Source organism: Podarcis melisellensis (assembly GCF_964234715.1).
Source record: "Podarcis melisellensis genome assembly, chromosome: 15".
Classification (NCBI taxonomy): Eukaryota; Metazoa; Chordata; class Lepidosauria; order Squamata; family Lacertidae; genus Podarcis; species Podarcis melisellensis.
In genome coordinates this window covers 39802421-40938325 of record NC_138532.1, presented here as the reverse complement: position 1 = coordinate 40938325, position 1135905 = coordinate 39802421, and the positions used below count along the sequence as shown (strand labels likewise).

At 44.4% G+C, this 1135905-nt stretch overlaps 19 protein-coding genes and 5 long non-coding RNA genes across 73 annotated transcripts; 14 read left to right on the top strand and 10 right to left on the bottom strand.

Moving 5' to 3' along the window:
• Positions 1–8909: 8909 nt before the first annotated feature.
• Positions 8910–95711, top strand: PPM1E (protein phosphatase, Mg2+/Mn2+ dependent 1E). Its single transcript, XM_081890324.1, has 7 exons — positions 8910–9619; positions 82328–82446; positions 86434–86633; positions 87308–87496; positions 88132–88275; positions 88775–88868; positions 90163–95711. Exons 1-7 carry the CDS (start codon positions 9060–9062, stop codon positions 91224–91226), a joined length of 2370 nt encoding a protein of 789 aa, XP_081746450.1. The 5' UTR covers positions 8910–9059; the 3' UTR covers positions 91227–95711.
• A 589-nt stretch (positions 95712–96300) lies between these two features.
• Positions 96301–136811, bottom strand: TRIM37 (tripartite motif containing 37). Of its 3 annotated transcripts, none has more exons than XR_014163236.1 (26): positions 136563–136811; positions 136367–136460; positions 134532–134633; positions 132725–132765; positions 131198–131314; positions 130158–130245; positions 128130–128252; positions 127127–127250; positions 126078–126145; positions 124735–124859; positions 122850–122900; positions 121713–121794; positions 119152–119228; positions 114913–115092; positions 114137–114251; positions 112767–112979; positions 111263–111399; positions 109823–109917; positions 107877–108077; positions 105574–105879; positions 103930–104061; positions 103229–103415; positions 102143–102261; positions 98483–98648; positions 97484–97571; positions 96301–96983 (listed from the first exon to the last, which is right to left on the bottom strand). XR_014163236.1 is itself a non-coding variant. In XM_081890274.1 (26 exons), exons 2-26 carry the CDS (start codon positions 136385–136387, stop codon positions 96980–96982), a joined length of 2958 nt encoding a protein of 985 aa, XP_081746400.1. In that variant the 5' UTR covers positions 136388–136460; positions 136563–136810; the 3' UTR covers positions 96301–96979. The 3 variants fall into 3 exon arrangements, 1 of the variants encoding a protein (XP_081746400.1); XM_081890274.1 differs by having other exon boundaries at positions 98487–98648; positions 136563–136810; XR_014163237.1 differs by lacking the exon at positions 96301–96983 and having other exon boundaries at positions 98487–98695.
• A 5184-nt stretch (positions 136812–141995) lies between these two features.
• SKA2 (spindle and kinetochore associated complex subunit 2) lies at positions 141996–153213 on the bottom strand. 3 transcript variants are annotated; one of them, XM_081890758.1, is made up of 6 exons: positions 153085–153144; positions 151964–152196; positions 146198–146287; positions 144948–145124; positions 143730–143816; positions 141996–142773 (listed from the first exon to the last, which is right to left on the bottom strand). In XM_081890758.1, the coding sequence occupies exons 2-6, from the start codon at positions 151979–151981 to the stop codon at positions 142744–142746; spliced, it is 402 nt and encodes a 133-aa protein (XP_081746884.1). In that variant the 5' UTR covers positions 151982–152196; positions 153085–153144; the 3' UTR covers positions 141996–142743. The 3 variants fall into 3 exon arrangements, with proteins under 3 accessions (XP_081746884.1, XP_081746882.1, XP_081746883.1); XM_081890756.1 differs by lacking the exon at positions 151964–152196 and having other exon boundaries at positions 153085–153213; XM_081890757.1 differs by lacking the exons at positions 151964–152196; positions 153085–153144 and adding an exon at positions 147021–149226.
• On the top strand, positions 152637–167173 carry PRR11 (proline rich 11). 3 transcript variants are annotated; one of them, XM_081890616.1, is made up of 10 exons: positions 152637–152886; positions 154990–155185; positions 156045–156180; positions 157481–157603; positions 159562–159795; positions 160390–160488; positions 162429–162541; positions 162650–162709; positions 163300–163396; positions 164721–167173. In XM_081890616.1, exons 2-10 carry the CDS (start codon positions 155076–155078, stop codon positions 164787–164789), a joined length of 1041 nt encoding a protein of 346 aa, XP_081746742.1. In that variant the 5' UTR covers positions 152637–152886; positions 154990–155075; the 3' UTR covers positions 164790–167173. The 3 variants fall into 3 exon arrangements, with proteins under 3 accessions (XP_081746742.1, XP_081746744.1, XP_081746743.1); XM_081890618.1 differs by lacking the exon at positions 152637–152886 and adding an exon at positions 153515–153741; XM_081890617.1 differs by lacking the exon at positions 152637–152886 and adding an exon at positions 153516–153790.
• Positions 167174–168818: 1645 nt separating this feature from the next.
• SMG8 (SMG8 nonsense mediated mRNA decay factor) lies at positions 168819–175350 on the top strand. Its single transcript, XM_081890255.1, has 4 exons — positions 168819–170955; positions 171600–171745; positions 172729–173604; positions 174846–175350. Exons 1-4 carry the CDS (start codon positions 169026–169028, stop codon positions 175041–175043), a joined length of 3150 nt encoding a protein of 1049 aa, XP_081746381.1. The 5' UTR covers positions 168819–169025; the 3' UTR covers positions 175044–175350.
• LOC309358019 lies at positions 175351–179408 on the bottom strand. 2 transcript variants are annotated; one of them, XR_014163269.1, is made up of 3 exons: positions 179142–179408; positions 176063–176200; positions 175351–175440 (listed from the first exon to the last, which is right to left on the bottom strand). It is a non-coding gene; the product is annotated as an uncharacterized lncRNA (long non-coding RNA). The 2 variants fall into 2 exon arrangements; XR_014163270.1 differs by lacking the exon at positions 179142–179408 and adding an exon at positions 178879–179127.
• A 42-nt stretch (positions 179409–179450) lies between these two features.
• On the top strand, positions 179451–208222 carry GDPD1 (glycerophosphodiester phosphodiesterase domain containing 1). Its single transcript, XM_081890639.1, has 10 exons — positions 179451–179735; positions 190165–190207; positions 197695–197830; positions 200080–200125; positions 200927–201045; positions 201319–201408; positions 202146–202279; positions 203424–203483; positions 205682–205733; positions 207625–208222. Exons 1-10 carry the CDS (start codon positions 179600–179602, stop codon positions 207769–207771), a joined length of 963 nt encoding a protein of 320 aa, XP_081746765.1. The 5' UTR covers positions 179451–179599; the 3' UTR covers positions 207772–208222.
• Positions 208223–219978: 11756 nt separating this feature from the next.
• Positions 219979–270550, top strand: YPEL2 (yippee like 2). 2 transcript variants are annotated; one of them, XM_081890764.1, is made up of 5 exons: positions 219979–220104; positions 250896–251210; positions 265451–265494; positions 265828–265936; positions 268476–270550. In XM_081890764.1, the coding sequence occupies exons 2-5, from the start codon at positions 251094–251096 to the stop codon at positions 268563–268565; spliced, it is 360 nt and encodes a 119-aa protein (XP_081746890.1). In that variant the 5' UTR covers positions 219979–220104; positions 250896–251093; the 3' UTR covers positions 268566–270550. The 2 variants fall into 2 exon arrangements, with proteins under 2 accessions (XP_081746890.1, XP_081746891.1); XM_081890765.1 differs by lacking the exon at positions 219979–220104 and adding an exon at positions 245490–245763.
• Positions 270551–313155: 42605 nt separating this feature from the next.
• Positions 313156–337597, top strand: DHX40 (DEAH-box helicase 40). 2 transcript variants are annotated; one of them, XM_081890349.1, is made up of 18 exons: positions 313156–313257; positions 314032–314233; positions 314524–314669; positions 315192–315311; positions 316366–316596; positions 318733–318799; positions 319988–320119; positions 320349–320448; positions 322073–322159; positions 323283–323465; positions 323595–323675; positions 325144–325301; positions 327064–327178; positions 328554–328662; positions 331281–331375; positions 332721–332790; positions 334419–334647; positions 336515–337597. In XM_081890349.1, exons 2-18 carry the CDS (start codon positions 314050–314052, stop codon positions 336652–336654), a joined length of 2247 nt encoding a protein of 748 aa, XP_081746475.1. In that variant the 5' UTR covers positions 313156–313257; positions 314032–314049; the 3' UTR covers positions 336655–337597. The 2 variants fall into 2 exon arrangements, with proteins under 2 accessions (XP_081746475.1, XP_081746476.1); XM_081890350.1 differs by lacking the exon at positions 334419–334647.
• A 2892-nt stretch (positions 337598–340489) lies between these two features.
• Positions 340490–414294, top strand: CLTC (clathrin heavy chain). 2 transcript variants are annotated; one of them, XM_081890133.1, is made up of 33 exons: positions 340490–340934; positions 365551–365758; positions 370535–370803; positions 372661–372822; positions 373608–373721; positions 374607–374780; positions 380761–380958; positions 382192–382392; positions 383270–383422; positions 384828–384950; positions 385783–385920; positions 386750–386914; positions 387075–387255; positions 388350–388513; positions 391069–391194; positions 392281–392423; positions 392594–392828; positions 393920–394042; positions 394167–394312; positions 395151–395334; positions 395772–395964; positions 399456–399613; positions 400692–400856; positions 401533–401640; positions 401781–401948; positions 403161–403310; positions 403578–403709; positions 403903–404013; positions 404190–404360; positions 405418–405639; positions 407503–407523; positions 411002–411077; positions 412620–414294. In XM_081890133.1, the coding sequence occupies exons 1-33, from the start codon at positions 340893–340895 to the stop codon at positions 412742–412744; spliced, it is 5049 nt and encodes a 1682-aa protein (XP_081746259.1). In that variant the 5' UTR covers positions 340490–340892; the 3' UTR covers positions 412745–414294. The 2 variants fall into 2 exon arrangements, with proteins under 2 accessions (XP_081746259.1, XP_081746260.1); XM_081890134.1 differs by lacking the exon at positions 407503–407523 and having other exon boundaries at positions 340493–340934.
• Positions 414295–419275: 4981 nt separating this feature from the next.
• PTRH2 (peptidyl-tRNA hydrolase 2) lies at positions 419276–421860 on the bottom strand. Of its 2 annotated transcripts, none has more exons than XM_081890742.1 (2): positions 421768–421860; positions 419276–419953 (listed from the first exon to the last, which is right to left on the bottom strand). In XM_081890742.1, exon 2 carries the CDS (start codon positions 419944–419946, stop codon positions 419428–419430), a length of 519 nt encoding a protein of 172 aa, XP_081746868.1. In that variant the 5' UTR covers positions 419947–419953; positions 421768–421860; the 3' UTR covers positions 419276–419427. The 2 variants fall into 2 exon arrangements, with proteins under 2 accessions (XP_081746868.1, XP_081746867.1); XM_081890741.1 differs by lacking the exon at positions 421768–421860 and adding an exon at positions 421463–421756.
• A 74-nt stretch (positions 421861–421934) lies between these two features.
• VMP1 (vacuole membrane protein 1) lies at positions 421935–529559 on the top strand. 6 transcript variants are annotated; one of them, XM_081890575.1, is made up of 12 exons: positions 421935–422085; positions 438701–438800; positions 440897–441032; positions 441694–441784; positions 443440–443550; positions 460158–460325; positions 470169–470300; positions 491936–492016; positions 502028–502144; positions 505960–506021; positions 525673–525772; positions 528131–529559. In XM_081890575.1, the coding sequence occupies exons 2-12, from the start codon at positions 438731–438733 to the stop codon at positions 528269–528271; spliced, it is 1209 nt and encodes a 402-aa protein (XP_081746701.1). In that variant the 5' UTR covers positions 421935–422085; positions 438701–438730; the 3' UTR covers positions 528272–529559. The 6 variants fall into 6 exon arrangements, with proteins under 6 accessions (XP_081746701.1, XP_081746704.1, XP_081746706.1 ...); XM_081890578.1 differs by having other exon boundaries at positions 421965–422085; positions 438705–438800; XM_081890580.1 differs by lacking the exon at positions 421935–422085 and adding an exon at positions 422602–422620.
• Positions 511187–527839, bottom strand: LOC309358021. Of its 3 annotated transcripts, XR_014163272.1 has the most exons (3): positions 526657–527839; positions 522811–522915; positions 511187–512149 (listed from the first exon to the last, which is right to left on the bottom strand). It is a non-coding gene; the product is annotated as an uncharacterized lncRNA (long non-coding RNA). The 3 variants fall into 3 exon arrangements; XR_014163273.1 differs by lacking the exon at positions 511187–512149 and having other exon boundaries at positions 521817–523002; XR_014163274.1 differs by lacking the exon at positions 511187–512149 and having other exon boundaries at positions 521817–522915.
• A 7694-nt stretch (positions 529560–537253) lies between the features above and the next one.
• LOC309358030 lies at positions 537254–539678 on the top strand. 2 transcript variants are annotated; one of them, XR_014163286.1, is made up of 4 exons: positions 537254–538117; positions 538199–538813; positions 539186–539252; positions 539559–539678. It is a non-coding gene; the product is annotated as an uncharacterized lncRNA (long non-coding RNA). The 2 variants fall into 2 exon arrangements; XR_014163287.1 differs by having other exon boundaries at positions 537254–538813.
• A 3498-nt stretch (positions 539679–543176) lies between these two features.
• Positions 543177–549582, bottom strand: TUBD1 (tubulin delta 1). Of its 2 annotated transcripts, XM_081890541.1 has the most exons (9): positions 549364–549582; positions 548254–548448; positions 546916–547063; positions 546576–546792; positions 545394–545625; positions 544946–545110; positions 544507–544647; positions 544111–544294; positions 543177–543607 (listed from the first exon to the last, which is right to left on the bottom strand). In XM_081890541.1, exons 2-9 carry the CDS (start codon positions 548423–548425, stop codon positions 543505–543507), a joined length of 1362 nt encoding a protein of 453 aa, XP_081746667.1. In that variant the 5' UTR covers positions 548426–548448; positions 549364–549582; the 3' UTR covers positions 543177–543504. The 2 variants fall into 2 exon arrangements, with proteins under 2 accessions (XP_081746667.1, XP_081746668.1); XM_081890542.1 differs by lacking the exons at positions 546576–546792; positions 546916–547063 and having other exon boundaries at positions 549364–549578.
• Positions 549583–549959: 377 nt separating this feature from the next.
• On the top strand, positions 549960–575598 carry RPS6KB1 (ribosomal protein S6 kinase B1). The gene is made up of 15 exons (XM_081890507.1): positions 549960–550188; positions 555819–555868; positions 557063–557183; positions 557426–557494; positions 559577–559724; positions 559877–559934; positions 560981–561081; positions 562279–562369; positions 563597–563687; positions 565027–565134; positions 566029–566091; positions 566669–566746; positions 567429–567536; positions 568623–568735; positions 569451–575598. The coding sequence occupies exons 1-15, from the start codon at positions 550117–550119 to the stop codon at positions 569686–569688; spliced, it is 1509 nt and encodes a 502-aa protein (XP_081746633.1). The 5' UTR covers positions 549960–550116; the 3' UTR covers positions 569689–575598.
• Positions 575599–576310: 712 nt separating this feature from the next.
• On the bottom strand, positions 576311–593674 carry RNFT1 (ring finger protein, transmembrane 1). Of its 2 annotated transcripts, none has more exons than XM_081890565.1 (9): positions 593524–593674; positions 588930–589363; positions 586103–586179; positions 583376–583476; positions 582280–582433; positions 579989–580147; positions 578462–578527; positions 577930–578031; positions 576311–577287 (listed from the first exon to the last, which is right to left on the bottom strand). In XM_081890565.1, exons 1-9 carry the CDS (start codon positions 593550–593552, stop codon positions 577153–577155), a joined length of 1257 nt encoding a protein of 418 aa, XP_081746691.1. In that variant the 5' UTR covers positions 593553–593674; the 3' UTR covers positions 576311–577152. The 2 variants fall into 2 exon arrangements, with proteins under 2 accessions (XP_081746691.1, XP_081746692.1); XM_081890566.1 differs by lacking the exon at positions 593524–593674 and adding an exon at positions 592894–592991.
• Positions 593074–663647, top strand: LOC309357773 (uncharacterized protein). Of its 5 annotated transcripts, none has more exons than XM_081890184.1 (30): positions 593074–593213; positions 595205–595429; positions 596254–596400; positions 598466–598580; positions 601644–601756; positions 603756–603930; positions 606449–606677; positions 608151–608274; positions 609393–609561; positions 610551–610729; positions 614584–614727; positions 616050–616211; positions 618657–618772; positions 619868–619911; positions 620640–620743; positions 621669–621828; positions 625029–625130; positions 626266–626427; positions 628271–628364; positions 630975–631119; positions 631842–632046; positions 635185–635363; positions 635742–635907; positions 636590–636751; positions 637987–638150; positions 642687–642868; positions 656018–656075; positions 658420–658572; positions 661507–661707; positions 663473–663647. In XM_081890184.1, exons 2-30 carry the CDS (start codon positions 595298–595300, stop codon positions 663509–663511), a joined length of 4125 nt encoding a protein of 1374 aa, XP_081746310.1. In that variant the 5' UTR covers positions 593074–593213; positions 595205–595297; the 3' UTR covers positions 663512–663647. The 5 variants fall into 5 exon arrangements, with proteins under 5 accessions (XP_081746310.1, XP_081746309.1, XP_081746308.1 ...); XM_081890183.1 differs by lacking the exon at positions 593074–593213 and adding an exon at positions 593693–593791; XM_081890182.1 differs by lacking the exon at positions 593074–593213 and adding an exon at positions 593801–593933.
• Positions 663648–663798: 151 nt separating this feature from the next.
• Positions 663799–666475, bottom strand: LOC309358024. Its single transcript, XR_014163278.1, has 2 exons — positions 665539–666475; positions 663799–664064 (listed from the first exon to the last, which is right to left on the bottom strand). It is a non-coding gene; the product is annotated as an uncharacterized lncRNA (long non-coding RNA).
• Positions 666476–675332: 8857 nt separating this feature from the next.
• Positions 675333–778286, top strand: MED13 (mediator complex subunit 13). The gene is made up of 30 exons (XM_081890132.1): positions 675333–677604; positions 679486–679720; positions 703792–703960; positions 728232–728377; positions 731518–731715; positions 734436–734618; positions 736152–736314; positions 738872–738982; positions 740258–740941; positions 747673–747880; positions 748778–748844; positions 749358–749485; positions 750511–750601; positions 751927–752141; positions 755148–755344; positions 755668–756581; positions 758041–758208; positions 759577–759800; positions 762720–762909; positions 764087–764537; positions 765624–765840; positions 766346–766537; positions 766773–766996; positions 767454–767596; positions 768493–768651; positions 768744–768932; positions 769649–769800; positions 770527–770700; positions 772108–772208; positions 772868–778286. Exons 1-30 carry the CDS (start codon positions 677539–677541, stop codon positions 772998–773000), a joined length of 6492 nt encoding a protein of 2163 aa, XP_081746258.1. The 5' UTR covers positions 675333–677538; the 3' UTR covers positions 773001–778286.
• A 2254-nt stretch (positions 778287–780540) lies between these two features.
• On the top strand, positions 780541–810275 carry INTS2 (integrator complex subunit 2). Of its 5 annotated transcripts, none has more exons than XM_081890198.1 (25): positions 780541–780618; positions 781942–782474; positions 782708–782846; positions 783919–784021; positions 784419–784532; positions 785841–785971; positions 786791–786964; positions 788208–788434; positions 790027–790152; positions 791385–791456; positions 791602–791716; positions 791849–791917; positions 793139–793273; positions 794700–794876; positions 795813–795921; positions 797332–797436; positions 798723–798887; positions 800499–800700; positions 801293–801418; positions 802226–802415; positions 804479–804781; positions 805198–805305; positions 806165–806270; positions 806815–806991; positions 807591–810275. In XM_081890198.1, exons 2-25 carry the CDS (start codon positions 782182–782184, stop codon positions 807758–807760), a joined length of 3636 nt encoding a protein of 1211 aa, XP_081746324.1. In that variant the 5' UTR covers positions 780541–780618; positions 781942–782181; the 3' UTR covers positions 807761–810275. The 5 variants fall into 5 exon arrangements, with proteins under 5 accessions (XP_081746324.1, XP_081746328.1, XP_081746325.1 ...); XM_081890202.1 differs by having other exon boundaries at positions 780551–780618; positions 781942–782004; XM_081890199.1 differs by lacking the exon at positions 780541–780618 and adding an exon at positions 780623–780673.
• Positions 810276–812331: 2056 nt separating this feature from the next.
• Positions 812332–1008913, top strand: BRIP1 (BRCA1 interacting DNA helicase 1). 13 transcript variants are annotated; one of them, XM_081890172.1, is made up of 25 exons: positions 812332–812747; positions 814510–814637; positions 815771–815882; positions 817641–817829; positions 819969–820099; positions 821953–822078; positions 846438–846734; positions 851531–851752; positions 853052–853251; positions 855649–855781; positions 856281–856435; positions 856541–856706; positions 857104–857244; positions 858541–858702; positions 888215–888374; positions 890126–890247; positions 905992–906104; positions 910077–910159; positions 914385–914708; positions 917789–918589; positions 920552–920626; positions 922350–922428; positions 952707–952806; positions 1008046–1008204; positions 1008786–1008913. In XM_081890172.1, the coding sequence occupies exons 2-24, from the start codon at positions 814545–814547 to the stop codon at positions 1008196–1008198; spliced, it is 4137 nt and encodes a 1378-aa protein (XP_081746298.1). In that variant the 5' UTR covers positions 812332–812747; positions 814510–814544; the 3' UTR covers positions 1008199–1008204; positions 1008786–1008913. The 13 variants fall into 13 exon arrangements, 7 of the variants coding, with proteins under 7 accessions (XP_081746298.1, XP_081746300.1, XP_081746303.1 ...); XR_014163230.1 differs by lacking the exons at positions 1008046–1008204; positions 1008786–1008913 and adding exons at positions 926547–926587; positions 947933–948006 and having other exon boundaries at positions 812334–812747; positions 922350–922402; XR_014163231.1 differs by lacking the exons at positions 1008046–1008204; positions 1008786–1008913 and adding exons at positions 923040–923236; positions 947933–948006 and having other exon boundaries at positions 812334–812747; positions 922350–922402.
• Positions 1003710–1107277, bottom strand: TBX4 (T-box transcription factor 4). 9 transcript variants are annotated; one of them, XM_081890421.1, is made up of 10 exons: positions 1107259–1107277; positions 1105065–1105134; positions 1050919–1051074; positions 1047344–1047438; positions 1036168–1036287; positions 1033389–1033536; positions 1020700–1020852; positions 1010148–1010236; positions 1008797–1009038; positions 1003710–1007258 (listed from the first exon to the last, which is right to left on the bottom strand). In XM_081890421.1, the coding sequence occupies exons 2-10, from the start codon at positions 1105113–1105115 to the stop codon at positions 1006630–1006632; spliced, it is 1683 nt and encodes a 560-aa protein (XP_081746547.1). In that variant the 5' UTR covers positions 1105116–1105134; positions 1107259–1107277; the 3' UTR covers positions 1003710–1006629. The 9 variants fall into 9 exon arrangements, with proteins under 9 accessions (XP_081746547.1, XP_081746546.1, XP_081746549.1 ...); XM_081890420.1 differs by lacking the exon at positions 1107259–1107277 and adding an exon at positions 1106343–1106398; XM_081890423.1 differs by lacking the exon at positions 1107259–1107277 and adding an exon at positions 1069085–1069230 and having other exon boundaries at positions 1105065–1105124.
• Positions 1107278–1116385: 9108 nt separating this feature from the next.
• LOC309358022 lies at positions 1116386–1129373 on the bottom strand. The gene is made up of 4 exons (XR_014163275.1): positions 1129166–1129373; positions 1126484–1126641; positions 1117311–1117424; positions 1116386–1116643 (listed from the first exon to the last, which is right to left on the bottom strand). It is a non-coding gene; the product is annotated as an uncharacterized lncRNA (long non-coding RNA).
• Positions 1129374–1135905: the final 6532 nt, after the last annotated feature.

The following is a 1135905-nucleotide window of genomic DNA, read 5'->3' as shown; positions in this document are numbered from 1 at the left end:
ATCCAGCAAAACAAATATAAAAAGCAGCAACGAAATATTTGTGACTGAAAATGCCTTCACCTGAAACCTAAAAAGGTCATTGTGTAGGCACTAGGTAGACCTTTCTGGGGGTGCCAACACTGGAAAGGCCCACTCTAGTAGCCAACCTCATTTGTTTCATTTTGTTCCACACTCTGTTCTGCATTCGTACATAACAGGCACAATATGTAGTGAACCCAGGCTCACTAAACCTTCCATCATTGTAACTTGAAGAGTCTTTAAGCTGCCACGTTCTTCACCTTGAGAGCTCATTGGAAAGAAAACACAATGCTGTATTGAGCAGCATACATTTAGTTTACCTCACTTAAAAAGACTATTGTATATATAGTTTTGACGGAGTGAAAAACTCATCGGTATGAGCTTTGTTTGTTTGTCTGGTGTTGGGTTCCTAGCCTTACTTTGCAAGACATGGTTCAAAAGGTTTCAGCATCTCTTGATGGAATGAAGTGCAACATATGTTTGGATATAAAAAAGCACACTGACACTCCTTTGAATACGCTTGTGCTGTCTGGATCTGAAAGCGTCAGTCTCTGAAAATAGAAAACCTTTGTCAAACGAGCTTCAAATCTTTTCTTTTTTAACTCTGGCAATCTTCCAGAAGGATCAAGTTTCAGTCCAATGTTGTTCATCCTCATGTTGAACAGTTCTATGTTCAGTCTAATGTTGTTCAGACCCATTGAAATTAATAGGCATGTTTAACGTTGGTCCATTTGGTTTTATTCAATGCTAGCCCTAACTCAGAGCAGACGTATTGAAATAAACATTACCAAGTTGGGCCTTTTCATTTCAGTGGGTCTACTCTGGGTAAAATAGTTGGAAACAACCCATTAATTCCAATGGATGTACTGTGGCTGATGTTAGGTAAGTACATAAAACGAGTCTGCTGGACCAGGCAATAGCCCATTCAGTCCAGAGTAATGTTCTCACACTGGTCAACCAGATGTCTGTGGATCACCCCCCAGCGAGACCCTAGCTAAGTTTGGTGTAGTCCTTGTTTGCCTCAAATGGCACACAGCTCCCATGAATCCAAGCATTTCAGCTTAAATGGATGGTAGATCAGATTGCAAATTTATTTCCATTTGCCATTCCGTAATGAATGTCTCGATACACCACTCAAGCATATTAAAGCACTTCAATATACAGAGAATTTATGAGACACCTTTAGGATAATGCAGTTTTCGTAACCTGGGACAGATTCCTGGGTCTGTTGCAGTACATGGCAAAACTATTGATTTTGACTCCAACCCAGAACTTCTGGATTTGAATGTCAATATAGGCTTTTGATGGTAATAATTCATACATGCAGAACTGGTCATCCTAAATACTGTATTTGCCCAGAGCCCAATGTTTCTTATTTAGTATTTGTTATGCTTAAATGCAATTAGAAATTTGTCAGTGCGGGATAAATTTGCAAAAGGGTATTCTTATTAGATGGAACGTGAAAATCCATTCCGGTTCAGACCGTTGTCCATGGTTCTGAACGATTTGATTTCAGGTTTACAGTACTGGCTAAAAGTGCAGTATGCCACATTTGGAAACTGATCGTGACTTAATATCAGCAACCTACAACTGAAATGGAAAATGCTGGTGACTTGATTGTGTGTTACATCTTAAATGAAATCAGAAAATATTACTTGAAAAATAAGTTGGCAATATACGCCACATACATATTACCACACTGCAATTTATTGTTGTTATTATTACATTTGTATCCTACCTTTAACCAAAAGAACTCAAGGTGGTGTACACCATTTTCTCCCCACAATGGCCCTGTAAGGTAGGCTAGGTTGAGAGAGTGACTTATAAAGAATGGTGATGACAGTGAATTGTAATGGTTGGCAAACCATTGTATGGCAAAGTCAGGTTTTACTAACACACTTTTCATGTGCTGTTGAGGGAAGAAAGAGATGCATAATTTGCTTATAAAAGATGCTTGCATATTGGAAAAGGAATTTTAATGTTGAAAAAACAAAAGAAGAGTTTTAAAAACAAGGTCATGGTGACCTTGAAAACAACTTTAAAATACCACTTCATTTTAGCAACTTTTATATATCCACTTTCTCCAGTTCTTAGAGATCAACATGGAAATCAGTCTTATACCAACTAAGACCACTGGTCCATCAAGTTCAGTAATGTCTACACTGACCGGCAGCAGCTCTCCAGGGTTTTGAGAAGGAGTGTCATCCAGTTCTATCTGGAGTTGCCAGGGATTGAATGTGGGACCTTCTGCATTCAAAGCAGCTGCTCTACCACTAAGCTACACTCCTTCCCCCAACCTTTAGTCTTTTACGTAGAACATTCCACAGAGCTCCTGTCCACAGAGAGTCAAGATCCAGACTCCATGAATAAGCTGGATATTTTGATTTCTGGGGGAAACATAAAATATACCACTATATAGCCTTCATTTTCTATCCTGAAAGACCACTGTATTCTCTCTTACTAAGAGTTATGCCAATGAGTACCACAATTTCAATATCCTTTATTTCAGTATCTTCAGAAAAGGAATCTAATCAAGTTGGAAAACCTTAATTTACCAGAAATCCAACAGATTTTGCAAACCTGATTATGAGTCCAAGCACAAATATTTTCTCCCTACCTTAATAAAGGTATAAAATATGCCTTTATTAATTAATACTCCATCTATAAAATATTAACAACCAAAACAGGGGAAGTACACACAATGGGATCCCCCTCCCCCCCCCCGAAAGTTTGTCTTTTACTTTTTGGATCTGGAAATTGTTAGCACTGTGAGCTCATTATTGGAAGAGAATTGTATAAAAATGGTAATTCAACGACATTTGATGCCTCTGAAATTAAACTACAACTCCTATGCTGACTGGGGATGATGGGAGTTGGCAAAGGTTGCTAGTGGGTGCTATACTGGTTTATGCTTGTCATTGGAAACTGCAGGATACTTTTTTATTCGTTTAATTGAAGACATTCCCATAAATCTCCAAGTGCATTAATGAAATATGCATATACTATGTATTTTGGCCAGTAGTGATGTATGGAAGTGAAAGCTGGACCATCAAGAAGGCTGGTCGCCAAAGAATTGATGCTTTTGAATTATGGTGCTGGAGGAGACTCTTCAGAGTCCCATGGACTGCAAGAAGATCAAACCTCTCCATTCTTAAGGAAATCAGCCCTGAGTGCTCACTGGAAGGACAGATTGTGAAGCTGAGGCTCCAATACTTTGGCCACCTCGTGAGGAGATTCCCTGGAAAAGATCCTGATGTTGGGAAATATGGAGGGCACAAGGAGAAGGGGACGACAGAGGACGAGATGGTTGGATGGTGTTCTAGAAGCTACCAGCATGAGTTTGACCAAACTGCGGGAGGCAGTGGAAGACAGAAGTGCCTGGTGTACTCTGGTCCATGGGGTCACAAAGAGTCGGACACGACTAAACGACTAAACAACAACAACAAAATGTATTTTGGAGGCAAAAAATGCAGTAGTTGCAGATCATTTGTGGGCTACATAGAAAAAGACATGTACTCAGTCTCCATTAATTCTAGAGTAAAATGTCATGAATAGGCCTCACTACTCACTTCTTTGCCACTCAGTATGTCTACTTTACCCCCATTATAGACCCAGGTAACACCCAGTTATGCTCTGTGATCCCAATTGCTAATTCCATGCTGCATCGCAATGTCAGACTGAATCAAATTCAGATTTCTCGGTTGTCTAACTCAACTACACCAGCCACAGTTACCATATGTTACACACAGCAGGTTAATCAAGAGGGTTTTTGCACCTTCCCTCTCAAAAAAGAGATTTTGCCAAATACTAGATATACAACATTGGACTTGAAATGCAAGACACAACCCCCCTCCCAACCAAATGACAAGGGCTCTGTAGCCAAGAAGTCCTGCTCCCGGGCATCACAATTTGATCAAGAGAAAGGGACGGCACCATGGCTGGCATATGGGAGTACACTGGACGGTGTCCACGGCTAAATTTGTTTCATTTATATGTAATTTGCCATGAAATAGAGAGAGGGGGAGAGCAAGGGAGAGGGACTGCAGCCTGTGGACGTGTTGTATTTCCGCATTTCATTTGGGTGATTCCAATTGTCTTGGATTTGGGGGTGGGGAAAGCAATTATTGCTTTTGTGCATCTTGTGGGGTTATCGGGTGTCCTGTGGAGCTTATCATGAACTGAGATGTAAAACATTTTACAAGTCTCCATAAATGGTATAAATCGTATTACCTATTGTCCTTAACCAGGGTGATAATTCCTTCAAGCTCCAACGGCTGTTTCTCTGTGTGAGCTGCATATGTTTAGCTTCATGCCTGGTGTGCCATTAATCTATCAAGAAGCCGCTTTGACATTGGGAAGTCTGACAAGTCCATCCCTGTTTAATAGCTAAGTCTGGGACGGCTAACAAGAACTGTTTAAAAATCACAAGGTCAGGGTAGAGGTCAGGATATCCTAGCTCCAGTATGGTAAACATGACGTCCTTTTACTTTACTAAATTGTCTAAAAGGTAAAGGTACCCCTGCCCGTACGGGCCAGTCTTGACAGACTCTGGGGTTGTGCGCCCATCTCACTTAAGAGGCCAGGGGCCAGCGCTGTCCGGAGACACTTCCGGGTCACGTGGCCAGTGTGACATCGCTGCTCTGGTGAGCCAGAGCCGCACACGGAAACGCCGTTTACCTTCCCGCTGGTAAGCGGTCCCTATTTATCTACTTGCACCCGGAGGTGCTTTCAAACTGCTAGGTTGGCAGGCGCTGGGACCGAGCAGCGGGAGCGCACCCCGCCGCAGGGATTCGAACTGCCGACCTTTTGATCGGCAAGTCCTAGGCGCTGAGGCTTTAACCCACAGCGCCACCTGCGTCCCTACTAAATTGTCTATACCCCCATAATTTTTGTATCTTCCTTCATGAAGACTAGCAGCTTTAAATAGAAGTACAATAAAACTTTAAAGAGAGCACTTTGGGATCAATACATCTGTATATTTGAGGCTGTACGTTGTAGTTTTATCAAATGTAGTCTCCAAGATCATGAGCCAGTCACTATTTGAACATCATCTCAGCCATGAACTCAATAGATGGTTTCAGTAAGGTGTTAGCCCTACTTTTCTCAAGCCCCTTCCACAATATGAGGATGATAATAAGGACTCTGACCTACCTCACAGGGATATTGTACAGATTGCTAATATATGTGAAGTGCTTTAAACACAGAAAATACTCTATATAAATTGCATCTTTTAAGTATGATGAGTATGATCGTTATTTCTAGAAGGCTGGGGGTGTGGTCGTTGTTTCTTAACATTGTGCTAGTGCTGAACACAGCTGGAGCATCCTGTGGCTGTGCAGATGTTGGGGTTTTATTAGCCTTAGCAGGTGTGGCCAATGCTCAGGGATCATAGAAGGTGGAATCCAGCAGCATCTGGAGGGTGGACATATCACAGCCACCAGCTAGGCAAAAACATTCATGTAGAGATTCCTGGAAATATATACACTTCTGACTCATGCGAGCAAGAGGTGACATGACAGAAGTTTATAAAATCATGCATGGCATGGAGAAAGGATATTTCTTTTTTTCCATAAAAGAACTCATGGACATCCACTGAAGCTGAACGTTGGAAGATTTGGGACTGATAAAAGGAAATACTACTTCACACAGCACACACTTAAAATGATGGGATGTTCTCCCATGAGAGACAGCGATGGCCACCAACTTAGATGGCTTTAAAAGAAGATTGGGCAAATTCCTGAAGGATAAGCCTATCCGTGGCTATGCTCTACCTCCACAAATGGAGGCAGTCATGAATATCAGCTGCTGGAAGCTACAGGAAGGGAGGGTGCTCTTGTGCTTGGGTCCGGTTCATGGTTTTCCCACTTGGGCATCTGGTGGGATGCTGGACAAGATGGCTTGTTCATATTCTATTCTATTCAGAGAGGAGTCTGGACTGGAACAGTTAAGAGGAAGAGAGAACAAAAGCAGCACAATATAGTCTATTGTTCCTGACGGCTTTCTTCAGGAAAGGCCTGGGATAACCAATTGTTCTTGGCTAACCCCCACCTTCTCCATTACCCCATCCAGACTGGTGGGTCCCTCCAAACAGGACTGGGGAACCTGTGGCCCTCCAGATGTTGTTGGACTCCAACTCCCATTATCCCTTATCATTAGCCTGGCTGGCAGGCCCTGATGAGTCCAGTAACATCTGAAGGACCACAGTTTCCCCATCTCTGCTCTGGGGGCTTAAAATTGGGCAGGGAAATCTGTATTTCTAAACTCTCTGTTCCTCTTCCATTCTTACTGGTTTCCCTCCAAGATATTTTTTTTAAATTATTCCCCAAAACGCCTTGCTTTGTTCTACTCTTGCACTTTCAACTCAATGAAAATGAAAAAAGGGAACTACTGAAAAAGAATGAGGGTTTGACTCTGATATATTTTCATAAACTCTTAATGTGGACTCTGGATTGTGTCTCTGGGGAGTTCTTCAGTGGCAGGAAAAGCAGAGATAAAATGCAGTTGGGTTTGGGTTTTTTCCCCTTTCCCTTTGCTATTTATCATGAAATGGAAAGGCAAGGAAAAGGAACGAGCTAGCTTGCGGGAAGATGCAATATTTCATCTAATGGCATTAGCGTAATTGTATTGGCAAAGCTCTACACCATTATATAGCTTGTTTGGAAACAACACCAGAAGAGAGAAAAACAGGATGAAAACCAAGAACCTGAATATGTTGCTAAAACAACTAATTTTGTTGGAAGTAGAACACCCAAATTTTGGGAGTGGAAGATAATGTAAATAAAAGGCATGACTTGTGCCTGCGGCTACAGAAAATGGCATTCATTGCCATGGAATATGTGGCTTTTACAGGCAGATTAGTCAGCTACAACCCATTGTTATTTTTAATCAGGGATGGGGAATGGATGCTCCAAACTCTCCAGCTCCAGCTCTCATCAGGCCCAGCCAACATAGCTAACAGGCAATAATAAAAGGATTTATAGAAAACACAGAGCCTAGGACTTGCCGATCAGAAGGTTGGCGGTTTGAATCCCCGTGATGGGGTGAGCTCCCATTGCTCGGTCCCTGCTCCTGCCAACCTAGCAGTTCGAAAGCACGTCAAAGTGCAAGTAGATAAATAGGTACCGCTCCGGCGGGAAGGTAAACGGCATTTCCGTGCGCTGCTCTGGTTCGCCAGAAGCGGCTTAGTCCTGCTGGCCACATGACCCGGAAGCTGTACGCCGGCTCCCTCAGCCAACTGGAAGGCCACAGGTTAGCCACCTGTTTTAATCTTGAAATTTGTATTTCAAGACTTTCTCCAGGGTTTCAGGCAGGAGACATCTGCAGACCTGCCTAGAGATGCTGGGGATTGAACCTGGGACATTCTGCATGCAAAGCAAATACATTTCCTTTGGAAAAAGCCACCCAAGAAACATAAACAGCTCAACAGGTTGAAGGTGGTAGTCAGAGGCACATTCATTTATCATGGGAATAATGTATTTAATGAATTTTTTTGCTTACCCTGTTTAATGATAAATACACCATCACACACACACACCCTCAAAAAGTGGTCTAGAAAAGCCTTTTAATAAACATTGTGAGTTTTTAAAGTTTAGTATAATAGATACACAAACAATATATAAGCATTGCCATGTTTATCGAGATATTGCCATGTTTTAATCTTTCACTCTTAATTTTTTTTGTAATAAAATTTTATTAGTTTTCAATTACAGTCCAATAATAGCCTCATTGTAGCAATACTAATTTATAATACAATTATTAATACCAATCATTCAAATACTGAATTATATAATTTAGTTAAAGTACTCCCCCCCCAGCATGCTAGATTTGATGGTTTTCTTTATTTCTGCGTTCCAAAATCTTATATGTTTCAATTACATTCCAGTCATGATAATAATCCCTTATACAACAACTGCAATATTAATAACTTCTATTCGCGTTGACACAATAAATCATTTATAAAAATGCAAGTGAGGAACTCACAACTATATCCTTGTTCTTCGTGTGTGTGGCAATTATGTCCTCTCACTCTTAATTATAATTATCTTTTAAGACATTTCAACCACTTGTTTTTAACTTTTTTATGCAGTAAATTCAACACTCCTTGCAACCTCCTTGATTTTATGACAAATTAAACAGTATATGAATCTTGCAAGATTAAAATAAGAGAAAAATATCAAAGAGCAAAGCAGATGCCTTTGCTGTACTGTTTTTGGCACTCGCTAAAATCATTTTTCTGCAGGCAAGCCTATCCAGACATGCAGAACTTCGGCATGTGTTTTCATCTGCTCTTTTGCTTATCCTTGCTTTTAATCATTATTAATTTTTTCTGAATGTTCTAAATAGCTGCTTTCAACGGATAATTGGCGGCTTTTCCTGACAAAGGCACGTAACTGATAATTTTATTTTCCTTTTCTTCTTCGAGGTTTCATTACAATCAAGCGGCGTATAAATCTTGCGAAATATATATATATATGCACACACACACACAAATATTAAAAAAACCCAACCGTGGCTTGCCTTGCCTTCAGCCTGCTGGGATATGGTGGGTTTCAGGTGTCGAAAAGAAAGTTGCTCGAGTCTCCCTCAGGGCGCCCTTCGCGCGTGCGCGCGCGCGCACACACAGACATACACGCGCCGGCATTTAAAAAAACCCTCAAGAGGCGAACGGCTAATAACGGCTAATAACGGCAGCGGCGGCGGCGCGCCTTGGTAAACCCCGCCAAAAAAATTATTATTATTATTATTCTTTCCTCCGCGCGCGCTTCCTTCTGCCTTGTGTGTCCGTGAGCGCGCACACGAGGTGGGAGGGGAAGCGCGAGGGAGGGAAGGCGGGAGCGCGCGAGCTCTAACGGACTGAGGGGAGCGCGAGAGACAGCGAAAGGGAGCGAGCCTGCGCGCGCGCGAGCGAGCGAGCGAGGGAGGCGAGAAGGGGCGGGCAGGCCGGTGTTGAGGGAAGCTGTCGCCGCCGCCGCTCTTTTTCTCCTGCTCCTCCTCCTCTTTCGCTTCTGTTCCTCCGCCGCTGCCGCCGGGCATGCGAGGCGATGGCCGCGGGCGGCGCGTGGAGCGTTGAGGAGCGGACCTACCGCCGCTTCCTGGAGCTTTTCCTGGGCGAGTTCCGCGGACCCTTCGGCGCCGAGCCGTCGCCCCCCTCCGGCGGCGGGGCAGAAGGCGACGCGGGGCGGGAAGCTGAGGTCGAAGAAGAAGCCGTGAGGGGAGACGAAGAAGAAGGTGGCGGAGGAGGAGGGGACGGCGAGCCGCCGCCGCCGCCGCCTGAGGAAGAGGGAGGAGGCGAAGAAGAAGCCGACGACGAGGCGCTGGACGAAGGCGACGATGCTGCTGCTGCCGCCGGCGACGACGACGAGGAGGAGGGAGCCGGCGGCGACGGAGACAGCCGCGTCGGGGAAGCGCAGCCCGAGGAGGAGCTGCCCCCGGCTGTGGCCCCGGCGGCAGTGCCCGCTTCGCAGCCGCAGCCTCCCGCCCGCCCGGCCAGCCCGCCGCCGCCGCCGCTGCCCTCGCTGCCCCGGCCGCTCTCGGAGCACATCACCGAGGAGGAGGTGGAGGGCGAGTGCCTGGACCTCTGCCTGCAGCAGCTCTACAAGTAGTGAGTAGGAAGGGAAGGGAGTGGGGGGAGAGAGAGAGGTCAGCCCCCCAGCAGAACCAGCATCCTGGGGGGAACGGTGGCTGCCGTGCATATCGCGCCCCCCCTGCAACCTCCGAAAAGCAGAGCCGTGCTAGAAGAAAGAGATGTTTCTATACCTCTTCACAACCCCCCGAAATGCATAACCTTCATAGGAGAAACTGCTGTTGCTGGACCTATAACCTCCTCAACACCCCCCCCCCCAAAAAAAGCATAAGATTCCAGCAGAAATAGATGTAGAAATAGCAGAAATTCTAGCATAAATAGATGTTTCTATACCTATTGATACTCCTTGCCCCCTGAAAAGCATAACCATTCTAGGGGAAACTGTTGTTACTGTACCTATAAACGCCACCCCCCCCAACCCCGAAAGAGAAGCAGAACCATCCTAAGGGGAAATTGTTGCTGTAGTTTTTACCAGCTGCCCAAGAAACATAACCATCCTAGAAGAAATTGCTGTCGCTGTACATATTATATACCCCCACCCCCCCCAAAAAGCATAACTATTCTTGGATAAATTGTTGTTAGTCCATCTATTACCACTCCCAAAAAAGTAACCACCCTATAATTAATATCATAATCATTGGTGATAATTGCTATTAATATTAACAATTCCTAGGATAGTGGTGTGTGTGCATGTTGTAATAAGTATAGTAACAATTTTACCTGTGATGGTTATGTACGATTTTCTCTCCCCCCCTCCACCAAAAAAAGAAATCAGACACTGAGTTCAGAATAATGCAATTTGAACAGATGGGTTAAACAGATAAAAGAAATCCTATAGTGTTTATTGCCAGGCAAGGTGTCTTGGCATAATAAACTGTAACCAAATGGAATCATTAAAGCCCCTGAACTTATTATCATTATCATTATCACCACTACCATAATTGTTAGCATTATCAGTGTTGCCACTCACGTGTTGGTTATTATAGTTTTAGGTTGGGACCCATTGCAAAAAAAAACCCTCCTAGGAAAAAATATTAGTATATCCATTACAAAAAACTAACATGAAAATATAACCATCCTTGGAGAAAATGTTGTTACTATTCTTATTGTGTATATAAACTCCATATGAACAGACTCAAATCCTGTGATCATCACCTGAGGCCCTTCTTCATGCGCTTCCTCCATGAGAGGTCCAACAGTGGAAAAGTCTCCCTCTGGAGGTGGTGGAATCTCCTTCATTGGAGGTTTTAAAGCAGAGGTTGGATGACCATCTGTCGTGGATGCTTTAATTGAGATCCCTGCATTGCAGAGGGTTGGTCTAGATGACCCTCAGGTCCCTTCCAACTCTACATTTCTATAATTCTATGAATATGAGAAAGGGCCTTTTCTGTAGTGGCTCCCTGTTTGTGGAATGCCTTCTCCAGGAAGTCTTGCCTGGCACCTTCATTACATATCTTTGAACACTAGGTGAAAACGGTTTCCTTTAACTACACTTTTCACTGATTAACATTCTATGTCCTTTTAAATTTGTTTGTGAGAAGGGGGCTAATGATTTGTTTTTGTTTTAATAAAAATGAATGAATGAATAAATAAATAATGGTTACAATCCTATAAAAGATATCCTGGGGGAAATATTACCATTATTGATAATAATTATGATAATTTTTTCTAGGGTGGTTGTGTGCATTTTGTAAAAGTTCTCATGCTAAAACTAGCATAAATAAAATAATAAGTGTTGATAGCTATGGTGGTGGTGATGTTTATCAAAGCTGTCACCCCACTACTTTATTACAGTTGTATGGAATGCATTGCAAGCAAAGACATGCATAATCATAAGAGAAAGTATTCCTATTGTCATGGTTACTGTTTGCCATCCACACTTTCTTATCATTATACTATATTATATATTGCTTATTATTGCCGAGTACAAAAAAAAACCACAGGGCAAATCAGTTGATTTATTTACTGAATGTTGATTTTGCAAGATAGAAATGAGAGCTTACATAATAAAATAACAATGGTATTATTATTCCCCGTACCTCATTTACTATGATTTTCAGAGTGTGTTTATGTTTTAAGAACACATAGCCACCATAAGACAATGAAAGATCAAATGTTATCCAACACACAATAAAAGGTCAACCCTGGATTAAGTGACACAGGTCAGCCACAGACTAGGTGAGTGAATCATAAAAGGTTCCTACCCTCTAGTCCTAGAACTGTATCTTCTTGGAAGACACATTCTTCTTTCCCAGTTCAGCTGTGAAGTAGGTGGACTTACGAGGGAAACAGTACTTTTGAGCATGTATTAAGAACCCCAGGGGCACTTCCTTGGAAGGTGCACCAAGCCCCATGCTCAGCTATGGAATATTCAGGTTGATGACAAGGAGGAGTGCTCTTGAGCATGTGCAGAGAGCCCCAGGATCTTCTCTTTGGAAGAGATGCCACCCTCTTATCACCTCAGCTCTGGATTGCAGATAAGGGGAAGGGGTCCCTAAACCACTGACCAGAGGTATATTGGTTGCCCTCCTGCTCTCCAGAATGTTATTTCCTTTATCCGTTGATCCCTTTTCCAGCTAATGCCTGGAATATGCAGATAAGGAAAAAGATGCCCTAGGAATGCTGAATCTTTCTTCCAACTCCAGGATCTTGTTTTATAAAAAGGAGAGTGTGTGTGCCCCCAAATATGTGCAGAATGTGTCATTTCCCTCAGCCTACTCTACTTTCTCCTCCTCCTCCTCCTCCTCCTACGTCCCTTTCTGTCTCTGGGATTAGAGAACAAGACTTTTGTGTCAAAGAGGGTGACTTTGAGATCTGACAAATGCTCATTTTAGAAACTAGGGGCTGAATTCTGGGGGTCCTGCTGAGCTAATTTGAGCTAGAAACCAATTGCAATATTTTGTTTCTGAGAGGTGCCAGAGCAGCCATGGCATATGTCTGATGAAAAAGAGGGTGAATCCATGTGTGCAGAGTGTCATTTCTCTCCCCTCCATTTCCCCCTCCTAGAACAGTCTTTCCCAACCTGGTGCTCCTGGTTGAGGAAGGCTGCTCTAGGGTTGGAGAACAAAACTTTTGCTTGAGTGTATTTCAGGCTGTCATGAGTCCTTGGAACCATTTCTCTTAGAAATCAAGGGCTTAGGGTTCTTGCTGGGCTGAACCTTGAAATCTTTTTTACTTCCCCTTCATCCATGTTCACTCCACTGGAATTTTGCTTTTGAGGGGCAGCATTGTCTCTACTTAGCTGTGGGATTTAGGAGATACTGCCTGTAAGCATGTGTAGAGTGTTGTTCCCATCCTCTTAATATGCTTCTGAGATTAAAGGACAAGGGTTCTATGTCAGAGATAAAATTGCAGGCAGGTTTGGTCCTCAGCTTCTTATTTCAGAAACTATGGAATGTAGCTCAGAGACCCTACAAGTTTAATTTAAATTGGGGCTCAGGCCCATAATTATTTTGTCCCCATCCCCTCACTTGAAGATACCACCTCAGTTTGAGAATATGCAAATGACTGTCCAAAAAAAAAGAGTGCCACTGTGCATGTGCTGAGTGAACATATCTTTCTCTAACCCACCACATACAAGATCAGTCATTCTTCTTATTGCACATGGACATTTGCAGTTCAAGCTCACCTGGAAGTGTGTCGTGTGTGTATTGGGGGGGGGAGGCTGTCCTTACTTTGTCCTTACTCTTCTACCTGCTTTATTTCAGACTATTCTGTTGCCTATTTTTATTTTGTTAAATCACTAATACTGTAAATGGATTCTTAGAGAAACATAAACAAAAGTTAATTAATTGTGACTAAGGGTATTCTGACTAAGTTCAAAGGTGCTTTGTTTTTTACTATGTCACCTGTTCTTTGGCCATGCATTGGCAATGAAAAGAGGTTCCTGGGTTTGGCTTGTAGGTTTTGAGCTGATCACAGGTGAGCTTTGAGTTGAAGTGGGAAGGACAATTGTTGGGAAACTCAAGGAGACTTCTTTAAAAATATAAAGGGGGAGTTGGCATCAGAAACTGGGGAGGAAGGTTATATTTCAGGGAGCAAGGTAGGAGAGGGCATGGTGTGCATTGTAAATGAAAGGCTGATGGCAGCAAACATTGAAGTGGAGGCTTCTAAGAGAATTGAGAGAATGATTGGCTTGGGTCTCAAGCTGACTGTTAGCAGAAGGGCTACAGAAGGATAGGCAAGGGAGTTAAGCAAAACGGGGTGACATTAAGGGCCAAACAGTTGTGTGATTGGATCTCTTAACTTCCTTTAACTTTTAAACAGGTCAGGGTGCTCCAAATGCTGTGAGACAAATAGGTTTAACCCCTTACAGCATGCCATTTCCAAATATAAATCTCCTTCAAACCTCTCTTAGATTTGTGTGAGGTATGAAGAAGCTAAATAGTGGGACTGATAGAATGTGAAGGAATGCTTTGCTGCAGGAAGGTTTATGATCAGGTGGCTAGACTGCTGGAAAGGGTTATGCAACAGAAGATGTAGGGGGCCTTATGTGGGTGGTTGATTTGATGAGTCATCCTGAGGGTGAGAAATTTGGGAAGGAAGAACTTGGAGTGGGATTGGGTCCTACAGTGAGAGTGCCCTGGATGTTTTCCTCACTTCTAGCTCTCCTGCTGCTTCCATTCTTAAAGGATGGGTAGATAAGGGTAAAACATAAATTTTGGCTGTGTTGTGGAGGGAAGATACCTCATGCCTCTCGTAGAATAGGGATGAGTATTTTAGCAGCTGATTGTTAGTAGGTAATGGGATAGGGGATGTGGAGAAAGAAGCAATATATTTGTCAGCTTGAAAGCATCGCAAGCATGTCTTCAGGATAAGCTATTCCAAGCCTTAGGGGTATTTGAATTGCTGGCTACAGTAGCTAGGAATACTTCATATACTGGGCTGTACAGGATTGTTCTCCGGGTATGCTTTGTACAAGATTTAGAGCACAAAGCAGGAGGCAGATGGGATCTATTCCCAGCATGAAAAGCCTGTAGACTAAAACCTTAAGATCAGTTACCCATGCTTTGTGCTATGCTTCTGCTTTAGCTTTGTAGACTGGAAGTAAGAATGGTTGTTAGTGGCCTTTTCTTCCAAAGAAACCTTTTAAGACAGATAACTGCTGCAGGAGACAAATGAACCTGTGAAAATATGCACAGCACGCAGGGGAGCTTTGTTACTGAGCTGATAATTGTAATAAAAGGTGTTACTCTATTGCCAAAGAAGGGAAAAGGAAATTTTACAATTACGCAGTCTTATTTGTATTCACTTGTGACCTCTGAAATAATAGGGCAGCAGAACTGGAACTTTAGAATAAAATGCTTGTATTTTTGCACATACGCATATCTACCTCTACCCAAACTGCTTTGTAGAAAAAGTATTTTTTCCCCCAGTATGGTAGCAGTTTAGTCACATGAGATCACATTGTCAAAATGCCTTTTTTGTTTTAAAATAACAAATGCAAAAGGTTGCACACTGTGTCTCTCCAATATATTCAAATTTATTTCAGATATTTCTTTAAGATTTTAAAATAAGGTGCTTCTTAACTTTTGCAAAAGGAATACAGAACCTCTGCTCAGACAGCCTGCTTATAAAACTGAAAGGTAGTTTTACTTCTAAACTATGTTACCAGTAGCAGTATGTCATAATTTTAATCCTCTGGAGAGGTGCTGCTCATTTCCATTAATTTTCCAGTTCTTGCAAATCCTGTTTCTGAATTTCATTTATGCTATCCATGTTTTATATAGTTATAGTTCCAGATGTGCTTTTAGTGCTAATCAGGCCACGTCTGGAGTACTCTGTCCAGTTCTAGCTATCCCATGGAGTGTGTCGAGGGCAATTGGGCTGGTGAAGTAGTCTGGAAAGAAAATCCTTTGAGAAACACTAGAGGGAGCTGAGTATGTTTATCCTGAAGAAGAGACAATTTAAGAAGAGACATGGTAGTGGTCCTTAAATAACAGAATGGTTGTCATGGAGAAGATGCTGAACTGTTCTCTGTTGCGCCAGAGGGCAATGCAAACTATAACCAGTGGGTGAAGATTTTGGCTAAACATTAGAAGAAAACTTCCAGTGGTAGGAGCTGCCTGACATTGGAACAGACTGCTTTAGGAGGAGGCTTACCACTCGTTCACTGGAGGTATTTAGCAGGGCTGGGTGACTCTCTGTGAGGGATGCTGGAGTTGTATCCTGTACTTCATATCCTGCATTGAGCAGGAGGTTGGACTAGGTAATCTCCAAGGGCTGTTCCAACATTATGATTCTAGAAGTGTCACACAGTATGTAAAGCAGAAATGGGGAAACTGTGGCCCTCCAGATGATGTTGGACTTCTACTGACCTCAGTCAGCATGGGAAATGGTCAGGGATGATGAGAGTTGCTGAAGGGCCATAGATTCCTCATGCCTGACATTGTTTTATTATTAAGCAATGAAACAGTTAATATCAGTTATATGCATTTGAGGTTGGACTCATACATGCATTTTAAATCATTTAATTATAATGTGAGAATCTTTCCCTGCTTCTGTTAATGAATTTCCCCACCATTCAGAAGGAACATTTTCCTGATTTAGAATATCCCATAAATTAAATATAAACAAACAAAGGGATTGGGCATTCAGGGTGTTGAAGGGGAAGTAATTCAGACAACTAAGAGCATGGAAGAAAATGTAAGTTCTTGTCTTTCTCTATTACATGTATGTGAGCCAAGAAAGCCAAGGCAGGAGAATATGGTGGCTTCTTCTGTGCTCCCTTGCTCTTTGTGTGTTTTCTTCTCCTTCATCTCACTGAATGAAAGAGTTTGGTTCAGAATTGAAGTGTCCTCCCTTTTCTCTTCTTGTTCCTGTTAGTATAGACATTTTTAAAAAGCAATTTAAGTGATGTTTGAAATAGGCCTTTATGTGTGTGTGTGTGTGTGTGTGTGTGTGTGTGTGTGTGTGTGTGAGAGAGAGAGAGAGAGAGAGAGAGAGAGAGAGAGAGAGAGAGAGAGAGAAATTCTTAGCACTGGAAAGCAAAATAAATCAGTTCACATTGGTTGCTAATAGAATACATTTAAACTTTGTCAGCAAAGCTGTTTATGAATTAGAATGTATTAGAATAACTATCATATATTTGAGATTTAAAGTAGCTCCCTGTATAATAAATTAAGGACCATTTTTAACTGGGTGGGGAACTGCATTGGCTCATGTGCAACCTTAACACAGACTGCATGCCAGTGAGGAGTGGGCAAGAGGCAGAGCAAAGAATGTGACCAGCCACTCAGAAGTTTCAGTGTGTACCACCTCTCCACCCAGGCATGCAGGAGGCATTATCACAGTTCAAAGACACATTCTAGCCAGCCAAAAGCACTAGATGATAATACAGAAAGGGCATAGCCTGGGAGAGGGCTCCATTTGACCCTTGAGCCTGAGGTTTGCTGCACTTGACTTGCCAAAATATAGTATAGAAGAAAGTGCTACCAACATCAACAATGTGTTTTTCATGGGCTGCCTAGACTTCCTTCTTTAAAAACAGACAAACAAACAAATGAATGAATGAATGATTTTCACTCAGCTCATTCCTGAAACATTCTGCACATCTTCTAGATGTTACTGTCAACAAAAGCAACAGAACCTTAAGGACAACTTTTTGTTCAAGAAATCTACATATCATTGTGTCCTCTCCCAGAGATCAAGTCATTGAGAAAACAGATGTGTGCTTTGAAGTAAGAGCTCAAATAGATGATATGTCAAGATGTTCTGTCCTTAGATTATAATTTCCTTGTGGGCTGAACTTATCTCCCAAAGTGCCCACTTGTTGTCTGACTTCCTGTCTATAGTCCTAAATAAGCACCTGTGTGAGATGTGTCTTGAAATAAAATTAATAGCTCTGCATGTCAATTACATCTTGCCTGTCTGAACAGTAGATCCGATTCTTTTCCAGTCTTTTCCAACTTTTTGAATTAAAAACCCTGCTAAATGTATGGTAAGAGTAGTTGCTTTGGCTATGCCTACTTAATGAAACAAATGTAGAAATCCTTAGTAACTGGTCAAAAGTATTGTTGCTGTGCTCTCTTCAAGTCATTACAAAGCAAAATGCATGAACACAGTTTTTAATAGGACACTTCATAGGGAAGCAAACAGTGTTATACAATGATAGATATAGAAGAGAGCTGCCCTTCAGTATTTCAGTAATTACTATTGAAGCTGAACAAGTTAGCTAGATTGCATAGTTGCTCTGCTTATATTTGTACTTGATGGAAAACATAGCTGCAGGCAACTAATGACTGAATTGGTCAATGTTTTCAGGCTCTGACTATGTTCATCAGTTTTGAAAGCTGCATGCACTTAGCTTCAATAGCTTATAGATCCTAACCAACTAGGATTAGTGAAATTCTGAATTAAAAGAAATGCAGGCTGTAATTCTGTACACACTTACCTGAGAGTAAATCCCGTTGAACAGTGTGGCTTCCTTCCGGCTAGATATGTATAGGATTTATTTATTATGGGTCCCCCCCTTACATTTATATTCTGCCTGTTCTTCAATCATGGAGCCCAGTATGGTGTACAGTGGTACCTTGGGTTACATACACTTCAGGTTTCATATGCTTCAGGTTACAGACTCCGCTAACCCAGAAATAGTACCTTGGGTTAAGAAATTTGCTTTGGGAGACTGGTTGCTTCTCGAGAACACAGATATTCTAGATTTGGAAGGCTTTAATAATTTTTATGGGTGGCATGCATATTTGTGGTATGACAAGGTCAAGGTTCATAAAGGCTTTAAAAACCATATTGTCAGGAAAGCATTGTTTAATGTTTGGATTAAATACAAAGATTTGTTGGAGAACAAAACTCCAAGGTGGCTGTCACCAATGGAGGCAAAGGCATTGAAAAAAATTAATATGGAGCCTAAATGGCCAAAATACTCTGAAATTCTAGAACAGGAGGGTGACAAGTGGAAGCTACAGAGTTTTGAGAATCTAAAAGATAAAGTGCGAGATTGGCTCCATTATTATCAAATAATGGAGGTTTACAAGCTGGATAGGAAAATTGGTTTCCAGGTGGAGAAGTCAAAATTGGAAACAGAACTGTTAGAATCCAATACTAAGAATTTGTCAAAAATGTATAACTTGCTGTTGAAATGGAATACGCAAGATGAAGAGGTCAAATCAGCTATGATTAAGTGGGCACAAGACATTGGTCATAACATCATGTTTGCGGACAGGGAAAGGTTGTGGACCACCGGTATGAAATTCACAGCATGTAATGCCTTGAGAGAGAATATTATGAAAATGATTTATAGGTGGTACATGACCCCAGTCAAGCTTGCAAAAATTTACCACTTATCAGATAACAAATGTTGGAAATGTAAAGAAAATGAAGGTACATTCTTTCACCTCTGGTGGACATGCCCGAGGATTAAGGCTTTCTGGGAAATAATATATAATGAAATGAAAAAGGTATTTAAGTATACCTTCTTGAAGAAACCAGAGGCCTTTCTCCTGGGTATGGTTAGCCATGTGGTGTTAAAGAAGGATAGAACTTTGTTTCTGTATGCTACAACAGCAGCAAGGATTCTTATTGCAAAGTATTGGAAGACACCAGATCTACCTACCTTGGAAGAATGGCAGATGAAAATGACAGACTATATGGGACTGGCGGAGATGACGGGCAGAATCCGCAACCAGGAGAAGGAGACAGTGGAAGAAGATTGGAAGAAAATCAAAATCTATCTTAATAAATATTATAAGATTGATGAATGTTAGATAGACAGGGGTCTTAAAAATATTGTGGCTTTTTCAGAGACCTTGATTAAGGAAAAGAATGGATTTACCGAAAAATTGTGGGAAATATGGGGATGGATTTGCTGACAGGATAATTAAATTAGAAAACAGAACGGGGAGGTATGAGGAAGTCAGGAAAAAGAGGTTGTGAAAATAAGACTGGAAATTATACTTGTGTTGTTTTTTTTTTTGTCTTTTATTGTAGTTGTTTTGTATTTGTATGTTTATAATGGAAAATTCAATAAATATTATATATATATATATATAAAAGAAATTTGCTTTGGGATAAGAACAGAAATCGTGCGGCGGGGGGAGGTCCCATTAGCCTCAGGTTAAGAACAGTTTCAGGTTTTGAATGGACCTCCAGAACGAATTAAGTTCTGCTACCCAAGGTAGCACTGTACATGTAATTCCCATTTGGTCACCCATAAAGGCACTGACCATACCCAGACTTGCTGAGATATTCAGCAAGGTAGTGGCCTCTTGGGGGTTTTTACTGCACATTAAAATTTACTTTGACTTGTTGAGTTGGCTCCAATGGCATCCTGTTTCACTTGGACTGTGTCTTTTGCTGATGGGAGGGTTGTTTTATACATTGTACTAGTGAATAAGTGAGATTAAACCCAGATGTGTTATCTGGTGGAATGCTTCATTGTATTGAAAGGATAAGATAAATCATGTCAACTAACTGTCTGGAAAAATTATAGTTGAAGATGTTCCAGGGGCTAACATGAAAAATCTGTTTTAAAATTTCGACAGACATTTATATACGGTAGATGGGTTGTTGATGCATAAGAGGTCCCCTCAATCTGCTACAAATATATGACCTCAGTTGGAGAAGATTAGGCAGAGAAGTAGCTACAGGTTTAAATGCAGCTGCCCAGTAGGAGCATAATCTGTGGGTTAACTAAGCATGGAGTCTGAAGAGATTGAGAAGCAACATTATACAAATGCAGCCTTCTGCTTTCCTTTTGACAAAATATTGAACCTCCTCAAATTGCTGCTTACAGATCACTAACTGGTTAAACAGGAAGCTAAAAGAATGGGTGGCTTTCATAATGGAGAGAGTTACTGGAAGGGGAGAGTTGTATAGCAGTGGATTACAAAGTTTGCTTGGCATATAACATCATTACACCTCTTCCTCACAATATAAATTCTGAATTTAAATTGATATTTGCCATATAAGTGCTAATATTGCTACTTGTTCCTATAGCTGATGTAGAAAATGTAGTATTACTTGAAGGACTTGCAGTTGAAGCTGTTATGTAGCCCAGCTATGAATAATTTAAGATTCAGATTTTATATACTCTTAATTAATTAACCCTGCTTTTCCCTATTCTGTCCCCTTTTCCAGCCACTTCTAGGTTGCCATGATGTGCGCGGTTGCACACATATCAAACACGCCTAAATCAGTCATTACCTATACCTCCAGAAACGTTAGATGAATGGATATTTGAAAATTGTTTCTGGGATTAAGGTCCCGCTCTTAGACTCAACCACTCCTTAATGTTTTCATTTACCTTTGTCTCTTCCCCTCTCAAGAGCATTTTATCTCCAGGAGACCCTGATTTGCTTTGTTTTAGAGCTGTAACATTTTTTCTGGCATTTCTCTCTCTGCTTCCCTCCCCCACAAATGTTCTTAGCAGTTAACTGTTATAGAAATTTATTTTTCTTCCCACTTATTAGATGCATTTGGTGTTTAACCCATAATCTGCATTTAACCTATTTCTAAGAGTATGTAATGGAGGGACTTCCTAAGGCGGCACAAATTTCTTACTGAGGTCCAGCGCCGTGGGCTTTCTGGCAGTTCCCTCACTGTAAGAAGCGAAATTACAGGGAACCAGGCAGAGGGCCTTCTTGGTAGTGGCACCCACCCTGTGGAACGCCCTCCCATCAGATGTCAAAGACATAAACAACTATCAGACTTTGAGAAGACATCTGAAGGTAGCCCTGTTTAGGGAAGCTTTTAATATTGGATGAATCATTGTATTTTAATATTATGCTGGAAGCCGCCCAGAATTATTATTATTATTATTATTATTATTATTATTATTATTAACCAGCTACACATGTATTCAGTGGGCTAGAGGTGCTGAATGGTCCTCTACGTATTGTGGCTTAGGTGCTGGAGATTAGGTTTTTTAAACAAAAAGTTTCTGGCATTTTTCTTTCCACAGTCCTTTGCCATGGATCTGCAAAGCATATTGTGACCCCATAATAGCTTTAGGACTCCTTTCAGTTGTGTGTGTGTGTGGGGGGGGGATTTTAGTCCCTTCAGAATCTTGCCAGATGACACCACTTCAGCCACTGTTTCTCTCCCCAGGCCACATACCTCACCAGCTCTACTTTGCACCTTCCTTGAGGGTTTTTGCCTTGGTGGAATATGTCCTTGAACTTTGATAATGCCTCTACTTGCCTGGATGAAGGATAGGGATGTGTGTGTCTAAAATGAGCTTATGGTTCATTGTTTGGCCTAGTTTTGCCTCTGGCCCCAACCACCACAGACGCATGAGTTGTTTGCTAGTTGAGTGGCTAGATTCTCAATTTAGGGAGACCAGTTAGGGTCAGTAGCTTTGCATGCTACCTAGAGATGTTGTTTCTGTAGGGAAATTGATGCACCCGAAGTTAATTTTCTAATCAATGTGTTTTTTTCCAGTTTATAGGCGACATCCATTAATACTGTTTACTGGGAAAGGTTTTGTATGCCTGTAGCACTCCCCAGGTAACTAAATGAGTCTCTGAATGCTTTCTGTAGGAGGACCTTAAACAGATGGATAAACCAGAAGGCCAAACAGAAAAGGGTTTTTTTTTTTAAAAAAAATCTGGGTTACTGAAACATATGATTTAGAACTGTTCATTCAGGTCCAATAGAAGACTTAGAGGCCCTGGTAAAAGAAAATGGCCCTGAGACTTGGAGGAAAGCAACAGCTTTGGCAGATTATCGTCTGGCACAGCTTGTGAGCAGAATGTCCCAAAAGCTTTGCCAGCAATAGAAGCAAACACAAAACCTTTCAGTGGTGTAAACAGGAGCACTGCTAGCTCAGAAATGAGCTATTGTCCAAGAGGTGGTAAATTAGCCACTGCTTGAATAATGAGACTTTTTCTCTCTAAGGAAAGAAAAGGGGGTGCTGTTTTAAAATTGGGATGCAGGTCTGCATGGCCCTCTGTTGAAGGAAATGAAAGCAATTGAAAAGAAAGAAAGGAGATGGGACTGTAGTTGAAGAGGGGACATCTAAAGATGGTGGCATTCTGGGCTTGTTTGAAAGCCAAGGGTGGGTTTAGGGAGGAAAGGAGATTGGGAGAGACGTAAAAGCATATGGGAGAAAGTAGCGAAGTTGGAGACGGGCAGCAAATGAACTAGTTTGGAACAGGAGGCAAGTGGAAAAGGGAAGACTGTAGGGGTAGAGGCAATAGGAAGGGGAAGCAGGAGGGTCCCTCTGTGTGTGTGACGTGTAGGGAAAGACAACTTCCTAAACTCATGCCTCAGCAACACATCATATATCTCCTGTGTATGATAGGGTAAAAAAAAGTTAACAGTAAAAGGTCGAAGCATGCATGTAACAAAGCTGAATTGGGAGTGAAAGTTTCACTGTTGAAAGGGAAACAACTTAATGTTCAGAAAAGAGGAGCCAAAAACAACAGCAAGGGATGACATTTTAAACAACTGTATATAGTGAGACATTGTTCACAAAATAGATACTGGCATGTAGAAAATGTCATTTTTACAGAAATGGAGGAAAGTAATGGAAAACCTAAAGGAGTGGGGATTGCTTTAGAATATCAATCCATGAATAATGATCCACCAGTAAATGAAGAACCAAGTGCATTGACGATAATGAATGTATGTAGCTAAAGGCTGAAAGTCTGATAAAGAAGCTAGGACGATAGGTTCTCAGGTGTTGAAGGCAGTGTAGTGAGAGCTACAAAATTTTTTTAAGTGAAAGTTGTAGAAGTTTAATGTAAGGTAAAGATAGGAAAGATAAAAGGAAAAGCAGTGGAAAAACACAGCTAATATTTTTATTTTGCACTATTTTATTGTAACTTAAAAGAAAATAGGTACATTTTATGACCAAACTACTATTAAGATTAAAGGAAAGCCTCAATCTCAGAACTTGCAAACACATAAGGTTTTGTGTGAATCTTTTATCTTTGATTCAGAAAAGCTGGAATTTGATAGACTTTGGTGTAGACAGTTGTGATGGTCTAACTAGCTTCTCACCTTCATCTGAATGGTTTTCATTGGAAGAATCAACCACAGGGCAGAAATGAGAGTGAAGATAAAACACATTGACACTTTTAGAAGAATAGTAATTACATAAGTGGTAGAAAAGTAACATCTTTTATGAATGGAACATGTTCTTAGAATGTTGGAGAATGTTCCTGGAGAGACAAAGCATCCATTTCACATGTCCTCATCTTTCTCTTCAAACTAAGCACTTTGCAGTTCGGGTGTGGAAAAAGCTTTGATGCTCTAGTAGTAACAGCATCTTTTCTGTAGCAAATTAGATTATCCAGTCTGGGGCTATTTCCTTTAACTTGATACTGCAATGCCAAAAGCACCAATTAACACTGTGAGGAGATGCTGGGAGTGAGAAAATGAAACTGACAAGGATCTTTACTGCCTGAAATAGATTAGCACAGAAATGTTTTGGTTTGGCCAGACTGTTACAGCTAGAATGTTATTAACAAATCTTATTAGGTTATGCCAAAAGCCTGTAAAGATGAGGTTAATGAAAACCAGCATTATTTATTCTTTCAGTTTTCATCCTTTGAAGACACAGATTCTGTTGTCTTCTGTAGTAGAACTTTGGGGTAAAAGCTCAACACTGTGGGTGTTCTAGAGTTTGGTACTCTCTCTCTCTCTCTCACACACACACACACACAGAGAGAGAGAGAGAGAGAGAGAGAATGAATCCTGTTGATGATGGCTCTTCTAAGTACAGTGGTACCTCAGGTTACATACGCTTCAGGTTACAGACTCTGCTAACCCAGAAATAGTACCTCGGGTTAAGAACTTTGCTTCAGGATGAGAACAGAAATCGCGTGGCAGTGCGGCGACAGCAGCAAGAGAAGAGGCCCCATTAGCTAAAGTGGTGCTTCAGGTTAGGAACAGTTTCAGGTTAAGAACGGACCTTCTGAACAAATTAAGTATGTAACCAGAGGTACCACTGTATTCTTGTTGACTAGTATTTGTCTATGTCTTCCACAGATACGACCTATTCAGTTTCTAGAGCTTCTGGGAATGTATTTTCAGTTTACCCAATACTATGTTATGGCATATACTTTGCAATGTAAGTGTTATGCTGTTCAGATTCACTGGAAGTTCTGCCATTCATAAAGCTTTATAGTAAGAAGCAGATCTAAAATTGTGGAACTCTAGATGCTGTTCCTACTTCAGAGACAACTATGCTTACATTTAAGAGGTGATGTTTGGGGTGTGTTTATGCCTTTAGTAAACTTGTGCTGCTTGTAGTCTTTCACCTGAGATTATTTTTTCTGTAAAGCTAGGTCAAAATATAGCAAGCAGCTTCTGGGGCTGTAGTTAGTACAAAATGGGGTGCTCCCAGTGCATACTGCCTTGAGGGCAGGGTACAGGTGTGATAAATGTCTCCCCCTGTTGACTCAGTCTACTCCATGGATGCTTCTCTTTGCTACTGTTCTGACTAGCTGGTAACATAGGAACATAGGAAGCTTCTTTATACAAAGTTAGATCATTGCTTCATCTAGCTTAGTTTTGTTTACTCTTGACTGCCACGACTCTCAATATTCTCAGGAGTCTTTCCTAGCCCTACCTGGAAATGCTGAGGATTGAACCTTCAAAATGAGTTTCATATGTTTTCTAAAATCTGGAATATTCTGCAGAAGGTTAGCTAAGAATTAAAAAGTAATACAAATATTTAAATAGATTCAGGTACTTAAGCCATTTAATTATATTTTTCTCCAGGAGTGTTGTATTTCTGTTAGAAAGATGAAATGAATATCCCCGCTGGGTAGTGACTGAGAGAACACCAAGTGCTATTTTTCCATGAGAAGGACGTACAGATTTGCATTAATTTGTGGAATTCTTGTTGTGTTCAGAATTGAGCATAGAGAAGAATAATTGTTCTCTGACAGAATGACGTTTGCCTTCTGAATTGTTGCCAGAGACAGATGGTTCTGTCTGATGACACACAGACAAAAGTTCCACAGTGGGAAGAATGAAATTGTCTCTCAAGGCAACCTGTCTTAAGCATCCTACCAAGGAGTAGGATGTTTAATAGCTGGCCTTGATAGTCAAATGTTGTTACTTATAAGCACTGAGATGAGGGCTTATTGTTTTTGCTCCATAGAAGCAAAATAAGTGCAACCCTTTGGAGCCTGCTGCTTTATGAAAATGGCTTTATAAGAGAGGAGCCAACATGTGTATTACAACCTGTCCCCTCAGTCTATGATCTAATGCTGTACCCTAGCACAAGAAGTAACCTGGCACCCTCTTGAAGGTTAAGAAAAATTATTTTGTTGCTCTTCTAACAGTATATTTGAAGCTTTCCCAACTAGTTGCCAAAACCAAATTTATGGGGCAGTAGGTATATTGCCTTTTAAACTGTGTGTGTGTAGGGGGTTGTTGTTTGTTTTGTTATTATGTATTTTTGTGTATTTCTACAGTAAATCATACTGTGATCATTGAATGAAGGGTGGTATATGATTTAATAAATATTAATAGTAATTTGAACAAAGTTGAGGCATCTTCTTGAATTTGTGTAAGTTAGGATGGCAACCGTGGTCAGAACCATGTTCAGTTTATGGAATACTAGTTCGTCATTAATTTTACCAAATTTGGAACAATCAGAAAAGATTAGTATGATATCTGTGATATATTTTGGCGATCACATGGAATTAAGTCCAAATAATCTTGATCCAGACCTTATTACCAACTATGCTTGACTGCTACACATTCTTCATACTATGTGTAATTTTATAAAATTACCAGCCCCTTTTGGACAACTTCTTAAAAAAATTGAAAATGCCCCAAATGTATTAGTCTTGCCTCACAGGGAAGTTTTTCCAGCCCCCTTGATCAATATAGTTGCCCTCTTCTGTAACTTTTCAAGTTCTTTAAAAGTTCTAAACCAGAACTTATTTTTTAAATTGTCAAAAATTGTATATTTTAGGAGAAACTTTAGGAAGGATTCATTCTCTCAGTAGGGGCAACTTCAGGTTTTTTGGGGGGTTTTTGTCATTATGTCAGCTTGAAAAGGGGAGATGGTTGTTGTCCATGTTCTTCACATGTTGATGCAACTGAGTAGAGTCTTGTGTGTGAAGCTTGGCTCTTCTGTCAACCACACTGAGGGTCATTGATGTTAGCTTTTATTGTCGCTGATGGACCGAGTTGGAATGTCTGACCAGCAAGGCTCCGACTACTAGGGGTCTAGTGATTGGGTGATTTGAACTAGGAGATTTTGTGGACATTCGTGCCCTGTGATATGACCAGCTGGGGTGAACGTTAACATCCACCTGCCCCTGCACGATCTGGCTGCCCGGGAATGGTGGCAGGACTGTGAGGGGCTGTAACCACCACCCACCCAGAATGGGGTTAAGCTCTGAATCAGCCCCTTTGCCAACTGTTGTTGGCATCTGCCTGCCATAGGGAAATAGCTCATCCTGATTTACAACGCAGTTTGTTAGCAGGGGAAAGCTCTTATCTAGACGTAATTAAAAGTCTATATTTTAATTTGCCATTAACGAGTTGATTGTTTCATTGCATTGGGTAATCGATGAAGACTTTTACTCCTACTTTATAATTTTTCTCATGACTGATGAGATGTAAAGAATATTATAGTTTGAGCATTACTTTTCCTTATTCAGACTTTTAATTACATGTTCTAACACCAGCTTTTATTTAATTGCATGTTACAACTCAAGAAGTATACTTTCTTGCAGGCAGGCTTTTTTAATATATAAAAAGGCAGCTTTTATCAAAAGTGGAAAGTGAAATAGTCTAATGAATATGTGGTAGTTATATGGTTCCCAGCCTCAGAACAAACCAAGTTCTAAACCAGGTTTTGAAGTTAGTTTAGAATCCTAGCTTGTTCTGAAGCTGGTAGCCATAGTTTTCTGAAATCTATGAAGCAAGAAACTGTGGTTAACTGAACAGTTATTTATAGTCAGTTTATTTATATGCCATACTTTCTACAGTGTGCTAAGGCTAATTTTTATTTACTGTATTACAATTGATTTATATTATCTTGTATCCCATGTTGGTCATGCTCAGAGTAGATCCTTTGAAATTAATGGACATAGCTAACAGGTCCATTAATTTCAGTCTGAATAGAACTGAGTTGGGCACAACCTATTATTATTATTATTATTATTATTATTATTATTATTATTATTATCATTACCACTGATACTGCTACCACTGCAACATTTTCAAATACTACTTTTTGGCCCAAAGGCCCCCAAAGATAATAAAACAAAATATGTAATAAAATACAATAACATGTCATAAATGAACACAAGAGCAAAAATGACATTGTTGGAAGGCTAGATAAAAGCCTTTGCAAGCTAGAGAATTAAAGTGTGCTCTCACCAGAAAGGGAAGAGCAAAGGGACTACATGCTTAGGTACAAGTCTTGTTCTGAACTAAACGGAACCTGGGTTCAAGTACTCACCCAGCCATGATTTTCCCTGGATGACCTTGGGGGAGACACCTCTTAGCCTAACTTACAGGATTATTGTAATGGGTGGGAGGGAGAGAACTGTTTGTGTGTTCTTCTGAGGTATCTGCAGGAATAGTAGGCTAAAAATGTAATAAAATAAACAATCATTGTGGCAGAAAGCCATTAGATTGATTTTTTTTAAAGTAACTAGAATTATTATGTTGGGTCTTTATGTGTTTTAGTGGCAAGTTGCAACATCCCTCTCTAGCCTTTGACAAATGTTTCTGAAATTTATCATATTGGGCTCCATGTCATGAAAGAACTAGTTGGGCCCACTTAGCTACTCATAACTGCATGACTCCTACAACTGGTAGATAGCCACAGTTGCTGAGAACACTTGCAAGTGTCAGTTGTACTGTGTGGGTGAAAATTTGCATCCCATGGTGCCCCTTTTCCATTTCTATTGAACTGATTGAAAAGGGAGAAAATGGCACTCTTCATGACTCTTGAAGAATGCTTAGCAACTTTCTGTACCTCCCAAGGAAGGCTTACTGAATGCACTCAGAACCTTGAATCTAGAGCAGGAAGTGAGGGCTGATACACAAAGGGTAAGAATTGGCTGGTGGGTGAAAGGAGTCTTTTCCCTTCTATGTTCCTAAACAATAGCTGAGGAACACAAGTTCCGGCCCTAAAGGGACACACGACCAATCCCTGCTTTTTCCAAATGTATCCCAAGGCAGCATTCATACTTGTTTATTGCTAGGATAAATAATTTAAAAGGTGGGGGGCATGGGCGTAGCCCATGGTGGGGGGGCAGAACCAATGTGATTGGTCAGTTGGGTAAGTATTTCTATTGTTTTACTTGATGGGGGGCAGCTGCACCCCTGCCCTCTCCTTGGCTATGCCCATGTGAGGAGGCATGTCTCATGAACCTCTTTCATGTGTTGATTTCCAGGAGGAGAGATTTTGGGGGATTACATGTGGCACTAGGTATGATCTTGGGTAGTTTCTCACAACTGGGAGTCACACATACAGTGTGGTGCCTATGATCACAGTGAGAGAGGCTGTCATTTGCTGCAGTTAAACTCATCTGCTCAGAGATCCTGGAAAAGGGGTGATTAATGCAGTATTATATTGGTCCAGGCTGAAGCTTCAAGGAATAGGATACTCCTTCCTGTTTTCAGAGCAAGGAAACACATTGATAAAAGACAGGTTTGTGGCCTCTGCTCTTGTTGAGAGTATATAGTAAGGTTTGCCACACAAATAGCAGTTGCACTGCACAATAATTCATGTTACACACTGATTACCAAAGATTATGTATCATGTATCTTTCTCTGGTATGGTGGCCAAATTTAATTAAACTATCAGTGCATGCTGCTGTGGTATGATTCTTCCAAGTTTTGAATTCTTGATAAAATGCTTGTTCTCTTGGTCTCTATGTTGTTGGAGTCTGCTATGCATTGCCTGGGGCTGAGAGCCCAAGATACGTTGTTTTTTGGCATACTTCTGCTTTCCTATTATGGGATTGATATTTATATATGATCTGGCAGTTCTTAATCAGTGAGGTTATCTTCAATACTACATTGAGCAGGTGTAAGAAGTACATATGAACTAAAATTACTAAAATGTCTATCTGGTTTTATTTTGCATGGATGAAATGCTTTAGCGCTTTTATTTTTTTAGGCTTTCATTCCTGATTGATTCAGAATCACCCCATCTTCCTCCTGCATTGTCATTTGCAGGAATGAATAACACTAATATGTGTTTTTTGTTTTGATGTGTTCAGTGTTGATGTTTTTATTTATTGTGTTTATTGTAATTGGTTTTAGTATTTCTAATGTGCTAGTCGCTTTCGATTGTTATTATGAGTAAAGCAACTAGTTATTGTTAATAATAATAGAACTGTTCACCACTGATACTACTCTCTTTCTGAAAAATACTTCTTTGGATTCAAATTGATTGGAGTGATTGATACAGCTGTGCAGAAAACTTCCCCAGACTTGAATTCTAAGGAAAAAATAAATCAGTTATGAATGTGACAGAAGGCATACAAGTAACACGAGTTCATTCTTTTTCATGCTCTGTGCTGAGTAAGTTGCTGTCTCAGATGGCATAAGACAATAGTCCAGGAGTGTGGGACCTTTTTGGCCTATCTTCCCACCCACTCAGGTGGGCAGGACACCTCACCTGTCAATCAGTGTTAGAAACTCAAATATAAAAGCTAATTGCCAAAGGGCTCCTTAAACCAGGGTTACAGTCGCCAAAAGAGAATGCCTAGTTGCCATTTTGGCTCAGGTGGCTTGAAAGTCACATTCTTCAGTACAACTTTTGGTTCCTAAAATTCATCCTAAATATGCAGCTAAAATATAACGGATAAAATTCTACAGGATGTGTTGCTAGTGTTTGAAAACAGTCAAGATCCAAAGATCCCCAGCATTCACCTTCAGATGGTGGAGATGTCAGATGCCATATTGGAACCTGCGCATCTTCATTTGGTCACAAGTGGCCGATAGCCAGGTGCAAAATCTGCTTGGCACCTGGCAAATTTTGAACGCTGCTGTCAATCATCTGATGTCATAATAACACCACATGATTGACACCTGGCAAAGTCCCTTATGCAATGGTTCCCAAGTGCCTGACAACCAGCTGGCATCTTTACCTTCCCCACAAATGATGTCACATGATGACAGGTGAGGCAAAACAGCTTTGTGGGCCAAATGTGGAGGTCTGGTAGGCCAGAGGTGCCCTCAGCCTGCAGTAATAACTTGTCCATGGTTGCTTACAGTGTAATCCTATGAATGTATACTCAGAATGAAGTCTCATTTAGTTCAACAGGACTTATTTTAGGTTGTGTGTAGGATCGCAGCCTCACTGAAACAGTGGGTGATTATGAGTGAAATGTAATGCATGAATATATTCCAGTCGCTGTTCTGTTTACTCACTTTCCAAGTAGTCCCAGTTCCATTTAACTCTTGGGTCACTGTTGTTCCCAAATGGGAAGAAACCCTTGTCAATGTCTTATTTGTAAATCTTTGTTTTGCTTATTTATTAGTTAAATTCATATCTTGCCCATCCTCTGCTAATTTTCAATGGCAGAATCCGTTTAACACTCATGTGCCATTTGTTCTTTATTCATAATATGCAGCATTGTTGTGATTAGTTTGCTGCACAGTGGGATTTTGTTCTATTATGGTGCCTATTGCTATATATGCAGTTTCATTTTGCCTTTATTAGAGTGCCTAACAGGATCTGTACAATATTTCTGTTTGGAAGACCTGTGGCACTAATATTTTTGAGAGATGACAGGTTAGGACAATGTCGTCATTATACAAACAAAGGAGATTGCTTTCGGATCAATGAAAGACTTCCTTTGCCATTGTATTTCAGCTTAGAAATTGCTTTAATGTTTCTTTCTGGTTTTATGAACTGCTGTAACAGCTTCTAAAAACTAAAGGCTGTGTTTTTACTGGTGTTTAAGTTGGTCATGTGAACATATTGTTGTCCTTAACCTTAGGGCTTTTCTGCATCTTTCAGAGTGGTGTGGGGAGTCATAATTCTTTATACCTCATGGGAAAAAGAACTGTATGACATGGAAGAGGTTAATGATTATTCTGCTCTCTACTGCTATTTGGCTTATCTGGTGCACCAGTAGCTTCAAGTAATGATACCATGTCATTCCAATGCTCCCTATGTTAGATGAATACACTAAGCCTTTTCATAGGGCAGCTGGAATCCTCTCTGTCAGGGGTAGTCAACCTGGTCCCTACTGCCCACTAGTGGGAGTTTCAGGATTCCAGGTGGGCAGTAGGGGGTTCTACGGCACACGTTACTGCAGCACTGGTGGGCAGTAAGGAAATTTTACCATCAAGAAAGATGCATTAGTGGGTGGTAGGTATAAAAAGGCTGACTACCCCTGCTGTATTCTTTTCCCCTTTTATAATCTCTCTGGGCAAATTGTGCATTGGTATATTTGAAACTTGCAGTCATTTTCTTGCCTGGAACTAGAGAAATGGACAGGAAAGTGAAGTGCAAAGGAGATTAAAAGGGACATGACGGGTTGCCACAGGCAGCAGTCATATCTGATTCAAAGATTTTCATCCATCGACAGCTTTTAGTGCAGCAAGCTGGATGAAGGTGTGGAATATTTATCATAGTGTAAACTGTATCCATTTCAAACATTGTACCCACATTGGTTCATAGGTCTTTAAAAATCTAAAGTAGGGTATACATCTTTAAATATCAAAACAATACTGTAAACAACCACAGTTTCCTCAAGGTAAAATATCATGGTGGCTCCATTAAAATGAAAAGTGGAAGCTTCCAGTCTTCAAATATGCAGAAGAGGAGGGGAGAGTGGAGTGCACAAGCTCAGGGCTCATCACAGCTTATTTACATAGTGGGAAGCTATGGATTTTTGCAGCATCTAAACTATCTGCAGCTCAAATCTTTGCATCTGAATTAGTTTAAATTGAATTAGTTTAACTAATGAATCCATCCAAATATCTCAATTAAAATGTTGCCTCTAAGACGGTGAGATTTTTTAAAACAACTTTTTGTTTCTGTGCTTTTATATGCCATAGTTTTATTTCTGTAATACCCCTTGGTTGAAGCAGCTGCTAAATAAATATAAACTAAATCTACAAGCAGGACTACTTAGGTTCACTACATGTTTCAAAGCACTGGAAGCAAAAAATGGGACTACAGTGGTACCTCGGGTTAAGTACTTAATTTGTTCCGGAGGTCCGTCCTTAACCTGAAACAGTTCTTAACCTGAAGCACCACTTTAGCTAATGGGGCCTCCTGCTGCTGCCGTGCCGCCGGAGCACAATTTCTGTTCTCATCCTGAAGCAAAGTTCTTAACCCGAGATAATATTTCTGGGTTAGCGGAGTTTGTAACCTGAAGCATATGTAACCTGAAGCGTATGTAATCCGAGGTACCACTGTATTTTGATTCCCGGCATGGATTATCTACCTAAGTCTGGTGCTTATGTTCCCTGCTGAATCAACATGCATTTTGTGGGGGTTGGGATGCAGCAGTGTTTGAAACTCCCATTGTTCTAGGCACATTTTGCGACAGGGAATTTCATTAGTGTGAACAGTTTCTGAGCTCTGGGTGCAGTACTGCACCTAAGATTTCAGATTAAAACTGCAGAGTGGAAGGAAAGGAGGACGTTTTTCTGCTTCCCCACTTCCAGCTGCTCTCTGAAGACTGGAGAAGAGACCCTCTTAAGAATATTAGGGGATGGGCAGGGGAAGGACTAGACCTTGTGAAATGTGCCTCACATTTTTAGGCCCATTGCTTCAGGTTGCTGGTGTTACAGCTATTAAAGGTGGTCTGCCCACCCTCCTTTGGGAAATGCATAGTTTCATAAAAGGTGTGCTGCTAAGTATGTTTGCAATACAAATTGCTGCAGAAGAAATATAGGAGTTACCCAAAAGAATGAGCTTCATATAACCTTGTTGTATCCAATAATTGTACTGGAGTATGTAATGATTATTTCCATTTCTTCTTCAACCCTTTTTAAAAAGGAAGCACACCTGTGTCTTAGGCAAAATGAAGCGTACTCCCTTGACCACAGAAATTATACCTTTCTCGTCACATACTAGACATAATTATTTCTTCTATCTGCATGGGATAGTCAGGGGAGGATGCTTTTGTTTTCCCCAAGGGGTATGCTAAAAGAAGATGGCATTGTTCCCTTTTTCTTTTTTCTTGACAAAGAAGATTCTGAAGGCTGTAAGTAGAGAAAAGAGCTAAGGCAGCACTTTCTTTCACTTCATACACTTTTTGTCCCAAAAAATGTAAAATAGAATAGATTAAAATTTCCTCCATTGTCTTGGGATTTTATAGGAATAAATATTTCATAAATGTTTTCATCATAAGCAGGGCTTTTGTCAGCCAGAACTCACTGGAACCTCTCAGGTGGGGACCATTGCCATTATAAGAGAACAGGGGAGGGGTTCATGGTGAGTTCTGGCACCTCTTTTTCTAGAAAAATATCACTGATCATAAGACATTATCAATCAATGTCTTCTTCGTAGAAGCACACCATCAGTGACAAGAAGCAACTAATATCTTACTGACTACATTCATTCAGTAGGAATTTTCATGATATACTGAAGCTGTGTGCCACAATTTGTGTGTTTCAGGCAGCTCATAAACATTTCCATAGAACACAACTCTGCTATTTTTTTGGTAGTAGTTCATATAAGTTTTTTTTAAATTGAAATAGTATATTTACATTGTATTTCTGTGCGTAGCATAGAAATAAAATATTTGACAGGTTATAAAAAAAATGTAAGTGTAATTAGATAATTTGTTTATAGGTTCTAGTGTCTTAAATCTAAAAGTTTTTTAAAAAGTCTCTAATCATTAGCATTTGGCCATCTGTAAGAATAGGGTATATACTGTAAATATCACAATGCCGTGGACAGTGCTGGTGGGCATGGCGGCATGTTAACTAGACAGATAAAAATGTATTGTCCCTTTCGACCTCACTGCTATCTGCCTTGCATTTTTTTTTGTAAAAGATTATAACATTTTGGCTCTCCAAAGCAGTGTGTATGTTCACATTAGCATTCTGTGACCCAGAGATAGCAGGTGATATTGCGCTGAGTAATGATGCCTGGATCATGACATAACAAAGATCCTTGTTGATTATTTGCCAAGAGATTACTGTGGTTACCCTTGTATGCAATGCCTAGAGACAACGACCATGTTAATCTCTTGATAGGCACAAATCTGCATCTAAGCAGTGGCGCAAGATATGTAGGACTGTTCTGTGATACTGGTGTTACAGTACTTCAGTTTTTGGGTTTTTTTCAAAGGTGTGGCCATGATAATCCATAAAAAGTCTCTACTTTCAGTTGTTGTTACTGCAATAATTGACCCAGGAGCTCACCCCTTTGCGGGGATTCGAACCGCCAACCTTCTGATCGGCAAGCCCTAGGAGTAAATAAATTACAAATACCATAAATGAATAAATAACATCACTTTTTTACACCTCAAATGAATAGGCCCGGCTTTCTTTTTGGTTTCCTAGTTCACTGTGACAGCCCAGAAAATAAGCACTAATCTCATTTCTCTTCTACTTGTAGCACCACCACTCTGTTGGTTTTTATGTGTGCTAAAATAAAAGCAGAACATTTTTACAAAATTCATAACATTCAATTCTACACACATTCTAATTGGTATAATTGCTCTCTGGTAACTCAAAATCAGTACTGAGTGTACACTGCTCAAGAAAAATAATAATTACCATAGCAACAATATGTGCTACCTCCTAAAACATGGTTCATCCTCTTAGAGGCACAGAAACACAACATGCAAACTCTTTACACAGATTTGGTGGAGGAAATAATCTCTCCGTTTTTCTTTCAAATAATTGTTAGAGGCAGGCTGGAGATGTAAAGTAAATATTAATCAATTCTTGCTCCTACATACTGTATTACCTCTCTAGCTATTATAGTCTTTTTTCCTTTTACAGGGAGAAAGCATCCTGAGGAATGTTATTTTGATAGGAAAAATAGTACTCCACTGGTTCTGATGAAATTTACAGCCTTTCAGCTGCTTTTTATTAAAGAAAAGAACTCAGTGTTACAAACCTTTAGAAGACTGTTGCGTATATCTGCCATGTAGTGTGTGTTTGTCACTTCCTTAGTTCAATAGTTGACCTCTTGCTTTAATGTGAAGGGTAACATTCATATCCAGATGTGCATAATCACTACAGGTGTGTGTATATTTGTGTGCTGAAAAATCTCAGGTTAGGGAAGTGGATTATATCTGCAAACTATCAAGTAATTATAGTGATTATTAATTATAATCCACTATAATTACAAATACTACTTCAGACACCAGTGCTGAAATGCTAGAAAGAAGTTAAAGAAAACTGTACAAAAGAATCCTTTTCTACTTCCAACTGTGCTTCAAACTACTGTCTTTATTTCTGTAATACTCTCAGTATTTGGATCAATTGCAAAAGGTTCTGACAATGAGGAGAATAGGAAATTGTCATATTCAAGGTCAGACTCCTTGTCCATTTAGTCCAGTTTTCCCCTAGAGTATTTCCCATTGCCTACTACCTGGTCCCTCTTTAATTGGAGATGCTGGTATTACACCCCATTTTATGATGAAAGAACTGTTTTTCTCAGTTTCTATCCTGCCCATCATTGACGCAATTCAGGCTATATGTATGAAAGCATGGGCAGGTTAATTTAGGGAGAGGGGCTCTTTCAGGTAATTGGATCCCAAGTTGTTCAGAGCTTAAAACCTTGAATAGCAGTATACAAACAACCAGTGCATGCTTTTCAGAACGAGCATTTTATTAGCTTAACTAGATAGATGGGACGTGGGTTGCGCTGTGGTCTAGGGCTTGCTGATTGGAAAGTCGGCGGTTTAAATCCCCGCGACGGGGTGAGCTCCTGTTGCTCGGTCCCAGCACCTGCCAACCTAACAGTTTGAAAGCACGTCAAAGTGCAAGTAGATAAATAGGTACTGCTCCAGCAGGAAGGTAAACAGCGTTTTCGTGCACTGCTCTGGTTTCGCCAGAAGCAGCTTAGTCATGTTGGCCACACGATCTGGAAAAACTGTCTGTGGACAAACGTCAGCCATGTCAGTAAAGCGAGATGAGCGCTGCAACCCCAGAGTTGTTTGCGACTGGACTTAACTGTCAGGGGTCCTTTACCTTTTTAGATAGACCAATCAATACTCTTGCACCAGCTACAGCATCTGAATAGTTTCCAAGAGCAGCAACTGCAGAGGGCATTACAGTAATCTAATCTGGAAGTTAGCTGAGCATGGAACACTGCCCAGGCTACCTCTGTCCAGGAATGTTCATACCTGATAGTAGGCTCACTAACCTGCAGGGCTGATCTAGAAGGATACCATGGTCAATGGTGTGCAAATGACTGAGAGAACCAGGTAGATTCACAGAGTTGCATTTCCCATGTCTCTTCCCAATACAGTGGTACCTCGGGTTACAGACGCTTCAGGTTACAGACTCCGCTAACCCAGAAATAGTACCTTGGGTTAAGAACTTTGCTTCAGGATGAGAGCAGAAATTACACAGCAGCAGGAGGCCCCATTAGCTAAAGTGGTACCTCAGGTTAAGAATGGACCTCCAGAATGAATTAGGTTCTTAACCCGAGGTATCACTGTACAGGTCATCAGCTGGGGCAACCACCTGAAATTTAATACATGATATAGAAATAATATAGAAATTTAATTAACAACAGCAACATATGTTTCAGCGTCAAACTAGGCCTGAAGCCAGATTTGAACAGGTCTGGATAATTTTGTGATTTTTAAAATTGTTTTCTTCCCTTTACCTAGACATAACAAATTATTTTGACACAGTAAATTTATTTCACAAGTTTAAAAGCTATTTTTGAATGTTTGGGGCTTTTCCTTCTTCCAGTATAAACTATTTAACAATACTTTAAACTGTGGTTAAAGTATTGCAATAAACACTACAGTCTGTTGCAACAACATCTTTTTTGTACATTAATAGAAAGATACTGGGATCTGAAGGATTTTTTTCACATTAGATACTTTTCAGTTTGGTGTAGTATTTCATTTTACATGAACATTCATGCATACACAATCTGAAAAAATACCCTAGGTGACTTCTCAAAATATTTGCAGCTTGCATTTTTGCTCCTATTTAACTCCAGCATTTCTGTAGGTGGAAGTTGCTTATTTTCAACTATTGGGTTGAGTAACTGCAATTAAAACATTTCAAAGGGAGGTATGGTGTTCTTTTCTGAAGCACACACATTAGTATTGGTAGAGGCAAAAGCATCCTTTCACTCGCTCTTTCAACTGCTTCTTTGTTCATTTTTTTCTTTTTTGCTGCTTTTGCTGTCTCCATAACAACCAGAAATAACACTGTAAACCCTCCTTTAGTAAATTTCCCCCTTGCGAAGTAGGTTCATTGGACTTGCTTGTCTTTCCTCTTTGTTTTAATATTGAAAAGATTTCAAACTGGAGCAGTTAATGTGAAGCCAAATGCCCTTCCTGCTGCCTATCAAATGGGTTATTTGGCTGGGCTGCAGTACTGAGCAAGGCCTGGAGGGGACCAACTTCGAATGAGAGTCATTCTGCAGGCACAGGTTCCAAGGGGCAAGGTCTGCAGAACCTGGGAAAACTCCCAAAGGAGAACCTTCTTAATTCAGCAGTGTCAAGAGCCTTAACTTAATGGCTGGGATGAAGCAGGTGGATTGGCAAAATATGTAGGCTAAAAATCCAGTGTTAGGAATACATTTAAATACTTCATAGGTGGTACTTGACCTCACAAAGATGTAATAGAATAAACGAGCAGGTCTCATTTCAGTGTTGGAGACATTTTGGCTGCATTGGAACCATGTTTCACATGAGGTAGATATATGACTTAAACCTTTCCGGAAGAGAATTTTTGATCAAATCAGATCAGTAGTTCAAGAAACACAGTATCCCAGAGCTTGCTTTATTAGCTTATCTTGCATTGAGAACAGAAGGATCTCAAACACAAAGATTTGTTTTTTGAGTTTCAGCAAGGCAACTCATATCTCACAAATGGAAAAATCTATGCCACTTACAAATTTATAACTGGAGACAAAAATACATTATTAGGTTGTTTTTGTTATATTGATTATGTATTTTGTGGTTTTTCTTCTGTGAACCGCCCTGAGACCTGTGGGTATAGGGTGGTAAATAAATTCATATACTACTACAGTCATACCTCGGGTTGAATGTGCTTCGGGTTGAGTGTTTTCGAGTTGTGCTCCGCAGCAACCTGGAAGTAACGGAGCGTGTTACTTCCAGGTTTCGCCACATGTGCGGACGCTCAAAATGACGTCACACACATGCACGGAAGCGTCAAAACACGGCACGCGCAGACACACCGTTGCATGTTACGTTTGCTTCAGGATGCGAACGGGGCTCCGGAACGGATCCTGTTCGCATCCTGAGGTACCATTGTACTACTACTACTGCTACAGACAGTTGAATCAATGGAGAAACTTAAAAAAAATAGCTATGTGACAGTTGGAATAACTTGTAGTTTTGTAGAGTACATTTTTAAAAAAATCAAACAGCCAATAAATACTTTTTGAAATAAGAATTAATTTTAGAACCAAAATCAGAGGTTGGGGGAACCACTAGTAAATATTAATGAATAGCATGGCCTCTGCTTCTGTGCAACATGCAGCACTTACTCCTTACATCAATAAATCAAGGAGTTTCAGCAGCCTGCCCCCCCAAAAAGTAGTCTTTAATAGGCTTTTTTTTAGTGAATATTATTACAGTTCAAAGCATTGTGCAATCAATGAGAAAGAAACTATTACAAGTCGAAATATAATTGAGAGTCTTCTCTCTTCTCCCTCCTTTTGTGTTCCTCAGACTGAAGTGTCTTGTGCTAAAGCCGTGGCAATTTACCTGCCTCTGTGTCACATAAGTAATTATTGATCAGCAGACATAAAGTAAGCCATTCTTGTTCTGTTTTTAAAAGTAGTGTGGGTGGAAGATGCATTTATTGTAATTATGTGTATTTACAGCCAGTGTCAGTACCTGGGGGAAAAGAAGTAGAAACTTGCTTGCAAAATGTATCCTCCCCCACAATTCTTGTACATAAATTAAAAAGGAGCATTATTTCAGACTGTCCTAGCAATCATACCACCATTGTTTCTTTGTCCCGGTAGCCCCTCAGTGCACCCTGAATGTGTTTTGTACCTAACCAACACTAATATAATTAAGTCTGCCTAACATCTCCTGAACGGACACGGGTGGTGCTGTGGGTAAAACCTCAGTGCCTAGGACTTGCCGATCGTATGATCGGCGGTTCGAATCCCCGCAGCGGGGTGCGCTCCCGTCGTTCGGTCCCAGCGCCTGCCAACCTAGCAGTTCGAAAGCACCTCCGGGTGCAAGTAGATAAATAGGGACCGCTTACCAGCGGGAAGGTAAACAGTGTTCCGTGTGCTGCGCTGGCTCGCCAGATGCAGCTTGTCACGCTGGCCATGTGACCCGGAAGTGTGCGGACAGCGCTGGCTCCCGGCCTATAGAGTGAGATGGGCGCACAACCCTAGAGTCTGGCAAGACTGGCCCATAGGGGCAGGGGTACCTTTACCTTTACCTTTTAACATCTCCTGAATTCATTCTTTAAAATGTTTTAAACCACAGACTTTCAGCTTTGACAACGTGCCCAACTTCTCTCCCTCTCCTACATTTGCTTATCTAGTCTGAATAACCTGAAACATGTTCATTTTCCTGTGACTTTCTTGTTGATCCTAATATATTCTGGCTTTTAGACCAACATAGCTACCTTTCCCCTTGCCCAACACCTCCTTGTGAATAATTTGTGCTGTGTTGATAAATCCTGTAGGATCTTCTCATCCCATGTTTGATTAAGTTCTAATTAAGCCACATTTACCTTTTGCCAGAGCTTCTTTTCTAGAAAAAGAGGTGCCAGAACTTGTTGAGCTTTTTTTTTAGGGGAGCTCACCCCTCTGCCACATCAATATCCATGTCACACACAGCCTCTGTCGCTCAACACAGCACAGAGCACTGTGCCGCGACACTACAGAGGTTTCGGAGTTCCAGTGAGTTCTGGCTGGGGAAAAAATGCTGCCTTTTGTCCCATTCTTTCCAGGCATGGCTCACGCTTTAAGGCTCAGTTTTTAGTTCCCTCCACTTTTGCTCTGCAGCTTTCCCTACAACAACCTGCTCTTTAAAGCTCAATTGGAGCAAATGTCAATCTGCTCTTCAAATCTGAATTAACCCAAAGTATATACCCATTAGTAATGGTCAGGGATTATGTTAGTTGCATTCTAACAATATGTGGAGGACAGAAGGTTGGATATTACACACACACACACACACACACGGGGTGGGGGACCTTTTTCTGTTGAGGACTACATCCCCTCAAGGGTAATCTATTGGGGACAAGGTACCAACAGTGGGCAGGGCTCTGCTTTCTGTTTCTTCTGGTTCCTTACCTTTCTCTCCTTCCCCCTGTCCTTGCCACCTGCATAAAATTAGACTTAACTCCAAGGTGCTCCCTTTTCTACCTCCTCCTGTGTCATCTCTGAACTGCAATTGTTTTCATTCTATTTACAAAATCACCCAATGTACAACGCTTGCTGGCAAAATCTCCAGATGGGCCTTCTCTGCAGAACTTGTGGCTCTGGGAATTTGATAAAGTATTTGGATCCCAAGTTGTTCAGAGCGTCATATGTCAACAGCAACACCTTGAATTGGACTTGGTAGCATAACGATCAGTGCAACTCTTATAAAACCAGTGTTCCATGATTATGCTAAGCTGCACTGCTTGGCACTTTCAACCTTGCCTAAAACAGATTATCTGTTTTACTAAAATTGTCTTACCAAAATTGTCTCAGTTTATTGGCCTTCATCTAGCCCATTACACCCTTGAGGCACTAACTTCTTTAGCACCTGTATAGCCTTACCTAATTCTGATGACAAGAAGAAACAGAGCTGGCTGTCATCCACATATTGATGATACCATTATCCACATCCCCAACCATATACCGGTTGATATTACTTAGCGAAGTCATGCAGAAGTCCCTCTGTTGGTTAGAGCATGGTGCTGATAATGCCAAGGTTGCATGTTTGGTCGCCATATGGGGCAGTGCGTATTCCTGCATTTCAGGGGTTGGACTAGATGATCCTTAGAGTCCCTTACATCTCTACAATTCTATGATTTTATTCATAGAAACAACCCTGCAGGTAGGAGAAGAACCACTGTGATGCTTTGTGTCCATTTTCCAACCTACCAAACTGATCCTGGAGGGTACTATGGCCAATGGTATTAAAAGCTGCTGAGAGGCCCAAGAAGATGCAACAATATTGCCTTCTCTGTCCCTCTTCTGATATATGTCATCTATCAGGTAAAGGTACCCCTGACCGTTGGGTCCAGTCGCAGACGACTCTGGGGTTGTGCACTCATCTTGCTCTATGGGCGTTTATTCTATAGGGTTTACAAAAAGACTCTTAGGGAGCAATAATCAGTCACCACTGCTTTAATTTTTATTTAAATCTTATTATTTTTGTCTTGATTTTATCCTCTTGTCAATCACAAGAGATCTGTGGCCAGGAAGAAATGTGGTATATAAATATTTTAAACAAAATTTTGGTGCTGTAGATATATAAAGCAAAGGTGCAAGATACTCATCTTGCAGGTTGCAGTCCTACATTTTGGTACAGGACATAGATGTGATTTATCTTACTCCAGTATAAGCCACTGACATTTCTGTTGTAATACTGAGAGAAGAAAAATAAACCACATTTTGTTGTCTTAAGAGTGAAATTCAGGCACATAAATCCAGCTGTTGCATTTAAAAATAGCTGGAGCTGTCCTTGGCAATAAAAGGCTTTTTGCATGTTGTTATAGCAACTGAAAAAACCCAGAACTTAAAGATAAGGAGTATTGTGTGCCTTTCATTTAAAGAGGCACAAGCTCTTTACATAGCTAGGTCTGGGTGTTGATTGCTGTGATCATGGGGAAAATCTGTATCAGATTTCTATCTTGTTTTGATTTATTTCATTGATCACTTTTCTGCAGAGTATGGGGTTTGTAAGTTTGCAGCTCTTAAAGCTACTGTACTACAGTTTGCTAAACAGAGTGGTTTTATAGAGCTAGCCTATGGGTTCATTTCCACAGTTCACCTACTGTCTGCCTGTGATGGATGCATGGCCTTGCCTTACAGAAGTTGGAATGGAAAGTGCTCTTGACCTATCCAGCTGTGTGATTCTAGGCTGATTCACACATGTAAAAATAGCAAAGGGGTCATTACCATCTACTGACAGGTCCTGACTACGTATTTAGAACAGGGTTTCCCAAACTTGAGACTCTAGCTGTTTTTGAACTACAGTTCCTATGGGATTTGTAGTCTAAAAACAACTAGAGACCCAAGTTTGGGAAACCCTGATCTAGAAGTAAGTAGTTCACACCCCCAGTAGCAATGCTACATGAGAACAGCTGTCCCTTCTATCACTAGATTGATTTCTTACCATCAGTGAATAATAGGAAAATAAATAAATTCTAAAAATAGCACTACAATTTAAGTAGTCTAAAATGCCACCCTGGTCCCTGCTTTCGGGTAATTATCCTTGTGTTGCCCAATGTGGAAGTGCATTCATTTAAAAGTCGGAAAGATTCATTTAAATCTATTGTTTTAATCAGAGACAAGTTAGCAAGAAAAACTTGTTTTTTAAAAGCTAACTCAAAACATTTATAAATAGAACATATATTTTCTGTGTCTCAGAATATGATGTTAGAATATTTATATAGGGTGAGTCTTTTAAAAGTGGCCCCGTGGAACATGCGTACAGTACTCTGTATCCACAGGGCCACTTTTAAAGGACTCACCCTGTAGATGGGTTGCAGACCTTCTGATAATTTCCCATTTTGCAATACAGCAGTGTGGCTGCTAGCAATTCCACTACTGTCAAGTAGGAGCCTTGCTACTGAATTGAGTAGATGAGATACAGATTGCCCATAGTTAGTTAGTATAGAGCGTCTTGTTTAGTCGTTTAGTCATGTCCAACTCTTCGTGACCCCATGGACCAGAGCACGCCAGGCACTCCTGTCTTCCACTGCCTCCCACAGTTTGGTCAAACTCATGCTGGTAGCTTCAAGAACACTGTCCAACCATCTCGTCCTCTGCCATCCCCTTCTCCTTGTGCCCTCAATCTTTTCCCAACATCAGGGTCTCTTCCAGGGAGTCTTCTCTTCTCATGAGGTGGCCAAAGTATTAGAATAATTGTCTTCAACTTTTTCAGACCTGGGGTACACCTGGATTCTGAGACCTACTTCTTAATTTTTTACTGTAGTTTTTAACAGTGATATTGCTACTGGGGCAAAGCACCTTATGTCAAGCTGCAACTTGTTAAGAGTCCTGACCAACTAGTTGAAGGCCAGTGGCAGAGGGCGCCTGTGACCCTCTTGATGTGGCTCCAGCCACAGTGGTCCATGATCAAGGACTATGGGATTTGTAGACAGGGCCACAGGTTCCTCATCCCTCATATAGAATATATCTACAGAAATGAGGATCTGAAAAATAACACAATTGCTTGCCATGCGCTCTTCTGCCATCTTGTTGTCACACAGTGCCTGCTGTTCAAACATTTCTACTTGGTATGCATTGGCAGTAGAAACCTGAAATGACGAGATGTCTGGCCTCTAAAGTACCATGCAATTCTACTTGCATTGTGATTCGTACACTTTCACCAGGCTAAACATCTAGCACAGATGGAGTCGTTGCAGACATGTACAGCACAATAACCAAAAGAGGAAAATGAGGGAGCTCAGAACATTGGGAGCAGAAGCAGGGGGAGAAATACAAATGGAGGGTGGTTTTTGTGCAACACATTTTGCAAGTGTTCTACACATTTCCTGTTGCATAAAATTACAATAGGGAGGTGAATCATTTTGTATGAAGGAGGTATATTACAAATGAGTGAGTGAATGTTTGGTGAAAAGTCTGAGTGAATATGTATACTGAAGGTGCCAGGCACCAAAATATCCGTGGTGAGCTCTGCCCGTGGGAAGAGTAAAAGCCTGCAGGTAGCAAATTGCAGAGGATTTTTTGAAGGAAGTTTGAATTGCTTGAAAGCAATTTCACTAGAGAGCATAGTGAGAAATAATATATTTTCAGAGCCATTTAGGGCTTGAATTAGAACACAAATGGATGAGGATAGCTATAGATTTATGCCACTTTTCTACAGTATTGCACTGGTGTACAGAATTTGCTCCTGAAACCTTTAGCTCTCAATTGATTTCTTGAGAAATAGTGGTAGAGAATCATCTGTAAAAGGCATTGAAATAATTGTCTTCTTTTTGAGAAAAGCCTTGAGCCACAAACTAGAAAATGCCCTCATTTTTTCATGGTAGACTTTTGGGACCAATTTCCCTGATGTAGGCAGACCTTTAAAGGATCTTATGCAGGTGGTCTTTGAAATGAATAAAAGGCTTGCCTTCTCTGTGGTCTCTTCACTGCTAGTAGTAATTAGAAATGAAAAGGAAAGTTAATTATTATGCCTTTCAACCAAAGCTTTTGTTTTATTTTCTCTTTACAGCAAATGTGGTGAATTGCAAAGTCTCTCTGCATAGAATCTATTTTAATTATACTAAAGGTTCGTAGTTTTTATTATACAGGCATCTAAACCATAAAGTAGAGCAGTCAAGTTATTTAAAAATATTTGTTTGATTATATGCACAGCATATCTGGCACTCTGATCTAAGACTATTGGAAGCAATGTTGCTCTGGATGCTGCCATTGCCTGAAATGAAGTGGGGGGGGGGGGTGTCGTGAAATAAGTCTTCTCTTCTTTTTGCCTGATCTTAGGGAACTGTCTCATGAGGTCAGAATAGGGGTATAAGAAGGGCATTACTTAGGCAGACCCAGCAGAGTGATATGCTGGGGTAAATTTTGGGTCCATAAGACAAACTTTGAGTATGATCAGACCAAGAAAAGTGGGAAGGAAATAGTAAATCCCCCTTCCACACCTGTTACGATGCCCAATATTATCAACCCTATTTGCATTTTAAAAAACTTATAGTTTGACTGTCTTTGGGATCGTACATAGGAAGCTACCTTATACAGAGTCAGACCATTGGTCTATTTAGCCCAGTATTCTTGACATTGACCAGCAATGGCTCTCTTGGGCTTCAGTGGCGGGGTGGTGGGTGGGACCTGGGACTGTTTTGTTTGCAAAGCATGTATTCCACCACTGAGCTCTGGCTCTTTTTCCTGGGGCCCATGAGGAAGGCCAGGCTTGATGGCGAGATAAGAGCCTAGAATCATATGCAGGGAAGGGTTGGAATTAACCCTAACAGAGCACTATGGACCACAGCCTAGTAGAAACTCAATATTATTTATTTATTTACTTATTTAAAGCACCCTTTAGCCAAAAGGCTCCAAAAGCAGGTTACAAAAATTAGTAATAAGACAATGAGTAGAGTAATAATAGAGTAATTAGTAAAAGCCCTCTGTCTACACGGATTCTGGCTGTCTGGCAGAGGTCTTTGGAAAAACACCACCACTCTTCGAATTAGATCTGGGAGATCAGATGATAATATCCAAGCCAGGAGGATGTTAAGAACTGAACACAAATTTAATGTAACCCACTTGTAAGGAGTTGCACTGGCAATTCCTTTCTTTGTAGTGTCACATTGTGATCTAGTGGTGTGGCAAGTGCTGTGATTCATGTTTGATTATGTTTTTGCTAATCTTTGAAGATTAGTAGATTTGATCGTGAAATAAGTAAAGTTCTTTGGAATCTCTTCAGTAGGTTTACTCATTATTTATTTTATTCATTGTATCTTCTGCCTTCAACCAACTAGCAGAATATAAATGTAGCTATTAACTACATTCAACTTTATCTGAGAAGAAGCCCTGCTGTACCTAGTTTACATTTGAGTTAACATGGGTAAGAGTGCACTTGAACTATATGGTGTTGCCAATACTTCTCATTTTTATGGCTTGTATAAGTCTTCCAGTGAAAAGTTAATGTTCTGCTGTAGCAATTGAAGTCTAGATGAAAATTAATTATGGAAGCACATCACCACATAATCAGAAATCATTAAATACTCATTGTTAGCTGGGCATTGCCATGATGCAGTATATCAAGAAAGATTTAGCAGAGCATTTAAATAAATTGCTATTATAAATTGCTTTCATTTCATGCAGATTTATGAAATAGATTGGTGTTGGATGTCACTATGACTTATACTGAGTTGACTTTTGTCAGCTGAGCAGAAGAAAAATATACTTGGTCATCTATTTGAAAGGAATTTTTAAAGAAAGTTGTTGTTGGCAATCGTCTGTTTCAGGAGACAGTGGAGTACATCTCCAGGGGTGAAATCAAACCACTGGAGAATCACAGCACCTGCTGTGGCTGCAGAAACCGGTAACTCTTAACTGCTGCCTCCTTCATGTTTTTGCTGCATTAGCAGCACTGAATTGACCTTTCTGGGACACAAGCCTTGGCAGTGTGCATGGAGGTCCTGGATGACAAACCCTCCTCAAGGATTCACTGATGTGATCCAAAGGAAAGCAGAGCAATACATTTGGCACCAGCTTGACTGCAGGAGTTGCCAGAAGGAGACATACAAGATGCTATCCAACCATCTTAGAGACCCCCCTCTGGATTTGTGTAGGATTTACTTCTTAGTCTTTTCTTTTCCCGAAAATGTCCTGCAAGGCAATGGGTCCAGATTTTTCCTTGGAGTTTACTCCCGAGGTCTTTCTCACAAATGAGTATAGTTGCAAGGCAACAGAGGCTTAGGATCAGAGTTTTTATTCTCCTAGATTCCTTCTTTCCAGATTAACCCATCCACTCCTCGTTTCCCTCTACAGCACATGCTGTAACCTCCTTCTTGATTGTTAGGCCCACTTGTCTGCTCAGTGTTCTGAAATCTGTCTTCGCATGCAGGGGAAATCTTTAACTCACTGAGGGTTTGAGACCCAACTGCTACTCTCACCTGGTTTAGCCAGCTAGTTGAAGCCATTTCCTGGGGTGCGGCTGCTGTTTCATGCTGATAACCTCTAGGAGCCACAGTTGAGAGCTGAGTGCAGGGTAGGGTCCAATGGTGAACATACCACCCCTCCCCTAACATCCCATATACAGTATACATACAAAAGTAAACCTTGAGAAATGCCTTAAATTAGCCGGCAAAAATGACTTGTCTTAAAGAAAACACTGTTTGCAACATAATAATTCTTTTATGTTGGAAATTTTATGATTTCAGCTAAAAGCATGGGGTGCCTGTGTTGATGGAGTATATGCTAATGGGAAGGACTATAATAGATTTTCCTAATCTCTGTAGGATTCTAATTGCTTGTGCCTCAGTGAGTCTTTTTTTTTACTAGAGGATTATAATAACAAGAAATATGTTTATTCCTTTATTGCCATAAAAGCAGGAAGTTTCTTTTCTTAATAAAAAGAAACGCCATTTATTTTACTATGGCAAATAAAATGCCTGTTAAACTATGCAGAACTAATAAAGTTGAGCTAATGAAGTATTGCCAGTATTTAATGATCTTATTTTCCCTTAGTTCATTTCCATTCTTATTCTCTGTCACCACCATCACAATTTTGTGTTCATTTCCCTGATCCTTAACCTGCATTAAACTGTCCCACAAATAGACATATACTGTACATAAATCTATTATGGTTGGGTGGGTGTTTCCCATATGTACCACTTTCTCTTAATAAACTTGTAGCCTGGGGAGCGTCTCTGGGGCTTATTGGGCCTGCCAGACATTGCTAGATTCTCATCTTTCTAAGACAGCTCTTTTGTGCTTGTTGGTAAAACTCCTACTGCAAAAAGTAATCTCTCCCAACAGGGTGCCCAACATCCTTGATCACCAACACCATAGTCTGTGGGTAATAATGACTTTAGCTGCCCCACAGAATAAACACAATATATATATGCCCAATAGCATGGAGGATAGGGCTGGGCGATATCTGGTTTTCAATATCACAATATATCACCAGCTAAACATTGCGATACCTCAATATATCTTAAAGAAGGCTGGAGTTTATAATAATCTGGGAAAATATTGGGGGGGGATCTAAATTTGATGCATATATTTAAATGAAAATTTACTCAGTGGTAGCATGCTTAACTAAACCCTTAAAGATTTCTGGAGGATTTATAACTATTCTATTAAGGGCTTTATATACCCATAGTAACTGTGATGGCCTGGGAATCCGATTCAGAGGCTGAACCAGAGGAATCCCAGCCTGCACAGGAGTCCCCGCCTCCAGGGCCGGCTGAACTGGGGCAGGGCCTTGATTCTGAAGCACCTGCACCTGTGCCGGATCCTCAGGAGCAGGCACCAGGTGAACCCACTCTGGCTCCAGAGGTGGTTGAGGACTCAGTGCCTACAGGTGAGTCTCCCCCTGGGCCCAGTAACCCTTCGGCCTCTCCTGAACTGCAGAGGCTCAGGGCAGAGAGGCGAAGGGAACTGGTTTCTCCCAGGAGGAGTGTTCGCCTTAAGGCCAGGAGAGGTGGGTCTCCTGGGGGCCGGGACCGCCCGTGGCCTCAGAGAAGATAAAGGCCAGTCAGCCCAGTCCCAGGTTGCGGGAGCAACGTCGTTGTTGAGTACCTGTTTCTGCCCGGACCTGACCCTCCAGTGTTCCTGTCCCCGCCCGGCTTCCTGCTTTGGACCTCGCCCCGCTCCTTGTGAACTGTTTCCAGGCTAGTGACCCAGGACCGGACTTTGACTACGCCAACGGTAACCTTCCCCCCCGGGACCAGCACAGTAACACATTGAACTTGGCCCTGTAGCAAATTGGGAACTGGTGTAGATCAGTGATAGAAAGTCAGGTAAGCAATCTAGGTGCCATATGGTGCCTGAAAATTAGGTTACAGATGGCCATCCAACCTCTGCTTAAAAACCTCCAAAAAAGGAGAGTGTACCACCTACCAAGGGAGTCTTTTTCATTGCTGAACAGCTCTTACTGTCAGAAATTTCTTCCTGTTGTTTAGTCAGAATCTCCTTTCTTGTCACTTGAAGCCATTCATTCGGGTTCTGCCCCCTCCAGAGCAGGAGAAAACATGTTGCCTCCATCTTCCACATGACACCCCTTCAGATTTTTGAAGGTAGCTACCCTATCTCCTCTCAGTCTTCTGTTTTCCAGGCTAAACACACCCAGCTCCCTCAACTGTTCCTCATAAGGCTGGGTTTCCAGACCCTTGATCATCTTGGTTGCCCTCCTCTGTGCATGTTCCAGCTTATTAATATCCTTCTTAAATTGTGGTGCCTAGATTTGGATACAGGACTCCAGGTGTGGTCTGACCAAGGCTGAATAGAGTGGGACTAGAATAGAATAGCATTCACTTTTTTTGCTGCTGCATCACACTGTTGATTCATCTTTAGACTGCATGTATGTAGCTCTGCTTACTACTACTCTATAGTTTAGCATAGGTATGTTTCTTATATATTTTGTGCTTTAAAAAGAACAAATTAAAAAATATGTGTTCTTAATATTGAGCCACACCAATAAGAGATGTCAAATTATGTGTTACTTACTAAATCCTTATAGTGTTTATCCTCCAAAAAACTCAAAATAATGTACATGGATTCCACCCCACTGCCTCTCATATTATTTTATTTATTTATTATGTAATATATTTATATCCTACCAAGTTGGGATTCAAGGTGGCTTACAACATTTAAAAACGTGTCACAGAATAAAGAATAATAAAAACAAACTTGTTAAAAACAATACTTAAAACCAGAAATTAAAATTTGAACTGACAGCAGCCCAGTCATCAGCATCGTCTGCAGTTAGTTTCCAAATGCATAAAGCCTTTACTGCAAAAGTAAATTGTTGCCTCGCCTGAACAGATGCAGGAGGCAAGCCACAATGATCTTATCACAAAGAAACTTTGTTTACTGATCAGAATCTCTGTCCCATAGCGCTGCTGATGAACAAAGATTCCAAAAAGCGAACAAAGTTTCTTTTTCTGCCGATAAGATCCACAGGGCTTTAAGGCACACACCATGTCTCTTGCTAGTAGAGACCCTGATATCATGCTTAGCCTGATATCGTGCTGGGTCTCTATCCTGCCTAGCAAGAGGCACAGTGTGTGCCTTTAAGCCATGTGGATCTTATGGGGGGTGGGACTGTTTGCTGATCGGAATCTCCTTCCCTCAGCAGGGAAGCTGGGACTCTAGTTAAACCTCCATAAAAATGCAAGAGCAAAGCCAAGTAGATCTTATCGTTTGCTGATTGGAATAAGGGAAGCTTATTGTTATGCTGGGTCTGTCTCTAGCCAGAGGCACGGGGCTTGCACCTTGCACATTGTGCAAGCAGAAAGCATCTTTTACTGGAAAGTAAAGCCCTTTACTCTGCAACACCTGCTGAGAGGGACCAGGACCTTATGCCCTGGCAAGATCAGCAGGCAACAAACAGCACTTTACTTTGCAGTAAAGTGCGGCTTCCTGCCTGCTAGGTCTGCAAGGCCAGCTGGGCAGTGCATTCTTGATAGGTTGATGAATTCTCAACACTGATACTGTTTCATATAGGACCTATATATGTACTGCAGACATGTGTCTTTTCTGGCAGGTGTATGAGTAGCAGAGTGCCTTTATCACTACCTGTATTCTGCCTTTCTGGCTGTCAAGCATCCTGAAAACTGCTAGCAACTGTACAGGCAAAGCTTGTGTGGTCTGCAGTATTTTTTGATGTTTTGGGTCATGGGAGATGCCTTGTTTAAAACTTACATGGGCAAGAAGGCAAATGTGGATGGTTGTTCATTGTCTCAAGGAGGGACCATAACAGCAGCCCACTAAACAAAATGACAGCAACAAACACAAGGCAGAAAATAATATAACAAAAGATTCTATTCTTTTATCTCATCTCATTTCTGAGTTATGGAGGTTTGAAATTTCAAAAAAAATTACAATTTTGGCCTAGCCAGACTCCGTAGAAAACTTAAAAGCATAAACTTAGAATTTTAGATTAAAACTTAGTTTTGATCATTCAACAAGTGTACAAAATATTAAGAAATTTGGATGACATGAGGTAAAAAAAAATTGGATCCCTTGATATGGAATGACTCATGTACTTAAATTTTTTTGGATATTTCCCCATGCTGTAATATTTTTCCTCCTTAATGTAGTATATTATTGATAGTTTACAATTTCTCAGAAAAGTGAGGAATGCTTATTCCTTATCAGAGCATGCTATGGATTTCTCCCCTTTCCTTTTCTATTAACTCTGTAAACTGCAGCAAACCTAATGTTATTTCTCTCCCTTCCTTTTGCTAGATGATAATCTAAGGCAATTGATTCTCCCACCTTCCTGATGTATACTGCTGTTCAGGTTGTAGATCTTAATTTCTGGCATGGCTCCTTCAAGCCATTTTGTAACCAGCCACCAAGTCCCTGCATTGCTCATTCTGTGAACAACCCTGAGTTTGTCAATGGCTGTCTGTTAAAACTCAGCCACTTTAAGATTTATGACATTTCAGCAGTTTCATCCTTTAAAAAAGCATGAAAAAATGAGTAACAAATGATGCAGTTTTTGAAAACATTTAGAGGATTCACCTTGCTGGAATAGAAGTCTGAAAGAACCATGTAATGTGCTTGTCGGAGTCTGCTAAATTAAGCTTACGTATTTTCATGATACAATGAGTTGCCAGTGAGTCATTACTACTTGGCTGCAAGATGCTGATGAAGAATAGGAAAGTTCTGATCTCCTCCTTGATAAAGCAGTGCGTAATATAATAAAATTAATATCTAGACTTCCCTGTCATCACTGCCTTTTGGACAAGAGAATAATCAGCATGGCACAAATTTTAGCAGGGGAGTAAGATGGCAGTGGAAGCTGAGCTGCCATTAATCAAGCAGGCATAATAGCCACCATCCTTTCTAAAGCTTCCAAGATACTGTCAGTGTCACTGTCACCTGTTCTTTCAACTCACCTCCTCCCCCAGCATAATAAAACATTGGCATACTCTGAAATGTTTTGCCTTACATACATAAATATGCATATATATATAGAGGCAGGGTGAGCGGGTTATGATTAAAGAGAAGCAAGTTTTATAATTCTCTTTGGCACTAATAAAATATAACACTGAAATGAGTCATTTTTAGAGAAATCTGGCATGGCCTGATTATGTAACTCAAAACCTGATAAGAAAGAACAGACTGAGCATCAGAAAACACAAAAACAGCTTTGCTTAAAAGGATGACATCTTGTTGTCCTATTACTTGTTTTATCGCAGAACCCTTCTGATGTTAGCAACTTGTTTTAATTTCCCCCAACCTCCAAGGAATTTGCTGCCGCCGCCTCTGCATTTCCTCTTGTTTGACCTTGCTGCAGTTTATTAATTTAACTTGGATTGCTTATTCTGAAAGCTTGTGTTCAAATGACTACTGAATCTGCGTACTATCATTATAGATGATGCAGTGGTCCCAGTTATGCCATTCAGAAATAACTCTATTTGACATCATCAGGGTTACTTGTTTGGGGGGTGGGGGAGAACTCTAGTGTAAATGAGGACAGGAGTGGAAATTATGCAAGATGTTTAATTCTAAACACTTTCTGCTCCTCCGAGTGTCTCAAGTCGTCATCAGCATTTCTGTTTCCGATTTTAGATAGTGTTTGTGCTTTCTGAGTTCTACCTTTCTGGGTTTCCCATCAGTTCTGCTTTCCACTCTCTACTACAGTCTGTTTCTTTGTCTAGCTGGCTTTCAATATACTTAGCCCAATGCCCATATGATTGGAACAACTGTTTTTCTATCCCACCTGGGGCTCTAAACTATTCTTAGTCTATAACAGCACCTGACATTTACTGATGGTGTCAGACAGAGGGAAAATGTAGAATCCTGAGTTAACAGTGCAATATGAATACTAGAGATTAGTGGAGAAGATGGGAAGAGTACAATGAACAAAAATGAAATCTAAGTCTCATAGCCTAACCAGTCTTCACATTGTGGTATGATAAAGAGGGAAAACATGGAGGAGCATCATATATATAGGTAAACTATGAGATCAGACTTGCAGCAGTACAGTCTTACTGAAATACTATTTTTCTGTGACAGCAAAGATCCCAAATCTTCTTGTTCCAACAGGCTTTTGGGAATTGACTGCTTTTAATGAAAGGGCTGGTGTCATGCTGTTTTTATTGTAATTATGTGTATGTAATTTAAACAGATTTTATATGTGTATATAGTTTTAATTCTATTAATGTCAATTTGTTTTTTAATTATTGCTTTTTCTACATTTATCTGCAAACTACCTTGAGTCCTATCAAGGAAAAAGGCAGGATATATTTTATATATATATCACAAAAAACTACTGCTACTACTATTGACAATAGAAAGCTTTTAATAGCAGGTCTTTCCCTCTTTGCCATAGACAGATCTGCAAAATCCAATGGCGGCTAGGATGGCCTCCCAATATTCAGTTGCCACAATGTTATAATATTTTGGATCTTGATTGACTGAAATGGAAATAACCTTTAATCAAAAGTGGAAAATATTAGACATACTTACCTGTGTTAATATGTAATACTAAGCAATGGTTTGTTTTAACTGTGGTTTGCTCAACAAATGAGTCATCTCACAGATGAGCAAACAAGTCATGGTTTGTTTTCAGCTATTGTTTTCAGCCTTGTGCCTTTGTAGCTTGATGAGTGTCTGGATAGGTGGCCAAACAAACCATGGTTAGATAAGGTTGTTGGGTTCAGACATAGCATCAAGTCATAGTTTAAACCAGGGGTTTTCAACCTGGTCCCTGCTGCCCACTAGTGGGCGTCTCAGGATTCTAGGTGGGCAGTAGGGGATTCTACAGCAAAAGCTGAATCCTCCTTCCATCGAGCACTGGTGGGTGGTAAGGAAATTTTACCATCAAGAACGATGCATTAGTGGGCGGTAGGTATAAAAAGGTTGACTATCCCTGGTTTAAACAAACCATGTGTCATAATCCAACAATAAACTATGACTTCACATTTGTTGGCAGAAAAATCACACGAGGAAAAATGATGTATGTGAATGAGGTGGCTTGAAGGAAAGGTAGTTTGAAAATATATGAAAACAATCAGAAAAATAGTGGTAGCTAGTAAATGGAACAGTTAAAGATCCGCTGCTTTTTAGAAAGTGGTCGAGAAAATCTGAAGAATGGCAGAAATGGTGAAATTGATGGAATATATTTGCCTGAGAGATAACAATCAGCACATAATCATCTGGTAGTACTTTGTTCCTTTTGTGAAATTAAGATATATAATCTGGATATTAAAATGCTTAAACATTTATCAGTTGATTGTATCCAAATAATATTTACTTAGAGTAGGCCCACTGCAATTAATGAATCCAAGTTAGTTATGTCCATTATTTTCAATAGATCTACTTTGAGGGGGACTAAGTATTGGATATAACCCAATGATTAAAAAATAAATAAATAGCGTACACTTTATCTTGGCTATGTCAACATAAGCATGAGTTTTGCCCAGAAAACCATTTTGATATATGTTCTTGTGGTTGGTTGGTTCAACATCAGTTTCTTTCATGAATCTATTGTCTGTGGGAATGACAGTTAAGTTCTGAAAATATATCATTTTGTGCATGAGAGCTATGAAAGTCCCATATCACTTTGTTTGGGGGATCTTCTTCAACTGGAGGATGTACATATCATAGCACTAAAGGTAAAGGTAAAGGTACCCCTGCCCGTACGGGCCAGTCTTGCCAGACTCTGGGGTTGTGCGCCCATCTCACTCAAGAGGCCAGGGGCCAGCGCTGTCCGAAGACACTTCCGGGTCACGTGGCCAGCGTGACATCGCTGCTCTGGCGAGCCAGAGCTGCACACGGAAACGCCGTTTACCTTCCCGCTAGAAAGCGGTCCCTATTTATCTACTTGCACCCGAGGGTGCTTTCGAACTGCTAGGTTGGCAGGCGCTGGGACCGAAAGACGGGAGCGCACCCCGCTGCGGGGATTCGAACCACCGACCTTTCGATCGGCAAGCCCTAGGCGCTGAGGCTTTTACCCACAGCGCCACCCACGTCCTGGATGGCAAATGTCACATCTTACTGCATCTATGATATCCAATTTTGGAAAAGTAGTAAAATGTATGCATAATGTTTATCTATTCTGAGTCAAAGTGAAGTGCTTGCATGCCACCACACTGAAATAGTGACTGAAGTCTCCTGTTTTACAAATTCTGACGAGGCTTTTTATAAACTCATTGCACCTCATCCAGTCCTTGTATGGTGAATTCTTACTCCTCCTTTTTCCCATCTCTAATAGTACTACCGTAATTCTAATACAGAATTGTGCCATTAAAAGAGATTGTTTTGAAATAATTTCATTTTTATTGAGGTAATGGATATTTTAAAGAATATTTGTTCCTCAAATTAAATGAGATATATTTTTTATGTGCCTTGTTTCTAAGTGTGCCTCATATGAAGCTAGAAAATGTTGTTTCCATTGCCAGTTAATTTTGCTATTTCTATTTCACTTTTTACCATTAACAAAGCCTGAAGTTAATATGATGCCTTGAATTTCCTCTCTTCCCTACTTGCTTTCATTAACATTTGATTGCTGAAATGAACAGCAAATAGGAACAACATTTTGTCTGATTGACATGAGTGTGATTTTGTCTAAAACAGGATACATATAGGTTGCTGAAGACAATTGAAGGTGTTAAAAGAGATACCTTGTAACTTCTGAATTATCCATGGCAAGCTGATGGTCATAGCTGATTTGCATATTCTAGTTTCATGTGGTTGATGTGATTTGCATATCATATCCATTAACATGGCAGATGCCAAAATACAATTTGTTTGCATGTCACACATATTTTACGTCATTTCTGTTATTTCTGTTGTAATCCACTTACTGCGTTTTACAGAGGTCAAAGTAATTACCGGTACTGCATTTTGCATCTAAAGCATTCTTGGTTATAGCATGTTAGGAGTTCTAGATAGTATAATTATTGTTTTCCTTTTTTATAATTACTATTTTCATATTATATTCCTTCTGTTTATACATGTTACTTGTTTTAAGTTAGAGAAGAATGATTTGGGGTTCTATTCTGACAGCTGAATATAATTATGACATCACTGCATTTGAAATAGCCTTGAGTGTAATCATCAATGGGGATGACTCACCTTTTTTTATAGTCTCAACTCACAGAGCTTTAGACAGATTCTGGTGATCTGAAGTTTGCCATATGCTTTGAATATGTTTACTGCTTGATCCAACCTTAACTACCAGATATTACTAGGTTTTGCTTACCATTCATTAAAATAAAGCTAGAAAAATGCATACATTACAGCAAAATTCTGCAAGCTGGATAATTTGTCATACTTTTGCTTGCAAACAGAGATTTGTGGTACAGCTTTGTGGGGGACTTGAAGAGGTGTAGAGGACACTGTAGGCTAGAAGAGAGACTGGCAGGCTGTGGGCTTAGTTAGGGAATCTCTAATTAGCTGCTGAAGCCGTATCTTAATGTGATCCAATAGTTGATCATCTGTGAAATTTGCAAAAATAGGATACTATATCTGAAAATGCAAGCCATAATTTTAACTTTAGCACTTGCTGACTTCATTCAGAAGTGTACCATGAGCCCTAAGTATTTGCATAAAGTTTCACCAACTTAGTCCAATCAATGTAACTGACGAGATAAACAGTTTGCCTGCCAAAATTCGTGTCCAGATAAACAGTTTCAGTTCAAGTATCACAAAGCCAATATCCAAACCTAGTTTTGGTGCTTTGGAGTATCACAATGGACTCCTTGCCTGCCCTTCCTTGGCTTGACAGATGACTTAGTTTGCTAAGACATTCAAATTGAATATAACATTAACCATAGTTTGCTTCCAAACCAGAAAATAAAACTATGGTAACCATGGTTTGCCCAGTTCATTTGGGCAAACTCTGGGTATCTTGAACCACAGAAAGAAGCAGCCCACAGGGGCCCTCACAACTGCCAAACTATGCTGTCTGAATTGTGCTTTTGCTTTAAGATATCACAATAGTTTTTGCCATTTCAGCTCTCCTTGAAAGCTGCTCACAAGTACTAAATAGTATTACGATCCAGAGTAGCCCCACTATTAGTTGCATAATTTGGGTGCCACTAAGGGCAGTAGAGTAAAAGCCAAATTAAACGAAGAATCATAGAACTTTAAGAGCTGGGATCGACCTTGGAGGTCATTTGACCCAAGTCTTCCCCACCTGGTTCCCTTCAGTTTATTTGGGCAATAACTTTGATTGGCCTCAGACAACACAGCCAATGTTCAGGGATGATGGGAGTGAGCTGGAGGCCACCAGGCTGAGCAAGGGTGATCTCATCCAACCACTGCTCAGTGTGCAAGATGCAGCTACAGCATCCCGGCCCAACAGCTGTCATAGCAGGCTATCCCATTGATGAACATGCCTTGCCTACAGGGTGTGGGAGATCCATGCTTTGGTCACCTATGTGTTGTTTTACTTTCTTTTTAAAAATTTATTAATGATTTTCAGGTTTATATATTTCAATGATTTTACAGTCATTTTAACATAACTTCCTTCCACCTCTTTCTGTGGTTCCTTGAATTTATTTTTATTATCTTCTGCATATCCAAATTAACTTAACTTAATTTTAAATATATACCCTTATGAAACTGCAGGTTATTAAAATAATCCTGCCAATGTTCTTACCTGTTTACAATTTGTCTGTAAATATTCAATAAACCATTTCTATTCTTTTATAAAAAGTTTGTTATCTTGATTTCTTATTTTTCTGGTAAGTTTCACCATTTCTGCATATTCCATAAGTTTTTGAATCCATTCTTCCTTTGCTGGGATTTCTACTTCTTTCCATTTTGGGGCAGTTTTACTTTAAGCAGTCCCTATGCAACAGCTTTGAAAATTTTGGTGGAGGGTGTTTAACACTTTCTTTCTTTTTCTTTTTTTCGTCTTTTCTAAATTGCCTCCGCATCTGTACCTTACTTCTTTCCCCTGCATATAGATCCAAGAGCAGCTTTGTGGGAGCTGTTTAGATCTAGGAAAGGGTTAAATACCCTCTTTTAGTGTGCCACTTACCTGATAATCAAAACAGCTGCATGTGATTGCTAATAGGTTTAAAAAGCAGAAAGCTGAACAGCAAAAGATCTTAATCATCATGAGGTAACTGTTACGTGGTTTTGTAGTTGGTTGACTGACTGAACCCAAAGAGTGCTCACTAATGGTTCCTCATCATCCTGGAAAAAAAGTCACAAGTATGGTTCTGCAGAGTTCTGTCCTGGTCCCGTTTTTGTTCAAAGTCTTTATAAACAACTTGGATGAATGATTTGAGGGGATGTTCATCAAATTTGCAGATGACACCAAAACAGCAAGGGTAGCTAATGCTGCAGAAGACAGAATCGGGATTCAAGATGACCTTAACAGATTGGAAAACTGAGCTCAAACTAACAAAATGAATTTCAGTAGGGACAGATGTAAGGTTCTACACTTAGGCAGGAAGAACCAGCTGCACAAGTATAAAATGGAGGACATCTGGCTTGCCAGAAGTACATGTGAAAGGATCTAGGGGGTCTTAACAGATCACAAGCTTAACACTGTGTGATGCAGCAACAACAAAAAGTAATACTATTCTAGACTACATCAACAGAAGTATAGTGTCCCGATCAGTGGAAGCAATAATACCGCTCTATTCTGTCTTGGTCAGAGTATATCTGGAGTACTGTCTCCAGTTCTGGTCATCACAACTTAAGAAGGATATTGACAAACTGGAATGTGTGCAGAGAAGGGCAAGCAAGATGATCAAGGGTCTGGAAACCAATCCTTGTGAGGAATGGTTGAGGGAGCTGGATATTTTTAACCTAGAAAAGAGGAGGCTGAGAGGAGGTATGATAGCCATCTTCAAATATCTGAAGGACTGTCACATGGAAAATAGAGCAAGCTTGTTTCCTCCTGCTGCAGAAGGTAGGATCCTAACCAATGGATTCACCTTTTCAAGAAAGGAGACTCTGACTAAACATCAAGAAGAACTTTCTGGCAGTAAGAGCTGTTCAACAATGGAATGGACTCCCTTTGAAGACGGTAGGCTCTCCTTCCTTGGAGGTTTTTAAGCAGAGGTTGGACAGCCATCTGTCATGGATGCTTGAGCTGAGACTCCTGCATTTCAGGGGGTTGGACTAGATGACCCTCAGGATCCTTTCCAACTAAGATTGAAACCAATATCTGATCCGCCAGGCAGAACCAGGAAGGACTCCTCATTCAAATTAGCAAGTGCTGTGCAGGAGAACTTCCTGGCAGTCTGTGCCCCATATTACTTAACGGGAAGAGGTGCTATTTGAATTTTCCATCTTATGTAACAAGGGGTAGACCTGTGTGTGCAGGCTGCCCTATTAGGAAGCATTGCAGCGGTTTTATAACATATTTCCAAGCTACTAGTTGATATTTCTGCAGCTTTAAATGCAAAAGAAATCCACATTGTGTAACACTCCTCTGTCAGACTTGTTTGAAATCCTCTGCTCATTGAGAATCAATTCGTATAACCTCTGTGCGCAAAATATCTATATATAGAGGCAGTGCTGCAGGCAAGCTAAATGGTTCTGTAGGTCTGGAAGGCAGAGGCGGTGCACTCAGAAACAAAGCCTCATATTTCATCTTTGTTTTGTGCTTTGTCATTTGGTGGCTGACGTCTTCTTTAATAGCTGAGCCTGCTGTCTGGATACGTACCATCGGAATGCAGATTGTGACTAACTCAACTGACAGCAAGGGGTGCTGTGCATATAATTGCAGAGGCAATGTTTTTATTTGTGTAGCAGCTAGCCAGGACATTGTTGCTTAGCATTTCATTAACACTTTTGCATAGGAATCCCAGGCACCCCCAAACCCTAAAACCTTTCCATGAAATATCCTGGACTTTAAAAAACTGTTATTTGCTTACAAAGATGGCAGACTAATGTAGTGAAAATGGATGCCGGTGAAAATGCACTGCCTGGTTTGGCATGGGAAATGTGTTAACTTATCCTGTCTACTGTCATCTTAATTATCCAGAAATCTTGAATTTGAAACATTTGCATTGGGATAAAGTGATTGTAATATCAGATAAGCTTCCCTACAACACTAAAGTCAATGTCAGTTTCAGTGACACAGCATTTGATGTTCCCTTTTATTTGTTAGCGCATCACGCCTGATGTGCTTCATGCACAGTGACTTTTCTGTGTAGAGTTCATCTTCATGTGTGTAATATCCAGTCTCTGTGTGTCACACACACGTCCACTTCGTTGTTGTCCTGCTCTGCAAACAACAGTTTCCAGATGAGAAGCAGGAAGTTAGGGTAGCAGGTCAGTCTAGTCTTTGCTATCTTGATGAATCAGAGAGCAAGTCTGACCCAGAAGCTTTTACTTGGGGATCAGGCCACTTCCTTTGCCAGTTTGTTTACCCTGTTCTTTCCTTCTCTTTGCCAGATTTTGATGATGCCACATTTTATAAGCTTGTAATCCTAGACAAGTCCTCACTACTCAGCCATCTATGCATTTATGTATGAAAACCAAATGAACATATTTTCCCACAACTACACAACTGGAAGGGACGCAGGTGGCGCTGTGGGTTAAACCACAGAGCCTAGGACTCGCCAATCAGAAAGTCGGGGGTTCGAATCCCCATGACGGGGTGAGCTCCCGTTGTTCAGTCCCAGCTTCTGCCAACCTAGCAGTTCAAAAGCATGTCACAGTGCAAGTATATAAATAGGTACCGCTCCGGCGGGAAGGTAAACAGCGTTTCTGTGCGCTGCTCTGGTTTGTCAGAAGCGGCTTAGTCATGCTGGCCACATGACCCGGAAGCTGTCTGCGGACAAACGCCAGCTCCCTCGGCCAATAAAGCGAGATGAGCGCCGCAACCCCAGAGTCGGTCACGACTGGACCTAGGTCAGGGGTCCCTTTACCTTTACCTTTACACAACAGGAACTAGCATCTTGAAGGTTATACTTGTTCACATGCAAATACTACAGAGAAATGTGCAACTTTTATACATGATGTTGTGTGGTACTTCCCATATGGAAATCATTCGGTGGGGGGGGGGCATTGCAAGACATGTCATGACCCTTTATATCTACCCACTGATTACTTTAAGCCCCACCCCTTCCAAGGGGCTCAAGGGAGGCTTATGTGAGTTTTCTGGATCTTTGTCTAAATACTAGCCAATCACAAACCTGCTTAGTTTCACAGATGGAAGTTGAGACCACTGTTCTGTACCATTTAGCTGCTTATAGCAATTTTCTCCTGGAAGTTATTTGAGGCTGTATCAACAGAAGTATAGTGTTCAGATCAAGGGAAATAATAGTACATACAGTGGTACCTCCGGTTACAGACGGGTTCCGTTCTAGAGGTCTGACTGGATCCCAGGATTTTCGCATCCAGAGAGACTGCTTCTGCACACTTGCACGCAGTGGAAGAGCGCTTCTGTGCATGCGCACGCGGCAAAAACCCAGAAATACACTTCCAGGTTTGCTGCTTACGAATCCCGAAGTTTACATAACCAGAGGGATACGTAAGCGGAGGTACAAGTGTACTGCTCTATTCTGCCTTGGTCAGACCACCCCTGGAATACTGTGTCCAGTCGTGGGTGCAACAGTTTAAAAGGATATTGACAAACTGGTACGTGTGCAGAGGTGGGCGACCAAGATAACCAAGGGTCTGGAAACCAAGCCATATGAGGAATGATTGAGGGAGTTGGGTATGTTTAACCTGGATAAGAAGAGACGGAGAGGAAGATGTCACATGGAAGATGGAGCAAGCTTGTTTTCTTCTGCTCTGGAGGGTAGGACACAAACCAATGGATTCATGTTACAAGAAAGGGGATTCTGACTAAGCATCAGTAATAACTTTCTGACAGCAAGAAGTGTTTGACAGTGGAACAAACTCCCTTGGGAGGTTGTGGACTGTCCTTCCTGGGAGGCTTTTAAGCAGAGGTTGGATGGCCATCTCATGGATGCTTGAGTTGAAACTTCTGCGTTTCAGGGGGTTGGACTAGATGACCCTCAGGCTCACTTCCAACTCTGCAATTCTATGATTCTGAATGGGGGCTGTGCCTTGAATAAGGATTTCCCTGATACTTTCCCACTCTACAGTTTCACCCATTGGGGGTTGATTAAAACAAAAGAGTGGGGAGGAGATGAAGATGAATAGAGAGGAACATAGAATTATTATGTTAGAATACTGGGGGAACAGGAACATATTTAAGGCATTTGCTTAGGTTGTTTCTTTTAACAAATTCTGCTTGTGATTTTAACACACACTTTTTTGTTCTCTTATAAACTGTGTATGTGATTAAATCTGTGTCTTTTGGAGAAACATTTGAAGTTAGATTGGGAACTGTGCTGCTTACATCACCAACCCTATAAGAAACAAATCTAAAGGGCGTCTGAAATACTCCCAAAGCCCTCTTCATGTGTTCTTTCAAACACCCCCTTTCTTCTGTGCTATAAATAATTCAGATTCTTTAGTTTTAACTACAACTTGCAACCGTTATTTATTAAAATTTAGTGGAATAACTGTGTGGCTCAGAAGAACAGAATATATTTGGGATTCAGATGTGAAAGTGAGCATCTGAAACATTTTGGTCATACTTTAGATGGTTTTTGAAAGTTTTCTGTCAAGCTTTATGTCAGTTTGGCAGTGATGGCATGGCACTGCGAGACTAGCATATAGATCATCTGGAGTGAGTCCAAATCCAGTCCCACTGTTTCTCTGAGGAACATTAAAAAGTGTATTTGCTCATGTGCACACATACTGGTGAATTATAAATTATTCCTACATACTGCTCTGTGAATTCTCATTATTTGCATTATTGACTCAAACTGATGCAATATTATATAGGCAGGGAGTTCCACAGTTCGGTAGCATGGGCTTTCTAAGATGTTCCCAAGCCATTATCCTTCCGTCTTTGCATCATAGAAGTCTCCTAACTCATGCATGCATAAATATGTTTTTAGCACCTTTACCTGTGTGTTTAATTGTAAAGACTTGCAGTGTTTCCTTTTGTATGCACCTGGTTTTGGCATTGTATTTGGATAATTAGAATAAGAGGTTCTATGTTGGTCGCTTTATAGATTCTCTATATAATAGGTCTCCCTGAAACCTTGGGTGCTTTGAGATAAAAGTTGCCCTGGCCTACTTAGGTCAAATGGTGGGTTTTTTGCCTATGTTTGATTCAGGTGCACTGAGGATTGAATTTGGCAATGCATCCCCAATCTCCACTGGGTACATCGACAGTCCAGTGACCTGAAAACGCACTAGAGGTAATCTGGTGGAGCTCAATGTTTGGGGAAATTCTGGTTGAAGATGCCAGATTAGCAGAAAGCAAGATATATTGATTAGGACCTTCTTGTCATGGAAGGGAGCCTGCAGTAATGGCTTAATCCTGCCAGTTTAGGGTCATGCTTCAGAAGTCTCTCAGGATCTTGCAAAGACACAACCCTATTCAGTATAATGGTCTGTAAGGGGATATATCTTCCACAGGTTGAGCTCACTATTTGTTGGCAGGAAACGCCACACATTGTATTCCTTGATAAGCTATAGGGTAGGCCATAAAGTGCAGGGCCTTACCTGTTTGAGAATGTTGTGGTTTGGGCCTTGCCTAGGCAGCTGCTCTGGAAAGAATTGGAGCTGATGGAGTAGATTGTGTAGATCCAGCATCAAATTTGAGGCACTTGAGCAACCAAGTGTCTGTGATAGTCTCAAGCACTGGATCAAACTCAATATTTATTTTATGTTTGTTTGAAGGAGAAAAGATCTTGGTAAGATGACAGTGTAGATATTCTTTAAAACAACGCATAAAACACCTTTAGGTCCCATGTGTTGTTCATCATAACATCTCATATTTTCACAAATCACAGGCACATTTTTTTCTGGAAAGTATTAATTGCACTATTAAGCTAACACTCTCACCATCTCCTCTACAAAATTGGCCTTATAATTTGTACAAACACAATATATGTAAGGGAGAGAGAATTTAACACATTATCTTTAAGAGGAATGTTTCCACTCAGTTACTTTGATTAGTCTACTTTACATAGTTAAAAATATCAATAGCACAAGAGGGGGAGAAATCATTTCACCAGGTGAGTAGCCCCACCGAAATAAGTGAAATTACGGGGGGGGGGGGCGTAAATGGTTTTCAACTACCTTACCATGAATGAAAATAGAAAACAATGATAGTAAAGAAGAGTGACAGCATGGTTATCCTAATACAAATATCTAAAAACAGGTAATCGAAGGGGTGAAGGACAGCACAAAAGTTCCAGATCTCCTAAGATGGCAGTGCAGGTTGTGTTGGTAGGGGGTGTTTGTTTGTATACAATATAAATTTCCATCAGTGGTAGGAAAAGTAACAGATAGAGATGTGCCCCTCAATGTTCAAAGATGGAATATGTTTTTTCTCCAGAATAGCTACATTCCAAATATTCCTGTACGAAAGTGTAAGATCCAAGACCTGTAATGTTTTCCATTTTTGTACAGTGGAAAAGTGGAGCTACTAGTGAGTAATTCATTTTCATGTCTTTTGACACTTTGACTCATGCAGTGTTGCATTCCATGGGACTGAATTTGTACCTTATAAAGAAGCCATTCATTTTATTTAATGAATTCCTGGTGGGGAGATGATAAAATTTGTCTCTGGGGCTAGAGCAGGTTAAAGTGCAATGAATAAACATAGAAGCTACAGTTCTTCCTCAGAAATCATGGGTGCTCCTTAATCTTTGAATACAATAAATTGCACTCTTCTGCTTCAGCATGTTTTAGATTATTTATGTAAGTGTCACCAGCAGATGCTCGATTGAATGAACTAGATCTCTGCTGAAAAATTACCATCTGATAACCAGACAAAGGAGGAAGGGAAGGTAGCAAAGACAATAAGACAAATGAGATTATTATCAACTACAGCCTCCCAACTCTCTTAGTCAAAAAGAGAATATTTTCTCCACAATGGGAACAATACAAAAGAGTAGTTTAACCTCCACTGAAGTGATTCTGTGAAAAATACAGAATTGCAGTGGTGTACTGCTGTTATTTTCCATCCTCTCCTAAGAAGTGCATGCTGTTGGTGGGTACCAGCTCTGGAAGGAGAATGCCCCTTACAATAGGGCTAGTAGGCAGATGTCTAGTATTACGGTATGTATGTATGTATTTACTTACTTACTTACTTACTTACTTACTTACTTACTTACCAACTGTAGCAGGAACCCCCCCCCCATCATCCAGTTTGTACAAACTTCACACACTCACACACTACATACGCCACATTTCTGTTATAAATTCATAGAAAAATCAACCATACATCGGATTTGCACTGTTCCATTTTTTTTTATTCCATATGACAAGGACTATCAAAAGGGGGTGGCTTGGTTCTGGTCAGCCATAATCCCTTCACCATCTCAGCACATCCACAGGAGCCCTGCCCAGTTGTTATGCCAACCCTGATGATCCCAGACAGAAGACAATCAAGATCACAAAGAACTTGCATATGGGAGTGGATTCAGCATGGACTGAAACAAAGGACAATGATCAGATCTTCCCTCTGGGGGCAGGAAACTGCAAGCTCCCCTTTGTCTCCTGGAAGTGACTCATGGGGAGGGGGGAAAGGAGGAACCAGCCAGGTGACAAGACACTCAGGTTACCACCACAACTCCTCCCTCAACCCCTCCTTTCTGTAATGTATGCATGATGTTTCTGGGGGTGGGCTTGACCTAGAGGAGGGGAATTTCAAAAGTTTTTATAAGACCTTGCACACTATTCTTCTGGGTCTTTTCCTCTCTCTTGCAAGTGAGGGGAACACCCTGTTGCAACAGTTCAATAAAGGCCAAGCCTACAGGCTGCTGTTTTGCTCCAAGTTATCCTGGTTGGTGTCTTTGTTTTGTCCAAGGGAGCCCTCGGATTTTTCCGGTAACACAACCAACCAACCATATTTATAACCAGCCCCAGGACAGGGTACATATAACAATAAAATAGGAAATTAACAATAGCTTCAACTAAAATTTGTTAAAAATTACACAGACATAAAAAGCAGCAGGTGAACAAATAAAACGGACAATATCAGTTCAACATTAAGCATTGTGGTGGTCAAACTAATCCACTGCTAAATAAGGACCCGAGGGTCCTCTCCACACCCAAGCTCTTATTGTGCCCCCCACTTCAGTAGGAGGGTCATCAGCATACAAAATTGGGAGAAAAACCCCTTCCTGGCTTCTTTTGAAAGGAATTCACTAATGGGAGAAACTAGTGTGGGATGAGTGTTGGTCAGTGTTCAAACTATTAGCCACTGTTGAACACAGATGAGATAGTAAGCTACATTTCTCTTTGTTGGTTGCTTTCTTGTTGTTTGGGATAGTTGCTTCTTTATCTGAGAACCCTCCACACTGACAGGAGAAAGAAAGCAGTGGTTCTAAATAAAGCCACCACACAATGTAAATAACGCTTGGTGCTGGCTTTTATTCAAATATAAAATTGAATTAGTCTCTCTCTTTTATATAATAGAGTCGAGAATGAGGGGATGTTTCCTTTTGTTTACTAATGGAGCTATTAGAAAGATATTGAATCATGCTGGCTTTCAGATTGACTGAGAACCAAGCAGAGAGGAATCAATAATACCCTCTTAAAACTTCCTGGAGTGCTTTTTAATACCCCACCCTCATCGAGTGGAATCTGTAATGTGAAGATGAGGGATCTGAAATGGAAATAGTATCTTAAATTGGAATAGTGCTTTTCTGATAGGCAAGCATTCAACAGTTTCCTGCACAGTCTCATTTGCTGTCATAGTGGCACAATACTTGCTAATGCCACTTACATTTGTGCCTTTGAACTGGCAGCCCAGCCTTTGACCTATACAGTGGTACCTCGGGTTAAGTACTTAATTCATTCCAGAGGTCTGTACTTAACCTGAAACTGTTCTTAACCTGAAGCACCACTTTAGCTAATGGGGCCTCCTGCTGCTGCTGCGCCGCCGGAGCACGATTTCTGTTCTCATCCTGAAGCAAAGTTCTTAACATGAAGCACTATTTCTGCGTTAGCGGAGTCTGTAACCTGAAGCATATGTAACCCGAGGTACCACAATAGTGTCCCGATCGAGGAAAGTAATAGTACCGCCTTTGTTAGACCACACCAGGAATACTGCGTCCAGTTCTAGACGCCAAAATTTAAGAAGGATATTGACAAGCTGGAATGTGTGCAGAAGAATGCAACCAAGATGATCAAGGGTTGGGAAACCAAGCCTTATGAGGAACAGTTGAGGGAGCTGAGTACATTTAGGCTGGAAAAGAGGAGACTGAGAGGAGATATGATAGTCATCTTAAAATATCTGAAGGGTTGTCACATGGAAGATGGAGCAAGCTTGTTTTTTCCTGCTTCAGAGTGTAGGACTCGAACCAGTGGCTTAAAGTTACAAGAAAAGAGATTCTGCCTAAACACCAGGAAGAACATTTTGATAGTAAGAGCTGTTCAACTGTTGAATGAACTCAGGAGGTGGTGCATTGTCCTTCCTGGGAGGTTTTTAAACAGAGCTTGGATCTGCCATGGATGCTTGAGTTGAGATTCCTGCATTGCAGGGGCTTGGACTAGATGACCCTCAGGATCCCTTCCAACTCCACAATTCTATGATTATGAAAAACCCAGGTTTGGAGCTGACTGCAAGCCACAAACCTCAACAATTCATTGCTATAAAACTTGGGTTGTGAGGAGCAGGGTGTAAGTTGCTTGGAGTAAGCTGTCCCACGGGGAGGAGAGTTTAACATTAGATATTCTAAGTATGCAGAAGCCTCTGCTTCAGTTTTTAGTGGCCCCATCTTGCTTCCAAACTGATAGGCACAGGACCACCCAAGTTTGAATTTGGAGGGATTAAAGATTAATTCTCCACCTATCTCCACCTTTTCAGGCTGTTGATGTGCTACAAATGACTTACAGGAACCCTGCACTAGCTGACTAGTTGTGGGAGATATGCAGTCAAATCTAACAATGCATATTCTTGCTAGTTAGCATGTGGAAAGGTTAAGACCTTAGAGTTGTATTGCTGATAGGTGGACTCAGAGCATAGTAATGTAATTAGTAGAGAAGGCTCTATGTCATGGGTAGGCAAACTAAGGCCCAGGGGCCGGATCTGGCCCAGTCACCTTCTAAATCCAGCCTGCAGACGGTCCAGGAATCAGTGTGTTTTTACATGAGTAGAATGTGTCCTTTTATTTAAAATGCCTCTCTGGGTTATTTGTGGGGCCTGCCTGGCATTTGTACATGAGTAGAATGTGTGCTTTTATTTAAAATGCATCTCTGGGTTATTTGTGGGGCAGAGGAATTCGTTCATTTTATTTTATTTTTCAAAATATAGTCCAGCCCCCCACAAGGTCTGAGGGACAGTGGACCGACCCCCTGCTGAAAAAGTTTGCTGATCCCTGCTCTATGTGATGTCATTTTCCCTCCTCTGCTGGGAGAAGAAGCAAAAGAAGTATTTCTTGTTCCTTCTCCCCCTCTCTCTCTTCAACCATGCTTTAAACACAAGTATTTTACCCGCATTTATTTTTTAATGTGGTTGCTGCTAAGGATGAATGCATGACTATGTGTAAAATATATGTTTTAAACTTACTTTTCAGTTTGTAGCCTGTTTCTTTGATAAACAGGGTAATGAAAGGACAGCTCAGCCTAACAGCTGATTCTTATTCTTTCAATTAAACTGCATAACTCTATTTAGCCCTGTGCTTTTAAACTTAAGTGGTAAGCTCATCCTTTTGTCTGTTAACCTACTCACGTGGGTCTATAGGGGAATAAAATATAGTTAATTATATTCCATTACCTACTAAATAAAACCTATCACTAGTAAACTTTTTGTGGTCTGCAAATATTCACGGGCTATTTGCCCTGCTCCCAGCAAGGTTGCTTTGACATCACTGTTTCACAACTCCCACAGCAGTTCCTCTTTGTGTGACTTCTTCAGGGGTAGCTTAATGGCCCATGCAGATGCACTAAGCTGCACCTTTTTGTTTTACAAAGAACAAATGACTGAGACTCGAACTTCCTGCAATCTGGAGTGTATACTCAGCTGCCATCCATTTCATGTAGTTTGAGCTCCCACAATTAAAAAGTACCAGGTGTTCGCTTTTTGGATTGAACGCTGTTCCTCTCTAACAACATCTGGCGTAATTTCAACATTGCTAAGATTTCTTCCAAGGGTATTGTAGTGACAGATGTCTGGCGATGCTTGTGGCAGGTATGGAACTGAAGGGTCTAGAAATTGAATTGAGCAAAGGGAGTTGCAGAATGAGGACATGGTACATGATTCATGTTACAGAACAATCTCGTTTCAGAAGGGTCAGAAAGGGGATAAGCACCAACAAAGTAACCCATATTAGGCAGCCCATAATTATGTACATTATTCCTCAACAGATGCAGTGTCTTTCTGTCGTATAACTTAGGAGCTAATTATTGATCCCAGAAGGAGTTTGAGTGAGGGGTACCACCTCCTAAATCTCCAGCAGTCACTAATAAGGCCAGCAGTTTTTGAAACGCCATGTTTGAATGAGGTCTAGCTCTAGCTAGCCAAACTTATGATTACATTTTGATGTGTTAATTTTTTTGATACATGGTCAGGCAAAGGAATCAATGACATAAGCTTTTATTATAGTATTAATGTATCTTATGTGGACAGCAAACAAAAAGCACCATACTTCTGTTTTGTTTCTGGTTTTTTAAAGGCATTTGAACTTTTTCAGATTACAGGATAATTTACTCCACTATTCATTTTTGTTTTATAATTTTTCGGTCATCTTCTTCCTGCTTGGTAAGATGAAGCCTTCTTGCAGGCCCACGTTACTTCTGAATTCTTAAATGAGATATTTCCTTGATGTTTTCTAGGCATTACATTAAATGTTGTTTATTGGGGGGGGGGGGAGTGTAAGGCAAGACACGATGTGGCCTTCTTCCACCCGAAACTCCATATACCTCTTTTACGCCTAACAAACAAAATGGATGTTTAGATCACAAGTGAAATAATATGTCTACTGGACCAGCTAATAGAAGTTGGATGTTGCTGGACCACTCCTCCTCCCATCATCTCCGGGTGTGGAGGTCAAGTTAAATGATGGGGGGAAGAATACTTTTGGTGTAGATCACTGGATTTTTATATTAGATTTTGTATTTCTGGTGATAATTTCCCTTGAAAAATAGTGTTATGCTTAGAAGCTGGAACATGTTGGGATCCTTCTATGTTTTTTAGACATTGTGACTGTCCAACCCTGTTTTGGCTGGGCTGTGCTATATAGAGACTATAAAAGTTTTAAGTTTTTTTAATTGTTTTACCTATAATTTTGTTTTATTTGTTTTGTAAACCACTTTGAGGGTTTTGGGGGAGGGTTTACAGTAAAGCAGTGTAAATATTTTATGAAAAAATAATTTATGCTGCAAACCACCTGTAATCTTCAGATGAAGGACAGTTTATAAATTCAATAAATCAAGCAAGCAAGCAAGCATGCACTTGTGAAGCAATTGGGGTGTGGAGTCACGGTAGTATGAGAATCTTCATCTCATGTTATAGCATTCTTTGAGGGAGAATGTTTCACAAACTTATTTTAAGGCATTTCTTCATTTTCATCAAGTAGGGAGCCTGTGATTGCCAGGAATTTTATAACCTCATTTATGCCATCTCGCAAAATGGAAAAAGAAAAAGAAATGAAAATCTGATAGCTGCTTGTGAAGGACACACGCTGTTCCTATAAAAGAGCACTCTTATCCGCTACATTTAACTGTAGAGTTATTGGACTATCTTCCCAGATCACAGCCTCTATGAATGTTCTATCAAACAAAGGGAAGAGTCTGATGGCACAAAACAAACACATTTCTGTCCACAGTCTGATGCACACAATTGGCTGCTTCATTGCAGTTACTGAAAACAATACAGTGGTACCTCGGGTTAAGAACTTAATTCATTCTGGAGGTCCGTTCTTAACCTGAAATTGTTCTTAACCTGAGGGACCACTTTAGCTAATGGGACTTCCCGCTGCCGCCGCACAATTTCTGTTTTCATCCTGAAGCAAAGTTCTTAACCCGAGGTACTATTTCTGGGTTAGCAGAGTCTATAACCTGAAGCGTCTGTAACTTGAAGCTTCTGTAACCCAAGGTACCACTGTATTATCTAAGAGAGGGTGATTGGCTGGGAATTGCACTGTCACAAAAAGCAGCTCCACCCATCCCTGGAGTGGACTATCATCTCTCTTTAAATGAAGTTTAAATGAAGTTGTGACAAATAAGCATTTAAGTGAATGAAATTAAGTTATGCTTGAAAATATACTTTTAAAAAGGTAGAAAGCCATCTAAAGTTTGTGGGGGAGCATGACGGGATTTTCAGATGAGTGCTTGAATCTCTGATAAATATGTCAGATGCATTGTAAAGCTGTGGGGAAGTTATGGAAGAAGAAACAGTAGCAAGTCATGTGAATGCAGCTACTGCTTTCTCTTCTTTGTAACGGGGTTGTTTTTTTTCATTTTCACATTTAAGCTGTTTAACATAGTTGCATTAAGATATATTAGAGCATATATGCAATAATTACATAAAATTAAAAACATAAATAAAACAATAGACACTCTGATAATGATTTATGAATATATGAACAAAGTTGTGTCAAAGTGTACCAAATTTATTACAGTTATATCAGATATGAAATGATTTATAGTAATGTGTATTGCTTAGATAAATAGGTACCACTCCGGTGGGAAGGTAAACAGCGTTTCCGTGCGCTGCTCTGGTTTGTCAGAAGCGACTTAGTCATGCTGGACACATGACCTGGAAGCTGTCTGTGGACAAATGCCGGCTCCCTCGGCCAATAAAGCGAAATGAGCGCCGCAACCCCAGAGTCAGCCACGACTGGACCTAATGGTCAGGGGTCCTTTTACCTTTTTATAGGAAGGGGGAGAAGGAAAATATGTACTTCACACACACCAGACTGTGCTGTAAACTATGGGTACATTTCTACCATATGCCTTGTGACTTTATTGATAACACAAATAACACCAGACTGCATAAAAAATGTCATGTTTCTATTGGCCTCTTGCTACTTTTAGGTTTTGTGTCATTTTTTCCAATAATGGTGTTTGCCAAATTGCATTAGCCACCTGTTTTCTAATGTCAGGGCATTTTGTAGAATGGAAGTTCCAATCCTAACCACTGAGGTTTACTGATAAACATGTGTGTTAAAAATCTCAGGACATTTTACACTCAACACTAGACATTGATTGATTGATTGATTGATTGATTGATTGATTGAATTTACACTGGTGCATATGTGCATACAGTTTTTTAGAAATCCTATTTTACTAAATTTCTAGATCATCCATCAGGGCAGTTTACAATATTCAGATAAAATAAATAAACCAATGAGTACAACAAAACAATTAAAACGATAATGCCTTCAGAAGAGACCTTGATTCAAGTGGCCCTACCTTGTAAAATTACACTATTTAGTTTTATGTGGCTGTGTTTTGTTTTTATTGTGTTGTATGTTTTAATTATTTGTAACCCAACCCCCCACCACCACCATTGAAAGTCCATTTATAGGCACATATGTGCAAAGACTGTAAATATTATAAGCTAATAAGAAGCCATGTAACATTCAGTGGTTTTATATTAGATAAGTTTCCTGCAGCAATTGCTGAAAAGACAGATTAATATTGCATTTTAACTGGGCACTCTCTATTCCATTAACACTTTAAGGACACTTTGTTTCCCTGAAACACATTTTATTTGCCATCCTTTTGCTGTCTAAACACTGTCTGTTCAAATGGAGTTACACAACATTTAAAAAGACAAATCTGCTTTCTTTTTCTCCTCTATGTGTGCAGTAGCTCTGATTTCACCGTGTGTCAGAAATAAGCACACTCTGATTTTGCCAGCACTTTGGGGCGTAAAAATAACAACCAGAGCCTTCACCTGCTGTGGAAAAACCACTAGCCAGCCATGGGTTAGAGCAGATCAGTGTGCTAGCAAGCGGGGGAAGGTGGTGTGTGCAGATTGAGAGGAGAATCTTCAGTGACACCTCCGCCAAGAATAGCACACTCTTGGCATCCCTTATGTGCACCAGTAATCCGTTCAAAGCTCCACAGGCTGCTTATCAAGGATGGATGCTCCTCTCTCTGGCCGTCTCTGTGCCAAGCATCTTTGAATAACACAACCTCTAGCACTAAGGAAAGACCCAAAATCCTCACTGGTACTTAAATGCTAGAACTGTGGACAGTCATTTTTATTACTTGATTTTTCTTCTCTAGCTTTATTAAATGGACTTGCATCTTAACAGAATCACAATAAAGTTGCATTTTCTGAGGTATGGAAGGAATTTCAGTAACCTACAACGTAATAAGAGCTCCTGCTTGTTGGGAGGAACATCCATCTTTAATATTTTATTGTGTTTTGTATATACGGAAGAGGAAATGTCATGGGTTGAGGTGCAGCCGAAACTGAGAAGCTTTCAGCAGTTCTGAGTTTTTCTTACTAATTTTTAAAGTTTTATTAATGTGCTCAACAACAAAAACGACACACCCTTACACACACACAAAATATGTGTGAGAAAAAAATACAAAAACAATATAATAAGGACCACTTCATACCTCTTGAACTTGTCACAACTATAATGTTTACATTATCCTTACTTACACACTTAATAACTTATCTATCTATATTTGTATCTCTCTATATATATATCTACACATGCACACATACACACACTCTTAAAGAATATATTACGTCCTATGGTAAAAACCTTATAAAAATCAAAGTTGTCAAATCATTCAGTTGCAGAGATGAATCACAGGAAATACCTTTATTCAAAACATTGCTTCATTGTTGTTTTAATCTCCATATTTTCAGGATAGTAGGGGATGCTGAGGATGGTAGATTTTGCGTATCTTTCTCATAAAGTGTATTCTGCACTCTATTATTTATCTATTTCTTAGAAGTGATTGGTTTGTAATCAGAGCAAGATAGATAGATAGATGATTGATAGATGATAGATAGATAGATAGATAGATAGATAGATAGATAGATAGATAGAATCAGTCCTATATAGTAGCTCTTGAAAAATAGTTAAGATGGTACAGGGAATATTAGAAGCACTGAAATATGTAAAGTACATAAAAGGTAACAAAAGCAAATATTGAATTTACTGGTAGCTGCAAGACCAGGTATGGGAAAGCCGAATCTGCTCCATGAAAGCATGAATGCTTGCAGAAAGTTTGGTACTTAAATTGTCAAACCTTATAAACTTATCACAAATCACTAGTTAAGTTTTTAACTCTTTTGATTATTTAATTTCTATATTATTTAATATATTCAAAATATCTTTAAGCAGTGTACAAAAAACTGAAGCAGCAACAGATAACTTAAACAAAGTATTACAAAAATACACAGGTACGTCCACCCAATCCAAATAACTTTATTGTACTAGCCATTGATCATGACAAATCTGAATCAAAAATAAATACAAGCAAAAGGGGTGTCGTGCTATTTAGCTCTCTGCATCTCCCTTTCAGTCCACTGCTATATTGTCAAGGGTCTTCTTTCTGATCTTTTTGGTCTCCAAAGCATAAAAGGGCAACTTTATGAGTCACTGAAACGTTTACATCACTAAGAAGCCATAGGACCTTCTCTGCCGGGGAGAGACATCTTTCCCGTACGGATGGTAAGGTGAGAAATCACCTCCTGCAGTTGCCCACATATTCTTCGTATGGTACCCTTTTATATCGTCCATCTAGGACGGTGGAGGGCATAGCTTGAAAATGCAGCTCAGTAAAAGGAAATCTTAAGTGAGACTGGCTGGAGATTCAACAGGTAACTGGCTCTAAAATGGACCGTTTTTAGAAGGGAGAACCAAGGAGAGAATTTAGAGGATTTGACTGCTTGCAGATCACATAGTGATTCTGTCCAGTGGCACCAATCCCTTAACTGGCGTTTGTCTGTGGATATAATCTCCTCTAGTTTATGGAAATAATAAGAGTTCAAATAATGTTGGGTGTTAGATTTCCACCATTGGCTGTTCTCCAATTCCACATAGCACAGGGCTGGCGAGCGCTTGCAAGGCATGGAGGACAGTCTTTTCAGGTAATTAAATCTGGGGCAATCAGCTCTTGCGGTTAACATTGGCCATCCAGCTTCTGTGCGTAAGAGTGCAGCTGCCATTTCCTTGGGTAGGGAAAACAGTCTCTTGAGAAATTGGTTTTGCACCATCTCTAACCCTTTAATAGCACTCTCATCCTTGCCCCAGATTTCAACTCCATAAAGCATTTGAGAGATCACTTTACTGCCAAATATTTTTCTGCTCCTTGTGAAGTCAAACTTCATCAGAGCTCCCATCTCTCTCTTCCATATAAAATGTGAAATAAAAATGTTACATTAATACAAAATTACTAATACATATAAATCAATATCAGCTCATTTTCCTTCAGACACACCCTTGCACCAGCCTCCGGGTTCTCACCCAGGGTCCAAACAAACTCTCAGCTCACCTACAGAAGTCTCACAATGAGAAGAGTTTTTAAAACAGCAGACATCACTCTAGTCCCTCACTCTAGACTTGCTTTTTATTGGCAGGCCCAAGGTGGATGGTACTTGCTCAGGCTGCCCACAGCTGCGTCCCATTTAGCTGCACTTTTCACATCCATTTCCAGGTACAGCAGGTTTGTTGAGTTTCCCAAGGGGTCCAAATGATGGGGAAAGGGCCCCCCTCTACTCACAACTCTTTCTTCATCCTCTGTCCTTCATCCTCCTCAAGCTGCTTTTGAGACCATAGGAGTTCACTCGTGTTTAAATGTAATGAATCAGCTCAATATCAAATAGATAATTGTTTTAACTTGTTGTATTAGGTGCCATAAATAAGTCACACTCAGACTCCAGCACCTGCCCTTCATGCAGAAGTCGGCTGGCTTTTGATTAAAAGAAAGGCTACATGTGGCACTGGAATTTATTATATGGTATCAGATGAATGGCTGGGAAACAGGCATATATTCCCTCAAGTAGAATGGAAAACCAAAGTGGCATTTACAGATAGGTAGCCGTGTTGGTCTGCCATAGTCAAAACAAAACAAAATTCTTTCCAGTAGCACCTTAAAGACCAACTAAGTTAGTTCTTGGTATGAGCTTTCGTGTGCATGCACACTTCTTCAGATACACTGAAACAGAAGTTTCCAGACCCTTCTATATAGTGAGAAGGTGGGGAGGGGTATTACTCAGAACGGTAGTGGGAATGGGTGATTGGCAGATAGCTGTGATGAGCCTGTTGACGACTCTTTTATATATACATGACAAAGCCATTTTTCACCTTCTCACCCCTTGCTTTTTCCTGTAAGACCTATTGCAGTCGTTAAGAGTTGTCAACAGGCTCATCACAGCTATCTGCCAATCACCCATTCCCACCACCCTTCTGAGTAATACCCCTCCCCACCTTCTCACTATATAGAAGGGTCTGGTAACTTCTGTTTCAGTGTATCTGAAGAAGTGTGCATGCACACGAAAGCTCATACCAAGAACTAACTTAGTTGGTCTTTAAGGTGCTACTGGAAAGATTTTTTTTTGTTTTTTCAAAGTGGCATTATTTATTAACACAGGTGTGCCATCTACCCATACTACTGTTGGGTAGTAAAATAACTAAGGGGCAAATTATATGAAGGCTAAACTGGAGAATATATAGGTACAGCAGCAACAATTTAAATTTTCTCATAGCTATTGCCTTTTTTAAAAAAAACCAAGGTTAAATTAACCAAAGTTAGTTTTCCAACCCAGTAACACTGCAAGACATGTTAAACTTGTACTTTGGAAACTGTACATCACTGAGGACTAATTTTACACCTGACATTTTGCTTTAGTTTAAGAAATAAAGCATGGACAACATTGTATGGGGATTATGCTTGTGTCTATTTTTACATTGTGTTGAGGAGCATCACACAGACTGAAACAATGAAAATACGTTCCCTGGTACTAGTTTGAAGTTAACTGGTATGAAGTCCAGAATAGTACTGGAGGTACTGAATTGCATGGTTGTATTTCAGAGTAATAGAGTGACATCTCCTCCACTGTTTAGCAGTCAGATTCTTGTCTAGTCTTGGCTGGCAGCGCACAGCAATCCAGTTAAGGTTCCTTAACAAAAGCCTCTGGAAAGAGATTCCGATGGTTCCTATTCAGAAGCAGAGGGACGGCCCCAGCTGATCACTTCCCTGCTTGCACTGCAGTCCTGGAAAGCCTCTCTAAGAAGATTTGCAATGTACAGATGTCAAAGGCAATTAATTCTGTGGCCGTCTGTTGGTATTATTAGAAGAGCATATCCTGATGCAGGAAGGGGAGCTTTCCTGGAGATTTCCCCCCCTTATCTTGCCTATCAAAATTGTTGAATGACTGTTTTATGAATTTGGTGGCTTGGTAACTTTTGTATTAAATTTAGAACAGAAATAGAACTGTATAGAATAAGTGTTTTTTATAGAGATCTCTACCTTCCCCTCTGACTGGCTCTCTGATGTTACATGGAGCCATTAGCCCAGACAAATGTAGTAAAGTGACATGAGCCTATTTCAGACTGTTTCCCTCTAAAGTTAATTGATGGAAGCTGCCTGCCTTCCAGTTCAGTGGCGTTATTCCCAGGAGTACAGGAGTGCAGCTGTGGGTGTTGTGCCAAGTGCTTGCATTGCCAAAGAGTCAGAAGAATATACTTCCAAAACCATCTAATTTATCTAATAACGCCCTGAGTAGCTTTTGTTGAAGCCAGCGTTGTCAGGGTATTAACTCGATATTTTGGCTAGATACAAGTGTGCAAGCTTCACAGGTGTGGCCTAAGCAGACCCACATAGGTAGCTGTTGGCAAAACCCAGTCACTTGCATCTCAATGGTTATTTTCTGGTAATGCTAATGGAAAAGTTACATTTTAAAAATCGTGGGAGGATTTCAATTTCATTTTTGTGATAGGGTGAAAAACTATAACTCATTAGTAGAGAAAATGTTTGCATGAAGAAAGTCCCTAGTCTCTGCAACCTCCAGTTTTATAAAGGGTTCAGATTGGAAGAATCTCTACCAGAGTCCCGGGAAAGCAGCTGCCAGTCAGAGGAGACAGTACCAGTGTAGAAGAACAGCAGTTTGGTCTCCTATAAGGCAGCTTCCTACCCTTGGCATACCTTGCTCTATCCTGATCCTCAGTTTGCTTTCCATAATGACCTGAACTGTGACTGTTCTCAAATAGCATATATTCTTTGCCAAAACATTTATTTTTGATGCCACTGGCAAGGGACAACTTGCAGCTTTAGGAGCATGTGACTCAGTAGGAATTGGTGTATTGCCTTCCCCACCCACCACCACCACTGCCGGTCGACAGGCAAATGAGGAGAAAATGGCATTTGTGGCACCTGAAGGGTCTTTTGAGAAAAGAACAAGGATAAATGACTACGCCTTGTTCTTTTCTCAAAAGACCCTTCAGGTCTTCTACCTGTATGAACAGGGCTCTGCACTTTTTATTATTTTTAGTATTCCACTATATATGGTAAGTATAAGGCCAGTCTGCTTCCAAACACGCTTACAATCAAAGGTTTGCCAGAAAGGAGAGAACAGAGGGACAGGCAAGAGCAAGCAGGGATGAATGAGAGAAAGTGTAGCATGTTTAGTTTTTGTTGCAGTTGAAGATAGCTAGCTGTGGGTGTAATCAAGGGATATTACAAAAGTTGGGGTTTTGTGGGCTGCTTTGAAGGAACAGAGACTAATAGAGAAGACTTCACACAAGAGGGAATGGGATCAGGGAATTAAAACCTTGTTCCTTTTTGTATTTTTAATAATCAGGTTTTGTTACTTTAGTATGAAAGCTACCCAGGATATATGTGTGTGTATGTGCGCGCACACACACACACACACAAAACACACACAATGCTTAATTTATGCATTCAGATTTTATAATTTGGTTTGCCTTTACATCAGATTTGTGGATGGGTGGCTACATATATTTATTTGTTGACTTTTGTTGATTTATTTGTAGCCCTTTTCTCAAGAGCCTCCTGAGTCTATCACAGTTCTTAACACAGCATGCATGAGATGAAATAGCAACAAATTGTGATAGTTTTCAGGGACACAGGAGTTCATTGTAAATATGCACACACAGATACACCTCAGCTAAATAAAGCAATTCATTTTATAAATCTGTGATTGCATTTTGAGCATGCTGGAAATGAGCTGGGAAGAGCATGTCAGAGTGCATTCATTTTTGCTGATGGATGTGGAGAGCCAGCATCTTGCTGCGTGCTAAATGGTATCCAAGGATTTGCCTAGTGCCAGGAAAAACCAACCCAAAGACTCTGTAATATCCCATGCTAGTCGTGCTTCATTAGTGTGCGTATTACTGAGCTTTGAAGTCACTGCGTGGGTAGTCGGCACAACTGCTGATGCTGAGAAAGGGCTCGTGTTGATGGCATTTAAGTTAAAGGGCTAGAACTTGACTCTTGACAGGATATCATTTGGTGGATATTGTTGGTATTTTATTTTTAACCCTCTGTTTAAGTCCCGTATTTTTCCATGTATAAGACGAGTTTTTTTGCTAAATAAAAAAAAGTAAAAAATTGGGGGTCGTCTTGTACGCAGAACATGGGCATCCAGGGGGATTTTAAAAATATTTAAGCATATGTCCAGGATTTTGGCTTGGGTGGGCTGAGGTTCCTCCTGCTGCCGTCCCCCTTCTCCTCCCCCTCCGGGCTGCATGCTGGCGACTGGCTCCTGAAGCCTCCGCTGGTTCGACCACTGGAGCAAGAGCAGCTGCCACCTCTGCTGCTGAGAGCTGCCTCAGCTACCTGTCCTTGCCCTTCTTTCCTCCCTCCCCCCTCTTCCCCTCTCACACTCCCACCCTGCCCCCAGCCCGCTCTCCACCTTCCTCAGCTCAGTTTGCTCCATGGCATGGCCTGGCGCATAGTGGGTGCTGCCTTCCCCCGGCTCTCCTGCCTGGGAGCCTCCTTCGCCTCGCTTCCCCGCAGCAGCAGCTGCCACTGAGGGAGAGCATGCTGTGCCCCAGCTGCTACCTTGGCTTCTGCACCACAGTGCACTGCATGCACCCCATGCTGGAAACTTTGAAGGCGATTGCCCCGAAAAAGGTTAACTTGCCACCGCAGATCATCCAGATTTTCACTTCTATTTTAGGGTTTTGTTTTCTTAATTTTGGGTTCAAAAAAACAAGGGTAGTGTTATACATGGGAAAATACGGTAACTTACATAAACATGAAATGCTAAAAATTGAAATAGCCAGGAGATTTAGCATATGCACTTAAGTTATAAATCTCTTTATGTAATGACACTCCAGATTTACAGTTTCAAAAGGCTGCTTGTTGGCAAAGGCAATCATCTGGGAAGCACTGATTAAAGTGGCTTTATAATGGGACTAAGAAGGGCTGTAGCTCAATGGTAGTGCACCTACATTGTGCCAGATTCCCAGATTCAATCCTCAGCATCTCCAAGTAGGGCTGGGAAAGACTTCCTGTCCAAATTCCTGGAGACCTGCTGCCAGTCAGTGTCATCAGCACTGAGCGAAATGGACCAATGACCTGATTCTGCATATGGCAGCTTCAAATGTTCCTAATGGGTGCAAAGCCAAGGTTGTTACTACTCAAGAGTGTAAGGTGTCAGGGTAGGGGTGGGTTACTGAGCTCTAAGACATTTGGACAGAGAATTTTTTCTATCTTCCCATAACCCCTGTTTCAATTTCCATGTTGTTGCTACTAGGGAAAAGTTGTGTTTAGGCTGCAAAGTGTTATACACCATAATAAATAAGATATGTACTTCGTGCAGATTTGTGCAGAGTTGTACTTGTGGCCATGTTGGGATCTTTCTAGTAGGTCCACGTCTACCTCTAAGCAGATTGGAACATATGGCAGATATTACTCCAAGGGAAAGATTGCAGTAAATAAATGTGCATACGCTGAGGATAACATTTGATGCTTCGAATCAGTAGTGTTCAGATTGCCCCACATTTATTATTACAGCCTTAAACCTTATTATAACCCTGTTAATTCAGTATTGAAATTAGTAGTAGTAACCAAATACTTGCAAACGGGATTGCTGAAAGAATAGTGGTTTGCCTAGTGGCTACCCTAGTGCATTAAAAGCAACTGAGTTTTGCATTGTGGAGTTGCTGGTTCACATCTGAGAGTCTTGGACACTCTTCTCCATTAGATCTCATTTGAACGTGCCAGTAACACCAAAAAGAAAAAAGTGTGCTAGTGATCTAGCTCTGCAGTGGGTTGTGTGGCAATTTTGGGGGAGGGTAACCAAGATAGCGGGACGCAGGTGGCGCTGTGGGTAAAAGCCTCAGCGCCTAGGACTTGCCGATCAAAAGGTCTGCGGTTCGAATCCCTGCGGCGGGGTGCGCTCCCGCTGCTCGGTCCCAGCGCCTGCCAACCTAGCAGTTCGAAAGCACCTCCGGGTGCAAGTAGATAAATAGGGACCGCTTACCAGCGGGAAGGTAAACGGCGTTTCCGTGTGCGGCTCTGGCTCGCCAGATGCAGCTTTGTTACACTGGCCACGTGACCCGGAAGTGTCTCCGGACAGCGCTGGCCCCTGGCCTCTTAAGTGAGATGGGCGCACAACCCCAGAGTCTGTCAAGACTGGCCCGTACGGGCAGGGGTACCTTTACCTTTACTAACCAAGATAGCAAGCTGAACAATACAGCCTTTCAAAAGAAAAAGACCAGCCCTTAAGGTCCAGCTTTTTCTTTCAAAGTTCTTCTTAGGAAAGATGAGACAAAGGACTAGTGCTATTTGTTTTCGGTTTGGGCAAAATTCACCTTATTTTAGTTATTGTCCTGTGTGATTCTGTGTTGTGGAACTTGCCAATTACCTTATTAGCAGAAAAATGATTTTTCCAATTCTACTTTCTCTTCCAGTAATTGCCCTTCATTTTTGGCGGCTGCTTTAGCCCGTGCGACCGCTGATGAAGTCCTCCAGAGTGATCTTTCGGCACATTACTTGCCCAAGCACGAGGATAGTCCCGATGGGATCATACGTAAGTGCCTTATATACAGTATCTTTTTGTAAAGCACTTTAAGGTTTTTGCAGTCAAGTAGTGTATAAATGTTATGAAATAAATAAAATCCCAGAACATGATGAAATGTCAGTCCATCTGCTTACTGTATTTTTCGCTCTATAGGACGCACTTTTTCCCCTTCAAAAATGAAGGGGAAATGTGTGGGCGTCCTATGGAGCGAAGACACCATAGCCCCGCGACCCTCTCCCGGCTGGAGAGGTGACGCGCGGCTATGGCAGGAGCCTCCATAGCCGCGCGTCACCTCTCTAGCCGGGAGAGTGCGCACGGAGCTAAAGCAGCCCCCCGCGACCCTCTCCCGGCTGGAGAGGTGACGTGCGGCTCTTGCAGAAGCCTCCATAGCCGTGCGTCACTTCTCCAGCCGGGAGAGCGCGTACGGGGCTAAAGAAGCCATAGCCCCGCGATCCATTCCCAGCTGGAGAAGTGACGCGTGACTATGGCAGCAGCCTCTCCGCTGCCCCTTTCCGCTGCTCCCAGACCTGCTCTTTGGGGCTGGTGGTGGGCTTCCCCCCGCCAGCCCCAAAGAGCAGGTCGAAAGGAACCTGAAGCCAGGAGAGCGAGAGGGGTCGGTGCGCACTGACCCCTCTCGCTCTCCAAGCTTCCAAGGTAGCCGCCTGAACGCACCTTAAACGGCACCTTGTTTTAGAGCGGGAAAACAAGAGGGGGGAAATTCTCCAACTCTCTGCGCAGCGCTTCCTGCCGCTTCGCTGAAGGGGCGCTGGGCAGAGAGCGGAAGAATTTTTTTCCCTTGTTCTCCCCCCTCTAAAACAACATGCGTCCTATTGTCCGGTGCGTCCTATGGTGCGAAAAATACGGTAATTATCAACCCTAAGTCTCTCCACTCCTTTTGGCTTTGATGCCATGGAGCATGATGCTTAACTTGCCCCCGCTCCCCCAGCAAAGAACAGGAACAGCATTGCAAGCGGAATCCTCTGATTTGCATCTTACCTTTGGACAGTTGTTTATGGGGTGGACATCCATTGTCCTAGGTTGTTCTAAGGGATATTGTGTTTCTTCATTTTCCACACATTACTCTCCTCTCAGAAAATTCAGGAGAATTTCAGAGGGATCATTGTTGTTTTGGCATTTGCAGCACAATGTCTTTCTTTTTTAAGGCAATCTTTTAAAAAGCAAAAGAAACTTTCCCTTTTTACTTGTTTGTATTTATGATGCAGCGAAACTTTCCATCCTCCAGCCATATGCTGTAATTCATTCTGGGTTGTGCTGACTAAGCTCCCTCTGCAGGCTCCCCAGAACGCTTGTTACAATGAAAGATAGCCTCTCATAGGAGAAGCTGACAGGGTGTTTGTTGTTCAGCCTGGAAAATATATTGTCATCCTTCCCTCCTTTGCATTTGCTTAAAATATAAAAAATTAAGTTCATGTGTTATTTACAGCAGAGGCTAAGACTGCCTATACTTTGCCCTCATTTGTAGGTCTTTCTGCCTTTCCCAATCCTGTGCAGGTGAATGAAGCAGATTTGTCATTGTTCTGGCTGAGCAGCCCTCATTAGTTCCAAATTGAGATCTGTTAAAACTTGCATAAATATTTGACAGTCTCCAAGGAAATGTTGACATTTTTCAAACTAATCATTCTACACAGAGTATTTGAGAGAGCTGGAAATTCCTTGCAGCTGCCCTATTTAGAATGTCTTTAAACTTGTAATGTACAGAGCCCAACACACTAATATATCAGTTAGCAGAATGAGAACATGGGTCAGCACCAGTGACTCTGTGGCAGAATCATATGCAGACGGCAGTGGCTCAGATACAGGGTTGAGCAGGCAGGGATTTCATATCCCCATTGGCATACAGCTTCTCGGTGACTTAAGGCAAGCTGTGAGCCTTAATTTCCAATTTGTATGTTGGAAATAAGTCCTGCTTTGTTTTGAGAAGAGGAACTCAGAAGCATTTCCGCATTATAAATGTATGGTGATTCCATAAATTACTTAAGCTAGTTGCTAAAATACAAAAAGGATTTTTAAAGAATGAGAGGTTCTTAGGAGGACTTCCCAAAGTGAGCTGCCATGTGGTTTCTTCTGAAAGCCTTGACCTTTCTCTCCTTCTTTGATGGCTTTAGGAATGAACCTGAAAGTTATACAAGTCTCACCTGAATTAATGATGGCATAATCCCAATCCTTGTTTCATATTGATTTTTATACTTTGTATTATATTTATATTGAGCTCAAGGGATATTCAGCTAGCATAATGAACTCATCAGCTTTCAGTTGCAAACAGCCGCATAAGCACCCCAGCAGCTTTGAATTTTGGTATCTCAAAAGAATATGCAAATCTACCATTGGAAATGGGTCACAAATTTGCTTTTCTTCCTTCACATGTCCCGTTTTGCAGCAGTTGTCAGCTAGCCAATTGCCATTGTTGGGTAAAATGGCTGGGCCGGGTCTCCCACTGTAACTGATGCAATTAAGCAGCACTTCCAGCCCTGATGGTTCCCAGGCAGCAGGGGGAAGATGAAATGGTGCATGACATAGGCAGGATGACAGCTGACTCAGCCCTAGCTTGGCACTGCAACATTAACGATTGATGAGTAATTTTCAGCTGCACGGGGGTGGATAGCCTGTTGAGGGCTCTTTTTTTAAAAAAATATCTGAAGCAGTAATTATTGATGATGCTAACACCGTGTGTGCTATCCACAGGGGGCTGCGTTTAAAGTTTCAGCACAGCAAATGGGCACCTTCCTTCAGAGGGGTTTTCTGAAATGTGCAAAGCTGCAGGAAAGACAGTGCCTTTCTCCAGGGTATTGGGTGGGGAAGCTCTGCAACCAATGTGGTGTTTCACTTGTGGGACTGGCAACTGCCTAGACTAGAGGAGCGGGCAAATCACCATGTGGTTTGCTCTGATGATTTTGATGTTAGAATATTCGCTATCTGCTGCCAGGAAACCCCATTGGGGTTGGTGCTAGAAAATGAGGAGAATGGAAATGAGCAACTGGTTCCTCAGTGGTGACTACATTAGAGATGTATCAGGCTGGAGAGCTGCCAAGGAAGTGTGCCTGATTAACTATTTGCTTCAGGATTGGCAGACACCAGACAGCCGGTTCTGGTCAGTGTTTTGCAGCTGAGATGCAACCCAAAAGACATATTGCTAATCCTAGAAGTTCAGAATTATGTAGCAGCTGGTTAAAATGAGATTGGAAAATAAATTTGGATAAATGAACTAAGTGGCTAGAAGCAGACTTGAATCATAGTGTTTGGTTTGATAGCTCATGTTCTGACCCATCCATCACACCAAATTGTTCATTACCCCAGCGTTGTATTTGAGAGCTCACCTGGTCCATAGCTAACAAGGAATTATATGCAGGCAAATAAGCATGCTGGCAGCGGGATGGACTCTGTCCTCCTCTGTAGCCACCATGGAAACATGTAATCCCCTCCCCCCTGCTGCCCAGACTACTACTTTTTTGGACTTATTTACAAAGTTAGATTAGAGGTTATTTCTGTCCAGTGACAAAGGCATGCAGTTTCCCCTGGCTACTTTTGGTGGATAAATCATGCCTACTTAAGGTTCATTTTAAGATCGTGAAAGCACAAAAGAAGGTAGACTGTGCAAATACTACTGGGGACCTCACTAGTTGTGTAAAGGGATCTCTGCATACGATCTGCAGTGGGACTGGAAATTAGTATGTAGTTTTGTTTGCTACAAGCACCTGACATAGTGTTGATACATTTGAAAATTTCAATAAAACATAGACAGAAAAGAGCTTATCTGTTTAGGGGTGAGGAACCTGGGGTCCTCCAGATGTTGCTGGACTAAGTTTCCCTCCTGCTGACCCTGGAGCCATGCTGCTGGGAGTCCATCAATATCTGGGGCAGGGTGAGACACAGGTTTCCCACCCCCACACTGGAAGTTCCTGGTCAGCACAATGATGCTTCTTATTTCAGCAGAGACCACATGTCCACTCTTCTCTTCTCTTGTATCCGGTCTCTTAGAGGTAGAAACAGTGAAGCTGGCTCGTACAGTGTTCAGCAAACTCCATGAGGTTTGCAGCAGCTGGGTAAAGGACTTTCCCCTCCAGCCGAAGCCCCACCGTTACTACGAAACATCCATTCATGCCATTAAGAACATGCGCCGCAAGATGGAAGACAAACACGTCTGCATTCCAGACTTCAACACCCTCTTCAACCTTGAGGTAAAGAGCTTTTTGAGGAAAGGAGAATGGACGGGAGGCAGCTAGGACACAGTTATCAAACCTCAAGTGGGACAAGAGCCAACAGATCCCTGGTGTGTTCTGAGACAGAGAGAAATTGGCACTTGCTGTACCCACAGATAAGCTTACTGATGTCGATGTAGCTAATGACTGTCCAATCAGAGAACAGAGAAACATCACCAAACCAGCAACCCAGTTGCAACCACTTAATCAGTTGTTGTCGGCTGCAGAATAGTCGTCACCTAGCTCTTTATTGAGTGTGGCTCTTTTGTCCCCCAACCCCAGTTAAAATGCCAGCAGCTGAAGCTGTTTGCCTGTGCTATTTGATGAATATAAGAAGAGCCTACTGGATAAGGCCAGTAGCCCATCTAGTCCAGCATCCTGTTCTCACAGCAGCCAGCCAGATGCCAGTGGGAAACCAGCAAGCAGGATTCAAGCACAAGAGCACTCTCCCCGTTTGTGGTTTCCAGCAACTGGTATTCAGAAACATTGCTTCCTCCAACTGTGGGTGCAGAGCATGGCCATCATGGCTAGCAGCCGTTGATAGCCCTTTTCTCTATGAATTTGTCTAATCCTCTTTGAAAACTATCCAGGTTGGTGGCCTTTCTCAGCCTCGTTCTCAGGGGTTCATCATATCAATGCCCTTCTCTTGGCAGGATCAAGAGGAGCAGGCCTATTTTGCAGTATTTGATGGCCACGGAGGAGTGGATGCTGCCATCTATGCTTCCATCCACCTCCACGTGAACCTGGTGCACCAAGAGATGTTCCAGCATGACCCTGCAGAGGCACTGTGCAAAGCCTTCCAAGTGACGGATGAACGCTTTGTGCAGAAGGCAGCCAGAGAGGTGAATGAGCAACATTAATTCGGGTGAGGGTGGAGGTTAATTCTGAAAAATCTGCTCAACAGTTATTTGAGCCTATCTAAATGGCCTTCCCTGAGGAGTGGGGATTAAAGGGGTTTGGACAAAGATTTCTTTCTGGGGCAGCTGTTTGTGCCATGAGATCTGCAACAGGGAGCACTTCTGCAGCCAGCCACAGAATAAACAGTTCTTACCTGGAGCAACTTGTGGTACAGGTTAATCTTCCAAATCTTCTGAAGGCTGTGTGTTTCAGTGGAAGGGTGGTTCAAGCTGGGGGCAAGAGTCCTCAGAGAATTACTTCCACTTTATTGGGGCTATTTCACATTCTCTGCAGTGTTTTGATTAATGTGCCAGCATATGCAGAGGCACAACTCAGAACCGCACATTGATGCATTAGAGCAACTTGGTAAAATCTTTGCTTGTTACTCCATAGGCTTCAAGTATACAATAATAATAATTTTATTTATATGCTGCCCATCCGACAGTAAATAGTCCATCAATCCAAACACCTGCTTAGTTCACAGTCTAGCTGCAGTTGAGATGTGTGTTTGAAAATGCCTGAAGCAGCCAGGCAGCTTCTGCCTGTCTATAGCAAGACTAAGGCTCTGTTTTCTCCCTAGAGCTTGCGGTGTGGGACCACAGGTGTTGTGACGTTCATCCGAGGGAACATGCTGTATGTGGCCTGGCTGGGAGACTCCCAGGTGATGCTTGTCAGGGGGGGCCAAGCAGTGGAGCTGATGAAACCTCATAAACCGGATCGTGAGGTGAGCCTTGCCTGGGATAATGGCAGAGTGGATGGTTTTCTAGCCCCACAGGAAGGGAAACAGGTGTGGTGGTCACTGCACCATTTATATAAAAGCATTTCTAAGCAACTTTGGAACAAATACAACATCATAAGATAAACAGTAAAACAGTATTAGAAAAAAAAACCAAAACCAAATGATAGTCAAATGGTTCAGCTTTTTGTGCCAGAAAAAAACAGAAGAAAAAGATGTGTCTTTTGAAGCAACTGATGGATGGTGGCAGTCCCTCTGTACTTCTGATTTGGGCTCTGTCAGACCCTCACTGTCCAGTTGCCTACTAGCTAGTGTAGTTAGCCATTAATTTAGGGCCAACATATTTCTACTTCAGAGGGAATTGGATGAAAATTGCCACAGCAAGTAAATTGTAGTGTATGAGTGTGAGAGAAAGCATGCACTGAAATATTTAGGAGAATCCCCAGCATCAGCCTTTGACCAGCTTATGTGTTCCCTTCTGGTTTAGGATGAGAAGAAGCGCATTGAGGCCCTCGGCGGCTGCGTGGTCTGGTTTGGGGCTTGGCGAGTCAATGGGAGTCTGTCTGTCTCCAGAGCCATTGGTAGGAAACTGAAATCCTGTCTTCTGGTCTATTTTATTTTTCCTTCTTCATTTTCTTTCCTTATTAGCCCCTATGAGTTTTAGTGACTAAATATAGTTTCTAAATTGGTTGCGACTACCCAGCCAAGGGATACTGTAATCACAGTGAAAGATCCAGTGAAAACGTCTTCTCAGAGTGCTGTAGTAGCTAACAAGGCAAATTCAGCACTGGGAAAGGGATGTTACAGTGTTGCTTTGAAAATCTGTCTTCAGATCTAGGTGACTGAACACCTCATCTCAGAATATTGTAGAGCTGGAGGAAGTACAGAAGAAGGAACACCTGTAACAAAGAGGTTGGCGCTTTTCAGTTCAGAAAGCTGGGAAGAGAAAGATATGCCTTTATAAAACACTAGGCAGATGCATGGTGGAAAATATCATCAGCTGTTAGCTGTATTAGTTAAAGTGGAAGCTTTCAGGATGAGTATACCTGATGAGGGGAGAAGCAGCTCCAACTTCAGAATTCCCTTGCCAAATCAATGTGTCCATCTTGAAGTCTAGTAGTCATAATTGAGGTGTTTATTGGATTAACAGCACAAGATTATTGCACTTCCAATTAAACCAGAGTGTGACCAGATGGCTCTATAAGTAGAGAAGCAGATGCGTTTTGCCAGTTGTCTCTTGAGTGGGGCACTCTCTGACTGCACCAGAGAGCATGGTGCAGGGCTCACTTGTTGTGATAAGCAGGGGCATGTCCAATGCAGGAGTTACTTATCTTTCCACTGTCCTGGAAAGGCAGTGCTACAGCAACATCCCAGAACGCGGGGAGCTGTTGCTTAGGAGAGCTGTGCTTTATGAGTAGAGTATGGGAGAAAGACAGCATGCTAAACTCAACACAAGACAAAATGGGCTTTTTATACTCAGGAATCCCCATTGAATTTGCAAGGTCCAATTTGATTTACAGCTTTCCTCTCATCCCCATAAAGCAGTGCAAATCCAAAAGTGGGCCTCTTACCAAACCTGAGGTCTAAACACCCATGAGCCAGTAGCTTAGAAAAGATGGCATTCTGAATCATCAGTCGATTCCTAGGCCTTTTAAATTTGCTCCACCTCTTCTCATGTTTTCTGGCTTTCATGCCAAATGAGAGCGAGAAGTGAGTCCCCACCCAAGAGGTTTCAAGCCCTTGTCTCCCAGCCAGTGAGCATTCTGCCTTCACTATTCCACTGCCTTAAGCCAAGAGGTAAAGAGAATTCACTGATCTATCCTGACTTCACAGCTGCCTAAATCTTCTCTGGATCTCTTTACCCACCTACTCCAGGTGATGCAGAACACAAGCCATACATCTGTGGGGACGCGGACTCGGGCTCCACAGTTCTGGATGGATCGGAAGACTACCTCATTTTAGCCTGCGACGGCTTCTATGACACGGTGAACCCTGATGAAGCAGTGAAAGTGGTGGCTGACCACCTGAAGGAGAACAATGGGGATAGCAGCATGGTGGCCCACAAGTTAGTGGCTTCAGCTCGAGATGCTGGCTCCAGCGACAACATCACTGTCATTGTGGTCTTTCTCAGGGACATGAGTACGGCCGTAAACATCAGTGAGGAGTCAGAGTGGACAGAGAACTCTTTCCAAGGTGGGCAAGAAGACAACGGCGACAATAAAGAAAACCACGGGGATTGCAAGAGACCGTGGCCTCAGCACCAGGTCTCCGCACCTGCTGATCTAGGGTACGATGGGAGAGTGGATTCTTTCACAGACAGAACTACCTTGAGTGCAGGTTCCAGGATCAACGTGTTGGAAGACCCAGGCTATATTGACCTGAGGAAAATAGAAGCTAGCAAACTTCAGAGTGCAAAACGCCTGTCCTCAGATCAATGGTTCAGCACTTGTGAACCAAAGAGGGCAACCTTGGGTCAGGGTGTGTCAGCAGAGAACGAGACAGTGGCCGACCCTGCGCCTCCTGCAGGCGGGCAGAGCAGTCTCCAGGAGCAGCTAGCCTCTCTTCCTTCTGGCTCCACAAGCCCCCGCGAGTACAGCATCTCCAGCAGGCTCGAAGGTGAGCACTTCAAATCTTGGGGAGGAAGAGCTTCCATTTTCTCTCCCCTTCACTTCTGTGATGCAAAGCGGTGGCAGCGACTAGCCAGACTCAAGCCCAAGCTCCACATGCTTCTCTTTGAGAACAGGCTGCTTTCCCCCACAGAAGAGTTAGCTCTGGCCTCACCTTGCAGTGTGAACAGCCGTAGAAATAAGTTGATAAGAAGCCGTCTCTGGCAGGGCTTCTCTAGTTGTTGCCGGGGTCATGGCAAGAGTATTCACCTGCTGCAAAGGCAGAGCCACTGTATAGCAGACCCTGGGCTCCTCCGGAGGTGTACAAAGTAGCATGCTCCTTTGTATTCCCCTCTCCTGCCCCCCCTCCCCCAAATAGTTTAGGTTAGGCATTCACAGAATGAGGAGTAAATTTAAAAGAGTGAGCATTTCAGAACCATGTGATTGTGGAATGCACCACTCATGTAAATAGATCCTAGGAATGTGTGTTTCAGTCTAAAAAAAATAAAATAATGGCTGGTGTGCCAGTCTCTCTCTCTCTCTAAGCAATGTCACATACACATTCTCTCTCTTACCCACAAACACGTATCTATAGCTTCATTTTGCTCATGGCAACTAGATACTGACAGTGACACGATGGAATAAATAGGAGAGATTCTTTCAAAAGAGAGATTGCCAAAAAAAAGTGTTACCTGTTTGAGATGAGTCTGTGGAGCAATATTTTTTGAAGGATCTCGTTTTTAAAACCTGCCAGTTTTTGTAGGTGCGGTGGAGGGAAGGGAAGAGGAAGACAGAATTAGTCCAGGTTGTAGTTGGTGGGGTGGTTCTTTGAGGTTAACAGCCATTGTGGAAGCAGCAGGCCTTTGCAGGTACATTATTAAAAGCCATAGGGGGTTTGAATCTAGCACTTGAGCACTCCTAGCCCCTGTTGTATATCCAGTTAAGACTAATCTTATCTATGCCCCCATGTAACATATAAAAAAGAGGGAATGCTAATTTTTGTAGTTTTTAAAGAACATTTCCTGTGGCTAAAGTTGAAACTATATTGAAATTTCAATAGCTTGGAGTATTTTGGGGTGCTTAGTGACATTTTAGTCTTTTAAACTAAAAAAGTAATAATGTTAAAACTGTTTGCATCTAATAATAGTAGTGGTTAAATCTTTCCACCACTGTGTCCTCCCCAATCCCTAATTTATCTCAGGTGTCAAAACTGATATAAAGCTAGTTCAGATTCAAATATGTTGTCCTGTGAACTGATGGAGCCAGCAACTTGCTTGTCAGACTTTTTGGTCATCAGTTCTCCCTTCCCCATTCAGAGGGGGCAGTAATATGGCAGTTTAGTGTTTGGCTCAGCTATCAGTCTGGTCCTTGCAAGAGACCTTCAGAGTATGAAGGGACTGGGGAAAAGCTAGAGGAAGGCAGCTTGCTATAGCAGTTGTAAAATGAGAGCGACTAGATGAACTCTAATTGTCAGTTGCTCAGGAAGGGTTTGATGATTGCCTGTCTCCATCCATACTAAAGAGCAAAACACTTCTCTCTATATATATATAAATAAAATCAGTTTTAGCATTAAATAGCTGAAATGCAGAATAATCAGGGACAGTATGTTAGAAGAGGTCTCTTGGTTGCTAACATTCGCTTGAATGATCTAAAATACTAAGGCATTAAATGTACACAGATCTGAATATGTTACATTACATAATTCCATGGGGATTAAGTTTTAGCTCAACAGAATCACTGCCCAATGCAGTTTGACATTAGTGTATAGGAACACAGAAAGCTGCCTTATACTGAGTCAGACCAGTGGTCTGTCTAGCTCAGTACTGTCTACACTGACTAGCAGCAGCTCTCCATGATGAAGATATTTCCAGCCCTAGGATTGAACCCAGCACCTTCAGTATGCAAAGCGGGTGCTTTGCCCCTGAGCTGTCACCCCTCCCCAAACTGATAATTTTCCTAAGGACTGGGGAGAATTAGGTAATTATTCTGAATGACTTTTTATTGATTAACTCAATTTCTTCAAGAAACTTGATGAAATGGTTAGAAATCAAGTGCAGAAAGCTAAAAGGTCTTGGCTTTTACCCACCGGGGGTGGGGGTGGGGAATAACCAAAATTAAGGAGCAATAGCACTTTCCCACTTATCTGCAAGCCTTAGGTGCGTTGTGTTACAAATCAAGTGTTACCAATGAAATGAGGAGCTGCAGCTGAGCAGGCTGTTTCTGCTGCCATGCTTGAGGACATAGCAGGGGAGAAGGTAGACTGCAATGCCCTTCTGCTCAATTAGTTATGCTTCTATGGGAAAAGTGCAGTTATTTGAAGACATGTCAAAATTCTAAAATGTTGCAAATGTGTTTTGACCTCTTCCCAACATGCAGTCATAATTGGAAAGTACTAGCCTCAGAGTGTGCTCTCACGTTTTTTATAAAAGAAGTGTAACTCCATATGTGTGGATTCATACATGGATTATCTGCTGCTCATCCTGTTCATCCTACAGGAGAGAATCTGCCATCCATTCCTAGTGTGGTCCAGTACAAAATATTGTTACAACTAGAAAGTGTTCATCTTTCATTACATAGTGGTAGAGTATGTAGGATCCATTTGTGAGGCAAGTCTTCAACCATGGTAGAATACATATTTAAAAGTAGTAGTTCTTGGTCCAATATAAGCTGCTCAATTCTACACACTAGGCAAAAAAAAAAAAAGCAGTGCTTTGTGATATGCTGTGTGTTTTTCTCTTAATGCCACTGGTGATAGGACGTAGTTCTCTTCAGTTCAAACTCCTGTGCCCTTATTTGCTGCTTGCTGACGTAAGCAATAAGCTCCCCTTTTTAATTAATGATATTCTCAGTGTTCTGTATCTTGTACTTTGATCCTTTAGCTGGTGAGAATGTACAAAAAATATAGGTATCTAACTGTATTTATTAACTGTTAGTGTTGGTTGTCTGTAAAGTGTTTTGTAAATCTGTGTATTTTAATAGTGGTGACATTTGCATAATGAGACCTTTCCAATAAAGAGCTGAAGCAGCCCTCAAGTTCTCATAATCTGCATCAGCTACATGAGTTGTGTAGGAACACTAGTAGTAGTGGTGGTAGTTGGTGAGGACAGGAGACTCCAGGCTGCCTCTCCCCTGAGGCTGTTCAAAACCTGCTGGTGAGCTTATTCACTGTGAGTTTCAAAGGGATTCATTTAATCCCTCGCCTAATGTCTCCTGTCTCCAGCTTTAACAGAGTGGTGAGGAATGCCTCCGATTGCAAGAAATGGAATAGCAGCAGAGCAGCAAGCCATTAATCCATTTCACTTGCACTAACAAGTTGTAGAAGTAAAATATTTATATTTTGAAGTGCCATCAATTGTCCTTGTCTGTTTGGAAGCCAGGGAGGCACACACCCGCCTACTCCATGTGACTCAGCCCTCCTCCCCCCAACAGAAGGAAGCAGACTCCTGTGGTTCCCCTGCTAAGCACTCCCTTCTTTGTCCCCTCACTTCCTGGCTCAGAAAAGCAAGGGAGGACATATGAGGAAGAGAATATCCATCCTTTATTTTGGCAGAGCCTGTTCCTGCTTCTTGTGGCTTTTAGCAGCCGACACTCCTAAGTAGCAGCTGCCACTTGCTAATGCCTTTTAAATTTAGAACCTTCCATCTCATCGAGTATAACATTACCTTTTGCCTTCTGTTCATAGTGGTCCATTGTCATTTATGCAGAGGCACAGTGCTCTTTTCCCTAGAACATTCAATTAAAGCAACTATGCAGATTTCATTCAAGCAGTCCTTTCCGTTACGTATAAATTTCGTTACAGAACCTGAACAGCCGGCTCCGCCAAAATGTAGCTCATTCTCATGCAAAAAAGAGAAGCAAGGCGAGGCTACTGTAGCTTTGCGTATGCCTATGAGTTAGGCTGTGCAGCATAAAAACCTTCAACTGGAGGAGGTTACAGTCTTGCACCAATGGCCCAGTTTGCACATCAAAGTAAGCCACAGTTAATGGCTTACCAAGAAAGCACCTTTTGATGCTGTTTTGTCTCAGCCCCGCTTATGCTGAAAGGAAACCCATCATGACCCCCCTCCCAGCTTAGTCTTATGTTTGAACCGGGGATCATGTTTTGCTTCAATAGAGCATGATCAGTACGTCAAGAGCAAATCTTGGCTACAGGTTGCTGGGAGCAAAATAATTCATGACCCCTGACGAAGCAGGGATCAGGATTTGTTTCCTGCTAGCGTAAGTTGAGAGGAGCAAGGTGGGCACAATCCACTCATGTACAGTAAGACATGGTGGTTTATGAGCTTACCACACCATGTGAATGTGCCCACTGTCAAGAATACATTCAAGTGACAAAGTCACTTTTAACATTACATTAAACACTAATCTATAACTTCCAGTATTCAACAGCACCGTATTATACAAGTATCAGAAGGTTTGGTTTATAAATATAAACAGATTTGTTTTACTTACCCTTCTTGGCTGTTGCTTTTTTGTTTCTAGAAGTAGGGAGAGTCTAAACCAAGCTAGGTTGGGGAAAGCCAGCTGAGATTCACCCTTATTACTAAAAACATTACCATGGCACATTCCTAGGAATGCCAAGTGTATTACTGAGTTCCTGTTGAAATATACTTATGCTGTCATGAAAACTAATGAAGTGGGTTGGTTTAATAGAAATGACTTTACTACTCTGTTGGGACCTGTTGACAACTTTGTTCCTATAGCTCACAAGTTCAGTAGGAATCATGTATTAGCCATATTTTATTTATTAAAGCTGTTCACAAAAGGTAAGGACTATGTTCAACTTCTACCAATATCTTAATAAAACAGCAAACATTATGCTCTTGTGTACTTATTTCAAGGGAAATAACCACATTTTTGAAGAGGGGGAAACAGTCACTTTTTAAAAGAAACTGAATTGGGGGGGGGGATCTTACGTCAGGCAACAACAGGACTTCAATTCTGCTGCAAGGCACAGTCTTGCTGTTCTAACTGAAAATATCACCAGAGGAACTTGCAAATGGCTTGACATTTTGGAGTATTGGAACTGACCTTACCCAGTGCAAGCTACACTTTCAAGAGAAAATGTTACCTCTTTGTGCCTAACGTAGGCACTAAGAAGTGTGGGTTGGGAGATTTCAGCAATCAAGCTATGACCAATAAAGCAAGTGGTATATCAACTGGCAGAGGGATGTGGCCAAGTTTACCCACTGGATCAGATCCAACCTTAAACACCTTCATCACTGCTGCTGCATTGATATGAAATCCTAAGGATATACATCATTCTCTGCTTTAGGCACTCTCCCTTCACAAGGCTTGTAACAATCAGGGCATTTTAACAGCTATTTCTTGCATACAATCTGCAATCCCCATACCACACACAATATCCCTTTCAGTCCAAGGTCTGTGGTTTAAACTGCACAAGCACTGTCATTTCCATGTTCATTTTATTAATTAAAAGTGCAAACCATTTTCATCTGAACTATATGAATTTTTACAGCAGTTAAACGACAAGAATAAATCCTTCCATTAAGTACAACATTCAGGAGGACGCAACAAACATTTATACAGTAACTCATGCTTAAAAGAAAACAGCCAATGCAGCTTAGCTTCACAGAACACCTTTAGCAGCTCAAATGCAATGCACAGTGGCAAAAGAGTTTGGCAACAAGTGTTTTCAACTGGCCAAAAATGGACTAATGGGGAAAGAGGAGAGACTCATGGATAGAGGCATTTCACTGTAAGTAGCTCAGGAATCAGAAGTGTAACGGCTTTAGTGTCAGTTCAGTTCACTTAAAAATAAAGGTGGGGTGGGCATTCCCTTCCCCTTCTCCCTCTCCCATCCCAAACTCCTCAGCCATCAAGAGCAAGGCTGAGGCTCCAGCACCTTTTAAAGGCACGCAGGGTGCAGGATGACACCAAGCAGGATCAGAAAAGCGAGTACAGCTAGATTTTCAGTAGGAAAAGGACCGGAAGGAGCAAGGAAATGTGCACAAGGCATTACCAGAAACAATGCAGGTGAATTAAGAAGGACCCAGTGATGCTTCATCCAGCCACCGGCTAATGAATGCTAATCCAACTTCAGGAAGCCCCTGCTACCTCATGCTCTACCTGGGCCAGAGAGAGAAAGAAATTTATTATCAGAAGTAGCCCAAGTCAACATTCGGGGGGGGGGGGAGCAAAGAGAAGGGATACCCCTGAAGTATTTTTTCCCAGCCTGGTTTAAAGAACCCAAACCTAGAATTATGAACAAAAAAGGAGAAAGCAAAGCAAGTAGCTCTCAGAGCAGCCTAATGTCTCCTGCAATAACAATGCAAATAGACAACTATGTACTGCAATGCTTCAGCAGGCTCTCCTCCTCCTGGAAAGACAGTTTTTGACAGAAACATAAAGAGTGAGGAAACCTATCAAGTCTTAAGATGTTACAGTATCACCCAGGCAGAAAGTTACTTGTGCCAGAATGGCAGTTTTCTCTGGTAGCTGCCTCACTCCACAGATCCCAAATCCTCATAAAAGTTAATGTATCAAGGATGACTGAAGTCAGTTGCCAGAATGAGACTTTCAAGTCACACAGAAACCAGTAGCCCAACAGCAGTTCCTTTGCCATTTACCTTGTGCTGCCGTCCTTTCCGGTGGTAAAAGGGAGGTCTTCAGGGCCTGTTTGGTCACCCTCAGGAAAAACTGAGCATAGCTCAAAGGCTGAACACACAAACAACCGGGATTTAGAACACAACACACCAAAAGCAGTTTAAAATAATTTTATATAATGCAGCCCATATAATGCAAGATGGGTGGCTGCTTCTCACACAGCTTTCCCCTAAACATATGATGATGGAAAATACCTGTACTATAACACTGCCACACTGAGCAATGTGCCCACTATACTGCGCTTGCATTGAGTTGCTCATTTTCCAAGATCCCTACGCAATATGGGTAGGGGATGTTTGTCCTACTTGCAAGACACTCAAGTGAAGGTCCTCCTACACCATGCAAGAGGCAGCCTTCGTAACCATGTGCCCATCCAGGCTGCATCACCAATGTGGTCCTTTCAGTGAAAGAAGAGAGAGTGGTGATGCATGAAGCCTATGCAGTTGCTAAGGCAACCATACTGCAATAAGAAGGCCCACACAAATCAAAAGAACTGCCGTTGCCTCTTTGGGGGAGTCCTCTCGGCTTCATAACTAGGAACACTGAGGAGGTCAGAGTTTAAATATTGGCATCTTCAGGATCCAATGGTGTAACTACGATGTGTGTGTGTGTGTGTGTGTGTGTGTGAGAGAGAGAGAGAGAGAGAGAGAGAGAGAGAGTGAGTGAGTGAGTGTGAGTGGCAGATGCCAATATTGGGAGTCACACTAGATAAGAACCATCAGTACAAAATCAGAAGCTCACAGAACTAGGAAAAGCAAAAGTATTTGCAACATATAGGCCAGCCACCCTTGGCCTGTGCCCTTCCGATGTTTTGAACAATAACTTCCATCGGCCCCAACCAGCACTGGCTGGGGCTGATGGGAGTTGTAGTCTGAAACATCTGGAAGGTCCCAGGTGGGAGACAGTTGACCTAGATGCTGAGTTTTCCCCCAGCCCTGATCCCTGTCCGACAGCCTCCTTACCTACCATCACTTGAAGGCTGGGACTGGAAAGCCTGGCTGAAGACATCTGGAGCGGCACTGGCAGCTTCCCCATCCTCCTGCTCTTCATTCTCTGTGTCGCATTCAATGTCACTGTCACTGCTCATGCCTGGCAGGAGGTGAAGGATGTGCTTCTGGCAAAGCCCAGCTGCACACAGGAAGGAGGAGGAGAGATTGCTGAGGCTCTAGAAACTGCTCTCAAAAAAAGCACCAACAGCTTCAGTCTCTTCCCTGAGAACTGCAACCTAGATCTAAAAAACACTCAAGCTTCCCAGCCTTGTTGGCCCAGAAAGCAACATGGAGCCTTGGAAAGAGAATAAAATCATTCTCTCAGAGGTTAACACCTCCTATGGAGTGATGTGGTGGGGGGAGACTTGCTGAACAGGAAGAACCAGCATCACAGGAAATTATCGAAGAGCTGAAGCACCACAGTTCGTTTACACTATTTGATTGAGACAATACAATTATCAAAAGTTCCACATTTTAATGGGCACTAGCTGAAATCTTGCAAGTGTGGCTACTCTTTTTCAGCAAGATTCCCAAACTGGCCACCCAGAATGGTGAGAACTGAGTGAGCAGAGTTAGGCAGTCAAGTCAAAATGACGCTGCAGCAAACCCGCTGCCTCAGTTCCTCATCCTCAAGCAGAGCAGGATATTCAGATTCAGCCTGGATAAGGCCCAAGTTTTTGTTTGGGTACTTCTCTTTAGCAATGGAAACCTATTTCCTCTCAAGGTCTGCATTCCCATGGGGGTAAACTGGGAGACGGGGATGCATCAGCCCTTTGAGCCACAAGTTCTATGACCCTAGGAAGGCCAACCTAGTTAAAACCTTAGAAAGGACTCTTTGTGACAGATGTTACTGTCTCACTTCTAGTTATATTTCAACACTTTTTTGAAAATAAGTTTTTAAAGCTCTGCTCCCTGTCCTATGGCGCCCGGATGGGGTCGGCAAGGTTTACCTCACCTGGGCCAGTTCACTCCCGCAGAGATCGCTCTGTGGACCGGATTGCGTCTGCGCGGGCGTGATTTCTGGCATCTGTGCATGTGCAGACGCAATTTCCAGTGCTATGGAAGCAAGTCCCTGCTCCGCTGGTTTAGCGCAGCGGGTGGGGACTTGCTGAGCAGACAGCTCGGTTCGGGGGCGACTCGTGGTCCGTTTAAATGACCCCCGTGGGCCGCTTGTGGCCCATGGGCCACAAGTTGTCAACCCCTGGTTTACAGAGTTCAAACAAATAATACAATAATAATACTAAATGCAGCTTTGAATTATATAAGAAGGGTTTCTAGTAAGGTTTGGTTTGAGTGTAGCAATTCTAGGACCTATTAGGATGCTCAACTCCTGGATGCCTGAATGCTCTGAAGGATTTTTCAGCATCAATACCTGAGTGCTACCCATGGTGTGTATTTTCTCAGGAGTAGGACTTCCAAATATGAGCAGATCATTTCCCCAGTAGAAATTTTGAAATTTTGAAGTCTCCATGTCCTGACTCCACTGGTCAATGGGAGCAGCACCCATCACTAGATAGATGCCTGGTCCATCTGAACAGAAGAAACCTTAGTGTCCAGTGTTCTCCATTTTGCTTCCTTCCTAGTTTCCAATTCTGAGTCATTTTTGTTACCAACTTTCAAACATATACGGGCAACTACGTATTATCTCTAGTTTTTTGTGTTTTTTAATGAAAGCTAGAATTTTAACAAGAATTCCTCATGGCCTGGACTGGCTGACAGGTTATATATATTTCTTTTCCACTATATGTTAAGCTTCCATGTCTGCTACAAACAATCCTCAGTGCACTAAAAAGTAAAACCCACTGACATCAATTTAACTTGTTCTGAAGTTCACATGTCGAGGACTGGACTGTTAGCCACATGTTGTTTTCACTGCAGACCAACGTAATCTCTTTTTTACTCTTTCTTCAGTAAATCCACCTAATGATAGTCTTTGCTTCCACTATTTAAGCTGCTTTTTGCAGTTGGTAGCCAGCCAGCCAGCATGCCCTCTTGCCACCAGCAGCACATCAGTGAATCACTGTTTTTCTAAAAGCTCCAAAGTCAAAACGTTATCTATATTTAGCAGCTGAAGGCAGTGCCGTAACCTCCTTAAGCAGGTTCACACCACCCAGCTTCTCCAAGTGCTACCCTGCAAATCAGGACACTTTTCCAGATCACAGAGAAGCTGTAAAGCACACCTGGGGAGTTTCAATAGAAGGGCCAAGGTGCTGTAGGGCTTCTGCCAAGCAGCTCCATTTAGGAAGGCACTCCCCGTTTCACATACAAAGAGAACCTAAACGTCAGAGTGAGGTTTCCCCAGCTCAGAGCTTCACACTACAACATCGGGCTCCCAATTAACTTTGTCCTTGAGTATTAACAGAGAACTGCCAACATTCTCCGTCTCCATGGCTACAAAAAGCCAAACCAAAAGGGTTCTGCTGCTTCCAATTCCCTTAACAAAAGGAAATAAGAAGGAACGGGGTTTTCCATAATGCAGGTTTTAAAAAACCCAATAAATTAGTGTGTCTGCCTTCTTCCTGCTGCCTCCTACGACAGCCAAACTGCCAAGCAGAGTGACTAAGAAGGAATTTCAGCCTGATGTCAGACACGCCTCCTGCAACACCTACGCAAGACTGCCCTGCGCAGATAACGGTGGTGGCTGCTGGCACCTTAGTGCCGTCACACATTGAAATTCAAATGCCTGCAGGGGTAGAAGGCAGAGCTTTGCAAGAAAAGTGTGAGTGGCAGGGGGTGGGTGGGGAGACCTTCTAAATGAACAACCTACTCCCTGCCCCAGGGTGCCCTCCTGTTTCCATAGGGAAAAGCAAAGTCTTCCCCACTGCTGCTAAGCTTGCTTTAGATCACATTCTAAAGATGCATAAGAACCCCAACTAAGCCACAATCATTGCCAAGAGGACCTCACAGCAACCTCAGCCCACTGCTCAAGAGAGATAAACAGCCCCTTTGCTCATTAGCACAACCTCCTTCTGTGAGGCAAGCCACTTATTCCAGTTTCACAGATGGAAGAGCCGAGGTGAGAGATGGAAAATGTTTCCCAGAGGCAGCCCACTGACTGCATGGCCACAGCAGAGACTTGTTCTGCATTCTGTTGAGGTACACACCTGACCTTCAAAGCACTGCTCTGGGTACTCCTGTTGCTGAATGGTTAGACCCACCTGGTGCCCTCCAGATGTCATTGGACTACAACTCCTACAGTTTACTCAGACAGGAAGAAGGTCCTCCAAGGATCCAAGAACAGGGGCAGATTGAACCAGGAGCCTCCTGGATATAGAAGGTATGCTAATACAGGCTCTCTTTGCGCTGACTAAAAACACATTAGAGCCCTGCATGGAAGGTAAGTAACCAAGTCCCTCTGCACCTCAGACCACTAACTTAAGTCCAACCCCAAGCAAGCTACCAAGTACAGCTTGGCTTTCCAGCTAGTGATTTGCAAGATTCCAAACGTGTGGAATGGTAAGAGAAGGAAGTTCATTAGAAGGCTCTTTGTACCGACAACCACAGCTGCTTCTTTAGATTCACAATACTTGAACCTGCAAGATTACTGAGTCCTTAATGCATGTGAAGAGACATTCCTGCTTTTTTAGTTATTGGGCCCGTTTCCCTGCAAAACCGAAACAGCCTGGGGTTTACCTTCTTCTGCCCCTGCTGAGGCTCCCTCAGAGAGCACCACCTGCAGCTCTCCAGCCTCCGTGTTGTTTTCTAAGTCAGCAGGCTCTGTTGTTTCCACGCGGCATCTATTTGAATTGGGTCTAAGAGGAAGAGGCAGGGCAGGTTTTACAAAGCAGCCAAGGACATTCAGTGCTAAGCTAGTACTGCCAAGAAGCTCAAGCTTTTGTTATTTAAAAAGGCACTTGGTTGCTGGGGTTAAACTGAAATCATGCAGACAACAACTACCAAGTCTAGAAGGTCAAGTCTCCATGCCCAAACTTTTACGTAAGAAAGTAAGGAGAACAGAAGAACTCTGCCAGGTCAGGCAAATGGCCCATCCAGCATCCTGTTTGCACAGAGGCCAAGTGGATGCCTGTGGAAAGGCTGCAAACAGGACCTGAGTGCAACAACACTTTCCCAGCTTGTGATTCCAGCAACTGGGACTCCAGCCTGGAGGCACATTTGGAAGTTGTAAGAAACCTTCATAGGCACCCCAAAATATCAATTTCACAGAATAAAAAGTGGCTATGTTCAGAACCCCCCACTCCAAACAGGTAACCCACCTAAATAAACCCCCCAAAAAGATAAAAAAGCAGTCACCCGTGCAATCTGAACAAACAATAAAAAATTGGGAGGGGCAGGGGACCCTGCCAGGCACCAAAGGAGCGCCTGAGGGTGCCATGGTACCTACAGACAACAATTTGAGGCCCCAAAGCCTTACATGGCTATCAGTCTTTTACAAAGGATCACCCACCATATTGCCCCTCTGCAAATACTCCCCTGTCAAGCACACTACGTCAGCCAACATTTTCAATGAATAGAAGGTAAAGCAGGCACATGCTAGAGAAAACATGGGCTACTTTCAATATATGGTGGTTTTCTGAGTGCAGGTAAATTTATTATATATGTAGCATTAACTACTGAGCATCTCCCAAGAGTGAAAAGCAGAGGATGGGAAAGAGAGGGACCCCAAGGTGAGAAATATGCTACAAAAGCCACAAGATGAGACTGAAATGATGTTCCTTTCTTTGAAGCCACAAACAGGCTAACTGAGCAACACAAACTTACCCCACAGCAGTTATTTTCCTGGCCTTTTCCACAGGCATTATGCCATTTAAGCCACATGCACCAACATCAGAATCTGAGACTTCACATTGCCTGTCTTCGGGCTTAGACAATGGCTCTGAGGCACAGCCGTTGGTCAAGGACCTGGGGGAGCCATGCCTACTGCTGGGCTTTGGGTTTCCCAGGCAACCTATGGAAAGGCAAGGCAAGTGTGTCACACGGCCACCCAGGCTATCACAATGGGATCCCAATGTTGCAGCACACAATCCATGCTTTGGAAAGTACTGTATATTGTCAAGCCTGGATTCTTTGAGTGGTTTGGTTTATGAACAACTTTCTATCGCATGGGTAGACATTGGGGTCTCCTACATACATCACTGGACTTCAACACCCATCAGCCCCAGGCAGCATGGCCAATGGTCAGGGATGATGGAGTCTGGAGGACACCATGTTGGCTACCCATGCTCAACTGTAAGGTCTATTAACAGCAATTTGGAATCTCAATATGCAGTAGTTACCAGGAAAACCTTCCTTCCTTCCTTCCTTCCTTCCTTCCTTCCTTCCTTCCTTCCTTCCTTCCTTCCTTTCTTTCTTTCTTTCTTTCTTTCTTTCTTTCTTTCCTCTCTCTCTCTCTCTCTCTCTCTCTCTCTCTCTCTCTCTCTCTCTCACACACACACACACACACACACACAACCTGTTTATACCTTCAGAGGAAATCTGACAATCTCCCTTCAAGTGAAGATTTCCATCACCACAATCCATTGCTCTTCGCAGAGACAGACTCCCTGCTGCTCCACTTCGACTAGCTTTGCTTGAATGAATTTTCTTATTTGTGGCTGCAAGATTTAGAAAAGGAAACCTACATTTAAAATAACCAGCATTAAAAAACAAAAAAATAACAAAGATATGCCAACTAATGTTACCATTATCACACCTTTCAGTAATGACTCTGAAAATGAGGGTGACATCCCACTTGCCCCCCAGGGAGATGGGACATTCCCTTTCTTAGGGTAAACCTCCCCACATGCCTTTCTCACTCTGCAAGTTTAATTACTCTCCATCATTGAAAACTGCTGCTACAACGGAAGTTATTTAGTATCTAAACCAGAGCACCTCAAAGCACATCTGTCACCTAAACTGATTAAAAGCTTCGTAATTCCAGTTCTGGGGATGGGAGATCACAGAGCATCTAGTGGGGGCACAGCTCAGTGTGAGCACGTGCATTGAATGCAGAAGGTTCAGTTTCTGGTGTCTAGCTAAAAGCATATTCTGGAAGCACAGATAGGAAAGACCTGTCTCTGCTGGAGACCCTGGAGAACTACTGTTAGAGTAGATAATATTCATCTATTGAGATGAGGGGCCTGACCCAGGGTAAGGAAGCAGCCTATGATCCTTGGGTACATGAAGAGGCTCCTACGTAATTGTTATTAAGAACTCTCTACCCAGTAGACCCGCTGAAATCCTGTTATCTTGCTGTGTAAGCGATGATTCTTCATACATTAGTTAAATTATCTCTATCCTCAATACAAATGAGAAAGCAGAGAGTAAAGGAAGAAGTCCCTTTCGGCTCCTCTGTCTGTTCTCTTATTATGTAAATGAACCTGTTTGCATCAACTTTTATTGGTCTGTGACTGTAATAAATCAAATCAATCTATTGAAGGTTTTGCTTCATTTAAATTCTAATGAATGATTTCTACACCAGGCCTGCCTGCTGCAGTCTATCAAGCAGAACACAGCTTCCCGGCAGCTTAATAACCCGCCTGATCTTTCAACCTACACAGGACTGCAACATCATGGAATGCGCCTGGAGAACACCACAATAGGCTCAGGCATGTGCCGGGCTTGGTAGATCAAGTTATGCAGGCCTGCTCTGCTCTGTGTGAAGTACCAGAAACACACCACATGAGGAACCTCATCTGAAAGTCTTTTTTCGGATTGTTTCAACACTTGCATGTTTCAATACTCCCCAGGGCTGGAATTCTTAGAATCCCAGGAGGCCACTAACTTGAGTAAAAACAACCCTCAAGAGAACCACCATCATGGTGGCTGCTTTGGCAAGAGCTGTTTAACATTCACAGTACAGGCGCAGTTGGTTTGAAATTGGATCAGAAAACTATATAGGCTTCCAAGCTGCTGGACATGTAAATCCACAAATCAAAATGTCTGGCTGGAAAGGTTTATTTAAAACCATTCCAATGGAACCATGAGTGCGTGCTATCAGCTTCTTTTGCCACCTTCAGAGTAGGCGCACTCACGGCTAAGCTATAGAAAGGCTGCATACTTCTGTTCTCAGGCAGACAGACCCCATTCTGCAAAAAAGGGACACTTAAGCCCCCTTCCCCACTTACAATTCCGTATGTAGCAGCTAGAGAGGGATGATTTTGTCAGCAGCTCCCTCCCAAGTTCTTGCAGCTTGTTGTAGCTCTCCGTCCCACAAGTAGCCAAGGTTCCCTGGTCACCAGGAAACGAGTAAGCGGTTGGCCCATCAGAAGCATTGCTGCTCCGGACCTCCGACAGCTGGTTCTTCACATCTGACATTTTACTGCGGACTTCAGCCATCTGGCTTTTCAACCTCTTCAGCATCTTCAAGTCTGGCGGAACACGCCACATGGCCTGGTGCCTCCGCTGATCCCTCTCTTTGAGAGAATAGGATGCTTGACAGAGAGGAAATGGAGGGAAAAAGTTAGAAGCCCAGCAAGACAATGTCTATAGACAGAGAGCAAATACCTGGGCCTTGCGCCGCGGAAGACGCCTTTTCTGCTCCCCAGCTAGTTTCACAATCACAGAGCTCATGATTTCATTCTGTTGGCTGTTCTGTGTACACCATACATGATGGCAACTACAGAACCAGCACAAACCATGCAGTCTGCACAGCAAAAGTGAATGCGGTTGGAAACCAATCAGATGTGGCCATGCGGGCACATCAGTGAAGGCAAACTGAAGCTGCACTGCCTTTGCTCTGAAGCTCTGGGTTCTGCTCAGAATGTGCATCTGGATATACATCAGAATGCTCATTTAAGTCCTTAAATTTGCTGTAGTTATCCCAGCTGCATTCCAACAAGACACGATATAATCAGATCTCTTCCTCTGCCCACTCAAAGAATCACAACACATGTACCACGAAACATGGTGATGGAAACGGCAGTAAAGTTCACTCCCCATCACCTCACTCCTAGCTGAAATTTAGAGCTCCCTTGTCAGTGGCCACCTTGTCATTATCCCCCTGCCTACGAATCTGGATAACTTCACAAGCCACTTAGCCACCTCTCTTTCTACTGATAACATGAAGCCTGCTTAATTTTGCCAGACTGCAGCAGCCAAGTTCTGTTCCAGCCTCTCTCTCTCTCTCTTTTCCTATCTTTAGAGCTGACAGTACAAGAGGTGTTGCTATGGAAAGAAGAAAAAGTGTGTGTGTGTGTGTGTGTGTGTGTGCGTGCGCGTGCGCGTGTGTTTGTGTGTGTGTGTACCAGATGGATCATCATTTTATCCTCTGCTCTCTAAAGTCAACAAAATGGTTGCTTCAAAGTGACCTGAAACCAGGTATCAGTGGCTCCAGGCCAATTAACTCCAAACAAAATAAAAACATTAAAGTTTGACCTTCACTGGTTTGTAGCAACAAAAGGACGTGTATGGTTAGGTCACCTTTCCTCTGGCACGTGCCCAGTTAAGGCTAAGATACATCTCCAGTGTTTGAAAGACAGATGAAAATATGGCAAACATGGCTGGTTTGCCCTGAGATCATGCCTGCCTCTCTAAGAGCTCAGATGGACTGCAGGCAACTCAAACAACACCAAGGAGAAGCATCTGCAGCAGCAAGTATGCTACTAAAGGAAAACAGAACTGGAATGTATTAGAGAATTCTTAAGCTGGACAACAGTAAGTTATGTGGACAACACTGGATAAAATCCCTAAGAGATCTGGTTTAAGCCAAATGCCTACACCCAACCTCATGCACACCCCCTTGGTTGTCTTCAGGGTTCAGGTTCGGGTTCAGCTTTCTCCAACCCGGTGCCCTCCAAATATTTTAAACTCCAACTCCCATCATCCCTGACCATTGCCCATGATGGCTGAAGCTGATGGAAGTTATGGTCTAAAACATCTTAGGAGATGAGGATGGGCAGAACTGAGGTTGGGGAAAACAAGTGCAGACTATAAATCCTTCCCAGAAAGAGACCCTATGTGACAGACACTAACCTAGCATTGCACAGCTTTAGCAGCCAATTCCAAGACACACAAAGGTTTTGACTTAAACACACAACTGAATGACTGAAGTACATTCTGTTGTTTCACATTAAAAACCATTCCAAGTACAGTGGTACCTCAGGTTACATACGCTTCAGGTTACATACGCTTCAGGTTATAGACTCCGCTAACCCAGAAATCGTGCTTCAGGTTAAGAACTTTTGCTTCAGGATGAGAACAGAAATCGTGCTCCGGCAGAGCGGCAGCAGCAGGAGGCCCCATTAGCTAAAGTGGTGCTTCAGGTTAAGAACAGTTTCAGATTAAGAACGGACCTCTGGAACAAATTAAGTACTTAACCCGAGGTACCACTGTATAGCAAAGCAATTTGAACAGGAACCCATTCAGAAAGCTCCATCCTGTTAATGCTGTTGATTGGATGGCGGGGGAGGGGGAGGTTCCATCCACTCACCTCTGTTCTGCAGCAGTGAAGCAGGAGGGCGCGGCTGCAGGCCCCACAGGTTTTCCATCCCATTCCTGTCCTTCAGGTCCAACAGGTGAATTAAAATCAAAGGGTCTATGTCAAGTAAGCTGCTACTGGCTGAAGAGCCTAGTGCGCTCCCTCCCCTCCTGGACATGCGGCTGCTTGCAGTGGGATAGCCGTGGCTCCCACCTGGAAGGAGGAGAAGAATGCTTAGTGTTTCTATAATGCTTTAAGAATGTCCAAAGCACTTCACATTCAGAAGTGGAGGCCTTCTCAAGTCAGGGGTGGCTGCCACCCATTGGGACTGGTGAGATGGAAGGCAGAGAGACCAACAGGAGAAGAGTAGTAGAAGAAGAGGAGTTTGGATCTGATATCCCGCTTTATCACTACCCGAAGGAGTCTCAAAGCGGCTCACATTCTCCTTTCTCATCTTCCCCACCACAACAAACACTCTGTCAGGTGAGTGAGGCTGAGAGACTTCAGAGAGAAGTGTGACTAGCCCAAGGTTACCCAGCAGCTGCATGTGGAGGAGCGGAGATGCGAACCCAGTTTACCAGATTACGAGTCCACTGCTCTTAACCACTACACCACACTGGCTCTAATAGTTCTAATTTTGTTCCCACCTTTCTCCCTACTGAGTTGTACAAGGGCAACACTAAGGAGGAGGAAGCCGACAGGCAGCACCGCTCCCTGGATTGGTTGTAAGTAAGAAGGCAGGCAGGCAGAGGCTGGCTGAAGGCAGGTTGAGGATGGTGGGGCAGTGCCCCGTCCGCTGCAGTTGCCAAGCTCCACTCTCCCAAATAGCGGATTCAGTATGTGTGTCTGACAGGATTGTAGCCAAACTACTCTTGGTGCAAAAGTCTGTGCAGGGAAACAGTGTATCTACTTGCCAGCTGTAAGTTAGTTGAATGGGGAAAATAAACACCCATATAAAAAGCCACTAAGGGGCTCTGGCAAAGCAGGTGATTAAGAACGCGCAATTAGCAAAATTGGAGATTCCTCAGAATTGAGTGGGTTACAGACAGACACCAGTGAGGGAGGATTTTACAGACAGCAAACACTTTTAAAAAGAGAAGGCTAGGGAACACAATCAATCACTTAGTTCTGCAGACATTATGCCTCCACCTCTGTTCCTGTAAAGGGGGTGGTATTAATCAGCTAAATATGAATTAATTTCCTGGCTCAGAAGGAATTCTAACAGAGGTATAATTTAACTGTCGTATGCCTGTGATTGCTATCTGAGCCACAATAGGATTTAGACAGTTATAAGGAGAACTGCAATACAACACCATCAACGCTTCCCTCCCAGCAGGATAATTGACAGATCTTTGCTAGAACTGGTATCTTAAGTGCTTATTTAAAAAGAAACCTTCCAAGAGCTTTCAAAATCCCAGCCGCAGATGAAGAATCTGTGTCTGAATTAGTCAAATGTATAGGCACTAATCCCTTGGACTCCTCTCCACTTGATACTTAAGAGGTTCATACATTTCATCCCTTCCTCACCCCAGTAAGGAAGCTTATGCAGTAAGATCACACTGTTTAAGATAAAGTGCCAACACTCCCAAGGGAAAAGGAAAATGAGTAAAAGGCAAAAGAGGAAATCAACCACTGGCTCTACTTAAGAGTACTTTTTTTCTTTTCTTTTTAAAAAAGAAGACTGGGAAGCGTCAGCACTCCATTGATGCATTTTTTTAAAGCCCTTAAGGAAATTCAGCTGCAAACCTCCCATGACTGTGAGCCAATGGGAAGACTGCCCTACATTGCAATAATCTCCACATACGGTACATGATGCAGCAGTTCCAAAAATAGAAAATCCTGCAGAATACACAGCTCTGCGCTGCCTCTGACGTGGCAGTGAGAGAACAAGGAGAAGGGTGGAAAGCAGGCTCCGTATACTAAGATGCAGTTTAATGGAAAAAGGGTCCCATTCATACCCGAGGCACCTGCTGCGGCAGAAGCTGCCTCCTCGACAATATCTCCTTCCTCCAGCTCCATGTTGTGATTGTATTCCACATCATTTTCCCCAGACCTAAGAAACAAATTGAACAAAAACAAAGAGCTCCTTTGAAGCCTTTGTTCTGAAAAATCACTTGTGCTTAAAAGAATTTCATAGATTTTAAACTGCACAGATTAGCAAATTCATTGTTATGGGATAAAAACACTCTTTCACGCATGTACTTACAACACTCAAGTACTGCATCTAAGGCTCAGTCTATATATGCAGCAGAATGAAGCAGCAGAGTCCCAGGATGCTGGAATGGATTCTACCCCTTCAGCTACTTCAATACTCCCTACAAGGTAGGTATCCAAAAGGTTCTAGCTTTGCTAGTTTTCTCCTTGCAGAAAGACTTGTTTTTTCTACCCTTTAACATTTCCATTTCCACAACAGAATTCCCCCATCCTCTCCCCCTGCACCCTCCCCAAATCTGTTCTAGATAGCTTGGGGAACCCCCAGAACAGATTTTAGGGGGCACATAGGGAGAGGAGACGGAGGGCAAGTTCGATTGCATGGCCACAAGTGTGTTAAATATCCACTTCATCTCCCACTTACACTCTGAAGTGGTACAGTTCATTCTGCTATCTCAATCAATCAATGAATCAATCATTTTATTTGCATGCTACCTTTCCAAAGTTAAAACCATGCTCAAGGCGGATTGCAACATATAAAAAATACAAGCTTAACAACATCAAAAAGTACACAACCAGACTGAACAATTTCCACATAAATCATTAGATCCAAAATAAAAGATATTAAAAATTAATAGCAACAACCCCAACAAAACTCATAAACAATACCCCAGTGCTAAAAATGCTCATTCATCACAATTCTCAGCCCTTGAACCCTCATTCTATTAAAAGCAAAGACCACTGGAATAAACATCACATTTGAAATGTACAGGCATGTAGTCTTAGAAAGAAGCCAAATATTTGTAAGTGCAAACTGCTTCAATGTTACAGGTGCCACACAATACTTATTCTGCACCTCTGTGCTGCCTCTCCAGACATTTTTCTTTAGGCAAGCCTTTCTAGACATGTAGAACTGGACATGAATTTTAATCTCTTTTTAGCTTGTTGATTTTCATTATCTTCTGAATGTTTTTCAATACCTGTCCTTTTATTGATAATTACGTTGGGGTTTTTTTTGCAAACTGCTTACAGGTTTTATTGCAGCCATGCGCTGTCTGAATTTTGTTAAATAAATAAAATAGATAAAAAAATTATTACAGTGTTTCATTTTTCCTTATGCTTTGTTAGCTGCCTTGGGAGCAACAATAATGTAGGGTAGGAGTTCCCCTCCCACCCCGCCTCCAAATGGAAGGGGCTTCCATTTCAACAGACAACAAAGATGGCAGAACAAGAACAGGGTCTCTTACATGGTCTCTTCATCAATATCATTTTCTTCTGTGTTGCTGGTCGCTGTGGAACTAGCTGAAGAGCTGCTGCCGTCAAGGTGGTTTGCCTCGTCCTCCCCAACAAGATCGACATCAAGGTCCCCATCTGAGAGTTCATGCTGCAGTTAAGAGTAGGCAAAAATGGCTCTGAAATAATGCTTCTGTGTGCAGTGCGGAGCAGAGGCAGCCAACATGCTGCTCTCCAGTTGGTAGCCCAAGAACCTCCATCAGCCCCGGCCAGCGTGGCCAACAGTCAGGGGATTATGGAGTCCACACCACTAGGAGAGGACCATGTTGGTTATCCTGGTACAGAGAAAGCAGTGACACTAATGTTTAGCTGGTTAACTGGAAAGAAGGAACTCTGGAAGCAGGTTTCTCACAGGCATCTGGCTGAACCCTGTGGGAACAGGATTCTAGACTAGATGGCCCATTGGTCTGATCCAGCAGACACTTCTTATATTCCTATGTAAGCCAGGAACACACAGGACTCTGCCCATACCCCCAGAATTCCAGAGGGTAGCTGGCCCTATTCCAGAATCAGAGATCTGCTGATGCCTGGAGCATGGCAGAACAGGACTTTCCTCTCACAGCATGGAATGAACAAGAGTAATGTCTACTGGCTTGCTAACTGTAAGTAAGTGGGACAGAGTACCTAAGAACATCCTCATTCTTGGAAGGAAGGCATGGTATTAGGTACAGAACTGAGCTCCCTGAGAATTTCTACTTTGATTAAAAAACAATTTTTCTAGGTCTTATTGATTAAAAACAGATACTGTCTGTCTGAAACTGCCTTCTGAAATCTCCAAAGCCAAGGTAGTGGTCAATGAATAAGGTTTCTACGACTACCAAAAACAGAATACATTATACATTATGCAAGATAGTAGAATTCAGCAACACTAAACACTGATTTGCATGCTCTGGGCACAGACATTGAAAGGGTGTGTGTTTCAGCACTGATAAAAGGCTCCTTTACCAGATGTCCCTCAGTACCACCCAGCATGTAATCTGTTTTGAAATTCAAACAACACAGCAACAGTTAGCAAAACAGGTTGGCTACTTATTTTCAGATGTGTACCTGTGATCTACCCTTTCCTGCTTCCCAAGCACAACCCCTCTCCATTAGCACAGGCTGATCTATATGCATCGGGATTTGCTCCCACAATAAATAGTGATGGTCAACAACTTGGATGGCTTTGAAAGAGACTCAGACAAATTCATGGAGAAGAAGGCTATCAGTGGCCAATAACCACATGGGCCGTGTTCTCCCCTTCACCATCGGAGGCAGTGTGCCTCTGAATACCAGTTGCTGGGATTCACAAATGAGGAGTGTTGTTGTTGTTGTGCTCTGCGTCTTCTTCTGGGCTTCTCAGAAGAGGCATCTAGTAGGCCACTGTGAAAGCAGGATGCTGGACTAAAGGGCCATTGACATGATCTCATGTTTGGTCATTACTGCAAATTCACCAGGGCAGGAGAGGAGGATTCTTACATTGAAGTCTTCATACTGTATTTTCTCTTCCTCGTCATCCTTTGCTTCTCTAGCAGATGCTGTGCTGGCCACAGCCTCAAGATGCACTTCAGAGTTTGATCCTGACTTCTTAGGTCTTGCTTCTGGACCATCATCACTTTGTGGGCTGAGGTGAGTATCAGGGGGAGACATGCCATGGGATTTCTGGGTACGAGAAAGCTCGATTGCAAGCCTCTGTCATTTAAAAAAGAAAAAGAAAATAAAGCATACACATATGGAAAACAGAAGGCATAGGTTTAATGTAGCCAACATTCTTTATATAGTCGTACCTTGGAAGTCGAACGGAATCTGTTCCAGAAGTACATTTGACTTCCAAAACGTTCAGAAACCAAAGTGTGGCTTCTAATTCCTGCAACCAATCAGAAGCTGAGGACATTTGGCTTCCAAAAATTGTTTGAAAACCGGAACACTCACTTCCAGGTTTTGATTGTTCGGGAGCCAATTTGTTCGGGAGCCAAGACATTTGAGATCCAAGGTACAACTGTGATACTAAACCAGTTGTTCGCAAACCACATGGTGACTGACAGCAAGAGCTGTAATGCCCAAGTTACGTACCCAAAGAGATTACCCCACCACATCTACTCCTGATTCACTTTTCTCTTTCCAATTAGCCTCTCCTGGAGACAGATAGCTCTGACACATCTCTACATTGGATGTGATTGGATCAATCACTCCAGATGCAGCAGCGTTACCTGCTTGAGAAAGCACACCCAGATCAGTGACTCATGCAGAAATTCAGAGGTAGGTCCTTCTAAAGGCAAACAGCTCTTGCACATCTGGAAAGATGCTGCAGCACAAAGGGTAGAGCGGGCTTCCTCAACCTCGGCCCTCCAGATGTTTTTGGCCTACAACTCCCATGATCCCTAGCTAGCAGGACCAGTGGTCAGGGATGATGGGAATTGTAGTCTCAAAACATCTGGAGGGCCGAGGTTGAGGAAGCCTGGGGTAGAGCACATGCTTTGCATGCAAAAGGGTTCTATGTTCAATCCCCAGTGGCATCTCCAGGTAGTAATGGGAATGCCCCATCTGAAACTACTGCTGCCTCTCAATGTGGACAGTACTGAGCTAGATGGACCAATGTTATTACTCAACGTAAGAAAACTTCCCATGGACCCAAGTGTAAATTGAAACATGCTTCCAATTTCAAAATACAGAAAATAAGAAAGGTTCCTCAGCCCTCAGCAGTCTGGGAAACAAGCACAACACACTAACGTTCATGATTTCATTGTTCAAATTAGCCCAATACACTTGCCCCCCAAAATATCAGTCACCCACTATAGTTAATGGCATTGTCCCTCAATTTAGCATTCATGTGTCACAATGCTGCTCACCTCTTTAAGGTTATTTATCTGTTGGACATAGCTTGTCTGAGCAGCTTCCAGCTGAGAAATGTACCAGTGCTGATCCCGACATTTCTGGAAGAAAGTGGGTGACCGCACCTGGAACCTTGTGGGGGGCAGAAGGAGGGGAAGACTTCACAATGCTTACAAAAGTCCCATACAAGAATAATGCATGTTCTATTAGCAGTTGGGTTCTCTACAAAGCTGCGACAGCAACCTTGTGTCACCATCGTTAAAGAAGAATCTGAAAGGAGGGACAGAGCCATCTAGCTTCATCCCATTTGCTGCTAAAAATTTAGGCTGCTAATTTAAATCAGTGAATTAAATCAGCTAAAGCTTAAAGGTTACACTTTGCTTACTGATGCTTATTTTGCTTCTGAAGTGCTACTGTAACAGAGATCAAAATTATATTAGAGAATACCCTTCCCTGTAACAGTGACAGGTAGCTTGCATCTATTAAGCTGCAAAGTCCTCATACATCAAAAGGCACCAACTTGGAGGTCGAGCCAATATTCACATTTATTGGGCAATGATTACTCAATTAAAATTCTTGAGAACCTTTTAAGAGACAGGCTTACTAAACAAGTTAAATTGAACTCCTCTCACCATTATGACACTACATACAGTAATAGAGTGAGGCAAGGGCTGCTCCCCCACCATATAGGATGTAGTGCCAAGAGGTTCCTTTTCCTACTCTTCACCCTCAAAAAGCCATCTGTGGTCATCTTGCACCCTTACAGCACTTGCGCAGTAGGCCTCTCCCGTACCTTAAGATGACGGTGTCATTCTGCCTGTTTAAGTAGCCTTCATTAGCAAGCAAGTCCAGTCGAAAGAACCTGTTGTAACCCCAGCACTCGCCAACTTCAAAATCAGATGCAAACTCTCGAATGATATTTTTAGCAGGATCATTAGTGGACTGGTGGACCATTTCCACACGGTATTCATACCTACAAAACAAAAATGCCACAGGTAAACGGAAGATAAATCACCCAGTGCTAGACTTGACCTTATGTGGAACCATACATTAACATCTATTAATTTTATAGTGCCACCCATGTATATGGCATTTTGCAAAGAATGAAAGGACAGGGCCCGACCCCCCAGGGGCTTACATTCTGTATATTCACACAGGAGGAAGTGGAAGGGGAATGAGGCAGTGGCAAAAAGGGGGAGAACATGTAGTTACTTCAGCTATGTAGTTACATCTTTATGCGCCCCCTCGCCCAGCTTGTCCGGAGTTTTGGGTTGGGCTGCCATCAGTATGCCGATGACACCCAACTCTATCTGTTGATGGATGGCCATCCTGACTCGGCCCCAGACACACTGATCAGATGTTTGGAAGCTGTGGCTGGATGGTTACGTGGGAGCCGGTTGAAGTTAAATCCTTTGAAGACAGAGATCCTTTGGCTGGGTCGGGACAATATGGGATTGGGGGGGGCAACTCCCATCTCTTGCGGGGGCGCAATTAGTGCCAGACCGTCCGTTAAGAGTTTGGGTGTAATCTTCGACACCTCCCTCTCCATGGAGGCGCAGATTGCAACTATAACAAAGGCGGCATTTTTCATCTCTGCCAAGCTAAGCAGTTGGCTCCTTACCTCTCTCGCCCTGACCTAGCCACTGTGATTCACGCGACGGTCACCTCCAGACTGCATTATTGTAACTCGCTCTTCGTGGGGCTGCCCTTGAGACTGACTCAGAAACTCCAGCGGGTGCAGAATGCCGCAGCGAGACTCCTGACTGGGTCCTCGCTGCGAGATCACATTCACCCGGTGTTATACCAGCTGCACTGGCTCCCGGTGGCGTACAGGATCAGGTTTAAGGTGCTGGTTTTAACCTTTAAAGCCCTATACGGCCTAGGACCCTCGTACCTATGGGACCGCCTCTCCTGGTATGTCCCACAGAGGAATTTATGATCTTCAAACAAAAACATCTTGGAGGTCCCAGGCCACAGAGAGGTTAGGCTGGCCTCAACCAGAGCCAGGGCTTTGTCGGCTGTGGCTCCGATCTGGTGGAACGCTCTGCCACAAGAGATTAGGGCCCTGCGGGATTTGACATCTTTCCGCAGGGCCTGCAAGACAGAGCTGTTCTGCCAAGCCTTTGGCCAGGGCACAGCCTGACCCCCTCCTTTGGCAATTTTCTCAGAACTCTACCCACTGGTTGCCTTCAATTTGATTTGAAGTAATTTTTTATTTATTATTATTATTATTTAATGAAATGATTTTAAAATGTTGTCTTATTTTATTGTTGTTAGCCACCCTGAGCCCGGCGTCTGCTGGGGAGGGCGGGATATAAATAAAAAATTATTATTATTATTATTATATTATAATTGTTGAGCTTTGTTACAGTAATTGTTGGTTCTATCCTAAGTTACATTTCACTAATTAATAAATTTCAATCAAATAGCAAGCATGTCATCTTTCTACCAGCTTTTAGTTTTGTTTAAAAAAACAAAAAACAAACCTGCATTTCAATGCATGGCTGCCCTCACAGGGCAACCTATAAGTCACATGACAATACAACTAAATAAAAAACCACAACAGCAGCACTACTATTCAGCCAAACACAGACTTGAATAAGTGTGTCTTCAGCCTTTTTTCAAAGACTAGCAACAGTGAGGCCATAGATATCTCCCTGGGATGTTTAAAAAATGCTGATGTGATGGGTGCATGGATAAGGGTATACACTAAGGCAACAACCAATGCCAGACAGCCATGGTGGCCCACTGTAACCTTCGCCAGCCAGAAGCTGATGGGTTGTTGAGAGTCCAGCATCTTATCTGGAGGGCACACCTGACACAAGAGGGTAAGAACAACCGGTGCAACCATGGCTACAACTGTCTACAACCAAAAATGTTCAGCTTCTGAGACAAAGTTTGCAAACTGGAACACCTACTTTCGGGTTTGCAGCTTTCGAGTTCCTAGTTGTTCATGAACTAAGCTGTTCAAAACCAAGGTACAACTGTACCATCAAAATGATTTAAAATATGAAGCGACAAACCCATAACCAACCTTCCCATCTTATTTCACAGACCTTTTCAAAAAAAGCACATTTATTAGCTGTATCTTACCTCCCAAAACTCAAGCAATCTAAATGGAAAAACTAGGATTGGGGACCAGGGTTTCTATTCAGATCAGGGTCGGGAAAACTTTGGCCCTCCAGATGCTATTGGACTCCAATTCCCATGAGGCATAGCCTGCATAGCTAATTGTTAGATATGATGGGAACTGTAGTTCAGCAACATGTTGGGAGGGCCACAGGTCTCTTAGCTCAGATTCAGACTGACGGGAGTGGCAGGCTTGGTTCCTTGTCAAGGACACAATCTGGCTGTGGATGTTTTGAAGCCTTTGAATCAGCTGTGCTTAAAAAGCTGCTTAGGACCTAGCATCTATGGTAATTTTTTGGCAGGTAACCTCTAGCTCACCTGAAAGACAGGCTGGCCAGCCACTTGGCTGCATTTGAAATCGATTTCCCACAGCAATTAACAGAGCTCTTCAGACCAAATTCAGCACAACACCTCTGTCAAATATTCCCTTCTTGCCAAATATAACCATGAAACTACATTACTTAAGCCACTTTCCCCACAAGCAGAGGGCATTTAAGCCAAAAGTCGCACACACTCAAAATGTCCAATAAAATATTTAGCAGCCCTTGCTAGAGCCAGCTGTCCCAGTGTGAAGCCTGGAAGGAGGACATAAGGACAACGTAAGGTAGACGGGGAGCAGCATTCTCCCCACCTGCGATTCCCAGCAACTGGTATTCAGACGCATTCTGCCTCCAACAATGGAGGGGAAATAGCTATCATGGCGAATAGTAGCCATTGATGGTCTTATCCTTTGCAGGAAATGCCTAGTGAATTTTCAGAAAATGAAGGTGGCTGAAAAAGATTCTGAGATGTACAACTCTCTTTCTCCCCCCTCTCCATCACCCCCATGACTAGCTAAATCAGAGATATGCAAATGTGCTGAATTTGCATGACTGATACAGTATAGGCAATAGATGGATGCCCAGGCATATAATTTTGGCCACAGAATCCACAGAGTTTTGGAAAAATGTAACATGGCTCATTCAGATGAGTGGGGTTTAAATACTACTACTACTACTACTACTACTACTACTATTATTATTATTATTATTATTATTATTATTATTATTATTATTAAAGGGCAGTCTAGAAAAGTGCTGATATTCTGCAACTCTTAACATAACTGGCTTATATCTGCCCTTCCATAAACAAAATAACTCCTTATATTTGTAGAACCTTTATATCCCAGCTTGATCACCAAGATCATCTGTAGGATTTGCTGGTAGTTCTGAGCTGGGTGAGGCTCATTTGACATCAGCACAAAACTGAGCTTCAGTGTTATTAGCCCTTTCTTGAAGACTGGAGACTTGGAAGGGCTTCTATACTAACCTTCAAAAATTTGCTGAAATATTTTCTTTGCCACCAGGCTTATTTATGCAGACAATAAGACAAATGTTTTCCATTGAACAGTCAGCTGGTGATCCATTTGAATTTTTGTGTATACAAATATTTGTATAAATAAGGTAAATAAACAAGCTCTGATCCAAGGGAAAGTTTCCTCAACATAAATGTGGCAGGCAATTTTCAACAATTCTGCTTTGCCTTAGCATACGCAAAGACTCGCTCCAGAAGATTGGGGACCATTCAGAGCAGAATAGGAAGTGTTGTGGGAGGGGGGCTCAGGGGGAACTGGAAAAACTGCCGCGCCATTTCCATTCATAGAAAACTCTTCTGGACCAAAGCCCTTTCCACACAAAAAAGGACTTTTTGGATTGAGCACAGTTTTTGGTGAAGACCCCTAAAAGTTTGGACTAAGTAATACTGCCTAGGTTCTTTACTACAGAATCACATGGTTTGAGCATACATTTCATGTTTGGTCAGACACATAATTTAACTAGACTCCCTGCTTCCTCCTGCCAACATTACCACAGACACAGAGTGCAACCCTATTCCAAACTCAGGGGGAAACAGTGATTGTTCTTACTTGGATGTTTCTGGCAATCCAGCCGACAGCTCGAGAAACACAGATAAATAATAGCCTCGCACCACTCCGTTTCCATCCTTTAAAAAACGTTAAAATCAAAGTTAGTTTCTTACAACATGCCTACTACCTGCCAAATGAGATTTCAAAGTTCATAATACAGCTTCCTGCAATTATTGAAAATACAGCTGAAGTGGGCTTTTACCTGATGCCCCGTTCCGGAGAGTCTAAACTGAGAGAGAATGCTCCCCCCTCTGCCACCACCAATGCTTAAATACCATCAACGAATTGGTGATCTGTTTGAGGGGGCTTTACGTCACAGAAACCACTTGTGCACTGAAGCCCCAAATGTCTTATGGTACTTTGGCCTCAAAAGACAAGCATTGCACCATAGCGCCGGAGGCACTAGCCCCTCCTATGGGTGCAGCTTGGTGCATGTTCAAATAAACAGAACTTGGGTGTTTCTCCTCCTTATGGTAACCTCTTCTCACATTTGTTAATTTTGTGTGTGTGTATGTGTGTGTGTAACAATTTTTCATATAAACCAGTAAGAACAAGAGACAACCAAGGAAAAGGTGTGGGAGGAAAAGAAGAGGGGATGAGTAAACCCTGTTAGCATACTACCCTGTCTTACAAGATGCTGTTTGTATACCACTTCCCACACAGCCTGACTGGGCTTTAGAAGGTGTCTCTGGAATAGATTAGAAGAATCCCAGCATATTATCCTTGGGGGACTTCAATCTCTATGTCAGGGCTGCCTTGTCATGTCAGATCAGGACTTTATGGCCACCACGACAAGCATGGGGCTGTCTTACTACTTCGTTGGTCCAAGCATAGAGTTGGTTATATGTTCAGCCTGGCTCCCATGACAAGGTGGAGTCGGCGTGATCCAGGAGAGAAAAAGAAAATGTGTCTTCCCCAGCACTTTCCAACGGAGACTTTGCCATCACTGGAAGAGGTCCAGCTTGTTCCTCCTTCAGTACTGGTGGTGAGGAAGATATTTATACAAGACAGGGCACCCTCGAGGCCAGCACTATGAAACACCCTCACAGGTGCAATCAGCTATGTTCACACACAATTGGATAACTCATCAGGCTTTTGAGGTATGCTTGGTGTTGGGGAGGTATTATCTGTTAAGCATTTATTGATAAGCAGCCATTTGATGTTTTCCATGTTTTTATGATTGATCTGTTGCTTTATGTCATTAGCTGTCCTGTGCTCTCTTTTTGGAGGAAGACAGAAAAATGTCAGATAAATAAAAGATAGTATAAAGTCACACAGTGCTGCTTCATGCAAATAGATTGGCGTAAGGAACCCAAATGACTAGATATTTTCCTTCCTGTTGCCTCTGCCAGAAGGCTGCCCTTTCATTTGCTGCCAAAAGGCATAAGCCTTCAGTCTGTTGCACAACCAGTGGCAGATATTTTTCTTCCAGCCTTGGAGTACTAACTTATTTGCCACCGTGAAGAAGCGCCCTCAACAGCCAAACATGTTGCCCCTCCTCAGTGAGGCCCCTTACAATCGGAATGTGGTTCAACAAAACGTTTATACCCACAAACTGGAAAGATTTCCTCAGTGTTGTGGTAATGCAATATTATAATGTGAAAAACATCTTGCATTTTTAAAAGCGGAATATTTCCTCTAGGCCTCACTGCTTGGAAATAATATCAGCAGCATATAAAGGTCCAAAACCTAGAAAACTAAAATGGTGTGCATGGCCTCCCTCTTACGGTTTTTCTGTTCTTTGCCACTTTGTTCTATCCACCAGGCAGCCACAACTGCAAGGTTTTTCCTTTCCTCCATTTTACCATATTATTTGAAAACAGAAGCTGCATAAACGCTATTGGCAAAGTTCCTAACCTGCATAATACATCCTAAGCACAGATTTTTGGCTTTTCTACAGAGGCAATTTTAAGGGTTTTGTCTTAGCAAAATTGTAAGCTTTCAGAATAACCAGTGAGCATGTGATGTGTCATGCAATAAATAAGCAATTATTTACATTGCCTGCCAATGCAAGACCACTTTTATTTATTTATTTTGCCTTATTCCTGTGGCCATTACATGCTTGCTTTACATATTCACCCTGTACTAAATATGTATTCACCCATGCAGTGAATAGGGCAAACATGAAACTGGGTAAGTGCTGCTGTAGAGAAAAAAAATAACATTAAAAAGTATACCAGAGGTGATTGGCTTAAAAAATAAGGGGCTTGTGATCCATCTGTAGTACTGAACAGAAACTGCTTGCAATATCCAAGCTGCTTTTTAGAAAATGGTCCTACTAAGAGGTATTTTAGCTTTTCTTCTGGTGCATCCATGGTATATTAAATCATGAGGGTTCTTTTTTCAAGACTCCCCCCCATTATGTTTTCCCCACATTTTTTTAAATATTAGTTACAGGTAATTAACCCAGAGACTGACATTTTTGGTTTCTGAAATTTATAACTCGGGACTACTCATAAGAATAGAACACTGCAGGGCAAGTTATGGATCGCAATGCACCAGGAGTGAGGTTATGACCGAGATTTCAGTAGCTGTTTGTTAACAGTATCAGCCACACTCACTGGATAAACTTTGAGCCTCCAGCAAAGCCCAGAAACTTGAAGAGGTGGACTGTAAACTGGATCTGCCCGCTGGCGTAAAGTGCTGTTGAGAGAAATAAATATTTAGTGCAAAGGTTAAAGTAAATCTTTCAACACAAACGGGAGGGTCGTCATCTCTAGAGCAAGCATTCCTTAATGTGTATTTTCAAACCTAAGGAGATATAAAATAATTATTCACTAGGATCCATTCTTTCAATAAACACCATTAGAATTTTCTTTAGCAGCCATTCAATTATGCAAAAATATTTCCGTGTTCTGTTCTATGCCTCACTCCTCTTTATTCTTTTCCAAGGTTTTTATTATAAACTCCCTTATAGTTCTCTCTTTCACACCTCAAAAGCAAATTTTATGCTTCCTTATATTTGTACACACCCTCCTATCTTGTAGAAGACAGTAGGACGGGGTAGCCAATGTGTGCCCTCCAGGTGATGTTGCACTGTAACTCATATCAAACACAATCACCGGCCATGGTGGCTGGGACTGATGGGAGTGGGACTCCAACAACTTCTGGGGAAGATCATGTTGGTACCCATATATAGCAACACAAAAGCCTGACCCCACTCATTCTAAATGGATTGTGGCTATTTGATGCTGGTGAAATGCACTCTGCATGTGCTCAGAAGCACTCTCTAGCGAGGAAGGTGATAAATACAGTCCCTGCAAACATAAGATATGGGAAACGCTGACTTCAGAGTTTGACACTTGCTACTGAAAAACAGATTTTGGGTCCCCAGTTACCACAGAGAACAAATTAAGCATTGCGTTCAGTTCTTTTGTTCCAGCTGGGAAAGTGAGCTGGTTGCATAAACCAATCTGGAGGATAATTCATGCTCTTCTGATGGGGAATAATCTGATGAACAGATAGATTCTGTTCAATATTTCAATATGTCGCTGCAAGAGGAATAACAACAGGAGGAGGAGCTAGCAAGGGATAAAAGATCCTCCTCCCTTAGTCAGAGGTCTGCGCACAGAACACAATAAAATACAATTGAATTGAAACCCTGCCAGTGGCAACAGGCTTAGCCCAACTTCTGATTAAACTCCAGCATCGCACCCAAGCTAGCTAGAATCCCACTTCTTGGTAAGTCATGTCCCTACCTGAAGTTCTCCAAGACAAAGGTAGTTGAATCATATGCAGGAACCAACTCACTACAAGAAGGAAAATAACAGGTAAGACTAGAAAGTGCAAGGTAAGAGAAAGATTTACATACCAAGAACATGACTGGCATACAAATGACTTTCCAAATGCCCCTAAAAAACTGCAGGAAGTTTCCAAAGTTCACTCACAACATTACTAAAAAGGATGGTAACAACTTGTTAGGTAATCAGTCTTGTGGCAGTAGAGATTGTACCCTTAGCTTTATGCAGTCATATTGAACAAACTTGGGCTATTACTCTGGCGGTCTGAGACACACCAAAGTCAAATAAGCATTGTTGGTCCCACTTCAGGTGTTCACTCTTACCAACACTGAGGGAAGTGGAGCCTGCAGCTCACTCCTGAACTCTCGGGTGGATAAAAGTTTCATAGGGGAAGCAGGCTATAGGTCTGGCATCCCAGCGCCATACACTACTGATCATTTTTATCATCCGCTTTACACAAAACGTGAGGCTGCCTCACTCGCAGAAATCTGTCACTGGGCCAAACTAAAAGCATGATTAACACATGGTATCATGGCTAGAGCGTCAGACTAGGATCTGGGAGACCAGAGATCAAATCCCCATTCAGCCATAAAGAGTTGTGGGGAGCCAGATCCCTCTTCCCCACTGGGCCATCTTCACCTAGGACTTAATGTCTGCTTAGAATCTATGTATGCAGATCAGAACCCTAAAACAATCCCTTTCCCTGCAATTGTCAGGTGTAATGATACAGTGGTGCCTCGCAAGATGAAATTAATTCGTTCCGCAAGTTTTTTCATCTTGCGAGTTTTTTGTCTTGCGAAGCACGGTTTCCCATAGGAATGCATTGAAAATCAATCAATGCGTTCCTATGGAAACCGCCTTCAGACCAGGTCCGGGGACAGTCTGTCCCCCGACCTCTTCTGAAGGCTGGGGGGGGGGACAAGGGCTTTTTTCCCACCCCCAGCATTTTAAAAAACCCCGGGACAGCAGAGGACTTCTCCGCTGTCCCAGGGTTTTTTAAAATGCTGGCGGGCGGCAGCACTGTCCCAGGGCGATTTTAAAGCCCCCGGGAAGGCAGAGGACTTCTCCGCTGTCCCAGGGCAATTTTAAAGCCCCCGGGAAGGCAGGCGGGGGGAGCAAAGACTTTCGCCCCCCGCCAGCCTTCAGAAGAGGTCCAGGACCTCTTCTGAAGGCCGGCGGGGGGCGAAAGTCTTTGCTCCCCCCCGCCTGCCTTCAAAAGCCGTCCGGGATAGCGGAGAAACGCGCTGCGTTTCTCCGCTCTCCCGGGAAGGCAGGCAGGGGGGAGCAAAGACATTTGCCCCCCGCCGGCCTTCAGAAGAGGTCCAGGACCTCTTCTGAAGGCCGGCGGGGGGCAAAAGTTTTTGCTCCCTCCCGTCTGCCTTCAAAATCCGTCCGGGATAGCGGGAAGCGCTTCCCTGCTATCCCGGACTGCTTTTAAAATGCTGGCGGTGGAGAGCAAAGCCTTTCGGCCCCCGCCGGCCTTCCTGGACCTCTTCTGAAGGCCGGAGGGGGGGGGAAAGGCTTTGCTCCCCACCGCCAGCATTTAAAAGAGGTCCCCAGAGATTTCCCTATGGGCTTTCTTCTTGCGAAGCAAGCCCATAGGGAAATTCATCTTGCGAAGCAACTCGCAAACAGAAAACCCTTTCGTCTTGCGGGTTTTCCGTCTTGCGAGGCATTCGTCTTGCGGGGCACCACTGTAATGAGGATTTCACCAATGCCTATTGACTGTAGAATATGACATCCTGTGTGTACATGTACACCTTGGGAAGCTTGCATGAATAAGGATCAAATGCCTTTTACAACATCAAATCTGCAAACTTAAAACTAGTAGAGTCTGGAGTACCTTGTGAAGTCTGGAGGGACAGGTGTAGTGACAAAAGAGGCCATGGGTTTCCGATGCACCTGCTGAAACATCATCAATATCTCTGAGCTTTTTGATATCAGTTCACTTTTACTGCATGACCGTAGCTGCAAAAAGAGGAAATGGGGAACAAATGCATGCCTATGTCAATAAATCCACCAAGTGAGGTAGCATTTTTAATTGGTTTAATATATTAAAAGTGTCTGTGCTAAACTTAAGCTGCAGCAGCAATGCCCAGACAGAGGACTAAGGCTATCTAGCATAGCAATGTTTAAACAATAAACTTCAAACTTCTAGGAAAGCCAAATCAAGTAAAATAATTCAAATTTGTTGAATGAGGAAGACTAATACTTCTGCTACATCCAAGGTTTAAAACAGAATGGATGCATGTAGCCATCTGTTATTACAAACACACACACAAAATGTGTTCCTAAGAGCAATTCTCTAAATGCTAATCATTGTTGGCATCTGTCTGCTTCAAGAGACAATGCAGTGTGCCTCCAGGGATGAAGTCAAACTGCTGTGGTAGCAACACTAAAGTGACCTCCCCAGGGTGCAAGCCTGGGCAGTGTTCATGGAGGTCCTGGGCTACCCACTGATGTGGTCAAAAGGAAAGCAGAGCAATACATTTCGCACCAGCTTGGCTGAAGGAGTTGCTGAAAGGGTTTCAACCATCCGATTCCACTCCGGATTTGTGCAGGGTTTACTCCTGAGCCTTTTCTTTTCTTGTATACCACAAGGCAACGGAGGCTGAGGATCAGAGTTTTCCTTCTCCTAGATGGGCTACCTTCCCAGGTTGTCAAGCCCCTACTGCCCCTTACTTCCCTCTACAGCATGTGCAGAAACTGCCTTCTTGATCTTTGGACCCAATTTTGGTCTTGTCCATTCAATTCACCGGAGCTTGTCTTCACATGTAGAGGAAATCCCTAACTCACTGAGGGATTGAGAACTATCAGCTACCCTCAGCTGGTTTAGCCAGCCAGTCAAAGCGGGGGTGGGGGGTGGGGTGCTGACACATGCTGATAGCTTCTAGGATCCACAGGTGAGAACTGAGTGCAGTGGGGACCAAAGGTGGACATACTACCCCAGAAGGACCACAATGTGTCCCCCACTGCAGATACTACCCCTCCCCTAACAACTCATATACCCCACTAATAATACAGAATATATATTTATCCAAAACTCGGGTACTGTTTGCAGAATTTACATATGACACATATAAATTCAATTCCAAATAAGAAACCCATACTATTTGCTAGTGAGAATTGACGGATAAAAATAAATCAAACTTCCTCAAAGGGATTCAAACCAGCTGCTTCCATCACCTGATGCTCTACTTCTTGTAACAGGGATTCCAGGAGTTCAGTTTCTTGGGTGAGGGATGTCTTCTGACCTATTTAATTTAAGCCAGACAAGAAAGCCATAGTCAAGTAATGATAGGCTTTTAAGTAAACTGTCCTGGTGCTTTAATGCTAATCCAAACAGCATTTAAGGGATAATACAAAATTTGGAGGGCCAGTTCCTAAAACATACATTACATACATGCACTTATTTATTTAACCACTCTAATGCTTAATTACAGCTGTCTCCAAGGGGTGTACAGAAGGCTCAATGCAGTAAAACTAAAATGAATTAACCTTAATCAGTAACACTATAAAACAGGTAACAGACGAGGTAACAAATCAACCTATAAAATCAGTAACACTATAAAACAGGTAGCAGACGAGGTAACAAATCATAGGTAACAAATAATACAATTAAGATGCTTCATATGCAGTAATATGATTCCATGTCACTGTATTTTTGTTAACATTTCCCCTTTTTAGTTAAGAGCATGAATTTGAGGTTTAATGCAAAGTTAAATCATGGACTTACAGCGTAGCTTGTGGGCTACACCTCCTTGTATATTACAATTTATTTTTATTGTATATTACAAATATGTATAGCTGGCTCGTCATCAGCTAACATCAGGTCAGAGTAAAATATAAAATAAGTTTTAACAGCCATCAGTAAAACAAATTCCTAAAACAACCAGCAAAGCTAAGCACAGCAGTGAAGGTGAAAGTCACTCCTTACAAGACCTAAAAAGTCTGAGTAAACAGGTATATCTTCACTTGGTGGCAAAATACCAACTATGTCAAACCTGACATGCCTGAAAAAGAGCACCCACCAGCCATATCACTGTACCGTTTAATTAGTCTAATATAACTTATTTTGGGCATCAATATATTTGCTTTCTCTGTCTAATTGTTACCAACCTTTTGGAACAGAGCAAGCTATAGTTCTATGGATCACTCTTATCTCAAGTGGGCAACAGTTTTGCCAAAATCAAGATGCCTGCCCCAAAACCCAACAAAACAAAAGGCAAGCCTACCCATTAGTGTTATAAGCTTGTTCTTCAGCTGAGTGTCTAGCCTGGCAATCATCATCTCTACTGCATTCCTGATTTCCCGAACACGCTCGTCTTTCGCACTGCGTACTGCTTCTACATTCCTTTCCTGGAAGACACACAAGACATTAGTTTACCACCAGCTGGAAAATTCACAAACCAGTTAAAAGTAAGTCACCTTGCAGCTGTAAAAGTTTTTTTGACCAATTTACTTTTAAGATGTTGGTTCAATCAGCACCATCATGATCCGTTGAACACAGCATAAGCTAGCTATAATGAAAACATGATCTGTTATACAAAGCTATTGTCTAGACCAGTGTTTCCCAACCTTGTGCCTCCAGATGTTTTTGGCCTACAACTCCCATCATCCCTAGCTAGCAAGACCAGTGGTCAGGGATGATGGGAATTGTAGTTCAAAAACAGCTGGAGGCACAAGGTTGGGAAACACTGGTCTAGACACATCCATCATAACAATCCCCAAAAGTAAGTAGCTTGAATACTTCTTTTTTATAGTGCAAGTGCATTTCGTTTTGTTTGTGTTCTAAAGAGCGCCCTCTGGTGACTTCAAGAGAACTGGTGCCTGAGCTTGCTCCCCACCTGCCCCAACTCTTCTTTCCTTGTTGTGTTGTGTCTTTTAGATGGCAAGATTTGAGGGCAAGGACTGTCTTTTCTTATTTATCAATAGTAAGTCATTCTGGGAGGCTTTTCAGCTAATGAGCAGCAAGTGCCAGAATGCTTTAATGAATGAATTAAAGAGCAGAGTATGAAACAGAATACATTACCCAATGTGTCAAGTTTCTAAGTCTACAGATTGCAACCCAGCACAAAGGATGAATGAAGCAAAATTGCCCATTACAGGCATGATATTTTTCCAGTGTATATTTCCTTTGCAGAAGGTGCACAATATAAATTTAATAAATAAATAAAATCCTAAGAACATCATTGTAATGATGTGTTGATCCAAAATGTGTATGAAGATTGCCCTTACCACTTCTTGCACCAAACTGATCAACTCCATCAGTCTTCGGCGAAGCTTTGCCACCTCTTCATTTACTTTCGTGACATGCTGTTCATAAATTTCAGCTAACGGTTTGAACGTATGTCCTCCATGCTGTTAAAAAGACACAGAGGCTTCAGCTTCATTGCACTAGGACAGGTTACTTCCCCACCTCCTTCTTAAGAGACTGTCCCATAGAATATTATCTTGCCTTTAATGTGTTAACAAGCCTTGGATCTGGCTTCTGTTCCAGTCACACACTTCCTGAAGGAATCTATTCTGAGTCCAAAGTGAGTGCCTGAAATGAGGTTCTGTATTCACTGTGCATCTCTTCAGCCAATTAATTTGAAACTGGCTTGACACTCTGAACATGTATATACCATTTCAGGAAAAGGCTAAATTAGCTCCCAGACGCACCTCTTATGGGAAGACTAATTCAAGGTTTAGGGGACTTAAAGGACCTACTTTGACAAAGCCGAGCTTCCTCCATTAAAGGTAGATTTATTTATTTTTTTAAATACCTAGACATTTAAAGAATATTGTTCCAACAAAGCAGTTCAAATCAGAGGTTTCATTGAGCAGTGGGAGGTAGTTAGGCTGCTATTTGGTAGTTCTACCAAACTTGAGAGAAAACTATCACATTAATATAATCCTCACATTAAGTCTATAAGCCTACAGGGATCTGCAGCAAAACAGACGGAAGCATTCCTTTATGGTGCAGCCCACTTAGAAGACTAACACTGCACTGCTCTGTCTTAAGGGCCCTTCATTTTTCTAAAGCTATAAAATGTATTTTAAACAAGGACCATTTTCAAGTGCCAACACCTACCATGAGACAAATGAATAAACATGAAATTCTAAAGAAACAACACTGTTGGAATCTTAAAAGTGTGAGATCTGCATGTAGAAAGAGGCATCTTGAACCAGAAAGGTAAACAAAAACAGCAAATCTATTTCTGAGTTGCCTTAAACAAAAAAAGCCTCTAGATGATTTATTTAAATGTTATACATGTCCAATATAGCAAATATAATCAATAAAACCCTAGCTAAAAATCAGCACTAGCCAAATTCCCCCCACCAAACAGCATAAATACATCAATCTGCAAAAACAACAGTGCACAACCCCCTCCCATCACAGCCTTAACTAACACTATTAGTCAATAAATGATTTTAACAGCTGAAAATGAAAAAAACATATTTAAAAGTTTCAGGATAAGAGGAACATCTTTACCTGCCACCCAAAAGATGGTAAAATCAGCACCAAGCAAGCTACCCTAGGCAGACCACTCCAAGAGGGAGCCTCTGCTGAACAGGCCCTTCCTCTCATCAGCACCCTCTGAATCTCAGCCAGAGGGGCTACTCTAGAGGACCTCCATAGAAGAACTTAGGTCCTCAGTGGGCACATATAGGAAAAGGTGCTATTGAATACAACAGAAGTATAAAAATGATTTCCCAATGTGTTTTGAGTAAGGATGTTCTTCATCTTGAAATGTCAAAAATCTGTGATACAAAAAGATATGCCTCCACGGTACTTCAGCTTATATAGCAGCTGGCTGTCTTAATCAGATTTTCATAGTTAACACATTTTTAAAAATTTTTTGAAAACCCTCAAAGTTCTCTGCTAGAAATTCTCAATATTCAGGATTTTTGTGATGGATCAATAATCTGCATAACTTAACTGCTTGAGAGAAAAGGGATCTGAGTAATTGAAAGTTACTTATATCCTAAAATGAATCAGTTAAATGTTTCAATGAAGTAGTTTTATATTTGGTGAAGGATGGCTTTATTCTTTTTAAGAAGGCACAAGCAATTTTCTTCTGTAATGATAGAAACAAGCTATGAAAAAGAAAAAAGAAAAACCATTCAGGATCATAATCATATATACAAGATTAATTTAAATAAAGCAAAATTATACCATCCTTTCTGAGCTCTTGGCTGCACTCCTGTATTAAAAAGCAAGGACTGAGTTAGAAGCGCCTTGCTCCAGCTGTACACAGAGAAAACTATTCTGCCACTTACCATTCCACCCCAAAGAGCACACTGGTGGCAGATACATTTCTTACATGTCCAACAAAACACACTGAGCTTTTCATGATGATTCTCACACCTATGGAGAGGGAGGAAGTAAAGAAGAGAGTTTGCAAAACACACACAAACATGTCTTTTGCAAGACTGTTTCTCAGTCATTCTTAAAATTTAGTGTCACTAATGAGAAGTTCATTTTCACTTGCCATTATCAGGCTCTGGAATCAGACTAGTTTAGCCACATTTCTGATTCACTAAATTAGAAATGGAATTACTTTAAGGTTGGTGTGTGATGAATTCTTCACTAATTTGGGCATGGTCACAACCAAATGCTGGTAATCTCTCATCTCTTCTGCACACCACTTTTGAGAACTTATCCCAATAATATTACCCTCTTAAAATAATACACAGTGACCAGTGTCTATCATGGCTATATAGGGCGAAGTATAGAGGCAGAACAGACCTCTTAACATTATCCCCATAGCCTATTTCTTGATATTTTTCATTTATCCACTGTCCTCTATATTTGAACTTGTTTCTTTTGTGCTTGTCCTACCGGCACTCCCCCATTCCTATAGTAAAATATTTTTTAACAGAATGGAGCAAAGAAATTACTAAAATTCTTTGGGGGGAAAAGATACATCCTGAGAAAGGCAACCTGAACATCTTGAGAGTTTTCCTATGTTCTCCATGCCATTCAAGAGACCCAAGATACAATTTCTCAATGAAATGAAAAGGTTGGTTACATCAGAGTCAGTGTAGACCTTGGATTTGGTTACACTTGGAAAGAAGAGCAAGGTGCTTAAAAAAAAACAAAAAACCTATGGACCCTTAATTTAGACTGTTGTTAAATAGTTGCACTGTAGAAGAGATCGAAACTCTCTGGCATCTTACTTAACACAACTGTCAATCCAGCCCGTGACACGATGGCAACAAATTTTACACAGACAGAATACTTTATTTCCCAATTCTGAGCAGAATTAAACCAGTCTTTAGGCAAGGCACATCGAAACTCACAGTCTAATCTCACTTACTTGTCCTTTTCATTTTCTTCATGCTTGTTCAAATTGCACAGCTGAAGCGTGTCAAGCTGCTGGGTGACCTCCTCAGCCCAACGACAGTTGACAAGTTCTCGCAGCTGGAGTGGGGCCCTGCAAGTAATTAGTTTTCCCAAGTAAGAATGCAAGGAATTTAGTTTAGCAATTAGGAACCAATTCCTACTCTCTAGGAAAGTAAGAACACAGGGAAAGACTGGCTGCTGAATCAAACCAAAACCCCATCGAGTACAGCATTCTGTTCTTAGAGGGGCCACACAGATGACTATGGGAAGCCCCCAAGGCCAGCCTGAGTGCAACAGCCCTCTCCCCAATTGCATTCAGAGGTATACTGCCTCCAATACTGAAGGAAGAACAAAACCATCATAGCTAATAGCCACTGATAGCCTTATCCTCCATAAATATTCAAGCAAACATTATTATTAGGAGGCTGGCATGTATGCAGTTAAAGGTAAAAAGGTAAAGGGACCCCTGACCATTGGCTCCAGTCGTGACCGACTCTGGGGTTGTGGTGCTCATCTCGCTTTATTGGCCGAGGAAGCCGGCGTACAGCTTCCGGGTCATGTGGCCAGCATGACTAAGCCGCTTCTGGCGAACCAGAGCAGCGCACGGAAACGCCATCTACCTTCCTGCCAGAGCGGTACCTATTTATCTACTTGCACTTTGACGTGCTTTCGAACTGCTAGGTTGGCAGGAGCAGGGACTGAGCAACAGGAGCTCACCCCGTGGCAGGGATTTGAACCGCCGACCTTCTGATCGGCAAGTCCTAGGCTCTGTGGTTTAACCCACAGCGCCACCTGCGTCCCACAGTTAAAGGTAAATCACTAAAATAGATACGAATTAATTTTCATCATTTCCCCCAGCCTTTGAGACATTGAATGGGTTGACTGAACACAGCTGAGAGTTTGAAGGGGAGGGACCATTAGTGAGGCCCTGACTGAGGGAGGAAACTGGAATTTGCCTTCTGACCTCACACATTTTCATATGAAATAAATTCATGAGGAACTGCAAAATGTTTTAATGCTCCTTCGGGAAGCCTTGTAAATAATTTAATCCTCCTTGAAAATCCTGGAACCTAAAAACAAAAAAATTCTTCATGAGCAGTCAGGCTCTACACCAGCCATCCTCAACTTGGTTACCTCCAGATGTTGTAGACTACAACTGTCATCAGTCCCCGCCAGAATGGCCAGGTGCATCTAGACAATGAAGGATGCTCTACATAGGCATGCTAAAAAGGTGCTTGGCCACAGAACCGAAAGAGAGATGCAACAGCAAGGTGGTAGAATCTCTCACACAATTTTTGAAAACGCTTTTCTTTTCCACAATTGTAGGACATGTTTTTACCATAGCCTGATTTGGTAACGCCACTATGGGTCAAATAACATTGCTTCATAGATCAAATCAGGCCTACAGGCTACCTGCCATTCATCTTCACCTTAAGTAAACAGTGCAGCAAAAATAAGTGTCCCCAACTAAAACAAAATAGAGCTTTAGAGGTAAGCTTACCGACAATGAGGGCACTGAGCTCTTTGTTCTGTCAGCCAGCGCTGTCAAAACAATGATAGACGTATCATAAGAGACTGGAGAATTTCAGAAGTGTTAGAAGATAAGATGTCACAGATTTCTCCAGATTTGGACTTATTTCTCAGAAGTAAGTTATCACTCGGGGGCTGTATCCGATGCTCTCTGTGCAGGAACTGAATAGACTTCTATGCATACAAGGGGTCTTCACCCTCCTACAGCCCTCTGTGAACCGTAAAACTTTTCTCCAGAGGGTTGGGGGACACTCAAACAGGTTTGGAGGTGTGCAGGAGGGAGGAAACGACGGCAAACCTGCTGCACAAGCAGAATTCCACTCAAAAAAAATTGGATTTTGGAACACTCCTAGAACACTTTTTCACACACATAAAGACACAAGCTGAGGAAATCTGAGAGATAACTTACTGAGTCTGGGAATGGTTAACTTGGGGGAGTTTATGGAAGGAAAGTTATCCACCACCAACACCCAGCTGACAGCCTTCACTGGCCTCTGAAAAGCCTCTCCAGGGGTCGCACTTGTTCAGAAGAGCCCCAAACTCTCCAGAGAGGCTTTTCAGCGGTGCAGGAGGTTGCAGGGGGAAGGAAGGGATTATAAACTTTCCCTCCGTCAATATTCTTAAGTTAACTTATGTAAGGGTCCAAGCCACTGGGACATTTAGAAAGCATACGTAATAGTCATCAAACTATGAATGCCAGAAGACATAATACACACACTAACAAGACTACCCTTCTGGAAATCTTCAAACTTCATGTTTAGGAAACTCTAGGGTTCCCCCTGAAGATCATTGGGGATTTCTCTATTAACAATTGTATGTTCTTTTCCCACAACACACAGTAACACTCCATGGAGTAACAGCTCCATGGTATACCTAAGGGTGTACTGTGAGTTCAAACAGGGCAACAATTAAGGTCCAATAGCCTGGCCAGTGCTGCATATTACCTGAGTGTAACATTCCTGAAAATATGCTCCACTACCTTCTGCGGTGCAAAGACGTTCCATGCCTAACAAAAATTACCTCCAAATAACTGGCCAGAAATGCCTCACAACTGTTAATTACCCCTCACCACCTCTTTGGTGGTCTGGTAACATAGTCAAAATGTAGTGCTAGCCATTTTAGTTGACTTATCTGAAAAGACTGAGAGCTAGTAACTTTCTGGTGTCTTTGAAAGTATGTGTTATACACGTACTTTTCAGATTCATCAAGTGGTTTAGAGCAATTCTACCTACCCTTCAGTTGCTACAGCAGTGGCGTAAGAAAATGCAGTGTTTGTGGTAAGGAGGAAAAAATATCCAGCAAAAATGTATAAATTAGCAAAGTTTCTTTCTTTCAATTGCAGCAGCATTTCACACGTTCACATACAAAAGCTGAAAGGGGAAAGGGTCAAACAACATGGGAGATGTAAAAGAAGTTGCTGGGGTGGGGGTGTTGAACAAGATTACCACTATGGTCCAAAATGGGTAGGTCACCACCTTGGACTGACGACCTAACATTTTCTCTGCATGGAGTTTCAAAGTCTTTCCCCCTCCCTGAATCAGTTATTAGTTATAGTAGGTAAAAAAAGATAGCTGCCAGTCTTTTCCCCCACTGCCACTACTAGCAGTTGGGGAGGGCAGGTTTTTAAAACATGGAAATGGCACAGAGAGAAAACAACTCCTCTCACCCAGAGTCACCACCAATCCCAGACCCTCCATGATGCTTTGAAGTATTTTTTAAATAAGCCAATCACAAATCTCCCACATAATATATAGTTTGACCCAAAGTTCACAGCTTACCCGAATGCAACTGAAGCAACACAGCTTGGAGCAGTGTGGACAGAGGCGCGCATCACGCAACTTTTCCATACAAATGAAACATCGGAACACTTCAGCAATGCTCTGCAAAGAAAAAATATAAAGTACTTCAGTCATGGACAAGACAAATGTCTATGTATCAATCATGTATGTTAGCCACGTACACCCACTCAGTTCTTACAGACTCAAGGAACTGTGGAACTCTTAATACACACATAGTCTAAAATTTTGACAATTATTTAAAATTTTTATTTAAAAAATCATTTTAAATAAGACCAAGCCAAAACAGGTTTATTTAAAAAAACAACCATAAAAAGCTCTTCCAGAGCAGTTAGGCCATTTTGGTTTTGTAGTTCTGTGCCACTATACAATAATCAAAGGGCAAAAGATGAACAGCTAGTTTATTACTCATTCAAATGAAAGATGAACCCAAGAAAGAGGCCTAGTACATCCACAAGGAGCACAGCACCTAGTCAAAAGGCAGCCAATGCAGCACCCCAAGACAGTATTTATTAACTTCATTTTATTAAACATACTTGCATGCTGCTTTTCAGGGAAATTCAGACTGGCTTATAAAACAAACAAATGCAACAAAGAAGTGGTGTTCCAACAACAAAAATAAGCCAACAATATGATATATCAACAGAGAAGGCTAGGAATCGCCAAGTAGAACTTGGTCGGGGGGCAACTTTGATATAAGGACTTCCAGGACATTCCCCCAACCACTCAGAGGAGAAGAAAAAAGAATGGTGGTTGTGCCCAGTTAGGAAGTTGCTTTGGGGGTCCAACCAAAAGGGACACCCCCCCCAAAGAAGAGCAGCAACACCCTCAAGAAACATACATGTGATGGAAGTTGCAAATGAAAGGCTCAAGCATGCTAATATTATGACACCCCTCCCTACACACCAACTTCGTAACAACCACCAATTCGCAGCACTGCCACCTTGTGAAAGCCGTAGCCTTTGGAAGGGTGCTTAGAATTATCTGAAATAAATTAATTCACTTGCCTGTGAGGAAATGGGGCGGGGACTCAGAAATCTTGATTCCAAAGTAGCCCCACCAACACACTTTAGGAAGGCAAGGCGAAGAAGAGGAGACCAAGGAAAGGACCCAGGAGTCCTAGCCCCCATATTAACCTCTGAACTACTGTCGCCACCCGCTCCACTAACCCCTGATAATGAAGAACCCAGGAGGCCTAGCTCCAAACTAAACTAACTAACTAACTAACTAACACATACATACACTTTAGGAAGGAATAGGAAAGGAAACCAAAAAGGGACTCTGGAGTCCTGACCCCCCCCAAAAAAACCTAGTATTACCACCCCCTCCAGTGACCAAGAGCAGGAAGTAAATCCCAGGAATCCTGGTTCCAATTTAACACATACACAGAGCAAGAAGATATGGGGAAGGAGACCAAGGAAAGGACTCAGGCCTCCTGTCCCAGGCCCTGCCCTCTGAACGAATAATAATAATAATTTTATTATTTCTAGCCCACCCATCTGGCTGGGCTTCTGCAGCCACTCCGGGCGGCTTCCTCTACTACTATTCCCTCTACAAATCCATGATAGCGAAGAACCCAGGAGTCCTGGCTGCAAAACAACACACACACACACACACACACACACTCCAGGAAGGGACCCAGGAGTCCTGCCCAGCCTAGCATTCATCCCTCCCAACCCGAGCGGGGAGGAGGACCCAGGAGTCCTGGCTCCAATAAGCCCCCCCGACCCACTTTCTGAGGGAGATGCGAGGGGTTTTTAAGGCCCCTCCATCCCCTCAGCAGGTGGATCCCCCGCCTGTTTATTTTATTTTTTTACCTCAACACTTTGCTCGTCCATGACTCAAAACAGCGTCTCCCCCTCGGGAGGGGCGGGAGGGAAAGGAAGCGAGAGGGACCTCCGGCGCCGTCACCTGAGGGAAAAGAAAAATATTTTACTATATTATATGTATGAATGTATGTATTAATGAAACACATTGCAATGTGGAGGGAGGGGGTCGCCGGTTTTTGGGCACCTCACGCCGCAACCGCCCGGTGACCAGCCATTTTCCTCTCAGGCGAAATAGGAGGGGCGAAGCCGGGGGGGCAAGTGGCGGTGGTGGGAGAATAAATAACAGGAATAACAAGGCAAATAACACGAGAATCGTTAACGGCGCCTCCTCCTCCTCCCGCCTTGCGGCTGAAGGCGGAGAGCCGACGAGGCTCCTTCTGCCTCACTGCGCATGCGCCGCCATGCTCCCCTCAGAAAGGCCGAAGCGCCCGCATTACAACCGGCGGAGTAGAGCGAGCGAGGCAGCCTGCAACCGCGCATGCGTCTCTCTCTTCCCCGCCCTCCAAGGGAAATTGCTTGGGCTCGCCGGTGCTTTTCTCTCTCCCTTGGGCGAGAGGGAGGGAATGCCCCGCGGCACATGCGCAGTACGGGCTCTTTGGCTCTGGAGGCTGCCGCATTCAGTGGAGGGGGATGAGCGCGGGTTTGTTTGGATGGCGGAAAAATAAGGCGCAGCCTTATAAATCCCTCCAGGGTGAACTGGGGAGAGGATTTTGGCTGAAACGCTGGGGAGCTGCTGCCAGTCAGTGTAGACAGTACTGAGCTAGATCATGGGGCAGTGATCTGACTTCCTGTGTTTCCAAATAAGCTCAACGTAGCTTATTAGCGTAGCTTGCATAGCTAAAGCTTACACTGCCACTTTTTTTTGGGGGGGGGGGGAAATAACTACAAAAACCTCTGCTTTTTCACCGACCAAAATGAAAGCTTGTGAGCAAGATTTTGAGTATGCCAGAACTCTTTATTATTATCAGGGTTGCATGGGTGTGGCCAAGCGGGGCAGAGGAGGGCAACTGCACCCCCCTAAATCCAAGTAAATCAATAACTGAGGTTCTGCCCCCCCCCCAACATAAATCCAGGCTACACCCATGCAAGCTATTTATTTATAAAAATATTTATAGACCACCATATCATAAAAATATCGGCAGTGTACAATATTAAAACTTAAAGTAGTTTATCAACATATAAAAATATCATCATCAAAGTGTCTGGCTAACCAAAAATAAAAATTAAATAGCTACAAAGGCCCACCTACTATTATAGATGCCTGAAGGTCAAAAGCTTGAGGCCAGTCTTAACACTGGGGACTGAAAAAAATGACAATTAAGCCAGGAATGAGGCACCTGTGGCTCTCCAGATCTTGAACTCCCATCAGCCCCAGAGGTCAGGAATGATGGGAATTGTAGTCCAAAACATGGAGGACACCAAGTTGGGGAAGGTTTCATTGGATCCAAGCAAAGCTGGTGCTAAGAGTTCAGCTCCTTGGCCAGCTAGTGCGACAGTAATTAATAGAGCAGCCTATGTTCTGTAAACCTATTAGAATGTATATCCTGTTTGTAGTAGTGGTTAGACCAGTGCTTCCCAAACTTGGGTCTCCAGCTGTTTTTGGACTACAGCTCCCATCATCCCTAGCTAGCAGGACCGGTGGTCAGGGATGATGGGAATTGTAGTCCAAAAACAGCTGGAGACCCAAGTCTGGGAAACCCTGGGTTATATTATTGGACTAGGACCTAGGAGGCCAGGGGTCAAATCTCCACTTGGCTATAAGCTCAGAGTGTGTGACCCTGGGCCAGTCACCCCCATCTCTTGGCCAAACCAAGGGTTGTTGTAGAGATTAAATGTGGCAGGGAAAAATCATGTATTCCACCTTGAGCTCCTTAGGAGGAAAGGTGGGATGTAAATACAATTAAAAATAATATACACACAAGTCTTAGTTTCTGGTATTTATGCTACTTTTTTTATATATAACAAAAATGTCACTCGCTATAACCCTAACAGCCACACATTTTAATCTGTTTTCCCCCTGCATTAATTACAGCAAAACTCTGATCGCCAAGTCAGTACTGTATTTGTGATCAATGTTGCTCCGGTTTTCCTAAGAATGCTGACACAGTTTACATAACCCTGTACATGTAGTTTAGCAGCTCCACTGCCACCCGCTTCGCTGGGCACCACTCAATGAAGGTGTTAGCACACTGCAGCTTGCAGTTTATGCCACAAAGAAACTGATTATACAGCGAGGGGGAAACAGGCCAGCTGAACAAGCAGATTCTGCTTATTATCCTATTATTTCCTCAGAGAGAACCTATTTCCCCAACACATTAGGAGTCCTAATACTTACTCAGCTGTACATTACTTTTAAATTAAGTGGGACTTCATTTCTGTGCCAGAATGAATAGGACTAAACTGCACGTAATTTATGGGGAAGGGGCCCCAGCTCAGTAGCAGCATATCCGCTTTGCATGCAGAATGTTGCAGGTTCAATTGGTAGCACATCCAGGTAGGGCTGGGAATGTCCCCTGCCTGAAACCCTGGGAGCCGTTACCAGTCAGTGTAGACCAGGGTTTCCCAAATTTGGGTCTCCAGCTGTTATCTAGCAGGACCAGTGGTCAGAGATGATGGGAGCTGGAGACCCAAGTTTGGGAAACAGTAGATAGTACTGAGCTGTATGCACCAATGGTCCACCTCAGTATAAAAACAGCTTTCTATGTTCATTCCTAGCCATATTTACCTGGAGGTTTATTGTCAGCCTTCCTCTGGACAAGTATAAAGAGCTGTTAGCCAGCATATAGGATTGAGGTTTCTTCTTAAACAGGTTACGATCTACCAGGGATGGGGACTCCAGATGTTAAACTCCAACTCCCATCGTCCCTAGTCAGCATGGCCAGTGGTCAGGGATGATGTGAGGTTGGTTTAGGATTTTGAATTGGGAAGGCGTGAGCAGCTGAGGAACAGATAAGGCAAAGAGCCAGTAATTGACTTCTTCCGGTCAGTGAAACTTGCAGTGCGCTTGGGCATGCTTCAGCCAAATATATCTCAGGGGTAGTGCAATAACATTATTATTATTATCATAGGTAAAGGGACCTCTGACCAATTGGTCCAGTCATGACCGACTCTGGGGTTGCGGCGCTCATCTCGCTTTATTGGCCGAGGGAGCCGGCGTACAGCTTCCAGGTCATGTGGCCAGCATGACTAAGCCGCTTCTGGCAAACCAGAGCAGTGCATGGAAACGCAGTTTACCTTCCCGCTGGAGCGGTATCTATCTACTTGCACTTTGACGTGCTATCGAACTGCTAGGTTGGCAGGAGCAGAGACCGAGCAACAGGAGCTCTCCCCGTTGCGGGGATTCGAACCGTCAACCTTCTGATCGGCAAGTCCTAGGCTCTGTGGTTTAACCCACAGCACCACCCGTTGCTTGTTACACAAAGGCCTCCCTGCATGCCATCCTTGACCTCTTGGAACTGATGCCAAGGTACAAGAGCCTAGCGGCTGGATCAAACTAAAGGCCTATCTAGTCAAGCATCCTTTTCACAGTGGCTGCCCACAAGCAGGACTCTTGAAGCTAAACCCACTGACAGCTCCCCATCTCTTACATCCAGCATCTCCCGAAAAAGGTTTGTAGCCTTCTGTGAATCACTTGCACTAGAAGGCCATCACACAGGAAGAAATCAGTTTGATCTGTTCAACCTGCATTAGCATTATGTCATGAAAAAACAAATGATATCTTAAAGAGGGGTGGGGGTATTTCTTTTTAAGATAATGTTGGCCACTTGCACCCACTAATTAAGAATTAGCAACCTTGTTCCCAGCGTTGGTCTAGAATTCTAAGAAACCCAAAAGTCAGGGCAGTTTTGAAAGGTTCGGTCCATTTTGAACCAAAATGGTGTGCAATCATATCCAAATAGAGACAAAAACCTGCTCCTTGGTCCCTGGAAACATCGTGCAAGATTTGGTTATGATATCTTAAGAGGTGTCGAAAAAATAGCAAACAGAAAAATAAAAATATAGTAGCCTGCTACTTCATCAGGAACCCCTTAAAAAAAATAGAGAGAGAGAGAGGGGTATTCTCCCCCCCCCATGTCAATTATTCAGCTCAGGCTGCAACCCTAAACTCTTTACTATATCAACTAAATCTTACTGAGTACAGCAACACATATTTCAGATATATAGTATTAGACTGTACACAGTTGAACCCCAAATTGTGCCAATTAAATGTCATCATGAACAAAAATGAAACCCAGAAGAAGAAACAACTGGATTAGTAAGCAGTCAAAATAACTCAGTTATATTACTAAATAAGACTATTCCCGTAAGAGCTCTCAGCTTCCCTTTATAAAACATGAACCTTGACAGACAGTATTCCAATAAGTAATCTTAGGATGCTATGGTACCTTCCAAGAAATTCAAATCCAAGTGGAACTTTGGTTCGTAGGCACCTAGGCGACATTTCGTCTTATTGCATCCTTGAGACTCATCAAGGCAAGGCCATATCCATGTGAACAATGCTTTTGTCTTGGGATGTTTGAAGCTTGGTTGTCCAGAGCTACAAGAGGCTCCCAGCAACAAGAGTTTGACCAAGTTCACAGCAAGAAAGTGAGCTGCCTCTTGGCTCTTGTAAGTGAAAGGAACTTGCCAAAGGTCGCTCGCCATTTCTGGCTGAGACACAACTGGTTGATCACTGGGTCCACTTGGGGAAATCTGGTGCCATTTCTTAATGCCAGCCTACTCGCTTGCCCTTCATGCCCCACCTGTGCTGCCACTGCTAGGCTTAACAAATTTTATGAATTGAATTGCTTTGCCATTTGTTGCTCTACAGAGGAAGTCGTTCAAAGGCATATTTAAGACAGACTTTCCCCAAACTGTAGGCCTGACAAATCATTCAAATTTTAAGGATATGGAACAAGCCATTTAATTTTTTTTCTTACATTATAAACATGCCTACAGGTTTACCCTCTAGGGCACAACCATTCAAAGTTAAGCTTATTTCAACAAGCAAGCAAGATTTAAGCTTTTACACTGAAATTGACAGGATTGAAAAGTACTTACTTTGACTGGATAAAGCAGGCATCCCCAACCTTCAGCCCTCCAGATGTTTTGGACTACAATTCCCGTCATCCCTGACACTGGTCCTGTTAGCTAGGGATCATGGGAATTGTAGGCCAAAACATCTGGAGGGCTGCAGGTTGGGGATGTCTGGGCTAGAGTCAATGCCCAGGAGGAAAAAGAGGTAACCTAACTGTGTGTGTGTGTGTGTGTGTGTGTGTGTGTGTGTGTGTGTGTAGTCACATCTGAGACACAAGTATAATATTCTCTGCTCCCACAATAACTGCAGGAAGCTACTCAAGAATTTTACAGACACACACACACACACACACAGAGAGAGAGAGAGAGAGAGAGAGAGAGAGAGAGAGAGAGGTGGGGGGGAGAGAGAGAGAAAAGTTATCTCCCGAGCTGTCACTCCAGGTTTACTAACTGAAGATTCACACAGCCATTAAGATTTGGCTTATTCTAGCCACAAATCAGATTAGCCAAAGGCACAATAGTTCTGGAGTTAACTGAAGGTGAAAGACACACTAGGAAAAAAAGGTGAATAAACCACAAGATTTAAAAAGGAAGCCAACTCTTTGTGTTGTCATACATTTATCTTTATTGTTTCTAAGTTTTTTAAAAAAAAAAAACCAACACAATAAAACTTTAAGCACAATGTATCCATTGGCTACTGTTTCAAAGGTACAGCTATGGCTTTGAATCAGGCTTCCTCAAACTTGGCCCTCCAGATGTTTTTGGCCTACAACTCCCATAATCCCTAGCTAGCAGGACCAGTGGTCAAGGATGATGGGAACTGTAGTCTCAAACAAAACATATGGAGGGCCGCGTTTGAGGAAGCCTGGCTTTGAATATACAGTACAAGTAGATCCACATTAAGGAGAAAGGTACTGTACAATGTATCAAAAACAGCTTCCATTCATTGTATAGTGTAAGCAGCAGACTGAATTAACCCAGAGCAAGACTAGCCAACAGGATGTTTGCCAGATGTTATAGGACTCCAACTCCCGGCAGCCAGCATGGCCAGTGGTGAGGGATGATTGGAGTTAGAGTCCAGTAGCATCCAGAGGACCACAAGCTCTGGTTGAAAGCACCTTTGGAACATTACAATATCAACCCCATCACAACACCAACAACAACAACATCACCACCACAAAATGTTCAAGTCATTGTTCACCTGACAACAATTTAGGAAGTATGTACAGGAAACTTGGGTACCAATATTAAAAAGAAAACACAAGCAATCTAGACATTTAAGGTGTAGCCTCAGTTTTCAACTTCCAACTCTGATGAGTGCAAGCTATTTTTGGAATTTTTGTCTGGGATCAGTGGGTTTCATGCTCTTTGGGACAATTCTGTAGAAAAGAAGAACAGCATTTTTAAAAACACAAATCATATTCTGTCCTCAAAGGGGAAGGGGGGGAAAGGAACTACTTTTCATTTGTAAGACATTGCTCTAAACTACAGAAGTCAAGAATCACAGACTGCCATATTTTGCTGCCATATTTCTTATGAATTGTGTTAACTTTTGCAGCAGTATCACATATCACCGCCTATCTGAATTCACACACCCATGCCCACTAGACAAGAGCAAGATTAAACTGGTGCTCATACACAGGAGACCTGCCACTACAGATAATAAAGATACAGATGGAACTTTCAATGCCTCAGTACTTCAGGAATGATTGTGGAAGTCTTATTCCACCCAAGCAAGAGCCCAAAATATGTTTTGTAGTTAGGTTTCAAAGCATATCTGTGAAAATATTTAAAGGGAGCCGAAAGTGTGAGCCCATTCTTTAGCGCTTCTCAAATTTGAGCAAGTGGTCAAGTAACGATTTCTACAGGCAAAAAGGTGGGAGAGGAGGTATTGCCTTGTTTCTATTATTACTTGTTAAATTGTGGAGTAGGAGAGGAACATAAGACACTTTTCCGCCACCGTGGCGTGTTTTTATTTATTTTTCTGCTGCTGGGTGAATCGGGGTCTCCTGGGCAGCGCAGTAGCAGAAGACGTAGCAGCAGCAAAAAACAAAGACGTGACTTTTGCTGCTGCACTGTTGAATAAATCAGCTGTTTGGCAGGGTAGGGTGATAGCAAAAGACTTGCCTTTTGCTGCCGTGCTACCCTGGAGACCAGACCCCCTGAATCACCCGGCCAGGCAGGTGGAGATGCTGGGCGCCAAAAGTGGCACCTGGACATCGCCATCAAGTCGCAAAAGGCCAGTTGCAAAATGCAACTGGCACCCGTTAATTTCGAACCCTGTCTGGAGCTACTCAGTAAAAACACAGACAAGATCCCCAGGGTTCAGAATTACCTGTTTTTCTGGGGTATCTGATACTTGAAGAGTCTGGTACATTAAGTGCTGCATTGCAAGTTCTTCTTCTTCAGATAGAGGTGAGATCTGGGGACAAGAAAGAGGAACATCTTAAGCAGCGCTGTTTACATTCTGCAATAATTGTCCTCAAGAACCTCATCAAATCTTGTCTCTAACCCAGACCCACTGTAATGTTTTGTAATTTCTTTTGTTAAAGGTCATTTGTTCACATTCCTAGCCATATTTTAGATCATCAAACTAAATTGGCAGAGGGTTCCAACTTCCAATCAAATATGAAGGAAACAAATATATATGTGCCATGGCAGGCCTTATGCTAATAGCTTCTATGTCAACTTCAGATGTTCCTCACTTGTGAAATTCATTGGTTGCCTTTGCCAGGTCTTTGAGAAGTTATGCTGGGTGGTTTTTAAAACCCCCAGTTTGTAGAGATTTAAAATCTGTAGGTTTTAGTAATTTAGTAATATGTAGGATATTCCAAGGCTGGGGCAACCCAGCCAGATGGGCAGGGTATAAATAATAAAACTACTACTACTACTATTATGCAGGGTAAGCCAACCTGTTGCCCTCCAGAAGTCATAGGGACTCCAACTACCATCATCCACAGCACAGCTAAGGGCTAGGGAGAATGGGAGTTGTGGTCCAATGCATCAGCTACCCTTGTCCCAGGATATGTCTCACGAAGAGTGATAGAATATTGGCTCTGCCCCCTAGCCAACACTTTGCAACAGGCTCCACAGCCCCCAACCCTCTGACTCCAGCCAGTGGATCCCAGGAATGTTGCATAATAGATCCTACAACTCTGTAATCTTCCAGATCTTGTTCTAAGATATGCCGTGCGACTGATCCTGGAGCTCACATAGCTTGTGATGGGAAATGCCAAGGCCCAACTGAGTCAAACTGAAACCCAGAATATGCTCTATGAGCCTTGCTGGATCAGGCCAGTGGCCCATTTAGTCCAGGATCCTGTTCTCACAGCGGCCAACCAGATGCCCCAGTGGGAAACTCAAAAGCACGAGCTGAATACCAGCAGGTGTACATTTCAGACCAATTACTCGCAGATGCACACTTCAGGCAACTTGTCTTCTTTCCTGGCGTTCCTATATGCTGATGGAGGAAAGTCCAATACTCTCTGTCTCTCCCTATACCTATACACGTGCACACACACGTCCCTCAAGCCAGGCAACTCAAGAGCGCTACCTCCATTCCAGTGTGGTGCTGTATTTCCTGAACCAGCTTCATTGTTTTGGCCAGAGTAGCACGAATCGACCGCATGGACTCCCGCCGCTCGGTAGAAATCCTTTCTAGCTGCTCACACAACATTTTGTAGCGAGACTTCACCAGTGACAGCTGCTGTATGACAACCAGAGGATTCTCCTGTTGCCAAAGCAAGGAAGATGCACATAGTTGGAGGAGAATCAGAAACGGGGGGGGGGGGGGAGAGAGAGAGAAGGACCCTCATAACACAACACAAATGGGAGGCCTACGCAATCAGATTCAGCTAACTGGAGGGTTAAAAGTCACAGCCACACCATACACTTAAAGAATCATGGGAACCATAGTTTCTACCCACAGAGCTACCATTCACAGAACCCTTAAACTAAAGTATCCATGATTCTTGGGGAAAGCCATGTGCTGGAAGCATATGGTGTGGATGTGACCATAGAACTTGCACAGTGCAGCACGGACATGGTGATGTTTTTCAGGCAATTCTCCTTGGCAAGTATGTGAGTCAGTATACCATGGGTTGCTAAAATTAAATTAATTAGAGCGCCTGATTCAGACATCTGTGATTTCCCCACCACCACCCATAAATTTCAGCAAATTAAAGCATGTACATCCCTATGAGCATCGCTGTGTAATATTTAAGCCATGTTTAATTCCACTGTCCACCACCACAAATTCAAATGTTTGTGGACAAAAATTTAACACGGGATACTTTTTTAAAAAGCTTTGTTTACTGAATACAAATAAAATAAACAAGCTGAATTAGATTACTCTCTGGGGCAGTGGCAACCAAGATGGTGCCCCCAGGGATGTTGTGGGACCGCATCACCCATCATTCCTAGCCATTAGCCATGATGGCTGTGGGTTGATGGGAGTTTCAGTCCAATGACATCTGGAGAGCACCAAGTCAATTAAATGTGCTCTAGGACACCAGAAAATTTTCTGATGCAAATTTCCCTATGTAAATCTGGCTAATTTGCATATAGAAAGTGAATTCCAACATTTTCCAGAAAACTCACACCACTACTTTCAGCACAATCCTAGATAGGGCTACTCAGAAGTAACCCCACGTGGTTCAGTGGAGCTTACTCCCAGGTAAGTGGACAAAGGAATGCAGCCTTAAGCAAAGTTGTTGTTGTTGTTGTTGTTATTCATTTCATTTCTATAGCTTTATAGGGGCTGGGGACTCAGTGGTTTACAACCTACATTAAAAGATTCAGTACCTCTTTAGACAGTCCATCAGCATGCCCTTTCACCATTTCAAACTCCAACATTGCCTGAATGTAATTCAGGTCGGATTCGGCTTTCTGGAACTAAAACACCCAAATGGTCAATCACAATTCTGTTATATAAATTGGAAACCAAACACCCCTACTGTTCCAGTACACACATAAGCGCAGGGGATGTGGAGAGAAAAGGTGCACTAGGGCTGGGCAATGTCAGCTTTTCAACTTCACAATGTATCTGCCGATACATCCCGATGTTGAAACCTGGCCGAGGGATGCCCTTTGCTCCCAGTGCTCAGCAGCAGCAGTATCAGGCAGCCTTGGCACCGCTCACCATTCCACAAGGTGTGGGGTGCAATCCATGCTTTGTGGAGTAGGGCAGTCTGATGTTGTCAAGCACTGGGTCTGGCAGGAGCATCAGGCAGCATCCACAGCCAGGCAAAGCCTCATGCATTTGTCTGTCTTTCCCTTTGCCCCAGCAGGCAGGCGGGCTGCCTCTTCCTCCCGATCCACCAAGGCAGTGATAGATGAAGCAATTGCACACAAAATTTCACCAGTGGAACAAGCACACTGCCAATAGCACTACACTGGATACAACACATAGGCTTCGATAGTTCCTGTTTTGTGTTTTCAAAACTTTGACAGCAGAGGCACATTTCCCCTCACCCTGAATTGAAACTGGAGGTTGAGTCCGCTCTTTTATCTGAAAAAGGTTTAGTTTAATTGTGTTCAAGAACTGGCCTATTGCCCAGGAAAGAGACCTTGCCCTTGGGTTTCTTCACAAGTCACATTCTGGACTTCCTACATTGCAAAGAATCACCTTCAAAGGCAGGTAGTTCTCCTTCATCCAACCATTTCCATCTCTATATCAGAAGGGAACAAATGGCACCTATGGCACCTTCCCCTCGATCCAGCACAGGGCCACCTTCCCTGGCACAAAAATACAAGACTAGGTGCTGTAAGCCAGCTTGAGCTTGGCTTAACTGTGAAACGGCAGCATGCAAATGATGGGATGGAGTAATGGACCGACTCAACGGAAGATAATTTTCAATGTTCTTAGCTGCCCTGAAGGTATACAAAGAGGCAAGTTTTTATTATCACATTTCTACCCCACCTTTCCTCCAAGGAGCTCAAGGTGGCATACATGGTTCTCTTCTTTCCCACTGCCCCCCCACAACAACCCTCTGAGGTAGAGTAGGTTGAGAGACTGTAACTGCCCCAAGGTCACCCAGTGTTTCATGGCTGAGCAGGGATATGAACACTGATGTCCTGGGCCACCACACTGACCCTCTCTTTTTTGAGAAGGAGTTTGAGAGAACGAAGTATGATCATTTCATTCATTGGGCCAAAAGGAGTTCTCATACAAACCACATGCAAGGTATAATATGCAATGGTACCTTGGTTCTCAAATTTAATCCATTTCTGACTCCCAAAACGGTTTGAAAACCAAGGCGCAGCTTCCGATTGACTACAGGAGCTTCCTGAACTCAAGCAGAAGCTGCGTCGGACATTTGGCTTCCGAAAAACGTTCGCAAACTGAAACACTCACTTCCGGGCTTGCGGCGTTTGGGAGTCAATTTGTTTGGAAGCCAAGCTGTTCAACTACCAAGGTACCACTGTACTAGCATGAGCTCTGTACACAAAGGGAGATCTGCTTATGGGCTGCCAAATCTGGGTTATGTAGTCTCTCTCCCACATAATTACCCTACAAAACTCATCCTCTTGATAGCTCCTCTTGCCCGGCATTTGATAAACAAGGCTGATGAAGAGATAATCAAGCTTACAATGTTACCATTCCCCTCTATTCATGACTACTGAGCCGCCAGGGAACTGAGTAAGACAGTGGGATGACAGGGGCATCACTTAATTAACGGTAATCAGTTCCTTAAAGGAGCTATTAAAGACTTATGGGAATCGCAGCTGCACACCCAGTTCAGAGAAACAGCCCAAGGAATGTGTTCAGGGGAAACATCGCTTTGGGAAGGGACTTTATTATTTGCCAGATTTAGCCACCCAGATCTTGGAAATGTTATCTTGCCATACGGATTGGCCTCCATATTAAAAGTTGGGCCTAGCTAGTAATTAAAGGCTTCCTACTTAGAGGCCAACAGGTGCCTACATATTTTAACATGCTAAAAGAAAAAAGATTTAAACCAAAAGAACAAACCCCCCTGCAGGACAGAAGGCTGGAGGAGGGATGTCTAACAGACAAAGATCTGTGTTTCCTGACTTTGGGCACAAGAGGGCAGCACACCATGCATTCACCCTCAAAGGAGACTATGCAGTTATAGGGCATCAGATCCCTTGGCAAAGCCATCTCCACTGGGGTCCCCCTCAACTGCCCTCAGCTGTCACCTGGAAGCAGCCCACTCCAGCAGGCTGCCTTAATGGAGGAGATGGGGAGCAGAAGCCCCATTCCCAGGCAGCTCTGCTGCAAAACTAGCCCCACCAGGCACCTCCTGCCCTTGCTGGCCATTGCGAGAACTACAATTTAACTTGAGGAAATCATGCCCGACTTTGCCTCCCCCACCCCCGTTCCGGAGGGTGTTTTTTTAGCTCATCAAAACCGTTATTGTGATCACAAGAACCCAAAATACAAAGCACATGCAACAGTTTGTAAAAGAATGCAAAAAGAGACAGGCTGTTGGATCAGACCTGTGGCCCATCCAGCATTCTGTTCTCATGGTGGCCAACCAGAGGCCCTAAGTGGGAATCCTGAAAACAGGACCAGAGTGCAAACAGCACTGTCTCTGCTTGTGATTCCCAACAACTGGTACTCAGAGGCATATTGCCACTGGCAGTAAACATAGCCATCCTGGCTAGTAGCCAGTGATAGCTTTATCTTCCATGAACTTGTCTAATCCTCTTTTAAAGCCCTCCAAGTCAGTGGCCATCACAACTTCTTATAGAAGTGAATTCCATGTGTAAAGAAGTACTTGGCTTTCTGTTTTCCTGCCACCTATCCAATTAGGGATTGCAGGCAAGGAACTCACAACATTAAAGCTTGGATATGCCTGATGCCCAAAAGGTTGCATCTGAAAATTATAAGCATGCCCTGCTATGTACCCAGATTTCCAGATTTCAATTCCATTGAAAGGAATTACATGGTCATGCTGGGAGCTGCTCTATCAGAAAACTAGCGGTCCATTCCAAATTTCCAGCAAGCTACACATAATAAGAGAAAAGAAGCCTCTTTCCAGCAGCAAAATAAATAAAACTAGTGTCATTTCTCAGTGATCACAAGCTTGTTGTATCATGCAACAGGCAGGCTGACCTCACAAAGTGATACCTAGTTACCAGGGCTGTCAACAAATTAAAGAGGAAAAATGATAGGTCATTAAAAAAAATAATCTTTAAATAAAATGTGCATCTTGCCAGCAGCTCCAGCTTTGAGATGCTGAAAGACGTGCAAGGAAACTGGCAATTTAACAAGCAAAAGCTGCAGTTTCAACTATCAAAAGGTGCCACTCCTAATTAAAAGGAAATTAAAGGCATCCAATATTCTTCTATATCTTCTATTACGGCAACATGCCAGAATCAATATAGACTTTTTTAAAACTCTCAAAGATAGTTGTATCCTTAACCCACAGCTCCATCAATTAGCCAGAGAGTCAGTTTTAAGGAGGTAATAGGAACACAGGAAGCTTCCTTATACCGTCAGACTGTTGATCCGTGTGGCTCAGTATTGTCTACACTGACTGGCAGCACCTCTCAAGGACTTCGGTCAGGATTCTCTCCCACCCCTACCTAGCAGTGGCAGGGATTGAACCTGGGACCTTTTGCATGCAAAGCAGATGCTCTACTAGTGAACTGTGTCTCCTTCCCTATCGAGTGACTGGCAAAACACACCGGACTAAAACAAATCCCACCAACCCAACCTAACCAAGGTGTGAATAAGCTGAATTTATGGTTACTGGACAACACCCCATTTTGGTGGTGGTTGATCATTCCTCCATTGCCTTCTCAAAGCAGCCCTCCAGCAAATCAACTTGCTAGCCTGAGCCTTTGTTCACTAAATCTCCGGCTAATGTTTGCAGGCCTGCTGTACAGTCATAAAAGCAAACACAAGATCTTCCCAGCCCCCTCTGCACAATTCACTTACACGGGCTTTGAAGAAACAGAGATAAGCCACAAGGCCACTGCTGAGGGTCCTGCCGACAAGTGCTTTGACAATACTATTGCACTGCTCATTGGGAAGTACAGTAGTGCAATGAAGTCAGAGCCCTTGTCAGCAGCAAGGTGCTTTGGAGAGATGTTCTGCACGAGACACATTGCAAGAAGCCTTCAGAACAATGCATAGGCTACTGAACTTTGAATTTATAAATGAACTTCACAATAAGATAAAGGTACACAGCTTCTCCTCCTTTTAAAAAGGGCTGGGGAAGCCTCCAAACTAAATCATAACTCCCGACACACACATAACTCTTTCCAGCAGGCTGTTTGCAACTCATCCACAGTCCATGTTAGTTTGATCTCACCTCATTTTGAGTGGAACAAGGAAGAAAGAATTTGGCTCTCTTCTGACTGGGTGCTGATGCACCATTGAAGAACTGCAGTGGAAAGCTAGTAACTGCATAAGGCTGTTATTTATGCACATGTTATAGCTGGGTGCACATACCAGTACACCAATTTTAAAATTCCAGCTATATAGAGGAGTCCCCCACCCCTGTTTCAGACAGACACACAGACATACAAAAGACTAAATACTTCCCTTCAAGTTGTCACTTTAGCTGACTGAGCATCGCTGGCCAATGCCCTTTTAACATTGCACTGCTTTTTGTGCACGTTCACTAGTAGTACAACATAAAAAGGGCAGTGGACAGACACCTCTCGCCATCCACAAGGAAGCAGAATCGAACAGGCTCAGAAGGGCGTTCTTTGGTTCCAAAAGAAAGAATAGATCCTGAAAATGGAAATGGCTTGCAAGAAAAGAAAAGCTTACAAAACATTTCAGCAACAAGAACTTACTCTTTGAAATGCACCATCACTTTTGGTTTAAATAAAGAAAAAAGCAAGCCAGATCTTTGGGGGTGTCTGTTTCTCCTTGGGAACAAAAGTTACTTTCAGTATTTTCATTTAAATGTGTGTGTGTGTGTATATCCACACAAATCCATCTTTAGAGGAGGATGGTGTTCTTGTCAGCTTCCACCTCCAAGAAATATAAAGGTAAAGGTAAAGGTACCCCTGCCCGTACGGGCCAGTCTTGACAGACTCTGAGGTTGTGCGCCCATCTCACTTAAGAGGCCAGGGGCCAGTGCTGTCCGGAGACACTTCCGGGTCACGTGGCCAGCGTGACATCGCTGCTCTGGCGAGCCAGAGCCGCACACGGAAACGCCGTTTACCTTCCCGCTGGTAAGCGGTCCCTATTTATCTACTTGCACCCGGAGGTGCTTTCAAACTGCTAGGTTGGCAGGCGCTGGGACCGAGCAGCGGGAGCGCACCCCGCCGCAGGGATTCGAACCGCCGACCTTTCGATCGGCAAGTCCTAGGCACTGAGGCTTTAACCCACAGCGCCACCTGCGTCCCAAGAAATATGCCAACTATCAAAGAAAGGAACAAGAAGTGTTCTCATCCAGCCAGCTGACCTCCTTCAACCCTTGACTCAGGATCATGGGTCTGAAGTCTCACTGTCCCCTCTCTCAAATCCACCAGAAATGGAGAGAGGATTCTTTGAACCCCTCTCTCTGGATAGTGATACGGTCTCATACTCCAGATCTGGGAGTGCCCTCTGAGAAATTTTGAAAGATGAGTCTGAATTATGACCATGTATTGCACCTGCATTTCACATGTTGTTTGTTCTCTTTAAGACCCTTCCCTTGGCAGGGAAGACAAGATACACAATTGGAGGCCTTTCTCCCAACAGCGTGCAAGTTAAGCTGGAGTGTGCTACATTTCTTGCAGCTTCTTCCTAAAGGATGGATTTCTGACCACTGTCAGGCCCCTTGCTTGGATTGACACAAAGCAAGCTGTAGAGTCTGTCAGATCAGCTGCAATTCCTGGGACGTAGAAAATTGCAACAGCTACAGGTCAAATGTTACTTGAGCCCAAACATTATATATTAATAATATAAAATAGAAACCAAAGTTCAAGCTCACCTAGATGGTGCTATATCATACAAATTCTGCTTAAATAAATAAATACTGCTTTGCATATGTTTATTAATGGCAACTGCTACACCCTACAGCTGGTGGATCTACGTACATGGGTGGCAGTTTATAAAGAAATCAAGTCATATATTGGTAATATAAAAGCGAAACCCAGGTTCAAGTGGACATAGATAATATGTGAATTATTGGTTCAAATGGGCATAAAAATTATTTTGGTAATTAGAGTTGTTGCTTAGTAGTGGCACCAGCCTGAACTCTATTTTCCCTCCCATGGAACCCTTCTACACAGCCTTATCTTGTTCCACCTTCTCTCAAAGAAAAAGGACCTTTGATGAATGATGGGTGGGGAAATGGACCAATCCGACGGGCCACGCCCCCTCGAAGCTCTGGCCACGCCCCGTAAATAGCAGGCTTTTCAGAGAATGGGTTAGGCCGGAGGGCCACGCCCACACAGACGAGCCACGCCCCCAACAGCGAGCCTCCAAAGAGAAATGGACCAAAACCAGCACGCCCCTTTTTGTCCTCCCCTCAGAAGATAGTGGATTCGCCTAACGGAATCTTCTCCGAAGCCTCTCCGCGGTGTGTGGTTGGGTCCAAAACGGCGGGGGGGGGATGGGACTATCCCCTCACATTTCCCCCTTCCTCAAGTGTTCCTTCCCCCTCCCGGTTTTTTTTTCTTTCTTTCTCCCATTCGTTGGTCCCGCATTTTCAACGGTCGGCCCCTACCCTCAAGAAAACCGCGGCCACATTCGTCGCGACGGCAGCCCCGGGACTCACCATGGTCTCGAGCGTAGTAACCGCCGTCTCCATGTTGAATAGTTGACATTCCTCAGGCGGTGGCATTCCACCCCTCTCCCCTCCCTTTCGTTATAAGAGGAAGGGACGGCGCCTCTGATTGGGCAGCTGTCACCACGTCCTCTGTTTCAATGGCTCCTCTCAAATACAACCCCGCACCTATTGGAGAACAAAGCGTACAGCCCCGCGGCATGAGACAGCGACTCCTATTGGATAGGCTCGAGACTGTGGCGGCTCTGATTGGTTTGTTAAGAGAAAACTGTAGGGGGCGATAACTGGGCTGGACCGAGAGACTCCATTGGTCAAAAGGCTCAACACCCGGTGCTTCATTGGTCCCATTTTTTTCTAAGGCGGGTTGACATTTTGGCCACCCTTTTATCGTCCCTCCCCTCTCCCTTTCTCTTATTGGCCCCTTTTTTCCAGACCTTTAATCTGGTTGGCTATTGTTTCCTGATTGGCTGGATTCGCAACCAATCGTGGGATGCAGGATGCCAATAGGGTTTTTGTCTCAATAGAACACTGGCTGCAGCACGGGGAACTGTGATTGGCTGTGGCGCAGGCTGCTATCAGTTTGAAATGTTGGGCGTGGCAGGGAAATGTTGGCATGTGTCAAGAAGGGCGGAGTTTGGGTTTTTTAAGGTAGGGATTTTGTTTAAGATATGAATTGGAGGATGGAATGAGAGCGCTCGTAAGTATTCTGCTTTGCGGAAACCACCTGCTTCTTTCTGGCTTTATTGGGTGGGGAGTCAGGTGTGTTTCCCGTCTGGTGATGAACATTGCCATTTTTTCTTCTGTGAAATGGGTACTTCTGTGCCCCCTATGACAGTTTCGTAGATTTCCATATGCGCCCGCAGCCTCAGCAAGAGTGGGGAGGACCCCATATTTCAGCTGAGCTTCTGCTTGTTTTTTTGTTGTTGTTTAGTCGTTTAATCGTGTCTGACTCTTCGTGACCCCATGGATCAGAGCACGCCAGGCACTTCTGTCTTCCACTGCCTCCCGCAGTTTGGTCAGACTCATGTTGGTAGCTTTGAGAACACTGTCCAACCATCTCGTCCTCTGTCGTCCCCTTCTCCTTGTGCCCTCCATCTTTCCCAACATCAGGGTCTTTTCCAGGGAGTCTTCTCTTCTCATGAGGTGGCCAAAGTATTGGAGCCTCAGCTTCACGATCTGGCCTTCCAGTGAGCACTCAGGGCTGATTTCCTTCAGAATGGATCGGTTTGCTCTTCTTGCAGTCCATGGGACTCTCAATAGTCTCCTCCAGCACCATAATTCAAAAACATCCATTCTTTGCCGATCAGCCTTCTTGATGGTTCAGCTCTCACTTCCATACATCACTATTGGGAAAACAATAGCTTTAAGTATCCGGGCCTTTGTTGGCAAGGTGATGTCTCTGCTTTTTAAGATGCTGTCTATGTTTCTCATCACTTTTCTTTCTTTCTGCTTGTTTACTGTGCTTAATTTATATGTTGCCTTTCTGCAATATGCCCAAGACAGTTTACAGTTTTAAGATGCTCAGTCAGATGAAATACAACGTAAAGTTGGCCCTGTGGGTGTGGAGAGGATAGATCAACTGGAGCAGGATGTGATTTTGGCCGCCTTGCCTGCTTGGCTTGCTTCATCTTTTCCACAGGGTGTGTAAAATGAATGCAGATATTACAAGAGGTCAGTACGCCTCCAGTGACCATATTCCAAAGGAAATCAAAATCTGTTTCAGCGTGCTGAATCCCTGAAAACTCAACACTTGGACAATGGCAATATTTACATCTGTGGTGGGTGGGTGTTTGTTTGTATGGGTGCTTCTTGGGCATGATGTTCCAGCTGGCAACACCTACATTTTTAAAATCTACACTTGGTCTTTTTTAAAAAGCTGTCTTTTTTTTTTTAAAGGGTATGGCAGGATTCCTGTTATTTATTTGTCCCCTTCAAACAAAGCTTCAGGGATATGATTTAGCCTGAAGTTTAAGTTAGAGAAAATGGGCAAGGACAGTCAACGGCGTCGAAAACTGAGAGCCAGAGCAAAACGTTTGGCAAACAGGAAGGAAGTTATCGTTCAGCCTCCGTGTTCAAGTTCTCTCCCTCCAAAGTAAGCACCTCTGATCTTTTCATTTTTCTGTTCAGTGTTCTTTCTATGACTAGTCATCACAGTTGCCTTGTTTTCAAAGCATTGAAAGTGACCGAGACCATTTATGTAGCAAGAAAGTAATAAACTGCATATAAAATTGTTGTGAAAGTTGGGTGCTTTCCCTCTCTCTGCCAAGTGGTGGCAAGAGCCCATGGGGTTGCAGGAACTCACCCAGGGTATGTGGAGACTGTGGTAGCTTTAAGAAATATGGTTTATTCACCTATTTACACCTTCAGTCTGCATGGAGGGAGTCCAGATCTTACAGCATAGCCATTTCAAGAGGGGCTTGTACCCCACAGCAGTGCAGCCCTGGAGTCAAAGGCATCTCTCCCAGTCAACCCTGCAGCCTGCCTGCCCAAGATGGATCCCAGTCCGTCTTCCATCATCTTCTTTTCCTCAGCAACCCTTGCTCAAGACTTTTTTTCCCCTGTCACCTCACACCCTGTTACCCTGGCAACCTACCAAACCCCCATCTCTGTTCACACCTCAGGGCAAGGGGGGAGGACAGTTATCTTGCATGGCCAATGGCCCTATATTGTTTCTCGGCCAGGTCATTTTGCATAGGCTTGCACAGGCATTCATCTGCAGCTTGTATTTCTCCCTTCATAGCCCAAATAATGAAAATCCTACCATTTATTAATTTCTAGGGTTTGGGGGGCCCCCCTCCCAAATCTATAACAATATCATTGTAATGCTCATGCACTGCTTGTTCTACTATGGAAGCCTATGGGAATGAGGAGGTTTGCTGTGCCAAAGACAACAGGAACCATCCATGAAGGTCACCTTTTAAAGATTTTGATTTGGTGTTTGTCTTTGGTAGGCTTCCGGTTTCACCCTGCAGCTGGAGCAAACCTCTTTACTCATGGCCCTTGACATTTCTGAGCATTGCAGTAGTGAAGGCTTTACAGACCGCAGGGTTGTGTCTGTACAGGTGGTGCCATAAAAGTGTTGGACGGGTAAGTTTTTGTTCATGTAACCTTTTTATTTAGGATACTGAAAACTGCAGCGGCACCAACTTTGTCTGTTTGAGCTGGTGGGCACACGTGGAATTAGGAGAGTGTATGATGAGTGACCGTAACGAAATGGAGGTGTAGCATGAGATAGAATGGCTGCCACATCTAAAAGAACAGAAAAAGTGACAAAGGCAAGAATTGTGCAAGGATGCCCCACCTATCAATGTGGGGGACTTTACCTCCATCAGCCCCCATTGCACTGGCTCGCAAAGAGACATTCTTTGAACCCCTACTCAGTGCAGAATGGAAGAGAGCGAGAGTGTCTAATCTTGGCACCCAGTTTAATGTGGATGTTTTGGGAGGAGGGTGTTCAGCCTAGGAGGGGCTGAGCCACCCCATGCTCGCTGGTGGATCCCAGGCTTCACATGAGTAAAAGTACTGGGTTCAATCTCTGACGCCACCAGCTCAAGGGATCCTGAATAGCAGCGCTAGTAAGGATGACTCCTCATTGCTATTCAGAATCTACAGTAACAAACTTAGACACAGGGACTGCAGCTTAGTGGGAGAGCATCGGTTTGCAAACGACTCCCACTTTTGATCCTCAACACATCCAGGAAGGACTGGGGTAAGACTCCTGTTGGCAGGACTTCAGGTGTGGGGCTGTTGGACCAGACAAAGATCTTGATCGATCAAGGAGGTGTCTTCTTAAGGTGTCTGGGCGGGCTCTGGGGTTCACTTCACCTGTCACCCTTTCTTTCCTGGGATCCTGGTCACAGGTTTTAAAATCCAGCGTGATGATTGATTGTAGCAAGAATTTTAGGCTCCCTTTTTCTCTTTGGAAATGGCTTTTCATTTCAAGCAACCGCTAGGATGTTGGCAGTCAAAGGCCCATTTCCTGCTTTTGAGGCCCAACCGCAGCCAAAATGAAAAAATAACGACCCACCATTGGAACGGATATATTTTTATTTATGTTAATGAACATTTTAAACTCTGTATAGCTTAAGAAAAATGATGTCTCATCAAATCATGTCTCTTACCTGCTCAAATCTGCAGCACTAAGCTGAGAGTCGCATTTGAGTTGGGTGCACATCGAAACAAATTGCCCCCAAAAGTTAAATGTGAAAAAACTAAATCTGAGCCCCCTTTTGAACGTAGGACCCAAGGAAAGTGGCCCTCTTGTGTCCTCTCCCCCCACTGCATTGGTCCGGAGTATGAGCTGTTTTTCTGCTGCCAAGTGTGCATATACATCGGGCTTATGCCTAGCTCTGTAGAAAATCAGTTTCTCTTGCTTCTTTTCTCCCAGTTCTTTCAAGCCGTCAAAAAAATTGTATCTCCATCAAACACGCGTCTGCAGGAGTTGGCTGCACTCGGGGAACGGTTAGAAAAGCTGGAAACTGAATTTGCCAGCCTACAGTTGCTGGTCAAGGTAAGTCGTACTTTTTACAAAGTTTGTAGCAATCCAATCTGCCACCTCCGGGCAGCTTCTGTTATTATTGTAATGAATTGATTTGCTTCCTGACATTCCTACTTTGGAAACAGGATCCTGGAAGCCCAAACCATTGGCAAGACTTTTACCTGTGTGGAGGGGTAGGAACTTCGTCTTAAATGTTATTTCTTTGCCGCAGGCAAATACAGTGGTACCTCGGGTTAAGTACTTAATTTGTTCCGGAGGTCCGTTATTAACCTGAAACTGTTCTTAACCTGAAGCACCACTTTAGCTAATGGGGCCTCCTGCTGCCGCTGCGCCGCCGCTGCACGATTTCTGTTCTCATCCTGAAGCATAGTTCTTAACCCGAGGTACTATTTCTGGGTTAGCGGAGTCTGTAACCTGAAGCGTATGTAACCCGAGTTACCACTGTAGCTGTGGACGAGTCCAATTTGTTGTGGTTTGTAGAATGTAGATAATAATTACTTTAAGATTAATCTATGTACTGCTTAATTCCATAATAGGCTTCCAGGTAGCTTGCGGGTATAAAACCCAGCTATTTCAGTTATTTATATATACCGCTTAATATTCAGACGTGTTATACAAGCATTAAAATATAAGTATCCAAAATTCTATTGTGTAATAGAAACTGCTTTAATGTTATTTTTGTTGTTGTTTTTTCACAATCATGCGGCATAGACATTTTATGAAATAAATAAGAGGAAACATATGTTGTAACTGGGAGTTTGGGGGGGTGTTGGGGGTGTGCATGCTAATGTGGTTTAGTAAACTTTCAAAATGAAAAGTTGATGCATAAGAGCTTGCATCCCATAATTGAGTTGACAACCTGGCCGCTCTGGTGCCTTACTGCCAGATTAACACTTCCTGCTAGAAAAATGCAACCTGTGTAGTACGACTCATGCAACACATTGGTGACTAATATAGAAACAATAATTGCCAAAATAATTATACATTCTTTATCAATCTTCTGAGCAAAATACAAAACCTTGTGTAAAGCCACAGAGACTTATGAACTACCCCACCTAAGATGAACTTATTGTTAAGTTGTGGGTGAACATATCAGACGACACAGCGATTCTTCAGACAGCTCTTGTTTATTCACAGGCCTGAACTGAACTGAACTGAAGGGTTCAGCCAGCCTGCTTATATAGAGCTCCACTACAATGTAACAGTAACAACTTTCTGTAACTATCCAATCACTGAATGTCACTTTCAATTCCTTATTTGCATATGTGGACCTGAGTGAAAACTATCTACAGTATCCCCCTGCTGGCCCAGGGTGAGAACTTCAGTACATAACACTTATAATGTCTGGTTTCAATGCTAGGGCGAAACATGTGCAAAACACCGGCACGTTGTCTACAACTTCATTAACATCCATCTGCAACTTCACTAGCATCTCTCAGTATTGTGAACAACACCGAACTTACCCTTTGCTGGTATCTTCACGAACTCACCTAAAAGTTAAAGAAAACAAAAGAGTTAAGCATTTGAAAAATCCATTGAAATCAGACATTATACCGTATTTTTTGCTCTATAAGACGCACCAGACCACAAGATGCACCTAGTTTTGGGAGGAGGAAAACAAGGAAAAAATATTCTGAATCTCAGAAGCCAGAACAACAAGAGGGATCGCTGCGCAGCGAAAGCAGCAATCCCTCTTGCTGTTCTGGCTTCTGGGATAGCTGCGCAGCCTGCATTCGCTCCATAAGACGCACACACATTTCCCCTTACTTTTTAGGAGGGAAAAAGTTAGTCTTATAGAGCAAAAAATACAGTAAGTTCATCTTAAGTTGGGTAGTTCATAAGTCTCTGTGGCTTTACACAAGGTTTTGGATTACACAAGGTTTTGGATTAACATTTCCAGCTGATGAGACTTCAGATTTCTCTATGTGCTGAATTGAATCCCCCTCGCTGATTTCTCCCTCTTTCAACAGAATGGAACTGTTGTGCCTTTCTCGGAAAAGCCGCCGTGCCAGATGCAGTTGGAGAATCCGGAGCCAACTTTTCCCGTGCATGCGCAGCTGGGCCTTCCAGCATCTTTGCCTCCACAGCCCTTGGTTCCCCCACCTCCACCCCCACCCCCTCCTCCACCTCCACCCCCACCCCCTCCGCCCCAGCCTCTACCTGCACCTCTCCGTCTCAGAAGAGCTGGTGGCAGTAAGACGCCGGTAATGTGTATGGCAGTGAGAGTTCCTCTTAACTCCTCTAATTGGGGTCAGGTTTTTCCTCTTGTCCGTTTCAGTTTCTAGCCTGCTAGAAGCATATGGGTTGGTGGGAGCAATCCAGGGATGGGAAACCCATTTTCAGCCTGGGGGCCGCATTCCTGCCTGGGCAGCCTCCCAGGGGCCACTTGCCAATGGTAGGCGGAGCTAGAGGTGAGCAAAGGTAAATGATTCCAAGCTTATGCAGACAATTAAGAACCTATGTTCATCATAATACAGTAGTTAGCTGATCTCTGATTCTCAGTTTTTACATCTTTTTTTTATTGTACGTACAATTGCTGTAGATAGCTTGGTTTATTTTTTTAATGAATATTACAGTACAGAAATCTAACTATGTAAGTATTTTATTTTATTTTTATGTAGCATTTCACTGCTCCCCACCTTGAGCCCCTTTAGACAGAAGAGTGGGGTAGAAATTTAATTCCTGTAGGATTTCAGAAGGAGCTGAAGGATGTTGTGTCGGAGACTTTGTTGGTCAGTGTCGTTGAAAGAGCTGTGGATTCTGAACCTCTTTTCTGTCCATTTCCTTCTTTGATCCAGGCAGCCGCCTTAAAAAAAGATGTACCCATGCAGATAACACTCCAGGACCTCCTAAATGTGAAACTAAAGAAGGCCCAAAGCGGCATGGGGATAGACAAGGTAAATTCAGAAAGGCGTATTAAATGTGCTTCACATTTTGTGTTAAATGCTCTGAGCTGAGCTGTTTGGGACCTGCTGTCTGATGATCGGCCTCTGTATCAGAATGGTATTGTGAAGGACTCCTAGGCTAGGGTAACCTGGACAGGTGTGGTGTTGTGATGGTGTCAGTAACAAACAAGCAAAAATATCTGCAGAAAACGGTCCACTTTCAAACACTGATTAATAGCATAATGAATGGGACCCGGGTGAAATTGGGCCAAGCGGAAGGGAATACAATATTGGCCAAAACTACTGTATTTTTCGCTCTATAAGATGCACCAGACCATAAGACGCACCTAGTTTTTGGAGGAGGAAAACAAAAACAAAAAAATTCTGAATCTCAGAAGCCAGAACAACAAGAGAGATCGCTGTGCAGCGAAAGCAGCGATCCCTCTTGCTGTTCTGGCTTCTGGGATAGCTCCGCAGCCTGCATTCGCTCCATAAGACGCACACACATTTCCCCTTACTTTTTAGGAGGGAAAAAGTGAGTCTTATACTGTAGAACAAAAAATACGGTAAATAAATCAGTGTCCAGGTTGATTCATACGGAGAAAAGTGGCCCTTGGTGTATTGGGGAACTGAGCTACATAAGGCTTTATAGGTCAAAACCAGCCATTTGATTAGTAACAAAGGGAATTCTTTGAGCTCAAAATGAAGGTTTATTGTACAGTTGTTTGTTGTTTTATAAATCTGAGAGTTTGAATCAGGTTTCTGTAGTTAGCTATGCATTTGTGTAGTTACTTTTTCCAAATTCAATTTTTATTGATTTTCATTGATTTTCTATTACAAAATAAGTTTCAAAAGCATTGGCTAACATCTTTAAACAAAATTTTAAAAATTCAAAGATCCAGTTTATCTTGGGAGAGTGTAATAAAAACAATATGATAGTGGGTTAGACCAGACAAATAGATTTTAGATTGTCAGCAATAACTTAATTATGTTTGTGCACTTTTGAGTCATTTCTATGAGTTACAAAAGCTATCTTTGTAGTCACATAAAACCATTTTGATTATTTATATGATTTGTAAAAAGACATACATCTTTAACATCATTTGCTCTTCGGCTGTAACCAAAAATGCAGCAGCTTGTATGATTCTTTACTATACTTAGGTTAAAATAAAAATAAAGCTTTGAAAATACCAAAACACATAAAGCACCACTTTCAATTGAGCCCGAAAACTAATTGGTAGCTGATGCAATTGGGCCAGGGCTGGCGTTTCAGCCTCAGACTGCCTTGCCCTGGTCAACGGTCAGGACCCTGAATTTGGCCTCACTGCAGTTTCTGGACAGTCTTCAAAGGCAGTAATCTAACCTAGAGGTTACCATGGCATGAAGAACAGAGGTTTGGCTATCCCTGTCCAGGTAGGGGAATAAATTCTTTTGAATGGCAAGTAAGAAATAAAATAAAAACCTGAAGCATGGGAAGTCCCAATAAAAAATTTATAATTTAGGCCGAATATTTGGACTATTTGATATGTATTTGTATAATTTGGAACATTCAATGTGATTTGATTGGATTGTTAAAATGGGAAACTTAATAAAAATGATTTTTTAAAAAAGAAATAAAATAACATCCCCAGACTTCAACAAGCAGTTAATTTCATACTGTCCTGAAGTCACCAGAAGTTTAAGGTGTTTAATGTTATGTCCGAACTTCAAGGGAATGGGGGTTGGGGGGAGTTATTGGTTGGGTTTATTTAGAGCAGAGGGATCTCCGCAGGACCGATCCGGCCCAGGCAAGATAAACCTTGCCGACCCCGATTTAGAGGATAAAAACAAGAATAATGGAGAAGGGAAAGGGCCAAGAAAAACTTTCCCCCTGATAAAATTCCTCTCAAAGGCCCTGTGTTGAAGCTTCTTTCAAAAGGTATGGTGCAGTAACAAGTCTTTCTTTTCTTCAGAGGAGATCGCCGTTTGAGAGGCGCAAGGCATTAATTACCCTCTCTGACTTGCAAAGCATCAATCTGAAATCCAAAGCCCCAGGGCCACAAGCTCGGGTTACCAGTCACCTGATGTAAGGCACCTCTGACCTTTCTACAGATTTTATGCGCAGCGTTAACGTTGGTCCACTTAGGAAATCTGTATTTTAATTTTCCTGTTTGCTCTTCTTTTCCCCCTCCAGCACTCCTAGCAGAAGCAGCTTAGATTTCCGGAAACACTTGAGAAAAGTCGCTATTGAGAGGTAACCGTCCATATAGGGAAGTGGGGGTCATTCTCCCCCTTTTTGCTTTCTTTTAGCTCACCGTATGATGCTGCCCAGACCCCAAGGTCATCATTTGAGGGAGTTCCGGGGTGAGGACAATGAGAGAACAGGGCCTTCTCTGTGGTAGCCCCCATTTTGTAGCATGGTCTCCCCAGGGAGACCCACCTGTTGCCAACCTTGTCATCACATCAGCACCAGGCAAAGGCATTATTTCTTTCCTCAGGCATTTGGGCAGAACCGATAATTTTAATCTTGTTTTTAAGTTGTATTTATTCAACTTGGTTTTTTTTATTGTTTGTTAGCCGCCCTGAGCCCAGCCTTGCCTGGGGAGGGCGGGGTATAAAAATAAATAAGTAAATAAATAAATAAATGGAGGCTTTCCCTCTGTGTCTTGAATGCATTGGCATATTTTTATGAAAGCGTTTTAGTATTCATGTAAGTTGCTTTGGGATATGTTGCTCTGAGAAGCGAAACATAAATCCAGTTAACCAAACCTACTAGGGAAAAAACACAAGTTTATGACTCCCAGCATAGACTGTGTACCCTTTTTTCCCCTTCCCCCGCCCCAGGAGCCCAGGTGGAACCCCGTTAAGCAACAAAGAGAACATGGAGACTGGCACAGGACTGACACCCATCATGACCCAGGCTCTACGGCGCAAGTTTCAGGCAAGGCTCTCTAGGGATCTCTGTTGGCTTGGCAAAGCAAGTGTTGAAAGGGGGCTTCGAACGCACAGTCCCATCTTCCCAAGTCAGAGGTGGGGAACCTCGTCCCCACAAGGGCCACATTGCTCTTGCAGGGGAAACCTACCGCAGGCCATGTGCTGGGATGGGTGGGGCTAGGGGCAAAATTGGGAGGAGCAATGGAGGTGTGACTTGTACTTTCGTACACTAGTCTACATTCCAACTGCAGAAGACAGAGGCTTTTTGCACATCTGTATGTGTTTGTTTGTTTGTTTGTGTGTGTGTGTGTGTCTGTATGCTTGTGTGTATGCACACACACACACACACACACACACACACAGGCAACCCCCATTTGCGCAGGGGTTATGTGCCGAGGCACCCCATGTTTAAGTGAATACCGTATTTTTCTTTCCATAAGATGCACTTTTTTTTCCTCCTAAAAAGTAATGGGAAATGTGTGTGCGTCTTATGGAGTGAAAGCAGGCTGCGCAGCTACCGCAGAATCCAGCAGAGCTTTGCTGGGAAGCCAGCAGACCAAGAGGCGCTGCACAGCTCTCCCTCTTGCTCTGCTGGGTTCAGTGGAGCAGCACAGCACCTCTTCAGCAAAGCGGGAGGAGGAAAGGAAGGGGCTCCGTAAGGGCTCCCTTCCGTTCCTCATCCCACTTCGCTGGGAAACCAGCAGAATAAGAGCCGCTGTGCAGCTATCGCTCTTGCTCTGCTGGCTTCAGCGATAGCTGCGCAGCTTGCTCTGGCTTTTCAGGGGGATGGGAGAAGGGACGGAGGGCAGCCCATCTGTCCCTTCTCCCACCTCCCAGAAAAGCCAGCAAGAGCCGCTCTATCTTTAAAGAGCCGCGCCGAGCGAGCGTGTCTGCTGGCTTTTCTTGTTTTCCTCCTCTAAAAACTAGGTGCGTCTTATGGTCGGGTGCATCTTATAGAGCGGAAAATACGATATTTGAAACGGCATTGAAAAAGCCTGCAAGTAGCGCTTCCCCCCACCCCACCCCTTCCCGTTCCACTCCTTTTTGTGACGTTTTCAGGTCACTTCTGGGTTCGGCATAATGCACGCTCAAATATTGAATGCGTGTAAATGCGGGGTTGCCTGTGCACACTCACACCCCTCTCCATCCTCCCCTAGCCCAAGCAAGAGGTGTTGCTACCATTAACATGCATTCTGCATCTGTACAAAAGAACTTGAGGGAGGGGGTGAGGTGAGGAAGTGGCTTTAGGAAGCATGGGCAGAACGGCGCAAAAACTGAAGTTGCAGCCAGAAGGAAAAGTTGAAACCTCTCTCTCTCTCTTTTCTTGACAGTTGGCTCACCCAAAGAGTCCTTCTCCATCCCTGTTGCCTAAAGGAAGCAGCTTTGAGGAGCAAAGTTAGCATCTCCTGCCTACCTGCAGTTCCCCGTGCTGGTTTTCTGGCCTCTGCTGATGGGCACTACCAATGTGGAAGGAATTTATTTTTCAATAAAATACACTGAGAGCAGGGAGGGGAGAAGAAAGGATGATCTTCATCGTCCTTTAGAGCAGAGTTCACTATCCCCAGGTAAAACGCACAAAGGAGAGACAATACAATTATTTTTTTCCCCCAGCCTACAAGCTGATTTTTATTCCTTTATGGCAGAGATAGAGAAGTTGTGGCCCTCTGGATTTGTTGAACTACAATTCCCAGCAGCATCCAGAGAGCATCCCTCCTTGCTTAACACCATACTGGCAAATATGAGGTTATCACTATAAAGCACCTTTAGGATATAAAATACCTGCATGGGGAAGTGGGCATTCCTAACCTTGTTTTATTTGTAACTTACCTGAAACGTTTGTATATATATTTTAAAGTATTTACTATTTTAAAAAAGATTTGGGGAGAGAAACATTTTAAAAAACTCCCAAGTTCTTAAAACTCAGAAGGGTGGCAGTCAATCTTGGAAATTTCATCTAAAGTGTATGTGTACACATGAATTTGTGTATGTTTTCTCCATAATGAATATCTTTTTACCTTCTCTTAGAGGGGTAAGAATATGTTTTTCTCAATAAGGGAAAATGCCCCTTTCTCTGAGGGGGAAAAGTGAATTGCAGAGGAAGTCTAACATGCCTTTGTACCGGAAGAGGCTGTATGTTCAGCAAACCTCAAATGAGGTTTTTGCTTCTGCTTTGAGATCCTGATGCATGTTGAGTCGTTCCTGAGAGGCAATGGGGTTCTGCCATGATGGAAGAGGTTGGAATCATTGGCTGGTCATTCAAACACTCCTTAAACAATGTGAGTAGCACCTAAAGCTATTTACAGAGTGTGCCATTATGTACAGATTGTATCTGTAAGATGGAGACTAGGTTCTGGTTGAAGATGACAGCTATTGTTTTCAAAGTGCTGATGATGCTGTGAAAGCTGCTTGTCTGCGGGGGTACAGGCTTCTCATTGGTCCTGCTCTCTTCAGTCAGACTGGGTTTTAAAGAACCCCAGAAACTTGTTTAACTGGAGATTCATCAAACAGAGGAAAGCTGGTGAAAAAGCCACAGCAGCTCACCTAAAAAGCTGTATCGGCAATCTGAAGAATTTAGTCTTTGCCTCGAGTCTGCTTGCAAGTGCATTAAAAGGCAAAGTAAATTTGCAGGACCCGGAAAAGAAGCTTCAGCTCATTAGTTTCCCAGGGCTGTTGAGATGCTGCTTTTGCATCAAGCCTATGAGCAGCTCAAAAGGGCACCAGCATCAAATTGCCTTGGCGGTGCAATGGAAGGAAATGCCTTCAGTTAGATAGCAATCCTTTCAATTCAGACACTGTGGTAACCAACTCTTGGGCACATAACTCTTGTTAACGTTTATTTCTCCTTTAGATGCAGTTGGGTTAGATCTACACTATACATGTAAAGCACAGTTTTCCCCCACCCGAAAAACACAAAGAATTCTGGGAATTGTAGTTTACCCCCACAGAGCTATTGTTACCAGTAGTACACTTCCCAAGATTATTTGTGAGAAGCAATGTGTTTTAAATGTATGGTGTAGAATGTGGCCTTAGCATTTTGAAGGGATATTGTGAGCATATGCGCACAAGTGGCGCCAGTTTTCTCCTGATATGCCTATGACACATTCTTGTGTAGCTTGGAATATTGGAGATTGTTCATCTGTGCAAGGACAGGGGCCTCTTAAGAGCATCCTCACAAAAGTTCCCAGGGAGAAGCTTTAAAATAAATTGGGGTGTATGTGTGTGAAGCTTTGTAGAACAAGGATCTGGACCCTGTGGTCCTGCCAGACAGTGTTGGACTACAACACCCATCATTCCAGACCATTGGTTAAGCTGCCTGTGGATGAAGGGATTTTGAGTCTAGTGATACCTGGAGGACCATAGGCTCCCCAGCTTTGCTGCAGAGTAAACAGACACCCTTCAGTCTGTCCATCTGAAACATGGAGCATTCCAGAAAAAAAAGATTGAACCTTTAATGCTAAGGTAGAGATGGCCAGTAGGCTAAAGTTTTCCTAAATGTACACGTCTACATATGCATGCTGCATTATACAGCTGTAACCCAGCTCACCTAGTTACAGTACAATTATTTACAAGTTTACACTGTGTTTCTGCATCCGTTTCTTACCCATTACTCATTTTATTGCTGTTTGTTGCGCGTGTCAATTCAGTCGCTTTGCTGCCTACCTCCTGCACATTTCAAAGACAAATAGCTTCTGTAGCTACCTGTGGCACAATTTGGAGCAACTTGAAACTAAATATTGTAAAGCAGTGTGGACTGAAATCAGTTCAATAAAAAAAGAATATGGCACTCTGCTGGCTTTCTTGTTCTGCTCCTCATTCATGTTCTCCTTGGAAAATAGTGTTTTATTATTGTTCAAGATGATGGGTCTCATCAGAAATGTATTAAGTGGTAGCCAACGACACTTGGTAGTCCATTTACATGGTTGATGTATGCTTCAAGAAATGGCTGTAGCTCGGTGGTAGACCAATCTGCTTTGCAATGCAGAAGGTCCCATGTTCAATCCCCAGCATCTCCAGACAGAGATTTGGGGGGCAGGGGGAGGAAAACAGTGGTACCTCAGGTTACAGACGCTTCAGGTTACAGACTCCACTAACCCAGAAATAGTACCTCAGGTTAAGAACTTTGCTTCAGGATCAGAACAGAAATTGCGCAGTGGCAGCGGGAGCCCCCATTAGCTAAAGTGGTGCTTCAGGTTAAGAACAGTTTCAGGTTAAGAACGGACCTCCAGAACAAATTAAGTACATAACCAGAGGTACCACTGTATTGGTCTCAAACCTGGAGAGCTGCTGCCAGTCAGTGAAGAGGATGCTGAGTTGGCCAACTAATGTGTGGTCAGAGTCAGCAGGAGGCAACTTCCTATGTGCTAAACCCAAATCGTGGATAATGGGCTGCTGCCTTATCAGAGGTAAGCAAACCTTTAGATTCGTGGGATCCGCTAAGCAAAGCTACATGTAAATTGATGGCTTGGCTCAGGTGAGCGTTGGTTATCTGTTATCCATTGGCATAACATGCATGCCTCTGTGCCAGACATCACCAAACTCGGCCCTCCAGATGTTTTGGGACTACCATTCCCATAATCCCTGACCACTGGTCCTGTGGTCAGGACCTGCGTGGGGAGAAATAAGTGGGGAATTCATGGAATTTAGATCATATGTTGCTAGCATCTGAAAAGCTGCACAAAGCTATACACGTGTGCAATGCTTAAGGGCCCAATCCTGTGCACGTTGATTTAGAAGGGCGCGCGCTTACGGCAACACCCTGCCTGTAGCAGGTCACGTGCTCCATTCGGAGGCTCGCAGAAAGAGGAAGGGCAGTTCCAAGACGCAGCGGCTTCATAGTGATGTCTGAGCATGTGCAAGGAAAGAATCCTTCGTCTCCCTGCCCTCACTTGTTTCAAACATAGACTTTAAAAGCAGACTCTCACAACGTTTCCACCTTCTGGCTTGACTTTGCAGACAATTTTTTTCCCTTTGTCTCCTGCCTGCTGGATTGGCAGCAGGATTTGGGAGGGTGCTTGGGGACGGAATCCTGGGTCCCCGTCCTCACCCCGCGAAAACCAAGACGTGCAAGCGAATATTGCTGTTATTTATTTATTTTAACCAAAATGCAGGCTAGACAGATTTCAATAAAAGGTAGCTGGGCTGCAGCCTACATCAACCACGCGTGGCAAGGGGGTTGGACCAGATGACCCTTTGGGTCCCTTCCATTTATTATTATTATTATTATTATTATTATTATTATTATTATTATTATTATTCCATTAACCCGTGTCAACACGTCCAGTGGTGTGGAATGATGCAGTCTAGATACCTTACTAGATACCTAGTAAGCCTGCCTAGGGGCAACCTAACAAAACGAAGGGGTGGGGTGTGGAAGAAACGGGGAAACCTCGCCTTCCGTCGCTGGAAGTGTGTCACTCTTCACTTTTTCCCATCTCTACGTTCGCAGAAGGCCATTTCTTTCCAGCCGCGGCAGCTTATTGGCTGCTGCTTCGACACATAGCGCGTTCTTTTTCCTCCCCGCGCCTGCGCTGTTTCTTCCTTCGTGCTTCCCCGGGCTTCGGACGGCGGCTGCTCCCGGGGGGCGACAAAACAGCCCAGCAAGGAGGAGGCTCGCGGTCCCGCTGCAAAAGGCGAGGATGGTGGGCGCGACGGCGGTGCAAGGCCCCGTGGGCTTGCATGAGTTGCTGCTGGCTGGAGCGGAGAGGGGAAGCAGCAGCAGCGCTGGCATTGCTGCCGCCACCCCTGCTGCCAGCACTGCAGCCGCTGCTCCTGCTGCCGCTGCCGCCCCCGCTGCTCCTACCACCAGCACCACCACCACCAGCAGCGTCGCCCCCGGGGTAGTTACCCCGGGGGAGGAAGAGGAGGTCTGCGTGGTGGGGATCTTCGGGAAGACCGCCTTGCAGCTCAGCTCGGAGAAGGCGGCCTTGGTGAACACGGTGTGCGACAGGCAAGTCTTCCCCCTCTTCCAGCGCGGCGGAGGCGAGGCCAGATCTTCCGCTGGAGGAACTGATAGTGGAGGAGGGGAAGGTGGTGGTGGTGGCGGCGGCGGCGGCGGCGCAGACCCAGGAACCGTTTCCCCCTCGGCTTCTTCCTCCGCTTCCTCTTCCTCCGCCTCCTCTTCTTCCGCCGCCTCCTCTTCCCAGGGCGACTACAACCTTCTGGAAGCCTATTACAGCCAGGATTGCAAGGTGCTCTACCTGGTCCTCACGTCCATCTGCGACAGCCACCAGCTTCTGCAAGCCTGCAAGGACCTGGATGCCATGGGGGATGCCCGAGGGCCTGGCAGCTTGGGGGCTCACCTCCTAGCCCCAGGCAGCTCCCAGCTGCCCCACGCCGAGGCCCACGAGTTCTGGAAGCACCAGGAGAAGCTCCACTGCCTCAGCCTCCTCTACCTCTTCTCCGTCTGCCACATCCTGCTCATGGTCCACCCCACCTGCTCCTTCGACATCACCTACGACCGGGTCTTCCGAGCCTTGGACGGCTTGCGGCAGAAGGTGCTGCCCTCTCTGAAGGCCGCTATCAAGGACTGCCCCGTTGGCAAGGACTGGAAGCTCAACTGCAGGCCTTGCCCGCCCCGTCTCCTCTTCCTCTTCCAGCTCAACGGAGCCCTGAAGGTGGAGCCCGCGCCCGGCAGGGGGCAGGAGTTCTGTGGGCACCTGGAGAAGCCCCCCGCGAAGAAGCACTCTCCCAAGCGGCGACTCCAGCATGCCTTGGAGGACCAGATCTACCGCATCTTCCGCAAGAGCCGGGTCTTGACCAACCAGAGCATCAACTGCCTCTTCACCGTCCCGGCCAACCAGGCTTTTGTTTACATCGTGGCCGGCAGGGCACAAGAGGGTGACGACCCCATTGCTGTCTTGCTGGACCAGCTGCGGAACAACTGCACCACCCGGGAGGCGGAGGCCTCGCTGGCGCCTGCCTTGGCTGGGCCTCGGAGGTACCAGGCCATGCGGCACGGGAGGCAGCAGCTGTCTTTCCACGTGGAGAGCAGCAGCAGCAGTTCCAGCTCCTCGGGGCAGCTGGTGGACTGCACCTTGAAGGAGTTCCTCTTCCAGCACGTGGAGCTGGTCCTGGGCAAGAAGGGCTTTGACGACAGTGTAGGGAGGAACCCACAGCCTTCCCACTTTGAGCTGCCCACCTACCAGAAGTGGGTGGCCACAGCCCTGAAGCTGTACGAAGTGGCCATTGAAGGCAAGGACAGCGACCCATCTTCGGCCATCGGGGAGCTGACCTCCAAAATCATGGGGAGCATCAAGGTTTTGGAAGGCTACCTGGACATTGACACCAAGTTCTCAGAGAACCGCTGCCAGAAGGCCCTCCCCATGGCCCACAGTGCCTACCAGTCCAACCTGCCCCACAACTATACCATGACTGTCCACAAGAACCAGCTGGCCCAGGCCTTGCGGGTCTACAGCCAGCACGCCCGGGGACCAGCCTTTCACAAGTACGCCCTGCAGCTGCATGAAGACTGCTACAAGTTCTGGAGCAACGGGCACCAGCTGTGCGAGGAGAGGAGCTTGACTGACCAGCATTGCGTGCATAAATTTCACTTGCTTCCAAAATCGGGTAAATTCAGGTCATTCGGGGTTTAGAAGCTCATGGTCTGGACTGTCTTCCTTCCTCTGCTCCCAACTTTAGATTTGTTTGCATATGCATCTCACTTAATATATGCTCACATAAGTTTGGAAATGGGCCCTGCCAGATCACACTAGGCAGGAAGGCAAAGTCTTTTTGCAAATCTTTTAGGTTTCTAGTCCTCATTGTCCTTCACAATATTGTTCAATCATTTCCTGCTACGTGTTCAACTTCCAGAGTGGGGTATCCCTAATTGAAAGGTGAAACTTTCAGCATGTCACATTTTTCTATATACACATATATGCATGGATGGAGATACACACACACACACACACACACACACACACACATTTTAGACTTAGGGGTCTTTAATCTGTCCTATCTGCATTAAAAGCAAGTACAACATATTTAGTATAATGACAAGCACCCTTTTGAATAAAATCTGTGGCAACAAATGTTTTCTGGGATAAAAAGGGCTTGCATCACTTCCAAAATGCATGGTTTTTTTGGAATGAAAAAAGTGGGGTTATGATTCTCAAGTTTCTGGATTATGTGTTGTTCAAAGCTTTTAAAGAAGCAAATAAGTCAAAGGAACCAACTGATAGAAGTTTTCCTTCTGTGGCTCTCTTTTTTAGGGGAGAAACCTGAACCAGACAGGAACCCACCTGTGCTGTACCATAACAGCCGAGCTCGCTCCACTGGCACCTGCAACTGTGGGAGGAAACAAGCACCCCGGGATGACCCATTCGACATCAAAGCAGCAAATTACGATTTCTATCAGGTAATTATTTGTCACCTTCCCCTTGCAATACAGTTCTTAGATAGATGGGTAAATTAACAGTTGAAGACTTGTCATTGTGTGGGCCTTTTCATCCCTCTTTAGGGCCACACTCCTTCTGGGGTAATCTGTCAGGGGCTGCCTTCCGCAGTTGGAATCTGGGCTGCAAGTGGGCAGCTTCCTGCCTTTCCCTGCTCCTTCTGCCCACCCGCCCCTGTGCTTTTCCTGCTTCCTTCTTCATCTCCCCCCAGCAAGTTGCAAGGAAAGGGTTAGATTGCTCTTGCCCAAAGCTCTAAGCCAATTGCTTACAGAGGGCTTTTGTACTTAGGCCAGGGGCAGTAGATTTCCCACCCCTTTTTGAACTAAAGAGTGGGGCCAGGTGCATCTTCCCTTTGCTGCTCATGAGGGAGGGGGGCACAACCTCCCAGCAGCCTTTGGATACCCAGCTTCCAGGCCTTGGGCTTTTACACAGCATGTTCCTGGAGGCATCTTTATCGCAAAGGTGGCGAATCTCTGGCCCCAGGCGTGGCTCTCTGTGCCCCTCAGGACTCTCCCCAAGCCACCTCTGTCTCTTAGGCCACATTTTCATTAGTTGCTTTTGCCTGACTTGAATGCATCATTGCGACAATTGTTATTATAACTGGGGCAGTTCACAGAATAAAATACAAGATAAAACACCAGTAAATAATTAAACCAACCCCTGGTTGAAGGGGAACAATGGGCCTTGCTCACCTAGAAGGATGGGGGGGGTGTCTGTGTGCAGATATGGCTGCCTTATGCATGACTGGGCTGTGGCCTGTGTTGCAAAGATAGGAATCTCATCTATTGCTCCACCTGCTTTTGCATCTGTTTTGCATCCACTACTGTTATGCAGCCCCGCAGAAGGTTACCTACAAGGAAACACGACCCTCAAGCTGAAAAATGTTCCCCACCCGGCTCTAGGTTGCAAACCTTCTCATTACTGCCCCTTTCTTTTGCTTTCCTAGCTGCTGGAAGAGAAATGCTGCGGGAAACTGGACCACATCAACTTCCCCATCTTCCAGCCAAGCACTCCAGATCCAGCACCGGCAAAGAATGAGACGTCGCCCAGCCCTCCAGAGGGCGAAGCCGAAAAGCTGAAGGAGAAGGAGCCACAGACTCAGGGGGAGAGCACCAGCCTGAGCTTAGCACTCAGTCTGGGTCAGTCCACGGACAGCCTGGGGACCTACCCAGCCGACCCTCAGGGCGGAGGGAACAACACGGAGTCTCACGGGCAGGCAGCTGACTCCAAAGGAGAGAAGAGGCCCAGCTTGATTGACCGCCAAGCCTCGACGGTTGAGTATCTGCCAGGGATGCTCCACTCCAATTGCCCCAAGGGCCTCCTGCCCAAGTTTTCCAGCTGGTCGCTGGTAAAACTCGGCCCTGCCAAGGCTTACAACTTCCACACCGGCTTAGACCAGCAGGGTTTCATCCTGGGAACGAATTACCTAATGCCTTGGGACATTGTCATCCGGACACGGACGGAAGAGGAGGGGGAGCTGGACACGAATTCCTGGCCAGCTCCTAACAAGGCTGTCCTTGGGAAAAGGAGCGCAGTCGTCATGGGCAGAGGGAGGCGGCGGGACGACGTGGCCCGGGCCTTTGTGGGGTTCGAGTACGAGGATGCCCGCGGCCGGAGGTTCATGTGCTCGGGCCCCGAGAAAGTCATGAAGGTGATGGGAGGGGGGCCAAAGGAATCAGCTCTCAAGGCTCTCAACTCCGACATGCCCCTGTACATCCTGTCGTCCAACCCGGGGCGGGGGCTGAAGCCACACTATGCTCAGCTGATGAGACTTTTTGTTGTGGTGCCTGATGCTCCGCTGCAGATAGTACTGACTCCACAGGTGAGAAGATTACGGAAAAGCTGGAGTGTATTACGCTCAGGTCCTGCTGGTGGGTTTCTGGCGTATGTGAGAACAGGGTGCTGGACTAGATGGGCCATTGGCTGTTCTTAGCACACATGGCAGGGTCTGGTTTTATAGGTCAGGGGAAGGTTGCGCAATATAATAAGTCTTCACAGGATAACTGCAGCAACTGACGTTAGAGAGAAATGTATCAGTGTTTCAACCTGTGTTTTAGTGAATGCTCTTAGAACATGAGTAGTGGCAATCCATAGCAGCAGCAGAATGCTAGGCCTATACTAAATGCATTTCTTAGATTTACACTCTACCTTTCCAAGGCTTGTGGTCATAGTTTCCCTGCAGTTTTTATCTTTGCACAAAATCGGCTAAGGGGGGGGGGGGTGACTGGCCCAGGGAGTAGGGCAGTTCTTTTGAAGAGGAGGGCAGATCAAATAGCTTTGTGGATTTTGCCTGTTTGGAGGCACTGATAGGCTTGCCATTTCAGTATCATACATCATGGCTGGGTGTGGGAAACTTCAGGTCCTGATGTGGACCTAAGTCCTCCAGCTCTTACTCTCTCTGTGGCCTTTGGGGTTCTCACTCCAGGCCCCACACCCTTTGAAGTGCTTTTGCCTGACTGGAATGTGTCCTGGGAGAGTGGCAATACCTCTTGTTTGACTGGATAGAGTGGGCTTATGTAGAAGCCCCTGACTTTTGCATGGCTAGAGTGTAGCCTGAGATTCACATCCATAGATCACTCACTTTTGCCTGTGACCCCACCCACGACTCACATGTGGCCCCTCAGAAGGTTCCCCACAAATGAATGTGGCCCTTGGGGTGGAAATGCTTCCTCACCCCTGGTTTATGTCATGTTACCTTTATTTGTATTCAGGGTGCCATGAGACCACTACACTTGATCTAAGCCACAAGGCTGAGAAGTGGATGGCTTTAAAAGAGGACTGGGCAAATTCATGGAGGATAAGGCTATCAATGAATGGCTACGAGCCATGATGGCTATGCTCTGCCTCTACAGCTGGAGCAAGTAGTATGCTTCTGAATACCAGTTGTGCGAAACCACAGGAGGGAGAGTTGATCCTGTGCTTGAATCCTGGTTTCCCATAGGTATCTGGGTAGCCATGAGCTACTGGCCTGATCCAGTAGGCTTTTCGTATGAGAGACCTGTCATTTTGCTACAGCTGCCTGTCTGGAGATTTTGTTTATGTTTGTTTCTCTTTCATTCCTAGGTTCAGCCAGGGCCACCTCCTTGCCCTGTGTTTTACCCGGAGAAACAAGAGATAAAACTTCCTTCTGATGGACTGTGGGTTCTTCGGTTTCCTTACGCCTATGTGACGGAACGTGGACCGTCCTTCCCTCCAAAGGAAAACCAGCAGCTCATGAGTTACAAGGTGCTTCGAGGAATATTAAAAGCTGTGATACAATAGGACTTACTTGACCACACAAGTTGAATTGGCTTTGGAATTTAGTATTTTCTTTCCCTCCCCCCCACCTCACCCCATTCTAAATGACGGATTTTGATTAACAACAGCTGGAATTCACACAGCAATCACTGCTTTGATTTTATTGCACTTAAAAAGTCCCGGTGTTGAAACCATATGTATGTGCCAAGTCCTATCAGAGACCCTGGACTGGTGGGGTATATTAATGCAGGAGCCAAATTAAGTTCTAGTATGTAAAGGTCTGTGGATCAAGATGAAGAAAGGAAAAATAAAACATAAGACCTGTGCTTAAGTCATTACTGTTTTATATTGTATTCAAGTGGCTGCAATAACATATTGAAGTATATCCTCACTCTGCTGGCTGGGGCTGATGGAATTTGCTCTTAAGAGGAGGGGGATACAAAGAGAGATGATATGAAAAATCAGCTAAAAAGTGCTGCATTAAAGGACGTTCTGGATGCTATTTATTATTATTATTATTTAATGTTTATATCCCACTCTTTTACCAATAAATACTCAGAGCTGCTTAAAAAGAAGTTGGCACAATGATGCGATAAAGAACAAATAAAGCACTTTAAAAAGGATTAGACGCAACTAACCATAAAAGGCAGCAGTTAAAAACAACAGCAGAGCTAGATGGCAAATGCCTATTTGCATAATTTCTGTTTCTTTCCAGAAAATTTCAGGGTCAGGCAAGTCACCATAGGGAGGGCATTTCAAACCATCGGCACCACTACTGAAAAGGCCCTGTCTCTTGTGTTTAGTCACTTTGATCATTCATGCAGGGAGCGGGGCTTCCAAAATAGATCTTAAAATGTGGACAGCTTTATATAAGAATCCTTGTGGGTAATCATTGGATCTAGCACAAGTCTAGAATTATATGCTCCAGTCATCAGGTGCCCCTAGTAATTCTGGTCACCTCCCTTTGGACCAACTGAAGTTTCCAAATCCTCTATCCAGTTTTCTGGGAATAAATGCCACTGAATTCAGTGAAACTTACGTACTTCCGAGTAGACAGCCAAAGGATTGTACTGAAGTGTGGACGTCATGTCGATCTTCTATAAAAGGTGATTCAATCAAAGCTGCCAAAAGGCAATCTTGGCTGAAGCTGGTAAAACATACATCTGGCAGCTAATTGTCTCCTGCTTGACAAAAGGGGAAGGGGTGAGAAGGAAAAACACAGACCATTAAGAAACTGATATTTTATGTGGACATATGTTTTTATATATAAAAAAGCAGAACTTTAACTAAAAACTTCTTAAACATCAGCGATTCTTTTAAAGTGTTGCAACAACAAAAGGCACTGGTGGTTTTTTTGTTGTTGTTGCTGCTGTGTGGTTTGGACTTCCAGCTAATTCTAGATGTGGAATAGCATATTACAATTATTCAAACATGATTGGGAAATACTCTGGCCTGGTCAGATGTTGTTTGCTTTTTGTTTAATCTATGCACATTCCTGGCCTTGAACCTTTGCCTTTAAAAGAGGAGCAAGGCCTGCCAGTGACCTTTTGGACTATGCAAGTCCTTGTTCAAATTGAGCTATCCTTTTCTCCCTCTCTGCACTGTGGCTCCACCTGCTGCTCCTGCAGAAAACAGCCAAAGGCTTTGGTGCACTCTTGCAAATAATCCCACAATGTTTGTTCAGTTTTATGGCCCACCTGCAGATATGAGCCTGTGTTTAGTCATTTAGGACCTTAAAAAAACACAGTAATCTAACCTGCCCACCTAGTGACCAGGATGGGATCTACACAGGTAACCAAGTGAGGGATTGTCAGCAATTGGAAACCTTGAGCCTTCAGGCCTAATTTGGCTTTCCTGCTCTCCCTGTTTGGCCCACAAGGCTGTTCTGCTCAAGCCATACCCACTTGTCTATAACCTGCCATGAGATGACATTGGGTATAGGGCAGATTAAGTCACAGCTGCAAAGGAACATTCATTTTTTTTTACTGTGCCTTGAATTCAACACCTTACCCTGCTGTTCTGTTTTGTTAAGGGACTGAATATGCTCTGAGACCCCCCCCCCCCCGATCGCTGCTATGTGTATCCAATCCCTGCTGAAAGCAACACAACAGGGAAGGTGCCAAATTCAAGCAGCATAGCTGCAGCTATAAAGGAACAACCTATGAGTTCCAGAAAAACATCTACTTCTGCTTCATTGACTATGCAAAAGCATTTGACTGTGTCGACCACAGCAAACTATGGCAAGTTCTTAAAGACTTTTGCCTTTGTAATGTATGCTACATTATAGCCTTGAAAATGTCAGAGGTTTCTACACATACATTTCACCAACCAGGCAAGCAAGAAACATTATCACAGTTCAAGGACACATTCCAGCTAGGCAAAGGCACTCAAAGATGTGGCCTGTGGAGAGCCGTAAAGGGCCGCAATTAGCCCCCAGGCCTAAGGTTTCCTCCCGCTGCTGTGCATCCAGTATTTGAGATTTGGCTGAACATGCAAGGGCAGTTTATGAAGGGATTTGTAATCCTATGGAATAATGCCTGTCATTCACATCTGAGGCTCGCTTGTGGAAGCCCTTGCATTTCAGGGAACCACACGGTTGCAATTGCGTGAGCTAGCCCACTAGGGGGCTCCCAGCACAATTAAAGTTGGGAATGAAGGTATTTCAGCTTCCCTAAAGAATAATCTTCAATTAACTGCAAGTTATGGAACATCAGTGTTTCATTTTGAACAGAAATATGTTGGAAGTGCTGCAGATATCCTTGGCCTCTTTGGGAAAACCAAATCAGATTGATTGTTTCTTTAAGTTATTGTTAAGCTGGTGTCAGTTTGCATGGTGGTTTGGAACACAGTTCAGGAGGAAAGGTCTCTGTCCCAAGGAGGTTACAAACTAGAATCTGTCCACAAGTGAAACAGAGGAAAGGAAACAATTTATGATTGTATCTGTTATACAGGACAATGCTTTGTTACAGGGGAGCAGTGGTATCCAAGATGGTGCCCTCCAGATGCTGCTGGACTACAACTCCCATCATCCCTGACCATTGGCCAATGCTGCATAGGGCTGATGGGAGTTGTAGTCCAAGGATACCCGAAGGGCACTTTAAGCTGCACCTGCAGTAGAGTTTGGGAAGCAGGGGGTTGTGTTGAAGTGTTAATGGAAAAGGTAGGTTTTGAGGAAGGGCTGGCAGGAATAAAGAGCAAAGGCATTGTACAGCTGTTCTCAGAAGCTTCTGCTCACATAGATCATCATAGAATTGTAGAGTTGTATGGGACCACGTGCGTCATCTAGTCCAACCCCCGCCATGCAGAAATTTTCTGCCCAACCTGGGGCTCGAACCTGCAACCCTGAGATTAAGAGTCTCATGCTCTACTGACTGAGCTATTGAGCCAGAACATGATCACTAAAAATAAAATCCCCCCCCCCCAAATGTTAACTTAGAATTACCATACTAATCACAGCCTCTTTTGCATCCTGGACTAAATAATAGCTGCAACTAACAGAGTGACTGCTTAGTGTCTGTGTTGGTCAGTTTTAGTTTATTAAAACCTTATTATGGAGTTAAAGGTTTGGGCATGTGTCTATGTAGCATAAGCAAATGGGGGTGTCTTAGTCAGGATGAATTAATACAATAATTGCCGTATGCAAGTCTGTTGAATATATTTTGTATATGACACTGCCCAAAAGTAGAAACCTTAGTGTGGCCTTAATTAAGTAGCATTTTTTAAAATAATAAAGAATGGCTAGGAAGATACTTTATAGACTCCTGCAACTCCACCCTGGCACCTTATGGTGAAGGGCGGGGAAGAATTTGAAATAACATCAATAATAGTAATGGGTCGTATCCATCTAAGTTCTACTCACGAGTAGCCCCATTGAAACTGATGGACTTAAATCAAAGTCATGCTCCTTCTTTTCCATGGTTCTTGTCTGAGCGAGACGGACACTGAATACTACCCAATTGCTTGGCCATTATATTATTATTATTGTCATTATTATCTTAGAAATACTAAGCTTTATTGTCACTACTGTTTTAACGTGTTGTTAATTGTTATTCCGTAAACGTTGGTGGCGTTTCTCATTCTAAAGCGCGAGGAGGGGAAGAGTGACCGTTATTTCAGATTTACCTCACGCACTGGATTGGCCGCGGTGGGCGGGGCTTCTGCGACCTAGCGACGGTCCGTGACGTCACAGCGGAGCCATCACCACCGCCAGCAGCAATCCCTTTCTCTCCGCCGCCAACATTCTTCGCCGCTCCGCGCTAAAATCGTTATTGTCGGACCGCGCGCTTCGCCAACCAATCAGCGCGCCGAGCGCGCTCGCGCCTACTCTCCCATCTCCCTCACCGTTATCCTTATCATCATCATCACCCCCCCTACCAACCGCAACTGGGACTGGCGCATGCGCTGCCGGAGTGGGCGGAGCTCCCTGGCGGTCCGGAGAAAAGACAAGGGAGCGGTGGCCGGTCGCCTCAGACCCCCGCTCAGGAGGGAGCGGGCGGTACTAGGCGGGAGGGGCTGCGTTTCTGCAGCTCTCGGCGCCTGCCGTCTTCCATTCCTCCTCGGCCGCCTGAGGAGGAGCGACCATGTCGGTCGTCTTCTACCTCCTCTCCACGCTGGGCGGCTACCTCTTCACCTCGGCGCTGCTGCTGAAGTACCCGGGCTTGCTCCACCGACCCAAGCGCCACCGTTTCCGATGCCGGCACATCTCCCACCGCGGCGGTGAGGGCGGCCGCTGGGCGTCGTTGTATTCATGTATATGCATATATATAGTCAAATCGAGAGGCAGGATTTTTTTCTTTTTCTTTTGTGAAGGGGCGCAGCTTTATTTTGGGGGGTGGGCGTAGCAATCGAGAGAGAGAAAAGCGGGGTGTTCTCTGGTGGAGAGGATTTTTTGGGGGGGTGTTGCCCACCTTACCATTTGTAATTATTAAATACGGGTTTTTTTTAATATTGAGGCTATCCCGAAGAATATGGGAGGGAAGCTGTTACAAATTAAATCATACAATAATGGTAATTGGGGGCGGGGGTCTTGCCTTACTAATAATATTAGCCGCAGTATTTATATCCCTCTCTTAACTAGACATTTTCAATCCCAGAGCAGGGAACAAACTGATAAAATGAACAGAGGAAAAACAATATACAAAAAATGCAAAATCATATAAACGGGGGGGCGGGGTGTCCTAGCATATTATTTATTTGTAATTATTGAATGCGCTGTTTTTAATGTTATTTGTTAGTCACCCAGGGAATATGAGAGGGAAGCTGTATGAATTTAATAATATAATAATGGTAATTTTGTGGGGGAGGGAGATTTGTCCAAATATAAGTGTCCGAATGGCTATTTATTGATGGGAGGGAAGCTGTATACATTCAACAATATAATATTGGTAATGAATGTTCTTGGGGAAGTGCAGATTTTTGGGTGGGGGACAGATATTTTGCGGGGAGGCAAAAACTGGAGAGAAAACTATTACTGGGAATGTAGAGCATTTTGCGGGTGATGAGTTGGGAGAAAATATTCGGGGGGCAACAAATGGAGATAAATCTTCTGAGGAGGGGTGGGAGGGGGGCTACAAAGAACTACAGGGGCAACAGATTGTCATAGAAAAATAATACAGTCTTCTTGGGCAGGAACTGAATGGGGGGGTATGGTAGAGGAGAGCGAAGACCCACTAGCCCTCCACCCTTGGGGGTGACGAAAAATGTGTATATGTACAAGGTCACACCCCCACCCCAGCCCCTGAAAATCTCCGGGTGAAGCAATTGATTGTCCTAGGGACTTCAGCGGAAATTTAAAGAGAAGAAAGGGAGAACGTTGGCGGTGATGCTGGCCTTGCTCGCTCACACTCTTCCTCTCTCAAAAAAGCTGACCTTGAAATCTGTGCCCCCTCCTTGCTCCCCCGCCCCTAAGAAAAGGGGTGGAGATTGCTACCTTTCTTTCCTGCCTAGCCTCCCCCCCCCCAAAAAAATAAAACACTTCTTCAGACATCAGCAAGCAAATTTTACTGTGATGATAATGTCCGAATGTTGAAATGGAGATTCTATTCTGTTTTTGTATGTTACACTGTTGTTTTTCATCATCGTCTCTCTCAGGGCTGCTTCTCACCCCCTCCACACAATGGCAAGTTTCCTTTCCTCTCTCTCCCTATCTATCCTCTTTATAGAGAGGATCTGCCTTTTCCAACATCCCCCAAATCTGGCCAGCTTTGTTTTCTAAAGTTCCCACACACACTCCTTTATGCAGTCCTCCCCTCCAGTATCCCTTTCATTCTTCCTCCCCAAGCCCTCCCTTTTGTCAGACATTTCTCTGCTTCGGATTTCAGAAGTATCATTTAGATTTTTCCAACCTCTCCCTCCCCCTTCTGCAACTTGTCTGCTTCCTAAATTTCAACTCCTTCCACCTTTTTGCATCCTTCTGAATTCCTTTTTTGTACATCCCCCTCCCTATGCCCTGTTATCTTGCCAGCCATCTGTCAAACTTTAAATAGGCAATTTCAGAATACTCTTTTTTTTAGAGATGTTGCAAAATCTGTCTTGTTTAGACAGGCTGCAGCCCTGAGAGGGCAGCAGGGTCAGGGTTAAGCTGGGAGTAGGTGGGTTTCAGGGCAGCTAATGGACAGCATGCTTTTAAATCTTGTTTTGTTTTAAAAGCAGTCTTTTAACTGGGTCTGTCCCAAGTTCATATGGAGATAGGGCTTTTTAAAAAAAATCAATGCACTATAATCCTGTGCCTGTCTTTTTGGGAGGCATTATTACTATTATTATTATTAATATTATTAACAATGTTTCTATACTGCCTTTCGTCCGAGGATCACAGGGTTTACAGGTTTACAGTATAAAAACACAACAATACATACCATATGCATGCTAGACCTTTATTGAGCAACCTGTGCTTAAATTGTGTTGGACGCTTTGTAACTTTGTGAGCACACATCTCGCCGTAGTTATTCCCTACCCCTTTATGATAGGAAGGTCTATCCTCCCCATCCCAAATCTGTTACCTCTCACCATTTGATACCAGCTTCCTTAGAGTTGAGTGTCAAATACATGTGCTGAAAAGGAAGTAATAAAAAGGTAAGAGGTACCAGCACCTATGTGTTCATTAGCATTATAATAAATAAGAAGAACATAAGAAGAGCCTCTTGGATCAGGCCAAAGTGAGCCCATCTAGCTCAGCATCCTCTTCTCACAGTAGAGGTAGGAGGTAAAATGCTCATCATGCTCCTTTTTTGCAAGAAAGGTTTCTGAATCCTTTAATGGTGTATTTCACAACCCTACACTTTATCTTAGTAATTGCTCAGCTAGGTCATTTCAGCAGCCAATGGCAATTAAAATGTCATTTTTCCTCAAGGGATTTCACGTGACTCACTTTCAATCTGTTTAGCCTGTGCTATTGGGTGACAGAGAGAAGGCGGAACTGCACAACACCTACTTTGCCTCTGTCTTCATCCAAAAGGAAAGTGGCGCATAACCTGGTAAATCATGCAACACAATAAATAACACTATAAATCATGCAAGGAGGGAGATTAAGCCCAAGATAGGAAAAGAGCCCAAGATAGGAAAGGGAACACCTAGCTGCTTTAAATGAACTCCCATCTCCAGGACCTGATGAGCTGCACCCAAGGGTACTAAAGGAGCTTGCAGATATCATCTCAGAGCATCTGTTTATAAACTTTGTGAACTCTTGGAGAGCAGGTGAGGTCCCTGCAGACTGGAGGCGGACAAATGTTGTTTCCATCTTTGAAAGGGGTGTGGGAGAACAACAAAAAGTTCAGTGGTTCTCAGTGTGTGTGGCATACCCAAACTAACAAAATGAATTTCAGCAGGGACAAATGTAAGGTTCTACACTTAGGAAGGAATAAGAAGCTGTGCAAATATAAGATGGGGGACACCTGTGAACTGGATCTAGGGGTCTTAATAGACCACAAGCTGAACATGTCAGCAGAGTGATGCAGCAGCAAAAAAAAGCTAATGCTATTTTAGGCTGCATCAGCAGAAGTATGGTGTCCCCATCATACTAGTCCTGTTCTGTTCTGCCTTGTTCCATTCTGCCTTGGAGTCTGTCGAATTCTAGGCACTACAATTTAATAAGGACATTTACAATCTGGAATGTCTGCAGGGGAGGGTGTCCATGATAATAATGGGTCTGGAAACGAAGACTTATGAGGAATGGTTGATGGAACTGGGTATGTTTGGTAAAGAGGACACTGAGATATGATAGCCATCTTCAAATATCGTAAGGGGCTATCACATGGAAGGTGGATCAAACTTGTTTTCTTCTGCTCTGGACCCAAACCAATGGATTCATGTTACAAGAAAAGAGATTCTGACTAAACACCAGGAAGAATTTATTGACAGTGGAACAGACTCCCACAAGAGGGGTGGACTCTCCTTCCTTGAAGGTTTTAAAGCAGAGGTTGAATTCATGTGTGATCTAGTGGAGATACCTGCATTGCAGGCAGTTGGATTAGATGACCCTCAGAGTTCCTTCCAATGCTACAATTCTATGCTTCTAATCCAGAAGCTTTTAAATGAATGGATGAGGGCATATAAGCAGTCACAGAACCTGCAGTCCAGTCCTGAGCTGTTAATACCTGCCTTGCACTCTGAACTGAGGCTGCTCTCTGCGTGATGAAGCTTCCCAAGAGTAAACCTCCATCAGCGCATTCCATGAAGATTATCCTGCAAAGCTAATGCCTTCCACTCCTATTGTGCAAAAGTAAGATGTGTGACCAAACAAAGTTGGGACCTTCAGTTGAAGTGGGATACTTGCCTTGTTTGATACGGTTCTTGTATTGTCCCTGAAGAGGCTGGCCAGACCAAGGCTGTTTTCTGCAGGAATTAGCTTTAAGTACAGATGTTTGAGTACAGCTGTGTGCAAGGATGATCAGGGTTTTTCAGCTCCATCAAAAGAATTTAGGCATCTGGATGACAAGATCCTTGTCACCTTTTCTTTGCTCCATTCACCTGCTTATACTACTTCCATTTGCTGCCTTCCATGCATCCCCTAAGGGACGCGGGTGGCGCTGTGGGTTAAACCACAGAGCCTAGGACTTGCCGATCAGAAGGTCGGCGGTTCGAATCCCCGCGATGGAGTGAGCTCCCACTGCTTGGTCCCTGCTCCTGCCAACCTAGCAGTTCGAAAGCACGTCAAAGTGCAAGTAGATAAATAGGTACTGCTCCGGCAGGAAGGTAAATGGCATTTCCGTGCGCTGCTGTGGTTCGCCAGAAGCAGCTCAGTCATGCTGGCCACGTGACCCGGAAGCTGTACGCCTGCTTCCTCGGCCAATAAAGCGAGATGAGCGCCGCAACCCCAGAGTCGGCCACGACTGGACCTAATGTTCAGGGGTCCCTTTACCTTTTACCTATGTATCCCCTAGACCTGGAATATAACTAGAACTCAACAGGTTAAGACTCTCTCTTTCTCTGTTGCATCCTTGTATTCATTTGCTGGTTGTAATCACAGAAGAATTGACCCTTTCCTCACCTCTGCTCCTCCATCAAGCTGTAATCTCTCCTTTCGTTTTTGTCTTCCATTATTTAGATTTTTAATGCTCTCTGGGCAGGGATACTGGTTCTTCACAGGGGCAGGGAGAAAAGGGAGGCTTTCTTATTTGTGTTGGGTCAGTGCCTTCTGTCCTGATGAATGTGATGTGCCTTGTTTTAAGGCCTTTTAATCTTTCTAGCTGCTAGCTGTACTGTTACCTGCCATATAAAAGCCACCTTGTTTGCTGCCTCCCATCTAATTCAGAAATCAAACTCTGCCTCATCCTGAGCATCAACATGAATGCTTCAAGTTGTCTCAGTTTACAAGCCTTCATAGAACTTCCTCATCTATTATTAGTGGACAGACCTGCATTAAGAAACTGCTTGTTCTGGAAGATGAGTAACTGAGCTCTCAGATACTCTTATTCCAGAGCCCTGAATCTCCCATCCCTGAGTGGATGAGCTTTATTTTTTTACTTGTGCTACACAATATGCTTTCTACTGAGTAGATTTGAATGAACGATGCTTGCAGAGGTTCAGTACCAGAGCTGCCAAACATGCAAATATGAGGCCTTTGTTTGGCCTGTTGAAAAGTGGGCTTGTTTAATCAGGAATGGTTTTATTCTTATTCTTATTGCTGTAATATTTATTTGATGTTTTACCTGCCTTTTTACTATCAGGTCCCACGGCAGGTTACAAGTGATCAAAAAGTCAGTAATATATAAAATTAAAAAGACTTTAAAACAAATTGCACTTAACAGGCATAGGTTGGGTACCAAAAATATATATCTTAGATGTCAAAGGCCAATGTAAAGAAGTGTGTTTTCAGAATACAGCAGAAACTGTATAATGAAAGTGTCAGGCGCACCTCTGTGGGTAAGGAATTCCACAATGTAGGAGTTGCCTCTTCTGGGCCACCACCATTCCAAACTTCTGAGGGGGGTTGAACGTCCAAGATCTGCTGATGTTAACATCCAAGAGGGTCTGTAGGGAAAGAGGCAGTCTTTCAAATATTTGGGGCCTAAGTCATTTAAAGCTTTGAACACTAATGTGAGCACCTTGGATTGGGCCTGGATTGGGCCTTGAACTGGCAACCAACTATATTAGCCCTATTGGGCATCTACATGCATCTGTGTTTTCAAGTGGTGGATACAGTAAGCTCTTTGGCCCCTGTTCATGTTGAACCGTAAGGCTGTTCCATTTGCTCAAGATACAGGTCATAGATAAGTAGTGATGGCTCTCTTCCACATTGGGTTGTTAAGAGTTGGTTTAAGATGCCAAGTTGAAATTAGATCAGATCTAAAACCACTCATTGCACACTTTCATTGACTTGCATAGGATTTGCCCCCATGCGGCACATATTGTGGTATAGTCATTCTTTTACATTTCCCCTTCTAGGGAACCTTTTCTAAAGACCTTCTGTCCCAGGATAACAAAGCGATATAGGCTTGCCTTGAGAGTGTCTGGCACTTATCTAGGTCACATTTCATCAGAGTTAAATTACATAGAGGTAAGAAGATCAGGCACTAATGCACCTGAATCTTCTGCAAGCTGGGCTGGTCCTCTGACTTAAACTCACTCTGTAATGTGGGATTCCAGGTTCCATCCTCAGCTGGCTGATCAACTCAGTTCTCTGACATGTGGAAATAAAAAGCCAACTTTGTGCATGTTTGTTCCCCAAACATGTGCTTTTTATTTCTTACAAAGGGCTAATGTGACAAAGTGACTTAAGAGACACTGCTAAGAACCTAAGAAACCATGAACTGTAAAAGAATCTGCCTCGTGCTTCTTTTCCACCTAGCCCAGTTTCACACACACACACACACACCCCGACTGGCACAGGATTCTCTGGGTTTCTGGGAGAAAGTGATTTTTCTTATCACTTACTACTGAGCCCTGCAGGCAGAACTAGGGTGGGCATGTAGAGAATTGCAATCTTCTCTGAATATGTACTAGTATGTCTAATCAGCCTTGTACAATGTGGTTATAATGGTTCCTTTATTGCATTCTTCCCCAACCTCTGTCCCTTCATATCAGCCTCACTTTGCATGGCCAACGGTCAGGGGAGATTTTCTTTCTTTCTGAAAATAATGATGTACCACTATTGATAAAATAAAATCAAGAGTAGTTTGCTAAAACCACACAGTAAAAAAACGTGGAAAATGTTAAAATCAAAAACCAACCAACTAATATGGAAAGATGTACAGTTCTCTGAATTGCCTGTGTAAGCCTGATGCATGCATTAGAAAAGTTTGCAGCAGGTGCTGAAAAGCAGACACAACGCCTGCTGAATCTCTGTTGGCAAAGTATTCCACAACACTGGACCGATGATACTAAGGACTCTGGTACAGTGGTACCTTTGGTTTCAAACTTAATTTGTTCCAGAGGTCCATTCTTAACCTGAAACTGTTCTTAACCTGAGGTACCACTTTAGCTATTGGGCCTCCCGCTGCTGCTGTGCCGCCACCACGCAATTTTTGTTCTCATCCTGAGGTAAAGTCCTTAACCCCAGGTACTACTTCCGGGTTAGCGGAGTTTGTAACCCGAAGTGTTTGTAACCCGAGGTGTTTGTAACCCGAGGTACCACTGTACTTGTAGGTATCAATTGAGCCTTTCCAACTCAACTGATTATCTCAGTGATCAAGCTGGGATATTAGGGGTTCAGCCAACCCCTGAGGTACCCTGAACATAAGTTGTTCAGGACTTTAATACAAAGACCTTGAGCCTGGCTTGGTAGCAGACAGCCAGCCAGGGCAGGTGCTTTAACAAGGGTGTCACATGTTTTCAGCCAAATAGCAGCCTGGTATCCCGAATTCTTCACCAGCTGGAACTTCCAAACCAGACCCAAGAGGAGCCCTCCATGGTGGGAGCTGTAGTTCAACAACATATGGAACACAAAAGGTTGTGGGAGACTGATCTCATAGATGAAGTACTGTGCTAAGTTGTGTCTCTTACCTTGCAAAAGTACATTGGGCAGTTGGTACATGTTTTGTCCAGCTGTTTTGTAGTCCAACTTTCTGTTTCCAAAAGTGGTTGACTACGATCACTTATTGCTTGCCCTCATCATCTGAAAACTGGAGGAATATGGAGGCTTTATGATGTACTAGTTTGACTAACACTTTTTAAAAGCCATCTAAGGCAGAAGCAATCATTACCTCTTCTAGTAAAGATTTCCATATTTTAATTAGAGAGAAGTTTGCCTCACTCCACACCCAACCAAGGGCTTTAATGTGGATCAGATCTCAGAGTCAATGGTTGCTTAATTCTGGTGCTCAGATCATATAGCTGAAAACATAACTACACAATCAAGTATGTAGAGTCTTCTGTTTATTTTTCCATTGTAATTTTGCTAATTCCTCCATTGCACTGTGTGAGCATGGCAAAGGTAGAAATAGTAATTAGTAAGGGGAAAACATGACTGTTCCGTAGAAGTTGAGTGTGGTGATATTTATGTGTGAGCCACTTAACAAGATGTGTTAATATAGTAATTAGATGAACAACTAAGTGGGCAGGTGGCCATGCTAATATGTTGCAGCAGAAACCTTGATGGTGCATTGAAGACACAGATCCCCTCCAACCCAGGTGGATTAGAGTGCATTTCATCAAATCCATTCATTTTTATTTAAGATATTTATATCTGGCCTTTCAGGGCAAAACCCTCCAAAGGCAGCTTATAAAATTTAATTAGCTACATATACCAAACAGGTATATGCACATTCAAATAATTTTGCAGTATAATCTTCCTTTTATGCACCTATCTGTGATCCATACTTCCCCTGTCCAACAAAATTGTCCCCATGCCATATACCAAGGACAGTCAGCATGGTGCCCTCCACATGCTTTGGACTTGAACTCCCATCAGCCCCAGGCGGCATGGCCAGTGGTCAGGGATTATGGGAGTTGTTGTCCACAACATTTGGAAGGGCATCATGTTGCGTACGCCTTCCTTATGTCTCTCCACCCTGCGCACCAACCCATCCCACCTTGGACGGTCTGAAGTCTTAGTCTGTACAACTTTCATTCTAATAATAGAAAGGTTTCAGAATTACAAGCAGTACATCATGTCAGGTGTGGTTGTCATCTTTTGTTCTCCAAAGCTTTTCACATCTATGTGGCGGGCTGTCATTCAGCAGGTGTGGATCTGTACCTAGGCGTGACGGAGAGGTACCTGGCTTTTTCCTTTCTTGTTAATGAGCCCAGACTTCCTCTTCCTCGCCCTGTTCTGCCTTTATAGAATAAGCAGGAAGAAGGAAGGTGGCAAACCCAGAATTGGCCACTTAATATGGGGCTCCCTACCTTCCACCCTGCGGTTCCCAATGGGTACCAGCCACCAGTGTTTAAAGAATGAGAACAGGGATTGTTACGATGGGGTTTTCTTGCAGAACTTGCCTGGTAACATCAGAGTTCGTAGCTTATAATTTCTCTTTCTCTGTTGAGGAGGTGGAGCTGATGCATTTGCTTCCTGATTTAACAGGCGTTTGGTATGTTTAAGCTGAGCGTGACCTATGAACTGTAGCCTTAAGGAGGAAGGGCAGTGAGCACATGCGTTAATGAGTGGGTGAGGGTAAATAATCTTTGAATCTCCTTACGGTTCTAAATGTTAGGGGACCATGGTTAAATTGTACTTTTTTCACTTTTCAAGTGCCTCTGAAGAGTGGTTATGCTTGACACATACGCCGGAAGATATCTCAGTAGATTAGACTTTTTGAGAGAGGAAGAGGAAGGATGGGATGGCAAATGTGTGCTAAAGCCTGTTCCTTAACCCATTGCAGTGTCTGTTTGCAGACAGTTTCGCACACAATACATTTTATCTAGGATCTCTATTGAAAACAGCTGGTGCACAGCTGTATGTTGTATTAACAAACATTGTACGTTCAAGATGTTGGAGGTAAGAGTTCTGAGTTGCTGCATGGAGTGCATCTTAAGTGGCTTTAAACTGGCATCGACCCCACACAGCTTTGCACCCACATTCACTCACTTACCGCAGTCCTTGGCAAGAATCTGTGTCAGACTCATGCCTCTCAACTTGGCACTTGCTGTGCAGTGAAACTGGGTCCTTAAGGATAAAGAAGGAAAGACAAAGAACTGTTTGTTGGAGCAGAGTAGTATAGGCGATTGAGTTTGTTGCAAGTGCTACTTAGATGTCTGGCCAGTTTTGAGAGCATTAAATCCATTTAGCAATGGCAGATGGAAGCAGCTTTCTCAAACTTGCACCATTTCTGTCACTGGTTTTAAGTCTGTGTTATGCATCCCTGTATATATATATATATATATATTCACCTTTGAGGTGAAACTAGGCACTATTCTCCCTTTTTGTGAGCCAAGCAAACCATAAAATTCATGAAATGCCTTTAAAATATTATTTTATTATTTTATATGCCACTTGATGCCAAAATAGGCTTTCTGTGATTTGCAAAATATGAAGAATTGTTCCACTAATATTAAAATATAAACATCCATTCAGTACAAACCTCAAAATGCACAATGAAACAATCCAGCCACTAAAACAGGAGCATCTTCAAAACAGGTGCAAAGAGGTCCTGTTTAGTAGTTTCTGAATTCACAAAATTCGCCTAGCTCCCTTGCAGCTCCTAAAACATGCAGCCCTGATTATAAGCCAAGTGGTTGCTATTTCCTTTAAAATGCTGTTTTTTCCCTACAGGAGCTGGAGAGAATCTGGAAAACACCATGGCAGCCTTTCGCCAGTGAGTATCACAATTTTTATCATCAGTATTTGCTTACACAGACAGTTGGCACATGTGCATCTCTAGCGGCACAGTGGACCTGGCTGTTAACCAGAACATTGGTGGTTTGAGTCCACCCAGGGATGGCTGTGGGCAGGGTTCCTGCATTGCACAGGGTGGGACTAGATGACCCTTGGGTCTCTTCCAACTCTACAGTTCTATGATTCTATGACTTGCTTACACAGCCAGTTGTTCTTGGACAATAGCACTCGGATTAGCTTCAGTCCAATCTGTTCCAGTGTTTGAGAGCTAATCAGCAGAGACCCCCTGAGGCTTTTGTCTTGCTTATAAATTATCTCAGTAAAAATGTTCAGGTTAGGCAATAGGCTTATTCATTTGACCTTTCCCTGAGCTACAGAGATGTGGGTGGCATTCCTCATTTCCTGCAGGTGGCATTCCACATTCCCTGCATGCATTCGGTTTCCTTTGAAGGATCTGTGTGTCTGAAATACTTTAGCGTTTCCTTTCATGTGTAAACAAGAGCTGCTGTTTGCAGAGGACATAATGTCATCCTCCCTTCTATTAACTTCTCTTGAGAAAGGAAGCCATCCAGCACGTGGGGTTGGCTTTTCCAGGTCAGGGAGGCAGGTTTAAGCTGGAGGAGAAGCTTCTCCCTTCAACTCCCCACCTACCTTCCAAGGTATCTTTTCACTTTTGTAGTGGCAGACAGATGTCTTATGGGCTCTGTGTTGTCAAGGTGTCTCCTTCCTTCCACAAGCAAAACAGATGAGAGAGAGGATTCTCTTGGTTTCCTGGCCAGTTTCCATCTGTAGTGGGATGGCCCTCAAAAAAAAAGAGTAATAGCTGTAAATCTAGGAACCCCTAGAACAGATTTAGAGGGCATGCAGGGAAAGAGGAAGACCAGTTGCACAAACAAGAACCTTTGCATCGACGGAACACATTAATTGAACTCCAGCCAATGGATTTTCTCTTAATATTTTGGAAAGTAATATGTGGTGGAGGAAATACTGGTGTGCAAGTTGTGGCTTGCCCAAGATTGCTTGCTTAAGAATAACAAATTTGAGAGTAGAACCCAGGAGAAAAGTTTCTGTTTCCTTCAAACCAAAACATAAAACTGCCTTCCGTTGCCGGCTTTTCAACAGAGCTGAAGCCCTGAACACAGAAGGTCACTGTTGTGAAAGTTAGATAGTTTAATACGTTTGTGTTACTTCTTGGCCTTGAGGCTGGGAATGCCGTGCAGAAGTTTACTGTGTTCTTTAAAAGCTTTCCTACATGGGCCTCCTTGCCACATGGATACACATTGGAAAAAAGCTACAGCAGAGGGCAGTGAGAAGAGGCACCTGTTCAGTGGGCTAAAGTTATCAGATGTTCCTCACAGTCTGCTGCAAGGGTCACAGAGAAATAAAGGTCAATGTATTTCCTATTTGCCACTGAGAGCTTTGGCTTCTGAAACAAAATAAATCCAGGGTGGGTGGGTGTATATCTGCACCTGCAATTAAAGATATGAATGTCAAAGCTTGTATTTCATAGACAATATCCCTGGATTAATTAACCTTTTAGTAAGAGGACACCCAGCCTTTCAACAGAGGTGCCACAAGTGGCTGCAGTCTGGGGCAGGGGAAAGTGATCCATGCAGGCTTGATTGTGGCAGAGTCAGACCTGCGTGGCAACCAGCCCTCTCCCTAGTACTGGGCTAATGGTTGCCTAATATCCCAATACTTTTAGAGGCAAAACACACAGGGCACACAGACTGCATGTGTTCTATAGCACATACTAATCAGATGATGGGGATAGACTGCTGCCAGCAGATCAGTGTGGTGTGTGTCCTGATTTGAGCAAGGGCTGAAGAATCAGCAGAATTGGCGCTGTGATGTGGAATCCCTAGAGGTACGAAGTGATTAAAAAAATATTCGTCTATGCAGATCAGGGACTCAGGTGCACGTCTCCAGGGACTATAACCTCCTTTTGCCAAGAAGAACAGATGCCACGAAAAGCAAACACATTCAGTTATCACATGTGAAAGAGGTGTACTGAAATCAAGCATTTGGAACCGCAGTGGGTCTTGCGGCAGCTGGAAGGCTAGCAAATATATTGCGGCATAAGCTGTAGTGGGCCATAGTCCCCTTCAGCAGATGAATTAAGTGTAAGCCTGAATTGCCATGGTGCACCTGTAGGGGCAAAACCGGATGCAGTTAAACCTGCAGTTAAACATAACTCTCCCATATCAGTCTCTACAGCCACAGCAGGCGCTGTAACTCTCCAGCAGTTTGACTTCACCCCCGAAGGCACACTCTTCCATTGTCTCCAAAGACAGATGGGTGCCAGCAACAACAAAGACAGATGGGTGCCAGCTGCACTAAGTCTTGGGTAACCAGGGTTCATGTACCCACTCAGTGGGTGACCTTGGGACAGTCAGTCAAGCTCAGCCTAGCCTACCTCACAGGGTTGTTGTAAGGAGAATAGGAGAGGGTGAGTATATATTCCACCTGGAATTCATTGAGATGTGGTTGGCGCTGTGGTCTAAACCCCTCTTGGGCTTGCCGATCAGAATGTCAGCAGTTCAAATCTGCACTACAGGGTGAGCTCCCATTGCTCTGTCCCACCTTCTGCCAACCTAGCAGTTCGAAAGCATACCAGTGCAAGTAGATAAATAGGTACCACTGCAGCGGGAAGGTAAATGGCATTTATATGAGCTCTGGGACTCGTCACGGTCCTCTGTATGCCAGTACATTGGTACCTCGGGTTAAGTACTTAATTCGTTCCGGAGGTCCTTACTTAACCTGAAACTGTTCTTAACCTGAAGCTCCACTTTAGCTAATGGGGCCTCCTGCTGCTGCTGCGCCGCCAGAGCCCAATTTCTGTTCTTATCCTGAAGCAAAGTTCTTAACCTGAAGCACTATTTCTAGATTAGCGGAGTGTGTAACCTGAAGCGTATGTAACCTGAAGTGTATGTAACCCGAGGTACCACTGTAGTAGTTTAGTCATGCTGGCCACATGACCTGGAAAGCTGTCTGTGGACAAACGCCGTCTCCCTCGGCCTGAAAAGCAAGTTGAGCTCTGCACCCCATAATCTCCTTGGCCTGGACTTAACCATCCAGGGTCCTTTACCATTTGAGGAAACGCAGGATGGAAATGTGATAAATGAAATAAACTCCAGTGCTTAAAAACTTGCACCAACTGCCCATATGTTGCCAGGTCAGATTCAGTGTCCTTGTATAGTGGAACCTTGGTTTTGAACATAATCCGTCCCAGAAGCCCATTTGACTTCCGAAACGTTCAAAAACCGAGGATCAAAGGGCTTTCAGCAAGTTCAGCGGGGAAAAATGAGAAATGCTTGGCAGCCGAGACATGCGAAAACCAAGGTTTGACTGTGTATTAGTTTATAAGGCCCATAATAGGTCCAGGATATCTTATGGGCCATCTGGATCCTTGACATTCCTGTTGGTCATCCCTCATGGCTCAGATGCATGGCTCTTAAATGCTAGAAGTCCCAGGGCTGTTTTGCAACCTACCCACTCTCCAGTAAATTCATTAAAGCTGCTAGGTATTACTTCAAGACTACCTTGAAATGTGTGGGCTGTGGATTTCAGCATTAATTTCAGAATCAATGACATGTTGGAGTTGCCTCCCCCTCCCCCGTATCCAATTACTCTTTGCAAAATGGCAAATTACTACAGATTTCTCAGTGGGGAACCAGAAGGAACCACACATGCCCGATTCTTTGTGAGGGAGTTGTGATTATAACCTAGGAATTGATTCAGGTTTTTTAAGTCTTCGTACTTAGTAGTATTATCACAGCTAGTACTGTACGCTTTCTTCCAAAGTGCTAGGCATTGTTAGAATTTTCCTAGCTTGAACAAGGCTGTTGAAAAGGGCCACAGGCAATTCTAATCTCCATGGCAGCTAAACGTGATGGTTTTAACACAACAAAGTTTCCCCTCTTCTCTTCTTTAGCTCGGAGGGAGGTTCTTCAGATTTTATAAAGATTGTGGTGAAGATTGGCTTTATTTAAATAATGAAGTGTCAGGGTGTGCCTTGCTAATTGCTTGCCAACTCTCCTGCTTTTGGTAAACTTGTTGGCTATTCTTTTTGGCATTTCAGTTCCCTCTGAACCTCTTCATTCCATATGCATTTATTAGTATTAGTAGTATTAATTGCATTTACAGGCCACCTTTCCCCCAAAAAGATCAAGGTGGCGTACCTGCTTCTCCCCCTCATTTAATCCCCACAACAACCCTGTGAGGTAGGTTAGGCCAAGAGGCAGTAACTGGCTCAAGGTCACCCAGTGAGTTTGGTGGCAGATTGGGGATTGTCAGCCCTTGTCTCCCAGGTCCTAGTCCAGCACTCAAGCCACTGTACCACACTGGTTGGCCAACTCAGAATTACACTCAATGGATTGTGGGCCCGTAAAAGTTTATGCCATAATAAATTTGTTAGCCTTTAAGGTGCCACAAGGCTCTTTGTGGTTTTATCATGTGGACTTTTCTCACATGCAATAGCAACTGTGCTTCCTTTTCTTTGGGTCTGTTCTTCCTTGGAGAAGGAGGTTGCTGTCACTGGATCTGTGTCCCTGAACCTCATAGATGAAACTGGGGAGAATATTCTTTATTACTTTCTACCTCTAGGGATTCCGCAGCACAGAACCAATTTTTGTAGCTCTTCAGCCCTCGTTCAAATCAGAACATGCTCCCTGCGAAGCCACCAGCCGAGATAAGCATTTAGAGTCTTCCATAGCTTCATTGTGTTGTGTTTGGGCCCTGAATGCAAGAGTTTAACATTACACAACAACTTCGTTTAATTAAGCACTCAACCAAGGCAGTCAAGAGAGCTGTCGTCTTCTTGGGCTGGGTGGCTTCAGTGCTCCCTCTACGGTGCTGAGGCAGGAGCTCATTAGTGCCTTTATTGGGGCCTGTGGGAAACAAAATGAAGATGTTGGTCAGTCGGATGTTTTGCACAAACACAGTGTCTCGGATGAAGGCGAGACTCCAGGGTGCAAAGTTTTCCCTGTTGCATATTTTATCTGACGTGGGTAGAACATTGTATTGTCGATGCTTATCAGCCACTTCACCATACCACACTGGTTACCAGAGTGGTTTAGCAGCATTTTTTTTTTTTTAAAAGGAAAGGTTTGTCAGCATTTTTAAAAGCAGCTCTATCACACCAAGCATGTATGGGTCTGATTTCAACCAGCTAGCCAGCGCATTGACCCTTTTAGCTTACTTCTTGCACTTTTATCCCGCCTTCTAAGCAGCTCAGAGGGGCATGCTTGGGGTTTATCCCATACATCCTCACAGCAGCCCTGTGGGGGTAGGCTAGGTTGAACGGGAAGATAGTGCGACTGCCTTAGGGTCACCCAGCAAGGAGGGATTTAGCCTTGATCTAGCACTCCTGATCACTGATGCCAAGCAGGGCATCTTGTATGCCTTATTTATAGGTGGAAAATAAACTATTCTGAACCCTTGTTTCAAGTCCTTGGAGAACCAGAATGTAAATGGTCAGTAGCTATTGGTGCATCACATTTTCCTACTAATTCCGAGGCTGGTGTGAAAAAAGTTTTTCCCACCCCTTCACTAGCATGCAATCTACAGTGGTACCTCAGGTTACAGATGCTTCAGGTTACAGACACTTCATGTTACAGACTCCACTAACCCAGAAATAGTACCTCGGGTTAAGAACTTTGCTTCAGGATGAGAACAGAAATCACGCTCCGGCTGCGCGATGGCAGCAGGAGGCCCCATTGGCTAAAGTGGTACCTCAGGTTTCAGGTTAAGAACAGTTTCAGGTTAAGAATGGACCTCCAAAACGAATTAAGTTCTTAACCTGAGGTACCACTGTAATGTCAAGAAGTGGGGCACAGTGACTATATATATATATATATATATATATATTCCTGGAGGCTTAAAAAAAGCTTTTGCATTCTGCTTTTCTCTACCTTTCAGAATTGTCAGAAATATCAAAGTGTGTGTCATTATGTTAAAATCCACCCACCGAAACCATTTTTTTTAAAAAAATGTGGCGGAATCAGCAGGGCTTCTGGAGAGGCTGGAGGAACATCTTTGATTTCAAACAACATCAGCACGCTGCATTGCAGATCCTTCATCATTCACAGGCCACGGATAGAGAGAGAAATACTGTCTGCTGAATTAATTCTAATGCACAGGACTGTTGGAGAATAATGGATAAAAAGTTAGGTTACTGTGGCCCCTGGTGGCAGAAAGATGTACCGCAGCCTGAATAAAAATGTCCCATGATGTGCTAAGCCAGGGCTCAATGACATTTCATTTTCAGCCAGATCTGGAAATTTTAAGCAAGTGCTGTAGGCATCACCCCCTCTGGCTATTTCTCTATCCCTGAGACAGCCCCCTGCTACGAGGGAAGCATGTGCCCATACACACTTTTGCTTTCTCTAGGGATCTGGATAAAAGTGAGATCCAGTGGAATTAAACAGACCCTGGAAAAAAACATGGAGGTGAGAGAGGAAGTGGGAAAGAGCGTCACTCTTTCAGCCTCCTCTCAGCTCCATGTACTTTTTGAGGGAGGAAAAGGTCGTGGTCCTCACTACATCATGACCGAGGGGGCAGTGGGCGGGAGGCGTGGAGGCTTTGCAGGTACCACTGCACCCATGGGTGTTTCGCTGACAACCCCTGGGTTATGAAAATGTCTAGAGAACGGAAGCAGTTTCCCTCTTTAGGAAAGTTTTTTTTAATAGTTTATGTTTTATTATGGTTTTATATAAGTTGCAAGCCCCCCAGAGTGGCTGGGGTAACCCATTTAGATGGGTGGGACACAAATAATCAATCACCCATCTGTGTCTATCTCAACATTCAATTTGTGCAGGTGGCCTAAGAGTTGCGGTTGTACATTTTGAGGCTGAAAAGCTCCCTGCACTGTGGTTTATAAGGAGAAAGGAAAGGACTCATTTGGATGGATTTCCTCCTAAATTGATTTTTGAATTCTGAAGTTATTGTTATTCACGTTTTATACTGTATTTTAAGCTGTTTTTTGTTGCATCAATTAAGTGTTTTAAATTTGTTGTTAGCCGCCCTGAGCCCTGTTTTCTGAACTGGGAAGGGTGGGGTATAAAATTATTATTATTATTATTCATAATTATTCATAATTATTATTATTTCCACTCTCTGGTAGCACTTGTGCGGTATATAGCAATAAAATGCTCGCATTGTACTCTGCAAGACTTGTAGAGCTATATAGCATAGAGATGGGGGCAGGGAGAGAAAGGAGATATTTATCTTCTCTTTCTCTCACCTCTCCTGAAATGCCTCCTTTGCCTGTCAGGCCTGAATGGGACCTCGGGGTTCCTGCTCCAGTCTGGCTGGAGCTCTGTTCTGCCTCAGAACTGCAGGCGACATGGACCTACGGTGGGGCTGAAACCTAAGCTGCATATTTTTTTAATGTTCGGGATACTTCTCTCTATGCTGCCACCCCCCCCCCAAAAAATAAAGAAGCTCAAGTTTGCTTTCTGCCTTCAGTGCAGTTGACGTTGGGACCGATATGCTGGAACTTGACTGCCACCTGACGAAGGATGAGCAAGTCGTCGTGTCTCATGACGAGAATCTGAAACGGTCGACTGGGGTCGATGTCAATATATCAGACCTCGAATACTCGGTAAGTTGAAATAAGCACCCTCTTCTTTCCTCCAACGCTTAATTTCCCAACCAGGTGCACTCCATAGGTCATCAGACTCCAACTCCCTGCAGTTTGTTTACATGATTTATATGCTACTGAATTGACGGCAAAACTCGATGCTGTTTGCATACAAATCATGGGACTCATAGTACAAAAGGTCTAGAAAGCTGTCTGTAAGGCTTAGAAAACAGTTAATAATGTGCTTAAGTATTCTAAATATAGAAAAATGGTGCAGAAGGTCACATCCACAGTCCTGCAGATCTCCCCTGCTGAGGTTTGCAGCTTGCTGAAGTAGCTAAGAAGGCTGGTAATGGAAACGCCCATTTGAGAAACTCACATCAGGCTCTGATATTATAAAACGCAACACAGTGGTGGGGAACCTCTGGCCCAGGGGTCAAATGTGACCCTCTAGCTCCCTCTGTCTAGCCTTCTGAACTCTCCATACCCCTTCCCTGGCCTTGCTCTGCACCTCGGATATTTTTGCCTGGCTGCAATGTTGATCATAAGGGACGCAGGTGGCGCTGTGGGTTAAACCACAGAGCCTAGGACTTGCCAATCAGAAGGTCAGCAGTTCGAATCCCCGTGACAGGGTGAGCTCCTGTTGCTCGGTCCCTGCTCCTGCCAACCTAGCAGTTTGAAAGCACGTCAGAGTGCAAGTAGATAAATAGGTACTGCTCCGGCGGGAAGGTAAACAGCGTTTCCGTGCGCTGCTGTGGCTCGCCAGAAGCGGCTTAGTCCTGCTGGCCACATGACCCAGAAGCTGCATGCCGGCTCCCTTGGCCAATAAAGCGAGATGAGCGCCGCAACCCCAGAGTTGGTCACGACGGGACCTAATGGTCAGGGGTCCCTTTACCCTTTACCTTTAATGTTGATCATGCCTCTTGCTTTTCTGGATGGAGCGTAGAAAGGGGTGTGTGAAAATGTGCGTAGAAAACTAGCCTACTGTACAAAAGTAAGATCTGCGTTAGTTGCTCTGCTCACTTTTGCCTCTGGCTGCACCAGCAGTTGGCATGTGGTCCTTGGAAGGCTCCCTGAAGGAAATGTGGCCCTCAGGCTATGAAAGGTTCCCTACCCCTGATTTAATGGGAAAGCAAATGTGGGATTCCTTCAGTGGTGAAAATGGATTGTATGTTTTTCTGGAGCTCCATAACAGTAACACTGGTATTTCTTGCTCCCTGGGTGCTCTGCAGTGGTCTCCTTGTTTCAGGATCTTTCTGTTGTGCTTCCTCTTAAACTGATCAGCTGAGGCGCAGAGGTCTCCCAGCATTCAGCTGAGCAAGCCCCCAAACCACTCCGGTAGCTCTTCCTCTAGGAAAAAAGCACTGTATTGAACTGATTAGTTCTTCTATTTAAAAGTCAATTTCTAGCCTAATCTTCCTCGGCAAATTTGTTTGTGCGTGTTTAATAACATTTCCCCCCTCATCCTCACATTCACCCGGTGCTATACCAGCTGCGCTGGCTCCCGGTGGCATACAGGATCAGGTTTAAGGTGCTGGTTTTAACCTTTAAAGCCCTACATGGCCTAGGACCCTCGTACCTACAGGATTGCCTCTCCTGGTGTGTCCCACGGAGAAACTTACAGTCTTCAAACAAAAACACCTTGGAGGTCCTGGGCCACAGGGAGGTTAGGCTGGCCTCAACCAGAGGCAGGGCTTTTTCGGCTGTGGCCCTGATGTGGTGGAAGGCTCTGTCACAAGAGACTAGGGCCCTGCGGGACTTGACATCTTTCTGCAGGGCCTGCAAGACAGAGCTGCTCCACCAGGCCTTTGGCCAGGGCACAGCCTGACCCCCTCCTTTGGTAATCCTCACAGAACTCTAGCCCAATGGTTGCCATTAATTTGATTTTGAACTGATTTTAGAATGAATTGATTTTACAATGCTGTGTTACTTTTATTGTTGTTAGCCACTCTGAGCCCGGCTTCAGCTGGGGAGGGCAGGATATAAATAAAATTGTATTTATTTTTATTTTTATTATTTACTTCCTTCACAATAAGACCAAATGTTCTTTCTCTGCAAAGATTACTCTTGTTCCTGTGACTTAAAAAGAAATTTCAGATAACTCTTCCCTAGATATTTCTTTCCAGAGCACCTGATGTGTAAGGTCTGAGAGGCTGAAACAAGGCTGTCTCTGGATGATGATGATGATGATGCTCGATCAGTTTGTGTAAATCGGCATCTGTGTGGAGTTAACGCATCCATGTCTTATTTATTTATTTTTTTATTTGAAGGAACTCCCACCGTACCTCTGCAGATTGGATGTAACATTCCAGAAAGGTAATATTTGGAAGACCTTACCACTTTAGAAATGTTATTTTTGTTGCTGTTCATGGCATTGTTGGCTTTCTGTATCCTGAGCTTTCTGTCACTGGGAGTTGCTGCCAACCAGTGTAGGCAGTTCTGAGCTGGGTGGACCTAGTGGTGTGACAGCAGCTTCATATCTTAACCCAGCACCAAATCAGCTTTGTTGCCATGTAACATGTGAAACAACTCTAGCTCTCCCCGTTACAAAGGATGGCAGCTTGTGAGTGACCCCAGCAGCAACCAAATTCTGCTTGTGTCCATCAGAGTGCCATTTATGTATGCTACAACAGCAGCAAGAATACTCATCACAAAGTATTGGAAGACACAAGATCTACCCACCTTGGAAGAATGGCAGATGAAGGTGATAGACTACATGGGACTGGCAGAAATGACTGGCAGAATCCGAGACCAGGGGAGAGAGACAGCGGAAGAAGATTGGAAGAAATTTAAGGACTATCTTAAGAAACATTGCAAAATTAATGAATGTTAGAATGACGTTGGTTTAGAAATTATGTGGTTTCCAGCCGTAATGGATAAGTAAAAAGAAAAGAAAGGCCAAAAATTAAATGAAAATTAAGGGGAAGGATTTGCTGAATTAATAAAATAGAAATTGGAATACAGAGAGGGGAGGTATGAGGAAGTCGGGGAAGTAAGTTATAAGGGAAAAAAGGGATTGAAATTATACTTTTCTTTTCTTTTTGTCTGTTTTTATTATTGTTTTGTTTTTATACAACTTTTGAAAACTTAATAAAAATCTTTTAAAAAAAACAGCAGAGTGCCATTGCGAAGGTGAAGACAAGCGCATCCCTCTCCTGAAAGAGGTCTTTGAGGACTTCCCCCACACTCCTGTCAACATAGACATCAAGGTGAACAATGACGTACTGATTAAAAAGGTGAGACCCCACGCCAGTCTGGTTCCTCTCAAAAGCCCATTTTTATATATCATCAAACTGGGAGAACATTGACTGACCACTGGTCCTGCTAGCTAGGGATGATGGGAGTTGTAGTCCAGTAACAGCTGGAGACCCAAGTTTGGGAAAACCCTGATCTAGAGAAATAATACAATGACTTGAGGACTCGGAAATAACATTAAAGAAACTCTGCCCCATTGTGTAACTGCCACAAACAAAAAAACAGCAGCTCCTCTGTGTTCATATTGATCTCAGGTCTCAGAGTTGGTGAGCCTTTACAAGCGAGAACATCTGACGGTTTGGGGCAACGTCAGTCATGAGATAGTTGAAAAGTGTCACAAAGAGGTAAGCGGCCAGCATTCCATCCTGATAAATTTTCTCCTGTCAACGTTTTTCTCCTGTCCTTCCTCAGGGCCACGTACAGAGTTATTCCTCCTCATCGTTGCATTTTATCCTCACAACAACCCTGTGAGGTAGGGTGGGCTGAGAGAGATTGTGAGTGCCCCAAGATCGCCCACTGAAATCCGTGGCTGAAAGGGGATTTAAAACTAGGACTCCTGCTCAGATGCTCTAGCAACTTTTAATACTATACATGTCCCCCACCTTGGGGCCGTGTGGTAAAGGCTGGGTTGTAAATGCACCTAACGTACTGGCCTTAAAGGTAAAGGGACCCCTGACCATTAGGTCCAGTTGTGACCGACTCTGGGGTTGCGGCACTCATCTCGCTTTATTGGCCGAGGGAGCCAGTGTACAGCTTCCGGGTCATGTGGCCAGCAGGACTAAGCCGCTTCTGGCGAACCAAAGCAGCGCATGGAAACGCCATTTACCTTCCCACTGGAGCAGTACCTATTTATCTACTTGTACTTTGATGTGCTTTCGAACTGCTAGGTTGGCAGGAGCAGGGACTGAGCAATGGGAGCTCACCCCATCGCGGGGATTCGAACTGCCGACCTTCTGATCAGCAAGTCCTAGGCTCTGTGGTTTAACCCACAGTGCCACCTGCGTCCTTGTACTGGCCTTAGTTGTGCATTAAACCTGCTGTGTTTGTGCCTTATTTTATCTCTCACTTTCTATTTCTCCAGAACGCCCACATCCCTATCCTCTTCTGCTTGCGACGTGTCCTGCTCCTCCTCGGCCTGTTCTATACTGGCCTCCTGCCTTTCTTTCCCATCCTGGAGGAGTTCTTGGAGATTCCTATGCCTTCCATCATTCTCAAGTAAGTTGCTTGTTTTGCGGTGCTGCTAGCAGCACAGTGGAGCGAAGCTCACCTGGTTCCTCAAAGCTCTCGCAAAAACACAAGGAAGCTGCCTTAAAACAAGTCAAATGATTTGTCTTCTCTAGGCCAGTGTTCCCTACTCTGAAGAAAAGGTTGTGGAGTTTAGGACTTTTTAGTTTAGAGAAAAGGCAGGTAAGAGGAATTTTATGAAATTCCTACCCTTGTTCTGTGGTGTCACTCAGAAGTCTTTGGTTGCTTTTTTCTTTAATAAGAAAAAGAAATTCTGAATTCTTATGATCTGTGCATAAATCAAGCACATTTATTTCTGCTGCTTTTACAGAATTACACCATTCATTTCTTAATGCTTGAGTTATTTAGTTTTTCTACTTGTAAACTGTTTAAAGGCCTATATTTGCTTACGAGTTACATAAAGTAATGAACTGCATTACTAGCCAGTGTGGTGTAGTGGTTAAGAGCGGTGGACTCGTAGTCTGGTGAACCGGGTTCGCTTCCCCGCTCCTCCACATGCAGCTGCTGAGTGACCTTGGGCCAGTCACACTTCTCTGAAGTCTCTCAGCCCCACTCACCTCACAGAGTGTTTGTTGTGGGGGAGGAGGGGAAAAGGAGATTGTTAGCCACTTTGAGACTCCTTAGAGTAGTGATAAAGTGGAATATCAAATCCAAATCCAAACTCTTCTATTACTCTGCATAAGCTAATTTCTTGCTAAGCACAGAAGGGGCAAGAACGTAGACACAAAGGTTTGCCCCCAGCTTTTGGGGGAAAATCTCATTCATCCACCCTTGACTTCTGAGAGAGAAGGGCTAAAAAACCGTATAGGGCTGTGGGTGGGCTCCTTGCACCAGCAGGGATGATAGTAAAATGGATCCGGGCTTCTCTGTATGTTTTTGAAAGGGTGGTGCTTACATTCCAATTTCCTACATTTTTCATGTTGAAACTGTGTTGCAACAGGGCCTTGTGGCCTTTCTCAGGCTCTGAGTGCACCTTCCAGCTGCTTGGCATTAAAGCCCAACCAGCTCGATATATGTGCTACACTCAGTGATCCCTTTTCTGTTTTCCCAGTTGCTAACAGCATGTATTAAAATGGCAGTCCTGTAAACACGAGTTCTTCTCTTCTCTTCTTAGGTTGAAAGAATCAGAGAAGATCTCAAGGAGCCAGCGGTTTACCATATGGCTTACTGACGCGTAAGGCTACCTTTCCTCCTCAGCCCTTTGCCATAGTGCCATCATTCTCCTCTAGAGCAGAAGCCTCACCCCTCTCCCCGAATGCAGTGCTTCAGAAGGAGTAACACCTCTTAGGACCTGTTTTCAAATGTTATCTCCAACTCTTCCCCTGATCCCACTACTCTTGCTGTTTGGGCTTCCCAGTGCTTCCCTGATCCACAACTCTATATCCCAAGTGGTCAGGATCTTTGCATTAATATAATATAACATACATAACATAACATAACATAACATAACATAACATAATAATAATTTATTATTTGTACCCCACCCATCTGGCTGGGTTTCCCCAGCCACTCTGGGCGGCTTCCAACAAAGATTAAAAATACAGTGGTACCTCAGGTTACATACGCTTCAGGTTACAGACTCCACTAACCCAGAAATAGTGCTTCAGGTTAAGAACTTTGCTTCAGGAAGAGAACAGAAATCGGGCTCTGGCAGCACGGTAGCAGCAGGAGGCCCTATTAGCTAAAGTGGTGCTTCAGGTTAAGAACAGTTTCAGGTTAAATACGGACCTCTGGAACGAATTAAGTACTTAACCTGAGGTACCACTGTACATTAAAATGTCACACATTAAAAACTTCCCAGAACAGGGCTGCCTTCAGATGTCTTCTAAACGTCAGGTAGCTGTTTATTTTCTTGACATCTGATGGGAGGGCGTTCCACAGGGCAGGTGCCAGTACCGAGAAGGCCCTTTGCCTGGTTCCCTGTAGCTTTGCTTCTCGGCGCTGGACCTCATATTGGGCATTAGGCATATTCAAGTCTCCTGTGAGCCCAAAACACCCACCTCTGAATGTTTCAGTGCCTCCCTCCAACTAGCCTCCACTGGTGGGTTATTCTTTCTTTTTGCTGTATCTCGGAATCCTCCGGTACCGGTGCAGGGGTGCTATAGAATTACTTGACCCCTCCTTTCCCAAGGAGGTTGCCTGTTCGGTGCTCTAGCCTTGCCACCTCCCGGTTAGCAGGCACAGCCAGAGATGCCACAGAGGCATATCCTGCTGATAATGTACAAAGTGCTGCTTTGGGGAGGAGCCAAAACTCAGAGGCAGAGGACATGTTTTCCAGGCAGAGAATCTCAGTTCCACCCACTTAGAAGGATCAGGAAGCAGGTGTGAGAAAATTGTTGCTTTGCCTGATGAACCTCTCCCAGTCAGAGAAGACAAAGCTGGGCTTAAACACACCCGAGGCCTGGTAGAAAATACAGCCCACCCTGTTTACCCATACTTTTAAAATCATCAGATTATGGCTGCGTTCAGACAACACTTTATTCCGTCTTCCCAGTGTTTCCTTACTGGTCAATTTCTACCTTCTATGCGATCTTTCACACATTGCAAAAACCGCTTCAGGAAATCTAGTGGAATCTAACGGAGGCTTGGCACTCATTTCTGTATTAATTTTTGAGGGGGGGGGTTCTGTTTGCAACCTCATAAACTTGAGAATTCATGTTGTAATTTTACATGCTGACATTTGGAGCAGTATTCCGGCTGCATGCAATTCCAGCATGCAGTTCTCTCCCGCCGTTTAAAATTTAGCAGAACGTGGCAATTTTATCAATCAAAGAGCCACAGTTCCATAACTCAATAGGCGCCTCGGTGTGAAGGGAACGTTAGAAGACATGACAGAAGTGCTAGCGTAATAACCAGTAAAACTAACACAATAAACCACACGTCTAAGTGCAGCTTGTTTTGCATTAATTTGTCAGATGCCTGGAGTGCTAGTTAAGTGGAAAGGGAGGTATAGCTACACACACACACACACACACACACACACACACACACACACACACTGGTACCTTGATTTAAGTACTTAATTCGTTCCGGAGGTCTGTTCTTAACCTGAAACTATTCTTAACCTGAAGCACCATTTTAGCTAATGGAGCTTCCTGCTGCTGCCGCTGTGCCACTGGAGCACGATTTCTGTTCTCATCCTGAAGCAAAGTTCTTAACCTGAAACACTATTTCTGGGTTAGCGGAGTGTGTAACCTGAAGCGTATGTAACCTGAAGCGTATGTAACCCGAGGTACCACTGTGTGTGTGTATGTATGTATATATGTATAGATGTATGTGTATATATATATATGTATATGTATATATGTATGTATATGTATATATCACACCTTTGATAGACATGTCAATGATCTTACTATCCTGTTGTTGCAGATTGTTAATGAGGAAAGCATTATTTAACCACCTCACTGCTCGAGGAATTCAGGTACGGTGTAACAGATATTCTGAAATTTTGTGTGGGAGCTGCTCTGTTCTGTTCCCATCTCCAACTAACCTCAGAAAAGTGTGACATAAACAACACATTAAAGAACTTGGCATGTGTTAAGGGGATCCCACATAGTTCACTCAAGCGCTACATTGACTCCCACCTCCGTTCAACCTGTAGCCAGGGTGGGAAGCCTTTTGCCTCCTTGGGCCAGATCCATATCGGGATCAGCCTTCAGGGCTGAATTTGACAGCTGGGTGGCGCCCTCCACCTGTCAGTCACTTGATGTCACATTGGAACTTCAAAGCACCTTGCAAAGTGCTGCTAAGGGGAAGTTTTTTCCTCCCATTTTAGCAGAAGATTCTGTGCGAACCCCTTCCTTACTGGGTCTGGTCTGCATGGAATCCTGCCAAACTGAGCACAATTTAACCCCTGCTCATCAGCTGAGAGGCAGAAGTTGAGTCCTCTTCAGTTTGGCTGTGCACCCCTATTCCCTGTTATAGGTGCACAGCTGATGCAGGATTTAACCCCACTTTCCCACCCATCAGATGATTTCACAAGCAGGTAGGCATGGGGGACATGGCCTGGCAGGCCCAAAAATTGACCTCTGCTGGCCAGAGGTCTTCCACCCCTGCTTTCTGGGATTCTAAAGAAAGCCAGTATGAACATCCTTTTTCTGATGCTTCGAAAGTGACTTATCTGATGCCAAAAAATACTTAACTCCTTCTGACTGACCTAGAACCTGAGCAAGTGACTTCCAGCTCACATTATACTAGCTTTGATCAGCCTGTATGCACAGCCACCACGGAGCATGCCTGTACACTGGAGATCATGCTTCTGGTCCTCATGACAGCAGGGTTGGCTGTTGTTTTTCAGCTCACGGGAAATGTGGATGGGCAGTGTTGCTTGACCTTCTCACCTCTGGACAAGCTTTATGCTTCATGCTCTTGTCTTGATCCTCCGGTCTTTCTTCTTCTTCCCTCCCTCCCCACCCAAAAGCCGAGGGCAAGGGGAAAGAAGCTTGTAGAAATCAACATGCTTTTTTATTCCCCAGCTTGGGGCTAGGAAATGTCGCCTCCCAGGAGAGCTGCATCAACTCAGTGTGGACAATACTGAAGTAGTTGGAACATAGGGCTGGCTCAGCAGAAAGCAGTTCTCTGTGTTTTTACCTTATTATAAATGTTAACTATATTTGAGTTGTTTTTAATGCTCCTTTTCCACTGTCTTTTATTGGGGTGTGTGTGTATGTGTGTGTGTGTGTGTGTGTGTGTGTGAGAGAGAGAGAGAGAGAGAGAGAGAGAGAGAAAGAAAGAAAGAAAGAAAGAAAGAAAGAAAGAGAGGAGAGAGAACCACTTAGAGGTTTACAATCAGGCAGTATACGAATTCTGTTAAATAAAAATTGAAAAGTGGGTGACCAGACTAATGAAGGATGAATGTTAGCAAATGCCAGCATTCCTGCTTAGGTTCAGTTTCAGTTGAGGCCTTAGCCCATGGATAGGCAAATTAGGGGCCAGATCCGGACCAATCGCCTCCTAAATCTGGCCCGCGGACAGTCTGGGAATCAGCGTGTTTTGACATGAGTAGAATGTGTCCTTTTATTTAAAAAGCATCTCTGGCTTATTTGTGGGGCCTGCCTGGTGTTTTTACATGAGTAGAATGTGTGCTTTTATTTAAAATGCATCTCTGGGTTATTTGTGGGGCACAGGAATTCGTTCATTATTATTTTTTTAAATCTAGTCCGGCCCCCCACAAGGTCTGGGGGACAGTGGACCGGCTCCCTGCTGAAAAAGTTTGCTGACCCCTGCGACTTAGCCAAAAACAGCCATACGCAAAAGTTGTATTGGGAGGCATTATCAGCCACACATCCATTGTGTGCCTTCTCTCCCTCCAGGTGTATATCTGGGTCCTCAACGAAGACGAAGAGTACCAGCGAGCGTTCGATTTGGGCGCCACGGGCGTGATGACGGATTACCCCACGAAGCTGAAGAACTTTTTGCACACCTACACGCCTGGGCAGCAGAAAGACAAGGAAGGGTAGTTCTTGCAAAGAGGAAGGGGGGGAGAGTACACGATCCCCGGACAGCACCAAGCCAAGGAGGAGCAGCAGCAGCACCCCCCCCCCCCCGACACACTGGCACCCTCCTGCCTGAACTTTTCAGTGACATGCGCTCACCCGACAATGAGACGTAGATGCAGCTGGGTTTTATTACCTCATTCTTAAGTCATTACACCTCTTAGAGATTGCACACAGCTATATTTATTTTAAAATGTAAGCGGCATAGTTGTTATGTAAATAGCTTGATGGGCAGGCATTGTACCTGGGTCCGACGAGGCGTCTCTAGGAAGGAACCTGCCGACAGGGCGATTCCTAGAGGTGGTAGGTGTAACTTAACCGCATTCGTTGCTAGCTCAGATTCCACCAAGTTTGCACATGGAAAACATTCCAGCCGGACACTTTTTTAAAAATAATAATAATAACAATAATTTTACTTTGTTGCCTACTCTGTGTAAAATGTTCTTAGTGGCCTGGCTGACGCAGCCATAATTGTCACATTTTCTTAGTGAGGCAGAAAGTGGAAAAGAAGCAAGAGCTGTAAAAACGGACAAGCTGGACCTTTCTCTCTGCTAAAAGCCCCTGTCTGACATCCATGTTTTATTTGCTGAGGACAACTTTGAAGTGGGGTTGATGAACTGTTCCCCGATGGCTACTCCCCCACCACCCAAATCCGGTAGGCTGCTTCAAGCGCTGTTTGACGGCAGACACTGTTTGCTCCGTGCACCATTCCTGCCTCTTGAGCAGGCTATCTGGCCACAGCAAACCTTGGCCAGGGAACTCATGACGGCCAGTAGTCCTCTAGCATAACTCATGAAAGTTAGCCTTCTTTTATGGTGTGTGTGTGTGTGTGTGTGTGTGACCAACAGCGAACCCTAAAACTAGCAATAGTGCTGTTTGTATCAATGTAGGGGTGTCTTGGCCAGTTTGTTGTACGTACTGCCATGTTTTTTTATCCTGAAGCATTTTTTTGGGAAGGGCTCGCACTGCAGTCATTGACTCCGAGTGGGAGCAGAAGACATATAACAGTAAGATGCGACACCACTTTTCAGGGGCTGATGGTATCAAAAGCTGCAACCTTTTTTCCCACCTGGCCTGAATTCAGAATGTAGAAGCTACCGTTCTTGTAGATTCCAGGCTCGCCGGCCTCGATAGTCATAAGCCTAGTAGCACATGCCGCATTTTGAACCAAGAGGCTGAAATTCCCAAAACAGAGGTCTCTGCACTTTGTACCACTGTTGGAACACTGTTGCCTCCCCAGGAGAGGTCTGGTTTAAGAATTCCTGGAGCAAGTGCTGGCTGCAAGGAAAGGTCTTAACTTCACCTCTGCAAGTGCACTTTGGTTAACTGAGCTGGTCTCCACTCCCATGCAGAAGGATGTCTTCTAACCTACTGACACCTGGAGAAAATAGCATCACGTTTACTTTAAAATAAGTCAATAAGTTTTAAATATAAGGGGGTGGCAAGCCACAGAAGAAAGGTATGGAAAACCAGTGCAGTTCAAGACATAGACCTAGGTTCAAATATCCGCTTGATTAAAATAAAAAATAGCTGGGATAGTGTAGAGCAGTCACAATCTCTCAGCCTAACCTACCTCACAGGGCAGTTATGAGGATAACAGGGTATTTTTTAAAGAAAAACAATGGCACTGTAGACCACCCTGAATTCTTTGGAGGGATTTGATACAAACTGTGACTTTAAAAGGCCTTTCAAGTGTAAGAGTTGAAACTGTAGCATGTATATTCCGAAGTACACTTCTGTGTCGCCTCTCCTAAATTTAGCTTAAACTGTACTGTGAGGGACGTAGCGGTCTCTGGATCAGCGAATTAAAAAAAAGAAAACGCACCTCTCTGAGCCATGTCTGTGATGAAACTGTTTCCCTCATTAACCTGAAAATGGTTTTCAGATTGAAAGGGCGCTCCACCACCGCTCTGCTATTGCAAACCAGCCACGCCTGTGCACCTTGGTGGCCTGGCTCTTGAAAGCATTTTAATTCCACTTCAGATCTCGTTCGCGTCACCTCTTCCAGTGCACGTGGTAGTTCTTGCCTGCCTGCTACCCTGCATGAAGCACTTGCCTAGGGAGGGAATCGCAGACATGATATGTAGACATTCTTGACCGAAAGCCCGTTGCTGCCTCAGCTCTGTTGCCTTCCCCTCTTCCAGCCCCACACGGCACGCAGTGGCGTAGCGTGGGGGGTGCAGGGGGGCCGGCCGCACCGGGCGCAACATCTGGGGGTTAGGGTTAGGGGGCGCAAATCCACGGGTTAGGGGCGCAAATCCATGGGTTAGGGATCACAAATTACTTGCCTTGCCCCGGGTGCTGACAATCCACGCTACGCCACTGACGGCACGTTATCCTTGCTCAGTTCCTTGGGGCAGAGAGCATGTGCTTTCTTATGCTACTCTGTAAACCCTCCATGTACTCTCATGCTCACTTCTTGGCAGCGGATGTCGCCCATTAGGGCGAATGAGCCCCACCAACCTCGGTCTACCTTCAGCCCAGCCCCTCCTCATCTGCCTGCCTGCCTTTCTTACAGTAACGGAGCGGCACTGTCGCTGTCAACTCTTCCAAGTCTCAGTGTTGCCTTCGTGGAACTCGGCAAGGAGTCTCTCCGATTTCTGCCCTACCGGTCCCACCGGGCGCCAAACAGCACTGGGAAGAAAGCTTTTATGAATTGAATCAAAAGAAAAAGTGTCATTTCAATTCCACTTGACTCCTCAGCCAGAATCAAACAAAGCAGTACAGTCTGGTCGTACTTCTATGCGAGGGACGTTTGTGTTACAGATTGTTAGTCTGAATTCACCAAAATGTGGAATTCCCCCAAAATTGGTAGCCGCTTACATTCTGAGATAGTTTTATTTATTTGCTTTCTCAGCTGCACTCTGCCAATGTGGATTCAAGCTTTCAAGCTTAATAAGTAAATAAATTGCACACTAGGGGAGAGGGAGGGGGGAGGGGGAAACTTGGGCACCAATTTTTGAAACAGTTGTTATAATGGCCAGCTTTCATATTTCAGGGATAGCCAAAGCTGATGGAACAAGCCCTGTTTCCCATAACTCGGCCTCCACAGGCTGTGGTTTAATGCTTCAAACCAACAGGTTGCTCTGAACTGTGCTACACATACACACCCTTCTAACCTTTGAGTCATCTTGCCTTAATGCCACTAGAAAGACACAGCTACCTCTTTTCCACTCTGCAGGTGAATATTTTCCCTGGCTTAGCACATCCTGGGCCATGTTTATTTAAGCTGTGGTACCTCTCTCTGCCAAGGGACGCAGGTGGCGCTGTGGGTTAAAGCCTCAGTGCCTAGGACTTGCCGATCGAAAGGTCGGCGGTTCGAATCCCTGTGGCGGGGTGCGCTCCCGCTGCTCGGTCCCAGCGCCTGCCAACCTAGCAGTTCGAAAGCACCTCCGGGTGCAAGTAGATAAATAGGGACCGCTTACCAGCGGGAAGGTAAACGGCGTTTCCGTGTGCGGCTCTGGCTCGCCAGATGCAGCTTTGTCACGCTGGCCACGTGACCCGGAAGTGTCTCCGGACAGCGCTGGCCCCTGGCCTCTTGAGTGAGATGGGCGCACAACCCCAGAGTCTGTCAAGACTGGCCCGTACGGGCAGGGGTACCTTTACCTTTACCTTTTACCTCTCTCTGCCACCAGGGGTCACAGTAACTCAGCGTTTTCTCCATTACTCTCTAATAGTCTTGTGCATTAGAATTAATTCAGCTGAGAGTATTTCTCTCTCTCTCTCTCTCTCTGGCCTGTGAATGATGCAGGATCTGCAATGCAGCGGGCTGATGTTGTTTGAAACCAAAGATGCTCCTCCAGCCTCTCAGAAATCCTGTTACTTTTTGCCACATTTTTTTTAATGGTTTAAGTGGGTGGGCTTTAACATATGGCTTGAGATTTCTGACAATTTTAAAAGGTAGAATAGCAGGATGCCAAAGTTTTTTTGTTTTCATTTTACAAAGCCTCCTTACAAGAAAAGTTGAAACAACATTATCCCAATTTTTCTGGAGGCCTGTTCTGCGGGGCTATGGTCTTCCAAGATGTATGTGTGTTCTTCTTCCTGGGGAAACATGCAGAAGGAAGGTTAATATAAAGAGATTACAGCAGAAGCAGATTCTCTGTAAGGCCTGCTTGGAATTAAATTTCACAAGGCAAAGAAAGCTTCCAGGTGCCCCAAGACCAGAGGCAAGGGTGAGTGACCCAACAAACGTGAATTTTCCTCTTCTTCAGCAGACTGGTTTCTGCATGCAAACAAACACCCACACAGCTCTCTGGCTCCCCCATCCAGAAAAGCAGAAGATAGGACCAGAGTTCAAAGACGCATCTCAGCCAGGCAAACACTCAAAAGAAGGTGCAAAGCAGGTCAAGTGAGGGTGGGTGTTCTGGAGAGAGTTCTGAGGGCCAGACCCAGAGGGCAGCATTTGATACCCCTGGTCTGAAGACCCCCTCTCCCAATAAACTGTAATTGGATCAATGCAGAAATAAGAGATTTTGGTCTACACTTCTCAGGCTCAGAGGGTTGCATGCATGAAGCTATTCTTGTTCTCTCCCCTTCCCTGGATAAGAAGTCCTAAGCTACATTCCAGGTATCAAGACGAAACATCTCCCCTTATCTGTGATGTCTCGTGCCTTGTTGACGGAGGGGTGCTGCAAGATGCAGTAAGCTTCTTTGTGCAGAGTACAGCCACACATGCAGACTCAGCCGTGGTGGGGGGAATGTTTGTCCAGCCCAGGTGAGTGGCAGAACCAATGCAGAAGTTCCGGGACTCAACCCCCAGCATCTCCAGGTAAGGCTAGGAAAAACTCCCTGGAAAGCTACTGCCAGCCAGCGATGGCAACATTTGAGTTAGGCAGATCAATGGTCATCTCCAACAGGAGATGATTCCCAGTGAGGATGACACTGATACGGCTTGCAGGGTCGTCGTATGCCTTGCAGAGATGATACATGCACAACTGTCCATTCAAAAAGCCTTCGGTAAATCTCAACGGTTGTCAGGATTAGCTGGGCTGGATACCCAAATGGGGGAGCACCAGCAAGATTACTATCTAGCTCAATCTGACATTCATGCAGGGTGGGGTTGAATTGTCCAAACAAGCCATCTGCCAGTTGTTTTCAAAATGGTGCTGGTTGGCTGCTTTCCCGTTGTTACAACATGTGGTTTTTCCTGGGAATTCCTTCTCAGGCTAGCTGAAATGTTGATGCATTAGATGTGTTCTTTCTTGCTTCGCTGGCACGTTCCGTTGTGCTTGCAAACTTTGAAGAGCCAACAGATTCGGGGAAAGCAAATGATCTTAACACATCCTGGGAGCTGGGCCAGTGTTCTGAACTGTGGTGTTAGATCTCCGGTAGCTCAAGTGGCGTTGGCAGTCCAGGCTGCTGAACTCCCTCCAATCTACTGACAGTGATGTTTAAAAAGGTTACTTGCTGGTGGGCATGTGGCGAGATCTCGTGGAAGCGGCCCCTTCATTTCAAGAGGTGCAAGTAGATAAATAGGTACCGCTCCGGCAGGAAGGAAAACGGCGTTTCCGTGTGCTGCTCTGGTTCGCTAGAAGCGGCTTAGTCATGCTGGCCACATGACCCGGAAGCTGTACGCCTGCTCCCTCGGCCAATAAAGCGAGATGAGTGCTGCAACCCCAGAGTCGGCCACGACTGGACCTAATGGTCAGGGGTCCCTTTACCTTTACCTTTAGTTCAGGCCGGAGACAGAACTCTCAGGAAACTGGATTGTCATGATGATGATGATGATGATAGTATTTATACCCTGCCCATCTGGCTGGGTTTCCCCAGCTGACTCAAAGCATTTGTCCATCTAACTACTGTTGACACAGAGCAGCAGTGCCTCTCCAGGGTCTAAATCTAAAGAGGACCCTGTGACCCTTCTGCTGCTGTTGGACTCCTTATCCCATCAGCCCTGGCTAGCTCAGCCAATGGTCAGGGATGATGGGAGCTGTAGTCCAACTGTGACTTTAAATCACCACCTTAACCACCCCTGGCCCAGAAGTCACTGGTGTGTACACTCACCCTTTCACCTCTGATAAGCAAGGGAAACAGGTTACTGGTTCCAAAACCTGATTGACTAGAAATAGAGTGTGTGTTTGTGTGCTTAAGGATGGGGGGAAAGTTTGGTTCAGTCCACATTTTGATGCAACCAGCCCCTCACCTAAAGGGCACGTTCCAGAACAGGATTGGAACCGAAACACTGCTATTCTTTTTTTGAAACGCGTAGTTCTCCAAATTTTACAATGTGGTTCTCCCACCAAAAACATGCATATTTGGGGGAAGGTGCTTAAAAGGGGGAAAAAACAACAGTGAGAATTACATTTAAAATGCACACTCTAGGAGTGTGCTGCATTAAAAAAAATGTATATAGAAGGAGAAAGGGAGACTGAGGTGGTGGTGTTGTTTTTTTTAAAAGGTCCCACAATTAAAAAACAACAACACACAAATGGAGCAAACGAGGAATGGAGCAAACTGGGAACAGCAGATTAGAAAAGTCAGAAACTGAAATGGACATTCATTCATTTAACCGCACTATACCTGCAGCTCTCACAACATAAAAATCACAGTATAAAAAACACAAAATACATAATAACAACAAAAACAACCTACATCACAGGGGGTTAAATGAGGAGGGGAAGAAGAACCATGTTCACGTCACTCTGAGCTCCTTGGGGAAAAGGTGGGATATAAATGCAATGCAATCAATCAATCAATCAAGCTTGTGTGTTTTATTTATTTCATAAAATTCATATACTGTCTGATTACACAAAAACCCTGTATGCCATTTTCAAAAGGGAAAAAAAGTTATAAATAAAAAACAGCTATTTGAAATTTTAAAAAATAGTTAAGCACAATCATAAGATAAAGCAGTTTAAAACCTGTTTCCCCTCCCCTCTCTGAAGGGAAAACCATCTTCCATTGCATTCTGCTCCCTTTCAAAGCCTCCCCTGCCTGCCTCCAGGCCCCCCCCCCCGTTGTTTCCAGAGCGTTTGACTGGGGAGGGCTGCATATAAAACAAGAGTCAGGCCCCTCTCTCTGCCTCATTGTCTTTCTCTGCATGGAAACCTTGCCTAGATGATCCTGCTTCTTCTGGCACCCAGTGGTGTAGCGTGGGGGGTGCAGGGGGGGCCGGGCGCACCGGGCGCAACATCTGGGGGTTAGGGTTAGGGGGCACAAATCCATGGGTTAGGGGGCGCAAACCCACGGGTTAGGGACACAAATTACTTGCCTTGCCCCGGGTGCTGACAACCCACGCTACGCCACTGCCGGCACCCAAAGAATCTTGGGCACAAAGGGAGCTGTCCGTTGGTCATGTGTGCAATGCAATCCCTTCATTCATTTGCTGCACAAACTATGATCAGAGCTGTTTTAAAACGGTGGGGGGCGGCACTGGCTGCCTGAAGCTGGTCCTGGGTTCAATCCCAGGCACTTCCAGGTAGGGCTGGGAGAAACCCCTGCCTGAAATCCTGCAAGAACTTCTGCCAGGCGGTGTAGACCAGGGTTGATGAACCATTGACTCTCCAGATGTCACCGGACTCCAACTCCCATTATCCCTAACCACTAGCCATGGTGCTCAGGGCTGATGGGAGTTGGAGTCCAATAACATCTGGAAGGTGCTAGTTAGACAAAGGCTGTGTGTGATGTGCTCAGTTATTTCTCTTCTGCTGTCTTTACTGCCTTGCCGTTATTGCATGCTAAACACCCATCAGTCTCAAGGTTTTGTTTTGACAAAGATAAAGGGCTATAAATTTTTAAAACAGCATAAAAATGAAATGTTAAAAGTATCTGTCTAGCGGGGGTTGGAAACAGCAGACTTGAAACAACAGGGGCCTGGTCAAGCTCCAACACAGTAAGAAAGAGAAAAGTCTTGCGGGACCTGCAAAGTCCAACAGATTCATTTCATTTCATTTTTTCCCCCCATTATGTTTTATTAATTTTCAACATACACAATAAATACACAATTTCATCTTTTCTCTTATCTTTGTCAACTTCCCACCCCGTTTTCCATAGAGTTTCTCCTCTTTTGCTGCACCCTGTCTTCTATCTATTAAATCATAACCACAATACTATAATCTAATCATTTCTGTCGCTCATAGCTCAAATCCTGCTCATGAGTTCATCCTACTATAATATTTCTTTAAATAGTCTAAAAAAGGCATCCATTCTTCCATAAAACCCTTGCCGTTAGATCCTCTTAGTTTTGCTGTTAATTTTTCCAGTTCTGCATAGTCGCATTATCTTACTTATCCATTCTTCAGTCCAACTGACTTATTTATGGCATCACCTTTGTGGACTAGAGTCCTGTTCGTCAGATGCGTGAAGCCTTGTACTTGGTGGGTAGCTGTGATGCCTATAGGGTCTGGTAGGGCGGAAAGCAAGGAGCCCAACACTAGGTGGCGCTAGAACCCTTATTGGCAGAGCCAGGACTTCCTTTTATTTGTCCTAAGTTTCCAAACACTCAGTCTTCTAGTGTTATGAGCAAGGGAGAAAAACCTTTCTCTGCCCACTCTCTTCATGCCATGCATAATTTTATAAACTTCTCTCGTGACACCTGTTATGCTGTTGCTGGTGAATTGCTGTTTTGGGTTCGGAGGTGATCTGCAAGGAATCGCAAGTCCCAAGGCCAGTGAGAGGGGAGTATAATTATCCAGATTCTGGATGCTAGTGTCATAGGCTGAGCTGGATGGCTCATTTTGAGTTGCACAGCACGTAAGAACAGCTTGCTGTATCAGGCCAAAGGCCCAGCTAATTGAGCATCCTGATTTTACAGTAGCCAACCAGACACTTGGGAAACCTCAAGAGGGACCGCAGCCCAAGAGCACTCTCCCCACTGCCTGCCCCGCATTTTCCAGCAACAGGTATTCAGAAGCATTATGGCTTCTGCCAACTCTGGAGGCAGGGAATAGTCATCATGGCTAGTACAGTCGTACCTTGGAGGCCGAACGCCTTGAGAGTCAAGCGTTTTGGCTCCTGAACATTGCAAACGTTCCGGTTTGCGAACATTCTTTGGAACCCGAACGTCAGGTGCAGCTTCTGCACCTTCCGATTGGCTGCAGGAGATCCCTGCAGCCAATCGGAAGCCACGCCTTGGTTTCCAAACATTTTGGAAGTCGAATGGACTTCCTGAACGGATTCCATTTGACTTCCAAGGTACGACTATAGCTGTTGATCGTGGAACCTCTAAACGTTGTTGTGTTGGCATCCTTCTGTCTTGGGAGACAGTGGAGAAGTGCATCTTGGGGGGGCAAAGTCAAACTGTTGGAGAGTTACAGTGCCTGCTGTGGCTGTAGAAACCGATGCGGGAGAGACATGTTTTGTTGCAGTTGGGGCAGAGGAAGGCGTCTGGCTGTGCTGATGCAGGTTTATTCTCTCTGCGCTCATCTTGGCTGTCATTCCTCCTTTGGTTAAGCCAAGCGCAATTCTGACTCCCACAACCTTAACAAGTAAGTTCGAATGATGCAATTCAAATTGTTCTAGGATTGGGGTTGGGCTGGGGGTCTCTTCCAACCCTGTGGTTTTTACAGCTGTGTAAGGTTTGAGTCTGCAGAAGAGGATAGTTTTATTTTATTGTATTTTATTATTTTATGGTCAAGCTAGTGTCTCATGTCAAACAGATAGTGTGGCACACAGATAGTCTGGGACATTCTCTTTTGTTGGAACCTTTGCATAACTAAAGAGTTGGCTGGGCACAAGTGATTTGTTGCCATAGGAGCTAATAGCTGGAGACCCTTCTGGAAGGTGAGCTGGAGAGAGCCTGTTTTTCTTTCTCCCCTCTCCCCTGGAGGTGATGTTATTGCTAGAACAGGGAGGCTAGAAACAGAGGAAACTGCCTTCTTCTGAGTCAAACAACTGGTCCACAGAGCTCAGTATTGTCTACACTGACTGGCAGCAGCAGCTCTGCAGTGTTTCAGGCAGGGGGCATTCCGAGTCCTACCTGGAGGTGCCAGGGACTGAACTAGGCACTCTGCCCACCTGGGATTCCCAACAACTGGTCATAACCTGCATCAGCCCCAGTCAGCATGGCCAACGGTCAAGAATGATGGAGGCTGTAAGCCACAACATATGGAAGGTTTGGGAAAGCTGTCCTAAGCAAAAGAATAAAGGTAAAGGGACCCCTGACCATTAGGTCTAGTCGTGGCCGACTCTGGGGTTGCGGCGCTCATCTCACTCTATTGGCCGAGGGAGCCGGTGTACAGCTTCTGGGTCATGTGGCCAGCATGACTAAGCCGCTTCTGGCGAACCAGAGCAGCGCACGGAAACGCCGTTTACCTTCCCGCCAGAGCGGTACCTATTTATCTACTTGCACTCTGACATGCTTTCAAACTGCTAGGTTGGCAGGAGCAGGGACCGAGAAACGGGACTTCACCCCGTTGCGGGGATTTGAACCGCCGACCTTCTGATATGCAAGTCCTAGGCTCTGTGGTTTAACCTACAGCGCCACCCGCGTCCTAAGCAAATGAATAAAAGGACACAAATCTTACCTCAGAAATGGCAGCATTCCGAAAGGAGTAGGAGCACATTTCAAGGTGTCAGGGCATTCCCCACTGATGTTAGAATGGCCAGGCTTGAAGGATGGAATTTCAAAGGAAGGCTCATGAGTGAAGCTGCTACATTGCAAATACTGGAGACATCCAATGCAATTCATTTGGGACTTAATAGAGACAATGGTTTGCAGTTGTAAATTCACTCAGCACTACCAAGTCAGTTTGTTTCATAGCCTATCAACTGCTTCCCTAAAGAGTCTCTGCTCATCCTGCCTGCATTGTAGCTCTAATCTGAATGGTCACTACCTGCGTTTCTGGCATTTCTGTTTTCCTCTGACCCCACTGCATACAACTCTCCTTCTACTGCTATGAACGTGTGAGTGTGCGTCTGTGTATACACCCCTGTAACTGAGAATCACCGCCATATATGGGGATGAAGTAGACTCTAGTTCAGCACAACTTGGGGCGGAATAACAAATGTGTGCTCCTTCAACGTGCCACAAGACTCTTTGGGGTTTGTTGTTCTTGTTTTGCAGTAAACAACGGCAAGCGGAATTCTCCTGATTCTTATCTCCTGGCCAAGCCTACAATCCTAAACCCAATTAACTGGGGTGGCGGTGGTGGAAATAAGCACCATTTAATCCAATGCAATTTACTTCTAAGTAATAGACATCACCTTGCCATCAAAGGTCCCTATAGTTAAAGCTATGGTCTTCCCGGTAGTGATGTATGGAAGTGAGAGCTGGACCATCAAGAAGGCTGATTGCCAAAGAATGGATGCCCATGGAGTGCAAGAAGAGCAAACCTCTCCATTCTGAAGGAAATCAGCCCTGAGTGCTCACTGGAAGGGCAGATCCTGAAGCCGAGGCTCCAATACTTTGGCCACCTCATGAGAAGAGAAGACTCCCTGGAAAAGACCCTGATGTTGGGAAAGATGGAGGGCACAAGGAGAAGGGCACGACAGAGGAGGAGATGGTGGGACAGTGTTCTCGAAGCTACCAGCATGAGTTTGACCAAACTGCGGGAGGCAGTGGAAGACAGGAGTGCCTGGCGTGCTCTGGTCCAGGGGGTCACGAAGAGTCCGACACGACTAAACGACTAAACAACAACAAATCCAATGCAATTTACTTCTGAGTAATAGTCATAGGGGTCCATGGGGTCACGAAGAGTCGGACACGACTAAACAACAATAGCCACAGGACTGCAGATCGGCAACTTGGGACACCCGCGCCTCGCACGATTCCAAGCCGTTACCTGGGAGCAAGCCCCATGGAGGTGAATGGGACTTGCGCCCGAGGAAGCCCCGCTCCTCCGCCTTGGCTCGGGATGCTGCACCCCGCGGCCCCTTTAAGGCGCGCTGCGTTCGGTTTGTTATCTTCCCTCCCACCTCCCATGCTGGCGGGGCCTCCGCGCTTGCCATTGGCTGCCTGGCCGCCCAGCTGTTGTCTGCGCCTCTCAGCTCCCTCTTCCTCCGAGCTGGGGGGGGACAGCCCCGGGAACCCAACCCGCCGCCGCTTCCCATTGGCCCCTCGGAAAAAAGGGGGCTGCGGCCGCCGGCAGCCAACCGGCTGGGTGTTGCTAGGTGCCAGGGCGCGCCTATTGGCTGGCTTGGGTGGCCATCAGAGGAGCAGGGGGAGGGCCCTCGCCTGCCCTTTATATAGGGGAGGGGGGTTCGCCAGCGGGGGTTGGAAATCAGGGGCGCCTTCGGGGAAAGGGGAGGGAGCTGCAGAGCTGGAGGAGGCTGGATCTCTCCAGGGGGGCCCTGCTCCTTCTGCGCGCCGCTTGCGTTGCGGGACGCTGGAGAGGCTCCAGCGCCGGGCAGGTGCGGGTGAGTGCAGAATTGGTCCCGATCGATCTGTGTGCTGCTGCTTTTTTATAATATCAAAATGTGGTTTATATATATGTATATATATTGCGGGGATCCAACCTCCAGAAAGCGGGGTGGTCGGGGAGTGGAGGCGCGCCAAGCACTTGGAAATCCAGGGATCCCGGAGTTCTAAATTACGCACGGTGCGGGGCGCAGAAGGAAAACAACCGCCGCCGTGCGTAATGAAGAACAACTCCGGGATCCCGGGATTATTTTGGGAAAGCGGGCGGGGAGGGCGATCCTTCTGGCCAGATCCGACTCTTTCCCGCCGCCGCCGTCCTCCCTCCCCCCCCCGCCTCCGCCACTCAGTCCAGGAGGGAGATCGGGGGCTGGATCGGCGCCCAGAGGCCAAATCGCCTGGGAAGCTGGGGATGGCGCGCGCCGAGCGAACCGCAGGAGACGTGACGGCCCTGTCTGGAGCTGTGTTCCAGCCTCGCCAAGGGTCACTACTTAATACCCGGTGTTATTACGCTTTTAATCTCCTGCTGCTCTCCTCCTTCTCCCTCTCCCTCTCTCTCTCTCTCTCTCTCTCTGTCCCGACTCTCCCCCCAAAAAGAGCATCTCTAGGGCTCCCTGGATTCCTGCTTGTTTTCATTTATTTCCTCTCCTGCCCACTTTTTGAATTGGGAAGCTGGGTTGGGAGGAACCCCCATTCTGTTGGCACAATGCAATGGCAGGCAAGTCTACTCGGAAGTAAGCCCCCTTGGACGCCGGTGGAGCTTGCACTCCCATGGGTTGTGCCCCGCGTCAGGCGCACTGGGATGGACCCATTGAAATAAAACGAGCGTGGCTCTTACAGACCCATTAATTCCAATGGGTCTACTCTCGAGTAGAACTTCGCCGGTTGTCATTCCTCGTAACTGCGTGTTGCAGCCAGTACTGGATCTGCTCAGAGTAGGTCCATTGACTACAATGGTCCGCGGCTGAGCCTCTTCCGCTTGAGGCGCATGTGTTTGAGACCCAACTTACTTACGTGATAATAAGTTGCTGTAAACTGATTTTAATGTTGTGCTTCGATTGTTGTAAGGACCTTTAGGGTGAAGGGCCGGGTATAAACGGCCCCCATTAATTTAAATAGGTCTACTCCGAGTAAAAGGTAGTTGACTGCATCCCTGTGTTTAGAGGTGCAGCATTTTTACTGAAGGAAGCCTAGATCTAGCAGCTCCCCCCCCTTCATTTTTTTCCAGGTTTTGAAATGGTTTATTTGCTGCTGTTTAAGCTTTTCCACAGGTCAACGTGGAATCAATGCGGAGCCTGGGCAGAGGGCTGGCTTTCTCTTGTTTTGATTCCGGTTTGCGTCAATCTCCAGGGCTTGATTTATCAATGGTACTGTGCAATTCGAAAAAGGATTTGGAGAGGGTGCAATATACCAGAGTCCTGAGGACCCGGAGTGAGGCTGCTTTTCAGAAAGTCTCTCTCTCTCTCTCTCTCTCTCTCTCTCTCTCTCTCTCTCTCTCTCTCTCTCTTTCTCTCTCTCTCTCTCTCTCTCTCTCTCTCTCTCTCTCTCTGTAGCTTGTGGGGTGAGCTGTTCACAATTATGGCTGGGTACCTATTTCCCCATTTATAATTTCCATGATTACAAAACTGACTAGGGAATGCATTTAGGGCGGAATAATCCGCCGCAGCGTTAAGCCGCAACAGTGTTTTAAATACGTTTCAATCTCTGCAACATCTTGCAACATTTCAGCCCTTGCTTCCTTTCTCCTTTTGCCACAGACCCATAAGTATCAGGTTGCTCTTATGCCCATTTTACACATGTGGAAGACTGAGCAGGGGAGCCAGTGTGTGGCGTGGCCAATTTGGCCAGAACTCCTGGCTGTTTCCCAGATCCAAAAACCCTGGAACAGATCTCTGTGTTTGGATCAAAGTTTCTTGGCAGTGGATTGGCACCTGGTTTGTGTGTGTTTGGTTTCAGGAAGGACAGAGGTGCCTTTTGCAAGACGTGTGTCCTAACGTGCGGGGGCGGGAACTGACTGAAGACTTATTTCCTTGGCAGGGCACTGCACAGACACAAAGGCACTATATTTCAGGGCAAGCCTCTTTTCAAGCTTGACCAACATTGTAACCCTAGCATGCATTAAATAATAAAAGTGAGACAGTGACTGTATCGCAGATAGCCCACACACCTGTGGCGAGTGAGTGTTAGCTCTAGGTAACCAAGCTAGGAACATGGTTGGGGCAGGAGTCAGTACTTTTCCCCCTGCACCCCAGGGACTGATGTACTGCAAATGAATAACTTTGACCTGTGGGGGCAAAACAGGCCACTAAATGGATTTTGTGGAACAGAAACATTGCTTGTGAACTTTGCAAGGCTGGGATTGAAGTAGCAGGAAGTTGCATCCATCCATTCACCCCCCCCCCCACCTTGCATCTTCTCTCTCTCTCTCTCTCTCTCTCTCTCTCTCTCTCTCTACTTGGATCACATGGGACTTAATAGCCCAGGATGAGATTTTCCTCCATTTAAGGCCAAGAAAAGCAATCAAGCCTTCAAGACTTTCTGCAATTCAGGAAAGTCTACCCAGCGATTTAGATGGAAGCTGTGGGGTGGGGTAGTTGACACCCTTCCTCACAGTGTAGTTCATGGGTAGGCAAACTAAGGCCTGGGTCTGGATCCAGCCCAATAGCCTTCTCAGTCCAGCCTGCAGACTGTCTGGGAATCAGCATGTTTTTACATGAGTAGAATGTGTCCTTTTATTTAAAATGCATCTCTGGTTTATTTGTGGTGCATAGGAATTCGTCCCCCCCCCAAAAAAAAATAGTCCGCCCCCCCCACAAGGTCTGAGGAACAATGGACCGGCCCCCTGCTGAAGAAGTTTGCTGACCCCTGTTGTTCACACCCTGCAGAAGTTAAGCTGCTAACTTCTGTCCTCCTCTCTTCCTCCTCTCCCCATCTGCACCCCCACGTGATTCTGTTTCTATTTATTTACCAACGTTGCTGCTGCTGTTGCTCTCTGGTCTGGTGCTGCAAAGGGCTTAAGGGTGCTACGCAAAAGAGGGAGGTGCTATTTTTATGTACGAAATTTCCTCTGCTGTGCAAGGAAGGGGGGTGTTCCCATGTTTTAACAGAATGGTGCCTTTCCTTTTGTGCATCTTGTCCTTAAAACAAGAGGGGGAACCCCCCCCCCAATTTCACCCTGCAGAGGAGATAAGGATATAGGAAGCTGCCTTATATATCAGATCAGCCCTTTGCTCCATCTAGCTCAGATGCTCATCCACTGAGCCCCAGCTCTTTCCCTAAAAATAAAATAAAAAAAACCAAGATCCCAGTCCTCATGGCTTTGAGTTCAGAACAGTTCTAATAGGAACATAGGAAGTTGCTTTGTACTGAGTTAGGTCTCTGATCCATCTCAGTATTGTCAACAGTGGCTGGCAAGGAGTCTCTCCCACCCAGCCTTGCCTGGCGAAGCAAAGGAATGAACCTGGGACCTTCTGCATGCAGGGCAGATGTTCTTCCACAGAGTTATGGCCCCTTCCATGCATTGACCCACAGTCTTCCAGTCCACATTTATCAGAGCTGGGTATGAAGAGATCCTGCTCTTATAAAGACAAATGCTGTTCTTTCGGATTCAAATGTATGTCAAAAGTAGGGGGCGAAGGTGAGATGGGGGGGGAATCAGAACCCTATGCCAAAAGAAGCTGGGTTTTTCAATGTCTGTACACCATACAACCTTTTCTTTTCATCATTCATTTTCTTTACATGATTTTCCTTCTGTCCATCATGGGGGGAGACAGTGGGTCCCTTTCCCCTTAGAAACTCTACTCAGCCATCGCTAGCTCCTGAGACTCCACCTACCGATCTGCTTTCAAGCATCCCTTTCCATGAGGACAATAAACTCTCTTAAAAGTTCACAATTTTTAATTTTTTTTAAAAAAATGTTATTCCCATAAAAGTTTGCTTCTCTTTGCCCTGTACTGCAAATAAATCCCCTTTGGCACAGAATCACAGCAGTCATGTGCCCCCGCCCTCATTTCAGACTCTGCTTCCAGCAGGGCAGATGAAATTAAGAGCCTGGTGAAGCCCTAGGGATTTTATTTTATTTTTTAAAACATGCAGATGCAGTCGCTGGCTTTATCTCTCCCGTGGGGGCCGAGGGAGACAGCAAATGTTCTGTCTCTGAGTGCATGTCTTGAAGGCAGTGGTTTCTGAGATACAGACAGAAGGGGGAAATCCTCAGGCGGGGAAATAAAATAGCCAACAAACTCCTCTGAATTGCCCTCAGAAACAGGCCTTGCTGCAGTGACAAAGAGGATGGTTGCTTGATCGTGCACTTTCATACATACAGTGCAACCACAGAAGGGAGCTTGGTTAGTGGAAACTCTGCTAGGATAAAAATAGCACCCTGATGGGGATGGATTTGACTAGAGGGACTCAGGTTCAAATTGTGTTGGGCAAGTTGCTGCATCTCAGCCTAGCCTACCTTGAAGGGTGGTTGTGGGTTTTGAACAAGCCTAAGTGTGCTACCAGGGACGCAGGTGGCGCTGTGGGTTAAACCACAGAGCCTAGAACTTGCTGATCAGAAGGTCGGCGGTTCGAATCCCCGCCACTGGGTGAGCTCCCGTTGCTTGGCCCCTGCTCCTACCAACCTAGCAGTTTGAAAGCACGTCAAAGTGCAAGTAGATAAATAGGTACCGCTCCGGCGGGAAGGTAAATAGCGTTTCCGTGCGCTGCTCTGGTTCGCCAGAAGCGGCTTAGTCATGCTGGTCACATGAACCGGAAGCTGTACGCTGGCTCCCTCGGCCAATAAAGCGAGATGAGTGCCGCAACCCCAGAGTCGGTCACGACTGGACCTAATGGTCAGGGGTCCCTTTACTTTTACCTTTTTAAATGTGCTACCATAGCTTCTGTTTAAAGCAGCCTTTCTCAAGCTGTTGGTCCCCAGATGTTGTTGAACTACAACTCCCATCACCCCTAGCTAGCAAGGCCAGAGCTCAGGGATGATGGGAGTTGTAGTCCAACAACATCTAGGGACCCACAGGTTGAGAACCGCTGGTTTAAAGCTATTTTTTTAACATAACAGCTTGCTCTGTTTAAGAAAAGATCTCCTTTTCTTTTTTAGAACCTCAATGTGGTAATCAAACTGCACATCAAGGATCCGGGGCTCTTGGGGTTTGGAGCTCAAATACTAGCTTACTATTATAGAACGTTTTACATCAAGTTTGGGCTCACAGAAGCAGCAGAATGAAGTGATAGCATCTGGAAGAGGAGTAGCTAATGAGACGCCTGCAGAACCTTGTTGGAGGACTACAACTCTCATCAGTCCCAGCTGGCTCGGCCAATGGTCAGGGATGATGGGAGTTGTAGTCCAGCAACTTCTTGAGGTCACTCCATTGGTTACCCCTCATATGGACTATACCACTTCAGACTTGTTGGGGGATTTGGTTTTTAAATAGGGAGCGGGGAACCTTCTATAGTGGTACCTCGGGTTAAGTACTTACCGTATTTTTTGCACCATAACACTCACTTTTTTCCTCCTAAAAAGTAAGGGGAAATGTCTGTGCGTGTTATGGAGGGAATGCCTACAGGTGGCATGCCTACGGATTTTCCTCCTCTAAAAACTACGTGCGTGTTATGGTCGGGTGCGTGTTATAGAGCGAAAAATGGGGCCTTCTGCTGCCGCTGTGCCGCCAGAGCACGATTTCTGTTCTCATCCTGAAGCAAAGTTCTTAACCTGAAGCACTATTTCTGGGTTAGCAGAGTCTGTAACCTGAAGAGTATGTAACCTGAAGTGTGTATAACCTGAGGTACCACTGTATCTTGTGATGAAGGGTGGAACAGTATATAATTTGTTGTTGTAGTTCTTCCAGTTGATGGGCAGGGCCAAATTTGGAAGTGGATAAGGCCACACACAGACACACACTGTACCTTTGAAACACATTCAAAGCACATTTCTCCCTCCCCTTAAAGAATTCTGGGCAATGTAGTTTGTCAAGGGGTACCCAGAATTCTTTGAGGGGAAAGAAAGTGCTTTTCAGGTATTGTGGCCCTAGACAAACATAGTCAGGCATGCATGTTAGGGGTTCTCCACACTGTGCATTTAATGCATGTGGCTCCCCCCACCCCAGTAATCCTGGGAACTGCAAGTGCTGGGAATTATAGACCCATAATGGGGGATCTAAATTTCCCAGGATCCTCTGGGGGAAGCAGTATCCTTCAAATAGATGTGCCCAGAGATACACACAGGTGTCACAATACATATAGGGTAGAGTTACCTCTTTCTAACTGCAACACCCCCACCCCACCCCCTAGAACAGCCCCCTGCCTCCTGAAGTTAGGTTCGAGAACAAGCTCTTGTTTGTTTTTCCAAGACTGGTTAGAGTCTGGGGGTGAAGAGAGGGGAGTCTGTGGGCCTCATCTGTGCTGGCACCTACTGGCCTCTGATTTAAGTGATTCCCCTGTGTGTAAGCCCCCCCCCCCAAAAAAAAAATATCATTGCAAGAACTGAGGTGAGGGAACATCTCCTTAATGTTCAAGACCTGCCATTTCAAGTTCCTGCCACCTCCTCCTTGCTAATCTTCGGTAGTAGTAATAATAATAATAATAATTTTTTATTTATACCCGACCCATCTGGCTGGGTTTCCCCAGCCACTCTGGGCGGCTTCCAACAGAACACTAAAATGCAATAACCTATTAAACATTAAAAGCTTCCCTAAACAGGGCTGCCTTCAGATGTCTTCTAAATGTCAGGTAATTGTTTATCTCTTTGACATCTGGTGGGAGGGCGTTCCACAGGGCGGGCGCCACTACCGAGAAGGCCCTCTGCCTGGTTCCCTGTAACTTGGCTTCTTGTAGCGAGGGAACTGCCAGAAGGCCCTTGGCACTGGAGCTCAGTGTCCGGGCAGAACAATGGAGGTGGAGACCGGACCAAGGCCATGTAGGGCTTTAAAGGTCAGTACCAACACTTTGAACTGTGCTCGGAAACGTACTGGTAGGCCTGTGGTCACTGTTTTGAAGATTGTGGGGCGAGTGGTCTGGGCTTGTGGGAAATATGTGCCTTGCCTCAGTCCCCCTAGTGCATTGGGGACCTGACATGTGCTCTTGAGGGCAGGGGGTGAGCTTCCTGGCTTGCAGTCTGGACTTGCAGGCAGGGGTGATGTTTTTTTCCATACCCTGCATGTGATCTCTCAGCTAGCCTTGAGCTGTCCTCCATTGGAAGCAGATTGCTGGGCAAGGTAGATTTAAAATCCTGACCTGACACCGCCATTCTTATTTTCTTAAAAGAACAAAAGCCATGCTCCCAGGCCTCTCTGTCTGGTTTTTGGCACCCTCGCCAGCCCCACAGCCCTCACTACCATTTGCTTCACACCCCTTGCGAGTGTCTCTGGCAGGCTGGAGTCTGTCCCTGACGTGTAGTATTTAGTTATGCTCCATCTTTTGTTAAATGGGACTCAAGGCAGCTCTGTCCTTATTGCGTTTATATCTCACCTTTCCTCCAGTTAGATCAAGGTGGATTACGTGGTTCTCCCCCCACCCCCCAGATTTGGTCCTCACAACAACCCTGTGAGGTAGATTCGGACTAGCTCAATGTCTCCTTCATATCTGAAGCTGGAATTTGAACCCTGGTTCTCCTAGGTCCTAGTCTGACACACTTACTACACACCAGATGTCGTCTTTTTGCTTGCCTGGATGGCAATGTGGAATGTGGCCCTCAGAATATTAGAATGTGGCCCTCTGGCTGAAAAAGATGCCCCACCCCTGGCTGAAAGCATCTTTCCTGTTCCTTATCCAGGTGTCATGTGTGCGAATCACTGTGCTCCTGAGTCTCTGTCAAGGTGGAGGCGGGTGTGTGTGTGTGTGTGTGTGTGTGTGTGTGTGGAATGAACTTGTCTAACAACCCCAGGGCAGCACTGGAGACGGCTGGCTAGGGGCTGGGTTCCTCTTGCGTTGAGGCTGAGGCAGCAGTCTTCCTACCTGCAGATTCTGCGTCTCTCTTGGCTCCAGATTACCCGCTGTCCCTGGCAACCCATTTAATTAATTAGCTCATCAGGCTGATGAGGATCCTGGCCCAGGGTGGGTGGCTTCAGCAGCAGAAAAGGGGCGGCAGCTGGTGGGAGGTTGACCCTGCAATCTTGGCATGTTTTGCACCCAAGACCTGGCAGCAGGGCGTCTTGCTTTGAGCCAGAGTACTGGCTAAACCACAGAGCCTAGGGCTTGCCAATCAGGTCAGTGGTTCGAATCCCCACAACGGGGTGAGCTCCTGTTGCTCTGTCCCAGCTCCTGCCAATCTAGCAGTTCGAAAGCACATCAAGTGCAAGTAGATAAATAGGTACCACTCTGGCGGGAAGGTAAACGGCGTTTCCATGCGCTGCTCTGGTTTCGCCCGAAGCGGCTTAGTCATGCTGGCCACATGACCCGGAAAAACTGTCTGCGGAAGCGGACAAACGCTGGTTCCCTTGGCCTTCTGGAAGAGTAACAAGAGCACATGCAAAGTGTTTTGCCACTTCATCCTAGCCCCATACAGTTGGGGCTGGGGTTGACTGTGGGGTTTTGAGTCTCACTTGACTCAAAAGTGAGAAGCCAGAAGGTTTCCATTTTAGAAAGTTAACGTCTGGTGGGATATTCTTCTGCGATATTTCTCTTAACTTTCTATAAAAAGCTCAGAAAAGTTTTCATTGGGGTTGGTCAGTCTCTCTCCCCCCCCCCCCCACTGCTGGAGGATCTGCATTTTCTGGTGGGAGGTGATCTTTTGGGAAAAGGTAAAGCTTCCGGGTCATGTGGCCAGCATAACTAAGCCGCTTCTGGCAAACCAGAGCAGCACACGGAAACACCGTTTACCTTCCCACTGGAGCGGTACCTATTTATCTACTTGCACTTTGATGTGCTTTCAAACTGCTAGGTTGGCAGGAGCAGGGACCAAGCAACGGGAGCTCAGCCCGTTGTGGGGATTCGAACCGCCGACCTTCTGATCGGCAAGTCCTAGGCTCTGTGGTTTAACCCACAGCGCCACCCGCGTCCCTGATAATCAGTATAATTTGACTTAATTCGACTTTTATGGCGGTGATTTCACTCTCCATTAAATCACTTTCAAAGTATGATCTGCTCGTTACAAATGTTTCCCCCTGCCCCACGTGGTGTTAGTGTTACGGTTCTTCCCCAAACCACCACAACCACCCTTCCTCCTGGCCTATCTAGGGTCAGGGAGTTCCACAGGTCAACGGCATCTATGCCAGCTGCGACTCAATGAATGATATACGACAGTGATTCTGCAGGGAGCGCAGAGATAAAAACTTGGTTGTGCTTCAACCACGGGGATGGGGGTTGGGTGGCCGGGAGAGGGAGGGAACCACCAGGCCCTGATCACTGTGATCACTTGAATTTAATCGGGATCTCTGCTGCAGAGGCTTAGTGAGCTATATGGGCTAATGAGGTTACAGTGTGGTTTACGTGTAACGCAGTCTGTCCCACTAACAGTGCATCGAAAAGTAATTTCGTCTCTTCCACGCAGGCACCCTTTTTTGTGTTCTCTCATTCAGTAGTATTGTGGGTCTCCTCCCCTCCCCCCCCCACAACCATTGCTGTGATTTGGGAGTTAATAGCTGGTAAGTGGAATCATATAACTGTAGGGACCCCCAATGGTCATCTAGTTAAACCCCGTGCAGGAAAGTTATGGATCAGAGTTGATATTCCCTTTTCTTGTTGTTTAGTCGTGTCCGACTCTTCGTGACTCCATGGACCAGAGCATACCAGGCACTCCTGTCTTCCACTGCCTTCAGTTTGGTCAGACTCATGTTTGTAGCTTTGAGAACACTGTCCAACCATCTCGTCCTCTGTCGTCCCCTTCTCCTTGTGCCCTCCATCTTTCCCAGCATCAGGGTCTTTTCCAGGGAGTCTTCTCTTCTCATGAGGTGGCCAAAGTCTTGGAGCCTCAGCTTCAGGATCTGTCCTTCCAGTGAGCACTCTGGGCTGATTTCCTTCAGAATGGAGAGGTTTGATCTTCTTGCAGTCCATGGGACTCTCAAGAGTCTCCTCCAGCACCATAATTCAAAAGCATCCATTCTTCGGCGACCAGCCTTCTTGATGGTCCAGCTCTCACTTCCATACATCACTACTGGGGAAACCATGGCTTTAACTATACGGACCTTTGTTGGCAAGGTGATGTCTCTGCGTTTTAAGATGCTGTCTATATTCCCTTATTCTCACAAATAAAAGATGCCTTCCATAGTTCCAGTTACAGATAGGTAGCCGTGTTGGTCTGCCATAGTCAAAACAAAAAAAATTCCTTCCAGTAGCACCTTAAAGACCAACTAAGTTAGTTCTTGGTATGAGCTTTCGTGTGCATGCACACGAAAGCTCATACCAAGAACTAACTTAGTTGGTCTTTAAGGTGCTACTGGAAGGAATTTTTTTTGTTTTAAATAAAAGATGGGGTGTGTTAACCAGTTCCTGGGCTGATCCATTCCAGACAGTAGATAAGGAATGGCAGCATTAAATGTTTCCTCCTCCCGGTCAATTAAAAAATAATCCCTGCACTTAGAAAGCTAGCATGTTGGAGAGAAGAGTTCTAGACACTGATGATTATTTTATGAATGATTGCTAAGGATGGAGTTATTCTCCTTTTTAGGGGAGAATGTGTACCCAGCAGCTTGCAAAGCTTTGAATGCGCAGTAAAACAGGAACCGTAAAATAAAATAACACTTGATACAAAATGCATGTAAAATAGCAATGAAAGTTAAGTGGTTTTAAGGAGCACCCAGCATTAAAATCAGGGAACCACAGGCTGGTAAACCCTAAAATCAAGCATATGTTAATAGATAGGTATTCATTCAGCAGCTGGCTGGAGAGTAAAATAAAAGGGGCTTGGCGGATCTCCCTGGATAAGATAACTCTGTGGTCTTGGTGCCAACACTAAGAAGGTCATGCCTTGGTCACCGACCTGTCTGATCTCGTGTAGGGGTACCAGGGCCTTTGATACTGATCTCAACCGGCAGACAGATTCATATTTTTATTTATTTCAAAAAATGCTTACAGCTGCTAAATTTGCTTAAGTGAGCTTGATGGCCGTTTTGTTGCAAGGGCTTTGCAAGCATTTGTTATCTTGGTTTCTCCTCCAGGAAGCCCCCTCTTTACTTCTGAGTATCTCTGTATCAGTAACATAATATCAATAATGCACAGCCTGCGACAGACCTGAATGGATTGAGCAGGTATCTGGAAAGTCCCGGTGATTGTGGGGTTCAGGTAACTGAAAGACTTAAATTTATCAGCCCTCTTAAGTTCATTATTATGCAGACAGTCTGCATAATAAGTAGCAAGGCATCCAGAATATTTTATATTGAACTTGACTCTGAACAGACTTGCTCTGTCTTTGTCTTGCCTGACAAACTGATCTGCTTCAATTTGTGTTTTCTTTGGGGAGGGGGAATTCATGGTGCAGAATTTAAGTCTGCACAGAGACTGGGGTTTTGAGCTCTTGCCTCCCCCCACCCAAAAAAACCCCCCAAGGTATTGCATTATTCTGTGGCAAGCGGGAAGTATTTTGTACATGCTCAGAGGTGTTCATGCTATGCTCCGTGCTGGGGTGCAGGGGTCAAATAAGGTGCATTATGTGGCCTCTGTGGATCATAGGAGCAAATTGGCTTAATTTGCATATGTGACTGTTCTTCCTAATGTATTCTTTTGCCAGCCAAGGTGGAAAACTGTCTCTTTATCCCACCCCAGATCCTGCTCTGAATTCTGACAATCTTGAAATTGTGTTGCTTACCTTGAAACCCCCTTGTCTATAGTCGCCAATGGTGAGAACAGCTACATGCAAGTGAGTGGAAAAAAGAAAAATACCCCTTTTCTGTATATTGGAAGAGAGTTGGCTTTCCTTTGCCCTTTCATGAAGTCAGTCACAAATGACATGGCAGATTGTTGCAGATGGCTAGGGCAGTGGCATAGCGTGGGGGGTGCAGGGGGGGCCGGCCGCACCGGGCGCAACATCTGGGGGTTAGGGTTAGGGGGCGCAAATCCACAGGTTAGGGGGTGCAAATTACTTGCCTTGCCCCGGGTGCTGACAACCCACGCTACGCCACTGGGCTAGGGTACTTTTAGGAAAACAGGATAACAAGAGCTATTACCTGACAGAAAGAAATCTTACCATAGCGAATAAGACATGTGAGTTTTAATTGATTGATCAAACAATTAAAATTTATGTATGGAGGGGGCGAAGGATAGCTATCAAGCAAGGAGAATAACTTTTTAGGTGTGTCTGTGTCTTCAAGTAGGCAGGGTCTTAGAGCAGGGGTTCCCAAAGTTTGGTCCACAGACTACCAATGGACCACAAGTTTCATTCAGCTGGTCCTCAGTGGATCCGCATTCAATATTAATATTATTATTATTTTTTTAAAATGTGTTTGTAATACATCTTTTATTTCCTGTCTAGTACTACAGTTTGAATTCTGTGAAATTCAGAATAGTAATACTGTACAATAAAATGCAATATATAAGAAGCAATAAATATAATTTTATAAAACGTACAGCATCTAGCACAGTGTCTTACGATTGCTGCAAGAGGCAGAAACATTACGTGGACTGTCTGTGATTTTCAAGTGGTCTGTAGAAGAAGCCCTAGGACCTAGAGGGATTTTCTTGAGCGAGAGTAAAGATATAATACTTTCTTTAAAAAAAGTTTGTGCTTCCCATCCATCCTAAGTTTCTATATAGACATGCTCAAGAGGATGCCACCTGCATTACTTTCCCCCGGCAGTCAGGAGGACTAGACACTTTGTGACTTGTTTTTCTTCTTCTTTTAATGGAGACAGGATTACTTTACTAGTGACCCAGCGTTTAATACATGAAAATATGTATTTTGAATCTGATGCTCAGATTAGTCAGGGGAACGGCTTGTACCAATCGGCTGACTTGCTTGAATACTGGAACCATATGATTAACCTCTGCAGACTTAACCTGTTAGGCTGCCTCCAAGGCCAGAAACCTGCTGTAAAAAAAACAACAAAGCAGAATGATAGGATCTGAACCTGCATGTTGCCAATGCATAATATATCATGGATAATTATTGTTCTTTATATCATCATTTATTACTGGGGGTTTGGGGGGGAATGTATGTACAGCACTTCCTAGGATAAACCCTGAATATACAGCCTTTTCCTGGGATCAGGCGTTCTGCATCCCAGCTATCCCAAACATAATTCTTGTGTTTTGTAAGTGGAAAGGAAAGGGCAGGTGTAACCTTGGCTGCCGTGTCACCAAAGCAGACAGGAAACAGGAGGGTAATGATAATATTTAGCTCACCCACACCTTCCGCATGACAGTGTCCAAAGTCATTTGGCAAGCCTTAATTAGTCTCCTTTTTCCCATCCCAACTAAATTTGTGACTGCCGTTCTAGGCTCAACAAGTGGGCGATGTGTTTGTGTGTCCAAAACACCAGGACTTTGGGTGCCCACTGGAGCACGCTGGATCCATAGTAAAGTAATCCTGTTAGAAGAAGAAGAAGAAAAACAAGTCGCAAAGTTGTCTAGTCCTCATGACTTCAGGGGGAAAAGTAATGCAGGTGGCATCCTCTGGAGCATGAAATCAAAGACGCTGAGCCAGCAGAGCTTCTGGAGGGCAAGGTTTGAAGAAAGAGGATAGAGGAGTTTCCAGGCAAGGCATCTTCCGATGTTATACAGGTGGGAAAAGGCTGCTAGACCTGACCATCCTTTGGTTCAGCCCATGACTTTCATCTATGTTGTAGATCAAAATATTGTACACTGCCATCCGTTACAAAAAAGTTGTTTATAACATTTGTGCATGCCATACACACACAAAAAACTGGGTTAAAAAAAATTAAAACCAGAGGTCAACTAACCTATTGCAGAAAGGTAATAATGGTCACTTAGCGAAGGATCTGAAATATTTTCCTTGAAGCTTGAATTCGTTTTGTTCTGGATTGTTTTATTTGATGTTTTAAAGTGTTGTCAACTGCTCTGAGATTTTTCTCTCTAAAATATAAAGCAGTATAGAAATGTAATGAATACTATTACTACATAAATTTCACTGGGGTGGGAGGAGGAGGCACCTAGACCTTCCGTCATGGCAACTGCGACCTGGGTTTAAGGTGCCATTTGGCAACTAGCTTATACAGTGGTACCTTGGTTTTTGAACGTAATCTGTTCCGGAAGACCGTTCGGCTTCTCAAATGTTCGAAAAGCCTGAGACACAAAGGGCGGTCTGCAAATTTACAGCGAAAGTTGAGAAAAAAACAGTGGTACATCAGTGGATGCTGATCGACTTCTGAGGCGCATTCGAAAACGGAAGCATTTACTTCTGGGTTTATGGCGTTCGAGTGCCGAATCATTCGTCAATGGAGACGTTTGACAGCCGAGGTACCACTGTATATCTGAGTTTCTAACAATGACATTCCATTGATAGGTGATTTTTCTGCTCCCACCCCCGGCCTGCACTCCCAATGGAGGCCGGTTTCACCAACCTCTGGGTATGCCTCTGGGTACATGTTGGTACAGTGGTACCTCGGGTTACATACACTTCAGGTTACAGACTCCACTAACCCAGAAATAGTACCTCAGGTTAAGAACTTTGCTTCAGGATAAGAACAGAAATCACGCGGCTGCAGCGGGAGGCCCCATTAGCTAAAGTGGTACCTCAGATTAAGAACAATTTCAGGTTAAGAACGGACCTCCAGAACGAATTAAGTTCTTAACCCAAGGTACCACTGTACACAGAACTCAGTGGTAGGCAGAGCCAGAAACACAGGGCCAACAGATTATACAGTAGTACCTCGGGTTACATACGCTTCAGGTTACATATGCTTCAGGTTACAGACTCCGCTAACCCAGAAATAGTACCTCAGGTTAAGAACTTTGCTTCAGGATGAGAACAGAAATCACGCGGCCGCAGCGGGAGGCCCCATTAGCTAAAGTGGTACCTCAGATTAAGAACAGTTTCAGGTTAAGAACGGACCTCTGGAACGAATTAAGTACTTAACCCGAGGTACCACTGTAGTTTTGTCTCCATCCTGAGTTCTGCAGGAGATTCAGGAGGAAGAGGAAGGGGTCCAGAAGGTGCCCTGTAAACTGGTTGCTAGGCAGACAGGGACAGGCTGAAGTTGGTGGGTCCCTAATGTACCAGCTTTGCCAGGTATGAAACTCATCTTTCTAAGAACAACAGAAGCAGCCACCTCCTTTTCCTGGTTCTGGCAACCCAGGCTGGCGTTATTGCTGGCGAGCAGAAAAATAAAGCAAATCTGTGCTCCCAGTGACACCAGAGCAGGGCAGCTGCCTCCGGTAGGCATGTCTGTTTCCTGGCTCCTGGGCCCCCCACCGATCAGATAATGGTTGCAGACAGATGCAGACAGATATTGGAGTTGGGATGCCAGACTGCCAGGGCAGAGGTGGGGGAGTGAGAAACTGAGCAGGCAGGCAGGCAGGAAAATATAAAACAACCAGTGATTTGGTCTGCAGGGCGAGAAAAGAGAGAGAGGGAAAATTGCAAGCTGAACTGATTTAGAAGACAAAAGGGGATCTGTTTTCTCTTTACATTTAAATGAGGCGGGTGGGGGTGGAAAACCAGCTCAGCAGTCTCAGTTGGTAACATGATATGCCAAGCCTTAAACTGAATGGACTAAATATATATCTAGCTCTCGTAGGGCAAAACATAAAATAAATTGGAAATGGATGGCAATACAGAGTTGGTTCCCTGCATATCCACCCCCCCCGCCCAATCCTAGGAAAGGTGATGTTGTTTCACCTGTCTTTACAGGTGTCTGAAGGATGAAGATGAAGCTCAATGTCCTTCCATTGTTATATTTGGAGATCTGTTAAAGATCGCTGTCCTATTGTTGTTTATCTGAATCATAGGGGGCCTGGTCCAGTAGGACAAGCTGTACATTGGCCCACCAACATTGGCCTCCCTCCAGGGCTTTCTTAAGCATATGCGGCACCGGGGTGCAAACATCTGTCCACCCCACCCCCCAGTTGCCCAGTCTCAGGCATGCAGGAGGGCAGATCCGGCCGGCTGCCTCAGCGTCTCACTGGCTCGGTCACCCCCGAACTCACAACACAGAGCCGCCCGCAGCCGAAGAGCCTGTCACAGCACTCCAACCAACTGGTGGGCTCTTCGCTGGACTCAACTCTCGGGCCCCGGACTCTCGGCCTGGCGCCCCTGAGAGCCCGGTGCCCAGTGCCCCGCACCCCTAGCACCTATGGGTAAGATAGCCCTGCCTCCCTCCCTCCCCCCAAAAACACTTGTTGGGTCTTCTTACTTGCTTACTTAGTCATTGGCTCTGGCGCCACCTGCTGTTGGCCTCCATGCCTTCCACCCTGCAAGTCCTAATGGGCACCAGGCACTGCTGCCAAGAGGGTTGGGTTCCTCAGTTAAACACATGATCTACACACCTAGCTGAATTCTCTCTCTCTCTCTCTCTCTCTCTCTCTCTCTCTCTCTCTCTCTCTCTCACCCCAATCTGAATGGGGATAGTCTGGCTTCAGTGGCCCATGCTCTGGTAACCTTGAGTTCACCTAGTCTTCCACCTCCTTGAGGCTGTCTGTTCCACTGTCACACAGCTTGTACCATTGGGAAGCTTCTCCTGATGCTTAGTCAGAATTGGAGAACAAGTCCCTCTTCTGTGTTACAGCCCGTCAGACATTTGAATACTGCTTTGGTGCATTTATTTCAATTGTCTCTTCTCTGCAGGCCTCCAGCTCTGCCTAACATCTTCTGCCACTCCTATGCTGTGGTTTGCTTAACAAACCATGAGTTGTCCCACAGACAGTCCGACAAACCATGGCTTGTTTGCCATCTTTGTAATGTGGAGAGCATCTGGGCTGCTCCAAAAAAACCATGGTTAAGGACGGGGTGGTGGGTTTCACACATAACTGCAAACCATAGTTAAAACAGGTCAGGGTTCATAAGACAACAACAAACCCATGGTTCAGTCCCAGTGGGGCTTTTGAGGGTTGTAGGCCGAAACCTCTGGAGGTTGCCATGTTGCGGCAGGCTGTCTTAGGAGTAAACAAAGGAGGTCCTCTGGTTGGTGGTTGGATAGCAATTTGCTTTTCGTGGCTGTAAATGGATATATGCCACACCTCAGTGACTGCTTTTAAAACACTGTCAAGTAATTATACAACTTTGTGTTAGACCTGTCTTTTGGTGTTTTACTAGAGGTGTGTGTGTGTTTCAATATACATTGATCTAAGCTCTTGCAATTCACATTGCCTTGTTTTTGTTTTTAAAAAGACAGGTTAATGAAGTAGTAATCAATTGCTAATCTGTACCAGATCAACAGGTTCTGAGCCTCTGTGCTCCTTGTAGCTGAAGGTTTACGGCCTACCTCAAAGAGTGACCTTAATTTAAAGACTGGCCTCTTTAATCACTTAAGGTTGCCTTTCTTTGGATAGATAACGCAGTCCAAGTTTTTATGGCCAGCATATGTTGGATCAAAGCAAAAAGAGCTTTGAGAAATGAGAACCTTCAGGTTGAAGGGAAGGGAAATGGACTGTCTGTTCAATGGTGCAGAAAAGAGGCAGGGTGCATTTCTTCCTGGACTGATCCTTGGATTGCCACTTTGCCAGAGCAAAACCCTCCAGAGGAGCAGCAGCAGCAGCAGCCCAAACTAGCAAATGGCAGCTTTTCACAACACAGGATCATTTGCTGATGGGGGCTGTTAAAGTAGGGTAGCCATATATATTTTTTAGGGAACCCCCAAATTTGTGGAGCGTTTTTCTTAGGGAAACCCGGAAAACAAGTTGCAGAGTATCTTTTTTCAGACAAACCCCTAAAACAAAAAAAACCTTAAACACCCCATAATTTTTCAATTGACTTGCCTAAGATCCTAGGACATGGGTAGGCAAACTAAGGCCCGGGGGCCGGATCTGGCCCAATCTCCTTCTGAATGCAGCCCGTGGGCGGTCCGGGAATCAATGTGTTTTGACATGAGTAGAATGTGTGCTTTTATTTAAAATGCATCTCTGGGTTATTTGTGGGGCATAGGAATTTGTTCATTCCCCCCCCTCAAAATATAGTCCTGTCCCCCCCCAAGGTCTGAGGGGCAGTGGACTGGCCCCCTGCTGAAAAAAGTTTGCTGGCTCCTAATCTAGGACTAAGTGCTGCCTTTTGGAAATTCCCCCATATATCACTTCCGTCAATACCAGGAAAACATGGACATATGGCATAGAAGCAGAAACCGTTTAAAAAGGTGGCAACGCTTAACTGTACCATTGCTAGATTAGGGGTTGTGTATGTTATAATACTGGAACCCAATAGGCCCATCCAAGTTGGCAGCCATCCCTACATCTTTGGGGGAGCAAATTATAATAAATAATAAATACATAATAAAAAAATAAACATTAAAAAAACCTTACATATACAGTGCTTCCTTTAGATGTATTCTAAAGGTTGTATAGTTACTTATCTCCTTGGCTCGGGGTCACATAATTCCATACCTTTTTCTGATGAAAATAGGGACGTCCTAAAGAAAACCGGGACATTCTGGGATCAAATCAGAAACCATGATGGTTTCTGTAAATCCAGGACTGTCCCGCTTGGAGGGTCTTGTTACTACATCCAGTCATGGAGGCAGAGCAATCGTGGCTAGTAGCCATTGATAGCCTTTCTCCATGAACTTGTCCGATCCTCTTTTAAAGCTATCGAAGGTGTTGGCCATCACTGGCTCCTGCAGGAATGAGTTCCACAGTTTAGCTGTTTGTGGAGCACTTCTTTTTGTTCGTCCTCAAACATGTAGCTCCATTGGATGGTCCTGCTTGGGTTCTAGTGTTTTTTGAGAGAGAGATTTCCCCCAGAACTTGTTGGGTTCCCAACTCCCATCAGCCCCCACCCACCTCTGCCCAAGGATCAGGAATGTAATGTAATTAAGCAAAAACAGGGGGTCACAAGGTTGACTATTGTGGAATTAAAGGCAGCCTTGTCAAATAGATAGATGTCTATTCTGGAAAACGTCTCTGCGTGCAAAGCATCTATTTTGCCCTGCTGGGGAGTGTGATTAATCGCAAGGGTTTCCTCTTTTTTTTGTATTGATGAGTTCTTGGCAAAATAGTGATCACTCGTTGTATTTCTCTGTGATTTGCCAGGGGATGACTTGGGACAACAGCAGGTACATATAATATACCTCGGCGCATCGGCTTGCCTCGATGCCTTTAATTGCTACTTCCCCAAATCCTGCAAAGCCAGCCAATGGTGCAAGCTCTCTAAAGCTGGTAACCATTTCGTTACGTGGAACACCCATTGGTTTGGACATATTTCATCATATATATTTTTTAAGTGTTTGTCACATGGGAAAGAGAGAGAAATTGCTGTTGTTGGCCATAGACACTCAACGCCTCTGGTGTAGGAGGCTATCCAAATCACGCCATGTCCTGGGAGGGTTGCACTGTGCTAATCACCATTTGGCTATTAGCTCATATATCTGAGTTTCTGATACTGCTAAACCTGTGCTTGGCCCAGCTGTTGTTGAATTTGATACTGGTCCCTGCCAGGGATCAGGGGTGGCGGGGATGGAATTTTGGCAGCCTCTGGGGAACTGCGAGTCGGCCACCCCTTTAAGGCTCAACCTTTGGCCATTGGGTGCCCTTCCAGGTGTTTTGGAATATTATTATTATTATTATTATTATTATTATTATTATTATTATTATTATTATTAATTTATTTATATCCCACCCTCCCCATCCAAAGCCGGGCTCAGAGCGGCTAACAACAATAAAAATAACACAATTTACATAAAATCACAATCAATTAATTGAAATGCATTCTAAAATCGATTCATGCTAAAATCAATTCAGAGTCAAATTCAACCTGGTTGAATTGGCTAGGGAAGATGGGAGTTGTTGGTCAGGCTGCCGAAGGCTGCAGCCAACCTACACCTTTAGCAGTGCAAGACCTGCACACATCTCCATTAAAAAAAATAATAATAATAATTTTGCCACCAATGTTTTGGAAAAGCTCTGGTCACCACTCCGGAGGGTGAAGATGCGCACACACATGTTCTGGAGATGCTGTGTTCTTGCGTTGCTGACCATCTAAGCTCCGATTAGCTGTTTGAACTTGATCGTTTGGAAGAGAAGCACTGTGGCGGGGGGGGGGGAGGAGAGCAAGAGAATATATTTGTTCGAGCAGCTCTTGGCCGGCTGCCAAAATGTGCTCAGCAAAACATCTGTTGCTCCACATGGAGCAATGCCAGGAGGTGGCGATTATGTGGCACGATCCAGAAAAAGCAAGGGCAAATGGACATTTATTTTTATATGCATAGCACTGTAGGCTTGGGAGGGGCCCAAGTGGGGTCATCTAGTCCAGCCCCTCCACAATGCAGGGGTAAGAAATAAATATTTCTCCTTTCGGAAAGGCGCTCACGGCTCTCTCGGTCCTGCGGGTTTGAGGGCTGCCCTGCCCTCTGCTCTGCCACCGTGGGATGGGTGCCAATCCTGATGGTGGGTGGGGAAGCTGGTTGCAACCCAAGACTGAAACTGCTGTTTGGCGAAGCAGGGAGAGAGATCCTGCCTGGAGGGGGTGGGTGGGGAATCTGATGGATCCAGCCAACGTTTGCACACCATCTGCACCTTACATTTGCAGCAGTATTATGCCACTTTATAAACAGTCAAGTATTCCTTCCCCCGCAAAAAGAAGAAGAGAGAATCTTGGGAACTCTAGTTTGTTAAGGGTGCTGAAAGGCATTAGGAGACACCTTGCAGGGCTACAAATTCCAGAGCCGTGCAGCAATGGGTCCCACTTCCCAGGGAAGCTGCAGTTCCCAAGGTGCTTTGGAGGAAACCATGACAGTTTGAAGTGGTATGTGGCTGCTTTAAAGTGTAAAGGTAAAGAGACCCCTGACCATTAGGTCCAGTTGTGACCGACTCTGGGGTTGCGGCGCTCATCTCGCTTTATTGGCTGAGGGAGCCGGCGTACAGCTTCCGGGTCATGTGGCCAGCATGACTAAGCCGTTTCTGGCGAACCAGAGCAGTGCACAGAAATGCCGTTTACCTTCCCATTGGAGCAGTACCTATTTATCTACTTGCACTTTGACGGGCTTTCGAACTGCTAGGTTGGCAGGAGCAGGGACCGAGCAATGGGAGCTCACCCCGTCATGGGGATTCGAACCGCCGACCTTCTGATCGGCAAGTCCTAGGCTCTGTGGTTTAACCCACAGCGCCACCCGTGTCCCTGTCGCTTTAAAGTGTAGATGGAGCCTAAAAGTTGCTGTGCTACCCAGGAAATGGCAGGACAGAGTCTCAAAGTTGTGCTCTCCCAAGCCCGCATTCCCAACATGTTTGCGGTCCTGTCTCAGGGACTCTCTACGCTGGCTCGGTCATGTTCGCAGAATGGAAGATAGCAGGATCCCCAAGGACATTCTTCAGGCACCAGGCAAATGTGGCATGAAGATTGGCTATATCAACCTTGCTGAGTGGTAATGGCTTCTGAGAGGAGCCTGAACACAGTGCTTGAAGGATGGTGTGGCGTTTGCCCTCCTAGGTGGGTCATAAGGAAAGGGTTAAATGAGTGTGAAGTGATTGGCCAGTGGGAACCCAAGGGGAGGAGTTAGTTAGATTTGGAGTTATTTGGAAGTCAGTTGAGAGTTGGGAGTTGGAGAAGGAATAAGTCTGTGGGTTGGTCGAGTTTTGATGTGAGAGAGTGAGAGAAACTGATAGGAGTCAGATAGACAGTTGGGATAATCAGTTAGCAGTTATTAGGAAGGTATAGGCCGGTAAAGAAACTTAAGATTAAGAAACCGACAAGAGAAATTATCTGAAACCATACACTTGTTAATGCTTATAAAATAAACTTCTTTATTTGGATTAATGTTAACAATTGTCTGGACTCTGTGTGTACCTGAGAGAAACGGGTTGGTGGCCGCGGGGAGGCAATCACAGTGGTGGCACAGGGATCAATAGACCATCAAACGTCCGGGGACCCTGTGTGATCACCACAGATGGATAGTCAGTTTGTGCATCCAAAACAGTGACCAGAGGAGGAATGCCCTCTGGGAGGAGCGCAGAGAGAAGAAACACCATAGTGAATCTGCTGCAGCTCAGCACAACCAAACATCTTCCTCTGCCCCAACTGCAACAAAACATGGCTCTCCCATATCGGTCTCTACAGCCACAGCAGGCGCTGTAACTCCCCAGTGGTTTGTCTTGCAAGAGAGTTAGATACCAACAATCCAGGCAAACATGGGATTGTGGGTTCAATCTCTTACCTGGTTGTGTTACGGCAGGGCTCGGCCAGTGGGACAAATGCGGACCCCAAGCTTCTCTGTGTGGCCCTCTGGACTCTCACCAGCCCAGTTCTACACCTTCATTGTTTACCCTGGCTAGAGAGTGTCTGTTCATTCTGATAATGCCCAAATATGTGACTAGCCAAAATTCACACCTGCCCACTTTTGCCTTTGGCCCTGCCCACCTGTCGCATGTGGCCCTTGGAAGGTTGCCCATCACTGGGTGTGGCCCTAGAGCTGAAGAAATTTCCCAAGTACAGTGGTACCTCGGGTTAAGAACTTAATTCGTTCTGGAGGTCTGTTCTTAACCTGAAACTGTTCTTAACCTGAAGCACCACTTTAGCTAATGGGCCCTCCAGCTGCCGTCGCGCCGCGGAGCACAATTTCTGTTCTCATCCTGAACCAAAGTTCTTAACCCGAGGTACTATTTCTGGGTTAGCAGAGTCTGTAACCTGAAGCGTATGTAACCCAAGGTACCACTGTATATGTCTCCAGCTTTCAAAAAGAGAAAGGTGGAGTTCTTATCAGCATCACTTCAGTTTTGGATTTCCAGTTTAAAGGATCTCTGATCTATTCTGTGGCCATGAATGAAGTCGAGTCGCTTATTTGGCGCATGGCTGCCCGACCATGCTGAAATAGAAAAATAAAGTTTATGTGTCCCTGCAAACCCAAATAATGTGATGCTTCCTAACCTACAACATGCTCTCCTTTCCAAAGCCCTAGCTTCGGGGGGGGGGGTGTAGAACATCTGCTTTGCATCTAGAAGGTCCAAGGTCCAATGTCAGTGTCATCTCCTGGTAGGGCTCTGAAATACCCACTTCCTGAAAATCTGGAGTGACGCTGCTGGTCAGTGTCAACGATACTGAGCTCGATGGATGTATGGTGTGACTCAGCATAAGGCAGCCACCTGTGTTTGTGGAACATATATATATTTAATGGGAAAGTAGGATACAGCTTCTGTCTCACCATAAAACGGCACAGCAGAGTGATGTGCGACACTGGCATGAGTCACGATTCTGCCAGTTTCTCTCACTGAGGTCCCTCGCTGCACAAATGTGTGAAGTGTCTCATTTCTTCAAGAGAGGGGCTGGCATTGAGGAAGGGAGGAAGTTCGGTGGAAGAGGTTTGTGGGATGTTATTTTTTTCTTTTAAGGACTGGGATTTTTAAATTTTGCTTTAGCAAGCCTAGAGCAGGGGCAGGGAACTTTTCTGCCCAAGAGGTCAGGTCCTTCCCTGCCCTCGCTGTGACATCAGATGCGGCTGCGCTTTGTAGCCCCGACCGTCAGGACGTCAAAGAGCAGCATGGGCCGGTTTGAAAGCCCTTTTGCAAAAGGTCCAGCGCTGTTTTTTAAACCTCTGGGAGTTTTGAAGAGCAGTCCAGAGCTGGGTGGAAAGCAGCTTTCAGACAGCAGCATGCTGCGTGCATCTGTTCTGCAGGTAGCATAGGATCCAACCCTGAACCTGCATCCATTAGCTGATGTTGCTCCCAACAGAGCGATGGCAGCTGGGTGGAAGGTGGATATGGGTTTTGAAACAACATCTTGCGGGCCTCGATTGGCCTGCAAGTCAGACTGCTCTCTGCCTGCCCACCCGCCCTCCTTTGACCTCCCTGTGTCCTCCTTTGAGCTTGGCCCTGTGGCCGTGGGTGCCCTGAGGCCTTGGGTACCACGCAGTGCGCATGGCCCTGGCACAGAAATTTGTGGGTGCCCAGCCCTTTCATGGGGAATTTTGTGGGTGCTCGGACACCCAGGGCCCCAGGGGGTTGGCACCTATGTCAGATCTTGTGAGAGGAGTGCAGTCTAAAATGCACATCAAGCAGTAGTAAGAGAGGAATTTGCCCCTGAGCATACACAGAGTGCAGAATGTCCAACAAGAAGGCATAGTCACTCCATACTTGGAAAAGAGTTGTGTATATATGGGGAAGAGACCATTGCTCAGTGAATAGAACATATGCTTTGCCTCAAATTTCATCCCCAGCATCTCCAGTTAGAAAGAACCCGAGGTAGCTGGCAAGAGCTGCTGCCAGTCAGAGCAGACAATATTGGGCTCAATGAGCAAATGATCTGGCCTAAGATTTGTAGATTCTTACAGGATAAGGTAAGGTGAGGAAGTGTTTTCAGTTCAAGGGCCACGCTCCTTTCTGTTTGTGAATTTTGTGGCTTTTTCATACAGTAGGTAGGGTTGCCATATAACCAGAATTTCACAAACATAGCTGAGATTCTGTCACCATAAACAGCGTCCGGGCGGGAATCGTTGAAACGTCCGGGGAAATCCAGGCGTATCACAGCTCATGACGGAAGTGTAGCTCCAACAACTTTGTTGTGTCCAGATTTTCAGTTTTTGACAGTAGGCTACACACGCACTCACACAAGCCACTCTCGTCATCTAGGGCAAGCAAGAGACACTTATCAGAGTTCAAGGACACATTCCAGCTGGTCACAATCATTCACACTTGTCAGCAAGTTTACACTTATCTACAGCTCAGTGGGGTTTGCCAACTGATCTCATACTGTCTGGCTCTTCTGCCCATAATAGCCAGCTGATTGGCCGAGAGTGGCAGGGGAAACCTTTTCATGGGTGTGTGTGTGAGAGAGAGAGAGAATGAGAGGGAAAGGGCATGTGGGGCAGAGCAGACCTTGCCACCCAGGCAAAGGCTCCCTCAAAAAAACACACGACTCATTCCCAACAAAGAGAGGGCGCAGCTTTAAACCGCTGGAGGGGGCGTTGATTTGAGGGAAGCCCCTATTTAAGGAGCAGGGAGTGGAAGTCAAACACTCCCTAATCTTGAAATACTCCAGCAGGAATGGAAACAGAAGGCTCTGGGCTTTAAATAGCTCAAAAAGGCCTTTTCCATCCAGCCAGAAGCTGGTCGAAGCATAAAAGAAGGGGCCGTGGGAAGCTGCAACTGGTTTTATTTATATATTTTTATGTGATCAACAATGGCTACGTGTGGGCATATTCACACCGGCTCTTTACACTGGAAGTTGGATCTGCAGGTTGGCAGCCCATTTTCTCTGGAAATTACCTTAATTCTGAGTAGGGCTCTTGGCCCATCAAGCTCAGTACAGTATTGCCTACACCATGGGTAGGCAAATTAAGGCCCGGGGGCCGGATCCAGCCCAATTGCCTTCTAAATCCGGCCTGCAGACGGTCTGGGAATCAGCATGTTTTAACACAAGTAGAATGTGTGCTTTTATATAAAATGCATCTCTGGGTTATTTGTGGAGCATAGAAATTCGTTCATTCCCCCCCCCCCCAAAATCTAGTCCAGCCCCCCACAAGGTCTGAGGGAAAGTGGACTGGCCCCCTGCTGAAAAAGTTTGCTGACCCCTGCCCTACACTGACTGGCAGCAGCTCTCCAGCCAAGCAGGTCTTTGTCCACCCTGCTTGGATCTGCTGGGGCAAAGCTGAGGCTCTTCCACTGAAACACAACAATCTCCCAGTCCTCACGATTCTGGATTAAGGGTTGGTTTCATTAGAACCCCTTGCTGATTTGGAGGCCTCCGAAAATAGCATCGCCCAGTGTGTCACGAGGGTCCCCGAGGTGGAGGAAGCAGTCTTCATCTGTGTTTGGAAACCAGATGCCATGCTTAATCAAGATGGCAGACCAGTGAACCTTAATTGGACATTAGCACACAGGCACAAATGGATTTGGGGCTGGGTCAGGCAGGAGCCCTGGGTTGGTTGTGCCCTAAAACTCACAAAGGCACTATCCATATAAAAAACCACAATGTTTTTGGGTTTCCTTGGCGGTGCCAGGAAGTCCCCGCTAGTAAACAAATAGACCAAGATGCCCCAATGCGAGGGCCAGAAAGTAGGACCTGAGCGCCACAAAAACGCTCCCTCCACTTCTGAGTGGAGGCTGAATTCAGCCATTGTGGCTGGTAGCCCACCTGCGTTCCAAGCCAGCCTCACCTTCCGGAATCCGAGAGGTTTGGCAAGCGGCAGGCAAGCTCAGCATCTTGAGGGCTTCCCTCCCTTTTCCCCCCCTGCTGAAAAGCCGATCTACTCAGTTGGCAGTTCTGCAAAGTGTTGCATTCCCTTTCTCTCTCTTTTTTTAGGCTTAAAAGCGCTGAGTTTACTGTGATGGTGATGGCAGAGAGCCCTTGCTCAGCAGTTTACGAGACAAGTGAGGCGTTCGTGCCTTTCATTGCCCTCCTGGGGCAGAGCGGAACAGGGATCCGCGGTGGCTGGCTGGGGAGAAAACCGTCAGCTAGGGACATTTTGGAGTGTCTGACGTTAGAATCGCAAAGTTGGCAGGGACTCCAAGGGTCATCTAGTCCAACCCCCCCACAACACTGGCCTTAAGGTAAAGATAAAGGTAAAGGGACCCCTGACCATTAGGTCCAGTCGTGGCCGACTCTGGGGTTGCGGCGCTCATCTCGCTTTACTGGCCAAGGGAGCCAGCGTACAGCTTCTGGGTCATGTGACCAGCAGGACTAAGCCGCTTCTGGCAAACCAGAGCCGCGCATGGAAACACCGTTTACCTTTCCGCCAGAGTGGTACCTATTTATCTACTTGCACTTTGATGTGCTTTCAAACTGCTAGGTTGGCAGGAGCTGGGACCGAGCAACGGGAGCTCACGCCGTTGCGGGGATTCCAACCACCAACTTTCTGATCAGCAAGTCCTAGGCTCTGTGGTTTAACCCACAGCGTCACCCGGGTCCCTGGCCTTATAGTAGCTGTGAGCTATTTCATTTAATACTCCACCTTCCCAGGGAACTCTGGGAATTGTAGCTCTGTGAAGGGAATAGGGGCCTTCTCGCTACTCTACTGTTCCCAGAATTCCTTGGTATGACCCCACTTTTCATGTATGGTGTATATGGGGTCTGGGGCCTTCTCTTCCTGTGGGGCAATGGTCCCCCATACCCTCCAACATTTCTCTGATGAAAATAGCGATGTCCCATTCCACATTTTACTCTTTATACCACACAAATCTTATCGGGTTGCCCCAGCCACTCTGGGCAGCTTCCAACATATATGAAAACATAATAAAACATTAAACTTTTTTTAAAAAAAACTTCCCTATACAGGGTTGCCTTCAGAAGGCTCAGGGGTCAGATACAGTGGTGCCTCGGGTTACATACACTTCAGGTTACAGACTCCGCTAACCCAGAAATAGTGCTTCAGGTTAAGAACATTGCTTCAGGATGAGAACAGAAATCGTGCTCCGGCGGTGCGGCGGCAGCAGGAGGCCTCATTAGCTAAAGTGGTGCTTCAGATTAAGAACAGTTTCAGGTTAAGTACAGACCTCCGGAACGAATTAAGTACTTCACCCGAGGTACCACTTTAACTCCATACCCTCCAACATTCCTCCAATTAAAATAGGGACATCCTAAGGAAAAGTGGGACATTCTGGGTTCAAATCAGAAACTGGGATGGCTTTTCTAAATCAGGGACATCCCTGGAAAATAGGGACACTTGGAGGGTTTGGTACTCTAGCGCACAGTTTGGGTGTCTTTCTGCTTCACATCCTCTAAACACCCCAGGGGTTTCTGTGGGGGACGAAGTCTATGGTTGAAACTTCCCTTCTGCCTAGTGAGCCAGGCAGCTGGATCGATTGGGATCTCTTCTGCTCTCCTAGTGTCTCCATCCACTGTGGTATCTCTCAAATCCCCCTGAGTGATCAGCAGTGCTGCCTCTGCTGAGCTGGGGCCACGCCGTCGTTGTGTTGAGATTTGGGGTTTGGGGTCTTTTTGTTAGGGAGATGGTTTTCAGCAGGACAGAAATAGTTGGAGGTCACCTTTTGGGAGATCAGTTCTTCTGCTTTTGGCAAGTTACTTCAGCCAGCTTAGAGAAAACTTTTTCTGCTTTCCCCCTTTCATTTTGACTGCTGGGGAGTTTCCCCTCCAAGTTAACCAGATAATAAAGTGATTTTTTTAAAAATTTAAAAAGCCCCTAGGTAATACAATGGATGGGGGAAGTGTGTTCACATCAAAAAGAATGAATACCCTATGGTTTTAGCAGAAAGGCTGTGTTCCGTCAAATATAGGTGAAATGCTTAATATGTGGAAGGATTGTTTAAACTGGCCACTTCTAAATTGGAGGAAGAACAGCTGGGGCCAGAATGCAGATCAGGGATTTTCCAGCGACAATGCTATCCATGTGCTTTTTGGCTCCCAAAGATGCTCTTTTCTGAAAACTTTTATCTTCAGCTGCTGGAGAGAGATGATTTTCAGCATGGACCTGGCATGTGGACCCCAGTCTCGATCGGGGCACATTCCTGACCAAATGGGGGCTGCTGCTTTTTATCTCCTCTTCAGAATAAAAACAGCCAGTTTCTGTGTATGAAAAATATTCTGTGTCATTTGGTCCTCAGTTGATCGATTGCCTGAGTTTTTAATATATTTGAAACCTGCATCAAATCAGCATATGCCCAAAACTATATATCTATCTATATTTATATGAAAATGGTGCATCTTGCTGCTTGAAGCTTGTTTTTTTTTAAGTACCTGTATATATATATATATTTTAAAGAATCTGCCTTGCCTAACGATAAGCACCGTTTAAGCCAATAAAAATAGTAGCCCAATAACAGCAGACACTTGCTAAGTAGGTCCTGTAGAACGCAGTAGGATTAACTTCCTACATCTGAGAAAACATGCAAAGGACCTATTTCGTTCAATATTTTTTCAACTCCTACCACCCCTAATTGCTGTCAGTATAGGGTTGTAAACCATAAACCCATATTGGCCAGCCTGGCACCTTCTAGATTTTTGGAACTACAATTCCCATCAGCCCCAGGCAACTCTGGTGGGAGTTCTAGCCCCACATATACATGGCAATTTATTCAATAAGTAAAAGCAGTTCCTTGACAATTACCCCATCCATTGACCATCTCTATAAGTAAAAGGGCTAGACACATGATCAGGCTTCCCCAAACTCGGCCCTCCAGACTACAACTCCCATCAACCCTTGCTAACAGGACCAGTGGTCAGGGATGATGGGAACTGTAGTCCCAGAACATCTGGAGGGCTGAGAATATATCTTGAATTGAGGGAGGGCCAATCATTGTTTCTCAACTAGGAGGGTATACCTCTCCCAGGGGGGTGCTTATGGAGATATGGGGAGGGGCGGGTGAGTATTTTCAAAAAACACCAGCAGCCTAAGTTAAAAAATGTGAAAGTCCCAAAATTTTGTTGCAAACAAAATAATCAGGCGAGCCATGTTTGAAGGGGAAGCGTAGGATTTTTAGCTAAAAGGGGAGCTAAAAACGTTGAGAAATTCTGCCCCAGATGTTGTTGGATTCCCATCAACCCTGACCATGCTGCCTGGGGCTGGTGGGAGTTCACCAACATCTGGAAAGCTACAGTTTCTCCTCCGCCTGCCTGCCCTGGGTAAAAGAATATAGGCCTGTCTGGGAAGTGACCTGGGTCTCTATTGAGAACATAGGAACCAGCCTTATACTGAATCAGACTTTTGGTCCATTTAGCCCAGTATTGTCTGCACTGACTGGCAGCCTCTCTGCAAGGTTGCAGGCAGGCGTGCCTCCCAGCCCTACCTGGAGCTGCCAGAGATTAAACCCTGCGACCTTCTGCATGCAGAGCAAGTGCTCTCTCCATTGAGCTGCAGGCAGCCCTTCCTCATACTTGAAATACTTAGGTGCTAAGACTACAAATCCTGCACACACTTTCCTGGGATTTAAGTCCCATTGAGCTTAATGGAGCTTATATTTTTTAGTCAACATATAGATAAGATTGCACTGTAAAAACTGGCAGTTTTAGCCCCACAAATGCACCCCTGGAGGCGTCGTTTTGTTGATTTAAAAATAAAGAGACAGAGGGCTAGAAACTTGAAAACTGGTCAGGAAGCAAACAGGCCGAACCTGTTTTGTATTCTGTGTTGTGAAAGCACAACTGTGTTTCTGGAGAAGTTCTTTTCTCCACCTCTATTTTTTATCTCCTTTTTTTAAAAAAAGGAATTTTCTAGTGTTCGCATCTCTACCAAAGACACCTTTCGAGAGATCTGGTGTTGGAGACGTCGGCATGCTTGCTAAATTTTTCATTGGCTTTGCCCGGACTAACTTCTGAGTAAACCCACCTAAGGTTGTGCTGTAAGGAAAGCCGTTTCTAGGAGCTGAGGGAAAAACCTGGGCATATTTCAAATTGCATTTTCTTTTCGGCAAATAATTGGGGACTAGGAGTTGACAGATTCCAGGTGTGTGTTGATGTGTGAACCGGGACAGGTTTTTAATTTATTTGTTTCCCCATTGCAAAATGACTGGGGCTACTCATGCAAGAAACAGACTTGAGATGTTTTAGGCGTGTGTGCATCTGCAAACACAGGTTCGTCATTCACAACTGGAACTTGAGCTATTATAGATGTTTCTGCATGTGTGCGTGCATTTGTGTGTGTGCGTGCGTGTGTAAGCCCAGGCTTAAATTCAATTTTCTTATTGGAAAACCTGGTGTTTCTCATTTAGAACGGGAACTTTCAGGGGTGTCTGCATGCAGATTCAGCTTTCTGCTTGGAAGAATATCAGGGTTGCTCCTTCAGAACTGGAACCTGGGAAATTTCAGGTGTCTGCCTGTGCGGCTTTTTATCTGTTTAAACCCTTCGTTTCACTTCCTTGTTTTTCCTTCTTCCGCCCTCCGCAGGTCCGAGCGGGTCGTCGACCGGCCCCTGCGCCAGGTTCTCTTCCCCCGAAGCCGTCGCCAGCGTGTGGAGCCTGCCCCACACCTGCCCCCTGCCAAGCCACGGCCTTCACCTGCGTGTTCCAGTGTTTCCCCTGCGACCCGTCTTGTGGGAGCGCCTCCTGGGCCACCCCCGAGTTCACCCAGCGCTCCGTGGCTCCAATGGTGAAGATGACCCGATCCAAGACGTTCCAAGCTTACCTGCCTTCGTGCCACAGAACCTACAGCTGCATCCACTGCCGAGCCCACCTGGCAAACCACGACGAACTCATTTCCAAGGTACGCCTTGGGAGCGCCCGACCCCAGTGCTTACGAGCAGGGAGAAGGGGCAGTTGCCTCCCCGTCCCGCTTGTGGGCTTCCCAGAGGCGTCGGGGTTGGCCCCGGGATGCTGGGCTGAATCGGCCTTGGGCTTGGTCCAGCAGAGCTCTTCCTCTTATGGGGATTTTGGAACACCTCGTTGCCTTGGATAATAAGGACCCGTGTGGAAAGCTTTAGGCCAACGAGCCGCCACAAGATGGCCACCAGGTTTTATGGAATTGTGTTGCCCCCTCCTCCAAAGGCATATAAGGTTCTTCTTAGGTAAAGGTAAAGGGACCCCTGACCGTTAGGTCCAATCGTGGCCGACTCTGGGGTTGCGGCGCTCATCTCGCTTTATTGGCCGAGGGAGCCGGCGTACAGCTTCCGGGTCATGTGGCCAGCATGACTGAGCCGCTTCTGGCAAACCGGAGCAGCACACAGAAACGCCGTTTATCTTCCCGCCGGAGCGGTACCTATTTATCTACTTGCACTGGTGTGCTTTCGAACTGCTAGGTTGGCAGGAAAGGTTCTTCTTAATCCTCACTAATAACCCTTCGAGGTAGGCGAGGCTGCAAGTGGCTGCCCAGGGTCACCCAGCGAGCTTCATGGCTGAATGGAGATGTGCGAACTGTGGCCTCTTTCCCGGCCTCCCCCGCTACTGCCCTCCTAGTCTGAAACCTTAACCACTGCACCACACTGCCTCTCTGTTCCTATTCCTGTAGACTCATAGAATTGTAGAGTTGGAAGGGACCCCAAGGCTCATCTAGTCCACCCCCCCCCCCCGCAATGCAGGACTCTCGGCTAAAGCAGTGATGACAGATGACCATACAATCTTTTTTTAAAAAAAAATATTCATTTTCGTTCATTACATACATCTCAAATTCTTAGCATTTACTATATATTCCTCCCTCCCTCCCCTCCAACAATTCTCGCAACTTGCGTTTCTGGTTTGTTTCTATTTTCACCCGCTTTGCTATCTCTCAACAGAAAAAGTTATTAATAACATAACATCAAACCTTAAAAACATAAAAATAACATTAAATACATCATCTTATTTCACTAGCTTCCAAACATTTTCTGGTGCTAATAATGTGGATGTTTATTTAAATCCTGCCATCAAGTCTATTGTCTTTCTTTGTTTCTGCAAATATAATAGGAATGGTTCCCAGTCTTTTTCAAAGTCTCTGTTGTCTTTTCCTCTTAGACAGATGGCCACACAATCTTAAAAACCTCCTAGGAAGGAGAGCGCACAACCTTCTGAGGGAGACCGTTCCACTTCCCAAACAGCTCTTTCTATCAGAAAGTTCTTCCTGGTGTTTAGATGGACTCTCCTGTCCCAAAGCACTGATGTATTTTGCCTCTTTTACACTCCTTCAGAGAGGCCTTCCTCACCTGCCTCCTTGACTTTTCAGATGACTGCAGGGTTAGGCTTGTGATAAAATGCCGTGCATTTATTTATCCCCTATCTATCTACCTTCTTCTGTGTAGGTTTCCACCACCCCTAGTTTTATCCTGCCAACAAGCCTGTGGGGTAGGCCAGGCTGAGATACGTTTACAGTGTTACCTCGGGTTAAGTACTTAATTTGTTCCAGAGGTCTGTTCTTAACCTGAAGCACCACTTTAGCTAATGGGGCCTCCTGCTGCCGCCGCGCCACAGCTGCACGATTTCTATTCTCATCCTGAAGGAAAGTTCTTAACCTGAAGCACTATTTCTGGGTTAGCAGAGTCTGTAACCTGAAGCGTATGTAAGCTGAGGTACCACTGTATTGGCCTTCAAAGCGGCATGGAAAGGACCATTCTCAGGAACCTGCCTTGAGCTCTTTTGCCAGCTGCAGGCTTCTTGAAAAGTCACTTTGGCTGTGGGTCAGAGAAGGGCACAGCTTTTCATCTGACCATCCTTCCAAGGACCGCATACTGTTGGTGGGCAGGACCAGAGGAAAAAGTGGGTGGATCAGCGAATTAGCATTTTACCTTTGGACAGGAGGCTCATTTCTGTAACTGCTCTCAGCCCTCCATGCAGCCAAGCAAGAGGCATTATCAGAGTCCGAGAACACATTTCTGCCAGGCAAAAACATGCAAGGAGGTTGTGCAAGGGGTGAGGCTGGAGGAGGGGGTGTGGTCTGGGGAGAGTCCCGAGGGCCAGTGGAGAGGTGCAAAGGGCCCATAAATGGCCCTCGGTCTGGAAACCCCCCGCCCTTTCCTTTCACCTTTTCTGTTTCCACTTTTTATTTGTGTTCTACCTTTCTATATTAGAACACAAATATTCTACCTTTCTATATTGGGACGCAGGTGGCGCTGTGGGTTAAAGCCTCAGCGCCTAGGACTTGCCTGATCGAAAGGTCGGCGGTTCGAATCCCTGCGGCGGGGTGCGCTCCCGCTGCTCGGTCCCAGCGCCTGCCAACCTAGCAGTTCGAAAGCACCTCCGGGTGCAAGTAGATAAATAGGGACCGCTTACCAGCGGGAAGGTAAACGGCGTTTCCGTGTGCGGCTCTGGCTCGCCAGATGCAGCTTTGTCACGCTGGCCACGTGACCCGGAAGTGTCTCCGGACAGCGCTGGCCCCTGGCCTCTTAAGTGAGATGGGCGCACAACCCCAGAGTCTGTCAAGACTGGCCCGTACGGGCAGGGGTACCTTTACCTTTTTACCTTTCTATATTACACCATACACAAGGCGGTTTACAAACTGAAGAAACAACAAAATAGACAAATCACACACCTAATAACAATCTGACCCCATACAAAAAAAGTCACAATAAAAACATTACTTTAAAACTAACAACATATTGAATAAAGCAACAGTCAGTAATCCGTTAGAACGTAATTGTTGTTGTTTAGTCGTTGTGTCCGCCTCTTCGTGACCCCCTGGACCAGAGCACGCCAGGCACTCCTGTCTTCCACTGCCTCCCGCAGTTTGGTCAGACTCATGCTGGTAGCTTCGAGAACACTGTCCAACCATCTCGTCCTCTGTCGTCCCCTTCTCCTTGTGCCCTCCATCTTTCCCGACATCGGAGTCTTTTCCAGGGAGTCTTCTCTTCTCATGAGGTGGCCAAAGCCTTGGAGCCTCAGCTTCAGGATCTGTCCTTCCAGTGAGCACTCTGGGCTGATTTCCTTCAGAATGGATAGGTTTGATCTTCTTGCAGTCCATGGGACTCCTCCAGCACCATAATTCAAAAGCATCAATTCTTCAGCGATCAGCCTTCTTTATGGTAATAGCAAAGCGTAAAATTAAATGTCAGCAAATAATAATTAAACTTTTTACACTTAGGAATTACAATAAAGAATTACTAAACTATAATCAATGGAAATAATGGAAAGTCACATTGCATAAAAGACCACAAAACGTACAAACCCATGTAAAAGGATCAAATTGAAAAACAAGGACACCAGGACCCTTTCTCTTGCCCTCCACCAAATATCTCTCCCTCTCTCTCTCTCTCTTTCTCTCTCAGAAACATTTCGGCACATAGACGTGTTGCTTTCCAAAGGAAAATGTGGTCCTTAATCAGCAGATTCTATTTGGGGAGGCACATTGATCACCCAGTGCTTTTAAGCAGGCTCCTTAAATCCATTCCGGGAAGTAAACATATGGAAACTCATTTTTTGCTTTCTCATTGGGTGGTTTAGTGGGTCTCCCTCCCCCACCCCACCCCGCCCCCCCAGTCTTTGGCAGGTGTGATGGTGAAAGGGTTTTGTTTCAGCTGCATTGTATCTCATCTGTAAGAAGAGCTACGTGGTGGCTTTGTAGTCCGGCCAAGATAGTTCTTAGGAGGTTTAAGCGAAAGCAGAGTGGCGACGGGCAGATGCGGCTCAGTTTATTTCTGTGGATTCTTGTATCCCACTTGCTTTCACAAATGTCTTAGCGTCGTGGGTGTGGTCAGTGGGTTTGGCAGCAACCAAGTGCACCTTTGCCCTGCCCAGTGGGTTTTTAGAACCCAGAGCCTCCCGGCCTTTGGGCAGACTCAAAACAAAGCCACAGAGCAAAGTCCGGTGGGGGGCATTATGCAGAATGTATGTAACCTCTTTACTCACTGAACCATCCTGCTACCTGCTGCTACTGGTCTTAATAATAATAATAATAATAATAATAATAATAATAATAACAACAACAATAAATTTACAGTGGTGCCCCGCAAGACGAACGCCTCGCAAGACAGAAAACCCGCTAGACGAAAGGGTTTTCCGTTTTGGAGGCGCTTCACAAAACAAATTTCCCTATGGGGTTGCTTCGCAAGACGAAAAAATCTTGCGAGTCCCCGCGTTTGTTTGTTTTTTGCTTCCCCCCCCCTTTTCCTAAGCCGCTAAGCCACTTAACAGCTGATCCACTGATAAGCCGCTTAACAGCTGATCGCTAGAAGCCGCTAGACCGCTGTAGGGCTAATCCGCTAAGCTGTCAATGGGCTTGCTTCGCAAGACGAAAAAACCGCTAGACGAAGAGAATCGCGGAATGGATTCTTTTCGTCTTGCGAGGCACCACTGTATTATTTATACCTCACCCATCTGGCTGCATTTCCCCAGCCACTCTTGGTGGCTCCCAACAGATTAAAAACAGAATCAAACATAAAAAACTTTCCTAAACAGGGCTATCTTCAGATGTCTTCTAAAAGCCAGATACAGTTGTATCTCCACTTTCATATCCCTCTAGATACATAAACTTTGGGGTGCGAACGCGGCAAAGCTGGAAGTATTTTTCCAGGTTTCGTTCGCTTGCGTATGTGCAGAAGTGGTCCTCTGATTGTGAATTCCTCGGGATGCAGCTGGACCTCTGGAACGGATCTCGTTCACACCCGGAAGTACCACTTAGCTGTTTATTTCCTTGACATCTGATGGGAGGGCGTTCCACAGGGTGGGTGCCACTACTGAGAAGGCCCTCTGCCTGGTTCTCTGTTACTTTGCTTCTCGCAGTGAGGCAACTGCCAGAAGGCCCTTGGAGCTGGACCTCAGTGTCCGGGTAGAATGATGGGGGTGGAGATGCTCCTTCAGGTCTACTGGGCCGAGGCAATTTAGGGCTTGAAACAACAAGCACCAACACTTTGAATTGTGCTCAGAAAGCCAATGTAGGTCTCTCTGGACTGGTGTTATATGGTCTTTCTCCCACAATGAGACCTAGAAACTTGGGTTGTCTCATATGAAAAGGAAAACAGGTGCTACTGAGGCAGCTCAGTTTGGGGCACTTTGAGTGGCTGTAGCCACGCAAGATTAAGTCCCCTTCCTTTGAGCCATGAAGCGGCTGTTTTTGTCTGTAGCGTGGGAGTTCAGGCAACTTTAGCGAGTCGCTTTCTTCTCACTTTATCCTCAGAGCTGGCTCCAGGGGTAGTCCTTGTCAGGCTCCTGCTAAAGCCCAGGCCCCACTGCTGTCAGTGGGGGCTGATCTGTCCCACCAACCTCTGCTTCCTCCTTCTGGCGCTCTCCTTGTAGAGGGGGCCCAGAGAAAGAAAATGCAAGCGAATGGGTCTGAGGAAGGACAGTGGTGGGGAAATTAACTCTTTATTTGACTACACCAAAACAGTGCAAGCCTAGTGATCCCAGCAGTGATACCCAGTAGGTCTTGCCCCCAATGAGGCAGTTGCAAGAACTGAAATTCCCCACCTTCCCACAGCTGCATAAATCCTTCTCCTCTCCTCATGCAATCAGAGACTATGTCTGCAGACAACCCACCTCTGCTCTGCTCTTTTCATTTTTCTGCGTGTTCTGGGAGATCAGGGAGGAGGAAGATCAGGGGAAGATTCCCTGATCTTGGCCTCTCCCCTGCCCCCCCCCCCCAGCCTCCACTTCTGCCGCTGATTCTGGACTGCTCTCTGCCACAGCTTTTCCCTGCTCACTAAAGCCCGTTGCCTCTTCCATCTTCCAGCATCTCCTCCTCCCAGGCTGCTCCCTCTTCTCCCTCTGACCTCTCACCGTCGTCCCACCACCACATCCTGGGCTCTGAGCTTTCATCTGTTGGGGGTTTCAACCTCTGCCTCTGCATCCAATCAGTCCATGACAGAGAACCACTTCTCCAGTTAGAAGCCAACCACCATTGGCTCCCGAGGCCCTCAGCCAGGGACACGGAACCTTTTCCTGCTTGAGGGCCACATTCTGTTCTAAGCAGCCTTCCAAGGGCCACGTGGTAGGCGGAGCCAGAGGCGAAGCTGGGTGGAGAAATAATAATACTAATAATAATTTAATTATTTATTATTATTTGTACCCCGCCCATCTGGCTGGGTTTCCCCAGCCACTCTGGGCGGCTTCCACAAAGACCACCTGGTCCTTCAGGGGCACAGTTACCCCATTCAGGACCAGGGAGTCCTCCACACCAGCCCGCCCCCTGTCCCCCAGGAAACAAAGGTAAATGTGCTGCCAGCTAATTTCTGCACCCACTCATACAGGCCTCTCTGCCTATCCTCCGTCCTTGCAAGCAGAGATCAAAAACACCTTTCAGCTAAGCCCACTTAGGATGTGCAGCAAGTCCAGTGAAGGGCATGGCCTGGGGAAAGAGGGTGTGGCCTCAAGAGAGTTCCAAGGGCCAGAGAGAGAGGCCTGGGGGCCACATCTGGCCCCCCGACTTGAGATTCTACCCAAGCCTGCCCTAAAAGAGGGAAATTGGGCGTTTTTGTGACACATTGCAGCTCTCTCAAACACATGCATGCTGTCCTAACAATAAGTTGCTTTTTCTGACTTGGATGCCGCCATCTGTCTCTCTTTTTTAAAAAAAGAAGAAGAAATAACCCAACAGTGATGTGCTTGATTATGGAAATATGTAGGGAATGCTTCGCCGGCCTTCCCACACCTCCTTTTTCCTTCTCCTCTTCAAATGGGCTCTCCCAATCCAAGCACTCAGACTACTCTCTTGGAGACGTCTGTAGGGCTTTGAGCTGCCCTTTCAATAATTCCACCCCCACCATAAATCTCTTCCCTTTTAGGAATCCTTTTCTGGGCACAGCTGCAAACCTCCTGGAGGGAAATCAAAGCAAATAATAATAATAAAAACACAGGACAGTAAAGCCCAAACTGTGTGGCATGGCCTGAGACTGCCTGCGGAGGAGGGTGCCCGGTGCGTCTCTGTGTGATCCATAGCTCCATCTTCTGAGCACTTTCCAGTTGGACTCCTTGCGGGGAATTTCGATTGAGTCATTCAGTCCTTTCTGTGACCGAGACACATTCAGGTGGTTTGTGTTTTACTTGTAAAAATACAATTTTTTAAAAAATAATATTTATTAAAGTTTTAAAGGTTACAAAAAGAAAAAATAGGAAACACCATATTAAACAGAAACAAAACAACACATCACAATAAGGAAAAAGAAAAAAAAGAAAAAGAAAAAAACCAGAAAAATACAAACAATTAAAAAACACAGCGAATCTTCCCATAACTTATCTTTCATTTGCTTGTTTCCTTGAGCTCCTCACACCTCCCCTTTTTGTATTCTAGTTAGGTTAGCTATTTCAGAAAATCCTTTCCATCTTTTCCAATTTTTGTCCTGTAATTTATCTTAAACTAATGTAACTTTACTTTCCCTCCTTTCACCAATTAACAATCTATTTTTTCTTAATCCTTTATAACATTTCTGCTAAAACCACATAACTTCATTCCAACATCCTTCTAACATTCCTTAATTTTACAATGTTTCTGTAAGTAAACTTTAAATTTCTTCCAATCTTCTTCCACCGACTCTTCTCCCTGGTCTCGGATTCTGCCAGTCATTTCCGCCAGTTCCATGTAGTCAATCAGCTTCATCTGCCTACAATTTAAAACCATACAGCACCTGGCACAGCTCGTTACAATTCCTACGAAAGGAATACAGTGGTGCCTCGCAAGACAAAATTAATTCGTTCCGCAAGTTTTTTCTTCTTGCGAGTTTTTCGTCTTGCGAAGCACGGTTTCCCATAGGAATGCATTGAAGATCAATCAATGCGTTCCTATGGAAACCGCCTTCAGACCAGGTCCGGGGACAGTCTGTCCCCCGACCTCTTCTGAAGGCGGGGGGGGGGGGGGGACAAGGGCTTTTTTTCCCACCGTCAGCCTTCAGAAGGCTGTTCTGAAGGCTGGCGGTGGGAAGAAAAGCCCTTCTCCCCACCTCCCGTCCCGCAAGCTCCGGGGACAGGAGGGCTTTGCTACTGACCGCCAGCATTTTAAAAGCCCCCGGGACAGCGGAGACTTCTCTGCTGTTTCTCCGCTATCCCGGCGGCTTTTGAAGGCAGGCGGGGGGGGGGAGCAAAGACCTTCGCCCACCACCGGCCTTCAGAAGAGGTCCAGGAAGGCCGGCGGTGGGCGAAAGTCTTTGCTCCCCCCCGTCTGCCTTCAAAAGCCGTCAGGATAGCGGAGAAACGCACTGCGCTTCTCCGCTATCCCGGGAAGGCAGGCGGAGGGGAGCAAAGACTTTTGCCCCCCACCGGCCTTCAGAAGAGGTCGAGGACCTCTTCTGAAGGCCGGCGGTGGGCGAAAGTCTTTGCTCCCGACGGCCAGCAATTTAAAAGTGGTCCGGGATAGCGGGAAAGCGCAGCGCAATTCCCTGCTATCCCGGACCGCTTTTAAAATGCTGGTGGTGGGGAGCAAAGCCTTTCGGCTCCCGCCGGCCTTCCTGGACCTCTTCTGAAGGCCGGAGGGGGGCGAAAGGCTTTGCTCCCCACCACCAGCGTTTAAAAGAGGTCCCCGGAGATTTCCCTATGGTCTTTCTTCTGGCGAAGCAAGCCCATAGGGAAATTCGTCTTGCGGAACGACTCAAAAACGGAAAACTCTTTCGTCTTGCGAGTTTTTCGTTTTGCGAGGCATTCGTCTTGCGGGGCACCACTGTAATAATAATAATAATAATAATAATAATAATAATTTTTTTTAAAAAAATGTAAGTATACCTCACCCCTCTGGCTGGGTTTTCCCAGCAACTCTGGGTGGCTCCCAGCACATAATAAAACATCAAATATTACAAACTTCCCAATACAGAGCTGCCTTCAGATGTCTTCTAAAAGTTGTACAGTGGTACCTCAGGTTAAGTACTTAATTCATTCCAGAGGTCCGTTCTTAACCTGAAACTGTTCTTAACCTGAAGCACCACTTTAGCTAATGGGGCCCCTGCTGCTGCTGCGCCGCCGGAGCACGATTTCTGTTCTCATCCTGAAGCAAAGTTCTTAACCTGAAGCACTATTTCTGGGTTAGCAGAGTCTGTAACCTGAAGTGTATGTAACCTGAGGTACCACTGTATAGTTATTTATCTCCTTGACATCTGATGGGAGGGCGTCCCATTAAGTGGTCCACCAAGACCCTCAGCAATTTTCAAATGGTCTGAGATAGAGGGAGAAGTTGGAGGACCATTGCTCAACATTGTCTCTTTGCCCCTTCTCCTAATCTTCCCCTCACTCGGAGACAGTATACTGGGAACCAGAAGTGTTTCTCTCAGTTCCTGTTTTCAGGCTTTCCATAAGCGTCTGGTTTGCCCCTGTGAGATCATGGCACTGAACTGGTTTAGCCTGAACTAGCAGGTTATTCTTCCTGTTCCTGCCTCCAGGCTAAACATATTCTGCCTTTCCCAAACAGGGCTTGGTCTCCAACCCCCCCCCCCACCATTTTTATCTCCTTGCCCCGGGGAACATTCCAGAACATTGCCATTACTTCTCAGTATTTGGTCACTTCGCCTTTTTGTTTGTTATTGATGCTGCCTAGAATTGCATTAGCCCTTTTAGATGCTGCGTCACGCTTCTGGCTCATGTTTTCCTCTCACCCGCATTTCCGTTCATTTCCAGATTAATATTTCAGATAAAAACCACACAGATCCCGTTTATCATCTCATAATTCATGTCAGGGCCGCGAATCCTCTGGGCTTTTTATTGGGCCAAGGCAGTCTACTTGCTTAAATTATTATTATTTTTCCCCCAGTAGTAAATCTGGATGATTTAACATGTTGGGTTTCTCCACCACTTGTCAGTCTTGAGGGAATAAATTGCCGTTCTCCTGTTTTCTGATCGTTCAGAAGTAGGATTCTTTTGTTTGTAAGGCTGTTTCCCAGCGAGATAAGAGAGAACTGGAAGGGTAGTATTATGTAAAAAGAATTAGCATTTATATAGAGCTCCGGATGTTCAGTGTTCCCTGTGAATATTAACACCGCAGTCTTCCCAACAGGTATGTGAAAGAAAGCTGCGTTATTATCTCCCACATTGCATTATGGGTGGCTGCAGGTTGACGTCGTACAGCAGCTGCATTAAGACATTTGAGAAAGGACCAGGAGTGCCACCACCTCCAGTGACATCTCTTCCCGCCTCCATCAAATCACTCCCTCTCTTGACACCCAGGAAGACAAATCTGGGCAAAAATTAGTATGAACCCCTTGAAAAGCACATACAGTCATACCTTGGATCCCGAACGCCTTGTGAGTCAAACGCGCTGGCTCCTGAACTCCGCAAACTTGGAATAATAATAATATTCCAGCTCCCAATCGAGTGTTAAAAACAATACAGCAACAAATATAAAAAACCTCCCTAAACAGGGCTGCCTTCAGATGTCTTTTAAAAATAAGATAGCTGCTTATTTCCTTGACATCTGATGGGAGGGCATTCCACAGGGCGGGCGCCACCACCGAGAAGGCCCTCTGCCTGGTTCCCTGTAACCTCACTTCTCGCAATGAGGGAACTGCTAGATCAGAGCTGGATCTCAGTGAGTGTTCTGGTTTGTGAACGTTCTTTGGAACCCAAACGTCTGACGCGGCTTCCGATTGGCTGCATGTATATTAGCTTTGTATCTTCCAGAGCGAGCCCAGGATTCCCAAGGTGCAGAGGAACTTACGCCCTGCCATAGCAGGACAGCAGGAGGGGGGATGCACATATTTATATGCTAATGCAGTGCCCAATTTAGGGCCGCCCCCCAAGGGTGCCGAGCCGAGGGGGCACAAAATTGAGAAGACACATTTGGGAGTGCCAGATTTGGGCCTTGCACAGGACTCCGTAGTACGAAAGATTACCAAAGTCCGCCCCTATACTAATGTGTGCTCATCATAATTGAGGGGGGGCAAAGTTACCTTTCCTCTTGATTAAAGGTAAAGGGTAAAGGGACCCTTGACAATTAAGTCCAGTTGTGAACAATTCTGGGGTTGTGGCGCTCATCTCTCTTTAAAGGCTGAGGGACCCGGCGTTTGTCCGCTTCCGCTGACAGTTTTTCCGGGTCGTGTGGCCAGCATGACTAAGCCGCTTCTGGTGAAACCAAAGCAGCGCACGGAAACACCATTTACTTTCCCGCCATAGCAGTACCTATTTATCTGGTTGCACTGGCATGCTTTCGAACTGGTAGGTTGGCAGGAGCAGGGACCAAGCAACGGGAGCTCACTCTGTTGCGGGGATTCGAACCGCTGACCTTTCGATCAGCAAGCTCAAGCAGCACGGCGGTTTAACCCACAGCGCCACCCACGTCCTTTCCTCTTGATTTTGTTGTTGTTTAGTCGTGTCCGACTCTTCGTGACCACATGGACCAGAGCACGCCAGGCACTTCTGCCTTCCACTGCTTCCCGCAGTTTGGTCAAACTCATGCTGGTAGCTTCGGGAACACTGTCCAACCATCTTGCCCTCTGTCGTCCCCTTCTCCTTGTGCCCTCAATCTTTCCCAACATCAGGGTCTTTTCCAGGGAGTCTTCTCTTCTCATGAGGTGGCCAAAGTCTTGGAGCCTCAGCTTCAGGATCTGTCCTTCCAGTGAGCACTCAGGGCTGATTTCCTTCAGAATGGATCGGTTGGATCTTCTTGCAGTCCATGGGACTCTCAAGAGTCTCCTCCAGCACCATAATTCAAAAGCATCCATTCTTTGGCGATCAGCCTTCTTTATGGTCCAGCTCTCACTTCCATACATCACTACTGGGAAAACCATAGCTTTAACTATACGGACCTTTGTTGGCAAGGTGATGTCTTTGCTTCCTCTTGATTACCTGTCCCCATAGAAACCTGCCGTATACAGAGTCAGACCATTGATCCATATAGCTCAGTATTGTCCACAGGCCTCCAGAATTTCAGGTAAGGGAGTCTTTTCCCAGCCTCTACCTAGAGATGCCATTGGGGCCTTCTGTACTTCAAGCAGATGTCCTACCACTGAGTTACGGCTCCCTCCCACTCTGTGGTTCGGCCTCCTTTTCCTCCTTCAACTAATTTAAAGTCCATCCCCCAATCTCCATCCCCTTGCACGCTCCAGAGGTATCTTGTGGCCTGTTTCTTTGGGGTTTTGGTGAGGTGCTTTGTTTATTTTATTTTTAAGCCTCTGGTGGAGATTTCTGAACTGGTGGGCTGGAAGGGAAATGTAGTGGGTGTATGAGCTGCGACTGCTGATTAAAAATAGATCTGAATCATTCCATCTGACCTGAGGGGGATCAACAGCTTCGGCGTTGACCTTTCGGATCTGAAATCTGCTAAGTATTTCTATGGTAATTGGGTCCCTCTCTGGGGCTAATCAAAGATTTTTTTTAAGCCGGATGAAAACCCTGCAGAGAGAGTGTGTGTGTGAGAGAAAGAATGAATTATTCCTGCAGTCCCTTGTTTACGATTCCTAACGTCTCTAGTGCAGAGACACGAGCAAGGACCTTGTCTTAAGCAGCCATGAAATCAGTTGGATTTGGTTGAAAGACTGGGGTCAGTAGCTTTCAAATTAATTCATACCTATCTTGTGCATCTGGGTGGCTAAACAGTTCCCGTTTTGTGCTAGGTAGATCAGCCTTGCAGTTCTGGGGGAGGTGATTTATGCTTAGTCTCCTGTGACGAGTCAGAGTTTTCCTCTAGGTGATCAGGCAGTCAAGGTTTCTTCTTCAAATCAGAGAGTAGTTCTTTCTCTCTTTTTTGCCCTTGGCCATGAAACAGCTCACCCATCCCTAGTTTATTAGAAATTCTGTCTGGGCAGGCAGGGTAGCAGGAATGTCTGTGGGCCAGAAACTTTGGTTGCTGCAAGGCAGAATTAATATGCTGATGTGTCTTTCACCAGACTTTGAAGAAAACAATTGTTCTGTTGGAAGATGAGAGTGTCTGCCTTAAAGTTAGCAGTGCAGGAACTATTCTTGGCTGGTTTTGATGAGAAACTCAAAAACCAACCCTACCTATTTCTTTGAGCTGGGATGGGGAACACACACAAACACACACACACAGACACACACACACACACACACACACACACACACACACACAGTCTTTTTGTTTTCTTTTCCATAGTCTGGCTTACAGTGTTCTCTGTTCTTCACAAAAGGGTGTGTGGCTCTTTGAAACCTTTGCATGAGATGGAAAAGTTTCCTTGCCACATATTTAATTCAAACCAAATGGTGTTGTGTGTGTTTTTTTGTGTGTGTGTGTTTTTGCAAACATCCCGAGAGGTTGGAGGGGAGGGGAAACGGTCTGTGTTCCACTCTGCAAAACTCAGATGGGGTGGGGGGTAGCCCTTTAAATGGAGGTAGAGTCTGTTTATTCTTCTTGTGGGCGGGCCATTTCATGTAATTGAGCCAGCCGTCAGGGGACCAATCAAAAGGTGTCTGGTACACTTGTGTGTTTGAAGGGGGGGATGAGGCCAGAGGAGAGCTGGTTGCTAATGTCACTTGAGGACACCGAGTCAGAGGTGCCATAAACCTCTGGCTGAAGTGGGGAGGGGGCGGTCCTGCAATCTGGAGATCCGGCATTTGGTATGTCAACATAGGACCCTGGGATCAGAAGGTCTGGGGTTTGTTATGCCAGTTAACTATGTTCCAAAGTCTGAAAATATTGCAAGCCCTTTTTATTTTTGTAATCTAGATGCTACCATCCAGGGTCAATAAAGCCCATTTTACTCTCTTAAAACAAGAATCTGAGCTTCTCTCTCCCTCTACCCAACCCCCCCCCCAACCTACAACCTTGTTCTCTCATCCTCTTAAACATCTCCTCCTACACTGCTACTTTTCTGACCTGCAGACTGCAAGAATCCAAGGTTCCTTGAACAGACACTTCTGGGTCTTTTCTTTCTCCCCATAACTGCTCCAGAAGGTGTGAGGTCAGGGATTTGCATCAGCAACCTATAGCAGGCTGTAGAGTTGGGTTGTTGTTGTTTTTTTGCTTTGCAGAGAGGATCCACAAGGATGGAGCGAATTAATCTCCACCAGCCTCTTCTGGATTAAAGGGAAGCTCTATCCCCCCACCCACCCAGGTGCAAAATCGTGCTGCTGAAACTGAGATCACTGCTAATAATTCATCAGGGACTGATTTTTATTTTTTGGTTGTTGACAGGGTGTGACTTTCATCATGACAAACACTATTTTTATTTTGCCTTACAGTCTTTTCAAGGAAGCCAGGGCCGGGCCTATCTCTTCAATTCAGTGTAAGTGTCGGGTTCCACCCCCCTCTCCGTTGTCTCTGTTGTCCTCAGAAAGGGAGAGGCGGAGCCTTCCGCCCTCCAGATGTTGCTGGAATACAACTCCCATCATCCTTTTGCGTCGGCCCATGCTGGCTGAGGCTGATGGGAGTCTGAGTCCAGCAGTGTCTAGAGAGCCACGGGTTTCCCCATCCCTCCCCTTGGCTGCTTGAAGTGTCATGATCCTGATTTATGCATATAAGAACAGAGGTGTGCTTAGTGAGGAGCACAGCTGCTGCAGCGAAATGGACCAGGATCTGCAAATCAAAACTTCTCTCTTCCTTCTTCCCACATTTGCAGAGTTAATGTGGGCTGCGGCCCTGCGGAAGAACGGGTTTTGCTAACAGGACTGCATGCGGTGGCAGACATTTACTGTGAAAACTGCAAAACCACGCTGGGCTGGAAATACGTGAGTGTTGTTGTTTCTTAAAATCTTGTCCCCTTTGGCCCTTCGTTCAATGCGCTCTACTGCAATGCGCTCTACGTGGGGCTACCTTTGAAGGTGACCCGGAAACTACAACTAATGCAGAATGCGGCAGCTAGACTGGTGACTGGGAGCGGCCACCGAGACCACATAACACCGGTCTTGTAACACCTACATTGGCTCCCAGTACATTTCTGAGCACAATTCAAAGTGTTGGTGCTGACCTTTAAAGCCCTAAACGGCCTCGGGTCCAGTATACCTGAAGGAGCGTCTCCCCCCCCCCATTGTTCTGCCCGGACACTGAGGTCCAGCACCGAGGTCCTTCTGGTGGTTCCCTCGCTGTGAGAAGCCAAGTTACAGGGAACCAGGCAGAGGGCCTTCTCGGTAGTGGCACCCGCCCTGTGGAACGCCCTCCCTTCAGATGTCAAAGAGAAAAACAACTACCAGACTTTTAGATGACATCTGAAGGCAGCCCTGTTTAGGGAAGCTTTTAATGTTTAATAGGTTATTGTATTTCAGTGTTTTGTTGGAAGCCGCCCAGAGTGGCTGGGGAAACCCAACCAGATGGGCAGAGTATAAATAATAAATTATTATTATTATTATTATTATTATTATTATTATTATTATTATTACTGGAATCTCCTTTTATTTTTAGAGGGCGAGCTGTAGCTCAGTGGCAAAGCCCTTGCTTTGTATGCAGGAAAGTTCAATTCCCTGGCATCTCCAGATAGGGCTGGGAATGTCCCCTCCCTGCCCGAAACCTAGGGGAGAGCTGCTGCCGGCCAGTGTAGACAGTACTGAGCTAGATGCACCAACGCTCTGATTCTGCATAAAACACATGCTTTATTCTTGGGACATGGTCTCTTTCTGAATACCAGCTAGCTGATCCTTTTGACGGTGTGGCTGTTGTAAATAAAAATTGCCCTTTTCCCTTATGGGGTATCCAAGAGCCCATATAGAGTCCTTACGTAGGTTCCCTATTGGTAGGAGAGAATAACAGAGGCCAACCAGAGAATATTGAGAAGCAAAGCAGCTAGGAAGCTTGATCTTTATTGATCTGTTGCAACAGGGTGCTCCCCTCACCCGCAGGAAAGGAGGAGGAACCCAGAAAAATGGCGCACAAGGCCGTATAAAGACTTTTGAAATTGCCACCCTGTAGCTCAAGACCACCCACAGAAACATCATACATCCATCACAGAAGGGGTGTAACCTAAGACCACCCCTCAGATACATCACGCCTACATCACAGAAAAGGTGGTCTAAAACAGAAATTTGAATGTTGTTTCTCTCCTGTCTGGCAGGTTACTTGATTGGCTTGCCTGGGGAGCCTGGCCAGTCTTTTGTAATGATAAATACTTAGTTCTTGGGCCAGGTCACAGGCTCACAGCCTATTCATATCTTAAATGTGCCCTTAAGACAGGATTTGTGAGGAAAGAGACAATGGGGAGTTTTTCCCACTTTGACCTTGCGGAGAAAACATTTGCTCAGTTTATGAATCAAAATGGTTTCAGGTCGGTCTTTCTGTGCTGATCTATGTACGTGCTTGGTTGGTACACTTATGAACATTACCATATATCTAAGACCTCAAAATTCCCATCACATGGTGAAGCCTGCTCTGGCTTTGAGCTGTGCAAAAGACCTGAGAGAGGTGCCCTCTTCCTCAGCGAGGCTGGAGTTGGGGTTGGCTGCTGAACAGCTGGGGAAGTTAGCAACATTTCAGCCTCTGGGATAAATCCGTGAACTTGATCCTGTTGCAAAAGGGACCTTGGGAGTTCACGCCAGCCAGGCGCTAAAACCCTCAGTCCTTTGAACAATCGGATTATGTTTCCAAAACACGGTTGGGCAGTTCAGGAACCAAAAAGAAAAAGAAAAAGTGAGCCTCTGTAAATTTCCTTCCAAACCTCTGCTAATACACAATGTTTAGAAAAGGCCCACAACTTGTGCACACTTCAGCTGGGTTTTAAAAGAAGCTGAGCTCCTGTTTGTGGTGACTGTCCATTTCACACTGGAGCTGTACTGTCAGATGATGATCACATTTACCACAGTAACACAAGAGGTGTGGGAAATCTCCATGGCCCACCTGACCTCCTTCCCTAACCTGGTGCTGTCCAGATTCCTTCCTGAAGAGCTGTAGCTCAGTAGAGTTTGAGTTTGGACTTGATATCCCGCCTTTCACTACCCTTTAAGGAGTCTCAAAGCAGCTAACAATCTCCTTTTCCCTTCCTCCCCCACAACAAACACTCTGTGAGGTGAATGGGTCTGAGAGCCTTCAGATAAGTGTGAGTAGCCCAAGGTCACCCAGCAGCTGCATGTGGAGGAGCGGGGAATCGAACCCAGTTCATCAGATTACGAGTCCACCGCTCTTAACCACTACACCACACTGGCTCTCAGAGTGTAGTACAGTATCTTCTTTGCATGCGGAAGGTACTCGATTCGGTTTCCGGACATCGCAGTCCCTTGACTGAGACCCAGGAGGAACTTCGCTCCTTTCCCTTGTTTTGATTCTGTCTCTTTCCCTTTCCAGGAACACGCGTTCGAAAGCAGTCAAAAGTATAAGGAAGGCAAATATATCATTGAATTAGCTCACATGATCAAGGACAACGGCTGGGATTGAATGGCGAGGAGACGCACGCCAAACACGGGCGAGAGAGAGAGGGAGTTTGTCATCCTACCGAACATTTTATCTCCCGGAAAACCCCACCCATATATATATGAGCGAGTGACTGACAACCGTTTGGTTCCGTGCGTTTGGGGGCTTGTCGTCGTCGTCATCGTGTTGAGATGCTTCCTCACAGAACCCTTAGCGGTGACCGGCCTCCATAACTTCTGTCTCTCTTTGCTTTTGTCTCTTGTTTGTGAGTTGACTTCTGGTCCCCTTCCTCCTCCCTCACTCCCCTGCCCAGCTCCCTTACTCCTCTGTGTTCTGGCATTGGGGGTGTGTACAGATGTAAGGAGGACTCGAACTCGGTGCCCCTCAAAACCGTTTCCTAAGTGACATTGTCTCAGTACAAACTGAAGGTTGGTTTTGGGGTGGTGTGTGTGTGTGTGTTTTTTAATCCAAGGGTCCCGGCACGAGGGAAGGAGTGCTGGGTCTTCAGACGTCGGGCGCACGGGAGAGTTGCATCGCCCCTACCCCTTTCCCCGCTTGGCCTTTTAAAAAAATTCCTGGTCAACCATGGCTTGAAACTTGTGGACCGCAGAAAAAAAATATATATACCTCATGGCTGTATCCTCTGCTTCTCAAAGACTGTAGCCTAAAAACTTGTCGCTAGTGGCATCCCCAGACTGGTCTGTGTTCCTCGTTTGATTGCTTGTTTCTTTTTAAGTGATCTCTTTGGATTTTTTGTCTTTTTTGTACTAATGTTTGATTTGAGAGGAGGGGGGGTGTAAACACAGGTCCCGGGCCTAGCCCTCCCTGGCCTCCTGTTCCCCAGTGAGCAAGCCCACCCAAACACTGCGGTGCTGATGTTGGAAAACCCTCGCCATTTGCTTCCCACAACGTTGACACTTCAAGTGCAGGAAGCATGTCCCGCTTCAAAACTGAATGGAGCAAATACATTTGAGGCGGGCGGGGGAGCAAGGAGAACAAGGAGGTGGTGATCTACATCCTTCACAAAATTGCTGGCAGTTTTGCAGCCTCCTGACTGCTTGATTTTTTTTTTTTGCGGGGGGAGGGGGGGCTGACTGGTCTCCCTAGGATGATGGAAACAAGCCTGGATCGCTTCTGCAGATGATAAGTTGGACGACCTGCACTTGTGCTGTTAAGTGTGACTCTTAAAAAGAACACAACAGGGGTGATGGACTCAGGCAGTAACAAATGTTTCAGAGCCTAAGTGTGTGTTAAGTTCTGGCTCAGCAGTGGGGGGGGGGGTGAGTGTTTTGAACAGAAGCAGCTCCGAAAGAAGCAGAGGACTCTTAAAAACCTCCGGGTGGAGAACCCTGCAGCCTCCCCAGGTGTCGTTGGACTCCAGTTCCCAGCAGCCAGCATGGCCCAAGGGTCAAGGATGATGGGAGTTGTAGTCTAGTGGCATATGGAGGGCCACAGTTTCCCCCTACTCTGTTAAGTAGAGATAGAGGAACGGCTCTATATAGAAGAGGGGAGAGTTCACAAACGATGGCGGGCCATTTTAGCCTGCCCAAATCTGGAGCTACTGCCAAAATTGCCCTTCCCAATTAGGAAGGAGTGATGCTGTCTTACTCCTGATGTTGCACCATGGTTCAGTAGCCATCAGAAAGCAGCCAGGCCTCAGTTTCCCAATGCAAGGCCCGTGAGAATCCTTGTCTGCCTCTCCCTCCCCACTATATTAGAAGAAATTGCTGTCTCCATTGAATCTGGCTAAACATGTTAACTGTCTGTTAAGATTTGCAGGGTGTGTGTGGAATATTACTTGCCAGTGTTCTATGTCGGGCCAGGGTTTTGCATGGCAGAGGGGTAGCCTTCTTTTGAATCACTCCTGTTTTGCTTTCAGACCTCCCTCTGGTCTTTTTTTTTTGCGGGGAGGACACAGGGGGCTGCAAGGGGAGAGCTTTGAGAGCCCCCCTGGTTTTTTTGCATTTCAATGCATTGTCAATGACACTGTGAATTTGCATTCTGCATCAAAGTGAAGTCAGGCTAAATTTGTACACATCTAAATGAATTCCTTTCCATCCTTTCCCCCCGCCTCTCTCTTTTTCTCATTCGCCCCCCTTGCTTTATTGGTGGAAATCTTCTCATGTAGGTTAATCTGCTCTGCAAATCTGTCGCAATCTGCTGGCAAGAAAGAGATCCAGTATAGCCCATGGTGTGGATTTTTGTTTTTGTTTGTTTTGGTTGGGGCAGGTGTTGAGAACCATCCGGTTTTCATGGCCTCCTGTTGGGATTCCTTTTTCTGCGGCAGAAACTCAGGTTAGCAGCTGGGGGAGAGATGCCCGCTTGAGAGTAATAAACAAAGAGAAATTTTGGGGTGAGGAGGAAGGAATTAGGTTCAATCACTAATGTTTGCTGATTAACTGGCTCTGATGGTGCAAGAGAGTCACCCCCATAATCTTTGTAGCAAAAAGCTGCATTTCAGGGCACAGATCTGTCTGTGGGGCAAGACCCACGAATTGCTGCCTTTGCAGATGAAAGGATAAGCAGGAGTCTTGATACATCTCCACACCACCTGTTTACATGCTAGTCCTAATAACAGTGCAATACCCAGCTTGGACCTGGGAAGTCCAGTCTCTCAAAATCCAAGCCTGTTCCACTACAAGCGCCTGTTGTTTACCTGACAGGACACCCCATTCTTACCAAGTGTGGCTGCAGCCCATGCGCCTCTCTAAACCATTTGATATCGGAAGCACCCTTTTGGGCTGTCCCTTCTGAGATCTAGTTTCAGTCTTCCTGCTCTGCTAAAACATTAACCTCAAGTGCTTCTTAACGTTTGCTAGATTTTGCTGCTAAATCACCCATCACCTGCTCTTAGAGTACAGACTCATGTGACAGCGTTTTGTGTTTGGTAATGGAAGGGGGAAAGCAAAAGTAGATGCCCTAAACTACTTGTGGGGAAACTGAGGCCCTCTTGGACGTTGTTGGACTCCATCGTCCCTCACCATTGGCCATGCTGGCCGCTGGGGCTGCTGGGAGTTCGAAGCCCATCAGCATCCTGATGCCCCCCCCCCCCCGTGATTTTGAGTTTATGCTCAAAAACACTGTTCTGAATCAATGGCTTTTGGAAATTTGATTTCTCTCTCTTTACAGCATGACCAAAGAACTTGGCTAATTTTTTTTGTGTCCCCAAGTTAGTTGATAGGTACCATCTTTTTCTGATGGGTAGCAGACTGCAGAGGTCAGCCATTGTCTCTGGGGAGGGGGCAGGGATTAAAAATGAGCATTAAGCAATGAGAGTTGAAGTTATCTCCTGATCATGAGGACTAGAACCATGGCCATTCCCCCCCCCCCGAATCCTACAGGTTGTAGGTGGAAACACCGTCTCTGTCTCATAGTGAGTTCCCCTTGGCTGATAGAAAGAATAGATCTTGAATTATATCCCTCTGACTTGCAGAATTTGATAGGGTTATTCCTCCCCTTGCCCATTCCACTTTGTTCTTCTCTTTCGTTCCTGGATCATATGAAAATGACACCCTGATTATAATATTTACATACCATACAAGGCAGTAGCATATGTACTTTTTATGTTAATAATGTTGAATTAAAAAAAATAACATATATGTGGTGCTTTTACACCCCGCCGGCCCCCCCCACCAAACCAAGTTTGCGTGTTACAGTTTTGAATTTTCCTAAACTTTTATTCTCTCTCTGTCTTGCAAACTATTATTTAAAGGGAAATAATGCAGATGTTAGGCAGATGTTTGTTAGCAGGGAGTTGCGTTCAAATCAAACAAGACCTTAAGAAATGCAGGGCAGGGAGGAAACTAAAATACAGCCAGTTTCGTGGTTAATGAGAAGCCCATTGGAACGTCTGGAGGCAAGGATTCATTTTTAAGTATATAAATAAATTCAGGGACGCGCGGTAATTCACACTCTTGAATGTAGACAGTGACAGATGTTGAAATAATTCCTTGTCTCGGGACTTCCATTTGAGTGTATATAGGTTGCTCCTGATAATCTCAGTGAGTGCCGTTCAATGGCTTAAGCTATGCTGCTAACTTTTGCATGATGTTGTTTTAAATCTTGTGCCTTTTCGTCTTTTCAAAGTCTCTGTCTTTGGAGCACGCTCATCGTTGTCCCAGAGAGAAGTGTGGAAAACATGTTTGTATGATGTAGTAATTGGTGTGTTCAGGTTTGAATCAGGGGAACATGTTTTCAAATCGGACTCTCGAGTCTCAAAAGAGCTCCCTGAATATCTTCAGGAAAGGCCATTTTCAGCGTGGTTGTTAGGATAAAATAGGAGCTGACCCTCATATATATTTGTCAAGGCAGGGCCAAATGAAGTGTCAGAAGAAAGAGATTGAAGATATAATTGTAACTCCATTAACATAAGCTGGACTTTCATTGATTTCAGTTGGGACGTGACTTGTACCTACATCTGAAGGGGGTGGCATTTGTCACGGCTAAAGCGCAAGGTAGGCAAAAACAGATGTTGAGCTATACTTAGAAGCAAGGAAGTTTAGGTTGTGGTTTGGAAGGATTTAAATAGCACCAGGCTGTCTACTCTTTTGTGTCCGGGGTTGATAACAGCGGGGTGTTAGAGGGAAGCCTCGGTTTGGGAAATCTCTCAAGACTTACTGGGTTTGTCTGCTTCCTTAAAGTAGATTCCCAAGCCACTCTATGACTGCTTTCTAGTTTCTGAACTGCCTGATCTTCTTGTCAAGGGACACCCTAGGAACACCTCAGCCGCTGCAAACCTGTGGCCTGGGCCTTAGGCCATATCTGCACCATACATTTAAAGCTCTATGGTACCACTTTACGCAGTCATGGCTCCCCCCAATGAATTCTGGGAGCCTTAGTTTGTCATGGGTACTGAGAGCAGTTAGGAGACCCCCTATTCCCCACTCAGAACTACAGTTCCCAGAGTTCCCTGGGAAGAGGGATTGGTTGACATATTTCAAAAAGTAAAATTCCTGACACTCGCAAAGTTGTGAGCTTTTTTTGGGGGGGGGACAAAAATTGCACAGCATATGTTTTGGGCACCGCGTGAAATTGCAACCCCCCCAAGAAAACACATTTTGCGGGAGAAATCATGCCGCGAGATCACAGCAACCCAAAAGGCCACTGTTCTCTTGCGATAAGAAACAGGGTGTCCTTTTTTCCCCTCCCAGGACACTTGAGGGGTATGTTAAAATGTTGTAACACTGCTTTTAAATGTTGGGTGCGGATGTGGCCTTGGCCTAGCTGAGACCTGGGAACAGTTCTTGAAAGACGCTGTCTTCTTTCCTCCTTTCTGGCCTTGTAGGCTGACATGAGCAGTTCTCTATCCAAACAGGAGTGGATTAGTTCCCTTCAGCCTGATTGACAGCCTAGGGAACATCAATGGCTCTCCGGACGTGGCTAGTGGTGTTGGGAGTGAAGGGAGTTTTTGTCCATCAACATCTCTCTCCCCTGTGTCCCTGCCGTCAGTGGGAGCAGCCACAACCAGTGAAACCACCCTCTCCACTGCCCCAGAGAAGACCATCTCTTGTGTGTCTCTGCATGAGTCCGCATTCAGCATGTGCCTCCCCTACTGCAAGAGAGGTGCAACAGGCACCCCATTCATTGGATTCGCCGGGTCTTAATTTCTCGCACTGCCCCAGACTTTCCCTCTGGACGCATTAGCTAGGTTCCGCTGCACGATGCAGGAATGATTTCGTATCGAAACATGTCTATTGATTTATTTATTTGTTATATGTTTACCGTGGAGGGGCGGGAGGGAGGTACCATGTAGATTTTCTTGCCTTAGGCACCACCAAATGTATTGGGCCACCTCTGTCTATATGTCTGTATGTAGATACTTCCTCTGAACCAGACCAAAGAATCAATTTCAGAGCTTGTTCATTGCCTCCCGAGTCACTATAGCACTAGCAATGGCCGTGCTCTGTTCACAACAAGAAGTAGCTCGTGAATCTCTGCTGCCGGATTTCTGTAAATCTCTGTTTTACCAGGTGAACCATCTAATTCTGTAAGCCGAATAATATGGAAACAGTCTTCTAGAATGAGGCTTCAAGTGGCAGGCAGCATAGCAAGGCAAGTGAGTTGGAAACAGATTGTCCTTTTTTAAAATAATAATATCTCCAAACAGCATAAGCTGCTTCCTGTCCTGTTCTTTAGCCACCGGTCTCTGTATTGTACGCAGGCCTCCTGTTTTAGGTTTTTGAGGTGTGTGGCAGCAGATATTGTCTAGGGTTGCCACCTTTTGTTAACAGCACCCTCACACACAAGTTTGCAAGCAGAGCAAAATTTCTCAGCATGGGGAGGAACTAGTCGGGGGGGGGGTCTATTTAGCTGTTATTTCAAGGCGCAGGAGCAGGGTCAGAAAGAAAAGGTGGCAACCTCTGATTCTATCCGTTTAGGCCCTCTAGCTGTTTTGGGACTACAACTCCCATCATCCCTAGCTAACAGGACCAGTGGTCAAGGATGATGGGAATTGTAGTCCCAAAACAGCTGGAGGGCCAAGTTTGGCCATCACTGTTCTAGATTCTGGCGACGTGTTTACATCTCTGGCGTTAATGGGTCTCTATTTTTTTTCCGTCGCTGTTAAGTCTTTCCTTTTACCCCAGTTTTGATTGCTCTATAAATCTCCCAAGTGGACCAACAGCACAAATGATTGGATTGCGCTTTGGCAATATGACTCTTTGATCAATGCTGCATGTGCTTCAGTTCTCCACACGCCCTGCCCCTTCCCATAAAACTTTCTGGTGCACACACATTTTAAATGACAAAACAAGCAGGTGAAATCTCTTGTTCCTCATGTTCGCATATTGGTTTGTTTGTTTTTTATTCCTGTGTGTATGTCTGTGTTTTCGGACTGAGATAATTATGTATTAAATATACATTTCATAGTATCATTTCAAGGGTGAGGAAGAATCACACTTCCCACCACACACAACCCCAGCTTTGCGTCGCTCATGATGAAAGAAATGAATAAGTAGCTGAAGAAATGCTTTACCTGTCTGAGAGAAAACTGGGGAGTGGAATGTTCTGGAATATTTGTTTGTGTGTTGACTTTCAGGAATCTTTTTTTTAAAAGAAAAAAGAAAAAGGAAGTTGAATGCTGGAAAACGGTTGAAGAAGGAGAAAACAAATGGTTTTTAACTTTAAATTTAAAAAAAACCCTGCACACTTAACTGTGAGCAGAATAGCATTATGGGTAAGTTACAATGGGCACCTTAATGCTTTCTTTAAATGAAGCAACTATCTTTCCAATACCAGCCTGTCGTGTTGACGCCCTTGTGTTTACAAACTGTGTGTACATATTTCTTGGGTTTTTGTTTTATTTGTATTTTATTTTTATTGTTTGGCATATTCTTCAGGTCGTTTTTTTGCTTCAGTAATAAATGTTTTTAATTGTTTTGGGGTTTTCTTCTTTTGGGAGGGGGGTCTTCACCTCGTCATGTCCTTTGTATAATTGTACATAGTACTTCAGTATTAGAAGGAAGGAAGCATTTGTTGACCTATTTACGATATGTGTTGGTGCTCATTTGGAAGAGAAAAAAAATAAAATAAAAGTTTTCCAATATTAAAAAGCCACAGCTCTGTGGTAGTGGTGTTTTCCAGCCTCTCTCTTATTTGTTGCTTAAAAAAAACAAAACCTACAGTTTCTGAACGTATGCATTAAATCAAATGTCTCAAGGTGGGGGGGGGGGATCAAAAGAGATTCTAAGAAAGCATACCTGAGATTTGTAATGCTGATTGCTCCACCCATTTTTACTTCTGGCCCCGCCTACTCCTGGCATGTGGCCCCCAGAAAGTTACCTAGAAGTGAACATAGCCCTTGGTGAAAAATCCCTGCCTCTGAGTTAGGATGTGATGATCTCTGCCTCCTTTGTGACAGGCATACGCCCAGGTCCAGGACCTTTTTGAGCTCACCTGGCAAACCTCCCAAGTTCATAGCTGTCAACATTTCCCCTTTTTTAAGGGAAATTCCCTTATTCCGAATAGGATTCCTCGCAAGAAAAGGTAAAAGTTGACAGCTATGTCCAGGTTTTAAGGCTTGAAGAGGTGCCAGCCCTTCGTGGACCACAGGCTTAACATGAGTCCATTGTGTGATGCTGCAGCAAAAAAAGCTAATGCTATTCTAGGCTGCATCAACAGAAGAAATCTAGTGTCCAGATCAAGGGAAGGAATAGTCTGACTCTATTCTGCTTTGGTCAGACCACACCTGGAAGACTGTGTCCAGTTCTGGGCGCCCCAATTTAAGAAGGATGTTGGCAAGCTGGAAAGTGTGCAGAGGAGGGCAACCAAGATGATCTACGGTTGGGAAACAAAGCCTGATGAGGAGTGGTTGAAGGAGCTGGGTATGTTTAGCCTGGAAAAGAGGAGACTGAGAGGAGATATGATAGCCATCTTCAAATATCTGAAGGAAGATGGAGCAAGCTTGTTTTCTCCTGCTCTGGGGGGGAGGACCCGAACCAATGGCTTCAAGTTACAAGAAAGGGGATTCCGAGACAACATCAGGAAGACAGCAAGAGCTGTTTGACAGTGGAACAGTCTCCCTCAGGAGGTTGTGGACCTGCCTTCATTGCAGGCTTTCAAGCAGAGGTTGGGTGGTTGTCTGTCATGGATGCTTTAGTTGATATTCCTGCATCGCTGTGATTCTATGGTTCTATGATTCTACCTTTGGACAAAGTGAGAGGCAGGTGGAGGAGCAGGCCATTAAAACAAGACTGAACAGCTGTTGGTGTCTACATCTCATCATCGCCCTCAGACAGGAAACTCCCTTTGGGCCTGGTTTATTTTGAAGTGGCCAGAAGTTATACCCCAAATCCAGACAGCTTGACCTCCCCCCCCTCTTTTATTCCTGCAGAGAATCTTCCTTCTCACTCATCCTGCTCTGTAGCTTTGTGTTTCCATGACAGCGCCATGGAAGAGCCCACTGTTTCCATGGTGACAGATGATACCCTGGTACTGGGTTTCACCTCTTCTAGCCTCTTGGTGTTGTGTTGCCGAAATGTGAAGATGGGTTCGGGCGGGTGGCAAAGAGAGCTCAAACGCTCCATTGTAATGTGAGCTGCTGCTGCTTTGTGGCTGAATGGAGATTTGAACCTGGGTCTTTCCCGGTCTTACTCCAAAATGAATGGCTACATCAGCTTTTAAATGTGTCCTCCATGCTACAACATCTACTTTTCAAGCAGATAGAGTAAGGCCCTTACTGAAGAGCTGCTGTAAGTCAGTGCAGGCAATACTAGCCTAGGTAGAATAACGATCTTCCTCAGTATTTGAAGGCAGCTCCCGCAGTTTCCAATTAAATTGCCCTTAATTCAGAACCATGAGGACTGGAATCTTGCTTCATTTTTAGCGGGAGGCCTCAGGCTCAGTCCCCACCCTCTCCAGGCACGGCTGGAAGAGACTCCTTGGCTGAGACCCTGAAAAGCTGCTGCCAATGTAGAAAATACTGAACTGGATGGACATATGGCAAGACACCATATAAGGCAAAACATAGCCTTGTGTTGCTGTCCTCCCCCTGGGCGATTTGCAACGGTCCTCCTTCCGTAGGATTGTTGTGATCAGGGAGCAGATTTGCAGATAAAACACCCACCCTGTCTATGAATCACCATTTCGTTTGCATCTTGGAACAGCAGCTCGGCTAATAGTCCGTAATGGCCGCATGGAACCAAGAGCAAGGCTTGGCATCTGTTTGTCCTGTCACAGCCAAGCTGCTAGCCGGGTCATTAAGGACGGGGGTGTTAATTGTTTTCTTCTGTGTATGAAACTGCTTGATACCGAATCAGACCCAGTTCTGGCTTACTCTGTCTGGCCGCTGCTCTCCGGGCTATTATACGGCAGAGAGAAGAGGCTCTTTTCCCCATCCTTTGCTCTGCCTAACATCCTTTTAACAGGATGTAGCAATGGGAGAGAAATCAGGTTCAGTTCACATGAAAAGGTAGAAGCCCGCCTAATCCTAGCCAAAACACACCTGTCTTTTTCTGGGTTTTGTAGGGCACTTACCCAGCCAAGTAATGGGTACAAAGCAAATGCATATACTGGGGTAAAGTGTTCATAAAAGTGCGTATAAGCGTGAAAATGACATGCAAAAGTGGATTATAATATATTGTTACATTTATATCCCACCTTTTCTCCAGGTGGAATGCATGGGTTCTCGTCCTGTTTTACCCTCCTCACAACCCTGTGAAGTAGGCGGAGAGGCTGTGACTGGCCTGAGGCAAGCCAGTGAACTTCATGGCCAAGAGGGGATTTGAACCCTGCTGTCTCCCTAGTCCTAGTACAGTGGTACCTCAGGTTACATATGCTTCAGGTTACATACGCTTCAGGTTACAGACTCCACTAACCCAGAAATAGTGCTTCAGGTTAAGAAGGTCCGTTAAGTACTTAACCCAAGGTACCACTGCAGTAGTTGTTCTCTTTGACATCTGGTGAGAGGGCGTTCCACAGGGCGGGTGCCACCACCGAGAAGTCCCTCTGCATGGTTCCCTGTAACTTGGCTTCTCGCAGCGAGGGAACTGCCAGAAGGCCCTCAGCACTGGACCTCAGTGTCCGGGCAGGACGATGGGGGTGGAGCCGCTCCTTCAGAGCATCATCCCTGACCACTGGTCTTGCTAGCTAGGGATGGTGGGAGTTGTGGTCTGAAAATAGCTGGAGACCCAAGTTTGGGAAACTTTGTTTCAGACAGATGTCTTCTCCAGGCCTACCTGAGGATGCAAGGACCTCCATCTGTCACCTTCTGCATACAAAGCAGCTGCTCTAAGCTGGTGGTGGCTGGGAGGCAAGAGAGCCCAACAGTAGGGGAGGCCAGAGTCAATGAGAGGTAGATTCTGCTAAATTCTGCTGGGACTATGAAGAGGAGAAGGGATGCGGGTGGCGCTGTGGGTTAAATCACAGAGCCTAGGACTTGCATATCAGAAGGTCAGCAGTTCGAATCCCCACGACGGGGTGAGCTCCCATTGTTTGGTCCCTGCTCCTGCAAACCTAGCAGTTCGAAGGCACGTCAAAGTGCAAGTAGATAAATAGGTACCACTCCGGCGGGAAGGTAAACGGCGTTTCCGTGCACTGCTCTGGTTCGCCAGAAGCAGCTTGGTCATCCTAGCCACATGACCTGGAATCTGTACGCCGGCTCCCTCAGCCAGTAAAGCGAGATGAGTGCTGCAACCCCAGAGTCGGCCACGACTGGACCTAATGGTCAGGGGTCCCTTTACCTTTATGAAGAGGAGAAGGAACAAGGAGAAGGCCGGCAGGGACAAGCCCTGAACTGGTTGTAAGTAAGGAGGACAGGCGAGTAGGGGCTGGCTGAGAGGGCCGACAGAGGTTGATGAGGCAGTGCCCCATTTGCCCTAATAAACACACCTCCACTGGCAGACTCTCCAACATTTATCCAATGAAAACAGGGACATCTTCATCCATAAACAACAACAACAACAGTTTTACTATTATCATGCAGCTTCCAGCAGATTTTTAAAAATAAGAAAACATTAAGCATTAAAAAAAATACTTCCTTATTCAGTGGTACCTCAGGTTACACATGCTTCAGGTTACATACGCTTCAGGCTACAGACTCCGCTAACCCAGAAATATTACCTCAAGTTAAGAACTTTGCTTCAGGATGAGAACAGAAATTGTGCTCCAACGGCACGGCAGCAGCAGGAGGCCCCATTAGCTAAAGTGGTGCTTCAGGTTAAGAACAATTTCAGGTTAAGTACGGACCTCCAGAACGAATTAAGTACTTAACCTGAGGTACCACTGTACAGGGCTATTTTCAGGTGGCTTGGGGGTCGGATAACTCCATACCCTCCAACATTTATCTGATGAAAATAGGGACATCCTAAGGAACAGCGGGACATTCCAGGATCAAATCAGAAACCGGAATGACTTCTGTAAATAGGGACACTTAGAGGGTCTGCACTGGTTCCCCCGAACCCCAGGTTACTGCTCTGACCCTTAACAACAATTAGAAACTGACCTGCCATCAGTTTGAAATGTAGGGCGAGAAGCCAAGTTACAGGGAACCAGGCAGAGGGCCTTCTTGGTGGTGGCACCCGCCCTGTGGAACGCCCTCCCACCAGATGTCAAAGAGAACAACAACTACCAGACTTTTAGGAGACATCTAAAGGCAGCCCTGTTTAGGGAAGCTTTTAATGTTTAACAGACCACTTTATTTTAATACTTTGTTGGAAGCCGCGCAGGGTGGCTGGGGAGACCCAGCCAGATGGGTGGGGTATAAATAATATTATATTATTATTATTATTATTATTATTATTATTATTATTAGGTGTAGGCATCTTTGCAAATGCATAGCTCCAGGCACCTTGGTGCAGAATTTGGAGTGATGTGGGAGGAGGCAGAGGAAGCAGGTAGGTGCTTGAAAACGGTGGCCAAACCTCCTCCATTTCCTTAGAGATCTTTTGGCACCAATCCTGTGAACAGCGGGAGATGATGACCTCTAGGTGACCTCTCCCCCCCGCCTTGCAGCTGCTTTCTGCAAGGCATTTAATCTAGCTATGCCCTGTCCCAGGAAAAGAATAACCCACTGTGCTATTTATACCCCCAAAGCGTACATCTTGAACAGAAATAGCCCCCCAGGCGTCAGAACGTGCTCTCCAGCTTCAGGGCCCATTAGAAAATCTGCTGTCACCAGAAGCAGAAAACCTACGCCATCCACAATGCTACCTAAATATGTCACAGGCAGGGCTGAAGCAAAGAAAACAAGCCCCACTCCACTCAGCAGTCATTGAGGTTTCCAGAACCACAAGGCCCCGCAAGCTCAGGGTCAGGACACCTGCTTGGAATGCAGAAGGCCCCCAGTTCAAATTCAATATATTTAGTTTGGCTTGCCACGTCACTTTGCAAATTTGCACGAAAATTCATCAAACCTTTAATGCTGCAATAGACACATTTCTCTAAGCAATTTTGCCTAATAGGAACTCTTGCAAAGCAATTTCCCTTACTATAATGGTGTAGTGGTTAGAGTCATGTACAGTGGTATCTCAGGTTAAGTTCTTAATTCGTTCCGGAGGTCCGTTCTTAACCTGAAACTGTTCTTAACCTGAAGCACCACTTTAGCTAATGGGGCCTCCTGCTGCTGCTGCACTACCACTGCACAATTTCTGTTCTCATCCTGAAGCAAAGTTCTTAACCCAAGGTTAGCAGAGTCTGTAACCTGAAGCGTATGTAACCTGAAACGTATGTAACCTGAGGTACCACTGTACCAGACTTTTAGAAGACATCTGAAGACAGCCCTGTTAAGGGAAGCTTTTAATGTTTGATGCATTACTGTATTTTAATGTTTTGTTGGAAGCTGCCGCCCAGAGTTGCTGGGGAAGCCCAGCCAGATGGGTGGGGTATAAATACAGTGGTGCCCCGCAAGACGAACGCCTCGCAAGACGAAAAACCCGCTAGACGAAAGGGTTTTCCGTTTTGGAGGCGCTTCGCAAAACGAATTCCCCTATGGGGTTGCTTCACAAGACGAAAAAAATCTTGCATCCCCCCCGCGGGTTTTTTTTGCTTTTTTCGCCCTTTTCTTAAGCCGCTAAGCCGCTTATCAGCTGTTCCGCTGATAAGCCGCTTAACAGCTGATCGCTGGAAGCCGCTTGACAGCTGTAGCGCTAATCCGCTAAGCTGTCAATGGGCTTGCTTCGCAAGACGAAAAAACCGCTATACGAAGAGCCTCACGGAACGGATTAATTTCGTCTTGCGAGGCACCACTGTAAATAATTATTATTATTATTATTATTATTATTATTATTATTATTATTATTATATTTTATTATTTTATTATTATAGTTCAAAAGCAGCTGGAGCTCACCAAGTCAGCTTCACAGCGCAGAGGGGAATTGAACCCTGCTGTCTCAGTTCCTAGACCAACACTCAAACCACTACACCACACTGCCTCCCCCCATGGGTGATAAATTAGCAGAGTATAGCTGAAGAACACTATTATTGCCACTTAGCTGTTGAAAACGGTCGCTACGCTTAACCTTTCATGCATTTCAGTTTTGCGTCTTGTCTTTGACGACCTCTTTTATTACCATTTTTATTAAATGTTCTGCTTTACAATTTTGAATACTCATTTAAACATCCTTAAAATATCAATGACTTCCCTTCTTCTCTTTCCATGGTTCATTTTGCATACCATAAATCCCTGCATATTTTACATAAACTCAACCATTCAGTATTCCATTATTACATCCATCAAAACTTATTTACGCTGTTGAATTTATCTTAATGCTGCCAACGTTTTCAAGTGTACACAATTTCCCCCCATATATTCAATAAACATTTTCCAATCTTCTCTAAACATATGTTCTTCTTGTTCTCTTATTCTATATGTTAGGTCTGCAAGCTGCGCATATTCCATCGGCTTAACTGACCATTCTTCTTTAGCTGGGACTTCGCTCGTTTTCCATTTTCGGCTAACGAAACACGGGCCACAGTAGTTTGGATCTGCTCTTCATGCCTGACAAAGTGAAGCTGAGACCACGACAGCTTATGCCCGCACTAAATCTGTTAGTCTTTAAAATGCCGCAAGTTTTTTTATTGAAGCAAGAGGCTTTTAAAAAATTAAGACATATACTTCTCTTCCTGTCAAGCAAATCTTCCTTGACACACGACCCTCTTCTTCCCAAAGAGCCGTGTATGACCCACGAGCAGCTTAGCCGGTCAATTTCTTGCACCTGTTCCAGTCACAAGGTGCTATTTCAGATCCAAAAGGGAGGTTGTTTCCCATTCAGTGGCCCCACTTCCCCAAAGGCTTTGCACAGTCTGTTGGCGCATTTTGAACCCTGCGTAGATTAGTACATATTTCCAAGTCCTCGGATCCTGTTACAGGCCCCTGCTGGCAGGAAGTTTATATTTTGGGGTCTGGCAGTCAGTGCAATCCTATATGCCTCTATTCAGAAGTAAGTCCCATTCAGTTCAACAAGACTCGCTCCTAGGTTATTTTACAGTCATGGGGAAAAGAAAATGCACTGCCTTTGAATCATGTGGTTTTACATATCAGGACATAATAGCAATCATTTGTTCCTTAAAGGTAAAGGTAAAGGGACCCCTGACCATTAGGTCCAGTCGTGGCCGACTCTGGGGTTGCGGCGCTCATCTCGCTTTATTGGCTGAGGGAGCCGGCGTACAGCTTCCGGGTCATGTGGCCAGAAGGACTAAGCCGCTTCTGGCGAACCAGAGCAGCACATGGAAACGCCGTTTACCTTCCCGCCAGAGCGGTGCCTATTTATCTACTTGCACTTTGACGTGCTTTCAAACTGCTAGGTGGGCAGGAGCAGGGACCGAGCAACGGGAGCTCACCCTGTCGTGGGGATTCGAACCGCCGACCTTCTGATCGGCAAGTCCTAGGCTCTGTGGTTTAACCCACAGTGCCACCCGCGTCCCATTTGTTCCTTAGCAGGTCTTAAAATGAAGTAAATGCAACCTCAGATGAACAACACATGACATATGACTCTGTGTCATGATTTATTTAACAGAAATAAAGACAGGATGGAGTAATCATGTGTGAAAAACTAAGTACACCTTAGGATTCAATAGCTTGTAGCAATCCCATTATAACACCCATACCGCTTCCACAGGAATTAAGAGGCTAAGTAACAGACAAGCAGTGCAAATCAAATCAACAGCAAGTGTGCCTATCTCTAGAAAAGCCAAAGATTTAGCAGTTTGCCGGTCTGGAGCATTCGGGTGTGCTTTAACACAATGCCAAGGAGGAAGGTAAAGGTAAAGGACCCCTAGACGGTTAAGTCCAGTCAAAGGTGACTATGGGGTTGCGGCGCTCATCTTGCTTCCAGGCCAAGGGAGCCAGCATTTGTCCACAGACAGCTTTCCGGGTCATGTGACCAACATGACTAAACTGCTTCTGGCGCAATGGGACACTGTGATGGGAACCAGAGCACACGGAAATGCCATTTACCTTCCTGCTGCTGTGGTACATATTTATCTACTTGCACTGGTGTGCTTTCGAACTGCTAGGTTGGCAGAAGGTTGGACAGAGCAATGGGAGCTCACCCCATCGCAGGGATTTGAACCGCCGACCTTCTGATCGGCAAGGCCAAGAGGCTCAGTTGTTTAGACCACAGCGCCACCCGCGTCCCTCAAGGAGGAAAGACGACACAATGCTCTCAGAGAAGCAAGTGCTGCTGCCTATGAAACTGGAAGGGGTTCTAAGGCCATCTCCAACCAATTTTAAGTCCATCATTCTACAGTGAGAAAGATTATTCAAAAGTGGAAAACATTCAAGACAGTTGCCAGTCTTCTCGGGAGTGGACATCCCAGCTAATTCACCCCAAGTCAGACCGTGCAATGCTCACAAGAAATTGCAGGAAACCCAAGAGTTACATCTCAGGCTCTACAGGCCTCAGTTAGCAGGTTAAATGTTAAAATTCATGACAGTACGATTAGAAAAAGACTAAACGAGTATGGTTTGTTCGGAAGGGTTTCCAGGAGAAAGCCTTGCCTTTCTAAAAAGAACATGGAAGCATGGTTTTGGTTTGAAGAGTTGCATCTGACCAAACCATGAGATTTATGGAACAATGTCCTTTGGACAGATGAGACCAAAGTGGAGATGTTTGCCATAGTTTAGCAAAAACCCAACATAGCATATCAGCACTAGCACTTCATACTAACCGTCAAGCACAGTGGTGGTGGGGTGATGATTTGGGCTTGTTTTGCAGACGCAGGGCCTGGGGACCTTGCAGTCATTGAGTGGACCATGAACTCCTCTATATACCAAAATATTCTACAGTCAAATGTGTGGCCATATGCCCAGCAGCTCAAGTTTGGCTGAAATTGGGTCATGTTTAGGGAAGCTTTTAAGACTATTGTATTTTAATATTTTGTTGAAAGCCGCCCAGCCAGATGGGTGGGGTATAAATAATAAATCATTATTATCATTATTATCATGCAACAGGAGAAGGATCCCAGGCACACCAGCAAATCTGCAACAGAATGCCTGAAAAAAAGGAACAGAATCAAGATGTTGCAATGGCCCAGTCGAAATCCAGACCTCAACCCAGTTGAAATGCCATGCGGGACCTTAAGAGAGCTGTTCATCAACAAATGCCAGCAAACCTCCAAGACCTGAAGGAACCTTGTAAAGAAGAATGGGCTAAAATTCTTCCATAACTGAGAGACTGATATCCTACAGAAAACAACTGGTTCATGTTATTGCTGCCAAAGGTGGTTCTACAAGCTACTGTATCCTAAGGTGTGCTGTACTTAGTTTTTCACACACGGCTTTTCCATTTTGGCTTTAGTGTCATAATTGTTGTTCATCTGAGGTTGTATTTACCTAATTTGAAGACCTGCTAAGGAACAGATGATTGTTATTATGTCTTCATATGCAAAAGAATATGCACAGAATTCAAATTTATTTCCCCCATGACTGGATTTCATTTCATTATATATATCTCTACTGCTTGTTTCTTTCTTTCTTTGTTTTTCAAACCACACACAATCAAAGCTATTTGTTTTTGGCATCCATCTGACTTGAGAGACAATGGAGTGTGTCTCCAGGGGTGAAGTCAAACTGCATCAAAGTGAGCTCCCTGGGGCACAAGCCTGGGCAGTGTGTCGGGAGGTCCTGCGCTGCCGAGATAACAAGACACACACACACACCTTGGCCTCACTGATGTGGTCCAAAGGAAAGCAGAGCAAGACATTTGGCACCAGCTGAGCTGCAGGAGTTGCTGGAAGGAGGTGTACCAGGTGTCATCCAAATACCTTAGGGACTCCATTCCAGATTTGTGTTAGGGTTTACTCTTTAGCGTTTTCTTCTGAAGATATCCTGCAGGGCAGAGGAGGTTTAGGACCAGAGTTTTTCTTCTAGATGAGCTACGTTCTCAGGTGGATTAGCCCCACCTGCCCCTCACAGCATGCGCAAAAACTCTCTTTCTTGACCGTTTGGATACACAATTAGTCTCATCTGTTCAATCCACCAGAGCCTGTCTTTGCATGCAGGGGAAGTTTCCAAAGCTGTTTCCAAAACGATAACGTTAGAGGTTAAAAAGCAGTTAAAAACAGCTACTTAAAACATTTATTATTATTATTATTATTATTATTATTTATTACCTTCGTTCCAGAGGTCCGTTCTTAACCTGAAACTGTTCTTAACCTGAAGCACCATTTTAGCTAATGAGGCCGCCGCGCTGCCGGAGCACGATTTCTGTTCTCATCCTGAATCAAAGTTCTTAACCCGAGGTATTATTTCTGGGTTAGCAGAGTTTGTAACCTGAAGCACCTGTAACCTGAAGTTTATGTAACCCGAGGTACCACTGTATTATTATTATTTAGTGATCATTTGTAGCCTAGTAAGATTGTCTTCCATAAACACAGTTTTAACAATGAGTCCGTAAGTGACTGCGGACCATTAGGTCCACTTGTGGCCAACTCTGGGGTTGCAGCGCTCATCTCGCTTTATTGGCTGAGGGAGCCGGCATACAGCTTCTGGGTCATGTGGCCAGCATGACTAAGCCACTTCTGGTGAACCAGAGCAGCGCACGGAAACACCGTTTACCTTTCCGCCAGAGCAGTACCTATTTATCTACTTGCACTTTGATGTGCTTTCGAACAGCTAGGTTGGCAGGAGCAGGGACCGAGCAACGGGAGCTCACCCCGTCGTGGGGATTTGAACCGCCAACCTTCTGATCGGCAAGTCCTAGGCTCTGTGGTTTAACCCACAGTGCCACCCGCGTCCCACTTACCTGGATAGGTTTGCCTAAATAAAAATGTTTTTAGCAGGCACAGAAAAGAGTTCAGTGAAGACACCTCCCTGGTGTCAAGTGGCAGGGAGTTCCAAAGTGTAGGTGCTGCCACACTTAAATGTTAATACATAAAGCAGGGATAGCGGATAATGTGTGGCCTTCCCCAGGTTGCTGGACTACAGCTTCCATCATCTCTGGTTCTTGGTTTCTCTGGTGGGGGCTGATGGGAGATAGAGTCCAAGAGTATCTACAGGGCCAGAAATTTCATTCATTCATTAATTCATTCATTCAGAGCATGTGTACCCTGCTCTGAATGAATGAAAGTCTTCCAGTGGGGCTGACATAGTGTTAAGCACTTCCTTTTGTCTGTTCTGAATCCTGCAACATGGGATGCCCATGGAGTTCTACTGCTTTGGGAGAGGGAAGGGAACTTTTCTCTGCATGATTCTTGTTGCCTCTCGGTCGCCAGAGATGGCAAGAATGCCAAGTCGTTTTGAAAGAAGGATCGTCGCATCGAGGCTGGATCTGTGAAACAGCCAAACGCAGCAGTCACAAACATCACCTGGGAGAAGAAAGGCAGGTGAAGAGCCCCGAGGGATGCACAAGGTGGTTCTTTTGGGAGCAGAGCACAGAGGTGAGCAGATGGAGTCCGTTTCTTGGTGCCTGTTCTCTGGTCTGAGCAGATATCATTTCTTTTCTGTCTAGAAAGCGGGCCAGGACTGGCTAATGCTTTGCTGAGCTACTGGTGCATAAAGTGAGCTCTGGAGAGAAGATTGAATTGTGTATTTGTGCATATGTGTGTTTTCCTCCAGGGTTTCAGACAGAGTGTCTTTCGCAGCCCTACTTGGATATTTATTTTTATTTTATTTATTAAATTTGTGTACCGCCCTATACTTGTAGATCTTAGGGCAGTTCACAACATAAAATCACAATATTTATGGGACTGCCTTTCCTGGTACACCCCACAGAGGACCTTAAGCTCCATGAATAATCATAGTTTAGAGGTCCTGGGCCCTAATGAAATCAGATTAGCCTCCACCAGTGCCAGGGCCTTCTCAGTGATGGCTCCAACCTGGTGGAATGCTCTGTTCACATGAGACCAGGGCCCTGCATGTTTTAACTTCCTTACGCAGGGCCTGTAAGACAGAGCTATTCTGACTGGCTTTCAATCTGAACTTAGCCTGATCTTTTATTACCTTTCCTTCCCTCCTCCCCTTTTTATGAAGATTACACACTCTGGGATCCCACAGTTAATTCTCCCCTGGTCTCCACGCTGGCCCAAATAGGACTAATTTAGCCAGCTAGCCCTGGTGATCATCCAATGTTTATCGGATGGATTTCCCCCCTAAATTGATTTTTGAATTCTGAATATATTGTTATTCACGTTTTATACTGTTTTTTATTCTTTTTTTGTTGCATCAATTAAAGGTTTTAAATTTGTTATTAGCCGCCCCGAGCCCGGTTTTCTGAACCGGGAAGGGCGGTGTATAAATAACAATTTATTATTATTATTATTATTATTATTATTATTGAATATAAAATGCCAGAGACTGGATCTGGGAGCTTCTACAATCCAAGGCAAGGCTCCTTTCCTACAAATATACCGAAGCTCCAGTCCTCATGATACTTAATTTAGGCTACAATGGCTACTAGCCATGAAGGCTGTTCTCTGCCTCCACAGTTAGAGGCAGTAATGTTTCTGAATACCAGTTGTTGGTTATTGTGGGAGGGGAGAGTGCTCTTGGGTTCGAATCCTGCTTCCAGCTTTCCCACAGTCATCTTGGCAGCCAGTGTGAGACTGGGATGTTGGACTAGAGGAGCTATGGGCCTGATCCTAATTCCCAGAGTTCCTTAGGAAGAGGGATTAACTAATAAACCACCCTGGGAATTGTAGTTCTTTGAGGAGAACAAGCACCTCATAACTACTCCAGCACAGCTACATTTCCCAGAGTTCCCTGAGAAGAGGGACGGACTGTTAAACTACTCTGGGAATTGCAGCTTTGGAAAGAGAACCAGGTCTCCTCTAACAACAATCAGACCCTTTTGTGGTTGTTGAGTAGTCGTTTAGTCGTGTCCGACTCTTGGTGACCCCCTGGACCAGAGCACGCCAGGCACTTCTGTCTTCCACTGCCTCCCGCCGTTTGGTCAAACTCATGCTGGTAGCTTCGAGAACACTGTCCAACCATCTCGTCCTCTGTCGTCCCCTTTTCCTTGTGCCCTCCATCTTTCCCAACATCAGGGTCTTTTCCAGGGAGTCTTCTCTTCTCATGAGGTGGCCAAAGTCTTGGAGCCTCAGCTTCAGGATCTGTCCTTCCAGCGAGCACTCAGGGCAGATATCCTTCAGAATGGATCGGTTGGATCTTCTTGCAGTCCTTGGGACTCTCAAGAGTCTCCTCCAGCACCATAATTCAAAAGCATCAATTCTTCGGCGATCAGCCTTCTTGATGGTCCAGCTCTCACTTCCATATATCACTACTGGGAAAACCAGAGCTTTTACTATACGGAGCTACATTTCCCATGGTTCTTCGGGTGGGGGGGGGGAGGGAAGCCATGGCTGTTAAAAGTGGCACGATAGTGCTTTAAATATATACTGAAGACGGGTCATTTGTTTCAGCTGAGACAAAGCTTGCCGTTTTTTGCAACCGCTTTGCTGCCCCAACGGAAAATATACACAGCACATCCTCTCGCCAGACTGTTCCATGCGGAGTCTTGAACCCTTTTCAAAAATAATACAATATAGGAGTGTGTGCGGCTATGTATGTTTGAACAGCATTCCATGCTTCCTTTAGAAAGTTAGACTGATGTTTTCTTTTCCACTGGGTGATGGGAGTCGGGGGGGGGGTCTTTCCCCATCATGGAGCTATTTTTATTCAGCCTTTGTAAGTAAAACAGCAAATGCTTACAGCCGGGGAAGAAAGAGTCTTGGATTTATGGGCCTGCAAAGAGAGGTTTGAAGAGGACGGTGTTCCTTTTTTTAAAAAAGAAGTCTGTCTTTGCTGGAGCAGTAGCCAGAGCAGACAGAGAATCATAGACTGATGAGTTAAGCGCTGATAGAGCCAGATTTTTGCTGGATCAGAGTCTCAGACGGAATGCTGGCAGGCAACTTAGCAGAATCAGATACACTAAGAGAGAGAGAGAGAGAGAGAGAGAGAGAGAGAGAGAGAGAGAGAGAGTAAAATGCAATGCAAATCTGCTTCAATGCAGTGATGAGCGAAGTCTGACCTGTTGAATTTCTGCCATCCAGGCAGCTACTCAAGCCACAGAGCCCCTACCCTAGAGGGAACTGCAACAACATGTTTATTGTGCATAAATGCTAGAACTTGTGGCCATGCAGCGAAGCTGAATGCTGAACGGTTCAGGGCAGTCAAAAGGAAGGAAGTACCGTATTTTCCGGCGTATAAGAAGCCCCCCAACTTTTCCAGTTAAAATATAGAGTTTGGGATATACTCGCCGTATAAGACTACCACTCTTCCAACGCACACCAAATAAAAATTTTAAAAACCAGTCAAGCCGACCTGAGCCTACTCCGCGGTGGCTAGCACTCTAAGAGAGCAGGTGATTGTGGGGGCTTCTGGGGCCAATTTTCAAGCGTATTTCTGCTTCATCTAGAGAGCTCGGTGTCCTCTGATTTAATTTGCTGTTGTTTTGTCCTTTGGTGGGGAGTTGCTGCAGGAGCTGCTGCTGTAGCCGGCGTATAAGTCGACCCCCGATTTTTGAGAAGATTTTCCCGGGTTAAAAAGTAGTCTTATATGCCAGAAAATACAGTACTTCTCCACACATACAGCACATCGCTAAAACTTTGGAACTCCCTCCCACGAGAAAAGGGATGGCCACCAATTTGGACAACTTTAAGAGAGAATTAGTCAATTTGGCCACTGTGAGAGCAGGATACTGCCCTAGATGGGTCCCCCTCTAGCCTCATCCAGCAACCAGGCTCTCATGTTCTTAAGACCATGTGTCCTGATTCATTTGCACAGAGTTTCCAGGAAGATATGACGTTAGCTGTTTAATGAGCATGTCTTTTGATTTGTCTGTGGGTCATTATGTGAGGTTGCGTCAAGCCATGGTGACGTCCCCGCACTTCCTGGGATGTTTTCCTGGCACTTTTCTCACTGCAGAGAGTGTCTGATGTGTGTGTGCAGAGGCGTGTTGGTTGCGCCAGGGCGCCAAAAGGCACTTTAGTTGTGCAAACCTAAATTTGTGCCGTTGTGCAACCGACTCCCTAAACACAGAGTAGCAGCAGCGGCGTAGGAGCTCCCTGACTTTCAAAGCTTCTTGACCTATTTCCCCCGGGGTGGGGAGGGCGGACGGACGGACAGATGAGGGAGTAACATTTAAGCTCTACATCCGTACTGAGAACATCTTCCAAAGGAGGTGTGTGTAAAAATAAATCTCAGCAGCCGGCCAGCAGAGGAGATGTTTCGCGCCGCTTACAGCTGTGCTCTGTTGGGTGAGGAATTACAGTTTGACACACCAGACTCCTGAGCTGCCTTCTGCAACAATTCCTTCTGCTCCGAACAACTTCAGACCGTGTGGCTGAAAGCAGACTGGGGCCCTCTCCAGCTGTGCTCCAAAACATCAGGCCAGATTCACACAATAGCACTACCTTTAAGGCGCCAGGGGTGCCCAAACTTTTTAAAAGAGGGCCAGATTTGATGAACATGCATGAGGTTGAAGTCGCTGAGCTTTCTTTAGAATTTTACCCCAGGACATATACTGCCACGGGGGCCGGATTAAATCGACTGGTGGGCCAGATTAGGCCCCCAAAACGGACTTTTGACATGCCTGGATTAAGCAGTCAGGGCTTCCCCTCCCAAAAAATTCTGGGAGATGTAGTTCATTAAGGGTGCTGAGGCAGAGCTGTCAAGTTTCAGATTTGAAAATAAGGGATCAGCAGCCTCAAAAATAAGGGATCAGCAGTCTCACCTGTTCCGGGGACAGTCTACGGGATATCTAACAATCCGAGATAGCAGTGGGAAGCAGCAGGAAAAGGCACTGGAATAAGGAAATTTACCACAAAAAAAGGGAAGGTTGACAGCTATGTGCTGCGGACTCCTAGGAGACCCCTATTTTCCAGGGACAGTCCTGGATTTACAAAAGCCATCCCACTTTCTCCTTTGATCCCAGAATGCCCCTCTTTTCCTTAGGATGTCCCTATTTCCATCAGAAGGTATGGAGTTTTATGACTCGTGAACTAAGGAGATAAATAATTCTATAACCTTTAGAAGACAACATCTGAAAGCATTCCTGTTTAGGGAAGTTAAATGTTTTGTTATGTGTTTATATATGTTGGAAGCTGCCTTGAGTGGCTGGGGCAACTCAGTCAGATGAGTGGGGTATAAATAATAAAATTGTTGTTGTTATTATTTTTACTGACTTCCCTATTTTCATCGGAGAAAAGTTGGAGGGGTGGTGGCGGGAACCAATGGCTAAGGCCAAGTTATGTGCTGTTGCGAATTCGAATCCTGGCCTGCTCCTCCCCTACTTCAAACTTCCAACGTCGCCTCTCTTCCCTGCCCCCCCACCCCCATTCTGAGAGCTTTGGGGTCATATCCCGCCTCTGTGGGAAATATATATAATGACATCAGTGTTCAAAATCCTGGCTTGAAGGTCTGGAGCCTTTACGATGCTTCGGGGAGCAGTAGTACTTCCACTCAAGTTGCATAAAGGTCTTCGAGCTCGCCTCCCCCCCCCCGCCCCTCTTGTGGAGCTGAAAGGCACTCAGTTCAGGCGAAACAGAACAAGCCCACACAGATGGAATGATCCAGGGGGCGGGAGTGGGGGGAACCAAAGCGGTTTGGCCGAGAGCATGGAAATGGATAATACGCTACAGAAAAGGCCTCTGTGCTTTCCCGATAGGGATGCAGATGGGGTGGGCAAGTGGCAAGGACTTTGCCCGCCCCCATCCTACCCTACATTTCCCCAGGACGCTTCACTGAATGCTCAGCTTTATATTTTAAAGTATTCTAAACGCTTCCGTAAAATATCCATATCTCATTTCTCCGGCTATACACACCCACACATCGATACATTGAATGCACACGTCTTCCCCCCAAGGATTGTGGGAACTGTACCTTGCTCCTCAAAGTGCTACAATTCCCAGCACCCCTAACACACTACAGTTTCCAGGATTCATTGGGGAAGCCATGTGTTTTAAATGTGTGGTGTGTGTGCATCCCCTCTTTCTCTCTTTTGCTGTCTATATATCTGTTGAGATCGGATATAGATATATCTATTGATTGATTGATTGATTGATTGATTGAATGACTGAGTGAACAATCCACACACATACTTGTGCATCGTAGTTTCCATTTGATCTCCTCTCGTGTCTTTAAAATCAGCCTGGAACTTTTCCACTGTTACCGGAAAAATCTGAGGGCTCCCTTGGACAAAAAGTAAAGACACCAACCAGAGTAAATTGGAGCAAATCAGCAGCCTGTAGGCTTGGCCTTTATTGAACTGTTGCAACAGGGTGTTCCCCTCACTTGCAGGAGAGAAGAAAGACACAGAAAAATGGTGTGCAAGGCCTTATAAAAACTTCTGAAATTCCCATCCTGTAGGTCAAGCCCACCCCCATAAACATCATGCATACATCACAGAAAGGAGGGGTTGAGGGAGGGGTGGTGGTGGTTACCTGAGTGTCCTGTCACTTGGCTGGTTCCCTTCTCTCCCTCCCCAAGAGTCATTTTCAGAAGAGAAAAGGTAGTCGCAGTTTCCTGCCCCCTGAGGGGGAATCCAATCACTGTTCTTTTGCTCCAGTCCATGCTGAATCCACTCCCATATGGAAGTTCTTTGTGATCTTGATTGTCTTCTGTCTAGGGCCATCAGGGTTGGCATAGCAACTGGGCAGGGCTCCTGTGGATGTGCTGGGATGTTCAAGGGATTATGGCTTAAATGCTTACAAATACACACAGATAGCCCATATGAGCGTTAGGGGGGAAATAGCAAAGAAATAGAAAGTTGGGATAAAGGATTGAATGGAGTACTGAGAGGCCGAGCAAGGTTGGCTGGCTGGCATTCTGAACAGGAACAAGTATGTGCATGTTTGGTTGTCAATTTCCCCCTTATCTCTTTGTCCGTTATCTTAATAGCACATGTAGTCACATAGCCTGAACATAAGCTAGCAGGCATCCGATCAGCCTCACGACATTTCTTCTGCTGTTTAAATTACGCAACTGGATATGTTGATGCTGCACTTGAGAGGCAATCCAACAGACCTCCCCACCACCACCAATATCTCCTAATTTCTCCAATGAACTTGCCCTTTCTTCTCCAAGCTTAATCAGATGTGTCAATTTCGACAGTGGTATGATCGTCCAGAGATTTTGCTTGACCATGAGCCGCATTTCGGTAAGCTTCACTGATTCCATTTGGGAACTGTTAAGTTGTGGGCGAATATATCAGACAACACAGCGATTCTCCAAACAGCTCTTGTTTATTCACAGGTCAGAACAGAACTGAACTGAAGGGTTCAGCCAGCCTGCTTATATAGAGCTCCAGTACAACATAACTGTAACAACTTTCTGTAATTATCCAATCACTGAACGTCACTTTTGATCCCTTATTTGCATATGTAGACCTGAACTGTCTACAGTATCCCCCTGCTGGCCCAGCGTGAGAACTTCAGTACATAACAGGAACCACTTTTAAAGAAAAGTACAGTGATGCCTCGGGTTACAAACACTTTGGGTTAAGAACTTTACGTCAGGATGAGAACAGATATTGCGCGGCAGTGGGAGGCCCCATTAGCTAAAGTGGTACCTCAGGTTAAGAATGGTTTCAGGTTAAGAACGGACCTCCGGGACGAATTAAGTTCTTAACCTGAGGTACCACTGTACACCATAGCTGTCAACTTTTCCCTTTTCTTGCGAGGAATCCTATTCGAAATAAGGGAATTTCCCTTTTAAAAAGGGAAATGTTGACAGCTGTGCTGTACACAGAAGAAGTGCACTATGCAAATCTGCAGCCATGGCTTCCCCCAAAGAATTCTGGGAGCTGTAGTTTGTTAAGGGTACGGAGAGCTGTTACCAGGCACCCTATTCTCCTCCCAGAACTACAACCCCCAGCGCTCTCCAGGAAGAGGGACTGATTGCAAAACCACTCTGGAAATTGTAGCTCTGTGAGGGAACAGGGGTCTCTTACCAAGAGTCTCAGCACCCTTGACAAACTACAGCTCCCAGAATTCTTTGGGGAAGCCATGGCTGTTTAAAGTGGTACGATAGAGAGAGAGAATAAGTCCACTCAGTCCAGAAACTAAAATTACCTAACTGTTGGTGGCACCGCTTTTAGATAGAGCTGGGCCCTAGGTGGGGGGCTGGAAGGGTTCCAGGCCCCCAACCCATTTCTGGAGAACACAGCTGGTTTTTGAGAATACAGGAGTGAGCCATCCACAGTTAGCACTTCAAGCCAAACATCGCCCCATCTCCCCTTCACCCCCACTCCAGCCTCTTCTGTTTTCTTAAGGAACTGCTAAAATAATGTATTGATAAAGACAGCTGAACTTTGCTCCTCAGCTGAGTAAATATTAAGTTAGGAAGGAGGAAATTCGGTCCTGTCTAGTTTCTTTTGCGAGGAGCTGAGAGGTAAACACAATATAAATTTCCTTTTGGGTAAAAAATAATATTGACTTACCTCTCTGGTCCCTCTTGGCCCTAAAAGCATCTCAAACAGTATTTGGCTTTGACTGGGCAGAAGTGGATTTTTAGGAAGGCAACTTTTTATTTATTTTTTTGCAAGGAACTATCTAGCAGAAGAAGACCACAGAAAGTCTTGGACCAACACATTTTATTTATTTATTGCATTTATATCCCACCTTTTCCCCTCTAGGAGCTCAAGGTAGCCTACATGGTTTTCCTTATTGAATCCCCACAACAACCCTGTGAGGTAGGTTAGGCTGAAAGGCGGAGACTGGCCCAAGGTCACCCACTGAGCTTCAAGGCCGAGTGTTGATTTGAAGCCTGGCATTGCAAATTTGGAAGAAGAGTGGATTTTGAAACTGTGGTTCAGTTATGGATTGTTTCACAAAGTGTGAATCTGGTATGCTTGCCTATACAGTACAGTCATACCTCATGTTACGTTTGCTTTAGGTCGAGCGTTTTCAGGTTGCGTCCCGCGTGACCCGGAAGTACTGGAAAGGGTTACGTCCGGGTTTCGCCACTTGTGCATGCGTGCAAAATGATAACACGCGCATGCGCAGAAGCGGCGAATCGTGACCCGCGCAGATGCTGGTTGCGTTCCTTTCAGGTTGCGAATGGGACTCTGGAATGGATCCCGTTTGCAACCAGAGGTACCACTGTAAAGGCAAAGGGAATCAAATTAATCCCTTGTTGGCATCTGTCTATCATGGGAGACAATGGAGGAGTGAAGCCTTTGGGGGTGAAATCAAACCGTTGGAGAATTACAGCGCCTGCTGTGGCCGTAGAGACTGATGTGGGAGAGACATGTTTTGTTGCAGCCAGGGCTGAGGAAGGCGTCTGGCTGTGCTGATGCAGATGCGCCATGGCGTTTCTCCTCTCTGCGCTCCTCCCAGAGGTAAGTCCTCCTCTGGCCACTGCTGTGGATACACAACCTGACTGTCCGCAGGCAAGGCAGTCGTCTGCAAGGGATTCCCACACAGCAGGGTTGACGTTGTCAGCCTTCATGTCACGTTTGCAGAAATCTTTATATAGAATCCTTGAATTGTAGAGTTGGCAGGGGCCCAACGGGCCTGGTGCCTGAAGCCAGCTCCTCACAGAGCACGTCCTTGGGGATCCTGCCATCTTCCATCTACCAAGCCAGTCCTTGAGACAGGACTGCAGGCATGCTGGGAATGTGTGTTTTAAGTTAACACAATAATCTTAGCAGGGCAGGGAGTATTTCCCAGCCTTGCTCAGAGAAGCTGAGGAAGGAGACCTTTTTCATGCAAGGCAGATGTTCTGTCACTGAGCTACAGCCCTCCACTTAAAAACAAAGCAAGATTCTAGTCCTCATGGATGCCCATGATAGCATCGGTCTGTCTCAGAAGAAGTGGAGGACTGTGTCTTTTGGGGTGAAGGGCTGATTGAATAGGAACTCCGGAAGCTGCCTTATTTGGAGGCAGACAATTTGTGCATTTAGCATTGTCTACAGTACACTGAAGGGACGCGGGTGGCGCTGTGGGTTAAACCACAGAGCCTAGGACTTGCCGATCAGAAGGTCGGCGGTTCGAATCCCTGTGGCGGGGTGAGCTCCCATTGCTCGGTCCCTGCTCCTGCCAACCTAGCAGTTCGAAAGCACGTCAAAGTGCAAGTAGATAAATAGGTATCGCTCCGGTGGGAAGGTAAACGGCGTTTCCGTGCACTGCTCTGGTTCACCAGAAGCAGCTTAGTCCTGCTGGCCACATGACCTGGAAGCTGTACGCCGGCTCCCTCGGCCAGTGAAGCGAGATGAGCGCCACAACCCCAGAGTCGGTCACGACTGGACCTAATGGTCAGGGGTCCCTTACCTTTACCTTTACAGTACACTGACAGGCAACTCTCCAGGGCTTTACGCAGGGAAATTTCCCCCCTTCCTACCCGAAGACACCAGGGACTGCACCTATCACCTTTTCACATAAAAACTATGTGTTGCACCACTAGGCTACGTAGCCCATGCAAAACATGTTTTAAAAACAAAAATCCAGCCTGCTTTGTGTCATTCTTGCCCCGTGGGTCTGAACAAAGTGAGCTATAAGCAACTTTTTCCTCCCCCACTTCCAGATTTAGATTCCAGGCTGCCTCTATGAAAAACGAAACTAAAGCTGATTCCTCAGCAGCCGGTGCCTGCCCTGGGAATTGAGCGGAGTTTATTTAAGGCCTTCTGGAAAAAGAAAAGAAAAGAAAGAAAAAAAAACTTAAGGCTGCCTGCACACGACTGCAATCGAGTAAATGTTTTTGCAATAATTCTCCCGGGGAACCGAAAACTCACCCTCCTGACTCAGGCTATGGAAATAGCAACATGGAAAAAGTAGCTATGGAAATAGGAATAGCATACGGACATTCATTTTGTGCCTATGTTTATGGGCAGTGCTGTGGGTGACATCCAAGGAAGTCACATTCAGGGAGGGAACAATGGTCCAATTCAACATATGGTAGGCGTCCGTTTTGTGGTGCGTTCATGATGGTTTGTGCTCATGACATAGTGGAAGGCTCAGTTGGTTAGAGCATGGCGCTGATAACGCCAAGGTTGCAGGTTCGATTCCCGTATGGGGCAGCAGCATATTGCAGGGGGTTGGACTGGATATTCCTCAGGGTCCCTATGATTCTATGATGGATATTTATAAGGGGGAAATCCTATGGCAAGACCCGGCAGGGTGAGCAGTTTAGGATTCAGTGGGTCTCCAGCTCAGCTGGCCTTAAGTCCCCAACCCCGGTTCTGCCAAAGATCCATTGTCATAACTTTATTTATATATTAATTGCGTTTGTGTCTCACCTTTCCCCCCACCAAGGATCTCAAGGTGGTGTATATAGTTCTCCCCCTCCTCATTTAATACCCACAGCAACCCTGTGAGGTACATTAGGCTCTGAGCTGAGGCTGATCTAAGTCCCTCAAAAAGGGGCGTTCTGGGGGCAGGGCAGTGGCGTAGCGTGGGGGGTGCAGGGGGGGCCGGCCGCTCCGGGCACAACATCTGGGGGTTAGGGTTAGGGGGCGCAAATCTACGGGTTAGGGGGCGCAAATCCATGGGTTAGGGGGCACAAATTACTTGCCTTGCCGCGGGTGCTGACAACCCACGCTACGCCACTGGGGCAGGGGTACCAACTTGGATAAAATTTGGGGGGGGGTGAGAGGCTTACACATAATTGATCACATGCCACAGTGCATGCACACCATTTGAATGGGAATGCCCATCAACTTTGGAGGTCCCAGCCCCCTCAGATATTTTACTGGGGGGGCCAAAGCCCCCTTGGTCCTAGGCGTTGACTCCTATGTCTGGGGCCAGGAGCATCTGGGCGCTGGGAAGGAGAGGGTGTGCTGGAAAGAAAATGAATTGATGTTGATTTACAGTGGTACCTCAGGATACAGATGCTTCAGGTTACAGACTCTGCCAACCCAGAAATAGTACCTCGAGTTAAGAACTTTGCTTCAGGTTGAGAACAGAAATTGTGTGGTGGCGGCAGCGGGAGGCCCCATTAGCTAAAGTGGTACCTCAGGTTAAGAACGGTTTCAGGTTAAGAACGGACCTCCAGAACGAATTAAGTCCTTAACCTGAGGTACCACTGTATATGTATGTTAGTAACTCTGTATTAATGTAACATTTTAATATGTAACTGTGTATTGTCGCAATGTTTTGTTTAAACTGGCACTATGAACTTCCTTCGAGCTGCTTTTATAGCATCACTTGTGATATATTGTTGAGGACTGACATGTTTTATTGCTGTTGCTTATTTCCTTTATGAGTCATTTCCAATCAAGCATATCAAAGTGATTTCACAGTACAATATTGAATGCAAACTGCTATTAGCTATAGATAGATAGCAGATAGATAGCTAGAAAGAGTGGTATATAAATAAGTTAACTTTGACAGTGATAATATATTTGCTAATTCAACCATGGCCAATAAATGACCTTTAGACAATCCCTCCTGCAAAACGTCTCCAGCCAATTCTGCCTGTTCCAGCACTGAATATTGCAAGAGACAGTCATCATTCTCCCTTGGCTGCCTTTGGACCAATAAATGAAACAACGGATGAAGCGCTATATTTAAAAAAGGAAAAGGGGGGGGGGGAGAAACCACTTAAAAGAAACGAAATCAATTTAAGGCAACCCCTCTCACGGATTCATAAATAATTTTATTTTAAATATGATTCCCCACTTTTGGAAGATCAAAGAGGATGGGAAATGGAATACTTCACAGTTGGTAAGATCAAAGGAGTAAATACTTAATGTAATTATACCACAATACTGTAGGAGTCAAATATTTGTGCCTACTGATGGCCTACTTTCATCTTGCTTAGGATACGGGCCTTTATATACAAACTACCTCAGTCGAGTAAAATGAGGGGGTGCAGGAACTCTCCTCCAAAATGGAGGCTCTCTTGGCAAGACAAAAATAATAACTTCATTTACGAATCACTTCCTGTGAAGCATATCAAACTGATTTCACAAGAGAATTAAAAACACATGGAACAATTGCATGCACAACAATTCCCATGCAACCATTTTAACTGTTTATATGATTACTAGTAATGAAGGCAGTTAAACAATTGCACACCTCGTTTTATTTATCTAATTTATACTCTGCTCTTCCTCGCCACAAGGAGCCCAGGGCGGCAAAGAGATATATGATGTTAAAAAACAAAAACCAAAACAAAGCAAAAACATTTTAAAACAGATTTAAACAGCCTCAAAGCAATTACAATGAAAAACGACTGAAAGCAGTTAAAAAGATTATTCCACTCAATGATCATGGGGTTGCCAGGAATAATGTCCTTCGGCCACCAAATGCCTGGGTAAGCAGCAATGTTTTCAAATTCCTCCTGAAAGTTAATAATGATGCAGACAGGCGCACCTCACTAGGTAGGGCATTCCACAGCTGCGGAGCCACCACTAGCAAGGCCCTGGTGTGAGTCAACACAACCGGAGCAACCACCAACAAGACCTCTCAACTGCTGATTGTCGAGTCCCAGACCCGAGACGCCAGCTTCTCCAGATGATTCAGGGGATCTGATGTGACGTCCTGACGTCATGCATGCAATGTCGAGAGGAGCCGGGGGGCAGAGCCAAATGCCCTCTGAACAATGAGGGGTCCTGGCCCCTAAAAAACCAACAACAGGGATGGGGGGGGGCAAAGTGCCTTGGCTTCCAGGAGCTGTTCCAATATGGTTAGCATTGGGGAAGGTGCACTTTAGAAGACTATTTCAAATGTCTTTGCTTTTCAAGATGCTGTCTAGGTTTGTCATTGCTTTTCTCCCAAGAAGCAGGCATCTTTTAATTTCGTGGCTGCTGTCACCATCTGCAGTGATCATGGAGCCTGAGAAAGTAAAATCTCTCACTGCCTCCATTTCTTGCCCTTCTATTTGCCAGGAGGTGATGGGCCCAGTGGCCATGATCTTCGTTTTTTTGATGTTGAGCTTCAGACCATATTTTGCGCTCTCCTCTTTCACCCTCATTAAAAGGTTCTTTAATTCCTCCTCACTTTCTGCCATCAGGGTTGTGTCATCTGCATATCTGAGGTTGTTGATATTTCAGTCCTAGTAAAAACGGTCAAATGATTCCAGTGGAAAACCATCAGACCAATCGCCACAGCCTCTGCTACTCCTTCTCTCTACAGAGCAGCTTTGTCCCTCCAGATGTTGCTAAACTACAACTCCCATCCTCAGCTTTTGGTCACGCTTGCAACATCCTGGGGACCAACGGATCCTAACACGTACTATAGGGAGGCAGTGAGGTGTAGTTCAGTGGCAGATCACCTGTTTTGGATGCAGAAGGCCTCATGTTACAGTGTCAGGGTTGGACCGGGGAGATACGGGTTCAAATCCCCCACTCAGCTATGCCACTCTCAATAGGTCAGTGATGGTCAAACTTGGCCCTCCAACTGTTTTGGGACTACATTTCCCATCATCCCTGACCACTGGTCCTGTTAGCTAGGGATGATGGGAGTTGTAGTCCCAAAACAGCTGGAGGCCAAGTTTGGAGTTTGGCCATCACGGCACTAGGTGATTGTGAGCCAGATGTTTTCTCTCAGCCTAGCCTACCTCACAGGGTCATTGTCAGAAGATGGCAGGAGGGGAATAAGTCACATCAGCACCATACATTTAAAGCAAACCCCCCCTGAATTATGGGAACTGTAGTTTGTTAGGAGTGCCTTGTAAGTACACGAGGGGGAAACTACAATTCCCAGTAATTTTGTGGGAGCAAGGTAGTTTAAACGTGACCTGAGTCATGTCTGCTACCTTGAGCTCCTAGGGTGAGATATAAATAAAATAAAATGGATATATTTGGCCTCTTAACAGCAGCTGGCTTGGGAACAAATAACAAGCAAACCTCTCCCTTCCCTTCTCTCTCCCGACTTTTGATTTAAATGCTTTTAACAGGGTTTTCTAAAGCAGGAACAAAAAGCAAAGGTTAATATTTAATTAGGCGGCTTTTTAATACATATATATTTCCTGCCTGCTTTCTTTGCCTGAGAGAAAACCTGACAAGGAGGTTGTTCTAAAAGCAGATCAGAGAGAGATATTTATACATCCCGGCGTGTCAAGTCAGGGAGGCTTCAGCTTTTTGTAGCCGTTGTGACAGATGAACACAGAGAGAGTGCTTTTGTGTTGTGTACAAGGTTGTAAGTGTGTCAATCCTTCACACGCACACACAAACCCTGTCAGAAAAGGGGCATTGCTCACTGACAGAACATCTGCTCTGGGTTCAATTACCTGGTAGGCCTGGCAAAGGCTCAGTGTAGGTCAAAGACTCTCAGGATCAGGGGCCTGATTTACATCTTTGTCTGGCCCTCAGGACTCTCTCCTTGCCATATCCTTCCTCTTCCCAAGTCACACCCCTCACCTGTCCTGATCAGTACCCTGCATGAGTTGGAACACAGCATTAAACCCTTGCTTCCCAGGATGCAGGAATGAGAGGATGTGTGAAGGCAGCCCTGTATGGGGACATTTTGAATGTTTGATGTTTTGCTGTAGTTTTATCCATTGTTGGAAGCGGTCCAGAGTGGCTAGGGCAACCCAGGAAGATGGACAGCGTATTATTACAGTGGTACCTCAGGTTACATATGCTTCAGGTTACATACACTTCAGGTTACAGACTCTGCTAACCCAGAAATAGTACCTCGGGTTAAGAACTTTGCTTCAGGATGAGAACAGAAATCGTGCTCTGGCGGCGTGGCGGCAGCAGGAGGCCCCATTAGCTAAAGTGGTGCTTCAGGTTAAGAACAGTTTCAGGTTAAGAACGGACCTCCGGGACGAATTAAGTACTTAACCTGAGGTACCACTGTATTATTATTATTATTATTATTATTATTATTATTATTATTATTATTATTCCTGCTGCACAACGGTGACATTTACTTCTTTTGCTCTGGCATGTTTGATCTTTGATCCTGGAAGGGAACATGACCCCCCCAGGCTACAAAAGGTCCCCCTTCCTAGGCAGGGTTCCCAGACCTCTCTGAAATCTTGCCTGGCCCCCTCCTGGTGGCAGGTATGGGCCTGTGTGAGTCTGTAGGCAGGTGAGAGTGCCTTGAATAATAATAATAATAATAATAATATTAAGACTGTATATGCAGCTGGCAAGCTTTAGCCCAGCAGGAGCTAGCTGGAAATTACAACATAAGACATTCAGCAGGGTCTGTCCTCCTGTGCTCTCCTCTCCCAATTAACCTCCATCTCCAGGCTCAGCTGTCCCCATGGCATCACCAGAGGCAGCCCCTAGGTCTCAGCTTTGGACCCTGAAATCGCAGGGTGCTGCTGATCTGGCAACAATATCCCCAAATGTAGACAATACCAAGCTGCATGGGCTGAGAATCTGACTCAGATCAAGGGAATTTCCTATGGACCATATTAGGGGAGGGGCTGTAGTTCATTGGTAGAGTGCCCACTTTGAATGTAGAAGGTCCCCAGCATCTCACAAGTGGGGCTGGGGAAGATTTCCTCTCCGAAACCCTGAAGAGTCACTGCCACCCAGAAGACTATCACCTAGAAGACTATACTGAGCTAGGTGATACAATAGCCTGACTGCTATAAGCCAGCTTCTTGTGTTCCTGTTAAAACCAGCCCTTAATTCAAAGCTAGCATCTTGCTTTGCTTGTAGGGAAAGGGCCGTTGCTCAGCAGCAGAGCACCTGGTTCGCATGCAGATGTCCCAGGCTCAATCCCTGGTATTCCCAGGTAGGGCTGCAAAGGGCCATCTGAAACACAGGACAGTCTCTGCCAGTCAGTGTAGACAGTATGGAGTTAGTGTAAGTCAGCTCTGAAGTATTCTAATTCCATGTTTCTTGCTGACACAGGACCTCAGCCCCTCACAAATTCAAGGTGTGCCTTCAAGACAACCAAGAATTTAGTAGGTGTTTTAGGACACACAGCTCCAGATCTCAGCTTCCTGTTCCTTGCTCCCTTTTTGAAACAAGCCCTCTGCCCAGATGTGGTTGCTGACCAGGATTTCATGGGTTCCAAAGCAAAGACAGGAACAGCTGTGAATGGAAGATGGGAATGACTTCGTGCCAACTCCAGTAACTTCTCAGACGGGTTCCCCACCCTCCTGGGCCCCAGCACGGTATTTTGATTAAACTCTTAATGGGCACGGTAATTAAGAAAATCCATTAGAGTTAAGGAAAGTCATTTGGAAACCGTTAATTGAACTTGTTGGTTGGGAGGGTTTGGATCCGCCGGCGAGCAAAACGAGAACGACTGTGTCAGCTGCTTCTAAATTGCGGCTAGTTGGTTTGTTTGTTCTCAGCAGATCCTTGATCAGAGAGTTGGAGGGGGCACCTCAGAGGCCATCTAGTGCAACCCGCTGCTTGATGCGGGAAGAGGGGTGGCCAGTGGGTAGAGCTGCCCAGGAGAGCACCTGGCCTCCTGTCAGCCATGGTGCTATGCTTACTGGCAGGTGGAGAGGTGGGGTGGCAGTGCTGGTGTCGGCGCGGTGCAGACAGTGATGGGAGCATCGCTGCGCTGACATCCTCATTGCTTCACTCCTCCCTCTCTTGGAGAGAACATAGGAATGGCCGGCTGGATCAGGCCAGAAGGGGCCCATCTAGTCCAGCATCCTGTTCTCACAGTGGCCAGCCAGATGGCCCCATAGAAAAGCCCTCAAGGACAAGAACGCTCCCCACTTGTGATTCCCAGCAATTGAGATTCAGAGGCATTTCCTGCCTGTGACAGCGGAGGGAGAACACATCCCCTATGGCTAGTAGCCTGGTCCTATGTGAATGTGTCTAATCCTCTTTAAAAGTCATCCAAGTTTGTGTCTACTGCTGCCTCTTGTGGGAACGCATTTTGTTGTTTAACCATGTGCTGTCAGGTATGTCCAGAGGGGAGGAATCAACTATTTATTATCAAAAGTACACTTACAAGTTAAGAAAAGGCATGTCCATCATTCATTTTAAGAAAATAAATAAAATTTTAATTAGTTTTTCAACATATCATTTCCAGCAATAATTAAACATACTTTCATATCTTATACCATTTTTCTTACTCCCATCAATCACATCTGAAAATTTTCCAATCTATTCACTAAATATACATATCTTACTTCCACAATTACATTTAACTCCTAACTAATATCTCTATTCTTTCTCTACTTTGCAGTGCTTCATACATTTCTCCATCAGTCCTACGTCTCTCAGCTACCTCGCATGAGGCAGTTGCCGCAACAGAGCCTCCAAACTCGGCTTATGTATCTCCCCCACCCGAGCTGCGTGCGAGCAGACGAAGACTACGCCTGTAGCCTACTTCTGCTCCTCCCTCTTCGGCCCTCTTTTGGTTCTGGGAGCAGGAGAGGTGGAGGTGTGGAAGCCCTTGACTCTCCACCAGCCTGACCCATCTCTCTCCCTCTTCCTACCCCTGTTCTTCCCTCTCCAATCCTGTACCATCTCCTGACTCTCATCTCCCAGCTATTACAAGCTCCCCCAGATCCCCTTCTTCCACGTCAGTCCCCAGCCCTCTTTCTTCCGGTGCCCCCTCATCTGTATTCAGACAGTCCCTGACCTCGCCATAGCTAGCTGTAAACCAGAAGCAGCCAACGTGGCTCCCTCCAGATGACATGGACTACAACTTCCCTTGGTTATGATGGCTGGAGCTGATGGGAATTGTAGTCCAAAACATCTAGAAGGCATTATGTTGGCAATCCCTGCTGTGGACAGAGGGCCAAAAACACCATGAAATTGACAGCAGATTCATCTGCATGACTTCCCATCCCGTTCTCATGAACTCATTTATAAGAATGGCAGCCAAAATGACCAAGGAACCGTTCATGTAGGTCAGCCTACCAATACGACCCATTGTTTACTCTAAAGTAAGTGCCCGTTGTGGGATGTGGGTGGTGCTGTGGGTTAAACCACAGAGTCTAGGACTTGCCGATCAGAAGGTCGGCGGTTCGAATCCCCGTGACGGGGTGAGTTCCCATTGCTTGGTCCCTGCTCCTGCCAACCTAGCAGTTTGAAAGCACATCAAAGTGCAAGTAGATAAATAGGTACCACTCCGGCGGGAAGGTAAACGGCGTTTCCGTGCGCTGCTATGGTTCACCAGAAGCAGCTTAGTCATGCTGGCCACATGACCCGGAAGCTGTACGCCGGCTCCTTCGGCCAATAAAGCGAGATGAGCGCCTTGGACCTAATGGTCAGGGGTCCCTTTACCTTAAGTGCCCGTTGAGTAAATGAGACCATAACATTTGGCATATATATATATATATATATATATATATATATTTGCTTTCGTATATATATATACATATATATATATATAAATAATTTGCTTTCTGAGTCTGAGCAGTGAGGCCTAGTAGCATGTTTTCTGTTCCTTGACCAAAACGGAGCTTTCCCCATTTTTATTCAAAATACCCAGGGATGACACAGAATGAGTCACAGGCGGACAGAAGGCCGCCCAATTTGTTCTGATTTCTAATAGTGAGGCACTGAAGAGAGGCAATTGCTCATCTTCACCACTTCAAATCTCCTCGATCTCTTTGACTAGCCCACATATTATCGAACACAGGAATGATTCATGAGCACATCGCACACTCCTTGCAAACATGTTTGTGAACCTCCTGTTGCTTCCACCTATTGCTTCCGCCTACAGTTGGAAGGCAAACAGAATCGACAACAAAAAGTCTTACAGCACCTTAGAAACAGAGACCTCTATCTGCACTGTATGTTTAAAGCAGTATGATAACACTTTTACTGCTACAGTTTCTCCCAAAGTATCCTGGGAGCTGTTCTTTGTTACGAGTGGTTAGAAGATCCCTATCACCTTGCCAACAAAGGTCCGTATAGTTAAAGCTATGGTTTTCCCAGTAGTGATGTATGGAATGAGAGCTGGACCATGAAGAAGGCTGATCACCAAAGAATTGATGCTTTTGAATTCTGGTGCTGGAGGAGACTCTTGAGAGTCCCATGGACTGCAAGAAGATCAAACCTATCCATTCTGAAGGAAATCAGCCCTGAGTCCTGTCTGGAAGGACAGATCCTGAAGCTGAGGCTCCAAGACTTTGGCCACCTCATGAGAAGACTCCCTGGAAAAGACCCTGATGTTGGGAAAGATGGAGGGCACAAGGAGAAGGGGACGACAGAGGACGAGATGGTGGGACAGTCTTCTCGAAGCTACCAGCATGAGTTTGACCAAACTGCAGGAGGCAGTGGAAGACAGGAGTGCCTGGCATGCTCTGGTCCAGGGGGTCACAAAGAGTCGGACACGACTAAACGACTAAACAACAACATTCCCTTCCCTGAGCTATAATTCTCAGTGGGTTTAACAATCGATACTTCTTCCCAGGGAACTCTGGGAAATGTAGTTCTGGGAGGCGAACAGGGGCCTGTTTCCGAAGAACTCTCAGCAAACCCAGACTCTCAGCTCCCAAGATTCTTTGGAGGAACCCCAGTGCATCCCCGTGCTTTAAATGTTTGGTGCTGATACAGCTTAATACATTCATCACGGGAAAATATAGTAAGCTAACGAGCCTGCTTCATCAGATGCATTAAGTCTCGTGGGCAGCATAGCCTAGTGGTTAGAGCATGCAAAACACCCCAGGCTCAACCCCCAACATCTCCAAGCAGGGCTGGGATACAAGCCTGTCTGAAACCTTGGAGAGCCACTGCTAGCCAATATTAAACAGGGATAGTCAAGGCGGCGGACTCATCATGCTGCTCCAACTCCCATCGTTTGGACATCAGGCAGCTCACCTAAAATCAGAATCACAGGAAACGCCTGCATTCACCTTTCAGAGTTGCAATTATGATTATTTCAGGTGCCAGCCGGCATGAGTTATCTGGGCTTCAATCCCACTGGTTGTTGTTTTTTTAGCAAGATAAAAGCTCCACATAACCATACTGAATGGCAGCCTTGATTCATCTGCATCTTGCAAAGAATAGCTAATTGTACGAGTTTATTTTCATGTGATAATTAAACTCCCACAGCAGATGCTCCCGTTCAGGCTTCAGGTTATTTCTCCAGTGTGTTTGTGCCACCTTAAAATATGCATGATTTGATGAATCTGGGCATTAAACAATTTCGTCTAATTAATGAGAGAATCAGACGCGCAGCTGTTTCCAAGGCCCTCCTGTGCAAAAGGAACCAGGTGCAAACTGCGAAGGGAAAGGTCGCTGGGTTGCAATGCGGACTCAGCTTTTTCCTGCCTCTGCCTGCGCCTCTCTCCCTTCTGCTAAAATTGCAGAATTCTAGTGGGAAGTTCTGGTGATTTGGTACAGATGATTAAACACACACACCCATACATATGTCACAGAGGTGGAGTTTGAAAGCTAAGAGCCTTCTGGAACAGGCCAATGGTCGATCTATTTGAGCATTTTGTTCCCACAGGGACTAACCAGGTGATTGTAGGAAACCCACCACAAATGCACTATTATTGTATCAACAAGTTGTTGCAGAATCCATACACCAAAAAGTCTCTGAAAGGGCCCTATTTGTCAAATGCCATGCAGATATTGCCACCAGGGGATTTTTCTACCTGACTGGGCCTATAAGCACAGTAAGCACCCAGAGATTTGGCAGGCTACACTACTGCAGATCCTGATGTTGCGCAGCCCCAATATGAGTTCACCATGTCAGTGAGGACTAGAGACCTGGAACTTCTTGTTAAAACCTAGTCCTATGATCTCAGGCAGAGATGTTATGTATTCCCAAGTGCCCACATTTACTAAGGACCCTGGATTAGAAGACATACAGGTATATAAACATACACACAGTGTGAGAGCCAGTGTGGTGCAGTGGTTAGTGTGTTGGACTAGGACCTGGGAGACCAGGGTTCAAATCCCCCACTCAGCTACAAAGCTCACCGGGTGACCTTGGGCCTGTCACTGCATCTCAGCCAAACCTGTTCAGGGAAATTTTTAATATTTAACGCTGTCCTGTTTTTAACACTTGATTGGGAGCCGCCCAGAGTGGCTGGGGAAACTCAGCCAGATGGGTGGGGTATAAATAATAAATTATTATTATTATCATTATAAACCTGTCTTGCAGGGTTGTTGTGAGGATAAAATGGGAAGGAGGAGAACCTTATCACATTTATAAAATTTAAATTTATTGTTGTACATTGTTTTAATTGTTTGTTTTCCTTCTGGGACTGTACCCCCAAGTGTGTTTTATAAGCTGGTCTCTGACCGTAATAAATTATGTATCTATCTGTCTATCTATCTATCTAGCTATATCCCTGATACAGTGGTACCTCGGGTTAAGTACTTAATTCGTTCCAGAGGTCCGTTCTTAACCTGAAACTGTTCTTAACCTGAAGCACCACTTTAGCTAATGGGGCCTCCTCCTGCTGCTGTGCTGCCGGAGCACAATTTCTGTTCTCATCCTGAAGTAAAGTTCTTAACCCGAGGTACTATTTCTGGGTTAGCGGAGCCTGTAACCTGAAGCGTATGTAACCTGAAACGTCTGTAACCAGCAGTACCACCGTATATATTTTTGTGGCGGCACAAATGAGGCAACATGCATTTTGAAGGTGCTCCTCTCCACCCCTCTGTGTGCGTGTGTGTGTGTGTGTGGCTTATGTTATTCAGCAAAAGACCCCATATGCTGACAGAGCTTTGAACAAGCCCTTCTTTTCCCTGCCACCGAAGCCACTGCTTTTTCTGGCATGCCATCCTCTGCTTCCTAAACTGGCTTGACAGCTCAGATTGTGCTGATGTTAACGGGGCCCTCTGTCAACTTCATGCTTCCCTGCTCGGGGCTCTCTGTATTTTATTGAGACAGAAAACAGCCCTCTCCTTTAGGCCTTCTCAAAATAGCAGCAGCAGCAGTCTAGGGAGGCAACGATTTGTGAAGCAAAGTGCTCTTGTTTTCTTTCTTTTTTAGGGGGGGGGATGGTTTATGTTGTTTTTTTTGTCTCCGAGTTGAGTTGAAAACCACCCCTCCTTCAATCTAGTCCTCCAAGGTATGGCCCACGGATCTCCTGTGCCTTTAAGATCAGCTTGATAAACATAAATCTTCTGCAGGTAGAGGGTAAACAAGGACCTGCTCCTGCTAACATCTGCAGACCAAGGGCGCTTCCAGAACGTCTGTGCTCTGCAGGAGTGATTCAGCCGCAGACCTGAACGTCAGCTTTGCCTGCTTAAAGTGCATTAAGGCCTAGGGTGCCCTTAGGCACCCACCTTGGCACCCTCCAAGGCCTACTAGTTTTGTATTTTAAATTTTCATACAACCAGAGAATTGTACAGTTGGAAGGAATCACCAGGGTCATCTATTCCAACCCCCTGTAATGCAGGAATCTTTTGCCCGACCCAGGTTTCGAACCCCCGAACCCCTGACCCTGCGATTAAGAGTCCCACGCTTTGCCAACTGAGCTATTCCATCAATATCTGAGCTTTGCCAGTTTTCTTCTTGTGCGATGGGCATTTTGTGCGGTGCCAACAATACTTTCTTAGATTTCCCAAATGTGCCCCTGGGCCCAAGGAGGTTGGAATTCCCTGATCTAATCCAGTGTTTTGCTCAATGTAGGATCGCAGGATAGAAAGTAACTACAGACTCCCTGATTGGTGGCTCTCCAGCTTCTAGGAACATTGGAAGCTGCCTTAAACTGAGTCACACCATTGGTCCATCTAGTTCAGTATTCTCTACACTGAGTGGCAGCGGCAGCAGCTGTGCAGGGTTTCATGCAGGGTTCTCTCCCAGCGGCCGGGGGTTAAACCCGGGACCTTCTGCATGCAAAGCAGGTGCTCTGCTGCTGAGCTATGGCTGTTCCTCTAAGAAAAAAGCAAGATTCCAGTCCTCATGGTTTGGATTTAAACAAGAACAGAAGATGCACCTTCTTCTTTCATTCGAACAGATCTGCAGCCTGCCCAGTCCTGACCTAAAGGAGTGAGATCTGTTACGGGCAGGGATGGTTCGTGGGGAGAGGTCCCACTGCACACCTGAGGATCTTCCTTCAGCTATGGGACTGTGCTTACCTTTGTGCTTTACAGACACAAAAAAGTGGGGCGTGGCATGCACTGCTTAACAGCGTGCATAGTTAAACTACATCCATCGTTCTGAGGTCCAGTGCCAAGGGCCTTGTGGCGGTTCCCTCGCTGCGAGAATCCAAGTTGCAGGGAACCAGGCAGAGGGCCTTCTTGGTGGTGGCACCCGCCCTGTGGAACGCCCTCCCTCCAGATGCCAAAGAGAAAAACAACTACCAGACTTTTAGAAGACATCTGAAGGGAGCCCTGTTTAGGGAAGCTTTTAATGTTTAATAGGTTATTGTATTTTGGTGTCCTGTTGGAAACCGCCCAGAGTGGCTGGGGAAGCCCGGCCAGATGGGCGGGGTATAAATAATAAATTATTATTATTATTATTATTATCACAGTGGTACCTCGGGTTAAGTACTTAATTCGTTCCGGAGGTCTGTTCTTAACCTGAAACTGTTCTTAACCTGAAGCACCACCTTAGCTAATGGGGCCTCCTGCTGCCGCCATGCCGCTGGAGCCCGATTTCTGTTCTCATCCTGAAGCAAAGTTCTTAACCCGAAGCACTATTTCTGGGTTACCGGAGTCTGTAACCTGAAGCGTATGTAACCCAAGGTACCACTGTATTATTATTACTACAGAACTCATCCCCAAAGGAGGCAATGATGGCTACCAAGTTAGCAGGCTTTAAAAGAGGATTAGACAAATTCGTGGAGTTGCTGGGAATTGCAACTGGGGAGAGCTCTGTTTTGGGCTTCCCATCGTGGCACCTGGTGGGCTATTGCGGGAAGAGGACGCTGTGCTAATTGGGTCACAGGCCTGATCCAGCTGCAGGTCTCTTGTGATGCTCTGTCCTGTTACCTCACCCCCTCTGTGTTTCATATTGTTAGTCTGCCACCTTCGGGTAATCCCTGGAATCGCTGCACAGCAATAACTGCCTGGCAATCTCCTACCTGCAGATGCTGGGATTGATCCCAGGACCTTCTGCATACAAAAGGCTGCACACTTCCTCTCCCTTAGAAATAAAAGAGGGTTCCAGTCTTCATAGGATCATAGTACTGAAGGGGCCACAAAGGTCCTCTAGTCCAAACCCCTTCAATGCAGGAATCCTTTGCCCAACGGTGGGGCTCAAAACCACGACCCTGAAATTCAGAGTCTCATGCTCTACCGACTGAGCGGTTCTGCATTAAAAGCTGATTTAAACAGGAACACAGGAAGCTCCTTTAAACCGAGTTACATCATCATGACATCCATCTAGCTCAATATTGTCTACGCTATCTGGCAGCACCTCTCTCCAGGCTGCCCGGGATTAAGGCAGCTTGGAGAATTTGGGAGGACCCAATTTAATAGCATCATGATAAGTAAGACTTCGTCCTCATGTTTACCTATTCAATGGAAGTAGAACCTCGCTGAAAATTTAGCATTGATGAAAATATTGTTGATAAATTTGTAACTTTTAATAAGTTTACAAAAGTAAACAGAGCATTCAGAGGGGAATAATAGCTATGTAAAACATTCTGTTTTCTAATAATAATAATAATAATTTGGCAAGAGATTATAATGAGGCCCTGGGATGCAAACCACTCGGCCCGTATGTAAATCCGGCACAGTCTCCAGACTGGGGGCATCTCAACCCCAGCCTGATGATGCCGGTGGGGTTGAACCGGGCATCTTCTGCGTGCAAAGCAGATCCTAGTAAGGGCAGAGGATATTCAAAATCCCAACGGGATATTACGGGTTGCCTGGCCATTCTTGCAAAGCAAGTGCAATTGCCGAGCACGCAAGAGCCGCTGCATCGCTAACGTCCCAGCAGCAAGATGCAAGAAAATGAAGCGGTGGGCGTGGCTTGGAACGGTGGGCGTGGCTTGTGCAGGGAGGACGGCAACGTCATAGGCGCGCGCCGCTTCCCTGCTGCTTTTGAGTTGGGAGAGGAAAAACAAGGGGTAAAGAGTCGCCTCCAGCCGGGCCACGTGGTTTTCTACCTGCAGAAGGTGTGTGTGCTCAGGGAAGGAGAAGGTTGGGGGGGGGCTCCTGTTTCTCCCCCCTTCAATGGTATGGGAAGGGGTGGCTTTTGCTAAATATAGAACACTGGAGATGTTCTATATTTAGGAGCCACCTTTTGTGATTTAAAAGTGTTGTCAATATTGTGTAATCCGCCCTGGGACCTTAGGGTGAAGGGCGGGTTATTGCAATTATTAAAAGTCCCAGGTTCAGTATCTGCCTTTTTTTAAAAAAACGGATCAGGTCGGACGTGGCTGGGACAGACTTTCTCGAGCTGAGACTCTTAAGGGAACCGCTGCCAGTCAGAGCAGGCGTGAGGAAGCTGCGGTGCTCCAGATGTTGCTGGACTCCAGCTCCCATCAGCCTCAGCCAGCATGGTCAGTGGCCGAGGGAAAAAGGAATTGTAGCCCAGTAAGATCTGGAGGGTTGTCAGTTCCTCATTGCTTCTGGTGAACTATTTGTATCAGGCCACTTCCTGCTAGAGGTTGTGTGTAGGGCTGCCTCCCTTTTTTCCTTTTTACTGAGCTGATTCTGAGCTTGTTGACAAACACATCTAGCAGGTGCCACTTCCCCACTCAGCATGCTTGAGCTCTGTGAAGGAAAGGTGGGATATAAATGTAATAAACAAGAAACAAACAAACAGCTCTCAGTACTCCTGTGCTCAGTGGGACTTACTCTCAAATAAGTCTATTTAGAATTGTGGCCTTCAGGTGACATCTGGTGTTGCATCGTTGATCATGGCGTGTTTATATCTCTCCCTTTAGCCCTGCTGTGTTGTACAGATGAAGCGAAAATCCAAATTGCACCAAGGAGAAAGGAGAGATGATCTGGGCTTTGCCTCTCTGCCAATCTGCAGATACCGGAAGAAATTAGTTGAGGCCGTTCGAGATAACTCATTTATTGTAGTGACGGGCGAAACAGGCAGTGGTAAAACCACCCAGCTTCCAAAATACTTATTTGAAGAAGGTAACCATATATTTTTCTATATGGTAAAAGCAGTGACTATATTTTCCTTTATTCCATTTTGGAATATGAATCCCATTAGCCCCAGGCAGCATGGCTGTGGCTCCTGGAACCAATGGGAGTTATAGAGCAAAATATATGGATTACACATGTCTCTCTGTCCAGAGGGGTCTGTGTCCTTTATCCAGACAATCCCAAATAAATTCATGAACTGCTGCTTTTTCTTTTTAAAAGGGTTGTTAGTCCAGTCAGTTCCTGTGCAACTTCATAAGTCCTTCTGCTCCCTTTCGTAGGTTTTGCCAAGCATGGGGCGATTGGTGTGACACAACCACGGCGAGTGGCTGCCACGTCCGTGGCTCAGAGGGTGGCGGAGGAGATGGACTGCCCTTTAGGGAGCATCGTGGGGTATCAGGTTCGCTTTGATGAATGTGTCTCGGAGGTACGAGTCGGAATCAGTCTTATCAAACTTTATCTCGTATCTTCCGCCGCCTCTGAGTCAAAGGGGGAGGGGAGCTCAAGGCAGAGCGATCAGGAAGCTGTTGTGAAGCTGCTGCAGTGTCTGTCCACTTCTTCAGATTCTGAGCTCCAAGTGTGTCCCCTCTGCACCCAGTCTTGTCCTTGGAGGGCTCCCTGTGGCTGGCTCTTCTTCAAACCTCCTGTGTCTTCCAACCTCTAGTTTTCTCCCTCTTCTGATCTTTCTTCTGTGTCCCACCACCACTCCTCTGGGTCTGGGCCTTCTTCCTCTGTGGCTTCGCTAGGGGGTCCCTTAACTGGAGCCTTCCACCATGCTTTGGCATCCAGCCAGGCCCTGACAACAGTGTACATTGGTTGCTCCGCCCACTTTTGCCTCTGGCCCTGCCCTCCACTGGCATGCGGCGCCCCCAGAAGCGATGCGGCTCTCGGGTTGAGAAAGGTTCTTCATATGTGCTCTAACCAAATGCCTGATCTTGAAACCGCACAGGATACTTCCATCCGATACATGACGGACGGCTGCTTCTTGCGGCAGATACTGGCAGATCCACATCTCACCAAATACAGCATTGTCATTCTTGATGAAGCTCACGAGCGGAGTCTGAGCACGGTGGGTAACTAAGCCAGAAGGGGCTTATAAAGAGATGCTTGCTTGGTTGCCTAGAAATCGCCTTCAGGGGAAGCAAGTGTACACTTTGGGACACTGTGTACAGCTCTGGATGCTTCACCTCAAAAAAAAAGGACATTGTAGAGTTGGGAACGGGCCTGGAAATGGCACCCAAAATGATCCAAGGGAGGGAGCAACTCCCCTAGGGAGAAAGGTGAAAGCATTTGGGGCTTTTTAGATTGGGGAAAAGGCCAGCATGATAGGCGTTTGCAAAATTATGCATGGAGAGTGTGGCTAGAGAAAAGTTTTTCTCCCTAACAGTAGTAGTAGTAATAATAATAATAATAATTTATTATTTATACCCCGCCCATCTGGCTGGGCTTCCCCAGCCACTCTGGGCGGTTTCCAACAAAGTATTAAAATACAATAGTCTGTTAAACATTAAAAGCTTCCCTAAACAGGGCTGCCTTCAGATGTCTTCTAAAAGTCTGGTAGTGGTTGTTTTCTTTGACATCTGGTGGGAGGGTGTTCCACAGGGCAGGTGCCACCACCGAGAAGGCCCTCTGCCTGGTTCCCTGTAGAACTCGTGGACATCCAATGCAGAAGAAAGATTCAGGATAGAGGAAAATAAATTGCTTCTTTACGTAGCGCTCAGTTAAACTGTGGAACTCACTTCCCCAGGAGACAGTGATGTCCACCAACTTGTACGGTTATAAAAGACGACTGGACAAATTCACGGAGGCAAAAGCTATCGGTGGCTACTAGCCACAATAGCTATGTTCTGCCTCTACGGCTGGAGGCAGCAGTGCTTCCAAATGCCACTTACTGGAGCCCACAGGAAGGGAGAGAGTGCTGTTGTGCTCAAATCCTGCTTAAGGGTTCCCTGTGGGCAACTGGTTGACCACTGTAAGAACAGGATGCTGGACTAGATGGGCCATTGGCCTGATGCAGCAGGCTGTGGGTTTTTTGTGTGTCTGGGTGGAAGAAGGCTTGGAAGACCCTCTTATTTCACCCCTGGGAATTTAATGATGACTAGATGCTTGGATTCCACTTCCAGGATATCCTGTTTGGCCTGCTGAAGCAAATGTTTCAAGGGAAGAAGCCGCCGGAGAGAAAAAAGCCCTTGAAAGTGGTGGTGATGTCGGCCACTCTGGACACGGACAAGTTCTCTGAATTCTTCAGTCACTGCCCGGTGGTGGACATTCCTGGAAGGAACTATCCGGTGGAGGAGAGGTTCTGTGGTCTGGTGGGCCCGAGGGATGCTGACGGCTCTGCATATGTTACAGAGGTAACGTATTTTCTCCCTCTCTGCTGAAGCCAGGAGAGTCTTGCTTTCCCAAGTTCAGCAAAAGGAACCCGAAGCCTTTGGAGCGCAGCGCAAGTTCCCGCTGCGCTCCAAAGGCTTCAGGCAGCTATCCCTGAAGCCTGGAGAGCGAGAGGGGTTGGTGTGCACCGACCCCTCTCGCTCTCCAGGCTTCAGCGAAAGCAACGCTTAGCCTCCGGAGCGCGGAGGGAGCACTCCCTCTGCGCTTTGGAGGCTTCGCGTTGCTATTGCTGAAGCCAAGGAGCCTGCATTCGCTCCATAGGACGGACACACATTTCCCCTTAATTTGTGGAGGGGGAAAAGTTCGTCCTATAGAGCGAAAAATACGGTACTTGCTAGTAGCATTGGGAAGGGGTGTGGATTAGCGGTAAGCAACGCCGGCGTCGCTTGCAGAAAGGTCCCAAGTTCAACCCCAGCATCTCCAGATAGGGGCTGGGAACGTCCTGCTGTCTGAAAGCCTGGAGGGCTGCTGGCAGGCAGTGTAGACAACCTGGAGCAAAATGGAGAAGTTTTCTGACCTGGTTCGGCTGTTTCCTGTGTTCAGTTCTGGTGAGGAAAGCACCTTTCCAATGCCTTAACAACCTCTGGCTGCTCCCACCTTGCCTGTTAATCTTTTCTGGAAGTGGATTAAAATCACATATAACCATCATTTTCTTCATTATGGGCCTCTGGACTTCCAGCCAAGGTGGTGTCGAGAAAGGTCGTTCTTGGCTGAGCTCCGCAGGCTCTTTTAATGGTTTAACTGGGGTTTGTTTGTTTTTCTTCCTGTGTGATAGTGGTGGTGTTGGTTCAGCAGCTATCTAATTTATCAGGGGGCAAGGCCCATTTTAGTGTCGTTTTATTCTCTGGGGACCCAAGAATTGTAAATCAGTTTCAAAGGGAACTCAACAGCCGTTCTCAGTGTTTACTTATGCAGGTTTTAATCTTTATTCTAAGGATTTTTAAAACCTTTTTTTTTAACCTTTTAAACTTTTCAGTGTTTTACCACTGCATTATGGTCCTCCACGGGGTCACCTACAAAGGCTTATCGACATCTCCTGCACTGACTTAGTATATCTAAAACACTGTGATACCACTTTAAAGAGTCATGGCTTCTCCTAAAGAATTCTGGAAGCTGTAGTTTGCTAAGAGTGCTGGGAGTTGTTAGGAGGCTCTTTATGCCCCTCACAGAGCTACAATTCCCAGAGTTCTCTCTGAAGAGGGATTGGTTGTTAAACCACTCTGGGAACTTAATAAATAATGATAATCTCTCAGACCCTTAACAAATTACAGCTCCCAAAATTATTTGGGGAAAGCTATAACTCTTGGGACGCAGGTGGCGCTGTGGTCTAAACCACAGAGCCTTGGGCTTGCCGATCAGAAGGTTGGCGGTTTGAATCCCCGCGACGGGGTGAGCTCCCGTTGCTCGGTCCCTGCTCCTGCCAACCTAGCAGTTTGAAAGCATGTCAAAGTGCAAGTAGATAAATAGGTACCTCTCTGGCGGGAACGCTGCTCTGGTTCGCCAGAAGCGGCTTAGTCATGTTGGTCACATGACCCGGAAGCTGTACGCCGGCTCCCTCAGCCAATAAAGCGAGATGAGCGCCGCAACCCCAGAGTCGTCTGCGACTGGACCTAACAATCAGGGGTCCCTTTACCTTGACCTTTTTAAAGTGATACTGTAGAGCTGTAGATGTGTGGATGTGGCTTTGGTGAATGCAGTATGCATCCCAGGACTTCTGAAGTGTCAATGAATGCCTTATTTCTCCTCTTCTAAGTTATGATGGGCTGTGACTGAAAAATAGAATTTGGGGGTGGGGCTATGCAGATCAAGGGGTGGAGCTTATATGGCTAGGAACAGGTTTTGAATTCTCAGCAGCTCCTGTTGGGTCTGTGGGCTCCCCCAGGCTGCTGGAGAGCATTTCTGAGCCTGTGAAGGAAGTGTGGGTTGCCCACAGCCTGAACCCCCAGGTGGCAAAGCGTAGCTTTCCCCACATTGTTTTTTACAGCAGAGGAAGTCCGTGAGTACATGTGTGTGTGAAGGGAAACGGCTTCCAACGCTTTTCATGAAAAGGGGGATCTATTTTCAGCCAGTCCTAATCTTATTAATGTTGCTTGTTTCAGACTGTAAAAGTCACCTTGGATATCCACTTGAGCGGCTCAGCCGGAGACATCCTGGTTTTTCTAACAGGTGAGCATTTCCCATACAGAATAACCACTTTTGATGGTGAAATTATTATTACGATATTAATAAAAACACACCTGGGTGCTAGCAGGCTCTCGTCAGACGTTGAGTGCGTTGGATTCTCTTGAGTGACCTGGGATTTGCACTCTGCAGCAGAGTATTATAATTTTATTATTTATATTACTGCGTTGTAGCCGACTTAAGTTTTTCTCGGAGTAGACTCATGGAAGCAGATTTTCCTCCATTAGTCAATCAGTTTCAATGGGTCTCCTCTTGAGATTGATTAGTGTGGAATACAGCCCATTATTTATTAGCATGCACAGCTTAATGCAGAAAAAGACTAAAAATAAGCAGCTTGCAACATGCAAAAAAACCCCCAAATAAACCCCATTACACAGGCATTCAAATATAAACATCCATATTTAAAATACACAATAAAATTATTCTGTAAAAAACAGCACAGCAATTAAAACAGGTGACTCCAGGTTGGGGGATCAAGGGGAGTGTCTGCTTAATCAAGTGCATCTTCAGAAGCCGGCGGGGTGCCAATGCATATGGAGCCCCTTGTGTTTCAGCAGTGAGTGTATATAATAGTAATAGTAATAGTAGTAATAATAATAAATTTATTTATACCCTGCCCATCTGGCTGGGTTTCCCCAGCCACTCTGGGCAGCTCCCAATTAAATATTAAAAACACAATACAGAATTAAACATTAAACTTCCCTAAACATGGCTGCCTTCAGATGTCTTTTAAAAGTAGGATACAGTGGTACCTCGGGTTACAGACGCTTCAGGTTACAGACTCCGTTAACCCAGAAATAGTACCTTGGGTTAAGAACTTTGCTTCAGGATGAGAACAGAAATCTTGCTCCGGTGGCGCAGCAGCAGGAGGCTCCATTAGCTAAAGTGGTGCTTCAGGTTAAGAACAGTTTCTGGTTAAGAACAGACCTCCGGAACGAATTAAGTACTTAACCCGAGGTACCACTGTAGTTGCTTATTTCCTTGACATCTGATAGGGCGTTCCACAGGGCGGGCACCACTACCGAGAAGGCCTTCTGCCTGGTTCCCTGTAGCTCCAAATGCAGAGCAGAATCTGGCTAAAGCTGGACAATTTTTTAGAAAACAGGCTTGCAATTTGGGAGCCTTCCCTCTGCCCCCCCCCAAAGAACTCCTTGTTTCTCTTTTTGTTTTTAGGCCAGTCCGAGATTGAGAAAACCTGTGAGTTGCTTTTCCAAAAGGCAGAGTCTATCGATTACCAATTTGATGTAAGGGATCACTCCGTTGAAGGCTTGCTCATATTGCCATTATATGGCTCCATGCCAACAGGTGAGTCTGAGTTCTGCTTTGTGAGAACCTCAACTTTCATTACAAACCAGCCAGCGAACCAACCAAGTTGCTAGTCCTTAGGACTCGGAGCTGTCCAGGCAGTGCCTTGCTGAAACTCAGGTTGACGGGGCAAAAAGGCACAGCCTCATTTCTCCTCCCCATGGCCCCGTTTGAAGAACTCATGACAGACGTCTGTTTCAAGGTCTCTACAGCTCTCTTTCCCCCCCAGATCAACAAAGGAGAATATTCCTCCCTCCTCCTCCAGGAATCCGAAAGTGTGTGGTGGCCACAAATATTGCAGCAACTTCTCTGACAATTGATGGAATCAGGTATTTTTTGACCAGGAGAATGAGGCAGAGGCCTGAGAACAGAGGGATGGGTGACTTGGATTGGCCAAAATTAATACCGCCCCCTTGTGAGGTCACATGCTTCTTCCTTCACCATTTTATTCACATAACAACCCTGTGAGGTAGGTTATTGTGAGAGACCATGACTGGCCCAAGTTCTCTCAGTGAAATTCATGGCTAAGTGAGGATTCAGACCCCTAGCCCAAGACTCTTAACAACTATGCTACACTGGGTTATAAATTTGCAAGTAAATAAATAAAGAGTTCCCAGGGAAGAGGGGTTGTTTCTTAAACCACTCTGGGATGGAGTCTCCTAACAACACTTGGCACCCTCAACAAACTACAGCTCCCAGGATTCTTTGGGGGAAGAAGCCATGGCAGTTTAAAGTGGCAGGATACCGCTTTAGATGTACAGTGGTGCCCCGCAAGACGAATGCCTCGCAAGACGAAAAACCCGCAAGACGAAAGGGTTTTTCGGTTTTTGCGACGCTTCGCTAGACGATTTTCCCTATGGGCTTGCTTCGCAAGACGAAAGCCCATAGGGAAATCTCCGGGGACCTCTTTTAAATGCTGGCGGTGGGGAGCAAAGCCTTTCCGCCCCCCTCCGGACTTCAGAAGAGGTCCAGGAAGGCCGGCGGGGGCGAAAGGCTTTGCTCCCCACCGCCAGCATTTTAAAAGCGGTCCGGGATAGCAGGTCCTGGACCTCTTCTGAAGGCTGGCGGGGGGCAAAAGTCTTTGGTCCCCCCCCGCCTGCCTTCAGAAGCCGTCCGGGTGCTTTTAAATCGCCCCGGACAGTCCCGGGGCGATTTAAAAGCCCCCGGTTAGGCAGGCAGGGGGGACAAAGACTTTTGCCCCCTGCCCGCCTTCTGAAGAGGTCCTGGACCTCTTCTGAAGGCTGGCGGGGGGCAAAAGTCTTCGCTCCCTCCCGCCTGCCTTCAAAAGCCGTCCGGGGGCTTTAAAATCGCCCTGGACAGTCCCGGGGCGATTTAAAAGCCCCCGGTTAGGCAGGCAGGGGGGACAAAGACTTTTGCCCCCCGCCCGCCTTTGGAAGAGGTCCTGGACCTCTTCTGAAGGCGGGCGGGGGGCAAAAGTCTTTGCTCCCCCCTGCCTGCCTTCCCGGGAGAGCGGGAAGGCAGCGCTGCTTCTCTGCTCTCCCGGGAAGGCAGGCGGGGGGAAGCAAAGACTTTCGCCCCCCGCCGGCCTACAGAAGAGGTCGGGGGACAGACTGTCCCCGGACCTGGTCTGAAGGCGGTTTCCATAGGAACGCATTAATTGATTTTTAATGCATTCCTATGGGAAACCGTGATTCGCAAGACGAAAAACTCGCAAGACGAAAAGACTTGCGGAATGAATTAATTTCATCTTGCGAGGCACCACTGTATATGGTACAGATAGGTCCCTACTGCACAGAATTAAGAGTCGCTTCTGTTTCTCAGCTTGCCTCTGACTCCACCCACTAGTGACATGTGGCCCCACACCCAAAAGCAGGCCCACGAGGGAATGCGAGCTTCAGGCTGCAAAAGATGCCCCACTACTGGTTTAAGGGGCCAAAATTAGGCCTGCTGTGATGGTGGAATGCATGGATCACATTTGAGCTTCTCTTTAAGGTACGTGGTGGACAGCGGGTTTGTGAAGCAGTTAAACCACAACCCGAGAGTGGGCTTGGACACGCTGGAGGTTGTCCCCATTTCCAAGTAAGTTTGAGGTTCTGTGGGGTTTGTCGTCCCCCCCCACCACATTTAGAGGAAACAGCATTTCTTATAGAACCTGTAATTTCTCCACAGGCTGCTACAACAAATAATAATTTGTTATAATTCTGCTCTTCAGCCAAAAGGAAGGCTCCCAGAGCCATCTTTTTTAAGATAGCCCCTGCCAGCAGGCTTACAATCTAAACAGGCACGACACAAAAGGAAAATGGGCTGGGAGGGCGGAGGAAATAAGCAAATACAGGTTCAGGTTTTGGGTTAGTAAGGTAAAGGTAAAGGTACCCCTGCCCGTACGGGCCAGTCTTGACAGACTCTGGGGTTGTGCGCCCATCTCACTTAAGAGGCCAGGGGCCAGCGCTGTCCGGAGACACTTCCGGGTCACGTGGCCAGCGTGACATCGCTGCTCTGGCGAGCCAGAGCCGCACACGGAAACGCCGTTTACCTTCCCGCTGGTAAGCGGTCCCTATTTATCTACTTGCACCCGGAGGTGCTTTCGAACTGCTAGGTTGGCAAGCGCTGGGACCGAGCAGCGGGAGCGCACCCCGCCGCAGGGATTCGAACCGCCGACCTTTCGATCGGCAAGTCCTAGGCGCTGAGGCTTTAACCCACAGCGCCACCTGCGTCCCTTTTGGGTTAGTAGTAACTATTATTATGGGATGTGGGTGGCGCTGTGGTCTAAACCACAGAGCCTCTTGGGCTTGCCGATCAGAAGGTCGGTGGTTCGAATCCCTGCAACGGGGTGAGCTCCCGTTGCTCGGTCCCTGCTCCTGCCCACCTAGCAGTTCAAATCTGCCTTTGAACTGCTAGGTGGGCAGGACCTGGGACCGAGCTACGGGAGCTCACCCCGTCGCGGGGATTCGAACTGCCGACCTTCTGATCGGCAAGTCCTAGGCTCAGTGGTTTAACCCACAGCGCCACCTGCGTCCCCCAGCTGTGCGTTAACTGTAGACAAAACAATAATTTTCTCTTGCTGCCAAGAGGCCCCCTGTGCTGAGCTTAACACTTGAGAGGGCCTGTGGGGAAGGAGGTGATCTTTCACATATTTGAAGCCTAAGTTATTTAGTTAGCCACCAATATATTGATAATCATTAGTTCATGATCCTCTTTTCAGGAGCGAAGCATTGCAGCGAGCTGGCCGAGCTGGCCGGACATCTTCTGGGAGGTGCTACCGGGTGTACAGCAAGGAATTCTGGGAGCAGTGTATGCCCGACCACATGGTTCCAGAGATCAGGCGAACCAGCTTGACGTCTGTCGTCCTGACCTTGAAGTGCCTTGCTATCCACGATGTCATCAGGTGCCCATCCTGCCCAATGAGCTGAACGGGGAGTCACGAAAGGAAGAGGGTTGGCGATCTTGTTGCTTCACTTCTTTTTAAGGAATCCCGCAACCTTTGGTGACTCGATTCCCCCCATTTTCTGTTTAGGTTTCCTTATTTGGATCGCCCGGAAGAGAGACGTATTCTGGAAGCTCTCAAGGAGCTTTATCAATGCGGCGCTATTGACCGGTAAGTTTAAGCACCTGTGTACACACTGTACATTTATTTTCCCTGTAATTTTCATAAATTATGTTTACCTCCCATGCACCTAACAAAAGAGTAAAAACAAGAGATTGCCGGTTTTTACTCTCCATTGACACATGGAACTTTTACTGGAACATCTCATATTATAGCCATCCACTGATATTTTCTTCTTCTTTTTGAAAAAAACTACTAAGCTCTTATTCCCTGTGTTGCTTGAAATTAAAAATCAATAAAAATATTTATCTGTTGGGAGCCGCCCAGAGTGGCTGGGGAAACCCAACCAGATGGGCGGGGTATAAATTATAAATTATTATTATTATTATTATTATTGAAACAACAACAGCAGATTAAAGCAGAGCATATTTTGTACAGGGGCCTCCTGGATGGTGCAATAGCACCTGTGAACTCTTCCTCTGCCACCCAGGAAGCCTCTGGGCACCCCCACCCTGCTCAGGTGTCCCTTTAGTTGTGGGGTGGTGAGTGTGGTTCCTTTTTTCCTCTTTTGAATAGTTCATAGAGCTGAAGGAGGAAGTTGGAAGAGTGACTCTCTTTCCCACTTCCTCTTTCAGCTCCAATGCACTTTTCACAGCTCGGTTTCGTTTTGCTGAATCTGACTGTTAGCCAGATCTCTTGGTGAAGCGAATTGTGTGTGTGTTGGGATGCGGGTGGGCTGATCTGGAGGAGTGGGGGGTGAGAAATGACCAGAGGGAGTGGTAAAGGTAAAGGGACCCCTGACCATTAGGTCCATTCGTGACCGACTCTGGGGTTGCGGCGCTCATCTCGCTTTATTGGCCGAGGGAGCCGGCGTACAGCTTCCGGGTCATGAGGTCAGCATGACTAAGCCGCTTCTGGTAAACCAGAGCAGCGCACGGAAACGCCGTTTACCTTCCCGCCGGAGCGGTACCTATTTATCTACTTGCACTTTGACGTGCTTTCGAACTGCTAGGTTGGCAGGAGCAGGGACTGAGCAATGGGAGCTCACCCCGTCGTGGGGATTTGAACCGCCGACCTTCTGATCGGCAAGCCCTAGGCTCTGTGGTTTAACCCACAGCACCACCCACATCCCTCAAGGGAGTGGTACACTTGCTCAAAAATACAAATGTGCTCTCAGGCCTAAAAAGGTAGGAGGCCCTGATGTGTCTGTTTCCAGACTTAAAAGTTCTTTCTGCTACTAATTTCTTCTGCTTCCAAGAATATGGTGGGAGGGGGGTTGCAACTCAGTAGTAGAGTAAATAAATAAAATTACGATTGGGGCAGAAGTGGGCGGAGCCTTGACTTCTCTGATGTCATTTTGCTACTTTATGCAGTGGGTCATGTGACGCCTCTGATGTCACTTTGTGGAATGGTGTCACATGCCTAGGGCTTAATGTTTGGCTAACGGAAGGATAATTTCCAGATTAACCCTCATTCCTTATTCCCCGCCACTTATATTCTCTCTCTTCCCAAAATTTAGGAGAGGCTATGTGACCAAACTGGGGGAGTTCATGGTGCGGTTCCCCCTGCCTCCGAACCTGACTTGTGCTGTCATAAAGGCTGCCTCTCTAGGCTGCGAAGACTTGATGCTTCCAATCGCAGCCATGCTGTCAGTAGAAAAAGTGTTCATTCGACCAGGTAGGACGGGAGAAGGGGTGGCCGCAGTTGGCAGCTGTGGAGCCAGAGAACACACATTTCCTCCCCTGAAGACTGTTCTTTTAGGGTAGGATCATTCCTTGTGGAGGCCTTAGCCGAGGTTGTTGTGCTCTGGATTGTGATGATGATAGGTTTGTGCATCTAGGTAACCCACATCATTTTGCATCAAGAAAACGTGACTTCTATCTAGCCTTGCAAATTTAAAAATTTAAAAAGGCACCCTCCTAATAGCAAACTTGTGTGTTGGGTGCCAACAGCAGTTGAGAACAAGAGGGTTTCTCAAGAGACCATATAGCACTGGTCCTGAAAGACCTACATTGGATCCCAATACGTTTCTGAACACAATTCAAAGTGTTGGTGCTGACCTCTGAAGCCCTAAACGACCTCGGCCCAGTAGACCTGAAGGAGTGTCTCCACCCTGTCACTCAGCCCGGACACTGAAGTCCAGCTCCAAGGGCCTTCTGGCGGTTCCCTCACTGCGAGAAGTGAAGCTATAGGGAACCAAGCAGAGGGCCTTCTTGGTAGTGGCACCCGCCCTGTGGAAAGCCCTCCCATCAGATGTCAAGGAAATAAACAACTATCTGACTTTTAGAAGACACCTGAAGGCAGCCCTGTTTAGGGAAGTTTTTAATAATAATAATAATAATAGTGTGCTCAGGGAAATTCTTGGGATTATGGAAGTGCAAAAGGCTATTATTAAAACAAAAGACAAGGAGCCCCCACCCCAAAATCCTAGCCCAATCTGAGCATCTTTAGTAGGCATGGAATTTTAAGTATCAGATGGAGAAAGAAAACAGAAAAGGGGTGTGTCTGTGTGTCTGTGAGAGTGGAAGGTCCTGCTTGAGTCAACAACACCTGATAGCTCAAGGTGGCATCCGTGTTTCCCTCCTTATTTAGTCCCCACAACAACCCTGTGAGGTAGGTTAGACTGAGAAACCCTGAGGGAAATAGCTGTTTTCTGTGCTATGGCAGAGGCCTGTAACGGCTGTGGAAACGAAGAAAATAGGCAAAGGGCTGGGCTGGGGAGTGATGCTTGAATAGGAATGATTGTTGTCAGAGGACAAAGGTCCTTTGATGGTCCTCCCCACATTCGCTGGTGGTGCTGGGTAATCTTTGTAACACATTAACTTTGAGTTTCTTTGGTTCAGCAGTCAAAAGCGGTGCATGCTAGCGGTGCCTTTGAAAAGGATCTGCTGCGGATGGGGGGCTACTTAATCATTTATCTGTGCCCACTTTAAAAAACCAAACTTGAAAACCTGCCCTGTGCCTCCACAGCTAGCCCCTTTCCCTAGCCACAAGCTGGGCTGTAGCAACTGAACAGTGACTGGGAAATCACTCTGCCTATGCCCAGAGGCACAGTTTTCCCCACTGCTAATTCACGTGACAGGTTCTGCTAAGCTTTTGTCTCAGACCTTTTTTGGATGAATAATAATAATAATAAACACTTCCTGGGTTACTCAACCATTGTTTCCTGTTGCACCTGACCCAGGAAATGATGATAGAATAAAAGGAATTGATGCCCAACTTCATCCAACTTCTCAAATTTTCAAAGCTTTATTGGCATATAAACAAGGTTACAATAAGGTTCTGTACAATGAAATCAGCAAAATCTGCATCTAACACTCGTATAACACTCAGGAATCCTCACTGCATGCTGCAGAAACCTGGCTGCCATCTCAATCTTATTCCCATCCTGGATAAACATAAGAAAGACTACCTTACATTCGTCAATGTATTTCCTTAGGTGACCCTGAGGCTCAGAAAGAAGCTGAGCTCCGACACCAAGAGCTGTCTTTGCAAGCGGGCGGAAGCAACGACTTTGCGACTCTCCTGAATGTCTTCGAACAGTGCAAAGCAAGGTACCCAGTGTTATAAACAAAAAATTGCCCTTTTCCCTTATGGGGTACCCAAGAGCCCGTATAGAGTCCTTACGTAGGTTCCCTATTGGTAGGAGAGAATAACAGAGGCCAACCAGAGAATATTGAGAAGCAAAGCAGCTAGTAAGCTCGATCTTTATTGATCTGTTGCAACACTGTGCTCCCCTCACCTGCAGGAGAGAGGAGGGACCCAGAACAATGGTGCGCAAGGCCTTATAAAGACTTTTGAAATTGCCACCCTGTAGATCAAGACCACCCCCAGAAACATCATGCATACATCACAGAAGGGGTGTAACCTAAGACCACCCCTCAGATACATCACACCTACATCACAGAGAAGGCGGTCTAAAACAGAAATTTGAATGTTGTTTTTATCCTGTCCTTGTTCATCTCCTGTCTGGCAGGTTACTTGATTGGATTGCCTGGGGAGCCTGGCCAGTCTTTTGTAGTGATAAATACTTAGTTCCTGGGCCAGGTCACAGGCTCACACCCTATTCAAACACAGGCATACCCTTAAGACAGCATTTGTGAGGAAAGAGACAATGGGGAGGTTTCCCACTTTGACCTTGCAGAGAAAACATGTGCTCAGTTTAGGAATCAAAATGGCTTCAGGTCGGTCTTCCTGTGCTGATCTATGTATGTGCTTGGTTGGTACGCTTATGAACATTACCATATATCCAAGACCTTAAAATTCCTATCACACCAGCCAACAAGGGGTTGGCTGCAAAACGGGCAGAATGTCAGATTGGTAGGAAGCAGGGATGTTTAGCCCGGTTTCCAGGTCACCACCTCCAAGGTGGTGCCTTCCAGGTGTTGTCAGACTACAACTCCCATCAGCCCCTGTCGGTGCGACTATTGGGTCCAGGACGATGGGTGTTGTAGTCCATCAATATCTGGAAGAATTTTCCTCTTGTGCTTCAGTGCCAGAATAGCGGATGGACAGAGGGTTGTAAGTAGGGTTGAGTTCAAGGTTTTTTGGGGTAGATATTAGGGGTGTGGGGCCTTTGCCCAACCTGGGGGGCACATTCCCTTCTGAGCAACATTGCAGGGGCCAGATGTCAGCAGTGGACAGGGCCAGAAGAAAAAGAGGGTGAAGGAACACATGTTAATTTCTTCGCACACGTTACTACATCTTCTATCCAGGAAAACATCCTGGCACCTGGTAGGGAAGAGACTGCCAGTCAGCGTAGACAGTACTGAGCTAGATAAACTTTGTATAAGGCGGCTTCCTATCTTATTAAACCAGCCTTTAATTGAGAACCTTGAGGACTCAAATCTTGCTTTTCAGAAAGCAGCTTCCCATGTTCCGTTTAAAACAACAGCTTTTGTTGATCTCGCTTATTTCCCTCTGGCTTAGCAAGTCCCCTTCTGTTTGGTGCCGGGATAACTGGGTCCACTGGAGAGCACTGAAGATGGCGTTCAGTGTGGAAGGGCAGCTCTGGGAGATCACCAGCAAACTGAAGCAGGTGGGTCTACCTTGGGCGGTGGGGGTCTTGGGACGGGGGTGGGGGGGCAGTGTCACTCAGGGGTCCTTGAGAGGTTTCCCAAAGGAGCTGCGCACAGTTAGCACTGTGGAAATCGATCCCACAATAGGCAGCGATGGCTCCCAACTTGGATGCCTTTAATAATAATAATAAATTTTTATTTATATCCCGCCCTCCCCAGCCAAGACCGGGCTCAGAGTGGCTAACAACCAATAGTAAAAACAAGTTGATTAAAATACAATTTAAAAGATTAAGATACAACATTAAAACAATTAGGGAGCAATCTCATCATAGGAAAAGAAAGGAAAAAGAAAAAGGGGGAGGGAATCAAACTGATTCTGAGCCAAAGGTCAGGCGGAACAACTCTGTCTTACAGGCCCTGCGGAAAGAGATCAGATCCTGCAGGGCCCTGGTCTCATGAGACAGAGCGTTCCACCAGGCCGGAGCCAGTGTTGAGAAGGCCCTGGCTCTGGTTGAGGCTAATCTAACTTCCTTAGGGCCTGGGACCTCTAGGGTGGTGCTGTTTATGGACCTTAAGGTCCTCCGTGGGGCATACCGGGAGAGGCGGTCCCGTAGGTACAAGGGTTCTAGGCCGTGAAGGGCTTTAAAAGTCAAAACCAGCACCTTAACTCTGACCTTGTACTCCACCGGGAGCCAATGCAGCTGGAAAAGCACTGGGTGAATATGCTCCCATGGCAGGGTTAGACAAATTCATGGAGGCTCTCAGCGGCTGCTGTCAGTTCCTGCTTGCAGATTTCCCCTAGGCATCTGGTTGTGCACAGTGAGAAGAGTGTGTCGGACCAGATGGGCGTTTGGCCTGATCCTGCACGACTCTTACACTTCTTAAAGCTGTAATAAACGAAAATCTGCCCTTAATCCCTTATGGGGGACACAAGAGTCCTTATAGAGTCCTTTGCAGGCTCTCCATCGGTTGGAGATAAGAACAGAGGCCAACCAGAGAATATTGAGAAGCAAAGCAGCTCGTAAGCCTGATCTTTATTGAACTGTTGCAACAGGATGCCCCCTTCACACGCAGGAGAAGGAGGAGGACCCCGAACCAAGGTGTTCCTGCCCTTATATAGACATTTTAAATTGCCCACCCTGGAGTCCAAGATCACCGCCAGAAACACCATACATACATCACAGAAGGGGTGTAGCTCAAGACCACCCCCCAGACACATCATACCTACATCACAGAAAGGGCGGTCTACAACAGAAATCTGAGTGTGTTGTTTACCTCGTGTCTGACAGGTTACCTGTTAATGCTTACTTGATTGGATACCCTGGGGAGCCTGGCCAGTCTTTTGTAATGATAAATATTTCATTCCTGAGCCAGGTCACAGGCTCACCCTATTCATACACAGACATACCCTTAAGACAGGATTTGTGAATGAATAGACAATGGGGAGGCTTTTCCATTTTCCTTGACCTTGCAGAGAAATCGTTTGGTCAGTTTGGGAGTCAAAATGGTTTCAGGGCCGTTTTCCTGTGCTGCTTCAGACATGTGGTGTTTATATATTTATGTACGTGTTTGCTTGGTACATTTATGAACGTTTATTATAGATATATATGAGACCTTAAATTTTTTATTTCAAAGCTTATGCTTGGCACCCTTCCCTGACATAATAAACTCCTGATTGTCTTTGGTTTTGCCTGCTGAAACAGTCATTCCAAAATACAAATTTACTGTTTCACGCACCAGAGATTTCAGAGCTGTCGTTTAGGTTCCCCGCTCCGGACTTTCAAGAGCTGCTAATGCAAGCCTCATTGAACTTAGACCTTATTATTTTATTTTACTATCTCTTGTACTTTTTACTTACTGTCAAAACTGGCCCGTGGACGGCGGACTGAGGAATCTGGCTGGCACCAGTTTGCAGTTACCTGGTTTGGGTATACTAAGCCCTGCACAGCTTGAGGTCAGGATACCTGCAAGATTGTCTCGTCCCCTTATATGCCCTGTCAATGACTGCGCTCTATAGGTGAGGGTCTCCTGAAAATACCATCCCATCAGGAGATTCACTCTGCACAAAATATGAAGCAGGCCTTTGGTGTTCTTTTAGAGTTTCCTCCCCTTTAAATATTAGACAGACGCCATCTCTGTTGTCTTTTTGGTGCCAGCTGAAGACTTTCCTCTTCCAACACGGCTTTTAAGCAGAGATCTTTCCCAGTCTGCATGTGCCTTGGAATTGTTTGGGGGATGTTTTAAAGATGGCTTAGCTTTCTTGTGGGTTTGCCACCTGGGATGCCTTTGGGTGGAAGGGGGAGATATAAACTTCATAAATAAATAAATAAATAAAAATAAATAATAGAGGGTTGACCTGGAACAAGTGTAGCAAACGTGGCACCCTCCAGCTGCTGATGGACTACAGCTCCCATGATCCCATGCGGTTGACCAGGCTGGCCGGGGCTGATGGGAGTTGGAGGACTCCATGTTGGCTCACCATGGAGTAGAAAGACCTTCCATTGGATTGAGTAAGGCAGTTTTTGGTTCTCTCTCTCTCTCTTTCTCTCTCTCTCCTCTAGGGTTCCTTTTAACAAAAAAATGTATTTTATCTATGGATTCTCTCTCTCTCTCTCTCTCTCTCTCTTGCTGTCTTTAGCTGCCAGACTTTCCAAGAGAACATTTTGACGGCTCCAGGAATGAGATCCTGAGAAGATGTCTCTGTGCAGGTTATTTTGCCAATATCGCCAGGAGGTAAGGAGTTCAACAATCAATCTACTTATTATGGTAAATTACCAATATCCATAAGTAAATTATGTACAACTGCAGAAAATAATAGCAAGCAGAACTATAGCCATAAAATTATTAATCTGTATAGTACTATAGCCATAAAATTATTAATCTGTATAGTAGTATAGGATGCCAGGCTTCGAAAATGAGATTTTAAGTTTGCTGAAATTAGTCCTTGTTGAATTTTGCATACAGCTGCACAATGTTTCACTCCCCCTGGGTACGTTCTTATCCAAAAGGAGCAAAAAAGTAGAAAACGCTCATGATCATCCTGGGAATTTCCGTAAAAGAGGATTTTCAGTAAAAATCTTACCTGTGTCATGATAAAAAGAACGACACACAAGGACATGAGTTACCATTTCTGCCTCTCTAGATTCACAAAGACATTTACATTAATGGGGAAAAGGAGTGGCGCTGTGGTCTAAACCACTGAGCCTCTCGGGCTTGCCGATCAGAAGGTCGGCATTTTGAATCTGTGCGATGGGGTGAGCTCCCGTTGCTAAGTCCCAGCTCCTGAAGTTCGAAAGCATACCAGCGTGAGTAGATAAATAGGTGTCGCTGCGGCGGGAAGGTAAACGGCATTTCCGTGTGCTCTGGCACTTGTCAATGTGTTCCGTGCACCAGAAGCGGTTTCATCATGCTGGCCACATGACTCAGAAAAGCTGTCTGTCAGTGGAGATGAGCGCTGTACCCCATAGTCGAATTTGACTGGACTTTAACCGTCTAGGGTTTCTTTACCTTATGTTGATGACAGGGACGTTCTTGGGGAACCTCCCCTCCAGAACTGCTGAGGGAAGGACATTTAAACATACCAGAGTAAAGGCTCTGGGATGTTTTTGAGTGGAGACTGTGTAAAGGGAGTTCACTTGCTTATAGGGCTGCAGTGCTCTGCCAATATGCATGTTATTGGAGGTTAAGACTATAAGCTCATAGAGTCGTGGAATTGTAGAGTTGGAAGGGATGATTCTATGAGCTTACAGAATATGCCGCTGTCCCATACGGGGATCAAACCGGCAACCTTGGCATTATTAGCACCATGCTCTAACCAGCTGAGCATTGCAGCGGGTTGGACTAGATGATCCTCAGGGTCCCTTCCAACTCTGTGATTCATTTTGTAGTGTAAATAAAACAGATAGAACAATTATAACAGCAGGTGGAAAATTAAAAGAGGGGAAAACAAAGCTATATAAAATTTGTAGAATGAGTACAGTTGTGCAGGGGTTAAAATGACAAAAGTCCCAAGTCAAAGACTATCGGGCTGGTTTTTGGAAAGTCTGCTTCAACCTCTTCTTGCGTTTTTTGCCCTTAGATCCATAGGCAAGTCGTTCTGTACCATGGACGGCCACGGAAGCACCGTCTACATTCACCCTTCGTCCGCCGTAAGATCCCCCCTTCTGTTAATAATTGCTGGGGAGTGGGGGGATGGAATGGTTGAACCTTTCTATAGATAAAGAAGAAAGCCCAGCCAAGCAGATTCTCTGCATTCCTGGCTTTATTTGATGGTATAGGTAAATAGTCTTTTTAAGAGAAAGGTCCCAGGTTCAGTCCCCAATTGCATCCCTTGGTAGGGCTGGGAATGTTTTCCTGCCTGAAACCCCCGGAGAGCCACTGCCAGTCAAGGGAGACAATACTGAGCTGGGTGGACCAGTGGTCTGACGTGGCACGAGGCAACTTACACCTTATAACCTGTATTTAAAATTGGTTTTTTCCTTTTTCTTTTCCCCTATTATGTTTTTACTATAATTTTACTCTTGTTAGCTGCCCTGAGCCTGGCTCTGGCTGGGGAGGGTGTGGTATAAATTATTATTATTATTATTATTATTATTATTATTATTATTATTATTATTATTATTATTATTTAGCTTTTCACTGAGTCAGAGCTGACCGGCAGCAAACTCTCCAGGATTTCAGACAAGGGGTCTCTTGCCCACCTAGCTTGGGGGCACCAGGGATTGAACCTGGAACCTTCTGCAGGCAAAGCAGGTGTTCTTCCACTGAGCTATGGCAGTGTCGTTCACCATGCAGGCAGGGGTCCTCTGGCCTCTGGCCAGACGCACAGGGGTTATTTGATAGCTAGGTGGATATAACAGGAAGTCGGGAAGCTGTCAGTGCAGTATATGCTTAACTCTGCAGTTTTTACCGGGGTGTACCTTTCTTTAAAGAGGGACACGGGTGGCACTGTGGGTTAAACCACAGAGCCTAGGACTTGCCGATCAGAAGGTTGGCGGTTTGAATCCCCGCAACGGGGTGAGCTCCCGTTGCCCAGTCCCTGCTCCTGCCCACCTAGCAGTTCGAAACGGCAGTTCGAAAGCACGTCAAAGTGCAAGTAGATAAATCGGTACCGCTCCAGTGGGAAGGTAAATGGCGTTTCTGTGTGCTGCTCTGGTTCAACAGAAGCGGCTTAGTCCTGCTGGCCACATGACCTGGAAGCTGTAAGCCGGCTCCCTCCGCCAGTAAAGCGAGATGAGCGCCACAAGCCCAGAGTCGGCCACGACTGGACCTAATGGTCAGGGGTCCCTTTACCTTTAATTTTCTTTAAGAACATGAGATGAGCCTTCTGATGGGAAGGCGTTCCACAGGGCAGGTGCCACTACCAAGAAGGCCCTCTGCCTGTTCCCTGTAACTTGGCTTCTCGCCAGAAGGCTCTCGGTGCTGGACCTCAGTGTCCAGGTAGAACGATGGGGATGGAGATGCTCCTTCAGGTATGTGAAGAACTGCTTCCTTTTGCCTTCCTGAAACTTCAGGAATTCAGATGGCCCTGTTTGGGTTCTGTTATTTTGAGAGGGGGAGAAAGGCTTCCCCCAGAACTTGCTGCATTCCAGCTCCTATCAGCCCCAGCCAGTGGCGTCAGGGATCAGGAATGATGGGCAATATAGCTCAGGAGGAACTGGAGGCAGAGCATAGCCATCATAGCTACTGGCCATCGATAGCCGTCTCCTTCCTGAAAGGAAGCTGCTCTTGTACGAAGCATTTCTGATAACTTGGAAAGCACACATGTCTCCCACAGCTCCGTGATCAGGAAGCCCAGCTGGAATGGATCCTCTTCCATGATGTCCTCGTGACCTCCAAGGTTTACGTCAGGATGGTGTGTCCGGTCCGCTATGAGTGGGTTCAGGACCTGCTGCCCCGGCTGCACAAGATTGACGCTTACGAGCTGAGCAGCATGGCCCGGGAGGAGGTGACGGAGGAGGAGATGGCCAAATGGAGGAACAAGGAGGACCTCGAGAAGCGGAATGGTGAGCTCAAAGAAGGCCTCCTCTGTGGTGGCCCCAGGCAGTGGAGTGGAATGGCATCCTCTCCAAAGTTGCATCTTGTGCAGTTGGTATCAGAGTATCTGGCTTGCAAGCAGAAGGCATGAGGTGGGGCCAGGGAGAGACCACTGATTGATACTGCAGAGAGCAACTGCTAGTCAGTGTAGACATTATTGAGCTGGATGGACCAAGGTCTGACTCGGTATAAGTTCGCTTCTTGTTTTCCTGTGCCTTTCGATGATTGGTTACAATGCACCCTTTTAGTCAGACATTTGGCTGAGTGGCTCTTCTTCCTCCCATTGCAATGATGTTCTGTGATGCTGTTTTGTTTAAATCTTATTGGCTACTTCATGTATTTATTAGATAGATATCCCTTCCTTACAAAGGTGCCCAAAGCTGGCATTTTGGATTTTAATATAATAGTAATAATAATTTTTATTTATGCCCCGCCCTCCCCAGCCAAGGCTGGGCTCAGGGCGGCTAACAAGCAATAATAAAAACAAGTTGAATGAATAACTTACAAACAATATTAAAATACAACATTAAAATATTGAAGCATTAAAATATTAAAATGCAGCCTCATCACAGGAGGAGAAAGGAAAATGATAAAAGAAAGAGGGGAAGGGAATCAAATTGGCTCCAAGCCAAAGGCTAGGCAGAAAAACTCTGTCTTACAGGCCCTGCGGAAAGAAATCAGATCCTGCAGGGCCCTGGTCTCATGAGGCAGAGCGTTCCACCAGGCTGGAGCCAGTGTTGAAAAGGCCCTGGCTCTGGTTGAAGCCAATCTAACTTCCTTAGTGCCTGGGACCTCTAGGATGTTGCTATTTATGGACCTTGAGGTTTTCTGTGGGGCATACCGGAAGAGGCAGTCCTGTAGGTACGAGGGTCCTAGGCTGTGAAGGGCTTTAAAGATCAAAACGAGCACCTTAAATATGACCCTGTACTCTAATGGGAACCAGTGCAGCTGGAAAAGCACTGGGTGAATACGCTCCCATGGCAGAAACCCCGTGAGGAGCCTCATTGCAGCATTCTGCACCCGCTGGAGTTTCTGGGACAGCTTCAAGGGCAGCGCTGCGTAGAGCAAATTACAGTAGTCAAGCCTGGAGGTGACCATCGCATGGATCACTGTGGCCAGGTCGGGGAAACTGGATTGAATTTTGAAACTGGACTGGATAAACAATCTTTCATCTGTTGTGCCTGTGGTTTGTTGCATGGTTCACGGTAACCAAAGCTGGAGAGAAAGTTGTCCCCAGGCAGAAATAACCAATCACCCCTTTTCGTTGGTAGTTTTATTTTATGATTTTAATTTGGGAAAGGCTGAAGTGCATGGACAGAGCATCTCCCAAAAGGGAATGTGACTCTTGGGCTGAGAAATGTTCTCTATCCCTGTTAGTTCTGCCTTGGCCTTATGATTATCAGCTTGTAGTAACAGACAGGCGTGTTTTTTCCACCGGTGTTGTGAAATGCCCTCCCTGCTGGCATATGAGTGGCCCTATCATTAATGGCATTCCGCCGGATCATCAAAACACACCTGTTTAAGTGAGCTCCTGAATTTGTTGTTTTAATTTTTACTTTTTTTAACATGGCCACAGTGATCCATGCGATGGTCACCTCCAGGCTTGACTACATATACAAAAAGAATCATTTTTTAATTTAGGATGTTTTAATGTTATTGTGCAGTTTAATTATGGAATGATTTTATAGTGGTAAACAGCACAGAAGCCATATTGGCACATAATCAGTATGTAAATTTATAAATGATAGTAGCAGTAGCAATAATAATAATAATAATAGAAATCCTGCATTTTGCAATATTGATTTCTAGTGTGTGGTTTCCCCCTTTCCCTTTTAGAAAAAGCGACAGACAAGTCTGCAAAGAACATGGAGAAGAGGAATGATAACCAGTCGATAAGTGATGCTAGGGCACGGTTCTTAGAAAGGAAGCAGCAGAGAATGCAGGAATTAAATACCTCTTCCAAGGAAACAAGCTAACCTAGAAACTGCGGCTTACTTGAATCGGCAGCACTCCTCCGTCCCTGCCACCCACAATGTACCCTTGTTTCACCTGAATTTTCACAGCTAGAGCTGGGGGAATGGAGACGGTGGGAAGGTAGGACCCAGGGGAGCCCAAGCTGTCACCTGATACCTCAGGTGGGTGGAGCTACATCACTGTGTATATAAGGACCAGCTGCAAAGGGACAGCTCTAGTTAGAGAGTCCCAGCAGGTTGCCGTGGAGGCTGAGAGGATGCCATGTCTGCTTGTAGCTCAGAAAAGCCTGCAAGCGTGCTGTGGTGGTGGCCGTGTCATGGGCGAGACCCCTCTGAAGGTGTTGAGGCCAAATCTTTATCTTTTAAAGAGGCAACTACACTACAAACTACACTTCAAACAGGCCCCCGACTTCTCTTGTCTTTCCTACACCACACACAAACCTTCCTCTCTCATACAGAGACTCTCACACTTCCCTCTCTCATACGCCCTCCTCCTCTTGTCTCTTTTGCGAGGACTTTCCCCCCCGCAAAAGCCACTTTACAGTTTTCCATATCAAGATTGATCAAACTGTTTGGCGTTGTTCTGCGATCAGAAGAGAAGGCCACTTGACAAAACCCTGGCGGGGAGCCACCTTTTAAAAACGAGTGCATTAAAAATATTTATTGTTCTTACCTATGCTGCTTCCAAGCACTGTTCATCTATTGGCTTGGAAAGTGGCCTATGACATTGCAACCTTTTTCTAAAAATGCACACTCACATTGGGTGAACTGCTCAAGCAAGAAGTTATAACGCTTTTATTAAGCCTTTTAAAGAATATATTCATTGTGATATTGTATATACTGGTGGGTGGGTGTGTGTATTCTTGGTTGTAAAATATCCACCCCTTTTGTTGAATAAGAAATGTTTTTTGTACCTTTGTTATAAAGCTCTGACAGCTTAAATTGAGCTTTTTGAGTGTATCAGTCTTGGATGGATCTGCTTTTCCTCCTTTTGAGATGAGACCTTCAAGTTGAGTTAAAGATACTGGTCCCCATTGTCTCCCATTTTTCTGCAGGGTTACCTATAGCAAGGGTGTGTGTTTCTGCAGCCCACCATTGTGGTTAGTTTGTGCCATTCCTTTGTGTGGCCTTTCTAAGAACATAAGAAGAGGCTCTGCTAGATGAGCCCAGCATCCTTGGGGAAATGACGGGCTGTATTCCTTGCTGCACAATCTTCCGAGGGCCAGATGCGAGAATTCTGCAGGGCCAGAAGCCAAAGTGGGTGGAGCAACAAATGCAAACTTTTGTACAATAGCAGGCCAGTTTCTTCAATCCTCCAGGCAAGGAAGAGCCATTGCCACAGTTCAGAAACATTCTAGCCAGGCAAGAACACTCAAGGAGGATGAAAAGCAGGGACTGGCCAGGAATGTGGCTTGGGGAGTCTCCCAAGGGCCAGAAAGAGAGATGTGGAGGACCACATTTGGCCCCCAGGCCCAGGGTTCTTCATCCCTGCTGCTCTATACTACCGTATATACGATGCACTAGGACGCGGGTGGTGCTGTGGGTTAAACCACAGAGCCTAAGGCTTGCCGATCAGAAGGTCGGCGGTTCGAATCCCCGCAACGGGGTGAGCTCCCGTTGCTTGGTCCCTGCTCCTGCCAACCTAGCAGTTCAAAAGCACGTTAAAGTGCAAGTAGATAAATAGGTACCGCTCCGGCGGGAAGGTAATCGGTGTTTCCGTGGGCTGCTCTGGTTCGCCAGAAGTGGCTTAGTCATGCTGGCCACATGACCTGGAAGCTGTACACCAGCTCCCTCGGCCAATAAAGCGAGATGAGCGCCGCAACCTCAGAGTTGGTCATGACTGGACCTAATGGTCAGGGGTCCCTTTACCTTTACGCACTAGGCTCCTGCAGGGGGCGGGGTGTATGCGTGCTGCATTGGATAGGAGGGATTTGCAGAAATCAACACTGACCTCCATTGCACCTGCAGAGCAGCTTCTATTAGCCCAAAGCTACCATTGGACCCAGTCCTAACAAACACACCTGGAGGAGGCTGGTTCATTAAGCTTCTGCCTGAATAAAGTTATTTTTAAAAAATCCAGGCTGTAATGTTATTTATTTACTGAATTTGTGCCTGCTGCCTAGCTCTGGCATGTTCTCATTCAGTAGGAAACATCAGATGGGGGAGCCTTGATCCAAAGCGCCCCACATTGCAGCAGTTTGTTACAGCACAGGTCCACACTTGTAATGCTTAAACATTTGCAGCTTAGTAGTCGTGATTCAATGTATCTATCTAATTGCACCCCCCCAAATCCCTGGTAAATTCTTTGAAGGGGTTCATACAGTTTAGGAGATTTATGCTGGCTTTGCGGGGGGGCAGGCGAGAACAGAGCAATTCCACCTCCCGGTTCATCTATTTTCATCCACAGTTTTCTATTTTTACAATGGCATGCCATTGGATTAAAGAAGATAAGGCTATCATGGAAGTCTTTTGAGAAATGGCTCCCCTCTCACATTGCTTGTTTAGGAGCAATGCCTTGGAAGGCAACAGGAAGCCTCAAAAACATCCTAGGCCCAACCATGGGTGGGCAAAACCTTGGGGATTGCAATAGTCATTTCCTAATTGCCTGGAGTCAAGGTGTATCTCTTTCAGCTAATTGGGTGGCTGACATTTACAAAATGGGACAAATCCTAGGGAGGGGAGAAATTTGTTTGCTTCACATTGTATCACCTACCCACCCGATTTCCATTCCCTGAACCAAATAGGTGAACAGTTTCGTTCTAGATCTCTTCTTTGAATTTTGCAATTCATTTTTGTCCAAATCCTACATATATTAGGGGGAAAGTGCACCCTCAAATGCTTCATGTTAGTGAAAAAACTCCCCCAAATGCAGTATATCAGGGGAAATTCATTGCAAAGTAATGTATGTAGTAGCGCTTTTTCCCTGCAAGTTTAAGAATACTGTACAGCCCAAAGTGGGATAGCAATGGGGTGAACTGAATTCACAGTTGGAAAAATTTGAAAAACAGAAAGTAAAATTGGTAGAACTTCAAGGTGCAGGTAGGTCAGAGGTCAATTTGCATTTGTTGCTCCACCCATTAGTGCCATGTGGCCCCCACAAGAAAATGTGGCCCTCGGGCTGAATATTCTCCCTTTGTTTCATACATGATATATTTACTTACATTGTTCATTTTTTTTAAGATTAATTTTTATTTACATTTTTACAACGTAGCCTGCCCAGAGACCTATTCTGATATAGCTGACAGTTGATTTTATTAAGTACTTGCACAGCCTCAAGCCTCTTTCTCCCGCTCTCTATGCATTAACCTGTGGAACAAGGTTACCAGTCCAAGGTCATCTCACTCTGCGTGCCAAGGCCGGGATTCGAACCCGCGGAAAACCGTAAGCAGCTCTTTTCCGCGCAGGCGCCGTAACCACCTACGCTATGGAGCGTTCTAAGCATCCCCTCTCACCAGGGACTATTTTAATCCCCGAGAAAGAGAACGCGGAGGAGAACAAGGTGAACTTCCTCCTCCTCCTCTGCCTAGAAGGTCTACCGAGAGAGAGAGAGAGAAGCACCTTCCTCCCCCCAATCATGTGATCACGGGGCAAGAATCCCAGGTGGTAATGACTGTGGGGCGCGAGAACGGAAGTGACGTCACCCCTCCGCCCAGGTCGCATGATGTGGCAAAAAAAAGGGGGGGGAGAGACGTAGCGCCGAAGTAGGCGGGGCTCAGGAGAGAGCGAGAGGGAGGGGGGCGAAAGCTTGGCCAGAGAAAGACATATCGAGAGAGAGAGGGAAAGAAAAAAGTCCCTTCCGGTTTCGCGTATCCTTCCGCGCTTCTCATTGATTCCTTTGCGTGGGCGGCGTTCCGATCCTTCCGCCGCTGCGCTAATTGGCGGCAGGTGAGGAGGAGGATAAGGCGGAGGGAGCCGCCGCCGCCGCCGTGACTGTTCCTGCGCCGCCCGGCCGTTGCTCTCCCTTCCCTTGAGGAGGAAAGTGGTGTGTCCTTCCGCCCAGCGAGCGGCGGCTGTTTCCGGATCGCTCGCGGCGGCCTCCCACCGTCTTCTCCCTCTCTGCTTTCCCCGCCATTGAGAGCCGCCCTTGCCCCCTTCCCGGGTCCTTGGCTCGCCTCGCCGTCGGCTTCTTTTCTCTCACCCCCCTCCTCCTCCCGTGCTTCTCGTTTTTCCTGTGGAGAGACTAGGTCCCCCGCCCAAACGCCGGGCTGGAGCCCCAAAACCCCAACAACGCCTCGGGCGCCATGGCTCAAATCCTGCCCATCCGCTTCCAGGAGCACCTGCAGGTGAGTCTCCAGAAAAAACCCCGTGGGGGGTGCGCGGAAGGGGGTCGTGTCTGTGGGGAATGCCTGACGCGGGAGGGTCAGGAAGGCCTGGGGTTGGAAGCGGGGCCGAGAGAGAGAGGGGAGGGGGCCCTCCGTGTGTGACAGTTTTAGGCCTTGGGGGGCAGGGGAAAGGGGGCAGCTGGAGGAATGGGGGCGAAGGGAGGTGGGTCCTGGGTTAGGAGCTGGGGCAGGTGGGAAAGGGGTCAGGTGGAGGACTGGGGGAAAGGGAGGGAGCTCCTGGGCTTGAGGAGAAGGGGGGGAGAAGAGAGATTTGTGTGTTGGAAGAGAGATTTGTGTGTTTTTTAACATATTAAAAACGCCTCTTGTGGTCCGCAGAAACTGGAAGCATCAGCAGGCAACTTGAACAAAATATTACAAAAATGCACAGTTGCATATTTTTAAAAAACGTTACATTAATGCGGAGTTAACTGGTATGTGTAAATCAACATGCTTCCAAATACCAGTTGAGAGAGAGAGAGAGAGGGCTGCTGGGAGGTGAGTGTGGGAGAAGTTAAGATTAAAGGACGTTTCTGGAAGGGCTGGCAAGCTAGTTGTTTGTATTATATATGTAATTCAAATTATATATGTAATTTATATATATATGGGGGAGGTGTCTGTGTGATAGTGGAAGGGGATGGAAGTGGGGGTGAAGCTAGAGTTAAAGGGAGTTCATTGGAGCCATTGGGAGGGGAGGCAAGTGTCTTTTTTGTGTGTGTGATATGAATGAAGTTTGGTCTTTGATATAAGGGTAGGGAGAGGTAGCTGAGGAAATAGGACTAAAGGAAGTTCATTGAAGGAATTTGGGGTGGGTGTAAAGCAGGAGTTGTACTGGCAAGGTGTATTTATGTATGAAGGAGGGAGGGGACATCTCTGTGATAGCTGAGAGGGAGGACTGGTAGGAGGAGGCAGGAGAAGCTATGGTTAAACTGGGTTTCCTGAATAATGGCTGGGTGGAGGGGCAGAGGCCCGAGCTGCCTGATTGTCTGAGATAAATATGAAGGGGGGAGTCGTCTGTGATGGTTGAGAGAGGGCTGGTAGAAGTAGGCAGGGGAAACTATGGTTAAAGGGGTTCCTTGGGGGAGGGGAGGCATGTGTGTACATAATACATGTATGAAGGAAGGTTTTAACTCTTCCCTTTCTAGAGTACCCATCTGTGTGACAGCTGAGATGAGTGGAAGGGAGGCCCTGACTGAGATTAAAAGGGAGTATTTGAAGAATTTAAGGGAAAGCAAGTGAGGTGGGTGGGTGTTACACTGAAGGTCAGGATCATCAATGGGGAAAATAATGTGTGTGTGAAAGGGCTGCTGGAATTGGGGAGGGGCTGAGATTAAAGGGGATATTTGGAAGAGTGGAGGAAATACATGCGAGTTTGTGTAATGTATGCACACACGTGTGTTGTAGGGTCTTAGGTTTGGCTACTCTGAGGCTAGGAAGCCACCTGGCAGGCATAGTAAGGCTGCTGGGAGTGGGGAGCTGAGACGGCAGGTGACTGGGATTAAAGGGGAGCATTAGAGGAGGGTGGAAGCAAGAGGGGTGTGTGCCTAACTTTGCACAGGGATGGAAGGTCATGAGGTTATCTGGAAGTGTGTGTAGGAAGCAATTTGTGTGGTAGTTTCATCCTGTAAAGAGGGCGTGCTGAGAGTGAGGCAGCGGTAAAATGGCTCCGTTTAAAAGGCTAGGGGTTCTCCAGAGAAGGTTAGGGAAAAACAAGTGTCAATATGTAGAGAGTAAGGATAAGAGGAGGCGGTTCTGTGATCTTCCAGGAGGAGGAAGGAGTGATGCCATCTGTATGACAGTGTGGGGTAGGAAGTGTTGGGAGTGATTCCTTTGGGAGAGGAGGAAAGCCGGTTCTGCTATATGAATGAAGGGAGTGAGTGAGGAGTTGAGGTGGTGAATGAGACCGAAATGGGAGCAGGGGCTTTAGAGGAGCTGGGAGGCAGGATGAGGGCCTGAGGCATGTAGGTGGAGAACTGAAAGTGACTGGGTGTTTAGAGGCTTGCAGGTAGGGAGGAGAGAAGGCGGTCCTCAGATAATGAAGTAGGAGAGAGGGAACTGAATGAAGGTGGCTGGGGCTGTTTGTGTAGCATTTGGAGGAATTGTGGGGTGGGACAAAACCTTTCGGAGTAACAGGTGTTTCTGTATGGCACGGCAGGAAGGAAGATGATCCTGGAGTAACTTTGAAAGGGAGGGGAGGCCTGACTGTGAGTGGGATTATAAAGGCATTCTAGGTAATGTGGAGGAGATGGGGCTCCAGAGTAGCAACAGTAAGGTTTAAATAATGGAGGAGAGAAGAAGTAAAGGCAGTTGGGATTAAAGTGTGTGTGGAGAGGGGCAGTCCTGTTTGGAGACTAAGAGGGTGGGGTGGGTGAAACTTAGGGAGGTTCTTCAAAGTGGCTGGCATTAATGTTTGGGCATATAGTGTGGGTGGAAGTAGCCCTGGACTAATTTGAAGGGGTAGATGCACCTGTGTGAGAGGGAGGTGGCTGTTTCTCCATGTGATGGATTTGGCAGGGTTAGAGAAAAGAAAAAGCCAAGAGGAATTATTCTGATGCTTAATTGGGTGTGGTATACATGCCTTAATGTAGATTAACATGCTAGGCTAATGCAGGGGCTTAATGGCAGCAAGAACCTGACCTGTAGCGATAGGTCAGGGGGTTGATTGGTTTCTGGTTAATGATTTGTGTGACTGCTGACTGCAGAGTTGTTCTGGAAGAATTATGCGACTAGAACCAGATAGGAGATGATGTGAGTGAGTGATGATGTAGATTTTAGGGGGAGAGAGATCTGTATAGTGGGTCAAGATATAGTGGGTAATGTTGCAAATAACTCTGCAGGGGAAGCCCAAAAGGAATGTTGGGTATGCATGGACAGTTGAAGTGAGAGTGAGCCGATAATGGCACGTGTTTCTTATGTTTTTCAAGCTCTATCCCATGTTTCCCTTGGGTAGGGATCATGTCTCAGCTGATGGTGAGAAACTGTAGGGAGGGAGTGGGAAGAAATGATGTGATGTTGTTCCAGGGAGGTCAAATAGCATCAGTGCTAGGGCAGTTGGGTTTGGTTGACTTCCGGAGGTGGGTGTTAGGTTAGGCTGAACTTAATAACAAAGTATTTGGAACTAAAGGAATTCTGTGGTATAATGTGATGGGCAATCCAAGGTCAGAGGTCATAGTGGGACCAGGTGTGCAATATCCAGTCACTTTGAGGTGTGCATAAAAGGTAGAGACAAATGTTGGTGCGGCTTGTGGCAGGTAAATAGAAGTGCAGGAGTGGAATCCAGGCGATTGGCGCTAGATTGGTCAGATGCATTTGAGGATTCCTTCTCTTTGTGATGAAGGTTGAGAAAGGCAGTACTCATCTTTCTGTGGGTGGAGCTGTAGTAGTGACTGTGCAGGTATCTGCCTACAAAGTTCACCCCAATCACTCCAGGAAATGGCCCTTTGAGTTCCTGAAGTGGAAGGAACAAACATACTGCTACTCTTGAATCACAGCTTTCCTAACTGTTGAAATAGCATTGCCTGTTAGGGGAAAGGTTATCCACTTTTACAGCAACATTCCCCAGCTTTACTCAAGGAATCTGCTGCCTTCAGTGTCTGTAGAGAAGTTGGGTGTGTGTGAGCAAGTAAGGGTTGCATTCCCTTGATGTGTAGATGCTGTCATCCGACACATTCATATGTGTGCAAAGATGGCTCAGTGATGGTGAATTTTCCCCTGTACCTTGGTCGTTCACTTCCCTCCAAGCAGGCACTTCAAATTGCTTGTGCTCAATGCTCAATTATCTTAAAATCAGAACTTCCTGTATTCACACTATTGCTTTATTGGGCTGGTTTCCCTCTGCCTTCTTGCCCGCCATTCAGATGTCAGCCTGACCTAAGATCTGACACATTCAAACTTTGCATTGTGAAAGGGGAGCTTAGCTAAGTGGTTTCTGCTGCAATTCCTACTGTTGCCACTTCACAAGAATAATATAATCCTTATTGTGTGGGAGGCACTGGATCTCTGCCTCCAGTAGTGCCTACTGGGAAGTATGTGTGGCATTGTAGGAGGGGGGTGAGAGAGAGGAAGCTGTTTCTGCCATGCTTTGTTCCTTGTTTGCCTGCAAATAATTTGGTTGAACAAAATGGGGTGGGGGGATCACCTTGAAAACGAAAGAAAATAAGAAATTTGACAAGTGTTACTCATAGTACAGTGGTACCTTGGTTCTTAAACTTAATCCGTTCCGGAAGTCTGTTCCAAAATCAAAGTGTTCCTAAACCAAGGCACACTTTCCCATAGAAAGTACTGTAATGCAAAATGATTAATCTGTTCCGGACTTTTAAAAACAACATCTAAAACAGCAATTTAACATGAATTTTACTATCTAACGAGACCATTGAGCCATAAAATGAAAGCAATAATCAATGTACTGTACTATAAAATAAATAGTATTGTAGATGATAAAAATTAATTTCCCCCCCCTTACCTGCACTGATTATAGTCATTGTTTGGATGGGGGGCTTTTATCCATCTCCGCAGTCACTCAATCAGTCAGTAGCTGAACAGGGATCCACAAAGTCACAAAAACAAATTAACTGAAAAAGCCTCAAAACAAAAAACGCAAAATAAATAGCAAAAAAAAGCACCAAATATAAGCTCCAAATATTACCTTAGGACACTGCAATCGGAAATGGAAGGCTTGAATTACAATGGGGGAACCACATTAGCTGTGCAACAGGAAACACAGGGGGACTCAAAACAGAGCATGTTCGGCTTCTGAAAAAAAGTTCGAAAACCAGAACGCCTACTTCCAGTTTTGCACTGTTCAGATTCCAAGTTGTTTGTGAACTAAGCTGTTCGAAAACCGAGGTACCACTGTACTTGCAACTGGTTTTCAGATGTTGCATGTCTATTGTGAACATGTCTCTGAACTTAGTGGCAGCAAGAACAGATCTCTGATGTGAGTAGCTGTACTGTAAAAAAGAAAATTCCTAATCTTGCTTCCTGTTGAGCATTGGCTTCTAGCCTCTTGTGTCAGGAAGAACCAGGCAAAGAAGCGATCACAAGTCACGCTCCTGCAGGCGTCCTTGCTGCACAGACTTTTGGCAGCGCAACCTGGGAGAGAGCCTTTGCACTGTTCCTCTTTGGAATTTTTGCCGAAAATGCACACCCTGCAGATTTCTGTGACTCTTGCTTATATTGTACTGATAGATTGCTTGATTTGCAATTTGGCATCTTTAGAAAATCTGCGCTTGCAGCATAGGGCAGAATAGACACTTGGATATTCTCCCAAGAATATTGATCCTGCTTCTATGCAAGTTTCCCCGTATTTTCTGCCCCGCTGTGATGGGATCCTGAAACATGAGCTGCTGTGCAGCAGAGGAGAGTAATTCTTAATGGGTGGCACAACACCAGAGGCAACCTTCGAATCACCTCTTTACTGTTCTCCTGTACATAAATGGTTACCATCCCCTCCTTTGGGGAAAAGATAGAAGCATGACACTTAAGGAGAATGTTGTAGCAAGGGCAAAAACTGCCTTCCTGCATCCTTTTTGATCATGCTAGTCCTTTCTGATGGGGATCTTGCCAGTCTCCTTGCCATTTACTTTTCAGGCATTCCTTCTGTCATAATGAGGGGCTCTTAGTAGTCTTGGGGGCTAGACCACCCTGGTCCCCAATGAATTTTGGAGACCTGGTTGAAAACTCAATTGGAGTGACCTGGAGTTCGCGCATAAGTTTTGCCTAAGCAGCACCCTAGAAATTTGCCTTAAATTTCAGTTTGTTGATGGGCTGTAAGCTGCAGTGCTTTGATGTCATTATGGCTGTGGGAGAAAGCCGCTGGGTATTTCTCTCTTCAGGGCTCCCTCCTTTTAAACCTGGCTGGTCCTGGTTAATGTATGCAAGCAACTGTTTCTGGAAAATGCTTTCTGTGTTGTGCCAAAGTTATTGCCAAGGAGACTGCATAGGATGATAAGGCAAAATGTAGATGAAGTTGGCGAGAGGCAGTGCTCTTGCTCTGCTCAAAGTTATCGCAGCTGTTTTCTTTTGTTTGGAGGCCCTTCAGAAACCTGAGGTGGGGTTCCCCTTCAGGGGGATTTTCCTGAAATAGGGTGTAACTTTGCTTCAATCCTTTGAATGCTAAAAAGATGATAGAGAAGGAAGCTTGGTATATGCACTCCTTTTTTCCCAAGACAGCTGACTTCAGCTTGTAATAATTTAATTTGTTTGGCATTGACAAAAAAGTGGAGGGCAATTTTTGCAACCATTTCTTTACAAGTGGTCAAAAGGGTGCAAAATGTTATTGGGGCACCACATACTGTGGAGGCTCCTTTGCTTGTACAGTGGTACCTCGGGTTACATATGCTTCAGGTTACATACGCTTCAGGTTACAGACTCCGCTAACCCAGAAATAGTGTTTCAGGTTAAGAACTTTGCTTCAGGATGAGAACAGAAATTGTTCTCCAGCAGCAGCAGGAGGCCCCATTAGCTAAAGTGGTGCTTCAGGTTAAGAACAGTTTCAGGTTAAGAACGGACCTCTGGAACGAATTAAGTACTTAACCCGAGGTACCACTGTACTGCATGCCTCTTGCTATGCTGAGGTTGATGCAGCACAATAAACTGGTGTGGTTTTATTACTCCATTTACACCCCACTTTTCTTCCAAGGAACTCCTAGATGGGGGTGCATGGTGTTTTAAGGTGCATGGTCTTCCCATCCAGGCATTGCCTAGACTGGACTTGGTTGGCTGAAACAGTCCTGCCTTAGCCTCCATCAACCATGCAATGGGGAAGTGTTCTTCTCCCTCACCTGTTCTGAGTGGGGCAAAGTGGTTGGTTATGCGTGCTGTGATGTCACATCCACTATGTGATCTCCGATAGGCTGGAAGCTAAAACAGAAAGTGACACTGAAACAGCAGCAAAGAGGGGAAACATGGATGTTCAGAAACTTCTGAACATCCATGAAAAAGAGATGGGATTCAAGGGCTTTGTGTTGCTTTGCATGTTTGGAAGGCATTTCTGATGAAATTAAACTTTATGGCACAGAATTTAGGCTTAGTTCCTAGTATGTGGAAATGGTAATTTGGAAGGATGATGGGGTTCGAGGAAAAGGAATAGAAGCCATCAAGTAACATTTAGTGTCCTCAGGTGGGTGGGAATTTGCGTTAATTTTTTTTTAAAAAAATACATTACATGACAATTCAGTGCAAGTTCATTAGTTGAACCTCAAGAAAAACAATGAAGGCTCTGAATTCTTAACATGCTGAGACTTCAGTTCTGTTAACACTTAGCTGGAAGTAGATCTCAAGTAAGTCGAGTTTCATTTTGGATAGATTTCCATAGAAGTGCACTATAATTTTAGCATGTCCAAAGCTCTGTGCATTAAATACATAGGCATTGCCTAAGTTTAATAATATTGGGGGGGGGGGATTGCACACCACAGCTTCTAAAACTACCCAGTTATATAGGATGTTCATTGTTGCTAATGTGGAATGATTCATTTTTGGAAATAAAACATTTCTACTGAAAAATATAGGCTGGAAATCTTTCTGCCCCATGTCACTGATCAGCAGTGCTATGACTGGTATCTGGCAATAACACAGTTTAGCTCAGCTTGGTGTTTGATCTCGAACTTATTAGCTTAGTGGAAGCCTTTGGGCACCGGTTTGTTTGCTGAGATTGTACAGCATGTCTTCTGCGGAACACCCATAGGCTGCAGAGGATTCTGGGCCATATTCTAGCTATACACTTGGTTTGTGTTGGCCAGTTTTGTTGAGCCGTACTGTTGCTCTGTATGGCTTGGGTGGGAAAAACTGTGGCCCTCCAGATATGTTGTACTAAAATTCCCATCTGACCTGACCATTGGCCAGTCTGCTCCAGCAAAGGCTGCAGGTTCCCCAACCTTCTTGTACAGGCTGCGGGCCTTCCAAACACTTATTTGTTGTTACACATTGCAGAAGAAAGCTACAGTGGTACCTTGGGTTACAAACGCTTTGGGTTACAAACTCTGCTAACCCGAAAGTAGTACCTCGGGTTAAGAACTTTGCCCCAGGATGAGAACAGAAATCACGCACCTGCGGCATGGCGGGAGGCCCCATTAGCGAAAGCACGCCTCAGGTTAAGAATGGTTTCGGGTTAAGAACGGACCTCTGGAACGAATTAAATTCGTAACCCGAGGTACCACTGTAGTTTGTTGTGAATCTTGTCCACCATCATTAATCTTTTCCCAGAAGAATCCCGGGAATATTGGAGTTCTCTGGAAACATAAATGCTTCTTCATGTGGGAGAGCAGTCAGTAAACCCTCCTGTATTTAAATTCTGCCCTCTGTTGCTTTGAATTAAATGTTTTTGGATTCCCACAGAGATGTCAGCATTGGTATCTGGGTTATTTCAAGCAAGGTATTGTCAGGTGCTGCAGGTAGGGTCGCCTCCATTTGCTGGATATCTCGGCCTCTGTTAGCTGACTGGTGATGCATTATTCAAGATGCAGGCTATGCGTGTCTGCCTCCTTTGAGCCTCAAAGTGACAAATGAAACCTGCATCCCTGCTCACTTTCAGCATGGGCCGTTGGCTTTGGTAACCGTCTGTTGCTCTGGCAATGAAACGGTCTGTCTAAAAGAAAACTGACCTCTTTTCCGCAGTGTACCTGCTGTGGAAAAACTTCTCCATCTGCATGTATATTTGGTACCTTCCTGTACATCTGCCTCCTTGTGTGGAGGAATATGTTGTTCATGTTCTGCAGAGTCTGTCCAGAACGGTTGTAGAAGTGGTTTGGAGATTATCGTGTTGAACTTGAAGCTGTTTTCACTTTGCAACTAGAAATCTGAGAAGACAAGCCATTTATCTGGTTGCCTCTGACAAATTACTCCAAAAACCCTACCTACAGGTGGATCAGGCAGGAAGCTCTTTTAATTTGTCTCCAGAGGATCCAATAAAATATTATAATGTTCCATCCAAGTCACAGTCCAGTAGCCTCTTTTTAGCCACATTCATTACAAAATTTCTCACACATCTAGTTATGAGGCAGAAAATTGTCTGTAAATGGGAAGCTCACAGACTTTGTGTACCACAAATGACTGACACTGACATGTACAAGCAGGTAAACTAGATAAAAATTTAGTAGTTCAGTAGGTGACTGAATACTGTAATCTTAACGGAGTTGGTTTATGCAGCAGGGAGCTTTAGGCTTACGTTAATACAGTGGAGAGTTATTAATGACTCTTGAAACATAAGCAGTTATGGATTAAAGATATAAAAACTAGGCTTCTAGAATGTATTTTTGTTTTCTGCATATGCAAACAACTCTGCACATCAGCAGAACAAAACATAACATATCAAGGAAAACAATATCCAGGGTTAATATTTGAGTTAATGATGAGTTAATATTTGAACTTCTATTCTTTGACAGTCTTGCAAGGCTGTTATGAGTAAATAGAAGAATCATGACAATGTCTAAAGGTCCAGTCAAATATAAAACACATTACCACTCTTGATCCATTTCCCAAGACTTGAAGTCCTTTTCTTTGGTGTGAGTCTATAAGAACACTGCCTACCTTTGCCCTCTCCCAAAGCCTTTGCAAGGCGGGTGCAAGTACCATGTCCAAGCATGGTCGCTTGTTGGAAATCTAGGCTCTTTGAAGCCATGGGAGGGGAAAGCTAAAATACCTGCAGTACTTCATTAAATTGTGTTGTTTTAAATTGTTTACGTATTTTATATTGTCCTTTGGTAAATACTCTGAGGGGACCTTATATGTATTTCATGCTTCAAGAACATGAAATACAACTTACTGTTGTATTTGACATATGCAAACCATATGTCAAACCAATTACACGCAGTACTGGAAGGAAAACTACTAGTTCCTGCCCCCTTTAGATTCCAAATTATAGCCACTTAGAATTTTGTTTACTATTTTGTTACTATTTTTATATTTATATACTGGCATTAAGCAGTATATAAATAACTAATGGTTTTGCAGTAGTGTGAATTTATTGTAACAATATTTTTAAAACAATACTTCTGAAACATAACTCTGATTATTCTAAAACTTCATGAGTTTTTGTCTGTTTTACAAGCCCTCACCCTTTCCCCATTCATCCCTCAGTAAAAACCAGGGTTCGAAATTAGCGGGCGCCCTTTGCAATTTGCAACTGGCAACCAGCCTTTTGTAACTGGTGGAGATATCCAGGCACCACTTGCCTGGCTGGGTCATTCAGGGGGGTCTTCAGGGTAGTGCAACAGCAAAATACCCAGGTTCCAGGAATCACATGGCCCCTGGCATTCCTATCCCAGTTTCTGACACTGGGGAAAACCTCCCACCCCATGGATTTTTCTAGTTTTCCTTCCCATATTTCTTAAAATATGGGCTTATGTGCAGCAGATTGCAACCTAGCTGTTCCAGAACCTGTCTTTAAAATGTGGATGAAGTCTTGTCTGTGGAACTATTTGGGGTCAAAGGCTTTATGGGTTGTAGCCTTTATATTGGGGAGGAGGGCTGTGGGTTGGTCTTACCCTAGCTTGCCAAGGCCATTCTTGACAATATAGAGACAAATCTCTATTCTGTCACTTGGCACAGAAAAGTTCACATTTTATTCACTTGATCTCGTTGTTCATCCCCCGAGTAATTCACAAGGACATATGTCTTATTTTATGAGATCCTTTTATCCAAAAAGGCGCTCGCAAGAAGAGCTATGGAAAGTGAAAGGTACTAGCAGCAGGATCATCTGCCATCTAAGATCTCCACTTGTTGTGTGGTGGAACACAGACAGGCATGTTCAGCGCCTTTCTTACTTCCAGAGATCATCTAAACTCTTCCTGACTGTTCTCTTACCTTCATATTATGACTCCCTATATTAATGACAGCCTTGTGGCACCTTAAATGAACAACAGATACTGTAGTATAAGCCTCCCTGGTCTACTTCATCAGATGCATCACTTAACATCCTCTATTGGTGGGAATGAAAATATACATGTATGGGTATAAAGTGCAGAGATGTTATTCATCTGAAGTGAGTTTCAGTACAGGAAAGCTTATTTTACATAAAGTGTGTCCTCTAGAGCCACATTTCCTAACTTGGGATGGCCTTTAGATGCTGTTGGACTACAACAGCCTTTTCCAACCTACTGTTATCCAGATATTTTGGACTCCAACTCTCATCAGCTGCAGCCAGCATGCTGTGCTGACTGAGGCGGATGGGAGTTGGGAGTACAAAATATCTGGAGGGTAGCAGGTGGACAGAGGCTGGACTTTACCTGCCCTGATTATTGGAGGTGATGGGACTCGACCAACCTCTGGAGATTTCCAGGTTGGGGAAGGGTGGCTTGCAGACTTAGGGCTACGAAGTGAATTAAGTAAACCTTGTTAGCTTCCAAAACGCTGCAGCACTCTTTGTATCTGTTCTTCCAATAGCTATCTCTGCAGAAGTCATCAACTACAGTGGACACTTGGGTTGCGAATGTGCTCCGTGCGGGAGGCACGTTTGCAACCCACAGCGTTTGCAACCCACAGTGGTGCGTCAGCATTCGTAACCCGCATTGGCGCGTCTGCACATGTGCGGGTTGCGATTTGGCGCTTCTGTGCATGCGCAAAGTGCGATTTAGTGCTTCTGCACATGTGCGAGCACCAAAACCCGAAAGTAACCCGTTCTGGTACTTCCGGGTTTCGGTGTGTCTGTAACCCAAAAACGCGCAACCCGAAGCATCTGTAACCCAAGGTATGACTGTATATTAGTGGTGCAAGTTGTTCACTGGGTCCAGTAATGCTTCTGAAGGCAAGTTGCTGGAAGCTACTGGAGAGGAGTGTGCTCTTGCACTTGGGTCCTGTTTGCTAGTTGCAAGCTGGTGGCCCCTTTGAGAACAGGATCCTGGACTGGATGGGCCATTGGCCTGATCCAGCAAGCGCTTCTGGTGTTCTTATGCAAGCCACAGAAGTTAACAGTTACACGAAGCCAAAACGCATGTTGAGCTTTCCTAACGAAACAGAAGGTGAAGAGGAAGTGTGAAGTCAGGTGAGACCTGAACGCAGGCCAAAGTGGGGGCAGGCAGAACAGCAGGTGTGCAGAAAGGAGCAGAAGCAGGAATGAGAATGGGCAAAGAGAGAGGTTCAGAAAGAGGCTCTTTCGAAAGGCAAGGAAGGTGGGAGCCCTTGTATGGTTCGGAAATCTATACCTTTTCCTGCAGAAGGTGAATTAAGTATTAAAAGAACTACGTTGTCAAAAAAAGATAGGCAGTGCCATCCTCCTTTGGGAGGGAGTTAAAATGCATTTGTTGCAGCTTACACACAGAAGGGAATACAGGAATGCTTACACAATGTACCTTATATGGCGCAGTGTGAAACAAAAAAAAATCCCTGCTCCACCTCTCTGACAGCGGCCAAGAGGAGGGTGGGGCATTGACGGGGCCCGTCCTGCAGTTAGGAGGTTCCTGCTTGTTCTGAGAATGGAGTTAAAAAATCTGGATTTTAACTGCCTTGTTCTCTTCCAGGAAGAAAGTGCCCCAGGTTCCAAAAGTATGGAACATAGTAGGTTTAGGGGAAACTTTGAGCGTGCAAAAAATGTGCCTACTGTGCAGTCTTTGGAAGACAAACATGTTGCAGGAGGACGGGGCCCAGTTTTCTCTCCAGTAACAGAACAATGGCCAGCATCCGGTTGTGTGCTATGAAATCTGGCGAAAAATGCTGAGAATGCAGCATTGTCACTTCCTCCTGGAAGGTGACAGCTCAGAGGCTTTTCTAGCAAAATACGCCAACTTTTCTCCTGGAAGAAACCCAGTGGCTTGCTGTTGTCAGCATCTTTTGTTCCTTAATTGTCATTTGCGGGGGTTAATTGATAGAAATGCTTTCCTTATACATTGGTCTTCATAATTCACTCTTGCCATAGCACTTCTAATGGCGTTTGAGGGAAATGGTCCCGGGCTCTTTAGCTTACATTATAGCAGGTATAAAGCTTGGTGCTCCCAGGCTGGTTGCATAGTGTTAAGCAAGGTGTTGCTCAAGAGTAAAGGTAAATGGAATGTAATTATCCAAATAGCAGAGTAGGTACAAAATGGCCTCCTGGGAGATTAGGGAAACCTTTCTGGCTTTTAATGCATACTTAACACACAGCAAAACAAGTGTGTGTGTGTGTGTGTGTGTGTATTACACACATTTGTACAGAACTTGCATCCTTCACCTTTTATAAAATATATATCCACAAGCATTAAGAACAAAAACCTTGATGCATCACTAGAATGAAGAACCATAAAATATTTTTTGTTACATAGTGGACACTAAACACATTTTGGCCATGCTGCCTGCAATAACAGAACTATAGGACAGATCCACACCATAAATTTAGACCACAGGGCTTTCTCCTAAATAATCCTGGGAACGGTAGTTTGTTCAGGGTGCTGGGAATTATAGCTTTGTAAGGAGAAAATGTAATTTCCGGGATTATTTTGGAGGGGGAGGCATGTGGTTTAAATGTACCTGTGTGGTATAGACCTGCCCATGGTATGGAAGTGGTGTCACCACTTGAAAGCCTGACACACTCAAGTGCTGGTGGAATGCTGTCTTTGTTGTCATCTTCTTGCATGGGACTGTCATCATACAAATACTTCTATTTTTGTCCTCTATATGGATATGGGTAATACCAGGCTTAAGTGATGACAGCCACTGATTCACCAGGCGGAATAGGCTTATTCTTATTCTACTTCTGTGGGAAGTAGTAATTGTGATAAAGGTAAAGGACCCATGATAGTTAAGTCCAGTCGCAGATGACTCTGGGGTTGCAGCACTCATCTCGCTTTACAGGCCGAGGCAGCTGGCGTTTGTCTGCAGACAATTTTTCAGCGCACTGAAACGTCGTTTACCTTCCCACCGGAGCGTTACCTATTTATCTACTTGCACTTTGATGTGCTTTTGAACTGCTAGGTTGGCAGGAGCAGGGACCGAGCAACAGGAGCTCACCCCATCATGGGGATTCAAACTGCCGACCTTCTGATCAGCAAGCCGAAGAGGCTCAGTGGTTTAGACCACAGCTAAAGACAAATTCATGGTCACAACCTGTTTGGTGTATGTTAATGTGCAAAATACCATGGGTTTTTTTTTAAAAAAAGAAAGTATATTAAGGAACAAGATAGCCAGATTGGTATTAGCCTGCAGTTTGTAATTATGGGTGCAGTTGATAGCATTTTTCAAAAACCCTTTATGGTTAAAAGAAATAAATGGTTTGAGATTTTCAGGGAGCTGAAGAGACAGATGAGGAAAATGCTTGGGTGCTGTAATAATAGCAGCTGCCCTTCAGTTCCCCTTTGTTATGGGATGTGTGGAGGGGGGTGGGGACAGTACAGTACACTTGGTTCCCGAATGGCTTGGCTCCTGAACAAATGGGCTCCTGAATGCTGCAAACCCAGAAATGAGTGTTCTGGTTTGCAAACGTTTTTCAGAAGCCATATGTCCGACATGGCTTCCGCGGTTTCCGATTGAGTGCAGGAAGCTTCTGCAGCCAATCGGAAGCTGCACTTTGGTTTTCGAACTGTTTCGGGAGTCGAATGGATTAAGTTCAAGAGCCAAGGTACCACTGAACTGAGCTAGATGGACCAACGTGATTTGGTATAAAGCAGTATCCTCTGTTCCAAAAAGAAAAAAGAGAGAACCAGGGAGCATTTGGGACATAGTCTCTTAAGATGGTGAGGAGATCAGCAGCTGCTCTTGATAGACATACTGCTGTGACCAAATGAGAAAGCCATGAGGCATATAGTCAGTTATCTTGATCACCAAGGATATTGTTTCCCTGGCTTGGGACCCATGATTCTTAAGATCTGCTTGTGCAGAGCTTGCAGGCATTTGATAGAATCCTGAGTGTTCTTTGTTTCTCACCCTTAATTTGGAGGAAAAGTGTTTTTATTGATGGAACTTCAGCTTGCTCACCTGCGTGATGGATTGCAGTCACTGCCTGCAGCTGTTTGTCCCAACACCATTGACCAAGGGTGTCTCCTGACATTGGTTTTGCAAAAAAATGACAGGATTGCTTATTCTAGCAGATGGCTATAATTAAGGTAAATCTGCCTTGCTTTGTTGCTTAAGTGCTGTGGCTAAACTAGGTCTTTGCTCAGATAACTGTTACCATCTGCCACACTTTGGCCTGTTATAAGTAGCCAATGAGATTAATAAAACATGGATTTCCATAAATTTGTGTAGCCAGTTCAGCCTTTAAAAGGCTGGGAAAGAGAATAGAAGAAATGGGAGACAGGTGCAGATGAGATCTCTTTAATAATGTTATTTGTATTCCACACTTGCAACAAACCCCAGATAAATTGACTTGTGTGAAGCTAACAAAGTGTATACACCAAACTTAAAAAAAAAAAAAAAGGTGGTGCAGGAATCATACTCTTTTCCTTCAGAACAAGTGCAGGGAACATTTATCCTTCTAGATGTTGCTGAACTACAACTCCCATCATTCCTGTCCATTGATTGTGCCCTGCTAGGGCTGATGGGAGTTAAAGTTCAGCAACCTCTGGGAAGACTAAATGCTCCCCACACACCTGTTTCAGCCTAAAGAACCATTGTGTGCGTCTATAGAAAGTAGTACTCCTGGCAGATATTGTACCCCGCCCTGTGAGCCAAAACGGCTCTTAGAGCAGCTTACAAAAAAGAAAAAACCCAGTTCTGAGATGGTCCATGTCCTAAGGTCTCAGTCACACAAGGAAAAAAGAACAGGAGGAAGAAGGGAAATGCAAGTTCAGGCAACAGTTCAAGTTACATTCACAGCCTGTGTGAGTGGCGTTTCTGACTGCTTTGCCCTTGCTAAAGAGCAGTCCTGCCCCAGAAGCACTTCTGCCACCAGACCACATTCAACAGCAGATCTGATGAATCCCAGGACAGGGCAGTTTCTGCAACACAGTACTTTCCTCAGACAAGTCCTTGGCCAAGTGGAGCCTGCCAGTCAGTCATTGAAGCACGTTGAAAGTATGAGCGAGAATATAAAAAAGCGAAAGACGGTTAAGGCAGTGTTGCATTTCAAGGCAGCATATTTCATTTGAGCCTGGATAGCAATGCTGGTTTGGCACGGTCGATTTAGTGAAGGGAGTGGTGCATTACTAATAGCTTGTGAATGGTTACTCGCAGAGGTGTGGCTTTACAACAGAACTTGACGGCGCAGTTGTAGACAAGACGCTTGTGGGGAGCTGAAATGGAAGATAAGGCGTAGCAGTGCATGAATTAGTTTCCCTTCTCTCTGTGTTATATCAAAGTGGGCAGCCTACCCTACTGCTCCTGAAGCATGATCTTTGAGGCTGCTCTCAGATTCTTAAGAAGCCTTGCTTTAAAAAAGTAAATAAATCAACCAACATGCTTCTAGTTCAGGGGTAGGCAACCTAAGGCCCGTGGGCCACAAGCCGCCCATGGGGGTCATTTAACCAGCCCACGAGCCGCCGCATGCTGCACTAAAGAGGTGCAGCACAGTGCGGGGACTTGCTTCCGTGGAGCCAAAAATTGCGCCTGCGCATGTGCGGGTGCCAGAAATTGCAGGTGCACACACACACACGCAATCCAGCCCACGGAGGGATCTCTGCTGGAGTGAACTGGCCCAGGCGAGGTAAACCTTGCCGACCCCTGTTCTAGTTGATGTGGTGACTCGTATTGGCTCTGCTTAGGTCTGGTAGACCCATGTTTGAGCTGGTGCAAGACTATGTATGAAGCTCACTGATGCGGCCTCTTAGAGGGACTTGCCTAATTCTCAGTGGAATACAGTGGATGCTCAGGTTGCAAACATGATCCGTGCGGGATGCACATTCACAACCTGCAGCGTTTGCAACCCGTGTCTGTCTGTCTGTGCGCGCATGGGTTGTGAATTGGCACTTCTGCGCATGCGGGACTGCTGAAAACCGGAAGTAGCCCGTTCAGGTACTTCCAGGTTTCGGTGGTCTGCAACCCAAAAAAACGCAACCTGAAGCGTCTGTAACCCGAGGTATGACTGTACAAAGTATAATTGTTTACCCCTTTAGCTACTGTAGTGTCTGACAATGTGGTGGTGTTTTATTAAGCACTTAATCTTTCACTTGGTTTTATTATTGTTGTTTTGCAGTCAGCTTTTGTTTGTTTGTGAACCCGCCTCAGTATATATGTTCTTGAAGTGAAAGGTGGTGTATAAATTGCTGTAATAACAGAACAATCTAAACCTCTAAACCGGTTTACATAAAGACGTGAAATGAGCAATCTGAATGAAACTGTGTTTAAAGTGTCTTAATTTGGGGGCTGACGAGAATTGCTGCGTGAACTGAGGAAAAGGTGGTGTAGAGTTAGAGGCTGGGAAGGAGTCTTCTGGTTGGGCGTTGGACTGGGGGCACGGAAAACCTGGGAAGCTCACTGGATGGCTTGGTGTCTTCTGTCTGTCAGCCTCGCCTACCTTACAGGTTGTGAGACTTGGCTGGAGGGAGGCACACCATGTGTGCTGCCTTGACCATGGGAGACGAACACTATATCAATGCAGTAAATCTGCCCTTCATCTTTCAACCTGGCAGATCCGAAACCACAGCAAATGTGGCGTGTAAGTCGCATTCACTTTGACCTTCCCTCTCACTCGGATGTGTTTTCTGATGCAGCTTTTAGCGCCTGCCCCTGTTATAGGTGACCTGCTTCAGAGATATGGTGCTCCTGCACCGGAAACACCCTGTCTATTAAAAAGCTGATAATGGGCTTGATATCCTTGAAGCACAGCAGATGATTATCCCTGTGATGCAGATCTGAGATGGGTTTGTCTTGTCGTTGCCATACATTCGGTCCCCCCCCCCCCGACGATAGTCCTTGTTCTATATAAAAACCATACTTCCACGCCAGAGGCAATGAATGTTCTTGAATTTCTCCCCCAGATAGCAGAACAAATACAGCTCTTGTTTTGTTAAACAGCTATTTGTACTGCAGTATAAACCCATCAGAGTTTTATGTGGTGTAGCTTTGAATAGAACAGTCACCATTGGACAGAATTGAGCTATTGCCATTTCTGTGCTAGGGTCTACCCACTTACATCTAGGGAGAAATTTCAACCCAGTAAGCCTTAGAAATGTGTGCATTGTGGTAGAGCTGAGGTTTGGCGACCCTTTACAGTCTTGGGGCCCCCAATTCCCTTTAGACAACCCTCTAAAGGGTAGAAGTGGCACTGGAGACAAAGTGGATGGGGCTAGAATTGGGGCTCTTACCTTTGCACAGTGGGTAACATTCCAGCTAGGCAAAGGCCAGAGATGTTGACACCCCCTACACACAGGCGCACACTCCTCCCTGTCCTCCATACAGGCAAGCAGGAAGCATTGCCACAGTTCAAGGACACATTCAAACCAGAGAAATATAGTCATCCTGGAGGATGCAGATGCAGAGTACGACTGGGGTGGTGTTGGCCTGATGAGGGGATGTGACATAGGGAGAGTCCTTGGGGGCCACATAGAGAAGCGTAGAGGGCCAAATTCGACCTCCTGACCCAGAGGTTCCCTGTATCTGTTGTAAGGATGAAAGTAACAGGACGGCTTTGTGGGGCATGAGGGTCTTTGGTGTGTAGCCTCACATGGGACTCCTACGGCTCCACAATGTAACTTTGCAGCCATTACAGAAGAGAAGCACAGGAGGGGCACACCCTGTCTTTATCGGAGGCTACAAGGAAGGACAGAGCTGAATTGGGAAGGTGGAGCCTTTATTGTGGCGGATGAAATGCCACTGATAATAAGGCAGGGCGGCACATAAGGAATTCACACCCTCTTGATGTTCCATGAGGTTTTCACAGGAACGATTGTGAAGATTGTGAAAAGCGTCTTCTCCCCCCCCCCCCCGCCCCCAAGAGCTAACCTTAAGGAGCATAAGGAGCAGAATAGAGAACTTTTATACTTCTGAAGGTGTCTGTGAAAATGGCTGGCTCTTGCAAAACTCTTGCTTCCAGTCTTTGCCCCCCCCCCCCCTTATCTGGCTGTTGTGAATGAATCATTCTTTCTTGGTAGTTTACTACACTGTTGCACAAGTGAGGAACCGAAAGTGCACAGAGTCCTTGGGAAGAGCTCTGCAGAAGAGCTGTCCTTTCAAAAAAGAGAGGAGCTAGGCTCTCTTGCTGGCTAAACATGGCTGTCTCTCATTTCCTCCCAAGGAGCTCAGAATGATCTTCATTTGCTTTCCCATACCCAGCTGCACTCCAGCTGCTGCAGGGCTCCTCCAGCTCCCATCACCCCAATCATTGGTCATGGTGGCTAGAGCTTATGAGAGTTGAAGTCCAACAGCACCTAGAGGACATCAGGCTGGGGCAGTCTGATCCACTGCTCAAGAGCTGGCCTGCTGTAGTGACTAAGACTGAAGTACAAATCTGCTTTGAATTACCGCCTCTACCATAGGGTAGCTACCTAGGCAGAAATTGAGATATGAATGTTAGGAGCTGTGGCACCTTAAACCTAGGTTATGGGTGCAACAAGAATACATAGCTGAAAATGAATGAACTGCAGCTAAAATATGTTCATTTTTCACATGGTCTAGCCCTAGCCCTAATATTCTTAAGAGGGTCTTGTCTCTTCAGTCTTCAGAGAGTAGCTGGAAGTGGGGACGCAGGAAAAGGTCTTCCTTTCCTTCCACTCTACAGTTTTAATCTGAAATCTTAGGTGCAGTACTGCGCCCAGAGCTCAAAAACCGTTCACGCTAATGAAATTCCCTGACGCAAAATGCGCCTGGAACAATGGGAGTTTCAAACGCTGTACCCAGGTGGCCTTAGTGCAGGTGTGTGGAACCTTTGGCCCATCAGAAGTTGCTGGGCTGCAGCTCCCATCATTCCTGGCCACTGGCCATGCTTGTGAGGGCTGATGGGAGTAGAAGTTCAGCAGCATCTGGAGGACCAAGAGTTCCCCATTCCTGCCTTCAGGGGTCTGAGGCCAAGAGTATGGCTTCCCATCTAAGAACATAAGAGCCTGCTGGATCAAGCCAAAAGCACATCTCATCTACCACCCCGGTCTCACAGGGGTCAGATAGGTGCCCTAATGAGAAGTGCACAGGCTTGTGTTTCCCAGCAGCTGGCATTCAGAGGGGTGCCACATCTGTATTATGGGGATAATACTAATTTACTTTCCAGGGCTCTTGAAGCATTTTTAATTCTTTGGATCCTTGTGTGTACTATACAAATGTTAAGTATATATGCATCCTCTCTAGAACTCCTGAGCTAGAGAGGGCAGAGTGTGACCTGCTCAGGGTTACCCGTGAGCTTCCCAGCTGGTTAAACAGGGATTTGACTCAGTCCCTCCGTTATAAGACCTAACAGTGCGACTCAAACATGTTGCTTTTGAAAACGAAGCGTAGTTGTGTGTGACACACACACAGCCTCCTTAAATTTCCCTGTAACACTCTGCAGAAGTGAAAATCAAGTCGAAACAGGAAAATGCGGTTTGCTTAGTAACTGCTGCTTAAATGGCTTTGCTTGAGCTCTGCCCATCCCTTGTGCAATGTTGTTAGTGTTAACTTGGTCTCTTCGGCTTGGAGTAGTGGTTAGAGTGCTGGAGCAGGACTTGGGAAACCAGGGTTCAAATCCCCACTCAGCCATAGAACTGAGTGGATGGCCATGAGCCAGTCACTCCCTCTCAACTAACGTACCTCGAAGAATTGTTGTGAGGATTAAATGAGGAGGAGAACCATGTATGCTACTTGGAGCTCCTTGGAGAAAAAGTTGGGGAATAAATGCATTCCTACTTTCAGGGGACCATTTCCACATGGGCTTACCTGTTGGGGAAGCAGTCCATGTTAGAGGGTGTGTGTTTGTGTTAGGTTACACATACATTGGATGCAGTGGGAAAACTTGTTCTTATTGTCTGGGAGGGGCCGCCGAGACCATATAACGCTGGTCCTGAAAGATCTTCATTGGCTCCCAGTACGTTTCCAAGCACAATTCAAAGTTGGTGCTGACCTTTAAAGCCCTAAACGGCCTCGGTCTTGTATACCTGAAGGAGTGTCTCCACCCCCATCGTCCAGCCTGGACACTGAGGTCCAGCACCCAGGGCCCTTCTGGCAGTTCCCTCGCTGCGTGAAGTGAGGTTACAGGGAACCAGGCAGAGGGCCTTCTCGGTAGTGGCGCCTGCCCTGTGGAACGCCCTCCCAGCAGATGTCAAGGCAATAAGCAACTATTTTACTTTTAAAATAGTTTAATGTTTGATGCTGTATTGTTTTTAATATTTGGTTGGAAGCTGCCCAGAGTGGCTGGGGTATAAAAATTATTATTATTATTATTATTATTATTATTATTATTATTATTATTATTATTATTATTCAGAGTTTAAGGGTGGCATTCAACTAAGTTTTGCCCATTGAAATTAATGCACGTGACCAAGAGTCAGTGTGGCATAGTGGATAGAGTGTTGGATTAGGACCTGGGAGCTCAGGGTTCAAATCCCTTCTCTGCCATAAAACTCACTGGGTGACCTTGGGCCAATCACAGCCTCTCAGCCTAACCCACATCTCAGAATTATTGTGAGAAGAAAATGGGGAGGAAGAGAACCATGTATGCCCTCTTAAGCTCCTCGAAGGAAAGGGGAAATAAATGCAATAAGTAATATGCAAGTTAGTTCCATTGATTTTAGTAATCACCCAAAGCCTTTGCGCTTAGTTCCTGTTGTTGCAGAGGCGATTTAATTACGTTTGAATAGCATTGTGTCAGTACTGCCACTTTTTACACCCTGGAGCAGAAGGCCTTTTGGGACTTGCCATTTACTTTCCCAGGTACCTTGGGCTCTCAACACTCTGGACCAGCAATTATATTTCCTATCCTGGTTTTGTTCCACAGCAACCATGCTTCACTGAATGATTGTGCCCCACCCCCCAATTCCAAAACCATGCAGGAGAAACATTTACCCGCAGGAATGAAAAACTAGGAAGGAAGCTTCTGTAGAACTTCCTTTGGCAATCTTGCTGGCCTTGAACTACATCACAATTATTGGGTTTCAAGACTTTTTTTTAAAAAAAAGATTCCTACAGTTCAGTGCTGACCTTGAAACTCGTTCACGTGCATAATGCTCTGTTTCTCTCTAGCTAATTGGAGACCCTGCATTCTTTGTAGATGGGACCTGGGCAAATAAAAAGCAACAAACTAATTGGCCAGGGTGGTTGCCCAGTTTGCATTAGGCACATGAGGCTTCTGTTGGGCAACCCTTTTTAGCTCTCCCTGCAAATCCCACTTGCCATAGGGCCAATTGCTGGTGCAACACACTAGTGCAAACATCATGGCCAAACACATCCCTCAAAGAATCGGTTAATACCCACTGAAGAAGAAGCCTCAGTGTCGTAACCCCTGCAGTGTTTCCTCCGGCTGTTCAACAAGTGTTGCTGCAATGCCCACTTCTGCATCCAGCCTTCCCTTAAAACCCTTCCATGTTGGCCTAGCTTTCTAGGCACTAATTTGCATTCTTTGTTCATGCCTTTGAAGAAAAACTGGCTTGCTGTCATCTTAAGACCTTGGGACCTGGCAGCTGTTTTCATGAGCTGAATAGAAATGGCTGTTTGGTCGTATTCTGGTGTGTGGAAGTGGAGCACTATGGTCTAGACCAGGCTTGGGCAGATGTTTTGGACTACAATTCCCATCATCCCTGACCACAGTTAGCTAAGGATCATGGGAGCTGTAGGCCAAAACATCTGGAGGGCCGAAGGTTGACTATGCCTGGTCTAGACCAACCTTCTCCCAACCTGATGCTGTTGGTTTCCAACAACTCCCATCAGCCCCAGCCAGCAATGGCCCATAGTCAGGGAGGATGAGAGTTTGAAGTTCAAAACATCTGGGCAGCACTAGGGCTGGGAGGAAACTCTTTTAGATGCCGTTGCACTATAAAACCCTCCTCATCTTTGTGTTCATTGGAGGTTGCTCCTGACCAGGTGTGCACTGGATTACAGGTTTACCTGCACAGTACATAAGGGATGCAATTTGAACTGGGGAATGTGCCCTGGAGCACAGCAAAGCCTCTTTTGTGGCTGTGTATTTAGAAGGGGAGATAGGATTATTTTATTTTTAGTGTTGCTTATTAAATTTGTATCCAGCCCTACCTCCAAAGGGGCCATGGGCAGATTAGATTTATATTTTGCCTAGTGATGTGGGCTTTCTGGGAATCCCCCCCCCCTTCCATCCCCAGTGTCCTAGATATGGGGTGTGTTTGACATTCAGTACAACAAACAAACATCAAAGTTATTTTGGTGTTGGTTAAATGCTATATTCAGCACTTTACCTGGAAATTGTTTTTAATGGAATACTTGTTAGGAGATTACAGATCTTAAATAGATGAAGAAATGGTTAATTTATGGTTTTTAGCATGTCTTTGCTCCCCCCCGCCTGCCTTCAAAAGCCGTCCGGGATAGCGGAGAAACACGCTGCGTTTCTCCGCTCTCCCGGGAAGGCAGGCAGGGGGGAGCAAAGACTTTCGCCCCCCGCTGGCCTTCAGAAGAGGTCCAGGAAGGCCGGCGGGGGGCAAAAGTCTTTGCTCCCCCCGGCTGCCTTCAAAAGCCGTCCGGGATAGCGGGAAGCGCTTCCCTGCTATCCCGGACTGCTTTTAAAATGCTGGCGGTGGGGAGCAAAGCCTTTCGGCCCCCGCCGGCCTTCCTGGACCTCCTCTGAAGGCCGGAGGGGGGGGGGGAAAGGCTTTGCTCCCCACCGCCAGCATTTAAAAGAGGTCCCCAGAGATTTCCCTATGGGCTTTCTTCATGCGAAGCAAGCCCATAGGGAAATTCGTCTTGCAAAGCAACTCGCAAACGGAAAACCCTTTCGTCTTGCGGGTTTTCCATCTTGCGAGGCATTCGTCTTGCGGGGCACCACTGTATCTCCAGGTTCCCTAGGCCTGTTCAGATATTCTTTACAAGGTTGGGTTAGCCAACATGGTGCCCTCCAGATGCTTCTGCTTATAACTCCTACCAGCCCCTGTCAGTGGCGGGTCACTGGTGGTCTCTTAAGTAGCTTGGTCTTCAGCTGTAAAATAGGGACTTAATATGTTTGTATCTCTGAGCTGTAATAGGGACTTATATGTTAGTACCAACACAGCTGAATTTGCAGATGGCAGCCAGTGAAATCTTGCAAGCAGGGTGTTATATGCTGGTGGTAGTCAGCCTCTGGAACCGACCTGGTATCTTCGTTCTGTGGGTGATGCAAATTGTGGTCCAGCATCTTGCAGGTACCGCACTGGCTACTCCTACAGTAGCTTGTGCTGGTTCTGACCAAAGTTCCTTTTGATAGAAACAGGTGTACAGTGTAGTAAGCAAAAGAGTTAGGGAGTGGTACCCATGACTTTAACTTAAATTGTGAGTTCCATTGATGGCTTTAGGTTTTATAGTGTTGAGGCATATCTGTGCCTGCATACTGGGACGGGTGGCAGTTGCAGTAACAATGGAAGGCTGTCTGAAAGAGCCCAACATATTGCTATGGACTATTCATTGCCATAGGTGGCTTTGGGGTACATTCCATAGACGTCTGAAGTTTTCGTCAACGTCTGAAGGGGATACAGGATGGAGCTCTTAGTGGCTCCCTGTAATGGGCCAAATGGAAGTGCTTGGAATCCCAGAGTATTATTGAGTTTTTATGAGATGTTGGCTATTGTAAAGGGACTATGAATAATTGAATGACTTTGAACTCTCTTGTGTGTTTGTCTTCCAGCTCCAGAACCTGGGCATTAACCCGGCCAACATTGGTTTCAGTACTCTGACCATGGAGTCTGACAAGTTCATCTGCATACGAGAGAAAGTTGGTGAGCAGGCCCAGGTGGTCATCATTGACATGAATGACCCCAGCAATCCCATTCGCCGGCCAATTTCAGCTGACAGTGCAATCATGAACCCTGCCAGCAAGGTCATTGCCCTGAAAGGTACAGGAAATCTTTCTCAACATATTTCTGAATTGGAGTTGAGCTTTTTAGAAACGTGTTTTAAGTTTCAAAAGGTGTACTGATTTTTGTTGCCCTTACTATTTTGTCATTACTACTTTTTCTATTCTTACAACTATGAGAAGCTGTGGGTTACTAAACATATACAGTATTTATTGCAAACTAGCAGGGTTGATGAGCTAGTGAAATCCTTGATGGCTTTTTCCAATATAAGGCTGGTTTGCGGTATGGCTTCCATCAAAAGCTCTGTTTAAACTAAACAAGCCTTGTTACTAAGCCCCCAAAGTTTCTAGTCAGTAAAAAAGAAAAAAAATAGTTGCATGCTTCTTAGTTTACTTACAGGGCTTTTTTGCTTTTTAACAAAAGAAGGGCTCCCAGAACAACTTAGAGAGATAAGTAATAGAACAGCCCTGGAACTCGTTTATGATTTAAACAAGAGTGGCTAACCCATGGGCTGTCCCCAGCTCCCTGAAAGTTTTTTGTTTGATTTATGAACCCCCCCAGTTTGTCATTAAAAATAAGAGGGTTTAAATTACTGCCACTTCTGTGATTCCCCTGGTAAGCTGCCATTGTTCCAAAAGGGTTTTAAGCCCCCCTTAAACTTTTTTTTTTAAAATGTTGAGTTGAATAATGAACTTATAAGATTTAAAATTGAGTAGAGTAGCTAGTGGGTAGTCTTTTGGAAGGCAGCCTTGAGAGCTGCATTTCTCACCACACTAATTGGAGGTATGGCTTCCAGAAGGTTGACCATGGGTCAGTGTTGGGGAAAGGGGCTTCCCTTACTCCACAGCCAGGATAGACACTGGGAAGGTTAACAAAGGGAGGAAGAGACTGCCATTTGCTCCAGCCTGCTCATTCTCCTGGAAAGGAATTTCATGTGCTCGTCTGTCTGGAATTCCTGATCTCCCATGGTGCCTATGCTAGTGGTTATGTGGAAAACTGGCGTGATCGGTGCTTGTGTTCATTTCCAGAGCACTGTAAGACCAAAGTTTTGAAGAGAGCTTACAATAATTAGCAACTGGGAAATAAGAGGGAAGAGAATGGCATAGTTAAAATGCATCCCACCTCATTATTGGTGGTGATTACCCCTGTGATTTCATCCAGGGTCCAGTTGTTACCATGAGTCACCTGGCTTGCATGACACGGTACCGCTCACCAGGAATGTGCAAATGTGAGCTCCTTCCTGGAGAGGAGCTCGCAGCTGATTTGCGCTTCCTTGGCCCATTTGCTCTTGTGATGAGCAGATCTAAGCCCAAGGTTTGGCTTAGTGTGTCATTCAAACCAGGAGTCACTATCACTTTTTATTTTTTAAAGAAAACCTTGCAATCATTTTTTAAAAAAATCAGAGTAAGAATATTAGCATAGGGACCCCATTTGTTCTCTTAAGCAAGTTAATAAGGAACATAGGAAGCTACCTTCTGTTGTCAGACCATTGGTCTGTCTAGGTCAGTATCCTCAATGCTGACTTACTGCCAGTTTTCCAAGGTTTCAGGCAGGGAGCCTTTTCCAGCCTAGCTGTAGATTCTGGGGATAAAGCCTGGGACCTTCTGCAGGCAAAGCTGATGATCTACCACTCAGCCGTGGTCCTTCACCTCCTCCTTCTAACAGGCAGCACCAATTTCCTTGCCCGTTTCCCACGTTCCAGCTCTCCTGTGGCATAGTTTTCAAAGACAGGGCAAAACAATGTTATAGTATCCTCCTTCTTACACAAGAAATTGGTAAATAGAACTTACCTAGGTTTACAAGTCCCAACTTGAACAAGCCTTTGTGCCGGATGCGAACTGCCTAGTCACCTTTGCTCAAAACGGTCAAAGTTTTATTTTTTATTTTTTTTTAAAAGCACTGCTCATCTGCCCTCCCCAAAAGACAGCGTATTGCCTCATTTCTTTTATTTGCTGGAGAAACGTAAGCTCTCAACTGTCTCATTACAATAGCTTCCTCTTTTTTTCTTCTGATGGCTTTAATGTTGTATCACTATTTTTGTCACACTTTCTAATGCTTTCTTGTGTGTGCAGATGGTGAGTTACCTCCGTTTCAGATTGTATTTGTGTTTGTCCTGTTTTATGAAAAGAGAATGCAAAAGGCTTACCAGCTTAAAGGCTTAACGGGGGCACATCTCTGAATAATTAAGGTGGAGGAGTAGACAAGGACCTATATATTCTGTCTGCTGTGGAGTCTTGTTCTCAGAGCTCCTCTTTCTTTGAAAAAAACCAAAAACCAAAACCCTATTCCCGCAATGCTTGTACCTGCAGCATCTTTACTTGGAGCTGTAGAGATGTACTTGCTTGGAAGCAGTAAACTTAGATATGCATAAAGCTTTTTATAAACAGGACTGAGACTCTTACAATTCCATATCTGGCTGTATAATTTTTTGCTTTTCATGTGCTCCGTGTGGGGCGAAACTGAAGCCGTAGCCTGGCTGTCAAATAGATGTTATCTTGGATTACCCACCCCAACCTCTAAATCCAAGTTTGCATAGTGAAAGGAATACTGACTGAACTAGTCCTGGTTCTGTCCCCTCACCCATCCTTGCCACTTATTTTTTCCCTACCCTGAGGAAACAAGCCTAACCTGTTGTCTTGAAGACATCAACCCAAGCCCAGCTCAGAGCAGATGGGTGACCCTTGGTGGATGGTTGACTCATATCCTTCAGCCCTGAAACGTAGTTCTTTAATGGCTTTGAAAGTCTGGCCTGCATAGCTTCTGTGCTTTTGTGTTCCTCTGGATTGTTGTAAAAAAAACCCACACACAACCTTAGGAGGGAAATACACACAGCTTTCTCCCCATGCTGTTTAAATGGAATAACGCCCCCCCCCCCATGTCTTTGCTTCTAATGACACCCATGAATCTCTTCTGCCTGGCACAATTCTAGTTCTCAAAGCAGGAGGTGTGAAACAATTGCGTTGTCATGGCTGGGCTGGGAGATAATACTACACTAGCTTTTCCTCTCTACTGCCCAACCTTGGTCAACGTCTTGATAGTAAGCTGTACTCCTGGCAGTGGTTAGTACCCAAAGGAAAGTTGTATTGGCTTCCTTCCACAGTGTCCCACAGCCCTCTTTCCTTGGCCCTCTCTAGAGCTTGCTCTGTGGCTCTTTGCCTGCTCTCCTCCCCTTTTCTGTCACATTAGGGACATAGGAAGCTGCCTCCTACCAAGGCAGCCCATTGGTCAGTTTTTTGTCTAACACTAACTGGGAGTGGCTCTGCAGGGTTTCAGGCAGGAGTCTCTCCTGACCCTACCTAGAGATGCCAAGGATTGAACCTGGGACCTTTGACATGCAATGTGGGTGTTCTATCCCTAAGCTGTTGGACCTTTACAACAGCACTAGTCTGAGAGCCACACGTATGGAAGCTATTCCATGGTATACTGCTTATTTTATTTATATGCACAGTACAAAATTAGTTATATGCCCCCTGTTTCAAGCCATCTCAAAACTTGGTCCAGGTCCATATGATACAACCAGAGTGGCTGGGGAAGTCCAGCCACTTGGGTGGAGTATAAATAATAAAATTATTAATATTATTATTAACCAGTAAAACCACTTGCTGTAAATAACTGCAACCGATAACCCAAAGGGCACAGTTAGGAATAAACATTAAAACACCAGAAAGGCTTGGTTGCCTAGGTATGTCAAGTGTGCCAAAAGCATCATGGGCACTGGGCGCTTTCCAGAGCCCTTAGGGGAGGCAATTCCATAGGAAAGGTGCCACCACAGAGAAGGCCCTTCCCCCTTGGTTTCCACTACCTGAGGTTGCAGCAAAGCGTGTTGCTGGGAACTGAAGGCATTGCTGCTTCATTCCCATCTGCCCCAAGGAGCTCAGGGCAGTATCCATGTAGTACTTCCCAATGTTGCCCTCCCAACAGCCCTGCGGGGTGGGTGTGGGAAAGACCACGCAGAGAGCTTGGTGGCCCAAGCCGCCCTGCTCCAGATTACCAGCACTTAAGTCAGCTGTGACGCACTGATTCCTTACTCGTGGTAAGAATGCCGGAGGTGGTGGCATGATCCAGCGTTGACATGTGAACATTCACCCCCTTTTCCACTCCTCCTGAGACTTGAAGCACCCCCTCCGCCAAAGCCTGCCTGGTTGTCATTGTGTGAGCTCATCTTCTCCCTCCCACCCCTCTGTGTGTAGTGCACGTATCTTTCCCCATACCCAAATAATCTGCAGTACACAACAGTAAAGAAACTTTGTTAAGGGTTTTGGTTCGGTTAAAACCAAACTTGCAGCTGACCTAACAAAGTGTCCGCTTTGTGACTGCCTATTCACGTGGAAAACCTGTCTTGTGTTCCTCCTGTACTTGTCCTCGATGCGGACATAAATGTGTGTGTAGCACTGCCCGTTGTATGCTGTGGTGTACTTTTTATCTCTCAAGTGAGAAGTCTTTTTTAAAAATCCGCCTCTTGGGTTAAGGATGAGTTTAACCTAGCATGAGAATCAAAACATCTCGACTTCAGTATGAACGAGACTCATGTTTGCAATACCCGGCTGTGAAGCCGTAACCAATTAATTCAACAATTGGTTCTATGATAGTAACTTGTGTGTAAGAGTAGTAGATGTGGCTTTAGAAATGTTGGTGTCTGTTTTTTATTTTAAAAAGCAGCAGCCCACTGAGAATTATTATTATTTTTCACAACTAAATGCAGTGCATGAAACTTCCTGATGGGTCAGGTGGTGTGTGCAGATGTTTTAAGCCCTCACCTTGGCCCTCCAGCTCTGCCTCTGCTTCAGCTAATTTCCCTGTAAATTGTGTCCCTAGCTGGGAAGACCCTCCAGATCTTTAATATTGAAATGAAAAGCAAAATGAAAGCTCACACCATGACGGACGACGTCACCTTTTGGAAGTGGATTTCTCTGAACACGGTTGCGCTGGTCACCGACAGCGCTGTGTACCACTGGAGCATGGAAGGGGAGTCTCAGCCGGTCAAGATGTTTGATCGCCATTCTAGCCTCGCCGGCTGCCAGATCATCAACTACCGTACGGATGCGAAGCAGAAATGGTTGCTTTTGACTGGTATATCTGCACAGGTAAGGCATCGGTATAAGTGGATGTATGCACATCCAAATATGTGGAAATTGTGGCTTTAGCTAGAATCTGTGCTAAACTGCATGGGCAGAGTGGTTCCCGCACTCTAGGGAACATCAGAAGAGTCCTGTTGGATCAGGACAAATGCCCATCTAGTCCTGGGCTCTGTTCTCACAGTGGCCATCCAGATGTTCATGGGAAGCCCGCAGGTACGACCTGAGCGCAACAGCAGCACTCTCCCTACCTGCGATACCCAGCAGCTGGTATTCAAATGCATATTACCTCAACCACAGGTTGCCACCCTCTCCATTTTACTAATGGGCAAGCACACGACCTTTGAATTTTTTCATGGCTATACGGGGACTCTGTGTGTCTGCATTCTGTGGAGAGCTGGCACCCTTTCCTTCCACCCCCTATGCATACCATGTTATATTCTGGTCATTGTCCCAGCATAAACTCACAGTATTTAATCTACCCCGATGAAATAGTGTGACCAGATGCCACTCTGCAAAGACGTCTTGATAAAATGTGACAAAATCCAGACCGCAAGCCTGAACCTGACCAGGGCCAATGAGATTGGGGGGAGTATTCCTAATATTGCATTCTCATTAAAAATAACCTTGGTGTTCCTGGGTTTTGTTTTTTGTAAGCTATTGTCCCTTTCAGTGGTGCCTGTAGAGTTTGTTAAATAGAAACTTGTTATAATGCAGTTCAGCTGAAGTCTGTTATCCTGTGGCTAAAACAATACATCAGCTTTTCCTGGGCAAATTCTTGCCTTCATAGCCTGGCGAAAAGGAGGCTGTGGGTGACAGTGACTTGTAGGAGTGTAATGGGGGGAGGGTTCATCACTGCTGCCCTTTTGGCCTGCTGTTTTGACCAGGCCACACCCACCTGCTCTGCGTCAGACTTCATATGATGTCAGGCGGAAGGCAGGTAAAGATACCACAGGGCTAAAAGGGGGCATGTAGGCACTGTTGAACTGATAGATGACACCTACCAAATCTCTTGCACAGTGCTCTGCAAACCCCAGTGATCAGCAAAGGGCAGTCTTTTTATCTTCAAATTGTGTGTGCAGAAATAGGTCACCTGATGTCAGGTAATTGACAGGTTGGCACTCCACCCACCTGCCAAATATTGCCAGTGGGAGGTGGAGGAAATCAGGGTCCAGCCCTCCAGCCAGATCCAGTTCCTCATCCCCACGCTACAGGAGGAAACTAGAGGAGCCAAATGCAAGTTTCCATTTTGTTTAACTCAATGCCCCTTTTCTACCAAAGCAACCTGGGCAATTTGCAGTTTGGAATAATGCCTTAGATAGAAAGCATTTTACAAAAAGAGTGGGGGGGGAGAGAAGCAAATCTAGGTCCTGGATACCAGCTCTTCTCATACTGTTGAGTAGTGGGCAGTTAGAATGATCACCGCAGGAAACAGTTCTTCAGAGAAAAGGGTTTAACTGCAGTTCATTCCATTCAGACCAATGACCTCACTTTCAAGTTGGTCAGGTGGAGTGAGAGTTCTGCGAAGTCACCAGTGGGCAACCTGTAGCCCTCCTGTTGTTGCTGGCCTGCAACTCCTGTCATCCCTGACATTTGGCCTGGATGTTGCAAGTGTAACAGAATCCAAGGGACCCCCACTACCCCTGCTGTAGATTATGCCATTAACCAAACTTTTAAACCAGACTTTCTGCCCCTCTACAAATGTACAAGTAAAAAAACTTCCTGTGTCTATAAAGGCTATGCCTAGGCTTGCATAAATATGCCTAGCTGGTGTGTTAAGCCAGTTAATTAGAGTTTATGGTTATCATAATGTTACAGAGTTGAATATTCATGTGTGTGCTCTTCTCTTTTCTTTTTTTAATAAAGCAAAACCGTGTAGTAGGAGCCATGCAGCTTTATTCCGTAGATAGGAAAGTGTCACAGCCCATTGAGGGTCACGCGGCCAGCTTTGCGCAGTTCAAGATGGAAGGCAATGCGGAAGAATCCACCCTTTTCTGTTTTGCAGTGAGAGGACAAGCAGGAGGCAAGGTAAAAGGCAGGGGACACAAATACAGGGTTCTGGGTATGGTATGTAATAAGCCTAATTGGCAGATATGAGAAAAGGGAAGCAATAGTGGAACAGTGGGGAGCCTCAGGCCTTGAGGTTGTGGCCCTCCAGACTTCCCTATCTGGCCCTCAGGTCTCTTCCTAGGTTACAGCTCATGCTCAGTCCAGCCCTAAACCCATCTTGATTGTATTTCCCTGGCTGAAATGTGTCTTTCAACTGTGATGATGCCTCTTGCTTCTTTGGGGGGAAGGGGTGTGTAGAAACCTCTTGACATTTACACAACCAGGGTGTAGCTACAGTGCATAGTTAAGATTTGCATTCCTTTCCATTCCTACTTTTGCCTCTGGACCTGATATGCGGCCCCTGCAAGAGCACTCACAAGAGAAAATGTGGCCTGAAAAAATTCCTGTTCCCTGCTGCAGTCATTTTCAGAAGGACACTTCCAGAGAACATTGGATGGACGCTGGAGCAAGGAGACTTCTAGCAAAAGACACACACCACATTGGCCTTGCTGTAGCAAGCATATCTTGGCTGATCTTTCGCACAGTTCAGTGGCCTCAGTCTAGTGTCAACGGGGCTTATAGCCTGGTCCCTTTTAAATTAGAGCGTTCACCCTTTAGTTGATAAAGGAAGAGAGTATTGGAAAGTATTTGCGCCCACCGTGGCTGCTGCCGTGTAAGATAGCAGGCCTGAATGATGGAAATGCTTGAGGAACTTTCCAAGGAAGCTTGGAGATGCAATTCAATCCTCTTTCTCTCCCGTGCAGTTGCATATCATTGAAGTTGGCACCCCTCCCACAGGAAACCAGCCTTTCCCCAAGAAAGCTGTGGATGTCTTCTTCCCACCTGAAGCACAGAATGACTTCCCAGTAGCAATGCAGGTATTACCAAGGGACAATTTTTGCTTTCTTACTCGACATACCTTTTTTTTTTTTTTTTTTTGAAGTGGTGGTGGGGAATCATCTGTAAATAAGTCATTTCAAAATGCTGATGAATGGCGAAGCTTAATACCACCAACTTCCAAGCCTTGGATTTAGCTGTGTAAGCTGCCTTTAATTGCTGCTTAGCCTTCCCTTTTATAGAACGAAAGTTCAGGTATTTTTGGCTTTTGTAAGTGCTTGTCAGGCAGCTCGTTACTTAGCGAAGCTCGCTCTGCTCTTTGGCACTTGGACAGTTCATACTTGATGGATTCAACTTATTTCGTAGCCGGTACTAAACTACAGCCAGGTCTGTGCTTGTGTAGCATGGATATGTGGGAGAACAATATGGGTGAATATGGTTGCAGAGTTCAGTATCCCGAGAATCTCAGCTTTCAGGAAGAAGTATGGAGTAGACCAGGAGTAGACCCATTGAAATTAATTGACATGACTTAGACTTAACCTTGACATGTAACTTACTTGAATACAAGCCTAATCTTATAGTCTCTATTGCTGCAAAGAAGCACTTAAACCCCTCTAGGCAATTCCTGCTAAAATCTGGGAAACCAGAGGGTGGGTGAATATATCTCGTTGTTGGGCTAGAGGACATTGTGTTCTCACCACGACTAGTGGAAGGCTTTGAATTCTATGCAAAAGGGGTCAGCTTGCTAACTTGCTCAATTTGCATTATGTATATCTTCAAATTCCCTTAGCACATAGCTTTAATTTCGCTTCCTACTGAAGCTCTGTGCCTTGGTGGAGAGTGTATACAATTGATCACAACACATGGTGGAGCACCTTAAAAGGACTGTCTCTGTTCATTTTTGCCCCCCACCTTTCTCCTTGTAGATAAGCGAAAAGCACGACGTGGTTTTCTTGATCACAAAATACGGCTACATCCACCTGTATGACCTCGAAACGGGCACCTGCATCTACATGAACAGAATCAGTGGGGAGACCATCTTTGTCACCGCCCCCCATGAAGCTACCGCTGGAATCATTGGCGTCAACAGAAAAGGACAAGTAAAGAAATCTTAATTCTCTTTATTTATTTGTATTGTGTTCACATCCTGCCCTTCCTCTAAAAAGGAGCTCAGGTCAGACTCAGGTTGTAGGGATGGGGAGACCCTGCAGCCCTTCAGATGCTGTTGGATTTCAACTCCCACCAACCAGGGATGATGGGCGTTGTAGTCCGTGAACATCTGGATGACCATGGTTTTCATTAAGCCCATTGCACAGACTTTGAAGCTGGCTTTACTAGGCCAGGTGGGCAAATGTAACGTGGATGCTGTGCTTGCTTTTCTCTCTCTCTCTCTCTCTCTCTCTCTCTCTCTCTCTCTCTCTCTCTCTCTCCAACCTTCATATATGCTCTTTAACATATGAGTCTTGGTGCAGTATTCTGAGCAGGCATTCAAAACTCCCACCTGCCACCCCTTCCATAAAGCAGGTCAAAGTGTTGCATTTGAGCGTTAGTAGGTGAAAGTTCAGAGTTTGCCGCCTGAGCAGTCTCTTGGAAATGTTTAACGCTGCTGACCTTAAAGATCTTTGGCATACCACTGATATTTGCTTTGAGTTCCCTACGTGCTGTCTGCAGCGGGATGTCACTTTTCAGCCAGCAACCGTGACTTCCCAGTCAGTCCTATATCAGGTGCTTGAGGATCTAGTGCAGGGAGAATTGACCCCCCCCAGGTCAAGCATGGGAGGACCAGTGACCCTCCAGATGTTATTGGACCACATCTCCCATCATCCCTGACCATTGACCATGCTGGCTGGGACTGATGGGAGTCTGGAGGTCCACAGATTTCCCACCTCTGGCCCTGGACTTAAAGGGTCTTGTCCCACTAAAGACCTGCTGAAATGAATGGGATCAAGTCAGTTGCACCCATTATTTTGAATGGCTCTTCTCTGAGTAGGACTAGCATTTGCTACAAACCACAGAAGTGTAGCCTGGGACTCCACACCCCTCTGACCCAGAAGCCACACCTTTTCCTCTGGTTGTCCTTCTGGAAGAACACACACACACCTGGCATTCTCTTTGTTGTGTTAATCTGTTGCCACTCTGTGATTGTAATGGCCAAGGCAGGCTACCCTACCCTAGCATTCCTCGGCTTCATTTCAATGGCAAACCTTGTGATCAGGGTACAGACCCCATTTTTAAGCAGCCAGGAGTTAATAAAAGCACGGGGAAGCAAGAGATCTGGGCTTCCTTTGGGAACTTCATGATTGTACTCCTGCAAGGGATCTGGGAGGACTTCAAAGTGCTAAAATGTGAAAGGTACTATCTTACGTATCATTGTTCCACTTCTCCTCCCGTTCCCATGCTTCTCTGCCTTTTAATTCTGCTTCTTAACCCAATAGAGGGTTGCAGTCTTTAATTGCCCTAGACGGATTAGCCTACCCAAGTTTTAATTGGGCTTTGAACAAATGGGACACTGTAGGAGCCGCATGACTTCTGGGGTGTTCATGTAGTAGTCATCCATCTCCACTTTCATTCCCTTACAATGAGTGGTAGACCTTCTTTGCTGAAATGCCGTGGTTTCTCTGAAGATAATCCTACACGCAGCTTTTTGGCACCGTGCAAATTCTAAATGGATTGGAAAGCCACATCGCAATCCTCTACCTAATTGGACAGCTCTGTCGAAAGCTCTAAAGTGTGGCCACCCTGCTAGCTCTTGGCCCACCAACACAGTTCTGGTTTGAAAGTATGGAGAGCAAAAGGAACGTAGGAAGCTGCCTTGTGCTGAGTCAGACCATTGGTCCACCTGGCTCAGTGTTGTCTACACTGACTGGCAGTGGCTGTCCAGGATTTCAGACGGGAACATTCCCAGCCTTACCTGGAGATGCCATTGAGGATTGCATGCAGGGCAGGTGCTCTACTACTGCCCTTTATTTAAAACTTAATTCCTTTTATCTCTAGAGCCTCTGCTGGTTTTTTGGTTTCTCTCTCCCTGTCTCCCCCTCCTCCCCTCTCTCTCCTCATCCCCCCCTCCGGAAATTAAACTGCTCGCCTTTTGGCCTAGGTAGCAGTGAGCTGTCCTTCAGTCTTCTCCCCTCTTTTGTCTTTAATGGTCAAAAGTCTATCTGGCTTGAATCATTTCTTGCAATTGGGGAAGGTTGCGGCTAGTGGGGAGCCAGGGGGTGTGGTAGTAGCAATTAATAAATGCAAGTAGATGGCACTTAACACAAGGATTTGTTCATGCATTTAACGCTTTCTTGAAAAAAACAACACCCCTCCATATATGCACCAAATGACAGTGTTAAGGTGAAACTCGTCTTAAGTTCCTTCTTGGGTATGGTTCGAATGGCAAAGGCTACTTGGACTGGTTTGCTGTCGGGGTTGCTTTAATCTTAGAATTCCAGCAGCTTTCTCAAAGAGCTAGCATCCCCCTTCTCCTCGGATTGCGTTAATCTGCCACTAAGCTGCTATGGCCCTGAAAAAGCCTTTCCCTGGCAGCTGGGAAGCAGCAGCTTTGCCATCTCCTCTGTGTATTAGATCCTGAGTTGCATCGGAATCTGCCTTACGCTGGGCTACGTGCCCAGCCCCCTCAGTATTCCCCCACTGACTGGCAGTGGCTCTCTAGGGCAGAATCCTACCTGTCACCAGCCGCTGATTGTCCTGGTGCCAGGAATTCAAACTGGGGCCACCTGCCTGCAGCGCAGGACTTCTGTTGTTGGACTATGGGCCGTGTTAAGTTGATTCAGGTAATGTTAAGTTTCCCAGCTTCTCAACTGTGCGCTTGCTCCCTCCCTCCCTCTCTCTCTCTCTCTCTCTCTCTCTCACATAACCTAGACCAGGATGCAAAGGACCACCCAGCTAGTTCAGCACACGTAACGAAAACAGCTGTTTGCCATGCCAAAATGCTGCTCTGAAGCAGAAGATACTTGTCCAAAGCAGCCTGATGGGGTTCTGCTGTCTAGCCACCCCACTTGGGTGTTCTTGAGCTGCTGTATTAAGTATTAAGGGTCCTCACAAATTGTGCCTTGGTGGCTAAAAACTTGTGAACCCAAGCCCTTCTCTCGCTTGGGGGATGTTGGTTAGAGCCCTCTTTGTGGAGGAGAGTAAGTAGATGGTGAGGAACCGTGGCTCTCACCAACTTCTCCTTTTCTCCCAGTTGGGTTGGGCCCTTTCTGGGAATTTGTGGGAATTTTTCAAATCCAGCTGCCTTCTGAGGAAAAGGAACTGGACAACTTGCTCTGGTACTGGTGGTTTTGGCTTGGCTCCTGTGAGCCTCCCTGCCAGGGCAGGAGGGACAGGTTCCAGCTAGGCCCTACCTTGTAAGGTCAACAGATACTGGTTGCATTTCAGCCACTTTAGGAAGGTTGGGTTGCCAGGCTATCTCTAAGGGGCCACCGCTTCCTGTTTTTCTAACTGAACAGCCTTTTTTCATCCAAATGAGTTGTTGTAAGAACTTAGGAACATTGAGATTTTAGTTCCTAGTTTAGTTCTAGTTTGCTCCCTACCCCCACTTCCTCCCCATTCCTCTTTCCTTTTGTGTTGCTTCTTTGTAAGCCATAGGGCAGGGACTGTGAGGTATAAATGTTTCAGGCAAATGACGAAATCTAGTCTGGGGATGTTCCTGGTACACTGTCCCTTGGAAGCAAGTTCTGAAAGATCAGTGTTTTTTCAGTGGTGGCACTTTTCTATCTTAACTAAAGTGAACGGGTAGTCGGCAAGGCTGCATCCCCATACCTTTTATTTTTTAAAAAAAGAATCTTGCAGGGAGATGCCAGACCTAGGCTCTAGGGGCTATGCACTTCTGAATCTTTCTGCTTGTTTTTCTCCGTGAGGGTGGGTGGGGGACGACCCTTAGGAAGCTTGTCGGAATTCAAATCTCTTAAAATACAAGGTTTCCCAAGTTGGTTGAAATTAAAGGTTGATTCAATCCAGTGCTCAGTCTCCCACAGCAAAGGGATATACCTGCAGGAACGTCATGAAATTTTCCTGTATCGTCTCTTCGGTGGGATACTAAATGCAATCCCCATATTTGACTGCTGTGGCTAAGTAGCTATTGATGGAGAAATCTGGAAACAATCTGTATTTTTTAAATGGCAATCCCCATACCAGCTTGCATAACATTAGCAAACTGTGCTGCCTGCGCACTGGCTCTGGGGGCAGCCGGGAGTGCTGAGTTGCAGCCCTGACCAGCTGTCACATTGTGAATGCTCTAGTCTGCAGAGTGCGTTTTTTGCATGCTTACTGAGGTTTGGAATGCTATGCAAATCTGATCTGACCCGGATGTCAGGCCTCCATCTGGGATCCCAATGCCCCTTGGTAAACCATGTAAATAAATGCATGTATATATAAATAATGGCGTCCAGATTTGTGGCATGATGTCCTTCTGAGCTGACTGGGAGTATATGATTCATTGCTGTTGGCAGAAGAGTCTTTGCTCTTCTCTTCTTCCCTTTGGGCCTCGAAAGCCTAAAAGGCCAGTGACTCATTCCCTTCACACAGGGGAAGAAGGAGCCCTTTCCCAACTCAGAGCAGCTCTATATATACGCACAGAAGAAGCAGTGCAATTCTGAACTGCACCATTTCAGAGAGCAAGTGAAGAAGGCATTGGTTTGAATGCTTCCTGTATGAAGTGAAATACCTATCAGGGAGAGAGATTCTTCTCCCCACCCTTGCCTCTCCTTCCTGCTAGCTTTCTGGGCTTGCCGATCAGAAGGTCGGCAGTTCGAATCCACGTGACGGGGTGAGCTCCCATTGCTCTGTCCCAGCTTCTGCCAACCTAGCAGTTCAAAAGCATAGCAGTAGATAAATAGGTACCTCTGTGACAGGAAGGTAAACAGTGTTTCCATGCGCTCTGGCTTCCTTCATGGTGTCCCGTTATGCCAGAATTGGCTTAGTCATGTTGGCCACATGACCTGGAAAGCTGTCTGCGGACAAACACCAGCTCCCTTGGCTTGAAGCGAGATGAGCTCCGCACCCCATAGTCACCTTTGACTGGACTTAACCGTCCAGGGGTCCTTTACCTTTACCTTTTACCATGTTAAAGGGTCTAGAAATCTAGTAGTTGAGGGCGCTGGGAATGTTCAGCCTAGAGAAGTGGGAACTCAGAGGGGGTAAGAGAGCCATCTTCAAATATCTTAAATGCTGCAACATGGAAGATTGAGCAAGGGTGTTATCTCCTGCTCCGGAGGGTAGACCTGAAGCAATGACTCCAAGAAAGGAGATGGTGGAATAACTTCCAGGCGGCAGTTGGATAGTGGAACAGACTTCCTTGGAAGATGGTGGAATTTTCTTTATTGGAGGTTTTTAAGCATGTTTTGGATGGCCATCTGTCAGGGATTCTTACCTGCAATTCCTGCATTGCTTGTCAATATCCTACTTAAAATTGGTGCTCAGAACTGGACACAGTACCCCAGGTATGCTCTAACCAAGGCGGAATGGAGTGGTTCTATTACTTTCCTTGATCCGGACACTACTGTTGATGCAGCCTAGAATAGCATTAGCTTTTTTTGCTGCTGCATCACACTGTTGACTCGTGCTAAGCTGTTAAGACCCTCATATACCTTTTGCATGTAGCTGTCAATCCTGGTGTCCTATATCTTATATTTGTGTAGCTGATTATTCTTGCCTATGTATAGGAACTTAACATTTGTCCGTATTGAAATTAATTTTGTTAGTTTGGGCCCAGTTCTCCAAAAGGTGGTCTTGAATTCTGATTCTGTCTTCTGCAGTATTAGCTACCTTTTCCAGTTTGGTGCCATCTGCAAATTTAATGAGCATCCCCTCAATTCCTTCATCAAAGCCATTTTTAAAGATGTCTAACAACAGTGGGTCCAGGACAGAACCCTGTGGCACCCCACTTCCCACTGCCCCCCCCAGGAGAAGGAACCATTAGTGAGCACTCTTTGGGTTTGGTCAGTCAACCAGCTACAAACTCACCTAGCAGTTACATCATCCAGCCCATATTTTACTAGCTTCTGTGTGAAATTGTCACGGGGGACTTTGTCGAAAGCCTTACTGAAATCTCTCTATCTTATATTTCCAACGCAGGTTCTGTCTGTGTGCGTGGAAGAAGAGAACATCATCCCATATATCACCAACGTGCTGCAGAACCCTGACCTGGCTCTCCGAATGGCCGTTCGTAACAACCTTGCTGGTGCCGAAGAGCTCTTTGCCCGGAAATTCAATGCGCTTTTTGCCCAGGGGAGCTACTCGGAAGCAGCGAAGGTGGCAGCAAACGCCCCAAAGGTATAGAGAAATGGCTTTTAAGCCACCCAGGCTTTGGGGCCCCTTGAGCACAGAATCACTCACACAGGGTGTGATGCTGTGGTCGCAGCTGGCTGCATGCTTTCTTCACATTGGCTTGTCTCCCAACCCCTGGAGGTGCTCTATTAGATATCAGCTTGAGTTATTCCGGGCTGCCACTTCGGGATTTAGGATGACAGACCACACCCTTTCTATTATACACCAGCAGGTAGGAGTCACGCTCCTCTAGCAATTGGGGGTAAATCTGTGCAGCTGAATGAAGTTGCAGAGGAACACGGCTAGCCCATCCTAAACAGAATCACAATAGTCCAGATGTCTTCGGTTTACAACTCCCATCATGCATCTCTGTTGGCAGATGCAGGGGCTGATGGGAGTTGAGGTCTAGCAAAAAAAAACCTGCCTACAACCCTGGGCTACTGAGTCCACCTGCATGAATGCCACCTCTTCCTTTGCTTTTCTGTGAATCCTTTGGCAAAACTCTCCCATTCACTTGCTGTACTGTAACCTGAGGCAACCACACACAGCCCTGTCTCAACACCCTTCCCCATCCTCTTGTTTCCCTAGTGGATGCTCTTCGGGGCACAGATCTGTCCTCCTCTTCTTTTAAAAGTGCTGTGCAAATAGTAACTTTTTTAAAAAAAAACCTTGTGTACTCTGCCTATTTTTCAGAAGAAATTAAAGGTGGATAACAATCAAAAGCAGTAAACAATATTTTTTGTAAAAAAATACAAAAACCCAACCACAATTCATCTGAGCTATAAATGGAAAGTAGCTATAAACAGACGTGTGTTTTTTTCCTTTTTGTTCTAACTGGAGAAAGTTATAAGCGTGGGGTCTGCTCATTCTGTAAAGAGCTAGCTATATAACTACCTTTGTGTTCATAATCTAAATGTCCAGTTGGGGGAACTGGGACTGTGAGGTAGTATGAATCTGTGTGGCAATAACTCACTGTTTGTGGGATTTTATGAACAGCACGTTTTCTGGGAACGATTCCCATTTACCATTGCAAAAACCCAAAATGAAAAGCCAGCTGGAATAGCAAGTTCCACTAACTAGATTGTGCCTGGTTCACTAGAGCAGTTCTGTATCTGCTGATAGGTTGGAAAATGAGGGCACATGTCCATAACTTCAATCTTAAGGTCAGGGAAAATAGTGAAAAATTACACCCCCTAAAGGACAAGTGATGCATTTTATTTACCCCTCTCTCTTCCAAAGGGGATCTTGCGTACCCCAGACACCATCCGCCGCTTCCAGAGTGTCCCAGCACAGGCAGGTCAGACCTCTCCGCTGCTCCAGTATTTTGGTATCCTGCTAGACCAAGGCCAGCTGAACAAGTACGAGTCGCTCGAACTTTGCCGGCCGGTGCTCCAGCAAGGACGCAAGCAGCTCCTGGAGAAATGGCTGAAGGAAGACAAGGTAAAGCACGTCTTTTTGAAGGACTTGGGGGGGGGGGCGGTGTGACTTAGGAGGTTACCAGTCACCAAATCCATCATTTCTGCAGACTGAATTCGGTGGCTCTGTTGTGCATTGAGCCCAAATAGCAGCTGCCCGTAAATGAGGGCGTTGAGGTTGCTCTTAAGGGGCTGGTGAGCTACAGATCCATGCTGTGGCAAATAACAAAATTAATAGTGCCACATTGCATATAAAGCAACCTTGTCTTCAGATTGCTGGTTACAGAAAACTGTGTTCATTTGCCAGGACCTTCCCAGATAAACTCAGGGCACTGGATTCTCTACCCCTTCATTTCCCCAAAGCCTTCTGGATCTGTGCCCTATAGAACTGTTTGACCTCTACCGGCTCTTTTGTCTCCAGTTATAAGCTGTGTATTTTGGTTTGCTTCCTTTAGAAGGAGGTGTGGAGCCTTCTTCGCTCGTTATTTTAAATACTTATAAACTGCTTACTTAAAAAAAATCCTGTTAATATCTAGTTGTTTTGATTTATTACCTGCTCTTCACCCTAAGTTCTCCAGGCAGGCCACAACAATTTAAAATGTGACATCCTTTTCTCACAGTGGTAATTGGTTGTAACCCATTTGGAGTCGGGAACCCCAATTGGTCCCCCACTACCCTTTACCCACCCCTGTTTCGTATGACTCACAGGACCCAAGGTGGCTGGCAGGCAGTGGTGTGTGTGTGTGTGTGTGTGTGTGTGTGTGGTCATAGGTGCGCAAGAGACCCTCTGAGTTTCTTCTCCAGCCATTCCATCTCGCACATTTCGCAGCTCTGCCCTTGTCATTTTGCTTCTCTTTTCTAACCTGTTTAAATGTTCGTTTTTGTTTCTGCGGGGGAAACAGCTGGAATGCTCTGAAGAACTGGGGGACCTGGTGAAATCTGTGGACCCAACACTGGCTCTGAGCGTCTACCTAAGGGCTAACGTTCCCAGCAAAGTGATCCAGTGTTTTGCTGAAACGGGACAAGTTCAGAAGATTGTGCTGTATGCAAAGAAGGTGATTTGCTGTTGGGCTGGAACCAGGGGGGCACTGGAGTTCATGTTGGGTGCTCGCTTTGCCAACCCTGCTTGGGCTCTGCTGACTGGCAGCAGCGACCAGTGGGGTGAGCTTCCCTGGTGATTCCCTTTGGCCATTCCCAGCACCCTCAGAGCTTAGGTGGATTTCCACCTTGGATAGGACTACTTTAGTGTCGCCCCAGTGATAGGATGCTGTCCTCAGGGTGGCCTATCTAGCAGAGAAATTATTTATCCTTGCCCCAGACAGTTTAGTCTTGTGAGCCTTTTATTTCAACAACTCTTCATTTTATGGCATAGTGCTGCTGGTTAATTTTTATTTCAACTACTGTGAACTGTTTCAAAGTGTCTGTGTCCATTTTTCAATAGCTAAAAACTGAGTAACTTTTATTGCCTTGGAAAGAGAGAAGGAGTGGGTTCTGATACAGCGGAGGTGCCCAGAGCCTCACGCTGCTCAGAAAACTTCAGAGAGGTTTTTCTGCGCTTCAACAATGTCAGCGGCTAAACAGGAAGTCTGATGATGAAGTGAACATTCATGAGAGCCCACCAAAGTTGTTGTTGAGCTTTTTTACCCCAGGACATATTCTTCTGACTTTGGACAAACCTGTGATACAGCATGCACGAGAGATCAGAAGCTAGCTGTGGAAGTCAGAACCACAAGATGAACCGGCAACACCAGCAGAGCCTGCCTGTTTGGGTGGCTGTAGTGATTTAATAGTGGAAGTTATCTTACACCAATCAGATTACTGGTCCAGCTAACTCAGTATTGTCTATGCTAACTTGGCAATGGCTCTCCAGGGTTTCAGGCAGAGTACCGGGAGATGCCACTGGGGTTTAAGCCAGGGACCTACTGCATGCAGAGCACTCCTGAGCTACGGACCTTCCTCGTGGAACTTGGCTGAAGCCCTTTCCAGGAGGTGCGCCAGAGGAGACGAGCCCTTCTGATGTAGAAGCTTAGGCTGAGTGGTTTGCTTTCTAGTTTATGTATCAAATGTATTAGGTCGTTTCCTTTCTTTTGGAAAAAAGCACAAAGCACATATTGCAAAAAAGGCAAAAGCAAACAGTAAGGAACAAAGCAGCGTCCGGAATCAATAAATAAGACCTTTAAAGCCTAAAATGGGATTGGTGACATTCCTATAAAAGACCAGCTGTGCTGGAAATAGTCCTTTGCAAATCAGAAAATAGCAGTAGGAGGCTGGTCTAGAGGGTCTTCCCTGCACCTCTGAGGCTCAGTTTTGGGGTAGCATTTCAGGGGTATGTAATAGAACTTGAGCTTCCAGCAATAGATCTGTAGATCTTAAGAACTGGTTGGAAGTTGCCAGGATAGCTGGCTCTTTAAAAGTTCACAAAATATCTCTCTGTATGTATGTGTGTGTGTGTGTGTGTAGGTTGGCTACACTCCTGACTGGATCTTCCTCCTGAGGAATGTGATGCGCATCAGCCCAGACCAAGGACAGCAGTTTGCCCAAATGCTGGTTCAGGATGAGGAACCTCTTGCAGATATCACCCAAGTAAGTAAAACTTGAACATGAAGAAAAAAGGAGACCCCACTTTTTTTTTTGCTTCTAGAGACCTGAAAATACCGATTGCCCTCCAGAAAGGTGTTTGCGTCAATTTTTAAATGAAAGGCATTGGAGTAAGAAATTCAAGGAATAACTTGGTTTGTCATTTTAAGAAGTGATTCTATGGCCAAAGCTTGTTTCCCTCAAGCATAATTCGAGATAAATCAAGGCTGTTGCGAAGATACCAAAGACTGCATCTACAAATGAAGACTGGAAACTGGGTGGTTCTCCAGGTCTGATTGCAGCAATAGTTTATATACTTGGTGCTATAGTGTATATTAGCTCTTGTGGGAAAGTGGTCTTTAAACATGCCAAAGGTTTTAAAAAAATGGAGTAAGTTCCTCAGTCCCTCCAGAACATTTTTTTTTTTTTTGCAATGACTTTGAGGTGGTATTTGTGGCTTCTAGGATCAGATAAGAGACCCTGCCACAGCCTATGTGGCTTTCCCAATGCTGCTGGCCTTCAAATCCCATCATTCCCAGCCAGCATGGCTGATGGTCAGGGATGATGGGAATTGTAGTCCCAACAGCTGGAGTACCATTCGTTCCAGCCCACCCTTTGCCAAGGCCCTTGAGTAACAGCAGATTTGTGCTACATCAGTGTTAATGACTGGAAGCAGCTCCTTGAGAGCCTTGGGATATGGACAGCTTCTTCTGATTGAGATAATGCATACAGTTAGTTAGGATTTTGCAGGGAACAAATTGTACAGTGCTTTATTCCCTACCTCAGGGCAGTTTTAAGTAGTGTGAGCTCTACAGCGAACCTTCTCTTCCCCCTCCAGATAGTGGATGTGTTCATGGAGTACAACCTGATTCAGCAATGCACAGCCTTTTTATTGGATGCCCTGAAGAACAACCGCCCATCGGAGGGACCTTTGCAAACCCGCTTGCTTGAAATGAACCTCATGCATGCCCCTCAGGTAGGTACTTTTGGGGGGGGGTATGGAAACTTTGCAACCAGGTGGGTGTTCTGGACTAAAGCTCAGTAGCTCTGGGGCTGGCACCCTTGTTTCTGTGATTATATTCCCCATGTTGCGGTTCTGAAATGCAGCAGGAACAACCCAAACGGGGATTGAACTTGCGCTTTATCCAGTAGTTGGTGGGTTGCTTCAAAGCAACCGCACCATCTAGATCAGGTGCGGGGAACTGTTGGGCCTCTGGGTGTTCCTGAACTACAACTCCCATCAGCCACAGCAAGCGTGGTCAGTAGCAAGGGATGAAGAGAGTTAAGACTCTAGAAACCTTGTCTAAATACTCATCCCTTTCTTGATTTGTGGAATGGATATTTCTGCACCATGTATACCATTCTTGAGCCTCAATATGTGTTAACAATAGAAACTCAAAACAGTTCTTCAGTCCGGCGCTCTGATTTGTAAACAAAACATTAAGAAATATCAGAGGTGGCTGCATCAATTTGGTAAGACACAAAACGCAGTCCTCTGAAAATGGGGACTGTGGTTGTGGTGTTGTTCTAAAGCTGTGAATGGGCAGCCTTGGTGAGCCTTCTTAAGTGAGAAATTCAGAGCAGACGCCACATAGAAATGCCTGGAATATCCCTACTTCTCCAAGCAGGCTGCTTTTACGCCTGACGACGGATGCTCTGAGCACATGGGAGGAAATATATTTGAGGCTTGCTGTACCACGTCACTGGCTTTCCTTATAGCCTCTTAAAAGTTTACACCTGGTGGCAAAGCCGTAGGCGTAGAACGAAGCCTCCCTTTTGACTACCAAATCTCCCTTTCCTTCCAGGTTGCTGATGCCATCCTAGGAAACCAGATGTTCACCCACTACGACCGAGCCCACATTGCCCAGCTGTGCGAGAAAGCTGGCCTCCTCCAGAGAGCCCTGGAACACTTCACCGACTTGTATGACATCAAGCGGGCCGTCGTCCACACTCACCTTCTCAACCCCGAGGTACGGTGTCCCAAACCAGCTGTATTTTGAAATGAGTCTTTCCATCACTGATTCCTCCAGTTCAAGTCCTCTGCTTTGGGTGCTTGCTGTGTGCAAATGGGACTTAGAACACCACCATGGGTTAGATCATTTTTTTTGACTGCCTGCTTTTAACCTGCAGTGGTTGGTGAACTACTTTGGCTCCCTCTCGGTGGAAGACTCCCTCGAATGCCTCCGAGCGATGCTCTCGGCCAACATCCGCCAGAACTTGCAGATATGCGTCCAGGTGGCTTCCAAGTACCACGAACAGCTTTCGACCCAGTCCCTCATTGAACTCTTCGAATCTTTCAAGAGTTTTGAAGGTAAGGCAACAGGGCCACCTCAGGCTCTTCGCCACAGGGATGAGGAACCTGTTTCAGCCTGGGGGGGGGGGCTGTATCCCCTCCTGGGGGGCCACTTCCTTGGTGGTGTCCAGGGCCAGAGGCAAAAGTGCACGGAGGAATGAATGTAAAGGTTTCCTTTAGTACAGTAAGGTGTGCCAATGTGGTGCTGTGATCGGGGTGTCTGACTAGGAGCTGGGAGAGGAGGCTTCGTGTCCCTGCTCAGCCGTGAAACTCACCAGGCGATGGGCCAATCACTCCATCTCAGCCTAACTAACTTCCCTCACAGAGTTGTTAAGAGGATAAAATTGGGAGGGAGAGAATCGGGTACACCACATTGAGCTGCTTGGAGGAAAAGTTGGGATATGAATGTAATAAATAAAACAACAACACATATACACACCTCTATCCTCCAACTGACTGAGTAAATATAATAAAAAAAATTATTTATACCCCGCCCTCCCCAGCCAAGACTGGGCTCAGGGCGTATTGAAAAGGCCCTGCTCTGGTTGAGGCTAATCTGACTTCCTTAGGGCCCGGGACCTCTAGCGTGTTGCTATTTATGGACCTTAAGGTCCTCCGTGGGGCATACCGGGAGAGGCGGTCCTGTAGGTACGAGGGTCCTAGGCCGTGAAGGGCTTTGAAGGTCAAAAGCAGCACCAGTAAGAGGCACTCTCAGAGTTCAAGGGCAGGCTAAGTTCACTTGAGGGTGCAAAGCAGAGCTGGTGAAGAATGTGAGGGGGTGTGGCTGGAGTGAAATGGGGCTTGGAGCCTAAGGACAGACGGGGCGTGTGGGTCTGCAGAAATGAGCCTAGTGCACAAAGGTAAAACTTAGGATGCTTGCTCTGCCCACCCCTGGCATGTGGCCCAGATGAGAATGTGGTGCTCAGTCTGAAAGGTTCCTTCTCCCTTGCCCTACACGGAAGTCTGCAAGAACTTTCCTTGTACACAGAGACTAGTCTTCCCACAGTCCTGCAAGAACTTGTATTACACAGACTGGTCGTACAATTGCTCCACTTGATTCCCAAGGTGTTGACATTTAATTTTAAAGTGTCTTCTTCACTTCCCCCACTTAGGTCTCTTTTATTTCCTGGGCTCCATCGTCAACTTCAGCCAGGACCCAGACGTGCACTTCAAATACATCCAGGCTGCTTGCAAGACCGGCCAGATTAAAGAGGTGGAAAGAATTTGCAGGGAAAGCAACTGCTATGACCCAGAGCGGGTGAAGAACTTCCTCAAGGTAAGAAAAGGATAGGAGAATCCTCTGCGCTCCCACCTCAGCTCCCCATAGCGAGGCCAGCTTATCATCGGCTTGTGGTTTTTAATTCTAATTTTGGAGGCCATTGGAAATAACAGCACAGCTCAGGTCATTGATAAATCTCTTGGAATATAAGCGGTCTTTGATTCCTTAAAAGAAAATGTGCATTTTGTTAAAAACATTCCTGCATTGCAGGTGGTTGGACTGGGTAACCCTCGGGGATCCCTTCCAGCCACAGTTCTGTGATTCTACGATATTGCCACCACCTGAAGGTACAGCTAAGTATTGATTTTGGCAATTTGGCAGAGCAAAGGGCTAAATCACAGGCGAAGGAGCTGTTGAACAGTGGAACAGTCTCAGGAGGTTGTGGACTCCCTCCTTGAAGGTTTTTAAGCAGAGCTTGGCTGGCCGTCTGTCACAGATACTTGAGTTCATTACAGCGGGTTGGACTAGATGACACTTGGGGTCCCTTCCAGCTCTGCAATTCTGTGGTTCCATGACCTGTGGCCCTCCAGTTGTTGCTGGTGCAGAACTCCCATCAGCCCCTGTCAGTAGGGTCATTGATCCAGGGTGATGGGATTTGGGAGTCCAGTAACACCTGGAGGGCCAGAGGTTCCCCGCTCCTGGCCCTAAACCAAAGTTGCTCAACACTTTTGGCAGCTCTGGTTAGCCATATCCATCCGCTTCAATAGGTCTCCTCTGAATAGGGCTAACATGGGGGACAGCCCTTAGGGAGGAATAGATCTTGTTAGTGGGGATGGTGTGGGGAGCTAGATCAAAGGAAGAGGCTTTGGGACCCTTGTAAAGTAATCTAGCAGTTTCTTTGGAGTTAGTTTATAAGCAGCGGTTTTGAGTTGCGTGTATGTGTTTGTGAGTCAACCATTTCCTGATCAGTCTGTTGTCTTTTGTGCTGATCCTTGTGTCTGTGGGATGTTCAGGACATGTACCAGGTAAACCTTCCAGTATAGAAGTCTCCCCGATCTGTTAACTCCTTCAGTGTCCACTTTTAGTGTAGAGGCTTGTATCCTGGGATTAGCAGCCTTGGAAAAACTGTGTGTGTGTGGTGGCTTAATTTTCCTTTTAGAACACAATCCTTTCTTGTGCGTGCGTGTGTGACCTTGACACCTTGCTTTCAAATGTCATTCACAGAGAAGAACGCTACCTATCATTTCATTACTAGGAGTCAGAGTTGGATTCAACAAAATCCTGCGCAGGGTGGACCCATTGAAATTAACGAATCAAGCTAGACGTTCCTATTAACGTCAGTGGGTCTACTCCCGTGGTTTCCAACGTGGGGCAATTTAATTTTTAAGGGGGGCAATTTGGAAGCTTGTTTAGACCAAGTTAATGGCCTTTTAGGCTTCCTCCACGTGAATAGGAGTTCACTTTTTGAATAATAAGAATTATATGTCACTGGGTGGGGGGTGGGTGGCAATCAGGATTTTAGAGATGCTTAGGGCATGGCCAAAGAAAAAAAGGTTGGGAACCACTGGTCTACTCTGAGGAGGGGTAGCATTTCATACCCACACATAACAAATTGCAACAGCTGCGTAGGGTTTCTTGAGCTGGGGCGATAGCGACTCTTGTAAGTTGGCCACTTTTCCCAAGTTGCTTCCGCTGTGTATTTGGGTTGCATGTTGTCCTTGGATTGCTTCCCTCATCCTCAGCTGGGGAAGAGTTGCTAAGGTCCCCACAAGGGGTCTAGTTCAAGAGGACTGTTGCCCTTGTAAAACTCGGCAAGGAAGAGGATGGGGACAGAACTAGAATGAGGTGGCTGTTGTTGGCTCTGGCGCCACCTGCTGTTAGTCTTCCCACCAGTCCCAATGGGAACAGCAGATCCTGTTTTAAGAGACTGGATTAGAAGACACTGCGTTCAGATCAAGGTGTTCTTTCAATACATGCTGATGGGCCCAAACAGGAGGATGGAGGCGAGCAAGAATCCAGTCTCTCCAATTTGCAAGAGCTTCCTCCATTTGGCTACCCGGAAATTATTCACTTGCCTGAGGGGATCAGGCAGACATGACTTGGAAGTGCAAGGTGAAAGGGCTCAAGTACTCTAAGCACGCCACCCTTCGGTATTAACGCAAGCCTTAATCTGTATTAGCAGCCGCAATCTGAGTTGATCCTGCGCACTGTGTAACTTGTAGCAGTTGGCAAATGCTGAGGCCTAGTCTAGGCTTGTAATCCTTTTGGCGCCTTGTGCATTTTGTAAAACTGCCTGCAAAGCGTGAAGCTGTGGCTGTAATTTTGATGACTTTTTTTAAAAAAAAAAAAACAACCACAAAAATAATAAATTGGGAGCTTGGACCAGGATAAGACCTTGGGACATGTATGGTTGTAAAGAAGAACCAAGTCTGTAAATAAACTCATTAGATTAAATTTGGATAGAAACCTGTCTGTCCCTAGGGTGTATAGATGCCTTCATCTCGCCAAACTTGCTTTTCACAGCACAGTTACAGCCCTCTTCAGGAAAGCAGTGGGGGGAGGAGTTCATTCAAACCTTGATTTCTCTCCCACCCACCCCCTTTTTTTTGCAGGAAGCAAAACTGACAGACCAGCTCCCACTGATCATCGTTTGCGACCGCTTTGACTTTGTGCACGATCTAGTGCTGTACTTGTACAGGAACAACCTCCAAAAATACATTGAGATCTATGTGCAGAAGGTAAGGAGCAGGTGGTTATAAGTCCTGAAAAGGGGAACCATCAGACCTTCCGGGATAAGCCACCTTGGCTCACTGGCTGCTTTTTGTCACAAACTGACGCAGTCAAGAAATGGTAGTGCTCACATAAACTTCAGCTCAGTCAATGAGATCATCTAGCTCATCGGTCGCTCCCTGAGTTGATGAGGCTTATCTGATTGAAAACCAGAAATGGAGTCTTTAGTGTCATCAGCCCAGTTCTATGGAATACAGTGGTACCTCGGGTTACATACGCTTCAGGTTAAATATGCTTCATGTTACAGACTCCGCTAACCCAGAAATAGTGCTTTAGGTTAACAGTTTCAGGTTAAGAACGGACCTCCGGAACGAATTAAGTACTTAACCCGAGGTACCACCTGCTGAAAACTTTCCCATATGCAGACAATTAAGAATATTATTTATTTCATTCATTACATTGATACCCCACTTTTCCTCCAAAGAGCTCAAGGTAGTTCTCCCCCTCCCCATTTCCCCCCCGGCAACCAGGCCATAGTCCAGCACAATAACCATGCCAGTGCATGCATCTTTCCACAATAATTAACTGATGCCTTAATACGGCTTTTATTGTATGTTTTTGAATGTATCATTGCCATAGGCCCCTTTGATGCATATTTTTAAAACGAAATAACAGTATGTATTTCTTTAAATAAACAAACAGCGCTCTGGCTTTAATCCCATTGGGCTGCTGTCTTGGATTTCTAGTCTGTACAGAATTTAACCTTGAAAACTTGTAGTTAACTGGCTTCAAACCCCTCTTATATAGTGACCCGCATTGTCAAAAGTGTGCCTAATGAAAGGCACTCAAAGGTTGGGGGTGGTTTCCCTGTTGGCTTCCTATGCCAATAGAGCCAAAGCACCCCAGAACAAAGGACACCTTCTGGCAGGGTCTGGTTGCTTAACTGCCCTCCAGCGTTGCATCCTTCGCTGTCCCGCTACGGGAGCTCGAGCTTCTTTTGGGCAGTAACGTGAGGGTGGAGTCTGAGGTTTGGAGCCTGTTGCGTCTAATTGTGGTTTTGCTGCTTTAATGACATCTTGGTGCTGCTGCTGCAGGTGAACCCGAGTCGCCTCCCTGTGGTCATCGGGGGCTTGCTTGACGTGGACTGCTCCGAAGACGTCATAAAGAGCCTGATCCTGGTTGTGAGAGGGCAGTTCTCCACGGATGAGCTTGTTGCCGAAGTAGAAAAAAGAAATAGGTAAACCTCACACGGCTTGTGGGAATAGTGTTCTCTTTTGCGGGGGCATCAACATTCCCTGGTATTGCTAACCAGGAATGTTGAACCTGTTTTTTGAGTTGTGGCTCTGTTCTTTTGTGTTGTTAGTTTATTACCAATTGACTCTTTTTTTTCCTTTTCCCTTTTTAAAGGTTGAAACTCCTCCTTCCCTGGCTGGAAGCCCGAATTCACGAGGGCTGCGAGGAACCAGCCACCCACAACGCACTGGCTAAAATCTACATTGACAGTAACAACAACCCCGAGAGGTTCCTTCGCGAGAACCCCTACTACGACAGCCGGGTGGTGGGGAAGTATTGCGAGAAGAGAGACCCGCATCTGGCCTGTGTCGCTTATGAGCGTGGGCAGTGTGACCAGGAGTTAATTAATGTGAGTATCCAACACACTGAGTCTCTCTTAGCTAGAAAGATGCTCTTGTAGTGTCTTTCAGAGTCAGGAAATGATGCTGGATATGATAATGAAAAAATAGGACACGTATCAAAGCAGTTCTCAAGATTGTATATACTCAGAAGCAGCAGAACTTAAATTGGCTGGCAAAATGGAACACTCGATTTGAAGAGACTGTTAAAACAGCAGGTTGTAAGTTTCAGTGTATTCCTCAACTAGTGTTGCTGTCTGTATTTGAAAATCAAAAGGCCAGTTTTCCTTAAAAGGACTGAGTTGTATTCTCTATGGCGGCGGCTCATCAGCTGGTAAGGAAACACTGGAAAACTGTTCTAGGATTAACATTATGGAGGTGGTAGGCAAACATTTGGCAGATTGCTTTAGCTGAAAAGTTAAAAAGAGGTGACTTCAACACAGTTTGGCTTGGTTTTATTTTATTTCATACTAGTTAGTTTTTTGCTGCTCCAAAGGAAAGGACCCAAACTAATGACTTCAAGTTACAAGAAACTAAACATCAGGAAGAACTGATAGTAAGAGCCGTTTGGCAGTGGAATGGTCTCCCTCAGAAGGTGCTGGGCGCTCCTTCATTGGAGATTTTTAAGCAGAGGTTCAGTGACCATCTGTCAGAGGTGCTTTAGCTGTAATTCCTACATCCCAGGGGGGTTTGTCTCCATGACCCTTGGAGACCCTTTCAACTCTCTGATTCTGTTATTCCTCCATCTACCCATGGAGACCTACGGAGAGACTGCTTAAGCTAATCTACCAAACTTTACATTGAACACCATTGCAGCTTGTTGTTTGTATGTTCAGAAATCCATTCAATAAAAACACATGAACAAAAAAGAGAGAGCAAAGAGCGGTAGCCAGAAACCGACATCCCCAGGCAGGACTGCTCTGTTCCAACCCATGTTCTACTCCAGACCCTCCCAAATGACTAAAGGCTGTGCACTGGCTGAGAACTTTTTACCTCTGTAAAATCCAGGCTCAGAACTCTTGACGCTTTCTCTCTCTTCCTCCCCCTCACACTAGAACACCTTGGTTTCCCTGCCTGAATATATTATTCTTTCGCATTCCAGGTTTGCAATGAGAACTCCCTCTTCAAGAGCCTGTCGCGTTACTTGGTGCGCCGCAAGGACCCTGAGCTGTGGGCCAGTGTACTGCTGGAGAGCAACCCTTACCGGAGACCCCTGATTGACCAGGTACTTTGCGCTCCCCTCTGTTCCCCTTTGCTTGTGCTGTGTGTACACTTAAGAAAGTGAGCAGTAGGCAAGCAAGTTGCCAGCTGTGGGTACCCATTGCTCAGATCCCTCCTTCTCTCATCAGGTCGTGCAGACAGCTCTCTCTGAAACTCAGGACCCTGAAGAAGTATCTGTCACAGTCAAGGCTTTCATGACCGCCGACCTTCCCAATGAACTCATTGAGTTGCTGGAGAAAATTGTTCTTGACAATTCCGTGTTCAGTGAACATAGGTCAGTACTCTTGTGTTTGTCTGTCGTACCCTTACCCTCACACCTCAAATAATATTTGGGGGAGATGCTTGGAAATTTGTGAGAAAACCTCAAAAGCTCAGGCAGCTTGCTGAATAAGATTTTTAGCAGTGTAAGGGGCTGTTTTTAGCAGGTGCCAAAATAAGAGTACAGTGGTACCTCAGGTTACATACGCTTCAGGTTACAGACTCTGCTAACCCAGAAATAGTGCTTCAGGTTAAGAACTTTGCTTCAGGATGAGAACAGAAATCGGGCTCCGGCGGTGCGGCAGCAGCAGGAGGCCCCATTAGCTAAAGTGGTGCTTCAGGTTAAGAACAGTTTCAGGTTAAGAACAGACCTCCGGAACGAATTAAGTACTTAACCTGAGGTACCACTGTACGATGAAGACATCTGCCTAATCTCAATGGACAGGGAGTTCCAGAGTGGAAGGCTTGATTCCTTATAATTGCTGAATGAATATTAAGTGGCACTTCATTATTATACCAAGTCACACTATTTGCATATGTAGCCCAGGTTTGGAAGCCTTTGTGCCCCAGATGATGCAGAACTGCAACTCCCACCAGCCCTAGCAAGCATGACCAGAGATTATGGGAGTTGTAGTTCAGCAACATCTGGGGCACAAAGGCTCCTCACACCTGATCGAGCCCCTTTCTGTCAGCAACTGCCAGGTACACTTCTAAGGTCCTCGGGCCAAAAACCCTTCTCAGAGATCTGGGGCTGAACCTGTGAACTCACTCTAAACCTTTATTATGTCATTTTGAATGATGGCTGCTGATGCCTTAATTCCTTGCTTTACTATTGCTTCCTTTTTCCTGTAAAGGAATCTGCAGAACCTCCTCATTCTGACGGCTATCAAGGCCGACCGGACCCGAGTGATGGAATACATCAACCGCCTGGACAACTATGATGCTCCCGATATTGCCAACATCGCGATCAGCAACGAACTCTTTGAAGAGGCCTTCTCCATCTTCAGGAAGTTTGATGTCAACACCTCTGCAGTGCAGGTAATGCTGGGTGTCCATGTATCTGAATTCTGGGTATGGTTCTCTTCACAGAGCTGAGTCTTGGTTTGTGTCCCCAATCTGCTCCATGTATTTGTGTTGAAGGCACAACTTCCGTGTCAAGGGAATCCAGCCCAAGTTTCAAGTGTTCCAGTTCACCACAGTCTGCATGGGTTCTAGCCCAGGTTTTACATACAGCTCAGGTGCCCTAGATACTAATTAGACCCTTGGGGGGAAGCTGCAAAGATTTATAGCGGGCTTTTCCCATGCCTCATGTTAAGAGTTCCTGATAAAGTGGCTTGTGTGAAGGCTTTTGGAGGCCTAACTAGGCACATGCTAGGCTTAATTCTGGCCAAGCTACTCTTGCACTGGCAAATTCCTAGCACAAGCACGCTATTAGTTTTTGTTTTTTAAATGGCAGCCGTCTCCCCACTTTCTAGGTTTTGATCGAACACATTGGCAACTTGGACCGTGCCTACGAGTTCGCTGAGCGCTGCAATGAGCCAGCCGTGTGGAGCCAGCTTGCCAAAGCTCAGCTTCAGAAAGGGATGGTTAAGGAAGCGATAGACTCCTACATCAAAGCGGACGATCCTTCTTCATACATGGAAGTGGTTCAGGCTGCGAATGCCAGCGGTAAGGCTTGGGAACCCCCACATAAAGTATGGTTTTCAGTAGCCTGCCTTCTGGGAGCTTTCAGAACAGGCAGCACCCAGGTGGGATTGCAGTAACTTAAGCACTTCTGTGATTGTAAAAAAGCTTGACGCATCCCGGAAGTCGTAATTTACCGTATTTTTCGCTCTATAGGACGCACTTTTTCCCCTTCAAAAATGAAGGGGAAATGTGTGTGCGTCCTATGGAGCGAAGACACCATAGCCCCGCGACCCTCTCCCGGTTGGAGAGGTGACGCGCGGCTCAGGCAGGAGCCTCCATAACCGCGCGTCACCTCTCCAGCCCGGAGAGGGTCGCGAGGGGCTGTTTTAGCGCCGCACGCGCTCTCCCGGCTGGAGAGGCGACGCGCGGCTATGGCAGGAGCCTCCATAGCCGCGCGTCACCTCTCCAGCCGGGAGAGCGCGCGCGGAGCTAAAGCAGCCCCCCGCGACCCTCTCCCGGCTGGAGAGGTGACGCGCGGCTATGGCAGCAGCCTCTCCGCTGCGCCTTTCCGCTGCTCCCAGACCTGCTCTTTGGGGCTGGTGGTGGGCTTCCCCCCGCCAGCCCCAAAGAGCAGGTCGAAAGGAACCTGAAGCCAGGAGAGCGAGAGGGGTCGGTGCGCACTGACCCCTCTAGCTCTCCAGGCTTCCAAGGTAGCCACCTGAACGCACCTTAAATGGCACCTTGTTTTAGAGCGGGAAAACAAGGGGAAAATTCTCCCACTCTCTGCGCATCGCTTCCTGCCGCTTTGCTGAAGGGGCGCTGGTCAGAGAGCGGAAGAATTTTTTCCCCTTGTTCTCCCCCCTCTAAAACAAGGTGCGTCCTATTGTCCGGTGCGTCCTATGGTGCGAAAAATACGGTAAATGCATTGGGTGACCTTCCTTTCTTTCAAGAATTCATTCATTCCTTCTGCTTCTCATCTCACATTCTCAGTCCAGCATTGCTCTTAATGTGGCTTGCAGTAAGCACAGTTATAATTATGGCAGCTGGAAGAAAATGGACAAGGATGGCAGTACCGTGATGGGAAAACTGTGGCTCCCATCACCGTTTTGGCCTGCTTGTTGGGACTAGTGGGAACTGGAATCCCACACCTAGAGGGCTGCCGGTTCCTCATCCTTGTTGCAAAATGTTGCCAAGGTTTGATTCCCCCTTCCCTTTCCAATCAACTCTCCACTTCTCCTGCTCCAACACAGGGTGGGGAGCCTCTGACCTGTGGGCCTAATTAGGTCCACCACACCATTTTGGCCTACTCAAGCCCTTTTGCCCTATACCCAGTACTACTTTTTCTAGAAGCCGGAACTCACCATGAACGCCTTCCTTGTTCTCTTGTAATGACAATGGCGCCCGCCTGAGAGGTGCTGGAACTGAGTTCCGGCTGGAGAAGAAAGCCCTGCCCATACCTCACCTCACAACGTCAGATGAGGGGCAGTTAAAGCTGCAGCTGGGATCAAAAGGGGTCTGCAGGCACATCCAGTCAGCTGACAGTTGGTGGCTGCAAGGTGCTTTGAAGTCCCACCAGCCAATTGTTGGGGCTTCAAAGCGCAGGGCAGGTCTCTGCAGGCATATTCCTTAATGAGAGCCCTGCATTGCCAAAGTCCCGCCACTCGGCTGGTATTGACTACCTTAGGGAGTTCCACTTTGGGAACTCCCTAGTTCAGCTCAGTGGGCTGGAGGAAGCCATTTGGGTTCAATGCACTTTGAATACAAACTGCTTGCTCAGGGCAGGGGGAGCACTTCCTTAATTGAAGCATTTTTTTCCTCTCTTTCCAGAGGAAGCAGCTTATCTCTAACAAAGCTTTACTCAAGAGTTGAAATAAATGGACCCAAGTTAGTCATGTCCATTATTTCCATTGGTTTTATTCTGAGTAGCATTGGCTACAACACGTTGCATTCAAAGCACTGAAAGAAGCGCTTTAAATGCAATCAGTTTTCTGGTTGTTGTTTTTTAAAAGGAGCGCTTCTCCCTCCAGACTTGAAAGGGGCTCCCTGTGACCAATTCTCAGCTGGTTGTCCCAGGGGGAGCCCCTTTGAAGGGGCACCCCTAGCCTTCGGAGGAGGCTGCTGTAACCTGCTGATCCTCTGGAGGTTACCAAAACCTCCTTTGGACTTTGACAGGTTTCAGTCACCTGTCACTCTTATGATGTTGGGTGAGTGGTCCTTCCCACATGCGGAGTCACCCTGCGGGGTGGTTGGAAGATCAAGACCTGTCCTGGCAGCTATATCTGGTTCCACCCCCCATGCTCCACCATGACAACCCAGAAACACAAGAGAGTGATTAAAGAGCTGGCTATTGCACATGGGAATCTGATCTGAGTTTGTTCCACAGCATAGGGCCCTTGAGAGAGGGGTCTGTTTTTGCTTTCCTTCAAGTTTCTCTAGAATGGCAGGATCAGGCAGGGTTGGCATTGCAGCCAGTCGCACGTGAAACTTTCCCCCTCAGCCCTCCTCTTCCTTTCTGAAAACATTTTAAGCAGAACTTGATTGGATGAGAAATTCCTAGTTACGAGACAGTGGCCTGGCTCATATGTCACGTTACACCAGTTTCTTTGCCTTTTTTATTTTTTTGAGTTTCAAAGATTTTTGACAATTTAACTTCAAATTTAAAATAATTATAAGGTGCCTTCCTCCTGGGTGTTCCCATTCCCGCTCCCTCTTGCTGCATTAAGTCTTCCTCTTCCTTGTTGCAGGAAGCAGCTATTCGAAGCATAGTTATCCTGCAACATTGACTTTCTTTCTGTTAAAGGAGCCTCTTTGCTTTCTTCTCTCTACTCCCCAGTTTTTGTCACCTTCTTTCAGGGTGACCAGGCTGAGAAGGGCCCCTCTCCAGGATTCTTGCAATCACACGAAGACTTCTTTGTACCAACATAACAATTGGTTGTCCCCCATTTAACTCCCCTCCCATAACTGCAAGAGGGGTCTATTCCCCCCCACCCTTTCGGGTCCCACTTTTTGAAACCCATAGCAGAGGAAAAGATGAGGATCTGCCTCCCTCCCTAATGGCAAGATACCCAAGTGGTTGGCAAAGTACATTTATCCTCTACCAGATGCGTTGAACAGACTTGCTCAGTATAAGGGGCGGATGACAAAGAAGTGGATTGTTTGGCTGACCCGATTTTTTTTTCCTCCCCTCTTCCCTAGTTTTGGGAAGCTTGTGTTCTGTCCAGCAAGAATGAGCGACTGTGTTTTGCTCTAATAGCTCAGCACGCAGCTCAAGTCTAAGTACGAATTAATCAGTGTTCTGGGGGGGGCTCATCCTGTTTTTGCTTTTTGCCAGTGTCGCACATGCCGTGATGTTGTCCACCCCTCCCTTTCCTAATAAGTGACGTTCTTCGTCGAGTGAGACTGCGGTCGAGTAATAAGTACGAAGTGAAGGATCTCTGCCTTTCAGCCTAACTGGGCAATGCTGCTGATTGTCAGCATGATGTGACCTTGAACTTTTTTTTCTTTCTTTCTCTCCTCTCCGCCCCCCAACTTAGGAAACTGGGAGGAGCTGGTGAAATACTTGCAGATGGCCCGCAGGAAGGCCCGGGAATCCTATGTGGAGACGGAACTCATTTTTGCACTTGCTAAAACAAACCGTTTGGCCGAGCTGGAAGAATTCATCAACGGGCCAAACAATGCCCACATTCAACAAGTGAGTCCTTCCGTCAGCCTTTTAAATGCGAATTTCAAGTGTGGGGTGTTTTGTTTTGTTTTGAGTTTGGTTAGTTCAGCTCCTCCTGTCTCTTTGCAAGGTTTGGGTTTACACTCTTAGATACAATGATTTTTGGGGGGAGGAGACCTCAAGTATCAAAATGATTTTTATATGGGATCTGAGAAGTTTTCTTTGGAGTGGTTAGCGTGTTGAAGGCTCGGAGGACCTGGTTAGAATCTCCACTCAGCCCTAAAACTGCCCTGGGGGTGGCCTTAAGACAGTCACCACCTCACAGCCCACCCTACTTCAAAGGGCTGTTGGGGGGGTAAAGTGTGTAGGAGCCATGTAAACTGCTCTTTGGAGAAAGAATGGAACAGAAACAGAACAAATGGGCTTCTGAAATAATGGAACTAAACTTGGGCATGTGTTTTTGTAAAAGGAAAGCCAGGCTTTTTGGTTAAACTGGTCCAGTAGCGTTTTTTTGCTTTGTTTTATTGGCGTTAAGTCACAAATGAACAAAAGTGTACAGTGACCTATGTGTGGAGCAGTGAAAGCTTATACAGGCAGTCAGGAGTTTCCAAATTTCCAGAACTTGTGAAATGTAATTCAAACTGTGTTACGTGTGAGGGCATATCACTGAGATCGAGCCAGCGAGAATGTAGCTGTGCCATACTGTGGTGTGGGTCTCTATTCCCATTCACAAAACTGGCAAACTGGAACCACACTTTGTCAAATTGATCGGTCCAGCATTCATATATCATTGGAACTGTTCATCCCACTCAGAAAGCTTAGATAAATGCTTTCGTATGGTCAAATGATTCAGATAGTTTAGCCTCGTCTTGTCATTGCTTTGCAGGGTGGGGTGGACAGATGGTGCCTAAATAACGAGAAGTTGAAAATAGAGAAAAAATGTGTGCGGGGGGGGGGGTGTAATCAGAGAAAAGGTATTCAGATAATTGAGAACAAGTAGTAAGGGGAGATGTGACCTCAATTTTAAGAGAGGATGCTTGAGTACGGAATGAGCATGGTTGGATGGATGAAATCAAGCACTTTTTCTCTTCACCGTTTTCCTCTCTAGGTTGGCGACCGTTGCTATGATGAGAAGATGTATGACGCAGCCAAGCTTCTCTATAACAATGTCTCCAACTTTGGGCGCTTGGCTTCCACGCTGGTCCACCTCGGCGAATATCAGGCAGCCGTGGACGGGGCCCGGAAAGCAAACAGCACTCGGACTTGGAAGGAGGTGAGCCCTTTGCTTCATGCAGTATGCAAAGCTTGTTCCTGTTGGCTTTGATAGGTAGCATTAAAAGAGGGCGGGGGCAAGTAGAGAGATTCATGGAAGAGGAGAGGGCTGATCAGACGTGACAGTGTCAGGGAAGAGTCCCCAGCTCCAATCCCTGGCATCTCCAGGTAGGGCTGGGAATGTCCTCTGTCTTAAACGCTGGAGAGCCGCTGCCAGTCAGTGTAGAAAGTACTGAACTAGATGGACCAATGGTCAGGTTCTGTATAAAGCAGCTTCCTCTGTTCCTGTTTAAATCAGCCTTTGATTCAGAACCCTGAGGACTGGAGCCTTGCTTTGGTTTTAAAGGAAGAGCTGTAGCTCAGTGGTAGAGCACCTGCTTTGCATGCAGAAAGGTTCAAGCCTTGGCATCTCCAGGTAGGACTGGGAAGGCCTGAAAAAGGCCTGGAGAGCTGCTGCCAGTCAGTACAGTCAATGCTGGGCTAGATGGGTCCATCATCCTTGGCCTCACCAGCCTGAGCCTAATGGGAATTAGAGTCTAGCATCATCTGGAGAACGATGCTGGCTCAGTGCAACAGTGGAGAAAGGGGTTTCTAGAGAGGAGGACTTTGCTGCTCCCCCCAGTTCCTCTGAGAGAGAAGGTAACTGAAGCTCGGTCTTTGACGTTTCCCCCCTCCAGGTCTGCTTTGCGTGCGTGGATGGGAAAGAGTTCCGCCTGGCCCAGATGTGCGGCCTTCACATTGTTGTGCATGCAGATGAACTGGAGGAGCTCATCAACTATTACCAGGTAATGGGGAGGTGGGGAAAAAAAACGTGGGTGTGCCAGTACTGATGGTACTGCAGAGCTCTGCCTTCGTAAAGGGGTGCTCAAGGAGGAGGCGGCTGCTGAGCATTAACTCATTACTCTTTCTCCCCCACCACCCCCAGGACCGTGGCTACTTTGAGGAGCTGATCACCATGTTGGAATCAGCTCTGGGGCTGGAGCGGGCCCATATGGGAATGTTCACGGAGCTGGCCATCCTCTACTCCAAATTCAAGCCACAGAAAATGAGGGAACACCTGGAGCTCTTTTGGTCGCGAGTCAACATTCCTAAGGTAACTCTGTCCCCGAGATTGCAAACTGTATGAGGAATAGAAAACAGGTGGGGGTGGCTGTGTAAGAGGAAGATCACAGGTTAAAAAGTAAAAATCCAGAACCTTGCAGAGTGATTGTGGCTGAACATTTTGGTGAGTTAATAATAATAAAATATTTTTTTTATTTATACCCCGCCCATCCCGGTATAAAAACCGGGCTCAGGGCGGCTAACAGCAAATATAAAACATTGATTAAAATGCAACTTAAAAACAGCATAAAAGAGCATAAAAGACAACATAAAATGCAGCATCAATACCAAAAAAAATCAGGGGTCATTTTTTTTGGGGGGGGAACTATGTTAAACTAGGAACAGGGAGGTCCTGGCTCAAATTTGGGGAGGGACCCCTCCTTGCTTAGAGCCCATGGGGAGCGGCTACAAATTGAGCAAAAGATCTTGTCTGAACTGGTGGTAGTGCAGCTTCGTAATATGTCCCCATTCAGCTATAGGGTGGCCTTGGGCCATTGCTGCCTGTTAGCCTAACCTACCTCACAGGCGTCATCAAGGTGGAGGAGAATTCGCTCATACGCTTCCTCTTTCTCAAGGCAATTTGGGTGGCACTGCAGCATGTTTTCAAGGAGCAAATGCTGTCACCATTCTGGCTCAGACATTGAAGTTCAGTAGCACCAGCGGCAACAGTGGCTCCAACAGTGCACACTTGTGGCAGGGCAGCGCTCTCCATGGGCCTGTCAGACAAACTGAATGGGCAGGAGACCTGTTGATGGCTATTAGACATAATAATGGCCAAGTAGCTCTGGGCATTGGGAGGCAGGGTTTGCTTTCCTGTGAATTCCAGTTGGTCGGGAGCAACTGAGGAAGACTGCCATTGGAGCTTCCCAGAGGCATCTGGTTGGTTATTGTTGAACACAGATGCTGTGCTAGTCTAAGCTAGGAAGGCTCTCAGCCTGTTCTAGACTGGTTCTAATACTCTAAACCAGTGGTTTACCCTCCATGGATCACCTAAAAGTTGTTCAGGGTCCTGGTGGACCACTTAATGATTTTTCTGCCTTTTGTAGCAATTGTGATGCACTGCTCTAGATGCTGTGAGATTTCTATATTGTATTACAATTTGAATTCCATACAATTCAAGGCTCTAAAGTGTTCTTCACAGACGCTGTGGGTGACCTGACAGACTCCTGCAGACCATAGTCTAAACCATTTTCATTTCTTGAAGGTGTTGAGGGCAGCTGAACAAGCCCATCTTTGGGCCGAGTTAGTCTTCCTGTACGACAAATACGAAGAATACGATAACGCCATCATTACCATGATGAACCACCCGACAGATGCTTGGAAGGAAGGGCAGTTCAAAGACATCATCACTAAGGTACTGTCCTGTTTCTCAGTGAATTCCCCTTGGTAGGTTTTATATCTTGTGTGGGTATTTTGATTTGGCCATTGGAACAGGAAGCACCTGCATGATCCTGTCCCACTGGTGTGTTGGATGAGCAAGTGGCTTTCTGTTGGGAACTGTGCCAAAGCGAAGGAGGCGTTGTGCCGGGGATAGCCAGAATTGCGCCTTTGTGACCTTAAGCTTTCCCTGCCACCCTTGCAAATGTTTGGGAGCCAGTTAACCCGCCTTTGCTTCCCTCAGGTGGCCAACGTGGAGCTGTATTACAAAGCGATCCAGTTTTACTTGGAGTTCAAACCTCTGCTGCTCAACGACTTGCTGATGGTGCTGTCTCCCCGACTGGACCACACGCGTGCGGTCAACTTCTTCAGCAAGGTAGGGTCATCCCTCTCTGGAGGAAACTTCCATCTGCATCCCCTCCTTAATTTGGAAGTGGCCTTGCCACAGATCAGAGCACAGCCACTTGGCCAAGATCCCCCCCCCCAACTTTAAGGTAGTTAAAAAAATGATTAAATAGCCCCTGGCTGCTTGGTTGGGTCATGCAGTAACCTCCTACCCCTGTTCACAGGTTAAACAGCTTCCACTGGTGAAGCCCTACTTGCGCTCCGTTCAGAACCACAATAACAAATCGGTGAACGAATCTCTGAACAACCTCTTCATTATAGAAGAAGACTATCAGGTAGGAACGGTTTCAGGGTGTCACATGTTCTCAGGATGCTAAAACTCATCTTCAGTTCTGTGCATCAGAAACTACATCCTCTGTTTCTCTGAAATATTATTTTATTATATTTATACCTATACCCTGCCTTCATTGGCCCGAAAGCGCCATTTTAAAACCTCCTTCCCCGCATCCAGGCTCTCAGGACCTCGATAGATGCCTATGACAACTTTGACAACATCTCCCTTGCTCAGCGCCTGGAGAAGCACGAGCTGATTGAGTTCAGGAGAATCGCTGCGTATCTCTTCAAAGGCAACAACCGCTGGAAGCAGAGTGTGGAGCTGTGCAAGAAAGACAGGCTATACAAGGTGACAGGGCTGGTGGGGTGAGCGCTGCCTGTCTGTATCGGGAGGGTGGCCAGCAGGAGGCAGCGATGAGGGCAAAGCAGCTTTGCTTGCAGAAGAGTTTCCAAGGCCCTTCGATTTGTGCTTGCAACCCTCCATGACATGGTGTTTGTCCTCTCCTTCTTGTCTTCAAAATTGTATGGTTTATTCAGATTCACATAATTGGATCTGCTCACCCAGCTGTTGGAAAACAAGTGTTCTTAAAGAAGCAGACTACACATCCATGTGAAATACGTCTGTTCAAGCGCTTTGTAGACTACCCTTCACCAATAGGTTCCAGAGCAGCTTCTCATCACTAGACATCTAAATCGGACACAATAGAGTTAAGATATGATAGGTTCCGCAACTGCAATGCGCGAAGAAAGGGGGCATCGTCAAACAACTCATCAGTCCCATATTCATGTAAAAGTAGCTCAAGTTTGGAATACATAAAGCTGATACCCATCTAAAACTGCATGTGACATGAAACAAATTTAGGCTTCTGAACCTCTCTGGGAAATCACAGCATTCTACTTTGGGGGAAGAATAAAAAAGCGTTTCCTGTCCTTAACATTTAAAAAGGCATTTTTCATAAACGTGGATATATTTAAAAAGAGCCCGAGTAAAAGAAAAGTGTGAAGAACATTCTGAAGATCCCTAGTAACCTCATTCCTTTTGAAAATGTTGCCCTGGTAGCAGCTACTGCAGATGGAAAACACACAGTGGAGAGGCCAGCCTTTCCCCCACTCTGATATTTTGGATTATAGCTCCCAACACAGCTGATGGGATTTGTAGTCCAAAACATTGCTGGGGCTGATGGGATTTGTAGTCCAAAACATTGCTGGGGCTGATGGGATTTGTAGTCCAAAACATTGCTGGGGCTGATGGGATTTGTAGTCCCAAACATGAAGTTGGGGTAGGTGGGCAACGGCTAGGCCGCTCTTGAGCAGTAGGGCAGTTACACATCATTGCTTGACACATTCTTCTCTTTTCCTCTTTTTTGGCACATTTTCTGATTTTTGTCACCTGCTTCCCCTGCCAGGATGCCATGCAGTACGCTTCGGAGTCCAAAGACACTGAGCTGGCGGAAGAGTTGTTGCAGTGGTTCCTGCAGGAGGGCAAGAGGGAGTGTTTTGGGGCCTGCCTCTTCACCTGCTATGACCTCCTCCGGCCAGATGTTGTCCTGGAGACAGCCTGGAGGCACAATATCATGGATTTTGCCATGCCTTACTTCATCCAGGTCATGAAGGAGTATTTGAGCAAGGTAAGGAGGGCCTCAGAGCCCGCCCACCCCAATAAATCAGAGGCCTCCCTGCTGGTTGCTTGCCGTGCTGTTTCCCCATGAACACAATCAGTTGTGTGTTATGTGTGCGACTAACCCCTGCGTTGTGCTTCTTGGAGTGTCAGTCTCTGTCCTCGTTGGCACTTGTTCTTCTTGAGACTTTCCCCCCCGATCAGTAAGACATGGCACAAGAGGAAAAGGGAATGGGAGGGAGGAGGGGAAAGCAAGCTTGAGCACAAGTTTTTCAAGTCACCGTTTTTATAACATAGTTAAATAGGTTCTGGCTGTGTTGATAAAGAGCAGTCCCTCCCAGGAAGCAGCCCTAGATCAGGTCCAGGACCAGAGCAGGTGATACCGTGTAATCAGCCACAACTTCTACCATTGCTGAGCTTGGAGGATGTGCCTGGAATTGGAGCCCCCTGATCAGTCTAGCATTGGTCTCGCAAGACCAATTCCTGCAGGTTGGAAGCCACTTTTGCGGGTAATCAAGAGTGGTTCATCCGTAAGACTTAAATCCACAAAGGATTGAATGCTGTGTTTCCCGCATATGCTGGCATTTTCAATTACTGTGATGCAACCAGACCTTTGCAATTCCTCCTTACGTGAGCTGACATCCCGGTGCAGAAGTATGTAGCAAGCCAGAAAGGGTCTGTTTCTATCATCCACTGTGGATCTTCTTCAGGGGTGGTTGGAAGCTTTGCCCACTCAGGAACAATCTGTCCAGCAACAAGTGCTGCAGTCCCTGCTAGGTGATTTGCTCTTTGCCATACTGACCACCTCCCTTGTTGGTCAAGCTGTGAAAATGGGTTTCTGGTCTCCTCGACTCAGCCCAAGTGATGCTTTCAAAGAGGTATCTCTTGAGCGGCTGGCTTTCCACTTGCTTGTTGCAGCACCAGCTTAAAACTTGAGTGTTTCAGGGGTTCCAAAAGGTTTTGGGCGATCTCAGCAATCCTTTCGCTGAAAGAATGGTGCCTCAATGACCCCAGCCAGCTCATGCTCCCAGAAGTTGCCTTCCTAGATCTAGGAAGTCTGAATTCTCTCTCCACCCCCCAACCCCCAAGCAGCACTCCTGTGTTTATGGAAAGGTGCATTTGATTTATCCAGAACCTTGTAGTGCTTGCCGCAATAGCTCTCGATTAAAAACAGTGAAAGTTGCTCAGTAGCCGTATAATCGTTTAAATGGGAGTATTTTATTTTAGTTACTGAATTTATATCCCACACTTTCCTCCAAAGGAGTCCAGGGCGGCAAATGTATCAATGCTAAAACAATAAACCTCTTTAAAAACAGTTTACAATAACCTTCCGAAAACAGTCAAAACTCCTAAAAGCGTACTCCTGCTGCTCCTGAAAGTGTGAGAAAACTGGGTGACCAAGGCTGAGATTAGGTGGTTCTGTGCATGCTGGGATGTGAACTATTTAGACTGGATCCCAGCCCTAGCCCACAAGGCTCTGTTCCTTTCAGAAACACAGGGTCACAGGTCAAAAAAGGACTTGAACCCAGCATGCAGGAGTTAAGGAAGAAATAATTTTGGTGGCGGCAGCAGTAACCTTGTTCCTTTAACCTGGGGGCAGCAATCTCAGCATAGCAACATCCTAGTCCAGAAAGCCTGCACTCAGTTTCACAACGTACATTGTGTATAACCTGGCCTGGCCTTGGAATCGGAAGCCCAACTTGGCTTTCAGTAGCAGATAACTTCCAATATGTTTTTGGTTTTTTTAAAAGGTTTTAATACCCCCCCCACCCTTCTTTGCTCTTTGCTTAATCTACCTTTAAAAGAAAAAGAAATGCTCTATTATGGAGTGAGTTTTTTTCCTCTAAGCTGCACCTTCTGAATTCCTTTGCAGGTTGATACAATAAAGGAAAAGGTGAAAGTTGATTCTTTTCCATCTTTAAGTCTGGAGGCCTAAGTCTAAGGATATATATCTGCATGAGTTTTCTCCCTCTTCCCCTCCTTCCTACCTTTACTACACTGCTGCTACTGCTTTCTGCCCGCCAGCCCCTTGAACAGAAATCTCACTAAAGCCTCTGCAAATTAAAACCATAGTCATTAGCTGTAGGACCAACCAGTAGACACTAATTGGCTAATAGACTCTCCCAGGAAGGTTGGATGCACTCAGTTGGATCACAGTTTGAAGAGCGACCACAAGGCCCTGGGAACCTGGTCCCCAAGAAACATTTCAAAATAAATTGCCCTGCTGGTGGCGGCAAATCATTTTAGTGGTGCCACCCTCTCCCCCCACCCCCAGAGAGTATCAGGGTGGCAATCTGGGTTCCTCTCCCTCATTTAATGCAATATCTTTTTTGCCTTGTTGGAAAGGACTGTGATCCAACACCTGATCCTCGAGTCTTACTAATGTGTCTCGTTGAAAGTAGGCAAAACCAAAGAATGCTCCAGCTAGCTGCTTAAAGACTGGGGTTTTTTTTCACCTCCAACTCGGTGTCCAGTTTTCCCACTTCCAGCCGGCTCTCCTTCCAGCCCAAGGCTCGTTCCCTGAGCCAGAGCCCTCTTGGTTTAAACCCTTCTCACCTTTACAAAAAAACCCCCCAATCCCTCCCAGACGTTCTCAGCATTTCCTTTAAACCAGAACTGATGCTCAAAGAACTTCCTTTCCCAGGAGTTAAACCCCTTTCTGTTTGGCTGGTGGGTTCGAGGGAATGCTAAAAGGCCATTTCCAAAAAGTCTGCAAATCAGACATTGATTTAAAGCTGCCGCCTCTTCCTTTTTTGAGCAGCCCCTTGCAGCAGCTTCTGAAACCTGTTGCAGATCTGTGCCTTAAAACGCTCTCCCTAAAAGTCCTTCAGCAGCTAGCAAGTCGAGTCGGTTGGAAAAAAACAAAAGAAAAGAAAAGTGTGGTGTGAAAAAAGGTTAATGAACTGCAGTGTTTTGCTTTCTTGAACTGAGCATGTTCAACAGTCATTGTGATGTTACATCTCACTTTCCCCTGAAGCTGCAAAGCGCATTGCTGTGGGTGATGGGGAGGGGCGGGGGTGGGGTGCTGCGTGCCGTGAACTTTTTTGGGGAGGTGGGGGTGGGAAAGGGAGCCTTGTCTGGCCGCCATCTTTCCAACCTCACTCCCCTGCTTCAGTTCTTTTGCCTTTTTTCCATGAATCACACACATGGCACCAAAAATATATAGATAAATATATATATATAAAACATTGACCGCATGTGATTTATTTTTTTTATTTTTTACTCTTTCTCCCCCCTCTGCAGCTTTATCGCAGTCTCCGTGGAAAAGCCTTTCTTTTTTAAAAAAATGCAGTTCTGTGCACTTAACGAAATCTATCAGCAGGGAGTGTCCAATAGTTTGGTTTTTTGTGTAAAGAGCAGCTTCTGTCCCCCCCCCCCTTTTTTAAACAAGCTTGCAGAGTATATTCTAAACCCTTGTGTTTAGTAAGAGCCACCTGAGTAGAGTTTAAAATTTATTTTTAATGGACAGGTTTTTTTGTGTTGTTTTTTTTTAATGGTCTGGTCCGGAAACTGGCCTGGGCCCTGTGGAGACTCTGCCTCTTCTGCTTAGCTTGCACATTTCTCTGTCTGGATCTTTGCTTCGGTAACCTCACACAATCCCAAGCTTATTCTGGTTCTTCCTCATCGCCGCAGGCTTCCCAGCAGGAGCAGTGTTGACTTTTGTAGGGGTAACACGATCTGCCCAGAGAGCAGGCTATGAAGCTTGAGAAAGGTTGACTGGATGCTCTCGTTTGCCTCTCTGCCCCCCCATGTGTCCCCCCTGCCCCCTTGTGTGTTCTCCTAACCTCCCTTGTGTTTCGTCGGGAAGCCAACCAGGGGGTGTGGGGGAAACTGAATTCCTGACCCTATTACTCTAGAGGTGGATTCCAGCCCAGCGATAGTAGCTCTGCCCTGCCTCCACGGCTGGAGGTAGCCATGATTCTGAATATCACTTGCTGAGAACTGCAGGAAGGGAGAGGGCTCTTGTTCTTGAATCCTGCTTGCGGCTTTCCCACTGGCGTCTGGTCGGCCGCAATGAGAACAAGATGCTGAACTAGGCTGGCCATTAGCTTGACCCAGTAGGGCCTAAGTTCTTAGCAGTCTTACTAAACAGTAAGGAGAGGGTCGTAGCTCAGTAGCAAATCGCTTGCTTGGCATGTAGAACCTGTTCCCAGCATTCCCCATTAAAAAGGGAAACCAGAAAGGATCAGGTAGTGACAGGTGAGGATAAGATCTCTCCGGCTAAGGCCTTCGAAAGCTTCTGCCGGTCAGAGGAGACAATGTGTGCTCAGATGGACATTCAGTTTGACCCGATAGAAGGCATCTTCCTCAGCTCCAAGGGTAACTTCCAGATCATAGAAGTTAGTCTTGTAATTTGTGGCATTGGAGTTAGGATCCACCCATTATAATCCTCCTGCAATCCACCTACAACACACTGACCTGTGGGAGGTTCTGCTGTGATCCTTTGGATGCTGAACAAAAAATCTCTCCATCCTGGGCACTTCATTCAGGTTGGGGGTGAGGTGGGAGGGCGCTGAACCTTCCTCCAACCTGCCACAGTTCCAGTGCTCTGCTGTGTCTCCCCCCACACTTCTGAAGAGTATAAAGGTTGTTTTCTCCTGTATATGATGAGCCTCTGCCAGCCTGAGTGGCCACCAGGTGTTTTGAACTCCCAACTCGCATCCTGCTGGCCGGGTCTGGTAGGAGTTGTAGTCCCTTAGAACCCAAGGAGCACCACGTTGTCAAAGGCAGCCATAGGTTATGGAGAAGCAAGAAGCTTGGATGGCAGACAAACGTCCTCCAGTCTTGCTTTGTAACAAATGGTTGCAACCCTGTTCTTTTTAAAGAGATGCGCCTGTGCTTCGCAGGTCACCCAAACCTGTGTCTCAGTAGGTCCAGGTGGGGCCTGTAGAGGCTAAATAGACAGGTATCGCAGGTCACGTTGCAAGCTGCGGATGTGGCAAATCTTTTGGATGGCAGTGTGACAAATTGCCTAGAAACCTATTATTGGATGTGGTCATTTGATCCCCCAAGTGCAGCCTCTAGAGACAATGAGCCTGACAGGTCCAGGCTAGGCTTGGGGAATGAATAACTGGAAAAACCACTTGGCGGTAGGCTTTCCCCTCAGTTCTGAAGGTTTATCGGCAGAACCTCCTTGACGTCTTTTCTCCAAACAGCTGTCCAATGTAGTTGAGGCGGCCTTTGTAACAGTCCCAACGTTAACTCCACGCCCCCCAGCCCCCGAAACCTCATTTTGGGAGCGACCTCGTTTCTCTGACTGTGTTCCACGCCCCTTGAAGGCTTTTCCACTTCTCTGCCAGAAAACAAAACGGGAGTTGAGATTCTGCAGCTCAGCCTTGCCTGATTTCTTTGGGGTTCTTCTGTCTTCCTAGGTGGACAAACTGGACGCCTCAGAGTCTCTGAGGAAAGAGGAAGAGCAGGCAACGGAAACACAGCCCATTGTTTATGGTAACGACCTGCAGCTTAATGTGCAGTTGGGTGGATAAAATGGGCACGCTTTGCAGCAGCTAGTTCTAAAACAGGACTTAAGGAAGTTTGGCAGCTGGCAGCCAGAGGCCATATTCTTTTGGCCCCTGGGCCTGAAGTTCCCTGCCCTGGTACAGTGTGTTTCTGGAAGATACCTAGAGCTGCCATGTTGAGTTTGTTCATTGTAGGGTACTGAGCAGATTTAAATTTAAAACTTTTCTATTGATGAAGCAGTCTTACAAGATTGCAGGAAAGAGGGGCAATTTTCAGGAGAGGCATCTCCTCTCTGAAGGTGCTAGGGCTGGGCAAAGCTTGGCTTTCAACATTGTGATACATCAGCAGCTAAATACCAATACAGTGGTACCTCGGTTTTTGAATGCAATCCGTTCCAGAAGACTTTCAAAACATTCAAAAACCAAGGCGCAAAGGGTGGTCTGCCAATTCAGTAGAGAAAATTGTGAAAAACAACAGATACACACAGCGGAAGCCATTCCAACTTCCGAGGTGTGTTTGAAAACGGGAGCATTTACTCCTGGGTTTCCGGCGTTCGAAATCCGAAACGTACAGAGACGTCCAAAAGCCAAGGTTCCACCGTATATGCTGATAATTCACGATGGCTGGAATTGATGGCAGCTTCCTTGAAGGGCTGCCTTGCCCCAAATGTGCCCACTCAGCCCTTTCACAAGCGCCACTTTGAGAGAAAAAAACCCTTTCAGTCTGGCAGCATCTCTGTTGTGGAACTCCTTGCCTATCTACATTAGGCAAGGCGCCCTCACTAGGCATAATACACAATACAGTGGTGCCCCGCAAGACAAATACCTCGCAGGACGGAAAACCCGCAAGACAAAAGGGTTTTCCGTTTGCGAGTTGCTTCGCAAGACGAATTTCCCTATGGGCTTGCTTCCCGGACGGCTTTTGAAGGCAGGCGGGGGGGAGCAAAGACTTTCGCCCCCCGCCGGCCTTCAGAAGAGGTCCTGGACCTCCCCTCCGCCTGCATTCCCGGGGGCTTTAAAATCGCCCCGGGACAGCGGAGAAGTCCTCTGATGTCCCGGGGTTTTTTAAAATGCTGGGGGTGGGAAGAAAAGCCCTTGTCCCCCCCCCCCAGCCTTCAGAAGAGGTCGGGGGACAGACTGTCCCCGGACCTGGTCTGAAGGCGGTTTCCATAGGAACGCATTGATTGATTTTCAATGCATTCCTATGGGAAACCGTGCTTCGCAAGACAAAAAACTCGCAAGACGAAAAAACTTGCGGAACGAATTAATTTCGTCTTGCGAGGCACCACTGTACTGTATATGAAGCCTTCTATTTCAGCAAGTCTACACAGACATATAATTTAGAAGCCAGGAATGCTGCTTCTTCAGAGCAGTGCTTGCTTGCTTTTTGTAAACTGTTTTGAGTTGGTAGTTCTGATTAAACAAATGAAATAAAAATTAATCGTAGGGGTTCTCATGCTGTCCCCTTTTATGAACATGGATTGAATGGAGCACTGATTCTTTAGCTAACCCTTCTTCCTTTCCCCCCTAGGCCAGCCCCAGCTGATGTTGACGGCTGGGCCCAGCGTTGCAGTCCCCCCACAAGCACCTTTTGGCTACGGCTACACTGCCCCTCCCTATGGGCAGCCTCAGCCCGGTTTCGGATACACCATGTAAGAAAAGCAAGTCTGTTTGGAGCTAGCATCGATTTGCTGTTGAAACTCCACCGTCCCACTTCAGCTCGACAGGGAAAAAGCTTTGTGCCCCTTATAACCTTTACTTTATGAAGGACTGTATTTTTGTTTCTCTCCCCGTCCCCAGCGCAAACCTTTTCAGTCCCACTTAAGCATAATCCTTCTTTTTTCCACATTCCATGTCACTTAGAAAGGACTCTTGTTTTTTTTCTTTCCAAATGGGAATATTTGAGTGGGCTTCCCCCCCCCCCTTTTTTTGCAAGACTTGCTTCTTGACATTAAACCCCGGTCTCTTTGTGACTCTTCCAATTTGCACTCTGTAAACGTTTAAACTCTACTATCGAATCTAAAGTTCAGTGTATGTGAGCAGCTTTACAAATATGTACCGTCTTATCTAAGGGGAAAAAAATCCATTTAAAAGTCTCGTCGTATATTCTGAAGAGGGGGGGTGGCGGCAGAAAAGCTTAAACCAAGAGAAGGATTTGTATTTGGGAGTTGAAACACTAAACCGGCATCTCCTACCCCGCTTGGATTGCTTAGCTCTTTAAAAATAAAAGACATGAGTACAGACAACCTTTCCTGAATTCAAAAAACAACAGCGGCAAACCTAGTAGAGTTCCCCCCCTTTTTAACCTATGCAGGTTTCCAGTTTAGTCTTAGAGAAAAAGCTAGTGTGTGTTCACTCCATACGTAAACGGATGATGACCCTTCTGTCGTGCTACTGTATACCCTGTGCTTTTCTTGTGGGGACCATTTTTTTATTATTTTCCATTGAGGAACAAGGAGGGAGCACCATGAATCCAAGTGTGCGTGTACTTGACCTAACCCTGCCCTGCGGTTCGTGTATGTTGGATATTGTGGTGTTCAAGATCAATATTTTTTTCCTGAGTGTACAGAAGAGAGAAGGGGGGAAAAGAGAGAGAGAGAGAAAATTCAAACAGAAGAGCAGGAGGGGGGAAAAGAAAACCAATTGCTGTTCAATTTTTTTGTTTGTGCAATTTAAAAATGACTCGAATTGGAAAAATAATAATAAATTACTGGACTGTGGACATGCTCTATGGTAGTTTTTCAGTATGCATCTCTCTTCTTCAAGCTCCTTTTTACGATGTATGGGCTCGGTTGAAAAGCAAAACATGGAAAGGTTGGTGCTTTTCAAGGTCAGACGGGAGAGGGGACCAGCAACTTAGCAAAAATACCAAATTGTTACTATGGAGACCAGACTATATTGGCAGGTGACTTTGCACTGAAGAGATTATGTGTGAGAGAGAGACAGAGATGTGTGTGAGGCAGATGTTTGGGGACTATATACTGGAATAAGGGGAGAGATGATAGCACTTTTCAACAGGTGGCTGCAGCTGGGCCAACGACAGCGTCTTTTAACCAGGTGATGAAAACCTCTTTAGGGTTGTAGTTTTTGAGTGTTTCCAGTTAAATCTGACAAAAAATTAAAAAAAATAAAAAGATCATGTTATAGGTATGTTAAGTTGCCTTAATATATTTAGCTTCAAAATAAAATTGACTTCAATGTTCAAACACTCTTCGAATTACTGTCATGTTTGCATGTACAAAATGATGAACCCAGCCGCTGGAAGACTAGACTTGCTTGGCAAGGCTGGCTGGCTTGGCCTGCCCATGGTGGGGTGGTGCATGTGGCCAAACCACCTAGCAACTCGCTGGGCTGTCCTGGATTGGGTCTTCTCTAGGTCCTGGAGCAGACGTTTAGGAGGAGTGGGTGCTGACGAGAATCAAAGCAACACGTGTCTGGTTTACTGCAATATAGGTAACGATCTGGCTTTTGCCATTTTAAAGGCGACAAGAGTAAATAAAGCCAGATACAGCCACTTACAAAATGCCTACAGGGTTCTCAGTGCAGCGACTACGAGAACAGACTATGAAAAATAAGCTGCCTGTATCTTATATTTTCCCTGCAACAAATCCATTTTGGTGATCTTAACCAGTATCAAACCACGCAAACTCCTCCTGTCTGTACCAGAGCTGCAAGCCTGCCTTTTTGTTGTAAAAGGTCACTTGAGTGTGCCTTGATGACTCTTAAAAAACAACACCTTGCCATAGGTATGTTTTCAACTAAGTTCTAAGACCCATTGAAGTTAACAGGCATGGTTAACCTCCCTCCATTACTTTCTATCGCTCTACTCAGCAGAACTTAAGGCAGGTACAACTGGCCAGATCCAGTTCCTTACCCTGCTCTACTCAGAAGTAGACATATCAAGATTATTTGCTGGCTGGCAACTGTTCTACACAACAACCATGTTGATGTTGTCATGTTAATACAGCTTCCCTCCAAGAAGTGGCTGAAGTAGACAATCCTTTGCACACACACACACACACTGCAATTCTCAGGTTCTCCAGCAAGCAAAGATTAAGTCAGTCTCTGTTCTGTATGAATAGAACCACACATAATTTTTGGAAGCATGTTTTGCTGAGCGTCTCCTCCTATATTAAAATGTACAAAGCAGCAACGTCCCCCCTCAAAAGAACAATTGCCCACCACCTTGAACTCCACCATAAACAATACAAATCCATCATATCCTTAATAGATTTTGTGCTTAAAATAAGACACTTCTCCCATACTGTGCCATAAGAGTGGTGTCTGAGCTTCCCTCACTTGAAGCTTAGAGTGTGCCTTGGCTGATTTAAGTATTAAGACCAGCAGTTTCTGGACTCTAGGTCCCATTAACCCGAACTAGAGTGACCAATGGTTAGAAAAAGTGGGAGTTGAGAATCCAACATCTGGTGAACCACAAGTTCTCCGCCTCTGCTAGACCAGTGATGGTAGGAATCTACCATCTTTGTCTATCTCTGCTTTAAGCAACCCACATAAAATATGTGTCAGATGGCACTAAAAACAGACATAATAAAGTTATGAAAATATATTTGACATCAGAGGGTTTAAAAACAGTTGCACATAATTATGCAATTTGCATACTGCTCTGCAAATAAAGTATGCTGGGGATTTTTAACAAGGAATGAAATTAAAATTCTGCAACACACTTGTTTTGGACTGTTGGATGAAATGTCCACCAGAGGGCAGCACCTGCTCAGGTTTCTCCATCATTTTATAAACAGGCATTGAACACAGGCTGTGAAGGTGCAATCACAACATGCCACTTACATGCTGTTGCATCACTTGCGCTCTTGCATAGATATTTCAAGGAGCGGCAGTTGCTAACCGAACAGCTCTTTGTTTTTGAAGTTGATCTGCTTATTCCCCCATGTGCACCTGAAAGGCTGCAGCCTAGAGGCATTTAAATGCAGGTAGTCTATATCAGACCTGCGGCCTTTCCCTTAGAAACAAAGCAAGATTCTAGTCCTCATGGTTCCATATAAAAAGGCTTGAATTCTGAACCTGCGTCAGATCATTGGCCCTCTAGCCATGGATGTCAACGAGAGAGCAGGGATGGATAAGGGGGCTGTGTCCGCTCTTCCCATGCATAGACCACAATCCCAAGATTCCCAGCTTTTTCTTTTTTTAAAAAAAAGCAAGTTTATAGCATTTGTAGAACCTGAGATATAAGGCAAAATGTACAGGCACTATTCTCATTTGGGAATGGAGAAGGGTTAGGGTTAGAAGCTACCCTCCCCATCCTTCCAGGGCTCTTAATTTACACACACACACACACACACACACACACACACACACACACACACACACGGCAGTATTGTCTAGTATGCTGACATGTAGTGACTCTCCATGATTTCAAACTGATTGATAGTGAAACTGTCTACTCTCAAGCGGCTGCCATCCAATGGAAGTGGCAAGATGGAATAATTAAGAGTTTGGATTTTGTGGGTACTTTTTAAATCAAAGGCTAACAAACTTATTTTGACACAAATTTCATCATGGACTAAACCCCATTTTGTCAGATGCATGAAGTGAAATCTCAGTTGGAAGGTATTATAAAAGGGGGCAAATGTAAGGTGGGAGTTGAGTGGCAATGAAACGCAGACATTGCAGTTAAGTGATAATTAGAGCTAAGTGTTCGTGAAATTGGTGCAGCATTCTTACAGCAGCACATTGCTGATCACGTACTCAGCACTGCTGAGATGGTGTTTGTTTTTTTAAAAGGTAGAACTTTAATTGATTTCCAATAATACAATGAGGCAGAGTCAGTTGCAAGAAACTATCACAGCAAAGTTATCCTGGCCTTTGTGGCTAATTAACTCGTTAGGGTGTCCCTGGAGATAACAAAGATACAGTTTTGGATTCACAGTTGTAGTGACTCGTATTTTCCCAAGTTAACAGCTGTACATTTAACTGCAAAGGGTGGGGGGCGGAGTTGCACTGCTACATCCAACCCTACTGCCAGTTCAAAGGCTAACTCCACCCTTGATTCAGCTCTTTGCCTACATGGTTGAATAAATCTTCTTCCATGCCAAAAAGCAACTTGCTTTTCTGGCTTGAGCACATGAGCCGGACAAGTACGGTGACTTAATGTGCTTTATGTGTTAACTCTTAATGTTCCTCTTCTGGGCATAGATTAGCATAGATGTGTCTGACAAGGCCTTTTCTAGAGTGGCACCCCACATCTAAAACAACCCCACTAATTCCAGCTGACACTATATTAGCCAGTGAAAACCTGCCTGTTTGTCCAGATGTTTGAGTGTTCCTGCTTGATCTCTGTATTTTTTATATATAAATTTTGGTTTTAGGTTAAAATGGTTTTTACTGTATTGGATATCAGTGAGGAGATTTCACCCCTCCCATATCCAAGAATCTCCTGATCATCTCTGCTGACTCTCCAGAGAGGAGGAGCAGTGTTCTGCTCTCTACTTATTCTACTCCAGCACCAAGTCAGTCAGTGTGTCGGAGAGAGAGAGACTGAGTGTTAGAGATCGTGTGTAGAGATAAGGTTGCTGCTAAGAGCAGCTGCAGACACTCAGTGTAGTGTAGCATTCTTTATGCTTAGAGAACCCATTAAGCTCTGTATATAGTTGTATAGTAGTTGTAGATAGAATAAAGAAGATATTCTACAGAGCTGCTCTCCAAGTCGTTTATATACTCTGCTAGACTCTGCTGTGTGACGACTGTCTACTTGTGGAAGCGAATCCGGTGCTCACAACTCTAAGCTGTGAGTCCACAGCACTTTGACCTGTTCCTGTGCAGAAGGTGGTCTCTGGAAGTGCTACCCAGCTCGCCTAGCCCAGTCGGGGCTGAAGTGCATGAGTTCAGTTGGTGGTACTGGCTCAAGGGCGATGCTAACAACCAGATAGTGATTGCTTGGGTGTCAGAGAAAGAACTAAGCTGAAATCCCCTTGTGGGAAAGCATGTGGCCCCTGGAAGCCTCCCTAAGAGGGAATGTGGCCCTTAGGCTGGAAAAGCCCCCACCAGCATGGCCTTAGGGCTGCCAGTTCCCAAATCATGCCACAATGGGATCAGTCAGGCCTTGAAAACTTATTCCACCATGCTGTTTGAGTCTACTGCTCTGGCAGAGTACACACTATGGATTTAAAGTACAGTTTCCTCCAAAGAATCTTGGGAACTATAGCTTACCCCTCTCAGAGCTACAATTCCTAGGATCATTAACAGTCCCCAGGATTTGGAGGTAGGTCCAGTTGGACATCATTGAGGTTTCTTCCATGAAAATATGCAAAGGTTTGCTCTGTTACTATACGAAGAGCCCACAGCTGTGGAGGAGGAAGTGTGCTTTGTTTCTTCTAGGAGAAGATGAAGACAAGTGTAGAAATGACTGTAAAAATGGTTAAGAACCTGCAGTTTTCCTTTGCCTGCATTTTACTAATTCAAAGGGCTGTTCTAATGGGTGAAAAAAGGCAAGTTAAAAAACTTGTCCAGCTACAAGCAGCAGGGGTGCTGCTACTGCTTCATTGCTGCCCTAGTCATTGAAATCGAAGACTGAGCTAACAGATGGATTTTGTTTTGTCATGAAGGCAAGATACACTGCTGCAAATATCAGGATGCTGTTGCTAGACAGCAACAATAAATGCGGCCCTTCAGGCCTCTCCATCTGGCTCTTGGAACTCTTCCCCAGACCACAGACAAAGTTTTTGCTCAGCTGGAATATCCTTTAACTCTTTTCAGATCATACTTATGCATATGTGAATGACAACAAAGAACTCTGTAGGATGCCCACCTTTACATTCCTCACCTCAGAATTGAGTCTTTAAAACAAGGATGGTCTGGCTACCTGTGGCTGACCAGAGGTTCCTACGCTACAACTCCCATCATCCCAAACCACGGGTTGTGCTGGCTGAGGCGGATGGGAGTCTGAGTCCAGCAACACCTAAGGAGTGACAAGTTCCTCATCCCAGGAACAATGTCCATATTCCTAAAAACTGTCCCTTCAGACTGACCATTTTCAAAGAGCCAATTCTCTATTTTAAAAATAAATAAATCCACAAAGCCTGCCCCAGAGAACCAGGTTTCACCCTGTACTTACTATACATGTCCTTATTTTTTTCCTCCTATCAACAATTTCCTAGGACAGTAAGTTCAAGGATCATGTTTAACCAGCAGACAACAAAGAAGCAGAGCGTGGACAGATAACCTGTTGCATTTTATGTATTCCAAATACTGAAAGGCAATGAAAAATAAACTATGATCCTGCTCAATAATCATTGTTTTTAAGGGGTTGTTTGCTTTAAATCTGTACAGTTGATATCATTATCTCTGGGCTAGATGCTCCGTATTTAGTAAAGTTTTAAATGGCCAGAGACTTTGTCCACAACCTCCACTGGTCCTGGTCCGATGCCGAGGACAGTCCGCGAACCTGGGGCTATCTGCGTACGGCCCGCATCTTGGATTAAGCTCACTGTCAGGCCCAGCGTTTTGGCCTCGCCCAGGAGCTGAAGCAGCGTTTCCTCGTCAGGAGCTTTGAGGACCACCTTGGGCTGTCCGCAATACTCCCACTGCTTCAGGAGTTCAGGGTTTCGGCGCTGGATTTGTTTGTAGGCTGAGACAGCCGCATGGGAGCACTGGGCTGCCACTTTGCCCTTCTGCATCTTCAGGTCGTTCCGGACAACAATCACCATCTTGAATTCGCCGCTTTCGCCCATGACAGTGGCTTCGTTGCCCAGTTCATTGGCAAGCTGGGTCATTCTGGCTTTGGATGGTCGCAAGAACCGGGCTCGAATGCTCCAGCCCAGGCATACCCCACAGGCAACACCAGCAATTATACTGAAGAGACCGGGCTTGGAAAGGTAATCCATAGTACATCTAGCGATCAAAGACAAGAGGAATGTTAGGAGGACCTAAGGAGTGCTCAGGAAAATGGAAATTGCAGCCTTCACGACAACAAAGCCATGCAGAAGGTACCAAGTTCAAAGCTGGGCAACTGCCAGCTGCATCTGGGAAACACTGAAAGCTTAGAGAGTGTTGGTGTAAACCAGCCTTCACCTACCTGGCGAAGATGATGCAGGCTCCCACTCACACCATCCCTTGCCATGGGTCATGTGGGGTGCTGGGAGTTGTAGTTCAAAGCTGTTCAGTTTCTGTTAATTGATTCTCATGAAAACTTACAGATTCTGGCTTCACACAATTAACTCAAGGCAGTGTCAATTTACTTTTGGCAGAAAGCCAAGGTCTGCTTGACCTAGAAACTACTTACTCTGATTGGTTAACGACCAGCACTCAACTGTTATTTAGGAATGCTAGCACAGTTTGTGTTGGGTGTGTTAGGAGTAGGAGTGCTGTGTATGGTTAAGAGAGAGAGAGAGAGAGAGAGAGAGAGGATTTATTTTGCTTTGTTTTTGTATGCAGAAACTCTGCTGGTTTTATTTTTTCCTTTTAATAAATCCTGTAAATAGTTATTCTGAGTCTAGCTGACTAGTCATTTCCACCTCAACTAGCTTCTTCGCTGTGCAGGAAAACTCTGCTACGTTTGGGCTAAAGCCATTAGAGCTATGCCTGACACTTCAAAGTTCCACAAGAGAGAACAGGATATTTTCAGGGGCGGTGGGGGGAGGGGAGGCAATGGGTTTGTAGGCCAAGGGTCCTCAACTCATAGGCTAACTCTTACATACAGTATTGAAATTGTGCCAAATGATACTTAATTCTGTATTTTCCTGTTGTTGCGAGCTACCCTAGCACCTTATAGGGGACAAAGGGGTGGAATAAATCAAATGGGTTGTACCCAACTAGGAAGCTGAACCCACCAAAATGAATGGATCCAAGTTAGTAATTTCCATTCCTTTTCAATGGGTCTGCGTTTTCATTTCTTCCTATGAATCCGCAACCTGATTGGCCTACAGGAGAATCCCGGAATTAGCCAATCACGTGGGGCCCATTGTGTAAATAATGTATATAAAGCAGACATTCTGGGGGAACTTCCATTCCTCCTCACCACTATGAGCTGAATAAAGAGCATGACATCCACTCTCGACTCCAAGTATATTTCAGTTGTAACCGTCGTTTTGTCTTTGGGTGAAGGGCGATATGGAAAATTAATTAAAAATAGTAAAAATAATACTAATAAACTAATAAATAATCGGCCAGAGTTTTCATTTAAGGACCCCATCTTTGGCGGCCAGCTTCACAGTAAATTTACACATGCGAGTGAGTTTTCTTTTTTTTTAAGGCGGAGAGGCCTAAGAGTCCGAACTGACTTCTTTGGCTTCCCCACTATATTTGCATAAATCTGCATATCTTCACCTGAGTCACAGGCGCGCTCCTTGGGACCCTCCCCACCCTTTCTCTCCCCTTCCCGCCGCCTCCGCGTCTCCTCACCAGCCACTCGTCGCCTCCTCGCGCCGCCGACCAGCCTCAGAGCAGGAGCCACGATGCGAGCCGGCAGTCGACGTCACAAACACGGCTAGCCAATCGCAACACCGCGCGTGCCTTTATCGAAGGCTGCCCCGCCCCCTCCTCCCAACGGCCTGTGGGCGACGTCAAATGACGGCCGGCCAATCGCCTCGCCCTTTTGCGTGACGCCACACGCACACCGACCAATCGGAAAGCGCGCTTGCCAACTGAAATAGTTGTATTTTTTCTCTCTTCCCAGCCCCCTCCCGCCTTTTTTTTATTTTTTAAACCTTTCCTTTCCCTGTAATGAAGCTGAGAAGAGAAAGACGAGATCCGAAAAAGGAAGGCACGTGAGGAGACGCCGACGCCGCCAACCGGCGCCGCGCAGGAAATGACATCACCGCGCCCGGAAGCGACGGGGAAGAGACCGGCTTTCCGGTCGGTGGGCGGGGCCGAGCGGAGAGCCCTCCCCCGACTTCCGGGTTGGCCCGAAGCCCGGAGGTAACATCAAGAGCGGCAGGAGGAGGAGGAGGCGGAGACGGAGGAGGAGAGGAAGAAGCCGGACGGAGCCGGGGCTGCCGCGCGCCTGTGGGAAGAGAGCGAGCGAAGTAAGCGGCGGGGGCCTGAGGGGGGGCGGCCTCCGCTGCCTACGGGTCCCCCGGAGGGACACGGGGCAGGCGAGGCGAGCGCGGAGTCTCTCCCCCCGCGCCCCCGTTCCTGCGCTTTTATTATCCTGTCAGGAAAGGCAGCGAGAGACCCCGGCGGTGGTCTCGGGGTGGGGAGGTTCCCCCTCTCCAACGGTTCTCCCTCCTTCGGTTTCAGAGCTGCCTGTGGGCTGTGACTAACCAAGTTCTCCTCAGAGTAGACCCATTGGAACCAGCGGGGTCTCAGTCCGCCCTCTCCCCTTGATTTCAATGGGTCTACCCTGAGAAAGGTCAGCGCCGGATACAACCCGATGGAGCTGAGTTAGTGATAGAATTGTGGAGCTGGAAGGGACCACCAGGGTCATCTAGTCCAACCCCCTGCAAGGCAGGGATCTTGCGCCCAATGCGAGGCTCGAACCCACGACCCTGAAATTAAGAGCCTCATGCTCGACCAACTGAGCTAGTCGTGTCCTTTGATTTCAGTGGGTCTTCTCTGAAGGTAGGCGGGAGCTGGGCAGCAGCTGTTGTTTGGGGGATGGGGGGTGGGCTTCTCTTTCTTCATCTAGCTCTCTTCTTCAGTTGGGGGCAAGGACCCTTCTTGTGACTCCAGTGTGAGGGCAGTGGTTGGATGGTTGGGTGAGAGAAAGAAATAATGGGCTAGGTTCAAATTCTGCCTTGGAACCCAACTATCTCTGTCTGTTAGTTCTGCTCAGAGTAGACGCAGTGAAATGAATGGATGCACGTTGGGCATGTCCATTGATCTCAATGTGCTTGATCCAAGCATGGCTAAGATTGGATGCAGTCTTATTATATAAATAAAAAATAAATAAAGACCAGCTTTCTATTAACTTGTCTTTGAAATCTGAGAAACTACTTAGGCTTGTATCTGACTTAAGTCTGCAATCTTATACACACTTGGCAGTAAGTCTCATTGAGGACAGTGGAACTTCTTACTGTACAGCATAGATTTGTACTGCAAGTCATCTCCTTGAAAATGAATGGGTCTGCCCTGAGTATGATTCACAGTACAAACTTATGCTTGCTTACTCAGTATGCCCCATAGAGTTGAGTGGGACTTACCCCTGGGTAGCCGAGTCTCTACTCAGTTACAGCATCAGTTTTTTCTTTAATTTGGTTTATTTTATATACATTTGATTATCTTCTCAATGTCCATGGGCTCTTCATAGAAGCTCTTATTTATTTAATCTTCTGTATTTTGCAGTATGTAGATATTTTAAAGGGGACGGGTCTTTGCCCCAAGGAGCTTACAGACTAAACACTGAGAGCATTAGAGACACATTAACAGCAGGGATTGAAATATTGGCACATGTGTTTGTGTATACGTTTCTGTTTGGTATGAAGAATTGAGTGTGGAGCAGGAAGGATTTCAATTATTGATTACTTAACGGAAATGAATGTTTTGGACTTGCGTGTTAGTAGGGCAGCCAAACCCAGTTGCAGTTGTCATCTAACAGATGGAAAGAAGAGCTTTTCTTTGGTTCAACTTGTGGCAGAGTGTCATCAAGGAGAGAACAGCCTTTCCAATTATTAAAGATCTAAAATTTTGGACAACTGGTTTTCTTGTATGCTGAAAGTATGAATGCACTTTGGAAGACAATTCCACTTATTTTCCCGTCACATGGGGGGGAAAGCCATAAGGCCATGGGGTGCTAGTGGGGCAAGAGGGACAGCAATCCCATCCCATGAACCAGGCTCACTGCTTTCATTTCTATCCCAGGCTCACCACTTTCTTTCTTTTTTAAAAAAAGAGTAAGCTTCTGGCATTCATAGAACCTGAGATGCAAGGCAAAATATACAGTACCGTGTGTAAGAGAGGCCAGCCTCCTCCCTGGGTTTCAGTGTTTTACTCCCCACAACCTCAAAAAATTCCTGCAGACACTCGTACAAAGACTGTGGGCCATGAGGCACAGGGAGAGAGCAGCTGGATAGCTGCTGTGTTGTTATTTTTAAGTAAGTATTTCTGCTGCCATGGCTTGTCATGCCACAATACTGTAAGGATTCGAAAATGTGCACCTGCTGAAATTCCCTCTTTTGGCCACCTGAGAGCTCTTGTGAAGTTGAAACATGATAATGGCAGTTTCCTCTTAGGAGTCTTACAAAAGTGATTCATAGATTTGTAGAGTTGGATGGGACCAATAGGGTCATTTGGCTAACCCCCTGAAATCTGGAATCCTGCCCACAGCCGTCCCTGGGTGGGCTCGAACCACCAACCTTCTGGTTAACAGCCAGATGGGATAGTGATGATGCTACTACCCTCTCTATCTTCTTCTTTGCCCCCAGTTTACTGAACAAAATATTCAACTTGTTTCTGGAGTGTGTCCCACACATGCTCGCACGCACACATTCCCATTGACACAACATTACCACAGGAATGTTGATTTCCTCACTTCACTGAGGTGGCAACAGCTTATTGCCCTGTTAAGAGCAGCTGGGCTAATGCCCTTTCTACCCACTCACCTTAGATAATACTTTGGGTGCCTCCTCATGACCTCATGTCATTCTGACTTGCTTGCAGGGAGGCTAGACAATGTTGTTTCAAAGCAAGCATTACCCCCACATTTTCCCATCACTTTCCTTATTGCAAAAAGCCCCGAATTTTTGGGAAGCAGATTTGTTGCTCAAGACCTCCCGGGTCGGCTTCAGTTGCGCAACCTGGACTTGCCTGTTTGCACTTGAACCCCAACCAAAAATAGCAACAGGCCAGAAGTGCCCTTCAGACTCAGTTTCTGGTAGTAATAAAAGAGATCAGTTTTCTTTTTGGCTTTCCCCTGATCCCAGCCCTGGCTGACAGTGTTTGGATAGTGTCTCGCAAGCTAGCAGTGAAACTTTAGAACGAGGAAATTGGTGGTTAGATTCTTTTTTTATTGTTGTTGTTTTCAAATTGAGGCTCGACTGCAGCCCTCTTTTTTTTCAAAAGGTCAGTTTGAGGCAGAATCTCTCTTCAAGACCTTCACACCAGAACAGTCCCTCTCCTCGTTCCCGTTGCTCCCTCTGGTGTCTGAATCTCACATCATTCTCATCTAGCCTCTTGATTTAGCCTGCTTTTGAAGAAAGGAGTCCTGTGAACTTAACACAATTCAGATCAAGCTGTAATGCTGATTTATGGAAGATGTTTCTGATGGGTATTGTAGAGGCAGGAAGCTGGCACACTTTTGCAGAAAACATGTGAGGTTTTTGGCATTGATGATTGAGCAACTTAGCATTCGTGTATAGATTCAGTCAAGATGCTAACTGGGCTCATCCTATATCAGCCAACCTGGTCCCTTCCAGATGCTTTGGACTACAACTCCCATCAGCCCCAGCCAGCACATGGAGTTGTCGTCCAAAATTGGCGAAGTCTGTCTTATACAGTGGTACCTCAGGTTAAGTACTTAATTCGTTCCGGAGGTCCGTACTTAACCTGAAACCGTTCTTAACCTGAAGCACCACTTTAGCTAATGGGGCCTCCTGCTGCTGCCGCGCTGCCAGAGCACAATTTCTGTTCTCATCCTGAAGCAAAGTTCTTAACCCGAGATACTATTTCTGGGTTAGCAGAGTCTGTATCCTGAAGCGTATGTAACCTGAAGCGTATGTAACCTGAAGCGTATGTATCCCGAGGTACCACTGTACTGTAATTTTTTTAGGTATAATATCCCAGTTTATCTCAGTGCTTTCTCTACACTTGGGAAACTGAGATGAATTCTTTGTTTTTGATTGTCAGGCTCCAACCCTGAAGTCACAGAAAATATAGCCGAGTTCCTCACTTTAGCCATCAAAACAGGGTCAAAATTATTGAAAGGAAGATAAGTTCAAAGTCAAAATCTCCTGTATTTTTAAACTGTTTCCAGCTGTTTATTTTGTTTCACAAGATTTATATGCAGCTTAATTGTAATAAAGCCTTACAAAATGAAGAAAGCAATAAAATTATCAGTATAAAGCAGATAAAACCTACGTTATTTAAATTATTTTAAAAGTAATTAAAACAAACTGTAACCTGATTAACACACACACCAACATTCCATATGTCTGGAAAGGCTTGCCTAATCAAAAATATTTTTGTAGGCACTAGAAGAAGTACGGTGAAGTCTGCCTGTTTCAATAGGCAAGGAATTCCAAGATCACTTTCTGTTTATGAGTTTTGTTGTCTATTTATTTTAAAAGCTACAATTTGTGGGTGTATACCCTGTTTCCAGACCCCCTGCTGCTGTTGTCTCAATATCCCTGTAGTGCCATTATTTCAGTCTTTGATCAGTTTGTAAAATCTAAAAAGCAGCCCTGAAAGTTAGTTAGCTTTCTTCTTCCCAGTATGTGGATGAAGAATTGGAGCTGAGAGTGTTCTGTTGCAAAGGCAAGATTTGAATGGGACAGACCTCTGCTTTTGTGGCTATGTGCTTCTGTCCACAACACTGACCTCTTAATGCTTTGCAAATTATACTTCTGTGAGTGTGTGTATAAGTGGAAAAACGCTTTGGGAGTTTTGCCAGGAAGTGGCATTTAAAAATGTGAGAAATCGACTATAAGCCACTGCTTACGTTTGTGTGTGCTGTAGATCTCTCTCATTGATCTTGTTATCTTTGTTAATTGACAGGCTGGCTTTGTCCATCTGAAATACACTGCCGCCCATGAGAGGATATAATTGTAAAAAGCAGTTGCTCAAAGTTGGTACAAAGTCTCTCTCAAGACAGAGTCCAAAAGGCTTAATATTGGATCTTTGTGTGGTTTTTCACAAAGAACAAGGTTCACTTTGAATCCTTTAAGACTCAAAGGTTTCAAAGATAACCTGGTTCTGTCTGTTCTTTCTCAATAACTAGGCCTTTGGCTGAGTGAATATTCGGTGGCCTTCTAAATGTGTTTGTGGGTAGGTGGGGATTATTGCTTTTATTGTTATTATTATTAATTTTGTGTTCTCGTTTGATATTTTTATGCTGTGAGCTTCAGATGAAATGTGGTATGCAAATTTAATTAATACCACTACTACTAATGATGTATCTTGCTATCTGTTAACTCCTTCATCCTTGCCATTTCCCTCCTGCACGCTTTCTGTGTTTATTAAAAATATTGTGGTGATGAGTGTGAGCTAAGAGCCGGTTCAGATTTCTCCTCAGGTAGGAACTTGCCAAAGTCACCAAGAGCTGATTCACACTGTATAGTCAAAGCACATTCAACACACATTTAAAGCATGTGACATCAACAAAAGTATACTGGGAGCTGTAGTAGGTGAAGGGTGCTGGGAATTGTAGTTTTGTGAGGTGGAACTGCATTTCCCACAATTCTTTGGAGGAAGTAATGTGCTTTAAACGTGCGTTGGGTGTGCTTTAAATATATGATGTGGATCTGTTCTGGGTGTTTTTAGGCAAGGGAGCCTCTATGTTCCTCAGATTCAGTCCTATCTGCATTATTGCGGCGTATTAGTGTAATTTATATCCTGCACTTTCACTATAAGTGTGTGTTGTCCGGGGGCTAACAAATCATTTACAGAACAGTAATGCTGCTCCAGTAGGCCTCTTATGTTATTCTTCCTGCTTTTTGTAAGATTCGGAAATGGTGTCCCAAACTTTGTCATTTTTAATAATATTTTTTATTAAATTTTCTACTTTACAATTTCAAATAAATATTTTGCAAAATTTAAAATATCCAGTGACTTCTTCTCTTTCCGTGGTTCATTTTACCATGGTTCATCCCTGCATATTTTACAATAGCCATTCAAATCATTTTTCTACTCTGCTGAATGTTGAATTTATCTTAATGCTGCCAGCATTTTCAGCTGTACAGTTATTTTCCATACACTCAATAAACATTTTCCATTCTTCTTTAAAGACATGTTCTTCTTGCTCTCTTATTCTATATGTTAAATCTGCAAGTTATGCATATTCTGTCAACTTGAGTTCCCAATTCTCTTTAGTTGGGACCTTGCTCACTTTCCATTTTTGGGCTAACAAAACATGGGCCGCAGTTGTTGCATACATGAATAACTTTTTCTGACACCTGGGGATTTCAGTCTGGGTTATCCCCAGCAGAAAGGACTATGGGTTTTTTGAGGGGAAAGTAATTTAAACATTTTTTTCAGTTCATTATAAATAATTTCCCAATACTCTTTCCTTTTTGCATGTCCACCATATGTGAAAGAACATTCCCTCCACATCTTTACACTTCCAACACTTACCGTATTTTTCGCCCTATAGGACGCACTTTTCCCCCTCCAAAAATGAAGGGGATATGTGTTCGTCCTATGGGGCGAATGCAGGCTTTCGCTGAAGCCTGTAGAGCGAGAGGCATCGGTGCGCACCGACCCCTCTTGCTCTCCAGGCTTCAGGAAGCTATCCGCAAGCCTTCCCGCCGGACTCCCAAGGCTTGCGGACAGCAGCCTGCAGCCCGAAACCCGGGGAGCGCAGCGGAGTGCACCTCAGGCTTCGGGCAGCTCTCCACAAGCCTGGGGAGACCGGCGGGAGTTGCCGCCAGACTCCCCAGGCTTGTGGTTAGCAGCCTGCAGCCCGAAGCCTGGGCCGCGCTGAGTAGCGCGCCCCGGGCTTCGGACAGAGTTCCCGTCGGGCTCCCAAGGCTTGCAGATAGTCTGTTCTGGGGTCGGGGGAAGCTCGGGCTTCCCCCGCCCTGCTCCTGGGGGGGGGAAATATTTTTTTTCTTAATCCCCCCCAAAAAACCTAGGTGCGCCCTATAGGGCGAAAAATACGGTATCTGATTCTGTCTTGTAAATCTTAGCCAACCTATTCAGAATTAAGTACCATCTATGAATCATTTTCAAATAGTTCCCTTTCAAAGAATAACATGCTGTAAATTTCAAGTCGCTTTTCCAAAGTTCCTCCCAGAGGTGAAGATCTATATTGTGTCCTATATCTATTGCCCAGTGCGTCATTGAAGCTTTAAGTAGGTCGTCTTTTGTTTCCCATTCTAATAATATCTTTGCCATTTATACACTTATTCCAGTTCCTCCCACCCCCAAACACCCCCCCCCCCAAATCCATTCATAATAAGGGGAAAGCTTATTCAGTCAGTCTTTAAAGTTGATTGATGTAGTGAGGATGTCTTCACTTCATTTCAAACTCATTTATGAGAGTGAGAATCAAAGCTGGAGGAGACCTTGCGTTTCCTAACACCAGTGTGTGTGTGTGTGTGTGTGTGTTCTTTCTCCCTTTGCTGAGGCACCATGTTCATTCATGAGCAGCTGTGTTGCCATAGGATTGGCGGGGAGAATTGCTGGGGGTTGAAGAAGGGGGAAGTGTGATGGATTTTAAAGCGTCTGACTTGCGAGGAGCAGAATTCGTGATCTAAATATAGCCACCTCTGAGTTGGAGGGTTAGAGATGAAGCGAGAGACTAGCCCCTTGGTTTTGAAGCTGGGTTTCACTGGCTTTCGATCGCTGAGGCCCTCATTTTTCCTTCTGTGGTTTAAAACTGGGGGCTGCGTTTAGAGTATTGATTGGAAAGAGTTAAGCACAAAACAGTGAGATCTGGGGTGCATTTGCACCTTGCGCTAAGCCATGGTTAATGGTTTCCTCTGAACGTGCTGATCAATTCTACATCGTTTCCCCCTCCTCCCCTTACAACATGAGAGCAGCAAACCAAAATCCTCAGCCTCACATTAGGTCCAAACTGAGATGCGGTTTCTTTTACAAACCACCATTGGTAAGCTATGACTTTTCAGCCTAGTTTGGAGCAAAGCAAATCAGATTTATGGGACGCAGGTGGGGCTGTGGGTTAAACCACAGAGCCTAGGACTTGCTGATCAGAAGGTCGGCGGTTCAAATCCCTGTGACGGGGTGAGCTCCCATTGCTGGGTCCCTGCTCCTGCCAACCTAGCAGTTCGAAAGCACGTCAAAGTGCAAGTAGATAAATACCTTCCGGCGGGAAGGTAAACAGCGTTTCCATGCACTGCTCTGGTTCACCAGAAGCGGCTTAGTCATGCTGGCCACATGACCCAGAAGCTGTACACCGGCTCCCTCAGCCAATAAAGCGAGATGAGTGCCACAACCCCAGAGTCGGCCATGACTAGACCTAACAATCAGGGGTCCCTTTACTTTACCTTTAAATCAGATTTGATGTCATGCTGGACTAAGGATTCTAAGAATTGGGGTTTGTTGCTCTGAGTCACTAGCAAGGAGGAGCAGGACAGAAGCAATCGGCACGTTCCCAGTAAATCATTAACCATCGCTTTCATAACCCACAACTGTAGCCGGTAGGGATAACAGCAGGCATTCTCTTCAGGGTTGGCTATATTTCTCTATCAGAAGCGATTGAATGATCTGATCACAGCCAGTGCAGGGACAGAATGGAATTGGGCAACATCCTCAGCCCAGTTGAGTCCAATTGCTCATGCGTCGCCTCCTTCCCGTGACTCATGCAGAGACACAACGGACAGCCTCCTGCTCACGGCTGGCAGTTCTGCAGCCCTGCTGCATTGAGAGCAGTTGTCAAATCCAGTTGATGTAGCGATGGGGCAGAATTTTCCACTATGAATGGAAGGAGGTAAGGCCAGGGCAGAAAGTCATTTGGAGATTAGCGATATCTTGATGCGTGCTTGTGAGTCCTGGGACATGATTTAAGTGTGACTCATTTGGACCATGGCCCCATCAGGTGGACATCTCAGCATGGAAAAGAGCCATTCTTACTGATAGATCATCTGCTTGCATATAGTAGGTCTCAAATCCAATTTCTGGTGTTTCCAAAGAGGGGGCTGGGAAAATATTTTTGCCTGAAATCCTGCATGCCAACCAGTCATGCCTAGGAATAGAGGAAGTTGCCTGAGATACTTTTGTCCATCGAGCCCAGTATTGTCTACATGGGCTGGCAGTCTCTCTCAGCCTTACGTGGAGGTGCCCAAAGACCTAGGAGTGTAGAACAGTGCTGCTTCATGACCTCCTTGAGTGTTTTTCTTTGGCTAGAATGTGTCTGTGATCGTTCCACTTGCTTGCCTGGAAAGCAGTGTGTGTGCTGAAACTAGCTTACTGGACAAAAGGTAAAGCTTACGCTTCTGGAATGTGGCCCCCAGAAGGTTCCCTAGAAAGGAATGTGGCCCTTGACCCGAAGAAGGTTCTCTACAATCCTGGGGTAGACAGTGTTGAGCTAGGTGGAACAATGGTCTGACTACAAATGACGCATAGCACTGCCTGTTGAATGAAGCATTTGCTGTGTAATCTTCTAACAGCCTCTGGAACGGAGGAATCTCACCACTACTGAGTCTGGAAGGGAAAATAAATCCATGAAAGAGAGCCGTCACTGATAATGATACAGCAGGCCATTATTTTTTCACCCCTTGTTAGTTTTCCAGGTCATTCTTGTTCAGCCAAGTAAGGACAGAGTATAGTACTCAGGCCGGCAGCGCCCCTGGTTTTATATTCTATTTTTTGACAGCAGCTGGTTCCAAACTGGGATTTCCCAAAGCTTGGGAGTGGAGGCGGGGAAAGAAGGGGAGGGGGGACAGGTTGGGAGGATTGATGGGACGGCTTGGCAACCCCCCAAGCCCACGGGGGGGGGGAGACGTATCTGTTGACCCTTTGCTAAGTCATAGGAGGCTTGTCAATGGGCAGCCAGGCAGCTGGGAAGGGGCATCATAGCTGTGCTATGCTATGCATGCAAAAGAGCCTTGGCATTTCCAGCTGAAAGGAGCTCAGGAGGAAGTGGAACCTGGAAATAAGTTTTTCCTGGGACCTTAAGGAGACTCTGCCACAGAGAATAGACAGCCCTCCCCACCCCCACATGCTTTGGACCAGGCATCCCCCAACTCGGCCCTCCAGTTGTTTTGGGACTACAACTCCCGTCATCCCTAGCTAACAGGACCAGTGGTCAGGGATGATGTGAATTGTAGTTTCCAAAAAGTTTGGGGGTGCCTGCTTTGGACTATGTCAGCTTCGGCTAGCATGCCCAGCAACCAGGGATGATGGGAGTTGTATTTCCAGCAACACTTGTGGAGGGCATCAGATTGGGTGTGAAAGACTGGACATGGTGAACTTTCGGTCTGATCTGGCTGGGCTTTTCAACACAATCCTGAAAGCTGAGCTGAGAGCCAATGTTTTCAAAAAAAGGAGTTAGACTGAGTGTGGGCATGAATCCACCCTTGAGGCCGTTTCTCCATTGTCTCCGTCTCCAGCCTGATGCCATGTGCAGTGTCAGACAGGGGGCATGTAAGTTGTTCCTTTCCAAGCAGGGCTTGCTGATTGGTGCAGAAGGCCAGCCCTTCTCAGATCAGCTGTACCAGTGTAGCTGGGGCGGCTCACTGTCAGCACGGACCAGCTGTTCAGCTTCATCCCTTTTGAAGGTGCGTGAGCCCTGCTTTGCCCACTCGCAGGTCCAGTCTGAACCAATCTGCACCTGCAAACAAACATCCAAGTTGCTAACTGCTTGGTGGTTTTGGCAAACCGCTTTGGAATTGTCACCTGATCTCGTAATTTGGCCCAGGGGAAGTTGGCTGAGGGTAGGATCTGGTCGGCCTTGTGGATCTGGGTCATAATGCTTGGGGGGGTTATGTCCATCAACAGGTGTGTTACATGACAGCTCAATGGACTTCCCATAAGCATCTCTCTGGCCACTGTAGGAACTACAAGGCCCATTGGCCTAATCTGGAAAGATCTTCTCGAGGTCTTAAACACGGTGTCTTGAGAGAACTGGGGAAAGTGAACTTCTGAGTTGGAGATGCGCTGAAGAGAACCATCTATGACACCAACTACCTGAAGAATAATGTGAGGCCAGAGGGTCCGTCACATCTAACATGTTGTTCCTTTGCCAGGCTTAAAGTTGCATCCCGTTTCTCTGAGACAGGGGACGTGTGGTCCTCCAGTTGACTATAGCTCCCCTCATTTGTGATGGTTGGCCATGTGGGGAATGGAATGGAGTATCTTGGGAAAGGGTGTGACTGGCTTGCTGGAAGGCCGAACAGGAGCACTCCATGGCACAGTGTTTTGTTTGGGTTCATCTTTAAAGTCCAGTTCAAGTTTCCTAGCCTGCCAGTCCCCGTGTATCTATGTAACATTGGTCACAGCAAAAGGTCCAAAGTGGGAAGGAAGCGGCCCTCTTCAGTTTACAAAAGCTTGCTTACCTGGTCACCCGAGGTGAACTTTATTTCATCCCAGGCGAATAGCTTTTGCCAAATCCCTTTGGAAACAAACCAACCTTTCCTTCTCTTTCTGACCTCCTTGTCTCCTGCCAGAGCTGGATCCCATTCTCTCAGGCCCACCCATGCAACCGCCAGCTTCAGACCTGATAAAAAAACAAAAACAAAAAGTAGGACACCCCATTTGGCCCAGATTAATCAGGCGCCGCCCAGGGAATGTGTCCTGTTGTGCAATCGGTGCTTGTACAATGAGCTAATGATTGTGGGTCCTCTTGCTTTTCCAGTAACTAAAATATAATGTAATGTTTAAACTATGTTGCCGTGTCTCTTGGTTGTGTTGGGGGGAAATGAACATAGCAGGACATGAGCCCGTCAGTTGCTAAACATCTCTGCCAGTTGATCTTGGGCCCAGACGACCACCTGTTCTCTCTCCCTAAAGGTCCCCTAAGGACATCTGACTCCCCTGAGGCCCTTTCAAAGTGTTACATAGCTTAAGGGGATTGGATTTTACATTCTTCAAGGGAGACGGCTCCGTCACTATTTTCAAGAGGACTCTCTGGGTGTTTGGGGAGAATCCCCCCCCCCCCGTCCCCTGCCTTAAGGAAGTGCATAGATTTGTTTATAGCAGCGGGCATTAACCTCTGGCGTTTCTGGGACTACCAGAAGATCCACACCACACACTTAAAAGCACAGCCTGGATAGCTCAGCTGGTTAGAGCACTGTGCCGATGAAGGCAAGATTGCAGGTTCGATCCCTGTATGGGACAGCTGCATAGTCCTGCTATTGCAGGGGGTGGGACTGGATGATCCTCAGGGTCCCTTCCAACTCTACAGTTGTGTGATCCAGTGCACATTCAAAGCACATAGCTTCTCCCCTCCCCCCCAAAAAAACCCCCAAGAATACTGTTCTAATTTGTTCAGGATGCTGGGAATTGCACTCTATGAGGGGGAAACCCAAGATTCTTCGAGGGGTGTCCCATGCTTTAAATGGGGATTGTATGTGCTTTAAGAACATGGTGCAGCTCCTTGACCATTGAGTTGATGGGATTTGGAGTCCAAAAACATTCGAGAGGCATTACAATTCTCACTTTTGTTTGATGGGTTCAGCTATTCAGCCAAACCAGAGAGAGAGAGAGAGAGAGAGAGAGAGAGAGAGAGAGAGAGAGAGAGAGAGCCCTTCTGCTCCCTTTGCTGCAAAGTAACTTCTCCGTTAAGTTGTGCTGTGCCAGTTTTGGGTGCCTTTCAAGGATGTCCTAATTTTTTGTCCTAAATTTTTTGTCCTAATTGAATGTTTCCTTTGGGGTGTTCATAGTGCTAAAAATATACAAGGATTTTTTAAAATAAATTTTAAAAAAACCCTTTCACACCACCCTAATAGTTTGTCTGAAGAAACTTATTGTCTCAACCTTGTAAAACTGGTGTTCATTCTACACTGCCTCCTGGGTGGGCTCTCGTTTCTCTCTCTGGAACTCGTAGAACTTTCCTTCAGCACTTAACAGACCCTGGGCTGTTTCGTTCCTTTGAGAGCAAGACGGCAAAGGCACAAAGAGGTATATTAACGCTCCGTTGGGAAAATTGGTTTATTCGGTTTTGGGTTGAATTTATCTGGTGTTATATTTATAATGCAGCAATTATATTTTAAAAACGTCTGCCTGTTTACTCCAGGGGCAGAAAGGATGGGAGGAGACCTCAGTTGCCTGGTCAGCCAGACACCTAAAAACATGCCTAGGAATTTTAAGCGTTAGGGATCATTCTGCTCGGGTCTTGCCACTGAAAATGCTGAAATGTTCCTCCGTTTGCTGGGAGTGTGGGGGAGAAGGGAGTATGTTGTTGGGGTGCTAGTGGTTTGTTTGTTTGCTTGCTTGCTTGCTTGCTTGGTTTGTTTCTCTTAATGAACTTGTATTTCAGCTTGTTTTAAAGTGTGGCTTTGGTGATAAACATGGATTTAGTGATAAGACGGTTTGTTTCCTAAGAAAATCCTGCTTTTTAAGTTGCTGTAAATCACTTGGTTCTTTCAACTTTGCTTTGATAACCTTGCTATAAAAGAAGATCAACGTTGGTGGAACAGATGGCATGGGAGATAACGTGCTTGCTGGTGGTGGTCTGTGCAGAGCCAAAGGGAAGTCGTACTAGTGGAGCCTGTTCTACTCCTGTGGGGGGGGACCTGTGGACTCTATTAGCCCCCGCCAGCAGAGCCAGTGATCAGGGATGATAGGAGTTTTAGTCCAGCAACATCTGGAGGGCCACAGGTTCCCCACACCTCCCCTGGAATTTTCCCTGTAATCCCCTGCAGTGTGGAAAAGGGGTTCCCTGGTGGATGAGTCCATGCATATTCCCTGAAAGACAGGGTGTTTATTTTTTTTTTTTTTAAAAAAATGCTATAGAATTAAATACAGGCGGTCATTTACCCTCGCAAGATTCAACGTGCTGCCATCTGCCTTATTGCAGGGCAGATTCGAGGGTAAACCATATGTGGAACGCGTCTGCCCCTGTGGCTTGATGGAGGTAGAAACTGTCTCTCATGTCTTGTTACGCTGCTGTTTCTACGGGGATATACGCTCGCTATTTATCACTCCTGTTATACAAAAATCTCTAAATGGGTCCGAACTTCAACGTCTAAAACTCCTGGTAGAGGACAAGGATCTAGAGATCACGTTAAGGGTGGCCAAATTCTGTGCCACCTCCATAAAACTTAGGGAACAAGCTACGCTACCAAAATCATTAAGGTTTTAAATAATAATTGTAGGTTATATTTTAGTGATCAAGATTTAATATATATTTTTAACTTCCGCTATATCTGAATTGTCTCTGTTATACCCAATTGCAATTCAATGTATTCCTGTTGTGTTTTATGATTTTCCTGATATTGTAAGTGAGCCAGAACTGGTCTGTGACCGTAATAATAAAATTATATTAATCATATAGAATTATGCTTACAAGTAAGCCCCGCCCCCCTCTGCTGAGTCTTTGCCCTGAATATGGGTTACTCATGGAAAGATATTATCCTCTTGCCGCTCTCTGCTTTTAGTGGTTTCCGTTGATAGCAAGTAACACTCGAAGCACAGAAGGGATTTGGAAGGCAAAGCTGAAAAGTCAGGAGATGTTTGATGCAGAAAGGGATGCTTGTTTCCAGGCAAACCTGCCTGTTTGCCTATCGTTGAGGTCAGGAAATGACTCTCCTCTGGGTATCCTCATCACCCGAGACACTCTTTCAGGGCAGCCTCGTTTGTGGAACTCCCCACCACCACCCAACAGGTCCACGGTGGGGATTTCAACCTCGGATTCCCTGCACACCAATATAGCACATCTTGGCTGTTGAATAAAGCCAGCTGTCGGTGTACCAGAAAGTTGCTCGTTAATTGGCACCCGCAAAATTAGGACTTTGATTTAGAGAGGTCGCGGGTGGCGCTGTGGGTTAAACCACAGAGCCTAGGACCTGCTGATCAGAAGGTCGGCGGTTCGAATCCCCGCGACGGGGTAAGCTCCTGTTGCTCGGTCCCTGCTCCTGCCAACCTAGCAGTTCGAAAGCACGTCAAAGTGCAAGTAGATAAATAGGTACCGCTCCAGTGGGAAGGTAAATGGCGTTTCCATGCACTGCTCTGGTTCGCCAGAAGCAGCTTAGTCATGCTGGCCACGTGACCCAGAAGCTGTACGCTGGCTCCCTCGGCCAGTAAAACAAGATGAGCGCCACAACCCCAGAGTTGGCCATGACTGGACCTAATGGTCAAGGGTCCCTTTACCTAAGGTCATGGTTGGAGTAAGACGTTTGATTTGGGAAGTTTGATCTGGTGGTTTTTTCTGGTGTATATGACGATATTTTGTAGAAAGTAGTTGGTTTGCGTGACTTTCTGCTCTCAGAAAGTCTCCACCAGCTTCTGCATTCCTTTGGGTGCAACTCCCATCAGAGTGCATGAGCTGGGGAATTTGAAGTTTAGACCAGGGGTCAGCAACCTTTCTCAGCTGTGGGCCGGTTCACCATCCCTCAGATCATGTGGTGGGCCGGACTATATTTTTGGGGGGGCATGGGGAATGAATGAATTCCTATGCCCCACAAATAACCCAGAGATGCATTTTAAATAAAAGGACACATTCTACTCATGTCAAAGCACACTGATTCCCAGACCGTCTGTGGGCCGGATTGAGAAGTTGATTGGGCCAGATCCGGCCCCCTGGCCTTAGTTTGCCTACCCATGTCCTAAAGTAAAAGGTAAAGGTACCCCTGCCCGTACGGGCCAGTCTTGCCAGACTCTGGGGTTGTGCGCCCATCTCACTCAAGAGGCCAGGGGCCAGCACTGTCTGAAGACACTTCCGGGTCACGTGGCCAGCGTGACATCGCTGCTCTGGCAAGCCAGAGCTGCACACGGAAACGCTGTTTACCTTCCCGCTAGAAAGCGGTCCCTATTTATCTACTTGCACCCGAGGGTGCTTTCGAACTGCTAGGTTGGCAGGCGCTGGGACCGAGCAACGGGAGCGCACCCCGCCGCGGGGATTCGAACCGCCGACCTTTCGATCGGCAAGCCCTAGGCGCTGAGGCTTTTACCCACAGCGCCACCCGCGTCCCCGAGACCCATGTCCTAGATCTAGTCAATTGAAAAATCAGGGGGTGTTTGCAACTTGTTTTCCGGGTTTCCCTAAGAAAAACCCTCCACAATTTTGGGGGATCCCTAAAAAGAATACATGGCAACCCTACTTTAACAGCCCCCATCAGCAAATGATCCTGTGTTGTGAAAAGCTGCAATTTGCTAGTTTGGGCTGCTGCTGCTGCTCTGGAGGGTTTTGCTCTGGCAAAGTGGCAATCCAAGGATCAGTCCAGGAAGAAATGCACCCTGCCTCTTTTCTGCACCATTGAACAGACAGTCCATTTCCCTTCCCTTAAACCTGAAGGTTCTCATTTCTCAAAGCTCTTTTTGCTTTGATCCAACCTAAACCAGGTTGCCTTCCCCTGGTTTAGACACTGCATGAGTTGGGAAAACATAGTGAACTTTGGCCCTATATTTACTTCTCCAGGTGGCCTTGTGCATGAGGACTATTGTATCTCACCTTTGCGCTGATCCTTTTTAGATGAGACTTGGGATATTTGATCATACAATACTATATATGGATAAGGGCTCCCTCTGGTGGTTACCACGCATAACACATAGCCCAACTGAACATGCAGAAGAAGCCGGTCCTCATGGATCTGAATTAAGGGCTGATTTAAATCAGAACATAGGAAGTCACCTTATACAGGCCACTGATCCACCGACCCCAGTATTGTCTACACTGACTGGCAGTGTCTTGCCAGGGTTTCAAGCTGCGGAAATTCCCAGTCCTGTGTGGAGATTTTGGATATTGAATCAGAGACCTTTTGAACGCAGAGCAAATGTTCCCCCACTGAGCTACATTCCTTGCTCTGGAGAGGGCGTCAAGTGGAAATGTGGACTCCTGGCCGAATCATCTCATACTAAAGTCTTGTTTTTGCTATCGGGCAACTTTTGGCTTAACAGCTTTGTGAGTTTTGCGTCTTGTTTCTTTTGAAGGTAGGTCCCCATAAGTGACTGATCTATGAAATGGCAGAGAATGGAACAGACCTGAGGCGCATGGCAATGAGCAAAGAACAGCACAATGGAAACTTCACAGGTGAGACAGTGAGCTGGGATAATGCCTCTTGCTTGCTTGCTTGGGGAAGTGCATATTGAGGGAGGGGGTATAAAAACCATAGTTTAGTTTAGTTTTTGCATAATTGGATTGTAGCCTACTTTGCAAATATAAGAGTCTCATCTGCTGTTCTGCCCCGGTTTTTTTATTTTTTATTATTATTATTATTATTATTATTATTATTATTATTATTATTATTATTATTCTGGCCTCACCCACCACGGCCATGACACTAAAGGAAATTGGGATGTGGCAGAAGGAAGAAATTTCTCAGATCTTAAACGTCAGTAAATATCTGTATTAGCTTAGATACTTTTAGTTGAGAGGATCTGAAGACTATTGAGGTGACAGTTGAGTTACCGTATTTTTCGCTCTATAGGACGCACTTTTCCCCCTCCAAAAATGAAGGGAAAATGTGTGTGCGTCCTGTGGAGCGAATGCAGGCTCCTTGGCTTCAGCAATAGCAACGGGAAGCCTCTGAAGCGCAGAGGGAGCTCTCCCTCCGCGCTCTGGAGGCTTCACGTTGCTTTCGCTGACCGACCCCTCTCGCTCTCCAGGCTTCAGGCAGCTTTCCGCAAGCCTTCGGAGCGCAGCAGGAGTTCCCGCGGCGCTCCGAAGGCTTGTGGATAGCAGCCTGAAGCCTGGGGAGCACAGCGCCAACTCCCACTGCACTCCCCGGGCTTCAGGCAGCTATCCGCAAGCCTTAGGAGCGCGCCTCCAGGCCCGCAAGCTCCGGGAGCAGCGGCAAGGCTGCGTGCAACCTTGCCACCGCTCCTGGACCTGTTCTGGGGTCGGGGGAAGTTCGGGCTCCCCCCCCCCCCAGGCCCGCGGCTAAAAATTAAGCCAAGACAGCCAGCAGGATGGATCCCACTCGCTGTCTTGGCTTCTTTGCTCTTTGGGGCCTGGGGGGGGGGAAATAATGTTTTTTCTTTATTTCCCCCCCTAAAAACTAGGTGCGCTCTATGGTCTGGTGTGCCCTATGGAGCGAAAAATACGGTACTTCATTCTGATTGCTTGTGTTAGATCTACTTTTATTTATTTAGGTAATTTATATACTACTTAACTACAGAGACGCAATGCAAGAAATCATTAAAACTATAAAATCAAACTTCAGGTAGGTTCCCCACCCCTGATTTAGCTCAGTACTGTCCTGCTGTACTTGATAGCAGTTGTTGGGGTCTTTGATGCTATCTCATCCTCTGAGGCTGATGTGAGCTGGAGTCCAGCAACATGGGAAACTGACTGACACAGATTCAGGCCATTGGGTTGATTCTAGCTCAGCTCTGTCTACACAGATGTCAAGCAGAGGTCTTTCCAGCCCTACCTGGAGATGCCGGCAATTAAACCTGCATGCAACGCAGATGCTCCTCCACTGAGCTATAGCCCCCCCCTTTCTTCCTTACCCGTTTTGCAATAAAATGCAAATCGAGCCACAAACCTATTTTGAAAACGCATTTGAAAAGGCTTTCAGGACCAGGCTGTGTCTACTCGGTGCTACAGGCTATGAAGTCACATAACACTTTGTGCCCAAAAAAGCTGAACGCTGCAACCTGTTTTCGTTATATAAGCTGAAGAAGTTCTGCTTAGCCAGTCTTCTTTTGCGCAATGCGTTCTCTCCTTGCAAATACCAGGCTTTTCTATACCCACCCGCTCCCACAAACACCTCTCTCTATGGCCCATCCAGGCAGGCAAGAAGCATGATCAGAGTTCAAGGGCACATTCCAGCCAGGCAAAAAACATTCAAGGAGGGCTGAGAGCAAGACCATTTGGGGGTGTGCTTTTGAGAGAGTTCCAAGGGGCCAGGCAGAATGATCTGGAGGTTAGCATTTGACCCCCAAGACCTGCACTTCTCCGCCCTTGTATTAGCCCTTTTGCTTTTTAGAACAAGCAACCAGCTGAGCAACCATCTGGTGGGTGATGAATCCCCCAGGGCTGTCGATGGCCTCACATTGGGTTCATACCCAGAAGAGAATTTCCTCGTTTCACTCGGAGGGTGAAATCATTCACAAGGCTGGCGATGCTTGCCGTTTCTCATAGCTCTTCTCTCCTAATTCTCCCCTTTTCCTTCCTCTTTGCAGAGCCTTCTCCGTCAAGCGAACAGAAGAAGAGAGAACGCGAAGAGCGCCTGGATATCGTCCTCTGGAAGAAGCCACTCATTACCTTGCAGTATTTTTTCCTGGAAACATTATTAAACTTGAAAGAATTGACCATAAAGTAAAGGCCTACTTCTCCTTAACTTTTTACTCTTGAACCACGGGGTCCCAAAATGGGGTATCTCCTCCCTCCCAAATGGGGCTGGGTCCAGTTGAAAGGCACTCACTAGCCGCCCGTCCCCCAGCTCCACTCCCCTCTGACTCTACTTCCTTTATCAAAGCCTAGATTTTATTGTGTCCTGATTTAGTCCAAGAGGTCGAAGATTTTTTCTCTCCCTTCCCCTGACGCTAGAATGTGGTGCACCTAATGGAATGGGGTAGGATCCGACCCATGGCGAAGGAACTGCACCTTTGCCACGGTACATAATTGATGGGGGTGGTCTCTTCTGCAAATTCCAAAGATCTCAGGAGCCTGTTCTGGAATCTTGTGTTATAATTCTTAGGAAGAACTTGTCTGGATCAATACAAGCCAGCTTCCTACATTCCTATGGGCTTGCTAGAGCGGGGCGGGGGGAGAGCGTTATCAGGTTCAGCTGCCCAGAGTGGCTGGGGTATCTCATTCAGATGGGTGGAGTATTAATAATAATAAAAATAATAATTGTTGTTGTGGCTGAAATATGAATATGAATGGGGCAGGGAGGGGGGTACCAGTGCGTGTCAGTGTGGTCCTTCTCTGTTTTTTTGATTCTAACAGCAGTTTATTTATTTTTCCCCCTCCCAAGATTGTGGCATCGCCGAAGGATCGTGGTGTCTCTCTTACTGCTGCTGGCACTGCTTACATCCGCGTATTATATCGAAGGCGCACATCAACAGGTAACACTACATATCAAACGGGGCCTAGCGCTTTCGGGACGTGCAGAGGGCTTGCATGCATTCTCTCGGTAGGCCAGCGAGCTAAAAAAAGAAAGAAAGAAATGCCCGAAATTGGACAACGAGCCTCAGTAGAAGAGACGGTCGCTTCATATTCTCCAAATAAGGAATTTCTTCTCTGTCTAAGTGATAGTGCTCACAGTTAAAGCTATGGAATCTGCTCCCACCAAATTCACAATGGCTGTGTTTTACTTCTCCCGAAGGCCACTTTCTAGGAATCACGAGTAGGGAGACGGTTGTTTTGCTCAATTCCTGTTAGCGGGTTTCGTTTAGGCATGGCTGGCCACTATGAGAACAGGATTCTGTACTAGGTAGTTGACTGGCCTGGTCCAGCAACCAGACTCCTGACAATAACAATAATTTTATTATTTATACCCTGTTCATCTGACTGGGTTTCCCCAGCCATTCTGGGCCACTTCCAACACATATGAAAACATAATAAAACCTCAGACTTTGAAAAATGTTCCATTAGGGACTTAGGTAACTAACAGTTGCATTCTGATGGTATGTATGCTGAAATGGAAGCCTGTTGGGCAATTTTTGATATAGAAATAAGGTAAAATAATTTCTTTTTCTAGCAACCTATGTGAGGTTCACCTCTCTGTGTGCTGGCCTTTGGCTTTTTGGTTCTTCCTCCAGATCTGGCTCTCTAGAAGCAGATTTCAGCACCTGAAGTGGGGGGTTAGGGGACCTGTGGCTCTCCAGATGTTGCCAGACTGCAATCTCTATCATCCCTGACCTTTTGCCACGTTGGGAGTAATGGGAAGTGGAGTCAGCAATGTCTGGAGGGGCCCACAGCTTCCCCACCCCTGCCTTAAGAGGTTTCCAGCCCAGGACTCAAATTCTGCACCAGCACCAAATGGTAAAACATTGTGCTCTGCAGGTTTTTTAATTTGCTACTGTCCTTTGAACTGCACAGAATTCTACTTTATTTTTGATGTGTGCTATTGTCTCACAATAAGAGCTCCCCATCCCCTTTAAGGTAAGCTCTCGGGTGGCGCTGTGGGTAAAACCTCAGTGCCTAGGACTTGCTGATCGAAAGGTCAGCGGTTCAAATCCCTGCGGCGGGGTGAGCTCCCGTCTTTCGGTCCCTGCTCCTGCCAACCTAGCAGTTCGAAAGCACCTCAAAGTACAAGTAGATAAATAGGTACCGCTTTATAGCGGGAAGGTAAACGGCGTTTCCATGTGCTGCTGTGGTGCCGGTTCACCGGAGCAGCTTGTCACGCTTGCCACGTGACCCGGAAGTGTCTCCGGACAGCGCTGGCCCCCAGCCTCTTAAGTGAGATGGGCACACAACCCTAGAGTCGGACACAACTGGCCCGTACAGGCAGGGGTACCTTTACCTTTACCTCCCCAGGGAGACCCACCCAGCACTGACCTTTGGGTGCCATGGAAATGGTTGTCTTTCTCAAGTGTTCAGGCAGCACCAGTGATACGACACATCCTTAAAACTGGTTTCATGGTAATTTTTCGAAACGTCTGTGTGTTTTTACTTGCTTTTCAGTGGCATGCTGTAGAAGGATTTGATAAGCATTGCACCTTCTTGTGAAAGTGTAACCTTTTATTCTCTCTCCCCCCCCCACCCTCTTTTCTCTTAGTATGTGCATTATTTGGAGAAGAAGCTCTTATGGTGTGCCTACTGGGTAGGCTTAGGCATTCTGTCCTCAGTGGGACTTGGAACGGGTCTTCACACCTTTCTGCTCTACTTGGTAAGCGAGAGAGAGAGAGAGAGAGAGAGAACACGTATGACTTATGAGTGACTCCACGGGTGGGTGTAATAATAATAATAATAATAGTAATAATAATAATAATAATAATTTATTATTTATACCCTGCCCATCTGGCTGAATTTCCCCAGCAACTCTGGGTGGCTCCCAATCGAGTGTTAAAAACAATACAGCATTAAATATTAAAAACTTCCCTAAACAGGGCTGCCTTCAGATGTCTTTTAAAAATAAGATAGCTGCTAATTTCCTTAACATCTGATGGGAGGGCGTTCTACAGGGCGGGTGCCACTACCGAGAAGGCCCTCTGTCTGGTTCCCTGTAACCTCACTTCTTGCAGTGAGGGAACCGCCAGAAGGCCCTCTTTGGAGCTGGACCTCAGCGTCCACACTGAGTGATGGGGGTGGAGACGCTCCTTCAGGTACAGAGGACCGAGGCCGTTTAGGGCTTTAAAGGTCAGCACCAACACTGAATTGTGCTCGGAAATGTACTGGGAGCCAATGAAGATCTCTCAGGACCGGTGTTATGTGGTCCCGGCAGCCACTCCCAGTGTACTTTCAGGTTTGTTTTCTATCTCTATGTCAGTGATTTTCGACCAGTGTGCTGTGGCACCCTGGGGTGCCTTGAATGATGGTCAGGGGTTCTGCGAGCAACCCTGGCCTCTGTCCCTCTTTCCTCCCCTCCCTCCTCTGATGCCCTCTCACATCTCTGCCTCCTCAGGGCTTGTGAAGCTGTTTGCCTCACGTTCACCTTTGGCCAGTCTCCATTGGGCCACCAAGGCTGGGGGCATCCTCTTCCCAGGCCCCTGTGTGGTGACCTGAGGAGGCACCTTTCTTTGGGGCAGGGGGGAGCAGCTCAGAGACCAGCGGCCGCCCAGAGAACTCCCAAGGAGAAGGGAGAGGAGAGGAGGCTGAGGGAACACTCCATAAGGGAGGGCATTTGAAAAAGGGTGCGGGGCTGCCAGCTCGGCAGGCAAGGGGGACATAACTGGGCTCCTGAGCCACACAGGGGTGCTGCAGAAAGAATGTAGTTGGTCAAGGGAGCTGTGGACTCAAAAGAGTTGAATACCTGCAGCATGTAATAAAAATGTAAGAATGTCACTGCACGGCCATTGGAGGATTTGTAGTGTCTCATCTCCGTGGTAGATATGGATGAAGTCAGGGCAGGATAAGGGAGCATAAATGAAGATTTATTGCACAATAGCAGGGCTGTGGCATAGAAGCGAGAAGAGAAAGACAGACAGGGAGGGCGGGCGGTGGTTTGAAACAAAAAGTTTGCGCAAAGATGCTAAAAATTGAAGGGGAAATGGCAGTGTTAAACAACAACAGAAGTTTGAGTGAAATAGGGAATAATTGAGGACTCCACGTCCTTTGGAATATTTGAGAGTTCTGCACCTCTTTCACATGAGGCAGCCAAGGAATGGAATAGTAAGAGTATATTGAGAAGGGGGAGACACTAAAGGGGGGAAAGTTTGAATAAAACAGGGATGGAGAGAGAGTGAGAGGGAAAATGGCTGTTTGAAACAACAGCAGAGGTTTGAATAAAGCCGGGATGAAGAAACTGGCTGAGATCAAACAGGCCTCCACCTCTGCGTTGAACCTTATTTTCTCCCCCACAGCAGGCATATTAAGTCACATTGTGCCTATTTTGTTTTGTTTTTTACGTGTGGTTTTTAATTGTTTTATATATCATGTTATTGGACTGATGGAATGGTTTTGTTGACAGTTCTGTCAGCAGCTTTGTGACCCATTTATGCTGAACAGCGGTCTTAGGAATAAACGAAATAAATAAATTCTGCAACTACAGTTAGGCTCAATGAAATCAACAGACCTCTTATCCATGCCTGGCTGGGCTGAGCAATGTCTGGTTTTCAATATCGTGATATATCACCTTCTAAACCTCGCGATATACCAATATATCACGATGTCTAAAATAAGTCTGGAACTATGTAGAGGCGAACGGCTTAATGTTCCAGCAACTGCTACTACTTAGGGGTCTAAAACTTATAAGATTTTATTTACCTTTAACATACTGTTACAACTGTTATTTTGTAGTACAGAGCAACAGGGGCGGCAGGAATCATGAGAGAAGCAACGACTGGCTTCACAGTTTCCCCCACAAATCTTGATTTTTTTTTTACATAGCACACACAAACACATTGTGATTTGCGATATATTGCCATGTCAAATACTGAGAAACCATTAGCACAATGTGGACTTCAAAGCAATTTTGGACGATGTCTTGATACATTGTCCCACCCTAATGCCAAGTGATTACAATGGGTCTTCTCCGAGTGTATCTTACATCAAGTCAACCCATTGGTCCACATAGTACATCATTGTCTGCACTGACTAGCAGTAGCTCTCCAGGGTCCCAGCCCTCCTTGGAAATGTGAGGATTATACTGGGGACCTTCTGCCTGCAGAGCGTGTGGCCTGCCCCTAAGCTACGGAATCCTTATTCCGTAATGGTTGCTAGATACTACATGTGGAAGAAAATCCAGCATTCACACTGTGATTAAAGTAAAGGTCTGTCCAATACTCTGCTTATTAAGGCAAGGCAATGGCACTGGAAAAGACCCCATCAACCAGAACCTGTTCTGAACTGATCAACGTAGCTTTTTATTGCGATCAGGAAGTTGTTGCAGCCCGGTTAATAAGAAACCACAAGGAAGTGACTGCACAGGAGAAAACACGGTAAAAGCAACATTGCTGAAATCAAAGCCTCCAACATTCCATGCTCCTTTAATTCTTCCACCTTCCTGCTAGCTTTATTTTTTGCGCTCTAAGAGAGACGTGGCCTTATGAATAAACTCAGATCTGTTGCAGACTGAGGTCCTTGCAGGTCCCAAATTCTGCTTCCGTGTACAGGAGACAAAGTGGCTTGGTGGGCTGCTAGCTGTTCATCCCCCACCCTGAAGTTTCACGTCCCCTTTAATTCTTGCTGTTCCACTTAACAGAGATGGTTTTCTGGGATAGCTCAGCCGGTAAAGCTGCTCCTCATGGTCCCTGCCAACTCTGACTTTCAAATACAAGGATGTCTCCGAAACTATTTCCCCCCGGTTTGCAATCAAATTTCCTGCGTTTTTTCTGAACACAATCTCTTTATTTTGTATACTACCCTTCATCCGTAGATCTCAGGGCCCTTCACAACATAAAAATACAAGTCCATATCTACTTCCAGGAACTGAATTATCAAAATGAGGTGAAACAATAACCTATTTTGGGGCTTCTCTTTTTGGTGGAAGTGGACTGCTAGCTTCAGACATGTGGGGGGGGGGAAATGGTTGGAAATGAAGAGTTCTGTGTTGGGCAAAAAACCCAAACCAGCTGCTTACTGATTGTGGTTTAGTAAAACCGCTCCTCTTTGCCTGTTAGTTGCTTTCGTGGCTTTTGGTTCTGCATGGAAGAGTTCTGCCCAAACCCACCGCTTGGGGGCTCTTTGAGCACACTAAGATTTGAAAGGGTCCTGCTTTAAAAGAAAAAAGAACCCACATGAAGTTGGATTACAATTTTCCAACAAATCTTTGTTCTTGCTGTGTTGTTTAAAGCAGACACTAGATGGCACCATTGTCCTGGTCATCGGTGACAAAAAAAACCCTCCCTCACGCTTTGCTCTCTCGTAGTTTAGCTTTTGATTTGCTTCTTAGCATACGAACTCCGCAAGCAACATGTTGAATCATAGAATCATGGAGGCTGATTTTCCCTGAAACGGACAACTCATGGCCTGCGAACGAGGAAGGCGAGACTTGCCTCTTTCCCCTGGTATGTGGGGGGCACTCTTCACACTTAACGGTGCTGGAAGTGCGCTCTGCATGTGCTCAGGGGCACTTTCACCATCTCTTGCTTCATGTGTTCTAGAGAGGAGGCCCAGAAATTGAAAACATAAGAACAAAGGAAGCTGCCTTATATTGAACCAGACCCCTGGTCCATCTAGCTCAATATTGTCCATGCAGACTTGCAGCGAGTTTCCAGGTATTCAGACAGGGGCTTCCTCAGTCCTGGGGCCTTTTGCATGCAAAGCAGGTGCTCTGTGGCTGAGCCAGGTCTCTTGCTCAGCCTTGGTCTGCTCACCCACATTTCGGGTTTAATATTTCTGTGTCTTAACATGACTGGGCTAGTGTAAGGAATTACAGTGGTACCTCGCAAGACGAAATTAATTCGTTCCGCGAGTCTTTTCGTCTTGCGAGTCTTTTCGTCTTACGAAGCACGGTCAAGTCGCAACTGCACCTCTTCAAGCGGTTTTAAGAAAAAGGAAACAAACTCGCAAGACGTTTTCGTCTTGCGAAGCAAGCCCATAGGGAAATTCGTCTTGCGAAGCAACTCAAAAAACGAAAAACTCTTTCTTCTTGCGAGTTTTTCGTCTTCCGAGGCATTCGTCTTGCGAGGTACCACTGTACTGAGATGAACTATGAGAAATATTCCAAGTCAATAGTACTGTACAGTGGTACCTCTGGTTACATACTTAATTCATTCTGGAGGTCTGTTCTTAACCTGAAGCACCACTTTAGCTAATGGGGCCTCCTGCTGCTGCCACGCCACCGCCGTGTGATTTCTGTTCTCATCCTGAAGCAAAGTTCTTAACCCGAGGTACTATTTCTGGGTTAGCGGAGTCTTTAACATGAAGCGTATGTAACCCGGGGTACCACTGTACTGAGCTGCTGAGTGGGATTTTATGCATTATTATAATATATAACAAGCGCTCTTGCATTTCCCTTTGCAGCCTGCTTTTGTTGGCTTGGAGTGAGAGGCTGCAGCAGTCGCGAAAACCCCTCCAGCTTTATGCCAGCCTCCTTTGTACCACGAGCTCCTTTTGCATCACGTTCCCTGTTTGAAACGTGCGGGGGAGCCCTCCGTTTCCTGCCTGTTCCGGGTGGCTTCCGGCATATCGAAAACCAAAAAAAGAAGCAGCTTTCTGGAGAGCATGCTTTTTAAGATGCACATCTGCAACTGGGTGTCTTGGCTGTGACAACCAACAGCACAGATTGTGCCTGCCCTAATACCACGCTGGTAAATCCCCACATCTTAGCAGCTGCAGCCCAGCGGAATCAAACCTCGCCTTTGCCAGATTCGTGACACCCGTGCCTCCGTCACGGGCGCCTTCCTCGAGTGATCACCAGCTCCACCCCTTGGCTGCCCAACTCCCCAGCCTTGCCCAGAAGCCTCTTGCGAGAGATTCTGCTGGCATTGCAACCATTTGAAATCAGATTGCCTGGCTGAATTAAGCTGTGGCTTTGCTGCTTTTCCTAGAGTTCGGTCTTATGTGTTTATTTTTAGTTTTTGCTCGTGGTGTGCAGCAGCACTGGCCGACGGAGATAGGCTCCCGAGCCACTGCTAATTCACAACTGATATGGCCGCAGAGCCATTGTGGTAGCCAGACAATTTCCATGCCACCTGAAGGGGTTATGCCAAAAAAAACCAAAACGAGGGCAATGAAGAGACAAACGCCCACTGTAGCGGAAGAGCCTGTCTCTAATGCCAGGGTGCAAGCAGAACGGACACTGCCTTGTTTTTAGAAATCAAAGTACTTCAGAGCTAGGGACAACTGAACATGCGCAGAGGGACATTCCCTAGGAGTAACAAGGGGGAAGATAGTATGATTTTTTAAAAAAAGGTCCATGTGCAAAGTGCTTTTCTCATCTTGGAGTCAAAAGTAGAGGCGATGAGTTTCTGATGGGGACAGGGATGTAGCTCAGTGGTAAAGAGCAAGACTTGCCTCATTCCCCAGGTATGTGCAGGCCAAAGGTCCCAAGTTCAGTCCCCAGCATCTCCACGTAGGGCTGGGATTGTCCCTGGCCTGAAACCCTGGAGAGACACTGCCAGTCAGTATAGACAGTACTGAGCTAGATGGACCAATAGCCTGACTCGGTAGAAGGCAGGTTTTGTGCACTGGATAAGTTCCCCCGTCAAAGCGCACCGACCCGTTTCATGCTCTGCATTCTGCTAAACTCCTTTCAGGGTTTGTGCCAATCGAGTTGCGCAATTGTTTTGCGGGCCGTTTCCTCTTTTCTCGGGAATCGGTTTTGCTTTCCTAATTCTTTGGAAGAGGAGTCAGGAGGGGCGGCAGAAAGCCCCAGAGGACACGGTGACCTCGGGAGTGCTGCTCTTGGTTTCACGAAACAATGTGCTTCTCTCTTCCAAGTGTCCCATCGCACCTTACTGAACCCCACCCATTCCCAACTGTAAAAAATAAAAATAAATCTCAAAGCAAAGCAGGTGCAATCCATAGTATTGTTGTTATTGTTCTTTTAAAAAATATGGATGTGGCTTGCACCCAATAACAAAAAAATATAAAGTGTAACAAAACGTAATTCTATTTTTTTAAAAAATATATTTATTAAAATTTTCAAGAAAATCCAGAAAAAAGAAAAGAAAAAAATAGAAAAAAAATTAAAAGCACTCACCGTTTACAATCCTTATTTTCAATAACCTATTTCCACGACTTCCCCGCGTCTCCCCTTCTTGTATTCCATTTCCAATTGTTAGTTCAACAAGTTCTTATCCCCAATTTTAAACCTTATTATATTTAATTCATTATCATATTTAATTCATTTTATATATCCAATTTTAACTTATATACATTAGTCTTTGTACATCAGTACTCCTTCTTAAAACCTTTTTTCTAAGGTCGACCCAAATTCCCTTCCACGAATTCCCCATTTTTATTCTAATAACAAAACAAAATAAAAAGAATCAGAATATAATTGTACACCCTTTGGATTCCCAAACTCCACCCTCCCTTTCCCGGTTTCGACCCCCCAACCAATGTCCATCAGTCCATCTGCTATCAGATGGACAAAACGTAATTCTAAACGCTGAGGTTGTGTGTTTACCAGACATCTGCATTGAGTTGCACGTCTGTGCCTCTATCGTGGGTGTTGTCTGATCTCCTAAAGCATTCCTCCTGTTAATAAGGGCTAGGAGAAGGGCCAGGGCAGCGCCCCCAAAATATGTGGAAGACCACAGCTGTGAGGGTGTAGCACCAATTCATCCCCTCTTAAAAAATAATAATAGAATAAACCCCATAGTGTTCTGTCAGCTGAGTGGGAGATCGAGAGGAGTTGGATTGAATTATTTTGCTAACCCATTTAACAAGATGCTTAGGAAGAGAACGATCACTGGTGAATTGTGGGTTCAAGAGGCCCTGGATCAGTACCACTGGGCTACTCCAGTGAATGGTGGGGAATTCCTGGCAAAAAATAAAAGCACCCTTATACACAAGCAGAGATTGGATGGCCCTCTGTCACTGATGCTTTAGCTGAGATTCCTGCATTGTAGGATGTTGGACTAGATGATTCTCATAGTCCCTTCCAACACTAGGTAAAGGTAAAGGGACCCCTGACCCTTAGGTCCAGTCGTGGTCAACTCTGTGGTTGCGGCCCTCATCTCGCTTTATTGGCCAAGGGAGCCGGCGTACAGCTTCCGGGTCATGTGGCCAGCAGGACTAAGCCGCTTCTGGCGAACCAGAGCAGCACACAGAAACGCCATTTACCTTCCCACTGGAGTGGTACCTATTTATCTACTTGCACTTTGACGTGCTTTCGAACTGCTAGGTTGGCAGGAGCAGGGCCCGAGCAACAGGAGCTCACCCCGTCACAGGGATTCGAACCGCCAACCTTATGATTGTCAAGCACTGCAATTCTAAGCTTTAGCCCGTATTAAGCATCAGGGACACATCTTTCATTCTTGCTGTCTCTCTGTGTGTGCTTTTCCTCTCTTTTCTCAAGCATGTTCTGCAGTGACTTAGAGTTACTGTCCTGCATGCTGGATCTTGTTCTTAACTTCGCACATCTGCGTTGCAAAACTGGCTTGTGCTAATCGCTGGCATTGTCCGTTGCTGAGGTCGGGTTACTGACGAGAGGGGTTGGAGTGAGAATGGCTTGGACGGAGAGAGAGGATCCGGAACATGATTTAAAAGTCTTGAAACCTAGCCTCTTCCCCCCCCCCTCTCTCTCTCTTGGTATGTGAATTGTTTTTGCGACTTCCATCTGTCTCGTGGGCTTCCTCCGTGATTTTTCAGCCACTTCCTCTCTCTAGTTGTCGCACTGTTCACAATAGGCTGAGGCTTCCTGGAGCGCTCCACGCCGGCATGGAAAGCTCGGAAATCACTTCCGCCCCGTCTGTGATAGTGACCTAGTGCCCGCGGGGTCTCTTGTTCCCAGAAGTGCTGGCGGTGCTTAGACGGAACCTCTGGGGGCTGTGCAAACAGGAACTCTGGGGAGGCACTGAATTAAACCAGATTTTGCTCCGGGGAGATCTCTGCAGAAGCCAAAAGATTTTGCCAATTATTATTATATTTTTAATGCATGTTTGCTTTCGTCCCATAAGTCATTCCAACTTTTTACCCAAGCAATCATGCACATCTGCTTCCTGTGCATAATTTTAAACAGTCAGGATAAATGATCCAAAGATATCAAACATGCATAATTTTGAGGGGGAAGTAATTCTGCTGTCCAGGGGAGAAAGATGGTGTCACTATCATTAATATCACAGTTATAATTATAATTACAATTGCAAGTTATTAATAATTAGCAGTAACGATCACCAAGAGTCCCCACACCCTCAGTGGCTCTACCGGTGGCAGCCTGAGAGAGAGAACTCTCTGGGGCAGCCCCTAAGTTGTGGAATTTCCTACCTACCGAGGTTCCTCTGGCACCTTCATTGGGAAGTTTCCATCGTTCGATGGCAGAAGCACCTCTTTCCCCTGGTCTTTTGACACCTGAGAGAGATATTTTTAAGACCCACCCTAGCCTCTCCGCTGTCATTTCTTTTAAATCGAGTTTCATGCTGTGTGTTTAAACAGCTGCAACCTGCCCCAAGCAGCTAAGAATATCAGAAGAGGCCGGCTTGGACCAACGGCCCACCTAAGTCATCATTTTGTTCTCACAATAGCCAACCAGTGCCCCTAGGTGAAGTCTAGGACCTGAGCACATGAGCAACTCTCCCCACTTGGGGTTTTCAGCAATGGGCATGCAGAGGCTTACTTCCATCAGGTAGAACATAGCCTCTTGGGCTAGTAGCCATTGACAGCTTTGTCCTCTAATTTTGACCTGCTAATTGGTAGCCGGGACGTGGGTGGCGCTGTGGGTTAAACTACTGAGCCTAGGACTTGCCGATCAGAAGGTCGGCGGTTTGAATCCCCGCGATGGGGTGAGCTCCCGTTGCTCTGTCCCTGCTCCTGCCAACCTAGCAGTTTGAAAGCACGTCAAAGTGCAAGTAGATAAATAGGTACCACTCTGGCGGGAAGGTAAACGGAGTTTCTGTGCGTTCCTCTGGTTCACCAGAAGCGGCTTAGTCATGCTGGCCACATGACCTGGAAGCTGTACACCGGCTCCCTCAGCCAATAAAGCGAGATGAGTGCCGCAACCCCCAGAGTCGGCCACAACTGGACCTAATGGTCAGGGATCCCTTTACCTTTAATTGGCAGCCACTGAGGTTACATTGGTTCAGTGAGGCCTGCCTCTGAGAAATTTCGGCTTAGGCCTGCAGGGAGTGGGGTGGGCAGTGGGACAGGATCCGAACCGCACCCCCCCCTTTCCTCACATCTCAACAGTTGCCTGTATGTTGACTCCTTGCCCATCCTATATTTAAAACGCTCCCTCACGGTCTCGCTCGGCTTTTGAGTAAGGACGGTGATGAGCAAGGGGGACGGGATGAGTCGCTGTTTGTGGTGAGGCAAGCAGGCCGATTTTCCCATGAGAAAATAGCTCTTGTTTCTCTTCATCAAAATGGAATGACACATTCTCCCCCCCGTCCCCGAGAACTTGTACTGAAAGTTTTAAAATCCCACATTGCTGAAAGGAAACACCATATTTCAAGAATGTTTGATGGCAAGCAGAGAGGAGGGATCTTTTTTCTCCCATCGCCACCATCGCACTCGTCTCCAGCTGCTTCGCTTTTCCATCCTCTTGGTATTTGAAATCTTTTTTAGAAACTGCATAACCATTTTTGAATCCCCTGTTACGGTAACTCATCAGAATGGGGGGGGGGAGGAAACCTTAACGAGCAAAAGAATGTTGCCCTTCAATTAACACCACCCAGGCCAGAATTGCCCCTCCCCACTCAGATTAAATTCTGGGTTAAATGAACTCATTCTTTAGCCAATTCTTTGGACGATTGATCTTGTGGTTGAACTTAAAAGAGACCATTTCAATCTTGGGCACCTTTTATTTTTTCCTGTCTGCCTCTTAGGAAACTAATATTCAAATCTTTTAATGTTGTTAGTCAGCACTTTTGAGAGATCGCTCCCACTAACTCTGTCCAAGGGATGCAGACTCACAAAGAAGTTGGAAAGTGATGTGTGGGTCCCTCTCCCCCATCTTTTTGAAATGAAAAAAAGCTTTGCCAAAGTCTTTGAATGAACCTCGTTCGAAAGCTTTAACCCATCAGAGTTTTGATTTTTTTTTATTTAAATAAAGCATGTTCCTTTAAGTTTAAGATACATTAAAAGAAACCCACAACAGGTCTTCCGTAGAGAGAGGGGCTACCATATTACCTCTTTAAAAAATGGCTGAGGGGAAATTGGGATGTAGGGTGAATGGGGGGGGCAAGAAACTTCATCTTCTGATGACCAGCCTCTCATGTCATTTTGATTTATGGTTCACCCTCCGATTCCCAACAATTTGAATTCCAGTCTCTAACCACAGGCTCCTGAGGGTCCCTCTGTCAAAATTGTGTGGCAGCCAAATGCTTTGCACCCAAGTCATCAAAGGAGATTCCTAATAGGGTTTTTCTCCCCTCTCCCTCTCTTGTCAGAACCCGCCCTGGCAATTAATAACACACACACACACCCCAGTTAGCTGAGGCGGGGAGAAAAATTAATGATTAGGCTGTGGCTCATCTCTTAAGCACCTTTTCAACCCTCCTCATACAATTCCCTTCTTGCTGTTTGTCTTCCCTGAACGTACAAAGGAATTATCTGTACAAAGGAATTGACTGTGAATCCAGGGCAGCGTCCAAAATCTTATCTTCCATCTTAATCCTTAAACTTTTTTTTTTTTAAAGTTCCTACTCCTTACGGTCACATCTCATTTATCTGTTTTTTGTTATTTAAACTCTGCCAATGGCAATAAATGATCAGGGCCACTTCCACAGTTCAGAACGCCGTTAGCAGTTAGGGTGTGTGACTTGAAAGTTTGAGAGGCAGAAGCTGGACGAAATTTCCAGTGCAGGATTTTAGTGTCATGCTTTGCTCCCTCCCTCCCGCCTCCGGCCAAAATAAATGGCAAAACCAAAGTCATCGCAAATATTCTGATTATTAGCAGTGATAGCTCTATGGTGTTCCCACTTATAGAGGTAGGATCAATCATTTCCCCCCCTAGACACTCAGTTTGTGAAGCTTAGCTACATATCTCAGGGTGAACCCAAGGGGTTTTTTTGGGGGGGGAGGGTAATAAAATTTAAAAAGAAGAAACCCCAGGTGTGCAGGAAAGAACCAGACCAAGGTCTAAGAATGGAAAACCAACATGTTCTGTTGAAGGGGCCGCCAGCCTTTTTTGAACCCGTGGGACCTTTGGATTTTTAGACTGTGTAGGGGGCGGGGTGCCCATCGCAAAACAGCTGAGGAGGTGGAACATAGCACAGAATGGCTGTCATGGGGAGCAAGGCCTGGCACAAAAGCCACCCCCAACAAACTGGAGTCATAGAATGGTACGGTGGGAAGGGACCTCAAAGGTCTTTTGATTCAAGGCCCTGTAATCACAGCTAAAGAATACCTGACAAAGGAGAGTTCTTATGCTTGCCATTGGAAGGCAGCCATGTCCTGCTGCTCCTGATTGCGGAGATCATACAATATTGATTTTATACACGTGCACAGGGAGTGAGGGAGTAGATGCTGTAATGGCCTAATAGCACCAGGCAGCTATTCTTCAGGACCAGGAAAAACATGCAAGATGGCCACACCATATTCATTCTCATTTCACAAAAGTTGCTCAGTTAATCGCACATTTCGTCCTGTAACTTCCTAGGAGGACTAAGAGACTATTTCCTTCTAGGTTTGCCATGTGCCTTCTTTTTCTAGGACACATCCTCTCTTTCAGGGGTAAAATTTCTGTCTGGGTGATTTTTTAAAAATGTGCCAGAGTGTATCTCTTTATGCTTTCTGGAAGAGACGTAGAAATAACTGGTGGCCAAAGACTTGCTTTCCTCTTCTTTCCTCCTGCCCCCCTCAGCAATATATCACAGTTTCTATAGCCAACATATAGTAGAGGTGTTTAAAATGAGAGTCGTCAAAGCGCTCTTTTTTTTTTTCCTCTTTGAAATATGGCAAACCTATAAAAGCTCAGAACCTGAGGCACCTGCCCAGAGGCAGCAGTGAAGACTTTGCAACTGCCAGGCTGGTACTCCCTGCTCTATGGGGTTTTTAACCATAGAGATACATCTAGCCCTGACTTGTCCCATTTAGGGAGCCCAACCTGTGCATTCTGGTGGGACGTGGGTGGCGCTGTGGGTTAAACCACAGAGCCTAGGACTTGCCGATCAGAAGGTCGGTGGTTCGAATCCCCGCGACGGGGTGAGCTCCCGTTGTTCAGTCCCAGCTCCTGCCAACCTAGCAGTTCGAAAGCACGTCAAATTGCAAGTAGATAAATAGGTACCGCTCCGGCGGGAAGGTAAAAGGCGTTTTCGTGTGCTGCTCTGGTTCGCCAGAAGCGGCTTAGTCATGCTGGCCACATGACCCGGAAGCTGTACGCCGGCTCCCTCGGCCAATAAAGCGAGATGAGCGCCACAACCCCAGAGTCGGCCACGACTGGACCTAATGGTCAGGGGTCCCTTTACCTTTACTTACCTGTGCATTCTAGTTCCTCAAACTTTAATGTGCATGCAGTTGCCCACAGTGGAATATTTTTGGACCTGGATAATTGCTAAACTTCTTTGCTTCAGAGCACACGAGCCTCAAGGTTTGGTCACGTTAACACCGAGCCCATTGTCTGGGGGCTGCGTCTGAACCGAAAAGTATATTTATACTTTTTGAACCACTGGAATATCAAAGAGGAGACTGTCTACTAGGTACCATGGAAATAGTCACGGCAGCCTAATTCCCCATTCCCTGTGCATATAACATGAACGTCATAAATTTGAGCTCACAGAGGAATCTTGTGCGCTTGGGCCAAACCATGATCCAGGGCCCAGTTGTCTTTGGAAGAGATCGATCCATAAGAGAGAAGGATACAGACCCCAGATTCCTTCCCTCTGAACACTCCATACTTCAATTATCTTTATAAATGCCCTTTTTACATCTTACTTTTCATTCCCATCGTCGTGTGGTTTCTGTGGGTTCCCGAATGCCAGCCTTCCCCCAATCTCCCATTATAAAATTGTTTGTATTTCAGGCGAACAGCGCTCCTAAATAGGGCCAGTCTTCAGGTGCGTTGACGGATATTTACAGCAGCTCAGTGCATTGCGACCTTGTCTCCTCCCTGCTTGTTAGAAGGTTCAGAGGGAATGGCGGTGGGACAACAATGAGTTGTCAGAGGGAAAAGAGGGAGCAGACTGTGAGGAGAAAGTGTCAGAAGCTGAAGAGGGTTAGTGAGCAGGAAGAGGCTGTGGCAGAGGCAGAAGTGGAGGGTGGAGAGGAGGGGGCTGAGAGGGAGAGTGGAGGCAGGCTTCTGAAGAAGCCAGGGGGGTCTCCCCCTCCTGCTGTGACCAGCTCCCCTGCCCTCTCGTCCCCCAGGAGCAGAAGAGGTATGAAGAGGGTGGAGCAACGAGAGGCAAGAAGGCAAAGGAGCCTTAGGCTGCTGGGAAGGAACTGGGTAAAGAGCATTAGAGAGTGGTGGGAAGGTGGGGACCTTCAGTCCTCACAACTGCCTCACTGGGGCAAGAGCTACTGGGAAGAGTTGCTGTGATCACTAGGCCTGCGCTGTTTCAGTTCTGTCAGGGAACTGCCGTCAGCTCAGAGACGAGAGATGGAAGGGCAGTTGTGTTATAGGGAGCCTCGGAAAATCTTGCAAAGCAGTTCCTCTTCCGGCGAGGAGGGAAGCCCCACCTCCAGTGGAGAAGAAGCGCAGGGGCAAGGGGATGCTAGGGAGAGCCTTAACACTGAGCCTGAGCAAGTCAGAGAGGCGGGAAGCACGCCCTTGCCAGTGCCCATTCTGCGCCGTAGTCTTCGGCGCAGGGAGGGGCGGGAAAGGCTGGGGGTGATGTGACTTTTATGCTGGGGGAGGTACAAAAACCGACCACTCCCAGATCCTGCTAGCGACTGAGACAGACATGAACTTACAACGCTCTTCACTGTAAATAGTTTGCACCAAGAATAAAGCCTGTAAAAGACAGGTCGGAGTCCTGCCTGGTTTCTCTCGAGCAACCACCACAGCCATCTGACAAGTTCCTTTGAATAAAGAGTTAACCCCGGTGACACCGGCTGGCCTGACTCCTGCTGCTAACACCCACCGACAGCCCATCCTCTCTGGAGCTGGGCACCCAGTTTGGATCAGAATCTTGAAGGCATCCTTGCCCGCCCTCTACCAAGAGTCCATATGGCAAACAAAGTTTGAAACAGAGGGTCCTTTTAAGAACTCTTGGAGACGGAGGATGTGGGAGCCTGTTCTCTGGAAGAGGAAGTCGTTAGTTGGAGCTGCGCTTCCTTGGCTTGAATATTTTCACTGGCGCTAACGGCGACAATCCGTTAGCAGTTCTGTTTGATGCCCTAATCAGTTCCACATACAGCCCTTTCTTTGGCGTTCGGTTTTGTCTGCGTTCTCCTGCGTGCGCGCCAACGAATAGATCCGGTGTGCAGGGGCCGTGGCTTGCCGTATATTGCCATGCTCTCAGCATCCCCTGCTGGCAGCATGGTCCAGGGGGGCTGGGGGCTGGGACCCAGTACCCCCACACTCGAGAGCTGTGGAATTCCCCATCCACAGAGTCAGCCTTGGCCACCAACTTGGGTGGTTTTAGAAGAGGACTTGACAAATTCATGGAGGATATATGGCTGCCAGTAGCTACTAGCAATGATGGCGAAGCTCAGCGCTGGGAAGTTGGCTACTGTGAGAACAAGATGCTGGGAAAAGATGGGTCTCTGGCCTGATCCAGCATAGGCACATTCCTAGTGCATAGTTTTCATCATATGCTGACAACACGCCCCCTTTACCCTGGCCTTTGGATACCTGAAATGTATTTTTTAGGTCTCGCCTTTGGGGCTGTGTGGCCCTCAGTGGGTTACCCTTGAGGCAGTGTGGCCCCCAACACATTACTCTTGTGGCTATGTGGCCCTTGGTGGAAAAAAGGCTTTCTCACCATTGGTCCCCCTAGCTTGGCACTGTCTACACCAGTCGTCTGACTTGCTGTAAGGCAAACTTCCTGTGCCCCTTCCTGGCTCAGAAACCTGGAGGTGTGAGTCACTCAGCTCCTTTATCTTCCGGCCCTTTCTCCATACAGAAGGCCTTGGCTTTGGCCTTTTGCCAGGACCCCCTGCTGTCCATGAATCATTCTCAAGGGAGACTGGGGAGTTGCGGGTGGGGAGGAAACATCACTGTGAAAATTTGTTCTCCAGAGGTAATGACCGAATTGCACATTGATAACTGAGGGGCGGAGCTGCAAAGTCTGTCATTCTAATGCTGTGGTCGGGATCCAGCAAATTCTGCCTTTGCATGTGGCTTTGGTTTCTTCGCTAGTTGCTCCCCACACCGCACCACTGCTCTTGAAACCGAAAATGGTCTCAGAAGCAGTCTCTGTGTGAGGAACATTCCTTTGAAGGGTAAAAATTCCAGAGGAAATAGTGAGAGGTATGTTTGAGCCCACAGTGCGCCCCCCCCCCCGATTCATTCATAGACTCAAAGAATTGTAGAGTTGGAAGGGACTGTGGGGGTCATTTGGTCCAACCCCTTACGATTCAGGAATCTTTTGCCCAATGTGGGGCTCAGACTCAAAACCCTGAGATTAAGGGTCTCATGTTCTACCGTCTGAGCTATTCAGACACACTGTTAGCTGGGTTGCAGCCATTTCATGTGTATAAGCTGCCAGTCAGTGCAGACAGCACTGAGCTAGATGGACTAATGGCCTGACTTGGCATGGCAGCTTGCTGTGTCCTTCCCCCTATTCTTGCTACACTCCTGGTTAGCTTCTCCCAGCTTCTTCTCCTTGCAGAGGTGCTTTCCTTGCCTCTTTGATTAACTATAATGGGGGCTGACATGTGTCAACAAATGGGACTCCCTTCCTGGTCATAGAGCGCCTGCGTCCAGAATTCTTGAGGGCCCGAAAGGTAAATACTGGAATATAAAAGAAGCCAACAAATCTTGTACAGTCATACCTCGGATCCCAAATACCTTGCAAGTCGAACGTTTTGGCTCCTGAACGCGCCAAACCCGAAAGTGAGTGTTCCGGTTTGCGAACATTCTTTTGGAACCAGAATGTGTGACGTGGGTTCCGTGGGTTCTGATTGGCTGCAGGACCTTCCTGCAACCAATCGGAAGCAGCGCCTTGGTTTCCGAACGCTTTTGTGGTCTTAACGGTCTTCCGGAACAGATTCCATTTGACTTCCAGGGTACGACTATTAGAATCATAACCGTGTTTTGTTTCGGAAGCATCATCGTATGCTGATTATTCACTGCAATCCTTGCATATTTGCCGCCGCCACTAACCTGCTTCTCTTTCCTCTCTCCAGGGTCCACACATAGCTTCGGTGACGCTTGCTGCTTACGAATGTAACTCTGTCAATTTCCCCGAACCGCCCTACCCTGACCAAATTATCTGCCCTGATGTAGAAGGGGTGGAAGGATCAATTTCTTTATGGACCATCATCTCGAAAGTCAGGCTGGAAGCCTGCATGTGGGTAAGAAACTAATCAAGCCTAGCAATGTATGTTTTTCAAAATTTAGTAGGTTAGAGAGCAGCCTTGTAAATAAAATTCAAAACAGATACTAATCAGAAGTTTTTAGCAGCTCACCCAAGTAGGCAGGACACCCCCTTTCTCTCTTTCAGCCACCCCGTCTCTCTTTCTCTATCTCTCTCCTTCTTGCTTGCAGTGATTCACACCCCCTCTAGAAATTTTGATTTTATATGCAAGTGTGTGCAGATTAAGATGTTTAAAAAATCAATTAAGGTCTCCTTTGTATCAGCGCACTGATGTCCTTCTAACCTGCCTTATTTGCATTTTCAAAGTGTATCCCTTGTTGTTGTTTTATTCTTCTTTATATAGATAATCCACTTGCATTACAAATAACAGCTTTGACAGTTCCCTGCCCCAATGTGCTTGCTTGCAGTTTTAAAATAGGCACAGGGAAAGAAAAGAAAATGGGAAATAGTGAAATTATTTCACCTACATCTAGGATTGACTTAGTGACAATAAAGCAGCCTTCCCCAGGCAGGTACTCTCTAGAGGCTGACAGCTTCTTAGCTCCCCTCAGCCCCAGGCAGGATGGCCAGTGGTCAGGTTTATGAGGGGAGCTGAGAAGGCTGCAGTAAGAGCATGTGTTTATATGTGTGTGTAGCATGACAATGAACAGGAATTAGATGGGAGGGTGAGTGTGTGACACGATGTTTGAAACAGGAGTCTTGGGCAGAACCAAGAGCCCACGCACGTTGCTAATTCCATTTCCTTTATGAATCACTTTCTACGTTGCATCTTGAAGGAATCTAACAACAGAAACATCAGCTGGAAAAACACATGTAGAACAACTTAGTATGTAAAACCAGTTAAAAGGATTTACTCTCTCTCTCTCTATATATATATATATTTATACAGTTTCAAATCCATTCACAGATAAATAACTGGACATCAGGCCTGTAATGTTGGTTGGTGGTGTTTATGGTCCTGAAAAAAGATAGATAGATAGATAGATAGATAGATAGATAGATAGATAGATAGATAGATAGATAGATAGATAGAAAGAAAGAAAGAATAATCCAGGACAGATACAGACTGGGGTTAAAACCTCCACTTGTTGAGAACAGGAGGTCTTCATAGGTCTTCATTAGAGACGGGGACCTGTTTCGGTACATAATGGGAGGGAGGTCCACAGGGCCAATACTGCCACACTCAAGGCCCAATTCATCACATGGAACAGATCTCCTAATGAGAGATGGCATACGCAGGAGTCCCTGTCCTGCAGAGCACAGTGATCCCATTGGGTAGATAAGGAGTGGGCTAGTTGTCTCGCAGCAGCAGGAAGAGCCACAGACACATTAAGCCAGAGATTGGGCACTGCTTAACTGATGGGGAGCCACTGCCAAGATGGGTGTGATGCCCGTAACAGCTGACATGCTTTGCGGCGCCCCCTGCCTTGCCTGCATCCTCTTCCAAGGCCTCCTGGCTAAAGGATGCGCCCGAGAAAAAGCGGCTGCAGGGTATCCTGGCAGTTGCTGCTGCTGACGACGACACAGGGTGTCATGCGACTCTTTGTCTTCCCCTGGAGGGGAGGCTTGCTGTTAGCTGATTTCACAACATGTTTTCCCCTCCCCTTGCCCTCGCTTGTGTGAGTGCGCAGGCACTGCCTCTTGATTTCCTGTAAACTAAACGATGCTGGCAGCTGTATCTCTGTATGGGCATCTCAAAATGCCACCCCCTTTGTCCCAATTGGAAGGAGGACCAGAGCAGAGGCCAGCGGGCACGTGCTCACAGAGTGCAGCGGCTTCCGTTTCTTTCCGATCGCAGACTGTACCTGCTCTTCCCATAACACATCGCTGGTTAACGCTTCCACGTGTTTTTATAACAAGGATGGGGGGAATTGGGGAAGGTCTGAACTCTCACTGTCACTTAACACTGCCCACCCGTCCCCCATCTCCCACTGTTAAGAACCCCTTCCTTAAAAACAGTCAGTCCCCCCAATCCTGCCTGAATAAAACAGTTTTCACCTACCAAAGGAAAGGCAACAAGGAGGGAGGGGGTCTAGTCTCTCAGGAAGGAAGTTCCAAAACCTGGGAGCCACCACCAAGAAGGCCCTGCCCTGCATCCCTGCCAAATGTGACTTTGAGGGTGGCGGGGCTGAGAGAAGGGCCTCCACTCAAGATCTCAGAGCCTGGGCAGGTTCATATTGGAGAATACGGTGCTTCAGATAGATAGCCTGGGCCGAAGCCCTATAAAGCCCTGTGAATCATGCCCGGAAAGAGACCAGTAGCCAGTGAGCTGTTGTAAGAAGGGTGTTATATGCTCCTTATAACCAGTCCTGGTCAACAGTGAATAGACCAGCACAGCTGAGGCGCAACCCCAAAGGAGACTTGGGATTGTGATGAGGGAGGTGCCCTGCTTCAAGTTGTGGGTTTGGGGGGAAGAGAGTTAGGAAGAGTCCCTTGTGTGGGTTGAGGGGCACTCCTTGATGAGAGGAAGGCACGCTGGGGTGGAAGACAGCAATCCCAATTGCAGTCGGGAACCGTGCATCCGTGTGATTGATGGGTGACCATTCGTTCTGGTGTTTTTATGCTCTTCTGTCAGCGAATGGCCTGCTTCTTTTGTCGCAGAGGGGAGGGAGTGATGCCTGACAGGCATTTGGTGATGGAGATGGGATACATTGGAGTGGCTGAGGGGATAATACGTGTGTGTTTGTGTATTTGTGGATGTGTGGGAGGTGTGGGAGTAGAGTGGGTTGGGTGATATTGGATGAGTAGAAGAAAGTGCATGATTTATGTACATGTAAGACAGAATTTTGGTGTGATGCATATGTGTTAGTGGGACGAAGGTTGTCTATTGCGTGTCAGGCTCTGCCTTGGCAAGAGGGAAGAGGGAAGGAGCTCTTGACTCTAGAGCTGTTTTCAAAATATGCTCCTGCATGTTTGATTTTGTGTGGTGGGAGGATTTTATTGTTTTATATTTTATTTTACTTTTTGCTAGTTTTTCAGTTTCATTGTATTTATTTTGTAAATCACTTATTATTATTATTATTATTATTATTATTAATTATTTATTGCATTTGTATCCCTCCTTTTCCTCCAAGGAGCTCAAAGTGGTGTATATATTTCTCCCCCTCATTTAATCCCCCCTGTGAGGTAGGTTAGGCCGAGAGGCAGTGACTGGTCACCCAGCGAGAGCTTCATGGCTGAGTGAGGACTGGAACCCTGGTCTCCTGAGCCAGCACCGCTTAGAGAATGTCCTAGTATTAAGCAGTATAGAAACAGATAAAAGAATAAAATAAAGAAACAAACTATAATGAAAAATAAAGCGATCATGCCTCCACCCTGGAAAAAAACCAAACCCATTCTCTTTTCTTCCATTGAGAAACACAAATCAGGGCTGCAATCCTAGCCCCGCTTTCCTTAGGAGTAACTCCCATTGAATTCTCAGTAGAGACTGTTAGGATTGCACCGTAAGGCCGGTGCTATTTTGCTTTTGTGAAATTCCTGGGATTCTTTTTTAAAGGTGTGCATGCACAGAAATATTTGCTCACATGCCCAGAGCGGAAGGAGATAGCAGAGGGCAGAAGAAGCGTGATGGGGACAGACAGAAACATCCCTGAGATGCATCCCATCAGTCTATGCCCACTGGCGTGGACATCAAGGGACAAAACAGCATTGAGCTCCCATGTTTAGAAAATATAAAATAAGGGAAGGTGTAGAAGCCATTGTGCCAGACCTGCACAGTCTGGCCTTTATGATCCGTTTGCGATATACTGTACAACCCCTTTCTGGAAGCACTTTATGCATGAGTTTCTTAGAAAGTTTCTCATGAAACGGTTGGGATTGAGACCAGGTCTAAAAATGTAGCGGAAGTAAGTAAAAAAAAAAAATCCGCTTGCAAGCGGAATATTAGCACATTATATTCCCCCATAGAGCTGAAGGAGGAAGTGGGAAAGAGTGTCACTCTTCCCACTTCCTCTGTCGTCTTTTTGAAGGAGAAGAAGGGAAGTTACTTTCGCCACCTTGTGGTGACGACGGCAGTGAGTGAAGGACTTGTGGTTCCTGGACACCCAGTTGGCAACCCCTCGATTAGGGTTTCAGGGTTGCAGTTTTAACAAATGGTTTGATCTTACAGATCTTTTTGTCTACCGCCCTGGAGGCACTGAAACCCAAAAGACAAGTTAGCAATCTTTTAACTAGAATAATAAAAAATAATTGACATTGGAGAGGCATAACACTATGCACCCCTCAGTCCTTCCACCTCATTCTGCTGCTTTTTGCAGAAACAGATGTAATTTCCAAGTAAACTGGCTTTTGGTCCGGATGTTTGGGGTATGAGGGGAAAGCTGGCATGGGGAATAGATATACAAGGGCAGCCATTCCCGTGGATCATGGAGGAGGCTGCCCACTGCACCTCTGCATGAGTCCATGCTCTTGGCATGCCGCGTCCCAATCAGCCTCTGGGAGCAAGCAATTTGCTCCTGTGTTTCTTCCACGGGGAGTGACTGGACTGCACAGATTGCAGAGATGCCACAGAGATGCCTATCCTCCAGGGGCCAGAGTGGTTACTTGTACAGGTGGGTTCAGGGGGTGGGGGTCTCACTCTTAAAAGTAGGAGTGAGAAGGGTCTTCAGTTTAAGGTGGGGAGGGAGTGCTTAAGCTCTCAGAAGTTTGGGAAATGCTGAAATAGGGGGATCTGTTCTATGGGCTCATATGATCGCTGTGCTCATCTGAGTTGTTTTGCAACTCTCGGCATGTGACCCAGCTAATTCAGGGAAAGTTCACTTCCAGTACGTGCAAGGCAATCTCCCCCCCCCCCCTTCGGTTAGCAACACAAAGCCCAAACAAAGTGGCATGCTTTCTTTCTTTTTTCAGTGGAGCAACATGGTTTTTATTTTTTATTTTTTGCCATTTGCATCATCACCCCGAGAGAATTTTAAAAACTTTTTTTCCAAACGGATTGTTTGGATGGGGAGGGAGTGGAAATAGCTGCCACTTGTTTTCAGGCTCACGCTTTGAATCGGCAGCAGCGAACTGGAAGATTACAGCATTGTCCACAGCGAACCCGTTTAACGGCTCCTTTTGTTCTCCCCAAAGGGCGGAATGCAAAGTTATTCTTCCCACTCGGGAACAGCTCTTTCCTCTCTCTGTGGGCACACTTCCCCGGGGTGTGGGGGTGCGATAAATAGGAAGGTGTGTAAGGGGGGTTGTGGGGCACAGGGCTGCAGGTTTTGATAGTAGCCTTCTGTAATTTGCATTGTCCAGATCTGTAGTTAGAGAGAGGAGTTAAATAGAGGAAGCCGTTAGCATGGTTTTTATAATTTGTTTTGCACAGTTAAAGCTGCATGCCTGTCTGCTCAGTTGGAGTTTTCACTAGGGCTCACCCCACCCTGGCAGCTGAGTATTATTCCATCTGCATCGGTTACTGATTTACAAACATTGGGAGCTGCCTCTGTGTCTGTTCTAGGATTGGGGAACCTCAGGCCCTCCAGACCTCTCTCTTCGGCCCTCAGAACTCGCCACAAGTCTCACTGGTTCTGCTTGACACCCCTAGTGGTTTCCCCCTCCCTTAATTTACGTTAGTTGTCCCACCCACCTTTGCTTCTGGTCCACCCACTCATGGCATGTGGCCCTCAGAAGGTTGAGCAGAAGGAAATGTGGCCCTCGGGCTGGGAAAAGTTTTCCCTCCCCGATCTAGTGAGGAGTACGTACATGCCTAGGCTGGTATTGTTTACTCTGACTGGCAGAGGATGGCGGTTTTTATTTTGGCGCAACAGGGCCAAACTACCATCATTTAGGCACCTCGGAAGATACTGTTGCCCCCTTGAGAAGAATGTTGCCCAATTTGGCACAGTGGATCCAACCTGCGCCATTTTAGATGCCTCTCAAGATACTGTCCCCAAACTTGGCACAAGGTTTCCTGAGGCGGAGGCAGCAGTCTTTGTCTACATTTGGACGCCGGGCGCCATTTTGAATCAGTGGCAGACCGAATTAACCCTAATTAAACATTAGCTGCCCCCTCATAAAAACTGATTTGGGTGTGCAGCCCTAAATTGGGTGTGCAGCCCCAAAACTCACAGATTACACTGTCCATTCAAACATCACAAATTTGGGGTGTTTTTTTGAATTTCCAGGCATTCCTAGGCACTCCATGCTAACTTATTTTATATAAATATTTATATACTGCTATTCTTTAAATATATATATATAGAGAGAGAGTTGTTTACTACAGTTATATGGGCGGAATAAACCCCCCTTGCGAAAGTGGTGGGTCATTTTGTGTGTGTGTGGTTTCTCTTTTGTCACCTCCCTGGTGTGTAACCTGGCTGGCTGGCTTTGAGTCATTTGCAGCCAGCTTCCTCTAAGGTGGGGAGCTGGGGGCTTTCTGTGGTTCTTCTGCTCCCTGCCCGTGGGTTGTGTGGCTGAACCTGAGAAGGTCTCCTTGAACAAATAGTGTTGCATTTGGAGGCAGGTGGTGTTTTGCCCCTCCCTTGATCTCTTAATTCGTGTAGATGGCGGGTATGTAATCTGCACTTCCCATATGCATTTCTTGTGCAGGGTTTTATTTAGAAATTCATTTAGGGCTGGTTCACACATTGTCCAGTTATCGGAGAGTCATGTCAACACCTCTCACTTCCTCATTCAAAGGATGATGGTGATGTTTGGCCTAAGGTCCAAATCCGACCCTCCGGAACTTTCTATCCGGCCCATGAAATTCTCTTCAGCCACCTGGCCCAGCCCCGCTTTGCATACTGAGTTCTTTTTTGGCTGACTAGACTGTGCCTTTGAACTCTGATAATACCTCATGCTGGTCTGGATAGAGCATAGAAAGGGATCTGTAAGAAACTAACCAACTGAAATCCACATTCATTGCTCTGGATTAATTTCTCATTGCATACCCTCCAACACTTTGAAGCCAGTGTCCAGGACACCATCTTCCTGGATGCCATCTTCTCATTTTTCTATTGTGAGAGAATGGCGGCCATTTTGGTTACCATGATCTCGTGCAATTTCATGCTGTGGTTTCCTCCCCACAAAAGCAGGGGGGTGCTGTGCCAAAATGGGCACCATTTTCTAGCAGTAAAAAATGGGGTGTCACAGTTTTTCGGGACACTTGTGGCGTATGTTATTTCCCTTTTGCTTCAGGCTCCACCCACTTGTGGCCCTTGTAAGATTGCCCTGAATAGAAGGTGGTCCTCTGGTTGTAACAACATTCCCGTTTCTGATATTCATCCCATATATATCTGGGAATGAATACACACACACACACACACGTATGAATGAATCAAGGATTATATGGTTCAAGAGTGTACATGTGACCACATTGCTTGCTACGTATATATTCTGATGAGAGTCCCTCACCCCCCAAAAAACCATTGCAGGATCATCAGCTAGGAGGCAATCGAGAACCATTCTCCTCGGCATGTATAGTGTCCAAAATCAACCCCAAAACCCTGTCCTGCATGCCTAAGAGACAGATTGGAATATCGGACGGCTCACAAAACCTGCTCCCCTCCCCTCTGTCCGCAGTGCAAATGATCTGCATCTGGATAATAATGGGAAAATTAAAATAAAACAAACCACGAGAGCCATGTGGGTGGGTGGGTGGGTGGGTGGTGTATTGCTTTGTGTGTGTTTTCCTTCCTTAACAGGACACAGGCCTTAGACTTAACCGCTAAGGTTTTAAAAAGTAGAATTCTTTTTTTGAAAATGTTTTTCTTTCAAACCAACCTGATGATATTTTGCTAAGTGTACACAAAGCAGCTGCGACTCACTCTGTGTCCCCACCGCCACCAGCAGCAGCAGCAGCTGCCTGTGGGAGGGGAACAAAGGAGGCCAAACAACTATAGAGTTTTGCTTGAAAAGGAGCCCTATAAAAGCGTTTGTCACTCAGCGGCGGCTCCGAGCAAAGACATCTGCCTCTGTGGCTGAGGTGGACCCCTCCTCCCGCCAGCTGTCCGATTCTTCTCCTCCCTACCTTCCCTGCCTTTCTGAGCCACTGCTTGAATCAGATCCAAGCTTCCTCTTCCGTTAACCTTTGATTAGCCAGATGGCCTGTGCGGGGCTCTTGCGTGCGTGGAAACCCACCTCTCCCCCCCACACACACAAACACACACAAAAAGAGAGAGGTGTGCTTTTTAACCGCCAGGGTGAAGCAATCTGTTTGCTGTTGGTGCTTTTGTCCTGAGAAAACAAATTACCTGCTTCTCCTTTGTGGCAGAACTTCTAAAAAAGTCGGCCGTGGTTATTTCCTGTTAATGGCTGCGAGGCCATAAAAGGTGGGGGGATGTAAAGTCTTGAGGGATTCTCCAGTTCATTGGATGGTGTGCTTCTGGCCCTCCATTCGTTGTTGGACTACAACTCCCATCAGCCCCTGCCAGCTTACCCCAATGGTCAGAATGATGGGAGTTGTAGTTATAGAATCATGGAATTGTAGAGTTGTGAGGTACCCTCAACTAGCCTCCTATCCCTGCAACCTCTGGGGATGAGAACTTGGGGAAGCTGCCTGAGAGATGCAAAAGGCACCCACTATTGTTCGCAAGAGCACGACGTCAGCCTCTTCCAGGTCGCAGGGCACGCAGTTGGCCCACACGTCCCACTCGGGCTTCCAGTAAAATAGGAGGAGGAGGACTCCGCAGGACAGGACATACCCAGCGATGCACAGGGCCCTTCGGCACCCTTTAGTCTTGTAGCCAAATATATCCTGGGGAGGGGGGAGATAGTTGTATATCAGTATCGATGTCTGCATCATCAGAACTGCAGGTGGAGGAAATGGACAGAGAGAAGTGTTTCTCCCTCTCGCATAATCAGTGCCAGATTTACGTATAAGCTAAACAAGGTACAGCTCAGGGCCCCACTCTCTTGGGGGGTCCCAAAATATGTACAGGGAAAAAACCACTGGATGTACATTTCCAAAATAGAAGATAAAAAACTAATAAAATAAAACCTACATGCAACCCCCCCCCAAAAAAAAACCCCTAGCCTCCCATCCACACATCCCACCAAATGGAGTGCTTGTCATGTGTGCTTTTGCGCATGGCGAAAGTAGACAGAGATATGTTTTCTTCCCTCTGTCATAACACTAGAACTCACGAGTCTCCAGTGAAGCTGAATGTTGGACCAAGAAAGGAAAGGCCACCACCCAGGGCATAATTAACCTATGGAACTCACTCCCACAGGAGGCAGTGATGGCCACAAACTTTCACAGGTTTAAAAGACAACTGGATGAATTCACGGAGGATGAGGCTCTCAGTGGTTACTAACTGTGGTGGCGCTTGCTCTGCCTCCATGGTCAGGAACAGTAATGTTCCTGAAGACCAACTGCTGGAAAACGCGGGAGGGGAGAGGGCTCTTGTGCTCAGGTGCTGCTTGCAGGCTTGCCACAGTCACCTGGGTGGCCAATGTGGGAACAGGATGCTGGACTAGTTGGCTTGTCTTATTCTTATATTCTTTTGTGTGTGTTCTATTTGATGGTGGAATGGAGAATGTGCAATGGCACCATTGCTTTGGGACTTTGGGGCAGAAGCCTAGGGTACCACTCAGCAGAATGTGCAAGCCCTCCCCCTTAAGACAAGTGTTGTTGTTGTTGTTGTTGTTGTTGTTAATATCCTGCCCTTCTAAAGAGGGTCCCCCATAAATCCATTAAGACCAGAGTCTAAAATGACTTAACTGCACCACTGAAGATGTGCTGGAATAGGAAGATACAGGCTTGGGTTCCCCATGAAATCTGCTGGATGGCATTGTACAAATTGTGCCACCTTCCAGCACAATTTGCTTGAGTGGAGGGAAATGCTCATCCCTTTGTTGCTGTTGTTTTCTCCCCTTCCTCCACCCCCCCCCCATCCAGGGTGCCGGCACAGCCATTGGGGAGCTGCCTCCGTACTTCATGGCCAGAGCAGCCCGTCTCTCTGGAGAGGAGCCTGACGATGAGGAGTATCAGGAATTTGAGGAGATGCTAGAACATGCTCAGACCGCACAGGTAGGGTCAGGGGCGGAGAGAAAGACAACCCAGGTTGCGTCTAAAGGTGAACCTACCTAATTCACATGCTCCAAAAACGGTAACAGGAGCCAAAGCACAGCCACCTTTTTAAATTTGCCCTTCTCTGACCTTTTCAGGGAAGCTGTCCAGCCAAGTGACGTTTGCAAGAATGCATATACTGGGGTAAAGGGTGCATTTAAAAGGCATATGTCAGTAAAAATAACATACAAAACTGCATTGGGTTGGGGAAAATTGCTTTGCAAAAAGTTCCATATTGGGCAAAATCGCAGACAAATGTGTCTGTTAGGATAAATTTGTACTAAAGTGCTGGTGCTGGGCGCATTTTTATTATCACCAACTGATGTGGAAAACTTAATATTGGAAAAATGAGAAACTGCAAAAGACCAAAACGGGCAGGTACACACACAGGGAAAGGCACCCAAGAGCATTATTTTGCCACAGGCAAAGTGTTGCAACTGTCTTAAGTCCTACTCACAGTAGACCCACTGACGTCATCGCTAACTAAAGCTGGATGCAGGTAGGTAGCCATGTTGGTCTGACGCAGTCAAAATAAAAATAAAAATAAACTGTCCAGTAGCGCCTTATAGATCAACTAAGTTTGTTCTGGTATAAGCTTTCATGTGCATGCACACTTATGGATGCTGGGTGCTGACTGTTGACTTCTTTGCATACGGTGAGAAGAAGCATGGGACACGCATTCAAGTATACAGTCTAGAAATGGCTGTCTTTAGGGAAGTTACTGTGGAACAAAGAGGTAGGCCAAGGCTACTTCCAGGGGTTGTTGGACTCCCATTAGCCACAGCCAGTCAGGGGATGATGGGATCAGGAGTCCAGCGACATCTAGAAAGCCGCAGGTTTCCCCCATCCCTGAACTTAGCGCCAGCATTTCCTGCCACTTGCATGCGAGAGGTGGAAGAAAGCCTCTGTTCAGAAGCCACATCCCATCCTGAGAGAGGGAACCGCTGCTCCTTAGATCAGTGGTAAGGAACCAGATGCTGCTAGGCTCCAGTTCTCAGCAGCCCCAGCACGGCCAGCAGTCAGGGATGATGGGAGTTGTAGTTCAGCAACACCCAATCCCTGAGATAGAGGAATGGAGGAAGAGTCAAAGAATTGTAGAGTTGGAAGAGGAGGTGTTGGCATTGATTTAGCAGGGGGAGTTGAGATGTGAGGACTGGAGTGAGGGGAGGGAGGGAGGGAGGGAGAGAGAGAGAGAGAGAGAGAGGGAGAGGGAGAGGGAGAGAGAGAGAATGAATGGTAGTTTAATTTGCTTGTCTGGGTTGCTAGTGTAGAAATGTATTCACAAGGTAACTTTGGAACAGACCAGGCCAATGTGCTTTTTAGGCCCGAATCACTGAAAAATGGTTACTCTCTCCTCTCCCACCTCCAATTTTTACAATGGTGCGTTAGTGGACTCAAAATGTGGCCCAATGGGGCAGGAGGAAGAGCCTAGGAAGATTCGTGCTGGCTGAAGGCTGCCCAACACATGTTGGAAGGCCCCACCAGACCATCAGGGTTCCTTTGCCCCTCTTTAGCTCTAAACCCTGCCTATCCTCAGGAAGTTCATGTTCTGCATCTCAATCCCTGATCTCAATCCCTCGCATGTCCATTTAAAACAATCAGGTGCCTAGTGATGTGAAAAGGTCCTTATCTCCTTGATAGTCAGGGAGAGCCGGACTTCCGGGATAGCGCGATCTGGTAATGGCGGATTCCCTCCGAGCTCCGGAGGGAATCGGCTCCGCTGAGGACGGGTCTTGCCGTGCCGGCGACACGGGGACCCTTAAAAACCGCAGGCGCTGAAGCCTGCGGACTTGGTGACTCGGTGGGCACCTTAAACGCCCTCCCCGACCCGCGAAGAGCCTTTTTAAAGGCTGCGGAGTGGACTGGGGTGCGGCGCGGTGCTGAGAGTCCATCGCTACCTCGGCGGAGCGAAGCCGCGAGCCATGGCCGGAGAGCGCTGTCTTCCTTCCTGAAATTCGGACTGAAATAAAGAACCCGTGAGTAGAATGGAAATCTGATATTAAAATTTTACCTTGGATTGGAGTACGACCGGGGGATGTGCTAAAAGGAAGTCCACACTCCCCCCCCCCCACAAAAAAAGATTTAAGCAAGGAGAAGAGCACTGAGGTGGAAAGACTTTTGTGCTTAGAAAAACAACTTGCACGAATTGGATTAAAAAGCTATTGTGCTGGAGAGGAGAGAGGAACTTTAGAAGTTTTTGTGTAATTTCCCCCCCCCTCATTCTGGACCCGGGAGGGTCCTGTGTGTGAGCCCGAGGAAAAGGAGAAAGAAAGTTTGACAGCTGTCAAAAGAGCTGTCAGACGGGCAACTAAAGGCTGGAATTGAGAGACTTAGAAAATTTCTTTTGGATTAAAGGGGACATATTGTATCTGAACTGATTGGAAACAAAATATTTGTGAATAACAAAATAACGAACTGTTGGGAAGGAACGATTGGACTGGCAATCCCCCTGGAGGGAACAAAAGATACTGCAATGGCTGCAGAAGGAAAATTACTGGCAGAGATTGAAAGGATGTTTTTTCTCGTGGGAATTCTACAAGAACAGACTGCAGATATGAGCAAACAACTTGTGACCTTGAATCTGAAACTGTGTAACTCTGCTGATGACAAAAAGCTGGAAAATAACCTGGCAGCCGGAACAGAAGAGATAGTTTTGGAAATAGGGGGAAAGGAAGAAGAAGAAGGAGAGGACATTCAGATGGAAAGTATCAACCAAAAGCCTGCAGCTTCAGAAAATAAAGGACTTGATGAACAGGACCAGTGTACCGTAAATTTGCAAAAGGAGAGAAGGACAAAGGAAGAAGCCCCTGGAACATCGGAAATACTGGAATATAAAAGAATAAACAAGCATGATTGGGACTTCTTCCTCAAGTTCGAGTATGGGAGACTGGCAGACCCTTGGCAGCAATTGCTATGGACTGATTCGGTGGAAGGAAAGAACAAGTATGACTGGGACCCTTTCTTTGAGTTTGAGCATGGGAGATTGGCAGATCCTTGGCAGCAACTGCTATTGACTTTGGCGGAAGGAAAGAAAAGGGAGCTTGGGATACAACTCCTTCGAGAATTGAAGGCCAACAAGCAACAAAATAGACGGAGAGAGACTAACTGGGGCCTGAGGGCCTCGGATGTGAGAAATCCGGGCTGAAACTGATTTTCAGAATAGAAATGTGGAAAGGGACAGAAACTGGGCCAGGGAGGGAGGGGGAGAGTAGAATAGTAAGAATTTTTGAGTTATGATTTTTTAATTTGGAAATGTTTTGTTTAAAATGGGAGGATTCGTGTGAGAGAAGATAGGTCGACCTTAGAGAAAGGAGTTAATGTGTAATAACTTATAAGTAAATTTGAGCCTAATAAGAGATGCTAAATATTAAGAATAGAGGATAACAATATAATAGAGAGAAGAGGAAATAACTTGCTGAATTAACTATTAAAATTGGAATGTGGGAAGGAGAGAAGTGGGGAAGTCAAGGAAAGAGGGTAATGAAAATTATATATGTATTGTTTTTGTGTTTGGTGTTTGTGTGTGTGTTTGTTTATAAAAAATTTGAAAACTCAATAAAAATTTATTAAAAAAAAAAAGATAGTCAGGGAGAGCCGCTGCCATTCAGAGTAGACAACACAGGGCTGTGCGGACAAATAGTCCAATGTGATATGAGGTCAGCCTGTTTTCCATGTCCCTGTGACTTCATAGCAGAAGCAGTTGCTGGACTCCCCTCATTCCGGACTGATGCTGGATGAGATCAGCCTTGAGTCTAATCCACTTAGGGCAGCAGTGAGTTTCCTTCCTTTGCCCCTGCGAGCTACACACACAGTATCACAAGACATCGTAAGAACAGCAGAAGGGCGCCTGCTGGATCAGGCCAAAGGCTTGGATCTAGCCCATCATCCTGTTCTCACAGTGGCCAACCAGATGCCCCCATGAGAAGCCTGCAGGCAGGATCTGAGCGCAGCATCTCTCCTCTCCCTGCTTGGCATTCAGAGACATGCTGCCTCTAACAATGGAGGGAAGATCACAGCCATCATAGCTGGTAGCCATAGATTGCCTTGTCCTACAGGAATTTGTCTTTTAAGGCCATCCAGATTATTTGTACCCAACTAAGTTTTACCCAGTGGGATGCGGGTGGCGCTGTGGGTTAAACCACAAAGCCTAGGACTTGCTGATCAGAAGGTCGGCAGTTCAAATCCCCGCGACGGGGTGAGCTCCCGTTGCTCGGTCCCTGCTTTTGCTAACCTAGCAGTTCAAAAGCACAAAGTGCAAGTAGATAAATCGGTACTGCTCCGGTGGAAAGGTAAACGGCGTTTCCGTGCGCTGCTCTGGTTCTCCAGAAGTGGCTTAGTCATGCTGGCCACATGACCCGGAAGCTGTACGCCGGCTCCCTCGGCCAATAAAGCGAGATGAGCGCCACAACCCCAGAGTCGGCCACGACTGCACCTAATGGTCAGGGGTCCCTTTACCTTTACCTTAAGTTTTACCCAGAGTCAACCCTTTGAAATGGACAGATCTGAGTTAGCCATGTCCATCTCTGAGTAAGACTAATGTTGGATACAAACCATGCATTTATTTATTTATTGAAAAGGATTATTCCTTTGCCGCCTCTGGGCAACGCAGCACCTACCTGGCTGCCTCGACCGCCTTGCGCCTGACGGGTCTGTTAGGCAACCAGCCCACATGCCTTAAATCACCCATTCACTGAACAAGCTTTTGCTTATCTGCTCTGTTTTTTACGCATACAAAAAGCTCGCAGCTCTTTCCTCAAGGCTGCAAAACGTAGCGTGAGAAGCCACCCCAGAGTGACCGAGTAGCTTTTGGGCTTGCCAGTTACGCACGCAGCCGTTCCAGCTCTTCCTGCTGTTCCATTTGCTGCCCTCCCATCCCATAAAATTAAAAAATATTTGGCAGTTGCCTTGTGCTACTATCAGTGGCCTGCTGTTTTGTTTACTCTCCCCAACCCCTTCCCCCCCCCTCTCTCTCTCGAAATAACAAACTTAAGAGAGGGATTATGGCAACATAAACCTCAGAGAGCTTAAGGCAGGGCTGGGTGGTTAGGAATTATGGAGTGTCAGTTGTTACTAGGACCCAGGGCTGAGTTTTTCTTTTCTTTTTTTCCCTTTTCTTCCTTTGACTCCTCTGAACCTTTTGCTGGTTGTGGTTTGTCTGGCCCATCACATGATTTCTCAGCAAATTCCCCCTCCCCTCCATTTCCAGTAAACTGTTTGAGCAGGGATGAGTCAGGGTGAAACCAGTTTCCCTGTAACCACAGGACTTGTTTAAAGAATTTGTCAACGTGGACTCCAGAGGGCTGGGGTGGGTGGGGGTGTATCTCTTTCATTTTATTTTTCGTGCTTAGGTTTGTCACTCTTGGGGTTAATGTTGCGTCACGAGTCTCCCACCCGGGACAGGCAACTTCCTGTCCAGGGGAGAACGAGATGGACGGAGCCTTTGCAAGGAGTTAAAAACGATGAACTCGGGAGCTCAGTAGGACCATCATGGAGGCCCTCCCTTCTAAGCTCTCGAAGCATTTCTTAGAGCTCTTGTGGGAACTGGCTTCCCTCCTCCATCTTTCTGCGGGGAGTTCCTCTTCTCCTCTTTGTTTCCTGCGACAGAAAGTACAAAGTGCGCTTGCCTCGCCCTTGCACCTTCACTTTTGAGAACTTGGAAGGGTGCAGTAGGTGAACGGGCGCAAAGCTATTTTATAATTGCCTATCAGCAGGTGTAGCTGAAGCAGACTAGTTTTCTGGCTACCTTGTTTATGAATTTCCTTTTTTAAAAAAAAAGTTCCATTCATTAGATCTTAGCAGTGTCAATAGCAAGCCCCTGACACAGCTTATGATTTGTTCATTCATTGCATTCATGTCCAGCCTTTTCCTCCAGGGAGCTCAGGGCCGCTGTGTCCATGGTTCTCTCCTTCCTCATTTCGCCTCCCACAACAACCCTGTGAGGTAGGTGAGGCTGGGAGGCCATGATTGGCCCACGGTCACCCAATGAAGAGCTTCGCAGCTGGGTTGGGATTCGAACCCTGGTTATCCCAGCCTTATCCTCCAGCCACTGCACCACACTAGCTTATAGCCATGAGGTTCATTGGGAGACCACAGACCAATCACCATCTTTCTCAGCCTAACCTACCTCGCAGGGATGTTGTGGGGATAAAATGGAAAGGGAGAGAACCACGTATGCTGTTCTGAGCACTTTGGAGGACAAGGTGGGGTTTAAATAACAAATGAATGAATAATAGTAGGGAAATGAAAGCTAGGTTAACGCTTTCCCTTTTCCAACACACTTTCTGACGTCCCTAGAAGGCTTCCTCTGAGACTGGGACCAAGGAACTAGTTAGAATAGTCTTTTGCATACACTCAGTGAGATTTTTTCTTTCTTTCTTTCAAACTTCGGTTTTCTTTGCAGAGTTAAAGTTCCCATCCAGCGCTGCTTCGCAAACCGCCTTGGAAACTCCCTTTTGTTTCCAAAGTGGCTTACTGTGTCGCTTTGTGTGTGTGTGTGTATCTGTGTGCTATTCAACTAAATACACATTCGGAGCCCACGAGACTAGTAACATGATTTTTTAAATCTTGGCTCGAGAACTTCCTTGTGTCTACTCCCCCCCCCCCCAAAAAAAAAATGCTGGCCGTTTCTCTTGCTCTACGTAATTCCTCCCCGTAGCCAAGCTTCTGTTTATTAGCTAGCATACGAGTCTGCTCCAGTTGGCTTCTGAATTCTCTCCTCTCCCTCTTTCTTAAAAGGATCCTCCGGTTGCCAGACAAGGATGACTGTCGCTGCGACTTCTTCATTATCGCCCAGCAAATGGGCATGCTTAAAAATAGTCCATGAGCTGGTTTCACAAAAGAGGGAATTTGGGAAGACGATGGGAGGCTACCATGTTTGAGACAGAGGAAATATTGATATTTTTTCCCCTTCTGTTCCTCCCCACCCTGAAACGCAGGGGTTTGGATCCAACTCCAAAAGCCAACCCTTGTCTGCCTCTCGGATCTTTCCCATCAGCCCTCTTTCCCACCCTCCTCCTCAAATCAGCTTCCTTCCTTTATTAATTGTTCTTTTGCATCTGGCCTGTATTTCCTCAATGGGTGGCCACCGCGAGATCTGTCTGTGTGTTGTACATTCCAGGACCTTGAGGCATTCGTTTTGCTAAGGCACGGAGGAGTGGGTCTGTCTTAACCCTTTTTGCCCTTTGGGCCAAAGCTCTGCACGAGACAAGCAGGCTTAGCTCTTCCTCAGCGCCCCAGATTCAAAGCCCACTTGCCCCTTTAGACACGTTCAGTCTTATCGGGGTGGGGTCTCATGCACCTGCTTTTAATGTATCAAGTACCAACAACTCGAGGAGTTTTTGGTGTCTACTCCAGGGGTCAGCAAACGTTTTCAGCAGGGGGCCGGTCCGCTGTCCCTCAGACCTTGTGGGGAGCCAGACTATATTTTTTGGGGGGGAGGAGAAATGAACGAATTCCTATTCCCCAAAATTACCCAGAGATGCATTTTAAATATAAGCACACATTCTACTCATGTAAAAACACCAGGCAGGCCCCACAAATAACCCAGAGATGCATTTTAAATAAAAGGATACATTCTACTCAAGTAAAAACACACTGATTCCCGGACCGTCCGTAGGCCAGATTTAGAAGGCGATTGGGCCGGATCTGACCCCCGGCCCTTAGTTTGCCTACCCATGGTCTACTCCCAGTCTCCAAAACACCTTGCTGTTGGCATTCTGAGCACCACCATCACCTTCCAGAAACGATGCAAAACTATTTTTATTTCTTCAGGAGCACAGGGGCTAAGCATATATAATGTTGCTTTTGCTAGGGAAGAGTTTTGGCTTGCTGGTTCCCCCACCCCCTACATATTTGCCTCCTCCACCCCCTCACTGGTTAACTTATCACACTTCACTTTGAACCCACCTTGAGCTACTCGCTCTGTGAATCACTAGTATTGGAAAGTTGGCGTAAAACACATATTAAAGTCAATGTTTTAATAATCAACTCCTTCCCTCAAACTGAAGGATAGGATTTGCGGGAGCTGATCTCCCGTGGGGCAGGGGAAGAGGGGCTTGAAGACTCTGGGGAGCAAGAAGGTCAGTGCAGTGGCAGAATATGATGAATACAAGGCAGGGAAGAAAGAAGGTCCTGATTGAAATGGCTGGACTGTTGGCCACATTCACACCATACATTTAAAGCACTGTGATGCCACTTTAAACAGTCGTGGTTTCCCCCTAAAAAATCCCAGGAGCCGTAGTTTACAAAGGTTGCTGACAGGAGACAAGGCCCAGAGCCTTCTTGGTAGTGACACCCGCCCTGTGGAACACCCTCCCATCAAATGTCAGGGAGATAAGTAACTATGCAACCTTTAGAAGACATCTGAAGGCAGCCATGTATTGAGAAGTTTTTAATGTTTTATTATGTTTTTGTATATGTTAGCAGCCACCCAGGGTGGCTGGGGAAAACCAGTCAAGTGGGCAGGGTAGAATAATAATAATAATAATAATAATAATAATAATAATAATAATAATAGCTTTAAATGTACATTGCAGAGGGGGCCTAAGTCAGAACAGGCCTGAAGTTGTAGAGTTATAGCCATGTGCTCAAGGTCTTAGGGAGTGGGGAGGGAGAGAGAGAGAGAGAAATGCAGATGGCAATTAAAAGTTAAGAAAACCCATCATGTGCTCAGCAAGGATTTTCCACGTCATTCTTTTTTTATAAATATATATAAAAAAACCAGCCCAACAAAGGTAACCTAACACCAGCTGGCCGTTTTATCTTTCCTTTCTCTCGCTCAAGACTGGTCAACAGGTGTGCGAGAGTTAACTGAACACGACCAGCTCAGGAACACTCCGTTCTTTTGCAGATTAGCCAAAGGAGTCTAGGAAGGAAAGGGGAGAAGGGGGGGTTACACACTCATTACTCAGCAGTTCTGCCGACAGCCGTCTCGCCTGTTAACTCGTCACTTGCCTGTTTAAACTTGGGAGAGCCGGGTGGGTTGGGTGGGTGGGGGAAACAGCTGCTAGCTTCTAAATGCGACTCATCCCCCCAAAAATAATAAATCAAGGTCACAGCCTCGCACCTCCTAAAATGGCCCTTTCAAAACGGAAAAAAAGAGGGAAGATGTGAGTGGTGGCTGTTTCATGAGCAAAATGAGAACTAGTTTAGGGTAGTGGCAACAGAGAATTTTGAGTAGTTGAGCCATGAAGTCCATGCATGGAATCTCAACCCCGGCCACTGCCCATGCCAACACTCAGTAAGGTAAGGCAGCTAATGGTGGTCTGATAAGTTTAGGAAAAGAAGAAGCTGCCTTAGACTCAGATCAACAAGTCCACCTCACTCGGTATTTTTTAAACCTGTGTTTCTCAAACTTTTAAAACCAATGCCCTTTTTTAGCTAACATGGAAATCGCATTCATCCCTTCAAACCCTGATTATTCGAATTTTCAAACGGATTGAAATTTCGTGACCTTGAGTTATATTGTACATATTTTTTGGAAACACTCAACCCCAGCTGCACCCCTGTTGAGAAACGCTGATTGGCCACAGCTCTCCAGGTTTGTAGACAGTGGTTATCTCCCAGCCCTGCCTGGAGAGGCCAGGGATTGAACCTGGGTCTGCAAAGCAAGCTTCCTATCATAGCAGAGGTCTGGTTTAAATATTCACATTGAATGGGACCTTTGTTGCCACATTGCACCAGATCCCACCAGCTGCCTGTTACCTGGTGGCGATGCCTCTGTACTGACTGGGCGATGTCTTATCTGCTGTGGCAAGGATCTCAAAGAACCAGGTGGCTCACTCCTTCCACCCAGGCTGGCCTGAAGCTTGTAGTTTGCAACCAGCAGTCTCTATTTGATACTGGGCCAGTAGAGCTCCCAAGAGCAATTCATAGCAAGGAGGTGCTGGGATAACCTGCTATCTAATTTCCAGGAACGAGAGCAGGAGTCTGTCCATATGGGCCAGTCCTTGGGCATAGCCAAAGTCACTCTTTGGTTGCACATGCTGGTTTTAAGCAGGGAGGGCGCACAGGACCTGAACCAGGGGGTGGCGGAGAGCTGGAAAATGTGGGGTGGGATAGTCACAGATGCAGCCACGATAAAAAGGCTGGGTCCAGAAAACCCTTTTCCTCTCTTCTTTGCCCCACGCTTCCTTTCATTGTCTCTCGGTTTGGTCTGTGTAATTCGTCATTTTTGTCAATCAGACTCTTTTTTGACTCGCCTCGAGTGCCAGGCCTTGTGGCCCTGGGCGGGACGGGGCACCAAGCAGGCATCAGTTGAAGGGGGAGTGGGCCTTGCTTGTTGGTTCCATCGTTTTTTGAGGAGTTTAAGGGAAGCTCCTTTTTGACTCTGGCCATCACTGCTGCAATTGCTGCCATAGGAACATAGGAATCTGCCTAACTAATCCAGGGTCAGACTGTTCGCCCCTTTAGCTCAGTATTTGCCCGCACAGACTGGCAGCGGCTCTCCTGGGTTTCAAGCAGGGCTCTCTCCTTACTTGGCGATGCTGGGGATTGAACCCCGGACCTTCTGTACTCAAAGCAGGTGCTCTGCCATTGAGCCACAGTCCTTCCCCATCAGACACCCCCATCAGCTGCCTTTTTCTCCATCTCTACTGCTTCCCTGGAAAGGCCCCCCGCCAATGCATAGTTGAAATGATATTTTCACAGTCTTTCTTTCTTTCATATTCCCTACTCCTATTCTTGAATCTGTTTTGGTGGAACCGTTTCCAAAATAAAAAGATCCAATGAGGGAGGAATCGTGCTTGGAAAATTTAAACAGACTTTTATTACACCGCTTTATTCATACGTTGGGAATTGACATTTCTGTTTGAAACACTGTAACCCATTCATTATAATCCTCGTTGCCAGTTTATACAATGGGGGCACAATGACACCCATAGCAGGGGATGGGAGCTGAGAACTATATTGGGTTGTTTCCCTGCCCTTAAAGGAAAGGGAACGAGATTGCAATCCTCTGTTAGCCTTACTTGGGAGTAAGCCTCACTGAAATCAGAGGGGGGTTACTTCTGGAGAAGGCGTGTATGTGACGCAGCACACATACATGTGAAACAGCTGTAACCCAGCGTGTCCAAATAGCTCAGTCGGTAAAGCATTAGACCCTTAATCTCAAGGTCGTGAGTTCGAGCCCTGCGTGGGGCAAAAGATTCCTGCATCTTAAATTCTATGATTCGAGACAATGCCCAACTGCATTTCTCACCATGTGGATGGAGAGATTTAGATGGCTTTGAGTGGACAAATTCAGGGAGGAGAAGGCCATCTGAGGCCCCCAGCCGTACTGCCTGCGTTCTCCCTTCACTGCCTCTGAATGGCATCTCCTGGGAATTGCAGGTACGTATGGAGAGCGCTGTTGCGCTCAAGTCCCGCTTGCAGGCTTCTGACAGGCATCCGGGTGTCTATTGTGAGGCCAGGATGCTAGACTAGACGGGCCGTTGGCTCGATTCATCAGGCTGTTCTTACATTCCTGTCCTAGAGCCATGTGATCCAGATATTCGTGGGTAAAACCAGAAGATGCTTCTTCGGCTGGGTCAATCATGGAGCATCCTTTTGTTATTTTCATTATCGCAATAATCACCGTGCAGAGGGGTTCTTCTTGTTCTTTTAATGAAGCAACATGTTCTGTTTATAGAGTTGGGCTGGGTGTGTTAACTCTGTGGGCAAAACATTTGCCAGCAGCTGCTGCCTTCGCCTCCCAATCTATGCCCACATGAACGGGCTTGCCTTGAATGACAGGCCTGTTTGCACCCGGTCCAGGTGATATAGCTGGGGGGTGCGAAGGCAGACAGGAAGTCAAAAGCAAACCTTTAAAATGCTGCCGCTGGAAAGTTGGGTGATGCGCAGAGCATGTTACATAAGGGATCAGGATCCAGTCCCTAGCATGGCTGCCATGGAACTCCTGTCCGTACGGTCGGATGACATGGGCTGGGCTGCTGGATTGGCTCGTCTTCTGTGAACTGTGTGTGCCCCATAATGTCCCCCACCCACCTCAAGCTCCACTGCCGATTTCAATAAAAGCACAGGTTGCACGAGGGCAAAGCTCTCTCTTTGGGGGAAAGAGGACATTGTTCAGCGGGAGACCTCCTGCTTTTCATACAGACGGGTTCCCCTGTTTGATCGCTGGCTTCCCCAGTTTAAAAGGATCAGAAAAACAAGGTCCTTCTTTATCTGCACAGTAATGGGGTAGGCTGGATCCTTGGCTCAACGTGGCACAAAATAACTTCCTGTGTTCCTAGTTTTCGTTGGGCGGGGGTCTTTTTAAGCCAATCTTCCTCCAAAGGAACTCCAGGTTATGTACAACAAACATCCAAACACATAGCTCAGGGAGTAGAGCATGTGCTTTGTGTGCAGAAGGTCCCAGGCTTAATCCGCAATGGCATCTCCAGGTGAAGCTGGGAATGTCCTTTCTGAATCCCTGCTGCCAGGGATGGACCAATGGTGTAACTCGGTATAAAGGCAACTCCGTATGTCGTCTTATTGAGAAATCCCCTGATAAGGTTGTGAGGAGCACCAGTTTTTTCACAGAACACCATTCAAAGATTCCCAACTCAGCTCTTTTCAGGGTGAGCAAGCTGATGTGTTTAGCAGTGTACCCCCCCTTTCCCCTATTTGTTCAAAGCACCTTAACAGGTGTGGGGGGTGTTTAAGGCTTCAAATACTCACTAAATAAATGGAAACACAACATAATCATTTCACGTTGATTTTTGTTTTTTTAAGACCACATTTGGAGAACCACGATGCGGAGGAGAAAATGCATCACTGTGGTTCTGCGAAGTCTTGCTCAAGAGCTAGCAGAGGAGCTCTTGTTGTCTACGCAGGAACGAAAAGTGGTGAATAAGAAAAAATACAGGCTGTAGCATATAAATTCCACTCGGCCGTGCGAAGGTCTTAAGGGGGGGAGAGCTTGTGGGAATGGAAGAACCTTCTCTGGCTGGTGGGAGGGTAGGGTGTCTTTTTTCTTGCATGGCGCTCTTCTCAATCGGCAGCTCCCCCACCTGTGAACAAAAAGCTTCTTGCGCAGCGGCACTGCAGACGCTGACCCCCATAGTACACAGTGCCCAGGTAGAAGTAAGAACTGGGACTCCTGAAATCCTTTTTTTTTTTTTAAATAGATATTTATTGGAGTTTTTAGAAAAGAAATACAATAATAATAAACAGTGTTGCTTTGTTTTTACAAAATTTCATAACATCCTTAGACTTCCTCACGTCTCCCGCTCCCACTTGCATCGTTAATAAATTTTTGTCAAGCAAATTATCATCTTATTTCCAAATTTATAACCACTTATTTAAGTACAATAAAAAAAATTCTCCTACAAATTTTGTTTCTCTTAATCTCTTTTATCATCAAATCTTCTTATATATTTGATGATAATTTGATGGGACTCCTGAAATCCAGACTCAGTAACTCCTTCTCCTGCAAATCTGCTTCCACCTATTCTTCTCTCCAACTTTTACTCATACCCAGCTTTTTCCTCAACTGTCCGGGATGGGGAGCCTATGGCCCTCCAGATGTTGTTGGACTACAACTCCCATTATCCCTGAGCGTTGTTCAGGCTGGCTAGAGCTGATAGGATTGGGAGTCCCTATGTCATATGGCCAGCATGGTGTAGTAGTTAAGAACAGTGGACTCGTAATCTGGTGAACCGTGTTCGCTTCCCCGCTCTTCCACCTGCAGCTGCTGGGTGACCTTGGGCCAGTCAGACTTCTCTGAAGTCTCTCAGCCTCACTCACCTTACAGAGTGTTTGTTGTGAGGGAGGAAGGGAAAGGAGATTGTTAGCCACGTTGAGACTCCTTAGGGTAGTGATAAAGCGGGATATCAAGTCCAAACTTTTCTTGTTGTTGTTCTTCTTCTTCTTCCACTTCTCCCCCCCCCCTTTTGAGATAGATCAGGCATCCCCAAACTCGGCCCTCCATATGTTTTTGGACTACAGTTCCCATCATCCCTGACCAGCTAGGGATGATGAGAGTTGTAGTCCCAAAACATCTGGAGGGCCGAGTTTGGGGATGCTTGAGACAGGCAGGCAGGCAGGCAGGCAGTGTTGAGCTCCGTGGACCCGATGGTCTGACTCAATTTAAGCCAGCATCCTTTATTCTTACCGAAGGGTCCTTCCTCCTCTTCAAAGACAGCACTTTTAGAAACCACATTTTGTTAAGGAATCAATGTGATTGTTCCACCACGGTCCCCAATTTTTGAGCACTTGATGATTTAGTTTTGATCCCGTTAATTGAAAGCCTTGGTGTGGGAAAACAGCTAGACTAGGGAAAAAGAGAAGCCTTTCATACTTTGTAAATGTGAACTTGTGAATCGGCCCTTATTTCAACATCCTTTTTTTTTTTTTTATACAGTATTTTGAGGGTGCCTATTCCCAGCACAGCTCTTGTGATCTGATGATTAATCCAATGAAGTAATAACTAATCATTTAACTATTCCCGGCCGGTTCATGCTTAGTGGCAGGAAGCCCTTTTCTAAGCCGACGAACAGTCATCCTTTTGCTAGGAATAAGGTTGAGCAAATAAGTTTATTTTTAAAAAATCATTACAATAGAGAAAATTAATCGCAGTAATCAGGAGGAAAGGAGAAGAAAGTCTAAATTCTTTAAAATGGGGGAAATAATGTTTTGCCCGTAAGTAACTTTAAAATCTCATATATAAGATATATTTATGTCTTTTAAAATCTGTCAGGGATTACTAAAGTGTTACTGGATTGTTGCTTTCTTTAAAAAAAACAACTTTCCCAAAGTGAATCTTCTTTTAACCTCTTTGCCTTTTTTGAAAATGGGATAAAAGTTGTGAAACTGACTGTTTATAACATCTGAGAAATGAAACTGTGAAAACTCTTTTTGATTACTGCAGGTGAGATTTTGGCTTGTGTCTTTAAGCCAAATAAAAATTTCTCATTAAGGAAATCAAAGCTAGAAAATCCCAAAAAATCAATGTTCCAAATAATTTCAAAAGGTCTTTACTTCTGAAGCTCTATTTATTCACCTAATGTTTTCTACTCTAGTACTAATTAGAATCTCTGAATCTTCAGACCTTAACATGTTAGTAGTACTGCAGTAGTGATTATATATATATATGTTTAAAGTTCATAAACAAAAAAATGCAGAATGAAATAGAGACAATCTCTGAGTGTTTGATAAACGAAATAATTACTATTAATGCATAACCATTATTTGATTTATTTTATTTTAGCCCTCTTGTTCACAGACTTTAAAAACTCTTAGCTGTTGCTTAGAATTTGATATAGGTTGTGTGCTCTTCCTAGAATATTTGAAAACTTTAAAAAAGTAAGACTAACAAAACAAAACATAGAAAACAGTTTAAATTTTGCTAAGAACTGGTGTTCGGATTCACTAGGGCAAACTTGATTTTCTTTTTAACTAAGCGTTTTTGATCCCTTTTATAAATGAGGAACTTGGAAATAAAAATCATATGCCCTTTTAATTCATTCTTTGATGTGTAGATAGCTGTCCATTACCTTTATCTTGAACATGTTTCCATGGGACTAATTCACCTTAAAAGCCATGGTTCTTAGCACCTTAGAAAATGCTTTTAGGATTGAGGTACCCTTTATCATAGGCTTTTCTCCAAATGTGGAAAACTTAGAAGTGCAATTCTTTTTTAAACAATCTCATTTCTTTTGCACATCCTCAGACTATTTTTTTTTAGGTCTTTACCAGTGTAGTTCCCCAAATAACTTTGTCCCCTTTGCCAAAAAGGTTATAACATGAGTTGTGTGGAAGTCAAACAGAAATCCAGCCTGATTTTACTGTACTGTAGCTCATACCTGTTTGGGTTTAATATCCAATAAATGTGGCGTTTTATTGTACAACCAAACCGGGGGGGAAACTCTTCAGGAACCACCTCCCCCCCACAAAAAATATATTATTATTTTGCAAATGTTTCAGTAACGCAATGTGCTTTGTGCAATCGTTGGGGCAAAATGGGAACTGAAAACTTAATGCTCAGATCTACCATGGTAGCACAAACAGAATAGGGAGACTTCTTATGAAATCGCAGTGCAGATGGACATACTCTTCTTAGTTCACTTCTCCTTTATTTTCTTTTTCTCCTTCCCCCAACCCCACCCCACCTCCCCTTCCTTTATATATATATAAAAAATATATGCTTCCAAGTCAGCAAAGGGGTAATAATACGCATGGAAGCCCCTCTCTCCCCAGTCGCACATAACCTGTGTGTGAAAAGAAAGACAAGCTGCAGTTTCCCACATCTAGCAGCTATGGTGGTGGCCCGAATCCAGAAGATTCAGATCTCCTAAATGCAGAAATCTTCCACCTTCCTGCTAGGAAGGGGCTTTCCCTGTCTTCGTTCCCAGCGATTTAATAATGGGGGGCTGTACCTGCTGCTTTGTGCCTTAATTATAAACTGGGGTTTAAAACACTTTTTTTTTTAAGAGGGCACTGAATAGAGTATCTCGCTTTGAATCATGGATCTCTACCTGTCCCCCGTCCCCGAAACTGGCATTTTTTAGGCAATTAGAAGTGGCTTTCCCCCTCCCAAGACACACTCTGGATCTTTGCTTCCACCAGCTAATGTATATATTATCAATTAATCACTCTCAGCAATGGCTGTTTGAGTGGTCCCTTCTAAATGGTACCAAGTTTTGCCAAAAGGGATACGTAAACACTCACACACCTTATAATTTTTAGCCAGAAGGGCAGAACACGTAATTAATCTTTGTTGTTGCTGCTGCTGCTGCTCAAAATAATTCATAACTTCGAGCTAAATTTGGTTGACAGCTAATTCTTTTAAAGCATGCAATTAATTTCCCCCTTCTTTAGCACGTTTTCACAATGCGTTATGAAATCAACAAATCATCTCCCCACCCCACCCCTTGAAAATTTCTTGCCAGCAAAATCTAGCCGTTGAAAACCATTAATATATAAATGCACAACTTGAGGGATGAATGCACCATTCATGCACAAAATGCTAAAAGTCTTTGTCCTCAGATTGCACTGATGCAAGTATATTCCATATTGGCATCTGTAGATAATAGACACTGAAAATGCCTTCCTGGAACAAACTGAAATTTTATTAGTACCCAGGTCTTTTCTATTAAAAGAAATAAATTAAAATGTACTGTGTAATAAAACTGCTAATTCCTGAAAGTTTTCCAGCTTTTGGGGGGGGAAAGTGATTTGCTGACAAGGCTGTCTTTCAAACCTAATAAACACATTTTATTTTATTTTATAATACTGGCCCTTATCTATATCTTTATATCTAGGACCCGCAAAATTTCTGTGAATTTGTTTTACACAGTTTTCATATTGGGTTTTAATTGTTGTACCCATGGGATTTTAGAATGAAGCGCAGATAATAAATTATAATCATTATCGATCTATAATCTTAAACCAAGCACTCATGAAGACTAGGTAAATTGAAGCAAGGTTTACATCTATGGTTCATTTAATAAGAAAATTCCATTTTTTAGAGTCAACTTACAAGGAATATATGACAGCTGGTTTATCTTCAATCTAAAGCTGATAGAAACGGTAGTATGTATGTGTAACATATTCCCTTTAGTTCTACTGAGCTGTAAATAAGCTTTGAACAGGCAGAAATGTTTGAGCTTTGTGCAAAAACTCCATTTTCTTTTTATTAGGACCTATTTTTGCTTTTGAATTTTTATGTTAAAAAATGCAAGCATTTGAACTGCACTGAATTATATATGAATCAGGGGAAAGGCTGTTGTTTTCTGTATATATTATTTTATTCCTTCATTTACTGTATTTACAATCATATTTATGAACTGCCAACTAATATTTTTTATGTTCAGAATAATCATTAAATTATAATTCATAAAATAGATCTCAGTATGGGTGAATATATATATATATATATATATATATATATATATATATATATATGCTTTCGTAGATTTTCACGGGTACAGGAATGCAGGTTTTGGTGTCCTCGGGTGTCTTCCCGTGTAAAAGTTGGGGTGTCTAGGCGACGTTTCGACGAGGTCTCACTCGTCATCTTCAGGCTGGTGCTTTCGGCTTCTTGTTACTGGAACAGAGCAGGATCTCAGTGTTTGAGTTCCTATAAATACTGTTGAGGGGGTGTGGTGTATAGCCTCCAATGTTCTGGGCAGAGAGGAAGTTCCCAGGCTAGTGTGCCTTTTCTTCTTTTGTTCCTTAATTACTTGAGGGATATCTTGAGTGATTTCTTGAGTGATATCCTGAGTACCACTTAGGTGGGTCATTAGGTGTGGATTAGTTGCTAAAGTCTTTGTGTCTTGACCTCTTGAACTTTGTGAAGAGTTTTTCTGAGAAGATGGCTGTACTGCACTTAGTTGTGCTCTGGCTTGGCTTCGTGTATAGGGGCGAGCTTTATATATATAAAGGAGTTAAATGTGTTCTCATAATTACCTTCCCTATAAAGTTTATCTTATCAGGCCTTTAAAAAAAAAGTCTTGAAATTAGCAGGCAAAACCTCTTTTTTTAAACCATTTTAGAGAATGCATTTAAAATGTTGCCTAAAAGTAATAATTTAAACTGCTGTTTAATTAGCTAAAAAAACCTGTTATCTAGTATTTTTTTATATTGCATCAGTGGTGGAGCATCTGTGCCCCAGGAAAGTTCACAATGTTTGGGGTGTTTTAAATTAGGGACGTGGGTGGCACTGTGGGTTAAACCACAGAGCCTAGGACTTGCTGATCAGAAGGTCAGCGGTTCGAATCCCCATGACGGGGTGAGCTCCCGTTGCTCAGTCCCAGCTCCTGCCAACCTAGCAGTTCGAAAGCACCTCAAAGTGCAAGTAGATAAATAGGTACCGCTCCGGCGGGAAGGTAAACGGCGTTTCCGTGCGCTGCTTTGGTTCTCCAGAAGCGGCTTAGTCATGCTGGCCACATGACCCGGAAGCTGTCTGCGGACAAACGCCGGCTCCCTTGGCCTATAGAGCGAGATGAGCGCCGCAACCCCAGAGTCGGCCACAACTGGACCTAATGGTCAGGGGTCCCTTTACTCTTTACCTTTTTAGCAATCCTGAGACCAGGTCTGCCCTTGGGTGTGACTCAGGAGCGTCATTGGGTGGGGACATCTGGCCGGCAACATGTGGCGCCATTGTTCAAACATCTGCCCTGGCTCCCCACCCGTGACTGAGTCAGACTCTGAAAGTGCTTGTATAATTTTACAATGCCCCTGAGCAACTTGGGCCAAGGGAACCTCAGGGACCAGCTGAGCCCTTTATATCTCAGCTTGATCACTGAGATCCTCTGCAGGCGTGTCATTGGCTGTCCCCAGAGCTGAGGTGTAGTTCATTTGACATCAGCATGAAACAGAGATTTCGGTATCATCGACCCAGGCCTGCCAACAGAGACTCAGCAGGTTCCATTCTGTTTCAGCTATGAAATGCCTACTGAAAACTTTCCTATTCTGCCAGGCTTATTCAGGCAATTAAGAGTACAGTGGTACCTCGGGTTACATACGCTTCAGGTTACATACGCTTCAGGTTACAGACTCCGCTAACCCAGAAATAGTACCTTGGGTTAAGAACTTTGCTTCAGGATGAGAACAGAAATCGTGCAGCGGAAGCGGGAGGCCCCATTAGCTAAAGTGGTGCTTCAGGTTAAGAACAGTTTCAGGTTAAGTACGGACCTCCGGAACGAATTAAGTTCTTAACCCAAGGTACCACTATACATCTTTCCATAATAGTAAACCTGTGTGTGTGTGTGTGTGTGTGTGTGTGTGTGTGTACATATACATATACAGTGGACGTTCGGGTTGCGAACGTGATCCGTGCGGGAGACACGTTCGCAACCTGCAGCGGTGCATCTGTGCACGCACAGGTTGTGATTTGGTGCTTCTGCGCATGCGCGACTGCCAAAACCCAGAAGTAACCCGTCAGTGAAAAATGAGTTTAAACCTTCTTCTGTATCACCAGTCGTTGGTTACCCTTCTGCTGCTGTGTTGCTGGCTGGTTGTACTTTTTAGTGGGTTTTATTTGCTTGTTTAAACATGAAGTTGTTTTATCCAAATTTATGACCGTTCTAATTGCTTTTAAGTGACTTGATGACTTTAAGCGACTTGCGCTCCTGTCAGCTGTCCTTCCATTGGTTATAAAGGCAATAACATAAGTTACATATTTGCATCTTCCAGAGGCCATGTTTCAAAAAAAAATGTTCTGTTTGGGATTAATAAGGGTTTCTTTTCATTCCACATTTGTTAAAAATTGTGTGTGTGTTACATATTTATTTAATATCATGGCAAAAATACAGCTTACATAAGTTATTTTTTATTGTCATGTTATTTGCAGTAATGTGATGTCTTCAGCCCAGATCTTGAGCCCTTTTATTTGAATCAGGTGGCCTTTCTTTCTTGCTCTGTTAAAATCTGCCAACATGAGATTCCACGTTGCGCATTTGTAAGAAATCAGTCTTTTAGTGTGGCAGCCCCAACACTGTGCAACTCACTGTCTATTGACATCAGGCAGGATCTCATCATCACCTGCTGAAAACACTTTTGTTTCTGTAACCTATCCAGACATGTAGGCATGTGTTTCAATCTCGTGGTTAGCTCATCGTTGATTTAAATTATTTTAGTTAATTGTAGGTAGCCGTGTGGGTCTGCCGTAGTTGAAACAAAATAAAAAAAATCCTTCCAGTAGCACCTTAGAGACCAACTAAGTTTGTTAAAGCTCATACCAATAACAAACTTAGTTGGTCTCTAAGGTGGTACTGGAAGGAATTTTTTAAATTTTGTTTAAATTATTTTGTGTGTGTTTTAAATAACTTTCCCCCTGATTGTTGCATTGTTTTATTCTTTCTGTAAACTGCTTCAATGTTTTGTTTACAATTAAATGGTATATACATTTTATGATATATTTTTTAAAAAAAGGGTGGGGGGAACCCAGCTCATTGCTATTTCCTCTGACGATGGCTCCCCAATATTTTGGGCAGGTCCATTTTTTCCTGTCCTTGGTACTTAACATTCCTTTAACCAGAAAGTGCCAAGGGATAATAAAAGCTGGTCCTTTCTGCGTGCCAAGCGTATGTCCTGCCACCAAACCACAGCCAGGAGTTATTAGCGTTTTGAGTGGGGCTGTGGCGGGCTTTTTTATGGAAAAATCCTGGCTTGTAACCCTTCCCTTCCGGAAAAGAAAGCCATGTTCACACCTTTGCTAATTGTAGTTAATTGTGTTTTTATGATTCTCTAAAGACTTAATGGCCGTGATGCCAACTCCAGCTCAGGTGTGTGTGGAGGGGAGAGATCCCAAGGGAGGTATTCCCCCCCCCCTTGAGTGATGAACGTTACCTGTCTGTGTCACAAAAGTTTGAAAGGGTCACTCTAGCAGGAAGAGCTGCAAATGAGCATCTGGGATTGTTCAGCGTTTTCAATCTGAATCAGCCCGCCGGATGTCTGGTTCACCAGTGTGTCAGTTTTATGTCCTCTTTCTTGCTTAATAAAGGCTTTTTTATAATTATTAAACACACTTGCACAATGCAGGGTGGGAAGGGAGATGTGAGAAAGGCTGTGCAATCCTGTGGGGTTGGAAAAATAAACTCCCCAGCCCTGGTTGGTTATTTCCTCCCCCTTTCCCCATCTCTGGTTACTTAATTTGTTGTTTTCTTCGTTCACAGGACTTTGCCTCCCGTGCTAAGCTGGCAGTCCAGAACCTTGTGCAGAAAGTTGGCTTTTTTGGAATCCTGGCATGTGCTTCAGTAAGTCCTTACTCCTTCTCTCCAATAAATGTATGGATGGGTTGAAATTGTCCCGTTCCACCTTCCACGCCCAACTTTCACTACCCGTTCCACCTTTCCCAGCAAGGAACTCACAGCTGTCTATGTGCTTTTCTTCATTATTCATCAAATCGTCATATTCTAATCCTTCTTTTCAGACAAAGATTGCCCTTCAAAGTGGGTCTTAACAATTTTAAAAAATCAAAATAAGGAGATGAAGGGCAGAATCTGAGATTTTAAAACTTAATAAAAAGAGAACACACACACACACTTGACGAGGAGAGTCAAGGCAGGATCAAGGCAGAGAAGGGTGGTTGGTTTGATGATGCCCAAGCAATAGGCCAAGCTGAAAGCAAGCATTTTATATTAAACCCCTGAGGTTGCACAGAGATGTGCAGGCAGTGGATAAAGACCATGGGCTTGAAAGGACTTGCAGATGGAAAATGTGATTACAAGGTGAAAAAAATAATAATTAGGAAATATGAGCCTCAGTAATAATGAGCATGTACAGAGTGCACCTCCCCTGCCAGTGAGGAACTGCTGTATTTAATGAGATGTTATTTTTACATTTTATACTTCCTGGTCATGGTGATTGATGGGGAATAAATGTTGGTTACATTTTGATATTTCTTGACTCTTGTTTTCATTTACGTTCCGAAGAGTTTGGGTTGGGGTCGATGACAGCTCATGGAGGGACCAATGAACTCGGGAGTTTGGGGAACCCTGAGTTAAGGCCATTGCTGGTGCGTCTTAGACAGAGGTGTTGCAATGGGCCTGAAGCCCTTGTCCCTCAGCCAGGCGTTAAAGGCTAGATTGTGCCTCCCTTCCTTTCCTTTCCAGAGCCTGGTGGCAATTGCTAGTTGGAATCAGAGCATCCTTTTTCCCTGGGAAGGGCCTCCTCTATTTCTTTTCGACAATTATTCCCTTTTCTCATAGGCTATCATTGGCTGCTTACCACAACGGCTATATTCTGCCTCTTCGGTTGGAAGCAACCTACCGCTGAGAGTCACAAATGGGAATAAATGTCGCAGCCTGCAAGCTTCCCCGAAGAAGCATTTGGTTGGCCACTGTGAGAACAGAAAGCTAGACTAGATGGGCCATCTTACCTGGTCCAGCAGCCAGAACATCTTCTGATGTTCTTACCTTTTTCATGCTCTAGCAGGTTGCTCCTGGGTGCCAATCTGGCCTTGTTGAGCCAAGGCTTCCCTTCCCCACTTTGTTGGGTGGGCTACCGCAATCAAGGAATGCCCCCTGTGATTTGTTTAGTTGCAAGTTTTAGTCCAAGTCCGAACAGACGTGTTGCATTGTCGGACTTGACTGTATACAGCCAGTAGATTTTGTGGTGGTCTGGACTGACAGTGCGGAGAAAGTTATGAAAGTCCTGGTGAGACGTCACGTCCTGTCTAGGAGTCCAAATGAAAAAGAGGTGTTAACAGTGTTATCTCAGATAAAAAGAGAAGCTTTTGGGGAGCGTTGTAGTTGAGAAAGCTTCATTCTAAGTGAGCCATGATGATGTTGGCATAATTTGCAGCCCATAGCAGTACACTGATCTGAACGTCCATGCTCTTCCCCAAAACTAAAGTAATTGTGGGTAGTTTTGAGGTTCTTATATTAATTTACTAGGTGCTGAACAGCTTGAGTCCAGGATAACTTAAGGATTGCTTATATCCCTGCCCAGTCACTGGGGTCTTCAGGGAAGTGACTGTTAGTGGTCTCTTGCGGCTCAGAAAACACGTTTCATATTTGTTGTTGTTGTTACTCAGACACACATTTCTATTTATTTATATTGAATGTGTAAACTGCCCAGCTGAGATCGGACGTTAAGTAGTTTTCTCAGAACTTCTGTGGTGTCCTGTAGGTAACTTGGTTTGGGAAATGGGGTCTATATAGCCAAATATGTTAAAAACAATACCTCATATCTTCACACAGCAGACAATGCTGTTAAATTAGAATTAAAATGGCACCACCCATGCTTAGTATTTTGTCAAAAGAACCAGTTATTTGTCCTTAATTGCTCTATTCCCAAGATGGTCTTTAGAGCGGTTTACAGCTTTCTTGGTTATGGATGCATACGGTATCAGGTTAACCGAATTAGTTGCAAAGTTTGTGTTCCGAGCTATAAAAGAGACATAAGCAACTTTTACAGAATTGTTAAAAGTGTACTGGTTTTGATTTTGTCCTAACCGTGTTTAAATTCTTAACAATTAAGCCTGTAACTGTTGGTGAACTGCCTTGTATTTCTGAGTTTCTTTCCCCAACATTGTTTGGAGTTACATATTTATTTAATTTTTTTTTAAAAAAAATTTGGGCTGCCTGTGGATTGTCAATAAGCAAGGACTTCATCTCGGTCCTGGTCCTGAAATCATCCCCAAAGGGCACAGTCTTGCAGGTCCAGTTGGCAATTGCTTGCTGCGTGTATATCTTGTTAGTGCACTTCATTGCGACATCTACCCAACCAGAAGGTTTTTTGGTTTTTTTATGACATTACACAAATGCATGAAACAACCAGTGGTGAGGAACTTGTGTCTCTCTAGATGTTACTAAACTATGACTCCCAGCATCCCTGCCCATGGCCCATTCTTGGTGGGGCTGGGGGGGGGGAGCTGCAGTTCGGTAACCCTCTAAAGGGCCAAAGGCACCCCCCTCAAAAAAAACCTGACTTAAATAAACTTGTCCCAAGACGTAGAGGACTTTGTATATCATTAGTAACACCTTGGATCAGTACACCCCGAGCGTAAATTCTTGATTTCCTAATAAAACAGCAGGATGAGGAAGTCAATTCATTTGTAAATTAACCTTACGACTTTTTATAACATTGGGTCGTGATAAAATAATCTCTGTTCAGGGTTATGATAGAAATAGTTGGAGGGCAAAAAACAGAAACCTTTCCATGCTTGTTTTGGTCTTTCAGCTGGCTAAACCCGTTTTATTTTTATTTTACTTAATTTATGTTTCTGTGTTTTCTGTTTCACTTTAAGATCTCTTTGTTTTATTTTTGGGAACCGTGCCATTCAGATTCCCAGGATGACACCGACTTAACAGCATTTTGGAGCAGATTTGGAAGCATGCACATTAAAGCCTACAGAAATGTACTTTAGAAAGCTTTTCGGCCTGATCCATGTCTAGCAGCTCATTTAAGTCACTCAGTTCAGGCCTTCATTGCATTAGAGATGCTGGATCTGACTCACCAGCTTTCAGTCACCCTGGCATGAGGCATCTTTGAATAAGCTGACTTGAGCTGAAGTAAACTCAATATAACTGGAAATCATGGGGTGGGAGGGAGAGAAAGAGATTTAAATTGCCCTTGTCTGCCTCCATTTTTACTTTTTTTCTGTGTGCTTGTTAAATTATCTGCTAACTCATGGCCTGCTTTGGTAAAAAAAAATCCCCCCTTCATTATGACATTATGTTGCCCCTGTTGGCTTTTAAAAGTTTAATGTGCCGTAAGATGTTTTATAGGAAGCTATTAATAGATGGAACAAAATAAATAAATGTAGTAATTAAGCAGCAGCTATTTCCCCCCTTTTTTTGTGAGATGCCTTTTGTGTGGAAGGGCACCTAAGCAGTTCAATTGTATTGCTTTGCTTTTTTTGTGAAGGAAAGTGAGTCAGACTTTGCGCTTTCGTGAAATTCTCATTTTCAAAATATTATTATTTCTCATTATTGTTATTGCTGCATTAGTTTATATCCCCTTCTTCCTCTGAGGGCCTCAGCGGTAGCCTTCTCTCTCTCCTCATCATCATTTTATCCTAACAACAAACCTGTGAGGTAGGTTAGTCTGAAAGATAGCTGTGGGCATAAGTTCACCCAGCGAGACAAGAGTGGGGATTTATTTAATTGTGCATTTGAAATAAACATTCTGCATCTGTTTCGAAGCAAATGCACTGGTTCTAGCAAAATTTAGTTCATTTCCATCGAGGCAACTTATATAGGGGTTTCTGGCCTGGATCCCGTTAAAACTCTGGGCAGACCTCAGCTTCATCAAGCAAGATGTGCCCTCAGACCAGCAAATATCAAAAATGTTACAATTTAGGGCAAAACTATATTAACATTTTTAAAATGCGTGCTTTCTCATGCTCTTGTCCTCATTGTAAACAATCACGCATTAATAAACTTGAACTGAACAGGGAACAACATTTAAACAGATGTAGGTGAGGGGGGAAATTGTGACGTCCTTCATCACACATAGGCCCAGACCACATCCACATTGTACGGTTAAAGCACTCTTATTTCACTTTTAAAATCATGGCTCTCCGATGCTCAAGGAATCCCGGGAACTGCAGTTTGTTAAGGGTCTCCTGGCGCCGCTTAGCTCTTTTAACAAACTACAGTTCCCAGAATGCTTTGGGTGTAATCCGTGACTCTAAAAGTGGAAAAGGGGTGCTTTAAATGTACTGTCCGCTCAGAGCTCTAACCAGCTCACCTGAAATTTGGCAGTCGGGTAAAGTTGAGCCCAGGTTAGCTCCAGACTGCCTCTCACCCCTCTCCAGCTATAGGTGAAGTTTTCTGTTTGTGACGACCGCCCTGCAAGGCGGGACCAAGGTTTACCTGGAAAAGGATGCACACCATTTCTGGTGAATGTGATGGGTTTTCCCCCCTCCCCCTTCGTAGGTTGTGCAATGTTGGTGCACGTTTTAATTTGGAAAAATGTGATTTGTCTTTTGAATCCGCCTTCCTCCTTACCCTGTACATTACGACATCCACAGCTTAATCTCCAGAACATTTTGTTCTCCTTACCGAGACAAGTAAACACATCTCCTCTGGGTTCTGCTCGTAGTAGCAGTGAATCAGTCACCAGATTCTTTCCTGCCAGTGGCACCAGCGCCATTGCGTTAATCGCACAGATAAATAGAAGGAAATCGGATATTTAAAGGGTTCTGAAAGGGACGACGTCTTCTCCAGGGTCTCAAGAGTTTTAATTGGTTTACTCTGCAAAGTTCTTCTATAGTCAAATTTAACTCTGCCTTTGGTAACAAGTTTATATGATACACCCCCATGCTGAATACCGCAGGAGGGTTGGAACCAGAACCAGCAAAACGAACGCAGAAACATTTGTTCTTATAACTCAATATGGGGATAGCCAACATGGTTTCCCCTCCCCCCCCCCATCGTTTTGGACTACAACTCCCATCATCCCCAGCCAACAATCAGGGATAATGGGTGTTGTAGTCCAAATCATCTGTAGGGTGCCACGTTAGCTAACTTTGGCCTAGACTGCCTGACCCCAGCTGTCTGGGACCTTGTTAGGGACTGGGGATTGTATTGGCTATTTAAAATGTTTTCATTTTATTCTCATTTTAGCACATACAGCGCCTTTATTGATTTTGAAAGACAAGTATAACGTGTCCCAAATGAAAAGTTGCAAGCCACCCACCCTGTTTCACTGTCCAGTTTGCAAGACAAAAGTAGAGAGATACATTTGCCAACTTGGAAAAAACTGCACTATTATTATTATTATTATTATTGAAATTATATCTGTTGTGATCTCACTGTGAGTGCAGTAATTGCAGAAAAGAAGGATAAATGAACCAGACTCGAGTTTTCTTATTTGCTCATGCCCCTCTCTCATTTTAAAGAAGGGAGTGGGAGGGAGGAAGGAAGCCCCTTTTAGCCAGAGTAGGTACTGACAGGACTCTGGATGAATTTATCTTCTTCAAGGAGAGCTGTGTTAATCTGGGCCAAATCCAGGCTGTTGCATTTCTCTTGCATACCTTGTCTAGACTGGGGATAAAGAGTCACATTTTCAATGTGCTGTATAATGCGTCTGAACACTTAGCGCATCAGCGTGGCAGGTCGGATATTTTTACGATCCCTTTAAGCAAAGGTTGACCATTTAGCTGGGGCAATAACAGCAATAATACTTAGAATGAGCATTTTAGATGGCTCAAAGCTATCACAGGTACATTCTCTCTCAGTAGGCCTTACGCTACAACAAGCTAGTAAGGTAGTCCATTGCTGTTATTTCCATGTTTGGACATCCATTGCGGGGGGGTGGGGGGACGACATTTAGGCCTCCAGGTACATTTGCTGGACTATTTTTATTAATTATACTTACTGAACTAAGTTCCTATACTTCTTGATTGTAGTAAGTAAAACTTCTAAGTAGTTGACAAATATTAAAACTACTAATAAAAGCCAGCTAGTTTTTAAAATAATAATTAAAATTAACAGTAAAAAAAGAGATTAAAACACAGCAGCAGCTATGTGTCTGGGTAGAGTTGCCCAAACTACCTGTATCAAGTGGTTTCTTAAATAAGTACTGCCTGATGTCAAGCAGGGAGTTCCAAAGGGCAGATGCTGCCACATCCATAAGATTGATTTCTTACAAATGTGGAACAGGTATTTTTGTGGAACCTGTAACAATGCCAGTGGTTGGACTACAGTTCCCATCATCCCTTGCCCTTGTCCATGCTGATTGGGGCTGATGAGGGTTGGGAGTCCCACAACATCTGGAGGGCCACAGGTTCGTCAGCCCTGATACATCACCTCTCATCCCAGCAACCTTCAATTGGACAAGGCCCTGTTCCGTGTTTAGACTATGCGTGAGGTGCTGGACTATTATGGGCTGCCACAGCAATTGTCCCAAAGCCGTGGAATGTCCACGTCCGCCCCCCCCAAAAATACACAGTACCTCTCTGCAGGGGCGATTGCAAAGAGACAAGATCAGAGCAATAGATCTTTCGGAGACTTGGCAGGAAGCCTGTGATGTAGATTTTGGTACATTCGGTTTTTTTACTCACTTACTCCGCAGAATCAGTGAGCCTTGCCCAGGAACCATGCATGGTTGGGGGGTTTGTGCACCCGAGGGGTTTGTGGGGTTTTCCTGAAGGAGTGTCTCCACCCCCATCATTCACTGAGGTCCAGCTCCAAGGAGGGCCTTCTGGCGGTTCCCTCCCTGCGAGAAGTGAGGTTATAGGGAACCAGGCAGAGGGCCTTTTCGGTGGTGGCACCCGTCCTGTGGAACGCCCTTCCACCAGATGTCAAGGAAATAAACAACTACCTGACTTTTAGAAGACATCTGAAGGCAGCCCTGTTTAGGGAAGCTTTTAATGTCCAATGTTTTATTGGGCTTTTTATTCTGTCGAGAGCCGCCCAGAGTGGCTGGGGAAACCCAGCCAGATGGGTGGGGTATAAATAATAAATAATAATTCTTCTTCTTCTTCTTCTTCTTCTTCTTCTTCTTCTTCTTCTTCTTCTTCTTCTTCTTCTTCTTCTTCTTCTTCTTCTTCCTTATCACATAGCAGCCCTCCCTCACCCCCAGACCAACACTGCAAGCTGCTTTTTGAAACGGGAGGGAGTTTTCAAAAGCAGCACTTGACAGGGAATGAGAGTCTGCTTTCCGTGAAAGTGAGTGGATTGGGGCCCAAGATCCACGCAAACTCTTGGGGGTGGCTTGTAGCTGTTTGGGTCTTGGTATCCCCAGCCAACACTGGGAAGAGCTGTACTGCAGTGGTAGAGCATATCTGAAGGAGCATCTCCACCCCCCATCGTTCTACCCGGACACTGAGGTCCAGCACCGAGGGCCTTCTGGCGGTTCCCTCGCTGCGAGAAGCTAAGTTACAGGGAACGAGGCAGAGGGCCTTCTTGGTAGTGGCACCCGCCCTGTGGAACGCCCTCCCACCAGATGTCAAAGAGAACAACAACTACCAGACTTTTAGAAGACATCTGAAGGGAGCCCTGTTTAGGGAAGCTTTTAATGTTTTATGTATTACAGTATTTTAATATTTTTTTGGAAGCTGCCCAGAGTGGCTGAGGAAGCCCGGCCAGATGGGCGGGGTATAAATATATTATTATTATTATTATTATTATTATTATTATTATTATTATTATTATTATTATTATTACCATGCATGCATAAGGTTCCTGGTATCTCCTGGTAGGACTGGGAATATATCCCGCCTGAAGCATGACTGCTAGTCAGTGTAGACAGTGCCAAGCCAAATGGACCAGTAGGTCTAACTCCATATCAGCTTGCGTCCCTGGTACCCCAAGACAGAAATTAACAAAAAATCCCAAAAGGGTGGTGTGCACCCGGCACTGCTAGCAAAATGTTACAATCATGATAGGCTTCCTAACCTACCACACAGGGTTGTTGTGAGGATAAAATGGAGAAACGGAAACCTGGAGCTCTGTGGAGGAAAGATGGCGTGTACAATAATAATATACCCCACAAGTGTCCCAGGGAAAAATGAGACATCCTGTTTAATTGCGCAAGAGCACGGCGGCCATTTTGGGCGCCATGATTTCCCCCCAAATCTCACCCTGAAAAAGCTCTTCCTACACCCTGAAAAAGCACTTTGGGGGGGCCCAAACTCACGCAGCACCCCAAAAAGCGTGTGCAAGCATGGCCCCCAACAGAACACATCTTTGGGGCTCCGTGATCTCATGCAGGTCACATGACTCATGTAGGAGCAGGGCGAGAAGACGCACAACCCGGTTTTGGTGGAACAAACCTTTTTTTGGCTTCATCTTTCTCTCAGCAGCACACACGCACAGCAATAAATACCAAGGTTGATTTTATTTTGTTTTTCCCCCTTCTGTCTTTTGTTTCAGATGCAATTCATGAGGGATCAGTCTCAGAGACTGACTCATCGGGCCAAGTACACTTGTTTGGGGGGCTGAAGGGGGAGCCTTTTTTTAATGTATGGCTTTTAAATGGCTGGCTGTGGTTTTGTGCATTTCTTACAAAAGACGTCTGCGAGCTGTTTCTAATCTGGGGCTAGCAAGAGAGAATCGGGGCAGGGTCTGTTGTTTGTCTGGGACATTGTCTAGCTGAGGTCTCCCCAGTTTTTGGGAAATTTATGTGCTGTAACACTAACATTCTTGGGCACGAGCCTTTTTTAAATTAGGAGAAAATGAGAGCTCGCATATTTTGTGTTGTTTTTCCAAAGGATTAAGGACTTCATAAGGAGACGTGAGGCTCATCTACTGCAGTAGTCTTCAAGCTTTCCAGACCCTGGACCCACCATTAACCCAAACATGCATTTGAAGGCTTGCAGGGTGGCAATGCTGTATTTGCAACCCACCTTGGTCTCTTAGAGGGTCCTGACCGACCACTGGAAGATGAAGGATCCAGTTTGGCCTTCCTCAACATGGTATCTTCCAGATATTGTTGGACTGCAGCTCCCATCATCCTCAGCCATTGGTCAAGCTGGCTGGGGGTTGATGGGAATTGGAGGCCAAAACATCTGGAGGGCTCCAGGTAACAGAAGGCGGATCTAAAACCCAACATCCCTATTTTCCACAGTGGCTATCCACATACCACTGGGAACATAGGAGCCTTCAGGATCAGGCCACTGGCCTTTCTAGTCCAGAGTCTTGTTCTTCTCAAGGTGGACTCCCAGAAGCCCACAAGCACAGCATCACAGCAAAAGCTCTCCTCCACTATCCCCCCCCCACACGCCTTCAGCAACTAATCTTCCTAATACTGTTTGCTGTATTTTCTTCCCTTTGTTGCTTAATTTTTAATTGATCTTCGGCTGTTTGAGTAGTTTAAGTTGCTTTGAGGCACTTTTTGTAGAACATGACGAATAAATGCCAAAGTTAATGATGATGAAAGATGTATAGACTGCCCCTAAACATGGAGGTTCTGTTTACGGCTGAGAACTGTTACTAGGCCTGTGATTCTCCATGGACTTGTCCAGTTTCCCAGTGGCTGTTTGGCATTACAGTGGTACCTTGGGTTAAGTACTTAATTCGTTCTGGAGGTCCGTTCTTAACCTGAAACTGTTCTTAACCTGAAGCACCACTTTAGCTAATGGGGCCTCCTGCTGCCGCCGTGCCACTGGAGCACAATTTCTGTTCGCAAAGTTCTGAAGCAAAGTTCTTAACCCGAGGTAATATTTCTGGGTTAGCGGAGTCTGTAACCTGAAGCGTATGTAACCTGAAGCGTATGTAACCTGAAGCGTATGTAACCCGAGGTACCAGTGTAATCAAGTTATGGGGAAATTCTCCATCTTATCTCACTCCTTTTCCTCTCTCTTAACTTTACAGATTCCAAACCCTCTTTTTGACCTGGCTGGGATAACATGTGGACATTTCCTCGTTCCCTTTTGGACGTTCTTTGGCGCCACCCTGATTGGAAAAGCAATAATCAAGATGCACATTCAGGTAATGGCGCTGGCCTCTCTTGCAGAAATACTGTGCTTCCATCTGGGACTTTTCACACACTTCCAATCTCAATCGTAATTGCTGTTTCCAGGCAGTCTCTGACACTGGCTGTGTTAATGTTGAGCACTGATTGGAATGTGCCAGTGATGTCACTATCAGACCTACCGTTATTCTTTTCCCACCCACCACCCACCCCTCCTCCTGGGGCAGCCTAATGACTAAAAGCACAAAATATGTGAACCTGCTTTGCATTTTGCATCTGCCATGAAAGCATTAAGTGGCTCAACCTTCTTCCCACCACCCCACTTCCCCATCTGCAATAAAGGAAACAATAATATTAGTCATAGTCAGTTTATTTATATGCCACATTTTCCACAAATACTTTGTGCCCTGAATGGTTTGCAGAAAACGAACAATTGAAAGTCTAATAATTAGCACAGCCCCCATAACTTTTAATAAAAAGTATTACGTCTTGTGGACCTGTGTCTTGTAGGGAGACAATCCTCTCTTTACTACATGCAGTACGTATAAATATTGATTGTAAATTGGAGTAAAATCTGAGTCCCCTAATTTGTAGTACCGGTTGGCCAAAGTTTGGGATATAGCCTGTAGGGTTAAACTGACTAATATAATCCAGGTCAGAGAGGGTAGGCAAATTGATAACCTTTGAAAAATAACCTCTTGAAAATCATGTTCTGGTGTAACAAGGTACAAGAAAATTTGAATGCTTATCCTCTATTGAGATTAAGACCTTTAATTATGTACTCCATGAATATTAGCTGCTGTTTTTTCGCTTAATTCAAAGAAACATGATTTGATAACATTTAGCTATCGTATGCATGTTGCATCCTGTTAAAGAAAAAGGTCATATTGGGGGATTATAATACCTCTACAAGGATAGTTCAACCCTTTCATAACATCAAAAGTGTGAAAATGACAGAGGTGGCCAACATCTTGCCTTCCAGATGTTAGGCTACATGTGCCATCAATCCCGGCCCACACTGCCCAGACAATCGGGGAGAATGAGTTCACTATTAGTCAGTTGGATAACTAAACATCTATAGGCTTCCCTGAGGATAAATAGTCTGGGAGCTGGGGGGAAAACTTTGCTCTGGTGAGATAAGTTTTAGAGGACGTGCTGTTCCATAGTTGTTGTTTCAGAATGTCATTTATAATGATCTACACCCACATGTGGTTTTGGGGTGATGGCGGGAGTGGATTTCCCAGACTATTCAACATTGGGTAAACCCTGCATCTGTCATAAAAGTGTGTGATCTCCCCCTTCTTGCTCCCAGCTTTCAGCCAGCGTGGAACTATTATCTCATTGTGTCTGTTTATCCACACGCATTGCGGTACAGAGCCCTAAACTTCTCTTGTGTGTGTGTTTATTTTTTTCTGATGTATCTGAGGATTTTAGGAAATGTAGCTGTCACAGAAGATTTACGGTGTAATCCCCTGCCCTCCATGCCAAACAGGAAGCTTCTGGGCTCGGCCCAGCAGCTCGTTTTACTGTTGCGTTTAATTGGCCTTTAAATCCGCACCGCAAAATGGAGTCCCGTGTACTAATGGCGAGCTGATTCTCAGAGTACGGGTCCTTTATGGGGCCAAATTGGATCCCCTCACATGCGTGAGGCAGGTGGCTCAGGGATGCCGAAAGGTTTGCAGAACCAGCGGCCTTTGCGGTTTTGATGGGCTCCCATCAGCCCTATCTAGCGAGGCCGATGGACAGGAGTAACAAAATATGTGGAGAGGGCCACATTTAATGGGTGCTTTGCACCTGAACGGGCTTAAGTTCAAACACAAGTTTAAGTTCAAACTTGTGACTTGTGAGACCCTCCTAATTTCTTGACTTTTAGCCACACCGCTCTCCTTATGGGGTGTGGACTGCGCCCAAGTATGTGTGCATGCAAGTGATCTGTAGTAGAAAGAGCCACTCACCCCCGATTTAGTGAAAGGGAGGCAGAGGTGGAGAGATCTGGAGGTGGCCCAAACCACAAAATGCTCCCTTCATCCTTGATTTATGGAGTCTGGTGCCCTTGCGGTTGTATCTGTCACTGACACACAATTTCCCCATTATTTTGTTTTATTTTTAAAGTTGTTTTTCTCTGAATTCCTTGAGCAAACAATCTGTTAAGAAACAAAACAAAACTTGGATACCTATTTTAAGAGGACAGATACCTCGTCAAGTGATAAGCTTGCTTCTGGATGGCACCAGTCCTGTCTGCCAGTTGGGTTAAAGTATTTTAAATTCTCCATTTTGGAGGGGGGGGAATGTACTCTGCACTTTAAAAGAAACACACGCACAAATTCCTTGTCTTTATGGATTTGTTTTTGATATGGAGGGATAATTTTCCCTCAATTGCTTTCCCATGGTCTGATATGGTACAGTCCAAGCATACTTTTACCACGTAATGAGCTTTTAGTGCAAAGAGCATCTTATTTTCCTGGCCATGGCAGATTTTGATCCGCCCAACGGCCAATAAATTAAAGACTTTAAAGCGCGAATGGGAACAATCTGTGGCCCTGCAGGTGTGTGTTTCAACGCCAGCTCTGTTCAGGCCCAGCCAGAGTGATGATCCGGTCAGGAATGATGAAAATTGTAGTCCTGATATATTACAAGTTCCCTGTCCCTTCTTTAAAAGCTGCTTACATTTCATTTGCACAGCCTTGAATTTTGCTTCTGTATTTTGCAAAACAGCAGTTTTTGCATCCCTTGCCATAGGCCATGCTGGCTGAAGCTGATAGCAGTTCAGCAACATTGGGGGGGGGGTCATACAAGAAGAGGGGGCAGCATTGGAAATACTTCACATTCTCCCGGTGGCCCATTTCACACACTACGCAAGCCTGAGGGGTACTCACAGTAAAAGTCACAGCCATTTCGCTTCTCCCTTGGTCATCCTGCTGCTGCACTAATCCATGGTTTGGCTTAGCACTGCGTTCATGCTTTGTCTCAAGCCAGACAAAGCACAAAGGGTAGCCAAGGTTTGTTCTTAGATTACTGCTTGGGGTTTGTCTGGAGGTAAGGCAAACCTTGCACCCCCCCCCCCAGGTTCGGACGCAATGCTAGACCAAATCATCATTTAAAAGGTAAAGGGACTCCTAACCATTACGTCCAGTCGTGGCTGACTCTGGGGTTGCGGCGCTCATCTCGCTTTATTGGCCGAGGGAGCCGACGTACAGCTTCTGGGTCATGTGGCCAGCATGACTAAGCCGCTTCTGGCGAACCAGAGCAGCACACGGAAATACCGTTTACCTTCCCGCCGGAGCGGTACCTATTTATCTACTTGCACTTTGACGTGCTTTGGAACTGCTAGGTTGGCAGGAGCAGGGACTGAGCAACGGGAGCTCACCCCGTTGCAGGGATTCGAACTGCCACCTGCGTCCCTCCAAATCATCATTTAGCTGCAGGTATTTAGCTCCATCATGTAGCAGCCGTGACTTTAACTGTGTGTCCCTTCCCACTTTCTCCTTTGTGCTTGGCTACGGTTTGGCTTAGCACTGCCTGTCAACCAGACCATTGTGTTAACAAATGTATCTGGTCCCCACTTTAAAGTGATGAGGACATTGAGACACAATGGGTAAAACATTGTGGGATCTGGGGAGAAGAGAGACACAAAGCTGCCTTTTCCAGCCAAAGTTGTGTGCCTAGTTTAAGGCCTAGATGACCTTCACACTGGAAGAAATGTCAAGGCAAAGGGGTAGCAAAATAACAGGAGAGGATGATTAATTGCATTGGAGGACGGGCTGTAATGTTGAATTGTTTTGGCTTCCCCTTCAGTTGAATATGCCTCTGACGGATGTTTTCCCTCTTTCAGAAACTTTTTGTCATTATCACATTCAGCAAACATATAGTGGAACAGATGGTGGCCTTAATTGGGTGAGTAACTTTATAGCTGCCTACTGCCTCACCTTGTTGGGAAGTGTTGCTGTTTTGAACCCTTTGCAGCCTTGGGGGCAGACATCAGGTTGCCCTCTCAGATGAGGTTTGGCTACGCCATTGCCCATGCTGCCCGCAAGGGCTGATGGGAGTTGGAGTCTGGCAACAGATGGAGGGTGCCTTATGGACTTAACCCCTGCTCTGCTGCCTAAGAAGGAACAGAGGAGGGAGCCTGGGAAGAGAACGGAACTACTGCTCTTGGTTTGTTAACATTATATCCTGGGCTTTTTTGTCTTAATTTCAAAAGTGGTTCACACTTAAAAAAAGAAAAACCCAACCACAATGAAACACCTACAAAATGGTGCATACAGCAATTAAAATTGCAGCGAGAGGAAGAACAGAAGCCAACATTTACCATATTTTTTGCTCTATAAGATTCACTTTTTCCCTCCTAAAAAGTAAGGGGAAATGTGTGTGCGTCTTATGGAGCAAATGCAGGCTGCGCAGCTATCACAGAAGCCAGAACATCAAGAGGGATTGCTGCTTTCACTGCGCAGCAATCCCTCTTGCTGTTCTGGCTTCTGAGATTCAGAATATTTTTTTTCTTGTTTTCCTTCTCCAAAAACTAGGTGCGTCTTGTGGTCTGGTGCATCTTATAGAGCGAAAAATACGGTATATCAGGGCCAGTACCATTTCAGCGGGTTGTCTCGAGTAAAACTAAGCTTTTCCTGCTTAGAGAAGACCTATGGAAGTGAAACTATTAAGACAGTGTGTAGACCCACTGAAACGAACGAACCTAAGTTAGGCATGTCCGTTAATTTCCATAGGTCTTCTCTAAGCAGGAAAAGCATTGGAGACAGCCCAGTAGAATTTACAGCCCAGTATAGGACTGTAGCCATAGTCTGCTAGTTTTGTTGTCCAGTTGTGGTGCCCTCCAGATGTTGCTGGACTACAACTCCCATCACCCCTGATAATTGGCTCTGTTGTGTGGGGCTCATTGGAGTTAGAGTCCTGCCATGCATGGTCCACCTCAACAAGATGCTTTTCATGTGTCCTGGGTACTTTATCAGCCTAAATGCCTGGCAGTGTGCTTGGTTGTATTGAGAGATATATATGCTAAATGCTAAATACACACTCACACACACCACTTAACACCTTAGATTCTGAGTGGTGTACGGTAAGGTTAAAAATGATACAATAAAGAGAGAACCAACCATAAATCAGTAAGCTTACTTAAAGTGCTTGCAAAAGTGAAGATATTAAACAACCTTCAATGTAAACAGTATATTTCTGAAGTACAACGCTCCTCTTCAGAAGTGCCTTGGTACTAGAATGTGGAGTATGTTTCGAAATGTCAAAGGAGAAAACAATGATTCTGGGGGTATTAGCAGCATGTTGTTTCATTAGAAAAGCTTGCTCACTTTTCATAGTGTTTTAGAAAATACATGAATTCCCTATGTTTCCACACACCCCTTCCCAAATGAGTGTCCAACTGTCTTAGGAAGTGATTCAGACTTGTTTTAAAACGAAGAATTTATTGACTCTTACGGGCAGGAAATAGAGCAAGGCTGTAGATAACAAGCATGCAATTATTTTATATTTTTAAATATCTGTTGGCTTGTATCCTGTCTGCCCTGTCCCATGTTAAAAGGGACAATAGCAGAGTTTTTAAAAAGAAAAAAATGAATGTCCATTTATAAAGGCATTGACGAATTGATGTTGTGCCCATTCCCTTCCATGCTGCTCCACATGACCCGCAACTGCTGAATAAATTTGGTATTGCACACATTTTTAATACAAATTCCACAAATACATGCAAAGGTATTGAAATCTCCACTCCCCATGAATGCAATTTACAGAAATCACTTGAAAGTCACACAGAAATTGGGTTAACCCTGGTGCAGAATCTTGTTTTTTTTTGTGTGGGTTTTTGGTGTGTGTTTTTTTTGGGAAGCTACAGAAAACATCGTGCGCGCGCGCGCACACTCTCTCTCTCTCTATATATATATATGTAAAAAAAAGGTAAAGGACCCCCGGACAATTATAGTTTGTGTCCCATCCCCCCAATTTTATCAGCTCTGGCCAGCATGGCCAATTGTCAGGGCACAGTTGCAGTTCAGAATATCTAGTGGGCATCAGGTTGAGGAATTATACTTGGTCTTCAGCCTTTTCATTTTTGGGCCCAGCATTAACCCCCCCCCCCAATGCTATGTGGGACCCACTTTTATTTTGTACTGTATTCATTTTTTTTTCCTTTGCTTTCTCTCCCTCCTTGCATTTCCTCCTGATTTCATGATATCTCTACCCCTTCCCCATCCTAGGTTGAGACTTGATCCGTGTGTGTATGTGTGTGTTGTGTTGTGTGTACAGTTGATAGAGCTAATATCCACGATCCTTAGTATTTTCTTGCGTGTATTTTGCTTGGTGTGTGTGGATTTGTCTCGAAGATACTTTTCAGAATCGCAGTGTCTTGAAGTAATTGCTCTGGAAGTATGTAAACTAGTCATGGGTAGCATTATGCAGAGGAGCTGGAGCATCCAAAGTTACATTCTTGAACAATTCAGTGCTGGAACAAATCTGTTTTTTATAACTTCCGGAGCTTCCAAATGCATTGTCGTTGTTTACAAAATAAAAGTCTATTAGTGCACATTTATCATTGTAATGACCATTCTCAAAGGCAATCTGAAAGGTGGTGCAGTACAGATTTTCGCTGTGAATTAGGATCGCCCCCCCCCCATCTCCTAAACTACTGGAACACTTAATTGTACAAAGTAGAAGAGATTCAGGGAAGATCTGTGTGCTAGTTCAGCTATTATTGTACGTCACTTTGTGAAAACTTTTTGCCTTGAAAAACAGGGTATAAATAGCTTTTTAAGAAACCTGCTCTGCATTCAGATCCAGGTTTTTATTATTATTTATTACATTTACCGTATATTTCCATGTATAAGACACCCCCATGTATAAGACGCCCCCTACTTTGGGGGACCCCAAGTTTAGAAAAAGGGCATATGCACTATCCGTGTATAAGACGCCCCCAGATTTTTAACCTTATTTTAAAGTAAAGAAACCTAGTCTTATACATTGAAAAGTATGGTATACAGTATGAAAGCTGATGTTCTGAAGTGAGGTCTCTTCAAAAACACCCATAAATCTTCAGACCAAAACTAGTAGCGTTTTTCGTCCTCGCTCATCAACTTTCAAGAGAGTTTCTATCTCTCCCCCCCTTACATTGCTTAATATCTTTGCAAAAGCTTCTATCAGATTCCAAGCTTTGTTGGGTGGTTCACCTCAGGCTTCAAAAATGTTCTCGGGAGATGGGAAGACTTCTGGAATGTCCTGATATCGTTTGGCTTTTATTATTATTATTTCTATCTCTCAAACATGACCTCATCTGTGTCTCCCCAGAGTAGCGTATATAAAACCATGTGCAAAAACCACAGCAGGAACCAGAATTTCTTAATCATTATCGGACACAAAGTGTAGCTCACCCTTTTGCGGTGCACAATGTAAACTTGCTAGGCATGTTCTTCTTCCTGGTGGATTAAATTGAAGGCAGACGGAGCCAAATCTAGGCTGCAGATTTTTTTGCACCATTACCTGGGAGCAAATCCCATCTGAACCAGTGAGGTTTGCTTTCTATGTAAACAGATCCCATTGGGCTTCTTGAATATCCACGCCCAATTCCAGGCATGGGCTGCAAAATTTTCCTATTATCGCCAGACGCTGTACTTGTGGCAACCTATATTTCTAAAATCAAATGTGTGCTGTAATGGTTATATGGGGTTGCTCGTGCGTAAGTTGCCGCCACTCCTGGCTAGGTGGCCTGGTTAAACCTTTCCTGGCTGGACAGCCCCTCACTTTGTGGCTGTTCAGTCGCTGGCAGAATCCGACAGTGGGCGTTTCTTAAACCTTTTCCAACATAAAAGTTGTTTGACGCCCAGTCTCCTCCTACTCTCCCTGCGCGGAAGTCTTCTGCGCAGGGAGGGCGTGGGTAGCGGAGGACCTGTGCTCTCCCCGCTGGTGTCCAGTGAAGAGTCTCTGAGCCTGCTCTCTGCTTCCCCCATTGGCCCCCCTCCATCTCTGGTGTTGCGCTGATTTTCTTCCCCAACAGGAGACCTGCCTCTCTCCCTACTTGGCCCCTCTCCAGCATCGTCGTGGAGCCTCGCCTCCTCCTCTCCTTCCAATGGCAGTTCCCTGACACGTGCACACAATCTTTTACTTTATATTTTGGGCAAGGGGGTGTGTAGTGAGAGATTTTCATAGCCGTTCTGTACTGTATATATTCTTTGAAAGATACACAGTCAAGTGTATTTATTTCCAGCCACTTAAAAACTAAATGTTGCAACCTTCCTTGTTTTCTGGCTGCCTTCCCTACCCCTCCCACTCGAAGTAAGAAGAACTCTGTCACACGATTATGATGTATAGCATATTTATTTATTTATTTGCTCTGTGGTGTTTTTCTTTTATCCAAGCAGATTTAATTAATTTCACTGCAAAGAATATTATTTTTGTTTGTTTGGTTTTTTGGTATCTTTTTCTTGCTTTTTCTTTTTGAGACTGTCAGCTAAATGACTATGTATGAAATCATAAAGACCCTTTCAATGTGGGTTGAGGGATTCCCAGCCATTTATTTCTTTTAAGAGCTGTTTCTGCAAACTGAACATGGTTTGGCAGACCATACCCCTGTCAAAGGAAGCCAGCCCCCATCCTCCTTTTCACTCCCTCCGCCCTCCTGCGATTTAATAAATTGCTTTGCTATCAAGAGGGAGAGCGTTCTCCTCTTGTTTTAAGCTGCCCGGTGGGGAATTTCCAAGCCGTTCCCAACTTCTGCAAAGTGTTACGTGACGCTAGGCAGGAGAGTGGGGTAGTGCCACAGAAAGTAGCTCTACAAAAAAAGGGGGGGAGGAGAAAGTACCGTATTTTTTGCTCTATAAGACTCACTTTTTCCCTCCTAAAAAGTAAGGGGAAATGTGTGTGCGTCTTATGGAGCGAATGCAGGCTGCGCAGCTATCACAGAAGCCAGAACATCAAGAGGGATTGCTGCTTTCACTGCGCAGCGATCCCTCTTGCTGTTCTGGCTTCTGAGATTCAGAATATTTTTTTTCTTGTTTTCCTCCTCCAAAAACTAGGTGCGTCTTGTGGCCTGGTGCGTCTTATAGAGTGGAAAATACGGTAGCTCTACACTGGAACTTTAAAAATAAAAATAAATTACGACAATGCTTTGCGGTGCATTTCTGTGTAGTTGTCATGGATACGGGCAAGCATGACCCACCTGTCCCCAAAGCAGACCACAAAAGTACTGGGCTCCTCATGAACAGCAGACGACTAGAAATACATCAATAAAACCATTTGCTAAAGCTGCAGGTACGAAACCTGAAACCAGGTTGCCAGATGGGTCTGTAGGTACCTTTATATATTTCCCTACTGAACACGATGCTGTTTTAATCCGAGCATCCAATGTGCTTCAGCTTAAACAGCATTGCACCAGTGGGTTAAAATTGGGGGGGTGGGGGTGGAGAGCATGTGGCCCTCCAGATGTCACTGGACTCCAACTCCCATCTTCCCCACCCCAGCCATGGGCTGATGGGAGCTGGAGTCCCGCAACAAGCCTTTCAAGTTCAGAACTTTCCCCATCTGCTTGTGTATTGGAATTGCCTTTCCATATGTTTTCAATCGCTTGCCATTTGCTGCCCCGGGCTCCTTCTGGGATGTCAATTGAATGAATGAAAAGCAAATAAACACCTAGAGGGCCACAGGCTCCCCACCACCACCTCTGCTGCGGCTTTTCTGAAGCTTTTGTGGCAGCCAACTGGACACAGAGAGCATCCAAACCCCTCCTCCAGGTGGGAAGAAGAACCCAAGCTCAGTATCTAATAGGGAACAAGTCGGAGTTTCCAAGCTCTTCGAAGCAAAGAAACTGAAGGGTTGCACTGGCTTTGTCATAATGCTTTTGGTTAGGAAAAGATGCTGAAGCCAAGAAGATGTGTAACTGTCTCGGAAGTTTCTCAGTCATGGCATTGGGATCTCTCGTTTTCTCTGCGTGTGCTGTAAGCGACCTCTTCCCACCAAATTCATCCAATTGGGTTGAAAACATGCTTTACTCAGCCCAGTACGCAAGTTGGGCAACTCTGAAACAGAAGGGGGAAGGGAGAAAGTTCCATTTATTATTTTGAAAAGGAGGCGCAGATGTGAAGGAAATTCTAGACACGTAAGGTCTTTAAACCCTTTTTAAATGGATCGCAGCAGCAGCACACTAATTGTGGGGTTGGGAGGAGGGTGTGTGTGTGTGAGAGAGAAAAAAGAGCTACAGGGATTTAACCCAGCAGCCGAAAGCCAGTAAGTGAGTGAGTGTGCGATCAGGAGCTGTGGTCAGTAGGATTGTATTCGAATCTGCAAAGGTCATTGGCCCCAGCCAGCCAGGAGGGCAATGAACGCAAGAGTATTCGAAAACGGTGACTTGGACCTCCGGGTGTACCATACTAAAACCTGGAATTATTGGAGAAGGAAGGTATTAAGATGATATATGAATGTTCGCCATGAACGGAAAGAGGAAGAGTAGGTTTCAGCCCTTAAGATCTCCTGAAACAGCTCTATGAGACAGGAACAATCCTCTTCCCGTTCACTCAGAGGGAAGGTCCCCTGTGGGACTTATCCCTGAATAAGTGTGTGTAGGATTGCAGCCTTAAAACTATCGTATTTTTCACTCCATAAGACGCACTTGTTTCCTCTTAAAATCTAAGGGGAAATGTATGTGCGTCTTATGGAGCGAATGTGTGGTCCCTGGGGCTGGGGGGGGGACCCGGGCTTCGCGGGGCTATCCCTGGCTTTTGCGGGAGGTGGGGGAAGGGACAGAGCGAGGCTCTCTCACTTCCCCCACCTCCCGCAAAAGCCCCCAAGAGCCGCATTATTTCTTTTCTTGAATTCCCCCCAAAAAAGTAGGTGTGCCTTATGGTCAGGTGCATCCTATAGAGTGAAAAATACGGTAATATAAAGCCAACAAGATCTGCTTGAACCAAACTTCAGAAATCTCATCACTTCCTTTTGCCAGTGCTGCTGGCAACTATATATAGCAAGTATTTTTTTTAATATATATATATATAAATATATACACACACTTTTTAATGCCGAAATGAAAGCATATCTCCAGAAAGCAGACTCTCCAAGTCTTCTTGTGAGCGACCTTGGTTTGGAGTGGCAAGCTCGCTTCTGGAGCTGATCCAGAGTTTCTGCTGCAGTGTGATCTTTTACAACTGAGTCAAGCTCCTCAAAGTTCTGGGTTTGTTCTGAATCGCCTTGCATCTTGCCTTGGTATTGGCTGAGCGCGGGGGAAAACGGATGGCTTTTCTTTTTTTAAAAAAGGCTGCGAGAACCTTTTATCATTACAGGAAATGACAAATCATTTAAAAAAAATCTAACCGTTAAAAGCCGTTTATATCACCGTCTGGAGGTGGGGGAGTGTCTGTGTGCGGAATTAAATGAGCCATTTCAAGGTTCAGATAAACCAGGTGGAAGTAGCCTGGGTGCGGCAGGGAGCGGGGAATGAGATGCGGATCTTGGAGAACGGATTAGCAACCCCTGCAACAGAGAATGCTTTAGCAGGGTCTCCTATTCCCCCCTCCCAAAAAAATCTCTTCTTTTGCTTCTCTGCATTTATATAAGCATCTTCTCCTCCCGAGACTTGTCCCAGATTATTTTTCTTCTTTAAAATGGGAATGTAGCAAGGTTCCTTACAGATCCTTCCCCCCCCCCCAGTTCAGTACTGTCTGCACTGACAGGCAGCAGCTCTTCAAGATTTCAGGAGGGAGAGGTTCTTCTCGTAGCCCTGCCTGAAGATGCCGAAGGAGGGGTTGAACTAGAACCCTTCTGCATGAAAAGTAGGTGCTTTAAAACTGGAACTACAGCCTTCTGCTTCATATTAAGAGTTGGGAACATAGGAAGCTGCCTTAAAGGTAAAGGGACCCTGACTGTTAGGTTCAGTCGGGACAACTCTGGGGTTGCGGCGCTCATCTCACTTTATTGGCCGAGGGAGTCGGCGTACAGCTACTAGGTCATGTGGCCAGCATGACTAAGCCGCTTCTGGAGAACCAGAGCAGCGCATGGAAACGCCGTTTACCTTCCCGCCGGAGCGGTACCTACTTATCTACTTGCACTTTGATGTGCTTTCGAACTGCTAGGTTGGCAGGAGCTGGGACCGAGCAACGGGAGCTCACCCCGTTGCGGGGATTCGAACCGCCGACCTTCTGATCGCCAAGTCCTAGGCTCTGTGGTTTAACCCACAGCGCCACCCACGTCCCAGGAAGCTGCCTTAGGCTGCATCAAACCATTGGCACGTCTAGCTCAGTATTGCCTGCACTGACTAGACGCTTCAGTTGAGCATCCTGCATTGCAGGGGGGTTGGACTAGATGACCCTGGGGTCCCTTCCGACTTTCTGAGTCTGTGACTAGCGGCAGCTCTCCAGGGATTCAGGCTGGGGTCTCTCCTAAAAGATGTTCTTCTACTGAGCAACGGTCCTTCCCTAAAAAACGAGTGCCAAAGGTTCTTGAGTGGCAATTTGGTGGCAGGGGCTGATCTGCAGACTCTTCCATGGGAGGGAATTGCCTGTGGTAAAGAGGAGCAGTGTGGTGTAACAGTGCTTAGAGTGTTGGGCCAGGATGTGAGAGACCAGGGTTCGAATCCCGACTCAGGACTCAGCCATGAAGCCCACTGGGTGATCTTGGGCCAGTCGCTACCTCTCAGCCTGGCCTACCTCACAGGGGTTGTCATGAGGAGAAGATGTGGAAAGGCAGGAAACCGTGTACACTAATTTGAGCTTCTGGGTGGAAAGTTGAGCTATATAGCTGCAACACATAATAAACAAACAGCTCCTCTTTTTAAAAAATAAAAACTCCAGCCACCGCTCCCCCCAAGAAAGTACAAAGCCACAAAGAGATGTTGTTCAGCGTTTCGGCCTTGAACAGCTGTTTTTATTCCGGACTCTCCTCTTTCTTTTTTTAATAAGAGTCTGGTGCAGAGTTATTAAAACAGTACCCATACAGTTGTTTGGAACAACTTTGACCCCAAACATAGAGACCCTGGAAACTTTTAAGCAAAACGTTAGGCTCTGTTTCCTATGATGCAAGATGGGCTGGAAGCAGAGGTTATGGCAGGCGTGAGGTTGCTGCCCCAAAACCACCCCTGTGCGTGTGTCTCTCCCTCCCTCTCTCCATCGTCATGTCCTAGTGATGCTCAGAGTACAGTGGTACCTCAGGTTGAGTACTTAATTCGTTCTGGAGGTCCGTTCTTAACCTGAAACTGTTCTTAACCTGAAGCACCACTTTATCTAATGGGGCTTCCTGCTGCTGCCGCACCGCCAGAGCCCGATTTCTGTTCTTATCCTGAAGCAAAGTTCTTAATCTGAAGCACTATTTCTGGGTTAGCGGAGTCTGTAAGCTGAAGCGTATGTAACCTGAAGTGTATGTAACCCAAGGTACCACTGTAACTGCATTGAGCATGGGCAGTGGAGGCTGGGCCATTTAGGGCAAATGGGGCACTGCCCTACCAGCCTCAGCCAGCCCCTTCTGCATGCTGTCCTACTTGGGTGGGGTATGGATGGTCACTGCTTCCCCTATGGGGGGGGCAGCGGCAGCAGAAAATGCCAGTTTTGGGATCACCACCCTAAGACATTCTGCAGGGTGCTGCTCCCCAAGCATAATTTCTCCAGGCGAGCCAAGTGATCTTTGCAGAGCCAGGTTATGTGGCCCCATGGGGAAGAAGAAGGCTTTCCAATCACCTCCATAGTTTTTAACTGGGGGTGCTGGGGATTGAACTGGGGTCCTTCTGTGTTGCAAAGCAGGTGCCCTGCACCAAGCTGCGTTCCGTCCCCTAAAAATAAATTATGATTCTAGTCCTCATGGTTCCAAGTGAAAAGTTGGAACATGCCTTCTGCCTTCAGCCGAGTCAGGTCATTGGTCCATCCAGCTCATTTATCATTTACAGCGGGTGGGGAAATTTTATTTATTGATTGGTTTTACCTTGTGGGCTTATAGCCGAATAAAGTATTATCTATCTATCTGTGAGCCTGATGCAGCCAATGGATTCACCCCCCCCCCAACAGTCTCACTTACAGGCAGCAGATTTCTGGGATCAGTCAGACAGTCTTTCCTACTCTTACCTGGAGATACTAGGGATTGGATCTTCTGCTTGCAAAGCAGGCTTGCCACTTTCAGCAAGAATGTCCCCTCCGGCATTCCCATCACAGCAATTCTTTAAGCGAAGGATGTGTACCCACCATATGCTTCAAACCCCTGGCTTTCCCCCACCAAAAAATAAAATCCTGGGAACTGTATTGTAAGGGTGCTGGGAATCGTAGCTCTGTAAGGTGTGAACTACGGTTCCCAGGAAGCCAAATACCAATTGCTGGAAACCACAGGAGGGGAGAGTAGCGGTCGAATCCTGCTTGCTGATTTCCCACAGGCATCTGGCTGACTAATGTGAGATCAAGGTGCTGGACTAGATGCTTTAAATGTAGATGTGAATGTACACAGCCAAGAGCATCACTAGGGCATTTAGCAAGCCTGCACAGACACCCCTTCTTACTCCTCATGTCTTTGTTTCTCCTTCCAGAGCAGGGTTGTGAGATGAGATGGAGATGTGACTCATTCTTAAGTCACCCATCAATGTGCATCTTGCTGTGTATAGTTTGCATGATGTACATCACCTTACGGCGCCTTCCTTCCTTCGAGGTAACACGTTTCAATGATCTGCTTCTGTGATACAATTTCAAAGGGAGCAGAGTCCGCTGGCCACATCTGACGCCTGCAGTCCTGACTCACTCAGGTTGTCAAAGGGAGAGCCAGGAAGGAGCCTTAGGGCTGCGAGGTCAAATTCCCTGGCACCACCATGGCAAAAACTAATAGGCCTGGGGCCGGGAATATGATAGCTGCTTTCTGCTGCCCGCTGGCACTCAGGTTTCTAGTCCTCGTGGTTTTGCAGAATTAAGTGGGGAACTGCTGGCTAAAAGAGGTATTGGGAGGAATGGCAGAGCTGGGTGTTGACTGCATACTTTGTATTGCATATCTTCAGGCAATCTTTAAAAGTACAGTGGTACCTCAGGTTGCATACACTTCAGGTTACATACGCTTCAGGTTACAGACTCCGCTAACCCAGAAATAGTACCTCGGGTTAAGAACTTTGCTTCAGGATCAGAACAGAAATCGTGCTCCAGCGGCACAGCAGCAGCAGCAGCAGGCCCCATTAGCTAAAGTGGTGCTTCAGGTTAAGAAGTTTCAGGTTAAGAACGGACCTCCGGAACGAATTAAGTACTTAACCTGAGGTACCACTGTACCTCGTTGGATGAGACCTAGGGGTGGGGGACCTGTGGAGGTCTGAGCCCAAGGTCTTTTGCAGTGTGCCCCAATCATCTTCTCTTTATTTAAAAAAATAGCTTGCAGGCACCTTTTTCCTTTGGTTCCCTAAATTTGCATTGATGCGCATGCAAACCATATGCAAACGTGTGCCTTGAAAGACCCTGCCTGGGAATAAAAACCGCTGCCAAGTAGAATCGGCTGTTCAGTGCCCGATGGGCCAGCGGTCTGCTTAAGAGTGAGGTATTTCCTTTTGTATCAGAAACAAAGGGGCAAGCAAAGAGCCAAGATGCCAATCTAACTCGCTTTCACACACACCTCCTTCTCTGTGGTTGTATGGGAGGAGGGTGATAATCCATTCGTGGCTGATGTACTGCTAGATTTCATGCTTTCGCCCATCTCCAACCTCGCCACTGCCCTGACCTGTCCAGGTAAGCTGGTTTCAGGAGGGTGGCTCTGCAGCTCTGCATTATCACATCAGCCACTACTGGAAAGGAGACCCTTCATTCATCATCTCCAGCCTCTGCCATTCTGTTCACTTCCAAATCTGTTCTGTGTGAACAGAGGGGAAAGCAGCTACAGTGGTACCTCGGATTAAGTACTTAATTCGTTCCAGAGGCCCGTTCTTAACCTGAAACTGTTCTTAACCTGAAGCACCACTTTAGCTAATGGGGCCTCCTGCTGCTGCCGCACCACCGGAGCACGATCTCTGTTCTCATCCTGAAGCAAAGTTCTTAACCCGAGGTACTATTTCTGGGTTAGCAGAGTCTGTAACCTGAAGCGTCTGTTACCAGAGGTACCACTGTACTAATCACCTACTTAACTCCCCTAGTTGAAATCTTCTAGCACCTCTTTCCCAATGGATATGGGGACAGGAGCTCAATATTTGTCTGCTGTAGGTTAGTTACCTTCTTTTAAAACTTTCAGAATTGGTAGATGAACTGTTGTTTGAACAGAATGCTTTTCAGTGCACACTTTTGTAAGTGGTTTTAGGAACTGTGAACCATGGCTGATGGAGAAAAAGAGGAGACTAGAAAGTGTTAGGTTGATGGATAGAGGCAGCCAAGGTGAGCGAGAGGGGAGGATGGAACAGAGTGGAGAAAATGGCGAGAAATTGTCGGAACAGGAGAGGAAACAATAGACAGAAGACAGAGGGAGAGAGTCAGTCCTGTGTTGCTGCGTGGAGTTTAAAAAACTGATCCAGAGTCTTGACAACCACTCCTTTAGAGCATGAGAATTTTCTGAAGTAGGAGCACAAGGGTTTGTGCTGCCACAGAATGCCACAGAAAAATCCCACCCAATTACTGGAATGGCAAACCAACCACTGCTTTTTACTCTGAAGCTTTCAAATATGCCATCGCCATCTCCTTAAGCTTTCCTTCCTCATGAGGGCTAGTTACTTTCCCTCTTTTTTTAAACAACAACCAAAAACAACAGCAACCTGAAGCTCTCAGAAGTGCATTTGACCAGCTGCTTGAAAGATGTTCAGCATCCTTAAATGCAACATGTGCTTCCTTGTCTGTGAAAGCTGGCAAGAAATGTCCAAAAGCGTTAGTCCGGAGTACAATGAATTCTGGGCAGGACAGGCCATCTGGCTTGTAAAAGAAAAGACCGAGGAGCTTAACTATATTTAGCACTTAGGATTGGGCTATTAAACAATTTGGAACCGGTTTCTGTCTGTTGCTTATTAAGAAAAGGGACACCGGGCAATGTAAGATCGTTGACCCATTTGGCTGTTAGAATAAAGAACAGGGTCCAATTTCTAGCCAAACAGACACCAGTTCCAAATTCTTAATAGAGAAGTGTTGTTTTTCCCCAAAGCATAGCAGAGATTTGTAATACACATAATTGGCTGTTTAAAAGTTATCTTGTGTACTTCTGCAGTTGAAATTTTGATGATGCTTCCATATTCCTGCAATACCGTGTACTATGCAAACTTTAAGGGACGCAGATTGGCAGGTTGGCGGTTCAAATCCCCGCGACGGGGTGAGCTCCCGTTGCTCGGCCCCTGCTCCTGCCAACCTAGCAGTTCGAAAGCGCCTCAAACTGCAAGTAGATAAATAGGTACCACTCCGGCAGGAAGGTAAACGGCGTTTCCGTGCGCTGCTCTGGTTTCGCCAGAAGCGGCTTAGTCATGCTGGCCACATGACCCGGAAGCTGTACGCCTGCTCCCTTATGTGAGATGAGCACACAACCCCAGAGTTGTCCGCAACTGGACCTAACAGTCAGGGTACCTTTACCTTTTTGCAAACTTTGGAACTTGGGGCACAGGGTTCCCCAATGCAGATGGGATTTTGATTTTATAAGTGCAAGGGGAGAAATAGGCAGAGGGGATTGCCTCGGGACGTTGTCAAAATGTGGAATATCGAACCAGCAAGCAAAGGGGTGGTGATCCCACTAGGGTGGGGTGTCAGTTGTAATAGTGCTTTATTTGTTCAGAGGAGGGTTTGATGGAAGGGCATATTTCTCTGCACAGTGTGTGGCTAGAAACCTGGGCTGTGGGATATCTGGATCAGGATCTCTGCTCAGCCATGAAGTTTCCGTGCCACTGCCAGACTGACTCTCTCAGCCTAACCTACCGTGCAGGGTTATTGTGAGATTAATGAAGAGATGATGTATGCTTTCTTGAGCTCCTTGGGAGAAGGGTGGATATCAATGTAATAAAGGCAATAATGATTATGGCATGATTCCACCGAGTTTCAATCCCACTGATTTTAATGGAATAAAGCATGTTTTTAACTGTCACACTGAAATCCACACATCATGCAAAATGTTTAACTTTCAGCATAGTGGCTTTTTAGTTTTGACAGCTGTGAAGGTGATATTAACAAATCGTCTTCAAAGACTGGAGACTGTAAATAATATTTTTCCATTTCTGATCTGCCCAGCTATTTATGAAACTGTTTTAATTGCATGCAAAATTGGATACTTAGTGCCAAAAGGCAGTACTGTATAAGCAATTTCAAATAAAATTTGTTGCGATGATGGACAAAACAGTTTTTAGATACAGTACTAAATACACTACCAATGTTTTCAGTCTTTTTGATAGAAATGTGTCCTTTTGGTCAGATGACAGTAATCAGAACAGATTTTTTTTCCCCTCCAAGGGCACATTTTGGGTGATGGTAGCTAGCCTGAAAACAGATTATAATTTAAAATCATAACCACCATCACTGGCACATTGTTACGTTTCACAATATGAAATGTTTTGTAAGCCAAAATATACATTTTCCATTTTTTTATTTGGTCATTTAACTGGGTTTAGTACTTGTAGTACCCTTGAAACACAAACACAAAAAAGTACAAGAAATTAAACTGCAAATTGTATTTTATTTATATTCCCATCTGTCTTCATAAAATCAGGGTTGCTAAAGGTATTTTTAAAATCTAGGTTTTATTAAGCTTTTAGCAAACAGTGGCCACGATCCAGTACCTTCAGACATGCCTATTGATTTCAGAGGTTTCGGCATTGAGTGGTGACTAGGTATGTCATATCACTTGAGTGTAACAGAAATAAATTAAGCTGAGGCACAATCCAGTTAAGTTCCATCAAATTGAAAGGTAAAATTAGGGTTGCCCACTCTGTTCCGTGGGGATCAGAAGTACTTAGATGAATCACACACTCTTGGTTTTCTTAGAAAAAGGAAATCGAGGCTGTAATCCTTGAGTTCCTTTTTCTAAGAAAGTGTTGCATGTAGAATTAGTCCCGTTGGCCTCAATTTACGTACAGGATTGCATTGTAAAACAGTTAACAGTCATTGTAGTACTTCATTTAATTGCATAAATTTTATTCCAATTCATCATTCAAAATTTAAAAAAAAAGTCCAGTGAGGAGCATACTTTACAAACACTTATTGTAGTAAAGAAGAATACTTTTTTAAAAATCTACCTTACACATTTATAGCCAGTTGTCACTCAGTTTCTTCTAAAGCGAAATTTAAGGTGAGTTTGGAACATCCTTCTCAAGAAACACCATAATTTTTACTTCCTTTTTTTCCCTTTTTGCTTTTTAGATATAAATTTGCCTTTGTTGTTAGTAGCTGACCTGGGTCATTCTTTATATATAAATCCAGTAACTGACTCCTAGCTAATTCATTAATAATTCTAGGGATGTTTAAAATTTTGATCATAAGAATTTCTCAGGGCTTGTGGCTGTTCATATCCACCATCAGGGTTGTAATAACACATCGGCTACTCTGACAGTATGACCCTACTACTCAGAAATAAGTCCCATTGAATTAAATCGGGCTCATTCCCAGGGAAGTAGGTATAGGACTGGCACTTCAGTAACCTATATGGACAACACCCCCCACATTTTAATTTTTATTTTGCTTTTAAGATAAGCTACTATTTTAAAAGTAAAATCTGCAGAAGTTGAGATTTATTTATTTTTACACTGCATGGATAATAGCCTTGCTGTACAGTATTTTTAAATTTTTATTATTATTATTATTTTGCATCTAGAAAGCCAGAACTATGTTACTACTCTGCAGTTTTGCCCAACGAAAGGCGCAGTGTAGTAACACATTGACACCGCTGCGGTCATTGTCCGTGCCAGGCAAAGGCAGATTTCTTGAAATAATACCTGAAATATCTGTCACTGACTGAAGCAGTAGCTGAAGCAAGGACGTATGTTCTTCCACTCTATAAAGCGTAATGCACATGGATGGTGGAATAATGGTAATAATAGTAAGGGCATCACTTTGATATATATTGGTCTAATGCACATTTTGGAGGACACATCTTTCAGATCCTCTGTTGACTGACCTTAATAAAACCCATGCCATCTAGAAAGTTTTTACTCAAATTCCATAATGTGTTTTTCTGTTCCCTTTTAATTGGATAATGGGAAAATCATTTCAGCTGTTCTCAGTTTCGGTTTCTAATCCTTTTGGCATTCTGAAAGAGTCTTACATAAATGAAGAATAAGTATGCAAAATGCTAATTAATAAACCAAACTTAATTGCAGAGGTTTTTTTTTAAAAAAATCAAACTGAGTGAGCAGAAGCTATAGCCTTTTAACATTTAAAATAAATAAAAATTCTCCTCTGTATTAAAAACGCATGGTGTACATTTCCTGGACAAGCTGTAAATTTTCAGTAGATAACACTCAGTTGTGTAATTTCATAAACAGCTCCCGAAAGACCACAGAATAACTTAATAAAATTTATACTGTGCAATGGATTTACAAGGTTGTCATTCTGCACCGTTTTCTGTTACGGGAAAAGGGATATAAAAAAGAGAGAATAAAACTGAGCATCAGGAAGAAAATGTACCCACCCAATCCTGAACAATGCGAACTTTGCTCAGCAAATAACTTTTGATGGCAAATGGATATCGGCTCTTGCAATTAAAAAGACCTGAATAATTTCTTTTGCCAGTCATTCAACTCTCACCATCTAAATATTTCCTACCTAATGCAGGTTTGTTCAAGCAAAAGCATTACCTTTTCAAAAGCTCTTTTCTCTGTTGGACTTCTGTGTCATCTGAAATCTTAACCCAAGTGTGATTTTTGAGAATACGGTGACTCGTTTTTGCTGGACGAGTCATTCTGCACAATCATAGCGGGGAGATGAGTCTTCACTTTGGTTTTGCAGACTTTCCTAAGCTGACATAATTTTTACCTTAATCACATTACCTTGGGGAGAAAATGTTTTTTAATTATAAAGGAAAATATACCACTACCAAACCTGGTTCCCAATTTGAACTGTGTTCACTGTCCAGTCCTTGAAAATATATATATATTTAAATCAAGTACTTTACTGTATGGTGAAATTTAAAAATCATGGGTTGCATCCAATTTTCTTTGAATGGGATTAACATGGACATAGCCATAGCTCGATTTTTAAGGACTGATGAAGAATGCAGTATAAATTCAGGGGAACAGCAGCTTTGGCAAGGATAATTTTTATTTAAAAAAGATTTAACCCCTAAAGGAAAATACATGTATGTGCATTAAGATAAGAGTTGCTTGAAACTTTCCAAAAGGATCAGTAGATCCAAACTGGAGAAATGTATATAAATTATATAGGTGATATCAAATTAAGTCAGAATACATCAGTTGAAATTAATGGAACTTGAGATGCTGTTAGATATACGGAGTATGACTAGCATTGTCTATCGCTTTTCATATTTCCCATGAAAAGAGCAATGAAAAAATATTCAATTTTTAGTTGGCTTTAAAAAAAAAACTTGTCTCCAAGGAAAACGAAGAAGGGCTAGGTCCCACTTTTGGGGCACATTACATTGACCGCATTCTGTGGCACCTCTTAGCTAGAATTTGTTAAAAGGGGCTTTTTCCTTTGATTTATTTTTTGTTTCACTTTTCAAGGGAGGGGGAAGATCGCTTTAGCATGGCCTGTGAGACACAGTGAGGGGACTTCCCCCCTAAATGTGGGAGGGAGGCAGCTGTGCCCCCACAACTAGACTTCTGCCCTCAGCTATGATGGAGCATGCTATCCTGTGGCCAGCGTTGAAGCAAGTTTTAACTACTAGCCCAGCTGGCTTTTGTATGTGGAGTTATGGTCATTGTGCCTAATGGCAGAGCCGGCCCTCTTAAAGCACTGTGCTGCCTTTAGTGTCTTAATTGCATTCAAAAGAACAAAGCAACAGAGCTTCTCAATTCATTTCCTGATTACATTTTTACATCCTGCCACTTTTCCAGGAGGCTCAGTTAGTTGCCTGGGTGCAGGGGCTCCTGCCATCTGCTTCCCCCTCGGTTTCATCCTCCTCGACAGCCCTATGAGGTAGGATGAGCTTGAGAGACTGAGCATTGCGGCGGAGTCAGGATTTGAACCTGCCTCCCCCACCCCTGCCCAAACCCACCTGCTCTCAACTGGGAGCTTAACATCCTAATCCTAGACAACACATGCAAGCCCTTCTGATTTCAGTGGCACATACAGTACTTGCAGGGAGGGGAGAGGCTGGGGAATTTATCTAATCATATGGAACTTATCACCCTCTGAGGGCATCTCCTTGTTCTGGCAAAACTGCCCTTGGCTGCCTTCCTTTCTCTCTCCCCACCTTTCAAGCTATTCTTCACCACTCTCTACTCAGGTGATGGAGGGACACCTTTCCCCTCCATCCATACCTATATCCCTGTAAACATATTGCCTCGATGATCTTCAGTTGCCACTTTCAGAGGCAAATAGCTATTTCTGCACTGAGAGCTAGCCTTTCCACCATGCCGTACCCTGTTGGGAAACCAGAGATATCTGGGAAAGCGTGTGTTTTTTTAATCAGTTTTCCTTATTCCTCCCAAGGTAAGGTGTGTTCCGTAACTATCATTTGCCTGCAGAGTCATTGGCCATAAAGTATGAAATGATTCAGAAGAAGGAAAAGTTCACAGCTTTTCCTTTGTTCCTTGTTAATCAGCCACTTTTTTTTTTCTTTCTCCTTTTATTGCCTGGCTTCTTTCTCTCTCTCCCCCCCCCCTTTTTTTTTTGGTGGGAGGTGCCTTTTGGAATTGGCTAATGCATTTATTTTATTTTTTTGGACCAGGGAGTGTGTGAAGGGGGGGGTGGAGAGAATGGATGGATAGATGGATGACGCAGGAATTGTCCTAATAAGGACTTGGTTGGAGCAAAGGCCCGCCTCCTTTTGAGCCGATGGGGGCAAGTCACCGAGGTGGGAGGAGGGGGGGCGGGCAGTTTCTTTTTTAAACTGGGGCGAATGACACAAGCCCAAGTCATTTCCTTGCTAATCGGTTCAAACCAGTTCTTACAGGAACCCTTGGTGATAAATGGTTGGGACTTCTCAGAAGTCACTCCATTTGAACTCCTGGCACTGCGCTGATGCATTGAGCTCGCTCTCAGGCTTGGCTTTCAGGAAGAACAGTTAGCAATATAACCTCAGACCTCCTGCTTCTCTCTGGTGCCTCCGATCTAGCTAACCGGCATTTGGCTGCCAAAAAACATTTGCTATTTGGGCTTTTTTCCCTTCCTCTTTCCTTTCTCTTTCTCTGTCTCTTCCTTCCTCTCTCTATCTTTAATTTTATTTTTTTTGCGAGGGGAGAGTTTTCTATGCTTCCAAACCATCAGGAAAGCCGATAACCACGTGCTATTTCTTTTATTAAAAAACCCCCCAAAGACCCGTGGTTCTTCCACGTGCCTCCGGTTTGATCGCCCCCACTTCCTTAAGCTGTGATTTTGAATTTTGGCGGTAAGTTTTTCCCCACCCCAGCTAAATAATATTTTTTTCTTCCTCTTGTGCTCTTTTCTTCCATCCTCTCTTTCCCACCCCCCTAAACCCGGCTTTACCCTTTCCGCATGTTCTGCCTGAAATGCTCTTTTTGGGGGACCCGACCTAGCGCCGTCCCCAGTGTAGGCCCTTCTCTCCAGAAGCCCTTTCAGCAATATTTGGAAACTCAGCGGCTGAAGCTTCACCACAAAGCGGAAGGAGCACCCCAGGTAAGAAATCTCCAGCCTTGTTATTTCTGTTTTCCTGACTTCACCCCCCCCCCACCTTCTCCCCGGACCTGCTTCCTGTATTCTGGGATTAGCTTCAGGGTTTGAATTTAAAGATCCTCTTAGGGACAGCAGCCTAGTCTGTCACATTGCAGCTTTAAAAAAAATAATCGCCTGAATGATGGGTCTTCGCACTGTTGAGGAGAGTTGCTGTAGCACTCAGGTCCTGGCGGGGGGGGGGGGCTTCCCATTGGAGCGCCTGGGTGTCCCCTGTGATGACCAGATCCAGTTCTTTTGATGTTCTTACAATTGGCTTTTAAAAAGAGACAGGGTGGGGTGAAGAGCTGGTCAGCAGTCCTTAAAACTGAACCTTTTAAAATGATGGTTAGAATGACTGTCCCAGAGGTCTGTTTTAGGAAGCAAGCCAACCCTGAGGAGGGGGGGCACTATTATATGACCCTAAATGAGTTGTCGCCAACTCATTTTGACTCAGGGTGGGTAGACCCATTAAAGCGAATGGGCCTTTTTTTGTCATGTGCATGGTTTTCAGTGGGTCTACTCTTGAGCCAGGACTACCACGGGTTAAATTTGTGCCCTTCCGTGTTGGAATACTCCAAAAGCAAACAAACGTAGGAGGGCGATGATCCGGCAAGATCAAGATTCCTCCCAAAAGGGATACCCTGGTGATTCGTATTTTCTCTGCCGGAACCTAAAACGAGCATGGGGGCTGCAACTCCCTATCAGCCCCAGGTAGCGCTGCCCAATGGTCGGAGGTGACTGCAGCAGCGGCCCAACAACGCTGGTCTGGCCGGGGGGGAGGTTGCCACAAGCTCACCCTCCCTTCCCTAACCCTAAACCAAGTGTGTCACAGAGCATCCAGCACTCACGGGCATCTGGAGTCTTGTCCCACCTGGGAAAGTCAGGCAGCCTTCAGGTACCAGGAAGCCGATATCAGGGGGAATTATGTGAATGACCCATTCTGAAAATGCTGCTGCTCGCTGCTGCCCTCTCTTGACCCCGAAGGGGAACGCCCAGGCTTCTCCCCTCTCCAGCCCTCTTTCCGGCAAATGTTTTAATAGCAGTTCTTTTCTGCTGCGTCAGTCGTGGGTTGCACAACCCCGATGCCAACCGGAACAGGCTGCAAACAAAACAAAAGCGAGGGGTGGCCTTTCGCGGAACTCCGCTGCCAGCCAATGGCTGCACTGCGCACGGGGCGCGGCAGATTCTTTCTATTTCTTTATTGTCCCGAGTGTGAACTCTCTGGATCCAGGCAGGGAGAGGGGCGGGGGACGCGATCGCCCTTAGTTAACCCCTTGGAGGCGCCTGCGCTCAAGCGCCCAAAAAGCAGGGGCAAAGAGCAGCCAGGGAGATCTGTAGCTCTGTGGGGTAGGCGATCTGCCTTGCATGCAGAAGAGATCCCAGGTTCAATCCCCAGCGTTTCCAATTACCCCTCCCAAAACCCCAGAGAGCTGCTGCCAGTCAGTGTAGCCAGTCCTGAGCTTAGATGGGCCATTGGTCTGTCTTGATGGAAGGTTGCCCTGGGTGGTTTCGCATTAGCTTCTGTTACAGCGTGTTTCTCATTCATTGTGCCAGTAGCTTTCTGCAGAGGCTTGGCATTTGCATGCAGTAAAGTCCAGGGTCCCCACCCAGTTCAAAGCATGGAGTGATGCGATTGCCTTCCCCCTGCAGGCAGTGCTCAGCTAGATAGATTAAAAATCGTCTGAGCCAGCATCGGGCTGCTTTAAACCAGAGTTGGATCTTTGTTCCACCTAGCTCAGTATTCTGGCCAACAACAGCGACTCACTAGAGGCTTTCAGGCAGGAGTGTTTCCGAGCCTTGCCTGGAGGTACCAGGAATTGAATCTGGGTCCTTCGGTGTGCAAAGCAAATTGCAGCCCTTCCTCAGAAGCTCTTTGGGCCTTCTTCAGTTAGCTTCCCCTGAAGGACTTACTACTTTTGCTGATCTACCCCTGCAGTGTGGGACTCAAGTCTTGTAGGGAACTTAGGAAGCAGCCTTAGACCAGGTCAGGCTTTTTAACTACCCTACCTGGCAGTGACTTGCCCTCCTTCCCTGAGCTATATAGGGCCAATTCTAGATTTCCCCTGGGGCAACAGAGAAGACCCAGCAAATTTGGCCTGTGTCTGCATGTAGTATCCCCCAGAACTCTTATCGGGCTCTATGGCAAATAAGTCACAATCTTGAAAGCCCTTAAGTGAGCTAGGTGGGCATTTTTGGAAGTGGGGGAGAAGTTAACCATTCCCTGTCAGTCCAAGGAATTTTTTGTCTGTGTATTCTAACCTGGATTCTCTCCTCTCTCTCCTCTCTCTCTCTCTCTCTCTCTCCTTTTTCCTTCATCTGCAGAGCGAAAACTGGCTGTCGTGGATGTTTGAAAAGTTGGTTATCGTCATGGTGTGCTATTTCATCCTGTCCATTATAAACTCGATGGCTCAGAGCTATGCTAAGCGTCTCCAGCAGATGTCCTCTGAGGAGAAAACCAAATGAGCTCCGGGGAAGAGGGAGATGGACCCCAAATTTAATTGGGATGACCAGCCTCACATTAAAAAACAAAAACAAAATCGGCATTATTTGAAATTGGAGGGTGGGTGAGAGGGTTGTGGGGTGTTTTTTATTATCATTATTTTTCAAAGTAACTCTGCCGATTAGTAAACATTTCTCATTGATTGCCATTTGTAAAGGTAATGTACATGCTTCTGTTTATTTCATCCAAGTTGGAATATAAGGGGAGAACATTACCTCCTATTTTAAATTTATATTTCCAGTGGATTATATCCAACATTCATACTCAGAGTAGACACACTGGGTGGTATTCCATGCTAGTCCTACTCATACTCAGTGAAATGAATGACCAGGACTTTGGACTTAGTTCAGTACAGCCCATTGAACTTATTAACATGGATCCATTAACTTCAATGGACCTAACTGAGTAAAACTTACTTGAATACAGCCCAATATCACAGATTTTTCTTTTTTTAACAGGCAGCACAACTCCGGACTATAACTTATAGACCCAGCTTGCCACTAAGTTTTTTCTAAAAAAATATATTTAAAAGTCCAAAGTTGGTAGCTCCACCTTCTCCCCTGAGATGGTCACATGTCCATCCCAGTCTTAACATTGAATAAATAGTCTTAGATTGGCTAGCAGACTTGCATGACCCTCGTGCTAACATCTGGGTTCTTCAATGGTTCTCCATTACATGTTGGGTGGGGTGGGTGGAATCTCAGATTTTTTTAACTTCATAATGGTTCTGAGCAGAGACACTGGTGCCATCTGCTGCTGGAGTTCTTTTCTTTTTTCCATTAAAAAGAAAAAAAAATCTGTATATTTAGAATGACGTTAAGATGATAACAGAAGAAATATATATAAAATCACCTTGGATCATTCCAGACCTTCTTGTCTTGGTCTTTTAAAGCTCTTCCTCCTCCTCCTCCTCTTTAACCTTTGTATTCCTATTTTCACCTTCATTTTATTTTGCAAAGTTTTATCTCCCTCCGGGGTCTCTCTGATCCTCCGGAGCTCTTTGTTCTTTGATTTCTCCCCTCCCTCAAGAACTTCTCACTCAAGGAAATAGAAAAGTGTTGGGACCTTGACACGGTTTGGTTAATTTTATTTATTTAACTGACAAGTAGCCCGTTGTGTTGGGTTTGTTTGTGTTTCTTTTTTAAAAACGGTTAACTTGCGATGTTTTGCATAGCATCGTTAGGAAATGCACAGGAAGGTGTCTTGCAAGGTGCAAGAAGGGTGACTGGAATAAACAACCATTCAAATATCTTTTTAAATGCCTTTTTCTTAAACAGCAAGTGTGTATATTGTGTTTTGCTTTTGCTTTAACGCCTGCAGAAAATGCAACACTTTTTGCCACAACCCAATAAATCGCCAGAATGATGGGAGTTGCTAGTTCAGCAAAATCTGGAGGGCCACAGGTCTCCTGTCCCCGTTTTAGACAGTCCTAAGCTAGGTGGGCCAAGGGTCTTGTGCAATATAAGGCAGCTTCCTCAGTTTCCTGTAAAGCCGGAGACATTGATAGTTCCCCTAAATATCAGGTGGGGCCCCTTAAAGAGGTATCCCCCTCCTAGATGACTGCCCACCCTATTTTGGCTTGCATGCAGAGCTAATGCGCCTCCCCTTTCCCAACATTGCAAGGCAGAGACAGGCCTCTGATTGTTCCGTGTGCCTTCAGTTTCATTTATTTTTCAAGCTTCCCCAGGGCCCTTAATTCATACATTTTCTCTTCTCTTGGAGGAAGGACCATATAGCTCTGTGGTAGAACATGCTTTTGGCATGCAGAAGGCCCTGGGTTCAATCCCTGGCATTTCCAGGAGAAAAATATCCATGTAAAATGCTGGAGAACCAGTAGACAATACGACTCTAAATTGACCCAATGGTCTAGCTCGGTAGAAATTCCTGTGATGTGGAATAAGACAGAAAAGCCTATCACTGGTTTGCCTTAACAATTAAGAGGGTTTCCTGGGACAAAATAGAAGACCTTGTATGTTATTTCTCAAACCATGCCAGGAAACCTGTTTTCCCTTTTCAGGGTGTCATCACTAGGTTTCAGAGTGACCGTCCTATTATGGTTGAATTAAGTTGGCTCTCTTTGGGACAAAGGCCGTACCTGTGCAATCACCTTTGAATACCAGCTTGTTCTTCTTGCACATCTGCGTTTAACCGTTTTTGTCAAGGTGTGGATTGTGCTTGGTGTATGTGTGTCATGTGTTGTGATCACTCCCGCTCGTCTGCCTACCGTCGTGATACCTCCATGGCCTTGTACCTTTCTGTTGGATAGCTTATCAGACTGATGTTGACTGTTGGATGTCATGGCAACAACAGTCGGTAGGCTGTCTGACATTTTGGTATCTTTCATCTTGACTGTATTCATCCATCTCCAAGCTCTTTGTCAAACAAATACCCACCGGTGTCTTTTTGTCTTTCCTTATTGAAGTGTCTGAGGTTTTCTAAAGGATAGATTTAAATGAAAGGTGTACTTTGAATCTGCCAAATGTTTTGGAGAGTACTTTGTTCACTCTGCATTTGGATCCCTCTTAAGATACTGTGAACAAATTTTACATGATGGTTCCTAAGATCAAGGAGCAGGTTTTTGTGTGCTTTGATACAACTGAACACCATTTTGAATCAAGGTGGCAGACTGAACCTTTCTAAACTTCACTGATGTTAACCACTGATTTCAAAACTTCACTGGGTTTTTGTTTTTGTTTTTTGCTTTCGTCAAGTTCCCAAGCAACACCAAGCTTCTAGTAACGAATAAAAACCTTCCTCTTCCAAGGTAGTCACCGGTATCCTGGGACATGTTTGGGACAAGGTGGGTTTTTTGCAGGTATGTTTTCAGAGTAGTCAAAGAGCTGGGATGACTGGTGGGTGTGGTACGATTTCCCAAAGGCTTTTTAGCAAAGTGGGAGGGGGAGAGAGAAACCCTTTCTCCGCTCAAAGGCATGGGAGGCATTTCATGCTCAATTGAATTCAGCCAGAAGGATTATGGACCTGACTTCCACTTTGTGAATGAAATGGAGCTCTGCTAACATAACAAGATCACTCCTCAGGAATTGTAAATATTGTTTAAGTAAACATGTGAGATTGAGGCAGTAGATATCACGCTAGCTCTCCTCCACGTCACTGTTCTTTTTGCCTTCCAACTCCTCGGAGAGCTAACTTCTGAAGCAAGGAACCTCCCAAACTTGAAGAGCCATTCAGAAATCAAAATGTTAAAAAGCACAGGGAGCCTCTGATGAGTAAAGGAGGCTCCATTCCCTCCAAAATAAAGAGGTTGCATGTTTGCTTAATTCATATTTAGAATGCTTGAAGAGGGCTCAGAACTCTTTCCCCTCCCCCCAATTGTCTTCCCAATTACCAGTCCCACCACACTCCCTGAAAAATGCAGACAATGGGGATCCAGAACAGATCATGACATGGGGAAGTGTGCATTTCTGTGTGCCACCACATTTTGGATCTAAGCTGCTGGTTTAAGGTTTGTTTGCAAAGAGATGCAGCTTTCTGTATTCCTCTGGGGGTTGGCTGTTGAGAACTATGCAATCAGTGCTGCAGAAATGGCATTAGCTACGAGGATGGCCTCATTTACCACCAGGCTCATGAGGAAACACTTTGGCTTTCTACCTTGTCTTGGTTGAAATGCCACCCAGCCTTGTTCTAAGACCACCACCCTAAATCCAGCAGTCATTTTCTTTAAGAAACGCCATTCAATCCATTTGGCCTGTGTTCAACGTGTGCTAGTAATAGTTAACAGCATGTAGTGATATTATTTTCATACCATGCCTATTTTGAAGGAAATCTTAATATGGTGATTTTGATGTGTTGGTTTTTATCTGTCTTATTTCATGCCTTGGTTCTTTCAATAAACCAGACTTTAAAACCAAAACAAAAGGACAATGAATACCTTTAAACGCCTCATTGCTTTAATGCATTTTGTTTTACGTCTTTGGTACTTTTGAGGCCAGAACTAGATGTTATGCCAAAACACACGGAATCTCAGCCTCTTATATGCCAAATAACAGCAGGGGGAAAGCGATAGATTTAAAGCTTCTTAGAGCACACACACACACACCAGTCTGATTTCTGCCCACCTCAGGGAGGGAAAATGCCTGGATAGGAGGAATTTGCATGAAGGGAAAACAGCTAACAGCAGATACATGAATCTTGTCCCTTCCTGCTCTGCTGCCAATCTAGAGATGGGGGTCCTGTGACCCTACAGAAATTGCTGGACTTCAACTTCCAGCAGACTGCACGATCCTGGGGTCAGGAATGATGGGAGATGTAGTCCAACAAATGGAGGGCCACAGGCTCTCCCCATCTGTGCCATTGTTCAGGAAGACATTGTTTGCTTGGCATAATTTGTCATTCTGGCCTGGGTCAGGAAATTGCAGCGGGTTGAGTAGCTTTTACGTGGTCATTTTGCACCGTCTTGCATTTCCCACATGTCCCATTCTCAGGTTTGCTTACTCTTTGAGTTTATTATACCTGGATTGCCTTGAGCTGTCAGTTTTGATCACGTAGCAGGATTTCCACCACCCCCCTTATTTAAAGAGTGAAACCACATATAACTCAGGAATCACATAGGATCAGCTAACTTTAGAGGAGGAACAGCACCTTGGCACATGGTCTCATGAAGCAGTGGTTGATGGCACAGAACAAAGCGGTGAAAGAAATCATGGGACTAAGATAATTACCGGTAACTCAGATAAGCCATTTCAAAGTTTGGCTTCACTTATATTGTTAGCAACAATAAATTCCTGCAGACCTTCCCTTCCCCTTTTACAGCTCATAATATAGCAAGCCTCCAGGAAAATTCTTGTATACCATTATTTATCCAAGCTCTTTACAGAGTCCAGCACCTTCTAGAATAACCAGTATAACATTTGTATATTTGTGTGCAGATAACATAGATAGTTCTGCTAGATTCTGCAAAATGTATATCTTATTTGATGCTATATTAGGTTATTGTGCCTCTTTCTGATTGAGGGTTGGGTGGGCGAAGGATGCTTCTCCGATACTTAATGACCCAGTAAAAACATGAAATATTTTCAAAACTTCTTAAATGCAAATAAATGCTTTGCTGGTTGGTCAAATAAAAAAGAGAGAAAATCTAATTTTTAGTGGTAAGATTGATTCATTTCAAGCACATTTAGATTGTGGATCTGTAAATTGAGAATCTTTGTGTGTCTGCCGTATGCTTGTTTATTCAGGCAGCTACCCAACACTTACTACATTTATAGCATATCCCTATCCTAGGTGGTCAAGGCGTAAGAATGTATGAATACCAAATTAATGTGTGTGTGTGAGAGAGAGTGATCTGCTTTTTGTGCATAAATTGAGAGTTCCTGGTAATTGTGAATCATAAGGAAACTTGTATTTGGCACCAGCTTGATTTTTACTAGATAATACGTTGAAATCCACAGGACCCAAAGCTAGTGTAACATGGATTGGATTGAACTGTGTGACTGGTTGTTTTTTTAAGCAATTACCATTTTGTTCAAGGCTTATATTGGGGCAGGCAACCTAAGGCCCGTGGGCAATATGCAGTCCAATCGCCTTCTCGATCCGGCCCGCGGACTCAGCGTGTTTTTACATGAGTAGATTGTCTCCTTTTATTTAAAACGCATCTCTGAGTTATTTGTGGGGCCTGCCTGGTGTTTTTACATGAGTAGAATGTGTGCTTTTATTTAAAATGCATCTCTGGGTTATTTGTGGGGCATAGGAATTCGTTCATTTTTATTTATTTTCCCCCAAAATTTTGTCCGGCCCAGCACATGGTCTGAGGGATGGTGGACTGGTCCACAGCTGAAAAAAGTTGCTGACCCCTGGCTTAAATGGTATCACAATGGCAAAGCTTAGTCCTGGAACCATGTGGAATTTTAAAAGATAATGAAAATGCTCCGGGGCATTTGAAAAATACATTTCCTTCACTGTGTAAGTGCAAATTTCCACCCTCCAAGACTGGGGTCTAAGGGCTTCCAAAGGAAATGTAAAGCACCCCATTTTTAACAGCTCACTCTGGTACAATATGAACCTGTGGGATAAGCTGAAATTGATTCAAACAACTGAGGGGGGAAATGGAGATGGTCCCACGCCTGAGGTTTCTCCTGAAGACACTTGTGTCCCCTCCTCCAAGAGCCCTGAAGGCAATAGCTGTGTTCAGTCTGTCCTAATTTATTTTCTTGGTTACATTTCCCTCCTTATATGATGGCAGGGGCTTGCTTCCAGATATAGGTTTAAGGCTAAGATACGTCCTCATCCTAGGTCCACCATACTTTGGGAGATGACTCCAATTGAATATGATCTGCATCCATGTGCGTGTGATTTCCCCCCCCCCCTCAAAAAAAGAAATATATATATATTTGTATGTGGAGCATTGCAGAATTTGTTTTGCCCCAGCAAGCAATCAAAAAATCCATGTGTTGAACAGACGGGTAGGTCCCTGTCTGCAAGCAGCTTACCGTCTAAATCAGGGCAGCAGAAGAAAGGGTAAAAGAGAAATAATCAAATTAAGCAAGGCTTAAATCGGAGTAGACACATGCAGGTTTGCACTGCTAGTCAGAAGTTTGAGTTTTGTGCAGGAAGGGCTTTTCTTCAGGCTGTTTTGAAACCGCTACTGATAAGAAGAACTAGAAGCACAGTTTTACCTCAGAAAATTCCCCTCTTCTCGTCCTGGCAAAATTTCCCACCATCCATGAATGTGTTTAGGACTTGGTCACCTGTGGGCTTGAGAAAGATATTCTTATAGCCTGCATTTATGCTCATTTGTGGCAAACCGTGTAGCTTATGTCTAGAAAAGTTCACATTTTGGTGCTGGTCTTTTGAACTGCTTGAATGTGTGTGATATATATCCCATATTTTCCCCCTCAACAAGGGTCATAAAGTGACTACCGTCGCCCACCAGAATCCCTTGCAAGCCATGAAGCCAGTGTGGCCTTTGTGTTAGAACGTAAAATCACATCAGATTTCCTTCTTATAAAAGTTCTGTGGTGAAAAGAAGCACCATGGTGTACAAACTGATGTGCTCAGTTCTGGAGTAAAGACATATATTTCTTTAAACACAAGTGTTCATTAATTTATTCATTTATAACATTTACATGCACTTTCCTCTGAGGAACACACTTTCCTCTGAGGAACTTAAAGTCATATCTGAAGGGTGTGTTTTTAAAAAATAAATAAGCAGCTTGTAAATGATTTTAAAAACATAGACAGGTACCTCTCCCACACACACAGATATAGATAAGGTTTAAAAAAAACCCAAGGTGCTAGTACTCATATTTTACTCAAAGTGTCATGGGTTCCAGAACAAAATGGCTGCCATTGATTACTCCATATTGGCAAGTACAGTCACACAAAAAGCACTGTATATACATAAAGTGCATACACACATTTTATCCTCAGAGAAACCTTTTGTGTGGGGGTTTTGCTTTTCCCAAACCTTTTTTAAAAATGAGAATGGAGTTAGATATTGATGGAAACAAGGGCTCTGATTCAAGATCTTGTAGCCTAACAGTACCCAATTTTATAGATATTTACTGTTATAAGGACTGTCAAGAGAACGCTCCTCAATTTGAAGATCTGCGGATTCAAATGAGTAGATGTACTTTAAAAAAAAATAAAATCCTCTCCACACTTGACTGACAACTTTCAACTGAGGCAAAAAAATAATTAATGATGCTGTGGCAGGAGGAGAATGTTGTTTCCAATAGGCACACACTTGCACAACATTCCCCTTCAGTCGCAGCCGACATTGCCTGGCGATCACTGTTTTTGCAGCTCTCTGGGGCACCAAACACATGTATAAACTGGGAATGCTCCCAAACACTTAAACACAAGGGGTTTGGTGAGAGGGTGGGCTAACAATGTAAGCAAATTTGTAGGGATCGAGATGACAAAACGGTCAGGCAGGCCATGTCTTTCAACGCAAACAGTGACCTTTGCACGAATCGATGGCCCATTTCTAAATGCCTTGAGTTACGTTCTTCGCTCTGCTCCAAAGGTCACCATCCCTCTTCCGAGAACGTCACTTTCCCGCCCTGTTTAGACGTTAAGAGCCGTTCCCTTGCGTAAGAGATCTGGCTTTTCTCGCTCTCCCCCCCTCCCCTCCCCCGATCTCTTGAGGAATATAACTGTGTGCTTTTTCCCCTCTTTCCCCAACAACCCACTATCTCTAGGGTGATAAACTGAGAATGTTCCCTTTGGGGCTGAAAGGAGACAGAGAAAGGTGAAACTTGTTCACTCCATGATGCTTTCGTAATTGCCCTCAGGAGACACACCTCAGAGTTGGGGAATTGTCAGGTGAGAAGGAATATTTTATGCCCCCCCAGGGCGTTTCTGAAAGAACAGGCTTTGATCACAAAATATAGGGCCTGGCATCAATTAAAGTGTTGCAGCCAGCACGCCTAATTTCTAAGCAACAAAAGCCTGAACTCTATGACCTGTATAATTCAAGCAAATTTGCATCAATTTTTTTATTTTTCCAATAATTTTGCCTGTTGGTTGTTTTTAAAGCAATTTATTATTTTTTCCCCCGATTACTTTGGAGCCTGGGAGCAATTATATCATAGAGAAGAGGCAACTACTTGAACCTCTGTTGCACTTAATCTGTGTGGATCTTGTTTAGCCACCTTTCTGGCTTCTGATACATCGACTGATAACGGGCATGTCGTGTCCCATACATTTCCAAGCATATCTTTGCAGCCAATGAAGACTTAGGAACTTGCTGTTGTAAAGTTGGGAAATATTCAGAAAATGGTAACCAACATTATCACGAGTATGGAGCAACTCCACAATGAGGAAAGCTTGCAGCATTCATAGAATCATAGAATCAGAGAGTTGGAAGAGACCACAAGGGCCATCGAGTCCAACCCCCTGCCAAGCAGGAAACACCATCAGAGCACTCCTGACATATGGTTGTCAAGCCTCTGCTTAAAGACCTCCAAAGAAGGAGACTCCATTCCGGACCTTTTTAGCAAGTGAGAGGTGATCTGATAGAAGTTTATAAAATTATGCATGGCATGCCACGGAGAAAGTGGGTAGAGAAAAGCTCTCCCTCTCCAAGGCTCAGTTCCGGCGCCTCTCAGCTGGGCTCCATTGCCATTGTAAGAGAAAGAGGGAGGTGTTGCTGGTGAGTTCTGGCACCTCTTTTTCTAGAAAAATAGCACTGTCTCTCATAACACTCATGAAAATCCAATGGAGCTAAAGATTTAGGACAGTTAAAAGAAAGTCTTCATGCTTGTTGGCATCTGTCTTTCTCTGGAGACAATGGATGGGTGTTCCTTTGGAGGTGAAGAAAATCATTGGAGAGTTACAGTGCCTGCTGTGGCTGTAGCGACTGATACAGGAACACATGAGCTCCACTGGGAAGTTTTTGGGCATCACATGGCAGGACAGAGTCTCAAACAAATATGCACTCTCCCAAACTCACATACCCAGCATGGACTGTGCAGTCCTGTCCCAGCGACATCTGCACTGCCTTGGAGATGTCTACGTGCATTGGCAGATCAACCCTGCATTACAAGGAAGTTTTCAAATGTGACTTGAAAGCTGGTGCCATTGACTTTTACAGGAATCCCTTGACCGCAGTGCCTGGAGACCATCAATCAGGTTGCGTATCCACAGCAGTGACCAGAGGAGGAATAGCTGCTGGGAGGGGAGCAGAGAGAGGAAACGTGCATAGTTAAACACTTCTGCAAAAGGACTGGACAAATTTGTGGAGGATAAGCTCTCAGTGCCTACCAGCCAAGATGGTCATGCTCTGCCTCTATGGTTGGAGGCAGTGAGGCATCTGGTTGCTCACTGTGAGAAACAGGATGCTGGACTAGGTGGGCCATTGACCCAATCACTTCTTATGCATTCTTGGTTGTTTGCATATGAACCAGTTTCTCTCTCTTTTCTTTCTTTAGTTTCCTTCATCAGCCCAGGCCTGTGCCCCCCTCATGTAGAAAGAACTGGGGAGAGGCAGTCATGAGCAGGAGAAACTCTAGGTGGGGAATGAGTCACAGGAAGAGATAATTCACAGAGAGAAAACAGAGGCCGGTTTTTATGCAAATTTCTGAGCAATAAAAAAAGCAACAAAACTCCAGGTCAGTGCTAATCTGAGGCGAGGCTGTTTTTCCCCTTTTGAGTAACAGGTGCTGATTTGGAATGGTTCACAGTGACCTTGCAGGTGTTTTTATAGGCCTCTCTAGTGACAACAGGAATATTGCTTGAGATACAAGAGTGGCCTACCGGCTTAAATTTTTCGTGTGGGTGGGCATGCAGGTTTCCTGCACCTTTTAACAGCCGTGGGGCAGGTGGGTGTTAAACTGGGGTAGATTTTTATTGCCTTGTAGTTAAGATAAATATTTTTTAAAACTTTTTTTTTTAAGAATTCAGTCAGCTTTCTAGTGCTTTTTGTGGCTGTTTAAAAACCATTAATCTGCGGAGTGTTGGTTGTTTTTACTGCTAGTTTAAATTGTTGGATTTCAATGTGTTTTATTTATTTGACATCGGGAAGGGTATACCCCCTCAAAAGGTAGGTTTAAAGGTAAAGGTACCCCTTCCCGTACGGGCCAGTCTTGACAGACTCTGGGGTTGTGCGCCCATCTCACTTAAGAGGCCAGGGGCCAGCGCTGTCCGGAGACACTTCCGGGTCACGTGGCCAGTGTAACAAAGCTGCATCTGGCGAGCCAGAGCCGCACACGGAAACGCCGTTTACCTTCCCGCTGGTAAGCGGTCCCTATTTATCTACTTGCACCCGGGGGTGCTTTCGAACTGCTAGGTTGGCAGGCGCTGGGACCGAGCAGCGGGAGCACACCCCGCCACAGGGATTCGAACTGCCGACCTTTCGATCGGCAAGTCCTAGGCGCTGAGGCTTTAACCCACAGCGCCACCTGCGTCCCAAAAGGTAGGTTTAGAGTCCATTAAATAAATAAAAATGTGTGGCTTTATGGAGCTGCAGTATAACTATAATCAGCAGTTAATCAGAGCCAGTGTGGTGTAGTGGTTAAGAGCGGTAGTCTCGTAATCTGGGGAACCGGGTTTGTGTCTCTGCTCCTCCACCTGCAGCTGCTGGGTGACCTTGGGTCAGTCACACTTCCCTGAAGTCTCTCAGCCCCACTCATCTCACAGAGTGTTTGTTGTGGGGGAGGAAGGGAAAGGAGAATGTTAGCCGCTTTGAGTCTCCTTAGGGTAGTGATAAAGTGGGATATCAAATCCAAACTCTTCTTCTTCTTCTTCTACATGAGGAGGGCCACAGGTACCCCATCCATGCCTGGGATGAAGGGCTGTAGGTCAGTGGCAGAGCATCTGCTTTGCAAGCAGAAGGTCCCAAGTTCCATCCCATGCATCTCCTGGAGAGCCACTGCCATTGTTGACCAGGTGTGGGGAACCTTTGGCCCTCCCAATACATTTTTAGCATCTGTGCATGCGCGAGCGGCAAAACCCGGAAGTAATGCGCTCCGTTACTTCCAGGTTGCGCGAGCGGCAAAACCCGGAAGTAATGCGCTCCGTTACTTCCAGGTTGCCGTGGAACGCAACCCAAAAGTGCTCAATCTGAAGCACATTAAACCCAAAGTATGACTGTATACAGAATCATAGAATTCTATTCTATGAATTCTAGATTCATAGAATCTAGTCCAACCATCTGCTTTGTGTACAAAACTTCCCATTTTCAATCCCTAGTATAACCAAGTACCTTGAAACCCTGAAAAGCCACATTGCATCTCAGTGTAAATAGTAATGAACTAGATGCCCCAAGGGTCTGACTCAGTAAAAGGGTCACTGCATGGTTCTGTGGAGCTCACATATCTTCCCTATAGTGATTCCACCATGCTATTCCAAAGGCTCTGTGTCACGGTTCCACCAAAGTTGTTACTATCTTGCATTCATCTCTTAAGAGATTTTTGCTTCCCATCCCATATTTTTTGATTAAATTCAGGTACTGCTGCCTATCCAGCTCCCCTCCCTCCCGCCCTCAGGTCATTTTCCTAATGGCATAATAAGTTCGTCATTTGGCTCTGTGACTCAGCAGAACGGAGGTACCCTTTCCCCCAGAAGAGTAAACAGCTGCTCCCAGGGCGCGGCTTTCATCAGTCAAAGTGCCAGGCTACTTGGAAAAGAGACGGAAGAGAACACGAAACAGCGGTTCTTAACCACACACACTTTTACCCCTTGGTCGCTGTCCTGTGTTTTACTTTGGAAGTAGATTGGGATGGTCTACCAGTACATCTCTGGGTGCTTTGAGGGCAGATCCACACCCTACATTTAAAGTGCATTCAATGCATGTTTAAATCATAGGGTTTCCCCAAAGACTCCTGGAAACTGTAGTCCCCACTACAAGGCTTCCACTCCAAACTACAGTTCCCAGGGTTGTTTGGGAGAAGCCATGTGCTTTCAATGTGAGTTGAACAATAGCCACATCATTATTTTTCCCACCTAATTTAGGCTACTGAAATGAAGAGAGGATTTTTCTTTGTGTGAAAAAATCTGGAGGACTTCCACTATTTAAACAAACAAAAAAGGTCGGGTCTTTCCTGATGTATACACAACTATAGCAGTGGTGAGGAACTTGTGGCCCTCCAGACCACAACTCTCACCATTCCTCAGCATTAGCAATGTTGGCTGAGGCTACCGGGAGTTGGAGTTCAACAGCACCTGGAGGGCCACTGGACATCCCTACCACACACATGCTCTGTAGCCACATTGAAGTATACACATGGTTGATTCCATTTAAGAAATGTTTAGATCCTTAAAGTGTTAAATGATCTTTAGGTTTGCTCGCAAGGATAATTAACTGGAGGTGAGAACACCTCCAGTTATTTTCCTAAAGCAAGCACAAAACTTCATTCCTTAGCTGTAAGGTAAAGGGACCCCTGACCATTAGATCCAGTCGTGGCTGACTCTGGGGTTGTGGCTCTCATCTCACTTTATTGGCCGAGGGAGCCGGCGTACAGCTTCCGGATCATGTGGCCAGCATGACTAAGCCGCTTCTGGCGAACCAGAGCAGTGCACCGAAACGCCGTTTACCTTCCCGCTGGAGTGGTACCTATTTATCTACTTGCACTCTGACGTGCTTTCAAACTGCTAGGTTGGCAAGAGCAGGGACCGAGCAACAGGAGCTCACCCCGTCACGGGGATTCGAACTGCCGACCTTCTAATCGGCAAGTCCTAAGCTCTGTGGTTTAACCCACAGCGCCACCCGCATCCCCTGTACATTTAAAGTGCTATGATTCAACTTGGAACATTGTAGCTCAAATGAAGGTGCACAATTTTCAGAGTTCCCTATGAAGGACTGATTCTTAAACAGCTCTGGGGGCGAATAAAGGTCTCTTAACAACTCTCAGCACCCTTAACAAACCGCAGCTCCCAGAATTCTTTGGGGGAAGCCATGGCAGTTTAAGGTGGTATCATAGTACTTTAAAAATATGGTGTGTGAATGTGGCCTAAGACCCATCACTCTTCCTTCAAATCCCTCCTTGAAATCCTTATTTTCCCCAAAGCTTTCACCTTAAGTCCTCAGTCTACCCACCACTCCCCATAAACACCCAACTGCATTTGTGCACATTAACACCCTTTTCTGCCAGGCTTTTTTCTTCTTGCACTCTCCTGCTGCCTTTACCTCCTCTGGTTGAAATGTGTATTGTAAACTCCTCGGGGCAAGGACCTTTTACAAGGCATTGCTCTTCAAAGTGCCAGAAAAATACTGATGGGTACCTACTGTATCAGCATTCGGCAACATCTGGAGGGCACCAGGTTGGCAAACTACCACTCCCGTCAGCGTGGTCAGTGATCAGGAATGATTTGGAGTTGCTGTCCAGAACACCTGGAGCACCACATAGTGGAGAAAGCGCTGCTGTGCAAATATTCAGCAGGCACCAAACGTAGCAACAGGGTGGAATCACTTCCTGGAGTGGCCAGGAACCTGAAACCCTTCAGATACTGCTGGACACCACTGCAGAGGCTGATGGTAGTTGTAGTCCTAGCAGCACCTGGAGGACCAATTTCCCCACCCAGACTTCTAGGGTTGCCATGTGTCCTCTTTTTCTAGGACACATCCTCTTTTTCATGGGTATGTAAACTGAGTGTCGTCATAGCGATCCATAGTTAAAAGTAGAAGTCGGCAAATCGGTTCTTTTTTTTGCTCTTCAAAATATGGCAACCCTAACTTCCACCGTGGTGGGCAAGTCCTGACCCTTCAGATGTTGGCCTCCTAGGCCCCTTCAGCCTAAGTCAGCAGAGCCAACGGTTATCCAAGATGGGAGTTGGGAATCCAATGTCACCTGGACAGCCACAGCTTGCTTGCTTCCTGTATGAGATGGGAAATGTTAAGATTCCTAGACTCAATCAGTGCCCAGTGGGCTGCACAACAGCACCATCTTGTGGTTTATTTTTAAACGCATAGCCTACAAACTTTCCTGCGTACAGAGTTATTGCACACAACGTCTGATCAGGTAAGGACAAGGTATGTAATTAATGTACCACTGTGGACATCACTTGTAGTGCTGTGTGTTCAAATGTTGCAAACTCTTTGAGGAGTGTGTGTGTGAAAACATCCACAAGTGTGTATGGAGGTCCTTTTCACACAGAAGTCAGCAGGATCTCCTTATCCCCAACCTGTCTCTCTATCACAACTAGTAACTTAAACAAACAGACGCACAAACCAAAATCTGGCCCTCGCACATCTTGAGATCTAATGCGGGTGTAGTGGAGGTGTTAAACTTGCACAGAGGACAAGCATTAAGATTCCAACTTCAGCCACAAAGCAAGGTCAGTTGTCACCTCTCAACCTATGCTACCCCATGTGGCTGCTGGAGGGATAAAATGACACAGCCTCTTGTAAGGTGCCAGGGCAACTTACAGAACGTGAGGTACAAAGAATGAGTACACAGCATACAGACAATATCATCAGAAAATAAAATTACTTTATATACAAAACACATGCAATTTAGGTTGTACAAAGTCTTTATGCAGGTAAAGGGATGAAATGAATATGCGTTATCAATCTACATCCCCCACTGAAAGCTAGAGCTCCCTCAGAAGCATTGTTTGCATGGAAAGCTCCCGTCTTTGAAAGATGGCTGGAGTGATGCACTTGCCTGGGACGGAATGTAAAGAGTCCTCCTGCTACATTCAATTCTTCACAAGATTTCCCAGTTTTAAGGGCTCTTGCCAGGATTTTAGATCTGCACTGTTAATGCTGTCCCCTCCTGGTGAAGGATGAATTTGAAAATCAGAGGTTGGTGTAGCTAGCAATGACTTGTTCCAGAGTTGTGAAACAGTCCATAAAGTCTTCCTCTTCAATCCCAAACTTTGTATACTGGTGCACATAAGCCCTGTGTGTGGAATGAACAAGAGGTTTTGGTGAGCAAGGGGCACCAATCCAGCTAAAATCAGCTGCGACAAAATTGCATTGAAAGCAGCAGAAGTTCAGTTAGTCAAGACTAACTTTGCTCTACAGATTTCAACTACCTATAGCATTTTTACCAAACTCTTCAGCCGAATGTACACCTAGAGCAGCATATGAATCACTTAAAAAGTAATTACAAATCAATAAAAAAGTACTTACTTTAAGCTTACTATCTAAAAAACTTAACACAAAAAGAAAAAAGAGGAGAGGGAAGAGAAAAACAAGAACTTTCCAAGTTCTTATAATGGCCAGTTGGGATGGAAACGGTTCAGGGAGAGAAGGAACCAAAATAGGTTCCTTTCTCAAACAGAACTGAAGGAGGAAGTACTCCTGCTTCCCATCTCTCCCTCTGGTTTATTTACTTCCATTTACTCCATGCCCTGTGCACACGGCAAAGTCTGAGATGACAACCTGTCCTCTCCCACTTACTTTGAAGCAAACATTTTCCAGGCCTTCCCCACTACACTGTCCACAGGCTTCAGCAAAAACTGGCTGTTGCTGACCAAAGATGCTGACTTCTCGTATTTATTAAAAGCTCTTGGTGTCTTCCAGATGGTCAAGGCATCTTGAGCGTTTAGCCAGGAAGTATACAAGGCAGGCTCTTGGAATCCTCCTGCAATAATCAACAAGGTGTTAAAAAAAAAAAAAAAACCAGTCACTATCTTATTCCACTTCTGTCCCATCCCATTCAAGAAGCTCAGGAGCAGTGATGTACTGTACACTGTGCATTCAGGCAAATGTAAGAAATAGGACATTCTTTGTGGTTATCGTAAAACTCCCTCCCGGTGTCACTACCTAAAAGAGGAATCTGCAACTATTTCTCACCTAGATCCGTGCTTTGTACATCTTTTCCTCGCAAGGTAACCAGATTGGCGATGGAGGTGTTAAAACGAGCTGTCCTGTTTAGAGACTGTTTTTCTGATGCAGGGAGTCCAGGCACCGGAGGCCTCACTTGCCAATCAATCCCTGCAAACAGAAAAGTGAACAGGAATGTCTCAACACTTGGGAGTCCAGCCAGACGGCACACAGCAGGGCTGGTGAGGAGTGTGCCCTGTGTGGAGGAGTATGGTCCCACAGTCCTGAGATTATAGCAGGGAAGGCAATTTTAGGCCAGAATCGCCTCCCCAAAAAACCCCAATTCTGTTTAATTCCTGGCAGCCCTACTGAATTTTAGTCAAGACCTGGTCTTAAGGACCACCTCCTGCCCATATGCGACTCTAGATATACATTGTTCAACCTGCTTCCGTTCACCTGCAGTTCCTACCTTCCTCCATTTTGGCATTCGCAATGAGCATCTGCCTCAGGTGCTTCAGAAGCCCGGGCCACGCAAAAGTGCTGTAGGCAAGGGAGTTTTCGGACATTTGAGGAATGTTCCGGAGACCTAGCATCTTGAACTCAGGGTGGGGGACTAGAGCTTCCATGAGATCTCCTGAGGAGACAAGACAGAAATGAAGGTTTAACGTGTGCCAGAGAGAGAACTGCATTTGCTCATGCTGAACATCTACTTTGTTTTTCTCTGGAAAGATAAGGTCTCTGGTCTGATGAGTTTACAAAATGTCCTTTCCATTTATCTTAGCATGTATGCATGGATGGATACTTGACAGACTAATGAGAATGTTTGTAGGCTAGTAACTTATATGGACTACTTTGCAATCCAGTGAAAACCTCAAGAGCTGGAGGACAGTGCTAGAACTTCAGTTAACACCAGATACCTAGGGGGCTTCTGCTGTAGTGAGTGGCACTTTCAGAGGAGTAAGCTGGCTGGAAGACGCTCCCCAGCTGATGGGCGATGACTCGGTTTACATCCTGAAAAGATATCTGCTTTATGTTCATTAGCTGAGCACAGATCTTGTGGATGGCATCGTTCTCATGAACCAGGAGGGCATCCGAAGACTGATACAAGTGTGAGAGGGTCAGGACAGAGTTGTAGTTTTGAACAATAACCTGGAAATGCAAGGGGGAAACAGGGAGTGGATGTTACAGTTTTCCACATGGAGATGATCTCACCAGAGGGGATTTGCTGTCCGTGGGGCAACTGAGGTTGGTCTATTAGGGCAAACGGGGCACTGCCCCACAAACTTGAGTCTAAACTCAGCCAGTTCCCACCTGCTTGCCTTCTTACTTGCCTCCAGCTCAGGGAGTGGCACTGGCTGCCATCTTCCTCCTCCCTAGTCTCATTATTGCCTTTGTAGAGCTCAGCAGTGAGGTCAAAACTAGAGTGGAAACTTGGTTCTCAAACGCCTTGGTACTCAAACATTTCGGCTCCCGAACGCCGAAAACCCAGAAGTCTTCCAGTTTTCAAATGCTTTTCAGAAGCTGAACATCCGATGCGGCTGTCGGCTATTGTTTCCGGGGCACCTGCACCAATTGGAAGCTGCACCTTGGTTTTCGAATGTTTTGGAAGTCGAACGGACTTCCAGAACTGATGACATTCGAGAACCAAGGTACCACTGTAGTTGGCATTGGCTCTGGCTCCATCTACTATTGACTTCTCTGCCTTTTGCCCTACCATTCCAATGGGCACCAACCACCACTGCTTTGTAAGCAGAGCGAATGACATGCATACAGGAGGCTGCAGGAAACTGCAGTGAACAGTGCTCCTAGGATGCCAACACCCTACATTCCTCTTCACCAACAGTTTCTCCACCTATATAGCTCAATGGTAGAGCAATTGCTCTGCATTAAGATGGTCGCAAGTTCAATCTCCAGCATCATTCTACAGGTAGGAATGGGAGAGGCCCCTTATTTGAAACCCTAGGGAGCTGCTGCCAGTCAATCCACACAATACTGAGCCAGATGACACAGTATAAGGCAGCATCTGATGTCCCTATGAAAGAGCACATGCTTCAAATCCAGGTTCAACCCCCCCACCATCATAGAGCTACGGCATTCACCTCTCCAGTTCTGTAGGGCCAGATAACGTGGTTTAACAGGAATGAGGTGGGATAGGTGTCTTTCAGGCTTTCTGTCACAAACGTCCCCAGACCGGATCCTGTTCCACCCGCCATGCTCATAACCGTCAGGAATCCACTCAGCCGGTCACATTTCTCAGCCTCCTTCTGTACCAAGTTCATGATCGTTTCTTTGTGCTTGGGCCCATGAACGCAGTAGCTGTGGCACAAATTGGGGTGGGGAAGAGAACAAAAAGGAGCTTCGAGCATTTTGTAGCTGGATTATAAATGTTAGCAATCCAGAGATACATTTCTTTGGCACCACTGATAAAACCAAACATACCCATTTGCCCAGTTGTTTCCCGAACCTTGCTTTTGACAAAAGTGGGACCTATGGTCATAGTTCCAGGTACCAGACCTTGAAGCCGTTGATAAAGTCTGACCAATCACTTTAGGTTCCATGTCAACCAGGACAGCCCGGGCAGCCAGCACTAATGAGGAAGAAAATAAAAGTCAAATGATGTAGACTTGGGATCCCTCAAGGTGGCACCCAAATAATGTACCCATTGTTATTGATGGAAGGCGGCTGTGTGAATGCCACTGACACCTACTGAACAACTTCAGCGATGTCAAGGACAAGCAACACAATTCCCCAGGTGCTAATTTGTGACTTAAATAAAGGAACACAGGAAGCTGCCTTTTACCGAATCAGACTGCTGGTCCATCTTGCTCAGTATTGTCTACACTTTCCGGTAGCAGCTCTCTAGGCTTACAGGCTAGGGTCTCTCCCTGCCAGGAGAAGCCAGGGATTCAACCTGACTCTTTCCACAATCAAAGCTGTTGCTCTGCTATTAAGCTATTAATCCCAATGTTATTCATTTTTGCAATACAATGGTACCTCTGGATACGCACACCTCTGATTGCGTATCCTTCGGGTTACACACGCGGCAAACCCAGAAGTATTTTTCCAGGTTTTGCTGCATGTGCAAAAGCGCTCTACTGCGCCATGCAGAACAGGCACCTCCACTTGTGAATTCCTCAGGATCTGACCGGAGCTCCAGAATGGATCCCATGCGCAACCGGAGGTACCACTGTAGTGCAGAGGCTAGCTTTCACCCCTGATGGTCCACTCTTTACCAAAATTGCTCCTCCAGGCTTCTTCATTTTTTGTTTTAAGTGTGGAATGGCAGCAAGGGTGCAACCTTTCACCTGGAGGAACACCCTGAGATATTACAATATCCAATCACATGCAGAATTCCACACATGCAAAGTGGATGCATTTCTGGTTGTTGATTTCCCTCTTGATTGGTGTGGGGCGAGAAGGATTTGCATATTCTGTGTCAGACAGTCTTGGCTGAGAGTCCTGGAAGACCTGCTCCCTGCCTTGAATGCCTTTTCCACCTGGCCTGGGAGGGTGGGGCCCAGACTGACTCCAGCTACAAAAAAAGCTGAGGTTGCTGAACATACTCTTGGGCTAGGGCTTTTTGCTGGTGTGGAAAGTTGTTGCTGTTGATTTTTGTATCTTTATTTTAGTTACTTGGACATTTATGTGGAAACTGTTCAGTTTGGTTGTGTATTTTTTAATGTTTTGTTTATTGTTTATGACTATTTTTGCTATGTTGTGGTTATGTATTCTTTTCATGCTGTAAGCTGCCTTGAACATTGTATGTAGGTGTCATACCTCTGGATTTCTCCTCGCTGAAGAACCGCTCTTTGCAGGCTGCCTGGAAAGACTCATTTTCCTTTTTGGAGCACAAGCCATGCGTACTGCGGAAGTCTGTGCAGATGGTATCAAACACCTCGCGACCGATCTGGTTGCCGCACTGACCAAGTTGTATTGTGATGATAGACATTCTCCTCTAGTTTAGCCTCAATCCTACAAACAAATCATGTCCCGCTGTTAAGACTGTAATCCTACATTCATATCCCTGGGAGGAAGCCCCATTAAACTCAGTAGGACTGACATTTGAGTAGCCACATTTGGAAGTGCACTGCTAGGCTGCAATTCAATGTACACTCGCTCGTGCGTTAACTCCCACTGAAATCAAGGATGCGCAGCACTTGTAGCCTTGCCATAAGTCTACCAAAGTTAAAAAGTATTCAAATATTGTACACAACCATACATGTAAATAACATAGTATGTTAATAATGCTGGAAATTATAGCTCTGTGGGGGTGCAGAACTACAGTTCCCATGATTCTGTTGGGGAAAGCCATATGCCTGAAAGGCATGGTGTATACCATGCAAATATTAAGGCTGCAATCCTAAAGATACCTACAATGGAGAATGCCCTACTGCAGGCATAGGCAAACTCAGACCTTCAAATGTTTCGGGACTACAACTCCCATGATCCCTAGCTAACAGGACCAGTGGTCAGGGATGATGGGAGTTGTAGTCCCAAAACATTTATGCCTCCCCTACTGAGTTCAGTGGCACCTACTTCTGAGTAAAGATGCATCAGATTGTGCTGTGCCACATAGAGGCTAAATATTGAAACTAGTAATATTAACAGATCAAGGTACTGATATATTAAAAACACCTTCAGGATGTTTCATAGGAATAAGAAATAAAATAAAACTAAAAATATAGAATATTTTTAAAACAGCAAATTAATGAACATGGTTTTATACATATGTAGTTACATGCAAATACACACAAGCATTTTTTAAAAAAAAATCTATAAATTCAATCTGTGTGCGCGTTTCACCTCATAATGTCCCGCCTTTCCCCATTTATCCCCCTCCCCCATTTAACACCTTCTCTCCCTCAAGGCGCACGTGCGTAGCCTCACCCTTCCACAGCTGCACCTCATCCATTGACCACCTGTACCAACTGTCAACAGCATCTTCGACCCCGTCCTGCCAGCATTTCTGCGCATGCTCCCCTTCCGTCGCTGGCTCAGGCGGGAAAATTGGTGCTGGAAAGGAGACAAAACGGTAAAGGAGGGCACAACAGCTGCATCAGCGCGCGTGCGCCGGCTTCCGGACCGTACGCATGCGCGGCGTCCGCGTGGTGTGGACCACGACGTGCTGTGCGCATGCTCGCTACAAAGAAAAAAGGGGGGGAATAGCAAAGACGTAGAGAACTGTCGAGTTATATCTAGCCTGAGAATAGAAGTAACATTTCTACCACGGTGCGTGCGGGCCGACAGATGGCGCTACGCCGCTTGCGCCGTTTTACGGGTGGCGAGTGACGTCACCGCGCGCGAGAGAGAGCAACGGCCCCTTTCGGAAAGCGCCGCCGCGTGCTCTTGGCGCTTGCGCATTGGCTCCGCGAGCCCAGGTGCCCCTGGCCACCCGCTTCCCCGGCGCCGCCCCACGCTTGCGCAGTCCCTCCGGAGGGGAAGAGCCGCGCAGGCGCGCTGAGCGGGCGGGGGAAGGTCTCCGGCTAGCCTGGGCGATGGCGGCCGTCATGGCGGCGCTCGGGGTTGCCGCTGCGGGCCCATGAGGCGGCCCTCCGGCCCTCACCCGCGCGCTCTCGCCACTAGGCAGCGAAGGGCGGCTCCGGCTGTGCCGCCGCCGCCGCCGCTCGCGTTTCCCAGGCCATGGCGGGCGTCTTCGACATCGACCTGGACCAGCCCGAAGAGGCGGCCTCGGACGAGGAGCTGGAGGAGGGGGTGAGGCAGGCCCGGCCGGGAGGAGGCGCCTCGGGGGAGCCCGGCTCAGGCCTCGGGGGCGGGGAGGGCGAGGCGGCGGAGGCCCCGGTCGGAGGGAGGGAGGGAGGGAGGCGGGCGGGCCGAGCGAGGCCGCCTTCGGGGAAGGACTTGGCCGAGGGTGGGAGGCGGGCGGGCGGGCGGCTCTTGGGGGCTGCGAGGATGGTTCCGTTATAACTGACTTGCTATTCCTGCATTGTACTGCCTTTGGCATGAGCAGTAGGAAGAATAGCGAGAGTAGTAATAAATGCATACAAATCCGTGGCCGTGTTTTTGCATTGGGATTGACACGTGTTCTTACTATTTTTTAGGTTCCTGCATTGTGCATTTTATTATGATGATTATTATTACTACAGTTAAGATCTAGTAATAATGCAATATTAAATTATTGTTTCTGCATTGCGTCCGACAGGTTTTTTTAAAAAATTCAGGATTATGATGATCCAGCGGTAATAAATTAATGATTATGTCACAGGTTATTCTCATGATTATTAGGCAGTTACTGAGCTAGGTGAACCAACAGCTTGACTCTGTATATTACAGCTTCCTATGTTCCTAGTGGCCATTAATACATTTTGTGGTAGCAAAAGGCACTTATTCCCTGCCTTTTTTTACAGAAAGCACAGAAGCAACTTGCATTAAGAACTCAGTAGTGATAAAGGTCCTGTGGCACCTTTCAAAACTTAACTGGTTTATTGCAGCATCCTCTTTGGTAGGGCTGGAGCTCACTTTGTCAGGTAATAGTTGCATTTCAATGAATCTGAGTGAGATGTAGTGGGCACAAGTCCATGAAAGCTGATGCTGCAATAAATCTGATGCAGTTCGATCTTTTCCACATCTCCTCAGAAGAAAGTCCTTTTGAGGTCAATGGGGTTTACTCTTAGATAGGCTAAAATCCTATAAGCACTTTATGGCACCATCCTAATCATGTCTATTCAGAAGTAAGTTCTGCTGAATTTAATGGGGCTTATTCCCAGGTAGGTGTGGTTAGGATTGCAGCCTTGGTCTTTAGAGTATCACAAGACTTTCTACTGTTCTTGCTGCAACAACACATCTTCTCCTGTGGAATTTATTGCTAATGATAACAGTGCTTTAATAAGTGAACTAGTGCACTTATTGTTAACGATCCAGTTAATCTTAATAGATGCTGCTTAGTCATGGGAGTGAGGAAATACGGGTTGGTATTCAACTAAGTTATTCCGAGTAGACTTATTTAAATTAATGAATGTGACTAAGCTAGGGCCATTAATTTTAGTAGGTCTGGTAGTAGACTGCCCATTATTTTGCCTTTTGCTTATAATCATTTTTGTGGAGTGAATTTTAAGAAGCTGCTCTATTTTGACTTAATGTATTAAGGGGAGGCAAAAGATAGTATGTGGTGATAAGAACATGCAGATACTGCCATATCCAGGGAAAGGGTTGTCTAGGAAATGAATGTGGCTCTGCCTGATTAGAGCAGCCTTGTAACTTTTGAGGGGCACACTTAATATCCTGTAATAATTTTACCCATAAGAGGGACTGTTGAAGACAAGCAGAGCACTGCCTGCCCCTCTTTTATGAGTTAAAAGCAGGTAAGTAAAAACATTTTGCAGGCTAGAAATCAGTGTTCCTTGTGCCTCTTCTGCTTAGCCTGTTTGGTTGTACAGGAAGAAACTTTGTCTCCTGTTCATCCAGTGAGGCAGTGCAGCGGATTGGCAATGGAGGGATGAAGTTATATATGCTGCCAGCTCACATGGTTTCTATGCTGGAGTAATAGAATGGGGCTTCCTGTGTGTCAACTCAGCAGGCTTGTGACAGAGACCTATGTCCCTTTGCAGTGCTTCTCTGTTAGGCACACATGAGCTAAAGCCCTGTCATGCACATCCAGCATAGAAAGGAAGTGGCTGAGTGGGAGAAAGCATGCCTTGATCTGTCCATTGCCCATCAGCATACTGGGTTGGTGGGCTGAATGTTGACCTGCTGCTTGTCTACCATAGATACATAGCTGGCTGACAGCAAGAGGGAAGGAGAGCTTTGTCATTCGTCCTCTTGGTTCCTATGCTGAATACGTTGGAAGGCACATCACCTCTTGCACGTACAGTATGGAAATGCTTGAGGAGTGACAAAGCACTCTTAAGCTTCCACAGCCTGCTTGGTTTCAGCACTGGGCAGGAAGGAAGCAAACGTACTCTGGAAAGGAGGCGGAGCCCAGGTTAACATTCCTAGTTGCCTGTGGTAAGCCAAGTGAGTGGGTTTCAAGCAAGGCTGGGCTTGGGGTCCCCTTGCTCCAACGGGGCTACTGCTTTTGTGTTTGATAAATGGGTGCAGAAGCACAAGTGAACACAAAATAATATTCAGGTGTACTCATTCCCTGCAATACACTCTGGATAAGGGCAAAGAATACTTGCTGTGTCCCATTTGGGTTTTAAAAAACTTTTTCTTTTAAATTTTAAACCTTAAAGAACAAAAAAGTCCCGCTAAAAGTATACACGTCATTAAAAGAATACAAAGGATTACAAAAGCACAAATCACAAAAAATGTCAGAAATTTCAATCTAATCTCTCCAGAGTCCTCCATGTGTTTGGGGTTAAATGGGTCCAATTTCTCTTAGCAGCACATAGTTGACACATCAGTTTTTCTGCTGGTGCAACTGTCTAAACATGAGTGTGCCAAGAGACAGACTCCCTCCAGAATGCCAGTTTATTAGATAATTCTGTTATTTGCCAAGTCTTGTTTAGAGTGCTTGGGACTGTAGTCTAATGCATACATACATTGGGGATACATTCCATTGGATGTAGTTCTGCATAAACGTACGTAGGATCAGGCTGTGAGTGTTCTAGGCTGTGGAACGGTGTTGCTGCTAGTTTGCTGGCCGCAAGTAGTTGTCTTAGGACAGTGCATGAGTACTGGCTGTAATTGAGCACAGCTTCCATGCTAAAGATCCAGCTTCCTTGAAACCTGACAAATATTGCAAGTTCCTAGGGTTAGGAGAAGGCCATAGCTCATTGGCAGAGCATTGGCATCTCCAGGTAGAGCTGGAAGAGGGAATCATCTGAAATCCCAAACATCTGCTATCTATTGATGTAGAGTAGAGCTAGACAGAGCTCTACTCTAGACAGAACTAGACAGAACAGTGGTGTGATCCAGTACAGTGGTACCTCGAGTTAAGAACTTAATTCGTTCTGGAGGTCTGTTCTTAACCTGAAACTGTTCTTATCCTGAGGTACCACTTTAGCTAATGGAGCCTCCTGCCGCCACCGCACGATTTCTGTTCTCATCCTGAAGCAAAGTTCTTAACCCAAGGTAATATTTCTGGATTAGCGGAGTCTGTAACCTGAAGCGTCTGCATCCTGAGGTACCACTGTATAAGGTAGCTTCCAGTTTTTCTAGGGCTATTCTGCAGAAGAAAACTGCATCAATACAGTGAGGGGTGACCTCATTTAACCTTGTGAAGGTCTGCAAATATTGATGCTGTTTTGTGGTGCTGCAAGCTAGCGTCCAAATTGAAGGTAAATGTTATTCAAAAGAAAATGCTTATATAACGCATCTTATATAAAGGTATGTATACACACACACACACACACTGACTAGGCTTTTAATTAGTGTTTTACCTGAAAATAAAGAATATCTGCTGTTACTTGTGCCACTATACACTCAAAATGGTATTTTAAAGCTTTTAAGTAGTGTTCTGATTTTGTAGATCAAAACCCATGTGCTCTGAGGTTCATTTTGATCCTGCCATTGTTGCATGACAGGTGGTTTTATGCTCATCAGCCTGTCCCATTTTTTGTGTGTGTGTGCACGCTATTGTAGAATCATCTGTTCTGTCTGTGCATGGTGGTATATCTTTTCAAACTTGCCTGGATGAAATAGTCTTTTCATCTCCTAGGTCTTCATATCCACAACCAGTTTGTTATTATGCCACCAATGCTGTACACAAGTAATTTATTCCTATCTGGGGTGGATATAGGACCAATGCTCTGCTTACTAACAGTAGCCTTAGGTGCAAATTGTTTTGCAAAACATTGGGCCCAGCAAGGTTTTGCTAGAAACCTGCTTCCTGACCCCTCCCTTTATCCAGGAGTCGATCACCAGTCCACACACACCCTCCCTTAAATGCTTGGATTTTTGTACTCCTGACATTAGTTGTAACTGCTGGTGATAAGGCAGTAGAAGGATGCGAAGAAAGACAGTCATACCTTGGTTCAATCTGTTCCGGAAGTCCGTTCAACTTCCAAAAACTTTCGAAAACCAAGGTGTGGCTTCTGATCGGAAGGTCAGCCGCATCGGACATTCGGCTTCCAAAAAAAGTTCGCAAACTGAAACACTCACTTTCAGGTTTGCAGCTTTCGGGAGCCAAAACGTTCAAGTCACAAGGCGTTCAAAACCAAGGTATGACTGCATTTTAGTTTTTGAGAGGACTGGAAACAGTCCTGTTGCCCTTGGTGAAGTGGTGGTGATGTCTAGCTTCAGATTCTGTAAATGAATAAAATCAATCCCATGTGAGCTACGCCAAGCATGGATTGTGGTGGTTGTGGGCAAATAATATTAGTAGTTTTTTAAGGCTAACTTTTCCTATGGTCTCTCCTTCATATGTGACACAGGTTTAGTTTTCACAAACAGCAGATTATAAACTTGTTTGGAGTATAGAACGTCAGGCTGAAAAGATGCTTCTCCATGCAATTTAAAAGAAAAATAGGCTGCAGTTATAGAAACATAGAATTGTATAGTTGCAAAAGACCCTGAGGGTCATTTAGTCCAACCCCTGCTATGCGGGGATCTCAGCAAAAGCAGCCATGACAGATGGCCTTCCAACCTCTGCTTAAAATCCTCTAATGAAGGCCAGCCCACCACCATCCAAGGGAGTCTGTTCCACTGTTGAACTGCTCTTACCATCAGGATCCAGTTCATCCTGATGTTTAGTTGGAACCTCCTTTCTTGTAACTTGAAGCCATTGGTTTGTGTCCTACCCTCTGGAGCCAGAGAAAACAAGCTTGCTCCATCCTCCATGCAATATTTCTATAAACTCTCTAAGCTGAGCTTCAGGGAGCCGAACAAGTGGACGTTTTGAGGGGAGAGGGCTGCAGTGGGGATGAGAGGGCAGTTGCCTGGATAGAGTTCTGTTTGCATAACTCTGGCTCCAACCCATTAAGTCTGCAGCAGCCCAGGTGTCGGGGACCTAGGCGTTGTCTTCATTTTGTATAGTAAAACAGATCCTGCTTTTCCCCAATGCAGTAAGTTCTCAGTGGTAAAAACAGTTCTGATCTGTAGTGTCCAGAAAAGACCCATGTTTTAAGAGCTAAATTAGTGACTGTCAGCGTTGTACGAAATTGGGTAGCAGTGTAGTTGGGTAAAGAGTGCTGAGTCCCTGTGCTGTGCTTCGGAGGATTTGGCAGCGCTCCTGTCGAACTCTGTGGATGTTCCACAAAAACCCAGCATAGGAATTACCATACCCTGCTGCTGACTGTGCTTATGTAAGAGCTGAATGCAGTCTTGCAGTGCTCTCAGTCCTAAATCCTGGGTTAATGTTTAAGCAAAAATTCATAGTTCTTTCTAAACAATCACTGTTTACTTTTCTGATTCTCTCTTTCTCCTCCCCGCTTATCTTGTTTTAGGGTCACTTAAGTGAAAGCATGGACCATGGGGGAGTCGTCCCATATGAGCTGTAAGTTTTTAACTGGAAATGGATCCTTGTCAATGGAAGAGTTGGGGAGGAAACTGTCCTGTCCTATGTCAGTGCTAGAGTCTAGGTGGCAATGCGATCATGTTTAATTAGCTGTTCCTGCCTATGAAATTGCTCCTTGTGCTGTCAGGAGCTCGAGAGTGAACCATGCAATATTCTGAGGGCCCTTGAAACAGCTTTTGGTCTCAGTCTGCTTGTTTCTGTGCCTATATTCGGTTTCAACAGTTATATCTCCCAGCTTGTTGGAAGGAGATCTCCCCCTCCAAGAGACAGAATGAGAAAAAGCACACACACACACACACACACACACACACACACACAGATCTTCCAAGGAATCTGGTTAAAAGTTGAACCCGGTAGTATTAAACTAAAGCTTGAAAAAGGAAGTTGGAAAGAGTGTCATTCTGTCAATTTCCTCCTTCAGCTCTATTTACTTTTTAAGAGAGCAAATGTTGCCCACTCTCACTACTTAACGATCAGGGAGACTCAAAGGCTTTGTGGGCACAGGGGAAGACCTCAAAGCTGCCTTGCAGCCGCAGACACCACATTGTCAATCCCTGGAGTAGGCTGTAAACCTAAACAGGCCAGTATCAATAATTTATTGTCTTAATCCAGCAAAAGCTGTTTCAGATGCAAAAAGAGGTTTCCTGTATTGTGTCCTACTTGCTGCAATTGCAATGTGGAAACAGCCTTTGTGGGCAGGGGGCTGTAGGGGTCTCCCTTCCGTTGTATATGAAGGTATTCTATCCTCTGCAGTTGGCATTGGCCTCTAGTAGTTTGCTTATCTCTCTTTCCCCTTTCAAACTAGTGCTTTCAGAGCACTCTGCTTAGGCCCATGTGTGCATCCTGTTCAAGCATATAAGGAAATCTGGGTTGATGCACATGTGTTAGAATGGTTTCATTTGCCTGACTTCAGAAACGTTTCATGTTGTTGTTTTTTAAAAAAATTACTGTGCTTTGAAAAAATGTATTTCTTAAATTAAACATTTCAAATTATTTAGAACTCATATTTGCAGTAGTCAGAGTTTGTATTCCAGTTTGTATTCTAAATAATACTTTCTCCCCCATCCCTTGCTGAGCACCTCACAGGGAGGCTTTTAGTTATATACAGAATAGTTATTGTACTTAGTATTGTTTTAAAGGCTACCCTAATTTTGAAACTTTTTTGTTTGTTAGTGGCATGGAGCATTGCGAAAAATTTGAGATTTCGGAAACTAGTGTGAACAGAGGCCCTGAAAAGATCCGCCCAGAGTGCTTTGAGCTGCTACGTGTCCTTGGAAAAGGTGGCTATGGAAAGGTAAGAAGTATGAGATGTGTGAGCTTGGTGAGAGATGCTATAAATACTGGAAAAAATAACAAATAAATATATGCATGTTATCTATAAGATGATCTAAAACAGAAGTTTTCTGGCTGGTTTGAAGTCAAAAGACTTCTCTCTACCGCTCCCTGGTAGTGGAAGAGCTTCAAACAGCAGACCTTGCAGTGTCTGCTAACTCTCTTTTAAAAAGGCATCTAATTAATCTCCATTGTTTTGGACAGGTTTTCCAAGTTCGAAAAGTAACGGGAGCCAATACTGGTAAGATATTTGCCATGAAGGTGCTTAAAAAGGTGAGTTGGCTTTTGACATTTAGCTATTAAATAAGAGGGGCTGTCTTGAGGGGAAGAGATCATAGTTCAGCAACAAGAGCTCATGTCACTGGCAGAGAGTCCTGGTTTTAACCCCTGGCATTTCCAGGTTTTGTTCTGTTTTTCTTTTTTAAAAAACAGACCAGAGAGAGGCTGATGAGACGGAAGAAGAGTCTGCTGGATCAGGCCAGTGGCCCTTCTAGTCCAGCATCCTGTTCTCACTTAATGCCTGTGGGAAACCCACAAGGAGGACCTGACCACAAGATCACTCTCCCCTCCTGTGGTTTCCAGCAACTGTTATTCACAAGCATTGCTGCCTCAGTGTGGAGGCAGAGCATAGCTGTTCTTTCTTAGTCCGAAATTCTGAGACCAGAGAGCCTCCACTGGTCAGAGTAGACAATATCAACAACTACAGTGGTGCCCCACAAGACGAATGCCTTGCAAGACGGAAAACTCGCTAGACGAAATAGTTTTCCGTTTTGGAGGTGCTTCGCAAAACAAATTTCCTATGGGCTTGCTTCGCAAGACGATAATGTCTTGCGAGTTCCTGCGGGTTTTTTCCCCTCCCCCCCCCTTTTTCTAAGCCGCTTATCCGATAAGCCACTAAAAGCCGCTAATAGCGCTAATCCGCTAAGCCGTCAATGGGCTTGCTTCGCAAGACGAAAAAACTGCTAGATGAAGAGACTCGCAGAACGGATTCTTTTCATCTTGCGAGGCACCACTGTAGTCCGAAATGGTGTAAGGCAGCTTCCTATAATCAAAACTGCTGCACTCGCTTCTAGAATAGAAACCAGTAACTAGTGTGCCAGTTCCTGGGAACTGCAGGGGTGTGGGGAGTTCTGTTGTTCTCAAGTCTCACTTGTGGGAACATGGACCACTATGAGAATAGGATGTTGGCCATGTCCTGATCCAGCAGGCTCTTTTTATGTTCTTATTTGTTAATGCCAAGGTTGGCAACATGGTGCGTCTGGGTATCTATATCTATCATCTATCTATCTATTTTTGCTGGCCTACAATTCCCATCATTCCTGACTATTGGCCATTGGTGGTGGTTGCAGTCCAAAATGTCTCGAGGCCACCACATTGGCTACCACTTGTTTTATGAATTGGAATCGACTGTTTCTTTAATGACTCCGAAATTCTTTATAGGTTTGCACACAAACTTTTGGACCTCTGTTTTGTTTTGAGAGCAAGTCACGCAAGGGGAGGTCCGTTAGATATATTTTGCAAGCCAGTATTCTTATTTATGGCTTATCGCAGTATATTAGCATAGCATACTTTGCACAGCCCTTTGACTTACATTTTTTAAAAGGTTGCCGAGTGCATATTGCTCTGTTGAAACCTAAATTACTCTGGACATGATCCAGCTGAGGCATACCACTTAGTCCCTTATATTTGAGGTAGAAGAAATTCAGATGCACTTTTAACTGTGTGAGGAATCATTGATCTCATCACAGCATATTTCTTGTAACAATGAATGCAAAGTCCAGCTAAATGAGAGAACAATTGGAAGAGCAAGAAGAGGTGTCCAGTGTGTTGTCAAGTACCAGTGAGAAGACGCTAGCGCTTTTTATTAAGAGCTGACGTTGACTTGCTGGTGGCAACCCTTGGCCCAGAAGCTTACTCTCTTGGCTCAGCTCAAGCGTTATACCCAAGCCAAGACTCCTGATGACACACTTGCATTTGTTTGTATAAGTCTACGGTTTAATGTTAACCCCATGTAAACAAGAACCGGAAACCCACTTCAAACCATGATTTGAAGGCACATTTGTTAGTGCTTATGGTAGCTTGCTTGATTGGTTTGAATATAGTGGGAAACTTTGGCTTGTGGTGAATCAGGGATTGAATCAAAGCCGCGGGGCGGGGCGGGGCAGGGGCAGAGTGTGTGAGCCCAAGGCTTGCTCTCCCCTCTTCAAACCATGGTTTGAGAGTTATGTGCGAATAAGTCATGTTCCATCATGATGCCAGCAATCGGTGGTTGTGTATCATGGGATTGCTGACAGCTGGTTTCTCTGGTGTAGTCTTTAGAACATTGTCTTTACTGTTGAAGTCTCTGTTCTCTAGGCAATGATTGTGCGAAATGCAAAAGATACAGCTCACACGAAAGCAGAGCGGAACATCTTGGAGGAAGTCAAGCATTCGTTCATTGTAGACTTGATTTATGCCTTTCAGACTGGTGGAAAACTCTACCTCATCCTTGAGTATCTTAGTGGTAAGGATGCAACTGATGGTCAGAATGTGAATTCTGGTATTGTAGCCAGCCAGCAGTGTGGGGTGGAAGCTTTTTCACGTACTGTATATAGCAGAAAGATGACTTATTGTTTCTTACCTTTCTCCCTCCACCCCATGCCCATTTCATTGCAGGAGGAGAACTGTTCATGCAGTTGGAGAGAGAGGGGATATTTATGGAAGACACAGCTTGGTAAGACAAACAAGTTCCAATTTCCAAGCCTCAACAACCAGGCAGCTTCCTGTGTTCCTACGTAAGGAAGTTTCTGGGAAAGTGTTAACCTTTGCAGAGTTGAATAATTGTTGCCCATTTTGAACAAACTGGCAAGTCTGGGTATTCTATATGAACCTATGTTCCTGTGGAAAATACCCAGATTTAACAAAACAGTGCATGGATCCCATGTTTGGAACTGTGGAATAGTAAGTACCGTAACACCTATAAGATGCACCAGACGCACCTAGTTTTTGGAGAATGAAAACAAGAAAAAAAAATCTGAATCCCAGAAGCCAGAACAGCAAGAGGGATCACTGCGCAGTGAAAGCAACAATCCCTCTTGCTGTTCTGGCTTCTGGGATACCTGTGCAGCCTGCATTTGCTCCATAAGACGCACACACATTTCCCCTTACTTTTTAAGAGGGGAAAGGTGTGTCTTATAGAGCAAAAAATACGGTATTTTCTGTGTACACTCTGGGATGCTGGGAGAATCCGCCAGAATGCACTTGTTTCGGCCAGGAGGGAAGTGAAGTAAAGAGATTCAATTCTTCAGCTTAGTAGCTTGAGTACTCACCCTCCAGCTCCTGAGGAGCAGAACTAACTTACGCTGGCAGTGAAATTGCAGGCTTATCTCAAAACTATGGTTTGGTGTGACGTCTGAATTTAAAAACCATTGTTTGTCACATCTGACAAGGCAGAACTGGAAATGGTGTTTGAATCGAGTGTGCAGGCTGTGGTTTGTACTGAGTGTGGTTTGGTGTGATGTCTGAATTGACGAACCATATGGCTGTTTCTCCCCCTCTGAAGGCTGTCCCACCTAGGGCCTGGGGTAGGAAGTGGATGGAGAAATAAACCATTTAGGTATCTTGGCTAGCCTGATCTTGGATTGGTTCACATTCTAAAATTATGATTAGTGCAAACCACAGTTTGGTGCGGTATCATAATATTCAGCCACAGAATTTTTGTACTCAGATATGACGTGTTGCTATTGGCATTTATTTGTTAATGAAATTCTTGCATTTCAGCTTCTACTTGGCTGAAATTTCAATGGCTTTGGGGCACCTGCATCAGAAGGGGATCATCTATCGAGATCTAAAGCCAGAAAACATCATGCTCAACCACCAAGGTTAGTGGTACAACAGTGAGCTCGTGTGTTGGCACGTGCCATAGCTTTATAGTTCTGAAAGAAGGGTGGGAAACCCTCAGGCCCAGTGGCCAAACGCTGGTCTCTCTGCCTGGCCTTTGGGATTCTCCCCCATCATACATCTTTTCCAGCCACATCCCTCCCTGGCCCTCCTCTGCAGCCTCACTGAGCGTTTTTGGCAGGCTGGGGTGTGTCCTTGAACATGGATCATGCCTCTTGGTTGCCTGAATCAAGGATAGAGAGGGGTCACAATTGGTGCTCTGCCCATTTTTGCCTACCAAAGGCATGTGGCCCTCAAAGGTTGCCACCTTTCCCCATCAGCCCTAGCTAGGCTGGCAGTTGCAGTCCAAAGTCATCTGAAGGGTGGCAGGTTGGTGAGGATGATTTAAAGCATTTCTCTCCAGCCAGAAAAAGCTTGGATCTCTGCGCTAAGACTGTTCCTGCCTCCAGGCTTCAAATCTAAAAAAAAAAAAAACGCATAAGAGAAATGGAAAAGGGATTGGGTGTCTTTGACGCGCTTCTCTTGTTTGAGCTGTCCCTCCCTGCCCCATTTTCTCAGGCTGAATCCAGCCAGTTGTGAAGTCTGTTTTGTTTATTTAGAACATGTTACTCTGCTGCTCAGCCAGAAAGGCTCCCAGAGTGGCTTAATGCTTCCCCTATGTTCTCCTGAGGCAGTCGGAAATCTAGATTATCTGTTAGGGCAAAAAAGGACACTGCTATTCACGCCACCCTCAAGATACTGCATGGTTATATATGTTATTTCAATTTTTTGAAAGCAAGCTGTATGCCACCAAGCATTTGAAGTCTCCAGAGTAATACCCTGTTAAGTCTTTCTCTGAGAAAGTCTGTTGATTTCAGTGGACTTAACACTTCTTAGTCCATTGATTTCAGTGAGTACGTTTTGAGTTATGACTAATGTTGGATCTCAACCTGTGGGGCATATGGAGTGGAGCTTGTGTGCTTTTCCTGTTGGGAATCAGTATAGTTCCTAAGGTTACAGCTTTTTAATTGACTTACTTTATCTGCCTTGAGGGGCTTTTGCTGAAAAACAGTTTATAAATTAAGTACTGTATGTTAAAATTAAAAAATGCCCAAGCTGGGGTTTTGGTCTCAGATACGACTTGTTAGAATGACATGTTAGTGTTCCTTCCCCACTATTTTTTCCCTGTTTCCTTTTAGGTCATGTTAAGCTGACAGATTTTGGACTGTGTAAAGAATCCATTCATGATGGAACTGTCACGCATACATTCTGTGGAACAATAGAATACATGTGAGCCCGCATGATGAAACAGAAAAGTATTTCTCTGGTCTGGGGGTAATGGCTAAATTTTACCTTTTAAAAACTTAGCTCAATATATGATGGGCTTTTCTTGGGTGAGGGACAAGGGGCTAGGCTGTCTATAGAGCTCAGGACTACTTCCATAAATATTTGAGACACTGTATGTAGAGAAGTCTCCCTGCCAGCCTGCAGTCCCCTTCATCCCTGACGAGTGAATTTTGTTGGTGTGGCTGATGGGAGCTGGAGTCCAGTAGCATGCAGAGGGACACAGGTTCCCCACCACAGCCAAAGGGCTTTATCTAAACCATGTCTATTTGAAAGAAGCTAGATTTTATACGTAACTTTGTAAATCAACCTAAAACTTTTTACTGAGTTTGCCCTTAAAACTCGTTTCTAGCTTAGCCACCTGCATATTCTTAAGTTAGTAAAATTATGCTGCTTTGGTGGTGTGGTAACTTGCAGCTGAGCTCAGATCATTGACAGTTGCTTGTTAGGAATCATGAATTTTGGAATCTGGAATCGCTGGGGATTCATGTACCATTGTAAGGTTGTACCATTGTAAGGCTGAACCACGTTTATGAGCATTACACTCTTCACGCCCAGTGGATCAAAAGATGGCTGATAAACATTTATGACCCACAAAACAAAGCTCCGTATATTTCAGAAACTTCCCTTGATCTGATTTTGTGATATGAGGTGCGTACATCCCACTATACTACACAGCCAAGCAGTAACAGCTATCTTTTAATTTATGGGGCACAAAGCATGTAGCAACTATGTGCTGATCCACATGTCATGAAAAGTGTGACATTCGTCTATCTGCTACAAGCTTACAATGATATGGTGACTCCAAATCCCTAGATTCTAGCCAAGTACCAGGTTTTCATTTACTTGAAGTCAGTTGCAGGTTATTTTAGCAACAGGTCAGTTCTATATTATAGGAGAGGCTTGTAGTAAATGTGGATCCATACCCAGCAGTGAAAAAGAACTTTCTTGTCTGGTTGCCTGGAGGCTGTTTTTACTCACCGCAGGTGAGTGGCTATTTACAAGCCTTTCTGGATAGGGTTTGGGGGGGCAGGGGTGTGTAAGAATTGTACAGCAATACAACGTAAGCCGTATATGGGGCATCTTTGCATTTTCATTATGTTTCTTTGAGGGCAGGCTAGTGCTATCTGCCTGTTCAAAACTTTTTTGCTTTGATTTTTCTTGTCTTTCTAGGGCTCCTGAAATCTTGATGCGGAGTGGGCACAACCGTGCTGTGGACTGGTGGAGTTTGGGGGCATTAATGTATGACATGCTGACTGGAGCAGTAGGTGCACATTTATCAACTGCATGCATTTTTTTTCATTTCATAGAGCAGGGTTTTCCAAACCTCTGAGTTCACTAGCCTCTCTTGATGAGCTTATAAGCAGCATTTATCGATCACCATTGCTAAGAACCAGAAAACGTAAAGAAAGAAGTAAAGCAAATGAAAGCAATGATACCATCTCTAATGAGATGGATGGGCTTTTAAGTGTTCATAGAATTGTAAAACTGGAAGGGATCCCAAGGATCATCTAGTCCAATGCAGGAATTGCAGTGTTGCATGGTGGAATCATCGTATTAAATACAGAGGTTCTTCACTCACTGGCAATGCTTTTATGTCTGAAACTCCCACTGAGCAATGCTGCTGTCACATCTTTGCAGGATGGAATGGTGGGTCAATTTACGCTTGGACTTGGAGGCTCACTTGTGGTATCTCATAAAAGTGATGGAAGTGGCAAGAGGAAAAGGGAAGGCCGTATAGCTCAATGACCGAACATTGCAGAGGGTGCCAGGTTCAGACCCCAGTGGCATCTCCAGGAAGGGCTGGGAGAGGCTGCCTTCCCAGGAGTGCCGCTGCTGCCAAGTCAGCTAGGTGGACTAGGGGCTGGCCAGCTTCCTTACGGGCCGTATCCAGCCCTAGTCATACTCAGAACAGACCCGCTGACATTAGCAAACATTAATTAGGTCCATTAGTTCAGTGGGGCTGCTCTGAGTAGGACTTACTTGGATATGGCCTTGTGTTCCTATGATAATCTTTTTATTTGCTGGGAGAGGGTTGGACTGTAGATCTTTCACTTTTACGGCCTTATAAAAAATCCAGAGCTAGCTTTAATGGTGAGGTTAGATCTTTAGTTGTTATTCGCTTGCAAACTGCTTCATGCCCTCCTTACTGAATACACCAGCTCAGTGTGTGCTGTCTGCTCATCCCAGCCATTTTATTAAATAGCATATGCGACATCATCACTCCTGGTTCTCCCCTGCCCCAGTTCCCCTTCATTGGCTGCTTCAACTTGAGTGGCATGTAAATGATCCACCCAGAGCTACCATTTAGCCTTGGGTTGCTTACGTTAAAAACCAAACCACACCCAGTGGTCTTCCCATTGTTTTTGCAGCCCAGGAATTGGGACTGGTTTTCTTGCTGAACTTCCAAAGCTTTAGGCTTTCTTCAGAATAGCATTGTGTGGAAATTGCTTTAATTTGTGTGTGTTTGCTTTTCAAGATAAAAATACGTTCAAGCAGGAGTATCTATTTTTCTATGGAATTGCATAATTGTGGTGCATAGTTCCTTATGGCCTCCTCTCTCTCTTTTCTACCTCCTCTCCTCTGTCTCCCACATTCCCTAGCCCCCATTCACTGGGGAGAATCGAAAGAAAACCATTGACAAGATTCTCAAGTGTAAACTCAACTTGCCTCCCTACCTCACGCAAGAAGCCAGAGATCTGCTTAAAAAGGTGGGGATCTTAGCAGGGAAATTTGGGGGTTTTATATTAAAGCGAGTCACAGACCAGCGCTTCCCCAATTAAATGACTTTGGGTTGCGTCCAACTAGAACCTTTCTTAAGTAGACCCATTGCAATTAATGGCTGTAAGTTAGTCATGTACTTTTGAGTACAGAGGGCCTGCCACTTATGCGAGGATTTGGTTCTGAAGGTCTGCATGCAAAGCCAGGAACCCCTGGAACCACACCCCTGCAAGGCAGAGGGCTGCTTACCTGCATCTGGGAACGTTGCAGGAGGGCCATGGGCAACCTTCCCAAACCCTGGTCAGCGAAGAAGCACTTTCTTTACTGGCTTCTGGGATGCTCCCAGAACCCTCGCACCTTATCAGGAAGGAAGGCGTCCCCATACCTGCTGCGCCTCCTTCCCAAAGCTAGTCACCTGGGTTACCTGGCCATGTGAGGGTTCTGGGACGCTGTCAGAGCCCTCCCACTCCCTCCTCAAAGCCCTGTAAGTGAGGTGGGGGTAAATAAATGGAGAGTGGAAAGCAGTGAGTTTCCTTGGCTTTCCGTTTATCTGCTTATTTTACTCCCACCCACGTAAGGTTGCAATCATGTAAGTAAAGCAAACATAAGTTGTGGTTTTCCTGTATGACTAACCCTGGATGCTGCTTGTTGCATTTAAGTCACAAGTCCTTTAAAAGAAAGGATAGCTGAAGGAAATGCTTGCAGTCTATTTTCTTAGGAAGGAGGTACTTCAGTAAGGAGCTGGAATGTTGCGAGTGAGTTAGGTCCGTAGATGATCCAATGTTCTGCCTTTGGCATCTTTAGTTCCAGCAGTCTGCTTCAGTATGCAACCCAGGCTTTCAGGATCCCTCACTTTTTCTTAAACATATTTCCCCTTTCCTAAGCTGCTAAAGAGAAATGCTGCCTCACGTCTAGGAGCTGGTCCTGGAGATGCTGGAGAAGTTCAGGTAATTTTTGCTTAATGCTTTTGCTGAACTGGAACACAAGGCTAGACTTTCTCCTGGGTTCTTTTTTCCTTTTTTCTTTTTTTTAAGGACATCTGTGTTGTGATCTGGAGCATGTTCCATAGAGACAGTGTTTTTATACTATTTGAAATTTGTATACTATTTGAAAGAAACGGTGGGCATCTCTTACTTTTTAAATTACAATCCAAATTGTTTTGAGCTGGTTTGCCATCCTGGCTTCCTTCAAGGAGTTTGGGAAACTAGTGGTTTAGGGCTATGTGTGAGAGGGGGAGAGGGAGAAAATGCTGGCTGCCTCTCAGAGCAATTCTAGGGTCAGTGGGATGTATAACAGCTAAAGAGAGCCCTATTATTTCATTGCCAGTTGTAAGCACGACTTGAATCCAAACTGAGGAAAGAAACGAACATGGCTTTCCTCCTTGCCTGTATTCATTCTCATCACCTTCAGCACACCAGACAAGTTGTCCCCTTTTAGGTTTGTGTATAGCTTAGGAAGCTTCCACTTTGAGATCTTTTTCTCTTCCGGGTCGGATTCTGACTGTTGTCTAATAATGGTCCTTAGGCTCATCCTTTCTTCAGACACATCAACTGGGAAGAGCTGTTGGCTCGGAAGGTGGAACCCCCATTTAAACCGTTATTGGTATGTATTGGTATTGCTTCCTTTGGTGCTGGATAATATTTCACATATAAACTTCGTATTTGCTTTGTGGTTTGTGGATCCCAAAGTGCCCAGGCTTTCCCCCTAAATAATTATTCAGAGGCACACCCCATTTCTCCTCTAAGTATTTATACCTAGCTCTTCATTGAATATTTCAAGAGCAGGGAATGCTGACATAAAAATAAAATGAAAAATGCACAGGGGGGGAAAGATAGTATACAAAAAATACAGACTCAGTAAAAGCAAGTCTATTAAATAACAAACAAATTCAACAGCTCCAGCACTAATCAAAGCAAAGGTAAGCTGTAGTGAGCACAACAATTAGAATTTCCATTTAAACCAAATTCCTGGATAAAGAAAACAGGACACATGACAACTGAAACAACCAAATGGTCTAGCAGCAGTTCCCACTCCATCTCTCGCCTGGGGCTGCTCACTCCAGACCTTTGGAGACACTGAAGTAGTGACCCCAAAGGGGTGAAAAGAGTGCTGTCAATGGACTGCCCCAGAAGGGGTGACCTCTTCAAATAGTGATTTGTCATCAGGGAGTTTTCCTGCAGTTTCTTTTATCTGCCATTCTGACGATTTCAGTCCTTACCTGCTATTAAAGGTCTTTTGCTTGATAATCTGTTGACCTTCACCCAAATATATTTATTTTGCAAAGCAATCCGAAGAGGATGTGAGCCAGTTTGATGCAAAATTTACCCGTCAGACTCCTGTCGACAGCCCCGACGACTCGACTCTCAGTGAAAGTGCCAACCAGGTCTTTGTGGTAAGTAGGAGTGGGGCAAAGTGCTGGATTGTTGAAAACCATCAGAATCTTTGTCTTCAGGCTGCAGGGAATGTCAGAAGGCCTGTTGAGGGGTGCAGACATTCTGGAAGATAAGATGCTCTCTGCCACTGCCAGGCCTCCTTTCTGAAGCTTGGGCACGCTCTGCATCTCCCTTAACTACTTAGTTGGCTCAGTTTCCCATTGCTCCTTGTACCTTATTCTGGTCTGCAGCTGGTTTTATGTAGTGGCATAGTCCAGTGATAAGGAGCCTGTGGATGGTGTTGGACTCCTTCCATCATTCTTGACCGTTGGCCATGCTGGCTGCAGGAGCTGATGGGAGTTGAAATTAATACAGGGATTTGGGCAACAGCTGTCTGAGAGCTTCTGCAAGTTCACATAGGCACAGTGGAGCAAATGCTCTGACCCAGAGGTTTTCAATCTTTTTGAGTCCATGGCTCTCTTAGTCACCTACATTCTTTCTGCGGGGCTCAGGTACCCAGTTATGTCACCCCTTGTCTGCAGAACTGGCAGCCTGTCACCCTTTTTCGGACACCCTCTTGTGGAGTGTTTCCTCAGCTTTCTCTCCCCTCTCCTTGGGAGTCCTCCAGGCAGCTGCTGCCCCCCCCAGCCTCTGAGCTGCCCCCTGCCCGCCCGCCCCAAAGAGAGGTGCCTCCCAGAGGCATCATTCCCCTGCAGAGTTTATCGCCAGGGCTGCTGCAATAAACAGCTGTGCGAGCCTTTGGGAGGCAGAGACGTGAGAGTGCATCAGAGAAGGGAGGGAAGGAGGGAAGGAAAGAGGGACAGAGGCCAGGGTTGCCCATGGCACCCCTGAGCCTCCATCAAGGCACCCCTGGGGGCCATGGCACACTGGTTGAAAACCACTGCTCTGACCAAAGGCAGTTTTGATGTTCATTCATGTTCCTGTTAACAACCCACATATTGGCTCTATCTAGATGGCTAGGATTTTTTGTGGGGGGGGGGTACTGGTTCTTTCAAGTTTTGCTCCTGTCATAATACAGAACATTCATTCGAATTCTTTGGGTGGGGGTGGGCTGGACTTGGCAACAATTATTTCCCACCATCTAGGGTTTCACATACGTGGCTCCATCTGTACTTGAAAGTGTGAAGGAGAAGTTTTCCTTTGAACCAAAAATCCGATCACCTCGCAGATTCATTGGCAGCCCACGGACACCCGTCAGGTATTTCACTTTCCCTTCCCCCATCCCTAGTTTTGGTGAGTAGCAGCAAGAGGGTCATTGAGGTGTTGAGGGTCTGGGCCTTTCCAGGGTGGTGAGAGAGAATATAAATGGTTAATTTTACCATTTATAGTGCTCTGTCTCACTAGGGAAGGGGCATAGCTCAGTGGTAGACCATTTGTTTTGCATGCAGAAGGTCAAGACTTCAGTTTTTGATGCCTCCATGTTAGGGTGGGAAAGGTTCCCTGCCTGGAACCCAGGAGAGCTGCTGCCCCCCCAGCCTCTGAGCTAAAATGGTGCCCTCTAGATGTTGTGGACTGCATTTCTCTCTGAGAATTGGCTGTGCGGCTCATGGCTCTCTTCTGCCTCCACTGTCGGAGGCCTCTGAATGCCCATTGCTGAGAATAGCAAGTGTGGTGGGTGCTGTTGCATTCTGGTTCTCGCTGGCTTCCTAGGGGCACCTAGCTCTCAGAACAGGATGCTTTCTTGGCCTTTGTCCTGACCCAGCAGGGTTCTTGCATGATCTGAAAGGCACAAGGCTCGGAAATCCCTTGAAGTTACCTGGAAGTTGCTGTGGAGTTCCAAAGTCAGAAACAGTAGCCCAATTAAACCTGTCGAATCGGGTGCTTCTGCTAGGTGTAGTGCAACAGCTAGCATGTTTCTGTGTGCTTTTTCCGCAAAACTTCTTTCAACCAACGTTTCTTCTCTCTCTTTAAAGCCCTATCAAGTTCTCTCCTGGGGATTACTGGGGGCGAGGTACTTCCTCTGGCGTGGGAAACGCTCAGGCGCCCATGGAGTACCCAATGCAGACAGGTGGGATAGAGCAAATGGACGTGTCGGTCTGTGGGGAGGCCTCAGCTCCACTCCCTATCCGGCAGCCAAACACCGGGCCCTACAAGAAACAAGCCTTCCCTATGATCTCCAAGCGGCCAGAGCACTTGCGCATGAATCTATGATGAAATCAGCGGCAATCATTTCCAAAAACTTGCTTCTGGGTAGCAGCAACCGAACACGAAGGATGAACCTCCTGCTCCTCCTCCTCTGAGGGGCATCCCCTCTCATCACGCTGTAAACGAGGGCTCCTGCGGCTTCTTTCTCAGCGACAGTATCCAAGTCGGCCATCGCACGGAATGAACTGGGAAAGAAGAGGGCAAAAAAAACACCCGTGGATCCTTCTCTCCTCCTCCTCCTCCTTGCCCCCTTTTGCCTCTCCTCCGAATCAATGGTGCATTAAGAGAGGACTTGAGCAAAATAGTATTGTGTGACTCTTAAAGCACAGCCGTGCAGCGTGTCCTGTGGGCACGTGCCATTCTTTCAGCTCTCTTATCAAGGATTTTTCAGGTCAGCTTCAGGCCGGACAGTATTGAGGGTAGGGTGTGGCTTCTGCGCCACACAGTCTGAAGGGTTAGCCCGGGTCACTGAGCCAAACATGTGCAGAGTGTCACCTCTCGGGCTTGACCTCCCTCCCCGCCCCCATGGATTCGTTTGCCTGTAGGCGTATTTCAGGTGGCTTCCTGCGGTTGTGTGAAATTGGGGATCCGAAACAAACTCCAACCCTTGGTTGTTCCATCTGCAAAAAAAAACCAACAACTTTTTTTTAAAAGTATAAATATAAATATATATATTTTTCAAATAGAGTCCCTCCCCCACCTTTTCCCCCAAGATGGTTCATTATGGAAAGTATCCCGGACTTTGAATTATATTCAGAATTATTGGTTAGATGGAGCTGAAGTCGGAGGGGGAAGAAGGCTTAAGAATTTGTTTGCTCTCCTAGTGAAATAATGGAACTGGTTTGGTTTTTTTTTTATATAAAAAAGATGAAATTGAAATCACTGTTGTTATTGGAATGGGGTGGGTGAGAGAGTTCTCCCTGCCTTGTCTTATTTAAAATGCCTCTTTCTACAGGATCAGATCAGGTGCCCCCCCCCCTTGCGTAAAACCCTAGGGGGCATGGGAGGCGTGACCTCCAACTCAGCCCCTCTGTTTGCATTGGGTTGTCTCCAGTGCTAAGCCTACTCTAGAGTAGATTCATTGACATTAAAGGGCGTGACAGACTTGGGTCTCTTCGTTTCAGTGGTTCTGCTCTTAGCTGAATTTAGTTTGGTACAACCCATACAGATCCATGCAAGTGTGGAGGGGGGGTCTCTCCCTGCCAGTACAGAGAGCTCTGCACGTCCATCAAAGGTGTCACCCACCCACCCCCTTCTTTGCCGTGGGTTTATAGTACTGTCCTCCATCATTCTAAGCAGGAACCTGCTGGCTAAAGTTTCACCTCTATAATTTGTTTTAAGAGATACCAGGAATATGTTAAGATCGTTTAAGCCATCAAAAAAAGAGAGAAAAGTAAAGGGTGTTAGAAAGGAATACAACCACAGTATCTTTTTATTTTTTTTATTTTTTTACAATTTACATTTATGCTGGCCTTGCAGCTTAAGTGGTAATACTTTGGAGAGATGGTTTTCTGCCATCTTTGCTCCATTTCTCATTTCCATTATGAATTACAAAAAAAACCTTGTTTTTTTTCCTTTGTGCTGAGGCGATCTATCTACTGATTGTATTGAAGAAAACCACACACAGACACAAAGCAAAACACAACAAGTATTATTAAGATGGCCTTCAACGAATGTCTTCCAGAGAACTTTTGCAACTTAATTTTAGGAAACGTTCAAAAGGTTTACTATTTATGTTTTCTGCGATTGTTGTTGAAAAAATAAAATCTGTACAAAAGTGACTTTACAGGTACAAAGAATTAAATAAAGGTATCTTCACCTTAAATTAATACTTCCTGCCTTAAATAAAACATTTCCATGTACGTAGCTGGCGAAAGGGGGTGAATAATGGTCTGCAGAGCTTTACGCTAGTGTAGAGAGTGGGTGGGTATGCGTGAGTAGGTGTGTGTGGATTTTGTGTAATGGTGCGGTTTCTAACTTTCTCTGCAAATTCTGCCATTGTAGGAACTAGATCTCTCTTTTTTGCTTTATTTTGATTCTTCTCTTGAGCCATAGGATCCAAGCCATAACTCTTCCAAAAAAGAAAAATAACTGAATCCGGTCAGAGGATCCATCTTTTGCAGTACAGTATAGCATGGAGCGAAACAATGGCTGCTCCTAAGCCCTAGTGGATTAGATCCTGTTTTGGATCTCCACCATCTGTGGATTCCACACACCCTGCCAGCTTACAGCCCCTGCTTTCTCTCTCCGGTGCTATTCCAGAGGGTCCTTGGATGGTTTCACAGGGCGCAGGCTACATGTGGCTGCAATGGAACAGCGGGAGAAGTCTGTGTGTGGGTGCTGCCTGCAGTTGTCTGGCTTCAAGCCGTCACCAGTGGTGGGGCCTTGGTGGCCCTCTGGACATTGCTCCCATGAGCCCCTACAGCCAACATGGCAGTGGTCAGGAATGTTGGGGGCTGAAGTCCCTCTTCTTTGGAGCAGCAAAATTCAAGTAGTAGAGTAGTATTGAACAGTGGTTTAAAAACCCCTACGAATTTCAGTGGGACTTTGGGGGGGGGGATGAAGTCTTGAGGGGCGTAGCTTCCTCCCAAGGCCCAGAGTCACTCCATTCCACTAAATGTTCACATCTTTGAAGCATGGAGGTGGGGAGATGGAATTGCTCTGGGTTGAGCCCACTGCCCTTCCACACGTGGACACTCTTTTAACTCCATCTCTTGCGAAAATACAGGTATTAACTTCAAAGCAGAGTTGAGCCCGGCTTAAGGTTAGACGCCATTTTTCTGTGGCGGATGCAGGTTGCCCAGGAAACGTGTGATTCTAGCAACGCCATGCTGCCGGAAGTGCGAGAGCTTCGTTTATGTAATCTTCGTATCGGGGAAACTAATTGCACGTTTGAGAGCGGCAGCGGGGAGGGTCCTATGTGGTGCCTGCGTCACAGGTAACTGGTGGAAGGTGGGAAGTGCTTGGCTTTTTGTCAGGATGTTCTCTACCTGCATCAACGTCTCAACCAGGTCTTGGGCACGACTTGGCAGTTCCTGGGTGCTTTTACTGGCTTTGAAGAGCTATTAGGGCTGACCTGTTTTTCCACATTTTGGTTTTGCAAGGAAATCTGGCTAAGGCAGGGGGTGGTGGCCCTCCAGCTGTTTTTGGATTCCCAACTTCCATCAGCCAAAGCCAGCGTGGCCAGTCAGGGATGATGGGAGTCGGAGTCTAGAATCTGAAGGGCCAGAGTTGCCCCACTTCTGCGTCAAGGCAACTTCCGTGACTCTATAGACAACTGAATGTTTATCGCTTCTCTAGTACCAGTGAAGCCGACTTTGCCGTTCACTCACGTTTTATGTATTGGAGGTAGTATAGTTGTGGATGATGACTTGTGCTTTGTGAAAGCCAGAAATCAGTTGTGCTAGAATCCCGTGTGCCATTGCCTCAGGGTATGTCCTGTTGAACTCATTGGACTTACGTCTGAGTAGTAGGAGTGTTCTGTTAGGCACAATTCCCTGGGGTGTGACAGATTATGTTGAGTAGCCAAACATGGTTCCACCCAGATGTTGTGTACCACAGCTTCCCCTTTGGCCATTCTGGCTTAAGGCTGATGGAAATTTAGCCCTCCAACATCTGGAAACCATGACGTTGGCAGGCCCCACGGAAATGGCCAGGAGTCATACGAGAGCCGAATTTAGAATGAGCGAGCCCCATTTGGTAGGGGGTTAGCCCTACCTCTTCTCTAAAATGAGAGATCTCTGGTGATCTTGTGTGTGGTCCTGCTCTGGGTAAATATAACCATCAGGTTGGCTAATAGGGTCAGCAGAAGGTGGCAAAAGTGTTTTGAATCTGTTTTTCAGTTTAATCATTTCACTTAAGTCGACTTCCTAAACTGTGTTCATCATCTTTGAACTGTGAAACTCTTGAATCTTGACTTGGGACAGCAAGCACACACTATGCAATATGGGATTATCCTGTATTTATTTGTATAAATAGATATCCAAACCTTGATTTCTCTCTCTCTCTGTCTCTCTCTTTGTATATAGCTGTTATAGTATCAATATTATATTAGTCACAAGACTTTGAAAAGGAGTGGGATTCTTACTCCTGTATGACTTCAGAAAGAATGCTAGTGTGTGAAATGCCGTGACTGTCAGAGAACTTAAGTGCTTTCTTTTTTTAAAAAAAAGTCTTAAAAGTTTTCATTGAGGTATAGGAATTAAGATTTATTTTGTACAAGATGTGCTTTTTTAATTATAATCTTGGGATTTTGCTATAATTTGATTTTTATAGATTTTTGTACCATTATATTATTAAAAAAATGGGATTAATACCTGCTGAGACTAACCACATATTTAAGCATTAAACTTGAACCATGTATTATTTCCACTAGAGATCCATGATAGTGAAATGTAAGCAGTGCTCGTTGTATTCCACTGTTCACTTTGAGGAACAGAGAAGTGAATAGGTCAGCTGGCCTGAGAGCCCTCCCATCCCAAGAGATCTATGGGTGGGTGTGTTAAAATCTCAACTGTTGCCATTCCCTGTTGAATACGTGGTGCATTTGAATTTTTGCAACCCATGGGAATTGGGGGTGAGATTAGACAGCATTTGAGTGTTTGACTCTCATTACAACCCCTGTGCTCTAACCTAGTTGATGTAAGGACATCTTTTCTAGAGCTTGTGTGGGTAACCTTTAGCTCTCCAGGTGTTGCTGGACTACAACTCCCATCGGCGTTAGCAAACACAGCCAAAGGCCAAGCATGATGCAACTTGTGGTGCAGCAACATCTGGAGGGCCAACAGTTGCCCACACCGGGTCTAGAGTGTTGTGTCCGGTGGAGTCACCCTTTCCCATTTCCTGCTCCTGTTCTTGTTTATGAAAGTGAAGGTTCCCAGAATTGCCAAGAAATAGTAGCTAGTTGTGATCTGTATGCCGTTTAATGGGCAACAGGGTTTGCATTCTCCTAATTGCATAAGGCCCACATTGATAACACTCAGCCGGCCAAAGTGGGCTTGTGTGGCTTATCACCCCTCCCCCCATCACGTAGATGGTCTGGGTGCTATGCACCGTCGGCCCAATTTTATGTGTAGTTCCCATTATCACGGAAGGGAAGTGTGTTAAGAATCCTTGCCCAGGTTTATGCATGAACTGGTTCCTCTTTTCTTACTGTTTTGGGAGTCTTAAGACAGGGTTGGCGACACTTGTGGCTCTCCACATGCTGGCTGAGATTGCTGGGAGACCAGCAGCCTTTGGAGTGCCACTGCTTCCCCACTCTTGGGTATGTATATCGGAAGAGGAAAGGTGGTCTGAACCTGGAAGGGAAAAAGAAAACCCCAGCTGCCATATTATTACCTTGTCCTCTCTGGCAAGAGGATGCTAATGAACCCACCAAACATTGCTGAGCCACACGCATCTGCTCAGCAAACTCTTCTGAGCCCTACTGATATGAATCAAATCTGGGCCGCAGCAATGCTAGAGTGATCCCTGGTCTCTTCTCAAAGACAGCTTAGTAGATTTGATGGTGTGAGCAGCTGTCCCTAAGCTCTTGGAAGAGGAGCAAATGGGGATCTAGGTTTCATCACCTCTGGTGTCTCGAACTGTGCAGGCATCTTCAGAAATTAACATGTTTACATCATGGTGTCTATGAGCCTTTGGGGAAGGGAAGGAGGCGGGAAAAAGTGCATAAGGGCTTCAAGGTTTGGTGGTTTTGAATTTTCATCTGTATGCTTTAAGGAAGTGTTCATTCTGCTAGACATTAGCTGGCTTTGTAAACCATCTGTTAAGAATCAGATTCTACAGCTGCCTTACTAAGAATGGTATGAGGGGTCGAAACTCCCTCCCTGCATTTCATTCTGTATTATTTACTGTAATAATATACTTTATTTCAAAACAAATGGATGTAAATAGCAATTAAATGCAACTTTGAATGAATGTATGAATATTGATTATTTATTTATTGTGCACCCTCTTTGAGAATCTCGGCTTGCAGTTCCTGTTGCTACGAAGTTTGCAGGTCAAGGGGCAGTTGATGGGCTAAAAGAAACAACGTACACACCGCTTCTACAGCATAACTTCACTATACAGTGAAATAACTGCTCAATGACACAGAAGTCAGTCACAACTCTTCAATCAACAGGGATAGTCATGACTTGGATCTAGTTCCAAGTTAACAGACTTGTTTTTCAGAAAACATGTATTGATGTGCTGTCGAGCCAAGTGTTGTGCTTATACCTTAATTTCTTAACTTAAGATAGATGGGCAACTTGTGGCCCGCTAGTGGCCGAGAATGATGACAGTTGGGAATCCAACATCTAGCGCCATGTTTCTACCTTGGCTTGTAGGCCTTTTTGTTACAGACACGGTGACCATTTTGCACACATCCAATTGATGTGTGACCACTGATGCACAGGTCCTTTTGGACCTGGACAAAGGCAGAATGGGGGTGGAATGGGCTTCTGCAAACTCTGCAGATGTATGTGGGGGCCAGGAACAGAACCCCCGGGCGAAATTGTCACCGTCTGAGAATTGAACTGTTGTTTTTTAATTTTTGCAAGCTTTACTGGTTACATTTATAAGCAGCTTCACTGATGATATGTTGGAAAACGTATACGTGCAGAAGAGGTAGTAAGAAATCCCAGACCAATAGATTAAAACTGCTTTTATTCTCACCAATCTTTAGGTATACCACAGGTTGTTGTCTTAAGTATCACTAAAATAGATCTCTTCCCCTTTGTAATAAAATGTAGTTGTTTATGACAAAATATAGTATAAGATTTTGCTTTTTAAAAATCCAGGCTTACAAAAGTAGAAAAATTATGTGTGCATAATTGAAGCAAAAAGGTCATTCCTGACTTTCTTGCATGAATATAAGTAGCTACTGCTGTAATGGCAGGAGGGATAAGGAACCAGCAGCTTCTACAGGAGCCAAGTGGCATAAAAGTGGTAACTCTCATAGAATCTCAAGATTTGTGCAAACTGGATTTTTAGCATATCACATGCAATACTGATCCTATTTATGCTCTGGTAACAGGCTGGTTTAGACATCTGCATGGAACCGAATTTGAGGCTATTGCTCCTGCAGCATTGCGAAAAGTTTTGAGCATGTCTCAACCAATGTTATTCAGCCTTGGTTCCCCTCATGAAATTGGACTACAAGACTACATCTCTCAGCAGCCCCTGCCAGTAATGGTCAGGGATGATGGGCATTCTGGTGCAAAGGCACCAGGGGAACCAAGGTTGAAGAACAGAGCTCTGGCGTATTTTACACACAACCAGCAACTGAAGGGTGACTTCAACATGAAAAAGCAGCTTTCAAGCAAGTTGCTTTGTGTCTGAATGGACCCAAGTCCTGCAGCAGCTGAGAGATGGACGTATGTAGACTTAACCCCCTGAGTACCTTTTTCTTCTAACGCCTCCTTTCCACCCAACTCCCTTAAACGGTAAAGACCAGCATTCAAACTGTAGCTCTTGTGTCCGACAGGGTTTTTAATAGACCTGTAGTTGTGCGGAAGTTGCCCCATCTTTCCACTTGTTGATGTGGTCCGAGATGATGGTTCTGCACAGGGGGCACGTTCTCTCTCTGTTGAACCACAGGGCTATGCATTCTTCACAAAATATGTGCTGAAACGAGAAAGGCTGCTTTGAGCACAATGGGGTGCAAAGGAGCTCAGCAACTCAATAACATTCAGCATACTTTTAAATCCCTTAACTGGTGTAGGGCTCAGCTCAAGGGCAGCATTCCCTCTCTTGTGCTTTTATTCTGTATTTTTATCTTGTGAACCGCTCTTGAGATCTTCAGATGAAGGGTGGTATATAAATTTAATAATAATAATAATGAGGCCAGAGGCAAAAGTGGGTGGAGCAACGAATGTAAAGTACACCTTTGCACACAAACACACCCCTCCATCATTGATCCAGGCAAGCTAGAGGCATGATCAGAGTTTAAGGATGTATGCCAGCCAGGCAAAAACTCAAGCGCCAAGCAGGGCTGGTGAGGGGTGTCCCAAGGGCCAAACAGGTGTGGAGAGTTCCATTTGGCCTCCAGGCCTGAAACTCCCCATCCCTGGTAGAGGGCAATGAGTTGCAGACTTTCTTCACTCCAGGAAAGAGCAGTGAAGGTGGGTGTTAGGTCGTCTTATCAAAGAACCTTGTCCACCATTGCTGATCTATGCACTGAGGAACTCTGGGTAAGTGTCTAAGGAATTGTTTGGCTGTTCAGAACAATGTTGGGACAGCGGGAAGAGAATAACACTGGTGAGTTACCTGGCAGATGAGAAGAACAGGCTTCTGAAATTCAGCTTGGCAGATGGAGCAAATGTCTTCCGCTTCCGCACACTGCCTCTTGCTGGCTGCGACGCCGAAGTTCTGCAAAGAGAGAGAACAGGCTCAAATACTTGGTTTCTAGCAAGGAAGATAGTGGCACCAGATACACAGGTATGTACAGTTTAAATAATCATTGCAGCAGTCCCCTCTGATAGAGTAGTAGTGCTATCCATATATTGCAGACAAGGTGTCTAGTGTATTTATGACACCGGTGTGGACTTCCTGGTTCACAGGCTGCTTCTATATGAAAGTACATCAGCCTTCACCCTAGTGTTCTCCAGATGTCCAACTACAGCTCCTGCCATCCTCACCATTGGCCATGCTAGCTGTGGTCCAACAACAACAGTATGGACAGATCTTTGCCTCCCCTGTTTTGTTTTTTAAATCACAGCTCCAAATTTGAATGTCACAGGGAACTGTGGTTTGTTTAAACAGAAAAGAAAAATGCTCTTAAGAGGGTACAAATACTCACTGGTCGTGCATAAAATATCCGCAAGACTCGTCTGAAATTTTTCAGATGTCCAAAGAAGCTCAAAAGCTGAAAAGATAACATGAGAGGAAATAGATGTAAACTAGCTTTTAACAGTAATGTAGCTTTAAAAAAACAACACTGTAGGGGTCTTAAGTGTCATATAACAACAATTTAAAGTTGTGGGCTTTCTCCTATAAGCCTAGAGCAGATAGAACAAAGCTAAAGTCAAAATAAGAGATGCTCACAAAAAAGACAAAAAGTTAAAACAGTAGAGGCTGAGAAAACAAACCCCAAAAGACACTGCTGCTATCCTAACCATGCTTACTCAGAAGTAAGCCTTCCTGAATTCAGGGAGGCTTCCTCTCAGCCAAGTCAGGTTAGAACTGCAAGCTAACACAATCAAGACTTGTTTTATTTCAAAAGATTTCTACCCTGATTTCCTGTCAAGGGGTAGTCAGGTCAGTTTACAGTAAATACAATGTATTAAGACAGGCACAACAGCATACCGCCCGCCATGTATCTATGGGGTGGTGGGGCAGTGAGGAGGGTCTCCCTTGAATACCAATCTTGGAAATTTGATAGGTTCTTAAGGTATACTGGGATACGGGTGGTGCTGTGGGTTAAACCACAGAGCCTAGGACTTGCCGATCAGAAGGTCGGTGGTTCGAATCCCCGCAACAGGGTGAGCTCCTGTTGCTCAGTCCCTGCTCCTGCCAACCTAGCAGTTCGAAAGCACGTCAAAGTGCAAGTAGATATATAGGTACCGCTCTGGCGGGAAGGTAAACGGCGTTTCCATGCGCTGGTCTGCTTCACCAGAAGCGGCTTAGTCATGCTGGCCACATGACCCGGAAGCCATACGCTGGCTCCCTCGGCCAGTAAAGCAAGATGAGCGCCACAACCCCAGAGTCGGCCACGACTGGACCTAATGTTCAGGGGTACCTTTACCTTAAGGTATACTGGTCCCAGAATCGCCATCTTGTTCAGTGATTTACAACCTATAACTTAGTCAAAGGCTATTCTTGCTCTGTGTGCCGGCCAGCTATGCCCCCCACATCCTGGCTTTTCATTCATCTTTTCCAAGTTACACTCAGCATTCAATAGCTACTAAGCTGGATGTGGGTGGGTGTGTGCGCAACACACACACACACACACACGGTTCCCCAGAGCATGCCAACACTCCTGCTTGGTGGCTCTATACTGGCTGTTTGTCACGACTTACCATCCACGTTCTCTATTGGAGGGAGAGATGGGAGGTTCCTGTGCAGGGAAACTGATATTAAGGAACCCAGCTGGGTACCTTGCCCCAGCCAAGCATAGCTCTAGCTGGTTAACACAGAAAAGGTTAACACAGGTTAACACAGAAAAATAGTTTTCGCCATTTGTTAGCTGAAGAAACAGATGCCTAGAAAGACAAGGTGCATGCGATCTCACATACACGGCAATGTGTTGCTGCTGTGTTTACACCCAGGCTGCCTCTTGCCACGCTGTTTTTAAGAAAAGAGGCTTTAGCAGCAGATCGGAGTTTACCTTTAGGATGAGGTAGAGCAGGGCCATCAAGACTCCGAGACTCCACCCCAATGCGCTGTCCAGCTCCCTCAAGCCAACAAAGTACCGGAACCAGACTGGCACAGGGACGATCTTGCGGTAAAACTGGCAGAGCTCTTCCAAGAGCATGTACCAATAACCCTGGTTTACAACATACAAAGAAGATTGTTGATACTTATTTCTTACCCGCCCATCACTCCAAGCTTCCATAAACACTGCTACCATGCCATTCTCCAAGGAGCTTGTGATGGCATACATGAATTCATTCCTTCCCAACCCCCCAACCCCCATTTTATCCTCACAACAGCCCTCTGAGGTAGGCTAGGTAGTGACTACTCCAAGGTCACCCAGTGAGCTTTGTTTTCATTCTCACTGGGGTTCTTACCCATGCCAAAAGCAAGTCCTATTTTGGACAGAGAAGCCACGTCTTTAACCTGCCACCTGATGCCAGGGGCAGGGCGGGTAGGCAAGGCTTGTGAGCCAAATGGGGTAGGGCCTGGCAGCTCAGACCCAGGGTCCAGAGCTTCCCCACTGTTGCTCTTGCAGATCATGCTTAATGCCAGAAGCCTGGACCAAATATAAGGTTGTAGCCAGCTAGGTTCTACTCAAGAGTGGACCCACTGAAATCAACAGACCTATGTAAATCATATCCATTTATTTCCATGGGCCTTCCGTGACTAACACTAACCCTACATGACTAACACTGGACACAACCCATGGGGTTAACGGCTGCGGAAGCCTGTGAAGAGGTATATCTATTTTTTTGTAATTTAAAAAACCCATCATACAAATGGACACAGGCAGCTCTTAGGAGTTCAGCTTTCTAGCATAATAAATAAAATTGCAGCAGTGCCAGGAATCTCTGCTTGGCAAAGCTTCCCAGACATTCTTTTTACCAAATCAATAACTCAGATCCCTGCTGAACTGGCAGGATTTTCATTATTCACCTCTAACAAGATAATATTTAATGATTTATTTTTGTCCAGTTGCCCATGTCTGAAAGCAAACCAGATTTTATTCAGTCATTAAGCCCTTCTCCTCTCACCTAAACAGTTTAAGCCAGATGAAGTGCCTGCTGTTCTTTCATCGTACATCAAAGTGTTATGAGAAGTCAGCATTAATGTTGAGACATCATTACTTTGTCAAGTACCTTCCACCACTAATTACTATATATATGCATTTTAGGGTGTGCATTTTTCTTTTTAAAGGGTAACGCTTAACTTCTTGCTAGTGACGGTTCAAGACCACTTCGGCCAATGCAAGCTGCCATTCATTAATAAGACAGGTGTTAGTCCCACTTCACTTCAATGTTTTTATTCTCATGCTATGAAAACTATTTAAGCAGAGCTGACTCAAGACTTCTTCACCCTACTTTCCTTTGTGGCTGTTCACAGCCACTGCTTTCCCCACGTCTGCTGATGGCTCAAACTTCACTCCCCTTGAGTGATCCCAGTCGGATTTGGCTATGTGCTAAGGGCACTAAGGGAAAAGGATGCCTCTCTAGCACAAGTGGAATGGCTTGCTGAACTAGTCACATAGGCACTTAAGCAATCAGGGACCTCTATTTTTTATTTATTTTTTATTTTAAAGCAATCGGGGACCTCTAAGCATCCAACACTTTGCAGCAATCCCTGAAATGTGTGGAAAAGGAGGCGTTTTTTCCTGACCCTGCCCTGTGGAAACTTTCCTGACCCTTCACCCCGGAAACTTGACTAGTTGAACTATGGAACTCACTGCCACAGGAGCCAGTGATGGCTGCCAACCTGGATGGCTTTAAAAGAGGATTAAGCTTACCCTCCACGAATTTGCCCATCAATGGTTACTAGCCAGGATAGCTAAGCTCTGCCTCCACAATTGGAGGCAGGGATGCTTCTGAATACTAATTACTGGAAGCCACAGGAGGGGAGAGGGCTATTGCGCTCAAGATGTCTTGCGGGTTTCCCACAGGCATCTGATTGGCCACTGTGAGAAAAGGATGTTGGACTAGATAGGCCACCGGCTGGTCCAGCAGGGCTCTGCTCATGTTCTTATGACAAATGCCTTCCCTTCCAGTTCAGCCCTTCTGAAAGCTCAACCTTCTTGCTCTGATGGGAAGGAAGCCTTTCCTCGGAATTAGCAAACCTAAGTGCTTCTCTCGTTGCAATGAAATACGCTAAGTTTTACCATCACAAGCTGAAGTTAAGCGTGTGACAGTGATACAACTGGGTATTTCTAACTCATATTAAAAATAAGTTTTTTAAAAAACAGCAACAACGACAACAAAGTTTTCTTACCTTGGACTTAAAAGACATGATAAAAGAAGGCAGCAAGAGAACGATGCATTTGAAGCCCATGAAGAGAAACTTCAGAATGAAGTCTGTGATCCCCACGATCCAAAGTACCTCCCAGAAATTTGTGTAATCCACAGAAGGACTTAAAAGGATCAAGCTTTTAAAAAACAAAGGCAAAAGAGATGGTAAGTTGAAGACATTTTTTCACAGAAAGTATTTTAGCACCCTTGAAATGGAAATGCAAAAACACTTTCTTATTTCAAGCAGAATGCTACAGCCAAGAAATCACCTTTTTAGTTTATTTTATTTTTATTTAAATCACAAATTTATTTTTCCTATGGGGCGTTCACAGTAGCAAGCAAAAACCAGGCCAGTCGTTCACTTTTTATATGACTAATTCTTCAATAGGACTTTTCAAGACTGGATTATAATTTCCTTCCTTCCATCCATCCAAGTATGTTATCCAACATATAAAAAGCCCTCCTGGAAGGAACCACCCAGACCAGTATCCTGTTTCCAACCATGAACAGGAAAATGCTCTGAAGAAGCCCACAATCAAGATGTAAAGGGATGTGACACCTGCAGTTTGGTCCCCTGGTAACTGGTTCACCACAGCTGGTAACAACTTAAATCTGGAATTCTGAGTAAGCTTTTCTGATTTTATAGTTCATTTTAACCCATTTTATCTCAGTTGTATCTTTTTTTGGGGGGGGTAACTTTATTGCACACTGCTTAGAAGCAACAGTATTGAGCAGGATACAAGCTGTTGAAATAAACGGTAGTGAAATAAAGAAATTACCCGCCCATTTTTTAAAGGCACTTTGTGTCCATTATCAGCACGTTTGGGGAGTAAGGCCACACCCACACCATGCATTTAAAGCATTGTTCCCCAAAAAAGAATCCTGGGAACTATAGTTTAACCTTCAAAGACCTATAATTCCCAGCACCCTTAACAAAAACCTGTTCCCATTATTCCTTGCGGGGGAAGTCATGTGCTCTAAATGTATGGTACAGATGTGGTCTGGATGCATTACACATCAAGGAAGACTGTTTTTACTGCCGTTCAGAAGGGAAAAAATTCTAACCTGCACTGAATTACCTGTAATGAAGAGACTGAGGGTAGAACGTATAATACAGAAGGAGAGAGGATCCTGTTAGGAATGCCAATAACCAGACACACTCCAGTCTGGAACACCTTTCCTGCAAGAGTAAGAGTTTTCAAATGGTTAATTCAAATGACTGCATTTTCTAGTTACAAGATGCTAGGCTGCTGTGATTTTGCCATTCATTCTCCATTTAAGAGGCTGCTGAGCTCAGAGGGCTTTGTAAGCGAGTTTTTGGCGTACAGGCCTGGGGATGGGACTCCAAATAAACCAGACCCAGACAGTAGGGCCATTGATTAGGGGTGACGGAGATGAAGTTCAAAAAGTGGCAGAGGCAATGTGCCCTCCACTTAATTAGCCGGACTGCTGCTTCTGCAATCTAAGGCTACGGTCCTAATACCATTTACCTGGCATTAAGCCCCACTGAATTCAATGGGAAGGGTTTTAAAGATTCTTAGCAACGCCACAGGGAGCCATATCCTTATGGACCTGTGGGGATGACATTCCTCCTAATGGCCCTGCCAAACACCTTTAGAAGCTGCAGGAAAGCAGAGAAATTCCACATTTCTTTTCAGGGGGGATTTCGTATGCAAAATGCAAATGTACATATTTGTATGTGATGCTACGCTGGAGCCTATGTTACTAAGAAGCCCCTACTGTTAACTGGCCCCAACTTGATTACAAAGCTGACAGCCCACCCTGAACCACCCTTGGAATGAGACAGTGACTCTGAAGAACTAAAGCAGTCCACCCCTGCCCACCCCCAAAAGAGGATCAAGAACAGCTGTAGACTGTTCAAGAAGGACACTGACAAACTGGAACGTGTCCAGAGGAGAGCAACCAAAATGGTCAAAGGCCTGGAAACGATGCCTTATGAGGAACGGCTAAGGGAGCTGGGCATGTTTAGCCTGGAGAAGAGGAGGTTAAGGGGTGATATGATAGCCATGTTCAAATATATAAAAGGATGTCACATAGAGGAGGGAGCAAGGTTGTTTTCTGCTGCTCCAGAGAAGCGGACACGGAGCAATGGATCCAAACTACAAGAAAGAAGATTCCACCTAAACATTAGGAAGAGCTTCCTGACAGTAAGAGCTGTTCGACAGTGGAATTTGCTGCCAAGGAGTGTGGTGGAGTCTCCTTCTTTGGAGGTCTTTAAGCAGAGGCTTGACAACCATATGTCAGGAGTGCTCTGATGGTGTTTCCTGCTTGGCAGGGGGTTGGACTCGATGGCCCTTGTGGTCTCTTCCAACTCTATGATTCTATGATTCTAAATACACAAAAAGACAGCCACATGGGTAGTCATTACCCCAACACTTTGAGCGGTTTATCCCACTGAACCAGGTGTGGGGAACGTCAGTCTCTTCAGATGCTGCTGAACTACAATTCCCATCATCCCTTGGCACTGGCCATGCTTGCTGAGGCTGTTGGGGGTTGTAGTTCAACAACATCTGGAGGGCCAAAGATTCCCCACATCTGCTTTAAACAGCAGATTTACAGTGCTAGGCGAGGAGTAAGAGAAGATGCCACATACAGTCTTTCAAAGAAACAAAATATTCTGCAGGAAATCCCTTGATAAAGGGACTGATTTCTCAAAACAAGTTGCGATCATAACTACTTGGTTTGTGGTTCTCAAGAGCCTTAAGGGAAACTGCCTCTTCAGAACAACCATACTCAGGATTCTTGTTTTCAACCTCTATTCAAAGATGGAAAGATGACTACTTTTATTACAACATGACAAGCTGTTTGCACACAGTATTTATACTTTGCCTTTCAAACAAGTAGGATGAGGTATGGCTTATAACCCAAATCAAAGCAATGCCAATAAAATATAATGGGAGAAAAATAATGCCACAAATAGCAGCAAGGGAAGATGTAAAGACCTACATACTAAGAGCAGACCCATTATCTGACTGCGTGGATTCCTGTGTAACCAGAACAGTGCCATCCATGCACCAAATGGGATGTCTCAGAAGGCTTAGGAAGATCTCACAATTTGCACAAGTACAAACCTGCCCCTGCAAACAGGCAGGGACCCAAAAAGAGCTTAGTGAGAACTGAGCATGCTCAATGGATATGGAATGCTGACTGACTGCAGGGAATGGCGGAGTAGGGGAAACGAGAGGGGAATGGAATGGAGTATCCTGTGAAAGGGCACGACTGGCTGGCATTCAGAAAAGGAGCATTTCACACTGCAATATTTTTGTTGCAAGTTCTGATGGTCAATCACTTCATCCCCCGCAAAAAGCCCTAGTTTAAGAGAAAGGCCTTTGCTAGCTGGCAAAAATATTAAGATAGCTGAGCCAGACTGAAGACAATTATCTATAATGGCAGCTACAATGAGATCAGCACAGCCACAAAGTAGCGAGCTAGTTTGCGAGTTTCACAGAATTTTTCCCCAGGCTAGACTTGGAGGGAGGGAGGGAAAAGTATGGCGGAGGCCTGTGTGCAACTTTAAGTAGTGAGTCAGTTTGTGCTGAGCGCAGCAGAAATGTTCAGGTTGCATCAAAGGAGGCGGGAAAAAATATTATGTAAATGGTTCATTATAACTATATTCTATTTTTGCAGCTGTTCTTAAATCAACCTTTTTTATTTTAAGCGATGGAATGTGTGTGTTGTCAAATTAACACTCTTTTCCACGTTTCTGTCAAGAACGCATCTATCTCCTGGGTAAAGTGAAGCTTTAAAAAAATACTTACAACCTCGCCGGAGAGGTCAATACTTACTCTTAGGAAAACCTGATTTACAATGCTTTTGTTTGCATACATATAAGTTGTTAGCAGCCCAACTCCCAGAGAAATGCCTATTAGGAAAAAAGGGTAAATTACAAAACGGAAAAAAAGAAAAAGAAAAAGAACCAAAAAATGCATCAAACTAATTTTTGTTTTTTAAAACAAAGCAGCAAAATCAAAAAGGGCATTGCATAGTATATCTTGTAACTGTTTTAGACAACAAAACAAAAATAATTAGCCACTATATACTCAGGGGCACTGCTGTACTGCACGGCTCTGACTGCACCCTAAACAAATCATCAGATCAGTGAGAATTCCAATGAATTAAATAGTAATGAGCATGCTTCTAGCTCTCATCGCTGAAGGGAGAGGTCTAAACACGGCACAGCAGTACCTGCGAAAGGCCAAAATTTGAGGGGCTTCCACTAGCTGGAAAAATGTTCTTGTAGTAGACCTTCTCTCACCTTTACTGCCATTCCTCCTGCTTCCCTGCTCATCGATATTCCACCCCATCCTCCTCGCTATTATACAATTAGGGCATAGTGCTGGCTGGCTGGAAAAATCTCAAGCTATTTACCACACTGGGGAGAGTTTGCATCTAATAAATCAAGCTGGAATAAATTAGATCAAACAAACAACACTTGCATCGTTGTTTACATTTGCATTAACTCGGCAGCACCTTGAGGTCTTTTTATATATGTTTGCACCAGGCCAATAAACACCCACTCACCTGGTCACTTGTTGCAGTGGCAGCTGGCCTATTAGTACAAATGGGGCACAGCCCCATAAAACTCAGTCTAACCTCAACCAGCCACTACCCGTCTGCCTCTTACAACCAGTCTAGCAGGTGGCCTTGGCTGTCAGCTTTGTCTTCCTTAGTCTCAATGTTGCCCCTTGCATAACACAGCAAGGAGAAGAATGGGGGCAAAGCTAATCATTGGCTGTAGATGGGCCAGACATTTGCTCTGGCTCCACCTACTGTTGGGTTCCCTGCCTTACACCCTATCAGTCCCAATGGGAAACAGCCACAGCCATTGTGAATAAAAATCACTTCCAAATGACTAAGGCAGGAGGATTATGTCAACTGGGTCTTTTATTCAGGATAAATTCCAAGGACTGCATCCTGTGTGCCACAGATGGCTAGCCCAGATCTGTTGGCTAGTCATTTTGATGGGCCAGTAACGTTTCAGGACTTGTAAGACAAGTTGGCACTTTTAAAACCATTCTGTTGCTTAGATGTCTTTAGCCATCGTGGAACCTTTCTCCAGTGATGGAAAAAAGAATGGGTACATTTCAGGAATATTTTTAATCTGGCTGAAGGGAGCTGCAGATTTTGACACCTGGTGTTTCAAAATTTTAGTTTTGCAGTAAGCCAAGGGTCCCTGAGTATATGACCACAAAAGAATAAACTGAAAAAGCTAAAATGCATTTTAGCAGCTTCTCAGCAGCAGAAATTTCAGAAAGCAGGAAAGGAGAATGGAAAGCCCCAAGAGAAGAGGGGGGGGGAGGACTCTCAGGAAGATATTGGGAACAGTACGGTGATAACTAACTCTGTACATAAGGCCATAGTAGTACAGGGGCTTATGATCAGGGATTCTCAATTTTTGCCAAGCCTTGGTAGCCAAGCTAAGAGGGGCGGCATCCTACCTACTCAGAATAGTCCCAGTGAAATTAACAAAACCACGAACATACAAATATAAATAAGATATTGTGTTTGATAAGCATGTTGTGCTTGCAAGCTTATAGACAGCTGTTGATTTTAAGTAATGGTTCTGAATTGCAATTTGTTATATTGACTGTGTTCCTTAAAAGTGTCGTAAAGATTTGTTGAATAAATAAATAATTTTAATCCGTTATTTCATTTACAGGAGGGATGAGGAAGCTGTGGCCCTGCGGATGTTCTTGGACTACAGATCCCATCAGCCTCAGCCAGCATGGTCAATGATTAGGGATGATGGGAGTCGTAGTCCAACAGCATCTGCAGGGCCACAAGTTCCCTAGCCCGAGTTTAAACCAAATGGTGTAATGCTGTTGAATCTGAAGCACATTGGACACTCCTTGTGTCGTTGTTGTTTTTGTTTTACAGTGGAACTGAAGAAGGCAAGGCAATGAAATGCACAGGACAGCTGTAATTTTTCCAACAAACTTTTCAATTTCAAGCAGCATCCTGAGGTTCTTCCTCCCCCTTTTTGGGCATGAAACTTAAAAGCACATGATATATCTGCAGGACCCTGTGAGCAGGGTGCGATTGCCTGGAGGGCCACATTTGTCCCCCAGGCTTGAGGTTCCCCACTCCTAATTTCAACCTGTAAAAAGGATAAGGAGGAATAAAGCTGCCCGTTTTCAATTTAAAATCCCAAAGGAGAGGCAGAAATAAGTCTTCATCCTGGGTATTGTGGGTAGTAAAAGCAGCAACAGGTTTAAAGCCAGCCTGAATTGTGTTTCAGTTCCAGAAGCACAGATAACGCACATAATATGTGGCACTGAGGGCAAAATTCTACCACCCTTTGAAAATTTCAGCTTTAACTGTTTTTCTTTTTTTAAAAAAAAAAAACCACCACCACCTTCTAGTCCTTATTATTGCAAATCATGGAATCATACAGGTGGTGTCTGGTGAAATCTCAGAAGCCAGAAACTGGCCAAGAAGGTTTTCCAGTGATCAAGGCTAATAGGGAAACCAGAAATAGGCAAATTAGTTTTCAAGATGGCGCTAAAACTGTTTAAGTCCCCCGGCCTGGAAGCACAACCTGCTGCTTCTCTTTCAACCTCAAACCCAGATAAATGCAGTTGTCTCCAGAGCGCGCAATGGCGTGTACTCTACCCATTATGTGCTGCATGAGGAGTTTGAGGGACAGGATCAAGATGTACGGGAGACTCTTGTGTAGCCAGTGGAGGAGATATCTGAGCTCGGAAAGGGAGCTGCCGCTCTGCTCCTCCAAATCCGAGCCGCCATCTTGAGGCCCTCGAGCTTCGCTGTGGGAGTGGGAGCGGGAATGGCTCTGAGTCCCGGACGGCAGGTGCTGCCTGGAGCCAGCGTCTTCGCCAGCCTCTCCCAGAACAGAGCTCAGCTGGATGTGGATGTCCCCTCCATGCTGGCAAGATCCTTCTCCTGGTGACCGTGCTCCATGAGTGCACTGAGAGGCTGAGGTACCATTGCTGTTTCCTGCCGCGCCATGGCGATTATTTGAGTGGGGCTGCATGGCAGCACGTTGGAGGTGATCTGCTCCAAATTGCTCGGTTTTGACGAGATGATTCCTAAGGAGGAACAAAGAAGAAATTTTAAAATGGTTTCTAATTGAACCAGCCCTTGTTTTAGAACCATGAGGACCGGAATCTTGATCTGTTTTTAGGGGAAGTGCTGTAGCTTAGCAGTAGAGCATACGCTTTGCATGAAGAAAGTTCCAGATTTAACCCCAAGTAGGGCTTGGGAGAAAGGCGATGACAAACCTAGACAGCATCTTAAAAAGCAGAGACATCACCTTGCCAACAAAGGTCCGTCTAGTTAAAGCCATGGTTTTCCCAGTAGTGATGTATGGAAGTGAGAGCTGTACCATAAAGCATCCATTCTTCGGCTGATCACCGAAGAATGGATGCTTTTGAATTATGGTGCTGGAGGAGACTCTTGAGAGTCCCATCGACTGCAAGAAGATCAAACCTCTCCATTCTGAAGGAAATCAGCCCTGAGTGCTCACTGGAAGGACAGATCCTGAAGCTGAGGCTCTAAGACTTTTGCCACCTCATGAGAAGAGAAGACTCCCTGGAAAAGAACCTGATGCTGGGAAAGATGGAGGGCCCAAGGAGAAGGGGACGACAGAGGACGAGATGGCTGGATAGTGTTCTCGAAGCTACAAACATGAGTCTGACCAAACTGCGGGAGGCAGTGGAAGACAGGAGTGCCTGGCGTGCTCTGGTCCAGGGGGTCACGAAGAGTCGGACACGACTAAACGACTAAACAACAACAACAACAAGGGCTGGGTTAGACCTCTATCTGAAACCCTGGAAAGCCCCTGCCAGTCAACGTAGACCATGGGTCATAGTCCCTCTGCCACCGCCACCAGCCTCTGCTGCTCACAAGGCACAGGTAAGCAGCCACCGGGGCTCGTCTGGTGCTGTGGAGAAGGGAGGGGAGAGTCGTGGGGGGTTCAAAATATAGTCCAGCCCCCCACAAGGTATGAGGGACAGTGGACTGGCCCCCTGAGGAAAAAGTTTGTTGACCCCCTGACATAGACAATACAGACCTAGATGGACTACTAGTCTGTATACAGCAGCTTCTGATAGATCTTCAGCTATTTGCTGAGTCTGGGCATATAGGGGTCCATTAGAACCTTAGCCAGCCAGAAGCTGGCCCTGTGTGGTTCTCAAACACAGATTAAATGACTCTGTCTGTGGTATGTGCAGCCTTCAAAAGAATTGCGAGGCAGGTGTAGGTTTGTGAAAGCTGAAGGAACTGCATGGAGGTGGTTAAAATTTTACACTTATTCAGGAACATTTGCACAGAATAGCCCTTAAAAGTCCCCAGCCCAAGCGCTGCAAATATCTGTTATTAAAGTCATCTCACAAAGTACACAGGAAATGACAGATGGCAACTCTGTCAGCAAGAGAATCCTTGTAATTCTCCAATTTGAATGGTCACAAGGGATCGTCCTCTTAGATCCCTTGAATCATAACTATTCATTTGGAGATCAAATTCTGGAAACTAACTCAAAAAAACCTTTAAATTGCAGTTAAATAATATTTAGGCAGGGGCGCGGGTGGCGCTGTGGGTAAAACCTCAGCGCCTAGGACTTGCCGATCGCATGGTCGGCAGTTCGAATCCCCGCGGCAGGGTGCGCTCCCGGCGTTCGGTCCCAGCACCTGCCAACCTAGCAGTTTGAAAGCACCCCCGGGTGCAAGTAGATAAATAGGGACCGCTTACCAGCGGGAAGGTAAACGGCGTTCTGTGTGCTGTGCTGGCTCGCCAGATGCAGCTTGTCACGCTGGCCACGTGACCCGGAAGTGTGGGGGTGCAGTGGCCAAGAAAGGGCATTCACTGTGGCAGCCCCAAATCTGTAGAAATACCTCCCCAGGGAGGTTTGACCTTCAATCTGTAACTTTCATTGAATGTGGCAAATGCACCTCTTTAGCATGGCATTTGATGTCCAAGATATATATATTTTAGAACCCACCATATTGGAATATTTATTTAGAACCCACCAGTTGGAACAAATAGTTCCAACTGATTTTAATCTTGTCTTTTAAAATTGTTTCAACCAACCCTGAGACCTTATGATGAAGGCTGGTTAAGAAATCCAATTAAAAATAATAACAACCTGGGTAACCTTGGGCCAGTCACTACTTGTCGGCCTAGCCCTGTCGCAAGGATAAAAGGGGGGTGCAAAAAGGGGGGGGGAATACAACAGTGGTTCCCAATTAGTTATGTATAGCAGACTCCATACTTTTGAAAATCTTGATATTTCTATGGTAGTTTTTGTTGTGTGAGTGGTGCTGTGGACCCCCTGGGTGAGTTGTGCTGACTCCCTGGGGTCTGCGGACCACCTATTGGGAATCACTTATGTATATGACATTGTAAGCTCCTTGGAGGAAGGGAGGGATAACAGAGTGTCAGATAAAAAATAGAGGCCAGTAGTAAAGGAATGGGTTCCTTGACCCCAGACTGTTTTCTGGTGGATAGCAGAAAGCCCTCAAGTTGGTCAACTGCGTCAGACCAACACAGCTATCTACCTGAATCTAGAGCCCTCAAGCAGTGGCACCTGGTTCACTCAGGTGATCAAGGCACAACCCCACCTACCTCAGTCTACCCTCAACCACCTGTTAGCCTGACTCTGGCTGCCATTGCTTCCAGACACCACCTGCAGTTGGTTTCCCCACCTTTTCCCCCTACCAGTTGCAGTGGGCCCCAGGTACAACTGCCCCTCCAGGTGGAGAGGAGGGAGTTGTCTAAATGGTCACTGCCCATCCAAATGGGTCCCAGAACCCATTCTAAACCACAGCATATTTGAAGGGAGGAGCATTTGGGTCCTGCTTGCAAGCACCATTCAGTACTGCAGGATTTGCTTCTTAAGCAAACACGCACAGGGGTTTGCCAAAATGGCAAAAATGACTGGAAGAATTAAGAATTGGGAAGGCCAAAATTTTAATAAGGAATGGGGAAAATACGTTTCCGAGCACAATTCAAAGTATTGGTGCTGACCTTTAAAGCCCTAAACGGCCTTGGCCCAGTACATCTGAAGGAGCGTCTCCACCCCCATCATTCTGGCAGGACACTGAGGTCCAGCGCCAAGGGCCTTCTGGCTGTTCCCTCACTGTGAGAAGTCAAGTTACAGGGAACCAGGCAGAGGGACTTCTCAGTGATGGCGCCTGCCCTATGGAACGCCCTCCCACCAGATGTCAAAGAGAACAACTACCAGACTTTTAGAAGACATCTGAAGGCAGCCCTGTTTAGGGAAGCTTTTAATGTTTGATGCATTACGGTATTTTAATATTTTGTTGGAAGCCGCCCAGAGTGGCTGGGGAAGCCCAGCCAGATGGGCGGGATATAAATATAATAATAATAATAATAATAATAATAATAATAATAAATCATTGCAAACAATTAAAATTATTCGTAGGATTGGAACGATACTTGTAGTTGGACTACGGTTGTACTGTAATGGAGATTTAATAGAATTGGACTAATAGAGAAGATGTGGGAGGAAACATGGGAATTTATGGAATTCTCTTTTTATTTTGATCGTTTGTAAATTTCAAAATTTGGAAAATTAAATAATAATAATTAAAAAACACGCCTGTTAAGAGGAGGAAATCAAACCGAGCCTTCCAGTCCTGTTAAATACTGTTATCAGCATCAACAGAAGGGCAACAGAATGATCCTGGAGCCCAGCCCAGCTCAGCCCCCGTGTGAAGCTATTATAACCCCAGGGTCTCTGAGCAGCTACAGAGGGCATGGGGGGGGGGAGCTTACAACCAAAGCTCTTATCTCCAACCCCCACCTGCAGCCTGAGTGAAGGGGCCTTGCAGGAAAGCTGAAACCACCACAACTTCTTACAAGAAGTTGAGAAAGTGAAAGCTGGGGGGGGGGGGGGAGGTGTCCCAGAAAATAAAAAAGGTAGCTTCGTCGGCCTGTAGGGAAAAAACAAACAAACCCCAAACCCGTAACATTAGGGCGATACTTGGGTCAAGGGACACGGAAACCAGCTTTCAAAGCCAACATTAAGTCTCCCCCCTTCGCTCTGCTTTGGTTGGCCTAATAAATGATATTATATAGAGGGGGGAGGCGGCGAAAGAGTTTATATACCGTGGGGTTACAGTAAAGGGAAGGAAGGGGGAAAGGGAGCGAGAGGCGGCGAGTCAAGGGGAAGGGATCCGCTCGGGTTTCTTCGGGGTCCGCGGCAGAGTCTCTCTCCTCATCCACCTACCTCTCATAGCGCGGCGGCCGGTGCTTCATGGCGAGCGCCGCTCTTGAGGCCGCGGCCTCCCGTCAGCCTCCATCCCCGCCGGCGAGTAAACAGGCAGGCTCCGAGGGGGGGGGGGCGGCCGGGCAGGTTCCAACTACCGGCCCGGGGAGGAAGAGGAGTGGCCGGAGGAGGAGGGAGGAGGAGAGCTAGGCCCGGAGGGCCCGGTCGCCATGGCAACGGGAGAGCCGGGCCTGCGAGGCGGAGGAGAAGCTGAGCGCGGCTTCCTTGAGCCCCCGTAAGGTGGCTATTCAATAATAAGGATAATAATAGCAATAATTCTATTTTGTTGTTCGCACCTAAGTTCCTCTCAGAGCAAGCCCACTGAAATCAGTAAACCTAAGTTCCATTGCCTTCCGTGGGTCTGCTCTTGAGTACGGCCAACACCATTATTCGCCCTTTATTGTTATTATAATGCCCATTATTTTGCTGTTTTTATTCCTGTTGCACATTTCTATTATCACTTGTTGCCTTTCGTTGCTGTTATCGTAGCTGCTGATCTATTACTGTATTGTCATTGTCCGCTTCATTTTTTGTTGTATTACCACCGTCAACATTGTTATTGTTTTGTTTGTATTAATTAATATTCTCACTGCCATTATTGATTTAGGGTTGTATCCGACTAAGTTTTAACTCAAGAGTAGACCCATTTAAATGAATGGGACCAACTTGGTCATGTCCGCTTATTTCAGTGGGTCTGCTCTGAGCTTGACTGATGTTGGACACTAAACCTTATTGATTATTCTACAACCCGGGGCATACATTTAAAGTACTGTACTCTTTACTGATTCAACAGCCATGGAAAGTTCTGGGAAGTGTAGTTTGCTAAGGGTGCTGGGAATTGTAGCTCTGGTAGCTCAGCACCCTAAACAAACTACACTTCTCAGCATTCTTTGTGGGATGATCTATGGCTGTTGGAAGTACTATATGAGTGCTTTCCATGTATGGAGTGGATGTGAAATTAGTTACAGTACAGTATTGGGGTACTGCAGTCAACATCCTGTAGAAAACAAGTCAGGTTTAATGCACATCCTGTCCGAAGCAATCTCTGGTGATGGTTCCTAGATTTGCTGTATGTGCCACTGCTTATGCACATGGACCCTCTTAGTTGCATTGGTGTCCATCTTCATAACATACACCAAGGGTTCCCCCCCCACACACACCTTTCTGGAGCCCAAAAGGCACATTTGGAAGACTAAGAAACTGGCCTAGGTGCCACCAAACACCCATTTAATGGAAGAAGAACTGCTGGTGTTCAGAACCCCCTTCCAAACAGGTTGTTGTTGTTTAGTCGTGTCCGACTCTTCGTGACCCCATGGACCAGAGCATGCCAGGCAAACAGGTACCTCCCCCCAAATAACCCAGAATTAAGTAAGCAGACATCCCTCCAAAAAAAATAAACAGGTAACATTCCTAATGAAACAATATAGCCAAAATCTCAATTAAAAGTTTTTTAAAATTGGTACGGGTGCTATGAATGTGTCTGAAGCACCATGGTGTTTGAAAGTGCTACATTGAAAGTCTTCAAATGCATCTTTACACCTGTGTGTTAACTTTTTTTTTCACCTGGCAAAGTCCTTTTTATCCAGTGCTTGGGATTGTGCTTGTAATAATTTGGACCTCAGCTCTCTTGTCTGTGTTGCAGCTTTCCCCCTCCAGTGTCATGTCATGAAGACCTTCTAACTGGAAAACTAGAAGTGATTGCATATCACTTGGGGGAGGGGGAATACTGCATGAAATGGAGAAAGAAACTGGAGAAATATCTGGACACCCAAGAACAAAATTAGACAACCATAACCAGACTTGCAGCATCTCTTGGTTCAGTGCCTGCCTACAGGAAACGCTATTGCCTGGAAAGCCATGGCATAAGGTACTAATCTTTGCTGTAAAGCTTGCACCCTCTTATTTTTCTTCCTTTGCTCCTCCTTTCCTCCTCCAACTACAGCAATACCACTTACCATTTATATGGCACCTAGGATGTTCCAAAATACGTTTCTTAGCCTTTATTTTAGGTCCAGTTTCAAATTTCTGCAGGGGCCTCATTATTATAATTGTTGTTATTATTATTGTTACATTTATATCCTAGGATATTTATATTCTAGGATATTTCCTCCAAGAAGCTCAAGGAACATGGTTCTCCCCATCCTTATGAGGTTCATTAGGCTGTAAGAAAGTAACTGGCCCAAAGTCACCTAGTGAACTTCATGGGTGAGTGAGGATTTGAATGCTGGTCACCCAAGTCTTTGTCCAACACTCACCACAATATCACACACTGAAGGTCGCTGGGTCTTCACCCCTCAGCTGAACTTAATTTGCTAGGCCCAATCACCGCCTGTCAGCCAAACTAACCTCGCAGGGTTGTTGTGACAACTGCATGGACTATCCTTAGCTTCAGAGTTTGTTAATTAGTGACATTTTTTCCTCTTGCCTTTCCTTTCAATGAATTTATGCTCATAATAGCCCATAGTTGAGGGGAAGACTAGCCCAAGGTCATTCAATCGGCTTTACCACTGAATGAGGGTTGGGATGGGAGCAGGGAGAGAGCTGGCCCTTGTTTGACACTTGAACCACTAAACTTCACTGGAGCTCAATATAGGCAAATGGAAATAATAAATTGGAATGCAAGTAATTCCTAATAACTATTGTGTCTGTGTGGTGTCGGTGCACATGCAAAATAACTGATGATTTTTCTAGGTTTTAGAGAGATTGGAAACTGCCTTCGCCGATGAAATAAAGGACAAGATAAGAGACCCAAAGCAAAGAAAAATGGTTTTCAATCTCCTTGGCCAGACCTTTGTCAAAAGATATTTCAGTGACTGCCCTGTTCAGCCTGATTCACTCGTAAGTGTGGTATAAAAACTAAAGGCTAATAAGGTCACATTAAAACAATGACTTATTGGTATAGATTCTAGTCATGGTTAGTGTGCTGGGCCAGAACTGCAGAGCTGCCCTCCTGATATCAGTGTTGCCACAGCTTACCAATTTCTGGCCAATGCAAGGCAGTGACAAGGTCAGGACTATGCAGTCACACCAGCAAAGCCACTGTGGGCAACTGCCCAGCCACAACTTCACTGCTGCTTTACCAAACCCAGCCCCCTCCAGGGTCAGAAGGGCAACTCTGCATCTCTGCCCCACCACACCAAGAGCCAGAATGAGAGCCTCCAGGGCTCCAGAGCCTACCCAGGGTTTGTTCTTGGAATGAAAGTCCCTGGAATCTCTGGTGTCTTGAGGATATTTGGTTATATTTACACATATAAGTAAACTGAAGATGGAAGGGCTCGCAGCATTTACATTCCAACATAGTTTGCTTCCCCATTACTGCAGGTTTTTGAGGAGGGTTCCCCATCACATGGGACACGGGTGGCACTGTGGGTTAAACCATAGAGCCTAGGACTTGCCGATCAGAAGGTCGGCGGTTCAAATCCCCGCGACGGGGTGAGCTCCTGTTGCTCAGTTCCTACTCCTGCCAACCTAGCAGTTCAAAAGCACATCAAAGTGCAAGTAGATAAATACGTACTGCTCCGGTGGGAAGGTAAACGGCTTTTCCGTGCGCTGCTCTGGTTCGTCAGAAGCGGCTTAGTCATGCTGGCCACACAACCCGGAAGCTGTACACCAGCTCCCTCAGCCAATAAAGCGAGATGAGCACCGCAACCCCAGAGTCGGCCACGACTGGACCTAATAGTCAGGGGTCCCTTTACCTTTACCTTACCCCAACACATCTGTACTTGGTCAACTCCTTAGACATGTAAATAGTGTGCTGAACAGGCTCAGCTGCGGCCATTGAGTTCTGACAGTAAGATCTGTTCTACAGTGGAACTTTCTCTCTTGGGAGGTTGTGGACTCTCTTCTTTTAGGTTTTTAAGCAGACGTTGGATTGCCCATCCTTCAATTCCTGCATTGCAGGAGCTTGGACTACATGACCTTTTCCAACTCTAAATTCTAGGTTTGGCCACTTCCTCAATCCCTTCTACTACCAACTCCCATCTTACAAATACAAAACCACATGGTTGGAGGGGACCCACAACATCCAAACCAACCCATCAATCCGATAACATTACATTTGTTGCCTCTGGCCACACCCACCACTGTCATGTGACCCTTGGAATTTTGTCCAGAAGGAAATGCAGTTCTTGGGCTGAAAAATGTTCCCCAACCCTGGTTTAATGGAACACATGAAACTGCTTTATACCAGAACAGGCACCGTTAGTCTGTCTAGCAGCTTCCTTCTAAGCCAGGCATAGGCAAACTTGGCCCTCCAGATGTTTTGAGACTACAATTCCCATCATCCCTGACCACTGGTTCTGTTAGCTAGGGATCATGGGAGTTGTAGGCCAAAAACTTCTGGAGGGCCAAGTTTGCCTATGCCTGTTCTAAGACCTGAAATGGAGGTCTTCCCCATCACATGCCAATTTCTCCTTTTACCCGGAGGTGCTGGTGACTGAATTTCTGCATGTAAAGCAGGGTCTACACTACTGAGCTGTGTCCCCTCCCCTGGTGACCAAATGGCTAAATTGAGCCCAAATCTATTTAACTAGAAAGAACTGAAATTTTACTACTGAGAAAACTTGGATATTTACTGCATCTATGCTGAAAAAACTCAGTTTTCTTTTCTGGGAAACACCTCTTGATAATTAAGCTAATAATTCCTTTGGTTCCACTCTATAGAGTGGAGCATAGCTCAGTGGCAGACCATCTGCTTTGCATGCAGGATGTCCTGATTTCAATCCCTGACAACTCCAAATAGGGTTGGGGAGAGCCTTCTCTGAACCCCTGGAGAGCTGCTGCCAAATGTTGACAGTTCTGAGCTAGGAGGATCCAGTGGCCTGACTTGGTTTTAAGGCAGTTTCCTTTGTTCCTGTGAGTTGCAACAGAAAGCTAATTGTTAAAAACAACTATCTCCACTTAGTCCTCCACAACCATAAGTGAGATCAACAGCACAAAGCTGGAAGAAGCTACAAGAGTCTGGCTACACAATCAGTGTTTGAAAGCGGCAGAAAGTATTCATTGTCATTTTCATTCAGGTGAGTCAAGATGTTCTTTCAGAGCCTGCACACAAACTAAGGCAGTAGAAACAATCACCAAGAGAATGGATAAAACTCAGTCTTTTCCAAGCCCACTTAAGGGTCGCCTTTCAAAATATAAAGCAAAACCATGTTATCTACTGTTTGGTTCTAGGCAGAAACCTACCTTTACTTTCTTGGCATTCTTTCTTTTCTATGGGCTCTGTCCTTCCATGAACCTCATGACTTTATAAGAAATGTTAAAAAGTTGGCTTAACTATCATTGTGACCCTTGATCCCACCTAGCTCAGTATTGTCTGCATTGATTGACAGCAGCTATCCAAGGATTCAGGACAGGGGTTTCTCCCAGCCCTGCCTGGAGATGCTGAGGATTGAACCCAGGGCCTTCTGTGTGCAAGGCAGATGCTCTACCACTGAGCTACACCCCCCCCCGAAAGAGCATAGGAACCTAGGGAGCTATCTTACACAGAGCCTGCCCATTGATTGACATGGCTCTCCTGGGTTTCAGATAGAGAGTCCTTTACCTTGCCCATTTTGCAACTGATAAGACATGGCACTTGTGAGAAACAACTAAACCTTTATCTTGTTTGTTTCCTGAATCCTGAGTTTACTCTCAAAGGACAATTCGGTTTTCTTTGCAGAACCCCTACAGGAGGCAATAATTTAAGCTTGCTGAAAGCGTCGTATTATTGTGCTCATCTTTACATCAAGGCAAGGTTAAAATAGTTAATTGTGGGGGTACACTTCATATCAAGTAAGGCCAACTTTATTGATGCCGTGATCTACAGAAATAAACCATAGAAAAAGTCCAGATTGGCAAACACTTCCACAGTGGGGCTTCATCCATATTCAGTGTCACTTAGTAGAGACCGTGGCCTTGATTTTCCCACCCCTATACACAGCACACCAGGGCTGCATGCCTCCTGGCCAGAGAATTGTCAGTCATCCTGATCAGCTGTTTGGTGGGAGAGAAGTGAAGAGGGAATTAAATCTAGCCCATTGCTCCCCTTCTGAAACAGCTGATTAGCATGATTGCCTATTATGTGGCATGGGCTTTTCATGCAGTTCCTAATCCAGCTAGGTGTTTGTGAGTGGAATCTTGATTTTGAGTGCTATCCTATCCATGTCTATTCCAAAGTTAGTCCCCCCCATTGAGCTCAATGTGGCATACTCCCAAATAACTAGGTGTGTAGGACTGCAGCCTTAGGCATTGAACTCAGCATGGTTAGGATTGTGCTGTGAGTGTCTGTATGCCTCCTGCCTGGCATACAGGCAACTGGGCATGTGTGTGTGTGTGTGTACACATATTATTTCCCACTCTATACCTAGGGCTCAGGATGAGTTATAAATGTGCTTTACTCAGAGAGCCATCAAGCCAATATCCTTTATGAGGAGTGATTTTGAACCCAGCCTGTTACGACTGCTGTCTTCCCGCAAATTCTTTTCCCTCGTGGCAATGTTATTGTGTGGTTTAATTTTTAAAAATGAGTCAATGAAAGGGGGCCGGGGGGGGCGGGAAATGGACAGGGAAACCTATTTGACTTGCAATATCCTTGCTGCGTGAGCTTTGAAGTAATTACAATTTGTACTGGAAGAAGTCCCGCTGCTTCCAAATTGACTTTGCATTGTGGGAAACCTGAAAAATATTGCGCCGTCTAGTTCTGCCAGAGAGCAAAAAAATAGAATAAAAAAATTAGATGATTGCACAGCCCGTCGTCTTTTTTATTATTATTTTTTCAGCGTATCGCCTCAGATTAGTTTGCATGTGAAAAAGACATCTGTTTCCTTTCATGTTAATAATATCGCTGTTTTCAAAGGAGGTGGGGGGAATGCTTTAAAAAAAGTTGAAAGATCAGTTCTGTATTCTTGACACACAGAAAACTTCCCATTTGCTTTACTGGGAGTTCCAAAAGGAGCCTTGGAAGGATTAAAAAGGCAGGGTGGGTCAATACCAAAATTGTAAATGCCTTCCCCCCCCCACCTCCTTGAGCAATTGGAAGCTAGGGGGTCAGTGTCTTTTGAAAGAGAGAGAACAGGAGACTTGTGACATGTGTGTTTCGTATGTGTCTTGATTTACAGCAATACTGGGAAACCCTTTTTCAGTCCAAGGTGAAAACTACGGGGGCCCAGTGGGAACATTCCATCATTGGGTGGAGCCCAAAAGTGGGCAGGGCCAGACCCCAAAGTAAGTGTGGCCCAACAAGCCGTTGGGCTCCATGCTTTCCATTCCACTAGCCAACCATATCTGAGGGAGAGGGTATCACATAGTCAGGGTGCTGGAATGAAGAATACCCTCTCCTGAGTAGCTGCAATTATACACCCTGAACGCACAAACACAATGACACAAAACACTTAACATCCCCTTAACACACAGTCCCATGTGTGCAATCATTTGCAAATGCCACAAATTGCAACAGGATGAGGAACAGAGAGCGAGTGGACATGCAGGTGGTGCGAAATCAGCATCAAGTCAGCCAAAAAGCAAGCCATTTGCTCTTGGAGCAGGCTCCTCGATGGCTTCTCATTCTCATCCACCTGCCAAACCCAGGCAGTTCTGCTTTATTCGCTTGCCTGCATTCAGATCAGCCAGCCTGTTCCTGTCAAATGGTGCCCAAGCAGCTGAGGTGTGTCCCTGTCCCAGATTTTTGCAGCTAGTAGCCACCAGCCATGAAAGGCAAGTGCCTCCACTTCTTTCTAAAGCAGGAGGGGTAGGGAATCTGTGGTTGTCTAGATCAGTGTTTCCCAACCTTGTGCCTCCAGCTGTTTTTGAACTACAATTCCCATCATCCCTGACCACTGGTCTTGCTAGCTAGGGATGATGGGAGTTGTAGGCCAAAAACATCTGGAGGCACAAGGTTGGGAAACACTGGTCTAGATGTTTGGGTGCTCCAGTTCCCACCAGCCCCCGACAGCATTGCCCAATGGTCTGGGTAATGGGATGTGGAACCACAGGTTGCCCCACTTGTGTTCTACAACAAGCAGGTAAGCTGGATGGAAGGAGGTTATCACAGTCACACCCCCTGTTTCATAAATGAGTAGAGATTTTAACTTTCTGTGGAGCAGGTGCTGAGGCAGCCAGTCTGGCTCCTGAGATGGTTCATTTTCTTGATGACGTCTACAGTGTTGTAATAGCCGAGATGGAGTTGCTGTTGGCCACCTGTGGAGCCTGTCGCAAGGTAATAAATGCATTGTCCCTGTTCTGCTGATGATACTGCTTTTAAAACGTATGAAGCATTGCTAAAATCCCAGAGTTATGACAAGAGGGGTATTTGTGAAAGGAGGGGCTTGTATCTCATGAGAAAATTACAATGTTCTCCACCACCCAGGGCTGTTTATCAGTAAGGGCTGGGCCACCCTGGGTCATTGCTGGTGGGGCACGTTTGCCCCCTATTGCCCTGTGGTCTCCAGTTGCTGCACCCCTCCACTTCTGTGGAAGAAAGTAAGCTCCAATAGAACCTAAATAGAAATAGATATATCTGACTGATTCCTCTGCTCTCAGCTTCTCATTTCTCCAAGCTTCTGTTCATGTTATTATTATAAGACCTTGCAAAAAATCATTTGTATTGTAGCACAAATTTCTCCTGTATGAAATGTTGCCCAACACACACGTTTTTCTTGGCAAGCAACTTCCCTTGATGTAACACATTTTATTCATTACTTTCACTAATATATGCATTTTTATTCTTTCCCCTCATGCAGCCTTTCTTTTTCTTTTTTTTTTTTTTGGTACACATTGGTTGCAGAATTGAATCACAAAATTCAGGAAAATGTGAATTTTGAAAGATAGCTCTCTTTTGGTCCTCATATTGTTTTGGAGAGTGAGAATTATTTTTGATTGATTGAATTTACATCCTGCCCTTCCTCTCCAAGGAGGAAGAGATATAGAAATAAAAAAACAATAAGCAGAAAGATTCTAAAGCAGGTTAAGATGATCCAAAAACGATTACAATTGAAAGCATTATTCCATCCAGTGATCTTGAGGTTGCTGGGAACAATATTCTCTAACCACCAAATGCCTGGTTTAGCAGGAATGCTTTCAAACTCCTCCTGAAAGTTAATAGAGATGGAGATAAGTGTACCTCATTAAGGAAGGCCTTCCACAACCAATGAACCACCACTGAAAAGGCCCTGCCATGCGTCAGCATCAACTGGGCAGCCTCTGATGGCGGCAGCATCAACTAGGCCTCACCTGCCAGTCGTACTGTCCAAAACATTTGGTATTGAGGAAGGCACTCTTTTGGGTACTTGGGTCTCAAGCCATTTAGGGCTTTATATGCTAGTACTAATTTAGCCCAGGAGCATAGCCAGGCCAGTGCTTTCAGGACCGGTGTCACATGGTCCCATGGGATTGCCCCATTTATCCCAAGGTAGGTTCTCATTAAAATCCTAACTGAGCTTATTCCCACCCCCACCCCCCCAAAAAACCCCTAGCTCCCTTTACCTAGCTTTAAGTGTGCTTAATGATCCTATGAAAACAAAGAAATAATAGTAACCTTGGCCTGTTAATAAACATTCTTTCCATAATGGTGTAGTTCATTTTTAGCCCAGTTTTCTAATAAAAGAATAAAGTGGCTTGCGATAAAAATAAATGATGATGAGCTATAAAGCAATAGATCATTAAAAGTAAAAGTAAAACATTAATACACAGAGCAGATGAAAGAGGTTGGCTTGACTCATCACAATGACAGTGTGTGTCATCAGTGATACTTGGTGGGGGGAAATCTCTTTTTCTGGAAAACTTCCAATTTTTTTCTGTGGAAAATATTCTGTTTTATAAGTTATTTAATAACAATGAATGGGTGTCAACTGCAAATACAGTGGTACCTCGGGTTACATACGCTTCAGGTTACATGCTTCAGGTTACAGACTCCGCTAACCCAGAAATAGTGCTTCAGGTTAAGAACTTTGCTTCAGGATGAGAACAGAAATCGTGCTGTGGTGGCGCGGCACCAGCAGGCGGCCCCATTAGCTAAAGTGGTGCTTCAGGTTAAGAACAGTTTCAGGCTAAGAACGGACCTCCGGAACGAATTGAGTACTTAACCCGAGGTATCACTGTAAATACTAGGCATGTTTGACAGTTTTTAAAAAGTCTGCTTTAACTGTTTGGCATGGCTACAGCCTTAGTTAGTAGCCTCACCAAACTACAATGATTGACAGCAAATTCTATCTTCATAGGCACATCTCGAAGGAAGTGCGCAAGGAGGTGAAGCTTTATGGAAACTGCCCCAGTCATCAAGGGTCTCGGGAGAAACTTCCGTGGTTCTGCAGAGGCCTAAATCCATTGAGAGTAAAGACATTTGTCTAGTCGTATCTAAAAGACCAGCTTCTCAAGTCAATGGAAATGGAAAAGGTACCAGCTTTGCATTGGAAATTCTAAAAGTGAGGCTTAAACCTGTGTATGAAAAATTTGTTCAGCCCAACATGCTTCATTAAAAATCTCTGGAAGCTGCCTTGTATCAAGTCATATCAACATCAGTCCATCTAGCTGACAAGCAATAACACTCCAGTATTTCCATCTCCTCCCAGGAGATGCCAGGGATTGAATTTGGGACATTTCACGTAGTATAAAGAATGGTCGCATCCATACCATACATTTAAAGCACACTGCCCCCCCCATTTAATCCTGGCAACTGTGATTTCTTAAGGGTAACTGGGAGTTGTAGTTTATGCCTCACACAGCTACATTTCCCAGGATTCTCTGGGGGAAGCTATGAGCCTTAAATCCAATTTAGACGTATGGTGTAGATGGGATCATAATGTGAAAACAAGGGCCAGATCAGGTGAGATGATGGAGATCTGCGATTTGATCTCCTTTTTAAAAAAATGTAGGTGGGGAACAGCCACCACCAGTGACTTGGGCTATATAGCAGGGGGAAAGATTTGGTTTGGGACCACAGCATTGGGGCGTTAACCCTTTCTCCACTGGTGCTATTTTCCTGATGAAAATTCCCCCTCCAGCTCTGGGGTCCCCATCCAAATCGGGGGCGGGGGTAGGTCACTAGTGCTTTCCCCACAAAATGTAGAGGAATGGGAGAGCCGGGCATTATGGGTCCCTATCATTTTTAGTAGTTTGGTCATTGTACACACGTTACATGTGTTAACTTCAAAACCATTAGGTGTACACACCTAAAAACTCTGAATGAGTGAGTCATCTCCAAATCGGATATCATTGATTAATTCACACAACATCTGCTGTGTGTGTGCGTTTGTTTGTCTTCCCTTCCACTGAAAGAAAGACGCTAGATCCGCTTTGAAGGGTTTGTTCCCCCCCCCCTTTACAGAAACATAAGAAACATAAAAAGCTCTCCACTTCAAAGGCACCCACAAGTGTTTGCTTTCATAGCACTAAGAGCTAATAGAGGTTATTCCCCTCCTCCCTTCAGCTGATACAGAGTGTCTTCATCTTTTATCCATTCAGACTAAAAGCAATTCGGTACACTGGTGCACCCACCCAAGCGCGCTGTAAGCGAGGCTTAATTTACTGTGGCGTATGTGTCACTTTCCAAAATAATGCCACTCTGCCAGCTTGTTTTCAGCATAGTCCCATGAGCCTTTTTAGCTCCACGGCGCTGGAGTATTTTAAATATTTTGAATTGGAAGCCGGATAGTTCAGTTGTGAAGTATGCACAAGTTGTATTAAAAACTGGGAGAAAGCGGCTGAGCAGGGTGGCTGGGTTGGTGGGAGAACAGGTAACAAATAAGCACCTAAGAAAACAGAAAGCTCTCCAAAGTCTCTTGCATTGGAAAAATAATTTCAACATCCTAATGGAATGCCTGCAATTCAGAGAGCCACTTCTGATGTGCTAGCAGCCAGTGGGCATTTTGACTTTCTTCTTCCCTCTCTTGACGTGCCTTCTCTCCAACATGTTCCAAACCACTTTTGATACTTCATGCAGTTTCAGAAGTGGTTTGCTGTGTGGTATCATGCGGCTGCTCTGACTCGGTTCTTTAGATCCTGGCTGACACACAGATATACGGGTATACAGCTATCAGAGCAAAACATAAGAACATAAGCAGAGCCTGGCTGCTGGATCAAGCCAAGGGTACTCTCCCTACTTGTGATTCCCAGCAACTGGTTCCCACACAGCCCCCAACACTGGAGGCGTTACATAGAGTCATGTGACACATTAAAGAACAGAGTCATGTGACACTTTAAAGACGGACGCATTTTTAGAATCCTGGACTCGCGACAAAATTTAGTCCATCATTTGTATGTGCGATCTTGGTGGATCCAAATAAATAAGGCTCTTGGGTCCTTATTGGCATGCATTGATTTCCAGACATGTTTAAACTGTAGGTCCAAAATCAATGCCTTTTTTTTGTTCAGTTTATCTCTTTGGTTTTGTGTTTATTATTTATTTATAGCAGTTGTAACCCTGCTCTTCAGCCAAAAGCAGTCTTGGAGCGACTTGCATACCAGCCAAACAAGACAGTCCCTACAGTCAATAGAGGGATAGATACACAAGGGAGAAGGGACAGGGAGAGGGAAGTGGAAAACCAGAACCAAAACTCAGGCACCATTTTGTAAACTGTTTGTTTCTATAATGACCAGCTGGCCCAGATCAGGGGCAGGAGGTGTCTGACGGAGCTGAATGGAATGTGTCCTGATGTAGACCTGATGGAATGTGTCCTATGGCTTCCCATCTCTCCCACGGAGGCAGCCTGATGGAATAGCTGCCCCTGGGTGACAGCTGAGAGGAGGGGAGGCCTGGTGGGGCAGGCCTACCACAGTAGAGCAGATCTCTGCCTCCCGCTCCCCGACTTGCTGGAGTGGCTGCTCCCAAATGATGAGCTGGGGTGGAAGGTTTCCTTTCCTTTCCTTGACTGCTTAGGAGTCACTTTTTAAAAATTACGTCTGTTCTTTTCAGACTTGCAGTTGCATATCAGACCTGAGCTACACCCCCCTGTTCTTAGCTGCCCAGAGAGCGATTTATTAGGCGATTTGCTCTGTGCCATAGTCTCTCGAGGTTCCGAGAACATGTCAGCGGCGTGTGAAAGTCTTAGTGGGAAACTGCTTCCAAGGACACTCCGGCAGTTCATTTGGATTGATAAACTCCTGAGAGCCAGCTCTGGAAGCCCGCAAACCAAAGAACTCATGTAAGTATCTCTGGGAGTGCAGCTGAAGAGGGGGAAGACAAGTTCCTGACCGCTCCCCTCCCTATGTTGATGAAGCAGGGACCGTAATTCAGCAGCGGAGCACGTGCTTAGCGTGTAGAATGCCCCAGACACAATCCTCACCAAAGGAGCCTGGGTATTAGGCTAGGAAAGACGTCTGTGTCCCGGAATGGCTCCTGGCTGCAAACGCTCTCAGCAGGGGCTGTGAGGAGAACCATCCATGGCGGTGACCAAACCTGTGAGACAAGGCTTGTCACAGCAGTAGAGTCGGCCATTGCTGGTGCTGGTTCTGTGAAGGCATAGATGTCTTCTGGTCTGATGCAAGATCCCATGGGGGGGGGGAGCAGGAAGTCTGGATGAATTCTGCAGGACCATGGACAGCTCTGAGTGACCAACTTGCTCCAACAGAGACAGGCAGCAGGCTTAGGCCTTTTGTGCCTCTACCTCCCCAGACTGCCTCTTCCAGTCTCCACAGCCTTGAGAGAGTGTCATCTTAAAGAGCCAATCCTCTAGCCTGAAGGTGGGCACCCTTTCTTTCCACAGCCTTCCTCCTGGTGCTCTGTTGCCTCTGTCAGACTGGTGATGTGCAAGGGGAAGCGCCTAGTTCTTTATGTTCAGGGTAAGGTGTCCATGAGGGCCCAGACTCTCGCCCTACAAGCCCTAGTGGTCAGGGAGGTTCCTCTGGGAGTTGGAAGAATCATAGAGTTGGAAGGGACATCGAGGGTCATTTAGTACAACCCCCTCCAACGCAGGAATCTCAGCTAAAGTTTCTGTCAGGTGTGCGTGCAGGAGCCAGGCCCTGTGACCAATAGGACTTTGCAGGACTGGGACCTTCCTAAGTTAGTTCTGAAGAGGCAAGTCACAGCCCCACAGGAGAGGCCAATTGGTAACTCACAGCACCTGGTGGCAAGAGCTGGGAAGGGTTATAAGGTCAGCATTTCCCTTCGGGTCTTTGCCACAGCAACACATTTCCTGCCTTGCTGCATTTGGCTTCTTGCTTCCTGATCCTTGAACCTCGGCTTCTTGATCCTCGGACCCTTGGCTTCTTGACTCCCGGCTCTATGACCCTTGGACTCTTGGCTTCCTGACTCCTGGCTTCTGGACCCCCGTTCCTCCTCCCACCCCGCCATCTTGATCCAGGGCCTGACGTCCCCTGCCGGGACTTTGATTGCCACTGACAGTTTCCATGACAGATGGCCACCCAACCTCTTCAACTTAAAGGCCTCCAAGGAAGAAGCGCCCACAACCTCCTGAGGGAGTCCATTCCACTGTCAAACAGCTCTAACTGTCAGAAAGTTCTTCCTGTTGGTAGGGTTGAATAATCTGTCTTGAAGATTTGGTCATTGCTTCTGCTTTCTGGCACTTTGAACTCCGCTTCTGGCTCCTTTCAATTAAAAAAAAATTAGTCCTGAGACCTATTTTTAAAAGCCCTCAAAACTATAAAATCCATCCTAGGGCTACTGAGAGAGATGCCAGGGAGGACTTTGGGCAAACTGTAGCATGGCGGATGGCGGAACTGAATCTCCGAAGTGCCACACGGTCACCTCTTTCAGGTCTTATTGAAAATGCAGTTGTTGAGGTGAGTTGAAGGACCCCGACAGTTACAGGCAGGCACTTCCTAATATTTCAAAAAACGTCGGGTTGTGGTGAGGAGGAAGAGGGTACGGAGCAGCAACCCAGTTCCCTCAACTTCCATGACTCAATGGGAAGCTGTGGGGTGGGGGTGGGAGGAAGCAGACAGAGAGAGATGCAGGCAGAATAAAAAGGCTGGAATGGACTTGCAGTTTCTGCCTACACCTGTCTCTGGAAGTAGAAGTGTTTCCAGCAGTAGCCCGACCTGGTGCTACTATTCGTATATAGAGCTCATAATGGCTTGGGACCAGTTTACCTGCAAGATCACCATACCCCATATGTGCCCATTTAACTACTTCAGTCTGTTGATATCAGGGTGCCATTATATTCATTCTGTACTTGTTAAGAAGTCAGTCTTTTAGTGTTGCAGGACACTCACTTTGGAACCCCCTGCCTATCAGACAGCCATCTTCTCCATTGTCCTTTTGATGCCTGCTTAAGGCATTTTTTGTTTAGGCAAAGCCTATCCAGACATGTAGAATGTTGGTATGGTTTTTTTTTAATCTGGTTGTCATTTACTGTTGATTTTAAATATTATTTTTTGGAATGTTTCAAGTAACTGTTTTAAACTGTTTATACTTTTATTCTTTTTTGCTTTGATGCTTTTTTTTTAATTGGCAAGTGGCATATAAATTTTGTAAAGTAAATACCTTGACATTCTGGGGATAACTAATTGATTTAAAAACACTGAAAAACCACACACACACACACACACACACACACACACATATATGTTGTGTACATCCTGGCATAAATGAACCTAGCATCTTCTGCATATGAAATCTGTGCTCTGCCATGGAGTTGCTGTCGTTATTATTAATATATTTACTCAAGGTGGCTTACGTATAAAGCAACAACTGCTAAAATCATAGTTATGGCCCCTTAGTTCCTGCTATGGGCTTATTTAGAAGGACTGTGTTACAACACCAAGCACACTTTCAGCTGTTAAAACTGAAGTTCTGTCCTATATTAACTTGAGTATTTTCACTCCCATGCTGTTCTCACTGCTACATGCCAAAAATACAGCATTTCTCCCCCTGCCACCCACCTAATTTCTTCCAACAGAAATATAGAAGCGTTCCCTGCATGCGTCCTTTTGCTACAAACGAGCAGGTGATTTTGGAGACCAGCAAAAGCTTAAACGTCTTGTATGTTTTCAACGGCACCTATGACCCCTACCTCATCTACTGGCTTTTCCCTCTGCAAATGGCATTTAAGCAAACAGCGCCAAGAGGTAAATCATTTACTGCCCAAAATGACTGCAGGATTTCTGTTGTTCCTCCATGTGCAGGTGTTATGCCTTCATCTGTTGGTAGGTCAATTGGGTGATTTGAAGTGTTACATTATTAAATTTATATCCCACTCTTCCTCCCAAGGAAGTCCAGGGTGGCAAACAACAAGAGATAAAATTTTAAACAAAAAAATCTTAAATACAATTGTGATGCAGATGCAGACTTGGAAAGATCCCCAAAAGGCCTGTTGAAAGAGGAAGGTCTTCAGTAGGCGCCAGAAGGACAACAGGGATGTTGCCTGTCTGATATTCAAGGGGATTCAAGTAGATCAGGGAGGATCCCAAAAGTTTAGCAATGGCAACAACAACATGAATGTCCTCTAAAATTATAGTCCTGAAATGAAGAAAGCCATGGCGTTGGAATCTGGGAGGTTGAGTATTTCTGGGGTAGGTTTTCGTATGGAAGGATTGTGATCTCAGTTCAGTTTTGGTACTCAGAACTATTTCCTGGGCTTGGAAGTATTTAATTCTATTTTAATATTTTTAGCACCTAGGTGAGGCTGACATCGAATGGCTAGGTAATACAAGAATTACAGAAACCTGCTAGACCAGGAATTGGGGAATATTTTTCCTGTTGGCAGGTGGGGGGGTAGAGTTGGTGGTAGTTGGGACACAAGCCAGAAGTGGGAGCGCTTTTCCTTTTCTCCCTCTTTGTGCCACCCCTTTTTCATACATTTTGACACCCATTCTCTGTCTCTGTCTGTCTCTCTCTCTCTCTCTCCCTGCCAACCCCCTTTTCACATTCTCTTTTCTGACACTACCTTTCTCTGTCTCGCTCATCTCTTTCGGCCACCCCTTTTCTCTATCTGCCACAGCCTTTTCGCTCCCACCCAACTTGGTGATTGAAATGAGCTACCATGTAGGCGGGGTGGGGGGGGAAAGTATCTTATAATATATAAAGATTGACATGATTGCTTTGATTTTAATTGTAGCAGAACACCCCTATGAATTAGCCATGTACCTGCATTCTCTACACCAAAACCTATTTCCAACTTGGGGGGAACTCTTTGTAACAGCGGAGTCAGTGATGAGCCTTCTGGAGAGAGAAGATGCTGAATTCTTTGCTCACCTTCATCGCGCTTTCAAAAAGAATGTCACAGTTGACCCTAAGGTATCTATTTATTTATTTAAGATATTTATTTGCTGCCCTTCATCAAAAGATTCCAGAGCAATGTACAATAGCATGAATAAAATTAGATAAAAATACAGTTTTGAAGTAAGGCTTGCCGATCGGAAGGTCGGCGGTTCAAATCCCCGCAACAGAATGAGCTCCTGTTGCTTGGTCCCTGCTCCTGCCAACCTAGCACTTCAAAAGCACATCAAAGTGCAAGTAGATAAATAGGTACTGCTCCGGCGGGAAGGTAAACGGCGTTTCCGTGCACTGCTCTGGTTCACCAGAAGTGGCTTAGTCATGCTGGCCACATGACCCAGAAAAACTGTCTGTGGACAAATGCTGGCTCCCTCGGCCAGTAAAGTGAAATGAGTGCTGCAACCCCAGAGTCGTCCGCCACTGGACTTAACTGTCAGGGGTTCTTTACCTTTCCCCCCCCCCCCTACAGTTTTGAACCGACATGTAAATAGAACAAAACACGACGAGACAAAAAATGTAAAAAAGCTCTTCCCTTGGCATTTAAAAGCTTGTAATGTCAGTGCCAATCATGCCTTTTCAAAGAGGGCAACCCATTCTTCTGTTTGATAGAACATCCCTTGCAGGCATTTGGCTCTGTTGTTGGTTGGGGATTCTCAAGAGTCCTGCTGGTGGTAGAAACAGGGAGTACAGTGGTACCTTGGGTTACATGCGCTTCAGGTTACATACACCTCAGGTTACAGACTCCGCTAACCCAGAAATATTGCTTCAGGTTAAGAACTTTGCTTCAGGATGAGAACAGAAATTGTGCTCTGGCAGCGCGGCGGCAGCAGGAGGCCCCATTAGCTAAAGTGGTGCTTCAGGTTAAGAACAGTTTCAGGTTAAGTACGGACCTCCAGAATGAATTAAGTACTTAACCCGAGGTATCACTGTACAGGAATGAAGCACTCTCTCTTGTGTCTCTTTGACCTCAGCCCTACCCCCCGACATCCTTTCTATTGATAATTTGTGCTCATGATGTTATCAGGGTGGCTATATGTAATCCTGCTTTCAATGTGATTTTCACCTGCATAAGTTTTGAGGTGAACATACTGCTCCATTTCCAATCAGTGCATGCATTTTATCAGTAGTAGTAGTAGTAATAATAATAATAATAATTTTTTATTCATACCCCGCCCTCCCCAGCCAAGGCCGGGCTCAGAGCGGCTTACAAGCAATAATAAAAACAAATAAGTAGTAGCATTACTGTTGTAGCATTACAGCATTACTGTAGTTTACTTGCCCTTCGGCCTGAGATCTCATGGCTGGTTATGATTAAAGCACAATATAAAAAAAAAAACCCAGTTTAAAACAACTTACAATCACAGAAATAAGGTTGGCCCTAAAATATACATTTCAAGTGTCAAAAGTCAAGGGTAATTGCAATGGAAATTTATGTTACTTTTTTGCGGTTTATGGATGTTTTTGATATTATTGATTTGTTTACTTTTGGTTACTTAAACGAATATTAATAAAAAGATTTTTTATAAAAAAGTCAAGGGTAAAGAGGTGCAGAAATCCTGCTGGGTTGGGGTATTTTTACCGCAAATGTTCTGCGGTGGTGGGCTGGCTTGGCCCACTCCTGTTGCTCTATAGTTCAAAAGTCCATCCCCTGATGCAATAATGCAGTAGCATTGAGGAAGCATTGCAAAACAGCAAATAAAGCAGAATAATGTGTGGACAATCCAGTATAAATCCACCACTAATGCAGAATATACCTATAAAAGAACACCGTCAGCCTAGAGGAGCTCCCATACGGCCCCTACTCTTTGGGGTGCTTTGTCCTAAGTGCGAATGGAACCACCGTAAGGTAGTTGGCCATTTGCTGGTGGTGGGAGCCACCTCTGCCATTGGCCTTTGGTGATCATGTTGGGACCTACCCATGTTGGGAGGGCTGCTGCAGTGCACCTGTTCTCCCGTCAGTCTTGTTAATTAGAGGGCATAGAGCAGGGATCAGCAACCTTTTTCATCTGCTGGCCGGTCCACTATCCCTCAGACCATGTGGTGGGCTGGACTATATTTTGGGGGGTGGGATGAATGAATTCTTTATTGGCAAAACCTATTTGGTGTTTCACAACTTTCTGACTAGTTGCAGGACCTTAGCCAGACCTATCAGAGTAAACGCAGAATCCACGGAAGCAATAGGCAACTTGGCTGCAGACAGGAAGCATGAACTAGGAACTTGTAGTTAGGTGTTTATTATATACAGTGGACTATTTACAGGAACAGAACACGGATTTTATGCTAGCACTCTCTGACACGACTCACAACTCCTACACTGACACACTGAACCACGAACTCTAAACTACCAGTTAGTAGGCCATTAATTATCAGTCCCTTGAGAGAGCTTGACCAGTCAGGGAGCTGTCTCCATGCCTCTGTTATCACCAGGCAGACTTACTCCTTCAGATTGCCTTCTGGCTGTCTGCCAAACCTTAATTGACTCTGTGTGAGTAGCTGCACGTACACAGTTTCCCAACATTCTTATGCCCCACAGATAACCCAGAGATGAATTTTAAATAAAAGGACACATTCTACTCATGTAAAAACACACTGATTCCCAGACCGTCCGTGGGCTGGATTGAGAAGGTGATTGGGCCGCATCTGGGCCACGGGCCTTAGGTTGCCTACCCCTGGCATAGAAGTTGGTGTGGGGGGATGCAGCAGCAGGAGCAACGGATTTGTCTGCTGCTGTGCCTGCACCACACCAGCCTTCCTGCTGCCTTGCCCTTCTCCCTCCTGGTAAGCACAGTGCTTCCAGAGGCAAGTGTTGGCAGGCTGGTTGATACCAGTCTTCCCTTTGTACAGTAGGCTACATTCCAGGCATTCAAAAGCCGTCGTCGTCGTCATCATCATTATTTTATTTGTATGCCACCTTTCCACAGTTAAAAACAATGCTCAAGTCGGCTTACAGCATGACAAGATTTCCATAATTACAAAAGTCATAAACAATAAATAAACCACATCAAAAAAATACACTACCAAATGGAAAACAATTTCCACATAAATCAAAAGATTACAGCATAAATATCACAGTTTAAAATGACATGGGACGCAGGTGGCGCTGTGGGTTAAACCACAGAGCCTAGGACTTGCCAATCAGAAGGTTGGCGGTTCGAATCCCCGCGATAGGGTGAGCTCCCGTTGCTCAGTCCCTGCCCTGCTCCTGCTAACCCAGCAGGAGCACGTCAAAGTGCAAGTAGATAAATAAGTACCGCTCTGGTGGGAAGGTAAACGGCGTTTCCGTGCACTGCTCTAGTTTGCCAGAAGCGGCTTAGTCATGCTGGCCACATGACCCGGAAGCTCTACTCCGGCTCCCTCTGCCAATAAAGCGAGATGAGCGCCGCAACCCCCGGGTCGGTCACGACTGGACCTAATGGTCAGGGGTCCCTTAAAATGACATAGCTAAAAAATAACAGCAATTAAAAAAACACACAACCAAAAACGGAGCCCTCTTTGCTCAGCAGCAGCGGCAGCAGCAGTCCTTTAATGGAGCCTGTCAGGCCCCGGCCTAGGCCAGGTGGTGAGTGGCAGGACTGGGGCCCCCAGGCACTCAGCAGGGGAGACCTGGGCCCATCAGGTAAGAAAGGGGTTGGGTATCACAGTTCAAGGACACATCCTACTGAAGAAGAACAAAAGAAAGAACAGGCCCAGTGTGGTCTAAGAAGGGCCAGACAGGGAATCCCGGAGGGCCTTAGGTTCTCCATTCCTATATTATGCCTCAGATTCAACAGGCAAATTGGAATGGAAAGTTCTCCATGCTTGTAGGAAGTGAAGAATGGGGAGGACCTGTTATTATTCCACCACAAATGCTATGGTTCCTCCCCCCCTTTTTTTAGGATTTCCTGGTGGATTTGATACTTCAGGAAAGAGGGAGAGCTCAAGGGATCTGCACGTTTGAAAATGGATTCCAATCAAGACAAAACGGGACCAAAGAAATACTGGCAAGCCCAGTGGTTTTCCTTAGGAAGTGGATGGGAGAGGTAAAAACGAAGAAGCCAGCAAATCCTTTTTTGGTAGAGTGGTGAGCTTGTCAAATAAAATGTTTGCCTTTACAACTGAAAGCTTTACTGAGGTGATCAGAATATGTCGCAGAATCCTGTTAGCCACCAGATTTTAGACCCCGTGGAGGAGATTTCTCATGAAGTTGTGTAATGTTTCTGGAGTGTGTCTGCAGCACCAGCTTGCAGCCACAAGGGGGCTGTCCTGCAGCTACAGTGTGGCTACAGCTACAGCCACACTGCTGTGTCCAATGTGTGCTCTGGCTCAGTGGATTCCAAATTCCCCTTCTTCAGCTAGTGTTATGGGAGAAGAGGGGAGAAACTCCTTCCCACCTTGACCAGCTTGTCAAGGAGCCCCTAGCTACAGAAAGGACAGATTCTATGGCAGCGATTTCCATTGTGCTTACAGAAAGTGGCTATTGTGTCGTGAAAAATGAAATAAATCATTAAAGGCTCCTGTGAGGCTCCTCCACCAGAGGGAGGCTGCTCGCTGTGTCTCTGCATGATTCACTGCTCTGGCAAGGTAAGATGTTCAAGCTGGAGCCTCACAGGGGCAGGGTTCAAATGTTGCTTCAGCACCAGACTGTGCCTTAAATAGAACCGCAGCTCAGTTTGGGTGGCTCTCTCTACCTGCAGTGAGATAAGCCTCTCTTGTTAAAGCCTAGCTTGTCTCAGCAGCTGTTGACTCATGCTAGTGGCCACTGCTGAGGAACGGCTAATCCTGCTACCTCTCAGCATTTTGTGTCATTGGATCAGCGAGTCACTCCTCATACACAAACACAGAAGAAATTACCCAGCTGCAGAGGGGTCTTCCCAGTGCATCTCTGCGTGATTCATTCCTCTAGCCTCCCCTCCTTCCAATTTGCCTTTGTTAGGTGCAGGTAACTGTGCCCTGACTTTGCATCAGTTGTGATTGGATCACAGGACAGCAGAATTACTTGCCTTTTGAAGAAGCTGCCTGTTGTGTCTCTGTAAGAATCACCGCTCTGGTTCCCAATCAGCTTCCGCTGGAATTATGTGATTCCATCCTATCTTAACATCATATGCAACTTGGAGCGTTAATGTCCATCTTGCTCTTGCAGAGAAGCAGGGGAGTTAATTGCCTTTGGAGTGGAGAATGACTTACGCAGAGTGGGATTGCCTCCTGTTCGGATGGGTCATTCTTGTGCTCACACATTCTGAAAAGAAACCTCTTTTGCAATGCCCTCCTCCAATGTAGCTTTAGAAAGAAAATGGTGCCTTAGCTATCACGCATTGGGGAGACACTGGTACCAACTTAAAACTGGCTTTCCTGTTTCGCATAGGGGTTTGTCGGTGTTCTGAACTTGCCTGCTGTCTTGTTGATCTGGGACCAGTTATTCATGAAAGACTGGAGCCTCGATGTGATGCAGAATTTCTGTGTCTCCATCCTTCTGTTATTAAAGGAGTCGTTCATGGCAGCTGATGACTACCCAGCAGTTCGACAAGTGTGTATTAGCTTGCTTTCTATTTGGGGGCTGCAGTTGGATTGGAGAGGGAGGGAAAGAATCTGGAATTTTGATTTCTTGCTCATATTCTTCCTCTTACTGGTTCACTTCTCCCTGCCCTCCCCTTCCTTTCTTCTCTCTATACATTGCAATAATAAAAAAACAAAAGCACAGCCAATGGACCATTTGGTCCAGCCTCCTGCTCTCACAGTGGCCCCCCAGATGCCCGTGGGAAACCCAGAAACAGGATCTGAGTGCAAGACCACTGCCCTCTCTTGAGACTTCCAGCAACTGATATTCAGAAGCATCACGGCCTTCAGCCACGGAGGAAGAACATAGCCATCATGGCCCGTAGCCACTGATAGGTGCTGCATGGAGAAGTAGTCTCTTTTATCCATGTGCCACAACCTCAAGCATCAGCCAGGACTCGGGTCTGACACAGAGGCGGTGCACCATCCAGGCAGGTCTTTGGAGCAGAAGTCTTGTGCTCAGGTCCTACTTGCACTTGGGGCTTCTGGTTGGCCCCTGTGAGTACAAGGATGCTGGACTAGATGGGCCACAAGCTCTTCCTGTGTTATTAAGCTACAGAGGTGCTGAGAACAGGCCCCCAAATTGGGAGCCCTTGGAGACAGAGACCTCAAACTAGGATGCCATAAGGCAGCAACACTTCATGAGCCAGATTTTTAATGGGACCGCCTCTCCTGGTCTGCCCCGCAGAGGACCTTAAGGTCCATGAATAACCATAGTTTAGAGGTCCCCGGGCCCTAAGGAAGTCAGACTATCCTCCACCAGGGCCGGGGCCTTTTCGGTGATGGCTCCGACCTGGTGGAATGCTCTGTCCCATGAGACTAGGGCCCTTCAGGATTTAACCTCTTTCCATCGGGCCGGTAAAGCAGAGCTATTCTGCCTGGCCTTTAATCTGAATTCAGCCCAATCTTTTATTTCCTTTCTCTTCCGTCCCCCTCCCCTTTTATGAAGATTACCCGCTCTGAGAACCCACAGCTAATTCTCCTCTGGCTTCCTCACTGGCCCAAGTAGGACTAATTCAGCCAGCTAGCCCTGGGGATTATCTAATGCTTATTTCTCCTAAATTGATTTATGAATTTTATTGTTATTCATGTTTTTATACTGTATTTTATGCTGCTTTTACAAGCAATTGTTTTAAATTTGTTGTTAGCCACCCTGAGCCCGGTTTTTGAACTGGGAAGGGCGGGGTATAAATAAAAAATTATTATTATTATACCTCCAAAGAGCTACCCCCTCTACACCAGGGGTCTTGGGCTCCCCGGTGCCTGCTCCTCATTGCTGGCAATGCACAAAGTGGAAATGGATGGGGAGGCAAGGGGGTGCTAAGTTCTGGGCCAGAGACACTTCCTCAAGGAGAGTGGAGCTTAAGAGGGGTAGTCTGGCTCAAAGGAGACAAAAGGTCTTCCTTGGAGCCAGTTGCCAACTTGGAGCTGTCTGAGGTCCTGAAGGCTCCAGTGCGATTCGGCTGGATCTGCCAGCCTCATGGGCTCCTGCTGGAGTTACAGCCCTGGGGAAGGGCTGTCACCCATAGAATCATAGAACTGTAGAGTTGGAAGGGACCAAGGCAATCATTTGGCCAACTTCCTGCAATGCACAAATGTTTCATCCAATGTGGGGCTTGAACCCAGGACTCCAAGATTTAAGTGTCTCATGCTTTACCGACTGAGTTGCCGCTCAATGGCAGATCATATGCTTTGCATGCAGAAGGTTACAAGTTCAATCCCCGACATCTCCAGGCAGGGCTGGCTGAAACCCCCGAAAACTGCTGCCTGTTCTAGGTGAACCCAATGGTCTGACTTATTATAAGGCAGTTTCCTATGTTTCTGTGTTGTTCCTGTGTCAGATGAGGATTTGGGAGACCTGGGTTCAAATCACAGTTTGGACTGGAAGCTCACTGGATAGCCTTGGGCCAGTCTCTCTCCCTTGCCTCTCTCTCTCTTTCTGGCTAACTTACCTTCACACAGAGCATTTGTGGATAAAATGAGGTTTATTTCATTTCATTTCATTTTTAATTTAAGCAACTGCCTTTTTATACACAAAGCAGTTTAGAATCCATAGAAATGACAAAATATACAACAAGTATCACACCTATTATAACAATCCGATCCAGTGATGATAATGTCATCATGAGCTTGATAGCATCATTTATGTTAAAAAGAATAAGAAATAAACCTATTAGGAAATAAACCCATAGACAAAAACAATTCAGCCTTTCATAATGAATATTGCGGGGGGGGGGGAGGGAGCGGAACAATAAGGTGAGTTTGCAGAAACAAATCATATTTTTCAGGTGTCCTTTTAAGGGAGAGGGGAAATGCCTTTATTTCCAGCAGAAAGTGGCCTTGATGTCTATGAAATACTGATGATCCAATCTGTATCATGCAGAGTGTTGAATTCCTGTCTCCCTCTCCCTCTCAGGTGTTTCTGTCTTCAGCCTCCCAGCTTCTCACAGCTGACATTCAAAGGGCTTGGATTCACTTACAGCAAGGGGGCTTGCCTGCTGATGTTCCTGGGCTTAATAGACTGAATCAAAGGTAGAGTACCACACCCTGGCTCAAAAATACCTACAAGGCTGGTTGGCAACTAAATAACAGTTGTACCTTGGATCCCAAACGCCTTGCAAGTTGAACAGTTTGGCTCCTGAACGCTGTAAACCCGGAAGTGAGTGTTCCAGTTTGCAAACGTTCTTTGGGACCTGAACGTCCAACGTGACTTCCGCAGCTTCTGATTGGCCACAGGATCTTCCTGCAGCCAATCGGAAGCCATGCCTTGGTTTCCGAACATTTTGGAAGTCAAACGGACTTCTGGAACGGATTCTGTTTGACTTCCGAGGTACGACTGTACACCAGGGATGGGGAACTCCTGTTCCCATCAACCCTAGCCATGATTGTTGCTGCTGCTGTTGTTGTTATAGTTTATTCTACTCAGAGTAGACCCGCAGAAATTAATCAACTTCTGTTAGTCATGTCTATTAATTTCAGTGGGTCTACTCTGAGTAGGGCTAAAATAAAGTGAACCCATAGGCATTTAGCGACTTCCATCTACGAAAATGGATGCAATTGATACCGCCCATTGCATCATAGTCACGGGTGGCTCTTCCTGCGTTAAAGGACACTGGCTTGGACTAGATGACTTCTGGAGTCGCACACTCCTAATTTTGGCATTCCAGTTACTGTGCTGGCTGCAGCCCTCTTAAGCCACACTTTCTGCCCACTCGATCTTCCTCCTCTTGCTGAGAAAACGCTGCGGTGCAGCCATTCTCTCATTTGACTTATAAATTAAGGAGAGCAATTCTAAATCCTTCAGCCACAATGAATATTTTATACTGGGAAATTATGCATGCCTGTCTGTGCTGTGTGCAGAAATAGTTTTGCGATGCTCATGTGTGTAGTTGTGGTTTTTGGTTGTTGTTTTCAAGTACAAATGCCGGACTCTGTTGTTCCAGCTTTTGTTTTTCTGGGATGTGTGTGTTTTTCACAGCAGACTGCAGAATAACTTTAATGAGCAAAAGTAATTAAAATGAGAATTTAGCTCTGATTGTTGCCTACTGCTCCCTCCTCTTCCTCTGTGTACTGAGAGGAGGAACTAAATTATGAAAACCCACTAATTAGCACTATTTGCATGTGCAGGCCGCTTGTGGATCTGTCTCCTCCGAGGCATGGCTCAGCAGAAGGTACGTAACTCCCCCTCACAACCCGCCCTGTTCTAGGTTGATGCTAATACTGAAGAACACAAAAGAGAGAGCGTAAAGGTTAAAAGTCCCTGCAGATCACAATAGCTGGCATGTCTTAGCAGAGATCTCAACTACCACAACAATCATGACTTACTCTACTGTGTATTGAGCCTTTCTAAAGCACTCCGCAATCATTATTAGATTTCCTCTGAAAAAAGGGGTTTAGACTCATTCAAGAAACTGCGGTGCCTGGTAAAATAAGCCATGCTTTTTGTGACAGTGGGTGCCGGCTTCTTCTCACCCCCTCCAGGAGTGATATTCTGCAATTACTGGGCCAGGCTGGTGGGCTGTTGTTGTTGCTTGTGGGTCACGGGTGCAACAGTTGTCTTGTGAATCACCTTGAGATCTTTTGACGAAGGGCCACAAAAGTGGGAGAACCGGCCCTGCCGCCCCAGAACATGCATGTTATAAAAAGTTACAGGAAGTTATGGAACATGCACCAATTGGAAACAGAGCGATATATCTGCCCCAGAACACAAACAGCATCTCAAGCGGGATTGCAGATAACCATCCGATATCCTCATGAATGTAAATCAACATGAATGGACAATGAAAAGGGCGTGGGGGGAAGGGGCTTTTGTTTTTAAGGTGCCAAAACACACTTTATTGCTTTTGCTGCCCCTCTGGAAATTGGTTAATGATGATCTTTTGACAATTTGTTTTCGCAGCTGGAAAAATGTGTCTGGACCCTGGGGAAATCTCGCCAACTGGCGTGAAGGATATTTTATTGACGGTAGTTTTACCAGTTCCTCGGGCTGAGACTCGCCACAGTGTAAGTAGTAAATTAATTATATGGGCATGGCAATAATCTTTAATTTACCAAAGAGAGAAGTCAAGTGAAGAGAGATGTGGGTGTAGATAACTTGTTTTGAGCAAAACCCATGGCAGGGGTGAGGGACCTGGGGCCCGCCTTGATGTTGTTGAACTCCAAATCCCATCAGCCCCAGTCAGGGATGATGGGAGATGGAGTCCTACCACATCTGGAGCCCCACCCGGATGAAATCACATTACTCGTTACTCTGCAATTACTATCTTTTAATGTTTCTAGTTCATTCAATTATTTTTGTTTCAATTTTTATTCATTTTAATATAAACCCAAACAATAGCACCATGACTCAATATAAAGCATAAAATGCAGAACTGAAAAAGGGAGTACACAAAAGCAGTGCCATGATACAGATTAAGAAATGCATTTATATCCAGTATCAAAGGACTACCATTCTTAAATCGTGTCCTCATTCCCCTAGGGGAAGGGATAGAAAGCATAGCATGATTTTGCAAAATGCTATACCTGTTGTCTGAACCAGATCCATTTGTAGTGCAGGTGGAAGAGAGAGCCCATAAGTTGTATGCTGCCACCCCAGAGCCCCTCCCTGCTAACCTTGCCCCACATCACCACTCCACCCTCCCACATGCCACTGAAACAGGGTTTGAAAGCCACTGCTCTATTATAATGGATCACGCCAGTTATGACCAGTGATGTATTTTCCTTTGTTTGCTGACTGTATCGTACATTATAGCAGGATAGACTGAAGACTTGTGCCCTTTCAGTAATACAATCACAGGTAGGCACTGGAAAAGTAATGTTTTCCCCCTGCGATTAATTAAATTGATCTGCACAGTGACTCATTCGTTGTAATGTAGAATAATATGTCTTGTTCCTTTTTTTCAATCCCCGCCCCGCTCCCTTCTCATAGGAGTCTCTCTTAAAAAAATTTGATCCTTCTGCTGTGAAGTTAACAGTTTCGGTGTTTTGTGGCCCTGAAATGCTGCGTTCCAAGACAAGCTCTTTCAGCTCCTCCCTTCTGCGGAAAACCCAAGGAAAAACAGAAACTGGATTTACTCTTCAGTTCAGTGGTATGAAAACGAACCAGTTGGTTGCTGAGTATTTTTAATGCTGGAAGGTCATTATCAGCAGAAACACAATAAATAGCTTGCCCTTCCTCAAGCTGGTGCTCAGCCAGGGAACATCAGCTCTCCAGTGGATGGTGGTCGACAGGTTGAGAATGAACTCTGTTTTGGGGAGAAAGTGGGTGGCCAGGTGTGAGGGATCCCCTGGTCCTGAACCAGGTAAAAGTAAAGGGACCCCTGACCGTTAGGTCCAGTCGTGACCAACTCTGGGGTTGCGGTGCTCATCTCGCTTTATTGGCCGAGGGAGCTCGCGTACAGCTCCCGGGTCATGTGGCCAGCAGGACTAAGCCACTTCTGGTGAACCAGAGCAGCACACAGAAACGCCATTTACCTTCCCACTGGAGCGGTACCTATTTATCTACTTGCACTTTGACGTGCTTTCGAACTGCTAGGTTGGCAGGAGCAGGGACCAAGCAATGGGAGCTCACCCCATTGTGGGGATTTGAACCGGCGAGCTTCTGATCGGCAGGTCCTAGGCTCTATGGTTTAACCCACAGAGCCACCTGTGTCCCCCTGAAACAGGTAACTGTGCCCATAAAAGACCAGTTGTACAGCCCGGGAGTCATTTCGGACTCACAGCTGTCCATGGAAGCACATGCAGGTCAAACCTGTGTCCCGGGCGGCTGTCTACCAGCTCCATCTGGTATGCTAACTGAGACCGTACCTGTCCACACACTGTCTTGCCAGAGTGGTACATGCTCTGGTTATCTCCTGCTTGGAGAGGAGGTTATTGTTTTAATTTTATTATGTATTTTGTGTTCTCATTCTGTTGTGAACCGCCCTGCGGTCTTCGGATGAAGGTCAGCATACAAATTTAATAAATAATTAAAAACACTAATGACGATGGGAGTTGCAGTCTGTCATGCTTGGCAGCAGTCCCGTGTTCTTTCTGACATGTAGGTCCGCCCCAAAAGAATTAAGTTATCCCCAGAAAATCTGTCTGCTGAATAAATTATGAGCTAATTTCTCCCTGCTTTTTGTAATATACTGTGCAGAACAATAAGTTGCTGCTGAGATTGACTAATGGCTGGAAACAAATTGAGAGGTTTAATTAAAACTCAAAAGCTATTTATTGTGAGAATACTGCAAATCAATAGAGAGTACTGCTGTTATACAACCAGGCAGTACATAAAATATCTTTTTTCCCCTCCTTCCCCCTTCCCTCCCAAGCTAGTCCTGCTGAGGAATTGGAAATGTTACGCCGTTTGCAGTTTTTGTCGGTAGGAAGTACTTAAGATGAGAAACTGACTAAAGGAAGGTCACAGCCAACTTAGAACTGAAGCCCAATGTGGGAGCTAAGCTGTAGGCCAGGGATGCAGACATTGTTGGACTACAACTCCCATCATCCCTGACTGTTAGCCATGCTGACTTGGTCTGATGGGAGCTGGAGTCCAGCCAACATCTGGAGGGCCACTGGTTCTCCAGTTTCTGGAGTGGGAAGTTTTTACCCCTGAAGTATGTTTTTGACCAAGCAAAGGTTCTTAGTATTTATATAACAGGCTAATCCAGAACTTAGGAAGCTGCCTTTATGCTATCTCAAGCCATTGCTTTACCTAGTCCAGTATTGTCTGAGAGGCAGTAGCTCTTCAAGGTCTCAAGCAGAGGGTCTTTCAAATCACCTGCTGCCTTCTAACTTGAAATGCCAGAAACAGAGACTTTCTGCATGCAAAGCAGGCCACAAAGCAGGCTGACTTTGGTCCCCATCATTCTTCACAGAAGAGTTGGGAGGGACGTCAAGGATCATCTAGTCCAATCCCCTGCCCTCTTCCTCTGCATAATTTATTCAGTGCCTTCCAGGAGACATTTCCAGGTGATGTACAATAAGAACAACTTAAAAACAGTGGCGTAGCGTGGGGGTGCAGGGGGGGCCGGCCACACCGGGTGCAACATCTGGGAGTTAGGGTTAGGGGGCGCAAATCCACGGGTTAGGGGGCGCAAATTACTTGCCTTGCCCCGGGTGCTGACATCCCACGCTACGCCACTGCTTAAAAGCAACAGCAAAACCCAGCAGATAGATAGATAGATAGATAGATAGATAGATAGATAGATAGATAGATAGATAGATAGCAAAATAGACACCGATGGCAGAGACCCATTTTTTCTGGAAAGTGCAGGTAGAGGGTGCCTGTCATATCTCGAACAGCGGCTCCTACACAAGGAAAGCCCTGCTCCTGGTTCTGGTGGGGCAAGCAGGCTTCTGATATCTTTGGATTTTTCAGGAGAAGCTCTCTCATGGGCCTCAGGGACCTTCTGGGTATATAAGGGCAAAGGTTGTTTCTCAAGTTACAAATAAGCTATAAACCATCAGAAATCTCCAAGAAGCTTCATTGCTTTCCAAGTGTTTCCTTGCTCAGCACAGTACCAGGGAGAGCCCTTTCTGCTGTCCTGTGCTTCTGAAGTCAGTGTGGCCTTAGGGAGAATCCATGAATTTCTCTAGGTGCTGAATGAGGATTGGGAGAGGTCCAGGGCCCCACTCAGCAGCTCCCCACACCACCCCCAGAAATGCAGCAGGGTTGGCTTACCACACTTGAATTAAATAATGCATATGACCATCTAAAGACGTGGGGGTTAGTAAAACCATTAAGTCCGGCTTCTGAAACAGGGGTGACTAACCTGCGGCTCACCATATGTTGTTGAACTACAATTCCCATAGGTTCCAGGTTCAATTCCTTGCATCTCCAGGTAGGGTTGGGGAAATTTTTATTTATTTTATTCAAAATTAAAACAAAACATATTATCCAGAAACATATCATCCTTATTTTTTCTCCCTCCCCCTTCCCCCCGACTTCCAGTCTTTGGTTTCTCTAAAAGTGCTGTTTTCTGCATGTTACAAAGTTGTATAGATCATCAAACTATTTAGCTGATTATTATCAATAAAAAGTTTGTGAATGTTTATTCAAAGGGGGGGGGGTTGTTGCCTGAAACCCTGGAGAGCTGCTGCCAGCCAGTGTTGGTAATACTGCGCTAGATGGTCTGACTTGGTATATATTCCAGTGAATTCTGTCCCTCCAAAATTAGCTACCGTAATTCCTGGACTGGAAAAAAAAATCTCTTTCTTTGCTACGAAAACTGCAAATCGTTTCTAAAACAAAGTAACACAACGATCAAATAACTGTCCCTTGTCTTTTGTTGTTCTTGTTGTCAAGAATCATTTGCATTTGATTCCCTGGACCCAACAGCATTCGTAGGCGTGCAAGACGCAAAACCTTACATCTTGTTGAAGGTCACGTACAGTCCTAAAGGAACAGGTAACGTCTTCTTTGGTGGGCGCAGTTCGCATTCTCTCCACACACGGTATCTGAACAGAGGATTGTTTGTGGCAGCCCCTGAGCCGTGGAACTCCCTCTCCACAATGCTGCATCTGGCACCTTCATTGTATAGCCTTCATAGAATCATACAGTTGGAAGGGACACAAGGGTCATCTAGTCCAACCCCCTGCAATGCAGAAATCTCAGCTAAAGCATCCATGGTTGATGGCCATTCAATCTCTGCTAAAAAAAAAACCTCCAAGGAAGGGAGAGTGCACCACTGAATACAAAACTCTTTTACTCTCATCGTTGATATCTAAATTTCAGGACCCACCTTATTTCTGTGATTTTATCTTGTTTTGGACTGTTGCATTTTAACAGTTGTAACCCTGGGATCTTAGTGTGAAGGGCAAGTTTATTGTTGTTGCTGTTGTTGTTGTTAATTCTGAGTAGTTGTGAGCATCAGCAGTGCCACCTCCTCGGTTGGTTGGCTGTAAGTAAGGAGACAGGTAAGGTGGGGTCTGGCTGAGGGCAGAGTGAGGCTGATGGGTTAGCACCCTGTTATGTACTGAGTTGAATAGGATCCAAACTGCAGCAGTCTGATTGGTCCTAGAACAATAGGATCCAAAATGCAGCAGTCTGATTGGTCCTAGAACAATAGGATTCAGAATGCAGCAGTCTGATTGGTCCTAGAACAATGCAGCAGTATGATTGGTTGGCAGGAACCACCCAATCATGCTCCAGATAGAAGTGAATCCACAACCTGATTGGCTTACAGTAGAATTCTGGAATTAGCCAATCATGTGCAGCCCATTGTGTAAATAATGTATATAAAGCAGATACTTTGAGGAGACTTTCATTCATTCCTCCTCACCGCTATGAGCTGAATAAAGAGCATGAAATCACTTTGCGACTCTGAGTATATTTCACACCCCTTTCCCCCCAGTGCACCAGTCTTCACTATCATCACACTTGCACACAATAGCCCACAAAAGAATTGCATTTAGCCCTTGGTTGAGAAAAGGACACTTGCCCTCTCTGGGATTCCTGTCTTCAGAGCTGCTGCTGCTGTCTGGTTTGGTTACCCCCAAAAGGGATGTAAACCGACTAAGAACCTCGTTTTCCTGCTTTACAGATTCACTGGCTCTTGGGTGGCAGAAAGTGGATGTGTTCCAGCAAGAAACTACAGGTTCTGGAATGATCTGGGCCCCTCGGGAATTCTCACCTTGCGTGCCTCTGAATCCTGGGGAAGTGCCTGAAGCTATAATGGGGTGTCCTTTCAGAGAGCTTCCCAAAGGTAACAGAGTCGTAGGTAATGGGTGAAGCTATGGTTTATAAACCACACTTTTTAGCTAACCATAGTTAAAACTGATCATACAAACCTGGCCTCATGGGTTCGTATAATAATTTTGGTATAATCTATATACCAATAATATATATATAATATATAATATAATAACCAACAATAATGTTGGTGTTGGGGCTGCAACCATAAATCCAAAACATCCAAATGTGGTGGGGGCCCTGTTCCCTACCACTTCTTTTATTTCTCCTTATATGGGCAATGACATCATCTTGGCATCAGAGCTGAGGATGTGTAGGAATTTGCCCAGCAACAATGCAGTCAGGTCTGAGGGATTCCCTGTTGGCCATACTTCTGCCTCTAGCCACTATTGGCCTGGACAACTAGGGTTGGGATTATGGAAATGAATGAAAGGGCCAGGGGGTGGACAGTTGCAGAGCGCTGGTTTGGTTGACCTGACCAGCACATTCCATCACACTATAGAGAGATGTTGCTAAGAAGGTGCTATTTGAAAGAAACCCCATCAAACCTGGTGGGACTTAACTTCTGAGTGGACCTATAGGATTGGTAATTCTAATCTGATGGGAGCAAAGTAAACATTGAAGCAGGGTAGTCTTATTCTGGATTATTTAATCCAGAACTTTCTTGTATCTGGCTCCAGTATGTGACCCCTAGCAGATTACCTCTAAGGGAATGTGGTGTTTGGGGCCAGCCCTTTCATTGGGCAGAGTGAAGCAGTTGCCTCAGGTGGCAGGTGCTGGGGGCACAGGAAATGATGAGGTGTTTGTGCTAACAGCCTACCCTGTACCTCCTAAAATAACCTGCTACCGGTGCAGTGGAGGGTGTTGTTCTCATGCCAGTATCAAAGCAAGGTCATTTCCCGACTGTCAATATTTACAGGTAGGATTCAGCCATATACTGGAAAATCCAGGTTGCACAATTGCAGATGGTTGGGAGTTCTTGTGCAATAAATTCACTTCTCTCCAAAGGTCAAACCTTTTTTGCAAATGCATGGGGAAGTGTGGGACAACACTTGCCCTGACACAATGGTCATCTGACCTCCCCTCAAACAAATCAAAATGAATGCTCATTCAATAGCCACCTGATCTCCCTGAAAGCAAATCAGGTTCAATGCTAAATAAAAACAGGTTGTCCAGGTGTGATCTACGATTTGGCTGCCGATCTAGTTGGCTTCTGTATGTGGCTGGGGAAACCCAGCCAGATAGGCGGGGTACAAATAATAAATTGTTGTTGTTGTTATGTGGAATAGAAGCAGGGGGAAGGCATATATTGAACTTGACTTCAGGCAACAAAATGTCTTGGGCTGGCCCTGGGTGCCCTCAAGACGGGGCAGAAGTTTGCCCACTCTTGCAGTGTAGTGTTCTATGCCTGACACCCAGAGGACACCTATACTGCAGAGTGTTCCCACACTTTTAAATCTGGGATTGAACCCATCTAGGTAGAGCCCCTTGTTGCATGCTAGGTCTGAGTCTCAGTACAATCATGACAGCCACACACTTTGCTCTGGAGTCTCAGCCAATAAATGCCCCTCTGGGTCTCTTTCCAGAGAACGGATAATTCCTTTGAGGCAGCTGCCAAAGGGTCTGTAAAGGGGGAGCCAATTTCTCACTTAGAGAAGAATAGGTTTTCATTTAATTTTCTTAATTGATCTTGTGCTGCTGCCGTCTATTTAAATTTGCCTGAGTGATAACTGTAGCTGTGCCGGACTTGACCTTCTGACAATAATTCTTTTTCTGTGTGAAGAGTACAGTGTGTGTGTGTGTTTAATTGTACTAGAAAGTAGAGGTGCATTGCAGTAAATCACATATGTTTCCAGATTTTGCGGAGAGCCGTTCAACGATCCAGCTGACAGTGTATGATGTTGCCAACGAAAGACGGAGACTGCAAAGCCACCGCTTGAGGGAAGAAAGGTAACCACTGAAACTTGGGGGGGAACATGGCTTGGATGGGAAAATACTGGCTGCATTTTATTTTTCTAGAAGGCTCCTACCCAGTGTTGCTCTGGAATTCTAAGAAACAAAAAAAATCAGTGCAGTTTTGAAATCAGTGGTTCAAATCTGTGCAGTTTTTAAAAGTTCTGTCTGCCATCTTGATTCAAAACTATTGTATCCATACATAGATGAAAACCTGCACCTTGATCTCACGAACCAGCCTGCAAAATTTGATTGCCTATGGTATCTCAAGAGCTGTCAAAATGCAAAGCAAGCAAACAAATTTCCAAAATATTTAATATATTATTAATGCGAGACAATACTGCTTTTTATTTGACAAGCTTCTGTGCTGCAAGCAGCAATCCCTTTTTAAAGCCACCTTCTGGTTTCTAAAAAGCAAAAGAACCCCAAACTAGTTCCCTGTTTCTGCCCTAAGATCCTTGTTCTTTCCTACCGAAACCATATCTTGCCATGCATTGTTATATTTATGACTCATATTGGGATTTACGGGGCCTCTCTTGATATATTTCTCATCTAACTAGCTAAATAGCTCACAGCCGACACACACAACTCTCCCTCGTTGAACATTTTCTCTCCTGTCATTTCTGCCAATTTATCTGCAGATTTACGGCCCCCCTGACTTTCACAGGTTTGAAAATTAACGCCAAAATCAATACGGCGTATAAAACGTAAGATGATTTTACTGTAAATTATTTTTCAAGACGTTGTGTCTGGCACGGGGCCTGCCTTGAAAAGGGGCGCTAACATGTATAAATGAAAATACAAAAGCGAGTGTTTCAGGCACAGAAACCGCCTCGTTCTCCAAAGCCCTGGCAGCTTTGAAGTGGGAAGCCAAGGCGGCGCTTTTACAGCACATACCAGCAAGGGGGGGGGGGACTGTGCAGCTTGGGAGCCTCAAAAGTGAAGCCAGCAGCTGCACGAAGTTTTATTTTTATTTTATTTGCCAGTGTCAGTCAGTCGTCTGCAAGCAAAACAGATTGGCAGGAGGAAATGGTTGCTGCCGCACCACATGCTATAAATGGAAAAGTTGGTAAAGTTTAACGGCTGAGAAAATTAGCAAGTTTCCTATCTCTTGGGCCCAAACTGGAAACTGCACCTTTGCAGCAGGGGACAGTGGCTCAGTGGTGGAGAGCACACCCCTTTCATCAATGGGGTGACAGATGTCTCAGCCAGATTGCCCTCACATCCCACTCCTTTCATTCAGGAGGTCCCAGGTTCAATCCAGTTGCAGGATTCTGGGGAGTGGTGCCAGAAAAGACTGTGTATAATAATAATAATAATAATAATAATAATAATAATAATAATAATAATAATAAATTATTATTTATTTATTTATTTATACCCTACCCATCTGGCTGGGTTTCCCTAGCCACTCTGGGCGGCTCCCAACAGAATTAAACAGGGCTGCCTTCCTATGTCTTCTAAAAGTTGTTTACAGTGTTACCTCGGGTTGCAGACGCTTCAGGTTGCAGACGCTTCAGGTTACAGACTCCGCTAACCCAGAAATAGTACCTCGGGTTAAGAACTTTGCTTCAGGATGAGAACAGAAATCGTGCAGTGGTGGTGGCAGTGGCACAGCGGCAGCAGGAGGTCCCATTAGCTAAAGTGGTACCTCAGGTTAAGAACAGTTTCCTTGGCATCTGATGGGAGGGTATTTCACAGGGGTGGCTTGGATGATGGTCAGGGGTGCCTCGAGCAACATTGGCCTCTGTCACTCTTTCCTTCCCTTCTCTGGTATCCACTCATGTCTCTGCCTCCCAAAGGCTTGCAGAGCTCTTTGTTGCAGCAGCCCTGGCTATCAGCTCCCCAGGCGAATGGTGCCTCTGGGGCTGACCAGGGGGTGTTTCGCAGGCCCCTGTGGGGCAATGGGAGGAGGCACCTCTCTTTGGGGCAGGAGGGCAGCTAATAGACCAAGTGTGGCAGCTGCCCAGAGGACTCCCAAGGAGAGGGGAGAGGGGAGAAGAGAGGAGGCTGAGGGAAAACTCGACAGGGAGGGCGTTTGAAAAGGGGCGAGGGCCTGCCAGCTCTGCAGGCAAGGGGTGACATAACTGGGCTCCTGAGCCCCACAGGGGTGCCGCAGAAAGACGGTAGTTGGTCAAGGAAGCCATGGACTCAAAAAGATTGAAAGCCTCTGATGTAAACCATTTAACCATTTAGGGACACGGGTGGCGCTGTGGGTTAAACCACAGAGCCTAGGACTTGCCGATCAGAAGGTTGGTGGTTCAAATCCCTGCGATGGGGTGAGCTCCTGTTGCTTGGTCCCTGATCCTGTCAACTTAGCAGTTCGAAAGAACGTCAAAGTGCAAGTAGATAAATAGGTACCACTCTGGCAGGAAGGTAAACGGCGTTTCCGTGTGCTGCTCTGGTTCGCCAGAAGCAGCTTAGTCATGCTGGGCACATGACCTGGAAGCTGTACACCAGCTCCCTCGGCCAATAAAGTGAGATGAGCACCGCAACCCCAGAGTTGGCCACGACTGGACCTAATGGTCAGGGGTCCCTTTACCCTTTACCTTTAAACCATTTAAACATGCTTGATTTATATTTCCTGTGCTTGTTTGTATCGATCAGGCTCCAAGGACCCTCTTTTCTCTATGCTCCTTGGGTCCCGCATGATCCCAGCATCATGCTACCAAATCCTCCGAGGATCAGCCAGCCATTTGATCTGTATATAGATGCTCTTCATTATATACCTGATAATGCAACCATCACAAAGGTAAGCTTCAGAATACTCCTGCGGCTCCCCACTTCAGTCAATGTGCCCTTATTAGCATTCCATATTGCGTAGCTGCTGGGGTGGTCTGGGAAAAGGGCGGTGGGCTGCTATGCCCGGCAGGGAGGCTTCTGCTGTGAGCTGCTTGCTTAACGTAAAGAGAGAAAGCTGTCATATACAGATTCACCCATCCTTGTCTTTGTCCGAGTCTCTCTTTTCAGAAAGGAAACTCTGCATTGGCCCTTAAATCTGCTTTCCGAGACCAGTTTTGCTGGAAATTATTTATCCCAGTAGGTCATGTTGGCTGATGTAAAAACAACAACAACCCCATATACAAGAATCCAGTTGGACTCCTTTTTTTTCTCATGGTGCCTTCTGCATACAGAAAAACACACTTATCTGTAAATGATACGTGGCTGAATTTTGGGTATATTATTTATTATCGTGCACACGATGTTGTTCTACCTTCGTGACAACTTTGCATTGAAAAGTGAGAGTGGGGAGGAAAGGGCGATTGGACTCCCTTCGCTGTCTGATTTAGGCTAGAAGGAAGCATAAATCAATGGGAAAGTCATGGAGGTCTAGGAAGGCGTAGTCAATATTGCTTTTTGCCCCAAGAACACAGAACAAAAAAGGTCTGGAACAGAGATGAATAAATCTCTACAACTCTGTGTATGTGTGCATATGTAAAATAATATATAAATTAATGTTCTCTACCTCATTAGGTAACAGGTCATTTCAGGAATACGGGCTTCAGCAATCTGCACCCTTTTGTAGCATTTCCTGTTCTCGAGAGCCCCTCTCGAAATCCAGAATTCCAGTACCGAGCAGCAATAGATGAAGGCATTTCAAGTGGGATGGATATCAACACTTGGCTTCTGTTTCAAGTTCATACAGTTGACATGGATTCTGGAGACCTCGTTCTGCTAGGTAACGGGACCTAGAAGCCATTTCCCCCCTTTTAAAAAAATTATCCATTTCTGAAACATTGCATTTCCTTCTGACAGTGTTGTAGCTGAGTCACTTCTTTACAGATCTAGCTCATGTGCAGACATTACGAGAAGGAGAAAAATCTTAGGCACTGAAGCCAGCGAGTAAACCAAATCCGCAAGCTTTTATCGAGAGCAGGGAGTATCACCTGACTTGCCCTACCCTATTGCTATTAAGAAGCTTCCTTATTGGTGGGCTGAAATCCCTGGCACTCCCTCTTTTGGCAAGAGCTCAGTAGCAGCACAGAATGCCCACCTGACATCCCGTAGACCAGTGGTGGCGAACCTATGGCACACATGCTAGAGGGGGCACTCCAAGCCCTCTCTGCAGGCACGGACAGCAGACAAAGTTTCCACACACACCCCACACCAGTGCATGTGGGAAACACTCCCTAGAGTGGTGGTGTTTGGGGGAGTTGCATGCCCACCAAGCAGCTGGCAGTCTGCTGTTGGTGAGCTGGCAAGCGCATGTTGGTTGCAGTGACGCAAGCGATTTTCAGCGTTTCTCAGTGGGGTTAGTGATTTTCTGTAGGCTGTGCATAGAAGCTGAACAACTTTGCTCTACCCTCTCCAAAAAAAAGCTGAATGACTCTGGGCCATCTCTCCCCATTCTCTTAAATTTGAGTTCCCCAAAATAGGGGGTGTCATATACCTGTTGTTGTTGTTTAGTTGTTTAGTCGTGTCCGCCTCTTCATGACCCCATGGGCCAGAGCATGCCAGGCACTCCTGTCTTCCACTGCCTCCCGCAGTTTGGTCAAACTCATGCTGGTAGCTTCGAGAATACTGTCCAACCACCTTGTCCTCTGTCGTCCCCTTTTCCTTGTGCCCTCCATCTTTCCCAACATCAGGGTATTTTCCAGGGAGCCTTCTCTTCTCATGAGGTGGCCAAAGGATTGGAGCCTCAGCTTCAGGATCTGATTTCCTTCAGAATGGATCGGTTTGATCTTCTTGCAGTCCATGGGACTCTCAAGAGTCTCCTCCAGCACCATAATTCAAAAGCATCTATTCTTCGGCGATCAGCTTCTTTATGGTCCAGCTCTCACTTCCATACATCGTGTCTTATACACAGGGGCACGGGGGCGCAAATTGCTGTGTTGGCACTTTCCGATATAGGCAGGTTTTGGGTTGCAGTTTGGGCACTCAGTCTCTAAAAGGTTCGCCACCACTGCCTTAGAGCAGTTTGCTTGAAGAATAGCCTTACCCCACATGTGATCACTCCGTCAGTCTGCTGAACTGGCATTTCTTCAAGCACTGTATAATGTTCTGCATTTGTGAGGAATAAGCCTCTTAGTGTGGCAACCCGTTAGTGCAGAACTCCCTGCCTATTGATATTAGGCCGGTACTACCATTGTACTGTTTTTCAACGCCTGATAAAAACCTCTTTTGCTTAGGCAAGGCTGCCCAGACATTTAATTTCATCATGTATGTTTTTAAAGCTATTGATTTTATCTCTTCTCATATTTTTATTATGCCTGCTTGTTTAGGAAGTCTGATGATTTTTATCGGCGTTTTCTAGCAAATACTATTTTCTGCGAACCGTTTAGGCAATTTTATTATTATTAAGTGATGTCTAAGCGCTGTTAGTTAAATAAATAATTACGTAATAGATTCCGTCTTGGGCAGCTGCCGAGATCTTAGATGAGTCCAGTTCGCCTCACACGTGGGAGAACATTACATCGCGTTGTTGTTGGTATTTTTAAGCCATTCATCTGCAACAGGCTCAGCCCAAACATCCCGGGCAGCGAACTGCAGATGAACATTTGAATGTGAAAGCATCGTAGATCTGCGATTCTACATTTTTACTTTGCCATTGGATGGGGGGGGGGGAAAGGAGTTGGAATCGTTTTAGACACAAATTGGACTGGCAGATGGCAAATGCAGTTTTAACTTAGGCACATAAACAAGGCACTCCGGCTAGGGAATACGTGATAGAGGGAGTCATCATCCAGTTTACTGATCAAGAAGAGAAGCATTTTTCAAGGCCGTTGTGTGGAAGAAGTAATTGAAACCATCAGTCTAGAATACAGCAGCAGGTTTCTTTGGGGGTTTTTTAAAAAAGGAAGAATGAGCAAGACATAAAATACTAGAATGCCAACAAGATGGAGCACACCGATCCCCACAAGAGGGGACCCGCCGATTCTGGGGACCAAGAGATGACTCAGGCCAGCCTGCTTCTTGAACCTGGGGCCTTCCAGATGTTGTTGAGCTACAACTCCTGTCACCTTAACACCCATATATGCCCTCTCATCCACTTTGATCTGTGGACCTGGCACTGCTAAGTGTGCTACACAATACTCGTTCCCCATTAGCACGAAAATTATTTTTTGTGTGTGGCAGCAATGGTTCTTTGCAACGCCCTACCTATTGACATCAGGCTGTTCTCTTTTTTGGGGGGGGACACGGGTGACGCTGTGGGTTAAACCACAGAGCCTAGGACTTGCCGATCAGAAGGTTGGCGGTTCGAATCCCCGCGACGGGGTGAGCTCCCTTTGCTCGGACCCTGCTCCTGCCAACCTAGCAGTTCGAAAGCACGTCAAAGTGCAAGTAGATAAATAGGTACCACTCCAGCGGGAAGGTAAACAGTGTTTCCATGCAGTGCTCTGGTTCACCAGAAGCTGCTTAGTCATGCTGGCCACATGACCCGGAAGCTGTACGCCGGCTCCCTTGGCAAATAAAGCGAGATGAGCGCCGCAACCCCAGAGTCGTTCACGACTGGGCCTAATGGTCAGGGGTCCCTTTACCTTTACTAAAAACATTTTTGATTAGGCAGGCCTATCCAGACATGTAGGTTGCCATGTGTTTCAATCTGGTCTTTTTACCCTATCATTGGTTTTAACTTGTTAAAAAAAATTTTAAATAGTTGTTTTTAACTGTTCTCACTGATTAATTTATCGTGTTGTTCTTTTTGTGAACCACTTTGAGGTTTGCTTGTTTGTTTACAATCAGGTGGTATATGAAATTTAATAAATAAATGAATAAATTAGGCATGCCGGCTAAGGCAGTTGGGAATCCAGCAAGGTCTGGATTGGGAGTTTTTTTTAAATCAAATAATAACTTGCCCCTTTGTGGATGACTGTAGGAAGCTGTGTCATCCACATCTTTAATGCTGAAGGAGAATTAAATGTGGGAGGGTTTCAACTGAAACTGAGAGCTGGCTTGCTGGAAGACGGACCCTCACCTCTTACCCCGTCTTCGCTGAATCACCATGCAGTTATTCCTTGCTGTACTCTCCTTATTCGACTCTTACCACATGCTCAGGCAAGTCTCTTTGTTATTTTTTGTATAAATATTTGCAGTTCTATTCAAGTTCAGCCCTTCTCCAGACCTTGTTTTCTTCAGCTTCACTGCAGATAACAATTATGAGGAATTCTCAATAGAAAATATACCAGTCCTTTGCAGCATTATCAATAACGTCAACCAGAGCTCCTTAAAGACAGCTCTGTGCTGAGAGATGAACTTCATTTGGCCGCCTTGTTTTCATGAACTGTCTCAGTTCAAGCTATTTATAATAATCTTGTAATATTAAGAAGTTGAGGCAGGAGCTGGTTTGTTTTCCTCTGCCCTCCTCGTCCCTTTTCCCTTTTGTACTCTGTCTTCTAGATTGTGGGCCTGTGTTCTTATTTTTCTTCCCTTTAGGTTCCAGTGCCTCCCCCAAGTTACTTGGCAGGATACTATTTCACCGATGGAGCAAAACCCAACAGTTCAGAGCTGGAGATCATCTCAAGCTTTCAGAAGGACAGCAGCTTCCCAAACCTTGTGCTGGACATGGCACTGCAGTTAATGAACAAGGAGCAATGCAGAGGTATGGAAATGGTTGGCTAGATCACAAAAGCTTCCTCTTTGTTCACTAAAGCTTATTTCAGTCACTTGTTGTCTTGAGAGACATTGGAGTGCGCCTTGAATAACACTAGTGCATTTGAAACACAGCAGACACTAGTGCAAGAACCTGGTTCGCCCCAATGCTGTGGACTCCCAACTCCCATATTTGCTGGCCATTGGCGATGCTAGTGGGAGCTGATGGGAGTTGTAGTCCAGCATTGTCGGAGGTCCACAGTGCTTCCCCACTCTTGGGGTATTCTAAGTTGGGATGTGAGAGGAGGAGGAGGAGGCTGTTTCCGCCCTGTGTTCATCGCAATCAGCGCTGTTTCCATTCTGCTACAGTTCGGCTTCTGCAAAAACCCATGTTGTTCATCTTGCTATCTGCTGTAGCCGAAAGCAGTTTCATAATTCACTCCAGTGCATTTCAGTGCAAGGTAAACGTTAAAAGGTTCCACGCAGAAGATAACCTAGTGATTTCCATGATGTTTGCAGGCAACAAATACCATTCACATTCTCTTGTGTGGTTTGCGCACTGTGGGAATTTCTGCTCCCGTTTCTGTTTCTGGCAGAATTCTCCGAGATCCTAATCTTAAGCATTGCCAAGTGGTGCTCATCCCCCTGGTGCTGCTACTGCTTCCCATATCCTAATTCCTTGTCTCATGCAGTACTGCCCGATCAGCTGAAAGCCTGGTGTGTCGAAAAGTTAAGCGAGAGAGGACATTTGTCACCACAGCATCCTCTGAAGTGCATCGACATACATCGTGCGGTCCGTTATCGGCAGGAAGCTGGAGTCCGTGTCCGAATCAAGCAAGCGTTTGGGCTTAAAGGTAGCTGAAAGAACATTATTTGTGTTTCCCTCCCTGAAGTATACTAAGCAATTTCAGAGTTTGGCCTGAAGATTTGTGATGCAGCAATCCAGTTGAAGCTAAGCAGGCCAGTTCTCTATCTACGCCCAGCTTGAGTCCCATGGCAGAAAGGCAGGATGCAAGCATAATAAGCAAATAAAATAAATAAATACTAGCGGACCCTGCAGCAAAATTTTGCAGTGTTGAGTGTTCCTGTTCACTGTTCTGCCTCCTTGATATTCCATTCCATTTGATTCCCTTTCTATTCTGGTTTTCTCATTTTTCTTCCTCCAATAGCATTCACTATCCACTGAGCATGCTCATTGGGCTGTTTCTCCCCCCCCCAAACATTTTAAGGGTGTTATTCTAATTCTTTTTTCATAGTTTCGCCAACTGTGGGGTTCCTTCAAGCCTGGGTGGTGTTTTTATTGGTCTACAGCAGTAATAAACAGCAGCAGTGGCATGGGTGGTGCCGTTTTGGCTACATAAGCAGCGGCACTCATGCCTGAACGAAATAGAGGGATTTGTTGCTGCTGCTTCTTTACAGTCTCTGACAATGATAGAAACTAGGTTGATTATTTCAGGCGTTTCTTGCAGCTTAGCCCATGTAAGACACGTGTCAGCCAAACTCTTGGTTGCTTAGATAAAGACATACACAGTCTCTGCGGGGAGAAGGAAGTCTTGAAGAAGACTCTGGTTGTTGGCAGAAAGATGGTTATCTTCGTTTTATGAGCGAGAGAAATCTTGCTCATACATTTGTTTTTATTCATTTAGATCATTTCTATGCCACTTAATGCGCGCGCGCGCACACACACACACATATATAATCTCTAAGTGGTGAACAGAAAACTAAAACAAATGTTACAGAAATACAGAATATATATACACAAATGTTATGTCAATAAAAATGATGGCTGTAATGATGACAATAGACAGGCATCAGTTCTTTCTTTAACACATAGAAGAGACTGTCCATCAACAGGGAAAGCTGTGGCCTCTCTCTGAGCTGGAGATGGGCACTCTTGCACTTGCACTTAGGGGAGCACAAGAGGTAACCAATATCCCAAAGGAGTAAGGTGAGCAGCGCATGTTCATTCCCCTTTCCCTGCTCTGTACAATATATAGTTGTAGGTAGAAAGGCCTTTCCCAGTTATTTTTGTTAGCAAACCCTTAAATATGTATAATTTTTACTGATTTGTGTTTTCTTCCCCTTTCAGCTGATGGTTGCTACGTGAATGCACTGGCCAGAATCCTTAAGGGGGCTGCAAGCATGCAGTTGCCTGAGTTGCTTCAACGCTGGGGAGGAGAAGAAACATTCCTGGTGCAACAACTTGATTTTTCAAGCCTGCAGAGATCACCCAAGTGGATTGATCCATCTGTGGTACGGAGTCGCCGAACTGCCATCTTGCAGTAGTGGCAGATGGCCATTGGGACTGGTAGGGTGGAAGGCAGGGAGCCGAACAGTAGGTGGTGCCAGGGCCAATGACAGGCAAAACTAACTACAGTGGTGCCCCACAAGACGAACGCCTCGCAAGACGGAAAACCCGCTAGACGAAAGGGTTTTCCGTTTTGGAGGCGCTTCGCAAAACGAATTTCCCTATGGGCTTCCTTCGCAAGACGAAAGCCCATAGGGAAATCTCCGGGACAGCGGGGAAGTGCAGCGCGTCTTCCCCACTGTCCTCGGACCTCCTCCGAAGGCTGGCGGTGGGGCGGAGAGCCCTTCTCCCCACGCCAGCCTTCGGAAGGCTGCTTCGAAGGCTGGCGGTGGGGTGGAGAGCCCTTCTCCCCGCACCAGCCTTCGGATGGCTGTCCTGAAGACTTGTGGTGGGAGGAGGGTTTTTCCTTCCCACCGCCAACATTCAGAATGCTGTTCTGAATGTTGGCGGTGGGGAGGAAAAACCCTCCTCCCACCGCAAGCCCCAGGAACAGAGGAGAAGCGCTGTGCGCCTTCCCCTCTGTTCCCGTACCTGTCCTGAAGGCTTGCGGTGGGGAGAAAAGCCCTTCTCCGCACCGCCAGCCTGGCAAGCGGTCTCCATAGGAATGCATTAATTGATTTTTAATGCATTCCTATGGGAAACCGTGCTTTGCAAGACGAAAAACTCGCAAGAAGAAAAAACTTGCGGAACGAATTAATTTCGTCTTGCGAGGCACCACTGTAATTCCAGTTTCATCCCCACCCTCTTCCTCCCTGCCGAGTTATACAAAGACAGGCCTGTCATTAAGGAGGAGGAAGCTGACAGGCAGTGTAGCCCAGGCATAGGCAAATTTGGCCCTCCAGATGTTTTGGGACTACAACTCTCATCATCCCTAGCTAACAGGGCCATTGGTCAGGGATGATGGGAGTTGTAGTCCCAAAACATCTAGAGGGCCAAAATTGCCTATGCCTGTAGTCACTGAATGTAAGTCAGAAGGTAGGCAGGTGAAGGCAGACTGAGCTTGGTGGGGAACTGCCCCATTCAGCCTAATGGACCAGCCTCCACTATCTGCTTGCTTTCACTATATGTGTGAAGTGACAATTAGGATAATAGACTTGTAGACTTGGAAGGTACCCCAAGAGTCTAGACTGCAATAGAACAGCTATAGAATCCCTAACAGGTGTCCACTTAGCCTCTGTTTAAAAGTCTCCAGGGAAGGAGAGTCCGTCACCTTCTGTAGAAGTCCATTCCACTGCTGAAGAGCTCTTGCCGTCAGAAAGTCTTCCCAACGTGTAGTCAGAATCTCCTTTCTTGCCATGTGAATCCATTGGAGCAACTATTTTAACTGTTTCACTGTGATAAGAAACATCTAAGCCTGCCATTGCTGGTCTCTCCAAGGTGTGGGGCCTGCTATTTCATGCCACTATTTCAGTTGGATTAAGCAGTTTCTCCAAAGGAAGAAGGCCTTTTGTCTCGTTTGGCTGGCTAGCTGTCTGAAATGAATATAGATCAGAGGTGGGGAGCCTGTTCTGTTGAGGGCTGCAATCTCTTGGGGTGCTTAGGGGCCAGGAAGTCTGTTGAGTAGCACATTCTGACAGTGAACAGAGCCAGAAGTGAGCAAGGCACCTCTGTGCACATTCTCTCTCTCCGTCTCCCCCAAGCCCTTTCCCTGTTTTCCCCATCCTTGCAGCCCACAGGAAAATTTAACCAAGGGCCACATGAAACATTAGCAAGGACCACATGTTGCCAAACCCATTATAATACAGATTTCCCCCCCCCCGCCGAAAATCACATGGAAGGGACATCAGGTATGTCCTGGGCAGGAAAAGTTAGTGGATTCTGAAGGGAAAGGCTTGGTGTGGTCTGGACTGTGGATTTACATTGGTTCTATTTCACTGATCATCCCAGCTGCCGTTCCTTACTGTTCCCAATTAAGGAACCTTTTAAAAAACGAAGATTCCACTAGACTTCAATGAAAACAGATCTTGCAATGTCTAGAACTTCTTCCTAGATAGAGAAGGAAATGTATGACAGTACATAATTTCCTCCTGCGCCTGCCATGTGACAGGGTAAAGTAAAGGTAACGGGACCCCTGACCATTAGGTCCAGTTGTGACCGACTCTGGGGTTGCACGCTCATCTCATCTATAGGCCGAGGGAGCCGGCGTACAGCTTCTGGGTCATGTGGCTAGCATGACTAAGCCGCTTCTGGCAAACCAGAGCAGCGCATGGAAAAGCCGTTTACCTTCCCTGGAGCGCGGAGCGGTCCCTATTTATCTATTTGCACTTTGACGTGCTTTCAAACTGCTAGGTTGGCAGGAGCAGGGACCAAGCAACGGGAGCTCACCCCGGCGCGGGGATTCAAACCGCCGACCTTCTGATCGGCAAATCCTAGGCTCTGTGGTTTAACCCACAGCGCCACCTGCATCCCTCTTGTGACAGGCTAATGTCCCATAAATGCCTGTGCAAAGGGATTGGACTTTGCCTGGCACCGTTATCACAGAAGGATTGGTGCCAGCCTACTTCTCATTGTAGCCTAGCAAACATGTCATTAGCCCTACCTTGCTCGTTTGGCTTGTACTACATGAATTCTTTTCCATTTTTTGTCCATTGTGCCACAAAGCAGCCACAGGCTGGCTTGTTAATAGGGCAGCAAGTCTTTATGTGTTCCATTCCGTTCCATTTCTATGTATTAGTTACACACAACATTGTTTCCATTCTGCTGCAGTTCATTTTCTTCCCAAAACGATGTTGTTCATCTCGCTGTCCACTCTGGCAAAATGGCATATTTACACAACTAATTACATAAAACACATCATTAAGTTGTCATTACATTGTTTCACCCAATCAATTTCATTGCAAAGGAAACACATTGCAAATGGAGGGAGAACATAATGAATTACGTAATGTTTGTGGATTCATTTCTGTTTGTGGATTCATTTGATGGATTCATTTCTGTTCCGGACATGGGATGAGAAAGCGAACATTGGCAGTTTTTGGTTTCGTTAGAATTCCCTAACATCCCTCTTTGTTAGGTAGTCCTTTTAGCCTGCGCACTTCGGAAGCCTAGCATTTTTATATGAACTCGTGGCCAAGGAAAAGTTCCTCCAGACATTTTCCCACAGGAACCTAAAAAAAAAAAACCACGTTCGCAAAATGAGCGTTTAAACTGAGATCAGCTTTCTGAAATGTACTGCACAGTTCCTGCTATTTACGATTCTCCTGAAACATCCAAACATCTGTTGTGCACAGAAATGAAATCTTGGTTAACTGCTGAGAACTGCTCCCTTCAACGCAGGAGAATCAAATTGCCCATCAGTTGCCTTACACAGATTTAGCTGTGAAGTGATGATATGAAGAGGCGGTTTAAAGTATCTCTTTGTGCATTTAGCAACTCTGGAAATGTGCTGTCTCAGTCGGATCCCTCCTCTCCCCTCTCTTCACCTCAAAATGAAAATAAAATATCGCACCATAACCCAATCATAATCTTCAGCTGATGTTCTTATACTGCAAGGATGCTGATCTTCTTAAGTCTCACTATTACCCCAGGACAGGGAATATTTTATATTTGCTTTTCAGAATTGTTAATATTTTTTCCCTTTTGACTTGAGATTCATTTTCCCTATTCAAGACATGCCTCAACATCCAGCTATGGAGCTTAGAATTAGAGGATCGTGACATTCTTAGAGCAGTGGGGCCGGTTTGGAAGTGCCGTCATCTTGCTCATTCCAAACGTAACTATTCTTCTCTAGGGGCCAGTTCTGAAAAAATCAGTTCTGCAGACTTTAAAGTCAACTGCTGAAAGTCAAGGGTGCCACTTGGCTGGGATTGACTGCAGAAGGTGCTGATTGGTTGGTACTGGCTAAGGGTGCTGATTGGCTAGTGCCTGTGATAGCACCGACAGCCACCCGACATGTCCTTAGAGCAATGTAATTGTTTTTTTTAAAAAAATTTATGCAGGCTTTTCTTACTATTATTCTGCCTCCAGAGGCTCTTTTTTAAACCACGAGAAGGATAGCTGAATGTATAAACCAATAAGCACACACCTGCTGTCAAAAAAGCAAAATAATAATAATAATAAATAATAATAATACCTTGCCCATCTGACTGGGTTTCCCCAGCCACTCTGGGTGGCTTCCAGCAAAATCTTAGAATACAATAATTCATCAAATATTAAAAGAGGGCTGCCTTGTCTTCTAAAAGTCAGATAGTTGTTTATTTCTTTGACATCTGATGGGAAGGTGTTCCACAGGGCGGGCGCCACTACCAAGAAGGCCCTATTTACAGGAGACGGCCTGCCTGAGAGGGGGGAAGAGTTAAGAAGCCTGTTAAATATTTCTGCCTGGAGGGGGGAAATGAAATGAGATGCTTGGAATTTTATATTTCTGAAACCCCTCTTGGCTTCCCACATTCTCATGCCATTGTGTTCAGTCTTTTAAAACATTCCTTGGATCTTGTATCAGCTCTTTGCCATGCGTCTAAATTTCCTCTGCCTTATTGTAGGTTTTGCATCCTTATCTTGATGATCACAGCGTTCTGCTAGTCCAGATATATGGCTTGGATGCTATTTACACCCCAGATCCGAGTGGACAAAGACCAGGCACAGTAGCACCACGTTCTGGCCAGAACATCGAGCTCAATGAACAATCCCAGCTGGGGTGGACGGTTCTTCCACTCTTCAACAGGTGAATCTAAAAGTACCATATTTTTCCCTCCTAAAAAGTAAGGGGAAATGTGTGTGCGTCTTATGGAGCCAATGCAGGCTGCACAGCTATTCCAGAGGCCAGAACAGCAAGAGGGATCGCTGCACAACTAAAGCAGTGATCCCTCTTGCTGTTCTGGCTTCTGGGATTCAGAATATTTTTTTCCTTGTTTTCCTCCTCCAAAAACTAGGTGCGTCTTATGGTCTGGTGCGTCTTATAGAGCGAAAAATACGGTAGATGCTTCTGTGTTTGGGTTTTTAGACTTACAGCAGAGCCTTGAGCATATTTACTGGAATGTAAGCCCTGTTGTGTTGTATCAAATGTTATTCATACTCTGAGTAGACCCATTGAAATTGATGCACCTGACTATGATCACAGCCACCTAATACGTTGAAAGTGTATTTAAGGCACATGGCTTTCTCCAGAGAATCCTGGGAAGTGTTGTTTAGTGTCGCTGTGACCCAAGACATGGGTTCCGGTCATGGCAGTGGCTGTTTTGGGAATGCTTGGTGCCATCCTGATCAGTGAGAGCCATAAACCCTGCTGTTATAGGAACCAAACCATCGGTAGTAAAAATGACTGGTGGCTCCAAATCCCATTTAAAGTGGGAGAAAGGGAGATGAAATCTAGATCAGTGCCAAAATCTGGGTGGGTTATCGCCGCATCTGCAACTGAAGGATAAGCAAGCTATCTTGGGAGAGAAGGGAGGTATATTTACTGTTCAGCTTCCCAGTTTTCGGAGTGCAAAATGCCAGCATTTATATCTGGAGCGGATCCCTTAACTGCCCTCCCAGAGACAGAATTACCCCCTAGATGAAATGGAAGCAGAGAAGGCGGAAGGCAGCTGCAAAAGCTGCTGCTTGCCTTGAGAATGGACAAGGTGATGAGATGCCACCTGCCCGTTCCTTCAATATACTTGCAAGGAGAATGGACAGCACTGGTTCTGTTCACACCATAGCAACAAGACCATAGCTTGCTAGAAGAGCATCTGTCCAGCATGCAGAAGGTCCTGGGTTCTGATCCCGGCGTCTCCTGGTAGGGCTGGGAATGTCTCCTATCTGGAGAGCTGCTGCCAGTAAGTGTAGACAATACTGAGCTTGATGGACCAATGGATCTAACTCAGTATAAGGCAACTCCTTGTGCTCCTACAAATGAGCTCTCAGCTGGGAGGTCCCTACCTGAAATCTCAGCTCAGCATTGCCCTGAATGGCTTTAAACAAACCATTTTACTCTCTGTGTCAACCACAGACACCCCTTCCCCAAGTCTATAGCATGGGGATGATAGTGCAGGCCTATCTTCTCAAGGCTGTTGTAGGAATAGCAGCTAAAAGGCTTTTGAGGACTTAGGAAAAGTGCTTTAGAAATACGAAGTGCGACTGTTTTCAAGGGCGGAATCATTACTGCTCCCTTTCAGTGGCATAGCTAAGTGGAGGTGGTCTGTAGAGCAGGGTTAGGGAACCTGCAGCCCTCCAGCTGTGGTTGGACTCCAGCTGGAGGGCTACAGGTTCCCCCAGACCTGCTGCAGCATATCCGCAAGTCTCCCTTATCAGCATCAATGGAGGAGCAACTGCTGTATCCGCACGCTCTGGACCAAATGGAAGGGATGTGAAGCAACTTGTACAGGCTCAATAATAATAATAATAATAATAATAATAATAATAATAATAATAATAATAATAATAATTGTTTATTTATACCCCACCCTCCCCAGCCAAGGCCGGGCTCAGATCGGCTTACAAGCAATAATAAAAACAAGATGAATGATTACAACTTAAAAACAAAAATAAAATACAACATTAAAATAATGGAACATTAAAATATTAAAATGTAGCCTCATCACAGGAGGAGAAGGAAAAGAAAAAAGAAAGAGAGGGAGGGAATCAAATTGGCTCCAAGCCAAAGGCCAGGCGGAACAACTCTGTCTTATAGGCCCTGCGGAAAGAAATCAGATCCTGCAGGGCCCTGGTCTCATGAGGCAGAGCGTTCCAACAGGCTGGAGCCAGAGTTGAAAAGGCCCTGGCTCTGGTTGAAGCCAATCTAACTTCCTTAGGGCCTGGGACCACTAGGGTGTTGTTATTTATGGACCTTGAGGCTCTCCGTGGAGCATACCAGGAGAGGCGGTCCCGTAGGTACGAGGGTCCTAAGCCGTGAAGGGCTTTAAAGGTCAAAAGCAGCACCTTAAATCTGACCCTGTACTCCACCGGGAGCCAGTGTAGCTTGAAAAGCACTGGGTGAATATGCTCCCATGGCAGGGACCCCGTGAGGAGCCTCGCTGCAGCATTCTGTACCCGCTGGAGTTTCTGGGCCAGCTTCAAGGGCATCCCCACATAGAGCGAATTACAGTAGTCAAGCCTGGAGATGACCGTCGCATGGATCACTGTGGCCAGGTCGGGGCGGGAAAGGTAAGGGACCAACTGCTTGATGTGGCGAAGGTGGAAAAATGTTGCTTTGGCTGTTGCTGTAACTTGCACCTCCATGGAAAGGGAGGTGTCAAGGATTACACCCAAACTCTTAACGGAAGGCAATGGCACTAATTGGGCCCCCGCAAGAGAAGGGAGTTGGTCCCTCATCCCCATGCCATCCTGACCTAACCATATGACCTCTGTCTTTGAAGGATTTAGTTTCAATCGGCTCCCACAAAACCCCATCCAGCTACAGCTTCCAAGCATCTGGTCAGTGTGTTTGGGGCTGAGTTGGTGTGGCTATCCATCAGCAGATAGAGCTGAGTGTCATCAGCATATTGGTGACAGCCCAGCCCAAAGCTCCGGATAATCTGGGCAAGGGGGCACATAAAGATGTTTAAAAGCAACGGGGAGAGAATTGCGCCCTGCGGCACTCCACACACCAAGGAGTGGCGCGACGACATTTCCCTCCCTAGTGCCACCCTCTGTCCCCGACCAGAGATAAAAGAGCACAACCAGTTACGGGCTATGCCCTGTATCCCCACGTCTGCGAGACGGTGGTCCAGAAGATCATGATCGACCATGTCAAAGGCTGCTGACAAATCTAAAAGGATCAGCAGTCCTGACCCACCTCGATCCAGTTGTCTATGGAGATCATCTGTTAGGGCAACCAGAGCCGTCTCCATCCCAAAACCAGGACGGAAACCGGACTGAAATGGATCTAATGCCGATGTTTCCTCCAGAAACCTACCAAGCTGTTCAGCAACCCCTCTCTCAGTTACCTTACCCAGGTATGGAAGATTTGAAACTGGACGGTAATTGGATAGGTCTAAGGGATCTGATGAAGTTTTATTTAAGAGTGGACACACCACTGCTTCCTTCAGTTCCCCTGGGAATGTCCCCGTGTCAAGGGACAAATTGATAATTTCAACCAGGGGGGTCTGCGCAACATCTGGACACTCCCTAATCAGCCAAGACGGGCACGGATCAAGGAGACAGGTGGTGGGCCTACCAACTTGGAGGAATCTATCCACATCAGTAGGGAGTATCCGATCGAAATGGTCCAACACTGGACCTGAAGTCAGTTGAGGGGCCTCCAGTTCAGTCACTGTATCTAAATTGGCAGGGAGGTCACGGTGGAGCAACAGGACTTTCTCCGCAAAAAAGCTCGCGAATGCCTCACAGCTGTGGGTCGAATTTGTGCTTAAATTTGGTTGTCCTCCTAAGGACGTTATTGACCTAATTATTCTAAAAAGTTGTGCCGGGCAAGAGCTAGCGGATGCAATGGAAGCTTCAAAGTAAGATTTCTTAGCAGCTTTCATAGCCATCTCATAGGCTTTCATAAGCATCCTATAAGATGTTATTGAGGCTCCGTCATGAGTCCGTCGCCATACTCGCTCTAGCCGTCTGAGATCCCGCTTCATTTTCCGGAGCTCCTCAGTAAACCAAGGGGCCCGGTTTCGACGGGGTCGCACAGGGCGCTTAGGCGCGATCTCATCAATGGCTGCCAAGAGCCGGTTATTCCAGTCCTCAACAAGGTCATCTAATGAGTCGCCAGGAGGAGCAGGGTTCCGCAAGGCTTGTCGGAATCTATCAGGATCCATCAGTTTTTGCGGACGAGCCCAAATAGGTTCGCCACCCGAGCCGGGGAGGAGCGGGAAGTCAATCTTGGCTTTCAGAGCGTAGTGATCAGACCATGGCATTTCCACAGCGGGGAGCATGATCACATCTATGCCAGCCCCAAAGATCAGATCTAGCGTGTGGCCTGCTTGATGAGTGGGGCCCAAAACAAACTGGGAGAGCCCTAGTGTTGCCATGGAAGTCACTAGGTCCAGAGCCTGTGAGGAGGGAGCGGCATCGGCATGGACGTTGAAGTCTCCCAAAACCAGTAGGTTTGGGAACTCCAAGGCCCAGCCCGCCACCACCTCCAGCAGGTCTGACAGGGTGGCTGCAGGTGTGCTGGGTGGTCGGTACACCAGCCAGACAGCCAAGCTCTCCTTGGTGCCCCACACGAGACCAACACATTCAATGCCGGAGATCGCCGGAGATGGCAGAGCTCTGAAAGAGCAATCCTCCCAGAATAACAACGCTACTCCTCCCCCCCGACCCACAGTCCGCGATTGACGGAGGACAGAGAAACCTGGGGGTGTTATCTCATGTAGGGAGACTACTTCGCCTTCCCGTACCCAGGTCTCCGTCACACAAGCCAGGTCAATCCCCTGTGAGACAAAAAAGTCACGCATGGTGGCAGTTTTGTTGCCTATGGACCTGGCATTGCACAGCACCAATGACGGAGGTGTGTAATCCTTGCTCTCCCTACCCTCATCCCTTGGGATGGGGCATAGATTGGAAGGGGTTCGAGGATCACTGCATCTCAAAACCCTTTGCTGATAGAGATATTTAGCCCCACCGCCATTCCTCCCTAGCCCTTCAATTGTGGAAATCCCAGATCCCATACTAGCTTCCCCAATAGATGGGTAACATCCCCTCAATAGCAAGTCATCCTTGGGCCAGGACTCCTGGGTCAAAATGGTATGGGAAAGAGGTAGAGGTCTGATAGGGTAAGTATCCCTAGAAGATAAAACCCAACCAACCGCACCCCAAGCGGGGGAGACAGTCCCATGGTGTTTCATTAACTGTCAATCTTCCTCTACCTCCTGGGTTAATTGGAGGATTGTTGGTTCTATCTGTGGCTGTGGAAGTATTAATGAGGTATGTGTTATAAAATGTGGATCACTGGCCAACAAAGAGCCAGATTTGAATTCGGAAGATCTGTCCATCCTGTCTCGCCAGGAGTACAGTAGAGAAGGCTGATCATTCTGATAAGTTTTTGGAACATTAGGCAAAGGTCCAGATGTAGATTTGGTGCTGGATCTCTCCAGATTGTCAGCAACATAGAGTTATTTAGGTGTTGTTGCCATAGAAATGTCGGAGGGGCCAAATTCCTCATCTAATTTGGTGTCGTTTGAAAAGGGAACAGGGAGTTGCACCGATGTCTTTCTATGGGATAAAGAGCTGTTGGACGTCTTTAAATATTGTGCTCTAGGCTCTACTCTGTCCTTATATTTTGGGTAGAAATCTCAGTCTTTATACTCATTAGCCTCTTCTTCAGGTCTTGTAATTCTAGGCTTACAAAGTTATTTTCTTCCTTCGGGCAATTAGTATTTCTAGTGTTGAGCTTGGTTTCCTTTATCCGCATTAGCTTTGACTCTATGCAAGGGACCAATTGCCTCCTAGTTTCGTCCTTAAATGCCCTCACTGGGCGGAGAGAATGGAACCACCATAGGGTATCCTTTATCTCCATGAGTCGAGATGGGAGGGTTGATGACCTAAAGGTCATAAATAGGCGCATGGTGTTTCTCAAGGTAGGCAGGAAGTGGAAATTTTCTAGATCTACATTTCGGTAATGGAAATTCAGGAGCTGAGACAAGGACATAGTAATTTGTCTGCGGTTCATCCACCTATGAGTGTATCGGTGAATCTCAAGCATTATCTGGTTCGTTTGCAAGACTTGACAGGACCTTACTTCATCCATAGTTTGAGTTGGTGAGTTGTTAACAGAGTCATTTCTTATCATCCTTTTAAGCCCTTGGGCATTTAAAGGGGAGGAACTAGTATCCAATTGTTTCTCAATGTTAACTATTCTAGTGAGGATTTCATCCAGTCTTTGGAGAACCAGAACCATAGTTTCTGCAGACAACATGCAAATCTCTTGGTAGTGCCCCTCCTGCAAAGCAGTCAATCAGACCTTGATCTGGGACTATCTGCCTGACTATCCAGTCAGCTGGATGTCAGATCAGATAGCAGTGGTCTAAGGTGCTGGTCAATCCTTCCAAATCTCTCTAAGGCCAATGCTTGAGATCTGAGCAGAGTTTCAGGCTAGGTCAGGTGCAGGTTGGAGGTTCTCTTGAGTTTTGAGGGCTAAATACCACCCTACATAAATGGAATAATCTAGAGGTAAGATTTTAACAATGGGTAATCTTTTTTAAAAAAATCTCTTAAATTTTGGTTAGGTTAGGAAAAATCCACTTATCTCCAACAGCCTTTGTAAATTATACCTGTTGTGTTTTTTCTATTGTGATAAAAAACGAGAAATGAAATAATTGGCTGAAGCTTTTAAATGTAGTCTGAGAATCCCTTCCTTTTCTCAAATATTCTGTAGCTTTTTATTTTATTTTGAAAAGTTTTTGCCTTTTTTTGGTTGGGGGGGCTGGATCTTTTCAAGCATTCAAAAAAGAATAGTAAATTCGTATGCATGAAACTGACTGCAAAGAGCAATTAGTCCTTCATTAATATGCAAATTTGGTCCAATGCAAATTCATCTATGTATGCGGTTTTAAATATGCAAGCCGGTCTTGCTGTGCTAGAAAACCCAGATGCTTTTATTAACTTTGAAATTGAGGGATTTGGTTAATGATATTGTTGACAAGAAAAACTTGAATAAATTTGACGACTTGCCGTCTTCCATATTAGCAGAGGCTCATAGGAAGGGGGAAAAAATCCAAGCCAAATGCCAATTTTATCTGGTAATTTTCCTATTACCAAACTAGGATTAAATGTCAGATATGAAGTAATAAGAGCTGGAAATCCTAATGTAGCTGTCCCAAGACCTGAAAACACTCCCCAAAGATCCAGCCATTTTATACCCAGAGGGTAAAGCCATCTGTATCGGCTCTGTGAACAATATTCCGCTTGGAGGTTTAATATTGGGGAGTTAGATTGTTTTTGTTTGGGAAGAAATAGATGCGCCATGGAATTTTAAAAAGCTAACACTTTCACAGGTGGCTGTTATCACCAGTTGCTTCCACACTTGGCTCTTGTTCTGGAATTGCTATCCTTTCTCCTCTACTTTAATGGAGAATCACAGCAATGTTGACAAATGGGTGCAGCCCACGCTCCTCTGTGCTGTCCTGCCTCAAGGATGGAGAAACTGTTGCCCTCTAGATGTTGCTGGACTCCCATCATCCCTAGCCATTGTGCCTGCTGGTCTGTGCCAAGCTCCAGGAGGGGTGCCCTCAGGAAGCTGGGGTCTCAGTCCAAGCTTTTACCAGAACACTTACCCAAGAGAGCAAGGTTCAAAAGTGCAGCATTGTCCCTAGAAGCCAAGGTCAAGGGATGGGGAAATGTAAGTGTTATGTATGCCAGCATGGTTGCTCAAGAGTGAACAGGCAAGACCCCCACTGGTCTTTTCAAGGCTTTAATATCAGTGCAAAAACATTCACAGTGCAGAACGTCTCAGTTCCATGTCTTGCTCAGTCACTAGCAGAATCTGGGAGTGGGCGGTCTTTAAACTTTCCCCAGCAGAGCAGTCTTTTGACCCCCATCCTATGCCTCCCCTCTCTGTGCGTAAACTGCGCAGAGAGGACGTGGGCAAAGGGGGACCTGCCTCCCTCCCCCTTTGCTCAGGCTCGGTGTTGTGGCGCTCCCTTGCAACCTCCGAGCCCTGCATCCCTTCCCCACTGGAGACGTGGCTTCCCTCCTCCCCGGAGGAAGAACTGCTTCTCACGATCTTCTCCTGTAACCCAACTGCCCTTCCACCTCTCGCCTCTGAGTTGATGGCAGTTCCCTGACAGTAAGGAATGTAGGAAAGGGCCTTATATCAAGTGAAACCATTGGTCCTTCAAGTCCAGGGTTGTCTACACTGCTGAGCAGCAACAACTTTTGGGGGTTTTCAGCAGGAGTCTTCTGCATGCAGAGCAGGTGCTCTGCCACTGAGTTACAGCCCTTCGGATGTCTCTGGACTGCAACTCCTATCGTCCCTAACCATTGGCCATGCTGGTTGGGGCAGATGGGAGCTGGAGTTCAACAAAATCTGGAGGGCCGTGGCTTCTCTGTTGCTGGTTTTTGTTTTTAGTACCAGCCTGTTCAGTGGAAAATATGCCACCTTGTACCAGGTCTGACCATCTTGCCCAGCTACTCTGACTGGCAGCCGCTCTTCATGGTGTCGAGTCTTTCCCACCACTTGCTGCCTGGTCTTTCAAACTGGAGATGCTGGGGACTGAACAGGGCACCTTCTGTGCGCAAACATACACTGAGCTAGAGGTCAGCGTTAAAGCTATGGTTTTTCCAGTAGTGATGTATGGAAGTGAGAGCTGGACCATAAAGAAGGCTGATCACCGAAGAATTGATGCTTTTGAATTCTGGTGCTGGAGGAGACTCTTGAGAGTCCTATGGACTGCAAGAAGATCAAACCTATCCATTCTGAAGGAAATCAGCCCAGAGTGCTCACTGGAAGGACAGACCCTGAAGCTGAGGCTCCAATACTTTGGCCACCTCATGAGAAGAGAAGACTCCCTGGAAAAGACTCTGATGTTGGGAAAGATGGAGGACGCAAGGAGAAGGGGACGACAGAGGATGAGATGGCTGGATAGTGTTCTCGAAGCTACCAGCATGAGTTAGACCAAACTGCGGGAGGCAGTGGAAGACAGGAGGGCCTGGCGTGCTCTGGTCCATGGGGTCACGAAGAGTTGGACACAACTAAACAACAACATCAGAGGTCAGCAGGTACCCCCTGATACAGCACCCAAAGTAATGTCTATAGAAGACCACATAGAAAGCTGCCTTATATTGAGTCAGACTATTGGTCCACCTTGCTTAGTACTGCCTACACTGACGGGCAGCCGCTCTCCTGGGTTTCAGACAGAAATCTCTCCCATTTCTACCTGGCATGGGGAACCGAACAGGGGACCTTCTGACTGCAGAGCACACGCTTTGTCCCTGAGCTGTGGCCCTTCCCCAAACCTCTTGGGACAAATTCACATTGGACCTGAGGCTCCTTTGCCTGAGAACACAATAGCCCAAGAGTTGCCTCTGAAGTGGTGCGTTTGAGTGCACCGTGCAGTTATTTGCAAAGCTGCTGAAATCAAAACGACCTGAGAAGTTAATAGATTATGGTGCTCCCCAAATAGCTGTTTGATTCCCATGGCTTTCCTGGCACAGCTGTTTGGTATATAAATCCTGACAGTCAGAAATGGTTAGTTTCTAAATCCTTGATGTGCTACGCTCGGCAAAGAACCATTGGAACAGTTAAGGCAGCCCGGGTGGCAAAGGCAGTGAGAGTGGGGGCGGAAAACGTAACAGGGTCTGCAGCAGGCTTGGCTCTCGGTGCTACGGTATTTAAAGTTGCAGATGTCAGCGGCATTGTGGGCCAGAGCTGTGCATGCTCCAAACTTGGAAGTTAAAAAGGGATATCTGCAGCAAAAGAAATGTGAATTCTGCAAAGGAGGTGACCCAAGTACGCAAGTCATTTGTGGGGCAGCAGGAGTTTTTGTGGTGCCAATGGAGCAGTGTTAGGCATCATCAGCCGCAAAAAAAAATTAGTCTGTCATGTCCCCCGCAACTCAGAGATCTCGCAAAAGAGGGTATTTGAGTTGCCATGCCCAAGGAAGACTCTCCAGGGTCCACCTTTGGGCCCTGCCAGCTGGAGGACATAGACTTATGCCTCTCCCTCAGTTTGCATACCCAGAGGATAAGGGCCCCAATCACAGAGCCCTGTCCTCGGCACTGCAAATGGTCACAAATACGAAATTGGACAAGGTCCCTCTAAGGAGGACTGCCAGCTCTTCTCAGAGGGTGGGGCCAATCACAGAACACACCTTGCCTGCCTTTATAGTGGTATCAGTTGACTTCCACTCCTTTCTAGTTTGGAGACTGCCAGGGCTGTCTTAAGCATATGCGGTGCCGGGGTGCAAAGATCCGCTCGGCGCACCCCCCAAGTTGCCCAATCCCAGGCACGCAGGAGGGCGGAGCCAGCCAGCTGCCTCAGCATCTTGCTGGCTCGGTTGCCCCCAAACTCATGGTGCAGAGCCGCCCACAGCAGAAGAGCCCGCTGCAGCGCTCCATCCAACGGGCGGGTTCTTCCCCGGGCTCAACTCTCGGGCCCCAGACTCTCGGCCTGGCACCCAGGTGCCCCGCACCGCTTGCGCCTATAGGTAAGACGGCCCCGGAGACTGCTCCTGGGATAAGACTCCCTGGGACAGTTTGTGAAGAATTTGAGACTCTATGAAAGGCTGTAGCTGCAACATGATCGCATTGTCACCAGTAGGTGGTGGTAATGTGGTCTTTCCTTGGCCTTTCTATACACCATTAAACCCAAGTAGGAGAAGGAGCTTCTTGCTGTGGCAACATCTCCCCGTGTTGCCTGGTTAAGGAAAGAAATCCCGGTCCATGGAGACTTGCTGGAAGCTTTCCAAGGTGCTGATCTGGCTTGCCAAAGTGGTACACCCTGTGATTTAGCCCCGATGAGCCTCTGCCTACTGAAAGAACCCCGAATGTGATGCCGAAAGCCAAGCTTTCCCCAAAGCAAGTCCCAGACGCGTGCAAAAGAGGAGGTGCCTGAGGTGGAGAGTCTCAGTGACATTGCTCCTCTCTGCTATTTTTTTGTTGGCATCCGTCTGTCTCAGGAAAGAATGGAGGAGTTTGCCTTTGGGGGCGAGGTCAAACTGTTGGAAGGTTACAGCGCCTGCTGTGGCTGTAGAGACCAAGGTGGGAGAGACATGTTTTGTTGCAGTCGGGGCAGAGGAAGGCGCCCGGTTGTGCTGCTCAAATGTGCCATGGCGTTTCTTCTCTTTGCGCTCCTCCCAGTGGTCATTATCACAGGGGAAAAGGGAGTGCCACTGGTGTTGTGCAGATCCCATTCGTTTTGGTGAGGGTTGTGCAGGAGTGTGGTCAGATCAGCCTGACCTTCAGCCAAAACTGAATTCTCCAGGCAAAATGCCACCTGGGTGGGAAGCTCTTAATGACCTCCCTGTTGAGAAGAGCCAATGGCCAGCCTGAGTGGGCAGAAGGCACTTTCACTACCATGGACCAGAGCTGGTCTGAACCCCAGCAGCGTCTGTCGGTCTCCCTCAATGGTGCTTGAAAACCTTTGGCTGCCGTGGAAATGTGGAGAAGTAGATGGCGACTTCTACCACATGTGGTGGTTATGCAGTAAAGTGAAAGGCTTCTGGGAATTAATTTACAATGAACTCAAAAAGATTTTCAAGTATACCTTTCCCAAAAGGCCCGAAGCTTTTCTGTTAGGAATGACGGGGAAAGAAATTAAGAAAGAAGATAAGATCTTATTCCTATATGCTACTACAGCCGCTAGAACTATGTTGGCACAAACTGGAAAACGGAAGTTATACCTAATATAAATGATTGGCAGGTTAAAATGATAAATTATGCCGAGCTCGCTAGAATATCAGGAAGAATAAGGGACCAAGATGAAAAGAAATTTCACGACAATTGGAATAAATATTGGACATATATTGGAACTAATACGTAGGTCACTGGCGGGGATGGATCAATTCTAACAGTAAGGAGTTATTATGTAAGATCAAAGATAAAATACGAGATGATAGAATCGATTTGACACTTACCAAAGGGGTGGAGGGAAGTCCAAGGCTCGATAGAGCCTAAAATACTGTTTTCTGTTTTTGTTGTTTTTTTATATACTTCTTATGTTCTTTTCGTCTGATTTGGGGGTAACATGTGTTAATTATATAATTGAACTTCTTTTATGTGTTTGTATTATTACTTGTGCAACATCAATAAAAATGTATTGGGGGGAAAAAGAAAACCTTTGGCTGCCGCTGGGGCGCCAGCAACCTCTGCGATGCACTAAAGAATCCTGGGGGTTGAACTGAATTGGATTATGTGGTGCAGCCATGTTGGAGTGGCAAAATGCCACGGCTTGGCCTTGACTATGCACACTGAAATGCATTATGCAAGGGCTTTTTTAAAAAAGAAACAATATATGCTTGCTTTTCATTATGCGGTTCTTGAAGCCCGTGGGAGAGAGATGAGCCTGACAGCAATGTGTGGTTATATAACAAATGCAACATAACTCTCCCCCCCCTCCTGAGCCCAATCTAGTACACATTGTTAAACTTTGGAACTCACTGCCACAGGAGGCAGGGATGCCCACCATCTTGGATGGCTTTAAAAGCAGATTGGACATGTCTATAACTCTGCCTCCATCTCTCAAAGTTCTTAGTGTGTCCAGTTTTGTGTCTGCCTGACTTTGAGCCTGCAGGGCTAAGCCTTTCCCCACCCAAGGGGTGGGGCCAAGTTTGATAAGTGGGCGGGGCCACCCCTTTGTCAGTCACCTGACACCGGGTGCCCCCTTTTCCTTTCCCGCGTGGCTTGAAATCAAACTCTGCAGACCAATGCTTGATATACTTTAGTCATTTAAGTACTGGTTTATCATTACCGTTTCTAAGCAGCAGTATGATGTACAGAAATGAGATTCGCACTGAAATGGTGAAGAATTTCCATAAGGACCTTAAAAACAAACCAACAAGCTGGTGTGGAAACATGGGCAGCTGAATTTAAGATGGGGAAACTGAGAGAAACTGAAGCTGACAGATTTTTCCCATTTCTACCCCAAATCCAGCTCCCTGCAGACCTTTCGTTCACCTGGGCCTGAGGAAAAACATTCAATGTTTCACCCATGTTATTGAATCAATAGTTGTCCACGTATAGCAGTAATAACTTGAGGGGGCTCTTCTTGCTAAGTTTGTGTGTGTGTGTTTTTTCAGGAGATTAATAACCACTCCTTCTGTCTTGGAGTTTATTAGCTCGAGGAGTATTTATTACCTCATAAGCACAAAACCCCTCTGGTTAGCATCTAATTAAACTCCAATTCAGTGCTTGCAGTATTAGGGGGAATTGTATTAATAGTAAATTTCAGAGGAAAAGACAGGGAACAGAGATTACCTGTTGGATTAATCTGCCCTCTCTTTTGCAGAAACTGCGTAGGAAGTGGGGTGCACAACACGCCTTTATTTCAAGGGGTGCCGAGTCCTGTGAGTACTGAACAAAATTACCTTATTGTTTTAGATGAGGAACTGGATGGAAAATATACACTGGGGGGAAGCTTCTGAGTGATTTCATTTTTGAGAATGGCCCGTGTTTAGGTGGGAGAGTGGGGTTCTTGTTAGAAGCTCTCTTGGGAAGGGGAGGTTGGTCAAAGTCCTAGCCTGAGGATCTTCATTAAAGGCAAAATACAGATGTGAAAAATAAGTACTGAGCTAGACAAGTGGGACTTTAGGCTCTGGTGGTTAATCAACCAAAGCTTTTGTTGATTGACCTCCAGGGCCAAAAGCCTAGAGGCATGGGGGATCTTTTTCAGAATTCAAGGGCACATTCTAGCCAGGCAAAAACACTTGAGGGTGTGAAGGAGGGCGTGGCCTGGGCAGAGAGGGTGTGGCTGGGGAGGGTGTGTGATGGGGGTGGGGAGTCCTGAGAGCCAGATAGAGATGATTGGAGGGCTGCATTTGGCCTGAAGTACCAGTGGAGCCAGAATCTTTAACTAGTCGATCTAGCCATTGAACTAATCAAAACTTGGAGCCGTTAGTTACTAGGTCAGTTTTTAATGTGATTTGCAGAATTAATTTGGTGCTTCTGTTTCTTTGGCTTGGAGGCAGACTAGCATCCCTGTCCGAACCCTTTTTGTTAAAATCTCCCCACACCATTTATTTGGGGGGGGGGGAGGAGAAAGAAAGAGAGAGAGAGAGAGAGAGAGAGAGAGAGAGAGAGAGAGAGAGAGATGTCCTCTCTGCCTCTTTTGGCACTGGTTCCTCGTAGAGCTGACAGAACTAATTTTATTCTCTTTTGTCCTTTTCTCCGTGATGTAATCCTGCAGTTGGCATTTGCAGGATCCATATGTCAAATTGTGGAATGCTCCTATCCGCGATTGGCTTGCTTTGTTTTTTTCTCTTCCTTTGTGTGTGTGTGTGTGTGTGTGTGCACGACCTCCTGGCTGTTGATGGCAGAAACAGGATATTGTAACTGCAATATTGCAGTTTTCCAGTTGTCTGCCTTTAAACCTCCCTGGGTTCACGTTAGCCTTTTATTATTATTTTTTTCACGGACAAAGAGAGCAGAGAGAGGTGGTTCTTTTACACAACCAAAATGACTGTCGTTATGACAGGGGCTGTGTGGGGAGGTGAGAGAGCCTGCACACTTCAGGGATCCCTGTGTGGACTGAGTCTCTGTGTCTGTGAAATGGGCACATTGCCATGCTACCTGTCATCAGTAATAGGTGGGATTTGGCCGTGGTCACCCTTTAATAGTGCTTTGCTTTCCACCAATAGAAGTGAATATCAATTACTCACCTAGGCTGCACTCCTAACTGTACAGCAGATTCATGCCATTCATTTCAAGCACATTCAACGCACATGTAAAGCACAGAGTTTCTCCCCAAGCCATCCTGGGAAGTGTAGTTAGTTAAGGGTGCTGGAAGTTGTAGCTCTGGGAGGGGGAGATGACAGTTCACAGAATTATTTAGCGGTGGGGAGTCATCTGCTTTAAATGTGTATTGAATATGTTGGTTGGCAAGAAGAAATAGGGATATAAAAGGAGAATTCCCTGGATGCCAAGATCCAGGTTTGGGGCAAGAATGTGCTTGAAATGTATGGATCTGCCCCTTGTGTGGGGTTTAAAAACAAAACAAAGGCACACAGTATCAGCAAAGCAGCTTTTTAAAAAAATTGTTGTTGTCGTATTTATTCATTTATTCATAAAAATCTAAATACCACTTGATTGTAAAAAAGATGCTTCAAGGCAGTTTACAAAAGATAAAACAGTAAAATCGAGAAAAACTTGCAGCCATACCTCAAAACATACAATTACTAACATTGATTAAAATTACCTCTACTTTCGAAGTTTCCGGGCAGGTTTGTCTAAACAAGAACGTCTTTAGCAGGTGCCGAAAAGAGTACAGTGGAGAAGACACCTACTTGATATCACCCAAAATGGAGGCGATCTGGCCTGAAATCAGTGCCAATGGTGGCAGCACTTTGCCGCCACAGAGATGCCACCGCAGGGGCTTCTGCTGCCTGAGGCAGCAGCCTCACTTTGCCTAATAACTGGGCTGGATCTCTCTCTCTCTCTCTCTCTCTCTCTCTCTCTCTGTCTTCAAGAATAGAATAGAAACTAGGAAAGAGAGGACAGGAATGGTGTAGCTGGAGAAGCTGTGATGTAAATACATCTCTTGGTGGGAATGTGGTGTTGATGTGCAATCTGGTTATCAAGGCCTGTGAATCATAACAATGCAGATTATCTCAAAATATCCCCCCCCCCTTCTTAATGAGTGTTTGGGTTGTCCTTCTGGAAGACATAATGTTTTTGATACTATGTGTTCGCAAGGAATTTCTACAGGGCATAACCACCCGACCTGTGAAGGATGTCATGTCTGAAGGTTTGCAGAAAAAGAGGCTCCGGCTTCTAGACACGTACGGCAGTCTTGTTACCGAGGTGTGGGATGGCCATTACTTTGACGATGACCGGCAAGAGTTGCTGGTAAGTTGAACGCTCATGTAATTATAAATCCATAACAGACATTCCTTTCACTGTGTAGCTTCTCATAGATCCTCCATCTGTCCCTTATGTGTAGGTATTTATTTAGTTTCCATTGTTTTAGAGCAATTTTCTATCCCAACCTTCAGCAAGACGTTGTTGTTGTTTGTTTGTTTATGATCCACCTTTCCCCCTAAGATCCCAGTGCAGATAACAACATTAAAGCATAATATTAAAAACAATTGCTCTCGGGATGGCGAAAAACCCTTTATCCTCACAACAGCTCTGTGAGGTAAGTTAAGCTGAGAGGTAACAATTTGTCCCAAGGTCACCCAGTGAGCTTTGTGGCTGAATGGAGACCACAGTTTTCATCTCCGGGGTCCTAGTCCAACACCCTAACCCAGCCTGTCCCAATCTGGTGCGCTCCAGAGATTTGGGACTCCATCTTCCATCAGCCCAAGAATTTTTTTCATTACAACTCTTATCATTCCCAACTAGCATGCCCAACAGTCAGGGATGATGGGAACTGAATGAAAAGGAGGCGCATTGCCTTGTTAAGTAGGGTTGTGTGAAAGGGGCAAGATTTGGACCAATCAGTCAAACAAAGTCATCTGTCTGATAAAGGTAAAGGTAAAGGGACCCCTGACCATTAGGTCCAGTCATGACTGACGCTGGGGTTGTGGCTCTCATTCTCGCTTTATTGGCCGAGGGAGCCGGTGTCCAGCTTCCAGATCATGTGGCCTGCATGACTAAGCCGCTTCTGGCGAACCAGAGCAGCGCACAGAAACGCCGTTTACCTTCCTGCTGGAGCGGAACCTATTTATCTACTTGCACTTGGACGTGCTTTTGAACTGCTAGGTTGGCAAGAGCAGGGACTAAGCAACAGGAGCTCACCCCGTCAAGGGGATTCAAACCGCCGACCTTCTGATTGGCAAGTCCTAGGCTCTGTGGTTTAACCCATAGCGATAGGTATTGCCAAATAAAGTCATGCTTCCCTGGGGCTGCACCCATACATTAAAAGCTCTGTTATACCACCTTAAGAGACATGGCTTCCCCCCATTGTGTGAACTGTGGTTTGTTAAGGGTGCTGAGTTAGGAGGCCCCCTTTTGTTAGGAGACCCCTCATTCCCCACAAAAAAGCTACACTTCCCAATGTTCCCTGGGAAGAAGAGGAAGTGATTCTTAAACTAGTCTGAGAATTGTAGCTATGTAAGGGGGAATAGGGACCTCCTAACAACTCTTAGCACCCTTAACAAACTACAACTCCCAGGATTCTTTGGGGGAAGAAGCCATGACTGTTTAAAGTGGTATGATACTACTTTCAATTTGAAGTGCAGATGGGGGAAATGAGTGGCTTGATACAATGTTTATTCATGTATCACAAACATACTCTAAATGGCAACAATGGCAACAAAATCCATTGGTTTAGCAGTCCCCTTAGTGCTTAAGAGCATCTTGTTGGATATTTTTTAATGCAACACTCTTCAGATCTGGCCCCAACAGCCCCAACCATTAGGCCCAATGGTCAGGGACCCTGGGAATTGTAGTCCAAAAAAATTGGAGGGCACCATGTTGAGGAAGGTCGCTCTGACCACTACCCTTTTCTGGTTTTCAGAGAAGAGATGTGTAGAGGTTCTTACAAGCCAAGCTTAATTACACAAGAAGTTCAGGACACGACTGGGAATGGAGTGGAGTGGTGGATTTAAAAAAAAGACAAACCCTTATTGGGCTCAAGGGTCCAAGAAAGTGGCTTTTGGATTAGAGAAAATCTAGGCTACTTAGTATGTAAGAGTTCGATTTCTTTTTGTAGATGGTGCTTTTGGGTGTCTTAAAAAGGATGCTTAAATTGAGCGGCTTCTGGCATCCGGCAAGGGTTGTTTGACTGCACCAGCAGCCAGCAAACCCTCACACTTTGGTACTTAACTTATTGCCAGTCCACAGAGGATAGAGGGGGAGTTGTTGGGGTCGTTGTTTTGCCTCTCCCCACCCACCCGCTCAGGCACCCCAGCTTCAAATTAAAGCCTGTGAATTACTATAACAAAACGGTGTGCAGTTAAGTGTTTGCCAGTTAAACTGGAGGCCTCTGAAAACTCCTCCTTTATAATATATGGGGCACTGAGACCCTGGGCAAATTAACTGCAGTCGCATGCAGCAGGAAAAACAAATGCTATTAACGAATTGCTTAAGGAGCGGGATCTTTTTGTTCCCTATTGGAATAACAAAAATAAACATAAGAATCTTAGGAAGTTGCCATATACTGAGATGCTTGGTCCATTGAGCTCAGCATTGCCTATTGCGGAAGATTAAGGGCTTCCTGCCCGCCTTCCTGTTTCTGCAGGAATCAGTGGTCCAGTCGTGCTTCCTCTGAGGTGCGGTAATTTCTACTGCCTCTCTAGATCCAGTCTGTAGATCCGATTGATCCAGTCGCAGTCTGTGTAGACATATGGCATGAGCAGCTGCCCTCAGCAGAGGCTGAATGGAAGGAGCAAGCTGAAGGCAGTGACTCATGAAGAAATTCAGCAGTCAGCCTCCTCTGTGCTCAGGTAAACCTACTGAGTCGTGAATGATTCACACACACACCTGGTATAAAGACTCAGCAGGATTATGCACCCTCGGAGGAGGTGATTTGAAGGAAGCAAGGTCAGAGCAGTGACTCAGGCAGGGACACAACAGGTAGCTCTCTTTCTTTTCCATCACTTGGGAGTGACCAAATGGTCCGAAGGCACCAGGTGCATTCACACGGCAAGACTGCCTGTCCTCAGTGGACGCTGATTGAAAGAAGATGTAAGCTCAGAGCTCTGAAGATCAGTTAATCTTACAGATATTTGGAAAGCATCCTCCCTTGGGGGTTGGTTATTTGGGCTTCAGGGCCTTTTGAATTTAGTTTCTCGCAACCCTCTCATGAAGTTTTGTCTTTGAAAAATCGCTTTAATGTAGGTTCTCAATGACCTCCTATCTGTCGACAAAACAAGGAAATTTTTGGCAGCTCGAGCCAGCAAGAGGGGCAAGGAAATGTCACAGCTTGTTCTGAAAACCCTGGATAAAAAAACAAAAAAACTGGGTTGCACCAGCCTTGAATATCTGCAGCAAGAGCATTTTTACAAGCAAACAATGGGGGCCGTTTTTTACAATGTTGTGGTAAGTGCAGAAATGTAAAATGTAAAAAGCATATAATACAGTGCAAAGCATTCAACACTTGTTTTATATATAGCATATGGAGATGTTTCAGCAGCTCTGGAGGTCTTAGGGGTTCAAACAACAAAATAAATATTTGGACTCATCCACTACAAACATTCAAAGGACATTTCATGCACGTGGTTTCTCCCAAAGGTTCCTGGGAACTGTCCTTCATTGGGGTGCTGGGAGGGGTAAACTACAGTTCCCAGGATCCTTTGGGAGAAGCCATGTGCTATAAATGTGGAAGTGATGTGTGGTGTGTGTCATGCAAATAGGGCTGATCATTATCTGGATCACAGCTGAAAAGGTGACAGAGTGTAACACTTTCCTCTGTTGCAGTCTTGTGGGAAAGTTGGCCCACTCAGGAAGTTTGCATTTGAGGGAGGAAAGCCCCCCCCCATTCATGCCAGGGGAGGATTTTGCTCTTAACACAGCTCCAGAGTTAGGATTTTATTCGGGACTGCATGGGGGCGGAAAGGGTTAACTCCCCCCTCCCCACAATGCCTTGCCTTCAGCCAAAGTGAGCCTATATTCTGCAGTCATTTGGGGCTGCTGCATCACAGTTCTGCTCCCAAATGTTACCCACATTTTGAGGAGCCTTTTTCTCCCTCACTCCCATTTCTTTGGGGGTTGCAGTTATTTAGTAGCTCCCAGGGATGACTGTGTGGATGTGTAAAGCTTTGGCTTTTAGGTGGCTGTGTTATAAGAATTTGAAGGTCATATATAAAATAAATAAATGTTCATAACTGTATATATAAACCACATGTCTGAAACCCCATAGAAAAGGTCCTGAACAAATTGACCTCAAATATTTATCTGCAAGGTCAAAGTGGGAAACCTCCCCACTGTCTCTTTCCTCACAAACTCTGTCTTAAGGGCACATTCAAGATATGAACTTGGTGTAAGCCTGTGACCAGTGACCTAGATTCAGGAATTCAGTAGTTATAATAACAAAAGAGTGGCCAAAACCCAAATAATGCAATTAGGTAACTTGCCAGACAGGAGATAAACAACGCACTCAGATTTCTGTTGTAGACCACCTTTTCTGTGATGTAGGTATGATCTTTCTGGGGGTGGTCTTGGACACCAGGGTGGGCAATTAAAAATATCTATATAAGGGCTTGCACGCATGGCTCGGGGTCCTCCTCTCTCCTGCATGTGGGGGAGCACCCTGTTGCAACAGTTAATAAAGATCAGGCTTACTAACTGCTTTGCTTCTCAATATTCTCTGGTTGGTCTCTGTTATTTTCTCCTACCAATAGCAAACGTACAAAAGGACTCTGTATGGGCTCTTGGGGTACCCTATAAGGGAAAAGGAGTAGGTTTTTTCTTATATCAGCTGGAATGTAGCCGGCTGCCTAAGGGTCACACATGGACCCACATTTGCCTCTTGCCCCGCCCACCTTCGGAATTTGGCCCCCATAAGGTTTCCCATTATGGCATGTGGCCCCCTGGGACTGAGTAAGCTTCCCTTGCCTTAGGTGCCCTTTCAATGCATCTGATTCTGATCCCCCTGGGCTAGGGCTGCCTAGTCCTGATGCTTCTTTCATTTCTTCTGGTGGTAGCCAATATGTGATCCCTTCTAGATGTTTGCTGGGCTCCAGCCCCTGACATCTCTGACCGTTGGCCACGCTGACTGGGGCCGATAGGAGTTTTAAGCAACTTCTGGAGGGCTGCTGGTTCTGCATCTCTGGACAAAATGAACACGGTGTCCATTGCATTGCAGGAAACAGCACTCATGAATGCAGGATATGGTCCACTGTGACTCATCATCTTCAACAGCGTCCATGAAGGAAAGAGGAGTATGGGAAGCTTAATTCTGTGCGGCGGAACTGTGAATCCAGGAATGTGAGGAAGAAGAGAAAATTTCCATAGTGGTTGTTCACCCTCAAAATTCCAGCAACCTTTGAACATGCTTTACATGTAATGTGTGGCTCTGTGTAAACACACACACGTCTCAGATTCGCAATCTGTGCAATTTGTAAAAGATTGCAAGATGCAACAGAATCCTTTGCATGTCTGCCCATAAATAAGTCCCAACAAGTCCACTGGAACTGACTCCCATATATAAGTGTGTATGGGATTGTGGCTTTAATGTAGCAGTAATGGTCTCCAGCGGCAAAAGCAATTCTTTCTGCCTCCTTAACTCCCCATACTTAAAACCAGCGTGCTTCATTTACTAATGGTTCAACATGTTCCTTTGTTACATTTCTGATGATAAATGGGAGGTCTCTGGTTTCAGCAGGGGTGGTGGGAGAAGCTATCTCATTTAATCAATTGAAGTCAATCTTGTAACCACGTTCTATCCATTGGGAAATCTTAAAGGGGGGGAGTGGGGGGGGGAGAGAGAAGTAGGTTATTCAGACAAGAAGGCTTGTGTCACAGTTTTGCTTCTGCACCTCCTGAAGTGATCAGAGGAAGGAGTGATAAAAGTCTGTGTGAGGGGGGGGGGATAAAGACTGCTGCAGCTGTTTATCTGAATACAATGGTACCTTGGGTTAAGTACTTAATTCATTCCAGAGGTCCGTTCTTAACCTGAAACTGTTCTTATCCTGAAGCACCACTTTAGCTAACGGGGCCTCCCGCTGCTGCTGTGCCACTGCCGCGCGATTTCTGTTCTCATCCTGAAGCAAAGTTCTTAATCCGAGTTACTATTTCTGGGTTAGCAGAGTCTGTAACCTGAAGCGTATGTAGCCCGAGGTACCACTGTACAGTCATACCTCGGGTTGAATGCGCTTCGGGTTGAGCACGTTCGAGTTGAGCTCCGCGGCAACCTAGAAGTAATGGAGCGCATTACTTCCGAGTTTTGCCGCATGCGCAGATGCTCAAAATGACATCGTGCGCATGCGCAGAAGTGACGACAAACGACACATGCATGCGCAGACATGCCGTCGCTGGTTATGTTTGCTTCTGGATGTGAACAGGGCTCCGGAACAGATCCCGTTCGTATCCAGAGGTACCACTGTATGTCTAATCCCGGCATTTCCATCCTTTTGGGGGTTTGTGACTCTTATCCCTTCTGGTCACTTCTATCTTTCCCCCCCTCCATATTAGACCCCCCCCTGTGCCCCCCCCGCACAAGAGAGAGAGAGAGAGAGAGAGAGCATATTTCACTTTTCCAACATGGTTGAGTAAAAGTAGGAACTGGATGAATTAATCTAAGCTCTGAAAGAGCTGAAAAAACCCAGGAGGGAGAGAGTCACACTTCCAGCTTTCTCTTTTAGCCCTGCATACTTTTCAAGGGAGAAAAAAAGTAGCCACTCTCCCCACCACAGGGCAGGCAAGGCAGTGAGTCCATTCCTCCCTTTGCTTCCCTGACTTGGTGCTTCCCACAGTCTACTTCTGCCACTCATGTCCCTCATATTCCTACCAGTGGCAGGGTGGTAGCGGAGATCAAAGGCTTTGTGAACACCAGGAGAACACCTGAAGGGCGCCATGTTGGCAACCCCTGGTCTGATCTTATCTGCCATGAGCAGGGCCTGAGCATGGAACAGCAGGGGAGGCAATGCTTTATCTGGGTCTGGAGGCTGACCTACTTTACAAGGCTGTTGTGAAAGGTGTCTGATAACATGTATTTGTGTTTAGCACTTTGTGCACTGAAAAAGTGAGAGACCTCCTCCTTGTGCCCTGAAATCATCTGGGGAGACCCTCTGTTAGGCATCCCTTATTTATGTACTACCATTTTCACCACAGTAACAGCTTAGTTCTACTGCTTGTGCTTTCTGAGTGATGTATGGAAAGCACATGAACCTGGCCTTTGGAGGGTTTGTAAGTAAACCATTTTTAACTTACCAAATGTGTGCTCTTTTCTATGCTAAGGGAAGAGGGAAGTTTTGAAACTCGCAAGGACATATTTTAAAGGTCTGTGCTTGACTTTGCTGCGTATTTTGTGATTTTAATTCTCTACTGGGGTTCTCTCTCCAAATGGCCCCAAAACTGGATCTTGGCATTCAGGAATCCTCCTTTTTATATAGCTTCCCCTCCCCCTTGCCACCAAGGAAATGTCCATAAGCTTTTCTCTATCCACTTTCTCCATGCCATACATTCCGTGCACTTCTATCATGTCGCCTCAAACCCGCCTTTCCTCTAAACAAAAAAGTCCCAAACACTGCAACTTTTCCTTCCATCCGCTCGATCATTTGGGTTGCCCTTTTCTGAATCTTTCCCCTTTGAAGTGATGTAGAAATGTGGGGAACTGAACTGAAGACTGAAAAATAAAGGAGAAGCTGAAGACAAACCAAAACTGTCAAGTTTCCCCATCTTTACAGGCAGCTAGAGCAGCAGGAACCTCTCCTGGAATCTTTCCCTCAGGGCAGTTGGTGGTAGAATGGCCAGGGGTGGGAATGGCAGTTAGATCTGGCCCTCAGGTGATCACCCTCACCTGCCTGCCAGACCCGCCTTCAGTCCTCCGCCGCAGGGCCATTGATAACAATAATTTCCCTGTGGTGGTCAGAAACTCAGCTGGGATTTATGGAGGTTATGCGATGATTGAGTTTTCTTCATGAAGTCTGGCCCCGACTCTGGAACGGCCTTCTGAGTGCGGACACACCTGCCAGTGACCCTTAGCCCTCAGGTAAAGAAACAGGCTCAAATGGAGTTTTTCTTAAATTTGTGATTGTTTTTTAAAGTTTTAGTGTTTTCAGTGGATTGTTATTTTAGCTTCCTCTGGCTACTATGTTTTTCTTTTCTTTTCACTCCTTTGGATTCCCCCCCCCCTTGGTTTTAAAGGTAAAGGTAAAGGGACCCCTGACCATTAGGTCCAGTCATGACTGACTCTGGGGTTGTGGTGGTCATCTCACTTTATTGGCCAAGGGAGCCGGCGTACAGCTTCCGGGTCAAGTGGCCAGCATGACTAAGCCTCTTCTGGCAAACCAGAGCAGCGCACGGAAACGCCGTTTACCTTTCCGCCGGAGCGGTACCTATTTATTTACTTGCACTTTGACTTGCTTTTGAACTGCTAGGTTGGCAGGAGCAGGGACTGAGCAGTTTGCCTGTGGTTCATTGTTTTTATCGGTGGTGTTGATGTGTAAACTTCCCTTGATTTTTTAATAAGATGAGGTATAAATATATTACATGAATATGTTGCTGTACGAATTGGGGATGGGGAAATCTATCCCTTTTGGTTCCTCTCATTTTTCTGTCAGTTTATTTTTCTAGGACCCCCTAAAGCACTGTTATGGGACCTTGTATGTGTGGCAGGGTTTTCTGGGATATTCCATATTAGTTAATATGGAAGAGGACCATCTCTTCCATATTAACTAATTTCATCACCCTCATTTCTTCATTATTGTCCCCCCAAAAAAGACGTCTAATTACATCTCTTATTTATTTCATTTCATTTCTATCCTACCTTTCAGCCAAGAAGCAAATGTGGTATACATCTAAAGTTTATTGGATGGATTTCCCCCCTAAATTGATTTTTGAATTCTGAATTTATTGTTATTCACATTTTATACTGTATTTTATGCTGTTTTTTGTTGCATCAATTGTTTTAATTTTGTTGTTAGCCACCCTGAGCCCGGTTTTCTGAACCAGGAAGGGCGGGGTATAAATAAAAAAATATTATTATTACATAGTTCTCTTCCCATTTTTTCCTCACAACAACCCTGTGTGGTAGGCTTGGCTGAGAGATTGAGACTTTCCCAAGGTCACACTGTGAGTTTTATGGCCGAGTGGGGATTTGAACCTAGTCCAGCACACTAACCACTACACCACAGTGGCTGTCATTCCATTACAGTCTTTGGGAGAGACTACTGTGCTTTGAGCCAGACGTACGAATGTTGCTTTCTAATGTAGTGATGTGATGGCTTGGAATAATATTTTAAAGTAATATTAAGGTTTATTTTAAAAGGAAATATACATAGAAAGTATTGTTTTCACTGTATATTTGTAAACTGACCCAGGATGTTAACTAAGGAAAGGCATATTAAAAGTTGAACAAATGAATGAATTCTAAATGCGCTGACCAGCAGCCATGCCAACAACATCTGGAGGGAAAACAATTTGGGAAAGGCTGTTCTTTGAAACCTGCCTGCCATCATCCTTCAGAACCAACATCAGAGGTGGGGAGGGGGTGAGGAGAAATTTGTCTTCATATAACAGATCAGCGCTGCCAATTGTTTAATCCCCTCCGCAACCTTTCCTCCTGCTACTAGAACATTTGACTCACCGGAGACATTCCAGGCTTGCAGAATCACAAATGTATTGTCTGCCAGTCTGCATTCCCTTCCTACAAGGCCATCTGCTGCACCTCAAATATTAAATGTGTGTTGTTGTCTTTTCTGAAAAAAGGAAAAATCTTTTGCGTCAAACAAATCAACATTGTTGTCTGATGGTGGGGCAAGGAAGATGCTGGTATATGAGCTTGTAGGTAATTCTCTAGTTGCCTGGAAGGACATATTTGGACAGCAATATCTTGGGGGCCACAGGTCCCCAGCCCTAGCGTAAGCACTGCTTGCCCTTCCTGAGAGGATGACTGGATAGCTCAGTTGGTTAGAGTGTGGTGCTGATGACACCAAGGTTGCAGGTTCGATCCCCGTATGGGACAGCTGCATATTGCTGCAGGGGGGCGGATTAGATGATCCTCAGGGTCCCTTGCATTATATTTTTCTACTATTCTATATGAACTGCATGTTGGGGTGTGATGGGGTTATCAACAAAAAAATCCATTGTGATGTGGACATGTGTTCCAGTTTTCAGTACTCTGTGTGAGAGAGTGAACATGGGTTGATTTTTCAGTTGGACAGAAATCTTCACCAGGCAGATCAGAAAAGTAAGCAACAAAAATGCAAACTTTTGAGTAATATGCCTGGCTCTCCTCCTCCTCCTCCTCCTTCTGAGGACATGTGAAACTTGAAAGGTTATATACCTTTATGCAAATAGGAACCACCCCTATATAATGACCTCATCAGTTCTGAATATAGTAGGTTATCTGCCTCATAGTTAATGAGTTTATGTTGCTTGCCATTATTTTGTGCCATTTCCAAAGTTCTCAAGCACAGAGTCCCTATGAATGCCGGCTGCTGGGAGTCACAAATGGGAAGAGTGCTGCTGTTCTCATGTCCTGCCGTGGGGCACCCCTTTGGGGCATCCGGGGGGCCACTGTTTAAATAGCATGCTAGACTAGATGGATCTCCTTTAGCCTGACCCAGCCGTGTTCATCTGATGTCCTTTCCTTCTACAATCTCAGTTAATTGATCTGTGTCAAGTGGAGAACTCAGTATGTGAATACTTTTCTGTACCTTGCAGACGCTTCTGCAGTACAGGAAACATTTTGCCAATTTTGCACAGCTTACAGTAGCACGGGGAACCTTTTTCAGCCTGAGAGCCAGGTAAAGAACTGGCCCATCCTCTGTGGGCCATCCTTGACAGTTGGTGCAGGTGCTTACCTGTCAGTAATGGGACATCATTATGATGTCAGGTAACAACTTCAGAGGGACTTGCTGTTGTCACCGATCATAAGAAAATAAGACGATATGCTCATGGATATGTTAAAACGAGTGGCTAATCTGTGGCCTTCCATATGCTGTCAGAACTATAACTCCCGTAATCTTTGACCGCTGGCCACACAAACTGGTGCAGATTAGAGCTATACTTAGACAAAAATATCCACAGGGGCACAGCTTCACCATTCCTGCATTAAATATTAAATTGCAATAGAGCTGTGCATTGTAAGAACAGTTGATAGATTTATGCATGTATTTATTTGCTGTGTTTATTAGTTAGTCAATAACTAACATCCTCTGGTGACGTAAAGCATAAAATACATAAAACAACAACAAAAGAATTCTAAATAGTGTTGAAGCCATAAATGTAAAACAGGACAAACCCTATCCAAACCTTATAATCATGGCTCAGAAACAGGGATAGGGAATCTGCATCCCTTCAGAAGTTGCTGGACTCCAACTCCCATCAACTTTAACCGTGGGCAATGCTGGCTGGGGCTGATGGGAGCTGTAGTTCAGGGGGCCACAGGTTCCCCATGCCGGGCACAAAACATTTCAGGTTCAAAAGGGTCAGATTTGAAAGGCCTGTGAGAATTAAAAAGGGGTTTGCTTGACGTGGAAACTTCGTAATAGAGGTGTGTGTGTGTGTGTGTGTGTGTGTGTGTGTGTGTGTGTGTATCTACATCTATTTATTGTTGTTTAGTCATTTAGTCATGTCCCCATGGACCAGAGCACGCCAGGCATTCCTGTCTTCATCTATATCTACATCATCTACATCTACATCTACATCTACATCTACATCTACATCATCTATCTATCTTAATAGTTATAATGGTTATAGGCAGTTGTGACTATCCATTAGGGTAAGTGGGGCATTGCCCATCAACCTCAATCTGCCTCAGCCAACCCCCCATTACTCTGTCTTTCTGCATACAGCTAATGGTTTGTGGGAGGGTATGGATCTGCCTGCTATGACCTCTGGCTCCATCTGCTGTTGGTCTCCCTGCCTTTTGCCCTACCAGTCCCAATGGGCATCAGTCACATTGTTTATCAGACAAGTACCCCCCCCCCCGTTATAGAAGAAGGATTTGTGCCTCAAGCAGGCATGCCCAGGGCCCTTTCTGATTGTAGTCACGACATGTTAATTGCTCAGAAATATAGGTGCATGTGAGGAATAAAAGAAACACGTGTCTGTTCGTGGATTATACTCCGGTTTATTTAGTTGCATCAGCGGGCAAAGGATACCATCGCTTTTCTGCCTGTAGTATCACAATGTCATTGTCAGCCTGAATGCCACCAAAATCGTTGGCATGAAAGAACTCTTGCGATGAAAATTCACCCATCCAGATTTTTGGGCCTGCGGGTTTGTTTCAGCTCCACCATCTTTCCAAGTGCTATGCTCTGTGACTTTTTTATTTATTTTTATTTTTTGGTAATAGGAAAATCATCCCACCGGCATTCTCGCTGAAGTCGGCTGCTTTTGGCGATCTCTTTGCAAAAGTGTTGAATTTCTCCTCGGGGACGTGGGACTTAATAACACTGCAAACAAGTCTTTATCTCAGTGCAGGGAGATAATTACTCTTAACGACCAAAGTGCCACAATGGAAACTTTGGGATGCCTTGTGTGAGTGTGTGTGCGGCTGTCCGCGCTTGCGCATCAGAGTCCTCAAAGCCGTCGCTCTGGAGAACTGGCTGCTGCAGAATATCCCCTGCTAGCTGTGTGTCCTCATTTTGGTCACCATGGAGAAAACCATCTGCTTCAAGTTTCTTGGAAAGGAGCTTGTGTTCCAAACCCCCTCCCCCTTCCACAACACCCCATCTCCATCCCCAGATGCCATACAGAGACAAGCAATTAAGGAATCCATCTCTCAGGTTAAAAATAAAATAAAACAAAAACACCATGCTCTAAATTCATTTCTAATTAGGACACACATGGATTTTTTTTTACTTTTTTTACTTGGGTGTATATATATCAGGGCAGGCCCTACCGTTAGACAGAGTGAGATAGTGGCCTCAGGAACACAGGAAGCTGCCTTGCACCAAGCCAGACCTTTGGTGGTCAATTTAGCTCAGTATTGGCTGCATTGATTAGCAGCAGCTCTCCAGAATTTCAGGCAGGGAGCATTTCCAAGCCATACCTTGAGATGCCAGGGACTGGACCTGCATGCAAAGCAGGTGCTCTACCAGGGAGCTATAGTTCCCAAATCATATGTGATCTGAAACACAGGGTGGGGTGTGTGTGGTTGCATGTGAAAAATGTACACAAATCAACATAATGGGCCTGTGCTCTAAGTTCTAATCATATCCCTGTCCTCAGGAAGCTGTTCTCCAGCAGCCACCTTGAAACCACTTGGAATTTCACCAGTCTGTCTTGCTCTCACCTTTTCAAAGTTGTGTGTTGTAAGCTGTTCTGGAAATCTTCCCTCGAAGATCAGGGTCCCAAATATCTAAATAAGTAAATATTTTGGGTTGTATTCAACTAAGGGCTCGTCCACACTTTGGCTTGTCCCTAGCTTCAGACCGGTCTGAGCATTTTCTGTTTTACCCAGGAAAACCCACTGTTTAGTGTTGAGTCGGAGCAGAGAAAACCCAATTGACATCTGTTCTGATTCAGCAGATCAGGGGGAAGCTGGGGGACAAGTGGAAGTTTGCTTACACCAAGTTATGCTGTAAGAAAGAGCCATTGGAATTAGTGGGCCTAACTTTGTCATGCCCATTCATGCAAATGGGTCTCCTCCGAGTAGGAATAGCATTGGTTACAACCTCCTTATGCCCTCTTTATGTTGACGTTATGACATACTCACAGGGTTGAGTAAAGATTATGAAAAGAAGCCCTAGTCTAACTTTCTAACCACTGCACCACACTGGCTGTCTAAATGGGATTTAAGTGGAACTAAATGGGCCCTGATCCACAGAAGTCACTGACACAATACAGCAATTGTATGCCCGTCTGCTCAGATGTAAGACCTTTAGAGAGCTATGAAACTTACTCCCAGGCAAACATGGATAGGATCGCAGCCGAAATATGCTTTTGATCGTGCCACACGATTCTTTGCTGTGTTTGCTACAACAGATTTAACAGGGCTGCCCCTTATGGAATAGAGTGAAATGATTATTAAAAATATCCATAATTAACTTTATTTAATGGGCTCGCGGGGGTGGCAGGGAACAGCAATGAGCAACATATCCAGCAGACATGATCTAAATAAAAACCCTAACAGCCAGCCTTTTTTTTAATTTGGGCTCCTGTGCCTTCCATAGTTCAGTAGATGAGGAAAGGTTGGTAGGTGCAACTTTTAACACACACCCCAACCACAGTGCTGAGATTTATTTTAGACAAGTTAATGATACAGAAACCCAAACAGTCAGAGCAACTGTTTCCTTTCCTAAGCTCCACTGGACACTGTTTCTTTTAAAATATTACCACTAATGATTCCTTCTAATAGCAAACTTGGGTGATGGAGTGTCACCAGCATTGTTGCTAAAACTGAGAACAAGAGGGAACTAGCTGCATGCTTGCTACGTTTAATGTTACACTTCTGTTGGAGGTGAGGGGATAGAATGGAATGGAACGGAAACCTGACAAAGGGCATGCGTGGCTGGCTGAAACCTCAAACGGGAATATTCCACACATTTGTTGCAGGTCCTGTTTGAAATATTAAAATGCCGCCACCACCACCAAATAATAATAGCAACAATAAAATCCAGTGAAGATTTTCAATCAGAGCAGGTAGGCAAGAATGAAGATAAAATGAGAGCTTTTTAAATATGATTATTTTTTATTGAAAGCTGGTTCCCATTTCTTATTGATTATTGTTGTTGTTGTTGTTTAGTCGTGTCCGACTCTTCGTGACCCCCTGGACCAGAGCACGCCAGGCCCTCCTGTCTTCCACTGCCTCCCGCAGTTTGGTCAAACTCATGCTGGTAGCTTCGAGAACACTGTCCAGCCATCTCGTCCTCTGTCATCCCCTTCTCCTTGTGCCCTCCATCTTCCCCAACATCAGGGTCTTTTCCAGAGAGTCTTCTCTTCTCATGAGGTGGCCAAAGTATTGGAGCCTCAGCTTCAGGATCTGTCCTTCCAGTGAGCACTCAGGGCTGATTTCCTTAAGAATGGATAGGTTTGATCTTCTTGCAGTCCATGGGACTCTCAAGAGTCTCCTCCAGCACCAGAATTCAAAAACATCCATTCTTCGGCGATCAGCCTTCTTTATGGTCTAGCTCTCACTTCCATCATCATCATCATCATCATTATTATTATTATTTATTAAATTTGTATACCACCCTTCATCTGCACATCTCAGGTTCACAACATAAATTGATGTCAGTGGGGGGACATCAACATAAATCTGATGCACTCACCTGAGCAGTTGGGAATGGGTCACAATTCAAGGTGTTAAATACTAGCACGCAAAGCCCTAAATGGCTAGGGGCCCAAATGCCTAAAATATAACCTCCCTCAATATCAACCATGTTGGGTCCTGTTGCCCCCCTCTTCCTGTTTTGCTGCAACTGTGTCCCTCACAACTGCTGTTTTGTTGCCCCTGGACCAGCTTGGAAGTACAGGATAAAAATAAAATAAACAACAAGATTGTCAGTCACAAAAAACGAGTCACCTGTGGTGGGCTATGCCCCGAAAGCTGGGATATAAATGATAGAATTATAAAAAAATGATTACTTGTGCTTATTTAGATAAAATGCATACTTGGTGAAGTCTGGATTGCTCAGTGTTTACTGTTAACACGTAAGCAAATTTAGTTATATGATGTTGGTGTGGATGACAATAATATAAGAAAGTGTTTATCATGCTGACGACAATAATGATGGGAGGAGCAGGGAAAATGTAAAAGTAGTAATACTATTGCTGCTGCTAATAAGAGCAGTCTCGCTCAATTCCTATCTGTAATCATGATGATTATACCATTACGACAAGAATGTTAATAATAATGGACAGTGCAGGGGACGTGCAGTAGTAATAACAGCAACAGAGGGGGACAAACAGCATCCGATCAGTTTTTATGGTTTCCATTTCCAACTTTCCTAAAGACTTCTCTTGACATTTCACGACCTCCACCTTCCCTCACTGGGTTTGGGAGGGGCGGGAGCGGACAGTTGCCTGACTTCATTTGCTCATCTGATTTTAATGCTTACCGCTTCTTTGCAGTCATAAGCTGCGACAATTACGCGTGGGAGATCTGTAACTGTTTGTTTTGCTGTGCGATTTGAAAAGCCAAAAAAAACCAAATCCCCGAAACGCCAATACTGTATTCCCAGCCGTTTTGCTCGAGCCTCCCCTTGCAGTGTCTCCACCGCATCACTAGGTGGCGCCTGCTCAACAGCCACCCTCCGCCCGAAACTTTTCGGTTCCTCTCCGCTTCTCCACCCGCCGCGTCTTCCCTACCCCGCCTCCGTCTGCTCTCTGGCGCCTCTAGCGGCCGGACGCCGCCTCGTCTCTTCTTTTTCTCTCACTCCGCTTCCGACCAATCCCCTTCCTCCTCTTCCTCCGGCTCCTTCCACCGCCCGGGGTTTCTCGCCCAGGAGCCAGTGGCTGCTGGGCCGCAGCCGGGGAGCCCCTCCACGTGACGCGCTGGCGGCCAATCAGCGGCGGCGGACTGGGGTTGAAAAAAGAAAAAGGAAAAGTGGGCGGCCAATGGCGGCGGGAGCCAGAGGAGGAGGAGGAGGAGAGCGAGAGGGGCAGGTTCCTACCCTCCCGACGCTGCTCGTCTGCTGCGGCCGCCATTAGAGAAGCGAGGGAAGAGGGAGGGAGGGAGAATAGAACCCAAAGGCGCCGAGGGGAAGGAGAAGCGGCGTCGCGCCTCGGTTTCTGGAGCAGCGGCGGCGGCGGCGGCGTCATGGGCTCCGAGAGCAGCTGAGGAGGCGAGCGGAGACGGAGGAGGAAGAAGAGGAGGAAGGCGGCGGCGCGGGGACTCCAGCCCTCAGGATGCCGCGGCTGGGCAGCCGCCGACAGAGACACCGCTGAGGGAAGGGAGACCAGGGCGAGGAGGAGGAGGAGAGAGGCCGGCATCGCCGAGGGGGCTGCTCGTGGCGCGCCGACCCTTCTTCCCCGTGAGGCAGCAGCCGACCCCGCCGCCGCCTCCAGCCCTTCTTCGGCCGCCTTCACCTGTCACCGTCTCCTGAGGGGAGGTGGGGGCCCCAAGAAGAAAAGAAGCGGAAATTCCCTCACGGCAAAAATTGGAAGGGGGGAAGGAAAAAAAAGGAAGGGAAGGAAGAGAGTTTTGGTTTCTCTCCATCTAACGTGGCGACGCTATATATTTATATTTAAAAGGATTTTGGGGGGTTTTTAAAAAAAGAAAGTTTCGCCTCCCTCCAGACACTTCGTTCTATATATATATATTCTGAGAAGAAAGTCATTTCTTCTCCTCTCTCCAGTTTCTTCGAAGACGTGGAAGAAGAAGAGACTCGGTTCTTTATGAGGGAGGGAAAAAATATTTCAGTTCACTTCTCATCCCATAGACACTTTTTACTACCTTTTTCTTAAAAGGAAAAGCTCTTCCGTCAACTTCATCATCTCCTTTCTCCAGTGTCTGAAGAAGGAAAAGGGGACACTCTTCTTGCCCAAAGGAAAGAAGGGAGAAAAAGTCTTTTCAGTTGCTGCTTACCATAAAGAAAAAAAACTTATCCTCTCTGCAAATATTTGTGGCCTAGAAGATTAACCTGAGGAATAACTCTCCCTTCATTTTTTTTGGAAAGGGGACTTTTCAGTTCTTAATACCCTCAACCCGTCACAGATAATTCAATTGTTTTTTTAAAAAATCATAATTACTTTTGGAGGAGTAGCCCTGGTTTTTCTCTGCCCTTTCCCCTTTCAGTGGCTGAAAAAGAGGTTCCTTATACCTGTTTGAAGGTGGGGAAAAGGTTTGCTACTTTACTCCCTTAAAAACCAACCAATCAACCGCCATCCGCAGATATTCCTGGCACGAAGGATTGACCTGAGGAATTAATTTTGTTTTTTAAAAGGGCTTTTCGGAGGGGGGCACAAGGAGGTCATCCATTCCTTTCCCTCTCTTTTTACCCATCAGCAGCAAAAAGGACACTTCAGTGCACTTGAGTGCTTGGATGAAGATTTTTCTTTTTGGAGGCAGGCAGTTTGGAAAAGGGTTTTGCTCACTCAGCTCTAAGTGGTTCCTGCTTGGAACCTCTCTGTGCGTAAGAAATAAAAGGGTGTTTGGGAGAGGGCTTTTTGGGGTGTGTGTGTGTGGATGAGTTCACCTTGAAGTTCATCTCATCACCTCCTAAAGTGTGCTTGTTTTTCACCCATATCTTTGGGGAAGAAAAAAAAATAGGGAAGAAGATATATATATATCCACCCTCCATTATCAACATCACTCCTGGCCTCTTCCAAAAAAATCAAATTTAGCAACTGGAAATCCCATCTGGAAGAAAATACGCATCTGGGTTTCCCTCCACTTTGATGCTGAGAATTTTAGAGGAGGATCCTCGGAGCTCTTGAGGGAACTTGGAAGACTCCGCTTAAACTCTTTCCCCCCTCCCTTTCCCCCCACCTCCAGCAGGAAGAAGGGAAAAATTGTATTTGGGGAAGGGGAGTTTGGCCAGTCAAGGATAACACCACCTTCTTGGGACAAACCACCACCTCCTGGAGACCAGAAAGTTTCCCTTCCTCCTCCCCTTCCAATGGCTTGATTTTTTATTATTATTTCTGGAGTGGAAATAGAAGCAAAAACGACCTTTTTGCATCTCCAACTCTTGAGAAGAAACGAGGAAAGGACTTCGCACCGTCTCTTCTCTATCTCCGCCCCCCCCCCCCCGGTCTTTTCTTCACTCTATAAATCCGGTGTGACGAGGCGGGGGGGGACAAGGCGCAAGAGAAATTCCTGGATTATTTCCCACACACCCTACAGCCACTGGATTATTTGTGTATCTTCCTTCTGCCCCCACCCCACCCGCGTTTGCAGATTGAAGATCGTAAATCTTTCTATTTTTGCAATCCCTTTGGATCAAGTACCCCCAATCTTTCTCCCCCGCCGCCGCCTTTTGCCCAGGAGGCTGTGAAAACTGATCCCTCTCCACGAAGATTTTTCTTTTGCACTTTTTTTTTAAAAAAATTGCCTCTTCCTTTTAACCTCCCCGGGTTATTTATTCCTTTGCCTTACTTGTGCGCTCTCCCTCCCCTTGATATCTCCTCTCCCCGCAATGTGTGTGTGATTCTTTTTTTTAAAGGGGGGAGGGAAAAGGGCCGTTTTCCCTCGGTTGTGTTTCTCCCTCCCCTCTCGGTCGGCGTGTGTGTGTCTCTCGCTCGCTCGCTCTGTCTGTCTCTTTTCTTTCTTGTCGGAGGCTGTGGGATAATGGCGTGTGGGTTGTGGCTGTGAGGATGAGTTCCTGCTTCGTGCCGAACGGGGCCAGCCTTGAGGATTGCCATTCCAACCTATTCTGTTTGGTAAGTGGCTACTTTTTTTTTTTAGGGGGGGGGCGGTGTGCAGATCGCCGGAGATAATCATGCAAGGAAAGGTTGGAGGGGGGAGGGAGACGAGATCGCCAGGAGAGGGGAGGGAAGAGGAAAGGAAAGTGGGGGGGGGAGGGAAGAAGAGAGAGGAATGGAAGCAAAGCAGCCATTTTTAGCATTGCATCTGCTAGAGGAGTCTTCTGGAGCAGGCCTTGCCAGGAATCAACTAGCTCTCCTGTATATATATTCCCCTCTCTGTCTCCCTCCCTTCCTCCAAAGACTTTATGCCTACGACTCCCCTGCTCCAGCTTGCTTTTTCTCCAAATCATTCTTCACCCTCTTTTGTTTTTCTTCCTCTGATTCTCCACTAACTTTCGATTTCTCTCTAATCTGTTGTTGTAGGTGACATGATTACTTATGCCTATTTTATTGCAGTTCAATTTCAGCCTAGTTTTAGCTTAGCTCTTCTCTCTCCCACCCTCCTTTTTCTGCTTCCCAAGCTAACTTTGGTGAAATCCTCCCCTCACTCTCCCCCCAGTTCCCTAAAAGTGTCACCCTACTAAAACTGGCAACAAAAGTCCGGTTGGAGGAAGCTCCACTCTATTGCTATTCGCAGGTTACACATTATTTGTTTATTTTTTAAAGTGTGTGTGTGTAAACGGATCCCTCCACAGTTTTGTAACCTTGCCTTATTTAATTGCTGCCGTGGAATTCAGTTAAACCTTCATTCAGTTAAGATCCCAGCGTGGGTTTTGCTGACCACTTTCTCACTCTGGATTTATTTCAATGCAAATTGGCAGCAGACTCGACCAGCTGGTGTTATTTAATCCTGAAAGTTAAAAAAAATAAAAAAAATCTATGCCAAAGCTATTGTGCTGATGCGTAGTTGGGTGTAAGGAATCCAAGCAGTCTATCTCTGCAGGATCACAGGTTACTGGCTGAGCTGGCCTGCTGCTCATGAGTGCCAGTGTCTCTTTAAAGCATGTCTTCCCTCTTCTCCATTTCTCTTTCCAAGATCACCAACTGTTGCAAATTCTGTCACTTGACAGAGGTGCTGGAACCTTCCTTGTTGGAATTAAATAGGCCAGGAGAACCTTTATTGTATCTATATACTGGGGAAGCAAGTGAATTTTGTGTTGAGTGGAAAGAGCACCCTCTTTATCAACAGCTGGAAAGTGAACCCTGTGTCAGTGTCTACCATTTCTCTTAGCCCCCCCTTCAGCTGCTGTTGAAACACTGGTCATTAAAAAAAACCTCTTTCTCGGAATAGGAGTGGAGAAAGAACTGTTGAAAGTTTCCTTGAATTGTAGTGGAATCCATTAAAAGTTCGGAATGTTTTTTTTTCTTTGTTGGTCCCCCCCCATGGGGATAGTCAGTATTTTCAGTAAAGCCTCTGCCTTTCAAAATGATTAGGTTGTTTTGTTGCAGTGCTTCTAGTGCTAAGTGGCTAAGGAGAGGGTTATTAGTGAGGTGTTTATTTGCATTTGTAACAGATGTAGATTCTCTCTCAGGAAAGGGAGTTCTCTATATTTGGAGATTCAGCAGGATTTGCAAAAGTGATGGTATAGTTCAAAACAAGCACTTGATTTTATGATATTCTGACATCCTAGGATGCTCTGTTTGAATAACAAAACTCCCACTGATTTGAACGGAGCAGGGATTGAAGTCATTGCCACTGGCTTATTGACCGAAAGTTGTCATAAGGAGGTGGTAGGGAAAATGCATTTTTTAAGTCCAAAATGCATATGTGCTTAGTGAAATGGGAGAAAGACCTGCTGGGAAGTGAATAGAAATATGTCTTTGGTAACTGCTGCAATTTTAGAATGAAACCTTCCTGTTCCCTCTAGTCTAATTTCTGTTACAATTTTCTTTCAGGCCGATTTAACAGGAATTAAATGGAAACGCTACGTATGGCAGGGTCCAACATCTGCACCAATCCTGTTCCCGGTTACCGAAGAAGACCCTATCCTAAGCAGCTACAGTCGTTGCCTCAAAGCTGACGTCTTGAGTGTGTGGCGGCGAGACCAGAGGCCTGGGCGCAGAGAATTGTGGATATTCTGGTGGGGCGATGACCCGAATTTTACTGACCTAATTCATCATGACCTAACAGGTAAGGCAGAGAAGGCTTGGACACTGTGTGTGGTGGTATCTTTCAGATATACAATTTTATTTTCCTAGTTTGCTGCTCTAATAAGCTTGGATTTATTGAGAATTGAGAGATGAAGTACACATTATTGCAATTATTCACCTTACTTTTTTTACTCTGCTGTTCAGAAATAATTATTATATTGGAACCTCCTTTGGTCAGGGACTTCTCTCCAGCTAATGTTACTCCATAAAATGTCATGTGCCCTTGGGGTGCCAAATAAATAGCAAATACATAGAAGTGCAAACTGGTCTTCTGATTGTGTGGGAGAAATCTTGGAGAACATCTTGTGGGATTGCTTTGTTTTTCTCTCTCTAAAGATATGTTAACACATTTGAAAAAGTGGGTGGAATATAAGTTTGAATGTATAGAACACAAGTATTTGTGTTGAATGTAAACATCTGTGATAGTGAGGCAGGTGTGGAGTCATGTGCTTCTATAAGTCATTCTGTGTCTAGGTAATTTTGTTCTGTAAGGTATATTTTTTGTTAGGTATGTTGCTAAAGCCAGAGGTACAGCTGGCTTTTGTTAGGAAAAGGAGGCTTAGATGTGGAGGCTGCATTGGCTGTTTTAAACCACCATCTTGAAGTATAGGTGATGGGGCGGGACTATAGTTCAGCGGCAGAACACATGCTTTGCATGTAGAAGGTCCCAAGTTGAATCCTTGGCATCTCCAGTTAAAATATCAACTTGTAGTCGAGGACTTCTAGAGATTTTGGAGAACCACTTCCAGTCAAAATACACAGTATTGGGCTAGATGGGCCTGACCTGATATAAGGCAGCATGTTATAAGGCAGTTGTGTATAATTAAACTGGTGGTTTCAGAATCGGCAGCATATGATAGACCCCACAGGTGTCACTTAGGCTGTGTACACACTATACATTTAAAGCAACTCCCCCCCCTAAAAAATTATGAGCACTGTCCTCACAGAGTTAAAATTCCCAGCAACCATTCACAAGTGAAAAAATGTGTTTCAGATGTGCTTTAAAGATATGGTGTGTGTGCAGCCTTATTCTTGCGCATTGGCTGCTGTGTGATGCTTATTTGTCAGCTGTTTTGAGTGTTCATGCAGAGCATGGCGAGAGATGCTGCTCCAAGCCGGGGGGGGGGGTGTATGTAAAATAACAGCAGTTTTGTGGTTTGGGGTTTTTTTGAAAGTTGAGACTGGAGTAGCTTTGTAGAAGTAGATCTTGAGGAAAGGTTTAAAGTTGGGGAGGAAGCTGGCAAATCTGAATTACCTGTTACATGCTGTTATTGATTCTGACCCACATTGTCTTCTCACCAGTTATGACCTGCTATTGTGACTTAGCTGTATAAAGCAGCCTGATGCTTTTTTAGTATGAATTGACACTAGAAATTTGAGTACATGTTGATTGCAGTAGGATCATCTATATAAAACTATTTCAAGTTTGGACTGTTTTCTCTCTCCGCTCTGCCTTGGCAGCAATCTGGTTTTATGAGCCTGAAGATGCACTTAAATCTTTAAATGTCCTATTTAAACACTATAATCTCTTACTCTTATGTACACCTAGCACACTCTCTGTGCTATATTGAAAATTCCTAAATGCTTAATAGTCATTCAGGTACATTAAGCAGCCTTTCTGTCACACTACTACTTCCTGTTTAAATTCTGTGTAGTGTGGTTTCTAGGACATTTGAGCTGTGAATCAGAAGTCCCCGATCATGACTCAGCCATGAACTCGCTAGGTGGCCTCAGACAAGCTTCTTTCTCAAGTCTGTGAACATCTGAGTAGTATAAAAATACAGTTGTTTTTCTTAAATCAGATCATAGGAATAATAGCAGTGTCCTTCCTGAAAGGGCTGTTGTAAAGATGACTGTGAGAGTACACATGAGGCCATTTTGAACGCTTGAAATATGTGAGATCGCATGGCAGGTCATGTTTAAACTGTCTGCAGGCAGAGATAGTCACTAAATATAGACATGGTACTGTTGTAGTCTTGGCAATAACTCTTCAGTAGGTAGTTGCCCATATTACTCCTTTCCCCCCTAGCTTCATGGTGATGCTTCTGACACTTTGCTCTCCCATCTGTCTGGCATTCTTGTCCCAACACACGACGGGCAGCGAGGGTGAAGCTGCAGGAGCGGCCTCTATGTAGTGCTACGTGATTTCCTCCATGCTAGATGGGGAGGAAGGAGATCTTTATGATTGCAGCTGATCTGTATGAAACTGTGTCACTAACAATGCTTAATGGATGGTGCTGACTTCAAATGCCAGTGATCTCTATGGCAGCAATGGGACGTTTGGGTCATCTGGGAGCCATTGTCTTACCTGTTGCAGGTAACCAGGCAAGTGCCAAATTATAAAGCTGTGTTGGCAATTTCTTTTTTATTATGTATTTTTATCTTAAGCTTGCTTTTGAGCTCTAAAGCATAACCCAGAGGAAACTGAGTACCTCTGGGACACTGAAGATTTAGATTGGAGCATTTTTGTGGTTATGGCACCCATTGTGGAACTTGGTGCCCAGAAAAAAGTGCCATTTCCTTCCTTACACTCGTAATTTGCCTGTTTGTGTATTGGGGAATGGAGAGTGTTTTTATTAAGGAATGCCTCTTAAGATTGTAGTGCTTGGTGGCTGCACCGAGGCTGATATTTAATATTTAATATTAAACATACAAAATTGGAAAAATACTAAACATGTGATATAAATAATGATATAACAATGTAATCATGTACTGTACTGCTCTATTACAAGACATACAGAAAATATGCTATGAAAGGGATAATTGCTTCTGGTTCTAAATTGCACCTGGTCTAAAATATTTTGCCTGTTTATGGAGTGTTCTACAGGGAACTAGCAACCATGACAAATATTTTAAAGTCCTATTGATTCAGTGGGTTCCTTCAACATGCACTTGAGAAGCCTCAACGTTGGCTGGCTCATGTTGGCAGTAAAGAGTTACAGTCCCCTATGTTGTAAAAAGAATACAGACCTCTAGCTCTAGCCTATATCCACTTTCGCAAATATCTTTTTATTTCAGGTGATTATGGTAATTAACACTTGCTTAAAGCACTTGTGTACAGCATTTCAGTCGTCTCTGCAGCAGCCCTGCAATGTAGTTAATCTCTTCATGTGGCTGAGACTGAGTGTGTGTGTCAGAATGCAAGAAGCTGCTTTTTACCATTTCATGTTTTTTGTCCATTTTACCTAGTGTCACCTACTCTGGCTAGCAGCAGCTCTCCAGCTTCTCATGCAGAAGGTCTTTACCATCCCTTGCTCCCTGCTCCTTTTTAAGTTGAGGCACCAGGGATTGGTCCTGGCATCTCCTGGGTGCAAACAGACGGTTCATCTGGGATAACTCAGTTGGTAGAGCATGAGACTCTTAATCTCAGGGTTGTGGGTTTGAGCCCCACGTTGGGCAGAAGATTCCTGCATTGCAGGGGGTTGGAGTAGATGACCCTTGTGGTCATTTCCAACTCTACAATTCTATGTGTATCAGCTCTATGATTAACTCTAAACTTAAGTGGCTTGCCTAAGGCAAAGAGGAGATCTGAAGAGGGAGATTCCTCATTTGTACCTCTGTTTGCTAGCATTTACACTACATATAGTTTTCTGTGTACATTATAAATAGGGGAAGCAGTTATCGTTGCCATGGTGCCAGTCGACTTGAAACAATTGCACTAGTTTTATTAGCATAATCTTATTGAATCTCCATATGTACCACTCTTCTATAGGAATACTTAACCCAACAGTGGCATATTATATACTAGAGAAGGGTTTTATTGTTAAAATCGCAGATGTGTTTTAAGTACTTGAGTTAGTGGGAGCAGGACGTGGTTAAAGCCAGTAGTCCTAGAACGGAGAGGCTTTTGCAAAAAAAGGAGTCACTTGCAGATCAGATACTTGGGCATTCTGGTAGTACATCTATAGCTTCCTTATTTTGCCCTGTGAGTTACCTCAGTCATAACTTGCACAGCCTGTCTTCTGTAAAGCTGAGCTGTAACTTAGACCATAAACCTATTTTTGTCCTGGGCTGCTTCTGAGCAAAGGCCAGTAGATTTGCAGGAGTATCTGTTTAAGCTTGGTGCATTAAGGCATTCAAGATGGGAAAGGGAGATGTCTTTCTTACCGGGACACTTTTTGTATTTTGGGGATATTCAGATTTTCATTTTACTCAGAACACCATCTGAAAGAATGGAAAGGCAGCAAAACAAACAAATCTGATTTAATATATTTATGTGATAGATGTACGCACACAAGAGGCTGTTTGCAAGGTTGCATAGGAATGCAAACACTGATAGTAATCTAAGCTTTTAGCATTCAGTTGTAGGAATGTGTGACTGCATCAGCCTGTTTTGTCCATGCAACTAGACATGCTAGGGATTTTGGTTTGGGACCTTTTGCATATGAAGGCTGTCCTCTACCACCAACCCTTCATTGATTTGGAATGGGTGACACAGACGTGAGCTTGCATACCTGGCTGAGGGATCTATGGTAATTTCCTTCCTGGAAGCAGCAGCTTAGCCCTTATGGAATGCTGTTCCAGAGGGTCCAGCTTCCTGCTGGAATTGGCCCTTCAAAAAGGGGAATGTGGTAAAAACTGAAAAACCATCCCCGCATGCATGTATGCATGCATGCATGCGTGGTAGGTAGTGCACAGACCTTTGGATACTGGTCATAACATCTCATCGAGCCGGAAATCTATTTCAGCCTTTTGAAACAAAGCTTGTAAATTGTCCTATTCCTAGAATCACAGTGGAACCATTGTTGTGTGTATCCACGAGTTATGGAAGCTTTTAATAAAAATGGAGCAATAGCTTTCAAGTTTGATTTACTGCAGGGGTCAATGTAGCCTTGCAAATGAACCTTCAAAAGTATGGTACAATTTAAGTTGAAATAGGACATTATTGCCAGAGAATAATGACCATAGTCTTGCTTGCAATATCTTGCAGCAGTAGTCTAAATCAGGGTTCAGCAAACTTTTTCAGCAGGGGGCCGGTCCACTGTCCCTCAGACCTTGTGGGGGGCTGGACTATATTTTGAAAAATATAAATACCCTGCAAGCCGGTCCTGCAGCTGCCTCTGAAGATGGAGGGGGAACGCACTCTGCACGCGCTCAGGAGCGCGTCTCGGCAGTGACTGCTCACCGGTGTTGTTGAGGAGCAGCCGCCGCTCCATCGGCCCATCCCCGCAGAGCTAACAGGCGGCTTGCACCATGCGCTGTGGCCCATTGTCCAAGGCTGGCGGGCAGGCCGCGCACACGGAGTGTCAGGCAGGCGATGCGCAGCTCGCCCTCCAGCTGCTCCAGTGTGGCCGCCGAGCGCGCCACCAGCAGCAGCGCCAAGCCAGCTGCCAGGCACGGGGCTAGCAGGTGTACCAAACTGGCTGAAGCCCTGCGGTGCGCCCGTCACGAGGCCCATGGTGTAGCCCAGACCCACTGCTCTCCTGCCGTCTTCTCCATCCATGGCCGCACTGGTTTTACCTTAGCCGCAGGCAGCAAGGCTTCCTGCAGCCAATCTGAAGCCGCACCAGCACCCGCAGCGCGTGGGGACTGACCGAGCGGGCATCAGGGTCTGCTGGCTGGATTTACGAGCCTGGGGTCCGCATCCGGCTCCTGGGCCTTATTTTGCCTGGGCCTTAGTTTGTCTAAATGCTTTCTTTTTATATTTTGTTCTTTTTACATAAATGTTCCATCTTGTCAGTGCATTCCATTGCAGGAATACAATGCACTTATTTGTACTGGTTTCCCCACATTGTCCACAACTCTTAAATCTTGTGACTTTTGACTTTGTATTCAGGAATACCTGACCTGCAGCTTAGTGAAAAGTTGTTGTTGGCTGTTAGCTTCAATGGGCTTTTTCATAGTTTTCTACATTAATGCATTCAGAAGGGGTTATGCAATACCATTTTCTAAGAAGGCACCTGGGATATATCTGAAAGAGAGAAACTGCTTTCAGACCCTTATATATGCTTGTTTATCTTGGAGTGCCACTTTTAAGAGTGGAGTAAAAAGTGAGGTCCAAGGTTCTGTAGCCTCAGATTTGTTGTTCCCAGTAGGTACTGTAGAGGGGAAAAGTTGGGCTGGGTTGCTCAAGTAGCTGACCCTTCTTATAGCTGAACATGCAATTATATGGGATTTAACTGAGCTTATGCTTCAGATATAGATCAACACTGCATACTGTGGTTTAGCCTTTGTTACATGTTTTGCACACTTGATAAGGCATAAGAGAATTTTTCTGCTGATCCTTTTTTCTTGTGCCACCTTGGTAGTATGAGCCTTTGCTGTTTATTAAGGCTCAGTTAACTTGCTGAATGTTTTGATTTACATGTTCATTTTTTTTTAAAAAAAGTTCACTACCAATTCTGTTATTTCGCTGGCGAGTTTTTATTATCACATTTCCTTTTATGTGTAATATACTGAAACTTCCTAAAATTAATTGACTAGGTTTTGTGCTTCATTTAGCTGGAAAGCTTTGACTGTGGATGGATTATATATAATGCATTTTTTCTGAATTCTGAAACTTCTGTGCTATGTCTCTCTGGCTGAAAACAACTGTGAGCAGTATAATGTAGTATTGGGCATCTTATCACGAGAGGGAGGAGAATGACTTGAGTGAAAATTCTTAGAAAGTTGTGCAATGATATTGGGCAAGCTTATGAAAAGGAATGATTATACGTTCTCAGACCTTCTTGGACACTTACTGGGTTCTGGCTTTGCTTCGGAGCATGAAATGGTGTTTCTGCGGCTGCAGGTCCTTGGATGCATTAAGAGTTTTTGGCAGTGGCCCTTTGTGCAAGTCTATTGGCTGGAGCTTTTTAGTAATTGATTTAAAGCAGCAGTTTTCAAGCTTTCTACCTCCAGGGAACCATTTCCACATTGGCTTTTCTGCCACAGAACACCTTTGTGTTATGCAGAAGATCCTGAGGGCACATAGCCAGTTTGCATGTAGTGCTAGGTAGGCAGTCCATTTGGGCCTTGTTGTCGTTCTGTGGGAACTGAAAGTGCACCCTAAAATATACCTGGCATTTGTTTGTGGTTGCACGTAGCAGAACATCGCACTTGTGGACAGGTTGTCTTTCACAGAAGCTTGTCTACTGCAACTTATTTTTCTCTTCGATAAACCACTGAAAAGCAGGGTTTGATGGAGCATAGTTTAAAAATCACCAGATTGAAGGATACTACTTGGATCTGGAAGTATTCTGCCTTGCATAGCGCCGCTGAAGGAACTGAATGCAGGCTCCTTCAAGAGGCTTCTCATCATTTTGTTGGTTTTCTTGGATCTTCCTTAAACCAAACAGTACAGAATTGGTGATGTTTTCTGCCATCTAGCTGTATGCTTCCTTGTTCTTCAGGCCCGGACCTTGTTATTTTGCCTGGAAGGGAATGCTTGGATGCCTCTGCCAGCTGGCTGCATTGGCTATCGGCATCAAGCCTGGGATAACTGCTGCTCTTTTCTCTCTTTTTTCCCTGCTCTCCACAGAGCCTTCTTCCTGCATTGGCTTGAAGGGATTTGTTTCTGAAGCCAGGGTATTGGGTGAAGAATCTTGATACCATTTACCAGATGTAATATGAAAATTACCCCTTCAGCTGTGCAGCCAGCTCTTGGCTGTGGTATTATTTTTATCTTATGACAGCCTCACAACAGTGACACATGTCCCCAGTGACAATAGAAGCTCGATTATTGTAATTCCTCCCCTGCAGGGCTTAAAGTAGGACATCTCCATTGCTTGCAGCTTGCTAGGAAAGCAACAGTCTGTCCTGATAGGAGCAATAGTGGTTGTGTCTGCCTCTCTCTTTCTCTCCCCCCCACCCAAACAGATAAACAGGACTGTGCATATTCTGTGCTAGTGATAAACCATGGAAATAGAATTGTGTGTCCATGTATAATGTAGTTGAATTCCTGGATTTTGGAAATGGTTTAGGCCAGGGGTCAACAAACTTTTTCAGCAGGGGGGCAGTCCACTGTCCCTCAGACCTTGGGGGGGGGGCAGACTATATTTTGGAAAAAATAATAATGAATGAATTCCTATGCCCCACAAATAACCCAGAGATGCATTTTAAATAAAAGGACACATTCTACTCATGTAAAAACACGCTGATTCCCGGACTGTCCGTGGGCCAGATTTAGAAGGCGATCGGACTGGATCCAGCCCCCGGGCCTTAGCTTGCCTACCCATGGTTTAGGCATTCTTTCAATGGGTGGAATAGCAAGTGATGAAGGACAGGGAGAAGTGGAAGCCTATGCTGCTTATTAGGGTTGGGCGATACCTTGTTACCTGCGTTGTGTTATATCATCAGCTAAATATCACAATATACAGATTAGGGCTGGGCGATATTAGGTCTTGAGCATCGCAGTATATCACCAGCCAGACATGGCAGTTTGGCGATATACAAAGAGCTGCATTGGCCCCAGCCTGCGAGGCCCTGGGTGATACTGCTTCAGCTCTCACTGCGTGGGAACTGAGGTGCTTTCACCCCAGCACCTCACAGGTCGTGGCCAATGCAGCAGGCCCCAGCCTGCTGCTCAGACGGAGGGAGCCCTGTGACGAAGTGTGACAGGCTCTGTTTGCACGGCTCCCTTCTCTGGCAAGGTAGAAGGGGTGGGCAAGTGGCCTCCTTTTCTTGGGAGAAAGATGCTGCTTGCTTGTCTCCCCACCACCACCAGTGGAGACGGAGGGATCCCTGAGAATGGAGACTGACAGCTGCAATCACAGGGATCCTTCACCTTCCCTGTCAAGGGGTGAGGGGCGAGGAAACAGCCTCCTTTTCCTAGAAGAAAGAGGTTAATTGCTCCCCCAACCCCTTGCTGGCAAATACAGAGGGATCCCTGCAAACAGAGCCTGACAGGTTCTTTCGCCAGGGCTCCCTTTGCTGGCATGGCCCTCTCAGCCGGGCAGCGCAAAGCCTCCCACACCCTAGCTGAGGGAGCCCAAATCCTTTTCCTGCTGGCAGGAGAAAGATTGGGGCTGCTCAGCTGGGAGTGTGAAGCCTTATTTCTCAGCCTCTTGAATCTGTTTAGAAAAAAACAAAAAGTTAATGGTATCGTGTTCTTTGGCAACCTTTTGGATACATGTGGAGACATGTTCTGTTCATCGGAATGGTTCCTTTTCAAAGCAATTGCCTCAGTGCCTTTTGCGCAACCTCTCAGTGTGTTTCTTCATTTGCGGTTTTTATCTTGGTACTTGATATGCGTAAAAGCTGGAAAGGTTTAATCAACAGCACCTTCCAGGCCTTTGCTGTGCCAGCAATAACTTGTCCGTGGTTCATATCTCCACAGAAGGGGGCGGTGAATGGGTGCAAGATGGCAAACATGGACTTCGGGCTTGACAATCTTGTTGCCAATGCAAGATGGCTTAATAAGGGGGGGGTGTGTGTGCACGCGTTTCCTCGAGCCTCTTCCCTAAGTACTGGTACATGTGAACAGTGTTACATGTGTGTATGTAAATAGAGGCTTTGGCTGACAAAATATTCTGTAAAGATTTTACTCTGCTCATGTATAATTTGCTAGACAAAAACGCATGTTAGGCTGGAACCGCTTTACAACTCTTTTTTTTATTTCAATGGGTGCTTGCTTCTGAGCAGTGTTAGAAACTGAGATAGAAAAGCTAGAAGCCAAATGGCTCCTGCGACCCCTGGGTTGTGAGCATCAAAACAGAATGTCTAGACACCTTTTGGGTGGGGGGTGTCAGCAACACTTTTTATTTATTAATAAGAATGAACTAATACACAATTCACATAAATGACACATTGTTAATATCGTATTTTTAGCAGAAATTGTTAACACATGTTTCATTTGGTGTTTATAATAATAATATTGGTACCATACTTCAGTTTTCAAAGCACTCAACCCTTTATTGTTAAACTTCTTAACATATAGTCTATCCTTAACATATACCGTATTTTTCGCACCATAGGGCGCACCGGACCATAGGGCGCACCCATTTTTTGGGGGGGAAATAAAGGGGAAAAAATTATTTCCCCCCCCCCAGGCGCGGGGCTGGGGCGGGGGAAGCTCGAGCTTCCCCCGACCCCAGCCCGCAAACAGGCAGCTCTCTGCAAGCCGTGGGAGCACTCCCGCTGCTTGTGGAGAGGTCCGCGAAGCCTGGGCGCGCTGAACTCAGCGCGCGCAGGCTTCGGCATGCTGGCAACTCTCCGCAAGGAGCCGGAGCGCTCCAGCTCCTTGCGGAGAGGTCCGCGAAGCCTGGGCGCGCTGAGCTCAGTGCGCGCAGGCTTCACCATGCTGGCAACTCTCCGCAAGGAGCCGGAGCGCTCCGGCTCCTTGCGGAGAGGTCCGCGAAGCCTGGAGAGCGTGAGGGGTCGGTGCGCACCGACCCCTCTCACTCTCCAGGCTTCAGCGAAAGCCTGCATTCGCACCATTCCCCTTCATTTTTGGAGGGGAAAAAGTGCGTCCTATGGTGCGAAAAATACGGTACTTTGAGGCTTCAAAGCACATACATTTCAGTAATCCTTGAGTGTCAGCCAGGTGGAAAAATGGAACCCGACTTCTTGAGGTGCTCACAAATGGATAATCTTTAGGCACAAAATGCACCTGGCACCCTGCTAATTTCAAACCCTGCTTCTGAGTAAACATACTTAAGACTGCACTGGCTGGCATGTGCCCCTTTTGGCCGCTTCTTTTGGAATTATGCTCCTATGGGAAGCTTGAGCCTGTGTGTCTTTTGGGAGCAGAGTGAGGCACGATTTCTGCCCCCACCCCGCAAACTTGCTTTTGATGGCTATATGGTAAGTTAGACACATTGCTTTCCGTATCCAAAAGGCTCAAGGGATGAGACAAGTCCAGTAAAGTGTAATGGATATATTTTCTCCCCAGGAACTTGTCCTGAGATCCCTTGGTTATTTATGTGCAATTTAATTTTCTAGATCACTTTTTTTTTAAAAAAAGAAAATTTAACTGTGCACAAATTCTGAGGCTAGATGAGGTTGAATGCACACTGCTTTTTGCTGCTCATGGCAAGAATAGGGTCAGTGCAATGCTGGAGCTTGAGAAGTGAGGCTTGATCTTCTCCGTCATGAAACTGAACTTAATGTCTGTTTTCACCGCCATCACTTTAACTTGGTCGCTTTCCAACAGCTTTGCATTTAACACTTTCAAAACTGCCTTTGGAAAGTAAGTGGTAGCTGCTGTAGTGTCAGGATCGCAGAACAGGTTCCTTCCTGGAATAATATTTTGTATATAGGCTCATTCTTAGGGAGGGAGTTACAACATCTGAATATTCAGCAAGGAGATGGTTTAAGGAACCATTTTCCACACACCCCTCCTCTTCACATACAGTAAAAATATTAGTTAATGTTAATTATTTCCAAATAGACTTTTTGGCTCAAGAGTCATGGTTACACAGATTTTCCTACATCATGTGGCTTGGTTAATAATTACCATTTTCCACAATAAACAAATGGCATTCTTCTATCATTTCTCTAATCAAAAGTGTCTTTCAGTTTCTAGGCTTCAGAAATCTTAACACTCCCCCTTCCCCAAGGTAAACTAATTTTGCTACCTCAGTAAGCTAATCACATTACCTCAGGTGGTACATGTCTTTAAATTAATGTATCTTTAATGAAAGGAAAGAACTTATACTACACACTCTTAGGACATGGTTTTTAACTGATGCACTTAGTGTCTGCATCATGTCACAGCCTTTGCTCTATTTCAGCAATGTTTAAGAGATTGGAAGCACCTTCCAAGCTTGTATGCTACTTCTCTCTTCGTGTTCTCTCACGAGTTCAACTTTGCCTTTTGTTCTTTAAAGTAGTCAGTGTCTGCACTGGTGTGTGTTCTTAGCCTGGTTAATTGTAAACTGTAGTTTGCTGTTATGGCTCAAGTACAGTCTTGAGCTAGCAATGGTCCGTGAGAATGGCAGTGCAGATGTGCAGCCAATGGAAACAAAAGCAGGTTTTTTTTTAGTGGGGGGGGGGAGATACAATAATGTAGGGAGATGGAGCGCTCAAGCCTCTGAGTTGTTCTTTATTTCCCAATGGTGGTTTGGAAATGGAGCAACTTTTATATGTATACCAGGTTTGTGTTATACATAATGGCAACTGCATAGCCATTATGCTGGAACAGTTTATCAATCCACCCTTCCAAAAAGGGAAGGTTCCAGTTCATAAACAATAAAAGTGATGAAATAAGAACCTGGATTTATATCTCATTCTTGATTTGTTATCAAATGAGAGTTTCCAGCTGTGTAAGTTTGGAGAAGCTGATAGGTTTAAATCTCTTCAGAGATAACTCCGTGTGCTGTTGTAGGATGTGGAAGTTAGAGTACAAAGTGCAGTTTGGACTTTGCCATCTTTTAATGTGTGTGTTTGCTGTTGCTCAAAACACTTGGACTATGTTTGGAAGTCTGTTGAAAATGGCATAATTTCCCTCCCACCCCTGAACATTTATTTGTTTATTACTCCTTTCTAGGTTAATCATACAGCTATGGTTTTTATGCTTTATCTGATGTTAAAGAAATTTGAAGGAAAGAAATTGTCATATTTCTTGGAAACATTTCCTTGTTTGATGCCATCTTCTATGAAGTAATAAGTTTGGAGCTCAATATTTGACTTGAGCTTGTTAAGCAGAGTTTTTTGTTTTTGATCAGCTACTCTAGTTTTGTAATTTTTCTTGTAATGCTTGGCAAGGTGCTGCTACATGCAAGTGGCTTGTAGCATTTATAGTAATTTTCAAACTATTTAAAAGGCATGTTTCACTTGGTTTCAATCATATTCCCTTTGTCTTCACCCAAATAACAAAACCACCACTGCAACTTTCCCCTGCTTTGGCAGCCACAAGCAAATGGTGAGTACATTCTAGGTATACCCTGAATTCATGAAGCCTCAGTAGGCCTGGTCAGTGCACTGACTGCACACCATATAGATACATATGTTACAGCATTTTTAAAAATTCAGAGCCTGCCCAGGACATTTGCTGCCTAAGGTGAAGAAGATTCAAAGCATGGAAGATGAATGACAATACTGTCAGTGGGATGGTTTCATCCACTGCAACTCAGAGCAGCAGGTTAGCTTTGGTGGTGCAGGAGTCAGACCGCATGGCATTTGTAGCTTCATTCTCCATATAAGGCTAGGGTACTCAGGAAGAGCAGCTGTGGAGCTCTCACTACTGCCCCCCCTTCCAAGTACCTACCATCTGAGGCAGTTGTCTCACTCTGTCTCATATTGGGACCGGCCCTGTTTTTAAAACATGGAACTTCTGGGCCAACAGGTCATTGTGGAATGGGTTCAATCAAGTTAGAAAGTTTGAACGCCACTGCTTTAACTCCTAAGTAAATTACAGTATACATGGTGTAAAGAATAATGAGAAGGAGATTGCAAAAAAGCAAAAAATAAAAACAAGTGAGCCCATAACCTGGTTAGGTTATGGTGTGTGGTTTATAGTGGGGGAGAGATACAGTATGTGTGCCTATATGTCAGGTAATGCTAACTATGCACAGGGCTGGAGGGCTGTGTGGGAAATTGGGCACCAGGGTTTTCGGCATCAAAATTTTAAGACATCTGGGATTTTCCTAGCCCTAACTTTTTAAACCTTTCCTGTCAGTCCAGTTCGATCACATGAAACCATGTGGTCTGCCTAGGATAGGATGACCTACTCTGACAGGCAGCAATTTTTCAGGAATGTCAGGCTGACATTGTTCTATTTTTGTTACCTGAGGTCCTTTTGAGTGGAGAATTGAGTCTTAAACCTTTTATCCATAAATCATCCACTGAACTGCAGTATTGATACTGTACATCCTGTAAGTTACCACATTTCCCCTCTCTATGATCTAGTGAAGAAAGCACTCAACAGTCCTTGCAGCAATTTGAGTACTGTGGGATGCTGTTGGAGCATTTGAAGTGAGATCTTTATGTAATTCTCTTTGGTTATTATAATAAGCTGTATGTCTCTTATTTCTCAGAGTTACATACGTTGAGTATTTGCAGGAGCCATAATAGGAAGGCAGGAGAAATGTTACCTCCTCCTCTTCCCTATTAAGAGTTTACAGCATTTTTTTTTAAAAAAAACAACCTCTATACAGTACGTTTTACTGCTGCAAATTCTCCTGTAGAATCAGTTTTCTTCACATTCAGCAGAAAAATCAGATCGTTGGCTGCAGAATGTCTGGAATACTGAAGCAGGTATTAGCATGCTAGAAGTGTGTCTTTGTATGTGGGCAATAATAAACATCAAGAGGCTCCTTTTTAAACACACATTTCACTCTCTTCTTTATCAAATGTTCTTTGCTTGTGCTTGTTACTGTACCTGCTGCTGCTAAACAAAACAATGGCCAATATTACATTTGGTAATAAAATGTTTTCATCTCTTTTCTGCCTTCCCATTTTACTGGAATATTAGTAAAATATCTGTCTGACATTATGATAGATGCCAGTAGAAGGAAGAACCCTTGAATGGTCTCTTGGAACAGCTGTGTTTGTGTGTGTGTGTGTGTGTGTGTGTGTGTGTGTGTGTACACACACACACAAACTGCATTTCCTCATCAGCCTCGTATTGGTATAGGCTACATTACTCAAGAGAGTGAGGTTCGGTGGGCAGGTTTTGCCTGCCTCATAATGGCGTTCTCAAGTTTTTCTCATTAGGGTGAATATATTAGCAAACTACTCTTATGTGGAAAAAGTAGAAGACGAACTTTTGCCTTATAAGCCCAAGGTCTGGCATAGCAGGTAAGTTTCTTACCCTTCAGCTTCATTCCAGCTTTTCCTTGTATTTCTCTCAGATGGATTCATTAAGGGATGAGTCTGCATTCAGTTTCTTGGTCACACAAATACGTGTCAAAGAGAAGCCAGGAACAGGCTTAAATTCATTATTTATTTAAGCAAAACCCTCCCAAGATCAGGAATATTCTCTATTTATCATGCTACAACCTTAGCCAGTGTTTGGACAACCAATATGTCAATCACTGTGTCATGAGATCCACATGGAACTGAGTTGCATGAAGGGATCTGGCAGGCTTTTGCCTGCTGGGCTCTTTGCCAGTAACTCTTGATGCAAAACATGTTGTCTCTTATTCTGAGCTCTGTTGGCCCCTTTCTTTTAGACACTAGTTTATGATGGAGTACCAGGGGCTTCTATTTACTTAAGAGCTTGTCCAACTGCCATAAGCCTTCCCTAAGCTGAGGAGAATGGTTTGAGCCTTCCTGGGTTGTAGCTAAAAATGTTGACTGGCAAGTTGTAGCACTGTCAATCAACCCCACTAAGGAACTGAGCACTTCCTGATGCAGCGATCTTGGTCCCAGTTATTTGATTGGTTGTTGCCAGCCCAGCAAAGATATCAGCAAGATCTGGTTGGGGGATAAGTGAAACAGGAGAAAAATGTGTGCTTCTCTCTTGTTGCACCTGTCTATGTAAGCTAAGAATCTTGGGTATATAGTTCTCCATTCTTTTTTGCAGCTTAAAGGAGCTGCATTTAAGGCTTCCTATTTACTTCCACCCACCCCTGTATATTTCTTTGGGATCTGATTTCCAGGAACTGTTGCCTGCCACATTTTGACTAGAAGTTGCTGCAGACACATCATAACAGAACTTGTGCCTGCACCTGTAACCCAACAGAGAGAGGAGATGGAGATAGAGCTGGGTATAGAATAGGCCACAGCTTTATTGCATTGAAACTTCTGAATGTTAGTGTAAAGAAGGCAGGATGAAGTGGTTGATGTTGACAAGATGAGCTGCCCAGGCCAACCCCTGAGTAACCCTTGGAGAAAGGATGGGCTTGTGGCTATAGGTTATATGGACTGATCCTACAACCGTATTCTTCACCCCCCCAAAAAAGAAACCCCAAATTTGAATGCAGAGGTAACTAATCATATCTGCAGTGGAACTGGCTTTTGCCCAAAGCTCTGACTCCCTTGTGTGGAAGTGTTGTGTGGAGCCCCACTCTGTGCCACCATGGCACAGCCTCAGCTCATTGTCAAAGCACCACTGAAGGCGAGCAGTTCCTTCTGCTTACCCAGTACAGTTTTGGGCAGCTGTGTAATGTTGATGGCCCTACTACCCAAGGTAAGCACAAAGCATATGCCATATTCATGGGAGTCCTCCACATACCGTATTTTTCCATGTATAAGATGCCCCCTACTTTTGGGGACCCCAAATTTAGAAAATGGGCATATGCACTATTCGTGTATAAGAGGCCCCCAGATTTTTAACCTTATTTTAAAGTTAAAAAAACCTAGTCTTATACACGGAAAAGTACAGTACCTTGAATGAAGTCAGCACGCCATGCCATTCTTGCTAGTTGAGTGGTTCCAACCAGCTGAGCTTGACACCCAGAACTGCTGCATATGCTTCTTCAAGGCCTCTCATGCTGCACAGACTAGGTCAGTCATCTTGTTATCCTTGCAGAGCTGGATTGCAATAACTGGGGACTGTTCAGGCATTTATCAAGTAGTAGGTTCCTTGCCACTGTCACAGCTTATTGGCCCACCAAGTGTCTAGAATCCTTTGCAAATATATCTGAATTGAATGGGATTGTAGCATGTTAACAGTTTAAAAAAGTATGCCATGTCAATGTGGCTTGCTGCGTTTCCAAAAGTGGTCTGAAAGGGTGAGCTCAGAAAATAAAAATGCTTGTGTGAATTTCTCCTTATTGGACTGTTCTTGATAGTGTGTGAGTGTGTGCACATGCATAAACACACAAGAGCAGTATTGAACTCTAGTTTTGTAGCAAATTTTTGTGTGGCTTGGTTTTTTAATGAGATGTAAGCTTTTAAGGGGTACAATACCCCTTGTATGTGTTAGTGGGCTTTCACGTGTATGTGCCCATGTGGAGCTCTGAGCTGTTGCTACTTTGACATCTTTAGAATTTTTTTCTCCCCTGTGTGATTACAGGCAATTGAGATCCCGAGGAAGAGATTGTCTGTGTGTTGACATCGCCAAGGGCAAGCACGTTAAGTCCTCCCACTGCTCTCATTTTCAGTGGGTTTTTAGGGAAGGAAATAGGTTTCTGTTGTTTGGGCAAATGGGCAGTATTCCTTGTCTTGCTGTGTTGTGCTTGATGTGATACAATCGTCAAAAACAGTGTCTGCATTGAAAAACATGACCCTATGTCAATTTGTTTTAAATAGTGTTAAACACTAAAGAATTTGTAACAGTATCAATAGTACTGACTCCTTTTTTTTTTAATTAGGAAAAAAATAATCTCTTGGCAACAGGAATTCAATATTCTGCCACCTATTGAAAAAAATATGATAATGAACAAGTTGTCACTTGATTTCCATTTAGCAACCCTTGTCTTTATCCAGAATCTCAAGGTACTCTGTTAAATACTATTTTATAGCATGTCCTGACAACCAGTCTTGACAGTAATAAATAAAGGCTGTAACTTCTAAGAACAGGTATGTGTGTATGTGTTTCATTCTTCTGGATTAGGGAGTGGAGAAAAAGCCTTCTGGAACATACCTAAAGCCTCTGCAATCGCTTGTCCAGAAAACATATATTAAATGTTCTAATCTCTTTCCAGAAAACATGAGTTTTGCAAAGCTATGTTCTCATATACACATGTGTGCACCACAAGGGAACTTGGCACAATTTTTTCAAACATGTGGCACCCTCTCTTCCCAACTAATGGTGTATTAAATCATTCCTGAAGGCGCTTCTGAAGGTTCATTTCAGCTTAATCTCATTAGATCTATTCTGTGCCTTGAAGGTGAAGTAATTCTCTTTTTTTATTTTGCAAGATGGGTACTTCTTCCATCTGATCATTATCTTGTAGTTACGTTTTGAGTCTGTCTCCTGATTCTTTAATGGCGAGGAGTTTGTGTTCCCTTTGTGTATGTTGCTCTCCGTTATTATGGAGAGCTGTGTACTCATCAGGGGCTGAATAGACTCCCACAGAAAGCATCAAGTTTTGCTTGTGTCCTCCAGATAATTATAGTTCTGCAGTGGTTTGCTGAAAAGCATGTTCCTACGGACAGCTAGTTAGGGCAGATAAAGAGCTTATGTAGGGCTGACTGCACTGCTTTCTCATGAAGGACGCCTTTCTCTTGAAGACTAACTGAACCCTTTTTAGGGTGAATGGTGGTCAAAGACAGCAACTGGATTAATGATTTAGTACTCCAGGATATGCTTTCATGATTTCAGGTTGACACATTTTAAACTTGTGGTGTCACAATCATGTTTATCCCTGTGATGTCCCTGCTTGGTAGGTTGCAATTATCACCAGGGAGTGTCTTGCCTAGTAAGTCCACTTGAATTGCTCAAGACCACATTCTAAACATGAATTCTAAATAGGAAGCATCTCCTGCTGAGTTCAATGCAATTTACTTTCTGCTAAATATGTTTACGTAGAATTGATCCTTTAATCCAACTTGTGTTTTGGATCGTTACAAATTTTGCTGTTAATCTCATGCATTCCTTTTATGGTTTTTTTTTGGGGGGGGGCTGCTAGTTCTGTTTTATCTCTCCATGCAGTGAGAAGTCTGCAGTGTAAACTTCCTGGCTGTGTGTAAGAAGTGAATATGTGATTTTACCTTTTACTTGAATGCAGAGTCTCCCTTGACAACAAATCTCTTGTTTGGCACAGAAGCCATACAGTATTTGTTATCTCTGTTGACTCTGACTCTGAAGATGCCAGATGACTTGTGTGTGTGTGTGTGAGAGAGAGAGAGGGGGGGGGAGAGGTTGAGCTCCAGAATAGGCAGTATTAGTTTAGTTCTCTTCTTCTTTGGCCTGCTGCAGAACTCAGCACTACAGAAAGTAGACTCTGTTCCTCTGTTCAAAAAAAGCAGAACCTGTGCCTGCTCTGAAGCTTGATATGAGATGAGGATCTCATTTTGTTTTCTGCTTTCTTTATTTTTTTGGAGGAGGAGCATCTGTGTGCTGTTTGGAGTTTTGCATCACTGGGGTATTTGTCCTCACATTTGGAGCTATGGAGAATCCGCACAAGGGTCTTTGACCCTGAATGCTAAATGGTCAAATGGCCTCTTGATGCCCTATGGCTGAGGTTGTCTTAGAGGTCTACTATGAGAAGTTTTAAGGCATTGTTAATAATAACAATAATAATTTATTTATATCCCACCCTCCCCAGCCGAAGCCGGGCTCAGGGCGGCTAACAACACTAATAGTGCAACATTCTAAAAACATTATAAAAATTAATTAAAATCAAAATTGATGGCAACCATAAACTAAAGTTCTGTAAAGATTGCCAAAGGAGGGGGTCAGGCTGCGCCCTGACCAAAGGCCTGGTGGAACAGCTGTCTTGCAGGCCCTGTGGAAAGATGTCAAGTCCTGCAGGGCCCTAGTCTCTTGTGACAGAGCGTTCCACCAGATTGGAACCGCAGCTGAAAAAGCCCTGGCTGTAGTTGAGGCCAGCCTAACCTCTCTGTGGCCTGGGACCTTCAAGATGTTTTTATTTGAAGACCATAAGTTCCTCTGTGGGACATACCAGGAGAGGCAGTCCCATAGGTACGAGGGTCCTAGGCCGTATAGGGCTTTGAAGGTTTAAACCAGCACCTTAAACCTGATCCTGTACTCCACTGGGAGCCAGTGCAGCTGGTATAGCACTGGGTGAATGTGATCTCGCAGCGAGGACCCCGTAAGGAGTCTCGCCGCGGCATTCTGCACCCGCTGGAGTTTCTGGGTCAGTCTCAAGGGCAGCCCCATGTAGAGCGAGTTACAATAATCCGGTCTGGAGGTGACCGTCGCGTGGATCACAGTGGCTAGGTCAGGGCGAGGGAGGTAAGGAGCCAACTGCTTAGCTTGGCGGAGATGAAAAAATGTCGCCTTTGTTATAGCTGCAATCTGCGCCTCCATGGAGAGGGAGGTATCAAAGATTGTGGATCTTCAAATCATTTGCAGCTGTTCTTGAAGGAAGAAGACAAAACAGGTGTCTTAAGTATCAATGGAAAACAAACAGCTAAGACCGGAGGAACATCTCCAGGGATCCTGCCCATATTGTACATCTCTTTCATCCTTGGAAAGTTAAGCCTGTATTATAATTGGGCTTTGTGAGCTCATGGTTTTGTTTGTTTGTTGTCTGGTTTATAGTACTGCCCCATAATCAAATGGAACCACTATAGCTTCAGAAATCTTAGGACACAGTATCTGTTGGTTTGCATGCCTTTATTATTTGAGCCTTAATGATGTTGCAGAGGCACACCACTTTAGCTCTTTGTGGTCACTTCCTGAACATATTTAAAACGTGAGTCAGAACAGAGACAAGTCAGGAGTAGCCCTATTATAAAAATGGACTATGCTGGCAGGTGACTGGGCTGTACAACCTGCATTGAAAATTATATGAAAGCAGAATCTTGCGCAAGAAGAGCTCTGTTGGGTCAGACCGATAGTTATGTGTCAGGGATGGAAACCCTTTTTCAGCCCGAGGGCCACAGGACCAGAGGCAAAAGTGGGTGGAGCAATGGATATGACTCTTTCCTTTGTACTGTAGGCTACATTCCAGCCACACCCATATTCTGCTTCATTTTCCATCCAGGCAAGGAAGAGGCATTATCATAATTTAAAAACACATTCCAGTCAAGCAAAAGCACTCAAAGAAGTTGCAGAGCATAGAATGGCTGCTGGGGGGTGTGGGCTGGGAAGGAGGCATGGTCGAGGAAGAATCCAGAGAGCAAGAAAGACCTGGAGGGCTGCATTTGGTTCCTGGGCCTGAGGTTCCCCACCTCTAGCCTATCTAGTCCAACATCTTATCTCTTTGTAGTGGTGAACAGATTCTCATTAGTAAGGCTTGAAGGCAGTATACCTCCTCCATTAGTGATTCCCAGGAGCTGCCTCCCTGTATTATTTTCTGTGCACCTTCTGAATTGGGGCATACAACCCTGCATGGGACTGAGTGACGAATCAGGATTTTATTCTGAAGAAACCTTTTGAAAACTGGCTGACATTTTGTGTGAGTGTGTGTTTAGGTGTTTGTATGATGATCCTGTGCTCTCTTAATAACCTCATGTGAGCTTAGGTAAAGGTAAAGGGACCCCTGGCCATTAGGTCCAGTCGTGACTGACTCTGGGGTTGCAGCGCTCATCTCGCTTTATTGGCCGAGGGAGCCGGCGTACAGCTTCCGAGTCATGTGGCCAGCATGACTAAGCCACTTCTGGTGAACCAGAGCAGCGCACGGAAACGCTGTTTACTTTCCCGCCAGAGCAGTACCTATTTATCTACTTGCACATTGACGTGCTTTTGAACTGCTAGGTTGGCAGGAGCCAGGGACCGAGCAACGGGAGCTCACTCCGTCGCGGGGATTCAAACCGCTGACCTTCTGATCAGCAAGTCCTAGGCTCTGTGGTTTAACCCACAGCTCCACCCCATATAAATCTGACAGGCTTCATTATTGGATTCTGGTAGTACTTATCAGTGTTGCCAAGTTCAACCCACTCCTTGGTACATCTAAGTGTTGATCAACATGGATAGAAAAATTTGAAGCTTCAGTATCTTTTCCCAAAGAAGTGCTAGACCCTTTTTGAGGTAAGAGCTTGGAAACTGGTTAAACAAGCACTGTCTTTAGTGACCTTTATTATTCAACCTGGAGGCAATAAAATGGGTAGAAAGAAATCTTGATTGACTTATCGTTTGCCTTTTCAGCCAGACATCCGCCTTCTAAAGTTGGTGCTGGTAAACTCATGTAATAGACATTGAGCTCAAAATTCTTCAGATGGCAGCCAGCCACCTTTTTAAAGTGGTTATGTGGTACATACTCCTGCCTGGGAAAAGGAACAAGGCATTTAACTGTAGTGCTGCAATCTGACTGAAAGAAGTCTGTTAACATGGAAACAATATCTGATGTGCATGATAAAAACACACTGTGAAAGTTTCTGTCAGGTTAAACTTTTTTTTTTTTTTGTCTGGGGAATACATCAGATGGATTCAAATTTGGCATTATGTGTTCTGGGGAAATGCAAGTTTTGCTTCTGTCTAGAGATTCTAGAAAGTCCATGCCATTTGCTCCTAAACGTAGATCTTGATGTGGGCACCTGTACTCCTGGAAACCTTAGGACAGACACTTCTTCCCTGTTGTCTGAGTGGACATGTGGAAACATTACAGAGACTTCAGCTGATGTCATTGTCTACTCTTGGTGAAAGCTGAGTTTGTGTAGGTATATTGGAATGAACTGGACAGTAATGACTGACGACAACTCTCAAACTTCTAGTGTTTTGATGCCTATCTCATTTGTATTTCTGGCTGTAGCAAAGGTTCACCATGCTTGTGTGTCATGCCCCACAATTCTCTATAATTCCTGCAATTACTGGGTTGCTTGGGGTTGAGCTGGGTCAGGTTGTGACCTCTCCTCACCACTGTTCCCCAGCGCAGTAGTTTTCCCCCCAAGGCTGACATTTATGTGTTTCTGGATACAGACTTGTAGGCTTAACTGGGTCAGAACCACATTCTGTCTAGTCATCTTATTTATTACTGTAAATTATTGGGAGTGGAAGAAGCTTGCATATCATATGGACTATTGGAGTGGGTGGGGGGAGCACGACTGCTGCTGCAGCAGTGCAGTCAGTTCAGTGAGGATCAAGTCAGGGTGTGTTAGGTTGTGACCTCACCTCAAAACTATTCCCAAGGGCAGTACAGTAGTACCTCAGGTTACATACGCTTCAGGTTACATACACTTCAGGTTACAGACTCCGCTAACCCAGAAATAGTGCTTCAGGTTAAGAACTTTGCTTCAGGATGAGAACAGAAATCGTGCTCCAGCAGCGCGGCGGCAGCAGGAGGCCCCATTAGCTAAAGTGGTGCTTCAGGTTAAGAACAGTTTCAGGTTAAGTACGGACTTCCGGAACGAATTAAGTACTTAACCCGAGGTACCACTGTACTTTTACTCATAAGAGTGTATAGCAACCATTCATTCCTATGAAAGAAAGCCAAACAGGCATTATTGGAAGTGTTATGGCAAGGATGTGCTGTCAAACTCTGTCCCCCAATTGTATTTCTTGGTCATCGTGGCAGAAGAGTGAATGGAATAGAATGATTGTCAATAGGGGAGTGGAGTAGAATGTGAGGAAGTGAGTGTTGGAAATTATCACTGAAGAAGAGAGTGGTTGAAAGGATGGAAAGAAAGAAGGAATTAGATGAGCAGGATAATAAAAACATATGTAAAATAGTTTGCATATTTATTAAGGGGTGTTAGGATAGAACTCTTGTAAGATGCCCAGAGTGGCTAGGGAAACCCAGCCAGATGGACGGGATGATAATAATAATTAATAATAATAATAATGATAATAATAATAAATGTATGAAATGGCTTCTTGTTCTTAATGTAATGTTCCTTAATTAAATGTGGGTTAATGTTTCAACTGCCTGTGTTCTGATCTGGGTAGATTCTAAAAGTTAATTTTCCACCCCCCCCCCCACTCCTACCTACCTTGTGTGAATGAATATATGAAGAGAGCTTTGTTCCTCTTAAGTAAGTAGCTACCAGAAGCAGGTATTTTAAGGGAAGTCAGGCTTCAGTGGAGTATCTGAGGAAGTGACCTAGTGACTACCGGGGCCAGGCCTTTTTAAGGGATTCCTGGAACATCACAGTCATGTTCTAGTGTAACAGGACCCACTTCTTTAGTTTATATGGGGCCTGAGCCTGTGTGTGGCAAATACGTCTAAGCCTCTGGTTGAGTTTGATGGGAGTGTTGTGTATGTTCCATTAAAACCAAAGTACCCAGCTTGGGCTAGATGGTGCCTGTAATAATAAAAATTAAGAAGATATGTCCTTTCCCCAAAGATAATGCATTCTAAACTTCGACAGCAGGAGCGCTCTTAGAGTTCATTGACAGAGCAAATGACTGGCGTGCAGAAAAACCCAGGTCCTGTCCCTGGCATCTGTGGTTAAATAGAAAGGTCTTTTAAGAGCAGCATGAGACCTCTGTCTGAGACAACAGAGAGCTCCTAATTGGGTGGCCTGTATTTGGCTTGATGGGCCATTTTCTGTCTTTCTGTAAGACTCTTCAATATGTTTATGTTGAAGAAGCCTATGGGGTACTCTTAAATGTAATGTATGAAGTGACCTTTTAGTCAGCACTAATGTTATTGCTGTTATTGTTGGTGGCGTTCTTTTTCTTTGCACCTCCACTGAAAGCTGGCTGTTAACTTTTTTTTCTCCCTCCCATGCTTGCAGATGAGGAAGACGGTGTATGGGAGAATGGGCTTTCCTATGAATGTCGCACTCTGCTATTCAAAGCAATTCACAACCTGGTGGAAAGATGTCTAATGAACCGGAACTTTGTGCGCATCGGGAAATGGTTTGTGAAGCCTTACGAGAAAGATGAGAAACCTATAAATAAAAGGTAGGATACCTTGTGCATTTTCCTTCCCCCTTTTCCTTCCCAGTGTGTTTTTTACTTGCAGCTTCAGGATAATGGTTATTTGTTTTGTACTACAAATAGAGAATGGTGAACTGATTCTTCATGCAAGTGCAGATCTCATGTGGTGATGGAATAGACTTCCATATGTTTGTAATTTTCTAAAATAGAATCTTCCTCTGCAGCTATCCTTGTGCTTCTATCATTCCTTTTTATATTTGCTTGTTCTGATACTGATGGAGCCAGGATTTTACTTCAGTTGTTTCTTGTCCAGGCTGCTGTTGGCAGTATAAAAATACGAGGTAAAACCCCATGTAGAAGAGCTACAAAGATATTTGGTAAATTACTCTTTCAGAATATAGACAATGATGGAGTAGCCATTAAAAATATCCCCAGTGGTATAAAACACTTCATTAAGGCCAACTAAAAGTCACAAAATTGGAAGCTTTAGAGTTCTACAGCACTCTTAAAACTAGATATTAATGCCTTGAAACATCCCTCGTCTTCTCCAGAAGACAATTTTGAAGGAACATGGGGGAAAGAACTGGAAAGCTTATTGGCTGCTTTGTGATGATTTAGTTCACTCTAATAAAAGGTGATAGATCACCTTTTTAGGAATGCACAACAGTGTTGTCCTCTTCTGCAGCATATTGTGTGAATTTTGTTGTTGACTGACAAAATGGTGAGCTGCAGCAAGGCTTGAAGAATGCATATTGGAATACTTCATTATCTTTTTTTGTTTGTTTCCAGAGACATATTATTTCAAAACTGTAGTTGTTTTGCATCCCTACACCATTCTTCTTGTAAGAATCCCTTCAAGGGTTGCTTTATGTATTTCCTATAGGAAACCATAAAGTGGAACGGCAGGCGCGTGTTTCTAAAGATGCAGGGTATGCTTGCCAAGGAATCCCATTTGGCCATGGCTCCTTGGCCCATCTGCATTGTTTAGAAACAGCATCTGTCATTCACACCATATGCCTGCTAGGGGGAGAATTTAAGTAGTTGCAATGAACATGGTTGCTTTTGCAATGCCCTCTTCATGGAGATCCACCTGGCATTCTCTCATAATTTAGGCACCAAGCAAAATCACTTCCGTTTCCCCATGCTTTTAAGGACCGCTAATGTCAGCTCATTTTAACTCGGAGCAGTTTTATTTTAGTGCTTCGTTTAACCATTTGTTGCTGTTTTAATTCATGTTGGTTTGTATACTTTATTTACTTATTTATTTATTTCTGTTGCACTTTTATTCTTATCCTCCCAGGGAGTACAGTCGTACTTTGGTTTTTGAACAGCTTAGTTCACAAACAACTTGGAACTCAAACATCGGAAACCTAGAAGTAGGTATTCCAGTTTGCGAACTTTGCCTTGGAAGCTGAACGTCCCGCGCAGTTTCTGATTCGCTGAAGGATGTTCCTGCAGCCAATCAGAAGCCGTGCCTTCGTTTCTGAATGTTTCGGAAGTCGAATGGACTTCTGGAACGCATTCTGTTTGAAAACCAAGGTACGACCATATAAATTTGCTGAAGGTGTGGGATGTAAATACAATAAGTTTGAAGCAGCTTTCACTTGTATGTGTTCAAACTCCTTTTTAACCCCTGAATATTATTTTAATCCCTGTATTCTGTTCTGGTGAAAGTTCTACTGTAGCCTGTGCCAGTTTTAGTCTGACAAAGAACAACCCAAACAATAATGTGTTTCTTTACTAATAAATTCATGGAGGATTAGGCTGACAATGTCTACTAGTCATGATGGTTATTTTACCCAGTGTTGGTGGCACTGTGCCTCTGAATATCAGTTGCTGAGGATCACAGGAGTGAGCTATTGTGTTTATGTCCACTTGTGGAATTACAAAGCCCACTGTGAGAAATTACTGTTCGACAAGCATTCTCAGTTTGGTTTAAGTTGGCAGTGTGGTGTGCTGCTTGCAGCCAGAACTCTTGGTTACGATTTTGTCTGTATGTGTGGCTTTTTTAGTTGATGAAGCAGAATCTATGCATTTAAGAAGCAAATAGAGTTTTAATACTGAAATCAAATGTGGTTCTTACAGCTGCTATAATATGTTATAGTCCCAGCATTTTGAACTATTCAAATTATCTTTAAAAATGACATTGCCATCTACATTTTGATAGACATCTTTAGAATTGCTAATTCTTGAAGGATGGCACCTGTTAGCAGCTCTTCAGAAATGCTTTGTCAAATTTGTGTCTTAGAAGTTTGTGAAAAGCAAATTTGTTTTGCCACAACCAGCCAGATACGATACAAATTATAAATGTACAGCTCTGTTGGCAAATACTGAGTAATAGTTTTTTTCAAAATAAGTGCTAAATCTTATGAATACCGTTATATCTATTCTTTGCCCCAGATATTTAGCTAATGATTAATAAATGTCTGGAATTTTCACTTTTCAAAGACACCTAAGCAACTTGTGTTAGATTCAGATATCATAACATAGGACACCAGTTGCTTTTGAGTTTGGGGTTCATAATTCCTGCATTGAAGGGGTTTGGACTATATGACCCTTTGGGTCCCTTCTGACTCTACAATTCTGTGATTTTAATTTTTCCCTCAAGTAGCTGTAGTATCTGGAGCACTGGTGCTTGGATGGGATATAATTTTCTAATAAGCTTATTGGGCATAACTAGCACCATCATAGTGAGATGTGCAAGAGCAAGGCAGGCTCTTGCCAAACATATTGACTAGAATTCTCAAACACTGACATTGGAAAGGGAAACAATCAATTCAGATCTGGGACCAATCCCCCACTCCAGAACACCAGACCGCACAGGAGAGATATCCCCATGATGTTCTCTGAAAGAGAAGCATGTTTAATTGGAACAGAACAAGAAGAGGGACTGCCTTAAACCACAGTGCAGATTCTAATCAGTGCTAGCAGTAAGCTCAGTTCCATCTCTCATCTCTCAAATGGAAGATGTAACAGTGGCAATAAGGTCAAACAAAGCACAGGAAGACCACCCCAATGCGGACCTTCTGTTATTGATTTTATGGACCTCACTGTCCCTTTTATCCACCAGATCCTTATCAAATGTGCACTGGTGCTACCAAAGTAATTTTTTAAAAATAGCAACTCCAGCAGCTCCCCTCACAGCATAGGGATACTTCTGACGCTGAGAACAGAAGAGAAGCTATTTTGATTATTCTGCTCCTTTTGCCAGTCAGCCCTTCTCTCCTGGACTGAGGCCATTTGTTATGAAACCAAATACTTCAGATGTGTATGCAAGTACTTATCTGAACACACACCTTTTTATTCCAGATTCCTCTGTCATAATTATAGTTAACTAGTATAGGCTATTTATTTTTAAAACATTTATATCCTGCCTTTTCACCATATAGACCTTCAAGGTGGCTTACAACCATTAAAAAAAATAAAAATCGTAGTTTAACATCCAACAGCAGTGAAGGGCATATTGATTGCTGTTACAGGCTTGAGTGAATAGGACACACTTAGCATGGTGCCTAAAAGATAATGTTAAAAGGTAAAGGTAAAGGTACCCCTGCCCGTACGGGCCAGTCTTGACAGACTCTAGGGTTGTGCGCCCATCTCACTCAAGAGGCCGGGGGCCAGCGCTGTCTGGAGACACTTCCGGGTCACGTGGCCAGCGTGACATCGCTGCTCTGGCGAGCCAGAGCCGCACACGGAAACGCCGTTTACCTTCCCGCTAGTAAGCAGTCCCTATTTACTTGCACCCGGGGGTGCTTTCGAACTGCTAGGTTGGCAGGCGCTGGGACCGAACGACGGGAGCGCACCCCGCCGCGGGGATTCGAACCGCCAACCTTTCGATCGGCAAGCCCTAGGCGCTGAGGCTTTTACCCACAGCGCCACCCGCGTCCCCAAAAGATAATGTTAGCACCAGCCAAATGTGTTTGGGAAGGGGTTTCTATATCTGGGACACTATAACAGGAGAGCCCTATTTCTAGTAGCCACCCACCTAAACTTTGAAGGTGGGAGCATCTAAGGAAAAGGCCATGGTCACTGGTTGGGCAAGAGATTCTTTGGATACTCTGGTTCCAGACTGATTAGGATTTTGTAAGTTAATAGTCCCCACACTGTAAGCTTTCTTTGAAAAAACGGGGGCAGGGGGATGTAAGAAGCTGCCTTAAGTGAAACTCTCTGCCCATATAGCCAATACCTAGGCATGCAGTGACACTCCAGGGTCTCTGGGGAAGGCTTTTTACAACCATCTGCTGCCTGAATCTTTTGGAACTGGGGGTGCTAGGGATTTAACTAGGGACCTTCTGCATGCAAAGCGGGTGCTTAACCACTGAGTTGTTTTTGTAGTTACTGCTCTTAGTTTTCTCTAGAACTGGGTGGTCCAACATGCAGCCTGAGGGCCATATGCTGCCCTTAGTGCCTTTTTTGGCAGCCATCACACTGTCTTCCCAAAGTGGGGTAAGTGAGACTGGGCTTTGGGAAGGGGAAGTGATGGCTCTGACAGGGTCCTAGAGTAAGGTTACCAGACGTCCCCGTTTCCCGGGGACAGCCCCCAAATTTACAAAGTAGTCCCCGTACAAAGTCCATTGAAGTTGAAAAGTGTCCCCGAATTCATTGAAAAAATCTGTTAACCTTATCCTAGAGCCCATCTGTCCCTTTCTCAAAGCCATATTAGTGCTTTCCTAGCTTCAGGAAGGAGGTGAGAGGGCTTCAGGACCCTTCCAGCAGTGGCAGACCTTGGGGTCTCAAATTTCAGCAGTGCCCTGTGTGACACCCAAATTTGGCACCCTCCACCTTTCTTCTCCCATTCTACATAATGGTTGCAGATCCCTCTGCGGTGCCCCTGAGGCTCCGCACTCAGTGCGACTGAACTGGTCATGCTCCCCAAATGACACAAAAAACCAGAAACCAAAAAAATACAAAGTTGATTAGTGATTGGAACAAATTTATGGTATACATTGAAGGGAATTATAGAAACTTAAAAACTATAGCAGGTTTGATATACCTTACGATGTGTAAACCATTAACAATTATCAGCTGCAGGAAAAAGAAAGTATTTATATTAAGAAGCCTGAAATCGGGAGGGATGGAGGTCAATAGGTGTGTGGAGGAAAGATTTAAATATTCAAAGATATAAAGACTTAAGTGTGAAGACAAAGAACTGTAACGGAAGCTGATGTTATATTTATGTTATGTTTGGATATTCTTTTTGAAATGGTTGATTTGTTTTCTCTTTTGGTTACCTAAGTGAAATTCAATAAAAAGAAATGGAAAAAAAAGAACTGGTCATGCTCCCCATAATCCATCTCTGCCTTCTTCCCAAAATCCAGTGCCTCGCTTAGCTAACATTTGGAAGGCAGCATGAGGGCTGTGTGTGTCAAATTTTGGCCTCGCTCCCTACCCTCTGCAACAAGTAGCGTGCAGGCTGCAGGTTCTGTGTTGAAGTACTCTTGCAGCCCACTTGGTATGAAAAGTTGGCCTGCCCTGCTCTAGAAGTATGAGTGTGTGTTTAACATGAAATTGCTTTCCATTGAGTGGTCTTTGCTTCAAGTGGTGGCCTTTGGCTTTCAGCTAGATTTACACCTCTTGAGGATATGAACATGCAACTGTCTCTTCCTCCTTCTACACTTGGTGCAGGAGTTTGGAGACCTGAAGGCTTCAGGTACTTGCAAGTACATAGAACATTAAAACACACACACAACAACAACAACCCACAGAGCTCTATAGCTGCTCTTGTCTGAATATATGTTTTTAAAGTACATGAGGGTTTTGTGTGTGCATTTTCCTCTCACTCTGTGGTTTAATACCGTTAACTGTCACTTTTTTATTATTAAGGCCTTACTTAAAAGGCAGAATCAGCTTTATATGTGTCAGCCCCTTAAGGTCAAATGGTTATAATTTCACCAATTCCGATGAGCACCTGATAAAGGAAATAACAATTGCCAGCACCTACGCTCCCTGTGTGAAATGATAGAATATGATGACCTGACCTCTAAAATGAATAAATGTATTGAAGGCTGCAAAGACTGCTTTCTTTCTTTTTTATTAGGTAAAACTTTTAATGAATAATTCACTTATCACTGAAAGGGCAGAAATAATTAGCCTTTTAAGTATCTCTGCACTTAGTCTGCACCCTTCACATTTTCCCATTGACATGGCCTGAGGACATTCTTGAAGGAAATTCCATAGTGGGAGTCAGACAGCTTTTCTTAAGTGTTTCGCTTGTGGTTTAATTTCAGCCACTTCTTTATTGCAACAGCTCCAGCTGAGGAATAGTGTACTTCTGCTGCTTGCAGGCAGGCCTCTCTCTCTCTGTGTGTGTGTGTGTGTGTGTGTGTTGTTTCCCAGGAAAAAACAGTCATATGAAGGCTTTTTTTTTAAAGGGGAAAAATGTAAAATGTGTGCAGACTCGTTTTATGGGGAAAAAAATACTTTGCAGAGGGGAGAGATCAAGACATGTCTATTTATTTAGTACTTAATTAGATATTAAATCCACCCCACCCTGGGGGGAAACTACAGCTGCCTTTCCGGACTGAGCTGCTGCGCGCCACCTTATGGGCTTTCCCCATTAGGAAATTATTTTAGTACTATTTTATTCTATTAATGTGAAGCTGTTAATTTATTTTAGTGCAGTTTACTGTGTACAGAACAATCACTTTGCATGGAAGGAAAAACAAAGAGTCTTGTGGTACCTTAGAGACTAAGAAATTTATTAAGGCATAAGCTTTCATGGGCTGCAGTCCACTTCATCATATGCTTGAAGCGTTATCCTGATTCACAAGTGTTTGTGTTTGTGTGTCTGTGTGTGTAGTACACACACAGAGTCACCCCCCCTCCATATATCAAGCTCCAGCACATATATTAGGGGGTGGGTTAGTAAAGAGATTAGAGGGAAATGAAATGCTGTTCACACTGTTCACATTCAATCTCTCAACTATGCACATATATCTGTAACTCATTAATGCTTCATACATTGTAGACTGTAGTGCACAAAAGCTTATGCCCTGATAAATTTCTCAGTCTGCCACAATACTTGTTGTTTTTGCTGTAAATGAGAGTTTCAAGTTCATGGCTCTCTTATTAATTTGAAAGAGTTTGTTAGAATAAACACTCATGTGGTAGGGATAAATACAAATAAAATGTAGGGAACACAAGTTGTTGTATCTCAGTGAAGTTTTCGGGGCACCCTACACATAGCCCCATTGAAAGTAATGGAGGTTGCTTCTTTTTGATCCTGAAGTTAAATATTAGATTAGAAAACTCAATTCCAAAACTTGCATAATTGGATTGTATGTGCTATACTTGGAGAGAATTTAGTAGCTATTTTGTATGGATATGGAGGAATAATGTTCTTGCTTATTCTTTGCTCTGGCTTTAGTTTGAGGGTGGGGCTCATTAGTTCTTACAGGTTAAATGATCTCTGGCAAATGTTTTTTTTTTTCCTTGTGCAGGCTTTCCATAGCAAAAAAATAGTATCTAGTGTACTCTGGAATATTTAGGGATAGTTTGTGATTTGTTTGTAGATTACAGAAGGAGAGTCTCTTTGATTAGGAAATGAAAGTTAAATCAGATGTTTATCATGGCCAATGGAGTAGGTGTAAAGAATGGGTCATCTGCAGATCGCCCTAGCTCTTCCCTCCCTGCTTCGTAAAATGCATATTTTCATGGAACTGCAACAGTAATAGGAGATATATATATATGTATATAAATTACTATATTTTTTCTGCAAATTATTTTCTTTTAGAAATGTCTTGTTGCATAAAATTAAATAGTAACATAAGGAATGAGCACAGCATGTGTTATGCATTTATAATTGATACAATACTAGCCTAGTCAAATGTTAAAAACTTTTTTTCTGCTAACTCTCCCTAATCAGCACTGTGTTTATGGGCAGAGCACTTTGGGCATTATAAAATTATAAAACAATTCCTCCTTCCCAGTGTCTTAATACTGCCTCCCAAAAATGATCTAATGTGAGGAAAGAGTGTTCTATTGAGTTGTCATGCCTTTCAAGCAGCAAGTAAAGCTTTGTGTTTGTTTGAACATAACGTTTTAAGCCACAATGACAGAACAATCCTACTCTAGGTGAGTGTGTGTAGGATTGCACCTGAGTGGATTTCATTATGCCTCCCCCACCATAATTTCAGCTACTTTTGGCTATAGGAAAAACCTTTTCAGCTATTTGCACACTAAATAAAATTAACATGCAGTTAGTCAACAAAAGGGGAAAAAAGGCATGTTTAAGCATGCTGAATCTGCCTGGGAAATGTCAAATTGACAATATGGTACGTTGACATTTTGCTTTTATTCTGTATGATTCTCAAATTGATGCCTTACAACATGACATTCTGTGGTTGGTCCCTTGAATTTTTTTTATGTGACTTTAAAGTCCATACAGTAGTTGAAAGTAGTGAATTTGAACCAATCACAATCATTTTAGCATCAAATTTTTGAGGTTTTCTGCAGTCAGGAGATTTAGAAACAACAACAACAACAACCGCAAGCTATAGCCTTGAGGTCTGCACATTGCTCATCTCTTTGTTTAAAATACTTTTGACCCGAGTACGGGACCCCAAACACATTTTCCCTTCATGACTTCAAAATATTATTATTTTTAGTTGCAAAGAATCATTCAATGGGGAGTTCAAAAGTCAATTTTATTTGAAACTTATTGTTGTCACCCCAACCCCCCACAAAGGGATCCTAAATCTAGGATTGTTTCATAATTGCATGGTAGAAAATTGAGGTGCCAGGGGCTAAGCTTGTGACTTTATGGAGGAAAAGATATTGAAGGTCCTCCCCAAAACTTTTTGCATATCTTTCTTCTTATTGAAACTGTGGTCCCAAACACACCCTCTGTTGTAGATGAAGTTGCAGGTTGCTGCACCCTAGGGCACCCAAGTTAGGTTTTGTTTGTTTACTTACAGTGTTTATCTGAGTCAATTTTTATCTGAGTCACCCAATTACATTGTTCTCCAGAGAACATGAAATAATAATATACTATATTAATATAGCATATCATACAGTATAACAATTGTAGCATACAACCTGGGGAGAAAGATAAAAACAGTTTTGCAGCATGGCTGAAAATATGTTGCGTAAACAGTGGGTTGCCATTCAGAACTGTTAAGATCATAGATTTTTAAATGCCTGGGAGAATCAGAAAGCATTGGGGGAGAGCGAAGCTTTGTCAATTTGAGGGAAATGGGAGCAAAAGTCGAAGGTTGAAGCCAACATTTGTAGTAAACAAAAGGAAAGTTTATTACCTGGGCTTGGAAACAACATATAGGCCTTGGCGTTATGATCCAGAAATGGAAACTAAACACCCCACCATCATCAACATGTCATAGTAACTGCAGATATATGAAACTAGACATGCTTATTTATTAGATTTCTCTTCTTCATTCTAGTAAATATTAAACCTGAAAGTTCCATTTTCTCCAATGGGGGTTGTTAAGAACAGCAGCCCCCTGCTCCAGTGCCTACCTGGTAAAGTAACTCACTTGCAATGGATGACCTCCTACACTTCTCTTCTCTTGTCTAGCCTCCCCCACTTATTTGTCACCTTCTAGGGCTGGGGATGTGGCATTCCCACTGTCTTAAAGTGATCTATTCTATTCTGTAGCAAGGGGGTATCCCGCTAAATTCAAAGGCTGCTTCCTGACAACTTCAGCCATCACCCCCCTGATAACTCCCAGGCATGTTAAATAGGTAGCATAGCCCAGGCTGTCTAAGCATTGTGGACAAGCAGCCTTTGAGTGTGTCCAAAAACCAATACACACCAGAAATCCAATTAAGCAGTTTATTTGATATTAAAGAAAAGGGGAAAGTGTGAAAAATGATGCAGGTGCAATCAAAAGGAAAATAAAATACTACACCAGAATATTGATCTAATGCTATATGAGGCAGACTGTAATGGGGGGGGGGGGAATCTCGCTTGGTAATCTCTGCTGTTGGTAATCTCTGGAATTGGTTGTAGGATGACGAACAAAAGAATGCAGGGAACATGTTGATATTTATGGTTTCAATGATGATGATGTAAATGTGTATATCACCCTTCGTCCAAAGTTCGCAGTTCAAATCATACAAATGTAAAATGAAAACACAGAATACATAATAAAACAAAAGCAAAACTAAGCAATAAACCTGTCTCCCACAGATACATTTAAATGTTAATCAATGCCTGGTTGAAGGGGAAAGTTTTCATCTGGTGCCTAAAGATAGTAACAAAGGACCAGGCGAGGCTTCTTTGGTTGAGCAATTCCACAAATGGGGAGCCACCACAGAAAAGGCCTTGTTCCCATGTTGACACCCTCCAGATCTCTCATGGGGAGGCACCCAAAGATCTTTAACTGAGCTTCATGGACTCCAGAAATGGGAATTTTTCTGAAAATTGAAAAAGCTACTCAACTCTTTCATGTGCCAGTTCGTTACTTCATTTATACTCACTTGTGTTCGACTGTCATCAGTTTCTCTCTCTTGACGCAAAAGATAGAGAGAGAGCAAATGGGTCAGAATATTGATCCTGCCACATTTCTTCTCGCCTTCTTCAAAAAAAGGGCTTGACACTGTGTTACAGGAGCAGTGTGTTTGGCAAACTCCCAGGTTGAGTATCTTCAGGTATTTGGTGTGGGAGAGAATTCTGGGAGTTTGCCAGGCATTTGCTCTTGCAACACAGTGTCAAGTCCCTTATCTGAAGCAAGGCTGCGTAAAAGCCTTATTACTGCCATGTTGCAGGAGCAATACTTCTGGCCATCTCCCAGATTGCTCTCCTACGCCAAATATCTGAGGATACAAGAATGTCAAACACAGCAGCGGTACTGTAAGCACCTTTTAAATCTTAGTTCTAAAGCTAACCGTAATGTGGATCGGCTCTATAATTATGATTTTAATGTTGTCTGAAATGAAATTTATTTTCTTTCAGAATGATAACCTAAGTTTTTATCTCGGTATACTGCACATTTCCCATCTTCCCCATTCCACCTGACCTGGATGTTTTAAGGCTTTGATAGAGGAAGGCAGCAAGCATTGCCCATTTCTTCCCTCCCCCAGACTTTCACACCTCTGGAACATACATCTAGAAGGGTATATAAAGTCCATTCTGTACCTTCTGTAGTTCATAAAATATAGTTAACTGTGACTCTCTGAGCATAGTAGTAATTTAATGTTTGTCAGTTTCGTTTCTTTTCCTACATGTCCAAATTTGCCTTTAAATATGTTTGTCTCGCTTACACACAATGATTAAAAATAAATAAATCCTAGTTTACTTACATATTGTATGACAGGACCCTCCAGAGCTGGGTCTGAGTTAGAAAAAAATATATATATTTAAAATTCCAAAGAACCAGCATCAAATATTTAGGAAGCAGTCATGGTCAAAGCTAAAAAATGAGTTTGATTTCTATGCAAAAGGCTCAGTTTTAGGAGTGTGGCTTACTTGTTACTTAATATTTTTTTGTCTCTGGGTACTATACAATATGGTTTACATGGAGGCCATAGTTTAGCATTATGTGCCGAAAAAGCCTTTGTCACCTTTATATAGGGGAGGGGAGGTTAGTTAGGGCTTAGGTTAATTGCTTCCAACCTCACAGCAATGTGACTTGAAGGAAAAGTAGATAGTTAAGCCAGAGTGTTTGAATTTAAGTTTATGTTTGTGTGAGTTCATTGATTTAATTCTGTGGACTTTATGCTAACCAGTTTGATTCCTGCGTTTCTAACTTGTAAATGGCTACATTAGGATTGAGAGTTGATCACTTAATACCGATAGTTCACCCTATAGTTTCACTAGTTGGTTGAGCCTGTGTTTCTAGTTAATTCAAATGGTGCTTTCTCTCTCATATTTTTAAACTTGCAGTTTTCCTCTTTTTCTCCCTGCTTCAGTAATGTCAAGCTATTTTTTTTAAAAAAATATCAATTCAGATGAGCCTGAAGTGGGACCATGTACTGCAGGAGACCAGGTGATGATTTTTCTTTTCTGCTGTAGACAGCTGGAATTGAAAGCTGCTGTAAGTAGGACAGTGCAGGATAAACAGCAGGAGCTAAGAGCATTGATCACATGATTGTCTCTTTGGAATATTGGGTTGCTACAGAGACCACTAAGAGACAAATTTAGCACTTTACATCAGGATGACGTTTTCCCTTGTCTGTCTGATTAGAATGTGCAGTGATTGTGGATTTGCCTGGAAAGCTTGAGAATGAGAGAGAGCTTTAGTGATCTGGGTCCCTCCCACCAGGCTTTGGTGTATACTTTCAAAGAAAAGTGTGCTCATTTCTAGCTTCAAATGAAATCACTATAGACTTACTGGGAAGATTTTACTCGAGGAAAGATTTGAGTGGAAGACTGTTACTTAGATCATTTGTATGTATGCATCTCATTTTATATTCTGCAAGGAGCTCATGGTGGCATTTGCAGTTATCCCATTTTATCCCCAGCAGGCCTGTTTGGTAGACTAAAGGTAATTTGCCAAAGGCCTCCTTATGAGTTCCTTGACTGAGCAAGGATTGGGTCTCCCTGGTCCAAGGCTAGCACTTTCTGTTTCACTTACAATATAGTGAATATAGTGGCTCTTACTGTTTAGCATTTAATTTTATTTAGTATTTTCCCACATAAAAATTAACAATCTGCTAATGTAGGATAAGAAGCTGGCTTATACTGGGTCAGACCATTAGTCTATCTAGCTCAATATTTTCTACACTGACTAGCAGTGGCTCTCCAGGGTTTCTTGCAGGCGTGTCTCTCAGCCCCACCTGGAGATGCTGGGAATTGAATCTGGACCTTCTGCGTGCAAGCAGATGTTCTGCTGCTGAGCTATGGCCCTTTCCCAAATGTTTTCAGAGTGAGGTTGGAGAGTAAACAATTGTGCGTTTGTCATTCTGTAGTTGAATAATAATCAGTGACTATTACTTGCAGAAACAAGATAGGAAGCCATAGCAGAAGCAAAAGTTAGCCCTGGACACCATTTTTAAATATTTCATCTATGTTATATATGAAAAATGGTCCATCAAGATTACCCAAAACTAATGACACTTCATTATTTTTTAAAAGTACTTTCACAGACAAAAGCATGCTTTCTTTGTGCTACAGCTTGCAGCTGCTACAATTTTAAGTCTTGTATTAGAGGACAGAGGGCGGAAGCTTTGCTTTCAGTCTCTCTTTCTCTCTCCTCCCCCCAACCCACCACATTGAGATGGACACTTTGGATGGCATTGTGAATGTTTTACGTTACTGAGTATGAGAATTCTCTGCTTATGGTGAGTTGTCTGTGTTTGCACTTATTGCTAAACCACAGACCGGTGCTATGATGATGAACTCTTCCCACTACAGTACAGCTGTGAGAAGGAGCTTGAAAGCTTTCCCATCCATTTTAGATGAACCACAGCTTGTTGTGATGTCCGAACCTGGCCAAACTATAGTTTCATGAACCTCAAACTGTAATTTATGAAACAGCCTTGTTTCAACAACCATATATAAGATTAAGTAAAGTTAATTTAAAATGGAAGTGGAAGCTTCCAATCTCCTGGCCAGGCTAGAGGATAAGAGAAGGTGGAAGCTTGTGAATGATACTTTTATACTTTTAATAGTAAAATAATGCAGCTTTTGTGCAGTCGCTAAGTGCAAAGTGGATTGGAAGTCCTTGGTTCAAACAGCACCTCTGCCATGGGCTCATTTGGGTGGACTTGAATAAATCAGTGCTCTCTATATTTCTACAAGGGAAATATTTTATTATTTGTAGCTTTATCATCAGAAGCTTTAAATTCTCTTCTTTAGTAAGTGAGGACTTTGTCATGGACGGCAGATACCTCAGCAAGGGCAAATGCATGTTGATGAAATGAGGATTGTGCTGTGACACACAATTGTACCTGGTGATGCTCAGTTATTTCAAACTGTGTTATCCAGCATGGTATGATTACAGAGGTGAAACACTTGTGCAAAGTGCAGTTTTCTTATCATGATTTCCTAGTGAGTTTTCCCCCCTCTGTGAAAGCATGGCCTTGTGAGATCAGTACATTGACTGCTGCTTCTTTCTCTCTCTCCCTACCTGAAATGATAAACCCCTGCATCTGACATTAGAACTGTTTAGTCCCACCACCACCACCTGCAACTGCTTGTAGGAAGTTATGTCGTAGAGCATAGGTAGGCAGACTGGGGCCTGGGGGCCAGATCCGGCCCAATCGCCTTCTAAATCTGGCCCGCAGACGGTCTGGGAATCAGCGTATTTTTACATGAGTAGAATGTGTCCTTTTATTTAAAACACATCTCTGAGTTATTTGTGGGGCATAGGAATTCGTTCATTCCCCCCCTCCCAAAATATAGTCCGGCCCCCCACAAGGTCTGAGGGACAGTGGACCGGCCCCCTGCTGAAAAAGTTTGCTGACCCCCTGTTGTAGAGAGCGATGTGCTGGGCTTGGCCAGTGCACTGTGTTACCCCCAAGCCCCTATAAAGTTGGAGATCATACCCTTTCTGCAAGAAGGTGAAGGGAGAGTAGTGAAAGAGAAAAAGGGTTTCTTTTATCATGCCTGTCTCTGCCACATGATTACTGCAGGAGTCATGTGACTGGAAAGGCTATTATGAGAATCTGCCATACTGATGATGTCACTGTTATTAGGGGCAGGGGTGGGAGGAATCCTTCAGCAGGCAACCTCTGAGAGATGCATATTTTGACATAAATACATTCCAATGGAAAGTAGAAGGGCTACACCTAGAGTTTTTTTAGAAATACAGCAAGTAGCTCGTCTCTCCGTGTTGAAATACACCCCTTTTTATATCCTGCAGTTGACAAATTGATAATTCATGAGACTTTTCAGTGTGCTGTTCAAGAGCATTGGGTAATCCTTAAAATTACGGCATTTAATCTGAGAATAGAGCTGTTGACTGCAGACTGTCAAATTAAGCTAAGCTAGTTAAAGCCACTCAAACTGTTTAACAAGTATTTGAATAAATACCCAATCACAAGTGGAAAACTATGTTTGGATATCAGCAGAATGGATTTTTTTAAAAAAAGAAAATGTGCATTTAGCCTATGGAATATAAATCTGTTTAAAGTAGCAAGGTTACACGAAGGCTATCTGATCCATAAGAGTAGAGATGATAAGTGTTCTGTAACACTTTGCAGTTTGTTTGTTTTTTAAACTGATATTTTCTCCATTATAGAAACAAAATGCCATTGTAAATTGCAAATTACTGTGTGTGTTTTAAAGAAAACTGCCCAGGAATTGCTTTCAAAACACCATGAAGTCAGCAATGGTTCTGAAAGTGTTCTCCCTCACTTTTGAAACAGGGATGGGGATTCTGTATCCTCCAGATACACTTAACTGTAACTTTCATCATCCCTCACTGTTGGCTATCAAACATTAAAATTTATTATCCAGATTTTTCCCAGTATATATTAAAGCCAAATTAATTTTCTTAGGTCTGACATCTTTTGAAGTTTCAATTTGTAGCCCACCAAAAAATCAAAAGCATTTAGAAGTATTGAATCTTCTAACTTGCTTATTTTATTTGTCCAAATCAATTTAACCTTGGAACATATCCGCCAGCAACACATAAATACAGCATTTACAGTACCACATTTCCAGCAACCCAGATTAAAATTATTAATATTGTTCAGCCTTGAGGGTGTAAAGTACCTTATGTAAAATACTTTGAAATACCATGCTGTGAAGTGGTATCAATCATGACTAGGAGACATGGTGGGCTTCTCCACATGATCAGTTATCTGGCTGGTGTGTAGCGCCCAGAGTATAATCTTGTTTCCATCTTTTAAAAAAGTAAACAAAAGAACAATTTGTTAAAGGTCTATACATATGTTTTGGAACTTTTTTATAATGGTAAGATTAGTTAAAATCTTTTTCTTTGGCGATGACTCGTAGCTGGGCAAGATTGTCTACCATTAACATGGTCTTAGTGGTATGTCCGTAGGTGACTGTGGAGGCCAATTCTGGATCCACACATTCTTCCACAGTGAGGACATAGTTTCTGGGCAGGAGTTGATCATGGTGAGGGTTTGCCAAATGTGTCTTCCTTTTAGCTCCTTTCTCCCTTTCATCCAGAGTGTTTTCAAAGTTCATGACACTATGGTAAAGGCTGTTCTCTAATTGGAGTACTTGCAGGCCAGTGTTTCCCAATTGTTGGTGTTTATCCTACATTTTTTTTAGATTTGCCTTGACAGATTCTTTAAACCTCTTTTGTTGACCACCAGCATTACACTTTCCATTTTTAAGTTTGGAATAGAGTAGTTGCTTTGGAAGACAATAATCAGGCATCCGAACAACATGACCAGTCCAATGAAGTTGATGTTGAAGAATCATTGCTTCAACACTGATGTTCTTTGCTTCTTCTAGTACACTGGCATTAGTTTGCCCCCTCATTTTTCTTGACTATGTTTAGGGCATCTTTTCTAGCCCCTAAATATTAGCTAATTGTTTCTTCTTCTTCTTCTTCTTCTTTTTCTTCTTCTTCTTCTTCTTCTTCTTCTTCTTCTTCTTCTTCTTCTTCTTCTTCTTCTTCTTCTTCTTCATTTCAATTGTCTAGAAGATTACATATTATATCTTGCTTATTCCAATAATAAAAGCATTCTAAAATAGTATGAATACCCCCCTCCAAATATCTGTAATGGTTATATTGTGAAAACTCTGACATAAAATATGAAATAGGTTAGGATGCAGATTCCTCTGTAATGATCTATAATTGCTCTTGAGTGTCCCCCATAAATTCCCAATAACGCAACTAATGTTATTGCCTTGTAATAAAACTTGCATCCCTATTGTTTCTGTAAGATTTTGTGAAATTCTTAATTACTTCCCCAAGCACCATGAAATTTATTATCGGTTTTCTGCCAACTGGATAATATTGATTGCTTACTAAAAGTAGTTAACTATTTAGTAGGGTGGATGGAACACATTTAATGTGGCTTAAATGTTATAAAATTCCAATTTTTACTTTGAAATGATTTTTATTGAAATTTTTTGAATATTTTAAGGCATGGCAGTTGAAAAGCATGCATTTCTATTTCATAGTTTTAGGCACTGAGAATCTACTAAATGTTTAACATGCTCAAAGAGGTATGCATGATATATATCTTGTCATACTTCCTAAGTATAGTCATTTGAAAGAAGTGAATTACAACATTGAAACTGTTTTATTTAGCTCTTATGTTACCCATTATGTCACTTGAGTTATGCAACAATGCATTTTAGAATCTGAGCTCTGTTGGGAGCATTTGGTTGTGATGGAATTAGAGGTGAGCTGTGCGAGTACATTTAGCACAAGACTTTTGCTTGCTTGTTTTGTAAATGAAGCTTGTTAGCACAACTTGCCTATGCATACTTAGAGTATATGTTTTATGCAGATAGGACAATACTTCTGCACATTCATGTAGTGTCTATTTATCTTATGAAATGAAGCTGCAAATTATAAATTGAAGGAAGCATATATAATATTGTGGTAGTGGGGCGCCCCAGATTCCATACTTCTCCCAGCTTCCATTATATCGTAACATTATCTTAACACCATGTGACTGTGCCACACCATGGTAAATGACTTTGACTAGCTGACTAAACTAGGGTTTCCATATTTTAAAAAGTGATAAAATTGTGGAGCTTTTTCCCCCGGGGGTGCTAGAAAGTTCCACCCGGACGCCATTGTTGGAGGGCAAATCCCGCCTATGTCCAGGAAATTCAGGACAGCCCTAACTAAACAAGATGAGGGTAGCCAAAGTGTCTCAAATCTTTGGTGATTTAGGAACATCTACTGCATGTGAAGGCAGGCTCTGGCAGATTGAGGTCAATCATGGGTCCAATGGTCAAGAAGGCGGTTTCTGTATGTGCTGTAGAGGGAAATCAGGGGCAGATGGGGCTTATCAACCTAGGAAGGTAGCCCATCTAGGAGAAGGAAAACTCAACCTAAACCTCCCCTGTCTTTTGGATATCTTCAGGAGAAGCAAATGCTAAGGAGTAAACCCTGCACAAATCCAGAGTGGAGTCCCTAAGATGGTTGAATGATGCCTTGTACACCTCTTTCCTCCCACAACTAATGCAGTCAAGCAGGTGCTCTGCTTTCCTTTGGACCAGTGCGGCTGAGAGGGAGGTCTGGTTGTCCAGGCAGCCCTGGACCTCCCCATACATACTGTGTATATGTATGACCAGTGCACTGGGAAAGTCACTTAGGTGCTGCTAATGCAGTGGTTTGACTTTATCCCCAGAGGCGTGCTCCATTGCCTCCCAAGACAGACAAATGCAAAGAACAACATATGGCTCCTTTTAGTTTGACATATTCTATGTGGTTGGCCTTTGAGATTGCAAGGAGATAACAGAGTCTATTGTGAAATTAATAGGATCACAGGTCAAAGAAATAATTTAGGTTTCTAGAATGGCTTTATTGAGTGTGTTTAAAGAGATCCAGCAGTAGAACTCCATGCTCTTTTCTGGAAAAATTCTGAGAATGGAAAGTTCCAGTCTATGGTCTGCTGGTACCAGTGGGTTAAGGAAGATGGGCATATGAAATCATTAGTATATCAGATAAAGCTAGCAAGTGGTCTTGTGAAAACAAACTTTTAATACAATGTTGTGTTTTTTCTTGTCTGTCAACAAGGGGTTCTCCACAATCATCAAAGCATGTGTATCCTTTAAGATTTGCTTAATTACTACAAGATAGAGAAAATTCCTCTGTTTTATATCTGTGAACCCCTACAGATTGTCCTGTGCAGATCTTAATACTGCTACAATAACACTGCAGACCTATACAAGTCCTGTAAATTCCTATACAATAATACTGTAACCCTATACAGGTCTGCTCAGCCATAAGCCACTTTAAGTTCCATAGGACTTGTATAGGACAGCAACTTTAGTGACCGTTTCTAGTACTAGTTTGTTAGCTTTTCGTCCTTTGCTACATTCCTTAAAATAATTCCTGTCAAACATATAAATACTATAGTTATGAAAAAAATCATGCATATTTATCTGTTAACTATTTCCTAGGTAACATTTTAATATTTTGTGTAGAAGGACATGCTTCTCCTTAAGCTTTGTTTCCATGTTGCAGTTTGGATATGTTGTGTATACCAAATCAGACTACTGGTTTGTCTTGCTCAGTGCACGTAAAAAATACCGCAGGTCTCAGCAAACCACTTGATAAACCATTTCCCCCTTCAGTACTGGCATCATAATCACAACCAGTACTGTATTATGAAAGTCATGAGCCTTAGGTCAGGTGAGGTCATGGAGAAGGGCTCCTTTAACTGGCAATTTTTGAGGGAAAAATGAGCAGACTGCACTGGTCTGTATTACGAAAATTGCATTAGGCTAGTGTTAGCCTGTTTGCTAAATCCAGCCCTGGTTAAAATGCCCTTGATTTTTGCAGGGAAAAAAGATGAATCAAGTGCAGCCCAAGCACATATATTATTGACTGCTCTGCAGCTGGTCTGTTGGCTGCCTGTGGATTGCTAGGTTTGTACTGACTGGCACCAGCACAGCTAGTGGAGGTGCTAGGGATTGAACTTCGGAACCTTCCGCATGCAAGGCAGGAGCTCACTTCTGGAACTTCTTCAATAACTCTACAGTCACCTCTCTTTTATAATTTAAGAAAACATAAGAACTTTTATGCTTTTTTCCCTGGTGGCAACCGTGTGTTTCTCATTGTTCTTTATTTTGTTAAGCAAAATGGTTACTGAATTGAAACAGGCAACCTGAAACAGGTAACCAAAATTCATCTTCTTGATTGCAGAAATGTGTGATAGCTACTGAGTGATATTTCTTCTCTTAACATGACACACTGCTTGGATTTTTTTTAATAAAAAAAAATTAAAGATATGGAAGACCCAATTAAAGAATTTGCTGCGATGCTAATAAGACAGTGAATGTTGGAAGTTCAGTTGCTGCACACACCTGCTCAAAAGTACTTCTGTGCTCCACTGCCGTCAGTAGAAGTATTTAGCAGCTGCTTTAATCTCTCCCATTGAAATTATTGGGACTTCAAAGTACTTTAATTTGGATTATACCCATTAGGTGACATCCAGCTATGTAATACAGAGAGCAGACCATTGATTTCAATGAGTATGACTAACATTGAGTGCCACCCATGGTGAATAAGCTAAGCCTGCTAAACTGTGAACCTCGTCTTGTGTGTGTGATTCTGCCCTCGCTTAGATGTAGGAAATATCGGTAAATATAGTACGCTTGATGGAAGTTGCTGGCACACTAATAACTGAATACCTGCTACTGAGATTACAAACAGGAGAATACTGCTGTGCTCTGCTTGGCCACAGTGAGAACAGTATGCTGAACTTGATAGGCATTTTTTCCTTCTGATCCAGCAGGGCTCGTATATTCTTATGATCTTGTTTTCATTCTGATGATCTCCTGTGAATGCCTGTCTGGTAGCACAGAGTGCATTCCTTTGGGGCTATGCTTCCCACTTTTAATTATTTTTTAGGCTGTTTCTCTTCAAAAACAGTTCTGTCATACCTTACCGAGGTAGCACCTGCCTCTTAGATTTGCAGCTTTCTCAAAAGAGCTAGGTAACCTCCCTAATTGCTGGGGTTTTTGCTTGTTTGTTTGCTTGCTTTTTTTTTAGTGCTGATAAATCTGCTCAGTTTAGTTTTTTCAGTTGTCTGAGCTAAACTGTGAAAGTTGTTTGATGCAGCTGCATAAGAACTGGCACACGCCCAGCTGAAAATGAGTGCTGGAAGTGTTCTGAGCTAGTGCTGGAAGATCCAGCACAGACTGCCCCTGACGTAAGGACAACATCTTGACTATGCAGTGATTTCTCTGCTTTTGTCAGTGTTTGGGGTATCCCCCCCCCCGAGTTTAATACTATAAGGGATAATGATAAACCATTATTGACGTGACAGTTGAGAGCTGTAGCATATGAATGGCACAGAAGGGAAGTACCCAACACAAAACATAAAACAGTAGCTTTTATGTTTGACTGGTGATTTGAACACACTCCTCTTTTCTGATGTCTTTGATTTAGAGGTGGGGTTTCATGTGATATCTCTTTCCATGATAGATGTGAAACCGCTTGCACAGTGTGTGTGTGTGTGTGTACGCGCACGCGCACGTGCGCTTGAGGAACTAGCATGGCTTTTAGAATTTTGGTCAAATAAGCATCATTGCAACCCAAACACAAATTAGGTACATTACCTGCTGCAATTGCAAGGAAATGGGTACTGTTGAATCTTAGCCCTTGCCTACTGAGCTTAATTTCCTAATTGAATATGCCATCTTCTCCTGCTTTTGCTAGGTGAGAGAGAAGAGAAATCAAGGTTTCAGTTTCAAGCTGTCATTGGATGGAGCAATAGCTCCAGGGTCTGAGCTGTGTGGGTGAAAGTGATTTGGAACTGACTAAAATTCAGCTCTCCCATATAGCTTTGATTTTTCTTATATTTTTTGTGTTAGTTCTATAAATATAGGGTTTGTACCATTTACTGAGAGGCTTTATTGAGAGGGTATGGAAATGCCATTTTTTTATCTCTCAATTTTTAGATCTCTGAATGCTAATTGTAAATCACCAAAATCCTTCCTTTGTAGTACTGGTACTTGTGATCCCTCTGCCCTGCCACCAAGCAAGAAGGATGTGTGAGAGAGAAAGAAATTAATGTTTTCTCTGTCTCTCTCTGTGTATAAATGTGTAGTTTCATTACTTGTTAGGAGAACCCTTGATCTAGGTAAAGAAGGAGAGTGAGTTCTGGTCATAGCACTCACACAAAACTTTTCCCCCCTGTGAAAACCAGTAAAGATCTGGAACAAAAATAGTGTTACTTTTTTAAAGTTGTAAGTCTTTAAGACACTCTGGCTGGTGATTCCCCCTCCCCTCCATTCAGGATGTTTTTAATTCCAGTTTCAAAAACAAAACATTTCCCCTAGTTCTTGTGTGCACATTTCCATTTCCAGGGCATTACATTTCAGATTTGAGAACAAAGCTCTTTTGTTTTGACTTTCTCATCAACACACTTGGTGTACACAGTGATTTATGATCCTCACTTTCTGATGCTTCTCATTTACCTCTGTAGAGAAGTCCCTATTGCCATTTTATAGATAGGTAACTGATACCAAGAGCACATGTATGTAACAAGCGGCAGTCCTATGCATGCATACTTGAGAATAAATATTCTGTTACATAGAACCACAGGGAGTTGTTTGGTATGAGATCAGACCGTTTGCCTATTTAGCCCAGTAATGTATGCTCTGTCTGGGAGCAGCTCTCCAGGGTCTTAGCCAAAGATGAGTCTTTCCCCTCAGCTGCTATCTGGTCCTTTTTAACTGGATTGAACCTGGGACCTTCTACATCCAAAGCATGTGCTCTGTCATTGTGCTGTAGTCCCTCCCCATTGAATTCAATGTAGCTGTCTTCCAGGTAAGCATATATAGAATTGCACCATTAAATTGATATAACAATCATTATATTCATACGATAATCATTCCTGCTCCCCTGGGAATGTTACTTGTACAAGGCCAGAGGTAGGGTAAGGAGGTCTAATGAAGAAGTCTCAGCATCCTTTGTTAATTGCAATCCTCAGGATTCTTTGTGGGAAGCCATATTAGCCATATTAACAGAGCATTAATTAAGTTTCTACTATATATATGTCCACAGATAGGGGCTTCCTCCAGTTTGGTTATGTTTTTAGGTTCCTACTGAATATGATTTGTTATTATTGATGACTGTTTTAATTTACTTCAAAAACATAATGTGTAAAGCTTCCCCCAGCCATATAAAGTGTGAAGCATCTAAAATGAACTGTGTACTTGCTCCGCAGTTGTGAATGTCTGCTGCCTCTTGGCAGAGAGTATCTTTGGTTACCAACATCTTTGTAATATGTGAAATGGTCTTGAGAAGATAGTTAAACCTTTGTCCCTGGTATATCTAGGTTTCCCATGTTAAGCCTATTTATCATGTAGGCAGTACCAACATGATCTTTCTTTATTAAATTGTTCCTTTCAGTCAACTATACAAGTGTGTATGTGGAGGTGGCGGCAGCTGTACAAGTGGATTTAAAGTTCCTGATGCATGTGCTGAATTTTCCAGGCTTTTGTTTACTTAAGGACAGTTAAGAATGAGTTACTTTGCAGGTTTTTGTTTGAAGATTGCCAAGGATGCCTTGGAGCATATGCATTAAGTCTCTTACAACTTAATTGAAGAGAAGAGTGTCTGAATCCTTAGTCAAGACCTTTTGTTTTCTGAAATGCTCATTAGTCATTGAAGATAATGGAGTGTAAACAAATAGATTAATTTTAAACAGCCTGGTTAAATATACCTTTCCCCAAAGTGTTGTAGTTTATATTCTTCCACTTTCTGAGGTGCTGTTGCACTCATTTTCTTGTTAGCTCTGAAATTTTTAAGACTAAAGACACAATTGGTGGTCTTAAACAACTTAATCCCTTTTACAAATGGGAACTGTGGACCTTTTTAAATCTTGAAAGAAATTTATCTCAAATGTTTCTGCAAAGTCTATTGGCTAAGGACACAAGGTACCAGCTGCACTTAGTCCTTTCTGTGCTAGCTTGTGGTGATAACGTATCATGCTGTATGAACAAGTGTGTTGCATTGCCTCAGTCAGTAACTAACTGTGCTCAGCTGGTGCCTATGAAATGGACCCAGCAAAGTCCGGTTGCTCTAGCCACTGGTAAACTGCTTCTCCACACATTCTTCTGGTCTGTGATTTTTTTAACTGGGAAGTGAGGACTGATATTAAGAGGGCTTGATTTGGTCCTGGGGCCTCCAGTTTCTGCTCTGTGCAGTAGAGGATGGGAATGTCTACATCAGGGATGGGGAACCTACGATCCTCCAGATGTTGTTGGACTCCAGGAACCAGCAATCCCAACTGGTGTGACCAGTGGCTATGGATGATGGGAGTTGTAGGCCAACAACAGCTAGAGAACAATAGGTTCTTTATCTCTGGTCTGCATCAAAAGGTGTGATCTTGCTCATCACTTGATGTGTATGGTGTGGAATGCTGATGGTACTGGTTTGACTAAGGGATTCCTGACCACTCGCTTGGGGCAGGACAAAAATATAGTCCCCCCATTTTGAGTAGGGAATGTATTCCTCCTCCCCCCAAAAATCTTTTCTTTTCTACATTCAAATAAACTTTTGAAGGGCCTCTCAATTTTTATATCTGTATTTTAACTTCAGTGATGTGAATGAGGGATTCTTTTTATACTGTATTTATGTGTTAAGGTTTCTGTCTTTTTCTTTCTTACTGTAAGCTGCACAGAGAACTTAGGCAGTTCATAAAGAAATATTGCACTTTTCATTTTCTTGGGATGCCTGCTTGGACCAATCACCTTGATTTCCTTCTGCTTCTTTCTTAGTGAACATTTGTCCTGCTCCTTCACCTTCTTCTTGCACGGGGACAGCAATGTTTGTACCAGCGTGGAAATCAACCAGCACCAACCTGTGTACTTTGTTAGTGAAGAACATCTCACCCTGGCCCAGCAGTCTAACAGCCCTTTTCAAGGTAGGTTTCTTTGATTGACTCCAGAGATTAATTGTGTCCTTTTTGGACAGACTGTTTTCTGTTATCTAAATGAAGGCTTCGTAGCAAGAGGGAGTTGAACAGGGGCAGGCAACCTAAGGCCCGGGGGCCGGATGCAGCCCAATCGCCTTTTCAATCCGGTCTGGGAATCAGCGTGTTTTTACATGAGTAGAACGTGTCCTTTTATTTAAAATGCATCTCTGGGTTTTTGTGGGGCATAGGAATTCTTTCATTCCCCCCCCCCAAAATAGTCTGGCCCCCAACAAGGTCTGAGGGATGGTGGAGCGGCCCACCGCTGAAAAAGGTTGCTGACCCCTGGAGTAGAGGTTAATCACAAGACTGATGAAAATGTCTTAATAAGTTTGCAGATTCTCTCTTGGGTTTTAGTTTTCTTTTTTATTAGTTATTCTGAACACTCAGCTTTGTCAGGAATAGCTGTCTTGAAAGATCCATTTTGAACTTCCAACAAAATATGAGAATCTTCAATTCAGTATTCCCTAACCTGGTCCCCTCTAGATGTTTTAGATTCCAACTCTCATCAGTTCCAACCAGCGTGGTCACATATCTGAGAGGATGGGAGTTGTAGTTCAGAACATCAGGAAGGCATGAGGTTTGGGGAGGCTGCTGTAAACAATAGGCAAAATGTGGTTTTTAATCTACGTGTCATTTCACATAGTACATTAATGCCAGTTGAAGCAAATATGTATTGTACAGGTACTCTTGCCAAGAAACACTGATTAGCTATAGCTTTTGGGATGTACACCTGATGGCCTTGCCTGTGTTTGCCTCTTATCAATGTGTGAAATGGCACTGGAGCTTCCTGTAGTGCAAACTAATAAGCTATTCTTGTTAAGGATGCGTTGAGATTCTTCAGTGTTGATGCCTATATGTTGCACTAAAACCCAAAACTTCTTGATGGCAGTAAATGGATCTCATATGTTTTATTCCTGGAATGACCCTGAACTTATTTTTTGACTGGTTCCTCTACATGCAAGTTTAAAAAAACACTCATGTTCAGCAGTTTTTCAGCTGTCTGTCGGCTGCTGCCAACTGTTGAAGGGTAACTTTCCTAACATAGACCAGTTTATGACGCTTTTAGAGATCATCCTTCTCTTGTTACCAGGTTTCCCCTATTATTAAAAAAGAAAAGAAAATAATTTTAGCCTAACCTGTACGTAGCAGCTTGCAATCTGTGTTTCAGTAGATGTTACTGGTGTTTCTTTAAAAAATAATAATAATCCATTCACCTCTCCTGTATTGGAGAAAATTGTTCCCTACTGCTGATCTCTTACAATGCGTTTCTATATCAGACGTTTGGATGAATTTCTATCTGCTGTTATGGTACACTGATTCTTACATAACTCACCCTGTTTCAGTACACATACATTTTAATGAGGGACAATAAGTCCTTGTCCTGAGATCGTCAGGTGAGGATGGCTCCTTGCTGCCATGCAGCACAGTAGAGCACGGTCTACCCTGCTAATTAAAGCACAGAATTGTTTCTGAGATTTAAAACGGTGCTTTTAAGTGGAGATTTCAAACTTTGTCAGAGTTAAGAGGCTATTCATAATGCTGAACTATGTGTTGAGATTAGAAGCCTCCTGCTCCTTTGTCATTCTTTCTGAACCCTGAAAAATGATTTGTGCAAACTGGTTTGTTCACAAATTGTGATTTCAAGCTGTAGTCTGAAGATGATTGACATTCCTTGTTTCCTAGGAAACTATGGTTTACACTTACTACAAACCAAGATGGAAAGCCTGTGTAGGAGAAGCGGGAAGGGAGCAAAAAAGCACAAGATTTTTGCCCACTCTTTTCTTGTAATATGCCTGAATAGCCTCCTAAGTCATAAAAAACCAAGCCTTTAGTGCAGGGGTCAGCAAAGTTTTTGTAACTTGGGCCGGTTCACAGTCCCGCAGATGCTGCAGTGGGCCGGAGTGTGCACGCATACACACATGCACAAACACTATTTCTGGCTGCTTCCGGCGTGGAGGAGGCGTGCGTGCATGGCTTCCCATTGGCTGCAGGAGCTTTCTGCAGCCAATGGGAAGCCGGCCAGCGTTGTGGAAGGCGGTCCCTGCTCTGTTCCACGCTGGTTTAGCGTGGCGCATGGGAGCCAACTGAGCGGGTGGCGAGGGTCCATGGGCTGGTTAAACGACCCCCATGGGCCGCTTGTGGCCCATGGGCTTTAGGTTGCCTACCCCTGCTTTAGTGTTATGAGTCCAGTATTATGGAATACTCTGCCAATAGGGATTGAGCAGGAACCTTCTGTTCGAACTTTTAAACACCTGCTGAAAACCTACATTCTTTCTGTCCTATCCAGGCAAATAAGACTATACCTTTCCATAAAACTTAGCTGATTTCTGGTTTTAACTTTATAAATATATATATATTTGCATTGCATTATATATAATTTTTGTAAACCATACTGATATTCTCCATTAATAGTGTTACGTAAACATTTTTTTATAAAAAATAAAAAGGAAAGATAGTGGAACTTCCCTTAATATGAAGCAATATTCAGCTTTTAGCCTTAATTGGAAATTTCCAAAGAAAAATGAGCATAGAACAGTGCTGGGGAACCTCAGACCCAGGTGCGTGGGTGAACCTGGCTCCTGGAATTTGCTCAAGGCCACACCCCTACTAGTCTAGTCCTGCTTCATAGCCTTCTTGAATGTTTTTGCCTGACTGGAATGTGTCCTTGAATTGCCCTTGGATTAAATCAGCGAGAGGATTGGAGCTACCCATGGCATCCCATGCTATTGACTAATTACACTGGCTATTTTTTATTCTGCCCTGCCTTGCAGGCTTTGGTAATGATTCTTGTAAATATTCTGAACTGGAATGTTCACCCTAAAGCTTCTAATAGCTGCTTAACTTTAGCCACTGAAACTGATCCCAAATAAGAGTCTTCATGGGGGCAGTGATGGTATACAGGCTTTGGCTAGCCATCCAGCAAAAGAGATGTTCTAGTGGAATCCTTGAAAAAATTTAACTTCCTTTGCAAATTTACTGCACATGGAAGCTTAGCCCCTTGACACACCAACAGCCCTTGAGTATACATCATAGATCTTTTTGGGGTGGTGCTGGTGAATGATGAATGTCCTTGTTCTTTGTATTTGTAGTTATTCTAAGTCCCTTTGGATTAAATGGTACACTCACTGGACAGTCGTTCAAGTTGTCTGATTCAGCTACGAAAAAACTGATTGGGGAATGGAAACAGTTCTATCCTATCACATCCAACCTGAAGGAGGGATTGGAGGAAAAGCAAGAAGAAATGGATTGGGAGGATGACTCTCTCGCTGCTGTGGAAGTCCTTGTTGGTATGAAAGCTTTTTAAATCCCTAAACCAGTGGTGGGAGGGACTGTAGCCCTCCAGATACTGTTGGATTCCCAGCTCCCATCAGCCTCAACCAGCATAGCCATTGGTGATGAGTTGTCTAGTCCAGCAACACCTGGAGGGTCACAAGTTCCTCACCTGCCTCCAACAAATGAAATTGCTTTATTTAATTACTATTTTTGAAGTTCCTAATGCAGTTCTCCGCTCTCTGATAAATGTCTTGTCACCAGACAGTCAAGGTGGTCTTCACTTGTGAAAACTTACTTAGTTCATATGTAGTGTGGATTTAGTAGTAACAATCCCCCCCAAATTCTTATTGGTCACCTTTGTGTAAATTGGAACAGACACTAGGGGTTGGAGATGTAAAAAAAATGGGCTGTTGCCTTGTTTAAAACAAACATTCTTTTAATCAGACTATGTCTTTAAATCAACTAAATGATTCTATAAGTGTTGCAGTGTTATTAAAAATATTGCCGATGAGCTATCTTTATCAGGAATGGGACAGGAGAGCACCAATTTAGGAGCTGTTAATTGCCTGTTTTAAAAAAGGTCTTGCTGCTAAAGTTAAAATTGGTGACTCCTGTTTCTTCCTTCTAAGCAAGAGCTAGGCACAACGGTAATGTCTAATAAATAATTGTCATAGTTCTGATATCTCACTAGCTTTTGTTTAAATGGGAACTAGTATAGTTTGAGATAATCGTGAGGTTAAGAGGACTCAAAAGCTTTGCTGAAAAACTGAACACTAAAACTATGAGAAAGTTATTACATAGAATGTCAAGGTAAAATAGAGCAAATGGAGGGAAAGAAAGTGTAAAAACAACAAACACCAAGAGCATGGATTGTAGTGGGGGCACAAGATGTCAGACAGATCTGATCATGGAACATTTTAAAACAAAGGAAACAGTTTGTAGTTGGTAATGCAAAGGGAAAGGAAGGCTTAGAGGAAGGTAGGTGCATCATTCATACACCCACACCCACATCTCTATATATTTGGTGCCCACCAAAGTTTCTATAATCTCTGACCATTGGCCATGGGGCTGGTGGGAGCTGGGAGTCCTACAAGGCTATAATACATTGGCTACCCAAGTCTTCTTGCATAGCAGTCACCCATTGTGCTGGTCACTATATCTCTTGGCCTGATAAACTTCACAATGTCATTACAAGGTAAATTGATGGATGAGAACCATGTGTACTATCTTGAGGTTATTAGATGAAAGAAAGGGAAATATTGTAAGCAGTCATAAGAAATTGTGCTTCTTTTAGCATTAAGGTTAGTTGCCAAAATTTACAAAACTGACCTCCTAGAGTGAAAACAATTGAGAATTCGATTTGCTTTAAGAGTGTCAGAGGAATTATAAGTCACAATGAAGCGTATGTCGTTATTTAACTTTAAAAAGAAGAAGAATGGCGGTAGGATGGATTGAAATTTAAAGCATTTTCACTGAGAAGAGTGGCACTATTATAAGACAAACTAGAGTAGGATTTATGAGGAAGATGACAAGGCGTCTTACTGCTTTTAGTGGAGAAAAAGAAAAGGTAGATAAATTATATTGCATCACTGACAAGTAACATGCTTTTAGCCCAGCATTGGACAGAAGAATAATTGAGGCATGGGCAAAATGATTGGGGCCATCAAGGATTTATATGCAACAGCGGAAATAGTTTCAGATTTCATAGTTGAAGAGAACCGTAAGCCATGTGTTACAGGGCTTAGTGGAGATGCTAGTAATTTTCTGAGTCATTCATTGGGATGTCTGTGAAAGGGGAGATGTTGGCAATTTTCAGGTTATATTAAACAGTTTTCCTGCAGCTTGTCATAAGGCAGGGGTGGGCAACTTGCACCCCAACCTAATTTTCATGAGGCTCTCAACCTAATTTCAAAAGCCTTCTGCAGGCTCTTGGTTCAGATATTGGCCAAGAGCAATCTGTTCTCTCCTCTCCTCCCACCCCTACTCCCAAGTCTGCCTGCTGAAGCCTTTGGGGTGAGGAGGGAGACAGGGAAGGCAGTTGCAGAGGTTGGGGGGGGGGTTAGAAAATGGGATGTTCGTTCCCATTCTTGGCTCTGGCCACATCCACTGCTAACACTCCCTGACAGATTTGCCCCTTAAGGAATGTTGACCCTCTTGTAAACAGTTACTTACTGCATCATATGTTATTATTAATAAGCAGTTGCTGAAATTGATACTGCTTAGTGTAGTGGAGTGTGGTAGCTTTCAAACTTTGCTAAAGAGCCCCCATATGTGATGTAAAAAAACCTGCACTTTTTCAAAAATTCTGGGTCAAGTCCCAAGTGCAGTTAGTTCACTCTCCAGGCTTGTTTGGCCCTTTTTTCACTCTTCTTGAACCAAGAATATACTCCAAACTCTCTCCTACAGCTGCCTTTCAGAGAAGCTACTTCTGGGTTTCCTTGATGAGAGGATCAGTCATGATGTAAACAACTTGTGTAGTGGGAAGACCTTTTCTCTGCCAGGAAACTCATTGGGTGATGCTGATCCAGTTTGTGGCCGTTCAGCCCAACCTCTCTCACATATGAGGATAAAATGAGGGTGGAGAATTCAAATTGTCTGCCTGTCAGATTTTTTGTTTGTTTGTTTGTTTGTTTCAAGCAAGGCTTAAAAACCAGTTTGTGTTACAGTGGGTAGTGATGTACTTTGTGCCTGGGTTGGACTGTGTAATAAACTTTTTTTGTTTATTTATTTTTAGCTGGTGTACGGATGGTCTACCCGGCATGCTTTGTTTTAGTTCCTCAGACAGACATTCCTGTTCCTAGCACTGCTGGGTCAAGCAACTGCTTGGGTGTCCATCAAGTGCCTGCTTCCACAAGAGATCCCGCCATGTCCTCGGTCACTCTGACTCCACCTACGTCCCCAGAAGAGGTTCAAACAGGTAGAGTATAACTCCTTCCCCATCCATCAGCTTTGTCATACTTAAAATCTACAAAGGCGAGGTACTGTTTTGACATGTTCTCCCTGCTCAAATAGCCTCTCATCAGCAAGACATAAAGCATGGGTAGGTAAACTAAGGCCCGGGGGCAGGATCCGGCCCAATTGCCTTCTAAATCCAGCCTGCAGACGGTCTGGGAATTAGCGTGTCCTTTTATTTAAAATGCATCTTTGGGTTATTTGTGGGACATAGGAATTTGTTCATTTTTATTTTTATTTTTCAAAATATAGTCTGGCCCCCCCCCAAGGTCTGAGGGACAGTGGACCGGCCCCCTGCTGAAAAAGTTTGCTGACCCCTGACATAAAGTAATGGTTAATACCATGATTATTTTTTGACATTTATATCCTGCCTTTCTTCCATCATGGAACCAAAGGGGCAGCTGATGTGATTCCCAAGGCACTGACTAAACCCAGGTCTGCTCATCTTGAGCAAGGTGTGCTTTCAAACCCCTACCCTTAGACAATGAAATCCAAAGGATACCTTCTGAGTGCATGCTGCTGTCCATTCTCAGTTCCTGGTGCTTTGATGAGGTTTTCCATGGTAAATTGGAGAGTAGAAAGCAGGAATGTGCGGGAGAGATAGATGAGATTGCACTCCATGCAATCTGTCATGATAAAAACTACAGACTTCTGAGCACAAGTGTCTGTAGGTTTGACCATTCACGGTGGGTGTGCATGCTTCAAAACTGGATAGAACCTAGTTACCGTCTCTTACTTTTGTTCCATACTTTGAAACTTGTGTTTCTTCAGTATACTTCAAAATACTTCAGTATTTGAAGTATTACTTCAATTTTTTTCTATTTTTAAGTATATTGCATGATCTTATGTTTTTATTGCCATAAAATTCTTTGAGAGAGAGAGAGATGAATGAAACTGTTGTTGTTTAGTCGTCTTAGTCGTGTTCGACTCTCCGTGACCCCACGAAGCAGAGCATGCCTTGGAAACTCTCACTTTCTTCTCAAAGCTTCTCCTTTTTTATGCCCATGGAGTTTTCTTGGCAAAATACTGGAGTGGTTTGTCAGTTCCTTCTCCAGGTGGATCACATTTAGTCTAAACTCTCGGCTATGACCTGTCTGTCTTGGGTGCCCCTGCACGGCATAGCTCATAGCTTTTTGGAGTTATTCAAGCCCCTTCGCCATGACAAGGCAGTGATCTATGAAGGGGATGAATGAAATAGTGGTATACAAACAAACAAATAACTTGAGCATAATTTGTGTAATGCTCTGTAATTTGTATATGAGAAATAGACAAAGCCTAATTTAATGTGACACTTTTAGTGCCTTTTTATCTGCTATGTCCTAGAGTAAGTAATTAAAAGGAAGACAATGTTGTTGTTTAAAAAAACAACTACCTGGTGCCTACAAAATGCTGTGGCTGCCTCTGCTTCTGCGCTCTGATTTTTTTTTTTAAGCAGATAGGATGGATAAAGTCTAACAGTCTAGTTAACTCTTGTGTTGCCTTCCCTCTTTCTCTTCAGTTGATACTCGTTCAGCCCAGAAGTGGGTGAAGCTCCCTTCTATTTCTGACATATTCAGCTCCGAAAGCATTAGTCACCATGGGGGCAAAATCCCTCGGAAGCTGGCCAATCAAGTGGTTGACAGAGTCTGGCAAGAATGCAATATGAATAGAGCGCTGACCAAGTATGTATGAGGTTTTTGTGTGCATATGGAGACATTGTAAAATCTGTACTTAAAAGTGGAACACAGTTGTTTTCAAATGAGTTCAACCAAAGCTGCACATGTTCCTTAATTGCTTGGTACATTTTAGTGTTTTTAATTTGTTGCTCACCCAAGTCTGAAGACATCAGAGGCATGTAAAGGAGATGGATGGGGATGTGTAAAACACTTTTATCGATTGCTGTATTGGCCAGCTTTCTCTCCCTTCCCATCTCTCCCTTGGCTATGACCCAAGAAAGTGCCACCTCCCATCCTAGAGAAACTAATGTATGTTCCCTAACCTATACTTCCTTTACCCTTCTATCCTAGAAGAAAGTGTGTCAACTTGCTACTCACTAGTAAGAAACTACTTAGGCCCTGGGCAGCAACATGCTTGGAAACTCTCTGTCCAGAGAGTTTTACCCTGAATCTATCTTTGCCCAGCCTATCTCCTCAATTTCCTTCTCCAAATAGCAGGCACACTAGATAAATTAATGTATTCCAGCATTTTTAGGAATAATATTTGATCAAGGCACTAAGAAAGAATACTTCCTTGCTTTCCCCCCTCCATGCTGCCAGGTTAGTCTATTGGATTTGGACTTTGTGTCCTAGCCTAGGAGTTAGATTGGGAAGACTAGGCAGCAAGTGGGAACAATAGGAAAGCCAGAACAGGTGGTGTATTTAGGTTTTTATTTTATTTTATTTTATTTTTTAAAGCTATTTTTATTAAAGCTTGAGCAGCAAACAAAGACAAAACAATATACAAAAGTCAACATCAAATGCCAAGCAGATAACAGGGTGTATTTAGTGGGCAGATAAATCACTCTTTAATGAGAACTGGCAGGCTCTTGGAAGAGGGAGGGAGGAAGATAATGGCCTGTAATGAAGGCTGTTTTCTTTGTATCTGGAGCAGCAGCAAACCTGCACAGATGGTGTGGGGACCTGTGGAAGGAGCCATTTCTCTGTTGAGATTCCTAGTTCTAGGTGGTGCAGTTAAGCTGTTAAGCTGTGCAGTTAAGCCATTCCCTTGCTGGAATTTGGACCAGCATTTTAGTTTCCAGCATTGGCCACCCATATGCTTTGGGGTACGCACAAGGAAGGTCTTATGGTAGTGGTTGCCCTTCCTTATCTAGAAGTCAAAAGCAGATTGCCTTTCAATGTGGGAGACTCCATTTAGCTGCCGTGGGCTAACGGTTGCTGATAGGCCTACCCCCTTTCTGCTAATCTAATATTGCACAAAGTTGTGGGTATTGCCACACATCTTGTGGCACTGAATTTCTTAAGTTCGTTATGCATAGTGTTAAAAGCTCCTTCTTTTTTCTTTCTTTTTTGTAAATCCCGAAGCAGCTGCCAGTCAACCTCATTTGTGTGAGACTTATATGAGAGGGAGGGAAACTTCACGTGAATCATAATTTTATAGATAGCTATGAAGTCCCCCTCATAGTCACACTTTTTCCTAATTAGTTAGTGTCAACATTAAAAACTGAAACAATATATAGAAATGGCCCTCTCAATTGTAGCAGTTTAAATACAGTACAGTGGACGCTCGGGTTGCGAACGTGATCCGTGCAGGAGGCCATTTTGCAACCTGCAGCGCCACATCTGCACATGTGTGGGTCATGATTTAGCACTTTTGCACATGCACAAAGCGTGATTTAGCCCTTCTGTGCATGCGCAAGCGCCGAAACCCGGAAGTAATCTGTTCCGGTACTTCCGGGTTCGGCGCGGTGTGCAACCCAAAATCGCGCAAACTGAAGTGTCTGTAACCCAAGATATGACTCTACTACACTGGATTGATATGGTAAATGTTGTCTGCGTTTCCCTGAAAGTTTTCATGTGTGTGTGTACACACACACGTTGTAAGTCCACAAAAGGTACTAACTTGAAAGGTATTTTGCTGCCTGGCAAAACACGTGTTGTTGTTGTTTAGTCGTGTCTGACTCTTCGTGACCCCATGGACCAGAGCACGCCAGGCACTTCAGTCTTCCACTGTCTCCCGCAGTTTGGTCAGCTTCAAGAACACTGTCCAACCATCTCGTCCTCTGTCGTCCCCTTCTCCTTGTGCCCTCCATCTTTCCCAACATCAGGGTCTTTTCCAGGGAGTCTTCTCTTCTCTTGAGGTGGCCAAAGTATTGGAGCCTCAGTTTCAGGATCTGTCTTTCCAGTGAGCACTCAGGGCTGATTTCCTTCAGAATGGATGTGTTTGATCTTCTTGCAGTCCATGGGACTCTCAAGAGTCTCCTCCAGGACCATAATTCAAAAGCATCAATTCTTCGGCGATCAGCCTTCTTTATGGTCCAGCTCTCACTTCCATACATCGCTACTGGGAAAGCAAAACACATACCTGTTAGTCATTTGTGGTACAACATCAGCTTCAAAGAGAGAAAAATCCAGCTTGTCCAAATATGATTCTTTCTAGACACAGGTGAACCAGGAAAATATATAGATTCAGTAATTATATGATCCACCACAGATTCATGTTTTCTCCACAATTTTCATCAGTTTACTTAAAAGAAGAATTTCTCTCCCAAATGCAATGCAGGAGGAAGTATTCTGCTACATCAAATGGCGTATGTGAAGATGAGACAGTTGACAAAATGTCATTTTGGGAGTTTGTTGAAGCCACGCAGAGGACAAATTGCACTTGCTCAAGGTAAAGTTTGCAGAACATTCAGTTGTAGTGTGTAAAACTATGCAGGAATCTTTCAGGATCCATTTTATAAAAATTATAAAACAGTAAGAAGGTAACATGTTGGTTGATACGGTAAGCTAACAGACTAGGTGTAAAGGCTCTTTGGAACTTTATTTTATTTAGTGCATTGGTCTTTAACTGGTGAGCTGGGATCCACTAACAGGGTTTTGAACTAAGATGAGGCACAACAGCACTACCACCATACAAATATATGGTAAAAAGATAGAAAGAAATTGTTCTCCAAATGCATTAAGGATGGATTAAATGCACTGGATTAAAGATGGGTCTTGGGTCTAAAAGAGTTGAAGATGACTGATTTAGTGGATTTGTAGCCTGCTTTTTGACTGCAAGTCAAATGGGTAATGGGTATATTAAATGGGCAATGGGTACATTAAAAACCATATGCTTAAGACAAAGGAAATCTGGCCCAGCTAGAGCAAGCATAGGTAGCTGGTGTTTTCTCTGACTGCTTGTTTTTCCTTCTTTTGGGACTTTCCCTGAGGGCAGTTGGTAATAGGTGGGCCAGAGGACAGTCTAGGTCAGGCATAGGCAAACTCGGCCCTCCAGATGTTTTGGGACTACAACTCCCATCATCCCTAGCTAACAGGACCAGTGGTCAGGGATGATGGGTATTGTAGTCCCAAAACATCTGGAGTGTCGAGTTATGCCTGGTCTAGGTGGAACAGCAGCAGCATCTTGATATGTTATCCTGCCTGCTTCTCTGTCCTCTCTTTTTACTTGGTTGTAAATGCTTCATTAAGGCATATACATTTGCCAGTAGCTGTAGGAGGAATGTGTTCCCCTGTGGCAACATAATGCTTAACCATTATTAAGCATTGCATCTGAATGCCTAAACCACAGTTAAGGACTGATGGAAATCAGGATGGGAAGCCACAGTTGGAAGTGGGTTTGCAAACAATGACTTCCGCTAACTGTGGGTAAGCACCGCGTGTGCACTGAGAAAACTGTGGTTAAGGCAGTTTTGCCGCCTCTTCATGCCCTCTGCTACTAAGGTGACTAGTTGGTGTCTCCGTGTTCATAAGCTGCAAAGGTAAGGCTTAACTCACTGAGCTAAACCACAAAGCAGTATAGTAATCATGGACAAGCGTTACATCTGCATATCAACATATTTAGCTGAATTCACTTTTGTGTAATGGTTGCCGAAATGTGAAATGCTACCGGCAGTTAACAGTACAGATGATTCCCACCCCAATTCTCTCTCCTGTCCCTCTTTAGGTACAAAAGTCTCAAGCCAAGACTTGCGATTCAGCAGGGGCCAGTGCCGCCTGTGGGCCAGCAACAGCAAGCAGCTCCAAAGCACAAGGCAAATGAGAAGCAAGAGAAAGGAGATAAGCCCCAGAAACGTCCTTTGACCCCATTTCACCATCGTGTTTCCATCACTGATGACATTGCCATGGAGGCGGACTCGGCCAATCAGAGGCTTGTGATTACCACGTCCGATAACCAAGTGAGGTTTTCAAATCTCAGAACTAATGATGTAGCAAAGACTCCTCAGATGCATGGCACTGAAATGGCAAATTCTCCCCAGCCACCTCCCCTTAGTCCTCACCCGTGTGATGTTGCTGATGAAGGGGCAACTAAAACTCCTTCCACTCCCCAGAGCCAGCATTTCTATCAGATGCCAACTCCAGATCCTTTAGTTCCTTCAAAAACAATGGAAGACAGGATAGAGGGCTTGTCTCAGACTTTCCCAGCTCAATTCCCAGAAGTTATAGAGCCCACAATGTATGTTGGTGCAGCGGTGAACTTGGAAGAAGAAGATGCAGATTCCACGTGGAAGTATTACAAGGTTCCCAAGAAAAAGGACGTGAATTTCTTGCCCCCACAGCTCCCAAGTGAAAAGTTCAAGGATGACCCTATGGGATTTGCAGGGTCAGACAACTTACCTTCAGCTACAGAGTAAGCATACCTTATGTTTTAACTTCTAAAAGCAGAATTTGCATCTAATCCAAAAACCTTTTAGTTCTTATGGGAAGATAATTTTGTTTTCCTTTGTATTATCATGGTTCAGAAAGAGCGGAACTTGAGGTTCTGCTGTGGGCATTTTAATTGTGAATGTCCAGGATAAAAATGCAGAAGTATTCACTCAATTGTGTATATGTATGAGTACTAGAAAATTCAAATTCTCATTCAGAGTGTGAGAGGTCCTGTATTCAAATCCTAGAGGGATTGGATGATTGTACCATTTGAATTTGGTGGGAGGGGCACAGCATGGGGCTGGAGTATGTGGTTTGCATGCAGAAGTTCATAGGTTTTATTCCCTGGCATTTCCAAGTTCAAAGGATCTCAAGTAACAAGTGCTGGGAAAGAAATCTGAGACCTTGGAAGTTACTGCTTGTCAAAAGATAATACTGGGCTAGATGGCTTAAATTATATGTTCAACTAATTTTTGCAGTTTTCCCCTGCGTGGAGATTTTTATTCTCTTTATAAAAAGCCACTTGAGTGATAGCCCAGGTCTGCTATAGAGCCAACCTGGTCCAAGAACTCCACTGATGCTATTAAGATTTGGAAGCTTTTGTATTTCCTTCAGAGAGGACTATGTAACTAGGAGTGTGTCAAATTCTTGAAAGTGGACCTACCATTTAATTGAATACCTCTTGGTGTTCGCTGCTAAAAGAGCTATTATTTATAAATGAAATACCAGTTTTAAAATGCAGCTTATGCTGTGGACTTAAAACCACAAAATATTTGAATTGGTCTGCCTTTGTTTCCCTTGTTCTCTGTGGCTGATGAATCTCCTTTATGTGTTATGAATAAAAAGCTCTGTTTCAGCTAGATGATTTATCATAGTTTCCATTCTAGATTTTTGTTTTCACTTCAGTCAAAAGCAAAATCCCTTTGTGGGTTTCCCAGCTTCTAAGCTTGTAACTAACTCTGCAATACATTGGAATCTGTGGAATGAAAAGGGAAATCATGTCCTCTGATTTTTAAAGGGAACATGACTGAAGTTAACTTCTTTTTGAGCTTTCTCACCTATCTCTAGCCCCATGTCTGTTGGATCTGTTGGAGAGTGTTTTCTTTGATATCAGAGTATCAGCAAGATTTATATCTTGTTCCTATCCTGTGTGCTCAGAGCAGCTAACTTGAGTTTGAAATTATAGAAATGGCTCTTTAATTGACTTGCAATAGAAACTAATCACAGAAATGGAACCTGGAAAGGGGAGTGGGAAAAGAAGGGGATGGGGTGGGGGTGCAGTCTTAAGACTTTGCTTTGAAAGACTAGCTTTCAAAGCTGCTTTTAAAAAGTTTCTGTGTGAGGAATCATTTTTGAATGGGGTTGGGTTGCAGGAGGGATGGTTCTGTGCTGTTCTGGTGCCTTTGTTTGGCTCTCCTCTAGCCCCTGTTCTCAGGGCAGTTGCTCAACATCACCACTTCTTACCTTTCACAGTTGGAACCAGAGGTCTGTGGCCTGTGCAAAGATGGCACCTTTCACTTGCCCTTATCTCTTGTCACTTTTTGACTCATCTCATCTCATGTTTGCTTAATGCTAGGCCAGCGGTCAGCAACCTTTTTCAGCCGTGGGCCCACCATCCCTCAGACCTTGTGGGAGGCCAGACTATATTTTGAAAAAAATATGAACAAATTCCTATACTCCACAAATAACCCAGACATGCATCATTTTAAATAAAAGTACACATTCCACTCATGTAAAAACACCAGGCAGGCCCCATAAATAACCCAGAGATACATTTTAAATAAAAGGACACATTCTACTCATGTAAAAGCACGCTGATCCCTGGACCGCCCGCAGGCAGGATTGAGGCGGCGATTGGGCCGCATGCGGCCCACTGGCCTTAGGTTGCCTACCCCTGTTCTAGGCTTTGTCACATATAACCTGGCAGCAAACCTTGGGTTTATCCCTAAAAGTACATTGGCTATAGCTACCTACTGAAACTTGGCACAGTAATGAGTTTATCTGCATGAGACACGTGCTTATCAACTCATGTTTATCCACACTTTTGAAGTTTTCAAGTATGTGCTTAAAACATTTTAGTTGTATACTTGTAAACATCAGTGCCCAACGTCCTATGAGTGCTAGTTAAGTGGCAGCAGGGAGAGTTTTTTGAGGGGTCGTATTCTGGTTCCTGTATGTCTAGAAGGGGATCATTTCTTTCTTTCTTTTTTGTTTTTTCATTGTGCAAAGGCTTCATAGCAACCTTTTTTGTAATTCATCCTCCTTTCTAACCAACAGTGAACTTAATTGTCCTTGATTACTGCTGAATCTCAAAAGAGCTGTTATGTTCCTGAAATAATCCTGGCATAAGGAACTTGCAACTCGTGTGTCTGAAGTATTCTAAGACAATCGTAGGAGATGTGTACAGCTGCTGTTGAGACATGAAAATAGAGGGAGATGAAAGGGACACAAAGCTGGATTGCCTCTGAATGAGCTAATGAAAATAAAGGCAGAGCCCACCTGTAATTGTTGGATTTAAGTGGGCATTTAAATCTAGAACTAGAAGTTTGAAAATACATTCATTGATTTTATCCTGAGACTGGAAGCAGCCCACCAACACTTAACAGTTCCTTTTCCCTCCATATTGGTGGAGGAAAAATTAGTAAGCTTCTCATTTATTTATTTTTTATTTATTAAATTTGTATACCTCCCTTAATCCATAAATCTCAAGGATTTTCAACATAAAAATACAAGATAAAAAACACAAAATACGTAATAAAAACAAAAAATCCCCCACAAACCAATAAGCTCTACAGTTTTGTAAAAGCTGAGTGTGCTGCTTGCAACTGTCGCTCATCCTTTGTGCATCAGCTGTTAGCTGCTTGGTAACATTTTCAAACTCTGAATAATATTCAGCTGTTCTTTTGCTCTTGTTCAAGGGTAAGGAAACATGCATTTCCTTTTCGATCTCATTTTGGTATAGTTTGTGAGCTTATTCTGAAGGCAGGTGCCAATTTAACAAAACAATGCTGTCAGCAGGTTTCCTGTGCTGTTGTCTTTCCAAAAAGTTGTTTTGCTTCTGGACAAGATAGTTTTTAAAAATAGAAATAAATCTGAATAGTGCCTTACAAATGGTGTTCCGAGGAACTTTGTTGTTCATGAATGAGAAGATCAGTAAAATTGTCTGTTACCGTTCTTTCCCTCTTGAGTATATTCTGTGGCCTGATCTCTGCACAAGAAATGGCTTAGGATCAGGATATCGAAAGAAATGCTCCTGTTGGAGACCTAGAAGAGTCACTGCCTAACAATATATATATAGGCAGTGCTGAGCTAGAGATGGGCCAATGGTCTGTTTTTGGTATATCCTATATTCCTGCTGGGCAGAAGATGTTTCATGTCTCACTGCTCCCTGAAGTGCAGTTGGTGGGAATACACATGACAGGACCTTATCTGTTGCCTCACCTAGGTTGTAGAACATCCTGCCTTGGGAAATCCATTTTGTTCCCTCTTGGTAGCAGTTTGCTTGAAGCTGATGGTTCTGAGCCAGGAGGCCTTTGAATTAGATACTGGTTTTTCTCCTCTCCACTGTGAAGTCATGTTATCTGCAGCCCGTTAAGTATTTTTTTACTGTTCCAAATTCCAGTGTTCATAGACGGCTTTTTTTTTTAATATGTAAACCACCTTGGCTGTCTCTATTTGGGGCAGAGATGCAGGATATAAATATCTAGAATAACAGTGAAGGCCAGCATCCCTGCAACAGCAAACAACTTGACATGGGAAGGTAAAAAGTATTGAAATCGCTGGTGTGTGGTGTTGCCAAGGGTCATGAGAGCATCCCAGCTGCTTCCAGATAGAAATGCCAGCTGTCTTTAATGCTCAGTTGCAGCCAGTTTGTTGCCCACCTGAGAGGCGGTTTAGGAAAAGGACTTGATCAAATGTGTCTCTGTGGCCAGGGAGGGCAGGCTGAAGCTCCTCTTAGTTGGAAAATCCACTGTGCAAAGTTATTCTCAAGTTACTTGAGGCCTGGGAAGAGCATGCTCCAAATGGTCATGCTTGAAACAGATTGATTATATTTTCATCTACCACAGTAGTTTGAGGATGTGTAAAGCACCGAAAAGTGTGTTCTTGTTTTCACTTCCTGGGCTTGAGGTTGTTTATCTCTTTAAACGTGCCTGTGGCCTAGTTCTCACAGTAGTGGTAAACCTTTGTCTGCTGTAGCATTGCAAGTCTGCAGGTGGGGGCTTGCATGACTGAGTTAAGAGGAGCATTCACTCATGGAGGCCCCCACCTGCAGCCCAGACAGAGGGTTACCACCACCATGAGAAACAGGCTTAGTTTGCAGAGAATCTTCTGGTTCATTTTAAGCTCTTGCTCAGCAGCTTGCTTTTCTGGAGGGACACTTTAAGGTGGTAAAGAAGGCGATGGACCAGCACCTCAACCATCCTCCTCCTGTTTTGGTGTGCAGGTTGGGTCAGCTGACCCGGTGCCTTTCGCTCCACACCTCCTTTGTCTCTCGCTCTGCAGTGGGAGGACCTGGTTTGCAGATCTTAGGAGAAGATTTGGTCAGGGCTCCCTGGGTGCTGACCCATATATTAGACCTTGGGTTCCAGTTCAATCTGCTCTGCTGACAGCCTTTCAGTTCAGAGTCTACTTCTTATAAGCGTCTTGCAAGTAATTTCATAAAGCAACAGTGCTTTTTAAAATTATTATTAGCCTACTAGATGCCTGCATTAGCCAGTTATGGCTTAACTGAACTACCTAATGTAAAGTTTCTTTGTCTGAATAGCCTTCCAGTGGTCTTACTGGCTATGAGCGACTGCAAAACTTTGAGCCTTAAAAAAAAAAAAAAAAAAAAGGTTTGCTAATGTGTTTCTAAATGGATACAACTGGTTATTATTCTGATTGCAAATGTTTAACCCAAGGATGGGTTGACTTCACTTGCTGTGTTTAAATTTTATGAAAACCCATTCAGCTGCTGAAGCTCCTCACATGTAAAAAACACTCAAGAGGAAGTGAAGATGTGCTGCCAAGACCTGCCCCATTGCCGTGGAATCACTAAACAAGTGCTTCCCGAACTCCGTCCTCCCTCTGACCACTTGAAATTTGCTGGTTGTCTTGGCAGGCCACTTAGCTGTTTTTCCATCGGTTATAGCAATTGCAATGTGCTGTGATAGATGCTCTATATTTTTAATTGTATTTTTTACTGTTTCCTTTGTTTGTTACATTGTATTTTATTGCAGTCCAATTTGTACTCCATATAATTCAAATTGCAACACAGAAACATAAAGCGTAAGAAATAAAAGCAGCAGTAAAAACACAGTTAAAAAATAAAATGAATATTTAATGTGGGCTTGCCTCGAACCACCTGAATGAAGCTTTGGTGGTCCACTGAGCTCAGTTTGGGAACCTCAGCTCTACAGAATGAAACCCTCCATGAGTTTGAGGATGACAGTCTGAAGCAGAGAGTCTCTTCTGCACATGGAGGCCTGCCTGTGCATTTTAAACCCTAAGGAGATTAAATAGATTGAATGGAGATGATCACAGTTAAGGCATGGTCCCAGTGCATGATCTGAAGATACCTGATGCAGCTAGCTAACTGAAGCTAATAAATCTAGGTCTGATCTTCATAACTGCCTTGCTAGATCAGATCAAATTTCCCTAACTCCTGCAAACTTTGCAGAGAGTCCCAGCTGATCTAGTAGAAGCTGGTCAGTGGTCTCCCAGGATACCACAGTCTCTCTCTCCCGCTCTAGTCTAAACCATCCATTATCTACAACTGTACTGCTTTATGTTCCCGTGAAGCATATTTCTCTGGTCTTGGTGCACAAAAGGCCTTCATTGCAGAGAATAATGTGAATTCTGGGCAGTGAGAGAAGTGGTTTTTGCTTCATTCATTAGCAAAATATGAATTTTAAGAGAAGAAATCCCTCCTGGAATAATGTCCAGAATAAAATTATGGCATAAGCTTTTGTGAGGTAAAGGCTCTTCAATCATGTATCTGATTGTATATTATTTTAACTGATTTTAATACTGTATTTTTATGTTGTTCAAACTCACCCAGGGACCTTGTGGTGAAAGGCATGTAAGAAAATAATAATAATAATAATAATAATAATAATAATAATAATAATAATAATAATCTGTACTTTCCAGTATGGCAGTTACTGAAATGATAATTGGTTTGATACTGATAAACATAAGCAAAAGCTGAGGTGAATAGTGCTGTCGTTTTTAAAGACCTCATTGTAAGACCCCATTGCTGGGAAAGAAGAGCTGACGTAAGCCATGTACTAATTAGGAATGGACATCAAGACTTTTAAAATACCAAATTGATAATAACTCATATGAAAAAATCAGGAAGAAGAAATCCACTGTTGTCTAGAGTAGTTGTGGGACTCTAGTGAAATTTATAATTTTGTGTGCGCGGGGCGGGGGTTGGATTCCACTATGTGTGTGGTGTTGGGGAAAAACTTGTAAGGTATGGTGCTTAAATGTGTTAAGATTTGGACAGCAGACAGCTGAGCTCCCTGCACAGCCATGAAACTCACTGGGTGATCTTTGCTTTGGTTGAACTGTGCTGACCAGCCCACCTCTCCCAGGGTAATAAATGCTGTCTTGAGCACATTGGAGGAAAGATGGGTTACAATTTGAGAAGCGATTAAAGGTTTTAATCACTGGAATGGTTTTGGCATATGGTTTCTATTAATTGTAACCTCGTCTTTTTCCTGTGTACAGGTTAATGGTGCAATGTAGAAAACCTTTAAAAGTCTCTGATGAATTGGTGCAGCAGTACCAGAGCAAGAACCAGTATCTAGCGGCAATAGTAGCTGACCAGGAACCTGAAATGGATCCGTATGCATTTGTTGATGGAGATGAAGAATTCCCTTTTCCTGATAAAAAGGACAGGCAGAACAGCGAGCGAGAAGCTGGGAAAAAGCACAAGGTGAGTGAAAGGTCTGGGTGAAGCCCAGCACAGGGAATGAGGGACCAGGAGCATATGCAGAAACAGTAAGTGAGGAGCACACATGAACCAAGAGGATGTAGAGCCTTGCAACTAGTTCTGTGACCCCAAAGGGATTGCAGAGTAATAGAATTGTAGAGTTGGAAGGTACCCCGAGGGTCATCTAGTACAACCCCTGGCACTGCAGAAATCTCAGCTAAAGCATGCATGTGTGTCCTTGTGTTTCTCAAAAAGCAGTCTCAGTGCCTTGCCCCATGTCACACGGTCACCTGTTTATGATAAATGATAGGGCATAGGGAAGAAGAAGAGGAGTTTGGATTTGATATCCCACTTTATCACTACCTGAAGGAGTCTCAAAGCAGCTAACATTCCCTTCCTCCCCCACAACAAACACTCTTGTGAGGTGAGTGGGGCTGAGAGACTTCAGAGAGAAGTGTGACTAGCCCAAGGTCACCCAGCAGCTGCAGGTGGAGGAGTGGAGACACGAACCCAGTTCACCAGATTGCGAGTCTATTGCTCTTAACCACTACACCACACTGGCTCTGGTAGCAAGCGATGGGGAAGAACTTTGCCCAAGAACAAGTGCCTGTAAGAGTAGGCAATATCAGGCAGAAGGGACAACTAATACTCTTGTATCTGAAAGGCTCTTGGACTTCTACTTGAAGAGCTACTGCCAGTTGAAATTGACCAATTTTCACTAAATTGGTGCCTTTGAACTGTTTTGGACAACAATTCCCATTGGCCCCGACTGGCACATCCGAAAAGTGCCTAGTTGGTGAAAACTGCCTGACTCTGTATAAGGCAGCTTTATATGTTAAATAACTCATGTGGTGCAGTTACATACTCATGCGGCCTGCTGACCCCTTTTGTTGTTTGCAGGCTGAAGATGGGACACCTAATGTTGGAGAGGATGCGATGTCACTGTTTAGCCCCTCTGTCAAACAAGGTAACACTGCTGTTTTGAAACACATGCTGTTTGTTTTAAAAACTGGATAGAACAACAAGTATACATTGGTTTATTTGATAGTAAAGGTAAAGGGACCCCTGACCTTAGGTCCCGTCGACTCTGGGGTTGCGGCGCTCTAGGGTTGCGGCTGAGGGAGCCGGCGTACAGCTTCCCGGTCATGTGGCCAGCATGACTAAGCCACTTCTGGCGAACCAGAGCAGTGCACGGAAACACCATTTACCTTCCCACCGGAGTGGTTCCTATTTATCTACTTGCACTTTGACGTGCTTTCAAACTGCTAGATTGGCAGGAGCGGTGACCGAGCAACGGAAGCTCACCCTGTCGCGGGGATTCGAACCGCTGACCTTCTGATCAGCAAGTCCTAGGCTCTGTGGTTTAACCCACAGCGCCACCCATGTCCCCCTATTTGATAGTAGGTTCTCTAATTAAACTATATTGTCTAAACTGCTAGAACAGAGTCCATTGCTGAGCCTTTGATCTCTCTCCTTTCAGCAATAGATGCCCAGCGTATTCCCCCTCACAATCGCACGGCGTCAACTAGTTTGTTTCATGAAAATGACCTGGTTGTCTCTTACACTGACCTTGACAATCTCTTCAACTCTGATGAAGATGAGCTAACAGTAAGTGGCTTGATAAGATATGTTTCATAGCTTCATATTGTTGTGGGGGTCAAGAAGCACCACATGACAGCGAGCGCAGTGTTGAACTAAAAACAAGAAAAAAATTGAACCTGTTTTCCTATTTGCAGTTTCTGAGCCATTCTGATAACTCTCCAATTGAGCTGGATCTGTTTGTATAATCTTAAGCCTTTCCCTATAACTGTTGTCTGTAAAGTGAGTTATGCGTTTTTGGGTTATTTGTTGACTTGAATGTGCAAAGCAGCTGAAGCAGAGTCAGTACCTTAGTAAGGGAACTGCTCAAATAGTATAGATTGAAGGAGGCAGTTTGCATAATAAGTCTTAGCCGAGAGTTGCTGAATGACAGACATGCATTGTGCAAATGGGCTCTTGCTTCACACTTCATCTTTATCAGCCTCCTAAGTGAGGTCAGTGAGGCTGCTGACGGAAACAGCTTGCTTAGATGATCCATTGCCTGGATGATATGGGGCCCAGAGTTGCGTAGGAAAGTCTTCTAAATAAGTGCAATGTTTGTTTCTGTGTGCAACATTTCCTCAAATTTCAGTGGCTATGTTGAAATTTTAACTTAAATCCCCCTCTTTTTAACTCTGCAAATAATGTTTATCCTGCAGCATGATTTGGAGCAGATTCTGTTTATTTACTTGGCTGTTTGGTTGTAAAATTTGTCAACCTTGTTGTTACTGTCTGGTGCTGTGATTTGGATGTTTAAAGTTGCTTCGCATATACATTTTCTGGAAAAGTGAACTAAAATGGCTGGCATCCTAAGAGGTAATTTAGGCACACCCAAGGGCTTGAGCAGACATTGTGAGCTTTCTGCCTGCTTTGAATCACAGGGCACATCCAATATAAACTGCTTTTGAAACTCCTGCCTGTTTCTGAATTTACCCATGACATGGCACGGTTTTTAAAGCTGCAAAGTCATTGCTATTGATGAAGCTGTGCAAGACCTTATTTTTATCCAGCGATACCTGTGGAGTCAGTTTCTTTTATTCCTCTTCCCTCCCTAGCCTGGATCTAAAAGAATGCTGAATGGAGCAGATGACAAATCCAACTGCAAAGAGTCAAAAGCAGGAAACCTGGACCCTTTGTCATGCATAAGTAAGCTGCTTTCTTTTTCCTCTCCTTTCATGGCCCCCCAAACACACATACTTTGGGGGAACTTCTGGCTAGCCGCCCACGCCTGTTGTCATATTTGGGATGCGGCTGGATTGGTTGCTTGTGCAGTTGATCCCTTCAGAAAACAGGATTGAACTCCTGACATGTTGACAAATGCCCAGGGAGTTTAATCCTGCTTGGTTCAGGTGCACAGGAGATTTCCCTGCAGAGAATCTGCTCTCATTTACTCGATCCCTGCAGAAAGGTCACCATCTCTCACTGCCTCCCTGGCCAACTTTGATAGTTGGGCAGGACCACCCACCAGTCATCTTACCTTATGACGTTATGATATCCGATGATTGACAGGCAGGTGTGTCCAAGTCTGTCCACATGGTAGGGAGAGAGAAAGATCTGGCCTGCTGGGCCAAAAAAGGTTCCCCACTCCCTGCCCCTACTCTTAGCCCCAGCTAGTTCAAATTGACATGTCTGAGTGTACTACTTCACAAACTAGCTTTTTTTAATTGTGTGGCTGCTGCTGCTGCTGCTGCTGCTGCTACAGTTAGCAAGCACCAGTAACATAGAAATGCTTTTTTAAAAAAAATTATTACGGTCAAAGACTAGTTCAAGACATTGGAATGCTTTATTTGCATTCTGTGACAAAAATGTAAAATACAACATTCATAAGCCAGTGGGGAAGCAGTTTGGCTGTCTTGGGTTGTTGAAAATCTCTAGAAAATTTACTGTTGTGGAATTCAAACTTGGTAGAAGCTGGGTGTGCCTAGCTCACTCCAGAAAACAAGTATCACATTTCAGACGTTGGTTGATAACTGTCCATCTTCCTATGCTCATTTAGCCCCACTGGCTGCTTGTTGATAGTGAGTCACACACATGTTGGGTTGTATCTTTACCTATGATGCACCTACAGCTATCTTTCGCATCTCTTGGTCTTCTGTTCCTGCTGCACAGATATCCCCCCCTCCCCGCAATTCTGTACCCTTGTATGTAAACTACCTACTTGGGAGACCACTTCATGCAATATATTTTGAAGGGCCAAGCTTACACCAAACAGGTAGGATGAATCATATGGGAACTTCCCACACTAGGGTTCACAGTCCCAATTTGGGGATTGGGGCACAGGGAAAGAGAACACTAGTGAGGGAAATATTAATGGAGTGTACATTTTATGCTAATGATATAGTTTGGGAATGTGCTGCAGGCAAGCATTTGAAGACACGATAAACTTGCGATAAATGAGAATAGCTGTGATGTCTGAGCATCCCAACATCTCTCTCTTTCTCTCTCTCAAAATCCTTTTAAATCTAAACCAGGCACTGCAGATCTTCATAAAATGTACCCAACACCACCATCCTTGGAGCAACACATTATGGGGTTTTCTCCCATGAATATGAACAACAAGGAATATGGCAGCATGGACACCACACCTGGAGGGACTGTCTTAGAAGGAAATGGCGCTACTGCTGGTGTTCAGTTCAGGATTGAAGTAGATGAGGGATTCTGTAGCCCCAAACCCTCAGAAATAAAGGTACGTTAAGTTGTCTTTATTACTGTTACTGCTATTATTTAATAGATTCTTAATTTCAGGTAACAAAACATACCTATACAAAGAAAACAGGGCTTAGTAGTTGTACAGAAAAATAGCAGCTGATGTCTGTAGTTTTAGACATTCCAAGAAAGGGAACCAAAGAAAGTGTCTCCTAAAGTTGATAAAGGGATACCATACTTACAGAACAACCAGTGAGAATGTTAACTTTGACCGTTTTTTGAGCTTAGTTGTTAAATCTATCAGGAAAGTAAAGTTTTTTTCTAGTTTAGATAGATTCTTAGGTGTATACAGAGTTTCAGTCCACTTATTTTGTGCCAATGAAGTTGTAGGTTTGGCAGGGTGTGTATACGCATCAGCTCAGATTTGGTGAAGTTAACAATGAGCCCAGATATTTTGCCATTTGTAGCAAGTTGGTGCATAACAGCAGGTAATTAGATTTCAGGATCAGAAAGGAATATGTTCATCATCTACGAGCATATTGATAAGATGCTTTCCCCCCAAATAATTCAAAACCTTTACATCATCATCTGCTTTCAATGCCAAAGCTAAGGGGTTCCATGTTGTCTGTTCTCCTATATAATTAATCTTTTTTTAAAAAATCAGGAATCTCTTTAAGGAGTTTCTCAATAGAAAAAAAAATAAAGTTTATATCCAGGGGTCGAATTTCCATTAGAAAGGTTTAGGTTTGAATATTCCTCATTGTATTCTGGTGATAACAGGGGCATGGTCTAAGATATTAAGAAGCTGAGAGATAAGGCCTTCTGTGATTAATAAATAATCCAATCTGGTACAATTTTTGCACCTTGCGGACATATGTATAGTTTCTTAGTTCTGCATTGGCTATGCACCAAGCATCAAAGTAGCTGTGTTTATGTAAAATGTTGTAGAGGGATGTTTTAAACGAAGGCAGTTTCCACGGGTTTTGTGATAGATGAGAAGTTCTGCTGTTATCAAAATAATCATTAAGTACAAGATTTAAGTCACCACCTATTACCACTTCACCTTGTATAAATGAGTGCAGTATTGGAAATGTTACATCCAGAAATTGTTATTGTTGGGTATCAGGTACATAAATAGAGCATAATGTCAGCCAGGAGTTCTCTAACAGACCCTTGAGGAAAATAAATCTTCCAGTGGGATCACTTAGTATGTCTTTTAAATAAAAATCAAGTTTGGGAGAAATCCAGATTGCTGACCCCCTACTTTTGGAAGAACCTTTTGAGGGGTACCAATTTCCACCTCCACTTGGGAGGAAGGTTTTTATACCAGTATTGTGTTTCTTTTTTATGTGTCTCTTGTAAAAAAATTAAGGTCTGGGTTATCTCACTTTAAAGCAGACCATACCCTTCTTCATTTAATTGGTGTGCCCAGGTCATTTACATTCAGAGTTATTGCAGTTAAGTGTGGCATTATAAGGTTAATTTAAAATTATGCAGCATATACCAGAGATGATACTACTGAAAGTGCCAAGATTGTTTCAGGGTATTTAGCCAAGATCTTTAAAGCTAAATCTAAAGCTGCCTGATTTATTCAATGGTGGCTATCTATGTTATATATTGTATGTGTTTGGATTATCAATGTATTTGGATGGCTTTGTATGATTTTATGGTTTTACTGTTTTAACTTAATGCCAGTAGAGCAGGGGTAGTCAACCTTTTTATACCTACCGCCCACTAATGCATCTTTCTTGATGGTAAAATTTCCTTACCGCCCACCAGTGCTCGATGGAAGGAGGATTCAACTTGTGCCGTAGAACCCCCTACTGCCCACCTACAATCCTGAAACGCTCACTAGTGGGCAGCAGGGACCAGGTTGACGGCCCCTGCACTAAAGGCTAGTTTAAAAAACCAACCAGCCAGGCAATAGATGTATTATGCATCATAGTAATTTCAGTGTTACTACCATATTCCATCAGCAAAAAATACAGATGCTCTGAATTTCAAAAGGAATTAACTTCAACATTCAGACTCCCGCCTCCCCCTCCCTAATCCCTCCAACCTTCCCAACATAATAATCCCTACACCTGTGGTTGGGAGCGGAATAGTTCCTCTTTCGTTCATGAGCCAAATGCTTAGGTGAAATTGGGGAAACGTAAACATTAACCCCCCCTCCCCCCAGAAACAGAACATGTTTTACATGGTTATATTACAGACAAAAATAAAAGAATAATAGCCCAGTTCGTGCCCATTTTGGTAACAGAGCTCATGACTCTTGGTCAAATTTACAGTTGATTGTTTCAGTGGCAGAGAAGAAGCCCTCAGTATGTTGTTTTTGCCTTTTTTGCAGGGGGTTTTTTTTTTTTACTTTTTCTCTCCCCCCTCCCTTTTTTTTCATCTGCTGCCAGCCTCCTCCTTTGAGTTCTGTGTCTTCCTCTCCACTGCCTGCTTTTCTCAGTTGTTTGTCTTCATTTGGTTGCAGTCCTGGTTGATTTAATACTTTTTTAGCTTGCAGTTGTGTGAAGGTAGCTTTAGTTATGCCTTCATAAGTTATTAGGTGTTTGAATGGGTAACCCCACCAGTACCTTATGCCTGCTTCACAGAGTGCTGTACTGTAAATTTTAAATAGCTAACCAGGACAATTCTGTCCTGAACCCCAGCTGATAAGAATCTGCAATACCTGTATCAAACCTTTCAGATCATGGTTTGTTTGGAGCAAAGGAAAAACCAATCCACAGTCTGGATATAATGCTAAATCAAGGATTGTAGTTTGTTTTTCCTGCTAGCTAGGGAGAGGAACAAAGTGGGAACAATCTGCACGTTCACGGCTAAACCATTAACTGTGCCATATTGTGATGTGCAAACACACCCAGTATAGACTCAAAATGAGCTTCTAAGCCCAGATCTGGCCCATGTATTATTCTACTTGAACTCAAGCCATCTCCCCTGATTCATAGCCCAGAGGCAGCAAACCAAAGGGACAACTGGCTTTTCTTTTTCCGACTATGCATGTTAGCTCTTCATTTACGCTTTTTCTTTTTGCTTCTAGGATTATTCCTACGTTTATAAGCCTGAGAACAGCCAAGCTTTTGTGGGGTGTTCCATGTTTGCACCATTGAAGACTCTACCAAGCCAGTGTCTCCAGCCCATCAAGCTGCCGGAGGAGTGTGTTTACCGGCAGAGCTGGACTGTTGGCAAGCTGGAATTGCTTCCTCCGGGGCCTGCAATGCCATTCATCAAAGAAGGGTATGTGCTTGTGTGTGATGTTTTGTACTGCAACTCCCATCATCCCTGGCAACTGGTTGCTCTGGAAGGGGCTGATGGGAGTTGGAGTCCAGCAGCATCTGCAGCACTCTACGTTGGAAAAGCTGGTGTAATGTAACCTCTTAAGTGGGTTGTCCTATGTTACCTCTCTAAACTTGTTGCCATGTGCCGCTGTATCTTCATTGTTTTGTCCTATTACTGGCAGTGATTCCCACTATTTGTCTGCTCAGATCCTTTAAAAAAAATATTCTAGAGAATGTACTACTTAAAAGCCTGGGGTAAAAATATTTCTCTTTTTCCCCTAGTGATGGGAGCACTATTGATCAAGAATACGGCCCTGCCTACACTCCACAAACACATACGCCCTTTGGAATGCCACCCAGCAGTGCCCCACCCAGTAACAGTGGGCCTGGCATTCTCCCTTCGCCTTCCACCCCCCGTTTCCCAACTCCTCGGACACCAAGGACTCCAAGGACTCCCCGTGGGGCTGGTGGGCCAGCCAGTGCTCAAGGCTCAGTCAAATATGAGAATTCGGACTTGTATTCACCAGCCTCAACGCCATCAACCTGCAGACCGCTAAATTCTGTTGAGCCTCCCACTGTTCCTTCTATCCCTGAGGCCCACAGTCTCTACGTAAACCTCATCCTCTCTGAATCGGTGATGAACCTCTTCAAAGACTGTAACTTTGACAGCTGTTGCATCTGCGTCTGCAACACAAACATCAAAGGTGCCGATGTTGGAGTTTACATTCCAGATCCAACACAAGAAGCCCAGTACAGGTGTACCTGTGGCTTCAGCGCAGTGATGAACAGGAAGTTTGGCAACAACTCTGGATTATTCCTAGAAGATGAGTTGGACATCCTAGGCCGCAGCTCGGAATGTGGCAAAGATGTGGAGAAGCGCTTTGAGGCCCTTCGCACGGGCTCCACTGAGCATGGCGGGGGATCGAAGGAGGCTGCCAGGCTGCCTGATGAGCTGATACTCTTGCTGCAAGACCAGTGCACCAACCTGTTCTCGCCATTTGGAGCGGCTGACCACGACCCCTTGCCAAAAGCTGGAGCCATCGGCAACCTGCTACGCGCTGAAGAAAGGGATTGTTGTAATGACTGCTACCTTGCGCTGGAACATGGGCGCCAGTTTATGGACAACATGTCGGGAGGGAAAGTTGATGAAGCACTTGTGAAGAGTACTTGCTTGCACCATTGGTCAAAACAAAATGGTAAGTGTTTGCAGTTGTCCCCCCCGCCCATAATGTTTTCAATTTCTCACCCTATATAAAAAGCGGACTTAAAAGGGATCACTTAGTTGATTTACCATAAATTGCAAAGAATGGGTAGCTTGCTTGGGTGCACTAATTATACCTAAAATATCTGGAATGCCAATTTATAATTCTCTGGAACAGGGGTGGAGAACCTGTGGCTCTCCAGAAGTTGCTGGACTACAGTTCCCAATGTACCTGACCACTGGCCACGCTGGCTGGGACTGATGGGAGGTATAGTCCAGCAGCATCTGGAAGCCACAGTTCCCCATGCCTACCCTGGAAGATTCAAAGTTTTGGCTGCTTGAGAAATGTCTGTCTATCTCTTTGATGTAGGCCGCTAAACATACACATGATTGTTTGGCAGTATGTTGTATTGCAGTTGCGATCAATTAGGGCCTCTTCATGGTGAACATGAGGGAATTCTGGATACTCTGATTTTTAAGGAAACTGAGAAATACTTTCTAAATTAGAGCAGGGAGAGATCTGCCCCTGGGCTGCAGGAATAACTTTTCCAGGATGGTAGATAAGATTATCATTCAGAGATCAACCATCCATCAGAACATGCCTTCAGAACCTATTTATGTGCCCATCCAAACATATCACCTAAAAGCATAAAAGGCCCATACCAGACCTAATTGAACCATCCATATCTTTTAAGTTATACTCATGTGAAGCATATTGATTTGTAATTAGAAAAAGAGGTATATAAAGGTGCAAAATAAAAATATGAATTAGGTGGGACATTTCAAGTTGACCTAGCTATGGCTGTGCTATATTTCCTGCCTACTTTGCAAGTTTAGTGTCCATAGGATGTATTTACTTTGCTGTATAGCATATTTTAAGGAATCTTTCTGTGCAGGTATCTGTTCAGGATGTTGGGTAACAAACACTCTGAAGCAAGCATAAACTCCTTAGCTTTAGGGGGAAATTCCAAATATTTTGAAAGTTAAGCACCCCATGTGCTTTACTTGGTTTTTGGAAGACTGAAATTGACAAGCCATATGCTGCTTTTAAGTAGAGTTGTCAACCAGTTGAAGAATTTTTAATCTGTTAATCATTTTCTTTGAATGGGTTGGTTGATTTAAAAATTAAATGCAAATGGTGTTTTTACTAAGATGCCTTTAGAGGTGGATAAGTGAATGCACCTAAAAAATAAATAAATTGTGGCCTTAACTTGTAGTTCATCAACCAAAACTGCTTAAAGTTTGCATCCCTCATTTTAAACTAAACCAACCAAAGCAGTGTACAATAAAATAGAAAGTTTCATAGCAGCGATGTGGGTTGTGTTCTCTGAGCACAGATAACTTCATGCATTTAATGTACAACACCTGGAGCTTAGAAATGTGTTGTTGATATGTATAGATTGTGACTAGGACACTACTTTGCAACCTCTTTGAACTAACTTTGGTTGTTTCAGTTGGAGACGTGAGCATGCAGTGTTCTCAGGACATCCTTCGCATGCTGCTCTCACTTCAGCCTGTCCTCCAGGATGCAATTCAGAAAAAACGAACCGTTCGCTCTTGGGGAGTGCAGGGTCCTCTCACGTGGCAGCAGTTTCACAAAATGGCTGGCCGAGGCACTTATGGTAAATGTTGTCCACAGATCAGTTTCTTTCATTTATTTCTGTGTGGAGAGGGGATCATTTTTAAACTTTCCTATCCTTTCCTAGTGCATGGGTGGAGGGAATTCAGGAAGTAGTAGTATGTTGAAATCTCAGTTTATGCTCTGTGGTTTTGGGAGGTTATGGTGCACTCTTCTTTGGGTTGAATTTTGGTCATGAGTTGCTTATTTTGGAACTCATGATAGGCTGGAAGGATAGGAGAGTATGAAGGAACATTTATAGAGATGCTAGACATCAAGACCAGAGAACTTTAAAATTGTATCCTATCCTTTCAGTACAATATAATCAACCATACAGCCACAATCCAGATGTTGTACAGTGGTACCTCTAGTTACAAACTTACTTCATTCCGGAGGTCCATTATTAACCTGAAACTGTTCTTAACTAGAGGCGTGCTTTTGCCAATAGGGCCTCTTGCTGCCGCTGCACCGCCGGCACACAATTTCCGTTCTCATCCTGGGGCAAAGTTCTCAACTCGAGGTAACTCTTCCAGGTTAGCGGAGTTTGTAACCTGAAGCGTTTGTAACCTGAGGCGTTCGTAACTCGAGGTACCGCTGTATTCTGTCCCTCCTTCCGTGTTTCCAAATAAGAAGAAACTCCTAGGTAGAAGTGGATTTCCATTTCAGATTTGGAAGAAAAGTATGGTTACACCCAGTTTGCCCAGGTAGGGCAAAATGGGCAACTATGATTAAGGAAAACTTCTAAGTAAAGGAGGGAATTGGTGTATAGAAGGGAAGGATGTGGGGTGTGTGAACCCATAGTGTATTTCTGATGGTGATATGGCAGTGATGTCTGAATTGAGCTATGGAGTCCTACTGTGAATCTTCGTTTGTGAGTCCCTCATTAGATCCTTTTGTTCCTACCGAGGCCTTCATGAGTTCTCCCAAGATGTAGGAAGCAAACTTTCGTCCTTCAGCCCAGTACTTTGGATTTGTTTGTATGAGGGAAGCCACACTTGCTGCTTGATTTGTTTACATGCCAGCCCCCAATTTTGCACTAGAAATGTTTGGAGAGTATTTTACAGATCACTACTTAAGACCTCCGGCTTTAGACTAATTTGCAGGATTTTGCATATTGGTATCTTTGTTTAACTCCGTGGACTTCCAGCTTTTGTTTTCAGGGAACAGACTAGTAAAAAAGGTAGATCGGATGGGACAGAGTGGACCAATTCTGTTTTGATGGCAGTACTAGGAATGACTAACTTGCTCCAGAAGACACCTGGCATCTCATTTTTCTCTCGGCAGTTGCTTCCCTTGAATCTGGAAGGGGGTGCACTGTTGCGCTCCAGTTCCATTCTAATATATGGAAAAAAATGTCCCTTTCCTTGTCCAGGAACTGATGAGTCTCCAGAACCACTGCCCATTCCAACTTTTTTGTTGGGATACGATTACGACTTCCTGGTGCTGTCCCCATTTGCCTTACCGTACTGGGAGAGGCTGATGTTGGAACCCTATGGATCTCAGAGAGACATTGCTTACGTTGTGGTGTGTCCAGAGAATGAAGCGCTGCTGAACGGAGCAAAGACCTTCTTTCGGGATCTCACGGCAATATATGAGGTAAGGGAATATGAGAAGGAGGCCCTGCGTGGAGTGCTCCAGAAGGAATCCTACCCCCCCCCCCCCGCTTAATGGTGCCATTTATCAACTTTGCATTCCAGCTGACACTTAAAACCTCCTGCAGACCTTATCTCAACAAATCAGCTAAAATGGATGATAGAAAGAGATAAAAGGCTCATCTCCTTTTAGCAGGGCTTCATTTAAGTAGCAGTTTCCTTATCATGCAGATGCCATCAAGTGGTTAAATTATGTACTGCCCTCCTGCATTTAAAGCTACAAACAGTGTTAACTCCAGGTTACTGAATCTTCCCTGTGCTCCTGCAAGGTGCTGTCTGGCCATTATTCCAAGGCATTGCCAGTCTTACCCTGCATTTAACAGAAGCCAAATAAAAGAGGATGTCGGTATATTTGAATCCGTTGAATCTCTGATTAGCAACTAGCGTTATGGCAAGGCTTCTCTGAATACTCTGGCAAGCCAAAATTACCTTATTTTTTGCTCTGTAAGACTCACTTTTTCCCTCCTAAAAAGTAAGGGGAAATGTGTGTGCGTTTTATGGAGTGAATGCAGGCTGCGCAGCTATCCCAGAAGCCAGAACAGCAAGAGAGATCGTTGCTTTCGCTGCACAGCGACCCCTCTTGCTGTTCTGGCTTCTGAGATTCAGATTTTTTTTTCTTGTTTTCCTCCTCCAAAAACTAGGTGTGTCTTGTGGTCTGGTGCATCTTATACAGCGAAAAATACGGTACTTTATTTGAGTGCATGCGTGTGTGCGTGCACACCCACCCCCGGCCCAGCTCAAGGATTTATAACATTTTTTTAAAAAAAGCTTACTTAATGTAACAGGGCAGCCACACTGTATTTTTGGACTAAATCTTGTTAGGATAAGAGGGTGGCCTTTTGACACCCAAAAGGTGTGTTTCCAGAACCAACCCTATTCCGGCGATTATAATACTTTTTAGCTGTTTTTAAGTTGTTGTAACCCACCCTGAGGCCTGCTGGTGAAGGGCAGGCAATAAATGTAATAATAGCAATAATAATTGTTAAAATTAGTATGTTCTGCCACGTTGATGCTTTCAGGAAAGAAGAATAGTACTAGTCTGTCTCTCCTCATCCCAGAGTATTATTATTAGGGCGTTTTGCAAAGACCAGGCCATTACTTTGCAGAGAAGAAAAGAAAAGAAATAAAATCCCATTAAAAAAGCAAAGAGTCAGAGTCGGTGTGAGTAGTTCTCTCTTTCACTGGCGGTTCAGTAACAGATTTGAAACATTTGCTGAAAGTATGGCCACTTTCAAAAGGAGACTCCAGGGTCAAGCCTGCTGAGTTGAAGTACATTGACAGATTTCACACCATCCAACTCGGGCTCAGTAGAGGTTAGGAGCGGCTCAATCACTTCTTTTGGTGTGTGTTTTCATCTTCAATTGCCAATTCCTTACCAGTTGGGACTTAGTCACACCTGCACTGATTGGATCATTCATTCTTTTGATTTAGTCTTGTTTTATTGATTTTATTTGATTTAGTCTTGTTTCAGGAACATGCAGTTCCTGAAAGGATCATGCTTAAAAAAAACAACCTAGGTCTTCTGACTTAATTTTGTGACAACTCTCCCCTCCTTCTATCTATAGTTGGGGAAAACTTTGTATGCATCATGCAAAGTGTACTCTGGTCCACTAATTTGCTGTTCTTTGGTTGCCATGAGGCTACTTTTAAAAAACTCGTAATCCACTGTTTTTGTGGGTTAACCTGCAACCAAAATGCTTGAAATTATTAAACTTTATGGAGACACTTGAATAAACTGTAGGGCAAACATATAAGGGTACTGAATCACGTCTTTCATAAGAAAAATGTCCAAAACAACAGTCTTTAGATTTTGCTGCATCCTTCTAACATGGCAGCCTCCCTGGAAGAACAGTAGAGGCATCTTTTTGTGGCAAGCTTCATGGCGTTATGCCTTGTAGCTTACTTTATACCATGGGTTGCTAATCTGCAGCATAGGCAGCAGCAGGGAGCTGTGGTACTTACTCCTCAGGTCCAAGTTTATTTGCCTTGGCTGCGAGCCAGAACAAAACTCAAGATGATAAAAAGACATTAAAATAACCTCAATGTGTACAGATTGCAGATTCACACAAGAAGCCGGGAAACAATTTTCTCTGTTACGATCATAACAGAAAACGATGACTGACCTCAGGGGGTCAACTCTGCAGTCTCTTGCTTGAGGATCTTAGAATTGTAGAGTTGGAGGGAACCCCAAAGGCCTTTTAGTCCAACCCCCTGCAATGCAGGACTTGCAACTATAGGTGTAGCTGGGGGGGGGGGCAGGGAGACAGCTGCCCTCCCTAAATCAAGTAAGTAAATAAAAATACTTAACTAACTGACCAGTCATGTCACAAACAGCTCAGTCCCCCCCCCCCAAATAAATCCTGGCTGCGCTCATGATCTCAACTAAAGCATCCATGACATATGACCATCCAGCCTCTGCTTAAAAACCTCCAAGGAAGGAGAGTCCACAACCTCCTGAGACCGTTCCACTGTTGAACAGCTTGAAAGTTCTGGGGGAGATTCAGCAGCTGCATCAAAGCAAAAAGCTGCAATGTTTAGTCGAAGCTCTTTGCTTCTATTTGTCAACAAAGATTTCAGTTTTGGGCACTTTCGTGACAGGAGCAGTGAATGCCATGGATCTGGAAAAGGCATACTGATGCAAAACTACACTGGCAAAACTACATTGAGATATATTGTCTTCTAAATGATGTGCAAAATTAATAAAGAGCATTTAAAAACCCAAAAAATGCATGGAGGTGCTGTGGGCTTCGTGGTGTTCTGCCCAGTGCATTAAAGCGACACTGTCCCATATGTTAGACTTGCGTTCCACTTGTCAAAATATTTGTCCACTCACCATGTTTGGTTCCTGCTTCTTCTTTTGCAGTCCTGCAGGCTCGGCCAGCATCGACCCATCTGTAAACTGTTGCCTGACGGGATCATGAGAGTCGGATCTGCTGCTTCAACCAAACTTTCTGAGAAGTCTGTCGCTGAGTGGTTCTCCCAGGCAGCTCACGCCAACAGTGAATCATTTTCTAGACTCAAACTGTACGCTCAAGTCTGCAGATATGATTTGGGTACGTTTCCCCCACTTCCTTCCCCTAATGCAAGGATAGCCGACATCGTGCCATCCAGGTATTGTTGGACTCGCCCCCCATCAATTGTAGTCCACATAGTCCCCGGTCCAGGATATTGGGAGATACAGTCCAGTGACATCTGGAGTGCCCTAGGTTGGCTATCCCTGCCCTAAAGCCGTCACTTGTAAAAATATTTCACTGTGGTTATACAATACATATGTGGTTGGAACAGAGTTGCTGATGAGATGCTGGCATGCAAAAAATGCAGCTCCCGTGCTTGAAGTTACCCATGCTGTAATTCCGATCTGGTACAGTGCAAGTTGTCCATGTTCCTTGACCCATATAATTTGCATATTAGCGGTGGGTTGCTAAATCAGACAGAGAAAGCTATGTTTTCTTCTAGGGTTCAGAATGTTCTGTGCAGCTACAGGAGTTGGAAATCTAATTTGATCTTGTTAGTGCAAAGTTACATTAAGTGAACCATAAGTAGTTGTTGGGGCTTTCAGGCAATCATATTTCAGCAGCCAAAAACATGAAGCAGTCGCCTTGGCATCTGACTCTTAACTTTCTACTCTTGGGGAACTCTTTCCACATCTATTTCTTTTCTTGCTCCACCCCCAAACCCTCCAGCACCCAGACCTATGCCAAGCATTTGTGGTCATGTTCAGTGCTATTTTTCTAGAAAAAGAGGTGCCAGAACTCACCATGAATCTTGTTCTCACATAATGGCAATGGCGCCCACCTGAGAGGTGCTGGAACTGAGTTCTGGCTGAAAAAAAAAGCCCTGGTCATGTTTATGGATGCAAAGTCAGTTTGTGGGCACTGCTGAGTTTGACAGGTGCTCTGTGTGAACTGAGAATTCAACCTAGAAAATCTTTGGCGCTCTGGTGCACTTTTGTGTTTTAAAGGAAGATTGGTAGACCGCCTTTGGTTTGGTTGTAAATCATTTTGGCTTATACTGGACAAGATAAAGTGACTTAACAAATCAAATAATAATTTCAGGGAAGGTTATCATCCCCCATGAAATAGGTATCTCTTCTCTTTCCCCTGTGTAGTAAACTGTGAAGGACCTACAGTTTGGCTGGTTCTCTTTCTAAATGAATATGATGCTCTGTCAAGTTTCATTAACGCAGAAGCAGAAAGTTTGGTTAATTCCTTCTCCTTTTTCTGTTTTAAGGTCCTTACCTTGCTACACAGCCATTGGACAATTCCTTGCTTTCTCAGTCCAGCCTAGTTCCTCCCACCAGCCATCCTGCATCAGTCCCGCCTCAGGTTGGAGGCAGCTCTACTCCATCATCCACCCCTTCGTCTGCTCCCAGTAATGCTGTCCCAATGAACTCAAACAGTGCCATCACCTCTGCCACTACCACGGCCAGTTCCACCATGACCACGACTGCCACTTCATCCTCCTCTTCCAGTTCAGGCGGTGGGATTTCAGCGAACAAACCATCATCTTTTCCACCTTTTGGCAGCATGAACAACACTACTACTCCTTCCTCCCTCTCCACGCAGTCTGCAGCAGTCCAGAATGGGCAGGCGGGGACGCAGCAGCAACAGCTGCCATCCGCAGCAATCCCGGGGGAAGCCCCGTCAGTCCCTCCGCAGCCGCACTCAGAAGTTTCAGAGAGGTAACATGGCAAAGAATGATTTATCAGTTAATGTGTACTCACTTCCATTTGTATCCTGCCTTTCTTCCAAGTTGCTCAAGGTGGCACACGTGGTTCTCCCCCTCATTTTTTTTTTTAAAATCCTCACAACTATCCTGTGAGGTAGGTTTAGGCTGGGAGATGGTGACTGGCCCAAAGTAACCCGGGTGAGCCTCATAGTTGGATAGATATTTGAACTTGAACTTGGGTCTCTGAGGTCTCATTCTTACACTCTTGACCTCTGCACCATGCTGGGTTCTTATCCTTAAAGCAAAATGGGGCGATTGGGGACTTTGCTGGAACTTCCCTTCCAAGTAAGATGAGAGGAAATATGCCACCAGTTTGGCATCCCTTTTGAAGGAATCTAGAAGTAAGGCAGTTGCCTGAGCTTCAACTTGTAGCTAGCAGCATTTTGGCCCAAACAGATCAAAGTGTATCCTTCCTTCTGTGCTATGACAGTCTCCAATATCAACCAAGGACTGTATGTGAGCTGCTAAATTTTGAAAGTATTCCAGTGCCTTAGATTGTAAGCTCCTTGGAGCAAGGCCTGTGCTCTTCTGCTTTGCAAAGTACCACACACACTAATTTTTGCAATGTGGAATTTGCAAAGATTGAATTCCCTAGGCTTCCTTCTACTTCCAGGTCAAGTGTTCCAACTCTTGTTAAATCCAGCAAACTTCTGATCAAAATTGAGGAAATACAGTGTGAGTAATTGTACCAATGGTTACTCATCTCTGAAGGATGCCTGCATTAATTTTTTACCCTTTGGTGCCAGGAGTGCCTAGTACCTTTGTGCCCCTTTTGTTAGTGAGTAATGTGTTTGCTGTGCTCTGATAAGCCTGAGATAATTGATGGGGAACGTATATTAGCTGCAGATGCCACAAAGGTACTGATGGCTCCCAAAAGCCGCAAAGACGGCTTCCCCTTAAAATACTGTGTAGGGGAGATGGGAGTCTTTCTCTGCTGGGTGAAAAGAAGTCAGTTAATTTGTGAACACATAACACAGTCTTAACACTTACAAGGAAGAAGCTTTCTGTTTTCTCATGTTTGCTTGCTTTCTGCTTACAGCACTATGGACCGCGACAAAGTGGGAGTCCCCACTGACGGCGATTCCCACGCAGTCACCTACCCACCTGCCATCGTAGTTTACATTATTGACCCTTTCTCGTATGAGAAGAAGGAGGAGGGCAACTCCTCCAGCGTGTGGACTCTGGGTCTTCTCCGTTGCTTTCTTGAAATGATCCAAAATCTCCCTACTAACATCAGAAACATTGTTTCTGTTCAGGTAAGCTGATTCTGTGATGTGGGAAGCCAAAGGCAGCCTGTTGCTTAATGTGTTTGCCCACAGTAGTTCTTGGAAGCCTTGTTACCTTCTGATGGCTGGACATACAACCTGCTCTAGCTCTACAGTGGCTTTGGGTGGTTTGTGTGATTCTTTAAGGTTCCTAACTCAAATGCTGTTCAGGTCAGAACAGGAGAATTAAATAAATTTCTTTGGCTGCTTAGCTCTTTTTGAAAGTACCAACATGTCATTGATGTTGACCTCATCTTGTGAGCTATACTCTATGATACTATGATTCCATGCACATGGCTGTGTCCTGGTTTATTATATTGATTTATTATTGGTTGCACAGGATATTGTGATAGGATGTTGCCCAGAGTCAAAACTGGTGCAAATGCTACTTTTTCTTTGGCATGAAGGCTGTTCCTGTCTTAATGCTTCTATATACTGGTATCAGATTGGGCAGTGTATACTTACTTACCTTTTCCTCCCTCTTTGACCTTCTTAGCTTGTTCCTTGTCAATATCTGTTACAACCAGTCAAGAACGAAGACAGGCAGATCTACACTCAGCATCTAAAATCGCTGGCATTCTCCGCCTTCACGCAATGCCGGAGGCCACTCCCAACCTCGACCAATGTGAAAACATTAACTGGGTTTGGCCCAGGTTTGGCAATGGAGATGGCACTCAGGAGTCCAGAAGTAAGTGAGAACCATGAGTTGGTTGGCATGAAATCTGGTAAACCTCTGAAAAACACTGGCAGAATGAGATACGTATCAATAGTGTGAGTGTGTGAGTGAGCGCCTATCCCTCAGGCAAAACTGATGCTGTGTGCATGCGCACAATTCTGTTTCATTTGTTTATATGGGGATCTGCTATTCTGTGGGACAAGTAATCCTGTGGTTTTAAGTGTTCTGTTTTGTGTGTGTTTTGCAGAGACCAGAGTGTATTAAGCTGTATGCCCCTCCTTTCATATTGGCTCCTGTCAAAGATAAACAGACAGAGCTGGGAGAAACCTTTGGAGAGGCTGGGCAGAAATACAATGTGCTTTTCGTGGGCTACTGTCTCTCTCATGATCAAAGGTGGCTTCTTGCATCGTGCACAGATTTATATGGAGAACTATTGGAAACCTGCATTATCAACATTGATGTACCTAACAGGTAAGGGCTGTGAAATTCATAAAGTCATTTCCTGTATTTAGATAAGTTTAGAAAAACTTTCTTTCCTGGAAACCTTTTTATGATTCATTTAATGGTTCGTGGATTTTTATGCTGATAGTGTTTTTACTGCATGTTTGAAGGGTGTTTGATTTTACACACACACACACACACACACACACACACACACGTGCCTACTCTTACTTTTTAAAGCTTTTTTAGAAGCATCTCATTTTCAAAAATAGGGTATAAGTAATTAAATAAAGAAGGAGTAGATGCATTGATTTACTGCTCAGATCTTGCACCTTTTGAACATGTACAGAATCTTCCCCCCGTCTTGATCCTGGCTGCCCAAATATTGAAGTGTAACAGTGTCAAAATGTTCTTTGGGAGCAGTCTTAAAACAGCTGGAAGGTATGTTCACGAATTTGTTTACTAGTAAATCTTTATTTCCTACCAGGGCTCGTAGGAAAAAGGGGTCTGCTCGCAGACTTGGTCTTCAGAAACTCTGGGAATGGTGCCTGGGGCTCGTGCAGATGAGTTCGTTGCCTTGGAGAGTTGTAATAGGACGTCTTGGAAGAATAGGCCACGGGGAGCTAAAAGGTAATATGGAAACATCTCTGAAGATATTTGTCACCCATGGAGATGCAACGTTCTGTGCAAGTTTGTCCCCTCTCTAGCAAAATTGCTTGATATGGAACAAAAATGGCACATTTAATAATGTACATAACACACACACACATTTGGGATAGAATCTATAAATGTGACTAGGCATGCATGCTCTAGAACTGTGAAGCCCTTACTGCCACAGAAAATTGTTGCAAGCAATGCAGGGGTCACAAAATGAACTTTTGCGGAGACTACTCCTTACTCCAGGATCATTGGTCTGGAGAACAGAGTGGCCCCTGAGATCAAAGAATTATATACATATGGAAGTAATCTCCTTTTGGGGTGGAGTGTTTATGCCATGGGGAAAGGGGGCTTTCTGTCATCTAAACTGCAACCTATTCAGTTTCAGCCAGTGGCGTAGCGTGGGGGGTGCAGGGGGGGCCAGCCGCACCGGGCGCAACATCTGGGGGGGGCGTGCTCACACTCGCAGCTCTCTGCCCCTACTAAAATCCACGGGTTAGGGGGCGCAAATTACTTGCCTTGCCCCAGGTGCTGGCAACCCACGCTACGCCACTGGTTTCAGCAGAGAATTTGGATTTAGCCCCTGCTGGCAATTTTAACCCCTGAAATAGGAAAAACCTTGTGAACAGTCACTAACTGATGAAAGAAAATAATTTCCAAAGCAGTTTGCTTGCCAGGTAGCTTAGCTTTCTTTTCCTTTCTGTTCCACTTGGAAAAGAGGTCGGAATAGCTTAAGAAAGAAGCTTGCATACAGTGGTCCATCCAGTTTTTAATGTACCCATTTTGTGGTCTAAACATGACAGCAGCTAGCCATCATTTACATTTAAAATCATTTCCTTGGTAGCCAATCGCTCTGCTTTCATCTTTAGACTGGAGTTGTTTGCTGAGTCGCCGAAATCTGCAATCACTTAGCAAGAGGCTGAAAGACATGTGCAGGATGTGTGGCATCTCCACTGCCGATTCTCCCAGCATTCTCAGCGCCTGCTTAGTGGCAGTCGAACCGCAGGGATCCTTTGTCATCATGCCAGGTATTTGTGAAATGCTTCTCACTTGTTGCTTCTATGAAAGCAAACATACTGGCTGTACTATTTAGTGAAATATCTCTCTCTCTTTCTTTAAGATTCTGTATCAACTGGCTCAGTGTTTGGGCGCAGCACCACCCTAAATATGCAGACGTCCCAACTGAACACCCCACAGGATACGTCGTGCACTCATATACTTGTGTTTCCCACGTCTGCATCTGTGCAAGTAGCATCATCAACTTATACCACTGAAACTGGTTTGGATCTGGCCTTTAATACAAACAATGGTGTGTGTGTGTTTGTATGTATGTGTTTGTGTGTCTTCAAATACTTTCATATAAAAATGTTTCCTTGATAGATATGAAAAATGAGGCCTGTAGATGATAGAAATTGAGCCCTCCCAACAAAACACAGATTTCTCTATCTCTAGACCACAAGTGGGGCTTTCCCCATCCTCCTTGGCACCTGTGGCTTCTTTAGTTGACCCCAATTTCTTAAGCACCCTTCCCCCAGAACACACAAGTCTGTCTTTCCTAGGCATAAGGTTTTTCACTGCAGCCACACCAGCCTTTTGCTTCCTTTCCAGTATCTGCACTGCTGTCCCACCCCCACCCCCCGACTTAGGCCTTCACTGTCCTCTGATAGAGTGCTTATGAGCAGCCTATTAGATCTCAACCCCATGATTACAGGGAACAGGCAAAATGGGCAGTGGCCAATTGTTTGTGTGCATGTGTGTCTTGGCATGCATATGCAGTGTCAGTTGAAGCAAGAGCTGTCTGGGACCAGCCAAATTTACAATGTCACTGAATGTATTTCATGGGTGCCCAGGGATTTGAATGCAGCCCTTTGTTTCAAACCCAGTATTCCAACCACAATGTCATGCTAGCTGTGGGTAAATAATTTCTTCATAACATTGTGTACTCTCCTTTTTTTATGTAAATCATAATGATAGCAACTCTCTGTTAACAGACTCTTTGTTGTTGTATTTGTTGCTTTTCTCAAGATGGAGCAGATGGAATGGGGCTCTTTGATTTGTTAGACACTGGAGATCCTGATATTGATCCTGATATTATAAACATCCTCCCTGCATCCCCTACCGGGTCCCCTGTGCACTCACCAAGTTCCCACTTCACCCATGGAGGTGACATGGGCAAGGTAAGGTTTTATGGCAAGAAACCATATTTAAGAACTCAACCATGTGTTTGCCTCAGTGCTGATCTGGATGGCCAGGGGTTGTCAAGTACCCCATTTCAGTATTGTGGCAACCAAATATAAAAGGAACCCATCCTTGGCATACAGTGCTGCCTTCTGCATTCCTCATATCAAAAAGGATATTGTAGAGCTGGAAAAGGGCTAGAAAAGGACAACCAAAATGATTAGAATGAAGCAACTCCCTTATGAGGAAGAGTTGCCATGTTTTGGGCTTTTTTGTTTTCAAAGGGGAGGGGGGGAGAGATGATAGAGGTTTACAGCATTAAGTATGGTGAGGATAGAGAGAAGATTTTCTCTCTCTCTTAAAATTAGAACGTGTTATCCAATGTAGCTGAATAGTGGGGTATTTAGGGGCATAGTTAATCTGTTCAATTCACTGTTTGAAGATGTGATGGTGGTCACCAGCAGATGGCTTTAAAAAGGGATTTGGCAAATGTCTGAGGGATTAAGGCTCCTTCCTCCAGGACCAGAGGCAGCCACCCTCTGATTGCCAGTTGTTGAGGACCATGAGCAGCTGTGGCCTACTTTACTCCTGCCCTGCTTGTGTAGGCATGCTGTTGGCTGTGGCAGGAAACAGGATTCTGGGCTAGATGGGCCTTTGGTCTGACCCAGCAAGGCTTTCCTTGTGCGCTCTTTGCCAATTTCCCGCCTTCTGTTTTGTCGCACCAGGGTCAAGGTACAGATCGCTTGCTCTCAACGGAGTCTCACGACGAAGTCACCAACATCCTACAGCAACCGCTGGCCCTTGGTTACTTTGTCTCAACTGCCAAAGCAGGTCCGTTGCCTGACTGGTTTTGGTCGGCGTGTCCTCAAGCACAAAATCAGTGTCCCCTGTTTCTTAAGGTAACAAACCTTCAGCAAAGTCTGGGAGGTGTGGGGATTGGTATTGTTGAGAGAGTGCTTCAAAAGACATACACTGCGTATCATTATGTAAGTTTCAGGAGAGCTTTTCGGGGTGAGTGGGGGAGTAGCGGCAACGTGGGCTTGTAGGCGGGCATTCGGTATGTACCAAGTCAGCTGGAAAGACTTCTGTCTGCACTTAACAGCCAACTACTTTGTTCAAAGCAGCAGGGTGCTCATGCCTGCCTGATCAAGGAAGTGGCAGGTACAGCATTGAGGAGTCACTGGTGGACAAAGACTTTCAGAGACGTGTCCCACTAAGGTGTGAGCTGTAGCGGTAGCGTAGCAAGGGGGATGTGGGCTGCCCCGGGTGTCATCACTGAGGGGGGTGACCGCAGGGCCTGGCCTGCAGTGTGTTCGAGCCACACAGCTCTCCTGGGGAGTGACGTGGTGACTTGGGCACCTGCAGGCTCCACGCTGCCCAAAATGACAATGTTGGGCTTGTGGACTCTGTGGAGGTTCTGTGCAACGTGCTCTGCCCTGGCTTGCCCCGCCCCCGGGTGCAGGTCATTTGCAAAGTCCCGGACGCCCAAGCAGCTTGCTATTCCGCTGAGCTGTAGAGAGGGAAAGATGCTCTTTCTCCTTTCAGCCAAGCATTCCGGCACTGCCCTTTCGAACCCAGATTCAGGATTTGCTCAAGACTTCTTCTGATCCTTGGCTCTGAGTGCAGCAATGAGCAGGTGCTTCTCCAGTCAAGTCTGGGGACCAGCTGAAGGTTGTGCCCTGGCTCCAAACTGAGTAGTGGGCGGCTTTGCTAAAACTAGAGAGAGCACCCAATTTCTGCCCCAGGAGGCAAGGATGAGCAACTGCACTTTGCCCTCTGCTGGGGGGGGGATTGCCTGGGAGCAGGGGGAAGTTGTTGTGTTCAAGAATGTGGAGGAGGAGTTTAGGGGGACCCTTACCCACTACTTTCCCACAAGTTATTCACTGGCTCATTTCTTTGTACTCTGCCTTCCCTGGCTAATTGTCTGTGGCCATCCATCCTATTTTGTAAATGTAGTGAGTGATAGTATAAACTTGGTTACAATTGCATTCCTTGGTTTTTCCCCTGAGAATTTGGGGAGGGGGGGTTGTTTGGATTTCTCTGCATTTGGTTGAAGAGGATGAGATGGAAACAAAACCCAGAAAAGACTCACTGTGTGTGTGTGTGTGTGTGTGTGTGTGTGTGTGTGTGTTCAGGGTTATAGAGGGGACCTTTACTGTGGGGGACAGTCACTGGTAGGAGGGCCTCCCACAGAGCTATGCTCTAAACTCTGTCCCTATAGAGGAATTATTATTTGATTATTAGCTCTCTCTCTCTTTTAAAGCATTGTAATAAACACTTACTGTATGTTCTGACTTCCTTTAAAGGCTTCTCTGCACCTCCATGTGCCTTCAGTGCAATCGGACGAGCTACTTCACAGTAAACACTCCCACCCTCTTGACTCGAATCAAACTTCCGATGTCCTCAGGTATGATCATCAGTTGTGTGTGAGGGCATACAGGATTTGTTGTTTTAAAGGAGCAATTCTGCTATTGTAGCCATGCAGTTTGCTACAATCTGCCGGTGGTTTTCTCTTGCTTATACACTCATTTACACGGCATAGTACGTTGAATTTATTTTAATACATCCTTCAGCACTGAGAAATTCTCAGGTTGTCTTATGAAGCTGTTCTCATAATTTATCTTACTAATGGACCAAGACCAATAGGGCAGGTAATGTGTGTGTGTGTGTGTGTGTGTATTGTGCAGACACATATATCTTTATATCTCAAAACATTAAAGACTCCCACATTCATTCATTTCACTGGGTCTATTTCTGAGTAGGATTTAGTTGAATAAAACCTACAGCTGTGCACACTTCTTGTGAGTAGGCCCCTTTAGTTCAAGAAGGCTTCCTTGTACCACTTGGGTTGAGTGAGGTTGTGTCTACTCTATCCCCTGGCCGACTTCGAACCTTCCCATGCATGCAGCTCCTCCCTGCTATATACACCTGGTAGCTGTAAGCTCCTCTGCTAACAGAAATGTGGGTTAATAAATTATATCCTAGTGACCTGTGCTGAAAAAACTGCAAAGCCTTCCCAATAATGACTTCCTGGCTGGTCCTTGTTCCCTTCTTTCCTTCTCCCAGGTTTGTGTTGGAACAGTACAACGCACTTTCCTGGCTAACCTGTGATCCTGCGACCCAGGACCGGCGGTCGTGTCTCCCAGTTCACTTTGTGGTGCTGAATCAGTTGTATAACTTTATCATGAATATGCTGTGATCTTTATCTGAACTGGGCAAGGAGAAGAAAAACACAACAACCAGAGCAACAACAAAAAGGGAAAGGATTATTTCGCTGCAGGACTAAGTTAATTATTCTCTGTGCAAGTCATTTTTTTGTGATTTGAGGGAGGGGAATGTCATTTTTGGTCACTTCCAGCAACTATTTGGTTTTGACTTGCGGTGGGGACTGCATAACCCAGGTGTTTAATTCTCCATCTGCCCCCTGCTTTTGTTGGTGTTTTGCCTATACCAGACTGATTGGAGTGATGAATTGATCAGTCGAAATGTATTATAACACATCTTTTTAGTAGCAAAGTAACCATTCTCTCTCTCCCCCAACCCCATCCCGTCACAGTATTTGTGAAGAGTATATGAGCCATAGGCCCCAGCCATGTTTAATGAATATTTTAAAAAGTATGAGCATGGAGACAATAAGAAGACAAACGAGGAAGGGAAAAAAACCAGAATTTGTCGAATGCTTTTGGAACACTGCAATGTTCTTGTATCGGATTATAGTACCTAGTATTCAAAAAAAAATGCCTGCATCTCTTATTTATTGTAAGTTTTTAAATGTATAAATTGTCTTATATTTCTTAACCTCTTTTATAAAAAAAATTTTCCTAGAAGGTTTATACCGCCTTCTTGCTTTAAAGCAATTGGTCTAAAAATATATATGTAATCGTCTTAATTGAAAGTTGCGGTAGGTTTGCTTTTAGAGTATTATTTTTTTGTAAGGGGGGGTTGAGGGTATGGGGACAGTAAAATTTGTATTTGGTCTTGATGTACAGTTTAATGGGGGAATATAGGAGTTGGGGCGGGAGGGATATAAATGTCCATGCCATTGTGTGTGGGAGATTTACAGCTAAGCTGTAGTTGCAGATTATACGTGTACAGTAATGAAGTTCACTGTGTTTATATAAAATCGAAGAGAGAAAAAAAGGTACCGGGTCTTACAGCAATTTTATATCACACCTTTGCAGAGTTAACATAATGGCAATATATTAAAAGAAGTGATATTGTTAGGTGGTTTAACTTGTAGTGAGAATTTTAAAAAAGAATAATAATAATATTAATAATAATAATAATAAATTGTTTTAATTTTTTTTGTATTTTTGTTGAGGGCCGAGACTAGTTTTTTCAGGCCTCTTCCCATTTTTCAAGCAAGGAGGGTGTGCTTGCTGCAAGGACCTCCTGCTCTTCCACCTGTGCGTTTTAGCCAAGAGAGAATCTGTGTCACCCGATGAAATCGCGACACTTTCTTCTTCTTCTTCTTCTTCCTTTTAAAAATGCCCTTCCCTTCAGTGAAGCTGTGTCACTTTCATCTTCCAAGTATTTTGGGGTTCATCATTAGGATCCCATTCAACCTTCTCCGTGTTTGGATTAAATTACCATGAAACTGCAGCCACTGCTACCCTTGCTGTCCTCCTTTTATGGTTTGGAATTTTAGCCCAACTTTAGCTACTTTATACATACTACTATATAAAATAAAAACACAATAAGGAAAACCCAATCAGTTTTGATTCTAAGCTTTGATGTGCATATGAATTGGAATATGGTGTAAATAGGTTCTCAGTGAATTCTGGTGTTTGAACTTGATTCCACTAATGAGAGAACAACCTCCTTTCTTTTGCTCTCTCTCCTCTTTCCCACTCCCCCTTTCTCAGGCCTCTTGATCTAATCTTCTTATTGGTTTTGACACTCTGTAATGGAAGTTTCAGGCTCCCCTTTTGAAATAAACATCCAGGTTCCAGCATGGTAAAACGCCAAGGGAACGGGCATGAACTGCGCCACTCCCACCTCTTCCTCCCTTCTGCCTGTGAACCCGGTGGCTTCGTCTTCCTCCTCCACCCATGTATCCAGTCTTGAGTTGCTTCCTTGCCTTCCTGGAGGCAACACTTTGATCCCTCCCCTTTTCATATCTGCACGCTGCCGCTTTCAGAATTACTGTGCCCATCCAATTGAAGGTCTTCCGCCGTGCAAGGTTGGCCCTGAGGCTGTGTTTCCATCCACAAATATTGAATCTGGACGTTATTTTGCAGGTTGTGTTAGGGCACCATATTCCACCTGAGTGGAAGCACTCGTGGAAACAGCAGCGGCAGCCACGTCGGCGGGTAAGTGGGACCCTTAGGAAAGTTGTTCCCACCACCAGCCACCTGCTGCTGCTCAGCTTCGCTTTTTGAGGTTTGGTGAGCAGTGGTGCAGACTTGTTGAGGAAGCCTTGTTAATAGCAAAGGTCACCAACTTGTCAGGCAAAATGGCTCACGGACCCTGTTTTATAGTGCAGGCCTAACCATGTCTACTCAGAAGTAAGTCCTATTGAATTCAGTGAGGCTTACTCACAGGTAAGGGGGTTAGGATTGCAGCTCTAGTATCCCAAGTCTTCAACCCCCCTCATAATAACCAGTTACTTTCTTTCCAAAGTACTGCAATTGCAAGTATTCAGGATATTTTTGAAATCATGTGAAGTATGTACAACCTATTTAGACCTGAAAGCATTTCTTTTTCTGTGAAAAAACAAAACTTTGAATTTCTTAATAGAATATATCAGTGGTGACGGCAGCAAGCACTAGTAGCAACTTTTCTTGGTGTGCAACTTAAGTTGAATTGATGAAGATTTCCTGTTCCTCTTAAAATTTTACAGAGTGCTGACTGAAAAACCACCTATTTTGTTGCAAGATGAGAGTGATTAACATTTAAATGTGCTCATAATACTATATGATGATGTAAGTGCAGGTATTAAAATGATCTGCATCTCTTTTATCCCTGGGGTGAGCTTTTTGAAGTAAAACTTGGCCCCCTAAATTAGGGATTGATGTTTAAAGTAAGTGCAACATAGTCACATACAAATTTTAAATATTTGGGGTTGCATTTTACATTTCTGCTGTTTATTGCATTGCATTTTCTCTCTGTGTACACCTGTCTTTGATATTCAAGTATCTGCTAACGGCAGATACTCTCCAGATGTTTCCATCTCCCTAAAGAGTGGTGCTAAAATTATTTGCCTATAGCAGAAAATGAGTCAGCCAGCATTAAGTACTTTCCAAGCCTCATGGGACTTCATTCGGAGAGCTTTAAATGTGTGCTTAATCTTCCCCACTTAAACCAGTGGAACTTAAATGCACTTTGGCTGGACCATGACTTTGGGTGTAGCACTGAGATTGCACAGAAGTCCTCAAAACTCCAGAATGGACTGTGTGCTGTTGACTAGGAAGCTAACTTCATAGTAGGTCCATTTCAGGAAGATAAGGTTGCCCAGAGATTCTGCCATTTACCTGTTTAAATGATCATCGCACGGTGGTGGGACAATTGGCCTTAGGGAATAAGATGCCAGTAGGAATCAGATTTAAATTAATTGCCATGGAAGCATGCAAGGGATGTTGGGGTTAGGGTTAGCTGTTGACGGACCTGTCTGGACTCAAGTAAATGGCAGAGGAAAGAAGTTTGAACAGCTGGAAACAGTTGAATCGTGAAGAAATCCCCAGCACATTTCAGGTTAAAACTATCAAAGCACAACCCCACGTGGCATTATCTTGTACCTATGGAAAGGTTATTTAACTTTATTCTCATTGAGCTATAGTATTGCTTCGTAATAAATAGTTCTTCCTTATAAGCCATCCAAAGGCTTCTGCCTCAATTTTCTGTTTGTCCCATACAGACTACACAATGCTTTGAGGATTTCTGTGTGAATCCATTTGAAATGCTGAGATTTCTGTGTCATTTTGTTAAGGCTCACAACTGGTGTTCCGGCTTGCAAAACACTAAATAGCAGAATTGCCAAATCACCTTGGTGTAGGACTACCCCGATTTTGGATGCTGCTCAGAGTAGGATGTCTGTCTTATCTTGCAAATGAAAACAAGACTTGGGTCAGAGTGCCACCTGCCAGAGCTCTAAAACACAGTTTCTGTCTCTGTCTCTTTCTGTGTCTCTGTCTCTCCCCCCCCCCCCCCTAGACAGAAAAGAGAAAATTCATTTTGAGCTAAAACATAGAAAGGATTAGAATGTTTTTCAAAAAGGCTAGGAAGTTGAAACATGGGCATCTATCTTTCGATTTGTGGACAGCTTTAAATTGATGAAATGGCCAAGGTTGGGAAAGCCTTGCAGGCCTCATTGACTTCTTAATTCATTAGTAGTGCTGATTTATCAATTCACAGGGCATGTGCATACTTCACATGGATGGTCAGAAGGCAGCTGAGGTGGTAGCATTTCTGCAAATACCTAGCCAGCGTGAGCTATAACTTATGTTCAAACTGCTTGGTTTCCACAGTTGTGGCCTTAGATGCACACCCTTTTCTGTAAGTGTTTATTAAACCTCTCATCTTACACATCCATCTATATGGCACAGTTAACTTACTCCTTTTTTTGTATTTGCCTGCTCTTGGTAACTTCTTTTCCAAAGCCCTGCATTATTACAGAAAGCTCACAGGTGTGTTTAATGAAGCATATTTTGTCTTTACTGCAATATCAAAATGTGTTACTGGAAAACACTCTGATTTTGATCCTATTCAAACTGCCCTTGTGCCCTGCAGCTAGCTTTGGCACAGACTATTATTTTGTTAATTCTTAGCCATGTATGCAGACAGCATTGCTTTGGGCTGGGTTTTCCTTCTTGTCAGCTTGCTTTGTCAATTAGGCCAATTCTGCTACTAGCTGTCCTGACACAAAATAAATATATAATAATAATATTAATAAATAAATTTCTCGAGATGACAAAATGTTATCACCTTTGAAAATAATTTCAGTCTAAGGATCCCAAATCACATATAGAAAATACCCTTTTCTTTGCATCTGTTTCTAAAGGAGTAAAATTTCACTTTGAAAAAGTTAATCCTCAGGGTCAAACTTTTCAGGAAAGTTTTAATGTATAATTAGTAGGTTTTCCAAATAAACTGGATTTGAGAACCTTGGAAACACTTACTTGCGTTTTAAAAGTTGTGGCATCGTTACTGGACATGTTGGTTTCATAAATGTTCTTTTAAAAAGCTGGGTCACTTTAACAGGGGGAGGAAGAGGAGATTTCTTAAGTTCGTATTCAGCAGTGACATTTAATGGTCCAAGTCTCTCTCTCTCTCTCTCTCTCTCTCTCTCTCTCTCTCTCTCTCTCTCTCTCTCTCTCTCTCTATTTAACATTATGATAACAAAAAATACAATAAAAATAAGGAACAAACACTATTGTTGCAGAATGCCATGAACACTGAGTTGTACAAATTGTGATTGAGGAAATGGAAAAAGGTTTATACTTTTTAAAAAAAAATTCAAATGGAATAAATTATTCATGAAGCCTTCCTTCATTGTGACGTTTCTTTGTTTTTTTAAAAACAACAGCTCCACATGACCTTAAAAGTGACAGTTGTCTGTATGGGTTGGTTCCTGAATCAGAACTTCTCCCCCTCATTTCTTTCCTTTTTTTATCCAATCTTCGTTCCACTAGGCTCATTCTAGGCAGTATTCGTACTTGATCCCTTGCTCACTTTATCCTCACAACTTCCCCATGAGGTAGGTTAGGCTAAGAGAGCTAGCGGCTGGTCCAAAGCCAGTCAGCGGCCTTTGCAGCCTGAGAGTTGAGATCTCCCTAGTCTTATTTGGACACTCTTAAGCAGGGGTCAGCAAACTTTTTTAGCAGGGGGCCGATCCACTGTCCCTCAGACCTTGTGGGGGGCCAGACTGTATTTTTTTGGGGGGGGGAATGAATGAATTCCTATGCCCCACAAGTAACCCAGAGATGCATTTTAAATAAAAGCACACATTCTGCTCATGTAAAAACACGTTGATTCCCGATGAGGTGGTGATTGGGCCAGATCTGGCCCCCAGGCCATGCTCTTAAGCAGCACACCACACTGACACCATAATACTCGCCACTGGGACCTAGTGACCGTAAAAGAAGCCCTGCTGGGTAGGAACAAAGGTCCACCTCGCCCAGCATTCTGTTCTCACAGTGGCTAACATACCTATAGGAATCCCACAAGCAGAATAGAAACTTGTTCTCAGAAGTACACTGCCTCTGATGATTGGGGGGGTAAGACACAGCCTTCATAGCTAGTAGATATAGATAGCTTTAGCCTCAGTGGAGGTAGAACATGGTCAGCCCTGCACTTCTTAAAAGCCACCAGGTAAGAAGTAGCCAGCCACACATGTGAGATCAGATGGCACAGAATCCTGCTTAGTTCTTTTTAAAAGCCCAGAGCCCTTTTCGGTTACATGTTCCTGAAATGCTTGGTGGAGCCTCAGAATTGTAGGTGAATAAAATTTCCCAAAAGGCAGAGATTCAGTTCTCTTTCCCCCGATTGTAACTAGCAACAGCAGAATAAAACACACTGATTTATGCAAAGCTGTTCATGTATCTTTCTCTCCTGTCATTGCTCAGACATGAAAGACGTATGGTGACAGAAAGTTAAGAAAGAGGATCCCATAAACTAACATAGCTTGTTGGACCACATTGTGACTTCTGCATCCTCTCTCTTACGCAAGGTGGACAGAAGGCAGCCACCACCCTAAACACAAAGGGCTACTCAAAATATTAGTGTGGCAATGTAGATTGTATTTTTAATTTTAGCAGCAATGAGTAAAACAGGGATAGGAAACCTTCGGCTGTCAAGATGTTGTTGACCTTCAGTTTCCATCATCCCTGCTCAGTGGCCATACTGCTTGGGATGGATAGGAGCTGGAGGGCAATTCAATTCAATTCAATTCAATTCGAGGGCAACAGTTCCACCATAACTGGGCTAAAATATGTCTTCACTATGTCCATACATAAAGTACTTTTAAGTTCCTGATGGCCTGAAAGGAGGACAAAAATATCAGCTACTTTTAGGCTTAGGCACCCACGATCCCTTGAGATGTTCGTTCCTGCAGTGTCTTGCTACTTGAAATTTAGCCATCGCATGGAAAGAACCTGTGTGGCTCCTTTATCCTTAGGAACATTCTATAATCTCCGGAATAAACTGGAAATGGAGTGATATCTCATATTTACAACTACCACTCTCCACACTCCTCACCCTGGACTGCTGCCCATCTCATTTAGCATTACATTTACACAGATTATAAGGCACAGAATAAACGTGTAAAATAAATTGTATTAATAACATAAAATGACTCAATTTTAAATGATGACAAGCTGTTGTCCGCATCTACTTCTGATTTTTTATTTGCTTCTTTTTTATTAGCTTTGTTACATTTAGAGTGGGATCGTATCCAACTTAAAAGTCATACCCACTGAAATGCAGGAAGCAACGTAAGTCCGGTCCTGTTAATTTAAATGGGTCTACTCTTTACTCTTGAGTATGCTAGACGTTGGCTGTAGCCCAGAATCATTTCTCCCTTCTAAGTCACCTTGGGACAGTTCTCGTTTTTGCATAAACGCTTTAAAATGACCATTAATAAACAACAAGGGCTAGCCCCTTGCTGCTGTCTTACAGGCGGGCAAAGCACCGAACTACGGGCGGAAATAGAGGAGAGCGTGATTGAAGTCACTTCCGCCCTCACGAAGGCGGGTCTTTTTGTCGTCATTCTGCTCCGCGCCGGAAGTTGGGCGCTGCCCGGCTTGCTTGGCGCCGGCTACTGTTGGGAGGAAATGACGCTACGCTAACGGAAGTAGTGTCTCATAAGGTTGTGTACGAAGGTGTGTGGTTGTTTCTGGGTCGGGGTGGGCAGGTGGGTCTGCTTCTCTTTCCTAGGTAGGGCTTGGACACCTGGGTTCCCATTTCCCCCTTTCCCCATTTACCTGAGACTCCTGGGTTCTTTCCTTAGGCACAGCCCGTTTCCTCTATCGCTCTCCTGCGTTTGCTCCTTCAGTGCCATTTATTTATCAGTTTATTATATTCTATGGATACCTCGCATTTCCTCTGGAAGCCTACATGGCTCTTTTCCTCCCCGTTTTATCTCCCTAACAGCCCTGTGAGGTAGGTCAGGTTGGCACAACGGCTGGCTTGGCTATGACCAGCCAACGGAATCCATGGCAGGGTGAGGATTTTAAAACGTGGCTCTTCCCAGTCCGACACTTTTAACTCGGCCTGCCCCATCCTGGTGCCTTTCAGGTGTTGTTGGACTCCAGCTCCCATCAGCCACTGTATGGCCAGTGGTCAGGGATTATGGGAGTTGTAGTTCAGCAACGTCTGGAGGAGCACCAGGTTGGGGAAGGCACCTTCTAACCACTGTGCGACACTACCTCTCAGCCTTTGCCTAATTTCCCCACCTCCTTTTTTTGCACCCCTAACTGAAGGAGGGAGGGGATTGCCCTTTGCATGCTCATTTAAAATGCTGTTGTAAAATAACTTTTCATTGATAAAGCTCCATCCGGGTGCTTTGCAAAGTATGAGAGGAGCGTTAACAATCTACGGATGGGCACATGAGAGACAAATGGGAGGGAAACAGTGACTGGGATAAATAGGGGAAGAATATGAGGTTTTTGTAATTAGTCCAGACTTTGGCTGCAGTCCTAACCCTATTTATCTGGGAGTATGCCCCATGGAACTCAGTGCACCTTCTGAATCAACATGGGTAGGGTTGCATTATTATTACCAGTTACAATAAGACTTGGGCTAGAGAGAATGTAGCACTGACCTTCCAAGGGAAACTTTTAGCATAAATGATACTGTTATTAGCTTTGTCAGGGAAATGTAGAAGGCTTTGGAGTTCTGCAGAATGCTTCAGGGAGGAAGCATTTAGTGTAGCTTGAAAACTTGCTTAGTCCCCCACCCCCTTGCATCAGCATCTCAGTTTCAGAGGAATCCAGTAAATCACCCTAAACAAACCATCTTTACCACAACAATTAGAGAAAGATTATTCTAGGGCCTTAAAAAATTAGGATAATTGGACAAAGTATATTTTGTTCCTCAGGTGGTTGCTGTTTACTCATGACATAAACTAATGAGAGAGCGTTCTGCAGTCCTGTGTTTCTTTTGCACATTGTATTCTTATTGTCTTGATTTGTTTTATCCTACAGGGAATTGCAGCCTGTGTTTAGAGATGAAACTAGCCGTTTCTTTGTCTGTGTGCATCTGTTGAGGTAGGCCGCTGCCTCTGAAAACTCCTCCTGCCCTAAAGCTGCTAGTCCCTAAGATTTAACCGTATACTAGCACCTGCTGACTAACAGTTAATTTCCTGGAATTTTGGATCTTCATCCGACTGCCACCTGACCCAGCTTAGCTTCCTGCGGTATTGTGGTTTCAGGACACCTGGGGAAATGGCGGACTGCTCGGCACTGCAGTTCGTCAGCCCTTATGCTTTTGAAGCCATGCAGAAAGTAGACGTCGTGCGCTTAGCGGCCCTGAGTGATCCAGAGCTCCGGTTGTTGCTGCCTTGCTTGGTGCGGATGGCCTTGTGTGCCCCGGCAGATCAGAGTCAGGGCTGGGCCCAGGACAAAAAGCTGATCCTTCGCTTGCTTTCTGGAGTGGAAGCTGTCAACTCCATCGTAGCCTTGCTGTCTGTGGACTTTCACGCTTTGGAACAGGATGCCAACAAGGAACAACAGCTTAGGTAACTAAAAGGAGCAAGCCTGGGATTGGGAACCTGAGGGGGCTTCCAGATATTGTGTGCACTCTGTCTCCCATCAGCCCCAGCCAGCACAGCCCAATAATCAGAGATAATGGGAGTTGTAGCCCAGCAGTGTTTGGAGGGCCACAAGTTTCTAGCCCTGGGTGAGGCATTTCTGGAGGGGGATGTGCTCCTTCAGTCTGTTTGAGCAGCTGTGTGTTCTGTCTTCTTGCTAGGCATAAGCTTGGAGGGGGTAGTGGTGAGAGCATCTTGGTGTCTCAGCTACAACATGGCCTCACCCTGGAGTTTGAACACAGTGATTCTCCACGGCGCCTCCGTCTTGTGCTTAGTGAACTGCTGGCAATTATGAACAAGGTGAGTTTCTTCCCTCCCCCGCCTTAAGGAACTTCTTAATTTGTACAAGATTCTTTTTCTTTCCTTTTTAAAGAATTGATTGGCAGGTGCCCAGACTGATTTGAAGTACTTTGGCAGGGGTTTTCGCCTGTTGTTTTTTTACAGTGGCAATGACAGGATCCTCCCCCTGCTAGCACAAAAACACAAAATTTCAGCGTACCGCTGAAATGAATAAAGTTGGGGTGGGTAAAATAACCATCAGTGGATTTTTGCGTGAAGGGGTTGTGAGCTCAGTTCAGGTTTGGTGGTCTCACAGATTTCAAGTAATGAGAGGTCCAGGAATGACAGAGGTCCAAGTAATGGTTTGACCAAACTGCAAGAGGCAGTGGAAGACAGGAGTGCCTGGTGTGCTCTGGTCCATGGGGTCACGAAGAGTCGGACACGACTAAACAACAACAAACAAAATGAGAGGTCCAATAATTTTTTTGGCAAACTGGGATTTGTTTGTTGGTTTTATAAATAGGAGTGAATCTGGTAGAACCGTTCCAGCTACATATAAAACGGTGTGGTCTTTTTAAGGGTAAGCAGGATCAACTGAAGAAGCATTAGATAAACTGAAACTTTTTTTTTTATTTGTTAAAGAAAAACTTAATAAAAATTTATATATATATATATATATATATATATATAAAATAGATAAACTGAAACATGGATCTCATTACTGGAGTTATGTATATGTATTATAGCAGGTCAAACAGAAGATTCTTTATTTATGTTTGTATAATTCATCGTGCTGTAAATAAATGTAATATGAATTCTGAAGTGGGGGTTATTTACATTTATAATACAGTTCGGTGTGAGGATTTTTAAAAATGGTAGTTAGAATAAATTTCCTGGACTCAGAATTATTTAATATTCAGCCTATATCTTTTGCACCAGCCTTCAGTTGGTTGGTGGATTTTGGGCTACCAGTAAAACGAAGAAAGAAGATCCCGCAAGCCTGAACGTCTGCCCTCCCTGGGTGTTCTCAGGCCTCACAACTGGTGTGTGTTCTGTTTTAAAGAGCCTCTCTAAATACAACTTTTCTTTGCAGGTGGCTGAGGCCAACTGTGAGTTTTTTTTCAAGTCGTCGGAGCTGTTTGAGAGCCCTGTTTATTTGGAGGAAGCCGCTGATGTCCTCTGCATCCTCCAAGCTGGTGTGTGCTCTTTGAAGTCGTAACTGCTTCCTAAAAATCGATTGAGTCCAAATAAATGACTTGTTCCCAAGCTGTGTGAGTGGGCCACCTTGTGCTCCTTGGAGCAAAGGTGGGATATAAATGTAATGATGATAATGATAATAATGATAATAATGATAATAATGATAATAATGATAATAATGATAATAATAATAATAATAATAATAATAATAATAATAATAATAATAATATTGTGGCACAGAAAGAAATTTCCTCTCCACTGGGAGGAAATCCACAATTGCTGCCAGTGAGAGGTTCCTTCTCTCCCGAAGTATTCACAAATGCTCTCCCGATTTGACTCTCAGGACTGAAAGTTGTCGGTGGCTGTTGCTAATATTTTAAAACTATTTCAATTCAGAACTCCCATCGCTCTTGCCTATTGTGGACGTGGCTGAAGCTTTGCTGCATGTGAAGAACGGCGCTTGGTTCCTCTGTCTCTTAGTAGCCAATGTTCCCGACAGCTTTAACGAAGGTAACCTACACAATTCATACCAAACTCATTCTCTGAATGCGGTTCCTTTTGTGTAGCCAAAACAGCACCATCCAAGCACAGGTGGGGAGGACTCGGCAGATTTGGGGGGACCCCAGGGGCATACGGGAAGCTCAGAAACCGCCCAACACATACTCATTATGCTCAGTGGGCGTGGAAATGCTGATAGACTCAGGGTGAGGGGAGTGGGTCGAAACGGAGTTGGCTGGAGCCCTGAGTAGGGGGAACACTGTGCACTACAACAGATTCACTTGTATACTGTAACTTACAGCTTTCTTTTACTTCAAATCACACAAAGACACAAACACTATCTATTACCAGTGCCAGCTACCTGGGGTAGAAGTTCTGGCCAGTTGCTGGCAGCTGCTGTTTTATAGATGACAGTGAGGCACATAAATTGCCATTAGCAATTTGCAGCTTCCTCTTCCTTTACAAGCCATATTTCTGTTATTGACTTTCTCCACTGTGTGTCTTCCGGAAGTTTTCTGGACTACATCTCAGATCAGCCCCAGCCAGCACAACTGTACTAAATCCAGACATTCACATACGCCTTTGGTACCCAACACTCCTGAGTGCCAGGTTTGTGCATAAAATAAAATTAGACCAAATGGCAAAGGAGCAATTTGGCTTCTGAACACATTTAGCTTAGGTGAGATTCCCCCCCCCCCCCGTGAAGAGAAATTTGCCGAGTCTTGGAATAACCAATAGCCGCTAGGAAATTTTGACGTGGCGTCGTAATGTTTTAAAATAGACAGGGTTTTGCAAAGGGGAAGCAATTTATGTCCGATGTTGAGGGGTTGTCAGATGGCAGAGGTGGTTGCTCACAAGTAACCAGGCAGGACTCCGACCTGTCTTTTACAGGCTTTATTAGGTTAGGTGCAAAAACTATTTACAGTGCAGAACCCCAAAGTTCATGTCTGCCTCAATCGCTAGCAGAATCCGGGAGTGCTTGTTTCCGAGACGTCCCCCAACATAAAAGTCTTGTTACGCTCAGCCTTTTCCTTCCTTCTTTGCGCTTTAGACCTCTGCGCAGGGTGGGCGACGGAAGGGGCATGCTTCCCTCCTGGCCTGGGGAGCGGTGCTGAGGCTCCCCCCAGCATCCTTTCATGTCTTCCCCACTGGAGGTGGGGCTTTCCTCATCACCAAAAAGGAACTGCTTCGCAAGATTTTCAGAGGCTCCCTGTAACACAACTGCCCCTCTGTTTCCTGCCCCTGTTCAATGGCAGTTTCCTGACAGGGGTCATAACCAATCACACACAGTAACCCCCCTCTCCCTTTGGCTGGTTTCAGTGTGCAGGGGCTTGATCAAGAACGGCGAGCGGCAGGACGAGGAAAGCTTTGGAGGCCGCCGCAGGACAGAGGCTCTCCGCCAACTCTGCAAGATGAACCCTGCCCAGGCACTGAGAGTCCGAGGCATGGTGGTAAGTCTTTGCAGAAGAGTTGGGTGGGCCGACTGAAAGTCAGCTTTGGGTTGCTGGTGGGGTGTTCGTAATGGCTGGGAGACCTGCAGGCTGTTCAGGAAGGAGCAGGGCTTGGAGGGAGGGAGATCCAGTGGCTTTCTTGGATGCAAGTAGTGGCTCAGTGCTGTATTTTTAACAGGCAAAACGACATCAACGCTGTGCTACAACTACTATCGTCAGCTGTCTAAGCAAAGGGACTGCATTGGCAGGGCCTGCAGATTGCCACCTGCTGATTCCTAGATATGATATTTGGGTGGGTGAAGGGGTCTTAAGAGGGCTTCCAGGACTGCTCCTCATCCAGGGCAAGGCAGCCACAATTGCCACAGACATCTGCTGCAACTTGAAGAATTTATGCTTGAGCTTTGTTTTCCCCTACTCGCTCCCCTTTCCGTTTCCTCACTCGTTGTGTCTTTTTTATTATGTGCCTGCGGGCAGGGATGGCCAGAGAACCAATTTTTATAAGTTGCTCTAAGAGCCTTTTTGGCTTAAACTGGGACAGGGTATAAATGCTGTAGATAAAGGATGTCATTGGTTCCTGTCCCTTTTGTGTCTACACGTCTGCTTGGGGGAATCGCCTTCCAAATTAAATATTTTTTATTTATGTATTACATTCATTTACTGCCCTTTGAGGATCACAAGGAGGTTTGCAAGTATAAAAACACAAAAGATACATAGCCTGATCACGAGAAAGACAATACCATCCTGCGCCCAGATGTAAAAGACCAAATAAACACCTGAGCATGTGTGGCTTTTTCCACTTTCTGTTTCCTTTTGGGTCAGGTGGAAGAGTGCCACTTACCTGGACTTGGTGTTGGTTTAACTCTGGACCACACCAAAAACGAGTCTTCGGAGGACAGTGTCAGTGATCTCGTCTGCTTTGTCAGTGGTTTGTTGCTGGGGACCAATGCTAAAGTCCGGACTTGGTTTGGGACTTTTATCCGGAATGGGCAGCAGGTGAGTGTTGCTGACACTTCCTTTCCTTGGGGTCCTGCTGCTTTAATTAGCTACGTCTGTGAGAACGTCTGTGAATTCTGAAGGTTCTCATGCTGCTTTGGAAAAGTGGAATTTTGTGGATTTGGCTCGAAATGCAAACTGAATCGGAATTTCTGCTCCATCCCTGATTCTGACTCACATGGGAACCTAAAGCCTTGCTGTTTTCCCAAAGAGAGGGTATGGTGTAATAGGTAGAGTGTTGGACTAGGACCTGGGAGACCAGGGTTCAAATCCCCACCCAGCATGAAGCTCACTGGGTCACCTTGGAGTCAGTCCTTGTCTCTCAGCCTAAGCTGCCTCACGGGGTTGTTGTGAGGATAAAATGTGGAAGGGAGGATAATATGCACTACCTTGAGCTCTTTGAAGGAAAAAGTAGTATATAAAAGTAGGAAATATAAAGTTATATATAACTTTTATATATGTAAAAGTTGTGTGTGTGTGTGAGAGAGAGAGAGAGGGAATTGTGTTTTATATGAATTTGCCAATGTTTTATAGATAGTATATAAATCTAAGAATTAAAAAGAACTATACGGTATGTGTTTGTTTGTTTGTGTGTGTGAGCGTGTATGAATTTGACAATGTTTCACTGAAATTTGTTAATGGTATAAGGTATTTATGTTTTTAAACGCGAGTCCCTTGAACTGTAACAAACAGCTAGCAAGTCTAGCAATAGCAATAATATCTGTTTTGAAAACAGAGCTTTAGAGCACATTTGAGCTTTTTAAAAGGACCCCTGACAGTTAAGTCCAGTAGCGAATGGCTCTGGGGTTGCAGTGCTCATCTCGCTTTCCTGGCCAAGGAAGCCGGCGTACAGCTTCCGGGTCATGTGGCCAGCATGACTAAGCCGCTTCTGGCGGACCAAAGCAGTGCACAGAAACGCCGTTTACTTTCCCGCCGGAGCGGTACCTATTTATCTACTTGCACTTTGTGCTTTCGAACTGCTAGGTTGGCAGGAACAGGGACCGAGCAACGGGAGCTCACCCCGTCATAGGCATTCGAACCGCTGACCTTCCGATCGGCAAGCCCAAGAGACTCAGTGGTTTAGACCACAGCGCCACCCATGTGGCGCTTTTTGAGCTTTTAAGGGAAGCTAAAGGGTGGGGGGAATGAGTGTGAATCGGAAGCTGGTAAGGCCCTTTCCAAGGATTGTGCTGTTTTTGCTGGGATTGCCGTCTTGTGACGTTTCCTCCTTTCTCCTGTGCAGAGGAAGAGGGAGACGGTCAGCTCGGTGCTCTGGCAGATGCGTCGTCAGCTGCTCCTGGAGCTGATGGGGATCCTGCCCACCGTCCGCAGCATGCATGTGCCGGAAGAGGCAGAGGCGGACATGGAGCCCAACGTCTCCGTATACTCTGGGCTTAAGGAGGAGCACGTGGTCAAAGCCAGCGCCCTCCTGCGTCTCTACTGCGCTCTGATGGGCATCGCGGGGCTGAAGTAAGCACTTTGGGGCGTTCTTTTGTCGGCTTGTGCGTACAGAAGCACACGCAATAAATAGCACTTGTCAGGGATGATAATTCACCAAGACATTCTGGTGGCATAATAATAATAATTTATTATTTATACCCCGCCCATCTGGCTGGGCTTCCCCAGCCACTCTGGGCGGCTTCCAACCAAATATTAAAATACAGTAATACATCAAACATTAAAAGCTTTTCTAAAAAGGGCTGCTTTCAGATGTCTTCTAAAAGTTTGGTAGTTGTTCTCTTTGACATCTGGTGGGAGGGAGTTCCACAGGGCGGGTGCCAGTACCAAGAAGGCCCTCTGCTGGTTCCCTGTAACTTGGCTTCTCGCAGTGAGGGAACCGCCAGAAGGCCCTCAGTGTCGGGGTAGAATGATGTGGGTGGAGACGCTCCTTCAGATATACTGGACCGAGGCCATTTAGGGCTTTAAAGGTCAGCACCAACACTTTGAATTGTTCTCAGAAATGTACTTGGAGCCAATGTAAGTCTTTCAAGACCGGTGTTATGTGGTCTTGGCGGCCGCTCCCAGTCACCAGTCTATCTGCCGCATTCTGGATTAATTGCAGTTTCTGGGTCACCTTCAAAGGTAGCCCCATGTAGAGCGCGTTGCAGTAGTCTAAGCGGGAGATAACCAGAGCATGCACTACTCTGGTGAGACTGTCTGCGGGCAGATCGGGTCTCAGCCTGCATACCAGATGGAGCTGGTAAACAGCTGCCCTGGACACAGATTTGACCTGTGCCTCCATGGACAGCTGTGAGTCCAAAATGACTCCCAGGCTGCGCACCTGGTCCTTCAGGGGCACAGTTACCCCATTCAGGACCAGGGAATCCTCCACACCCGCCCGCCTCCTGTCCCCCAAAAACAGTACATAACAGTTGCAATCATTACTAAAGTACCCGGAATGAGGGCAATGCAGTTCCTCCCAAATCACCCTTGTTATTTGCAGGTTTGGGCCCCGTTTGCCTTACAGTTTTGGGCTGACCCATCCACAATACACATTTAAAACTCTTTATCATACCACTTTAAACACAAATGGTGTCCCCCAAGGAATTCTGGGACCTGTAGTCTGTTAATGTTCCTGAGAGTTGTTAGGAGACCCCTGTTCCCCTCACTGGCCTACAAGTCCCAGAGTTCCCTGGGATGAGGGATTGATTGGTAAACCTCTCTGGGAATTATAGCTCTCTGAAGGGGAAATTTGGGTCTCTCTCACCTGCCTCTGATCAAGGAGGCAGAGCATAGCCATTGTAGCTAGTAGCCATCAGTAGCCTTTTCCTCTGCGGATATGCCCAATTCCTCTCTAAAAGCCATCCAAGTTGGTGGCCGTCGCTCTTCTTCTTGTGGGAGGGAGTTCCACAGTTGCAACGAATCGCTGAGTGACAGAAATTTGTTTTGTTCCTCCTGAATCTTCCAAGAAAAGAACCTTCGGCAGGCTGATAACTTTTATTGAGGGCTTGTGACTCACGTAAATATTTGTGCCTGCCCCACAACCCCCTGCATCTGTGAAGAAAATGCTTTCCTTTCCTGACGAGATGGTGGGGCTCTCTCTTTGTCTTGTTGGTGTCCAGGCCGACGGACGAGGAGGCTGAGCAGCTGCTCCAGCTCATGACCAGCCGCCCCCCGGCCACTCCAGCCGGGGTCCGCTTTGTCTCGCTCTCCTTCTGCATGCTGCTGGCCTTCTCCACACTTGTCAGGTAACCTTTCGATGGCAGGCGGAGGAACCCTTTTGTCACGGGGGGGGGGGAGGAGAAAATGTGAGGGGACAACATTGGCCAAGCATTGTTTCAAAGCTCTCCCATTCCCACCTGCAGAAGACGTTAGACCATGGGTAGGCAAACTAAGGCCCAGGGGCCGGATCTGGCCCAATCGCCTTCTAAATCCGGCAGACGGTCTGGGAATCAGTGTGTTTTTACATGAGTAGAATGTGTGCTTTTATTTAAAATGCATCTCTGGGTAATTTGTGGGGCATAGGAATTCATTCATTATTATTTTTCCAAATAATAGTCTGCCCCCCCAAGGTCTGAGGGACAGTAGACCGGCCCCCTGCTGAAAAAGTCTGCTGACCCCTGTTAGACGTCCTGCCTTGCAGAAGCCTTTAGGACTTGTTGACCCTTTAATAACATGCAGCATTTTCCCAGGGGTGGAAGTTTGGGTGGAAGAGGCAGTTGGTTTTATTGCAGAGTTATCGCCGTGTGCAGGATTGTGGGTGATGGGGTGAAGCTGCAGGTATTCCCTTATGTCACAGAGGGGCAAGGTAGTAGTAAAAGTAGGAGTAATAATAATAATAATGAATTATTATTTATACCCTGCCCATCTGACTGGGTTTCCCCAGCCACTCTGGGTGGCTCCCAACAGAATATTAATAATAATAATAAAGGAGGCAAGGAGAAGAGTCCCTTCCATTGGCTGAGCTCCCCTGGTGTCAGAGAGGCAGGGCCTAGTCTGTTCTAGATTCCTCTGCTATCTGAGGCTAGGGAGGCAGAAGAGGCAGATGATAGTGCTTTTGGGGTAAGCAAGAGTGATTGGTTGTAGTGCCTCGCTATGAAACGCCTTCCCTGCATCAGTCAGTCAACCATCACCTACCCTTTTTAATATTTGGGATCAAGTGGGGGAGGGGAAGTCACTGCCCTTCTAGTTTCCTACCTAGGTTTTTATTGTATTATTATAATTAATACCCCACCCCATCTGACTGGGTTTCCCCAGCTGCTCTGCGTGGCTTCTAAGACGTATTAAAACATAATAAAACGTCAGACATTAAAAACTTCCCAATACCAGGACCGGCTTCAGATGTCTTCTGAAAGTTGTGTAGTTCTTTATCTCCTGGACATCTGATGGGATGGCCTGGCTCGGTATAATAACATAAAACAATGGGGACTAGTTGACTCTTTCATCTGCATCTATAACGGGAGCATCTTCTTTTATGTAGCACTCCTGAACAGGAGCAGCTGATGGTGATGTGGCTGAGCTGGATGATCAAAGAAGAAGCCTATTTTGAAAGGTGAGGAGAGAGCGGGCCTTTTTCTGCTTTCCCTGGGAAAAATTATGCAGCCCCTGAAGTGTTTTCAAAATAATAATAATGATAATGATGATGATGAAGTCCTCGTTGTCAACTCTTCTCCTCCTCCCGTCTTCTGTTCCAACAGCACTTCTGGGGTATCAGCATCCTTTGGCGAGATGCTGCTCTTGGTTGCCATGTATTTCCATAGCAACCAGCTCAGCGCTATCATCGACTTGGTCTGCTCTACTCTGGGGATGAAGGTAAGCACTCCTGCCTTGTGCAGTGGCCTCCATCTTTGCTTTCTCCTCCTGCAGAAGGCTGGACGTAATGGGCCGTTGGCCTGATCCAGCAAGCTCTTCTATGTTCTTACACATGTAACCCTTTTGTTTCAGATTGTTATTAAGCCGAGTTCTCTGAGCCGCATGAAGACCATCTTCACGCAGGAGATCTTCACGGAACAGGTGACCCGGCCCATTCCACGCTCAGCCTGTGTGGCTGTGTTGCAAAACGCCTTTGAAAAGCTGCCCTGCTGTTTTTCTGTCTATTCAGACCTCTCCTTCCTTTCCTTTACTCCCACCCTACCCCGGCTCTTCCAGCTACTTTCCCTTCTCATCCTGCACCTCCCTCCTCTCTTGTTTCTTCCTCTTTACTTCCGGGGAAGTAAATGACAGGGCTCCATTGCAGCAGCAGCAGCAACAACAATTGTATTATATATCCCCCGCCCATCTGGCTGGGTTTCCCCAGCCACTCTGGGCAGCTTACAGCTCATAAATTTTTAAAAGACATTAGACATTAAAAACTTCCCTAAACAGGGCTGCCCTCAGATGTCTTAGAAGACAAGTCAGAGAGTTGTTTATTTCCTTGACATCTGATGGGAGGGCGCTCCACAGGGCAGGTGCCACCACCAAGAAGGCCCTCTGCATGGTTCCCTGTAACCTCACTTCTCAGAGGGAGGGAACTGCCAGAAGGTCCTCGGCGCTGGACCTCAGTGTCCGGGCTGAACGATGGGGGGAAGAGACACTCCTTCAGGTATACTGGGCTGAGGCTGTTGCAACATCTTTTGAGCAGTCCAGGATGATAAATTCAGTTCGGGAACGTGGTATGGGCAGGTGAGCAATATCTCACTGGGTCAGTAATGAAATTGAAGGGTTGTATCTGACTGAATTTATTTTATTTCATAACATTTATGAAATGAATGCTTGATTGTAAAAACAAAAAAACACCAGCCCCTTCAAAGTGGTTTACAGAAGAATAAAATGGTGAAATGATCAGTAGAAACACTTTTAAACATTAAAAAAAACAAGTAAAATCAACAATAAGCTAAAAAACTGATTAAAACTCATGTCAACATTTCACCTGTCTCGATGGGCTTTCCTGACGTCAATAGGCAGGGAGTTTCAAAGTGCAGGTGCTTCCATGAGTATTATGGGGCAGCTGTAACAGGGCCAGTTCTGCACATTGAAGCGGCTGAGGGGGAAGGGGATCTCACAGGTAAACTAGTCCCAACTTGCTGAGTTCTGCTCCGAGTAGGCCCACTGAAAACCATGAACCTAAATTGATTTCCTGGCGCTCGTAGACACAGTTGAATGGCGCTCTGCTCCACGCTTCCTTCCTTCCCTGTTGGCGCTTCTGCTGTTCCGTTTCTGAAAGGTTAATGAAGTCAAGGCCTCTCTCCGTCCCAGGTGGTCACAGCTCACGCAGTCCGTGTGGCTGTCACGGGAAACCTCAGTGCCAACATCACCGGATTCCTGCCCATCCACTGCATCTACCAGCTTCTCCGGAGCCGCTCTTTCACTAAGCACAAAGTCTCCATCAAGGTGGGTGGCTGCGTCTGCGGGACCAAACTCTCTTGCATCACGAAGGGACAAAGGGGCTTGCAGAGCCCTCGCTTTCCTCCTGCAGAAGGTCCCAGGTTCAGTCCCCGGAAAAAATCTCCCCTGTCTGGAATCCTGGAGAGCTGCTGCCAGTCAGTGTAGACAGCACTGAGTTAGAGGAACCAAGATGTCTGACTTGCTATAAGGCAGCTTCCTATGTTCCTGTTTAAACCAGTCCTCAATTCAGAACCCTTAAGACTGGGATATTGCTTTATTTTTCAAGGCAGTAGGACTCAGAAAGAGCCCTTTCTGAAAACCCCAGAGAGCCGCCTTTTAAGAGCAGACAGTGCTGAGCTGTGATGGACCTAATAACCTGACACGGTTTAATAGTAAGAATAATAATTTATCATTTATACTCCGCCCATCTGGCTGTGTTTCCCCTGCCACTCCGGGTGGCTTTCAACAGAATAATAAAAACACAATCAAACATCAAACATTAAAAACTTCCCTAAACAGGGTTGCCTTCAGATGTCTTCTAAAAGTCAGATAGTTGTTTATTTCCTTGACATCTGATGGGAGGGTGTTCCACAGGGTGGGTGCCACTACCGAGAAGGCCCTCTGCCTGGTTCCCTGTAACTTTGCTTCTCGCAGTGAGGGAACTGCCAGAAGGCCCTCAGAGCTGGACCTCGGTGTCCGGGCTGGATGATGGGGGTGGAGGCACTCCTTCAGGTATACAGGACTGAGGCCGTTTAGGGCTTTAAAGGCCAGCACCAACACTTTGAATTGTGCCCGGAAACGTATTGGGAGCCAATGTAGGTCTTTCAGGACCTGTGTTATATGGTCTCGGCAGCCTGTAGCTCAAAATGTAGAGCATTCTTTTTTATTACTTACTGCAATTATTTTTATACCTTGCCTTTCAGGATATAAATCCTATCAAGGTGCCACATTGAATGGCATATTTTAAAAACACAACACAATTTTTAACCTAGCACAAACACATTATAATGCGTCCCACGTGACCATTGATGGTAGATCACCCAGTGGTGAGGAGGTAGTCCAACTGGAGCAGGCCCTGAGGTGGTCTTCACCTGCCTTCCTCTTGCATGCAGAAGGTCCTGGGTTCAAATTCCTGGCTTCACCAGAGTCTTGAGCAGACTCCTGGAGTTCTGCTGGCAGTTAGAGGGAACTGTATTGGGCTGCGGTGGACAAATGACCTCAGGTGAGATAAAGCAGAGCTGAATGGTTGAGCACACAATTTGTACGCCAAAAGTTGTGGGTTCGAACCCCAGAATCTCTAGTTCAGAGACCTTGGGGGTTGCAGGGCAAACTAGCTATTCATGAAGTACGAAAGGAGTTGGGTTCATTTTCCTCTTTACTCAGCCAAGACTTGAAATACTAAGTTTACTCTCCTTTTTTTGGTTTTTTGAAGGACTGGATTTATAGGCAGCTGTGTGAAACCACCACTCCGCTCCATCCTCAGTTACTCCCCCTGATTGATGTCTACATCAACTCTGTCCTCACACCGGCATCAAAATCCAACCCGGAAGCCACAAATCAGCCAATCACAGAGCAGGAGATCTTGAATGTTTTCGAAGGACTAATGGGGGTATAGCTAATCTCTCTCTCTCTCTCTCTCTCTCTCTCTCTCTCTCTGTGTGTGTGTGTGTGTGTGATGTTGTATCTGGCTTTATAATTTCACTTTATTTGGTCTACGGACTGTAAACATCAAATACAGTTTAGGGTTCTCACAAATAACCATGGAGGAGCAGGTGGGGTGGGGGAACACAGTTCCTTTTAAAAATAGTATAGCAAATTGGAAATAGTTTTTAAAATGATAATTTTGACTTAGAATGCATCTTAAATTATTAAATGAGGAGGCAGAGAAGCACCTACACCACCTTGAGCTCCTTGGAGAGAAAGGCAGGGCAAAAAAGGCAAGAAATAAAATAACGATAACAACAATATCCTTCTCTCTAACAGTTCTGACCCCCGTTTAGTAACAATTCCGATGGCTTATATTTTTCTGTGACCTTAAGTCTGGAGTCTGCATGAAAACTGAGATGCTGAGTTCATTTGCATTCCCCAAGTGCAGAGGAAAAAAAATCTGAGATCCTCCGTCCCTATAAAGTGTGCCGTGTAGAAGAGAATGGGTTGTCGTGCCAACTGAGCCGTTTTCGGCACTCGCCAAGGCAGCCTGGTGAATCTGCCTTCCGTAGCAGCTGATGGCAAAGGGCAGAACGTGCCCTCCTGTATCTAGGATTATTTATGGTACTGAATTCCTAGCAGGCTAATACTCGCTCCTCAGTTGTAGGCCCGAGCCACAGTACTATGCAAACTCAGGGGTCTGGCTTTAAGTTTAATGCAAGGTTGGGGTGGGACCTTTGGCCCTGCAGATATTTCTGGGCCTCCCAGCTCCCATCCCCGTCCCACCAGCATGGCCAGTGGTGGCCTGGGATGATGGGAGTTGTAGTCCAACAAGACATCACCCTGTGCTCTCCTATATGAATGCGCCTTGTGTCTTCTGTGCCTTTTTCATACGTAGGGAGAGAACGCTCGCCTGAATCAGCGTTACGGAATCACAGCCCAACTTCTCGTCCTGTATTACATTCTGTCTTACGAAGAGGCAATCCTAGCCAGCTCCAAGACCCTGGGTACGTGTTGGGATGTAATGTTTGCCGGACAGCGTGAGTTTTCAGCAGGCTCTAAGTAGCTGAGAATATATGAGCAAATGTCTCCAGTCAGATCGTTTCGTAACTTAGGTTGTTTCCTTTTTTATTTTATAATAGTTCAGTTGTTTTTATTTTGTACTTTGTGTTTTTATATTCTGATTTTTACCTGTGAACTGTCCTGATACCTGCAGGTATAGGTGACATATAAATTCTAATAATAGTAATAATAGTAATAATAAAATGAAATGAAATAGAATAAAATAAAAGTAAAAAGAGAATAAAGAGGGGAAGGTATATCACTATATATTCAAACAATTGCACCTCCATATAACTTGGGTTGTTTCAAAACCCTAAAATGTATTTTATATAATTGACTTTTTATTTCTTTTCTTTGTATATCATATTTGTTGTTTTATTGCTGTGGTCGATGGCTGACGCAAATAAAGATTCATTCATTCATTCATTTCCTAACCTAACCATACATGGCCCTCTGGTTCGGTCAGCTCCTTCATGCAGGGGCAGAGAACCTATGGCCCTCTAGATGTGGCTGTCCTGGCTCCCACCCAACACTCACATGAAGATTTGAAGTAGGAAAGAGACCTTCATTCAGGCAGCTAATGGTACAGGCCCAGCAGCAGACACACAGGGCTCAGGAGTTTGGGAGCAAGGCAAGCAGTTCTGCGCTGCACCCACCACCAAGGTTTTAAAGACAAGGCGTTGGGCATTCAATTTCAAGACTCTCTCGCCTTTTGGGGATGTCAGGATTATAAGCGCACACTCCATCCGGGCTGGTGGGCTGGTGGGCCGGCTCCCATCTGCAAACGTGGCACTTCTTGCTTCCCCTTCCAAAGCGTAAGGGAGAGGTCGCTCTGCTCCATCCCATGTCCAATTCCCAGAATTCCCTAGGAAGAGATGGATTGTTAAAGCACTCTGGGAATTGTCGCTCTCAGTGGGGAGTGGAGAGGTCTAGCAATTCCCAGAATCCTTAAAAGTCATTTATTTACTTAATACTCCCCCCACCCCAATCTTTTCTCCAAAGAACTCAAGGTACAGTTCCCAGGATTTTTTAGCTGTTTCATGTGGTATGACACCGTTTTAAATCTGAAGCTTGCTTTTAACTTTTTTTTGCTTTTGTTTGTAACCCTTGTAATGCTTTTATTGGTACGGTTTTTGTCTTTTTAATGTTGCAAACCGCTTTGATATTTTTTCTGATTTAACAGTATATAATTACTTTCATAAATGAAGTAAAGTAAATAAAGTAAAGTAAAGTATCAGGGCAGATAAAGTGGCTAGAATCCTGAATGGCTGTAACATTTTGTCTTGAATGATTGCCATTTGATCAGCTGTAGTTCTTGACTGACCAGCAGGCGACTTTCCTTGTCTCTTTCACAGCTGCCATGCAGAGGAAACCCAAGTCTTACTCCCCGGCGTTGATGGACCAGATCCCGATCAAGTATCTCATCCGGCAGGCCCAAGGGCTGCAGCAAGAGTTGGGAGGTTTGTCTGTCTTGAAAGTTTGTGGAAGTTGTGTGTGCAGGAGAAACAAGCCTCTGTCTGGGATCTAATGTGGTGTAGTGGTTCAGAGCGGTAGTCTCCTTATCTGGGGAACCGGGTTTGCGTCTCTGCTCCTCCACATGCAGCTGCTGGGTGACTTGGGCCAGTCACACTTCTCTGAAGTCTCTCAGCCCCACTCACCTCACAGAGTGTTTGTTGTGGGGGAGGAAGGGAAAGGAGAATGTTAGCCGCTTTGAGACTCCTGAAGGGGAGTGAAAGGCGGGATATCAAATCCAAACTCTTCTTCTTCTTCTAAATAATAATGATAAAGCTCATAAGGACGCTGAAATGGAGAGAGTCTGAAAATGGCTAATGTCATTAGCAATAAAATATGACACGAATGAAACTGCATATTGTGGAATGCAACAGGTATTATTTGTCCTGTTGAGTATGCTGGATAAATTTGTATGCTGGATAAATGGACAGCAGTCCATCACAGAAGTCTCTCAGGGTTTCTTTTGCCCTCTAGCCGCACAAAGTTTTTTTGAAAGTGCCATCTCCCAGATTACGTTTTGCCATTTTTGTACTTTAATTTAATGTTATTTAATGTTATTATTTTATTTTATTTAAATTTTCTTTGATATTTCCAATACAAAGTTATAAAAATCCAAATATATAACCATATACTGTACAGAGATTTCTCTGAATCTCAGGACTTCCCCACCCCTTCCATGGAGTCCCATTTTAAACATTTAAAACTGCATCTTCTTCCAAACTCTTAACTTTTATATTAATCCATATTGTTCATGGTAATTGTTACACTACAAGTGAAATCAGAATCCTGCCAATATTTCCATCTGCTTACAGTGGTCTCTTAGATACGTTATAAATTTTCCCCATTCTTTCATAAAGCTTTTATCCTCTTGAGTTTTCCAGTCAGCTTTGCCATTTTGGCATAGTCCATCTGATTTTGCAACTCCCCATTTTTGTACATTTAAACCAAGCATAGGCAAACTTGGCCCTCCAGAAGTTTTGGGACTACAACTCCCATCATCCCTAGCAAACAGGACCAGTGGTCAGGGATGATGGGAACTGTAGTCTCAAAACATCTGGAAGGTTGAGTTTGCCTATGCCTGATTTAAACCCTTTGCTTCTTTCCCATTTCTGGCTATTGATATTCTCACTGCCATTAATAAATAACCAATGAAATGTTTAAATAAGTTGTCACACTTGTCATTTTTCTTTCCCCCCCCAACCTTAAAACACTCTGTCTCTCTCCTCTCTTGAAGGCTTACATTCGGCCCTCCTCCGCCTCCTGGCGACCAACTATCCCCACCTTTCCATCGTGGATGACTGGATTTGTGAGGAGCACATCACGGGGACGGATGCTTTGTTGCGCAGGATGCTGCTGACGGACGCGGCCAAGAAACACTCCCCCAAGCAGCTTCAGGAGGGTAAGGTGCCTCCCCCATGAAACCGCATTTGGCCAGTCTTCTGTGGGGTTTTCTGGACCCCCACAATCCTCTCTACCCAGCACAGCCCCGTTGTCTGACAGTCAGATTTTATATATTTTGGAGCCAGTGGCCATTAAAATATGAAATCACTAAAACCAAACAGGACCACCCCAAGAGTAAGTCAAAAACAGGTACCTTTTTCAGAACTGCAAAGGATTCAGTTGTTAAGCTGTTTGTTTGCACAAACTTTTTACTTTGGTACACCATCTTCGTTTATTGTTAACGAAGCCCAGAGCGGCTGACAAAGATCAGTAGCCAGCTAGTCCCAAAAAGACATGACACAAAAGGAAAAAGGGAGGAGGAGGGAGAAGGGAAAAAATGCAAGCTTAGGCACCATTTATTAAACATTACAGTTCTTATTGGAACCAGCTAGATTGGAAAAGGTTCATGCAGCTCAATATATTTTATCTAGCTGAGTCGGTAGAGTATGAGACTCTCAGGGTTGTGGGTCAAACCCCACGTTGGGCGAAAGGATCATTGCAGGGGGTTGGACTAGATCAGGGGTCAGCAACCTTTTTCAGCAGGGGGCCGGTCCACCATCCCTCAGACCATGTGGGGGGCCGGACTGTATTTTGGAAAAGAAAATGAACCAATTCCTATGCTCCACAGATAACCCAGAGATGCATTTTAAATAGAAGGACACATTCTACTCATGTGAAAACACGCTGATTCCCGGACCATCCGTGGGCCAGATTTAGAAGGCAATTGGGCTGGATCCGGCCCCCGGGTCTTAGGTTGCCTACCGCTGCTCTAAACATGAGAAACAGTACAATGGTGGTACCGGCATAATGTCAATAGGCAGAGAGTTCTGCACTAACGGGTTGCCACACTAAGAGGCTGATTCCTCACAAATGCAGAACATTATACAGTGCTTGAAGAAATGCCAGTTCAGCAGACTGACGGGGCTGAGTGATCACATGTGGGGTAAGGCTATTCTTCAAGCAAAGTGGTCTAAGGCAGTGGTAGCAAACCTTTTAGAGACCAAGTGCCCAAACTGCAACCCCAAACCCACCTATTTATCACAAAGTGCCAACATGGCAATTTACGCCCTCGTGTATAAGACGCAGGTGGCGCTGTGGGTTAAACCACAGAGCCTAGGACTTGCCGATCAGAAGGTCGGCGGTTCGAATCCCTGCTACGGGGTGAGCTCCTGTTGCTCGGTCCCTGCTCCTGCCAACCTACCTGTTCGAAAGCACGTCAAAGTGCAAGTAGATAAATAGGTACCGCTCCGGCGGAAAGGTAAACGGCATTTCCGTGCGCTGCTCTGGTTTGCCAGAAGTGGCTTAGTCATGCTGGCCACATGACCTGGAAGCTGTATGCCGGCTCCCTCGGCCAGTAAAGCGAGATGAGCGCCGCAACCCCAGAGTCAGCCACGACTGGACCTAATGGTCAGGGGTCCCTTTAGCCTTTACCTTTTTATTTTGGGGGACTCTGCGATTCTGTGTTTTAAATTCTGAATTTTAAATCGTTGCAATCCACTGGGACTTGCTGATGAAGGGCAGGTAATAAATTTGATGATGATGATGATAGGTGAAACTTAATTTCGTTCAGCATTTTCAGCGCTGCAAGCAAATCACACGCAAGTGCTGCAGATTCTGGAGCATTTGACGCTCCTCTCGGCCGGAGAGCTGATCCCTTACGCGGAGGCACTGACGTCCAACATGAACCAGCTGCTCTACCCGGGAATCCCTCGTCGAATCCTTCAGACCGTCAACAGGCTTTGGATGGCCTTGAACACTGTCATGCCTCGGAGGTAGGAGGAGGCCCTGGTCCTGCTCTTGGGGGCCACTCTAGTCTCATCTTGCATGTCTCCATGTGCAGCTCCCTCATGTGGTGAGCCACCAAAACTGCAAGTAGTGGTGACCTCAGTGAAATGCCTTCTAGCCCTTGGCTGACTCAGCCCACCCAGTCCATTGGGTCCTTTTGGAAAGGAAGCATTCAGGGATTCCAGATGAGCCTTGCTTGGCCCACAAGGCCTTCCTGATCTCCGGTGTGTTTCTCTATTCTTGATTATGCTCTGATCTTAACTTTGGACTTGCTCCTCAGACCCCTTCTGCACTATACATTTAAAGCAGTATCGCACCACTTTATAAACAGTCCTGGCTTCCCCGAGAGAATCCTGGGAAATGTAGTTTACCATAGAGCTCCAATTCCTAGAGGGGTTGGTGGTATCTCTGTACTACACTTCCCAAGATTCTTTGGGGGAAAGCCACGGCTGTTCAGAAGCATCACCATACCACTTTAATGTTGGGCTTTGATGGGGTAAAATTTGACTCTCCCAGCTTGCCTCACATGGCTTTTGCTTCCAGCTCCGCTTAGACTTCACAGCCCTTATTTTCCCGTAGGTTGTGGGTGATGACGGCGAACGCCTTGCAGCCATCCAATAACGTAGTCAGACAACAGAAATACACTCAGAAGGACCTGATGATTGACCCGTTGATTGTGTTAAGATGTGACCAGAGAGTCCACAGGTAAGCAGTCCTCCTCCAGCCCCACTCTTGGCTTTTTTCACTGAGGGCTGGTTTGCATGGAACACTGTTGTTGTTTAGTCGTTTAGTCGTGTCCGACTCTTCGTGACCCCCTGGACCAGAGCACGCCAGGCCCTCCTGGCTTCCACTGCCTCCCGCAGTTTGGTCAAACTCATGCTGGTAGCTTTGAGAACACTGTCCCACCATCTCATCCTCTGTCGTCCCCTTCTCCTTGTGCCCTCCATCTTTCCCAACATCAGGGTCTTTTCCAGGGAGTCTTCTCTTCCCATGAAGTGGCTAAAGTATTAGAGCCTCAGCTTCACGATCTGTCCTTCCAGTGAGCACTCAGGGCTGATTTCCTTCAGAATGGATCGGTTTGATCTTCTTGCAGACCATGGGACTCTCAAGAGTCTCCTCCAGCCCCATAATTCAAAAGCATCAATTCTTCGGCAACCAGCCTTCTTGATGGTCCAGCTCTCACTTCCATACATCACTACTGGGAAAACCATAGCTTTTACCATACGGACCTTTGTTGGCAAGGTGATGTCTCTGCTTTTTAAGATGCTGTCTAGGGTTGTCATTGCTTTCCTCCCAAGAAGCAGGCCCATATAGGTAAAGCTATGGTTTTCCCAGGAGTGGCATGTGGCCCCTGGAAGGTTTCCCAGCAAGGAATGTGGCCCCCCAGAGTGAAAAATTCTCCCCACCCTGCAGAGATTTTAAGTTCCTTTTTACTTTTCTTTTTAAATCTAGCTTCTTTCCCCCAACATCATCTCTCTCTCTCTCTCTCTCCACCTGGCTTCATGCCCGTAGGTGCCCCCCTCTAATGGATATCACTCTCCACATGCTGAATGGCTACCTTCTTGCGTCAAAAGCGTTCCTGAGCGCCCATCTCAAGGAAACGGCGGATCAGGACATCAGGCCATCCCAAAACAACTTGATGGGCTTGGAGGCCCCAGAAGTCACCCGGGAAGAACTGAAAAATGCCCTGCTGGCTGCCCAGGTAATTCTGCAACTGCTCCTCATCTGTGATCTGTAATCTTGCCTGAGCAAAAAAAAGAAGAGAGAGGAAAAACCACCACCACCAAGTTAGGTGGTTTTTATGCCTTGCACTTGAAGATCCCCCCTTTTCCAAGCATTTTTGCAAGACAGCGCTTTGCCAGGGGCTCAAGCAAGGGCTGGTGGTCCAACCTGGGTAGCTCCATCGGTTAGACTTAGTGCGTGGTGCTGATAACGCCAAGGTTGCAGGTTTGATCTCCATATGGCACAGCTGCATATTCCTGCATTGCAGGGAGTTGGACTAGATGAACCTCATAGTCCCTTCTGCCTCTGTCAATCCAACCCAGTTCTTAGACATTTACGCAAGGAGATCGGGATTATTATTATTTTAATTAATTAAATGTGTATATCACTGTATACTAGCAGGTCTCTGGGCGGTTCACAAGATAATCAGTCCACAAACTTGAAAACTTCATTTTTTTTGTATTCTGCGAAAGGTCACCTCCTTGTGAGCTGCCAGCTGAGTCACATCTTCTGTCCATTGTGCAGCTGGGGAAGGGCAGGCTTCTCCTTCCAGAGTAGCCCTTTTCTCTCCGCTGACCTCCCTTTGTTCTCACTCCACCTCCTTCTTGCCACCCCTTGTGAGTGTTGTTTTACCCTCTGTGACACCCGGGGCAAGAGAGCATGAAGGAATGCAAAGGGAGGTCTCCTTGCTGCACCATTCCTTGGAATGCCACTCACCAAAAGCAGCAGGTATCTCTCTCTCCCTCCAAGAGAGAGGAAGAACGGTCAATTATGCCACTTCGCTGGCTCAGCAGAGTCCTGCTTGTCCCTGCTGCCTTCCTTTTGACTAGTTCCCCTCCAGTTTTCTTACTTTCTCTCCCCCTCCACACTCTTAACTGCTTCCCACTTTCCTCCAGCTGCGGCAAGAGGACTGAGCAATCAGCTTTGCAAACTGCAGCCTTTTGATGAGCCAACAAAAGGAAGCTGGCAGGGGGCATTGCCAGTCGGTCTCTGTCTCTTCTGAGTTCTGCCTGCTTGCAAAGCTGGGTGTAAACTGCATCAGAGCCCCCCACAATCCTCACTTGTTCAGTTGAGCAAAGGATGCTGAATCGATAGTTAGCAGCAGTAGCTGGAACAAGTGATTTTGAAGACGGTTACGTTTCTATCCCACAGTGCTCAGTTCAAAAGTGTTGCAAATGTCTGCCTAGACCAGGGAACTTGTGGGCCTCCAGATATTGCCGGACTACAACTCCTGTCCCCCCTGTCCATCGAGTACACTGACTGGGGCCGATGGGAGATGAAGTCCAACAGCTTCTGAAGGCTCAGAGGTTTCTCACCCCTTGTTTATTGTTTTTGGGATTTCCAGCGGCTGTGGGTGGGCCTTCGGTGATCTCCATTGCTCTTTGCTTTGATGCAGAATAAAAATGGGGGGGGGGGACTAGGGGAATGATGCAGAGTTTTGCATAATTGATTCAGATTGCGGAATCCAGCCTTTTCTTGCAGCAGAATTTGGGTCGCCTAATTTCCCCTTCCCCACTTCTGTTTGCAACATCCTGCTTTTATCATCCTGCTTGCCCTCAACTTGCACAACGGCCAATTTAAGCAAACCAGTTAGGGTCTGCAGCAAAATGTGGCAGAGTGTGGAGTACATCTGGCTGGTTTGAACCCACCCTACACAGGGCTGCCTTCAGATGTCTTCTAAATGTTTGGTAGTTATTTTTCTCTTTGACATCTTGTGGGAGGGCATTCCACAGGGCAGGTGCCACTACCAAGAAGGCTCTCTGCCTGGTTCCCTGTAACTTGGCTTCTTGCAGTGAGGGAACCACCAGAAGGCCCTCGGCGCTGGGCCTCAGTGTCCGGGCAGAACTATGGAGGTAGAGACGTTCCTTCAGGTATACTGGACCGAGGCCTTTTAGGGCTTTAACGGTCAGCACCAACACTTTGACTTGTGCTCGGAAACATACTGGGAGCCAGTGTAGGTCTTTCAAGACCTGTATACTACCTCTTCCTGTGGGTCCTTGTGGGTTGCCATTTGTCCTTTGCCTCCTCTTGCTTGCTGTCCAGGATAGCGCCGCGGTCCAGATTCTTCTGGAGATCTGCTTGCCTATGGAAGAGGAGAAGCCCCTGATCAACAACAGCTGCGGCCGGCAGCAGAAGGGCATCCCAGGAGCTGCCAACTCCAGCCCTCGGAAGAAGAAACTGAAAGAAGAGGTGGAGGAGGAGGAGGAGATGGAGGTGGAGGTAAATGGGGAGAAGGAAGAGAAGAGTCTCCTCTGCAACCTGCGGGAGGTCCAGTGCCTCATCTGCTGCCTCCTGCACCAGATGTTCATTGCCGACCCCAACATCGCCAAGCTAGTTCACTTCCAGGTGTGTGGCTGCTCTTCCTGCCTCATTCACAGGGTGTGTCGTCTGTTGTGTTCTGGTCCAATGCTGGAACCGGCAGCAAGATCAGTGGACCACAGGCAGCTCTGAGTGGGCAAAGGTCGGGAGCAGACCGAGGCCTCTTCTGCCTCCAGTCATGCTTCAGAGTACCAGTTGCTGGAGATCTCAGAAGGGGAAGGTGCTCTTGTGCTTGCGGGTTTCCCACCAGGCATCCGATGGACCACTGTGAGGATGCTGGCGCAGAAGGGCCACTAGCCTGATACAGTAAACTCTTCTTGCTCATACTAAAATGTGGGGCAAGATTACACACCGTAGTTGGAACCAGGTGGCTTCTTTCCAACTCCTTGATTAATCTTCTCATTTTGCAACCCTGATACCTTCTCCCTCTTTTGCTCAAACAGGGGTATCCGTATGAGCTGCTTGGTCTGACAGTGGCGGGCATCCCATCCATGCACATCTGCTTGGACTTCATACCTGAACTGATTGCTCAGCCTGAACTGGAGAAACAGGTAGAGTGTGTGTGTGTGTGTGTGTGTGTGTGTGTGAGAGAGAGAGAGAGAGAGAGAGAGAGAGCTGCTCCCTCCCCAACCCATCCTGCTCCCTGTCATTGGAAGGACAGATCCCGTATTCAGCCCTGGTTCAAAGCATCCAAGCACTGCCCCTGATGCGTGCTTCCTTTAGGTCTAACGGTGGTAGTTATTTTCCTTTGCTAGGAAAATGCCAGATGGGTTTTGTATATTGTGGTAACATGGAGGCAGGCTATTTCACCCGTGGCACCTGTGTTGGTGAATGCCCGCCCTGCTGAAATAGGAGAGGCCCCATCAGTATCGGCATTCCGCCGGCCCCTGAAGACACCTGTATGGGCAACCCTTCCCTTGCTCCAAACTTCTAATTTTATTGTTTATCTGGTTTTTTAAAAACTTAATAGTTTGTTTTACTGTTTGTTTTAATTTAGGATGTTTTAATGCCCCAGTGGATTTGTTGCTGTTCATTTTAATAGCATACTGATTTAATAGTTGTAAATCACTTAGAAGCCATTTTGGCACATATGCTGCAGAAATACATAGCATAGAAGCAGCAAGTAAGTAGACAAACAAACAAACGAATATTGTGAGCACCCCTTGGGTCTTCTGTGTGCAGCTGCTGATTGTACCCCACATGGGTTTCTCCTACCTATGGGGTTATAGATAAAAATTATATATAAACAAATGTTTACATATGTTAATGTCTGTGTAGGAGTGTAGGGTACTTCTGATTTTAATGCACAATAAAACTTCACACAGGATAGTCTTACTTTAGAAACAAAACAAAACAAAACAAAACCCTACTGCTTCTTTTATATCCTTTCCATGCTTCCTTGTCTTCCAGATTTTTGCCATCCAGTTACTTTCTTACTTATGTATTCAGTACGCTCTGCCGAAATCCCTCAGTGTGGCCCGTTTAGCTATCAATGTCATGGGGACGCTGCTAACAGGTAATTGTTGAATGTATGGAAAGCCTAGATATTTTTTATTATTATTAAATTTTATTTATACCCCGCCCTCCCCAGCCGAAGCTGGGCTCAGGGCGGCTAACAACAATCAAAATAATGCAACATTCTAAAAACCTTTCATTATAAAAATTAATTAAAATCAAATTGATGGCAACCATTAAGCAAAATTCTGTGCATATTGCCAGAGGAGGGGGTCAGGCTGCGCCCTGACCAAAGGCCTGGTGGAACAGCTGTGTCTTACAGGCCCTGCGGAAAGATGTCAGGTCCCGCAGGACTTTCACTTTATTCACTTTATGTGCATTAAGCCAGTGGTTGCTTGCCCATGTATGCGAGTCGTCACTTTGCAATTATATAGAAGAGGGCACAGAATGTGTGGATTCCCCAAAATGTTGGCAGGGTTGCTTTGAAGTTCTGCGTATGAAATGCAGTCTGTGTGTGTGTGTTTAAATTGTGTGCCTGTTTAAATGGTGGCTCTCATTGTTTGGATCTGTCCTGTTTTTAAAAGCGCATCCTTTTGTCTCTCCAGTTTTAACCGAGGCAAAGCGCTACACCTTTTTCGTCCCCACCCTGCCCTGCCTGGTCTCGTTCTGCCAAGCCTTCCCTCCCCTCTATGAGGATATCATGTCCCTGCTCATCCAGATCGGGCAGGTTTGTGCTTCGGACGTCGCCACAGAGACAAGGGATTTTGACCCAATCATTACACGTAAGTATTTGTGCTGGACAGACGTGATTGGTGTGCTGATTGCTCCTTAGATCAGCTCCTTTGAATGCTGAAAATTCAGCAACACGTCCATTTGCAGCGAATAAGGTACACTTAGAAACACACAAACGTCGTGTGGCTAAAATCTCGGCCATCAGAGGAGTGCCGTTGATTAAGGTTTGCATGGTCTGGGATGAGGTTTCATGGCCTGTTCTGAACATCTCCTTGTACCTGCCCACAATGAGAGAAGTCATGCAGATCTACTTTGTAAGTCTATTTGCCCATCTACTCTGTCTGCTCTGGCTGGTAGCAGCTCTGCAGGGTCCAAGGCAAAATACATATCTTCCTCATCTCCTGCTTCCTGGTGCCTTTTAAACTGGAGATTCCAGAAGTAAAACCTGGACCCTTTTGTTTACTCTGCATGAGTCACTTTGAGACTTTTTTTTGTAAAATAAGAATGATAATTGGCACTGCCACCGAGTTTCTACCCTTTCCTTTGAATCAAAGGATTCCTTTGAATCAAAGGAAATATTTGATTTTGATTTTGATTTTTTTTACCTTAAGTGCCACTTCACTTTGCAACGCCTTGACTTGTCCCCCAGGTCTCCAGCAACTGAAGGAGAAACCGTACGAGCGAACAAGACTTCACAAAGAGCCGGGTCATAAAACTGGACCGGGAGACACCAGCAGCTTGGACCCCAACGTCCAGCTATGCCAGTGTATCGAAAATACTTTCATCGAAATAATTAACATGAGTGTCGGCGGAGTTTAAGGTGTGCCCGAAATGGAAAGGGCCGTTGCTGGGTACTTGGTGGCGGATGCTGACTTCTGGTTGGTAAATTCCAAACTGAAGCTTTCCAGGCCAAAGTGAAGCTACGAATTGGCTTGGAAGGAAACTGTATATTTTTCATTAGCTTTGGCTTTAATGCAAAGTTGTGGATGCAGCAGACAAACGCCGCTTTCAGTGAAAGCATCTTAAGGTTTTTGCAGTGGTCTCCGTGTCAACTCCTTCCGGAATCCATATTTGGTGGTTTTTCGAGGTGAGAGGCTTGCAGAAGCTGACCTAGTGTTCGTGAAATGGAGAAATTACTACCCTGCCATTTTCTACTTCTTCAGTGTCTCAGATGGTTCTCTTCCGCCCTGTGTCCTGAGTTAAAGCCGAACCACAGTCTGAAATCTGTGGGACAACTTCCATTCAAGCAGATGCTCCAGAGGTGAAGGCTGGTTTGTGAAATGAACAAGGAGAGTTTGAAAGGAACTGGAGAGAGAGAAAGAGAGAGATGCAACTTTTTTGATGGTTTAATAAAAGTATGCATGTAGTGGTAGGCCCCACTGGGTCAGTTTTGGTGGGGATTTCTTTCCTTTTGCCCCTATTTGCTTGCTCAGAGCCAGCTGAGGTTTGAAAGTCCCAGAGTGGCCAGCAGGGGTATTTTTTTTTAGGAAAGAGGGCAGTAGGAAACTCTCGATCAATGCAACAAACAGAATTTTGGCGTCACCTGAAGTGGCTATGTGGTGGTTGGCTGGGACTGCGAAGTTCTTCTTAGCCATTAGGAGGGGCAGCAGGTGAGTTGATGGGTCAGCTGGCAATTTTCCATTTCTCAGATTTTGCACCCAGGTCCCCAGCTGTCTATGACTCCCTCACAACTAATTCTTTTTTCCCTAGTCAAATTTCCAGTTTTAAGTACCAACATTTTATAGTATCTTTGGCAAAGTGACTTTTGCTGCAGATTTTTCTGGGGGAGGGGGGAACAAACCCTAAAATTATGTTTTTAAAAGCACTGTGTGAACTTGGCTGTTCAGTATGTTTAGAGATGCCTGCGTGGGGGAAAGTACCAAAAGCAGTTTTATGGAAATGCATTTTTATTGTTGTGATGTTGCTGTGTCAAAAATAAGTTCTGATAAGTGTTCAGGTAGCACAGAGCTAAGCTCAGTGTGTTTTGGGGGTTTTTAAAATCTCAGTACGGCTTTTAAGGAAAGATGTGGGGTGTCTTGACTCTCTTATGGTGTGCTAATTCTCAGAGTGTAAAAAATGGACATACGAAGCCTGAAGCAATGTTCATGTTTTTCCTCGCCATGAAAGGGGAGCAAATATTTCTGAAGTGATCCTTTTGTAAGTCAAGAACCCTCAAGTTTTTAATCCTGGTTGGTTTAGGTAAAAAGAATTGCATCTCAGATGGCTGTTTCAGTGGTCCAGTTAGGAAGTCCTTCACATATCCTGCTTATTATTATTGCTTAGAAGTTACCATTTTAGTAGCGAAATGCCTCTCCCTGATAATCAGGTGCAATCTTCCAAGTACATATGCAGACCTCTACCGTTTTCTGTGTGTGTTTTTGCGCAATGGCTTGGTTTGGCCGTCACATTTAAACTCTTGTTAAAAATAAACTCTGGCATAATGTTAAGGAGCAGCATCCTGGGGCACCTTGCTCCAAAGTCATTGCCTTTCTCCATCCTGCTCCTGCTGCACCAGGAAAGAAAGAAACCAGAGACTGGCTTCACGTCATGTGCTAACCAGCGCTTATGGTTTTTCCTCTCCAAGCTTAAGTTTTGTTCTTGGCATACTGTTTGCGGTTTGTTTGAGGGAAACAAGGCTGCGAGTGCTGGTTTCCTCCCTGATGGAGGAACAGAATGGAGACTTTTGAGCAGAGCACATACCACCACACTCATTGTTCATGTGAAATGGTTTACTTTTAACCATGGTTTAGTGGGACATCCAAGGCAGTCATTGAATGCAGAAGAGCCTTCATGGTTCATGCACACAAAAGGGGTTGGATGTTGCAATTTTATGGTATAGAGATCAGTCAGTGTAGGTCCAAGTGTCAAAACTGCCTCTTCAAAGATGGACAGTTGCCTCCTGTTTGATTTTAAAATTCTTCATCACTGTTGTTTGATTCTTCAGTGAAACCACCAGGTTGATCCTGACAGTGCTGTTCTGAAACCTCCTTAGGCTGCATTTTCGGCTGAGGTTATATTGTATCCAACTAAATCCTACTCAGAGTAGACCCACTGAAATTAATGAACCTAAGTCATGTCTATTAAGTGGGTCTACTCTGCATTGGATAAAACCCAATTCTATATCCCTGTATTACCTTCTTAAAATACAGTTTTTAAATATTTTAGCCGGCTGTAAGAGAGTGATTTCTTAGACTGTTGTAAAATATGTACATATGTTTTCATGTCTTCTGGTTTTCTTAAGCTTGTAATATTTTTATATACCATTGGGAGCATTTTATTTCAATGAAGACCCAGTGGACATTGTGCATTTCTTATAAACATTTGTATTGTTCCAGCGCGTTGTCTGTCTTTATATATATATACTGTATATCATCATGTATATGTCTTATATAATAATAGCAAGCTTATTGTCTGAGCATGCATCCATAAGGAGTCCAAATGGAGCCACCCATACACAAAAAGGGGGGAGCATCAAGAGACTTGTGAGGACACAAAGGTTTGCAAAAGTACAGCAAATGGGGGACTGACTGTTAGAAAGGGTGGGGAAATGGGGGTGGGAAATTGAATAGAAAATTATTGGAAATCGGTACAGGAATACATCATGCTGCAACATTCTGTTGCATATCACACTTGTTTTCTGTAATGATAACTTGTATGCAACTTGTGGCATCAGCTGTGTCTTGCCTATTGAATCTTCATGCATATTCTGGGTTCTGAAAGGGTTGCTCACAGTTCAAGTCAGAGGAGGTGGATAATTCTTTAGGAGAGTGGTAACCTTATGTGAATTTGGGTATGAAAGTGATGCAGAGTGGTGTCTGGCTGCATTTTACATATGGAATCAACACTTTCTATACATTTCTCAGATGCAAACTTCTGCAATAAAAATGAAGAAAATGGCATCTCCTAGATGCAGAAGACCACGGCTTACCTGTGTAACAAGTGAAGCGTTGTGAACTGAGATTTTTGCTTAATAAAACTCTGGAACATTACAACCAGCTACAGGTTCAAATGGGGATCTTCCCAAGGAGCTACAACTTAAGAGAGGAGTGGTAGCTGGGAACAGATCTCATTGGGTTGAGAACTGTCTGCATGCAGATGGTCCCAGGTTCAATCCCTGGCATACTCCGTTAAGAAGGATAAGAGGCTAGTAAAAAACAGTAGTACATAAAACACACAATCCATTACCAGCACTAGGGCAACGTTGTTTTGGCTGTACCTCTGGTTAAGTACTTAATTCGTTCCGGAGGTCTGTTCTTAACCTGAAACTGTTCTTAACCTGAAACACCACTTTAGCTAATGGGGTCTCCAACTGCCGCCGCGCTGCCAGAGCACAATTTCTGTTCTCATCCTGAAGCAAAGTTCTTAACCTGAAGCGCTATTTCTGGGTTAGCGGAGTCTGTAACCTGAAGCGTATGTAACCCGAGGTACCACTGTACTAGAAACAAAGCAAAAAATCGGCAGAAGCAATGCAGTGTTCTAAAAAATGAAAAACTCGTGCCAACCACAAGATGTCCCTGTAAGCTAATTGATGACAACCTCTGTGCCAAAAATACCCATCAAAAGTCCTCTCTAAAGAGGAAAGTGAAGGAACCTATATTGCACATTGTGATAGAATGAATTTACCAGATTTTTTTCAATGAATCCGGGGACACTTTTCAACTTCCTACTAAATAGATGTATTTTGTCAGGGGACTGATTTGTAAATCTGGGGACTGTCCTGGGAAATGGGGACATCTGGTAACCTTATGATAGAAAGTGACACCTTTAAGCATGTAGCTGTGATTTTAATATAGGAGTGACCACCGCCTCTCTCTTGTGACCTTCCTAACCAAATTTAGTAAGCTACAGTGCATTTTTTCTTATCATTGAGATGCCTGGCACTTGAGAAACTGCCTTTCTTCCCATTGATTTTATGAGTATTTAAGTGCAAGTTAATTGATTTTAAGAGTCAGTATGGTGTAATGCATGGGTAGGCAAAATAAGGCCCGGGGGCCGGATCTGGCCTAATCGCCTTCTAAATCTGGGCCATGGACGGTCCAGGAATCAGCGTGTTTTTACATGAGTAGGTGTCCATTTATTTAAAATGCATCTCTGGGTGATTTGTGGGGCCTGCCTGGTGTTTTTACACGAGTAGAATGTGTGCTTTTATTTAAAATGCATCTCTGGGTTATTTGTGGGGCATAGGAATTCTTTTTTTCCTTTTTTTTTAAAAATATAGTTCGGCCCCTCACATGGTCTGAGGGACAGTGGACCGGACCCCTGCTGAAAAAGTCTCCTGACCCCTGGTGTAATGGGTAGAGTGTCCCCATCAAGTAAATCAATAAAAATAACTGATGTACTGCCCCCCCCCCCAAATCCTGTCTATGCCTATGATTGCAGGGGGCTGGACCAGATGACCCTGGGGTCCCTGCCAATCCTACGATTCGATTAAGATGATTTATGGGGTTTTTGTCACGAAACATGGCACACACATCCTTCAAAAATGTGGTAAGCGATGGCCAGAGAATCTCCACCTTGGGAAATTTAGGGGAGGGGGCAGAGACGCCTGAAATTCAGGTAGGCCGCACTATCCTTGCGGCTACCTAGGCAACAGCAGGAACCCGGAAGACACGCCAAGCGTTGAGTTCCGATTAGAATAATCCCAGGACGTTTGGATTGGACGCGCTCGCGGCTCTCGATTGGCCGGCGGCAGCCCGTGTCTCGCCAGTGATTGGCTGAGGTGCCGGGTGGAGACGGGCGCCGTGGGATGAGGAAAAACAGGCGGGAAGGAGGGCTTGTCTAAACCGAAGAGAACCCGATTCCTGAGGTAAAAAGTGTGGCTCTTCTGTGCGCGCGGCCCTGGGCTTGAGACGCGCGTGCTGGGCGAGTCCAACTCGCAAGAGGAGGGGGGGAGGATTAATTAGCTTTTCCATCCTTTTTTTTGGGGGGGGGGCGTATGTTGACCGTTAATTTCTGCCCGATTATATATAGTACATAAATCTCTCTGTGTATATTTATGTATATAAACCCTCGTAAGTTTAGGAGGAAAGAAAAGCGGCGTTTCTCTCCCCCCCCCCCGCTATTTATAAATCAGAATTCAAAATAACATGAATTCTGAGGTGGCGATCAAAACCCACAAAACAGTTGTCCTAAGAACATTTCACACTGGGTCTCCTCCAGCTATGGCTGAGTGGGACAAAATTTGCTTTCTTCCCCTGCTTTTCTTTCCACACACAAGTTGGTTGCTGTTACTTATTAAATGGCGATTTGAATCCAACTAAGTTCTAGTTTTGAGTGTGGGCCTATTGAAATCGATGGACCTAAGTTAGTCAGGCACATTACTTTCCATGGCTTATTTAGGAGTAGGACTAACTTTGGCTACTACGGCGATACTGAGCATTTCACAAGCCATTAAAAATAAAAACCAGACACGTGAGTGTTTTGATTCTTGATTTAAAAAAACAACCCCAAACATTTCTGTAAGACAGATTTTTTAAAAAACCACCAACCTCTTGTTATTACCCTTATGTACAAATATGGCCTGAAATATTTTATGGGCACTTTGGGGTATGCAGTTGTGAAGCGACATGAACATTTGTTTTATTATTGTGTTGCTGGTTGGTCTAGACTCCTTTGAGAGGAAGGGTGGAATAGAAATTTAATCTCCTCTGGCACAAAGTTTCCTTCAGTTTTGAGCCTCACCCCCTGCCAGCCTCATCCAACCCAAAACTCTGGGAGAATACGGTAAATCTTAGGGCATGAGGTACAACAACATCCATTTGGGCACATTTTGGAAAACATCCCTCTATCTTTTTTTTAGTACACAGACACACAAAAGCCAGAAACTCATAGCTACAATCGAACACATTAGGAACTAGTGGGTTTTTTAAAAAGTGTTCTTGGTTTTTTTGTGTGGTTACTCTTGCGTACAGTGGTTTTGTTGAAATAATTGATTACTTTCCATTATTACTGCTGTTTTGCATTTTAGCTTCTTGTGTATCATCCTAAGAGGAAGGTTGATACATAAATTTGATTACCATCTATTATATTTTAACATAATTTGTATACCATTTCATTGTAAATAAAGGTTTAAAGTGGGTTACAAAGAAGGAAGATTGTGAAAGATATTTAACTGAAATCCTGGAGAACTGCCGCCAGTCAATGTAGATAATACAGAGCTACACGGACTGATGGTCTTACTGGGTTGGGTGTAAAGCAGCTTCCTATGTAATTCAGCCCTTTATCCAGAGGCATGAGGACACAAACTTTATTTTTAGGTGGGGGACAAAAGCTCAGTGTTCGAGCACATGCTTCACAGGAAAAGAAAGGTCCAAGTTCAGTCACTGGAATCTCCAGGTCAGCCTTGGAGAGAGCCAGGGTCTGAAATCCTAGAGAACTACTGCCAGTCATTTTAGACAGTACTGAGCTAGATGGACCAATGGTCTAACTTCATGTAAGACTGAATGAAATGTCTTACTAGTCGCAAGCAGTTTGCATTTATTTTTCTCTCATTCTTTGTGGCTTTTGCCATGTTCCTACAGCATCCTATGCATCATTTAGAACAGCTTTGCTTTTTTTTAATCTTGCAGATTTTAATCAAGAATTCTGAAAACTCAATGTGGTTATGGCTTCATCAGCGTCAGAATACACCATTGGAGGTGTGAAAATTCTCTTCCCTTGCAAGGCATACCCTTCACAGCTTGCTATGATGAATGCAGTAAGTTTATTCATTGAAGTTACAGCCAAGCAAATCAGATATCTCAACCTTTTCTAGTAGTCTTCATTTTAAAATGTTTTCTAAAATTTCTGTTTTATGGTTGAGTTTTGTTTTTGGGTTTGTTGGTTTGCTTGCTTGCTTTTCAAATGCAAACCTCAAACCCAAAACAATGCTCATATCTTGGTCTGGTTTGGACATAGCTCTAAACTGGGGCAGACTGAATCCAGACTTCTCCTAATGCCTTTGGGCCACTTTGACAGGTGGGTGGGGACTTCCCACCTCTCCATCCCCTGACATCAGGTAAAGCCTTTGCCCTATGAAATCAAATTGCGCTGTTAAAAGAAACAGAATTTGCACCTGCTGCAAACCCTGCTTCTTTGTCCCCACATAGTTTAAAATCATGCTGCAGGCAAAGAAAGTGTTTCCCTGTGGGGTGTGTTCTAATAATAATAATATTTATTTATAACCCACCCTCCCCAGCCAAGTCCGGGCTCAGGGCGGCTAACAACCAACCAATAATAAAAACAAGTTGATTGAAATACAACTTAAAAAACAAGATTAAAATACAACATTAAAATGCAGCCTCATCACAGGAGGAGAAAGGAAAAAGCACTGATCAGCACTTACAGTAAGCCTTGCCCATCTATAAGGCTCCCGATTGTTTCTTTGCAGCCATGTCTTCATTTGTCCCACACTTATGAGGTCAGGTGAGGGACAGGTGAGCAAGGTTGGGGAAAATGGGCGAATTGTGGGCGAATTGGGACATCTGTTGGTTCTGATTTGACCTGCAGGCTACAGGTTCTCCAATCCTACTCTGAAACAGGGTGTGAAAAAGCTGCTGGAGTTTTGGGTTCCTCACTCCTCTCTGCTCCTTAGTGTCCTAGCAAATTGACCGCAGTTGTTAACATCACTACTGGGAACTGCAGTTTGAACTATGGTTTATTGAAGCAACTATCAGAACCTACAAAACATACCCCTCTGCAACCTAATAGTTTCCTCCAGGATGAGCAAATACTTTCTTAGGCTGTGCTGGGTATTTCAGATGATATTATTTAAAAAAAAACGTTACGGCACTAATATTCACTCAAGATGGTTTACAATCCCCTGTGCTTATTATATTTATTTACTCACAGATTGTGAAGGGGCTCAACTCCAAGCAGCACTGCCTGTTGGAGAGTCCTACTGGAAGCGGGAAAAGCCTGGCGTTGCTTTGCTCTGCATTGTCATGGCAACAGTCACTTTACGGTAAGCCATTTACTAGAGTCTCAGCTTTGGAGTCTTTCCCCTAGAGAGGCCCGTCTGCACGGCTGTGCTTATTTTAGAAAAGCGACAGTATTTGATAATCAGGGCATTTGAAGGTGTTTGAGGGCAAGGGAGGATGGGGCTTTTTTTATCCCTGTGTAACAGCTCATGCTGAAAATTCCTCTTTTACTCAAAGGTACAGGAGCCATCCTGGCGTTTTTTGGAGGGGAAGAGCCATAGAGCATCTGCTATGCATGTGGGAGATCCCATGTTCAATCCCTGGAATCTCCAGATAGGGCTGGGAGAGACTCCCTGCCTGAAATCCTGGAGAGCTGCTGCCAGTCAGTGTAGACAATACCAAGCTAGATGGGCCAATGGTCTGAATCTGCATTGGGATCTCCCCATGTTCCTTTGCCTCTGGTCACCCTGTGCATAGGAAATGCATAGTCGGCTGCCTGAAATTATGTGGCCCAGTTGGCTGGAAGATGTCTTTTTTTCCTGGGTCTGTAAATTATTCAAGTAGCTGTTGACTGTCATTTATTCATTATTGAGTTCTGCTGCAATGTTTAGCATACAATTCAGGAGGACAGTGGGGTCCCTGGGCACAAAAGGAATTACGATCCGAGGGAAAAGCAGCTCCACCTTCCAAGGATGAGGAGGTTGAGTAAGGTCTGAGCTCACCGCAGTGCATGACTCTGGTCCAGTCTGGGCATGTTACCTTACCGGATTCTCAACGCTTGATAACTAGAGCTGCCACCCAATTCATCTTCGATTGTTTCGAATTTGAGCTCACTGATGGGCAGAGCCCAGGTATGCTGGGGTGGGGTGAAATGTGAGCCTAAGAAGAGCCTGCTGGATCAAGCCAGTGGCTCATCTAGACCAGCATCTGGTTTTCACAGCGGCAAACCAGCTACCTGTGGGAAGCCTGCAACCAGGATCCAAGTGTTTTCCAGTTACTGGTATTCGGAAACTTTACTGCTTCTGACCATGAAGGCAGAGCATAACCATGATGGCTAGTAGCCATTTATAGCCATGGATTGGTCCAGTCCTCTTTTAAAACCCTCCAAGCTGGTGGCTGCCACTGCCTACTGTGGGAGCACATTCCATAATTTAACTATGTTGCTGCAAAAAGAAGCACTTTCTTTTATCTGTCCTGATGTAGTAGATGCATTGTTGCTGCACCAGCAGAATGGCCGCCTTATCCTATATCCGCTCAACTTGAGAACCTTAAAACACACTTTATTTATTTATATACTGAGCTTAATTTTAAATTTAAAAATCCCACAGGGGTTTGCAAATCAAAGCATTCCTGGATACACTCCCCAAACCCACCAATGTGCTGATAATGATGGCCACATCAGTGATTTAGAGCGGATTTTTTTTCATTGCTTCATTTTTTCTGCTGGGAAAAGAAAATCCTTTTCATGAGATCATTAGTAACAATGAATGCTTGCCAATAACAAATACTGTATTAGGCCAGCTTGGTAGTTTTGAATTTGAAGTTCATATTTTTCAGGGGATTTATCGCTGCTCTGTGGCATTGGAAACTTTTCTGATGTAAACTGTTCCCAACACACACCTCTCTGTGTCACGGCATGCAAATGACACCATGAGCCCTCTCTCCTGGAACACTTCTTGGTGGGTGACTCTTGTTGTGGGGGGAAGTCCAGCTGGATCAGGTCCCAGGTTATCTTCACTGGGCTCCCTCTTTCTTGGAGTTTTGTAAAGAAGGTGAATAATATTCCCCTATTTGCTCTTCAGACAAACCGCTTGATGACTTGCCATGTTCAAAGGAATGCAAGAAGCCAGAGACCTTGATGCCATGTGGCTGTCGCTGTCATGCAGCTCAGGCCCAGAACAGTGTAGCGGTGAGTCAAGACGCATCTTGTTCCTTCACCAACAGCGGAACGGTGACACCCGTGAAAAGTGGAACCAAGTCAAGAAACAAAGGTAATTTTCAAGCCACTTCTTGGAAGGTTTCTTAAACTTCTTTGAAGGGCACGTGCAGCACTGATGTCCTTCAAGGGTGAGCTTGCAAAGACCCATTGTAAGATATAGCCTCCAGGCAATTAGGTCAGGAAGCTTTACAATAGTTGGTGGCCTTAAAAGGAAAAGTTGGGATTATTGGTCAGATGTGTTAGTAACACGACATATGGGTTAGCATCTTCTGAGGTTCAATTCACAGTTTCGTGCGAGGGGGGATAGTAATCAGGGCACCATGATCTTTTGAACCGTGTGTGTGTGTGTGTGTGTGTGTGTGTGTGTGTGTTATTGTTTTCATTTATTACTAGGTTATCAACTTTTGTGTTTTTATATTGTAAGCTGCCCTGTGATCCTCAGATGAAGGGCGGTAATATCAGAACTGTTGCATTAGGACCCCTGTAAGGAACCACTTTTGGCTGGAGGATTGGATTTGAAAATAACCCAACCCTCTGCAGGCTGCATTGACAGGTGGGCAGGGCAGACCCCCCTGCCAGTCACCTGAAGTCAGGTGTAGGAAAAATAAATTAGCACAGAAACTGTTGGAAGTGTTCCTTTTGCAATTGACACCTTTCCTTGTCACTGTTTTTGGAAGGAATCTGAGACACTCAGAAACTCCTAAATATCTTCAGTTCATTCCAAAAGCTGCATGATAGGGAGAGAACCAAAGGTAAAGCTGGGGCTGCAAAGAAGAATGGCTCTTTTTAAGCCATTACTTGTGTTTGTTTATTAAATAAATAAATAAATATACCTTTATTAGAACATGAGACATTTAAGAAGTTTAAAATAAACAGTCTGTTGAAATTACATGTGGCTAGACTTACTGGAACAAAAGAGTTTTTAGCAGGCACAAAAAAATACATCAAGGTGACTACCTAATATCAATGGGCAGGGAGTTTCAAAGTGTAGGACCTATTTCTTGAAAGTGCAGAATGACTCTGATCTGGAACTTGTAGAAGTTCCATACTTTTATTTGGCACTGTTTGCAGCTGTGACTTTGCCTGTCCCATACCTGATGTTAGGTCAGGGTTTCCCAAACATGGGTCTCCAGCTGTTTTTGGACTACAGCTCCCATCATCCCTAGCTAGCAGAACCAGCGGTCAGGGTTGATGGGAATTGTAGTCCAAAAACAGCTGGAGACCCAAGTTTGGGAAACCCTGTGATAGGTGGTAGTTGGGTGTGGCTTGGCCCTGTGGCCAAATGGGATGGAGGAGCTTGGTGAGCCTAATTGGACCTATGGGCCAGAGATTCCCCACTGCACCATTAGGAGCTGCAAATGTTACAGCAGAGACGTGAAAAATGTTGGATTGAAGGGTTGTTTTATCTTTTATTTTGGCTTCCAGATTTTGTTGGAAAAGGTTTTTAGAAGATTCAATAGATTTCTATTTTATATTTTATTATCTATTTATCTATTTTATAAGATTTCAATAGATTTCTCTAGCATCTATTCAGTGATAATAGGACAAATGAGAAGGATCCCTTTGGAGCAGCACTAGTGTCAATATGGTCAGCCAGCTGTGGAAACCTTGGAACACGCAGTGCTGCAGCAGAGTCGGTGTATACTGCCCAAGACAGAGGCCTCATCTGCACTACAAATTTAAAGCAGCATCATACCTTTTTAAACATCCATGGCTTCCCCAAAGAAGCCTGGGAACTATAACTTGTTAAGGGTGCTGAGAGTTGTTAGGAGGCTCCAATTCCTCTCACAGAGCTACAGTTCACACCTTCTCTGAGATGAGGGATTGACTATTAAACCACTCTGCAAATGGTAGCTCTACGAGGTGTCTTAGGGGTCTGATAGTGGTATGATTCTGCTTTAAATGTATTGTGCAGATGGAGCTAGAAATTCATAACAAAGCAGTTGTGGAAGGGGAGGTCATACTGATCTTTCTGCTGACCAGCAGAGGAGTTTGCTAGCTTTGGGTTATAATATTGAGTTCAATTATAAATGTTAGCATTTCACTTCTTTTCTAATGTGCTGTTGTGTGCTAGTTTTGTTATAATGTGGGCAGCTGGCGGTGCTGTTTCATTCTTGCCATGTTCGTCGTGATTTCTTTTTTTCTACAGTGGCTAAATAATAGGGATTTTCTACTTTATATGTTACCATAGCAGATGAGAGCTCAAGAACCACACTCGCTTCCAAACTATCTGCAAAGAAGCAGGCGTCTTCACATGAAGATGGAGATGATGATTTTATAGTAGATAGGAAAAGGATTCGTTCATTAGAAACAGACCAGCAGGTGAGTAAAGTTTGCTGCTAGCAAAATTAATTCAGGTTTCCATCAGTCCAATTATGGATCAGCACGTCAATTAAAAATGTACAGATTAGTAGGACTGAGTCACAACCCAAACCAGACTGTTGATTTTCCTCTCCCCCCGTTTCTCCCACAGAAGGCTGTTATTAGCTCAGCCTTGTATTTAAGCAGTAGTCTGGTTGCTTGCAGTGACCCGGAATTGCATGCAGATGAATGAGCAGGTTTGCGGAGGATGGATGAGGCATACAGGGTTCATCCATACTTACGCTTGTCCCATCACTTTCCTCCAGGAAAACACGGGTCTTTTTGACGCTTGCTCCAATTCGGTGCTAAATACTGGGTTTCCCCCAGCAAAGCAGTCGGGCAAACAGAAAACTGCTGGAAACTGTGTCCAAAAAGCATGGGATAAGCAGAAAACCACTTGAACCCATGCTTCCTAGTGGAAGTCCAGATGGGCCCTCAGTTTCCCCTTTGCACCTTTCATAGAAATGAGGAGAGAAGCTGCCTCTTATGTTCTCAGCGTTTAAATTCAATTCTATGTTCTTCCCCTGTCAGTGCCCAATGGGCTAATAATTGGGTTTTTAAAAAATAGGCTGTTAACTTTTGGGAACATTTACAGGCATATCTTAAAATTGAAGTGCTTTATTTGAGGGCTGTCCGCTGATTTTTTAAAAAAGTGTTTGCATTCATTTATTGTCTGCCTTTTAATTAACTGACTACATGTAAAGACAAATGCATATCACTGAAACTTTCTGAGATACTGGAGAAAGTGTGAAATAACTGGACATAAAATGAATGAAACATGCTAGTCATCTTGGAAGGACAGGCCATCTTTATTACGTTTTTCATGCCTTGTTACAACACCAGAGCTAAAATGGTTTTAAAATGTTGTTCCATTTAACTCGCAACAATTAGAATTCCTGTTAATCTAAAATTCAGTTGATGTAAAAATTTCCCCTCCAGATACTGCTGAGCTACAACTCTCATTATCCCTGACTATTTTCCCTCTTTGCTGGGGGTGAAGGGAATTGTAACTCAGCAACATTTGGAGGGCCACAGAAATTCCTCATCCCTGATCTTACTGGTTAAAGCATACAGCTTTTCTATTCCCCAAACATCTTAAATTATAGCTGTGTTAGAATGTATGTTCATCATATCTAGGACAGAGTTGGCAAAAAACTGGGGCACTTTGTGGGCACTTTATTGAGGATGGAAAGGAACAGAGGCCGAAACTGATGGGGCAAGATGAATTTTCTTGCAGAGTAGATGACATTCCAGCCACTCAAAGCTTTTTTTACAAATACAGCCATCCATGCAAATATGAAGCATGATCACAGATAAAGGACATGTTCCAGCCAGGCAAAAAGGACACAATAACAGGGCTGGGGAGTGTTATGGTCTGGGAGAGGGGTGTGTGGCTTCAGGAGAGTCCCAAGGGCTAGATAGAGAAGCCTGAAGTGTGCATTTGGCCCCCATGCCCAAGTTCCCCACACCTGCAATAGTTGGGTCCTAGCTCAGCAACTTAAGACCCAAATGGCAGAGACAATAGCAAACTAGACACGTCTGACTCATGTCTTCCTCATTATGGAGTTTCAGTTACATTCTAGGGTGGATTCTTCTGATACAGGACCATGCTAACATCCAGCTGGCCTGGCCACTTTCCTAGGTGAACTCTTTGTCCTCTAGCAAATGCCTAGAATACTTTGCAGTGTCCATGACAGACTGGTTGTGGGGAAAGGAATCCCATCAATGTAGGAACTTTTGAAAAGCCACTGGGTTAAAAGGAGACATTGTGCCTCCTACCTGAGTTTTACAGGCATCTTGGGTGTTCCTTACAGGCAAGGAAACGGCACCGGCTGTCCCACGGAACCCAATTAGTTGACGCTCTGGAGGTTTACCGGCAGCAGAAAAATGGGGAATTGACTGTGTGCTCTGAAAAATCGGTCCCTTTCTCTCTCAAAACAGTAAGTATGGCTGCTCTGGATTCAAGAAGCAAAGACCAATTATGTTGTTGCAGAAGAGTTGAGCATGGAAACGCAGGTGTTCTAGCTGGCCCATCTGTAGCTCCCTTTTCACCTGCTTCTTCACCTTTTGGTGCTTTAACATTAAGAGGCTCTTTCTCCAACAATGACCTTGGCAGGCTTGGTATTCAAGGCATTCCCTGCTTGAGAGTTTGCATCTCTCCTATGCTCTTTTATTTCAGTTTTTCTGGCCTTTGATGCTTATAGTATGTACAGTTTTGTTTTAAAGAAAGTATCCTTTTTCTTTCTAGTATTTCATAGTAGACATTTCTTATTGTGGAGGTTATATAGTGATGTTTATCACCAGAATGTTATTTGATAACCGTTTTATATTGAATGAATATAATGGGAGAGAATTGCTACTTTTTTTGCCGTGTTTCTTTCATACACTGAACCACTTGCTGTTGTTGTTCACTTACCACAGTGTCGCCCAGTCTTCTAATAGTGGAAACACGGTTTGGCTCAAAAATAAAAGTGGATGGATACTTTGCTCTTGTAACCCCAGGAGGTTTACTTTAAGAACATTCTCCCCCTAGAGCTGTGTCTGTCTCCCATGCTGCTGGCTTTCGAACATCAATTGGACACCTTTTTATTTACCCAGGCTTTTGCAGTCTGATAATAGCTGCTCAGGAGTAAACTTTCTATCTGTTTTAATGATTTGTTATAATGTTTTTAGTTTGCTGTATTTTGATAGACATCCCCTTGAGCTCTTTTGAGGAAGGGAAATCTATAAATATTATTTTAAAAAATAAATAAATAAGAGCAGTTATGAGTAAGTGATTGCCAACTCTGAAAAATGCCCAACCTCTTTCTGTGAATCAGTCTGTGTGCGCCTCCTACTTGGAAGAAGGCAATCCCAGTGCAGTGACTCATGCAGAGATACAATAGGCAGCCTTTTCTGATGTCAAGTGATTCTTAGGTGCACTGTACTGAGAGAGAAATTCAGTATTTCAGTTGCTCCTGCTGTAGAGATGGGAGGGAGTAGCTTACCCCCTGAAAAGACTATTGGATAGATGTAGAGCAAAAATGCTGGCTCAGGCAAAGATTTAGTGAGCAGCCTATTTTTTCAGTGGGTAATAGACTCACAGAACCTCTCAGTTTTATTTATTTATGTATTGGGGCGCTTGAGGCATTCACTGTGGACAGTTCAGAATTTCCTGGCTTATTTTTGCCAGGTTTTTTTGCTATGCCAAAACTCAATTCACAGCACTTGTAAAATGCTGCCTCTGAACACATTCTTCATGCTGTCTCTTTTTTAAAAAAGTATGGTTCAAAAAGGTGGCCCAGGGATTTTTGTACCCCAGGCATGTGGCTAGTTTGGTTCTTTGCCTGAGCTGGCTCGTTTTACGACTCCTCTTGAAGGGATGATAGGAACAGCTAAACAAGCGCATGGACTATTACTGACACGAGTAAGTGCTTACTTTTTGTGTGTGCTGTGAGTTAATGACCTCAGCTGCCACAATGACTTAATAAGTTGGGCAACTTGTATTGATTTTCATTGTTGCTGTTGTAAGTGTCTAACTGAAAATCAGTGACTGCACAATTAAGTTGCTTCTATAGTTAGCGTCCTTCTTTAGTGGAGTTGAGGGTTATGGGAAATCAATAGGGATTCCTTCAGCAAAATTGCTTCACAAGTAGTGACTTCAGATAAACCCTGTCCCCTTGGAATGTACAACAGCCCAGGCTCTCATCCAAGCTTTGAAGTGAAACAAAAAATTCAATTATTTCTTTTTTTAAAAAATCTTCTTGTTCAGACAAAATGGCAAACCATAGTTTGCCTCACAGCAGGAAAGGAGGGAGGGAATCACATGCGAATAAAGGATGAGGTGTACAAGTGCATGTGTCGCTGAGGCTTGGGTAAATCGCACCAAACCATGGAGAACACTGAAGGCCCAACTCTTGTCTGCTGAGAATCTTGCCCAGGAGCCACACTGGCTTCTACCAGGCATTAGCTGCACACAGAATAGGTTTGGATATCCTACTAAACTGTGGTTTAAACAGACGTAAACAAGGCTAGACTTCTCCAAGGTTTGCATTCTCTCCCCTCCATCTTTCTCCAGCAAGTTTGGGCTGCGAGTTTTGCTTATAGTTTTTGGCCAATAGCAGCTTGCCAAAACTATTAACTATGGTTCCTTTAAATGTGCCAGCGTCAAAAACCACTATTTGAAGTTGGCTTGCTTGACACCAGCCACGGCTGACGCGCAAACTACAGAAAAACGCAACTAACTGGTTAATGAAAAGTAATGTGAAAGTGGGGGGGAGCCCAATAAGAGGCTGGACTCATTCACACCCTGCTGACTGTAGTTCAGTGTCACATCTGCATGCAGTCAATTTTTCAAACATATATTCTCAGTCGTAAGGGCAAAAAAAGAAGTTTTTTATCCAGTCAAAGCTGAGATTCTCAGGAAGCTGAATTCTATAAGCTGTGGTTCAATGTTATGTTTGGACTACCTCAGATTCTTTGAAAGGTTGTCTCTACAGGTGTGGAACCCAAAACAATGAGTTGTTTTTGAAACTGTGAAGGCCAGTTCACGCATGTTTCTCTGTCTTTGACACTAAGTGGTGCCTCGTATGTGGGGATAAGCAGTTGCAGGTATGAAAGCACAGATAAAACCTCCATCTTGTGTCTGGTCCAGAAGATGCAGCTAGTGCAGAATGCAGCAGCCAGACTGCTCACAGGACCAGGCTACTGGCAGCATGCCACTCTGCTGCCAGTGGTTACCAGTTTGCTACTGGACCAAGTTCAAAGTTCTTGTGTTACTTCACAAAGCCCTGAACAACTTGGGCCCAAAGAACCTTAAGGACCACTTGGTTCCTTATGCTCCACCTTGATTTCTGAGATCTTCTAATGGGACATTTTTGGTCGTCCTGTTGACTCCCACATGCCAACAGATATTTGTCAGAAGCTACCACTGCTCCTTATTAGATGCCTACCATTCAGACAGGCCTTTCAAACCAGAGATTCTTTGTCCAACTAACTTTTACTGATGTGCTCATATATATTTATATATTTCATATGAAAATGTGGTTTATAAATCTTTAAATAAAGAATTGAAAGTATCATCTAGAATCCTAAAATCAGCTGGGGCACATAATACTGGAGACAGCTCAGGTGTTTGGCCGAGAGTCACCAAAACGTTGGTGACCAAATTACATGACTTGGGTGTGTAAATGCTGCCTGTGGCCTTGGATGTTATGGAAAGCAATGGAAGGGGCCTTTCTTTTACATTACTGTGTAATATTCATACTCGTTTCAGTGGAATCTTGTAAGCTTTTAAAACCAGTTGGGGACAGGAGATCTTTTAAACAATTTTAAGTGATTTATTAATCAGAGCTCAAATAGCATTCCAAGTTAAAGCCGTTTCTTTAAGTACTGAATAATTTTGAAATTCCATTAAATGCAAATGGGTCAGATTGTCTGCCAAGGTAACTCCATTGATTTTCCCCCCTTCACTGAAAGCATGTCAGCAGAAAAATCTGGCCCTGTGAATCAATGTATGAACTTTTAATAATATATGACACACCTACTGAACTCTCACTTGCGTAAATCTGTTTTGTTTAACACAGTGTAGGTGTATTGATTGGAATGCAGAGCATTCTGGGAAGGCGGAATGAGTGGCTCCTGAACTGTCTGTCTGTCTGTCTGTCTGTCTATCTATCTATCTATCTATCTATCTATCTATCTATCTATCTATCTATCTTGTTTCCTCCAATAAGTCACAGTGATGTAAAACCCTGTGAGGTAGGTTAGGCTAAGAGATAGCTCCTGGCCCAAATTCTTCCAGTGAGAGCTTCATGACTGAGTCAGAATTTGACCCCTGGTCCCCCCCCCCCCCCGTCTTAGTCCAACACTATACAACACCTCGGCTCTTCTCTCTCCCTCCCTGGCTTCTTTAACCTTTAAAGTGCTGGTTTTATGCTTTAAAGCCTTAATTGATTAGGAACCAAGCTACTAAAGACTGCTGCACCTATATCAGTCTTCCCGTTTTTTAAGATCAGAAATGGAGGCCCACCTCACCTGCCTGCTGTGCCAGCAGTTTGATTGGTGGGCGCTAGGAGATTGGAGATGGCCTTATTTGTAGTAGCTCCATGTCTCTGGAATGCTTTAGCATCTGGGGTCTGGCAGCCCCATTATTAGCAGCACATTCAAAAGGCTCTGAAGACACACCTGTTTTTCTTTGAGGAGTACAGTACTTGTTGGATTAATGTTTTTTGTTGTATCTTGTTACTGGATTTTAACATTTTTAGGCTTCCTCTTCTGTTGAGCATTGCTGGTTTTATTTATTGTTTTGTTGTGCTCTGATTTATCTTCTAAGCCTCTCTAAGATGACTTTTGCTCTTAGAGGTGACTTTAAAATATTTGCAGGGAATCATTTTTTTAAAACTGTAAAGTGGTTCAGTCCATTCTACCACCTCACTGCACTGCATGGGTGGGTATGTGTGTACATGTACACACACAGATGGAATAACAACCATTCCCATTGTAGCTTTACTAGACAAATGGTTGCTATTCAACCAGATTTACTCAGAATTACCGTATTTTTTGCCCCATAGGGCGCACCGGCCCATAGGACGCACCTAGTTTTTTGGGGGGGGAAATAAAGAAAAAAAACTTTTATTTCCCCCCCAGGCGTGGGGCTGGGGCGGGGGAAGCCTGAGCTTCCCCCCGACCCCAGCCCCCAGAACAGGCAGCTCTCCGCAAGCCTTGGGAGACCGGTGCGACTTCCCGCCAGGCTCCCACGCCTTGCGGATATCTGCCTGAAGCCCAAACCAGGTCGGGGAACAGCGGGATGGCGGCGCTGCGCCTCTCCGCTGTCCCCCAGCTTGTGGGACTGGCGGCGGGGAGAAGTGTGCTTCTCCCCGCTGCCAGCCTCCAAACCAGGTCAGGAAACCGAAGCCAGGGGTGCACTGTGCAGTGCACCCCAGGCTTTGAGATGCAGGCTGCTATCTGCAAGCCTAGGGAGCTCGACGGGAACTGCTGCGGGCTCCCAAGGCTTGCGGAGAGCTTCCTGAAGCCTGGAGAGCGAGAGGGGTCAGTGCACACCGACCCCTCTTGTTCTCCAGGCTTCAGCGAAAGCCTGCATTCGCCCCGTAGGACGCACACACATTTCCCCTTCATTTTTGGAGGGGAAAAAGTGCGTCCTATAGGGCAAAAAATACGGTAGATCCATTGAAATTAATGTACCTAACATTCATCCTCATTAATTTCAGTGGATTTAAAATTTATATTGCACTCATCACTAACAAAAAAAAAGTTTTTTTGCTAAAAAGAAGAGGATCTATACCTGTTTTAGCGCGCAATAATTTTTTATTAGTGTACAGAAAAGCTTTGTAGAATTTAAAATCTGCCAAACTCTGTGGTATTTCATTGTCAAGAACTCTGGAGCTCAGCAGGGGGCACTGTTGGTTTTCAGATGCAAACGCTTAAAAAGAACCTGAACAACATCAAACTTCAAGTTCTCTTCTGAATTATAACAGAAATCCATGATTGCTGAGCCAACTACAGGTTTCTTTCTCTCTCTCTCTCTATATATATATATATATGCGCGAGACAATAAACCACAACTTAGTGATATTTATGTATGCAGCACTTTAGCCTGTTAAAATGAGCTTGTGGATTATAGAGCAAGAGTAAAGGAAAATTGCCACCTGTGGCAGAAAGCGGTTTCTGCTTTGAAGTGGAAGTTTTATTAGGGCAGTTTCCATTCATGAACCTGACTGTAACAATTTATTAGGTAAATTGAACTTTTGAAATTGTAGAGGGGCTGGACTTGTGTGTGGCTGTGCTTTTTTGGATCATTCAGAACTCTTATTTTTTAAAATTGGTGTGAAGAAGAATGGGCCTCTTGTCTATTTGATTTGATTTTTTACCTGCCCTCCACTATGAAGTCAGAGGGTGGGTTTGAACAATATGATACATAATATCATACACTAAAAAACAACTAAAACAGTTTATGCAAGCAGTTCCCAAAACGCCCTCCTCACACAACATGAAAATTGCTGAGGGGGAGCCTTGGCAGCCCAGTTCATGATTTTTCTGCCAGTTGTTGCAATTGTGCTAGATGCTGTATGTTTTTTTTTTTAAATTACATTACATTTCTTCTTTTTATATATTGTATTTTCTATTGATTTCTAATTGTGATGTAATAAAATACAGTACATTTGGGTTTTTTACAGTTTACAATATCCGTGGTTTATGCAATTATAAAAATAAAACAATTCCAGACAGAAGCAGCAATAATATAGGTCAGGGGTGGCCAACTCCCAAGAGACTGTGATCTACACACAGAGTTAAAAACTGGCAGACATCTACCCCCTTTTTAGGGGTTCAGGTCAAAGTTGTTGAGTTTTTTTAGGGAGAAGGGAGGCACCATTTTTATGGGCTGCAGGCTAAAATGTTGAGCTTTTTTTAGTGGAGCCAAAGCTGTTGAGCTTCTGGGGGGAGCAGTGATCTACCGCAGACATCCAGTGATCTACTAGTAGATCATGATCTACTTGATCTACCTGTTGGACGTGCCTGATATAGGTTAAATGAAACAGAAGAGATGTGTCCCACAAAAATACCTGAACTTATGCACCAAGGCCAGGATAAATAGGTGTATCTTCTGCTTCTTGCAAAATGTTGGTGCTAGACACACTTTGGTAGGGAAGGAGTTCCACAGTTTTTAGGGGCTGCCACAGAGAAAGTGCTCTCTTGGCATCTGAACTCTCTTGTTCTGACTCACAGAGAAGTACAGTCATACCTCGGGTTGCGAGTACTGCAGGTTGTGCGTTTTCGGGTTATGGACCGCGCTGAACCCGGAAATCCTGGAACACTAAATGTCATCAGGCGCGTGCGTAGTCGAGGCGCTGCAGGTTGCAAACGTGCCTCCTGCATGGATCACGTTCGCAAACTGAGGTATGACTGTATAAATAAGGGTTGGAGGAGTGTGGGGGTGCCTGCTTTGCAAACCTTATAATTGTGTGATTAGTGTCCCTCTCCAGTTTGGTGAACACCTTGCTCTGTTACACTTGTACCATATCTTCCTGTATAATGTCAGAATTTGAGGCCACTGTCTTCCTTTGCAGATTCTGTATTGTGAACCTTATATGTCCAAAATATGCGCATAATAAGCTAGTCGCGTTGTCTGCTCAAAATGTGAAAGTTCACAAGACTCAGGTTTCAAAATCTGTTTAAAGTGACTCTTGAACTAATGAAAAAGTTAATTATAATCCAGTTCTTAATCATCTTTTTAGATAAAGGGCTTGATTATTTCAGGTTGGTACTACAGAGCCAGAAGAGGAAAAAAACTGACTGCACTTAATTAGGTGGATAGATTTTTGATAATGAAACTCAGCACCAAACCATATTAAATCTGTAGGGTAGGCAGGGCCTAAAGCTTGATCCTTCAAAACTATTTCAGTGCCTTAAAGCCCAAAAGTTGGTTTTCTTTTTAAAAAATTAATTTTGTAAAAGACAGGGCTACAAATCATAAATAAACAACAGATGAGAGGTAGGTAAAAATAAATAACTTATAAAACTAAGTTTGACATTTAATCTGCTTATTTTGTCTTTCTTAACAAGTTTCATAATGTACAGCACAGAGTTACCAAGAGACTGGTCACTGATCTTCAATGTCCAGTCCTAGCAGCAAAAAAATTGGTGGGTGCATACTTTGCTAGTGTATTTAGGGCCTCTGTGTCTAATTTATTTATATTTGTAATAAAGCAATACCAGACTGGATTAAAGGTGCCTCTTTTTGATATCCCTCTGTCTGGAGCCCAGGTGAGCCACCGCTAGTCGGTTTAGATAGTACTGAGCTAGATGGACCAACTGTCTGACTAATAATAATAATAATAATAATAATAAGAGAGCCAGTGTGGTGTGAGAGCCAGTGTGGTGTAGTGGTTAAGAGCGGTAGTCTCGTAATCTGGAGAACCGGGTTCGAGTCTCCGCTCCTCCACATGCAGCTGCTGGGTGACCTTGGGCCAGTCACACTTCTCTAAAGTCTCTCAGCCCCACTCACCTCACAGAGTGTTTGTTGTGGGGGAGGAAGGGAAAGGAGAATGTTAGCCGCTTTGAGACTCCTTAGGGTAGTGATAAAGCGGGATATCAAATCCAAACTCTTCTTCTTCTAATAATAATAATAATAATAATAATAATTTATTTATACCCTGCCTATCTGGCTGGGCTTCCCCAGCCACTCTGGGCGGCTTCCAACCAAATATTAAAATACAGTAATGCATCAAACATTAAAAGGTTCCCTAAACAGGGCTGCCTTCAGATGTCTTCTAAATTTTTGGTAGTTGTTGTTCTCTTTGACATCTGGTGGGAGGGCGTTCCACAGGGCGGGCGCCACTACCGAGAAGGCCTTCTGCGTGCTTCCCTGTAACTTGGCCTCTTGCAGTGAGGGAACCGCCAGAAGGCCCTTGGCGCTGGACCTCAGTGTCTGGGTAGAACAATGGGGGTGGAGACGCTCCTACAGATATACTGGGCCAAGGCTGTTTAGGGCTTTAAAGGTCAGCACCAACACTTCGAATTGTCCTCGGAAACGTACTGGCAGACAGTGTAGGTCTTTCAAGAGCGGTGTTATGTGGTCTTGGCAGTTTCATGTGTTTCTGTGTCCCTATCATGGACTTCAGATACTACAAGTGTGAAGTCTACCCACTGCTACTCTAAACCAGGGCTGGGCAGAAGGTAGATCTCTGAATGATTGGCAGTAGATCAGCAAGGATTCCCAACTCCCAATGGTTTAAAATTAGCAATAACCTCAGCTCCACCTCAAAATTAGTGGTGTTGCTGGGGCAGGAGAAATCAGGAGTCGGTCTTTTGTGAAAGGGCTGAGAGTTCAGTTTTTCAGACACTGAAAACAAATTCATGGGCTGGAATACACTTGAAGGTGCCTTGCTTAAAGGACATGCCTAGCTTGCTTACTAAGCCCTATTTTGTACTTGGCTCTAATGTGTAGACCTTGGGAGTTCTAGGAAAAAACAAAGTAGCTCTTACAAGCTTGAAGTCTGCTCACCCCTGCTCTACACGACTAACATTTGCGATTGAGAAGTTCTTTGTAAGGAATGCTTCACCCTATTAGGGCAGAATTCAGCTGGTGTGATATTGGGTACTCGCATCCCTCGGAAGTGCAGGAAGGGAACATTGCAGGCATGGAGAAAGAAAAGGAGATGGTCTGAATAATCCCTGTACCCCTAAATTTTCTGTTCATAAAATGGGTAATGTGTTAGCAATCACATGCATCATGCAGGCATGCTTGTCAGGCAGCTGTGTCCTGTGACTGGGATCCTATAATGAATTTCTTTTGTAATGTGTGAAACTGCCCTTAGTCACAACATTTACTTTATTTTTGCATGTTGACTCACGTTCTCATGGAATATCCCGAAGGCATTCCAAAGCTGCTGGGCTCTTCTTAAAACGGGAGAATAGAATGGAATGACAAAAAGAAAAGAAAAGAGTAAACAACCATTTCACATTTATTCCCTCCCTCACTGCTTCAATAAAATGTAGGAAAAATCTGAAGCTGCCTTATACTGAGTCAAACAATTGGTTCATCTAACTCAGCCTTATTTACACTGACTGACAGGGGCTGCTCCAAGATTTCAGAAAAGGTCTTTCCCCAGCACTACCTGGAGATGCCAGATTGAACCTGGGATCTCCTGCATGAAAAACAGAGGCCCTGCCGCGGAACTATGAGCCTTCACCCTCAAGTCCAGTATTGTCTACACCAGGTTAATGGAAGATAATGGACTACATGTCCGCCAATGTCTGGAGGTGTTGCAGGTTTCCCAGCCCTGGTCTATGCTACCGGGCATTGTCTTCAGATGGGAGTATTTCCCAGCTTGATCTGGAGAGTGCCAGGGATTGAACCTGGGGCCTTGCACGTGCAGCAAGTGTTCTGCTGCTCACAGCAGGGACAGGAAACCTGATACGCCCAAGGTGATGTTCGGTTTCAGCTTCCATCAACCCCAGCAAGTGTGGCCAATTGGTGATGGATGATTGGAGTGCAGTCCAACAGCACACAAAGCCACAGCTTTCCCCTCCCTGATTTATGGTATTCACTCAGACACTGCACCAAGTGACATAGTGCAATTTTTTTCTAGACATTTTGAGGGATCCCCCCTCCCCCCTTTACATCTTTCAGCGACCTGCTCACCTCATTCTGCCCTTTCTGTTGAAATGAGCTTCTGGCAGTGACTCTACAGTATGGTTTGCAGCTCAGGGAAAGGAGACAAAAGCAAGAGCCATGATAAAGGTAGCCTGGGTAAATTTTTGCTCTTATTACCTTTTGATCATGCACAGTGGGTGAGCATTGTGCCTGCTGTGGTGTTCACTGACAATATGCCCTTTTAACGGATGTTTTTCTTTCCCTTCTGCTAACAACACATTACAGAAGCAAGGCCCTTGCATAGAGGCCTTTGAATATACATATGTGTTGGTTTTGGAGATCCTACTTAGTCCTTAACCCAGAGGGCATGTATTTCCAATGGAATAATTAAAGCATATTTGTTCAGTTGAAAGAAGCCATGGGTTGCATAAGAAGGGGGGGGAATGGAGTGGGGGAATCTTTTTGAAAAGAATTGCATTTATATTTAACAGTAAAAGGGCACTGAGCTTTTTGTTTGGGCCTGACCTTTTATCTTAAAAGGGTGGTTTTTGTTTTTTTGTTTTGTTTTGTTTTCTTTTTAAAAAAGGGAGAGACCTTTGTGTGTAACTGATGACTGGCAGCTTAGTAAAAGCAAGACTTCAAACACAATTGGTGTAGTTCAGTAAACACAGCTCAGCTGCACATCTTTATATATTTAAACTATGGCAGCCCTGCAGATGAAAGCAAAATAAGTTGCTTGCCGACATTTCACCCTGTGCTGTCTCACTTACCCACATACACTTGTGTTAGTTGGTTGCAGCACATCCATGGAAAATAAAGAACTAGCATGCCCGATCACCTAGAGATGTTTTTAATTGCTGCAGGTGAACAGGTAAAAATGCCTGTTAAGAGGCTTGAACTGTGGTCCTTTGTACCAGGGCTTTTTCACTGTTCTGTTCCTATTGGAGTGCACTCTGTTGCATTTGAGGTCAATCCTGAGAATCTACCTGTCTTTTGGAGGTCATGTATTGATGCTGTGGGAAATTATTAAGCCCTAGAACTCTGGTTCATTCCCTACATGTTTTCCTCACCTCCCTGCCTCCCTTGCTGTTGTTCCAGGAGTTCAGGAGCTCCTATAAATCTGGTCTGAGTAAAATAGCATCTTAGTTTGTGGGGTACCTGTTCACTTCCTATTGATTATTTGATGTCTTCTCCCTTTATTGGCTGTCATGCCAACTTTGGTCATTTAATTAGACCCTGCCTTGTCTTCCTGTTCCAGAGAGTGGGTTGGTTTTTTTGTTTGTGGTTGCTGCTGTTGGGTTTTTGTACAGTGGTACCTCGGGTTAAGTACTTAATTCGTTCCGGAGGTCTGTTCTTAACCTGAAACTGTTCTTAACCTGAAGCACCACTTTAGCTAATGGGGCCTCCTTTCTGTTCTCATCCTGAAGCAAAGTTCTTAACCTGAAGCACTATTTCTGGGTTAGCGGAGTCTGTAACCTGAAGTGTATGTAACCTGAAGCGTATGTAACCTGAGGTATCACTGTATCTGTATTTTAGATCTTATGATTTATGTGGGAATTGTTCAGCTTGGTTGTGTATTTTTTGATGTTTTATTTAATGTTTATGACTTCTTTTTACGTTGCAGTTGTGTGTGTTTTTTCATGTCATAAGCCGCCTTGAACATGATTTTAACTTTGGAAAGGCATCACGCAAATAAAATTATGTCTTTATGTATGTATGAAAATTTAACATATTTATTGAATTTATACCCCACCCTTTCTCCCTAAGGAGCTCAGGGAGATAAACAGATACACAGTCTTAAAACAAAAAGGAAGCATTTTAAAAACAGTTAAAGCATTCTAAAAGCAATTACAAATAAAAACATCTAAAAGCAGTTTCAGTTGAAAGTATTATAAAAGAAATTACAGTTTAAAGCATTATTTCATCCAGTGATAACAGGATCACCTGGAATAGCAATTAAATGTCTGGGTGAACAGGAATGTTTCCAAACTCCTCTTGAAAGTTGACAATGATGGAGACACGCGCACCACACACTGAAAAAGCTCTCTTGTAGGCCAGCACAACTGGGTGCAAGGCCATTTACATCAGTTGCCTCAAAACTATGGAAAGGTGTCTACTTAGAGGTAGACCATTCATCTCTTCTGGCCCTTTACAGGTGATTTCAAAGTGCATTCATTTGACCTTTGTTACTGCTGGGGAGTATTCAGGGATGCCTCCCCCCCCCCCCCGGAACACTTTGTTAGCTCTTTAATTTTATGTTTTGTTTTAACTTACATTTTTGTACACTTCCTTGAGCTTTGGAAAGGCAGCACAGACATGTTGAATAAAGAAATAAATGTGATTTCTTTATTTTCAGTGACCAGAGACTTTATTATCGGTGACCAGTCTGTAGTAGCATTTCGTTTTTGCCCTTCATAGTCCTTTTTGCATTTTCCATAGAAATATTATTTTATATTTTGGTGTGTAATGGGCCTCTGCTCAGAAACCTATATGCCACTTACATACCCAAAATGGCTCCTATGAGGTTTCCCAGTATGAAATCCATACACAATTAAGATACACAGTGAAACAGTTACATCAAATATCTACAATTAAAATCTACAACAAAATAATCCCATTAAAAGCGTGGCAATTAAAACAGTTAAAAGAGCAAGTAAAACAATTAGTTCAGAGTGTTCGTACTAGTGGGAATGCTTGCATAAACAATTGTGTCTTAAAGAGGTGGTGGGATGTGAATACTAATCGGGTGTCTCATGTTTCATCACTGGTGCCACCACTGAAAAAACCCACCACTGTGTTACCACAAGCCAATCATCATCAAGCTGTGGCAATATAAAACATAACATAAGAACATAAGGCCAGTCTAGTCCAGCGCCTATTCTTAGAGTGGCCAGCCAGATGCTTATAAGAAGCCTGAAAGGCAACAACCCTTTCCCCGCTTGCGAGTTCCTGCTCCTGCTATTTAGAGGTACACTGCCTCTGATAGTGAAGGTAGAACAGCCTTTGTTGCTAGCATCCACTGATAGCCTAACTCTATATGGAGCTGCCTGGTCTCCTCTTAAAGCCATCCATATTGGTGGCCATCACTACCTCTTGTGGGAGCGAATTCCAGAGTTTAACTATGTGCTTTGTGCAGAATTACTTTTCTTTTGTCTGTCCTGAATCGTCCAACGTCCTTGGGTTCTAGTATTATTGGAGAGGTAGAAAAAAGCTTCTCCGTCTACTTTCACTACACTATGCATAATTTTATATACCTCTAGCTGGCACATGGGACCTTTCCCAACTTGATGTTGGTGTTGGACTCTCATCTCTCATCAGTGCCCCTCAAAAATTGTCTATCTGGTGGTTTGACACATTCGTCATATGCAATCACTGGAAGGTAAAGCTTCCATTGTTGCAGAAGCATTGGGTCTGCTGAAGCACAGACTCTTGTTGGTTTTTAAATTTTTTATTTAATTTTATTGAGATCATGGGGCGGCTGCGTTAAGGAATCCCCACTTACACTCAGGCAAGAAAGTAAACAGTAAATGGAGAGTAGTGTAACAAACACTTGGAGTATCAAGAAACAGCTGTGAAAAGGATCTGTCTTAATGTGCTAGCCCATTGCAGTTTAACATATTGCTTACAACCTCCACAATGGGGTCCGAGTGACTTCGGTTACACATTCCAGGAGACTGGCAGTCTGTTACAATCAGAGCGTGGGCTCTCCAGCGGGGCTAGCTTACGGCGGATGGGATGAAGAAAGTTGTGGATTTGTATTACACACTCTCACCTGACACAGTATCCGATCCCTTACCCTCGCTGATTGACGTCCTGAATGAGCTCTTTGAAGCAAGCTCCAGCTTAATTAAAACGTTTGCTTGGTTAGCGGTGATCTGTGAAAGCCGGTGATAAATATTGAATCGGGTTCACCTGCTGGTTACTGCGAGTGGATAAACAGCTGCTTTGTGCAGTTTAATCAAGAAGCTGAAGACTACGCCTTCTAAAAAGAAGGTTTTCTTTTTAAGAGAAGCTTTAATAATGCCACTCCAGTTATCTTAGTAGGGTGTCCTTGTGTGAGATTTCGCACACTGGGCATTCACCACCAGGCAGGTTTTGTTTCCTATGATATGCAGATGGGGAATATCAAGGAAGCGCTTACAGCTACTGATGTCAAGGATCATAACCCCACTGTTTTGTTTAGCCTTAGTTTGCATGCGATTTTGATTTCTGTTTCTGATGTTTTCATTCTTTGCCTTTATAACTGCTGACCTTCTAAACTGGCTTATCCTGGGTACCGCTGTCCCCCCAGAACAGGAGAGCCATGGTAATGGTTTGGCCATTAAATCTATCTGCTCGTTTGTTTTTCGTTCTGACTGTGTTTAGTCTTGGCTTGCTTTGGAGGCTTATGCAGGGGGGACGGCACCTCCACTAGTTAGCTAGATAGTAACTATCCCCCGCTGCATATGTTAATATTTTTCAGGACTTAAAGAGATTGGGTTAAATTCTGACCATTTCATTTCCTCCCCCATGGTATTGACTTTCAAAAACATAAAAATACAGTGGTACCTCGGGTTAAGAACTTAATTTGTTCTGGAGGTCTGTTCTTAATCTGAAACTGTTCTTAACCTGAGGTATCACTTTAGCTAATGGGGCCTCCCCCTGCTGTGCGATTTCTGTTCTCATCCTGAATCAAAGTTCTTAACCCAAGGTAATATTTCTGGGTTAGCGGAGTCTGTAACCTGAAGCGTCTGTAACCTGAGGTACCACTGTAGCCTGCTGAATCAGGCCAATGGCTAATCTAGTCCAGCATCCTGTTGTCACAATGGCCAACCAGATGCCTGTGGGAGACTTGTAAGCAGGACCCATGCACAAGAGCCCTGTCCCTCCTGTGATTTCCAGCAACTGATATAATAATAATAATAATAATAATAATAATAATAATAATAATAATAATAATAATAATTTTTTATTTATACCCCGCCCTCCCCAGCCAAGGCCAGGCTCAGAGCGGCTTACAAGCAATAATAAAAACAAGTTGAATGATTACAACTTAAAAACAAAATTAAAATACAACATTAAAATATTACAACATCAAGATAAAATGTAGCCTCAACGCAGGAGGAGAAGGAAAGAAAAAAAGAAAGAGAGGGAGGGAATCAAATTGGCTCCAAGCCAAAGGCCAGGCGGAACAACTCTGTCTTACAGGCCCTGCGGAAAGAAAGCAGATCCTGCAGGGCCCTGGTCTCATGAGGCAGAGCGTTCCACCAGGCCGGAGCCAGAGTTGATATTGAGAAGCATTTCCAGGTTGGATCTGATGCATGCTGCTTCTGACCTGATTACACCCCACATAAAGAAAGAGCCACAAGGGCAAGGCATGGACATTAGCTGGTCAACCCTTTACTGGGCTGGACCTAGCGATCCACAGTTCCACTTGTCATAGTGAGTATCTCATGCCTCCTCTTGTAAGTGTGGCAAGTGTTGGGCTTCCTCCCTACCTTAGACCCAGGGAGGAGGCAATAAATTTCTTCCAAGTATTTCATAAATGCATCATAACATGCACAGGCTTCTCTCAATCTCAAAGCTGGAGAACATAGAGAGCTGCCTTATATAGCTGATGACACCACATTGTTCCATGTGGTAAGAACAAAAAGGGATTATAAGGCGCTCCAATGGGATTCTCCAAAGTGGGTGAATGGATGTTAAAATGGCAAGTGCATTTTACTGTAAGCAAGTGTCAAGTGGTGCACATTGAGGCAAAACAAATCATAGCTGCATATATTCTTATGGTATGGATGCCAACTTTTTGGGACCCATGGACACATTTGCAAACTGGAGAAACTGTCAGGGGCACAACCTATTGCATCAGCTTTAATTGAATGCTTTTTACAAGCCTTATTTCATTGGGAAGGGAACTTTCAGGCACCTGTTTTGGCAACCCCTGGCTTATGGCAGGCTTGCTCAACCTCGGCCTTCCAGATGTTTTTGGCCTACAACTCCCATGAGCCCTTAGCTAGCAGGACCAGTGGTCAGGAATGATGGGAATTGTAGTCTCAAAAGATCTGGAGGGCCGAGGTTGAGGAAGCCTGGCTTATGGGATCTGAACTGGTGGTGACTGACCAGGAAGGAGATCTCAAAATTGTGCTGGATAGCTCAATCAAAATATTGAATCAGTGTGCAGCAGCACTGTAAAAGGCAAAGTCCACAAATAGGAATTGTTAGGAAATGAATTGAAAACAGAACAGCCAGTGTTATAATGCCATTTTTACAGATTTGTGGTGTGATCACACTTGGAATACAAATCTGGTCACTGTTCAAAAACGATATTAGAGCTGGAAAAGATTCAGAAAAGGGCAAGTGAAATGATCATGGAGCTGGAACACCTCTTCTGTGAGGAAGCCTTAAAACAATGTGAGGCTTTTGAGTTTGGAGAACTATGGCCAGTGGAGAGAACTACAGTGAGGCCAACCAGACCCCCCCCAACACACCAGAAGGCAAGAGGGCTTCATGGTACAAATGCCAGATGTCTTGAGAAGTACAGCAAAGACGGGCCCAATAATTATTTGCTGCAGAAAGTTGGTACTTGGAACGTTATAGCAAACACGGGTATGGACTAGGGCACTAACAGAGAAGCTGAGCAGACAGTTGACAGCATTGAAAGGACAACCAGAAGATGATGGCTTTATTAACGTTTGGTTTTGCCTTATTCAATATGTAAAAAATAACACCTTAAATCCTCCGACTCAGCATGGAAGGCTGTGGAGGGACCTTTTAGGAGGAAACTCCAGGATTCTTGAGGGGATGGCATTTTTGAGTGCTTCTGTGGTTTTTTTTTGGGGGGGGGGGTCTTCTAGTTTGTACTTTCTGACGGTTGTATCCAACACCAGTCCTACCAAGAGTGAGACCTATTAATAATGAGCATGGCTAGCTCGGGTTCATTAATTTCAGTGGGTCTACTCTAACAAACTTTGTTAGATGCAACCCTGACAATTCAATAAAATATAAATTAATTAAAAATCAATGTCCTTTAAACAGGATTGCAGAGTTTTCTGTGGGAGGTGGGCTCCATATGTTACCTGGTAGTAAGGCTGCCCAGGACTCTTCTTCTCCCGCCTTGGCTTTGTCTGCTTTGTGTAACAGTCCCTTCTGAGTCCCCAGGAGCCACTGTGCCCTGGCAAGAGAGAGAAGCTTAGGGATAAGTTACTAGGGGATTTGAAACCACTGCCTGTTGTCCTCCATATGTTTCTGCCCACCAATGCTAGCATATTTCTTTTATTGCAACAATAAAGTGGGTGCATAAGCCAAGTACTTTGTAGGTTATTGTTTTTATTACTTAGGCTGAAGGTAGAACCACATTCTGCATTAAATTTGCTAGGCGACTTCATAAAAATTCTGTTGGTGAACATATTTGGGAAATGGTGACTTCTAAGTGTTATTTTCTTTACTCTTCAAATAATGTATTGGGTTCTTTCTCTAAAAGTGGGGCAGCTATGAAGTGGTGCATAAGGTATTTTTAATATTTGAATTCCCAATTCTTCACATATAGGAGTTTTTTTAAAAAAAAATCTGAGTAAAGATATAATTAGAATTGTGTTAAGAAAAAAAGAAGGAAAGAAAGGCAAATGTCTTTCCAATGTTACATTCCTATATGGTTATTGTTTGCTTTAACTTAACCTACATCAAGTATGAAGAAAGGACTTGGGGTGGGCTATTGCATTTGAGGGGATATTTTCTCATCAAACACTTGAATGGGGCTGCTATTTTTTGAGCTTGAGTAATGTTGCTTTGAATTAATTAGTAAACGTGTGAGTTGGAAAACAGGCCGGGATTCCTCAAACTGCTGCAAGAGAAACCGCTAGTGTACTGTCAGGAATGCATTTATTTATTTATTTAACAAAATTTAGATACTGCTTGATTGTTAAAAATAACAACAACAACCCCTAAGCTGTTTACAAATATATAGGCTTAAAAATTAAAATCATTATTGAAAACAGGCATTTAAAAATGTTCAAAAGATCACTAAAAATCAACAGTAGCCAAAGCGAAATGATACGTGTAACTTTTACATGCCTGGATAGGTTCACTTCAGGAAAAGTGTCTTAAGTAGGCTCTGAAAGGAGTACAGCAAAGGCCTGTGCTGATTGTCAAGAGGCAGGGAGTTCAAAAGTGTAGGTGCTGAAACACGAAATGACTGGATTTCTGAATTGTTGTGGGGTTTTTTTTTAAAAAAAGACTGGAATAAATCTATGGGGAAAGGCCATGATGATTAGGACTGGATTTTTTTTAAAGTTGACAAAAAAACGAGAGGTTTATAAAATGATGAATGGCATGGAGAAAGTGGATAGATAAGTTTTTCTTCCTAAATCTTCTAGTACAGTAATCCTGCAACTTGCATGCATTTAACTTGTGCATATTCAACTTTACATGTGTGGCAAAAAAATTTAAATTAAAAACGGGGTGGAATTCTTGGGGAAATGACCTCTGCACTCGCCATCAAACCCAATGGGTTTTGACCATACATACTTGTGGCTTTAGGCTCGAGCCCTGCAATATAACCCCCACTTAAGTTTTGGGCCTGCCATACTGGAACTCAGAATCGTCCAGCGAAATCTATTGTCAGAGCATACAAAAATAAGGCTTCCTTTAAACAGTTTGTAAAACTAGGGAATTTGCAATATCATAGTTCTGATGATGGCCATTAGCACAGATGTCTTTAGAAGAAGATTAGACAGCATCATTGAAAGACAGTGGCTTTATGTTAATGGCTGCATGCATGTGAACCTCCAGGTTCAGTTGAAGTATACCTCTGAGCACCAGGTGCTAAGGAATAAGAGCAGGAGAGGACTGTTGCCTCCATGACCTGGTTTTGGGCTTCCCAGCATTTCTGTGCCCCCTGGGAAAGACTGGATGATCTGGCAGGGCAATTTCAATAACTAATGTGGTGATGAGAACAAAAGAAGAATGCTATAAATTACATTTTACTACACTAAGGCACCTTTAATAGTTTACTTAAATAAGCTGGGTGTATTTTTCTTCACTGCCCCCCCTTTTGCCAGTGCCTTTTGTTCAGACTAGACATTCAGTAACTGAAGTTTGCCCCAGACACGTTATCATGCCTTCCTAGAAAATGTGGGAGTGGGTGAAACTGTCCATAATCAGCTTGCTACATATTATGGATGCAGCTCACAAAATCAGAACAGTCTATAAAAATTGCAAATGGGTGGCAACTCTATGCTTCAGTTACTTTTTAAACATACTAGGCTTTTATTTTAACAGACCTTATTTTAAAGTGCATAACTTCATCCCCGAAGACTTGTCTTTTTTTTTTAAACCAAAAAAAAAAAAATCTGCAAGAAGAGTGTTTAAAGGGGAGAAATTCCTTTTCAGAAAGACAAATAAAGCGAAGACCTCCGTTGCTAAAATTATAATTGTAACATACATACATATTCCTCCTCTCCGCCCCAAAAAGTTAGCCAGGCACCTTCTTAAAGGTTTTATTTTTTGGCTGATGGCGTCTGTGGCTTGCAGAAATGTTATGACTACTGCAAAGCAGTTCTATACAATTTTACTGGTGACTATAAAATCAGACCAAGTTTACTACTTTCCTGATGTTGGTTTTTTAAAGTAAAAGGTAACATTTTAACGCCGCAGTAGAGGGCGAAGAGCTTATTAAAGGCAGTATTATGCCAATTTCAAACCTTTTATGAAAAACCTTTAAGGCCACCTGTAAAATAATGTTATTTTTTCTTCAACTCTTCACAGATTTTGCTGTCTTTATGCCTTTATATATATGCTAAAAAAAAAAAAACTTCATGCCAAGTACATTTTAATTCCCCCGCTCCCTAATAAAAGCTGCAGCAGAAGGCATTCATGTTTTTATTGAAAGTCAATTAAAATTTCCGATCATCTTGATTTGCATTACAGCATCATTGCTCATATTTCTCTATTATGGGATATTCTATACTTGACTCCCAGAGGGGTAGCTATATTAGCTTGTTGTGGCAAAAACAACAAGGAGTCTTGTGGCATCTTAAAGAGTAACAAATACACTATGGCATAAGTTTTTATGCTTCTGATGAAGTCAACTGTGATCACCGAAACCTTATGCGATCTATAAATTGGCTAATCTGTAAGGTGCCACAGGGTTCCAATGTTTATACCTGACGTATTGTCAAGATACAGATTGGCAGCTGGATTCCCCAGAGGCAAAAACTGCTTCTGTCGTCAGTTCTTCAGTTGTTAGCACAGAGGCAAAAGAGTAGTTGATCAGGGCTATCCAACGTGGTGGACTACAGAAATCGTTGGATTATAGCTCCCATTTCCCCTTACCGTTGGACGTGCTAGCTAGAACTGATGAGAGTTGTTGTCCCAATAACCTCTGGAGGTCACTAGATTGGCTGCTTCTGGTTCTCATGGCTCTGAGTTAAGATCTGATTTAAATAGGAACGTAGGAAGCTGCCTTATATCAGATCAGACCATTAGTCCATCTAGCTCAGTTATGTCGATGCTGCCAGCAGCTCTTCAGGTTATCAAGTAGAAGACTTTCCCAGCCATATCTAGAAACACCGGGGATTGCACCTACCTGAGACCTTCCTGTATGCAGAACTTACTTGATTGATTGTATTGACTGTATTTATATCCCACCTTTTGCCCAAGTTGGCATTCATAGGTTGCTCACCAGGCTTTAGCATTTCTTTTCTCTAATATTCCTCCTTGGGGAAAATAGGAACAGAAAGAAGCTGCATTACACTGAGTAGCTCAGTATTATCTACTGGCAGCAGTTCTTCAAGACTTCACATATTCCCAGCCCTAGCTGGAGGTGCCATGGTTTGAACCCAGGTCCTTCTGCGTGAAAAGCAGGTGCTTCTACCCCTGATCTATGGCCCTGACCCTCTAAAACAGAAGAATTCATCCACCAGTGTGTTGGAGGGGTACTCATTTGAGAGCATGTCTGCAATGGACCTACTAAACTCTTGTTCCACTTCACCATATTGACATCGTTGTTCTTGTTGTTGTTGTTATCTGCGTGCTTTCTTTTCCGAAGAGCAAACCAGAGCCCAGGCAGAAATACCACTCAACATAATTTGAATTTCGCTTTTCTCTGCCTGGCTGTACAGCGGAGGCCAGCATGGCCACGTATGTAACGTACACTGCCCATCAGCTGTTTCCTCCTTTATCGCTGACAAGGGTCCCATTCATAACTCTTCCTTTTATCCTTTTTGGTGAATAAGTAATTATTCAATATAGAGAAGGCAGGATATTTGGAACGGGCTATTTAACGTGGCAGCACACCCGTAATGAAATCTGCTGTTACTGGCAACCTGAGAGAGGAATGTAACAATTCTAGCACGGCCGGTAACTCTACCCGCTTTGACGGCCTGTTTATTTGGCACGTCAGCGGACCTTTTATCCCAGTGAGTGACAGCTTCAGAAGGGTTGCATTTACTTCCATTCTATCGTGTATTGTAATATTTAATGGTGGACAAGCTTGAGTGGGACTGAGGGTAATTTGAACCTGCCTTTCCACAGAGCGGAGGCCAAGAGATAGTTGATCCCTGCTATTGTGGCGTAACGCGCACAGTGACTTTGCATTTGCTTATGGAGGATAATCTTACTGATTACAATTAAGAGGAGGGTGAAAGAAAGAACAAGAAATGGTGAAGCTGGCAAGAAAATAGTGTTTGGCTTCCTGTTCTCATAGTGTCATTTTTTGCACCAATAATCTTTCATGCAGCTTTAGAGCATAAGCATATTTTATTCCAAGTAGCTATTTCTGCAGTGTTCTGTCACCCCCCTTGAAAGATATACGTTCCTCTTTATTAAAATCTTATAACGGCCTTCTAAGTAAGTGTGCAAGTGAGGAGGGTTCCTAAGTGGCAACGTAATTAGAGTGGAACAAAGCAGCTGAGCTATCATGCTACCTACATACCCAGCTTTATCCAGGATTTTTTGTTTATATACGGTAATAAGCTACAAGTGGAGCCTACAGCAAAATGTTGCAGTGCTATCATCAATTCTTGTCTAGAGTGCCGCTTCTTCAGGGTTCTAGCCTGCCAGCCCAAGCCCTTCTCCAGGATACTCCATTTCATCCTCCCATCCCCCTGTTTTCCTTTTCCAACTGACACCATTCTATGGCTTCTGAGCATGCTAAGACTTCATTGGGCTGTTTTGGGGTTGTTGTTTTTTGTTTGCCCTTGTTTTGTTTTTGTTTTGTTTGTAGTTTTGTAAACCTCACGGTTTCTGCAATCATGCAGATGCCTTTCTCTTGTTCATGGGTAGGCAAACTAAGGCCTGAGGGCCAGATGTGGCCCAATCACCTTCTAAATCCGGCCCGCAAACGGTCTAGGAATCAGTGTGTTTTTACATGAGTAGAATGTGTCCTTTTATTTAAAATGCATCTCTGGGTTATTTGTGGGGCATAGGAATTCGTTCATCCCCCCCATATAGTCCGGCCCACCACATGGTCTGAGGGACAGTGGATCGGCCCCCTGCTGAAAAAGTTTGCTTATCCCTGCTCTTGTTTCTCAGTGTCCCAGTTTTTCATAGTTTCGGCAATCACCAACTGAATTTGTTGTTTGCGGGAGGGAGTGGGGAGGGGGAAGCGCATGGATACAACTCTGGGAAGTGGAGGGGGAAATATTTGCTTGGCATTTTTTTGCTGCAGCAGGCTAACACGGCTCCAGAATCCAGAATAAATATAAATTCATGGTATTTTTCAATAATAGCATGGGTTTAATTAAGTGCAGCTTGACTTGTGGAAAAAGCAAGAAGAGAAATCTGGTATCAAAATGTTAATATGCTGTACTCAGTTTTCCCTGGTTTGGTTGTATATATAATTTATTGAGCAAGTTAACTAAGCTCTATAGACAACATTCAAGAAAAACATTTCAGCAAGTGCTTCAATACATGCAGGTGAAAAGTATTGTTAGCATCACCTGAAGCTATCAGGTATAAATTTGACTGCTTCAGATTTTTTAAGAGCACTTTGGATGCCATTGCATGCATGTCTGCTCAGAGGTAGGGTTTGGGGGAGAAAATCTATTCAATTTGCATTTGAAGGCAATCCTACTTAAACTGCTCTTTCCAAAGCAATGTGTGAACTGAAATACAGCCATCCTTGGAAAATCTCCAAATTTTGCAGTGCAATTACCACTGGGGTAAAGTGTGCATATAAATGCATACATTAGTGAAAACACATTTTATCATGGAAAATTGCTCTGTAAAAATGTATATATTAGGTAATTGCATACAAATGTATATATTAAGAGAAATTCGTACTAAAATGCTGCTGAATTTTCATGAAGACTTCAAAATAATTCAAAAAGTGTAGTGGAAATGTTGAGAACTGAACTTCAGAATGGAAAAATGAAAAGCTGAGAGAACTTGAAATTGACAGATCCCTCTATCCCTACTCAGAAATAAGTCATCCTGTGTTCAGTGGGGCTTATTCCCAGGGTAGTATGAATAAGATTGCAATCTTATTGGGATCAGGTTTGTCGTGAAAAGAGTTGCTTATTTCAGCCTTGGGCTTGTTTGTACAACTCTTGGTTATTACTTGTGTGAATTGCCCACAGTTGTTTTAAAAATTAAAATCTTCATTTTATTTATCTGCAAATTTATATCCCAGATCTCAGCCATTACTCTCATACCTCTTCTTTGGTAGCTTAGTTTTACTTGTGAAAAAATGGTGGCAGATTTGAGCTCTATAATTTGGACGTTAGTGGAGTCTGGCTGCCTCTAGACTGCTGAACTTACGGTAAATAAATTCCTTTTGTAATGTTCTGGCCAAGGTAGCCTTTTTAGCTCCTGTTTTACCAAGTCTTCGACTTATTCATGACCTTTGTTTCTAGAACTGGATGTAAAAAGTGCAGCCTAATTCTCAATATGCAAAAGAAGCTCCTTTAAGTACTTTTTTGGTAACTTATCGTAATTTGTGTCTGAAGCGGTCAGGTATCCAGTGTTATGATGACTGCTGTTTAATAGACAGCTCTGGTTAAAATGAGAGAGTCTACTTTATTTTACCTGAAGTCAGGCTCTTTTTAACAGGTGTTAAATGGGTGGGAAGCATAGAAAGATTATTACAGCCATTTAAATGCTTTGTTTCCAAGAATAGTTGTTGATGACCCAATTTTCTTGTGTGTAGACATTAATAAACGCTTTTAGAGAGAGAAAATAATATATTTTTTCCTGTTCTAATGTCCGTAAAGAGATTTCTCTGCCCTTCAGTTACAGCCTTCCAGTGCCTGCATTGAGTGCTCCTGTTCTTCGGTCGAAGCAAAAGTCAAAGAAGCAACTGATAAAAAGAAGAAAGAAAATGGAGGAAAGGCATTTGTCCCCAAAATATTTTTTGGAACTCGTACCCACAAACAAATTGCTCAGATTACCAGGGAGATGCGGAGGACGGCATATTCAGATGTCCCCATGACTATTCTTTCTAGCAGGGACCACACTTGTGTCCATCCAACAGTGTCCAGCTGCAGCAGCAAGAATGAAAAATGTGTAGAGTTGCTGGAAGCCAAAAATGTGAGTTGTTTTGTTTCTTTACCATTTCCTGAAGAAAATAATATTCTCTGCTTTTAACATTTTCTTGTGCCGTTCATGTAGTACAGTGGTACCTCTGGTTGTGAACGGGATCCATTCCGGAGGCCCGTTCGCTACATGAGCAGAACGCAATCTGCGCATGCGCGGGTCGTGATTTGCCGCTTCTGCGCATGCGCGAGTGGCAAAACCCGGAAGTAACCCTTTCCAATACTTCCGGGTCTCAACCTGAAAACGCTCAACCTGAAGCAAACGTAACATGAAGTATGACTGTATTCAGAAGTGGAATGCTCTCCCCTCTTCCTTATTTAGGGGTTTGAAAAATTGAGTTCAGTGTCTAGTTTAAAACATTAGAAAAATGCAAATTTGACTTCTTCTGTACATATATAGGAATAATAGGTTCTTCCTAGTAACCTCTCCCCTTAATACCAGGATTTGTTTCGTTTACGTGTTTGTAACATGTTTTGTTTTGTCATATAGTCTGCCAAACTGTGGTGCTTAAATCTCATCAGGCCTCTGCGTTCCTGGAAAGTATGTTGTGTGGCTCTGTGGTAGAGAAGATTTGTCTGCACTCTTGAATCTTTTAAACAACTTTAAAATTTCTATTCTTAATTTGTTGCCTTTCATTTCCCTACATAATAACTCCCAGCGCTGAAAGGCCAGGCATTTTTAGAAACAAAGCAAAACACTGCTATTACATAGTATAGAATCTGGTGTGACTCTGGAGATCATGGGCAAAAGGGTTAAATCTAAATTAAATAACTGGGTTGCAGATTGTGTGCTAAATGTTGCAAATGGATGGTCACTATCCATATTCATGCTCCTGTGACATGGGAAGACTTGTGCCAGATATAGTGTACATATATTTTAGTTATTTTTATTTTTATCCATATCATAATTTTATCCTGCTTTTTGCCCCTAAAGGGTTCAGTGCAAAGTGCAATATAATAAAAACGATGATATGAACAAAGAGTTAAAAACCAGAACCGGCTAAAACACAATTCCTCAACAGGAGCCAAAACACATTCCAAAAGCTTGGCAAGGCAGAAAAGTCTTTTCCAGGCGCTGAAAAGTTAATGAGGAGCATGCCAGCGAGATAGCGAGTCCTGGAGTCACGGAGCTTGGACACATGTTCATTATTATGATATGATATTAAGATTAATAGCTCTTTAAGTAGCACTTTAAGCCTGCAATCACATACTTAGCTTTCTGAGAAAAAGCCCCACTGAACTTAGTGGGACTTAATTTTCAGTAAACATTTATAGGATTGTGCTGTGGGGAACAATTTGGATACATTTATCCCTGTTCAGTCAGAAAGTTCATTGGGTTGTCTTCAGCTAATCACTATCTCTTGGGGTAACCCACCTAAGAACCTCAGAAGAGCCTACTGGTTTAGACCAAAGGCCCGCCTAGCCCAGCATCCTATTCTCACAATAGCTAACCAGTTAATTCTGGAAAACCTGAGCCCAGCAGCACTCTTCCCATCTGTATTCCACAGTACCTTGTATTCAGAGGCCATATGGCTTCCAGTACTGCAGGTGGAACACGGCCGTTGTGGCTAGCAGTCAGTGATACCCATATCTTCCATGAATTTGTCTAACCTTTTAAAACCATCCAAACCATTAGCCATCATTACAAGTTGTGCTAGCAGATTCCATTCTTTGATGATGAGCTTTGTGAAGAAGTACTTCAATTCACCTATCCTGAATCTTCCCACATATTCCAACTACTTTGGATGACTTTTTGTTCTGTTATTATATGAGAAGGAGAAAAACCTCCCACTGAGGATAAGGACAGGGGTGGGGAACGGGAGGGGAGGAAGGAATTCTTTTGGAGGAACCTTATATTCGTAGCTCTGTAAAATAAATCAGCACTATTAGCCCACCTAGTGAATCCATGGTAGAGATAAGATCTGATGAGGACGTTCCTGTTCATGTGTGTGTCTCATGTACAGTCTGGTTGTTGAAGCCTTTTCCCTGTTAGGTCTTAATAGCATATATTTTAGGAATGCTTGCATATCATATAAGCATGAAAATAATTTTATTAATGACTGGTGTGTTTGCTGCATACAGAGGTTATGGTAACTTCAGCCTCGTGTGAGGCAGTTTAGGCCAAACATGTCTGAGTAGCCCATGCCACCAAATGAGCTTTGTGACTTAGTATGGATTCAAGCCCCGGTCTCCTTGGTTGTAGTCCAAAACTCAGCCCACTACTTTGCATGGATGAGGTTGTGGTCCAAAGCCAGTAGGCACCTTATTTATAAGCCACCAATGCTTTCTGAAGAAAGGCTGGTACCCACTGAGAGTGGTACCCAACAAATATCTGCATCCTTCTCCTGGCAAGGGCAACATTGAGATTAAGGAGGAGAAAGCTGACGGGCAGTGCTCTCTGTAAGAAGACTGACAGGTAGGAGTTGATGTTGGCAGAGCATAGCCCTCTTTGCTTTTACAGACCATAGGTAAAGGTAAAGGGACCCCTGACCATTAGGTCCAGTCGTGGATGACTCTGGGGTTGCAGTGCTCATCTCGCTTTATTGGCCGAGGGAGCCAGCATACAGCTTCTGGGTCATGTGGCCAGCATGACTAAGCCGCTTCTGGCGAACCAGAGCAGCACACAGAAACGCCGTTTACCTTCCCGCCAGAGCAGTACCTATTTATCTACTTCCACTTTGACATGCTTTCGAACTGCTAGGTTGGCAGGAGCAGGGACCAAGCAACGGGAGCTCACTCCGTTGCGGGGGTTCGAACTGCCGACCTTCTGATTGGCAAGCCCTAGGCTCTGTGGTTTAACCCACAGTGCCACCAGTGTCCCTTTTACAGACCCGTGTCCCTTTTACAGACCATACTTGACTGCTAAAGAGAATGCCGACACATTATGCCTAGTGTTGGTAAACTCCCCCCTCCTTTTCTTTCTCCTCTTGTTTTCAAGAGACTTTGGTATTTGACAAGTGTAAACAAGGTGTTAAGTCTTTATACCCTCTTTACCCCACAGGCCCTAAGGGTGAGCTGTTGTGGTAATGAGGACCAATTAACTCTGTCACTTTAGTTGTCTTTGTTTTATCCTAAGACCATATTGCAAAAGTCATTTGATAAACGGATAACTGACAATTTGCTGAGCTAAGAGGCCGCAAGTGCGATAACACTTCCACTGCCAACCTTCCCTTAGGGTTGTGTTACAGGCTTAACATGGATGAGCGTCTCTCGGCCAGCCTTCATTTGTTGAAGACGCTTTAGAGAGCTTAAAAAGGATATGATTTCAGGGACTCATTTAGGTCTTTCTGCCTCAGTTTTGCATTTAAGTAGCCATTGTGGGAAATACCAAATTGTTTTATTACTTAAAAACACACACACAAACAGCTATAAATGAACAGGCTAGGTCACAAAAGGAGAATATGCCAAATGCTAGTGCAGTAATTAACAAGAATCTCCTTTCTGCAGAATTCAGCCCTTTTAGATGCGTGAAAATGATTCTAGATTCATAGGCACTAGCATTACACCCCTACCTAGGACACCTCTTGTGTGGTGAGATCAGAAGCATTCACTTTTAAACAAAGCACAGTTCCCTGTGAATATCCAAAGTTAGATAACTGTGGTCTATTTAAACTTTTCAAGCCAGTACCTGAGTCCACGGTTTAATCCTGGCTTGTTCTCACTAACAAGAGTTTAAACAACTTCCATTCCCCAAGTTTGGATGTAATGGAGAATGGTGGTTTGTGTAAAAGTGGATGTTTCCTACCCTGAAGCCACAAATGAGGGGATGATAAACCTATGACTTGTCAGTTTGTCTGTATAACAAGAAATCAAGATTTCCCATTGCATTTGAACTCCACCAATATGCTGCATTTCACCAGCTCTGCTTGAACTGATTATTATTATTTATACCCCGCCCATCTGGCTGTGTTTCCCCAGGAACTCTGCGAGGCTCACAGCATATATCAGAACATACTAAAACACCAAACATTGAAAGCTTCCTGATATAGGGCTGCCTTCAGATGTCTTCTAAATGTCAGATGGTTGTTTAGTTCCTTTACATCTGAAGGGAGGGTGTTCCACAGGGAGGGTGCCACTACTGAGAAGGTCCGCTGCCTGGTTCTCTGTAACCTCGCTTTTCACAGTGAGGGAACCAGCAGAAGAGAATCAGGGGAGGACCTCAGTGTCCAGGCTGAATGATGGGAAAGGAGATGCTCCTTCAGGTATACTGGGCTGAGCCCATTTAGGGCTTTAAGGTCAGTACCAACACTTTTAATTGTGCTCAGAAACGCACTGGGAGCCAATGAAGATCCTTTAGGACCGGTGTTATACCGTCCCGGCGGCCACTCTCAAGTCACCAGTCTAGCTGCCGCATTCTGGATAAGTTTTAGTTTCCGGGTCACCTTCAAAGGTAGCCCCAAGTAGAGCGCATTGCAGTAGTCCAAGCAGGAGATGACCAGAGAATGCACCATTCTGGTGAGACAGTCTGCAGGCAGGTAGGGCCTCAGCCAGCGTACCTGGTGGAGCTGGTAGACAGCTGTCCTGGACACAGAATTGACCTGTGCCTCCATAGACAGCTGTGAGTCCAAAATGACTCCCAGGCTGCACACCTGCTCCTTCAGGGACACAGTTACCCCATTCAGGACCAGGGAGTCCCCCATACCTGCCTGCCCCCTGTCCCCCCAAAACAGTACTACTGAATACTACTGATACTACTGAAATACACTTCTGCAAAACTAACTACACTGAGGTGCATCGTTATTCTTAGCAGTGCATATTTGAATCTTGAATTTTTAAATCATTTACTTCTAGGGCACATCTTGTTCTTACTACCATGGAGTCCATAAGCTTAGTGAACATCACGCCTTAAAATCTGCACGTAAGAAATACCAGGCTTGGGACATCGAAGACCTAGTGAGCCTCGGGAAGAAGCTACGTGCCTGTGCCTATTTCGCAGCTCGAGAGCTTATGGCGGAGGCTAGGATTGTGTTTTGTCCTTACAACTATCTTCTAGACTCACAAATAAGAGAGAGTGTAAGTATATTTGCAAGCACGTGTTTTAGCATTTTATTTATTTATTTATTTATTTATTTATAATTGTCTTAAGAAATAATATTAGTGAAGGTCAACCTGACGGAAATTTCATATGTTGCTGTGTAAAAGATCTTCCTATTGTCACAAAAAGGAAGAGATTGTGATTTGCATCCAATGAGCTGTGAACAGAGGGAGAAAATATATTAGTGATGTTCCATGAACACTTGGTGCCCAGTAGCAAGCAAAAGATTTCTCACACTTCCCTTCATCTAAAGATCACAGGGCTTTATGAGTCAAAACCAACACTTAAATAGAGCCTGGAAACTAATTGGCAGATGGGCCACAATCAGTGTAATATGCCCCAGTGAGCAACCTAGTCGCCAAATTCTGCACCAGCTGAAGTTTCTGAACCATCTACAAAGGCAGCCCCATGTATAAGACTGTTGCAGTAATCTAACCTAGAGGTAACCTCTCATCTATCTGGTCTAGAGAACCCCCACTAGCAGTGCCTTTGTCTTACCTGGATTGAGCTTCAGTTGGTTGGCTCGGCTCTCATTCAGTCCATTACCGAGGCAAGACAACAGTCCAGCACATCCATTGCCACACATGCAGTTGTAAAGGTAAAGTACAGCTGTATGTCATCAGCATGTTGCTGACAACATACTCTAAAACTCCAGATAACACCACCCAGTGGTTTCATGTAGATGTTAAACAGCAAAGGGGATTAAACTGAACCATGAGGAATGCCACATTGAACATTAAATGGGGCTGAAGAGCACTCTCCAAGCATCACCCACTGGAAACAACCGTCCAAGTAGGACTGTTACCATCGCAAAGCAGTGTCGCCCACCTCTAACCCAGACAGCCATTCCAGAGTGATACCATGGTTTGCTGCCAGAAAGCAAACCATGGTTACTCTGCTGGGCTGAGTTCCTAGATGTGTGAAGCAGGCCAGTGACTGGCCCAAGACTATTCAGTAAGCTTTGTCTCCTGTTTTGTTTATTGTTGTTTTGACCATCATTGTCACATTAGCTACATGACTATAGATACGTTCACTAATACAATATTGAGGGGTAAGCTTTGTCACTGAGTGGAGATTTGAACCCCGGTCAAACACTTTAGCCATTATCCACAACTGACATCCTCCTTCCTGCAGGTTTTTGTGTTTTTTTTTTTTTTTAAAAAGGAAAATCCATAGCCTGGTAAAGCAAAATTTGCAGTTTCACGGCTAGCAGAAGAAATCATGTGAATTTACTGGATACTTAATTTTAGTTTTTGTTGGTTTTCATGCTTTTGCAGATGGAGATTGACTTGAAAGACCAGGTGATCATTTTAGATGAAGCTCATAATATTGAGGATTGTGCACGGGAATCGGCCAGCTACAGCGTGACAGACACTCAACTCAAATTGGCCCGAGAGGAGCTGGACACCATGGTGAATAACAACATTAGGAGGAAGGATCACGAACCATTGCGTGCTGTATGTTGCAGTCTGACAAAGTAAGAGGAAGCTAATTTACCAGAGATAGCTTTCGGTGTTGTGAACCCAACCGTCTTGGGTTGGGGTGGCAGTTCCTGCCAGAGAAAGATGGATGCCAGTAGCAAGGAGCGAGATGAGAGAAAGGGTGCCCCCTTCCTCCTTTGCCTTTAGGAGCTGGGGAGGTGGAGGCATTTTGCCTGGCTCCCATGTCTTGCCCTATCTACAGAGTGGAGATATTCCCTAGCAGCAGGGGAGGAAGCCAACCAGCCAAGAGGGGAGACTGGGCAGCTGAGAGCAGGGGAGCCAGATGGGCTGAGCCAGAAGTTCTCTTCCTGTCGATGAGAACTTGGCACCACCTACACTGTTGGGAGCAGGCCCACGGTGGATAAGTGTGTGCCTCAAAGCACACCAGTCTTATAGGGAGACACATCTTGCTTTTTAAAGCTGGCATGAGAGGCATGACCATTTGTTGAAACATCTTTGCAAATTTTTTCTGGTCTTGGGCCCCCTGGTGCTATTCTCAGACTTTCTAGTTGTGCCTGTAGCCTGGCCTGTATGGCTGCAAGCCTTAAATAAAGCTCTCTTTCCTACCCACACCTTCTGTTTTAGTGTTCAGGAGTCCTACAACATTCAGTTAAATTGAACTGTGACTATAGTCCTCTTGTGTTTTACTATTGCCATGGCTATTTAAAGCCTCTAGAAGAGGTAAGTCAAGGCATAGGAATAAAAGCTTTATACCAAATCAGACCATTGGTCCCATCTAATTTATTGTCTACACCAGCCTTTCTCAACCTTGTGTCCACAGATAATTGTTATACTGCAACTTCAATCTTTTCTAGTTAGCAGAACCAGTGGTTAGGGATGATGGGAGTTTTAGTCCAACAACATGTGGGGACCCAAGGTTGAGAAAGGCTGGTCTACACACTAATGGGCAGTGGTCTTCCCCAGTCCTACTGGGAATCAAACCTGGAACCTTTTGTATGCAAAGCATGTTCTGCATCACTAAACTGCAGCCCTTCTCCCTGTCTGTTAAATAATTAAGATAATAATGATGGGGGAAATCTTACTGATTGACAGCTGAGTAATATGCGCAATAGGCATATGATGGATCTGTTGCTGGCCTGTTCTACTTCAGTCTGTATCAGGAGTACTGAGGACTCGTCCCATATAGAAGCTACCCGTAGATACAGAAACCTGTGTACCATTTCTTCCTAACATGGCCAGTTTGTGTGTATTTTGTTTATTTGTTTGTTTGTTTTAATATGTGTGAGCATCCAAAAATTCAGTCACTCCCCCCCCTTCCAACCTGAAAATTTTCCATCCACCAGTAGAACAATTTACATGAGTCTGTTGGTCGGGTAGCTCAGCATAGATTCTGTGAGTTTATGTCTTCTGGAGCAGTGTCAACTCCAGACCAAATTGGTTTTCAGAACAGATCTGTTTGTTAATTTTACTCATTCTAAACTTGGTGCCTTCCCACTACCTCTTCTGTTCTATGAAGGTTCAAGGGGCGGGAAGTGGAGGCGGTTGCTACTGAAACAGAGATGGTGAATTTTTTCATGGTGGCTTTTCAGATCTTAAAAATGTTTTGCATCGTATGAAAGGAACATAGTTGAAGACTCGAAATGCCTGAAGTCTTTTAACCTTATCAGGAAAACTCAGGTTGATCTCGCTGTCAAGTCTGCCAACAGAAGTGCAGGCAGCAGGCGGAAAGCAATAGATGAGACATAAAGCGGCCAACAATTAAGACTCTGTTGATAGATAAAGTGGTGGGGCTGCCAGCTAAGAAATCCAGTTTTATAACAGTCTTGTACTAGTTACCGTGCAATACATTTTTTAGAGCTTTTGCTTATCATGCCTGTTGGTGGCCTGAATCACAGTGTGGGTAACCAGGGCCATGCACCACACTAAGCTAAGCCGTGGTTTCGCTTAATGTATCATCTAATTCCAGGCTTGCAGTTAGGCTCTGCTCCTTGTAACCATAAGCTGCAGCCAAGGTTTGTTATTGGCTAGAGCTTGTGGTTAGCGAGGAGAGAGTTTAAGCACATGCCCATGTTCAGAGAACATGCACATGGGAGTAAAAAGGATTGGAGAGGCAGAATGGTTGCGAGCCCCATCTTGGGGAGTCTGCACATTTTCCTGGTCTTGGCAAGTCAGTAGCTTGGTCTAGCTTGGTCTTGTGCCAGCCAAGCCCATGTCTTTAAAAGTAGTTCCAGTCTTGTGAAACTACCAGGGTTAGAGCCAAACCAGCCTCCTGGAGCAGGACGTTGCATGACACGGATGCTACCCCAGAGGGGGCTTTCTATTTGTGTGCATTAAAGCATTTGATTACTTCTGTTGTGTATGTGTAGAATGGAAGGTCTAATGCCCAAATGTTCACAAAAATTCTGCTTCTTCTGGGTTTTATTTATTTACAGTTGGTTGAGAGAAACTATTGGTCAGCTTGTGGAGAGAAATTATGAGACCTCTAGTAAGGTTTGGAGTGGAAAACAAATGGTGGCATTCCTGCATGATATGGGAATAACCAACGCCACGTTTCCCATCTTACAGGTAGGGATGTGTAATAATTCATATTTTTTCTCTCTTGTGTGTGGGTGTTGAAGGTTTCCATTCCAAGTATAGCAGCAAACCATAGTTGGGCCATTTTGTTTAAATCCAGGAAAGTATGATACCATGCAGTCTAAATTAATAATCGTTTAATATTCCTGAGAACTGCAGACCAGGTGACGCATTTATCATCTTGCTTTATCTTAGGGAATGTGTTAGTTTGCTTCTTCAGGTATTTTTAAAGGTTTTTAAAATTGAACTTCAATATTGAGCAACAGTTTGAGCAACTCTTGATTTCTTGAGTTTCTGCCTGCTGAAGATTCTGTTCTTTAGCATGACTGTTACTGTCATGGAGAACATCAAAGTTTATTGATGTAGGTGAACATTTATTGATGTAGGTGAACCTTTTCCAACCTTCCAACATTTGGAAGTAACCAGGTTGGGAGGAAGCTGGAGTTTGGCTTGCTTACTGTGTTAATTTATTGTTTTTGGTCTTCTGCAGAAACATTTTGCTGCTGTTCTTGAAAAGGAGGAAAAAGTAAATCTGTTCAATGGAGGAGAAGAGCTTGTTTCGGTTCCAATTATAAGCCCTTCGACTCAGATTATGCTGAAGGGGTTATTCATGGTCCTGGGGTATCTTTTTAAAGAGAATCACAGGTCAGTGAGGCTCTGAAAGCAATCCTTTCCCCCCAGCTGTTAATATTTCAAAGTTAAACATGCAAACTGTAGGTATTTTCAGGGTTTTATGTCATTTTTGTTTAGGTTTGCTGATGACTACAGAGTTGCATTGCAGCAAGCCTACGTTTGGACTAATGAAAATCCAGTTGATACTCCAGATGAGAATGGTTTCTTTGCACGATCAAAAAGAAGATCGCGACAAAAAACAGCAGTGCATACACTCAGTTTCTGGTGCTTGAATCCAGCTGTGGTAAGACACTTTTGGGTGTGTGCATGCGGGAGAGAACCTAGGGACAAGTAACAGGGAAGCTACCTTATACCAGGTCAGATTATTTGCCCAACTAGTCCAGGATTGCTTTTTTGGTAGTGGTTCTCCTGTGCCTCCCAACGGAGAAGGATCTCCTTTTAGCTGGAGATTCTGGGAACTGAGCCTGGAACCTTCTGGGATTGGAAAGACTCAGGTTCACCTACCTACTTAGCCACTAAGCTCCTTGGGTGACCTTGGTCAAGTCACTGTCTCTCAACTTCCCTCACAGGGTCATCGTGAGGATAAAATGTGGGAAGGGAGAGAAACCGTATACACTGTCTTGAACTCACTGGGGGGAAAGGTAGGATATAAATGTAATAAATAAAATTCTTCTCTCAAGGCCTTCTCAGACATGTGTGGCAATGTTAGATCAGTCGTGTTGACCTCAGGAACGCTCTCTCCGATGGATTCCTTTTCTTCTGAGCTTGGTGTGAAGTTTTCCATTCAACTTGAAGCAAACCATGTTATTAGGAATTCCCAGGTATGTTCATTGCATCTGGGCTTGGGTTCACCCTTATGTTAATATGCTGTAGGGACCATGCTGTAGTGTAGTTTACTTGCGGCATTCCATATGATGTATACATTTTGCCTGGTTCCCATACAAGAGTTTCTTTTCCTCACCATGCAAAATGTTGTGCCTGTTGGGTTAGCGCAAGCAGTGTGACAACTGCATCAGGTTCTCAGTTGTGAGGAATTGTTGAGCCAAAAATTGAATGCTCACTAGTATCCAAAACACTGGCATTCACATTTTGACTGTACTGTATCAACATATTAGTCAAGTCCATTAATTTCAGTGAATAGAACTACATTGGAGACAGCACATTGTGGCAGGCACCAAATATGTAATATGATTGCATGTCATACAACAAAGAGTGTTAGGTACCAACTGCCAAATATTAAGTACTGGAATAGATTCTTGCCAGATAAATACATATATACGTGCGCGCGCACACACACACACGTGTGTGCAGTGACATAGCTGTGCATTTAGCTGTGCATTTAGTTGGAGAACAGCCAATATCAATGTTTTCAGAAGAGTGGGTTTTTTTTGAGCAAATTTGTTGTCAGCTCTGATGCCTAGTATACACATGTAGCAGAAAGAGGCAGGTGGTTTTTTTTGCTGATCCCTCACCCCCCTGCACTCCCCTGTACCCTCTGAAAAGCTGCCCTGGTGGTTTTTTGGGCCTACAGGAACAGCGTGGGAGGTCGTCGTGGGGGCTGCAGCAGAAATAATGCAAACACACAAATTTACAGGTCCCCCAGTAAGTAAACCCCATGAGTAGAACTCCACCCACTGGAATAAAATAAGCAAAATTTTATTTGCTAAAAAGTTATGAGAGTAATAAATCCCAATGCATTTTGTGGAATTTGCACTTTTGGATATATGCTTGGAATACATATTTGAGCATATCTGTTCTTCAGCATTCCCAGTGAACACATAGACACAATTACCAATCTGCCCATCTTCCAGCACCTGTATGTCAAGGGGCAGTCTGAGCAATGAGTCTGACAGCCTATTCGCCTGAAAGGAATTGCTGCTTGCTCCAGGCAGGCATGCAGGTAGCTCTGTGCATCGTAAATGTCTTGATTTATTTTGCCATTGGATTTTAAAAGTAAACATTTCCAATAATCCTACTTGCCCTGATCAGTTTTGTCTCAGTCTCTTGAATCCATGGCCACAAGTTTTTTTCACAGTGCAGTTCCATCCTGCAGTCTCATAGTGGAATGTATTTTGTTACCGATATGTATGTCAGCAATGAAATGTTTCCCCCAACAGGTGTGGGTTGGTACTGTTGGAGCTGGCCCTAAAGGCAGGTCGTTATGTGCTACGTTCCAGCACACTGAGACCTTTGATTTCCAGGATGAAGTTGGGGAGCTTCTGCTCTCAGTTTGTCAGACCATCGGCCAAGGGGTTTTGTGCTTTGTGCCATCTTACAAGGTGAGATGCCAATCGAACATTTTCAATCTTCTTTCAAGCGACATGGGGGTTATATCAGTTATTTGTATATGTGTACCAACACTTCCACACATCAAGGGTGTGGTGGCCAGTTTCATAGAATCATAGAGTTGTAAGGGACCCTAAGGGTGATCGGTGCAGGAATCACAGCTAAAGAATCCCTGACAGATGGCCATCCAACCTCTGTTTAAAAACCTCCCGCGAAGGAGAGCCCACCACCTTCCTAGGTAGTCCATTCTCCTGTCAGACAACTCTTACCATCAGCAAGTTATTGCCAGAGGTTGTCACATAAGAATAAAGCAGGCCATCCCTTATCCCTTACCAGAAAGATAAAAATTATTTTAAAATACGTACAATAAATCAATAAAACATAGTAAAGCAGCAACCGAAACCACACCTCAGCCCACAGTAGGAGAAATTTAAGTGGCCTAGCAAAGTCATAAGATCTTTGCCTGGTGTTGAAATAGGTGCTAGGCAAGATTCTTTGAGGAAGGGCATTCCATAGCTAGAACGATACCGCCAAAATTACCCTTCCCTCAGTAGGTACCTGCTGCATCTTTTCCCCAGTGGGGGATCTGAAGAAAGTCATTTGGGGAAAAGATCTGGACGGGTCCATATGGAAATAGGTGGTCCTTCGGGTACCCTCGTCTCAAGCAACAAAGGTCTTCCAAGCTTAAGAAGTCACACAGTGAATTGGGCTTGGAAACAGATGGGGATCCAGTGAAGCTGGCAAACCAGCAGCATGAGGGGGCTTCTTCATGAGAGGCACAGGCAGTTACTAGCATTTTGTATTCCTCTCTCAATGTGCTTTGTGTTCATATTTTGAATGGGCTATAATGGTTTGTATTCTTCTAGTTTATAGTTTGATGGTCCTGGGAAGCCCATAGGTTTCTTCTTTTAATTCCATGTTGTAAGCTTAAAAACACACACCCCTCTGTGATCAGATGTGGGCCATTCTCCACCCCTTTTCTTTTAACCCAACTTGTTCCTAAACCTGGGAAGAGATTTGAAATGCTAATAACTGAGCCAGTCTTCTTTGCTTTGCCTTTGTTAAATTTTTGTGATGTTCAAACACTTCTTGCAAGATGTCGGGAAATTCCCAGGGACAGGATTTGAGAAGCTCTGGCTTGAACTGATGACTGGTGATATTTCATGATAGAAGTACCATGATGGTGCTTTTAAAAATGATGAGTTGTATCTAATGTTAGGCATACTCAGAGCACACCCACTGAAAGTGAGGAACCTCACTAACCTTGGCCCTTTAAATTTAATGAGTCTACTCTATGGTTAACATTAGATACAATCTAGTGTGTGTAATGAATTCTCAGATAATTATATTTGGCTTCTGATATCTGGCCAGCAATGTTAGCGTTGGTTTCTCCTCAACAGCTGCTTCTGCTTTCCTTGTTGGAAGAATTGAAACATTCTTCACGTAAACCCAGAAACATTTTGCACATGAGCATTAATTCTGTGAAGTTATTTCATGTTTCCTTTTGAATTTTTGAGTGGTTCTGTCTGTGATCATTGGAGCTCACACCGTGCCAACTTGAAAGGAACTGGTGTTTTTAAGGACTCTTAGTCCCTCATTCCATCAAGACCACGCAACAACAAAACACATATCAATCACTCAGATCAGAGCAGCCAGGATGCAGCCCTCTGACCTCATTTCGGTTCATCACATCAGGTTATGTCAGAGATAGCACTGAAAGAAGCAGTTTAGGAGGCAAAAAATATGTTTTCCTGCACTGGCTGGCACTTGTGGCCATATGTGCCTTCTACTTGTGATGCTCTAGAATATTTTTGCTAATATTTGGGATTCTGGAAAAAAATGTAACAAAAAAAATATATGGAAATGCAGATAAAAAGGATAAAAGGTTTGTCCTGCATGTTTTCCAGTTCCCAATGTTTGCTTGCTGTCAGGAGGCTACACATTCTTAATTTTGCCTGCTCTCTAGGGACAGCAGTAATCAAAGGAGGTCTTGCAGTTACTGAAAATAACCAATAGGTGACCACATTGGACTGTAAAACCAACTGCTAAGGAAAAAAGGAGTCCACTTGAATATGTGACTCCTTTCGCATTAATACTTGCCAGAGCCATGTGTGCAGACATGCAAACATAACACGTCTCATAAAATACCTTGCATTTATCTGACGCCTCTGAATTTGAGCCTGGGATCTGTTCCAGGTTTTTTTGCATTCACACTAGTCGCTTTAAATCTGCATGGCTACATTTCAACAACATTTCAATTGTAAATAGTCCAATAACAATAACACCATTTATATCATGCTGTATTCTCCTGCTTGAATCATATAATTGGTGGTGCTGATAGCTGATTCCCATACTTACAACACATTCACTCTAATGCAGGCCTGTCCATTCTAGTACTTTCTCATTAGTTTTGGACTACAGCTACTACCATCCCTGGCCATTGGTTATACTGGCTGGGGCTGATGGGAGTTGTTGTCCAAAAAATGGTGGGCATCAGGTTGGGAAAGGCTGCTATACTGGTAGACAAATGGCTGTGAATGAACTGCTTTGCAGCTCTTGTCTGCTGAAGATTAGGGCTAGGTGACCAGGAAAATATGCAACTAGTTGTTAACCAGAGTAGCACAGTACAGGGGAGGGAATTTTATTGGAGTGGTGCAGGAAGAGAAAGAATTGTGGTTGAGGGATGAGTTGCCTTGTGGCATACATCCCCTACCCCACCTCCAATCCTATTTCCACACTCCCATTCCAGGATACTCCATGCTTTTTTTAAGGGCCCTTCCCAGGTGAAAGTGACTGGAGTGTATATATGCAAATAATTAGAATGCTACAGAGCACTTTTTTCTTGGATACTAATATTTCCCTCTACCTCCCAATTCTTCGTCCAGCATGAACCACTATGCAACACTAGCACCACACAATGCCTGTTGTAGATAAGCAACCTGTTTCTTGTCGGCTTGTGCCTTCCACCTTTTAAAACTCCTCAGTAGCTGCAGATTTCCCCATGGAAGTAAGGATGCTTAGATCAAAAGGCAAATGTTTTCTTCTTTGTCGTTGAAATCTCCACTGTCTTCACGTTGTCCCCCTCCTCCCTTTGTGGAGTCCATTTGAGCAGATATAGGACAAAAGGAAAGCGACAACATGGAAACCTTCCTTAATCCATAGGAGAGCACTCCTCTGGGCACAGGAGCAATTACCTGGCTCCACCCTCAGGGAGCAAAGAGAGGGAAAGGAAGCCACTCAAGTGCACCATTCCTGCCAGAGCCCACAGGTGCATCAGCAGCTCCTTGTGGACCCTGGTATCAAAAGGCTGCTGAGAGGTCTAAAACAATACACCTGCACACCTGGGATTTGTTGCTGAACCCAGGACATAATTGTATTGAGCTCTCTGGCTCCAAGTCCGTTTGGAAAAGGATGCAGAGTTTCTAGGCAGCTTCAGAGCAGCTTTGCTGTGCCACCTATTCAGCTGCTTTCCCTTAAAAGAATCTGTGTGTTTGAAAGTTTCAATAAACAGCTAAGAGTGTGCGCCATTGAGTATAGATGGATATCTAGAGAGAACCAGGAAGGAGTAGCAAGTGGAATGATAGGTGAGAGTTATATATTCAAATTCCCACTCTGCCACATGGCTCACTGGACGATGCTGGGCTAGTCCGTGGTAGGGAATATGCCTGTTCAGTCCCTGGTATCTCCAGGTAGGGCTGGGAGACTCCTGCCTGAAAGCTGGAGAGCTGTTGCCAGTCACTGTTGTCAGCACTGAGCAAAATGGAGTAATTGGTCTGACTTAAGTCTATGACAGCGGGAAGGTAAACGGCATTCCGTGTGCTGCGCTGGCTCGCCAGATGCAGCTTATCACGCTGGCCATGTGACCCAGAAGTGTCTGCGGACAGCGCTGGCTCCCGGCCTCTAGAGTGAGATGGGCGCACAACCCTAGAGTCTGGCAAGACTGGCCCGTATGGGCAGGGGTACCTTTACCTTGCAGAGTTGTTGCAAAGATTTTTTAAAAAACGATGGATGGGAATGCTGGCTTGCCCCTTGAGCTAAACGGATGAAGGGTGGGATGAAAATGTAATAAAACTTAACAAATTTATTTTGAATATGTATTGCTTCTGCAGTTTGCGGCACCTACTCCTGCACTTGTGCAACTTAGGAGCCAAGTCACTAAGTAGTCAGTCCTGTGGTCCTTGCCTGTGGTGGGCAGGAAATGTCACTGGCCAGCTAAACTGGGAAGCTCTTGAAAACTAGGAAGCGAATCAGGGTCCTTTCAGGGTGTTGAAGTGCCTCAGAGAAATGTGTTGGCAGATGGACTAGGTTAGACTAGATTTATAGCTCCTTTTTAATTCTGCTTTTCTGTCCGAAAGCTCACACCATACCTGCTTGGAGAATTAAAAACAGCCATTAGACAATCAATCAATAACACAAACTGTTACGATATAGAAGCAATGCAGCTGTAAACTGGAAGCTTGGGAACAAAACATGATGGGAATGTTGGGACTGTCCGTGGGAAACAGTGGGACAGTCAGTTCACAGGGCAATGCACCGGAATTTGCTCAGAGTGTAATATGAGCTCTTCCTCTTACGTATGTACAGGAAGTACAGGAAGTCTTTGTCACTTGCCTGCTGGAGTTTGAAGAGTACAGATATGTTTTCTGCAATGCTGCAAAGACAGAAATAAAGGCATGTAAATACATTTCTGTCTATCTCTTTCCCCTGCCGGGGAGCAGGAATGAGTGGGTGTGTTCTTCCCACGTTTGGGAAGAATTGCCTATCGAGACCTACCCTGGATCTTGCTGGGGAATGCAGCCAGGGAGGTCAACAGGAGACCAAGCCGGGTGCCTGGGAGAGTTGCCAGTTTCTCCTGATAAAGGCTTGATTTCTGACATAAGAGTAGATTGAGGTAGGTAGCCGTATTGGTCTGATGAAGTCGAAATAAATTGAAAAATTAAAAAATTGTCCAGCAGCACCTTAGAGACCAACTAAGTTTGTTCTGGGTATAAGCTTTCATGCACTTATTCAGATACACACTTCTTCAGATACACAGCATAAGAGTAAAGCAATTCTAAAGAGCAATAGATAAAACAGAATCTTAAAACAGCAGACCTAAGAACCAAGCACTGAATAATGGAAGAAAAACACATTTAAAACAAAACAAAAAGAGTTTTCAGTATGTATTTGAATGCTAAAGAGATGGGACCCAGTAGATCTCAGAGGATCTCTCTAGTTTCAGTACTGTGATGCCATCATATATGACATCAGGTATGCAGTGTGTTAAGTGCAATTTGGGGGAAATGGTTTAGTGGACCAAATGAGGTCCCTTGCTGTGCTTCATTAGCTTTGCAGGCTGGAGGTTCCCCACTACTGGCTTACAGCCTCGACCCATTCCTGAAAGTACCACGGCCTGACATGTGGCTTTCCTATTCAATATTAGGAGTATGAGTTTTGTATTTATAGCTGCATATTCTGATTTGCTTAAACTTGTGCTTAATGTTAACCACATGAGTGCAGCATAGCAAGCTGTTAGTCTCTGTCTGCTGCACCCCAAGGGTATCAAACAGTGATTTATTATCTTTTATAGCAATTTTTTTAGAGAGAGAAAGAGAAGGGTTGAGAGAGATTAAATGAGCTCAAGGCTCCTCTCTCTCGGGATGGGGGGTAAGGGCTAAACAAGCAGATGATAAGCCACAATAGTTAAGAAAGGAATGTACTAAAATCTTTTTTTAAAAGAAAAGAGGGTTTTTAAAAGATCCACAACTGTCAGGTTGTACACAGTGCTAGCTTATATAACCACCTATTTATTACGAACTGATAGCTTTGTCATTTTCCCTTCCCAGGCTTTGATATTGATTACTGCATTCACTTACGTCTAGAATTTAGTAGGAGAGCCTCCCAAGTCTCTGCAGTCTCTGTCTAGTCCTGAGCATACAGAATCCCATTTTTGATGGCTACGGCAATAAATAACATGCATAAAACCGTGCAATAGTGCTTTTGCATTTTTATATGGATGGATTCCCTCCCTTTTTTCCAGAAAGAGTGACCAGATCTTGACTGTTTCACCTATTTAAATTATACTGTCTCTCCCCCAACCCAATAGCAGCTTTTTAATAACACTTGCTTCAAAAGCTCTGCAAGTCTTCAAAACAGCTTTTATGTGCACGTATATAGATACGAACTTTAATTTCTACTATTTAAAAAATTGTGGCGAGAGACGGGATTCTGAAGGTTGAATGCATTACAGCAGGAGGAGAGACTGATGTTAGTAATAAAAACACTTCTAGTAAAATCGGTAGCAACCCCTGCAAGCACACCCTATAAAGGGGAATATCAGAAAGTGAAAAGATTACTCAGAAATCTAAGGTGCTTTTAAACAAGATTAAGATAAGGGTCATTAGGGTGCCTGTCGCCGACCTGTCTGCATTTAAATGCATCCTGCCTAGTGTCTGTATCTTGGAATGATTCATTCAATATGTGTCATATCAAAGTCAAAGTTAACCAGCAAGGAGAAAAATGCTAATGCTTATAAATTTCAGGGATGATCCATCACGCTGATGACTGAACTTTCCATGGTGGCTGGTCACAATGTGGTGAAAATATTTCGATGTGATTCTTTTTTTTTTTTTTGTTCCTGCTCAGCATTTAAACCATTCTTGATTAATGTCATTCCTGCTTGGATGTTGATTTGGGCAAGATCCAAAAATATGAAACATTTCTACACATAGATTGCTCTGTTTGCATTTGTGCGTGTGCCAATTTCCCCTTCTGGCTAACTGCTCCTTGTAGTGCATTGGGTGCTATACCAGATACCCACCCTCTAAGTAGGAGCAGACCCGGGAAGACTCTACTGAATGTTTGTAGCACTGAATGGTTTTTAAACAGCCTTGGTATTTGAAATTAGGGATCGGTCTTTATCCAATTTTAGTCATACACTGAGTAGACCCTTTAAAACCATTTGACATGACTAACTTAGGAGCATTGAATTTTGTTGGGTTGTATCCAGGGCTTTTTTTGAGCTAGAACTCAGTTATGGCACCTCTCAGGTGGGTGCGGTGCCATTATAAGAAAACAAGGGAGGTGTTCATGGTAAGTTCCGGCACCTCTTTCCCCAGAAAAATAGCACAGGTTGTATCCAATGTTAGCATGGACCCACGGAATTTAATAGGCATCACTAAATTAGGCCCTTTAATTTCAGTGGGTCTCCTTTGATTAAATCTTTATTGGCTATCACCCCTGTGGGTCTACTCTAAATAGGATATAACTCAGAGAGAGTTGTGTGATGGTGCCAGTGCCCTGGGCCTGCCCTCTTTGTTCTAGGAGCAGACTCTGAGAGAGATGACCTCTCATAGCTTTGTCCCAGGCCTTGGCAGACACCAGCTGTTGGTGCAGGGGCAGAAAATGCTTCGTGACAGCGTTATCTGAGCATATTTCACCACCATTCTATGCCACCACCCTCCCCAGTCTTGCCGTTTCTCTCCTTTTATATCCCTAGTAAACACAACCTGCAGAAGGACAGAAGTAGTTCGTGTAGGTTAAAAAGTCCCACCAGTGGAACTCATAATGATGAATGTATACTTTTGAGGCTGCTTTTTCAGCCTTGGGAGTTTTCACGCCTCCCTTTGCAGAGATGCAATATATGAATTGTGGTTTCCTCCTAGTTGGGTACTCAGTAGTTTCTTAGTAACTTTTGAATGTTTTCAGTTCCTCAAGTTAATTGTTGATATTTTCCCCATGGTGGCGAAATCCAAAACTACATTTTAGGAAAGGGGGAATATTTGAAAATGAGAAAAATAATAATTATGAAATGACTTGTGGGGTGGTGAGGATCAAAGAAAGGTGGTGAGCGGTTGAGAGTGTTGATTTAAAACTTGTGAATAAAATATTTAGCAAAGAGAGAGACTTGATTATACCTTCTCTCTAGGGCAGGCTGCTTTAATTGTTTTGTTTTGGAATCAGTTCTTTCTTTTCTGAAAAGCTAATAAGGTACATCTCACAGATACACTCTGGAATTACGTTTTTAACAAGGCATAAAGGGGGAGGGAGAGAGTGCACAAAATACTTTTAATTTCACTTCAGATACAAAAACCGTGCATCACTGAAGAGCATTAATACTCGTAAACTGTCAATGTTCTGATCTCACTAAGCCAAATATGGCTTTTGTAAATGATGTAACAGAAGATGGGCCAGAAAGATAAAGAATGGGGGGAAATGATTTCTTGGGCCTGTGCAGGTTTTTCCCGTCCCCCCTCCACATGCCAGGATAAATGTCCAAAAGTACATACGTGCACACATTTGGTGAGAACCACACGTGTTCACATCAAAATTCTTCCACACCTAATGAAAATGTTCCAGAACCTCACTGGGATGGCCTCGTGTCTGGGGCTCCTAGTGACCTTCTTCAGCTAAGCTAGAAGACAATGTGAGGTGACAGCAATTCTGCAGAGTGAGGTCAAGTTCTGAGTCTGTGGGTGAGGCTGCTTTGGGCTCTTGGGACCCTCTGACATTAGCGGGGGGGGGCAGGCGTTTAGTGAGGCAGGCAACAAGCTGGGATGGGCACTTGAAATCACATAGGTAGAGTATTTGGGTGGGAGGGACCCATCTCAGAGGACCAGTAAGACACACGGAGACTTGGGGCATTTGTTGTTAACAGCGTCTCACATTCTGCCATATTGGGCTGCTTGCTAACAAATGTCTGAAATAACATTGGGGGGGGGGCGCGTTTTGCAAACGATCTACTCACTTTATTGTTTATTGGCATGGCTCACTCCTTTTCAGGCATTGGCACACTGCCTGATTGGATCCAGCATTCGACTTTTCTTCTCTTCCCTGGCTGTGCTGGGCATCAGCCTTAGGAAGGTGTTTTGAGCCTTGATAGAAGCTGCTTTCTCCTGAGTCTTGCCTAAATTTACATTTCAGCCATTGGTTTTGTTTCACTCCTTTGCCTCTTAAAGCTGAGCACTGTGCATGTTCATTCTTGCAATCTGAGCAAGGGACATTATCATCTAGATGTGGAGAGGTTAGCTTGGGCAGAAATGGACAGGAGAAGGTCTTGGGCTTGTAGCTTGTCCCATCATAAGTGTTCGTGGTGTGGGTATCACCATACAAAACAAGTATCCTGCCCTTGACAACCAGCGATGGCTGTTGCTTATTGGAAATGGTAGGGTACAAGGCAGGGAGCCCAACAGTAGGTGAAGCCAGAGCCAATGACAAGCAGAACGAACTAATTCTAGTTTTATTCCCATTTTCCTGCTGAATTCTGCAAGGACAGTCTGAGACTTAAGGAAGAGGAAGCTGATATCGAATTCCACACCTTGGAGTGGTTTGCCAGTAAGAAGGCAGGCAGGCAGGCAGGGGCTGGCTGAGGACAGACTGGAGTTGGTGGGGTGGTGCCTCACATGCCCTCATGAGAAACCCTTCACTGTTGACCATTGAAAGCCACATCTGAAAGAACATATTGCGCAAACTTTTTGAAGAGAGACATTGGTTCCTACCTTGAAGAGTCTCCAGCTGAAGACAATTGCAAGATATCAGATTTGGTGCATGTCATGTTTAAAGCATTCGTGCTTGATGGAGCACAGGATTGAAGGAGGCTCTCTTAGGTTGTCTGGGCCCAGTCATTTGGCACAATAGGTCTTTCAGCTTTGAAAATGGGGGTCTCTCACTTGACTAGCACTGCCAGTTTTTCTTTGGAGAGAGAACATTTCCAAAGCTGCATTTTGGGGCCGATTGCGAGTTTTTCAGCAGTACGGCTTTCCGTCAGATGAAAAAGTTAACTTTCCTATGGCTTGGTTTCTACATAAACATTTCTGCAGATCCGTTTTTGCATATGCTGCTAAGTTCATGAACAAACAAAACTCAACCCCTAGTGTTTGCTCCCGTTTTCATTCCCTTTTTTTATTTTTAAATATTTTGTTCCGTCCCACTCACCCACCATTTACCTTTCATTCACTCTCCTGTGCTGCCTCTTTAAAAGCTCGCGGGAACATTTGGGTTCAAAATCAAGTCTGCCACCTTGGTCAGGCATCAGGTACTTCAGTTTGAATTGTGAAAACAACAGATTTCTCTGCTGCAACAAACACACCGGATATTCATATCCAAATAAATTTTCTCCAATTAGGCCATCTTACTGGATCAATCGAGGGTAAAATTGGCTCCTCCCAAATATCTGGCTCTTGTCTAATAGAGTCCAGATATTTTAAAAGCAATTGTATAAGTACAGTAGAAACCAAGATACCCAAGTCTTGAATGTGGATGGGTGAATGGGTGGGCAGAATGAAGGAGCAGTAAATCTGGATTTTAATTTGTTTTTGAAGTCGTTTAGAAAGCATTACATTCGTTCTGAAAATTTCCTTCAAGATTAAACGTGTGCTGAATTTACATTGTAAAACCATCCTTGTGCGCTTTAAGGTTTACTAAATACCTGGGTAAACATTCAAGTATTTTATTTATTTCATTCAAGCATTTTATTTATCAGGAAAGCGGGTAGGTAGAGGGGGAGATGAGAGTTTTATGAATTAACATCAATAAATTTACAAAAGAAGGTAGTCTGTTTAGCCAGGCTTGTTTAAAAGCATTAAGATTTGAACACTGGCTGTTAAAGTGAGTCAATGGCAACATCACAAAGTTTAAATGGCAACATCACAAAGTTTAAACAAATGCCAAAAAAACATTTTCCAGAGTACTGGGATTGTAACAATACCATTAATGAGGGCAAAGAGGTTTTAATGCAATTTGCACATTCTAAAGTTTCAAAAAGAGGGTTTGAGTTAGTGCATTATTAATGCACGGAACATCTGGAACTGTGTAAAAGCCACAGACATTGAGCAAGTGCAGAGTTTCCCCACTAGGCCTGATGCTGACTGATTTCCTCCCTAGTGAGATGGCTTGTTTTTAAGAAGTTTGAGACAGTAAAATGACAATAGCCAGATAAGAGGGAAACATTCCATGGTGTCTGTGTGTGTATGAGAGAGAGAGAGAGAGAGAGAGAGAGAGAGAGACAGAGAGAAGAAGAATATGTAAAAAGTGTATTTGTATGACCAGAGTTTGAAATTAAACTTTCCAACTACATGAACATAAGCATACTAGTTCTTATCCTACCCTTCCTTCAAGGAGTTCAAGGTGGTGGATGTGGTTTCTCTTCCTACCTGCTTTTTCCTTATAACAACCTTGTGAAGTAGTTTCGGCTGAGAGAAGATTTGCACCCGAATCTTTCCAATCCTAATCAGACACTGCAGCTGCTGTAGCACGTAACAGTAGTTGTGGTACTTGATCTTGTGCTGATACAGAACTTGTAAGCAGAGTGTGGCAATTGAGGCCATGTTTAGATAAATCGAGGTTTTAAAATGAAAACGCCCATCATAAACTTTTAACTACTGTTCTCATTGGCAAGAATTAAAAGTGAAGAGGGACTGGAACACAGGCCCTTGCTTTATGCTCTGTGTTTACACTCCTTCATTTATGTTCCTCCTCCTTGAAAGGTTTGTTCATGTGAGTGTTACTAGAGTAGAGCTTTTAAAGTGTCTCTTTCCAGTACAGAATGCCGCTTCTTCTTTGGCGATCCCTCGTAGGCGAGTAAGATTGTCTTCCATAAACACGGTTTTAACCATGAGTCCGTAAGTGACTGTGGAGGCCAATTCTGGATCCACACGTCCTTCCATAGTGAGGACATTGGTTTCTTGGCAGGAGTTGATCACGGTGTGGATTTGCCAAGCGTGCCTTCCTCTTACCACATTTCTCCCTTGCATCCTGAGTTCAAGTGTCTTCAAAGCCCATGACACCTTTGGTAAAGGCTGTTCTCCAATTGGAGTGCTCACAGGCAAGTGTTTCCCAATTGTTGGTGTTTATACTACATTTTTAAAGATTCGCCTTGAGACAGTCTTTAAACCTCTTTTGTTGACCACCAGCATTACGCTTTCCATTTTTAAGTTCGGAATAGAGTAGTTGCTTTGGAAAATGATAATCAGGCATCCGCACAACATGACCATGGTTTCCCTGCAAATGTTCTGGTCCTCAAACACTCTACACTTCAATTAACAGTATGAAAATGTATTGTTTTTGGTACCATACTATAAGCCCGACAAGTGGGGGAAGGGTGGTATACAAATTTAATAAATAATTGGATTATGTACCTCTTGTAAGAATCTGTATAGTGACAAAAAAGAAAAAATAATAATTGCAACAGTACATTGCTCACCTACCCCACCGGTAAATCAATTGCAAATAATTGCTGTGTTTCCTTTCCTTATCCTTTTCCTCGGTTTTCTTTACTTCTGTGTTTTTCCAGAATTGCATGCAATTATATATATTTTTGCCTTTTTTCTCAGATATAAGTATGTATCTGTGTTCATGCTGAAACTGAATAAGAAAAAAATGAGAAAAGAGAAGCCATTATAACGAATCATAACATAAATAAATAAATACAAAGAAAATATATCTAGTTGTTCAGTTCAGTTGGCATCCGTCTGTCTCGAGAGACAATGGAAGAGTGCATAAAACAATACAAAAAGTTAATCTAATTTTAATGGCATGAAACTAAACAGGAGAGAGAATAATGCCTGACGGAAATTAAAAAGTGGTGTACAAAACGTCACCATGTTCCAGACGATGCCCTTATTTCCAGTAGTTTGGATTTGGGATTCATTCTTCAAGCATCTAGCTATATAGAGTTGTAACCGACTGTGTTTTACTTAGAGTAGATCCACTGAAATTAATAGACCTAAGTTAGTCATAGTCATTAATTTAAAAGGGTCTAAAGGTAAAGGTACCCCTGCCCGTACGGGCCAGTCTTGACAGACTCTGGGGTTGTGCGCCCATCTCACTTAAGAGGCCAGGGGCCAGCGCTGTCCGGAGACACTTCCGGGTCACGTGGCCAGCGTGACATCGCTGCTCTGGCGAGCCAGAGCCGCACATGGAAACGCCGTTTACCTTCCCGCTGGTAAGCGGTCCCTATTTATCTACTTGCACCCGGAGGTGCTTTCGAACTGCTAGGTTGGCAGGCGCTGGGACCGAGCAGCGGGAGCGCACCCCGCCGCAGGGATTCGAACCGCCGACCTTTCGATCGGCAAGTCCTAGGCGCTGAGGCTTTAACCCACAGCGCCACCTGCGTCCCTAAAAGGGTCTATCCTGAGTAGGATTAATACTGGACGCAGCTCATAGGTTGCTTCTGAATACTAGTCGCTGGAGGCAGCAGGAGGGGAGAGGGCTCATGTACTTGAACTCAACTTGCTGGTTTCCCACTGGCAACTGTTCGGCCACCATAAGAACAGGATGCTGGACTAGATGGGCCATTGGCCTGATCCTGCAGGCTCTTATGTAGCCAACTAAATTTTACTCAGAGTAGACCTATTGAAAGTAATAGGCCCAAGTTAATCAGGTCCATTCTTTTCAGTAGGTCTACTCTGAGTAGGACTAGCATGCTATACAGCCCATAGTATAAAAATTATATATATATAATCAGAAGATCAGATTAATACAAGAAAAGGTGCGGGGGGGTAGGGGAAAAGGAAAGAATATCACATCAGAAGGGAGAATGGCCAACTATTTTTAGAACATAAATATTATGAGAACAAAGAAGATAACCATCAGATTTGTAACTATGGCTAAATATAAAGAAAAACAAACAAACTGTTGTTAGGAAACGGTGGCCTAAATCCAGCACAGTTAGGTATAGATAGAGCAGTTGATTTAAATGAGCTTAAGGGAACTTAACTCTGTTGGATTTAAACCAATGGCATTGAATTTTTAAACAATTGCAGTGAAATATTTATTCTAATACGTTTTACGGGCAGGGGTACCTTTACCTTTACCTTTTATTCCCACTTCCCGTATTGGAGCTGAAGGAGACACAGAGTTTCCTCCACCAAACCCCCCTTTTATCCAAACATCAACCCTGTGAGGGAAGGTTAGGCTGAGTTTCTTGCATGGCTGAGTGAGGATTTCAACCTGGGCTCCCTGATCTTAGTCTGCCTACCTACTAGCTAGTGGCCTCTCCCATTTATGATTCCTTATGTTCTTTCTTGAAGATATATTGATGGTAGAACACATGCTTTGCTCGCAGAAGGCCCCAGATTCAATTCCTGGCATCTCCAGGCAGGGCTGGGAGGGTCTCCTGCCTGCAGTCCTGCAGAGCCGCTGTCAGTCAGTGTAGATAGCACTGAGCTAAATGTCTGACATGGCATAAGGCGTCTTATATTCCTGCAGTTATAGTAGGTAGCCAGTGGGAGAAGCTTTGCGCCACTGTTGGGTCAGCCCCCTGACTGCTGCCAGGGGTGGGAGATTAACTAGCCTTGCTGTTTCCATTCCTAACAAATGGAATAAAAACAGTGTGTTGTCATCGATACAACACTAGTCTCAAAATACTTTGCTGTGGTCAGATGATGTTTGAGATATTTGGCTAGTCATTTGAGCCCTCTAGGGTGCCCTTGAGAGACGCTTTGGGACCCAGCAGTGCAGTGGGTAGGCACTGATCCCATGTACTGACTGCCCACTCACACCTTCAGTTTGGTGCCAGGGCAGGGCTGGTGTGTGTGTTTGTGGACATGCACCCCACGGTGTTAGGAGTGGGGATATGGGCCACAGGTAGGAGTGGTCAATCAGTTTGTTGGCTAGTTTCCTGGCGCCGCATGTCATTTGCAAGTGGAACATGCATCAGTGGAGGAACGCCTGTACTTTGGTCTTACTACCCTGAATAATTTGGTGTCATCAGTAAATTGCCACCTCACCGCACAGCCATCTACTCATTCTTGAGGGAACCCACTTTTTGCATCCCTCCGTTGTCCGTTTATTCCTTCTCTAGGCTTCCTGTGCTTTAATCTGCTGCTGAACCATAACTCACTCAGGTGTCATTAGTTGAGGGGATTAATCAAAAGCTATTTCAGTGCACAATGTACAAAATCTTAACTATCCAAGGAAAAAGCTGCTATTTAAGAATAGAGGAGCAAATGGTTTTTGTGTGGCATTTTTCTGGTTTGAAGTCCGGTATTGAGGTGAGAGAAGAAATTGCTGTGGGCATATTGCCTGCGGACTGTATCTTTCAAGTTGCCGAGTTGAGTGATAGCTTTGCTTTGGCCTCCTGAAGCTTCTATCAAAGAACCTGCTTCAGTGCTTGCAAGGTCACTAAATCCTTCCTTCAAACCTTGGTCGAAGGAAGGAGTGGAAAGTTTCCACCACTTCTCAGATCAATTTCTGTCCCACCGAGAATGGCTTTTATCAACAACAGCATCTCCTTACCATCAGCAGGGCGGTGAGACGAGACATGAAATGGATGGCTGAAATGCTATTAAGTATGGAGCCATGAGAAATAATAGCTCTTAAATTTTTAAACTTGATACTTTATTGTGTAAAGTGTACTTGGGTATTTATTCACTTGCTTTGCATCATTTTTTAATCTGTCAAGTTAGGTTTCTTTGCTTCGGTGGCTATCGCTAATGGTTAATGCAGGCAGGTATGGATTGTCCAGCTTCTGTACTTTCAATAACATCTCAGAAGGGTGACCGTGTACCTTTTTGGAGGATTATGAACTTCTAAGTTGGTCCCCATCAAGCTCCCCTCTCAAAAGCAAAAATGATTATAGAGTGGGACCTGCAACAAAATGTTGCAGCATGGAGGGCTCCTGTTCAGAGTACCCGTCAGTCAGTCCTTATTAGGCTCCTCCACCTACTGCTTTAGTCTGTTTCCCCCAAGTTTTTATTTGATTGGGGGGAGGGGTACGTCTGCAAACCATTGGATTTCCCTGGGCCTGCTGAAACTTAGAATCACAGGAAGCTGCCTTATACAAAGTCAGGCCATTGGTCCATCTAGCTCAGTGTTGTCTACACTGATTGGCAGCAGCTCTCCAGTATTTCAGCCAGGAGTGCACCTAGTGTTAGAAACGCAGATATATAAGCTAATCACCAAATGGCACCTTAGATCTAGGTTACAATTGCTACAACGGAATGTCTAGTCACAATATTCTTTGCAATGAAATTTATTATTATTATTATTATTATTATTATTATTATTATTATTATTAGAGTGTGCGTGTGTGTGTGTGTGTGTGTGTGTGTGTGTGAGAGAGAGAGAGAGAGAGAGAGAGAGAGAGAGAGAGAGAGAGAGAGACTGCATGTGCTATTTGCTTGCTGGAATTTCCTAAGCATTGCTGGGGGAGGAAGGAGGGGGCTGGGGAATAGTTAATTGTGAATTGCCTCTTGACAGCTTTCCTACTTGACCTGCCCAGCTTTATCTGTGTTGTGAACTCTCACAGTCCTTTTGAACAAAGTAAAACATGAGTTTAATGGGACTTAAAATTAAGCAGGTATAGGTTTTCAGCCTTAACCAGCTTGCAAAACTTAATTGCAAAGGATAATTGTAAATAATTTCACTAAACCCCCGAAAATGTCAAATAAGAATTAACATCCAGGTCACTTTGCATAGGCAATAAACAAAGCCCAGGTTTTTTCAAGTGTTGCTTGTTGCTTTTTACCTGTCACATAAGTGGACAAAGTCTGTTGATTTGGCCATTAAGGCTAGAATCCAAATCCTTGAACATCATTCTCTTCAAGAGTTGGAAGGTCTAGAGCAGGCTTCCTCAACCTCAGCCCTCCAGATGTTTTTTGAGACTACAATTCCCATCATCCCTGACCACTGGTCCTGCTAGCTAGGGATCATGGGAGTTGTAGGCCAAAAACATCTGGAGGGCCGAGGTTGAGGAAGCCTGGTTTAGAGTCATGCCATTGCAGAGTACATTTTGTTTTTAGCTGCCACTAACAAATTCCAGTCTAGTTCACCATGATCCTGGTGCAATTACATTCTTTCGAATAAATAAATATGTGAAGATGGCAGTGTTTTTGAAGCATTTTAACTTGGAGATGGTGATTTTTAGTGGGCAGGAGCATCAGAGAGAGAGAGAAAGAGAGCACACTTCTCTGGTACTGTATTTTCCAGGTTGTTTTTAACTCTGGTGTGTGTGTTTTCTTAACAAAGCATCCAAAAAGAAAACTGTAAGAAGGCGCATTCCCAGAGACTTAAAAAGACAGCAGACTTGTGAGTGTGGAGAAAGCCAGTGGTTGTCCCAATATAATCCCTATTGAGACCAGGCACTTTAAATATGGGCAGCTGCTGGGATTCCTGGGGACAGAGGGAGAGGCACACGGTCTCACTTAAACAACGGCAAGATGGTGCTAGTAGTCCAAGGGAGTTGACTTCCCGTCCCCTTGCCAAAGGTGGGGATAGATTGGTGGGTTGTTACAGCTGGGACCCGCAGGGGCTTTCATTTTCTGAAGTGCCCTCTGGCACTTGCTTTTTACTTGGGGGAGGATATTTTCCAACAACGGTTTCACATCACGTAAAGTGGAATCCATAGCGACAGTCGGTGGCAGATTATTGGACATCACGTCTAAAATAATTACATGCCGCACTGGCAGATGGAACTTTTTCCCACTGAATTTCACACCCTGGATAGCAGCATCCTTTAATATTTAATCACACTGTTGGTTTAAATATCCTGAACATGCAGCAGCAGGAAAATAAACGAAGAATTCTTCTCTTTTTAGAGTACAGTGGTAAGGTGGATTGGAGTGGCTTGTTTTTAAGACATGGACTAATTTCCACTTCGATTAACTTATAGATTCAGTCCCACCCTACACCCACACCATTTAAGCAACAATTGCGTGGGAGGGAGATTAGCTATACGCTGCACTCGGTCCGTGAAGCTCTAGGTCGCTTTTTCAAATGCTTTGTGGCAATCACAAAATGGAAATAAAGTAAAGCAAAAGCTTCGTTGCAAATAATAAGCAATGCATTGCTTTAAACATCACTGCATGCATTAGCACAGCTTTTATACAACTTGCCTAGGTTGCTTTGACCTAACCATTGTTCTGTACCATTGCAGCCAACCCACTACCCACTCCCTCTGACATTTCTTAGAGGTTCACTGCTTGATGCGATTGAGATGTCAAAAGAATCCAATGCCCCATTTGACTGATTACAATCTTAGGGCATTTATGTCCAAAGTCCTGTCGTTGAGGTTTATTGTTAATGCATTAATGAACAAAGCTACAATGTTGGCCAAAGGAGCCTAAACTTGCAACTTGAACATTCTGTTGCAAAACTGATAGTTTTCTGTGACCCTCCACAGGTGGATTCAGACATGCACTTGCTAGGTCTAATTCTCAGTGTTCATTTGGCCCATAACCAGATTTAGAAGGGCACTTTTGCATTTCTGAGCATGCATTGTTGGCTGTTGGTAGCATGTTGCCCCAAAACAGCAGGATTTTTTTTCTGGTAGCCAACCCGGAGCCTTCCATTATCATCTGATAGCAACATGAGAGTGGGCCTTTTCTGTGGTGGCTCCCTGCTTGTGGAATGTTCTCTCCACGAAGCCTCACGTGGCATCTTTGTTACATATCTTTAGGTGCCAGACATTTCTCATCTCCCAGACCTTTGGCTAATTAAACAATCTATAAAATTATAGAAAGCTTATACTATTGCTATTTTTTAATTTTTATCTTTTGACTGTGTCAGACCAGCTACCTACCTGAATCTAAATACCGTAATCTATGGCCTTTTAAACTGGGGGGGGTGTGTGTGTGTGTGTTTGTGTGGCTCTGTTAATATGTTTTTTGTGTTTTTATATGTAAACCACCCTGTGATCCTTGGATGAAGGGCCGTATAGAATTATTAATTAATTAATTAATTATGCACCTGACAATATAGGTAGCACCAAGTGGGAGATAAAGGGTGGAGTTCAAGTGATTCACCAGCCCCAGCCCTTATTGCTATACTCCTGTAGAAAGTACAGTCGTACGTCGGAAGTTGAACAGAATCCGTCCCGGACGACCGTTTGACTTCCGCAACGTTCAACTTCCAAAATGCTGCTTCTGATTGGCTACAGGAAGCTGCTGACCTTTCCATACCTCCCTATGTTTGTTAAAAGAAAAGAAAAAAGAACTGCAGCTCCGATTTCCTGATGGGGCCGGAAAGTCTCCCTGTGTCAAACCCCAAAGAGCTGCAGCCACTCAATGCTGATGATGCTGAGCTGGATGAACCGGTGCTGTGATTTGGTATTAGGCAGCTTCCTCTGCTCCTAACCAGTGGAGCTTCCACATAAAGCGGATTTCGCTCAAGGTACAAAACTGGTTAAACTTTCCGCCACCAAGTTGAAACCCGCATATCTGGAATGTTTTTGTAAGTTAGCTAAGGTCGATTGTTGCACCAGATAGGTATAATTGCTTCAGGAATACCCAGCATTTTACATAGACCACCAATTCATTGTCAGGCTCGCCATATTAGCTGTGTTATTCTGGAGTCTTTGGCGTGCAAAACATTTCATTTTTCATTACTGTTGTCGCTGTTCACATTTTCCATTATTTAAAGGGGGTTATTGAAAAATTGATGGTATGTTGGTACCAGAGAGACATCCTGTAGGCTGCAGTGTTGATTTATGGCACATGGAACATAGTTCAGTGCTTCAGTTTCCTGCTGGCGAGTGGCACTTTGTCATTGTCCCTAAAGAAAAATCATACCAGTGAAATCCCCTGCGTTCCCCACAAGTTGAGTGATGCATACTCTATCTTCAGAATTGACTATGAATTATTCACTGTTTATTGTGCTAGTGTGTGCACATAGTGATCATCTTCTTGTTCATAATACCCAGTTTATCACCATGTCCTGAGCCTAGTTTAATTATGTAGTTGCAGCGTGTGCCCCCCTTTTCTTTTTTTTTAACAATTCTATTTGTGTCAAGCCTGTGAGAGCTACTCCAGATTTTACTCCCCGTTTCCTTACACGTGCAGACGTGTTTTGTGAAGGTTTTGATCGCAATGGACATCTGCCGATGTTTTGCACACCAGCTTAACACTCTGAGCAAAATCATGACCGCCATTATCAATCTCCCCCTTCAGTCTACAGCTGCACGAGAATGTGTTCTGGGAGACGGTTGTAGCTCAGTGGTAGAGCAACCACCTTCTGTGCAGAAGGTCCAGGCTCAATCCTTAGCATCTCTAGTTAGAGCTGGAAGAAACCCTTGCCTGAAACCTGGAGAGCTGCTGTTGGTGTAGACAATACTGAGTTAGAAGGACCCAGTGGTCTGATTCACTCTAAGGCAGCTTCCTGTGTTCTTATGGGACATGCTCTCAGTTTGTATAGGGCAATATTTAGTTTTAATCAGCCTTACTTAGACCATACAAGAGCTTTGCATACACCCCAAGAACTGTCCTGTGAATTTTCTTGGAAATGAATTTATGTGGGGAATGTTTCCTGAAGGGGAAAACTTTGAAAACCTATTTTTAAAGTGATGCTTTTGAATTATGGTGCTGGAGGAGACTCCCATGGACCGCAAGAAGATCAAACCTATCCATTCTGAAGGAAATCAGCCCTGAGTGCTCACTGGAAGGACAGATCCTGAAGCTGAGGCTCCAAGACTTTGGCCACCTCATGAGAAGATGCCCTGGAAATGACCCTGATGTTGGGATAGATGGAGGGCACAAGGAGAAGGGGACGACAGAGGACGAGATGGTTGGGTAGTGTTCTCAAAGCTACAAACATGAGTTTCACCAAACTGCGGGAGGCAGTGGAAGACAGGAGTGCATGGCGTGCTCTGGTCCATGGAGTCATGAAGAGTCGGACACGACTAAACAACAACAATTTTTTTACATAGGATGTGGGTTGTTTTTTAAGCATTTATTTGATTATTCAAATCGTCCACCGTAAGTTAAACATAATCATTAAACATAGATCGTTAAGCTGCATCTTCAAAATGGAATGGGGACATACAGTGGTGCCCCGCAAGACGAACGCCTCGCAAGACGAAAAACCCGCTAGACGAAAGGGTTTTCCGTTTTGGAGGCGCTTCGCAAAATGAATTTCCCTATGGGGTTGCTTCACAAGACGAAAAAATCTTGCGTCCCCCGGCGGGTTTTTTTTGCTTTTTTTGCCCTTTTCCTAAGCCGCTTATCAGCTGTTCCGCTGATAAACCGCTTAACAGCTGATCACTGGAAGCCGCTTGACAGCTCTAGCACTAATCCGCTAAGCTGTCAATGGGCTTGCTTCGCAAGACGAAAAAACCGCTAGACGAAGAGAATCGCGGAACGAATTCTTTTCGTCTAGCGAGGCACCACTGTAATGGGGTAGAGCAGACTGGGCTTACAGTATGTTTGGTCTGCTGATGTGTGTGAGGACCAGGAACACAAACTCCATGCAAATAGGGGGGAGGAGTGTTTGCCTGTACTTAAAATTACCAGAGGGAGAGAGGGGGGGATCAGTCAATTGAGTGGGCACCACTGTCTTGTCTCCCCTCTGCTGCAACTAGGTGGAACAGCTGCTAATAGATTCCACTTGAGAGACAGAAATCAGTCTATTTAATTCTCTTTTTAAACTGTTTTGGCTTAAAATATTTCAAATATTTAGGGTTATACAGCAGAGTTGAAAAGTCCGATGACATGTCTTGTTTGTCCAAGTGAATTTTCTATAGTGGATGGTGGCAGGTGTATAAATGTGAAAAGAACTCCTCTGACTGTGTTAAGGGTGGCATTGCCAGCCTGCGTAAATCTTTTTAGTGAAGACTTAAACAAAAAGTGGGTCAAAGTGCCCCAACCAGCTGAGATAACAGTGGATGGTTACAAGACGAAGGATCTTAGTGGCTCCTCAATTATGCAGTGCCCTCCCCCAGACCTATTTTAATGTCTTTTCAGTGCCAAGCCACCCCCTTTTTTTTTGTTTTTCCAAGCTTTTTAATTCTACTGCCTTTTAAAGCTGTCATTACTACTTGTTACAGTTTTAGTTCCATTTTTCATGGTTAAATCTGCTTTTATATTATACTGTAAACCACTCTGTGATCCTCAGAAGGGCAGTATATATATTTAATAATAATAATAATAATAATAATAATAATAATAATAATAATAATAATTGTTCTTAGATTTTTGTGGTCTCCCCCCCCCCTTAATATTTTTCTCCTTTTGTACAATGCTCATAGTGTATTTACTATTGGGCATCTTAGCAAATTTGGCAACATTAAATAAATAAATAAAGAGAGAGAGAGAGAGAGAGATGGTGCCACTTTGTGTGATTGTGAAGCTGGAAAGTGCTTCCTGCCTCAAATGTTTCATGACAGCGGTTGCCCCCTTCGGTCTCCTTTGAACTTCCCCACATCGTCCACCCAAACACAGGTTCTCCTAAGCCATCTTACCATTTCACTGGTTTTGTGTCTCTTTTTTTATTCCGTTCCTGAAGTTTTATGCTGACTGTGTGTAGAACTTCTATTTGACCCTTCAAACGCATTTCCAGCCCACTGGAGACACACTATAATTTTGAAGCAGTGCTTATTCAAAAAGAAAATTCTGGTAGCAACGACATGAAGAGCTCTGGATGACGGGCGGGGTGCGTATGTGTGTGCACGTTGTGGGGAGCTTTTAGATCAATGTTAGTCCCTTGAGTGCCTCTGACTTTTTGCACTGAAGATGGTGCCAATACTGTGATTCTCTTATTGTTGTTATTCTGGAGAAGTTTAATAGCTGTTCTACTGTCGTCTTGCTTCACTTTTTGCTAAATTATGCTGGAGTAGCTTCAACCTTCATGATTTCAGTAATGATTTCAGTGTTGTCTGGGTACAGAATGACTGCTGTGTGTGCCTGTGTCTGCCCTAGCTATCTGTTTAGGACAGCTGCCTTATAGCGAGTCAGATCACTGGTTCCACCTAGTCTTCATATTGTCTTCACCAGAGGTATCTATTGTGGTGCCATCCGAATGCTGTTGAACTCCAGCTCTCGTCAGCCTCAGGTTGCATTTTTATAGAATGGATTTTTAGCAACTGGTAGCACTGGGACTTTGAGCACACTTCATTTGCTTGCAGGGCTGGCCAGTCCATGAATGCAGACCAAGCAACCACCTGGGCTGTCTCCATTTGAAGTGTGCCTTCACCAGCTATGTATATGTCTTAGAAAGAGCCACACCTTTGGATCAGGGTAAGATGTGCAGAGACATCTCTAGGCTGAGTGATGTCCCCAGCAGACACTGTCGAAAGCCTTCTGGCCAACCAGAAGCAACAGATACAAGAACACCACTATGAGAAACTGGCATACTGATAGTATTAGCAACTGAATGTGTTATTTTATGTTGTTAATTATTACCTGCTCTTCGCCCTAAGGTCCAAGTACAGGTTACAACAATTTAAGATACAACATTAACATAGTTTAATGCAAACCACAATCACAAAAGTAGCAGGGGCTAAAAATATACATTTCAGCATATATAAAAGCAAAAATGGATGGGATGGGCAAAATCTTAATAAAACTTAGGCAGTAGAAAAAACAAAACCCTAAAAACAAATGATAAACCCAGGCCAGTCATGCTTCTTTGCATATTCTATCATATTGCCTATTATATCGATAGAGCTATATAAAATAATGGACACAATCCTGCAAAAGTTAAACACTCATGAGCCCTACTAATTTCAATAAGAAAGAATTCACCACATACTTAATTTTCTTACAGAAGTGTGTGTGTGTGTTTAAATTACAAAAAGTGACAATGTGGAAGCATGTTTTTTCAGCAGTGGCTCCTGTCCTTTAGAACATCACTGTACAAGAGGCCTCCATAGATGTGTTCTAGATACTAATTGAAAACTTAATTTATTCAGGCATTTCTCGATTTTTAATTTTTTAATTTCACTGCTCAGTAGGTTGTTTCACAGTTTTGATTGTGGTTTTTCGCTGTATGCTGCATGCATTCTGTGCTCTACGCGGCAGCTAGACTGGGAGCGGCCACCGAGACCATATAACACCGGTCTTGAAAGACCTACATTGGCTCCTAGTACGTTTCCGAGCACAATTCAAAGTGTTGGTGCTGACCTTTAAAGCCCTAAACAGCCTCGGTCCAGTATATCTGAAGGAGCGTCTCCTCCCCCATCATTCTGCCCGGACACTGAGGTCCAGCTCTGAGGGCCTTCTAGTGGTTCCCTCGCTGTGAGAAGCCAAGTTACAGGAAACCAGGCAGAGGGCCTTCTCGGTAGTGGCGCCCGTCCTGTGGAACGCCCTCCCATCAGATGGCAAAGCGATAAACAACTACCTGACATTCAGAAGACACCTGAAGGCAGCCCTGTTCAGAGAAGTTTTTAATATGTGACATTTTAGTGTATTTTTCATCTTTGTTGGAAGCCACCCAGAGTGGCCGGGGAAACCCAGCCAGATGGGCGGGGTACAAATAATAAATTATTATTATTATTATTATTATTATTATTATTATTATTATTATTATTATTAAGCTTTGTGATTTTACTTTTTTTTACGAAGTACTTAGAGGTTTCCATATATTGTGTATAAATTTATTAAATAAATGAATAGGTAATAAACTAAATTGGAAGACATCTTTGAAAGTACCAGTACTTGCAAGATGACCAATGTAAATCCTTCACCTAACTGTGGTTGTTCTACTTCTGTTCAGAATGCCAAAAGGTGTAGAAGTAAATGATGCCCCAAGGAAGCAAGATCAGCAGCTGTACAAGTGCTGAAACTTCTCAGTTTTCGGCTTATTTTCTTTTTAAGAAGCTGGAAATTATGCTAAACAGGCCCTAGGGCAAAACATATATTATACTGCCTGGCCTTGTTTTGCTTGAGGTCTGGTGAGAGGGAGAAATGCCATCTGAAAAACCAGGAGATGGCTGATGAAGAATACGAGGCAACAGCTCTTCAGGGCAGGGCAGAGATTGACTGACAAAATTGCCAAAAATATGAAAGGGAGCTGCCTCACTGCAAAGATAAAATTTACAAGTGGCTCAATAAGTTACGGTAACTGACTTGCCAATGCTTTTTTTTAAAGGTCGGTTCACATGTAACATTATAACTGCTCTGGGCTGGTGCAGAACATAATGAGCCAGCCATGGAAAAACACAGTCCCTCCTCTTCTGCAGAGAAACCTCTCACTTTATGGAAATTTTGGGACAGGTTTCAACTGCGTCGAATGCTACTTATGTTCCCGGCTTGATGAGAGTTTTGAAAACAAGGATTGACATTAGTTAGGAAATGTTTCTGTATTAAAATGGGAATCCTGGTTCGTCTTAGCCACAGGGAGATACAATTCTGGTTCAGATATGAGTGAGCTGTAGTTTAGCACTAAGTGAATGAGTCTGCTTGGGTTCAAGCATTTCCACATCCCCTCTGTTTGAAAATATTTGCTTCCTTGTTTAATCATGGGTTTTTATACATTCCAAATGCAGAAAAACGGTGTTTAGTTTAAACTATGGTTTACTGAAATGTCCAAGATCAAACCGTGGTTTTTGATCCTTGTTTGTTTCAGTAAGCTATAGTTTAAACTGCTCTGGTGCGCTCTGAAGTAGGGAATTCTTGACCATGGTTTAGCATTATATCTGAACTGCTCCCAAAGTGTGACCCTACAACATTTTCTTGGTCTTTGGGGTTTTACATTTTCACTAGCCCACAGAGATACCATCACTTGTGAGTGTAGCACACATACGTGTTGCTCAATTGCACAAGTTGGAGTTGAAAATGTGACATACTTGAACTGACCCAAAGTAATAGGGTGTACCACTTCCTTCAAATTATAGAAACACTTATCTCAAAAACTCATCAGCATCTGTTGAATGTAGGCAAACTCTTCCCTACACCCCGCCTCCTCCGAAGCCTTCCCAGCAATCTTCTCTGGGCAAAGAATCCATTTCCAAACAGTTTAATAAAACATATATATATATTTATACTGCCTCACGTTGTGAAAACTATTATTCCCCTGGGTGGAAAAGTGACTATCTGTGAACGTTAATGGCTTCTTTCTATGGCTTCTATTCTTAAGCACGACTCACTCTCTGCTTTTCTCAGCACCAAAGTGCTATTGTTTCTTCTGGCTAACTCTTCTCTTAAGGTTGGAGTTCCTGCGAGGCATGAGAGCAATATATTTTATTTAGTTTTATTTATTAGCGGCATTTCAGTAGCACTCTCTGTCATAGCAAGAGTGTAAGGCCCTATGTAGCGTCCTTTCAATCGTCGCATTGTGTTCTCTGTATGTGCAAAAGTGCACATCTTGTTGGTTCAAAATAAAACTGAGGCAAATGGCCAGGTGTACTTAAAGGGCTCGGGGCACAGATTTGCATAAATGTATCAAGTTCTGCTGGGCATATCAAGATGGCGGGGGGGGGCCTGAGGTCTCCCCAGTGTTACACTTTGAAGCAATGCCCAGCTGCCGTGTAAGTTCCACACACCCACCCAAGTTAAAAAAAGAATGAAAGGGACAGGAGATACCAAATATTTTTCACACAAAACATCCTGCTATCAGGAATTGTGGGGCATGAAGATCCAGCAAGAGTTAAGCAACTGTATCACTATGTTCTCCAGATGAGAGGGCCTCCTGCAGATACTCTCTCCTCCTGATCCATTCCACACATTGAATCAGGCTTTTAGTGTTGTGGCACCAGCCCCTTGGAATCCCCTTCTGTTAAATAATAGACAGACTGCTGAATATCCTTTTTCTTTCAACAAACTTTTAAAAGTACAAATCTGGAACTGTATTTGAATTGTTTTTAGATGTTTTTATTGTTTTGCCACGTGTGTTTGCCACCCCTGGGAGGAGGGGCGGAATATAAAATAAATAGGGATAACCTGCAGTATGAACCTTAGGAGTCAAAAAGTGTTGTTGTTGTTGCTGATGTTGTTGTTCTAGACTATTCTAAGCTGAAGGTTGTGCCCACGGAGGTCATCCCTGGTGCTCATGGGGTCTCCTTTGCCCGCTGAAAGAGACATTCTGTTGTAGCAAATAGAATAGATTGTGACCTGTGATTGGTTGTGGGGTGTGTGCATATGCGGTGCCTACGACAATATCTCTAGTTTACAAATGGGTCCAAAAGGGTTTGCAATCCCTGTTCTGAGCATATAAATGGAGTATAAATTGGGCAGGACTAATGGGAGCTGTAGTTTAGCAAAACCCGGTGGGCTCTTGGTTGGGGAACTCTGCGCTAGGCTTTTCCCAGTATTCTTTGCTAGTGATCTGGCAGCACACTGATGAGTTTAGCTCACTCTATGGATATCTTCACTTTAGTGCCACACCCTCCTTCCCAATTCATGTCTGTTGTTGTTGGTATTATCATCATCATCATCATCATCATTTCTTACATTTCTGTAACAGCCTTCATCCGAGGATCACAGAACAGTTTACAGTATGAAAACACAAAATTACATAACAAAGTAACAAACAAAAGAATGTTTGTCAGTTACAATACATAGCCTTGTGTAGAGGAATTTTTTTTAATGTTGCCTGAAATGTTTGCCTGGGTATGTTCGTGCAGCAGGTGCAGGCTCTATGTTTGAGAGGCAGCCGTCGCTTAGAAGTCCAAAGCTATGGAGGGGCCAGAAGTGGCTTTGATTGCAGACTCTCTAGGGGGTGAAAAGTGAAAGATGCTCATTGCATTTCTCAGTCATCCGCAAACTGGGAAATAATAATGGCTTTTCAAGATTTTTTAGGGTTTTTCCCTCAAGGCATCCAGGCAAAGCTGTTCTAGTGCTGGTTTTGCCAACAGTGAGCAGGAATCTATGACTTCCATTTTAAAAGGCAAAGAACCTGCTCATTCAGTGAGCAAATGTGAGCAAATATCTGGGAGACAGCTCACTGCCACTGTCTCCCAGATAAATGCACCTGGTGCCACCAGCAGCTGCAATGAGCGCCACATGGCAGTTACCATATTGGTGCAGGATTAAAATGTGGGCCCCACAGTCACACTTGCTGTCCTGACGGGAGTGACTGACTTCATCTGGGGCTTGTGAAGGCAAGCAGGTTCATTCTAGAAAAGAGCAGGGAGGTGGTAAAAGGAGCAAATGGGCTGGTTATTAGTTCTCTGTTACTTCTGCGTTCAAGTTTTTGAAATTCAGTATTACTGTTTTTATCTTGCCCTCTTTGGACATCTTCATTTTGAATACAAATGTTTTACACACATCCTTCCCCCTTTCATTCCACTTGCCACTTCAGAGTGCAAGGCGTATGACCCCTTTACTTCTTCTTTAATAAGCATTAAAGGGAACATGTGTTCATGGATAGCTGTGGGTCCTGCCTAGATTTGCTGAACCAGGCTGTTAGGTCCAAGTGAACTTTGGCACTTAAAGGGTTCTCGAGAGTTCAGTCTGAGGTTGCTGGATAGGAAATAAGGTTAAGAGATAAGGGATGCTGGGGGTGTCTGCTCTGGGAATTCCTGCAGGTTCCACAGGGAGCAGTTTTGCACTGCTTGAGGCAAAACTCTTAGAAGAAGTGAGTGAAACTACAGGGCAATAAGTCAGGCACGGCTCAAGAATGAATAGAGTGAGCATAATAGCTATTGTAATTCAACAGATTTGTGTGTGTGGGCGAGTATATTGCTGTACATGCAAAATAACTGCCACTCAGGAGCGACAGAAGACAATTGTATTTACTGTCTGTACAGTTTAGATATTTTGATGGGCCCAAGCAGGAATAGATAATAGAACAAATAAAACACGGGTCTTCTTCATGGATGCTGTGCTGTCCCACATACTGGACAGCACATGCTTTATATACAAAAGGCTCCGGGTTCCATCCTTGACAACTCCAGGGAGGAGAGATCCCTGTCTGAATCTCACTGCCAGTCAGTGGAGACCAGCCTTTGTCAGCCTGGTGCCTTCCAGGTGTTTTGGATGGCAACTTCCATAAGCCCCACCTGTTATAATAAGTGCTATGGGGAAATAATGCTGAGCTAGGATATGGGGCAGTGGGGGAACCAAAGTCAGGGAACTCTCCTATCTTTCAGCCTAATGTACCTGATGGGATTGTTTTAATGTTAAAATTGGATATCTGCCCCCTCCCCTTTGTGGAATATTTTCTGAATAAATATCCAGGTTGTCTCACCACCTCAGGCCAGACCTGGAACAAGCCAGGAGCTGTACTGCAAGGACATCAGAAGTCCCTTGACAGGGTGGTAAAAAATGGGAATATAATTTCAGTTCGTTTTGTTTATTTGACAGAATGTGTATCCCACTTTATCATAAAAACCTCTTAAGTGCTTTATATAAAGTATGAAATATACTTTGAAATTATTATAAATATAGGATATACATTGAAATACATACAGAGTCAGAAATTAATAATATATTGACCAATTTTTCCAAATAGAAATAAAAGAAGCAGTGCAAAATATAAATATAAAATAAAATACATATTAAAATAGATGTCATTGTTACAAATAAGTGCAGTCGTGCCTATTTTTTAAAAAATGATTGATTCCCCCCGCCCCCGGTAACTTCTGTATGTCATTGCAATGATAATTGTGCCATATGACTGTGTGTCCATGCATACTTTCTGCTTAGAGAACTCTGATGTTTCAAAATCCCAAAGCTGTTAAGTTTCATTTTCTTTCAGTGGGCTGCTTAAACAAGTTTGCAAGAAAGAGAGACAGAAAGAAACGTATATGAAATGAATTTATAGTTCTTTTCTGTGTACATCGTATTTTACCCATGTGCATATATCATTCTGATTTTGAAAGAAGCAGGAGAATTGGTAGGCATAGTTCTTTTACTTTCATTTTTGGGGTCATCTGTTCAGATGTTAGATAAACTGAAAGATCGCTGGCTGCACACTGGCTTATGGGAAAAGCTTGAACTGATTAAGACAGTCATCGCGGAACCTAAAGGAGGCAACAAAGCTGACTTTGACGAGCTGCTGCAAGTATACTACGATGCCATAAAATTTAAAGAAGGAAAAGGTAAGTGGCCCAAGTCAAAAATGTAGAAGCTTGAAAACTTGTCTGCTGAGGCTGGAGCAAGACTGTAGGATTGCTAAAGCTGCCAGCCCTGTGCCAAGTTCCACCATCTCAGCTAAACATCTCGTGCAACTTACCCTGCCTCCTGACCTCACAATGTTGTGGGTTTCTTTGTCCTATCTAGATAACATTGCCAGCCTCCGCTGGGGGTAATTTCATAATGTAGTACGGTCAAGGGAAGTTGTGCTGCATGCTATATGGCAGGTGGCAGAAACTAGAGCCATGGCTTCTGCTTTCAGCAGCAGCCTTGTGTTCTTTGCTATGTGTAGGTCTGCCTTTGTTGCTGTGTATTGGGAGAGAAGAGGAGCCAAAGGGTTGGGCCAGTGTTACCGCAGGAAATGACAAAAAGCCAGTTAGTAGGTTCAAAAGCTCTTCTTTCATGAAATGTACCAGGTCACAAAGAACTTTGAACAGGAGCACTGTTCATCGGGGATATTAGAAATTTGAAAAGAAACTGCAATTATTATTATTATTGCAGTTTCTTTTCAAATTTCTAATATCCCCGATGAACAGTGCTGAATAATAATAATGATGAATAATAATAATAGTAGAATATTACTTGTTGAAAAATCATTCATGACATTGTGCACACTTCATGTAAGTGATGAAAAAATGCATGAATTGGCCAAGAAAAATATTGGAAATACTCTGAGGTTGGTGGATTCTCACTAAATCCTTCCTTAGGGACAAACTCCAGAGGTTGTAGCGAGAGAGAGTTCTGCAGTAGCCCAAAGACTTAACATGTATAGGGTGCTATTGATCCTTGCCTGTGCACAAAGGCGATGATGCCCTGGGTCAGCTTGCTGAGCCAAACTCAGTGAACTGCAGTCGGATGTCTGGCTTTTATTATATGCTGGAGAACCGGTTTTTACCCTGGCCCTTGACACCTGAGAGATATAGGGTTGTAGGACCCATCCAATCATTTTAATTTATTTAAATACTGTATTTTTACATTGCCTTAACCCACCACAACCTGGGGTCTTATGGTTAAAAGTGGGTAAGAATTCTGACAAATAAATGGATAATGAGGAAGAAGACTGAAGGTGTCCACATTGCGGCACTTGCTTTCACTGGCAAGAGCCAACTTCATCAGGTGTACAGGGGAACAGCAGGAAGTAGTCTTCCCAAGTACAAGTCACTTAGGCTAAATTACGCCTTTTCATATAATTTCAATTTTTCATGATTCAAAATAAACATTTTGAAACTCATTGATATCCAGTGACTTCCCTAATTTATTTCCATGGTTCATTTTACATATCTTCCATTCTTGCATATTTTACTATAACCATTCAAGTCATTTTTACACCATTCAAACATTAATTAGCCGCCCAGAGTGGCTGGGGAAACCCAGCCAGATGGGCAGGGTATGTATGTATGTATGCATGTATGTATGAATAAATAAATAAATAAATAAATATTAGTATTAATTAAACTGTTGAATTTATCTTAATGTTGCCAGCATTTTCAGTTTTGTACAATTATTTTCCATATATTCAATAAATGTTTTCCACTCTTCTTTAAATATATGTTCTTATTGCTTTCTCACTCCATGTGTTAAACCTGCAAGTTCTGCATATTCTAACATCTTAAGTTGTCAATCCTCTTTGTCTGGGACCTCGCTCATTTTCCATCGCTTAGCCAAAATTATGAATGATATGATCCATAACGTAAGTTCTTTATCATTCTCATTTAAGATGGGGCACTTCTTATTGCTGTCTGCAGAGGCAAAGTCAGTGAAGGCTTGGATTTCTCTGATGACAATGCCCGTGCCGTTGTAACCATAGGAATTCCATTTCCAAACGTGAAGGACCTTCAGGTAGGAAACTTGACACTGTTAAATCACGTAAGTGGCATCATGTCCAGTTTCAGTATTTTATCACCCACCCGTGTAGAACTGCACACTTGGCCTCTTTCCAAAAGATTGTGTTTTTTGCACATATAAACCAAAGAGCCTTGAAAAGTTATGTACTCATTTGGTTTAGAATCTTGGTTGACCTTCATCTGAATGTGTCCTGCTGTTAGAGCTCTGCTGTCACCTGCTAGCTGTAGCAAAGTGCTTGTTGCTTGAAGGCCTGCAAAAAAAAGGAGAAAAGGCCTGGCTCAAGGGTGAGGGCACTTGTGGCATCCATATATTGTTGGACTCCTCTACCATAAGCCCCAGCCAGTGAGGCCAAAGGTCAAGGGTGATGGAAATTGTAGCTCTAGACCATTCATTACAGAGGCTTCCTATTTATTGTGTGATTTTCATGGTGATTGATGTCGCACACCCCTTTCTTTGCTATAATAAGTTCCACACTCAGATTCAGGAGGCTTCTTGCTCAGCTTTCTGACAAGTAACTAACAAAAGAAAACCTTTAAGAACGCCCTCCCATCAGATGTCAAAGAAATAAACAACTATGACATTTAGAAGACATCTGAAGGTAGCCCTGTTTAGGGAAGTTTGTAATGACTGATGTTTTAATGTATTTTTAACCTTCTGTTGGAAGCCGCCCAGAGTGGCTGGGGAAACCCAGCCAGATGGGCGGGGTAGAAATAATAAATTATTATTATTATTATTATTATTATTATTATTATTATTATTATTAAGATGATGTGCTTACCTAGCTGTTTGCTATTATTGGGTCCAGTGACATGCTTGCCTAGTTGCTAGTATTATTATTATTACTATTATTATTGCTACTGCTGCTGCTGTTGCATTTATTTCCCACTTTTCTCTAAGCTCAGGTTCTTCCTGCTTTCCATTTTATGTTCACAACAACCTTGTGAGGTAGGTTAAGCGACAAGATAGTGGCTCACCCAAGCTCACTAAATAAGCTTAATGACTGAGTGGGGTCCTCTTCCAAGATTCTTAACCACTACACCACAGTGCCCTGAAGTCATAACCAGACAGAGGAATTTCATTGCTACCATACTGGCCCTATCCAGACATGTATTTTAATCTGTAATTTTTCCTTAGAGTGTATACGTTTATATTGATTCTGTTCATTTTAGGGGTTTATCACCTTATTTTTAATGTTGCTCTTTATTGACAATTGTAATGTATATTTTGTTAGTCATACCTCATGTTGTGTCCACTTCAGGTTGCGTGTTTTCGTCTTGCGTTCCACGGCAACCTGGGAATACTGAAATGGGTTTCTTCCGGGATTCACTGCTCACGCATGCTCAGAAGCGCTAAATCGCGTTTTGCGCATGCGCAGAAGTGCCAAATCGCACCGTGCGCCTGTGCAGACGTGGCACTTTGAGTTGCGGGCTTATCACGTTACGGACGGGTCTCTGGAATGGATCCCGTCCGTAACACGAGGTACCACTGTATTTGTGAACCCATTTAATCAAAGTTTTGCTAAATAAATTAAATATCTTAAGTTAGGCGGCAAGAGCTATTACCAGGGTGGTTATAGATGTTAGAAATATTGCCGTTTTCCCTAGATTGTGTAAAGTTAGGTATTGCTAAGCAAGGTTTGGCAAAAAAAAAAAAAAGCCGCTTCATTTGGAAACATTGCTCAGTTTTGACCAAAGTTTGCACAAAACCTGAATTGTATTAAGAATGATAATATATAACTAAGTGGAAACAGAAGACAATGGAAGATCACTACCACACTCTCATTTGAGCTTGTGGAATGATTTATTGAACTGAGCCAATACAGACATTTGGGACATTAACTTCTATTCTTGTAGGAGGTTGTGATGACCAATATGTTGTGTGTTCTTTGTTGCTTGTGTAGTTCTGTTTACCTAAAAATGAATAAAAAATGGAATGGCAATATGTATATACAGTGAGAAATCTAAGGACACCTTGAGACATCTCCAGGAAAAAGTATTGCAATTTGGGTCAGGTTGACCCCGTTTGTGATCTGAGTGCTGGGAGGGACATGCGATGATAGCCTTACATCAGCAAGTCAATTCACAAAAGCCATTACGGTGGTTTGTCCCCAGGAGAAGAGGAAAACCATCAAGACCTCTTTTAACTTCATCCAGTAGGTGTTATTGAGGAGCACCACATTTATTCCCCACTCCCTCTAGCATTCTGTGCTGAGTTTCGCCCCTGGTCAGCTTGGCCCTTGGCTGCAAAGGTGTTCTGAGCATTCATCTGCCAGCTGTCTTTGGGGCCATGTCAACATGGCAGGGTAAGCCAGCAGCCTTTTCTTGTATCTAGAGTGAAAGCAATGCTCTCTATTGAATTCCTGCCACTTGCTACTGAAGTAATTGAAGTCTTTCCTGAGACTGGGGCTGAGGGTGAGCAACGGGGAAGATTAAGTACTTCTGAAGAAGAGGGACTTGACTTGACTGGGGAAACTCTCTGACATAAAGCGGCCAGAGGCCATCTACCATTACTGCACATCTGCTGATGCACTTTGTAATAGAAAAACACACTGGCATGCAGAAGAGCTGGTCTGTGGTCCTTTGTTTATTATGATGATGATGAAAGATTTCTTAGTTTACAAAAACGTGTGCATTGTCTCTTTTTTCAAGTTGCGTTTTCTACAGATCAGTTTCATTTGCTGTGAGACGTTAGTGTTGCATGCAATATTAGTTTGGGAAGAAAAGAGGGGGATGGTGGGGTGGTAATGCTTCTATTCTTTTAAAATAAATTAAAAAAATTAAATTGTCCAGTAGCACTTTAGAGACCAACTAAGTTTGTTCTGGGTATAAGCTTTTGTGTGGAGTTTTGTATAGGTTCTCTTACAATTTGCTTGTTGTATTACCTGGGTGGTGAGAGAGGTTGAGGGTGGCCTAGGGTGTGGTTGGTTGTCTTTGGTTGGCTGTAGCAATATTTGTTTATGTGTGGGGGGTGGATTTTTGGATCAGGTTAGCCAGATTGATTTGTATGCTGTCAGCAGATTCTTCTTGTTGTCTTATTGGGCTATGTATATGATAAAGGGGAACCATACTGGGCTGAAGGCGTCTTCTACTTGTCCCCGTGTCAGTTTCAGTTTGTTGGTTAGTTTTTCTAGTAAGACTGTTTCCCATATTATTTGATACCATTGGTCCATGATTACTCCTGATAGGTATCTCCAGTGTCTGGCTATGATTCTTCTGCCTGCTGAGAGTAGGTGGGTTATGAGCTCTTTATAATGTGAGTGGGCAATATTATCTTGGAAGATGTTCAGTAGGGCCAGTTCTGGTGTGACTTCTAATACTTGCTTAGTTATTTTGCATATTTCTTGTATGACTTATGTTCCAGAAGAGTTGGATTTGGGGACATTCCCACCACATGTGAAGGTATGTGCCTGTGGAGGTAAAGCCTCTCCATCATTTTGGCAAGGCTCCTGGGCATATCAGCACTAGTTTCCGTGGCTTTAGGTACCATCTGTAAGTAAGTTTCAGGGTGAGAAATTCCCAGTATAAACCATAGAGCCCTCTCTTAAATAACTGTATCGGGAGCCCCTTTATGTGCCTTTATCATTTTAACTTTGTGATTGGAAGGTAATTAGAACATACTCTTGAATCTCATATTTACACATCCCACCAATAACCCTATTAAGACTTGTGCAGAATCGGAAGGAATGAAATTCACTGCGTGTACCACAATAAAAGGAAATGTGATGAAGATGATGTATAGATGGTATGTTACACCAGTGAAGTTAGCAAAGATGTATAAAGCAAGCAATAAATGTTGGAAATGTAAAGAAAAAGAAGGAACATTTTATCATATGTGGTGGGAATGTAAAAAAGTAAAAAGCTTTTGGGAGATGATATATAATGAGATGAAAAAATGTTGAAATATACATTTATTAAGAAACCAGAAGCATTTTTATTAGGAATAATAGGAAATGAAGTTAATAAGAAAGAATGGAAGTTGTTTTTGTATGCAGTAACAGCAGCAAAAATATTGTTGGCTCAAAAATGGAAACGAGGAATTGCCTATGATTGAGGAATGGAGAATGAAGTTGACAGATTACGCGGAACTTGATAAATTAACAGGAAGGATCCGGAACCGACGGAACCAGAGATTCACTGAAGACTGGACTAAATTTACAGAGTATATGCAAACACTATGTGATGATCAAATAACGTTTTCAGGAAGTTCTGTGAAAATGCAAGGTAGAAATATTGTTAAAAAATAAGGGATAAATAAGATATTAAGGTAGTGCAATATTAAGTAAGAAATGTGGAAGAAGTAAGCAGAACGGAGAATCATCAGAAAGGCTGAGGGAAGTAAAAAAAGAGGATGTTGGTGATAAATAAGATGTTTGTTTTGTATGTTGTTTTTTATATTGGAAAATTAATAAAAATATTTATTAAAAAAAGACTTGTGCAGAATTACAGGACTTGAATGTGTGGCAGATCTTATTATTCATTTTGATTATTTTTAAAATTGTCAGTTGTTTAATTTAAATGTTATTTTAATGAATTGATTTTCGTAATGGAGACACCTTTTGCATTCTTCTCTTGGTTATATTTGAGGAGAATCAACCAATCTCAGTCTCCCCTGCTCCAGATATAGGGAGATTTTTTGCTGCAGAGTTTGAGAGTTGCTATATCAGTCCTTAATGAAAGAGAAGCAGGGAGTTTGAAAAGCGGAACCTTTGCACTTGCTTGTATATTATGGGAGTGAAAAATAATTGCTGTAATCTTCAGAAGCTGGCTGTTACAGCAAAAATAAAGAGAGCGCTGTTAAGAGTCCAGCACAAAGCTCTGGTACTCTCAGTGGGGAGGGCTTTGGAGAAGCAGGAAAATGCATTTCTGAGCCAAAAAATGACTTCTTTGGCTGTGACCAGATTTCCTCTGCCCACCTCTGGGACTTCAATGTTGAGGTAGGAAAATGTGATTTTTGGAGCCAAGTGTGGCTTGGTGAGCCTTACTTGTAATTTACTACTCTTTCCTCGGGGACCTAAAAATAAGGAAAGTCTCCGTGAAATGTTGATAATGGGCAGCTCTGAAGTGCAGACCTCAGGCTAGTGTTCCCAAAGAGGATTTCTTCACTTCCACCTTTCCTAGATGACTCTTAAGAGACCATAATTCAGTAAGAGCCACTTTCGGCAGGAACGTTGCGTATGAGGCACTGGGTGTAGAAATAAACAAACAAGGGTTTTTTTATTTGTGTGTGTGTGTAAACTTAGAGATTATTGGCTTCCTTTCAATTGATAAAAATATAGCCGTGATGTGGTTTACACATTCATACGTGTTGGTGTCTATCTTGAAGTAAAGGCCACTGTGGTTCAAATGTTAACTTAGGAAGGTATCTAACAGCATAATTTGTGAACCATGATGGAGTACATCAATTCAGTTACACATTTCAGTGCTTCAGGATTGTGTTAATGAGGCGAAATATTTTTCAAGTTCATGACCTTGGCTTCTTCACTGCCCTGATGAGGAATCAATTGAATCGAGGTGGCTAATGCTTCTCACTGACAGAGGACGACTTTCGATTACCCATCAGGAATACCTATGTACCCGTGCCTGCCCTATTGCAGCTAGCAGAGAGAAAATACCTCTCTTGTCATAGCCCCATCTGCACTAGACATTATGCCCTCTGAAATTAAGTGCATATTGGCTGTTTGCTAAAACGCAATAAACTGACTGACTGACATTACAGCCATGAGGTTGTCCATGGTGACTTTGGGCCAGTCGCTGTCTCTCAGCCTAACCTACCTCACAGGGTTGTTCTGGGGAATAAAATGAATTTGGAGCGGTGGATGGGAAACCCATGTGTGCTGCCTTAGGGTTTCTGGAGGAAAAGCAGGATATAGGTCTAGTAAAAGAACATCTTTCGTGACCTTGTATAAATATTTGGCCCTTATAATTGCTGTGAAACGCTGCCCTCTCAAAATGGGAATCGCGCAGTAATGCCACTGTATCATTCAAAGTTACAGTGCAGAAATATTTTAAAGGAAATTGCCAGTTAAGGGTGCTGGAGGCTACCTGTAATTTTATACAGCCTTGTAAAGTCCCTTTGCCAGATGGCAGTAAAACCCGTAACACTGAAGTTCAGATTAAGGGCTTGGGGTTGGCAAACCACTACTGGAGCGACATTTAATCTCCGTACCTTGGCACAAGTTTCAGAAAAGCTTTCGCATAAATATACCCTTCAGTGAAACCTTCTGACAAAGAGACAAACTTTTTCCTTTATACCTTCGGTAGTTTACTTTTCTGATCCAAGAAGAAGGCGGGAGGGGGGAATATTCCAAAGTGATTTTCTTGTGTTTAGCTTGTCCTTAGCAAGTAGCGCTGACCTTTAAGTTTTTACTTTACTGTCAAAGTATGTCGAAGGCTTTAAAAGTGAAGCTATCACCTTGGGGAATTGTAAGGATGACTGACACTTACCACTTCACCTTAGACGCAGTGGCACTGAGCGTATGCAGCCGCGTTGTACCTCAAGGGAAGCTGTTTGATTTTTTCTTCACTTCTGCTTCACTGGAAATGGATTGGATTTTCTCTTCAGAGGAGAGTTTTCGTTGCATTAGATTTTAATCAAGTCACTTGCTCGCAGTCCCTCAAAGCCTGCACAACTGTGATGAGTAGATGGGGCCCGGGGTGAATGTGCTACATGATTTGTCAAAGCCGTAGAACTTCAAGATCTCAGAGAGGCCGTGTGCCGTAGTTTGACAACACTAGAAAGTGTTTCCCTGGTTGCAATGTTATATAAGCCTCCCCTCTTTTCTTTGTCACTGGGATTAAGGACGCAAAGGGGAAAGAGCCAAGTCCAAGCTGTATTGTGTATCACAAAGAGAAAGCACCAATGTGGGGTAGTGGCTGGAGCAATTGTCTGGTAAGGACAGCCAACATGGTGCCCTCCAAATGTTGCTGGACTAAAAACCCCATTATCCCTGGCCTCTGGCCATGCAGGCTGTGGCTGATGTAAGATGGAAACTAACAACATCTGAAGAGCACCACATTAGCTACCCATGCTCTAGAGTTTGGCACCCCCAAATTCAGCCCTCCAGATGTTTTGGGACTACAGTTCCCATAATCCCTGATCACTGGTCCTGTTAGCTAGGGGTGATGGGAGTTGTAGTCCCAAAACATCTGGAGGGCTGAGTTTGGGGGTGCCTGCTCTAGAGAGACCTGGGTTCAAATTCCCAAATAGTCCAAGATCACCCAGTGAGTTTTATGACTGAGAATTTGAATCTGGAACTCTTTAGTCCATGGGTAGCCAACTTGGTGCTCTCCAGATGTTGGATTCCATCTCCCATCAACCCCAGCCACCATGGTCAATGGTCAGGAATGATAGGAGCTGTATCTCAACAAAATCTGGATGGAAGGAATCCAAATGATTGGCTCATATATCTTAATTTATGGGCAGACTCATATCTACTTATTTAAGTTGCTTGCATACCATACCACCCTTCTTACAAGTATACTCCAAGGTGGTTCAGAATAAAAAATTCAAATATGCAATTATAGGTATGGGAGAAGGCAGCTAAGAGCACCCCCAAAGTACATATTAAATTCAGTTGAGAGATCAGGAGGGGACTGCAAAATCATGTCTTTCCTACCCCTTCCATTTGCCTCTACCATAGGATTTCTTCTTGCCTGCCTTAAGCAGAGTGAAGTGTTGCATCAATCAGTCATGGTTAACATGGTTCCTCCTTAACCAGGGTTTGTGCTGAACAGCTTCAGCTCTTGTTTATGCAAGAGTGATAAAGATATCGTGGTATGTGTGAAAGGGCCCTTATGACCTAAATGCAAACATTTAGCTTTCATTTGTGAGACTCTGGTCTTTTTTAATGTCTGCTTCGGCAGCTTGCTCTTGCAATAGTTCCAAGATAGCAGCCTCCCCTTCGTATTTTAGCCCCAGAAGACTAATAGAGACTTGAATGTTCAAATCTTAGCTTTTAGTGACTCCACCGAGGAGCCTGGATCTTTTGAAGTGTGCTCTTGTGACCCCCCAAGTCTTTATACATGCACTATTTAGTCTTAATTCTCACAGATGTTACCCCTCCGTTTGAAGGTGGTGGGGATGTTAAAAGCTGCAGTGTTTAATGCTGCTCCCACTTGAAAAGATTTTTATTTATAAAAAGACCGGGGGGGGGGGTGATGTTTCACTTCTCACACTAGCTGGCTTTTATGGCTGCTTGGCAGTCACTAGGCCAAGGGTGGGTGGGGACAACTAGGTGGCAAGCTGCATTGTGAAGGAGCATAATCATTGCTATTTCAGGTGGAAGCAAAGCTCTTCTGACATGTGAAATCTTAAGCAGTTATTTCTCATGTCGTTTTCGTATAGGAATGGGATGTGTCTCCCGCTTTCCCTCCCTCTTTCTGCCATTGTCAGATGTTGAACATTATAATCTGAAAACATTAAGACTGGGTGCCGGCCAACCCCCCTCTCCACCCTCCCGCCGAACATCAGAATGTGAAAATGTTAGGACTGTGGTAGCAAATACTAGATGACAATGGCAGAAAGTTTCTGCCTCTGCTCTGTTCAAGATGGCTGTGAAATGGCCGTCTTTGTGACTGGTGTAAAAGGGAGCGTGGCTCTTCTGCTTTCTTGAATGATGTTGTCATTGGATCTCAGGGCCGTGACTTTTGAACTTCCTGCATTCTGGGAAACTTTTCCACGTGGGCTTCTCTCTTAAGGAGAACCCAGTGCATCTGCCATGCAGTACTTGCAATATTGCAAAGGGTTCTTAGGTCATTGCCCAAAGCAGTGGTAGCCAGTATCTGGCCCCACAATATTGCTGGAGTGCAACTGGCATCCTCCCTGACCATTGGCCGTGCTGGCCTGGAGTTGATGGGACTTGTAGCCCAGCAACATCTGAAGGGCACCACGTTGCTCTTGATTCCCCATCTTGGATGCACACTGTGGGGCTTCACTATCACTCAGCATGTACATTTCCAAGGTTCCCCTTACTTTGGGCACAGGAAGGAAAGATTAGTAGCAGTGGGAAAACCTGTATTTCAAGGAAGCTCATGGGGAAAGACCTTAATTCAGTGTTAGAGTGCACATGCTTTACATACAGAAGGTTCCAAGTTTGATTCTTGACATTTCTGATCGTGGGAAGAGACCCTTTCTCTTCTTGAGACCTTGTAGAGGTCAGTGGAGACAATACTGGGCTAGAGAGACCTAAAGTCTGACCTGGTACAAAGCAGCTTCATGTGTTCCTAAGCTTGTCCACCAGTACTAGTGTTCAGCCATATTATTAGGACCAGGGTCCTTTAAGGACTGCCTTACCCTGTACATCCCAGTAGAGATGTACTGAGATCATCTGGGAAAGCCCTTCAGGCTCCACCCCCTTGTATAGAACTTAAAGGACCAACCCTCTTGCTTGAAGACAGGCGTTCTTCTTCCCTTCCATTGCCTCCCTCTTGGTGTGCTCCCTGCACTTCCAGACTGGTTCTTCAGATTTGAAGAAAGGCTGTCTGTGAGGTCCAGGCTCTGGCCCAGGTCTGGGAGAGGGACATCTATCCTTTACCTTAGGGAGCAAAATATATTGGGTTCATTTAGTTTGTAAAAGCCTGTTTTAGTTTGTTCTCCCCCAACCAGCACTCCCCATTAATTTTTAGCAAGATATTGCACTGTATTAGATTAAAGCTGCTTCTCTTGAAACTTGTGAAAAATGTACCAGATTTGTAAAAAAAAAATACAGTCTGTTTTCCTTGTATTTAGAATATGCAGTGTACAAAGCCCAAAGCAGCAATTAATAATAATAATATAATAATAATTTATTATTTGTACTCCACACCAGCCCGCCTCCTGTCCCCCCCAAAACAGTACTTCTGTCTTGTTAGGATTCAACTTCAATCCATTAGCTGCCATCCATCCTCCAACCGCCTCCAGGCACTCACACAGGACCTTCACCGCCTTCACTGGTTCTGATTTGAAAGAGAGGTAGAGCTGGGTATCATCTGCATATTGATGGACACCCAGTCCAAACCCCCTGATGATCTCTCCCAGCAGCTTCATATAGATGTTAAAAAGCATGGGGGAGAGGACGGAACCCTGAGGCACCCCACAAGTGAGGGCCCAGGGGTCTGAACACTCATCCCCCACCACCACTTTCTGAACACGGCCCAGGAGGAAGGAGCGAAACCACTGTATAACAGTGCCCCCAGCTCCCAGCCCCTCTAGACGGTCCAGAAGGATGTTATGGTCGATTGTATCAAAGGCCACTGAGAGATCCAGCAGAACTAGGAAACAACTCTCACCTTTGTCCCTAGCCCGCCGGAGATCATCAACCAGCGCGACCAAGGCAGTTTCAGTCCCATGATGAGGCCTGAATCCCGATTGGAAGGGATCAGTCAGTAAAATTTATATTGCGATAGTTTGCCCTGATAACTGTGTTTACAGTATGCTGATACTGGATGGAAAATGTTTCTTCTGCGAATTCTTCCTGCTCTGGTGTGGGTTTTTGCTTTAAACTGTTTTGGGTCGAAAGGTTCCTCCTTTGGCTACAGATAAAACCTTTCTGCATGAGTGTCTGGTGGACAATGTGTTTATTTTTACTGAGGCAAAGTTTTCTTAATGGTTTGAATCCCTACGTTTTAACAGGTTTAGTCCTTATATTTATTTAATGGGCTGAACTCCCGCTTCTAAAAGGCTTTATCGCTCAGGAATAAAGCAGTGCCATGCCGATCTTAACATTTTGTTTATGTGAGGATATTTTAATCTCTTTAGAGCTTCCAGTGTCACATGTTCTGAGAATCGTATCAGCTTTATGTCGAAGCTGCTTGTTGAACTAAGCCGATGTTTCCAAAAAAATTTGATATCATTTTTTTGGTGGGGGTTTAGGGTTAAAGTTGGAAGCATGCTTGACTCCTACATTCAGAATGCCCTTGCTTCCTTCCTGTCTAATCTTGATCAGCTCCTAGAATAAAAGGCAGGCATGCTCCTTGCAAAGGCAAGATAGCCCAGTGATTATTGCCCCATGGCTTCCCTCCCTCCTTACTGCCCCGTCACCCTTGGATGTGGTAGAGCAGCTGCTTTGCACGTATAAAGTCCCCGGTTCAATCTCCAGCACGTCTACATAGGGCTTAGAATATCCCCTGCTTGAAACCCTGGAGAGTCACTGCCAGCCAGTGTAGACAGTACTGAGCTATGTGGACCAGCTATCTAATAACTCAGTATAAGGCTTTATGTTACTATATTTGTTGTGTGCGTGCGTCTTAAAAGAACTTAAATGTCTGATAGAATAGAAGATGCGTCCACAGAGCTTTCCACAGTCAAGAAGAGAGGAAAGATTCTTCGAGTGGAATTTGTCTAGGGCCTCATCTGGCACCTTTTCGCTGGCTTGGTGTTGGTGGATAGACAGACTGAGATGTTTAGGCATTTAGATATTTAGGCTTTCCCATCCGAAACATAGAAGGCAGCAGTGTTCTTATCTCCAACCCCTTTGAGGTCAGTTCATCTGAACTGGGTTGCCCAAGACCACCCAGCAAGCAGTGCTGAAAGTTTGTGACGTCCTCCTAACATGGTTGTTCATAATTTTTCTAGCTCATTTAGTATTCCCCGCACCCCAAAAGGCATGTTGCAAATTCTTGCCTCCTTTAGCACTGGCACGGACCTCATGGGATAGGCTAAGCGGAGAGATAACGGTTCATCCAAGGCCACCCAAAGAGCTGTGCTGCTAGCCTCCCAAACCTGGAGCCAGCGTGGTGTAGTGGTTAAGAGCGGCGGACTCACAATCTGGTGAACCGGGTTCGCTTTCCCACTCCTCCACATGCAGCTGCTGGGTTCATGTCTCCGCTCCTCCGCTGCTGGGTGACCTTGGGCTAGTCACACTTCTCTGAAACCTCACTCACCTCGCAGAGTGTTTGTTGTGGGGGAGGAAGGGAAAGGAAATTATTAGCTGCTTTGAGACTCCTTAAGGGGAGTGAAAGGTGGGATATCAAGTCCAAACTCCTCCTCCTCCTCCTCCTCCTCCTCCTCCTCCTCCTCCTCCTCTTCTTCTTCCTCTCTGACTTGATGCTGTCCATACAGGCTTCTCTTGGAGCAGCAGAATTTCAAGTTATAAGAACATAAGAATCTGCTGGATTTACAACCATAATCCGTTCCGGAGGTCCCTTTGTAAACCAAAACAGGTTGTAACCCAAAGCGCACTTTCGCCAATGGAGCCTCCAAAAAAATGGGTGGTAATCCAAAAAAGGTTTGCAAACAGGGACACGCACTTCTGGGTTTGATGTGTGTAATCCAAACGTATGCAAACCAGACTGTTCGCAAACCAAGGTATCCTGTTCTCACAGTGGCCTGTCAGATACTTGTGGGGAACCTGCAAGTAGGACCCAAGCACAAGAGCACTCCCACCTCTTGCAGTTTCCAGCAAGTGGGATTCAGAAGCACTGTTGCCTCTAACCATGGAAGCAGAGCCGAACCATTGGTGGGCTCACCCGCCATGAATTTGTCTAATCTCAAGTATGCTCTACAACATATGTTCTGTAATGTGTTTTTAATGTTGTACACCACCCTGGGATCTTCTGATAAAGAGTGGTAGGAATATTATTATTATTATTATTATTATTATTATTATTATTATTATTTATTATTATATTATTTGATTTTTTTATGACTTAGTGGTATATAAATATTTTTATAAATGAATTAAAAAACAGGGGTGAAGCCCTCCATTTCCAGTGTGCCCTCCCTCTTGATTCTCCAAAGAAGAATCTCTCTTCTATCCCTTCCTGTATTTCACCCGCCCCCCCTTGCTAAATATCTTCTCCATAATGTGTAATTAACCTTCTGCATGGAGAAAGCACTAAAAGGGGGGAGGGCACTTGAGGAAGACGATCCAGGCCCTTTAAATCATTCCAAAGCATTTCTTTGCTCATAGATTGGAAGGCAAAAAGTTTTTGTTTACAGCCTGTTCTTTTCTTTCTTGAAAACTCGGCTTGGTGTGGAAATGGTGGGGAAGGGGACGAAATAGAGCAAGAGGAGGGAACATTCTTGGTTAATGTTCAGTTGCAGGGGAGGTCTGTCTAATTAAGCATTAAGGAAACAGTGGTTAACAGGTATAATGCTGTTAGACTCCGGCTAATATGAATGCGACCGTGACCTCCCAGATAGATCAAAGCCTAATCTCTCTGACAGCTACAAGATGACATGGCTTGCCACAGGCCTTCTGCTGCTCCTCGCTGGAGCTCTTTGTCTGCAAAGCATGCCTGATAGCTAGGAGTATATTTTTAAGGATGAACAGGTAGAAGTAAAGGGCTGTCTTTTGACATTTTAACTAATCCCTTCTAGCCTGTGCTTTACTTGCACATTTAGGATATTTGCTAGCAGGAGACGCTGGCTTTTCCACATATGCAGCATGTCATGTTGAATCGGGCGTCACGGTGATGCCTGATAATGCAAACGTATACAGTGAAATGGATTCTGATTGCGTTAAAGTGACGTGCGCTGACCTTTTACCTGTTACGTGATTCACAAGGAACGCTTTAACCCTTAATGAGCAGACACAAGGGTTTGAATTTATTTTCTGTTATTCTGTTATTAAGCAGTGATACACTGTGTCTCTACACCCCCCCTCCAAAAAAAGCTGCCTTGTTATTTAAAATAGCTATACAGTTTTTATATCCAGGGGTCAGCAACTAGAAGCCCCAGGGACAAATCTGTCCTCCCACACGTTACCTTTTCCAGGAAACTTAGTTGCTGACCAAAGGCGGCCTTTTATTTTCCATCATTTACTTACAGAGGTTCATGTCCTGCTTAGCTCAAGAAGGGCAGAGCTCCGAAGTAACATGGGGTGGCTAATTTTGCATGGCATTAAGTGCAAAGAAATGTAAGGCACAGACCAGATCTGCCCTGTGAGGCAGAGCCTATTGTTCTTTTGCATAGGACCCTTTCAGTAACATTAAAAGAGGATTAGACAAATTCATGGCTGTCACTGGCTGCTAGCTCTATTGGCTATGCTCCAGCTCCACGGTTGGAGACAGTATGTCTCTGAATGCCAGTTGCTGGAAATCAGAAGTGGGGAGAGTGCTGTTTTACTCAGGTCCTGCTTCTGAGCTTCCCACAGATACCTGGTTGGCCACTGTGGGTCACTGGAGTTGACAAGCCTTTGGCCTGATCCAACAAGTTCTGCTTTAGTTCCTGGATGTTTCTGTGAGGTTGCAGAAGAGAATGTGGGTCTCAGGCAGCCTTGCTGCACTGATCATCAGAATGGAAGGGGCAGGATATATATATATATATCGCCTAGACACCCCAACTTTTACACGGGAAGACACCCGAGGACACCAAAACCTGCATTCCTGTACCCGTGAAAATCTACGAAAGCAAATATCTCACCTCGTCGAAACGTCGCCTAGACACCCCAACTTTTACACGGGAAGACACCCGAGGACACCAAAACCTGCATATATATATATATATAGAGAGAGAGAGAGAGAGAGAGAGAGAGTGTGTGTGTGTGTGTGTGTGTGTGTGTGTGTGTGTGTGTGTGTGTCTGGAACTGGAAATGGTTTGCAAAAACTACTTGGGGCCTGTTCTATATAAGGCTTGCTCAGCAAACTTTAAATGCAGTAGGGGGGACCTTCAGCCCCCAATCAATAAATTCTGAGTGACGGAAACAAATATTAGATCTGTGAAATCAAACTGGATTTATTTTCTGGCTGCAAAGTTTGAATTTGTAAATTTGACAGGCTGTTTTTTCTAAAAGGGCATAGGCACATAAAATAACATAAAAAGAAAAGAATCCTTACCCAAATTCGAGTTGAAAGTTACCTGTCAGAAGTGGTTAGAAGTCTGCTGCTTTATCTCTTGAAGCGTGTCCTTTCAGTTGTCAGTTTTAAAAGGTTAATATAGAACAAAAGAGCAGTGAAATTAACCTTCCTTTGTGTAGCTTTATGCCTTTCGTTTTTCAAACTAAACCTGTTGTTGAGCTTGAATAGCAGGCCTGGGCTTTTCCATCCTGATCCAAGTGCCTTCCCTGCCTTTGGAAAAGGAGGGCAAGGAGCTTGGCTTGGCTTGCTGGTACTCAATATTCCACTTTCTGAAAAATTCCATCTCGTGTCTGAGCAGATAGATGTGTGAGGAGGAGTTCTAACTATTTTTTAGCCTGTGCTTCACAAGAGAGGGGAGGTAGAATTGTACCCCCACCTATCCACAGGAAGTACCTGTCCTGTTTCCAGGGCTACCAGAGGTCCACAGACTGGATGTAATGGATGTCTTAGAATCATAGTTTGCCCTAACTGCCCTTTAGATCCAAATCATAATTTGTTTTTCAGCTATTCAGTGCAAAGCATGGTTTATGCAGTTTCCCACTTTGCTGAGAATCCTCATAGTCGTAGCAAAGTGAGGAGACATGTGCACTCAGGGGGGAAAGTGGAGTGAAAGAAAAGAAAGGTGATATCAACTATTTTACCAACATGTACAATGTTAACAGACTGAGAACCATAAGAAGCATTTTAAAATATTTTTGTAACTGGTTTTCCTAGACTTGCATCCATAAACAAAGTTAAGTATAGACTCCAGCTCGGAAAGTTCTTTCAGAGTTATAAAATTAATATATAGATATCTGCTGGTTACCTGAATTAGTTTTATTTATCATTTTGTCCACAATAATAGAGCAGTTTGGCAGCTGAAAAAGCCATTCTCTTGTTTTGATAATTACTTGATAAGGCAAATTAACAGTTGTACTACTTGAAATTTATGCAGGAATTTTAAAATATATTGTAATTTCTCCAGGTTGAGCTTAAGAGGAAGTACAATGACCTACATTCCAAAGACAGAGGACTTCTACCAGGCAGCCAGTGGTATGAAATCCAGGCCTTCAGAGCTCTCAACCAAGCATTGGGCAGGTGAGTAGAATTAGATTATTCCTGTATAGATCCATATATATTTGGGGCTTTATCTATTTTTGCTTTGTTTTGTTTGCAAAATTGCAATTAATCGAAAACAAAACTATTAGAGACACAAACAGGTGAACAAGAATCATAATCAGAGATGAGAAGGGTGTGGCAGGGGCAGGAGTTGCCCCCACGTCCTGACCTGGAGACGCTGGCAATTGAACCTGGAACTTTGTGCATCCAAAGTGGGTGCTCTGCCATTGAGTCACAGCCCTTCTTCCAACCCTCCAACAACCAACAAAGTAGAGAGGTGACCCTAAACATTGGAGGAAAAAAATCCCACTTATAGCTGAACCCAGTAGCTCCCTCACTTTGCTGTAAGTGAACTATAATCTGCAGTCTTGTAAACATTTGTGACCTGCATTCTCTGTGGACTAAACATCTTGTACACCAGTTCAGCTAAAGCTGAAGTGATGTTTTGTAGAATCGAGTAACAAGGCATTTTGCAAAGCAGTACTGGAGATTTCTGACTGTAGCCTGCACCTTCCGCGCTTTCAAGCTATGCCACTTGTATTGTAAAGTTTTCTTTATATGTCATTTCATTGTCTTACTCACTAGGCTTGCCAAACCTGGTGTTGTTTGTTTGTTCTAAAAATCAGGCATGCACATCTAGCAGAGCATTTGCTTCTTTGGGAAATATGAATATTCATCTGTTCCTTTCAAAAAAAAAGTATCTTGGTCTTCTTGGAAACAAAGTACACAGCTTTCCAAAAGCAAAAAAAGCTTCCCTCTTTCTCCTTAGTATTTGCTGAGAAGGTGCCTCTTCACTGCTGTTGTTTTTTCTACATCAAACTAGTAGGGGAATAAGTGCTTTAAACAAATAAGTGCTTTAAACAAAAAAAATTCTGATAAAGAAATGGGAACATCAATAAAAACTAGCAGCCTCTCATAGCCAGCATTGCTGAGGGATTTTAAGAAACCACAAAATCACTACAGGTTTGAAATCGGTTGTTAAGATTAGTGCAGTTTCAAAAGGTTCAGTGCACCATCCTGTCTTAAAATAGTCATATCAAAATATAGACAAAAACCTGCTCCTTGATCTCAGGAACCATGTGGTTATGACATCTAAAAAGTTGTCCAAATGCATAGCAAACAGACAACTTTCCAAAAATAGAGTAGATATTTCTTATCATTATCATCTGGTTAGAGCATGATGCTGATAATACCATGGTCGCAGATTCAATACCCATATGAGACAGCTGCATATTCCTGCATTGCAGGAGGTTAGACTAGATGATCCTTGGGGTCCCTTCCAACCTGGCAGTTCTATCTAGGCTGCCTACAGTATCTAGTGTGTTTCATACACCAGAAGATAGACACAGCTTTTCCCCTTAGGCTTGCACTCTAAAATGTCTGGGGGGCGTAGCTCTGCAATGGAGCATCTGCTTTGTAGGCCGAGGATCCCAGGTTCATTCCCCAGCACCTCCAATTAACAGAAACAATTATTGGATGATGAGAAGGACCTCTCTCTGCCTGAGACCCTGGAGTCCAACAAAACAGGACTGGGCCAGATGGCAGCTTGCTATGGCTGGAGGGAGATTGGTATGGAAAACCAAAAGGAATGTCTTTAAAGGGATTTAAGTCCAGCTGGAGGCAGGGAAGGACCTTTAGCTCAGTAGAAGAACATCTGCTTTGCATGCAGAAGTTCCTTCCCCATCCCTAGAAGAACTGTTATGAATAGGTTTTCACCCATAGGACCATCCCATAGTGATGGAGATGGAGCAGTGGAAGGGTTTATCATGGAATGAGATTGCAAGGTAGACCTCATCTACTTGTGACCTAGATTCACATGTGTCTCTGAGGTGATATAACTCAGAAAAATCCCCTAACTGTAAAAAAAAACATTTTAAAAAAACAACAAGAAAGATCCTATAAATCCACCTGAAATTATAGTGTGGCTGCCAAACTAAACCCTAACCAAGATTTACAGGTACAAAATATCTGCCCATGTGAAGGACATAGTTATTTCATGGGTTTTTATTTTGTATTCCAACATGCATAAACTGACAAATAAAAGGTGAGCTGGTTTAAGTCTCAGATGTGGCGTTTTCATATTGCTGTGGTAGTATTTGAAGTAACATGAAATCCATGAAATGTGATCACTTGGGGGGGAGGGAATATGCCAGATGTTGCGCATGGCCAGGTGACAACTCTGCCATGAAATTGCAGCATTGCTTCACTTGAAAGGTGTGGGATATGTCTCCAGTGGGCCCAATACATTTATTTTAACTACACAATTTTGCACTTGGCTTTCGTTTTTCTGGCTATTTCCCCCACACTCCCCTGGTGATGAAGACTTCACTGAAAGGCCACCTGCAGAATTTTCTGGTGGTGAGCTTGTTACAGGCTCTTCATATCAATAAGAAGGGCCAGTCTCTTAAGAGTTGCTTCTGCGCAAGTCCCTGGGCACTAGGGAGTTGCACAAGGAGCAACGGGTGGGTTATGTTTCTAGAAACTCATAAGAAGAGGCCTATCAGATAAGACCAAAGGCCCATTTAGCCCAGTATTGTGTTCTCACAGTGGCCAACCAGATGCCAATGGGAAGTTAATGAGAAGGACATGAGTGCGCTATCCCTACTTGCGATTCCCAGTGACAACTATTCAGAGGAATATTGCCTCTTGTTACCCTTAGCCTTATTTTGTCTTCATTCCCCTTTAAAGCCATCTGTACTGGTGCCCATCACAATATTTTGAGGTAGTGAGGGCCATCAGCATGGATATGTTGCTGTGAGATTCCTGGTGGATTGTGCCTAGTGACATTTTTTTTAAAAAAATTAGTCCTTAAGATGCAATTGCAATTAGTTCTCAAGGTGCCACAGGACTGTGTTGTTATTACTGATGCCATTGTCCAGCAAGCTTAGTGGCAGAAAAATGGTTACATCCGTGATCAAAGTACAGGTGGTTGGATATGAAATAAACATGCCTCTCTTTTATTTTTGTTATTATTAATATTATTCATTTCATTTCTATACCGCTTTACATTTATATTTTTAAGAAAACATCTCAAAGCGGTTTACAACACATGATTTTTTTTAAAAAAACCAATCCAGAATAAAATATTACTGAAGAAAGTCTATTATGGTTATGGTTATAATTTTATTTGTACTGTGCCCATCTGACTGGGTTGCCCCAGTCACTCTGGGCAGCTTCCAAAAAAAATCTAAAACACTGTGAGACATCAGACTTTAAAAACTTCCCTATACATTCAAAGCAATAATTAACAGGAAACTAAAATATTATTTTAAAGATCTCAAAATAAAACATTGCAAAGGAGGTCAACTACAGAATACACATTTAATGGAGCAAAGTTAACAAAAAAAATATCTTAAACATTTCAAAAGAAAACATTACTAAAGGAAGTCAAATATGTAAAATTCACATTTAGAACAACATAATTAACAAGAGAATAAAATATTGTCATAAACATAGAACATTGCTGCTGCTTTTGCTGCCAGTCATGCCAATGGTTGTTCATGGCAGGTGGAAACTGTGGAAGCTCAGGCTCAATGAACTGGGTCTGCACTAAGAAACAGCCAAGATGGCCTCTTCAGCAGCCTCAGCTTCTGTAGCTGCAGTCAGTCAGGGCTACGCCTTCCCAGGCCAGGTGGAAGAAGGTCTGCAAGACAGAGAGCAGGTCCCTCAGTCACTTTTTATTTGTGCTGAAATATTTAATGTCTCCAATTAACCCACTACAATCATTTCCACCTTGGGTGTGAGTACCAGTTTCAGTGGACTCAGAACATTACAGGTTTTAGATATTTAACACCCTGATGATTAGCTGAAGCTTTGTAAGTTTTAGTGATATCTGAAACAGTTCTATCAGGTAAATATCATGAACATTCTTATATTCCCCCTTTCCCAATTTTTTTTTAAACCCAATAAGAGTCATCATGTATTGTTTTCTCACCTGTTACTCTGTTTTAGGTGTATTCGCCACAGGAGCGATTGGGGAGCGCTTATTTTAGTTGATGATCGCTTCAGAAGGAACCCAAATAAATACATAGCTGGTAAGACACATTAATACCCTGGAGGTGTTGGTTAGTGACACTTGGCTTATATACTATATATATCAAGGCCATGGCTTTGGATCATGTTGCTGCTGTGCTGGTTGATCTAAAACAGAGAGAGCCAATGTGATGCCCTCTATACATTGTTGGGCTCTACTCCCATCAGTCAACATGCCCTGTTGTCAGGGATGATAGGAGTCGTAGTACACCAGCATCTGGAGGACATCATGTTGGCTACCTCAGATTCTAAGGTTATGCTGAGGGCTTCTGCATGCTAGCAAGGCATGTGCTCAGCCACTGAGCTATGGTTCTTCCCCTCGTGGTAGTGGCTGTTCAATATCTCAAGCAGAGGTCTTCCCCATCTTTTGCTACTTGACCCTTCCCCCTGAAGATTCTAGACCAGGCTTCCTCAACCTCGGCCCGCCAGATGTTTTGAGACTACAATTCCCATCATCCCTGGCCACTGGTCCTGCTAGCTAGGGATCATGGGGGTTGTAGGCCAAAAACATCTGGAGGGCCGAGGTTGAGGAAGCCTGTTGCAGACATTGAGCCTTGGGCCTTCTCCATGCAAAACATGCCCTTTCCCACAGAGCTATGATGCTTCCATATCTAGGGTTGTCTCCAAGTAAGAGTAGATCCTATTATCTTAATGGGTCTACTCTGATTGGAACCAGACCCCTTTCCTATGCATGTATCTAAAGCAAGCAAAGGTAATTCTAAAAATTAAATTTTAGGGCATCATCTCCTGTGATTTGTTTTTCTATAAATATATCACTTTCCTATACCTATGTTACTTTGGTGCAGGTGATAATATTTTATTTATTGTAAAATAAAAAGCCTTCAAGACAGAACTTCTTTGTTGGGTTGTAAGTATTTTGCACCATCACATATGAACAATGCACCTATGCTTTGCTATGGTAAATTGATGTGTGTGAAGTGGCCCTTGATCGTGGTGCAAATTGCTGTCAACTCGCTTGGGCAAGAAGTTAATGGAGGGTACATGGTTTTTCTGTAAAGCAGCAGCACTGCATCTCCTCCTCTCCCCAGTAACTTCTGGTCTCTTCCATATTTCTGCCACGTCAACAGCTCACTTAAGAGCTTTCCTGCTGCACTTCATTGGATGCCCTCTGCCGGGGTGCTGAAACCCAGAATGTGACAACTTCATGTCAGGAGTTAGATGTGATCAGTTGCTAGAAGTTAGTAAGGAGAGGCAGAGACATGGGACTGCTCTCTTCAACAGCAGCCACACATCCTCCGTCATGTCTAGTTCTGGCATTTGAAAACTTCTTCCTAGGCCATATGAATCACTGTGACATTTGGAAACATCAAGCATTTTCATATCTCTCCCTCTAATAATGAGCTCGAGTGGTGAGTGCTGACTGAAATGGAGCCGGAGCGAGGAGGTGTCAGCATCTTATGGAGAGTTCTGAAATTTGCACAAGTACGAAAACTAACACACATAGCCCAATGAGGAACAAGCATGTGCATTAGACATGCAAAGTCAAGTGTCCATTGAGGAACGATGGAATGTCCTGCTTCAGCCCTTTGCAACTTATAATTTATTAGCAGACATCATGCCTAGCTGGCTGGAACCCTGAACAGGAACACTCCAGTTTGGGTTGATGATACAGTGCCGCAAAGTTTCATTGCAATTCCCTCTTGTTTTAGTCCATTGTGCATTGCAGTCTGTTACCTAGTTTGTTGCTGTGTGAATTTCTAATTAAAGTAGCTGAATAAATGGTGGGTGGGTGGGTGGGAATGTGTTCTGGCCTCCAGCTTTGCTGCTGCAGATACAAAATCTCACAGTTAAAAATGCAGTGAGAGGTAAATAAAATATGGATCTCATGAAATCCTTATGACTGATAACACTGACATTGTACCAAAGCAATCAACCACCCCAGATAAATTCATTGCCCAGTATAAATTAGTAATCTGAGGAGCGTTTTTGTGAAGGGCAAACACAGGTACTACCTTTTTAAATATTCATAATCATTCAGCCTTATTAGCTATTAAAATATATATAAGGTGGGGGGCATCAGAATGTCTTCTCTGTCTTAATTTTGCATCTCCTTGTTTTGACCGAGTGAGGTTAGCTCTTAATCTACTTCGCTTTGAAGTGTAGAATAGCTATGCTGAAATATCCCAGTGTGTCAGTTTTTCAATAAAAGCTAGACATTTTGGTGCCTCAACAACATCCAAAGGGCCACACGTTGGGGAAGGTTATTGTAAATGATTTGGAGTTGGCGTCCAACATCATGGAAAAGGCCACCTTTTAAGGAAGGCTATTGTAAGTGAGTTGGCAAACATTTTCTTGAAAAAAAGTCAACAAAAAGGGGAAGGAATGTTTCAGTACTCTTGGAAATGCTTTTAAGCAGCTGCAAACATCACCAGCTCGGATACAGGCAGCCCTGTTACCAGCAAACGTTTGGTAATCATGACAGATAAATTGGTCCACTAGTACACACTAAGTAGAAGAAACTGCTTTAAATATTAGAAATAGAGATGGCACCTATTTTTCCCTTTGATGATTCTAAGCAATTTCAACGAAGCGAGGAGATGAAGCAAATACTGCCCTTGTCTTGACAGTAGATGGTGCTCAGATTCTATCGTACGAAGGGTCTTTCCCTTGTCTCAGAAAAGGCAGCAAGATGGGAGGATATCATTGCCTCACATGAGAGTCTTTCTCGGTAATTTTAGAAGCAGTAATCATGGCAGGATTTTCAAGAAGTTGGGGGCTGGACTACTGATTCTCAGTAGCACATTTCTCGTTGAAACAAAGGAATTTGCCAGAAAATGCAATGGATGCTTATGAATTAAATATATCCAAAGATAGAATGATTATTATACCCATAGTATAATAGAATCCAAAAATATAATTGACTTCGAAAGATTCCACTTGTTCAGTCTTTATCAGAACACATGCACTGAAACTGCTTTTAAAATGATCACACAAAATGTTTGTTTTTTTAAGGGGGGAGATAAAAAGATAGCAACAAAGAAATCCCTTTCCTTCAAAGCATAAAGCCACCAGCATTTCTTTCCTTCTTAAATAGTTTCATAAATTTTATTTTCAGTTTTTAAGAATTTGCAGATACAAATCTTACAATGTCATACAATGTCATATTTCCAAAACAGATACAAATCAGACTCCCTCCCCCTTTTGTGGTTTCTTCTCTTATTTAAAATTTTAACTTCACTCCATTTTAAAATTATTCTACAATTAATCTTAATAATACTTTTAACTGCTTGATTTAAGTTAACCCTACCAATGCACTTAGTTTCATACCATGATTTTTCAAATATTCCCCACTCCTTAATATATTTTTTTCCTCTTGGTTTCTTAACACACCCATTAATTTTGCCATTTCAGCATAATCTGATTCTCTGTGTTGGTTGCATTCAATTAAGTTCTACTCAGAGCAGACCCATTTAAATTAATGGACATAATTTCAATAGGTTTACTCTGTGAGTAGAACACTGGATGCAACTCTGTGTGCACACAACATTATTTTAATGCTCAGTTTTCATGTTGTGGGTTGCTCTCCATAATATTTTCATTGTGATAATCTATTAACATTCTCATTATCATATAGTGTGGCTTTCTAAAACTCTGTTTGGCAACTCATTTTTAACAGGGACAAACACTTAGACTTGAGCAAGGGCTAAAGGGCCATCGACATTTGCTCCACCCAGTGCCATGGAAGCCAATACCAGAGGCAAATGGCTCTTTAACCTCCTTTTCCCTATTTTTATGGGGAAGTTAGACTTGGGTACATCCCTCCCCTGTATGCATCCTTGTCGCTTACTCCCATGTGTCTTGCCTTGTGTAGGAGAAGGCACAGCTGAATTGTGTAATGGCATAATAATAATAATAATAATAATAATAATAATAATAATAATAGTTGTTGTTGTTGTTGTAGTTGTATTCGTACCCTGCCCATCTGACTCTGTTGCCCCTAAGCAGCCAGTTTCCCTTTTCTATTCTAATATACCATGTCATGGCCAGCAGCATCAGTAAATCAGGTTGTAACTCTTCATTGCCATTACAAAATCAGACCAAATAATTCAAATCTTTGAATTCAAATAATTCAAAGTTGTGTGCCTAGTGCAAGAATAAACTACAGCAACACAGTTTTTATAAGGTTTTAAACATGTACAACTATGGTGACATGACTTCCCTGTCTTGCTATATAGTAATAATGAAATAAAATTGTTCTTTCCCAAGGATTGTCAAAATGGATTCGTCAGCTAGTCCAGCACCATGAAAACTTCGATTGTGCCCTTGGTTCTTTGGATGCGTTTGCTAAAACAAACCAGAAGAGCACAGATTCTTCGACTCAGGGTAACGACAGATCTGCGCTCATGTCTTCAAGCTCAAAAGATCTGTCATCAAGTTCTTTCCTGGAGGCAACTCTTCATCTATCACCAGGTGTTACTGTTGAAAGAGAAGTGCATGATTTAACCCTCGAAACACTTTCTGCTGCAGACGTCATTGCAATTAATCCTGCGACATCCAGTCAGTCATGTAACATATCTGCAAATCAACAAAGTAGGTTTTACTGGGGTTTTGTTTTTTAACCTTTTAAGTAGCTTCCCGAAATATTTATGGGAAATTTGTTAAAGTTGACTTCATCTTTTTTGCTTACGAGTAAGAACCAAAGAACATAAGAAGCTGTGTTATGTTAGGTCAGATTATGTATCCACCTGGCTGAGTGGTGTCTGTTAGAGCAGAAGATAGATTGTGGTCTCCTGGTGAACCTCTGGCCAGTTTCTGATGGATACCAAGTGTATTCTTGTTACTGAGACTCTTGGTCTGATCCAGCAATGTACTATTAATTAAAAAAGAGAGGAAGCTGTTTATAGCAGTGCAGTTCAGGCTGGTTGTTATAGGGGCAGGCAATGTATCAATGTATCATCCAAAATCAGTTCGAAATCCACATCATGATAACAGTTTCATAATATTTGGCATGGCTATATAACACAAATTACAATGTGTGCTATGTAAAAAATCGTGATATGAGAAAAAGACGGTCATCATTTCTCATGATTCTTAATACCCCTGTTGTTCTATACCCGGTCAGCAACCTTTTTCAGCCGTGGGCCGGTCCACTGTCCCTCAGACTATGTGGTGGGCTGGACTATATTTTGAAAAAAATATATGAACAAATTCCTATGCCCCACAAATAACCCATTTTAAATAAAAGGACACATTTTACTCATGTAAAAACATACTGATTTCTGGACCACCCACAGGCCAGATTGAGAAGCCAATTGGGCCGCATCTGGCCCCCGGGCCTTAGGTTGCCTACCCCTGCTCTATACTATAAAAGAACAATTGCAACAATATGCTAAAGGTAAATAAAAATGTATCTGTTTTAGACCCCTAAGTAGTAGCAGTTGCCAGGACATTACCGCATTTGCCTCTACATAGTTACATCCTTATTTCAGACATTGTGATATATCGGTATATTGCCATGTTTAGCTAGTGAGATATCACAGTGTTGAAAAACAGACATCGCTCAGCGCTGGTTGTTATTATTATTTTCTGCTGTGACTGTTAGTGGGTTTCCAGGATGTCAAGCAGAGAGAGGTCTTTTCCCCTCACCTGCAACCCCCCCTTTAACTTTTATTATTATTATTTTTTAATCCTGAGAGCCGCTTGCTATCTCTTACATTCAAAAAGAACCTGGTGGGATCCTGCCCCTTCCCATTAGCATTTAGAATCCCATCTCATGGACACCTCCTGATCCTTTTAACTGGAGATGCCAGGGATTGAACCTGGGACGTTTTTCATGCAAAGTGGATGCTTCCCCACTGATGAACAGAGTCTCAAGGTGCATGCTGGAACTTTTTCACATGTAGCAGGGCAGTGAGGCCCTCTTCTTCTCTTTGTAGTGTCTCTTGTCCACTCAAAACTATTCTGGAAAGTTGTCCGGGATTGTTCCCAGTGCAGAGTGAAGAGTCAGAAAGGCAAAATACACACACACATATATATTTGTGTCTCTATGCATTTGGCCACACACATTGGGCTCTTTGTTATTGAGTGGAAAGAAGGGATTAAACTCATCTTAACAAAGTGCTATTTGGTTCAGTGGCAGGTTCTTCCCCCACCCTAGTTGTGTATACATTTAACATAGGCTGTTACATTATTTTATGTCAATCAATCCAGTTACTTGAAAACTAGTAACCTACTAATGCTGTAGCACAATTCCAAGGGAAGGAAAGAGACACAGTTATGCTGTAGTTCGTTCTGTGAATGTGGAAATACCATGTTAATGTAATGCTAATAGTGTCTATGAAGGGTTTCTGCGCTAGAGGACTTCTAATATCTTCCCTCTAATTCTAAACATTGCAGGGGCTTCTGTGGACATTACTTTCTTCCCAATCCAGAGCTCTGTATGTGCTTCAGTGCATGCCTGAAACTCCCTGGTCTCCAAGGGCTTCTCTATTCACTTTAAGTGGACAGTGATCCCATTCCTTGTAGTTAATGAAGAAGCTCTTGTCTCTCATCTGTATCATTGTCCTTGCGCTCCCAGGGGATTACTAGATTGGCATAAATGTGTGTAAAATTGAAAAGAACTTCTTTCTGAAGTATGGAGGATGATGACAAGATAGGGCCTTTTAATGGGTGGCTCCTGTCTGTAGAATGTTCTACCAAAGAGACTTGCCTGGTGCCTCCTTCAGTGACTCTTTGGCACCAGATGAAGACATTCCTCTTCTTCCAAGCCTTTTAATTTTTATCATCTTTTAACACTATAATATTATTTTAGCATCATTCAATTCTGTCTTTGTTTCTCTCATGGTGATGTGTTTTTGCTTGTAAGGGTGTCTGTATTTATTTACGCTAGGGTTGAGTTGCTTTTATTGCAGTTTAGTTTTGCTCGGTTTATTACTAGTACTGATTGTATTGGATGTTTTTCACTAGCTTTATTGAATGTTGTCTAGAGGCTTTGGCACAAGGTGACTAAATACATAAATAAGATGTCAGTTAGACAGACAAGACCAGGTGGAGAAAAGATGCTACAACTGAGTAATAGGGTAATGAGCCTGAAGCTAAATGAAGCATAACAGCTAGTTGAGAACATGTGCCTCTCCTTTTCCACAAAGAGTTTAATCTAGTTTATTGGTTTTGAAACGGAGGGAAAACTAGTCAGAGATTCCTTAGTAAGAAAATGAGTAATGGCAGGCAATGAGCAATTGCCCTTGCAATGAGCAGTCATAGTAGGAGTATAGGATGTTTTTTGGTGCACACTCTCTGTTCTTGTGAGGCAACACTGAGGCTCCAAAAGCCTGGTCAGGGCTTCTTGTGAACTGCATTTGCCCTAGGGAACATGCCACAGAATTCTCTGTAATGTGCAGGGATTTAATGGCAGAAAAATTGGTGAAGTTTCCTGAAGGCTGAAAGTTTGAAAGCCACTGAGTTAAATAACTCTAAAGCGGGAATGAGGCACATGTGTCCCTGCTTATATTACTGAACAACAACTCCCATCATCCCACAAGTTGCCTACCCTTGTTCTAAAAACTGAACAGTGTTTTCTGATGTGTACATGCTAAAAATAATGACAAGCATTCATTATTACCTGCTTCTGTTTATCCAGCTAGTTATATGCCTCTGCCCTTCTATTCCAGATCTTCAGCCATTCTGCCAGACTGTAAAGCAAGAAAACCTAACCGACTCCAAACCCAAAACCTTGATCGGGAAGAACAAGAAGGAGAAAGCAAATAATCAGCTGTCCTCTGTCAGTATAAAACAGTATTTCAGTAAACCATTGACTTCAACACCCCTGCATGCCCTGAATGAGAAAGACCTCTCCAAAGCTAAATGTCAACCAAAGATACCAATGGATGAAAGTACTCAGCTTGTTGCAAATGAACCCCATCAGAATGTGTCTTTGGTTGAGCAACACAGGGCAACTGGATTGTCACCATGTAGAGAACCGATTAGCTTTTCTGCTGGAAAGGCCATTCAAGAATATCCTACTGAGCAGCAGCTCTGGGCTCACGAAGAGGGGAGGGACGTGGCATTTTCTCCAGTGAGAGGAAACGTGAACCTTTCAACATCAGATATAGCTGCAGAGACAGATGCCAACGATGACAGTATCTATTTCACACCTGAACTTTTCAACAGTGTCGAGTCATCAGTACAGAAAAAGGAGTTGTCAACTCATACTTGCAGCGAGACTGGGATTTCCTTTGAAACTGCAAGCTCTAGTAAAGTTGAAGAGCTTTATGAAACCAGTGCTCTAAAGCTAGTAGATGCAATGGTCAGCATTAAAACTGATGCTGACACGAAGGCAGAGGAGCCTGGAATCGTGCAGAGCAGTGAGAGTACTGGAGGGGCAGTCAGAGCAGCTGGACATAGTACTAATAGCATAGGTGAAGCTGAGCAGGAGGCAAAGAGAAAGAAGCTTTCCAGATCACGAAACAAAGGTGTGTCCGCTGTCCAGTTTAATTATCAGTAGTGGGGTGGGGTGGAGGAACCCCTTAGGAATGAGTTTTTAGTTTAGCTAGAAAACATGGAGCTATGGTTGTTTCCTGGTGTTAGGGATAGATTTCAATTAATCAGTTTTTCAGAAAACCAGAACAATGAAAACAATACCTAAGTAAGAATCACTGGATATTATCTGAAAAAAAGAGAGCGTTTCCTCCTTCCTCTCTCTCTGGTGATGTTAAATAATGTAAATTGTGTGGCACTGTGTCATCATCTTGCTTGGTTCCCTATCTTTGTATTATCTTGTTACATCAAGGTTCCTTACCCCTGTAATCAGGATGTGGAGCAGAGAAACGGAAATAGCCAACATGGCGGCGACATGTCATGCGTTTCCATTTCAACATGCTACAGGGAAGAGAGGAGGAGGCTATTGCTATTGCTTTTGGTGGCCGGCACAGAGGCAGTTGCAGCCTAAACCCAGATTCATGATGATTGCCGTGGTTACAGTTGATGTAACCAGTTGATGGGTAGGACCTTCTGGTCCTACTCATGTGAGCACTCTGGGGAAAGTTCTCTTGTGTGTCTGTCACAAGTAAAAGTAGCCTTGCTTTGTATCACTGGGCTATTCCTAGAAATAACTGGAAGCTGGTCAGTGAAGTGGTCAGGAAATACACCATTTTCAAATAATTATGATGCAGCCCAATTCATTGATTGCTTCCTTTCTGCAGGAGAATGCTGCACCTGAATAAAGCGGGGGTGGGAGTGTTGAAGAGGATCCATGCAAAAATTTGCTTTGAAGCCGGCAGATTTTGCGGGCTGGCTAAAAATATTAGTAGTCTGCTGAGGCATGGTAGCCACACAGAATCGCTGCTACATGTTTTTTTTGGGTTTTTTAAACAACTGGATTTCATATGGACCTCACTGTGTGGTAGCTTCAGAAGTTGCCATGCAATGGGAAAAACTGGTCCAAAATTTGTTGCTTGTGTGCAAAAAATGCCACTCTCTTTATCTGTTGTTTCTACTTTAATACATCATGTGCTAGATGGACCAGAACACAGCAGTATAAACAGATCCAGATCATTTTCATCACCTCTTAAACCTACTTAGCATGCTCTTATTTTATATATACATCTAACAATCAAGGAAGGCTGTGTTGAAGCCTTGAGGATGTGTTCAGTTTTGTTAGGAAGATGTGCTGTGTGAATCACCCCTTACAGCTTCTTAACACTTTACAAAGCAATTGTGTTTCGCATAAGAAATATGTAAAGTATGGTTGACAATTGCTGATCCTTAAACATCTAGGGAAAATTGTGGCCAAAACAGGACTCCCTGGGAAGAAAAATATGTTTCTGTTCTGTTTGCCACAGGAAATATCTGTGTTTGTCACACAAAGGGTAAGCTGGCCCTTAGAAATCTTTGTACTGTTGAACATATGCCAGCATAACCTCCTTCGTACTGTTGAATATATGCCAGCATAACAGCCTAATTTCATTTTTTTAAATTTACCATTTTCTACATCTCATCAAAAATATTTCTCCTAAATGGAACAGATGATAAGAAGTGCTGAAGTTAAATATACTCATTTTAGAATTCTTTGTTATGTATATTGCATATATGTACATATAAAGGTAGAATCAGTGGTGTTTTTTTCAAAACCCTTTCAGTCCTCCTTTCAATCAGGTTCTTTGAATTTAGGTTACAAAATGCTTATTGCTTTAAGCACTTTAAAAATATTGATAAATTAAACACTGACCTGCCAGGTTTATAAGTTTTCATTCCGTGTGTGAAAAATGTATGTAATGGGGCTTGAATATAACGTTGTGTTGTTAAGAACCTGACCCATGTTGTCCTCAGTGGTGGAAATGCATAATAATTTGAATAATTGTGGGAATGCCTCATGAAATCACTGATTCTTGGTCACACTGGTGCAATATAATAATCAAATCCTGAATTTATTGAAGGACTGAAAGTACAGAGAACATATAAACGAAGAATCAGGAAACCATCTATTAAAGGAGGGGCCAAGTCACTGACAGGTAAAGTCGGAAACAATTTGTAGATTTTCAAGTTTGATTATAGTGGTAGTTATAGTAATCCAGTTGGAATCAGGTTAAGTAATGAATGGATCTGGCCAATGACTTGTCTAATCTTGCATCCTCTTCTCCATGACACAGTTCCAGTGGAGGCTGCCCGTTAGGTAAACGAGACAATTCCCATCAAATTCAGTCTATCCTCAGCCAGCTCAGGGGTCAGCTTCCTCCTCCTTAATGTTAGTGGTGTCACCTTAGAACTTAGCAAGCAAGAGGATGGGGTCAAGATCAGAATTAATGGACCTAGTCTGTCATAGGCTCCAGTTCCACCTACTCCTGCGCTCCCTGCTTTCTCTTCCCTGCCAGCCCCAATGGACACCAGCCTCCAATGCACAATATCTTCCTTTGCCTAAACTGCTCCAGTTTCTGGGGTGGGTAGCTTTGGTACGCAAAGGAGCCGTGCCGTGCTGTGATGGGAAATTCTCGTGCCACTAAAGTAGTTCCAGAAGAGAGGGAGCAGAAATCTTGCAAAATCTGTCCCAGATTCATATGCAGGGAACTGTGTTTCAGAGATTGGTTACGTGCTTGGTACTGTTTCGCTTTTGATCAAACAGGATACCCAACAAAAATATATGTTGTCGGCTAGCTAAGGCAGCCAGGTGTGTGTCTATCACTACAGCCCTTATTGACTGTTCCTTTTTTGGTCTTGTGATACTTCACATATTCTCTTGACTCTGCTTGAGAACACCAATGCTGTGAAGGCCTGGTGCTTAAGTTGTTCCCACAGCGCAAGCAGGAGCCACAAGGTAGGCCCCCCATGCATGGACAGGGACTTCTCACATTTTGTGACAGTGCAGTGGCTTCCACCCCACCAGCGCTCTTCTTCATTGCCCCACAGGACTTCACAACAGTCTAGTTGCAGTTTCAGCCTGAGATTTTTCTGACGCTCCTAGAAAACTTCCCTAATCGGTGCTAGCTTTTCCCTGACTTTTGTTAAACAAATCTAGGGGGAATTCTAATTCATGCTGGTATACGATATTGTACATTTGAATGGGAATTTCAAAGAATCGGCTTTATCCTGTTTACTGGAAGCTGCTGTGTTGTTAGCCTTGAGCAAAGCATTTTCTAAAGAGTCACATGTGTTGCATTCAGCAAATGAGCAGGCCGTCCCGCAACAAATAGTTAGCATTTAGGGCCCATAAAAGGGAGAAAAGGATTTTTTTAAAAAAATGATTGGTGGCACTAACATCTATATCAAGCATTAATTACAGCCTCAGAGAGGAAAGAAAACTGGGCTAGAGAATGGTCAAGAGCTACAAAGGTTAAGGAAGGATGGAGTTTCTATATTTGTTTAAGGAAGGATGGAGTTTCTATATTTGTTCTATATTTGTTAAAAATCACCAAGCAGCGCTTTAACTGTGAGCCTCCCACAGCTGGGTATAAAATGCTTTCTGTATAATGCAGTCATGTTGGGCAAGTCATTTATTTTAATACTTTTTTATATTACCAATGTATGTAAGTTTCCAAGCAATAAAATATTGATCCAAATGGCTTGTGCTTTCACGATGATGACTAATTTATTTCTGTTGGAGCTCATGATTGTTATTATTGTGTTAAGTGATGAGAGACCAATAGGTTCTCTCTTAAAATAATTATTACACTGTGTGTTTAGACACAGCAAAGCCTTTAATGTGTTAGTTTATATCTCTGTTATTTCATGCTTATGAAGGAGATGCTGAGAGTTCCAGCTTGCAAGTCGGTACTGTGTTATATTCTCTGGAGGTGAGAAATATCACTTTAAGTAACTGGTAAGATCTTACTATTAATCTCCTTTTAGTGTGCTACTTTTTATTACTACTACTACTACTACTACTACTACTACTACTCATCCTTAACCACAGATTTCCCAATTACGACATTATAAAAGCACAAGGTTAAAATCAGTTAAAACAATTTACAATAAAAAAATAGGGTGAGTCCATATATCTCAGGTGTCAAGACTAGGGTAAAGAGATGCATTTTCTGCATATGATGAAAGCTATGTAGTGAAGGTGCCAGGCACACCTCCCTGGGGAGAGAACTCCACATCTTAGGGGCAGCCACAGATAAGGCCCTCTCGTACCACCCTCCTCCCAAACTTCCAAGAGAGAGGGAACTACCAAGAGGTCCTCTGTTGATCTTAATACCCAAGAGCATCTGTAGGGAAGGAGGTGGCCTTTCAGATATTTGTGATTGTACCTAAGAGTTTGGGCATGCCCAGCGGGCAACCTATGTGCTGTTCTCATAAACTATTTTTTAGAATCTCCCCTTTCCCATTTCAAAATTGACTTGTTGCATACCTATGGAGGGCTGTTGTTTGAGAAATGCAATGCCTGAGAAGTGTTTCCAGATTGCAGACATTCTGATTTTGTAATTCCAGAAGTAGTAGGAAAATGAATCCTCTACTGATGTAGAAAAGAAAATAATTTGGAAACTACGCCAAAAGGCTGCGGAATCTTTTAAGGGTTGTGCTTATGAATTGGGTACATTAACAGAAGGTGATCATCACAGATAAGGCGTGACTTGCACATCTATAGGAAACACTGACAGTTTATCAAGCAGCGGTGAAATCATAAGGTAAAAGAGCTCCTGCAGATATTTCCCCAACTATTATATCCCTTGGCTGCTATCCAAAAAGCTACTGTACATATGCATCCAGAGGGAGTTTTGACTTTTCTTCTTCGAGCATCAGATCCTCTATCACAAGCATGTTTTTAAAAAGCACATGCACAAACTAATTTTTGAAAGGGGCTTGCTGCAGGGCTTAGTGAAGGTTGTCAATAAATGCAAATCTAAAAAGTGACTAGGATTAATTATGAGGCTCTTTGAGTTGCCCCTTACTTGCATACAAAAAGGCTCCTAGATGAATGTACCTCTGCTACCTTCAGAGTTGCTTTTTGTGACATAAAAATATGGCAATGCTTCTTGGATATTCTCCGTCTGTAAGAAACATGCCTTTTCCATTATCCTCCAGTTTCTCAGGTTGTTTTACAGTCTGGTGATAATTAATATGTAATAATTTTACATTTTTATTTCTAGTATGTCTTTGCAAAATATAATCTGAATCTGGTGGGTTCTTCCCCCTCCCCCCATTTCTTTTGTTTCGTTTTAAGACATGAATGCAGCTTTATCTTTGAATGCTATCTGGAAAACATTCTCTTATCTACTATGTGCAATGTTTAAACCGTATCTCATACAGTCGGCCTCCCGGTGTTTTCCAATGGGGGCTAAAATAACTGGCTCTGGCAGTGGCACCCAGCAGCCAACAAATCAAATTTATCTGGTGCATCTAAAGCCAGATACAGGTAGCCCTTCTCCTTTGTAATACAAATGCAAATTGGACCCACCCACTTTATCTGTTTATAACTGCATTTATAATTTGCCCTCTCCTAAAATATCAGAACATTGTACAGCAATATTAAAAAATACAAGTAATTAAAATGACTAAAATTCTATACAACTTACAACAAAGGCCTGTCAGCAGGGGAAAAAATAGGCTTCTGAAAGTCAAACGTGAGAATGACTGCCGCATCTCTGCCAGAAGAAAATTCCACAGCATGGCATTGGCAATACTAAATGCCCAGCTTCTAGTTGTGGCCATTTGGACCCCTGTAATATGAGGAACATCTAAAGGTGGTTTTGCAGTCTTTATCTCAGTCAGCCACAAACAGTACTTCAAAGTATACCAGAAGGTCCATTTCCTCCAAATATTACTGGACTACAAACTCTCTTCAACCCCAGCTATCACATCCCATGATCAGGGATAATGAGAGTTGGTAATCCAATATTTGTTTGTTTATTATTTCAATTTTATTATTTCGGTTCAGCGTCCAATACCACTGTTGGCTCCAAATCTATATTATATAGTAGTTCTCATAACCCTATTCTTTTTAATAAAGAATATTCATGGAATTCAGCCTTTCCTGAAAATAAATTTAATTTTGTTTAGATCCTTTAAAGAGGAACAGGAAAGGGACAATGTATATAACCATATCTCCCACATTGGGAGATTGAGTGATTGTGGAACAACATATAATAGCAAAAAATGTGTGTCCTCAAGGTTTTCTTAGGCTTCATAGATGAAATTTGACCTGCTGCTGTAAAAACTACATTTAGACAGACGTCTGCAATAGCATATAATAAAACCAGCTAACTTGGCATGAAGGATACCTTTAATTCTATGGTACTGTATGTTTATGAGGGGAAAAGATACACTGAAAGCTATAGTAAAGAATGTTAGATATTGTTGAACATACTAAATCGACTTCAGGCTTTTTCTTTTTCTTTTAAAAGAAGAGCTTGAGAGGTTAAAAGATACCAAAATTCATTAATGCTTTTTAGTCTAATGAGAAATGAAAAGGCAAGGTGTCGAGTTTGCTCGTGAGCTTCCCATAATGGGCATCTGGTTGACCACTGTGCTAACTGGATGCTGGAGAAGAGGGGAGAAGATTCAGCAGGGGTGGGGAATCTGTGGCCCTTCAGATGCTTTTGGACTTCAAGGCTCTTCAGCCCAAACAAGCCTGGCCAATGGTCAATGGTCTTGACAACATCTGGATAGCCACATGTACTCCACCCCTGCTTTAAAAAGTCTTGCTGCAGTCATCAGTAGAAAGGCTTAAAACAACCATGGAGTAGAGACTTGATGGTTTTGTTTAAACTGCATCTTTGAATGGGGAAGTATGTATGTACACATTAATTTCTAAACTGTATGCTTGCACAAGAGCTGTTAGTTTGCTACTATAGATTAGTTCAATTATTAAAGGTTTCAGTGAGCCCAGATCTCCCATACAAGTACTGTAGGAGGTTTCCCATTGCATCTCTGCATGTTTTTGTGTTTGCCTTTCTTTCAAATAGCTTCTGCTGGAAGTTGGGGTAACATTGCCTGGTAACATCCCAAATTCAATCCCTGGTATCTTCACTTTAAAATGGATCAGGTACCAAGTGCAGAAAGGATATTCTTTTGATCTCAGAGAGCTTCTGCCAGTCAGAGTAGAAAATACTGAGCTAGATAGGCAAAACAGTCTGACCAGTGGCTTACGTTCCTCTGTTCTTTTGGGAGTGGGTTGTTCTTACTCTTTCACACTTTAAAAGGTAAACCTTTTGAGGTTTAAGAATGAATTGTGCATTCAACTTTACTTCAGCAAAGAAGTGTCCCTCAGCTAACAGAATTTGGGGGGGAACTCTGTGCTTCCCAGTAAAATATCAACTAACCATGTCGAAAAAGTCATGAAAACATAAGATGTAGTCCAAGAACCTGGCGCCATCTGTGTTCTCATTTCTTGAGATCTGCTGCTGATTATCCAATAACACTTCCCCTGTGTTTCGCTAGCCGCATTTATTTTTGTAACAAAGATTATTATTATTTTTCTTTCTAAATTTATTTAAGGGCTTGTTACCATTGCTGATTAGATGGTCAGCTGTCGAGGCAGCCACTCTTTATATAACAGGATATTGTTTTGTTCATCATGTTGCCACATTTGGCAAACTTTTAGCTTAATGCGCCTTTTGGGAATACCAGTCTGACCTCAATCTGAGTAAAGCCTTAATAGTCGACGTGAGGGAGGCTTGCAGGAGGTGGCGGCGCTCATTTTTCCCCCTGCAGACTGTATATTTGTTAGCGCATGTTAATCAGATTCATCATTCTGTTTAATAAAGATTTCATCTGCCACGCGAATGCATAATCGGCTGTGTCTGAGTGACTGACCTTTGTCTTGAGCAGATTATGAAAACTGTATTAAGCATCATCGGGCAAAAAAATGACAACCTTATTAATTTGTCCTTTATGTGTTTTTCAGCAGATTGCACCTCATTATTATGCAAACGCATTACCCAGAGCAAGGAGCCCAGAAGTAGCTCATTAACGTTTCTTTCCCTTGATTTGCAACAGATTTTCTATTGGGGAGTGTGCAGGCAATAATTGCTAATTATGTGAGTTAAATTGTACAGTGCCTGCCTTTTTACCCCCACCCCCTTTCTCTTCTCTTCTCTTCTCTTCTCTTCTCTTCTCTTCTCTTCTCTTGGTCATATGTTTTTGAGAATGTAGCAGAATGTTCTTCAGGAGCCACAGAGTTGTGGTAAGGCAGTAGCAAGCCCTAGAAGCTGAATTACGGTTGCATGCCTTCCATTTTTCGAGCCTCCAGTTCCACGAAGCATAATTAGGACAGATCAGGATTATTATTATTTTTATAATGGATGGGCTCATACACAGCTTCTCCTTTTAAAGGAGATGAGAATCAGTTGTCAAGATAATTAATGGAAATATCCATCAACAAGCAAACACATGCAGTGGGTAAAATGTTGCCTTGGAGGGAGAAATCAAATCTCATAGCCGGCTGGATTTGGCCTTTTATTCACCCTCTGTTTGTGGCATTCTTCAGGCTAAACCCGGCTTCATTGTTTTATATCCCACTTATTCCCGTAATGGTTTTAAATAAAAGTTTTTGTTATTATTTTAACCAGCTGTCTTTGTCCCTCCCAAAGCCAGCACTGGCAGTATAATTCCCCATGAAATATGTAAGTGCCGAGAAAATTAAATGTGCGGATTTGGCAATCATCTGTGGTTTGACAACTTTGCTCCTAAGTGCGTAATTGGTTTAAGCCGGGTAGTGCTTCATACTTATCCTGAACCGCATCTTCTGTAATCTGTCTGCCACTATAGCTGATAAGACTTGGCCACAACTGAAGTTTTTGCAGCGCCAGAAATGAAATCCTGATCCGTTAAGGGTTTTTTTGGTTGGATTTAGCTTTATAATCTGGTTTAGAGAATTGTGTGAGTAGACAAATCTAGGAGGAGACAAACCTTTCTGAAAAGATGTGATGAAAATCATCGGATTGGCTTAGGTTTTCTAACTAAACTCTTGTTGACAGCGTAACCTATATTTCCATCTCTTCCCTTACCGTCTTTCATCTTTGAGATGTGCCCATTAGGCCAGTTTCCAGCTTGAAATTATTTTTCATCTGTAAGGTGTGTGTGTATACATGTGAGTATATCCCATAGATAGTTATAAAAGCACCAAGCAGCACTAATGCAAGCTTCTCTTGAATCCCTCTTAGGATTTGGTTAATCACTTAAATAATACATACGTTACTGTGATTAACAAAACAGGGGTGTTTTTTTATTTATGTGGCAAACATTTCGGCTTCTGTCTTCATCAGCTATTCATGGTTGACCATGGTAGCAGCTGATGAAGGCAGAACGCCCTCAAAAAATTGACATATACATTAGAAACGCAGGAACAGTCAACTGGTGTCCTTCTTTAGAATGTCTGGAGCTGCCTATAGGGTTATAACTGGAAGCGATTGTCCATTTTCCTAAGACAGTAGTGGGAAACCCTTTTCAGCCCAAGGGCTGTGTTCCCTCAAGGACTGCCTTCCAAGGGCCACATACACTGGGGGGGTGAGGGGGGGGGAAGGGTGGCGCCAGGACAAAATGTGGGAAGAGCACCCAGGGGAAGTCTTACATTGGTCTAGTTGGCTACTTTCCAGTGAGAGGAGGATGCTGGATTAGATGGGCCTTTGGTCTGATCCAGTACGGCTCTTATTGTTTGTTAAGACGCGAAACAATGGCATCAAGTTACAAGAAAGGAGATTCCAACTAAACATCAGAAATAACTTTCTGACAGTAAGAGCCGTTCAGCAATGGGACGGACTCTCGGGAGGTGGTGGACTCTCCGTCCTTAGAGGTTTTAAAGTAGAGGTTGGATGGTCATCTGTCATAGATGCTTTTGTTGAGATTTCTGCATTGCAGGGGGTTGGACAAGATGACCCTTCAGGTCCCCTCCAACTCTTATGATTCTATAACCCTGTGACAGTCATTATGTTCCTATGACACAACTCAATAGGACGCTATGCAGTAGCCCCATTGGAAGCAAAATTGGCTTTCTCAGATTTCCCATTCATTTCAATAGGACCTGCATATGAGATGTTCCTGCTAGATCAGGTCGTATCCCTGTCCCTCCTACAGTTCCAGGATGAGTAATTACAGTTTAAGAAAATGAAAAGATCTAGGGCACAGTTAAATACTCAGCCCATGGAAATTGAGAGGTCTGAAAAGTGCCAAATTTTGATGGCATTGTGCTTCTAATCACCTTTACTTCCATGTCAAAGGGATGCGGATAGCGCTGTGGTCTAAACCACTGAGCCTCTTGAACTTGCCGATCAGAAGGTTGGCGTTTCGAGTCCCTGCAATGGGGTGAGCTCCCGTTGCTCTGTCCCAGCTCCTGCCAACCTAGCAGTTCGAAAGCACGCCAGTGCAAGTAGATAAATAGGTACCGCTGCGACAGGAAGGTAAATGGTCTAGCTTCCGTCACAGTGTTGCATTGCGCCAGAAGCGGTTTAGTCATGCTGGCCACATGACCCGGAAAGCTCTCTGCGGACAAATGCTGGCTCCCTCGGCCTAAAAGCAAGATGAGTGCCGCAACCCCATAGTCGCCTTTGACTGGACTTAACCATCCAGGGATCCTTTACCTCCCCCCCCTTTTTTTTTTTTACTTACATGTCCTATATTCTAATAGCAAACTCATTCTCTGAGTGCCAATTCTCATGTAGCTAAAACAATGTCCTTCACCCACATCTCCTAGCAGACTTCAGGGAATAATGTTTTGCAGAATTTCAAAAACATTACAACAGCTCAACATAGTTTAAAGCCTGCTCAGTGGCTACAGATCATCAACTCTCTGTTGAGGAAAGGAAAACCAGGTGGAAATGGGGGGAGGGAATAGAGTATCCTGAAAAAGGCTCAGGTGGCTGCCTAAGAACCCTCAGCCAGGAGGAAGCCACATAGAAACAGTTTGTTGTATACACACATAACTACAGCTTTTTGCTTGATTAATTGGCTCATTTTTTTAATTGGCTCAACTGAGAATGGTAACATTGACTAAGAGAGCAGTAGGCTTTTAATGTTTTGTTATTTGTAGCACCAAACCATGATAGCAAGTACCACTTTAGAAGAAGCATTCTTTCTCATCTGATAGACACTGGGGAATACCTCTTCTAAGACAATGTGATGTGTGTGTGTGTGTGTGTGTGTATCCTCTAAAAGTAAATGTGTTTTTTCCTTAAAGCTATTATATTTCTATGAAGATTAATTGATTGATCAATTAACTGACTAATATAATTAATCAGCAAAGAGTTCTTCGTTCATGTGATATAGCCCAGAGAGAGAGATTCACAGTGTCCGCTTAACTTTACCATATTGCTGTATTGAATTTTGTGTTTTACAGCCAAAATACCGCATTCCACATTCATTTGATTTTTAAATTAGAAATCTCTCTTACAAATACATAGATGTATACAAAAAGCTAAGCCAAATAAGGACTTCTATTGGACCCATCCAATTTTTGAATGTCGGTCACCTTTTCTGAACATTTTCTAAATAGAATTATCTCTAGGAGACACACTATAAACATTAAAGTAAGCAAACATGCCTCTAGAGACCCTGAGATCTTATTTTGTTTAGCCGTAAACTGCATTTTTAGGCAGAACCCAACGCAACAAACAAAATGAAATGTTCAGTGCTACTGTTCGTCTTTATTAAAAATGTTTTAATACTGAACTCTCCAGTAGCAGCTGGCCACGCTTCTGACATTCCAGTTCCTCATTTCTAATTAAGCCTTTTGATTTACAGTAAGACTTATGAAGCGTGCTGAGATGGGGGAGCGAATAAGCTTGTTTTGGGGTTTGGTTTGGTTTTTTGTTACTTTAACGCATTGTATGGTTATTTTTGCCTGAAGAAAATGAACTGGGTGTCCCCCCGCGCTTCCAATTAAAGCAATCTTTTGGTGCAATTTTGAGGTGGTTGAATTAGACGCAGCTTCTAGTAGATTCTGTATTATGAAGATCTGCTTAAAAAGAGTTCAGTAGCAGATGCTGAGATTACAAATGCAACATTCTAATTGTTCTGTATTCTAATGAGAGCTATTGTCGCCAGCCAGTATTTTAGAACTGTTATGATGCAGTCCTGGACGCAGCTGCCGCTGACCCCTCAATTGCAGCATTAACAAACCCCTCTTTGTTATCACTATGGGAAATCTCCTAGCTGCTGAGGGTGTGATTTCAACACAGAATGGCATTCATGTTTGGAGTGGAGTGTGGGGAACCTTCACATTATTTTACTTTGCTTTATTTACAGTGTTTATAGGGCACCCCATCACAGGGGTTCTCAGGGCGGTATAAACTAAAGCAGATTAAAAGGCTTGAGAAAATGAAAAAATATGTATTTGCCTGGTGCTTAAATCATACTAAAATAGATGCCAGACAACTCTCTTTTCTCTGAGTCTCAGGTTCAGTTCCAAGCACCTCCAGTTTTAAAAACGAGTAGAAGGGAAGATGAATAGAGCCAGCCTTGTTTTATTTGTTTAGAGAATGGAAGCTGTCACTAGTATTTAGGGATTTTGGAGAATTCAATTAAAATGGAAAATGGTATTGGAAATTATGTCAGTTTGCATGCCCATCTGCAAACAGGAATGATAATGAGGCAGGCGAATGTGATTGGTATTCATTGTCAACATTCCCCTGCCCCCGGTCCTCAATTTGCTTGCCATCATTTCCCCCCCCCCCCGTACCTTCATGAAAGCACCCCCAGGCCCTAATGAAATGAATGACGTGGACTCCCCTAACAGTAACATATTATTAAATTTGGCCATGGTGAACAGTGAGCCGAATAACATCATTTTTGTGGAGTCCAAACTGCAGCGGAATGAAAACGGTGCTGTGTGGAACTGATATGGTGGGGCGGAATGGAAAGAGATGCCCTTTTTAAAACCTTGATTGTAGCGCACTTGTAGCTGCAAAGCTTCTCTATAAGCAAGAGCAATCGCCGGGAGGAACTGTCACCCAGTGATCAAGCACTTGCTTTGCATGCAGAGGTTCCCAGTGTTAGGATGATTGGCATCTTCAGTTAAACAAGGATCAGAAAGCAGGTGATGGGGAAATGACCTTTTTTTGCCTGAGACCCTGAAGAGCTGGACTCAAGGACTGAATATTCTTGTGGCATAAGTTTTGACTGGACAAACAACACTCTAATCGGCACCTGGTCTGGAAGCACCATCTAAATTTCCCACAATGCCCCAAAGTGGCAACGTATCCAAGTCACTGTGGGTAATTTAAGTAGCGACTTCAAGATCTAGTCTCCTGGCACTCATCAGAAGATTGTTTGGTTGTCTGCCGCTGCTGCCAGGTAAACCCACCAGGCCTCACTGACTGTTGAAAAGTATTCCCTCAAGCGTTACTTCATTGCTTTATTTTTGGACAAACTGTCCAATATGCACAGTAGACCGGGGCGGCATGTTTCTGTTGTAGTTTCCAAAACACCATCTTGTGCTTCAGAGAGGGAAACATTGCCAAACTCTGCTGAGATTGAATTTCTTTGTCAGTCGGATGTAATTTCTGCAACAGAAATTCTATCTTCGAGCGGTCGATACAAGAACATTTGGAAGTCATCAGGCAAACTGTAATAAACGATTCTAGTCCCAGGCCTCTTTTATCAGTATGAGTTGAGAGGATGGAGATTCCTTCTCTAAAAAATAAAATAAATTTGAACTTGCGGTATGATCCAGCCAAAGTTAATAACTTTTCTTGTCAATGGGCTTTGGTGGGTGAAGTGTTGGAGTTGTACCAGAGAGATCTGAGTTCAGACCCCCCACCCAGCTGTGAAGTTCGTTAAGCTAGTCTTCCTCTCTAGTAAGGTTGTTGAGAGTGTGAAAATGGGACAATGTGTGATGATGCAGGATAAAGCATTTTCTATGGTGGCTGTCTGCTTTTGGAATACCCTCCCTTTGCCAGCTTGCCAGGTTCCAATATTGCTGTTATTCTGGAACCTAGTTCAAACATAGATTAGTTTGTTCAAGCATTTTGAAATGTTTTTACTGCTTTAGCCTGATTTGCTTTTTTCACCTGCCTATTCTGGTGAGTTCAGTTATTGAAGTTTACTTTATGTATAAATTTATTATCTTTTCTTTCTTTCTTTCTTTCTTTCTTTCTTTCTTTCTTTCTTTCTTTCTTTCTTTCTTTCTTTTTTCTCTCTTTCTTTTGCAATCACTCGTAGCCGAGTAAGATTGTCTTCCATAAGCACAATTTTAACAATGAATCCATAAGTGAGTGGGGGGGCCAATTCTGGATCCATATGTCCTTCCACAGTGGGGACATTGGTTCCCGGGCGGGAGTTGATCATGGTGTATAATATAATATAATATAATATAATATAATATAATATAATATAATATTATAATATAATAATATAATATAATATAATATAATATAATATAATATAATATAATATAATATAATATAATATAATATAATATAATATAATATAATATAATATAATATACCGGACCCTGGTATCAGTATTAGTGAGATACTTGAGATATTTGAAATAACTTCAAATAACCTTTCGCATACACCTGTTAGGATTTTCTTTCCTAACAAAATGGAAGGAGTCTTCCTCTATCAGAGGAAACATGCAAGCCAATAAATTTGAAATTCCACTTACTTCAGTGGAGAGAGTTTGTTTTACTTACTTCACTTAACAGTCACCCCGTAACTTGCCTTCTCTGAGCAATGGACAAGAAGTGTCAAATCAAATTAAAAACACAATGACTAAGATGCAGTTTGATTAGCAGCATTGAAACAATTAAAAGGAGCTAAAATCCACACCAGGCAGAAAAGCTATAACAAAAAAAAAGGGGGGAGTGTAACAGGTGTGTCAAAACTCAGCAAAATGGGATGGAAAGTATCAGATTTTTAAAGCCTGGGAGAATTAAGAAGAAGGTTTTGCCTGGCACCTGAAAGACGTTCACAAAAGACTTTCAAGTACTCTTGACACCATGCAGAGTAATTGTGCAAATGGGGGTCAGAGGGATGAATGTGCTAGATCCACCCTTAAAATGCGCAGGAAACCTTCGTGAGTGCAGGAGGCTCCCTGCTGTAGCTATCATGCTCATCCCCACAGGGTCCCCCCATATGATTACACTGCAAGGGGCCACTACTGAGAAAGCCCCATCTCCTGTGATCACCCTCCATATCTCAGATGGCAGGGCACTTTGTGGCTGTGCTGGCTGCAGCTGATGGCTGAAGTTCAGCACCACCTATGGACTAGTAGGATTTGTTATGGCATTGACTTTTATGACACCATCAGATGTCCATGTCATCAGATTCATGAAGTGTTATTCTCAGTTGCCAGGTATGTGTACACATGGACGTATTTTTTAAAATGCAAAGAATTGGGGTCAAATTTATTTAGCATGTGTCTCTCCTTCCTTTCCTCCATTATGGAACGAAGGTGGTGTACGGTAGGAGTGGGCAGACTCCAGGCTTGCTGGATCTACTTTGTTTTTCACTACAATCCCAAGATGCACCAATCAGAGTCAAATAGAGAAACAGTGAAGTGGGCACTATCCTGACCCCTGAATCTAGCAGTGACCGGGACACTGAGTCAGAGGCTGCAGGGGCACTAGATGGAGAGATGAGTCGGGTTCCAGGCTCAAAGTGGACTGATGAGAAGAACTTCTCAGCCCCCAAGAACTTATAGGGCCAGAGCCCAGATCTTCACAAGCACCTTCCTTTGAAGAACCAGATATCTCCCTACACACATCACCAGTCTGGTGGTGCAAGGAGCAAACTAAGATGAAAGCTATGGAATGTAGGAGCAATGTTCATCTTCAGGCCAGAGGGCTGGCCCTAGGAGCCTCTGATGTTCTCCACAAGGGGGTGGAGCCTGGAAGAGGTAGTCTGGAGACAGATGTTCACAAGGCCTCAGCCAGCTCCCAATTTGGGCAGGCCTGTCCGTGCTCCAGCAACCTTCAACCTAGCCTTGCCCCTCCGGCCTTGTTGCTTTCTCTGTGGGATCTAGCATTGGAACAGAATATGGTGCCCCCGAGAACATCCTCAACCCAGAACTGGAACCCACACACATTTCCTTTTTTACCCAAAGCTTTATTGATTTCAGCAGCCTCATTTAAGGGAAGGAGAGGCTTTTTGTTGCTGGCATTGCTAAATGGTTGGGATTCTGTATCATTGCTTATTTACTGCAAATCACCTGGAGAGCTACCAGTAGGTCCCAATTGTCCTTCTGCCAGCTGCTGGTATATGTGTGGAATTAAGGCACTGTTTCCCCTCTTTCTGCGTAGTTTTACGAGGTGGAGGCTGAGCTCTGTAAGGGGTCAGCAACCAGCGGCCAGGGAGCCAAACCCGGCCATCGCCAATCACTCTCTAGTCTCTCTCCAGAGCAATCACCCTGTTTTGTCCGATTTGCAATTTCCACTGCAGTGGTGGGTCAAATGATTGGGGGGGGGGTGTTGTCATGCTAAAAAGGGTGTGCTGGGGGGCAGAGGTCACTAGGATGTGGAAGAGCAAAACCGAGGTGAGGAAGCAGAGGGTGGGGGGACACTGCCCCACTGTCAAAGGCTCACTGTGGTCACCTGCCAATCGCATTGCTAACTACCTGCTGTTCGACGCAAGCGAGACTCTCGGCCCCTGACGTATTGGGTTGGGGGGCTGTACCCCCTTTGAGCCCTGTGGTCCCAATGTTTCTCCCATCTAAACCCTGAGCAGATGCTTAGCACCATCAAAGTGGCTGGTGGCAATGAAAGTACATTCTGTGGCAATTCAGCAGAAGCCTAAATGTCTGCAAAAGAAGTTGAGCAATAACTAATTGCCAATAATGCAATACTCCCCCCCCCCCAGCATGCTAAGTTAACAGACACCTGAAGGGAAATGCAAAACCATTGACTCTATTTATTTTCAAACAGAATGAACCATCTTTTAAAACTCGAGGCAATGATTTCATGCTGGAGTCTGCCTTTGAAATTTCTTTGCTGGAGATATATTCTTTCCCTTCTGGAGCATAACTTAATATTCCTAAAAGTATATTTGTTTTCCTCCTCAGAGAGAGAGAAGAGGGAGAGAAATGCAAACTAACTTCTTAGAGGTATGGGAAGAAGCCATTTCTGCTCCTTTTATAGCCAATTCCTTTTATACAGGAATTGTGGGTCAGACAACCCATTTTCCCTCACGAATACCTGGGGACTGTTGGGATAGCTTGGTTTTGTTTCGGTTTTTTAAAAAATGTGAATCTACCCTTGGAGCGCCACCAATAGTTGCTAGACATCCCCTTTCCTCCTATTCTGTAGATGGTTGAAGATTGTTCCTCTTCTCTTGTGGAGGTTAAAAGATTTAGCACTGATGGGCTCCAGGTTCCCTCTAAATTCCCCTACATGGAGCATTTAGGCGACAGCTTTATTTTGGCTGTCTTTAATGGCACTTGTCAAAACTGCTAACGTCTGGTTGCTGATTGTATTTGCTAACCTCATCATCTCCTCCTGCCACCATCTGCCTTTCCCAACTCTCTTTGTCTGATTCCCTCCCAAGTTGAAACAAAACCTTACCATATGGGACCACCAGACCACCAAATTTATGGATTTATTTATTTTCATGAAGTATTTTTTATTACTGTAAAATCAAAAGTAAAAACAAACGGGGGGAAACCTGATTGAAATTGCTAAACATAGCAGCAGTAGAGGTTGTTTTTTCCTAATAAATAGAGAGCAGATAATGTAGAAAAATAAAAGCAGCAAAAAACTTCATAAAAGCCTATTTTTGCATTTTGGTGGAGGAAGAGAGTTTTGTATATCTGAACTGGATAGATAATAAATTAAATCCCACCAAATGGCATAGAATTGTTTAGGGTCTTCCTTTCCTTTAGAAATATGTAATTTGTGATTGCTTTTCTCTGCAGTAGCCAGAGTGAGCGATACATCATCTAAATGCACAAACCTGTAAATTTAAATATATAAGCAGTTTTAAATGTTTCATTTCTTTCCTTTTAGCACCCAGAGTTAATTATTGAAGTCATGAATCCCCAGATATACAATGTATTTATTACCATCAGCAAATCCCAACTATGTCTCTCTCAACAATATATAAGGGTTTGTGACAACATGTGCTTCTCTCTGTTTGGAAACAGGCCAGGGCAGGTTTGTGCATTTAAATGGTGTATCGTGGACTCTGGCTACTGCAGAAAAAATCAAAGTGGACTGATGAACATAATTCTAGATATAGGTAGGTAGCCGTGTGGGTCTGCCGTAGTTGAAACAAAATTTTAAAAATCCTTCCAGTAGCACCTTAGAGACCAACTAAGTTTGTTATTGGTATGAGCTTTCGTGTGCATGCATGAAAATATTGGTATCTGAAGAAGTGTGCATGCACACGAAAGCTCATGTCCCATTAAACTTTAATTAGTTTAATGTAAATGCCCAGTGCACTTCCTTCTTTAAAAGTCTCACCACGGCAGAGGATTTCGCGCAGCAGCTAAGAAGGGGAGGAGAGGCAGCATCTTCCCAAAAAGGAGTCCTGGAGCATGCGGTTTGTAAATCAAAAATAAGGTTTATTTACAAAACACCAAAAAACAATCCTGGCGACGAACCACACATCTCAGCAAAACACACACCCAAAAGGGAGAAGGGGAAGAACAAACAAACAGGGGGACTATTTATACAGACTCATGTTCCTGGAAGCCTAATGACCTCCAGCTGCTCAGTGATTAGAGCGTTTCTGCTACTCTTTTAACCCTTTGATAGCAACACCCCCTCTCGCTCGTAACACTGAGCTGTACCAACCTTAATACAAATTTAAACCTGAACAGAAACATTTATGAGATTGCGGACTCAAAGCTTTTGTAAAACCGTCTGCGAGATTTTCTTGGCTTGGACAATACTTTAGTTCAATTAAACCTTGTTTTACACTTTGGCATACATTTTGATAACGGATATCCAAGTGTTTTGTGTGCGCCTTGAATTGACCTGATTTAGCTAGTTTAATACAAGGTTGATTGTCTTCCCACACTCTGATAGGTAGGGAACATTCTCCAAACAATTCTTGTACCAGTTGCTTATAAAATTCCAGTTCTCTACATATATCTGATAACGCATTGAACTCAGATTCAGTTGAACTTAAAGCTATAAGTGATTGTTTTCTTGATCTCCAACCAATTAGTGCATTTCCAAATTTTATCGCTATTCCTGACACTGATTTTCTATCTGGTCCAGCATCTGCCCAACTGCTGTCGGCCCAACATTCAAGTTGTGTGCTGCCCTCTGCTGATAGTTTTAAGCGAAAGCTTTTGGTAGTTTGGAGATACCTTAAAACTCTTTTTACTCCTTGCCAAGCATGCATTGATGGTTTTTCAGCTTGTCTACACAGCATGTTGACAGCATATGTTATATCGGGCCGAGTCCACTGTGCAATGTGGAGTAGACTGCCTATCGCTGACTGGTAAACCCCGGGATTACAGAACTCTGCCTTTTGCTCAGTTTGAGCATCCTTTGTGTAACTTAACTCCATTGGGGTTTTAACACCAGCACAGTTGTTCATTTTAAACCTTTCCAGCAACTGCTGGATTTTAGCTTCTTGGCTAAGCCAATAGTTACCATTTTCATCTTGCTGAATTTTAACTCCTAGATAAACAGATACATTGCCTAGTGATTTTATCTGAAACCTTTCTCCAAGCTTTGTGGCAAATTGTTGTGCAAGTTTATCATCCTTTCCACTGTATAATAAATCGTCAACAAATATCAAAACTGCTTCTTGTTCACATCCCGAGCCTTTTAGATAAAGACACGCATCTGCTGCGCTCTTTCTGAACCCCATGCTCTCTAGAGCATCGTTTAAGCAGGAATTCCAATTACGGGCGGACTGTTTCAACCCATAAATGGATTTGTGTAGGCGCCAGACCTGGTTTGGCTTGTCTCCTTCAAAACCTGGTGGTGGTGTCATATAGACTTCCTCCTGTAAGTCTGCATTTAAATAAGCCACATTGACATCAAAATGAAACAGCTTATTTCCCTTCTTAGCTGAAGAGGCTAGAAGCATTCTTAATGACTCCGATCTTGAAGTAGGGGCATAGATTTGAGAATAGTGAACACCTTTGCGCTGCGAAAACCCTTTTGCAACTAGCCGGGCTTTATATTGCAACTCTTCAGTAGTTGTGGGCTTTAAACGATATACCCATCAACAACCTACAGCTTGTTGCCCTTTCGGAAGCTCTGTACTTGTAAACACACCGAGAGACTTCATTGAAGCCATCTCTTTTTCCATTGCTTCCTGCCACTTTACGGCTTCTGAGCTTGGAAGCTGTTGTACTTCCATATAGCTTTCTGGCTCACACTGTGCCATATTTACGTATACACTTGTCACCTTAAACCGCTCTGGCGGCTTGCCCTTCGTGGCGCGTTTTGACCTGCGCAATTGCTCCTCTTGTGCCCCCTCTGACCGTTGGCTGTCAAAATCTGTCTCAGACTTTATGTCTGGACGCGCCTCTAGGGATAAAGACCTCCGTTTAGATACCTCCCTTGGGCTTGGTGTTGCAGGTGACCTGCTTTGCTTTTGCTGTCTGCTAGGCCTACTGACTGGCGAAGTTGGAGCACTCCTAGATTCTGGCTTTTCTACCTTAGGAGAAGAACCTCGTGCCTGATCAGAATCTGCATCTGAACCATGTGCACCATCCCCTTCTGGCTCATCACTCTCTGGACTTTCTTTCTCAGCATGAATGCCTAAATCATCTCTCAAAATGTCAGGGTTAGCGTGTAAGTGAGTCCATCCGGACTGCTCACAAAAATCAGCGCTCCTACTGAGGACCACTCTTGTAGTATCCCCATCTGGGTCCACAAACCTCCAAGATTTGGCATGTGGTTCGTACCCGCAAAAGATGAGTTTCCTAGCCCTTGGACTTCCCTTTTTCCTTAACGCTTTTGGGATAAGTACATAGGCTTGAGATCCAAACACCCAAAAGTAATTAACTTTGGGCTTCTTCCCATATAAAGCAAAATAAGGCGTAGTATCAATTACCGAATTATATACTCGGTTCAGAATATGAGTAGCCGCCTGCCAGGCTTCCGCCCAGTAACTCTGAGGAAGTTTAGCATCAAACAACATAGAGTTTGCCAACTCTTGCAGAACCCTATTTTTACGTTCGGCCACGCCTCCTTCTTGGGGGGAATAAGGTGTAGACAGACGATGCTTAATTCCCTTTTTCTTAAAGAAATTCTGCAACACAGACCCGGTAAATTCTGACCCTCTGTCTGTCTGAAAAGCAAGTACTCTAGTACCGAATTCAAGTTCTACCGCATGAACCCAATTTTTAACTGTTTCTGCAGTATCTGCTTTTGTTTTGAGAGGAAAAAACCATGTAACCTTTGTTTTGTCATCCGAGAGACACAGTGCATACTTTGAACCTCCCATGCTAGCAACAGGCATTGGGCCACATAGGTCCATATGCACAAGTTGGAATACTTTGTCAGATTTCCTATCTGAACTGGGATAGCTGCATCTATGAACCTTCGCACTTTTGCATGCAGTACAATCCAAATACTTAGTACATTTGTTCAATTTGCACCCTTCTGATAATTCAGGTTGCCTTTTAACATACTGAAAATTAATATGCCCTAAACGGCGGTGCCATAAATGAACACAAGAATTATGGGTAGGCGTGTTCACACAACCAGCATGAACCTGTTCAACTTCATCTGGACTTGTCTCAAAATAATATAACCCATTTCTGCATTCCACCTGCAAAAGAGATACGTTATTCTTTGAAATAGTGCAAACCCCATTTTCAAACACAGTTTTAAACCCATTTCTATCAAGTTCTGACACAGACAAAATACACCCCTTCAGTCCCTTTAGCACGTAGGCATCAATTTCTGTTTGCAAACAATTTAAGAACACTGTGCCTACAGTCTCTAAGGAACGTTTAGTTGAATCTGCCATTGTCACAACTTTAGGGGTTTGCAAATGTCTGCAATTCTGCAAACGTACACTAGATGGCGCCACCAGGTGGTGAGATGCACCACTGTCGATCAACCAGCGTAGATTGCTGCCTTGGCCACGCCCTTGCATCAACGCCATTGCTGAAGCCATGTGCTGTGTGCTGTGGGAGTAGCCACGACCTCCTCCTCTTCTTCGACGTCCCCTGGAACTCCTTGTCTGGTAACTAGGGGTAACGGCCTTGTTGCTGTCTTGACCAGGTTCACGTGTGCAATTCCTGATTAGATGGGAAGGGGAACCACAGCGAAAACAGTGTCTAGCTGCAAAAGCATTTACTGTGTGCTCAAACTCAGCATCAACACTCTTAGGCACAGCATAACTCCCCTTTAAAGACAAACCTCTTTCTCTTTGCCTTTTATCCTGTTCATCCGCAAGCCGAGAAGAAATGTATTCAAGGGTTAATTCAGTTGAAGGCATAGCTTCCAAAGTTAGAGCTAGAGTCTCATAGCTTTTATCAAGAGAAGACAACAATATGTATGACTGCTGCTCCATAGAAAAAGGAATGCCCAGCTGTCTTAGTTGATTAAAGGCAGACACCATTTTGGCAATATGTTCTTTCACACACGCTCCCGGTTGGAGACGTAAATCAAACAAACATCTTGTAGCATGGATCTTGGCCCCCGCAGTGTTTCTGGAATTTAACCGCTGCAGAACCGTCCAGACCTCATGCGTGTTCTTTAACTCAGAAACATAAGGCATTTGCTCTGGTCCCACTGCCAAAACTAGTAGACCTTGGGCTTTCCTGTCGCGTTTCTGTGAAGCTGCTGCTGCTGCTTTGGCTTCTGCAGACGCGTCTGCAGCTGCCTGTAAAGGCGGTGCTTCAGTACAGCTCCACAACTCTTTTGCTTGCAACCAAACCCTTACTCTAGCCTTCCAATCTTGCCAATTTTTCCCATTGAGTCGCGTAAACGGGACAGTAAAACTTTCCTGGGACTCTGCCATCCTCCCTGGGGCTTAGGAACGATACTCACACACCTGTAGACCGTCTCCCAGCTGCTGAGGTGGCTCCTTGAGGAATCAGACGTCTTCCAGCGAGTACAAACTGCGCAGTGCCTCTTTAAAACTTTTCTAGGCACGTTGCAGGACTCAAGCTGCTTTGGAGGCTTTCGTTGTCGGCAACCGCTTCTGTCTTCACTCCAGTCCTTGCATAAATCACTCTGAACTGCTCTCCTTATCTCCTTCTTGACGTACAAACATCCATAACCTGTCCCATTAAACTTTAATTAGTTTAATGTAAATGCCCAGTGCACTTCCTTCTTTAAAAGTCTCACCACGGCAGAGGATTTCGCGCAGCAGCTAAGAAGGGGAGGAGAGGCAGCATCTTCCCAAAAAGGAGTCCTGGAGCATGCGGTTTGTAAATCAAAAATAAGGTTTATTTACAAAACACCAAAAAACAATCCTGGCGACGAACCACACATCTCAGCAAAACACACACCCAAAAGGGAGAAGGGGAAGAACAAACAAACAGGGGGACTATTTATACAGACTCATGTTCCTGGAAGCCTAATGACCTCCAGCTGCTCAGTGATTAGAGCGTTTCTGCTACTCTTTTAACCCTTTGATAGCAACAGCTCATACCAATAACAAACTTGGTTGGTCTCTAAGGTGCTACTGGAAGGATTTTTTATTTTATTTTGATGAACATAAGGAGACCATTGCACCTGAGGCTGTTGGACAGGAGCCCCCCAGGGCAACCTCCAGGAAACCCAGAGCAGGGTATGGAAACCATAGCAGGGCACCTGCTTTGCATGCAGAAGGCCACTGATTTAATCCCCTGCATCTCCAGTTGGACTGGGAGAGACTCCTACCTGAACTCCTGGAGAGCAATTGCCAGTCCGTGTCTACACTAAGACAGATAGACCAATGGACTGACTCAGTGTAAGGCTTTTTCCTGTGTCCTTGTGCCCACCTTGTCCAACAATAGATATTCAGCAGCAAACTGCATCTGGAGATGGAGGTTCCATGTGGCTCTCATTTGTTGGTGTGTGTGTGTGTGTGAATTAATTCATAACAAATGAAATCGATTTCATCTATATCTACTCATGTGTACCAGAAAATTGCAACCATCTACTGCTTCTTACAACTACGTAACCCCAAAGCTATTGTGTTGTTTGGATTTATTTTAACAATTGAGTGCTGATGAAAAGCCCTGGCTTCAGATCACAATAAGGACATGCAGAATAAATGCAGTGAAATATGCCAGTTCATAAAATACACACGTGTCAATAAGAATCTAGATCGCAAAAGGGGGTCTCTGCGGCTTTGAGTCGGAGCTTACGGTGGCTTAAAGGAAATGTCCCGGAGTAGCCAAAATGGGCAAGGTTTGCTCTTGCTCCACTGTGTGTTGTTACGGCTTTTGGGGATTTAATACAGGAGTTTCAGAATTGCAGGCTTTCTGGCCTAATTTTTCTTTGTAAGATGTAAGGGGGAATAAAATGTGTGTGATGATATTAATTTGCTGTTAACTAATATGGCACAACATCAGTGGGTGACAGTTAATCTATCAAACCCTGCCATGGCCCCTTTCTTGTTGTTTTAATATGTTATAGGGATGAAATGTGTTTTTCAGATATGTTTTATATTTGTACCAGGTAATGGAAAGTACAATATATTATGTGCTTGTACCCTAGAGGGAGGGGGGAATTGTGAGGGAAATAATTGAACATCGTAAATCTTACCCCGCACTTCAGCCTTTCTTTGCCTTCTGTTTTGTATCTCTCATGCAAAGTTCTTAAACCCAGCCTCGTCCATCACGACACGGCCCCTGCTCTGGCATGCATGGTATCCCTGGCCTGGCTCTAAAGAGCTGAACAGGGTGTACTTGGTAGTCTGGGCTCCAACACCATGTCAAAACCTGCTTTTGAAAGCCCTCTCTACAAGCGACCCACTCTGCAGCAATGGGGGGAAGGAGGCGCTCGGGGCAGAAGGCTCCAAGTTCAATCCCTGTGGTTTCCAGGCAGAGCTGGGCAAGACTGCCATCTGAAACCCTTGGCATAAGGCAGCTTCATAGGAACATGCTTAGTTGTTGTTTAGTCGTTTAGTCGTGTCCGACTCTTCGTGACCCCCTGGACCAGAGCACGCCAGGCACTCCTGTCTTCCGCAGTTTGGTCAAACTCATGCTGGTAGCTTCGAGAACACTGTCCAACCATCTCATCCTCTCTTGTCCCCTTCTCCTTGTGCCCTCCATCTTTCCCAACATCAGGGTCTTTCCCAGGGAGTCTTCTCATGAGGTGGCCAAAGTCTTGGAGCCTCAGCTTCAGGATCTGTCCTTCCAGTGAGCACTCAGGGCTGATTTCCTTCAGAATTGATAGGTTTGATCTTCTTGCAGTCCATGGGACTCTCAAGAGTCTCCTCCAGCACCATAACTGAAAAGCATCAATTCTTTGGCGATCAGCCTTCTTTATGGTCCAGCTTTCACTTCCATACATCACTACTGGGAAAACCATAGCTTTTACTATACGGTTGGCAAAGGAACATGCTTAGTTGCTTTCTAATGTTTGTCAACATCTTCCTGGAACATCTTCTGTGGTTTGCACACACAAAATAATCACAGTAAAATTACGGTAAAGGTAAAGGGACCCCTGACCATTGGGTCCAGTCGCGGATGACTCTGGGGTTGCGGCGCTCATCTCGCTTTATTGACCGAAGGAGCCGGCGTACAGCTTCTGGGTCATGTGGCCAGCATGACTAAGCCGCTTCTGGCGAACCAGAGCAGTGCACGGAAACGCCGTTTACCTTCCCGCCGGAACAGTACCTATTTATCTAATTGCACTTTGACGTGCTTTTGAACTGCTAGGTTGGCAGCAGCAGGGACAAAGCAACGGGAGCTCACCCCGTCGCGGGGATTTGAACCGCCGACCTTCTGATTGGCAAGTCCTAGGCTCTGTGGTTTAACCCGCAGCGCCACCTGCGTCCCCACAGTAAAATTGCTAGTTCATAAAACAATATTGATCTAGACAGAGGTGACCTAGGTTTTTAAACTCCTAGGTCAGAGTTTAAAGGGGCCATTTACCCATCTAGTTCGGTGTTGTCTTCAGCAGCTTTCCCCACCCTATGCCCTCTAAATGCCCTCCTTAATGTCCTCAGCCATGTAGGGAGTTGTAGTTCAAAACACCTGGAGGGCACCAAGTTTGGGAAGGTTGGTCAAACAACATTGCTCTTCAACTGGTGGGTTTGGAATCCCACCTCTGAGTCACAGTCTGATCTAAGGTGGGTTGCAACAGCAGCACTCTCACCTCCACATAAATGTATGATAAACAAAATAATAAGGAATGGGTCTCCACTTGCAGGTTTTGGTTAAAGGTGAGTCCCGGGTCCGGAGGAATGAAAGAATAGCAGTCTGCACTAACTCAGAAGTGGCTCTCCAAGGTTTTGCCTAAATGTAGCTGGAGATCCCAGCAATTGAACCTGGTTCCTTCTACATGCCAAGCAGGTGTTCTTTACCACTGACCTGTGGCTTACGATGACAAAAGGAAGCAGGCAAGTTGTACTATACATTATAGAGGGAGACTGTAGACTCACAGCTGCTGTCCTTGGCAAGAAACATTTGGCTAATGGCTACTTTGGCATCAATATTTTTCTTAATGTTTTGGCAATATACTAATGGCTAAAGTTCAGTTGGATCTGAAACTTTTAAACCTAAACCCACACAGCCCAGGAGCACATGTGAAGCAGTAATAAAAGAAAATAATGGTTTTAAGCATAGACAAAATACATTTGATTCACTGCTGAGCAACTGCCACCAACCACCGCACATCTGGATTTGGGGAGTCTTCCAGGTCAAAAATCACGACTTCTAGAAATGAAGTATTTCTGATAGCTATTAGGTGTGTGTGCGTGTACATGCATTTCAAATAATGAGGACTATCCACAGACTAATAAATCTGCTTTGGGTATGTTTACATTCAGCCATGTCTCTGAAGAAACCGACAGATCAGATGTTTTAGTTTAGAAACTTTCCATCATGATACGGTGACTATGTGATTCCTTGCACAGTAGGCTTAATAACTTCCTTTTTCTCTCTCCCCCCATCGCTGTTAAGATTTACTACGTAGCTTACGCATGCCCTTATCAGACAGTAATCTTAAAAGGTTTTCCTGTCTTGCTAACAGTGCACTTCGTTTTGAGTCTATGCTGAGTAAATATAATTGAAGAGCAAGTTACGTTCCCAAGCATCTGGCGAAGTTCCTCTTAGTTAATTGTTTCTGTGTAGAGATGGATACACACACACACACACACACACACACACACACAAACAATGTGTGATGACTCCAAGGGAGGGGAAAACCTGCACTCTTTATCTGCCCTTCTTTTGCATTCTATTTGATCATCTTGTGGCAACATTACCTGAAGCCGTTCAACTGTGTTAAAATGAGGCAGTGCAATGTCTTTTCAGGATGGGCAAATTTATCAGTTTCTTGTTCTCTCCAGTCAGTTCATTTCCCCACCAGTTTGTGATTATTGCTATCATTAAAAAAAAATCCTGATGAAAATTTCTCCAAATACATATATTTTTGCAGCGATTCCCCCTAATATAATGTATTTTGCATGTTAGATTCACTTTTATATGCATTTTATGCACACTTCACTCTAGTATTTGCATTTTTGTATACATGTTGCTTGTTTGGAGAACAGTGTTGCAAAAAAGTGAGTTTCAAAATATAGCTGTAGTTCGTTTTGCATACAGCTTCATAAAGTGTGAATTTATCAGGTTTGCCTTTAAATGCAAACTGAACCGGATTTCTTTCCACCCCTAGTTGTCTTAAAAGGCTTTTAGAAAATCTTTTAATGGATCACTTTGTATATGTAGAAAAAGAAACAATGAGCTAGATTAAAAAAACAACTAATCCAATAATTATTAATGGCGCTCAGGCTTCAACTCTGGATTCCCCGAATCATTCTCTCAGCCCAGGTACTTATTTAGCATGAGAGGAGATTTCATATTGGAGCTTGTTGGATGAGTCCAATATAATGTTCATTCCATGTGCAAAAAGAGCTTTGGGTTTTTTTTTCTAAGCAGTTGCCTGCAAATGCTTTTTAAAAACCATTCGTAGTTTCAACAGTTATTGGAGGTTTCTTAACAAAAAACTAATGTTAGAGCCACTTTTATTGGTGGGGGAAATTTGACCTTCTCAGAGGTTTATGTACAGCAGCAGAACTGCACTTCAGTGGCTTTTCATTTTGTTAATAATAATAATAATAATAATAATAATAATAATAATAATAATAGAATGGAATGCTTCCCTGAGTCTTCAGATGTTTCACAGGACATTCTTACTGATCCTTACAACAGCCCTGCTAAGTAGGTCACAGTGCAGATGAAGAGTTGGAGATAAGCGTCGTTGGGAAGCCTGTAGCTCTGCAGATGGTGTTGGCTGTTAGCTCCCATCAGCCTCAGCCAGCATGGTCAGTAGTTGGGGATGCTGGGAGTTGCAGTCCAACACCTGAAGATCTGCAGCCTCCCTTCATCCTAAGTCCACGTAGTAAATCCATAACTGAGTTTCCCCTCCTCTGCTTTTGTAAACCTGGCTGACAATATCAAAGGAATTATTCGTTTGGCATTACTCAACAGCTTTACAGCCAATTCTCTACTATTATATTTATTAGTACACGTAATATATTTATTTGTGTTTTTATCGTGGGTTTTTTCCCTCGTGAACTGCCCCGAGATCTTTTGATGAAGGGTGGTATGTAAATCCAATAAATAAAAAAATAAATTCCCATTCCACCCCACCTTTCTCCCAAGGCGCTCAGGGCATTGTATACAGTCTTTTCCTCCTGTCCGGCTTAATAAGTAGTCAGTCAGCTTGTCCATTTATATACCACTTAATTCTGACTGTCTCTAAGTAATGTACAGTGCTACCTCGGGTTAAGAACTTAATTCGTTCTGGAGGTCCGTTCTTAACCTGAAACTGTTCTTAACCTGAGGTACCACTTTAGCTAATGGGGCCTCCTGCTGCCGCCGCGCCGCCGCCACATGATTTCTGTTCTCACCCTGAAGCAAAGTTCTTAACCCAAGGTAATATTTCTGGGTTAGCGGAGTCTGTAACCTGAAGCGTCTGTAACCTGAGGTACCACTGTACAGGCAACTCCGGGTTTAGGCACGTCTGAGTGACATGTGATCAAAACCGAACCCAGAAATAGGCCCCAAACATCATAAAGACATAATGTAAAAGGGCAGAGTGGGCTCGGGTGGGCTCTGCCAACGCGTGTTGGGGTCCAGAATGGAGCCCTCCGTGCAAAAGGAGGATTGCCTGTACAGGTAACTCAGCAATATAACAAACATAAAGATTAGTTAAAACCACACAGTGGAAGAGAGAAAATGTGACTTGCTCAGTGAATTAGCTTCATGGCTGAATGAGGATTCGAACTGGGTCTGTAAGCCTGGAACATTCAACTTCTTCACCTAGGGATTTACGGTAAGTCATCTAAATTAAGCATTTTTTTTCTTTGCAGTCTCCGTGCAGAACCTCCTGGCTGTTCTGAGCCTGTATAGAACAAACCTTGGAAAGTTCTACAGGGTGAGCCAGGTAAATTGATGCTGATATGGCCTTCCCTTGATATATTTATTGTTTCCCCAATCACAAACTTTGTTTTATTCGTATTATATACTTTGTCATACCTCAAATGATAATTAACTCTCAATGTATGGGAGAGGTGCTTTCTGAGATGTCAAAGTCTTTTTCACTTAATAGTTCTGCTGCTTCACTGAGATTTGAACCCATAAATCCCCTACCTCCTCTCTCCTTTTACGCTGCAATTCTGCTCAGAAGTAAGCTCATTGATTTCTGTGGGGCTTGCACCCGTCAGGTAAGTGTGTAAAAGATTGCAGCCTCAGGCACTACACCATGCCAACCCATCACAGTGAAATAGATTTGAAATTTTGACCTTTATTCCTCCAGAGTAAATTAAAATTACAGTAACATTACCTCTTTCTGATTATATTTCCTTTATTTTTTTAAATGTGTACTTTACTAAGCTTAGTATGCAAACTGTTACCAGCAAACTAGACCACAATAGCCAGGCCCAATTGCAAACAGATGGCTCTCTCTTGTTCTGACGGCCACATGTTGCCGTAGTGAAAAAACTGCCCCCTCTCTGCTTCCCCAATCCAGTCAAAACATCATTTTTCAGAAGGAAATAACCTTGATAGTTCTGGACTGCCAAGTGAAAATTCTCTAGATGACTGCATGGAATTTATCAAGACTGCTAACCTAAAGAGCACTTAAATTTTCCTGAAAGCTTTAGTATGATACTTGTTTAAGTTGTTCTTGAAGAAAAGGTAGATCTTCAGAGAGAAAACCAACCCCACCTGCACAGGTGTGGACAAGAGAGCACAAGACTCGCATGAGCCACAGATTAATCATGCAGACTTGCTCTCCCGAGCGCCCGCATTTGCAGGAATGAATAATAGACATTAAATGTCTGAGCCATGTAACTCACGCTTGCATAAAGTCAGCTCTAAATGCAAACAAACTCTTAAAATCTGGATGTTTTATATTCTCAAGAAGAGAGCAAGAGAGTGACTTAGTCCAGGGTCATTCAGTAAGCTTCATGGCTGAATGAGGATTTGAATTTGGCTCTATGAAGCCTGGACAGTTCAACAATTTCACCCAGGATTGCATGCGCTGACGTCTGCCATCAGCAAAAGGAACTTGGGACCATTGGAAGTCTGCACCCCTTTCCTCCCATGACTAATTCAGGGCAAGTGAGAGACCCAGCGGGGCCCCATGCACCAGCCAGGGAAAGAGCAGACACAGGAGCTTGTATTTTCCCTCCCTGCCTGAAACAATGCTAGGTTCTAGGTGTCTGTTGCTCTGGGACTGGGGGGGGGGGGGAGAACAGTATAGTCCCATCCATCAGCCAAAGAAATGACATTTTTAAAAATTGATGCACTCCACTTTGGGGGACAGTGATTGTCTGAAAGGCAGGCAGGATAACAATATGTAAAATAAATACTGTAAATCAGGCTTACTCAACCTCGGCCCTCCAGATGTTTTGAGACTACAATTCCCATGATCCCTGACCACTGGTCCTGCTAGCTGGGGATGATGGGAGTTGTAGTCTCAAAACATCTGGTGGGCTGAGGTTGAAGAAGCCTGCTGTAAATAATAGTGTTCGGTCTTAGAGCTGGTTCTACCTATTCAGAACAATCTCACAGTGTAGGCCTACTGCAGCTACTGCTGTTTGGAACCCCTGGATAAATTACACACATTTCTCAGGTACCTCAAACTCCTTAGGTTGGTTGGTTTTGCTCAAGCTGGAACTTGCCACATTTGCTTCGAAATTGCATTTTTGGATGAATGGGGTGGGAACTCTCAGAGGGACGGCAACACTCTGGACCCACAGGGGCAGAGGTTATGTGTTTCAATTTATTACTTTTTATTGGATTTGTGCACCTCTCACATTGGAGCCACAAGGCGACTTACGAAAACGTAACAGAATCACAAAATACAAAAACTGACAAGCATAGTCGCGTCCAAAAAACGTTAAACAACCAACTCCTCTGTGATATAAATTAAAGAAAATTCCTCATGCCACAGAAAGAAAATCAGCAACCCCAATACAACAGCCGTTAAGAAAACACCAGCTAGGGAGAAGTGGATGTTCATTGTAAAACCCTAAATGAACTTGTTCTACTGTTAACTATTGAAGGGGGTAGGGGAGAAATATTTTTTTAGTGGCTCCAAAAAGATTGTACAGAGGGCAGCCAGGGGAGCTTCCTCAGGGGGAATATACCCCATGGAGGGGCTACCATTCCTGTAAGCTAACAGCGGAGGGAGCACTCTGAGAAGGGCCTCTGGGGAAGATCTTAAGTCCTGGGGAGGTTATCTGCAAACAGAAACCGTGTGCTTTACTGCAGATTTTGCAAAGCCCATGGTAGAGTTGCAGTACCATTAAGTGGCCTGTGGCCCCTCTAGCCCAGGATCCTGCTGTAACATCAGCCAACCACATTATTTGTTAAATTTATATCCCACAACTTCCTTCAAAGGGGCCCAAGGCAGCAAACATGCCAGTACTGAACCAGTGCAGTTAAAAAGATGCCATAGATAACCATATGAAGCCCACAAGCAGGACCTGAGCATAAGAATAAGAATAATAAATAGCACACTAAAAGGAGATTATTAGTAAGATCTTACCAGCCACTCTGAGCGGCTCCCAACAGAATTTTAAAAGCATGATAAAAGATCAAACATTAAAAATTTCCCCAAACAGGGCTGCTTTCAGATGTCTTCTAAAAGTCAGATAGTTGTTTATTTCCTTGACATCTGATGGGAGGGTGTTCCACAGGGCGGGCGCCACTACCGAGAAGGCCCTCTGCCTGGTTCCCTGTAACATCACTTCTCGCAGGGAGGGAACCACCAGAAGGCCCTCGGCGCTGAACCTCAGCAGTCATTGATACTCCCTGAGTTTGTATGATCCTCTTTTGAAGCCTCTCATGGGAGTGATTTCTCTTCCAAAATTGCCAGTGTCCGTTTTGTCTACTGGATGACTCAGTAGCTGGACTGCTAGCTGACAATTGTGAAGCATAAAAAGGTAAAGGGACCCCTGACCATTAGGTCCAGTCATGGCCAACTCTGGGGTTGCGGCGCTCATCTCGCTTTACTGGCCAAGGGAGCCGGCGTACAGCTTCCAGGTCATGTGGCCAGCATGACTAAGCCGCTTCTGGCGAACCAGAGCAGCACATGGAAATGCCATTTACCTTCCCGCCGGAGCGGTAACTATTTATCTACTTGCACTTTGACGTGCTTTTGAACTGCTAGGTTGGCAGGAGCAGGGACTGAGCAACGGGAGCTCACCCCGTCACGGGGATTCAAACCGCTAACCTTCTGATCAGCAAGTCCTAAGCTCTGTGGTTTAACTCACAGCGCCACTCGCGTCCCATTGTGAAGCATACATATCGACAAAATGATGATTGCAGCAGCATATCTGGTGCGTAGGCAACCTTTGCATTGTAACCCCGCCGTGTTTATGGCACATATCTGGTTAGAGCAACACACACGCCCCCCCCAACCTCTGCCCGTTTCACTTTCAGCTTGTCATTGGACAAAACCCATACCTTGGCAAATGCATTTAACCTCAACTTTAAACACTCTCTTCACAACATTTTAACACTGATTGCACCTTGGGGGTTTAGCTCAGCAGGCTTCATGTGGATTAGTAATAGCACATGCAAAGTGAACTGACAGTAAAACTTTCACTTGCATTTGGCTGGGCCCCGTGTAAACGCGATCCTGATGAAGTGTGACTAAATCCCCAGCTAAAAACTTTGCCTCCTTTTGCTTGTTTGGAAAGGGCTATTATGTAATGGTATTGAGTGCCCTGCGAATAACTGAGATCTTTCCCTCTCACTAAGGGATTGTATATGCCGATGTATATGTGCGTTCTTGTAATTCAAGATACGTAGTCTATTAAAATGGCACAGAATGTTATCACTGAAACCTAATGGAAAGAAAAGTGTTTGGTTTTCACTACCCCTGCAACTCCAGGAACCGTGCGCCTTTGAAAAATCTGAATATAATTCTTCTTATTCTCATGCTTCGACCCCCAGTTGGGAATTGCTGCTCCCAACTCTCTCTAGGGTGTTTTATTATTAAATGATTCTCACCCTATAAATCTCATGTTGAGTGAAATCCTTAAGGTTTTTTGCCATTTCCCTAAATTGAGTATCTCCTATTGCACTGGAACAAACTTTTTTTTCTTCAGCTTTACACATTTTAGTTTTCTCTGCATAAACAATCTAGTCAAGTATATTGCGAATCGTATGGTGAGAAGGTGGATCAATTTCCCTAACACTGTGGCTTATCAACTTTGAATTTTGCACTCACGCTGAATGCATGCAGCTATATTTGTTTATTCGTATTTATTTTTTTCTTCCATCTACAAATTACTTCCTATGGAAATTCTTGAAGTCACAGAACAATAAAAACATATATAAAATAATTTCATGGAACCACTTCCTAGTCCTCAAGAACATCAGCACCAAAAGATTTGGGTTCAGACCAAAAAACAACATTATAGTATGTGTCTGTGAAGTTCTAGGTCTGCTCATGTGAAAGGGGTCTACTCATAAGTAAGCAATCTCTGAAGCTCTCTTACTACCTGCAGCTGTGTGGTTCAGGAGGCCAGAGCATATAATGTCTCCCTCTTGAGCCTTCCGGTAGCTGGGGTAAAACACAATTCACTTGTTCTGTAGATCTTTGTTCCTGATCCTAGTGTTCCCTCCTAGGCTGTTTCCTGGCAATTGCTTCTGGATCGTGTTTGGACGTAGACTGACCATCTGCGCTTTGTTTGGACTGCATTGCTTCTGCACTACCCTGCCTGTGCCGGTGAGTACTTTGATGAGAGCCTTAGACCTTCTGGATAAGGGACCCTAGCCTATACAGGAGCGTGACAATCACAATATACAGCAAGGTGTGAAATTTGAAGCATAGCTGCGTTTGGGTTTGGATATTGTTTTGGGAAGGGCCAATGATGCTGGTTTTAATTAAAACGTGGACTGAACCAAATCTCTCCCCCATTTCTTTTTTGTAGTCCAGTAGCATCTGGAGACCCACAGTTAGGGGTACGATGAGAGGAAAAGAATATTAAACCAGATTAAGTTTTGAAGTGTAGATATTTGTACACCTTCACTCACTCAGCTTCCAATTATTGTTATTCTTCCTAATGAGATTGTGTGCTGGCACTTCCTTAACACCAATCTTATATTTGCTACATATGGAAGCTAATTGCCATGCTAGCTGAGGGCCCATTAGAATGGTAGACCCCAATTCCTCAAATACTGTAGAGGAATTAGTTCTTGGGTAATTCCAGTATGATCGTGCCTGATGAACACCACATGGGATAAAGGTTTAGACTTGAACTTTATTGTCTACAACTTCCCAAATTTTCTGGTGATGTTCTTGGCTCAAAAAATCAAAATACATTTAAAGACGCATATTTTGAGAGTGTGTGCAGTGCTTTTGTTTTTCAAAGACATATATTTCAAAATAATCTGAGATCAACACAGAAATGAAATAGAATGGCCTTAAGGGTGAAACTTGGCCCAGATGGGAAATGGGTTGATTCCTCATCCACGTCTTCCTCCCTCTCTTCTGCCTGTTATCTCTTCATATCTTGCCTTTCTTTTTGCCAAGAGAGCTGTTAAGTCAGCTTTGCAGTTCCCTAGTGGTCCCACAAAAGGCTTTTTGATTTCGCACTGGGCCTTTGTTACCAAATGACCCACCCCTCTGACTGGTATTGGGCTCAGCTGCTCTGATGTAACAACCTGTGATGCCACAGTGGGCCTACATATAGCTAGCAGCAAAAACTTTTCTGAGCTTCAAGGGCAGGTTCCCCTTCTAAATCAGGGGGTGGGGAATCTGGTGTCCTCCAAATGCTGTTGGGACTCCCATCAGTTCCAGCCAGCATGACCAACAGTCAGGAATGATGGGAGGTGGAGTCCAAGGCATCTGGTGGTTACCAGGGCAATGAAAGCTGCCCTGTAGCAGTCTCTCTTCTCCAAGAGCTGCATACACTCAGCTGTGTCCCCGTAACTCCTAGAAACTCTTTTACAGACTCGTCTTGGAAGTACTTTGCGTAACTCTTCCCACTAGCTTATTGGCATGTGCTTCCGTTCCATATGGCTGCAAGGGTTTGGCCCGGGGGGTCTAGTATTGATAAAAGGATTTTCTGGCTAGTTTATTTCTCACATATCCCCTTTAATATCCATCTTGGATGTAAGAGGTTTATAGAGAAGGAAGAAAATAAATCCATCAGGACGGTATAATAAAAATAATAACTATACTACGGATTGTAAAAATTTTGTTAGCATACCAAAGTTGTCTGCTCCTCGGTTTTATTTTATTTTTTTATTCCACCACATATTCCTATTAACTGTGTTTTATGCCGGGTAGTCTGATGTGAATTGGATATTAATTTGCCTCCTGTGCTTTGGAGGAGAATGTAGTTTAATATAGTTACTCTCTATGGTTAAAGTTGCTCTCTAAAATGCTCACTCACCTCTAGAATGAACCCTATTTGGCTGGAACGGGGTCTCTTATTATTATTATTATTTTAAAATTCATATATTCCCCTTGTACTTGTTGGTGACTTGTTAAGCAGATTCCTATTTTTATTTGTAAACTGCCTTGATTGCCTGCGTCCAGAAAAATAAGCTAAAGAGCGGAAGCTTTCAGTCTCCACCAGGACAAGGGAGGGATGGAGAGACCTAGCTCAGTGACAGGGAATCTCCTTGGAATGCAGAAGGTCTCCGATTCAATCCCTGGCATCACCAGGAAGGGATGGGAACGCTCCCTGTGTGAAACTATGGAGAGCCACTGGCCATCAGTGCAGGCAGTAGCAAGCGAGATGGACCAATGGCCTTACTTGGGATGAGGCAGCTTCCTATGTGAACAGAAAGTTCGCTCTTATAGCAGGAAACCATCATTTCCTGTTACATCTGCACCAAGCTAACCTGAGCAGAAGATTAAATAAAAAACGAAACCCAAATGAAAACAGCAATAAAAAGAGCGTCATTTTAAAAGTTAACTACACTTCCCCATGGGATCCAAACTCAATATTGTGGCTTTGTTTAAACTATAGTCGGGAGGTGGGTGGGGAATAGCCAGGTTCAAACCATTGTTTTTAGTTTGTTATGTTAGGTTGTACGCCTTGCTTTTGCTTCTCATTTTATGTTTACTTTTATTGTATCTTGCTACTTCATTAGCCCCTCTGGGAACATAAGTTTATATCCAAGATATTTGATATGCATTATGTAAATAAACCCAACTGCATTCGTTTGCAGAAAGGACTGGTGGTTGGAGGGAAATGGCCACACAATTTCACATATCTTGCTCTGTTGTGTCTTTTTGAGGCTATCTAGAAACACTCCACAATTTAGAAATCATACTGATTCGAAGAAAACTTTTAAATACTGTGACTTTGAACATGTATTTTGGGGGAGGGGGAGGGGGAGGGGGCGGAGACACACAGGATCTGACTTGCTGAGTTTCCTCCCCCGGCTGCTGCCAACCCTTTATGTACATGCTTTAATGTGTTGTTTAAAGGTAATCCTTCCATTGTTTCCTTTGCCCTTTTGGTGTGTTTTGTTTGGTGTGACTACTGTATATTTTCATTGATGCAACACTTCATGTCTTGCTGGAAGAGATCATGGCTAAACACTTTTAATCCAACAAAATACAACATCGTTGGCTCTGAACTGCTATTGATCTCTTCTTTTTGAAGAAAGCCCTCCCCTCCTTTCCCTTCCTTGTGTCCTTAAGTGCTGTGAAAATACGGAGGAAAAACTGGTAATTGTTAGTAACAGGATCTGGCAGCATTAGAACTTGTATGTCATTCATCTTCAGAGGATTAGAGCAGGTATGAGCTCACAGGCTAAAAGACAGTACATGATAAGATAGATATTTTTTAAAAGAAGGAGCCCCAACGCGATTATTGATAGGATTCACAATAGGAGATTTAAGTATTTTAGTGCTAACAACAGGAGTCGGGGAGGCACATACACCACCCTGGGAGAGGCTGGTTGCCTTGTCAAAGAGCGTCCTAGTTCAAATGAAGAGCAAAGCTTGAGATCAAATACCTCTCCAGCTACGGCTTAGCGCAGGTGTTTACTTTCATCAGCCTCTTTGACTAAGGTCACAATGAATGATGTGTTTGATTTTGTGTGTGTGTGTGTTAGAAAGGCATTGAGTGGGTAGGGAACACTGGCTGCTACCAAAGAGCAAGGTTAATGCTTAACCAAACTGGAGATGACATCTGTCTTTCATGCAAAGATGAGTCACCGCTAAGTCGCTCTTAAGCCAATAAAAGAGAGCAGTGTCTGCTGAAAAGCAAAGACATGTTCGGGCACCGAGGAGGGGAACTTGGAAGTGGTGAGCTAATTGCTGTGCAAAATTAGTGTTCAGAGCAGTCAGTTAGTTGACAGATGAGGACAAGAGAAAGCACAATGTGTTGCTTAGAGGAGAGGGAGGCAGTATGGACTCCTGTGTGTCGCATTGAGGCCGTGTGATCTGTTAGACTTATCTGCTTTTAATTCAGAGGTGGGAAGCCTCAGGCCCAGTTACTGAATGCAGCCCTCCAGGCCTCTCTATCTGGCCCTCAGGGCTCTTCTCCAACCACGCCTATCACCCAAGCCACATTCTTCTCCAACCCAGCCACACACCCTCCTCAAGTGTTTTTGCCTGGCTGGGATGTGTCTTTGAACTACGATAATACCACTTGCTTGCCCCGATGGACGGGTGGGAGTTGAGAAAGCTCTGGCTTTTGTTTGGCTGGGAAAAGGTAAGTGTCACATCAATTGCCCCAGCCACTTTGGCCTCTGTCCCTGCCCATCTTTGGCAAGTGGCCCTCCTAAGGTTGCTTATGGGAGAATGCAGCCCACTGGCTGAAACAGGTCCATGACTGCTACCCTAGTTCACCAACAACCAGTGTAATCATCTTTGCTCCCAGTGTGGTGTAGTGGTTAAGAGCGATAGACTCGTAATCTGGGGAACCGGGTTCGAGTCTCCGCTCCTCCACATGCAGCTGCTGGGTGACCTTGGGCTAGTCACTTCTTTGAAGTCTCTCAGCCCCACTCACCTCACAGGGTGTTTGTTGTGGGGGAGGAAGGGAAAGGAGAATGTTAGCCGCTTTGAAACTCCTTCGGGTAGTGATAAAGCGGGATATCAAATCCAAACTCCTCTTCTTCTTCTTTACATGGGACCTAGCTAAGCTGCCTCCAACTTAGGTTCATGCGGAGAGAGTCCCTTGAAGTCTGTTACACATATTGGGCGTTGGCAACGCCTGACCATTTCCCCATTACATGAGCTGTCTCTGAGCTAGCCAGTTGCATTCGAAAGTGCACTCTATTGCTAATATTTCCACAGTTTTCATATCACCCTTGGTCTAATTTTCCCAAAAGCCACCCAGAATCTGGCATCAACTTTGATACAGCCACTTTGCCATAGGCTAGGAGACAGAACATAATATACTTTCCCCCTGGACTGATGGAAAAGAATCAACCCCAGATTACTCAACTCCCCACTCCCCAATTTCCTAGTAAATGAAAGGAGTGTTGCCAATTCTTCGGTGAACTTTACTGAATATTTAATTCCCAGTTTTCCAGTTGGAAACCATTCTGGGTTTTGCTTGGTCTCAGTATAGGGGCATGGCTTGCATGCAAGCAAAATGGTGGCTTATATCCAATTCTCCCAAAGCCTTGGGGCTATAAGTGAACCAGGAGCTAACTAAACAGCGTGGAGATTGCTCCTAGAAAGAGCTGACTGTAGGTCCAGAAAGTGGACTGGAGGGGAGCTAAAATTCATTGAGTCAGTACTAACCAAGAGTGGAGCCTGGCCCTGACAGAACTGTCAGATGAGGAGAGTGATGCAAATATGGTGTGCGGCAGCAATAAATCAGACAAGAGCGGGAAATTGACTAGCATTTTGACAGAGCCAGATGAAACTGATACATAAGTCTAGAAGCTCCATAAAGCCCTTATCAATTTTTAAAGGCCATTTTGGGCTCACTTTGCATCTTTGCTCGTGGAAATGTAATAGGGGGTGGTGATATCAACAAGGGCCAAATGACTCGCTGGATAGAAATCATTGCCCTTTACAGAGTTCAACATCATGGGCCAGACTGGCTGACCTTGTTGAAACATGCAGTTTTCTAGATGTATGGAAAGACTTAGAGTATTGAGTATCAGGCCTTGACTTGAAACTGAACTCCAGAAGTGATCTAAATGTCTGTAATTGACTACCTTATTCCAGTTTAGACTATCCATCCATCTAGCCCAGTTTTGTCTATTCTAACTTGCAATGGCTGTCTAGTCTCTGGCAGAGAATCTTCCCCATCACCTTTAACTGAAAGGCACCAGGGATTGAACTCAGGACATTGTACATGGAAAGCATGTTCTCTGCCCCTCTGATGGAAGAGGTGGGTGGTGTCGAAATGGACGTGGAAAACAATTGAGCGAGCCCTGTGGAAGACTTGTTTTATGTATTGGAGTGTCAGCATGAAAAAATGTGCAGATGTGATCTGCTAGTGCACAAGCCGGGTTAAGTACATTAGATTTGCTTATGCAGGACAAAACGTTATGGCTCATGCATAATATAGCGCCTTTCTCTGGCTCTTTACTTCATAAGAGTCAATCCTTCTTTTCTTTTTTATCACTCCACTGCATTACAGGCTGAAGGAATAATAGCTAGCGACGATTGCTTCCAGACTTTTATTTTTACACTTTCAAGGACTGGGGGTGGAGAGGGTTGAATAAAGCTGACCTTTGTGTTCATTTGACGATGTTAAGCCAAAAAAGTTCCCCATGAATGCTTCTAAGCTGCAAGGCTATCTTCCTGCTCTCACCTCCTGTTATTAACTCAGCTATGTTTCTATCCCAGCCACCACCATCCAGATTATTATTAAAATGATTCATTCACTGCCTTTGAACCAGAAGCTACCAAGACAACGTAATACATATTAAGACAATCCCCTAAAACATTAAACACCAAAATTTAATATAACCATTTACAGTGGTACCTCGGGTTGCATATGCTTCAGGTTACAGACTCAGGTTACACTTCAGGTTACAGACTCCGCTAACCTAGAAATGGTGCTTCAGGTTAAGAACTTCAGGATGAGAACAGAAATCGTGCTCTGGTGGTGTGGTAGCAGCAGGAGGCCCCATTAGCTAAGGTGGTGCTTCAGGTTAAGAACAGTTTCAGGTTAAGTACGGACCTCTGGAACGAATTAAGTACTTAATCTGAGGTACCACTGTATATTCCACCATCAAACCAGAAGTTAACAAGGCAGCATACAACATAAAGTAATCCATTAGAACACATATTAAACACCATTAGAGAATAAAAAGTACTGGTACATCTACCATATCTAATGAACAATACTCTACTAAGAGATGTGGATCAATAGTCTGACAGTGTAAAGCAGGAACATGGGAAACTGCTACATTAATAAATAAATACCAAGTATTGAATCTAGGGCCACCAATGCAAAGCAAGTGCTCTGCCACTGAGCTATAGTCCTTTCCCGGTAGTCCAGTGATATTCGTGGCTGAACAGGGATCTGGTGATCCCAGACCAAACACCCTGTTCTAGCACGGCAGCCTTACATGTGTGTTTTACAAGCGTATCATAAAACTGTATGTAGCCTTCTCTGCATCTAGCATTTGGGGCTTTGCAAAGCATATAGGCGTTCTTCTTTGGGGCTGCTGTCTTTTCAGGACTCAGTAATTTATGGGGAAAGTAGACGAGGAAAGAAGGGCATGCCAAAAGAAACCGTGAAGGAATCAAGAGATGGGTGTTTGCTAATAGTTCCGCAACAACATTTAACGAGATTCACACGTCTCTTGGAAAAGAGGTAGGAATTCAAATAATGGAAAATTGCAAAATCAATACAAACAGCTGTAAAACTGAGTGCCAGAGGAGGGAGAAGGAACATCAGCTTAAGGACGGGGGGGGGGGATATCTCTGATTGCTATTTGAGAACTAGTCTAATGTTGTTGCACTGCCCGGAGGCAGGGGCAGTACACTATAACCCCGCCTTACATGTTGACATGCCAGCTCTAAAGAACATCAAGGAGCAAAAATTGTATGTGAAGAAATGTGGGCCATGGCTCCCAGTTAGTTATTGTCCCAGATTTATGATGATGCTGATGGTGAGTGACTTGTGATCATTGTAAACAGGTGCCATGTGGATTCCTATTGATTGGCAGCAGAAATCCAAGCCGTGTCAATCACATGGCACATAATTTTTGGGTTTTTAAAAAGTATTTTTAAAATGTCACTAAGATCGTAAGTTTGGAAGCTTCACAAGATGGCTGAGGACAGGAGTGGATATGGGGCCGAGTAAGCTTTTGGTGTGGTTTACAGGTTCAATACCAGGAAGGGGAGTTTAGGGCAGAGGAAAGGAGTAAAGCATTCACATATAATGCTGGTCACTCAGAAAAGGAGGCTTAATTTAAGCAATCGCTAATCACTCTCATAGGCCCAGTTTTGCAGTTGTGTGTGTGTGTGTGTTTATTTATGTTGCCACCTGTTATATTATTTCTTTATGGCTGCATCTTTCAGTATGGTTCCTTTAAATACATATGTGCTGCTCTTGAGTAGCTGAACTGATCTGCAGCCATAGTTATCCTGCAGGATGGTACATATATGTGAGGTGCTATTTTAGATACTAGAATTGGTTGCAATCTCTGTAATCCTACAGGTACATCTGATTATGGAATAAAATAAAATGGGATATGTTGTGTGCTGCAAAGCCATTTTAGATGTGAAAGTAAATGGGAAGAACTGAAGCACAGTTGACACTTTTGCACAGCCACATCCCTTCCAAGGTTATACAATAATCTAATTTTTGTTGTTGTTGTTGTTGTTGTCTGTCTGTCTCAAGAGACAATGGAGGGCGCCTCTGGGGTGAAGTCAAACTGCTCCGTTAGCGGCACAAAACAGTAATAATAATTAGGGATGCATCAATGCAGGTGTTCATGTTTTGCCTTTCATGTAGGCCTACTCTTTTCTCTGTGTGTACGTGGGCAAATGATTTAGAGTGCTGCAATATTGTCTTTTGAAGTTACTTGTGCTTTCTGTGAATTCCCATTGTATGTAACAGAACTTGCACTATTCTCTTGAAAGTGAAGCACCTTGTGTTTTCAGTCTTCCTCAATGGTAAGCTAAAAAGCAGTAGCTAAAAAGCTCCCATTTCATGGTGATTGGACAGCTCTAGGACACTGGGGACAGAGACCCTGCTGCAGAAATAGTAACAGGTCTTAGACCCTCTGCAACCCTCAACCACTACACAAATGGACTACAACTCCCATCAGACGCAGCCATGCTGACTGCACAAGATCAACATCAGATAAAATAGAGAAGCACAGGAAACCAGAACTCAGGTGAACCATGAATACCTGGGGTGAGGAAGCCTATGGTCCTTCAGATATTTGTTGGGCTTCCTCTCCCATCATCCTTGGCCCAGCCAGTGATGAGAGTTGTAGTGGTTCAACAACACCTGGAAGGCCGCAAGTTCTCCATCCTAGCTGAATATTGCCCCCCCCCTTCAACCTTTTAATAAATCATTTAAAATTATGCATTTAGGAACAAGTTGCTGCCATCCTGGCCATGCTTATTGGGGAGCAAATCCCACTGGACACACTAGGACTTACTTCCAGGTAAACTTGCCTAGGCTCATTCTGTCAAGCAAGCAGAAGGGGGATGCCGTTGCATTTTAACTGAAGCGGATTTTACGCTAAATATTGCTTATTAAGGCTTCCAGTGTTGGGTTTTGATCCACTTCTACCACACAACCTCCTGACCTGTTTTCAGGGCGAATCTGGATGTTTAATTTGGATTTATTAAATGTAAACTGTAAAATGTTTACATTGTACTCCTTTGATTTCATTCTCTCCCCCCCCCCTTTATCACTGCTGTATGCAAACTCACTTGACCAAACAGCAGCCGCTTAAACTGTTGACAGTTGTTGGCCTGTTGGAGGATATTCCCCCCACAACCCCCTGATATAATTCTCGGTTCTACCATCTTGAGAGCCTCAGCTGGCAACCTTTTCTGTTTGTTTTAAAGCACAGGGATAAAATAAGAGTATTTTCTGCAACGCTGAAAGATGAGTGAGGGGTTGGGAAGAGTTCATTCAAAGCCTTGTGAATATTTGTTCCGAATTTTGCAAGTCATTTCAGATAATGTGTCTTTTGACTTGGAAAACAAAAGGGGATCAAAAAAACAACATGCCTGGAGAATAGAAAAGGTTTATTCTAGACAATCAGCCCATGTGCTCTCCAACCTCATTTTAGTTTTTATAGGAATAAGCTCTTGATCAAAGGCTGAGAAAGGAGGTGAGGTGGTTATATAGATGTTTGATCCTTTTGAAAGAAATCTAATCCTGCACAACTTTCAAAACCTTGTTGAAATGGCCAAGAGTTTCAGCTGAGAGAAGTGTAGCCTTGCTGGTGTTCTCTTTACTAAAGCTGTCTGTGATTCCAATGTGTCAGTACTCCTTTAAAACAAATCTCTGTTTTACTCTCCATGTGAGCTAACTAGGGACCATCAGATTGGTCAAATCCAGAAAGATGAGTGTACAACTAGATGGTAGAAAGGGGACCATAGTTCAATGGTACATAGTTCTATCCATGCAGAAGGTCCCAAAGTTCAATCCCGGATGTCTCCAGATAAAAAGGGAATCGGGTAGCAGCTGGTGAGAGAGATTGCTGCCCAAGACCCTATAGCAGCCAGAGTATGCAGAACTGGGCTAAATGGATAAATAGTCTCACCTGGTACAAGGCAGTCCGTTGCCTTCCTCTCCCTTTCCATGGAGGCTACAGTGCAGGGGGAAAAGAGGATGAACCCTTTTCTCCTCTTCCATGGTCCCATCCACCAGAACTTTGCACTTGCTGTTAGCCCCAGAAGAAGGCTTTCATTTGCAAGCTTCTCTCCCAGGGGAAACGATACTGTTGTGGGATAGGAATTCTGGAGAATTCCAATGAAAACAGAAATAGGAATTGCTGGTGTTTTTAATCGTCCCACGTCCTGAACGGAACTCTATCAAGCAAATACAGTTGGTATTCACTATTGCTGTTGCTTTCAGCCTGCAAATGGCACATAATGGATTTCATTTCTGTCCCCTCCCTTTCACATTTGCATTGTGTTTCCTTTGCACTGGAAGGAACAGGGTGGAATAACATGATGACAAAGTGATGAATTACGTAAGTTATGTCATTTTGCCACAGCAGACAGCAAGGCGAATAATGTAGATTTTGGAGGAAGGCAAACCAAACAATACATGCTGCAATCTCAGATATTGTTGGGGTTGGGGGCTGCACCGGCTTCTAAATCTGATGTGGTTACTAAAGACTTATTTAGCTTCCTATTCAGTTTGGCCGTCATCCACAGCCTGAGTGTCCAGTAATATTGAAATAGTAGCACCCAGTGCTACTAACAGCGGGGTAAGCAGTTCAGTGTTGGACCAGAAGTGCCCAAATGGAATGCAGCGGAGCTCATTTTCTTTTTGCTGACAAGCTCATCTTGTCAGTGAGCACAACAAATCAAACCACGGCAGGATTTTTTTACACAACTGTAGGTGGCAGCAAAGCACTAATTTTACTTCGTCTGATGGCTTTCCTTGAATATTGGCTGGCAACCCTTGGGCTGCCCCTGCCCCTTCTTTACAGGGATACGGTGAGGCTGGAACGCCTGCCTAAGCTCTTCCGAGGGAGGGTGGGATCCAAATGGGATAAACAAATAAGCTTCATCCCCAAGGTTGGCAGAAGGAAGCTTAGAGCTGTCAGACTCCAAATCTGTTTTTCTGTGCTTAACAAGAGTTCCTGGCTTTGTTCTTTCATCCTAACACTGAAATTACGGGAGTGGGGTGCGGCAGGGCAGTGATAACCAGTAGCTTCCAGATCAACAATCCCCTGGAACACTGAAAAAATTCAGATGTGTTTCTCCCTGGTTTAAAAAAATAAATCATGTGGAATGAGAAGGGCCATGGCTCAGTGGGGGAGAGCGTTTGTTTTGTGTAGGAAAAGTTCCAGATCCAATCCCTGGCATCTCTAGATAGGGCTGGAAATGAACTCCTGGAGAGCTGGTTCCAGTCAATATAGATAAAATCAGACTAAATTGACAATTGGTCTCAGAACCTAAGAAGAGCCCTGATGGATTGGGCTGAAGGATCTGTTCCAGTATCCTGTTCTCCTATTGGCAAACCAGCTGCCTCTAAGAGGCCCGCAAACAGGACCCCTGAGCACAACACTCTGCTCTCCTGCAGTTTCTAGCAACAGGTAGTCAGAAGCATACTTCCTCTAACAATGGAGGCAGCCAATTGGGTGAGCATCACTTCCCCTAGTAGGAACAAATTCCATAGTTGAACTATGTGCTATGTGAAGAAGTTCTTCCTTTAGTCTGTGCTGAATCTTCCAGCACCTTCATAGGACGACCCCTTGGCTTCTAGTATTATGTGGGAAGGAGAAAAACTACTTGCACACACTTTCTCCATAATCTTATGCACCTCTGTTGTCATGACCACAGTTCATTTTGCCTTTCTTTTCTAAATGCAAAAGCCCCAAATGCTATAACCATTCATCATAGCAGAGTTCTCCTGCCCTTCGGTCATTTTGGTAGATGAAACCCCCGTTCAGAGCACTAGATCAAAACTGGAACCCCAGTGAGCTCCCCAGATCACTTGTTAGGCTGGTACCAATTGCAAAAGGTGGCAACATTAGAAAATGGGCTTTTGATGCTGCCTTTTAGACACAGGTCCCAATGTGTTTTATATCTGCCTTTTTGTACTATTTTATTGTTGTTAGCCGCCCTGAGCCCAGCTTTGGCTGGGGAGGGGGGGATATAAATAATAATAATAATAATTATTATTATTATTAATGAAAACGGGGAACACGGAAGTAGAAAAGAACTCTAAACCCAACATTTTACCCCCTTAAGTCTACTGTGTGCTCTTTCTCTCTCCCATTTCTTCCACTCAGTGTCCTTCAAAACTTTGATGCTGTTCTGTTCCCTCCTGGAGTTTTAATGGAATGTGTTTTTATCATTGTGTTGGAGCAGACTGACGGGGAACCCAGGTGTTGTTACGGCTGTTGTTAAAAACACTGCATCTACCCCTTTGAAGACATTTTTAAGAGAACGAGCAACTATTGTGTTTTAATGGTGATGGATAAACCTTTTGTGTCTCCCCCCAAAGGCTGTTCATTCCTCCAAGCCATGGATGTTTTTTGAAGTAGCAAATACATTAGTGTTATGCATCCAGGTTAGTACTTTAGTGTTGTTGTTTTTTGACACATGTTAAGATTGAAAAATCAGCAGCGAGGGAGATGCATGGCATGGAATGATACCCACCTGACACTATATTTTAGCCACTGTGACTTTACCTTGCTCTAAGAGTAAGATCTGGGTTATCTTTAGGAGAAGCAGTGACCAAGTGAGAAAGCAGCCATGGTTGTTTTCTTAATTTGTCTTTCCTGTTTGCCAGCAAGCTGAATGTGACCCTTTCCGCCTGGTCCCTGGGACTCATCCCAGGTTGGGATGGATGAATATGTCATTTTTGGTTTCTCTCAATTTCTATTTTTCCAACCTTAAATTCCACTTTTCACATTTCCACATCAGTTTGCATTTTAAAAAACACGTAATCAGGAAAATTAATTATTTGAGCTTAATTTTTTCCTAATATACACGTTTTTGCAAAGCAATTTTCCTTTTTTGTTTTTGCATGTTATCTTCACTAATATGTTCATTTATGTGTATGCTTTACCCTGGTATATGCATTTTTGTGCATGTTGTTTGGTTGACAAACTGCATTACAAAATTTGGATAAATGCAAATTTCGAAGAATAGCCTGTGTTTAAATTTACTTGATGTTTTGGAAAATGTGGATTAGGTAAATTTGACTTTAAATGCAGACTGAATCAAATTTCCCTCCCATTCCTAACCCCAAGCCATGCCCTGCCTTCGAGGCCTCACCATAGCTCCATTGCCTTCTCTGAGTGATTTTGCCTTGCTGCAATTTGCCTTTGAACTGTTATAATGCCTCATTCTCACCTGGATGTAGAGATGAGGGTGGTTATGTTGAACCTTCTGACTGTGTTGCTGGAACATAGAATACAGTACAAAGGTCCAAGTTGCCTCTGTGGCTCCATCTGCTCTTTGTCTCTGGCCCTGCCCATCACTGCCATGCATGCCAACCAAAAGGTTGCCTATGAGGAGATGTGTCCTGGAGCCTTTAAAAAAAAAAAGTGTGTGCACCACTGCAATAAGGATGTATGACTTTATGCATGGTGGAGAGCGAGCCCGTAAGGGAGTATTAGCGTCCGTGCTCTCTCTTATTTATAATACTGAGACTCAAGTTTATGCAATGAATCTGACTGGCAGGCAAAAGGAAAGCCTTTCTTCACAATACAGAGTATAATTAACTGATGGCATTCATTGTCATGCTATCTAGTGATGTCCACTACTTTAATGGTGAGAGAAAGGAATTAGACAAATTCACGGAGGAGGAAGAAGAGGAGAAGCGGCTACCATCACACAAGCTTATAACAGATTCTTGGTCCATCTCTAACTCTGTTGTCAACTCTGACTTGATGATCGCTCAGGCAAAGGCCTCCCAATACATATGTTCCTCGTAACTGTAGATGCCAGGAATTGAACTTGAGTCCAGGGCTGCTACCTGGAAACCTTAGATCACATGCACATTGCCTTTAAATAACCCAATGCAGCAGTTTCTCTTGCTTGTTCTCCTCTCCTGCCCAACCTCGTAGGGAAGGGCCATAGCTCAGTGGTAGAACATTTGCTTTGCATGCTGAAGGTCCCTGGTTCAATCCTTGGGATCTCCATGTTAGGGATGGGGGAGAATCTTGTCTGAAATCTTGGGAGAGCTGCTGCCAGGCAGTGTAGACAGTATTGAGCTGGATAGGCCAATGGAGCTGACTTGATGTCAGGTAGCTCCCTATGTTCTTGTAAAATTTCAGACCTTCATGTATGCCTCACAGCGGGGAAGGAAGGGGTTGACAGAGCCATGGACAGAATAGGTCAGAGGAGCTGCCTTGCCTGATCACCTGCCGCATTGGGATGGGGAGAACCTGTGTCTCTAGAAATGTTTTGGTGCCAGCTCCCATCAGCCACAGCCACCATGGCCAATGGTGAGGAAAGGTGTGAGCCGTAATCCAATAATATCTAGAGGGACACGGGGGTTTTTACCACCACTGGAATGTTAGAAGATTCAGGACAGACAAAATAAAGTACCAGTACTTCATGTAGTGTATAGTTAAACTAAGGGGTTCATTCCCAAAGGAGGCAGTGCACCAACTTGGCTGGCTTTATAAGAGTTTTAGACAAATTTGTGAATGACAAGGCTGTCAGTGGCTGCTGGCCACAATGCCTATGTTCTTATTCCACTGTCAGAAGCAGTATTCCTCTGACCACTAGCTGCTGGGAATCACAGGTGGTTGGAGTGGTATTGTGCTCATGCTCAGTTTACAGGCTTCCCATTGTGGCATCTGGTCAGCCACTGTGAGAACAGGCTGCTGGACTGGATGGGCCATTGGCCTGACCCAACAGGCTCAGAATATGTCCTTGCGTTCATTGCCATCTGTTATCCGGTGTACCTGCCATTTGCTTTCCCTCTGGCCCCTGCGTTACACACCTCCCACATTCGTAGCGAGGGGAAGTTAAAAGCCAGCCGACGCGACGTCTTTCAAATGCTCCCGAATGATTCACCACAATCGCAGCGCACTTGGCACTGCTCACTTAATGTTGTTCTTCCATTGTCATCACTTCTGCTGAGCAACAAAAGCTTGATCCTCTCTTGGTAAATACCTTGCACATGAAAGAGGCTGCCTAATTTTCCTCCATGCACAGTATAAAAGCTCCGTCCGGTATTAGCTCAGGCTTTAATGTGGGGAAGTCATGATGCATGAGAGAGTTTTCAGTGGCTCGATCTTTGGGGCAACGCCCTTTGGCTGACACAAAAGTTGTAATGTTTTGGGAGCTGCTGTCTTTCAGTCACCTGCTACGCTGAACTTTTCACAGGTTTTTGAGAACAGTGAATTGCGAATAATAGACTTTGTATGTGCCCAGCCAAAGAGGAGACATAAGCAAGATGTTCAAAAGCTACTAATGGTGCTGGTGGGAGGACAAAGGTACCTTTGTAAGCTGTTTCCTATAATGTGAAAGCAAAGCAAAGAATTGAATATAAACACTAATAGAAAAGATGTTTTGGCAGGTGTGCTAACATTGCTATTGAATACAGAGACCTCTCACCAGTATACAGAGAGTTTCATCTTTCTAAAGGGGAAAGCTTTGTTCCCTATATTTCTGGTGGAGCCTCCCTTTAGGCTGGAGGCCAGAAAGATCTGGGGTTGCCAACATGCTATCCTCCACATATTGTAGGACTCCCAACTTCTGTCAACCCTAGCTGGCATGGCCAATGTCAGGGGTCATGGAAGTCTGACAACACGTGGTGCCCTTACCTTAGAAAGATAAGCACCTTCTGCTGATCTGTGGCCTTCAGAAAATATGTGTTTACTTTGTTTGCCATTTTGCTTTTTTCCACAAGTGCATTCTGCTTCCACAAAGCATTAATACTTTGCAGAGTGCAAGGTGTAGAGGTAACCAGGGTGGCTTGGATTCCCAGCCTCCAACAGCCAGTCCCCTGAGACACGAAAAGTCTGGCCTTTCAACAAACCAGGGTGTTTAGGCTCTCTAGATTATGGGCACACTCTAGGCCAGAGGTTACTATACTGTGTCCCTCCAGATTGTTATTTTTTTAAAAATTCCAGCACCAACCATCCCTGACCATTGACTGGGGCTGATGGGAATCCAGCAATCTTTGTAGGGCCACCAGCTTCCCACCCCTGCTCCACATTGCAGCTCCAGCCTGAATGCTGCCAGGTGACCCCACAAGTTGGTTAGGCTGCACCAGGTCCTATAAAACTGTAAGATTCAAGGTGGCTCTTCACTCTAAACAGCTTGTAATCAGGAGAAGCTGCTAAAGCAGGAGTAGGTATATCATGTTGGTGAAATCCAGCTATCATCAGCCTCAGCCAGTGAGGTCCCGTGGTCAGGAATGATACCTGCTGCAGTCCGTCGTCATCAGGAGGGCCACAGGTTCCAAGTAGAGCATGCTCATCTTAGAGCTGGGTAGCTTCAGATTCTGGCTCAGGCCATGAATTGATAGGTTTGTGACCTCATTCATTTTTAAAATGTACCTTTAGCAGCCAGTCCTTGCAAAGCACCAGTATATATAGTCCACAGAGATATGCCATCTGCCTTCACAGGGGATACAGGGAATCGTAGTCGGGAAACTAGCTGTTCAGTCCATGTAGGGAACTGGTGGCGTGTCCACAGTACAGGGCAGACAGCCACCTTGCCCAAACAAGGCAGTGAATTCATGGCAGGGAACTCTAGGAAAATGCTTTTGCACTCCTGGCCTGCTTGCGGGATTCCCATAGGCATCGTGTTAGCCATTGTGAGAATAGGATGTTGGACTCAATGAGACTTTGGTGAGATCCAGCAGGGCTCTTGTGTGTTATGGTAAAGACAAGTGTTCCCAAACTGTGGTCCGCAGGCTTCATTCAAGTGTCTGTAAAGATCACTTGCACTTTGAATTCTATTGAGTTATATGGAATTCAAATGGTAATACAATATATAAGAAATAAAGGAAGCAGTAAAAATACAATTAAAGCCATACAACACATAGCACAGCACATTACAATTGCTACAACAGGCAGAAAGAACAATCATTAAGTGGTCCACCAAGACACTCAGCAATTTTCAAGTGACCCATTGGAGGGGGGGGGTTAGGAACCGCTGAGGCAGGACAATTGTCACAGAAAGAGTCCGAGTGTCTGGTCTGAGCCAGAGGCAGCTGTCTGATATGATGTAGTTGTCAGGAACCAGAAGCCAGGACTCAGAGATGAGGAATAAGCAAGAATTGGAACTAAGGAATGAAATTGTTGTGGTTGATGGTCAAGCAGAGCCAAGGTGTGCAAGCCAAAAGTCAGCCAGTGAATGAAGATAAGTTGGGACCAAAGGGCCACGCTTAAGCACATCAAAGCCAGGAAGACCTTTTTGCTTAGGCAAGATCCCACCCAAACAGGAAACCTTTTCTAGCCATCCCTGCGCAGGTGGCATCAAGCTTCCATCTTGACCATCAGCTGCAAAACTCAAGACTTCCATCTCCTTCACTGGCAACATTCCCACTGTTTTGTTCCATCCTACCCTCCAGCCCCATAGCATAATAGCTAATAACCGCCTGCCATCTAGATGCAAACGGAAGTACCTTAGCTAACTCTATAAAATGGGAGTGGGGGACCTTTGGCCCTCCAGATGTTGCTGAACCCCAACTCCCACCATCCCTGGTCATTTGCCAGTGCTTGCTGGGACTGATGCTGTTCAGCAACATCTGGAGGATCAAAGGTCCCCCACACCTGCTATAAAAGACACTCATCTTCCCCCTTGATGGTTGCTACACCACCCCCCCTGATTATATGTCTGTATAAAAATGTTTCCCTTGAATTTTATACTCAGAGCACCACATATTAAATGTACACGTTCAAAGTTTTTAAATGCCAATCATTGTGTTCATACTATATGGACACAGCCTGATAATGGTTTCTGCATATCAAATTTGCCTTTTGGTTGGGGGGGGAGGGATTGGGGGAGATTTCCTTCCTTCTACTGTTATTGCGAGTTTCAGATTCAGTGTAGCGGTAGCTGCTTCCTGAGGGGCTAGATCAGGAACCCCCAAACCAGCTGCATTTGTAGGGGCTTGGGCTTGAGTTCTTAAAATGGAATTTAAAGTGTGTTCCTAGGAGATCTGTGAAAGTAATTCTGAGCAGCCAGAGTATAAAAGCTAAGGAAGGGAGGGATAATGGCCCTCTTTGTGAAGCTCTCTCCACCCTACCAAAGTGCTTTTGGCAATACACAAAAGAACAAATACTTAAATAATACAATGAAAACAACGTCTGCTTGAAAACACAACACTGTAACAGCTTTAGATGAATCCCCCCCCTTTTTTTATCCGCATGTCTTTAAGCTTGTAAACTGTTGTGCCGTTCCACAGGTTCCCCCTTTGTTTAAAGGTAGCATGACCTACGAGGCACCCAGGAAACGAAGACTTCTCCATGCCGCCCAGAACAAAAAAACCCACCCTGTCAAAACCCTGGGCACAATCCAGCCGAAGTTTGCACTTTTTAAGCCTCATTGATTTTAGCGGAAGGGATCTAGGCGTGTGCCTAACTTTCCCACTGAAATCAATGAAACTTTCAAGTGCTTTGTTCTGGGTGCTTTGCTACTCTCACCCCCAGTCAGGTGGCACTCAGGCCGTGGAGGCAGATAAGGTAGACAAGGAAAGGATAAGACAATATGTGATGCTTCTAGAGCAACTCCCATCGTCCCTACACATTGGTCATGCTAGCTGCAGCTGATGGGAGCTGGAATCCCCACTCTCTGTTCTAGATGGGTGGCAGGAACAAGGGCAAGCAACATGGTCATTGGTCAGGTCCCCAAGTGGACAGACAAGGATCCAAAGGACCGGAGGCAGATGCCATGGTATAATACAGACTTAGCAGTCACGTTTTAGAGCAGACAAGGTACAGCTTTTCAGCAGCATCTTTCAAGGATGAGTTGCTTGGACTGATGAACCAAACCTGAAGAAGTGGTTTTGTAGAGCTAGCCTGGCCTGATTTGGGTCTTCCAAGTCACCTTGTCCAGCTGGACTGATGAAGCAAAGAGGCATACCACACAGCAATTTCTAGGGTGATTGTCACACTCCACCTGGGCCTGCACCCCTGGTAGGGGCTGGTTTTGTCAACCCCTAGGTATGACTCTGTGGGGGCAACATCACTCTGTTCCACCCTGTGTTCATCCCGTGCAGCACTGTTCCCTTCTGCTGCCATGCTGACTTTTGATGAGGACACTGTGTGATTTGGGTGAGAAGAAGAGTTTGGATTTGATACCCCGCTTTATCACTACCCTAAGGAGTCTCAAAGCGGCTAACATTCTCCTTTCCCTTCCTCCCCCACAACAAACACTCTGTGAGGTGAGTGAGACTGAGAGACTTCAAAGAAGCGTGACTAGCCCAAGGTCACCCAGCAGCTGCATGTGGAGGAGCGGGGAATCGAACCCGGTTCAACAGATTACGAGTCTACCACTCTTAACCACTTACACCACACTGAGGACACTGCCTGAGCTCCTTCTGCCTAGAATCTTTGTGCCTGCCTAATTTTGACTATTCACCTTTTTCCGGCCCAACTGCATTTACAGCCAGTGCATGCTCTCTCCCTCTCACTGAGATCCAATGCCATCCAAATAAAAAGAACACATTGCTGTTGTGTTCTAGTTTAGTCTTTTGGAGGCTGTTCCTTTCTGTTTGACTGTCTTTGATTTAATGCCGTTCCTCACTCTCTGCTACTTTAGGCCATCTTGGGCCTGGGAACACTCTGCCACAAAGCTACCCAGACCATGCGGGGGAAGATGGAGTGCTTTGCAAAGCGCTCCTTTGGCTGATAAAGAAAAGGTGCCAACAGCTTCTAAAACGAATTGTCTGCAGGTCATTTCTAGTAGATGCTTGGCTGTCAGAGGAGAGCAGAAAGAAAAAGGAGTAGTACAGGTCACGCCTTTGGGATTCTTCAGGGCGTGCCTTAGTTGAGCCTCTAAGGCCATTTACTACTGCGTCACCATAACAATTTCAGTGGAATAGCTCTGGAGTTGGCGGAGTTGTGGGGTTTAATCAAGGAACGATGTGGGACGTTGAGGGAGAAGTGTTGAATGTCTTTGATACTGAGGGCCAACCCGGCAAATGCCGTAATTAAATGTTAGCAGGGATTATCTTTCACCTTGTGGTGTATGAAGGAAGGGTGGCTTGTCAACCCCAAGGCTCTTTGGGGCCCACGTTTTTGAAATACAGCAAAACAGGTCGGGCCTTTCTCTATAGCCATTACAGCCACGAGGGTTGCTCAAGTTGTAAAATAGAAAGATGCCACAGAAGCCAAGTCTGCAACAAAGCTTTATTGAAAATGGAGACTTGGAGCTGTTCACATGAAAACAGCTTCCCCCGGGGAACAAGCTCTCCTTAACTTCAGTTCTATTAATCATGTTGCAAGAATTACTGTTGTAAAAAAAAGAATAAGGCTTGTTTGTCTGACTGAAGGACAAGTTCCCACCATGTGTCGTATGGTGTGATGTGAGGTGTGTGAATCCAAAGTCAGCAAAATGGCACAAGCATAGGCTGACTGGTCATGTTGATGACCAGTGGTTGTCCATTTTGTTTCCCCAAGTATTTGGGAACATGTATTTTTTTCCCTTTACATTTTTATGCATATACTGTAGAAAACATTCGTCAACCTGATGCCATATTAAATGTGAAACCATTCTTGAGTCTTCTTCACATACTACTTTGCTACATTTTCTGTTAAAATCATTATTATTATTTCTGATCACAAAACAGACATAACAGCACCCTCAGTGAAACAAAAATGAGAGCAAATGTCTTATGCTCTGAGAAGAGTGGAGTTCTCTAAATTGAAGAGCAGGAAACTACAAAGTTTGTCTATCCAGTGCACCATACATATTTTTAAAGGAAATAATTCTAGAAGTAAATTATTGTATCATAGTAGGCCTGTTGAAATTAATGGGCCTACGTTAGTCATGCCCATTCATTTAAATAGGTCTACTCTAAGTATATCTTGCTAACAATTCAATTGTAGTGATGTATATACTTGATAGCATTAAATTTCAAACTCTAACTTATTTGCTCAGAGGTGTTTTTGCCATCCATTTAGATTCTTGTTAAGCGTTGTTGTATATGTGGTCAGGCATATTCTTTTTTACAGAAATTGATAAAGTGTATTCAGTGAGCCATAAATTTATTCCAACTTTTCTTTTTCCCCTTCATTCTGACCTAATGTGTTAAGCTTGCTATTAAGGCAAAGTCCCAGTTTGTCTAACAACCTTTAGTGTGGGTGTTCTTCGTAATTAATCCTGGTTTTTCTCCTGCCCTTGTAATTGCTACTGTTTTGTCTACAAGATTCTGGCTGTAGTCATCATATATGCTGTTAATTACCTACACTGTTGACGGACTCCATCTTTTCATGTGTGTATGCACATATGTCTAAAATAGTTTTTTAAGTGAACATCTAAGAATGCAATGCAGCAGACATGTGTTTTGGAAGTACAGGGATGGGCAAATATGTCAGTTTTGGTTTCTAATCCTAACTTCACTTCTGCACATTTCCACATCGTAGAATTGTAGAGTCAGTCTTGCAGTTAAAAAAAGAAAAGCCCTCGGGAAAATTCATCAGCATTTTGGTGAGAGTTTCTCATAATATACACGTTTTTGCAAGGCAATTTACTGTAATATAATGTCTTTTTATATGTTATTTCCATCAATTATGCCTTTATATATCCCCATGGCTGGAGAACTGCATTGCAAAATTCAGAGGAATGCAGATCTCAAAGGACAACATTGTTGCTGTTTTGTTGTGGAAAGTATGAATTAGGTGGCTTCACCTTTAAATGAAAACTGAATCCAGTTTCTCCCCCATCCTTATATAGAGGTACACCTGTTCAGGACCTGAGTTGGATGCAGCTTTTGAGCTGTGTAATACAGTGGTACCTCGGGTTAAGTACTTAATTCGTCCCGGAGGTCCGTTCTTAACCTGAAACTGTACTTAATCCGAAGCACCACTTTAGCTAATGGGGCCACCTTCTGCTGCCGCTGCGCCACCGGAGCACGATTTTTGTTCTCATCCTGAAGCAAAGTTCTTAACCCGAGGTAAAATTTCTGGGTTAGCGGAGTCTGTAACCTGAAGCGTATGTAACCTGAGGTACCACTGTATATGGCAGGGCCCTTAGACTGGCAGTCTCAATAGAAGATACCTTTGCTCATTGTCAGGTTTGTTGTTTGACACCTAAAATGCACAACTGGTAACTATCTTCCATTTGTACACCAAGCAGATAATATTTCTCCCTGACTTGCTAAATCACACCCACTAGGTACTTTGTCCGGGTCCCAGTTTAGATTAAGTACAAGGTCAGTCAGTGAGCTATACGCACTTGAAGCGCTCCCATCTCCCACAGCAAACACATTGGCTTGAACTTTGAGACACCACCATCTTAATATTCCTAATTAAAATATCTGAGTTTGACTTTTTCACTCCTCATAAAAATGTTGACTAATTTATGCCATTTTGGGGGAGAGGTGTGTGTGAAAAAATAATAATCCTTATCTGGCTCCTCTGAAAAAGGGTTTATTTCCACCTCTTCCTTTGCTTGGTTCGCAGGCGATTGCTGACACTCTTCCTGTGTTAGAAAAGCTCCATAAACCTTTTTTATAATTTAATGAATGTCTCACAATGGGCTCTGATTTTTTCGTTAAATGAATCCAAGGTTCGTGAGACGAGATCTTTTCTCGTGATTTAAGATTACCCAAATCAGATTGAGGCTTTCCAGACTCCAGGGCAGTCACATTTCTGTTAGCTTAACTGTAAATCATCTTTCACTTAGAAGATTTAGAGACAGACTTGAGGAACTAAATCTTTGTGTTTGCCTTCCTAATGGGCTGCAAGTAAGGAGATGAGCCTTATTATGGTGTTTCCTAAAGGATTAGACAAACAGTTTGGTAATGTTTAAAGTAGGGCACAAATGTCATTACAAGTGTAAAAGCTGTATCTTTGCTTGTGCTTTAAATGCAACTGGGTGTGTGGTTAAACACACATGCTTGTTTCTGGTTTACTTGCAATTGATTTCCCCCCCTCTTTAAGGCTTCGGTTGTGTAATACCAGAGGAATCACTCCTAGTTGCTTAAGGAACTTGTTGGAGGCAAGATGAATTCTTGCATTATACATCGGGATGAATAACCATAGAAGGTTAAATGCATCCTTTTGCTCAAAGATCCTGGGTTCCATTCAGAATTCCCACCCAGCTATTTTGAAACTTTCACAAGCAAGTGTTTTCAGCTATATTTTTACAGAAATTTTGGCTGAAAGGTGTTGCCAGCATTGTAACAGAATATTTGAGGCGAAACACCATGTTACAAAGGGAGGACAATGTGCCGAAACTTGTATTTGCCTTATAATTCTAATGGAACATAGAGATCACCCTTATGCTGAGTCAGAGTGTTGGTCCATCTAGCTTAGTATTGCCTACAGTGACTGGCAGTGGATCTCCAGGGTTTTAGGCAAGGTTTTTTCTGAGCCCTACCTGGAGAGGCCAGTGATTGAACCTTTCATATGCAAAGCAAATGCTCTCACCCTGAGCCTTTCCCTCATAGATGGTCCAGAGGGATTGCCGCTGCTCAGGTTTCCAGTCACCTAACTGTGTCGTCCTCCAGAATACTCCATTCCACCACAACCCCAGTTTTCCATTAGTCTTTTCCAACTGACACCACAGTGCCCTTTATCCCTAGATCTCGGAGCAGTTCACAACGTAAAATACAAAATGAGAGCTCAAAATACATAATAAACCAAACCCAAAACAATATCCCCCCCTCCCACAAAGACATTTAAAAGCTGTAGAACATTAATTCACCAAAGACCTTCTTGAAGAGAAACGTTTTTGCGTGGTTCCTAAAAGTCTGTAATGAACATGCTATGCGAGCCTCCCTGGGGAGAGCATTCCACAAATGGGGAGCCAGTGCAGAAAAGGCCCATTCTCATGTTGCCACCCTCCAGACCTCTCATGGAGGAGGCACACGAAGAAGGGTCTCAGATGTTGATCTCAGGGTCTAGGTAGGTTCACATGGAGGGGGCAGTCCTTGAGGCATTGCGGTCTCTAGCAGATTATTAATACCCCCCTCTTTTTTTAAAAAAAAAGATTTTTATTAAAACAAAACAATAATAAAAACAGACAAAAATAAAAGACAAGTATACTTTCAGTCCCTTTTTTTCTTATAACTTACTTCCCCAACTTCCTCATACCTCCCCTCTCTGTATTCCAATTTGTTTTATTAGTTCAGCAAATCCTTTCCCTTAATTTTCATTTAATTTTTACCCTTTCTTTTCTTTTTACTTATCCATTACGACTGGAAACCACATAATTTCCAAACCAACGTCATTCTAACATTCATGAATTTTGCAATGTTTCTTAAGATAGTCCTAAATTTCTTCCAATCTTCTTCCGCTGTCTCTCTCCCCTGGTCGCGGATTCTGCCAGTCATTTCTGCCAGTCCCATATAGTCTATCACCTTCATCTGCCATTCTTCCAAGGTGGGTAGATCTTGTGTCTTCCAATACTTTGTGATGAGTATTCTTGCTGCTTATTAATACCCCCTCTTATTCCTCAGTGTCCCCTTTCTGTCTGGGATCTATCTAACTGGCACTCGCCACCTGAATTTACCATTGGAGGGATCCATTTCCATGGTTATTTCAAATGAGTTTATCAAACTTCCATTTTTCAAATTAAAACACACACATACAACAAGACTGATGAAGGAGAAAAGAAAAATGAACTTTAAAAAAGTTTCAACACATGGCTCTCTATCCTTCGCTCTCTCTTTTGGGACTGCAACGGCCCTTATGAAAATAAATAATCCTTCCCTTTGTTATAAAAAGCGGGAAGAAAAATGGAGTTGGATGAACCTTCGAGACATTCCGTAAAAATAATGCTTCCTATATTAAATTTATAATGCAGGGAAATAAAGAGGACCCAGTGGTCACGTTGCATTAGAATCACATTATGGGAGTGCGGAGCGGAAGCTGAGATAAAGTAACTAGCCTATACCCTTGGTGCTATCTTAATGTAGTTAAGGGGCATTAGCAATTTAGCTCTGACAGGCTCAGGTCTTTAGAAAGAGGCATTAGGCCTGTTTCCATATTATGTGCTGGCTTAGGTGGAGATGTGTGAGCCAGTGACTTCTTTCTGTGCAGTGCATAAGGAGAGGTGGCACAGTGTACATACATGATGGCTGTGCTCTGCCTCGTCTCCTGAATACCAGTTTCCGGAAACTCCAGGAGGAGAGAGATCTCTTGTGCTCAAATCCTGCTAGAGGGTTTCCCACAGGCATTCGGTTGGCCCTGCGAGAACAGGATGCTGGACTAGATGGGCCGTGGGCCTGATCCAGCAAGCTCTTCTTAGGTTCATTCTTACTGTTAAAATTAATATCATGCCGTTCCACACAATGCTGGCCAAACTATCGTTGAACAATACAAAGTACTGTTCTGTTGCCATCTGATCAAAACAAGGCCGGGCGTTTTACATAATGTCCCGTAAGCTCAAGTAAAGGTGGTCCTGATCTCTGATCAAGCCCATTCACAGATTTGGATTGGCCTTACTGTCCTTTGTTCTCTAGTGCTCATCCCTGACCCCAGAGGACTCATGGATGAAGGAGGAGAAAGAAACATATACAGTAGTACCTTGGTTTTCGAATGTCTCTGTTGTTGAACATTTCGGTTTTTGAACACCGTAAACCCAGAAGTAAATGCTTTGGATTTCAAACACACCTTGGAAGTCGAACAGGAAACACGGCTTCCGCTGAGTGCAAGATCCAATAGTCTAGCTGTTGAGTTTTCGGTTTTCGAACATTTTGGAACTCGAATGGTCTTCTGGAACGGATTACGTTCAGAAACCGAGGTACCACTGTAACCATACAAACCTTTTGTGGTGGGATCTTTAATGTTTTTTTAAAAGCAGAAATAAGCAATTATTTGGGTCAAGTCTTCAAATAGCGCATACAGTCAACGTCCACATCGATTTAACAAGGCCACAACAAAAATTTGACCATATTATCAAATAATACCTCCAAAAATGTACTTGGAAGTTGGGGGGGGGGTTGCATTTCTTTATGACAGTATGCATGGGACAAAAAAAACAACAAGATTTATCCTGCTATATTTCTCCCTTTCCAATTTTTTCAAGCTGCATTTCTGCCTCCCACCTAATGCTGTTTCATACAACTTGCTTTCATACAAACACATGCAAATGCCTTATAAGCGTATGTAACCTGAGGTACCACTGTACCAAGCCAGAATACCACCCATCCAGCTCAGCATTATCTCCTCTGACTGGCTGTGGTTCTCCAGGGCTTCAGGTACGACAGGAGTCTTCCCTGCTCTTCCTGAAGATGCCAGGTCCTGACCATGGGACCTTCTGCTGGTCACTCTGCCAATGAGCTACAGCCCTCATCATTGTAGCCTGGTGGGCCTTGCCAGTGCCCAGACAGCAAGGTGCAAAATGGTAGCAATGGCAGTGGATGACAAGGTGCAGCAACCCTAAATCCCTTAATATCAGAATATTATCATTACTACTTGCACATATATCCCACCTTTCTTCCAAGGAGCTTAAGGCAGTATACATGGCTCCCACCCACCTCTATTTTATCCTCACAAGAATCCTGTGAGGTGGGTTAGCCTGAGAGAGTAACTGGCTCTATATCACCCAATGAGCTTCATGACTGAGTGGAGATTTGAACCTGGTTCCTCCCCAATCTTAGGCCAACATCCTAAGCCCAGAGGGAGGAGCCTTTGGCCTGTAACCATGGCCAAATGGCCAGGGATGATAGGAATTGTAGTTCAGCAGCATCTGGTGGGCCAAAGTTTCCATTACCAGCTCTAACCGCTACCCCAGCACTGTCCCAATATCAACCCGAGCCCCTGCTTATAGCATTCAGTATTAATTACCTCTTGGCAGAATTGCAGCCAAAAGGTAATTTAGCGGTGAACTTCCCCTCTCTCCCCCCAGCAAAATGGCAGCATAATTTATTTAAAAGCGGCTTTTGTTTTATTTTCGATAACACAGAGAAGCTCTTAGCATTATGAGCTTTGTTCTGATTAAGTGCACAAACTGACAAACAAGGTTGTCCTTGGGGGCTCATCTTCTTCCTCCTTTAGGCAGATAATCACCTTTCGGAGCCTGGATCCTATTGAGCTAACTCTGTCAGCCAGCGAGGCCGGGGATCCCGGTAAGCTGCATTTATCAAACATAAACGCTTGATCAGTATCGGCATATCAGCTGGCTGCGAGGCCTCTAAGACGTGAGATGAAAGTTGCAATTAGGATTTAGGGCGTTTTATCATCTGAGATTTGAAATGGGTTTTCTCGGCTAATCCAAACATCTTTTCCACTCTGATATGTCGACGCAGCCCTTCTGTATGTGAGCTTACTGCAGCTTAAGTGGGAAGAAGAAGGGAGGCTGCCAAGGCCTAATGCCTCCCAGTGAACTCCAAGCCCTGGTCAAGGACAGGGTCCCCGAAACGGGGTTAGCGCCGGACTTACAGACGGGCAAATGTCGCAACAAGCGATCTGGGTGAAGACAGAGAGGGATAAGAACTCTCTGACCAGCCTTCCAACACATTTCCCAGCCTGGTGTTCTTGGGAGAATGCTTTCTCTAGGGGTGGTGGATTCACGCTTTCCAGAGCAATATGTGAACCAAAACACATTGTTGAAATTCACATTTCTGTGAATTCTACAACATCAAAAAAGCCCTTTCTGGATGAGGCCAGTGGCCCGTCTAGTCCAACATCCTGTTCTCACAGTGGCCAACAGGATACAGTGGTACCTCGGGTTACAGACGCTTCAGGTTACAGATGCTTCAGGTTACAGACTCCACTAACCCAGAAATAGTGCTTCAGGTGAAGAACTTTACCTCAGGATGGGAACAGAAATCGCGGGGCGGCAGTGGGAGGCCCCATTAGTTAAAGTGGTACCTCAGGTTAAGAACGGACCTCTGTAACGAATTAAGTTCTTAACCCGAGGTACCACTGTACCTATGGCAAGCACACAGGCTGAACCTAAGAGCACTTGATATTGCCAGCAACTGGGCATACTGTCTCTGACAGTGGAGGGGGGCATAGCCATTGTGGCCAGTGGCCATTGATAGCCACATCCTCCATGAATCTGTCCAGTCCTCTTTTAAAGCCAGCCAAGTTGGTGGCCATCACTGCCTCCAGTGGGAGGGAGTTCCATAGTTTAACTATGCACTGCAGGAAGAAGGACTTTTCTTTCATATTTCTGAGCCTTGCAGGTATCCATCCAAGTAACATGGGCAAGGATGCATATGCTAGCGTGAAGTTGTACACGTTTTACTGAAAAGAATGCGGGAAAATACATTGTACAGTATTACGGAACGCCGCTTTGCAAAATATGTATTCGGTGACTTTTCACACAAAACTGTATATTAAGGAAAATTCACACTCAAATTCTTATGAATTTTCACAAGAACCTTTTTTAAAAAAATAAAAACCCCACAAACTGCTGTGGAAATGTGAATTATTCAATTTAAGATTAGAAAAACAAGTAACTGGCAGATTCACCCATCCCTCTTGTTCTCTGTTCTGGCTAGAATTACTCTCGCTGCAGCTGTTTTCTTTTTGTTATCCTTTCCTTCTTTTAAATTATGGCAATGAACTGCCTGAAAGGGTCACTTTCATGGGGAAAGGAAAGTAGGATATAAGTATTTTATTGTTTGTTTATATACAGCTTAATGGGGAATATAACCTTAATGCCAACTGAAGGACTGTATGTCTATAATGTGAGCCTGCCTGGACTTGTGAGGTCTTCTCAGTCCTGCTACCATCACAGGCACATTGGTGGGGATGCAGAAAAGGACCTTATCACTGGCTGCTCTCAGATTGCAGAACTCACTTCCATGGGAGTTTGGCTGGCCCTGCATCTGCTTTTCTTTCACGAGCATGAAAACCTTTCTCTACTACCTGTCAGTAAAATATACTGTTGCTGACCTTACTACGTATGTTGTCTGCAGACCCTCCAAGTGTCCCTATTTTCCAGGGACATCCCTGATTTAGAGAATCCATCCCGGTTTCTGATTTGAACCCGGAATGTCCCTCTTTTCCTTAGGCTGTCCCTATTTTCATTGGAGAAATGTTTGAGGGTATGGAGCTATCTGATCCCTGAACCGTCTGAAGGCAATCCTGTTTAGGCAAGGTTTTTTTTAAATGTTTAATGTTTTATTATGTTTTTCTATATGTTGGAAGCTGCCCAGTGAGGCTGAGGTAACCCAGTAAGGTGTGTGGGGTATAAATAGTAAAATTATCGTTATGGAATGGGGTGTCCCTATTTTCATCGGAGAAATTGTGGAGGGTGTGTGTCTGACGTGTTTTCTCCTACAAGCCATGTCCTGCGTTCAGTTACACAATCCACTGTTGATCTGGCTGCACTCTACACATGCCATAACAAAATAGGCTTCTGAACTTTATAATTTAATTTAATTTAAATAAATAAAGGCTCTCCCTGTCATGCAATTCCTCCCCACGTGGCAGTGGACACCTTAAGAAGCGTGCGCCAGAAAACTGTGCTTTGGAAGGGCAGCAACACTTGAGAGATTTGAGCTTCAGGCTGAAATGTGGAGGGTGTGCTTGCTTTATGATGCAAGGCGGCATACACACCATACACCTAAAGCGCTCCCCCCTTACCCCCAAGAATCCGGAACACTAGTTTTTTTTATAAGGATACTGGGAATTGTAGCTCCGTGAGGGGTAAACTACCGTTCCCATGATTCTTGCGAGGTGTGTGTGTGCGTGGGCGGGTTAAATGTGTTGTGCATACACAGCAGAAATCCTATAATCTCTCTTATTCTCCCCCACCCCGGCGCACGCTAGTTTATTCTGGCTGTGAAATTAGGGCGATAATGCTTTCGTCCCCAGCACAGAGGGTTACAAAGAGCTATATGTCAATGTCCGTTGAGCGCTTAGAGTCCTATATGGTGATGATTGGGTGGGGGGGAAACTATTTTTGTACCTAGATTAGCGTTAATACTTCAGTAGCATCCTTCCTGGAGGCAGTCCATTCCTTGCCCTCCTTCCAGAAGCAAGAGTGTCTTAATCCTGCGGTTGTGGCAGGAAAGGGCGTGGCCATGTGGTGTCTTTCCATGCAGGTTGTCAGATGCGTAGAGAATCGTCTGTAGTCATTTTATTTTATTGTAGCTAGTCCTCCCTTTACACAACCCCTTCCGGAAACGGCTACAGCTGAACCTGCAGTTGCTCCCATCCTAATCCTAGGCATGTTGTAGCACTTCCACCTGTGTCGTCTGTCCGGAAGCTGAACTGGTCAATACATGCAGCAAAGGAGCTGCTAGAGAAACTGTACCTTAGCAAGCTGAAGGCAGAATACACTTTTTAAATGGTCCCTGTGTGTGTGACTGTGTGTGTGTGTGTGTGTGTGTTTATAAAGATATAAACTCCGTGCACTTAAAACAAATAGCTTATCAGAGAGAAGATTCTTCTCCCTTCTACACTAGGTTTCTATGAGCAGTGAGGTTTTGTGTGTTTACAGACAGTGTGCCTGTTCATAAATGCAATGCCCTCTGCATCATCAAAAGCAAAGTTCGCCAACCTTCTTAGGCACATTTGAAAACCTGACAGAACTTGTAGTCATTTTTTTTTATTTAGTTAACAAATAATATTCAGATTTCTTGGCACAAAAAGCTCTTTGCATATGCAAAGAACGATTATAATGTTTGCTACAACCCTATATTTGTATTAGGACCTGATACATTAAATAAATCATAATAGAATATTATAGGAGATGGTCACTCTAAAATGCTGATTAATTTTCATGAGAACTTTTATTTTGTAAAAAAAAAAAAAAATGACAGACAGATGCAGGAAAAGGGGGAAACGGAAGACTGGAAAAATGTGAAACTGAAAGGAACCTGGAATTCACATCCCCATCCATCCATCCATCCCTTTCTGTGTACCACACAAGAGGCAAACTAAGTGAACTACTCAGGCAAACTGGTGTCAGAGCAGCCACAAAGACAGTGGCACCCATGCCAGTTAAAATGCCACAATATACCCAAGGCTGCAATCCAAAGCAAACTTAGCATGCTACCAAGTAAATAGGGTTAGGACTGCATAGCAACCATCGCCAGAAGGGGAGGGGATTGATTTGGGCAGAGACAGCCAGATGACCGAGTCAGCCAATGAAACATTCCACCCCAATCACTTCTCCTGCACAAGCACCGTTGGAACGAGTAAGAACTTCTTAGGAACAGGATTTGAGAATTATTTATTGCATTTATATGCCACTTTTTCACCAGCAAACTCAACACAGTGTACATATTACAGATAGGTAGCCGTGTTGGTCTGCCATATTCAAAACAAAAAAAAATTCCTTCCAGTAGCACCTTAAAGACCAACTAAGTCAGTTCTTGGTATGAGCTTTCGTGTGCATGCTGTGTATCTGAAGAAGTGTGCATGCACACGAAAGCTCATACCAAGAACTGACTTAGTTGGTCTTTAAGGTGCTACTGGAAGGAATTTTTTTTTGTTTTGACAGTGTACATAGTTCTCCCAACAACAACCCTGTGAGGTAGGTTAGTCTGAGTGACAGTGAGTTGCCCAAGGTCACCAGGTGAGTGGAGGTTTGATCAATGATCTCCCAGGGCCTAGGCCGACATGCTAACCACAACACCACACTGGCTTTCTGGAAGGGCCATAGCTCAGTGGCAGAGCATCCGCTTTGCATGCAGAAGGTTTTAGGTTCAATCCCCGGCATCTCCAAGCAGGGCTTGGGAAAAATTGTCACCTGAAACCCTGGAGAGCGGCTGCCTGTCAGTGTAGACAGTACTGAGCTAGATGGACCAGAAGTCTGGCTCGGAACCTGGCAGCTTCCCATGTTATTGTGTTGACTACAGAGCACACTCTGCTATAACTCCCCATGCACTGTCTGAAGCTCCCCGCATTAAGACCACATTCAAGGCACTCATTAGAGCCGTATTGTTGTAAACAACAAAATCAATTGCCTCTTCAAGATAAATCATTTGAATCTGGGTGATAAAATGAATTCTTGAGCAGCAACCTGGGTGTTGTTTTTGCCAGTGTGGTTTGTGGACGATGAGTGCCAAATGAATGTGCCTGATTATTTTTGAAGGCAGAGGAGGAAAGATGTTAGCATGGCGTAGGCTTGGTACAGTACATTATCTGAACAGTAGAGGTCGTCAAGACATTAACTCTCCAACAAAGATCCCCGCAGAACTTGTGTCGCTGGCTTGCAGGTCCGCCTCCCCCACAAACACAAACACAGCTGCTCTGCAACATGTACCTGTATGAGCAGCATTTTATGGAGGGATAACGCAGAGGTGAGCTTGCTTGAAACAGAACAATCTTATCTACACTTTTAACAAAGATTTGGAGTGCTTCCCTTATGAACAGTCTTTTTTTCTCCCAAGATAAAGGCAGGAGCCTAAGAGAAATGTTACACCTGACACCCGAGAAAAGCCCTGCAGGATCACACCAAAAGCCTGTGTTGTCCAGCATCCTATTCTCCCAGCTCTTTCTCTGCTCCCCCTTCACGTTGCTTACAGAAGAGCAAAAGGATGGGCACAATCAGGTCTATGAGGCCACAGACCAGCTTTCTCCAGTCTGGTGCCTTGCAGATGTTGTTTGACTCCAACTCTCACCAGCCCCAGCCAGAATGGTCAATGAGCTGTAGTCTCACGAAGCTCTGGAGGGCACCAAGTTGGGGAAGGGTCCCAGAGCTCTTTGGTCTCCCACCAAAGGCCTTTTCACTGCCATGCTAACGGTGCTGGTTCCTCCAGGGCAGAAGGCCCTGAAGGATGTTGCGTCTCTGACCACAGCACTCACTGCTGATGTCTCCCAAGGATCACAACATCACTGACTGGCCCCACCCATGTAAACAGCACTGGACTGTGAATCTGAAACAAAGGCTTTGCTTACAGGGGTGTTCTTGGGGGGGGGGGTGTGTGTGATTCCTCACTCTTTTTGTGCTGTGCCCCAGATCTCCTGCCCCTCTCCCCTCTTTTTAAAAAACATCAAATTGTTTAACTTTGGTTATAAGGCGACTGGGCATGCTACAAAGCATGAGACCCCAGCCCAGCCAATCTTCATTTGCCCAGAGGCACTTGTTCAGCTTTCATATGTACATATGCCACAGTTCTTGCTAACAGATTGTGGGTGAGGCAGGGGGCCTGATCCACACAGTGTACTGGGCCCAGAAAAGCCTGTTGACACCCCCATAGCTCAGAGTTAAGTCCGAACAGCCAGAGTTTGTTTTTCTCTCTGAAACTCAGCCTAAATTTGTATGGATGAATGTAAATTAGCATATGCAAATTCTGTGTAAATATGTGGGACAGTGCACCAAGTGTTCTAAGTACCCAGCAATGCCCCAAGTGTAGACCCATCTTATTTGGGGAAGAGAGAATAGCTCAGTTCCCTAAGAAATCCTTACTGACATCAGTGCAGGCATCTGTGATCTTATAGATCCCAGATAATATTGTGTAAAACTCAGATGGAATCAGGATTTTCATTCTGTGCAGTGGTACCTTGTTTTGCGACCGGGATCTGTTCCGGAGCCCCAGTCGCTAGCTGAAAAGGACGCAGGGCAAAGCGTCGCATCTGTGTACGCTCGGGGAGCTGTTTGCGCTTCTGCACATGCACGAAGTGCAATTTTGCGCTTCTGCAATGCGCGAGCAGCAAACCCGGTAGTAACCCATTCCAGTACTTCTGGGTTTGCCACAGATGTTCACCGGAACAGACACTAGGTGCGGCGGACGTTCGCAGAGGTATTACTGTATAGGTGGCGCCAGGGGAGGAGGCAAACATTCTCCCTCCTCCAGGTGCAGGAAGCCTGTGGTTATTTGAAAGAAAACCAGTTTTCAGATATGAATTATAACCGGATCATATTCAAAAATCCTCCCTGCTTATGGAAATCTAGCATCTCAGAGAGAAGAATTTTGCCATCTCCCTTGGTTATCTTTTCTATGTGCAGGGGGAGATTTTTTCATAAAGGGAGCATACACGCACACCAGTTTTACCACTTGGTAGCTGAGCATGCGCACTGACACTAAGAGGCAGTGCTCCAGACACACTTGACCATGCATAAACTCTTCAGAAATCAGTTCGCTGACTGTTTTAACATAGTAATCATTGCTTATTTTGTATTGAACACCACCATTTTTTTATAAACAATTTGCAGGAGTGTCTTTCGCTAGGTTTTTATTATTTGGATTTCATTTCTTTTCTACATTGGATGGAATTTTAGTTTACTGAAGACAACTTTTTAAAGAGATGCAGGGTTTTCTGGAAAACCTCTTGGTCGTCCCAATATATATTAAGGGAGGTGGGGGTGGAAGAGTTTCTGAAGGGCAGATTAAAGTCTGCCCTGGGTTTTACGTGGATTAAGTTCCCAAATTAACATAAAAGAATAACAAAGCAAATCAATTTGATCAAAGAAAGAGTGTCACTAATTATTTAAACAGGACACTTACTGGAGAGGTTTAAAGGCAGAGGAGCGGATTTCCCTTGCATGTGGATCAAATCAGAAGTATCCCATAATTGACTCTTTACAAGACCTTGCTCCAGTGTAATGGACTAGATATTAAAGCCGTGACCGTTTAAAGCCAGTTTCCGTCTTACTCTAAATGGAGGTCTACCGCTAAGAGCTATTTTACAAGTTCTGACACATTAGCCGCATCATTGTGAAATGCACCAGCTCTGGCTTCTAAGACCCAGAATCTCAAGAGCTTTCGGCAGTTAAATCGTGTGAAATGGGGAACGTTGAAAACTATGTAGAAGTGAGGATTAACTCCCCCTCTCCCCCTCCAAAAGAAAAAAAAAATTAAATCCAGATTCGGGGGGGGGGGTTATCTTTATTTCCTTATCTTTTAAGTAGGCACTCTTTGGAGGAGTGGGGGCTCTGGCTTTTGACAGTAACGTTCCCTTGGGCAAAACAAATGGCCTCTGGCGTTCCTTCTGTAAGGTTCTCATTCTGGTTTCTCCTCCTGGCGCTGCTATTATTCAATGTTTATTTGCCACTGACAGGGTGTCAGGCGCTGTACAGAGTAGCAGGGCCAGCTCAATATATTTTGCTGCCTAAGGCAATGGAGAAAATGGCGCCTCCGTTGCCAGGAACGTGCAGGTTCCAGTGGGACTGGCTGTTGAAACTTACCATACTTTAACTATGGTGAGGGTGCAGGATGCTAGCTTAAGGGGTGTAGTGCAGGCTCACTTAGGGGTCTCAGGGGAAACAGACTCATAGCAGTTGAGAGGGACTCTGGGTCATCACCAGGACATAAGAAGAGCCTGGCTGCTGTATCTGGCCATGGCCCATCTAGTCCATCTGTTCTCAGGGCAGCCAACCAGATGCCTCTGGGAAGCCCCAGTTTCCAGCAGTTGGTATTCAGAAGTACACTTCCTCCAACAGTGGAGGCTAAAGATCAACATTGTGGCTGGTAGCCATTCTTCTCCTCCAAGAGTTTATGTAACTCTGTTTTAAATCCATCCAAGTCAGTGACCATCATCACTGCCTCCAGCAGGACCGAGTTCCTTACTTTAACTATGTGCTGTGCAAAGAAGTGGTTTCTTTTTTATCTGTCCATCAGCCTTATCGGTATCCCCATGTTCTAGTGTTACATGAGAGAGAAAAGAACATTTCTCCATCCACTTTCATCCAACACCCTAACAGTGTAGGAAAGCCATTGGTGTTACATCCAGCCTCTGAATGCTCATTTTACCTAACAATAGGGCCAGCACTACAGAATACCAGAGTGTTTTCTGTGGGCAGGGATGGACTCTGTGCATGAGATAGTCAAGACATGGTATGAGATTGTGTTTAGAGATCAGGGCAATCACAATTCCTTTCACAATTGGGTCAAGCTGATGGCCAAGTTTGGACTGAAGATGGCTTCTGTTATTCTAATGTCCTACACGATACTTAATTTGTCACCCAGCTTTATGGGTTAATTCTCGGGCAACAGAGGCATCTGGGCAAAGACAGTACATGCTAAAGAGAGGATCCAATAGACTGGGTTGACAATCCAGTAGGCTCTTAGTTAATGTATAGCATTATCCCCTATCAAGGTTCAAGAGCTTGAACCAAGAAACATTCTGAGAGAAGCTTGTGATTTCGCAAGTGAAGGTCAACCTTTATCTGATCTACATCACTTCCGGTGGAGGCTCACAGGTTTAATGCTCCTCTGTAGATAGAAAAATAAATCCTTGCCCATAGAAAGCTAGCATATCAGGGAAGTGGCCCAACATGTTCGTTTTCTGTATGGGTGGAATATGGAGGAGCTATACCTGAGGAGAGTGCATGGTTGGCATGCAGAAAGGCTTCATATTCATTTTCTGGTGTTTCCCATTAGAAGGACCAAGTAGCAGCAGGTGATGGGAAAGACTGAGAGCTGGGAGAGCCTCTGCCTGTCAGAGGAAAGAGTACTGAGTTGGATGGGCAAAGAGACTGGCCTGCTATGAGGCAACTTCTTGTCATACTATCAGGGGTCAGAAGCCGGTCTATGGCTGGGCTTCATGAAGAAATAGTCTGGTCTAGTTCAAGGCAGCTCTCTGTGTTCCCTTGACTACGTGGAGAAAGGCCAGCGTACGTTGGGTTGTATGCACCTGCCATAAATGGACTGTAGCTGTAGTGTCTCAGGTCGCTCACTGCACACACAGCCAGCTCTTTCCTAACTTTTCCCTGACCTTGTACCCACCCAAGTGTGTGATAACAGGGGGAACAAAGTGGTGTGCAGACTGGCCCCTTGCCTTCTTCCATTTGGACAAACGTTGTTCTGGTAGCACATGATCTCCGAAGGAAGTGCTTGGCTTACATATACATGGGTCTGGCACATGGTTCTGCAGAGGTCCAGATCATTTAATCCATAGGCAGGCAAAAGGTAGACCAGAATCTCCCATTAAATCTCCAGGTTGTTTGCAGTAGATCAGCAGGGGTTGTCAACTCCCAATGGCTTTACAAGAATCCCGCCCCCCTCCTAAATTAGGCCGCTGTAATTGAGAAAGCTGGGTGGAGGGGGGCAGGAGTAGCATTTTGTATGAAGGGGTGTGTCTGTGAGCACTGAAAACAAATTACTGGGCCGAGCGTATGCTCAGAGGCACTGGGCTCTACAGTTCTTCATCCTGTTCCCGAGCTGTTACTTTGCCCCAGGCTCCAACCGGTGAACCCAGCAGAAAACAAAGAAACAAAATCTGCCCACTCCTGATTAATCTGTTGGGTCAATAGAGGAGGCTTTATTTAATTGCCACCCCTTTTCAGTGTGAAACAGTGGAGCACAAGTCTTCCATTATTTCTTACCAATCTTTGGGAGGGGAAAGGGCCTATCCTCGTGCATTGGTCAGTCAAGTTGAGCTTCCAAAGTGCTAACATGACTCTTTCGGTCAGTTCACACTGCGGTCCTGTTCCAGTGTTCAGTGAGTTTGGGGTTTTTCTCCATCCAGCTGCAGCTGGCAGTGAGGAAAGCTGTCATTTTTTTGTGATGCTTGGCATTTGCCAACCCAGTAGGGTTACCGCAGAAGACTGATGCCTTCGGCGAAGCATTTGGCTTGCCCCAAAAGGCTTCAAAATTCGAGTCCTTCCTACCACACGTGATCCGGTGGACCCAGCTACCCACATCCCTTTTAGTGTTGACCACTGTGGGAGAGAAGCTTTCATTTATTAGTCTAGACAGGGCTGAAGGTCCCCACTTATCTGTGTCTGCCTGACTCTAAGAACTTGGCTATTTCTTCCAAGCAGAGTCAATATATCACACCAGCGTTTGGCTAACCCCCCTCCTTATACGCAGCCTGGAGTGGACACAAAAGTGGCCAGGAATCTTCCCTGGACGGTGACCTTGCTGCAGTGGCTGAACTGGAATAGCTCCTTTGCAGCTGCCCAGATTCCCTTTAAAAACAAAAACTAAACAGCAGCATACTTGAGCCTTTTAAAATGCCACATCCAGCCATCCTCAATAGAGACTGTTTAGGGTTGCCTACTACCAGCCCAGAGATCCTGCCTGTCCCTTTTAAAATGCCAGCAAAGTGAGAGTTGATGCAGCCCAGAGGAAATCATTTCCATTCCCACAAGAAAAGGAAGATGGTGGGCACAGAAGCCAGTGGAGGGAGATATGGCCTGAGTCTACCCTAAGACATTTTCTGAAGCCCTTGCCTGGGTTCCACCTCTGAGAGATGCTTAGGCAGCATTATTCCATGGTGCATTATTCTATTTTATTCTCACAACAACCCAGTGAGGTAGGTTTGACTGAGAGTGGGTGGTTGCCCAAGGCTACCTAGTGAGTTTCATGGCCAAGCAGAGACTTGAGTTCTGTTCCCCACACTCCAAGTCCTTATCTACTGCCTACTCCTCAGCCCTGCACCCACATTGCTGTTCAAGGGCACAACCCCTAACTCCTGCTGCCCCTTCAAGTTCTCCCCCAGGAGAGCCACCCCCAGAGGCTTAAATCTGTAGCGACCACTTGGCTAAAGGCTGCATACTTGCTGCACACAGAAACAGACTATGTAGCACCATTGATATAAGAGACTGGCTCAGCCTGTCAAAGAAAAAAGAAAAAGAAAAAGCACTGCTTATTCCCGCTATTAATATCAAGAATGTGTCAGAATTTCCATTCTCAACCACTAATTTTGTGGGTTTATGACTCTGCCATAAAAACACACCTCTTGGCTGAATTTTGGCATGCTGGCCTGTAGCTGGTCTTGAAAACCATGTTAACGCAAAACATCCATCCAGACACTGGTGAAATTCCTGCATTTCGAATACACTCGTTCCTTTTCTTTTTCATTTCTTTTTAAAAAGTTCTTAAATCTGTAAGCAGCATCAGGGCCCAACAGCCGCCGTGGGACTGTGTGGAAATGATTTTGCTCAGAATGCACCGCTGTGCTCCTAACGGTTGTTCTCTTAAACACAAGTGCGCATACACACACACACACACACAAACCCTTGTCTTTGCATTCCCACCCGCACCCCCCTCGGTTTGAAACTACCTTAATTGTTATGGCATCCCCCAAGAATCATGCAAATAATACTTTTGTTAATGTAGACATTTCCACATTTAAACCAGATTGAAATCATTTTGTTTGTCATGGCTCCCTCCTCGTAGGAACTGTCGTTTTGTGAAGGTACTGATAAGGAATTATGATGGATAATTGTCTTGCTGAGTGTAACTCCATCAGGCTGAGAACCGTGATGATTATGCCAGCTTGAAACTGGTAGTGTGGGTGTGATTATAGATGGCAGTCTTCTCCCTTGGAATTGCAGGTTTTTAAAACTTTGTCCGTTTTGCACTAGGAGGTTACAATGTTGCTTTGATTGATGTCTTAATGGAGTTCTCCAGGAACACTTGGCACATTGTCACCAGAACTTAGAAAGCCAATGTGCTACATTCTGAAATTGACAAAAAGTGACCCGGAAGTGTCTCCGGACAGCGCTGGCCCCTGGCCTCTTAAGTGAGATGGGCGCACAACCCCAGAGTCTGTCAAGACTGGCCCGTACGGGCAGGGGTGCCTTTACCTTTACCTTTAATGCTGCTTTGTCACTTGATTGAGCCTCCTTGTTTATTTTAAAATTTGAATGCCACTTTTCTGTATAAAGATGTTCAGAGTGGCTTACTACAAAACAACAAAAATGCAAATCAGTACATCATCACAATAGCACTTAAACAGGAGATCATTTCAAAACACAACACGGCAATCCAGTCTAAGCATATATTGTAATGAGACTTGACCTTAGTCCCTCTCGAGGCAAAGGGTGGGCTCATCCCTGACCATTAGCCACGCTGACTGGGACCGAGCTGGAGTCCAGCAACATTCAAAGGGCACCAGGTTGCCAAAGGCCGGCAGAGAACCATTTCAGTGGTGGCACCCTTGTTAGGGAACTCTTTTCACCATATAGTTTAGAGAGGCCTGCTCTGTGTTGTTGGGTTTTTAGGAAAGCAGGAAGACCCTCTTATAACAGTGATGAGGTATTTTGGAATCGCTCTAATTTTTCTAAGATGCAATGAAGATGGCTTAGTTATTTTGTAGCTTTAATTGCTGTTGGTCTTGGCATTGCTACAATGTTTTGCCGGCTTTATTGATGGGCTTTATTTGATGTTTTATTGATGGGATTATTTATTGTATGTTATTGCTTGTATTAAGTGTTGTTGGCCGCAGTTTCTATTCTTGGGAATGATACAGATCTCAAATAAATAAACAGGACTACTGCTTCTTCTAATTATTAGTATGTCGAAGAAGAGTCAGTTTCTATTTTCACTGATAGTCCACAGGCATCTAATTACAAACCCTTTTGAGTAATAGTTTCATGGAAACCACTGCTATTTTTCTAGAAAAAGAGGTGTCGGAACTCACTGTGAACGCTTCCCTTCTCTTATAATGGCAATAGGACCCACCTGAGAAAGGGCCAGAACTGACTTCCGGCAAGTTCCAGCTGAAATAAAGCCCTGATAGCAGCACAGTATAAATATTATTATCATCAAGGGTCAGCAAACTTTTTCAGCAGGGGGCCAGTCCACTGTCCCTCAGACCTTGTGGGGGGCCAGACTATATGGGGAGGGAGCGAATTCCAATGCCCCACAAATAACCTAGAGATGCATTTTAAATAAAAGGACACATTCTACTCATGTAAAAACGCGCTGATTCCCAGACCATCCACGGGCTCAATTTAGAAGGTGATTGGGCTGAATGCAGCCCCTGGGCCTTAGTCTGCCTACCCATGAATTAAATCAATAGATCTAATTTTCAGTATTACCTACTTCCCACCCACCCTACCCTACAGCCTCCAAAAATATTTCTTTACAGGAAAACATTGTTCCAAGGTGTCAGGAGTGAGTTCAGTGGGTGCCATTGTGAGTGGTAGTCCATTGAATGTGTAATAATGGTTATCATGTCACCATAAATTTATCATCTTCTCCTTTTCCGGCTAATCGCTTGGCTAATGCCTTGACTTCCTCAGTTAACGTTTTGCAGGGCACCAGTGTCCATACTTTCCGTTTCCACTGTGACAATTCCAAATGTTCTGGGGTCTTCCAATTTTGAGCAATCAGTTGCCCAGCAGCTACTAAAATCAATGTATCTTGAGATAATTTCTTAATTCATAGCAACAAGATAGGTAAATGGATAAATGATGAGTTGCTTTATCCTTTTCGTGGTATCCCAGGCAGATTTTTTTTTCTTTTCATTTTGGGAGGGGCTGTATCCACAACAACTAGAAAGGTCAGGACTTTTTTAAAAAAAGTTTTCAAAATCAGTTATTGGGCTTTTAAATGCCAGAATCGCAGGGTTTACATTTCAGCTATTTTTACTTATCAGTTTAATATCCTTTTAAAAGATTATGGTATTTGCACCTCAACATTTTCTTCAGTTGCATTCGCTGTATTTAATGCAATACTATTTAAAGTCTAAAGGTACTGCGAGGACATATTTTAAACTAGCAAGTCCTTCAGACTTTCTACTTATTAAATTAGTTTAAGTATGTGAAATTCTGAAAAGAGATTCAGCCTGAAACGTAAAATTCTGCAGCCCCAAGTTCAGTCCTGGGCAGAAAGAGCAAAACAGACGTCCTGCTGTAAAAAAACCATTTAATAATGTATTAAAATGCCATTGACTCGAACACTCTTTTTTAAAAAATGCACACTGTGAAAACAAATGGCTTTCAAATAATTAGGATCTTATGCCCAAGTTCAGAGCTGATCTCTGTGCAGAGATTTTTCTACTACAATCAGGCCAGTCCAAATCTGATCGTCTCAGGGGGGAATTAGCAGCACATAAATCAACTGGTGTTGGATTTTTTCCTCCTCTTTTGGCCATGTCAATGTACATCTTGGGACTGGCGAAATGCTGCCAACAGTCTTTGACATACTTTTGCATCACTCGTAGATGCACTTGTTACGATCCTCCTTTTCCTTTAAAGCAAAAAGTAAGTTTCTAGCCCTCATTGGTGCAGAGAGCAAAGGTATCAAAAACAAGGAGGCAAGTACAAATCTGACTTTGTTCTACAACTTCTGTGTTTTCTGAGGACTGCTGCCAGCATTCCTTTAAATCTGTTTGGATCTTAATATACTGCTTACCTCCTTTATTAATATAATGTTTACAGCCTGTCTTAGCCAGACAGTAAGTATTGTGGCAAAAACGCAGAAGTCCATGTTTACCCAGCTAAAGAGTGCAGCAGGTCTCAGGTTCAATCCCTGGCTATGGCTGTTGCTATTTGTTAATTAGTATTTGCACTTCATTTTTTAAAAAGGCGGAGTTTTAAAAAAGAATAAATAAATAAGTCAATATGTAAATTCATGAATGTGGCCAAGTGTTGTTGTTTTTAACCAAACATACCCCTAATGCATTCTTGTAGCAGTGATTCCAAATCTCGGTTTGTCATCAAAAGTGATGTTTGTGTGTTCCAGAATTTTGAACATCCTTTAGAAATCCCCAGGCTGCCAATCAGTGTATAGTTCATAATAATGAGCCAATGCTGTGAAATGCTTCCCTCAGACATTCCTTTTGCCACCCACCAAGGCCCTGATTTTTAATTTAAAAAAAACTGTTGTCAATTAAAATTGTTGTCTCTGTTTTGGAGGGGGTTGTATGGAGGGGGCGGGTGTGTCTGTGCTTTCCTTATTTTGCTGTGGGTAGCGGCGTTTTGCCGGGGCAGGGTAAGTTTTTCTTATGTCAAATGAGTATTTTGTAGTGCCTGCAGCAACTTATTAGATTTTTGTATGTGGCCCCAGGCCCAGTACAGTTGGGGACACCTAGTTTAGGACAGTTTCCTGTATTCCAAATTTGAAGTTATTTTCAGTCAGCCAAATTCTAAAATGACCACGCTAAACTACATTGCAGAGGAATGTTGGAGGTGACATCTCTATTCTCTTGGCTGACAGTTCTGTTCCATCCAGCCATTGTGGCCAGTCCATTGACATCTGTTCAGTCAGCTGAGTTCCACCAACTCAGCCGGTTCTGTGCTAGTCAGGAACATTATAGGAATCTGCCTTATACCAAGTCAGTTGGTTGGTCCTTCCAGCTCAGTACTGTCTGCACTGACTGGAAGCAGCTTTCTAGACAGGGATCTTTTGCCAGCACTACCTAAAAATGCCAGGGCTTGAACCTGGAACCTTCTTCAGGCAAAGGAGGTGTTCTGCAACTGGGCTACAGCCCTCATCCTGCCCCATCTCTACCCAGTTCTAAACAGGTTTGCAAAATATTGCTGCCAGCTAGCACTGGTGGTTAGAATAATCGAATTGTAGAATTGTTGCACCAACTGATGCTACAGCACCGTTGTGGAGTTCTGGATCAGCTTACCCTAAATTGCTGTTGCTTGTATAGTGGCTCATTTGTTTGGTCCACAAGGTAGATTGTTATTATTATTATTATTTAAGTGATCCAGCATCTCAGCTCTTAAAAACTGCCTAGCAGTTCATCCAAATTAGTACCTCTTCTGGCCAAATTGGTAGCAATATGTGGAATGATTTCTTTTTTTTCACTTCGCCTGCCACAAACGATTAGTGCAAAGGCGCAGCATAAAAAGTGGGCCCTTGTTTGCCTTCAGGAACTGGGTGGAGGAAATTAAAGGATCAACATCTTAAGAGGGGCACTGAGGGTGGATTGTTCCATGTGACGGCCACAGGCCTCCAGGAAATTGACTTCATGAAAGGCTTGAGGATGCCGGGATGAGGATGAGGAAGGCAGGTGATGATCCTAAATCACAGTTCAGGCACTCTGAGGTTTGGAGCTTTCTTTGCAGTTGTTGTTGTTGTTGTTGTTGATCCAGGGGAGAAATAGCAGATTTATTCTAGAATGGAGTCCCCTCCTTGTGCAATTAACCATCAGTGCAGCTGCCAGCATCGACATGTTCAAATAATAAAAAGAGACTGTTTGAATTTCTATAAGGGAGGCTAGACACTTAATATTTTTTTTTTAAAAAAAAAAATATCAACACCTTCAATGAATTGTAAGTCCTAGAGTTTTTTTTGTGGAGAAGCCATGACAGTTAAACTGTGGAAAGAAGGAAAGAAGGAAGGAAGGAAGGAAGGAAGGAAGGAAGGAAGGAAGGAAGGAAGGAAGGAAGGAAGGAAGGAAGGAAAGAAAGAAAGAAAGAAAGAAAGAAAGAAAGAAAGAAAGAAAGAAAGAAAGAAAGAAAGAAAGAAAGAAAGAAAGAAAGAAAGAAAGAAAGAAAGAAAGAAAGAAAGAAAGAAAGTTCTTTCCTACTTTCTGATGCTCTAATGCTCTGGCCAGCATTGGCACTGATGCCAGCAGAGAACCAGAAAACTTCGTTTGTGTCTCCCATGCAGGCACTGAGCAGACCCAGTCCTGCTTAGCTTGGTACAAAATGAACACAAACCTGCAAGTATCAGGACTGAGTGACAAAGATGAGTCAGGTACCAAGAACCCAGGAGCTGTGCCAAGGGGTCAGACCCAAGCAACAAGGCCAGCAGTCAGTATTGCATCACCATCCATTCGCTAAATGTGTCTGTGGGTGCTTCTTCATACAGTGCATAGCTAAGGTGGGAATTTGCTCCCGAAAGAGGCAGTGATGGCCATGAACTTAAATGGATTAGGCAAACTGAGAAGAAGGCTGTCCACGGCTACAAGCCACAATGTTTGACCTCCATGGTTGGAGGCGGTCTGCTGGGAATCACAAGTGGGAAGAGGAGCGCTGATGCACTCAGGTCTTGCTTGTGGGCTTCCCAATGGGGCATCTGGTTGGACACTGATCCCACTGAAGGCTTCTTCCGACATTCTTAGGCTCACTCTTCCCTTGCATCTCTAGCAGCCTGCTTCCGCCTTCCTAGTGATAACACAGGAATCTGGCTGCATTTGCAGCCTTTTGTTCCCATGAGGGGCCTAACAGGAGAGTCCCCAGAGACTGAATGGACTCCATCAGAAATGATCTCTCTCGCAGAAGATTAAAGGTGCCTCCACTGATTCAACTGTTTATGGATTCCATTTTGCTCTGCTTATGCAGCTGATCCTTTAAGGAGCCTCAGATTACCCATAAGCGCTAAGACTTCTGGGGGGGAGCAGTTGCAGGATAACAGAACCCTTTTTATGATAATCCTAGCAAGCATCAGAGGCTAATTTATAGAGATCTGGTTGCCAATGTGGAATCCGTCTAGAATTTCATTAGCGAAACCTCAGTACGTTCGTTGAGTTCTTCCGCTGAGACAGATATCAAAAGGGCGATTGCATTTTCCCCCCTTTATATGCAGCCACATACTGGAATTATCTAGTTAAAAAGAGTTTAAAACCCTAAGAAAGGGGGTCTAGGAAGCATTTTAAAATTCAAGAATCTCCATATGAGGAACTGTAGAGCCATATAGTGATATTCCATAGTACTTTTTTAAAAAAAACCATTGATTTTGATCAACTGATATTATGGATTCCCAGTTAGAGAGCAGAGGAGTGTGTACAGTTGCACAGAGTTTGCACCTCATGGGAACCCAGAGGTTTTGTTCAAAGACACCACCAATCAGCGTGCAGCAAAACAGGCAGGGACCAGCTGTGTCCTCTGCGTTTGGAGGAAGTATCCGTTGATTAATCATTGGGTCCAATGATTTAATAGTAGGGGCTCGGTTAAGGGCATATTTTAAAATATAATACCAATATACAGAAAATGAGATTTCACAAGGATTCCAGAGCAATTGCCCGCAGTTTGAAACTGAGTGCCCTTTAGAATGTTACATCATTATTTAAAGAGCATAGTCTTTTAAAAGCTATTTTTGGTCCTAGTTGTTTTTCTACAGTAGGAGGTTAGTATTGTGTCAGTTTTCATTAAATGGATAAATATAAATCTGACCACATTTGTGGGAAGGAGCTTCACCATAGGAGAATGAGAGGAGAAATTCCACATGGGAGTGACCTTTATGTGCTGTAACGACTGTATGAACTTGACATTAAAATGTTTGGGAATAAACCTCTGGCCCGGATGCAGCGCTGCTTGCCCTTTCCTGCAAGTGAGTCACAGCTCAAAACGGGGCTGTTCCTCTTCACCCTGTGCATCCGTAAATTGAGCATTGGGAAGCGTGTCCAGACGAGCATTCCAACTGCACACAGTCAAGGTGGATCGGAATACTTGTGTGGAAAGTTTCCATTCCCCTTCCCAACCCTCTGGAAAGGAAGGAATGTGGGGAAACGGCTGACTTCCCCTCACCCACCCACATTTTTTTCTTTGGGGAGGAGAGTAAGGTTCATGTGTGCGCAGTTGTAAAATCTTGTCTGAATGATACTGTACAGAAATCCCCATCAAGGTTTTCTTCCAGCTTCCAAGCTGTCTTCTCTCCTTCATAATGATGAATGCCTAGGAAAGAAAGCTATCTAATCTTCAAATTGGCTGCTTTTCTTAAAAGGACAGGAAGAGAGGCTGTGCCTTACATTCTGAGCTGAGATCCCTGCTAAACTTGCGGCTTCATTGACTCCTTAACTTTCTCTCTTTCTGCCTGATCTTTGATGCCTCATCTTGGAGAATGATGTTTTAATCGCCAAAGACAAGGGGCCTACGGTGCCTTCAGTCACCTGTTCAAATTGAATTGATTACCTGTCCCGTTGCCTATTTTGTCCTGCCTGCCATCTCTTGGTAACTCTCACCATTGCTTTCTCTCTGGCTGAGCTCGCCCGTTGCTGGTTCCCATTATTTCCTGATGCACACGGCGAGTTCATCACCTTCCCAAGATACCTCTTGATTGATTCCTTATGGCTTGCGGAGAACCACTTAAGTATTTCCTAGCTGAAACGAAGCAACGTTCGGGAGCTCGGTCTTTCTTTAAAAAAAAGAAAGGAAAGCCTCAGATTTGTGGTTGTCATTGTTTGTGTAAACATTACTTGAGGCAAGTTGTTAGAGCACTGGGCTCTATGTGTTTCTTTTTATATGTGTTCAAACAATTCCTCTATAAAAGAACTTGGGATGTTGTAAAACACTTCTGCCGTGTTTGTACAAACCCCTTCAGCAACAAGTCGGATGCAATGAAAATGAGCTAATTGGATATTAGTACAGTCCTTTGCTCTTCATCAAAGACAGTGTGCCCTTCCCTTCCACACAGGTCTGAGACCAAACCACTGCTAACCACTTGGTTTCTTAAAATAATACCTTTTATCTGCTTTACAACTTTGGCTCCTCCCCAGTAAGTGTCAGCATGCTTCTGAGTAAAATTCAAGGCACCGATTATGGCTTTTCAAAGCTCTAAGCCTGGTGCCAGCATGTGGCATCCTAGGGCAGGTGTCAGGGAGCCCTTTTGACCAGTGCTGGGTCTAGGAGTCACCATTTACATTTCCCACAATGCACCCCATGTAGCATCACTCCAGTGCATTGTGGGAAATGTGAATTATGGTTCAGCTGGGGAGCTGGTACTGCTGCTATCAAATATTCCTCCGGTGCCCATTTCTGCCCCCTCCAAAAAAAACCTACAACCTGAAGCTGGCTCTGGCCCAGCTGACCTTCTGTCAAACTTCCCCAACCTGGTGCTTTCCAGATGTTATTGAACTACAACTCCCATCAGCCAGCCAATATGACCAGTGATCAGAGGAATTGTAGTCCAAAACATCTCAAGCGGTGCTTCTCAAACTATGGGCTGAGGACCACTCTTGGGCTTCAGCACTGGTCAAGCAGTTACCCAGACACAAACAGCAGTGGCTGAATAGTCAGAATAAGTAAGAATCAAAACAAAGTGGGTAAGAGAAGGAAACTGTACAGGGGCACCGACTTATAAAAAATATTGGGGGGGCCCATACCGACTTATAAAAAATATTGGGGGGCCCAAGACCTCCAAACCGCTGCTGCTGGGGGAACGAAAGGGGCGAGCCCCGGGCTGCCCCGACCTTAAGTGAACCTGTGAGGGCCCGCCCTTTGCGGCAGCCGATTGGCTGCCGCCGTGGGCGTTGAATATTAATGATGTATCATTTTTGTGCTTCATGCTGTGGCCACAGACATGTGATCTGATGGTGAATTTGGGGTGACCCAATGCAAAAATCCTGAGAATCCCTGTGGATCCATGCTTTGTAACCACGTTTTTGCACCATTGCAGCCCCAGGCAACAGTGGGTGTGTGATTTTGGGGGGGCAGGCTGTAGCCATGGACATGCTATGTGCTCTGATGGTGAATTTGGGGTGACCCAATGCAAAGATCCTGAGGATCCCTGTGGATCCATGTTTTGTAACCACGTTTTTGCACCATTGCAGCCCCAGGCAACAGTGGGTGGGTGATTTTGGGGGGGCAGGCTGTAGCCATGGACATGCTATGTGATCTGATGGTGAATTTGGGGTGACCCAATGCAAAGATCCTGAGGATCCATGTGGATCCATGCTTTTAAACCACATTTTAAGTGGGGAGGGAAGGAAAAACACAGAACGGACAAGGAGCACGAGAGGGGTGTGCAGAGAAGCAGCTGGCCAAGAATGCAGGGGAGGGGTATAACGGCAAGGAGGAAAGGAAGGCAAAAGTTTTCCCTCACCTACCCACCCAAACCAGCCAGCTCGCACGTGCGCTCGCGCGCTCTCTCTCTCTCTCTCTCTCTCTCTCTCTCTCTCTCTCTCTCTCTCTCTCCCTCCCTCCTGCCTGCTTGCCTGCAGGGGAGGGGCTTTCCCTGCTCTTTGTTCCGTTTGAGCAAACACAGCAAGGAAACAGAGGAGGGTGGGCAGTAAGACCCTGAGGCAGAATGCAGGGAAAAATACGGTAATAATTTTCTTAAATTATTGGGGGGGCAGAGCCCCCCCAAACGAATTTTTGAGGGGGCTCGGGCCCCCTCAGGCCCCATGGAGTCGGCGCCTATGAAACTGTATAAGAGGAGAAAGTGAATGTAAACACTTTTAACAATGGTTTGTGCTCTTTAATCATGGTTAGATGCTACACTCAAACCATTGTTAAGGGCTGACCACAAACGGCGTAGTAAAATCAGGAGTTGAATAAGTGGCTTTGCAAACCATGCTTTATAGGTGGTAAATCTGGGTAAGGGGCAGTTTCTCCACCCCTCCAGCCTTTTTGAGAGAGGACAAGCAGATTTTAGGGCTTAGTTCAGGACTGAGTCAATATGCATACCAGGCCTTAATCTTGTTTGAATGTGTTTTGGCTCTTTTTAAAAAGTGTGCTCCACTGAGTGGGTTCCACCTCAGGGCTTAGACTGACGGGGGGTGTGTGTCATAAATATGACCCATCCCAACCATCTGCTGCTGCAATCCATAGAACTACTCTGAGCCCTAAAGGAGCAACCCCGGTCTCTTACCTTTGGCTTTTGCTGAACTTCATAATTCAGTTCCCGAATGTGATTGTGTTTTTTTTAGACAGAGCCATGTCCTTTATTGCATAGTTCCCTTTGTATTATTGTAAGGATGGCTGAATCTGTCAATTTTGGTTTGTCATTTTTTCCAATCTTCAGAACAGTTCACCCTATTTCCACATTCATTTGCAAATATAAATTCCACATGAACGGTTACACACATTTTCATATGTGGCTCTCCTAATATACACATATGTCTATATATGTGTGTGTACATATGTATATCCAGCTTTGCCTAGTGCACACATATTTGCAGGCAATATTGCATTGTTGGGAAGTGTGAATTTGGAAGGAGAGCCGTATTTCAGCTGGCTGGTAGAAGTTGTAGTCCAAAACATCTGGAAGGCACCAGGTTGTGAAAAGGCTTTCTTCTTCTTTTCAAAGAGGGCAACGTACTTGCTTGTGTTACCATATAATGTGGCCTTTACCTTGATGGTCACCCATACTTAACATGGTGCTGGCCATAATTCACTTTGGACATTTGGCTGTAATTGTTATTTGGCAGGAACTGGGTATTTTTCACATAGATACTTTACAGCTGTGTACAATGATTATTCTCAGCAATCCTAGACAATTAGCAGGTCCTTTCATAATTTGTAATAATCTTGGATGGTTGCAATTTTGTATCAAACAGTTGTTTCACCTTTTGCACTGTGCAAACAATTACTACAAATGCCCCCTACTAACAATTTCTGTGGCTTTGTGGCAAGGCTTAGGATTCGGCTACCTCCCAGTCTACTCCTCTGGGCCAAGTAACGCTGGAGAAGCCTGCCTGCCCAACAGAAGTGATAGCTTCTTCTCTGCCTTACAGAGTGTTCCACCCTCCTCCTTGGGGAGTTTCTCCTCTTCAAAGGAAACATTCTTTTTCTACAAGCTGCAATAAGAATTATTTAATGACATACTAAAAGTAATGTGGAGCAGCCCATATTTTCCAGAATGTGGAGAGGACCCCCGCCTCCTTCATAAGAAAATAGCCTTGCCAAAAAGCGCCCTTTTTATTCCAGATGTTGGCTTTTCTCAAACGCATGAAATGGCCAATGCTAGCAAATTTATTTTTTAACCCATGGATTTAGTTTCTTTAATTTCTGGCATATTTGAGCATGACGTATAGGCCCTCAGCAATCTGCTATAATATTTGTTCTACGCAGAGTGAGGGCCAAATCCAATATTGGTAGAAGTGCTGTTGAGGCCAAGGGATATGGGGGAAACAGACCAATCAGGGAAAGTTCGGTGCTGGAAATATAAATCCATATAAGACCTGAGAAGAAAAGGGCTGGGGCTTTTAAAAATTGCTTTTCCTCACTCCAAGTCTTTGAGCGAAGCAAGGTTACTGATAAATAAATGTGTATATGTATAATTAAGATATACTCAAAGGAGCCCCTTCATAATGGTGGTAGCAACTTGCAGATAGGGTGTGAGGTAAGGGACACTGAACACATAGCCTTCTGGGTTGCAAAGCTGTTCCTGGACTGTCCTATCTTATGCAAGGAGGGATAAGGGGGTTGACTGTTGCAATGAAATATCCATACACATTTTTTAAAAAAATTGTTAATGCTGTCAAGGACAAGGAGAGCATACCCTTCTTCCTTTTCTACACAAGAGAATTTTCTTCTCCATGGCAGTGTGGACCAAGAACAGTTTTACCTTATAGGCTGGGGCTGATGGCAGCTGCTATATAAAACATCTGGAGGACAGCAGGTTGTCCAAAGGGCTATTATAAATGATGGAGAAGCAACATTGCCAGGAATGCGGATGCTAGTTATTGAAAGCCACCCAGAGACAGTTTATAGTAGTAAAATGTTTTTTATGTTCTGATATGTAAAATAAAATGTCCATACTATTGTAACAAAGCTTTAAAAAAACAAACAACAATGCCACACTGCGTTTTATCTAAAGTGGATTCTAATAGAGATTTATCTGTAGCATATATGTTTCATCTAACCAAAACTTAGTTTTTACATCACAAACGGGTGTAAAAAAATTTTTTTTTTAACTTAAATAGCTTTTTTTCCTTAAAAAATGTCCCTTGCAACATTCATTATTCTATTACGTATTTTGTTGTTTAAAAAAAAAAGCAAAGCTGAATGGAACATGTGGGCCTGCATTTGTGAGATATATATATTTATATTTTATATATATAGATATATATATAGATATAAATAATTATTCAGCATGCAACACTTGTAGTGATTTCCCAGTTCTGATTATAGAACCCCACACCAGCCGCACACAGGCTAATTGAATCACCACACAGGATGTTCTGGGTGAAAAGTAGCCTTCTCCTTAGTGGCCCTGCCATCATGAAAACCATCTCTTCCTTTTCATTATCCCAATTTGTTGGTGTAGAATCCCAGCAGACTGGAGACGTCACCATGTTGGGGAGAGAACCAGTTTGGGTGACTAGGAATTGGTCAGTAATGTATGCCCCTGTTGAAGTGTGGTTTTTGCATGTGAATTCTTAGGAGGTGCAGGAATTAATTGGGTTTGGTTTTCTGGGTTTTCCTTCTGCTCGTTACTTTCCTTTTAAGGACCAGGAATAGGCTCTGCACTCGTTCCAGTAAGGAAAACCTGTCCACTTTTGCCTGTGATATTGTTGCCACTGATGTGTTAGCAGATGTGTAGCCAACATGGCACCTTTAACTCTCATAAACCCTAGCTAGTTTCAGAAAGTACATGGGTAGATGAGATCAGGAGGCTTAGTTTGGGCCAAATTAAGTATACACTTCCAGAGTTAACACTAAATACACTACATTATAGCAAGCACCATAGCTGCTAGAGGGCCTTGAAAATTGTGTCCCGGGCTTTTTAGACTTGTCCACCCATGTACTATCTGAAACAAATGAGGTGCATTGGTTGCCTGATGTGAAATATATTGGCATTATTTTCAGCTTTCCTACCCCACTATGGGGCAAACAGGACAAGTATAAAGCACATTTTTGACTTTTAAAGCAGGGCACGTGGCTGAGGGCAGAACTGCAGATGATCAGTTTCATAGAAAGGACAGTTCTGTGTCAAGCCTACCTCAAGTGGTGCAGTCAAGCTTGCAGGCTTCTGGTTGGCTGCTATGAGAACAGGATGAAGGATGAGTTGGACCTTTGGCCTGAGCCAGCAGAGCCCTTTTCATGTTCTTACGTTTCATGTTTACTTGAACTACATATTCTGGAGAGGCAGATTCTGGTGAAGATGGCCATTTTCAGTGAGTTTTATGACCATCTGTCATTTTTGCTAAGTGGAAATAATACATTTTTGGTTGTGTATTACTAAATCCATTATGTTTAAATTATTCTGCGGTGTGGTTCTCTGAGCAGGGTCAATCCAGCCAGATCCCACCCCCCAAGCAGGATCTCCACTGGAATTATGGGAGTCGTGTGAGAGAGCACAACTCCTGTTCATTCCTGCCAGAGAAACTCAGAGGGTTGCTTTCCTGGTTTGTATTCTTAACTCAGAAGTTGACTTGTCTGGGTCTCCCCTGTATCTGATTTACTAACTGTAAACTATTTGGAGGACTACCCCGAACCATTAGAGAGTTGTGGTGGAGGGGCTAACATTTAATGCCTTCTTTCTTTTCCCGCAGAGTTTAAAAAGTGCTGTCTCCCCCTAGCTGTACGTGGAGGGTAAGAGCAACAAAATCTTGGGGTAGCCAGTGGCCATCCATCATAAATTTCCTCCCAGAAGGCACTGCTGGGACAGCACTAGGTCTTAACACAGCACTAGGTCTTAATACAAACCTACCTAATTCACACATTTTGAAACAAATGTGCGAACCAAAACACAGCCCATCCTTCTAAAGCTGCAGTTCTCCAAATTCTGCAATGCGGTGCTCCAGCAAAGTGCAATGTAGAATGCATATATTAGTGGGAATGGCTTTGCAAATATGTGTATATGATAAAAAAGTTGCATACAAAAATGTGTATAAATTTTGATTAGAATGTTGATGAATTTTATAAGTCCTTAAAAAAAGTGAAATTGATGTGGAAATATGGAGAACTGAATTTAAGATTGGAAAACAGACAATGAAAGAAACCAAAATAAACAGATCCCCCAGTGCCTTTGGGAGGAAAATGATGTTCTTTAGAAGCGCTTTCTCTATCTGCAAAAACTGGGCTGGGGGCAAACCCCCCCCCCAAATCTTTCCCCTGATCAGTGCTGATTTCAGCTTCCAAGACTGCACCAGCTTGGCCAAGCCCTACTGTGGTTGAAGGCAGTGGCATACACATTTAATCTGCTTAAGTGGCTTTCTGGGTCACAGGCTCAATTTTTGTGTGTGCTTGTTCTCTGCATTGCTTTTTGTAAAGTATCCAAAATGCATGGAAATTGAGGAGGCATTCAGTGAACAGTCTGGTGTATATTTTGTGTGCATGCATGTGCTTGAAAAGGGAGAATAAGTGTTTCATGATTTCATGGAGGGAACCACATCTCTCTTTGAGGCAAATACTCTCACTGGGCAATACGACTGGTGGTCCAGGCCACTGAGCCGAGTGCTTTATTTTTTTTGAACTGGGTTTTTACCCCCTCCCCCACCCCCAAGACTGAGCTGCTTTTGTGTCTAACAGAAAACAAGCTCTTCAGCTACACAAACACCGATGTTTTTGGTCGGTGTCACGGAAGTGCAAGTTACCCACAGGTATTAACACTGAATTAACATAGTCCTGGAGCATTGACTCTTAACCGCAACTTTTAGGTTCACTGCCCAGTTGCAGGAATCATCCATCAGGCCAGTTGTCCACAGTCCCCATTCCTGAATGATACGGTAAAGAAGATTCCCTGGACAGCGAGAAGGTCTGAGAGTAGAGGAATTCATTGGCTGCGCCTAAGTGGGGAGAGGGGGGCTTCCTCTCGCACACTGAGGGGTGCACCCGTTCCCTTGGGAAGGAGGGCGCAGGGACTCTCTCCCGGGCCTGAGACTGTGAAAGCTGATTGTAGACCGTGAAGGGGCTGTTGCCCGGCGGCTGGGAACTCTGGTTCGTGATGGTGGGTAGACGCGGCATCATGGTGGTAGCTGTGAAGTGAGCAGGGAACGGCTGGTAGGGGACAGTTTCCATTGTCTGAACACTGTAGCTGGTGTAAGGTGCAACTGAGGTCCACATATTGCAGCTCAAAGGTGGAGGAGGTGGAGGAGGAGGCAAGTCTTCTACCGATGAGACACCTGCAATTTCAGCACCGGAGCTGGAGTACATGCACGCCTCCCGCGGCGTCACGTCGCTGCAGTAGGAGGGGCTCAGCATTTGCTGGTCATACGGAGGTGGTGACCGAAAATAGTGCTCTTCCCCGACAGAAGAGGAGGCGTCCAGATAAGAGCGTTTGCAGGGTAAATCCAAATGCCGGGCACCCTCTGCATGCATACCAAGGAACAAGCAAAGCGAGAAATGCTTAGATAGTTAAAAGGTTCTGGGCACAGACCACTACATTGCTAGTTTCCTCTACATGCAGTTCTTATAATCAATATCCAGCCCAGGTACAGAAAGTGCCCTATTGCTGACCATCCCTCTGGATTGTTGGATATATTTGGTCACTCTCTGTGTTTGCACAGGGCGATAGGAATGCCCCCAAAGGTATGGCAACTGAATGCGTTCCCTTTCTGCAAGATGCAGTAAAAAATCAATTAGGAAAAGGGCACGTTAAAGTTAGAAAGTTTGAAAGACAAAGCTCCAGCTGAAACTCGCCACTTTGCCTTTTCTCCACAGCAGGTGTGGCTTCCTTGTGATCATTTGAACTATTCTAAATACTGTAGGAATAGCCCCTTCCTCCTCTGCCCAGCATTAACCCTATCCTGGTTCTTCAGTCTGCCTTCATACAACTTGCTTTTTAATCCCTTGCATTATGCACCTTACAGCCTGATCCTATGCAGAGGTAGGCATGCCTAAGGTGAACCTATCTCTGAGCAGAATCAGGCTGTCTGTTGATCGGGGAAGCTACACCGTTGCCTTTGTAATATTCCAATAGCCCTGTTTATTCTTCGAAAGACATTCCTCATTCTCAAAAAGGCAGGGCATTGCCAATGTCCATCTATTCCAATCAATCTTAATTTAAGGCGCTTTCTCTATCAGTTGAAAGTTTAAATGACTTTGGCTACTGCTTTCTTACACCCAGCAACTACTTTTCATTCATCTCGATAACAGGCTGGCCACAATGCTTTTGTAGTGTTGCTTTTGACAAGTTCAAGGAGCCCTCAAATGCCTTATCAAGAGCGCTGTCCAGAAAAAGAGAAGTGGTCTACATTTGCCAGGACTTCACGTCAAAATGCTGCAGAAAACTTGCCAGATAAATGCTAAGGGCTGGTAAACGTTTTTGCTATGTGCTAGGGGGGGATCTCTCTTCATGCTTCTTTGCTGTAGAACAGCATTTTGAGGTCGGGAAGCCCCAATTATTGTTGCGAGGAACCCCGAATTTTTTTACAATGAATAAGCTAGTTAATAAATGCATTTTTCTGAAAGAACCAATTTTCAGAGTGGTGTAATTAACAATTTTCTTGCTCTTCTGCTTGTTGGGTACACAGCTTATGGCTTTGTTTAACTTTTAGGTCAAGTGTTTCAAAGTCACATGTAGCTGAGCTCTGAACACATTTACTCAGAATTAAATCTTGGAGTTCAATGGCACCTACTCCCTCATAAGTGTGCTTAAGATTGCAGTGCTACACCAAATAAGACACATACACACATAGAGAGATGAAATTCCATGTGTGTGCACATTCATTGAACTAGTGTTACAAGAAATGCAACCGTATAGGATTCAGAGTAACTAAGATTGCTATTAATCAGAATTGCATTGTATGAGACATTTTTTCCCTTAGAGAATCCGCTGGAAACCCCCCACTACTCTGTTAGGTAAGGTCTCCTAGCCTAACATTTTTTGCCTACAGATCTCAGTTACCTCGCCGCTTCAGGCAGTGATAGAAGAGCCCCGATTCTCTTTGTGCCGTGAAGGTGTTGAGGGGCAGGTCTTGGGCATCCGATGCTGCAAACTGCATGTGAGCACCATTCTCATACTGGTAATGCTGGAGCCCCTGGTGGCTTCCGTGGAGCGAGTTGACGTCAGATTTAGTGGAAAGCTGACCGTGAGTTGACACCAGCCTCTGCCTCATTATGCTTTTGGAGATCACTGGATACTCTTTGCTGCAAAATGCAATAGGAAAAGAACCAGTTTTACACATTTAGACAGAACAAAACCATCAGGAATGTTATCTCACTATTGTGTGGCTCTAGAAAGATGGTTTCCAAACTGTGTTCCTTGGAAGCTTCCTTCAGGAACACTGGACTAGTTTCTCTAAAAGAAGCTTGACCAAAGGCCATCTCTGCTCTTATTCTTCTGCAGTGGGCCTGTTGCAGGAGAGTGATGGGTGTAAATTTAGGAGGGCATGATTTAGAAAGGCACACTCCTTCCATATGGGGTAACAATGAACCCAATTAGGCTCTCAGACTAGCACTATGCATGACCTGGACTATGCCCCCTAGGATATGTCCCCAGAATCTCCTGCAACACACACAACTTCTTTGGATTGTCGGATGTGGAAGGAGTTCCTCAGAAGAACTGCCCTGGAGTGCTGGGCATAAGAAAGTCACCTTAAGACTGTATGGGTCCTTGGGATCTCAGACCAGTTCTCCTCACCTGCTACCTGATGACCTTTTGGCTGAAGATGCTGGGAATTTGAGCTCACACCTTCTGCATGCAAAGCGTATGCTCTTTTCCCCAGCCGACAAGATCACAGTTCAGCCACAGAGCTGAGTGGGTGGCCTTGGGCAAAGCACCCTTGCTCCATGTCTGTTTCCCATCTGTAATGCACATTTAATTTATTTATAGCCCACTTCTGCCAAGCACACATGGGCTCCTGCCAAAGCAGCAAAATGTGCAAGTCAAAGCATCTGATAGCTGTGAAGATCAAGATCTGCTGCGGCTTGCACAGAACCCCCAAGGGGACACGATCCAGCAAAAGCAAGAGCCAAAACAGACAAGCAGAAGCCCTGTGTGTTGTGTCTGTTGCTGGGCTATAGTAGGACTCAAGTCTGAAAGAACTCTCCTCTGAGGTTATTGCTGAGAAGCACTCTTGACAATTTATAAAATGAATAACTTAGTTATGCAGCACACTTCAGGGATGACAATATATACAGTTTTCCCCCACCTACAAAGAAAACACTGCCCATGAAGTAGCTGTATTAGACAGAGAGACACCTGCGCTTCTTCTGGGCCCTTCCTAATTTTATCTGTCTCTGTTTAGTTGTCCCACCTCTGTAATCTTGCCACGCGTAGGTCGCTGTCATCGCTGCCTCTAAAGCCCTTGGCAAATGGGTTGTTTTCTATCTTCAGTTGAGTTATCTATTAAGGAAATAAATGCGGTGAGTTATTAATTTGAAAGGAGACTTCAGACTTTGTGCTTCTCCAGAAGACCTATTTATTGAGCATTTAGCATTCATCCTGAATTGCTTGAACAAAGTTATGTAGTAGTTAGATTATATCCAGTCTTTATTAGTATTCATTCTGATTTGTTTGCAGGGTTAGATGAAAATGAGCATTTCTCCTGATTGGCTTGTAGGGGTGTTTATATCTCTTCCCAGTAGCTAGTCATTCATCTCACACATCTCCCCGTCACTTTTCAAGCTGCTATGGCTACAGAGTGCTTTATTTTATTTATCTATTGCATTTATATCCCACCTTTTCTTCCAAGAAGCTCAAGGTGGTGTAGTTCTCCCCCTCCACATTATCCCCACAACAACTCTGAGGTAGGTTGACCTGCGAGATAATGACTGGCCCAAGATCACCCAGTGAACTTCAAGGCTGTTGAACCCTGGTTCCCCAGGTCCTAGTCCAACGTACCTACCAACCTATAACCATGTTTTGTGCTTGGGTACCTCCTGGTAGTATAAAACCAGTCCATGTCTACAGTGTAGATGTGACCTACATATCGGTTCAGATCAATCCTTGGTTCTGGGACCTTTGGCTCAGAAACATGTCAGAATAAGGTGCTATCCACATTCATTTATGATAAGCAAATCTGACAATTTCAGTTTCTCATTCTTCCAGTCTTCAGCTCTCCATATCCATCAGCAACTCTTTAAAAGTCCTCATGGGAATTCAACAGCATTTTAGTGCAAATTTATTCTAATGTGCACGTTTGTACATGCATTTTGCCTAATATACAACTTTTCACAAAGCAATCATGCCTCATATAAAGATATTTTGTGTGTTATTTTACTGATATGTGTATTTTTAGACACACAGTACCTTGGTATATGCATTTTTGTACATATTACTTGGCTGGATAATAGCACTGCAAAATTCAGAGAAGTGTGAATTTTGGAGGATGGCCCTATTTCAGTTTGCATAGTTTTGGAAACTGTGAATTAGGTAGGTTCTTCTTTATATGCAAAACAAATCCCTATTAATATGCGCCATCATTGTACTTGCACTTCTCAGAAAAATACAGTTGGCACTGAAGGGACACAATGTGTAGGGCTTGTCTGCCACTTTCCCCCAAGAAAGCCTGCTGTTTACTACTGAAGCAGAAGGAACATCAAACAGGTTTTCTGCAGATTGACATTTGTTCCAATTTAGCGGTAAACGGTGGGGTTTGCCTGGAGAAAGTGGCCGGGCAAATGAAAAACCTGCCTAGAAAGCACGGGACAAGCAGAAGTGTGGACAAGCTCTAAAACACAGTTTCTGATGTGTTTCCATTCCATAATAAAAATAGGGAAGGTATTAAATTACATGGAGAAGCGGGAGATACTTAAATGATCACTTTTCAAAATCACATACATACATTAAAGCCTCTGCACTCACATAGACAGTTGATGGAGAGAGAGTTATCTCCATGAACTGGCATAAGTGGCAGAGAAAGCAGGGCTTTGGCAAGGAAGGGGGAATTCACCACTCCAGCAAGGACCCAGTAAACCCAAAGGGGGTGTCCTTGGTGAAGTGGGAAGCCATTTCTGGCAACGTAGCCACTACTTTACCCTTCACCATGTGCAGGTTAACAGAGAGGTCACACTTCTATCACAAGTTAATGGAGGGAGAAGCTGGATCCTCAGCAATGGCTGGAGTGGACAGAAGTCCGCCCACCACTACCCTGCTGTCAAAGACTCGGGATAAAATATTCCTTACTGAGTAAGTGATCCTGCCCCAGAGCTCTTTCTGGAGATCCATGCTACCACCACAGTCACATTTGTCCTATAATCACTAATGGGACTCCACCCCCAGTTTAAAGTGAAGGTTGGGGAAGGTTTTCAACTTAAGCACAGCCTCACAACCGCATTGAGAAGTAGGCAGGGGAATTAGGATCACTGACAAGTTGTTAAGAGTAAAATGGAAGGTAGAACTTCATTGCCAAAGATGCCTTTCCCACACCCCATTAAGTAGGTGAAGGGTGCCAAGTCAGTTCAGCAAGGCTGAAAGCACTCTCACCAACAGATAATAGAAACAATACTTAGTTTGCTCTCATGGCAATCCACAGCGAGGGAAAAATTCAGTTATTAAAAATTTGTCATAAAAGGAGTGTGAAAAAATGGTGGCATACAGCAGCAAAAGCGGTGAAATTGTTACAGGCTGGGTCATGCCTTGTCTACCCCACAAGCCAGCCCAAAAGAGCATTACGGGGGGGGGGGGGGAGAGAACAGAAACAAATGTGGAATGGACCCCAGTAGAAAACTGCCCCTGCTAAAACACGACATAGCAGCCCAGCAATGCTTATCGGGAAAGTGGGTGAGCAAGGCAAGTCCCTCTTCCTGGAAGGCACTGACATTTCAAAAGGAGGCCACTTTACCTTCTGCTGGCTGGCTGCAGCTTTCCTGGCACACTCATCTTGGCCAATTCTGCTCTTTCTTTTTCAAAAAAGGATTTTCAAAAATGTGGCTTTCTATTATATTTTTAGCCTCTCTTTACAACGCTACCTTCCACGCCCTGTGTCCCCGTGCACTGCATCATTGAGCAGCACTCTCAAGGCTGATGGCAGGCACAGCTCCAGGCAAGTGACTAAATGATACCTGGAAAGTGATGCTACTGGCTCTGTAATTGAGGGAGTCAGGCTGCCCCCTCCCCACATAGTTAGCCTTTCCCTAGTGATTCCTTAAGCTGTGGTAGAGCCTGTGGCAGCTTAACAATCTTCCAAAGGCCGCAGGATGCTGCAATGCTTTGCCTAAACACTCCACCCACAAACCAAACTGCAATTGAACACTTCTTCATTCAGCTCCTTTCTGTACTCCGCGTCACCAAAGGACACCTCGACAACTGGCATTATAATAAGTTCTTTACTGCCTGCAAACAGAATGCAGAATGTTCTCACTCTCTTTCTCTCTTCTCACTCTAACTCCCATCTCCTTGCTAAACAAAAAGACGTTTGCAGCTATCCTCCATTCCATACATTTTGTTTTAGGGTGGGTGGGAAGACACCTTCAGTGGGTAAATTCCAGATTTCAAGCCTAATGAGCTCTTGCATCAGAAAAACCTGCCTCTTAATCTTGGGATTTCTACATATCCCCACCGGCACTGCCTCAGTCATAACTTCCCTGAAGGGGAAGCCATCCTTTAAATTTAGCCCTGCAGCTCCTATAGAACAGGTGGCCACAATGTTTGTGCAAGTCCATAGCTCAGGGGCAGAACATCTGCTTTGCATGCAGATGGGCCCACATTCAATTTTCAGGTAGGACTGGAAGAGAACTCTGAGTGGAATCCTGGAGAGTTGCTGCCAGCCAGTGTGGACAATTCTGCACTAGATGAACCATGGGCCTGACCTGGCATGCCTAGACTATTCACTCTTGCCTAAAAGTCTTACCTCTTCTCTGCTTTTCCTTTCCAGGAAACCCTTCCTTAACTCTTCTTGTTGCCCCTTTATCAGATTCCATATCCTTCCTGCCTTCTCTGTCTTCAAGTGATTGTATCACACCAAATGATACAATCCTGCTGGTCCCAGGATATTAAGATGATGTTGCTAGATGCTACATCACCGCCCCAAATGGACGCTTTGAAATAAGTGTTTTTACAGATCTCACACCAGAGCCCTAGCATAATTGACATGATTAAAAGATGCCACAGAGTTACTAAGAATGTTCTCAGTGGATTCTTTGGTTAACCATATTGGGGCTATACAGCTGCACTTACAACTGTAACTTTGCAACCAAGATTCACACTGAGGGTTCCTGCCTGGGCTCTGCCAAGTCTGTTTTTATTTGAATAGACAACCTGGGAATGAGCTGCTTGTTTGTGGCTCCATAATGGCAGCATTTTGGATGTTGAAATAATATAGTCTCTCAGTTGGCAGGTCCTTTTTAGAGTGGGTGCATAAATAGCCACAGCCTAAATGGGGCCCAGGTCAACTCAACACATGGATTCATCTTGTGGATTGGAGATATATCTTCCTATAGGTTACAATAAATCTTGTGTCCTCTGGGCTGCCATGCATCTTGGAGTGAAAGGAGCTGGTGTTTAATTGGTAAAGGAAAACCAACCTTGTGCCTTCCAGATATTGCTGAAATCCAACTCCCATCAGTCCCAGCCATCATGGCCAATGGTCAGGGATGGTGCGAGCTGGAGTCCAGAAATATCTTGGCATTCTGGATCCCGACTACAATGTGCCTCTGAACAAGAGGACAGAAGTGGGAAGAAAGCAAGGTGAGAGCATGGGGAAAGTTAATGAGGTTAGGAGGTGTCCACAAGATGGTGGGAATTGGGCTTATGTTTCTAACATTAGTAGACAGTGTGTTTACCATGCTACTGAAGCTGTGCATCAAGCAAGTGATGATTCTTCACAACATGTGAAGAGTGTCTGATATTTTACAGGCTAAACAGAACCAAAAAAAGCATGCTTTTGACATTCTGTATAGATTTTTTGAGGGATGCAGGTGGCGCTGTGGGTTAAACCACAGAGCCTAGGACTTGCTGATCAGAAGGTCAGCAGTTCAAATCCCTGCGACGGGGTGAGCTCCCGTTGTTCGGTCCCAGCTCCTGCCCACCTAGCAGTTCGAAAGCACATAAAAGTGCAAGTAGATAAATAGGTACCGCTCCGGCGGGAAGGTAAATGGCGTTTCCGTGTGCTGCTCTGGTTCGCCAGAAGCGGCTTAGTCATGCTGGCCATATGACCCGGAAGCTGTACGCTGGCTCCCTCGGCCAATAAAGCAAGATGAGCACCGCAACCCCAGAGTCGGCCACGACTGGAACTAATGGTCAGGGGTCCCTTTACCTTTACTTATATATTTTTTATCCCCCACCCAGCTTAGTGGAAGCAGAATGTTTTAGGGATTAGCTTGATACTGAAAACAATTTATGGGGCTTCATCAGTGGCCTAAGTAATGCTTTGAGAATTCTGAGTTTGTGCCCTGGGCCATTCTGCATTTCCTCTAAAGCAGGTGTGAGCAAATCTGAAGCCTATGGGATCTACTTTGCTTTTTACTAGAACCCCAAGGTCCATTAATCAGAGCCAGGTGTTAAATAGTGGCTGGGGGGAAGCAGAGTCAATTACTTAATACGCCACATGACCCCTAATCTGCATACACAGAATAGAGACTCGAGCAGCTTAATTTAAGAGGGAGGGTTTGGTTGTTAAATAATACAGAAACAAAAAATCTGATGAGTCTACTGCTACATCCGAATCAGTGCTGCCATCAGAGTAGGACTTTGGGGCAAAGGTCCAGAGCCTGGACAACAGAAGGAGCAGGAGGGCACCCAAATGCTCCAGGGCTGGCTAATTAGGGACATGTGGATCTGTCAATTTCAGTGTCTCATTTGATCAACATAAAGTTCAGTTATCCACATTTCCAAATCAATTTGCAATTTTTGTAAGTACTCGTAAAAATTCAGCAGTATTTTAGTATGACTTTCTATTATGATGCACCTTTTCCCCCAAAGCAATTTCCCCTAATAGGATGCATTTTGTATGTTATTTTCACCAATGTATTAATTTTATGCACACTTTATCCTAGTATATCCATTTTTGTACACTTTACTTAGCTAAGAGAATTGCATTGCAAAATTCAGAGAAGTGCAAATTTTGAAATATGGCTGTGTTTTAGTTCACTTATAGTTCCAGAAAGTGCTGCTAATTAGTTGGGGTCACATTTAAATGGATCAAATTTCATTCTCATCCCTTGCTGGCTTACCACATTTTGAAGTTAGTGAAGTAACATACATTGCCAGCTGCTGCTGCTGCCACCCCCCCAAAAAAAAATTAAGTCCAGAGTCTAAATTTAGTTAACTGCACCAACTCTAGTCTAATTTCTGCCCATTCTTGTATTGATGCATGTGAGTGGTACTGTTGAAGATAGAATTAGATGTGGGGCAACTAAGGGGGGTCAATATTGTTGAAGATAAATCAAATACTGATATAGCACTTTTACCCCACTTTTCAGCCCTTACAAGAGTTACTAAGCTGGCTTGCATTCATATCACAATAAAAACAGCATTTTTTATAAAGACTACCAGCACATTGCATAGAATGATGCCATTCTTGCCTATAAAGTATCTCACCACCATTGTCTCCAAAGTTAAACCATTTTTGCAATTTTTAACCTCATGTCTTTCTTATTTTTAACCATTGTCAGCTGTCTTGAACATTTTAATGGCACATCAGTGTTTGAAATAAATAGGAAAGCATGAGGCAGAGTTCAAAGTGGCTACCAAACAGCCTCAGATTTGAACTAAATAGCTGCTAGTGTCAGTCCTATGATGCGTTTGGTGCCTTGTTCTGAATCAGTTTCAGCAATCTGCTGCAGTTTCAACAATCTGTATTCTCCATCTCCCGCCTCACAGAGTCCACTGTTTAGTTTGGGAAATGGAATAAACTCCTGAAGTTACAAAGCCAGAGTGCTGTAAAACTGCTCTCCCTGATTCGTTTGGTTAGCTCATGAGGCTCACAGTACCCAAACAGTATACAGTTTGGCTGCTTGAAGTTACCAAAGCCAGCAACTGTTCCTGTTTGTGAATGGAGTTGTGAGGAAAAGAGCTTTTAAGCTGGGTGTCAAGAAACCAGTACATCTCCCTGGGTCATTTGTGTAGAAATACGACCCTCTCCCTAATACTGACATTTTAAGTGAGACCTTAAGGTGATCTCTCTCTATAAAGCCTCTCCAGACAAAACTGTTTCTGGAGAGCTTCACTTTACAACTGACAACTTTGCTATGGGTTAAGCGAGTCAAAGACGGTGTCAGGAGGACGAGTGCTCTTGAATGCCTTCCTTGATCAAGGATTTCTCCCCCTGCCCAACAATCTGGCACAGATTTCATGAAATTCACACTGTGCTGTAAAGTTTGTGATTGTCAACATTTTTGGTTGAATCCTGTGACAAGCAGTTTGGGAGAAATTGCTTTGGATTACATCCAAAGTTAGTCCTACTCAGAATAAGGATGCAAGAAGGCACTGATTTATGTTCCAATTCATGTTTGTTACATGCATTGCTGTTTCCATTCGACTGCAGTTCAGCTTCTAACAAAAACTATGTTACTCATCTCTGCCATCCGTGGCAGAATTTTATGTAACTCATTACCTTATCATTGTGCTATTCTACACTACAGTGGTACCTCGGGTTAAGAACTTAATTCGTTCTGGAGGTTCATTCTTAACCTGAAACTGTTCTTAACCTGAGGTACCACTTTAGCTTATGGGACCTCCCGCCACCGCTACCTGCGCGATTTCTGTTCTTATCCTGAAGCAAAGTTCTTAACCCGAGGTACTATTTCTGGGTTAGTGGAGTCTGTAACCTGAAGCGACTGTAACCTGAGGTAACACTGTATTCATTTCAATGCAAAGGAAATTCCAGTCAGTTTTAGGGGAGTGTGACCAGTGTGGTTGCACTGGGTGCCACATCTATACTGTAGAACAGAGTGTGAGAGGCAGGGGTCCCTGAATTTTCACATCGCACAGGGTGCCGCTGAAATCTGAGAGCCCAAAGTCTGATACTGCAAATACAATGCAAATTGGGGCGGGAAACATCAATTATGCATCATTAGTAGACTGAAAACAGCAGTAGCAGCTGCTGGATGGTTTTTTGTTCCTGAAGAATAACAAACTCCAGCAATTTCCGCTCCCAATTCTATCAAAATTCTCCGACATCCCTAACTCAGAGTAGAGGCATTGAAATCAATGGACTCATCTAACTTTATGCCCATTAATTTAAGTGGGTCTGGTCTGGTCTGAACAGAACTTACAATCCCCTGTGCCTTTCTATGTTTTCCGCCCTTAATTAAACAGCTGCTCAAACCTGTGGCTTTGTTGGGCACCTTCTCCCGAGATACAAGCTGAGAGCCCTTCATTCATTTTGCAGCTGTAAGCAGGCAAAATATAGACTGGGACTATACTGGTAAATGCCTGGGGGATTTCCAATAGATCAGCAAACATTTCTGCCCCCCCCCCCCAAGTGTTTAACAGTAGCAACTAAAAGGCTTCCCCTCTAAAAGGCAAACTAAGGCCTGGGGGCCAGATCCGGCCCAATCGCCTTCTAAATCTGGCCCGCGGACGATCTGTGAATCAGCGTGTTTTTACATGAGTAGAATGTGTCCTTTTATTTAAAATGCATCTCTGGGTTATTTGTGGGGCATAGGAATTCATTCATAATTTTTTTCAAAATCTAGTCCGGCCCCCCACAAGGTCTGAGGGGCAGTGGACCAGCCCCCTGCTGAAAAAGTTTGTTGACCCCTGAATTAGACTGTTGAAACCAAGAATACTTGGAGGAAAACCAGAGCTGGGGTTGGGGGGCGGGGCGCCAAGCTCAGTTTTGGTATCAAAAGCTAAACATGTGCTCGAACACCTCTTTCTTAATTCTAGGTCTATGTTCAGTCACGCACCCCATGCCATTTTTCTCTCACTTGGCTCCAATTGGTGGAACTTGATGTTAACACCCCCCTCCCCCCAAAGAAAGACATTGATCCCACAAGTCTGAAGTTTGTTCTCCTTCCTGCTCTACAGGTTGTGGAGCAATAGATAGTGCACGCACACTCCACACACACACACACATACACAGACAGTATGTGATTTGGAGGACCAATTCTCAGTCGGTACAGATCTTGACTCAGACTCCAGTTGTATCACATGCATCCAATCAGACCAAACCTTCACAAAATGCATGTAAATCTACCACAAGAACAAGAGCTGAAATCCATTTTGTGTTTTTCCCCCTCAAGTTCTCTCAATCTCACGCCCACTCAAAAAAGAAAAAAATCCTTCTTTTCCTTCATGTTCTGACCACAAGGCAGGCTCTTAACTGCTTTTATAGTAACATTCCTTGTATGTCTCCCTAAATACATATACCGTAATTACTTTTCACTGTAGATTTATGGCTGGGCTTTACCAGTCATTATTAGGTTTGCTTGCTGTTTTGAATGACATCCGAGAGTTTATGGCCTCTGATTCATTAGTTACTGGGCTCACTGTGACTGCCAAGATACCTGCTTTAAACACACATACACACACTCAGTACACTTTCCTTCCTTTCCTGAATGGCATCCTCTGGGTTTTGGTAAAACCAAGCATAGGGCAAGTGGGTGGGTGCTTTCTATTCAGAGCCTGTCTTCTGACACAACCTTTAAGAACCAAAAAGACTGTCTTCTGGATGGAGGCCCACCTTGGCCTGGCATAATGCCAACATCCTTCCCGTGTGATGTGCCCTGCCCAGCCTCTATTTCCCATAGGCACAGTTCCTGTGAACACAGATGTTCTATTTAGCAAATCGTGGCATCTGCTCTGTATGTTTCACCGCCTCTGTTCATTTGTCTAATCTTTTTTTAAAAAAAAAAGCCATATAACTTCATAGCCAATTACTCCGTAAGTTAATTACTCTTTGTGGGAAGCAGTCCTTACTTTTGTCTGCCCTTGGCTCACTGCCAGCTGGCCCAACATTCTTGGATTAGAGTGTGGCCATGCAATTTTTTCCAAAGGCAATAGCTTGATTTCTGAACATGGGCCCCAGGGGTTGGGAACCTGCCACACTCCAGAAGTTATTGGACTCTCAACTCCTAGCATGGCCAAAGTCTGGAGATGGTGTCTAGTACCATCTGGAAGGCCACAAAATGCCCATCCCTGACCTACACACTCTTACAGGAAATCAGCCTTTAATGAGAACCTGCCTGCAAGGCGGGGTATCATCCGTAATGACTACAATGGTGCACATATTCCATTTAACGCAGAGGTTTGGAGCTGCCCCAATGCACCACAATCCCACGAACCCAAGAACTTAGCAATGCTGCTCTTTTTTTTTTTACAACATAAAGAACTTAACGAAGCTCTCTTCATTTCAAATCTGGGGGGGGGGGTGGACCTGTGTGACCCAAATGAAACATTGGGTGGTATTCAACTAAGTTTTATTCAAAGTAGACCCACTGAAATTAATGAATGTGACCAAATTAGGTTCCTTCATTTCAGTAGGTCTACACTGAGTAAAACTGAGTTGGATATGAACCACCTAATAATGTCCCAAAGCTTTCTCGAACCTACAAAACCTGAAGACAAAGAATATGAGGAGAAGACTGGAACCCTTGATCACTGAGGTTATTACAGGCACACAGGAAGAATAGTAAGTAAGAAGGAATCGATATGATTAAAGTATAAATGTGAACTACCAACCATTAGGTAGAAGTGATCCAGTCACAGTGTGAAGAAAGTGACGAGAGAAGGTTACTTGTCTCATAGTACTAAAACTTCTCTGTCTGAGCAGTAAAGTTCTCACCAGGACAAGCAATGGAAAAATGCTACTTTGGTGGAGTTTCTTTTACAAAGGTTTAAGTTGCACCTGCTGCTGCCACCACCCCAAACATATCACCAAATTCACAAAACAAAATGACATTTTGGGCCACGGTGGCACAAACCTTGTGGTTCTGATAGGATGTCACGGATATAAAGGATGTTTCTGGAAACACGTGAGTGCAGAAAGCTGTGTTCTTGGAGCCAAATGCGTTGTTCTCATCTGCTTTCACAATGTGCAGCCTTGGCTGGTATTTGTGCATAGAATTAAGAATGATCTGAGGAAAGGAAAACAAGAAGGGAACTCATTAGGAATACTGTACAACAAAGTGTATTCAACTGGAGTGCATTATAGGAGCAGGGAAAGGCATTTAAAACATTATGGTGAATTTTGGCTTTGATTTCAAGTAGGAAGGAGTCTGCATTCCTGTATGTGAGTAAAAAAATAATAATGATGTAACTCTTGAGACCTGAAGCCAAACAAACGTATCTGGTTGCTTCCAATTTATTTATTTCATCAATAGCATATTTTTAAACCATGCCTTTCAAACAAATTCTGATTGATAAAACCCAATAAACCAATTTAGACAAACATAAAAATAAGAGGAACAAACTCTAAAAGCAGCATAAACCCCTTCAGACTACAGAAGCCAGAGAAAAGCACCGGCTGAAAGTCTTTGCGTATGGACAAGGGCATGTGGAGATAGGTCATTTCTTAAAGCACTGTGCTCTCAAGTCAATTAGAGTTTTTTCAAAAATCAAAACTAACACTTTAAATTAGGCCCAGGAATGGACCAAGGAATTATGGCAATTGTTGAAACAGTCAAGCAATGCAAACAGTTCCAATCACAAATCAGTGTATTCGTTTTTCCTTTGCCACTCCTCACCCCAGTGGCTTTTTTCTGGGGGTACGCAGGGGTAGGCATACCCCTAAACATTTTTGTGAAACTTTGCTTTTGTACTTATTTCCCTCGATTTGAACTTTATGGTGATTTTCTTAAGTCAAAATGAGAGTACCCCTAAACATTTTTTTTTTTAAAAAAAGCACTGCCTCATCCTATGCCTGTTGATTCTCTTGCTCATTTTTCTTTCCCTTCACAGAAACATTCCTCACCTTTTCCCCTAATTTCTTAGCCAACAGCAAGCAGAGAGGCTGGGGGACGTCCCACCCTTTTGCAGTATTAAGGCAGTTCATCCACTCATTGCAAGAGGTTCCCCCATCACTTGACGGTACAGCAATACCAGCTGCTCTATTCCCACTTTCACTGAATGATGGAAGGCCAAAGGCATCCTCTGCATGGGTCTGTTTTCATTAGAGGAGAGAGTTAGCATTGCCCAGTGTAGCTTTTTACTCATGTTAGATGGGAAAGAGTTGGGTGGAAAAGGGTTGCTGAGTCTCCTACTTACGTCCTGAGACACAGGGTGGCAAGTTAAGCTTGCAGGGCTGCCAGGTTGCCTCAAACTGCATATAAATATTGTAAGAAATAAATACAAAAGTGAAGTAGACAAGAAATAGACTCATTTGCCCATCACCATATAGTATATTTAAAGATAGACAGGCAGATAGATAGATATATACACATGCATATTGTACGTACAAGGTACAGTTGCATATATTCATAAGGACCCCATAGCCATGGACATCCACAGGAATTTCTGCCTGGGGGGAGGACAAAGTAAAATAGGGCAGTTTCTCACCCCCAAAATTGAAAATAATAGTGCCTGTAAATTATGCCTCATATCTCAGGTTCTGCAAATGCTAGAAATTTACTCTCTTTTTTATGGAAAGCTGGGGATCTGGAGATTATGGTTCATATGGGAAGAGGGGGACTGCCCCCTTCTCTCCCTGCCTCCCACTTGCAGAGGCCCACAACCCCCCAGAGTGTTATGGGGAGAGGAAAGGGGGAGAATCATTGGACATTAATGGTATCTAGGCAGAAAGAGCATCCAGCAACCTGATCGAGGCCCCTCCACTTCCGTTTAGCCATGTTCACAATCTTGATGTTGATGGAAAGTGGGGCTGGGGCTGGAAAACAGAAGCCTATTCTTTTCTATTTGGGTCAAGCTACACCATTATGGCAGGATCAGTTCTTTTAAGGCCCTTTTGGTCTGACTGCGTATAATTCTGCCCACAGTAGCCAGCTGCATGATATACCATTTAAATGTAGTTTTTATTGATGATATTTTCCAGATCAGCCTTCCCCTCTCCTCCCTGAGGAGGAATGAGAAAGCAGCGTGGCATTTTATCAGCTTTGTATGGGGTTCTCTTTTAACTATTTGGCTGCTGTCTGGCTATAGAGCTTTGACCAAGGAAGAGGGGAAGGCTGCTTTATTAAGGCTGTTATTAATATATATTTCACTTGGCTTGCCCTGTGATATCAAACCACCGGAGGACAGCTCCAGAAGTTACACTGAGGAGATTTTTAAATTAACTCCCAAAACAGTAATCACTGTAGTTAATTTGGGAAGTTAGTTAATTATACTTCTATTGTTCATGAGAATTTAAAATATATTTAATGAGCTTTTCAAGTTGTAATGGCATTATCTACTAACAGCAAATAGTGGGACCTGCTGCAGCAAAATGTTGCAGTTTATTCTTATCTCCTAACTCCTAAGTCAGGGAGAGCCAAACTTATGTCGTCCAAGGTCTGGTAACCTCTAGGATATGGAGATTCCATCAATCTCTTGTCGCTTAAAAAGAAAGACGAAAAACACAGATCAAAGTAAAGCTCCTTCCCTTCACCAAACACTCTATTAAAACAGGCCATAATTTTGCACCCTTCCTCACTCGCTCCACTGTTATTCATAACATGTAGATGTTCCAGGAGCAGAAGAAGTTTCTGGAGCTCCAAAGCATACCAAGAGAGTTGAGGCGCCCAGCTCCCATTTGGGTCTAATGCTTTAATCCACTTTCAAGATCTCCAATTGAATCTCATCAGCTGGACTGCACTACTTTCTTACACACAAAGAAAGTGTTTTTAGAAGCAAACAGGGAGAGGGGGCATATGAAACAGCAGCCCAGGCTACCTGCCTAGAATCAGTATTGCTGAGGTGGTGTCCCAGCTGAAAGGGATATTTTACAGAGACTCCAAAAGGTACAACTGTGACCCGTAAAACCTACCTAAAGTTTTGGGTTGGAGCCAGTTGGCGGGAGCTTTGCAAAGGGCGCACACTCCATTAGTCGTTAAGCTGCCCCAGCGTGCCTCTGGAGTCCTGCATCTCTGCCCTGCCTACAGCACTTGGAGGAATTTCATGGCTGACGAGGGATGGAGTGCCTGGTGCACGAGGGGAGTTGACTGCACAGAATGACGCAAATAAAAGGCAGCGGCTTCGCATGCAGCCTGCCGACCATGAAAACTTATACATTTAATAAATAAAGTGAATCAAACTTGGGGAAGAGCCGTGGCTCAGTGGTAGAGCACATGCTTTTCATTCAGAAGGTCGCAGGTTCAATCCCTGACATCTCCAGGTGGGGCCAGAATCTACCTATCTGGAATTCTGGAGAACCACTGCCAGTCAGAGCAGACAGTACTGAGCTAGATGGACAAATGGTCTGACTCAGTATAAGGAGCTTCCTATGTAGCCTCTTAAAACTAAATGTGGTAGGATATGCCACAGAAAAAACATGAACAGAGAAATAAGCATGGCATTGAAATAAACTTTGTTTTGAATAGTTCTGCATGGGCCACTTTGCACATTCATTCTAATAAATACTGTTTGCTACAAGCACCTCTCCTAATACTGCCCCCTGCCCATCAAAATTTAGGGCATGAACCTGCCAAAGATACGCTGATTAGATTTCAGTCCAAGTATTATGAGCACACCTGGAGCTCAAGCAGCCTCCCCTCCCACTGATCATTAGTCACCTGCAGCATTTTCATACTCAGGTGGGGAATGCATTTAGTTTGAATTTTGAACTGCAGTTAAAACAGCAACCACAAAGTTGCTTTGGAAGTGGGGGACTAGCCAATATAGTAGCAATGATGTCACTGGAGGACATCTGAAAATCTATCTTCAAACGGTGACTTTGATACCACAAGAAACATCCTGGTGTTGAGCACACAAAACATCTCCTATTTAGCTCAGGTGTAATGCAGCCAAGATTTCTGCAGGCACTTAGTGATAGTGATAGGTAGATGCAATATGAACCTGCAAATATGCAAACGCTCCCATTTAGGGATGAGAGAGAAGTCTAGTTCTGTTCACATTTAAAAGAAAACCAGCTAAACCCAGACTTTCTAAAGCAAGAAACTGAAACATAGCCTTCTTTCAAAAATCACTTTTCAAAATTTTGCAGTGCAGTTCTCCAGCCAAGTAATGTGTACAAAAATGCACATGCTGTGGCAAAGTGTGTATAAATGCATATATTGGTGAAAATATCAGACAAAAATGTGTTTACTAGGAGAATTACACACCAAAATTTTGATGAGTTTTCATTAGGACTTTTTAGAAAAATGCAAACTGATCTGGCCATCTAGGAAAATGAAGTTACCGGAAAAATTAGAAACAGGAACCAAAACTGACAGATTTGCCCATCCCTACCCCCATGACCCATTTCCCAGCCTGGTTGTACAATTTTGCATTACCTTCCCTTTTAAGCTGGTGGGGTCCTCTGGCCAGAGAGTTCCAGCCTTTCATTTAGAATTCAAACCCCCAGTTAGCTATGCTCCGATTTGAAAATTAAAGGTTTAGCTCTGAAAAAGGGAATACTTCCACACGTTGTGAGAGGAGCTCGTTGTTTGGTGTAAATAATACCCATATGAACAGAAGCTTTGTTTCAGCAAGTAAAGTGCACACCATTTGGTTATTAGAAACTGCCAGGTTGGGTATAAGTTTGCGTCATGACAGGCACTCAGAAGCCTGTGCACAATGAATGTTCAGATTTTTCATACAGATTGCACAGTGATTCTGGGCTCATCCATATTTCCATTTGCCCCATGATTTCTAGTCCAATAAGATTTTCCTTTGTCTCGACACTTTCTCTGGGGAAACCTGCTGTTTACTACTGAATTGGAATGAACGTCAATTGGGTTTTCTGTGGGCTGATGTTCATTGTGATTCAGCAGTGAACTGTGGGTGTTCCCGGGGGAAGTGGCAGTAGGAAAGAAAAACCTCTAGACTCTTGCCTAGAAATCATGGGGCAAACGGAAATGTGGATGAGCTTTATTTAAGGATTTATAAGCTACTTCCCAACAAATGCTTCTAAAATATGCTGTAAGCTGCCCAGAGTGGCTGGGGAAATCCAGCCAGGTGGGCTACCTATAAATAATAAAATTAGTAGTAGTAATAGTAGTACTGTAGTAGTAAGAATATCAACAACACAACGTACTGTATTTCGAGCACATTTGCAAACTGGAAAAGCAACTGTGGGTGCTGCTACACACAAACCACAAGCAAGCACACACTACCATCCTAGTCACTTATTTCAAGTGTAATTTCAGTCATGGGGAGAGACAAGGGAGGGGGCTGTGTAGGCCGGTGGGTGCCAAGTTGCTGGCCCCTGGACTAAGTTCCTGTTCCAATTAAGCCACTTCCACCCTACAGAGGAGGTGGGGTTGTGGCTTCACGGCTCCACCCTGCACAATTGGGATTCCAGGCCCTGGCCATCCAATCGGCTGGCTATGGGTGTGTGGCCTGCCCTATTTAAGGCAGGAGGCAGCCGGGGATCTCCCTCTTTGCCGCATGCCAGCTGTTCCAGTTTTTCCCACCTTCCCGCCCTATAAGGTTTTCATTCCTTGCCCTTGCTATGGACCTTGGTTGGTCGCCATTGAGGGCCCTGGTAGGAATTTTTCCACTAGGCAAATTGGCACCAGCCACTTGGTTTTCGCCTACCTCCTGGCAAATCATCACAACTTTCTTGGTATTGGCGGTTAGGCATTGGTATTGTTTTGTAGATGGAAGAGGGGAGGTAGTGCCATCACCTGCCCCACATATTGAAGGGTGGTCCGATAAACGATTCTGGGAGGTGTGGCCCTGTCCGAAGCCTGGGGAGGTGAAGGCCTAATGCACACCCGCAATCGGTGACCCCAGGGGAGTTCCTAGTTGATGTGCATCAGCAGGACTCCCCCTACTGGTGGTTAATGGAATTCAAGCAGACTGGCTGAAGTCGGATATAGTTGGTTAGGACCAATGCCTAAGCCAATACCGCTCATCACCTGTAACCAATAAAGTTGTGGCCTTATTTAGCCCATTAACCTTAATAATTGTGTCATGTGTCTTTATTTCCGCTGAGGGAACGGGAACTCGCCACGCAATAAGGCCCTTAGTGGACAAAAGTGACTCTTGGAACTCTTCTTTTGTAAGAAAACAAAGCTTGAATCATATGTACTATCAATGAAATGAACTCAATTCAAATTCCACTGGTGATGCTAGTGCTAAGTAAAGCCCATCAAAGGGCCTTGCATTACTTGGGATGTAGCGCCAAATAGCATTTTTATTCTTTCTTTCTTTCCCACCCATCACCCTAGGGTCCCGGTGCAGTCCTTCACAGACTATAGTATTTTAGAGAGCAAATTGTTCCAGCGTTCCCCCAGATTAACATTTGCACATGGAAAGTTAGCATGTCATGAAAGTTTGGTTAAAACCCTGATATATAGCTTTCCATCTGCTGGGAGGTAGAGATTTGTTTTTGTTAAGCACCTGAACCCTAAAATGGGCATTCCCTCAATAGCAGTTTTACATGATCAGAAAACATCGAATTAGGAGTTATTCCAATACATGAGAATTAGCCCTTGGCTCTTTCACCCCCTAAACATTTGTCCATTTTCTCTTTCTTAAGGCACAATTTTTGTTACTTGAGTTCCTTCTATGAACTAAAGCAGTTTAAAGTTAACCGTTAACTTCAAAATGTACTGCCACTTATAAAACACCTTCGCCCCCTCCCTCCCCGCAACATATCCCCTCTCCAAACATATATATAGCCAATATCGATCTATATATATTTTTCAGAGTTATATATACCAGTCCAGCTCCCTAGCACTAGATAGGTACCTTTGGGAACACAGAGTCTTGCTTACATTTATAGCACCGTACAGACTTGATAAGGCATTGGAAAGGCAGGATAGAGGCCCATATAGTAATTGTGTTGTTGTTGTTTTTTAAAAAAAGCATTGCTTTGGATTTCTTAAGAATGATAAATGTTTTTGAATTTGAAAGAGATGTGGCTTCTTAAGTTAACGTTAAGTATTCATTACGTTTGATCAGGCCACTTTGCTCTGTGTAATGCAAACTTTCCCTGAAATCAATGCATAATATGTTGACCCGTGAGCAAATAAATAAATAAATCGGGAGCTGTTTTAAGAGAGTTCCTTGGTTCTCCAAAGGAGATCAGGTGTCACACATTGCAAAAGTTGCCATGACAATCACCCATTTAATACAAAACAACAGACAGTGGTGTGCCAGCCCCACAATTTTAATAGCTTCTCTCAAGGAATCATATAACTGAAGTATAATCCCTCTTGAACACACTCTCTGTCTTTTACTTTCTTTTCAAGCATTTGGTCTAATGAGTCAACTGAATTACTCCATTTCCTCATTTTGGGCAGTGGAAGGAAATATGAGCTGTACATTTTGTTTTATATTTATCAAGTACATCAACTGGGAGAAGAACTGCCTCTTTGTAGACAGATAAATATGGGCCCCAGAAGCCAACTGTTCCAATTTTGACCAAATGCCCAAGGGGCGGGGAGAAGCACCATCATACCTTGGATCAAGAATCTTCCTTTCCAGAGAGCAAAATGTTCTTGCTGGCTTGTTAATCAGTCACTGTAACTATTTTGCTTTAAAAGAATTGTCACTGTGATGAAGGGTCTGGTCCACTAATGCTTATGCCATAATAAATCTGAGTTGCCACAAAGTTCTTTGTCATTTTCCTAAAAACAGTGTATTTCCCAGTAGCTAGCTGTGGGACTTAACTAGAGAAAAGAATAATCTGGCATACATCACCAGCCTCCTGCATGCTTTCCTCTACCCAGGATTAGTTCCTTCCCTTGCATGCTGCTGCTTTTAAAGATTTCCTCTTCCTGTGGATAGATTTGACCATGCAGTGACACACTTTCTGTGTGACACGACTCCAAGCCCACTCTTCTTGCCTTGCTTCCTGGCTCTGCCACATTTTGGTAAGAGCTGTAGCTCAAGGATAGCATGCATACTGTAATTTGCATGCTGAAGGCCCTTGATTCAATCCCTGGTATCTTCAGATAAGCCTGGGAATGCCCCCGTCTGAAACCCTGGAGAACTGATTACCAGTCAATGTAGACAATACTGAACTAGATGAACAAATTGGTTGGACTAAGGCAGCTTTCTATGTTCCTTCAGCTCCACTATTGCTGCTGCCTCCTCCTTTTTGCCTAAGCTGCTCCAATTTCATTCCTGGAATTGACATTGGCTTGGTTTCTCCACTAGAGATACTTTGCATTCCCTCTAATTAAGCACCTTGGCTTGGACTCTAGCATTGCCTCATTCCCCAGAGACCTTGATTCTGCAAGGAGGCAATGAGTCACTCCAAAGCATGACAACAGTTGATATTGGGGGTTCCTCCTTTCTCTGTGGAATGGACACAGCCAGAGAAACTGCATTAGATATCCTGCAGTTGAACATGGGGGGAAGGAGTTCCTGAATTGTGGTCTGCAAACCAACAGGGGTCCACGAGCTACATTCACATGATCTGCAGTGTGTGTGTGAATTTGTAGCTGAAGACAGGAGGTGGCACACCCATCATACTAATCATTCAGATTGAAACTTTTTGTATTTTTGTTGCTTCTTTTGTTTCTTGTGTTTTATAGCAATGGAATTTGAATTCTATGGAAATCTGATTGTAATAGAATATATAACAACTAATTTTATATATAGTATTTCATTGTGTGACAATTTGAATTTCATAGATTTCAAATTGTAACACAGTACAATAAAATACAACATAAAAAATAAAAGCAGCAATAAAGATGCAAGTAAAAATCATAAAGCAGCTAGCACAGTGCATTAGAGTTGTTACAAGTGGAAATATGTGATCTGCCAAGACCTGCAATTTCCAAGTCATCAATGGATTGGGGGGGTCAGAACTGCTAACAGGGCATTGGGCAGGTGTTGGGGTCTACTTCAGATTTTTACTAGAACTCCAAAGCCCACCATCTAGAAACCCTTGCCAATCTACTGCAAATGATACGACAATTTACCAGCTGATGGGAATTTACCTTCTGCCAACCCTCAACAACTTTGTGCCCATTCCCCTGTAGGTTATTATCTGGCCCACTTGCTTGAGTGATCTAGAAATTCATTGCTCCAGAAGTGCTTTACGAACTGCAGCTGGTCTCTCCAGGACTGTGCTGGTTGGCAAGTCCTGTCTTTTGATTGGCCAAGGCATCTCCCAACCTCTCTGTTCTAACCATATCCTATACATCTACAGCTTCCTGACACTGGAATTCCTTTCATGAATGAGTACCCCTATGAAAACATATCACACTTCTGATAGATGACATCATTAATGCCCTCCCCAGCCTACTGCATGTACAAACTTATTTTGCACGTTTTGAAGACATTATATTCATAGATGAATCTTTCTTGACGGGCAATGTATGTGCAATAGTATTAATTGAATTTCCCTTCCAATGGCATTGTGAAGGATGAAGTATCATTTTCCAGCAGTAGTTGGATCCACAGCAGCTTAAATAAATCTGGCATTATTAATGAATACATTTTGGTTGTGTCAGCATTTTTGACTTGTATATGTTTCAAAAAGGCTTCCCCTTTTTCCCCTTCCAAAGAAAGAAAAGAAGGGAATCATCCAAAGCCCAAATATCTGTCAAAATAGTTAAGCTTGTTATATCCCTAGCCACCCTCAGGACGCACACATAAATCAGGTTTTTTTGTCAGGCTGATTATCTCCGCGCATGTAAAGATTTTGAAATACATAAATTAATGTCTTACCCCAAGAGGAGGGATTTTGCTTTTAAGTAGATGTGGCTTAAGAGGATGTCTAACATTTAGAGGCTGATAAATGCCTCTTCAACTATCTGCCACTGAAGAGTGTTGGCTTCTCCTACTGTAGTACTTTTTCTTTTCCTTTTTTAAGGCACACGCAAAAATTGTTTTAGCTCCTTGAGACGAGGTTCACATCAGATGGAAAAGACCACACTCTTCTCAGCAAGGGGAGGCATAATGAAGTCATCCACAGATTATTCATTAACGGAGCATTCCAAACTCCCAATCTGCCCTGCTGGGGCAAATGGAGGGAGGGGACAGAAGTGTCCCTCCACCCAGCAACAGAGAGAAGCTCCACCATCAGAAAAGAAGCACCTCAGTCTGCCCAAATGGCAAATGGATGGAATATTACCAGTGGTAATAATTGATTTTTTTATTTATTTCGACTGCAGCAGAACACATTGTCCAGTAGCATCTTAGAGACCAACTAAGTTTGTTCTGGGTATAAGCTTTCGTGTGCATGCAGCTTTGAAATTACGTGACTTTCATAATTTATATGATTAATGACATAAGTTATGTTGTTATTATATTATTCCAGCCCATTCATTTCAATGAAAAAGAAACACAATGTAAACGGGGATGGGCAGGTGTAATCATGTATCATTTGCAGGCTGAAAGCAACAGAAGCAATGAATACCAATAATATTTACTGAATTGATTTCTGTTCTAGGCATGGGACAAATTAAGCAAGCATCACCATGGAGAGTGTCTCATCCAAGAATCTTCCAAAACCTGTCCCTGGCTATAATGCATTTTAACAAAGGTTTCGCAGACCAGTATAATATGGCTTATTCATGTATGTATCGTGTACAGAGCACAGCTTTAAACACAGTTACGTCTAAGGAGGAATAGCAGCCTATGTTGGAAGCTGTTCATGCATGCAAATTTGATTTTATTATTTATTACACTTATGAATTGCCCTTCCTCCAGAAGGTGCTCAGGGTGATGCACAGCAAAGATAAAACAATAAAATACAGTGGTACCTCAGGTTAAGAACTTAATTCGTTCTGGAGGTCTGTTCTTAACCTGAAGCACCACTTTAGCTAATGGGGCCTCCTGCTGCTGCCGCACCGCTGGAGCACGATTTTTGTTCTCATCCTGAAGCAAAGTTCTTAACCCGATGTAACATTTCTGGGTTAGCGGAGTCTGTAACCTGAAGTGTATGTAACCTGAAACGTGTGTAACCCGAGGTACCACTGTATATCCATAAAGATACATAATTGCTCACTGCTGTTAGGTATTAGACAACACAGTATCAAACCGTAGAGTTGGATAGACAGAAACAAACAAGGAGGACAGACATCACTCCAGGGGGAGGGCCTTCCATAGCCAGTTTGTCTACTGGCATTGGAGGCGGCAGCTCTGCAGCAACTTGGACTCTGACCCACTCAGAGCTTTAAAAACCATGTTTGACTCGTGAATTTTCAAGGGGAAAGCTACAGGCAAGATCACTCCATCGCATACCTTTTTGTCAATAAGGCAAGAGTCAGAGCAGTTTGCAAAATGCAACTCTGAATCAGTTATGCTTGAATGCAGAAAGTGGAAAATGGGAATGCCTGTGTCGAAAACTTTATATCCCACGCAACAACAAAATACCAGGAAGCTCAAGCCATCCAGGTTCCAATGCCAACAAAAAATGTCCTGTTTGGTTGTGGCCAAAATGAACATTCACATTGAACCAACATAAATAGTGGTATATTAGCAGCCCAGGTAATGGTAGGTAAAGAGGAAGAAATAAAATAACTCTTAAAAATGTAAATATAGGAAAAGTAATTGAGTTAATATCCTGCTGCTAAGAATTGCATAGACCCCTTTATACTCATATGCTCCCATCTGCACTTTAACACTAGTTAGAGCAGTGTTTCCCAACCTTGGGCCTCCAGCTGTTTTTGAACTACAATTCCCATCATCCCTGACCACTGGTCTTGCTAGCTAGGGATGATGGGAGTTGTAGTCCAAAAACAGCTGGAGGCCCAAGGTTGGGAAACACTGAGTTAGAGGTACCCTTTGCAATGATAAACCAATGAGTAAGCAATGTATTGGCCCACTGCTGTGCCTTGGAGAAGGTTCTGCACTTATAAAAACCACCGGTCACATCCTTTTCCAGTCTCTGCAATGAAGATTTTCGAAATAAAAAATACCCTGTATATTGTGTATAAATATTCTGAACACCCGGGGGGGGGGGGTTGATTGACTTACACCATCAGTTCTGAGCACACTACAAAGTGTTATACATCCAAGGTTTCAGTTGGCTGAAAACAGGAAACTGCAGAATGAGTCAAAGCCCAAGAGAAATATGCAAATATGAATGGATAAACAGACAACACAGTGTCAGCAACCAATGAAAAATGTTGAGATACTTAAGAAAGAGTATCTGGTGCTCACATGTGGCCACGCTTGAATCCTCTGCTGACGGAAATCAAAGACAACACTCACAAAAAAATGTCTGGCACAATATCAGAACTATAAGGCTACACAGATTCTGCGTGCCAGTGACAAGAGTGTGTAGAGTTATGCTGGAAGCTCAACCTGGAGTTAGAGATTCTGCACAAGAACCATTGGCATGAGTGGGACCTGCAGCTGGCTGGGGTTGATAGGAGTTGTAGTCCTAAAACATCAAAGGCTCTTGAGGCACCTTGAAAACTAACCAGTTTATTATGGCATAAGAACTGGACTCCACTCCATACAAAATTTATGCAAAAATGAATTTGTTAATCTTCAAGGTTCCAAAACACCTTTTGCTGTTTTTGCTACAACAACTTTTACGCAACTTCCCAGATGGAATCTTTTGACAGCCTAAACATCATCGGTAATAATATATAGTCATTTCTCTTACATGTCCAAAGGGATCCAGGTGGTTGTTGGTGAGCTTTAGCTTCTGAAATGACACCAGCTGGCGCATCCAGTGGGCTCCTGTGGCAGGTGAATCTGGGTGGACATACAATCGCCCAGGCATCGCAGGCTCAGCCTTACCTGCCACCATCCTGCGAGGGGAGCAAACGCAGAAAGGTTAATTTTATGGTGTTCATTTGTATATTTAATTCAGTACGATATGTTTTGCCCAACGTCTCCAGCCATTCAAGGACAGCTACAAAATCATAACCATAAAAGGTTTCTAAATGAATGAAGAAGAACAGAGCAGAAATCTGATGGATTGTGAAGTAAATACAGCAGATAAAAGACAAAAAAACCACTTTGTTTTTCAACTACCAAACACCAGCCATGAAATGCGAGCCTTGTATTTTTATTGTATGCTTTATTTTTAGAGAGAGCAACATCAACAAATTTAACCTAAAGATTTTTAAACAGCCTTGCGGGTAGTATGAAAAGGTCTCTGCTCTTTGCTTCCATAGTTCACTCAACTGATATTCTGAACTGGATTTCTTTACTTTAAATTTACCATCCTTCAGATAAGTCCAAGGATGGTTTGCAGACACACACACACATTCACGGTGGTATTCAACAAAGTTTTTCTCAGACATATTGAAATTAATGGACCCAATTTAGATATGTTCATTAATTTAAATGAGTCTACCCTGAGTGAAACTTTGTTGAATACCCCCAGTGCTTTTTGAAAGCTTGACAAGCTTTGCGTACAAGGTGGGAGGTGGAATTGTGAGATTTGATGGAGACCATCACTGTGTTTTTCCATTTTTACTTCACGACTTCCGGAGCTCTGCTTTGGCACTGGAAATTATATTCCAGAGCTGGACCTCAGATGAAGCCCTGAGCACGTTCGCCTTTCCATCTGCCATCTCTTAGGCTTCCTTAGTACTGTTGATCTGGTCCAGTGAAATAGACTGTACTCCCACAATTCATTTGGGGAGCAAGAGTTCCAGCTTGGTTGAAAACCCAGGTTGCTACAAAAGACTTTCCCTCCCTTTCACTGCCCTAATTTTCTCACTAAACCAACAAGATGAGCATTCACTGTCTGCCACCAGCTATAGCTCAGTGGTAGAGCATATCCCTGGCATTTTGAGGTACGGTTGAGGAAGTACCTCCTACCCAAAATGCCTGGAGAGCTACTGCCAGCCAGTGTAGGCAATAATGAGGTAGAATGACCAATGGTCTAATGCAGTATAAGACAGTTTCCTATGTTGCTATTTAAATCAGCCCTTAATTCAAAACCTTGACAAATGAGATCTTTATTTTTAGAGGAAGCACCTGCTTTGCATACAGAAGGGCCTGGGTTCAATCCACAGTGTCTCTACGTAGAATTGGGAAAGACTATTCACTGTCCTAGCAGTTGCAACCCACTGTTCACAGTAAGAAGCAATGGCTACAAACACACACACCTCTTGGGTCAAAGGAAGTGTTCATTGAGCACCTTCCCAATACCAAGGAGACTGTGGAAGGAGAATGTGGGTTAAGAATTAAACACTCAGAGCTCCCACAATTAAGGGATGTAGCCTGGAGATATACATCTCATGCACACCCCTCACCTTCCTTCATATCCTCTCTCAAAACTTTATGGTGACGTCCTTGACATAACTTCTTAATCCTTATTCCAAATTGTAACCCCACCTGAAACAAAAACTGTCACTCCCACTTTCTCCCATTTGTCATTTAGCTCTTCCATCTGTTGTTTTTCCTCACTGTCAACACTGAGATTGTAAGGACAGGGAGCTTGGGTCACATCCACACCAATACATTTAAGGCACAGGGCTTTCCTCCAAAGAATCCCCACAGAGCTGCAATTCCCAGCACCCTTAGCAAACCTACAGTTCCCAGGATTCATTTGGAGAAAGACATGTGGTTTAAATTGTATGTTGTAGACGTAACTTTTTTTAACCTTTGAAAGTGCAAAATCCTAAGTACACCGATGAATAATCGGTGAATAGCACCTACTTGATGATTATAAACATTTTTGCACGCGACCAAGTCTGCAAGCCTCAGGAATAAGCAGCTACCGTTGTTTGCGAGTTGCTCACAGTATCTGGGATATCTGAAGCAGCTTCCCAATCAGTGTTATTGAACCGAAAGCAGTCCTTGTTTACACAGGCAGGGCATCCCTGAGCATTTAAACCAACATACTTTTGCTTGCTCCGCTTAAAAACCACTTATTTAGAAATATATATAAATACCCCTATTTCATTTTTAAAAAATCAAAAGTTTACAGCAAACGTTTATAAAACCATACAATAAAAGCCATATAAAAAGTTAAAATCAGACATCTATTAGCAATTGTGGGAAGAGATAGTCTTAATTGCGTGCATAGGCATGGCAGAATAGAAAGTTTTCAGTGGGTGTGTAAAGTTTGGCACAGAACAACACATAACGCATTAATGGTGTCCAGGATACAGCCACAATGCTCTAATTCAAAGCATAAGGAGCAGTGTTTTTATGTTTCCAATACTTGCTCCATATATAGGGGAAGTCTGCCTCAAACCTGCCACCATCTGCAAAGCCAAGTAGAGGTTTTGCAGGTTACAAGTTACCAAAAATGAGAGTGTGGAGCTGCTTTGGGATGAAGAGGTAAGTAAAGATTGCTTTGCCAAATACATTTCCTGCTCTTCCTGTTACAAGCGACACCACCAAAACTGAACTACCATCCGGATGAGGCCGCAACTCTAGATCTGCTGGGGTGATTTTAATTGTGTCATTTCAAAACGTACCATTTGTTGTCGCAGAATTTGTACCGGTGATCGTCTGCAGGAACAATATCAATCAACAAGATGTACTTGGTCTTGGGGTTCATCCCAGTGACTTTCACTTTGTAACTTGGAAACATCCTCCTTACAGAAAGGACACAAAGCAAACAAACAAAAATAGGCATTAGGTCAGAAGGCAGGGGCCAAATTGAGAAGCAAACAAGCATACCCTATAAGGCTACTCCAGGCAGTGCTGAGGAATGCATACATATTTTCTCTCTCTCTCTCTCTCTCTCTCTCTCTCTCTCTCTCTCTCTCTCTCTCTCTCTGTGTGTGTGTGTGTGTGTGTGAATCATAATCCCTAGATTCCCAATTTTAACACCCCCCACAAAAAAGAGTAAGTTTCTGGCATTTGTAGAACCTGAGATACAAGGCAAAATGCACAGGCAGTATTCTTTTCATTTTGCCTATGTGAGAAACTAGCCTGCTCCCCACACCCCTTCAGTGTTTTATTTTGCACCCAACAATAAATTTTCCTGCAACCAGTCTAAGAGAATTTATTCACAATCAATCAACTGGCTGGTTTATGTTGCTGTTTGGTACAGGACAGCAAGATGACACCTGGTTAATGTGCACAGAGTACCCACAGCCAGCCAAGCTATTTTGGCACCTGAGACAGAATTTTCTCTGGGAGTAAAAATACAATAATAAAGTGAGCAACTAACAATTTGCTGTCATCTTATGAAACTCCCAAATCATTAGCCTGAGGCAGCTATTCCACTCTGCCTAGAGGCAGTACCGGCCCTCGTTATATAAAAGCTGCGTACTGTTATTACATAGTGCTTTGCAGTCATATATATCTCTTCAATAATTTCCCATGAAGCACTCTAGGAGCATTTTGAAAACATTTCTATGCAAGATTCAGAGACTTGGGGAAATGTGGTGTTATCAAATAAACCTTTACCCACCCCCGCCAAGCGCTCCCTAAACCAGAAACTGGTTGAAAGAAACGGTGTAAAATTCTCCCTCAACATATCCCTTTTCTCTCTGTTATCCACCTAAGAAAAATAAAAATTTCCCTCAGCTTCATCTCAAATTCCTCCTCAAAAAAGATGGCAGTGGGGTACCTGTCACAACACCACTGGGTTTGATAGTCTTATCCTCCTCATAAATAGAGATTTGTACTGTATTAGTAAATGAACAAGAAAGAAAGACAAGTCCTGGTGACAGAAGAACAGTCTCTGTCTGTGGGGTGAACGATCCTTGTCGTCAGAGCAGCCATTTTGTAACCGCTTGGGCAAAAATCCACAAAATGGGTTCCTTTTAGAAGACCTTTGAATCAGCTCTTTCTAACACCCTTGCATAAATTCCAGGTGTTTACCATGTAATTAGTTTGAGCTCAAAAGGGGGCGGTTTACCAAAAAAAAAACAAAAAAAAACCCAGCCATCTTTGATTTCTGTTCATAAGCTGTGCCCTTCTCTTAACCTTGGGACACAGGTAAGCACCTGTATAAATACAGTAGCATATTTCAGTTTGCAAATATACAGACTAATTCACACTTTTTAGAGGGAGATGAGAGAAATGCTACAGAAAGAATCTAATTTTAAAGCCAATGTTTATTTTATTTTTGTTTTGTTTTAAATTAGGCCTTAAAAAAAGCTTATACCCAAAAATGAACAGGGGTTAAAAAGGAAAAAAAAAGTTGGGTATTAGAAGTTTGTACAGTATAATTTTAAACAGCACTGGAAGATTCTACTAGGATATTTATGAGCCCAACTTCTAAAGGGCTCTTTTTTGTCTTTTGCCTACCGAACATTTTCCAAACTGTAGCACATCCAAGCTGCTAAAGGAGCAGAGATCTGATATACTGTAAATGTTAAGTGCTTTTTAATGGCATTTAAAATTAAGCTTTAGCATATGGAATTCATATAGAGTAGACAAGTCAGAGTTTATAATGTTCTTTAGAATAGCCCTCTAAAATAAATAGAGTGCAGTGAAGCCCCTACCATAATATATACAGCCGAAATTCTTTGAAAGGATAACAAATTAGAACTCACATCTGATCTTAGGTGTTGCTTAAGTTGCAACCTACTCTGTAACTGCCTTTGGTAGCATTTGGCTTCACAAATCAAGCTGGGTCAACGAGCCACTGGATCTTGCCAATTTTCTGCACCCTTTTCCAGGAAAAAGCCCTGGGTATGAAGTTTTTTTTTAAAAAAGGAAAAATTCTGGCCGTGCATTGACATTTCATCATGATTATTAGCTGTTGCATTTTTGGTGTCTGCAAGCACCATGCCAGCGACTCGTCAGTTAAATTTTCTTAATGAAAATGTATTTCTCAACCTCTTGGCAACTGCTGGGGCTTTCAATCAAAAGATTGGGCAATACAGTATGTGTGTGTGTTTTATATATTTGTGTGGGAAGAGACACTATGGATCAAAAGCCCTGCCTATCCCACCTCCCCAGTAGGTTGTAGTAATGTAATCATCAAAACTGGATAGAAACTGAATTTGTGAGATGTTTCTCTTTCTTGATTGAAACATACAAAGGAAAGCACAAGCAGAATGAGATAACTGGGCAACTATCTGACCCAATTGTGGTTGGCAACATCCAAAACTTGCACACCCAGGCCTTTGAAGCAGCGGACTATAATAATAGAAGACATTCTCCAGTTTTCTCAGCTAGCAAGTCATATGGTTATCTGGCTTCTTGAATGGCACAGAGACAGTGAATAGAAAAGACAGGGGCAGCTCTACATACCCTCCAACATTTCCCCAACAAAAATAGGGACGTCCCATTCGATAATTATAATTTTACTATTTATACCCCACACATCTTACTGGGTTGCCCCGACCACTCTGGGCAGCTTCCAACATATATAAAAACATTTAAAACATTTTAAAAAACAACACTTCCCTATACAGGATTGCTTTCAGACGGCTCAGGGGTTGGATAACTCCATACCCTCCAACATTTCTCCAACAAAAATAGGGACATCCTAAGGAAAAGTGGGACATTCCAGGATCAAATCAGAAACTGGGCCAGCTTCTCTAAATCAGGGATGTCCCTGGGAAATAGGGACACTTGGAGGGTCTGGCTCTACCTTTAGGCAAATTATGATGGAGGAAGGGCTAGAAACACCCCAGCCCCCAGCCCCATTCCCATATTTCCTGAACAGGGATGAAGAGACTTGGTGGTTGCTAGACTGCCTGGGCCTGCCTTGTTTTGGCCTCGCTGCTTTCTCCCAATGTGCCACAGAGACTGGGATATTGAGAAAGGCCCTGGAGACAGAGTAGCAGCCAGCTCAGGATCCCACAGCCCAGCAGGCATCACTTGTGCATGTCCATCCATTGCTACACTGACACAGCGCATGCTGGGACTGCTGATGCCCCATGGCAGTGAAGCATCAGCATGGAGTGAAGTGAGCAGGTGTCAGACAAAGTAGTGAGTGGGTAGCAGCAAGGAATTAAAGGGAATTATACCAGCTGGATGTACCACAGGGCCTGCTCAGCACCTCCTAACTCAGTCTGCTGAGGAAAATAAGTGAAGGGCCATAGCTCTGTGATAGAGCACCAGCCTTGCATGCAGACTCAATTCCATGGCATCTCCAGGTAGGGCTGGGAGAGAGACTCCCTTCCTGCAATCCTGGAGAGCTGCTGCCAGTCAGTGGTAGACAAGACTGACCTAAATGGACCAATTGTCTGACTTGCTATAAGACAGCTTCCTGTGTAACTGTGATATTTTTATGTTCTAGTACTACTTCTATCAGGTAACTGGGGGGATGCTGTCCTCTTATCAGCATTTGTTTTGGTTCAGGAAGTGTGGATATGGTAAAGGTAAAGGGACCCCTGACAGTTAAGTCCAGTTGCGGACGACTCTGGGGTTGCGGTGCTCATCTCACTTTTCTGGCCAAGGGAGCCAGCATTTGTCTGCAGACAGCTTCCGGGTCATGTGGCCAGCGTGACTAAGCCACAGTTTCACATTAAAAGAAGGATCAAACGAATTTCTCCCCCATTCCGTACAAACCACACTTTGGCCAAAGGAAGGAAAAAGCAGACTGAGCTCATTCAGCAATGACTGGGAAGTTTTGTGGTAGTTGCCCCCTCCCATGTTGACAACACAACTTAAATCTTTCACCCTAGCTTATGAGCAGGGGGGAGAACAGAGCACCTCCAAAAGTTTGCAGGTGAGTTTTCAGTCAGGCTATAGCATTGGCAGCTCCCCCAAAATATATATATATAGATATGTAGATATCTCTCTATATCAGAAACTACACACCTGGGCTTTATGAAGCTAGACTATGTTGAGATGCACATCTTTATTAGTTGGGGAAGGCGACAGCTGTTACACACCAACCCCATGAAATGTCAGCATGGAGAGGAACTGTCACATCCAAAGCTCTCCAGCTGGCCTTGACATTCTAAAGAAGGGAGACAGAAAAACCCACCAGCCCACTAACTATGTTCTCTTCCATCGGTATACAGAGAAATGGGAGTTTTGTAAGCAGAGGAAACAAATAGATTACCAAATCAAATTATTGACTGACTTTCTATGTTGATTTGCTCAGTGGAGAACCCCTGTGAGCTGCAAAGTATTATGGATAAATTCTAGGGCAGAAGAAGGGCTGACTGGTCTTACATGGCCTTTGTTTGGAGGGGGGGTGTTTTTGCACATGAAAACATTATACTAGAAATGGGTAATAAGGACAATGTTCCTCAGAAAAATATGGTGGCCACCTTCCAATATCTGAAGGGCTGTCTGATAGCCACTAACATAGATGGCTTTAAAAGAGGATTTAATGGAGGAGAGGGCTATTGATGTCTACTAGCCATGATGACTATGTTCTGCCTCCATTGTTGATCCAGCAGTCTTTTCTTATTTTCTTAAGACTGTGACTGGGGTTGATGGGAGATGGCATCTAGCAACATCAGGAGAGCTGCAGATTCCCCACCCCTGAGACATCAAATAGAGGACTATCTATTCTACTTTGGAGGAAAAGGCTGCATCAAAGCCACACCACCACTGCTCTTCAAATAGCTCCCAATGACCCTATTGCATGATGTAGATCAACCGTCCCCGACTTGGCACCTCATAGATGTTCTTGGACTACAGCTCCCATCATCCCTGACTGTTGGCCATGCTGGCTGCTGGGAGTTGTAGTCTAACAGCATCTGGAGGACACTGGATTGGAGAAGGTTGCTGTAGACGTTCCTGGACTGTCCTTCTATGCAATCAGATCACTTTGGCAGCCCTGCGTAGAACACGGCACTGCTGGTGGCCAAGTACAAAGAAAATTAAGAAAAAGGCCAGGGCTAAAATAGCTAAGCGATGAAGTGAGAGTGACTTATTAGGTCTGATAATGAAGTGATCCCTCCTCAGTTCAGTTTGTCCTGGGCACATTTGGATAGTCACAAATGGCTTTTAAATTAACTGTTAGAGGAGAAACCACTTAGGGGATTTGTATTTATTTAAAAATCAACCTCTTTTTTTTTTATTCCTTCTAGCAGTCCCACAGTTCCTGGCTGTGTTTGGAGGTTATTGACATAAAGCCAAAAAGTCCATCCAGAGATTGATCAGCCTTTGAATCACATAGTTTATCTGGTAGGGGAGGTAGGAATGTGTGTTAGACTTTTTGGCTAGGGATTTCTGGCTTGTTTTGGACAACATCCCCAACCAGTGAGTCAGCAGCAGTGCCAATGACGGAAGTGGCAGAATCCCTCATCCCAACCAACAGAGACATATACTTGCATTGGCAGAAAGAGCATCAGGACTTAGAAAACAGGTGTGCTTGTATGTGGGAACTGGGCAACAGCCTCTCGGGAAAATTGTGAGCTGGCTTATACCTAGTCAGACCATTGGTCCATCTAGCTCAGAATTGTCTACGCTGGCTGGCAGCATCTCTCCAGGGTTCCAGGCAGGAAGTCTCTCCCAGCCCTGCCTGGAGATACCATGGATTGAATTTGGAAACTTCTGCATGCATAGCAGATGCTCTACCACCAAGTTACCACTTGTCTCCTGAAAATAAAACAAGATTCCTGTCCCTGGAGTTCTGCACTAAGGGTTGCTTTAATACAGGAAGCTGTGATATAGAGAACTGGCCCCATTGGCTCATTTAGCTCAGTGTTGTCTACAATGAGTAGCATCAGCTCTTGAGGGTTCCAGATGGGACCTGGAGATGCCAGGGACTGAACCTGGGACCTTCCGCATGCAAAGCATGTGCTCTCCCACTGATCTATGGGTCTTCGCAGAAAATCCTGAGATCCTTTCAAAGTCGCTTCTTCCAGTGTCCCCACCATAGGAGGTAGGGGTGTTGGAGAATTCCAATGGAAAGGCAAGTAGAATTTGGTGCAGGTAAGGAAATTAGTCAAGCAAATGTGATCAGTATTTGTTCACATCATGGTGATTTTTTAAAACATTGTTTTGACATTTCCTTTACATTGAAATGGTTGTAAGCTACATAAATAGTTATGTATGTTCTTTGTCATACAGCAGATAGTGAAAAGAACAACATAGTATTTGGCAGAAAGCAAACTGCAGTAGAATGGAAACAGGGCTTGTTGTGGCAAACACATGTTGGAACAGAAACCACTGCCTAATTCTATGTTCATCCATCTGTTTAAGCCACTTTTTTGCACTTTATTACAGCTGAAGGACCTCCAGATTCTAAGAAAAAGCAAAGACTAAAGTCCAACCGCTTATGATCGAGAAGACAATTTTTAGCTCAAAAGAGTCAAATAAAGCCCATTATGCTTCACTTCATTTCAGAGTGCCATTTAATATGACCCAAAAGAAACCCAGAATGTTGAAATATTGTTTAGCTAGTGCCGTAGCTACAGGAGGGCTAGCCAGGTTTATTTGCCCCGGGTGAAGCCTCTAGAGGGGTGTCATTGAGACTCCCGGCATGTGTGTGTGTGTGTGTGTGTACACATCAATGCACAGGGGTGTGTGTGGCAAACTGGGTCTTTGACCAAGGTGAAATAAAGCCTAGTTTCGCCCATGGTTTAGCAGTAGCACTCAGCAGGGCAGAACTGGATGGAGGGGGGCATTGTTTACCTGGCTTCTCAGGTGGCTGGGGAAACCCAGCCAGATGGGTGGGGTATAAACTTATTATGATTATGATTCCCAATGCACAGAGATCACTGATGGTAACCCAGGGAAGGAAGGGGAGGGAGGCATAGTTCAGGTGCAATCTGACACTCAACAGTACGCCTGAACTGAGCCGACACCCTTCTGCCTTTCCCCTCCTTGGTTTCCAGCAGCAATATCCATGTTGGAAAACCAAGTGTAACACTGGCCCAATTCACTCCGCCACTTACTACTGTTCTTTAGATCTAGCACCAATGGTGGAATCGTAGAATTGTAGAGTTGGAAGAGACCCTACCAAACCAACCCCCTGCAAAGCAGGAATTCTCATTGCAACATTTTTTTTGGAGGGGGGACGTGGCTGAATGAAGAACTTTCCCAATGCTTTAAGAACAAAGAAATACAAGGAACATGTGCACTCCCATGTTCTAGGGGGGAGCCTACAAACTTAAAGAAACAAAAAGAAGCCGCTTCAAATTGCAGAAGTGGAAAAATTGAAGTTTGATGGGTGAAAAAATTATTTTCATCCATCAAATAACTGGAGAGGATATGGATTCAAAATCTAGCATTTTGTTGGCAACACGACTTTTTGAAATTTTTATTGGAGGGGGGTAGACAGAAGAGACAGAGCCATTTCACCTTATTACACCAAGACCAAAGTCCTATATTCACCAGATAAGTGTGAACTTCTTAAGCTGTTACCTGTAATTCTATAATTGCAGAACATCAGTACTGAGGGCAGAATTCAACATTCTCCCATTTGCATTGAAACAAACAAACAAACCATCAAGTTTCTAGTCCTTACAGCTGGGCTTGAAACAATATGGACAAAATCTGATGCAATCCAGTGGGGTAAGGCTTTCAGTATCTCTTTGTCCCGCGATCCCATTCCCCAACCTTGCAGAAGAAGCAAAGCCTCAGAAATGATGTCTAAAAATTGCTGTAATTTGCATTCTGCAAGCTTTCCTTGGTGGAAAATTTAGGTTGCCTCCTTTTTTTTTATCCCCACTCCCTTTAAAAGCACAGATTATACTAAGCCTTTCGTGTATGAGACAAAGAGTCAGCAGAGGCCTTTTGGAAGAAGAAAAAGAGGCAGATGACCCTACAGAAAATACTTTAGAAAAGATCAAAGCACTTCCCACTAAGGTCCCGTTTTCCCAGGGCATCAAAACCGTCCCATCCCCAATTTCTCTTATCAAGCACGCCACTCTCTGCCATGACGTTCTATATACAAAGTGAGGGCCGTCCTCTTTGAAGTGCTGGATTAGCCTGGGCCAGATCCTTACTCCAGAATAACAAACAAGGCAAGTTCAGCGGGAGTTCTCCTTGCTAGTTCATTTTTCAGCCCCAAATCCACTTTTCACCAAACACAGGAAACCCTGAACCTGTGGCCTTGCGGACAGATCGAAGAGATTTATCTGGTGGCAGTGCCATGGAGGTTATGTGGAAAAGGGGGGGTTTTATATTTGGGTACATGTTTTTATAACAACTCATCTAATTCTTTTTTTAATATTTAGAACATTCTCTCACACATCTCACAGGAAGGACAGTTAACCCCATACCGTTGCATGAGAGATTTAAACAAAGATTTCATTTCCATTACCATAGGAGGGAAACAGAGTTTGGTCGCTTTACAGGCTGGTTTTAGACTCTCCGAGTGCACCACCCGCACCTCAAAATTAACAAAATTCTCCCCCCACCCCCAAAATAAAAACCCATAACAGAGCTAAAATTAGATTCCCATTTTATTCAAATGTAAATCTTGAAAAGGGCCCTATAAATATCACAAAAGTGGGATCGCGGTTAACGACCCTGCTCTGTTTCATAACCGCTTTAATTGCTCCCATAAAAGACAGAGCCAGTCTTCTCCTAGGGGCCAAGGGATGGTCTCTTAAAATCAATAAGCCTTAAAGGATGCTGTTCAGAGAGGACCCAGTTGTCCCACCAGCTTCAGCCCACCAACAGAGCAGGGTGTGTGGAACAGAAACACTGCACCAGAGAACAGCCTCCATCACACACAGCATTTTGATTTATTTTTGCATGCCATTCCTGACTTGCAAAAATCTTGCTCCTGCAATTGTGAGCCTCGCCGCTCCAAGCAGAATAATTTGCGAGCCAGCAAATTCTGGGATGGGCTCACTACTTAGCGGTAGAGCACCTACTTTGCATACAAAAGCTCCTAAAATTCATTCCATGCCATCTCCTGTTTTTTAAAAGGAGCAGCAGCAACACAGTAACTGCGCAAAGCAGATGCTCAACGGCCAAGCTGCAGCCCTTTCCCTAGTGGCGGACCTATGTTTTTGAAGCCCTGAAGCTTGGAATGTTGTGGGGGGCCACTGGCAACCAGCAATGGGTCTAGATAACCCCTGTTGCCTGATTCACATCCAGCTTCATTAACAGAGAGCTTCTTTGCAATGTCATTTTCTGGAGACAATACGTAGAAATAATTAAAACGCTCTTCAGCAGAACAGTCAACTTGCTGCAGTGCTCCACCTTTGCAACACCTGCACCACTGACTCTCAAACATAAGGATTGTCGAAATACATACCACCATGAATTAATGATTTGAGCCATGCAACTCAAATTGCATCTACTGGACACAATTCTTTTAAGCAATGTGGACGAATATTGATTTCGGGCCCCCTCTGGGATTCGGGGCCCTGAATAGCCTTGCCGTGCCCGATGACACTGATCTAGACCAGCGGCCTGATTTTGCCAACAGATGTCTCCGGGAAAGAAGGGCAAAACCAGTCAGAAAGGTGTTTTAAATACAAGTTCATTGTTTAACTTTGATAAGATCAGCACAAGAGAAATTGCCAGCAAATTCTGCTTTTTGGAGCTTGCATCTAATGCATAATTTCCAATTAACTCTTTTTTAAAAAGAAGAAGAAGATAGTATGCATGCCAAAATAAAGTCATAATAAAACTCTGGAACTGGAAAAACACACAGATTTATGCACTGCGATGTTCAAAGCCTTGTATACTTCTACACACCATATTTTATCCACGAAGGAGTCAACCTATTTTATGCAAAGTTCAGGGAACTTGGTTAACATAAACTTCTTTTTGTTTAATCTTTTGATGATTCCCCTTATAATATGAAATAATCGCTCTGACTTTCCCCGCCCCACCTTCTGTAACAAAAACAGTCCAACGTTGAAAAGATAGCGAGTGCATTTTAAAGATGTTTCCACTTTATAAATCACAGGCTCTTGGCAACAACGGCGTGCCCATTTGCAGCGCGGAGGTTGCTCTGCTTTTTCAACATCCCCCCGCAGATCAAGCCTACAAGGGAGTAATGAAGCTAATACATAGACGCTAGCAATAAATTGCTGGTAATTTATAGGGCTGGCCTCGTTCTAATGCATTCAAAGGGGAGGGAAAGAATAATGTTTCCAAAGCCGATTGTAGCTGCTGGGACACAAGTCCTCCCTTGTATCACACCCCCAATCTTTAAAAATCAACCACAATCGCTTCTCTTTTCCACGTCATCAGTTCACCAAACAAGTTGGAGTAGCCCTGATTATCCATATCCAGCATGGACGCTCCTTGGTGTTATTTGAGTGTCCATAGTGAATATGGATAATCAAAGCTTGTGACCACCAGGGGCAAGAATTATCTATTTGGTACCAGGTTGATATATTGCCCCTGGTTGTACGGATATTGGGAGAATCCTGATGAAAATGGAAACAAGAGTGAAAATTGCCAATGTTCACTTATATGTCCCATGTCTGGAATGGAAATGAATCCAGTGAATAGGGTTGACGTTCTCCTGCAGGAATAGCAATGGATTTTCAACCCACCATAGCCCCAGACCACCACACCCCTGCCTCTCCCCCACAAGTTGTCTGGGCTTTCTCCAGTGTTAGTCATACTCAGTCAACCCATTGAGATTAATGGACCCAAGTTAGGTCAGGTCCACTCATTTCAATTGATCTACACTGAGCAGGACTAACATTGAATAGAATCCTCTATCCGCAATTATAGTGGAAAATTTCAAAGAGGTCATTGGCGCAAGGATCCAGAGCTCAGCTAAATAGAACACATGCAGACAAAGGACACACACACACACATTTAAAAGCAACATTTAAAAATGATAGGATTTTAGAAACCTACCTTCCAGCTTTAGTAATGATCATTTCTGTGCCAGCTTCGTGAAATTTCTTCCATAGTTCTTTCTCATGCAGGTACACCTTGATGTTCTCAATGGTCTTCAACAAGAAAATCAAACAAAAAAAGAACAAGTGAGAAAGCCACAAAAATGAAAACTGAGAAAAGTCAAACAAAACACAGCTACTGAGGAAAGTCGGTTAGGCCAGACCAAGCAGTAAAGAGAAGAAACAAAATTGGATTTTGTTGTGAACTAAAGGCCAGGCTACCCGGCTGACTGCTCTGGAATTACTCCCAAATCATGCAGGCTCAGCTGTTCCTTGAGTCTAGAAAAGCCCTGTGCAGGAGCCACACATCAGCTGATCAGTGATGCCTGCAAAGCCCTTTAGGCTGAGCCAGGTCTTAACCCACCCCACACCTGGTTCCTATATGTAAGGGCAGTGGGTGTGGCTTCGCTGAAATAGCCAAATGGGAAGGCCTAGGAGGACTCAATTACACCCACAGACCAGAGGTTCCCCACCCCTGAGGTAGAGGGTGTGGGGCTGTGCATGCCAACCCCAGCTCGACGCATGCAGTCCTACCCACTCCCCCTTTCTGCTCATGGGACAGTTTTAAGTGGCAGCGGGGGGGGTGGGGTTAAGTGCATCAACTCAACGCGAGAAGCGCTCTGGTGTGAAGACAGAGGCTGGAGGATAGGTTTGCACACGTGGCTCCACAGTCATCGTCATAAGTACACAGTAAATGTCCTTGTGTCACATCAAGATGTGACCATCAGACTTTTTCAACCACTGCAAGCTCGTGGCAATGAGAAGATCCCACAGCACCCGATCCCAGTCTGCTGTTTCTACAAGCTTCCCTGCTTACCCCTATGTCTATAATTTCGCCTGCCGTCAGTGCCATTTTAAGCACTGCATACAGAAGTTCCCTGGTTCGGTTCTTATCACCCCCTGTTTTCATTTATAGTTATTTATTTACTTTAAGCATCAGGTAGCAGCTGATGGAACAGACTTCTGAATGAGAGACCCTGGAGAGCTTCTTCCAATCAGGGCAGACAAAACTGAGTTAGATGGACAAAATAGTCTGGCCTGGGGTAAAGGAGGTGTCTGTGGTCCTTTCTAATATTTTTTTAAACAATTCACACCCTTAAGAATATCTCTTGGAATTAAAAGCAAGTGCCTGTACAGTTTGCACATGTTTACTGTGAGGCTTAGTTACCTTTTCAGGTAGGTAGGAAAGCTTGAGGTTGTGAGAATAGAGGCTCAACCTGAGGCCACCTATAGAGTCTACAGCTCACTAACCAAATCTAATCAGCTGACTAGATGGACCAAAGACCAAAAGAAGCCTCTCATTGGTTGACTTCACTGAAATCTGCATTTCCCTCCATTTAATGGCTGGTGACTTATATTTTACTTTAAGATCAATTTTCTTTGACTTTTCATAATCTGCTGGTAATTTGTCTTTGCTTTTCCTCCCCCTCCCTCCCCAAATAATTAGCTATCAATCATCAGAGCAAACAAGAGTTAAAACTGAGCTTCAGGGCTTGAGGCATAATTGTTATTACTTAAATGCATGTTGAATTTATAACACAACTGGTTTGGGTTTTTTTAAAATATAATTTCAGGAGCAAATGCAGGCTCCCTCTCAGTTTCACCTCTCAGCTTTATTATTATACGACTGGTTATAATTCTGATACAGGAAAGTTGTCAACACTTTATAAAAACACACTTACTAAACAGATTTAGCCAATCAGGAGCCAGGGTGGATTTGCAAGGAAATTTACAATCTTTCTCCCCCTTTTGGCAGAAAGGTACACAATTACATTTAATTATTGCATAAAAATGGCAGGATCTATAACTCTTTTTAAAGAAAAAAACAAAACCAACAACCCCAAAAATGTGATTACAATAAATAATTTGGCATATAATACTACTGTGTGGTCAGAACCGTTTTTTTTCTAGCAAGGTTAGCAAACAAACCACATGGTTAAAACCAAACAAAAACAAGGAAGATGGTACAGGTTTTTAAGTCAGGGTTTGCCCCCCCCCCAAAAAAAGTGAATTAAAAATACTCCATTCTTGTAAATCCTGGGAGCCAGTACAGTGTGTTAAGTGTGTCAAACCTGGAGAGGGGAAGGGGGACCTGTGTTCAAATTCCCTCTCAGCCATGCAGCACACTTAGGTGACCATGGACCTTGCCCCCATATATCTCAAACTATAACCTGAATACAGTGGTACCTCTGGTTACGAACTTAATTCATTCCAGAGGTCCATTCTTAGGCTGCAACTGTTCTTATCCTGAGGTGTGCTTTCGCTAATGTGGCCTCTGGCGCATGATTTCCGTTCGCATCCTGGGGCAAAGTTCGCAACCAAGAGCAGCTACTTCCGGGTTAGCGGAGCTCATAACCTGAAGCGTCTGTAACCAGAAGCGTTCATAAACAGAGGTACCACTGTATTAGGGTTGTTGTGATGATAAAATGAATGGCGGATAATGGAGTATGGCACAGTCAGCTCCTTGGAGGAAAGGTGGGATATAAACACAATAAATAAATATATTATGACCCCTAAGAATTGTCCATAGAGGGGATTTTAATACCCAGTGTTTCTGTACAGGTCTCTATCATGGGTGTGCCTTCTCATTCAAAAGATCTAAGCCCATGCAGAGAAGCAACAGGTAGCCTCCTCTGAGGACCAACCGTTCTGCCACATCTCTGGGAGTGATGGAGCGATCCACACCCAATGCAGAGCTGCAACGAAACGGCCTGCCACCAACAGAGGCTCATTGGAGGAAAGCAGCAAGCACAAAGCCATCACTCATGCAGAGAACCAACATGTGACCATCTCTGAAGGAGAACCATTCTTTGGAGCCTCTGCACTGGAACAACCCAATGAGCTAATCACACTCGAAACAGACACCGTGGAATTCCTTACCTCCAACAGAGGCTGAGCAGAAGCAGCCACAGAGCATTAAGTTATGCAGAGATACTACAGGGCAGCCTCCTCCATTGGGAAGGCGATTTTGGTGCACAGGAGACTTTAACAAGTACATTTGTGTTTCGGAACTGCTTTAAGCAGACAAAACCAAATAGACACATTGGCTAGTAGCCACTGATAGCTTTATCCTCCGTGAATCTGTCTAATCCTCTTTTGAAGCCATACAAGTTGGTGGCTATAATTTCCTCCTATGGGAGCAGTTCCATAGTTTAATTGCGCCCAGTGTGAAGGACTCTCCTTTTGCCTGTCCTGAATCTGTCAGAAATCATTGTGTGGGTGTGAATTCTAGTACAGTGGTATTTTGGTTGTCAAACTTAATCTGTTCCGGGAGTCCGTTCGACTCCTGGAACCGTTCAAAAACCTAGGCGCGACTTCTGATTGGCTGCAGGAGCTTCCTGCACTCAATCAGAAGCCGTGGAAGCCGCGTCAGACGTCCAGCTTCCAAAAAACGTTCGCAAACTGGAACACACATTTCTGGGTTTGCGGCATTTGGGAGCCGATTTGTTTGGGAGCCAAGCCGTTCGACAACCAAGGTGCCACTGTATTATGAGAGGATGGGGGAAAACAGACTCATTTAAACATGCTGCATACCTGCTCTGGATCTGGACCCTGGGGGCTGTTCAGAGGCGTACTGACTCCTGCTACACCCAGAACAGGGGAAGCCGTTGTGGTTTCAGAATGGCCAGGGGCCTGGGGTGCAGCAAATCCATCCTCCGGCTCAGACAAACTTTTCTCCTGGAGCATTTCCTAAAAAAAAAAAAGCAAACAAGGGGTTTTCAGTCAGTTGGGTAATTTCCTCTCAAATTCCACAAGTGAATATTCCAGACTTTTAGAAGACTTCTGAAGGCAGGCCTGTTTAGGGAAGCGTTTAATGTTTAATAGATTATTGTATTTTAATATTCTGTTGGAAGCCACCCAGAGTGGCTGGGGAAACCCAGCCAGATGGGCAAGGTATAAATAAATAATAATAATAATAATAATAATAATTCCATATAGCTCCAAAGGTTTGTTACAGTCAGGATGGGAAATCTCTGTTGTAGACAATAGAGACCCCTGTGGAACCTTAAATGAAACACCTCCCCCACTTAGGCTCATATTTAGGAGGAGAAAACGGAACAATTTCCCCGTAAAAAATAAACAGCTGAGTTAATTCCAAGCCCAATTTTGAGCCAGATCAGACCCTGTTGTAGCCCCTGAATGTCATCAAGAGCACAATCGAGTCTCAGCTGCCCACATTCTCCCACCTTGTTGCTGTAACTCCACCAGCAGCAGAGGAAGGAAAGTTTCCCACTCCTTCTGGCGCCGGGTTGCTGCAGCTGCAAGCCACATGCAAACAACATACTGGGAAATGTAATTTTCCCAGGGCTCCCAACATCTGCAAGGAGAGAGGAGCTGACCTTCCTTATATATTAAAAATCTCACCTAGAAAAGAACTCACAGGGTCACAATTCTCATGTCCTATTTAAGGTGAACATTGCAATCATCAAAACCCACTTTTCTGAGACCAAGTTTTTTTGATTCCTATACCATCAATAATTACCTTATTTCAGATTAACTTTATCGCATCTGTCAAAGTCAGCTCTCTATCCTATGAAAGATTTGCCCACAATAAACGGACAAATCATATATATATATATATATATATATATATATATATAATCTGACCCTGGTTTTAAAACAAGGAACCCACATCTGAAGCAGGTGTAGGATGAAGAAATGCAGAGCTTGGTGGGCTATTTGATAGAAACCATAACATGTGAATTGGTTCAAAATTAATGGAACTTTGTACTGCCGCTGAGTTCGTTTCCTTCTGCCCTCTCTTATCTTGTCCCATCTCTAAACTCTTCAGCATTATGAAGAATATTCTATTCCCACGCTAGTCTTGCCAGCATCACATTTTCCTCAACATGAAAAACATGGCGATCTTTTCCGGTGTTACAGGAACGGCCACTCTATCCTGAGTCGAGAAGAATTTTGGACAGACCTTTTTATGCAGGGAAAATTCCACAGAACAAAACCATAGACGTGTCTGCAGTGAAGCTGGAGCCCAAATCCATAGAATGAATTAGAATCATCATTAATCTGGCCTTATTTCTGAAATCGTGCCCAACTTTACTCCACGAGGAACCCAGGCTGAGTCCTAATGAAGTGGAGGAAGAGAGGGAAAGTGGGAAAGTGGTAACACCAGCACTCAATCCCAAAGAATGGCAATCGTGGCGGAGTGGGGGGGTCCCATTCCCAAAGTCTATAGTTTAGGCCCTAAATGTAAATAGGTGAACACAGCCCTGATACTGATAAAGAAAAGAGTTTGTGAACAAACACCTTCACTTCAAAAGCCACAGTTCAGCCACATCCACCACACAACCTGGTATAAGGGCAGGTCTCTGCAATGTGTAACTCCACAAACTAGACATGTTTTACAGCCAGCCAGGTACTTGTCAACCACCACTCATCCACCCCTGTTCATACAAGCCCAGACTCAAACTCAAAATACCTAGTGGGCATGGGTTTATCAAAAACAAGTCATGCCAGATGAATCTCAATTCTTTTTTTGATAGAGTTACAAGCTTGGTGGATCAGGGGAATGCTGTGGGCATAATATATCTTGATTTCAGTAAGACCTTTGACAACTTCCCTCATGATATTCTTGTGAAGAAGCTGGTAAAATGTGGGCTGGACAAGGTAACTGTTGGGTGGATTTGTAGCAGGTTGACTGACCCAACCCAAAGAGTGCTCACTAACAGTTCCTCATCATGCTAAAAAGCGTGTCAAATTGGGTGCCACAGGGTTGTCTTGGGCCCGTTATTGTTCAACATCTTTACAAAGGACTTGGATGAAGGTATTGAGGAAACCCAGCCAGATGGGTGGAGTATAAATATTATTATTATTATTATTATTATTATCATTAAATCTGCAGGTGATGCCAAACTGGGAGGGTGGCCATTGCTGCTGAAGACAGAATCAGGATTCAAGATGACCTTAATAGACTGGAGAACTGGGCTAAAACAAACAAAATGAATTTCAATAGGGACAAATGCAAGGTTCTACACTTAGGCGGGAATAACCAGCTATACAAATATAAGATGGGGAACACCTGGCTTTCCAGTGATCTGTGTGAAAAGGTTGTTGGGGTCTTAATAGACCACAAGCATAATTGAATCAACAGTGTGATACAGCAGCATAAAAACAAACCCTAATACTATTCCAGGCTGCATCAACAGATTAGTTTCCAGATTGTTGTTAGATTGTTGAAGAGGAGACTTAGAGGGGCTGTCACATGGAGAATGGAGCAAGCTTGTTTTCTTCTGCTCCATAGGGTAGGACCCGAACCAATGGCTTCAAGTTACAAGAAAGGAGGTTCTGACTGAAAACCAGGAAAAACTTTCTTACAGTAAGAGCTGTTTGACAGTAGAATAGACTCCCTCAGAAGGAGGTGGCCTCTTCTTCATTGCAGCTCTTTAAGCAGAGGTTGGCTGGCCATCTGTCATGGATGCTTTAGTGAAGATTTCTGCATTGCAGGACTAGAGGACCTTTGCAATCCCTACCAACTCTGTGATTCCATGATTCTAAACCATACATGGCTGGTGGCCTTTGCCAAGCATGGTGGGTTGCTTGCGAGTCAGGTCAGACTCTATGAGAGGGAAGAGTTTCCCACACATGACCACTGACAGCTTGAGGATCCCATTTGGCATAAATTAATCTTAACTCCATCCAGGAAGGCTTGAGGTTTGGCACCTCTTTTTAAACCACAAATTCCCAAGGTCCAGTTCTAGCTAGGATCCATCAATTTTGGTTTCTCGTTTTTCCAATCTTATAATCAGTTTGTCTCAATCCCACATCAGCTTGCCAGCGTGCCTTTTTAAAAAATAATAATAATAATTCTGCATGAAAATCGATACGCATTTTGCAAGGGCATTTCTCCTAATGCCCATTTTTCTGCAAGCAATTTCCCAAGGCAGTAATGCATTTTTATACATTATTTTCACTGATATATAGTTTTGTCCACAGTCTTCCCCAACATGTGCTTTTTCTGTAAAGGGGAAAAAATGATTGGAGGACTGCATCAAAAAATAGGGAGAAGTGCAACTTTCTAAGTGTAGCTGCATTTTGGTATGTGCATTGGTTCAGGAAGCACAAATGAGAAGTGTTTGCATTAAAAAGTGAACCGAATGAATTTCTCCCCAATCCCTCGTTCTAACCCAAGCAAAACCAAAAGCTGATTGCTTGCCTTAGTGTTGCTCCTTGCTGCATTGTTTTTAATGTGGTATTTTGGGGGTTGTTGCATAATACATTTATTAATTAAGCTGCTCCAGGCCCTGGATGAGCAGAATATGAGAAGAGATGTAGCTCAGCGGCAAAGCAGATGCCTTGTGTGTAGAAGGTCCTGGGTTCAATCCTCAGCATCTTTGGGTAGGGGTGGCAACGTCCCCTATCAGGAACCCAGGAGAGACACTGCCAGTCAGTGTAGGGACAATACTAAGCCAGACAGACCAGTGGCATAGGACGGCTTTGTTTGTAGAGCCTGGCTGGCCAGTTTTGTAGCGGCAAGATTCCTGCACAGAGCAAGGGGATTGGACTAAATAATCTTCAATACCTCCTTCCAACTCTGAAATTTGAAAATTCAGTGTCTTGATCCATTGCCATTCATTCATAGGAACATAAAGACCTGCCTTGGCGCTGTGGGTTAAACCACAGAGCCTAGGACTTACCAACCTAGCAGTTCGTAGCACGTCAAAGTGCAAGTAGATAAATAGGTACCACTCTGGCAGGAAGGTAAACGGCATTTCCGTGCACTGCTCTGGTTCGCCAGAAGCGGCTTTGTCATGCTTGCCACATGACCCGGGAGCGAGATGAGCGCCGCAACCCCAGAGTCAGCCACGACTGGAACTAATGGTCAGGGGTCCCTTTACCTTTACCTATACTGTTTACATGGACTGGTAGCAGCTCTTGCTAGGGTTCCAGACTAGGGGTCTTGCTCTACCTAGAGATGCCTGGGGTTGAACCCGAGGCCTGTCCCTGAGTTGCAGCCCTTCACACGAGATTCGTTCCTTGGTGCCACAAATGAAGAAGGGATGGGTTTGCACATATGAATGCCCTCTCCTAACTACCAGCTCACTCACCCCCAACATAGTATAGCTAAAGTATACTTAAGAATGCAGCTTTAGACTATGATCCTAACCACACGGTGTAAAAAGTGAGGCAGGAACAAACAGCACAGGAAACTGCCCAAACATCGTAAGTGAGCAAATGTGTTCAGCCACAAGAACATCAGAAGCATCTGAGCCAAAGGCCCATCAAGCCCAGCATTTTCTTCTTACAGCGGCCCTCATAGGAAACCCACAAGCTGGACAGGAGCACTGTCTCACTTGTGATTCCCAGCAGCTAACATGGTATAGGTAAAGGTAAAGGCACCCCTGACCAATAGGTCCAGTTGTGGCCGACTCTGGGGTTGCGGCGCTCATCTCGCTTTACTGGCCAAGGGAGCCGGTGTACAGCTTCCGGGTCATGTGGCCAGCATGACTAAGCCGCTTCTGGCGAGCCAGAGCAGTGCATGGAAACACTGTTTACCTTCCCCCTGGAGCAGTCTCTATCTATTTGCACTTTGAGGTGCTTTCGAACTGCTAGGTGGCAGGAGCAGGGACCGAGCAACAGGAGCTCATCCCGTCGCAGGGATTCGAACCGCTGACCTTCTGATCAGCAAGTCCTAGACTCTGTGGTTTAACCCACAGCACCACCCGCGTCCCATGGTATACAGGTACATAAACACACTAGAAACTGCCTTATACGCATGTCAGACCACTGGTCATTGAACACTGTCTACACTGATCAGCAGCCACAGCTCTCCAAGATTTCAGACACGAATATTCCTAACTCTACCTGGAGGTACCAGGGATTGAACCTAGGATATCCAGGATGCAAAGCAGATGTTCTACATAAGAGCTAATTACTGCAGCTTGATCAGGCCGAGAACCAAGAGGTGGCCCTATACTGTATAGCTGCTGCTTCTAGCTTGGGTTCCCCTGGTCTGAAGAATTCTGTGTGGGATAGAGCAGCAGCGGTGAACCCATGGTCCATGGGTCACATTTGGCCCACGCATCTGTTTCTGGTGGCCTGGCAAAGAGTTTGTCTGCTAAACAAACTCATCCTTCCTTCCCTTGCACCACCCCATCACTTTTGTGCCCATGGAACCTTGTCTGCCTGCTCTAAATCCCAACACCAAGGTTATTTGGACCACACTAGCTAGGAGGAGTCTGTTTAGCAGCCAAATACTAGGTTGTGACAAGGAAAAAAGGGGAAGGAAGGAAGGAAGGAAGGAAGGAAGGAAGGAAGGAAGGAAGGAAGGAAGGAAGGAAGGGGCAAACCCACTGCATGTCTACTTGACTACTGCATGCCACAAAGGTGGGCATCTCCAGTAGGGCTGGGAAAAGGCACATGTCTGAACTCCAGGAAAGCCACCATCAGTCAGCAGAGACCAGGGATGGAGAAACTGTGCCCTACCAGATGTTGCTGGACTCCAGCTTCCAACATCCCTGATGATGAACTGTGTTGAATGGGACTGGTGGGAGCTGCAATCCATCTGGGAGGAGCCACAAGTTCCTTATTCCAGGAGCAGGCAATTCTGAGTTGGATTGGAAGAGTGGTCTGACAGTCTACAGCAACTTCCTACATCCCTGTGCTCCTATCCCCCCACCACCCCGCAATTGTTGCAAAGGATTTTGGGGCATATTCTAATTTCACCCACCACTCCAACCAACGCTCTCAGACCTCACTGTTGCTCTAGAGATGTTGGGAAGCCTGGTCTTCTCACTGAGGAGCCCTTGCTGAGCTGATGAAGAACCTCAGTTTTATCCCAGAAGGAATATAGTTGGAAGAGTATTGCCCTAGATATTGGGGGGGGGGGTCACCTTCTCACACAGCGATACATGAGTAAAGTCCCACTGAAATCAATGGGGCTTCCATCTAATACAGAATAATGTTATGAGACTCTTAGGAAAGCACCAGGGAAGAGAAAGTGAAGGTTTGTGGGATGGGGGCCGAGGTATTAAAGACTGGGATAGGCTTCCAAGGAAAATGACATCACATACACACACACACACACAGAGAGAGAGAGAGAGAGAGAGAGAGAGAGAGAGAGAGAGAGAGAGAGAGAGAGATTGGTTCACATTGTATCCAAATTCATTTTGGTTCAAAGCCAGTTGGGAACTCGCTCAGTCTAATCTCATGGAACAGAAGTGGCTAGACTCTCTAATGGATATAAGCCGTAGGCCCCAGAGTGAGCCAACACATAGCTTTTTATCTTTGTGTCTTTTACTAAGTTCTTGCAACTTCTTTCATAATGGCCCTTGAGATTCCACCGCCCGGCCCCCCCAATTCAAATACAATGCCATTTTTTTCTCCCCCAAAATCAAATTTAGATAGCATAAAATGTGGTGTTGTTGTTTTTAAAGAAAAGCTGTTAGAGTTACAGAGATGCATCATTACCCACCCATTGGCAATACCGATACCCCCTTAATATTTTATAATTCCAGGACTTTTCCTCCGTTTTCTGTATCAGTGCACGCTGGCTGAACATGAGCTGTTTTTCAAGACTTTGGTGAAAAACATAGTGGCAGTATTATATAGTAGGGAGAGATGCTCTTTGGTTTGAGGAAAGCAGAAGACCTGGTGTGTGTGTTGTTGAGCCTCTAACATCTCCTTGGAAACACCTTTCTCCCCTCTCCTTTTAAATACATGAACTGTGTTGATTATAGATAGGTAGCCGTGTTGGTCTGCCATAGTCAAAACATGTTGTGTTGATTATATTATTGCAATTGCTGTACAATAATATCTCTTTTCAGTCTGGGATTTATTTTTAACAGCTTCAGGAGGTGACCCATATGAATTGAATACAAGTGGCTGTTCTTGGGAACGTAAAGAAATGGACCCCATTTTTCACCTCTCTTCCACTTAGGTTTGCCAACTAACCAGAAAAAAATGGCTTGGCCTGCTCCTGCTCTTTTAACAGCAAGTACAAGGTGAAGGTTTCCACAACCATGGAGATGCACATGATTACCTGGTTATGCCTTTAGATCATACTACCGTTAACAGCACAGCAGACTTAACCAATTAAAAAAAAACCTCCCAAATTTTACCAAGTCTATTGTTTTTCTATAGATCTCCCTGCCCAGGCATAGGCAAACTCAGCCTTCCAGATGTTTTGGGACTACAACTCCCATCACCCCTGACCACTGGTCCTGTTAGCTGGGATGATGGGAGTTGTAGTCCCAAAACATCTGGACGGCCGAGTTTGCCTGTCCTTGCCTCTTCCCAAATCTGGAGACAGATTAAAAGTTGCCAGCCAGCTAAGGCTGGTCATCATTACTAAATCCCACTGAAGGAAGCAACCAGATTTTAGTTACTCTTAACTTGTTCTATTGGTTTCAGAAAGACTTCCACAACAATCCTAAGCCCACTTACTAGGGGGTCCCCCAATGAGTAGTGTGCATAGGATAAGGCTATTAACATCATGCAGAAAATAACAATTACCACAAAGTCAAAAACCACAGAAAGGCAATGTGGTTATTAGGGGTGTTGAATAGAATGCCACAAAATAGTGAGCAAGTCTTATGGTTCAGTTGAAGAAGGGTCCTGGATAGCTCAAAAGCTTGCTTGTTTTGTTCCAGGTTTTGTTGTGTGTGTTTTTTGCAGCATTTTAGCTGGTCCTCAAAATAAGATACTACCTGACTGTAACTTCTGGATTTTTCCTAACAGATGAGCATGCCTACTTCTGATTTTTGTACGGTCACCGGGATTTAAGTTTAGCTCAACTGGAGCCAACCATTTTTAAGAGAGTTTCAAGTTATTTTGTCCTATTGTTATCTCCAGGCAAATTGACTTTGGGAATGACATCAGACTTGTGAGACCTGCATTGTGAGATGCAAAAGCACGATGTACATGCAAAAAGAGGTCCTCCTTTCACATCGCCCTTCAACTTTATACATATTCTCCTAATTTTGTCCTGCATTATAAAGAAATGAGAGTTTTAAAATTCCCTTTCCCCCTGATTCCCAAGAGGGTACCCAAATTGTTCCTTGGCTTTGAAGGATATTTTTAAAAGCATCTCCCACACCCCCAGTTGCCAGCAAACTGGGTCACAGACATAGAGGTCTTCTAAGCTAAGTAACATAAATTCAGAAATGATACACCTTGACTGCATGATGTATTTTTTTTCTGTAGTGTTGGGGAATAAACAGCAAATACAAGAGGGCATTCAGATAGGCTAGCTTTAAATTAACATATGAGGGCAATATTCAAGTTAGGGGCAGCAGCAGAGAGGCAGGAAGGAAAGACTCCTCCTCCCCCCCCCAAAAAAACCCCACAGCTAGCCCAAAAAGACTACTTAAGCTGGGCTGCAGCTGTTCCCACTGAAAAAGGGGAGGGGAGGGTCTCAAACTGGAGCCTGTTAGAAATTCTGGCTTAAGTTCTGGCTGAATGCAACTAGATTCCTATGCATGCTTACTTAGGAGTAACAAAGCAGGGTGTGTTAGGACTAGTCTTAGAAAGTGAGTTTGAGCATCACTTTTCTCACATGTGCAACAGAATCCTCTGCATGTTTACTTACTTACTTACATTTACTTACAAGTTTTTTTCTCATAGTTCAGACTTACTTCCCTTAGCACATTTAGAGCCTGAGCCTATGAATGTTTACTAAGTCCAAAAGAGGCTGCAAATCCATGCACATTGATTTAGAAGTCCCATTGAATTCAGCAAAATTTTCAGTGATGCTGACTGAAACCTGTAAACTTGCAAGTCCCACTGAACTCAGTGGCAGTTACTTCTGCGTAAACATGCAAGGCGGTGTTTAGGCTTCCAGGCTTACTGAGAAGTAAATGCATTGAAATCAAAGGAATTTACTCCTAAGTAGATTTGCTTTTTGAATGCAAGAGACTGACTGGTAGTTTCTCTACTTTTCCCAGTACATTCAGATTCTTATCTTTTTCTCTTGGTTATGAAAATATGTGATTATTTTCTGCCACTGGAAGATTTAATTTTGTTGGGGAAGGCTTCCCATAATGGATAAATAGTAATATTGCGGGCATCAATCAGATCTCTTTAGGAACGCCTTTTCCCATCTCAATCTGGCGAATGAGACTTCATCCTTCCAAACTCATTTCCCTTCAGGTTAAAGCTGCACAGCTAAATGCAAATTTCCTCGGAGGTCTCGTTGAACTTAAGGGCGGTTTACCTTAGAGTAAGCACGCGCAGGATTGGGTTGCATTCCTCACAATCTATTTCTGAGCAAGTGGGTTTGAAGCCCCTTACTCCTGATTCTACCCTGGGATCAATGGAACTTAGAATCCATGTGAAAAACTCCCTTAATTCCCCATCAGATGAAAAGAACTCCTCAGGGGCTAGCCTTGTCCGCTTTAAAGATCTTGAGAGTCCCACAAAGTTACAGGCAATCCACAAATCTGACTTAATTCTAATTTTAACCGTAATTTTACATATTGTTCCTGCTATCTGCTGGGATACCAAGGCAACACATATGTGATACATTTTTTTTAAAAATCCTACAAGTGTATTCCTATGGCATGCTAACTTGGAAGCAAACTCATTTAAACTCAGTGATACTTACATCTGTGTATAACATGCAAAAATCTAGCCCTATTAGTCAACCCCATTGGACAAGGTTTTTCCCTTGCGCCTAAAGATGCATGCAAATGTTCTCGTTCATAACATTACTTAAATTAGATTCAGGGGAACGAGAGGCTGCAATATTGCTTCCCACCCCCAACTCCTTATCTGGAGTCCATTTTAAAACTTTGGTAATAATACTAAAAACAGACGAAAAGATGTTCTGTGTAAACGGTGAGCCTTAGTTAAGATAAAAGGGCCTGCCTTCTCCTAACTCCGACAGTCACTGGGAAAAAAGCAATAAAGATAATACAGTGAGGGGAGGCAGACAGCTTTTCTCCCAAGTTTTACTAAGCAGATTAGAGGCAGGGTGGGGACACCCAAAAATCTAACAATGAAATGTGCAATATAAAAGCTAAGCCTGAAAAAAAGATCAGATCAATTTCACTCCCATGCTGAAATTTACAAACAAATGGATTGTTTCTATTCCCCAAGCAGCACCATTAATGCAGGTCTGATCCTGTGCAACTTTTACTTCAAATTAACCCCTGCTGGGTATAATAAAAATAAATAAAACACACTCCACTTCAAGTATATTTCAGTGAGGTTGGAATCCTAGCCCCCATTTACCTGAAAGCAAGCCCCATTTGGATTCAATAGGACTTGGACCTGAGTGGACATGGTAAGGATTACACTCTGCAATCCCATGTCTACTCAGAAACAAGTTCTATTGAATTCAGTGGGGATAAGTAGTCTCAGGATCACAGCTTTATTTATTACTGTTATTTAGTGTTGTTTTTATTGATTTTAAGCATTTTTATCTCTTGCCTTTCTAACAAAAATTCAAGGCTGCTTACAAGCCACCCTTATTATAAAACTGACCAAAGATGATGATAATAAGCTTGAGAGCCAATGCTGATTAAGGATGCTTAGGCACTATTGGCCACGTGTGAACTATGCAAAACAAGAAGTATATGGTAAAAAGTGGAATAAAATTATTGCAATGTGACTTGCTCCTAAGTAACCCTGATCTTCCTCAAAATGCAGTCTTGGGCATGTTTTACTCAGAAGCAAATCCCATCATCTTCAGTGAAGCATACTCCCTAGACAGTAGCATGCTAAAGGTACTTAGAAGCTTAGCCGACCCAATTCACACGTGATGTACTATCAGTATGTTGAAATGTAACTAAACTTTACTACAAGGAACCCATTGCATTTGCGTGTGAGTCGTGTGTGTGATCTCACTTTGAAGGATGTCCTCAAACTCCAGCCCCACTAAAATAAAACTTGTATGCGGTATCCTAGGTGGAAATTACACAAAACTAGAAAATTAAGGTGGTAAATTTAGGGTTAAAAAGTCGCTGAAATGAATGGGCTTGAAAGTTGGTGAAGCCCAGTGCTTTCAGTGGAATGTGACTTAGTTGGATACCACCCTTAGGACCCACTCAAGGTGTGTGTCTGCTCAAATCAAACACTCTTCCAGATTTGTTTTTATTTGTGGGGAGGAAATCCTGCTTTCCTTGAAGCAAAGCGTGTTCATTTCATTTGGGGAGCTTGCTTAGAATCCATTTTTTTAAGGATTCCACTCACACCCTGGAGTAACTTTTGTTAATCCTCACACACAAGACTGCACATTTTCCTGGGAGCAGCTCCCATGCCTGGGAGTACGCCTCTGAACACGGGAGGTTTTACTTATGAGTAAACAACCACGGGGTTTTATTTGCTTGGAAGGAAGTCACGTTGAGCTCTCAACAGGACTTCCTTTAGGGCTCTAAAATCTTCTTAGAGTAGCCTGGGACTACGCATAGCGCACAGAGGATTCTATTTGCTTGCGACTTTATCCTTTACACGGCCGCTTGAATCGCATATCTAACATCTTTGTTATCTTACGTGCAACCCCTTGGTCCGTTTTACCTTAAACTAAACCCCACCGATTAAGAGAGATTTACGTACTTCAGAATGAACTTGAATAGGGTCCTGCAGATTCCGGGACGGAATCCTACGCACGTTTACCTCTGAATTAAGTCCCTCTGATCTCAGCGGGAATTACTTCTGAGTAGACATGCATAGGAATGCACAATACGTCCCCTCCGCTCCCCCGCCCCCAAAGTAACCTCGGATTTAAACCTGATGCACAATTTCCTACAAATCCCATTGAGTTCAACGGGGATCAAGTTCGAGTAAGTATGCACAAAGGCTGCTTCACTTCGGTCTACCCTAACAAGCTATTTATTTAAAAGAGTCTACTAGACGGTTTTACTGATTTTAGTTTAAATGCGCTAGCCATGTCTTCCTTTCAAGACGACACCCTCGTCGTGAGAAGGTGAGTTCACCGGCTTACAGCAACACCTCGGTAGGCTTTTCTCATAAGAAAGTCCAATTGAAATCAAGGTGACTCTCACTTTCAAATAAATGTAGCCCTCTGGATTGGGGGGGCTGTCACGTGTCAGTCATGGGGGTACAATCCAGAAGCTACCTAAAGTGTCTGATGGGCCACTGATTCACGCCTCCTGTGTAAACGCAAGACACCCAAGCCCTGTTGATTTTAGAGCAATTTATTCCTGAGTAAATAAGGAAGATCCCCCTTTTAAAAACAGGTTATTGAACGCCTTTCATGTTGCGCTCTCTCTCCCTGTTGTTCTCACCGCCACAAAATACGCTGTGTTTCCCCACCAATTTAAATCACAAAACAAAACCCCACCAATTTAAATCACAATGCAAATATAAACGGGGGGGGGGCGTTCCCTCGGGAGTAAAAATCTTACCAAACTCGAGGGAGCGTCCTTCTGGGTAAAACACGCTTTAAGGTGGCTTGTGTGTGTGTTTGGATCATTCAAGAGTGTGAAGTTCTTAAACAAAACCTCGGGTAGAGGGCTGCCCCATATTTAGCAGCCGGCGGGACTTAGACTAAGTAAACATGCCTGCTATGATCAGGCAGCGTAATCCGATGCTCTGCCTGTTTATTTCGGAAGTAACTGCGCATAGGGGTTGCAGCCTGAATTGAGAGTTAGTTAAAAAGCAATGCAACCGTTTAATTGAGCTATAATTCAACACACACACACACATATATACAAAGTTTAGTAAGCATTCCCGAGTCTTTGGGATGTTGGGGAGACACAAGACCAAGCACTCGGAATAAACAAACTAAGCGAGTGTAACTGACCAGGGTGATTCATACTGGTAGGAGTTGACAGCAGTATAAAATCGCTCTAAAAATGCATTGAATAAGGCGGCCGCCGACGCGCAGGCTCTGTTCACGCGTTGCCTCGCAGTTGTGTTTTCTACCAAACACGGCCAAATTTGGGTTCTGCCCCAACCATTTCCTCGCAGCGATATTTCTGCAGGATCCAAGGGAACTCGATGGGGTTGTATGGACTTTTCTCCCCGACGCCCCATCTAGGAGGACTGCGGCGCGACTCTCCCTCCCTCCGACGAGCCTTTTCGCCTTTGCCCCCCAGTGAAATAAATCCCACTTTTGCCTGTCACATGCCCTTGAGTGTTGTTTTCTGGCTTTACAACTTCACCCTCACCTCCATCTTCTGTTTTTTTCTAAAACCCTGTTTCTCCTTCCAAATTTACAAACTTTGAACCAAGTCAGCTACGCACCCCCCCACCCCAGTTTCAACAGTTTTAAGAGGCGGGGTGCAGACGAAAGAAAGAAAGAAAGAAAGAAAGAAAGAAAGAAAGAAAGAAAGAAAGAAAGAAAGAAAGAAAGAAAGAAAGAAAGAAAGTATCCCGCAATACAAAGGCATGGAAATTTAAAATAATAGTAGATTTTGTTGTTTATACCCCCAAATTCCACCTTTACGTTTTACGCACCATTTACTTGTAAAGAAGCCCCATTTGAACACAGCAAGGAATGTTGCGGATCAACATCCATATGCTTGTGTGGCATGTCAAATTGCAGGTAAACGACCCTGCAGCCTCATTTTTTTTAGCGGGGGGCGGGGGAGGCAGTTTGTTTACTTAATTGTATGCACCTGAATTTTGGAAACGAAAAAGTCTCGCTGCCTGAGATTTACTTCACATAACAGAGCAGCTGTAAGGCGAATGAGGCCTAGTCAGAAACCAGGCTGCATTTGCCTCGCGTGCAGCGACCTGCGTTGGCTCCGGAAACTGTAAAACGCCACCTGGACGCTGAGGGCGCTACCATAATCATCTCACTACAGCATTCACGTGCTCTTAGGAGGAACGCAAAAGTACCTATAGTAAGTGTATATACATTAGGAGGCGGCAGAGAGAACGTCTGGGCGCTATGGGCAGGAGGCCCTGGTGCGCGCATGGAAACCACCAGGAATTGCTCAGCCTTAAATGGGATCCTTCCCCCTCCCCACACACACTTCCCCCCATACAATATCCCTTGCAATCCTATCCGCTACTCTATGCCCGACTTTCCTGGGTCTATTGGGACTTACTTCCAGGTCAACTTGCCCAGGACGGCGCTGCAAACGGGAAACCTTCTTTGCATGCCTACTCCCACTGCTCAAGAGTCACCGGATTCAATGGCGCTCGTTTCCAAGTATCTCCCTCCATGGCGCGTCTAGGAGTGCGCCTACCTGCTGCTGAGGATATAGCATTTCACATCCGCAGAAAGCAGGGTAGGGGTGGATGGGCCAGGCTGATGCTTTACTTCCAAGTAAGCCTGCTTGGGATCGGGGAATGAGGCCTCCCTGGATGTCTAGCTTGTCCAAAAGCCTTAGGCTTAAAAAGGGGCGCTCTGGTGACGTCTGAGCGGCGCGATCACCAGCACGTTTAAAAACACACACGCACTTTCCTTTTTGTTTTCCTTTTCTTAAAGGAAAGGAACTATTTATCTACACACCATCCTGAAATCTCTTTTTTTTTAAGCCAGCTTTTTAAAAAACGGCGGCACAGCGGAAGAGAGTAAACTTCCCTTTGCCCAACCCCCCCTTTTAAAAGTTAGTGCGTTGGAGTTTTATATAATGCATGCCTTGACATTTACACAAACAGGGAGGATTCTGGCTATATTTGTTTGTTTTAAAAAACAGATTTAGCCAAGCGATTTTAACAGTTTATTTCAAGAGGGAAGCTAACATGCTGCTCAAAGGGCACCCAGAGCGGTCGCTTTTATTGGGATACTTACAATGCAACCCTACAAAGGTTTACTCGCAAATAAGCCCAGTTGAGTTCAGTGGGATTTACTCTCAGGCATGAGCGTGCATATAGGCGCAGCTATAACTACAAATCTGCTTTTCTGGGAGTAGGCCCCACTGACGCCAGTAGGACTTACTTCTGAGTTGACATGAGTGGGATCGCCCTGTTAAGCTGCAAGCCAACACGCACTTAGTCTGGAAGAAACTCAGTCCAGCTCTGCTGAGCCTGCATCTTTCTAAACCCACATGCCTACCAGGGACATTTAGGCAGCGTGCAAGGTCCCCATATTTTAAAGGACGGTCTGTAAGGTGCTGAGGTGTGTGACACTTGTAGTTAAAATACACTGCTCGTATTTTTTTAAAAACCAAAACACATAGGAAGAAGTTTTGTGGGTGGGTGTGTCTCATCATCGATATTTTAAAAGAAAATGTTCAACTTGGTTCCTCATACGTGGTGAAGGCCACCTAGAATTAGGAAGCTATTTGTTATTAAAATAATTAGAGGGAGAGGAAGAAAGTACTGTATCATTCCACCCCAAAACGTATGCCTGTTTGATTCTCAAATAAGTTACATATTTCATGCAAGTTTGGGACCAAAGACCGGAGTGAAAGAAGCATTCCGCCTTAGCTGTGTAACGCGAGGCACATTTATTTACGGGCAAATGCCGGAGATTTACGTCTTCTAAATAACTTACTCCAGAGTAAGTTCACGTAGTGTGGTTGGCTTCAGAAATCCAACTCATAAAACAAATGCCAGCTGGCCACCATTGACTTGGCCAGATTTCTCTCGGCCTCAGTTTCCCCGTCTGTAACATAGTGGTGGCCTTGCTCTCTCACACACAAGCTGCTTCAAGGGCAAAACGTGGCCAGGGAAAATTATCATCCTTGTGCATTTGTGTTGCTACTGTTAATATTATCATGTTAGATCTTGATTGAATTAATGATCAAGTTGGATGGGGACCCGGTTGCTTGGTTGGTTGGTTGGCAGGCACCCGTCTGTCTCTGGACACAATGGAAGACCGCGGCTTTGGAGGTGAAGTCAAACAGTTGGAGAGCTACAGCCAGGACATATATATTTTTTAAAAATGGGTAGGCCATGCTTGATTAAGTGTCTAGATTTCCACTCAGTGCCACCACTTGGAGGATCGACCCCCACCCCCACCCGGAATATTAGAAATCTAAGGTGAGTTCCCCAGTTGTACTTGGAGCGCTGCCAGTTTCTTTTAAGTTGATTTTTACTGTAGGCTCTGCAGAAATCAGTGGGTTTAAACTTTCCAAGTTTAAAGCGTAGTTTAATATCGGAGGCTGGCGCATCTCCCCCGCCCCAACGCGCACACACTCTTTTAAATTCCCGGGTAAACTTCTTCCTACGTCGTCTTCCCCTTCCTTCCTTCCTACTCCTCCTGTACTACAGGAGGTTCAACCTGGCCACATTGGTTCAAAAAGACTTCTCAAACAAGCGCTCTCCAAAGCGCGGGCGCTTTTGTTTACATCCAGTTTCCCCAACTCCTCCCCGCCGCCCCGAAGGTAACGCGGGTTCAGATGAGTTGTCTGAAGTTCAAAGCCGAGGGCGAGGAAGGAACACCGTTTCTACGCAGGCGCCTCTCCCCAGAACTTTTATGTATTAGTGACATTAATGTTTAAGGTGTTATTCTTTCGAATCCACCTCCGTCGGGAGTCTGTGACGTTCCCGAAGTAAAGGCAGAGATGTTGGCAAAGGCGCATTCGCCATTTATAGAGTATAGAGGGAGTTACAAAGTCCTGAAGGATAAAAAAAACACACGCCCCTAATTTCCGACTACTATGTTGGCAAATCGATCTGGTCGTCTTTTTTGTCTTTTTTTTTTTTTAAAGAACCGTTTTCAAAATACTTTCTCTTTCTGCTTCTAAATGGGTTTTTATTCCCACCTCCCAAGATCTCAATCTATTGCATAAAGTTGCAGGTCTTTAAACTCTTTTTGATTAGAACATGCCTTCTTAGGGGGGGGGGAGGCCTTTCAAAATGATAATTTACTTTTTTGAAATGTGATATATAGCAACATTAGCTCTGTACTTTTTGTTTTCCGGTACGCAAAGTTGTGCGGTCGAATTATCAAGTGAATGAGTGATCTGGTGCTGTGAATCTTGCTACTCAGGGAGTCCTATTGAACTCAAGGGGCCTTCCTTTTGAGCAAAGATGCTTAAAGATTACGCTCTGCAAATCATCAACTCAAAACACCCAGAAGGTCAGGTAAAAATAAATAAATCATCAGATTAAAGTGAGAGTATCTAAAGTGTGATAGGAAAAAAAATACTTTGAAAAATAAAACTTACACTGGATCTTTAAAAATAATTATTAGGGAGTGTGTGGTTTTGGCAAATCCATTACAAATTCTAGATAGCAGCTTTTTTTTTGTTAAGAATGTTCAACCTAGAAGGCTATAATACCCACTTATATGTGTATTAAAAAAATAATAATTCATTCCCGCCCTCCATTTTCTTTTCATTCAGAACCTTGCGCAAAAGATTCATGCTCCCTCCCCAAACCTTGGCGATTCCTCTCCTCCCCTAGAAATAACAGGAGTTGAAACGCATTCGCCATCACATAGGCCCCTGTGATTAGTTTGGGGGATACATACATAAGCTCAACACAAATTGGAGGGGACGCGCGTGCACGTACATATAAGAAAGGAGAGGTTGGCTGAAGCGCAACCCAACAACTGCACATAATGTTGATCTGGACCCAACCTGGCAGGTCTCCCCTCCCTCTTTTTCTACTGGTGGTGGTGAATTCATTCCTGTAGTTTCTCGCTTGGTCCTTCCTCTTCTCCCTCCACCCACCCGCACTCTGTGCCTGGCAAAACGCTGGCGAGGTGGCAAACACTTCCTTTGGTTTGCTCCCTCCCTCTCCATCCACCACCCCCTTTTTAACCTAGCTGGGGGTCTTTACTTTGCGGTGTGTGTGTGTGTGTGTGTGTGTGTGTGTGTGTGTGTGTGTGTGTTGCGGCGCGGTGGGGGGGGGGGAGTGGAGAGAGAAACTCTTGACTCACAGTAATCGCTCGAGGCTTGACGCTGCTGGAACGAGAAGTCTGGCGAAGTTTCGCTGCTGTTGCTTCATCAAAAGCATCCAAGAGGGATCAGCATCCTTGTTAAAAAGACGGGTGGGGGTGGGAAATCACCCTTCCTTTCCCAAATCCTTTGAAGAAGAAGAAAAACTCGAGCAAACATACAAAATCACCACCACCAAAGGATAATTTAAAAAGAGTCCGGTTCTGGTTCTATATCCTTAAAAAATGAATCTGCTTTTTAATTTTATTTTTCGGGGGGAAAAGAATACGCAGAGAGAGGGGATCCCAAATGGAGAGAGATGGTTCCTTCTAAGCTGGTCTATTCCCATAGATCTCGTTTTGTACCTTTAAGATCTCCTCTTAAAATGTTCCATTAAATAAAAGAGAGAGAGAGAGAGGGAGGGAGGGAGAGAGAGAGAGAGAAGAGGGAAGAGAGAGCGCCAGTTTGGAGTCTTGACTGCCCACCCTTCTTGCCGCCCCTCCCTCCCTCTCCTCTGCTGACGTTGCTGCTGTCAGTCTTCGGGAGTTCCAACTAGTTTCTTACTTAGGATCTTCCAAACAACCGGGGCCCCCTTCTCCTTCTATTCCCAATCGCCGCCACACTCTCCCTCAACCTGCAGTCCCCTTTCCCAAAACTGGCCCTGCCTCCTCACCCCCTTTCTCCCCCCTTTTTGCTCAGAGCACCATGGAGCCAAGCTGGGACAGCACCATCTCGTCCCTCCACCCTGAACTCCCTTCCCAATGTTTGGATGCTGCTTTCCGAAAGGGAGGGGGGGTCAGAGAGGCACATCATGGTTTAAATTATAGTACATCTGGAGAGCACAGTCAGGCAAATAACATGCTCGGGGCATCAGCTAATAATACTGGCTGAACGGCAAAAGAGATAGCAGGCCTTCGGCTTTTGAGCATAAAAGCCCACATCTATATCAAGGGCCAGATATCTGGGGGGGGGGGCAGGCAGTGTACACCCTGCCCCAAAAGAGGAGCCCCAAAGCACAAGCAAGGGAGAAGGGATGTAGCCCAGTAGAGGAGAATCTGCTTTGCATGCAGAAGGTCCCTGGTCCAACCCCAACATCTCCAGACAGGCCTGAAAAGGATTGCCTGCCTGAAACATTGGAGAGGTGCTGCCAGTCAGTGTAGACAACACTGGGGCCAATGATCTGACTCAGGATTATCTTTCTGTGTCCCCAGGGCTCTCCAGCGCTCCTGCTGCAACAGGCAAGGAGGTCTGTGCCCAGTGGCGTAGCGTGGGTTGTCAGCACCCGGGGCAAGGCAAGTAATTTGTGCCCCCTAACCCGTGGATTTGCACCCCCTAACCCTAACCCCCAGATGTTGCGCCCGGTGCGGCCGGCCCCCCCTGCACCCCCCACGCTACGCCACTGTCTGTGCCTTTAAAACAGCAGTACAGCAGACCAGCTATCCAACAGGTGCTGCTTCTCCTTCCTGCTGCAGGGTGTCTGTCTGTGGCATGCAGCATTGAAAGACGCTGAAACCACCAAGAACTGGCTGCACCACACTAAATGCCCATGTACAGTGTCCTGTTTTTCTAACAGCCGCCGGCCAGTTGTCTTTGGGAAGCTCACAAGTCAGGCGTGAAAACAGTGCCCCCCTCCAGCCCCAGAGATAGACTGCCTTTGAACCTGGAAGTTCAGTTCAGCTTTCACAATTCTCTACCTCCATTCACTAATCTGCCAAATCCAAAATTTGAAAACTGTCCCCTCGGTTTCTGGCCACCTCCGCAACTTGTGAGTGTGAATCCCATCCATTAATTATTATGAGTTGAGTGAACAAATACACCCCTGTTTGTCAATCCTGAACTGACTGCTAATTATTTCCACTGGGTGAGTCCTATGGGAGAGAGAGGGGATGAAAACAAGTTTGCCTGTCTGTCTTGCAAATTAAATTTTATACAATTCTACCCTGATCTCCTCCCAGTAGTTGTCTTGTCACCAAGAGCTTCTCATCTTCTGTCTTCAGAAAGATGCTCCAACCTGGGTCATGTCACTTTCCCCTTTTCTGTATGTTTCACAGGTCTGTGTTTTGTTGCATTGGTATACTGCCTTTCTGCCAACGCATCCAAAATGGTTTGCAATTTTAATAACAGAGATAAAATTTACTGTGACAGAGTCCTTTCTGGCTGGGCTGGAAGCTGATGGCACAAGCACACCCTGACCTGGGCTATCTCGCTTCTGCCTTCCCGTGAGCCACACAGATCTCTACGGCATCATACTCATAACCTGTTCCTGAATTTTTAAAAGTCGAACCTTTCCCCCCAGAGAGCCAATAAGCTGTCTGTCTGTTAATTAAGCACAATGATTTACCTGCTCTTCATCAAACAACCCTAAAACAGATTACAATATTACAAGAAGCCAGCAAAAGTGAGTGCATGTAAAATAGAATTAAAAATTCCAACATAAAAACTCTCCATCAGTTACAGCAACGCACTAGCATCCTGCAGCATCTGGGACAAAGAGACTGGTTTTAACAGGGCACTGGAATGTCAACAATGCTGGCACCCACTGTATTTCCAGAGGCGAGTGCATTCCACTCTCAGGGTGCCATGAAGATGAAACCCACATCCTATGTCACCACCCCACATATATCCCCTAGTGATGGGGCAATGAGAAAGACCTCTTCTCCAGATTTAAGGACCAGGACAAGCTGATACACAACATAAAAGAGCCCTGTTGTATCAGACCAGAACCTCTTCTAGGCCAGAAGTTGACAACCAAATGCTTCTGGGAAACCAGAAAGCAGAACAGCACACCTATGTATGCACAACCCTCAGAATCCAACATGTTTTGCACTGGGCGAGCAGCTGCCAGCCTCACCGCTTCCATCCATATAAAAGGGATAATCACAACCTGCATGGAAAGACTAAAAGGTATTATTACAACCTTTTACAAAGCTAGCCCCTTACAGCTCGTGTTAGGGGACAGATAACTGTTCATTCCCATTTTACAGGTTGGAGGACTGAGGTCTAGAGAGAGGGATTTGCCCTGGGCCCACACAATGGTGTCTGCAGCAGAGTGGGATTTGATTGACTTCCGCATGGCAGCATCTCCACTTTCCTTAGCCACACTGGACCAAATTGGGTAATGTGAAGATGAATATGCTATACAATGGTTTGGGAATGATTTGCACATTTACCGAGTACTGTTAGAAAATAATTAATATAATATAGATATTTGGGCGCATTGAAATATGAGAAATGACTCACCGTATCAGACCAAAGGTCTGTCTGGTTCTGTATTCTACCCCAAAGATGGCCATCCCTCCCTCAGCTGAAATTTAGAGGTATACTGCTTCCAGGGTTCAATTTAGATACCATAGCCTAATAGCTATGGATAGATCTCTCTGTGAAATGGCCTCACAACAGCAATTGTATACACATTCATCTGGGAGTAAGTCCCACTGAACTCCATGGGATTTATTTCTGCATAGGATGGCTCTGTAATCCTTATTATTCTATCTTTAAAAAGCCATTTGTGGCCTTCACAACATCATGCTGGTGGGTTCCATAATTAGGTGTTGGAAGAAACACAGAAAAAGACCAACTCTCTTCTGGTCCAAAACCCATCCATCACAATCACTCAACTCAGTGGGCAAACAAAACCACATAGAAAGCAAAACAAAAAACACAAAAAAACATTTTGAAGTGTCAGCAACCAAACAGCAAATGACCCTGAACTCAGTGAAGTAAGCACTGGATAGCCTGAATTAAATGCAATTATACTACAATCAGCCTGAGGGGGCTTAACTTCCTCAAGTTTAGAAGGCGATTCCCACATGCCAATTTCTAGCTGAAATTTTATTTGTATTCAGAAGGACACAGATTCTAGAAAGTTTGCAACCCAACAAAACAAAAAACCTAGTAAATTTTATAATTCACACACACACACACAAAGGTACATGAGAAATGTCCTCATTGCGAGTCAGCCCATTGGTCCATCTAGCTCAATACTGTTGACACCAACTGGCAGCAGCTCTCAAGGATTTCAGACAGGGAGTCTCTCTCTCTCCTTACCTGGATATGCTTGGGATTGAACCTAGGAGGTTCTGTGGTCTTTTGCCATACACTTGGGACTTGCAGCACCATCATATAATCTATATGCTATGGCACTGGAGGACTAAAGTCCACAATATAGACTCCCTACAACAGCCATCCGGTTATTTGACAGACCAAATCCATCCAGCTCCTAAGAGGTCCTCAGTCAAGAGTGGATTTCCGCTACCTTGCTTAGGAAACTCCTAAGAGTAACAATCTTTAAAAATTATGGCCACTTATGTTAAGAGTTTAGGGACAGGGGGCTGTCTTCATCATCAACATTACTGATGGTGATTTTTAAAAGTTTTTGTTACAACCCCTCTTTCTTACCTGCACCAAATCCATTCTCACAAAACCCACCTTTTCCACGAACCCTTTGGTACAGCCTTCTAATCCCCAATGCCCTCCTGTAATGGTGCCTGTTACCAGAACTAAGTATGTGCAACTGAAATAAATCATATGGGGTTCCCCCTGTTTATGCCCCCCAAGTCTTTCTTCTGTGGACAAATTTTAGGTTGTAAGCTCTTTGGGGAAAGGGACCTTTTATGCTCCTGTATTCTGCAAAGATTTACACCCTTACGGTATAAGAATCAACAACAGCAGTACTAACAACTGTCTGACTACCCACCACTTTCTAACTCCTGCCTTGTATCCAGTACTGGTGATACTCACGAGTAGACCCGTCGAAAATCAATGGATATGACAAACATAGGCTCATTCACTTCAATGAGTCTATTCCAAGTAGGTCTTGGCTATGACCCCCTGACTTCCAAACCAAGATTGTGCTGCCTGGAGATTGAGAGCGCCCCCCCCCCAAAAGCCTTTTGGCAGGGAGAAAGGTGTCCACATTTCCACCCTACCCCGTCGCGAAAATATCCAACAAACAATAGAATTCCTGAAGCAGAGCTCTGTGGGACTCAAAAAGCTTGCATCTCTCTAAGCGGACAGAAGTGGTTTAAGACGGACAGACGGACAGACAGACAGACGGACCATTTACCAGTTTTGCAGCTCGGAAAACAATCTTCTGCAGCTATCCTCTCTTCAGAGCAGAGGGGATAGGAGCTTCTACCAAGGCGTTTTCGGGCTGCAATCCAATTCACGCTTACCTGGGAGTAAGCCTCCCTAAACTCACTGGCGTTTATTTCCAAGTAGCCATGCATGGCACAGACCTGAGCTGTTAAAAACTCAAGTCCCAGACGAAGTTTCAGCGTGGCCCCTTCTGAGGCGAAGAGGAAGAAAGGAGAGGGGAAGCTTTTCGCTATTTTTTTCTGCCACCCCCCTTCCCGCTTTTTGGGACAATCTCTACATCTATCTTTTAGGTGGAGTTCAAAGCGACAGAGCACTTAAAGAGTCAAAGTCTTATTCCCCTCCCGGCCAAGATACAGGGCGGGGGGGGGGGGTAAGAACCTCATCTCACCTTCCTCAGAACTATATTTGGTATTTTAAAACACTTACCGGAGCGAGATTCATCTAGTCTCAAACTGATTTGATTAATTTGGGGAATCGATTAGGCTTGGGAGGAAGGAAAAAGGATATTCGGGGAACCAATTTAGCATTTGGAAAAGAGGGGGCATGAATAAGTCAAATGTTATTGGGCCCAGACTGTTTAAGCAGCGAAACAAAGCAGAAAGGGGACTTGAAGAAAATCGAAGTCCCTGTGGCATTTAAGATGCCTCAAAAACACACAAGCAAACACCATTTCATTTTAAGACAAATCGAACTTACATTTGATGGCATTTTACATTCCTGAGGGAGGAGAATTTTGTGGCGTTAAAGGCTGAAATATTAAAGATACGCGGGCAAACATATCCATTATATATATATATATATATATATATATATATATATATATATATATATATATCGTATACATACATACACACACACACCAGTTAGTCCGGTGGATTAAAAACAAATATACATCTATGCTATTAATATTCTCACCCTGTTCCAAAATAGCATGTTTACCTGGAAAATAAGCGCTACTTACTCATACGTGGGACTCACTTGGAAGTAAATAAGGGAGCCGGCTCGTTTTCTTAGCGCAAATGAAAACTGATCCATTAGCTGTTCTGAAAAATGTGCTATTTATGATATATATGGCGGCCAAAACTGTACAGTTACAAATATTATTGACTGGGCCTTTTGATTTGCTTCCTCCGAGGGAACTTGTAAATTCATTATTATTTTTTAGGTGGGGGAATCAGGGCCATCGTCACTCCCCCTAACTGTCCATGAACCCTATAGCAATGTAGTTTGGGGGGGTGTAGAAAATTGAAAGAGCCCCCCGATTGAATGAAGGAGGGGAGAAAAACACGTTTGCAAGAGAGGTTACGCCTCCCCCCCCCTATAGCGAGTGTGATTAGGGTGGGTCGGTCAGGAACCGATTCATTTTGGGGTTTGGGAAGGGTGGGTTTGTAGGGTGCGGGGCGGGAATTGCAGCGGTCTGAAGAAATGGCGATGTGGAGATTTGATGGCTCCGAGGGCAAAACTCTCTCTCTCTCTCTCTTTTTCTCCACTCCCCCGAAAAGAGGATGGTTATGATCCCAAACCCACTTACTCCGCAGCGATTCCTTTTCTTTCGAATGGGGATTGACACCAGATTAAATAAGCGGAGTAAATATATCACACGCATATTGTACATACATGCTACCTCCCTACCTGCAAAAAGCAAATGTCTAGAGCGGTGTCAGTTTTAATGGGATGTGGAAGAGGAAGGTGGTGGAGGGGTCTTACTTTTGAGTAAAGAGGCCGAGCCTTAATAAACACCCCCCAAATTACTGCGGGAAAGAGAAGGCTGCTTCGCTCGTCTCCACAACCTCAGTTCTGATAGGATGAAAAGAGTCAAAGAAATTGACGCCCAAGGAAAGAATTTTTTTAACATATACTATACAGTACGCACACATACATAAATATGAGAGAACACAAAATTAAGAGGATCCAGAAGTACGAAAACACAGCTGAAGGTGAACAATTGGCGCGGCTTCCTCGGTGCCGATATCAAAACACAATGGAGAGTATTCAGTCGGTGCCAAATGGTGCGTTTCCTCCACCCCCCCGCTCCGCTAAAAAATAAAGCCTCCAACATTTCAGCCTGTAATAAATAAACGATTTGGGAAAGCCTGCGAAATGTCACCAGGCGGTGGACCCTGCCAGCGCTTCGGACACAGGAGGCTGGAATCCTACCTACAACTTACCTGGGAGTAAGCCCCCGTTGAACACGGTGGGGCTTACTTCCAAGCAAACAGGGTTCACATGGCAGGGTTGTCGACCTTCTCTGGCCAAGCTTTGCTTCGAGTGAAACTGGCTCAGAGAATCGTGGGGTTACCTCGGGTTAGGGACAAATTCTTGTGTGAACTCCTTAACTCCTATATTCTTACAGAATCCGAGTTCTTTTTCAATGTGTCATTTAGTGCAAACCATAAGCGCGTTTATTCGGAAGTTAAAGATGCAGTCCTCGGTGTGCTTACTTTGGAGGCTGCTCCATTGAACACGGCGGCACAGGCTAGGGCTTTGAATGCCATTGGATTTAGCAGCTAAGTGTGCATAAGATTGCACATTTACTCCACACACATGCACACACACGCACGCACACAAATCTAAATATGTTTAAATTTTAAAAAATGAAAAAAATAGCATTTTGCTCTCTAAAAAGGGTTTTCTACATTTAACATGGATATTTGTTCAAAATGTCCTGGTGCTAAAATATCCTATCCAGATAAATAGACAAAAATCCACAATCTTGCAAATGTCCTTCTGAAAACCAACCATAATATCAGAAAAAATAACCAGCAAACTATTGGTTTTATTCAAAAATTAAGATCCTTCCTACGAAACTTTGTAGTAGTTTTCTACCTTCAACACCCTATTTTTAAAAACACATAATTAATTAAAATAGCAAAACGAGACGCATACAGATGCTCTCAAGCGACTTACTTTGGGGAACAAGTCACTTCGCTCTCCTAAAATGCGTACGTGGCATTAAACATGGAACCGGATTGACTCCGGAGTGAATTCAGCGGTTTCACGCACATTCAACCCGCTCCGAAGCATGTTTACTCAGAAGTAACCTCCACTGGTTTCAATGGGACTTCTTTCCCAGTAGAGAGAGATTAGAATCCCATCCTGATCCTTGGCATTTCTGGCCGACCTTAATGGCAGTTTTATATGCATACATATATACATATAAAAACAAGTCATGTTTTCCCCGAAGTAAACCCCTCAGAGTTCACTTCTATGGAAGTGTGAATAGAATGGCAGCCTGGAAATTATTTACTCGGAATAAAGCCCAACTCTGTTCTTGCGCCTTAAATCCAGGCGGCCCATTCACGCGGACTGCAAGGCCAATGGGTCTTAGGTGTCGGCCCGCGAACACAAACGGATCTCGTGCGTAAAAGCGCCCCAAAAAGCGAGGTCGGCCACCTGGAGAAATCAAGACCTTGTAGGCCCCAACTTTGTGACAGGGCCGGGGAATGTATCTAGTTTTACATATCCACGTTGAACGGTGAATTAAGTTACCATGAGCTCCAATAGGGCGCCCTCCTTTGTGAATTATGGCCCGCTTCCACTGCAACCCTAACAACACCCATTCTTTCCTCAAACTGCGCCCATCGAGTTCAATGCACCAAGGAGGAGTGTTTTAAGGTTGCAACTTAAAAGTGACTCTCCGTGGATATGAATCTCTGGGAAGAAAACCTGCGGAGTTGCACCCAACGTTTCAGTCCTGCTCAGAGAAAGAACCATTGCTATTCATGGACATGACTAATTGATTTCAGTAGATGGTCTCGGAGTACAATCTAGTTGGATACAAGCCATAGTTTTGATTATTATTATTTTTTTAAAAAAAACATGCTCGCACAGATTAGTCATTAATTCGGATTTATGTATTTAATTTCAAACCTTGCTTTAACTAAAAAAAAACACATTAATGTAGGGTGTGTTTTTTTCTTCCTTTCTAGGTCCTCTTTTCAGGCTTTCTTGCAGAAAATGGAGAGAAATTAGAACGAGAGAGATGGCTGGGAATCAACGAGCCAATCGCTTCTACTACCTGTTGCCTCCGCATCTAGAATGTAATATAGCCACAACTTCCGTAGGGATGGGTAGCGTTGGCTTCCGAAGGAGGCATTTAAGACTCTCTCGTCCTGCAATATCCCCGTCCATCCTATAATCTGCAGTCCGAGATTTTACTTGGAAGTAAACTCCTCCTAGCCAGTGAGCTTTTACTCTTCCAGACAAGCACCCATAGCTGGCAGCCTCGTGGTTGTAACCAGCTAAAATCTACTCGGAGTAGATCCACTGAACTGGAAGATTAGTCATACCCATTCATTTCAAAGGATCTTCTCTGAGCACGACTGACCTTAGATAGAACTTCCGTCCCCCCCCCCGCCCAAAAAACACCGGTGTGAAGGCAGCTAAATCAGGAGAGATCTATTAATTTTCTTTCCCTCCCTTCTGAATATATCAAAAATTTCGCGATTTTAGATTCTTGACTAGGATGAGACTTGGATTCTGGAAATTTACCATATTATAGAGATCGATCAACCCTTTTAACTTTGCTCGATTAAGGGCACCGACATCCTTCCAAAATGAAAAGGGGATTTTTATTTTTATTTTTGTCAAGGCGCAATTCTGAGCGCCCTGGTTAGGGCAATGAATCCTATGGAGTCCATTGGTATTTTACTTCTGAGCAGAGATGTATAGGATCGCTCTGCGGGTATAAATGTCAAGGGCAAGGATTAGTAGTGAAATCCCATGCATGTTTACTCAGAAGTCCTATTTAATTCAATGGGACTAGGGAATGTGTTGATTTAGGAACTAAACCCCATCGAACGCAATCTGAGTTTACCTCTGAGTAGACATTACAGTATGTTAAGCAGGTGCTCAAATTGTCTGCCATCGGGACACCAAGAGCGCTTACCTTGCGATTGTTTAAATGCGGCGTTTGTTAAGGGATGGAGGTCCGCAGCTAGTATTTATAAGCCAATAGAAAAATGCATATATATAAAATGGAGGAAAGCAAACACGCAAAGAAATGGGGAAAAGAGGATAGGGAAGTGAGGACAGAAAGAAAAATAGCAAAGAAAAAACTCCACAAAATAGGGGAAAGGAGGGGGGGAGAGTGAAGAAAATCTGATAATAAAAAGTAGAGTTTAAAACTGTAACAGCACCTGAGAGTGAACTATTGAAAGATACTTTAAAAAACTCTCCTCTTCAACCACTTCAGAAGAATAAAAAAAAATAATTCAAATGCAATGCATGGTCTCTGTAGCACAGAATAAGGTTTTTTTTAGAAGCGGGTGCTTTTTTTGGGGGGGGGGTAGAATTACTGTCTGCGATTTTAAATGCCTGACCTCTTCAGCTAAATCCACAATGATTAGTTTTCAAAGCTTAACCTCCGCCAACTTTGTATTGTATCCATATGGATAATGGGAACCCTCCAGAGAACATTTACACGCGTGCAAAGGCACGTGTGGATACTTGTCTAGTGAGGCGTGCAAAAGGAAGATGTCTGGATAAACGTCCGCAAGTACAATCCCATGCGCAAAACCTGAATTTTGCCACCGACGTTAATGGGTTGTTGTGTATTGCAGCCTATCCGTATGTACTAGTATACCAGTGAGACGTCATAGATATATAGATATATATAAAATATAACTGGATATATAAAGAGTTGCCAAAACAAATATATTTCAGCACGATCCTAACATTTTCGGGAAACCCCTGGGACTTAAAGTGTGCATAGGATTGCAGCATTATCTAGCACCCTCCAACAGGCAACATCTGGGCTATCCCATTTTAAATTATTCATACACAGGTCTACTCATGCGCCGCTGAGTTAAATGGGACTTCCTTCAAAGTAAATTGCATAGATAGAATTGCAAGCTAGAAATGACATTAAAAAGGTTTGTGGTGTCCAGATCTTAGAACCAATTGTATTCCGATTGCAATTAAAAAACAAAAACAAACCATAATTAAACACGCATTTATCTGCAATCTTAGAAACACACCCGGGCAATTCAGCGGGGCTTGCTTTTGAGTAGACCTATTCTGTTTATAATGCACTGTTTTTCACTTTCATTTGCAATATTATATATACACACACATTTACTGCATAACATAACAAGGGGAGATTTATCTTACCTCAGCTTGTTTTAACCCGACTCCAAAGATTGCCTTTCCTTCCCACCCCCCAAAAAATAAGTTTTGGGGGGAATTTTTTTTACAAGGACTCTTGTTTTCCGTGGACCTTCCACGAAAGACAGTGGCATTTAGGAAACAAACAACGCAAAACACTACTGGTTCTTTATGGGACAAGATTATCTCCCTCCTTAAAAAAATTAAAGACTTCTGTCCCCCCCTTTTTTCTATCCTTGAAAGTGAATTTAAACCCCCTAAACTCACTCCCACCGTCACGTGGTGCTGAAATTGGGAACAGAAGCAGATTTGGAAGGCGGGGGAGGGGGGGAAGTAAACTGGGGTCAGCCTTTTAATGAACCATTTTCCCCCAGACCTTAAATATATTTATGTATATAATCCGGGGCTGTCTAGAAGTTTGATACTGAAGGAGAAGGCGGGAGCAGGGAAGAGAAGGCTTTTGTGGCGGTGGTGGAAAAAAGCAACCCCAGAGCAAACCTCCTATTTTAAGAAGGTGGGTTGTTGTTACCTGTTGCTTATATCAGAGGAGCAGAAGGAAGACAAACAGGTGCTGCGTGCGATTATTTGGCTCTGAAATGTAACATTCTCTCCCCTTTCCTTCAACAGGGGCAACTTTTATCATGAGGGAAAAGCCAAAAGCGTGTTCTAAATGTAATAACCCTTTTGCTTGTGTTTTGTTTGTTTGTTTCTTTGTTTAGGGGCGACCTAAAGGGTGGAGAAGCTGCCCAAAGCCTGGCTTAGGAGAAAGCTCTCCTTAACTCAATGGGAGGCTTACTTCTGAGTAGACGTGCTTAGGATGGCGCAGTTACCCTGCCAACTTAAGCCCTCACTGGGCACGCCGTGGGGCTTCTTCCTCTTGAGTAACAGGTCCCTGCATAGGGAGTGAATGGCTAGGCTGGATTTCTGGAGAGCTGGTGGCGACCTTCCCCTTTTCTTTTTAAAGGAGTTTGGTCTCATGTCATCGAATGATGTCATTAAATATTTGGATGATCAGCCTGAAGTTTTCCAGGTTAGATTTTTAGATGCTTGTGCGTGGGGTTTTTGTTTTTTTAAAAATTAACCCTCCCTCACTACATTTTAAAAACTGAAGCCATATAATTAATTATCTATTTCTTGAGAACACCGTGTTGAAGTCAAGACAGGATCTAGGGAGGTAAGGTTTCCCCCCTCCCCGCAAAAAAAATCTCTGCCTGATTTTGTGAACGCAAAGATAACCCATTTCGTTTGTTTGTTTGTTTGTCTGTTTGCTCCCCCCACTTTGTCCAAATCGACTTCCAATTTTGCCTTGCGCTTTCTCTCTCCCGCCCCTTCCACCTCTGGCAAATGTTGCCCCCCTCCCCCAATTTAAATGATCTGGTGTTTTTCAACACGATCTTTTACACACTTAAAAAAGAAAGAAATTCAGTTCAAATTCGAAAGATCATTGATTTATGTAGCGCGACCAAAGCCCCGAGGCGCTTACAATGCAAACCATCGGGACGCATTAAATTGTAATACTGAGAGAGACTTGCGTGGGGGGGGGCGGTGCTGTTTTTAAACAATCCTGGTGTTCCTTAGTGAGTCTTCTCTCAGCCGATTTGCGTTCAAGGAAGCGCTCGGGGAACGTTTATTATTAGACAGTCAAGCTATAAACACCATCCCAATTTTTAAAAAAATTGCTGCTAAAGGGTTTCTTGCTTCGTTTCAGCGTTCACTTTTTTTTAGCATAACCTGAGAACGACAAGTGAATAAAAGGCGAACGATTGGCACAAAATAGCTAGTGGAGTTGTCAAAAGTTGCAGGAGTGAAGCCGAACAGCCATCACACCCTGGGGGCTATTTCAGTCCCCGACGCGCGTGTCTCGTTGTGATTGGCCCGTGGCGACGCACAGATACTCTGCACACGCTCTAGGCACTCTTGTTATTGCCTGGCATATATGCCCCGCATCAAATTAAACTCTGGCAACTAGTCCACTTCACATACAACACCCCAACGAGCGGCGGCGGAACTAGGGAGGGGTCGCATATTTTTTAAAAAATGCTTCCAACCCAGTAACCCCAAACCCAGTGACCTTCTCTTCGTACTTACTTCCAAGGAAGAGGTTCCCATCCTGCTGCTGGAATGTTGCATGTTGTTGTTTTTAACTGCCTAAATCCATGCCTACTTACAAAGCAATATAATGCATGCTCTGAGTAATCTTATGAGTGGACTCCATCATTCAGGAGTAGCATTTACTTCCATGCGAAGTAACCTGGGGGCAAGTCCCATGGCACGTACTTCTGTGTAGACATGCACAGCCTTGCTCACTTGTCCCATGGACTCTTGAGAGAGTCCTGCTGAAGAGTGAGTGAGTAAAATAGGGGTAGAATTCTTGGAAAGAGCATGAAATGCACTCACTGCAGAAAGCTGGTTGTGAAGCTAAAAAAAATGGGAGGTGACCTATGCAGAATAAGAGGCCCATATTACACAATTACACTGGAGGAAGGCCCCACTGGGGCCCTACTGGTCTTGCTCCCAGTAAGCAGAGTTAAAAGTGCACAGGTTTGCTTCAATTCAACCCACTGCAAATTTCATTTTAATTTAAAGTCAGTCTGCCTAAGGCTACTTCAAGCTGCAATGGGGGAAAAAACTGTGCTTATAAGGGGAAATATAGCCAGTTTCCTAGAGGCAGAGAATTCTTCTTCAAAATATGACCTTTTTAAAAAACCATATTCTCCTTCCATAAATGGTCAAAATTTAGGAAAGAGGTACTTAGTCTACATATCCCCGAAGATCTGGAAATGCCCTCCTTGTCCTCTTCTCCCCTCCCCTAGGTACCCTACACACTCTTTCTGAGGTGTGTGGATGTGTGTAACTTTTCCAGATCTCACACCTTTAGGAGCCAAGTAAACCAGCTTTTTCCTGCAGACCCAAAATCTTAGTAATGGGAGCAGTCCAGTCCGGAAACAAGGAATGACCGGACAAAGTTAAGGTGAAACAATTAATTAAATTTCTAGTGATTTATTTCCACAAACATCTGAAAAGGATTTATCACTATTATTTGTTTTGAGTGGCCAACAGGAGAGAAAGAGGAGCTTTCAGCTAAGAGCTGGGTAGCTGTTTCCCAAAATGGTTGGGGGGGGGTGTTTTAAGAAAGAAATAGCAAGCAACCAAAATGAGTCCTCCTCTCTCTTCCTTCTGTCTTGGACAGAATAGGGGAACAAAATTGTTTATGGGAAGTGGGGGACACCAATGTAAAAATGTCTGTTCTTGCCTTTCCCATTCATAAGTTGCAAAACTTTGCCATCCATATAAATGGCCTTTTCAAACATTCCTTTTTGGGATGGGGATTTGCATGAACTAGTCAAAGTACATTTAAATCTCAGAAATTTCCCATTGAAATGCAACATTAAAATGTGGCCAGTTTTGGTTGAGTTGCACACTTAAACATTCTACCCCACTCTCACTTTTCTCCCTCAATAGCTGAACAGTTTGTATTTCTAGGGAGAGGTATTATTCATTAGGTCATTATTTTCTTTTGCCATTTCTTTAAATGGAAATTTTTACTGGGCAAACATCTTACAGAGGCCAAGGAATGGGAGATCATTTTGATGCAATCCAAAAAGACTGTTCTTGCCAGTAATCTCTGCGTGTTTAGTCAAAAGCAAGCCCTACTAAGTTTAATGAAGCTTTGTAAAGTGTGTTTAAGATTGCAATCCAATCCAATGCATATTTGATGGGGAGTAAACCCTTGCTTTGCTCAGTGGAACTTATGGCCAAGTAACTTACAGGCTGACCCTATGTTTACTCAGAAGTAAATTTTAGCAGATTCAATATTGATTTACTATCAAGTAAGTTTGCATAGACAGGACTGTAGATATGCAATCTGATCTTCCTGGATGTTTACTCTGAATTAAGCCGCACTGTATTCAGTAGGGCTTAAGGTAAAGGTAAAGGTACCCCTGCCCGTACGGGCCAGTCTTGACAGACTCTGGGGTTGTGCGCCCATCTCACTTAAGAGGCCAGGGGCCAGCGCTGTCCGGAGACACTTCCGGGTCACGTGGCCAGCGTGACAAAGCTGCATCTGGTGAGCCAGCGCAGCACATGGAAACGCCGTTTACCTTCCCGCCAGTAAGCGGTCCCTATTTATCTAATTGCACCTGGGGGTGCTTTCGAACTGCTAGGTTGGCAGGCGCTGGGACCGAGCAATGGGAGCGCACCCCGCCACGGGGATTCGAACCACCGACCTTTCGATCGGCAAGCCCTAGGCGTTGAGGCTTTAACGCACAGCGCCACCCGCGTCCCTTCAGTAGGGCTTACTTCCAAGTAAATGTGCAGCCTTACAGCAAGATCCTAATCTTTACTCAGAAGCATCATTGGCTAAATTCTACTCAGAGTAGACCCACTGAAAGTAATGAACTCAAGTCAGTCACGCCTACTCACTTCTGTGGGTTTGCTCAGAACAGAGCTAACATTGGATACAACCCATTCTCTCCCCCTCCCTAATAATTGTGTTTAGAATTGCTGTCTCAGACATCCCACTCCTTTACTTTTTTGTAAAGTTAACCAAAACTTAACTCCTGAAACATAACATTCAATGTACAAAATGAAGCATCCAGCCATGTTCATCTGCTCAGACAAGACCTTCAATCCTGGAACTCTACTAATAAAGTTTAACAATTTTAGTGTTGAATTAATAGCTTGGCTTAGATTTCTTTAAGCCAAATATAGGAAGGATAGGGTTTTTCCATCCATCTTGGGGTTTGTTTGTTTGTTTGTTTGTTTGTTTGTTTAGCACAAAGCAAAACAATAAGGAACCCATTTTGTCATTATTTTAAAGATCAAATTAAGGCGTTTCAAAAAACAAACAAAACAGTTTTTAAAATTCTGAATCTCCCCATCCCCCTTGCCATTGACAATCACAAAAGATATACAATCATATTGGAGCAATTAACATCGCTTAGCCTTCGGAGAGCATTACCAGTCCTTTGAACGTGGCCTGCTGTACACCGGTTTTTGTAAGGTATACATTTGAGCTTTATATAATAAAGCTCCAAGAGAGGGGGGCTGGCATGCGTGTGCATTTCCTCCTCGAAAGAGGAACTGGCTCAGTTCCCCACACTTCCAGCCACCGACTACGAATTCAGGTGTACTTATTCAATCAAAGTGCCCTGCAACACTTTCTGACTGCGTTTTAAGACCCAGTTTTTGCGAGAGTTCAGTAAAACAGAAGAAGAGTAATGGGAACAATGGTAAACAACCTGTAGCCCTTCCAGATGTTGCCAGACTACATCTCCCATCATCCATGGCCATTGGCCACAGGAGCTGGGGCTGATGGGAGCTGGAGTCTAATAACGACAGGAGGGCCACAGGTTTCCCTAGCCAGGCTGCCCGACCAGAGACCATGCACAGGACTCAAGATTTGCATGATTCACAGTGCCATCGCCAGAAGAAAATTATTATTCATTGGACAGGCAGCAAAACATCTTTACCGTAAAGTAAAACCGACTTTGTTCAATAGGCTTTTCTCAAGTAAGAATTCAGAGGATTGGAGCCTTAAATGGGGTTTGGATTCTGCCCTTACCCTTTTGTAACAACACAATAAGGGGCTTGAAGGATCCGACCAAAGGTCAGCTAGAGAAGCTGACAAGAAAGGCATCTAGGCTCTCTCTCATTTGTCCTCTGTGTCTATTCCTCAGGGGTGTACTGGCTTGGACTATGTAGGTTCCCTTAAGCTACTAGTAGACCCCTGTTTTCCTCCATTAAATTTGTTCAATCCATTTATCCAAGACAGTGGCCACAGCCATGTCTTGTGGCTATGAGTTCCACAAAACTGAACGAAGCACTTCTCTTTGTCACTCCAAAGGACATCAAAAGAGCCCTGCTGGATCAATCAAAGGCCCATCTGGTCTGCTTAATTGGATGTCCCTGAGTTCTAGTATCATGAGAGAGGAAGACAAAAATTATCTCTACTGTATCCACTTTCTCTACACCATGGAGACTCTTCAAGCTATGGCCAATCAGCTTGGGTGACTCACTAGTTCAGGCATAGGCAAACCTGGCCCTCCAGATGTTTTGGGACTACAATTCCCATCATCCCTAACCACTGGTCCTGTTAGCTAGGGATGATGGGAGTTGTAGTCCCAAAACATCTGGAGGGCCAAGTTTGCCTATGTTTGCACTAGTTCTTCTTAGACTCCCCCCAAATTGATATATCTTCCTCTCTCTCCATCCCAACTATATACTTTTATAAACAATTATCTTAGTTGTATTCAAGCCCCCCAAAACCTCAGCTATGATTTTTGTACAGTCAACTTTCCCCTGTTTGAGCAGGAGCACTTTTAGTATTTTACTTGAAAATAAAATAAAGCAGTCTTAAAAGGTTTTCTCTGCCTTAATGTATTTTTTAAAAAAGAAACAATGTCTATAATGTAAACAGAGAAAGTGAGTGTTTGTACCAAAAACTGTCAGAACACACTGCTTTGAACTTCTCTTCAGATTCCTTGGGAAGGATGGAAGAGCCAGTGGGAAAATTAAATAATGAATTACACATACTGGGCTCTAATGACACATTTTTTAAAAAGCCAACAATGGTCAGCATGGGAAACTTGGACGAAGTTGAAGTTCTTATCTCCTATCCTCTTTTCCTTTAATAGCCAGAGTTGCAGGAAGTGAGCATCAAAGCTGCTTCAAATTACGAAGAATTGGTACACAAGAACACAAGAAGCTGCCTGGTACTGAGTCAATACCATTGGTCCATTTAGCTCAGTAATTAAGGATGGGGGAGAAATTCAATTTGGTTCTAATTTAAAAGCGAACTTAGCTAGTTCATACTTTTCCAGAACAATATGCAAACCGAAACACAGCCATCCATGAACATTTGCAGTTCTCCAAATTTTGCAATGCAGTCCTCCGGCCAACTAATGCATACCCCCAAAATGCATATATTGAGGTGCCTTGAAATGCATAGATTCGTGAAAATAGCATTTAAAAATGCATTACATTAGGGGAAAGAGCATTGCAAAAAATTGTCTATGCAAAGGAAAATGCTGGTGAATTTTCATACATGCTTTTATGTTAAAAAAAATGCAAACTGGTATGGAAATGCAGAGAACTAAATTTAAGATTGGCAAAACAAAACACCGAAATTGACAGATTCATCCTTCCCTACTTAGTATTGTCTATGCTGACCAGCAAGTATTGACCCTGGGATCTTCTGCATGCAAAATAGCTGCACCATCACTGATAAGAAATCAGAAAGCTGCACTTCTCCTTGGTATGAAATGCGACCAAAGATGAAAAAGCAGAAAACTGAGATTAGCAAATCATGCCTCATTCCTGATCAGGATCCTACTGGCAATCTGATTTGTATTTACTTCAGAATCAAATACTGTAAATTAAAACATTTCTCCTAAAAGCCTCTACCACTGTTTCCCCACCCTGCCAGGACCCTCAAAAATTGCCTCTGCATCTAATTTAGGTGGAATTTCATCATAGCTCAATGGTTCTAATTAGGTGGAATTTCATTATAGTTCAATGGGAAAGGAAGGAGTCACCAAGTGGAATCACCAATAGCCTAACCATCCTTATTTTATTTTATTATACCAATACAGTATTTATTGACTTGCCCCTTCTGAGCTGGACAGATTTGGTAAGAGATGGGTTTCCCCTATCTACCACAGAACAATCAGGTTGTCATACACACTGGACTAAACACAGGGGGCGGGGAGAGGAGAGCACATGACAGGCAGCACACCCGGCTCCTTCACATTGCAAAGAGAATGCGGAATGCCACCATCAAGCAGAACAGCCCCATGGCCTCAGAGAGTGCAAAACCCACGATGGCATAGGAGAAGAGCTGATGCTTCAGGGAAGGGTTTCTGGCATAGCCAATGAGAAGACTGCCAAATATGATCCCGATGCCAGCACCAGAGCCAGCCACACCTACGGTGGCAGTGCCAGCACCAATAAATTGGGCGGCAGTATCAATGCCCTTGGAAACAGTGCTGGTTTGGAACTCCCGGCGCAACACTGGCAAGAGCTCATTGTGAGCACCTGAGAGACAAGGCTCCTTCATCCTGACCTCAGGCCTGTTCAGCACAGAGGCAGAGATGGGCCTACAGGGCAGCTGGGAACTGTTCTTTATAAGGCGGGAGCAGAGACGAACTTTGCACAGGTATACATATTCAGGGAGGTTGGGGTGGCCACACTCAACAGCTGGTGCTCAGGGGAAGACCACGAGAGAAGGGCCTAAATGGATACCTGCCAGTGTAAAAAGTTTGTACAAGCTTTGGAGTTATACAGTGTTCCTCCACCAGGCAAAAAGAGAAGCTAGACAGAGCACTTTGGTTATGTGAGCGACTAACAACCACCTGGAATTTCAGACAGTGGCTTATTCAGAAAGCATCCATTTAGCATTCAAACAGAAAACATATTCATCTGCAGGTCTGCTCTAAAAAATAAAAAAAGCATTGGAAACAGTGTTGCTTTGCTGGGGCAGGGGTGGGGAAGTCAAAATCTGCAACTGGGAAATACTTTTTATTAAGGTCAAGCAAAATGTTGCAAAGTCACGAGTGACCTTTAGAGTTCTCCAAAACTCACCAATCCAGACTACACGTTAAGAAAATCCCAAGGTGAGAGAAAAAGTTGCCATGATTGGATCCACAAAGCCTGCATAGTCACAGTCTTTGGAAGGGAGTAGGAGAGGAGAGTGCCAACTCGCAGAGTGCTCCTGCTCCAAAAGTAAGTCTCACTGAGTTCAGTGAGACATTCTGCCAGCCACTAGAGGCTGCCAGCTGTTAGGGCAGATGGGGCACTGCCATACCAACCTCACACTGCTCTCAGACATACCCCACCTGCTTGCCTTCTTCCTTACAATAATACGATATGATAATCTTTATTGTCATTGTCCCATACAGAACAACGAAATTGAAAAAATCTACAGCAGACATTCAAAAACCAACAAGCCTGCTATCCCAGCTATCCCAGCCTGGTTAGCCCCCTAAAAACTCTCATACCCCATAATTAAATACAATATACTCCCATAGAGACTACCTTACACTGCGTTTAAAGCCAAAATTGCATTTGAATAGAAACTGTTTCTCAGGCGGCTAGTCCCTGTACCTTCTTCCAGAAGGCAGAAGCTGAAAGAGATCATTTCCGGGGTGCACCCTATCCTGCGCTATCTCTGCAGTTTTCTTATGGCACCTGGAAGCATAGATTTGATCCAAGGTGGGAAGAGTGCACCCAATTATTCTCTCCGCAGTCTTTACAACCCTGGACAGCATTGTTTTTCCCCTGACCGTCCTGCTCCCAAACCACACACACAGACCATACTCACTAGCTCATCCTCCCTAGTCTCAGTGTTGCCCTGATAGTGCTCAGCAGAGAGGAGGATGGGGACAAAACTAGCTTAGCTGGCTCTGCCTTTCATTGGTTCTGGTTCCACCTATTGTTGGTCTCCCTGCCTTCCATCAATGAACACCAACCACCACTACTGCCTGGTGTGTAGGATCACAGCCTCAATTGGGATGCAGGTCAACTGCAGGGATGGGGAACCTGTGGCCCTTCAGATGTTCTTAGACTCCCATCAACCTCAGCCAGAGTGGCCAGTGACAAGGCATGGTGGGAGCTGGAGTGCAACAACACTTGGTGAGCCACAAGTTCCCTACCGCTGCACTACTAGATAGTATGAAGGGCTCAGGCTGCAGTGCTGGAACAAACAAGTTAAAAAATGGCAGGATTCACTAGCTTTGAAATGATACAATCCAGCAGTTACTTGGATCCCTCTCGAGTCGTAAGTGAGAGGAGCATGTTCTTTATCAGACAGAGAATAGGAAGGGAGAGAAACACAGTAGTTTTTAAATGAGCAAAGCTGGAGATTCAAGCTTAGGTGGCGTACTAGAAAAAAAAATCAATAGGAGCCAATTTGGATAGCATTAGCTGGGTTGGGGACCCTGTGCTCCTCTTGGTGTTACTGAACTGCAACTCCTGTCATTCCTGACCACTAGCCATCCTGGTTGGGCTAATGGGCATTGGAATCTAATAATATCTTCATGGTCACAGGTTCTCCACCCTCAACCTTGTTGCTGAAAAACACTTCTTTCCACCCAAAACATACAAAATCCCATCTTCAGGTAATAGTAAGTTATCTTCCTCCAGTTCTAGGATTCAGTCGCCTGCGGCAACTCAGAGTTTAATTCAGGGCAATCTGCTTTCTGTGGGGGTTGGAGAATGGGGCTTCTTTCCTTTCTGGCTGTTGATGAATCCTCAGTGACACCAGGATATCTAAGCAGATAATGGCTTACAAAATGTTATGGAAGCGTAACAGCTGTGCTGCATTTCCACATCTGCCCTACAGAGGTAGCTGCTAAAGATACCTACTTAGTCAATTGCATCATTAAGTAAATCTGGGGATATCTCTTTTCTGTAGATTCCAGTCTCAGTCCTTCCAGTAGGAGTATGGGAATAAGCAAGCCTAGCCAGGAAACCCAGCCAGATGGGCGGGGTATCAATATCATCATCATCATCATCATCCTACATTGCGGAGCTCTTGTAAGAACTGATGAGAAACACAAATTGCTTTTAAGATTTGGATGCAAGAGTGGTATTATTGAACACACTATCAACTCTCTCTCCTCTCCAGAAAAATGGATTGTGGCTATTTTGTTTTGGACAAATTTTAAGAAACAAAAACTTGAATGCCCCAGATGTCATTCCATAATACTTTGCTAAGTGGAAACACAGATTTTAGGTACATATTTAATAGCCAGTGTTTTGCTTTGATTGAGATCCAGAAGCTGTACAGAAGGTATGACTCCAGTTGTCAAAATATTGCTTTGCCCAATAATGATTGTTCTGTATATGTATAATGTATGTATGTAATGATTTATACAGTATAAGTAATTTAATTTCTGGAATTTCACTGCCCTTGGAAGTGGAGAGATCAACTAGCTTAGATGGCCTTCTTTTCAAAACTCATCACCTCTGCTTCTAATAACAAATTCAGATGTTGAGTGCCAGCAACTAGAGAGATATCAGCATGCTCATGGAAATCCCATGATTTGCAGAAGTGCAAAAGCAAAAATAAAATGAATGGGGTGGAAGACTGATCACACTCAATAGCAATGGAATGTTGAGTGTCAGTTGGGGGAGGGGAGGGAAAGGGTGGAATGGAATGGAGAATCCTGGAGAAGGGCAAGAATAGGATTGTGATATAGTCACTTGTAAACTGCATTTTCTCATCCATCCATCATTATTTTTGTCTCTTTCTCTAAGGGGCTTCAAACTGTCTTTCCCCCATCTTGAACCTTTAGGTTATATGCTCACAGGTAGCACAGACCTCCTTCTTGTGTTACCCCATAAAACTATCCAAATAAAAGCAATATGAAAGTGATTTGTTATCTTCCGATTTGTATAGTTTGCTTTTAAATATGAATTTACCCAATCTGCACTTTCTGAAACAACACATGAACCAAAGCACAGCAATCCTTCAAAACTCACACTTCTCTGAATTTCGCAATGCAGCTCTCCAATCGAGCAATGTGTACAAAAATGCATTTACTAGGATAAAGTGTGCATTAAAATGCATTAAATTAAGTAAATCATAGAAAAATGCATTCTATTACAGAAATTTTATTTGAAAATGTGTTTGTATCAGACAAAACGACGTGCAAAAATGTACACATTGAATATATTTTCATGAGGAATTTCTTCTTTTAAAAAACTGCAAACTTTAGTTTATTCTTTGCAGAGCTCTAATTCCTAGCACTCTTAACAAACTACAGTTCCCATGATTCTTTGGTTGTATGGAATGTGTTTTAAATGTATGGTGTGTGCACAGCCTTAGGTTTTTAGCCACTCTGCTGCACAAGCCTTCTCGTTGCTGAGCAGGGGCTGACATAACAACCGGCCTTCTAATTCTGAGCCTAATCAAGAGCATTTCATTTGGGCGTTGCAGAATTCCCAGTTGGCTCTGCAAGCACTAGCAAAAAGACACCTGCTACTATGATGGGTGGAAGACTGGAAGACTTGTGCATTGCCAGGACTGTTTTGTATATGCGTTGTGTGCATATACCGGTATTTTTATTTAAAAAATAATGTATCATTGTTCATAATAAGAGAGTGATTTACAACAATTACACATATAACCATACAATAAAAATCACATAAAAATGTTTAAATCAGAAATCACGCAAAGATGTATTCTTAACTGGCTACATAAGCCTGAAAGACTAAAAAAAAGTTTTCTGTGGGCATGTAAAAGTTGAAATAGAAGGCACCTGCTGAATCTCTATTGGCAAAGTATTCCATATTACTCAGCTCATGACACTATAAAAGTTCAGTTTATTTTTGTTGTCAGATGAGCCCCACCAACGTGGGGAATGACTAAGGACGCTGCTGTAGATCATCTCAGTAATTCATCTGGATATAAGAGTTCAGGTGGCCCCTGACGTACCCTGGACACAAGTTGTTCAGGGCTTTGTAATGCAGCTTCTGATTGGGATGTGTGCATCAGCTCAACCTGTCTCAACCTTGGGTCCCCATAAATCATTGGACTACAACTCCCATTACCCCTAGCTAGCAGGACCAGTAGTCGGGGATCCCAATCAGGTGGGAGTGGGGCTTGTACTGCAGGGGGAGAATGGGTATTCATTCATTTTAAAGAGGGGAAATAGAAGGGGCACACCCTTAGAGCCCAAATCTGTTTCCTGTGCTCTCTACTGGGGACATCAAGCATGATGAAGAAGTTGTGGCTAATCCTATTTGCATAGCCCCACCCCTTCACCCCGAGTTCCGCTTGTTGCTCACACCGGCCTGTGACTGAATGTTCATCAACTAACTCTTGACATCGTCAGCGTAAGCCAACCTCTGCTTTGGTATGTTTGTGCGCTGTTACTAACAGGAGTTTCAAACTGTGATTTTAATCTGCCTGCTCTCCAGAGAACTTTGATTATTAGGCAACTGAGAAACTGAGCAAATAAATAAAGTTGTCAGCGTGTAAAGGCACTTTACAGCAAGGGTAGGCAGGCTTCAAGCTTGCCTGATCTTTCGCTAGAAGCCCGAACCACACTCAGATACAAAAGGCACAAGCCCTGCTTAGCCAGCATCCTGTTCCCATAGTGGCCAAGCAGATGACTTGCGACTCCCAGCAAGTGGTATTCAGAGGCACACTGCCTCCAAAATTTGCAGCAGAGCACAGCTATCATGGCTACTGGCCATCTCTAGCCTTCGTGGCCATCTCCTGGCCCCACCATTTCTCCAAGCTGTTGTGTATATCCTCCCAGTTCTATTTAAATCCCCACCCACCCATTCCTTCTTTAAAAAGGATGGAAAGAAGAGGGACTTAAAAACAGCCTCCTGATCAACCTAGGATCCTGCCCACCTTTGAAGTCTAAGTAGAGCCCAGTGTATGTTTTTAGAAGTCTCCAACCGTTTAGTCAGAGGTTCAGAGACACCCTTGATGTCATTACTTGTTAAATAAACTGTGAGGTAAGTCAAGTTAGTGGTGATGAGATGTTGCAAGGATTCCTCAGTCACCAAGGAGCGAAGGAGGGGAGAGAGAGGCACTGTAAGGAGGAGTGAAGTTACCCTGACAGGAGCAGCACATCAAAAGCACTCATCGCTGTCATGGATCTGTCTCGGCTGCCAAACACCGATGATTAATCAGAAAGAAAGAAAGAAAGAAAGAAAGAAAGAAAGAAAGAAAGAAAGAAAGAAAGAAAGAAAGAAAGAAAGCAATAGATACATTTGCAGCTTAATTTTGGGGCCAATATTAACGGGAAGAGAAAAATAAATAGAAACGGTCTGTAATGTTTAATGTTTTTCAAGATAGGATCATTTAGATACACACTCTCTCAACATCACAGGTCTGCCATGGAGACATGGAGTGTTCTGAAAGTTCTATTTGCTTCCACGTTTGACTACTGAAGAACTGCCAGGGGTAGTCTTGCCTATTTGCTGCCTGAAATGGGAAGGCAACACCCCTCGCTGACGCCCTCCCCCTGCTGCAGCCTTGCTAACTTCAGTTGTGTAGTGGTGATGGCAGCTTCCCAGAAAGAAATCACTGCATGACCCCAGCAGCAGCGGCATGGGTGGGCAGGGTGCCCATAGGAGTGCTGTGCCACAGGATTCTGCCACCCAATATGTCTGCTTCAGCCTGCTTCATGGGCGAGACGGCCCCAATAACTTTTATTAATGTTATTTCCTAGATTATGAAACTACGTCTATCAAAGAGGAAGCAAACAATTACTGCTTGAAAGGGTGGGTGGGGAAACTCAGACCTGAGGACCAAGTGTGGCCCTCCAGACCTCTCAGTTTGGCCCCCGGACTCTCCTCAGACAAAAAAAGTACTTCTTCATGCAGTGCATAGCTAAACTATTGGATTCTGCTCCCACAAGAGGTAGCGATGGTCACCAACTACGCTGGTTTTAAAAGAAGACTAGAGCATTACATGGAGGATAAGACTGTGGCTACTAGCCACAATGGCTATATTCTACCTTCTACTGTCAGAGGCAGCGAGCTCCTGACTACTAGTTCCTGGAAACTTCAGGAGGGGATAGTGGTCTTGTACTCAGGTTTTGCTTGTGCATTTCCCACTGGGGCATCTGGTTGGCCACTGTGAGAACAGGATGCTGCACTAGATGGCCTGATCCAGCAGCCAAGCTCACCTGATGTTCTTAACACTTTTCACAGCCATCGAAGCTTGTGAACATCACTTTGTCTTTTGGTAGTCAATTTCTAAGCCAGCCCCTTTGGTTTTCATAGTATTTTTAATATGTTAAATTTATCTGACCTCTTGTATTCGGTTTCTCCTGCTTCACACCAATATACAAAGCCTCTGCTGTCTCTTTCTCATCCACAGAAGTGCTGGCTATGAGTTATGGTTGCATTTGCAGCTTCCAAAGGGCTAGTCAATGAAAGACTGTTGCGGCAAGCCCACCACAAACAGCTTTAAAGTATTTTTAGGAGAATTTTTGTGGACTAAAGTCCTCTTTATCAAATGCAGTGTGGACCTGAACTGAATTTTACAAAGGAAACATTCTTCCAATTCCTGTATTATTTAAGCACAACAACAACAGCTACTACTGCATCTTTTTCTTTTTCTTGTGTGCGTGCGTTTGCACGAAGAGTGGTGAGGAAGAAATCCTGATCTGCTTCAAAGGGCCGACATGACCGCAGGAGGAATTTTTTATAGCAAGCCTTCAAAACAAGCTCACGGCTGTTTTGCAATGCTTGTATGATGGATTTCTGCGTTGCATTAGCATTCCCCATTTCATTTTCAGGGCCCAAACAGCATCAGAATGGAATGGCTCTCTGGGCGTGTCACACAGCAGGTCTTGGCATCGCTGTTACCTTAAAGACCACTTCCTTCCTCCCCAGCTTAAGGTGGGTCAGCAGGTCATCTCTCCCAGACTTGGCTCCTTCTCAATCTCCTGCCACCCCAGGAGGAGGGCGAATTGGGAGACTGACAAAGGTTACTGTGTTAACGGATTTCCGAATGGCATTTGCGACACAGCTTTCGAGGGATGAATCGCTAAGGGCAAGAAATTCAGCGGCGCTATTAAAGGGGTAGGTATTTTTAAGGCCTACTGCCCATTAAATTGGACAGTAGGCCTTTAAAAAAAACCCCAACCCCATAGAAAGGGGGAGTTGGCAATGAAATCACTCAAACACTAGCATCAACCATCCTATAAAAAGGACATCGTAAGTCGGGAGGAAGCCCTGGGAAGCCTCAAGGTTAAGTACTTCTCAGTCACAGGAAGTGCAGTTTATAATATTGTATGTCAACCTGCCAGTGAACAATATCCCAAGTCCCTTGCAGTCGGAGGAATCTTCAATTGAAGGCAGGCCTCGCTCGGCCTTACTCTGTGAAGTTGCTTTCAGGGTTCAATGCCCTGGTCACACATGAAGTGGGAATAAAAAGTGCTGCCTCTGAGGCATATGAACACTCCCCTTTTGATGACCATATGTAAACGCCACCCTTTTAAAAGCAAGAATCCGCATCAAAGGTATAAAGGCCCGTGATCCTTCCTGGCATCTCCAGGTAGGACTGGTAGGGATGCCTGCCTGAAACCCTGGGGAGCTGCTGCCAGTCAGTGTGGACATTACTGAGCTAGATGGACTCAGTGTAATATGGCTTCATACGTTTCTATGATATTTCAATGTTCTAATACTATTATCAGTCCTTTTTTGATACCGTTGGTGGTATTTCTGTGCTGTTAAGTGTATTTCAGTGGATTGACTTGAAGTACTCTGTTGAACGCTGCCATGGTAATTTATTGCAATGGTTAAAAGGACTTTTATCTAAATCGCTCAGATTAAGTGGCACCTACAACCTGCAAAATAAAACTCAAAATAAATAAACGTTAATAAAGAAATAACTGTGTAGACTTTAAACTGACACAGGAGCCAACAGTTACCTGTGGAGTGGAGTAGGATTTGTGCTTTTGGCATGCACATTAATTTGTACATAGGCCCATTTAATAGTTCATAAGAATAAGCAGCCAGCGGATAGGAACACTGGGGCTCAGAGATGCAAGAACTGCGTAGGAATTATTTGATTTGGTTAGAAACATGGTAGAGTTCCTTAAAATGGAAGCCTTCCTTAAAATGAAACCCCTTACTCACCTAGGATTAAAGACAGAGGGACAAAGTCCCAACTTCATACAACACTTTTCTCTTAGGCTGGATCTAGACACATCAAAAAAAGTTTCAGGAAAACGCACTGTAAACTTCATAGTGGGAAATCAAGATGCCGAAAGACAGAACTCCACAGCACCATTTGGTGTCACAGTGTTATAATGCATTTTAAATGTGGGGTGTGTGTGTGTTTGTGTGTGTGTGTGTTTTTACTAAGTGGCTAGGCTTGGGCAAAATAAATAAATGGGCGATATCCACCATGGGACAGGAAGAAAGGCAACTTTCTGTGGTTTCTCCTGTCCCTTGCAGCCACCTGCAAATCTGCCCTTCCCACCAATATTGTGGTGGTGCTTAGTAGAATTTTAAGATGATTTGATTCATGGCGTTGTGGAGATTTCCCACATCAATGGGATGAGAACAATCATCATAAGAGCATGAAGAAGAGCCCTGTTGGATCAGGCCAGAGGCTGTGGCTGAAGTCGATTGGAGTTACAATCCAAAAGCATATGGAGGGCACCAGGCTGGTCACCAGGATTGCTTAAAAATAAAATGGATCAAAATAATGGGGATTCTCAAGAAACAGGTTGTATATGAAATGTGTACCCCCCAAATAAAACCTGATGTCCCCAAAGAACAACTGCAGAAGGCCAGATATGGGGAAAATAATCCAACTCTTCCATTAAAAAGAAACAACCTAAACTTAGGAAACTCAGATGCATCTTCCTTTAGCTATAAAAAGAAGGGGGCGGTGCGGGGGAGAGAGAAATATTTTGGCATCAGTAGGTGGAACACAGTTTGCTTCCTCCCTCACACCTCTGCTGTGGTCAGGTGACGGAAGAGTGTGGGAGAAGCATCCGAAAGACAAAGACCTCTCCGCCCCACAGCGCTAACTGGGAAGGGAGCCACATTGCTTATGAGCATCAGAGGGTTTTACACACACACATGCACGTGCACACACACACTCAAAAGACGCTGGGTTGTTTGGAGGTGTGTGTGTGTGTGTGTTGCACAGAATACTATCTAAGTCAGCATTCAGCTACAAGCTTCAGATGACATCTTTTTCCGACAGAAAACCCAATAAAACTGGTAATGGGAAAACCAAGAATATGGCGGGCGGACAGGCGGGGGGGAGTTGGTTTCATAAGACAAAGCCGTTTAACAAATAGGCCTCTGTGTTTTATCATACACAATCCCTTAGTTTAACTCTGAACCTCTCTCTTTTCAATTTTAAGATCAGAAGACTTGTTGGATGGGCAAGAATATATGTCACAAATAATATAACAGCCCTAAAAGAAGAGCTATTTTGCAAGCTGGTTCACATACACACATATTAGCTCATCGCTGACCAGGCCAGGAATCGGCTTAGTCTTAAAAATAGGTTTGTTTGTATGTAGCAATGCTTGAGGAATTCAGTATTTGAAAATACAGCTATGCAAAACCAGTTGTTGCACTTTTCAAAATGATGCAGTTGTGTTCCTGGCCTATTTAGAGGGAAAATATGTAGGAATGTATATTATGCTTCCTTACTCACGTGAGCATAGATCAGAACACATTCCTTTGCAGCAAATAGGAAGCTGTAAGTTAGCTGGTTTCAGCCTTTTAATGAAGCAATCCAGGATGCCTTGGTGCATTTGTAGATTATATTGAAGAGAAGACAGACCCCCAAGTGTCTCTATTTTCCAGGGACAGTCCTGAATTTACAGAAGCCGTCCTGGTTTTTGATCTGGTCCTAGAATGTCCCTTAGGACATCCCTATTTTCATTGGAGAAATGTTGGAGGGTATTGAGTTATACAACCCAGGAAGCCAAGGAGATATGCAACTATGCAATCTTCAGAAGTTATCTGTAGACTGCCATGTATAGTTTTATTACGTTTTTATATATGTTGAAAGCCGCCCAGTGGTTGGAGCATCACAGTCAGCTGGGTGGTGGGGAAGAAGAAGAAGACATCCTTATTTTCATTGGAGAAATGTTGGAGAGTATGAGAGAAGTCTGAGCTAAGTCTCAGACTTACAACATGGGCCTACATTCTTTGTTATGGATGAGCCATGCGCAGGCAAAGAGCAGCTGAAGAAAGGACACCAAGAGAGTAAAAGATCGAGAGAGAGAATTGGCAACACAATCAGTCCTTTTATTTGGGTCACACCCATCTCTACATGGTCGCACCCAGGGGGAGGTAGCTCCTGCAGGTTTGACAGGAAGTCCTCCCTGCTGCAGCCATATTCCTCTGTGTGCCCATTCTAGCAAACAGGAAGTGTTGGGACTTGACTGCTCTATCTAGATAGCCCACTAAATATACATTTAAATAAAATGCATTAAAAATGTATTTTGATGGGGATTGGCGTTGGTTGCGGTAGAGGGAATTAGCCTTTTCAACTCCCCCACCCCACTTTCTTCCCTGGGTGGTTTTCCTTATTTTTGTGTGGGTCATTTTCACACACTCAACCATCAACGAGACAAGCCTGCCCCGCCACCTCTTCTTTTACCCCCTTTTTAATTTCCCCCCTCTTTCCACCAGCTCATAGCCCCCTCACATAGTCCTCTCGTGGCCTGTCCGGGGTTGGGAGCCAGGCCACACCTCACTGCCCAGCCCAGGGTCCACAAAAGTGAGTCGTCAAACTGCTACTACACTTCCCACGGGCAGGGGCAAAACTAGGCCCTTATCTCAAATTTAGGCCTGCTAGGCATAACTGGCCTTGCAGTTGCAACTATGGACACATCTTATGACCTAAGCGATCATGGGACTCAGCTACATTAGTTTTATATGTGTTATAAAACTGACACCAGATGGCACTGTGGAGTCCCGTCTTTCATCAATGTAATTTCCCATAATGAAGTTTACAATGCATTTTCCTGAAACACTTTTTTAAAATTTGCCTAGATCCAGCCCAAGATACATCTTGCAGTTTAGCTGTGGGAACGTGTTTCTGCAGACTCAACACTTAGCAGGATGAAGCCTCTGAATTGTAACACTCAGATATGGTATTCCTGAGTTGTACCTCTCAGGTATCAGAAACACGTTCTGTGTAAGCGGAGTGACATCAACATGTCAGCATAGGGGCACTCTGCCTTTCTACGAAGCCATAGTTCACCTTCCAGTTAGCCTGAAGGAACTCAGCAGCTTCTCTGAGTTCCTAATTGGCACAAGCTCTCCTTGGTGTCCTGCTAGCTGCCAATAGTTTCTAAGAACAATAACTTACAGCCCGCTAACTCAAAACAGAAATATTAATGCTGTGAAAGAAATGTATGATCAGAAATGTCTGCCTGCTGTGTTGACCCCAGTGGGTCTCAGGTCATGACGTTCACCAGAATTAAGACACTACAAGGAGAAGATATAGTTTTCCTTGCTACAGACACTAATATTCCTGGTGCTGTTGTTATGATACAGCCTTGATTTGGCTTTCACTTCATACTAGTTTTTTAGAAACAGGAAAAATATGTCCCTTCCAACTCTAAGATCCTATGACGTATTTGGAGAAGTGGACTTTTCAATGGATGGTTGAGTTCCAGTTAGCGTGTTGTATTCAGAAAGTCCAAATTAGGCAAGTTCACCTTTATCTGTTCACACTTGGTCCCCAGGTCTAAGGTTCTGCACTCCTGAATGAGACGTTATTTGGAGGAGGGAGAAAAAGCAAGCCACATGACACCACCTTCACATCTCTCCTTAACACCAAGTGCCACCCTCAAAGCAGCTCTCTCTACATCAGCACAAAAGCAGTTTCCCTAAAACTTATTCAATATCTCCCAGATCTCCTCCTAGTGAAGTTAAAGGGAGTTTACTTTTACAAGACCCAACAGGGTGAAATGTCAAAGAGCGTTTGACTAAATTCAGCAAAAGATCGCCGCCAATTAGGGGGAACACCTGATCCCACACGTTCTTGCCAGGGTCGCCATAAAGATCTGGGAAATTAAGCAGCTGCTGCGGCAGCTTGTTGGCAACTAATCAGATGGAATGATGTTAATTACGAGGAATACGAAATTTAAGCTAAACAGACATTTTGTGCATTTCCTTCCCCACCCCCACCTCAAACAAAACAAAACAGTTTCCTTTGCTAGGGCTGAAAATGCAGCTTAAAGGCCTTTTGCAAGTGTCAACTAGTCTTTCCTATGCTGCTTTGCATTTTTTTTTTTAAGTTCTAAATCATTGTTTCCTGAACTGTTAATAAACAAGGTTTTCCTCAACCTGGTGCCCTCTGTTTTGGACTACAACTCCCATCATCCCTGACCATTAGCTATGCTGGCTGGATTGAGGGGAACTGGAGTCCAACAACATCTGGAGGGAACCAGTTGGGATGGCTGTTCCTTTTTTCCCCATGTGTTTTGCCTGAAAGTCTCTTATGTCCCCTTTCTGCATTGATCCTCAGATTATTAGTCATAATTCCTTAGTTGTTAAGGTAAACACTCCACACTGCACTGGCGTGAAACTCCCATATATGCTGGTTCCTTCAGCCAATGCATGCCCTCTTCCTTTCGGCCTCAGCTGGTATCCCCGGTGAATGTCAGCTGCGGACACTCTTACTATTTGGCTTATTTACCTTTGGAAAGGAGGCCCAACAGCCTGATGACAGGTTCAGGAACACCTTGAAGCGGTTGTGGCAACTCCCCGCCAAAGCAGGAGCTTCCCATTTCGCTTCACACGTCATGATTTCTACACCTCACCTTGTACCTTTTCAATTTAATTCCCCAAAGCCCCAGTTGTACATATTCAGCTGGCTTGTGCCAGACCCCAACATGTGCACACACACTCCACTAAATACAGAAGAAACTCTGTCACAATTCTGTGGCATTCCCCCAACATCTGTCACAGGTAGGGGTGGGGGAGAAATTTGACTCAGAACCTACCAAATTCGCATTTTCTAACATAATATACAACTCAAAACTCATCAGTCCTTCAAAATTCATACATCTCCAAATTTTGCAATGTGATTCTCCAATCAAGTAATGTGTACAAAAATGTATATACTAGGGCAAAGTGTGCATAAAAATGCATGTATTTGTGCAAAAACAAAAATGCATTGTATTAGGGAAAATTGCATACAAAAATGTGTATGCAATAAATTTACACAAAAATGCTAATAAATTTACACAAAAATGCTGACATTTTCAGGAGAATTTTATATAATAATAATAATAATAATAATAATAATAATAATAATAATAATTGTGAATTGCTGCAGAAATGTGGAGAACTGATTTTAAGATTTGAAATATGAGAAACTGAGAGGACCAAAATTGATGGGTCCACCCATCCATCCCGGCTCACAAGTCATCAGAGCCAGGATAGGAGCCTGAATACTTGCAGTACGCTTATTTTTTATCGCCATTCTTTCCAGTGCTTTTTTTTTCTAGAAAAAGAGGTGCCAGTACTCACCATGAAGTTATGGTACATTAAGTGCCACACTTCTTAACAACGAAAAGATGTGCCGGTACTGCTTACCCTTAAGTACCCCTGGGGGGGGGGAAAGCACTGATTCTACTTCGGATGTTCAGTCTGTGCATTCTGTTCCTTATGAAACCAAAATATGCACAAGCGGGAGGTTATGGCTCCCCTCTTGTGGAACACTCTCCTCAGCGACAGGAAGAGCAGGATGGTGTGCATCATCACTCCCTGCCTCCAAAAGAAGGGACCAAAAGTTTGCATTTGCTAATTTCAATGCATAGATGCATATTTAGAAATAATACAGTAATTTAAAGTATAGTCATTATTTGTTGCATTTGTATCCCACCTTTTTCTCCAAAGAGCTCAAGGTTGTCCCCCTACTGATTTAAATACCCACAACTAACCTGTGAGTTAGGTTTAGGTGAGAGGCAGTGACTAGCCCAAGGTCACCAAGTGAACTTCATAGCCAAGTGGCCATTTGAGCCCAGGTCTCCCAGGTTAGAGTGTGATGTTCTAACCATTATAGCACACTTGCTGTCAGGTGAAATACAAATACAATGCATCTCACCCTATGTGGGGTGGGGACGGGGACAAGACTGTGCCCAGGTGAACTCGGATTCATACAGGAATCTTCTCCCAGCCCTGGAACTGAACCTGGGGCTTTCTGCGTGCAAAACATTCCACTGCATGCAAAACTTTACCACCGAGCTACAGCCCTTCTCTTAATATGGCCCATAACCACATGCAATATTAAGATATTCAGTTTGACTTTGACTTCAGCCACACTTTTACACTTCAGTCATGTGCATTTCAGCAATTGGCCCTCCATAGAGTTTGACCTGGGCTCCTTGGATTAGAAAAGGTTAGCTACAACAGCTTTCAATTGTATCCCCAAAGTCTGCCCCCAGAGACACAGGATAGCTCACTCCACCTTGTAGTAGGGTCATCCCTGGCTAGAGAGCCTATGCTAGAGTTATTAAATATATATATTTTTATCTAAATCACACAGGGTGAGTTATTATTTTTCCTCTATAATGTACTGCCTTCAGGTGGGAAAAAAATAAGGCTTATGTTTTTCCTATTAGCACACAAGTGCTTTCCCCAGTCAGTTTGTAGCCAAACCGGATGCACAGTACCTTACTTTTTAATCTTGGAGAATCCTCAGGAGACAATGCAAAAGAAATCTATAATGTTCCATAAGCTGCAGGCTCGAACCTGATAAAACAACTTCATACCCTCTCTCCCCACCCCACATTTGCTACTGGAAATCTACAGCTGCAGCTGAAAACAATGCCTTAAAAATACTAGCTATTCTCTCTTCAGTTAGCAACTCAATGCAGAGCTTCTTACAAGGAGCAGAATTAATTTTGGAATGCAGGTGTTGACCATCCAAAAGGGCAAAGTTGCATGCTAGGGATGAGGCAATCTGCCAATTTATATTTCTCATTTATAAAAGCTTAAACTCAGCTTCTCCACATTTCCATAGCAGTTTGCAATTATTTTTAATTTAAAATCTGCAATTAAAGTCACCAGTATTCTACTATTAATCAATCCTAATATACACATATTTGCATATGATTTCTGCAAACACATATCTTTGCAAAGCAGCTTCCCCTAATATACACATTTTTGTATGTCATTTTCACTAATATATGCCTTGTGAACTTACTTGGCTGGAGAATTGCATTGCAAAATTCAGACAATTACAAATTTCTCACGTTTTGGTTTGTGTGTTGCTTTGGAAACATGAACTAGGTGGGTTCCCCTTTAAAATGCAAACTGAATCAAATTTTGACCCCATCCCTTATCCAAACTCAGTGTCTGGAAGAGGGACTTCCGACCATGACACCAACCACAACTGGTTGGCACAGCTGTTTTTTGCAGTGTCATGAAAAGGCACCAATTAATAGCTATCTAATATATTATTTCTGGAATTTCATTTCATTTCTGTGGGGGCATGGGAAGAGGATGCTTGTAGGCTTTTCTGCTTCAGGCACCAAAATATTTGGGCAGACTTTGGGTGTGTGGGTGTCCTTTTGCTGTTCTGCATCAGACACAAAAATATCTCGGGCCTTCTTTATCGCACTCTTTCTGTGCTGCAGTATAAGAAAAGCTTTGGGTGCATTAAAACATACATAAATACAACCATCAACTGGCTCAAAGTAAGCCAGTGAACTTCATAGCTGAGTGGAGGAGATTTGGACCCAAGTCTTCCCAGTTCTAGTCCAAAAACCTTAACCAATACATTGTCACATAAGAACATAAGACAAGTCTGCTGGATCAGGTCACTAGCTCATCTGGTCCAGTATCCTGTCCACCCTGATGCCTATGGGAAGCCTGCAAGATGGACATGGGAGCAGTAGCACTCTGCCCACCTGAAGTTCCCCGCAACTGGTATCCAGGAGCACAATAGCTCTGACATTGGAGGTAGTGCAATAACATAGCCATTGTGACTAGCAGCTGTTCATAGCCTCATCCTCCATGAATCTGTCTAATCCTCTTTTAAAGCCATGTTGGTGGCCAACACTGCCTCTTGTGGGTGCAAGTTCCATAATTTAAGTGCATGTCCTAGCTACCATCTCCCAGCATGAGGTTACAGAAGTATTGGTTGCCCACAGCTGGGGCAAAGTGTGTGTGCGTGTGTGTGTGTGTGTGTGTGTGTGTGTGTGTTACAGCATAAAAACTACTTCAGTACACAAGCTTGCATATGATAAGTAGTATTTACTCTGGGGGAAAGGTCTGCAAGGTGAAATACTGGCAGCAGCCACAAAGGACACTTACATTTATCTGGGCTATGGAGTCATCTATGGGTGTGTCTTCCACCATTTTCATCCTTCCAGTGGTAGAACAGCTAAATTAGTAAGAAAAATTTATTATTATTTTTAAAATGTGGATATCTTTTTATCAGTTAAATTTCGATTTAATTTTATTAATTTAAAACGTCCAAGAGGAACCCAAGGCAGCAAACAAAACAGTAAAGTAATACAATTAAAAATAAAACAAAAACACATTTTAAAACCATTAAGAACATCTCAAGCCAAACAAGACCATTTTAAAATAGTCACTCACACACTCACCCCAGCTAATAATTTTAAAGTAGCCAGACACACTTGGCAATGTAAAATGCTCTTGTCAACCCTGGCCTCCATTTAAATTGTATCAGCTCTCATCTCTTTCAAGAGTATGTCCTCACCTTAGTTACTTAACTCAGCCCCTCAGAGCCGGTGAGGTTCTCTCCTTTCTATCACTTAAGTACTTTTGATGCTAAGATCCACACAGCTGTTGACATTTTGCATCTTCTGCAATTACCCACACCTGCCTCACTTCATCTGGTAGGGGCCCTGTGCACCTTCAGGCCATACCTTACGGCAGGTAGGTTATAAGGAATCTTTTTCAGCCTGGGCAAGCTTTTTCCCAGAGGCAACTGCAGGTGAATGTGGATTTTGACTTTTTAAGGAAGGCTAGATCCTTCACACATCCTTTTCTATCCTCCGTCCAAGCAAGCAGGGAGCATTATCAGAGTTCAAGGTCACATTCCAGCCAGGCAAAAACAATCAAGGAGGGTGAGGCATAAGGCTGAGGAGGATGTGCAGTCTATGGAAGAGACCCAAAGGCCACATTTCAGGCCTGCGGTCCTGCCTTAAGGACAGAGCAACACCTCCGCCTGCAAAATGGCTTCAGGTCGCCTGTGCTACTGTTAAGCAGAACTGGGCTTGTTATAAAGTCCCTCTTTTTTTTACTCTTTCCCTTAGAGACACTGGGAATTGCAGTTCTCTGAGGAGAAATAAGGACACTTGAAGGAAATTTGTTAGGCCCTCAGAAACTACAGTATTTTGAGCAGGCTCTAGGCCAGGCTGCTTCAAACTCGGCCCTCTCCAGATGTTTTTGGCCTACAACTCCCATGATCCCTAGCTAGCAGGACCAGTGGTCAGGGATGATGGGAATTGTAGTCTCAAAAAACATCTGGAGGGCCGAGTTTGAGGAAGCCTGCCCTAGGCCAAGGGTAACCAATGCTGTGCCTTTTGGATGTTGCGGACTACAACTCCCATAATTCCTTACCATTGGCCATGCTGGCTAAGGATGATAGGAGTTGGCCTCATCCGCACCATATATTTAAAACAGTATCATACCACTTTGGCTTCCCCCAAAGAATCCTGGGAAGTAGTTTGTTAAAGGTGGGGAATCAGCTCCCCATCAAATGTTGCTGGACTACTGCTGCCATAATCTCTGACCATAAGCCATCCTAGTTGGGGCTGATGGGAGTTGTAGTCCTGAAACATTGAGAAGACCACTGGTTCTCCATCCCTTGTATAACAATTTTATGACAATGTACAGTTTTTATTTGTTAATCTGAGGTAACTTCCTCCCAAGCGCTGGGGCTAGCACACATAGGGACTATCCCATTTTATCCTCACAATGACCCTGTGAGGTAAAATAATAAAATTGTAGAGTTGGAAGGGACCAAGAGTCATCTAGTCCAACCCCTGCAATGCAGGAATCTCAGCTAAAACATCCATGACAGATGGCCATCCAACTTCTGCTTAAAAACCTCCAATGAATGAAAGTCCACCACCTCCTGAAGGAGGTTAGGTAAGACATATATTGGTTGGCCTGAGGTCATCCATGGAGTTTCACAGAGATTTGAACCCAGGTTCCCCAAGGCCCAATACTCTAGGCGTTTTACCAGGCTGGCTCTTTTCTTTGGCCCTGAACATATTAGTGTTCAATGGCCAAGTATCTGATCCATCGTAGCTGCCACTTAACAGGGCAATATTTATATAGAGCTGTGTTTCAGGACTTGAAATGGGAACACGTCATGCACAATGCATATGGAATAAATTTAACCAAAATCAAATTTTGATTAAATGTAATAAATATGATGGATTTGACTATGGATGCCCTTTTAGACGGCCTGTTCAAGGGGGTGGGGTGGCGGTATTTGAAGAAAGGTTGTCGTGTTGATCCAAAAACATACGTTTTGATTATCGCAGTAAATTCCAATTTCAGAGAATCCTGCAAGCAACTGGATTAATATTTTTGTACATGTCTTCAAAAGTTTCAGGGAGTGTGGGGGTGGGGGTGGGGAGTTAACCCCTTAGCAACATTTAAGTGGCAACCTCAAGCACACTTAGTAGGAAGTAAGTCCCATTGAACACCATGGGACTTGCTTCCAAGCAAATTTATTTATTTATTTATTTACAGCAGGGGCAGAGTACCTCAGCCCCTGGGCCAAATGCAGCCCTCCAGGCCTCTATATCTGCCCCCCAGGACTCTCCCCTAGGACATCTCCCTCACCAGCCCTGCTCTATGCCTTCCTTGAGAGCTTTTGCCTGGCTGGAATGTGTCCTTAAATTGAAATAATGTGTGTGTTTGGTTTGTGTGCCTCGAATGCTGCATCTTGTACAAAACCGTAAGTTATAAACACTTTTGCCTCTGGCCCTGCCCACCACTGACATGTGGCCCCTGGAAGGTTTCCCACAAGGGAATGTGGCCCTTGGGCTAAAGAAAACATTTTACAAGATTTACAGAATGTGCATATAATTAACTCAGAGCTTTCCTAACTGTGTGTCACGACACGTTAGTGTGTTGGCTGCAGTGTTTAGTAGTAGTAGTAGTAGTGTGTAGGTGTGTTGTGCAAATGCTCCCTGCGCTCTTCCCGGGGCTGGAAAGGGGTTAGTTTCACCTCCGGTTTCCTAGTAAAACTGACTTGCGGGCCCAGGTGGCCCACAAAATCTTGCTTGTGGTCTTCCCATCAACTGGCAATTTTGCAAGAACAGGATGGACCAGATTGGCCTTTAGCATAATTCTTCAGAACTCCTCTTATGTTCATTGTTTGGCTTCTCTATATGCTCACCCAAACATGTTCCCCCAAGATTACACACACACACACACACACACACACACATTTCTCATAATGGTTTCCAGATCATTCTCCACCACATGGTAGGTAGCCAATGAGAAAAATAATATTTTTAAAAACATTGGCCATAAACCAAAGAAGAAGAAAGAATTTATGTACCCAATATATGGTGTACTTTAACATGGTTGCCTGTTGGTATATTTTATAAGACATTTCAGAGTTTGCCAGATATACATGTTCATTTCACAGTACACCCTGGTGGAATTTCATTCCCACCCCCCACCCCCAAACCAATTTCCAACAGTGTAGATATCTGATTTAAAACGATGCCATAAAATGTTGTTTAAATATTTAGATGTAAAGGATATAGCTATTATTTTTAAACTTATTTCAATCGTACAGATTTCAGGCTGCTTCACATTTAAAATCAGAACAAGCCCAAAATAAAATCACAGTGACTTCCTCACTTGAAACAAAAAAACCAAGCAATGATGGAGGGTGAGCGAGTGGTCACTGGTGCTAAGAGGAGCTTTTTCGTGGATAGGTATAGCAGCCATGAGAATTTACTTCTGCAATCACCAGGAGATTTTTAATCATGTGGAGATTCATTCACAGGTGCCTCGTGTGAAATGATCCTAAGTTCCAAGTCTTGCTTACTGTTCCCTGGATGGAAGGTGCTTGTAGCAGCTAGAAGAATGGGTGGCGCTACAGTCACTCAGAGGCTTCTGACCATGCAGATCCCTACATCCGCTCCAAACTGCACATGGAGCTACTTTATAGATTCAGCAGCGTTAAATGACAAACCTTTTCCTGGACTGTGCCATTCCAGGATGCAGGTCGAATGTAGTATCGTGTCTGAATGTTCCCCTATGGGGAGCACAAAATAATTCTCTTTACGTAGCAAAATCCTATGTGAAGAAGCTGAGGTTGTATGCATCCTTTCATTTTACATGATCCATAAATCTGTTACTTAATTTCCTAGCTGCCAACGCATAAAGAGAAACATGTAAGCTGGCATAGTTTTCCTTGCCTAACTGTAAAAAAACACACAAACTAATTTACTTGGTATAACAAAATTCTTCCTGTGGCTAAACTCAGAAAGATGTTATTCACGGAGATCTTTCTATAGAGGACAACTGGGTGTGTTGTGAACACCTCTACATATACTCATTTTACAAAATGGACAGAAACACTCTTCCAATGGGTATGTTTTTATAGTGGCCTTTCGAGAAAGGCAGAGGGCATAGCAGTTCTGTAAGAGCAATTCCATGTGGGCCCAAAGTCATTAACTCCATATTGTTAGCTTCCTGATGGTATGTGTTAATACTTGGATACAGGGTAGAAAATCCTGAAGAGATCCTACAGCTTGTTAAGTAAAAAGAGAGAGAGAGAAGTGGCGTATATTTTGGAAGAGATCTCCAACAGACTAATTGGGAAAGAGAGGGGTTATTCTATTTAAAAGAAAGATAAAACACAGGCAGTCGGATTGATCTCAGCAAGCAGTTCAGTAAGGACAGCTGCCCACCAATTGGAGTGTCTTTTAAACAGTTCTGGGGCAACACACTTTATTAGACCTTATCAGGCTGAATTGTAGCAATCGGGAATTTAGCAGTGCATAGGTCTACTGGATCCTAAATAACATCACTTAATGCTGCAGCATATATACAGTGGTGGAACATGGGGATTGTGACCAGAGGCTCTAATTCCATAACTGTACAGGTTGGCTGGGGGGATCTATTTAAATTACAGCCATCCTTTCTAAAATTGCATCTACAGATAAGCATACACATGCTAGGAATGCAAATCTGTATCCTCTTTGGGGTTGTTGTTTTTTTTGGGGGGTGATGCCTTTCCATTTTTTCACAATATGCATATGGTTGCCCCAGTCAGTCTATCAGTGCAGTCCTAGGTATGTTGATTCCCATGGTGGCCTGAGATGTTTGCTCTTAGATAAAGGTTGCAGCCTTGATTTAATAAATGCTTAAATGAACTTTAGGGCGGGGGTGGAGAACATGTTTTTCTTCCAGCCAAAGGGCCACATTCCTTCACAGGCAACCTTTCAGGGGCCACTTGCCAAAGTTGGGCAGGGCCAGAGGCAAAAGTGATATGACGTTTACCTTTCACAGTAGGCAATATCCCAACAGAGCAAAAGTCAGAGGTTTATACATCACATCACATACATCTCTCTACATCCAGGCAAGCAAGAGGCGTTGCTACAACTGAAGGACACATGCCAGCCTGGCAAAGGCACTAGAGAAAGGCACAAAGCAGGAGCAGTGACCGGAGTGGCCTGGGATGAGTTCCAAGGGCCGGATGGAGAGGCCTGGAGGACCACATTCATCCTCTAGGCCTGAGGTTCCTCACCTTTAGGAGAAAGGAGATCCTTGGGAACAAATGCATTTTCTCTCTACTACAGAATCATAGCAGAGAATTTAAGATCATTTAAAAAATCCTTAATCTTTTCAGCCTCATAGATATTTCATTTTGCTAAGAGTTTTCTTTCTACCTAGTTCTGACTGTATAAACACTGCAGAAGAATGTTTACAGAGATTATATACATTGTAAAGTGAGTTGAATTTATCAGAACGCGGTTTGTTGAAATAATTTGGTTTAATATAGAACCCACTTTAAAGCTGCTCAATAAGGGGTGGAGGGCCTTTTTTAAAAAAAAGGTCTATTCTATTTTTTGACTATTATAATTATTATTGTTGTTGTTATTAGTTATATACCACCCCATACCCAGAGGTCTCAGGGCAGTTCACAGAAGAAGATCAAAATATAAAACTACAAAATACATAATCAAATTTAAAACAGCCCAATAACACCCCCCAAAAGCACATTTTAAAAGGGCATAGGATGTCAAATCAAATGGCTTCTTACGGACAAGGTTGCAGTCTATATCAATAACCACATTGAGAGAGGATGTCTACTGAGAAGACAAACCCAGGCTACTTCCAGACTGTCACTATTTTGTGGGTGGGATCCAGCTGCAAACCTAGAAATTCAGATTGTGCAATTAAATCTTATTTAATTATTTTCCCTTTTCCACAACCCTTTTCCAATAGGATCTTTCCTTCTGACTTTCCAGTTTAGGCATGCTGATATATGCTGAAAGCACACAATCTTTTAAAGTCATTTTCCCCACCCTCCTCCTCCTCTTCCTCCTCCAGTTACCTGCCAAGACAGAACAGAGCCCTGTTTCCCATAGAACAAGGGATGCTGTCATCAACACCTCCAGCTGCTGAAGATTCACAGCAGCCATGTGCACGGCCAAAGGTGTTAGTGATGGCACCCACTGCTTGGAGGAAGAGGGACACACAATCCAGAACACAGGTGCTGGCAGGGACTCTTCTTCCCACCACCACCCGACCGATAGTTTGACTGCGGAAAGAAACACTAGCAGATTTAGTTATCAGACAGTAGCAGTAACAACAGGCAACTGGGAGATGAGTCTCCCCCAACCTACTCCAAGATTTAGATGCTTTATCCACAATCTTCCCATTAGCTGGTGCCCCCGTCCAGTATTTGGACTTCAGAAAGAAATGTTGGCAGATTCAGTTATTTTGTGGATACACTAACAGCCACAACAAGCAGCTGGGGAAATGAGGCTCTACCTCATCCAACCCATCTCCGGTTTCAAATACTTCATCCACCATCTTCCCACCAGCTGCTGGAAATAACAGTTCTTGTTCTTTTTCCTGAAGAATATCTGGGCTCCAGAAATAAACATTGACAGATCTAATTATATCATGGATAGATCAGAAGACAACAGGCACCTGAGAAAATGAGGCTCCATCTCCCTCAATCCACTCCCACTTTTAGATCTTTCATTTGCTATCTTTCCCATCACATGCAACCTAATCTTTCAAAGTGGAGATGCCAGGGATTGACTTGGGGCCTTCTGCATGCAAAACACTGCCCTCTGCCTCATAATCCATTGTCCACCTCACCCAGTAATGTCTACTCTGACTGAAGGAACATCTGCACACCCACTGTTCAGCCTGGACACCAAGTTCCAGCTCTGAAGACCTTCTGGTGGTTCCCTCATTTTGAGAAGTGTGGTTACAGGGGACCAGGCAGAAGGCCTTCTCGGTAATGATGCCCACCCTGTGGAAAGCCCTCCTGTCAGAAGTCAAGGAAATAAACAACTATCGGACTTTTAGAAGACATATGAAGGCAGCCCTGCATAGGGAAGCTTTTAATGTTTGATGTTTTACTGTGGTTTTATAATTTATTGGAATCCGTCAAAGTGGCTGGTGCAACCCAGTCAGATGGGCAGCATACATTATTATTATTATTATTATTATTATTATTATTATTATTGCAGCTCTCCATGATCTCAGATAAGGAAAGGGTTTTTACGTGAACTGCATTCTGATTCTCCTACCTAGAAATGCTAAGCACTTCTATGTTGTTGTGGTCCCAGGAGAAAACCATTTGTTGAAGAAGGTGTTGACTTCTTCCTCTCCCCCTGCTCCTTGGGACTGGTAGGACGATAGGCTAGGAGCCCAACAACAGATGGCGCCAGAGATAATGACAGGTGAAGCCAACTATTTATAGTACTGTCCTCAGACTCCTTCCTCCTGAATTCTACAAGGGCAACGCTGAGACTAAGGAGGAAACTGACAGCCAGTGCTGCCTCCTGGACTGGTCATTAAGTAAGAAGACAGGAAGATGAAGACTGGCTGAGGGCAGACTGCTTGGTGGGGCAGTGTGCAATTTCCCCTCATAGACCACCATCCAATGCTGAGCTGTTTTAGCAGTGAGGTTCTCACTTCAGTGTTTCCCCCCCATATGCTTTCTTAATCTGCTGGTGCTTTTTACTTGTGCATTAAAAGTGGCATTTTGGAGGAACGGCAGTGAGCGAAGAGTGGATGGACATAGGAAGCTGCCTTAACACTGAATCAGACCATTGGTCCATCTAGCTCAATGTCACCTATACTAACTGGCAGCCAGATTTCAGACAGGGAGACTTCCCCTAGCACTATCTGGTGACGCTGTTAGGGATTGAACCCGGGACCTTCTACGTGCAAAGCAGATGCTCCACCTCTGAGCTATGACCCTTCACATGAAGGTCTGGAAGACAGAGAGCTCCCAGAGCTCAGGGTTTTGGCCTGAGACTGAGGATCTTGTGGACCACCTTTGACCATTCTGAGTGCAAGAAAGGGGGGGGTGAGCCAGACTAGCAGGAGATGAGTGAAAGGGTGAATACTGTTCCCCCCACTCACGCCTGCATAAGCTTCTTCTGTGATTCTCTGCCAGAAGAACTCAACTCTCTTGGGGAAGTAACATCCTCAAGTTCCTGCTTTTCCACATCAGATCCTGCTGTTTACGTGGTGCTTTGGTCCATGAAAAGCAACAAGACAGCAGGAGGTTTTTCCACCTGAGATGCCAGAAGTGAGGTCTGTTTCTGGACTTTTCCTACCCCCTGCCTGCCTCAAAATATCCTCTTAACATCTGTTTCCCTGATTATTTGCATTTCTTTATCAAAATATTAGCACCCAAGCTTTTCCCGTTCAAAAAACCCTGAGGTGGCAAACAAACTGCTAATGAACAAATGCGAAATATTGAAACAGTAAGCATATCAGGAGCACAAACAGGCTAATAAATGTGACAATGAACATTCATCCTGGTATGATTTCAGGTTTTCATACACCTTTTGGTTAGTCATCTGTTCATCCCACACATAATAAGTGGGATGCTGGATCAGGCCAGAGAGCAGCAAGAGACAGCGGGCAGAGCAATTTAAGGAAAGCAGGGAGTTTTAAGCAGCTACGGTTAATAGACACAGATGTGAGAAGGTCACAGGTATAGTGAGAAATAAGGGCCAAAGAGTAGGGGGCTGTGGATCGGAGCCTTAAAAGGGCAGGGAACCCGTGTTGGGTCTGGAAAAAGGGGTGCATGCTTGTAAACTTCACCTTGACCAGCGGAATTCCCAGAAATCCTGCAGATAAATTGGTTGGAAACGCTGGCCAGATTTTCATGCATTTGCCGATTTAATTGGTTGGAGGAGGTGGAGATGGACTCTTCCCCACCTCTCCTGTTAAAAACACCGCATAAACCTTCACAAGAAGCTTCCAGAAGGAAAAAGGGGGAAAGGTTACCCAAAGCAATCAGAGCTGCGGTGCCAAGGAGTCTGCAGCCGACCCTGCGCCAAACTCACTCACTTGCTCAAGCTTTTTGGGAAGGAGAAACAGACAGATATATATATATATGCGCGTCTAATCTCGAAAGGGGTTGCAGTTGATCTGCCCCCATTTGCAGATAGCACAGGCAGAGGAGGAGAAGGACTGCTAGGCTCCAGAGAAGCTGCAGGGAGACGTTTGGTGGTGGCAGTGGCTGTGGTGGACGGCAGGAAAGCTTTGGAGAATAAGGCCTCTCTCCATCTCTCTCCAACTTTTGCTGCAAAGCTTAAAGCCAGAATGTGACCCTCAGCCTGCGCACTGTGGTCAGAACAGCCAGGACCTTGTGTTTTTTATTTATTTTATTTATGATATGCATTCCTTTAGTTACTTATTAAAGAGATCAGCCTCTTCAATCAAACCCCTAAGCAGCATTTCCATGAATGTAAATAAATAAAACACCACCCAAACTGTTCAAATGACACATACTAATAACCAGTGCTTTTTTCTGGGGGGATGCGGGGGTACGCATACCCCTAAACATTTTGCAAATTAAGTTTGGCCTCATTGAGGGGTAGTATTTCAATATGAGTAGGAAAATGAGAGTACTCCTAAATATTTTTTAAGGAAAAAAAGCACTGCTAATAACACACTGAAAACAAATCAAACCGAGAGTATACTGGTACCTCCAGATTTGGGACAGTACCAAGATATACCCAAACGTTCTTGGCTAATATGCTTATGAAGGACAATTGGCTGGAAGTATAATGCTGTTTTTGAAACAAAGCAAAAATACAAAACAAAGCTCTCAATGTCATCTCCATTCTTTGTTAATCCTCCTTCTTCCTTCCCACCTACCACTTAGGGTATTTCTGTCTCATTTTGCTGTCAACATTAGATTGTATGCTGCTAGGGGACTGTGACATATATTTGCTTATGTTGATCCATGAAACACGACCTAAATCAATGACAATTGACTCCCATCACCCCTGACCATTGCGCATTCTGGGTGAAGCTGATGGGAGTTGGAGTCTGATGACACTGGGAGTACACCCATCCCTCTTTTACCAAAATGCAGCAAGTACTCTTCTGCAGCCCCTTAAAATTATGTATGTCCAGCTGAACTTGTAGCTTCACCCCAAGGCGAGAATCTGACAAGAGTTGGCCTTACCATTAGTCTGCCTGAATCAACTGTCAGATTTTGGGGCTGCCGTAAACAGACAGCAAAACTGCCCATTATTAGGATATTTTTACTGTCATAGGGGAAGACTGCTGTTTTGGGATTTTCTGTCTTAGGCGGCGGTTTCTCTACTGCTCTGCCTCAATTCTAGCTTTTAAATACAGAATCCAGCCACTCAGGATTAAAGCATGAGCCTGACAGCAAACAAAAACCACTTTCTTTGCTAAAGCATTTTGTCGGTGGTGATGCTGGTGATGCTAATTTGCGGGACAACGGCGAGATGCTAAGGAGTGAAACTAAGAGTAATACTGTATGATGGAAATTGCTTGAGAAGGACACACTCCCCCTAGTGGTGGGATCGCCAACATTCCCGGCGGACATTATTTATATATATATGGGTGCTTTGCTTTTATGCAAGCAGGGGAGGCAGATTTCTGCAAAGCAGAGGCTGTAAAATTCAGAGTGCTGGGTATCAAGAGCAGGTAGGAGGGGCGAGGCCCTGGCTTGTGAGCTTCCTTGAAGCATCTGGCTGGCCACTGTTGGCAACGGAGTCCTGGAATAGGTGGCCCTGAGTTCAGATCCAGCCAAGGCAATCCGTACACTGTGGCTGCTGTAAGATGGTCACGTTATTCGATGTGTGTTCAGTTAGATATTGGAAATTTATAATTTGTGAAGGTATAAAGTGGGTGGCCTCTCCAGTATAACAAATTAACTTTTTTTTGTGGATAGGAAATTGACCAGACAATGCACTAAAAAGAGTGGGATGATGATCAGTTGATGGGAAGGTGTATAACCTCTGCAAACAAATCAGGGTGAATGTTCCTTGCTGCATGCCCTCCCCCTGAAATAAATCAGAACAAATGCTCTACAAAGGGCAAGCATCAATCAAGCACCACGGAAGCAAATTGGGTTGAATGCACAATTAAACAGGTTGGCTGTGTATTCCCCTCATCTGTGCAGGTAGTTTTCGGAGCTGCAGGAAAAAACCCCTAAACAAATCATACCTACAGAATGCTTTCAAAATATTGAATGTTGGTGTAATGCATTTCTTCTGTTTATGGGATCTCTTGATTTAATATGGAAGGCAGTGTTCATAAGAAGATAAAAATTTGCTTTGCAGCATCAGAATAAGCAACATTGAAGTCCAATGTCAAACAGGAACAATCCATCCCCTCAGTCTCCTTAGGAACACAGGAAGCTGTGAATAATAATAATAATAATAATAATAATAATAATAATTTCATTTATTAATTGATTCCCAGCAGGCATTTTGAAGTGATTTACAATATTATAATTATCATTGATTTATTAACCGCCTTCTAAACCAGCATCTCGGGTATAGATTTACATATAATGTTATTAGTCATTAAGAATATGTCATATATAAAATAGTTACATCTTTATGAAAACAATTTAAAACAATTGCATGTGAAACACTTAAAAACAACAACTCTAAATATAGAAAGAAGTTCTAAACAACAACATACTTGAACCATTTCAGATGCAGGAGAGAGTGAGAGGCAGAGAAAATAAGATAAGTTCGTATTTATCCACTTCCAGACCAGTCGCAGCAGTTCTTGCACTGGATGCTTTCTTTTTTAAAAAAAAAAAAGGGTGGGGGAGAGACTAGACTACTGCAAAAAGAAAAAAGACTGGACTACTGCAATGTGCACTATGTGGGTCTTTTGCTTGATATGGAGCCTACAGTTAATGCAGAATGCTGCAGCATAATTGCTAGCAGGTATAAGACTCTGCCAGCATACAACACCTGTACTGCGGAAACATGCCATGGCTGCTGATTTGCTGCCAGGCCAAGTTCAAAGTGTTTCTGTGAGTTTATATTAACAATGTGAGACCGGGTTTACCTGTGAAACCACCTTGCCCCATATACGTCCACTCGACTGCTTCGATCTGCAGAACTAACACTGTTTCAGGTGTCACCTGTCAGGAAGGAACTTTCCTGGTACTCTTTCCAGCACCTGCTAAAAGCATTTTTGTTTAGACAAGCCTGCCCAGAGAAGATGCAGAATGTTTACATGTGTTTTAATCTCTGTTTATTGCCAATTTTTATTCTTGTCTGAATGCTTTTAAGTGTTTTTTCCTGATAATTTTATTGATTTACTCTTCTTGTAACCCATTTCGAGGCTTTCTTTTGTTTTTTTAATAAAATAAAATAAATAAATTCACCCAGCATTCCAGCAGCACAGTCCTATGTCTACTCAAACGTAATTCCCTTTGAGCTCAATTGAGCTTTGCTTATTTCCAGGAGACTGGGTATAGGATTGCAGCCTAACTGTATGGGCTACTGGGTGGTTAAAGCGCGCTCCGTGCTCCAAAAGAGCACCCTTGTTTTCTTAAGAGTTTACATAAATCCGGAGAGATACAATAGCGATGTAATTTGCTAACCTGTTTTCAACGGGAGGTTCTGTCAATCTGGATTTTGACATTGGGCGACATCTGGTGGCAGGATGCAGAATTACCTGACCATTGCTACCCTCTGTCCTTTGAGATTGCAAAAGGCACGACAGAGTTTTAAAACGCCCGCACAGAAAGGTTATTAAACAAGAAGCAAAACTCAGCCTTTGAAGACTGAAACGCCAAGCTTTAATGTTGCTAGCAAAAAAAAAATCCTTTTTCCTATCAGCCATTTAAAAACGGGACTGCAGAAATTAAAACTTCATTTAGAGAGCCGCCAAACACATTGAGAAAGGAGCAATGGTTAGCGAGTGTTTCTTTATACAGAAGGATCAGCAGCAAAGTTTGCTAAATAAAAGAACACAGAAAGTTTATAATCAGAATAATGGGATCTGGTTTTTATTTGCCTAGTTCTACTAGGAATGGGGGTGGGGTGTTATGTAACCAAATCTTTTTTTCCCCCAGCCAGGAGAGGATAGATATGAAATTTAGGAGACCGTGACTTGAAGATCGTAGCATTTCTGTTCCTTGTCTTCCCACCACTGCCTCCATTAACCCTCATGCAGGTCTGGAAGCTTCACCCTGGTTCCCAAGGAGACATTTGACAGTACATCATAATAAAGCTTGAACGCAGAGGCATTTTTCTACCCGCTCCATTCCGCATAAAGAAGCCAACCATTCTAACAGTTGCATCTTACTTTTACGGACCACAGAAAGCTGCTTTACCCTGACTCAGACCATCTGTCCATCTCCTTCAGTATTGCCAACACTGATTGGCAGCTGCCCCCTGAGCTTTCGGACAGGGGACATTCTCAAATCTGCCTGGAGATGCTGGGGATCAAACCTGGGACCTTCTGCATACAAAGCGATTGCTCAACCTCTGAGCTCTGCCGCTATCAACACTGGCAACAGGATGGCATCCTCCACAGCTTAAGGGATACAGGCTAAGTGGCACAGAGCACGCAGCTCTGCCCTCTGACACCTTGGCAGGAAAAGCCACAGACCCACATTTTTATCATTTGTTTGTTTAATTTCTATACCACCCTTCATCCAAATATCGCAGGGTGGTTAGCAATATAAGAACACAAAATACATAACAATCAGTAACACACATAGAGAGAGACACATTTAAAGGATGTAGATTGTTTAATCAGCCAAAGCCCTGGGTGAAAAGAGAAGTTTTTTGCCTGACACTGAAAGATATGCAATGAAGGCAACAGGCGAGCCTCCCCGGGGAGTAATAATTTTGAAGTAATAATACAAATAATTATTTAAAGAGGATCCCCCTCCAAAAATTAGCCCAGAGTCAAAAATTACCCAAGTGCGCCACCTAAAGGTGGGCCTCCTCATCAGTCCTGATGTCTCCATGGGGTGGGTTCATTAGATCAGTGTTTCCCAACCGGTGTTCCGCGGCACACTAGTGTGCCGCCAGGCGTTGCCTGGTGTGCCGTGGGAGGGAGGCGGGCGAGTCGGGCGGCGAGAGGCGGGGCGGCGGCGGCGAGGAGAGGCCGCCCAGCGCGGGGCTCTCGCCGTCTGCCTGCCTGGCTGCCTGCCTGACGCGCAAACCCCCGGCGCAGGCACCCCGCTTGTTGACACGGGAGGGGAGGGGGGAGAGGAAACGCTGCTGGTGCCGCTGCTCCTCAGCGGCGGCTCCTCCTCTCAGCCCGCCCTGCCTATATTTGCACCAATCCCCGTCCACTAAAGCATTCGCGCCTCCCAATGGGAAGCCTTGCCGGGCGGCGGGCGCTGCTGCCTGAGAGTTCTGAAGCCACGCCCACTTTCCCAGAGACTGGCAGTTCTGAGGGATCCAGGGCAGGGCCGGCGCGCGCGCGCTTCTTGCTGCCCGGGCGCTTGCTCTAATCCCGCCTTCCCTGGGAGGGACGGACGGCGGTGGCCGCGAGCGTCCGGGGCGGGGCGCGCGCTGGCTCTCCCTGGCGGCCCCCGTGCCTGGCGTTCTATCAGTGCGCCTCCTCTCTCTTTCCCCACCCATCCTCCACGTGCTGCGCTCTAACCCGGAGTTAGAAGCAAATTAGAACACGCCCCCCGTGTGTGGTGTGTTTTTTTTTGCTGCTCCTCTTTTTTTAGGGCTTTTTGGCGGCTTTTGGGATGGCGTCGAGGGGTGGCGCCCACGCTCCTTGTGCGCCCGCCCCGGAGGCTCGCACGCGCGGTAGTGCTAGAGGAGGAGAGAGGTGGGCATGGCGGCTGTTTTGGAGCTGTTGCTGCAGGACGAAGTGGCAGCCAGCGCTGTCGTGCGGTGGCTGAAGGCGAGCCAGAGCCCCTGCGCCGTGGAGGTAAAACGCGCAGCGCCGCCCTTGCTTCACCCAGCCCTCGGTTCGAGCGGGAAGTATCCGGGAAAACGGAGTTGATGCCGGCCTTCAAAACTCTGCGCTCCAAAAGGGAGGCGGGAGGGGGAAAAAACAGGTCGACCACTTGAGGTTTCCTCCTCTGGCGGGATGCTAAGTGGGAAGCTGCAGCCTTCAGGCCTGTGCTATGTGAACTCCTGAAGGGCTCTTGCGGTAGCTTTTCGGGAGCCCAGGTGTATATATGTGCCCCCCTGAGGGAGCCCTTCACTGAACCTGAGAACCCTGCTGTGGAGTTGGTGGGACTGAGTTGCTGTGCGCCCTTACGAATCCTTCCCAAATGCAGCTTTAATGATTCAGAAACAAGACCTACAGAATTCGTTGGAAGTTACTATTTTTTTATTTTTTTTTACATAAGTAAAAAGTGACCTTTCCCCATCTGGCATGGTGGTGTGCCTCGAGATTTTTTTCATGAAACTAGTGTGCCTTTGCCCAAAAAAGGTTGGGAAACACTGCATTAGATTATTTGCAGAGCCCCAGTCCTAACAAAGTCCTTAGGATTCAAACAGGAAGGGTCATTGCTTTTGGCTTCACTATTTTTGTAAGTCTGACAAAATCTAGGTTAAGAGGACTGATTGGGGTACCCTTATATTCCATCTCGACCACCAAGATCCACTGATGGGGCATTTCTGGAGGTTCCCCACACCCTGGAAGTTTGGTTGGCCTTTAGAGTAGCAGGCTGTAAAATGGTTCCACCTACACCAAGTTTGGCAGAATGTCTCTAAAAAACTATTTTTTTAGGCAGGCCTTTACAGTACGATTTTTTTCCACTTATGTTTCACATAAGGCTTAAAGGTATTGTATCCTTAACCTACAAGCATTTTCTGTAAACATAATGCTAGGAGAGACAGAGAGACAGAGAGACAGAGAGAGAGAGAGAGATTCTTTAAATTTCCTTGGAAATGTCAATAATGTTAAGCAAATGATTTTTAAAAAATAACCTAGATGTTTCTGACCATTTTCTGTGCATTCATTCTATTTAGATGAATTTTACAAACAACAGATAGAAAATCAAATCAATAACCTACACTGAATTCTGAATCACTGAATCACTAACATGTAAGACAGCAAGAAACCACTCTTTGCCCTGCTTTCATGACAGAGACATCATTCTTCCTGAACAATCTTCCTAGATTAAGGCTGGCTTCTAATCTCATGTGGGCTATGCCTGTCCTTCAGATCACTTGTGAGTACTCCTCATGAGTATCTGCATTTTTTGGCCTGTTCACTAGGGCTACAAACTCAGTGACCATTATTGCTCTAAAGTAGGGGTAGGGGGAGCCCTTTTCAGACTGGGGGCTGAGTTCCATTGCGGGCAACCTTCCGGTGGCTGCATGCCATTGGTGGGTGGGACCACATGCAAAAGTAGGTGTGGCTACATGCAAAAGTGGGTGGGGCAATGGAGGGCAGACTACCTTCCAGCCATGGAAAAGTCAGGTTTCAAGGCAATAACCACATCTCTCCATCCAGGAAGCAAGAGGCATTATCACAGTAAATTGAGGCACTCCAGTCAAACAGAACCATTCAGGGAGGATGCAAAGCAGGGATGCTGAAGAGACATAGGCGCCGACTCCATGGGGCCTGAGGGGGCCCGAGCCCCCTCAAAAATTCGTTTGGGGGGGCTCTGCCCCCCCCAATAATTTAAGAAAATTATTACCGTAAATTTCGCTCTGTGCGTGTTATTGAGCGAATGTGTGGTCCCTGGAGCTGACTCGCCCGGAGCGCAGGGGCTTTCCTGCATTCTGCCTCAGGGTCTTACTGCCCACCCGCTTCTGTTGCTGCGTTTGCTCAAACTCAACAAAGAGCAGGGAATCCCCTGCCCTCCTGGCAAGCAGAGGGTTAAGGAAAGGATCGAGTCCTTCCTTCTAATTCTTTCCTAGTCACACTGCGTGCAGGCTCCAGGTGGGAGAGAGAGGGCTGGCTTGGGGGGGGGGACTTTTGCCTTCCTTTCCTCCCCCCCACCCCGTTAAACTCCTCGCCTGCATTCTTAGCCAGCTGCTTCTCCGCACACCCCTCTTGTGCTTCTTGTCCCTTCTGTGTTTTTCCTTCCCTCCCCATTTAAAACATGGTGACAAAGCACGGATCCACATGGATCCTCAGGATTTTTGCATCGGGTCACCCCAAATTCACCATCAGATCACATTACATGTCCATGGCTACAGTCTGTACCAAAAAAATCACGCACCCACTGTTGCCTGGGGCTGCAATGGTGCAAAAACGTGGTTACAAAGCATGGATCCACAGGATCTTTGCACTGGGTCACCCCAAATTCACCATCAGATAACATAGCATGTCCATGGCTACAGCCTGCACCAAAAAAATCACGCACCCACTGTTGCCTAGGGTCACAGTGGTGCAAAAACGTGGTTACAAAGCACGGATCCACATGGATCCTCAGGATTTTTGCATTGGGTCACCCCAAATTCACCATCAGATCACATAGCATGTTCATGGCTACATCTTGCACCAAAAAATCACGCACCCACTGTTGCCTAGGGTCACAGTGGTGCAAAAACGTGGTTACAAAGCACGGATCCACATGGATCCTCAGGATTTTTGCATTGGGTCACCCCAAATTCACCATCAGATCACATAGCATGTTCATGGCTACATCTTGCACCAAAAAAATCACGCACCCACTGTTGCCTAGGGTCACAGTGGTGCAAAAACGTGGTTACAAAGCACGGATCCACATGGATCCTCAGGATTTTTGCATTGGGTCACCCCAAATTCACCATCAGATCACATAGCATGTCCATGGCTACATATTGCACCAAAAAAATCACGCACCCACTGTTGCCTAGGGTCACAGTGGTGCAAAAACGTGGTTACAAAGCATGGATCCCCATGGATCCTCAGGATTTTTGCATTGGGCTACTCCAAACTCACTGTCAGATATTAAAAATCTTTATAAAATAGAGAATTAAATACATACAGAATGTTAAATTTTCAGTTTCGAAATATTAGTACTAGTTTAGTACTGTATTTCTATATTACAATAGTACTGTATTAGTTATTTTCAAATACTTAAATATTTTTAGGGTGTAAGACCCAATTAAAGCCCGTTATTTACATACAGTATTACAGTATTTACATACAGTATTAGGCATACTGTATTAACTTTATTAACTGTATTAAAGCATTAACTTTGAGATATTATTTTTATTTAATGAACCCTCAGCCTTATTCAAAGTAAGCTTAAATTAGCTATTTCACTTATTAATCAAAGTGCTATTACCGTGCAACAGCAATATTTTATGTTTTATTCTTTTAATGATAGTTTAGGATTTATTTAAATATCATTTCAGTCTTTTCAGAGCTATATATTCACTGCTCTGTAATAGTCTATAAGCATAATTGTTACTGTAAATTAAATTAGCTTTTTACGAAAATACCGTGCGTGTTTATGTTTTGTTTCTTTTTTCAAAGCCAAAAAGTGTTTCAGGCTTGTCGAGTTTCCCGGAGTGTGGAGTTATAGAGAGTCGAGATTTCGGGGTTCTAATGTTGATCATATGACTCTAAAATACTTTTAAAAAACTTTAAAACTCACTAATTTTCATCTAAAATTTAGAAAACTTCCCGGGGCAGGACCCCGGTATGGGCCCCCCCAATATTTTTTATAAGTCGGCGCCCCTGTGAAGAGACACAGCCTGGAGGACACTTGGGCAGAGTTCCAACCCCAAGATCTTGGTTACAGTTTCTCCTGCTTAAACAGCATCTGTAGTCAATGCAGTTTGCACTGAGAGACAACTATGACCAAAGTGTTGTACAAATTGATGAAATAAATAAAAACTAATGACGAACCATCTGTCAAACTGGTATCCAGCTGTTCCAAATGTTTTCTGTACATAAGAATGAATACCCCTCTCCATATTTTGGTAACGTTCATATACGATGCTGTGGTTTGATTATTTATATAGGGTTGTATCGAACTAAGCCATACTAAGAGTAAACCAGATGAAATCAATAGGCCTGGGTTAGTCAGGTCCATTCATTTCCATGGGTTTGTTCTGAGTAGGTATGCATTGGATACAAGCTCAAATATTTATTGCCACTTTGGACATGGCCCACCTTGGAAAAGCAGCATACAGCTAAATAAAAAATGTGCTTAAGGCTCTGTGCACACTGTACATTGAAAGCACAGGGCTTCCCCCAAAGGATGTGGGGAACTGTAGTTTGTTAAAGGTGTTGGGAATGTAGTTGTGGGAAAGGTAAGCTACGATTCCTGTGATTATACACAGCAACTAAATATGAAAAAAGAAGTGTTTTTTAAAGACAACTTTAAAAATAAAGCATGCTGTGATGGGAGGACTTTGGAGTCCTGGGGGGAGATGGTGGAGTGTGAAATAATATTTTACTTCCTTAACCTTCTGTTACATCAGGAACTGTTTATAAATTAGATGAGCACTGACAGTATCGTCAAGCAGATAAAAGAAAAAACTCTTTCCAGAGACTCAGTTAAGATATGAATGTAGTCAAATGTTCCTGACAAGAGGAAACATTTCATGGAACAGATACACACATATATTTCCTCAATCAGAATTTCCAGTTTCACCTTATGAGGCCGTGGGAAAGAACAACAATCTGGACATGTTCAGAAGAAGAAGAAGAAACCCCAACAAATTAATGTGTGTGCTTTTTAAATGATCCTGGGAAAAGCAGCTTTTTAAACAACATTTGTACTGGGCTCCTGCGCCTCTTGGCTTTTCCCCACCTCACTGCCAGCGTGCAGCTGTGATGATGGGGAGCCAGCAGGAATTTGGGGTGTTGTGCAGTCACAGGAGTTAGGCACACAGGAAGCTGCCTTATACCAAGTTGGTCTATTTGGCTCAGTATTGTCTACACTGGCTAGCAGCGGAATTTCAGGCAGTCCTAACTTGAAGATAAGCAGGGACTGACCCTTCTGTGTGCAAAGCAGATGCTCTACAACTAAGCAAAGGAACAAAGGAAGTGGAGCCAGAAGGGAAGGTCGATCTTCTACCATTACAGAAGGGGTGGGAAACCTCAGGCCCAGGAGCCCAAATGCAACTATCCAGGTCTCTCTCTTTGACCCACAGAATTCTCCTCAAGGCACACCCTTAAGTGCCTTTGCACCTTGAATGCTTTTGCACAACCAGAATATGTCTTTGAGTTCTGATGGTGCTTATTGCTTGCCTGGATGGAGAAGAAGGAGTGTTTTGCAAGCCCAGGGACTACAACCCATCATCCCTAGCTAGCAGGACCGGTGCTCAGGGATGAAGGGAATTTTGGTCCAAAAACAGCTGGAGACTCAAGTTTGGTAAACCCTGAACTAGCCTGTTGTGCAACAGAATAGAATGTACGTTTGTTACTCTGCCTAGGTTTCCTCTAGTTGTGCCCACTGCTAACAAGTGCTCCCCAGAAAGTTGCCCCTCAGACTGAAAAGGTTCACACCACCTGCACTGCCGGCTCCACACAGACACTGTGCCAAGTTGCAGCTAAAGGGGGGGTCTAAATTGCAAAAAAATGGTTTTGACTTGCTCAATTTGTGGAGACCACTGTGCTATAGAAACAGGAGTTGTAAGCACATGGAAGGGCAAAAGCGGCCAAATAGCTCTACACCACAGTTTCCTGGTGCATTTGGAAATTCAAGCCATGCTTTGGGTTTTCAACCATGGTTAGCACAGTTTTTTAATAGGGAGGCACCGTGTATATAAAAGGCAAAAACAAAAGCAAAAACAAAGGCATCTGTGTTGGTCCATAAGAAAACACTCCTAAATCCACAGTGACCTGATATACTGTTGTGGTTAAGAGAATGAGTTATGACCCAGGAAATGCCTGGTTCGAACCTTACTCATTAATTCCTGAAGGAGCCCAAAGCAAGCTACTATCTCTCAGCCTCAGTTTTCCATCTGTACTCTGGGGATAAATGTTTTATTTATTTAAAACTTTTCAGTACTGTCTTCATCAAAATTTAATTCCAGGGATGGTTGACAAAAATTAAAATACAATAGTCACAGTTGTAGAAAGAAAGCTGTATGTTATTTTCATTAAAATGTGCATTTCATGCACTTCCCCCTAATGTATGCATTTTTGCACATAAATTTGGTCAGGAAACAGCATTGCAAAATTCAGAGTAGTGCCAATTTCAAAGGATACCCGCATTTCGGTTTGCATATCGTTTTGGGAAATGTGAACTGGGTTCAGATTCCTATGCAGCCATGAAGCTTGTCAACTGCTGCTCTCCCTTGCCTAGCCTACCTCCCAGGGCTGTTCGGAAGATACAAATAGGGCAATCCTCACACATGCCATGCTGAGCTTCTTGAAGGAAGGACACAAATGTTATTGATGGATAAATAGATGCCGTCTTGAATGAAGGCACCCCTTCCCTTTTGTCAGCTCTTCTGAAATCAATTCCCAGTCACTTGAAGCAGCCATCAGTCACTCATCCTCTAATGAGTGCCTTTAAAAAAAAGAGAAGAGCACAGCAAAAAGAGACCTTGAAGTATCTTAACCTCCGTGACCTTATTAATAACTTGTGAAGAGCTTGGCAGCATTGGTGCAACTACTTTAATTATACAGCTGACAGCAACAGGAGGAGATGAAAAGGAAAACGTACACAGGTCCTGCAATGCTTGGACCTCACAGACTAACAAGGTAATTCTAAGCAGGTTTACTCAGAAGTAAGTCCAATGGGACTTACTCTGTACTAGGTATCATTATCACTATTAATATTGGTGCTTGATAGACACAACACAAGAGGAAAAGGACTAGGGAGGGAAGAGGAAAGCAAGCACCAGAGCAGTTTCTTCTTCACTGGACGATGGATGGTATCAGGTTTGATCTCCCCTTGCAGATCATGGTAGCCAGAATCATTCAGTTGATCAGAACACTTAGGATGTTTATGCATCCTAGAAAGGCTAAATGTGATAGAGACATAGTCCAAGCCTGAAATGGAAGCCTCAAAATAAAGGCTGGAAAGAATTCAAGGGAACTCTCATGCCACCCTGAAAGTTGAGTTTTATTTAATACCTCTACTCCTTGCCTTTCTATCAAAAAAGGCCCAACAGCAATGAATTTTCTTTAGGAGCAAAGGAAACTGCCCTGAGTCCTCCTAGCCCAGTATTGTCAACACTGACTGGCAGCAGCTCTCCAGGAAGAGAGGGACTTGTGGGATTTTTCCGTCTCAGGTGCTAAAATAGCTTGGGGACGGTGCACCTTGAATTGCAAGGAGGGAGGGTGCACCATTGCTTTGCCCCCAGCAGCAAAACATCTCAGCCAGGGTTGCTTTAAAAATATTTTTCAGTAAAATTAATCAGTGCACAAGATAGGCCTGTGCAGACACACACAGATACAGACATTGTCCGTCCACCCCAGATAGATGACCTCAGACAAAGGCTGGCTCTCCTTGAGTGTGCAATTGCTGTTAATTGGGAGATAACAGACGGGGACAATGGCGCTCTAGGGCGAACTGGGGGCGGGGAGGGGGAGAAAATAAGTTAAGACAAACACAAGCAAGGCTCTTCTAATTGGGAGCCGCGCCTGATGGATCAACCCGCTTTCTCTTTGTCCAGGAGCCAGGAGGGGCCTCATATTGAGGAAGAAGGCGTCAGCCACTGACTCCTGGACAAAGGACTGTCTGCTGCCAGCAAAGCCAGGCGTCCATCTCTTCCCCCCCCTTGCGCCCCCCCCAGCCTTTCTCACCCAAATCTCAGAAAATTATTAACCCCTTTCTGGGAGGCTGAAGGATATTCCCGGCTCATTGGGACAGGGCAGTAAAATCAGCAAGATGTTTGATGAACCAAATTTGTAAGGACGTCAGAAGAGACCTGCTGGTGGACCAGCAGGAAACCCCAGAAAAAACTTGAGAGCAACAACAACTCTCCCTTTTTAAGAAAGCCAAAACTGTATTACTGCTTGTGCCTTTGGACAAATAGGTTTGGCAGGGTGTTGTTGTTTTCTAAAGGTTTTTGTTTTTGGTTGAATTTTTTTAGTTTTCAAAAAGAAACAAAACCTCCCACCAAACCCGTTTATCAGAGAGAAAAATAGGATGACGTTTTCCTCTTACAATAGCTGGTTGCAACATCTGCCTAGATAATTTTCCAGCCTATGTAATTCCCAGGCAAATTGTCTTCAGGGGTATTCAATCAGTGGCGTAGCGTGGGGGGTGCAGGGGGGGCCGGCCACACCGGGCGCAAAATCTGGGGGGGGGGGCGCTCACACTCACAGCTCTCTGCCCCTACCTGACTCACTCAGGGTTAGGGGGCGCAAATTACTTGCCTTGCCCCGGGTGCTGACAACCCACGCTATGCCACTGTATTCAATGCCCTTCCTCTGTTTCTTATATAAACCATCTTGCTCTCCCTCCAAAGAGCTCAAGGCGGTACACATCAATTCATTAAATGTATAGCCTGCCCTCTCTCTCAAAGGAGCCCGGGGCAGCAAACACACTAAAAAATCTATTTTAAAAAAACCTGTTCCAATACAGAGGCAGACTGAGAAAGATATCTCCTTAAAAGCCGTGTTGGAAGAGGAAGCTCTTCAGGAGGAGTCAGAAAGGCAACAGAGATAATAATAATAATTAATAATAATAATAATAATAATAATAATAATAATAATAATTTATTTATACCCCGCCCTCCCCGGCCAGAGCTGGGCTCAGGGCGGCTAACACCAATAAAATCACAGTAAAAAACATAATAGGGGGGGAAAACAAACCAATTTAAAATACAGGTTTAAATGCAATTTAAAATGCAGCCTCGTTTTAAAAGTAGCCGAAAAATCAAGACCATAAGGGGAGAGAAACATAAGGGTCAGATGGTGCCTGTCTGATATTTAACATGGTTGCCCACCTGCACTTATCCACATGACAACCCTATGAGGTACATTCGGCTGAGAGTCTGTGCCCGGCTCACGGTCCTCCAATGAGCTTCATGGCTGTGTGGGGATTTAAGAGCCTGACCTGAGTGCCATAACCTTTTCCCTACCTGTGATAGCCATCTTTAGAGATTTGAAGGTCTGTCTCATGGAAGATGGAGCAAGCTTGTTTCCTCCTACTGCAGAGGGCAGGAGCCTCGAACCAATGGGCCTGATGGGAAATTGTAGGCCCATTACCAAAGGGCCCCCCTTTGCCTCTATCGGGGGACTCGGAGTAGGCCCCTCAGTTGGCCAATGGGCCTGCCTGGCTCCCCTGTGTCTTCTGGCCTGAGGGTCTCAAGTTATCCACCTCTGTATTAGACTTATAGATTGCGTATACACACACACACACACACACACACACACACACACACACATATATATATATATATATATATATATATATATATAAACATTATCACTTCATGGCTGAGTGGGGATTTGACATAAGAACAGCCCTGCTTTTGGGCAAGTTTCCGGAATTTTCTACACATTCCCTGAACACCACTTTGACCATCATAGTGCAGGGAGGGTTCTGAGGACAGTAAGTGAGGGACAACTTGGCAGTGTGAGAGTGTGTGTGTGTGAGAGAGAGAGCTCAAAGCATATGGGGAGGAATAATAATAATAATAATAATAATAATAATAATAATAATAATAGTAATAATAATAATGTATTATTTATACCCCGCCCATCTGGCTGGGTTTCCCCAGCCACTCTGGGCGGCTTCCAACTGAATATTAAAAACAATACAGCGTCAGACATTAAAAACTTCCCTAAACAGGGCCGCCTTCAGTTGTCTTTTAAAAGTAAAATAGTTGTTTATTGCCTTGACATCTGCTAGGAGGGCGTTCCACAGGGCACGGGCCACTACCAAGAAAGCCCTTTGCCTGGTTCCCTGTAACCTCACTTCTCGCAGTGAGGGAACCGCCAGAAGGCCCTAGGCGCTGGACCTCAGTGTCCGGGCTGGATGATGGGGGTGGAGACGTTCCTTCAGGTACAGTGGTACCTCGGGTTAAGTACTTAATTTGTTCCAGAGGTCCGTACTTAACCTGAAACTGTTCTTAACCTGAAGCACCACTTTAGCTAATGGGGCCTCCTGCTGCCGCTGCGCCACCGGAGCACGATTTCTGTTCTCATCCTGAAGCAAAGTTCTTAACCTGAAGCACTATTTCTGGGTTAGCGGAGTCTGTAATCTGAAGTGTATGTAACCCGAGGTACCACTGTATACAGGACCGAGGCTGTTTAGGGCTTTAAAGGTCAGCACCAACACTTTTGCTCGGAAACGTACTGGAAATGTACTGGGAGCCAGGAAGGACAGATACTGGGGGATCTGTCAAGCATTCAGCCCCCTGCCTCCCGCCCTGTGGTGTGCAGGCTGGCAGGTGTGCCTTCAGCTCTGTTGCAGCAGAAAAATCTCACACGCCCGTTTGGTTAAGCAGCAGAGATCAAGCTGTGCCGGGAGACGCCATCCGCTTCAAGCTCCAGCTCGCATGCTTGAGTTCACATGGTTTCACCAGAATCGGTCTTGCACAGCTTTTCTCCCCTGCAAGATTCCCACTGCATAGGTGCACCACCCAAATCTCAACAGCCACCGCCATTTTCCATTTCTTCATCGCATGGGGTCCGACTGGATGACCCTTAGTGTCCTTCTGGGCTCTACAATTCTATGATTGATCAAGATCACACAAAAGGCACACTCCATCTTTACGAGGAATGGGCAAGCATTAATTTTACTTTGTTTCTTTTAAGTTCCATTTGCCACATTTGTGATCTTTCTTAAAGCAACACCTCAGGAGGATTAATCAGCATTTCACTGTTGTATGTCATTTTCACCAACGCATGCATTTTTGCACACAGTATTTGGCCAGAGAAGGGGATCGCAAAATGCTGAGAAGTGCACATTGTTTCGGGAAGTGCAGAACAGGTAGGCCCATATTAAAAGGAGAACCAAACTGAATTTGTCCCCTTGAACCCCCAATTCTTACACTGCCAAATGGTGAACCATATTCAGCCTGAGGGCCACATTCCCTTCTGGATAACCTTCTGGGGTCCACATGCCAGTGGTGTGGATGAGGCAGAATTGAATGATTGTCATCAGAGGAACATGCAGTTTCCCACCCCAGAAAGAACCAACAAAAATAAATTGGGGGCCACAGATATCTCAGTTGATAGAGCACAAAATTATTAATCTCTGGGCCGTGGGTTCGAGCCACACGTTGGGCAAAAGATTTCTGCATTGCAGTGGGGTGGTCTAGATGACCCTCATGGTCCTTTCCAACTTTGCAGTTCTGATTCTGTGAAAAACCAGAGGCTTCCAACCCATATCTCTATCTCGGCCAAGTACAAGGTATTGCCAGAGTTCCAGCCAGACAAAAGTAATGGAGAAGGAGGGGCAGCGGCACCAGGGGAACTCCCTGGGACTTTCCCAAGGGCTAGATAGAAACACTTGAGGGACAGCATTTGGCCTCCCCCCTGCTTTACAGGGGAGGTTGTGCAGATTTCAACTAGATATCACATTGTAAGTGCTTTAACACATGAAACCGTTGTATAAATGTTAAGGGCGGTTAGTTTTTATTTATTTCCCCCTTGCTTGGTCTAGATTCTCACAAAGCTTTCATAGGCTGCATGTACACCAACCATTTAAAGCAAATGACTTTCTTCTAAGAATCCTGAGAACTGTAGTTGACCCTCTCCCCAAAGACACAATTCCCAGAACCCTTAACAAACTACAGTTCCCGGGGTTATTATTTGAGGGTGTGGAAATGTGCTTTAAAACAATGCACTTGAAATGTTCGGTGGTCTGTATGTCACCATCGTTACAACACTAATTAGGCTTTGTCAGCAGAGGGCGCCCTGTTCATAAGGAGCCAGCCCCCCTGGCTTTTTCCTCTCCTCTTTCCCAAGACAAACAATTTGACTAATAAATCTTCCAGAGAATGAGGAAAGGGTAATTGGTGAAGAAAAGGGGTTGTTTATGTCATCCTTTATTGCTTTACCATAAAGCGATGTAGCTGAACTTAAAGCAGAGAGAGAGAGAGAGAGAGAGAGAGAGAGAGAGAGAAAGCGAGAGAGCAAGAAGAGGCGAAAGTTCAATTCCTATCCTTTGTGGAGGGCTCAGCTGCAAAGAGGAAGAAAAAAGAATTTTCCATTTCAGATGGGGTTTTTTGTAGGGGACTGGAGATGTGGTGGGAGCAGAGAAGATCACATTCAGGGGTGGAAGATGGGGAGGCAAGATCCACAGTAAGGGAAAAAATGATTCTGCTTCTGGGATGGAAAACTTCATGTTTAATAACCTCTAAAAAAGAAAAGAAAAGTGGATTTTAGGAGCATCTACGGCAGTTTTGTAAGCCTAAAACACACTGGCCTCTGGATTGTTCCTTTGCATTTGGGGCTCCCTGTCAGTGTGGCTCAGCTGATTGGCACTGACAGAGAACTCCGCTGAGACTGGCTGCGTAAGAAACTCCAAACAGAGTTGATCTCCCCTCTGCAGAGGAAACGGTTTGGATTCAAACCGCTTCCTCCAAAACTTATCAGCCCCTTTGGTGGCAGGTGCTCCCTGCGCCAGTCAGCTGATTGGCACTGAAAACGCATCTTTAAAGGAACTACCAACCAGCTAATCGACAGCTACAGCGACCTCTGTTTAACTGGATCGCTTGATGTCATTATGACATCAGGGTGATTGACTGGTGGATGGTCCCACCCATCTGTCCATGTTGGCCCAAGGGAGGGGCCGGGAAGTAGGGATCCAGCCTACTGACAGGATCCACTTCCCTGCCCCTACTCCATATGGACAATGACTGGATCTTTGGCTATGTCTGACAATATATGTATATGTGGGAAGATCTGACAGTATGTGTTGGCTTCCAAAGTCCCACAACCCACCATGGGGCCCACAGACAAAACAGAATTAGGGGACATTAGGAAGAATTGTGCCTGGGCAGGTGTGTCCAGCTGGGCAGGCAATTTTGGAAGGCAACTGAGCACACACCTCTTGGAGTGTGAGAAGAGGAGGATTCCATTAACCATATTTAATTCCAGAGTTTAATGAACAGTGTGTGTAAGGGAACCACTCTTGTGCGGTCGTGAAGTTTGGAACTGCTTTTCAAACAGAGGTTGGATTCCTTTTCTGATTCTGCTGATCTCTCTGTGGTTTATCTACCTCCCAAGTCTTTCCCCAGATCTCCAGGGGTCGTCACAATGGAAAGAATAACCCTGTTGCTTGAGATTTAACACTTCTCAGGAAGTTTCCCTTTGGTGGGAACGCTGTGGTTTGTTTTAGCAACCGAAAACTGTCCCTAGGTGAAGTTGGGAAAGCTTCACCTGTTAAATCTCAGCCTGTTGTTGTTGCCATAAAAGGCCCAGAAGCAAGTCCTGTGACAGCAACAAGAAAGCAGCTATGTTGTTCTTTAGAGCAGAATGGATTGAATATGCTCAGTCAGTTTGGGATGGGAATGGAATGACCTCAGAGAGGACACGGAATAGAAAGGAATGGAGCAGCGCTCCACATGCTGCAACATTTTGCTGCAGGCCCTACATGTTTGTCTCTGTGGCCTAAGCAAGCAGAGAAGTCCTTAATCAGTTCTGTGTTGGTGCTCTATCAGCAACCGTCACAATAAAGTGGAGGGGTAGAACTGTCCCATGTTGCAGATGGGAACAGACTGCAGCTATAGTCAAAAGTGAGTTTATGGTAAGATCTGAACCAGAGACTGCTTAACTCACCACTCACATGTCTGTAGCGTGGTCCTGGGCATGTTTACACTCAAGTAAGCCCCACACGCTCTGAATTGAGGGAGGGTGGGGAGAAAGGGCACATAGGATTGCAGCCTTAGTCGCTGTGCAACCCCAGCTCCCATCGGCTGGGGAAATATGTATACATCTTGTTCCAGGGAGCCTGTGAGAGATAAATCCTAGAAAGTTCATCAAGCCAAAAAACCAATAAAAAGCTTCCTCTCTGCAAGGATGGGAAGCATATTTTGCAAACATAATTAAGGCGAAAGATCATGTTCAAAGGGAAACAGTTTATGTTGGCAATCGGAATCAAAAGGAAAAGGAACGGAAGATTTTATGGATTGTGAGAGCCAAATTGTTGTTGTTTTGTTTTGTTTAATTACAGCAAAACGGTACAATGTCCCCCCCCCCATCCTGCCCCCACCCTGTGCCTTACCCCATCTTGCCGGAGAGCATTTCTGTTGCTGTCGCTTTAAATCAATCTGCAGCCCGCCCCCCCTTTCCATTTATATCTCTGTAATGCGAAGCGGATGTCGATGTGAATTGAAGCATTTTAATCTTTCCTGATCAAAATGAAATGCAGACCCGCTGGGATTTATAACAGACTTTCTACACATCCCCTAATTGAAAATAATAACAAACATATTATTATTATTATTATTATTATTATTATTATTTGTATGGTCCTGACTGAAGCAAGAGCGGAAAAAGAATCAGTAAGGGAAAGGGGAGAGGGATATTCCTAGTTTGAAAGAAAAGAAGCAAAGTCTTTATATTCAAAAATTTATCATGGTTTCTCATCAGTTATTTAAAAAAGAAGCCCAAATTGAGACAAAATGACTCAGAGTAAAAAGCTATGTACACACCATACATTTAAAGCATTGTTAAGGGTGCTGGGAACTGTAGCCCTGTGAGGCCTGAGGGGCATACTACAGTTCCCAAATTTCTTTGGTGGGGCAGGGTGTGTGTGTTTAAATATGTGGCATATTTGCAGCCAAATATGCAAATTGTGGTTGAGACAGACTGTGGGGTGTGTAAGATAGCTGAAAGCAGTTTGAGACTGGGTTGGGAAGTGATATCATTAAAATTTCTCACAATGCCCTAGCACAGCCTATTGAAGGAGAAATGATCTGCGTCGTAGATTTAAAACACAGCTATGCCGCTTTAACAGCCATGGCTGCATAGAATCCTGGGAGTTGTAGTTTTTCAAGCGTGCTGACTCTGAGAGAACCCCTCTCCCCTTCACAGAGGGCAAGGCCACATCCTATAGTGAAAGCACACCTGATACACATTACTCGCCCCAAGGAATCCTGGGAACCCTCACAGAGCTACAATTTCCCAGACCCTTAACAAGCCACATTTCCCAGGATCCTTTGGGAAAAAGTCGAGCGCCTTTAATTTGTGTGGTGGATCTGCCCGGAGCTACAATTCTCAGAGTGGTTGAACAACCAATGCCTCTTCCAAGAGCAAACTGGGAACTGTAACTGGGTTGTTCAAAGAGTGGCCTCAGCTAATGTTATATCCCGAGAGAAGAGTTTGTAGCAGCAACTAACAAGGCACTCTGAAGCAGGGGTAGCCAAGGCAGTGCCTTCCATATGTTTTGAATCCCACCATTCCTGACCATGCTGGCTGAGGCCAATGGGGGTGCCATGGAATATTACGTGCGACAACATCCACAATCTCAATCATATTAGATGGCCCAGAGAGGAAGGATGGGCAAGCCTAGCCCATGGGTGGGAATCCTCAGGACCTGGGGGCCAAAAGCAGCCCTCCTCTGGCCCTTGGGACTCCCCCTAGCCATACTCCCCACTTTCCTTGAGTGTCCTTGCCTGCTTCAGATGTGTCCTTAAGCTCTGATGAGACTTTCCGGGCTTGAAAGTAGCCTACCTCAGGCCTAGCAGCTCCATGGGCAGAGCTGGTGGATGGCAGGGCCGGCTCTGTCATTGGACAGCAAATCCTATGGGGCAAGGAGCAGCTGTGAATTTTCGGAGGGCAACGCTGCATGTGCCACACACACAGCTTCTCTTGTACCCAGATGGGGTGGAAGATGGTGTTCTTCTGCCGGTGTTAAGATTCAAAC

What these genes read in the sequence shown, in the direction of transcription:
- CLTC (XM_081890133.1), top strand. Translation starts at nt 340,893, where the DNA reads ATGGCTCAAATCCTGCCCATCCGCTTCCAGGAGCACCTGCAG. An exon ending in CAAGGTCATTGCCCTGAAAG is followed by an intron (nt 365,759 to 370,534) that starts GTACAGGAAATC and finishes TTGTGTCCCTAG; the next exon opens with CTGGGAAGACCCTCCAGATC. An exon ending in GGAGACCCCTGATTGACCAG is followed by an intron (nt 394,043 to 394,166) that starts GTACTTTGCGCT and finishes TTCTCTCATCAG; the next exon opens with GTCGTGCAGACAGCTCTCTC.
- PPM1E (XM_081890324.1), top strand. Translation starts at nt 9,060, where the DNA reads ATGGCCGCGGGCGGCGCGTGGAGCGTTGAGGAGCGGACCTACCGCCGC. An exon ending in TAGTCCCGATGGGATCATAC is followed by an intron (nt 82,447 to 86,433) that starts GTAAGTGCCTTA and finishes CCGGTCTCTTAG; the next exon opens with AGGTAGAAACAGTGAAGCTG. An exon ending in GTCTGTCTCCAGAGCCATTG is followed by an intron (nt 88,869 to 90,162) that starts GTAGGAAACTGA and finishes CACCTACTCCAG; the next exon opens with GTGATGCAGAACACAAGCCA.
- PTRH2 (XM_081890742.1), bottom strand. Translation starts at nt 419,946, where the DNA reads ATGGATTACCTTTCCAAGCCCGGTCTCTTCAGTATAATTGCTGGTGTT.
- DHX40 (XM_081890349.1), top strand. Translation starts at nt 314,050, where the DNA reads ATGAAGCGAAAATCCAAATTGCACCAAGGAGAAAGGAGAGATGATCTG. An exon ending in AAAAGTGTTCATTCGACCAG is followed by an intron (nt 325,302 to 327,063) that starts GTAGGACGGGAG and finishes GTATTTCCTTAG; the next exon opens with GTGACCCTGAGGCTCAGAAA. An exon ending in ACATTCACCCTTCGTCCGCC is followed by an intron (nt 332,791 to 334,418) that starts GTAAGATCCCCC and finishes TGTCTCCCACAG; the next exon opens with CTCCGTGATCAGGAAGCCCA.
- GDPD1 (XM_081890639.1), top strand. Translation starts at nt 179,600, where the DNA reads ATGTCGGTCGTCTTCTACCTCCTCTCCACGCTGGGCGGCTACCTCTTC. An exon ending in ACCATATGGCTTACTGACGC is followed by an intron (nt 203,484 to 205,681) that starts GTAAGGCTACCT and finishes CTGTTGTTGCAG; the next exon opens with ATTGTTAATGAGGAAAGCAT. An exon ending in TCACTGCTCGAGGAATTCAG is followed by an intron (nt 205,734 to 207,624) that starts GTACGGTGTAAC and finishes CTCTCCCTCCAG; the next exon opens with GTGTATATCTGGGTCCTCAA.
- BRIP1 (XM_081890172.1), top strand. Translation starts at nt 814,545, where the DNA reads ATGGCTTCATCAGCGTCAGAATACACCATTGGAGGTGTGAAAATTCTC. An exon ending in CATTAGAAACAGACCAGCAG is followed by an intron (nt 820,100 to 821,952) that starts GTGAGTAAAGTT and finishes TGTTCCTTACAG; the next exon opens with GCAAGGAAACGGCACCGGCT. An exon ending in CCACGTTTCCCATCTTACAG is followed by an intron (nt 855,782 to 856,280) that starts GTAGGGATGTGT and finishes GGTCTTCTGCAG; the next exon opens with AAACATTTTGCTGCTGTTCT.
- PRR11 (XM_081890616.1), top strand. Translation starts at nt 155,076, where the DNA reads ATGGGCAAGGACAGTCAACGGCGTCGAAAACTGAGAGCCAGAGCAAAA. An exon ending in GCGGCATGGGGATAGACAAG is followed by an intron (nt 160,489 to 162,428) that starts GTAAATTCAGAA and finishes TCTTTTCTTCAG; the next exon opens with AGGAGATCGCCGTTTGAGAG. An exon ending in CTCTACGGCGCAAGTTTCAG is followed by an intron (nt 163,397 to 164,720) that starts GCAAGGCTCTCT and finishes TTTTCTTGACAG; the next exon opens with TTGGCTCACCCAAAGAGTCC.
- TBX4 (XM_081890420.1), bottom strand. Translation starts at nt 1,106,392, where the DNA reads ATGGTGCGGATGAGGCCAACTCCTATCATCCTTAGCCAGCATGGCCAA. An exon ending in ATCATTACTAAAGCTGGAAG is followed by an intron (nt 1,036,288 to 1,047,343) that starts GTAGGTTTCTAA and finishes CCTTTCTGTAAG; the next exon opens with GAGGATGTTTCCAAGTTACA. An exon ending in CATCCTATCAGAACCACAAG is followed by an intron (nt 1,010,237 to 1,020,699) that starts GTTTGTGCCACC and finishes TTTCCTTAATAG; the next exon opens with ATAACTCAACTGAAGATAGA.
- RNFT1 (XM_081890565.1), bottom strand. Translation starts at nt 593,552, where the DNA reads ATGAAGCACCGGCCGCCGCGCTATGAGAG. An exon ending in TAAATCAGGTTTTCCTAAGA is followed by an intron (nt 583,477 to 586,102) that starts GTAAGTATTGAC and finishes TTACTCTTGCAG; the next exon opens with GAAAGGTGTTCCAGACTGGA. An exon ending in TCATGTCTTTTAAGTCCAAG is followed by an intron (nt 580,148 to 582,279) that starts GTAAGAAAACTT and finishes GTTGTAAACCAG; the next exon opens with GGTTATTGGTACATGCTCTT.
- SMG8 (XM_081890255.1), top strand. Translation starts at nt 169,026, where the DNA reads ATGGTGGGCGCGACGGCGGTGCAAGGCCCCGTGGGCTTGCATGAGTTG. An exon ending in CAAATTACGATTTCTATCAG is followed by an intron (nt 171,746 to 172,728) that starts GTAATTATTTGT and finishes TTGCTTTCCTAG; the next exon opens with CTGCTGGAAGAGAAATGCTG. An exon ending in AGATAGTACTGACTCCACAG is followed by an intron (nt 173,605 to 174,845) that starts GTGAGAAGATTA and finishes TTTCATTCCTAG; the next exon opens with GTTCAGCCAGGGCCACCTCC.
- VMP1 (XM_081890575.1), top strand. Translation starts at nt 438,731, where the DNA reads ATGGCAGAGAATGGAACAGACCTGAGGCGCATGGCAATGAGCAAAGAA. An exon ending in TCGAAGGCGCACATCAACAG is followed by an intron (nt 441,785 to 443,439) that starts GTAACACTACAT and finishes CTTTTCTCTTAG; the next exon opens with TATGTGCATTATTTGGAGAA. An exon ending in ACACCTTTCTGCTCTACTTG is followed by an intron (nt 443,551 to 460,157) that starts GTAAGCGAGAGA and finishes TCCTCTCTCCAG; the next exon opens with GGTCCACACATAGCTTCGGT.
- INTS2 (XM_081890198.1), top strand. Translation starts at nt 782,182, where the DNA reads ATGGCGGACTGCTCGGCACTGCAGTTCGTCAGCCCTTATGCTTTTGAA. An exon ending in GCCTTCTCCACACTTGTCAG is followed by an intron (nt 790,153 to 791,384) that starts GTAACCTTTCGA and finishes TCTTTTATGTAG; the next exon opens with CACTCCTGAACAGGAGCAGC. An exon ending in AACACTGTCATGCCTCGGAG is followed by an intron (nt 800,701 to 801,292) that starts GTAGGAGGAGGC and finishes ATTTTCCCGTAG; the next exon opens with GTTGTGGGTGATGACGGCGA.
- SKA2 (XM_081890756.1), bottom strand. Translation starts at nt 153,150, where the DNA reads ATGCCACCGCCTGAGGAATGTCAACTATTCAACATGGAGACGGCGGTT. An exon ending in CTGATGGACTGTCTAAAGAG is followed by an intron (nt 145,125 to 146,197) that starts GTACTGAATCTT and finishes CTTTGGCAACAG; the next exon opens with GAGAATCCTCTGGTTGTCAT. An exon ending in AGCACCACACTGGAATGGAG is followed by an intron (nt 143,817 to 144,947) that starts GTAGCGCTCTTG and finishes TCTTGTCCCCAG; the next exon opens with ATCTCACCTCTATCTGAAGA.
- LOC309357773 (XM_081890184.1), top strand. Translation starts at nt 595,298, where the DNA reads ATGGAGAAAGAAACTGGAGAAATATCTGGACACCCAAGAACAAAATTA. An exon ending in CACCGCTTGAGGGAAGAAAG is followed by an intron (nt 628,365 to 630,974) that starts GTAACCACTGAA and finishes TGTATCGATCAG; the next exon opens with GCTCCAAGGACCCTCTTTTC. An exon ending in GCAAGCGTTTGGGCTTAAAG is followed by an intron (nt 636,752 to 637,986) that starts GTAGCTGAAAGA and finishes TTCCCCTTTCAG; the next exon opens with CTGATGGTTGCTACGTGAAT.
- TRIM37 (XM_081890274.1), bottom strand. Translation starts at nt 136,387, where the DNA reads ATGGACGAGCAAAGTGTTGAG. An exon ending in GTTGCTTCAGTTGCATTCGG is followed by an intron (nt 132,766 to 134,531) that starts GTAAGCTGTGAA and finishes TTGTTTTGACAG; the next exon opens with CGCTGGCTGACAGAACAAAG. An exon ending in CTCAGCAGGGGCAGAAGAAG is followed by an intron (nt 98,649 to 102,142) that starts GTAAACCCCAGG and finishes TCCTGTGTGCAG; the next exon opens with CTGGGCTTTGCCAGAAGCAC.
- TUBD1 (XM_081890541.1), bottom strand. Translation starts at nt 548,425, where the DNA reads ATGTCTATCATCACAATACAACTTGGTCAGTGCGGCAACCAGATCGGT. An exon ending in CAGCGAGGAGAAATCCAGAG is followed by an intron (nt 547,064 to 548,253) that starts GTATGACACCTA and finishes CTTCCTCATTAG; the next exon opens with TGCTGGCTGCCCGGGCTGTC. An exon ending in GGCCCTACAGAACTGGAGAG is followed by an intron (nt 545,626 to 546,575) that starts GTGAATGCCGTA and finishes TTGCATTTCCAG; the next exon opens with GTTATTGTTCAAAACTACAA.
- RPS6KB1 (XM_081890507.1), top strand. Translation starts at nt 550,117, where the DNA reads ATGGCGGGCGTCTTCGACATCGACCTGGACCAGCCCGAAGAGGCGGCC. An exon ending in CATCATGCTCAACCACCAAG is followed by an intron (nt 561,082 to 562,278) that starts GTTAGTGGTACA and finishes GTTTCCTTTTAG; the next exon opens with GTCATGTTAAGCTGACAGAT. An exon ending in ATGACATGCTGACTGGAGCA is followed by an intron (nt 563,688 to 565,026) that starts GTAGGTGCACAT and finishes CACATTCCCTAG; the next exon opens with CCCCCATTCACTGGGGAGAA.
- MED13 (XM_081890132.1), top strand. Translation starts at nt 677,539, where the DNA reads ATGAGTTCCTGCTTCGTGCCGAACGGGGCCAGCCTTGAGGATTGCCAT. An exon ending in AAGCTGGGAAAAAGCACAAG is followed by an intron (nt 747,881 to 748,777) that starts GTGAGTGAAAGG and finishes TGTTGTTTGCAG; the next exon opens with GCTGAAGATGGGACACCTAA. An exon ending in ATCTCACGGCAATATATGAG is followed by an intron (nt 759,801 to 762,719) that starts GTAAGGGAATAT and finishes CTTCTTTTGCAG; the next exon opens with TCCTGCAGGCTCGGCCAGCA.
- YPEL2 (XM_081890764.1), top strand. Translation starts at nt 251,094, where the DNA reads ATGGTGAAGATGACCCGATCCAAGACGTTCCAAGCTTACCTGCCTTCG. An exon ending in ACGACGAACTCATTTCCAAG is followed by an intron (nt 251,211 to 265,450) that starts GTACGCCTTGGG and finishes TTTGCCTTACAG; the next exon opens with TCTTTTCAAGGAAGCCAGGG. An exon ending in GCCTATCTCTTCAATTCAGT is followed by an intron (nt 265,495 to 265,827) that starts GTAAGTGTCGGG and finishes CCACATTTGCAG; the next exon opens with AGTTAATGTGGGCTGCGGCC.